This window comes from Triturus cristatus, chromosome 8, assembly GCF_964204655.1.
Source record: "Triturus cristatus chromosome 8, aTriCri1.1, whole genome shotgun sequence".
Lineage (NCBI taxonomy): Eukaryota > Metazoa > Chordata > Amphibia > Caudata > Salamandridae > Triturus > Triturus cristatus.
Window position 1 is genome coordinate 747,529,922 of NC_140591.1, and position 1,153,433 is coordinate 748,683,354.

Here is a 1,153,433-nt window from a genome sequence, read left to right on the forward strand (position 1 = left end):
CAATGTACCATTCACCGTTGCAGCACAAATTGTGCCTCAGCTGACGCTGCAAAGTCCTGTAATTCTATCAGCTGACCTATCAGCATCTGAGCTGACTCTGGAGCCTTTGAAACATGCCATTGATGAACTAACTGCTGTTGGGGGTTTGGAAACGCCTGAATCTGTTTGCAATGCTTTCCAAGATGATAATAATGGCACGGGCACCCTAGAACATCAAGCCAAATGCATTGTGGGTCCTGTAGTCCCTTTAGAAAACTCCCAGTTTAATCCCATGTCTGTGCTTTCAACAAGCTTGGGTAAGGATGTGTCTTTAACCCATAAAGATGAGGAGGCGCCTGATAAATTCTGCTCCCTCTCAGACTATTCTCATTCCTCCGGCGATGAACATTCAGTCAACGACTCCGCGGCTGATGAACACGATTGTAATAGCCCTCACTGGGAGGAGGAGAATGACAGAACCCTGTTGGGTCAAGGCGCAACTGCTGCGCCGCATGACTCTGAGGTATCAGCAAACCAACTCAAGGGGGCAACTGGTTCTATGACATGGGATTATTCCTTTTCGCCAAGTTTGAACAGCAATGGGATCCCAGTAGAGATTCAACAGGCGGGTAATAACAAGGTTTTGGCTCAAGATGAAATCACTCTTCCTATAATATATCAAACCATAATGGCCCTCAGAGAGGAAACTAAATCTGAGAGCTTAGAACACAGGGGGCTTACCGTAAACTACAAAACTCTATTAGACGAGTTGCCAAGTCCTGCTCTGATTTCTCCACTCGAATGGGGGAAGCCGAAATGAGGATCTCTCAATTAGAGGATGAGTTAATTGCCCAAAAATCACTCACAGAAACAATTAAGACCATTAAGGATGATACTGTGTGGAAACTGACGGATATTGAAAATCGTGCAAGACGGAACAATCTCCGCATTCTTGGTATTCCCGAGGGGAAAGAAGGGGGTGATGCCCGACAATTTGTGGTAGAACTTTTTGCCGAAGCATTTCCTGAGCTCCAACACTGGACATGGCAAACACAAATCCAAAGGGCTCATCGCTTCCCCTTTAATATCCGCAAGAAAACTGATGTATTAACTGAGCAAAGACCCTGTGCGATCCTTATCTCACTTAATAACTTTCTAGCTAGAGAAACTGTATATGATCTTGCTAGACCTGATAAAAAGCGCAAGGCCAAGGGGTGCGATTTTTTTGTTCAACCTGACTTTTGTCAGGCTACCGTAGAGAAAAGATGGCTCTTGCGCCAATTGATACGCGCTTTTCAAGCTAAAGGGGCTCAGGCTTTTCTTCTAAACCCTGCAAAGCTAAAAGTTATCTTTCATGGGCAAACTCATTTTTTTATGTCTGAGATTCAAGCTCAAGAATTTCTGTCCACCATTTAGCTTTGTTAGGGATACTTATCGTAACAATATTTGGTTAGCCTTAGCTTAGAGAGGGGGGATTTACGCTGGTCGGGGCTGAGTCTCGCTTGTCATCACCAGGGACTGAGTTCCCTATGCCTCGTGACTTGGGTAGAGGGATGGGGGTGGGAATCTCTGGGAGGGCAGGTCACCGGGTTTGGGGGTGACGGGGGAAACGGGGCAAATGACATGCTTAATATATTTTATTTGTATGTACATCTTTATACGAACAGAGAAATACCATTTATAACCATGAATTCAGCAATATTCAAAAAATCTACGGGAAATTTTGACCCTGGCCAAATGCATATTCAATCACTACATATTGAGAATGGCTAGAGACAAACTGTCAATCTGTACCATCAATATTTGTGGGCTTAACGATAATAAAAAAGGAAATTATTTACTAAAGTAATTAAGCAGTTACAAATAGAAATACTTTGTGTACAAGAAACACATATTGCCTGGTGCAACCGCAACCTACTTAGAGATTTGGGCCTTGATCTCTTAGCTTGTACACATCAGGGTACCAACACTCGTGGGGTTGCAATTTTAGCAAAACATGGGACTATCATTTGTAGGCGTAAGAAAGAGGATCAGCTAGGACGCTGGGTGATCCTTGTGGCAGATATTAGTGGCTTACTTTTTACTATTTGCTCTGATTCCAATTCAGATGACCCAGAAATTCTGAACAATATCAATATTGAACTTGCCACCTGGCCATCGCCTCTGGTTATCTGTGGCGATTTCAATATTCACTTAGAACATAACTTTGATCTAACCAGCGGCGTGCCATATTCTGGCCGCGAGAACAAAACATTTAAGGCTCTACAGGGCTTGGTCAATGAGTATGATTTAGTGGATATGTGGTACCGATATAACTCCAGAGAGCCCGGATATACTTTTTTTTCAGCACCACATAAAAAACTTGTACGTCTTGATTATTTTTTTTGCTCACAACAGTTAGCAGATAAAGTCAATATTAATCTACATCCGAGACTTATTTCTGACCATAACCCATTAATTATTGAGATGCCACTATACGGTCTTCCAAGGCATATAAATACATGGACATTTGACAAAAAACTTTTACTGGAAGAGGCTTATTGCCAACACATAGCCAAATGGATCCTCGAATTTTTTAATATTAATAATGGCACTGCTTCTGAAATCACTATATGGGATGCATTTAAAGCTGCTCTACGAGGGGAAACACTTAGCTTTTCTTTACATCTCCAGAGGAAGACCAAAGAGTTGATAAAATCTTGGATAGACGAATTAACAATAGCAGAGCTAGAGCTTATCAAGAAGTTAGTGGGGTCAATGTATTGACGAATGTTTAAATGTAATTTATGGTATTAAAACCAAAATACACTCTTATTATGCCGAAGAACTTGCTTCTAAATATATACAATATCGATCAGACATTTTGAATTTGGGGAGCAAACAGGGAAACTTCTGGCTAAACGTATAAAACAAAGAGCTGTGAATAATAGTATCAATAGAATAAAGGATAAGCAGGATCAAATTGTGGATACCCCGCAAGGAATACTAGAGGTATTTCACAACTTTTATAGTCAACTTTATAAGGCCGAAGAAGAAGTTGCTACTGATAGCATTATGGGATTTTTAAATTGAATAACTATGAATAAAGTAACTATGGAACAAAACGAGATTCTTAACTCTCCAATTACTTGGGATGAAATTGAGGCTGCGATCTTATCTTTAGCAACTGGTAAAGCAGTTGGACCAGACGGAATCCCCTTAGAGTTCTTCAGGAAATTTCGGCAAACGTTAAAACCTATCTTAATTTCGTTGTTTCAGCTAGCTCAACGGGGACAGATTCCTAAATCTTTGCAAAATACCACGATCATTGTGTTCAAGAAAAAGGGAAAACCTGAGCTTAATCCAGGCTCTTATAGACCGATTACACTTCTTACTGCCGACAGCAAGATATATGCCAAAATAATTGCTTTTAGGCTTTGTACTGTCATAACTCCCTTAGTATCCCTTAGACAACACGGGTTTATCCCTGGAAGAGATACCAGAGATCATATTAAAAGAGCAATAGCCCTTTTTGACTGGGCGCAGACCATGGGATCCCCGCTTGGGATGATCCTGTTGGACGCAGAAAAAGCGTTTGACAGGGTCTCCTGGCGGTTCCTGTGGTCTGTCTTGCACTGGAAAGGATTTTCCCCAGAATTTATTCAAGCCATTCAAGCTTTATATACATCCCCAAAAGCAGTTATTCGTATATCCGGTCAAAATTCACAAACACTTAATATCACCAGAGGTACCCGACAGGGCTGCCCATGCTCTCCACTATTATTTTCGCTCTATATTGATCCTTTTCTAGAAAAACTAGAAAGGGATACGAATATTGAGCCTGTAATTGTGAACAATACCCTGTATAAAACTATGGCCTATGCGGACGATATAGCTATTTTTACCAGTAATTTACGACTCGCTCTCCCCACTGTGGATATCTGCGCTAAACAATTTGGTGATTTTTCTGGTTATAAATTGAACGTGGATAAAACGCAATGTCTGCATTCGGATAAATCCTGCCCCCTAGATATTATAACCTCTGAGGCTACCTATCTGGGAGTTAGGATCATGCCGGATGTAGAACGTATTCCCGAACGCAATATATTACCTATCACTAATATTATTAATACTTCTCTGGAGAGGTTAATTCATCTGCATTTGTCATTATATGGTCGATGTAATGTTTTTAAAATGTCTATCTTTCCCAAAATCTTATATTCTTTTCGAACAATCCCATTCATTTTTCCATCCTCTCTTTATTCTAAAATTGAACAGATCTGTTGTCGATTCTTATGGAGTTACCGAAAGCCTAGAAGGGCTGTAAAATAGATGACTCTCCCAAGAAATAAGGGGAGGCTGGGGCATGCCGGATTTTTCATTATACCATCTGGCTGCTTTATTGCAGCATATGGAGATACTTGTTACCGCCAAAACAATTAGATCTGAAGCTACTAACCCAACAATTTATGAGATGCTCTTAGGTGAACATGCTCGACAAAGATTAGTTAAAACTCTTGAACCCAGCTACCACAAGAAAACTAGATTTAAATAATCAAATCCGCATATTTTGCTTGGAAAAAAATTAGGAAACGATTTAATATATTCAATATTAATTTATATATCCCCTTCTCAGCTTATGGTCTACTACCGTCAATATTTCAGGATAGGATTACATGTAGATGGGCTGATCTGGGGATTACGACTATCGGTGATCTAAGTTTAGACGGAAACTTGAAGCCATTTACACTCTTACAAAAGGAGTTCAGCCTCCCTAAATATGATTTTTTTTTAATTTCTACAAATTCTTCTTTGTTCTAAACTACAAGTGGGGCAGGGGAATCTAGGTCCAATTAGCATAATTGAAATGCTGCTACGACAATCACGTATCGGGGTAATATATCAGACCCTGTTCACGGAATCCCCCGACAATTTAATATCGCAATGTGCTCGTTGGGAGAGGAAACTAGATAAAGGTGGCATAAATTTGGTTAAATCACTGGAATTGGCAAATTCTGTAGTTTTGTCTGGTAGTTTGAAATCACAACATTTTTCGTCGGTCTTCGATTTGTATTACTCCCCGGCCAAAATTTCTAAATGGACTCATTTCCAGGGGAATTCATATAACTTCTGTAATCGGTGTGGTTTATATGGGGCTGATTCTATTCATATGTTTTTTTATGTCCCGGCTTAAGAATTTTCTTTCAAGACATTAATCACTTTTTAAATCTAATTCTATTAATGCCTGTTATATTAACCCCTGAGTTGGTAATTTTTGGGGTGGAGAGTGAGTCGGAAGGAATATCCCGTGAAAGTGCTGAAACTAGCTTTCTTTTTATTACCATGTCCATTACGAGACTATGTATAACCACTCACTGGATCAACGCCGATGCTCCTACTTTTTGTAATAGGAGATTAAGGATACTCCGGTTATATAATTTAGAACTATCTGTTTACAAAAGATATGGCCTCAAGAAACAAATATGGGGCCATAAAATCTGGTCCCCGATTACTAAATGGCTAAAAACGATTGTATAGATTTGATTTCTATATTTTTTATACATATCTCTTTGTCTAAATACATTTTGGATTATATAATCTTTTTTTCTTTTTCTTTGTTTTTTTTGTCTTACAAATGTATCTTGTATTGCTGATGTATTTGACGCTTTCTCTATTCCATGCTCTTTTATTCTCCTGTGTTGGATTATTAGAGATGTACTGATTGTTTGAATTTTGCTTCCAATAAAAAAAAAAATTAAAAAATTTCAAAAAAAGCCTAGTCTTGCTGTCTTAGAATCGGATTTGCATTACAAAAATGTGTTTTTGCACTGATCTGCCCCCTTCAATTCCTCCATGAAGGAAAGCGTATCTTTCTCTGAGAAAAACACACATTTACAGAACAAAACATACTTTGTGCTGGAAAGTAAAACGCTTCTGCAACTTTGCGTTGTTTTCCTTCATGATAGTGCAGCACAAAACCTTTGTAAATCTGGGCCTGTACCTGGCAATTGGGGACTTGACATCAGGTGAGGTTGAGTTAGGATGATTTTCAAAATGAAAATATATTTGGATTGTATAATAAACTTGCATTGAACTATAAGAAGTATGGTACAATAATATTACAGTTGCCACAGAATTTATCAAAGCATTTAGCGTAATAATCATATAATCATGAGACTGACTTTATGAGCTATAGCCCAACATAAGTTGAACTGTCGGCATTGCACTTTTTCCTGCCCTTTCCTCAAGAACTCCATCACCAGGATTTCTGCCCAGTCATATAATTTTTTACCAACATGCCATTACTCCATTATTAAAAAAAAATAATCTAAGGGAAGATAAGACGTGTCTTTCAATCACTATGCATAGCTTTTTACTAATCATCCTTCATAGATCTTCAGCAGCGTTACCAACCATGGGGGTGGGGTATGCATGCTTACCACAGTGGATGCAGCTGATCCAAGATTTAGAAGAAAGGACCAAGCCCACCCATGGGAGTTTGTGGGATAAGTCATACAATATTTAGATCATTTTATTCTGATTTATTTTTTCCAAATATCACAATCTAAGTATATTAAGCAATGTGTGTATATTAAGAAAACATAAGTAATGACAAATGTGCAGGTGGTCCCGCAACTCAAAACGCACCAGTGCTTGGTTGTGTGCCTGGTTATCTATTATCAAGATTGATGACAAATTAGCACTGAAGGTTTTGCCAACATCTTCGTGTACTACTGTGTTTGTTAGTCATGAACATTTATGGGGCTGGACGCATGGGCACTGAGGCCACATGCAAATTTCAGCCATCATCTGTGGTCCACAAGATAGTGGCCCTAACGTTTGATACCACAGGGATTCTACTGTGTGAGCTAGTCCTTTCCCAGCACCACTGGTTCTCCTGTTTAGAACTTTGTTTTTGTGACCAGCTAGAAAAATAACTGTCCTCTGAATGCTCTTTCTAGTGACCTATTTTCCCTAACCACCAGTGTCTGCCGCCCTCATTAATTGGGCAATAAATATTGACTTTCAGATAGTTGCAAGGCACCATAAATCTATCAATGTTCTCTGGATGTGGGGCATTTTGTGAAACACTGTGCTGCCTGGGCTCAAACCCACTGAGTTCCCCCAAGGACCCACGTGTCGGAGATAAAATAAAGTAGGAGGATACATTATTGTGACATTTGTGTCTTATTGATCAAGGATTGTAAGCTAAACTTGTATGTAAATTGCATAAATACTGCCCTCACCCACTCAATGAGTGGCATGCTTCATCACTGGGCCACTGCGACTACCTGGTGCAGACCAACATCCATGGAGGAGTGCTGAGAAAAAGAGAACATAGAAAAAAAAGAAATTATAGAATAGGGATCCATCACACAGAGAAATGTTCTAAACCTGTCTAGGTGTGTATCTGCTGTCTTTATTGTGGATCCGACTTGGCAGGACTAAAAAAGATTCAAATAAGGCGACATTTGAAAGTAACAACACCATTACCCTGTCTGCTGTATCTGATACCTATTCTATTTATCTTTCTTTTCCATTTTCTCTTTTTTCTCAGAGCTCCTCCTTGCATGCCACTCATTGAGTGGGTGAGGGCAGTATTTACACCTCTTTGGGATTCCCAAATTGCGTTATCTTCATAATTTTTCACCACTTGCCTCTTTCTCTAGTTTAGGTGGTTTTTCCTCTTTTTTTATTTGTAAAAAAAGATTTTTTTACTAGGATGGGACTGGTTGGCCCATGTCCTAAAGGGTAATACATACAAAAAAATAATTAATTACCCTTATTTTCAAGTCCTTCACGGTAAGTGAGGATTAGAATTGGTGGGAGAACGAGGGAAGGCTTAATCTCGCTTCCCTTCTTTTTTGTGGATTGTATGTTTTATCTTAGACTGTTAGTATAGTGATAGTTATGAGAGGTCCATGAATGATGCTCAACAATGTCGCCGACTTTATGATGGAGAGCACTACCGTTGTACATTTTAGATGATGCTGCTAAAACGTCAAGAGGTGGTCTCTTACCCCAAGTGTCCTCTCTTTGTTTCTGACAATCATAACATCTCACTTCATCTCACCTCATTCCATTGCTTTTGATCCCAAATATATGGCCCTACTCCATAAGGATCAATATTTTGTCTAGAACTGTACATTTAAGATCAGACAAATGGAGCAACACTTGCTCTGCTTAGAAGGAAAATATTTAAGTGGATATTAAAGAAGTGTTTGGGTGAAGACCAGTACAGAATGTGGGTCACATGGGAGGAGAACCTTGCTGAAATGAAGCTGCACATCAAATGAATCCAATGCAGCTACTACTAGTCTTTCTAATGACAGCAAATGTTAAATACACTGATGCATAGTCCCCGGCGCTGCTCTATTGCAAGCCACCAGTGTTCTAGGAAAACAGTGGGGTATATTCACAAGAAAGTGTGATAAGGTCTGCAAGAGTAGCTTAACGCATCTCTCAACATCGCAGACTATCACGGGAAAGTTTCGCCATGCCAACCAAGTATTCACATAGCAATGGGGTGACCCGATAGGCCACTGGACTCGGGTAAAATGTGGTACAAAAGTTAGTGTCACAGTGGAGAATAGTCAAACCACATATAAATAAGGAAAAGATAATTGATATCGGTCCTGCTGGCTTCTTTCCTGGTGCTCTTGCCGCTCCTGGGTCCCTGACGCTGCAGGTCTCCCCTACGCCGCTTCCTGGCACCGCGGTTGTGACGGGGGGAGACTACAGCTCCCAGGCTGCATAGTGGCCATCTTCCTGCCGCATTCGTGCCCGGAGGCGCTTAAAACGCTGAAGCTCCCTCGGAGGAGCGGGTGAATCTTGACGAGTTTGAGGAGTTTGCACTTACCTGCGGTCCTGCTGACTTCTTTTCTGGTGCTCTTGCCGCTCCTGGGTCCCTGACGCTGCGGGTCTCCCCCGACGCCGCTTCCTGGCACCGCGGTTGTGACGGGGGAGACTACAGCTCCCAGGCTGCATAGCGGCCAACTTCCTGCCGCATTCGCGCCCGGAGGCGCTTAAAACACTGAAGCTTCCTCCGCGTCGCGGGACGCGCGCGGGCGGTGCCGGGCTAAGCCCGGGCAAAGGGCAGGCCCGTTAAAGACCGGGTAAGACTGGACTGGGCTCCCCCTCTTGAATTTGCTTTATGGACTGCCGTGTTACTCTATGACCTACATTGTACTATTGCTGTTTAATTGATACAACTGTAATTTATTTTCCGGTAGATTTCATTACATTAGTAATGGTATGATGACTAGAGGCAGCAAGAGTAAAACTGCTCAAGGGGTAGTGCATGCAATTGGCCCAATCGATCAATTTATCACCAGGGCTAATGAGGCGATAAATCAAGGCATCTCTCTTTTGGAACGTAGGGTGTCCCAGGATTTAGCCTTAGCTAGGCGATCTTCCATTGGCCCCTTGGCATTAGCTAAGACACCTACTAACCAGGGGGAGATTAGGCCCCTAATTGAAGCTCCAGTGGAAATACACGGCATGCCAAACATGGTCGATCTTTCAGTATCTTTGGCACTTTCGGACACGCAATTAAGCGAGATGCCCGTCAAGACACCGCAACTCGTTGGGAGCCCGAGGCAGGAGGCCCCCATTATCGAGCATCCAAGGGGGAAGAGGGAGGGTGCTGTCCCTAAACAGAAGAAGCCCAAGGCAGTAAGTAGATGTAAATATACTAAAAAAAAAAAACACTATCCATATGCCAAGCAAGAGTGCACTCCCTCAGAGCGCCTCTACCAACACAGTAGCGGTTATGATACCTCTTTCTTTGAGCCCAACTTATCTTAGTGGGTCTGATAGTCTAGGTGAAGGTTGCAAAGTTTGTGAGGCAAATAACCAACTACTACATAGACTGGGAGAACTTATTAAAATTCACTTGCAGCCCTTAGAATTATCTCTTTCCATCATTGAAAAACAGATAGTTTCTTTGAATGCATCTCTTAAGATCCAGTCGGGTCCTGGGGTGGCCAAATCGGGGCAGTCTAAAACAAACAACACAAATCTAATGGTGGGGCTGGAAGCGACAAATGCAGCTCCGAATGGCCCAAATATAAGTATAAAGCCACCCCCAGCCGCATTGAAGAAGGGTATAGAGCTACCTGAATCCCCTGTCCCCTTTAATAATATGGAAGCTGCGCTACCTAAACTAGTAGGCTCACTGCCTCCCAATGACAAGAATATGGGTGCGAGCGGGCACCCTATTCATCTACCCAGGCCCATATGTTGCAGTTATGACCGGGGTTCCCGAGTTAAATCCAAATACAGAGGAACCCACATGGTCCCTAAAAAATAGGGTACTACATTGGCTTACTACCAACAGACTGCTCCCAGTTCATTGTGGTAGTAAGATTCTAATGGTGCGTAGGGTGCCCTGGCTAGGCAATGAGAAGAAATCGACTCGGGGGGATTGTGTCATAGTAAATTTTGATGACCCCCGTACTGCTGATTACATCTGCCGCAGGGGCATGTGGGATAAGAATGATGGAATAGAAACGAAAATCGGTGATCTAAGTTTAGACGGAAACTTGAAGCCATTTACACTCTTACAAAAGGAGTTCAGCCTCCCTAAATATGATTTTTTTTTAATTTCTACAAATTCTTCTTTGTTCTAAACTACAAGTGGGGCAGGGGAATCTAGGTCCAATTAGCATAATTGAAATGCTGCTACGACAATCACGTATCGGGGTAATATATCAGACCCTGTTGACGGAATCCCCCGACAATTTAATATCGCAATGTGCTCGTTGGGAGAGGAAACTAGATAAAGGTGGCATAAATTTGGTTAAATCACTGGAATTGGCAAATTCTGTAGTTTTGTCTGGTAGTTTGAAATCACAACATTTTTCGTCGGTCTTCGATTTGTATTACTCCCCGGCCAAAATTTCTAAATGGACTCATTTCCAGGGGAATTCATATAACTTCTGTAATCAGTGTGGTTTATATGGGGCTGATTCTATTCATATGTTTTTTTATGTCCCGGCTTAAGAATTTTCTTTCAAGACATTAATCACTTTTTAAATCTAATTCTATTAATGCCTGTTATATTAACCCCTGAGTTGGTAATTTTTGGGGTGGAGAGTGAGTCGGAAGGAATATCCCGTGAAAGTGCTGAAACTAGCTTTCTTTTTATTACCATGTCCATTACGAGACTATGTATAACCACTCACTGGATCAACGCCGATGCTCCTACTTTTTGTAATAGGAGATTAAGGATACTCCGGTTATATAATTTAGAACTATCTGTTTACAAAAGATATGGCCTCAAGAAACAAATATGGGGCCATAAAATCTGGTCCCCGATTACTAAATGGCTAAAAACGATTGTATAGATTTGATTTCTATATTTTTTATACATATCTCTTTGTCTAAATACATTTTGGATTATATAATCTTTTTTTCTTTTTCTTTGTTTTTTTTGTCTTACAAATGTATCTTGTATTGCTGATGTATTTGACGCTTTCTCTATTCCATGCTCTTTTTTTCTCCTGTGTTGGATTATTAGAGATGTACTGATTGTTTGAATTTTGCTTCCAATAAAAAAAAAAATTAAAAAATTTCAAAAAAAGCCTAGTCTTGCTGTCTTAGAATCGGATTTGCATTACAAAAATGTGTTTTTGCACTGATCTGCCCCCTTCAATTCCTCCATGAAGGAAAGCGTATCTTTCTCTGAGAAAAACACACATTTACAGAACAAAACATACTTTGTGCTGGAAAGTAAAACGCTTCTGCAACTTTGCGTTGTTTTCCTTCATGATAGTGCAGCACAAAACCTTTGTAAATCTGGGCCTGTACCTGGCAATTGGGGACTTGACATCAGGTGAGGTTGAGTTAGGATGATTTTCAAAATGAAAATATATTTGGATTGTATAATAAACTTGCATTGAACTATAAGAAGTATGGTACAATAATATTACAGTTGCCACAGAATTTATCAAAGCATTTAGCGTAATAATCATATAATCATGAGACTGACTTTATGAGCTATAGCCCAACATAAGTTGAACTGTCGGCATTGCACTTTTTCCTGCCCTTTCCTCAAGAACTCCATCACCAGGATTTCTGCCCAGTCATATAATTTTTTACCAACATGCCATTACTCCATTATTAAAAAAAAATAATCTAAGGGAAGATAAGACGTGTCTTTCAATCACTATGCATAGCTTTTTACTAATCATCCTTCATAGATCTTCAGCAGCGTTACCAACCATGGGGGTGGGGTATGCATGCTTACCACAGTGGATGCAGCTGATCCAAGATTTAGAAGAAAGGACCAAGCCCACCCATGGGAGTTTGTGGGATAAGTCATACAATATTTAGATCATTTTATTCTGATTTATTTTTTCCAAATATCACAATCTAAGTATATTAAGCAATGTGTGTATATTAAGAAAACATAAGTAATGACAAATGTGCAGGTGGTCCCGCAACTCAAAACGCACCAGTGCTTGGTTGTGTGCCTGGTTATCTATTATCAAGATTGATGACAAATTAGCACTGAAGGTTTTGCCAACATCTTCGTGTACTACTGTGTTTGTTAGTCATGAACATTTATGGGGCTGGACGCATGGGCACTGAGGCCACATGCAAATTTCAGCCATCATCTGTGGTCCACAAGATAGTGGCCCTAACGTTTGATACCACAGGGATTCTACTGTGTGAGCTAGTCCTTTCCCAGCACCACTGGTTCTCCTGTTTAGAACTTTGTTTTTGTGACCAGCTAGAAAAATAACTGTCCTCTGAATGCTCTTTCTAGTGACCTATTTTCCCTAACCACCAGTGTCTGCCGCCCTCATTAATTGGGCAATAAATATTGACTTTCAGATAGTTGCAAGGCACCATAAATCTATCAATGTTCTCTGGATGTGGGGCATTTTGTGAAACACTGTGCTGCCTGGGCTCAAACCCACTGAGTTCCCCCAAGGACCCACGTGTCGGAGATAAAATAAAGTAGGAGGATACATTATTGTGACATTTGTGTCTTATTGATCAAGGATTGTAAGCTAAACTTGTATGTAAATTGCATAAATACTGCCCTCACCCACTCAATGAGTGGCATGCTTCATCACTGGGCCACTGCGACTACCTGGTGCAGACCAACATCCATGGAGGAGTGCTGAGAAAAAGAGAACATAGAAAAAAAAGAAATTATAGAATAGGGATCCATCACACAGAGAAATGTTCTAAACCTGTCTAGGTGTGTATCTGCTGTCTTTATTGTGGATCCGACTTGGCAGGATTAAAAAAGATTCAAATAAGGCGACATTTGAAAGTAACAACACCATTACCCTGTCTGCTGTATCTGATACCTATTCTATTTATCTTTCTTTTCCATTTTCTCTTTTTTCTCAGAGCTCCTCCTTGCATGCCACTCATTGAGTGGGTGAGGGCAGTATTTACACCTCTTTGGGATTCCCAAATTGCGTTATCTTCATAATTTTTCACCACTTGCCTCTTTCTCTAGTTTAGGTGGTTTTTCCTCTTTTTTTATTTGTAAAAAAAGATTTTTTTACTAGGATGGGACTGGTTGGCCCATGTCCTAAAGGGTAATACATACAAAAAAATAATTCATTACCCTTATTTTCAAGTCCTTCACGGTAAGTGAGGATTAGAATTGGTGGGAGAACGAGGGAAGGCTTAATCTCGCTTCCCTTCTTTTTTGTGGATTGTATGTTTTATCTTAGACTGTTAGTATAGTGATAGTTATGAGAGGTCCATGAATGATGCTCAACAATGTCGCCGACTTTATGATGGAGAGCACTACCGTTGTACATTTTAGATGATGCTGCTAAAACGTCAAGAGGTGGTCTCTTACCCCAAGTGTCCTCTCTTTGTTTCTGACAATCATAACATCTCACTTCATCTCACCTCATTCCATTGCTTTTGATCCCAAATATATGGCCCTACTCCATAAGGATCAATATTTTGTCTAGAACTGTACATTTAAGATCAGACAAATGGAGCAACACTTGCTCTGCTTAGAAGGAAAATATTTAAGTGGATATTAAAGAAGTGTTTGGGTGAAGACCAGTACAGAATGTGGGTCACATGGGAGGAGAACCTTGCTGAAATGAAGCTGCACATCAAATGAATCCAACGCAGCTACTACTAGTCTTTCTAATGACAGCAAATGTTAAATACACTGATGCATAGTCCCCGGCGCTGCTCTATTGCAAGCCACCAGTGTTCTAGGAAAACAGTGGGGTATATTCACAAGAAAGTGTGATAAGGTCTGCAAGAGTAGCTTAACGCATCTCTCAACATCGCAGACTATCACGGGAAAGTTTCGCCATGCCAACCAAGTATTCACATAGCAATGGGGTGACCCGATAGGCCACTGGACTCGGGTAAAATGTGGTACAAAAGTTAGTGTCACAGTGGAGAATAGTCAAACCACATATAAATAAGGAAAAGATAATTGATATCGGTCCTGCTGGCTTCTTTCCTGGTGCTCTTGCCGCTCCTGGGTCCCTGACGCTGCAGGTCTCCCCTACGCCGCTTCCTGGCACCGCGGTTGTGACGGGGGGAGACTACAGCTCCCAGGCTGCATAGTGGCCAACTTCCTGCCGCATTCGTGCCCGGAGGCGCTTAAAACGCTGAAGCTCCCTCGGAGGAGCGGGTGAATCTTGACGAGTTTGAGGAGTTTGCACTTACCTGCGGTCCTGCTGACTTCTTTTCTGGTGCTCTTGCCGCTCCTGGGTCCCTGACGCTGCGGGTCTCCCCCGACGCCGCTTCCTGGCACCGCGGTTGTGACGGGGGAGACTACAGCTCCCAGGCTGCATAGCGGCCAACTTCCTGCCGCATTCGCGCCCGGAGGCGCTTAAAACACTGAAGCTTCCTCCGCGTCGCGGGACGCGCGCGGGCGGTGCCGGGCTAAGCCCGGGCAAAGGGCAGGCCCGTTAAAGACCGGGTAAGACTGGACTGGGCTCCCCCTCTTGAATTTGCTTTATGGACTGCCGTGTTACTCTATGACCTACATTGTACTATTGCTGTTTAATTGATACAACTGTAATTTATTTTCCGGTAGATTTCATTACATTAGTAATGGTATGATGACTAGAGGCAGCAAGAGTAAAACTGCTCAAGGGGTAGTGCATGCAATTGGCCCAATCGATCAATTTATCACCAGGGCTAATGAGGCGATAAATCAAGGCATCTCTCTTTTGGAACGTAGGGTGTCCCAGGATTTAGCCTTAGCTAGGCGATCTTCCATTGGCCCCTTGGCATTAGCTAAGACACCTACTAACCAGGGGGAGATTAGGCCCCTAATTGAAGCTCCAGTGGAAATACACGGCATGCCAAACATGGTCGATCTTTCAGTATCTTTGGCACTTTCGGACACGCAATTAAGCGAGATGCCCGTCAAGACACCGCAACTCGTTGGGAGCCCGAGGCAGGAGGCCCCCATTATCGAGCATCCAAGGGGGAAGAGGGAGGGTGCTGTCCCTAAACAGAAGAAGCCCAAGGCAGTAAGTAGATGTAAATATACTAAAAAAAAAAAACACTATCCATATGCCAAGCAAGAGTGCACTCCCTCAGAGCGCCTCTACCAACACAGTAGCGGTTATGATACCTCCTTCTTTGAGCCCAACTTATCTTAGTGGGTCTGATAGTCTAGGTGAAGGTTGCAAAGTTTGTGAGGCAAATAACCAACTACTACATAGACTGGGAGAACTTATTAAAATTCACTTGCAGCCCTTAGAATTATCTCTTTCCATCATTGAAAAACAGATAGTTTCTTTGAATGCATCTCTTAAGATCCAGTCGGTTCCTGGGGTGGCCAAATCGGGGCAGTCTAAAACAAACAACACAAATCTAATGGTGGGGCTGGAAGCGACAAATGCAGCTCCGAATGGCCCAAATATAAGTATAAAGCCACCCCCAGCCGCATTGAAGAAGGGTATAGAGCTACCTGAATCCCCTGTCCCCTTTAATAATATGGAAGCTGCGCTACCTAAACTAGTAGGCTCACTGCCTCCCAATGACAAGAATATGGGTGCGAGCGGGCACCCTATTCATCTACCCAGGCCCATATGTTGCAGTTATGACCGGGGTTCCCGAGTTAAATCCAAATACAGAGGAACCCACATGGTCCCTAAAAAATAGGGTACTACATTGGCTTACTACCAACAGACTGCTCCCAGTTCATTGTGGTAGTAAGATTCTAATGGTGCGTAGGGTGCCCTGGCTAGGCAATGAGAAGAAATCGACTCGGGGGGATTGTGTCATAGTAAATTTTGATGACCCCCGTACTGCTGATTACATCTGCCGCAGGGGCATGTGGGATAAGAATGATGGAATAGAAACGAAAAGGCTTTCTTTCTTCTATCCCCCCTCAAATCGATACATTGACAACCCGGTTAGAAGTTGGTCACAAATAAGAACCCGCGACAGAAGAAGGGAGTGGGATGATTGGTCTGTCCATGAAGTTAGAGATATAGCTCCCTCTGTAGGCTGGAGAGGCGTACCAGTTGCTAACAGGTTCAGTTGCTTGGAAGCAGTGGATTGACTACCATTGCGATCAGGTCATGGACCTGAGGGCATTGAAAATTACAATCCCAAATTCTCACAAGCCCTTGCTAGCCCTATGACCCAAAAAAATACTGATACTTGCTATATATCTCCGGTTTTGCAGACAATCAATCAAGAAATTCCACAAACCATAGCTCCATGCCCTCACCCTACTTTCGAACCAGGGCTTATTGTTGCCCAGCCTATTCCTTCTACCGACTTTATTCCTCCTGTTGCAATCCCGCCCTCTAATGATTACTTGGGTCCTCATAATAGTATTGCTTATGATCCTGCGGGCACCTTGAAGATCCTAAGTTGGAATCTAGCAGGTATCCACAGGAAATTGTGCATACCAGAGTGGAATGCCTTAGTGGAGATGCACAAGATCTGTCTGTTTCAAGAGACTTGGAGTCTGGAACCCATACATCGAGTTGGATATGCTACACATTTTGTTCCAGCAGTACCCCCCAGAAATAGGAAGGGTCGTCCTTCGGGAGGCCTTCTCATTTGGGTAAGCATTGACTTAAATTGCAATATAAAACTTAAGAAAATTAATAGCCCTGACATCCTAGGAATCTCTTTAAGAGGTCCTTGTAGAGGTTTAATCCTCGACTTGTACAACATATATGTTAGAGGCACTAAATATGGGTCTATGTCTCCGATAGTGTCAATTCTTGAAACGGAGCTTAGAGAAAATATAGCTGGTGCCCAAGTCCTGGTTGCGGGTGACTTTAATTGCACCTATGAGCCGCTATTGACTGACGATATCTCAGATTTGGGCGAGGAAGATGCCAGATGGGGGATCCCAGCCTTAACTATACCCCCGATTAAACAATTGTCCCAATGTGCGATCCAGCTCAATGCTCTTTCGTTGGAGTTTGGCCTAAGAGCCACAAATGGCCGTACAAGCTCAGACTCCATGGGTGCCGTTACATTTAACAGAGCCAATCACACTTCAAGGATTGACTATATTTTGCTAGATCTCACACTTTGGGGTCTGGTACTGGATATGGTAGTTTTACCTACTGTTGAAAGCGACCATAATTCGCTTTCCCTATCCCTCAAAAATCCTTGGAATAATAAATTGATTAAAGCTCCCTCCAAGCTAACCCAAAACATTTCCGTCTCCTCATGTGGGAGGCGCTTGAAGAGGAGTATAGTCTCTGTCGATGAAACTAAACTCAATACTATCAACGCTGTCCTTACAGCCTCACAGATGAAGTTGGATAGTATTGACTTGGTTCTGTCGACTTCTGGAAAGGTTACATCTATCTTTGAAGGAACACTTACGGCAATTGGGAAAGTGTTTCTGAAAAAGGAGTGCATGGGAAAGAATATGGTAACTCGGAAACCAAGGGGCAAAAACGAATGGTACACATCGGCTTGCAGACATGCAAAAACCCTCCTGATCGGGGCTATAAAAAGTAAATCCCAAGTAGCCATACAGGGAGCCAGGAGTAACTATAAACATTCATTGGCAAGCGCAAGAAAGGAATGGGAAGATGACTTTTGGCGCTCCTTAAAAGAGGCAAGCCATGGGAAAGACCCAGGGCGCTTCTGGGACACAATTAGAGCCAAAAAAAGACCAGATAGCGATCTTATATCATGTAACATCACCAGTCAAGTGTGGGTTAACCATTTTGCTAAATTGTACACTCGCTCGTCTGGTAATACCACTACTGATAACCCCATGGACGAACAGGAAAGGGAGGCGATCCCAGCAAACCGTGACCTCACAATGAGAAGTGTAGAGCACGTTACTGGCACAACTGCTACTATTGTGCTACAAAAGGACTGGGAGGTTAATTTAGCATATCCCGATTTCTCTGTAACAGAAATAGAGTATGCCATCAGTACCATTACGCCCCAAAAGGCGGCCGGGCCAGATGGCATCCCCGGGGACCAGTTACGTTCTGATATACCGAAATGGGCTAAACTTATCCATTGTTTGCTTGTTGCAATCTGTAGGGGTGCTCCGATTCCTTCATCCTGGAAAGGGGCGGAGGTTGTACCCATTTTTAAAAAAGGGACTAGGGACAACCCAGCAAACTACAGACCCATAAGCCTGCTGGATATAACCCAAAAGGTGGTCGGTAAGGTGTTGTTGGTCAGAATATCACAATGGATTAGCGGTAACAACATCCTTTCCGACTACCAGGCAGGTTTCAGAGCAGGCACTGGCACAATAGAGCAAGTCTTCAGACTATTGCTAGTATACTGGAAGGTGGTGATCATAGGCAAAGGCAGTCTTTACCTTGCGTTTATCAATCTAAAGACTGCCTTTGACCTGGTTCCCAGGGACACCCTTTGGAGAGTTCTTGCTGATATGGGCTTACCCCATTACATTTTGCTGCTAATTGTGAGGCTCCACGAAAACACCTTTGCTCAGATTAGATGGGGAACAGATGGCGAGAAGACTAGTAGAATCCCGGTTGAAAGAGGGGTTCGCCAGGGATGTGTTCTAGCTCCCACCCTTTTTTCATTATATGTCAACGGTGTGGTCAACCATCTGCTGAAAGATCCTTCAGACGAACCATCCTTGGCGGGGGAGCGCATTCCCACCCTCCTCTTTGCGGATGATACGCTCTTATTGTCCAAATCCCCGATGGGCCTACAAAAACTACTCAACAACTTCCAGCACTTTTGTGTAGAAAGGGGCCTGGTAATTAACACAGAGAAAACCAAGTACCTTGTGATGAACCCCCCCAAAAAATCCGTGCGCTCCCTAAAGTTGAACACCGCACCCCTGGGGAGGGTGGACGCATTTGACTATCTAGGCATCCGTTTGTCACATAATATGCAGCGGGCTCCCCATCTAAGCAAAATGCTGCTAGCCCACAAGAGGGTAACAGGGGCCCTTTTGAGGGAGCAGCGCTCCTGTGCATTTAGACCTATTGCCCCTGTTATTGAAATTTATGCTGCCAGGGGAGTCAGTTCTGCTCTGTATGGGGCCGAACTGTGGGGCTCATACAACACAAGTGAACTAACAAGATCTGAGAGGAAGTTCTACAGAGCGATCATGTCACTCCCCCAAGGCACTCCAATGATCCCACTAATGCTGGACTTAGGCTGTCGCCCCATCAATGACCTAGCAAAGCTTCGCCCCCTTCTTTTATGGGCTTGGTTGTGGAGAGTCCTGGAGCTAGCAAAATATGCCAAGGGTCTCTCCGAAGTAATGTCACTTCCTGGGTGGTATGAGATAAAATGGCTGAGTGATATGAAAGCCCTCCTATGTAATCTGGGTCTAAGTGAAGCCTGGGAAACTAGGTCTTCCCCTCCTAAAGCAACACTCAAGAATTTATACTGGAATTGGATCGCGACCCAACGGAATTCCAACCGTTCCTTGGGCAGTCTTACGGAGGACTTCTTGAAATTCAAGGACCTGCCACTCCGGGAACCATATTTGGATATTATTGAAAGACCTTTCGTCAGGACCCTCTATTTTAAATTTGGAACCGGGTCTCTTCCACTTCGTGCTTTTACTTCTCGGTGGAAAACTCAAGCACAGACTTCAGAATTTTGCCTTTTTGCACACTTAGAGAAGAGTCTGTGGCACACTTTTTGTTTGAATGCAAGGAGTATGTTCACCCAAGAAGTAGATGGCTAAAGCAATTGTGTCGCTCGTTGGGTACCAGGCACCACACTGAAGCGCTACTTATTTTAATGTCTGATTCTCGCCCCTTGTATGTCTGTGTGCTCTCAAAATTTTTATCTTGGGCTTGGTCCATTAGAAGCAAAAGGCTAAAAGGAAATGTTTAATCTGTTTCTTAAATATTTATGATGTATAATCTTTTACTGAAAAAGTATGATTTTAGGGGAAATTGAAATCAAATTCTTTTTTAATTGTAATGCTTTTATGATAAATGTTATCGAAATAAAGCCTTTGACTGACTGACTGATATCTATTAAAAAATCAGACATCACCATTAAATTGTGCTCAAAATGGCTGTGATTTTAGTTCATCACAAAACCGGAGTTAATCAAATTATAAGGAACAGCGTATTTCACGTTTAAACAGTTTTTTTGAGGAAAAGGGTGCACAAAGGGTGGGGTGGCAAGTGCATGGGAGGGATTTGTGATAGTGATGTGAGAAGGGAAGGTAGTGCGCATATATACATCAGCAATTAATATTTACAACCTATCAGCCAGACGACTGGCCAGCACATATTTGACAAATCATACCATAATTGATGCAGATATCAAATCTCTGTCATCCCTGTTTGACAATACAACAGAACACTGTCAACGTTTCTACCCCTATAAAGAACAGGAAGCTTTGCCCCTTGGGAGTGGGGTCTTCATCAGGACTGAGGTGAGGGTAAATGGGAGGCACCTATGGATAATGGAATGAGGTTTAGTGAGGTGATGTATTCAAAATGAACGTATCTATAGGTTAATTTGTAGGATTATTTACCAATAAAAGTTAGCAAAATCACTTCGGACTGAAGATATGGAAGGTGGGCCTCATGAGCTCCTACAGGAGGAAAAAGAGACAAAGACACAACCACTAGGATAGGAATTACATACTAGCGGCAGGAGGAGTATCAGAAAATTCACCCGTTGATTACAAAGGCCACGGTTGATTAGTAACCTGTGGCTGAAAGGACAAGCATTGGCATAGCCAATAGGTCTCGCCTTTGGGACCTTATAAGTGTTTATGCATGCAACAGTTGATATTGTTGCACCAAGGATATTGTTTTGGATAACTAAACACTTATAAGGTCCCAAAGGCGAGACCTATTGGCTATGCCAATGCTTGTTTGAATACAAACCTGTCTCTAAAGCAGTTCTAAAAACAGTTTCTTTAAGGCTTTTTTACTCCGGTCCACCTGGCCCTTTTAGTGCTATTCTTTCAGACTGTTGGAGCCTGACAAAAAAAGGCCACAAAAAGGACTTCAAATAAGGGAAGTCCGACTAGACATTGGAGACTGTGGTGTTGGATGAGATCCAGTGCCGCTACACGAGCCTTTATCTGACATTCCTAGACTCTACCAAGCTGCAGTAACAACCTGTGACGATGCTCCACTGATGGACAGGTGCCTGCTTTCTACATCACATCCACCAGTGCCCTTCCCCCATCACCTCAATTCCAAGTAGGTCAGAAAAGTTCTATTATCAGCAGATCATGTACCAGCGACCAACCCCTTCCTAAAAGAGAGCCATGTCCTTCTCGGTTTTAAAGTTCAGCTGTCAACGTTCCTCTGTGCTTGATGTGCAAGAGGACATGAGGATACTGAGACAGAATATTTCCCTTTCATCGGGTACTCTGGCAGGTATCAGAATCACAATGTATATATATACCACAACGTATCTTCATCGACACCGGGTGAAAGAGACAGCTGGGGTGGCAGGTGGGTAAACAATGAGATATTACCAGAAGCATCGTTAACAAACATACTATCGGGCGCATATTTTTACAGGTCTATTTTTCGTGGTTTTAAGTGCTATTATTAATTTAAATGGCTAAATAGCTAAAGTTGTAATTCAAGGCAACTCTTTCACTCTCTGATAAAGCTAAAAGGCCCTCTTTAAGACTCACTGTGCTAATGCTTTTTTCTGTTGCTTTTTAACATCAGCAAATAGCAAGTTTTGCCAATGCTGTGCAGCATAATCCAAAGAAGCAAAAAATAAAAATAAAGGTGCGATGTCGCCAAACATCCACACTCCTACGAAATGACGAGGGCACTATTTTTTTTATTTACTGATCCAAGATAGTATGATAAATAAAAACACATGTAATCCGAGTAGTGTGAAAGTGCTTTATTATAAGGTGAGTGGAAAGGCCAGTAAAAAAACAAAACCACAGGTAAAACGGAGGAGCAGATGGGGTATTTAGTGGAAGGCATAGGAGAACTGGCAGGAGGAAAAAGTAAAAATAAAGCCAGGAGGCAGGTGAAGGAATTCAAACCAGTGCGAGAGAATAGCCCGGAAATTGTGTGATTTAAAAATGAAAAGTAACAGGTGCTCCCCTCAGGGTCCCTCGTCGCCCCCCCCCCCCAACCCCCGGAATGATGCCCAGGGAGTGGCGGGGGGCGTTCTTACCTTAGCACCGGGCGGCTTCCAGGAGCGCGTGGACGGAGCTCTGGGGGAGAAGGGATGCAACGCTCCTTCCATAGGGTGGACGGCTCCATGCGCTGCTGGCAGACAGCCTCGGCGTTAATTAAAATAAACAGGCGGTTGCTTTTAAAAACCAAATACTGATGAAAGGGCGATGCACTTCTGTAGGGTAGGGTTTGAAAAGGAGTAAACACTTGAAGTGTGGTAGCAGGGGTAGCAGTAAGGTGAGTGCGAGAGAATAGCCCGGAAATTGTGTGATTTCAAAATGAAAAGTAACTGGTGCTCCCCTCAGGGTCCCTCGTCCCCCCCCCCCAGAATGATGCCCAGGGGGTGACGGGGGGCGTTCTTACCTTAGCACCGGGCGGCTTCCAGGAGCGCGCGGACGGGGGTCTGGTGGAGAGGGGATGCAACGCTCCTTCCATAGGGTGGACGGCTCCGTGCGCTGCTGGCAGACAGCCTCGGTGTTAAATAAATAAACAGGCGGTTGCTTTTAAAAACCAAATACTGATGAAAGGGCGATGCACTTCTGTAGGGTAGGGTTTGAAAAGGAGTAAACACTTGATGTGTGGTAGCAGGGGTAGCAGTAAGGTGAAAGAAGTAATAAGGAGACTGAAGGAAAGATAATGAGTTACGAGGGATGAGAGAAAAAGAAAACAAGCACGCGCGCACGTACCTCGTAAAAAATAAAATGTCTGCTAAAGTGAAAGCGTTTCACTTGCGGGAGCGAGCGGCGCCAGGAGCGATAATTGCTACCATATGGCGCCGCCCGCTCCCGCAAGTGAATTGCCAAAGTGCACGCATTGCCATTGAAGGCAATGGCGGCACGATGCACGTGATTGTGCGCGTGCTCGCCATGCAATCCACTTTTGGGAGCACTTTGAAATGCCCCTCTTGCTAGAGTCTAGCATGGCGATTGCATAAACGCAATAGCTAGGCGAGACCTAAAAAAGGAACCCACGTCAAAAAACACAGAATAAATCAACATACCTACAGATAATTACATTACACGAGTCACAAAATCAAAGCAAGACTAGGGCAGTGTAGGAGTAATGATACTGAGGGGTACTATCAAAAAGGCTGTGCTTACCAATGTCTTACAGAGTTAAATTAAGTAGAGTTCTCCGCGCGTCTGCAGCAGATGCTGTTAAAATTACCAAAAGAAAGGACTTTATATTCTAAATTAGTCAGGTGTGTGTCCTAAAACTCAAACAAACATGACAGGAAAAACTCAAAGAGCAACGCCCTTGACAAAAGCCAGTATAGACAGCAGGCATACTCTTAATGCCGTGGGAATGAGCGAGCGTGAAACATATAGCGTGTTTAAACAGAGGTAAACCACTTTTTAAATGACCAAAATGCAAAAGCTAGGAAATGCGTGATACACTAAGAAGCTCCATGCTTCATAAAGTCTATGGGCTGAAATATATAGCGTGTTTAAACAAAGGCAAACCACTTTTAAATGACCGAAAATTCAAAACCGTGGAAATGCGTGATACATTTAAGAAGCTCCATGCTTCACAAAGTCTAAACGCTGAAATATATAGCGTGTTTAAACAAAGGCAAACCACTTTTAAATGACCAAAATGCAAAACCTTGACAATGCGTGATACATTTAAGAAGCTCCATGCTTCACAAAGTCTAAACGCTGAAATATATTGCGTGTTTAAACAAAGGCAAACCACTTTTAAATGACCAAAATGGAAAAGCTAGGAACTGTGTGATAGATTTAAGAAGCTCCATGTTTCACAAAGTCTAAACGCGGAATTGCCGCTGACCGCGGCCCACGCAGGGGGCCAATAGGCGGTCGGCGCCTTAGTGGCCCCGGGGCACCGGTCACCCCTCCCCACCCCCTCCCACTGGGGGGGGCGGGGATGCAGACCGGAGCACCCCTCCTCTGGCTGGGCCGGAAGTGAGGCGCAAATGCGTGTCACTTCCTGGCCCTGGTGTGAGGGGGAGGCTATTTAGCCTTCCCCCACCCTTCCTGGCGACCTCTTTGTCACCCACCTCGCCTTTTCCCTCCCTACCGCTTACCCGGCGTAGGTGTTGGGTGGGGGGGTGTTTCTGAGCGTTGTAATGTTTTCTTTTTCGTTGCAGGCGGAGTTACAGGGCGATCTGGAAGCAGGCCGGTACAAAAGGTACCTCTGCGCGGCACCAGAGGGGGTGCCTGAGCCAAAACGAGGAGCCTCAAGGGAGGTCCCGGAAGCCGTGTCGGCGCCCTGCTAGTCCTGCGGGCGGTTGTGGGCCTGAACAACCGGGGGCTTGCTATGCGACGCTCCGCCCCGATAGGGGGGCGTGAGTAGAGTTACCAACGGCACGTGATCATAGAAAGAATCACCTGGAGGGCAGCAACGGCGGGCATCGCTCCCGCACTGCCCGGCTCATCAGGCGGGCAGGCGACCCAGTTGGTTGCCTGCCCTTGGATCGCCCGTAAGATAACCCACCCATTACATATTCTGGAATTATGTAATAAACCTGCAGCATTTGTTACCCAACACCAACTGTCTTGTGTGTGTCATTTGGGTAACCTATTATGGGGGAGGGGGGACAGCGGGGTGCCCCTGAGGGTACCATGTGTAGCGAGTTTAAACAAAGGCAAACCACTTTAAAATAACCAAAAAGCCAAAGTTCGGAAATGCGCACTACACTAAGAAGCTCCATGCTTCACAGAGTCTAAATGCTGAATGAAGAACGACCATTAGGCGCGGGAACATACCTGGGGGTTGTTGGAAGAAACCGGTTTGACAGCTAACAACGTGTCCCTGTCAGATTCACCAGCTAAATACACAGGCGGCTGCGTGCACGTTTATTCAGCAAGGAAGCTGATAGATTTTACGGCTTTCCGCCTGGGGGGTGATGACACAGAGGTGTCATGCTGAAAACCTTTTCATCCTACCAATGACTTAAATATTTTCTGTCTGCATAACGCAGCACACATTATTGTGAATAACCATTTCACACCATGAATTGTGTTGGTATGGCCAAACGATACAGCACTACTGGGAAATGTTAACAATTCCTCCAGGATTTATGTGCACATTTTTCAAAGTTTGAACACATAACCAAAGATTTGGGTTTAAACTCCATATAAAATAAACGAAAGATCGTGTGTCATGTAAAAGTCATTGAGCTACATTGTAAATAAATAGTTTTCTGTCTGCATGGTGCAGCGCACATTATTGTGAAATAAATGTTTATAAAAGCCTTGAATTTGGCACTGCTAAGATCTATTACGAATTCCTCCAGTATTGTGGTGCACCTTTACCAGAGTTAGAATCAATGATCCCCCTAATTTTTTTCCTCTGTGTGCGGCAGTGTAGGGTCTCTGTGCGCTGCAGCCATGGCTGTATGCGCCAGGAACCAGACCGCGCTTGTGCGCAGCGCCAAATATCACTCCAAACTTTTGCTTTAAAAAACTGAAAAGACGGTGCATTTCCACACATACAGCCCACGTTAAGGGGCTTAAGGCAGATTTGCAATGACATGACATGAATTGGTTACACAGGCAAGTAAACTTTATGGTTAGAAAAGCACAAGACTCCAACGGCTGAGGGTCCATAGACTGCCTGAAGTACATGCAGTTCTCCAGCTGAAAATGCCATTATAACGGAATGGTCAGAATAAAATTAGGGGAGAAGAAATTAGATGGGCGATGGTGAGAGCCTGCAAGCTGACAGGGATAACTGACATACTTTAGTTAGAACCTTCCAGGACTTAGTGCAATCTGATAATATCCCACATACCCAACAGTGGAGACATGCTCTACTGGTGCACCCAATACGTGGAAAACTGGGCCCATGACCTATCTACATACCACAGTCCCCAATTCTTCAATATCTACTCACCTGGAAGGAATATGGTGGGACGGATTCTGGCTTATATGCAACTCTAATTGCTAAGCTCTTCTTGCAAGCCACCTCAAATGCACTTCATAATTGGAGGGAAGTGCAATTACAGACACAATTCTTTGAGAGGGATTCAGAGGAGCCATTAGAAGAACATGATTGAGGGTTAAGGGAGGCCCGTCTGAAAGATAGTTATTTTAAGATACTACATCAATGGCAGTGGACCCCAAAAAGACTCCATGCCTCCTTCTAACCCAACCCTTTTTTCTCTCCTTTTCTCTTTCATTTGTCTTGCTTCTCCTTTGGTCTCTGTCTCCTCCCATTGCTCCCCTCGTCCTCTTCTTTTTGCTTTTCTCTTCTGTCCTCACCTCTCGTCTCCTTACTTCTTTTTTCTCTTTTCCTGCTGTTCCTTCATTTTCCCTAGTTTTCCCTGATCCTTCAATCACACAGGTGATTTTCTTTCTATCATCGCCTTGTCTCATCCCTCTCCCCTTATTCCATGTATCTCTCCCTCCATTTTGCCCTTCTAACTCTCCTGTCCATTAGCCTTTACCTCCCTTTCATCTCTCCTAGAGGTCCTGTCCTTCCCTATCACTCCTTTCCTTTTATTTCCCTACCTCTCTCTCTTTCCTCACTGTTTCCGTTCTCGCTCCTGGACATTTGCTACAAGAATAAACTGGTTTTAGTTAGCATTAGCTTGGACAAAGAAAATCAATCTTTTGGGTCAACATTACCCAGATAATACTCCTTGCTCATACAGCTTTCTGCACAGGGACTGGAGCCTCGCTGTATGTGCAGTGATGTACACAGGACAGCTGGAGAAGAGACAGTCTAGCACAGCAGGATATCTGTGTACACCTCTTCACCTGGGCACATGGGAGAGGTGCCCTGCAGTCTGTGTCAGGAAGCACAGGGTTCTACACTATGTAGTAAGCAGCCCCTACCCAGACAGCTCTCCACAGGAATAGGCGCTCCCCTGAGCTATAAAGCCTGGTCTATGCAGGCACACTACTCTAGCACAGCACAGAAGGTAAGCCTGCAGTCTGTGCCCGGGAGCACATGGTTCTACATTACAAAGCATGCAGCCCCATACCTGAACAGTTCCCTACAGGAGTCACACTGAGCTATACACCCATGTCTATGCAGCTACATACACAGGAAAGGCTGAAGAAGTTCTTCATTTGAGCCAGTGGTTGCAGGAGTTTTCCACCAGCATTCATTTTTTGGCACCGGGTCTTATTTTTTTACATTTCATACTTTGACCAAGATCAGGAAATAGAAAGGCAGAATAGGGGAGGCGGATGATTTATGAGTACTTTTGGGCCCCGGCACTTATTATTTTACAAATTAAGCACTGGTAAAGCCCAGTGCCGGGAAGACTGTGGGCTTTTGTGTAAGTATTCATGTTAATTGCAGCCCCTTCATGAGCTGTGATTAACATGAATACTTAAACAAAAGCCCACAGTCTTCCCTACACCGCGCTTTACTAACAAAAGTGTAGAGCAAGTTTAAAAACACAATGGCAGCCCTGTCAAGTATCACGCATCTCACGTTAGACTAATGCATTTCAGTGTGGTATTCCGCATTACCGCACTGAAATGCATTGCCACGCATATGCAGGCCTCAGCTGTCACTGAAAGTGCTGCCTCACAGTTGAGGGTGGCAGTATGCTGTCCGTGGTGCACTCGATGCTCCTACAGCCAGCGTGGGGCTACCAGCAGAGTTAAGGCTGCTGCCAAGCTCACTCACTCCAACTGCCACAATGTAGCATAATCCATGATTGTGATTCCCCGGGGCGCAGCTCTCTCAGCCTGATGAGTCGTGGGCTCTCAGAACAAACAGGAGTGCTGAAAATTAACACTACAGACAGAAAGCTGACAGCACCCGGCACAAGCAACTTGCAGGCTTGTTTGGGGGGCTGGCCCAACTCGCACAGGGCTCAGGCAGGTGAGGTTACAATGTACCTAAATCACCCACGCCACGAGGTTGCGCAGACCGTTTCTACTGAGTGCTCACACCGTGCATAATTGCATCGGACTATTAAGTACCGTAATTTGCCGACGCCGTCATCACCAACCAGTCTGCCAAAAAAAGTGACAGTGCCTCAGCAGACACTGCAACCTGCTGCGTGTCCAGCAGCACTGAGGCTATTATCAAATGCCGCGTTGGCACGGTCTTCGACTCGAGGCCTGGACCACAGTTGAAGCTGCTTCAGGGGAAAGTCATTGGCACAGCGGGGTGGCCCATCACAGTCCGAGTCGTTGCGGCTACAAGGCGCAGGAGCAGGTTCGTTGGCAGCAGCTGCTGCAAAAGTAAGTGTCTCATTACTAATCCTAGTTGCTTATGCTGCTGCAACTGTTTTCGGTGCAGTTAGTCACAGAGTTGGGGCATGGCTGAAATTCCTAATTTTTGTGCGGCTGCGCAATAACTAATTTTTGCTCGAGGGAGGCTGAGCTGCAGCAAAGACAGCACAATGGCTTCCGCTGTGGGGATGTCCATGGCAGACACTGTCAGGATGTTGTCCTCTCTGCCGAAGTCTCCCTTCTCTGGACCTCCCCTCCCTTCGCACTTTGCTTCTCTCCTGCTTTGCATGCTTCTTGAGGTGGCCTTAAAAAACACGGCACAAGCGAGGCCACGAGCTGCAAGGCGTGTTTCCCACAATCTATAGTGCGCCTTGAAGACCAAGTTGGCAGTTGTAGCCAGGGAAGGAGGCCTCCAAAACCAGGAAACAAATCCAGGGGCGAGAGGATCCAGAACTCCCAGGTGCCACATCCTATTGAAAACAGCAGCAGACAAAGACAGTGATAGGGGGTCCAATATAATCTCGGGAAGGGAAGCAGTCCGGGAGCCCTTAATACAGAGCACCTGTGAAGGCCAGGCCTCGCAGGGAGCTAGGGCATATCATCCATAAGGGAGGGATGTCCTGAACTAGGGAAGCATAGACTGTCAACTCATGGAAATGAGAGTTAGTGAGAGAGACTGTGCCTAATTAAAAAAATAACAAGCACAGGGGCCCAAAGATTTTCTCAGGGGCCCGCTGCAGGAGCAGCCGAATGCTGGAGTGGCTAGACTTGTCGATAACTAATGTCTGTTTTTCCACCCCACCCCCCAACACTGCTTGTCTCTTTATCTCCCTCTCAATGGTGCATTTTCGTTTATGCTTACTCCTTTTTTAGGTCTCGCCTGACCCAGCACATGCGCTGGACTGGCGAGACATTTTGTGAGGGCTCCAAAAAGTGCTACCAGGCCAGCCTAGAGCTACAGTGCATGTGAGCGGGTGCGCGCGTTGCGCTTTACCACTTTGATGTTTGATCGCGATCACTTTCGCGGCCGCACGGCCGCTTTGATGTTCTCCGTGAGGCTTCAATAGATTGCAGCAGTTAAGACAAGCATTGGCATAACCAATAGGTCTTCGCTTTTGGGACCTTATAAGTGTTTAGTTCTGCAACTGTTGCATGGCTAAACACTTATAAGGTCCAAAGGCGAGACCTATTGGCTATGCCAATGCTTGTTACAGTTTTCCTATCCCTTCTTCTTTTTCCGCCTTTATCTCATACTCCATCTGGATAATGAAAAATTTGTCCCATTTCTCTAAAAAAAGAGCAGGACACCATGTTTACAATCCAAGGCTATCAAGTGTGTTTATACAAAGTGGTCCACTGAGGAATATCAAGACTACAGCTCCCAGAATGCACCGAGTGGTTAGATCACCATAGCTGCCATGGTTTCAGATTGCTATGTGTGACAGTTTCATAATTTCATTTTAATTATAAGTCAGCTGTCGCAGGCGTTTACACCAGTTTTAAGATCTTCTTGGAGTTTCTCTATGCCTAAATGGGTCTAATTTCTGATTTTTATATGTTTACCTCGTCTTCATTGCTTGATTTTTGCTTGTAAGAAAGTGTCACCTATACATGTTGAAATGTCACTTTTAATTACACTATAATTAGGAAAATATCACATTTAGCAATCTGAAACCTTGGCAGCTATGCAGCGTGTACTTAAATGCTGTGTTTTTAAACTTGCTATACTCTTTATTTAGTAAAGCGGAGTGCGGGGAAGACTGTGGGCTGTTGTTTAAGTATTCGTGTTAATCACAGCCCCTTCACGAGCTGTGATTAACATGAATACTTCAACAAAAGCCCACAATCTTCCCCGCACTGCGCTTTACTAACAAAAGAGTAGAGCAAGTTTAAAAACAAACGTGACGGTAGCATGCGATAGTCACCAGATAACGCATCAAATGTCAGCGTAAAAATCAACGCCACACTGCAAAAATGCGAAATGCAAACACAAAAAATCATGCAATGAGGCCAATCGCGGAACAAAAATCAGCGAAAACCAGCCACAGGCCTGCAAATCCCACGCGTCTGGAAGTAAATGCACTATAAAAGAAAGAAAAAAAACCTCAAAAACCAATTCAAACTGCGTAGCACCATGGATGCACCCGGATCGAGTGCAGAGGACAAGCCAAACTCCACAAGCCCCACGGAGGACCAGCCTGGAACCCCATGTTTGGGGAAGGGCAAGGAGAAGAGGAAGAGGAAGACGGGGTTCAGTCTGCAGGAAGACCGGATCATTGTCACTGAGGTGATAGAACACCATCAACAACTGTTCAGCACCTCCACTGCGGCACTGGCAACCCAAACGGAAATATAGCTGGCCATCGTCACCAACATCAATGCAGTCAGAGTGGCAAAGAGGTAACGGGAGGAGGTCAAGAGGCACTGGCATGAAGTGCACAGCCCAAGCAAACAGAAACTCACCGCCAACAGGAAGGCAGCAACGGCGACTGGAGGTGGGAGTCCAGCGACACAGGAGGAGCTGGATGTGCTGGAGGATTTGGGGCCTGGACACAGCTTGATAAGACCTGACCCAACTGCAACAGGGTGAGTAACGGCCAGGGACTGGGGGGACGGGCGAGATATGCACAATGGCACACATGCACAATTATGTGTAGAACACTGCACATCCACAATGATCGTGGAACATGTCCCTGATAGACTTGGCACACTGCAGCGCACATAGAAACACCAAGTAGGCCCCCGTCCACAATGTGCACGAAGGGGCCCCCCTCCCTATCACCAATATTACAATCAACCCATGCCATGAATCCAGCAAAGCAGCGGCTCTGTGACCCACACTGACTATGCAAGTAACACTGCATGCCTAATAGCATGGCAGCAGCCAAAAAACATGACATGGCCCACGAATTGACTTGGAGGTGGCCCAGTGCGGATCATATCCATAAAGGAGCAGGTCACACTCTGACATATGCACGTGCACCCACAGCCCATGCTGTACAATACACGCAGCAGAAGAACAGTGCACCATGCCACAAAATCTGTCCCAGAGCACATATGACCCAAGTCAAAAACAATTCAGCTCCTGAAAAGCACACAATGCACGGGCACCCCGCCTCAAAGGGAGAAGGCTACATGAAATCAGAGCTGCAGGGGCAACTCCCCCAAAATTCAGCACACACACATAGCAATCACAGAACATCAGCAATGTGGTACTACAGGTTCCGCACGTGCGTAGTAACTGTCCACTCACATCTGGCATTGCCTGACACTGTGTGATGATAATGTTGGGGTACTCCCACACATCCGTCATGTAGTCGAAAAACACACTGACTGCCATCAAACAGCCAGCTCCACCAAAACAGTCACAATGTACATTGGCATGCAGTCTGAATGTAAACATCTGCAAATCTTCAACATACATGTGTAACTCTGTTAACCTGCATCTCCTCTTTACATTGCAGAGGGACAAATAACACCTCCTGCAGAGCACACCACACTTCCCATCATTGATGATGAAGGGGACAACCTGCACATATGTCAAGACACCATCCAACGGATAATGGACAGCCTCTGCACCCCATCCCCAGGAGCAGGGCAGGCCAGCTGCCCCGAGGTGACCCCACCACCTGCACAGACCACACAGCAGGAAACACATACCACCACAGCTGTCTCCCAGGATCCTCCTGACCAATACATGGAGTTCCAACATCGTGTGTGGGGTTGCCAGGTGGAGTTGGCTGAACAGCTGCAGGTGGGTTTCGAGCTTGTGGCAGCCAAACTCAATGCCATACGTGGGTGTCTGAGTCCCATCAGGGACCACGTACAGTCCCTATCAGTCACCCCCTGTATGTACCATGCTCCACCACAGACCTTGGCTGACCTCGCTGGGGCCATTAATCGAATACAAGAACTGTCTGGTCAGACAGGCACCAGCGATGACAGCAGAGAGTTGGCACAGATGCAGAGGTCAATGGAGAGCAGATGCAGGCTGGAAGTATGGCTGCCACAGCTGGACACCAGCGAGTGGTAACTGGGAACTTCAATGCCCTGCAGTTCATCATCTTGCCATTGCTGCCACTGAGCATGGCCCAGATGACTGCAGCGGGAACATCGACACACACAGCTCTGACCCCTGATGTGTCAGTGGCACACAGTGATGCTGCCCCATCACCCTCGCAGTCTGATGTTTCAGTGGCACACAGTGATGCAGCCATTACCCCGCAACACACACCAGGCACAGAACCCGTATCAGGATAGGAAGATGGGGATGGTAATTACTGTGTGAGGAAGGAGGCAGTAGGATCCATCACCACCATATGGCCTGTCCCTGCCTGGTTCGGACCCATGCATCATGCCCTGGGACAATACCTCCCCCTGACCCCCGGGACACTCTGCGACATTTACCCGGACCCGACACGGACAGCCATATCTTCACTGCTGGACAATTACGCGAAATCCTGCTGCGGATTGCACTCCCCCTCTTCCTGATCACTTTTCAATCCCCAAAGGACTCTGGTTGGCCCACCACTGGGCTTCCATGTAATGTGGGCTTGGATGGCCATGTACAGCTCCAGCTCCGTCAAACACCTGAATTTGAATAAAACATTCTAAATCACACAGATGTGTCATGACTATGTTCACGTAAGGAAGTATGGCTGGATGTAGGGACAATGATTGCACATGAAGGTACACCCTGGTAACTGACATCTATGCGCATGTGTATCCCTGAGACACATGGCCAATTGGATGACTGTAAAGGTGAGTACTTGCTATGTCCACATTGCACATCAACAACAATCACACAATCCCCCAACGTAGGCACACGTCCATGTATTGAATAGGGCTGTGTTTAGGAATGACCAAATCGATAGCAAGCCAGAAGTGGAGTCCTACATCACATGTGACAACAGAACTTCACGTCACATACCTACTCACCCACATCTGTGTGGACACATTCTGTTATGATACATGAAATTGCTCCACATGGTCAGAGGTTGGACACCATATTCACATTGCTGAAGTCAGGTAAATGCACAGGTCGGCCAGCATCTATCCCAAAACAATGTCTGGCTCACAGAGGTGGAGCTTGCAAAAGCGAGCCACCCCCATTGTACATACATAAGTCAGTTTCTCCCTGTCTAGGGACGTTGCTCATTGTGGCACACGAGTGGAGAATCTAATCAACGCTCATCAGAGTTAGACACCAGTGGAGTTGCATAGACTTTATTGGCATGTGCGTGTCAGTACGGACGAGGCAACGGCCACAACAGGCAGGTACATGCTTAAGACACTTACACACAGCATGGGAACATGTTGAGGTGCAGAAAATGATGAGGCTAAAATGGACAACATTCATCACGGATGGCAGCAGTCTCAGCCCACCTTGGCGTGCTGGATGAGTCATGTGTTTTTTGGCGTCTGCCCGTTGCCCCGTGAGAGGGGGCACAACTCACTGCCCATGGCATCTGCATAGTGCTCTGCCACCGGAGTGCGCCGACTGTCTGCTCTGCTGACAGTGATCAAGTGAAAGGGTCCAACAGGTTCACATGCCGTGCTACATTTCCATGTGTGTACTCTCCTCCTGGCAGTGTGTCCGAATTGTGAATGTTGTCGAATGACGCTGTGTTGCTCTGACCATGGACCTGCATCACCTTGCAGAGGTGTGTGTACACACGCGTAGTTCCATGCACATGCATCCAGAGTCCTGACGAAGGCAGACATGTCCTCTATTTTGTTGGGATATGTGAGCATTCCCCACGATGCAACAAGGTGTTGGGACCTGTGCTGTGGGTGACAATCCGATATGGCTGCAGGTACGTAGTTACTTGTCCATGAATTCACGTGCAGCTTCATGTGCAATGTGTTCCAATAGTACGTTGTTGTCGTGTTCAAGGGACACCAGGGTGAGGGTGAGCCAATCCATTAACTGGTCCGGGCAGGTGTGCTCAGCCCATGCCGTTTCACCAATCCGCAACACAGCCCAATAGGGGAGCGCCTTGATGTGGTCACTGCACACAAGGAATTGTGCAACCTCCCATGCTCAACTGCCAATGCATACGCAGTATGTCAAGGCATCCCATGCACGGCTGTCTCTATTACACTCCTGTTCATGATCCAACAGGGGGCGCACACACAAGTCATAGTCCAATTCATCTACGGTTGTGTTGGATAGACAGACATCCATGGGACACTCGAATGTGCATGTTCGGCAGTGGAACCAGGGCTGGACGCAGGTGACGTAGGCAAGGCGGAAGCTCAGCCAGTAACTGATCTGCAGCACTGCCAGTGTCAGTGCGCCCATTAAATGCAGCATACATGCTTGGTACTGTTCTACATGACGGGAGTTGTAAATGTGCTTGGGATGGCCTGCCATTGCGTTGGTGCATCTCGTGGAACCGGCACTCTTCTGTACTGCGACAGTTGTGTGGAGGATATGCCAAAGCTCTGAGCAATGATTCAAATGTCAATCAATCAGAACATTTGTAAAGCGCACTACTCACCGTGAGGGTCTCAAGGCACTGGGGGATGTTGCTACTGCTCGAATAGCCAGGTCTTGAGTAGCCTCCTGAAGGTTAGTAGGTCCTAGGTCTGCCGTAGGAGGATGTTCCAGGTCTTGGCGGCGAGGTGGGAGAACGATCTGGTGCCGGTGGTCGCTCTTTGGATGCGGGGGACGGTGGCGAGGGTGAGGTCGGTGGAGCGGAGCTGGTGGTTCGTGGTGTAGAAGGTGAGTGGTCTGTTGAGGTATGCCGGTCCGGTGTTGTGGAGTGCCTTGTGTGCGTGGGTGAGGAGCTTGAAGGTGATTCTCTTGTTGACGGGAAGCCAGTGCAGGTCTCTCAGGTTGGGTGTGATGTGGCTGTGGTGAGGGATGTTGAGGAGCAGGCGTGCAGAGGAGTTCTGTATGCGTTGTAGTCGTTTCAGGAGTTTGGCCGGGGGTCCTGTATAGAGGGCGTTTCCGTAGTCCAGCCTGCTGCTGACGAGGGCCTGGGAGACCGTTCTTCTTGTTCAAGTGGGGATCCACCTGTAGATCTTACGGAGCATGCAGAGGGTGTTGAAGCAGAAGGGTGAGATGGCGTTGACTTGCTTGGTCATGGAGAGTGTTGAGTCGAGGATGATCCCCAGGTTGCGTGCGTTGTCGGTGGGTGTTGGTGCTGCTCCCAGTGCGGTCGGCCACCAGGAGTCGTACCAGGCTGAGGGGGTGGTGCCGAGGATGAAGACCTCCGTCTTGTCCGAGTTCAGCTTCAGATGGTTGTGCTTCACCCACTCGATGACAGCCTTCATTCCTTCGTGGAGGTTGGTTTTGGCGGTGAGGGGATCCTTGGTGAGGGAGAGGATCAGCTGGGTGTCGTCGGCATAAGAGATGATGTTGAGGTCATGCAGTCGGGTGACGTGAGCGTGCGGTGCCATGTAGATTTTGAACAATGTCGGGCTCAGGGATGATCCTTGGGGTATGCCGCAGATGATGTTGGAGGCTACAGACCGCAAAGGGGGGAGGCGGACCCTCTGGGTTCTGCTGGAGAGGAAGGAGGTGGTCCATTCCAGAGCCTTGTCTCGGATCCCTGCGTTGTGGAGGCGTGTGCGTAGGGTGCGGTGACAGACAGTGTCGAAGGCGGCTGATAGGTCCAGGAGGATAAGGGCCGCGGTTTCGCCGTTGTCTAGCAGGACCCTGATGTCATCGGTGGTGGCAATAAGGGCAGTTTCGGTACTGTGGTTGCGGCGGAACCCGGACTGGGACAGGTCCAGGATGTTGTTCTCCTCGAGGTAGCGGGTCAGTTGTCCCTTGACGGTCTTCTCGATGAACTTCGGCGGGAGCAGGGAGATGGGCCGGAAGTTCTTGAGGTCCTTCGGATCCACCTCGGGTTTCTTGAGTAAGGCGTTGATCTCGGCGTGCTTCCAGCTCTCCGGGAAGGTCGCAGTCTCGAAGGAGATGTTGTTGGCCTTGCGGAGATGGGGTGCGATGGTGGCGCTAGCTTTTTTGAAGATGTGGTGTGGGCATGGGTCTGACGGAGAGCCGGAGTGGATGGTGTTCATGATTCTGATGGTGTATTCGTCATTTATGTTGGTCCAGGTGAGCAGGGGATCGATGTGGGTGGTGGCCGTGGGGTCTGAGGTGTCGGTGCCTGTCGGGGCAGCCTGGTTGTTGAAGCTGTTGTGGATGTCTGCGATCTTGCGATGGAAGAAGGTGGCAAGGGTGTCGCACAGGTCTTGCGATGGTGGGAAGTCGTTGGTGTTGGAGCTGGGGTTTGAGAGTTCCTTCACGATGTTGAAGAGCTCTTTGCTGTTGTGCGCGTTGTTGTTGAAGCGGTCCTTGAAGGAGGCCCTTTTGGCGGATCTGATGAGGTGATGGTGTCTGCGGATGGCGTTCTTGTGGGCTGCATAGCTGTCCGATGTCTGTTCGCGGTGCCATTTCTTCTCTAGTTTTCGGCAGGTTTGCTTGGAGGACTAGAGGTCCGCGGTGTACCAGCTGGCTTTCTTGTTAGTGCATTTGTTGGAGGATTTTTTGATCGGGTGAGAGTGTTGGCGCAGTCATCTATCCATCACCTGAGATTGCGGGCGACGGTGTCGGTGGAGTCGGCGGATGGGCTTTGGGCGAGGGTAGTGTTTAGCTGGACTTCGGTGACTTTGCTCCAGCTGCGGCGGGGGACCTGTTGAGTGAAGTGGTGCGTGGTGGGTTTCCGGAAGGTGAAGTGGATGGTGTGATGGTCAGTCCAATGGAGTTCGGTGGTGTGTTTGAAGGTGACGTGGAAGCTTGCAGAGAAGATGGGGTTAAGTGTGTGGCTGGCAGGGTGGGTGGACGTTGTGACGAGCTGTCTGAGTCCGAGGTTGGCGAGGTTGGCGATCAGCGCTCTTAGCGTGAGGATAATTATCGCCGGGTAACGTGGATTTTTATCGCTGAGATAGCGTGCTATTAGCAACGCTTATCTCCTCAGCGATAAAAATCCTCACGCTAACTGCCTAACGTGAGATTATCGCTGGAAACCCAGCGATAATCTCACGTAGTGTGGCGTTAGCTTGCTGATAGGGACTCACAAACTTAGCCATGATATCCACCTTCCATAGGATATCATGGCTAAGTCAGTCCTGAAGCAGGCATAAGGAAAGTAGCGATAACAGGGGTTATCGCTACTTTTCCTGACACTATGCTTCATAGCGTGGGGCTTGATGATAGGAGAAATGTCGCTTAGCGACATTTCTCCTGTCATGTTAGGTCAGGAACGCCCACTTTGCATCTCATTAGAGATGCAAAGCTGGGCGTTAGGAATCTCCACGCTAAAGCAAGGTTTGACGCGTTAGCGTGGCCTTGCTAATTAGGCGATAAAATTATCGCCGCTTTTCGTCCGAAAACGGCCGCAGAAGCGGCGATAATTTTTTATCGTCAACTTGTAAATATGCCCCATAGTTTTATGAAAGATCACAATACACTTGCCCGAAATCAACAGCATACCTGCCATAATTCATAATGATAGATAAAATGATTCAAGAGCATAATAATCAACGAAGTGCAGATCAGAGATTATAGTCATTGTATATCATTAAGAAACACAAAATCCATTTAACATATTTTAGATACCCAAAATATGCAGTAAAGTTAATGAGTTGCACCTCTCGTATATGCTATTGAGTAAATAAAGTGCTTATCAACTTAGTCCTGCATAAAAAATTCCACATTAGTCACTCTGACAAAGCATGGTTACAAATTAGCTTGATTTTTAGATATTTCATAAAATTAATACAGATACCATCATGTCATATGTGGGAAATTACCATAAACAGAGTAAGCTATTATCAAAGCAGAATATTCCCTTAGAGTTGCCAGATAAGGCTGGTGCACAAAATTGACAAACAGTCATTTGTTCCACACACTGAGACACTCTAGTTAACAGAGTTAAAGAGCCATTTGTGTATCTCTGTCCCTAAATAGATAATTGTCGTATGGCTGGCTACCCTAGAGACAAGCAGAAAACCAACCAACCTCTGGAAAATCTCCTAGAAGACCAATCAAGACACAATTCACCAAGATAATTCATCATTACTGCAAACAATCCAATTGTTGAGCATTAACCCAGTCTAAAAGGGGTGCCCAGATCCTCTTACCCTTCTGCTTTGCTTTCCTACTTTTATGCGAATATAAGCGTTTTCAATATTGAACAACAAGAGCCCTAGCCATTGACGAAATGTGGGTGGTTGGGGATCCAGCCATGCAGAAGCAATACAAATAAGAGCCATGGTCATGGAAAAAAACACAAAGTGCTGGTCAACTCTAATCACACTTTCATGAAATACACCTGAAGCATCAAGTAGGGAATCAAAGTAAAATCAGATTCTAAAATATGACCAATAAATTAGAAATTTTGAACCCACGTAAATCTAAGGATGGGCATGTGCTGAACATGTGAGCCAGATCCGCTTTATTACTTTGACATCGGGGGCAAAAAATACCTGCAGAGCCCCCCTCTCTACCCATTTAGCGACTTTAGATGGAGTGTGGTATAGGTCAAAGACCGTTTTATAGTTCTGCACCTGCAGTCTCGCTGAGCATGGCAGAGTTTGACTGCACTCTCAGGACTCATAAAAACTAAGATCTGAGGAATCAAGTATTTTCTGCCATTTATTGTTGTGCTTCTGAAGAACATTCGGCAGGGTAGAGGCTCAGTTTTTGATTATTCAGCTGATTGTACATTCCTCCTCCCACACTAACATTTCCATCAAAGGAGCTTTGGGACACCCATGTGAACCTCCACATTTCCTAAACAATAAATCGCGGACCTTTAGATATTTGAAAAATCCTTCTGATTGATATCTAAATCAGCCTGTAATTTCTCTAACAAAACTATGTTTGTTCCCTGAAAAAAAGCCCCCTAATCTTGATAGCCCTCGCTCTTCCCACTTAGCATGTGGACATCTTGAAAGATTCTTGGAAATTAAAGATTCCTCTGTATAAAGGTGTAGAGATTAAATCCGTTGAGGCCCATTTGTTTCTGCCAGATTGCCAAGATCTTATATGCCATTCCAAGGGTCTTAAATCAAACCTTTTTAAAGTAGCTCAGTTCAGTAAACCTTAAAAAAACTGCTTCTAGCATATTCCCCAATTACCAGCTCATATATAGTGGGGGGAATATACACTCCGAAACCATAGCTTTCCAAGTTACTTCCTAGGAGAGAGTGTATCTATTACAGGGTGGTGGCCCATTAGTATCATTTAAAGCTTGAGGCAGCCCACCCCCCTCTATCCCTAGGAAGAGTCAAGTATTTCAGTGCTATTCTAATTTTAGTGATTGACCACGTAAATAGAGATGTCATTTCATCCATCATTTTAAGCCAATAATTTTCAAACTCGAGAGGGATAGCCCTGAAATGATACAAGATCTTTGGCAGGAATAGCATTTGAATAGCATTACACTGGCCAACAATTGACAAATGTAAATTATTCAGCCTCCCCAGATCACATTTAGCCTGCCTAGTAACTGGACCAAGGTGAGACTCCACTACCTGGTCCACTTCTGCACAAATGTTAACCCCCTAATATACTGCTGGATCAACAAGACATACACCAAGTGTTTGTGGTTGCCTATACTTGACCAACTGGGTTTTGTTTTGATTTAAGGAATAGATGAAAAATGTGCCAAAAGATAGTACCTCCTCCCTTATCGCCCTCATTGCCTGATTGGGATTGGCAGTTACAACTGCAATATCATTGGATTAGGGGAGGATTTTGGTCTCCTAGCTGCGAAATTTTAGTAGTTTTATTGCTATATTAGCTTCAAGCTATCTGATGAATGGGTCAATATATAAAGCAAAGAGTAGAGGGTAGCAGGGACGCCCCTGTCTAGTACCCCTCTCGATTTGGATTCAATCTAATTGTCCTCCCATCATCTCCAGTCAAGGTATGGGTTTGTGATACACTGCCTGTCTTAATGTACCTAGTGCTGATACCAAACCAACCCATCACTTTTCACAAATATTCCTAGGAAACCCTGTTGACTGCTTTCTCGGCATCCAACAGGGCTAAAGCCACGGGCTCACTTAAAACGGCAGTAGCATCAAAAAGTGTAATTACTCTGCAGATATGATCAGTGTTACCCCTCCCAGGGGTAAATTATGCTCCTTGCTGGACCATTTTATTGATAATCTGGCTTAATCGTGTGGCCAGCTTTTTTTAACATAGTTTGGTGATGCTATTTATTAGAATTATTGGTTGAGAAGACCTGGGCTTACACAGAGCTTTTCCTTTCTTCAAAAATACCACAATATTGACAGCAGACCATGAGTTGGGGTCTAAATTTATTCATGCAGAACAGCTCCCCCGGTTCTAAGCCTACTGTTAAAAAGGTGGAAAGTACCAACTCAGACAACCTCCTCTTGCCCTTTTTGCGAAAAAAGGCTTGAGTCTGTTGCTCATTTTCTGTTCGAATGCCCGGCCTATGCAGCCCCCCGGAGCAGATGGTTAAAACCACTATGCAGAAACCTAGGAACAAGACACTACCTAGTGGCTTTACAAATCTTAAAAAACGATCCACGGCCCCTCTTTGCTTGTGGTTTAGCCAAGTTCCTAGGATGGGCTTGGCGTATCAGATCAACTAGGCTTTTGTATCTTGTTTAATCTGTTTTTTTTAACAAATATACCTGGTTTTTAGCTAATTTATTGGCACCTGTAGTACTATGAAATGTTCGTTTATCTCTCCATGTACTGGTTCCTTTTTATCATTTTATTGTCTATTATCTTATTTCTGCTTTTTAAGATATATTCATATTGAAATAAAGCCTTCTTGACTGACTGGCTATGCAGCATGTCTAAAAAAATTGACAAAAAAAAAACAAAAAACAAAAAAAAAGACCTTACAAAATTTGAGTGATATTTTGTCAGCCTCCATCGCCTTCCCATATGGAAAATACTTATGCACGTCCTGGATTTCATCCATGGTAGTATGTGCAAATAAAGAATTCCAATCTTTAGGCTGAGTTTATCTACAGGTACCAAATCCAGATATTACTTTGTACATTCCTCCTCTAGTGGTCCCTGAGCCGGATAAAGCACTTCATAATACCCCCGGAATACCTCCTGGATCCCTTCAAAATCTGTTACCCTGATGATTCCTGATTTCTGTAATCTGCCTGGCACGTACTGTGAGATATCCCACCCGCTTTCTGTATTCATAGTATTCCTGTCTCCGAACTAGATATTTCTCCACTGCTCTTTTTGCAGTGATTTCATTATTCTCTGCATTAACTAAGGCTAGCTGTTGCTGGCTCATTTCAGTATCAGCCCTGGTTGAAACCACACTTGTTAGGTGACCCTCAACCAACTTTAGCTTCCAGTATAACTCCCTAGTAAGTGAAAGTTGCAGTTATTGATGATTTAAGGTAAACCTGAGGGTTTTACCCCTAACTCTGGCTTTAAAAGTATTCAATACTACCCTAATTGGGATGCTCCCACTATTCAAATAAAAAAAATCAGGGATACAGGCATTCATGTGTGTAATATAGTTTTCATCAACAAGCAGAACTCTCTTGAAGGACCAGATCTGCGTGGGTCCAGTTCACTCAGCAAACAGGAATTCAATTACAAATTGGTTGTAATCCAGCACGATGCAGGGAAATATTGTAATTTGGCATCCCTAAAGCAGACTAGCTGATATTAGAAAGTAATCTAAATGGGCAAATGACCCACGGAGGGCCGAATAGTAAGTATAACCAGGATCCAGTGCTACAATTTTTAATCAGGCATCCATCAAACCCTGCTCTCTCTTCAGATTACACATGGCTCAGTATACGTTAGGTTTACGGCTTTCATACGCACCGAGATTGCAACGAACAAAGCCTCCGGCCCTATTGATATTCAGATCCCACATACTAAACAGGGAGTGGGCCAGAGAGCAAGCTCAATAGCCAAGCAAGCTAAAATTGCAGGATCATCCAAAATTGGCTCACCTATGGAACATAGGGTAAAGCTACCTGTATATAACAACATTCCGTGATTGCCCATCTACCATATTTATCAGCAAAACATTGCTTAAAGGTGCAGATTTTAAAGCGTGTCAATTTAGCAACTTCTAGTGTTTTAGTGCCTTATGTAGTACACGTTATGAATGAGAAACCAAGTGTCTTCAGCAAGTTCTTCCTTGCCCCCTTTATATGTGTCTCTTGAACACAGAGGATGTCCGACTACAAATAATTTTAATCTTCTGCCACCCTCCTTCTTTTACCAGCATCATTCAAGCCACAGATGTTTATCGAGGCAATATGCAATTCAAACATATGGCTCATCATAACTGAATGACCTTCTGGAAACTCTGCACACGTTATTTATCGGCTTCCCCTACTACATCATCTTTACCAGCCTTACCAACCTTTTCTTTGTCACACTAATGGATACCCAAGCGTTCATCAAAAATTGATTCTACCCATGTGCCGTGCTCTGCTCCCTCCCAAAACCGTTGAATTTTCTCTCCCTCCCCAGACCTGTCTTAGCCCCTACCTGTCCCCCAAACACTCCTCACCCTACCCCACACCTGCCAATAGCAACCCACTGAAGCAATCAGACCACCAATAGCCTGAGCAATGACTCCTGTACATACCTCTGCAGTCTCTCTTCTGCCTCTACTCGCATATTAAAATAGCACTTTCGGAGATGAGAGGCAGAGAGAGCTTACAGACAGACAAAAGAGGAGGGAAGAGAAACCCCCCATCCATAGATTAAGAAGAGAACAAAATACAGATGGGGTGGTTCCTACGCCACAATACCACCTAATAGAGAAGAACCACATCCCCCTCCCACTGCAAAACCAAAATTCAGCACCATTCCCCAACATAATTGATAGAAGATATTACAAAAAGCTCCCTTAAAGCTCAACTGACAGTTCATTCAAATACCCTTTGACTTGGATTTCAGACGTAAAGATTCATATTTTACTCCTGAAGTTAATCTTCAGGTGGGCAGGATTGAGCAAAAATAAGTCAACCCCAATATCCTAAAATGGTTTAATGAGCTGCCTTAGCCTCCATCTGAGCTTAACCATGACATGGCAAAAATACGGGCAAACAAAAAAACACTGACAATTGAAGCTGCGACTGTAATAAGGGCAGGCGTTCTCCAAGATAGCTTACCTCAATAAAAAATTCCTGAAGTACACAAGGACACTCTGGGTCAACTATTGCTCTCTCCTGACGGATGGCCCTGTTTCTTGATCATCAAAGGGAATCGATGCACTCTTTGCACCTCCGAATCCCAATTCCATTAAATCAACTCAGGAAAGGCTCCTTAGAGAGGAACTAGTATACAGGTCCTGATGTTATTTCCTTCTATCCCTACCACCAGTCCGAGAAACCTCAGATTATTCCACCTTTGTTGGATCTCAAAGTCCTTGATTTTCCACATTAGATCGGAGTTTTGAGAGTCCTGGGATTTCACCTGGCCCTTGCACACTTCAAGATCAGTCTCTCTGTCAGGAGCTTCAGTAACACTGGAGTCGACACAGATTCCTATGCCCTCTACCTCTGAAAAAGAACTCAATGTACACTCCGGACAATTGCTGTGAATAATTGGAAAATACAGGCGAAGTCTCTTACCCACAATATGATCTGTACGAGCCCTGGAGATGATTGATGACAGGCAATGTTCTGCTTAACCTCTCAAGAGTCTATCGAAGGAACAATGGGGAATGGACTAACAACACTCTTGAGGAATGGTAATGGAGTAGTTCCGACTCAAGGAATGAACTTTGAAGTAGACACTATGACTTAAAACCCTAGCTATGAGTAAACTAATATTGTCCTATTGAACTGACTGAACTGTGAAGGAGTACTAACCCCAATTCTGGAACCTGAGATAATTAACTAGAATTTCGTGAAGTGGCACCAACTAAATACATACTACGAATTCTTCAAATAAGTCACTTGCCAGAATCCCACGTTGCGCATGCGATAAGAACAACCAAAACAGAAGCGCTGACAGGAATTCCCTCAGAACAAGAACTTCACTCAGAGCCGCGCTGTGACTCCGGTGAAGAGGTCAGTTGAAGTGCGCAGATTCCTGAGCAGCTGTGCGCTTCATCTCCACAGCTGCTCGCGCGCTCTCGAAGACTAGAGCGCTCACTCCTCGCTGTTTGTAATCCCCTTCGGCGGCCATGTTGGGGTACTCGCTTCTTCAGGTTCAATACACAGCGCCGCAGGAACAATGTGGTGACTCTATGCTGCCTTCGCCCACATGGATACTTGGAGCCCTGCTTGGATGACCGTTGAGCTTTTGCTGGCACTGATCTAATGCTGGCTATGGTTCTGGAAGTCTTGACAGTACCCCCTTTCAAGAATGTTCCTTCCACAGCGGGCTTGTTTGGGTGTGCCTGATGAAAGGCCTTAACTAGTCGTGGGGCATTTACATGGACTGCTGGTTCCCACGACCTTTCCTCAGGTCCGTACCCCTTCCACTCTATCAAGTAATACAGTTTGTTTCTTGTCACCTTGGAATCTAAGATTCTGCTGACTTCGTATTCTTCGCTCGATTCTGCCACTATGGCGGGTGGAGAGTTTTTTAATCTGACCTTGTCTGGACCTTTCTTCAGAAGGGAAACATGGAAGGTCGGATGAATTTTCAGTGACTTTGGTAATTGTAACTTCGCCACTACAGGATTTATGATCTTCTGAATTTTAAATGGCCCTATGAATCTAGGCTGAAACTTCCGATTACCCTTTAATCTCAAATGCCTTGTGGATAGCCACACCTGGTCACCTTTTTTAAACTGTGGGCCTTGTCTTCTCTTTTTGTCTGCCTGCTTTTTATAGGATTGTTTGGCCTTGATTAAATTGCTCAAAGCTCTTTTGTAAGAGCGCTGCAGCTCCCCCATTACTCTAGCCACGGCTGGGACCTCCCCAATCTGTCTCCCCAGTGTGATAGCCGGGTGTCTGCCTGTGTTCAAATAAAATGGAGTGAACCCTGTGGAATCATGAGTTGCGTTATTGTATGCGAATTCTGCAGTCCACAGTAATTCGGACCATTCTACATCCTGCTCTAACAGATAGAGGCGTAAATATTGTTCTAGCTCCTGGTTCAACCTCTCGGTCTGACCGTCTGTCTCGGGGTGGTAACTAGTTGAATAACGTGCGTCAACGCCTAAGTTGTGCATAAAGGTCTTCCAAAACTTCGACATGAACTGTGACCCCCTATCTGAGATGATTACTTGTGGAATTCCGTGTGCCCGAATGATGTGTTGGTTGAATGTCTGTACTAATTGCGAAGCTGTGGGTACTGCCTTGAAAGGAATGAAATGTCCCATTTTAGAAAATGAGTCCACCACCACCAAAATCACTGTGTTACCTTGACTAGAGGGCAGATCCACTATTAAATCTAATGTCACGGTGTGCCAGGGGTAGGGTGCGTTAGATAAGGGTTGCAATAACCCTTGTGGGGCCTGACGACTGGGCTTCCCTTTGATGCAGACTTCACAGGTCGAAACATATTGTCTTACTTGGGCTGCCAGACCCGGCCACCAAAAGTGTCGCCGGACCAGTTCTTCGGTCTTCTTGACCCCCTTGTGGCCTGCCATCCGATCATCGTGACAACCTCTCAAAGCCTCTTCTTGGAGAGTTCTGGTAGGAAGATATAGCTTGCCTTCATGATATGGGAGTCCTTCGACAAGTTTTCTTTTAGCATCGGCCTCGGCCCACTTACGAAGATCCTCTTCTGAGCAGACTTGCTGAATTTGTTCATCGAATTCTTTCATTTGCATGGCTCCGATTATTTGTTTCAATGGGACTATGGGTTCTTCGACTGAAGGTTTCTCTTCGGCTGTTGGGTTCATGCGCGAAAGTGCATCGGCCTTCCCATTTTTCGCACCTGGTTTGTATGTGATCACGAAGTCAAATTCTGAGAAGTACAAGGACCATCTCAATTGACGTGGCGAAAGTGTTTTGGCAGACTTTAGGAATTGGAGGTTGCGATGGTCTGTAAACACAGTGACAGTATGCTTGGCCCCCAGTAAGTAGTGTCGCCAATCTTGGAATGCTTCTCGAACAGCCAGTAGTTCCTTGTCGGCAATGGAGTAATTGCGCTCCGTGTCCGACAGCTTCCTGGACCGGTAGGCCACCGGATGCAGTTGTCCCGTCGTTTTGTTCCTCTGTGACAAAATTCCTCCGGTTGCGAAGTCTGATGCATCAGTTTCAACGAAAAAGGCTTGTTCTGGATCAGGGTGCATTAGAATGGGGGCGCTAATGAAGGCCGTCTTCAAGTCTTGGAAGGCTTGTTCTGCAGTTGCAGTCCACACAAATTTTTGTCCCTTCTTTAGCAGGTGTGTGATGGGAGTGACTTTAGACGAGAAATTAGGAATGAACCTCCGGTAAAAATTGGCAAAACCAATAAAACTTTGGATTTCCTTCACACTTCCTGGCGATGACCACTCCTGAATGGCACTGACCTTTGAATTATCCATCTCGACCCCTGCTGCGGACAACATGAATCCCAAGAACTCCACCTTCTCGGCATGGAAAGAACACTTCTCCAATTTCACGTACAAGTGGTTATCCAAAAGCTTCTGGAGTATGGCTCGCACATGCTTGACATGATCTTCCAAGTTGTCGGAAAAAATCAATATGTCATCAATATAGACGACAGCCACTCGATCCAAGAATTCTCTCAGAACATCATTAACGAAGTTTTGAAATGCTGCTGGGGCATTGCTCAACCCATAAGGCATCACTTGATACTCAAACAACCCATACTTGGTCCGAAAGGCTGTTTTCCATTCATCACCCTCGGCTACTCTCACCAAATGGTAAGCTCCACGCAGGTCAAGCTTGGTGTAAATCTTTGCTCCTTTGACTTGATCCAATAGTTGATTGATTAGTGGCAATGGGTACCGATTTTTCACTGTAACTTGGTTCAAGGCTCTGTAGTCGATACACGTGCGGAGAGTCCCATCCTTCTTGGGCCGGAAGAAAAGCGGAGATGAAACTGGAGACTGCGATGGCCTTATGAAACCCATCCTGGTAAACTCTTCCAAATACTCTTTGAGGTAGATGTTCTCTTTTTCGGTGAGTGCGTAAACTCGACTGCAGGGCAGGTTGGCACCGGCTTCCAATTCGATCTTGCAATCATAGCTTCTGTGTGGTGGTAATTTTTCTGCATTCCTTTTGTCGAACACACTCGCTAAATCTTGGTATTCTTTTGGTATTTCCACTGCGCTAACAGTGCAGATGTGGAGCGACAACTTGGCCAACCCCGTAGCCGGCGATCCCTTGCACTCTTCTGACTTCTTAGTAAAACAATTCCTCTGACAAAATTCCGAGTTCATCTTGACTGTTCTCCTCTCCCAATCGATAATCGGGTTATGCGTGGTCAACCATGGTAACCCTAAAATCAGCTGGAACTGGGGTGCGTCTATGAGGCTAAATCTAATAAATTCTCGATGACCCTGCAATCCTTCCAATTCTAAGGTCTCTGTTTCTTCTACTATGGGTCCTGAAGTTAAATTGGAGCCGTCGACTGCCTTTACGACTTCGAGATTCTTCTTCTTGATCGCCCTTATGCCCATTTCTTGCGCAAATCTCAGGTCACAGAAGTTCCCAGTGGCCCCCGAATCAATCATGACTGAGACTTCTTCCAAATTCTGGGTTCCGAATTTGACTGTAAAAAATACTGTAAGATGGGGGGCCGCTGACTGCAATGTGTTAATCTGTTGCTGAGGCTCATGAGTTGACTGTTTGGAACATCCCACCAGGGCAACTCCTGTTACTGGTGGGATCGATCTTTTAACCCCTGGTTACTCTTGTTTCTCTTCGGACACTCCCTCACAAAATGTCCTGAGGTACCACAATACAAACACAACTGATTTGCTCGCCTTTTATCTTTTTCTTCTTGAGAGAGAGGGCCCCTGATGGAACCTATTTGCATTGGTTCCTCCCCGGTACCCGTATCAGGTTTTGAGGGTTCGGGTCTCATACGGTCTAGGCGTGGCACAAACGACTTGTAGTCTCGCTTCTTTTCTGACCTTCTTTCAAACAATCGATGCTCTATTTGAAGAACTAAATCAATAAGTTCTGAGATTTCCTGAGGACGTTTCGGGATCTGCGCCAATGCATCTTTTATTTCATCTTTGAGACCACGATAGAATATCGCCGCACGTTTACTGTCGGGCCAATCTGTCTCGACGATTAGTTTGTTGAACTGAGCTATATATGTCACCAATTCTCGATTGCCTTGCTTAAGGTCTAGAAGTTCGTTGTCGGTGGCTTGATTGGCCGTTCTTCTGTCGAATATTCGTAGAAATTCCTTCTTGAAACGGTTGAAATCGTACAAAGCTGCGTCGTCTCGAGAGACCAACGGCATAGACCAAGCTGCGGCGTCGCCGCTCAAGTAAGACAACATGAATGCGACCTTGGCTTGATCCTCTTTGAACACTACTGATCTGCACAGGAAATGTAGGGAACATTGGGTCAGGAAAATCTGGGCCTTATGGGGGTCCCCGCTAAAGCGTTCTGGGTTGGCTAAGGGGACAATAGGTGCCACTGAGTGAATTACTTGCGTGGCCACTTCTGCACTAGAGTTCTGAGAGGAGTTGAAGCTAGGTAAAGGAGTTGTCCCCGCTAAGAGTTCCTCTAATTTCTGTTGAACGTGACGAGTTTCTTGTTGGGACCTATTTACCTCATCCCTCAGGACTCTATTCTCTTCTGTGGAACGTGTAAGTTGGGTCTGTAACCCTTCTAGGATTCCCGCCAAGGAGTTCATATCAAATCCCTCAGCCATGTCGACTCGAGTGAAAGGTTTTTTGGCACTTCAATCTGTCAGGAGCTTCAGTAACACTGGAGTCGACACAGATTCCTATGCCCTCTACCTCTGAAAAAGAACTCAATGTACACTCCGGACAATTGCTGTGAATAATTGGAAAATACAGGCGAAGTCTCTTACCCACAATATGATCTGTACGAGCCCTGGAGATGATTGATGACAGGCAATGTTCTGCTTAACCTCTCAAGAGTCTATCGAAGGAACAATGGGGAATGGACTAACAACACTCTTGAGGAATGGTAATGGAGTAGTTCCGACTCAAGGAATGAACTTTGAAGTAGACACTATGACTTAAAACCCTAGCTATGAGTAAACTAATATTGTCCTATTGAACTGACTGAACTGTGAAGGAGTACTAACCCCAATTCTGGAACCTGAGATAATTAACTAGAATTTCGTGAAGTGGCACCAACTAAATACATACTACGAATTCTTCAAATAAGTCACTTGCCAGAATCCCACGTTGCGCATGCGATAAGAACAACCAAAACAGAAGCGCTGACAGGAATTCCCTCAGAACAAGAACTTCACTCAGAGCCGCGCTGTGACTCCGGTGAAGAGGTCAGTTGAAGTGCGCAGATTCCTGAGCAGCTGTGCGCTTCATCTCCACAGCTGCTCGCGCGCTCTCGAAGACTAGAGCGCTCACTCCTCGCTGTTTGTAATCCCCTTCGGCGGCCATGTTGGGGTACTCGCTTCTTCAGGTTCAATACACAGCGCCGCAGGAACAATGTGGTGACTCTATGCTGCCTTCGCCCACATGGATACTTGGAGCCCTGCTTGGATGACCGTTGAGCTTTTGCTGGCACTGATCTAATGCTGGCTATGGTTCTGGAAGTCTTGACACTCTACCATTGCCATCCTTTCATCAATCTCAACACAGGTTTTGGTGGCTTTCTTTTTTGCACCTTGCAATTTCTTAGTCGCAAGACAATCCCTTCGACTGTCAGCCTGATTCTCTGATTGATGCAGTTTAATGGAACTGTAGATGAGCCTACATGAGGGCTCATCAGCCTCCTCTACAGGACTTACAAGCTCTTTCGCCTTCTGGGCAAAATGACCTCCGGACTGAAATATTCAGGGTATACCTATTGCATGGCTGAATAGTTCCATTTCAAAGCTGCTGCAACCTGGGGCCCATTTCCCCATGCGTGAATTCTTTCTTTTATATTCCTTTGTTGTTTTACTTGCTTAACTGTGGGTCATTAGAACGACTACTTTCGCTGCCCCTGAAGCAGATAAACAGAGGTCGTCGCCCGAGTCATTAGGGATAGGGTTAAGCCCTGGGGAATCTGAATAATAAGTAAGCAAGAAGAATTCTTCTCCCCCATCACGGGAGTTGTCCAAGCTTTTATCCAGTCCTGTGCAGTCAACCATATGCTTACTGTTACCCAGATCATTGTTACTAGGACCAGCTGCGTAACCCTCTCAATTAACGCCCAAGATTTTTTCCATATTTCTAACCTTAGGGCGAGCACTGAATGCTGTTACTGTCTTTTGTAGTTGACCATTGATAGGCCAACCACTTTGAGACCCTGGACCATCTAAACCCTGCTCATGTGGTCTCTTGAACAACCCCATGTGACCCAGATGCCTCTTACTTGCCTCTGACCTGCAGGGTTGTCGCCACTTCCAGGCTGTAGTGTCCTGCACCCCGCCAAATACTCTGGAGGCCGTTTGTTATATGCTGGGCCAAGTCTCCATCCATACTTTCGACGGGGACAGGCCTTGCTGGTCAGGCACTGCATTATCTTTCAGAGCAACCTCACACTCTGTTCTCCTCGCAGTACTGCCTGCTATCACGACTGCGGCAGGAGGGTCTGATTGGCCTGGTGTGTGGGCCATAGAAAAAAAGTCAGTAACTGAAATTTGAGGTTGTGCCCTATAGGCCCGCATGATTGGTTATCCTAGCTGCAAATGTTTTCTCTACCATGCCATACCTCTGCACCTTTATCGAGGTCAGGCTTCACTTTCTTGACAGCAGCTCCACTGATGGTGTGGACCTGCCTTAAACAGGACTCCGCAGCGGTTCGGGATCCAGGAGCCACCATTTCAGTAGGATCGGAAGCTGCTCTAGCACTCTTAGGCACCATTGCCACCAACAGAACATGCCCAGCACACAGTCTGGTGCCGAGGAACAGCCTCCAGCAAGCCCCATGCCTCACCACTCCAATTGCTCCTTCCACCTGAAATTCTTCTGAGGCCGCAGGCACCACTGCCTGGACCTCGATCGACAGGTGAGTCCAGAACTTCAACCCAGGAACAGGACCAGAGCAGCCCCTCATGCTGCTCCATTGCAGATAGCCCTTCCTCTCCTCCTCCTTGGAAAATGGTAAACGCGAGGAGCTGGGAGAGAGCCTCTAGCAGCAGTGCTACGTGGTTGCCTTCTTGCTTCTCTACTGGTTACCGCATTGTGTGGTTCCAATGAGATTTCATTGCCATGCACTCAATAAAATTAACATAGCAATGTCATAACAAATCTTAACCTCAGTATTTGCAAAAGAAAATATTTCGCAATAGTGCAATCTTGGAGAGCCAAGGATATATATACATTCTCATGTGGCTGGAAGTACAACGTCAATGGCAGAAGGTGACAAATATTTGTTAGCATGCTTCTCTTCTTGTGATGAAACATATTCACGAGTTACAAATTCTTTCAGTGTAACTGGAGACAACTGGTGCACATCCAGTATTGGATAGTTAATAGTGTTGCAAATAAGAGGAGAAGTCCCCCTTTCTACATGATCTTAACAAAAATCTAGGTAGCATCAATATATGACTGCATGACAATCCACGACAGATGCAAAGATCACAGCACTTGAATGTGTGTGAGAAGGGCCTGGCTTTGACATTTATTTCTGTGTAGTAAATAATGTAGTTCTTAGATAAAATCCAAAATAACATTACTATTTAATCTGCGCTTTTGAGTATGCCCTACCCATGTTGTCAATGAGGTTTGTTGAAGCCACTTTAAGCAGTGACAATATGGAAAAAAACGGTAGAGTTATAGGAGAGAGAAGTTGAGAAACGGTTCCAGTCTCTCAATTTAGTTTTCCTGCTCCGAAGAACTGGATAAATGATGCTACCGTGGGGTTAACATTGAAAGGAACATCCAGCTGCTTCTGAGGAAGTCCATGCTGCACCTGACCTGACATCAGGCATACAGCATCATTTTCACAAGCTCCACCACCATCTCAGGTGTTTGCCCCTAAGTAAAGGCCTGCATTGCACTACTGGATATTGCTGTATGCTGTTGTGACGCCTCGGACCATTTGACATGCATGACCAGGTGAAGCACCACAAAGCTACTAGTTTTCAGGAAATTAATTTGGAGATAGGAGAAGACGTGCTTTCATGTGTGAAGGTGTTCTTATAAGTGTGTGCTTGCATGTCTCTATGTGTGAGTGAGTGAAAGTGTGAAAGTATTTGCTTTCCTCATTACTGGACTCCGGGCCGCTACTCACATTTTGGAGATTAATTCTTCTTTTGTTGCTCTGCTTCATTCAGGTTCCTTTAATCCGGACACCTCAGACTTGTACTGCAAATTTACCATTGCACTTCTTGAGAGAAATGTTCTTTGATTCACTTCCTAATGGCTTTGCATTCACTGATAACTCATGCTAGATATACATCTTTAAAAAGTCGACAGGGTTTAGTGTCAGAAAATAGTGGGCAATTCAAAAATGCTTTCATTTCTCCTTCCTTTTCTGACTTTGTATATATGCTGCACTAAACAGCACATACTTAGGGGGCCATTATGATGGCGGGCGGATCGCCACTGTCCGGCCGGCGGTGGCGATCTGCCCGCCATCACATCACAATTTATCCCCCCCTGTCATATTACTATGGCGAAGGGTACCACGGAGGACGGAAAGTCCGTCTGCCGCTTTTCTGCCGGTCGGCAATCGTCACCGCCATCCATATTACGATGGCTGCGGTGGGAATGCCTTTCCATGGCAGAGGCTCCGCCATGGAAAGGCATGCGGAAAATGACTTTGGGAGCCCGTAGCGGGCCCCCGGTGGGGGGTGGGGGTCTGCACTGGGGGGTACCTATGGTACCCCCCTTCATTGCCATGCACAAGGTGGCAGGCACCGCATGGTGCCTGTCACATTGTGCATGGCAATGCAAAGCATGCACTTTTAACATTGCGGACGGAACCACACCCAGAAGCACTGTCCACAATGTTAAAGGCCAGAATGCGCCAGCCAATGTGGCGGGTGCATCCTAATTGGACTCGCTGGACTGCTGCACCTCTGGCGGTCGGTCCCGTTTTCCGTTACAGTGGCGGGCGGATCATAATGGGGCCCTTAGTGTGAAAAGGTTTAATGTTAGCCTGAGCATAGGACTGGAAGGCTATCCTTCCAGTTCAAAACCTATGATAGAATCACGCAAAAACCCTTGCACTATGGTCCAAAGGTGTGTGCGTGGTGCACATCAGCTAATTCCATCACTGATGCTAGGGAGAAGGGAGGAGTGGATCATATTTCTGTAAATAGGACGCTCACCTGCTCTCTTCTTTTTGTGCAATGCAGCACAGCTTTTTTACCTGCTGCGCTGGGTTGAGTGACATTTTAGCAAATTTGCCCCCACATGTTCTTTCTCTATGAAGTGTACTTTTTATTGTACAATGATCAGCACACCAACCCTTATAAACATTAAAGGGGGCTTTCAGTGAATCGTATCACAACAGATTTTAAAACTCCCACAGATATCATCAAACAAAGCAGCATTCTAGAATTCTTATAATTGATTGTTAGTGATGTACTGTTGAATAAGAGGGATGCGTTTTTTTCTTTTCACTGGATGCCCTTTTATGGTAAAACACAGAGAAATACTATTTGCAAAATCCTCCAAATAAATATGAATACAACCATTTTTCGTTTTGCATGGAAAAATGCTGAAATCTGCATAGGAGACCTATGCTGGGTCATTAATATCTATATACTCTGTACAGACCATGCTATCAGTTTTCAGCTAGACGTTTGAAAAATTAAAAGTTAACGTGCCTTATTACAGTGTCTAGCAGGACTGCTGAAGGCCATTCTACCTAAATCAGGTTTATTATTTATATTGGAGATGTTTTCCCTTTTTTATTTTAAAAGTATCTCACATGTGGATACTTTTAAAATTTTAAATTTAAATACAGCTGTAAAACGAAAGTGAAAAATTAACATCGGCGCGGTCTGGAACAAGGGAAGGAACACAAGACTCATAAAGAGTCAGTAACTACTGGCTTTAGCACGTTTTCACTGCATCCTGAAGTTACTAATCTGCATTGGGCCGTGGCAGATGAAAGGCTGATGTTGCAGAGGCCGCCGTTCTTCCCCGAAGGGGGGGGAGAGGCTCAGGGGCCGGCGCCATAACCCGCGCCGCGCCGAAGGTGGCGAAAAAACCGGTTCTGGGCGCCGCCGGCGACCGGAAGCGGCAGGCGGTAGCCCCTCCTGCCCACGAGCTAGCCTCGTGGCTACCAACCCCCCCTCGTCCAATGGGGGGGTGAGGCAGGATACAAACCCCCCAATGGGGGTGCATGCCCAGAACGGCGGGAAGAAAAAGGGGAATATAAGGAACCGCTCTCCCAAGCAGCTCCTAACTTCGGGGAGCAGGGAGAGCGGCGCACCGACGTGGTTTCCTGCAAACGGACGGAGTTCTGCCTGGTCGAAGGACGAAGTGCTGCCTGGACGAACAACGAAGTGCTGCGCAAGGAAACGGCGACCAGGCGTGGGTTAAAGACGGCGGTAACCAGACGCGCCCCTCTCCTGAGTGGCGAGACTCCCAGGTGGCGACCCCTGCAGCAGGCCTGGAGAGGTTCCATTGACCGAAGCGCCCCTCAGTAACAGCGAGCGGCGTGGAGCAGTTCCTGCACCAGCGCCGGGCGAAGATAGTCACGCTCCCGCTCCCCGAAGCTTTCAATAAGCCTACCGGAGTCCCAGGGCTCCCTCGAACCACCCGGAGAACGTTACGCTCTTACAGCTTCACCGGAGAAAGTGGACAGAGCGAGAGTAGACAGAGCGGACAGAGCGGCGGAGGGCGGGCGCACAGCCCCAAAGTTTTACTCACTTTCACCGCTCTCATAGTTCACCGTCCCGACAGTCTGTCCCGTCCCGAGGATCAGCTCCTTCCCCGGCATCGGCGCAGGCACACTGGGCGCGGGTGCACCCAGCGAGACGCGAGCGTGCATTGGCGTACGTTCTTGACGGGACCTCCTTAAAGGGACGGTACACCGCTGACGGCAACAGCGCTTGGGCCGGTCTCGATTGCACCACAACGCTGCTTTAAGAACCTGTGCAGCGATCGGCGGCTTGGGGGGCAAACTCGGCCTCGGAGCTGGAGAAAAGACGTTGTTGAGGCGGAGTGGGTGAGCGAACGAGCACACCCGGCCCGGCCGTTTCTTTTGAGGACAATCACGATTGGCATCCCCAGCAGTGGAGGAAAGGTCATCTCTAAAGGGCAACAATCTATGGCAATTGTTTGAAAGACCGGAATAACGTAGTTGGAGACAAGCAAAAAAAAAAAAAAAAAAGAGAGCGTCATTTGGTGCATAGGCAAGCGGCAGCACCCCGCCAACAACGATGGCAGAAGGGCAACCTGAGGAAATTACAGAGCTCCTGAAGCGCATCAGGGAGGCAGCGGAGGTCCATGGCAAGGAATGGCTGAAGCCACATTTGGGCCAGGACGGAGGAGAAAGTACAGAGGCGCAAGCAACAGATGACGCTGGCCCACCATCGCCCAAGAAGCATAAGACGGCAGCACCAGGGACTGCTGCACCAGGGCAGGCTCAGAGGAAGGTCCCCAGGAAGAAGCCACAAAGACGGAACCCACCGCCAGGGGGCGCACCAAAAGGCGACACCGGTGGAGACCCCAGCAGAGCTACAGGCAGTGAGCATATATCGACTATTGTGCAAGAATGTGTGAAATCAATGGCGCCCCTATTGCTTAAAGGTTTTGGGCAGGGGGCCGGGGAAACCGGGGCGTAGCGCGCAGATGACGTGTCTGGCTTGCCATGGCACTTGATAGATCCCGGGTGGGCGCGGCAAGCTAGACTACATGGACAAGGGGGGCAGAGTAGCCAGGGCAATGCGGGGTCACCCCTGGCGGCATGGGGATACACGGGCGGCGTAAGCGCCCCAACAAGCGAGTCACCAGCTGCAGAGGGCTACAGCAGGCCATCCCCTGGCCCTGCGTCCTTGACCACAAGAGCTACGGGCTTGGCAAGTCTTATCCCTGTGGCGGTCAAAGAAAGGATATGGCGTAAAGAGTTTATAGACATTTTTTCCTTGCTGGAGGTGCAAATGGAAGGGTTGGACCTCACAGCCTGCGATAGGAAAGAGGAAGACAAGAGGGAGAGGCGCGTCGCCAGGAAAGAGCGAAACTTTGACAATTGGTTGGATGCATTTAGAATTATGGCGTGCATCATTGTAGAAAAGTTTCCGCGCTGTGCAGCAGATTTATGGCTATACGAATCTAATATTCATTGGGCCCAGAGACAATTTCCAGGTGATGCATGGCTGGAGTATGACAAAGGTTTTAGGTTGAAGATGCAGAGGCATCCCGAGATGGAATGGAATGAGGAGGATGTCTCTGGGTTCATACACAAGATGCTAGTGGCAAAAGAGGTAAAAGCCTGGGCAGGAAAAAATGACCAGTCCTTTCGGAGTTCCTATAGAGGGAAGGGGAAGGCGTTTCATAGGCCCAAGTTCAGCGCGGGGAAACCAACCTTATCTAATGGCCCCCCTGCAATTTGCTGGAGATTTGATGCCGGGGAGTGCACGTGGGGTGCAGCATGTAAGTTCCTGCACGCATGTTCCAATTGCGGGGGCGGGCACCCGTCAGCTGGGTGTCGAGGCAAGCAAGAGCAGAAGAGGGACAAAAAGGACAAGAAAAGAAAACAGTAAGGTGGAAGTGCGGGGTCTGGATGATTGCCAGCTAGCCAGGTCCCCAATTAACATACATCAGCTGCGTAAATTAGCAAACAAATACCATAACAGAGCAGACGCAGCAACACTAGTCACAGGTTTTGAAGAAGGTTTTGTGATACCATTCAGTGGCACACCTCCCCTAGGGGGGGCAGAGAACTTGAAATCCACAAGGCAACACCCAGGGGTGGTCACCAAGAAATTGGCGAAGGAGAAGTCCTTAGGCAGGATAGAGGGCCCCCTACCACCGCACCTGCAAAGAGGCCTGGTGATCTCCCCCCTGGGGGTCGTTCCCAAAAGGGAGCCAGGACATTTCAGGCTCATACACCATCTCTCTTTCCCTGAAGGGTCTTCAGTGAACGATGGGCAGATTTATGTTTGACTTGCGCCTCATTTACGCCGCCGTTGCATCACTTTTGTGACGCAGCAGCAGCGCAAATCCTGCGGCATGGTGCGGGGTATTTACAACGTGACGCATCTGGGAGATGCGTCACGTTGTAAAGCCCTGCGCCACATGTAGGCGTTCCAGGGCAGGTGGGGGCGTGCCGGCGCAGGAACGCCTCCTAAAAGTGGCTGAGTGAAATCTACAAGATTTCACTCAGTCACTTTTGAGCCCATGCTGCGTCAAAACCCTGCACCTGCTTGAAGCAGGCGTAAGGATTGACGCAGCATTGTGCAGATAGGGCCCCCCAGAGCATTGCTGGAGCTGCGTCGCGCTTGCGACGCAACTCCAGCAATGCGCCACTTTTACGGCACAGATGCGTGACGCATCTGTGCCGTTTTTGCCCCATGGTGCACCGCATTATAAATGCGGCGCATCCATGGTGGCGCAGCTGTGGCGCATAATAACTGGCGCATCCCTGCTGATATGCAGGGATGCGCCAGTTAACATAAATCTGCCCCTTGATATTTTACAGCCTGATATCAGAGATGTTAAAGAATATAAAAACATTGAAATGAGATTAGAATTTTGATGTTTGAAAAATGTGCATCTACGAGATTAAAGTGAACATTTGGTGTAAGTAGGATACTTAAACATTCAACATTTTATATAATAATATTTGGGAAAGTTTATACATTTTTAGGTGAATTGATTTAAGTTCGTAACAATTAGGTAGATTGAAAGCTTATTTTGTTTAACCATGTGAGTCGAACTAAAAGGCCTCTCTTCTTCCAGATGCTTTTTCGCTGGTATTGACCTTTCCCCCAATTAATAATGAATCGTTCTTTGCAAGACTAATGTGACTTATTTGTTCTGTACACTGTGTTCCTTGACATATTTTCATTACTTTCTGATGTTCACAGTGAAATGTTCCTGTGGGAATAGAATTTTAGCAATGAACATAAAGTGTAACTTCGTATTTTCTTTTCAGCAACGTTGGGCGTATGTGGACTTGCAAAGTTTGGTTTCTCATGATCAGCATGGGAAATTAGCTCCACTTTTCAATCATTTTAAGACACATGATGTGACCATAGCCAACTTAGCGCTAGGATAATTATCGCCGGCTAGCGTGGATTTTTATCGCTGAGATAGCGTGCTTTTAACAACGCTTATCTCAAAAGCGATAAAAATCCTAGCGCTAACTGACTAACGTGAGATTATCGCTGGAAACCCAGCGATAAACTCACGAAATGTGGCGTTTGCTTGTTGATAGGGCTTCACAAACTTAGCCATGATATCCACCCTCCATAGGATATCATAGGATATCATGGCTAAATCAGTCCTGAAGCAGGCGTAAGGAAAGTAGCGATAACAGGGGTTATCGATACTTTTCTTGCCGCTATGCTTCATAGCGTGGGGCTTGATGATAGGAGAAATCTCGATTAGCGACATTTCTCCTGTCATGTTAGGTCAGAAACGGCCACTTTGCATCTCATTAGAGATGTAAAGCTGGGCGTTAAGATTTCGTGCGCTAAAGCAAGGTTTCACGCGTTAGCGTGACCTTGCTAATTAGGCGATAAAATTATCGCCGCTTTTCGGCCAAAAACGGCCACAAAAGTGGCGATAATTTTCTATCGCCTCGTTGCTGGTATGCCTCTTGGACTTTACCAAAGAACTTATAGAAGAAGAAACCCTAAAGGAGGGGCAGCGCAGGCATTGCACACGTTTATGCTTTTAATGCAGGCACTAAGCAGACTTTTTATCCCGAGGCAAGATAAATTGCATTATGGACGTAGACGAATTTGGATGCTATTCGATTTTTAAACTCTTTGCTAAATTTGAACTGTTAGAAGGAGACCCCAGGGGAGACAGGGAGGTTACCTGAACACCCTGAGACCTACCCTCGGGGTAACGTAGCCGGGCACTGGCGGGAGACTCCTCAGGGGAAGAGTCTCGTATCTAGGATCGCACACACGGCACCACACGACAAAGTGACACCACACGGTAGGTTCTTGGGAACAGATCTTTTATCTACTCAACTTTGTCGGATCTTTATGATCACCAAGGTGGATATGTACAAATAGAGCACGGGCTCAGAGAGTCTCGATAGGGAAAGGGGGTAGCGGGACAGTCTTTGGGGATCCGGATCAATGCAGGGGCGTACCCAACGGACAGCTCAAAATCCTCGAGCTAGGGGATACGCTGCGGTCCCGCCGGACCAAGGGAGTTGCTAGGAGCCGCGAGTCACTCAGCAGGGCTCAAACACAAGGTCGGAGGTCTTACGATCTTCAGGGGGAGCCGTGAGTCACTCAGCAGGGCTCAAGCACAAGGTCGGAGGTCTTACGATCTTCAGGGGAGCCGCGAGTCACTCAGCAGGGCTCAAGCACAAGTTCAGAGGTCTTACGAACTTCAGGGGAGCCGCAAGTCACTCAGCAGGGCTCAAGCACAAGTTCAGAGGTCTTACGATCTTCAGGGGAGCCGCGAGTCACTCAGCAGGGCTCAGGGGTTCCAAGGTTGCCAGGAAGCCGCGACCACGTCAGCAGGGCTCTCGTCGTTCCAGTCGAATCTCCAGATAGTCTCAGAGCACCCCTTGTTATAGGCCAACCCCTCTTTGATGTCCGGGGTCTGTGTAGGCAGGGGTCTTAGCGCCTGGGGGGCCGCTCGTTGGAGTTTCCTGCCATGTTGTCCTTTGATCCTTTCAGGGCCGGGTCGGGAGGAGTCCCAGACACCCAGCAGGCGTGGAGCCAGCCCTCAGGGAGGCCGGAGGGCAGATCGAAACCCATCTCCCGAGGGGAGGCCAGAGGTGCGATGGAAACAGCTCCTCCCTCTCTTACTCTATGGGAGCGTGATGTTCCCCAGCCGGGGCGGCGCCTCTAGGCCTGGGTTGTGCTGGGGCTGGGCGGCCATCGTAGGTGCATGAAGTGGGCACGCGGGCCCTGTGGTGCTGGGAAGATGGAGGGCACGGACAGGGAAGTCCGGGTCGCGTGTGTGTGGGTCCTGGCGGGCAGGACCGGCTAGGCCGTGTACTGAGGGACTGAATGAGGTGTATGGGTCAGGGGGTGTGGCTAGGGGTCAGGGATGGCCATGCCACAAGGCCGGGTCTAACATGAACCGTCTAATCTATGTTCCCGACGGTGGCATATAGACTGAACTGCAAAGTTATTGGTTTGTATAATTCTTACTTGTCTTAACTTCTGCAAGAGGTTGGGACTTCCAGTTGCTATTCTTTATGGTATGTTATTAGGAGTGGTGTATCTCAATTTGATTTCAAACTTGTGAGTTGGCTGTCAATAAATGGTCCTCATTGGACAACTAACATTGGGTTTAGTCATCCTAATTTTCACCACCTCCTATCGGTGGAGAAAGATTCATCAGAGGATCATTGCCTCTGTGGTAAATTAAATTGAATTGATCACCTAATCGTAAAGGGCCCAGTACAGTTGGAGGATATAAGTACGCTTCTGTTATATTAAATCTGGCAGCAGAGTAATGGTTCTGCCTAGTGAAGTGAGATTTTAGGGTGCTTAAAATGTTTTTTTTGCCCAATCCCAAAAAGTCTACAATGTTTGGTTTGACAGGAGAAGGATTGACAGAGCACAGATGAAATGTAGCTCTAGATAGAATCATCGTGTAGCAGCAAAGGAGTTTGACTATTAATAGGGATATGCGTTGCTATTTGCTTTGCTTAAGATTATGGTTTTTAACATGGCTGTGTGTTGTTAAGCAGAATGGCGTGGTTAAAGTCCACATGGTTAAAGTTCATGTATGAGTGTGGTACTTATTTGCAAAGTTGAAGTTGTATGCGGGTCCGTCTTGGCCTAAGATCTTTAGATATTTACCTAAAGGTTGTCTTAGTGTACAATACACTAAGAAGTTGTTTGCTGGTTTGTGGTGTTGACCGTGAGACATCCTCAACCCTTTGGTAAGGGTTTTCTGGTGTGTTAGTGGTAAACAATTGGTGTTGTTGGTCTTGAGTACACAGAAACTAATTATATCAATTAAGGATGGAATTCTGCAGGTTGAGGTTTTACGTCGGTATGGCGGGCGGGCAAAGTCTGTCCGTCATCCTAATGATGCCCTTTGTCTCTAATCAGAGACAAGCGGGTTTGATGCAGAGAATGGAACGGAGGTTTTCAACTTTCTATTGTCCCAAACCAAATGGAGTTCCTCAAGTGAATTTTTATACTCCAGCTGTGACTGTGCCAAGGGGAATTCCAGTTACAGACCTGTGTTAAATGTACAATCTGTAATGAGTACAGATTTTACTAATGGGAGTCCAAATTTAAATAATACAGGAGGGCAATTAGGGTCCCTCCCCAGGCATTTGAAGAATGGATTAAATATATGCAGTAGCCCGAAAAACCAGAATTATGCAGTGCTTCAAGTTTCAGGACTAGTTTCCCCTATAAATATAGCCTATGGTCTCTAGTCCTGTGAAGGCCTTAGATTCAGTTGCAGGTCTAAGTTCAGTTCAAATTTCAAATCAGATGATTAAAACCACTCATGGATGTGAACCAATTAAAAGTCGAATTAGAAGAAATGGTTCAAGAGTCACTTAGTTCTTCAAGATTAGAGACGTATCAAGAAGATGAATTAATGTTCTGCTGTAAAAGCATTATGGGAGGAGCGAATGTGGCTTAGGAAAAGTTATTTGAATTGGCACAAAAGTATGGTGTAGACATTAGAGAATCAAAGATTTTACAGAAAACTTAAAAGATGGATTTTTCTGATAAGGACATTGAAAACATGAGAGCTTCAGGAAAGAAACTACTGACATAAGAAGTTTATGACCTTATTTAGAAAATGGGAAGATAGAGAAAAATGGGAAGGTAGATGGTCCAAGAAGAAATAGGTGAAGCAAGTTTGAGCGCAATCACCACATGATCTTTCTGGTGGTAGATAGGGCATACACAATTTCTCCCTATAAGCGAAGTACCTGGAGGAGAGTATGTTAACGTACCATGGAATAGACAGAAATTGTTATCATTTGTGAATGATTTCACTAGGTTGCGAAAAATGCCAGGTGAGTGGTATAGGTAAGTCTGATGATTTGTGAAAATCTCAAAGGTTTTGTGGATTGATCAGAATAAATTATTTGACATTGTGGTTCCAGCAGATTTGTTGGCTGAATGTAAGATTGCTGTGGATTGTCCAGATGGGAGAACCTCAAAGAGATACTAGAATAGGTACACCATCTCCAGAGGTAATGAGGAAATACCATCAGGTGATAACTCATATGAAGGCTAAGGTATCTCCTAAAGAGATTGATTGGATGCAGATTGACAGGACAACCCAGGAGCTGAAAGAGTCTGTACATGCTTCTTATGCAAGATTAGCACTGATTTTTAAACAGTATAGTGGATCAGACACTACTGCTGAAACAGATGTAGAATATCCATTATTGTTAGGAGGAGATAAGCAAGATGGCGGCCGCGTGAAGGGGCCGTTAAAGCTGCACATTGAGCCGTGAATGAATAACTAAAAGTACTTACCTATGTACGCTCAAGTATGCCCCGTGATGTCCCAACATTTTCAGGGAGTGTCCAGTTGGATACGAATGGTTGCCTTTAAGCTGCACTGATCAGGGAGTGTGTGCTAGCCCTTGGGTGTGTGGCTGTAGCGGTCTCAGCTCACTCGACTTGCAGTTTGTGCCAGATCACTCCGGTGATAGTGAAGATGGATCCCAAGGACGCTGTCACTGTATCGAAGGGGAAGCTTGCCGCCCCCTAACTGGATCCTGCTGACTCTTTTGGAGACCCCCCAGGAGGTATAATGTCGCAGCAGGGTATGAGGTGGACACTGCTGCCTGCAAAGACCGAGGCAGCCCCAGAGAAGGGAGGAAGAGGGGGGCATCTATCGGTCACTGCCCAGCCGGTGGCTTGGTGCTGGAGCTGCTCCGGCCTAGAAACAGGGAGAAGCAAGGAGACCTGAGAAGAAACTAATTGGGGATGGAGAACCACTGACAGAACCTGTACAACCATTGGGGGAAGGTAAGGATATACCAATCTCGCTGGGAACAGTGAGCATTCCCCCAATTGATGGAGGCATGGAAAAATCACCATATTCATTGCTGCAGAGAAAAACAGCTGAGGGAGATGATGTTGGCAGAGGGGTCAGGACTGATATTAAGCCATGTGAGGAGAATGGTAATGAGGATGGGACAGCGGGGCTTTCGATTGACATTGACCCTGTGGCTAGAAAAGGGGACCGTTAGAAACAGGAGGGGGAGATGTTTTGAGTATGGCGCTTCCGGGAGGAGCGCCACTAATTGTATCAAATTCCTTTCCCTTGGATGTAATAAACCAAATCAACATTGTAGACTCCTTTAGCCAACTAAGCAATCGGGAGGTAGAAATGGATCCCAATGATTGTTTCTTCTCTCCATCAGATGAGGCTGACTGGTCAGTGGATGGATTGGCTCATCAATAGGGTCAAGTGAGAATGATAGCGATCTAGATCCAGCCAGCGACCTTTCCCTCCTGACAGCACGAAAAGTGAGATGCTGGATGCCAGGGGCGAAGGACTTGAAATTGGATTACTCCCTAACGGACTCTCTGGCTAGTGTTCAAACTGCCTCGCTTCAAGGATCCTTCAGCTCACACCCTCCAACATTTGTTATTATCTTGCAATCTATACTGCTACATCGTGAAAAGACAAGGCAAGATGCTCGCAAACCGCAGAACGCAACAAGAAATGTGCAAGGTGCTGTTAGAAAGTTGACCAATACCTGCAGCGCTATTGGGGAACACCTGACCGATCTTGAAGCAAGAGTCAAAAATATTGAGACAGAATTACCTGACACCTGTACCCATACTAAGGCACAAGAAATGCAACTTATTGACATCCAGTGGAAATTGGAGCGATGTAATAACTTGAAGGATTCTGGGTGCAGATGTCAGGGCGTATACCGTAGACCTTTTACGCAAAGCTCTCCCGGAACTTACTGGTTGGAATTGGGAGCAAGAGTTTCAGCAAGCCCATAGAGTTTCCTGAGACAGCCTGTCCTAGAGGGCTCAAAACCACAGGCTATTCTAGTTGAGGGTGGGCGGAATTTGCGAAATAGACTTTCGCAAATTATCGGGAAATTGCGCAAAATCTCCGCGAGCATGCGAAACTTTCGCGAAGATGCGGAGATTGCTTTTCCCGCCCGTTCACGATGTGCTTTTGCGTGCTCGCGGGGAAATATATCTCCAACTTGCCCATGCAGTCGCTAATGGACGCGGCCATCTTGCTCGCGATGCTTAGTTCCTGTTCGCGATCGCAATGACGTGTTCGCAATCGCAAACTCTCACGGGATAGCGCGACCGGCTACCAACAATCCAACATCTTGTGGCGCGTGAACGGATAGGAAAACTCGTCGGCGAACGCAGGGACCCGGTAAGTCGCGACCGCGCACGTGAGAATGCATTTTTAAAGCGCGAACAAGAAAAATACTTCCGTTTCACGTCAGGTTGTGAAAGTTTTGACATTTTCGCGCTCTCTGCGGAATGTGAAAATGTCAAAATATCGCAAATTACGCGAGCGGAACGAAATTTACCGTCCAAGCCTAATTCTAGTCTGCCATGGGAACTTTCTATTAAGGCAGCTAATCTTTAAAAAAGCTAGACCTGAAGCTAATCGAAACTGTGGCACTGTGAGACCTGACTTCTGTCACGTAACAGTCGAAAGGCATTGAGCACTACGACAACTAATTAAGCCCTTCCAGGACAAAGGGGCCCAAGCCTATCTATATAACCCTGCATGTCTGAAAGTGATGGGGGGGGGCAGATACAATCTTTTACTTCAGAAATTAAAGCTAATGAAGTCCTGAGAGAAATAAAATCTTAGAACATAAGTTATGGAATAGGAGATTTTTTACTGATGTAGGCAATTCCCCCCTTTTTTCAATTTGTTATCTGCCTTCTATCTCCTTTTTTTTGTTTTGTTGTTGTTTGGTTCTGGGAGGAGGGTTTGGCTAGATAAAATTAGAAATTAGCAGTTTTTAAAGAAGGAAAAGGGAGGAAAGGAAACAGAAGGGGAGAAAGGGAAAAAAGAGGGGGACTTGAGGGAACAAGAGAACTTTGCTCTAGTGATGACTAGGTTGTAATCAGAGGTAAGGTTTATTTGTGATGTATTTACTGTATGTTCATGGTTCAATGGGGCTGCTCCTCATCTTCACACAGACCAATGTGCGATCTGGATACGTCTCAGGGATCAGGGAGAGGGAGAGAGTGAGGGGGTAGGGGAGGTTGGGCTTAGGGGTCAGGGTTTGGGGTGGACAGGGGTTGGGATGGGAGGGGTAGGTGGGTTGGCACTGGGGGACATTTAAGGGGGAAAAGACCAGAGAAGGAACAAAATGTTTGATTGGAATTTGGCACAGGGACAATATGCAAGACTCTTACTAAGAAAAGACAAGGAGGAGAGAAAAACAGTGATGGTCAGTTTATTTGTGCTAAATGGGTAAACTCACTATATGCTCAGTTGACATAGGAGGTATAATTGATCAAAACAAATGCCTAAGGGCGGCTGATATCCTAAGAGCTATAGCAATGGATATCATTTTCCTACAAGAGATGCTTATCGCATGGGGGAGAAGGGGACTAATATCAGTCAAGAGCTCTACATTGCTGGCCTGCGCCTCCCAGAGCTCTAACAGCAGAGGGGTGGCTATATTACCCAGAAACAAAGTGGGTCAGGTGAAACATAGACTGGTGAATATACTTAGCAGATGGTCACTGGTTGAGTTAGACACAGGACTAACAGTAGGCATTGTACACAGCTCAAATCAAGATGATCCTACAGTATTGGAGGAGTTGGAGGTGGAATTAGCATCTTGGCCCACTCCTCTGATTATCTGTGGAGACCTAAACATCCATTAAGCAGTGAGAGGCCCCCTGGCTAGTAGATTTCAGGGAAGAAAACCTAGGGGCATATTCACAAGGATCTATCGCAAAGTTAACGGCACTTTATCCCAGCAAAAGTTGTGATAAACGTATCACCCCAATCACAAGCTGGTGTTAACAGACCACAGCACCAGTATACCCGTGATAGCAGCCGCAAAAACATCGCTACAGATGACCCCTGCAACTATCGCTAATGAGATGCAGAGTAGGCATTCCAGTGCGAAAAGCAGCGACAACACCACACCTAAACATTCTCAACAACCAGCTAGATCGGCACTAAGAACACAAAACAGGCGATAAGGCGCATTAGCTCCCGGAAGCTAACACCTGCTCAGACCTGGTGCAAAGTCGGACGACAGCCTGCACCACAAAAGGGAGCCCAGCCCACAGCCACATCAGAAGGGCAACAGATGCCATGGAGCCACTGGTCAAGCAGCCCAGACACCCAAGAGGGCCACAACACCCACCGCCACCACCCCAGGACCCAACCCCCACCCGGAACCCCCCGACCACCACAGAGGCAGCACAGACAAAGACAGCGGACCCCCAGGAAGCGCACCGGCCTCACAGACCCAACACCTGACAATGTCATTGCCCACTACAGGCTCAAAAGGACAACCATGGTACGCATCCTGACCAACATCGCCCAACAGGCCGACGGCACCAACACAGCGGACAACCAACATCCCACACCACTCAAAGCTGCTGGCCGTGCTGCACCTGTTGGCCCCTGGTACCCCCAACCAACACCCGCCAGAGTCGGAGGAGTCTCACAGCCAGCCACATCCAAGTCCCTCACACCTGTCCTGAACATCACCATCAGCCTGGTACCCCAGTCCCTATACGTCCAACACAATGCGCAGGATCCGCTGGAGACCAAGCAAGGACCATACGCCATAGTTGAATGCACGGTCGTGTTGGGGGAAATCCACAGCACACATGTCCTACCTGTACCCCCTGGTGACACAGCACACAATCACCACAACAGAAAGCACACGTCTCACATCAATGTGCAGGCAACATCCGAACACCCTGGAACATCCACCAATGTTGCCTCCAAATACCCAGGCAGTGTGCATGATTCCTTCATCCTCCAACAGTCCATCAGCAGCCAGTGTTCCCAGGATGGCACCAAGGGAAATGCACAGCCCCTTGGCAAGTTCCAAATGAACACCCAACTCACCTCAACTCCACTACCATGCAACTCACAACTCACAATGGCAACCTGGGCAAGCCGTGAACATGAGCCATCAACGGCATGGCACCTCAGGCACACACTAGCCGAATGTGGGGAGAGGTGGCAACCAGGCATGTGTGAAGGATGCAGGTGAACCATGATTGGGAAAGTACACAATGCCAAGAGTGGCGGATATGTGCTGGACAGACTGCAGTATGCAGAACACACCCATATCCATGGCGACATACACCTCTGGTGTATGGAGTGTAGTGGACAGTGGACGCAACCATGTCACCCCAACCAGTGGGGGAGTTTGTGGAAATGTTGCCTGTTACGTCCCACCCGTAAGGGTGAGAGGAGTGGGATGGCTCTGCGTACGTCAGGCCAGCATAGGGGTGTGAATAACAAGCACGTAGTCCTGGGCGTGGTCCTCTTCCGGAAAGCCAAACATCTCTGCCAGGGTGGCGCCTCTCACCACACCATGAGGCCAACGCCGTCCTCGTGAGCGGAGTTGTATGCGATTCTGTGCCCCTGCCGTACCCCAGCCCGCTGGACCCCGAACCCATCAGGCCCGCCCCTGCACAGCCAGGCCACACTGATCACCTTCCGACCCCGGTGTGTGTCAAGGAGGGCTCACCACGTGCTTGCGCAAGCTCTAATCCCGAGGCCCGCGACCTTGGCAGCCTCCTCAGACATCACGGCCTCCACGACACAGGCCCGCTTTAGTCCTTTCTCATTGACGTACTTTGCTGCCGCCTCCGGCCTACACCATGGTCAAGTAGGTCACACATTTGGAACCTAGCCTTGATTACACCATGGCAGTGAACATTATTTAAGGCAGAGTTCATGTCACTATACTCCCTTCGATGTGGTGCCACCAAGTCTGTGCATAGCATTACAACCACACGTGACTGTGGGCCTACGGTGACTACTGCCCTCAGCCTATGCTGTGCACGAGTAGGTCACAGAATTGGAACTGAACATCGATTATTCAAAGGCAGAATACATATCCTCGCACGCAAGGAGAGGTGTGAGAGGATGCATTGCAGTCCGGAGGGAATAGGATCATTGTTACGGAGGTGATCGAACACTACCGACAACTGCCCTGGTGTCACTAACTCTGTGCATCGCGAGCCACGACAGGTGGGTGTGGGCCACTGCTGACCGTTGCCTCCGGCCTACACTGCTGTCTAGTAGGTCACTGAGTCTTGATTTAGCAATGGCGGAGTTCATATCAGTGTACCGGCATGATCGCAGACTGCATCCCCTCTCAGCACCAGTGCCACTAAGTCTGTTCCCCGACATTCATGAACACTCTCTGGTCGTACATTGGTGACGACTGAGTCTATGGACTAGGGTCTAGTTTTCATACTCATGTAGCTGATACCGAATTGGTGGTGAAAACGAGGCTGTCGCTTTCCACTCCACCATTTGCTGCTTCCGGATAACATCAGACCTCCCGCATCATGCCCTGGAGGACACCTTCCTCTGTCCCCTGCAAGCCTCCGCCACATTCACCTTCGAAATCGATGAGGACCTGCTCACTGTGCATGGACCTACCTCTGTGCACCGCAAGTCACCGTCCCGTGGCTGGGTGCCTGTGCCGGCTGCTGTGCATCTGGGGCCACTAACTCTGTGCTGGTCAGGTCCAGGATCCCTTCTTCTGAGATATTGGATGGCCTCTGAGGCGATGGCCTTAGGGTCATCAATGCCATGTGTCTGTGGCCCTGCGCTGTCTGCTGCCTCTGGCCTCAAGTGCGGTCCACCAGGGCTCACACATCAAATCGAGTTCTGACCGGCCCGGACGTTGCATCACTGCAGGAGGCATACACCACCACTGCCAGGACCACCTCCAACGGCCATCTGCCAGAGTCGATTGGGGGTCCTGACAGACTTTCAGAGTTGCTCACACCTTTCGTGGATGCCATCATCAGACTGATACCCTGCTCAGCACTCCAGGTGCCACTGACTCAGTGCCCCACAAGTCATCGTCCGTTACTGATTGAGTTTTGTGCTGTGAAGCGGTTGCGCAGCAATGTCACCTCAAGCAGCGTAGGAGACCGGTAACATTGATGAGGAAGATGATGCAGGTCTAACACACCCCACTGCATCTGCATCAGAAATATCTCAAAGGGACACAATCCGAGACTTTTTCTTCACATGGGCGCACTCAGCTGTAGTGCCCCAACCTCAGTGCACTGCAACACATGGACACTTCTGTTTGCATGTTGGGTGTCCTCTGGACTTTCTCCAGCTCCCTCCATGTTGCTCAGCAGTTGACTCTGTTATGCAGGTGTTTTCGGTTTCCGTTGCACTGGTGTCCATTGTTCAAGTGGTTGTCAGCACCAAGCACTCCGTGCGGGCTGGCTTACACTCACCCCACACACATCCAGCACAGGCATCACTGTACATGTGCCTGTAGCCAGTTCAACATAATATCTGTGTGTGTCCCTGTGGTATTACTGTATGCATGAGGGCCCAGGGCCCTATGACATTACATTGTGCTAAGTACAGCGGATGCAGATATGTCACCACAGGCAGCAGGTTAGAGCTTGGACATGTAGCTTTGTCATCACCCACTCAATTCGTAAGGGGAGTGGCCTGGGCCATCGTACGCCGAGCCAACGTGGGTGTGTGACTGCTATTTGCGTGCCCCTGGGCGTGGTTCTATACTGTGAATGTGCATCTGCATGTGTCTCTATGGCAGTGTAGTTCTCCTCTGTGGGGTGAAGGTGGTCCCTGAAGAGTAATAGACACCAAGGTATGTGATCTAGTTAGCCTTCCATGGGTTCAGACCCCACCCACACCTGTTCGGCCACCTCCTTTTGGTGTGATGACACATTGCATTGTGGTGCCATGGGTGGGTGGGTGAAGTGTTGTGAGCCAGCTGTGCTTGCGGGGGCTTCCTGCTGTGTGGTCTGTTGCAGGATCTGTGTTCTCCTCTAAGTAGCTTGGCTGCCCGAGTCCTGGTGGTGGGTTGCGTGGGATGTCCATGGGCTGCTGTAGGTCGTCGGAGTCGAAGGTGTGGTGGTCCTCTCCGGCATCATAGATGTGTTGTCTTCTGTGCTCTGCTGGAAGTGTTGTGTGCCCCTCTGCAATGTGAAGGGGAGATGCATGTTGACACTGTGTTGACATGTATGTGGCGCATTGTTCTGGTTCACATGCAGACTGTATGACAATGTACATTGTGACTGTTTGGGAGGTGCTGAATACTGCTGCGGGACAGTGTACACTTGGACTACATGACGGATGTGAGGTCATACGCGTACAATTCCATTTCACAGTTTTCTGCTCTGTCATATGTAGTAGGCATGTTTCCATACATGTGCAGAGTCAGTTGTGTCCTCTGTTCTGCAGTGTCGGCTTTGTGCATTGTACCATGTTGTCGTGAATGTGGGTGTGCTGTTCTTGCTATGTGTGTGTGCTGCAGTGTGCCAAGGGGATCAGGGACATGATCCTGGGTAATTGTGGTTGTGCAGTGTGCTACAGATCGTTGTGCATGTGTGCCATTGTGCCCATCTCCCCTGTCCCCCCAGAGTCCCTAGTCGTTACTCACCCTGTTGATGTTGTGTCAGGTCCTCTCGAGCTGTGTCCATACTCCTTGCACCGTCTCCACACTGATGACTGTAGCCTCGGTTGCCTCCAGCTCCTCCTTTGGCGCAGGACTGCCACCTCCTGTCGCTGTTGCAGCCTTCCTGTTGGCAGCGGGTTTGTGCCTGGTTTAGGTTGTCACATTATACCAGCGCCTCTTGGTCTCCTCGATTGGCCTCCTCGGCTCTCCGACTGCATTCCAGGTGGTCTACTTGTGGGTCAGTTGATGGTAGTGTTCTGTCACCTCCGTGATGCTGATCTGGTTTTGCTGTGTGCTGCACCTCGTCTTCCTCTCCCTCTTCTCCTCGGCCGTCCCCGTTGTTCCTTGCTGGTGGTTCACGTTGGCCTCTGCGCTCGGTCAGGGTGCATGCATGTTGCTATGTGCATTGGCTTGTTTCTGGTGTGTTGTTTCTGTGGTTTTTATGGAGCATTTTCCCACCAGACGCGTGGGATTCGCAAGCCTGTGGCTGGTTTTCGCTACTTTTTGTACCGCAATTGGCCTCATCGTCTGATTTTTTGCATTCGCGTTTTGCATTTTTGCGGCATGGCGTTGATTTTTGCACGCCCATTTGACGCGTTATCTGGTGACTATCGCATGGTACCGCCGCGTTGTGAATACTTGGTTGGCACGGCGTAATTTTCCCGCGATAGGCTGCGATGTTTAGAGTTATGTTAAGCTACTCTTGCGGTAGTTATGACACGTTTTTGTGAATATACCCCCTAGAGTCCATAGGGCTCACTCTTCATTCATGTCTAGCCATGGTTTGATTGATGTCTGAGACAATAAATATCCTTTTGATTCAGGGTATACATACTATTCCTGCCCACACAAAAAATATATCCATTTGTATTATTTTTTAATATCTAGGGGGATCCTTGATAAATCAGGAATGAAAAAACTACCAAACCTAGTATATGACCACAATCCACTGGTTCTTGAGGTTACGGTCCATCAGGCTTAAAGCAGCAATTTCTATGGACCTTTGATAGTAAATTACTAGTTGATGCCTTTAAGGCAGGATTGCGGGGAGAGATAGTCAGCTTTGTCTCTTATATTAGGGAACAACTGGAATCCAAGATTAGGAGATTGTTTGAGAAATTGACCAAGATTGAGACGGAACATCTGGTAAGGGTTATGCAAGGGAAGGATGTGGTACAAACCCAGCTTAAAATCAGATTGGTCAAGGCAGAGATAAATGCTCATTATACTCAAAACATTGCAGCAGAATATCAGACTCATAGGATTGAGAGTTATGAGTACGAAGAGGCAGCTGGGAAGCTCTTGGCCTTATGGATAAGACAAAAAACATTTAAAAATCAGACAGCCTCAATAAAAAAGGATGGGAAGATGCTTATGGATCCCGACCATATTATACGAGGTTTCCAGGTGTTCTACCAAGACCTATATTATAAGTGAGACCAGGGGTTATGAGAAACTCCCCAGGGGGAGTTTCAGTATGAGGAGTGAATAAATATTGACACGACCATTAGAGAGGAGTTAGAAGCCAATATTATGTTAGAAGAAGTACAAAATGCTATACAGCAGCTTGCCTCGGGAAAAGCAGTGGGCCCGGGTAAAATTCCATTGGAGTTTTACAAAATGATTCAAACAGTATTAGCTCCCCTGCTATTAGATTTATTTCTAGGAGTACAATATAGCGGCCACCCTCCTGAGTCCTGGAAAGGTGCAAACATTGTTATCTTCCCCAAAAAGGATAAATTCCTGGATAATCCTATATTCTATCGACCTATATTCCTAATAAATAAGGGCGCAAAAAAATTATTCTAAAATGCTGGCGATCCACTTCGGGAGGTTCATAGCTCATCTGGTCACACCATGGCAACACGGCTTTATACCCAGAAGGGATACAACTGATCATATTAGACAAACTATAATATTACTTGATATTGCCAGAGAAACCAATGTCCATATGGCTATGATCCTCCTTGATACTGAAAAAGCATTTGATTGGGTGACATGGAAATATTTATGGGGGGGTTTCAGAAGCTAAAGGCTTTTGTCCCAGGGTGATCATGGCTGTCAAAGCAATGTAAGTGGAGCCCCATGCCAGACTCTAGTTAATGGGTAAAGAATCAGACATTATAACTGTGACTAGAGGAACAAGGCAGGGGTGCCCGTACTCCCCTATTTTATCTGCCCTCTATATAGATTCCTTCATTGAGCAGATACTACAAAATCAGAAAATCACCCCGATTTTCACTAATGGCCACAAGACCAAAGTATTAGCATACGCTGATGATATCACTATAACAACATCTAACCTGAAAGAGCTATAAAGGAAATAGAAAACATGGCTGAACTATATGGTCATAGCTCAGGATATCTATTAAATAAAGCAAAGACCCAGATAATCTTTACAGACAGTATCTCCCTTCAAGATATATGGCAGATGGCCACCGCTACGTATCTGGGTATAAAAATTATTTCAAAGCTAGCGACAATCACACAACCTAAGTTCAACTCTCTGATCAGCAAGATGTCATCCGATTTGAGGCGTATGAGTACTTTACATTTGACTATTATCTGAAGGACCAATATTCTCAAAATGGTAATGCTACCTAAGGTATTATGGGGCATATTATCAAGGACAGCGTTAAATATGTCGCCAGTTTAGCGGCAGAAGACTGCCGCTAAAGCGGCGATAATGGGCTTGATAATATGCCCTGGAGAATTCCAATAGAAGCCCATACCAGAACAAGGACTTCTATTGGAATTCTCAAGGGCATATTATCAAGCCCATTATCGCCGCTTTAGCGGCAGGTTTCTGCCGCCAAACCGGCGATAATTTGTAACGCTGTCCTTGATAATATGCCCCCTATATTTGTTTAGATCCCAGACTATAGAAATTGAAGGATCTGTATTGAAGACACTAGACACCTTGTTCATTGATTTTGTTTGGCAGTACGGCAAGATTAGAAGATCTTTGGAACTTCTTACTCTTTCCCAGGCATGGTGTGGATGGGCTACCCCTAACCTTATGTTCTATTGCTGGGCTCCGCTATTACAGCAGATGAGTAAACTCTTTTTTGAGAGCGGCTCCAACGAGCAGTTTGAAGGGCTCGGGGGTCCTCCAACTATCTATGAGCTTGCGGTTTGAGAAGCAGCAGGGGCTTTGCTACGTTGTCAACTGGAGCCTAGCTATTTTAAGAAGGTTCAATTTAAAATTATCATTAATGTCTGGAAAATATGGGAAAAGATCCGAAAGTTTATGAGGATTGGAAAACATAGCAGATATACACCACTCTGGTGACCAGCATGATTCCCCCCGATCTTTAATGACGTGATGGGTATTCAATGGGAACAGCATGGCCTCACTAAGATCGTGGATATTTTGCTATGAGATCAACTGTGTTCTTTTTCTGATTTACAGAGGGATTATGAGATCTTATTTTAAGTATGTTCAAGTAAAGGAGTTCTTTAACAAACGTGGATCGGGAGTGCCTTCGACTAAGATCCCCTTGCTCCAGGTAATGGATAATATGGATTTTCAAGATAAAGCATCTATATACTATATTGTTGGATCAAGTCCCAGATGATGTAGAGAAAACTGAATTAAAATGGGCCAGTAAGCTTGATAATACAGATGTGGATTTGGATATGTCATTAGAACTGGCCAATAAAACTCTTCTCTCAGCCAATCTGAAGTCACAACATTTTAAAACAGATTTTAACTTATATTTCACCCCAGCTAAACTGTTTAAGTGGAAGAAAGGGGAGAATGATAGATCTCCTTAGTGTGGGATTAGCCCTGCAAAGGTGGTTCATATGTTTTATGGCTGTAGTAAACTACTACATTTAAAAAAATGTTTGTAGAGGTTGTAGGAGAAGATATTTGGTAGGCGGGTTTGTCTGACTCCGTCCCTAATGTTATTGGGTCAGGATAACAACAGTCTGTTAGATTCAAGGCAGACAAGCTTCATTTTTATATCAGTTACAGTTGCTAGACTGCTCATTGCATCAAGATGGAAAGAACGTGATCCTCCAATGTTTCAAGCATGGCTGGCCCGATTAATTGTGATATATAATCTAGAACAAATCCGATATGATTGCAAGGGACGACTAGCTAGGGAGTGGGGAAAAGAGATCTGGTTCCCTTTATCAAATTGGTTAGGTAAGGAATATCATTCCGGAGTCTCACTGTAACTTTTTAGTATCATAGTGATGTTCATCTATTGTTAGAAAGAAGGAATATTGTAATTAATTGATGTATTAATTTATCTACTCATATTTTTGGTACAAGTTTTACAATCTTTCTATACTAAATGCATGAATTTCAAATCTTTTTTATAGTATCAAATTGGTATTATTTATATATCATATATACATATTGCATTTATCTGAAATGCTCCTTTCTGGTGAATAAATATATATATATATATATAAATATATATATATATATATATATATATATATATATATATATATTCCAAACAAAAGCACTCCTCCTTGGAAAGCCACACACAACGTGTTCTTGTCACCCTTTATTGGCAGGCTGCACAGGACATACACAGCGGTTCCCGCAAATTCAGTTCGCCTTTTTCACCATACGCGTTTCAGGAACACCTTCCCTTGGTCACTGGTATAGGCGGAATGGAAACAGGTGAGGCAGAGAGTAACGCTGTTTTATTGGCGTGTTGTAATATTCAACCTTCGTGGGCGTGTCTTAATTGCATTGTGGTAATGCGAGTCCAAAGTTAAAACCATAGTGGATGCCTCGACTCCAGCGGGAATCATGCCAGGTAGGTACTGTGCTCAGTAGAACGCCCACCAACTTGCGCCACGTTGTTCCATATGACGGCTCTTCCATCATCGCCGCCAAGGATCCGCACTGTCAGCGAAGGGGCTTTCCCCGACCAGAGCGGGCCGCTAATATTCCAAACAAAAGCACTCCTCCTTGAAAAGCCACACACAACGTGTTCTTGTCACCCTTTATTGGCAGGCTGCACAGGACATACACAGCGGTTCCCGCAAATTCAGTTCGCCTTTTTCACCATACGCGTTTCAGGAACACCTTCCCTTGGTCACTGGTATAGGCGGAATGGAAACAGGTGAGGCAGAGAGTAACGCTGTTTTATTGGCGTGTTGTAATATTCAACCTTCGTGGGCGTGTCTTTATTGCATTGTGGTAATGCGAGTCCAAAGTTAAAACCATAGTGGATGCCTCGACTCCAGCGGGAATCATGCCAGGTAGGTACTGTGCTCAGTAGAACGCCCACCAACTTGCGCCACGTTGTTCCATATGACGGCTCTTCCATCATCGCCGCCAAGGATCCGCACTGTCAGCGAAGGGGCTTTCCGCGACCAGAGCGGGCCGCTAATATTCCAAACAAAAGCACTCCTCCTTGGAAAGCCACACACAACGTGTTCTTGTCACCCTTTATTGGCAGGCTGCACAGGACATACACAGCGGTTCCCGCAAATTCAGTTCGCCTTTTTCACCATACGCGGAAGGTGTTCCTGAAACGCGTATGGTGAAAAAGGCGAACTGAATTTGCGGGAACCGCTGTGTATGTCCTGTGCAGCCTGCCAATAAAGGGTGACAAGAACACGTTGGAGTGCTTTTGTTTGGAATATTAGTGGACCGCTCTGGTCGCGGAAAGCCCCTTCGCTGACAGTGCGGATCCTTGGCGGCGATGATGGAAGAGCCGTCATATGGAACAACGTGGCGCAAGTTGGTGGGCGTTCTACTGAGCACAGTACCTACCTGGCATGATTCCCGCTGGAGTCGAGGCATCCACCATGGTTTTAACTTTGGACTCGCATTACCACAATGCAATTAAGACACGCCCACGAAGGTTGAATATTACAACACGCCAATAAAACAGCGTTACTCTCTGCCTCACCTGTTTCCATTCCGCCTATACCAGTGACCAAGGGAAGGTGTTCCTGAAACGCGTATGGTGAAAAAGGCGAACTGAATTTGCGGGAACCGCTGTGTATGTCCTGTGCAGCCTGAAAATAAAGGGTGACAAGAACACGTTGTGTGTGGCTTTCCAAGGAGGAGTGCTTTTGTTTGGAATATATATATATATATATATATATAATCTACTGGTGGTCGCCAGTAGATAGTTATAGTTAGGACTGTGTTTCCATAGGAAATCTCAAAATTCTATTTTGAATAACTTTGGCGCCGGTTGACAAATCCTCGTGAAATTTTCAAAACTAATGGGGCGCTCCGTTCAGCTCCAACCCTGAAAGTCTCGGGGTGATTCATCAAGCGGGGACCGAGAAAAAAGGGGGGTCCCAAAACGCGTTTTCCCCATGCGTTTTCCCATAGGGCCTTTAGACACAGCTACAGCCCGAACGGCTGAACAGAATTACTTGAAATTTGGCAGAGAGGTAGCCATAAGGTCAAGGAAGTGCCTTTTGCAGGTCTGGTGTAAATCTGTTCAGTATTTACTGAGAAAATAGCATTTAAAAGCATATCAATATCTATACGCTCGCAGGGTGCGCGCACCGTGCGAGCACCGTGCGAGCACCCTAATGTGCGCGAGCGTAATTCTGATTGGTGGTTACATGTTAGTCAACGTTCGAATCGGTCGAAATCAGGAAGTGTCGGCTCCCATTTTGATTGTTTTCAGTGTGAGAGTGAAAAAGGAAGGTGGCGAACGTGAAAAGGGGGCAGGGTAGAGAGTTCCTGACCCCCTAGCCTTTGTCAGGGGGTCCCTGAAGGACCCCGAAGGCAGAAAAAAATTATTATTTTTTTTTTTTTAAATCGCGGGGGTGCGCGCACGGTGAAAAAAAAAATTTTAATACGTAGTTTAGTGTAAAATAAATATATAAACAAACATAATAATACATAAATAAATTAGCATTTAAAAAACCGTACAAATTCACTGAAAAAACCATAGGTTTCACACACATTATAGTTAGGAATTAGCATTTAAAACACCTTGCAAATTCACTTAAAAAACCATAGGTTTCACACATGTTATAGTTAGGTGGATATTTCACTCGTAAAAAACCAATGAAATTCCCCCGTTATAGTTAGTTCAGATAACTATAACTCGCGCGACTGCCACTCTATCACAAGGATGATGTCATCAGTGATGTCATGAGTGATGCCACTGACCATGTCATGCGTGATGTAATATGTGACGGCATGAGCAGTGGATTGCGGGCGCACGAGTTATAGTTATCTGAACTAACTATAACGGGGGAATTTCATTGTTTTTTTACGAGTGAAATATCCACCTAACTATAACATGTGTGAAACCTATGGTTTTTTAAGTGATATATATATATATATATATATATATATATATATATATATATATATATATATATATATATATATATCCTCAAAGAAGCAAAAGCGTTCCTCCGTTTCCGGAGCCCAGGGCCCTACAGGGCGGTCTCACTGCATGAGCACGGAGCAGCTCACAACACCACGCTTGGCAAACAAACAAAGGTGAGGCCCAATACCGTGAAATCACTTTATTCACAGAGTCTTTTAAAAGCGCCTGCTTTCATTCGCCCAACGTTTCAGCATGATTGCCTTGTTCACGGACTGAAATGCAAGCGCCCAGGTGCGCTTGGGTGTCTTTTAAGAGGTACATCACGTGACTGAAATTACAGGTACTTCTGTTCCCATAGTGCATTGTGAATTTCGTTTTAAATAAAGACTGGATGTTCCAAATTAATAAATGTTTTCCTTGATGGTATATATATATATATATATATATATATACATATATATATATATATATTCACTGAAAATACCATAGGTTTCAGGGGCGTTATAGTTAGCTGGACTTTTCACTCGTACAAAACCATAGAAATTCCCCCGTTATAGTTAGTTCAGCTAACTATAACTCGCGCGCCCGCAATGCACTGCTGATGCCGTCACATATTACATCACTCATGACATGGTCAGTGACATCACTCATGACATCACTGATGACATCTCAAATGACATCACTGATGATATCACTGATGACATCATCCAGTGAATGTGTGTTTGTCTGAAAATTACATATGTTTTATAAATGTATATCTCAAGGTCGATGGAAGAATAAATGGGTATATAAGTGTCTAAATGGATGATTTGTTTTTGAAACATTGATTGTATAACTGACTGATTAAGTGTATCTTAGTGAATACATGGCTTAGTGAGTAATGTTTAAATATGTAAATATCTGTATCAGTCTCTCACTTTGTGTATAAGTGGCTGCATGGGTTGGTGAGTAGCTACATGAGTGTCTATATAGGTTATTAGTTGGTTTTTTGAGTATCAGTATAAGTGTCTGATGTCTGTATGGTTCGGTGGGGGTGTTACGTAGTGCATAGGTGCATGAATGAGTGACTCACTGTTTGTATGTGTTGAAGACAGCATGTGTGCGGGACTGTATGGGTGGATGAGTGTGTGCATGGGTGTGTTAGGGAGTGAATGACTGTCTCAATAGTGTCTCTATGAGTAACTACATATGTTTTAAACTAGTATATGTGACTATTGGTGTATATAAGTGAGTATATGTGAGAGTGAGAGATTGAAAGAGTTCCTGTATGAATAAGTATGTGTTTCTATAAGTGATTGTTAAAAAGACTAAGTATGTGTAAGTTTCTGTAGAAGTAAGTGTGGTGGTGTGTGTATAACTGTATATGCAGGTAAACGGATGTTTGATTCTTTATTAGCATGAGTGAATATGTGTGTGAGTAACTTTATGGATGAGTGGCGTTGTGTAACAGGATGTATAGGTGTATGAGTACATATGATGAGTGAGTACATGTATGAGTGACTGTATAGGACTGTTGGTGAATGAGTGGATGTGGATGTGGATCTTACAATTACTGAATAGGTTGTTGTAACTGGTATTGGTATGACTATTGTTTTGAAAATTTTAATTTCTATTTTTGCATGTGTGTATCAAAGGTTATATTAGGGGGAGAGGAGGTCTGCCACTCTATCACAAGGATGATGTCATCAGTGATGTCATCAGTGATGTCATGAGTGATGTCACTGACCATGTCATGAGTGATGTAATATGTGACGTCATCAGCAGTGCATTGCGGGCGCGTGAGTTATAGTTAGCTGAACTAACTATAACGGGGGAATTTCTATGGTTTTGTACGAGTGAAAAGTCCAGCTAACTATAACGCCCCTGAAACCTATGGTTTTTTCAGTGAATTTCTACGGTTTTTTAAATGCTAATTCCTAGCTATAACGTGTCTGAAACCTATGCTTTTTTAAGTGAATTTCAAAGGTTTTTTAAATGCTAATTTCTAGCTATGCCTACAGAGATAGGACATATGAAGAAAGAAGGAAAAACGCACAGAAAGAAAAAAAAGAAATGCAGAAAGAAGCAACAGAAGTCCTCAAAGACGAAGAAAAGTGCATTAAGAAGTATAACGTGCAGAAAGAACAAACAGAAGAGCAGAAACAAGCCTTGTTGCAAAATCATCCTGTACCCTCAACTTTTTCAGACATATACTGGTGGTAACTGAGTCTGACTAACCAGTCCTAGTGCCAGTGCTATGTTAAAAGACACTCAGAATACAGTGAAAACACCTACATACACTAGGGCACACTATGTGTTGGGGTCCCCCTGTGATTAGCATGACCTCCTCTGTAAGCCCCTAGTATATAATAGGGCAGGGTATTAAAACTACCTCTTAAAACGCACCACAGGGCGTGTTTGAACACGTCACCTCATGCCCCGTCCCCTCCCTTCCCCACTGTGTAAACACGCCCTGTAGCCGTTTTAAGTTGGGAGATTATGTCCCCTTGAATCCTGAGGGTCCCTAGGGTCCAACTAGACCACTAGGTACCTCCAGTAAACGCCACAGAGCTGCGTTGCAGACAGGTGTAAAAAGTGGCACGGCCTGCACCAACTCTCTGCAACGCAGAGCAGTGGTGCTTACTGGAAGCACCTGGCGGGCTAGTTGGACCCCAGGGTCCCTCAGGATTGAAAGGGAATTATTTCCCCAACTTAAAAACGTGCCACAGGGCCTGTGGGCGTTCTGAGTTGAGAGATTAAGTCCCCTTGAATCCTAAGGGTCCCTAGGGCAAACTAGCCCACTAGGTACCTCCAGTAAGCGCCACAGAGCTGCATTGCATGGAGGTGTAAAAAGGGGCGTGGCCTCAGAACACCTGTCTGCAACGCAGCTCCCTGGCGCATACTGGAGATACCTGTTGGGCTAGTTGGCCCTCAGGGACCCTCAGTATTGAAGGGGAATTAATTCCTCAACTTACAACTGGCCAGGGGGCGCGTTTGCAGAGTGCTGCAAGGAGGGGGCGTGGCCTCCGGCACGATGCCGGTCTTTTATTTATTTATTTTTAAGAAGGAGGGCTGTGTGGCCCCCTTTCTTTTTCTAATTTATTAGCCCTGGGGATCCCATCCCCTAGGGCCTGCACCCTAATTTTTTTTGTTGAAAACAATTAATTTGGCCCTCCCAAGGCCGTAATCGGCCCCGGGGACCCCAACCCCCAGGTCATGGCCTTTTTTAAAAAAAATTATTCTTTAGGAGGGGGGCCTCCTCAGGCCACTAATGGCCCCGGGGACCCCATCCCCCGGGGCCGGCCTTTGTTTATTATTTTTTTTAAAAAATATATATTTATAGAAACACCTATGACATGCTGGACAAACCGTATGTACCTATCACCATGACGATTTGCGTGATATTCATTAAAAGGCGACTATGCATACAATCAATCCACGTAGAATGTATTCACACCGCTAGTGAAGCTCTGACATGTCTGACACCCTACCGTGCCTAATCCCGGTGCCCCCGCTGGTGGGTACTCTCCAAGTAGACACCCTTGTCGTTTATTTATACAAACATGGGTAGCTATTGACGGGCACATTTAATACACATGCACACCAAGCCATTCAAAGGGGATTCGACAAAAATTCGACCAAACTATGCAAGAAACCCCCTCACGGTTAATAAAACACACATCCACCGCCGGATGTGTAATACTTTTTATTTTACTCTCTGGAAAGGAGACAAACCTCACTTGAGAGTCACAGCCAATGCTGTGTTACACCCACCAGTGCACGCCGAGTGCCACACACCTCTGTGTTGTATTCCACCAGCTAGTGCGTATGCTATGACACTCTCTAGCCCATGTGCACTGTAACACCACCCCGTGAATATGTCATGCCACACTTGCCTTCGCACTGGTTATATTGCCCCATCTAACGTGCCTTCCTCGATGCCTATGTTATAAAGCACAGTGCTATGCCATACATATTACAATCTGGGATCCATATCTTTGTCACAGTGCATATGCAATGTTACACTACCCAGCACATATTTTATATTACAACTTTAGAGACTACTTAGGTTACACAACACTGCCCTGTGCATATTACACTCCAAGACGCATATCACATAGCAAGCGCTAGTGCCTGTGCTATCTCGCGCTCTCCAATGAATCTGTCATTGCGCACAATGTATTGCATATTATATTTCACGCCCCGGTTCATCTTATATCACACTTTTTGGTATCACACTTTTTGGTGCATAGTTTATACCATATACTATATCTAGTTTTCATTTTCAATCGTGCTCTCAGGACTATGTTCTATATAACACTGCGTCCACCTACCCTTTTCACGGGCATTACATTTTGCGATGGGGATGGAGGGTCAGGGGATGCTTCTGCCAAGTGAGCCCAGAGTCACAGTCCCAAACGTCCTCTTCTTCCTGAATTAAAGTGAGATTATGCTGCATACTTGTTCATATTTTTTTTAAGTTTAAAAGAACTTTATTAGGCAGAGGAAAATGAGTATGCAATACAAAATATCGGGTAAGAAGGAGAGAGGGGAAGGGAAGGGGGTAGAAGGGTAAGGAGGGGGATATTTTAAGTAGTTCGCACAGACACACATTTTAAAAACAATAAAGTTCCTAATACCCACCTTCTATGAACAGTTAGCTTGCTGCCCCATCCACCTCCTCCCTATCCTCTGTTGTCTGAATCCATGGACTAGCCTCCTCCCTCCTGCCATGCATGGTCTGATGTGCTGCCACTGCTCTGCATTTAGCATGATGTACCAGTCCACTCATCCTGCCCTCCATTGCCCAATTCTATGGCCCATCATTGACCTCCTGCTTAGCCTCTGTGCTTTGCTTGCTGCCCCTATTTTCCTTCCCCCTGCCCTCTGATGTCTTTGTGCATGCCCCTGCTCCATCCTTTTTGACCACCATGTTCCATGGACCTGCCACTCCTATCTACTCTCTGTTCTGTTGAGCTGCCACTCCCCTACCACCTGCCTAGCATTGTCGAATGACTGTAACCTGTCCCTGCCACCTCCACCCTGCCTGTCCACATGCCATGCCCCTATCCCCTTCCTCCTGTTCTCCATTGTCCATTTTACTGCCACACCCTTCTGCCCTCCCTGGTCTGTTGTGCTGCAACTGCTCCTCCTGCCTGCCCCGCGCGGTCTGTTGTGAGGCCCCTTCCCCTGAACTCTCTTGTCTGTGCCCAGGTCCTGACCCTCCCTTCTATCCTCCATGGTCCTATGTGCATGCCCCTGCACCCTCCTTCTTGCCCATCATAGCCATTGTGCTGCCACTAACCCTCCCGCTTGCCATGCATGGTCTTCTGTGCTGCCATGGCCCCTCCCACCTTCCCTGTGTGGTCAGCTAGCTGCTCCTGACCCCCTCCCACCTTCCCTCCATGGTCTGTGTGTATGCCATCATAGTCTCACTGTTGCTCTCCATGGTGTGTCTTGTTTCTAGTGCCCATCCTGCCTGACCTCCATGGTCATCTTGCAGATCCTGCCCTGCCCCCTTGCCCCCAGCCCTCTGTTTCCATGTGCAGACCCCTATTCACTCCCTCCTGGCTTGTCGGTTCCATTGTAATGCCCCTGATCCATCCCTCCTGCCCTTTATGGTCTGTTATGCTGCGCTTTCTCTCCTGTCTGTCCATTATGGTCAGCTAGCTACCATTGCCTCTTTCCCCTCTGTTGTCTGTTGTCCATGTGCATGGTCCTGTCCCCTCCCTAGTGCTTTCTATGGATTGTTGTGCTGCACTCCCGTCCCGCATTCCCTGTGTGGTGTATTGTGCTGCTGAAAACCCTGATGCCTGCCCTGTAGGGTCAGTTTGGTGCACCTCTCAATGTCCCTCCTGTCCTCTGTTATCCGAGTCCATGTCCCTACCCCAATTCCTCCTGCCTACCATGATCCAATGTACCATACTTGCGAACATTTTGAACTTGGTAAGAGGGAGAATTTGAAATAAAACTAGGGTATTAATTTTCCCCTTTGAGTTACATTGGAAAAGAGAAGATTGTAGACAGGAAACAGATCAAGTAAAGCCCATTTGAGCTTAAAAACATTGGACGTTTCCTGGCTGAAACGGGTCTGTTGGCATGTATGGTTGTATGACCACTGCCTCTTCCTTCTGCCCACAATGGTCTATTATATTGCCACAGCCTCTCTTGCCAGTCCTGTATTTTTAGTTTGTTGCCCCTGCCCCCATTTCCACTGCCCTCCATAGTCTGTTGTGCTGCCACTGCCCTTCCTGCCTGCCTAGTGTGGTCAAATTGTTGCCTCTGCACTCTCCTACCTGCCTTCAATTTTCAGAGTCCATGCCCCTGGCCTCTGCCTCTCAACAGTATCCCAATGAACAACTAGATTGCTAACATTCTATATTTATTACAAAAGTGTGGAATGCCTGACGTCATCTTGATGTAATCCAAACTGTAATGCCTAGAGCATTTCCTTTAGAAATTACATATATGAGAGGGTCTTATTTGCATCAAAATGATGGTTAGTGCTCTAAAAAACTAAAATGAGGACATATTTTCTGAGTTTTCAAATGGCGACAAAGAACTTTTAAATTATTTGTAATCTTAGTTTTTTTTATCCAGTTGACCACTTGATTAAATGTTGCATCCAAGGGGAGAGGGTGTGGTGTTACTTCCAGAGCTGCAGACTTTGCAACTGGGGAACCAGGTTGGAGTTTCTGCTTCAGCTCAACATTCTGTGATTCTGGTCAAATCACTTAATCTCCCCATGTCTACAACCAAAATGAATTTGATCTTGTTTGATGTAACCAATGTTCATGTAAAGCACTCCAATACCTGACAAGTCTGCACTATATAAAACTGCAAATACACAAAAAATAAGTGTTTTGCACACTTCTGTCATTGGGCTACATTTGGGCTACATCTGGGTGATATTTGGGCTACATTTGGGCTCTTTTGTCTCTGGTGGCCATTTTAGGAGATTTATTTGTTATGAAGTTTCCTAATTTCCTCATTTACTGCAGTCTCCTCAGTAGGAAATGCTTTCAGTTTTTTACTTTGATTCCATCAAGAAGGTATTCAGTTATGTCACACATTTGCCATAAATTCTGAATGTTAGCACTCTAGTTGCTCATTAGATCACTGTAGTAAAGCTACTGCTCACCACAAAAGTCTGCTGCTGGTATTAAAAGTGCATGTTTCAGTCTGCATGTCAGAATGTTTTTATGAAATAAAAGAGGATTCCAGAAGTCAAAATGTGCCCTAGTTTTTCTTTCTGCAGCACTAATCATAATTTATATGGCAAAATGAACCCCCTCATTTTGTTCCTTTGTAAATTAAATGTTTTAAGTGTTACCACTTTATTCCAATCAAGATGGCTTCAGGTGTGCCATACTTTTGTCATAAGTAAGACTGTTAGCGCTCTAGTTGTTCTTAAGAACACTCTGGGACATTCTGTCATTAGGCTATACTTGGGCTACATCTGGGTGATATTTGGGCTAGATTTGGGCTCTTTTGTCTCTGGTGGCCATCTTGGGAGATTTATTTGTTATGAAGTTTCCTAATTTCCTGATTTGCTACCGTCTCCTCAGTAGGAAATACTTTCAGGTTTTTTACTTTGATTTCATCAAGAAGGCCTTCAGATGTGTCACACATTTGCCATAAATTCGGAATGTTAGCACTCTAGTAGCTTATTAGATCACTGTAGTAAAGCTGCTGCTCACCAGGGAAATCTGCTGCTGGTATTGAAAGTGCATGTTTAATGAAATAGAAGAGGATTTGAGAAGTCACTCAAAAGTTGCCCTAATTTTTCTTTTTTCAGCACTAATCATAATTTCTATGGCAAAATGAACCCCCTCATTATGTTCCTTTTAAATTAAACTACTCACTCTCTACTACTCACTCGCTACTACTCTCTACTACTCACCCTCTACTAATCACTCTCTACTACTCTCTACTACTCACTCTACTACTCTCTACTACACTCTTTCACTCACTCTCTATTACTCTACTGCTTACTCTACTGCTCCCTCTCTATTACTCACTCTACTACTCTCTACTACTCACTCTCTACTACTCTCTCTCTACTACTCACTCTCTACTACTTACTCGCTCTCTACTACTCTCTACTACTCACTCTCTACTACACGATCTCTACTACTCTCTACTACTCACTCTCTACTGCTCAATCTCTACTACTCTACTACTCTCTCTACTACTCACTCGCTACTACTCAATCTCTAATACTCACTCTCTACTACTGTCTACTACTCACTCTACTCACTCTACTACTCTCTACTACTCTCTACCACTCACTCTCTACTACTCTACTACTCACTCTCTACTACACTCTACTACTCTCCCTACTACTCACTCTCTACTACTCACTCTACTACTCACTCTCTACTACTCTCTACTACTCACTCTCTACTACTCATTCTCTAATTCTCACGCTCCACTACTCACTCTCTACTACTCACTTTCTACTACTCTCTACTACTCACTCTACTACTCACTCTCTACTACTCTACTACTCTCTACTACTCACTCTACTACTCACTCTCTACTACTCTACTACTCTCTACTACTCTCTCTACTACTCACTCTCTACTACTCTCTCTACTACTCACTCTCTACTACTCACCCTCTACTACACACTCTGTACTACTTGCCCTCTACTACTCGCTCTCTACTACTCCCTACTACTCAGTCTACTACTCACTATCTACTACTCACTCTCTACTACTCACTCTATACTACTCTACTACTCCCTACTACTTTCTCTCTACTACTCACTCTCTACTTATCACTCTCTACTTATCTCTACTGCTCACTTTCTACTACTCTCTTCTACTCACTCTCTACTACTCACTCTCTACTACTCTACTACTCCCTACTACTCTCTCTCTACTACTCACTCTAGTAATCACTCTCTACTACTCTCTACTACTCACTTTCTACTACTCTCTTCTACTCTCTCTCTACTACTCTCTCTCTACTACTCATGCTCCACTACTCACTCTCTACCACTCGCTCTCTACTACTCTCTACTACTCACTCTACTACTCACTCTCTACTACTCTACTACTCTCTACTACTCTCTCTACTACTCACTCTCTACTACTCTCTTTACTACTCACTCTCTACTACTCTCTACTACTCACTCTCTACTACACACTCTCTACTACTTGCTCTCTACTACTTGCTCTCTACTACTCTCTACTACTCACTCTACTTGTCACTCTCTACTACCCACTCTACTATACACTCTCTGCTACTTGCTCTCTACTACTCGCTTGCTACTACTCTCTACTACTCCCTACTACTTACTCTACTACTCACTCTGTACTACTCTCTACTACTCACTCTCTACTACTCACTCTCTACTACTCCCTACTACTCTTTCTCTACTACTCACTCTCTACTACTCTACTACTCTCTACTACTCACTCTCTACTACTTTACTACTCTCTACTACTCACTCTACTACTCACTCTCTACTACTCTGCTACTCTCTACTACTCTCTACTACTCACTCTCTACTACTCTGTAATACTCACTCTCTACTACTCACTGTCTACTACTCACTCACCACTACTCAGTCTCTACTACTTACTGCTCTACTAGTCTCTACTACTCTCTCTACTACTCACTCTGTACTAATCTCTCTAGTACTCACTCTCTACTACTCACTCTCTACTACACACTCTCTACTACTTGCTCTCAAATACTCGCTCTCTACTACTCATTCTACTACTCACTCTCTACTACTCCTACTACTCACTCTACTACTCTCTACTACTCACTCTCTACTACTCTACTAGTCCCTACTACTCGCTCTCTACTACTCACTCTCTACTACTCACTCTCTACTACTCTCTACTACTTACTCTCTACTACTCTCTACTACTCACTCTCTACTACTCTCTACTACTCTACTACTCACTACCACTCACTCTCTACTACTCTACTACTCACTCTCTACTACTCTCTACTACTCTCTCTACTACTCACTCTCTACTACTCACTCTACTACTCTCTACTACTCTCTCTCTACTACTCTCTTTACTACTCACTCTCTACTACTCTCTACTATTCACTCTCTACTACTCATTCTCTAATTCTCACGCTCCACTAATCACTCTCTACTACTCGCTCTCTACTACTCCATACTACTCACTCTACTACTCACTCTCTACTACTCTACTACTCTCTACTACTCACTCTACTACTCACTCTCTACTACTCTACTACTCTCTACTACTCTCTCTACTACTCACTCTCTACTACTCTCTCTACTACTCACTCTCTACTACTCACCCTCTACTACACACTCTGTACTACTTGCTCTCTACTACTCACTCTACTACTCACTATCTACTTATCTCTACTACTCACTCTCTACTACTCACTCTCTACTACTTTACTACTCCCTACTACTCTCTCTCTACTACTCACTCTCTACTTATCACTCTCTACTACTCTCTACTATTCACTTTCTACTACACTCTTCTACTCACTCTCTACTACTCACTCTCTACTACTCTACTACTCCCTACTACTCTCTCTCTATTACTCACTCTCTACTTATCACTCTCTACTACTCTCTACTACTCCCTTTCTACTACTCTCTTCTATTCACTCTCTACTACTCTCTCTATTACTCATGCTCCACTACTCACTCTCTACTACTCGCTTTCTACTACTCTCTACTACTCACTCTACTACTCACTCTCTACTACTCTACTACTCTCTACTACTCTCTCTACTACTCACGCTCTACTACTCTCTTTACTCCTCACTATCTACTACTCACTCTCTACTACACACTCTCTACTACTTGCTCTCCACTACTTGCTCTCTACTACTCTCTACTACTCACTCTACTTCTCACTCTCTACTACTCACTCTACTATACACTCTCTACTACTTGCTCTCTACTACTCGCTCTCTACTACTCTCTACTACTCACTCTCTACTGCTCCCTACTACTCACTCTACTACTCACTCTGTACTACTCTCTACTACTCACGCTCTACTTCTCACTCTCTACTACTCCCTACTACTCTTTCTCTACTACTCACTCTCTACTACTCCACTACTCTCTACTACTCTCTACTACTCACTCTCTACTACTCTACTACTCTCTACTACTCAGTCTACTTCTCACTCTCTACTACTCCCTACTACTCTTTCTCTACTACTCACTCTCTACTACTCTACTACTCTCTACTACTCTCTACTACTCACTCTCTACTACTCTCTACTACTCACTCTCTACTAATCACTGTCTACTACTTACTCTCCACTACTCACTCTCTACTACTCACTCTCTAGTACTCTCTACTACTCACTCTACTACTCACTCTCTACTACTCTACTACTCTCTACTACTCTCTCTACTACTCACTCTCTACTAATCTTTCTAGTACTCACTCTCTACTACTCACTCTCTACTTTACACTCTCGACTACTTGCTCTCAAATACTCGCTCTCCACTACTCTCTACTACTCACTCTACTACCCACTCTCTACTACTCCCTACTACTCACTCTACTACTCTCTACTACTCACTCTCTACTACTCTACTAATCCCTACTACTCTCTCTACTACTCACTCTCTACTGCTCACTCTCTACTACTCTCTACTACTTACTCTCTACTACTCTCTCTCTACTACTCACTCTCTACTACTCACTCTCTACTACTCACTCTCTACTACTCTCTATTACTCACTCTCTACTACTCTACTACTCTCTACTACTCACTCTACTACTCACTCTCTACTACTCTACTACTCTCTACTACTCTCTCTACTACTCACTCTCTACTACTCTCTCTACTACTCACTCTCTACTACTCACCCTCTACTACACACTATGTACTACTTGCTCTCTACTACTCGCTCTCTACTACTCCCTACTACTCACTCTACTACTCACTATCTACTTCTCTCTACTACTCACTCTCTACTACTCACTCTCTACTACTCTACTACTCCCTACTACTCTCTCTCTACTACTCACTCTCTACTAATCACTCTCTACTACTCACTTTCTACTACTCTCTACTACTCACTCTCTACTTCTCTCTCTCTACTACTCATGCTCCACTACTCACTCTCTAGTACTCGCTCTCTACTACTCTCTACTACTCACTCTACTACTCACTCTCTACTACTCTGCTACTCTCTACTACTCTCTCTACTACTCACTCTCTACTACTCTCTACTACTCACTCTCTACTACACACTCTCTACTACTCACTCTCTACAACTCTCTCGCTACTACTCACTCTCTACTACTCACTCTCTACTACTCACTCTCTACTACTCACTCTCTACTACTCTCTACTACTCACTCTACTATTCACTCTACTACTCACTCTCTACTACTCACTCTCTACTACTCTCTCTCTACTCACTCTCTACTACTCTCTACTACTCACTCTACTACTCACTCTCTACTACTCTCTACTACTCCCTCTCTCTGCTACTCACTCTCTACTACTCACTCTCTACTACTCTCTTCTACTCACTCTTTCCTACTCACTCTCTACTACTCACTCTCTACTACTCACTCTACTACTCACTCTCTTCTACTCTCTACTACTCTCTACTATTCACTCTCTATTACCCACTCTCTCCTACTCACTCTCTACTACTCTCTACTACTCACTCTCTACTACTCACTCTCTACTACTCTCTCTACTACTCTCTACTACACTCTACTACTCTCTACTACTCAATCTCTACTCTCTACGCTCTATTACTCATCCTCTACTCTCTACCTCTCTACCTCTCTCTCTACTACTCTCTACCTCTCTACCTCAACTTCTCTACCTCTCTACCTCTACATCTCTATCTCTCTACCTCTCTGTACACGCACACATATGCACATATATATATGCATATATATGCATTTATATATATGCATGTGTATAGATATATACATACATATATAAACATATATATAATCTGCATTTCTATATAAATACAAATATAAATGCATACATACATATACATATACATATATGCATGTATATGCATGTTATGTACATGAAAGTTTGAAAAACACTAATAAAAGCAAAGCTAAAAAGCCACCTAATTACAAACAGAATTGCTTTAACTTAAACGATGGCGAGACCTATTGCATTTTCAATGCATGTTTACTTTGGTTCCGTCAAGAAAGCATTCAAATGTGTCACACATTTGCCATAAATTCTTAAAGGTAGCACTCTAGTTGCTCATTAGATCACTGTAGTAAAGCTACTGCTCACCAGGGAAGTCTGCTGCTGGTATTCAAAGTGCATGTTTCAGTCTGCATATCAGACTTTTTCAATTAAATAGAAGAGGATTTGAGAAGTCAAAATGTGCCCTAATTTTTCTTTCTGCAGCACTAATCATAATTTATATGGCAAAATGAACCCCCTCATTTTGTTCCTTTGCAAATTAAATGTTTTTAGTGTTACCACTTTATTCCAATCAAGATGGCTTCAGGCGTGCCATACGTTTGTCATAAGTAGGACTGTTAGCGCTCTTGTTGTTCTTTGGAATACTCTGGGAAGCTGCAGTAGAACACAAAGGAATCAACTGACAGTCTCTGCCCTTGTTGGATGTACATGTTTTACTGAGAATGCCAGACTTTATTCTCACATGACTGAGAAAGATAATGTGAATTCACAGAAAAGATGCTCTCAGTTTAGCTTATAGATCACCTTCCAAACCTCTGTGGGAAAAGCATGAGAAAATAGTTTTCTCTCAAACATGATTCATGATATCCCAGCAGAAGGCTTTTTCACATGGTAAAATCACCTTAGAACATACCACAGTTCCTAACATGAGTATAGTACCATCAACAAATGATTTATAATGTAACTAAAGTCTTAAAACCTTCTATTAACTGCAATGCTTTTTAATGAGGTGCTACCATGTATATTGGTCCCAAGATGGCTGCCAACAATTCTTGAATGAAGTGCTGATGAGATGTGTGGTTAGGCTCCGCCCAGATATATATGTGATTTTACTTTTGATTTTCTCAGGAACTACTGAGCGGATTTACACCATTTAAGCAAAAGGCACGACTCTGAATCAAAGTCTACCTTTCTGCCAAATTTGGTGTAATTTCGTTCAGCAGTTCGGGCTGTAGCTGCGACTAAAGGTCCCTATGGAAAATTGCATGGGGAACAAATGTTTTGGGACCCCGTTTTTCTCGGCCCCCGCTTGACGAATCACCCCAAGACTTTCAGGATAGGAGCGGACCGGAGCGGGCCACGAGTTTTTAAAATTTCGCGAAGATTCGTCAACCGGCACCAAAGTTATTCTAAATAGAATGTTGTGGATTTCCTATGGATAATAGGTCCTAACTATAACTACCTACCGCCAGTAGTAGTAGTGACCGCCAGTAGGTGTTATATATATATATATATATATATATATATATATATATATATATCCAATCGAAACTGCCCTGAAATTGAGGCACCACACACTAGCGTTTCTTCACCTTTTTATTTTGCAGGTAGCCTGGACATCTGATTCACCACAACAGCGGAATGAAACCATACGCGTTTCGGGCTGCAATCAGCCCTTGGTCACTGGTATAAGCTGGAGGCACCGCTGCACAGATTTCGCGCCGTCTTCAGAGCGCTTGCTTTGAACTCTGCCGTAGTGGGCGTGGCTGCATAGCATTATGGTCTTTATAGTTCGTGGGTTGAAAATCCATATTGGAGTGCCACCATGCCTCCCACAAAATCTTAAAATCCTTTAGTAGGTTGCTGAAAGTGCTGAAAATCCGAGTCCCAGCTCAGTTGCACTGCAAAAATCGGTAACGCTGTTCCAAACGAAGCCGTCATCCTTCATGGCGTCTTGGAGCTGTGCTTTCTGCAGCGGGGTGTCTCGCGACCCGAGCCGGGCCGCTAACATATCCAATCGAAACTGCCCTGAAATTGAGGCACCACACACTAGCGTTTCTTCACCTTTTTATTTTGCAGGTAGCCTGGACATCTGATTCACCACAACAGCGGAATGAAACCATACGCGTTTCGGGCTGCAATCAGCCCTTGGTCACTGGTATAAGCTGGAGGCACCGCTGCACAGATTTCGCGCCGTCTTCAGAGCGCTTGCTTTGAACTCTGCCGTAGTGGGCGTGGCTGCATAGCATTATGGTCTTTATAGTTCGTGGGTTGAAAATCCATATTGGAGTGCCACCATGCCTCCCACAAAATCTTAAAATCCTTTAGTAGGTTGCTGAAAGTGCTGAAAATCCGAGTCCCAGCTCAGTTGCACTGCAAAAATCGGTAACGCTGTTCCAAACGAAGCCGTCATCCTTCATGGCGTCTTGGAGCTGTGCTTTCTGCAGCGGGGTGTCTCGCGACCCGAGCCGGGCCGCTAACATATCCAATCGAAACTGCCCTGAAATTGAGGCACCACACACTAGCGTTTCTTCACCTTTTTATTTTGCAGGTAGCCTGGACATCTGATTCACCACAACAGCGGAATGAAACCATACGCGTTTCGGGCTGCAATCAGCCCTTGGTCACTGGTATAAGCTGGAGGCACCGCTGCACAGATTTCGCGCCGTCTTCAGAGCGCTTGCTTTGAACTCTGCCGTAGTGGGCGTGGCTGCATAGCATTATGGTCTTTATAGTTCGTGGGTTGAAAATCCATATTGGAGTGCCACCATGCCTCCCACAAAATCTTAAAATCCTTTAGTAGGTTGCTGAAAGTGCTGAAAATCCGAGTCCCAGCTCAGTTGCACTGCAAAAATCGGTAACGCTGTTCCAAACGAAGCCGTCATCCTTCATGGCGTCTTGGAGCTGTGCTTTCTGCAGCGGGGTGTCTCGCGACCCGAGCCGGGCCGCTAACATATCCAATCGAAACTGCCCTGAAATTGAGGCACCACACACTAGCGTTTCTTCACCTTTTTATTTTGCAGGTAGCCTGGACATCTGATTTACCACAACAGCGGAATGAAACCATACGCGTTTCGGGCTGCAATCAGCCCTTGGTCACTGGTATAAGCTGGAGGCACCGCTGCACAGATTTCGCGCCGTCTTCAGAGCGCTTGCTTTGAACTCTGCCGTAGTGGGCGTGGCTGCATAGCATTATGGTCTTTATAGTTCGTGGGTTGAAAATCCATATTGGAGTGCCACCATGCCTCCCACAAAATCTTAAAATCCTTTAGTAGGTTGCTGAAAGTGCTGAAAATCCGAGTCCCAGCTCAGTTGCACTGCAAAAATCGGTAACGCTGTTCCAAACGAAGCCGTCATCCTTCATGGCGTCTTGGAGCTGTGCTTTCTGCAGCGGGGTGTCTCGCGACCCGAGCCGGGCCGCTAACATATCCAATCGAAACTGCCCTGAAATTGAGGCACCACACACTAGCGTTTCTTCACCTTTTTATTTTGCAGGTAGCCTGGACATCTGATTCACCACAACAGCGGAATGAAACCATACGCGTTTCGGGCTGCAATCAGCCCTTGGTCACTGGTATAAGCTGGAGGCACCGCTGCACAGATTATATATATATACATATATATATATATATATATTATATATATATACATATATATATATATATATATATATATATATATATATATATAGATATTATCTACTGGCGGTCGCCAGTAGATAGTTATAGTTAGGACCGAGTTTCCATAGGAAATCTCAAAATGCCATTAATTAATTATTATTTGTAGCGGGTTGGGAGTTTATAGGGGAATATGGTGGGAAGTAATTTAATTGTAAATAATTAATTAATTAATTATTGAAATTATTTTGGTATATTGATAATTAATTTCTTATTATTTGTATTTATAAATTTTTGGTATTGAAAATTAATTGGTTGTTAATTAATTATTAATAGGTAGTTAATTAAAAAAAATATTTATTGGTATTTATAATTAATTAAGTATTAAATATTTTGTGATTGGTAATTCATTTTAATACTTTTTTTATTGGTATTTTTAATAAAATATTAAATCATTATTTTCCCTACTATTGCACTCACTGGAGTGGGAATAGTAAATTTTACCCCTACGCTATCCAACGCTTTCCCTACTATTGCACTCACTGGAGTGGAATAGTAATTTTTACCCCTACGCTATCCAACGCTTTCGCTACTGTTGCACTCTTTGGAGTGGGAATAGTAATTTTTACCCCTATGCTATCCAACGCTTTCCCTACTATTGCACTCACTGGAGTGGGAATAGTACATTTTACCCTCCCGCTATACAATGCTTTCCCTACTGTTGCACTCTCTGGAGTGGGAATAGTAATTTTTACCCCTACACTATCCAATGCTTTCCCTACTGTTGCACTCTTTGGAGTGGGAATAGTAATTTTTACCCCTACGTCATCTGACGTTTTCCCTACTGTTGCACTCACTGGAGTGGGAATAGTACATTTTGCTCTCACGCTATCCAACGCTTTCCCTACTGTTGCACTCTCTGGAGTGGGAATAGTAATTTTTACCCCTATGCTATCCAACGCTTTCCCTACTATTGCACTCACTGGAGTGGGAATAGTACATTTTACCATCTCTCGCTATCCAACGCTTTCCCTACTGTTGCACTCACTGGAGTGGGAATAGTAAATTTTACCCTTCCACTATCCAACGCTTTCCCTACTGTTGCACTCTCTGTAGTGGAATTAGTAATTTTACCCCTACGCTATCCAATGCTTTCCCTACTGTTGCACTCTTTGGAGTGGGAATAGTAATTTTTACACCTACGTCATCTGACGTTTTACCTACTGTTGCACTCACTGGAGTGGGAATAGTACATTTTACCTTCACGCTATCCAACGCTTTCCCTACTGTTGCACTCTCTGGAGTGGGAATAGTAATTTTTCCCCCTACGCTATCCAACGGTTTCCTTACTATTGCACTCACTGGAGTGGGAATAGTAATTTTTACTCTTACGCTATCCAACACTTTCCGTACTGTTGCACTCTTTTGAGTGGGAATAGTAATATGTACCCCTATGCTATTCAACGCTTTCCCTACTATTGCACTTACTGGAGTGGAATAGTAAATTTTACCCTCCCGCTATCCAACGCTTTCCCTACTGTTGCACTCAGTGGAGTGGGAATAGTAATTTTTACCCATACGCTATCCAACGCTTTCCCTACTGTTGCACTCTGTGGAGTGGGAACAGTAATTTTTACCTGTACGCTATCCAATGCTTTCCCTACTGTTGCACTCCCTGGAGTGGGAGTTGTAATTTTTACCCTCCCGCTATCCAACGCTTTCCCTACTGTTGCACTCTCTGGAGTGGGAATAGTAATTTTTACCGTCCCGCTATCCAACGCTTTTCCTACTGTTCCACTTACTGGAGTGGTAATAGTCAATTTTACCCGCCCGCTATCCTACGCTAAAAATATAGAATATTTGTAATCAATATTACGTCAATATATATATGTATTACAATATTATTTTTTACTTACATTAATTATTTAATTATTAATTATGTCCGCACCGTACATACGGGGGGTGGGGTGGAGGTCCGCACCATACATACGGGGGGTAGGGTGGGGGTCCGCACCGTACATACGGGGCGGGTGGGGTGGGATTCCGCACAGTACATACGGGGGGGTGGGGTGGGGTTCCGCACCGTACATACGGGGGGTGTGGTGGGGGTCCGCACCGTACATACGGGGGGTGGGGTGGGGGACCACAATGTATATACGGGGGTGGGGTGGGGGTCCGCACCGTACATATGGGGGTTGGGTGGGGGTCTGCACCTTACATACAGGGGTTGGGTGGGGGTCCGCACCGTACATACGGGGGGCTGGGAGTACGGCGCGGACATACGGGGGGCTGGGGGTACGGCGCAGACATACGGGGGGCTGGGGGGACGGCACAGACATACGGGGGGCTGGGGGTACGGCGCAGACATACGGGGGGGCTGGGGGGATGGCGCGGACATACGGGGGGCTGGGGGGGTGTCCGGCGCTTACCGGGCCCCCTTTTCCTCACGCTTTGCGGCGTACTTAGCTTTACCGGCACTTTTTGTGTGCCGTAAAAATATAGCCGTCCGGAGTGCTGTCGGTACGAATCGTACTTGCTGGGACGTAAATAGCTGCCTAACTCCGTCCGCATGTCGCGTACGCGCCGTCCCAGATCACATTTGTATGTGTTTTTGTGTCGGTCGGTGTTTTGTACGAATCGTACGGAAATGGTGTTTCCGTACGAATCGTACTTGCATGTTTGTATGGTGTTTTTACCGGGTACGAGTTGGACGGAGAAAACGCACCGACCGACGGTTCGTACCCGGTTTCTCCAGGATCGGAATCGACACCTATACATTTTACAACGATATTTTGTAATCGATATTTTTGTACTTACCTGTTTGTACATAGGGATTCAATATTTTGGCATTCTATATTTTTTCCTTGATATTTTTGAAGGTCGATATTCTCCTCCTCGATATTCTGTCAGTGATCCATAGATGTCAACCCCAATATCAGAGCAAGTGACGGTTAAAATTGGGTCCTTTTGAGGATCGTCATTGATTTGTGGTGTGTGATACAAGTCCAGTAATCTTGCTTGGATATGATTCTCCTTGTAAATTGAATTGTTCCATTTATTGCACACCCAGAGAAATTGAATTCCTTATTAACGATGAAGATGCTGTTTTCAAACTTGTCCAACAGAAAACAGGCTTTCGGAATGTATCCTCTCCTGACGTGTGAGAATTTGCCTGAAGGTTTGAGAGAGATGGTTTTACCTTCAGTTTGGACTTTACAGGTAAAGATATTAGACTGATTAAAGGTGTTTATGAAGACAAATTATGATCAAGCTGAATAGAGTTTCCAAATACACCTCCAAATAATTTGTCTTCATATAGTTCCGGAAATTACTCCTGTGTTTGACACAATGCTTGAACAAGGAATTTTGTGAGAAATCAGAGATATTCCATGTAATTCACCAATCATGGGTTTACAGAAACCAAATGGCAAGTATTGCATTGTGCAGGATTTGTGCAAGGTGACAACATTGTTGTTCCATGTTGTCCTGTGGTACCGAAACCAGCTGTATTGTTTTTCAGATTCCATGTGAGGTTGAATGGTTTTCAGTTATTGGCTTGTGCCAGGCCTTTTTCTTGATCCCATTGCATGAAGATAGCCAGTTTCTATTCGCTTTCCATTTCGGGAGTCGTGTTTTGGCATGGTGTTGTGTTCCACAAGGGTATGAGAAAAGCCCCTCACTCTTTAATCAGATATGTAGGAAGGTGGAATCTGACTACATGGTTGCCCCCACTTTTTTCCAAGTGTTTTGATGGTTTTTGACTAAGGGGCATATTTACAACGAGGCGATAAAAAATTATCGCCGAAAAGCGGCGATAATTTTATTGCTATATTAGCAAGGTCACGCTAACGCGTGAAACCTTGCTTTAGCGTGGGGATTCCTAACGCCCAGCTTTGCATCTCTAATGAGATGCAAAGTGGGCGTTCCTGACCTGACATGATAGGAGAACTGTCGCTTAGCGACATTTCTCCTATCATCAAGCTCCACGCTATGAAGCATAGCGTCAGGAGAAGTAGCGATAACACCTGTTATCGCTACTTTCCTAACACCTGCTTCAGGACTGACTTAGCCATGTTATCCTATGGAAGGAGGATATCATGGCTAAGTTTGTGAATCCCTATCAACAAGCTAACGTGAGATTATCGCTGGGTTTCCAGCGATAATCTCACGTTAGCCAGTTAGCGCTAGGATTTTTAGCGCTGATGAGATAAGCATTGCTAATAGCACGCTATCTCAGCGATAAAAATCGGCGCTAGCCGATGATAATTATCCGGGCGCTAAGTGCGCTCAGCGATAATTATCGCCGGTTGTTGTTGATATGCCTCTTAGTTTGGCTGGGAAACTGGTATTCTGGTCCCCAGCCTATCTGCTTTCTCTAATAAATTGATTTACTTCAGGTACACTCCATATTGGATTCTGGGGTACCCTTATGAGTCCCTAGTATATGGTATACTATATACCCAGGGCAAAGGTACCCCAGAGGCCTACCAGGGGCTGAAGCATGTATTACGCCACCCCTGGAAAGCCAACCAAAATGACACCACAGGTCTGCTACTGCAGCCTGGATAAGGTGGTGCATGCACCCCTTAATGAGATATAGGTTTACTATACCTCACCTATCATTGCACATAGTAACCTATCAGTCACCCCTATGGCAGGCCTTATCAAACCTGAAGGCAGGGCACTTGGTTATATGTGAGAGGGTGCCCAGGCATGAGCTGATCCCCTCTGCAGCCTTCAGAATCTCTTCTCCGGGGTTGTCAGTGGTGCAGCCAGACCATATACTCTTAAGAACATTATATGTTAAACGGTTAATGCTGTCTTTAGACTGGCTGCACGGAAACATGTCGTGTTTGGTGTCAAACACCTTCGAATCATACCCGCACATCAGTTCTTTATGTGAGGATATGATCCCACCCTTCTAGAGGGAGAGACATGGCAGTACTGGTATACCCAGAAGAAATCTAATAGAGCCATGGCATCACAAAATGGATGCTGCAGCCACAGACACAGGCCTCCTGATGCTGACCGAAACTCCGGCAGGGGAGGCCTGGACAATAGGTTTCCTGTCACAGGGAGGTGTAACCACCTCCCAGACAGGCTTATGTGTATTGGGGCAGCGTGGGAGCACTCTCTGAGTGCTTCGAAGTCCTCCATTGAGGGCACATTTGGTGTCCATGTGCATAGTCCAGCTCAAACCGGTTCAGGGGCTTCCAGCCCCTGCTCTGGCGTGAAGCTGGACAAAGGAAATGGGTGTAGCCACCCCTCTTTCCAAACCCTCCCATAGGTGGGTCCCCAGAGCTAGTCCAACCTCTTCCTTAGGTATAAATAAGGAACCTCTGTAACCAGAAATTTAGATATCCATGGATGAATCTCTGAAGCTGATTCCTGGACCTTTGACGCTCTACTAAAGACTAGAGGACTGAAGAAATCTCCCTTGGGGTCAAGGAGTGACTCCCCTGCTTGGCAGGCACCAATGAAGCATTTTGCCAGTCTGCCTCTCTGAAGCTCCTGCCAGACTCCAAAGTAATTTCAGCCCAGGAAGAAGATTTCCAGACATCTTAGAGGCCGACCCAAGTCCCCAGCAAAGATGAGACCTGCAGCCCTTGTGAGTAGCATGGAACCGGAACTCCTGGTCACCGTGTGTTTCCTCTCGAGGTCCCTTCGCGATCCCTGGTCCATTGACTGGTGGGTCCCTGAGGGGATAACTTTGAAATTCCTTGTGCTTTCCTGGTTTCTCCAGACATGCCCTGACTCCCAACCAAGTGGTGAGTCCCTCAGACCTTGCTGGTCTGCACCAAAGCATCTTTCTCCTTTCTGCGTGGGTTGCTGTTGCCAAGGCTTGTTGTGTACAATCTGGGCACCAATGCTGCAGCACTTGAAATTCTTTGTGGGACAGCTCGAATCCAGCTCCTGGTTGTCCTTGATGTCTTCTGGTCCTTGTGGATGAAGAGTCAAGCTTCACCTCCTTCACCTGAAATCACCCTTCATCGGTGGGCATCCGCCTATCGCCTTCCTGGTCACTGGCAAGTGACCCAGACTCTGTCCCCTCTGCTTTCAGGTTCTTTTCAACTTAGATCCAGGTTTGGATCTCTTCAGACACTTCGCATCTTCCTGGCAGCAGCACTTCTTTGCCAGCTCCCATTGAAAACGACAACGCGACCCGACACCATTTGACACCTATATGTCCGGCTTCCCTGGGTGAGGTAACACGAGTACTCTGGTGCTCCCATAGGTGTTGGCCTTAGAACTTCCTAAGTCCCAAAGGGTTTGGTCCTAACTCATTTCTAAGTGTCCCTAATCTTTAAAAATCTAACTGCGACTTTCCCCATAGAAGCTAACGGGAGCTCGCAGCTGTGTTCTCACATTGAACACGGCCCCCGTGGGTCCCCTGTGTCACTACTGTGGGTGGTTCCTTGGGGTCCCAACCATTCTACAGGCACTAGGCCCTGTGTCTAGTTAAGTCGTGGTTCTTATACCACTATTTTAGTATATGGTTTGGCTCGCCCCTAGGTCCTGACGTGTATTTGTGCTATTTTACTGTGATATTTGAAGTGTTACTTATGTGTTTTGACTTCTAGTCTCATAAAGAGACTAAGAGGGTGTGTTTAGAAATAAATACATATATTTTATATACCTGGTGTGGTTGTCTTTCATTTAGCCATTCAAGAGATTATAGACTGGTAAAACAAGCTGCTTTACATTCCTTTGCGACTTAGCCTGAAGGCTGCTCTCCATAGCTACCACTAGGATAGCTTTCAATAAAAGTTGTCTTCAACCTATAATCAATAAGGGGTTGTTTGGACTGGTATAGGGTGCCCACTATAATTAGTGGACAGCATATACCAGGCCAACTTCTCACAAGATACTTCAAAAGAATCTTGAAACTCTTAGAAGGCCTAATCATTCCGGGTTAGTCCAGTACATTGATGATTTACTGTTAATGTCAACAACAAGAGAAGCATGTAAGACCAATACAATTGCTTTACTGAATCACTTGGCAGGAAATATACATAAAGTATCTCTGACTAAGTTACAATTTTGCCAAACTGAAGTCCTGTACTTAGAACATCACAATGAGAAGGGAGTGAGGAAAGTTTTGCAAAAAAGAATATCAGCAATTCTTAACATGACTCCACCAACCACTCAAAATGAAGTCTGCATGTTCAAAGAAATAGTGGGATATTGCAGACAGTGGACTTTCATTAACAGCAAATCTCCTCAAAGGTTAACTTACAAAGATGTGTCAGACCCGGTACCTTGGGATAAACATTGCATGACTACTTTCTCGAGCTGTGAAAAAGCCTTTTTAGAGCACCAGCTCTGGGAATGCCTGATTATAGTAAGTGCTTTGTGTTACTTTACAATACAAGAGAAGGTTACACTCTTTCAGTATTGACACAAATGCATGGAAGTAACAGTAGGCCTATTTCCTACTTTTCAGCAACTCTTGATCCTGTTATGGCTGTTTTGTCTGGATGGCTGAAACCGATTGCGTCTAGATGTGTGAGTTTTGAGCAGTGTGAGAGTATTGTAATGGTCACCCACTGACGGGGTTTTTACCCCATTCAGGGGAGATACTGTTGACGTGCACTCACACACAGTATTTGGCCAATACCCACCTGACAAAATATGAATAGATCTTGTTGGGTTCAAAGAATTTGACTCTGAAGAGATGTACTGTGTTGATTCCAGCTTTAATGCCATTGCCTGGAAGTGGAAGTGGAATAGATGAAGCTGAAGATGATTTCCTGGATGTTAGTGAGTTGTGTACAAAGCCCCAGCCGGATATTTCTGACAAGCAATTGCCTGAGTTTGATCATGTATTGTTTGTTGATGGTTCCTGTCTGAGATATAATGAAGGAAATCTGAAAGCTGTGTATGCTGTGTGCACAGTGGGAGGTGTTGTGGAAGCATCATGGGTGCAAGGAGTGTTTTTGCACAAGTTGCAAAGCTTATAGCTTTGGCATAAGCATGAACTATTTCAGAACATCTCCAAGTTATATTTACACTGATTGTCAGTATGGCTTCGGAGTTGTATATGACTATGGGCAATTGTGGTCACAGTGTGATTTTATGACATCTCCTGTAGGAATGAAGAGTGTGTGAGAAACCTTTTGCAGTCTCTACAACTGCCTACCAAAATTCGCTTTTGTAAAGTGTGTTGCTCATCATCAAGGTATGTATTATATTACAGTTAGTAACTGGTATGCAGATGAGATGGCAAGATACGGTTTGTTGAATGCACAAACAATCAATGAAGAGATTTTGAAAACACATCAGATGTCATTGATTGTACCTTGATGTTATCAACTTTAGAGACATGGGAGGAGGTTAGGAAGTTGCAGGATGAGGTGAATGAAACAGAAGAACAAGGTTGGGAGTGAGGATGATGTTTGGATTTTCATTGATGGCAGACAAGTACTACCTGCCAGCTTATTGTGGTCCATGGTCCTGCGCATATTGGATCAGATGCAATGATATGCCTTTTTCAACAGTTGTGGCACAATACCAAATTTAGAGCAACTGCAGAGTCCTTGTCTCACTGATGTCTGATATGACAGCAACAGAACCCAGGAAGAAGAAGACAGGTTGTCATTAGTCATATTGGTAAATAAGCAGGTCATTTTAATCAAATTGAGTTAGACTTAGCAGAAATGCCACATTGTAATGGCTTGAGATATGTTTTGGTACTAGTCTGTACATTCTCTAAATGGATTGAAACTTATCTGACCTGTGGGCATGACAGTTTGACTATGGCTAAGCTATTGTTAAGGGAATCGATTCTGAGTTGTTGATTACCGGCTTCTCTTGAGTCAGACCGTGGAACTCACTTTAAAAATGATATGTGCAGCATTCCAGGGTGAGCAAAAGCTTCATTTCTGTTCCCAATCAGAGGTCTGGGTTGGCGGAGCAGATGAATGGCATATTGATGTCCAGACTGGCAAAAGTATGTGCTTCAAATTCTTTGAAATGGCCAGATGCATTATCTCTTATGTTTATGAGTTTGAGAAGTACTCCAGATAGAAGGACGGGATTATCACCTCACAAAGTGATCATGGGACGAGTGATGAGGTTCCCACTAATGCATTAGTCAATATCACAGAGATCTTTTGGGCTACTGCAAAGGCCTTGTTGATGTGGTATGTTCTGTCTCTCACCAGGGTGGAGAAGCTGCCCTTGAGGTTTGACAGGAGCAGTGCCATGATCTCAGTCCCGGCGACTGGGTAATGGTGAAGAATAGGTGCGAAAAATGTTCCTGGAACCTCGCTGGAAGGGACCTTTTTAAGTATTCCTTGTCACCAACAATATAGTGAAGTGTGGGGGTCTCCAAAAGTGGGTAGTTTCAGTCCACACATGCAGAGTCCCAAAACACCCTGAATTAAACAACAGCGACCATTCCTAATGTGTCGGCCGTAATAGCAAGACAGAGGGATCAGGTTAAGCAAGCTGTCCGAGATCAGCAAGCTACTGGGACAGCACTCATTTGGCCTGAGGAGGGTTCAAGAGAGTCAATTGTAAGTACCAAAGGGACTACGAGTGGTATAGACCCCAAAGAAGGGCATAGCGCAGAGAGAAAGCGAGTTGTACCTGGAGATTGCCGCCCCACAGAGGTGGCATCCTGTGACACTGCCTGACTGCAGGACGAGTACTACTAATGATTCCTGAAAGTCTGAGCTTTCAGACTAAAGTGACACAGATGATAAATCAACAGCTGTGAGGAAATAGAAAAAGAGCAAATGTACCAAGCCAGAGGTATGCATCTCCAGAATGGACTTATCTGGCTGCTAATGAGTGGGAACACAGGAATTGTACAAGTTTTTTGCTAATAATAGGAGTTCATTTGAACCTCCCTGAAGTGAACTGTGTTATCGATTTAAATTTAAATTTGGATGTATCAACTAATGGACTGACACTGTTCTTTTTGGATTTATTAATTAATAAAGCTGGTATGAGAGTTTCTTCATACATGAGAAGATTTGGACCTTTGACAACATCATATATGTACGGGTTGCACACCTTAGGTTTGACTGGAATTCCTCTTGTATTAAAGATCAACAATTCATTCTTTGCATGCTTTATCACTGGTGACGTGCCTAGCCCACGCTGCACGTATTAACTAAACAGCATCAAAATCAGGGTTATCTTTAAACTCCAAAACCAGTGGCACAGCAGTGCTGCATTTGCAAATGTTCTTATTTCTTTAACATTTATACTCCTTTTTACTCCGTATTTCCTCCACTCTTTTGGTGTAAATCATTCAAATCCACATGCAAGGAAATGCAATTTTCCTGGGTTCGGCGATTACTATTGGTTCAGGTGGACAACCTCACGTGGTAGGAAGGGGAGAGGAGGAGATCGAGTTTAAATTTGAGCGTTGGGAAACGCAAAATTAAATCCTTTTGGTGCAGGAAAGTGAGGAGGATAAATACTTGGAAGCAGGTATTTGAAAAAGGAAAGCGGGATGGACTTTTTGTAATTTGAGAGGGGAGATTTTGAGAGTTTGTCAAAGGGAGAGGAATAAGGGGCATATTTACAATGTGGCGATAAAAAATTATCGCCGCTTTTGCGGCTGTTTTCGGCCGAAAAGCGGCGATAATTTTATCGCCTAATTAGCAAGGCCACGCTAACGCGTGAAACCTTGCTTTAGCATCAGGATTCCTAACGCCCAGCTTTGCATCTCTAATGAGATACAAAGTGGGTGTTCCTTACCTAACATGACAGGAGAAATGTCGCTAAGCGACATTTCTCCTATCATCAAGCCCCACGCTATCAAGCATAGCGTCAGGAAAAGTAGCGATAACCCCTGTTATCGCTACTTTCCTTACGCCTGCTTCAGGACTGACTTAGCCATGATATCCTACGGAAGGTGGATATCATGGCTAAGTTTGTGAGTCCCTATCAGCAAGCTAACGTGAGATTATCGCTGGGTTTCCAGCGATAATCTCACGTTAGGCAGTTAGCGTGAGGATTTTTATCGCTGAGGAGATAAGCGTTGCTAATAGCACGCTATCTCAGCGATAAAAATCCACGTTACCCGGCGATAATTATCCTCACGCTAAGAGCACTGATCGATAATTATCGCCGGCTGTTTCTGATATGCCCCTAAGTAAGTAGAAAGGTGGTGCTATGAAGGACTGGGAGGTAGGGAAGGAAGCGAGATAGATTGGCAATCAGTAGTGAGAAGGAAGGAAGCAGGGTAGAGAGGAGTAGAGAAAAGGATGAAGCAATATGAACGAGGGAAGTTTAGCAAGGGGAGATATGAGGATGAGAAAAGTGAACAATGTGTTGGGAGGGTCATGCACCAGAATAATGGAAGTATGAGGAGGGTTAGGGATGGGGCTTGATTAGGATGATAAGGTTATCAAAGGAGAGTCATTGACCAAGTGAATGGGTGTTTTACATAAAAATGGAGAGGAAAAAATGTGTTGGATTGACACATCGTAGTTAACATTACTGAAAGCTTAGGACATCAGTTAGTTAAGAAGCTGTGTGTAATTTGTACCACAAGCATAACGTAATGAGATTGAGTGTACATATACAGTAAGGGCCCGATTCACAGAACTAACTTAAGACAAAATCCTAAACTTACTACCATTTTCGTATTCACAGAAGGCACTTACTCATTTTGGTATTCTCAGAAGACACTTACTCACTTCGGTATTCACAGAAGTTAGGAGTCCTAACTTTAGGACTCCTAAATGCCTTCTGTGAATACCGAAAGCCTTAAAATTAGGATTTTTCTTAGTGTAGGAGTCCTAAAGTTAGGACTCCTAACTTTACCCATACTAAACTGAGAAAAATCCTAATTTTAAGGCTTTCAGTATTCACAGAAGGCATTTAGGAGTCCTAAAGTTAGGAGTCCTAACTTTATTACTACTAAATTGTGAAAAATCCTAATTTTAAGACTTTCGGTATTCACAGAAGGCATTTAGGAGTCCTAAAGTTAGGAGTCCTAACTATACTACTACTAAACTGAGAAAAATCCTAATTTTAAGGCTTTCGGTATTCACAGAAAGCATTTAGGAGTCCTAAAGTTAGGAGTCCTAACTTTACTACTACTAAATTGAGAAAAATCCTAATTTTAAGAATTTTGGTATTCACAGAAGGCATTTAGGAGTCCTAAAGTTAGGAGTCCTAACTATACTACTACTAAACTGAGAAAAATCCTAATTTTAAGACTTTCGGTATTCACAGAAGGCATTTAGGAGTCCTAAAGTTAGGACTCCTAACTTCTGTGAATACCGAAATGAGTAAGTGCCTTCTGTGAATACCAAAATGAGTAAGTGCCTTCTGTGAATACCAAAATGGTAGTAAGTGTAGGATTTTGTCTTAAGTTAGTTCTGTGAATCGGGCCCTAAATTTTTAATATATTTCCTATTGTTAATTTCAGTTACCCCTGACAAAGGGCCCTAGAGGCCCGAAATACATTGGGCAATAATAAACTGCTTCTGATGAATTTTGCTTCTGTACGTGTTTTTGAAGAAGAGGTTCGGATGGCCCACTTAAACATGAGAAAACCCAGGAAATTGCATTTCCTTGCATGTGGATTTGAATGATTTACAGCGAAAGAGTGGAGGAAATATGGAGTAATAATGTTAAAGAAATAAGAACATTTGCAAATGCAGCACTGCTGTGTCACTGGTTTTGGAGTTTAAAGATAACCCCGATTTTGAGGAAGATTTGTACCTTTGCCATCATTTTCTTGAAGTAGAGAGTCTCGCTGACATTGCTCAAACCACTGCTGTTATATTTTATTTTTTGTTGGTTGAAGGCCTGAATCTTGAGAAACCATGCAGTCCGATTCTGGAATTACTTCCAAATGCAAACACATATGCAGTTCTTTCTATTATTATTGTGATATTAGTTGCAATGCTTATTTTCCTAAGTTTCCCACATTATGTTTCTGTGGGAGATTCGGAGCTTACTATTTCTGTCAAAACAACAAAGAGAAATGTTTTTGATTTAATCAACATGAATGACAACTTTTCACACAATTGATCTTTGAAAATCAATTTTACCTCAAATGTTTATGTTATGTTATTAAATGAATACACCAATACTATGGATTTTGATAATTGCTATGTTTGCATGCAAATACCTTCATCAGTTGCTGAGGGTGTGACTTACCATTACTTACCACTGACATATGGAATCTCTTGCAGTGTGCTAGCTAGTTTATTTCATGCCACAGATAAATTGATGTATTATTTTTTAAATCAAGATCAAATATTCTCTGAAAGTGCAGTGCTTAAACTTTTAAATCCTGAAGTGTCAGCCATTTAGACTAGGGTTACATATTTAGACCGATGCAATCTATTGATATGGCATATGCACCTAGAAATAACCTGAGATACAAACTAATAAGGAAGGGAAATACTTTTATGGATTCAGTAGAAAGTAGACAAAAGCATGAGAAAAATAGCAATATATTCTGTTGAAATCAACCACTTGGAGTTTGCCGCAATAAGAAAAAAACATTTTTGAAGGAAAGGTTTCATTAGCTGCATTCATCACACTTGTTAGAACTGGGGGTCTCTAGTTGGCAGAGGTAGGTACCTTTGACCAAATAGGGACCCTTGCTTCTACGTCAGGGAAAGGGGATTACACTACTGGATAACCTCTGCTCACCCCCTTGGTAGCTTGGCACGAGCAGACAGGCTTATCTCAGAGGCAGTGTGTTAAGCATTTGTGAACACATACAGTAACACAGTGAAAACACTACAGATGGGCACCACACAGGTTTTATAAAAATAAGTATTCTTAATATAGACGTAACAAAACACCACACGTGACAAAAATCCACAATACTGTACTCAAAATAGACTTAAAGATGGTAGAAGTCACGTAATTCAAGTTGATGATAAATGCGACACAGTTCTCACAAAAGTACCTGGATGCATAATGCAAAACAAACAAAAGGTTCGCAGGGAAGGAGATGCGTCAGTTCTTTACTTTGGGGGAGACGATGCGTCGCACCTCAATGCTTGCGCAGAGTTGGGGATGCGTCTTGGTCCTTACCGAGGGGAGTTGATGCATTGATACTTGTACTGTGTTCCGGTTACAATGCGACAAGATGGGGCCTCGATGCGATGCGACAATCGGGTGCGATGCGATAAGATGGCACTCTTGATGCGTCGACATGAAGATGATGCATGCATGCCCGGTGGCCATGCGGAAAACTCTGTAACTTTGAAGCCGCGACAGGCCCAGCGACACGCTGCTCTGGTGATGCGACGGCGACCTCTGCGGCAGCGACACACTTCTCCGGCGATGCGACGGCAACAGCTGCGACTGCGACACACTTCTTCTCGTTGAGTTGCGCTTCCAGCTCCCAGTGACACGCAGGCTTCTGCAGACAGAATTCCCAGCAAGGAAATTCAGAGGGGAGTTGGTGGTGAAGCCTTTTGTCCCTGAAACTTCAGCAGGATGCATGCACAAGTTCAAGCCCTTGGAGTATTATTCTGCGAGATGATGAAAGTTCTTTGAAAGTTCCTTTTCCACTCCCTGGCACTGAAGACACCACTGTAGGCCAACCCAGCAACACAGTACACTGGCAGGGGGGCAGTCCAACTCCTACAGCTTCCTTGGTTCTTCTCCCTGGCAGAGATTCGTCTTGTTTTTACAGAAGTGATATAAAGTCTTTGGGTCTGGGTCCCCATATTTATACTACTAAATCCTTTGTCCTCTGAAGGCAGAGGGGGCTCTACCTAGTCCAAACCAGTTCTGTGCAGTCCTGGAGCACTTTCTTTACAGGACTCCTTCATTCCTTTGACAGGGTGGACCAGGAACATCAGACACACCACAGGAGGTGGAGCCAGCATTGTTTAAGGCAGGCACAGCCCTATTCAGACCCCTATTCAGACCCAGGTGCTACTTCTCCCACCACTCTACATGCAGATAGGCCTATTCAGCTCTTTGCTGACTCACCCTATCTCCTGGAATACCCCAGCCCCCATCACTCACAAAACCAGACGCACAATACACAAGCTAGCAGAGGCAGGCTGGATGGTTAGGTAAGAAAATACCTACTTTCTAAAAGTGGTATTTTCAAACTCAGAATGTTAAATCCAACTTTACTAAAATATGTATTTTATCATTCTGAGTTCAGGCATACTAAACTCAAATTTCTACCATGTTCCCTGGGTCAGTTAGGATTATAAGGTGTTATAATCCAATTGCCCATTCTGGCCTATGGGGACTGGTAGCCTTGCAATAGCAAAATGAAAATGGCTGTAATTCACTATTAGGACATTCCAAACACACCAGGGCATGTCCTACCTTATACTTACAATGCACCCTGCCCTTGCGCCTACCTTAGTGGTGTCTGATATGAAGAAAAGGGAAGGTTTTAGGGACTGGTAAGTGGGTGCACTTACCAAGTTGACATGGCAGTACTAGACTGCACACAGGCTCTGCAATGGCACGCCTGAGACACACTTTACAGGGTGCTTCTGTGGGTGGCACAACCAGTGCTGCAAGGCCAGTCCACCAGCAGCATTTGATTTACAAGCCCTGGGCACACATGGTGCCCTGTACTAGGGTCAGACAAGTAAATCAAATAACCTAATCATGGAGTCACTAATCAATACATCAATTTAACATAGGGAGCACTAGCACTGTGGCATTGAATAGCAGTGGCACAGTGCCCAAACCATCTAAACTAGCAAAACATAGCAAAAACAGAGGAGGCAATCTGTGAAAAATGGAAGGGAGACTCACGCCAATGGTACCAGGTCTAACACGTGTCCCCTCCAGCTGAAATGTGGGGAGAACTACCCTTCCCCTTGGGAGGTCTCTCACTAAGGTGGAAAAATCTGGACAGACCATCAGCATTGGCGTGTTCTGTACCAGGGCGGTGTTCCACCGTAAAGTCCATCACTGTAGGGAAATGGACTACCTCAACAACCTAGGGTTCTCACCCCACATCTACATCAACCATCTGAGGGGCTTGTGGTCTGTCTGAGCCCGGAAGTGAGTTTCAAAAAGGTATGGTCTCAACTTCTACAGTGCCTAGACCACGCCAAATGCCTCACGCTCAATTGCACTCCAACTCTGTTCCCATGGAAGTATCCTCCTACTGATGAAGGCTACAGGTTGGTCTAGGCCCTCCTCATTAATCTGTGATAGAACAGTCCCCACACCATGCACTGAAGCGTCTGTTTGAACAATGAATTCCTTTGAGAAGTTTGGCACCTAATGCACGGGTGCTGTGCACATGGCAGCCTTCAGGGCATCAAAAGCCTTCTGACAGGTGTTAGTCCAGTTCACTTTCTTGGGCTGCTTCCTGGAAGTCAGTTCAGTCAAGGGTGCAACAATGTTGCCATACCCCATGACAAACCTCCTGTAGTACCCCGTGAGTCCTAAAAAGGCTCTCACCTGTGTCTGAGTCTTTCGGGGTTCCCATGCCAGGATGGTATCAATCTTGGGTTGTAGGGGTGACACCTGGCCACTCCCTACCTGATGCCCCAAGTACACCACGGAACCCTGCCCGATCTGACACTTACTCGCCTTGATCGTGAGACCTGCCTTTCGCAGTGCCATCAACACTTCCCAGAGGTGGCGCAGATGTTCTTCTCAACTGGTGCTGAACACTGCAATGTCATCCAGGTAGGCGGCACTGAAATCCTCCAGTCCAGCCAACACCTGGTTGACCAACATCTGAAAGGTGGAAGGGGAATTCTTCATCCCAAAGGGCATAACCCCGGAATTGGTAGTGCTCACCTGGTATGGAGAATGCTGACCTCTCTTTGGCCCCATCAGGTAAGGCGATCTGCCAGTACACAGATGTCAAATCAAACGTGCTGTGGTACCGTGCAGCCCCTTACCGATCAATGAGCTCATCAGCTCTGGGGCTGGGGTGCGCGTCAGTCCTGGTGACTGAATTGAGTCCTCGGTAGTCCACACAGAACCGGAGTTCGGGTGTGGCACCCGACGAGGCAGCCTCTGGGACAAAAACCACTGGGCTGGCCCAAGGACTGTTAGAGGACTCAGTCATCCCTAAGGCAAACATTTTGGAGACTTCCTCCTTGATGTAAGCTCTGACCCGGTCAGTCACTCTGTAAGCCCTCCTGCCACAGGGACTTCATATAATTGGAAATGAAGTTTGTTCCACGGTCAGACACCACCTCTCTGAGGAACACCACACAGGAGTAAATCCCCATTAGTGCACGTCCCACCACGGGGGCCGTCACTCTCCTGAGCGGGATGGCTTCTGGGTACCGGGTACCATGGTCTAACAAGACCAGGATAAACCTGTTGCCTATGGCTTTCTTGGGGTCCAGTGGCCCCACAATGTCAATGCCCGCGTGCTCAAAGGGGGTACTGACTACGTCTGCATCTGGGGCTAATAAAAGTGGGTGACAAGCCTTTCAAAGGTCTTGTCCTGCCCCAGATGTCCAGCTAAAGGCACATCATGAGCCCACCCCAGTAGGAGGGCTCTGAAGCGCTGGGGTACCACCAGCACACGGGCTGACCCAGGCTCAGCAACCTTAGGCTCGCTATACAGGAGGTCGCTCTCCCAGTAGATCCAATGTGATCCAGACTGATCATCTGCTGCCTGGTTTGTGGCCTGTTGCCGCAAACCCTCAAGACAAGGGCACTTCCTCTGCTCTGCACAAAATTCCTCCCTGGAGGGTCCTCTTTCTTGCTGCCAATGGGTCAGCTCAGGCAGGTTCCCCAGTTCAGCAACTTGCTCCCCTTTAGGTTCCAGGGCATCCCCCTCAAGGTCTGCTTCCTCGTGGACCATGGGAACAATGGGGGCTGGTTTCCCTCTCTCCCTACCTCAGGTACCTGGTTCATACTTTCAGGCTCCAGGATCTCCTAAACACCCCTACTGGCTGCCATAGACCGAGTGGTCACACACGCCTACTCAGGCAGACCCAACATCTCCAAATGAGACTTTTTCTCCACCTTAGCCCAAGGGGAGCTCTCTAAAGCATTGACTAACAGACAATCAACAGGCATGGCTGGCATCACAGCAACTTGGAGAGTATCTGAGAACCCCCCACTCAAAGGGAACTTGAGCTACCTCACACTGGCTCTCTGAGTTGTCCACGGCAGCTACAGGGAAGAATGCATGAGGGATAACCTGCTCCTTGGACACCAACTGGCAATTGACAGCTGTCACACTAGCCCTGGTGTCCCTCAGACCCTCCACCCTATAGCCATTGATGGTCACCCACTGCCTGTATTTCTTAGTGTTATCAGGTAGCTGGGTCTTGGGGACCATCTCAAAGTCTCCTAAAGAGACAAGGGATATTTCTGCAGGACCCCACCTACCTTGGGCACCCATCTCCTCCCCTGCCAGGGCTACACTCGCCATCTGACGGGGTGGTGCACGTGGTGGTGCTTTGGAATCCTTCATGGGACACTGTGCATCATATCAACGGGGCCCCTGTGAACAGGTTTACCTGTCGGGGCCTCTTGCTTCTTCTCAGAGGGAAGATGATAACCCTTCCCTTGGGAATTGTTTTGGGTCCCTTTCTGGAACTTCCTCTGTTTACCCTTGTCCCCCACACTCTTCTGCTGGAGACCCTGCCCACCTTTGGCGGAGTCTCCCACATGACCCTTGTGGACCCTGGTACTGATGTCACACGAAAAGAGAGAGGGACCCAAACACCAAAGGAGAAGGGCACCAAAATAGACCTTAGTCACAAAAAAAAAAACCTTTGGGTGAACACACATACAGAAAAGCACACTCAGAATAGGAGCCCTATGTCACTAACATGACAACAACAAACATAGGAACCACGAGACCAAGTGATCCAACAAACAGTACAAATGTATTCAATATACATATAATATATAAATGTTATGTTAAAAAGCATATGTTAAAAATCACAATCCCATTAGATAAATACATTCAATATTTACAGTTTAAAAGGGTATTAGAAAACACAGAGATATCTTAAGACAGAAACAAATAAAGTATGGGAGAACAGGCAGGAAAAATAATTCCTAATCTTGGAAAAGACCACTAAATCTTGCATGGATCAAAAACACCTTAGAGAGAATTCTTTGTCTTGGTACATCCTTAATAACAAATGTCCACATAGATTTATAGTGGGCTTTCCTTATCAAAGCATCGACATGTTTCGGTGGGTGCTATGTTATGACCATCACCTTCTTCAGGACAACACAATACTCCCAGTAAGAACACAAATTCTGTAATAAAATGCAAAATAAAAAATAAAAGATAAGAGAATACAATTAGACATGACCATTGGTCCTTCATCTCCATTCCCACATACATTATCAACATACTGGTGACATTTAAGGGCTTCCCCCTTGGTTCAGAAGTGGCACACAACTCTCCATCCATACATTGTAGTGTCAAAGGACACTAAGGGCCAGAGCCATAGATACCTTTAGTTGAATCCAAAAAATGGGACTTAAGCGACCTCAATTTATAGACTTTCACTTTCACTGATTCCTAGAGTGAGGATTGTTCTCCCGCTTCTTTTTCAAGAGGCACTGGACGATTATTTTGAACTAATTTATGCCTTTTGTGTGTTACTCTGAGGCAAACTAAAGTCTGCGACTATTGTTGGCAAAACATACAAGGTAATATACCCTTAAAATCTAAATAGATCCCTGTAAAATTGACTAGATGTAAACATATGTCTAAATATATACATTATGATATATCTTCACAGATACGTGTAGGTGCAAGAATTAGTGACTTTGCCCTCGCTGTCTATAAATTGAGGCCGCTTAAGTCCCATTTGTAGGATTCAACTAAAAGTCCAGGGGGCGTACACATCATTTGTACACACTCACCACTCTCACCACAGCTCCACTCAACTCTCACACACATCTGTGGGTGCAGACACCTGTCACACCGGGGTGACCACTGAATCACCGCAGGACAATAGAACAAGAATGCCCAAGAGGATTAGGCTGGCGGAATGTGCCATGCACTATGCAGTGAATGTCACAGTAAGCACAATGCAAGTGAGGAGTGCACACATGAACTACATCAAGCCCTGCATGAGACACATAAGCCCCCCCCCTCCCTGGGACCCACTCAAACCAACATTGCATGTCTGTCACACCTGGCCACAATGCCAGAAGTGACAGACGCAAGAAAGGTGCACAGGCAAAGGTAGTGGAGTCAGCACTCACCTGCTCCCCTGGTTGACCATACAGCATGGGGTACTGTGGGAGGATCACATCCAGCAGGGACTGGTTCTTCTCCTGGGTGAAAGGCTGGGCCCTCTCCATAGTCCTTGACAGGGTGCCAGAGGGATACAATACAGCAGCAGTGGTATCAACTGATATGTTGTGCATGCAAGTGCCCTCTCATGGGTTCTGGCTGCCTTATATTTGCCTTGCTGGGCTGTTACATTTACAGGAGTACAGAGTGATTGGTCAATCTCATTTGCATCCTACGTTTCCTCCAATCCCTTTAAACCTACCCCAGTGGGTGCCTTTGCATGTTTAAAAAAATGAGCATGATGTCAAGTCAACAACCACTTTGCAACTTTGTATATTGTCTCCAACCGACTTCTGCTGGCCACCTGATGAAAAAATTTGAACTTCAAACTGGGTCTCCATGACAACCAGCATGCATTTAGGCCCTCATAATTGTCCCTCATGTGTCCCCTATGTAATTTCACTATACACACACAGGTACGGGGCGTTCCACGCCCCTAAGGCACCACTACTCCAGTGATATGGTCCGTACACGCGTGTGTAGGGTCCGTACCACTATGGTTGTGTCGCCGTAGGCGTACGCCATGGTGATACGGTCCGTACATGCGTGTGTAGGGTCCGTACCACTATGGTAGTACAGCCGTAGGCGTACGCCATGGTGATACGGTCCGTTCACGTGTGTGTAGGGTCCGTACCACTATGGTTGTGTCGCCGTAGGCGTACGCCATAGGGATACGGTCCGTACACGCGTGTTTAGGGTACGTACAACTATGGTAGTGCAGCCGTAGGCGTATGCCATGGTGATACGGTCCGTACACGCGTTTGTAGGGTCCGTACCACTATGGTAGTGCAGCCGTAGGCGTACGACATGGTGGTACGGACCCTACACACGCGTGTACGGACCGTATCACCATGGCGTACGCCTACGGCGACACAACCATAGTGGTACGGACCCTACACACGCCCTCAGAGCGTGTGTACGGTGCATTTCACACCTTACACTGTTGACAGGCGGCACACAGAAAAGGAATTGAGCTGTCATACTTGGCTGAGGCTGGACATCAAGTCATTGTCAGTGCAGTCCTACATGTCTCGGGCCTAGGTGTGTCAGGCTGTGATGTGGCACAAATCTCCTCATGTTTGAACCCAGTAGATGTGTGATGAGCTGTGTACACATGTCATGTGTCAAGCTGCACTATGTGCCACACATCCCCTTCACACCTTTGACATGTGTGCATGTAGTACAGACTTGTTGAGCACTGCGTCACTGGCATGGCACAGTCACCAACACCCGCAACTGTCCCCTGATGCCAAGTACACGGATAATGACACCTGACATGTGACTACCGCCTTTGCATGATGTGAGTATGTCATGTGTGTGTCATGTGTTCCCATAAGCTTGCTTTTGGTGTTCTGTCAAATGCATCTGCAGTTGCTGCATCCAACATGTGCATGTGTGTGGATGGGCATGGCACACTATTATGCACACCAGGACACATGTGGAATCAGACGTAACGTGTGTATGTATGCATCGAACATGGACTTGCGAGACAAGGACATATCTGCGTAGTATCAATGTATGTGTGATCAGTTCTGACATGTACCCCTTCATGGCAAGGTGTGTGGTCTGTCCTTATTTCAGGGACATGTGACCTGTGCCTCTAGTGTTCCGCAACCTGTCTGTATGATAAACATCCTTCTTATGCACACATGTGGATGTCTGTCACTCCTGTAATGCGTCTGCCTGTTCACTTGCACTGGCCCACAGCTAGTCTCATGCCATGTCATGTTGAGCTTGTGAATCCACGTTTGTAGATGGCTCTTGGTAGGAGTGTCACCTGCCTGGCATACGTGTCCGGGATATATTGCACAGACCTGACTCTGCATGTAGCATATGTGTATTGGCTGTTCAACATGTGCTCAGTACATTGACAGTGTTGTTGTACTGTACTCACTCTTTGTTGTCCCTTCCTAATTACTGTAGGGCTCCGCCTCTCCCCAACCAATCCCAGACTTGGCTGCCCTGAGGGAACGTGACTGTATACGCCGCTACCGCTTCACCCAATGGTTGATTCTGGCACCACACCTCCAACCGCTACACAGGTATCCTACTGCACTGACACCCAAGATGAAGGTGATGGCAGCCCTACATTTCTTTGCCACGGGTACGTTCCAACATACCATTGCTCATGTTGGTGGCATGTCCCAAACCATGTTCAGCCATGTCCTGCATGATTTTTTAGAGGCCATGTTGGTTCACCTGGATGAGTTTATACATTTTCCAACTCCTGAGCAGTTGACAGGTGTCAAGGGTGACTTCTATGCCCTGGGAGGGATGCCCCATGTCATTGGGTCTATTGATGGGACACATGTGGCTTTGGTACCACCACAGGCACAGGAGGTAGCCTATAGGAACAGGAAACATTACCACTCCATTAATGTCCTTGTGGTGTGTCTTGCTAACACGGTGATTTCCCATATCTGTGCTCGTTTTCCAGGATCATCACACAATGCCTACATCATGAGGCGTAGCAGGGAGCCTGAAATGATGCTGCAGCTGCGCAACGAACGGGCATGTCTTGTTGGTGGGTATACTCTGTTACTCCTGTATTTAGCGTCATCTTTCTGTCTTACTGCTTCTCCTGACCCACTTCTGTCCATGATGTTTCCATGTAGGGGACTCTGGCTATCCCAACATGCCATGGCTGATCACACCTCTACGCAACCCCAGAACGGCTGCCGATCACCGGTACAACAACGCCCATGGCCAGACCAGGCGAGTGATAGAGAGGACCTTTGGCCTCCTGAAGAGCAGATTCCGGTGCCTCGACAAGACCGGCGGCGCACTCCCATATGCACCGGTGAAGGTCTGCAAAATCTTCCTCGTGTGCTGCATGCTGCACAACATGGCAGTGAAGAAAGCTGTGCCACTCATCCTGGATCCGGATGATCAGGAACATCCACCCGTGAAGGACGAGGGGCTTGGTGACGAGGCAAGTGATGTTGAGGAGGAGGAGGAAGAGGACATCCGGAGTCGGCTCATACGCAACTTCTTTGCTTAGTGGTGAGTTGCAGTGTCTGAGTGTACACGCATTGAGCCTTGTGTGGCATGTGTTGCAATGTGTGGGTCCCTCTGCATGTATGGCAAGTGAGTCAGAGGTGTGTTTGGATGTGTCACTGGAGTGATGGTGTAATGACTGTGGGCCTGATTCACAGAACTAACTTAAGACAAAATCCTAAACTTACTACTTTTGGTATTCACAGAAGTTAGGATTTTGTCTTAAGTTTGTCTTAAGATAAACTTAAGACAGACTTAAGACAGACTTAAGACAAACTTAAGACAAACTTAAGACAGACTTAAGACAAACTTAAGGCAGACTTAAGACAGACTTAAGACAGACTTAAGTTAGGATTTTGTCTTAAGTTTGTCTTACATCTGTCTTAAGTCTATCTTAAGTCTGTCTTAAGTTTGTCTTAAAATTGTCTTAAGTCTGTCTTAAGTTTGTCTTAAGTTTGTCTTAAGTCTGTCTTAACATGCCATGGCTGATCACACCTCTACGCAACCCCAGAACGGCTGCCGATCACCGGTACAACAACGCCCATGGCCAGACCAGGCGAGTGATAGAGAGGACCTTTGGCCTCCTGAAGAGCAGATTCCGGTGCCTCGACAAGACCGGCGGCGCACTCCCATATGCACCGGTGAAGGTCTGCAAAATCTTCCTCGTGTGCTGCATGCTGCACAACATGGCAGTGAAGAAAGCTGTGCCACTCATCCTGGATCCGGATGATCAGGAACATCCACCCGTGAAGGACGAGGGGCTTGGTGACGAGGCAAGTGATGTTGAGGAGGAGGAGGAAGAGGACATCCGGAGTCGGCTCATACGCAACTTCTTTGCTTAGTGGTGAGTTCCAGTGTCTGAGTGTACACGCATTGAGCCTTGTGTGGCATGTGTTGCAATGTGTGGGTCCCTCTGCATGTATGGCAAGTGAGTCAGAGGTGTGTTTGGATGTGTCACTGGAGTGATGGTGTAATGACTGTGGGCCTGATTCACAGAACTAACTTAAGACAAAATCCTAAACTTACTACTTTTGGTATTCACAGAAGTTAGGATTTTGTCTTAAGTTTGTCTTAAGACAAACTTAAGACAGACTTAAGACAGACTTAAGACAAACTTAAGACAAACTTAAGACAGACTTAAGACAAACTTAAGACAAACTTAAGACAGACTTAAGATAGACTTAAGACAGATGTAAGGATTTTGTCTTAAGTTTGTCTTACATCTGTCTTAAGTCTATCTTAAGTCTGTCTTAAGTTTGTCTTAAGTTTGTCTTAAGTCTGTCTTAAGTTTGTCTTAAGTTTGTCTTAAGTCTGTCTTAAGTCTGTCTTAAGTTTGTCTTAAGACAAACTTAAGACAAAATCCTAACTTCTGTGAATACCAAAAGTAGTACGTTTAGGATTTTGTCTTAAGTTAGTTCTGTGAATCGGTATTAGAGTCGGGGATCTCTGGTTGGCGCAAGGTTGTCCTTGTGTCAAGCAGGAACCCTCTCCTCTATGTCAGGGCGCAGGATAACCCCTCGTGAATGACCCTTGCTCACCCTCTAGGTGCGTGGCGTGAGCAGCCAAGGCGATTCCTCAGGCGTTGTTGGTTAAGCACTTACAATCGCACACACAGTAAATACATCAATCCCCCCCGAAACGGACACCAGACTTGGATATGTAGAAAAATACGCTTCTTTATGTAAAAATAAGTATATATATCTCAGCAGACTTATCACAAGACCAATAACGTTTTCGCTAGGCCACCAGGTTATAAAGCAGGCAAATGTTCTTTGTTCGTAGTTTCAAATGGATACTTTGTAGTCTCTTGCAAATGTTACTTGTGGTTCCAGTACTTACAGAGATCGACTCCGGCGAACGGGGAAATAAGGCGTTGCGGGCCCCGAGCCCGATACTGGAACTTCTTTCGTGCTGTGGAGAGTCTGCACAGGTCAGTGCGACTCTCAGCTTGGGAAGTGGTCTTGGGTCCTCGATCAGCGGGTGTGGGCAGGTAGGCAGGCGCGGCCAGCGACCCTCAGCACGGCGGTGCAGGGGAGTCTCCACAGCGGGGGCGGCGCGGCCTGAGATGTCCGGGGATAGCGAAGCGGGGTCACAGGGCACAGTCAGTGCAGCTGGATGACCCGGCGTAGATCACAGTCATCGGACGGTTTCCGGCGGAAGGGGTGATAGCGCGTTCAGCGCGCTCCAGTGGCAGGCGGTGACTGGGGTGCAGGCGGCCTAGCCCGGGGACAGAGAGCGGCTCCGGACGGAGCGGGGCTCTCACGAGGTTGCGGCAGGCGAGCTCCTGAGTGTCACGGCCCTAGGAGGGGCGATGAGGGGTGCAATCTCTTTCCAGCGGGATGCACACACGGCTCGAATCGGAGGACGAGCAAAAGCACAGAGAACCCACTGGTCCTGGGGTTCAGTTCAGGGGGCAAGCTCAGATCAAGCCCTTGGAGAATGTTTAAAGCACAAAGCAGCAAAGTCTTTTCAGTAGTCTCTTCCTCTCCTTTCTCAGCAAGGCAAGCAGCAGGCCAGCTCCTCCAGCGTCTCCTTCTCCTTCTAGTCGTGCAGAGGTTCTTTGTGGTAAAACAGGATTCTGATTTCTTAGGAGCCAGGCTCCTACTTTTATACCGTGATTCTTTTGTTCTTTAGCGCCAGGGGGCCTGGGCCTGGCTCAGTCCAGTTCTGGAGGACTTTGTTAGGGTGACTCTGCTCTTTCCTTTCAGCAGCAGGGCAGAGACATCAGCCGCTCCACAGGGGGCGGCGCCGGCTTTGTGGTGGCAGAGCACAGGTCTATTCAAGAGTCAAGGTGTACTCCTCCCACCCATCCTGGTGTCATCTCTCTACCCACCACCTGGCAGCCAACCTGTCTCTGGGGATTCCCCAACCCTGCTCCTTACTGTTGCTAGGCAGAACACACACACACAGCAGAGGCGGACTGAAATGGCCAGGTCAGTAAATACTAACTTTCTAAAAGTAGTATTTACAAACCCAGGATATTAAAATAAACTTGACTACAAGAAGTATTTTATTATTCTGAGTTCAGGCATACTAAACTTGACATTCTACCATGCTCTCTGAGTCCACTGGGGTCACAGCGTGTAGTGACTCCAGCAGCCCATTCTGGCCTATGGAGAGCAGGTAGCCTTCAATAGTGAAAAACGAAAATGGCTGTAATTCACTACTAAGACATGCCACACACATCAGGGCATGTCCTACCTTATGCCTACAATGCACCCTGCCCTTGGGCCTACCAGAGGGGTGGCTAATATGTAGGTAAGGGAAGGTTTAGGGACTGGCAAGTGGGGGCACTTGCGCAGTCAGCGCGACGGTCCCAGACCGCGCACAGGGTCTGCGGTGGCAGACCCTAGACACATTTTACACGGCCGCTTTCTGTGGGTGGCGCAACCAGCGCTGCAAGCCCACCAGCAGCATTGGCATTCACAAGCCCTGGCACCCCTGGTGCACTTTACTGGGGACTGACAGTGAATCCAATAAACCAATCATGAACATCAATTACAGGTACACTTTACCTAGGGAGCACTTGCACTGCGGCACGGATTAGCCGTGGCGCAGTGCCCTGAGCGGACAACACCAGCAAAACAATCGAGGCACACCATCAAAAAGTGGAAGGGAAACTCACGCCAAGGTGCCAGGTCTAACACGTGTCCCCTCCAGCTGAAATGTGGGGAGAACTACCCTTGCCCAGGGGGTTCCTCGTCACTAAGGCGGAAATACCTGGACAGACCGTCAGCGTTGGCGTGATCTGTACCAGGACGGTGTTCCACAGTAAAGTCCATACCCTGTAGGGAGATGGACCACCTCAACAGCTTTGGGTTCTCACCCCTCATTTGCATCAACCATCTGAGGGGCCTGTGGTCCGTCTGAACCCGGAAGTGAGACCCAAACAAGTAGGGTCTTAGCTTCTTCAGCGCCCAGACCACAGCAAATGCTTCTCGCTCAATTGCACTCCACCTACTTTCCCGTGGAAGTAACCTCCTACTGATGAAGGCTACGGGTTGGTCCCAGCCCTCCTCAGTCATCTGTGAGAGAACAGCCCCTACACCATGCTCTGAAGCGTCTGTCTGCACTAGGAATTCCTTGGAGAAGTCGGGGGCCAAGAGCACGGGCGCCGTGCACATGGCAGTCTTCAGGGTGTCGAAAGCTTTCTGACAGGTGTCAGTCCAGATCACGTTCCTGGGCTGCTTCTTGGAAGTCAGCTCTGTCAAGGGGGCAACAATCGTTCCATAGCCCTTGACAAACCTCCTGTAGTACCCAGTGAGCCCCAGGAAGGCCCTCACTGCGGTCTGCGTCTTGGGGGGTTCCCAAGCCAGGATGGTCTCAATTTTGGGTTGCAAGGGTGCCACCTTGCCACTCCCCACTTGGTGTCCCAAGTACACCACGGAACCCTGCCCGATCTGGCACTTGCTTGCCTTGATCGTGAGGCCTGCTCGGCGCAGAGCCATCAACACTTCCCAGAGGTGGCGCAGGTGTTCGGGCCAGGTGGCACTGAACACTGCGATGTCATCCAGGTAGGCGGCACTGAACGCACCCAGCCCAACCAGTACCTGGTTGACCAACCTCTGAAAGGTGGCAGGGGCATTCTTCATTCCAAATGGCATGACTCGGAACTGGAAGTGCCCATCTGGTGTAGAGAATGCTGACCTCTCTTTGGCCCCATCGGTCAAGGCGATCTGCCAGTACCCAGACGTTAAATCAAACGTGCTGAGGAACCGGGCAGCCCCCAGCCGATCAATGAGCTCATCAGCTCTGGGGATGGGGTGCGCGTCAGTCTTCGTTACTGAATTGAGTCCTCTGTAGTCCACACAGAACCGGAGTTTAGGTGTGGCTCCCGGCGCAGCAGCTTTGGGGACCAAGACCACGGGGCTGGACCAAGGACTGCTGGAGGACTCAACCACCCCTAGCGCAAGCATCTTGGAGACCTCCTCCTGGATGCAAGCTCTGACCCTGTCAGTTACCCTGTAAGCCTTGTGCTTCACAGGTAAGCTGTCTCCTGTGTCCACATCATGGACGCACCAATCTGTGACACCAGGAACCAGGGAGAACCTATCTGGAAACTGCCCCAGCAAGTGGCGGCAACCTTCCTGTTGTTCGGGCGTCAGGGTGGGTGAGAGGTTAACTCCATCCACTGACCCATCTTTCTCAGAGGCTACTAAGAGGTCAGGAAGAGGCTCGGTCTCCTCTTCCATTCCATCATCAGTGGCCAGCAGCATGCCCACTTCGGTCCTCTCTAAGTGGGGCTTGAGGCGGTTAACATGTAGGACCCTCAAAGGGTTCCTGGGAGACTGCATGTCCACCAAGTAGGTGATAGGACTTTTGCGCTCCACAACCTCAAATGGACCTGTCCACTTATCCTGAAGTGCACAAGGCTCCACTGGGGCCAAGACCCACACCTTTTGTCCAGGTTGAAGCTCTACCAGAGTGGCATTCCGGTCGTACCACCGCTTCATCTCCTCCTGGCTGGCTTCCAGATTTGCCTCAGCAAGTTGCCTGAAACGCCGAGTCTGGTTTCGGAAGGCCAGCATGTAACTGTATACATTCTGGGGAGGTTTCCTGGGAGATTGCTCCCAGCCTTCCTTTACAAAACTCAGAGGTCCTCTTACCGGGTGACCATACAGAAGCTCAAAGGGGCTGAATCCTAGAGACTTCTGTGGCACCTCTCGGTAAGCGAAGAGCAGGCATGGCAAGAGGACGTCCCACTTACGCCTCATTGGACCGTCCAGGCCTATGATCATGCCTTTGAGGGTTCGGTTGAATCTCTCAACCAACCCATTTCCTTGGGGGTGGTAAGGAGTGGTGAACTTGTAAGTTACCCCACACTCCTTCCACAGGGATTTCATATATGTGGATATGAAATTGGTCCCCCTGTCGCTCACCACCTCTAGAGGGAATCCCACTCGGGAGAAAATTCCCATCAGTGCCCGTCCCACCACGGGGGCCGTCACTGTCCTCAGAGGGATGGCTTCAGGGTACCGGGTGGCATGGTCCACCAAGAACAGGATGAACCTGTTGCCCAGGGCTGTCTTGGGGTCCAGAGGCCCCACAATATCAATACCCACTCGCTGGAATGGCGTACCGACCACAGGGAAAGGTTGCAGAGGAGCCTTGTGCTTCCCTCCGCTCTTACCACTTGCCTGGCATGTCTGACAGGTTCTGCAGTAGGAATCTGAATTCTTGTGCATTTGGGGCCAGTAAAAGTGGGTGACAAGCCTGTCATAGGTCTTGTCCATCCCCAAATGTCCTGCTAACGGCACATCATGAGCCAGCCCCAGTAGGAAGGTTCTGAACTTCTGGGGTACCACCAGCACACGGGCTGACCCAGGTTCAGCAGCCTTAGGCTCGGAATACAGGAGGTCACTCTCCCAGTACACGTAGTGTGTTTTGGCCTGAACACCATTGGCCTGGTCTGCAGCCTGCTGCCGCATACCCACGAGAGAAGGGCATTCTTTCTGCTCCCTGCAGAATTCCTCCCTGGAAGGACCTCCTTCTTGCTGCCAATGGGTCAGCTCAGGCAGGTCTCCCAGTTCGGCAATCTGTTCCCCGGTAGGCTCCAGAGCATCCCCCTCAGGGTCTACTTCCTCCTGGGCCGTGGGAACTTCGGGGGCCGGTTTCCCGCGCCCCCTGCGCCTTCTCCCCAAGGCCGGTTCCTGGACCTCTCCCTCAGGCTCCAGGACCCTCTCAACACCCCTACTGGCTGCCATGGACCGGGTGGTCACGCACGCCCAGTTGGGTAGACCCACCATCCTCAGATGCGTGGTCTTCTCCACCTTTTCCCAAGGGGAGCTCTCCAGGTCGTTCCCTAGCAGACAGTCTACAGGCATGTCAGTTCTCACAGCGACTTGTAGAGTACCAGAGACCTCCCCCCACTCAAAGGGAACTTGAGCCATTGGACAACGACTCTCTATGTTGTCAGCATTGACAACCCTACAGTAGGCATTGGGTACAATCTGCTCTTGAGACACCAGGTGTTGCCTCACCGAGGTCACGCTGGCTCCTGTATCTCTAAGAGCCTCAACCTTCTTTCCATTGATGGTCACTACTTGCCCATATTTCTTAGTGTTAGAGGGTAAGTAAGTTTCAGGGACCATCTCACTGTCTCCTAGCGAGACTAGGGTCATCTGCCCGGGACCCCCACCCTCCTGGACTGCTACCTCCTCCCCAAAGTTAACACTAGCTACTTGCCGGGGTGGAGCACCAGTGGGTGCGGTCTTACCAAACAGGCGACACTTAGGATCAGAGGCAATGTGACCCGGGTCAACACACTTATAACAATTGAAGGGCCCCTTTGGAACAGGTCTACCTGTCGGGGCCCCGTTCTGCTGCGGGGGTGGGGGAGGCTGAGAACCCTTCTGCTGGTTCCATTGGGAATTAATTTGGGGGCCTTTTTGGAACCCCTTCTGTTTACCCCTGTCCCCCCCACTCTTCTGCTGGGGACCCTGCCCACCTTTGGCGGAGTCTCCCACTTGACCCTTGTGGACCCTGGTGCTGAGCCAGCGGTCCGCCTCCTCAGCAAGCTTCCTCGGCTATCAATCAGGTGCTGGCGTAGCTCAGGAAAACATTGACTGGACAAGTGCTCCCATGTAATTAAATCAAGCAGCCCTTGATAATCATTCACTTTGCTACCCTTCACCCAACCATCCAGTGCTCTGCAGAAAAAGGTTACATACTCCACATACGTACTCTCAGGGATCTTCTTAGTCTCCCTGAACCGCTGTCTATATAGCTCAGGAGTTAACCCATACCAGGTCATTAAAGCTTCCTTCATATGGGGGTATGAGGCTTGGAGATCTAAGGGTAAATCTAACAGTGTGTCACGCCCTTCAGCAAGGAACCTTCCCCACAACCCCGCTCCCCAGTCTTTCTCAGGGACCCGGTGTGAAGACATGGCCACCTCATAGGCTCTAAACCACTGCCCTATGTCATCCTTTCTAAAATACTCCTTTACTACATCTTTGGGGATGTACACCTTGGACTCTACCTGCACCGGTGGAGTGCTGCCACCAGAAGGAGCGGTGTCCAAACTTTTCGCCTTCAGCTCCAACTCCTTCAATCTTATATCATGATCCATTTGGCGTTGTTGTGCCTCCAGGGCCAACTTCTGCTTTTCCATTTCCATTTGTCCTGCCAACTTTGCCATCTCCATTGCATGCGCCCTGTCTGCCAGCTCCTCTGGCGACCGGACTCTGCTGGGCGCCTCAAGGTTGTCGGGTGGAACGATGTCCCCCGCATTCTGTGGATCTCTTGACTCCTTCCAGGCTCTCCACGCCTTGAGGTACTGGTTCTTCTTCCTGAATCCAGCATGGGGAACTCTGAATTTTACACTGTAGCCTTTCAATTGCTCCGCTGTGTAACCTTCCAGTCTCTCCCAATCCACCTCATCCATTCCAGAAATCACAGAGAGTGCTCTTCCAGCGGAGAGTGAGCCAGGCATGGTTGCAGTAATGGCAGATGTCTCAACAAAGTTCAAAAATGAAAACCTGTGGCTGCGTTACTTGGTCTGCTCTCTCTATCTGGTGATTAATAATTCACTGTATGCAAATTACAAATGCAAATCCGAAATCCCAGCCGCTGCCAACAATGTTAGAGTCGGGGATCTCTGGTTGGCGCAAGGTTGTCCTTGTGTCAAGCAGGAACCCTCTCCTCTATGTCAGGGCGCAGGATAACCCCTCGTGAATGACCCTTGCTCACCCTCTAGGTGCGTGGCATGAGCAGCCAAGGCGATTCCTCAGGCGTTGTTGGTTAAGCACTTACAATCGCACACACAGTAAATACATCAATCCCCCCAGAAACGGACACCAGACTTGGATATGTAGAAAAATACGCTTCTTTATGTAAAAATAAGTATATATATCTCAGCAGACTTATCACAAGACCAATAACGTTTTCGCTAGGCCACCAGGTTATAAAGCAGGCAAATGTTCTTTGTTCGTAGTTTCAAATGGATACTTTGTAGTCTCTTGCAAATGTTACTTGTGGTTCTAGTACTTACAGAGATCGACTCCGGCGAACGGGGAAATAAGGCGTTGCGGGCCCCGAGCCCGATACTGGAACTTCTTTCGTGCTGTGGAGAGTCTGCACAGGTCGGTGCGACTCTCAGCTTGGGAAGTGGTCTTGGGTCCTCGATCAGCGGGTGTGGGCAGGTAGGCAGGCGCGGCCAGCGACCCTCAGCACGGCGGTGCAGGGGAGTCTCCACAGCGGGGGCGGCGCGGCCTGAGATGTCCGGGGATAGCGAAGCGGGGTCACAGGGCACAGTCAGTGCAGCTGGATGACCCGGCGTAGATCACAGTCGTCGGACGGTTTCCGGCGGAAGGGGTGATAGCGCGTTCAGCGCGCTCCAGTGGCAGGCGGTGACAGGGGTGCAGGCGGCCTAGCCCGGGGACAGAGAGCGGCTCCGGACGGAGCGGGGCTCTCACGAGGTTGCGGCAGGCGAGCTCCTGAGTGTCACGGCCCTAGGAGGGGCGATGAGGGGTGCAATCTCTTTCCAGCGGGATGCACACACGGCTCGAATCGGAGGACGAGCAAAAGCACAGAGAACCCACTGGTCCTGGGGTTCAGTTCAGGGGGCAAGCTCAGATCAAGCCCTTGGAGAATGTTTAAAGCACAAAGCAGCAAAGTCTTTTCAGTAGTCTCTTCCTCTCCTTTCTCAGCAAGGCAAGCAGCAGGCCAGCTCCTCCAGCGTCTCCTTCTCCTTCTAGTCGGGCAGAGGTTCTTTGTGGTAAAACAGGATTCTGATTTCTTAGGAGCCAGGCTCCTACTTTTATACCGTGATTCTTTTGTTCTTTAGCGCCAGGGGGCCTGGGCCTGGCTCAGTCCAGTTCTGGAGCACTTTGTTAGGGTGACTCTGCTCTTTCCTTTCAGCAGCAGGGCAGAGACATCAGCCGCTCCACAGGGGGCGGCGCCGGCTTTGTGGTGGAAGAGCACAGGTCTATTCAAGAGTCAAGGTGTACTCCTCCCACCCATCCTGGTGTCATCTCTCTACCCACCACCTGGCAGCCAACCTGTCTCTGGGGATTCCCCAACCCTGCTCCTTACTGTTGCTAGGCAGAACACACACACACAGCAGAGGCGGATTGAAATGGCCAGGTCAGTAAATACTAACTTTCTAAAAGTAGTATTTACAAACCCAGGATATTAAAATAAACTTGACTACAAGAAGTATTTTATTATTCTGAGTTCAGGCATACTAAACTTGACATTCTACCATGCTCTCTGAGTCCACTGGGGTCACAGCGTGTAGTGACTCCAGCAGCCCATTCTGGCCTATGGAGAGCAGGTAGCCTTCAATAGTGAAAAACGAAAATGGCTGTAATTCACTACTAAGACATGCCACACACATCAGGGCATGTCCTACCTTATGCCTACAATGCACCCTGCCCTTGGGCCTACCAGAGGGGTGGCTAATATGTAGGTAAGGGAAGGTTTAGGGACTGGCAAGTGGGGGCACTTGCGCAGTCAGCGCGACGGTCCCAGACCGCGCACAGGGTCTGCGGTGGCAGACCCTAGACACATTTTACACGGCCGCTTTCTGTGGGTGGCGCAACCAGCGCTGCAAGCCCACCAGCAGCATTGGCATTCACAAGCCCTGGCACCCCTGGTGCACTTTACTGGGGACTGACAGTGAATCCAATAAACCAATCATGAACATCAATTACAGGTACACTTTACCTAGGGAGCACTTGCACTGCGGCACGGATTAGCCGTGGCGCAGTGCCCTGAGCGGACAACACCAGCAAAACAATCGAGGCACACCATCAAAAAGTGGAAGGGAAACTCACGCCAAGGTGCCAGGTCTAACAATCGGGCCCTCAATGTCTTACCTGAGACACTATTTTCACCTAGCATGTTGACAACCTTATACGTGTCGAGTACATGCCCATGCATGCGGATGTGCTTCTTTTGGCTCAATTCTTGTGTGCCTCTCATCCCCAGGTATTTGCGCATGCTGTCTGCTGGTGGCATTATTGTGCTCCTGCTATTCCTCATGAATACATCAACGTGTGCTGAATCAGCGTTACATGCACAGACATGTCGAAAAATCACCTTAGGGTAAGGGATGCACCACGGCTTTTTGGGTGTGCTATGTGTTTGGAATGTGTGTGCACTGCTCCTGTTCATGTTTGGTTACTTAGCATACATGTAGAATCACCATGGGTCACATGACATGGAGCTGGATTCACCTGAATTGATAGTCACACTTGGTGACAGTCATCTGTAATGTGATTGTGGATTGTGATGAAGGCATCAATGTGTGTAACACTGCCCTCGGACACATTCGGGATGCACCGGCTTGACATAGTGTGGGACATCCCCATTAGTGGTTCAATGGTGAATTGCAGCCTCTCCATGAGCAGCACCGGGTGTTTGCCTGACACCTGTCACTTGTGTGCCAGGTCTATGGGTTTCCTACATCTGTGGTGCAGAGGGGGGTGTCAGTGTAGGTTCCGCAGGTTCATCCACATGACCTGTGCATCTGTTAATATAGATGCATTTGCCTTCCAGCAAACATGACTAATAAAGGTGTCCCTCAGCCTCCAAGGTACCTCATCTCTGTCAATGCAGGTCTCTTGCAACTGTGCATGTGGCATGTCTGGCATAGTTGTCACAGATTGTGCATATGAGTCTATGTGTAGAGTAGCAAGATGCAAGCTGTTTGTCAGGGATTATGAAATGTAATGTGCATGATGTACATGGATGTGTAAGTATTTTGCCATCTCAGTCCCCACAACGGCCACTTTGCTGCATGTGCATCCATTGTCTGTGTGTGTGCCATGTTGAACCAGACACTCCTCCCTTCTCATACTCCTTTTGCAGTGGTCCTTTCTGACATGCTTGCATTAGTGTGCAACTTGTGGCATGGTTTCCAGGACATGGCGCCTGCTGCTGCAGGCCCTGCAGCAAGGGCACACAGAGTTTATAGATTTGCCCTCACACACACGCCTCTAAGACGCAACCCCCTTCCTCCCTCCACCCATTCATTTTGGTTTAATCTGCTTGTGTGTGACACAGTTGCGGTGGCAAAGGCTGGACCGTCTGCACATGCCACGTGCACATTGCACGTGCCTCATGTCCTTGCATGTGCCGCATCACGCTACACCATGATGTTGAGGCCACCCACCAAGCAATGTCCATCCAATACATCTGTTGTATGCACTCAGGCATGCACTCATCACCCACACAACACCTTTGCATAATGAGTGTGCAACTCCAACTGCCTACACAGCGCTGGCACGCCTTCCAGGCCCTGTCACACCAACCAGGTCATGTCCCTCCTACTCCCCACCGGCTCTGTACCCCAACAAGGCCATGGGAGTGGTACTCCAGGCCTCTGCATGCAGTATGGTGTCGTTGTGGGACACATGGCACAGGTATCATGTCTCAGCGTGTCAGTCTACAATGTGTCCAGGATACCCCTCTACACCATGACATGCGCACTGCATCTCATCATCATCTGGTGTCCCATTGCCAGCCAGGTGCTCCTCACCCTCCCCAAAGACGCAGTCCTTGCCAGTTCCCATATTGAATAATGCATGGTATCCATTGGCAGATGGATGCACGTTGGCCACCTGATGCTGGACTTGTACACGACTGAGGTGTTCATCTGCGGATTGTCCCCTTACAGCTGGGTCAACTGCTTGTGTCCCACCCGCAAGGGCCCTGCACAGGCACACAGTGTCCACGCACACGAGCTGGTGTGCATCATGGAAAGCTGGCCCACTTGTGCTATGCTGATCACCAGCATCTGTACCTCAGGCCTCAGCACACTCTGCATAATACACAAGGTCCACTGTTCGACCCACCTCAAGGTAAGACAGACCATCCCCCAGGTCAACTTCGACATCCATGTCCAATCCTACCCTGCACTCTAGGGAGAAGTACCTTACAACTCCCATGACACTTGTCCACATCCAGGGTGCATCTGCACAGCTCTGCTTCAACATCGGGCAACCCAGCCACTTCACCGTCCAACAGGGATGGCGGCAATGGATCACTGTCATCTGCAGGATGACCTTCACAATCCACGTCCACACTCAGGATGCAGCCCACGACCACGCCCCCAACACAACCATGTGGCACTGTCATCCAAGACCCCATTGTGCCATCTCCATGCATCCAACCTTGGCCTGGCCACCATTCTCCACATCCACCTGACTCCTGCTTGCAGGACATAGTTCTCCCACCTGGCAACACATACCTGGGACTCCCACCCCAGGACACTCCACATGATCCCTGACCTCTGCGCATGACTTTTGCTCTTCGAAATAGGTCTGTCCGCACAGTTGTGCAGGCACCCCCTCAGCTGGTTGGGCCCATCACGGGTGAGTATGGTGCTCCATGTCTGTATTGGATGGTACGTTGTGACCCATGTGTGTCCTGTGCCTGACTCAGACCCCAGGGTATGCATGGTTGGAGTTACTTCAAAACTCAGGCATGGTTTGACTTGCCAACACACACATGTAGTGGAATAATGCTAAATGACGGCATCATCTCGTGATTTGTAATGTGGGGGATGCAATTAGGTGCTGTACCGGGGGTATGGAATCCAAAGTTCACAGGGGGAGATGGTATCCTTGCCATTGGAAGTCATCAGAGTCCATGCCACAGTCTTTGTCAACATTGGTCAGACAGTGACCAGCAAGTCCATGTGGCAGAGAATGTCATAGGATGAGGTGCTGCTGTTGCGCCAGGGGGCCAGGTGCCAGGCCAGGTGACCTGGGAGATGGTGATGGTGATGGTCCGCTGACTCTCACGGTATTTTGCGTGGACGACCCACCTTCCTGCAGGGACCCACAGATGCAGGCCTTGACGATGCTGGGGACGCTCCGTCAGATGAATCCTCCTCCTCCTCCCTCCCTGTGTCTGGTGGTGGTCTACGCCTGGTGGCACAGGGAGGGTTTGCCAGTCTTTGGGCGATCTGACAGAGTGATTGGCTCACGTCCCTGTGCACCGACGACGTTGCCCTGTGTGTGAGAGAGAGACAATGTTAATGGTGTTACATGCGTCATCCATGTTTCATACATATTCAAGTTGGCACAGTTGCTCTTGGTAGTTGGATATGTCTAGTCTTCCTCTCACAGTGCACTTGTGGATGGGTATGTAGCGGGGGTCAGATTGATATGTACTCCTGGTTATTTGGCCTGTCTAATGAGTGTTGGGATGCTTAGTTGGCTATGGATTGGTCTTGTTGTGTCACATATCCATTGTGGGAGTGCTAATTTGCGTTGTGTGGGACCGGCCTCGTGGCGTGGACCCCCCTGACCATTAGTCCCTTCAACCCGAATCATGCCAACCCCCCTGATCCCTGGTTATAGACCCCCGGCCACCATGTCCCGAGGGCCGACCCAGGGCCCCAGCGGAACCTAGACCTTAGACGCGCCATGCCCGGCCAAGGGAGAGGGAACCTCCCCAAGCAGGACAGGGAGGAGTAGTCTCTGTCGCACCTGTGACCTCCTCTCAATGGACAGTTTTGATCGCCTCCAGGGAGCTGGCTCCCCGCATGCTGGGTGTCTGGAGTCCCTCCCGGCCCTACTTCAAAGGATCAAAGAGCCGAGCGACAGGAAATCCCAACACACCGCCCCCCGATGCCAAGACCCCTCTCTGTGAGCACGCAGGACTTCAAAGGGAAGAAGGCGTATAACAGAGGGTGCTGAGGGGACTGGGGGAGAGAAGACCTGGAACTACGAGAGCCCTGAGGACCTGGTCGCGGCTCGAGAGCACAGTGGTCCGGCTGGACCCGAGACTGCACCGTGTCCCCCGGCTCGAGGATTGAGAGCTGTGCGAAGGATACTCGGCAGTGACTCTGAACCAAGAACTGTCCCGCTACCCCAACCACCCTGTGCAAGAATTACCAAGCTTCTTGTACCGACCAAAGACTACCTTGCGGATCCTAAAGGTCCAACGAATCTTAGATAAAGGTCTCCGTCTACTGAAACCTACTGTGTGGTGTCTCTTTGTCACGTAGTGCAAGCTCAGCATGTGCGAGGCCAAGTACGAGACCGCCCTTCCTGAAGGGGCCTCACCGCCGGTGCTCGGCCTGGTTCTGGGAGAGGCGGATCACAGGGTGGTCAGGAACGTGTTCTGTAACCCCCCTGGGATCGCCCTTCCAACACGTTGGCTGCCCCGGGGGTGTGTGCTTGTGTAAGGGGGGGTGTGACCGGGCATGCTGTTGGGTGTGGTGTGATTTGTCATTGGGTCTACCAGGTGATGTGTCTATCCCCTCATGGTGCCTGCTGGCATGACAGTGACCCTCCTCCCTCCCTCTGTCTGTCACCCTCAGTCGCCCTCTGTCTCCCTCCCTCTCCCTCTCCCTCTGTCTGTCTGTCACCCTCTGTCTCCCTCTGTCGCCCTCTGTCTCCTTCCCTCTCCCTCTCCCTCTGTCTGTCTGTCACCCTCTGTCACTCTCTGTCGCCCTCCCTCTCCCTCTCCCTCCATCTGTCTGTCACCCTCTGTCTACCTCTGTCTCCCTCCCTCTCCCTCTCCCTCCGTCTGTCTGTCACCCTCTGTCACCCTCTGTCGCCCTCCCTCTCCCTCTCCCTCTCCCTCCGTCTGTCTGTCTCCCTCTGTCTCCCTTTCCCTCCGTCTGTCTGTCACCCTCTGTCGCCCTCCCTCTCCCTCTCCCTCCGTCTGTCTGTCACCCTCTGTCGCCCTCTGTCGCCCTCTGTCTCCCACTGTTTGTATAGCTCTGCCCTAGGCCATATGGGCTGAGGGCATTGGTGTCTGCTCCTGAGTTGCACAATGTGACTTTGGAGGCCCCCCTCCCGGCATCACGGACATCCTGTCTTGTGTTGGTGTTTTGTGTGGCCTGTGACTTCACATTACAACAAACAAATGATGGACGGAATGCTGACAATGCAGACATTCTCCCCCAGTCAAGAGATCTGGGTTAAATCCATCGTTCTTTTGCCCACTACGCCACCCCAGTTTAGACATGGCCATATGCAAATCAGTCTTGACCCTGTGCCTCATGGGAACAGTCCAGCCCGAACTGCCAAGTCATGTCTTCCCTGGACCGGAATCAAGCATCCTAGGACCGGTTTCTGGCTATCAGCCGTCATCAGCCAGGATAGCTTGACTCCAGTGGCGTAGTGAGCACGGGTCCCACGTCTATGTCTGCATTGTCAGCATTGTCAGCATTCCGTCCATCATTTGTTTGTTGTAACGCTTTTCGCCCTAAGTGGGATGGGTATTCCCAGACGTGGGACCCGTGCTCGCTACGCCACTGGAGTCAAGCTATACTGGCTGATGACGGCTGATAGCCAGAAACCGGTCCTAGGATGCTTGATTCCGGTCCAGGGAAGACATGGCTTGGCAGTTCGGGCTGGACTGTTCCCATGAGGCACAGGGTCAAGACTGATTTGCATATGGCCATGTCTAAACTGGGGTGGTGTAGTGGGCAAAAGAACGACGGATTGAACCCAGATCTCTTGACTGGGGGAGAATGTCTGCATTGTCAGCATTCCGTCCATCATTTGTTTGTTGTAACGCTGTGACTTCACATGGCCTTGCATGGTGCATGGGGCATGGAGCCGATAGTGGCATGTGCGTGTTGTTGGAATGTGGTTGCGTCCGGTGATGGCTTTGGGGTAGTTGCGTGCATTATCGGGAGTTGGGTTGTGGATGCGGTTCCCCACATGTGAGGTGATTTGTTTGTGTACTCACCAGGCTCGGCGGGTCCTTCTAGTCCATGTACTCCCACCGGCGGCAGCGTGCGCATCACCTTCTCCTCCCAGGGATGGTAGTGTACCGGTCTGCGGGGCGGCCCACCTCCAGTGATGTTGGCCTGGTTGTGTTCGTCGGTCATTTTGCGGCGGACCGTCCTCCGCAGATCGTACCACCTGGCTTGGCATTCATGCCTGGTCCTGCGGATGGGCGCAACAGCATTCACCCTCTCGATGATCCTCTGCCACATGGCTGATTTTTCTGATACGCTGGTCTGTCTGACCAATGTTCCGAAGAGCTGTGTCTCGACTCAGATGATTTCATTGACAAGGATCTCCAGCGCCGCTGTTGTGAACTTTGGATTCCTGTCTGTGGGCATGGTGTGGGGTGTGGGTGTGGATGGTTATGGGTGTGTGTGTGTGGTTGTGAAGGTGTATGTGTGAATGTGATGAGGGGGTGTTTGTGAAGGTGGTTGTGTGAAGCTGTGCAAGTGTAAGGTGTAGTAAAGGTTGAGGTCTGGTGCTGTGGGTTGCCTGTGGGGTCTGGCAGCAGTGGGTCTGTTGCAAAGGCTCATGGTTTGTGTGCGTGGGCCCTTTTTATTGGTCCATTTGTGGGTGTGGCTGTGTTTGAACTTTGGGTGGGTGTGTTATAAGGGGTGGTTGTGTTTTGGGCCTCTGTTTACCTGTTTGGCTGTTGCAGGTCAGTGTATTGGGTGTCTTTGGGCTTGTTGGACGTGTTTTGTGGTGTTGTGCGATTCGAATTGACTCTCCTTGTGGTGTTTTGCAGTGTCCTGGTTCAGTACGTGTGTTTTTTGCATCTGTGCGGTGCGTACATCGGCTATGTTGTTGTACAGTGCTCACATTTGCTATGGCTTGGTACAACTCATACATGCGCAGGGCTGGGTGAGGGTGCTGGTGTCGGGGCCTCAGGTAGGGTGTGTACAGGCATGGGCAGGGTGTGGGGGCCTGGGGGTACATGCCGTACATACGTGAACCCAGGGTATGACACGTACATGGGGGGGCTGGGGGTACGGCGCGTACATACCGGGTGCTGGGGGTATGGTGTGTGCCCCCACCCGTGTATGAATGGTGCATACCCCCACCTCCGTATGGACGGTGCGTACCCCCAGCCCACGTATGTATGCACCATCCCCCAGCACATACCCCCAGCCCCCTGTATGTACGCGCAGTACCCCCAGCACCCGTATGTATGCGCCGTACACCCTGCCCCCCTATGTACGCGCCGTATCCCCAGCCCCCCCTCTGGACGGTGCATACCCCCACCCTCCCCCGTAGGTACGGAGCGTACCACCACCCCCCGTCGGTACACTGTGGACCCCCAGCACTACGCACTGGGGTTCCGCACCGTACATAGGGGGGTACGCTCCGTACCTACGGGGGGGTGGGATTCGCTCCGTACCTACGAGGTGGGGTGGGGGTACGCTCCGTACCTACGGGGTGGGGTGGGGGTACAGCGCGGACATGGGGGTGTGCTGGGGGGTGTTTGGCGCGTATGCGGGCACATATTTGGACGTCTCCATAGTTGCAATGGGAGTTTGCACCGTACGGTGTTTTTTCCATACGGTTGTGCATTCGGACGGACGGGACGGATTGTACTTGCGCGCTCGGACTTCAGTTTCCCGATTCGTAGGTAAAACTGTCCGGGGACGTGTCGGACACTATTTCCGACCCGAGAATGTGTGGGGGAATTTTCCCAATGCGATTCGTATGGATTTTTTCACATACGAATCGTACTTGCCAGTTTGTACGGGACTTGTATGATTCGTACGGTAAAAAAAACGAATACGAATCATACGGGGGAAATTTTTGACGGATCGGAATCGGCCCCAAAATGTATATATTATATGTATATTGAATACATTTTTAATGTCCATTGGATCACTTGGTCTCGTGGTTCCTATGTTCGTTGTTGTCATATTGGTGACATAGGGCTCCTACTGTAAGTGTGCTTTTCTGTGGTTCAGTGACTTAATATCGAGAGACAAAATATCGACTACACAAAATATCGACACCAAAATATCGTAAACCACAATATCGACCATCAATACTTAATTAACCTCTTCAGTGCCCATGACGAGATAGTCTCGTCATGGAGCACGGTCGCGCTGTGCCCTATCTCGTCATGAACCACACCCACTAATAAAACGCCCGGCACAGGAGGGGGAAAGGGCGTGGCACAGAAGGGGTTAAAAATTTACTAAAATATCGAACCCACTATATCGACAAAAATAAATATCGTTTCTAACATTATCGATTTACAAAATATCGAATAGACAAATATCGACATTCATACTATTAACAAAGAAATAACCATAATATCGAAAAACAAAATATAGACAGCCAACAATATCGAAAATATTATAATATTGATTAATTATAAAACACATTATAACATACAAATGCATAGAAAAAGACTTTTTACCAACATAAACATACACTATACAATTAACTAATATAAATAGACATTTTATAAACACATTAATACCAAAATAGATAGTATTTACTAAAACCACTAAAAATAATATATATATATATATATATACTAAACAAAATAAACACCAGAATATATAACCGTAAATTCCTTATAAATAATATTTAAACAATTAAATATACTTAAAATACATAACTACTACTAATTAGAAGGTTCCATATATGGACACACCAACCAAAAAAATTCAAACTGAACACAACAACCAATAAAAATCTAGCAGTAACGAAACAGAACAATGACAGAAAGTAACTAATTAACACAACAGCATAAAAACTGAAAAATATTTTGACTCTTTTCCACTTCAACACTAGAAGAAAACAGAAGATAAAACACTACCACATTATTTCCTGATAACAAGATACAATTTTGAAAGAAAACCTCAAACAGAACCGATTAAGTAAATAATCTTTTGTAAAACTTTAATAGTGCTAAAAAGTTGGAAAAAATGCTTCTAAATTATATTAAACTAAAATACACTTTCATTTACTTATATCTCCACTACAGATACTTGCAACCACATGAAAATTCATCTACAAGTAAAGAAAGACAGCTAATCAAAAAGTAAGTAATTATCTTTTCTAAAACATTAATAGTGCTAAAAAGTTGTAAGAAATACATTTAAATTAAAATAAACTAAAATATGCTTTCATTTATTTATATCTCCACTACAGACTCTTCCAGCAAGAACAATAATTATCTACAACAACTGAGAAAATAAAACTAATCAAAAAGTAAGTATATAAAATAAGTACTTTAAAGAAAATAGATAATGTAGCAAATTAAAACAAACCCTTTCCCAATTCCCCTATCACCTACAAGAAATACTTGCAAATATATTAACATTATTTTTATTATATCAACAGATATACCTACTCCATACAAAAAATAACAGCCACCAAACGTCAATAGAAAATTCTTTTCAACATCTAAATCAACATTGTAAGTATATATCAACAAATGTATATTTTTCTAACAAAATATTTCATCACATTATATTAACTTAATGATATCTACTTTTTCTTTAGAATTAAACACACCACCATGACTGAAGGCGCAGAATTCATCCTATCACAAAAAGTGAAAATGCTCCTATGTTACATGGGTTATGTGTATACGCAAGAAAAGCAGACAAAATTAAAAGTCTTCTGGAAATGTAGCAAGTACTATGCTAACAAGTGCTACGGAAGAGCCATAACTCAAGAAACTACTGTATTATCTGTCAATGAGCACAACCACCCCCCAAATATTACTGAAATTGAAATTAGAGGAGCTTTAGAAAATATCAAAGAAGCAAGCACTAGCACAGAAAAACCCACTAGTCAAATATTAAAAGAACAGCTACTACAAATACACCAACATGCATCTGGACAATTACCATCCATTGATGCATTAAAAAAATTATAATTGGACAGAAAAAGAAAACAACAACTCCGATGCCTATCCCTAAAACTTTCCAAGAAGTAAACATCCCACAAGAACTAAGCATTGCCCATAATAAAGAGCCATTTATTTTCTTTGACAATAGCAACAATCAAAAATGGATAATAATGTTTGCCACTGCAAATAACTTAACAAAACTCCAACAATGCAACACCTGGATGATAGATGGCACATTTAAAATATGTCCCAAGCCATTTTATCAACTGTACACAGTACATGCTTTATACCAAAATACTAACATTCCCTTCATCTACTGCTTACTCCCAAATAAAACTCAAACTACCTATCAAGAGAAATTCTCAACAAAATAAAAACAGAAAAAAATCCCAACTACTTCCCACATAAAATAATAATGGATTTTGAAGTAGCCATGATTCATGCTATTTTAAAAACATACCCCCATACAGCTATACAAGGATGCTACTATCATTTTAATCAGTGCCTCTGGAGATTTCTCTAAAAGTCAACACTGAGTGTAGAATACGTAAAAGATAGCACCTTAGCATTCAATATAAAAAAACTTATAGCCCTAGCCTATGTGCCTGTGACTGATGTAGCAGAACGCTATAACCTACTAATAGAGAGTCCATTCTACAAGAGAAATGAAGAAAAGTTAAGTCCACTACTTGATTACTTCGAGGACACATGGGTAGGGAGACTACACCGATCAGGTCACAGAAGATTACCAAAGTTGCACATACCCTGGTGGAACGTGTACCTTAGTACCCTAAACAAGGAAGCCAAAAGTAACAACGACCTGGAGGAGGGATCCAGCACCGGTGCCATCACTGCTGGCGAGTCTGCGGGAGCAAGTGGCACAGAGGGCAAGGGGAGTCAGGCGGAGGACCTGTCTGGTGGTGACACCGACTACGACAGGTCTGAGGCTGAACTCCTCGAGGGGGCGGAGGCTGCTACAACACCTGGCAGCAGCACAACATCTGTCACTGCCCCCTCCATTCCCATCACCGCCCTATGCAGCTGGCATAGTCTATTCTCTGCTGCTGTTTGTGGATGCGGTTAAACCATATACTCTTAAGTGCATTATAACCTCGCGGTAAATGCTAACTTTGGAATGACTACATCAAAACATGTTGTGTTTGGTGTCAAACAACTTGGAATCATACCCCCACACCAGTAACTGGTGTGGGAGTATGATCCCACCTTTCTAGAAGGGATGACATGTACCCACTGTACTAAACGGTAGAAATCTCCTAGAGCCCTGGCATCACAAAATGGATGCCGCCAGCACAGACACTGGGCTGCCGTCCTGCTGCTGACCGAAACTCGCAGTGGAGGAAGCCCAACAAAAGGCATCCTGTCACAGAGAGGTGTCACCACCTCCCAGACAGGATTTAGTGTATTGGAGCTGGGTGGGTGCACTCTTAGAGTGCTTTGAAGTCCTGCACTGGGGGAGCAGTAGGCTCCTCGGTGCATATGCCAGCTCAAACCGGTTCAGGGGCTACCTGCCCCTGCTCTGGCACAAAACTGGACAAAGGGAAGTGGGTGTAACCACCCACTACCCTGACCCTCCTAGAGGAGTGGTCATAGAGCTAGACCCTCCCCTATCTTCACTATAAGATACCAAGCATTGCCAATGCAATTCAGATTACCCTGTACGATGCTCTACAAAGAAGAATCCTGGCCCTTCGACGTTCCACTATCTCTGGAAGACTGAAGAATCTCCCTTGGAGTCAAGGAGTGACTCCCCTGCTTGGAAGGCACCTGTAACTTCAATCGACAGTTGCAAACTTCACCGCTCCCGCCGGAGTCCGAAGTCCCTGTGTCCCCTGAAGCAGATTTCCTGATCTATCGACAGACATTTTGAGTCCCCAGCAAAGCTGTGGCATCTGGACCCCACGAGTGACGAGAAACAGCAATACCAGGGAACCATGCACTGATTTCGAGTGCAAACCCTAAACAACGCTCTATGAACTTGTGCTTCGGACCATCTGTAGTCCAAGTCCTTAGCAGGTCTGGTTCTGAAAATCAGCGGCCTACCCCGTCCTGAGTGAACCTGGGCTCCTGTGGAACTTTTCCTCCAATGGCGTCTTTGCGGTTACTTGCCCATTGGCTAGTGACTCACCCGAAGACTTTCTCATCAACTTCAAGGGCTCTTCTGATTGCTCCCGGCCTGCCCTCACTTACTCTTGCTGGGTAAGTCCATCAGACCTTGCTGGTCTGCATCACCGACTATCTTCAGTCCACACAAGACTTGCAGTTGCCATGGCTTGTTGGCTCCAATCTGGTTGCCGATACCATCATCAGCTGCAGACATTGTGGAACAGTCCGAATCCAGCTGCTGGTCATCATCGATCCCTCCTGGACCTCGTGAGCGAAGAGACAAATCACCATCAAAGACCTGAAACGACGCGACATCAGTGGTCATCCATCCTGCTGGCCACCGGTCACTGGCAAGGGACTTTGAACACTGTCCCCTCAATTTTCAGGTCCTCTTCATCTTCAATCCACCTTCAGATTCCAGCGGACACCTCTTCAGTCGTCTCAAGCAGCAAGTCTTCATTGGTCTCCATTGAAAACAGCATCGCGACCCGACACCAAAAGACACCTATGCACCCGGCTTCCCTGGGTGAGGTAACTCGTGCACTCCGGTGCCCAAGTGTGTGTTGGCCCTCGAAATACTTACCCTGTAAGTGGCTTGCTTGTTGACTTCTTTGAAGTGCCCTAAAACTTTAAAATACAAACGGCGACTTGTTCCATTGTAACCTATAGGAAACCTGCGGCAGTGTTTAGACATTGCACGCGTCTCCCGTGGGCTTGTTACTTACCTGCTAACACTGCAGTAGTGAATCCCCAGCGATTCCCAAGGCCCTAGGCTTTGTCATTTTGCAAGTCGACTTTGTTAAACCATTTTCTTAGTATATGGTCTGGCACGCCCCTAGGGCCACAGCCATATTTGTGCTTAATTTATTGAAAACTGTTGACATTTGTATGTGTATCTGGGTTCTAATCTCAGAAAGAGATTATTAGAGTGTATCTAGAAATAAATACATATATATTTGATATATATACCTGTGTGGTGTCCTTTTCATTTGGTAATTCAAGAGATTATAAGGTAAAACGAGCTGCTTTACATTCCTCAGAGACTTAGCCTGAAGGCTGCTCTCCACAGCTACCACTAGGATAGCTTTCTTTAAAAGGTTGTCTTAAACCTATCTACCATAAGAGTCGAATTGGACTGGTGCAAGGTGGCCACTATAACTAGTGACCATCATATGCCAGGCCAACTTCTCACATTGGTGGGCAGCTTGTGGAATTCCAGCTTACCATTGTTTTACCAGAAAATCTCTATTTGAATTACTAACTGAAAACCACTAAAGGTACTCAAGGTACATATAAAGTCAAGCTAGTATCAATAAGTTCTACTGAACTTAGAGCTGTTTGTGAAGGGATAAGCACACCCTTGCTACAGCTCAAGCTAGGTTCAGTAGGCCTCAACTAGTGTAGGTAGTACAACACTGCACAACACTAGTATGTCTCACCAAGGTGTAGCCAGTGGGTCCACCCCATCTCAGTACAAAGACATAGCCTACACTGACCTGAAGGCCTTATGCTTTGAAAGACAACTGAGGGTGGGCAGGAGTCCCTCTTCACAACACCTGATAGATCTGTTAGTAGCAGATGACCTGAAACAAGCTCTAGGAGCTAGTGGGTCTGCATCAGGGAGTAGGTCAACCATAGTCTCTGGGTCTGATGATGAAAATCAAGATGACCTGGAGTCTGTGATTGAAGGGCGAGACCCAGAAAGGTCTGAACAGAACAGAAGAATTCTCCTTAAGAGAGCTGACGAAGTGGGAGATAGGACTAGGTCCCCTTCAAGGGAATCTGACCATTCATACCAACCTGGAAGAGACTTTGTTCAACAGAGGAACTCCACCTATCACAGGGAGACCTCCTCTGACAGAAGGTTCAAGATGCTCCAGCATGAGGAAGCTAGGCTTGCCCTCAGAACCAAACAATTGGCCTTAGATATGGAAGCCTTTGAGCTCCAAAGAGCTTCTAAGAAGGAGGGGTTAGATACCCCTGGTGGCAGCAACAGTGTCCCCAGAGGCAGAGATTACATTCCAGACCATAGGAACCTGTCCAAGGTTGTTCCTCCGTACCAGAGTGGGGATGATATCCACAAATGCTATGGAGAGGGCCTGTAAAGTTCAACAGGTCCCCCAGACACAGTGGGCAGCAATCTTGTGGCTCTCCTTTTCAGATAAAGGTAGAGACAAGCTCCTCACTGTTAGAGAGGAGGATGCTAATGACTATGAATCCCTGAAGAGTGCATTAATAGATGGGTTTTGCTTAACCACTGAACAGTACAGGTTGAAGTTCAGAGACACCCAGAAAGCACAGACTCAGGATTGGGTGGACTTTGTAGATTGTGCTACCAAGGATCTGGAGGGTGGGATAGTTGGCAGTAGAGTCACTGACTTTAAAGGATTGTATAATTTGATTATGAGAGAGCAGATCCTTAATAATTGTCAAAACCAACTCTTACACCAGTACCTGGTGGACTTTGATCTGACCTCTCCCCAAGAATTGGGAAAAAAGGCAGACAAATGGGTCAGAACCAGGGTTAGGCCCAAGAACCAAGGTGGGGACCAGAAGAAAGATTCCACTAAGCCCAAAGAGAAAGGTGGGGATAATAAAACAGAAAAGTCCTCTGAAGGGCCCCAAAAACCCAGTTCTGGGGGTGGGTCCCAAAATCCTTCCTCTTCCAATAAGAAACCATATTGCCATGCGTGCAAGCAACCTGGACACTGGAAAACTGACTCCAGCTGTCCAAAGAATGGCAATAAAGAAAATGTTCCTCCCACTGCAGCTCCAACACCTCCTGTTACTACCAGTAGTAATCCCCCAGGTGGTGGGAGTGCACCCAAAACCTTAGTTGGGCTTTCTTGGGAAACTCAGGTGGACTCTGGCCTAACCAGGTCCCCTACACAAGCAACTCTAGTCTGTGATGGTGGCATGGGGTTTGCCAACTTTACCATGAGTCCCAATATCTTGGGCAGGTACAGACAAGAGCCCATGATCAATGGTCAGAAGGCTGTGGCCTACAGGGACACAGGGGCTAGTGTCACCATGGTGACAAAGAGACTAGTGCCCCTAGAACAGCATTTACCTGAGTTTAGCTACCAGGTGACCAATATTGATGGAATTAGGACAGACCATCCCATGGCAGTGGTAAATCTCAGCTGGGGAGGGGTCACTGGCCCAAAGAGATTGGCAGTGTCCCCAACCTTGCCTGTGGATTGTCTAGTGGGGAATCATCTGGAAATCTCAGCCTGGGCTGAGGTAGACCACAATGCCCATTTAAGAATGTTAGGCATCCCTGAGAGAGTGGATGAGACCCTGAGGGCCTCATATTCACCCCAGGAGAAATTAAGGGGAGTGAAGCCTGAAACTATGGATCACTCCACACAAACAGAGAGCATAGGGGGTGAGGAACAGTCCTCCCCCCTCCAGACTAAAGGTAAGGGTCAGCTTTCTAAGGGAACTGATCCTGCCCCTTGTGAAGTAACTGCCCCAGAAGTGGTCAGGCCTGTCCTGGCCACAGCTCTGATGGCAGGGGATCCTTCCAACGTGGTACCCAGTCTGGAGCAGGTATCCTGCTCATCTCTACCCTGCCTCAGTCAGCCCAGGGCTGCAGAGGTCAGGGAAGTCAGTGGACCCCTAGTGGGCCCCTGTCCAGAGGAACCCCCTCATCAGCAGATTAGGGACACCCAGCAGAATAGTTCTAGCCAGGTGAATATTCCTCTACACACTGAGGGATCCCCCTTACCCATAGGTACAGGTATCCCCCAGATGGACTTTGATGGGCACAGGGAAACCTGGGGCATAGTTGCCCCAAACATTCCAATGCCCTCCACTATTCCAACCAGAGGGACCCAACCCCCAGCTGTAGGCAGGCAGAGGTTGACCCTTAGGGCAGATATGACACAGTCATGGACAGAAAGGCTTCCATGGTGACCAGTGTGCTGAGGAAGTTGAGACCACCCCAAATAGGGCCTCCCTTCCAGACTCAGACACCCCATCAACCTACTTCTGTACCAGAAAACAATACAGGTAAATTCCCTAGACTTTGGAGAAACTCCAAAACCCCTTGGGGTAGGATTTCCCAAGTGGACCATGAGACAGGGAGCAACCATGCTAGTGCAGGTTCTTCCTTATATGGCCACTCAGGAAATAAAGGCTTAGCTGGGCAAGGTTAGCATTATCTCCTTTCGTTTGGGGGGGGGGGGGGGGGGGGTTATGTAGGAAGGTGGAATCTGACTATGTGGTTGCCCCCACTTTTTTCCTGGTGTTTGAATGGTTTTTGACTAGTCTGTCTGGGATCCTGCTATCCAGGACCCCAGCCTATCTGCTTACTCCCTTAAATGTTTGGTGTGCATATTAGATGCACTAGTGATTGGATACTGAGGTACCTTACGAGCCCCTAGTATATGGTACCTTAGGTACCTAGGGCATTGGTACTTCACAGGCCTACCAGGGGCTGCAGCATGTAGTATACCACCCCTGGGAAGCATTCACAATCTGACACCACAGGCCTGCTACTGCAGCCTGTGTGAGGTAGTGTTAGCACTCCTCACTGAGGTATAGGTTCCTATATCTCACCATACACACACATATAAACCTATCAGCCACCCCTATTGCAGGCCCTAACAATCTTGAGGGCAGGGTGCTTGGTTTACTATGTGAGGGGGTGCTTCTGCATGAGCAGGACCCCTCTGCAGCTGGCAGAGTCTATTCTCTGCTGCTGTTTGTGGATGCGGTTAAACCATATACTCTTAAGTGCATTATAACCTCGCGGTAAATGCTAACTTTGGAATCACTGCATCAAAACATGTCGTGTTTGGTGTCAAACAACTTGGAATCATATTGTGGGAGTATGATCCCACCCTTCTAGAAGGGATGACATGTACCCACTGTACTAAACGGTAGAAATCTCCTAGAGCCCTGGCATCACAAAATGGATGCCACCAGCACATACACTGGGCTGCCCTCCTGCTGCTGACCGAAACTTGCAGTGGAGGAAGCCCAACAAAAGGCATCCTGTCACAGGGAGGTGTCACCACCTTCCAGACCGGATTTAGTGTATTGGAGCTGGGTGGGTGCACTCTTAGAGTGCTTTGAAGTCCTGCACTGGGGGAGCAGTAGGCTCCTCTGTGCATATGCATATGCCAGCTCAAACTGGTTCAGGGGCTACCTGCCCCTGCTCTGGTGCGAAACTGGACAAAGGGAAGTGGGTGTAACCACCCACTACCCTGACCCTCCTAGAGGAGTGGTCATAGAGCTGGTCCCTCCCCTATCTTCACTATAAGATACCAAGCATTGCCAATGCAATTCAGATTACCCTGGATGACGCTCTACAAAGAAGAATCCTGGCCCTTCGACGTTCCACTATCTCTGGAAGACTGAAGAATCTCCCTTGGAGTCAAGGAGTGACTCCCCTGCTTGGCAGGCACCTGTAACTTCAATTGACGGTTGCAAACTTCACTGCTCCCGCCGGAGTCCAAAGTCCCTGCATCCCCTGAAGCAGATTTCCTGACCTCTCGATGGCCATTTTGAGTCCCCAGTGAAGCTGTGGCATCTGGACCCCACGAGTGATGAGGAACAGCAATACCAGGGAACCGTGCACTGATTTCGAGTGCAAACCCTAAACAACGTTCTACGAACTTGAGCTTTTGGACCATCTGTAGTCCTAGTCTCTAGCAGGTCCGAAAATCAGTGGCCTACCCTGTCCCTAGTGACCGTGGGCTCCTGTGGAACTTTTCCTGCAACGGCGTCTTTGCGGTTACTTGCCCGTTGGCTAGTGACTCATCCGAAGACTTTCTCATCAACTTCAAGGGCTCTCCTGGTTGCTCCGGACCTGCCCTCACTTTCCCTCACTGGGTAAGTCTATCAGACCTTGCTGGTCTGCATCACCGACTATCTTTAGTCCACACAAGACTTGCAGTTGCCAAGGCTTGTTGGCTCCAATCTGGTTGAAGACACCGTCATCAGCTGCAGACTTCATGGGACACTCGGAATCCAGCTGCTGGTCATTGTCGATCCCTCCTGGACCTCGTGAGCGAAGAGACAAATCACCATTGATGACCTGAAATGACGCGACATCAGTGGTCATCCATCCTGCTGGCCACCGGTCACTGGCAAGTGACTTTGAACACTGTCCCCTCAAATTTCAGGTCCTCTTCATCTTCAATCCACCTTCAGATTCCAGCGGACACCTCTTCAGTCGTCTCAAGCAGCAAGTCTTCATTGGTCTCCATTGAAAACAGCATCGCGACCCGACACCAAAAGACACCTATGCACCCGGCTTCCCTGGGTGAGGTAACTCGTGCACTCCGGTGCCCAAGTGTGTGTTGGCCCTCGAAATACTTACCCTGTAAGTGGCTTGCTTGTTGACTTCTTTGAAGTGCCCTAAAACTTTAAAATACAAACGGCGACTTGTTCCATTGTAACCTATAGGAAACCTGCGGCAGTGTTTAGACATTGCACGCGTCTCCCGTGGGCTTGTTACTTACCTGCTAACACTGCAGTAGTGAATCCCCAGCGATTCCCAAGGCCCTAGGCTTTGTCATTTTGCAAGTCGACTTTGTTAAACCATTTTCTTAGTATATGGTCTGGCACGCCCCTAGGGCCACAGCCATATTTGTGCTTAATTTATTGAAAACTGTTGACATTTGTATGTGTATCTGGGTTCTAATCTCAGAAAGAGATTATTAGAGTGTATCTAGAAATAAATACATATATATTTGATATATATACCTGTGTGGTGTCCTTTTCATTTGGTAATTCAAGAGATTATAAGGTAAAACGAGCTGCTTTACATTCCTCAGAGACTTAGCCTGAAGGCTGCTCTCCACAGCTACCACTAGGCTAGCTTTCTTTAAAAGGTTGTCTTAAACCTATCTACCATAAGAGTCGAATTGGACTGGTGCAAGGTGGCCACTATAACTAGTGACCATCATATGCCAGGCCAACTTCTCACATTGGTGGGCAGCTTGTGGAATTCCAGCTTACCATTGTTTTACCAGAAAATCTCTATTTGAATTACTAACTGAAAACCACTAAAGGTACTCAAGGTACATATAAAGTCAAGCTAGTATCAATAAGTTCTACTGAACTTAGAGCTGTTTGTGAAGGGATAAGCACACCCTTGCTACAGCTCAAGCTAGGTTCAGTAGGCCTCAACTAGTGTAGGTAGTACAACACTGCACAACACTAGTATGTCTCACCAAGGTGTAGCCAGTGGGTCCACCCCATCTCAGTACAAAGACATAGCCTACACTGACCTGAAGGCCTTATGCTTTGAAAGACAACTGAGGGTGGGCAGGAGTCCCTCTTCACAACACCTGATAGATCTGTTAGTAGCAGATGACCTGAAACAAGCTCTAGGAGCTAGTGGGTCTGCATCAGGGAGTAGGTCAACCATAGTCTCTGGGTCTGATGATGAAAATCAAGATGACCTGGAGTCTGTGATTGAAGGGCGAGACCCAGAAAGGTCTGAACAGAACAGAAGAATTCTCCTTAAGAGAGCTGACGAAGTGGGAGATAGGACTAGGTCCCCTTCAAGGGAATCTGACCATTCATACCAACCTGGAAGAGACTTTGTTCAACAGAGGAACTCCACCTATCACAGGGAGACCTCCTCTGACAGAAGGTTCAAGATGCTCCAGCATGAGGAAGCTAGGCTTGCCCTCAGAACCAAACAATTGGCCTTAGATATGGAAGCCTTTGAGCTCCAAAGAGCTTCTAAGAAGGAGGGGTTAGATACCCCTGGTGGCAGCAACAGTGTCCCCAGAGGCAGAGATTACATTCCAGACCATAGGAACCTGTCCAAGGTTGTTCCTCCGTACCAGAGTGGGGATGATATCCACAAATGCTATGGAGAGGGCCTGTAAAGTTCAACAGGTCCCCCAGACACAGTGGGCAGCAATCTTGTGGCTCTCCTTTTCAGATAAAGGTAGAGACAAGCTCCTCACTGTTAGAGAGGAGGATGCTAATGACTATGAATCCCTGAAGAGTGCATTAATAGATGGGTTTTGCTTAACCACTGAACAGTACAGGTTGAAGTTCAGAGACACCCAGAAAGCACAGACTCAGGATTGGGTGGACTTTGTAGATTGTGCTACCAAGGATCTGGAGGGTGGGATAGTTGGCAGTAGAGTCACTGACTTTAAAGGATTGTATAATTTGATTATGAGAGAGCAGATCCTTAATAATTGTCAAAACCAACTCTTACACCAGTACCTGGTGGACTTTGATCTGACCTCTCCCCAAGAATTGGGAAAAAAGGCAGACAAATGGGTCAGAACCAGGGTTAGGCCCAAGAACCAAGGTGGGGACCAGAAGAAAGATTCCACTAAGCCCAAAGAGAAAGGTGGGGATAATAAAACAGAAAAGTCCTCTGAAGGGCCCCAAAAACCCAGTTCTGGGGGTGGGTCCCAAAATCCTTCCTCTTCCAATAAGAAACCATATTGCCATGCGTGCAAGCAACCTGGACACTGGAAAACTGACTCCAGCTGTCCAAAGAATGGCAATAAAGAAAATGTTCCTCCCACTGCAGCTCCAACACCTCCTGTTACTACCAGTAGTAATCCCCCAGGTGGTGGGAGTGCACCCAAAACCTTAGTTGGGCTTTCTTGGGAAACTCAGGTGGACTCTGGCCTAACCAGGTCCCCTACACAAGCAACTCTAGTCTGTGATGGTGGCATGGGGTTTGCCAACTTTACCATGAGTCCCAATATCTTGGGCAGGTACAGACAAGAGCCCATGATCAATGGTCAGAAGGCTGTGGCCTACAGGGACACAGGGGCTAGTGTCACCATGGTGACAAAGAGACTAGTGCCCCTAGAACAGCATTTACCTGAGTTTAGCTACCAGGTGACCAATATTGATGGAATTAGGACAGACCATCCCATGGCAGTGGTAAATCTCAGCTGGGGAGGGGTCACTGGCCCAAAGAGATTGGCAGTGTCCCCAACCTTGCCTGTGGATTGTCTAGTGGGGAATCATCTGGAAATCTCAGCCTGGGCTGAGGTAGACCACAATGCCCATTTAAGAATGTTAGGCATCCCTGAGAGAGTGGATGAGACCCTGAGGGCCTCATATTCACCCCAGGAGAAATTAAGGGGAGTGAAGCCTGAAACTATGGATCACTCCACACAAACAGAGAGCATAGGGGGTGAGGAACAGTCCTCCCCCCTCCAGACTAAAGGTAAGGGTCAGCTTTCTAAGGGAACTGATCCTGCCCCTTGTGAAGTAACTGCCCCAGAAGTGGTCAGGCCTGTCCTGGCCACAGCTCTGATGGCAGGGGATCCTTCCAACGTGGTACCCAGTCTGGAGCAGGTATCCTGCTCATCTCTACCCTGCCTCAGTCAGCCCAGGGCTGCAGAGGTCAGGGAAGTCAGTGGACCCCTAGTGGGCCCCTGTCCAGAGGAACCCCCTCATCAGCAGATTAGGGACACCCAGCAGAATAGTTCTAGCCAGGTGAATATTCCTCTACACACTGAGGGATCCCCCTTACCCATAGGTACAGGTATCCCCCAGATGGACTTTGATGGGCACAGGGAAACCTGGGGCATAGTTGCCCCAAACATTCCAATGCCCTCCACTATTCCAACCAGAGGGACCCAACCCCCAGCTGTAGGCAGGCAGAGGTTGACCCTTAGGGCAGATATGACACAGTCATGGACAGAAAGGCTTCCATGGTGACCAGTGTGCTGAGGAAGTTGAGACCACCCCAAATAGGGCCTCCCTTCCAGACTCAGACACCCCATCAACCTACTTCTGTACCAGAAAACAATACAGGTAAATTCCCTAGACTTTGGAGAAACTCCAAAACCCCTTGGGGTAGGATTTCCCAAGTGGACCATGAGACAGGGAGCAACCATGCTAGTGCAGGTTCTTCCTTATATGGCCACTCAGGAAATAAAGGCTTAGCTGGGCAAGGTTAGCATTATCTCCTTTCGTTTGGGGGGGGGGGGGGTTATGTAGGAAGGTGGAATCTGACTATGTGGTTGCCCCCACTTTTTTCCTGGTGTTTGAATGGTTTTTGACTAGTCTGTCTGGGATCCTGCTATCCAGGACCCCAGCCTATCTGCTTACTCCCTTAAATGTTTGGTGTGCATATTAGATGCACTAGTGATTGGATACTGAGGTACCTTACGAGCCCCTAGTATATGGTACCTTAGGTACCTAGGGCATTGGTACTTCACAGGCCTACCAGGGGCTGCAGCATGTAGTATACCACCCCTGGGAAGCATTCACAATCTGACACCACAGGCCTGCTACTGCAGCCTGTGTGAGGTAGTGTTAGCACTCCTCACTGAGGTATAGGTTCCTATATCTCACCATACACACACATATAAACCTATCAGCCACCCCTATTGCAGGCCCTAACAATCTTGAGGGCAGGGTGCTTGGTTTACTATGTGAGGGGGTGCTTCTGCATGAGCAGGACCCCTCTGCAGCTGGCAGAGTCTATTCTCTGCTGCTGTTTGTGGATGCGGTTAAACCATATACTCTTAAGTGCATTATAACCTCGCGGTAAATGCTAACTTTGGAATCACTGCATCAAAACATGTCGTGTTTGGTGTCAAACAACTTGGAATCATATTGTGGGAGTATGATCCCACCCTTCTAGAAGGGATGACATGTACCCACTGTACTAAACGGTAGAAATCTCCTAGAGCCCTGGCATCACAAAATGGATGCCACCAGCACATACACTGGCTGCCCTCCTGCTGCTGACCGAAACTTGCAGTGGAGGAAGCCCAACAAAAGGCATCCTGTCACAGGGAGGTGTCACCACCTTCCAGACCGGATTTAGTGTATTGGAGCTGGGTGGGTGCACTCTTAGAGTGCTTTGAAGTCCTGCACTGGGGGAGCAGTAGGCTCCTCTGTGCATATGCATATGCCAGCTCAAACTGGTTCAGGGGCTACCTGCCCCTGCTCTGGTGCGAAACTGGACAAAGGGAAGTGGGTGTAACCACCCACTACCCTGACCCTCCTAGAGGAGTGGTCATAGAGCTGGTCCCTCCCCTATCTTCACTATAAGATACCAAGCATTGCCAATGCAATTCAGATTACCCTGGATGACGCTCTACAAAGAAGAATCCTGGCCCTTCGACGTTCCACTATCTCTGGAAGACTGAAGAATCTCCCTTGGAGTCAAGGAGTGACTCCCCTGCTTGGCAGGCACCTGTAACTTCAATTGACGGTTGCAAACTTCACTGCTCCCGCCGGAGTCCAAAGTCCCTGCATCCCCTGAAGCAGATTTCCTGACCTCTCGATGGCCATTTTGAGTCCCCAGTGAAGCTGTGGCATCTGGACCCCACGAGTGATGAGGAACAGCAATACCAGGGAACCGTGCACTGATTTCGAGTGCAAACCCTAAACAACGTTCTACGAACTTGAGCTTTTGGACCATCTGTAGTCCTAGTCTCTAGCAGGTCCGAAAATCAGTGGCCTACCCTGTCCCTAGTGACCGTGGGCTCCTGTGGAACTTTTCCTGCAACGGCGTCTTTGCGGTTACTTGCCCGTTGGCTAGTGACTCATCCGAAGACTTTCTCATCAACTTCAAGGGCTCTCCTGGTTGCTCCGGACCTGCCCTCACTTTCCCTCACTGGGTAAGTCTATCAGACCTTGCTGGTCTGCATCACCGACTATCTTTAGTCCACACAAGACTTGCAGTTGCCAAGGCTTGTTGGCTCCAATCTGGTTGAAGACACCGTCATCAGCTGCAGACTTCATGGGACACTCGGAATCCAGCTGCTGGTCATTGTCGATCCCTCCTGGACCTCGTGAGCGAAGAGACAAATCACCATTGATGACCTGAAATGACGCGACATCAGTGGTCATCCATCCTGCTGGCCACCGGTCACTGGCAAGTGACTTTGAACACTGTCCCCTCAAATTTCAGGTCCTCTTCATCTTCAATCCACCTTCAGATTCCAGCGGACACCTCTTCAGTCGTCTCAAGCAGCAAGTCTTCATTGGTCTCCATTGAAAACAGCATCGCGACCCGACACCAAAAGACACCTATGCACCCGGCTTCCCTGGGTGAGGTAACTCGTGCACTCCGGTGCCCAAGTGTTTGTTGGCCCTCGAAATACTTACCCTGTAAGTGGCTTGCTTGTTGACTTCTTTGAAGTGCCCTAAAACTTTAAAATACAAACCGCGACTTGCTCCATTGTATCCTATAGGAAACCCGCGGCTGTGTTTAGACACTGCACGCGTCTCCCGTGGGCTTGTTACTTACCTGCTAACACTGCAGTAGTGAAGCCTCAGCGATTCCCAAGGCCCTAGGCTTTGTCATTTTGCAAGTCGACTTTGTTAAACCATTTTCTTAGTATATGGTCTGGTACGCCCCTAGGGCTACAGCCATATTTGTGCTTAATTTATTGAGAACTGTTGACATTTGAATGTGTATCTGGGTTCTAATCTCATAAAGAGATTAGTAGAGTGTATCTAGAAATAAATACATATATATTTGATATAAATACCTGTGTGGTGTCCTTTTCATTTGGTAATTCAAGAGATTATAAGGTAAAACAAGCTGCTTTACATTCCTCAGAGACTTAGCCTGAAGGCTGCTCTCCACAGCTACCACTAGAATAGCTTTCTTTAAAAGATTGTCTTAAACCTATCTACCATAAGAGTCGAATTGGACTAGTGCAAGGTGGCCACTATAACTAGTGACCAGCAAATGCCATTCCAACTTCGCACAAACAGCAAATAACTTGATATCGAATGAAACTGAGAAGCTAGTGTCTGGGAACAGTTGAGCACAGCAAGACTATGAAGGTATGCCACCTCATGTTCACTGTGAATGAAACAGTATTGGTACAGCCAAGGCCAAATAACAGACCTCAATGCTGAAGGTGTCCCCACACTCAGAGACCTGTGAGTACTTTGGAAACCCAAACGAAATACATTGTGATCCCTTGAGAATAACAACACTTTACACAATCTCCATGTTTAGAATGTGTGAATGTGCCACTTTGTGAACAGAACACACATGTGCCTGTATAAAATAAGTCACACAATTAGGTGCACACAAAACTACATTCACACAGTCATTGTATGAGCTGCCAGCCTTATTCATATAAGCCACTGTTAGGAAGAAATAGGGTTTCAGTAAGTACATATACATGGCACCACGGCGGTCTGGATGACTTGACACTCGTAAGTTGGTATCAGCAACAACCAAGGACTTACCCAAATGCAACCACACTGTGGGAACATGTATATGTATAATCTGAAAACAAGTGTTATTCGAACTGTGCCTTCCTTTAAAATGTGCCAGCGTGTCCCCGGAAAGTGTAAAGGTGGTTCTTGTGCACTTCCTTGGGAGACATCTGTCATGCAGGCACATTATTGTCCTTCACAACAAAACATCAAAGTCAAGCATAGAAAAAATCGAGACATGTTGACAAGTGTAGGGACTGCCAAGGTACAAAACTTCTTGACTAACAACTTGAATCATGCCACCTGTCACACGGCCATCCGTACCATGATGACACAGTTGCCAACAAAACTGACCCACTGCCTCTCATGTGGAGTGGCACACATGCCCAAACACAGGACAATGCATAAGCCAATGGGCCTGCAATTGTGTCGGAATAAGGAGCACCTGCACTGAGGAGACACCCTCATGGGAAGCAAGAATGTCCACACAGATGTCAGCACAGAAAGACCAAACTACGTAGCATCTGGACCACACACTGGTGCCAAAAATGGATGAGCAGGAACCATGTATTTCAACTTTTGACAAATGCTGCAAAGCACAAACATTAAACCCTGCACAACATGACTGGGTCACTGCATGTTGAGTGTTTGTCCAGACAATTATCAAACACAGGTCAGACCTGGCAAGGAGACATAAGGTTTGGACATGTAGGCCTTGCCCGCACAAACACCCCATACCTGACACAATGTTTTTGAGACAGATCAAGAAGTGACATCTCTTAATCTGGGTTTACTAACATGTGCATCAAGATCTCCTAAATGTACTCCACATCACCTCGTGAGGCTGCCAACACATATTTGTGACAAACAACCATCAACAGATAGTTGTACATAGACACACAGGCACTGCCCAGTGTGAGGATGCACAGGCCAAATGGGTTCACCCTGTACAGTGGACACATGTAGCACACTTTACATAAATACAAATGAGGCCAGGAAACAATGCCACAGAGGCCAACCTATGCTGAACACACAGAGAATGGGCACAGTGTTGGATGACACACATGATTCCGAGGCAAGGGTGTCTCAGGGGACTGTAGTTGGGACACTGCTCCATGGTCCTGGAATGATCTGACTGTAACATGACCAACCGTCCCGGCACTATGCATATCTCCCACTCATGCACATCATGCCTGAGGCCACAACATTGGTCATGCATGCTGCAAGTCTGCTAATTTGAATCCTCACACTCCTATGTTGGGACTCAGCATCAGTGCCAACAAATATGGACCTCCAAATGACTGAACAGGACAGGGCACAGGCAAGGTACCAACACATGTCACAGACCACCCCCACACATGATGCAGAAAGCAATGTGCACGTGGATTAACTGGCAGCCTAGATTACCATGTGCAATAGTGTTTACACACAGACCAGGGAACACATGTCAAGGAGGGGAAGAGAGGAAGAACAGCACTGGTTGACTTGGGGGAAAAGGATATGCACTGCACATATTAACCCTGGCAGTGTATCCAGGCGACTGAGCACTTCTAAAAGCTGGTGACACACAACAAACACACATGTACCTACCCCCTTCCTGCTGCTGCATCTCCTGTAACCGCCTATCCATGTCAGGGAAGACCACCGCCAGGACACGCTTCATCTGGTGGGTCGGGCGTCGGCGCCCGCTGTGGCGGCGTGGAGGTGAGTACTTCAGCAGGACCCGGGCGATCCTCCGGGTCCAGCACCGGATATCCTGCCACCGTTTTCTCACTTCTGCTAGGCGCCGACTGCGACCCTCCACTGATCTCACGGCCCTGACGGCCTGCTTCCAGATCACCCCCTTGGCGTAGGCAGTTACCTGTGAGGATGACAAAGTGAGACAACATCACTACACCTGCTCCATGTCAGAGAGACACACATTTGAACATCTTTGAAATGTTGAATAGGGCATAGGATGCTGCCAAGGAATTGCATCTTAGTCATATGGACATTGGCCTCTGTGGAAGCCCCAATGCACTACATGGCATGTAAAGTGCACAGGTGGCATGAGGGGTGCTACATACTCCATGAACATGGCACACACTGTGCATCACAAGAGACACCAGGCTGATGGACAGCACCTCCAAGCAGTTACATGCCCCAGGCCACTGACGCAACCTCAGCAGAGTAGACAGACACACACAGGCACAGATCAATCACATGCCATTAGCAACATCGGATACAAACCTCACTCTGCACATATGCCACTTGCCTGGGGGGGTGACAGGTGTGGGGCTAGCTCAGCAAGTCAGACACACAGCACGGCTTACTTCTCATATAAGATGGGTAGAGCTGTTGCCTCCTCCATGCAGCTGTGGTGCAACACTTCACATAGACACTCACCAACATGACAAGAAAAATTCACACACATCAATGTCCAGGGGGCGTACACATCACTTGGACACTCTCACCACAGCTCCACTCAACTCACACACATCTGTGGGAACAGTCACCTGTCACACCAGGGGGACCACTGAATCACCTCAGGACAATAGACAAAATATGCCACAAAGGATTAGCCAGGCTGAATGTGTCATGCACTATGCAGTGAATGTCACAGTAAGCACGATGCAAGTGAGGAGTGCACACATGAACTACATCATGCTCTGCATGGGAGACATAAGCCATTCCCCCCCCCTGGGACCCACTTTAAACAGCATTGCATGTCTGTCACACCTGAACACAATGCCAGAAGTGACAGTCACAAAAAAGGTGCACAGTCAAAGCTAATGGAGTCAGCACTCACCTGCTCCCCTGGTCTCCCATACAGGCTGGGGTACTGTGGGAGGATGACATCAAGCAAAGCCTCATTCTCCTCCTGTGTGAAAGGCTGGGCCCTCTCCACAGACCTTGACATGGTGCCAGAGGAAGCACAGGCAGCAGCAGTGGTGTCGACTGAAAGGTTGTGCAGGCAAGTGCCCTCTCATGGGTTCTACCTGACTTATGTCTGCCTTGCTGGGTCCTTTCATTTACAGGAGTACAGAGTGATTGGTCAGACTCATTTGCATCCTACGTTTCCTCCAATCCCTTTAAACATCCACCAGTGACAGCATTTGCATGGTTCAAATTAGCAGCATCATGTCAAGTCAACAACCACTTTGCAACAATGTAATTTTGTGGCCAACTGACTTTTCAAGGCCACCTGATGGAAAAAATTGAACAGAAAACTCGGTATCCATGACAACCAGCATGCATTTATGGCCTAAAACTTGTCCCTTATGTGTCCCCTATGTAAATTTCAAATCCCCACACAGGTACGGTGCGTTTCACACGTACTCGTAGGCACTGGGAGTACACGTACATGTCCAACTAGTGCATACACGTACGTGTACTCCCAGTGCCTACGCGTACGTGTACTGAGGTAGTACATGTACGTCTACTACCAGTGCCTACACGTACGTGTACACATACGTGTAGGCACTGGTAGTACAGTACACGTGCGTGTACAACTAGTGCGTACATGTACGTGTATTACCTCAGTACATGTACATGTACTCCCAGTGCCTACGCGTATGTGTACTCAGGTAGTACACGTACGTGTACTCCCAGTGCCTACACGTACGTGTACTGAGGTAGTACACGTACGTCTACTACCAGTGCCTACACGTACTTGTACACGTACGTGTAGGCACTGGTAGTACACGTACGTGTACTACCTCAGTTCATGTACGTGTAGGCACTGTGCGTACACGTACGTGTACAACTTCAGTACACGTACGTGTACTCCCAGTGCCTACAACAGTACGTGTACACGTACGTGTAGGCACTGGTAGTACACGTACGTGTACTACCTCAATTCACGTACATGTAGGCACTGGTAGTACATGTACGTGTACTACCTCAGTACACGTACGTGTACAACTAGTGACTACACATACGTGTACTGAGGTAGTACACGTACGTGTACACACTAGTTGTACACATACGTGTACTAAGGCAGTACACGTACGTGTGTACGTCCCGTAACACGCGTGCTCCTACAGCAACACTACTATAGTGATACAGACCGTAAACACGCCCTCAGAGCGTGTGTACGGTGTGTTTCACACGCTTACACTGGTGATAGGGGCGCACACAAAATTCATGGAGGTCTCAGACTCGCACAAGGCTGTACATCAAGTCATTGTCATTAATGTCCTTCATGTGCAGGGCCTAGGTGTGTCAGGCAGTGATATTGCACATGTTTGAGCACAATAGATGTGTGATGACCTGTGTACACATGTCATGTGTGATGTGGCACATGTGTGCATGTATTCCAAACGTGTCAAGCACAGCATCACTGGTATGGCACAGTCACCAACACCCGCAACTGTCGCCTGATGCCAGGGACAGGGACACTAATAACTGACATTGAACGACCAGTGTGCCACGATGTGACTATGTCATGTGTGTGTCATGTGTTCCCATGAGCTGGCAGTTTGTGTCCCGTCAACTGCATCTGCTGTTGCTGCATCCAACATGTGACGCAGTGTAGATGGGCATGGCACACATCTACACACACCATGCCACATGTGGAATCCCACGTAACGTGTGTCTGTATGCATTGAACATGGGATTTTGACATGAGGACATATCTGCATTGTCTTAATGTCTGTGTTTTCAGTTTTCCCGTATACCCCTTCATCGCAATGTGTGTGATCTGTACATTTGACCTTCCATGTGACCTGTGCGTCTAGCTTGCCGTCAGCTGTCTGTATGAGATGACATCCTTCAAATGCAGATATGTGGATGTATGTCACTCCTGTGATGTCTATGGCTGTTCACTTACACTGGCCCACAACTCATTTCAGGGCATGTCATGTAGACTTGCCAATCAACGGTTGTATCTGGCTTTTTGTAGGAGTATCACATGGCTGGCATATGTGTCCTGGATGTATTGCACAGACCAGACTCTGTATTAAGCAGATGTGTAGTAGCAGTTGAGCATGTGCTCACTTCATTGACATTGATGTTGTTATGTTCTCACTCTTCGTTATTCATTCCAATTTTCTGCAGGGCACCGCCTCTCCCCCGACCAATGCCAGACTTGGCTGCCATGAGGGAACGTGACTGCATAAGATGTTACCGATTCTCTCAACAGTTGATTGAGGACTTGACCGCCAGGCTGGCACCACACCTCCAACTGCGACACAGGAATCCTACAGCGCTGACCCCCAGGATGAAGGTGATGGCAGCCCTACATTTTTTTGCCACCGGTACGTTTCAATTCACCATAGCTGATGTCGGTGGCATGTCTCAGACGATGTTCAGCCGTGTCCTGCATGATGTTTTAGAAGCCATGTTGGAGCACCTGGATGAATTCATCCATTTTCCGACTCCTGAGCAGTTGACAGGTGTCAAGGGTGATTTCTATGCCCTGGGAGGGATGCCCCATGTAATTGGGTCCATTGATGGGACACATGTGGCTTTGGTACCACCACAGGCACAGGAGGTAGCCTATCGCAACCGTAAATATTACCACTCTATTAATGCCCTTGTGGTGTGTCTTGCTAACATGCTGATTTCCCATGTCTGTGCACGTTTTCTAGGCCTGGGTAGTAAATTCCGTTCCGTTCGCGGAATTTGCGGAGTTTGGGTAATTTCGCGTCCTACGGAGAACGCGAAATTGGCCAAAATTCCGCTTTCCGCGACTTTGCGAAATTTTTGCTTGTTCGCGTTCAAAAAATGCGTGTTCGCGAGATATTTCTCCCCGAGCACGGAAACAGCGATTGTGAACAAGAAAAAAGCATCGCGAACAAGCAATTCCGCGTGTTCGCGGAATTTCTGCGTGTTCGCGGAGATTTTTACCGTTTCGCGGAGATTTGCGTAACGCGATTACGCAAATTCCGCCCACCCCTAACGTTTTCCAGGGTCAGCACACAATGCCTACATCATGAGGCGTAGCAGGGTGCCAGAAAGGATGCTGCGGATGTACAACAAATGAGCATGTCTTGTTGGTGGATATACTCTGTTTGTCCTGTGTGTTGCGGTATCTTTGTATCTTACGGCATCTCCGGACCCACTTCTTCACATGATGTTTCCATTTAGGGGACTCTGGCTATCCCAACATGCCATGGCGGATAACGCCTCTCCGCAACCCAAGATCAGCTGCAGATCACCGTTATAATAATGCACACGGGCAGACCAGGCGAGTGATTGAGAGGACGTTTGGCCTTCTGAAGAGCCGATTCCGGTGCCTTCACAAGACAGGCGGGTCCCTCCCATATGCACCGGCAAAGGTCTGCAGCATATTCCTCGTGTGCTGCATGCTGCACAACATGGCAGTGGAGAAGGCAGTGCCACTCATCCTGGATCCGGATGAGCTGGAACATCCACCCATGGAGGATGAAGGGCTTGGTCACGAGGCAAGTGAACAGGAAGAGGAGGAGGAGGAGGACATCCGGAGTCAGCTCATACGCAACTTCTTCTCATGATGGTGAGTCACTGGGTCTGAGTGTGCACGCTTGGAGCCTTGTGTGGCAGGTGTTGCAATGTGTGTGTCCAGCTGACTGTATGCTAAGTGACTTAGAGGTGTGTTCTGATGTGTCACTCGAGTGATGATGTAATTCCACACATATTAGCAGAGACACTAAATTTTACATTAGCATGGTGACAACATTATTCATGTGGAGTAAATGACCATGCATGCGGATTACAATATTTTCGCTGTCTCCTTGTGTGTCTGTCATTCCCAGGGTCTTGCGCATGTTGTCTGCTCGTGTCATCGTTGGCCTCCTGATATTCCTCATGAGTATTGCAACGTGTGCTGAATCAGCGTTCCATGCACGGACATGTTGAAAAGACATTTTGGGTAAGGATTGCAGCAAGGCATTTTGGGGGTGTTACATGTTTTGAATGTGTGGGGACTGCTCCTGTGCATGTTGTGTTACCATGAATACATGTTGACTCACCATGGGGCACATGACATGTAGCATGACTCCCATGAATTGATAGTCACCCTTCGTGACAGTCATCTGTAATGGTTTGTGGATTCTGAGGAAGGCATTAATGTGTGTAAAACTTCACTCAGACACATACAGGATGCTATGGGTGGACATAGTGTGGGACATCCCCATAGGAGGCTCACTGGGGAATTGCAGCATCTCCGTGTGCAGCAGGAGGTGTTTGGGCCACCTCCTTCACTTGTGTGCCAGTTCATTTGGATTTACAACATCTGTGTTGTGAAGGGGGTGTCCAGTGTAGGTCCCACATGTTCAGCCAAATGACCTGTGAGTCTGTTCATATTGATGCATTTCCCTTAGTGTGAGCCTGAGTAATAAAGGTGTTCCTCACACTCCAAGGTGCCTCATCTCTGTCAATGCAGGTCTCTTGCCACTTTGCATGCGGCATCTCTGGCATAGTTGTCAAATATAGTGCATATGAGTCTATGTGTAGTTTAGCAACATGCATGCAGTTCTTCATGGATTCAAATCTGTATTGTGCATGAAGTCCATGGTTGTGTATGTATTTGGGCATATTGGTCCCCACAAAGGGCCTTCAACACCTGCTGAGGGTGTGTCTCCTGTGCGCAGCTCGGCATCCTGTTTCCTGATCCTGTGTCAGTCATCTTTGGTGATTGTGCATCCATTCTCTCGGGGTGTGCCATGGGTGACCGGACACTCCTTCCTTTACATACGCCTGTTGCAGTTGTCCTTTCTGACATACTTGTCTTTGTGTGCAACTCTTGGCATACTTTCCAGGGCATAGCGCCTGCTGCTGCAGCCCCTGCAGCAAGGGCCCACAAAGTAGCGGGAGTTGGCAACACACACGCCTCAAAGATGCTCCTCCCTGCCTCCCTCAACCCATTTATTTGGCTGTCATCATCTTGTCTGTGCCACTGTTGCAGCCACGCGGTGCCAAAGGCTGGACTGTCAGCACATGCAACGTGCACATTGCACGACCCTCATGTCCTTGCATGACCCACATCACACTACAGTCTGATGTTGTAGCCACCCTCCAAGCAATGTCTATCCAAAACTCAACCGCCTGCTCTAAGGCATACCCTAACCGCACACACAACACCTTTGCATGCTGAGTGTGCAACTCCAACTGGCTACACAGCGCTGCCCTGCCTTCCAGGCCCTGACACACCAACCAGATCATGTCCCTCCTGCTCCACACAGGCTCCCTCCACCAGCAAGGCCATGGGAGTGAGACGCAAGCCTTCAGCATGTGGTATAGTGGTGTCATCTGGCACATGGCCCAGGGATCATCTCTCAGTGTGTCAATCTTCAATGTGTCCAGGACCCCCCTCTCCACCGTCACATGTGCACACAACCTCCACATCATGTCGTATGCCATTGACACCCAGGTGCTCCTCAGCCTCACCAAAGACACAGCCATTGACAGTTCCAACATTCAAGATGGCATGAGGTCCGTTGATGAATGGCTGAACATCAGCCACCTGAGGCTGGACTTGTACAGGACTGAGGTAATCATCTGAGGATTGTCCCCTTACAGCTAGCTCAACTCCTTGTGTCCCACCCGCAGGGGCCCTACACAAGCATAAAAGGTCCTGACGAATGCTTCACGTAATATCTCTAGAAGCAGAAACATGTTGATCACCTTTCACTTTGATTAGGACATAGCCGGTCCAATAGTCATCAGAGCTTACACGTCCACCTCACCCCTTTGAACTGTGTCCAGTTTTCCACTATTAAAGTTATTTTTGGATAAAATTGTGACACCTTTTTAATCTGCACTTTCACAATTTGCACTGTCTCCACCAAACCCAGCTCCGCTGTAAATCAGGTGTTGCAGCACACCGGAGAGGCACTCGGTCTCTCCGGTGGGAACCCTATGATGAAGCATGTCACCAACTAGGTTGGTGAGTGAGGGTTCTTTTAAAACACAGTGATTCACTTCTTTATCACTTCTTTGTTATTTCTCAGTCTTAATGGGTACACCCTTCTTTTGTTTAACTATACTAGCCCAGGGGGATTAAGAGTGGCTCCAAAAATTTCCCTCCCTCTCTTGTTGTTAAGTTATATTTCGGCAGCGCACAGCTGCGAGAGTCTTCTTTTGTAGATTCCTATTCCATTTTATAGGGAACGTCTCTCCTTGATAAAATTATTAAGAGGTTCGTTTTTCCTCTGTTTCTAGCAGCATCATGGAAAACCCAGTCTTATCATACACCGATGAAGAGGTGGATGCCCTTTTGGCTGACCCTTCCCTCTTCTCAGATCCTTCAATTGCTCAGACCATTTCTCAAACAACAGAATGGGATAAATTGTCTGAACAAAAACTTGATCGTATTCGAACAATTTTACATGGTACCATCTTAACCGAATATTTACGTAATAATATAGCACCAAGAGGTTTACTAATGACAAATGCCCCCAGTATCTTTTTGGAAGACTCAGTCTTCAAAAAGGAGTGGGCTCAAATAGCATGGCACTGTACCCATGATTGGTTGGTCCTGATCATAAAGATAGCCTTAATACTTTCTGAGGCCTTAATGATCAAAATCCAACTTACTGAAACCCACTTCAGACTAGGCCTGGGCGAAGCACTATGCTACGCTCGCGTAGTTTGCGAAGTTCACGCTACTTCGCACTACACGAACTGCACGTAGCACAGTGCGAACACGCGTAGCGTATTGTTGCGTAGTGCTGCGGTCATTTTTTGCTTGCTCGCGGTCCTCAACATCAAGTTGGCGACCGCGAGCAAGCAAAATGACATCCCGGCGAGACTTTTTCCTTGTTCGCGATCGCGAGCATGGAAAATAAACCTCCCGGCGAGATTCCCAACGCGAGGAGGTCAGGTTTCTCATTGCGAGGGGTCGCGTATGCTCGCGACCGCTCGCGATGAGAAACTACCAGTTGGCGTTGAGAAAGCTGCCGCTCGAGTAAAAATCTACTCGAGCAGCAGAAAACTACAGCTCGCACTGTGCAAGATGCCATTTTCAATGATTGCACAGTGCCGGTTGCTTGTCCGCACTGTGCAATCATTGAAAACAACATCTTGCACAGTGCGAACATGTTACTACGCAGTTCGCGAAGTGCTACGCGTAGCTCGCGTAGTGCGAACTTCACTTTGCGTAGCTTCGCAAAGTGCTACTTCGCGAACTACGCCCACCCCTACTTCAGACCCACTTTGACAGGGTATAAGAAGAAATTAGAAGAACTTAATAAAGAAATTAATGAATACAAGGATAATCTCACGCAGTCCAAGGCGCAAAAATTCCAGAAAGACCTAAAACGCTTTGGGCCCGATTCACAGAACTAACTTAAGACAAAATCCTAAACTTACTACCATTTTCGTATTCACAGAAGGCACTTACTCATTTTGGTATTCACAGAAGACACTTACTCATTTCGGTATTCACAGAAGTTAGGAGTCCTAACTTTAGGACTCCTAAATGCTTTCTGTGAATACCGAAAGTCTTAAAATTAGGATTTTTCTCAGTTTAGGAGTCCTAAAGTTAGGACTCCTAACTTTACTACTACTAAACTGAGAAAAATCCTAATTTTAAGGCTTTCGGTATTCACAGAAGGCATTTAGGAGTCCTAAAGTTAGGAGTCCTAACTTTACCACTACTAAATTGAGAAAAATCCTAATTTTAAGACTTTCGGTATTCACAGAAGGCATTTAGGAGTCCTAAAAATAGGAGTCCTAACTATACTACTATTAAAATGAGAAAAATCCTAATTTTAAGACTTTCGGTATTCACAGAAGGCATTTAGGAGTCCTAAAGTTAGGACTCCTAACTTCTGTGAATACCGAAATGAGTAAGTGCCTTCTGTGAATACCAAAATGAGTAAGTCCCTTCTGTGAATACCAAAATGGTAGTAAGTTTAGGATTTTGTCTTAAGTTAGTTCTGTGAATCGGGCCCTTTGCCTTTACAAAAGTCTACCCCTATGCCGAACCAGACTATACACCGCCTCCACGTAACTCTACTTACTCAGATACATCAGACGATGATACATCCACCACCAGTGGATCAAGTGGGGGGAGTTACAAGCCCAGACAGCGAGGTAGAGGTAGGAATAGACAACAACATTATCAACAGAACTGGCCAATTTTTCCCAACCAAGGCGGCAATTTTCCCAACCAGTATCATCAACCTCACCAGTTCCCTATGATGGGCTGGAATCCCGCCTTTATGCCAGTTCCCCCCTACCCTCAAAATATGTACCGCCCCCTTTTTTAGAGAGGGGCCGAAGGGGACGGGTAAAGAGAAGAGGTCAAAGCCAGGTACACTGGGAACAAGACTAGGCAGTGGGGAACAACACAAAGAGCAAATCCGGGGGACAACAAGCAGGGCCCAGCAATCAGAGACCCTAGTCACCAACCTTTCTTCCCTCAACCTCACAGAAGTAGAGCTACAGGTTCTGGAAAAGGGACTAGGTTTTGTTCCTACAGCACGCTTAGATCGTTTTCGCCTGCATTGTGAACTAGCAGATTTCTTTAGGAAACTTAAACTAAAGTCTTTCTTTGAAAAACAACAGTCTACTGATTTTCCTGCAAGTACCAGTGACACAGGACTGCGCCTAAAATCCACATTCACACCACCTGCCCACACCGTTCCAGCAGATCTCATTGCTTTTGTACAGGCAGTTTTTAATGATATTGAGGCATTTGAGGATACCGGAACCTTTAAAAACATGAGTGCAGTCGAGTTTCAGGCTTTACAAGCACTCCAGTCTAACACTACCATTGTCATAAAATCAGCAGACAAGGGCGGAGGCGTGGTCATCCAAGACGTTTCTGCTTATGATAAAGAATGCAGACGTCTTCTTGAAGACAGAAATAACTATACCCCCTTATTTACTGATCCTTCACCTGAATTAAAATCGACTATTATCAATCTAGTCGAAGAAGCAGAAATGAATGGGTATATAAGTAGGCATGAGGCAGACTTCCTCACAAAGAGCGAGGGCATTATTCCATACTTCTATACGTTGCCCAAGACCCATAAAACAAAACCCCTCCTCGAGGCCGTCCAATTGTTTCGGGTATTGGCTCTTTGTTGGAACCTCTTTCCATATATTGTGACTTTTTCCTAAAACCATTGATCCAGGCTACCTCCACATACCTTAAAGATACTAAAAGTCTCCTGGCACTCTTACAAGACATTACGGTGGAAGATGACTCCACCTTTCTGGTTTCTCTGGACATCGAGAGCCTATATACCAGTATACCCCAGGAAGACACCATCAAGGTCATCCATGATACCATGGAGGCAACCCCTTGGGATTTTCAGACATCAAAACAATTTGTTGTAGATTGTGCCACTCTCGCCCTGGAAAATAATTTTTTTGAATATAAGGGGACCCTCTTTTTACAATCCACCGGTACTTCGATGGAGAGTACCTTTGCCCCTAGTGTGGCAGGCCTCTAAGTCTACGATTTTGAGAAAAAACACATTCTGGCGTCTAACAATCCTTTCTCGTCCTTTATATCTTTCTGGAAACTATATATAGATGACGTTTTTTTGATTTGGCAAGGGCCCGAATGCCAACTTCTGGATTTTTTTGACTGGATCAATACCTGTGATCCCAGTCTTAAGTTCACCAACTCTTATGATAAAAATTAAATGATCTTCCTGGACCCGGTTATTACAAAATCTGAAGGAAAACTCCTAACTAAAACACAATATAAACCTACGGCAAAAAATAACCTTTTGGCTTTTTCCAGTTTCCACCCGAGGCCTTTGAGAGAGAATCTCCCCTTTGGGCAGTACCTTCGTATCAGGCGCAACTGTAGTCGAATGGAAGAGTACCGCTCTCAATCAGCGAGTTTATTGGATAAATTGAAAAAACGAGGATACCCTGATAAAATCCTCAAGTGTAGCTGTAAGAGGGCAAAAATCAACACAGATAAGCACTCCTTGAGGAAACCCAAAGACCAGTGGGGGAAGTCCCATTGACGTGTGTCACCACATATAGCACTGCATCTAATGCAGTGACTAAATCAATCCGCAAACACTGGCGCATCCTTGAAAGTAACAACTTGAAATGGGAAAAAACGCTTTTCTCCTTCAGAAAAGCGAGAAGTATCAAGGATGCCCTGGTCCATACTAGACCTAGGACAGTAATGAATGACTACACTCCATCTGTGCTTTAGTCCTGGGGTCTCCCAAAAGTTTCAGGGCATTTTCCCTGTGACTCGTGTAGCGTCTGTCATCTTACTAAAGCCACCAAGACCTTGACACTTGAACAAGGAAAAGTTTGGACTCAACGCGCACATACAAACTGCAATTCGTCCAATGTTGTATATATGATAACGTGTCCTTGTGGCACTAGATATGTTGGCATGACGACACGTAAAATAAAGCAACGCATTGGAGAACACAGAAGTTACATACAGTGTGGAAAGAACATCACCAAACTAACTGAACACTACGCGCAAATCAAGCATGACATCAATGATCTCTACTGGACAGTAATTGTAATGTAATGTAATGTAATGGGGTTTTTATAAAGCGCAGGTTGCACTCCAGGGAGCATCTTTGCGCTGTAGAGAAGAATCAGATCCTGATGATGATCCATGCGGAAGGTAATTAGACTAGATTCTTGCACTCCCATTCAGGGAGAGCAAAAATCCAAGTCTTGAGGGCCTTTCTGAAAGTCGCTTCTGTAGAGATTTGACGGAGAGAGGAGGGAAGAAGGTTCCAGGCCTTGGACCCAAGTACTGCCAGAGATTTTCCTCCTTTAGTCTTGAGTCTGAACTTAGGGATGGTAAGAAGATTGGCCGTTTGAGACCTAAGGCATCGCGTGGGGTTATAATGTTTGAACAGTTTTAGTATGTAGTTGGGTCCCTTTCCATTGAAAGCCCTAAAGGTGATCAATAGAATTTTAAAGAGCACCCTTTTGTTAATGGGCAGCCAGTGTAAGAGGTTCATTGCTGCCGTAGCTGAGGTCCTCTTTTTCCACCCTAGTACTAGTCTGGCAGCCGCATGCTGTACCATTTGTAATTTATGGCGGACTTCTTTGTTAGTCCCTGCATATAGGCTATTACAATAGTCGATGCGGGAGGTGATGAGGGCTACTGCGACCGTTTTCCTTGCGGAAAGGGGAATTAGGTCGTAGAATTTCCTGAGTCCTTTAATGATTCCGAAGCAGGTCCCTGCTACGGCTGTGGCTTGCTGTTTGAAACTCAGGGTGGGGTCAAATTTGATCCCTAGGTTACGGACTGAGGAGGCAGTGCTAGGGGGAGCAATGGCATCATCAGGCCACCATACTGAGGGATTGAAGAAATTATCCTTGCCAAAGGGAAGGATTTCTGTTTTCCCAGTATTGCACTTGAGATGATTCAAGTTCATCCATCTGAACGTGGCGGTAAGGCAGCTTTGGAGCCTTCTTTCGGCTTCTTGGGTATCATTTTCCAGTATCAGAATGAGCTGAGTATCATCTGCATATGCAATGGTGTCTATGCCAAAGGATGAGATAAGAGTGATTAGCGGGGCCATGTATATATTGAAAAGTGTAGGACTTAAGCAGGATCCTTGAGGGACTCCAGATCCTACTAACTTTTCCTCTGATCTGTACTGTCCTAAGACCACAACTTGTCTCCTATTTACGAGAAAGCTCTTTATCCAGTTCAATGCGGTTCCAACAATTCCTGCCGTGGCTAGACGGTCTAATAGAATGGCATGGGACACCGTATCAAACGCCGCGGACAGGTCTAATAGAACCAGGACTGCTTTCTTTCCCTGATCTAATGCTCCACGGAGGGTTTCGGAGGAAAAGATCAGGGCTGATTCTGTGGAGTGTTGGGCTCTAAAACCTGCTTGGTTGGGATGCCAGATGTTATTATTTTCCATGAAGACAGTAAGTTGTTTGTTAACAGCTTTCTCTGTAAGTTTACAGAAGGCTGGGAGTAGGGAGATCGGACGGAGGTTTGTAAGGGTAGCGGGGTCCGGTAGTGCTTTTTTTTGCAGGGGTTTGACTGCTGCGATTTTCCATTCCTCAGGGACCAGACCTTGGGTGAGTGAAGAGTTTATGATGCTATTGATGAATGGATTAACAACCACTATTAGTGAATGAAGCACTAGCGGAGGGCAGGGATCAAAGGGAGATCCGGATGTAAGTTTAAGGATTTCTGTCTGCGTTTCTTCTTTGCTTACCGGTTGAAAGGAAGCAAAGGTATTGATTTTTAGTCCGGAGTTGATGACCTTGTTCTCCTCATTACTGTGGGGTTGTGGGAAATCTTTGGTCAAGGTTAAGATTTTTCCCTCAAAGTAGTCTGCAATAGTGTTGCAGAGACTCTGTGAGGGGGGGATGTCTTTCTGCATAGTTTTTGGGTTGAGGAAAGTGTTAACAATATTGAAAATTTCTTTTTGTTTGTTCTTGCTATTATTGATGGCTTCCTTGTAGTATTCCCTTTTGGCCGTTTTAATCGACCTGTGGTATTGGCGACGGGCGATTTTGTACAAATCTTGGTCATACTCTGTGTAGTTGAGTCGCCACTTTCGTTCAAGAGCCCTAACTTTCCGTTGTTCCTCTTTTAGAGTGAGAGAGAACCACGGGGCGATAGGTCTCTGTTTTCTCCTGGTCCTCAAACAGGGAAGGATGGACTCCTGGCCCTTTATAAGTGAGTTGATCCATTCCTTAAAGGCCTGGCTGTCTTTGTCGGGGGCTCCCGACAGAGTCGGTCTAGATGAGTCAGCTTTAATCAGGAAATCTGGTTGTCCTATCAGATCTTTCCAACGGGGTCCTTTCATGTCAGACCCTGGGTGGTCGTAGGTTTTCTTAGTCCGAGAATGAGATGTTACGGGGAATTCGAACGGAATATAGCTATGGTCTGTCCAAGTTAGTATTTGCGGGGTATCTACCTTAAGTGTTTCAATATTGGAGCAGATGCAGTCGAGTATATGTCCCGCCTTGTGAGTGGCGGAGGTGGTAAGAGTTTTCAGACCGAGTACATTCATAGTATCGGTGAGGCAGATTGTAGCCTGATCCGAGTGGGCGTCTAGGTGTATATTGGCGTCTCCCAGGATGGTGAAATTGGCTGATTTGAGGACTAAGTGGCCTATAGCTTCACCGATACTATTAATGAAGTCAGTATGTGAGCCAGGTGGTCGATAGATCAGGGCCCCTGTAAAGGTGAAAGAGTCATGTATTTTTAGAGCAAAGCCAACATTTTCCGCCCCTTTGAGGTCAGGTATAAGGAAAGTTTGGCAATTCAGGGTGTCGCGATAGACAATAGCAATGCCTCCACCCCTCTGACAAGGTCTATCCTCTCTAGAGATTAGATATCCTGGGGGTAAGGAGTTTGTTATGTCAGGGTTACTATTTGGTGTCAGCCAGGTTTCCGTCATAAAGAGACAGTCAAGTTTATTCTCCATTATGAGATCAAATATATGTGCGGCGTGCTTTCCCATAGACCTGACATTGATCAGTCCACATCGTAGGTTCCTAGCTTGTACGGGTGGCTGATTACTTGCTTTGAAGCCTAGACTGTAACTACAGCACCTGCAGGTCCAAGAACCAGACCAGGTGGTCAGGTCAAGGGATCTGGTGCAGGATGTTGGGTCTGGTTTGATTTTTAGTAGGGCTTCTCTTGAATAGATAATTTTTTGTGCAGGGGGGGTGGCACTGGGCACGGGCGAGGCGCGGACGGGCGCAGACGGGCTTGCCTTTGGCGCGCCTTCGGCGCGCCCGCGGCGCGCCCGCTGCGCGCGTCCGCTGCGCGACCGGAAGATGCACATGATTATAAGGGAGGTGGAAGGGTAGATGGAGGCGTGTCCACACTAAGGGGGCGTGGCCTGAGGGATCGAGCGGTGATGGCGTGCGAGGTGTGCGAAGCAGGTCCTGCAGCGGCGCCAAGAACCGCCACGAATCCCTGACAAAAGGCGAGCTTGGATCCCCAATTAGTGCCCAGAAACTGAGCAAATAAAACTAGGAAATAGGTCCACTAACATCCTATTTGAAAAAGAACAGAGATGGATCTACCGTCTTTCCACTCACACGCAGGGATTTAATGACAATATCCCCTGGGGTTCGGTACTCAGACGTTAGGTGACACCTCTTCACCCACATTTGTAGAGACAACAAATTTTACCCACTCTTTGATACCATCAGCCTTACTGAGTTTTTGTGGTTTTCCCCTAATAATCATTTTGAACTCTAATCAGTAACCATTGGGATTACTTCAGTTAGCTCTTTATGTATTATTTTCTTGAGAATGCCCAGAATGAGTGTTTTCCTAATCTGCATCACAAGAGCCCCCGAAGTATACTGTCCATCATAATTTTTTCTGGAATTTTTTCTGGAATGAGTAGGACTCTTACTGATACCAACTCCCTTGCAATATGAACAGTGAGCGAGTGTAGTAACACCATCCCTACATTCCATGCGTCCCTTTAAGTCAATCAACTAAGGAATACGAAATCTAAAATCTGCCTTCAAGTTTTCATATTTCCTTCTTTTCATATCTATTGCAACATCTAATTAGGTATGATAAGTTTTTTTGTATTTAATCCTTCTAATGCTTTTTTGTATTCAATCCTTCTAATGCTTTATCGATTGCCTGCCAAGCCATGATGACCGCTCGCCTCAATGGGTTAGCGGTCTAGTAATTTTTGCATGTCCGCGTTTGTAATCATCAGTACGCCAGCGCGTTAAACGCCCCCCCTTTTTTTCAGTTCCTACACTAATGGTTAATTAGGATTGACTAACTTTTCACCCTTGTGTAAACCTCCAGGTGCTTTATTTATTATTTGCCCACTAAATCACAAAAAAAGACCGCCTGCCGTAATGACCGAGCGGTCTAGTGTTTTTACTTTCGCGCGTCTGGACAACACTCACGTCAGCGCGTTTTCGTAACGTCCTCCCCCTTGCTAGCGAAACACTTCCTATTTTACCCTCGCGATCGAGGGACCTGTCAATATTCAAGTCCTCAGGAGGGATGAAGGAGGTGTCCCACGGACGGAAGGCTTTGATGCAGTAAGTAGTTGGTAGAACCCAGCTTTATTATTTAAACGGAGTATGGATAGTTTTCTCCTCTGGAGATTCTTCCTAAACCCTCTCACCTTTTTCCTATTTAGATTGTGACTACAAGTCTCGCCCCCCCACCAGGACTCATGTTGTGATGTGCAATTTCACTTCACGTAAGCGCCAATCTAAAATCCAAATTCTTTCATTTCTCTGCCATTACGACTGGATCAAGTATGATAAGCTCTACGTTTTTCCACTCTATTTTAAGTCTGCTCTGTCGCCTCTTTCTCTCAACACAAAAATTTGGCGCTGAGTTTTGTTGATGGCGCTTTTCTCTATTAAGAGTTCAAGCTACAGGTAATAGACCTTTAATTAGAAAAACCCTAAGTCAGGTTCTCTCTTGGAACGCAAGAGTGTTCTTATTCGATTTACTAGTGATACTGTCACTACGGTTTTTCTATCAACTAAGCATACCTTTATTGACTGAGAGTATTTGTATGCATGCAGGTGCTCTGATATACAATACCAGATAAACTAGTGGAGAGCATTTACAGACATATCTATTCTATATATATTGTCTATCTGTCGATATTTATGTTGTGAATTACTGTTTGTTTGTCTTATTATTATTTTTTTTGTTTCAACAGAGATCAAAAAAGCTTTCAGAAATCCTGAAGGCCACATTTAAACCGTAAGTTGAAGCGGTTCCAGACACCACAGGTTAGAGTGCGCCTTAGCGAGCGCATACCGCCGTGGTAGTCCATAAAAGGTCCTGACGAATGCTTCACGTAATATCTCTAGAAGCAGAAACATGTTGACCACCTTTCACTTTGATTAGGACGTAGCCAGTCCAATAGTCACCAGAGCTTACACGTCCACCTCACCCCTTTTAAGTGTGTCCAGTTTTCCACTATTAAAGTTATTTTTGGATAAAATTGTGACACCTTTTTAATCTGCACTTTCACAATTTACACTGTCTCCACCAAACCCAGCTCGGCTGTAAATCAGGTGTCGCAGCACACCGGAGAGGCACTCGGTCTCTCCGGTGGGAACCCTATGATGAAGCATGTCACCAACTAGGTTGGTGAGTGAGGGTTCTTTTAAAACACAGTGATTCACTTCTTTATCACTTCTTTGTTATTTCTCAGTCTTAATGGATACACTCTTTTTTTGTTTAACTATACTAGCCCAGGGGGATTAAGAGTGGCTCCAAAAATGTCCCTCCCTCTCTTGTTGTTAAGTTATATGCCCTACACAAGCACCCAGTGGGCACGCACACAAGATGGTGTGCATCATGGATTTGTCACTCACATTTGCCATGCAAATCACCAGCATCTGTACCTCATGCTGCAACACCCTCTGCATGATGCACATGATCCTCAGATAGATTCACTACAAGGAAAGACAGACCATCCCCCAGGTCCACGACACCAGCCGTGTCAACTACTGCCCCGCCCTCTACGGAGCAAGTACATCCAAACTCACGGGAAACTTGTCCACATCCAGGCTGCATCTGCACAACTCAGCTTCAACATCCCGCACCCCATCAACATCACCGTCCACCTGAGATAGCTGCAAGGGATCACTGTGTGCTGCAGGATGACCTTCACACTCCTCACACACACTCAGGAGGAAGTCAACAACCCCATATCCCAAAATCAACCTTGTACGTCTGTCATCCAAGACCCCGTTGGCCCAACACTATGCATCCGAACTTGGCCTGGACAAAATTCTTCACATCCACAACACTCCAGCATGACGGAGATGTTTCTCACGCCTGGACAAACATACCTGGGACTCCCTCCCCGGGAACCTAAACATGAGCCATGACCTCTAGGCCTTCATCATCCTCTTCCTGATTGGTGTGTCCGCATAGTATATCAAGCACGCCCTCAGCAGCTTGAGGCCATCACGGGTGAGTATTGGGATCCCAGGCTGTATCGGATGATACATTGTGACCCATGTGTGTCCTGTACCGGACTCAGATCCCAGGGTAGGGATGGCTGGAGTTAGTCCAACACTCAGGCATAGTTTTACATTTACACACACGTATGTTGTGGACTAATGCAGAATGACAGCAACATCTAATGACAAATAAATAGTTTTATTGTCGGTGTTTTTGTAGAAAAAAATAAGATGCTCTACTGGGTGCATAGAATCCAAAGTTCACAGGGGGAGATGGGATCCTTGGCATTTGAAGTCATCAGAGTCCAGACCACAGTGTTGGTCATCATTGGTCAGACTGTGACCAGCAAGTCCATGTGGCAGAGAATATCAGTGAATATGTGCTGCTGTTGCGCATGAAGGCCAGGTGCCAGGCCAGGTGACCTGGGAGACGTGGATGGTCCGCTGCCTCTCACGGTCTTTTCCGTGGACGACCCACCTTCCTCCGGGGACCCTCAGATGCAGGCCTTAACGATGTTTGGGAGGCTCCGTCGGACGAATCCTCCTCCTCCTCCTCCCTCCCTGTGGCTGCTGCTGGTCTGCGTCTGGTGTCACAGGGAGGGTTGCCCATGTTGTCGGCGATCCGACAGAGTGAATGGCTCATGTCCCTTTGCACCGCCAGGAGCTCAGCCAGTCTTGCCTCCATCCGTCCTTGATGTTGTTGCTGACTGGCATGTTGCTCGGCCTGCTGGTTCTTTATGTCTGTGGGGGTCGCCACTACCTGACTGATGGCCCTGGTGTCACGCCGGTATGCCTCCATGATGTTGCGTACGTGTGACATACCGGTCCCTTCAGCTGTCTGGTCAGGTTCTCGCCTCCGCCTGCCTCCACTCCCAGCACCCCTGCCCACACGAGCCTTGCCTGCCGTTGTGGGCACATCGGGTCTACGGGACCCCTGAGGGATGGCAGTGTCGGTGTTGGCTGCCTCCTCCTGGGTGCCCGGCGAACCTTGTCCCTGAAGTACTGGGTTTTTCAGAACCAACCCAGCGGTGCCAGGGGACACACCCGAAGACTTCGAGTTCTTCCTGTTTCAGACCACACAGAAACACAGAGTCGTCTAGATGAAGTCAAAGATCGTATTTATTGGCTGCAGACCAATCACAGGTATCCGAGAAGTACAGCACGGTGTACGTTCTCAGGAGACTGCTCTCAACCAAAAACCAGTCTTTTCTTATATACAGAATATTACGCTCTGGGCAACACCGCCCCTATTTTACAAGTGGTCGTTCAAATATTTTCGCTTCAAAGAAAGAGCACAGTCATGATGATAATCCCACATTTCAGCTCGGTCAGCGCATAATTATTTACCCAGAACCCTCATCAGATATCGTTACAAACAAGTGATGGACGGAATGCTGACAATGCAGACATTCTCCCCCAGTCAAGAGATCTGGGTTAAATCCATCATTCTTTTGCCCACTACGCCACCCCAGTTTAGACATGGCCATATGCAAATCAGTCTTGACCCTGTGCCTCATGGGAACAGTCCAGCTCGAACTGCCAAGCCATGTCTTCCCTGGACCGGAATCAAGCATCCTAGGACCGGTTTCTGGCTATCAGCCGTCATCAGCCAGGATAGCTTGACTCCAGTGGCGTAGTGAGCACGGGTCCCACGTCTGGGAATACCCATCCCACTTAGGGCAAAAAGCGTTACAACAAACAAGTGATGGACGGAATGCTGACAATGCAGACATTCTCCCCCAGTCAAGAGATCTGGGTTAAATCCATCATTCTTTTGCCCACTACGCCACCCCAGTTTAGACATGGCCATATGCAAATCAGTCTTGACCCTGTGCCTCATGGGAACAGTCCAGCTCGAACTGCCAAGCCATGTCTTCCCTGGACCGGAATGCTGGCAATGCATACATTCTCCCCCAGTCAAGAGATCTGGGTTAAATCCATCGTTCTTTTGCCCACTACACCACCCCAGTTTAGACATGGCCATATGCAAATCAGTCTTGACCCTGTGCCTCATGGGAACAGTCCAGCTCGAACTGCCAAGCCATGTCTTCCCTGGACCGGAATCAAGCATCCTAGGACCGGTTTCTGGCTATCAGCCGTCATCAGCCAGGATAGCTTGACTCCAGTGGCGTAGTGAGCACGGGTCCCACGTCTGGGAATACCCATCCCACTTAGGGCAAAAGCGTTACAACAAACAAGTGATGGACGGAATGCTGACAATGCAGACATTCTCCCCCAGTCAAGAGATCTGGGTTAAATCCATCATTCTTTTGCCCACTACGCCACCCCAGTTTAGACATGGCCATATGCAAATCAGTCTTGACCCTGTGCCTCATGGGAACAGTCCAGCTCGAACTGCCAAGCCATGTCTTCCCTGGACCGGAATCAAGCATCCTAGGACCGGTTTCTGGCTATCAGCCGTCATCAGCCAGGATAGCTTGACTCCAGTGGCGTAGTGAGCACGGGTCCCACGTCTGGGAATACCCATCCCACTTAGGGCAAAAAGCGTTACAACAAACAAGTGATGGACGGAATGCTGACAATGCAGACATTCTCCCCCAGTCAAGAGATCTGGGTTAAATCCATCATTCTTTTGCCCACTACGCCACCCCAGTTTAGACATGGCCATATGCAAATCAGTCTTGACCCTGTGCCTCATGGGAACAGTCCAGCTCGAACTGCCAAGCCATGTCTTCCCTGGACCGGAATCAAGCATCCTAGGACCGGTTTCTGGCTATCAGCCGTCATCAGCCAGGATAGCTTGACTCCAGTGGCGTAGTGAGCACGGGTCCCACGTCTGGGAATACCCATCCCACTTAGGGCAAAAAGCGTTACAACAAACAAGTGATGGACGGAATGCTGACAATGCAGACATTCTCCCCCAGTCAAGAGATCTGGGTTAAATCCATCATTCTTTTGCCCACTACGCCACCCCAGTTTAGACATGGCCATATGCAAATCAGTCTTGACCCTGTGCCTCATGGGAACAGTCCAGCTCGAACTGCCAAGCCATGTCTTCCCTGGACCGGAATCAAGCATCCTAGGACCGGTTTCTGGCTATCAGCCGTCATCAGCCAGGATAGCTTGACTCCAGTGGCGTAGTGAGCACGGGTCCCACGTCTGGGAATACCCATCCCACTTAGGGCAAAAAGCGTTACAACAAACAAGTGATGGACGGAATGCTGACAATGCAGACATTCTCCCCCAGTCAAGAGATCTGGGTTAAATCCATCATTCTTTTGCCCACTACGCCACCCCAGTTTAGACATGGCCATATGCAAATCAGTCTTGACCCTGTGCCTCATGGGAACAGTCCAGCTCGAACTGCCAAGCCATGTCTTCCCTGGACCGGAATGCTGGCAATGCATACATTCTCCCCCAGTCAAGAGATCTGGGTTAAATCCATCGTTCTTTTGCCCACTACACCACCCCAGTTCAGACATGGCCATATGCAAATCAGTCTTGACCCTGTGCCTCATGGGAACAGTCCAGCCCGAACTGCCAAGCCATGTCTTCCCTGGACCGGAATCAAGCATCCTAGGACCGGTTTCTGGCTATCAGCCGTCATCAGCCAGGATAGCTTGACTCCAGTGGCGTAGTGAGCACGGGTCCCACGTCTGGGAATACCCATCCCACTTAGGGCGGAGTCAAGCTATCCTGGCTGATGACGGCTGATAGCCAGAAACCGGTCCTAGGATGCTTGATTCCGGTCCAGGGAAGACATGGCTTGGCAGTTCGGGCTGGACTGTTCCCATGAGGCACAGGGTCAAGACTGATTTGCATATGGCCATGTCTGAACTGGGGTGGTGTAGTGGGCAAAAGAACGATGGATTTAACCCAGATCTCTTGACTGGGGGAGAATGTATGCATTGCCAGCATTCCGTCCATCATTTGTTTGTTGTAACGCTTTTCGCCCTAAGTGGGATGGGTATTCCCAGACGTGGGACCCGTGCTCACTACGCCACTGGAGTCAAGCTATCCTGGCTGATGACGGCTGATAGCCAGAAACCGGTCCTAGGATGCTTGATTCCGGTCCAGGGAAGACATGGCTTGGCAGTTCGGGCTGGACTGTTCCCATGAGGCACAGGGTCAAGACTGATTTGCATATGGCCATGTCTGAACTGGGGTGGTGTAGTGGGCAAAAGAACGATGGATTTAACCCAGATCTCTTGACTGGGGGAGAATGTATGCATTGCCAGCATTCCGTCCATCATTTGTTTGTTGTAACGCTTTTCGCCCTAAGTGGGATGGGTATTCCCAGACGTGGGACCCGTGCTCACTACGCCACTGGAGTCAAGCTATCCTGGCTGATGACGGCTGATAGCCAGAAACCGGTCCTAGGATGCTTGATTCCGGTCCAGGGAAGACATGGCTTGGCAGTTCGGGCTGGACTGTTCCCATGAGGCACAGGGTCAAGACTGATTTGCATATGGCCATGTCTGAACTGGGGTGGTGTAGTGGGCAAAAGAACGATGGATTTAACCCAGATCTCTTGACTGGGGGAGAATGTATGCATTGCCAGCATTCCGTCCATCATTTGTTTGTTGTAACGCTTTTCGCCCTAAGTGGGATGGGTATTCCCAGACGTGGGACCCGTGCTCACTACGCCACTGGAGTCAAGCTATCCTGGCTGATGACGGCTGATAGCCAGAAACCGGTCCTAGGATGCTTGATTCCGGTCCAGGGAAGACATGGCTTGGCAGTTCGGGCTGGACTGTTCCCATGAGGCACAGGGTCAAGACTGATTTGCATATGGCCATGTCTGAACTGGGGTGGTGTAGTGGGCAAAAGAACGATGGATTTAACCCAGATCTCTTGACTGGGGGAGAATGTATGCATTGCCAGCATTCCGTCCATCATTTGTTTGTTGTAACGCTTTTCGCCCTAAGTGGGATGGGTATTCCCAGACGTGGGACCCGTGCTCACTACGCCACTGGAGTCAAGCTATCCTGGCTGATGACGGCTGATAGCCAGAAACCGGTCCTAGGATGCTTGATTCCGGTCCAGGGAAGACATGGCTTGGCAGTTCGGGCTGGACTGTTCCCATGAGGCACAGGGTCAAGACTGATTTGCATATGGCCATGTCTGAACTGGGGTGGTGTAGTGGGCAAAAGAACGATGGATTTAACCCAGATCTCTTGACTGGGGGAGAATGTATGCATTGCCAGCATTCCGTCCATCATTTGTTTGTTGTAACGCTTTTCGCCCTAAGTGGGATGGGTATTCCCAGACGTGGGACCCGTGCTCACTACGCCACTGGAGTCAAGCTATCCTGGCTGATGACGGCTGATAGCCAGAAACCGGTCCTAGGATGCTTGATTCCGGTCCAGGGAAGACATGGCTTGGCAGTTCGGGCTGGACTGTTCCCATGAGGCACAGGGTCAAGACTGATTTGCATATGGCCATGTCTGAACTGGGGTGGTGTAGTGGGCAAAAGAACGATGGATTTAACCCAGATCTCTTGACTGGGGGAGAATGTATGCATTGCCAGCATTCCGTCCATCATTTGTTTGTTGTAACGCTTTTCGCCCTAAGTGGGATGGGTATTCCCAGACGTGGGACCCGTGCTCACTACGCCACTGGAGTCAAGCTATCCTGGCTGATGACGGCTGATAGCCAGAAACCGGTCCTAGGATGCTTGATTCCGGTCCAGGGAAGACATGGCTTGGCAGTTCGGGCTGGACTGTTCCCATGAGGCACAGGGTCAAGACTGATTTGCATATGGCCATGTCTGAACTGGGGTGGTGTAGTGGGCAAAAGAACGATGGATTTAACCCAGATCTCTTGACTGGGGGAGAATGTATGCATTGCCAGCATTCCGTCCATCATTTGTTTGTTGTAACGCTTTTCGCCCTAAGTGGGATGGGTATTCCCAGACGTGGGACCCGTGCTCACTACGCCACTGGAGTCAAGCTATCCTGGCTGATGACGGCTGATAGCCAGAAACCGGTCCTAGGATGCTTGATTCCGGTCCAGGGAAGACATGGCTTGGCAGTTCGGGCTGGACTGTTCCCATGAGGCACAGGGTCAAGACTGATTTGCATATGGCCATGTCTGAACTGGGGTGGTGTAGTGGGCAAAAGAACGATGGATTTAACCCAGATCTCTTGACTGGGGGAGAATGTATGCATTGCCAGCATTCCGTCCATCATTTGTTTGTTGTAACGCTTTTCGCCCTAAGTGGGATGGGTATTCCCAGACGTGGGACCCGTGCTCACTACGCCACTGGAGTCAAGCTATCCTGGCTGATGACGGCTGATAGCCAGAAACCGGTCCTAGGATGCTTGATTCCGGTCCAGGGAAGACATGGCTTGGCAGTTCGGGCTGGACTGTTCCCATGAGGCACAGGGTCAAGACTGATTTGCATATGGCCATGTCTGAACTGGGGTGGTGTAGTGGGCAAAAGAACGATGGATTTAACCCAGATCTCTTGACTGGGGGAGAATGTATGCATTGCCAGCATTCCGTCCATCATTTGTTTGTTGTAACCCCCTCATCAGATATCAGCAGACCCCAAGAAAACGGACACCTCCTCCTCGTGAAACAAGCCATAAAGTAGGAAACAGAGTCAGGTGTAAAAGAGATTAGTCAAAGTCGTGTGGGATGCACGACTTTATGATGTGTTGGGCCCTGATGCTAATCCCATAAGGCCGCAGTAAAAGGAACCGGCCGGGCAGGACTGACCTCGGGCAGCGGAGTCAGTTTGCATAGGTCACAACAAGTCAAAGAAAGATTGCGTGTCCTTTAGGCCTAGGCATGGCCTCAATGCGCAGCCTATGTGAGGGCAACCACAAAATGGTTACCCTTTTAAAATGGAACCCGAGGGTTCGACATGTAGTATCGTGTACGCGGTGAATTCATCGGTGAAACATGACGAAAACACTCATACATACAGCATTAGTCATTTGCAGTTCGCTGATACCAAGATCGGCAGGGTAGGACCATGCTACCAACATGGTTCCGAAATTTACAGTACCACAGACCCTCCTTTTGCCCTTACATAGGCAATAACTATACTCATACTAATCTGAGTCCAGGTCTATATTCATAAAGTCATGAAGATGTTGCTGTAGCATCATCCTATTGCTTAGTTCGTCCCTTGATACAGGTTTCCTTACACATGATGTAACACAGAGACTACACATTACAGGAGCACACTGTATACATAGACAGAACAGGAAAAGAATGGCTAAGATCGTCCCAGTCACTATTAGGATCTTCCATCCCCAAGCTGATATCAGTCCCCAGAACCACCCCATCATCGACCAATCTCCTTTATCCACATGGATGGATTCGGAAATCTTATGCAGTTTGGAGATGGCTTGATAGACTGTCGGAGCGTTATCTGGTATGAAAATACAACAGCTTGATTGGATAACCTTACATACCCCACCACGGTCTGCAAGTATGACATCTAGAACCATACGGTTCTGCAACGTCATGAGGCGATCCGCTTGGCGCTCAGCTGTCAAGTTACCAAGGGCACCAGCCGTTACATTAACAGTGGTTTCAACTACACGAGTCAGTTGTCTCAGGTTCCTACAATTGACCATTGGTCCCCAAAACGGCAGGAAACCCAGGAAAAAGTCTCCCGCTTCCTGACCGGCAGTATCCTCCTTACTAACAATGCCTCTCACAACTCTGGTCTTGTGATAATCAGAGGTGGCATTAAATGTCTGCGGTAGCAAATTTGCAACATAACACGTGCCCGAGAAATCAGGGGGCAACCATGTATATGCTCGATCATTACAAACAAAGTATGTACCCTTGGCAGCCAAAAACACAGGGGAAAACTGTGATGGGAAAATGTACGTTTCAGCACAGTCACTCTTCCCTAATTGAGCTCTTGGATTCTGACCATTACCTTGTAAACAGAACCGACCTATGTGGGGTACGACCCAAATCGGAGATGAACTTTTACGCTGTTTCTCGCCCAGACTAATGCTATACCCCGTCGCGTTCCAACCCACATAAGCTCGCAACTCATCCTTGGGAATAGATGAATATGCATCGATATCTCTGCTCATATCAGCAACTCCTTTCATCAAGGCCTTATTGTTCGTGCTAGGTCTAGTGGAATGCGGTGGTCGCGGGGAGTAGGTTTCAAGCGCAAAAAGAAACATAGTCTGGAATGCCCATGATGACCCATTATAGCTAAACGGCAGCACTAGATATGGGATACCCTTATTAATGGTATGTGGCATCAAACCACACACCCAGCAATTTGTTGTGTTCATAACTAGTTGGTGCTGGTGCAGGAGTTGAATAAACAAATTGTTTACGAACTCAGAACGTCTAGCTTGTTCGTGTTCAGGCAGAGGGTGGAAAGAGTGTGAGGAAACAGTAGGAGGAGGTATGGGCTGTATAGTGGGTGCAAACAGCACTTGAAAAGACAATAATACATAACCTACAGAAAACATCATCATGCTAAATAGGACAAACAGACATAATATTACAAAACGTTTGCTATTCGTTACTTTACATATTCTGCTCTTAAAATTTATTTCCTCAGCGGGTCTCTTCATCTCGAAAAACTCCATCCTCTAATCGTGCTGTTCGCGGCGGATGAGTGTCTTCTGCTAAGGAGTACACCTGTCAGTCCAGGGAACGCCCTAGACCAACCAGACCGTTGACCAAACGTCTCCGGTTTGTACCCCAAAGTCTTGGCACCGCGACCCTGCAGCTGAACCCAGATGGCGTTCGAAAAAGCAAAAATAAGAAAGTTTTTCAGATGGAAGAGAGAGCTGCACTTCTCAAAAAATATCAAAGAAAAAGAATTTTTATTTGTCCATAGTTCTCGGCCTCAGATTGTAGCGACTTCTTGTAGGTACTGTTTGGTCTTGCAACAAGAGTTCAGGCTCTGTAGTGTCCAATTGAATTGACGGTGGCACAGTTTCTTGCAAGATGTCATCGCTTTCCTTCTCAGAAAGCGTTCCTTTTACGCGTGCATCGCTAAATGGCAGAACACGAGGCACAGACTCAGTCTCTGAGTCAGCGATCCCTTTCTGGACCCACTTGTCGTAAGGCAAAGGCAAAGGGACCCTCTTACAGTGAATGCCGTGTATCCAGTTCTTTTTCCCTTTCATTCGAACAGCTGATCTCGTCGAGAGAAGGACGAGATGGGGGCCGGTCCAACGGGGCTCGTCATTTTTCGTCCGCTGAAAGTTTTTGACCAGCACCCATGACCCAGGATTAATGGGATGCCCTGGAGCTTCAGAAACCTGAGGCAGAGTATCATGCACCTGTTGGTGTAAAACACGCAATTTAGCCGTCAATTCATACAAATAATCAAGCAGTACTGGGTGTTCGATCTCACTGAATTTTGTAGGCCTTGGCACTCCCCATATATTGGCCGGGCGGCCAAACACGATTTCGTAGGGACTAAGTCCCACTCGTGAATGCACAGTCATTCTTGTTGATAGGAGTGCTAAGGGCAGAGCGTCAGGCCATTTAAGACCGGAACTCGCTTGGATCTTGGCTAATTTGAGCTTCAATGTGCCATTGTAACACTCTACTAGTCCAGCTGATTGGGGGTGATTTGCAGCGTGGAATTTCTGCTTTATACCTAGTCCCTCACATACATTCTTCATCATTCGTCCCACAAATTCACTCCCATTATCACTCCATACCATTCTTGGCATTCCAAACCTAGGGAAGAATTCTTTGACAAGGGCTTTAGCTGTGGATAAGGCAGTATTGTCTTTTAGGGGATATGCTTCTATCCACCTTGAAAAAGCGCAGACAACAACAAGTACATATTTCAAATTGTTGCACCTTTCCATGTGGATGAAATCTAGCTGCAAAACCTCAAACGGATACGTTGGAGGCGCAAAATGACCAGCTGGAGTTGGGGTTCCCCTACCAGGATTGTATTTCAAACATACCATGCAATTTTTGACCACATTCTCTGCACACTTGGGAATTTCAGCGTTCTGCCATACTGGAGCCAACAACTAACAAATCCCTTTCACACTGATATGCGCCATTCCATGTGCCATCGTGACCACTGAAAGCACATATGCATCAGGTAACAACCATCGCCGGTGTTCTGACAAATCAATCCAACAACCATTTTCATCCAATGTACCCTTACTTTCTTTCCACATGCTCAATTCTTTCTCTGTGGCTTCAGCTTGAAGGGACTTCACACTCTCTATAGTGTCTTCACACATTCCAACATCACCAACCCATCTTGCAGGGCCTGCAACATACATTCGATTCGTCACATCTTTTGCTGTTTCTTTCTTGATTTCGTCAGCAAATGCATTACTACGACCAACATCATCAATAACCTTCTTGTGTGCACTGCATTTCACAATCGCAGATTGTAATGGTAAGGTCAACGACTCAAGGAGATCATTCACCAACTGACCATTCTGAATCTTAGTTCCATGCGAAGTCAGGAACCCACGTTCTTTCCACAAGCGCCCAAAACTATGGGCCACGCCAAAGGCATACTGACTGTCAGTATATATGTTCACTTTCATTCCTTTCGACAACACGCATGCTCTTGTAAGTGCAATTAATTCTGCTGCTTGAGCCGAATTATGTGGTATACGTGCAGTTTCAACAATCGTGTGCAGAGTCGTGACAGCATATGCAGCAGTCGTATCACCATTCGGAAGCTAGAAACATGAGCCATCCACCCATAAGGTACCATCACACTCAACCAGGGGAGTATCTTTAAGATCCACTCTCCCTTTTGTTTCGTCTTCTGTTCTGAACAGACAATCATGCTGTTCAATCTTATCTGTGTCTGCTGAAATCGGCAGTAAAGTAGCTGGGTTTAACGTGTTGCACCTCTTTATGTGCACATGACTCGCTAGCAGTGTCAACTCGTACCCTGACAATCGAGCACTAGTTAAGTGCTGTGTCTTGGTCCTGTTTAATAATGTGTCCACTGCGTGTGGCACCATCACAAGCAACGTGTTGTTCATTACTAACCCAGCAGACTGTCGAATAGAAACAGCTGCTGCCGCTGTGGCTCTCAAACAACTTGGCAATGCCTTGGCTACCGGATCCAAAGTCGACGAAAAATACGCGCATGGACGCTGTCTGTCTCCAAAAGACTGTGTCAGCACTGACAATGCACAACCTTCTTTCTCGTGAACATACAATCTAAAAGGTTTACTGTAGTCGGGGGTACCCAATACAGGAGCCGAACATAATGCCTTACGTAATTCCGAAAAACTTTTCTGACACTCTTCAGACCATGGGACGGGATTCGGTGTATCTTTGCATGTTAATGCTATCAAAGGTTTAGCCAGCAAAGAAAAACTCGGGATCCGCTGCCTACAGTATGAAGTAATACCCAAGAAAGCACGCACTTCTCTCTGTGTTCTTGGCACGCTCAATTGTGCAATGGCCTGAATTCTTTCTGGGGTCAGTTTCCTTCCCTCCTTCGACAAGAGATGACCTAAGTAGGTCACTTCTTGTCGACAATATTGCAGTTTTGAGAGAGACACTTTGTGATGAAAGGCAGACAAATGACGCAACAATGACAATGTAGCTTCTTTACAAATTTCCTCAGTATCCGCGGTGATTAGTAAATCGTCAACATACTGAATAAGGGTAGCACCACTAGGTAAGACAATTGCATCAAGCTGCGCTTTTAAAGCCTGACTGTATATTGATGGACTTTCACAGTAGCCCTGCGGAGCGCGTTTAAAGCGGAAGCTGCGACCTCCTAAACTAAAACCAAAAATATCCCTGCTTTCCTCTGCAATCGGAATGCTAAAGAAAGCATTCTTTAAATCAATCACTGAGAACCAAGCAGCGGAAGCTGGGATCATAGTTAACAAGGCAGTTATATCAGGGACAACTGGAAACTGTGGCACAACTATCTTATTGACCTCTCTAAGATCGATCACAAATCTGTAAACAGGTGGCTGAGAAGGGTCAGTCCATTTTAAAACAGGCAGAACCGGACTATTGCAAACGTTGCCTCTTGTCTCTTCAATTACCTCCTTTTCAATCAAGTCATAGATGATTGCTAACAACGCTTTCTCACCTTCATTAGAGATCTTGTACTGGGGAATGCGTGGCAATTTAACATTGGCTTTCAAAGTGACCACATATGGCGGTATTTCCAAGAGACCCACACCGTTAGGACCAGTAGCCCAAAGGACATCCGGAAGAGACGACAATTCAGCTGGCAGTTTATTCTTCGACAAATACGTTGGAGAAATCACTTCCCTACCCATTGTAAGTTGTACTCCTGAGGGGGAACAATATAATGTCGCATGTAATCTCTTTAACAAATCCAATCCTAACAGATTTTCACCACAACCTGTCGTTAGGATAAGGGGTGCTTTCAGCTCACAAGGTCCAACAGAAAGGGGCATAGGACTAGAGATCGGGTTCCTAACCGGGGCGCCAGAAAAACCTACTGAAACATTCATTTCGCCAGACAAAGGCGCGCCAGGGAGTTTTGAGTGCATAATTGAACTCTTTGCAGCACCAGTATCCAACAGAAAAGGCTCTGATACACCCGCTGTAGTCCCCTTGACATACGGTCCACTCTGGTCCACTGGCACTGAAACAACTCCCTCTCTCTGTCTATGGCTGTCCTAGTAATCATCACCTTTCGCATTTCCATCTTCTGCATAATAGTCGTTATTATAGTACTGAGCTGTCCCACCAGTTACATTGGCCTGCTGATCAAAACTGTTCATCGTATTTTGAGGCGGAAGAGGACGCGTGTTCTGGGGAACATTCCCACGCCCTCTACCTCTAGGAGCTTGCTGACCACCTCTACCTCTCGCGCCATAAGCATTATTCGTGCGCTGCAACAATATAGGACAACTATACTTAAAATGACCTTCTTGTTTGCAATACGAACACTGATTGGGACCCACAGGAACACGCGGTTGGGAATACCCGAACCTTTGCGAGTTACTCTGAAACTTTTGGGGTTGTTGATAGTTACTCTGACCTTGCTTATAGTTATTCTGATCTCCACGTGGCGGGTAAGCCTGCTGTAAAAGAACCTTCGTCTTTAATTCTTTTGTTTTCTTGTCTGCTCTATCCTTCTCATCTTTATCCCTATTTTCGTAATACTGTGCAGTAGCCAGTATTTGCGCTGATGAGGAAACAGCCCAAGACCTCTCTGAATCTTTTAATTTCTTACACAATTCGGGAAGCAAATTATGCACAAATTTATCAACAAATAACCATTGACCACCTTCCGGACTCATGTCTTGACCACTGTGGTCGATAAATGTTTATTCAAACCTGGTGAAGAAATCAGACACTGTTTCGTCTTTCTTTTGTTTGCATGCGGATAATTTATCCCAATTCACACGCATCGCTGGCATTAAAGTCTTCATGTAGGTAATAATTCTACCAGGGAGTTCTGCTACTAAGGGCTCAGGTTTCGCACCACCAACTTGTCTAGTGTCTGTAGCAGTGATATTAGCCCATGTGCCACCTAATTCTGCAGCATGATCTGCATTACGAATCAACCCCCATAAAGGCTGCGGAACGACATTCCCGAACAACATATCTATGTCAGCTAGGTTCATGACACACGATTCTGCAGTCTGTGATAACTGCTTATAATATCCTGCGGGGTTTTTACGAGGGTCAGGCAATGTCTGCTTAAGGGCTAAAACTTCTGATCGCTTCCAAGGAACATGTACCCAAACACGCTGGAAATGAGCTGGCATAGCAGCAATACCGTTAGCGGCATCAGCTGCAACCGCGTCCTTCCATACCGGAGGGACTGCTCTCATAGGGTATTGTCTAACCTTCCTATCAGAGGAGTCATGTTCAAACAGTGACTGAGAAGGACCCCCGATCCTAAAAGACAATAATGTTGCAACTGCTTTCTCAACATCGGGACCCACAATCGTACCTTTTCCAAATTCAACCGTACATGACACAATTCCTGCGGGCTTAAGTCCAAACCATGATCTTCCAATTCCTCACAGAGGAATTCACACATTTTCTCAAAAACGTATCTCTGTTTTGGTGCTTCCCATTGATGAAAAACATTTACAACAGACTCTACATCATATCTTGAAGGAAAAACAATCCATTTATATGCCATGCGGTCTAATACTTCTTTCTCTTCAGAACCCGGCAGCTGACTACGCAACTGCGTACGTTGTGACACAGGGGTCGTACTAGATGACCCAAAAAAAGGCGATATAAAACTAGTGACCGCACTAGCTATTCGTTGTCGTGTAGAAGGAGAAGTTGAGGCAAGAACAGGGGGAAATACAGAGGGAAGAAAAACGGGTGCAGATACACGTACAGGGGTCGTATCAGGAAGAGCGCCGAGGGAGGCAGCTGATGTACTAGGTAAAGTCGCAGGAAGCGCGGAAGAGATATGCAGCGCAACCGGCGGCCCTTGAGAGGGCTGCGCCGTAGGCATAGGAGCCGGATGAGGAGGAGCTGGCGGCTGCGGGAAAGCTTGCGGCAAATTAACTAGAGGCCGTACATATAAAGGCTGCGGAGGCGCTGTAGCACTCTGCGCATACGGGGGTGGCGAACTCAGCAAATTTGACATTAGGGGAGCTTTCTCCTTTTCTTCTGACGCATCTTGCTGAAGGGGCGGCAAAACTTGGTAGCATTTATCAATCACTAATTTACTTTGCCTGTGCAGCTGCTCATTCATTTGTTCTTCTTCATTATCTTTAAACTGCAAGGCTGCTTGCATTATCGACATTCCTTTCTCTCCTTTATTTTTCTTGGCTAATTTGATTTCTTTCTGCTTGGCTTCCTTTCGCCATAGGCGGAAAGAATCAAACATCACCGGCCGGGCTTTCTCTTTAAATAATTTAACTTCTAAGTTATCTAGGATTTCTGCGTCGAAACTACCATTTTGGGGCCATTTTAAAACACCATCCTTCCTGGTTTATCGGATCCATACTTCATTATACGCAATGGGGCACATGCCATGTTTCACATAAAGCTCATACGTTGGAGTTCCAATTGGAGGAACCGGACACGAATCCTCTAATCGGGAGTCCCTATTACAACCCAAACAAAACAAATTTCCAAATATACTAGAACCAGGCATCATCACTCACTAGTCTAGTTTCAAACGTCAAAGGATTATCGAATACAATAGTCTCGTGAATACACGAGTCCTTCGGCTTTGGCACTTGCAAGTTCCAAATCAAAGCGATCCCGAAGGGATACCAAACTAAGAACCAAACTAAGAACTGGGAGACGCTCCACTTGTACTTAACTGAGGTATCGATGACGTCACCAGAAGACTCGTTAAATCGTATCGCTCTACCAAATCATCAAGGGTCCAAAACAGGGCGATAGTCAGGGCAGCAGTCCTTTGTAGCCGTCGGGACGCGGAGAACCTCGCAGTAAAGACTTTCGGACCACGTCGACATGCAGGGGTCGATTAAGTGGCGGCCTTCCTCCAGAATTTTCACACGAAGCTCCTCACGAACCTCTGGCTTGGACCGGTACCACTGAAATCGCCCCACGTTGGGCGCCAACTGAAGTACTGGGTTTTTCAGAACCAACCCAGCGGTGCCAGGGGACACACCCAAAGACTTCAAGTTCTTCCTGTTTCAGACCACACAGAAACACAGAGTCTTCTAGATGAAGTCAAAGATCGTATTTATTGGCTGCAGACCAATCACAGGTATCCGAGAAGTACAGCACAGTGTATGTTCTCAGGAGACTGCTCTCAACCAAAAACCAGTCTTTTCTTATATACAGAATATTACGCTCTGGGCAACACCGCCCCTATTTTACAAGTGGTTGTTCACATATTTTCACTTCAAAGAAAGAGCACAGTCATGATGATAATCCCACATTTCAGCTCGGTCAGCGCATAATTATTTACCCAGCGAGGCTCAGAACCCTCATCAGCTATCAGCAGACCCCAATAAAACGGACACCTCCTCCTCGTGAAACAAGCCATAAAGTAGGAAACAGAGTCAGGTGTAAAAGAGATTAGTCAAAGTCGTGTGGGATGCACGACTTTATGATGTGTTGGGCCCTGATGCTAATCCCATAAGGCCGCAGTAAAAGGAACCGGCCGGGCAGGACTGACCTCGGGCAGCGGAGTCAGTTTGCATAGGTCACAAAGAAGTCAAAGAAAGATTGCGTGTCCTTTAGGCCTAGGCATGGTCTCAATGCGCAGCCTATGTGAGGGCAACCACAAAATGGTTACCCTTTTAAAATGGAACCCGAGGGTTCGACATGTAGTATCGTGTACGCGGTGAATTCATCGGTGAAACATGACGAAAACACTCATACATACCGCATTAGTCATTTGCGGTTCGCTGATACCAAGATCGGCAGGGTAGGACCATGCTACCAACATGGTTCCGAAATTTACAGTACCACATCCCTCCAGGTCAGACTGGCTCAGTTGTTCAGTGTGGGCAGTGTCTCCTGGGATGTGGCAGTAATGGGGGTGGTGGTTGGCACAGATGTACCTGAAGCAGGTGCTGCAGGGGCTTGGACACCAGAGGGGCCAGGTGGGTTGGGGTCATCTGCGGAGTGTTGTGAGGTGTCGCTGCCGGTGGGATGAGGTTCCTCCCGAGCCTGGGACTGTGGTACTTCCCCCCCCATTGTTGGGGGGCAATCCGTGACGTTGCCCTGTGTGTGAGAGAGAGACAATGTTAATGCTGTTTAATGCGACATCCATGTTTCATACATATTCTAGTTGCCACAGTTCCTCCAGGTAGTTGTATGTGCCTAGCATTCACATCAATGTTCACTTGTGGATGGGTATATTGCAGGGGACTGATTGAAATGGTCTCCAGGGTGTTTGCCATGTCGAATTTGGGCTTGGATGCTTTTTTTGCTGTGGCTTGATCTTGTTGTGTCACATGTCCATTGTGAGAGTGGGTGACTCCATTGGCTGCCCCAGGGGTGTGTGCTTGTGTAAGGGGTGAGTGATCATCCCTCAGCCCCACGCTGTTCAACATCCACATGGCCCCCCTCACACAAGTGGCCCGCCACCACAACCTCTAAAACATCTCCTACGCTGATGACACCCAGCTCATCCTCTCCCTCACCAAGGACTCTCACACTGCTAAAACCAACATCCACGAGGGTCAGAGGGCCATCGCCGACTGGATGTGGAGCGGCCATCTGAAACAGAACTCGGACAAGACGGACGTCCTCATCCTGGGACCCACACCCTTAGCCTGGGACGACTCCTGGTGGCCGATCGCTCTGGGGACATCACCGACACCCACCAAACACGCACGCAACCTAGGATTGATCCTCACATCCTCCTTCTCCATGTCCAAGCAGGTCAACGCCATCTCCTCCTCCTGCTACGACACCCTACGCATGCTCCGCCGGATCTACTGGTGGATCCCGACCTAAACAAGTAGAACAGTGACACAGGCCCTCGTCAGCAGCTGACTGGACTACGCCAATGCACTCTATGCAGGACTCCCATCCAAACAACAACGGCGGCTACAACGCTTCCGAAACGCCTCCGCACAACTGATCGTCAACACCCCCGCCACAGCCACATCACCCCCCTCCTGAGTGACCTGCACTGGCTCCACATCGACAAGAGGATCACCTTTAAGCTCCTCACCCACGCACACAAGGCACTCCACACCGTAGGACAAGCCTATCAGACTCAGCTTCTGCACCCCCACCCGCCAGCTCCGCTCCGGCATCCTCGCCCTGGCAGCTGTCCCCCACATCCAACCTACTCCCGCCTGCAGCAGATCCTTCTCCTACCTCGCCGCAAAGACCTGGAACACCCTCCCAACCCACCTACGACTGACCCAAGACCTACTTGCCTTCAGAAGACTCCTCAAGACCTGGCTCTTTGACCAGTGGTGGAACCTTCCCCTCAGCACCTTGAGACCCTGACAGGTAAGTAGCGTGCCTTACAAGTACCCTGATCGATTGTTGATTGATTGACGGTGCCTTCTGGTGAGTGTGGTGTGATTTGGCAGTGGGTCTCCCAGGTGATGTATCTGTCCCCCCATGGCGCATGCTGCCATGTCAGTGAGTGTGAGTTCCTGTCCTAGATATCTGAGCTTGTTGTGTTTGTGTTCGAGTTTGCAGTTGTCACAGGAGGGCCTTGTGCTGCCTACAGCAGGGCCAAGTGTCAGCTACCTTGTCATTACTTTGCCAGTCCCTGTGCATTGCGCATGGGTATGTACCTGGGCCACATGGGCTGAGGGCAATGGTGTCTGTTTCTGAATTGTACAATATGTTTAGTGATCCCCACACTCCCAGCATCCTGGACATCCTGTCTTGGGTTTGTGGTTTGTGTAGGCTGGGACATGCCATGGCCTTGCTTTGTGAATGGGGCATACTCATGGTAGTGGCATGAGCGTTGTTTTTGAGTGTGGTTGTGTCCGGTGAGGGCTTGGGGGGAGGTGAGTGCATTTGTTGTAGTTGGGGTGTGGATGCCATTCCCCCCATGTTACGTAAGTTGTTTGTGTACTCACCAGGCTCTCGGACTCCTTCGACTCCGTGTACTCCCACCGGCGGAAGCAGGGCCATCACCTTCTCCTCCCAGGGATGGTAATGTACCGGTCTGCGGGGCAACCCACCTCCTGTGATGTTACTCTGGGCGTAGTCCTCGTTCATTTTGCGCTTGACTGCCCTACGCAGATCGTACCACCTGGCTTGGCATTCATTCCTGGTCCTTCTGATGGGCGCAACAGCATTCACCCGATCGACGATCCTCTGCCACAGGCGTGTTTTTTTGGCTATGCTGCTCTGTCTGACCAATGTTCCAAAGAGCTGTGGCTCGACTCTGATGACTTCGTTGACAAGGATGTCTAGCTCCTCCTTTGTAAACTTTGGATTCTTGTCTGTGGGCATGGTGTGGGGTGTGGATGGTTGTGGGTGTGTGGGTGTGAATGTGTAGGTGTGTGTGTATGTGTAGAGGGGTATGTGTGAAGGAGGTTGTGTGAAGGTGTGTAAATTAAGGTGTATGGGTGCAGTTGTTTGTGTGTGATGTCTGTCAGCAGTGGGTCTGTTGCAAAGGCTCATGGTTTGTGAGTGTGGGCCCTTTTTATTGGTCCATTTGTGGGTGTGGCTGGGTTTGAACTTTTGGTGGGTGTGTTATAAGAGGTGGTTGTGAGTTTGGGCCTCTGTTTGCCTGTTTGGATGTGCCAGGTCAGGCTGTTAAATGTTTTTTGTCCTGTAGACGTGTTTTGTGGTGTTGTGCGAGTCAAATTGACCCTCCTTGTGCTGTTTTACAGTGTCCTGGTTCAGAACGAGTCGTTTTCGCGTATGTAATATGCGTACATACGCTATGTTGTAGTACAGTGATCATATATGCAATGGTGTTGTACGATTCGTACATATGCAATGCTGGGGTACGGTGTTGGGGTACGGTGCGTCCGAGTACGGGGCTGGGGTGGGGGGTACGGGGCGTACATACGCGGGTGCTGGGGTGGGGGTACGGCGCGTACATACGCGGGTGCTGGGGTGGGGGGTACGGTGCGTACATACGCGGGTGCTGAGGTATGCCGCGTACATACGTGGGTGCTGGGGTGGGGGGTACGGCGCGTACATACACAGGTGCTGGGGTACGGCGCGTACATACGCGGGTGCTGGGGTTGGGGGTGGGGCAGGAACATGCGCGGGTGCTGGGGTGGGGGGTACAGCACATACATATGTGGGTGCTGGGGTACGGCACATACATACGTGGGTGCTGGGGTTGGGGGTATGGCGCGGACATGCGCAGGTGGGGTGGGGGGCCATACGACTCGTACCCCGGGCCCAAGTGTACCCGGGGTAGGGGTCATACAAAGTTCGCTCCGTACGGGATGTTTTCCATACGCTTGTGTATTCGGGACGCCGGTAAGGATCGGACTTGTGCGCTCGGACTTCAGTTTTACGACTCGTACGTAAAACTGTCTGGGGACGTCTCGCAGACTTTTCCCGAAGTCATTCGTATGGATTTTTCACGTACGAATCGTACTTCGCCGTTTGTACGGGACTTGTACGATTCGTACGTGAAAAAATACAGATACTAGTCGGACAGTACATTTTTTTAACGGCTCGGAATCGGCACCTAAGCGTTTAAAAAAGTAGTCCCCCTAAACAAAAAGGGCTGAATAAATATAAATGTTAAACTAAAATATAATAAAACATGCAGTAAACTTACCCAAAATTGTACAAAAATATTTTCTATAAATATAAAAAAACTGTATTAATTTCACAACATCTTTAAAACTTGTACAATATTAATAATAATAAATAACATAACACATATATTCATTATTATTATTAAAAATAAATTGGATTAGTGACTCAACATTTCAAACACATGAACAAAATATATCAAAATATTAACTAAATACATAACTTTACAGCAAAAACCAAGAAAATTAAATGATGTAATTATTTATAATATTAATAAATCTATATCAATAATATTAATAAAACATATGTAGTGTATATAAAAAATATACTATGAAAGTAATATTATGGTGCCGATTCCGATCGGGTAAAACTTTTTCCTGTACGACTCGTATCCGTATTTTTTTATGTACGAGTCGTACAAGTCCCGTACAAACGGCGAAGTACAATTCGTACCGTAAAAATACATATGATTTGCTTCGGGAAAAGTCTACGAGACGTCCCCGGACAGATTTACGTACGAGTCATAAAACTTAAGTCCGAGCGCACAAGTCCGATCCGTACCGACGTCCCGAATACACAAGCGTATGGAAAACGTCCCGTACGGAGCAAACTTTGTACGACCCCTACCCCGGGTACACTTGGGCCCAGGGTACGAGTCGTATGCCCCCCCCACCCACCCGCGCATGTACGCGCCGGACCCCCCACCCCAGCACCCGCGCCTGTACGCGCCGTACCCCAGCACCCGCGTATGTACGGGTCGTACCCCCTCACTCCAGCACCCGTGCATGTACGCGTCGTACCCCAGCACCCGTATATGTATGTGGCGTACCCCCACACCCCAGCACCCGTGCATGTACGCACCGTACCCCCCACCCCAGCACCCGCGTCTGTACCCGCCGTACCCCAGCACCCGCGTATGTACGGGTCATACCCCCCACTCCAGCACCCGCGCATGTACGCGCCGTACCCCAGCACCCACGTATATCCGCGCCGTACCCCCAAACCCCAGCACCTGCATATGTACACGCCGTACCCCAGCACATGCGTATGTACGCGCCATACCCCCCACTCCAGCACCTGCGCATGTACACGCCGTACCCCAGCACACGCGTATGTAAGCACCGAACCCCCACCACAGCACCCGCGTATGTACGCACCGTACCCCCCACCCCAGCCCCGTACTTGGACGCACCGTACCCCAACACCGTACCCCAGCATCGCATATGTACGATTCGTACAACACCATTGCATATGTGATCACTGTACGACAACATAGCCATGGACGCACCTTACATACGCGAAAACGACTCTGACTGAACCAGGACACTGTAAAACAGCACAAGGACCGTCAATTCGACTCGCACAACACCACAAAACACGTCTACAGGACAAAAAACAACTAAAAGACTGACCTGGCACATCCAAACAGTCAAACAGAGGCCCAAATTCACAACCACCTCTTATAACACACCCACCAAAAGTTCAAACACAGCCACACCCACAAATGGACCAATAAAAAGGGCCCACAATCACAAACCATGAGCCTTTGCAATAGACCCACTGCTGACAGACCTCACAAACAAACAACTGCACCCATGCACCTTAACTTACACACCTTCACACAACCTCCTACACACAGACCCCCTCTACACATACACACACAGCTACACATTCACACCCACACACCCACAACCATCCACACCCACACCCCACACCACGCCCACAGACAAGAATCCAAAGTTCACAATCATCAGCTCTTTGGAACATTGGTCAGACAGACCAGCATATCCCAAAAAACTAGCCTGTGGCAGAGGATCGTTGATCGGGTGAATGCTGTTGCGTCCATCAGAAGGACCAGGAATGAATGTCAAGCCAGGTGGTAAGATCTGCGCAGGGCAGTCAAGCGCAATATGAACGAGGAATACGCCCAGAGTAACATCACAGGAGGTGGGCTGCCCCGCAGACCGGTACATTACCATCCCTGGGAGGAGAAGGTGATGGCCCTGCTTCCGCCGGTGGGAGTACACGGAGTCGAAGGAATTCGAGAGCCTGGTGAGTACACAAACAACTCACGTAACATGGGGGGAATGGCATCCACACCCCAACTACAACAAATGCCTGGGAAACACCAGGAGCTGACAAAAGGCCTATAAATGCCAGGTAAAGGATGCATGCTAAAGCACACTGCTCTGCCTTTTTAATGCAACAAAATGTAAATATGAACATACACAGGCCCCAAAAAGCTCTGCAGGGTGCATGCATTGCACACCAACACACCAGTGACCAGACACATACAAAAAAAGCATGTCTTTAAGACAACCAACATCAGAAAGGCCACCCCCAAAAAGCACACTTCCCCAACTCAATCCAATGCCATCCATGCCCTAAATGATGTCTAAATTCAACAGATCACACAGAAAACACTTGATCAATAAAGCTGTGGCTACCTGCTCTGATCCTAGTGGATGAAAAAGCAGGCCTGTTGGCAGACAAGGCCAGGCAAGCTTGCAGGCCTAGGCTTCAAAATTGCCACCAGCCACATGGCCAGGCCCAACAACATCACAAAGGCCACCCCCAAAAAACACACTTCCCCAACTCAATCCAATGCCATCCATGCCCTAAATGATGTCTAAATTCAACAGATCACACAGACAACACTTGATCAATAAAGCTGTGGCTACCTGCTCTGATCCTAGTGGATGAAAAAGCAGGCCTGTTGGCAGACAAGGCCAGGCAAGCTTGCAGGCCTAGGCTTCAAAATGGCCACCAGCCACATGGCCAGGCCCAACAACATCACAAAGGCCACCCCCAAAAAACACACTTCCCCAACTCAATCCAATGCCATCCATGCCCTAAATGATGTCTAAATTCAACAGATCACACAGAAAACACCTGTTTAATAAAGCTGTAGCTACCTGCTCTGATCCTAGTGGATGAAAAAGCAGGCCTGTTGGCAGACAAGGCCAGGCAAGCTTGCAGGCCTAGGCTTCAAAATGGCCACCAGCCACATGGCCAGGCCCAACAACATCACAAAGGCCACCCCCAAAAAACACACTTCCCCAACTCAATCCAATACCATCCATGCCCTAAATGATGTCTAAATTCAACAGATCACACAGAAAACACTTGATTAATAAACCTGTGGCTACCTGCTCTGATCCTAGTGGATGAAAAAGCAGGCCTATTGGCAGACAAGGCCAGGCAAGCTTGCAGGCCTAGGCTTGAAAATGGCCAACAGCCACATGGCCAGGCCCAACAACATCACAAAGGCCACCCCCAAAAAACAGACTTCCCCAACTCAATCCAATGCCATCCATGCCCTAAATGATGTCTAAATTCAACAGATGACACAGAAAACACTTGTTTAATAAAGCTGTGGCTACCTGCTCTGATCCTAGTGGATGAAAAAGCAGGCCTTTTGGCAGACAAGGCCAGGCAAGCTTACAGGCCTAGGTTTCAAAATGGCCACCAGCCACATGGCCAGACCCAACAACATCACAAGCGCCACCCCCAAAAAACACACTTACCCAACTCAATCCAATGCCATCCATGCCCTAAATGATGTCTAAATTCAACAGATCACACAGAAAACAATTGATTAATAAAGCTGTGGCTACCTGCTCTGATCCTAGTGGATGAAAAAGCAGGCCTGTTGGCAGACAAGGCCAGGCAAGCTTGCAGGCCTAGGCTTCAAAATGGCCACCAGCCACATGGCCAGGCCCAACAACATCACAAAGGCCACCCTCAAAAAACACATTTCCCCAACTCAATCCAATGCCATCCATGCCCTAAATGATGTCTAAATTCAACAGATCACACAGAAAACACTTGATAAATAAAGCTGTGGCTACCTGCTCTGATCCTAGTGGATGAAAAAGCAGGCCTATTGGCAGACAAGGCCAGGCAAGCTTGCAGGCCTGGGCTTCAAAATGGCCACCAGCCACATGGCCAGGCCCAACAACATCACAAAGGCCACCCCCAAAAAACACACTTCCCCAACTCAATCCAATACCATCCATGCCCTAAATGATGTCTAAATTCAACAGATCACACAGAAAACACTTGATTAATAAAGCTGTGGCTACCTGCTCTGATCCTAGTGGATGAAAAAGCAGGCCTGTTGGCAGACAAGGCCAGGCAAGCTTGCAGGCCTAGGCTTCAAAATGGCCACCAGCCACATGGCCAGGCCCAACAACATCACAAAGGCCACCCCCAAAAACACACTTCCCCAACTCAATCCAATGCCATCCATGCCCTAAATGATGTCTAAATTCAACAGACCAAACAGAAAACACAAGATTAATAAAGCTGTGGCTACCTGCTCTGATCCTAGTCGATGAAAAAGCAGGCCTGTTGGCAGACAAGGCCGGGCAAGCTTGCAGGCCTAGGCTTCAAAATGGCCACCAGCCACATGGCCAGGCCCAACAACATCACAAAAGCCACCCCCAAAAAGCACACTTCCCCAACTCAATCCAATGCCATCCATGCCCTAAATGAAGTCTAAATTCAACAGACCACACAGAAAACACTAGATTAATAAAGCTGTGGCTACCTGCTCTGGTACTAGTGGATGAAAGAAAGCAGGCCTGTTGGCAGACAAGGCCAGGCAAGCTCGCAGGCCTAGGCTTCAAAATGGCCACCAGCCACATGGCCAGGCACAACAACATCAGAAAGGCCACCCCCAAAAAGCACACTTCCCCAACTCAATCCAATGCCATCCATGCCCTAAATGTGCTTGAAAATGAAATACATTCAAAAAACAATAAAAGGAACAGTTGCTTCATTATGCACACACCCATGAGGCCATGCCCATGGCTAGCTCGGGCCTACTACTACTACCCACAAAATAAAAAAATAAAAAAAGGAATGATGATAATTAATTATCAAAAATAAATTGTAGTTAGAACAACTGCAATGCCCACAATCAAACAGACACAACAACCACTTACTTGTAAAATATCCTATTCCAAAAATCCTCAAATCCAATTGCAATGATGCAGCAGACAAAAAGAGTGATCTTTCCAGCTCCAAATCCAAAGGCAGAATGAGCAGGAGATGGACAAAGCACTGGGAGGAGCCTGCTGGACAGGAACAGGAAGTTGGAGATTCTATGTCACTTCCTCCCTCTCTCCACCTTTTCAAAAAAGGACTCCTTGCACAAAAAAGGACAGCCAAATGTCAATGTAAGGAGTTGTTTTCATCCAAAATCAGCATTTGCAGAAGGTTTCATGCTGCTAGAGCTGATATTCCTCTCCAAATTGAAAATTTTACATGTTCGAGTTCTTGAGCTTCACATTACTTCCGCCGGCGTGTCAAAAATGACATGATCGCGTTCTCTTTGTCCCTGTCGCGTTGGATATGACGTGTTCGGGGTCTCTTTCTCCTGTTCGCGTTCGATTAGACGTGCCCGCGTCCACTCCTCACCCTCTCGCTCGTGATGTAGAATGACGTGTTCGAGATCTCAATCTTCTCATACTCGCGCGGTGCATGATCGCGAGAAGAAAGACGCGATCGCGCGACAAATGACGTGATCGCGTGACAAATGACGTTAATGCGGCCGCGAACTGTGGCGAGACAGCACAAAATGGCTACCAACAATCCAACATCTCGTGGAGAACGCGACCGGGTCGGGAAAACTTGTCGGCGAACGCTGGGATTCAGGTAAGGAGATCGCGCGCACGCGAGAATGTATTTTTTTACAGCGTGAGCAAGAAACAAATTATCGCTAAGCTGCGGAATGCGGAAATTTTGACATTTTCGCGCTTTCCGCGGAACGCGAAAATGCCAAATTATCGCAATTTCCGCGAACGGAACGGAATTTTGGCCCAGGCCTACTCTTGCCCAGTGGGTCCAATTATGGCGCTGAAATAAAGACACTTTCTATATCATTTTCCAACTCCATCCCTTTATTACACACAACCACTTTCTTAGACACTCATTTTACCATTTTCCTTCTCTGGCATTGCAACATTCTGCATTATATTCTTTATGATTATTTCTTTATTCCTGCTTCCTAAAACACTACATTCGACTCTTCAGACCAATATGGATGAGTAGTTCATTTCACGCTCCCTGTATAGAATAAACGCACACTAACACTACTTACACAGGTATGCTACAGCACCCACAGCACATCACTGCACAGCAATAAACTCACGACCTACACTCACAGTTTCATCCCCGAGTCTTCATACCAATACCACTAAGTACTTTGCTTCCCACTCCCGCTATACTCTAAACGCATACTAACACCACCTGCATATGTCATTTGAGATATCATCAGTGATGTCATCAGTGATGTCACTGACCATGTCATGAATGATGTAATATGTGACGTCGTCAGTGGTGCATTGCGGGGGCATGAGTTATAGTTAGCTGAACTAACTATACCAGTGGAATTTCTATGGTTTTTTACAAGTGAAATGTCCAGCTAACTATAGCGCCCCTGAAACCTATGGGTTTTTCAGTGAATTTCTAAGGTTTTTTAAATGCTGATTTCAAACTATAACGTCCCTGAAACCTACGTTTTTTTCAGTGAATTTCAATGGTTCTTTAAATGTTAATGTTAGATTAAAATTTTTGTAAACCCTATATATATATTTTTGTAATATTATGGAACTATAATATCATTTTTTAGTTTTTCCTTGCATTTTTTATAATTATGTAATGTTTTCTATCTTCTAGAATAAATATGTATATACATATTTATTTATGTTTGACAAAAAACAGGATGCGTGTACCGGTCATGTATACTGCTCGATCGGTGCGTGGATCCTATCCCGATATTGTTAAAGTTGTGAAGGATGCATGTTTGGTATGCGACGGGTACGCGGTGCCGTGTTCCGAGCAAAGTCATATTGGTATGGGGTCGCACTGGCTGCGTATTACGTATGCGACCATTGCACGGAACAGGGTCACGCATGACATCATAGGCGTATTGTGTCACTCTAAATGTGCAATTCCCGCAATTTTTTTAAAGTCTGAAAACGATATGTTTTTAACTTTAAAGTGTATGTAATACCAAGAGGTAATCTAAACAATTTTAAAAAATCACATATTTCTACTTGTAATAAAGTTATATTATTGTTAAACATATTTTCGTGAAGTCTTGTCGGGTGCGCGCTGGGTGAGCATCGGTTGCGTGCTGGGTGAGCATCGGGTGCACGTGCCCCATGTGACTTTAAAAGGAAGCACTTGATTGGTTAACAAACTTTTCTTTCTAGAATGTGAAGGACTCCCTCCCTTTTTTTCATTGCTTTAAGGTCATCCTAGGAGACACACCTGTTGTTTAGCTGCCTTGAATATTTTTTTGATGTTCATCCAAAAACAAAAATGGCTTCATCAGCTCCTGTTATCAACATTTAATCAGAGGAAGAAGAAGAGCTGCAGGAAGAGGTGAAAGAAAAGAAGGATTCCCTTGTGTGGAAATATTTCACAATTCCGGAAGGGAAGAAGAAGGTTACTACCACTAAGGTGAGCTGCACTCTATGTTCAACGGTGCTTTCAATGGGGAGTGAAGATAAAAAATATTCTTGTGGAACTGCCAGTATGTGGAAACATCTGAGGACAATACACCCTCGACATCTGACTCGTGAAGAACTTCGTTGTGCCAAGGAAGCTGGAGTGGCATTAAACCAGGGTGCTGTACCAAGCACCTCTGGAGAAAACCGTGGACCTGACATCTGTCCTGAGTTCCGAAATTTGTAATAATGGTTTCATTGCCAAGTTCTTCAGTTTGTTTTGTTGTTTTTTGTTTTTTCTAAAAAACACCCAAAAAATTCAAAATAGTTAAAAAATAAAAAAATACAAAATACAAAAAAGAAGTTTAAGTGATTGAAAGAGTGCATTGTTAATTTGTAAGTTATTGCATGAGTGGATCAGTAGTGTCTGTGTGATAGGATGACTATATTGGTAGTGCATGGGTTATTCCATGAGTTCATAGGTAGTGTTTGAGTGGTTAAAAGACTGTATAGATAGAACAATGGTGATTGCATGAATGCATCAGTATGACGTATGTACTTGTAGGAGTACATGGATACTACCTGTCTGATTGAACAAGTGTATGAGTAATGCCTGGGTGATTGCATACGTGCATCAGTGCTACATAGGAGCTTGTATGAGTGCAGAGGTAATGCCTGCACGATTGCATGAATGCTTGGCAATGCCTGCATTATTCTATGAGAGCTTGCATATGCCTGAGTGATTACATTAATATATGGGTAGTCCTTGGTTGATTGTAAGACAGTATGAGTAGTGATTGGGTGATTGGAGAAGTGCATGGTACTGACAGGAGGATTCCTAGGCTGCATGGATAGTACCTTAATATTTACAAGAGTCTTCCAATAGTATGTATGTGGTTAGAGGTCGTTATGCATAGTGCAGAGAATATTGTAGGTGTACTTGTGTTAGTAGCTAGGCCACTCCATAAGTACATCAATAGTAATTGGAATGATTACAGCGCTGCAAAGAGAGTGCATTCAGAATTTATAACTGCTTAGGTATTGGCGGAGTGATAGGATAAGAAGATATTGCTGGATGGGTGATTGAAGAAGTGCATGAGAGTGCGAGGAGGAATCCTAGGTTGCGTGGATAGTACCTTAGTATTTATAAGAGTGTTCCAATAGTGTGTATATGGTTAGAAGTGTGCATGCATAGTGCAGTGAATATTGTAGGTGTCCTTGTGCTAGTGGCTAGGCCACTCTATATGTATATCTTTAGTAATTGGAATGATTACAGTGCTGCAAAGAGAGTGCATGCTGAATTTATAAGTGCTTAGGTATTGACAGAGTGATAGGATAAGAAGATAGTGCTGGATGGGTGATTGATGAAGTGCATGGGAGAGACAGGAGGATTCCTAGCTTGCATAGGTACTAACTGGGTATTTGCAAGAGTGTATCAATAGTACATAGCTGCTTGGAAGTCTGCATGCATATTGCACCGAGTATTGCACCTGTACTTGTGTTATTGGCTAGGCCATTCCAAAAGTACATGACTAGTAACTGGAATGATTACAGTGGTGCAAACAGAGTGTATGGTGAATTTATAAGTGCTTAGGTATTGGTGGAGTGATAGAATAAGTAGATAGTGCTGGATGGGTGATTGGAGAAGGGCATGGGACTGACAGGAGGATTCCTAGCCTGCATGGGTACTTACTGGGTGTTTGCAAGAATATATAAATAGTATGTTTGTGGTTACAGGTCTGCATGTATAATGCACAGAATATTCTTCCTGTACTTGTGTTATTGACTAGGCCATTCCATAGGTACATAACTAGGAAGTGGAATGATTACAGTGGTGCAAACAGAGTGCATGGTGAATTTATAAATGCTTAGGTATTGACAGAGTGATAGGATAAGTAGATAGTGCTGGATGGGTGATTGGAGAAGTGCATGGGACTGACAGGAGGAATATTCTAGGTTGCATGGGTAGTACATTAGTATTTATAGGAGTGTTCCAATAGTATCGATGAGGTAAGCGGTGTGCATGCATAGTGCAGTGAATATTGTAGGTGTACTTGTGTTAGTGACTAGGCCACTCCATAAGTACATAAGTAGTAATAGGAATGATTACAGTGCTGCAAAGAGAGTGCCTGGTCAATTTATAAGTGCTTAGGTATTGGCGGAGTGATAGGATAAGAAAATAGTGCTGGATGGGTGATTGAAGAAGTGCATGGGAGTGACAGGAGGAATTCTAGGTTGCATCGGTAGTACCTAAGTATTTATAAGAGAGTTCCATTAGTATGTATGTGGTTAGAGGTGTGCATGCATAGTGCAGTGAATAATGTAGGTGTACTTGTGTTATTAGCTAGGCCACTCCATAAGTACATGACTAGTAACTGGAATGATCACAGTGGTGCAAACAGAGTGCATGGGGAATTTATAAGTGCTTAGGTATTGGCGGAGTGATAGGATAAGTAGATAGTGCTGGATGGGTGATTGGAGAAGTGCATGGGACTGACAGGAGGATTCCTAGCCTGCATGGGTACTAACTGGGTGTTTGCAAGAGTGTATAAATAGTATGTATGAGGTTACAGGTCTGCATGTATACTACACAGAATATTCTTCCCGTACTTGTGTTATTGACTAGGCCATTCCATAGGTACATAACTAGGAAGTGGAATGATTACAGTGGTGCAAACAGAGTAAATGGTGAATTTATAAATGCTTAGGTATTGGCAGAGTGATAGGATAAGTAGATAGTGCTGGATGGGTGATTGGAGAAGTGCATGGGAGTGACAGGAGGAATTCTAGGTTGCATGGGTAGTACCTAAGTATTTATAAGAGAGTTCCAATAGTATGTATGTGGTTAGAGGTGTGCATGCATAGTGCAGTGAATAATGTAGGTGTACTTGTGTTATTAGCTAGGCCACTCCATAAGTACATGACTAGTAACTGGAATGGTCACAGTGGTGCAAACAGAGTGCATGGTGAATTTATAAGTGCTTAGGTATTGGCGGAGTGATAGGATAAGTAGATAGTGCTGGATGGGTGATTGAAGAAATGCTTGGGAGAGACCGGAGGATTCCTAGCCTGCATGGGTACTAACTGGGTGTTTGCAAGAGTGTATAAATAGTATGTATGAGGTTACAGGTCTGCATGTATACTGCACATAATATTCTACCTGTACTTGTGTTATTGGCTAGGCCATTCCATAAGTACATGACTAGTAACTGGAATGATTACAGTGGTGGAAACAGAGTGCATGGTGATTTTATGCATAGTGCATAGGTATTGGCGGAGTGATAGGATAAGTAGATAGTGCTGGGTAACTTATTGCAGAAGTGCATGGGATAGACAGGAGGATACCTAGACTGCATATTTACAGTGCTGGTGGTTGACAGTAGGGTGAGTTTATAAGTGCTTGTGTTTTGGCATAGTGATTAGATAAGGACATATTTGTGCTTAATGAATAGAGTATTGCATGGAGATCACCTGAGGAAATGCATAAGTGTTTCGGTATTGATAGAGGTATTGAATTAGTACATGCTTCTAGTAGATGAGTAAAGAACGGTATTATGAGTAACAGAGTGATTGGTGGACTGATGGATTAGTACCTGAGGTAGTTTACACATTAATGAGCAGTGAATAGGTGGTTAGAGGTTTGTGTGTATAGTCCACAGGTGAATGTAGTAGTGGATGGATAGTGTTTGGAGCACTTAACCTTACCTTTTCAGTAGTAGATATCAAAATATTGAAAACATTGTTTGCAGTTTTTTTTATAATTTAAAGTTTAAAAACTGTTGAAGTTTAGAATTAGGATCTGTAAAAGAGGAGAAAAAACCCAGTTATAATATTTAATATTGTAATTTTTACAACACAACATAATTTTAGCATTATATAAATTATTTAGTTTGCCTTTTTTGCTGTTATCAGAACATATTAAAGTTCACTATTAATAGTGATTTCAATGTTACTCATCACATAAAAGCAGGCAAAAAAAACAATTAATAAGATTGTTTAAAAAAAACAAATCTGTTTCAAAAAGAATTTCAACAAAGTCAAGTATCTCTGCACACTGAGTAAAAAAAAATCCTCAATAACATTGCATATAAATATAATACAAATATGAAATACATAAAATGCTTTGTGGTAAGATAATTTTACCACTATAATATGAAAGAACAGACACAATAATTCAATCAGGTATTCTTCTTAACTTGCATGTACTCTAAATGATGTTCTTTAAAACATTTGGGTGCCGATTCCGATCCGGTAAAAAAAATTACCGTACGACTCGTATCCGTATTTTTTTACGTACGAGTCATACAAGTACCGTACAAACGGCCAAGTATGATCCGTACGTGAAGAATATCTACGAATAGCGTCAGGAAAAGTCTACGAGAGTGCGCCGGAAATTTTTTACGTTCGAATATCGTCGGGAAAATTTTACGAGAGTGAGCTGGACATTTGTACGTGCAAATCGTAAAACACAAGTCCGAGCGCGCAAGTACGATACCGACCGTCTGTCCGAATACACAATCGCACGGCAAAAGGCCCGTACGGAGCAAATGCAGTAGCACACATGTACACGGGTAAACCTATGCCCGTGTACGAGCCGTACAGCCCCCCTACCCCCAATTCTGTCAGCACTGTACACCACCCTTTCTGCACTGTACCCCAGCCCCACAACTGTACGCACCGTCCCCCCCATGTACACGCATCACCCCCGCATGTACGTGCCGTACCTCTGCATGTACGTGCCGTACCCCAGGGCCACACTTGTACGTACCGTACCCCACCGCATGTACGCACCGTACCCCCTGCCCCCACCGCATGTACGCACCATACTCGAGCACCGCCTGTACGCACCTTACCCTCTGCCTCCCCCACCGCATGTACGCACCGTACCCCCTACCCCCCCACTGCATGTACGCACCGTACCCCCTGCCCCCTCACCGCATGTACGCACCGTACCCCCTGCCCCCCACCACATGTACGGACCATACACCAGCACCGCATGTACGCACCAAACCCCCTGCCCCCCCACCGCATGTACGCACTGTACCCCCTGCCCCCCACCGCGTATACGGACCATACACCAGCACCGCATGTACGCACCGAACCCCCTGCCCCCCCACCGCATGTACGCACCATACCCCCTGCCCCCCACCGCATGTACAGACTGTACACCAGCACTGCATGTACGCACCGAACCCCCTGCCCCCCCACCGCATATACGCACCGTACGCCCTGCCCCCCACCGCATGTACGCACCTACCCCAGCACCGCATGTATGCACCGTACCCCCTGCCCCCCACCGCATGTACGCACCGCACCCCCATGTACGCGCCGTCCCCCCTGTACGCGCAGTACCTCCGCATGTACGCGCCGTACCCCAGGGCTGCCCGTGTACGCACCGTACCCCCACCGCATGTACGCGCCGCACTCCAACACCGTACGCCAAAACCCACACCCAGCATCGCGTATGTACGGATCGCACCTACACGAAAAAGGCTCATACAGAACCAGGACACTGTAAAACAGCACAAGGAGGGTCAATTCGACTCGCACAACACCACCAACACATCCACACGACAAAATACATCTCAATGACTAACCTGGCACATCCAAACAGGCAAACAGAGGCCCCAAATCACAACCACCTCTTATAACACACCCACCAAAATTCAAACACAGCCAAACCCAAAAACTGACCAATAAAAAGGGCCCACACACACAAACCATGAGCCTTTGCAACAGACCCACTGCTGCCAGACCCCACTGAGACACAACTCCACAGAGAAACTACTCCACATCACTCATACCTCCACTACACCTTCACTCACACACCTTCACACAACCTCCTCCACAAACATCCCCCTCTCCACATTCACACACACACACTCACATTCACACCCACACACCCACAACCATCCACACCCACACCCACACCCCACACCATGCCCACAGACAAGAATCCAAAGTTCACTACGGCGGAGCTGGAGCTCCTTGTCAACGAAGTCATCAGAGTCGAGCCACAGCTGTTTGGAACATTGGTGAGACAGACCAGCATATCTGCAAAAGCTGCCATGTGGCAGAGGATTGTCGACAAGGTGAATGCTGTTGCGCCTGTCCAAAGGACCAGGCATGAATTCCAAGCCAGGTGGTACGATCTGCTCCGGGCGGTCAAGAGGAAAATGAATGAAGAATATGCCCAGACGAACATCACTGGAGGTGGGCCGCCCCGCAGACCCGTACACTACCATCCCTGGGAGGAGAAGGTGATGGCCCTGCTACCGCCGGTGGGAGTACATGGAGTGGAAGGAGTCGCAGAGCCTGGTGAGTACACAATCAACTTACGTAACATGGGGGCAATGGGGTCCACACCACATATACACCAAATGCACACAACTACCCCCAAGCACTCACCACACGCAACCACACTCAAAAACCACGCTCATGCCACCAACGTCTCCATCAGAGGCGCAACTAGAGCCAAATTTCGGGGGGGCTAAGAAATCATTTCGGGGGGGCTGAATCTTTAAGCAAGAGTGGGGCTGCAGGGGCTCTTAGAAGGGGTGAAACAACAGCGAGGCCTCATTAACATACAAGTGGTCTTTTAAAGACCTGTGAAGTGCTCCGGTGTGGCTGTGTGTGTGCCCGGGAAGCTGTCTCATCCCGGGCTGCCACACACGACGGGGGGGCTTAAGCCCTTTGCGTCCAATGGGTGTTGCGCGCCTGGTCTCCATGCACCCTTCACAAATCAAGTCAAGGCCATGTCCAAGGCTACAACAACCACAAACACAAGACTGGATGTCCGGGAGGCTGGGAGGGTGGGCCCCACACAACACATTGTGGAAATGAGACGCAGACAACAACGCCCTCAGCCCATATGGCATGGGTACATACCCATGCACAATGCACAGTGACTGGCAAACTACTGACAATGTAGCTGACACCGGGCCCTGCTGTAAGCAGCACAAGGCCCCCCTGGGACCACTGTACACTCAAACACCAACTCCACAAGCACACGTATCTAGCACAGGAACTCACACTCACTGTCATTCCAGCATGCACCATGAGGGGACAGACACATCACCTGGGAGACCCAATGACAACCCACACTACACACAACAGCACGCCCGGTCACACACACACCCCCCCTAACACAGGACACATCCCCGGGGCAGGCAACGGATTCACACACTCCCACAATGGACATTTGACAAAACAAGACCAAACCAGAGACAAATAAGCATCAGAGCCATCAATCTACAGGTCAAACACTCAGGAGAACATCCCAATCGGTCCCCCGCAACAGACCCATCCCCAAGTGGACACTGAGAAGAATGCTAGGGACATCCAACTACCTGGAGGAACTTTGTCAACTTGAATATGTATGAAACATAGACTTGGCATGAAATACCATTAACATTGTCTCTCTCTCACACACAGGGCAACGTCGACGATCTCCCCCCAACACTGGGGGGGAAGAATCATAGTCCCAGGCTCGGCGTGAAGATGATCCCACCGGCAGCGACGACTCTCACCACTCCATGGATGACCCCGACCAACCTGGCCCCTCTGGTGCCCAAGCCCCTGCAGCACCTGTGTCAGGTACATCTGTGCCAACCACCACCCCCATTCCTGCCACATCTCAGGACACACCCAGGAGCCCTGCTCACACTGAACAACAGAGCCAGTCTGACCAGGAGGGACAAGGTACCCCAGGCACCCCGGAGGAGGCAGGTAACCCTGCAAATGCCATCCCTCAGGGGTCCCGTAGACCCGATGTGCCCACAAGGGCAGGCCAGGCTCAAGTGGGCAGGGGTGGTGGGAGTGGAGGCAGGCGGAGGCGCGAACCTGACCAGCCAGCTCAGGACACCGGTATGTCACACATACGCAACATCCTGGACTCATACCGGCGTGAAACCAGAGGCATCGACCAGGTCGTGTCCAGACTTTCCGGGATGCAGGGGACCCTCGATGAGATTAAGAACCTGCAGGTCGAGCATCATGCCAGTCATCAACAACACCAAGGACGGATGGAGGCAAGACTGGCTGAGCTCCTGGCGGTGCACAGGGATGTGAGCCAATCACTCCGTCAGATCGCCCAAAGCCTGGCAAACCCTCCCTGTACCACCAGGCGTAGACCAGCACCAGACACAGGGAGGGACGAGGAGGAGGAGGATTCGTCTGACGGAGCGTCTCTAACATCGTCAAGGCCTGCATCTGAGGGTCCCTGGAGGAAGGTGGGTCGTCCACGGAAAAGACCGTGAGAGTCAGCGGACCATCCCTATCTCCCAGGTCACCTGGCCTGGCACCTGGCCCTCTGGCGCAACAGCAGCACCTCACCCAATGACATTCTCTGCCACATGGACTTGCTGGTCACAGTCTGACAAATGATGACCAACACTGTGGTCTGGACTCTGATGACTCCAACTGACAAGGATGTCATCTCCCCCTGTGAACTTTGGATTCTATTCCCCCGGTAGTGCACCTTAGCACATCTACCAAAAGACTCACCCCACCAAAAATAAAATCTTATTTTTCTGCACATGAGATGTTGCTGTCATTTGGCATTATTCAACGACATATGTGTGTGGAAATGTCTAACTATGCCTGAGTGTTGAACTAACTCCAGCCATCCATACCCTGAGATCAGAGTCTGGTACAGGACACACATGGGTCACAAGGTTTCATACAATGTAGGAATGGAGCACAACATTCACCTGTGATGGCCTCTGGCTGCTGAGGGGGTGCTTGCTAAACTGTGCGGAGAGACCTATTTGGGAGATTATCATCAAGGCGTAGAGGTCATGGCTCATGTGGAGGTACCTGGGGAGGGAGTCCCAGGTATGTGTGGCCAGGTGGGAGGACAATGTTCTGTATGCTGGAGTACGGTGGATGTGAAGAACGGTGGCCAGGGCAAGGTTGAATGCAGGGAGATGGACCAATGGGATCTAGGATGACAGACGTACAAGGTTGGTGTGTGGTCGGGTTTGTGGACTGCTTCCTGAGTGTGGGTGGGGTGTTTGGAGGACATCCTGCAGCAGACAGTGATCCATTGCAGCTATCTATGGTGGACGGTGAGGTGGCTGGGGCGCAGGGTGTAGAAGCTGAGGTGTGCAGATGCCCCCTGGAAGTGGACCAGTGTCCTTGGAGTTTGGATGTACTTGCTCCGTAGAGGGCAGGGCAGTATATGAGATGGATGTCGTCATGGACCTGGGGGATGGTCTGTCGTAACTTGGACTGGATCTATATGTGGATCATGTGCATGATGCAGAGGGCGTTGCAGCATGAGGTACAGATGCAGTGGACTAGCATGGCATATGTGAGCGAGCCAAACATGATGCACACCATCTTGTGTGTGTGGCCACTGGGTGCTTGTGCAGGGCCCGCAGCAGCAGGCGCCATCTCCCTGCAATATGCCACATTTTGCACACAAAGACTAGGATATCAGAAGGACAACTGCAACAGGCGCGTGTGTAAAGTAAGGAGTGTCCAGTGTCACATGGCACACCCAGCGACAATGCATACACAATCACCATACAGCCATTACACCGGATCAGGAAACTGAAGGCCGACCTGCACACAGGAGACACACCCTCAGCAGCTGTTGATGGCCCATTGTGTGGTCGACCCAGCAAAAAAACATACACAACCATGTACTACATGCCCAATCTGGAGCCTAATCCATAAGCAACTGCATGCATGTCGCTAAACTACACATGGACTCCTATGCATTATCTACAACAAGTATGCCAGATATGCCGCATGCTAAGTGGCAAGAGACCTGCATTGACAGAGATGAGGCACCTTTGAGTGTGGTGAACACCTTTATTACTCAGCCTCACACTAATGGAAATGCATCCATTGGAAAAGACTCACACGTCATTTGGCTGAACATGTGTGACCTACACTGGATACCCCCTTCAACACACAGATGTGGTAAATCCTACTGAGCTGGCACACAAGTGAAGGAGTTGAGACTAACACCCCTTGCTGCACACAGAGAGTCTGCAATTCCCCATTGAGGCTGTCATGGGGATGTCCCACACCATGTCCACCATTAGCATCCCGTATGTTCCTGAGGGACGTTATACACACATTGATGCCTTCATCAGAATCCACAATCCATGACAGATGACTGTCAGGAAGGGTGACTATCAATTAATGGGAGCCATGCAACACGTCATGTGGCCCATGGTGAGTCGACATGTATGCATGGTAACACAACATGCACAGGAGCAGTCCCCACAAATTACAAACACGTACCACCCACAAAATGCCTTGCTGCACTCCTTACCCCAAATGACTGTTCACCATGTCTGTGCATGTAACTCTGATCCAGCACACGTTGCAATTCTCATGAGGGATAGCAGGAGGGCAATGATGACGTGAGCAGACGACAGCCGCAGGAACCTGGGGAGGAGAGACTCACAACAAGTCAGCGAAGAGCTAGTAATCCGCAGACATGTACATGTACTCTACAGGAATGATGTCGTCACCATGCTATTAATGAATTTTGTGTTCCCGCAAAAATGTGTGGTGTGACATCATCACTTGAATGACACATCAGAACACACCTCCAAGTCACTCAGCACACAGTCAACTCGACACACACATTGCATTACATGCCACAAGGCTCTAAGCGTGCACACTCAGACACAGGGACTCACCATCATGAGAAGAAGTTGCGGATAAGCTGACTCCGGATGTTCTCATCCTCATCCTCATCCTCACTTGCCCTGTGCCCAAGCCCTTCATCCTCCACGGGTGGATGATCTTGCTCATCGGGATCCAGGATGAGTGGCACGGCCTTCTCCACTGCCATGTTGTGCAGCATGCAGCACACAAGGAAGATTTTGCAGACCTTTACCGGGGCATATGGGAGGGCGCCGCCGGTCATGTGGAGGCACCGGAATCTGCTCTTCAGGAGGCCAAACGTCCTCTCAATAACGCGCCTCGTCTGCCCATGGGTGTCGTTGTACCGGTGTTCTGTGGCAGTTCTGGGGTTGCGCAGAGGCATCATCAGCCATGGCATGTTGGGATAGCCAGAGTCCCCTACATGGAAACATCATGGGCAGAAGTGGGTCAGGAGAAGCTGTAAGATATTGAAATACCGCAAAACACTGGACTAACAGAGTATACCCACCAACAAGACATGCACGTTCGTTGCGCAGCTGCAGCATCATTTCAGGCACCCTGCTACGCCTCATGATGTAGGCATCATGTGCTGATCCTGGAAAACGGGCACAGACATGGGATATCAGCATGTTAGCAAGACATACCACAAGGGCATTGATGGAGTGGTAATGTTTGCGGTTACGAAAGGCTGCCTCTTGTGCCTGTGGTGGTACCAAAGCCACATGTGTCCCATCAATGGCCCCAATGACATGGGGCATCCCTCCCAGGGCATAGAACTCACCCTTGACACCTGTCAACTGCTCATGAGTTGGAAAATGTATAAATTCATCCAGGTGTAACAACATGGCCTCTAACACATCATGCAGGACATGGCTGAACATGGTCTGGGACATGCCACCTACATCAGCTATGGTCAATTGAAATGTACCCGTGGCAAAGAAATGTAGGGCTGCCATCACCTTCATCTTGGGTGTCAGTGCGGTAGGATACCTGTGTAGCGGTTGGAGGTGTGGTGCCAGCCTTGCGGTCAAGTTGTCAATCAACGGTTGGGAGAAGCGGTAGCGGTGTATACAGTCACGTTCCCTCATGGCAGCCAAGTCTGGCATTGGTCAGGGGAGAGGCGGTGCCCTGCAGAAATTTGGAAAGAATAACGAAGATTGAGTTCATCACTACACCAATGTCAATGAACAGAGCACATGTTCAACAGCAAATACACATATGCTACATACAAAGTCTGTTCTGTGCAATGCATCCAGGCCACGTATGACAGCCAGGTGATACTCCTACCAAGAGTCAGCTACACACGTGGGTGCTCAAGGTCAACACGACATGCCATGAAACTAGCTGTGGGCCAGTGTAAGTGGAATGCCAGACGCATTACAGGAGTGACAGACATCCACATATCAGCATTTGAAGGATGTCATCTCATACAGACAGCTGGCAGGAGTGTAGACGCACAGGTCACATGTAATCTTGAAAAGGACAGATAACACACATTACCATGAAGGGGTACATGTCAAAAACTGATGCCACAGACATTGAGAGAATGCAGATATGGCCTCATGTCAGGGAGTCAGCTTCGAACCATCATGACACATGTAACATGTGAGTCCACATGTGGCATGGTGTGCGTATATGTGTGTCATGCACATATGCACACAGACACATGTTGGATGCTGCAACAGCAGATGGATTTGACGGAACACCAACGGAAAGCTCATGGGAACACATGACACACACTTGACATAGTCACATCGTGGCACGCTGGGAGTCACATGTCAGGTGTAATTATCCGTGTACCTGGCATCAGGTGACAGTTGCGGGTGTTGCTGACTGTGCCATACCAGTGATGCAGTGCTTGACACGTGTGTCCTACATGCACACATGTGCAAAGTGTGAATGGGAAGTGTGCCACATAGTGCCCCATCACACATGACATGTGTAAACAGCTCATTACACATCTATTGTGCCACAACATGAGGAGACATGTGCCACATCACTGCCTGACACACCTAGGCCCTGCACATGAAGGACTTCACTGACAATGACTTGATGTACAGCCTTGTGCGAGTCTGACGCCTCCATTCCTTACGTGTGCGCCTCCTATCACTAGTGTAGGCTGTGAAAGGCAGTCCACACGCTCTGAGGGCGTGTGTAGAGCCCGTACTCACGCGTGTATGGGCCGTACACGCGTGAGTACGTGCCTATCACTAGAACCTATGGTAACCCCAACTATAGTGTGAGTACGCCCGTATCACTATAGTTGGGGGTACCATAGGTCCTAGTGATACGGGCCGTACTCACGCGTGTACGGGCCGTACACGCGTGAGTACAGCCCGTATCACTATAGTTGGGGTTACCATAGGTCCTAGTGATACGGGCCGTACTCATGCGTGTACGGGCCGTACACGCGTAAGTACGGCCCGTATCACTAGGACCTACGGTACCCCCAACTATAGTGATACGGGCCGTACTCATGCGTTTACGGCCCGTACACGCATGAGTACGGCCCGTATCTCTGTAGTGATGTTGCCCTAGGGGTACGTGTGAAACTTGCCGTACCTGTGTGGGGAGTTAAGAAATACAATGAGGACACATGAGGGACAAGTATTAGGGCCTAAATGCATGCAGGTTGTCATGGATACCGAGTTTCGCGTTCAAAATTGTACATCATGTGGTCTGGAAAAATCAGTTGGCCACATTTAACAATGTTGCAAAGTGGTTGTTGACTTGACATCATGCTGCAAAATCGAAAGATGCAAAGGCTGTCACTGGTGTCTGTTTAAAGGGATTGGAGGAAACGTAGGATGCAAATGAGTCTGACCAATCACTCTGTCCTCCTGTAAATGAAATAGGCCAGCAAGGCAGATATAAGGCAGCCAGAACCCATGAGAGGGCACTTGCATGCACAACATATCAGTTGATACCACTGCTGCTGTATTGTATCCCTCTGGCACCCTGTCAAGGACTGTGGAGAGGGCCCAGCCTTTCACCCAGGAGGAGAACCAGGCCCTGCTGGATGTGATCCTCCCACAGTACCCCATGCTGTATGGTCAACCAGGGGAGCAGGTGAGTGCTGACTCCACTACCTTTGCCTGTGCACCTTTCTTGCGTCTGTCACTTCTGGCATTGTGGCCAGGTGTGACAGACATGCAATGTTGGTTTGAGTGGGTCCCAGGGAGGGGGGGGGCTTATGTGTCTCATGCAGGGCTTGATGTAGTTCATGTGTGCACTCCTCACTTGCATTGTGCTTACTGTGACATTCACTGCATAGTGCATGGCACATTCCGCCAGCCTAATCCTCTTGGGCATTCTTGTTCTATTGTCCTGCGGTGATTCAGTGGTCACCCCGGTGTGACAGGTGTCTGCACCCACAGATGTGTGTGAGAGTTGAGTGGAGCTGTGGTGAGAGTGGTGAGTGTGTACAAATGATGTGTACGCCCCCTGGACATTGATGTGTGTGAATGTTTCTTGTCATGTGGGTGAGTGTCTATGTGGAGTGTTGCACCACAGCTGCATGGAGGAGGCAACTGCTCAATCCATCTGATGTGTGAAGTAAGCCGTGCTGTGTGTCTGACTTGCTGAGCTAGCCCCACACCTGTGACCCCCCCCGGCAAGTGGCACATGTGCAGAGTGAGGTGTGCATCCGCAGCTGGCAATGGCAGGTGATTGATGTGTGCCAGTGTGTGTCTGTGTACTCTGCTGAGGTTTTGTCAGTGGCCTGGGGCATGTGACTGATTTTCGGTGCTGTCCATCAGCCTTGTGTTGCTTGGGATGCACAGTGTGTGCCATGATCAGGGATTGTTTTGCACCCCTCATGCCACCTGTGCACTTACTATGCCATGTTGTGCATTGGTGTACCCACAGTGGAAAAAGTACCTATGACTAAGGTGCAATTACTTGCCAGCATACTATGCCCTGTTCAACAGATCAAAGATGTTCAAATGTGTGGCTCTGTGACATGGTGCAGGTGTAGTGATGTTGTCCCACTTTGTCATACACACAGGTATTCTCCTACCAAAAGGGGAAGATCTGGAAGGATGCCGTTAAGGCCGTGCAATCGGTGGAGGGTCGTAGGCGGCGCCTGCCACAAGTGAGGAAGAGATGGCAGGACATCCGGTGCTGGACCCGGAGGATCGCCCGGGTCATGCTGAAAGAGGAGGAGCCTCGCAAGCATGGCGGGCGCTGACGTCTGACCCACCAGATGCGGCGTGTCCTGGCGGTGGTCTTCCCTGACCTGGATAGGCGGATACAGGAGTTACAGCAGCAGGAAGGGGGGAGGGACATGTGTGTTTGTTGTGTGCCGCCAGCTTTTGGATTGGCTCAGTCGCCTGGATACACTGCCAGGCTATATATGTGCAGTGCATATCCTGTTCCCCCAAGTCAACCTGTGCTGTTCTTCCTCCCTTCCCCTCCTTGACATGTGTTACCTGGTCTGTGTGCCATCACTATTGCACATGGTCATCTAGGCTGCCAGTTTATCAAGGTGCACACTCCTTTCAGCATCATGTGTGGGGGTGGTCTGCCTGTGCCCTGTCCTGTTCGGTCATTTTGGGGTGCATAATAATTGGCACTGATGCTGAGTCTCAACCTAGGAGTGTGAGGGTTCAAATTAACAGACTTGCAGCATGCATTACCAATGTTGTGGCCTCAGACATGATGTGCATGAGTGGGACATATGCTTAGTGCCGTGACGATTGCTCCTGTGACAGTCAGCTCATTCCAGGACCATGGAGCAGTGTGCACACTACAGTCCCCTGACACAGCCTGCCCTCCTACTCATGTGTGTCATCTAACACTGTGCACATTCACTGTGGGTACATCATGGCTCTGCCTCTGTGGCATTGCTCCCTGGCCTAGTTAGTATTTTTCACATGTGTGATACATTTGTCCACTGGACAGGGATACACCAGTTTGCTTGTGCATACTCACACTGGGCAGTGCCTGTGTGGGAATTCACAACAATCTGTTGATGTTTGTTTCTGACCAATATGTTTTGCCAGCCCTACAAGGTGATGTTGTTTTAATGAAGCTAGTTTTCATGCACAGTTATTGTAACCCTGAATAAGAGGTGTCACTTCTTGATTGGTATCAGTCACATTGACTCAGGTATGGGTGGGTGTGTGCGGGAGGGGCGTATATGTTCAAGCCTGATGTTTCATTGCCAGTTCTGACTTGTGTGTGATGAGTCGTAGTACAGACAGTCATTGTGAAGTGTCCCCGTGCTGTTGGCCAGTGCTTACTGTTCGTGCGTCATTGCCAGTGTCAGTTTTTGACAATCATGTATCCTGGTTGTACATTTTTGCCACCTGTGTGTGGTTCAGATGCTACACAGTTGTGACTTTGTGTGCTGACATCTGTGGGTACATTCTGGCTTGCCATGAAGGGGAACCCACAGTACAGCTAGGCTTTTGTGCTAAACAATTGCAGGCCCATTAGCTTATGCATTGTCCTGGGTGTGGACATGTGTGCCACTCCAGATCACAGTCAGTAGGTCATATGTGTAGCCAACTGTGTGATTAGGTGACGGATAGCCATGTGACAAATGACATGATTCAAGTTGTTACTAGGGGTGGGCGGAATTTGCGGAATTAACCTTCGCAAATTATCGCGAGAATGTTTAAAATTATCGCAAACAAGCAGAAATATCGCGAAGATGCGGAAGTTTTTTTCCGGCATGTTCGCGAGATTTTCTGCATGGTTGCGGGTCGCCAACTTACCCATGTGGTTGCTTGCGGGCGCGGCCATCTTGTTTTGAGTTGTTCTCGCGGTGCATGATCGCGAGAAGAAAGACGTGATCGCGCGACGCATGACGTCACTGCGGGCGCGAACTGTCGCGAGACAGCGCAAATGGCTAAAAACAATACAACATCTCATGGAGAACGCGACCGGATCAAGAAAACTTGTCGGCGAACGCAGGGATTCAGGTAAGGCGATCGCGCGCGCGCGAGAATGTATTATTTTACAGCGCGAGCAAGAAACAAATTATCGCCAAGCTGCGGAAACCGGAATTTTTGACATTTTCGCGCTCTCCGCGGAACGCAAAAATGTCAAATTATCGCAATTTCCGCGAACGGAACGAAATTTTTGCCCAGGCCTAGTTGTTACTCAGAGAAAATGTTCATTGGCACTCACTACACCTGTCAACATGTCTCAATGATTCATATGCGTGACCTTGTTGTTTTGTTGTGAAGGACAATGATGTGCCTGCATGCCAGATGTCTCCCAAGGAAGTGCACAAGACACCACCTTTACACTTTCCAGGGACACCCTGGCACATTTTAAAGTAAGGCACAACTTGTTTGGAGTTCATCCATATACATCTTCCCACAGTGTGCTAGCAATTGGGTTAGTCCTTGGTTGTTGCTGATACCAACTTACCAGTGTCAAGTCATCCAGACCACCCTGGTGCCATGTATATGTACTTACTGATATGCCATTTCTGCCTAACAGTGGCTGATTTGAATGAGTCTGGCAGCTCAGACAATGACTGTGTACATGTAGTTTGGTGTGCACCTCCTTGTGTGACTTCTGCTATACAGACACATGTGTGTTGTGTTCACAGAGTGCCACATTCACACATGCTAGACATGTCCATTATGTAAAGGGTTGTGAATCTCCAGGAGTCACAATGTGTTGCTTTGGGGTGTCAAAAGTACTCACAGGTCTCTGAGTTTGGGGACACCTTCTGCATTGGCATGTGGTATTTGGCCTTCGTTGCGACAATACTGTTTGTTTCACAGTGAACAAGAGGTGGCATGCCTTCATGGTCTCGCTGCGCTCAACTGATCCCAGACACTAGCTTCTCATGATCTTGTGATTTCAAGTTATTTGCTGTTGTGTCCTATTTTTATTTTTATCCAAGTGGCACGGTGGGTCAACCAACTGGGTAGTGCAGGGCTTACATATGTGGGGAGTATTCTAGATGTTACTCATGATGCCTTTCCTGATATGCACTGTCGCCTATTTTGTTTGGACTCATGTGTCAGATGTATACAGATGACTGATTTTTTCCTGTCTCTTCACCTTGTCCACAGCATCATCTGAGTACACAGAGGGAGACACCGGCACGGACGTCGAGGAGGGATTTAGCAGTGGTGCCACCACTGCTGAGGAGTCGGTGGAATCCAGTGGCACGGAGGGTGAGGGGAGTGAGGCGGAGGACCTGCCCAGTACCAACACAGACTACGAGGCAGACGGGTCCGAGGCTGAGCTCCCAGAGGGGGCGGAGTCTGCTCCCAATGCTGAAAGCAGCACTCCATCCGTCACCGCCCCCTCCATTCCCATCACCGCCCTCCCACATGCTCGGGTCCCTTCTGTCCGTGCTAGGCGACCACATGTCTCCTTCGTGCCAGGCACCGCACCCCCTACCCCTGTCCCCCCTACTGCCCTCGCTGCTGAGTCTGTGGACATTCAGCGGCAGTTGCAAGTTGGGCAGACATCGATCCTGACTGTCCTCCATGGCCACACCAGACTGCTGACACAGATGGTGTCGTACATGGACGGCATGTCATCAGCGATTTCTGACCAATGGAGGTTGGTAAGGTCCCTGGACTCGACACTGACGGCAGTAGCGAATCACCTGCAGCGCTGCGTCCCCCCCTACCCCTGCCCCATCCACAAGTCCCACAACCATGCCTGTCCCAGGCACACCAAGACATTCACACACACGCACCCCACCAGACATTAGCAGCACACCACCACATAAGGGCAAGTGCACACCTCCTGACACGCACACTCGGGGGGAAGCAGGCACACCCACTGGGTCTGGGGCATACAGGCAGGCATGCCTCCACAGTCCTCGTCCACATGACTCACTCCCCAGTCCCTCCGATGTCACTCCCCTTGGCTCCCCTGCCCAAGTTTCGGAGAAGGAGGCCTACTTTGCTGAGCTGGGCCTCAGTCCCACTAGTTCACCTGAGCGGAAACGGTCACGGCACTCCACGGGTAGGGGAGTTAAGTCCCCCAGCCTGTCCACCACCTCCCCCAGTAGCGCTGGGACCCATCCCTCCGCCCCCCCCCCCTCCTTGGGGCCTGTTGTTTCTCCGGGTGCAGGGGAGACGCTTGAAGAACTGGCAGAAGTGTGCAGCGCCGAGCTCGCCTCCACCTTTGGCGCTGCCCCACCCCCTATGGTGGAGTCGTCCGTCCCTGCACCCACCACACCTACCCTCTTGTCCCTGCGGTGCATGGTCCTTCCCCACATGATGCCCCCCCCCCCAGTCGACGGCACAGTCTTGTGATGTGCAGGCAAGCTAGGGGGGACGCATGGCCATGTGTCCTCTCCCAAGGACTGATGTAATGGACTGGCCATTGGCCTTTGTGTATAGTCTCGTTGACACATTCTTATTTTGCTGCTGAATAAAGCCTTTTCTTTTTCATTTGGAAAGTCTTGCATTTCAGGTATTGATGTTGATGCTGATGCTACAGGAGTTGGGGTTGTGGGTATGTGTTATGTTTCAGGGACATGTTGTACTCTGCTGCTCACGGGGTGGAATCTGGTATCTACGTGCCATCACAAGGTCTCTGCAAAGATTCTTTGTCGTGTCTGCTCTTTGTGTTTGGAGACATTGTCCCAAGGAGTGTTCTTTCCTCTGTGTCACCTGACATCTCCCCTGCAGAGAGTTGCACAATTGTTGTGTTGCCCTGTGTCTGCATATCCTTGGCTGGTGATGGATCCCTTCAACTCTGGCCATGCCTGCTCAGCAATATGTCCGTCTGCATAGACTGTGCCATCCTTGGTACTCACTAAACTTGTGTATAGAGTGTTTTGCCATGCCTTCATGGAGACATTGTCCCTTTTCCGCACAATGCATGTGTGTAATCCCAGCCTAGTACACATATGGTACTTGTCCTGCTGGGTATTTGAACACCTGACTCACAATTGTGGCCTTTGTATCTGTGGGAACTCCACCTGATTCCTTCCGTGACAGACAACATCTTGGTGGCTAGCCCAGCACCTGAACATTCCTATCAGTCCTGGGATGTGCGTGTCAGTGTGTGTTCTCTTTGGCTCTCTTAGTTTATTAGGCTGTGGCATGACTATACAGTCTTGTGGCATGATCTCAGTGTGTGTATTGTGCTGCATCTGCCAGGGGTGGTTATGCATGTGTTATTTGTCCTCACACCCACATGTGGTGTGTCATGCAGTGGGGGAAAGACATCCATCCTCCTGGGAGTGGGACACTGCTGTCAGTGATGTGTTGTTATGGCACTAACATCATTGTCCTAAGTTATGGATACGTACATTGACCCATGGAGCTGTGTTCATCTGATAATGATGTACACCCCCCCTTACTCTGTCCAGTGCGGGGAGTCCTCTGCACCCACCCCTCATATGTCTGGGCACTGCTGGGAGTGATGGGCACCCACCCCTCATATGTCTGGGCACTGCTGGGAGTCCTATGTACCCACCCCTCATATGTCTGGGCACTGCTGGGAGTCATGGGCACCCACCCCTCATATGCCTGGGCACTGCTGGGAGTCCTCTGCACCCACCCCTCATATGTCTGGGCACTGCTGGGAGTCCTCTGCACCCACCCCTCATATGTCTGGGCACTGCTGGGAGTCCTCTGCACCCACCCCTCATATGTCTGGGCACTGCTGGGAGTGATGGGCACCCACCCTTCATATGTCTGGGCACTGCTGGGAGTGATGGGCACCCATCCCTCATATGTCTGGGCTCTGCTGGGAGTAATAGGCACCCACCCCTCATATGTCTGGGCACTGCTGGGAGTCCTCTGCACCCACCCCTCATATGTCTGGGCACTGCTGGGAGTCCTCTGCACCCACCCCTCATATGTCTGGGCACTGCTGTGAGTCCTCTGCACCCACCCCTCATATGGCTGGGCACTGCTGGGAGTGATGGGCACCCACCCCTCATATGTCTGGGCACTGCTGGGAGTCCTCTGCACCCACCCCTCATATGTCTGGGCACTGCTGGGAGTGATAGGAACCCACCCCTCATATGTCTGGGCACTGCTGGGAGTGATGGGCACCCTCCCCTCATATGTCTGGGCACTGCTGGGAGTCCTCTGCACCCACCCCTCATATATCTGGGCACTGCTGGGAGTCCTCTGCACCCACCCCTCATATGTCTGGGCACTGCTGGGTGTGATATGCACCCACCCCTCATATGTCTGGGCACTGCTGGGTATGATATGCACCCACCCCTCATATGTCTGGCCACTGCTGGGAGTCCTCTGCACCCACCCACCCACTTGTGCCCATGCTGTGGTACACTGCTGTCCTGGACATACACCACCCCCAATTTACAGCTGATGTGCTGCACCAAGCCATACGCCTGCATCCATGGCGTGTGTACGCCTTGTGTCCATCATGTAATGGGGCTGTAGGGGTACGCGTGTACGGACCGTACCAAAGCTCTGGGGGCGTGGGTATGGTCCGTACCACCATTGTAGTGGTGATGTAGGGGTACGCATGTACGGACTGTACCCCGATCTGGGGGCGTGGGTACGGTCCGTACACGCGTACCCCTACATCACCACTACTATGGTGGTACGGACCGTACCCATGCTCTGGGCGGCGTGGGTACGGTCCGTACCACCATTGTAGTGGTGATGTAGGGGTATGCGTATACGGACTCTACCCACGCTCTGGGGGCATGGGTACGGTCCGTACACGCGTACCCCTACATCACCACTACTATGGTGGTACGGACCGTACCCACGCTCTGGGGGCGTGGGTACGGTCCGTACCACCATTGTAGTGGTGATGTAGGGGTACGTGTGTATGGACAGTACCCACGCTCTGGGGGCGTGGGTACGGTCCGTACACACGTACCCCTACATCACCACTACTATGGTGGTACGGACCGTACCCACGCTCTGGGGGCGTGGGTACGGTCCATACCACCATTGTAGTGGTGATGTAGGGGTACGCGTGTATGGACAGTACCCACGCTCTGGGGGCGTGGGTACGGTCCGTACACACGTATCCCTACATCACCACTACTATGGTGGTACAGACCGTACCCACGCTCTGGGGGGCGTGGTACGGTCCATACCACCATTGTAGTGGTGATGTAGGGGTACGCGTGTACGGACCATACCCACGCTCTGGCAGCGTGGGTACGGTCCGTACACGCGTACCCCTACATCACCACTACTATGGTGGTACGGACCATACCCACGCTCTGGGGGGCGTGGGTACGTCCCTTAACACCATTATGGTGGTGACGGGTATGCGTCCACATCCACTTCCGTTGTGGTGGGACGTGGGATTGGTGGACACGCCACCCGAAGTGACCAGACCATGGAGGTAATTAATGTGCAGGTTGTATTTGTATTTTGTGGGGTGTGGGTTATGTTTCCTGCCCCTTTGCCCCTGAGGTTGTTCTGACCTTCTGCGGCATCTGCGTCGGTTTCTGAACACGAGGTCGTAGGCTATGAGGGCCGGGATGACGCGTAGGTTGGGGTCCATCGCTGTCCGTCGCGTACCGGTGCTCCTTGTTTGCGTCGTCCTCAATTTCCCGGCAGTTTTTGGCTCCCATAAAAAATGCTACGTGTGGAGTGATGTAGGCACAAATCGTACTTGCTGGTCTGTAAAACGCTACCTGACTCCGTCCATCCGGACGTCGCGTAAGGTGTTTTTCCCGGATACGAGTCGGACGGTGAAAACGCTCCGTACGACCATTTGTACCCGGGTTTTAACGGATCGGAATCGGCACCTTGGTGTCAGAATATCCCTGAAAAATTGCTTCATTCATATCAATATCTTTCCTCTAGGCCAAATGATATTCCTGAAAGTGTTTATACTGAAATTGTCCAAAGTAATCTCATTAATAAATAATAACGTATTCTCAATTGGCCGAATTATGTTGTAAGAACCTTGGCATTAAAAATATTAGGTATGAATTTTGTAATTCATTAGGCAAACAATATTTAAAAACCAAATGAGCATCATAACAATATGTCCATCCTTTATTGCTCTTTAAATAGATAGTGTAATGTCCAGATGTTGCGGAAGGTCCATCGTGGAAAATAATTGCTACTGCTACAAAAGTTCTTCCTGATATTGATAGTTGACTTGCTACAACATTTTTAATTAAATTTAAATTTTCTTCCATCAGCTGTACAACTTTGTATCATTACAATTATATATTGTCAAAATCTCTCTATAAATAATGTTGATAACAATTCTGATCTGCATTGGCTACACTCCATGTTTTGATTTGCTGCTTTAACTAATTTTTTGAAAGACACTGTTTTTCAGTCTGGTATTGTCAAATATATGAATCTTTCAGTGTCTATGTTAGTGGTAGAAGTAAATCTACAATTTTCACATTCACGTTCCAATTTATAATGAAGTCCAAATAGATTTTCAATTTGTATTCCTTCATCTTCCAATACTTCAAGCATATACATTAGAAATTCCTGAGCATCTTGTTGCACATTCTGTGTAAATTGCATAGAACCACAACATCAGAAATGCTTTGGATTTTACTTTTAGCAGTTTCCAATTTTTCAAAAATAGAATGCAACAAAGAACAAAACCTTTTTTCTCGATGCTCCATAATTTACTGTTGCAAATATTCTAGAAAAAATTCAACATTTACCACTACATTTGCATAGCAGTTGATACCTGAACTATTTTCTAACTGATATCCAACAGTATCTTCAATAGTATCCTTTTTCTTTTTCCTTGGAACCTCAACATTATCTTGATTTTTTTTCTTCTCTTTAACTTCACTAAAAATATTCTCATATCTCCGTTTTCGACCTACTACACGCTTTTCATATACAGGATATTCACCTAAATTGGGAGCATACAGTCTTCTTAACCGATTATACTCTCTTACACAATTTGCATCTGCACTAATCTTTCTCTCATCAAAATCAATCAAATGCTATCCGATTAAACTTCTGACTCAAGGCAAAGTAACATATGCCATACCGTCTTTAAATATGGTACTTCCAATGTTTACCAAAGCACTGTCTACACTTAAACCTTGAGATTTATGAATAGTCACCGCATATGCCAAAGAAAGAGGAAACTGTTTTCTTCGAACATACAAATCTTTAACAAGCAAAAAACTAGCAGTGTTTTACTTCTTCAAACTGATCAATTTTGATTTTAAAACATTCAATTCCATCTCTTTTTTGATATTTAACAAAATCAACAACTTTTCCCATTGCTACATTTACTAAACCTTTTTTCACATCCAAATTATGCCTTAAAATAACCCGACATTTGACACATATATATAAATTATTTTCTAAACCAGCAGTTTTAGATATAGATTTTTCTAAATAATCCAATTTTGTTTTTAATTTCTCCATCAAAATAATAGTAATTTCTTCATGTTCTATTTTATCAATGGCTTCCATTTTTATTATTTGTTTATTTTCCAGCTTTAAAAGTTCTTCATTGAATGCAGAACACTCTTGCAGTGTTGGCATTAGGCAGATTATAGATTTATTTGCTGTACTTTTTTTGTATATTTTTGCAGGAAATATATTTTCATTTGGAAATAAGTTTGTAAGTAGAGGACTTTGCAAATCATATTTGCCATGTTCTGTCAATACTCCTATTCTAACATCTTGAAGAATGGTGCCATAATCAACATCAATTGCCTGTCGCATATTTTTAATGAGTTCTTTGTATTCAAAATTTGACCAAATGTTAACATTTCCAACACTTCCCAAAGACTTTCTGGTGTCTTCATGCACAAGCGTTTTAAATACTGGTTGCCCTTTTACAGGTGTAAGTTGCAGTAGATCCCCAAAAACTATCTCAAGTTTACCTCCAAACAAGGCATCATATTCTGTTTTTAGAATTTTCTGCATTCTTAAATGTACAAAGGCAAGCGTTAAGTTTGAGACCATGCTCACCTCATCAATAATCAGAAGTTTAATTTATTTTAGTACTCTTGAAACTTGATAGCTTGTGATATTCCAATTTATGTTCATGCTCTACAGGTAGCATTAGTAAACGATGTAATGTAATTCCTTTAATTTTGTGTGCTCCTAACCCAGTTGGAGCAGTTACAACACAAGACAAATGTGAGTCAGTTGTTTTCTGTAGATAGCTGTTCAAAACTTTAATTAAGAAACTTTTTCCTGTACCAGCTTGACCACTGATATACATTCGGATAGGGTGAAATGATGTGCATTGTTTCTTTTCGTGAAGAAAACCATGGTCGATCTCTTGTCTAACTTGCATGTTTAGTTGTTCTTCCAAGTTTTCTAAGTCTATAATATCTTCTTGAGCTTGATGCATTGCTGTTTTCACTTCATTCATGGTGATTGCTGCTTCATTTTCAACAACCGGTTGTCCTAGTGGATCTTGACTCAGGGGAGCAGAACTTTGACTGTCTTGAGAACTGTCTCTAGCAATCTCAGCTGCAATAGTAGCTTCTTGATTAATTTCTTCATTCAAAATTTGAGAGAATTAGCAAAAACTAGGCATTCAATGCTATCTTTACATGCATTAAAATAATCTTCATAGCACTGGAAATCTCCAAGTAAATCCATTCCCATATGCCAAGGCTATAACCGTTACAAAAGTGCTAAATAGTAAAATTCTCTTCTATCAGCAGTATCACAACTCAGTTTCCTATGAGTAATCATATTTCCTTTACTTTGTTTCACCAAACATCCTTCTGCATATTTTCCTTCATTTATGTTTTCTGTAGTATTTTTCTTAAAACTGTGAAATTGCAGCACTTCATTGAAACATATGTTCTCAAGATGATGACTTCTATTTGGATAGTATGTATCCAACATGTTTGTTTTGACAATATCTGTACTTCCCGGTTCATTTACTGCTAAATATTCGATTTCACGTATAGATTTAAGTACTCGATTTCGCATGGCAGCAAGACCTAGACTCACCCAAATTATCCCTCTTGACTTTGAATATAAACTTGCAGATGACAAGTTTATATCCGAGCATTCGTATGCTCCAATCTCTCGATGGGATAACATCTTCAAACTAAACCTGTACAATTTCTTACTAAGACTCTTCTCGTGGGAAATTTCTTCCCTAGTCTCTTTCAACTCCGTCTTTTCTGATTTTGTTATGTATGATGTTACATACCGAGCAACAGCAATGGAATAGTCTGCACCATACTGGATATCCATATTAGTATTCCACATTGAGAGAATAACTGGATTATAATCATTGATATACTTTGATTCTTCACTTCTTCTCAAATTGTACGTATTTTTGGGAGCTTTTCTAGTGATGGTATGTCTCAATGCTGACATGAAACTGTTTACTTCTCCTTTGGATATTACTGGATGTGGAAATCCAAAACGACATTTGGTACAAAACTTTTCCTTCGACTTGTATTTCCGTCGACAATATTTGCCACATCGATGACTTTGGAATCGTGACACTTGTTACCTTAAGATGTTTTCTTCTGTTCTTTTTGGTATAACACATATAACATAATCTTGTATAAAAGATAAACCGTGTCATCTGAATCAGTTCCAAATTTGGGTGCATCCTTGATCCATAACAGCATATGTATATGAGGAGCACCTCTAGCTTGATACTCCTTTCTCCTAAAGAAATCAATAACTTCTCCAAGAGGAGGATTCTTTTTGTTGCAGATAAAAAACATCATAGCTTCAAACCTGTTTTTGGAATATCTGCATACATTTACAGAATCCAAAGAGCACAATTCTCCAGGTGTCTTGCATTCAATATTTTTAATATTTGAATTTGCTTCTCGAAGAAATTCAAGTAAATCATCCCAAGCGTATTCAGCACAGCTTAGGGTAACAAACCACGTAGGAGTTCCTAAGTTCCTTAGCATACGTTTAAGTTCTCCATGATGATGATACCAATACTCATTAGTACCACTCTGACATGCCATCAAATTAATCAGTTGAGATTCTAAATGATCGTTTCTCTGATGTACTTTATCCATAAATTCCTTTGCAGAAACATTTTGAAGATGTACTCCTGTGTTTAATATGTGGTTGAATGCATATGAAAGTCCCGACAAGTCACTCTCAAACAAAAGATGAAATATATATGGGATGCATTGTCGACATCTTGGATCTTATGCATACAATCTTATTGTCCGATATTGTGATGCAGGAATCTGCAAAGATCATTCGTCATATCGACCACCTTTTCAAGTTGGAAACAGCTGCGGAAAACAACGAGCTTCCAAATTTTTTTCCCATGCATTCATGGGAGTCCCCTTCACTTTCTTCATTTAGAATAATTCAATAGTATTCCCCATCACTTCTTTTGAATGAAGTGGATGTACACTATAATGTTCATACATTTCTTCACTTTTGGACATATCAACATTTTCAATTTGACCACTTGATGTTTCACTATCATCTCCTAAAACTATTTCTTCTTCTTCTACATACACATTTTTGTAGTAATATTGTTTTTTATAAGATATAATGTTGTCTTTTGCACTTTCCTAACATCAACTAATTCCTGCCAGATTTTCTTACTCTTAGTAGGAACACCATTAACTAGAATAACTAGTGGTTCACTTTCTACTTTTCTACACCAATAGTTTCAATATTTTTCTTTAAATCTAAAGGTAAATATACAACTCTTCCTTTTAATCCTCGCTGTAAATCTGTAGGAGGCAATTTACCTATTTTAGGCTCCATGCGAAAAATAGCCTGAAATGTGTGCACACATTGAATCAGAATAGACTCATACGTGTTTAAATCTATCATTTCTGGAGGAATAGTTACTAACTCTAGATTATTATGGACAGCTCTAGCAGGCATTTTATTATCGTCTAATTTGTTATAACAATATTTACAAATACGCTCATCAGTACCCAAATCAAAGCAATCCTCTAACAACAAATAAGTTGCAAATTCCTTCCATTTATCATTATTTTCTCTTTCACTTTTTAAATACAGATCAACAGTCCTAGTCTGATTTCTATAGTGAGTCTGTCGGCAACAAATACAAGTGTGATTTGGCCTTTCACACGAAATTACCTTAAACTTTCTAATTTGTTCTACAAACTTCTCTGCACTACTATTTTCCACATTTTCTTCAACACCTACTTCTATCAATGTCTCACTTTGTCCACTCTCCTCTTCAGGACCAAAGCAACGAAACTCTATTTCATCACAAACTTTTTTTACATCAGATGCTGACCCACGCAAAAGAGCACTGTTTAAGTCATTTAAAATTATTACTGGACTTTTTGCGTAATACAATCTTCTGACTAACTTCCGCATTTGAAAATGATGTACTGCTAACATTCTAAAAGGGTGAAAAACACTTTGACATACTTTTCTTGAAAGACAAGCCAGTGAATGACCTTGCAAACCAGTATTTTTTCTCACTCTGCAAGGATTTAGTCCTTGCAACATCTTAATCTTTTGTTTAACACTTTTTTTACTATACTTTCGTAAGAAATTGCGAAAAATATCAATAGATTTCTGTCGTATACTACAAATACTACTACAATCCCAAGTATACACTGGAGCTTTAGAACATCTCCCTAGATCTTCATCAGCTATCACTTCTTCTACATTTCTGGGAACCCTCTTCTTTTTCTCAATTGGACAACCATTTCTAACCTCATAAGCTCGACCACTGGTATCAACTGCAAGCAATAATGTATTGGTTTGAAAATAACTCTCTTCATTAAAAAAAGGCTCTGAACTTGAACTGTGTTTCCATTTGCCCAAAAAAAATCACAAAAGTTACTTCTGTTAATTAGTCTCTTCTTCTTACTTTTGGCCTTCATAAAATGTATTGGCTTATCAAGTGATCAAATTCTATTTAAAACTAAAATGAATAATTTACATTTTAATTGAAAAGCCTTCTCCACAATAGTCCTTCTTTTATATTTATTCACATCTTTCAACAAATTAGAGACAACTCTATTATAGAACTTTCTCTTTCTAATTTCTTCATACTGAGTCTTCCTCCTTTTACCATACATTATTTCTTTAGAATGTGATTTCCCATTATTCTCGCTTTTTTTCTTCTTATTCTTTGTTGTTGTTAAGGTATTCTATATACTTTCCACACTGTGCACACTGTTTCTAGGCTTCGAATTTTTTTAAATAAATTCTTTTGTTCTCTTACCGCAAGACTTTTTCTTTTTCCCACATGTTGTAGATCATCTAATTCTTGCTGTTGTGTTTTCTTCAAATAATACTCCTTTTTTTGTTGTTTCCTCTTTTGTGTTATTCTAGTCATGAAAAGTTTTTTTTAACAATGATAAGCTTTACCTGATAAATAAAAAATATATGACATTATTAAAATACATTTTTAAAATATACTATTGTATTACTTAGCAAACATGTTGTATATAAAATTCATTTAAACACTTTCTTTTAAAATCACAATTCATTTACTTGAAGACACAAATACTAACTGGATTGTAGAACTGAATAAGTAGTATTTATGTGTTTGGAGGACTGCATCAATAGTGTATAGATGAATGTAATACTGGATGTATTGGCATCTGGGTGATTACATGAGTACATGGATATTGACTGAACCATTAAAGTACTGCAATGAAAGACAATGGCTAATTTATAAAGTCCTGCATTTTCGTGCAGTGATTAGATAAGGATATGGTTATGTAAGGATGATTGCAAGAGTGGACAGAGAGTGACAGTGTGATTGGGACAATGAATGGCTACTACCTGGATTATTACAAGAGTGAATCAGTTGTCTGCAGGGGGTTATGGGACTGGATAGATTGTGTACATTTGACTGTAGAACTGCATGCCTTAATGCCTTAGTCATTGTACAATAGCATAGATAGTGACTGGATAGTTAGACTGCTGTTAGTGAACAACAGGGTGCGTTTATAAACGCTTATGTTTTGGCACAGTGATTATATAAAGACAAGCTTTTGACAGGATGATTCCAGGAGTGGACAGAGAGTGACAGTGTGATTGGAGCTCTGCATGAGTACTACCTAGATTATTACAGGAGTGAATCAGTAGTAAAGGGGGTTAGGGGCCTGTATAGATTCTGCACAGTTGACTGTAGCAAGGTGTCAGAGATTAGATAAGGAGATCGTTCTGTCAAAATGATTGCTAGAGTGGACAGAGAGTGACAGTGTGATTGGGGAACTGCATGAGTACTACCTAGATTATTACAGGAGTGAGTTAGTAGTGTACAGGGGGTTAGGATCCTGCATAGATTGTGCAAATTTGACTGTAGCACTTTGTCTCTTAATACCTGAGTCAATGTACAAGTGCATGGACAGTGAATGGGTAGATAGAGTGCTGGCAGTTGACACCAGGGCGAGTTTTTAACTGCTTGTGTTTTGGCCCAGAGATTAAATAAGGACATGGTTCTGTCAGGATGATTGCAAGAGTGTACAGAGAGTTACAGTGTGATTGGGGCACTGCTTGAGTACTACCTAGCTTATTACAGGAGTGATTCAGTAGTCTACAGGGGGTTAGAAGCCTGCATAGATTGTACACATTTGACTGTAGCACGGAATCTCTTCATGCCTGAATCATTGTACAAATGCATGGACAGTGACTGGGTAGATAGAGTGCTGGTAGTTGACACCACAGCGGGTTTATAAGTTGTTGTGTTTTGTCAAAGAGTTTAGATAAGGACATATTTCTGTCATCATGATTGCAAGAGTGGACAGGGACTGATAGTGTGATTGAGGCACTGCATGAGTACTACCTAGATTATTACAGGAGTGAATCTGTAGTGTACAGGGGGTTATGGGCCTGCATAGATTGTGCACATTTGACTGTAGCACGATGACTCTTCATGCCTGAGTCATTGTACAAGTGCATGGACAGTGTCTGGGTAGATAGAGTGCTGGTAGTTGACAACAGCATGAGTTTATAAGTGCTTGTGTTTTGGCACAGAGATTAGATAAGGACATGGTTCTTTCAGCATGATTTCAAGAGTGGACAGAGACTGATAGTGTGTTTGGGGCACTGCATGAGTACTACCTAGATTATTACAGGAGTGAATCAGTATTCTGCAGGGGGTTGCGGCCTACATAGATTGTGCACATTTTACTTTAGCACTACCTGTGTTAATGCCTGAGTCATTTTACAAGTGCATGAACAGTGACTGTGTAGATATCGTGCTGGTAGTTGACATCAGGGTGAGTTAATAAGTGCTTGTGTTTCTGCCCAGAAATTAAATAAGGACATGGTTCTGTCAGGATGATTGCAAGAGTGGACACAGAGTGACAGTGTGATTGGGGCACTGCATGAGTACTACCTAGCTTATTACAGCAGTGATTCAGTAGTATACAGGGCGTTAGGAGGCTGCATAGATTGTGCACATTTGTAAATGTATGTATGTAAATGTATGTGTCTTGTAAAGCGCACTGCTGCCCTGAGGCGTCCTGGCGCTATAGACCGCTGGGGAACCCGTCCTGGCTATTCCTGTGAGATGGTCCCTCCTGGGTATCTCCAAGGTGAAACCAGGCATCCCCGGCGAATGTGGGGGTCCGTTGTGGAGATGAGGCAAGCTAATGCCCAGAGTTGCAGAGTGTGATCCCTGGTTAGAGTAGGCACCGAGGCGAGAACTATCAAGTCCGCTGGCCCTGGTCCACGACCCTGCCACATCGGGAATTGAACCCTGGTCCCAGGCCGTCCTCTGCTTCCGGGTCTGCTGCCTCTAACCAGTGAGCCACACCACTCCACTTGACTGTATCACGGGGTCTCATCATGTCTGAGTCATTGTACAAGTGCATAGACAGTGACTGGCTATATAGAGTGCTGGTAGTTGACAGCAGGGTGAGTTTATAAGTGCTTGTGTTTCGGCACAGAGATTAGATAAGGACATGGTTCTGTCAGGATGATTGCAAGAGTGGACAAAAAGTGGCAGTGTGATTGGGGCACTGCATGAGTACTACCTAGATTATTACAGGATTGAATTAGTAGTCGACATGGGGTTAGGGGCCTGCATAGATTGTGCACATTTGACTGTAGCACTGCATGTGTTAATGCATGAATCATTATACAAGTGCATAGGCAGTGACTGGGTAGATAGAGTGCTGATAGTTGACAACATGGTGAGTTTATAAGTGGTTGTGTTTTGGCACAGAGATTAGATAAGGACAATGTTGGACTTGGCCATTCTGGCAGGTTCACCCCTAAACTTTTTGCATTTATTCTAGCCTTTTTCCCTATGAATGCATGGGGAATATGTGTGTCCATGGTAATTCCTGGTGTGAGAGGAGTGCAGGGTCAAGTTTAGTATGCGGGGACTTGTGAGGATAAATTCTGCGCAATGGTGTACGCAGATTTATTGTGACTGGTGGAGAAGTGACACTTCTAGAAGTTGGCATTTCTGTGTGCTGTGTGTCGGCCTGCCTGATGGGGAGTGCATGTCTGTCTTGTGATTGACAGGTGCTGGATGGTGTGGGGAATTCCAGGAGCCAGGGTGAGTCAGCCCAGTTGTGAATAGAGAGATCTGCATCTAGATGGGAGGGAGGAGTTGCACCTGGGACCTGAATAGGGCTGTGCCTTCCCTCCACAATGCTGGCTCCGCCCCCTGTGGTGTGTCTGAGCACCTAGCCCCCACCTGACAAAAGAGAGAGGAGCTGAGCACAACAAAGTGCTCCAAAACTCCCCCAAACCAGTTGCATCTGGTTTTCCCCCAGCCCTGTGCTGTGTGAACAAAGGAAAATGTGTATAAAAGAAGGGGCTGTGACCCCATGAAGGTGTTCTCTCTGTTGTTCCTGACTTGAGGGGGGCCTGCTGTTGCTGCTGGGCACCAGGAGGAACCGCCACTAGGGACTGCCTCCCAGGTGGAGGGCACTGTGAGCTTCCCTCCCTGGGCCCAGCCGTTGCCCCCCCTTTTTTTTATTCTTTTCCCCATGGACTTTGGGACTTGGTGCTAAAGCGCCTGGGAGAGTGCTTTACTTGCCTTTATTTTGGGGAAGCGCTTTGCTGGCAAGAGCGCTCCACTCTCTGGCCCTGGAGACTTTGGGCTGCAGCGCCTGGGAGCGCTTTATTTTTGCAGTCTAAGGAAGCGCTTGACCTTCGTGCTGGGAAGCGCTGTGGAGGACGGCAGGTGCCCTGCAGCACGAAGCTGCACCGTGTGGGAATCCCCCCACAATTGCTAATTATCAAGCAGGTGCCCACTCTGCATCTCAGCGCTATGAAAATACGAGTGGGAGCCCATCCCGCATTGGCGCCACTGACTTGTGCTGTTTTAAATACCCCTAGCGGGTGCCCACACCACCAGGGACTTTATGTAAAAATAACGGGAGCCTACCCCGTATTGTGCCGCAGGAAGGAATTGCCGAGCTCATCGTCGCGGCCCAGCTTGAACAGGAAGCCAGACAACCTGTGTTGGGACGTGGGCGGGGCCGCAAGCAAAAGCAGGAAGAGGACGGGAGCCTTGCCGGCTCCCCATTGAAGTCCCGGACCCAGAAGAGGGACCGGGCGAAGAAGAGAGTCCCCGCCTGCTGAGCCTGCTGCATGGAGTCCCCAGACTGGCGAGGAAAGGAACAGAGTCCCCAGAGAGCAGCCGGGTGAGTGAACGTAAAGGGACAAGTAACCGTAAGAAAGGATGGTTCGACCAAAATTGCACTAGATGCTATACCAACCTAAAGAGAGCATTGCATAGTGCCGAAAGAGACATCTGTGAGATTAGGGCTTGCAGAAAACTATATGACGCAGCCAGAAAAACAAGGGAGAATGAGCTGAAAGAAAATGCATGGAAGAATCTCTGTGAGGCTGCCGAGAGTAAGGACAGTTCGAAATTCTGGTCTGCAGTGAACGCCCCTTTTTTAAATAGTAACTTGGATTCTCCATCAATTGAGGTGACCATTGAGGAAAGTACTTGGATAGATTTTTTTTTAAAAGTCTATTCAAACCAGGGAGACACGGAGCTAATAGTACAGGACCAACCCATAGAAAGTGCAAAACAGAAATGTATGCCTATCGCTCTAGATATCTCACTTAAAGATGTTAATGCAGCAGTTAAGGCTAGCAAGGGTGGTAAGGCTGCGGGCCCAGACGGGATACCAATAGACTTTTATAAGTCAAACTTGGAGGTTTGGGGCCCAATTTTAACTAGGGTGTTGCAAGCGAGCTGTGCAAATGGTTTTATAGATACTTGGTATGAGTCAATCATAGTCCCCATCTTCAAAAAGGGAGAACGGGAGAATCCCGCTTGTTATCGCCCAATATCCTTGTTGGATTCCCTTATGAAGATAGCCGGCAGGGTCGTTTTAAACCAGTTACAAGCGTGGACGGAAGAAAAGGGCATTTTAAGTGACGTCCAATATGGTTTTAGAGCTGGCTTAGGGACAAATGAACAGATCTTGAACATTAGTATTGTAATTAGTAAATATACACAGGCTAAGCCAGGGAAATTTTACCTGGCCTTTGTGGATCTCACAGCGGATTTTGATTGTGTAATACACGATAAGCTGTGGGAAGTTTTAGATGAATTAAAAGTTGACTCCGTTTTAATATTGTTTTTAAGGCAGCTGTATTTTGGTGCCAGAGCTAAAGTTCGTTATGGAATTAATGGCGAGTGCACTGCATCATTTAGGGTCGAGAGGGGCGTAAGGCACGGCGGTGTCTTGGCACCACTCCTGTTCTCACTATATACCAATGCTTTGGAGCAGGAGTTGGTGTCACATACTAGGGACCCCCCGACTGTTAACACGCGCCCGATTGCCTCTCTCCTCTATGCTGATGATGCAGTGCTCATGGCCCGTACACAGGTTGGCCTACAAAGAGCGTTTTCTTTTTATACTTGTTTTATGGACAGGCTTGGGCTAAAATTGAACGCAAAAAAAAGCTTTGTTATGGCTTGTGGTGGGAAGATAAATAACCCCAGAAGCTACCAGGCGGGTGGTAGGCAGGTGGAAACTACCAATCTGTTTAGCTATCTGGGTGTTCTTTTTAATAGAACCGGTTCATGGACTGCGGCAGTTAAGGCTAGGAACCTACTTTTTATGAAGTCCATTGCGACCCTCATAAATTTTTCAAAAAAACTGGGGAAAAGGCCGTCCGAAATGCTATTAAAAATCTACCAAGCAAAATGTGTAAGTACAGCTACTTACGGGGCAGCCATCTGGGGTTTTCATGAGTGTACGTCCATTCAAAGTACTGAAAATGGCTTTTTAAGGTTCATCTTGGGCGTCCCAGCTAGTGCCCCAGTTTTTAATTGCCACAGCGAGCTAGGCGTAGCCTATATTTCTGATTTAATAAAGACTCAACCGATTTTGCTGTGGCATAAAATTTGGATTTCAGACAGCACTGGCCTCAACAGAGAAATAATAATGGTTGCCATGAGGTTGGATAATGTGGGCAAAATATCTTGGCTCAGATATGTAAAAAATTTCCTACATGATATTGGATGCCCAGAGTTTTTTACCCTACCGGAAAATATGACTTCCATCAATCGAAAGGATCTTAAAAAGATCTGTATGACACATCTAGAAGAGATTAGACTAGGCCTTGAATTGAACAAAATTATGGTGGTCAACCACCAAATAATCACCGTTACCAGCAAAATTCAACCATACCTATTATGTGTCGCAGGGGGTTTTGATAGATACCTGCTTACAAGATTCAGATTTGGGACTTTCCATCGTCTTATTACTCACCCTGACATCAACGACTGGTCAAGGGAACTTTGCTGCTGTCCGTGTGATAACATTTCATCACAAACCACAATACATGCAATTCTATTTTGTAAGTTTTACAATAATGAAAGGCGCAGATGGCTAATTCCTGTATTAAAAGAAGGAAGATGGAGGCAATGCCGTCCTGCCCTGGTATACCTCCAGATGTTGGAAAATTGTTACTGCATTGGTTCAGTGGTAGGCTTTTTAAAGAGTGTGTTGCGGGTTACGAAATGTCTAACCACTTAATTCACAAAATGAGTAAATGGTTGAAATCAATTTTAGTATTATGGCCTGTCCAAGACATCTTAGATGGTTGATATGTATGTCATGATTCGTCTTTTGTCATTTAAAAACACATTTTTCATTTTTCTATATTACTGATGTAGTATATTTGTTATTCGTGCTGGAACTTTTATTGCTCTTTTTAATATGTTTGCTTTTATGATTTTTTAATTTTAAATCGAATAAAGCCTGTATTGAATTGAATTGAATTGAGTGAAAAGTGCTGGGTGGCTCCGTGTGTGCATTGTTGATGCCGACTCTGCCTATGTCCTGAGCGGGCCCGCTGTTGCGTGCCGCTCCAATGTTGGGAGACACTTCATTGGTCTAACTTAAGAGTCCCCCGAGCGGGGCTCCCCAGCACAGTTGTGCCCAGTCTTACTTTGGGCTCACAGCGGTTCCGCAGTTGCGGGTGGCTGCAACACAGGGCACATTTGTTTATTCTTAGAACCTGTGCGTGGCTCTGTCGGGGGCAGTGTTATTTAAATTTCCAGAGCGCTCCAAACCTGGGGCAAGTTATCAGAAAAGCCCCAGTGGGGGTTCAGGAGCACCGCAGTGCCAGCCCCATATTTCTTGGGAGGCATTTTTCATTTAGAGGTCCCAGACAAAGGGCTAAGAGGGCACGCTGGTGCCCATGCTAATTTTTACAGCTGCCCAGCAATTAGTGGGCAGCTGCCATGTTTAGGCCCGTTTTTACGCACTCTACTGTTGCTGCATGCGCAGCCAGCCCGGACAGTCTGGACATCAGACATTTGAATCCCTGTGAGAGGCCAGTTGGCCTGGGGTCCATTTTAGTGTGTGTGCCCCCAGATGGGGTACACTGTGTTTATGCCTAAATGTGATGTCTACTACGCAATGCCTTTATGCCCTGATCTATGCCTCTAATGATGTTTATGGTTATGAGGTTTGTGCGTAATATGGTTATGCTAAGGGTTTTTAGGCCTAATATGTTTTAGGCCTAATGTGATTATTATTGCGTAGTGTGTTCCTAACTTTTACCAGTATTTACTGGTTGTGCTCTATATTTATTATTTGTGCTACATTTACAATTGGTGATTTGTGGTTGTTCTGACAGTGGCCCAATTGGCCCTGTCAGGTGTATATAATCCCCTGTAGATACCGTCCAGTGCCAGTTGGCACAGTGTAAATTGTGTGATTATTAACTAATGTGTTTATTATAATACAAAAGCTATTTTTTTATGTATAACCTTGTGAGGAGTTCCTTTTGTGGTATGCCTGGGGTGTTGTTGCTGTGTGCGTGCGCAAACGCTTTACACATTGCCTTCGGGATAAGCCTGACTGCTCGTGCCAAGCTACCAAGGGGGCCAGCAGGGATTATCTTTGGCGTGTAACTCCCTTGCCCTGACTAGAGTGGTGGTTTCTGCCTGGCTTTGGCGCAAACCTTAGCCAACCAGAGATCCCATTTCTAACAGCCATGATTATGTCAGGATGATTGCAAGAGTGGACAGAGAGTGACAGTGTGATTGGGGCACTGCATGAGTACTATCTAGATTATTACAAGAGTGAATCAGTAGTCTACATGGGGCTAGGGGCCTGCATAGATTGTTCACATTTGAATGTAGTACGGTGTCTCTTCATGCCTCAGTCATTGTACAAGTGCATTGACAGTGACTGGGTAGGTAGAGTGCTGGTAGTTGAAAGCAGGGTGAGTTTATAAGTGCTTGTCTTTTGGCACAGAGATTACATAAGGATATGCTTCTGTCAGGATGATAGCAGGACTGGGCAGAAACTGACACTGTGGTTACTGAACTGCAAGGCTACTACTTGGAGTTTTGCAGGAGTGAATCAGTAGACTGCAGGGGGTTATGGGACCATATAGATGGTGCCCATTTACCTACATACTAACTTCAAAATTAGACATTATAGAACCACAAAAACACTTCTCATGCATTATAAAATCACATATTTACTACCTTTGCACTCCTGTAATCTATCAGGTACCTCTCATTAATTCAGTAAATATAGATACAACTATATAAATACAATCTAAACAAATACATGACTCATGATATACTATTTATTTAAGGAGACAACTACTACATACCAGAAAGAGTAAAATGTAGTGGTTTTCTTTTGAACTACATGTTGCCAATTAAATCTATAAATATGCAACATCTTTAAACTGTACCTTTCAACAGACTTAATTAAGAATAGTAATCAACAACACCTTTTTTATGAGGATTTCTAAAACCACACAAACTGTAAAAACTATTAACAGAATTGTACTCATTAACACCTTATATAATCATCTTGCTTACAGCACAGTTGTACCTCATTTTACCAAACTATCTATAATAATGCCATTTTATTAAACCATACCTTTTAATTGATAAGAAATATGCATCCCTAATAAACTGAGACCTTATATAAACATTTTTGAAAATACACATTCTTCGTGCATATTTAACCAATTAATAATAAATATAAAGCATCATTTAACTATACCTTTCAAGACACTTAATAATATATATATTAGTGCACATACTATTTTTTAAACAAAGTTCAAATACAATAGAAATTATTCCAATATATATCTGTACATTTAATAAATTAATTTCATTAAAATGTCAAATCTATATTACATTAATCTCTTAAAAATATAACTCACCTTTTAAATAAATCTGTTGAATAAAAAATCTCACACACTCAGTCAGGATTTTCTTTTTCACGCAGAGAATGTAGATGAGCACACTCTCCAATATAAAACCAGTAATGGCAAGCTTTCCCTCTAATTGTCCATACATTTACACATAACCCATAAATGACATTGCGTCCTAGTGTTTTTCAAATTGAAAAACGAATTTCCATTGGTCATAAAGAATAATACTTGTCAACTGACATCTTCAACCCTTGACCTTAATGTCATTTTCCATAGCAACAGGTCATGCAACATTCAACTTAGCTGCCAGGTCACAAGTTCACCACACAATGTTGCAAATGACAACAACAGGTGTGGTTGGCATTGCAAAGCATGCCCTTATCCTTTCTGCTGTACCTTTCAAACATTACTTAATAACCAATAAGAAACATGCTTTCTAAACAAAGTAAAATGCACCCTATATTTGAATGGAGAGTGTTCTTAAACAGCCAATCAAATCTCTAATTTCTTAAAAACAGCATCTTGTCCACCATTTTAGATAGATTTAATTCTACCACCTGCCTACCTCACCTACAGACATCTTTTGATTACCTTCAGAGATCCCTTCAAGATGCTTTCATTGTGGATTGTTGGGCACAGTGATGTGTTCTGGTGCAAAAGGTATGCTGAAAGCAGAGGGATGGACAAAGACCTAGCTTTGAAATATGTAGATATTAAATGGATTGGACAGAGAAGATTAAAGTGGCACCAATTGATGCCATTGGTTAAAACCTTTATGCACCTCCAACCCCTGACCTCATGATTGTGCACTGTGGTGGTAATGACCTAGGCACATTGACTGGGGTAGGTCTGGAAATGCTAATGAAGGACACCTTTGCAGAATTGATGTTGCTTTTCCCCAAACTGCCTTTGTCTACTCTAACATATGCCAAAGACAGAAATGGAAGTGGTCCAATCAATTTTGACCAAAGATTGAGAAAGCTAGAAAAAATGTCAATAAAGCTGTTTCTGCTTATCTCAGAGACCATAGTATGGGGTCCATATACAACAACAATCTGCGTTTTAATATGGATGGCATATACAAGAGAGATGGTGTACATTTCACAGATGAGGAAAACATAGTCTTTCTCAACAACTTCCGACTCTGCATCAGCACTTACATGTAGCTACCATCTTCTCACAATAAACACAAGGGCTCTTTTTAGAGCCACCCAAGAGCCAAACATACAACCTAGATTTATCTTAAAAAACCTTACATTTTTGGGCCTGGGAGTCACGCACCCCTCGCGTTTACACCAAAGGCCGTGCTGGGAGTAGCGCACCCCTCGCGTTCACACCAGGGGCCGTGCTGGGAGTAGCGCATCCCTCGCGTTCACACCAGGGGCCAAGCCGAGAGTTGCGCACCCCTCACGTTCACACATGGGGCCACTGTGAGTCACGAACCCCTTATGTTTACACCAGGGGGCACGCTGGGAGTCGCGCACCCCCCGCGTTCACACCAAAGGCCGTGCTGGGAGTAGCGCACCCCTCGCGTTCACACCAGGGGCCAAGCCGAGAGTTGCGCACCCCTCACGTTCACACATGGGGCCACGCTGGGAGTCACGCACCCCTTGCGTTCACACCAGGGTGACGCACTGAGCACCGTGCTAGGGTCGTGACTCCAAATTTTGTTTAAAAAAAAAAATGCTTGTTTTGGCTCTGGGGGTCCTTGTGGGACCCCCCTGAACAGGCCTAGGGGGTCAGAGTGTATCTACTCTGACCCCTTTTCTTCTTTGTCACCTTTGTTTCCCTGTTTCTTCTGACTAGGTTCTACCGAGTCACAAAATGGCTACCAACACTTCCTGGTTTGGAGTGTTGACAGCCAATTAAAATAAAGCTTGTGGTCGGGAGGGTCCGCGGATCCACCGCGGCCATAAATATTCAAACTTTTATTTTTTGATTTTCGCAGCAACTACTGAACAGATTTACACCATTTAAAAAAAAAGGTCTCTTTCCGAACCAAGGACTACCTTATTGCCAAATTTGGTGTAATTCCGTTCAGCAGTTTCGGCTGTAACCGTGTCTAAAGTTTCCTATGGGAAATTGATTTTTTGACCTCTATTTTTTTAATTTCTCAGAAACTACTGAATGGAATTGCACCATTTAAAAAAAAAAGGTCACTTTCTGAAACAAGGGCTACCTATTTGCCAAATTTGGTGTAATTCCGTAATTCCGTTGAGCATTTCAGGCTGTAGCCATGTCTAAAGTTTGCTATGGGAATTAACATGGAGAAAACACGTTTTGGGACCCCCCCTTTTTTCTCGGCCCCCGCTTGCCGAAGCCTTCAAAACAGGAGCTGAACGGAGCGCCCCATTAGTTTTGAAAAATTGGTGATGATTCATCGACCAGCGCCAAAGTTTTTGGAAAAAGAAAAAATGCTTTTGAATAGAAAAAAGGTCCTAATTATAACTACCTACTGGCGACCGCCAGTAGGTAATATATTTACATATATAAAACTAAAGTTTACCCGCAAAGGAGAGGACCACACGGGTGAGTATTGCCACAATTTTAATGGAGGTTGCGGCATGGGTACAAAACAAGATGCCTGGCAAAAATGTACAAAGTCCAGCCCGACGCGTTGCGTGCATCCCAGCACTTCATCATGGGCTTTGGGCATGCGAACTGCAGATTGGCAATGACAGTCTTTCCAGCACGTGAATTTGATCACAATCCCTGCCCAGTTGGGCGTGGCCAACACTGTGGCCTGATTTATTTGAAGTGCTTTTGTATTACTCTAGTGAGTCACCGTGTGGCCTCTTCCTGAATTCTTAAAATCATTCCCAAGTGGGTTGCGTGGCATCAGTCCTACCACATGCCACACCTTACTACCTCCAACAACGACTCCAGTCCTCCACGCTGCCACCCCAGTCAGCGCAACAACAGGACTGCTTGAAACACAGCGGGGCTCACTCCTCAGCCGAGGCTTAGCCACTAACATCAAACGAAAGATTGCCCGCAAAGGAGAGGCCCACACAGGTGAGTATTGCCACAATTTTAATGGAGGTTGCCCCGTGGGTACAAAACAAGATGCCTGGCAAAAAGATACAAAGTCCAGCCCGACGCGTTTCATGCAACCCAGCACTTCATCATGGGCTTTGGGCATATGAACTGCAGATAGGCAATGGCAGTCTTTCGAGGACCTGGATTTGATAAAAATCCCCGCCCAGATGGGCATGGCCAACACTGAGGCCTGATGGTAGTTAAACTGCTTTTGTATTAATCTAGTGAGTCGCCGTACCACCCACAACATGAATTCCTAAAATCATTTCCAAGTGGGTTGCATGGCATCAGTCCTACCACATGCCACACCTTACCACCTCCATCAACGGCTCCAGACCTCCACACTGCCAGGCCTGTCAGTGCAACAACAGGACTGCTTGAAACACAGCGGGGCTCTCTCCTCGGCCGAGGCTTAGCCACTAACATCAAACGAAAGTTTGCCCGCAAAGGAGAGGCCCACACAGGTGAGTATTGTAACAAATTTAATGGCGTTGGCGGCGTGGGTGCAAAACAAGATGCCTGGAAAAAAGGTACAAAGCCCAGCATGCCGCGTTTTGTGCATCCCAGCACTTCATCTTGGGCTTTGGGCATACAAACTGCAGCTAGGAAATGGCAGTCTTTTCAGCACCTGTATTTGATCAAAATCCCTGCATTGATGGGCGTGACCAACACTGTGGCTTGATGGCAGTTGAAGTGCTTTCATACTACTCTAGTGGGTCGCCGTACCACCCGCTTTCTGAATTCTTAAAATCATTCCCAAGTGGGTTGCATGGCATCAGTCCTACCACATGCCACACCTTACTACCTCCATAAACGGCTCCAGTCCTCCGCGCTCCACGTCAGTCAGCGCAACAACAGGACTGCTTGAAACGCATCGGGGCTCTCTCCTCAGCCGAGGCTTAGCCGCTAATATCAAACGAAAGTTTGCCCACAAAGGAAAGGCCCACACAGGTGAGTATTGTCACAATTTTAATGGAGGTTGCGGCATGGGTACAAAACAAGATGCCTGGCGAAATGGTACAAAGTACAGCCTGACGTGTTTCGTGCATCCCAGCACTTCATCATGTGCCTTGGGCATACGAATTGCAGACAAGCAACCGCAGTCTTTCCTGCACCTGTGTTTGATCAAAATCTCATCCAAATGTGCGTGGCCAACACTGTGGCTTGATGGTAGTTGAAGTGCTTTCGTATTACTCTAGTGAGTCGCCGTGCCACTGCTTCATGAATTCTTAAAATCATTCCCAAGTGCGTTGCGTGGCATCAGTCATACCACATGCCACACCTTACTACCTCCAACAACAGCTCCAGTCCACCACACTGCCATGCCAGTCAGCGCAACAACAGGACTGCTTGAAACGCAGCAGGGCTCTCTCCGCGGCCGAGGCTTAACCACTAACATCAAACTAAAGCTCGCCCGCAACAGAGAGGCCCACACAGGTGAGTATTGTCACAATTTTAATGGAGGTTGCGGCGTAGGTACAAAACAAGATGCCTGGCTAAAAGGTACAAATTCCAGCCCGCTGCGTTTCATGCATCCCAGCACTTCATCATGTGCTTTGGGCATACGCACTGCAGATAAGCAACCGCAGTCTTACCCGCACCTGTGTTTGATCAAAATCTCAACCAGATGGGCGAGGCCAACACTGTGGCCTGATGGTAGTTGAAGTGCTTTCATATTACTCTAGTAAGTAGCCGTGCCGCTGCTTCATAAATTCTTAAAATCAATCCCAAGTGGGTTGCGTGGCATCAGTCCTACCACATGCCACACCTTACTACCTCCAACAACGGCTCCAGTCCACCACACTGCCATGCCAGTCAGCGCAACAACAGGACTGCTTGAAATGCAGCGGGGCTCTCTCCGTGGCCCATGCTTAGCTGCTAACATCAAACAAAAGTTTGCCTGCAAAGGAGAGGCCCACACAGGTGAGTATTGCCAGAATTTTAATGGAGGTTGCGGCGTGGGTACAAAACAAGATGCCTGGCTAAAAGGTAAAAATTCCAGCCGGATGCGTTTCGTGCATCCCAGCACTTCATCATGGGCCTTGGGCATTCGAACCGCAAATAGGCAACAGCAGACTTTGCAGCACCTGTATTTGATCACAATCCCTGCCCAGATGGGCGTGGCCAACACTGTGGCCTGATGGCAGTTGAAGTGCTGTCGTATTACTCTAGTGAGTCGCCGTGCCACCGCTTCATGAATTCGTAAAATCAATCCCAAGTGGGTTGCTTGGCATCAGTCCTACCACATGCCATACCTTACTACCTCCAACAACGGCTCCAGTCCACCACGCTGCCATGCCAGTCAGCGCAACAACAGGACTGCTTGAAATGCAGCGGGGCTCTCTCCGCGGCTGAGGCTTAGCCGCTAACATCAAACGAAAGTTTGCCCGCAAAGGAGAGGCCCACATGGGTTTGTATTGCCACAATTTTAATGGAGGTTGCGGCATGGGTACAAAACAAGAGGCCTTGCAAAAAGGTACAAAGTCCAGCCCGACGCGTTTCATTCATCCCAGCACTTCATCATGGGCTTTGGGCATACGAACTGCAGATTGGCAATGGCAGTCTTTCCAGCACGTGGATTGGATCACAATCCCCGCCCAGTTGGGCATGGCCAACACTGTGGCCTGATGTAGTTGAAGTGCTTTCGTATTACTCTAGTGAGTCGTCGTGCCTCCTGCTTAATGAATTCTTAAAATCATTCCCAAGTGGGTTGTGTGGCATCAGTCCTACCACATGCCAAACCTTAGTACCTCCATCACGGCTCCAGTCCTCCACGCTGCCACGTCAGTCAGTGCAACAACAGGACTGCTTGAAACGCAGCGGGGCTCTCTCCGCGACCGGGGCTTAGCCGCTAACATCAAACAAAAGTTTGCCCGCAAAGGAGAGGCCCACACAGGTGAATATTGCCACATTTTTAATGGAGTTTGCAACATGGGTACAAAACAAGATGCCTGGCAAAAAGGTACAAATTGCAGCCTGACGCAATTTGTGCATCCAGAGCACCTCATCATAGGCTTTGGGCATACAAACTGCAGATAGGCAACAGCAGTCTTTGCAGCACCTGTATTTGATCACAATCCCTGCCCAGATGGGCGTGGCCACCACTGTGGCCTGATGGTATTTGAAGTGCTGTCGTATTACTCAAGTGAGTAGCCGTGCCACTGCTTCATGAATTCTTAAAATCAATCCCAAGTGGGTTGCTTGGCATCAGTCCCACCACATGCCACACCTTGCTACCTCCAACAATGGCTCCAGTCCACCATGCTGCCATGCCAGTCATCGCAACAACAGGACTGCTTGAAATGCAGCAGGGCTCTCTCCACGGCCGAGGCTTAGCCGCTAACATCAAACAAACGTTCACCCGCGAAGGAGAGGCCCACACAGGTGAGTATTGCCACAATTTTAATGGCGGTTGCGGTGTGGGTACAAAACAAGATGCCCTGCAAAAAGGTACAAAGTTCAGCCCGACGTGTTTCGTGCATTCCAGCACTTCATCATGGGCTTTGGGCATACGAACTGCGGATAGGCAACTGCAGTCTTTCCAGCACCTGTATTTGATCACAATCCGACCCAGATCGGTGTTGCCAACACTGTGGCCTGATGATAGTTGAAGTGCTTTCTTATTACCCTAGTGAGTCGCCATGCCACCGCATCATGAATTCTTAAAATCAATCCCAAGTGGGTTGCGTGGCATCAGTCCTACCACATGCCACACCTTACTACCTCCATCAAAGGCTCCCGTCCTCCACGCTGCCACGCCAGTCAGCACAACAACAGGACTGCTTGAAACACAGAGGGGGTCTCTCCACGGCCCAGTCTTAGCCGCTAAAATCAAACTAAAGTTTACCCGCAAAGGAGAGGCCCACACAGGTGACTATTGCCACAATTTTGATGGAAGTTGCGGCATGGGTAAAAAACAAGATGCCTGGCAAAAAGGTACAAAGTCCAGCCCGACGCATTTCGAGCATCCCAGCACTCATCGTGGGCTTTGGGCATACGAACTGCAGATAGGCAACCACAGTCTTTCCAGCACCTGTATTGTAACACAATTCCACCCAGATGGGCATGGCCAACACTTTGGCCTGATGGTAGTTGAAGTGATTTCGTATTACTCTAGTGAGTCGATGTGCCGCCGCTTCATGAATTCTTAAAATCAAACCCAAGAGGGTTGCGTGGCATCAGTCCTACCAGATGCCACACCTTACTAGCTCCAACAATGGTTCCAGTCCACCATGCTGCCATGCCAGTCAGTGCAACAACAGGACTGTATGAAAGGCAGCAGAGCTCTCTCCGCGGCCCAGGCTTAGCCGCTAACATCAAACGAAAGTTTTCCCACAAAGGAGAGCCTCACACAGTTAAGTATTGCCACAATTTTAATGGAGGTTGCGGCGTGGGTACAAAACAAGATGCCTGGCAAAAAGGTACATATTCCAGCCGACACATTTCGTGCATCCCAGCACTTCACCATGGGCTTTGGGCATGCGAACTGCAGATAGGCAACAGCTGACTTTACAGCACCTGTATTTGATCACAATCCCAACCAGATGGGCGTTGCCAACACTGTGGCTTGATGGTAGTTGAAGTGCTTTCGTATTACCGTTGTGAGTCACCATGCCACCGCTTCATGAATTCTTAAAATCATTCCCAAGTGAGTTGCGTGGCATCAGTCCTACCACATGCCACACCTTACTACCTCCATCAATGGCTCCTGTCCTACATGCTGCCACGCCAATCAGCGCAACAACAGGACTGCTTGAAACACAGAGGTGGTCTCTCCGTGGCCCAGGCTTAGCCGCTAACATCAAACGAAAGTTTGCCCACAAAGCAGAGGCCCACACAGTTGAGTATTGCCACAATTTTAATGGAGGTTGCGGCATGGGTAAAAAACGAGATGCCTGGCAAAAAGGTGCAAAGTGCAGCCCAACGCTTTTTATGCATCCCAGCACTTCATCATGGGCTTTGAGCATACGAACTGCAGATAGGCAAGAGCAGTGTTTCCAGCACCTGTATTTGATCACAATTCCACCCAGATGGGTGTGGCCAAAACTGTGGCCTGAGGGTAGTTGAAGTGCTTTCGTATTACTATAGTGAGTCGCCGTGCAGCCGCTTCATGAATTCTTAAAATCAATCCCAAGTAAGTTGCGTGGCATCAATCCTACCACATGCCACACCTTACTACCTCCTTCAACTTCTCCCATCCTCCACACCGCAACGCCAGTCAGCGCAACAACAGAATTGCTTAAAACACAGTGGGGCTCTCTCCTCGGCAGAGGCTTTGCCGCTAACATCAAACGATAGTTTGCACGCAAAGGAAAGGCTCACACAGGTGAGTATTGTCACAATTTTAATGGAGGTTGCAGCATGGGTAAAAAACGAGATGCCTGGCAAAAAGGTACAAAGTGCAGCCCGACGCATTTCATGCATACCAGCACTTCATCATGGGCTTTGGGCATACGAACTGCAGAAAGGCAACAGCAGACTTTGCAGCACCTGTATTTGATCACAATCCCTGCCCAGATGGGCGTGGCCAACACTGTGAAAACACACAAGATGATGGACGGAATGTTGCACATTGGCAAAACATTCACCCCAGTCACTGATCTGGGTTTAATCCATCGTTATTTTGCTCACCGCGCCACCCCAGTTCAGACATGGCTATATGCAAATCTGTCTTGACCCTGTGCCTCATGGGAACAGTCCAGCCCGAACTGCCAAGCCATGTCTTCCCGGGACCGGAATCAAGCATCCTAGGACCGGTTTCGGTGTTTCACCCCTCTTCAGCCAGGATAGCTTGACTCCAGTGGCATAGTAAGCAAGGGACCCACGTCTGGGCATACCCTTCCCACATAGGGCGAACAGCAAAACTCACAAGATGATGGACGGAATGTTGTACATTGGCAAAATATTCACCCCCAGTTACAGATCTGGGTTTAATCCATTGTTATTTTGCTCACCACGCCACCCCAGTTCAGACATGGCCTTATGGAAATCAGTCTTGACCCTGTGCATCATGGCAACACTCCAGCCCGAACTGCCAAGCTGAGTCTTCCCTGGACCGGAACCAAGCATCCTAGGACCGGTTTCGGGGTTTAACCCTCTTCAGCCAGGATAGCTTGACTCCAGTGGCGTAGTGAGCACGGGACCCACGTCTGGGCATACCCTTCCCACATTTGGCAAACAGCAAAATACACAAGATGATGGACGGAATGTTGCACATTGGCAAAACATTCACCCCCAGTCACAGATCTGGGTTTAATCAATCGTTATTTTGTTCACCACGCCACCCCAGTTCAGACATGGCCATATGCAAATCAGTCTTGACCCTGTGCCTCATGGGAACAGTAAAGCCCGAAATGCCAAGCCATGTCTTCCCTCGACCGGAATCAAGCATCCTAGGACCGGTTTCGGGGTTTCACTCCTCTTCAGCCAGGATAGCTTGACTTCAGTGACATAGTGAGCAGGGGACCCACGTCTGGGCATACCCTTCCCACATAGGGCCAACAGCAAAACACACAAGATGATGGAAGGAATGCACAAGACTGATTTGCACATGGCTGGGTTCAAGCCAATGGAGGACCTGGCTTGGCAGTTCGGGCTGGACTGTCCCATGAGGCACAGGGTCAAGACTGATTTGCACATGGCTGGGTTCAAACTGGAATGGCATGGTGAGCAAAAATGGATGTAGGACCAGATCTCTGTACTCTGGTGAATGTATAACATTGTTCTGCATTCTGTCCATCAACTGTTGTTTTTGCATTTGTCACCCCGAGTGGGACGGGTATGCTCAGACATGAGTCCCGTGCTCTCCATGCGACTGGAATCAAGCTATCCTGGCAGAAGAGGGGTGAAACCCCGAATCCGGTCCTAGGATGCTTGGTTCCAGTCCAGGGAGGACCTGGCTTGGCAGTTCGGGCTGGACTGTTCCCATGAGGCATAGGGTCCAGACTGATTTGTACATGGCTGGGTTCAAATGGAATGGCATGGTGAGCAAAAAAAAAGATGGATTTAGGCCCAGATCTCTGTACTCGGGTGAATGTATGACATTGTTCTGCATTCTGTCCATCAAGCGTTGTTTTTGCATTTGTCACCCCGAGTGAGACGGGTATGCTCAGACGTGAGTCCCATGCTCTCCATGCCACTGGAATCAAGCTATCCTGGTTGAAGAATGGTGAAACCCTGAAACCGGTCCTAGGATGCTTGGTTCCAGTCCAGGGAGGACCTGGCTTGGCAGTTCGGGCTGGACTGTTCTCATGAGGCAAAGGGTCAAGACTGATTTGCACATGGCTGGGTTCAAACTGGAATGGCATGGTGAGCAAAAAAACGATGGATTTAGGCCCAGATCTCTGTACTGTGGTGAATGTATGACATTGTTCTGCATACTGTCCATCAACTGTTGTCTTTGCATTTGTCACCCTGAGTGGGACGGGTATTCACAGACGTGAGTCCCGTACTCTCCATGCCACTGGAATCAAGCCATCCTGGCTGAAGAGCAGTGAAACTCCGAAACCGGTCCTAGGATGCTTGCTTCCAGTCCAGGGAGGACCTGGCTTGGCAGTTCGGGCTGGACTGTTCCCATGAGGAACAGGGTCAAGACTGATTTGCACATGGCTGGGTTCAAACTGGAATGGCATGGTGAGCAAAAAAACGATGGATTTAGGCCCATATCTCTGTACTGGGGTGAATGTATGACATTGTTCTGCATTCTGTTCATCAACTGTTGTTTTTGCATTTGTCACCCCGAGCGGGACGGGTATGCTCAGACGTGAGTCCCATGCTCTCCATGCCACTGGAATCAAGCTATCCTGGCTGAAGAGGGGTGAAACCCCGAAATGGGTTCTAGGATGCTTGGTTCCAGTCCAGGGAGGACCTGGCTTGGCAGTTCGGGCTGGACTGTTCCCATGAGGCACAGGGTCAAGACTGATTGCACATGACTGTGTTCAAACTGGAATGGCATGGTGAGCAGAAAAACTATGGATTTAGGCCCAGATCTCTGCACTGGGGTGAATGTATGACATTGTTCTGCTTTCTGTCCATCAGCTGTTGTTTTTGCAGTTGTCAACACTGTGGCCTGATGGTAGTTGAAGTGCTTTTGTATTACCCTAGTGAGTTGCCATGCCACCGCTTCATGAATTCTTAAAATCAATCCCAAGCGGGTTGCGTGGCATCAGTCCTACCACATGCCACACCTTACTACCTCCTTAAACGGCTCCCATCCTCCACGACGACACGACAGTCAGCGCAACAACAGGACTGCTTGAAACACAGAGGGGGTCTCTCCGCGGCCCAGGCTTAACATCAAACGAAAGTTTGCCCGCAAAGGACAGGCTCACACAGGTGAGTATTGTCACAATTTTAATGGAGGATGCGGCATGGGTAAAAAACAAGAGGCCTGGCAAAAAGGTACGAAGTCCAGCCCGATGCGTTTCGTGCATCCCAGCACTTCATCATGGGCTTTGAGCATACGATCTGCAGATACGCAACTGCAGTCTATCCGGCACCTGTATTTGATCACAATTCCACACAGATGGGCGTGGCCAACACTGTGGCCTGATGGTAGTTGAAGTGATTTCGTATTACTCTAGTGAGTCGACGTTCCACCGCTTCATGAATTCTTAAAATCAAACGCAAGTGGGTTGCGTGGCATCAGTCCTACCACATGCCTCACCTTACTACCTGCTTCAATGGCTCCAGTCCTCCACGCTGCCACACCAGTCAGCGCAACAACAGGACTGCCTGAAAGGGTGCGGGGCTCTCTCCGTGGCCTAGGCTTAGCCGGCAACATCAAATAAAAGTTTGCCCGCAAAGGACAGGCTCACACAAGTGAGTATTGCCACAATTTTAATGGAGGTTGCGGCTTGGATACAAAAGAAGATGCCTAGCATAATGGTACAAAGTACAGCCCGACGTGTTTCTTGCATCCCAGCACTTCATCATGGGCTTTGGACATACGACTGCATCTAGGCAATGGCAGTCTTTCCAGCACCTGGATTTGATCACAATCCCTGCCCAGATGGGCGTGGCCAACACTGTGGCTTGATGGTAGTTGAAGTGCTTTCTTATTACTCTAGTGAGTCGCCATGCTGCCCACTTCATGAATTCTTAAAATCATTCCCACGTGGGTTGCGTGGCATCAGTCCTACCACATGCCTCGCCTTACTACCTCCTTCAATGGCTCCAGTCCTCCACGCTGCCACACCAGTCAGCGCAACAAGAGGACTGCTTGAAACGCAGCAGGGCTGTCTTAGCGGCCGAGGCTTAGCCGCAAAAATCAAACAAATGTTTGCCTGGAAAGGAGAGGCCCACACAGGTGAGCATTTTCACAGTTTTAATGGAGGTTGCGGCGTGGGTAAAAAACAAGATGCCTGGCAAAAAGTTATAAATTCCAGCCCGGCGCTTTTCGTGTATCCCAGCACTTCATCATGGGCTTTGGGTATACGAACTGCAGATAGGCAATGGATTTGATCACAATCACTGCCCAGGTGGGCATGGCCAACACTGTGGCATGATGGTAGTTGAAGTGCTTTCATATTACTCTAGTGAGTCGCCGTACCACTTGCTTCAAGAATTTTTAAAATCATTCATAAGTGGTTTGCGTAGCATTAGTCCTACCACATACCACACCTTACTGCCTCCATCAACGGCTCCAGTCCTCCATGCTGCCACATCACACAGGACTGCTTGAAAAGCAGCGGGGCTCTCTCCGCGGCCGAGGCTTAGCCGCTAACAACAAACGAAAGTTTGCCCGCATATGAGAGGCCCACACAGGTGAGTATTGCCACAATTTTAATGGAGGTTGCGGCGTGAGTACAAAACAAGATGCCTGGCAAAAACGTACAAAGTCCAGCACGAAGCGTTTCATGCATCCCAGCACTTCATCATGGGCAGATAGTTAACGGCAGTCTTTCCAGCACCTGTATTTGATCACAATCCTCTCCCAGATGGGTGTGGCCAACACTGCTCCCTGATGGTAGTTGAAGTGCTTTCGTATTACCTTAGTGAGTCGCAATGCCACCGCTTCATGAATACTGAAAATCAATCCCAAGTGGGTTGCGTGGCATCAGTCCTACCACGTGCCACACCTTACTACCTCCATCAACGGCTCCCGTCCTCCATTCTGCCAAGCTAGTCAGCCCAACAACAGGACTGCTTGAAACACAGAGGGGCTCTCTCCGCGGTCCAGGCTTAGTCGCTAACATCAAACAAAAGTTTGCCTGCAAAGGAGAGGCCCACACAGGTGATTATTGCCACAATTTTAATTTAGGTTGTGGCGTGGGTACAAAACAAGATCCCTGGCAAAAAGGTACAAAGTCCAGCCTGACGCGTTTCGTGCATCTCAGCACTTCATCATGGGCGTTGGGCATACGAACTGCAGTTAGGCAACAGCTGACTTTGCAGTACCTGTATTTGATCACAATTCCCGCCCATATGGGCGTGTACAACACTGCGCCCTGATGGTAGTTGGAAGTGCTTTCGTATTACCCTAGTGAGTTGCAATGCCACCGCTGGATTCTTAAAATCAATCCCAAGTGGGTTGCGTGGCATCAGTCCTACCATATGGCACACAATACTACCTCCATCAAATGCTCCAGTCCTCCACACTGCCACGCCAGTCAGCACAACAATAGGACTGCTTGAAACGCAGCAGGGCTCTCTCCACGGCCGAGGCCGAGCTGCTAACATCCACAAAAGTTTGCCCGCAAAGGAGAGGCCCACACAGGTGAGTATTGCTACAATTTTAATGGAGGTTGCAGCTTGGGTACAAAACAAGATGCCTGGCAAAAAGGTACAAAGTCCAGCCCGAGGCGTTACGTGCATCCCAGCACTACATCATGGGCTTTGGGCATACGAACTGCAGATAGGCAATGGCCGTCTTTCCAGCACCTGTATTTGATAAAAATCCCGCCCTGATGGGCGTGACCAACACTGTGGCCTGATGGTAGTTGTAGTGCTTTCGTATTTTTCTTGTGAGTCGTCGTACCACTCGCTTCATGAATTTTTAAAATCATTCCCAAGTGGGTTATGTGGCATCAGTCCTACCACATGCCACACCTTACTACCTCCATTAACGGCTCCAGTCCTCAACGCTGCCACACCAGTCAGCGCGACAACAGGACTGCTTGAAACGCATCGGGGTTCTCTCCGTGGCCGAGGCTTAGCCGTTAACATCAAACAAAAGTTTGCCTGCAAAGGAGAGGCCCACACAGCTGAGTATTGCCGCAATTTTAATAGAGGTTGCGGCGTAGGTACAAAACAAGATGCCTGGCAAAAATGTACAAAGTCCAACCCCATGCGTTTCGTGCATCCCAGCACTTCATCATGGGCTTTGGGTATACGAAGTGCAGATAGGGAATGGCAGTCTTTCCAGCACCTGGATTTGATCACATTCCCCGTCCAGGTGGGCATGGCAAACACTGTGCCTGATGCAATTTGAAGTGCTTTCGTATTACTCTAGTGCATCGCCATACCACTCGCTTCATTAATTTTTTTAAATCATTCCCAAGTTTGTTGCGTGGCATTAGTCCTACCACATGCCACACCTTACTACCTCCATCAGCGGCTCCAGTCCTCCACGCTGCCACACCAGTTAGTGCAACAACAGGACTGCTTGAAAAGCAGCTGGGCTATCTCTGCAGCTGAGGCTTAGCCGCTAACATCAAACAAAAGTTTGGCCGCAAAGGAGAGGCCCACACAGGTGAGTATTGCCACAATGTTAATGGAGGTTGCACCGTGGGTACAAAATAAGATGCCTGGAAAAAATGTACAAAGTCCAGCCCGATGCATTTCGTGCATCCCAGCACTTCATCATGGGCTTTGGACATACGAACTGCAGATAGGCAATGGCAGTCTTCCCAGCACCTGTATTTGATCACAATCCCCGCCCAGATGGGCGTGGCTAACACTGTGGCCTGATGGTGGTTGAAGTGTTTTGTATTTACTCTAGTAAGTTGTCGTGCCGCCGCTTAGTGAATTCTTAACGTCAATACCAAGTAGGTAGTGTGGCATCAGTCCTACCACAAGCCGCACCTTACTACCTCCATCCACTGCTCCCATCCTCCATGCTGCCACGCCAGTCAGCGCAACAACAGGACTGCTTGAAATGCAGCAGGCTCTCTCTGTGGCCCAGGCTTAGCCTTTAACATGAAACAAAAGTTTGCCCGCAAAGGAGAGGCCCACACAGTTAAGTATTGCCACAATTTTAATGGAGGATGCGGCATGGGTACAAAACAAGATGGCTGGCAAAAAGGTACAAAGTACAGCCCGAAGCATTTCGTGCATCCCAACACTTCATCATGGGCTTTGGGCATATGCACTGCAGATAGGCAACGGCATTCTTTCCACCACCTGTATTTGATCACAATCCCCGCCCAGATGGGCGTGGCCAACACTGTGGCCTGATGGTAGTTGAAGTGCTTTCATATTACTCTAGTGAGTCGCCTTGCCGCTGCTTCATGAATTCTTAAAATCAATCCCAAGTGGGTTTCGTGGAATCAGTCCTACCACATTCCACACCTTTCTACCTCCATCAACGGGTCCCGTCCTCCATGCTGCCACACCAGTCAGCGCAACAACAGGACTGCTTGAAACACAGCACGGCTCTCTCCGCGGCCCAGGCTTAGCCGCTAACATCAAATGAAAGTTTGCCTGCAAATGAGAGGCCCACACAGGTGAGTATTGCCAGAATTTTAATGGAGATTGCGGCGTGGGTACAAAACAAGATGCCTAACAAAAAGGTAAGAAGTCCAGCCCGACGCGTTTTGTGCATCCCAGCACTTCATCATGGGCTTTGGGCATACGAACTGCAGATAGGCAACAGCAGTCTTTCCAGCACCTGTATTTGATCACAATCCCTGCCCAGATGGGCATGGCCAACACTGTGGCCTGATGGTGGTTGAAGTGTTTCGTATTACTCTAGTAAGTTGTTGTGTGGACGCTCAGTGAATTCTCAAGTTTTGAAAGTTTTTTTTTCAAGTTTAGAAAGTTAGTGAATTCTTAAAATCAATCCCAAGTGGGTTGCGTGGCATCAGTCCTACCACATGCCACACCTTACTACCTCCATCCACTTCTCCCATCCTCCAAGCTGCCACGCCAGTCAGCGCAACATCAGGACTACTTGAAATGCAGAGGGGCTCTCTTCGCGGCCCAGCCTTAGCCGCTAACATCAAACTAAAGTTTGCCCGCAAAGGAGAGGCCCACACAGGTGAGTATTGCCACAATTTTAATGGAGGTTGTGGCGTGGATACAAAACACGATGCCTGGCAAAAAGGTACAAAGTCCAGCCCGACGCGTTTTGTGCATCCCAGGACTTCATCAAGGGCTTTGGGTATACGAACTGCAGATAGGCAACGGCAGTCTTTTTAGCAGCTGTATTTGACCACAATCCCCACCCAGATGGGCGTGGCCAACATTTTGGCCTGATGGTAGTTGAAGTGCTTTCGTATCACTCTAGTGAGTCGCCATGCCACGTCTGCATGAATTCTTAAAATCAATCCCAAGTGGGTTGCGTGGCATCAGTTCCACCACATGAAAACAGTGATAAAACATTTAAAAAAACAAGAAAATAGGGCAGGGTAGAAACACCCTGACCCCATTGGCTTACTGAGGGTGACCCCAAGGCCCAATAAAAGCATTTTTATTTTCAAACTGCAGAATTCGCGCTGGGTGAGCGAATCCTGCCGAGAAGATTACAAAAAACAAAGCTTGGGCTCCTGCGCTTCCTTATTGTTAAGCCCCTGAGTGGGCCAGGTCCTGGGTCATCACAAATTATATAGCGGGGGCCCCCACAGCCCCAGTGATCACCATATCCCTGGGGCTTCATAGATGATTTGCACGGGGCACGCAGCCCCAGGGCCCACCACCTCACCGTGACAATGTGTGTGGGGGCTAGAACCCCCCCACATTCCTTGGGGACCACCACCTCCCCAGGGCTATGCCAATTAAACTAGGTGGCACGCGACCCCCCGCTGTCCCAGGGACCTCTACCTCCCTGGGCTCTGTTTATTTTTAAAAACATGTGTGTGGGGGAGCTCGAGCCTCCACATGCCCAGGGGACCACCACAACATTTTCAAATACAGGGTTCCGTTAGGGAGCCCCAGGGGCAACCATCACCTTTGGAAATGAAGGGGGGCATGTGAACCCCCGGAGCCCTTGATTGGCCCTGCGAACCGTCACCCCCAGCGCCGGCTCCTGCAATGTCCCAGGGTGCCCACCCCCAGGACATTGCCGTTTGCTATGGCAGGGCAGGAGCACGGATCCGGCCCTGCCATAGCAAATTCTGGTTTGCTTGATTGAAGCGAGAGCAGGTAAACGTGCTCTCGCTTCAATCAAGCAATGCAGGATTGCTTTTGCACAAGGGGATCTGCATGTCTGCAGCTCCCTTGTGCAAAAGCAATGCCGGATCCCGCAGGAGTAGGGGAGCCGGTGGGACTGTGGAGGCATTGGGGCTCCCCCCATGGTCCCAATGGAGAGGCCAGGCCCTGGGAGAATTGGGTCCCCGGGGCCAGAAGTGGCCAAGAATGGGGCCATATGACCCCCTCCAAATAATGTAAAAATAAAATAAAAAAAGTCTGGCCATACCCCAGGGTATGGGGTCGAAATTGGCCTCGGGAGGGGGGCTACATGGCCCCCTTCCTGATTATTTTTAAAAAATATATATAAAGAGGGTCAGGCCCTGGGGATGGGGTCCCCAGGGCCCCAAAAATGTTAAAGAAGGGGGCCACTCAGCCCCCCTTGTAAAAACAAATATTTAAAAAAAAGCTATCATCTAGCCAGAGGCCACGCCCCCTTTGTCCACCACTCTGCAAACGCCCCCCCCGGCGCGTTGTTAGTTAGGGAATTAATTCCTCTTGAATACTGAGGGTCTCTGAGGGCCAACTAGCCCACCAGGTACCCCCAGTATCCACCACAAAGCTGCATTTGCAGAGAGGTGGTCAGAGGCCATGCCCCTTTTCACACTACTCTGCAAACGCACCGCTTGGCGCACTGCTGGCAGGGTGATGAGGTCCTCTAGTGTCCTGAGAACCTCAGGACGCAATTGGACTTCATCCACCGAGCAGTAGTGCGCCAAGAGGGATGTTTGCAGAGTGGTGGAGAAAGGGGGCATGGCCTTTGTTCACCTCTCAGCAATCCTACTGTGTGGGGCTTACTGGAGGTAAGAGGTAGGCTAGTTGGCCCCTAAAGGACCCCCAGCAGCAAAGGGGACTTCAATCCCCATCCAAGAGCATGCCAGGGAGAGCGTTTGTAGAGTGGTGGGGAAAGAGGGCATGGCCTTCTACAAGTACTTACCAATGATGCTGTGTGGGACTGACTAGAGATAATAGGAGGGATAGTTGGCCCCCAACGATGTCCTTGAGAGCCAACTACCCCTCTTGTTACATCCAGTAAGTCGCAGACAGTGGGATTGCTAAGATGCCCCCCTTTCTCCACCACTCTGCAAATGCACCTCTTGACAGACTACGGGCTGGGGGATGAAGTCCAGTTTACTCCTGAGGGAGTTTGGGGGCCTTCTGGTACCTCCTGTAAGTCCTCAGAGCAGACTTCCTAAGCGCTTGTCGGATGCCCAGTACCCCTTCTCCAAACGTGACAACTACTTAAAGAAGCATCTTTCTGCACCTCTGACTTTTAGGCAGTGTTAATCCCCCTGCCCTATTATATACTAGGGCCTTACAGAGGAGGTCATGCCAATCACAGGGGCACCCCAACCCATAGTGTACCCTAGTGTATGTAGGTGTGTTCACTGTATTCTAAGTGTCTTTTAGCATAGCACTGGCTCTGTGCCTGGTTAGTGAGAGTTAGTTACCACCAGTCAGCAAAAAGTTGGGGGCAAAGGATGACTTTGCAACAAGGCCTCTTTCTGCACCTTTGTTGGTTCTTTCTGCATATCTCTTGCTTATTTCTGCACCTTTCTTCCTCTTTCTGCACAAATCCTACCTCTGGAGGCATAGTTAGAAATTAGCATTTAAAAAGCCTTTGAAATTCACTGAAAAAACCATAGGTTTCAGGGGCATTATAGTTAGAAATTAGCATTTACAAAACGTTTGAAATTCACCGAAAAATCCATACATTTCAGGGACGTTATATTTAGAAATGAGCATTTAAAAAAACTTTGAAATTCATTGAAAAAACACAGGTTTCAGGGATGTTATAGTCAGTTGGACATTTCACTTGTACAAAACCAGAGAAATTTGGCCTTTATAGTTAGTTCAGCTAACTGTAACTCGCACCCCCGTAATGCACTGCTGATGACATCACATATTACATCATTCATGACATGGTCAGTGACATCACTGATGACATCAGGAAATAGAATTTACAAAACCTTAGAAATTCACGTAAAAAACAAAGTTTACTGGGACGTTATAGTTAGGAAACAGATTTTAGAAAACCTTAGTAATTTACCGAAAAACCCAAAGATTGCAAGGACAATATAGTTAGAATAGAATTAAAATACCTTCAAAATTGACTGAAAAAATCAAAGGTTTCAACAATGTTATAGTTAGGCTCAGAAGTCACTCATAAAAAGTCTGTGAATTTCTGTAGCTATAGTTACCTGAGCTAATTTACGCACCTGCAATGCACTTCTTATGACCTCACATATTTCATCACTCATGACATGGTCAGTGACATCACTGATGACATCTCAAAGGACATCACTGATAACATCACTGACATCAACTAGAAAATGACTAACTCACCTACTCACAACCACATAGAACCTCTCACACACCCACTCCCAATTAGGGGTGGGTGGAATTTGCGAAATCCACTTTCGCAAATTATCGCGAAAATGTTAAAAATTATCGCAAACACGTGGAAATATCGCGAAGATGCGGAAGTTTTTTTCCCGCATGTTCGCGAGATTTTCTGCATGGTTGCGGCTTGCCAACTTACCCATGTGGTTGCTTGCGGGCGCGGCCATCTTGTCTTCAGTTGTCTCGCGGTGCATGATCGCGAGAAGAAAGATGTGATCGCGCGATGCATGACGTCACTGCGGGCGCGAACTGTCGCGAGACAGCGCAAATGGCTAAAAACAATACAACATCTCATGGAGAACGCGACCGGATCAAGAAAACTTGTTGGGGAACGCAGGGATTCAGGTAAGGCGATCGCGCGAGAATGTATTATTTTCCAGCGCGAGCAAGAAACAAATTATCTCCAAGCTGCGGAATGCGGAAATTTTGACACTTTCGCGCTTTCCACGGAACGCGAAAATGTCAAATTATTGCAATTTCCACAAACGGAACGAAATTTTAGCCCAGGCCTACTCCCAATGCCACACAACCCCTAAAATACCCATGCAAAGACCCATACCAGTACTCACACAGCCAATCACTCATCTATAGAGCCACTCACACATCCAGTCATACAGACATATAGACACTTACACACTGACTCATATACCCTTACGGTCACTCACACACCCATCCAATCACCCAAACAGAATCTTATACAGCGACTCACCCAAAAAGGTTTTCACACACCCACACAATCACCATACAACAAATCACACTGCCACTCGCTCATCAATATAGCTACTCCCACTCCCACTCACCCATAGTCACTGACATAGCCACTCACTGACCTACACAACCGCTCACTTACCCATTCACACACCCACAGAACCACTCACATACCTATTCAAACATCCTTACAACTACTCACACAACCATTCACTCGCTGTTACAGCCACTCCCACAGATGTTCACTTTCCAATACAGCCCCTCACACTTACTCACTTACCTTTGCACACACTCAACCAGCTACACACTCACCCATATAGCTACTCGCACACCCACTCCCTCACCCATACAGCCAACCACTCAGCCACTCAGCCACCCATACAACCACCCACACACACCAATGCAGCTACTCAAACACCCCCTCATGCTTCAATACAATCACTCACACATTCACTCACTTACCCATACAGTCACTTACATACAGTGCTTTAAATAGGAAAAAATAAGTGGAGGTACTCCTTAGATTGAGCTAGGGGCGTGGCTAGAGGGCGAGGTTAAATGCGGGCGAGATATGATAATACTAAGAAATTTCTATTGAGTATTCATTTTGCCCGTGCATTTCCTTGGAAAGTAGTTTCAAACTTCCCATATATGCAGATTAACAGCTGCACATGATGATAAAGAGTGGTGTGAATACCTGATGGGAGCAGGCCCTAAATCATAATAAAAGTAACGTTTAAATGAATGCAGTCAAGCCATCAACAGCACTATTCATGCTAATTATCAGTGTACCTAAGAACAAAGGAGATTTTGCAATAGCAGCATTAATGATAAGTACTACGCCAGTTGCAGGGAATACCAAAATATGTGAGAAAAGTATCAATATAAACAAAAAATCTTAACTCATTAGACAAAAGAAAGACCTAACACAATATGTTAACCCCATTCCTGCTAGGCCTTTCCTCCTCTGTGCTATGCCTTTTTTTGACTATTTGGAGTAGTTCGCGCTTAAGCTCTAGTAACATTTTGACCACATAAGGTATCCATGACAAATTTGCGTCCTATTCTTCCAACATCATGGGGATGGGGACTAACAGTTTAATATAGGAGATATTGAAAATGAGTTGAAAAAAACACCCATTTGTGCCAACATTTTCACCTGTAACTTCTTCTAATGATGACACCTATTTGAAAGCAATATGCCATTACATCTGCTGGTCCTTTATGGTTGTGGGGATGTATAGGACTTGTAGGTTCACCAAGAACCCGACAAACCCAGAGCAAATACCTGAGCAGCATCTTGCAATGTTTTTTCTATTATGTACCGGGTATATAGTAATTCATTTGGAAAGATCGATATGAAAGACACCTATGTATTTCTGAAATTGGAATAAAATATAGAGTTTAGAACCAGTAGCTATTTGGACATTTCCGAAATTGTGAGTACCTACACTAGGATGAGAATTATAGGACATTTTTCAAAGTGACTTCTTTTTTACACATTGTCTTTCATTTGGAAGGCAGAAAAGCATCGAACGTCAAAAGGTAATAAATAGTTGCTCTACAAATCTGTATTACTCTAAATCTCCTGATAAAAAAGGGTACCTCACTTGTGTGGGTAGGGCTGGTGCCCATGACAAGAATTGGTTCAAAGGGCAACGTGGACACACTTTATTTTTACAGTGAAAACTGACCCTTTTTTTGAAAAGTACCTAGCTGTAGATTTTGAACCCTAGCTCTGCCGGCACCTAGGGAAACCTAGCAAACCTATACATTTTTCAAAATAAGACACCCAGGTAAATCCAGGATGGGGTGACTTGACTGGCTCTCACCAGGTTCTGTTACCCAGAATCCATTGCAAACCTCTCAGCAATCTCATTCTGTGGGACTTACTGGAGGTAACAGAAGGGTTTATTGACCCCAAAGACCATCTATAGATAAGGGGACTTCACCCCCCAACCAGCAGTGCCCCATGAGACATGTTTGCAAAGTGGTGGAGAAAGAGGGCATGATCTCCAATGTTCTCTCAGCAATCACACTGTGTCAGACTTACTGGAGGTAACAGAGGGGCTTGTAGCCCCAAGGACCCTCAGCATCCAAGGGAACTTCATCCCCCAACCAGCATTGTACCAGGAGATGCGTTTGCAGAGTGGTGGAGAAAGGGAGCATCCAAAGACCTCTGAGCAATCCCACTGTGTGGGAATTACTGGACGTAATAGGAGGGCTTGCTGGCCCCAATGAACCTCTGAAAACAAGGGGACTTCATCCCACAATCAGCAGTGCACCAGAAGGCACATTTGCAGAGCAATGAAAAAAACTGTTGTCACCTCCGAAGACCTCTCAGCCAACCCACTGTTTGAGAATTACTGGAGGTAGCAGGAGGGTAAGTTGGCCCCCCAAAGACCCTCTGCAGCTAAGGGACTTCATTCCCCAACCAGAAGTGCAGCATGTTTACAGAGTGGTAGTAAAAGGGGGCGGGGCCTCCTGTGACTTCCCGGTCATTTTTTTTCTTTACTGGGAAGCATGAGCCAAGTGACTCTATATATATATATATATGTATAGATGATGGTCAGTGTCCCATGTTTAGACATAACTGACTGCCCGGTGGTGTCCTCAATTCAACCATCATGTTTCCGGTGTGTGTGAGTCACAAATCAGAGCTCAGCAAGGTCAGCCAACAGATTCAGGGACTGATTATTTGGTTCTTTTTTGAAATTGCATTGTCTCATGTTTCTTTTGGGTTGGGTCTTTACATCTCTGTCCTCAGGAAGAGTCTTTTAAACAATTTTTAAGGGTCAAAATTTTACTTTTCTGTCTTAACCACATTTACATTGATGATCGGACTTTGAGAAATGCACCCAATTTATTTTTCTAGAGGGTTCTAGCTTCTAATTCATGTTCTGCTGTTTAAAACATTCTTTGATTATGCGCACAGTATGTGTTTTCTCATATTGTACACATTTTTTCACTCTCACTCCACCGTCACATTTAGCAACTTTCCATATATCTGACTCATCACCTTATTCATGCAATGTACAGAATGATTAAATGAAAGTATTCTAAAAAACATGTGTTGTGATAGTAGGGTGTTTTAACAGGATGTTTTCTTAGTGACTGCCATTGCGATATTTATGCCTCCCTTTATGTCCAGTCCCTCACACAAAGCTTGATACCACCTAGCGGTGACTTGCTGTGAGTCCCCCACTGACTCCCTACCAAGTAATTTGGTTTCATGTGCAAAAATACTTATCTGCCTCATGTTTCTCCATGCCTGGTGATGACAGGATTCTGGCAATGATAGCCTAGTGGAATCTACCCACAGTAATTTAGCAAGGCTTGCTGCCTGACTGTCCAGCTTGAGTACCACATGTTGTATGGTGCTGGGTTTGAGTTGGGCAGCTCCTGCACTAACAAGGTTATCCCCTCTTTCAATACAATCACACTCCCTGTCACCCATGCCTGGAATAACTGAACATAGAGCCCCAGAGCTGCCACATTGGCAATGCCCACTATCACTGCCCCACTCGCCACAAAGACTAGCTTAGCCTCTCAAATGTTCTAAAACACCATATTTACACAGGTATGGTCAACCAATCAGATCACAGCACAATCCTCATTCATGAACCATTTTAGAAATATCCTTTTTTACTGTAGCAAGCCTCAAAGCATCCTGATCTCAAGCAATAAACCTCCCCACAGCAATGCTCAAACTCACATACATCCATAAATATATGTAAAGGTGTAGTCAAGCCTACCTTTGCCGTAGTGGCCTTACTCACTACTAACAATATCAAAAAATATGGTAACTCTGGCTCTGCATATGAGGTGAGATCAGGGCTTAACCACCACTATCTATGGAAAAATTAGCAACACACCTCAGTTCACCAGCTTGTGAAGTTTGAGTTGCCCCTGTCCACGAATCTCCATCCATGGAAGAACATCTAAACAGAGTGGGTGAGACACCAGATTTGTGGATAGTTAACCAGTCATTTTTGGCAAATTCTCAGTTGCAACCCTCTTATAACTCCTCTCCTAATTCATTTTGATGGAAATGTGCATGCCTATGCTAAGTTCCTCTGTGGATGAATTTCTATGGCAACTGTAACTATTATTCTGTCCATTGCTTTGTTATTAAGGTTTATAAAACATCTTTGCCAAAATGTCATTCCTCAGCAGTCCTTACTCATTCTTATCATTTATCAGTTCCTTAACCATGTTGTCTGTGTAATTAGGATATTGCAATTTTATTGATTTCAAACCACTTAAGCACATTTTGAGATCATCACTCTATGCCCTTATATTTCTTTTTACATATCAGGGCTCATTAGGCAGTTTATTGATAAATCAAAACTGAAACAGCATTTTGCAAATTAAAAGAAGAGGAGATAGAGGGTTATAGTCCATCTATAAGAATGGACATTATATGAGCTGCGAAAATAATATTGAAACCACGAGACCTAACACAGCATGCTTGGTCTACTTTTAAAGATATGAAATAGCAGACTATTTTATTTTATCCCCAATATGGCATTATAGGTCTTTCCAGTGGTCCTGATTTCAATTTTCCTAAAGCCGGATGTTGTCAGAAGCTTCTTGTATTCTTCTGGAGTTTTCTCTGTGCCCTCTGTCATCAGCAGCATCATCAACGACCACATCTGTGCTTCTAATGGTCCACTTTTGTTCGTGTTTAAAAGGGTTTCAACCAGGAGCACTCCGCCACCTGTATACAATCAATAAAACACCCATCAGATTTACTATTTATAGATTGTATAGCACAGAAGTTCAGGAATTGTAAACCAAGTTTAAAGAGTTTGTTGTGGAATTATCACATCCATAACACAAACACAAAAAACAGCCTAAAAGGAAGTATGCATGGACATCATGGCAATTCATACATTTCAAAACCTTCCCTGTAGTCTCCTTGGTGTAGCATTCTATGTTTTGCCAAACTACTGTAAACTGTCCAGTGGATTGTAAATATATATTTACTGCTACGTAAATGTCTGTTTGGGGCTGATTCAGATATATATTCACCAAAAAACACAAAGGTTGATGGGATGTTATAGTTAGGTGAAAATGACATTTTAAACATATTGTATAAATAAACAAAACCACTGAAATTCACCAGTTATAAATATTGCAAGCAACTAAAGTAAAAAGAACTTGCTACCCCGCCATGCATAGTCTTTTGTCATCAATGATGTAATGTCAGATGTTGCAGTGATGTTCTGATTGAATTCATAGAAAATGTCATGAATGATATAATATGTACAGTGATTAGCAGCGCATGGAGGGGACATAAGTTATAGTTATTTTAGGCCCCCTATTAAATAAATACAGCCCTGGCAGATGGGGTCAAAGAGACTCTCAGATGCCTAAGGAGAGGGGCCAAAGACCCTTCTCCTACTAACTCAATACAGCCCTAGAGGGTGGGTTTCCCAGGGCCCTTTTGAAGTTTGAGGGTGTGGGAGCTGTGCACCATCTTCCCCAAAAAGTTTCATTGCACTTCTCCCTGAGCGCAAGCCCCTCTAGGGGCTTTTATTTCTAAAGGCAGAAGGGCAACATGTTTTTTATCGGATCTTCTGCGGATCCATAGTTCCAATAAAACATAATTGACATTTTAGGAACCCCCCTATCAGGCCTAGGGAGGATGAGTATCTTGATTCTGCCCACCATATGTTTTTTTATGACAAGGATCTGATTCCCTGAGTCTTAAAAACACTCCAAAACATCCTTGGTGATGTGTTGACAACTAATCAGATCTCATCTTGAGATCTGTCAGCTCCATATATCTTCAACTGCCTGAAATACCAATCTTTTTGAAACTTAATATCTCTAAAAAAACTAAACGGAATTACACAACATGACACAAGCAAGATAGGTGAACCAATATCTTGCTTTCTGCCTAGTTTGGTGTTATTCCATTCAGCTATTTTGAATGGTGCTGTGACTAATTTTCCTATGAAAAAAGTATTGATTAAAACATGTTCTGGACCCCTCTTTTTTCTCACCCACACTTTACACATTCCCCAAATCGTTTCAGGAAGGTGCTGAAGTGCATGAACCTTTTTTGGGGGAAGTTTTGTAAAGATTCGTCAAATAGTGCTATAGTTAATATATTAACAAATCAAAAAATGCTTTCCCTATGGAAATGTGATCCTAACTATGAGTACTGAGTAAAGGTTCACTGGGTCGCCAGTAGATAGTTATAGTTAGGACCTAGTTGCCATAGGAAAAGCGTTTTTTCTTTTCCCAATAACTATGGCGCCGGTTGATGAATCTTTGCAAAATTTTCAAAACTTGTGGCCCGCTCCGGTCAGCTCCTATCCTTAAAGCTTTGGGGTGATTTGCCAAGTGGGGGCTGAGAAAAAAGGGGGGTCCCAAAATGTGCTTTCTCAATGTTATTTCCCATAGGAAACTTTAGACACGACCACAGCCTGAACTGCTTAACGGAATTACACCAAATTTGGCAAAAAGGTAGCCCTTGGTTCAGAAAGAGAACTATTTTTTAAATGGTGTAAATCCGTTCAGTAGTTCCTGAGAAATTAAAAAAAATAGAGGTCAAAAAATAATTTCCCCATAGGAATCTTTAGACACGGATACAGCTGAAACTTCTGAACGGAATTACACCAAATTTGGCAAAAAGGTAGTGCTTGGTTCATAAAGCGACCTTTTTTAAATAGTGTAAATCTGTTCAGAAGTTTTTGAGATATTAAAGGAAAAAAATCTTTATATATCTGGGCCAGACCTAACTACACAAGCACGAGCTTGACTCTAATTGGCTGCCAACACTTCAATCCAGGAAGTGTTGGCAGCCATCTTGGTGCAATGCTTTTTAGGTCTCGCCTAGGGACGTAGCACATGCGCTGCAACTACACAAACACCACTGCACTGCCCTAACCCCTAAAACACTACCCCAGCACGACCCCCTATACTGCACGAACACCACTGCACTTCCGTAAACCCTAAAACACTACACCAGCACGACCCCCTACACTGTCGAAAACACCACTGCACGGCCCTTAATGTCAAGTTGGCGACCGCAAGCGAGCAAAATCCCATCCCAGCGAGACTTTATCCTCGTTCGCGATCAGCAACATCAAGTTGCCGATCGCGAGCGTGAAAAATAAACCTCCCAGCAAGATTCTCAACGCGGGTAGGTCTAGTTTCTCATTGCGAGTGGTCGCGTATGCTCGTGACCGCTCGCGATGGGAAACTACCAGTCCGCGTTGAGAAAGCTGCAGCTCGAGTACAAATCTACTCGAGCAGCAGAAAACGACTGCTTGCACTGTGCAAGATGCCGTTTGCAATGATTGCACAGTGCGGACAAGCATCCGGCACTGTGCAATCAGTGCGAACAGCATTTTGCACAGTGCACTACGCAGTTCGCGCACCTTGCGTAGCGCAAAGTGCACTTCACGTAGCTACGCGTAGCGATACTACGCAAATTACACTCTGGGTTAGTTAGGACCTTGTTACTATTCAAAAAACGTTTTTTCTTTTCCCAATAACTTTGGCGATGGTTGATGAATCTTTGCGAAAGTTTCAAAACGTTGGTCCCGCTCTGTTTAGTTCCTATCCTGAAAGTTTTGGGGATATTCGCCAAGCGGCGGCCGAGAAAAAAAGGGAGTCCCAAAATGTGTTTTCTCCATGTTAATTTCCATAGGAAGTTTTAGACACGACTACACCCCGAACTGCTCAACGGAATTACACCAAATTTGGCGAAAAGGTAGCCCTTGGTTCAGAAAGAGACCTTTTTTTAAATGGTGTAAATCCGTTCAGTAGTTTCTGAGAAATTCAAAAAATAGAGGTTGAAAATCATTTTTCCCATAGGAAACTTTAGACACGGTTACAGCCAAAACTGCTGAGCGGAATTACACCAAAGTTGGCAAAAAGGTAGTGCTTGGCACAAGCTTGGCTATAATTGGCTGCCAACACTTCAATCCAGGAAGTGTTGGCAGCCATCTTGGTGCAATGCTTTTTAGGTTTCGCCTAGCGACGCAGCGCATGTATTGCACACTACACAAACACGAATGCACTGCCCTAAACCCTAAAACACTACCCCAGCACGAACCCCTAGACTGCACAAACACCACTGCACTGCCCTAAACCCTAAAACACTACCCACCACGACCCCCTACACTGCACAAAAACCACTGCACTGCTCTTAAACCTAAAACAATTCCCCCAGTATGACCCCCTACACTGCCCAAACACCACTGCACTGCCCTAAACCCTGAAGCACCACCCCCAGCAAGACCCCTTACAATGCCCAAACATCACTGCCCTAAACCTTGAAATATTACCCCCAGCAAGACCCCGTACTCTGCCCGAACACCACTACACTGCCCACAACCCTGAAACACAACCCCCTGCATGACCCCCTACACTGTCCGAACACCACGGTACTGCCCTAAACCCTACAACACCACCCTCAGTATGATCCCCTACACTGCCCGAACACCACTGCACTGCCCAAAACCCTGAAACACCACCTCCAGCATAACCCCCTAGAGTGCCCGAACACTACTGCACTGCCCTAAACCCTGAAACACCACCCCTAGCATTACCACCTACACTGCCCGAACACCACTGCACTGACCTACACCCTGAAACACCATCCCCCGCACGACCTCCTACACTGCACGAACACCACAGCACTACCCTAAACCCTGAAACACCCACCTGCACGACCCCCTACACTGCCCGAACACCACTGCACTGCCCTAAACCCTGAAACACCACCGCCAGCACGACCCCCTACACTGCCCGAACACTACTGCACTGCCCTAAACCCTAAAACACCACCCCCAGCAAGACCCCCTCCACTGCCCAAACACCACTGCACTGTCCTAAACCCTGAAACACCACCCCCAGCAAGACCCCCTACAATGCCTGAACATCAGTGCCCTAAACCCTGAAACATTACCCCAAGCAAGACCCCCTATACTGCCCAATCACCACTGCACTGCCCACAACCCTGAAACACCATCCCCTGAATGACCCCCTACACTCCCCGAACACCACTGCACTGCCCTAAACCCTGAAACACCACCCCCCTGCACAACCCCCTACACTACCGAACACCACTGCACTGCACTAAAACCTGAAACTCCTCCCCCTGCATGACCCCCTACACTGCCCAAACACAGCTGCACTGCTCTAAACCCTGAAACACCACCCCCCATGACCCCCTACAATGCCCGAACACCACTGCACTGACCTAAACCCTGAAACACCACCCCCGCACGACCCCTACATTGCCCAAACACCACTGCACTGACCTAATCCCTGAAACACCAGCCCCCACACGACACCCTACACTGCCTGAACACCACTGCAGTGCCCTAAACCTTGACACACCACCCCCAGCAAGACCCCCTAAACTGCCCAAACACCACTGCACTGCCCTAAACCCTGGAACACCAACCCCAGCAAGACCCCCTACAATGCCCAAACACAACTGCACTGCCCTAAACCCTGAAACACCACCCCCAGCAAGACCCCTTACAATGCCCAAACATCACTGCCCTAAACCTTGAAATATTACCCCCAGCAAGACCCCCTACTCTGCCCGAACACCACTGCACTGCCCACAACCCTGAAACACCACCCCCTGCATGACCCCCTACACTGCCCGAACACCACGGTACTGCCCTAAACCCTACAACACCACCCTCAGTATGACCCCCTACACTGCCCGAACACCACTGCACTGCCCAGAACCCTGAAACACCACCCCCAGCATTACCACCTACACTGCACGAACACCACTGCACTGCCCTAAACCCTGAAACACCATCCCCGCACGACCTCCTACACTGCACGAACACCACAGCACTACCCTAAACCTGGAAACATCCACATGCACGACCCCCTACACTGCCCGAACACCATTGCACTGCCCTAAACCCTGAAACAACAACCCCTGCATGACCCCCTACACTCCCCGAACACCACTGCACTGCCCTAAACCCTGAAACACCAGCCCCCTGCACAACCCCCTACACTGTTGAACACCACTGCACTGCACTAAAACCTGAAACTCCTCCCCCTGCATGACCCCCTACACTGCCCAAACACAGCTGCACTGCTCTAAACCCTGAAACACCACCCCCATGACCCCCTACAATGCCAGAACACCACTGCACTGACCTAAACCCTGAAACACTACCCCCGCACGACCCCTACATTGCCCAAACACCACTGCACTGACCTAAACCCTGAAACACCAGCCCCCACACGACACCCTACACTGCCTGAACACCACTGCAGTGCCCTAAACCTTGAAACACCACCCCCAGCAAGACCCCCTACGCTGCCCGAACACCACTGCACTGCCCTAAACCCTGAAAAACCAACCCCAGCAAGACCCCTACAATGCCCAAACACAACTGCACTGCCCTAAACCCTGAAACACCACCCCCAGCAAGACCCCTTACAATGCCCAAACATCACTGCCCTAAACCTTGAAATATTGTCCCCAGCACGACCCCCTACTCTGCCCGAACACCACTGCACTGCCCACAACCCTGAAACACTATCCCCTGCATGACCCCCTACACTGCCCGAACACCACGGTACTGCCCTAAACCCTACAACACCACCCTCAGTATGACCCCCTACACTGCCCGAACACCACTGCACTGCCCGAAACCCTGAAACACCACCCCCAGCATGACACCCCAGAGTGCCCAAACACTACTGCACTGCCCTAAACCCTGAAACACTACCCCTAGCATTACCACCTACACTGCCCGAACACCACTGCACTGCCCAAAACCCTGAAACACCATCCCCCGCACGACCTCCTACACTGCACGAACACCACAGCACTACCCTAAACCTGGAAACACCCACCTGCACGACCCCCTACACTGCCCGAACACCACTGCACTGCCCTAAACCCTGAAACACCACCGCCAGCACGACCCCCTACACTGCCCGAACACCACTGCACTGCCCTAAACCCTCTAATACTACCCCCATCAAGACCCCCTACACTGCCCGAACACCAATGCCCTGAAACACCACCCCCTATACTGCCCGAACAACACTGCACTGCCCCAAAACCCTGAAACACCACCCCCTGCACAACCCCCTACACTGCCCAAACACCACTGCACTGCCCTAAACCCTAAAACACCACCCCCAGCATGACCCCCTACACTGCCCGAACACCGCTGCACTACCCTAAACCCTAAAACACTACCCCCAGAATGACTCCCTACACTACCTGAACACCACTGCACTGCCCTAAACCCTAAAACACTACCCCAGCACAACCTCCTACACTACCTGAACACCACTGCACTGCCCTAAACCCTAAAACACTACCCACAGCAAGACCTCCTGCACTACAGAAATACTACTGCACTGGCCTAAACCCCAAAACACTACCCGCAGCATGACCCCCTACACTACACAAACACCATGGCAGTGCCTTAAACCCTAAAACACTACCCTCAGTACAATTCCCTATACTATACAAACACCACTGCACTGCTCTAAACCCTAAAACACTACCCCAACATGACCTCCTTCACTACCCAAACACAAATGCACTACCCTAAACCCTAAAACACTACCCCCAGCATGACCCCCAGCACGACCCCCTACACTACCCAAACACCACTGCACTACCCTAAAACACTACCCCCAGCATGACCCCCTACTCTACCCAAACACCACTGCACTACCCTAAACGCTAAAACACTACCCGCCGCAAGACACCCTACACTACCCAAAGAACAATGCACTACCCTAAACCCTAAAACACTACCCCTGCAAGACCCCCTACACTACCCAAAGACAACTGCACTACCCTAAACCGTAAAACACTACCCCCTCTCGATCCCCTATACTACCCAAAGACCACTGCACTACCCTAATCCCTTAAACATGACTCACTACACTATTCAAACACCGCTGCACTACCCTAAACCCTAAAACACTACCCCCAGCACGACCCCCTACACTACACAAACATCACTGCACTACCCTAAACCCTAAAACACTACCCCCTGCATGACTCCCTACACTGCCTGAACACCACTGCAATGCCCTAAACCCTGAAACACCACCCCCTGTACAACCCCCTGCATGACCCCTACACTGCCTGAACAGCACTGCACTGTCCTAATTCCTGAAACACCACCCCCCTGCACGACCCCCTACACTGCCCAAACACCACTGCACTGCCCTAAATCCTGAAACACCACCCTCTGCATGACCCCCTACAATGCCCGAACACCACTGCACTGCCCTAAATCCTGAAACACCACCCCCAGCAAGACCCCCTACACTGCAAGAATACCACTGCACTGCCCTAAACCCTGAAACACCATACCCAGCAAGACCCCTGTTAAACCTGAGTCTCCCTTCCACTTTTTGTCGCTGTGCCTCATGTGTTTTGCTGGTGTTAGCTGCTCAGAGCACTGTGCCACTGCCAACCAGTGCCACAGTGCAAGTGCTCCATTTATAAAATGTATATGTTGGTCGGATTCCATGATTGGCTTATTTGGTTTACTGTCAGACCCCAGTAAAGTGCACCAGGAGTTCCCAGGGCTTGTAAATACAAATGCTGCTGGTGGGCTTGCAGCACTGGTTGTGCCACCCACAGAAGCGGCCTGGTAAAATGTGTCTAGGTCTGCCATTGCAGAACCTGCGTGCAGGCTGGTACTGTCATGCTGACTGGCAAGTGCACACACTTGCCAGTCCCTAAACCTTCCCTTAATTTCATATTAGTCACCCCTATGGTAGGCCCAAGGGTAGGGTGCATTGTAAGCATAAGGTAGGACAAACCCTGATGTGTGTGGCATGTCCTAATAGTGAATTACAGCCATTTTCGTGTTTCACTATTGTAAGGCTACCCTGTTCTCATAGGCCAGCATGGGCTGTTAAGATTGTAACATCCTATGATCCTAACAGGCCCAGGGAACATGGTAGAAAATCGAGTTTGATATGCCTGAACTCAGAATAATAAGGTACATCTTTTAGTAAGGTTTATTTTAATATTCTGCGTTTGCAAATGCCACTTTTAGAAAGTTGGCCTTTGCTTGCCTAACCATTTCAGCCGCCTCTGCGTGATGTGTATCTGCTGTCTGGCTTGCGTGAGTGACAGGGCTGGGGAAACCCAGATGGGCAGGGCTAGGTAGCCTGGTGGTAAATAGGACGATTGACAGGTAGATCATTGGGAGAAGTACACCTGGACTCTGAATAGGACTGTGCTCTGCCACCACAATGCCGGCTCCGCCCCCTGTGGAGCGTCTGATGACTCTGCCCTGCACCCTGAATGAAGAAGCCTGCATCGCATCAACAAAGTGCTCCAGAACTGGACTGAACTAGGCAAGGGCCCCCCTGGCCTGGGAGAACAAAAGAAATGTAGTATAAATGTAGGAGCCCTGCTCCTAAGAAACTAGATCCTGCTACAAGACGAACCTCTGCCTGAGGGGAAGGAACCGGGAAAGCTGTAGGAGGAGTACTGTCCCTGACCTGGGGGATTGGCCTGCAGTGGTTGCCTTGCTGCTGAAGGAGAGGAGAAAGATTGCTGATAAACTTTGCTTCAACTTGTGCTGTTTAAGGTCTCCAAGGACTTGTGCTGAGCTTGCCCCCTCAACGAAATCCCAGGACCAGTGGACTTCACCCCCCTTGAGAACTGCCATTCTCCCCGTGAAGCTGACGCCGAGAAAAGTGTGCACCTCTCAAAATTGGCACGTACTTTGGCAAGCCTGTGCCCCCCTGCCCGGCCCGAGCACCGCGACTAAGGCCCCTCAAGCTGTAGCTCGCAACGTAAAGGAAGGACTTTGTGACACTTGTTATTTGCCCCTCTCCGCATCTTACCCCTTTTGCGTGCCCCCCCTACCCTTGCTGAGGGCAGGCTATGGTGCGTAGAGTGGTTGGTACGCGACTCCCCCCCGGAGTGTACTGCCCTCTTCGCATCACGCTGAGAACAAAGGCGCCGCTCTCAAGGTACGGCTCGAACGCCGCAACGAAGAGCCAGCGCACCGTACACCCGCACTGTCCCCCTGAGCATCGCGACTGAGGCCCCCTTCGAGCCGTAGCTCGCACCGCAATTGAAAGGACATCACGCCGCACAAACGTGCTGGGATTCACCGCATCGTCCATGACGAACTCCTGAAAGATAAAGGTACTGTGCTCCCTTCGCACCGTAAGGTGTACGCATCGCCCGGAGCGTCTGCAAACGCTTGTGAGCCCCGCTCGCAAGCCTCTTCCAGTCATACGAACCGCACGACGCGCACGAAGCACACAGAACTTCTGAAATTCGCTTAAACTCAAGAACAACTTATTGCAAAGTATTGTGGGCCCGTCTTAACGTTATTGGGTCTTGTGCTAAATCTGCTTATACATAAAAAAGTTATGATTGATAAACCCAGTGTGGAGTCCATTTGTGGGGGTGTCATTGAATTGTTGTATGTAATCCCAAATGCTTAACCATTACGCCTAAGATAACGCCTTGTCTGTTTGCGCCAAGCTACCTAGAGGGTGAGCAGGGGTTATTCTTACCCTGACTGGAGGAAAGGTTCCCTGCTTGGCACAAGTACCTACCTGTGCCAACCAGAGAATCTGGATTCTAACATTGGTGGTCAGCAAGGAGTATTCTGAATTTGCATTTGTGATTTATGTACAGCAGTTTTTTGAAACGCCACATAGTGAGTTCACACCCATAACGTAGTCACACACTTTTTTTTAATTTTCGTTTTGCTGGAAATCGCCATTGTTGGAAGAAACCATGCCTGATTCAGTCATTGTGGAGAGAGCAGCATCTGTTGTCTCTGAAATTGAGGATGTTGAATCGGAAAAGGAGAGACTAGAGAGCTACACCAAGGCCCAGCTGAAGGGCTTCTGTAAAAAGTTCAAAGTCCCCATTGTTGGATGTAAGTTCAAGGCAGATCTACTCAAGGCGCTGAGGGCCTGGATTGAGTCAAGGGCACCTGGAGATGTGGTAGTTGTTGAACCAGCAGAAAGCGTCCAGAGTTTTGGAAGAGGCCTGTCACCAGGAGAGTTGGCAGACAGAAAAGAAACCAGGATGCATGAAATGGAGATGGCAAAACTTAAATTGAATGGGCAACTGGAGCTGGAAAGCAAAAAGCTGACTCTGGGAGAGAGAAGAATCCAAATGGAGCATGAAATGAAGTTGAGGGAATTAGATCTGAAAGCTAAAAGTTTAGAGTCTACTTCCTCTGGTGGCAGCACACCGTCAGTTCAGGCAGAATCAAGAGTGTACATACCCAAGGATGTGGTAAAGGAGTTTTTTAAGAATGATGACATAGGGCAGTGGTTCAAGGCCTGTGAGGTAGCCATGTCTTCCCACCGAGTCCCTGCGAAAGATTGGGGAGCGGGGTTGTGGGGACGGTTCCTTAGTGAGGGGCGGGACACACTGCTAGACTTACCTTCAGATGTTTATAATTCTTATCCCCATATGAAGGCAGCATTGAAGACTAGGTATGGGTTGACCCCTGAGTTGTATAGACAAAGGTTCAGGGGTTGCACAAAGATTCCTAACAGTACGTATGTTGAGTATGTAATTTTTTTTTGCAGAGGGTGAAGGGTATCAAGGTTGATGATTTTCAAGGGCTTCTTGATTTAATGGCATGGGAGCACTTGTCCAGTAATTGTTTTCCTGAGCTACGCCAACACCTGATTGAATGTAGGCTGACTAACCCTAGAAAGCTTGCTGAGGAGGCGGACCGCTGGGTCAGTACCAGGGTCCACAAGGGTCACGTGGGAGATTCCGCCAAAGGTGGGCAGGGTCCCCAGCAGAGGAGTGGAGGGGACAGGGGTAACCAGAGGGAGTTCCCAAAAAGGCCCCAAAGTAATCCCCAAGGGAACCTAGCGAAAGGTTCTCAGCCTCCCCCACCCCAGAAACCGACCGGGGCCTGACAGGTCCACCTGTTCCAAAGGGGCCCATAAAATGTTACAAGTGTGGTACCATAGGGCATTATGCCTCTGATTTAAAGTGTCCTTTGTTTGGTAAACCAGCACCCACTGGTGCCCCACCCCGTCATATGGCTAGTGTAGCCTTGGGGGAGCAGATGGCAGTCCAAGGTGGGTGGGGTCCCGCAGAGATGTCCCTTGTCTCATTAGGAGACTGTGAGATGGTCCCACAAACCCAGCTACCTGATAACACTAAGAAATACAGGCAGTGGGTGATCATTAATGGCCATAGGGTGGAAGCTCTGAGAGATACAGGAGCCAGTGTGACAGCTGTCAAGTGTCACCTGGTGTCTCAAGAGCAGGTTGTCCCAGGAGCATTCTATCCAGTTGTTGCCGCTGACAACAACGAGAGTCACTGCAAGGTGGCTCAGGTTCCCTTTGAGTGGGAGGGGTCTCTGGTACTCTTCAGGTAGCTGTGAGGCCCGCCATGCCTGTAGACTGTCTGTTAGGGAATGATTTGGGGAGCTCACCTTGGGCTAAGGTGGAGCGGAGTGCTCACCTGGAGATGTTGGGTATGCCGGATTGAGCGTGTGTCACCACACGGTCCATGGCAGCAAGTAGAAGTACTCAAGAGGTCCTGGAGCCTGAGAGGGAGGCCCAGGGACCGGCCTTAGAGAGAAGGAGCAGGGGGCGTGGGAAACCGGCCCCTGAAGTTCCCACGGTCCAGGAGGAATCAGACCTTGAGGGGGATGCCCTGGAGCCTACAGGGGAGCAGATAGCTGAACTGGGAGACCTGCTTGAGCTGACCAATTGGCAGCAGGAAGGGGGTCCCTCCAGGGAGGACTTTTGTAAGGCACAGAAAGAATGCCCTTCTCTCGTGGGTGTGCGGCAGCAGGCTGCAGACCAGGCCGCAGGTGATCAGTCTGGGTCACATTTCATTTACTGGGAGAACGACCTCCTATATACAGTGCCTAAGGTTGTTGAGCCTGGGTCAGCCTGTGCGCTGGTTGTACCCCAGGACTTCAGAACCTTCCTACTGGGGCTGGCTCACGATGTGCCATAGGCAGGACATTTGGGGCAGGACAAGACCTTTGAAAGGCTTGTCACCCACTTTTATTGGCCCCAAATGCGCAGGAGTTCAGACACTCACTGCAGGACCTGTCAGACTTGCCAGGCAAGTGGAAAGAGTGGGAGGAAGCAGAAGGCTCCTCTCCAGCCATTCCCTGTGGTCGGTACCCCATTCCAGCGTGTGGGGATTGACATTGTGGGGCCACTGGACCCCAGGACAGCCATCTGCAACAGGTTTATCCTGGTCCTGGTGGACCATGCCACCCGGTACCCGGAAGCCATCTCTCTGAGGACAGTGACAGCCCCGTGGTGGGACGTGCACTAATGGGAATTTTCTCCAGAGTGGGATTCCCTCTAGAGGTGGTGTCTGACCGGGGTACCAATTTCATATCCAAGTATATGAAATCCCTTTGGCAAGAGTGTGGGGTAACCTACAAGTTCACCACACCTTACCACCCCCAAGGAAACGGGTTGGTTGAGAGATTCAACCATACCCTCAAGGGCATGATAATGGGTCTGGAAGAACCCATGAGGCGTAAGTGGGACGTCCTCTTGCCATGCCTTCTCTTTGCATACCGTGAGGTGCCACAGAAGTCTCTAGGGTTCAGCCCCTTTGAGCTCTTGTATGGCCACCCAGTGAGAGGACCTCTAAGTCTGGTCAAGGAAGGCTGGGAGCAATCTCCCAAGAAACCTCCCCAGATTGTATATAGCTACATGTTGGCCTTCAGGAATCAGACTAGGCGATTCAGGCAACTTGCTGAGGCAAATCTGGAAGCCTGCCAGGAGGAGATGAAGCGGTGGTACGACCAGAATGCCACTCTGGTAGAGCTTCACCCTGGACAGAAGGTGTGGGTCTTGGCCCCCGTGGATCCTTGTGTACTCCAGGATAAGTGGACCGGTCCCTTTGAGGTTGTGGAGCGCAAGAGTCCTGTTACCTATTTGGTGGACTTGCGGTCTCCAAGGAACCCCTTAAGGGTCCTTCATGTCAACCGCCTCAAGCCCCACTTGGAGAGGTCCCAAGTGGGCATGCTCTTGGCAACAGATACTGGGATGGAAGAGGAGACCGAGCCTCTTCCTGACCTCCTGTCAGCCCAGGAGCAAGATGGGTCAGTGGATGGTGTCATCCTCTCTTCCGCCCTGACCCCTGAGCAACAGAATGATTGTCGCCAATTGCTGGTGCAATTTTCTGATCTGTTTTCCCTGGTTCCCGGTGTCACTGATTGGTGCATCCATGATGTGGACACTGGGGATAGTACCCCGGTGAGGCACAAGGCCTACAGGGTGACTGACAGGGTGAGCACATACATCAAGGAGGAGGTCTCCAAGATGTTTGCACTCGGGGTAATTGAGTCCTCCAGCAGTCCTTTGGCCAGGCCAGTGGTCTTGGTCCCAAAGGCTGCAGCGCCGGGAGCCACACCCGAACTCCGGTTCTGAGTGGACTACAGAGGACTCAATTCAGTCACCAGGACTGACGCACACCCCATCCCCAGAGCTGATGAGCTCATAGAACGGCTAGGGGCTGCCAAGTACCTCAGCATGTTTGATTTAACGTCTGGGTACTGGCAGATCGCCTTGACCGATGGGGCCAAAGAGAGGTCAGCATTTGCCACCCCAAATGGGCACTACCAGTTCTGGGTCATGCCCTTTGGAATGAAAAATGCCCCTGCCACCTTCCAGAGGTTGGTTAACCAGGTGTTGGCTGGACTGGGTTCGTTCAGTGCAGCCTACCTGGATGACATCGCGGTGTTCAGCTCCACTTGGGAAGAACACCTGCGCCACCTCTGGAAAGTGTTAATGGCGCTGCGCAAGGCAGGCCTCACGATCAAGGCGAGTAAGTGCCAGATCGGGCAGGGTTCCGTGGTGTACTTGGGGAACCAGGTTGGGAGCAGCCAGGTGGCGCCCCTCCAACACAAGATAGAAACCATCCTGAATTGGGAGTCGCCCAAAACCCAGACAGAGGTGAGAGCCTTCCTAGGTCTCACCGGGTACTACAGGAAGTTTGTCAAGGGGTATGGCAACATGGTTGCCCCCTTGACAGCGCTGACTTCTAAGAAGCAGCCCAGGAAAATGATTTGGACTGACACCTGTCAGAAAGCTTTTGAGGCCCTGAAAGCTGCTATGTTCACGGCGCCCGTGCTCTTGGCTCCCAACTTCTCCAAAGAGTTTATCGTTCAGAGAGATGCTTCAGAGCATGGTGTGGAGGCTGTTCTTTCACAGATTAATGAAGAGGGCCTAGATCAACCTGCAGCCTTTCTTAGCAGGAGGTTACTTCCACGGGAACAGAGATGGAGTTCTATTGAGCTTGAGGCATTTGCTGTGGTCTGGGCACTGAAGAAGCTAAGACCCTACCTGGTTGGGTCGCACTTCTGGGTTCAGACCGACCACAGGCCCCTCAGATGGTTGATGCGTATGAGGGGTGAGAATCCAAAGCTGTTGAGGTGGTCCATTTCCCTACAGGGTATGGACTTCACGGTGGAACATCGCCCTGGTACAGATCACGCCAATGCTGACGGTCTGTCCAGATTTTTCCGCCTTAGTGATGAGGAACTCCCTGGGGTAGGGTAGTTCTCCCCACCTTTCAGCTGGAGGGGACACGTGTTAGACCTGGCACCTTGCCGCGAGTCTCCCTTCCACTTTTTGTCGCTGTGCCTCATGTGTTTTGCTGGTTGTTGGACTTGGCCCTTCTGGCAGGTTCACCCCTGAACTTTTTGCTTTTTATTGGTGACTTGGTGTGGTGAGATAGGCCTGCCCTCCCATAGGAATGCATGGGGAATGTATGTGTCCCTAGTAGTTCCTGATGCGTGGGGTGTGCAGACCCGAGTTTGGTATGTGCGGACTCGGGGGAGTGAATGCTGCGCGATGATGTGTGCGGCGTGCATATACCTAGTGTGGAAGTGCCACTTCCAGAAGTGGGCACTTCTGTGTGCAGTGTGTCTGTCGCGTGATTGGCTGGTCATGTCATGTGACGGGCTAGGGATTCCCCAGAGTCAGGATGAGTCACCCAGTGGTGAATGGGGAGATCAGCAGCTAGATGGGCGGGAGGAGTACACCTGGGTCCTGAATAGGACAGGGTTTTCCACACACAATGCTGGCCCGCCCCCTGCGGTGCGACTGACGACCCTAGCCCTGCCAATGAATAGAGTGAGGGGCTGAGCACATCAAGGGTGCTCCCCAACCAGCTGCGACTGGTTTTCCCCCTCACCCTGAACCCAGAACAAAGGGGTTTGCTGTATAAAAATGGGGCTGTGTCCCCACAGAAACTGTTCTCTTGTTGGATCCTGACAGAGGGGGGCTTGCTGCTGGTGGGGGCCCAGGAGGGACCGCCATGGGGGCTACCTCCCTGCTGGAGGGCCCTGTGTGCTGGCCCCTGGGCCCTACCTTGCCCCCTGGATGGCTTCAGGACCTTTTGGACCTTTTTGCTGGTCCTTGGTCTCTGCCCAGGCTTGGTGCAGCCTGCTAGCGCCCTGGGAGCGCTACATCGCTTTATTTGCCCCAGAGGAGCGCTGGAGCTCCGAAGCGAGGCGCTGCCGTCTGTTTAGAGGGAATCCCCGTCGTAGGGATTCCCCCCTGATGCTGCCGAGAGCGGGTGCCCACCCCGCATTCTGATTATGCCTAGCGGGAGCCCACCCCGCTTATATTGTGCCTTTGGTGCGGGTGCCCACCCCGCTTATGTCTTTAATTGGCGGGTGCCACCCCGCTTCTGTGGTTGAAATTTGCGGGTGCCCACCCCGTATGTTCTGACATCGTGAAATCACCGCCGCGGCCCGAGCTGCATTTAAAAAACCGCCGCCGAGTCCGCGGCCCGCCTGGTTGTGGGCGGGGCCGCAGGACGGAAGCGGAAGTGCTGCCATTTTGATGGGAGGCGGCCGCCTGGAGCTTGCGAGGCTCCACTTAGAAGTCCCGAACCGAAGAGGAGTCGACCAGGAGTCCAGAGGGTTCTCCCTGCTCCGCAGCCTTCTGTGCACCCGGCCGCTGGAGCGAGGGAGAGTGCCTCCAGTGAAGCCGAGCCTGCCGGGGATCCTGCAAACTGGTGAGTGGGGGCTCCGTGTGGGCGGATGTTGGTGCCGGTTCGAGGCACTTTGCCCTGGCTGATTTCCTGAGCGGCCCCCGCCTGATAGGGGGGCCGCTCCAACGAGGCTGGCATGGGTTGTTTTCAGCGCCTGTGTGGGGTTCTAACGTCAAGGGCACAGATGTGCCAGGCCCCCTGCTTCCACTTGTGACTTCAGCTGCCCCGCTTGGAGAGGGCAGCTGCACCGAGGGGGCAGTGTTGCTTTTAGAGCGCGAGTGCGCTCCAACCAGGGGCATAATTGTTATAGAGCCCTGAGGCTCCAACGAGAGGGCCAGTGTTGGCAGTGGCGCTGCCGTAGTGGGCCACTGTAGTTCTTGGGGACATGATGTGTGTAGAGCCCAGAGATGGCTCCCACGTTTTGCGCATATTGATTTCAGGAGCCCGTGTGCTCCATGGGGGACATGTTGTTTTTCGAGCCTAGGTGGCTCCAACGTTGTGGATATTGTTCCAGGGGCTAGTGAGAGCCCATGCCTTATTTGCCTACCACAGCTGCGCAGCACTTAGTGCCAGCTGCAGCGTTTAGGCCCTGTTCTTGTCCCCAGCTGCCCAGCAAGTAGTGGGCAGCTGCTACGTTTAGGTTTTGGTGCAACCTGGACTATAATGTGATTTTGGGTGCTAGGAAATGTACTGTGTAGTATGTTTGGCGCACTCTGTGTTCATGCTTTTGGTGCTAGGAAATGTACTGTATATAGCATGTCTTGCGCACCCTGTGTCTTATACCTCTAAATGCGGTCTTTTCTGTCTAGGAGGTTGTTTTACCTTGTTTAGGTTGATGGTAGGGAGAATGTACTTCCCTGTGTTATGTACGCCCCTAGTGTAGGTATACTTAGGTGGCTAGGTCTAATGCGTTAGACTTGCGAGAAATTGCATAATGTGATTTGTGTCCCTGTGATAGATGCAGGATAGGTTTTACACCTGATGCTAGTGTGATGACGCTGAGGTCATTATTGCGCCAGTAGAGACTGGTTGTGCTCTACAGTTACTGTGTGTTATGTTCTACGTTTACTATTGGTGATTTGTGCTATGTTCTAAGTGCTAATTCCTGACAGTGGTCCATGTGGCCCTGTCCCCTGTATATATAATCCCTTGTAAATTCTGCCCGTGCCTGTTGGCACATTGTAGAGTGTGTGTTTTTATCTAATGTGTTGTGTCTAATACAAAGGCTATTTTTATAGAATACCTTGTGTGGAGTTTCCTTTGTGGTGGGCCTTGGGTGTTGTTGCTGGGTGCGCGCGCAAACGCTTTACACATCGCCTCAGGGATAAGCCTGTCTGCTCGTGCCAAGCTACCAAGGGGGTGAGCAGGGGTTATCTTTGGCGTGTAACTTCCTTGCCCTGACTAGAGTGGTGGTTTCTGCCTGGCTTTGGCGCACGCCTCAGCCAACCAGAAATCCCATTTCTAACATTGGTGGCAGCGGTGGGATTTGGACTTGCGTTTGCGCTGTACCGCAGCAGCAACTGGCCGCACTACAAAACTCTGCATTTAGATAAATCACATGGTATAGGGATTATTGTTTTAAGTTTGTTTTTAATTGTCATTTCTTTGGAAATGTGTTTCTTGGGCACTGTGAGTTAGGTGTCCCTAGCTCGGGAGGGTAGATCATCCCCCTAAGTGCAATGTGTTCTGGATTCACCAGTAAGGGTGGGATCCAGTGGTGGCAGCAGATGTGTGTCCAGTGCATGTATTCCCATTCCCAGTTCCAGGGGTAGTGGTACCTGTGTCACGTGGTGGTCAGGTTGAGAAATCAGGGGCGGTAGAAACTGTCTTACCAGTCTTGGGAGGGGTTTGGGGATGAATGTGTAATGCGCTGGATGAATGTGAATGTCCCATTCCCAGTTCCCAGAGTAATAGTACCTGTGTCACGTAGTGGTCAGGTTGAGAAATCAGGGGCGGTAGAAACTGTCTTACTAGTCTGGGGGGGGTGTATGTGGATGAATGATGTGAGTTCTCTGAAATAAGGAGCTTGCTGGTTGATTGGGTGTGAGTTCTCTGGGATAGGGAACTTGCATTGGGGAGTGATTCCAAAAGTAGTGGCTGAGGTGTCTTCCAGCCCAGCGTGGTGGAAGAGGTTCAGAGTAGACCAGCTAGGTCTCGGTGTAGGGGCTCACGTCCTGTCTCTGCGGAGAAGGAGTGGGTGGGACTGCGTGTCTCCAGGTGCCCGAAACCCAGTGTCAGGGCCTGGATGGTTTCTTTAGGGAACATCAGGTCGGGGGCCTAGGCTGTACCAATAGGTCATTTGAGGAGGATCTCCCAGTGTCTAGAGGACGTGGAGCGTCTGTAATCAGACCTCCAGTAGTCCTGGTGTCTGGCGGTACCGCTCCAGTTGGGAGGGTGCAGAAGTCCAGAGGGAGGGGTGAGCGGGGGAGGGATTCCCCAGTGGGAACCAGTAGGTCAGGGACCAGCCGGGAGGGCTGGGTCGCCACTGAGTGACCGTGGTGTCGCCACTTCTGTCCTGGGGGGTCTGCACGCACTGTCAGATGGACAGGAGGTCGTGAGATCAGCGCCAGGCAGACTGTCACACGACCCATTAGGTATGTGTCACCCTCGTTAAGTCCTGGTTCGCCAGGCATCTGACCAAAGGGTACGTCCCTCGGTTGGGGAGCCAGTAGTCGGTGTTTCCGGATCTGGACGTAAGGGCAGCTGTAGTCCAGAGGGCAGGTGGGGCTCATCTTAAGTGAAGAGACCCTGCTCTACAGTGGAAGGGGGTGCAGAGGGAGGGAGTCCTCGCCTCTGACCCCTTGGATCCCAGGTGATAGACCAGTTGGTGGAGAGAGGTCCTGAACTGGTGGGAGAGTTGTGTTCTGGTGGGTGCTTCCCTGGGAGGGTGCGGAACCCCAGAAGTAGAGGTAGGGTGGGGCATTCTTGCCCGTGACCTCTGGTCAGCCTGAGGGTGCGGACCCTAGGTTGAAGGATCAGTGGTAGTTGGGAACTACACTGAGAGGGAGAGTGGAGAAGGGCTTGTATGCCAGGGGTTACTACCCCCCACTCTGGGTTTGGCAAGGACCAGTGGTATCTGGGTGGCCTAGGGCCTGGTCCTGGCCGTGGAGAACTAGGTAGTACCAGTGGGGTAGCCTAGTTGGGCCTGAGTTCTTTTCGGTTGTTTTTTTTTCTCAGATGGAACCATGTTGATTGAGAATGGCGTAGAACAGGAGAGTGTCCCTGCAGTGCGGGCCTGCGTCCGTGTTCTATCGCCCCAAGCAGGGAAGACCATCACGGTGGTGATTGCTCTGCCCTGCGTTTTGGCTGGAAGGGGGTTGTGTTGGACTTGGCCCTTCTGGCAGGTTCACCCCTGAACTTTTTGCTTTTTATTGGTGACTTGGTGTGGTGAGATAGGCCTGCCCTCCCATAGGAATGCATGGGGAATGTATGTGTCCCTAGTAGTTCCTGATGCGTGGGGTGTGCAGGCCCGAGTTTGGTATGTGCGGACTCGGGGGAGTGAATGCTGCGCGATGATGTGTGCGGCGTGCATGTACCTAGTGTGGAAGTGCCACTTCTAGAAGTGGGCACTTCTGTGTGCAGTGTGTCTGTCGCGTGATTGGCTGGTCATGTCATGTGACGGGCTAGGGATTCCCCAGAGTCAGGATGAGTCACCCAGTGGTGAATGGGGAGATCAGCAGCTAGATGGGTGGGAGGAGTACACCTGGGTCCTGAATAGGACAGGGTTTTCCACACACAATGCTGGCCCCGCCCCCTGCGGTGCGACTGATGACCCTAGCCCTGCCAATGAATAGAGTGAGGGGCTGAGCACATCAAGGGTGCTCCCCAACCAGCTGCGACTGGTTTTCCCCCTCACCCTGAACCCAGAACAAAGGGGTTTGCTGTATAAAAATGGGGCTGTGTCCCCACAGAAACTGTTCTCTTGTTGGATCCTGACAGAGGGGGGCTTGCTGCTGGTGGGGGCCCAGGAGGGACCGCCATGGGGGCTACCTCCCTGCTGGAGGGCCCTGTGTGCTGGCCCCTAGGCCCTACCTTGCCCCCTGGATGGCTTCAGGACCTTTTGGACCTTTTTGCTGGTCCTTGGTCTCTGCCCAGGCTTGGTGCAGCCTGCTAGCCCCCTGGGAGCGTTACATCGCTTTATTTGCCCCAGAGGAGCGCTGGAGCTCCGAAGCGAGGCGCTGCCGTCTGTTTAGAGGGAATCCCCGTCGTAGGGATTCCCCCCTGATGCTGCTGAGAGCGGGTGCCCACCCCGCATTCTGATTATGCCTAGCGGGAGCCCACCCCGCTTATATTGTGCCTTTGGTGCGGATGCCCACCCCGCTTATGTCTTTAATTGGCGGGTGCCACCCCGCTTCTGTGGTTGAAATTTGCGGGTGCCCACCCCGTATGTTCTGACATCGTGAAATCACCGCCGCGGCCCGAGCTGCATTTAAAAAACCGCCGCCGAGTCCGCGGCCCGCCTGGTTGTGGGCGGGGCCGCGGGACGGAAGCGGAAGTGCCGCCATTTTGATGGGAGGTGGCCGCCTGGAGCTTGCGAGGCTCCACTTAGAAGTCCCGAACCGAAGAGGAGTCGACCAGGAGTCCAGAGGGTTCTCCCTGCTCCGCAGCCTTCTGTGCACCCGGCCGCTGGAGCGAGGGAGAGTGCCTCCAGTGAAGCCGAGCCTGCCGGGGATCCTGCAAACTGGTGAGTGGGGGCTCCGTGTGGGCGGATGTTGGTGCCGGTTCGAGGCACTTTGCCCAGGCTAATTTCCTGAGCGGCCCCCGCCTGATAGGGGGGCCGCTCCAACGAGGCTGGCATGGGTTGTTTTCAGCGCCTGTGTGGGGTTCTAACGTCAAGGGCACAGATGTGCCAGGCCCCCTGCTTCCACTTGTGACTTCAGCTGCCCCGCTTGGAGAGGGCAGCTGCACCGAGGGGGCAGTGTTGCTTTTAGAGCGCGAGTGCGCTCCAACCAGGGGCATAATTGTTATAGAGCCCTGAGGCTCCAACGAGAGGGCCAGTGTTGGCAGTGGCGCCGCCGTAGCGGGCCACTGTAGTTCTTGGGGACATGATGTGTGTAGAGCCCAGAGATGGCTCCCACGTTTTGCGCATATTGATTTCAGGAGCCCGTGTGCTCCATGGGGGACATGTTGTTTTTCGAGCCTAGGTGGCTCCAACGTTGTGGATATTGTTCCAGGGGCTAGTGAGAGCCCATGCCTTATTTGCCTACCACAGCTGCGCAGCACTTAGTGCCAGCTGCAGCGTTTAGGCCCTGTTCTTGTCCCCAGCTGCCCAGCAAGTAGTGGGCAGCTGCTACGTTTAGGTTTTGGCGCAACCTGGACTATAATGTGATTTTGGGTGCTAGGAAATGTACTGTGTAGTATGTTTGGCGCACCCTGTGTTCATGCTTTTGGTGCTAGGAAATGTACTGTATATAGCATGTCTTGCGCACCCTGTGTCTTATACCTCTAAATGTGGTCTTTTCTGCCTAGGAGGTTGTTTTACCTTGTTTAGGTTGATGGTAGGGAGAATGTACTTCCCTGTGTTATGTACGCCCCTAGTGTAGGTATACTTAGGTGGCTAGGTCTAATGCGTTAGACTTGCGAGAAATTGCATAATGTGATTTGTGTCCCTGTGATAGATGCAGGATAGGTTTTACACCTGATGCTAGTGTGATGACGCAGAGGTCATTATTGCGCCAGTAGAGACTGGTTGTGCTCTACAGTTACTGTGTGTTATGTTCTACGTTTACTATTGGTGATTTGTGCTATGTTCTAAGTGCTAATTCCTGACAGTGGTCCATGTGGCCCTGTCCCCTGTATATATAATCCCTTGTAAATTCTGCCCGTGCCTGTTGGCACATTGTAGAGTGTGTGTTTTTATCTAATGTGTTGTGTCTAATACAAAGGCTATTTTTATAGAATACCTTGTGTGGAGTTTCCTTTGTGGTGGGCCTTGGGTGTTGTTGCTGGGTGCGCGCGCAAACGCTTTACACATCGCCTCAGGGATAAGCCTGTCTGCTCGCGCCAAGCTACCAAGGGGGTGAGCAGGGGTTATCTTTGGCGTGTAACTTCCTTGCCCTGACTAGAGTGGTGGTTTCTGCCTGGCTTTGGCGCACGCCTCAGCCAACCAGAAATCCCATTTCTAACACTGGTGTTAGTTGCTCAGAGCACTGTGCCACTGCCAACCAGTTCCACAGTGCATTTCTCCCTATATAAAATGTATATGTTCATTGGATTCCATGTTTGGCCTATTTGGTTTACTGTCAGACCCCAGTAAAGTGTACCAGGAGTGCCCAGGGCTTGTAAATACAAATGCTGCTGGTGGGCTTGCAGCACTGGTTGTGCCACCCACAGAAGCGACCTAGTAAAATGTGTCTAGGTCTGCCATTGCAGAACCTGCGTGCAGTCTGGTACTGTCATGCTGACTGGCAAGTGCACACACTTGCCAGTCCCTAAACCTTCCCTTAACTTCATATTAGTCACCCCTATGGTAGGCCCAAAGGACAGGGTGCATTGTAAGCATAAGGTAGGACAAGCCCTGATGTGTGTGGCATGTCCTAATAGTGAATAACAGCCATTTTCGTTTTTCACTATTGTAAGGCTACCCTGTTCTCATAGGCCAGCATGGGCTGTTAAGATTGTTACATCCTATGGTCCTAACAGGCCCAGGGAACATGGTAGAAAATCGAGTTTGGTATGCCTGAACTCAGAATAATAAGGTACATCTTTTAGTAAGGTTTATTATAATATTCTGCGTTTGCAAATGCCACTTTTAGAAAGTTGGCCTTTGCTTGCCTAACCATTTCAGCCGCCTCTGCGTGATGTGTATCTGCTGTCTGGCTTGCGTGAGTGACAGGGCTGGGGAAACCAGATGGGCAGGGCTAGGTAGCCTGGTGGTGAATAGGACGATTGACAGGTAGATGGGTGGGAGGAGTATACCTGGACTCTGAATAGGACTGTGCTCTGCCACCACAATGCCGGCTCCATATCCTGTGGAGCGTCTGATGACTCTGCCCTGCACCCTGAATGAAGAAGCCTGCATCGCGTCAACAAAGTGCTCCAGAACTGGACTGAACTAGGCAAGGGCCCCCCTGGCCTGGGAGAACAAAAGAAATGTAATATAAATGTAGGAGCCCTGCTCCTAAGAAACCAGATCCTGCTACAAAACGAACCTCTGCCTGAGGGGAAGGAAATGGGAAAGCTATAGGAGGAGTACTGTCCCTGACCTGGGGGATTGGCATGCAGTGGTTGCCTTGCTGCTGAAGGAGAGGAGAAAGCTTGCTGATAAACTTTGCTTCAACTTGTGCTGTTTAAGGTCTCCAAGGGCTTGTGCTGAGCTTGCCCCTGAACGAAGTCCCAGGACCAGTGGACTTCACCCCCCTTGAGAACTGCCATTCCCCCCGTGAAGATGACGCCGAGAAAAGTGTGCGCCTCTCAACTCGGCGCATACTTTGGCAAGCCTGTGCCCTCTGCCCGGCCCGAGCACCGCGACTAAGGCCCCTCGAGCCGTAGCTCGCAACGTAAAGGAAGGACTTTGTGACACTTGTTATTTGCCTTCTCCGCATTGTACCCCTTTTGCGTGCCCCCCTACCCTCGCTGAGGGCAGGCTGTGGTGCGCAGAGTGGTTGGTACGCGGCTCCCCCTGCAGCGTACTGCCTGCTTCGCATCGCGCTGAGAACAAAGGCGCCGCTCTCAAGGTACGGCTCGAACGCCGCAACGAAGAGCCAGCGCACAGTACACCTGCGCTGTCTCCCTGAGCATCGCGACTGAGGCCCCCTACGAGCCGTAGCTCGCACCGCAATTGAAAGGACATCGCGCTGTACAAACGCGTGCTGGGATTCACCGCATCGTCAGTGACGAACTCCTGAAAGGTAAGGGTACTGTGCCCCCTTCTCACTGTAAGGTGTACGCATCGCCCGGAGCGTCTGCAAACGCTTGTGAGCCCCGCTCACAAGCCTCTTCCAGTCATACGAACCGCACGACACGCACGAAGCACACAGAACTTCTGAAATACGCTTAAACTCAAGAACTACTTATTGCAAAGTATTGTGGGCCAATCTTAACGTTATTGGGTCTTGTGCTAAATCTCCTTATACATAAAAAAGTTATGATTGATAAACTCAGTGTGGAGTCCATTTGTGGGGGTGTCATTGAATTGTTGTATGTGGTCCCAAATGCTTAACCATTACGCCTAAGATAACGCCTTGTCTGCTCGCGCCAAGCTACCTAGAGGGTGAGCAGGGGTTATTGTTAGAGTGTACCCCCTTAACCTGACTGGAGGAAAGATTCCCTGCTTGGCACAAGTACCTACCTGTGCCAACCAAAAAATCTGGATTCTAACAACCCCCTCCACTGCCTGAACACCAGAGCACTGCCCTAAACCCTGAAACACTACCCCCAGCAAGACCTCCTACACTGCCTGAACACCACTGCCCTAAACCCTGAAACACTACCCCCAGAAAGACCCCTACACTGTCCGAACACCACTGTACTACCCTAAACCCTGAAACACCACCCCCAGCATGACCCCCTACAGTGCCCGAACACCACTGCACTGCCCTAAACCCTGAAACACCACAACCAGCATTACCCCCTACACTGCCTGAACACCACTGCACTGCCCTAAACCCTGAAACACTATACCCTACACTGCACGAACACCGCTGCACTGACCTAAACACTGAAACACCACCCTCCTGCATGACCCCCTACACTGCCTGAACACCACTGCACTGCCCTAAACCCTGAAACACCAACCCCCTGCATGACCCCTACACTGCCTGAACACCACTGCACTGACCTAAACCCTGAAACACCACCCCCGCATGACCCCCTACACTGCCCGAACACCACTGCCCTGCCCTAAACCCTGAAACACCACCCCCTGCATCACCCCTTACACTGCCTGAACACCACTGCGCTGCCCTAAACCCTGAAACACTATACCCTACACTGCACGAACACCGCTGGACTGACCTAAACCCTGAAACACCACCCTCCTGCATGACCTCCTACACTGCCTGAACACCACTGCACTGCCCTAAACCCTGAAATACCACCCCCAGCAAGACCCCCTAAAATGTCTGAACACCACTGCACTGCCCTTTACCCTGAAACACCACCCCCTGCATGACCCCCTACACTGCACAAACATCACTGCACTGCCCTGCCCTAAACCCTGAAACACCACCCCCTGCTCGACCTCCTACACTGCCCGAACACTACTGCACTGCCCTAAACCCTGAAACATCACCCCCTGCACGACCCCCTGCATGACCCGTTACACTGCCTGAACACCACAGCACTGCCCCAAACCCTGAAACACCACCCACAGAGAGACCCCCTACACTGCCTGAACACCACTGCACTGCCCAAAACCCTGAAACACCACCCCCTGCACGACCCCCTACACTGCCGGAACACCACTGTACTGCCCTAAACCCTAAAACACCACCCCAGCATGACCCCCTTCACTGCCCGAACACCACTGCACTGTCAGAATTTCTGAAACACCACTCCCAGCACGACCCCCTAGAGTGCCCGAACACCACTGCACTGCCCTAAACCCTGAAACACCACCCCCAACATTACACCCTACACTGCCCGAACACCACAACAATGCCCTAAACTCTGAAACAATACACCCTGCACGACCCCCTACAATGCACGAACACCACTGCACTGCCATAAACTCCGAAACAGCACCCCCTGCACGACCCCTTATACTGCCCAAACACCACTGCACTGCCCTAAACCCTGAAACACCACCCCCTGTATGACCCCCTACACTGTCTGAACACCACTGCACTGCCCTAAACCCTGAAACACCACCCCGCATCACCCCCTACACTGCCCGCACACCACTGCACTGCCCTAAACCCTGAAACACTAAACCCTGCATGAGCCCCTACACTGCACGAACACCACTGCACTGCCCTAAACCCTGAAACACCTCCCCCCACGACCCCCTACACTGCCCGAACACAACTGCACTGAACCTAAACCATGAAACACCACCCCTCACATGACCCACTACACTGCCCGAACACCACTACACTGCCCTAAACACTGAAACACCACCCACCCCGCATGACACCCTACACTGCCCGAACACCACTGCACTGATCTAAACACTGAAACACCACCCCAGCAAGTCCCCCTATACTGCCCGAACACCACTGCACTTCCCTACACCCTGAAGCACCACACCCTGCACTACCCCATACCCTGCCCGAACACCATTGCACTGCCCTTAACCCTGAAACACTGCCCCCTGCATGAACCCTACACTGCACAAACATCACTGCACTGCCCTAAACCCTGAAACACCACCCCTGCATGACCCCCTACACTGCCCGAACATCACTGCCCTAAACCATGAAACACTACTCCCAGCAAGACCCCCTACACTGCCTGAACACCACTGCACTGCCCAAAATTCTGAAACACCACCCCCTGCACGACCCCCTACACTGCCGGAACACCACTGTACTGCCCTAAACCCTAAAACACCACCCCCAGCACGACCCCCTTCACTGCCCAAACACCACTGCACTGTCAGAAATCCTGAAACGCCACCCCCAGCAAGACCCTCTAGAGTGCCCGAACACCACTGCACTGCCCTAAACCCTGAAACACCACCCCCAACATTACACTCTACACTGCCCGAACACCACAACAATGCCCTAAACTCTGAAACAATACATCCTGCACGACCCCCTACACTTCACGAACACCACTGCACTGCCATAAACTCCGAAACAGCACCCCCCTGCACGACCCCTTATACTACCAAAACACCACTGCACTGACCTAAACCCTGAAACACCACCCCCTGTATGACCCCCTACACTGTCTCAACACCACTGCACTGCCCTAAACCCTGAAACACCACCCCCGCATCACCCCCTACACTGCCCGAACACCACTGCACTGCCCTAAACCCTGAAACACTAAACCCTGCATGAGCCGCTACACTGCACAGACACCACTGCACTGCCCTAAACCCTGAAACACCACCCTCCTGCATGTACCCCTACACTGCCTGAACACCACTGCACTGCCCTAAACCCTGAAACACCTCCCCCCACGACCCCCTATACTGCCCGAACACAACTGCACTGCCCTAAACCATGAAACACCACCCCCCACATGACCCCCTACACTGCCCGAAAACCACTACACTGCCCTAAACACTGAAACACCACCCACCCCGCATGACACCGACACTGCCCGAACACCACTTCACTGATCTAAACCCTGAAACACCACCCCAGCAAGTCCCCCTATACTGCCCGAACACCACTGCACTTCCCTACACCCTGAAGCACCACACCCTGCACTACCCCATACACTGCCCGAACACCATTGCACTGCCCTTAACCCTGAAACACTACCCCCTGCATGAACCCTACACTGCACAAACATCACTGCACTGCCCTAAACCCTGAAACACCACCCCTGCATGACCCCCTACACTGCCAGAACACCACTGCACTGCCCTAAAGCCTGAAACACTACCCCCAGCAAGACCCCCTACAGTGTCCAAAAACCACTGCATTGCGCTAAACCCTGAAACACCACCCTCAGCATTACACCCTACACTGCCCGAACACCACTGCACTGCCCTACACCCTGAAACACTACACCCTGCACGACCCCAAGCACTGCACGAACACCACTGCACTGCCCTAAACAATGAAACACCACCCTTCTGCATGCCCCCTACACTGCCTGAACACCAGTGCACTGCCCTAAACCCTGAAACACCACCCCCTGCATGACACCCTAGACTGCTTGAACACCACTGCACTGCCCTAAACCCTGAAACACCACCCCCAGCAAGACCCCCTACACTACCTGAATACCACTGCAATGCCCTACACCCTGAAGCACCAACCCCTGCACGACCCCCTACACTGACCAACCACCACTGCACTGCCCTTAACCCTGAAACACCACCCCTGCACAACCCCCTAAACTGCACGAACATCACTGCCCTGCCCTAAACCCTGAAACACTATCCCTAGCAAGACCCCCTACACTGCCCGAACACCACTGCACTGCCCTAAACCCTGAAACACTATACCCTGCACGACCCCCTACACTGCACAAACACCACTGCACTGCCCTAAACCCTGAAACACTAAACCCTGCATGAGCCCCTACACTGCACGAACACCACTGCACTGCCCTAAACCCTGAAACACCTCCCCCCACGACCCCCTACACTGCCCGAACACAACTGCACTGAACCTAAACCATGAAACACCACCCCTCACATGACCCCCTACACTGCCCGAACACCACTACACTGCCCTAAACACTGAATCACCACCCACCCCGCATGACACCCTACACTGCCCGAACACCACTGCACTGATCTAAACACTGAAACACCACCCCAGCAAGTCCCCCTATACTGCCCGAACACCACTGCACTTCCCTACACCCTGAAGCACCACACCCTGTACTACCCCATACCCTGCCCAAACACCATTGCACTGCCCTTAACCCTGAAACACTACCCCCTGCATGAACCCTACACTGCACAAACATCACTGCACTGCCCTAAACCCTGAAACACCACCCCTGCATGACCCCCTACACTGCCCGAACATCACTGCCCTAAACCATGAAACACTACTCCCAGCAAGACCCCCTACACTGCCTGAACACCACTGCACTGCCCAAAACCCTGAAACACCACCCCCAGCACAACCCCCTACAGTGCCGGAACACCACTGTACTGCCCTAAACCCTAAAACACCACCCCCAGCACGACCCGCTTCACTGCCCGAACACCACTGCACTGTCAGAAATCCTGAACCACCACCCCCAGCACGACCCTCTAGAGTGCCCGAACACAACTGCACTGCCCTAAACCATGAAACACCACCCCCCACATGACCCCCTACACTGCCCGAAAAACACTACACTGCCCTAAACACTGAAACACCACCCACCCCGCATGACACCCTACACTGCCCGAACACCACTGCACTGATCTAAACACTGAAACACCACCCCAGCAAGTCCCCCTATACTGCCCGAACACCACTGCACTTCCCTACACCCTGAAGCACCACACCCTGCACTACCCCATACCCTGCCCGAACACCATTGCACTGCCCTTAACCCTGAAACACTACCCCCTGCATGAACCCTACACTGCACAAACATCACTGCACTGCCCTAAACCCTAAAACACCACCCCCAGCACGACCCCCTTCACTGCCCGAACACCACTGCACTGTCAGAAATCCTGAAACACCACCCCCAGCACAACCCTTTAGAGTGCCCGAACACCACTGCACTGCCCTAAACCCTGAAACACACCCCCCAACAATACACCCTACACTGCCCGAACACCACAACAATGCCCTAAACTCTGAAACAATACATCCTGCACGACCCCCTACACTGCACGAACACCACTGCACTGCCATAAACTCTGAAACAGCACCCCCCTGCACGACCCCTTATACTACCAAAACACCACTGCACTGCCCTAAACCCTGAAACACCACCCCCTGTACGACCCCCTACACTGTCTCAACACCACTGCACTGCCCTAAACCCTGAAACACCACCCCCGCATCACCCCCTACACTGCCCGAACACCACTGCACTGCCCTAAACCCTGAAACACTAAACCCTGTATGACCCCCTACACTGCACGGACACCACTGCACTGCCCTAAACCCTGAAACACCACCCTCCTGCATGAACCCCTACACTGCCTGAACACCACTGCATTGCCCTAAACCCTGAAACACCTCCCCCCACGACCCCCTACACTGCCCGAACACAACTGCACTGCCCTAAACCATGAAACCCCACCCCCCACATGACCCCCTACACTGCCCGAAAACCACTACACTGCCCTAAACACTGAAACACCACCCACCCCGCATGACACCGACACTGCCCGAACACCACTTCACTGATCTAAACCCTGAAACACCACCCCAGCAAGTCCCCCTATACTGCCCGAACACCACTGCACTTCCCTACACCCTGAAGCACCACACCCTGCACTACCCCATACACTGCCCGAACACCATTACACTGCCCTTAACCCTGAAACACTACCCCCTGCATGAACCCTACACTGCACAAACATCACTGCACTGCCCTAAACCCTGAAACACCACCCCTGCATGACCTTCTACACTGCCAGAACACCACTGCACTGCCCTAAAGCCTGAAACACTACACCCAGCAAGACCCCCTACAGTGTATAAAAACCACTGCATTGCGCTAAACCCTGAAACACCACCCTCAGCATTACACCCTACACTGCCCGAACACCACTGCACTGCCCTATACCCTGAAACACAACACCCTGCACGACCCCAAGCACTGCACGAACACCACTGCACTGCCCTAAACAATGAAACACCACCCTTCTGCATGCCCCCTACACTGCCTGAACACCAATGCACTGCCCTAAACCCTGAAACACCACCCCCAGCAAGACCCCCTACACTACCTGAACACCACTGCACTGCCCTACACCCTGAAACACCAACCCCTGCACAACCCCCTACACTGACCAACCACCACTGCACTGCCCTTAACCCTGAAACACCACCCCCTGCACAACCCCCTAAACTGCACGAACATCACTGCCCTGCCCTAAACCCTGAAACACCATCCCTAGCAAGACCCCCTACACTGCCCGAACACGACTGCACTGCCCGAAAACTTGAAACACTACCCCAGCACGACCCCCTACAGTGCCCGAACACCACTGCACTGCCCTAAACCCTGAAACACTATACCCTGCATGACCCCCTACACTGCACAAACACCACTGCACTGCCCTAAACCCTGAAACACTAAACCCTGCATGAGCCCCTACACTGCACGAACACCACTGCACTGCCCTAAACCCTGAAACACCTCCCCCCACGACCCCCTACACTGCCCGAACACAACTGCACTGAACCTAAACCATGAAACACCACCCCTCACATGACCCCCTACAATGCCCGAACACCACTACACTGCCCTAAACACTGAAACACCACCCACCCCGCATGACACCCTACACTGCCCGAACACCACTGCACTGATCTAAACACTGAAACACCACCCCAGCAAGTCCCCCTATACTGCCCGAACACCACTGCACTGCCCTACACCCTGAAGCACCACACCCTGCACTACCCCATACCCTGCCCGAACACCATTGCACTGCCCTTAACCCTGAAACACTACCCCCTGCATGAACCCTACACTGCACAATCATCACTGCACTGCCCTAAACCCTGAAACACCACCCCTGCATGACCCCCTACACTGCCCGAACATCACTGCCCTAAACCATGAAACACTACTCCCAGCAAGACCCCCTACACTGCCTGAACACCACTGCACTGCCCAAAACCCTGAAACACCACCCCCTGCACGACCCCCTACACTGCCGGAACACCACTGTACTGCCCTAAACCCTAAAACACCACCCCCAGCACGACCCCCTTCACTGCCCGAACACCACTGCACTGTCAGAAATCCTGAACCACCACCCCCAGCACGACCCTCTAGAGTGCCCGAACACAACTGCACTGCCCTAAACCATGAAATACCACCCCCCACATGACCCCCTACACTGCCCAAAAAACACTACACTGCCCTAAACACTGAAACACCACCCACCCCGCATGACGCCCTACATTGCCCGAACACCACTGCACTGATCTAAACACTGAAACACCACCCCAGCAAGTCCCCCTATACTGCCCGAACACCACTGCACTTCCCTACACCCTGAAGCACCACACCCTGCACTACCCCATACCCTGCCCGAACACCATTGCACTGCCCTTAACCCTGAAACACTACCCCCTGCATGAACCCTACACTGCACAAACATCACTGCACTGCCCTAAACCCTGAAACACCACCCCTGCATGACCCCCTACACTGCCCGAACATCACTGCCCTAAACCATGAAACACTACTCCCAGCAAGACCCCCTACACTGCCTGAACACCACTGCACTGCCCAAAACCCTGAAACACCACCCCCTGCACGACCCCCTACACTGCCGGAACACCACTGTACTGCCCTAAACCCTAAAACACCACCCCCAGCACGACCCCCTTCACTGCCCGAACACCACTGCACTGTCAGAAATCCTGAACCACCACCCCCAGCACGACCCTCTAGAGTGCCCGAACACAACTGCACTGCCCTAAACCATGAAACACCACCCCCCACATGACCCCCTACACTGCCCGAAAAACACTACACTGCCCTAAACACTGAAACACCACCCACCCCGCATGACACCCTACACTGCCCGAACACCACTGCACTGATCTAAACACTGAAACACCACCCCAGCAAGTCCCCCTATACTGCCCGAACACCACTGCACTTCCCTACACCCTGAAGCACCACACCCTGCACTACCCCATACCCTGCCCGAACACCATTGCACTGCCCTTAACCCTGAAACACTAACCCCTGCATGAACCCTACACTGCACAAACATCACTGCACTGCCCTAAACCCTGAAACACCACCCCTGCATGACCCCCTACACTGCCCGAACATCACTGCCCTAAACCATGAAACACTACTCCCAGCAAGACCCCCTACACTTCCTGAACACCACTGCACTGCCCAAAACCCTGAAACACCACCCCCTGCATGCCCCCTACACTGCCGGAACACCACTGTACTGCCCTAAATCCTAAAACACCACCCCCAGCACGACCCCCTTCACTGCCCGAACACCACTGCACTGTCAGAAATCCTGAAACACCACCCCCAGCAAAACCCTCTAGAGTGCCCGAACACCACTGCACTGCCCTAAACCCTGAAACACCACCCCCAACATTACACCCTACACTGCCCGAACACCACAACAATGCCCTAAACTCTGAAACAATACATCCTGCACGACCCCCTACACTGCACGAACACCACTGCACTGCCATAAACTCCGAAACAGCACCCCCCTGCACGACCCCTTATACTACCAAAACACCACTGCACTGCCCTAAACCCTGAAACACCACCCCCTGTATGACCCCCTACACTATCTCAACACCACTGCACTGCCCTAAACCCTGAAACACCACCCCCGCATCACCCCCTACACTGCCCGAACACCACTGCACTGCCCTAAACCCTGAAACACTAAACCCTGTATGAGCCCCTACACTGCACGGACACCACTGCACTGCCCTAAACCCTGAAACACCACCCTCCTGCATGAACCCCTACACTGCCTGAACACCACTGCATTGCCCTAAACCCTGAAACACCTCCCCCCACGACCCCCTACACTGCCCGAACACAACTGCACTGCCCTAAACCATGAAACACCACCCCCCACATGACCCCCTACACTGTCCGAAAACCACTACACTGCCCTAAACACTGACACACCACCCACCCCGCATGACACCGACACTGCCCGAACACCACTTCACTGATCTAAACCCTGAAACACCACCCCAGCAAGTTCCCCTATACTGCCCGAACACCACTGCACTTCCCTACACCCTGAAGCACCACACCCTGCACTACCCCATACACTGCCCGAACACCATTACACTGCCCTTAACCCTGAAACACTACCCCCTGCATGAACCCTACACTGCACAAACATCACTGCACTGCCCTAAACCCTGAAACACCACCCCTGCATGACCTTCTACACTGCCAGAACACCACTGCACTGCCCTAAACCCTGAAACACTACCCCCAGCAAGACCCCCTACAGTGCCCAAATCCACTGCATTGCGCTAAACCCTGAAACACCACCCTCAGCATTACACCCTACACTGCCCGCACACCACTGCACTGCCCTACACCCTGAAACACTACACCCTGCACGACCCCAAGCACTGCACGAACACCACTGCACTGCCCTAAACAATAAAACACCACCCTTCTGCATGCTCCCTACACTGCCTGAACACCAATGCACTGCCCTAAACCCTGAAACACCACCCCCAGCAAGACCCCCTACACTACCTGAACACCACTGCACTGCCCTACACCCTGAAGCACCAACCCCTGCACAACCCCCTACACTGACCAACCACCGCTGCACTGCCCTTAACCCTGAAACACCACCCCCTGCACAACCCCCTAAACTGCACGAACATCACTGCCCTGCCCTAAACCCTGAAACACCATCCCTAGCAAGACCCCCTACACTGCCCGAACACGACTGCACTGCCCGAAAACCTGAAACACTACCCCAGCACGACACCCTACAGTGTCCGAACACCACTGCACTACCCTAAACCCTGAAACACTATACCCTGCACGACCCCCTAGACTGCACAAACACCACTGCACTGCCCTAAACCCTGAAACACCTCCCCCCACGACCCCCTACACTGCCCGAACACAACTGCACTGAACCTAAACCATAAAACACCACCCCTCTGTGGTAAATATTTCATTACCGGTACTATTTTTTATGCGGTAAAGTCTAGTAAGAATAACTCAGTAAATATAAGAGGCAGAATCCGTGGTATTAGAGGTTCTAAAAGGCTTTATTCCTTGACAAAGGAAATACAATTCGAATTGCAGGCTTCTATTCCATCACCACGAAAGTTCAGGAAGGAAGGGCATACATTGTTGACAGATAATCAGTTTTATAGGAAATGCATTACAGTGAAACAGATGCAAGAGGCGTAACAGCTGATAATACAGATAAAATGTGCATACGTAACTAAAGAGGCGGACATATGGGTGTAATTTAATAAACGTCATCATACATGATGTCACAAGTGGGTGGATCCATAAGAGAATCCTGCAATGTCAGCAGAAATATTTGGCAGAGATGCGCGCGCAGCCGCATGACGTGTGATTGACGTGCAACTAGAGGGTGAAGGGGACTTGACATTTAACTCTATATGTGGAGACAGAAGTCTGGGGGTCATGTCAACCTAATCCCAAATCATATCTAATATCCTATGTTTAAAGAACTGTGTTATCCAAAAGGAAAAGTCTCTAGGATAGAATCTATTCTATACTGACTGTTAGTGCGTGTACAAGCGTCTAAGTGTCTACATGAGATGCGAGGGGGTAGGAATATTCCATGGTAACAGGGGCTATGAATTACTTGCATGAGGACAGCAAGGCCAGGCCCTTTGCACGGTAGCTGGAGGAATGTTTACCTAAACTACTAGACAGGAATGCATCGGATGAGGAGCGGAGCAGATAATCTTGAAGGTGAAATACAGTTTTTGGCAGGCAACAGGCTGGATCAGGCACCGTTAGCCGCGCAGGGAGTAGGACAAAGTTCATGGATACAGATGCAGGCTCAGACTGGAGCTTTCAGAGGCAGAAGGCAGGAAAAGGCTTGATGACAGAATTCTGGGCCTACTCGCCTGAATCTGTAAAATGTGGAAAGTGAACCACATAAAGTCGGTGGCCTTTCATATTTAGGAATGGAATATCTGACCCATTCATGGCGGATCTGAAAGAGGACATGTTGACGGTGGACGCACATATATTTGCGTCTTCAAAACTGGAACTGGAGGGAACATACATGTACTTATAGCATGCACATGGAGCCGTTGGGGTCTACGATAGGGGACATAACTGATGACAAAATTCATATTTCCTCACCTCACATGACCCCCTACACTGCCCGAACACCACTACACTGCCCTAAACACTGAAACACCACCCACCCCGCATGACACCCTACACTGCCCAAACACCACTGCACTGATCTAAACACTGAAACACCACCCCAGCAAGTCCCCCTATACTGCCCGAACACCACTGCACTTCCCTACACCCTGAAGCACCACACCCTGCACTACCCCATACCCTGCCCGAACACCATTGCACTGCCCTTAACCCTGAAACACTACCCCCTGCATGAACCCTACACTGCACAAACATCACTGCACTGCCCTAAACCCTGACACACCACCCCTGCATGACCCCCTACACTGCCCAAACATCACTGCCCTAAACCATGAAACACTACTCCCAGCAAGACCCCCTACACTGCCTGAACACCACTGCACTGCCCAAAACCCTGAAACACCACCCCCTGCACGACCCCCTTCACTGCCCGAACACCACTGCACTGTCAGAAATCCTGAAACACCACGCCCAGCACGACCCTCTAGAGTGCCCGAACACAACTGCACTGCCCTAAACCATGAAACACCACCCCCCACATGACCCCCTACACTGCCCGAAAAACACTACACTGCCCTAAACACTGAAACACCACCCACCCCGCATGACACCCTACACTGCCTGAACACCACTGCACTGATCTAAACACTGAAACACCACCCCAGCAAGTCCCCCTATACTGCCTGAACACCACTGCACTTCCCTACACCCTGAAGCACCACACCCTGCACTACCCCATACCCTGCCCGAACACCATTGCACTGCCCTTAACCCTGAAACACTACCCCCTGCATGAACCCTACACTGCACAAACATCACTGCCCTAAACCCTGAATCACCACCCCTGCATGACCCCCTACACTGCCCGAACATCACTGCCCTAAACCATGAAACACTACTCCCAGCAAGACCCCTACACTGCCTGAACACCACTGCACTGCCCAAAACCCTGAAACACCACCCCCTGCACGACCCCCTACACTGCTGGAACACCACTGTACTGCCCTAAACCCTAAAACACCACCCCCAGCATGACCCCCTTCACTGCCCGAACACCACTGCACTGTCAGAAATCCTGAAACACCACCCCCAGCACGACCCTCTAGAGTGCCCGAACACCACTGCACTGCCCTAAACCCTGAAACACCACCCCCAACATTACACCCTACACTGCCCGAACACCACAACAATGCCCTAAACTCTGAAACAATACATCCTGCACGACCCCCTACACTGCACGAAAACCACTGCACTGCCATAAACTCCGAAACAGCACCCCCCTGCACGACCCCTTATACTACCAAAACACCACTGCACTGCCCTAAACCCTGAAACACCACCCTCCTGCATGAACCCCTACACTGCCTGAACACCACTGCACTGCCCTAATCCCTGAAACACCTCCCCCCACGACCCCCTACACTGCCCAAACACAACTGCACTGCCCTAAACCATGAAACACCACCCCCCACATGACCCCCTACACTGCCCGAAAACCACTACACTGCCCTAAACACTGAAACACCACCCACCCCGCATGACACCGACACTGCCCGAACACCACTTCACTGATCTAAACCCTGAAACACCACCCCAGCAAGTCCCCCTATACTGCCCGAACACCACTGCACTTCCCTACACCCTGAAGCACCACACCCTGCACTACCCCATACACTGCCCGAACACCATTGCACTGCCCTTAACCCTGAAACACTACCCCCTGCATGAACCCTACACTGCACAAACATCACTGCACTGCCCTAAACCCTGAAACACCACCCCGGCATGACCCCCTACACTGCCAGAACACCACTGCACTGCCCTAAACCCTGAAACACTACCCCCAGCAAGACCCCCTACAGTGCCCAAAAAGCACTGCATTGCGCTAAACCCTGAAACACCACCCTCAGCATTATACCCTACACTGCCCGAACACCACTGCACTGCCCTACACCCTGAAACACTACACCCTGCACGACCCCAAGCACTGCACGAACACCACTGCACTGCCCTAAACAATGAAACACCACCCTTCTGCATGCCCCCTACACTGCCTGAACACCAATGCACTGCCCTAAACCCTGAAACACCACCCCCTGCATGCCACCCTAGACTGCCTGAACACCACTGCTCTGCCCTAAACCCTGAAAAACCACCCCCAGCAAGACCCCCTACACTACCTGAACACCACTGCACTGCCCTACACCCTGAAGCACCAACCCCTGCACGACCCCCTACACTGACCAACCACCACTGCACTGCCCTTAACCCTGAAACACCACCCCCTGCACGACCCCCTAAACTGCACGAACATCACTGCCCTGCCCTAAACCCTGAAACACCATCCCTAGCAAGACCCCCTACACTGCCCGAACACAACTGCACTGCCCAAAAACCTGAAACACTACCCCAGCACGACCCCCTACAGTGCCCAAACACCACTGCACTGCCCTAAACCCTGAAACACTATACCCTGCATGACCCCCAACACTGCACAAACACCACTGAACTGCCCTAAACCCTGAAACACCACCCCCCTGCACGACCCCCTACACTGACTGAACACCACTGCTCTGCCCTAAACCTTGAAACACCACCCCCTGCATGACACCCTTCACTGCCCGAACACCACTGCACTGCCCTAAACCCTGAAACACCACCCCCAGGAAGACCACCTACACTGCCTGAACACAACTTCACTGCCCTTTACCCTGAAACACCACCCCCTGCACGGCCCCCTACACCTCCGGAACACCATTGTACTGCCCTAAACCCTAAAACTACACCCCCAGCACAACCCCCTACACTGCCCGAACACCATTGCACTGCTCGAAACCCAAAAACACCACCCCCAGCACAACCCCCTAGAGTGCCCAAACACCACTGCACTGCCCTAAACCCTGAAACACCACCCCAGCATTACACCCTACACTGCCCGAGCACCACATCACTGTCGTAAACTCTGAAACAATAAACCCTGCACGAACCCCTACACTGCACGAACACCACTGCACGGCCCTAACCTCTGAAACACCACCCCCCTGCATGACACCCCACACTGCCCGAACACCACTGCACTGCCCTAAAGCCTGAAACACCACCCCCTGTACGACCCCCTACACTGCCCGAATACCACTGCGCTGCCCTTAACCCTGAAACACCACCCCCGCATGACCCCCTATACTGCCCGAACACTACTGCACAGCCCTAACCCTGAAACACCTCCCCCCACGACCCCCTACACTGCCCAAACACCACTGCACGGCCTTAAACCATGAAACACCACCCCCGCATAACCCCCAACACTGCCTGAACACCACTGTACTGCCCTAAACCCTGAAACACCACCCACCCGGCACAACACCCTACACTGTCCGAACACTACTGCACTGCCCTAATCACTGAAACACCTCCCCAGCATGTCCCCCTATACTGCCCGAACAACACTGCACTACCCTACACCCTGAAGCACCACCCCCTGCACTACCCCTACACTGCCCGAACACCACTGCACTGCCCTTAACCCTGAAACACCACCCCAGGAAGACCCCCTACACTGCCCGAACACTACTGCACTGCCCTAATCCCTGAAACACCACCCCCAGCAAGACACCCTACACTGCCCAAACACCACTTCCCAAAACCTTGAGACACTACCCCCAGCAAGACCCCTACACTGCACGAACACCACTGCACTGCCCTAAACCCTGAAACACTACACCCTGCATGACCCCCTACACTGCCCTAACACAACTGCACTGCCCTAAACCCTGAAACACCACCCCCTGCATGACCCCCTACACTGCCTGAACACCACTGTACTGCCCTAAACCCTGAAACACCACCCCCAGCAAGACCCACTACACTGTCCGAACACCACTGCACTGCCCTAAACCCTGAAACACCACCCCTGCATGACCCCCTACACTGCCTGAACATCACTGCCCTAAACCATGAAACACTACTCCCAGCAAGACCCCCTACACTGCCTGAACACCACTGCACTGCCCAAAACCCTGAAACACCACCCTCTGCACGACCCCCTACACTGCCAGAACACCACTGTACTGCCCTAAACCCTAAAACACCACCCCCAGCACGACCCCCTTCACTGCCCGAACACCACTGCACTGCCCTAAACCCTGAAACACCACCCCCAACATTACACCCTACACTGCCCGAACACCACAACAATGCCCTAAACTCTGAAACAATACATCCTGCACGACCCCCTACACTGCACGAACACCACTGCACTGCCATAAACTCCGAAACAGCACCCCTGCATGACCCCTTATACTACCAAAATACCACTGCACTGCCCTAAACCCTGAAACACCACCCCTGTATGACCCCCTACACTGTCTCAACACCACTGCACTGCCCTAAACCCTGAAACACCACCCCCGCATCACCCCCTACAGTGCCCGAAAACCACTGCACTGCCCTAAACCCTGAAACACTAAACCCTGCATGAGCCCCTACACTGCACGGACACCACTGCACTGCCCTAAACCCTGAAACACCACCCTCCTGCATGAACCCCTACACTGCCTGAACACCACTGCACTGCCCTAATCCCTGAAACACCTCCCCCCACGACCCCCTACACTGCCCGAACACAACTGCACTGCCCTAAACCATGAAACACCACCCCCACATGACCCCCTACACTGCCCGAAAAACCCTACACTGCCCTAAACACTGAAACACCACCCACCCCGCATGACACCGACACTGCCCGAACACCACTGCACTGATCTAAACCCTGAAACACCACCCCAGCAAGTCCCCCTTTACTGCCCGAACACCACTGCACTTCCCTACGCCCTGAAGCACCACACCCTGCACTATCCCATACACTGCCCGAACACCATTGCACTGCCCTTAACCCTGAAACACTACCCCCTGCATGAACCCTACACTGCACAAACATCACTGCACTGCCCTAAACCCTGAAACACCAGCCCTGCATGACCCCCTACACTGCCAGAACACCACTGCACTGCCCTAAACCCTGAAACACTACCCCCAGCAAGACCCCCTACAGTGCCCAAAAACCACTGCATTGCGCTAAACCCTGAAACACCACCCTCAGCATTACACCCTACACTGCCCGCACACCACTGCACTGCCCTACACCCTGAAACACTACACCCTGCACGACCCCAAGCACTGCACGAACACCACTGCACTGCCCTAAACAATGAAACACCACCCTTCTGCATGCCCCCTACACTGCCTGAACACCAATGCACTGCCCTAAACCCTGAAACACCAACCCCTGCACGACCCCCTACACTGACCAACCACCACTGCACTGCCCTTAACCCTGAAACACCACCCCCTGCACGACCCCCTAAACTGCACGAACATCACTGCCCTGCCCTAAACCCTGAAACACCATCCCTAGCAAGACCCCCTACACTGCCCGAACACGACTGCACTGCCCGAAAACCTGAAACACTACCCCAGCACGACCCCCTACAGTGCCCGAACACCACTGCACTGCCCTAAACCCTGAAACGCTATACCCTGCACGACCCCCTACACTGCACAAACACCACTGCACTGCCCTAAACCCTGAAACACCACCCCCCTGCACGACCCCCTACACTGACTGAACACCACTGCTCTGCCCTAAACCTTGAAACACCACCCCCTGCATGACACCCTTCACTGCCCGAACACCACTGCACTGCCCTAAACCCTGAAACACCACCCACAGGAAGACCACCTACACTGACAAACCACCACTGCACTGCCCTTAACCCTGAAACACCACCCCCTGCACGACCCCCTAAACTGCACGAACATCACTGCCCTGCCCTAAACCCTGAAACACCATCCCTAGCAAGACCCCCTACACTGCCCGAACACGACTGCACTGCCCGAAAACCTGAAACACTACCCCAGCACGACCCCCTACAGTGCCCGAACACCACTGCACTGCCCTAAACCCTGAAACACTATACCCTGCACGACCCCCTACACTGCACAAACACCACTGCACTGCCTAAACCCTGAAACACCACCCCCCTGCACTTCCCCCTACACTGACTGAACACAACTTCACTGCCCTTTACCCTGAAACACCACCCCCTGCATGGCCCCCTACACCTCCGGAACACCACTGTACTGCCCTAAACCCTAAAACTACACCCCCAGCACAATCCCCTACACTGCCCGAACACCATTGCACTGCTCGAAACCCAAAAACACCACCCCCAGCACAACCCCCTAGAATGCCCAAACACCACTGCACTGCCCTAAACCCTGAAACACCACCCCAGCATTACACCCTACACTGCCCGAGCACCACATCACTATCGTAAACTCTGAAACAATAAACCCTGCATGAACCCCTACACTGCATGAACACCACTGCACGGCTCTAACCTCTGAAACACCACCCCCCTGCATGACACCCCACACTGCCTGAACACCACAGCACTGCCCTAAAGCCTGAAACACCACCCCCTGTACGACCCCCTACACTGCCCGAATACCACTGCGCTGCCCTTAACCCTGAAACACCACCCCCGCATGACCCCCTATACTGCCCGAACACTACTGCACAGCCCTAAACCATGAAACACCACCCCCGCATAACCCCCAACACTGCCTGAACACCACTGTACTGCCCTAAACCCTGAAAAACCACCCACCCGGCACAACACCCTACACTGTCCGAACACTACTGCACTGCCCTAATCACTGAAACACCACCCCCTGTACGACCCCCTACACTGCCCGAACACCACTGCACTGCCCTTAACCCTGATACACCACCCCAGGAAGACCCCCTACGCTGCCCGAACACTACTGCACTGCCCTAAACCCTGAAACACCACCCCCAGCAAGACACCCTACACTGCCCGAACACCACTTCCCAAAACCTTGAGACACTACCCCCAGCAAGACCCCTACACTGCACGAACACCACTGCACTGCCCTCAACCCTGAAACACTACACCCTGCATGACCCCCTACACTGCCCTAACACCACTGCACTGCCCTAAACACTGAAACACCACCCCCTGCATGACCCCCTACACTGCCTGAACACCACTGTACTGCCCTAAACCCTGAAACACCACCCCCAGCAAGACCCAGTACACTGTCCGAACACCACTGCACTGCCCTACACCCTGAAGCACCAACCCCTGCATGACCCTCTACATTCCCCGAACACCACTGCACTGCCCTTAACCCTGAAACACCACCGCCTACACTTCCTGAACAACACTGCACTGAAATAAACCCTGAAACAGCCCACCTGCACTACCCCCTGCATGATCCATTACACTGCCCGAACATCACTGCACTGCCCTAAACCCTGAAACACCACCCCCTGCACGACCCCCTACACTGCCCAAACACCACTGCACTGCCCTAAATTCTGAAACACCACCCCCCGCAGGACCCCCTACAGTGCCGGAACACCACTGCCCTGCCCTAAACCCTGAAACACCGCCCCCAACAAGACCTCCTACACAGCCCAAACACTACTGCACTGCCCTAAACCTGAAATACCAACCCTAGCAAGACCACCTACACTGCCCGAACACCACTGCACTGCCCTAAACCCTGAAACTCAACCCCCAGGTAGACCCCCTACAATGCCCGAACACCACTGCACTACCCTAAACCCTGAAACACCACCCCCAGGAAGAGCCCCTACACTGCCCAAAAACCACTGCCCTAATCCTGAAACACTACCCCCTGCAAAACCCCCTACACTGCCTAAACACCCCTACACTGCCCTAAACCCTGAAACACCACCCCCCTGAACAACCCCCTACACTCCCCGAACACCACTGCACTGCCCTAAACCCTGAAACACCACCCCCTGCATGACCGCCTACACTGCCCGAACACAGCTGCACTACGCTAAACCCTGATACATCACCCCCAGCAAGACTCCCTACACTGCCCAAACACCACTGCAGTGCCCTAAACCCTGAAACACCACCCCCAGCAAGACCCCCTACACTTCCCGAACATCACTTCCCTAAACACTGTAACACTACCCCCAGCAGGACCCCTACACTGCCCGAACAACACTGCACTGCCCTAAACCCTGAAACACCACACCCTGCACGAACCCCTACACTACCCAAACACCACTGCACTATCCTAATCCCTGAAACACCAACCCCCACACAACACCCTACACTGCTCGAACACCACTGCACTGCCCTAAACCCTGAAACACCACCCCCAGCATGACCCCCTACACTGCCCAAAGACCACTGCATTACCCTAAACCCTAAAACACTACCCCCGCACAACACCCTACACTACCCAAAGACCACTGCAATACCCCAAACCCTAAAACATGACCCGCTACACTACACAAACACCACTGCACTACCCTAAACCCTAAAATACTACCCCCTATACTACATAAACATCACTGCACTACCGTAAACCCTAAAACACTACCCCCAGCATGACCCCCTACACAACACCAACACCACTGCACTACCCTAAACCCTAAAACACTACCCCAGCACGACCCCCTAGAGTGCCCGAACACAACTACACTGCTCTAAACCCTGAAACACCACCCCCAGCATGACCCCCTACACTGCCCAAAGACCACTGCACTACCCTAAACCACTACCCCCCACACAACACCCTACACTACCCAAAGACTACTGAAATACCCTAAACCCTAAAACACGACCCCCTACACTACACAAACACCGCTGCACTACCCTAAACCCTAAAACACTACCCCCAGCATGACCACCTACACTACACAAACACCACTGCACTACCCTAAACCCTAAAGTACTACCCCCTATACTACATAAACACCACTGCACTACCCTAAACCCTAAAACACTACACCCAGCATGACCCCCTACACAACACCAACACCACTGCACTACCCTAAACCCTAAAACACTACCCCAGCATGACCCCCTAGAGTGCCCGAACACCACTACACTGCCCTAAACCCTAAAACACTACCCAAGCGGTACCCCCTACACTAACAAAACACCAATGCACTACCCTAAAACTTTAGCCCCAGCAGTACCACCTACACTACCCAAACACCACTGCACTACCCTAAAACACTACCCCAAGCAGTACTCCCTACACTACCCAAAGACCACTGAACTACCCTAAACCCTAAACCACTAGCCCCAGCATGACCGCATCCACTACCCAAATACCACTGCACTACCCTAAACCCTAAAACACTCCCCCAGCACGACTCCCTATACTACTCAAACAGCACTGCACTGCCCTAAACCCTAAACATACCCTCAGCACAACCCCCTACACTACCCAAACACCACTGCACTACCCTAAATCCTAAATCTACCCCCAGCACGACCCCCTACACTACCCAAACATCACTGCACCACCCTAAACTCTAAAACACTATCCCCAGCATGACCCCCTACACTTCCCGAACATCACTGCCCTAAACACTGAAACACTACCCCCAGCAAGACCCCTACTCTGCCCGAACACCACTGCACTGCCCTAAACCCTGAACCACCACCTCCTGCACGACCCCCTATACTACCCGAACACCACTGCACTGCCCTAATCCCTGAAACACCAACCCCCCACATGACCCCCTACACTGCTCGAACACCACTGCACTTCCCTAAATCCTGAAACACCACCCCCAGCACGACCCCCTACACTGCCCAAAGACCACAGTAATACCCTAAACCCTAAAACACTACCACCCGGACAACACCCTACACTACTTAAGACCACTGCAATACCCTAAACCCTAAAACACGACCCCCTACACTACACAAACACTGCTGCACTACCCTAAACCCTAAACACTACCCCAGCATGACCCCCTACACTACACAAACACCACTGCACTTCCCTACACCCTAAAATACTACCCCCTACACTACATAAATGCCACTGTACTACCCTAAACCCTAAAACACTACCACCAGCATGACCCCCTACACTACACCAACACCACTGCAGTGCCCTAAACCCTGAAACACCACCCCCAGCAAGACCCCCTACACTTCCCGAACATCAATTCCCTAAACACTGAAACACTACCCCCAGCAAGACCCCCTACACTACCCGAACAATACTGCACTGCCCTAAACCCTGAAACACCACGCCCCGCACGAACCCCTACACTACCCGAACACCACTGCACTGCCCTAATCCCTGAAACACCAACCCCCACACGACACCCTACACTGCTCGAACACCACTGCACTGCCCTAAACCCTGAAACACCACCCCCAGCATGACCCCCTACACTGCCCAAAGACCACTGCATTACCCTAAACCCTAAAACACTACCCCCGCACAACACCCTACACTCCCCAAAGACCACTGCAATACCCTAAACCCTAAAACACGACCCGCTACACTACACAAACACCACTGCACTACCCTAAACCCTAAAATACTACCCCCTATACTACATAAACATCACTGCACTACCCTAAACCCTAAAACACTACCCCCAGCATGACCCCCTACACAACACCAACACCACTGCACTACCCTAAACCCTAAAACACTACTCCAGCACGACCCCCTAGAGTGACCGAACACAACTACACTGCCCTAAACCCTGAAACACTACTCCAAGCGGTACCCCCTACACTACCAAAACACCAATGCACTACCCTAAAACACTAGCCCCAGCAGTACCCCCTACACAACCCAAACATCACTGCACTACCCTTAACCCTTAAACTCTATCCCCAGCAGTACCAACTACACTACCCAAACACCACTGCACTACCCTAAAACACTACCCCAAGCAGTACCCCCTACACTACCCAAAGACCACTGAACTACCCTAAACCATAAACCACTACCCCCAGCATGACAGCATCCATTACCCAAATACCACTGCACTACCCTAAACCCTAAAACACTCCCCCAGCACGACTCCCTAAACTACTCAAACACCACTGTACTGCCCTAAACCCTAAACATACCCTCAGCACAACCCCCTACACTACCCAAACACCACTGCACTACCCTAAGTCCTAAATCTACCCCCAACACGACCCCCTACACTACCCAAACATCACTGCACCACCCTAAACCCTAAAACACTACCCCCAGCATAACCCCTTACACTTCCCGAACATCACTGCCCTAAACACTGAAACACTACCCCCAGCAAGACCCCCTACACTGCCCGAACACCACTGCACTGCCGTAAACCCTGAACCACCACCTCCTGCACGAACCCCTACACTACCCGAACACCACTGCACAGCCCTAATCCCTGAAACACCAACCCCCCGCACGACCCCCTACACTGCTCGAACACCACGGCACTTCCCTAAACCCTGAAACACCACCCCCAGCACGACCCCCTACACTTCCCAAAGACCACTGCAATACCCTAAACCCCAAAACATGACCCCCTACACTACACAAACACCGCTGCACTACCCTAAACACTAAAACACTACCCCCAGCATGACCCCCTACACTACACAAATACCACTGCACTACCCTAAACCCTAAAATACTACCCCTACACTACATAAACACCACTGCACTACCCTAAACCCTAAAACACTACCCCAGCACGACCCGCTAGAGTGCCCGAACACCACAACACTGCCCTAAACCCTGAAACACTACCCCAAGCGGTACCCGCTACACTACCAAAACACCAATGCACTACCCTAAAACACTAGCCCCAGCAGTACCCCCTACACCACCCAAACACCACTGCACTACCCTAAAACACTACCTCAAGCAGTACCACCTACACTACCCAAAGACCACTGCACTACCCTAAACCCTAAACCCCTACCCCCAGCATGAACGCATACGCTACCCAAACACAACTGCACTACCCTAAACCCTAAATCTACCCCCAGCACGACCCCATACACTACCCAAACATCACTGCACTACCCTAAACCCTAAAGCACTACCCCCAGCACAACCCCCTACACTACACCAACACCACTGCACTACCCTAAACCCTAAAACCCTACCCCAGCATGACCCCCCAGAGTGCCCGAACACCACTGCACTGCCCTAAACCCTGAAACACCACCCCCAGCATTACCCCCTACACTGCCCAAATACCACTGCACTGCCCTAAACCCTGAAACACCACCCCCTGAACGACCTCCTACACAGCCCGTACAACACTACACTGCCCGAAATCCTGAAACACCACCCCCTGCATGACCCCCTACACTGCCCGAACACCACTGCACTGCCCTAAACCCTGAAACACCACCCCCTGCTTGACCCCCTACACTGCCCGAACACCACTGCACTGCCCTAAACCCCAAAACACTACCCCCAGCACAACCCCCTACACTATCCGAATACAACTGCAGTGCCCTAAACACTAAAACACTTCCCACAGCACGACCCCCTACAATACCCAAACACCACTGCACTGCCCTTAACCCTAAAACACAACCCCCAGCATGACCCCCTACACTACACAAACACAACGGCACTGCCCTAAACCCTAAAACACTACCCCCAGTACGAGCCCCTATACTACAACAACACCACTGCACTGCCCTAAACCCTAAAACACTACACACAGCACAACCCCCTACACTACCCAAACACCACTGCACTGCCCTAAACAGTAAAACACCACCCCCAGCATGACCCCCTACACTACACAAACACCACTGCACTGCCCTAAACCCTAAAACACTACCCCCAGCAGTACCCCCTACACTACACAAACACCAATGCACTACCCTAAACCCTAAACCGCTACCCCCAGCATGACTCACCACACTACCAAAACACAACTGCACTACCCTAAACCCTAAAACACTACCCCCTGCACAACCCACTACAATACCCAAAGACCAGTGCACTACCCGAAACCCTAAAATATTACCCCCCGCACAACACCCTACACTACCCAAAGACCACTGCACTACCCTAAACCCTAAAACACTACCCCCAGCACGACCCCCTACACTACCCAAACACCAATGCACTACCCTAAACCCTAAAACGCAACCCCAGCACGACTCACTACATTACCCAAACACCACTGCACTACCCTAAACCATAAAACAATACCCCCCGCACAACCCACTACACTACCCAAAGACCAGTGCACTACCCGAAACCCTAAAACATTACCCCCCACACACGACACCCTACACTACCCAAAGACCACTGCACTACCCTAAACCCTAAAACACTACCCCCCGCATTACCCCCTACACTACCCACAGACCACTGCACTACCCTAAACCCTAAAACACGACCCCCTACACTACAAAAACACAACAGCACTGCCCTAAACCCTAAAACACTACCCCCATTACGACCCCCTATACTACAAAAACACCACTGCACTGCCCTAAACCCTAAAACAATACCCCCAACACGACCTCCTACACTACCCAAAGACCACTGCACTATCCTAAACCCTAAAGCACTACCCCTGCAAGACCCTCTACACGACCCAAAGACCACTGCACAACCCTAAACCCTAAAACACTACCGCCGCAAGACCCCCAACACTACCCAAAGACCACTGCACTACCCTAAACCCTAAAACACTACCCCCGCTCGACCCCCTACACAACCCAATGACCACTGCACTACCCTAATCCCTAAAACACATCTCCCTAAACTATACAAAAACAACGCTGATCTACCCTAAAACACTACCCTCAGCATGACCCCCTACATTACACAAACACCACTGCACTACACTAAACCTTAAAACACTACCCCCTACACTACACAAAAACCACTGCACTATCCTAAACCCTTAAACACTACCCCGCAGCAGTACCCCCTACACTACCCGAACACTACTGCACTGCCCTAAACCTTAAAACACTACCCACAGCACGACCCCCTACACTACCCAAACACCACTGCACTGCCCTAAACCCTAAAACACTACCCCAGCACGACCGCCCTACACTACACAAACACCACGGCACTAACCTAAACCCTAAAAGACTACCCCCAGCAGTATTCCCTACACTACACAAACACCACTGCACTGACCTAAACCCTAAACCTCTACCCTCAGCATGACCCCCTACACTACCCAAACACCAATGCACTACCCTAAACCCTAAAACACTACCCCCAGCATGACCCCTACACTACACAAACACCACTGCACTGCCCTAAACCCTAAAACACTACCCAAAGCAGTACCCCCTACACTACACAAACACCACTGACTGCCTAAACCCTAAAACACTACCCCCAGCACGACCCCCTACACAACCCAAACACCAATGCACTACCCTAAACCCTAAAACACTACCCCCAGCATGACCACCAGTGCGACCCCTACACTACCCAAACACCACTGCACTACCCTAAACCCTAAAACGCTACCCTCAGGACAACTCACTACACTACCCAAACACCACTGCACAACCATAAACCCTAAAACACTACCCCCGCACAACCCACTACACAAGCCAAAGACCAGTACACTACCCGAAACCATAAAACATTACCCCCCGCATGACACCCTACACTACCCAAAGACCACTGCACTACCCTAAACCCTAAACACTACCCCCCGCATGACCCCCTACACTACCCACAGACCACTGCACTTCCCCAAAACCCTAAAACACGACCCCCTACACTACACAAACACCGCTGCACTACCCTAAACCCTAAAACACTACACCCAGGATGACCCCCTACACTACCAAAACACCACTGCACAACCCTAAAACACTACCCCCAGCAGAACCCCCAACACTACCCAAACAGCACTGCACTACCCTGAACCCTAAAACTCTATTCCTAGCAGTATCCCGTACACTACCCAAACACCACTACACTACCCTAAAACCTAAAACACTACCCCAAGCAGTACCTCCTACACTACCCAAAGACCACTGCACTAACCTAAGCCCTAAACTACTACCCCCACCATGACCCCCTGCACTACCCAAACACCATTGCACTACCCTAAACCCTAAACACTACCCCCAGCATGACCCACTACATTATGCAAACGCCACTGCACTACCCTAAACCCTAAAATACTTCCCTAGCACGACTCCGTATACTACCCAAACACCACTGCACTAACCTAAACACTAAATGTACCCCCAGCACGACCCCTACACTACCCAAACACCACTGCACTACCCTAAACCCTAAATCTACCCCAGCACGATCCCCTTCACTACCCAAACATCACTGCACTACCCTAAACCCTAAAACACTACCCGAGAACGACCCCCTAGAGTGCCCAAACACCACTGCACTGCCCTAAATCTGAAACACTACCCCAAGCAGTACCCCCTACACTACCAAAACAACACTGCACTACCCTAAACACTACCCCCAGCATGACCCACTACATTACGCAAACGCCACTGCACTACCCTAAACCCTAAAATACTTCCCTAGCACGACTCCGTATACTACCCAAACACCACTGCACTAACCTAAACACTAAATGTACCCCCAGCACGACCCCTACACTACCCAAACATCACTGCACTACCCTAATCCCTAAAATTCTATCCCCAGCAGTACCCCCTTGTTAGAATGGGGATCCTCTGGTTGGCACAGGTAGGTACTTGTGACAAGCAGCGGTCCCTTCTTCTATTCAGGGCGAGAGAATTACCCCTTCAGAACAACCCCTGCTCACCCTATAGGTAGTGTGGCGCGAGCAGTCAGGGCTAAACTTCAGGGCGCTGTCGGTTAAGCATTTATAATAACACACAGTAAATCACAACGATCCCCCACAAACGGACACCAGGCGTAAATTGTATCAAAACTACGGATGCTTTATATAAAAGATTCTTTGTTACGCAGGCATGTACAAGACCATCAATAACGGTTGCGAAATGGAAGCCACAAGATGATAATTAGGCACTGTTCTTTTCTTTGGTAACTTATTCGATCACGAGCGCTTCACAGGGCTCGGTTGGGTCGGTCCAGTCACGATGATGCGCAGTGCACCCGGGGTACAGTGATACGGGGAAATCAGAACGTTGCGGACCCCGAGTCCGATAGAGAGTTCACTGTACCTGGGAACGTGCGATGTGCTTGGACGAGTCTTCGGGGGAGATGCAGGTTCTGCACCTCGCGGGTCTCCGGATCAAGAATTCAGCGGGCTGCTCTCGGTAGACAGGTGCGGCCCAGGGCCTCCGGCACGGACTGTGCGGGAGGTCACTTCGGAGGGCGGCACGGTCAGACTCAGGCTGGGAGGTGAAGCGGGGCGGCCGGATACGTTACGACGTACGGGCGGCCGTCCGAGGCTTGATTTCACTTCCCAATTAGAAATCCGGCGGGAGGGCGGGAGGGCACCAGGCACGCTCCAGTGGCAGGCAGGTGACAGGGAAGCGGGGCGGCCAGCCTCGATGGGTCCAGAGCGACTCAGGCAGAGCGGGGCTCTCGGCGAGGGGAAGCGGCCAGGCTTCTGGGTGTCACGGCCCTAGGAGGGGTGGCAAGGTGCGCAGAGCACTACGGCGAGAGAAAGCACATGGCTCGAGTTCTCAGACGAGCGGAGACACGGTGAACCCACTGGTCCTGGGGTTCAGTTCAGGGGGCAAGCTCTTCTTCCAAGCCCTTGGAGATAGTTGAAGAACAAAGTGCAAAAGTCTCTTTCAGTCTTTTTCCTCTCCTTCCTCAGCAAGGCACCTACTGCAGGGCAATCCCTCAGGTCAGGGAAAGTTAATCCTCCTTCAGCTTCTTCCAGGTCCTTCTAGTCGGGCAGAGTTCCTTCGTGGTTCAATCTGGATCTGATTTCTTAGGAGCCAGGCTCCTACTTTTATACAGTGATTCTTTTGTTCTTTAGCGCCAGGGGGCCTGGGCCTGGCTCAGTCCAGTTCTGGAGTACTTTGTTTTGGTGACTCTGCTCTTTCCTTTCAGCAGCAGGGCAGAGACATCAGCCGCTCCACAGGGGGCGGAGCCGGCTTTGTGGTGGCAGAGCACAGGTCTATTCAAGAGTCAGGGTGCACTCCTCCCACCCATCCTGGTGCAATCTCTCTACCCACCACCTGGCAGCCAACCTGTCTCCTGGAATCCCCCAGCCCTGCTCCTGTACTGTTGCTAGGCAGAACACACACCCACAGCAGAGGCGGACTGAGATGGTCAGGCACGCAAAGGCTAACTTTCTAAAAGTAGCATTTGCAAACCCAGGATATTAAAATAACCTTTACTAAAAGATGTATTTTATTATCCCGAGTTCTGGCATACTAAACATGACTTTCTACCATGCTCTCTGAGTCCACTGGGGTCACAGTGTGTAGCGATCCCAGCAGCCCATTCTGGCCTATGGAGAGCAGGTAGCCTTCAATAGTGAAAAACGAAAATGGTTGTAATTCACTATTAAGACATGCCACACACCTCAGGGCGTGTCCTACCTTATGCCTACAATGCACCCTGCACTTGGGCCTACCAGAGGGGTGACTAACATGTAGTTAAGGGAAGGTTTAGGGACTGGCAAGTGGGGACACTTGCTCAGTCAGCGCGACGGTACCAGACCGCGCGCAGGTTCTGCAGTGGCAGATCCTAGACACATTTTACCCCGCTGCTTCGGTGGGTGGCACAATCAATGCTGCAAGCCCACTAGCAGCATTTGGATATACAAGCCCTTGGCACCCCTGGTGCACGCTACTAGGGACTGACAGTAACCCAAATATGCCAAACGTGGAAGTCAATTCACATAATACATTTTACCATAGGGAGCACTTGCACTGTGGCACTGGATGGCAGTGGCACAGTGCCCTGAGCGGCTAACACCAACACAAAAACACATTGAGGCACAGACAAAAATGGAAGGGTGACCCACGCCAATGGTGCCAGGTCTAACACCCCTACACTACCCAAACACCACTGTACTACCCTAAAACACTGCCCCAAGCAGTACCACCTACACTACACAAAGACCACTGCACTACCCTAAACCCTAAACCACTACCCCCAGCATGACTCCATACACTACCCAAACACCACTGCACTACCCTAAACCCTAAAACACTACCCCCAGCATGACCCCTACATTACGCAAATGCCACTGCACTACCCTAAACCCTAAAATACTTCCCCAGCACGACTCCGTATACTACCCAAACACCACTGCACTAACCTAAACACTAAATATACCCCCAGCACGACCCCTACACTACCCAAACATCACTGCACTACCCTAAACCCTAAAACACTACCCGAGAACGACCCCCTAGAGTGTCCAAACACCACTGCACTGCCCTAAATCTGAAACACTACCCCAAGCAGTACCCCCTACACTACCAAAACAACACTGCACTACCCTAAAACACTAGCCCGAGCAGTACCCCCTAGACTACCCAAACATCACTGCACTACCCTAATCCCTAAAACTCTATCCCCGGCAGTACCCCGACACTACCCAAACACCACTGTACTACCCTAAAACACTGCCCCAAGCAGTACCCCCTACACTACACAAAGACCACTGCACTACCCTAAACCCTAAACCACTACCCCCAGCATGACTCCATACACTACCCAAACACCACTGCACTACCCTAAACCCTAAAACACTACCCCCAGCATGACTCCTACATTACCCAAACACCACTGCACTACCCTAAACCCTAAAACACTCCCCCAGCACGACTCCCTCTACTACCCAAAAACCACTGCACTGCCCTAAACCCGAAATATACCCTCAGCACATCCCACTACACTTCCCAAAAACCACTGCACTACCCTAAATGCTAAATTTACCCCATCACGACCCCCTACACTACCCAAACATCACTGCACTACACTAAACCCTAAAACACTACCTCCAGGATGATTCCTTACACGACACCAACACCACTGCACTACCCTAAACCCTAAAACACTACCCCAGCACGACCACCTAGAGTACCCAAACACCACTGCACGGACCTAAACCCTGAAACACCAAACCCAGCATAACCCCCTACACTGCCCGAATACCACTGCACTGCCATAAACCCTGAAACACCACCCCCTGAACGACCTCCTACACTGCCCGAACAATATTGCACTGCCCTAAACCCTGAAACACCACCCCCTGCATGACCCCCTACACTGCACGAACACCACTGCACTGCCCTAAACCCTAAAACACCACCCCCAGCCGACCCTCTACACTGCCCAAACACCACTGCACTGCCCTAAACCCTAAAACACCACCCCCAGCAAGACACCCTACACTGCCCGAACACGACTGCACTACCCTAAACCCTAAAACACCCCCCAGCACCACTCCCTCCACTGCCAAAACATCACTGCGCTACGCTAAACCTTAAAACACTACCCCCAGCTCAACCCCCTTCAATACCCGAACACCACTACACTGCCCTAAACCCTAAAACGCTACCCCAGAACAACCCCCTACACTACCCAAACACCACTGCACTGCCCTAAACCCTAAAACACTACCCACAGCACAACCCCCTACACTACTCAAATACCACTGCACTGCCCTAAACCCTAAAACAGTACCCCCAGCATGACCCCCTACACTACAGAAACACAACAGCACTGCCCTAAACCCTAAAACACTACCCCCAGTACGACCCCTATACTACAAAAACACAACTGCACTGCCCTAAACCCAAAAACAGTACCCCCAACATGACCTCCTACACTACACAAATATCAATGCACTACCCTAACCCTAAAACACTACCCCCAGCACGACCCCTACACTACCCAAACACCACTGCACTACCCTAAACCCTAAAATACTACTCCCAGTACGACCCCCTACACTACCCAAAGACCACTGTACCACCCTCCATAAACCCTGAAACACCACCCCCTGAATGACCTCCTACACTGCCCGAACAATATTGCACTGCCCTAAACCCTGAAACACCACCCCCTGCATGATCCCCTACACTGCACGAACACCACTGCACTGCCCTAAACCCTGAAACACCACCCCCAGCACGAACCTCTACACTGCCCAAAAACCACTGCACTCCCCTAAATCCTAAAACATCACCCCCAGCATGACACCCTACACTGCCCGAACACGACTGCACTACCCTAAACCCTAAAACACCCCCCAGCACCACTCCCTCCACTGCCAAAACATCACTGCACTACGCTAAACCTTAAAACACTACCCCCAGCTCGACCCCCTTCAATACCCGAACACCACTACACTGCCCTAAACCCTAAAACGCTACCCCAGAAAAACCCCCTACACTACCCAAACACCACTGCACTGCCCTAAACCCTAAAACACTACCCACAGCACAACCCCCTACACTACTCAAATACCACTGCACTGCCCTAAACCCTAAAACAGTACCCCCAGCATGACCCCCTACACTACAGAAACACAACAGCACTGCCCTAAACCCTAAAACACTACCCCCAGTACGACCCCTATACTACAAAAACACAACTGCACTGCCCTAAACCCAAAAACAGTACCCCCAACATGACCTCCTACACTACACAAATATCAATGCACTACCCTAACCCTAAAACACTACCCCCAGCACGACCCCTACACTACCCAAACACCACTGCACTACCCTAAACCCTAAAATACTACTCCCAGTACGACCCCCTACACTACCCAAAGACCACTGCACCACCCTCCCTAAACCCTAAAACACTACCCCCGCATGACCCCGTACACTACCCAAAGACCACTGCACTACCCTAAACTCTAAAGCACTGCCCCCGCAAGACCCCCAACACTACCCAAAGACCACTGCACTACCCTAAACCCTAAAACACTACCAAGCTCGACCCCCCACACTACCCAAAGACCACTGCTCTACCCTAATCCATAAAACATTTCTCCCTACACTATACAAACACCGCTGAACTACCCTAAACCCTAAGACACTACCCCCAGCATGACCCCCTACACTACACAAACACCACTGCACTACCCAAAACCCTAAAACACGACCCCTACACTACACAAACACCACTGCACTACCCTAAACCCTAAAACACTACCCCCGCAAGACCTCCTACAATACCCAAAAAACACTGCACTATCCTAAACCCTAAAACACCACCCCCAGCAATACCCCCTACACCACCCAAACATCACTGTCCTATCCTAAACCCTTAAACACTACCCCTAGCAGTTCCCCCTACACTACCTGAACACCACTGCACTGCCCTAAACCTTAAAACACTACCCAAAGCACAACCCCCTACACTATCCAAACACCACTGCACTGCCCTAAACCCTAAAACACTGCCCCCAGCATGACCCCCTACACTACACAAACACAACAGCACTGCCAAAACCCTAAAACACTACCCCCAGTAAGACCCCCTATACTACACAAACACCAATACAATACCCTAAACCCTAAAACACTACCCACAGCATGACTCCCAGCACAACCCCCTACACTACCCAAACACCACTGCACTACCTTAAACCCTAAAATACTACCCCCTGTACATCCCCCTACACTACCCAAAGACTACTGCACCACCCTAAACCCTAAAACACTGCCCCAGCAAGACCCCCAACTCTACCCAAAGACCACTGCACTACCCTAATCCCTAAAAATTTCTCCCTACACTATACAAACACCGCTGAACTACCCTGAACCCTAAAACACTACCACCAGCACGACCCCCTGCACTACACAAACATCACTGCACTACCCTAAACACTAAACACTACCCCGTACACTACACAAACACCACTACACTACCCTAAACCCTAAAACACTATCTCCAGCACAACCCCCTACACTACCCAAAAACCACTGCACTATCCTAAACCCTAAAACACTACCCCCAGCAGTAACCCCTACACTACCCGAACACCATTGCACTACCCTAAACACTAAAACACTACCCCCATCACCACCCCCTACACTATCCGAACACCACTGCACTTCCCTAAACCTTAAAACACTACCCACAGCACGACCCCCTACACTAACCAAACACCACTGCACTGCCCTAAATCCTAAAAAACTACCCCCAGCATGACCCCCTACACTCCACAAACACCACTGAACTGCCCTAAACCCTAAAACACTACCCCCAGCAGTACCCCCTACACTACACAAACACCAATGCACTTCCCGAAACCCTAAAACATTACCCCCCGCACGACACCCTACACTACCCAAAGACCACTGCACTACCCTAAACCCTAAAACACTACCCCCCGCATGACCCCCTACACTACCCACAGACCAATGCACTACCCTAAACCCTAAAACACGACCCCTACACTACACAAACACCGCTGCACTACCCTAAACCCTAAAACACTACCCCCAGCACGACCCCCTACACTACCCAAACACCAATGCACTACCCTAAACCCTAAAACGCTACCCCCAGCATCACTCACTACATTACTCAATCACTACTGCACTACCCTAAACCCTAAAACACTACCCCCCGCACAACCCACTACACTACCCAAACACCAGTGCACTACCCGAAACCCTAAAACATTACCCCCCACGCATGACACCCTACACTACCCAAAGACCACTGCACTACCCTAAACCCTAAAACACTACCCCCACATTACCCCCTACACTACCCACAGACCACTGCACTACCCTAAACCCTAAAACACAACCCCCATACACTACAAAAACACAACAGCACTGCCCTAAACCCTAAAACACTACCCCCATTACGTCCCCCGATACTACAAAAACACCACTGCACTGCCCTAAAGCCTTATACAATACCCCCAACATGACCTCTCACACTACCCAAACACCACTGCACTACCCTAAACCCTAAAACACTACCCCTGCAAGACCCCGTACACGACCCAAAGACCACTGCACAACCCTAAATCCTAAATCACTACCCCCACAACACCCCCAACACTACCCAAAGACCACTGCACTACCCTAAACCCTAAATATATTACCCCAGCTCGATGCCCTACACTACCCAATGACCACTGCACTACCCTAAACCCTAAAACACTACCCCCCACATGACCCCCTACACTACCCACAGATCACTGCACTACCCTAAACCCTAAAACACGACCCCCTACACTACACAAACACTACTGCACTATCCTAAACCCTAAAACACTACCCCAGCACGACACCCTACACTACCCAAACACCACTGCACAGCCCTAAACCCTAAATATACCCCCAGCACATCCCCCTACACTTCCCAAACACCACTGCACTACCCTAAACACTAAATCTACCCCATCACGACCCCCTATACTACCCAAAAATCTCTGCACTACCCTAAAACACTACCCCCAGGATGATCCCCTACACGACACCAACACCACTGCACTACCCTAAACCCTAAAACACTACCCCAGCACGACCCCCTAGAGTGCCCAAACACCACTGCACGGACCTAAACCCTGAAACACCAAACCCAGCATTACCCCCTACACTACCCGAATACCACTGCACTGCCATAAACCCTGAAACACAACCCCCTGCACGGCCCCCTACACTGCCCGAACACCACTGCACTACTCTAAACCCTGAAACACCTCCCCAGCAAGACCCTCTACACTGCCCAAACACCACTGCTCTGCCCTAAACCCTAAAACATCACCCCCAGCACAAACCCTACACTGCCCGAACACCACTGCACTACCCTAAACCCCAAAACACCCCCCAGCACCACTCCCTCCACTGCCAAAACATCAATGCACTACCCTAAACCTTAAAACACTACCCCCAGCACGACCCCCTACACTACCCGAACACCACTGCACTGCCCTAAACCCTAAAACACTACCCCCAGAACAACCCCCTACACTACCCAAACACCACTGCACTGCCCTAAACCCTAAAACACTACCCACAGCACGACCCCCTACACTACTCAAACACCACTGCACTGCCCTAAACCATAAAACACTACCCCCAGCATGACCCCCTACACTACAGAAACCCAACAGCACTGCCCTAAACCCTAAAACACTACCCCTTGTTTGACCCCTATACCACAAAAACACCACTGCACTGCCCTAAATCCTAAAACAGTACCCCCAACATGACGTCCTACACTACACAAATATCAATGCACTACCTTAACCCTAAAACACTACCCCCAGCACGACCCCCTACACTACCTAAACACCACTGCACTACCCTAAACCCTAAAATACTACCGCCACTACGACAACCTACACTACCCAAAGACCACTGCACAACCCTAAACCCTAAAACACTACCCCCGCAAGACCCCCTACACTACACAAACACCACTGCACTACCCTAAACCCTAAAGCACTGCCCCGCAAGACCCCAACACTACCCAAAGACCACTGCACTACACTACCCCGCTCGACCCCCTACACTACCCAAAGACCACTGTACTACACTAATCTCTAAAACATTTCTCCCTACACTATACAAACACCGCTGAACTACCCAAAACCCTAAAACACTAACCCAGCATGACCCCCTACACTACACAAACACCACTGCACTACCCTAAACCCTAAAACACTACCCCTACACTACACAAACACCACTGCATTACCCTAAACCCTAAAACACTACCTCCAGCACGACCCCTACACTACCCAAAAACCACTGCACTATCCTAAACCCTAAAACACCACCCCCAGCAGTACCCCCTACACTACCCAAACATCACTGCCCTATCCTAAACCCTTAAACCCTACCCCTAGTAGTAACCCCTACACTACCTGAACACCACTGCACTGTCCTAAACCTTAAAACACTACCCACAGCACGACACACTACACTACGAAAACACCACTGCACTGCCCTAAACCCTAAAACACTACCCCCAGTAACACCCCCTATACTACAAAAACACCACTGCACTGCCCTAAACCCTAAAACAGTACCCCCAACAAGACCTCCTACACTACAAAAACACCAATGCAATACCCTAAACCCTAAAACACTACCCCCAGCATGACTCCCAGCACGACCCCCTACACTACCCAAACACCACTGCACTACCCTAAACTAGGCCTGGGCGAAGCACTACGCTACGCTCGCGTAGTTTGCGAAGTTTGCGCTACTTCGCACTACGCGAACTGCATGTAGCACAGTGCGAACACGCGTAGCGTAGTGTTGCGTAGTGCTGCGGTCATTTTTTGCTTGCTCACGGTCCTCAACGTCAAGTTGGCGACCGCGAGCAAGCAAAATGACATCCCGGCGAGACTTTTTCCTTGTTCGCGATCGCGAGCATGGAAAATTAACCTCCCGGCGAGATTCCCAACGCGAGGAGGTCATGTTTCTCATTGCGAGGGGTCGCGTATGCTCGCGACTGCTCGCGATGAGAAACTACCAGTTCGCGTTGAGAAAGCTGCCGCTCGAGTAAAAATCTACTCGAGCAGCAGAAAACTACAGCTCGCACTGTGCAAGATGCCATTTTCAATGATTGCACAGTGCCGGTTGCTTGTCCGCACTGTGCAATCATTGAAAACAACATCTTGCACAGTGCAAACATGTTAGTACGCAGTTCGCGAAGTGCTACGCGTAGCTCGCGTAGTGCGAACTTCACTTTGCGTAGCTTCGCGAAGTGCTACTTCGTGAACTACGCCCACCCTTACCCTAAACCCTAAAATACTACCCCCAGTACGACCCCCTACACTACCCAAAGACCACTGCACCACCCTAAACCCTAAAACAATACCCCCGCAAGACCTCCTACAATACCCAAAGACCACTGCACTACCCTAAACCCTAAAGCACTGCCCCCGCAAGACCCCCAACACTACCCAAAGACCACTGCACTACCCTAAACCCTAAAACACTACCCCGCTCGACCCCCTACACTACCCAAAGACCACTGCACTACCCTAATCCCTAAACCATTTCTCCCTACACTATACAAACACCGCTGAACTACCGTAAACCCTAAAACACTACCCCCAGCATGACCCCCTAAACTACACAAACACCACTGCACTACCCTAAACCCTAAAACACTACCCCTACACTACACAAACACCACTGCACTACCCTAAACCCTAAAACACTATCTCCAGCACGACCCCCTACACTACCCAAAAACCACTGCACTATCCTAAACCCGAAAACACCACCCCCAGCAGTACCCCCTACACTACCCAAACATCACTGCCCTATCCTAAACCCTTAAACACTACCCCTAGCAGTTCCCCCTACACTACCTGAACACCACTGCACTGCCCTAAACCTTAAAACACTACCCAAAGCACAACCCCCTACACTATCCAAACACCACTGCACTGCCCTAAACCCTAAAACACTGCCCCCAGCATGACCCCCTACACTACACAAACACCACTGCACTACCCTAAACACTAAACACTACCCCGTACACTACACAAACACCACTGCACTACCCTAAACCCTAAAACACTATCTCCAGCACGACCCCCTACACTACCCAAAAACCACTGCACTATCTTAAACCCTAAAACACTACCCCCAGCAGTAACCCCTACACTACCCGAACACCATTGCACTACCCTAAACACTAAAACACTACCCCCATCACCACCCCCTACACTATCCGAACACCACTGCACTTCCTTAAACCTTAAAACACTACCCACAGCACGACCCCCTACACTAACCAAACACCACTGCACTGCCCTAAATCCTAAAAAACTACCCCCAGCATGACCCCCTACACTACACAAACACCACTGAACTGCCCTAAACCCTAAAACACTACCCCCAGCAGTACCCCCTACACTACACAAACACCAATGCACTTCCCGAAACCCTAAAACATTACCCCCCGCACGACACCCTACACTACCCAAAGACCACTGCACTACCCTAAACCCTAAAACACTACCCCCAGCACGACCCCCTACACTACCCAAACACCAATGCACTACCCTAAACCCTAAAACGCTACCCCAGCATGACTCACTACATTACTCAATCACTACTGCACTACCCTAAACCCTAAAACACTACCCCCCGCACAACCCACTACACTACCCAAACACCAATGCACTACCCGAAACCCTAAAACATTACCCCCACGCATGACACCCTACACTACCCAAAGACCACTGCACTACCCTAAACCCTAAAACACTACCCCCACATTACCCCCAACACTACCCACAGACCACTGCACTACCCTAAACCCTAAAACACAACCCCCATACACTACAAAAACACAACAGCACTGCCCTAAACCCTAAAACACTACCCCCATTACGTCCCCCGATACTACAAAAACACCACTGCACTGCCCTAAAGCCTTATACAATACCCCCAACATGACCTCCCACACTACCCAAACACCACTGCACTACCCTAAACCCTAGAACACTACCCCTGCAAGACCCCGTACACGACCCAAAGACCACTGCACAACCCTAAATCCTAAATCACTACCCCCACAAGACCCCCAACACTACCCAAAGACCACTGCACTACCCTAAACCCTAAATATATTACCCCAGCTCGATGCCCTACACTACCCAATGACCACTGCACTACCCTAAACCCTAAAACACTACCCCCCACATGACCCCCTACACTACCCACAGACCACTGCACAGCCCTAAACCCTAAATATACCCCCAGCACATCCCCCTACACTTCCCAAACACCACTGCACTACCCTAAACACTAAATCTACCCCATCACGACCCCCTATACTACCCAAACATCTCTGCACTACCCTAAACCCTAAAACACTACCCCCAGGATGATCCCCTACACGACACCAACACCACTGCACTACCCTAAACCCTAAAACACTACCCCAGCACGACCCCCTAGAGTGCCCAAACACCACTGCACGGACCTAAACCCTGAAACACCAAACCCAGCATTACCCCCTACACTACCCGAATACCACTGCACTGCCATAAACCCTGAAACACAACCCCCTGCACGACCCCCTACACTGCCCGAACACCACTGCACTACTCTAAACCCTGAAACACCTCCCCAGCAAGACCCTCTACACTGCCCAAACACCACTGCTCTGCCCTAAACCCTAAAACATCACCCCAGCACAAACCCTACACTGCCCGAATACCACTGCACTACCCTAAACGCCAAAACACCCCCCAGCACCACTCCCTCCACTGCCAAAACATCAATGCACTACCCTAAACCTTAAAACACTACCCCCAGCACGACCCCCTACACTACCCGAACACCACTGCACTGCCCTAAATCCTAAAACACTACCCCAGAACAACTCCCTACACTACCCAAACACCACTGCACTGCCCTAAACCCTAAAACACTACCCACAGCACGACCCCCTACACTACTCAAACACCACTGCACTGCCCTAAACCATAAAACACTACCCCCAGCATGACCCCCTACACTACAGAAACCCAACAGCACTGCCCTAAACCCTAAAACACTACCCCTTGTTTGACCCCTCTACCACAAAAACACCACTGCACTGCCCTAAATCCTAAAACAGTACCCCCAACATGACGTCCTACACTACACACATATCAATGCACTACCTTAACCCTAAAACACTACCCCCAGCACGACCCCCTACACTACCTAAACACCACTGCACTACCCTAAACCCTAAAATACTACAGCCACTACGACAACCTACACTACCCAAAGACCACTGCACAACCCTAAACCCTAAAACACTACCCCCGCAAGACCCCCTACACAACACAAACACCACTGCACTACCCTAAACCCTAAAGCACTGCCCCCGCAAGACCCCAACACTACCCAAAGACCACTGCACTACACTACCCCGCTCGACCCCCTACACTACCCAAAGACCACTGCACTACACTAATCTCTAAAACATTTCTCCCTACACTATACAAACACCGCTGAACTACCCAAAACCCTAAAACACTAACCCAGCATGACCCCCTACACTACACAAACACCACTGCACTACCCTAAACCCTAAAACACTACCCCTACACTACACAAACACCACTGCACTACCCTAAACCCTAAAACACTACCTCCAGCACGACCCCTACACTACCCAAAAACCACTGCACTATCCTAAACCCTAAAACACCACCCCCAGCAGTACCCCCTACACTACCCAAACATCACTGCCCTATCCTAAACCCTTAAACCCTACCCCCAGCACGACCCCCTACACTACCTGAACACCACTGCACTGTCCTAAACCTTAAAACACTACCCACAGCACGACACACTACACTACGAAAACACCACTGCACTGCCCTAAACCCTAAAACACTACCCCCAGTAACACCCCCTATACTACAAAAACACCACTGCACTGCCCTAAACCCTAAAACAGTACCCCCAACAAGACCTCCTACACTACACAAACACCAATGCAATACCCTATACCCTAAACCCTAAAACACTACCCCCAGCATGACTCCCAGCACGACCCCCTACACTACCCAAACACCACTGCACTACCCTAAACTAGGCCTGGGCGAAGCACTACGCTACGCTCGCGTAGTTTCCGAAGTTTGCGCTACTTCGCACTACGCGAACTGCATGTAGCACAGTGCGAACACGCGTAGCGTAGTGTTGCGTAGTGCTGCGGTCATTTTTTGCTTGCTCGCGGTCCTCAACGTCAAGTTGGCGACCGCGAGCAAGCAAAATGACATCCCGGCGAGACTTTTTCCTTGTTCGCGATCGCGAGCATGGAAAATAAACCTCCCGGCGAGTTTCCCAACGCGAGGAGGTCAGGTTTCTCATTGCGAGGGGTCGCGTATGCTCGCGACCGCTCGCGATGAGAAACTACCAGTTCGCGTTGAGAAAGCTGCCGCTCGAGTAAAAATCTACTCGAGCAGCAGAAAACTACAGCTCGCACTGTGCAAGATGCCATTTTCAATGATTGCACAGTGCCGGTTGCTTGTCCGCACTGTGCAATCATTGAAAACAACATCTTGCACAGTGCAAACATGTTAGTACGCAGTTCGCGAAGTGCTACGCGTAGCTCGCGTAGTGCGAACTTCACTTTGCGTAGCTTCGCGAAGTGCTACTTCGTGAACCGCGCCCACCCTTACCCTAAACCCTAAAATACTACCCCCAGTACGACCCCCTACACCACCCAAAGACCACTGCACCACCCTAAACGCTAAAACACTACCCCCGCAAGACCTCCTACAATACCCAAAGACCACTGCACTACCCTAAACCCTAAAGCACTGCCCCCGCAAGACCCCCAACACTACCCAAAGACCACTGCACTACCCTAAACCCTAAAACACTACCCCGCTCGACCCCCTACACTACCCAAAGACCACTGCACTACCCTAATCCCTAAACCATTTCTCCCTACACTATACAAACACCGCTGAACTACCCTAAACCCTTAAACACTACACCTAGCAGTTCCCCCTACACTACCTGAACACCACTGCACTGCCCTAAACCTTAAAACACTACCCAAAGCACAACCCCCTACACTATCCAAACACCACTGCACTGCCCTAAACCCTAAAACACTGCCCCCAGCATGACCCCCTACACTACACAAACACAACAGCACTGCCAAAACCCTAAAACACTACCCCCAGTAAGACCCCCTATACTACACAAACACCAATACAATACCCTAAACCCTAAAACAATACCCCCAGCATGACTCCCAGCACGACCCCCTACACTACCCAAACACCACTGCACTACCCTAAACCCTAAAATACTTCCCCCAGTACGACCCCCTACACTACCCAAAGGCTACCGCACCACCCTAAACCCTAAAACACTGCCCCGCAAGACCCCCAACTCTACCCAAAGACCACTGCACTACCCTAATCCCTAAAAATTTCTCCCTACACTATACAAACACCGCTGAACTACCCTGAACCCTAAAACACTACCACCAGCACGACCCCCTACACTACACAAACACCACTGCACTACCCTAAACACTAAACACTACCCCGTACACTACACAAACACCACTGCACTACCCTAAACCCTAAAACACTACCCCTACACTACTCAAACACCACTGCACTACCCTAAACCCTAAAACACTATCTCCAGCACGACCCCCTACACTACCCAAAAACCACTGCACTATCCTAAACCCTAAAACACCACATCCAGCAGTACCCCCTACACTACCCAAACATCACTGCCCTATCCTAAACCCTTAAACACTACCCCCAGCAGTAACCCCTACACTACCCGAACACCATTGCACTACCCTAAACACTAAAACACTACCCCCATCACGACCCCCTACACTATCCGAACACCACTGCACTTCCCTAAACCTTAAAACACTACCCACAGCACGACCCCCTACACTAACCAAACACCACTGCACTGCCCTAAATCCTAAAAAACTACCCCCAGCATGACCCCCTACACTACATAAACACCACTGAACTGCCCTAAACCCTAAAACACTACCCCCAGCAGTACCCCCTACACTACACAAACACCAATGCACTTCCCGAAACCCTAAAACATTACCCCCCACACGACACCCTACACTACCCAAAGACCACTGCACTACCCTAAACCCTAAAACACTACCCCCCGCATGACCCCCTACACTACCCACAGACCACTGCACTACCCTAAACCCTAAAACACGACCCCTATACTACACAAACACCGCTGCACTACCCTAAACCCTAAAACACTACCCCCAGCACAATCCACCACACTACCCAAACACCAGTGCACTACCCAAAACCCTAAAACATTACCCCCCACGCATGACACCCTACACTACCCAAAGACCACTGAACTACCCTAAACCCTAAAACACTACCCCACATTACCTCCTACACTACCCACAGACCACTGCACTACCCTAAACCCTAAAACACAACCCCCATACACTACAAAAACACAACAGCACTGCCCTAAACCCTAAAACACTACCCCCATTACGTCCCCCGATACTACAAAAACACCACTGCACTGCCCTAAACCCTTATACAATACCCCCAACATGACCTCCCATACTACCCAAACACCACTGCACTACCCTAAACCCTAAAACACTACCCCTGCAAGACCCCCTACACGACCCAAAGACCACTGCACAACCCTAAATCCTAAATCACTACCCCCACAAGACCCCCAACACTACCCAAAGACCACTGCACTACCCTAAACCCTAAATATATTACCCCAGCTCGATGCCCTACACTACCCAATGACCACTGCACTACCCTAAACCCTAAAACACTACCCCCCACATGACCCCCTACACTACCCACAGACCACTGCACTACCCTAAACCCTAAAACACGACCCCTACACTACACAAACATTACTGCACTACCCTAAACCCTAAAACACTACCCCCAGCACGACACCCTACAATACCCAAACACCACTGCACAGACCTAAACCCTAAATATACCCCCAGCACATCCCCCTACACTTCCCAAACACCACTGCACTACCCTAAACGCTAAATCTACCCCCATCATGACCCCCTATACTACCCAAACATCACTGCACTACCCTAAACCCTAAAACACTACCCCCATGATGATCCCCTACACGACACCAACACCACTGCACTACCCTAAACCCTAAAACACTACCCCAGCACGACCCCCTAGAGTGCCCAAACACCACTGCACGGACCTAATCCCTGAAACACCAAACCCAGCATTACCCCCTACACAACCCGAATACCACTGCACTGCCATAAACCCTGAAACACAACCCCCTGAAAGACCTCCTACACTGACCAAACAACATTGCACTGCACTAAACCCTGAAACACCACCCCCTGCACGACCCCCTACACTGCCCGAACACCACTGCACTGCTCTAAACCCTGAAACACCTCCCCCAGCAAGACCCTCTACACTGCCCAAACACCACTGCACTGCCCTAAACCCTAAAACATCACCCCCAGCACAACCCCTACACAGCCCGAACACCACTGCACTACCCTAAACCCCAAAACACCCCCCAGCACCACTCCCTCCACTGCCAAAACATCAATGCACTACCCTAAACCTTAAAACCCTACCCCCAGCACGACCCCCTACACTACCCGAACACCACTGCACTGCCCTAAACCATAAAACACTACCCCCAGAACAACCCCCTACACTACCCAAACACCACTGCACTGCCCTAAACCCTAAAACACTACCCACAGCACGACCCCCTACACTACTCAAACACCACTGCACTGCCCTAAACCATAAAACACTACCCCCAGCATGACCCCCTACACTACAGAAACACAACAGCACTGCCCTAAACCCTAAAACACAACCCCCAGTTTGACCCCTATACTACAAAAACACCACTGCACTGCCCTAAATCCTAAAACAGTACCCCCAACATGACGTCCTACACTACACAAATATCAATGCACTACCTTAACCCTAAAACACTACCCCCAGCATGACCCCCTACACTACCTAAACACCACTGCACTACCCTAAACCCTAAAATACTACCGCCACTACGACAACCTACACTACCCAAAGACCACTGCACCACCCTAAACCCTAAAACACTACCCCCACAAGACCCCCTACACTACACAAACACCACTGCACTACCCTAAACCCTAAAGCACTGCCCCCGCAAGACCTCAACAATACCCAAAGACCACTGCACTACACTACCCCGCTTGACCCCCTACACTACCCAAAGACCACTGCACTACACTAATCCCTAAAACATTTCTCCCTACACTATACAAACACCGCTGAACTACCCAAAACCCTAAAACACTAACCCAGCACGACCCCCTACACTACACTAACACCACTGCACTACCCTAAACCCTAAAACACTACCCCTACACTACACAAACACCACTGCACTACCCTAAACCCTAAAACACTACCTCCAGCACGACCCCTACACTACCCAAAAACCACTGCACTATCCTAAACCCTAAAACACCACCCCCAGCAGTACCCCCTACACTAACCTAACATCACTGCCCTATCCTAAACCCTTAAACCCTACCCCTAGTAGTACCCCCTACACTACCTGAACACCACTGCACTGCCCTAAACCTTAAAACACTACCCACAGCACGACACACTACACTACGAAAACACCACTGCACTGCCCTAAACCCTAAATAACTACCCCCAGTAACACCCCCTATACTACAAAAACACCACTGCACTGCCCTAAACCCTAAAACAGTACCCCCAACAAGACCTCCTACACTACACAAACACCAATGCAATACCCTAAACCCTAAAACACTACCCCCAGCATGACTCCCAGCACGACCCCCTACACTACCCAAACACCACTGCACTACCCAAAAGCCTAAAATACTACCCCCAGTACGACCCCCTATACTACCCAAAGACTACTGCACCAACCTAAACCCTAAAACACTGCGCCTGCAAGACCCCCAACTCTACCCAAAAACCACTGCACTACCCTAATCCCTAAAACATTTCTCCCTACACTATACAAACACCGCTGAACTACCCTAAACCCTAAAACACTACCCCCAGCATGACCCCCTACACTACACAAACACCACTGCACTACCCTAAACACTAAACACTACCCCGTACACTACACAAACACCACTGCACTACCCTAAACCCTAAAACACCACCCCCAGCAGTACCCCCTACACTACCCAAACATCACTGCCCTATCCTAAACCCTTAAACTCTACCCCCTGCAGTACGCCCTACACTACCCGAACACCATTGCACTACCCTAATTCTTAAAACACTACCCCTTCACGACCCCCTACACTATGCGAAGACCACTGCACTTCTCTAAACCTTAAAACACTACCCACAGCACGACCCCCTACACTACCCAAACACCACTGCACTGCCCTAAACCCTAAAACACTATCCCCAGCATGACCCCCTACACTACACAAACATCACTGCACTGCCCTAAACCCTAAAACACTACCCCCAGCAGTACCCCCTACACTACACAAACACCAATGCACTACTCTAAACCCTAAACTGCTACCCCAGCATGACTCACCACACTACCCAAACACAACTGCACTACCCTAAACCCTAAAACACTACCCCCCGCACAACCCACTACACTACCCAAAGACCAGTGCACTACCCGAAACCCTATAACATTACCCCCCGCATGACACCCTACACTACCCAAAGACCACTGCACTACCCTAAACCCTAAAACACGACCCCCTACACTACACAAACACCGCTGCACTACCCTAAACCCTAAAACACTACCCCCAGCACTACTCACTACATTACCCAAACACTACTGCACTACCCTAAACCCTAAAACACTACCCCCTGCACAACCCACTACACTACCCAAAGACCAGTGCACTACCCGAAACCCTAAAACATTACCCCCCACGCACGACACCCTACACTACCCAAAGACCGCTGCACTACCCTAACCCCTAAAAAACTACCTCCGCATTACCCCCTATACTACCCACAGACCACTGCACTACCCTAAACCCTAAAACACGACCCCCTACACTACAAAAACACAACAGCACTGCCCTAAACCCTAAAACACTAGCCCCATTACAACCCCCTATACTACAAAAACACCACTGCACTTCCCTAAACCCTAAAACAATACCCCAAACACGACCTCCTACACTACCAAAAGACCACTGCACTCCCCTAAAACCTAAAACACTACGCCTGCAAGACCCCCTACATGACCCAAAGTCCACTGCACCACCCTAAACCCTAAACACTACCCCCTGCAGTACCCCCTATACTACCTGAACACCATTGCACTTCCCTAAACCCTAAAACACTACCCCATCACGACCCCCTACACTATCCGAACACCACTGCACTTCCCTAAACCTTAAAACACTACCCACAGCACAACCCCCTACACTACCCAAACACCACTGTACTGCCCTAAACCCTAAAACACTACCCCCAGCATGACCCCCTACACTACACAAACATCACTGCACTGCCCTAAACCCTAAAACACTACCCCCAGCAGTACCCGCTACACTACACAAACACCAATGCACTACTCTAAACCCTAAACCGCTACCCCAGCACGACTCACCACACTACCCAAACACAACTGCACTACCCTAAACCCTAAAACACTACCCCCTGCACAACCCACTACACTACCCAAAGACCAGTGCACTACCCGAAACCCTAAAACATTACCCCCCGCACGACACCCTACACTACCCAAAGACCACTGCACTACCCCTAAACCCTAAAACACGACCCCTACACTACACAAACACCGTTGCACTACCCTAAACCCTAAAACACTACCCCCAGCACGACCCCCTACACTACCCAAACACCAATGCACTACCCTAAACCCTAAAACGCTACACCCTGCACGACTCACTACATTACGCAAACACTACTGCACTACCCTAAACCCTAAAACACTACCCCCTGCACAACCCACTACACTACCCAAAGACCAGTGCACTACCCGAAACCCTAAAACATTACCCCCCACGCACGACACCCTACACTACCCAAAGACCACTGCACTACCCTAACCCCTAAAAAACTACCTCCACATTACCCCCTATACTACCCACAGACCACTGCACTACCCTAAACCCTAAAACACGACCCCCTACACTACCAAAACACAACAGCACTGCCCTAAACCCTAAAACACTACCCCCATTACAACCCCCTATACTACAAAAACACCACTGCACTGCCCTAAACCCTAAAACAATACCCCAACACGACCTCCTACACTACCCAAAGACCACTGCACTCCCCTAAAACCTAAAACACTACGCCTGCAAGACCCCCTACACGACCCAAAGACCACTGCACAACCCTAAACCCTAAACACTACCGCCGCATGACCCCCTACACTACCCACAGACGACTGCACTACCCTAAACCCCAAAACACTACCCCTGCTCGACCCCCTACACTACCCAATGACCACTGCACTACTCTAAACCCTAAAACACTACCCCTGCATGACCCCCTACCCTACCCACAGACCACTGCACTACCCTAAACCCTAAAACACTACCCCCAGCATGACCCCCTACACTACACAAACACCACTGCACTACCCTAAACTCTAAAACACTACCCCCTACACTACACAAACCCCACTGCAATACCCTAAACCCTAAAACACTACCCAAAGCACGACCCCCTACACTACCCAAAAAACAATACACTATCCTAAACCCTAAAACACCACCCCCAGCAGTACCCCCTTACACTACCCAAACATCACTGCACTAACCTAAACCCTTAAACACTACCCCCAGCAGCACCCCTACACTACCCGAACACTACTGCAATGCCCTAAACGTTAAAACACTACCCCCAGCACGACCCGCTACACTACACAAACACCACGGAACTGACCTAAACCCTAACACACTACCCCCAGCACGACCACCAGTATGAGCCCCTACACTACCCGAACGCTACTGCACTGCCCTAAACCTTAAAACACTACCCACAGCATGAGCCCCTACACTACACAAACACCGCTGCACTACCCTAAACCCTAAAACACTACCCCAACACGACTCCCTACAGTACCAAAACACAACTACACTACCCTAAAACACTACCCCCAGCAGTACCCCCTACACTACCCAAACATCACTGCACTACCCTAAACCCTACAACTCTATCCCCAGCAGTACCCCTTACACTACCCAAACAACACTGCACTACCCTAAAACCTAAAACACTACCCCAAGCAGTACCCCTACACTCCCCAAAGACCACTACCCCCACCATGACCCCCTATACTACCCAAACACCACTGCACTACCCTAAACTCTAAAACACTACGCCCCAGCATGACCCCCTACATTCCCCAAACACCACTGCACTACCCTAAACCCTAAAACACCACCCACAGCACGACCCCTACACTGCCCGAACACCTCTGCACTACCCTAAACCCTAAAACACCCCCCAGCAACACTCCTTCCATTGCCAGAACATCATTGCACTACCCTAACCCTTTAAACACTACCCCCAGCACGACCCCCTACACTACACCAATACCACTGCACTACCCTAAACCCTAAAACACTACCCCAGCACGACCCCCTAGAGTGCCCAAACACCACTTAAAATTTGGGCACGTGGTATTGGGTATAGGTATTTTGGCGCCACTGATAAGAATCACACATTCAATTTCCTATCTTCCATTAATTGTGACGGTGCTGTAAGGTGTGGAGAACCACAAACTCCACAAAAGAAAGCGTCAGCTAGCATATATTCAACTTGTTCCCCAGCACACGTAAATTAAAAGCTTTAAGGTATTCATGTTTGTTAAAACAAATCACAGCAAACAATATGTGACAATGAATTGTAAGTCCAATCTTCTCTCTGTTTCTTTTTATTCAAAAGGCCTTCACAATAGCTCCCAACAGCCAACACATGTTTCGTCGCATAGGTATGTCGTTCCACGACTTTCTCAAGGCTGTACAAGTAAAACCATACAAAAGGCCAATGTATAGAGTCAAAATTTAAATTAAATAAGTTTCAATCATATTAAGTTTAACACCAAAGTAAAAAACTTGTGTGTTCTAATAAAAGGTGGACAATTCTCTTCATAGAGTATTTCAAAAACAGAAAACTCGTAATATTCAGAGTGATTGTTAATAACAATGATGATATGTGGGATTGAGGCTATTACCCAAATATAGATGGAGAGAAAGAGAAGATTTGGCCCTTATAGACCAAAAAACACACTCTCGCCGTTAAATTTACAGCAAGCTGGTGAACGTTCTAATGAGTGCGCCACACCAAAGTGCATTTAAGATTCTAATGCATTCTGTGATGTGTACCCCTCTGTTAGAAGTGCCTAGTGTCCAGCTATTAAGTAAAGCATCCATAAATTCACAACATAACACCCTTGCAAGTACTTAAAAAAATACCTATTTTCTCCGTGTTTGTAAACTCCTGAAAATAAAGGAAAATGGGAAATAGGGTAGAAACAAAAGGCGTGTGCCAATTTGAGCTAAACACTGGTTATATCCTTATTCACAATCATAACTCAAATAATACCCCCGTTACCTACTCAGTCTGTGGTGATACTTCCAGACAACAACGGGTTTCTGTTTCGGCGGTGTCAGTGTAAAAATTTCACTTCGTGCTTCTCAAAAGGCAGAATGACCTCACTCACAAATGAGAGATCAAACAGAGATAAAGAGGCAGAAGACCTCTTTAGTAATATTGCCAACCACAGACCTTTGAATTCACTTGCACAAGGTGGACAGACCTCTAGAAAAGAGGGTTTAAGAGAGAAATTTGTTAAGTTAGAAAGACTAAAGAAAAATGAATTGTCACGGTGGTGGGATGCTGCCTCCCTGAAACAATATATCAAGATTAGAATGATTCCAAGAGGTTTAAGATCACAAATCATTCCCACCTATGAAGATTTAGAACCTGACTTACTAACAGAGTGGGAAAAAGAACTAAATAGCAACTCAAATAAACTCATGGAGATCTTGATTGAAAATTGTGAGAGGAAGGTTGTGCAGTTACAAAAAGATATAGATTCACTTGAATCAGAAATTAAAGACCTAAATATACCAGAAGGTACCACTAAAAACGATGCCATCTTAAAGGACATAATTCAACGCCATATTGCGGATATCAAAATACGCAAAGCAAGGAAACTAAGGAGGGACGAACGTGATTATTGCGACGGTCGCATCTTCACGTTCGTGAAAAAGTATGATCACTTGGTGCCTAAAGATAAACAACAGGTCAACATAGAAAGTAACTCTATCGGCTCTAGCTCCACCTCTTTAGATACAGTTCATACAAGTGGTAGCGAGTCGGAAGGAACCAATAATGCCTCTACTATTGGCAATAGTTTTTGATTAGAGGTCACGAGAATCAAAAAGGGCAACAGAGAGTACAGGCGTCAACCACAGGCAGAAAAACAAGGAGGGGTAAAAGAGGTGGTTCGGGTAGAAGAACCGCCAGGAGTCAGGACCAGGTCCTGTAACCCGAAGAAGTAGACAATGTGAGTGTTGTTAATTTGACCGACATGTGCCTCTCAGAAGATGCTCTCTCTGTATTGACCAAGGGAATGAGCTTCTGCCCAAACAATATTGGAAATGTTTATGATGTCAAAATTGATTTGTTTAAATTTGTAAGGCGTTTGAAACTGAAGAAACATTTCGAATCCACAAATTCCGGTAATAAAAGCATGCACAAGAGTCTTGGTGTGTTAATGTTGGGTGAAAATTCGATACAAGATGACTTAGATACAAGGATGTTATTGTCGATAACCGATTGTGAGGATGAAGTGATGACTGCAGATGTGATCATTTGGGATCTGAATATCACTACTGACTATAGTATTTCTAGCAATTTAAAAGATAAGTCCAAATGGACCCCAACATTGGTTTCAGGCAACAATATCGACCTATTCCACAAAATGGTGATAGCAGATCTAGACAAACATGATGACAGAAACCTTGTATCCAAAATCAAAACAGATAATTTATCTGTTAAAGAACGTAACGCATTAAAAGAACTGAGTGGTAACAGTGCTATCACCATACGCGAGGCAGATAAGGGTGGTAACATGGTGATCATGCGCAGTGTAGATTACAATAATGAGATCCTCACCCAATTTGGTAATCTAGAATGTAATGAACCATTACAAATCAACCCAATCTGGGCTCTTACTGACCACATTAACACACAACTGATACGTTACCTAAGATTCATAAGGCGTTGCCCTTTCCCCCAGGTAGACCCATTATATCGGGCATTGGGGGCCCGACTGAAAGGATATCCGAATATGTGGACATTTTTTTAAAGCCAATGGTAACGAACCTACCATCATACATCAGAGACACTAAACATATTCTGAGCATACTGGCAGATTTTAATTGGGATGAGAATATGATCATGGTGACCTTAGACGTAACAGCACTATATACTAGCATCAAGAGAGAAGTGGGACTATTGGCCATCAGAAAGATGCTTAATAGCAGATCTGCTAGTGCTTGGAATCACACAGAGATGTTAATGGAGATGGTGGAACTAATACTGGACAACAATGTATTTTTGTTTCAAGAGAGATGGTATAGGCAGAAACAAGGTGTTGCTATGGGCTCCAGATTTTCTCCCTCGTATGCGAATCTCTTTATGGGTTGGTTCGAGGCGATGAGAATCTGGGGCCCATTGGGTACCAATTGGAATGACTCCATACTCTATTGGGGAAGATATATAGACGACTGTTTCATGATATGGACTGGGTCTCAAGCCAAACTGACTGAATTTATCGAACATCTTAACACAAATGAATATAACATTCACTTCACCTCTGAACAGAGCAAGTGTAAAATCTCGTTCTTAGATGTAGAATTCTATGTGAAGGACAACTATATACAGAGCAGACTGTTTAGGAAAGAAACATCCTGCAACTCGTTACTTCACACTTCCAGCTCACATCCACCGCACCAGATACGCTCTATCCCTTACGGAGAACTAGTCAGGGTTAGGTGTAACTGTAGTGTGGACACAGATTTTGAGACATGTAAGAAGGGAGTCCTCACGAGATTTAAGAACAGGGGATATGACAGAAAGACATTGAGAAAAGCAGAACAAAGAATTGATCGAATAAAAAGAAATGACACTTTGAAAGACAGGTCAGTGACGACAGAGGACGAGGACAAGATAAGAATGGTCACAGGATATAACAACTGGTCAGGGGTGCTCAAACGCAGCATGAACAAACATTGGTATTTACTTAAGGCCGATGGATCTCTTAAGGACGTCATCACAGACAAACCAAACATCTCCTACAGACGAGGCCACTCACTTAAGAACATTTTAAGCCTGAGCTATCCCACACCTAAGAATAGGGAAAACTGGTTAACCCAACACACCCGTGGTTTCTTTGGCTGTGGACATTGCGCGGCATGCAAGTGGGCTTATCCCAAGAAAACAGAGTTCCAAGGACCAGGTGGCAGAGTATATTAGATTAGGACAAACATCAATTGTCTCACGAAATTTGTTGTCTATGCCATTGAATGTAGATGCAGCAAAAGATACATTGGCAGTACCATCAGAACACTACGGGAGAGAATTGGGGAAAACATACGGGCAGTAAGACATGGGGACATGAGATACCCTTTAGCTGTTCACATATCGATGTGTTCGGAACAGACCACCAATAAACGCTTTGACTTTTATGGAATAGACCATGTACCCAGAAACCCTAGGGGTGGTAATAGGGAACTGACTCTACGAAGAAAGGAAGCCTTTTGGATTTTAAAATTGAGAAGCAAGGAGTGCGGTTTAAATATTGATCAGGAATTACACTACTTCTTAGGCAGATAGGATGTGTTTAGATTCTTTTAACAAACGATTCACGAACTAAACAAATATGTATTGACATTTTATTATAGTATTTACCATCTGACAACAAGCATGTTTTGATGTCACACAGCTTACCATACTTAAATGTTCTAGCCTTATGATTGTCTTTAGAACTTCGTGTAAACAGAGATGAACACTTAAAAGAAAGTATATGCAATATGTCTTTTTGTATCTTATACACAATCTTCCGCTATATGCTTTGCTTTTTAACCTTATGCATTTATCGTTTGACATAAGTGATTGAAAATCTTAAATATACTATTGTACTGACCTCAATGGATGGAGAGACTTGAGGACACAATTCTAAATAAGAATGACACGTGTGAAATGAACAGCAATTACACACATTTTCATTTTAAATCGGTATAGTATGAGGACACGAATCACGACACCCACATGGAGATAAAATAGTATGAGAAGATTACTATCACTGACAGACACTTTAATAAAGGGAAATAGTGAAATTAATGGCACCCGAAATAATAGTGAACAGTGCTGTTTTTACTTCTGTGACAAACTGAAACGCTTCTAAAAAATTAAGGTAGTTGTTCCCACTACACAAGTATCAAGAGTAAGAGTGGATTTCAAGTCTTTTTTCTATGTTTATTGGAATTTGATTACTTTCACTGATAGACACTTTAATAAAGGGGAATAGTGAAATGGATGGCACCCGGAATAATAGTGAGTAATGCTGAATTTTAGGTATGTGACAAACGGAAACGCTTCTAAAAGAATTTAGGTAGTGTTCCCACTACATAAGTTTCAAGACAAAAAGCAGATTACAAGTCTTGTTTCTATGTCTATTGGAGTCAGGTGACGCCAGATGTCTGACGTAGTCGTGAGTAAATTTTCCGGCTTTATAGGAAGCCGGATGTTTGGAGACAATTCATGCTGCTGCACTCGGTTTGCATGCTTCGCGTTCGTATGGCGGTGTCCAGACTTCAATTGAAAATACCCATAGGTAAGGTAGTGATAATTACGGCTTGAAATTACGCCAGTAGGGCCAAAATTGTAGCAAAAGCAATGAGGACTCTGGGATATGTTTAAATATTGTGTCGATTGACTTACACGTGTGAGTAGTACTCTAGCCTGAAAAGGTTAATTTTAAATAGCGCCCTGCTCCGTTCATGTTAATATATTTCTAGCGCGATCACAGTGATGAGATATGATTAGCCTCTTTGTAATTCACACACTCTTCTCAGAGATCATTCGTATCATTTTGGTCGGTTTTGTACACGTTTCAGAAACTCATATAGGTGTATATATAACTTTTACAGCATACTTAGAAGTGGCTTGTCTTTGAGAAGCACGAAGTGAAATTTTCACACTGACACCGCCGAAACAGAAACCCGTTGTGGCCTGGAAGTATCACCACAGACTGAGTAGGTAATGGGGGTATTATTTGAGTTATGATTGTGAATAAGGATATAACCAGTGTTTAGCTCAAATTGACACACGCCTTTTGTTTCTACTCTCTTTCCCATTTTCCTTTATTTTCAGGAGTTTACAAACACGGAGAAAATAGGTATTTTTTTAAGTACTTGCAAGGGTGCTATGTTGTGAATTTATGGATGCTTTACTTAATAGCTGGACACTAGGCACTTCTAACAGACGGGTACACGTCACGGAATGCGTGTTAGAATCTTAAATGCACTTTGGTGTGGCGCACTCATTAAAACGTTCACCAGTTTGTTGTAAATTTAACGGCGAGAGTGTGTTTTTTGGTCTATAAGGGCCAAATCTTCTGTTTCTCTCCATCTATATTTGGGTAATAGCCTCAATCCCACATATCATCATTGTTATTAACAATCACTCTGAATATTACGAGTTTTCTGTTTTTGAAATACTCTATGAAGAGAATTGTCCACCTTTTATTAGAACATACATGTTTTTTACTTTGGTGTTAAACTTAATATGATTGAAACTGATTTAATATAAATTTTGACTCTATTCATTGGCCTTTTTGTATGTTTTTACTTGTACAGCCTTGTGAAAGTCGTGGAACTACATTCCTATGCAACGAAACACGTGTTGGCTGTTGGGAGCTATTGTGAAGGCCTTTTGAATAAAATGAAAAAGAGAGAAGATTGGACTTACAATTCATTGTCACATATTGTTTGTTGTGATTTGTTTTAACAAATGTGAATATCTTAAAGCTTTTAATTTATGTGTGCTGGGGAACAAGTTGAATATATGCCCAAACACCACTGCACGGCCCTAAACCCTGAAACACCACCCCCAGTATTACCCCCTACACTGCCCGTATACCACTGCACTGCCCTAAACCCTGAAACACCACCCCCTGAACGACCTCCTACACTGCCCGAACCACACTGCACTGCCCTAAACCCTGAAACACCACCCCCTGCACGACCCCCTACACTGCTCAAACACCACTGCACTGCCCTAAACCCTAAAACACCACCCCCAGCATGACCCCCTACACTGCCCGAACACCACTGCACTACCCTAAACCCTAAACCACCCCCCAGCACCATTCCCTCCACTGCCAGAACATCACTGCACTACCCTAAACCTTTAAACACTACCCCCAGCACAACCCCCTACACTACCCGAACACCACTGCACTGCCCTAAACCCTAAAACACTACCTCCAGCACAACCCCCTACACTACCCGAACATCACTGCACTGCCCAAAACCCTAAAACACTACCTACAGCAAGACCCCCTACACTACTCAAAAACCACTGCACTGCCCTAAATCCTAAAACACTACCCCCAGCATGACCCCCTACACTACACAAACACAACAGCACTGCCCTAAACCCTAAAACACTGCCCCAGTACGACCTCCTACACTACACAAACACCAAAGCAATACCCTAAACCCTAAAACACTACCCACAGCATGATCCCCAGCACGACCCCCTACACTACACAAACACCACTGCACTACCCTAAACACTTTAACACTACACCCTACACTACACAAACACCACAACACTCCCCTGAACACTAAAACACTACCCCCAGCATGACCCCTACAATACCCAAAAAGCACTGCTCTATTCTAAACCCTTAAACACTACCCCAGCAGTACCCCATACACTACCCGAACACTACTGCACTGCCCTAAACCTTAAAACACTACCCACAGCACGACCCCTACACCACACAAACACCACTGCACTCCCCTGAACACTAAAACACTACCCCCAGCATGAGCCCCTACACTACCGAAAAAGCACTGCACTATCCTAAACCCTAAAAAACAACCCCCAGCAGTACCCCCTACACTACCCAAACATCACAGCACTATCCTAAACCCTTAAACACTACCCCGAGCAGTACCCCTACACTACCCGAACACTACTGCACTGACCTAAACCTCAAAGCACTACCCACAGCACGACCCCCTACACTACCCAAACACCACTGCACTGCCCTAAACCCTAAAAAACTACCCCCAGCACGACCCCCTACACTACACAAACACCACTACACTGCCCTAAACCCTAAAACACTACCCTCAGCACGACCCCCTACACTACCCAAACACTACTGCACTACCCTAAACCCTAAAACACTACCCCCACCACGAACGCCAGTACAACCCCCTACACTACCCAAACACCAGTACACTACCCTAAACCCTAAAACGCTACGCCCAGCACGACTCACTACACTACCCAAACACCACTGCACTACCCTAAACCCTGAAACACTACCCTTCACAACCCACTACACTTCCCAAAAACCAGTGCACTACCCAAAACCCTAAAACATTACCCCCCCGCCCGATGCACTACACTACCCAAAGACTACTGCACTACCCTAAACCCTAAAACACTACCCCCGCATGCGCATGACCCCCTACACTGCCCACAGACCACTGCACTACCCTAAACCCTAAAACACGACCTCCTACACTACACAAACACTGCTGCACTACCCTAATCCCTAAAAAACTACCCCCAGCACGACCCCTACACTACGAAAATTCCACTGCACTACCCTAAAACACTCCACCCAGCAGTACCCCCTACACTACCCAAAAATCACTGCCTACCCCAGCACGACCCCCTACACTAACCAAACACCACTGCACTGCCCAAAACCCTAAAACACTACCCACAGCACGACCCCCTACACTACTCAAATACCACTGCACTGCCCTAAACCCTAAAACACTAACCCCAGCATGAACCCTACACTACACAAACACAACAGCACTGCTCTAAACCCTAAAACACTACCCCAAGTACGAACCCCTATACTACAAGAAAACAACTGCACTGCCCTTAACCCTAAAACAGTACCACCAACACGACCTCCTACACTACACAAACACCAATGCACTACCCTAAACCCTAAAACACTACCCCCAGCATGAGCACCAGCACGACCCACTACACTACCCAAACACCACTGCACTACCCTAAACCCTAAAATACTACCCCCAGTACGACCGCCTACACTACCCAAAGACCACTGCACCACCCTAATCCCTAAAACACTACCCCCGCAAGAACCCCTACTTTACCCAAAGATCACTGCTCTACCCTAAACCCTAAAACACTGCCCCCGCAGAAACCCCAACACTACCCAAAGACCACTGCACTACCCTAAACCCTAAAACACTACCCCCGTTCGACCCCCTACACTATCCAAAGACCAGAGCACGAACCTAATACATAAAACATTTCTCCCTGCACTATACAAACACCGCTGAACTACCCTAAACCCTAAAACACTACCCCCAGCACGACCCCCTACACTACACAAACACCACTGCACTCACCTAAACCCTAAAACACTACCCCCCTACACTACACAAACACCACTGCACTACCCTAAACACTAAAACACTACCCCAGCTCGACCCCCTAGAGTGCCCAAACACCACTGCACGGCCCTAAACCCTGAAACACCACCCCCAGCATTACCCCATACACTGCCCAAATACCACTGCACTGCCCTAATGTCGTACTTTAATTTCTGCGACCGCGTAGGGGACAGGGCCCCACCCCTGTCTATCCTGGTATTAGCAAACCGCAAATGGTTAATGCGGTATGTACGAGTGCTTTATATACCGTTCTAGTTATGAATGCACTGTGTACACGTTATTCTGCTTCACTACGCGGGTTCTATTTTGGAGGCAGTGGCCATCTTGTGATTGCCCTCACATAGGCTATAATGAAGCAACTACGGGCCTTGCAATGCATGTACCTTTCCTTGACTCTTCTGTGACCTGGGCAGCTTGGCTCTGCTGCCCCAGGTCAAACCGGTCTCACGAGCTCCCCTTCCTCCGGCCACCTGTGATTAGCATCAGGGCTCAGCGCACCATAAAGTCCTTTCATCACACACAAGCCTCCGGCTAATCACTTTCGCACCTGCTTGTTCCTGCTTTATGGCTTGTTTCCCAAAACAGGAGATGTTCATGTTTATTGGGGCCTATCGATTATCTAATGTGGGATCTGAACCTTGCTGTGTAAATAATTGTGGGCTGGTTTGGCTGGAATGTGGGATGGTCATCATGACTCTGCCTTTTCGTTTGTAATGTACACGTGTATATTGCCGTATCATAAAACCTAGGAATGTATGCTTGAGGCAGGAAAAACTGTATTTAAGATGAAGTCCGTTTCTATGATTTTCAGCAGTCTCCTGAGAACATACACGCTGTTGTACTTCTAGGATACCTGTAATTGGTCTGCAGCCAATAAATTAATCTTTGACTTCACCCAGAAGACTCTGTGTTTCTGTAGGTCTGGAACAGGGTGAACCCCGAAGTCATAGGGTGTGTGCCCCTGCACCGCTGGGTCTAAAATACCCAGTACTTCAGTTTGGCGCCCAACTCGGGACGATTTCAGCGGTACCGGTCCAAGCCAGAGGTTCGTGAGGAGCTTCGTGTGGAAATTCTGGAGGAAGGCCGCCACTTCATCGACCCCTGTATGTCGACGTGGTCCGAAAGTCTTTTCTGCGAGGTTCTCCGCGTCCCGACGGCTACGAAGGACTGCTGCCCTGATTAATCGACCTGTTTTGGACCCTTGACGAGTTTTGAGAGAGCGAAACAATCGAGAGAGTCTTCTGGTGACGCCATCGATCAGCAATATTCAGTTAAGTATAAGTGGAGCGTCTCCCATTTGTTTGGTATCCCTCGGGATCGTTTTGATTTGGGAATTTGGAGTTTGCAAACGCCAAAGCCAGAGGACTCGTGTATTCACGAGACTATCGTAATCGATAATCCTCTGACGTTTAGGTCTAGACTAGTGAGCGAAGATGCCTGGTTCTAGAATATTTGGTAGAATATTTTGTTTGGGTTGTGGAAGAGATTTCCAGCTGGAGGAATCATGTCCGGTTCCTCCGGTTGGAACTCCAACTTATGAGCTCTATGTAAAACATGGCGTAGGCCCTATTGCATATAACGAAGTGTGGATCCACTACACCAGGAAAGACGGTGTTTTAAAATGGCCCCAAAATGGTAGTTTCGATACCGATATTTTAGATAATCTGGAAATTAAATTGTTTAAAAAGAAAGCCCGGCCGGCGATGTTTGATTCTTTCCGCTTGTGGCGAAAGGAAGCCAAACAGAAGGAAATTAAGCTAGCGAAAAAGAATAAAAGGGAGAGAGGTATGACAGTAATGCAAGCAGCTGTACAATTCAAAGACAATGAGGAGGAGCAGATGAATGAGCAATTGCACAGGCAGCGTAAGTTAGGGATCGACAAATGTTACCCAGCTTTACCGCACTCTAAACAGAATGAGTTAGAAGAAAAGGAGAAAGATCCCCTGATGTCGCATTTGTTGAGTTCGCCACCCCCGTATGCTCAAAATGCCATGGCGCCTCCCTAGTTTGTGAATATGCCACCTCCAGTCAATATACTGCAAGCCTTGCCGCTACCGCCAGCCGCTTTGCAGCCGGCTCCTATCCCTATAGCGCAGCCTTCTCAAGGGCCGCCAGTTGTGTTTCCAACTGCCCCCGCGCTTCCTGCGACTTTGCCTAGCATATTGACTGCCTCCCCTGATACTCTTCCTTGCACCACTCCAGTACCTGTTTCTGCATCCTCTTTTCTCCCCTCTGTTTATCCCCCTGTTTTCGCCTCAGCTTCTCCTTCAGCGCGACAGCGCTTAGCTAATGTGGTTACTACATTAATGTCTCCTCTCTTTGAGTCATCTGGTGCGACTCCTGGTTTACAGCGTAAGCAATTGCGCAGTCAATTGCCTAACCCCGATGAGAAAAAGGTAATAGATCGCATGGCGCGTAGATGGATTGTTTTTCCTTCACTGTATGATGTGGAATCAGTTGTCAACGTTTTCCATCAATGGGATGCCCCAAAACAGAGATATGTGTTTGAGAAAATGTGCGAAATTCTCTGTGAAGAATTGGAGGATAGTGGTAAAGACCCGAGCCCGCAGGAGTTGTGTAGAGTGAGGTTCGATTTTGGAACTGGTACAATTGTGGATCGCGAGGTAGATAAAGCAGTTGCGGTTGTATTATCCTTCAGGAATGATGATTGTCAACAGTCGTTGTTTGAACCTGATGTCCCTGTGGGAAAAAGGGTAAAAGCACGCCAATATCCGATGCGTGAGGTTCCCCCAGTTTGGAGACCTGCTGAACCAAACGCTAATCCACCTGTCTTAGCACATTTTCAGCGTATTTGGGTACATGTTCCATGGAAAAGATCTGAGGTGTTAGCACTTAAGCAGACATTGCCTGATCCCCGTAAAAACCCTACCGGTTATTATAAGGAGTTGTCACAAACTGCAGAATCCTGTGTAATGAATCTGGCTGATATAGATATGCTGTTTGGGAATGTGGTTCCACAGCCTTTGTGGGGATCCATTCGTAATATGGATCATGCTGCAGAACTAGGGGACACATGGGCTAACATCATCGCTGCTGACGCTAGACAGATTGGTGGCGCGAAACCAGAGCCTTTAATAGCAGAACTCCCTGGTAGAATCATCACGTATATGAAGACAATAATGCCCGCGATGCGCATAAATTGGGACAAGCTATCTGCATGCAAGCAGAAGAAAGATGAAACAGTGTCAGACTTCTTTACCAGGTTTGAAGAAACGTTTATTGATCACAGTGGGCAAGATATGAGTACTGAGGGTGGCCAACGGTTATTTGTGGATAAATTTGTGCAGAATTTACTTCCTGACCTGTGTAAAAAGTTAAAAGATTCAGAAAGTTCTTGGGCTGTTTCCTCTTCAGCGCAAATACTGGCTACTGCACAGTATTACGAGAACAGAGATAAAGATGAAAAAGATAGAACAGATAAGAAAATGAAGGAACTAAAGACAAAGGTCCTTGTGCAGCAGGCCTATCCGCCACGTGGAGGTCAGAATAATTATAGGCAACCCGAAGGTGTCTATCACCAACCCCAACAATTTCAGAACAATCAGCAAATGAATGGGTATTATCAACCACGTGTCCCTGTAGGTCCCAACCAATGTTCATACTGCAAAGAGGAAGGTCATTTTAAATATAGTTGCCCTAAATTAATGCAGCGGAACGGTAATGCTTATGGCGCAAGAGGTAGGGGTGGTCAGCAAGCTCCTAGAGGCAGAGGGCGTGGAAATGCTCCCCAGAACGCGCGTCCTCTGCCGCCTCAAAATACCATCAATAGTTTTGACCAGCAAGCTAACACAACTAGTAATACAGCTCAGTACTACAATAATGATTATTATGCAGAGGACGGCGATGCAGAAAATAATGATTACTAGGACAGCCGTAGACAGAGAGATGGAGTTGTTTCAGTGCCAGTGGATCAGAGCGGACCGTATGTTGAGGTGACTACAGCAAATGTAACGGAGCCCTTTCTGCTAGACACTGGTGCTGCAAAGAGGAAGGTCATTTTAAATATAGTTGCCCTAAATTAATGCAGCGGAATGGTAATGCTTATGGCGCAAGAGGTAGGGGTGGTCAGCAAGCTCCTAGAGGCAGAGGGCGTGGAAATGCTCCCCAGAACGCGCGTCCTCTGCCGCCTCAAAATACCATCAATAGTTTTGACCAGCAAGCTAACACAACTAGTAATACAGCTCAGTACTACAATAATGATTATTATGCAGAGGACGGCGATGCAGAAAATAATGATTACTAGGACAGCCGTAGACAGAGAGAGGGAGTTGTTTCAGTGCCAGTGGATCAGAGCGGACCGTATGTTGAGGTGACTACAGCAAATGTAACGGAGCCCTTTCTGCTAGACACTGGTGCTGCAAAGAGGAAGGTCATTTTAAATATAGTTGCCCTAAATTAATGCAGCGGAACGGTAATGCTTATGGCGCAAGAGGTACCCAAACACCGCTGCACTGCCCTAAACCCTAAAACACTACCCCCAGCACGACCCGCTACACTACACAAACACCACGGAACTGACCTAAACCCTAACACACTACCCCCAGCACGACCACCAGTTTGACCCCCTACACTACCCGAACGCTACTGCACTGCCCTAAACCTTAAAACACTACCCACAGCATGACCCCCTACACTACACAAACACCGCTGCACTACCCTAAACCCTAAAACACTACCCCAACACGACTCCCTACACTACAAAAACACAACTGGACTACCCTAAAACACTACCCCCAGCAGTACCCCCTACACTACCCAAACATCACTGCACTACCCTAAACCCTAAAACTCTATCCCCAGCAGTACCCCATACACTACCCAAACAACACTGCACTACCCTAAAACCTAAAACACTACCCCAAGCAGTACCCCCTACACTCCCCAAAGACCACTACCCCCACCATGACCCCCTATACTACCCAAACACCACTGCACTACCCTAAACTCTAAAACACTACGCCCCAGCATGACCCCCTACATTCCCCAAACACCACTGCACTACCCTAAACCCTAAAACACCACCCACAGCACGACCCCTACACTGCCCGAACACCTCTGCACTACCCTAAACCCTAAAACACCCCCCAGCAACACTCCCTCCATTGCCAGAACATCATTGCACTACCCTAACCCTTTAAACACTACCCCCAGCACGACCCCCTACACTACACCAATACCACTGCACTACCCTAAACCCTAAACCCTAAACACTACCCCAGCACGACCCCCTAGAGTGCCCAAACACCACTTACAATTTGGGCACGTGGTATTGGGTATAGGTATTTTGGCGCCACTGAAAAGAATCACACATTCAATTTCCTATCTTCCATTAATTGTGACGGTGCTGTAAGGTGTGGAGAACCACAAACTCCACAAAAGAAAGCGTCAGCTAGCATATATTCAACTTGTTCCCCAGCACATGTAAATTAAAAGCTTTAAGGTATTCATGTTTGTTAAAACAAATCACAGCAAACAATATGTGACAATGAATTGTAAGTCCAATCTTCTCTCTTTCTTTTTATTCAAAAGGCCTTCACAATAGCTCCCAACAGCCAACACATGTTTCGTCGCATAGGTATGTAGTTCCACGACTTTCTCAAGGCTGTACAAGTAAAACCATACAAAAGGCCAATGTATAGAGTCAAAATTTAAATTAAATAAGTTTCAATCATATTAAGTTTAACACCAAAGTAAAAAACTTGTGTGTTCTAATAAAAGGTGGACAATTATCTTCATAGAGTATTTCAAAAACAGAAAACTCGTAATATTCAGAGTGATTGTTAATAACAATGATGATATGTGGGATTGAGGCTATTACCCAAATATAGATGGAGAGAAAGAGAAGATTTGGCCCTTATAGACCAAAAAACACACTCTCGCCGTTAAATTTACAGCAAGCTGGTGAACGTTCTAATGAGTGCGCCACACCAAAGTGCATTTAATATTCTAATGCATTCTATGATGTGTACCCATCTGTTAGAAGTGCCTAGTGTCCAGCTATTAAGTAAAGCATCCATAAATTCACAACATAACACCCTTGCAAGTACTTAAATAAATACCTATTTTCTCCGTGTTTGTAAACTCCTGAAAATAAAGGAAAATGGGAAATAGGGTAGAAACAAAAGGCGTGTGTCAATTTGAGCTAAACACTGGTTATATCCTTATTCACAATCATAACTCAAATAATACCCCCGTTACCTACTCAGTCTGTGGTGATACTTCCAGACAACAACGGGTTTCTGTTTCAGCGGTGTCAGTGTAAAAATTTCACTTTGTGCTTCTCAAAAGGCAGAATGACCTCACTCACAAATGAGAGACCAAACAGAGATAAAGAGGCAGAAGACCTCTTTAGTAATATTGCCAACCACAGACCTTTGAATTCACTTGCACAAGGTGGACAGACCTCTAGAAAAGAGGGTTTAAGAGAGAAATTTGTTAAGTTAGAAAGACTAAAGAAAAATGAATTGTCACGGTGGTGGGATGCTGCCTCCCTGAAACAATATATCAAGATTAGAATGATTCCAAGAGGTTTAAGATCACAAATCATTCCCACCTATGAAGATTTAGAACCTGACTTACTAACAGAGTGGGAAAAAGAACTAAATAGCAACTCAAATAAACTCATGGAGATCTTGATTGAAAATTGTGAGAGGAAGGTTGTGCAGTTACAAAAAGATATAGATTCACTTGAATCAGAAATTAAAGACCTAAATATACCAGAAGGTACCACTAAAAACGATGCCATCTTAAAGGACATAATTCAACGCCATATTGCGGATATCAAAATACGCAAAGCAAGGAAACTAAGGAGGGACGAACGTGATTATTGCGACGGTCGCATCTTCACGTTCGTGAAAAAGTATGATCACTTGGTGCCTGAAGATAAACAACAGGTCAACATAGAAAGTAACTCTATCGGCTCTAGCTCCACCTCTTTAGATACAGTTCATACAAGTGGTAGCGAGTCGGAAGGAACCAATAATGCCTCTACTATTGGCAATAGTTTTTGATTAGAGGCCACGAGAATCAAAAAGGGAAACAGAGAGTACAGGCGTCAACCACAGGCAGAAAAACAAGGAGGGGTAAAAGAGGTGGTTCGGGTAGAAGAACCGCCAGGAGTCAGGACCAGGTCCTGGAACCCGAAGAAGTAGACAATGTGAGTGTTGTTAATTTGACCGACATGTGCCTCTCAGAAGATGCTCTCTCTGTATTGACCAAGGGAATGAGCTTCTGCCCAAACAATATTGGAAATGTTTGTGATGTCAAAATTGATTTGTTTAAATTTGTAAGGCGTTTGAAACTGAAGAAACATTTCGAATCCACAAATTCCGGTAATAAAAGCATGCACAAGAGTCTCAGTGTGTTAATGTTGGGTGAAAATTCGATACAAGATGACTTAGATACAAGGATGTTATTGTCGATAACCGATTGTGAGGATGAAGTGATGACTGCAGATGTGATCATTTGAGATCTGAATATCACTACTGACTATAGTATTTCTAGCAATTTAAAAGATAAGTCCAAATGGACCCCAACATTGGTTTCAGGCAACAATATCGACCTATTCCACAAAATGGTGATAGCAGATCTAGACAAACATGATGACAGAAACCTTGTATCCAAAATCAAAACAGATAATTTATCTGTTAAAGAACGTAACGCATTAAAAGAACTGAGTGGTAACAGTGCTATCACCATACGCGAGGCAGATAAGGGTGGTAACATGGTGATCATGCGCAGTGTAGATTACAATAATGAGATCCTCACCCAATTTGGTAATCTAGAATGTAATGAACCATTACAAATCAACCCAATCTGGGCTCTTACTGACCACATTAACACACAACTGATACGTTACCTAAGATTCATAAGGCGTTGCCCTTTCCCCCAGGTAGACCCATTATATCGGGCATTGGGGGCCCGACTGAAAGGATATCCGAATATGTGGACATTTTTTTAAAGCCAATGGTTACGAACCTACCATCATACATCAGAGACACTAAACATATTCTGAGCATACTGGCAGATTTTAATTGGGATGAGAATATGATCATGATGACCTTAGACGTAACAGCACTGTATACTAGCATCAAGAGAGAAGTGGGACTATTGGCCATCAGAAAGATGCTTAATAGCAGATTTGCTAGTGCTTGGAATCACACAGAGATGTTAATGGAGATGGTGGAACTAATACTGGACAACAATGTATTTTTGTTTCAAGAGAGATGGTATAGGCAGAAACAAGGTGTTGCTATGGGCTCCAGATTTTCTCCCTCGTATGCGAATCTCTTTATGGGTTGGTTCGAGGCGATGAGAATCTGGGGCCAATTGGGTACCAATTGGAATGACTCCATACTCTATTGGGGAAGATATATAGACGACTGTTTCATGATATGGACTGGGTCTCAAGCCAAACTGACTGAATTTATCGAACATCTTAACACAAATGAATATAACATTCACTTCACCTCTGAACAGAGCAAGTGTAAAATCTCGTTCTTAGATGTAGAATTCTATGTGAAGGACAACTATATACAGAGCAGATTGTTTAGGAAAGAAACATCCTGCAACTCGTTACTTCACACTTCCAGCTCACATCCACCGCACCAGATACGCTCTATCCCTTACGGAGAACTAGTCAGGGTTAGGTGTAACTGTAGTGTGGACACAGATTTTGAGACATGTAAGAAGGGAGTCCTCACGAGATTTCAGAACAGGGGATATGACAGAAAGACATTGAGAAAAGCAGAACAAAGAATTGATCGAATAAAAAGAAATGACACTTTGAAAGACAGGTCAGTGACGACAGAGGACGAGGACAAGATAAGAATGGTCACAGGATATAACAACTGGTCAGGGGTGCTCAAACGCAGCATGAACAAACATTGGTATTTACTTAAGGCCGATGGATCTCTTAAGGACGTCATCACAGACAAACCAAACATCTCCTACAGACGAGGCCACTCACTTAAGAACATTTTAAGCCTGAGCTATCCCACACCTAAGAATAGGGAAAACTGGTTAACCCAACACACCCGTGGTTTCTTTGGCTGTGGACATTGCGCGGCATGCAAGTGGGCTTATCCCAAGAAAACAGAGTTCCAAGGACCAGGTGGCAGAGTATATTAGATTAGGACAAACATCAATTGTCTCACGAAATTTGTTGTCTATGCCATTGAATGTAGATGCAGCAAAAGATACATTGGCAGTACCATCAGAACACTACGGGAGAGAATTGGGGAAAACATACGGGCAGTAAGACATGGGGACATGAGATACCCTTTAGCTGTTCACATATCGATGTGTTCGGAACAGACCACCAATAAACGCTTTGACTTTTATGGAATAGACCATGTACCCAGAAACCCTAGGGGTGGTAATAGGGAACTGACTCTACGAAGAAAGGAAGCCTTTTGGATTTTAAAATTGAGAAGCAAGGAGTGCGGTTTGAATATTGATCAGGAATTACACTACTTCTTAGGCAGATAGGATGTGTTTAGATTCTTTTAACAAACGATTCACGAACTAAACAAATATGTATTGACATTTTATTATAGTATTTACCATCTGACAACAAGCATGTTTTGATGTCACACAGCTTACCATACTTAAATATTCTAGCCTTATGATTGCCTTTAGAACTTCGTGTAAACAGAGATGAACACTTAAAAGAAAGTATATGCAATATGTCTTTTTGTATCTTATACACAATCTTCCGCTATATGCTTTGCTTTTTAACCTTATGCATTTATCGTTTGACATAAGTGATTGCAAATCTTAAATATACTATTGTACTGACCTCAATGGATGGAGAGACTTGAGGACACAATTCTACATAAGAATGACACGTGTGAAATGAACCGCAATTATACACATCTTCATTTTAAATCGGTATAGTATGAGGACACGAATCACAACACCCACATGGAGATAAAATAGTATGAGAAGATTACTATCACTGACAGACACTTTAATAAAGGGAAATAGTGAAATTAATGGCACCCGAAATAATAGTGAACAGTGCTGTTTTTACTTCTGTGACAAACTGAAACGCTTCTAAAAAATTAAGGTAGTTGTTCCCACTACACAAGTATCAAGAGTAAGAGTGGATTTCAAGTCTTTTTTTTATGTTTATTGGAATTTGATTACTTTCACTGATAGACACTTTAATAAAGGGGAATAGTGAAATGGATGGCACCCGGAATAATAGTGAGTAATGCTGAATTTTAGGTATATGACAAACGGAAACGCTTCTAAAAGAATTTAGGTAGTGTTCCCACTACATAAGTTTCAAGACAAAAAGCAAATTACAAGTCTTGTTTCTATGTCTATTGGAGTCAGGTGACGCCAGATGTCTGACGTCGTCGTGAGTAAATTTTCCAGCTTTATAGGAAGCCGGATGTTTGGAGACAATTCATGCTGCTGCACTCGGTTTGCATGCTTCGCGTTCGTATGGCGGTGTCCAGACTTTAATTGAGAATACCCATAGGTAAGGTAGTGATAATTACGGCTTGATATTACGCCAGTAGGGCCAAAATTGTAGCAAAAGCAATGAGGACTCTGGGATATGTTTAAATATTGTGTCGATTGACTTACACGTGTGAGTAGTACTCTAGCCTGAAAAGGTTAATTTTAAATAGCGCCCTGCTCCGTTCATGTTAATATATTTCTAGCGCGATCACAGTGATGAGATATGATTAGCCTCTTTGTAATTCACACACTCTTCTCAGAGATCATTCGTATCATTTTGGTCGGTTTTGTACACGTTTCAGAAACTCATATAGGTGTATATATAACTTTTACAGCATACTTAGAAGTGGCTTGTTTTTGAGAAGCACGAAGTGAAATTTTCACACTGACACCGCCGAAACAGAAACCCGTTGTGGCCTGGAAGTATCACCACAGACTGAGTAGGTAATGGGGGTATTATTTGAGTTATGATTGTGAATAAGGATATAACCAGTGTTTAGCTCAAATTGACACACGCCTTTTGTTTCTACCCTCTTTCCCATTTTCCTTTATTTTCAGGAGTTTACAAACACGGAGAAAATAGGTATTTTTTTAAGTACTTGCAAGGGTGCTATGTTGTGAATTTATGGATGCTTTACTTAATAGCTGGACACTAGGCACTTCTAACAGACGGGTACACGTCACGGAATGCGTGTTAGAATCTTAAATGCACTTTGGTGTGGCGCACTCATTAAAACGTTCACCAGTTTGCTGTAAATTTAACGGCGAGAGTGTGTTTTTTGGTCTATAAGGGCCAAATCTTCTGTTTCTCTCCATCTATATTTGGGTAATAGCCTCAATCCCACATATCATCATTGTTATTAACAATCACTCTGAATATTACGAGTTTTCTGTTTTTGAAATACTCTATGAAGAGAATTGTCCACCTTTTATTAGAACATACACGTTTTTTACTTTGGTGTTAAACTTAATATGATTGAAACTGATTTAATATAAATTTTGACTCTATTCATTGGCCTTTTTGTATGTTTTTACTTGTACAGCCTTGTGAAAGTCGTGGAACTACATTCCTATGCAACGAAACACGTGTTGGCTATTGGGAGCTATTGTGAAGGCCTTTTGAATAAAATGAAAAAGAGAGAAGATTGGACTTACAATTCATTGTCACATATTGTTTGTTGTGATTTGTTTTAACAAATGTGAATATCTTAAAGCTTTTAATATATGTGTGCTGGGGAACAAGTTGAATATATGCCCAAACACCACTGCACGGCCCTAAACCCTGAAACACCACCCCCAGTATTACCCCCTACACTGCCCGTATACCACTGCACTGCCCTAAACCCTGAAACACCACCCCCTAAACGACCTCCTACACTGCCCGAACCACACTGCACTGCCCTAAACCCTGAAACACCACCCCCTGCACGACCCCCTACACTGCTCAAACACCACTGCACTGCCCTAAACCCTAAAACACCACCCCCAGCATGACCCCCTACACTGCCCGAACACCACTGCACTACCCTAAACCCTAAACCACCCCCCAGCACCATTCCCTCCACTGCCAGAACATCAGTGCACTACCCTAAACCTTTAAACACTACCCCCAGCACAACCCCCTACACTACCCGAAAACCACTGCACTGCCCTAAACCCTAAAACACTACCTCCAGCACAACCCCCTACACTACCCGAACACCACTGCACTGCCCAAAACCCTAAAACACTACCTACAGCAAGACCCCCTACACTACTCAAAAACCACTGCACTGCCCTAAATCCTAAAACACTACCCCCAGCATGACCCCCTACACTACACAAACACAACAGCACTGCCCTAAACCCTAAAACACTGCCCCAGTACGACCTCCTACACTACACAAACACCAAAGCAATACCCTAAACCCTAAAACACTACCCACAGCATGACCCCCAGCACGACCCCCTACACTACACAAACACCACTGCACTACCCTAAACACTTTAACACTACACCCTACACTACACAAACACCACAACACTCCCCTGAACACTAAAACACTACCCCCAGCATGACCCCTACAATACCCAAAAAGCACTGCTCTATCCTAAACCCTTAAACACTACCCCCAGCAGTACCCCATACACTACCCGAACACTACTGCACTGCCCTAAACCTTAAAACACTACCCACAGCACGACCCCTACACCACACAAACACCACTGCACTCCCCTGAACACTAAAACACTACCCCCAGCATGAGCCCCTACACTACCGAAAAAGCACTGCACTTCCTAAACCCCAAAAAACAACCCCCAGCAGTACCCCCTACACTACCCAAACATCACTGCACTATCCTAAACCCTTAAACACTACCCCGAGCAGTACCCCTACACTACCCGAACACTACTGCACTGACCTAAACCTCAAAGCACTACCCACAGCACGACCCCCTACCTACCCAAACATCACTGCACTGCCCTAAACCCTAAAAAACTACCCCCAGCACGACCCCCTGCACTACACAAACACCACTACACTGCCCTAAACCCTAAAACACTACCCTCAGCACGACCTCCTACACTACCCAAACACTACTGTACTACCCTAAACCCTAAAACACTACCCCCAGCACGAACGCCAGTACAACCCCCTACACTACCCAAACACCAGTGCACTACCCTAAACCCTAAAACGCTACCCCCAGCACGACTCACTACACTACCCAAACACCACTGCACTACCCTAAACCCTGAAACACTACCCTTCACAACCCACTACACTTCCCAAAGACCAGTGCACTACCCAAAACCCTAAAACATTACCCCCCCGCCCGACGCCCTACACTACCCAAAGACTACTGCACTACCCTAAACCCTAAAACACTACCCCCCGCATGACCCCCTACACTGCCCACAGACCACTGCACTACCCTAAACCCTAAAACACGACCTCCTACACTACACAAACACTGCTGCACTACCCTAATCCCTAAAAAACTACCCCCAGCACGACCCCCTACACTACGAAAATTCCACTGCACTACCCTAAAACACTCCACCCAGCAGTACCCCCTACACTACACAAAAATCACTGCCTACCCCAGCACGACCCCCTACACTAACCAAACACCACTGCACTGCCCAAAACCCTAAAACACTACCCACAGCACGACCCCCTACACTACTCAAATACCACTGCACTGCCCTAAACCCTAAAACACTAACCCCAGCATGAACCCTACACTACACAAACACAACAGCACTGCTCTAAACCCTAAAACACTACCCCAAGTACGAACCCCTATACTACAAGAAAACCACTGCACTGCCCTTAACCCTAAAACAGTACCACCAACACGACCTCCTACAATACACAAACACCAATGCACTACCCTAATCCCTAAAACACTACCCCCAGTATGAGCACCAGCAGGACCCACTACACTACCCAAACACCACTGCACTACCCTAAACCCTAAAATACTACCCCCAGTACGACCGCCTACACTACCCAAAGACCACTGCACCACCCTAAACCCTAAAACACTACCCCCGCATGAACCCCTACTTTACCCAAAGATCACTGCTCTACCCTAAACCCTAAAACACTGCCCCCGCAGAAACCCCAACACTACCCAAAGACCACTGCACTACCCTAAACCCTAAAACACTACCCCGTTCGACCCCCTACACTATCCAAAGACCAGAGCACTAACCTAATACATAAAACATTTCTCCCTGCACTATACAAACACCGCTGAACTACCCTAAACCCTAAAACACTACCCCCAGCACGACCCCCTACACTACACAAACACCACTGCACTCACCTAAACCCTAAAACACTACCCCCCTACACTACACAAACACCACTGCACTACCCTAAACCCTAAAACACTACCCCAGCTCGACCCCCTAGAGTGCCCAAACACCACTGCACGGCCCTAAACCCTGAAACACCACCCCCAGCATTACCCCATACACTGCCCGAATACCACTGCACTGCCCTAAACCCGAAAAACCACCCCCTGAACGACCTCCTACACTGCCCGAAGAACATTGCACTGCCCTAAACCCTAAAAACACCACCCCCTGCACGACCCCCTACACTGCCCGAACACCACTGCACTGCCCTAAACCCTGAAACACCACCCCCAGCATGACCCTCTACACTGCCCAAACACCAATGCACTACCCTGAACCCTAAAACACCACCCCCAGCACGACCCCTACACTGCCCGAACACCACTGCACTATCCTAAACCCTAAAACATTACCCCGCACGACACCCTACACTACCCAAAGACCACTGCACTACCCTAAACCCTAAAACACTACCCCCGCATGACCCCCTACACTACCCACAGACCACTGCACTACCCTAAACCCTAAAACACAACCCCCTACACTACACAAACACCGCTGCACTACCCTAAACCCTAAAACACTACCCCCAGCATGACCCCCTACATTACCCAGACACCACTGTACTACCCTAAACCATAAAACACTAACCCCAGCATGACTCCGTATACTACCCAAACACCACTGCACTACCCTAAACACTAAGTATACCCCCAGCACAACCCCCTACACTACCCAAACACCACTGCACTACCCTAAACCCTAAATCTACCCCAGCACGATCCCCTACACTACCCAAACATAACTGCACTACCCTAAACCCTAAAACACTACCCCAGCACATCCCCCTAGAGAGCCTGAACACCACTGCACTGCCCTAAACCTAAAACACTACCCCAAGCAGTACTCCCTACACTACCAAAACACCACTGCACTACCCTAAAACAATATCCCCAGCACAACCCCCTACACTACCCGAACACCACTGCACTGCCCTAAACCCTAAAATACTACCCCCAGCACAACCCCCTACACTACCCGAAAACCACTGCACTGCCCTAAACCCTAAAACACTACCCACAGCACGACCCCCTAAACTACCCGACCACTGCACTGCCCAAAACCCTAAAACACTACACACAGCACGACCCCCTACACTACTCAAACACCACTGCACTGCCCTTAACCCTAAAACACTAACCCCAGCATGACCCCTACACTACACAAACATAACAGCACTGCCCTATACCCTAAAACACTACCCCAAGTACGAACCCCTATACTACAAAAATACCACTGCACTGCCCTTAACCCTAAAACAGTACCACCAACACGACATCCTACACTACACAAACACAAATGCACTACCCTAAACCCTAAAACACTACCCCCAGCATGACTCCCAGCACGGCCCACTACACTACCCAAACACCACTGCACTACCCTAAACCCTAAAATACTACCCCCAGTACGACCCCCTACACTACCCGAACACCACTGCACCACCCTAAACCCTAAAACACTACCCCCGCAAGAACCCCTACTTTATCCAAAGACCACTGCTCTACCCTAAAACACTGCCCCGCAGAACCCCCAACACTACCCAAAGACCACTCCACTACCCTAAACCCTAAAACACTACCCCTGTTCGACCCCCTACACTATCCAAAGACCAGTGCATTACCCTAATCCCTAAAACATTTCTCCCTACTCTATACAAACACCGCTGAACTACCCTAAACCCTAAAACACTACCCCCAGCACGACCCCGTACACTACACAAACACCACTGCACTCCCCTAAACCCTAAAACACTACCCCCTACACTACACAAAGACCACTGCACTACCCTAAACCCTAAAACACTACCCCAGCTCGACCCCCTAGAGTGCCCAAACATCACTGCACGGCCCTAAACCCTAAAGCACCATACCCAGCATTACCCCGTACACTGCCCGAATACCACTGCACTGCCCTAAACCCTGAAACACCACCCCCTGAACGACCTCCTACACTGCCCGAACAACATTGCACTGCCCTAAACCCTGAAACACCACCCCCTGCACGACTTCCTACACCGCCCGAACACCACTGCACTGCCCTAAACCCTGAAACACCACCCCAGCACCACCCTGTACACTGCCCAAACACCACTGCACTGCCCTGAACCCTAAAACACCACCCCCAGCACGACCCTTACACTGCCCAAAGACTACTGCACTACCCTAAACCCTAAAACACTACCCCCCGCATGACCCCCTACACTACCCACAGACCACTGCACTACCCTAAACCCTAAAACACGACCCCCTACATTACCCAAAGAATGCTGCACTACCCTAAACCCTAAAACACTCCCCCAGCACGACTCCCTCTACTACCCAAACAACACTGCACTGCCCTAAACCCTAAATATACCCCCAGCACGACGCCCTACACTACCCAAACACCACTGCACTACCCTGAACCCTAAATCTACCTCCAGCACGACCCCCTATACTACCCAAACATCACTGCACTACCCTAAACCCTAAAACACTACCCCCAGCATGACCCCCTACACTACCCGAACACCACTGCACTGCCCTAAACCCTAAAACACTACCCCCAGCACAACCCCCTAAACTACCCGGACCCCACTGCACTGCCCAAAACCCTAAAACACTACCCACAGCACGACCCCCTACACTACTCAAACACCACTGCACTGCCCTAAACCCTAAACACTAACCCCAGCATGACCCCTACACTACACAAACACAACATCACTACCCTAAACCCTAAAACACTACCCCAAGTACGAACCCCTATACTACAAAAAACCCACTGCACTGCCCTTAACCCTAAAACAGTACCACCAACATAACCCCCAAAACTACCCGGACCCCACTGCATAGCCCAAAACCCTAAAACACTACCCACAGCACGACCCCCTACACTACTCAAACACCAATGCACTACCCTAAACCCTAAAACACAACCCCCAGCATGACCCCCAGCACGACCCACTACACTACCCAAACACCACTGCACTACCCTAAACCCTAAAATACTACCCCCAGTACGACCCCCTACACTACCCAAAGACCACTGCACCACCCTAAACTCTAAAACACTACCCCCGCAAGAACCCCTACTTTACCCAAAGACCACTGCTCTACCCTAAACCCTAAAACACTACCCCCGCAGAAACCCCAACACTACCCAAAGACCACTGCACTACCCTAAACCCTAAAACACTACCCCCGTTCGACCCCACTACCCTAATCCCTAAAACATTTCTCCCTATACTATACAAACACTGCTGAACTACTCTAAACCCTAAAACACTACCCCCAGCAGGACCCCCTACACTACACAAACACCACTGCACGCACCTAATCCCTAAAACACTACCCCCTACACTACACAAACACCACTGCACTACCCTTAACCCTAAAACACTACCCCCAGCATTACCCCATACACTGCCTGAATACCACTGCCCTAAACCTTGAAACACCAGCCCCTGAACAACCTCCTACACTGCCCGAACAACATTGCACTGCCCTAAACCCTGAAACACCACCCCCTGCATGACCCCCTACACCGCCCAAACACCACTGCTCTGCCCTAAACCCTGAAACACCACCCACAGCACGACCCTCTACACTGCCCAAACACCACTGCATGGCCCTAAACCCTGAAACACCACCCCCAGGATTACCCCATACACTGCCCGAATACCACTGCCCTAAACCCTGAAACACCACCCCCTGAACGACCTCCTACACTGCCCGAACAACATTGCACAGCCCTAAACCCTGAAACACCACCCCCTGCACAACCCCCTACACCGCCCGAACACCACTGTACTGCCCTAAACCCTGAAACACCACCCCCAGCACGACCCTCTACACTGCCCAAACACCACTGCACTGCCCTGAACCCTAAAACACCACCCCCAGCATGCCCCCTACACTGCCCGAACACCACTGCACTACCCTAAACCCTAAAACATTACCCCCACACGACACCGTATACTACCCAAAGACCACTGTACTACCCTAAACCCTAAAACACTACCCCCCGCATGACCCCCTACACTACCCACAGACCACTGCACTACCCTAAACCCTAAAACACGACCCCCTACACTACACAAACACCACCACACTACCATAAACCCTAAAAAACTACCCCCAGCATGATCCCCAACATTACCCAAACACCACTGCACTACCCTAAACAATAAAACACTAACCCCAGCATGACTCCGTATACTACCCAAACACCACTGCACTACCCTAAACACTAAGAATACCCCCAGCACAACCCCCTAGACTACCCAAACACCACTACACTACCCTAAACCCTAAATCTACCCCAGCACGATCCCCTACACTACCCAAACATAACTGCACTACCCTAAACCCTAAAACACTACCCCAGCACGTCCCCTATAGAGCCTGAACACCACTGCACTGCCCTAAACCTGAAACACTACCCCAAGCAGTACTCCCTACACTACCAAAACACCAATGCACTACCCTAAAACACTACGCCCAGCAGTACCCCCTATACTATCCAAACATCACTGCACTACCCTAAACCCTAAAACACTACCCCAGCACGTCCCCCTATAGAGCCTGAACACCACTGAACTACCCTAAACCCTAAACAACTACCCCCAGCATGACTCCATACACTACCCAAACACCACTGCACTACCCTACACCCTAAAACACTACACCCAGCATGACACCCTACATTACCCAAACACCGCTGCACTACCCTAAACCCTAAAACACTCCCCCAGCACGACTCCCTCTACGACCCAAACACCACTGCACTGCCCTAAACCCTAAATATACCCCAGCACGACCCCCTACACTACACCAACACCATTGCACTATCCTAACCCCTAAAACGACACCCCCAGCAGTACCCCCTACACTACCCAAACATCACTGCCCTATCCTAACCCCTTAAACACTACCCCCAGCACGACCCCCTACACTACCTGAACACTACTGCACTGCCCTAAACCTTAAAACACTACCCACAGCACGACCCCTAAACTACCCAAAAACCACTGCACTGCCCTAAACTCTAAAACACTACCCCCAGCATTACCCCGTACACTGCCCGAATACCACTGCACTGCCCTAAACCCTGAAACACCACCCCCTGAACGACCTCCTACACTGCCCGAACAACATTGCACTGCCCTAAACCCTGAAACACCATCCCCTGCATGACCCCCCACACCGCCCGAACACCACTGCACTGCCCTGAACCCTGAAACACCACCCCCAGCACGACCCTCTACACTACCCACAGACCACTGCACTATCCTAAACCCTAAAACACGACCCCCTACATTACCCAAACACCGCTGCACTACCCTAAACCCTAAAACACTCCTCCAGCACGACTCCCTCTACTACCCAAACAACACTGCACCGCCCTAAACCCTAAATATACCCCCAGCACGACGCCCTACACTACCCAAACACCACTGCACTACCCTAAACCCTAAATCTACCCCCAGCACGACCCCCTATACTACCCAAACATCACTGCACTACGCTAAAGCCTAAAACACTACCCTCAGCACGACCCCCTACACTACCCGAACACCACTGCACTGCCAAAACCCTAAAACACTACCCCCAGCACAACCCCGTACACTACCCGAACACCACTGCACTGCCCTAAACCCTAAAACACTACCCACAGCACAACCCCCTACACTACCCGAACACCACTGCACTGCCCTAAACCCTAAAACTCTCCCCACAGCACGACCCCCTACACTACTCAAACACCACTGCACTGCCCTAAACCCTAAAACACTACCCCCAGCATGACCCCTACACTACACAAACACAACAGCACTGCCCTAAACCCTAAAACACTACCCAAGTATGAACCCCTATATTAGAAAAAAAACACTGCACTGCCCTTAACCCTAAAACAGTACCCCCAACACGACCTCCTACACTACACAAACACCAATGCACTACCCTAAACCCTAAAACACTACCCCCAGCATGACCCCCAGCAAGACCCACTACACTACCCAAACACCACTGCACTACTCTAAACCCTAAAATACTACCCCCAGTACGACCCCTCCACTACCCAAATACCACTGCACCACCCTAAACCCTAAAACACTAACCCCGCAAGAACCCCTACTTTATCCAAAGACCACTGCTCTACCGTAAACCCTAAAACACTGCCCCCGCAGAACCCCCAACACTACCCAAAGACCACTGCACTACCCTAAACCCTAAAACACTACACCCGTTTGACCTCCTACACTATCCAAAGACCAGTGCACTACCCTAATCCCTAAAACATTTCTCCCTGCACTATACAAACACCGCTGAACTACCTTAAACCCTGAAACACCACCCCCAGCATGACCCTGTACACTGCCCAAACACCACTGCACTGCCCTGAACCCTAAAACACCACCCCCAGCACGACCCCTACACTGCCCGAACACCACTGCACTACCCTAAACCCTAAAACATTACCCCCCCGCACGACACCCTACACTACCCAAAGACCACTGCACTACCCTAAACCCTAAAACACTACCCCCGCATGATCCCCTACACTACCCACAGACCACTGCACTACCCTGAACCCTAAAACACTCCCCCAGCACGACTCCCTCTACTACCCAAACAACACTGCACTGCCCTAAACCCTAAACAGACCCTCCAGGATTTCGCGATTCCGCGATTTCGCGGTTTGCTGCGAAATCGGCACTTTTGTAAAAATGCAGCGATTTTTACAAAAGTGCCCGCGAAATCGGCACTTTTGTAAAAATTCCGCGATTTTTACAAAAGTGTGCACGAAATTGAAGGAATTCATCAATATAGGAGCATTCATACTCTTTCTTGTTTTTTCACCATACAATTATATCTTAACACAAGACTAGTCTGTCTTTTGGCACATTGGCTCAAGTGTGTTGCTTGTTGTGGTGTCACAGAAGGTGATGGACATCCCTAAAGGATATGGTGAGGGACTTACAAAATGTGTGTACTTCAAAAGCCGAATGTCAGTCTGTCTCCTCGTCCTTCCCCGTTTGCATATCCCTCCGTAAAGTATATGTTGTTGGCTACCATATCCGAAGTAGTCTCTTGCACATGGTTAGTAGCAGGTCTTGCACTGCCTCTTGTAAGCTCTGCCTCCCAATTTCTCTTAGATGCACTTCACACTTACTTAATCTCCCATGAACACACACATTGTCACACACGCACCTACTGATTAACACACTTTTTAATATTCTCCATGAAGTACTCAAAAGAAAGAGAGAAGTGTGTGAATGCAACTGTATGACAGGTGCCAGACATACATATGAATAAACATTGTGCACAGTCACTTCCACCATTCACAGACACTTCCTTCAGGATAAGTCACCTCCCACTAAGCAACAACCAGAGCGACAGTCAACTGGCACACGTATTTAATCAGCAACCGCCAATTAGAATAGCCTAGGAGACTAATGGAAGGGGAAAGAATGGGGAATACAAATATTAATAGTCAAGGGAACGTAAAGAAAGGTGTATTGGGATGCATGAGAATGAGTTAGAAAAATAGTTAGACCAAAGAGAGTCAAGAAGATTTGGCAGCTTTACCAAAAAGAGGACTGAGAAAGACAGGACAGTTGGCAAAGTGATAAAGAGATAAAGGAATAGAGAGAGAGAGAAAACAAGTCACAGAGAGGTAAGGGCAGAAAAGAGGGACATTTATTCAAAAAAAGAGAAGAAAACAAGCAAGGGAGAAACAGAGAAAGAAACCAAAGAGAGATAGAAATAGAATGGAGACATTATAGGTCAAGAGTGGCCACCACTGAGAAGATGCTACTGTTACTGTGTTTAACATTTGCACTTTTAATTCTTTCCTCCATCAGGCCCACAGCATCGTTTCTATAACACTTCTGTAGATTTTACCATCATCACAGGTTTAGAGTGCTGTACATTGGAAAATGTACATACTGCATCATGAAATTAAAAAAGGCATCAATGGGTAACAACAGAAACAAGAGAGTTGTACTTTGCACTCTTACATGTGTAAAATATCTTTGGTGACATTAACACAGTACACTGTTCCACAGTAGAAAGACTTAACTGGTTTTCTTATCTAATAGTTTTTATACATATTATTTTCTCTGCAAAGTATATATTTTGTTCACATAACCTCATTAAAGGTCTTTTTTGCTCGTTCTTATGATTGTTTGAATTTCCGACTTGAGCGTGCTCCCTTCTAACTAACAAACACATCTTATGGTTCAAATATGAGGGGGGTGGGCGTACACAGCCTCACACTCTAGCACTCAACCCCGATGCATCATAATAAATGCAGTGCATGATAACACTTTCTTCGGTGTCAAGCTTTCGTTTTTCACCCTTGTTGGTGCAGCCAGTGCTGTGTATCTTTAGACACGTGTTTGAGGAGAATTGTCCTTCCTCAGTAGAGCAACACTTTTTTGGGGTTGCTGGAGATGCTGCCCAAAGTCTTCTCAGGTCTCAGTACCACTCGCTGGGCGCAGGTGCATCAACCAGAGCTCGTCAGCTCGTTAGCTCAAGGGAGCCTTTTCAAATAGGAGGGGTTGGGCACATCTTCTGGTTCCATCACAAAGGTCACACTGCAAGGGCCGTCAGGGGCCCTCTCACCACCCAAAAGGAGGCACTGACTGTCACTGCCCAGGGTCCTCTCACCACACAACAGGGCCCCTGGCCCCACCACAAAGGGGGCACTGACTCTCACTGCCCGGGGGCCTCTCACCGCACTTCAGAGTGAAACCAGAAAATCTGGATAAAATCATGGCTTCCATGCTGAAATTGTGTGATCTTAGGCAAATATTTAATTTCACTAAGGTAGATTCTGGAATGCCATTTCCTATGGGATGCTACCAGGCCATCTTTGATGGGCTTCTCAGAAACTATACTAAAGCAAATGGAGGATTGCATTTCCAAGGGATAACAGCCTTCACCTGTGGGCTGCTTCCTATGTTCGATATCCCAGGTTGCCTATTTCAAAGCGGAATACTCTGCTAAAACAGTTTCCATTGATTTAAGGCTGACAATGAATGATTAAGAGTAAAATAAAGTGCCACAAAAGTGCAGCTAAATTTCCACATTTGTGCCGCTAAATTTCCATATTTGTGCCGCTAAATTTGCTAATCCATGCCTCTATATCCTGGGGGGTCTGCCTAAATATACCACCAGCACGACGCCCTACATTACCCAAACACCACTGCACTACCCTAAACCCTAAATCTACCTCCAGCACGACCCCCTACACTACCCGAACACTACTGCACTGCCCTAAACACTAAAACACTACCCCAGCACAACCCCCTACACTACCCGAACACCAATGCACTGCCCTAAACCCTAAAACACTACCCACAGCACGACCCCCTAAACTACCTGAACACCACTGCACTGCCCACAAACCTAAAACACTACCCACAGCACGACCCCCTACACTACTCAAACACCACTGCACTGCCCTAAACCCTAAAACACTAACCCCAGCATGACCTCTACACTACACAAACACAACAGCACTGTCCTAAACCCTAAAACACTACCCCAAGTACGAACCCCTATACTACAAAAAAAACACTGCACTGCCCTTAACCCTACAACAGTACCACCAACACGGCCCACTACACTACACAAACACCAATGCACTACCCTAAACCCTAAAACACTACTTCCAGCATGACCCCCAGCACGACCCACTACACTACCCAAACACCACTGCACTACCCTAAACCCTAAAATACTACCCCCAGTACGACCCCCTACACTACCCAAAGACCACTGCACCACCCTAAACCCTAAAACACTACCCCCGCATGACTCCATACACTACCCAAACACCACTGCACTACCCTACACCCTAAAACACTACACCCAGCATGACACCCTACATTACCCAAACACCGCTGCACTACCCTAAACCCTAAAACACTCCCCCAGCACGACTCCCTCTACGACCCAAACACCACTGCACTGCCCTAAACCCTAAATATACCCCAGCACGACCCCCTACACTACACCAACACCACTGCAATATCCTAACCCCTAAAACACCACCCCCAGCAGTACCCCCTACACTACCCAAACATCACTGCCCTATCCTAAACCCTTAAACACTACCCCCAGCACGGCCCCCTACACTACCCGAACACTACTGCACTGCCCTAAACCTTAAAACACTACCCACAGCACGACCCCTAAACTACCCAAAAACCACTGCACTGCCCTAAACCCTAACACACTACCCCCAGCATTACCCCGTACACTGCCCGAATACCACTGCACTGCCCTAAACCCTGAAACACCACCCCCTAAACGACCTCCTACACTGCCCGAACAACATTGCACTGCCCTAAACCCTGAAACACCACCCCCTGCACGACCCCCCACACCGCCCGAACACCACTGCACTGCCCTAAACCCTGAAACACCACCCCCAGCACGACCCTCTACACTGCCCAAACACCACTGCACTGCCCTGAACCCTAAAACACCACCCCCAGCAAGACCCCTACACTGCCCGAACACCACAGCACTTCCCTAAACACTAAAACATTACCCCCGCACGACACCCTACACTACTCAAAGACCACTGCACTACCCTAAACCCTAAAACACTACCCCCAGCATGACCCCCTACACTACCCACAGACCACTGCACGATCCTTAACCCTAAAACACAACCCCCTACATTACCCAAACACCGCTGCACTACCCTAAACCCTAAAACACTCCCCCAGCACGACTCCCTCTACCACCCAAACAACACTGCACTGCCCTAAACCCTAAATATACCCCCAGCACGACGCCCTACACTACCCAAACACCACTGCACTACCCTAAACCCTAAATCTACCCCCAGCACGACCCCTATACTACCCAAACATCACTGCACTACCCTAGGGCCTAAAACACTACCCCCAGCACGACCCCCTACACTACCCGAACACCACTGCAGTGCCCAAAACCCTAAAACACTACCCCCAGCACAACCCCCTACACTACCCGAACACCAATGCACTGCCATAAACCCTAAAACAGTACCCTCAGCACGACCCCCTAAACTACCCGAACACCACTGCACTGCCCTAAACCCTAAAACACTAACCCCAGCATGACCCCTACACTACACAAACACAACAGCACTGTCCTAAACCCTAAAACACTACCCCAAGTACGAACCCCTATACTACAAAAAAACCACTGAACTGCCCTTAACCCTAAAACAGTACCACCAACACGGACTACTACACTACACAAACACCAATGCACTACCCTAAACCCTAAAACACTACTTCCAGCATGACCCCCAGTACGACCCACTACACTACCCAAACACCACTGCACTTCCCTAAACCCTAAAATACTACCCCCAGTACGACCCCCTACACTACCCAAAGACCACTGCACCACCCTAAACCCTAAAACACTACCCCCGCATGACTCCATACACTACCCAAACACCACTGCACTACCCTACACCCTAAAACACTACACCCAGCATGACACCCTACATTACCCAAAAACCGCTGCACTATCCTAAACCCTAAAACACTCCCCCAGCACGACTCCCTCTACGACCCAAACACCACTGCACTGCCCTAAACCCTAAATATACCCAAGCACGACCCCCTACACTACACCAACACCACTGCAATATCCTATCCCCTAAAACACCACCCATAGCAGTACCCCCTACACTACCCAAACATCACTGCCCTATCCTAAACCCTTAAACACTAGCCCCAGCACGACCCCCTACACTACTCGAACACTACTGCACTGCCCTAAACCTTAAAACACTACCCACAGCACAACCCCTAAACTACCCAAAAACCACTGCACTGCCCTAAACCCTAACACACTACCCCCAGCATTACCCCGTACACTGCCCGAATACCACTGCACTGCCCTAAACCCTGAAACACCACCCCCTGAACAACCTCCTACACTGCCCGAACAACATTGCACTGCCCTAAACCCTGAAACACCACCCCCAGCACGACCCTCTACACTGCCCAAACACCACTGCACTGCCCTGAACCCTAAAACACCACCCCCAGCACGACCCCTACACTGCCCGAACACCACTGCACTTCCCTAAACACTAAAACATTACCCCCGCACGACACCCTCCACTACTCAAAGACCACTGCACTACCCTAAACCCTAAAACACAACCCCTGCATGACCCCCTACACTACCCACAGACCACTGCACTATCCTAAACCCTAAAATACAACCCCTACATTACCCAAACACCGCTGCACTACCCGAAACCCTAAAATACTCCCCCAGCACGACTCCCTCTACTACCCAAACAACACTGCACTGCCCTAAACGCTAAATATACCCCCAGCACGACGCCCTACACTACCCAAACACCACTGCACTACCCTAAACCCTAAATCTATCCCCAGCACGACCCCCTATACTACCCAAACATCACTGCACTACCCTAAAGCTTAAAACACTACCCCCAGCACGACCCCCTTCACTACCCGAACACCACTGCACTGCCCAAAACCCTAAAACACTACCCCAGCACAACCCCGTACACTACCCGAACACCACTGCACTGCCCTAAACCCTAAAACACTACCCACAGCACGACCCCCTACACTACCCGAACACCACTGCACTGCCCTAATCCCTAAAACACTACCCACAGCACGACCCCCTACACTACTCAAACACCACTGCACTGCCCTAAACCCTAACACACTACCCCCAGCATTACCCCGTACACTGCCCGAATACCACTGCACTGCCCTAAACCCTGAAACACCACCCCCTGAACGACCTCCTACACTGCCCGAACAACATTGCACTGCCCTAAACCCTGAAACACCACCCCCTGCACGACCCCCCCACACCGCCCGAACACCACTGCACTGCCCTAAACCCTGAAACACCACCCCCAGCATGACCCTCTACACTGCCCAAACACCACTGCACTGCCCCGAACCCTAAAACACCACCCCCAGCACGACCCCTACACTGCCCGAACACCACTGCACTTCCCTAAACACTAAAACATTACCACCGCACGATACCCTACACTACTCAAAGACCACTGCACTACCCTAAACCCTAAAACACTACCCCCAGCATGACCCCCTACACTACCCACAGACCACTGCACGATCCTTAACCCTAAAACACAACCCCCTACATTACCCAAACACCGCTGCACTACCCTAAACCCTAAAACACTCCCCCAGCACGACTCCCTCTACTACCCAAACAACACTGCACTGCCCTAAACCCTAAATATACCCCCAGCACGACGCCCTACACTACCCAAACACCACTGCACTACCCTAAACCCTAAATCTACCCCCAGCACGACCCCATATACTACCCAAACATCACTGCACTACCCTAAAGCCTAAAACACTACCCCCAGCACGACCCCCTACACTACCCGAACACCACTGCACTGCCCAAAACCCTAAAACACTACCCACAGCACAACCCCCTACACTACCCGAACACCAATGCACTGCCCTAAACCCTAAAACACTACCCTCAGCACGACCCCCTAAACTACCCGAACACCACTGCACTGCCCTAAACCCTAAAACACTAATCCCAGCATGACCCCTACACTACACAAACAAAACAGCACTGTCCTAAACCCTAAAACACTACCCCAAGTACGAACCCCTATACTACAAAAAAACCACTGCACTGCCCTTAACCCTAAAACAGTACCACCAACACGGCCTACTACACTACACAAACACCAATGCACTACCCTAAACCCTAAAACACTACTTCCAGCATGACCCCCAGTACGACCCACTACACTACCCAAACACCACTGCACTACCCTAAACCCTAAAATACTACCCCCAGTACGACCCCCTACACTACCCAAAGACCACTGCACCACCCTAAACCCTAAAACACTACCCCCGCATGACTCCATACACTACCCAAACACCACTGCACTACCCTACACCCTAAAACACTACACCCAGCATGACACCCTACATTACCCAAACACCGCTACACTACCCTAAACCCTAAAACACTCCCCCAGCACGACTCCCTCCACGACCCAAAAACCACTGCACTGCCCTAAACCCTAAATATACCCAAGCACGACCCCTACACTACACCAACACCACTGCAATATCCTAACCCCTAAAACACCACCCCCAGCAGTACCCCCTACACTACCCAAACATCACTGTCCTATCCTAAACCCTTAAACACTACCCCCAGCTCGAGCCCCTACACTACTCGAACACTACTGCACTGCCCTAAACCTTAAAACACTACCCACAGCACGACCCCTAAACTACCCAAAAACCACTGCACTGCCCTAAACCCTAACACACTACCCCCAGCATTACCCCGTACACTGCCCGAATACCACTGCACTGCCCTAAACCCTGAAACACCACCCCCTGAACAACCTCCTACACTGCCCAAACAACATTGCACTGCCCTAAACCCTGAAACACCACCCCCAGCACGACCCTCTACACTGCCCAAACACCACTGCCCTGAACCCTAAAACACCACCCCCAGCACGACCCCTACACTGCCCGAACACCACTGCACTTCCCTAAACACTAAAACATTACCCCCTGCACGACACCCTACACTACTCAAAGACCACTGCACTACCCTAAACCCTAAAACACAACCCCTGCATGACCCCCTACACTACCCACAGACCACTGCACTATCCTAAACCCTAAAATACAACCCCCTACATTACCCAAACACCGCTGCACTACCCGAAACCCTAAAACACTCCCCCAGCACGACTCCCTCTACTACCCAAACAACACTGCACTGCCCTAAACCCTAAATATACCCCCAGCACGACGCCCTACACTACCCAAACACCACTGCACTACCCTAAACCCTAAATCTACCCCCAGCACGACCCCCTATACTACCTAAACATCACTGCACTACCCTAAAGCCTAAAACACTACCCCCAGCATGACCCCCTTCACTACCCGAACACCACTGCACTGCCCAAAACCCTAAAACTCTACCCCCAGCACAACCCCGTACACTACCCGAACACCACTGCACTGCCCTAAACCCTAAAACACTACCCACAGCACGACCTCCTACACTACCCGAACACCACTGCACTGCCCTAAACCCTAAAACACTACCCACAGCACGACCCCCTACACTACTCAAACACCACTGCACTGCCCTAAACCCTAAAACACTACCCCCAGCATGACCCCTACACTACACAAACACAACAGCACTGCCCTAAACCCTAAAACACTACCCAAGTACGAACCCCTATATTCCAAAAAAACACTGCACTGCCCTTAACCCTAAAACAGTACCCCCAACACGACCTCCTACACTACACAAACACCAATGCACTACCCTAAACGCTAAAACACTACCCCCAGCATTACCCCATACACTGCCCGAATACCACTGCACTGCCCTAAACCCTGAAACACCACCCCCTGAACGACCTCCTACACTGCCCGAACAACATTGCACTGCCCTAAACCCTGAAACACCACCCCCTGCACAACCCCCCACACCGCCCGAACACCACTGCACTGCCCTAAACCCTGAAACACCACCCCCAGCACGACCCTCTACACTGCCCAAACACCACTGCACTGCCCTGAACCATAAAACACCACCCCCAGCACGACCCCTACACTGCCCGAACACCACTGCACTTCCCTAAACACTAAAACATTACCCCCGCACGACACCCTACACTACTCAAAGACCACTGCACTACCCTAAACCCTAAAACACTACCCCCAGCATGACCCCCTACACTACCCACAGACCACTGCACGATCCTTAACCCTAAAACACAACCCCCTACATTACCCAAACACCGCTGCACTACCCTAAACCCTAAAACACTCCCCCAGCACGACTCCCTCTACTACCCAAACAACACTGCACTGCCCTAAACCCTAAATATACCCCCAGCATGACGCCCTACACTACCCAAACACCACTGCACTACCCTAAACCCTAAATCTACCCCCAGCACGACCCCCTATACTACCCAAACATCACTGCACTACCCTAAAGCCTAAAACACTACCCCCAGCACGACCCCCTAAACTACCCGAACACCACTGCACTGCCCAAAACCCTAAAACACTACCCCCAGCACAACCCCCTACACTACCCGAACACCAATGCACTGCCCTAAACCCTAAAACACTACCCTCAGCACGACCCCCTAAACTACCCGAACACCACTGCACTGCCCTAAACCCTAAAACACTAACCCCAGCATGACCCCTACACTACACAAACACAACAGCACTGTCCTAAACCCTAAAACACTACCCCAAGTACGAACCCCTATACTACAAAAAAACCACTGAACTGCCCTTAACCCTAAAACAGTACCACCAACACGGCCTACTACACTACACAAACACCAATGCACTACCCTAAACCCTAAAACACTACTTCCAGCATGACCCCCAGTACGACCCACTACACTACCCAAACACCACTGCACTACCCTAAACCCTAAAATACTACCCTCAGTACGACCCCCTACACTACCCAAAGACCACTGCACCACCCTAAACCCTAAAACACTACCCCCGCATGACTCCATACACTACCCAAACACCACTGCATTACCCTACACCCTAAAACACTACACCCAGCATGACACCCTACATTACCCAAACACCGCTGCACTACCCTAAACCCTAAAACACTCCCCCAGCACGACTCCCTCCACGACCCAAACACCAATGCACTGCCCTAAACCCTAAATATACCCAAGCACGACCCCCTACACTACACCAACACCACTGCAATATCCTAACCCCTAAAACACCACCCCCAGCAGTACCCCCTACACTACCCAAACATCACTGCCCTATCCTAAACCCTTAAACACTACCCCCAGCACGACCCCCTACACTACTCGAACACTACTGCACTGCCCTAAACCTTAAAACACTACCCACAGCACGACCCCTAAACTACCCAAAAACCACTGCACTGCCCCCAGCATTACCCCGTACACTGCCCGAATACCACTGCACTGCCCTAAACCCTGAAACACCACCCCCTGAACAACCTCCTACACTGCCCGAACAACATTGCACTGCCCTAAACCCTGAAACGCCACCCCCAGCACGACCCTCTACACTGCCCAAACACCACTGCACTGCCCTGAACCCTAAAACACCACCCCCAGCACGACCCCTACACTGCTGGAACACCACTGCACTTCCCTAAACACTAAAACATTACCCCCCGCACGACACCCTACACTACTCAAAGACCACTGCACTACCCTAAACCCTAAACCCTAAAACACAACCCCTGCATGACCCCCTACACTACCCACAGACCACTGCACTATCCTAAACCCTAAAATACAACCCCCTACATTACCCAAACACCGCTGCACTACCCGAAACCCTAAAACACTCCCCCAGCACGACTCCCTCTACTACCCAAACAACACTGCACTGACCTAAACCCTAAATATACCCCCAGCACGATGCCCTACACTACCCAAACACCACTGCACTACCCTAAACCCTAAATCTACCCCCAGCACGACCCCCTATACTACCCAAACATCACTGCACTACCCTAAAGCCTAAAACACTACCCCCAGCACGACCCCCTTCACTACCCGAACACCACTGCACTGCCCAAAACCCTAAAACACTACCCCCAGCACAACCCCATACACTACCCGAACACCACTGCACTGCCCTAAACCCTAAAACACTACCCACAGCACGACCCCCTACACTACCCGAACACCACTGCACTGCCCTAAACCCTAAAACACTACCCACAGCACGACCCCCTACACTACTCAAACACCACTGCACTGCCCTAAACCCTAAAACACTACCCCCAGCATGACCCCTACACTACACAAACACAACAGCACTGCCCTAAACCCTAAAACACTACCCAAGTACGAACCCCTATATTCCAAAAAAAACACTGCACTGCCCTTAACCCTAAAACAGTACCCCCAACAGGACCTCCTACACTACACAAACACCAATGCACTACCCTAAAGCCTAAAACACTACCCCCAGCATGACCCCCAGCAAGACCCACTACACTACCCAAACGCCACTGCACTACCCTAAACCCTAAAATACTATCCCCAGTACGACCCCCTACACTACCCAAAGACCACTGCACCACCCTAAACCCTAAAACACTAACCCCGCAAGAATCCCTACCTTACCCAAAGACCACTGCTCTACCCTAAACCCTAAAACACTGCCACCGCAGAACCCCCAACACTACCCAAAGACCACTGCACTACCCTAAACCCTAAAACACTACCCCCGTTCGACCCCCTACACTATCCAAAGACCAGTGCACTACCCTAATCCCTAAAACATTTCTCCCTACACTACCCAAACACCATTGCACTACGCTAAATCCTAAATCTACCTCCAGCATGACCCCCTATACTACCCAAACATCACTGCACTACCCTAAACCCTAAAACACTACCCCCAGCATGACCCCCTACACTACCCGAACACCACTGCACTGCCCTAAACCCTAAAACACTACCCACAGCACGACCCCCTAAACTACCTGAACACCACTGCACTGCCCTAAACCCTAAAACACTAACCCCAGCATGACCCCTCACTGCCTGAACACCACTGCACTACCGTAAGCCCTAAAACATTACCCCCCGCACGACACCCTACATTACCCAAAGACCACTGCACTACCCTAAACCCTAAAACACTACCCCCCGCATGACCCCCTACACTGCCCACAGACCACTGCACTACCCTAAACCCTAAAACACGACCCCCTACATTACCCAAACACCGCTGCACTACCCTAAACCCTAAAACACTCCCCCAGCACGACTCCCTCTACTACCCAAACAACACTGCACTGCCCTAAACCCTAACACTAACTAAAAACCACTGCACTACCCTAAACCCTAAATCTACCTCCAGCACGACCCCCTATACTACCCAAACATCGCTGCACTGCCCAAAACCCTAAAACACTACCCACAGCATGGCATCCTACACTACTCAAACAACACTGCACTGCCCTAAACCCTAAAACACTAACCCAAGCATGACCCCTACACTACACAAACACAACAGCACTGCCCTAAACCCTAAAACACTATCCCAAGTACGAACCTCTATACTACAAAAAACCACTGCACTGCCCTTAACCCTAAAACAGTACCACCAACACGACCTCCTACACTACACAAACACCAATGCACTACCCTAAACCCTAAAACACTACCACCAGCACGACCCACTACACTACCCAAACACCACTGCACTACCCTAAACCCTAAAATACTACCCCCAGTACGACCCCTTACACTACCCAAAGACCACTGCACCACCCTAAACCCTAAAACACTACCCCCGCAAGAACCCCTACTTTACCCAAAGGCCACTGCTCTACCCTAAACCCTAAAACACTGCCCCCGCAGAACCTCCAACACTACCCAAAGACCACTGCACTTCCCTAAACCCTAAAACACTACCCCGTTCAACCCCCTACACTATCCAAAGACCAGTGCACTACCCTAATCCCTAAAACATTTCTCCCTACACTATACAAACACCGCTGAACTACCCTAAACCGTAAAACACTACCCCCAGCACGACCCCCTACACTACACAAACACCACTGCACTCACCTAAACCCTAAAACACTACCCCCTAAACTACACAAACCCCACTGCACTACCCTAAACCCTAAAACACTACCTCAGCATGACCCCTAGAGTGCCCAAACACCACTGCACGGCCCTAAACCCTGAAACACCACCCCCAGCATTACCCCATACACTGCCTGAATACCACTGCACTGCCCTAAACCCTGAAACACCACCCCCTGAACGACCTCCTACACTGCCCAAACAACATTGCACTGCCCTAAACCCTGAAACACCACCCCCTGCACGACTCCCTACACCGCCCAAACACCACTGCACTGCCCTAAACCCTGAAACACCACCCCCAGCATGACCCTCTACACTGCCCAAACACCACTGCACTGCCCTGAACCCTAAACCACCACCCCAGCACCACCCCTACACTGCCCGAACAGCACTGCAATACCCTAAACCCTAAAACATTACCCCCGCACGACACCCTACACTACCCAAAGACCACTGCACTACCCTAAACCCTAAAACACTACCCCCCGCATGACCCCCTACACTACCCACAGACCACTGCACTACCCTAAACCCTAAAACACAGCCCCCTACACTACACAAACACCGCTGCACTACCCTAAACCCTAAAACACTACCCCCAGCATGACCCCTACATTATCCAAACACCCCTGCACTACCCTAAACCATAAAACACTAACCCCAGCATGACTCGGTATACTACCCAAACACCACTGCACTACCCTAAACACTAAGTATATCCCCAGCACAGCCCCCTACACTACCCAAACACCACTGCACTACCCTAAACCCTAAATCTACCCCCAGCACGATCCCCTACACTACCCAAACATAACTGCACTACCCTAAACCCTAAAACACTACCCCAGCACGTGCCCCTAGAGAGCCTGAACACCACTGCACTGCCCTAAACCTGAAACACTACCCCAAGCAGTACTCCCTACAGTACCAAAACACCACTGCACTACCCTAAAACACTACGCCCAGCAGTACCCCCTACACTACCCAAACATCACTGCACTCCCCTAAACCCTAAAACGTTATCCCCAGCAAAACCCCTTACACTACCCAAACACCACTGCACTACCCTAAAACCTGAAACACTACCCCAAGCAGTACTCTCTACAGTACCAAAACACCACTGCACTACCCTAAAACACTACGCCCAGCAGTACCCCCTACACTACCCAAACATCACTGCACTACCCTAAACCCTAAAACTTTATCCCCAGCAGTACCCCTTACACTACCCAAACACCACTGCACTACCCGAAAACCTATAACACTACCCCTAGCTGTACCCCCTACACTACCCAAAGATTATTACCACCACCATGACCCCCTACACTACCCAAACACCACTGCACTACCCTAAAACACTGCCCCAAGCAGTACCCTGTACACAACACAAAGACCAATGCACTACCCTAAACCCTAAACAACTACCCCCAGCATGACTCCATACACTACCCAAACACCACTGCACTACCCTGCACCCTAAAACACTACACCCAGCATGACACCCTACATTACCCAAACATCGCTGCACTACCCTAAACCCTAAAACACTCCCCCAGCACGACTCCCTCTACGACCCAAACACCACTGCACTGCCCTGCCCTAAACCCTAAATATTCCCCAGCACGACACCCTACACTACACCAACACGACTGCACTATCCTAATCCCTAAAACACCACCCCCAGCAGTACCCCCTACACTACCCAAACATCACTGCCCCATCCTAAACCCTTAAACACTACCCCCAGCACGACCCCCTACACTACCCGAACACTACTGCACTGCCCTAAACCTTAACACACTACCCACAGCATGACCCCTAAACTACCCAAAAACCACTGCACTGCCCTAAACCCTAAATCACTACCAACAGCATTACCCCGTACACTGCCCGAATACCACTGCACTGCCCTAAACCCTGAAACACCACCCCCAGCACGACCCCTACACTACCCGAACACCACTGCACTACCCTAAACACTAAAACATTACCCCCCGCACGACACCCTACACTACCCAAAGACCACTGCACTACCCTAAACCCTTAAACACTACCCCCAGCATGACCCCCTACACTACCCACAGACCACTGCACTACCCTAAACCCTAAAACACGACCCCCTACATTACCCAAACAACACTGCACTGCCCAAAACCCTAAAAATACCCCCAGCACGACGCCCTACACTACCCAAACACCACTGCATTACCCTAAACCCTAAATTTACCCCCAGCACGACCCCCTATACTACCAAAAACATCACTGCACTACCCTAAATCCTAAAACACTACCCCCAGCACGACCCCCTACACTACCCGAACACCACTTCACTGCCCTAAACCCTAAAACACTACCCCCAGCACAACCCCCTACACTACCCGAACACCACTACACTGCCCTAAACCCTAAAACACTACCCACAGCACGACCCCCTATACTACCAAAAACATCACTGTACTACCCTAAATCCTAAAACACTACCCCCAGCACGACCCCCTACACTACCCGAACACCACTTCACTGCCCTAAACCCTAAAACACTACCCCCAGCATGACCCCTACACTACACAAACACAACAGCACTGCCCTAAACCCTAAAACACTACCCCAAGTACGAACCCCTATATTACAAAAAAACACTGCACTGCCCTTAACCCTAAAACAGTACCCCCAACACGACCTCCTACACTACACAAACACCAATGCACTACCCTAAACCCTAAAACACTACCCCCAGCATGACCCCCAGCACGACCCACTACACTACCCAAACACCACTGCACTACCCTAAACCCTAAAATACTACCCCCAGTACGACCCCCTACGCTACCCAAAGACCACTGCACCACCCTAAACCACTACCCCCGCAAGAACCCCTACTTTACCCAAAGACCACTGCGCTACCCTAAACCCTAAAACACTGCCCCCGCAAGACCCCCAACACTACCCAAAGACCACTGCACTACCCTAAAACCTAAAACACTACCCCGTTCGACCCCCTACACTATCCTAAGACCAGTGCACTACCCTAATCCCTAAAACATTTCTCCTTACACTATACAAACACCACTGAACTACCCTAAACCCTAAAACACTACCCCCTGCACGACCCCCTACACTACACAAACACCACTGCACGCCCCTAAACCCTAAAACACTACCCCCTACACTACACAAACACCACTGCACTACCCTAAACCCTAAAACACTACCACAGCTCGACCATCCTAGAGTGCCCAAACACCACTGCACGGCCCTAAACCCTGAAACACCACCCCCTGAACGACCTCCTACACTGCCCGAACAACATTGCACTGCCCTAAACCCTGAAACACCACCCCCTGCAGGACCCCCTACACTGCCCAAACACCACTGCGGAGCTTCCGGGCCGGAGGCGGAGCTTCTAGGCCGGAGGCGGGGCTTTCGGGCCGGAGGTGGAGCTTCCGGGCCGGAGGCGGAGCTTCCGGCCCGGAGGTGGAGATTTCGGCCATAGCTAAATCGGCCTGAATCCCCACCTCCGGGCCGGAAGCTCCGCCTCCGGCCCGGAAGCCCCGCTTCCGGGCCGGAAGCTCCGCCTCCGGGCCGGAATTTCCAGCCCGAGTGCGGACGTAAGTTTAGTAGTCGTAAATCCATTCTGTGAATAGCAAAAGTACTAAGTTCATTCTGTGAATAGCAAAAGTAGTAAGTTCATTCTGTGAATAGCAGAAGTACTAGGTGCATTCTGTGAATACCAGAATGGTACTAAGTTTAGGATTTAGTCTTAAGTTTGTTCTGTGAATCGGGCCCTAAAACACTACCCCCGCATGACCCCCTACACTACCCACAGACCAGTGCACTACCCTAAACCCTAAAACATGACCCCCTACACTACACAAACACAGCTGCACTACCCTAAAACCTAAAACACTACCCCCAGCACGACTCCATGCACTACGAAAACACCACTGCACTACCCTAAAACACTACCCCAGCAGTATCCCCTACACTACCCAAACATCACTGCACTACCCTAAACCCTAAAACGCTATCCCCAGCAGTACCCCGTACACTACCCAAACACCAATGCACTACCCTAAAACCTAAAACGCTACCCCAAGCAGTACCCCCTACACTACCCAAAGATCACTGTACTACCATAAGGCCTAAACCACTACCCCCACCATGACCCCCTAGACTAACCAAACACCACTGAACTACCCTAATCCCTAAAACACTACCCCAGCACGACCCCCTAGAGTGCCCGAACACCACTGCACTACCCTAAACCCTAAAACACTCCCCTAGCATGACTCCGTATACTACCCAAACACCACTGCACTAACCTAAACACTAAATATACCCACAGCGCGACCCCCTACACTACCCAAACACCACTGCACTACCCTAAACCCTAAATCTACCCCAGCACGATCACCTACACTACCCAAACATCACTGCACTAGCCTAATCCCTAAAACACTACCCCAGCACGACCCCCTAGAGTGCCCGAACACCACTGCACTGCCCTAAACCTGAAACACTACCCCAAGCAGTACCCCCTACACTACCAAAACAACACTGCACTACCCTAAAACACTAAAACTCTATCCCCAGCAGTACCCCCTACACTACCCAAAAACAACTGCACTACCCTAAAACACAGCCCCAAGCAGTACCCCCTACACAACACAAAGACAACTGCACTACCCTAAAGCCTAAACCTCTACCCCCAGCATGACTCCATACACTACCCAAACACCACTGCACAACCCTAAACCCTAAAACACTACCCACAACATGACCCCCTACATTACCCAAACACCATTGCAGTACCCTAAACCCTAAAACACTCCCCCAGCACGACTCCCTCTACTACCCAAACAACACTGCACTGCCCTAAACCCTAAATATACCCCCAGCACGACCCCCTATACTACTCAAACACCACTGCACTACTCTAAACCCTAAGTCTACCCCCAGCACGACCCCCTGTACTATCCAAACATCACTGCACTACCCTAAACCCTAAAACACTACCCCAGGCATGACCCCCTACATTACCCAAACACAACTGCACTACCCTAAACCCTAAAACACTACCCCAGCATGAGTCCCTATACTACCCAAAAACCACTGCACTACCCTAAACGCTAAATCTACCCCAGCACATTCCCCTACACTACCCAAACATCACTGCACTACCCTAAACCCTAAAACACTACCCCAGGCATGACCCCCTACATTACCCAAACACCACTGCACTACCCTAAACCCTAAAACACTACCCCAGCATGAGTCCCTATACTACCCAAAAACCACTGCACTACCCTAAACGCTAAATCTACCCCAGCACATTCCCCTACACTACCCAAACACCGCTGCACTACCCTAAACCCTAAAACACTACCCCAGCATGAGTCCCTATACTACCCAAAAACCACTGCACTACCCTAAACGCTAAATCTACACCAGCACATTCCCCTACACTACCCAAACATCACTGCACTACCCTAAACCCTAAAACACTACCCCAGGCATGACCCCCTACATTACCCAAACACCACTGCACTACCCTAAACCCTAAAACACTACCCCAGCATGAGTCTCTATACTACCCAAAAACCACTGCACTACCCTAAATGCTAAATCTACCCCAGCACATTCCCCTACACTACCCAAACATCACTGCACTACCCTAAACCCTAAGGGCCTGATTCACAGAACTAGCTTAAGACAAAATCCTAAACTTACTACCAATTTGGTATTCACAGAAGGCACTTACTCATTTCGGTATTCACAGAAGGCACTTACTCATTTCGGTATTCACAGAAGTTAGGAGTCCTAACTTTAGGACTCCTAAATGCCTTCTGTGAATACCAAAAGCCTTAAAATTAGGATTTTTCTCAGTTTAGTAGTAGTATAGTTAGGACTCCTAACTTTAGGACTCCTAAATGCCTTCTGTGAATACTGAAAGTCTTAAAATAAGGATTTTTCTCAATTTAGTAGTAGTAAAGTTAGGACTCCTAAGTTTAGGACTCCTAAATGCCTTCTGTGAATACCGAAAGCCTTAAAATTAGGATTTTTCTCAGTTTAGTAGTAGTATAGCTGGAATCCTAACTTTAGGACTCCTAAATGCCCTCTGTGAATACCGAAAGTCCTAAAATAAGGATTTTTCTCAATTTTGTAGTAGTAAAGTTAGGACTCCTAAGTTTAGGACTCCTAAATGCCTTCTGTGAATACCGAAAGCCTTAAAATTAGGATTTTTCTCAGTTTAGTAGTAGTAAAGTTAGGAGTCCTAACTTTTGGACTCCTAAACTGAGAAAAATCCTAATTTTAAGACTTTCGGTATTCACAGAAGGCATTTAGGAGTCCTAAAGTTAGGACTCCTAACTTCTGTGAATACCGAAGTGAGTAAGTGTCTTCTGTGAATACCAAAATGAGTAAGTGCCTTCTGTGAATACGAAAATGGTAGTAAGTTTAGGATTTTGTCTTAAGTTAGTTCTGTGAATCGGGCCCTAAAAGACTACCCCAGCAAGACCCCCTAGAGTGCCCAAACACCACTGCACTGCCCTAAACCCTAAAACACTCCCCCAGCACGACTCCCTATCCTACCCAAACACCACTGCACTACACTAAACCCTAAAATACTACCCCCAGCATTACCCCCTACACTGCCCGAATACCACGGCACTGCCCTAAACCCTGAAACAAAACCCCCTGAACAACCTCCTACACTTCCCGAACAACATTGCACTGCCCTAAACCCTGAAACACCACGCCCTGCATGACCCCCTACACTGCCCGAACACCACTGCACTGCCCTAAACCCTGAAACACCACCCCCAGCACGACCCTCTACACTTCCCAAACACCACTGCACTGACCTAAACCCTAAAACACCACCTCCAGCACGACCCCTACACTGCCCGAACACCACTGCACTACCCTAAACCCTAAAACATTACACCCCGCACGACACCCTACACTACCCAAAGACCACTGCACTACCATAAACCCTAAAACACTACCCCCCGCATGACCCCCTACACTACCCACAGACCACTGCACCACCCTAAAGCCTAAAACACGACCCCCTACACTACACAAACACCGCTGCACTACCCTAAACCCTAAAAGACTACCCCCAGCGCGACCCCCTACACTATCAAAACACCACTGCACTACCCTAAAACACTTCCCCCGGCAGTACACCCTACACTACCCAAAAATCACTGCACTACCCTAAGCCCTAAAACAATATCCCCAGCAGTACCCCGTACACTACCCAAACACCACTGCACTACACTGAAACCTAAAACACTAGCCCAAGCAGTACCCCCTACACTACCCAAAGACCACTACCCCAAACCATAACCCCCTACACTACCCAAACACCACTGCACTACCCTAAACCCTAAAACACTACCCCCAGCATGACCCCCTACATTATCCAAACACCACTGCACTACCCTAAACCATAAAACACTAACTCCAGCATGACTCAGTATATTACCCAAACACCACTGCACTACCCTAAACACTAAATATACCCCCAGCACAACTCCCTACACTACCCAAACACCACTGCACCACCCTAAACCCTAAATCTACCCCCAGCACGATCCCCTACACTACCAAAACATCACTGCACTACCCTAAACTCTAAAACACTACCCCAGCATGTCCCCCTAGAGTGCCTGAACACCACTGCAATGCCCTAAACCTGAAACACTACCTCAAGCAGTACTCCCTACACTACCAAAACAACACTGCACTACCCTAAAACGCTAGCCCCAGCAGTACCCCCTACACTACCAAAACATCACTGCACTACCCTAAACCCTATAACTCTATCCCTAGCAGAACCCCCTTCACTACCCAAACACCACTGCATGACCCTAAAACACTGCCCCAAGTTTTACCCCCTACACTACACAAAGACCCCTGCACTACCCTAAACCCTAAGCCACAATCCCCAGCATGACTCCATACACTACCCAAACACCACTGTACTACCCTAATCCCTAAAACACTACCCCCAGCATGACCCCTACATTACCCAAACACCGCTGCACTACCCTAAACCTTAAAACACATTTCCCCAGCACGACTCCCTCTACTACCCAAACACCACAGCACCGACCTAAACCCTAAATATAACCCCAGCACAACCCCCTACACTACCCAAACACCACTGCACTATCCTAAACCCTAAATCTACCCTCAGCACGACCCCCTATACTACCCAAACATCACTGCACTACCCTAAACCCTCAAACACTACCCCCAGGATGATCCCCTACATGACACCAACACCACTGCAGTACCCTAAACCCTAAAACACTACCCCAGCACGACCCCCCTAGAGTGTCCAAACACCACTGCACGGCCCTAAACCCTAAAACACCACCCCCAGCATTACCCCTTACACTGCCCGAATACCACTGCACTGCCCTAAACCCTGAAACACCACCACCTGAACGACCTCCTACACTGCCCGAACATCACTGCACTGTCCTAAACCCTGAAACACCACCCCCAGCATGACCCTCTACAATGCCCAAACACAACTGCACTGCCCTAAACCCTAAAACACCACCCCCAGCACGACCCCCTACACTTCCTGAACACCACTGCGCTACCCTAAACGCTAAAACACCACCCCAGCACCACTCCCTCCACTGCCAGAATATCACTACACTACCCAAAACCTTTAAACACTACCCCCAGCACGCCCCTCTACACTACCCGAACACCACTGCACTGCCCTAAACCCTAAAACACTACCCCCAGCACAACCCCCTACACTACCCGAACACCACTGCACTGCCCTAAACCCTAAAACACTACCCCCAGCATGACCCCCTACACTACCCAAACACAACAGCACCGCCCTAAACCCTAAAACACTACCCCAGTACGACCCCCTATACCACAAAAGCACCACTGCACTACCCTAAACCCTAAAACAGTACCCCCAACATGACCTCCTACACTACACAAACCCCAATGCAATACCCTATACCTTAAAACACTACCCCCAGCATGACCCCCAGCATGACCCACTAAACTACCCAAACACCACTGCACTACCATAAACCCTAAAATACTACCCCAGTACGACCCCCTACACTACCCAAAGACAAATGCACCACCCTAAACCCTACAACACTACCCCTGCAAGACCCCCTACACTACCCATAGACCACTGCACTACCCTAAACCCTAAAACACTGCCCCCGCAAGACCCCCAACACTACCCAAAGACCACTGCACTACCCTAAACCCTAAAACACTACCCCCGCTCGACCCCCTACACTACCCAAAGACCATTGTACTACCCTAATCCCTAAAACATTTCTCCCTACACTATACAAACACCACTGAACTACCCTAAACCCTAAAACACTACCCCCAGCATGACCCCCTACACTACACAAACACCACTGCACTACCCTAAACCCTAAAACACTATCCCCTACACTACACAAACACCACTGCACTACCCTAAACCCTAAAACACTACCCCCAGCACGACCCCCTACACTATCTGAACACCGCTGCACTGCCCTCAACCTTAAAACACTTCCCACAGCACAAACCCCTACACTACCCAAACACCACTGCACTACCCTAAACCCTAAAACACTACCCGCAGCACAACTGCCAGCATCACCCCCTACACCATGGGTACTCACAAACTTTCTCTCGGGGGGCCAAATTTACAGTGTGGTTTCTGGCTGAGGGCCGCACCGGTGGGGGCGGGGCCAATGGGGGAGGGGGCGGGGCTAGAGCAAAAAAAACTATGACCATGAGGTTGAACACAGGCCACTGCAGCGGACGCCTTCATCCACTGAGCCACCAGACCCGGTATGCACACATATCTATCTATCTATCTATCTATCTATCTATCTATCTATCTATCTATCTATCTATCTATCTATCTATCTATCTATCTATCTATCTATCTATCTATCTATCTATCTATCTATCTATCTATCTATCTATCTATCTATCTATCTATCTATCTATCTATCTATCTATCTATCTATCTATCTATCTATCTATCTATCTATCTATCTATCTATCTATCTATCTATCTATCTATCTATCTATCTATCTATCTATCTATCTCTCACTCTGTCTCCTGCCCTCTCTATCTATCTCTCTGTCCGTCCATCACTCTGTTTGTCTCCCTTTCTCTCTGTCTCCCTCCCTGTTTGTCTCTCTCTCGCTCCCTTTGTCTCCCTCCCTGTTTGTTTCCCTCTCCCTCCCTCCCTCCCTCCCTCCCTTTGTCCTCCCTTCCTCCCTCTGTCTCCCTGCCTCTCTCTCCCTCCCTCTCTCTGTCTCCCTCTCTCCCTCCCTTCCTCTCCGTCTCCCTCCCTCTCTCTCCCTCCCTGTCTCACTCACTGTTTGTCTCCCTTTCTTTCTGTCCCCCTCCCTACCTCTCTCTCTCCCTCTCCCTCCCTCTCTCCGTCTCCCTCCCTCTCTCTATTGCTCTCGCTTTCCCTCTGTCTCCCTCACTCTGTCTCCCTCCCTCCCTCCTCCGTTCTCCCTCTGTCTCCCTCCCTCTCCCTCCCTCCCCCTCCCTCTGTCTCCCTCTCTCTCTCCCTGTCTTCCCCCTCTCCCTGTCATCCTCCTCTCCCTGTCTTCCTCCTCTCCCTGTCTTCCTCCTCTCCCTCTCTCTCCCTCCCTCTTCCTCCCTCTGTCGCACTCTGTCTTCCTCCCGCTGTCACCTCACCCCCTGCTCTCACTCCCTGCTGCCCTCCATCACCTCACCCTGCTGTCCTCTGTCACCTCACCCCGCGCTGAGACGGCTTCCAGGGAACGCACACGGCCGCCGCACCCACGTACTTCACAGGTCTTTTAAAGACCATTCACTTGTTAATGAGACTTTGTTGTATTTCACCTCTTGTTAGCGCCCCTGCATCTCCACTCAATCAGAGGGGAGATGCAGGGGCGCTAAGAAGAGGTGAAATACAACAAAGCCTCATTAACAAGTAAATGGCCTTTAAAAGAATCGCCCGGCCTCACAGCTCCGCGCTGCTGTAACCGGCGGTGTTGCTGACAAGCACAGGGCACAGGCACTATGTCTGCAAGGTCCGCGGGCCGCCAAGGAAGCCTTGCCGGGCCGCTGACAGCCCGCGGGCCGTACTATGAGTACCCGTGCCCTACACTACCCAAACACCACTGCACTGCCCTAAACCCCAAAAACGCTACCCCCAGCACGACTCCCTACACTACCCAAACACCACTGCATTACCCTAAACCCTAAAACACTACCCCCCGCAACAACCCCCTACACTGCCCAAAGACCACTGCACTGCCCTAAACCCTAAAACATTGACCTCCCGCACGACCCCCTATACTACCCAAAGACCACTGCACTAACCTGAACCCTAAAACACTACCCCCGCATGACCCCCTACACTACCCACAGACCAGTGCACTACCCTAAACCCTAAAACACAACCCCCTACACTACACAAACACTGCTGCACTACCCTAAACCCTAAAACACTACCCCAAGCACGACCCCCTGCACTACACAAACACCACTGCACTACCTTAAACCCTAAAATACTACCCCTATACTACATAAACACCACTGCACTACCCTAAACCCTAAAACACTACGCCCCGCATGACCCCCTACACCAGCCACAGACCACTGCACTACCCTAAACCCTAAAACATGACCCCCTACACTACACAAACACCACTGCACTACACTAAACCCTAAAACACCACCCCCAGCAGTACCCCCTACACTACCCAAACTTCACTGCCCTATCCTAAACCCTTAAACACTACCCCCAGCAGTACCCCCTACATTACCCGAACACCATTGCACTACCCTAAACCCTAAAACACTACCCCCAGTGCGACCTCCTACACTATGCGAACACCACTGCACTGCCCTCAACCTTAAAACACTACCCACAGCATGACCCCCTACACAACCCAAACACCAGAGCACTGCCCTAAACCCTAAAACACTACCCCCAGCACGACCCCCTACACTACACAAACACCACTGCACTGCCCTAAACCCTAAAACACTACCCCCAACAGTACCCTCTACACTACACAAACACAACTGCACTGCCCTAAACCCTAAAACACTACCCCCAGCACGACCCCCTACACTACCCAAACACCAATGCACTACCCTAAACACTAAAACAATACCCGCAGCACAACTGCCAGCACCACCCCCTACACTACCCAAACACCACTGCACTACCCTAAACCCTAAAACGCTATGCCCAGCACGACTCCCTACACTACCCAAACACCACTGCATTACCCTAAACCCTAAAACACTACCCCGTCAACAACCCCCTACACTGCCCAAAGACCACTACCCTAAAACCTAAAACATTACCCTCCCATACGACCCCCTATTCTATCCAAAGACCACTGCACTACCCTGAACCCTAAAACACTACCCCCCGCATGACCCCCTACACTACCCACAGACCACTGCACTATTCTAAACCCCAAAACACAACCCCCTACACTACACAAACACCGCTGCACTACCCTAAACCCTAAAACACTACCCCCAGCATGACCCCCTACACTACACAAACACCACTGCACTACCCTAAACCCTAAAATACTACCCCTACACTACACAAACACCACTGCACTACCCTAAACCCTAAAACACTACCGCCAGCAGGACCCCCTACACTACACAAACACCACTGCACTACCCTAAACCCTAAAATACTACCCCTACACTACCAAAACACCACTGCACTACCCTAAAACACTACCCTCAGCAGTACCCCCTGCACTACCCAAACATCACTGTACTTCCCTAAATCCTAAAACGCTACCCCAAGCAGTACCCCCTACACTACCCAAAGATCACTGTACTACCCTAAGGCCTAAACCACTACCCCCACCATGACCCCCTAGACTAACCAAACACCATTGAACTACCCTAATCCCTAAAACACTACCCCAGCACGACCCCCTAGAGTGCCCGAACACCACTGCACTACCCTAAACCCTAAAACACTCCCCTAGCATGACTCTGTATACTACCCAAACACCACTGCACTAACCTAAACACTAAATATACCCACAGCACGACCCCCTACACTACCCAAACACCACTGCACTACCCTAAACCCTAAATCTACCCCAGCACGATCACCTACACTACCCAAACATCACTGCACTAGCCTAATCCCTAAAACACTACCACAGCACGACCCCCTAGAGTGCCCAAACACCACTGCACTGCCCTAAACCTGAAACACTACCCCAAGCAGTACCCCCTACACTACCAAAACAACACTGCACTACCCTAAAACACTAAAACTCTATCCCCAGCAGTACCCCCTACACTACCCAAAAACAACTGCACTACCCTAAAACACAGCCCCAAGCAGTACCCCCTACACAACACAAAGACAACTGCACTACCCTAAAGCCTAAACCTCTACCCCCAGCATGACTACATACACTACCCAAACACCACTGCACAACCCTAAACCCTAAAACACTACCCACAGCATGACCCCCTACATTACCCAAAACACCACTGCAGTACCCTAAACCCTAAAACACTCCCCCAGCACGACTCCCTCTACTACCCAAACAACACTGCACTGTCCTAAACCCTAAATCTACCCCCAGCACGACCCCCTATACTATCCAAACATCACTGCACTACCCTAAACCCTAAAACACTACCCCAGGCATGACCCCCTACATTACCCAAACACCACTGCACTACCCTAAACCCTAAAACACTACCCCAGCATGAGTCCCTATTAAGGGTGGGCGTAGTTCGCGAAGTAGCACTTCGCGAAGCTACGCAAAGTGAAGTTCGCACTACGCGAGCTACGCGTAGCACTTCGCGAACTGCGTAGTAACATGTTCGCACTGTGCAAGATGTTGTTTTCAATGATTGCACAGTGCGGACAAGCAACCGGCACTGTGCAATCATTGAAAATGGCATCTTGCACAGTGCGAGCTGTAGTTTTCTGCTGCTCGAGTAGATTTTTACTCGAGCTGCAGCTTTCTCAACGCGAACTGGTAGTTTCTCATCGCGAGCGGTCGCGAGCATACGCGACCCCTCGCAATGAGAAACCTTACCTTCTCGCGTTGGGAATCTCGCCGGGAGGTTTATTTTCCATGCTCGCGATCGCGAACAAGGAAAAAGTCTCGCCAGGATGTCATTTTGCTTGCTCGCGGTCGCGAGCAAGCAAAAAATGACCGCAGCACTACGCAACACTACGCTACGCGTGTTCGCACTGTGCTACGTGCAGTTCGCGTAGTGCGAAGTAGCGCGAACTTCGCAAACTACGCGAGCGTAGCGTAGTGCTTCGCCCAGGCCTAGTCCCTATACTACCCAAAAACCACTGCACTACCCTAAACGCTAAATCTAACCCAGCACATTCCCCTACACTACCCAAACATCACTGCACTACCCTAAACCCTAAAACACTACCCCAGGCATGACCCCCTACATGACCCAAACACCACTGCACTACCCTAAACCCTAAAACACTACCCCAGCATGAGTCCCTATACTACCCAAAAACCACTGCACTACCCTAAACGCTAAATCTACCCCAGCACATTCCCCTACACTACCCAAACATCACTGCACTACCCTAAACCGTAAAAGACTACCCCAGCACGACCCCCTAGAGTGCCCAAACACCACTGCACTGCCCTAAACCCTAAAACACTCCCCCAGCACGACTCCCTATCCTACCCAAACACCACTGCACTACCCTAAACCCTAAAATACTACCCCCAGCATTACCCCCTACACTGCCCGAATACCACGGCACTGCCCAAACCCTGAAACACAACCCCCTGAACAACCTCCTACACTTCCCGAACAACATTGCACTGCCCTAAACCCTGAAACACCACCCCCTGCATGACCCCCTACACTTCCCGAACACCACTGCGCTGCCCTAAACCCTGAAACACCACCCCCAGCACGACCCTCTACACTTCCCAAACACCACTGCACTGCCCTAAACCCTAAAACACCACCTCCAGCACGACCCCTACACTGCCCGAACACCACTGCACTACCCTAAACCCTAAAACATTCCACCCCGCATGACACCCTACACTACCCAAAGACCACTGCACTACCATAAACCCTAAAACACTACCCCCCGCATGACCCCCTACACTACCCACAGACCACTGCACCACCCTAAAGCCTAAAACACGACCCCCTACACTACACAAACACCGCTGCACTACCCTAAACCCTAAAAGACTACCCCCAGCACGACCCCCTACACTATCAAAACACCACTGCACTACCCTAAAACACTTCCCCCGGCAGTACACCCTACACTACCCAAAAATCACTGCACTACCCTAAGCCCTAAAACAATATCCCCAGCAGTACCCCGTACACTACCCAAACACCACTGCACTACACTGAAACCTAAAACACTAGCCCAAGCAGTACCCCCTACACTACCCAAAGACCACTACCCCAAACCATAACCCCCTACACTACCCAAACACCACTGCACTACTCTAAACCCTAAAACACTACCCCCAGCATGACCCCCTACATTACCCAAACACCACTGCACTACCCTAAACACTAAATATACCCCCAGCACAACTCCCTACACTACCCAAACACCACTGCACCACCCTAAACCCTAAATCTACCCCCAGCACGATCCCCTACACTACCAAAACATCACTGCACTACCCTAAACTCTAAAACACTACCCCAGCACGTCCCCCTAGAGTGCCTGAACACCACTGCAATGCCCTAAACCTGAAACACTACCCCAAGCAGTACTCCCTACACTACCAAAACAACACTGCACTACCCTAAAACGCTAGCCCCAGCAGTACCTCCTACACTACCAAAACATCACTGCACTACCCTAAACCCTATAACTCTATCCCTAGCAGAACCCCCTTCCCTACCCAAACACCACTGCATGACCCTAAAACACTGCCCCAAGTTTTACCCCCTACACTACACAAAGACCACTGCACTACCCTAAACCCTAAGCCACAATCCCCAGCATGACTCCATACACTACCCAAACACCACTGTACTACCCTAATCCCTAAAACACTACCCCCAGCATGACCCCTACATTACCTAAACACCGCTGCACTACCCTAAACCGTAAAACACATTTCCCCAGCACGACTCCCTCTACTACCCATACACCACAGCACTGACCTAAACCCTAAATATAACCCCAGCACAACCCCCTACACTACCCAAACACCACTGCACTATCCTAAACCCTAAATCTACCCTCAGCACAACCCCCTATACTACCCAAACATCACTGCACTACCTTAAACCCTCAAACACTACCCCCAGGATGATCCCCTACATGACACCAACACCACTGCAGTACCCTAAACCCTAAAACACTACCCCAGCACGACCCCCTAGAGTGTCCAAACACCACTGCACGGCCCTAAACCCTAAAACACCACCCCCAGCATTACCCCCTACACTGCCCGAATACCACTGCACTGCCCTAAACCCTGAAACACCACCACCTGAATGACCTCCTACACTGCCCGAACATCACTGCACTGTCCTAAACCCTGAAACACCACCCCCAGCACGACCCTCTACAATGCCCAAACACAACTGCACTGCCCTAAACCCTAAAACACCACCCCCAGCACGACCCCCTACACTTCCTGAACACCACTGCGCTACCCTAAACGCTAAAACACCACCCCAGCACCACTCCCTCCACTGCCAGAATATCACTACACTACCCAAAACCTTTAAACACTACCCCCAGCACGCCCCTCTACACTACCCGAACACCACTGCACTGCCCTAAACCCTAAAACACTACCCCCAGCACAACCCCCTACACTACCTGAACACCACTGCACTGCCCTAAACCCTAAAACACTACCCCCAGCATGACCCCCTACACTACCCAAACACAACAGCACCGCCCTAAACCCTAAAACACTACCCCAGTACGACCCCCTATACCACAAAAGCACCACTGCACTACCCTAAACCCTAAAACAGTACCCCCAACATGACCTCCTACACTACACAAACCCCAATGCAATACCCTATACCTTAAAACACTACCCCCAGCATGACCCCCAGCATGACCCACTAAACTACCCAAACACCACTGCACTACCATAAACCCTTAAATACTACCCCAGTACGACCCCCTACACTACCCAAAGACAAATGCACCACCCTAAACCCTACAACACTACCCCTGCAAGACCCCCTACACTACCCATAGACCACTGCACTACCCTAAACCCTAAAACACTGCCCCCGCAAGACCCCCAACACTACCCAAAGACCACTGCACTACCCTAAACCCTAAAACACTACCCCCGCTCGACCCCCTACACTACCCAAAGACCATTGTACTACCCTAATCCCTAAAACATTTCTCCCTACACTATACAAACACCACTGAACTACCCTAAACCCTAAAACACTACCCCCAGCATGACCCCCTACACTACACAAACACCACTGCACTACCCTAAACCCTAAAACACTATCCCCTACACTACACAAACACCACTGCACTACCCTAAACCCTAAAACACTACCCCCAGCACGACCCCCTACACTATCTGAACACCGCTGCACTGCCCTCAACCTTAAAACACTTCCCACAGCACAACCCCCTACACTACCCAAACACCACTGCACTACCCTAAACCCTAAAACACTACCCGCAGCACAACTGCCAGTACCACCCCCTACACCATGGGTACTCACAAACTTTCTCTCGGGGGGCCAAATTTACAGTGTGGTTTCTGGCTGAGGGCCGCACCGGTGGGGGCGGGGCCAGTGGGGGAGGGGGCGGGGCTAGAGCAAAAAAAACTATGACCATGAGGTTGAACACAGGCCACTGCAGCGGACGCCTTCATCCACTGAGCCACCAGACCCGGTATGCACACATATCTATCTATCTATCTATCTATCTATCTATCTATCTATCTATCTATCTATCTATCTATCTATCTATCTATCTATCTATCTATCTATCTATCTATCTATCTATCTATCTATCTATCTATCTATCTATCTATCTATCTATCTATCTATCTATCTATCTATCTATCTATCTATCTATCTATCTATCTATCTATCTATCTCTCACTCTGTCTCCCGCCCTATCTATCTATCTATCTATCTATCTATCTATCTATCTATCTATCTATCTATCTATCTATCTATCTATCTATCTATCTATCTATCTATCTATCTATCTATCTATCTATCTATCTATCTATCTATCTATCTATCTATCTATCTATCTATCTATCTATCTATCTATCTATCTATCTATCTATCTATCTATCTATCTATCTATCTATCTATCTATCTATCTATCTATCTATCTATCTCTCACTCTGTCTCCCGCCCTATCTATCTATCTATCTATCTATCTATCTATCTATCTATCTATCTATCTATCTATCTATCTATCTATCTATCTATCTATCTATCTATCTATCTATCTATCTATCTATCTATCTATCTATCTATCTATCTATCTATCTATCTATCTATCTATCTATCTATCTATCTATCTATCTATCTATCTATCTATCTATCTATCTATCTATCTATCTATCTATCTATCTATCTATCTATCTACCTACCTACCTATCTATCTATCTATCTATCTATCTATCTATCTATCTATCTATCTATCTCTCACTCTGTCTCCCGCCCTCTCTATCTATCTCTCTCTCCGTCCATCACTCTGTTTGTCTCCCTTTCTCTCTGTCTCCCTCCCTGTTTGTCTCTCTCTCGCTCCCTTTGTCTCCCTCCCTGTTTGTCTCCCTCTCCCTCCCTCCCTCCCTCCCTCCCTTTGTCCTCCCTTCCTCCCTCTGTCTCCCTGCCTCTCTCTCCCTCCCTCTCTCTGTCTCCCTCTCTCCCTCCCTTCCTCTCCGTCTCCCTCCCTCTCTCTCCCTCCCTGTCTCACTCACTGTTTGTCTCCCTTTCTTTCTGTCCCCCTCCCTCCCTCTCTCTCTCCCTCTCCCTCCCTCTCTCCGTCTCCCTCCCTCTCTCTATTGCTCTCGCTTTCCCTCTGTCTCCCTCACTCTGTCTCCCTCCCTCCCTCCTCCGTTCTCCCTCTGTCTCCCTCCCTCTCCCTCCCTCCCCCTCCCTCTGTCTCCCTCTCTTACTCCCTGTCTTCCCCCTCTCCCTGTCATCCTCCTCTCCCTGTCATCCTCCTCTCCCTGTCTTCCTCCTCTCCCTGTCTTCCTCCTCTCCCTCTCTCTCCCTCCCTCTTCCTCCCTCTGTCGCACTCTGTCTTCCTCCCGCTGTCACCTCACCCCCTGCTCTCACTCCCTGCTGCCCTCCATCACCTCACCCTGCTGTCCTCTGTCACCTCACCCCGCGCTGAGACGGCTTCCAGGGAACGCACATGGCCGCCGCACCCAAGTACTTCACAGGTCTTTTAAAGACCATTCACTTGTTAATGAGACATTGTTGTATTTCACCTCTTCTTAGCGCCCCTGCATCTCCACTCAATCAGAGGGGAGATGCAGGGGCGCTAAGAAGAGGTGAAATACAACAAAGCCTCATTAACAAGTAAATGGCCTTTAAAAGAATCGCCCGGCCTCACAGCTCCGCGCTGCTGTAACCGGCGGTGTTGCTGACAAGCACAGGGCACAGGCACTATGTCTGCAAGGTCCGCGGGCCGCCAAGGAAGGCTTGCCGGGCTGCTGACGGCCCGCGGGCCGTACTATGAGTACCCGTGCCCTACACTACCCAAACACCACTGCACTGCCCTAAACCCCAAAAACGCTATCCCCAGCACGACTCCCTACACTACCCAAACACCACTGCATTACCCTAAACCCTAAAACACTACCCCCGCAACAACCCCCTACACTGCCCAAAGACCACTGCACTGCCCTAAACCCTAAAACATTGACCTCCCGCACGACCCCCTATACTACCCAAAGACCACTGCACTAACCTGTACCCTAAAACACTACCCCCGCATGACCCCCTACACTACCCAAAGACCACTGCACTACTCTAAACCCTAAAACACAACCTCCTACACTACCCAAACACCACTGCATTACCCTAAACCCTAAAACACTACCCCCGCAACAACCCCCTACACTGCCCAAAGACCACTGCACTGCCCTAAACCCTAAAACATTGACCTCCCGCACGACCCCCTATACTACCCAAAGACCACTGCACTAACCTGTACCCTAAAACACTACCCCCGCATGACCCCCTAAACTACCCACAGACCAGTGCACTACCCTAAACCCTAAAACACAACCCCCTACACTACACAAACACTGCTGCACTACCCTTAACCCTAAAACACTACCCCAAGCACGACCCCCTGCACTACACAAACACCACTGCACTACCTTAAACCCTAAAATACTACCCCTATACTACATAAACACCACTGCACTACCCTAAACCCTAAAACACTACACCCCGCATGACCCCCTACACCAGCCACAGACCACTGCACTACCCTAAACCCTAAAACATGACCCCCTACACTACACAAACACCACTGCACTACACTAAACCCTAAAACACCACCCCCAGCAGTACCCCCTACACTACCCAAACTTCACTGCCCTATCCTAAACCCTTAAACACTACCCCCAGCAGTACCCCCTACATTACCCGAACACCATTGAACTACCCTAAACCCTAAAACACTACCCCCAGTGCGACCTCCTACACTATGCGAACACCACTGCACTGCCCTCAACCTTAAAACACTACCCACAGCATGACCCTCTACACAACCCAAACACCAGAGCACTGCCCTAAACCCTAAAACACTACCCCCAACAGTACCCTCTACACTACACAAACACCACTGCACTGCCCTAAACCCTAAAACACTACCCCCAGCACGACCCCCTACACTACCCAAACACCAATGCACTACCCTAAACACTAAAACAATACCCGCAGCACAACTGCCAGCACCACCCCCTACACTACCCAAACACCACTGCACTACCCTAAACCCTAAAACGCTATGCCCAGCACGACTCCCTACACTACCCAAACACCACTGCATTACCCTAAACCCTAAAACACTACCCCGTCAACAACCCCCTACACTGCCCAAAGACCACTACCCTAAACCCTAAAACATTACCCTCCCATACGACCCCCTATTCTATCCAAAGACCACTGCACTACCCTGAACCCTAAAACACTACCCCCCGCATGACCCCCTACAATACCCACAGACCACTGCACTATTCTAAACCCCAAAACACAACCCCCTACACTACACAAACACCGCTGCACTACCCTAAACCCTAAAACACTACCGCCAGCATGACCCCCTACACTACACAAACACCACTGCACTGCCCTAAACCCTAAAATACTACCCCTACACTACACAAACATCACTGCACTACCCTAAACCCTAAAACACTACCGCCAGCATGAACCCCTACACTACACAAACACCACTGCACTACCCTAAACCCTAAAATACTACCCCTACACTACCAAAACACCACTGCACTACCCTAAAACACTACCCTCAGCAGTACCCCCTGCACTACCCAAACATCACTGTACTTCCCTAAACCCTAAAACAATATCCCCAGCAGTACCCCCTACACTACCCAAACACCACTGCACTACCCTAAAACCTAAAACACTACCCCGAGTAGTACTCCCTACACTACCCAAAGACCACTGCACTACCCTAAACCACTACCCCCACCATGACCCCCTACACTACCCAAACACCACTGCACTACTCTAAACCCTAAAACACTACCCCAGCATGACCCCGTACATTACCCAAATACCACTGCACTACCCTAAACCCTAAAACACTCCCCCTACATGACTACCTATACTACCCAAAAACTACTGCACTACCCCAAACCCTAAATCGACCCCCAGCATGACCCCCCACACTACCCAAACACTACCTCACCACCCCAAACCCTATATCTACCCACAGCCGACCCCCTACACTACCCAAACACCACAGCACTACCCTAAACCCTAAAACACTACACCAAGCACGACCCCCTACACTACACCAACACCACTGCACTACCCTAACCATAAAACACTACCCCAGCACAATCCCCTACACTACTCAAACAGCACGTCACTTCCCTAAACCCTAAATCACTACCCCAGCACAACCCCTTACACTACCCAAATACCACTGCACTACTCTGAATCCTAAAACACTACCCCCAGCATGACCCCCTACACTACTCAAACACAACAGCACTGCCCTAAACCCTAAAACACTATCCCAGTACGACCCCTATACCACAAAAACACCACAGCACTAAAACAGTACCCCAACACAACCTCCAACACTACACAAACACCAATGCAATACCCTATACCTTAAAACACTACCCCCAGCATGACCCCCAGCATGACCCCCTAAACTACCCAAACACCACTGCACTACCCTAAACCCTAAAATACTACCCCAGTACGACCCCCTACACTACCCAAAGACCAATGCACCACCCTAAACCCTAAAACACTACCCCTGTAAGACCCCCTACACTACCCAAAGACCACTGCACTACCCTAAACCCTAAAACACTGCCCCCGCAAGACCCCCAACACTACCCAAAGACCACTGCACTACCCAAAACCCTAAAACACTACCCCCGCTCGACCCCTACACTACCCAAAGACCATTGTACTACCCTAATCCCTAAAACATTTCTCCCTACACTATACAAACACTGCTGAACTACCCTAAACCCTAAAACACTACCCCCAGCATGACCCCCTACACTACACAAACACCACTGCACTAACCTAAACCCTAAAACACTATCCCCAACAATACACAAACACCACTGCACTACCCTAAACCCTAAAAAACTACCCCCAGCACGACCCCCTACACTACACAAAAACCACTGCACTATCCTAAACCCTAAAACACCAACCCCAGCAGTACCCCCTACACTACCCAAACATCACTGCCCTATCCAAAACCCTTAAACACTACCCCCAGCAGTACCCCCTACACTACCCGAACACCATTGCACTACCCTAAACCCTAAAACACTACCCCCAGCACGACCCCCTACACTATCTGAACATCACTGCACTGCCCTCAACCTTAAAACACTTCCCACAGCACAACCCCCTACACTACCCAAACACCACTGCACTGCCCTAAACCCTAAAACACTACCCCAGCATGACCCCCTACACTACACAAACACCACTGCACTGCCCTAAACCCTAAAACACTACCCCCAACAGTACCCTCTACACTACACAAACACCACTGCTCTGCCCTAAACCCTAAAACACTACCCCCAGCATGACCCCCTACACTACACAAACACCACTGGACTGCCCTAAACCCTAAAACACTACCCCCAGCACGACCCCCTACACTACCCAAACACCAATGCACTACCCTAAACCCTAAAACACTACCCACAGCACGACTGCCAGCATGACCCCCTACACTACCCAAACACCACTGCACTACCCTAAACCCTAAAACGCTATCCCCAGCACGATTCCCTACACTACCCAAACACCACTGCATTACCCTAAACCCTAAAACACTACCCCCACAACAACCCCCTACACTGCCCAAAGACCACTGCACTGCCCTAAACCCTACAACATTACCCTCCCGCACGACCCCCTATACTACCCAAAGACCACTGCACTAACCTGAACCCTAAAACAATACCCCCCGCATGACCCCCTACACTACCCACAGACCACTGCACTACCCTAAACCCTAAAACACAACCCCCTACACTACACAAACACTGCTGCACTACCCTAAACCCTGAAACACTACCCCCAGCACGACCCCCTGCACTATACAAACACCACTGCACTACCCTAAACCCTAAAATACTACACCCTATACTACATAAACACCACTGCACTACCCTAAACCCTAAAACACTACACCCGCATGACCCCCTACACTAGCCACAGACCACTGCACTACCCTAAACCGTAAAACATGCCCCCTACACTACCCAAAAACCACTGCACTATCCTAAACCATAAAACACCACCCCCTGCAGTACCCCCTACAAAACCCAAACTTCACTGCCCTATCCTAAACCCTTAAACACTACCCCCAGCAGTACCCCCTACATTACCCGAACACCATTGCACTACCCTAAACCCTAAAACACTACCCCCAGCATGACCCCCTACACTATCCAAACACCACTGCACTGCCCTCAACCTTAAAACACTACCCACAGCATGACCCCCTACACAACCCAAACACCACTGCACTGCCCTAAACCCTAAAACACTACCCCCAGCATGACCCCCTACAATACCCAAACACCAATGCACTACTCTAAACCCTAAAACACTACCCGCAGCACGACTGCCAGCACGACCCCCTACACTACCCAAACACCACTGCACTACCCTAAACCCTAAAACGCTATCCCCAGCACGACTCCCTACACTACCCAAACACCACTGCATTACCCTAAACCCTAAAACACTACCCCCGCAACAACCCCCTACACTGCCCAAAGACCACTGCACTGCCCTAAACCCTAAAACATTACCCTCCCGCACGACCCCCTATACTACCCAAAGACCACTGCACTAACCTGAACCCTAAAACACGACCCCCCGCATGACCCCCTACACTACCCACAGACCAGTGCACTACCCTAAACCCTAAAACACAACCCCCTACACTATACAAACACTTCTGCACTATCCTAAACCCTAAAACACTACCCCCAGCACGACCCCCTGCACAACACAAACACCACTGCACTACCCTAAACCCTAAAATACTACGCCCTATACTACATAAACACCAATGCACTACCCTAAACCCTAAAACACTATCCCCCGCATGACCCCCTACACTAGCCACAGACCCCTGCACTACCCTAAACCCTAAAACACGACCCCCTACACTACACAAACACCACTGCACTACCCTAAACCCTAAAACACTACCCCCAGCACGCCCCTACACTACCCAAAAAACACTGCACTATCCTAAACCCTAAAACCCTACCCCCAGCAGTACCCCCTACATTACCTGAAAACCATTGCACTACCCTAAACCCTAAAACACTACCCCCAGCATGACCCCCTACACTATCCAAACACCACTGCACTGCCCTCAACCTTAAAACACTACCCACAGCACGACCCCCTACACAACCCAAACACCACTGCACTGCCCTAAACGCTAAAACACTACCCCCAGCATGACCCCCTACAATACCCTAACACCAATTCACTACCCTAAACCCTATAACACTACCCGCAGCACGACTGCCAGCACGACCCCCTACACTACCCAAACACCACTGCACTACCCTAAACCCTAAAACGCTATCCCCAGCACGACTCCCTACACTACCCAAACACCACTGCATTACCCTAAACCCTAAAACACTACCCCCGCAACAACCCCCTACACTGCCCAAAGACCACTGCACTGCCCTAAACCCTAAAACATTACCCTCCCGCACGACCCGCTATACTACCCAAAGAACACTGCACTAACCTGAACCCTAAAACACTACCCCCCGCATGACCCCCTACACTACCCACAGACCACTGCACTACCCTAAACCCTAAAACACAACCCCTACACTACACAAACACTGCTGCACTACCCTAAACCCTAAACACTACCCCCAGCACGACCCCCTGCACAACAAAAACACCACTGCACTACCCTAAACCCTAAAATACTACCCCCTATACTACATAAACACCAATGCACTACCCTAAACCCCAAAACACTATCCCCGCATGACCCCCTACACTAGCCACAGACCCCTGCACTACCCTAAACCCTAAAACACGACCCCCTACACAACCCAAACACCACTGCACTGCCCTAAACCCTAAAACACTACCCCCAGCATGACCCCCTACAACACCCAAACAACAATGCACTACCCTAAACCCTAAAACACTACCCGCAGCACGACTGCCAGCACGACCCCCTACACTACCCAAACACCACTGCACTACCCTAAACCCTAAAATGATATCCCCAGCACGACTCCCTACACTACCCAAACACCACTGCATTACCCTAAACCCTAAAACACTACCCCCGCAACAACCCCCTACACTGCCCAAAGACCACTGCACTGCCCTAAACCCTAAAACATTACCCTCCCGCACGACCCCCTATACTACCCAAAGACCACTGCACTAACCTGAACCCTAAAACACTACCCCCCGCATGACCCCCTACACTACCCACAGACCACTGCTCTACCCTAAACCCTAAAACACAACCCCTACACTACACAAACACTGCTGCACTACCCTAAACCCTAAAACACTACCCCCAGCACGACCCCCTGCACTACACAAACACCACTGCACTACCCTAAACCCTAAAATACTACCCCCTATACTACATAAACACCACTGCACTACCCTAAACCCTAAAACACTACCCCCCGCATGACCTCCTACACTAGCCACACACCACTGCACTACCCTAAACCGTAAAACACGCCCCCTACACTACCCAAAAACCACTGCACTATCCTAAACCATAAAACACCACCCCCTGCAGTACCCCCTACACAACCCAAACTTCACTGCCCTATCCTAAACCCTTAAACACTACCCCCAGCAGTACCCCCTACATTACCCGAACACCATTGCACTACCCTCAACCCTAAAACACTACCACCAGCATGTCCCCCTACACTATCCAAACACCACTGCACTGCCCTCAACCTTAAAACACTATCCACAGCACGACCCCCTACAAAACCCAAACACCACTGCACTGCCCTGAACCCTAAAACACTACCCCCAGCATGACCCCCTACAATACCCAAACACCAATGCACTACTCTAAACCATAAAAACACTATCCGCAGCACAACTGCCAGCACCACCACCTACACCACCCAAACACCACTGCACTACCCTAAACCCCAAAACTCTATGCCCAGCACGACTCCCTACACTACCCAAAAACCACTGCATTACCCTAAACGCTAAAACACTATCCCCCGCAACAACCCCCTACACTGCCCAAAGACCACTGCACTACCCTAAACCCTAAAACATAACCCTCCCATACGACCCCCTATTCTATCCAAAGACCACTGCACTACCCTGAACCCTAAAACACTACCCCCCGCATGACCCCCTACACTACCCAAAGACCACTGCACTACTCTAAACCCTAAAACACAACCCCCTAGACTACACAAACACCACTGCAATACCCTAAACCCTAAAACACTACCCCCAGCACGACCCCCTACACTACACAAACACCACTGCACTACCCTAAACCCTAAAATACTATCCCCTACACTACATAAACACCACTGCACTACCCTAATCCCTAAAACACTACCCCCCGCATGACCCCCTACACTACCCACAGACCACTGCACTAACCTAAACCCTAAAACATGACCCCCTACACTACACAAACACCACTGCACTACCCTAAACCCTAAAACACTACCCCCAGCATGAACCCCTACACTACACAAACACCACTGCACTACCCTAAACCCTAAAATACTACCCCCAATACTACATAAACACCACTGCACTACCCTAAACCCTAAAACACTACCCCCCGCATGACCCCCTACACTAGCCACAGACCACTGCACTACCCTAAACCCTAAATCACTATCCCCTACACTACACAAACACCACTGCACTAACCTAAACCCTAGAACACTACCCCCAGCACGACCCCCTACACTACCCAAAAACCACTGCACTATCCTAAACCCTAAAACACCAACCCCAGCAGTACCCCCTACACTACCTGAACACCATTGCACTACCCTAAACCCTAAAACACTACCCCCAGCACGACCCCTAAACTATCTGAACACCACTGCACTGCCCTCAACCTTAAAACACTTCCCAAAGCACAACCCCCTACACTACCCAAACACCACTGCACTGCCCTAAACCCTAAAACACTACCCCCAGCACGACCCACCACACTACGCAAACACCAATGCACTACCCTAAACCCTAAAACACTACCCGCAGCACGACTGCCAGCACGACCCCCTACACTACCCAAACACCACTGCACTACCCTAAAACGCTACCCCCAGCACGACTCACTACACTACCCAAACACCACTGCACTACCCTAAACCCTAAAACACTACCCCCCGCAACAACCCCCTTCAATGCCCAAAGACCACTGCACTGCCCTAAACCCTAAAACACTACCCCCAGCATGACCCCCGACACTACACAAACACCACTGCACTGCCCTAAACCCTAAAACACTACCCCCAGCAGTACCCCCTACACTACACAAACACCACTGCACTGCCCTAAACCCTAAAACACTACCCCCAGCACGACCCCCTACACTACCCAAACACCAATGCACTACCCTAAACCCTAAAACACTACCCGCAGCACAACTGCCAGCACCACACCCTACACTACCCAAACACCACTGCACTACCCTATACCCTAAAACGCTACGCCCAGCACGACTCCCTACACTACCCAAACACCACTGCATTACCCTAAACCCTAAAACACTACCCACCGCAACAACCCCCTACACTGCCCAAAGACCACTGCACTACCCTAAACCCTAAAACATTACCCTCCTGTACGACCCGCTATTCTACCCAAAGACCACTGCACTACCCTGAACCCTAAAACACTACCCCCCGCATGACCCCCTACACTACCCACAGACCACTGCACTACTCTAAGCCCTAAAACACAACCCCCTATACTACACAAACACCGCTGCGCTACCCTAAACCCTAAAACACTACCCCCAGCACGACCCCCTACACTACACAAACACCACTGCACTACCCTAAACCTTAAAATACTACCCCCTACACTACATAAACACCACTGCACAACCCTAATCCCTAAAACACTACCCCCCGCATGACCCCCTACACTACCCACAGACCACTGCACTAACCTAAACCCTAAAACACGACCCCCTACACTACACAAACACCACTGCACTGCCCTAAACCCTAAAACACTACCCCCAGCATGACCCCCTACACTACACAAACACCACTGCACTACCCTAAACCCTAAAATATTTCCCCCTACACTGCCAAAACACCACTGCACTACCCTAAAACACTACCCCCAGCAGTACCCCCTACACTACCCAAACATCACTGTACTACCCTAAACCCTAAAACGTTATCCCCAGCAGTACCCCCTACACTACCCAAACACCACTGCACTACCCTAAAACCTAAAACACTACCCCAAGCAGTACTCCCTACACTACCCAAAGACCACTGCACTACCCTAAACCCTAAACCACTAACCCCACCATGACACCCTACACTACCCAAACACCACTGCACTACTCTAAACCCTAAAACACTACCCCCAGCATGACCCCGTACATTACCCAAAAACCACTGCACTACCCTAAACCCTAAAACACTCCCCCAGCAGGACTACCTATACTACCCAAACACTACTGCACTACCCCAAACCCTAAATCGAACCCCAGCACGACCGCCTACACTACCCAAACACCACCTCACTACCCCAAACCCTAAATCTACCCTCAGCCAACCACCTACACTACCCAAACACGACAGCACTACCCTAAACCCTAACACACTACACCCAGCACGGCCCCCTACACTACACCAACACCACTGCACTACCCTAAACCCTAAAACACTAGCCCAGCACAACCCCTTACACTACCCAAATACCACTGCACTACTCTAAACCCTAAAACACTACCCCCAGCATGACCCCCTACACTACTCAAACACAACAGCACTTCCCTAAACACTAAAACACTACCCCAGTACGACCCCTGTACTACAAAAACACCACTGCACTACCCTAAACCCTAAAACAGTACCCCCAACACAACCTCAAACACTACACAAACACGAATGCAATACCCTATACCTTAAAACACTACCCCCAGCATGACCCCCTAAACTACCCAACCACCACTGCACTACCCTAAACCCTAAAATACTAACCCAGTACGACCCCCTACACTACCCAAAGACCAATGCACCACCCTAAACCCTAAAACACTGCCCCCGCAAGACCCCCAACTCTACCCAAAGAAAACTGCACTACCCTAAACCCTAAAACACTACCCCCGCTCGACCCCCTACACTACCCAAAGACCATTTTACTACCCTAATCCCTAAAACATTTCTCCCTACACTATACAAACACTGCTGAACTACCCTAATCCCTAAAACACTACCCCCAGCATGACCCCCTACACTACACAAACACCACTGCACTAACCTAAACCCTAAAACACTATCCCCTACACAACAAAACACCACTGCACTACCCTAAACCCTAAAACACTACCCCAGCACGACCCCCTACACTACCCAAAAACCACTGCACTATCCTAAACCCTAAAACACCAACCCCAGCAGTACCCCCTACACTACACAAACATCACTGCCCTATCCTAAACCCATAAACACTACCCCCGCAGTACCCCCTACACTACCCGAACACCATTGCACTACCCTAAACCCTAAAACACTACCCCCAGCATGACCCCTTACACTATCTGAACACCACTGCACTGCCCTCAACCTTAAAACACTTCCCACAGCACAACCCCCTACACTACCCAAACACCACTGCACTGCCCTAAACCCTAAAACACTACCCCAGCATGACCCCCTACACTACACAAACACCACTGCACTGCCCTAAACCCTTAAACACTACCCCCAGCACGACCCCCTACACTACCCAAACACCAATGCTCTACCCTAAACCCTAAAACACTACCCGCAGCACGACTGCCAGCACGACCCCCTACACTACCAAAACACCACTGCACTACCTTAAACCCTAAAACGCTACCCCCAGCACGACTCCCTACACTACCCAAACACCACTGCATTACCCTAAACCCTAAAACACTACCCCGGCAACAACCCCCTACACTGCCCAAAGACCACTGCACTGCCCTAAACCCTAAAACATTACCCTCCCGCACGACCCCCTATACTACCCAAAGACCACTGCACTAACCTGAACCCAAAAACACTACCCCCCATCATGACCCCCTACACTACCCACAGACCACTACACTACCCTAAACCCTAAAACACAACCCCCTACACTACACAAACACTGCTGCACTACCCTAAACCCTAAAACACTACCCCCAGCACGACCCCCTGCACTACACAAACGCCACTGCACTACCCTAAACCCTAAAATACTACCCCCTATACTACATAAACACCACTGCACTACCCTAAACCCTAAAACACTACCCCCCGCAGGACCAACTACACTAGCCACAGACCACTTCACTACCCTAAACCGTAAAACACGACCCCCTACACTACACAAACACCACTGCACTACCCTAAACCCTAAAACACTACCCCAGCACGCCCCATACACTATCCAAAAACCACTGCACTATTCTAAACCCTAAAACACCACCCCCAGCAGTACCCCCTACACTACCCAAACTTCACTGCCCTATCCTAAACCCTTAAACACTATCCCCAGCAGTACCCCCTACATTACCCGAACACCATTGCACTACTATAAACCCTAAAACACTACCCCCAGCACAACCCCCTACACTATCCGAACACCACTGCACTGCCCTCAAACTTAAAACACTACCCACAGCACGACCCCCTACACAACCCAAACACCACTGCACTGCCCTAAACCCTAAAACACTACCACCAGTATGACCCCCTACACTACACAAACACAACTGCACTGCCCTAAACCCTAAAACACTACCCCCAGCAATACCCCTATACTACCCAAACACCACTGCACTACCCTAAACCCTAAAACGCTACGCCCAGCACGACTCCCTACACTACCCAAACACCACTGCATTATCCTAAACCCTAAAACACTACCCACCGCAACAACCCCCTACACTGTTCAAAGACCACTGCACTACCCTATACCCTAATACATTACCCTCCCGTACGACCCGCTATTCTACCCAAAGACCACTGCACTACCCTGAACCCTAAAACACTACCCCCCGCATGACCCCCTACACTACCCACAGACCACTGCACTACTCTAAACCCTAAAACACAACCCCCTACACTACACAAACACCGCTGCACTACCCTAAACCCTAAAACACTACCCCCAGCACGACCCCTTACACTACACAAACACCACTGCACTACCCTAAACCTTAAAATACTACCCCCTACACTACATAAACACCACTGCACAACCCTAATCCCTAAAACACTACCCCCCGCATGACCCCCTACACTACCCACAGACCACTGCACTAACCTAAACCCTAAAACACGACCCCCTACACTACACAAACACCACTGCACTACCCTAAACCCTAAACCACTACCCCCAGCATGACCCCCTACACTACACAAACACCACTGCACTACCCTAAACCCTAAAATATTTCCCCCTACACTACCAAAACACCACTGCACTACCCTAAAACACTACCCCCAGAAGTACCCCTACACTACCCAAACATCACTGTACTACCCTAAACCCTAAAATGTTATCCCCAGCAGTACCCCCTACACTACCCAAACACCACTGCACTACCCTAAAACCTAAAACACTACCCCAAGCAGTACTCCCTACACTACCCAAAGACCACTGCACTACCCTAAACCCTAAACCACTAACCCCACCATGACACCCTACACTACCCAAACACCACTGCACTACTCTAAACCCTAAAACACTACCCCCAGCATGACCCCGTACATTACCCAAACACCACCGCACTACCCTAAACCCTAAAACACTCCCCCAGCAGGACTACCTATACTACCCAAACACCACTGCACTACCCCAAACCCTAAATCGAGCCCCGCACGACCCCCTACACTACCCAAACACCACCTCACTACCCCAAACCCTAAATCTACCCTCAGCCGACCCCCTACACTACCCAAACACGACAGCACTACCCTAAACCCTAAAACACTACACCCAGCAGGACCCCCTACACTACACCAACACCACTGCACTATCCTAAACCCTAAAACACTACCCCAGCACGATCCCTTACACTACTCAAACAGAACTGCACTACCCTAAACCCTAAAACACTAGCCCAGCACAACCCCTTACACTACCCAAATACCACTGCACTACTCTAAACCCTAAACACTACCCCCGGCATGACCCCCTACACTACTCAAACACAACAGCACTTCCCTAAACACTAAAACACTACCCCAGTACGACCCCTATACTACAAAAACACCACTGCACTACCCTAAACCCTAAAACAGTACCCCCAACACAACCTCAAACACTACACAAACACAAATGCAATACCCTATACCTTAAAACACTACCCCCAGCATGACCCCCTAAACTACCCAACCACCACTGCACTACCATACACCCTAAAATACTAACCCAGTACGACCCCCTACACTACCCAAAGACCAATGCACCACCCTAAACCCTAAAACACTACCCCTGCAAGACCCCCTATACTACCCAAAGACCACTGCACTACCCTAAACCCTAAAACACTGCCCCCGCAAGACCCCCAACACTACCTAAAGAAAACTGCACTACCCTAAACCCTAAAACACTACCCCCGCTTGACCCCCTACACTACCCAAAGACCATTGTACTACCCTAATCCCTAAAACATTTCTCCCTACACTATACAAACACCGTTGAACTACCCTAAACCCTAAAACACTACCCCCAGCATGACCCCCTACACTACATAAACACCACTGCACTAACCTAAACCCTAAAACACTATCCCCTACACTACAAAACACCACTGCACTACCCTAAACCCTAAAACACTACCCCCAGCACGACCCCCTACACTACCCAAAAACCACTGCACTATCCTAAACCCTAAAACACCAACCCCAGCAGTACCCCCTACACTACCCAAACATCACTGCCCTATCCTAAACCCTTAAACACTACCCCCAGCAGTACCCCTACACTACCCGAACACCATTGCACTACCCTAAACCCTAAAACACTACCCCCAGCACGACCCCTTACACTATCTGAACACCACTGCACTGCCCTCAACCTTAAAACACTTCCCACAGCACAACCCCCTACACTACCCAAACACCACTGCACTGCCCTAAACCCTAAAACACTACCCCAGCATGACCCCCTACACTACACAAACACCACTGCACTGCCCTAAACCCTTAAACACTACCCCCAGCACGACCCCCTACACTACCCAAACACCAATGCACTACCCTAAACCCTAAAACACTACCCGCAGCACGACTGCCAGCACGACCCCCTACACTACCCAAACACCACTGCACTACCCTAAACCCTAAAACGCTACACCAGCACGACTCCCTACACTACCCAAACACCTCTGCATTACCCTAAACCCTAAAACACTACCCCTGCAACAACACCCTACACTGCCCAAAGACCACTGCACTGCCCTAAACCCTAAAACATTACCCTCCCGCACGACCCCCTATACTACCCAAAGACCACTGCACTAACCTGAACCCTAAAACACTACCCCCCGCATGACCCCCTACAGTACCCACAGATCACTACACTACACTAAACCCTAAAACACAACCCCCTACACTACACAAACACTGCTGCACTACCCTAAACCCTAAAACACTACCCCCAGCACGACCCCCTGCACTACACAAACACCACTGCACTACCCTAAACCCTAAAATACTACCCCCTGTACTACATAAACACCACTGCACTACCCTAAACCCTAAAACACTACCCCCCGCATGACCCCCTACACTAGCCACAGACCACTGCACTACCCTAAACCGTAAAACACGACCCCCTACACTACACAAACACCACTGCACTACCCTAAACCCAAAAACACTACCCCCAGCACGCCCCCTACACTACCCAAAAACCACTGCACTATCCTAAACCCTAAAACACCACCCCCAGCAGTACCCCCTACACTACCCAAACTTCACTGCCCTATCCTAAACCCTTAAACACTACCCCCAGCAGTACCCCCTACATTACCCGAACACCATTGCACTACTCTAAACCCTAAAACACTACCCCCAGCACGACCCCCTACACTATCCGAACACCACTGCACTGCCCTCAACCTTAAAACACTACCCACAGCACAACCCCCTACACAACCCAAACACCACTGCACTGCCCTAAACCCAAAAACACTACCACCAACATGACCCCCTACACTACACAAACACAACTGCACTGCCCTAAACCCTAAAACACTACCCCCAGCAGTACGCCCTATACTACACAAACACCACTGCACTGCCCTAAACCCTAAAACACTACCCCCAGCACGACTTCCTACACTACCCAAACACCAATGCATTACCCTAACCCCTAAAACACTACCCGCAGCACAACTGCCAGCACCACCCCCTACACTACCCAAACACCACTGCACTACCCTAAACCCTAAAACTCTACGCCCAGCACGACTCCCTACACTACCCAAAAACCACTGCATTACCCTAAACCCTAAAACACTACCCCCCACAACAACCCCCTACACTGCCCAAAGACCACTGCACTACTCTAAACCCTAAAACACAACCCCCTCCACTACACAAACACCACTGCACTACCCTAAACTCTAAAACACTACCCCCTGCACGACCCCCTACACTACACAAACACCACTGCACTACCCTAAACCCTAAAATACTACCCCCTACACTACATAAACACCACTGCACTACCCTAATCCCTAAAACACTACCCCCCCGCATGACCCCCTACACTACCCACAGACCACTGCACTAACCTAAACCCTAAAACACGACCCCCTACACTACACAAACACCACTGCACTACCCTAAACCCTAAAACACTACTCCCAGCATGACCCCCTACACTACACAAACACCACTGCACTACCCTAAACCCTAAAATACTACCCCTACTCTACCAAAACACCACTGCACTACCCTAAACCCTAAAACTGTATCCCCAGCAGTACCCCCTACACTACCCAAACACCACTGCACTACCCTAAAACCTAAAACACTACCCCAAGCTGTACTCCCTACACTACCCAAAGACCACTGCACTACCCTAAACCCTAAACCACTACCCCCACCATGACCCCCTCCACTACCCAAACACCACTGCACTACTCTAAACCCTAAAACACTACCCCCAGCATGACCCCGTACATTACCCAAACACCACTGCACTACCCTAAACCCTAAAACACTTCCCCAGCATGACTACCTATACTACCCAAACACCACTGCACTACCCCAAACCCTAAATCGACCCCCACAACGACACCCTACACTACCCAAACACCACCTCACTACCCCAAGCCCTAAATCTACCCTCAGCCGATTGGATACTGCATACATTCATCCTTTATCTCTTGTGTTAAAATGGAGACCTGTCACTCAATTTTTGGATTAGTACGCCATTACAACTCTTGCTCCCCCACCTGTTCTTCAGAAAGTTTTACAACCTCCCTGACTTCCCCACAACAATCTGTACGACCTGTCAATATTAAACATCTCCTTATACTCCCTCAAGTTTATAAAGTTGACAAATAATCAGACTGTAATTTTGTGTTTTTATGCATTGTATTTTTTTTCTTCTGTTTTTATCTTTATCTTGCCCTTTCTGTAACTCTTGTTTAATTGCTTTGTATTATTTTATTGCATGCCATCTTAATCCAAATAAACTTTTCTTTAAAACTTTCGAAGTTTCAATTTATTAGCATGATTAGACGATATTTCGATAGTACTGGAAGCTACCAGTATCAAATTCAAATTTATTGGCCCCCAATGACAGTATACTGGGAACTAGCTGATTCATATTCCTTAATCCATCAATAACAATATTCTGGAACATAACTTTTTCTGATTCCATGTGACTTAATATGACCACATTATGTCTAATACATTTTTCATTGTCAGATGTAAAGATTCCAAAATCTTTGTTCCATTGACTCAAAACAGATAAACCATGATCAGACTGTTGATTACTAAGTCAATCATTTATGTCCAGATCCCCTATGTGGCTAAACGGTTCATAAAAGGGACACTTTCTAACAGATAACCATAACTCTGTCTTTGATCATCCATCTGCATTTTGGCCAAATCGCCTAAAACAGTATGGGGGCATATTTATGAGCCTTCTGCGCCACCGTAGCGACACATTTTGTGACACACCAGTGGGGCAAACCACCAAATCATACTTATGAGGACACAAAAAGCAACTTTGCATGGCTTTAAATGGCCTCATAGACAGAGAGTAAGGCAAGGCTGCACAAATTGCTGCATTGCCATACTCTGCACAAGAGAGGCGTTCCATGGGCATTGTAGTGGGTGTTTCCACGTAACACCCATGGATTTTGTCATTTCCCCAGATTTACAAGACCAGGTAAACTTGGGGATGTTCCAAAACATGACCCCTCCCCAAGGAAGCCACAACAAGGAGAAATATGTATTTCTCCTTGTTTTTTCCTCTTTCTATATGTGCTGCATAGAAAGACAAAACAACCTCCCAGCACTGTTTTTGTGCAGGAAGGTGCCACTTCGTGAACAGAAACAATCCTGCATTCAATGAAGGGTGCCTGCATTAGCACTAGGCTGCCAAAACAGCACATGCACAGGGCGGAGGGCAAGAATGGGCCATATGCCATAGGTAAGGCTCATTCCTGCTCTTTCACTTTGATGCAGGGGTGCACAGCAAGGTGACTTGCTGCACTGCCCTTCGCCAAATACCAATATAGGTTTGCAAAAAAAAAAAACAAGAGGTAAAGCACTGATCTTTGTATTCACCCCTCTGAGATGATGAAAAACCTGCCTCACCAAGTTAGGGATATAAAATTCATTAACACACAGTCGCCCATATTGTTATTTTGGCTCCTATCAACCCAGCTTACCCTATGAAACATATTTAAATTGCTAAATAGCTTAACAGTAGGAACCAGTCACTTGCCTCAACCAATTGATAGATTTGTTTCTGAGACTCTACCAGGATTCACTTTGATTGGTCTCAAGGGGCAGGATATTCTTCAAAATAATTGTACACAGCGAAGCCTCTGTTGGGAGGGCCAGGCTAGAATGATTCATGGGAGGCATAGTCTTTGCCTTACGTGACATAGCAATAGACTCTGATTGCTTATGTGAATGTCTCTCCTTCAGTCTTATATGCTGTAATGAGGGACGGACCCCCACCCTCGGTCATTGCTCCGCCCAAATCTTTTCGCTACAGTTCATCATTCAGGTCACTCGTTAAACCATCCGTGTGGGTAATTCTATTTTCATCCTTCTGAGAACCCAGCAGCAACTTGACATCCTGTATTGCTGTGAGACAAGTACTGGCAGTGTTCTCAACTGCCTGTAATCTTGACAGACGTAAATCCAGTGAGTTTTTAATCAATAGTTCCAGGCCTTCCCAAGACCTTATGTCTTCCTTGGGATTCTCAAGTTTTGGCTTAGCATTTGTCTTCTTACTACACCCCTTCAAGATACCATTCTTTTTAATATTAGCAGTTTCTGAGGATTTGTCAGACTCTTAATTGACAAATATGTCACTGTTTCCTCCTTTTTGTGGGCAATGGGGTGTTTCTGAGACATTTTAAATTGGGCTATCAATTGTAAGTGACTTATTGAACACTTGGGAATGTTACAAAACATTACCCATCCCCAAGGAAGCCACAACAAGGAGAAATATTTATTTCTCCTTGTTTTTTCCTCTTTCTATATGTGCTGCATAGAAGGACGAAACAGCCTTCCAGCACTGTTTTTGTCCCTTTGTGAACAGAAACAATCCTGCATTCAATGAAGGGTGCCTGCATTGGCGCTAGGAGCGCAGGGGCAAGGGCAAAAATATAATATTAGCAGTTTCTGAGGATTTGTCAGACTCTTTATTGACAAATATGTCATTGTTTCCTCCTTTTTATGGGCAATGGGGTGTTTCTGAGACATTTAAAATTGGGCTATCAATTGTAAGGGCATTCTTTAACTTATTTATGGGCATCCGTTCATCAATACCGATGAATTTAGAAATAAGCCACGAAAATTCATCAGCACTGCCCTTAAATCCTGTTGCATTAAAGAAGAGAGTTTTTCCACACTGAAAAGGACCCTTAGTACTCAAGATCACGCTAATAAGATCCGGGAGTCAAGGCCCAGTTCTAACCTGTGTGTATCTTTGAGTTTTTTTTACAGGCCCAAGAAAGTCTTTATACAAATGTGTTCAAGGGGCTCCTAATCAACATGATCATCAAGGGTCAATACTCTACAGCAAAACGTATCTGGAATAAGCTTGCCTGAAATTGCCATCCTACAAGGCTCTACCTAGTGGCCCCCAAAATGAGAATTAATCCTTTTCAAGGCATTTACAGTTGCCAAAAGTAATACTCTCAAATGTGTTCCCTTTTTAATTACTGGCAAACGTAAATCTTGTTGCAAAGGAACATTATTTAGATACCATGTAAATTTCAGTGGTTGTTTCTCCATATTGAGAGTCAGTCTATTTAATTCACTATAGGCCTGAAACCATGAAGCTTTCATTGTAAGCCTATTGAAGCATAATTCATTATGACTAAGTAGTCAGCATACATTGGAGCCACCTATTTTGGGGGATAAAGAGTTTGTATTTGCCAATGCATTTGGGGGGGTCAGAAATGTACAGAGTAAAAATCAGGCTGGGGGCTCAGACACACCCCTGCCTTAGTCTGTTCTTCATATGGATTGTTTCTGATCCATTTAGATCAACCTTCACCCCATTATTGAAGTGCAGCTACTGGAGCATAAACAGCATATCCTGTGGGGCACACCACCTGGGCAATTTCACCTAAAAATTCACCTCCATTCACCTGGTCGAAACCAGACCAGAAGTTAACAAAACAATGCCAAAGATTGTTGTCGACCTCCTTGCTGTTCCCCATAATGCAAGACAATGATCTGTCGTAGAGTAGTTTTGTCTAAAACACCCTTGTTCTTTTGGGATGATTCCTGATTCAAACACCCATGATTTGAGATATTCCAACATTGGAGGATATATCCGAAAGTAAAATCAATCTTTAGTATTCCGGACCTTTCCTTATGCCCTCCTTGTGGATGGGCTTCAAGACTGCTCTCCTCCATGAGTCATGAATTAACAATAAATAAAAGACCCATTTAAAAAAGGTCTGACGACACTGGTGCACCAAAGGGAATCAGCTTTAGAATCTACTGCGGTCAGACTATATGGGCTCCTTGCTCTTGAAGGTTTCATCATACTTATAATTTCAGAGACAATCTCTGTTTCCTGAAATACATGTAGTTTGTTATTTGTCATGCATTCTTTATGATAACCAATATTAACTTTAGGAACATGGTTGTCCTAGAGGTTTGAACTAAATGTTACCCATTGGGGTTCGGGTCTTGAGCCAGTAAACCAGATGAGGAAATTATGAGTTCTCTATTTACAATATGCCAGGAGAGCTTTGAATTATTCTTTGATATAGCTTCCTGCATTGTGCACTAGTTTGCCTCATAATATTTTGGTTTTTTAGGCTCAACATTTGATAATCATTAATTTTGTTGGAGCTCTCAGACCCTTGCCAATATTGAAAAAAATGAAAAAATCAAAATGTTCGTTTTTGTCACAAAAAGCACAGATTTCCATATTAGTTGTTGGACCTGGCCCTTTTTTCAGGGTTATTCCAGAGCTTTTTGCATACCGGCTGTATTTTCTATGACCTGTTTTTGTTTTACAACTCTGGGCACTTTACCACTGCTGATCAGTGCTAAAGTTCACGTCCTCTCTCCTGTAAACTTTGTAAGATTAGTCTATACCTGTTTGGCATATTACTTTACCTTTCAGTCCCTTGTACAGTTGTATCCTATACACCCAGAGCCTGTAAATTAAATGCTACTAGTGGGCCTGCAGCGCTGTTTGCACCACCCACAGAAGTAGCCTTTCAAAACTGTCTCAGGCCTCTGCCGCAGCAGTTTACTGCCACAGTGATGTAGCATTTCAAGTGCTAGCCTAGTTTGAAACTACCCTTTTGCTACATATAAGTCACCTCTAAGATAGACCCTAGGTATCCCTATAGAGAGTGTGCAGGGTGTGTAAAAGGTAGGACGTGTTCCTTTGTTGTGTGGCATGTGCTGGTAGTTGCGAACAGCCTATTTGGTTTCTCACTGCTGAGATCTGCCCCTCTCACAGGTTTGCATTGGGAATTTCCTAATATGTGTTTCAGTGGCAATTTCTGATATGAAAGGGATAGTGTGGCCATGTTTGGTATGTTTGGAATAGGGGTGATACATCCAGCTTTTTGGTGGAAGTGGATTTGTTATTACAATTTTAGAAATTGCACTTTTAGACATGGGCATTTCTGTGTGCTTATGACTCTGTGTGCCCTGCCTGGCTATGTATTCACTGTCTGGTTTTGGAATGGCATGACAGGACCTCAGGATGTGCATTCACTCTAGACAGTCACAAGGGGGTTTGAGGTGTACCATGCCTTGCCTGAGTGACTAATCACTGGGCTGAATAGACCTGGTCTGCATTTAGAGAGGTGGGAGGAGTTCCATGAGCACCTTCATAGGGCTGTGCCTGCTTTTCACAATGTTGTCTCCACTTCCCCTGTTGTTTGTTTGGAGCCAGGGCTGGGGATTGAATGGGGTTGTTGTTCACTTCTAAAGGTTGTTGGAAGTACCCCCAGAACAAAGACTTTGCAGGTATAAGTACAGGGGCTGTGACCTCATGATTATAGGCACTGCATGGGACTTCTAACCAGAGGCTGCTGGCTATATAGACTGCCAGGAGTAACTGCCATTGGGCTTGATTGCTTGGCCTGCTGGGTGAAGAGAAGGACTGCCACTTGTGTTACAGAGACCCTTGTGCTGGCCTGCCTGCCTGCCTGCCTGCGCCTTGTTGTTGGTGCCCCCAGTATTCTCTAGGGACTGGATGACTCCCTCCCTATTTCAGCCTTATTTTTGTTTATGGCGTGTGATCCTGGAAGCAGCAGGTGTTTCCTACTTTGCCAAAATCAGCGGGTGCTGAGTACTTCTGGGTTTGCCTTGCCAGTCGGTCCTCATGTTAAGGTGGTCTCTGGTGCTACTGGAAATTGAGTGTGGCACTTGACAGCACTCAAATTCCCTCTTCTCCTCTTTGTAACTAGTACCCCGGTGAGACGTGCGCTCCCTGATGCCCCAGGATGACAAGCAGGCACCTGCCGGATGATCCTGGCGATTCTTGCAGCAGCGCTTGGTGCGTGCTGCTTCTCAGCTCTGTGCTCTCTTTGCCGGTGCTGGGCTTCTGCTCTGTGCTGGAGTACACATTGTTGTGCGGGAGACATAACGTGCCAACAGGAAGGAGTCTCATGGCACCTGCATTGACGGAATCTGCCTCTGGAAGAAGCTTGGATTCAAGGGCTGTGCGCCCCACCTGAAACGACCTGGGAGATTTCAACACCACCTCCGATGTCAGCTGGCTTGCCACAGGTCTGTCTTGCCAGGTATCATCGGACAGCAGAGTCCTGTAAGTCGAACCCTTCCTGATTGACAAGAGAGCCCCAGAGAGGCAGGCTGCTGCTACTGAAAGAGGCCTTAAGGCAGTTGAACAGATGGCTCATGCTTGCGCATGGGCCGCTGCATCTTTGTGCCCAGTTCCCCATGGGGTTTGCCATGGGAGGATGTCCCCTCATCTGTCACGCACATTTTGGGGGGGGACTTGTTCAGTGGTGACTGAGCCCTTGACGTGGCCCCCACTGTGGAACTGGCCTACCAATAGGAGAATTTTCCTAAAACTACTTTAGTCACTGTTGTAGGTGGGCAGGTGGCCCAGTAGCCTATGTGTGAGGGAGCATTGATTACTGGACTCTGTGTAGGAGGCCCCCAGAGGTTTTTGTGTCTTACATATATGCACAGGCTAACATAACGGGTCTAACAGGAGCGTAAGGGTGCTTTGACAAGTGTTTCATAATAACATACGGTGATATGGATATGTTGTGGGTAATTCTGCTGTGTTGTGCATTACCTAACTGTTTGATACCTATGTGTCCCTTCCTGCACACAAACAATCAATAATGGTGATTTCTCAGTTCCATGTGTGCTGCAATCTGAAGTACAAATAGAAGTAGCAAATCGCCATTATTTAATGATTGTTTATGTGCAGGAAGGGACACCGTCCCCCATATGAACTATCATTAATGGCATTTTACTGTTTACATGTGTACTGCAGAATGCAGCACACAAAGAAAAAGCAAAAACATTGTTGCACCATTCTAATGCCTGCTTTTGCAAGGCATTAGTTTTTGGTGCTACCTCATATTTTCACCTCCTTGTAAATCTTGGGCAGATTCCAAAAGCAAAAAATGTTGCAGTGGAATACCCACATAAACACCCATTGCACACCGCTTTCACACAGATACCTGCATGAAAGGATACCATATTTATCAAGTTGCATTGGCCACCAGAACGTTAGAAAAAGTCACATTTCGGTGGCGCAATATCCCTGTAAAGATGCCCCTACCCTAAGTATTAACGGTGGGTTCAGTACAAATATCTAAGAGAGAAAAGGACACAAAAGACTATTTATTTTATGAACAGAAACAGTACTCAATTCAGTGTATTGTCTTAGTGAATGCATTGATGGGTATGTGGTTATACAAAGATAATCATTATTTTCTGTCCTGATAATGCGAGAAGGCATTGCGTCCACAGATCAATCTTGTAGGTGTCACATCTGCAGTTTCCGTTTAGCTTTATTTTGAGCTCCGTTCTTAGTTGAATTAGGGTTCAGTTTCAAATTTGTATTTTCTCTGTACTTTTCGATAATCTAACCTGCCAAAAAAGCAGATTTGAAAGCACTCCACTTTACCCAGGAGGCTGCTCTTTTGTATTGCCTTCCTGTGCATTCTTACTCCTGGCTCTTACAACGTCATGCCTCCTCCCCGTCTTCTTCATGGGACTGACTCTTTGCACATTTGCCACATCCTTTCTTCTTTGCCAACTTTAGTTTCGCTCGCACTTTGCCCTCCTTTAGTGACATATCCATCAGCTTCTTGCGGACGTCCAGCATCCCACTACTGCAACAATATAGCCTCTCCTTTTAGGTCAAGCCTGAGTCAGCATGCATGCGCTGCTCAGCGAGACTGCTGTTGTGGAGTATGGAAGAGAAGCCCTGCCCACTCTCCACCCTTAATTTTCATTGGCTTGTGTCTTTGTCCTTTGTAAATGCTGGCTTCTGATTCCTTAATAGGCTTGTTAGTCCCTCCTTAGTACCACCTTGTCTTTTTTTGCAACCTCCCATGGCGACTGGCCCCTTTACTTCGGTTGTTACACAGTACGTGTTATTTAGTCTTGTTTGAAATGCAATAGGTCTTACATTCCTTTCTGCACTATTTTATTTTTGGGCTGACTGAGGCTTGTGTATCAGCACGGAGTCCGCTTCAGGGACGCCACGCTTGTATTTCCCATCATATATTTTTCATATACCCAGCATGTCTAATGCACATAGAGTTGTGTTTTTGTTTTATTGGCCATCCTCTCCCTGATCACTATTTTCCCCTTTGTGTCGGAATCCATCGTCGTTCTATTTCGGAGCTTCCTTTTTGTCTAAAGGTTGACCCTTACAAAAAGAAGCACTTTGGAAGAATGTTGCCAATTGTAGCAGAAATTATTTACAATTACAAAACCTCACTGTCACATCAAGAAGCATCTAGAAATTCCATTCCTTTGGCCCCTCTCGCTTACAACCATGCAAGTCTCCACCCAACTCCCCCTATACTGAAGAACATGTGCTTACTCTGTGAAAATGCAAAAACAACAGTTGATGGACAGAATGCAGACCAATGTCACACATTCACCCCAGTACAGAGATCTGGGCCTAAATCCATTGTTTTTGTGCTCACCATGCTGCTCCAGTTTGAACCCAGCCACATGCAAATCAGTCTTGACCCTGTGCCTCATGGCAACAGTCAGCCCGAACTGCCTAGCCAGGTCCTCCCTGGACTGAAAACAAGCATCCTAGGACTGGTTATGGAGTTCCACCCCTCTTCAGCCAGGATAGCTTGATTCCAGTGGCATGGAGAGCACGGGGCCCACGTCTGGGCATACCCTTTCCACTCGGGGTGACAAATGCAAAAACAACAGTTGATGGACAGAATGCAGAACAATGTCATACATTCACCCCAGTACAGAGATCTGGGCCTAAATCCATCTTTTTTTCCTCACCATGCCGTTCCAGTTTGAACCCAGCCATATGCAAATCTGTCTTGACCCTGTGCCTCATGGGAACAGCCCAGCCTGAACTGGCAAGCCAGGTCCTCCCTGGACTGGAAACAAGCATCCTAGGACCGGTTTCAGGGTTTCACCCCTCTTCAGCCAGGATAGCTTGAGTCCAGTGGCATGGAGAGCACAGGACCCACGTCTGGGCATACCCTTCCCACTCGGGGTGACAAATGCAAAAACAACAGTTGATGGACAGAATGCAGAACAATGTCATACATTCACCCCAGTACAGAGATCTGGGCCTAAATCCATCGTTTATTTGGCCACCATGCCGTTCTAGTGTGAACCCAGCCACATGCAAATCAGTCTTCACCCTGTGACTCATGGGAACAGTCAGCCCGAACTGCCAAACCAGGTCCTCCCTGGACTGGAAACAAGCATTCTAGGACTGGTTTGGGGGTTTCACCCCTCTTGAGCCAGGATAGATTGATTCCAGTGGCATGGAGAGCACGGGACCCATGTCTGGGCATACCCTTCGCACTAGGGGTGACAAATGGAAAAAAAACAGCTGATGGACAGAATGCAGAACAATGTCATACATTCACCCCAGTACAGAAATCTGGCCCTAAAACCATCTTTTTTTGCTCACCATTCCGTTCCAGTTTGAACCCAGCCATATGCAAATCAGTCTTGACCCTGTGCCTCATGGGAACAGTCCAGCCTGAACTGCCAAGCCAGGTCCTCCCTGGACTGGAAACAACCATCCTAGGACCGGTTTCAGGGTTTCACCCCTCTTCAGCCAGGATAGCTTGATTCCAGTGGCATGGAGAGCACGAGACCCACGTCTGGGCATACCCTTCCCACTCAGGGTGACAAATGCAAAACAACAGTTGATGGACAGAATGCAGAACAATGTCATACATTCACCCCAGTACAGAGATCTGGGCCTAAAGCCATTGTTTTTTTGCTTACCATGCCGTTCCAGTTTGAACCCAGCCATATGCAAATCTGTCTTCACCCTGTGCCTCATGGGAACAGTCCAGCCCGAACTGCCAAGCCAGGTCCTCCCTGGACTGGAAACAAGCATCCTAGGACCGGTTTCGGGGTTTCACCCCTCTTCAGCCAGGATAGCTTGATTTCAGTGGCATGGAGAGCACCGGGCCCACATCTTGGCACACCCTTCCCACTCGGGGTGACAAATGCAAAAACAACAGTTGATGGAAAGAATGCTAAAGAATGACTGAGTGCTTGCAATGTTCAACACTCCGTCCATCATCCCCTTTGGTTTTGCTTACTCTGTGCAAAGCAGCAGTGCTGTGCGCTTAATCGCTATCCATTACCGGCAGCTGGTCTCCTCCAAATCAAATTCATAGCCTGATCAGTTCTTTCCCCAAAAATTGCTGTTAAGTTTAAAAAAATTGTCTTTGTTTACCATGTCTCCGGACACAGCATTTCATGTTTGTCGTAAATCACCTCATCTTCCCATGCCATGCCCCACCACCTCCGGCGTCTCCAACTCTCAGTTTGTCCAAAAGCAAACATAAAATGGGGACAAGCTAAGGGGGAGGGAGAAGAAACAGATGCAGGTGCGGATGGAGAGAGATGAGACATGATTTCAATTTTTTTTTTATTGAAATCCATATAATACAAAAATTAGCATCTTATAGTCATTCATCAAAATTCATCTATAACGTCAGATTAGCAGGACATATAATTTAAACATAGAATACCAATCAGGAATTCAAAAAGCTGACAAATCAAAAGCTGCGATTTGGATCCAACATGATCAGACACCTGTTGTCTTAAAACAAAATCCATTGCCACATATTACTAACAATTAAAACCGATCCTTAGTTCTTACATTCCTAAAATAAGAACCAAGTTAAAACATATGTAAAAAATGTAACTTGATCCTAATTTTTTTTTTAATAAAAACGCAAAGGCTATTCTAAACAAAGTATAGTGCAACAGCTTCTCCCCCTCCTACAGATCATGAACGTCGGGATACCACCAATGAAAGCTCGAAAACCAATTCTACAGATAAAGCAAAATCATTAAAAAACTCAGCCCAAATCTTCTCGAACTTTTTGAGCTCACCCGTTCGTAACACATACGCTCGTTCACTTCTTTTAACCTGTGCCATTTTCCAAAACCATTCATGTTTTGAAGATATTAAATCCGATCGCCATCTTTGAAGTAGAAGTGATCTGGTGACAGCCATTCCGATATATAAAAGTTTAATCATTTTGTCTGGTAGGCTGAGGTCTGAATTATAACCAAGCACTATCAACAGAGTATTGGGGCCACTTAATAAAATGCATTCTGTTGCTAAATGATCAAAAATGTCGATCCAGAATTTCTGGTTCAGAGGGCACTGTAATATTATATGCGTCCAATTGGCAGAAGGGTGATTGTGGCACGGAAAACACTGCCCCGATTGGTTCGGATAGGCCTTAGCTATAAAGCTAGAAGTTCTGTACAGAAGTCCCTTGCTGAAGAATAACATCCTCTGCCAATTAGCTCCTTTGACCGTGCTGAAATTTAATTTATTGATTGTAGATCAAACATTTGCATTAATTTCCAACTCCTCATATTTTTCCCATTTAATTATGGCCTTGGCTTCTAGATCTTTCCCTTTGATTGAGGCTAAACATTTTTTCCATTCCCCAGGTTTCTTTAAAAACGTATCTTCAAATAAATCATGAACTAAACTTTTCTGATTGATAATCTGGGTCAAGTCCAGATTACTGAAAAACTTACTAAGAGCATTATATGACCCCAGGAGAAGAAAATCACAGGGACAATCTGGGTCAAGTCCAGATTACTGAAAAACTTACTAAGAGCATTATATGACCCCAGGAGAAGAAAATCACAGGGAATTAATCGGGACATTTCGCTTATATTTAGCCATCTATCGTTCCGCAGGAAATCCGAAAGTTTCCGGAACCCTGCCTTAGACTAATTTTGTAATGAGTGTAGACGAATCTTTAATTCCTGCCGCGGCAAAAAGACCCGCTATCGGAGTTGAACTATTAATTGCAGAAATAGAGTATCTTCTATAGAAAGCCTGTGGTTTATGATAAAACCAATGTAAACACTTATAACAAACTAATTTAGGGGATCTAAAAATTGATAGTGGGCAGTGGATTTGATTTACTTTCATGTTAATGTTACTTGTATTTATAGAGTGAAAACTGCTACCCGAAGGTGTCCTGGCGCTATGAGAAGACCTGCTGTAAGCTGGTAGCAGAGACATCCAGTTAATTAGAAAAAAGCCATGTTTTTAACACCTTTCTAAAAGGCAAGAGGTTCGGTATATTTCTGATGGTTAGCGGTAGAGAGTTCCACGACTTAGCCGCATTGATCGTGAAGTTCCTACCGCCCAAGTTAGCTTTTTTTACTCGAGGAATGCGGATAAGTTTTTGGTCGGCAGACCGTAGTACTCTCCTAGGTGTATACCCGGTGAAGCGACGTTGTAAGAATTCTGGGCCAGTACCATCAAGAGCTTTACATACCAGGCACAGAGACTTAAATTGAGTACGTTTATTGACTATAAGCCAGTAAAGTTGTTTTATTTTGGCTGAGATAGATTTGTATTTAGGTGTGGCTGTTATCAGTCTGGCCGCAGCATTTTGTAGCATATGTAGCTTATTCATCGACCCTTTATGTACCGTAAGATATAGACTATTGCAGTAATCTAATCTTGACATTATAAGGGCCGAGACTACCGTTTGTTGTGCTTCCTTTGGCAATAAGGGCATTATTTTTTTGCAGGATTTGAGGATGTACGAGGTGATGGAGGCAACATGGTTAATTTGATCCCTAAAACTCAATTTATCATCAATCAGGATTCCTAGGTTCTTGACCTTTTTAATTGGCGCAGGTACTGGTCCCAACTCATCTGACCAGCAACTAGGGGTCCAGAAGGTGGGATTATTTCCAAAAAGAACAACTTCCGTTTTACCCGAATTGAGCTTCAGACAGTTCCGGAACATCCCGTCTCCCACAGCTTTCAGACATTTCTGCAGTCTTGTTGTGGTTTCCTGTATGTTCTCTGGTAGTAGTGTTACGACAATTTGGGTGTCATCGGCGAAGGACGTAAGGGTAAACCCAAAGCTCTGAATAGGGGGAGCCAAAGATGACTCATAAACATTGATTCATGTTGGGCTCAATGACGAACCTTGCGATACCCCACACGGTAGGGAGAAAGATTTAGCTTCAAAACCATCTAATGTCATTGTTTGGCTTCTGTCAGTGAGAAATGATTTGAGAAGCTTCCACGCGTTGTTTTTGATCCCTAACTTATTCAGTCAGTCCATCAACAACGTATGATGGACCGTGTCGAAAGCCGCCGACAGATCCAGCATGATCAATACGGCTTCCCCCCCCCTTGATCCAGAATAGTTCTAACTTCTTCTGTGGACCTCAGGAGCGCCGTTTCTGTACTATGGGCCTCTCTGAACCCATACTGAGTTGGGTCAAGGGCCTGTGAGTCCTGCAAAAACTTATTAAGTTGGGAATTCAAATTACTTTCTATGAGTTTGGCAGGAAGGGGTAGCCTAGAAATAGGTCTAAAATTATTGGGGTCACTAGCATCCATGTTAGCTTTCTTTATACAAGGCAAGAAGGAGGCATGTTTCCATTATTCGGGGAAGTATCCCTCTAGGTGAATGTTGTTAAAAATATAAATTAATTGTTTTGCAACAGGCCCTGCTGCCATTTTTTAAATTGAGCATGGACAGGGATCAGTTGGAGAACCTGATTTAACTTTTTCCAGTAGTTTGTGAGTGTCTGCTACCTCTAAACCGGAAAAAAAGTTGATATCAGGATTAATAACCTGTTGACCTTCAGTTAGACTGATGCTGAGTCCAGATGAGGGTTCTGAAAATGTTAAAAAAATACTGTTGACCTTGTCAAAGAAACTTTGAGCAATTTTATTACAGAGCTCTTGACTTGCCACTATGGAAGGAGTGTGAGGATGAGCCAAAGAGTTTACTATTTAAAAAAGCACTTTAGGGGAGTTTTTAGCTGATGTAATCTTGTTGCTAAAAAATTCTTGTTTTGTGTTTTTAAGTAGTTGTTTATATAATGCCAGTCCTGCTTTGTATTCCTTTTTTATCATTTTCCTTATAACCCCCCCCTCCATATTCTCTCCAGGCATTTGCAGGCCAATTTTTGGTCCTTCAACTCCTTCGAATACCATGGTGAGGAGTTATGCTGTCTGTTATTCCCTACAGTTACCAGCCATTTAGTGTATGCTCTGGTGGCGTCACCTAGATTGCTAGGAATGGGAGTGATGGTGTCAGTTAGCATTTGAAGTAGATCCTTTGCTTCTATCTTGTTCCAGGCTCTATTCTTGGAGTGGCTTAAAGATAAATTCAGCACTTTGTGGTCCGGTATTGAGAGCTCAAAGAAAACTGCCGAATGGTCAGACCAAACTAGAGGCAGAGCTTTAGTTACCGAGAGCTGCACATTATTTGAGAAAATGCTGTCTTAAGTATGACTGGCTAAATGGGTGACATCCCTAACCAATTGCTCCAGGTTTCCACCTCTCATCAGATCAAGTAGATTAGAGGTATCTGGATCAAGGGGCAATTCAAGATGGTAATTAAAATTACCTAGAATGGTATAGGAGTTAGAGAAGATCCAGCTTTCAAGTATGCTGCTGAGTTGTGTTGGGAAAAGACCTCTCGGGCCTGGTGCTCTGTATAGGAGAGTGCCTCTAAACGTATGGCAGGGAGAGAGGTTAAGACAAAACTCAAGTGCTTCGCAATTTTCTATAGTTAGAGGATTAAAAGATGCAGTGATAGAATGGTGATAAATGATTGCAAGGCCCCCTCCGCGTTTCTGTCCCGGATGCCATGTCTGTCCACGTCTCAGTGATGAATTCCGTGTGTATTCTCTCCACAGTAATGAGAGAGGCAATTTCTATACTATGTTTCACTAGAGACCTGGCATTAAACAGAGCAAATTTCCAAGGGTAGTTGGGGGCGTACTGCTTGGTTGGGGGTTGAATAAGACTCCTATCAATAATGGGCTGGACAATGAAATTAGGTAAATTGATATTGCAACCCAAACAGTTGAAAGGGCCCCTAGGGCGTATGACCTCAGGGTAAAAGATAGTGCAGTTATGAGTCCTGGAAGTAAGGTTACGTTTTTTCATATCTTCCCTTGAATATCTTATATGTGGGGTCATACCTATAGAATTTAGTCCAGGGGGGCTGGTGCTGAACGCGTTTCGAGTGCGGACAGGCGCAGACGGGCTTGCCTTTGGCGCTCCTTCGACGCGCATGCAGCATGCCCGCTGCGTGCGTCATTGCACACTCGCGGCATGGTATTCTTAAATAGTGTCAGGGGCATGAAACCTAGCCCGCTGACCTGTTACCCCCAAGTTGGCCGCCTCGGTGTCGGAAGTTCCGCTAAGACCTTGCGGTGGACTTCTAACCGAAAGCAGTGAAAGTGCAAAGTAGGCAAGTCATTTTTGAAACAGAATTACTTAAAAACAAAGGGACATATTAGTAAGAACCTCGATAAAATTATCGCCGTTTTAGCGGCAGGAAACTGCCGCTAAAACGGCGATAATGGGCTTGCTAATATGCGTTATAGAATTCCAATAGAAGCCCAGGTTAGATGTCCTGCACATCTAACCTGGGCTTCTATTGGAATTCTATAACGCATATTAGCAAGCCCATTATCTCCGTTTTAGCGGCAGTTTCCTGCTGCTAACACGGCGATAATTTTAAAAAGGTTCTTGCTAATATGCCCCAAAGTACCTCTTAAAAGTTTTAAAACCATTCAGCATAGCAAAGTGCAAATCGAACTGCGTGGGTCTCTCCCGGCTGAGCCTCAGGAGAACTTCTCTGTGCGCGCCCGCGGCAGGGTGTTCTTAAATAGTGTCAGGGGCATGAAACCTAGCCCGCTGACCTGTTACCCCCAAGATGGCCGCCTCAGTGTCGGAAGTCCCGCTAAGACCTTGCGGTGGACTTCTAACCGAAAGCGGTGAAAGTGCAAAGTAGGCAAGTCATTTTTAAAGTAGAATTACTTAAAAACAAAGGGGCTCATTTATGAGCCCCTGCGTCACTTTTGCGCCGCCGGTGCGTCACTTTTTGTGACGCACCAGTGGCGTAAAACATGTGCCATGTTGCGCCATATTTACAAAGTGACGCATCTAGGTAGATGCGTCACTTTGTAAACCCCTGCGCCACATTATACCTGCGCCAGGTATAATGTATGCAAGGGGGGCGTTTTGACGCAACAAAGGGTCGTAGAAGTGACGCAGTGAAATCTACGAGATTTCACTGCGCCACTTCTAGGGTGCAAATGCGTCAATTTCTTGCGCCTGCCTCACAGCAGGCGTAAGACTGACGCAGGCCCTTTCACATGGGGCTTGCCCCATGTGAAAGGACACATTGCTGGAGTTGCGTCACTTTTGTGACACACTCCAGCGATGCGTCACTTTTGCGCCTACAGATACGTCAGAAATACTGACGTATCTGTGACTCCTTGCGACATGATGCGTCATACTGTAAATATGACGCATCACTGGAGTCGCAGGGAGGGCGCAGTGAAAAGTGGCGCATCACTGTTTTCACGCAGTGATGCGTCACTTTTCATAAATGAGGCCCAAAGTACATCTTAAAAGTTTTAAAACCATTCAGCATAGCAAAGTGCACATCGAACAGCGTGGGTCTCTCCCGGCTGAGCCTCAGGAGGACTTCTTTACAGACTAAATTCATAAAATAATTTACAAAAATACCCGAATGTAATTCCTGCTTAAATCTAGACATATATTGTGCAAAGTATGCATAGTAATATTCCTTCAAATTAGGGAGAGCTAACCCGCCCTCAGTCCACTCCTCATATAAAGTGCTTAGTGCGATTCAGGGGACCTTCTTGCCCCAAAGAATTGCTGCAACCCTAGAGGCTCATTAAGACATCGGGCGGATCGCCACCGCCCGTATGCCGGTGGCGATCTGCCTGCAGAAAACCACTGCCCGCATGTGAATTCTCCCACCACATTACCATGGCTGGGGGGACCCCGGCGGACGGGAAGACCGTCCATCGGTTTTCCGCCGGTAGGCAATCCACCCGATTGTGTGAAATGCTGCAAACTTAGGGGCTCATTAAGATATCGGGCGGATCGCCACCGCCCGTATGGCGGTGGCGATCTGCCCGCAGAAAACCACTGCCCGTATGTGAATTCCCCCGCCACATTACCATGGCAGGGGGGACCCCGGCGGACGGGAAGACCGTCCGCTGGATTTCCGCCGGTAGGCAATCCACCCGATTGCCTACCGGCAGAAAAGAACTTAATATGGAGGCGGTGTCTGGTAGATACCGCCATCCATATTAGTATGCAGGCGGGGTGTTCCACCACAGAAAGGCAGGCGGAATTTGCCATTGGGGGCCCGTAGTGGACCCCCAGGGATTCTGGGGGTGGGGGGTGCACATGGGGGGTACCTATGGTACCCCCATGCAGTTCCATGCACAACATGGCAGGCACTGCGCGGTTCCTGCCATGTTGGGCATGGAAGTGCACGACATACCTTCTTGACATTGAGGCGGGCGGTGCTGAAAGCACCGCCCGCCGCAATGTCAGGAATGCAGTGGCGGGCACATCCTAATTTCAACAACGGGACCCCCGCACCAATGGCCGGCGGTCCCATTCCACGATATACTAAAGACCCTCATAGACTCTAATTTTTAAAAAAAGGAATTAACTAAGACACATGGAATTGCCAAAAAAAGAAAGTTAAAAAGTGGAAGCACTGACATTTTAATCAAACCCACCCTGCCTAGAATAGATAAGGAGAGAGAATGCCATCGGGTAAACTCTTGAATCTTTCTTAATAATGGAACAAAATTTAGGTCATATAATTCCGCGATCAATGGTGAAAAGTGAACCCCTAGATACCTCTTCGGATTTCTGTTTAAACATGAGATAATATCAGGGTGCAGATCAATGGATGCCCCGCCACCGCAAAGTAATATTTCAGTTTTTTTTTAAATTAATTTTATACCCTCCAAATGCTTCGTATCGTTCAAAAATCTGGAAGGCCTTTACCTGCACTTCCTTCTCTGGCTTTATAATAAGCATGATGTCATCAGCATATAATTTTATTTTGCCCAAATTAGACAGCGGAGGACAGATATTCTGTTATTCCTAATAGCTATCACGATGGGCTCAATAAAAAATTATTATTTTGTAGTCAGAGTTTAAAAGTGTAAAAAGCTGACTACACTTGCTTCTCGAAATGATAGAGAAATAGGCCCACCCTCTAAAATTGAATTTATAACTAATAATACAGAATCCCCAATTACACCTAAAAACGTCTTAAAAAATTTGGCTGGCAGACCCTCCGGGCAACAAGCTTTACCATTTGAAAGATTTTTAATGACCTCTACTAACTCCACTTTTGAAAAAGAGCTCACTATACGCCCTTTATCCTCCTCTGCTAGCCCAGGTAAATCATATTCTTGAAGAAAATCTTCCAATGACAATATATCAATTGGTAACTGCTGGCCATAAATATTCCTATAATGATGAACCATTATATCTCCTATTTCTCCCAGGTCCTCGGTGCGAGAACCAGAGATGGGGCATCTCAATGCTGCTATATGGTTCTTTGCGGCCCGTTCCCTAGCCTGCCATGCCAAAGATCTCCCTGTGTAATTGCTTTCTTCATAAACCTTTTGCCTTTCCTGCTGGAGAAGGGTATCACTTCTAGCATAGTATACTTCAGACAAGTTTGGCTTAGCCTGCTCCCACTGACACTTATGTAGGGCCGAGGGATTAGAAAAAAATCTATCCAGAGAACCTTGCACTTTTTGCTCTAGTACCCGCTTTTCTTCCTTCCTTTTCATTGAATTCTCTGCATCTTTACCTATTACTAGGCCTCGAAAGAAAGCTTTGAACGAATCCCATACCTCGTGGAATGGTACAGAGCCATGGTTTCGCTCAAAGAACTCTGATATTTGTATTTTACTAGAAGACACCCAGTTTTCCTCTAGAAGATATTGACGGTTTAACGGCCACCTTTTGGATACTGTCCTGCCTTTACCCAATACTAACTCTAGAACCACCAGTGCATGGTCTGAAAACCCATTTTGGAGAAATTTCTGTTGTAAAAAGACCAAATTCCTGAAAATAATAAAAAAAACAATACGTGAAAAAGTGTGCAATCTCCCTGAGAATCAGGTATAATCAATTTCCGTTGGAAATGCAGTTCGCCAAGGGTCACCAATATCAAGCATTGAACTATAGCTATGTACAGTTTAAAGAGATTTTCGTTTTCACTGTTTTTTTGAGTTAGATGAGGAATCGATCTTGGGGCACATTAACAAATTAAAATCCCCCCCCCCCCACAATCAAATATCCTGGGACTTGGATTAACGATTGAAAAAGATCCTCGTATGGGAGGGGATTGTCCTCAACTGGGCCATATAATTCCGGGCCTGAATCCAAAGAATTATCCACAAATAGGAGGTCATTCCCTTCCACCTTCTGCTCTACTTCGACCAAGGGCCTGCCCTGTTTGGTCTTAAAGCAAATGGGGTATTTTCTAACTTCTGCAGAGTCCCCCTCTGTCCCGCCAAGTGTCAAAGCAGCAGAGATTGGTAAGTCCGCCCTTAAAGGTGCCATCTCACTAGGGCTAATGGAGGTGTCCAGATCCACAAGTGCTGCGTGGCGGTGGTCTTGTTTATTGGCTTCAGCGCATGCCATCTCAGCAAACTCAGATAAAAGAGGAAGGTCTTTTCTAAATGCAGCTTTGTGGTTTGATGGTGCCGCGGCCAGAGCTACTCGTTTTTTTGCTTTTGGACCCAGATTCGGGGACTGCGCGGTCCCTTTAGCTCCTCTATTAAGTTTTCGCATAATGTACTGCTCACAAAGCCACTCTGCCAATCGCTGACCAAACTCGCTGACCCAACGCACTGTCAAATTTACTTAAAGGACTTTATGGGACCTTCCCAGCGACCCTCAACCAGGGTGGGTAAGGAGAAGGACTTCACTTACCCCCACTTGGTGAGAAACCTGTAGTCCCTAGACACCGATCTCCAATCCCCATGCCCAGGGTCTTGCAACAGTCAACACCCATGAAATTAGACTGGAACCGAAGGTCTCTAAAGCAGGAAGTGTCTTTACAGTCAGCCAGCCAACCAGCCAGCCAGCCCCAGAGTCAGACAGCTCCAATGTATTCGCTTTTCAACTCCACTGCTGGCTCCATGTGTTGAACAGGACTTAGGAGCCCAAAAAGCTTTAACCCCTTGAGTGCCCCGCCCTTTCCACGCCCTGTGCCGGGCGTTTCATTAGCGGGCGGGGCTCATGACGAGATAGTCTCGTCATGGGCAGAGCGCAACCGCGGCCCATGATGAAACCATCTCGTCATGGGCACTCAAGAGGTTAAAAAACACGGGCCGCCCAGAGAGGAAAATAATCAGAATCCTCTCCTTTCCCAGCAAAGTCACAGGCCTCCGGTTGCTGGGAGTCAGCCTGACTGCCGAGGAGTCAAAAGAAGCCGTTTTCTGCAGCACCGCTGCACCGGGGTATCGGGTTAGTCAGCGGCAGCTGCTTCGCAGTTCCTCTGCTGCTGCTGGCGTCTGACGTCACGGGAAAGGGGAAGTGAAGGGGAGTGGTTGCGGCCGCTCTCAGTGAGAGAGATGAGACATGAATAAGTTGAGGGGAGAGATGGAATGGATGGGGAGGAAAAGGAATCAACTAAACCGTTTTTTTAAAATGAGTTCTGTTATCGAATGGTGCACGAGCAGCCAATTTAAATGATTTCCATCCGATATGCAGATTGCCTTTTTGGTAGAATTTTAAGTACCCGCCAATAATGTCTTGATTGTGCTGTGTAACATGATCAAGATGATCAATATGTTCTTAGGACACTCAAGATTTACATTTTTGACCCCTGGAAATGAAAGTATTACTTTGAGATGTAACATTGCATATAACAGTACAGAATTTTAGATTCATGTTTTAACTTGGATGTATTCAGTGCAGACATTGCCAAAAGCTTCAGAGCACATAACAAAAAATAATAAAAAAACTCAACGATGTGCAAAGCCAGTAGTTCTAGATGTATACCTGAAGCTACATGTTAAATGGTGACTTTGTGCGTGTACTGTTGATGGCAGGGTGGATGAATGCAACACGAGTCAGTGGGTAGATGCATTTATGCTTTCATCCAGGCACTCAATTACTTCTCATAAATGGACTCGATCACTCATCTTTACACTCATGTATTCGTCCATCTACCGTTTGAATTCATCTTGCATTCACCCATGATACCCCACGTACGCATGCATGCACCCACACACACCCCTTCAATGAAGTAACACTTTCACTTCTTAGCCAGACTTACTGGCTTAAAGGTCATTATTTATATTTAAAGTTATCTCTAATTTAGGGAATCACAGCTAAGGACATCACCAGTTGCTTAATAAAAATATTAAAAATATACATATCTTCCACAAATTTGCTGTTGTGCGTCCCTCGCCATTTTACAACCATAGATCTGGTCAGGGCTTATGAGGAGGCTGGTTGTTTCTCAGATACACCCTGGAAAATCATTAAGTATACCTAGGGCTGCGCGTGCCAGAGTCTGAAGTAACTTTGCTATCTGGCATTTATTTATTGACTTGCATCATGAAAAAGATGTTGGAGATGGGTGTGGGAACCTCCTTTAGATGAAATGAAGACACTTGGCTCAGGAGATTCAGAAAGTACATGCAGGTTTAATTCAAAGAGTCTTAGGACCCACCCAAAGCCACATCCAGCTCTCCTCTGTAAACAGCATCTTCTGTTCAAAACCACTTCAAACACATACATTCTAAAACCTAGGAAACACAGCATAGAACATTCCTATGTCATAACAATGTGCCATAGAGATCTAGGTGCCACAGCCAAAGTACACCATGACACCATGATCACCATGACACCTAATATATCACAATGGGCCAATAGCTAATGAGGTTAACAATGGTTTATTATAATATATCTGAGGGTGAAAGTAACTTATCTTTTGGTGAGAACCGTTATTACAGCCGAGCTTGGTGGCTCAGTGGGCAAATGTATCCCTTACAAGAATTTGTATTTGATGTCAAGATCATTGATTTGAATCTCTGTATGTCCATTCAGCCTTGAATCCTTCTGAGGCTTATAAAATGAGTGTTATTGAGTTGGGAGGAGATTATTCACAATCACATACATTAGCACCACTTTACAAACTTTGCCAGAGCGTTACTTTACCAACTTTGCCAGTGAAGAGAAGGACTACTTTGATTTTCTCGTAATTTTTTGAACAACATTTATTTCCACAGGTGGGGAAGTGCACCATTCCTGGAGGTACTACTGGCCATATTATCAAGGACGGCATTAAAATGCCCTTGTGAATTCCCATAGACGCCCATGTTCACACCGGAACATGGGCTTCTATGGGAATTCTCTGCGGCATATTATCAAACCCATTATCGCCGCTTTAGCGGCAGTTTCCTGGCGCTACAGCGGCGATAGTTTTAATGCCGTCCTTGATAATATGGCCCTACAATACCTGGTTAATGCATAGAATGGAAAACGTTTGATGTGATCTTTATTAGGTATTTTTCTTATTTTAATTTATAATATGTGCACCGCAGCTCTGTGTGCGGGGATGTTGTCTTTTTAAACCATACTACTTAAGTTCTGCCCGATAATGTGCTGCATCGCTAAATACTTATAAGGTCCCAAAGGCGAGACCGATTGCATTGCAAATGCTTGTTTTAGTATTATTACAGTATGGAGAAATCGATGCCACTGGCCTGCCTTCTGCTCTATTTTGTCTTGGTTGTAGGGACAGGAAGAAGGCAGAGCTCAAATGCCAATTTATATTCATAAGGGGAAGAAGAAAACGGGGTATAACTTACAGAGAGAGACAGGAAGTCAGAAAGGACTTAATTAAATAATATTTTAATAATTAACAGTGAAAAAGAGCCCTGCTGCTGATCTACTTGGCTCTGAGACTAGGCTACAACATGTTGCCTCCACCGACACATTTCTTCACTTCCCAAGTCAATCTCCTACCTAACTGTTGCTATGTTGGTGCCTATCAGTTGATGTGACCTTTCTTTAGGCAGCACATATGATCCGATTTAAAGCACATTGTACTCAGTATTATTTATCTTTGACAAAAAAAGGTGAAGTCGGTTTATTTTTCATAGCATCATGGGGACTCAATTGTCTGGCCTTATAAACTACTTCAATGTTGTTTCTTTCCACTTTGTTCACATAGGAATTGATTATGTCAGTCAATAGGTTGAATTGTAGTGCAGTACAAGGAAATAATTAGTACCTGGTTTGCAGGCATTGTAAACTTTTGATAATATTTGTAGGCATTCATCATCCTTCCAGTCATGGAGAATCCGAGCTAAGATGTACAAATCAGCTTCTGGAAATGGATCTGCGAAGAAGTCTCCTAAAAATTTAGACAGGAGCATATTTTTCATTGAGGTGCCTGCTGAAACATGCCATTAAACATACATTTCTCCTATTTTTAGACAGATGCATGACATTATATGTAAATCTTTTGATTGCAATACAGTTCTAAAAACGACTTCATTATCAACCTGAGCACAAAACAACATGGGTTCAGTGTGCCAGAGGCATAGAATGTGATGATGTAAAAGTATTAGAACTCCAACTTCCTTGCTGCGTACCAAAGTCTCAAACTTTTCAAAAAATACCTGAGCTCCACGTACTGAGGTTTTACATCATTCTAAAGACATCACACTTAGGGCCTGATTCACAAAGGTAATTTTATAGGTTTGTGAAATGTACTTCTTTTCAGTTTTCACACAACTGCAATTCAATAGTAAGTTTAAGAGTCAAAGGCACAGCAGTCCGGCTGGAGCACTCTGAATGTAAAAAGATAGGCCTGTCCAATCTTTTTATGTGCAAAGGTGTCCGACATGACTACGGAGTCTCCGCAGTCATAAACTTGTTATTAAATTGCAGTTTTGTGAATACAGAAAAAGAGTAAATTTACACAAACGTGTAAGTTTACCTGTCTGAATCAGGCCTTTTCCGAAAATAAGTTTTAATAACAAACTTCGACTTAGAGACCATAGCAGAATTGCTCTTTGAAAATGTGTTTAAACTGCTGCAGAAATGTTTTTACATAGAAAATAACATGTATTGAAAATGTGCTTGCTCAAAAGTTTAAAAGGATCAATTTATAATACATTTTAGCTTTGGTAACGTAATGTTTTCACATAGAGAATAACATGTAGGGGAAATGTGCTATTTTAAATGTATATGAACTTAAGAGAAAGAAAAATATTTTTGTGCTAGGCTATCATTCTTAAATGTGCCCCTTCAATTAGGCCTAGACGACTTAACCATTGACTCTTGATCACAGCTAAGTAGCCATTTATTTTGGACATTTTGCCCAGCACCGGTGTATTGCTAGAGAATGTGCTGACTTCAAGCTTCAGTTTCCTTAGCTTCATCACACAATATTAGATCACACATACAACAAGCCTTGTTGTAATACATAATGAATAGACTGTTAGAATTAACTATAATTTAGGTGTATTTTATGCATGCTTAACTGGAACATCAGTGATATTTGTTTCTGCACATCTAACTAGTCATTGTATTCAAAATACACCCTGAAAGCAGCTTTTAGCCTAGGTAAGGAGGTTCTAATGAGGACGTTCCTCCATGTTGCAATATTCAAAACAGAATTTTACTAACGTACTGGCGTGAATATTTACTGTGGTAATCGGAAGAAGCAGCAACGGATATTGACAACACCATTGGATGAACGGCTTCCATTGGAGGAGAGGATCGTACACCTACCAAGTTTTGTTACACTATTATGTGATTTAATAATAATAAGAGTTCCTAGCTTGTTTAGAGGGATTAGACTGACTTTTATTTACTTTGACGGAGAGATTCATCTTTTTTATTTTGAGACTCACTTGGAGGAGATCTTCATTCTTACTCCATGTTGCCACGGGCTATTGCTAAAAGTGATTATTTTCTTTTTCTTTTATCAATGCTACCGCAACAATCAATTTGCTTTCACTGATATTCTGATGGTTGCTACTGCAGCTGTGGGGAACTCTGCAAAGTTTCCAGAACAACTCTTTGTCGGAAGTTCTCTCTATGCCCTTTTCAGAGTTACATTTTCTTGCCTAATTTGAATCTTTATTCACTTCATACACAAGTTGGAATGCATCAACACATCTTGGCAGGAGTGACACTAATTGTTCTATTTCTGTATACTATAGACTTACAAATGAGCTTATGAAATGAATGTGCACAATCACCCATCTACACAGTTTTGTGACTTGCCTCTGGATTGAAGATACATTTTGTAGCTCATAGCTTCTCTGTGCCCTAAATAGCCCAGTGTTCGAAAGTCAAAGAAGGTGGTAAGAACATAGACTTGTGTTGTGTATTCTTGAAACTTTAAACCTGTTTTTTCCTCTACAGGTGACTGTTTAAATTTACCTCAAAATGTGATGTTTCTACATTGTATTTTGGACCTAACCCTGTTGCGGGCACAAGGTCTACCCACACAAGAGATACCATTTTTATCACATGACTTGGGAGAATGCTGGGTGGGGGGAGGTTTGTGGATCCCTGCATATTCTAGAACTTTCCATCACAGAAATGTGAGGAAAATGTGGGTTTTTTGACAAAGTTTGAAGTTTGCAAGGGATTCTGCGTAACAGAACCTGGCGATCGCCACACAACCCACCCCATCCTGGATTTCCCTGGGTGTCTAGCTTTAAAAAATGTACAGGTTTTCTAGGTTTCCTTAGGTGTCGGCTGAGCCCGGATCCCAAATCCACAGCTAGGCACATTGCTAAAAAAGGGCCTGTTTTCACTCTAAAAATGTCATGTGTCCACGTTGCGTTTTGGGACGTTTCCTGTTATGGGCACCAGGCCTGTCCACACAAGTGAGTTACCATTTTTATCTTCAGACTTGGAGGAATGCTGGGTGGGTGAAGATTTGTGGCTCTCCCTGGATTCCATAACTTTCCATCACAGAAATGAGTGGAAAAAATATTTTTGGGGGTAAAGTTTGAGCTTTGAAAGGGATTCTGGGTAACGGAACCTGGTAAGAGCCACACCAGTCACCCCATTCTGGATTTCCCTGGGTGACTACAGGTTTGGTAGGTTTCCCTAGGTGTTGGCTGAGCTAGGGGCCAAAATCCACAGTTAGGCACATGGCAAAAAAGGGTCAGTTTTCACTGGAAAAATGTGATGTGTCAATGGTGCATTTTGGACCGTTTCTTGTCGTGGGCACTAGGCCTACCCACACAAGTGAGGTATCATTTTTATCGGGAGACTTAGGGAACCACGGAATAGTATAACAAGTGTTTTTACCATTCGTCTTTCTATGCATTTCTGCCTTCCAAATGTAAGACAGTGTAATTTTGAACAATACCGTTTAATTCACATGCTAATATGGGTACCCACAAATTCAAAAATGCACAAATAACCAATGCTTCTACACTCCATATCTTGTGCCCAATTCAGATACACATAGGTTTCCTTGATACCTATTTTTCACTATTTATATTTTACAAAATTAATTACTTTATACCCAGTACACAGTGAAAAACCATTGCAAGGTGCAACTTAGGTATTGGCTCTAGGTACCTCGGGTTCATGGTGAACCTACAAGCCTCTTATATCTACCCAACCAGAAGGGTTCAGCAGCTGTAAGGGTATATAGCTTTAAAAAATCTACCATAGTTTGAAAAAGTTACAGGTGAAAATGTAGGCACAAATGAATGTTTTTTTAACTACATTTCAATATTCTTTTATTTCAACTATTACTTTCTATAGGAAAACCTTGAAGGATCTACTCAAATAACCCCTTGGCAAATTTAGAATTTTGTCTAATTTTCAGGAATGTATAGCTATCAAGGATCCATTATTGGTTTCCCACCCATTTTTTCCACTAAGTGGAAGGAGGTTGAAAGCACAATCTTTTTTAAAAATAAGCTATGTACCTGTAAAATGCCAAAACTGTGTAAAGACAAAAGTCTGCGTGTTCCTGAAACCTTTGGAAGATGGTGATTTTAGCACCACAAACCCTTTGTTGATACCATTTGCAAGAAAAAAAACTGACGCTTTCTTCTGCTGCATTTTTTTCCCTTTTTTCTAATTTTTCCCCAAAAACCCAAAATGTTGCTGTAGTTTGCCTAATTTCTCGATCCCCTCAAGGGAAATTCAAAAACTCTGGGTACCTTTAGTATCCTCAGCATGTTGGAAGAAAAGTACACCAATTTGGTGTAGCTAACTTATGTGGACAAAAGGTTATGCGAGGCCTAAGCACAAACTACCCCAAATAGCCAAAAAAGGGCGTGGCACAGGTAGGAGAATAGTTTTTTTGAAGTAACAAGGACCCCCTGTAAAATATTTAGGTCAATTCCTAGGACAGGGCAACAAACACAGTGAAGAGTATATTCCTAGGCAATCAAAATTGATACAGATATCAGCCACTAGGTCAATTGATATAGGACTAAAAACATTAGAAAGACTTTTAATAAGAGCCAGTGTACCATATAGTAATAAAGTTAAAAAATCATTTTTTTATTGTTGTCAACATATAATAGTGTTTTATATTTAAATCAACATATGACCAAAACACAATACACTTTCTAAAAAAATATACACATATTTTATAAAAATATATTAACAAAATTTTTTATTGTTAATTTTAATTAATTTTTGATTGTATCTACCATCTGACTCATAATAGTTTGGATTGCTTTCTCCCTCTGAATCGGTCGTATCGGAGAATGTCCTGACTTTTTGACTTTTAGAGGTATTTTCGTTTATATATTGATTGGATTTGTAGAAATGTTCTCCAAGATATGGATAGGTTCTCTCTATAGAGTAAAACCATTTATCTTTTGTTAATTTCTCTGTTTTGCGTTTATTTAGATACTCAGCAAAGGATGCTAGCTCTTTTTCAGATTCCTCCAGTTTCTTTTTTGCATCCTCTAAACTATTGCATTTTTTGATTTTGTCCTCTAGTTCTAGAAGTTCTAGTTTTAGGGTCGCCACTAGTTCCTTTGCTGTCTCTATTATTAGGATCATCAGATCTCTTGAACATCTACTGGCTATCATGCTCCATTTCTCTAAAAAGGGTTTATGTTGAATAAAGAGACCCGGAATATTGCGGACACGGAGCCCCTGGGGAATAATTCCTGCTCTAAGGTATTCTATCATAAATTCTCCATGGGCTTCCATCCTCTTTATTTTTTTCTTTAGGTTGGAAATTATTAAGATGTCTTCATTGTTCTGGATGTTCGTATTTGCGCTATTACTGAAGGTATTACTACTGCCCACAAGTGCAGCGAAATCTTCATCTGAGAATCCAAAAGTTCTGAGTTTGTCCATAGCTACTGTGAGATCTAAATCAACCCTTACTATTGGGAGGTGTTTATTGTCAGAAAAGGTCAGGAGGTTCAAGTCAGTATGTATAGAATAGACAGCTTATTTCAAGATGTGAAATAGAAAAGAGAAAAACCTGTGACAATGGGAAGAGCTAATTTTTTACAATATATAATTGGTACATGAGAATAGAAAGGCACAACAACAGTCCCGCACAAACAAGCTGTGGGTAAATCTTTTGGAAGTAACAAGGACCCCCTGTAAAATATTTAGGTCAATTCCTAGGACAGGGCAACAAACACAGTGAAGAGTATATTCCTAGGCAATCAAAATTGATACAGATATCAGCCACTAGGTCAATTGATATAGGACTAAAAACATTAGAAAATGTAAGCATTCAACATATATAAAGTTGCGGCAATAGGGTCTAAATCTTGATCAAATGGGTCTATCTACCGTTAGTTTTGAAAAAATTCTTTCAATATCAACTTTGATTCACTTTGTTTACTTTGGATATTATTCCTTTCATAGCACCCTTTACTTCAGCCCCTGGTCACTATTATCATCCTTCCTCCACCACCGTTGTTCTATCTCTCGCACTTACTTATAGTATGTTTTTGATAAACTTGGAAGAGCTAATTCTAATTTTATAGCTAATTACATTAGCTACTATGTCATCTTTATAATCATGTTATTTTATTGTCTAAGCCAGTGTACTTTTGATTTTCAGGAAAAATTGTGTGGCTTTCCTGACGAAGGCGCTAGTGCGCCGAAACGCGCGTCGAAGACAATCTATTGCCGCAACTTTATATATCTTGAATGCTTACATTTTGGTCTATCTTCCTTATTTTATATTGTGTTCATTGAATAATTTTTTTATGTCATTGTATCTGTATTTTAGTCTGTATTTTGCTAAGTTTTGTTAATATATTTTTATAAAATATGTGTATATTTTTTTAGAAAGTGTATTGTGTTTTGGTCATATGTTGATTTAAATATAAAACACTATTATATGTTGACAACAATAAAAAAAAATGATGTTTTAACTTTATTACTATATGGTACACTGGCTCTTATTAAAAGTCTTTCTAATGTTTTTAGTCCTATATCAATTGACCTAGTGGCTGATATCTGTATCAATTTTGATTGCCTAGTAATATACTCTTCACAGGTAGGAGAATAGGCCTGGCAGCGAAGGGGTTAATCAAGAATTTTCTTTGCGTACTTGGAAATCAATTTTGGTTAAGATACACACTACTTCTCTCCATGCTGCTACAAATCAAACATTATTTTTTCTATAATAGACCTTATCTTACTCCCAGTCACCTTCATAGATCCCAATCTCTCACAGACGCTAACTGCTGGTTGTGGGTCCAAGCAAATTGTCATATTTTTCATATGATTTTTAAATAGCCTTGGGTTAGGATTAGGAATCTTTGCTTACATATTTGGGATAGAATAATTATATTTTGTCCACTGATTTTACATTTAATACTGTACATCTTTTCATAGGCGGTTCCTCCCCCTTATGGCACTTCAAAGAACAACCAGGAAATTTCTTGATCTGTTGATTGCAACTGCTTTACAAATTATAACATCTAATTAGAAAGATACTTCAAAAATACCTTTTATTGGTTGGTGGAATTTACTCTGCCATTATCATAGATTAGAAAGAGCTTACTCTATTACCCTTCCCTTATGGTTAAAAGAAATTTGTTATGGCTTCTGCTAACTTAATACTTATCCAGAACTGTTACTCCGTCTAGACACTTTCAATCCCCCATGAGGTAACTAGAAGTTTATTTTGTTGTTACAGGTATTATGAGATGGTAATTTGATATGTTCTTTTATTCATTTTTACAAATGTTCTTCTTTTATCCTTCCTTCTTCCTCTTCTTTCTCTTCACCTGTCTTCATCTTATCTTAGAAAATAAAAAAATGCTACAGTTCTATGTATAATTATATTCTGTACTTTCAAGCATTATAGTTTCCAATGATCAGATTTTTCAATTTTTTAAGTCTTATCTTTGTATGTTGTTAAAATAACTTCACTTTTCTCTGTTACATTCATAATGCTTGAAATGTCAGAAAACATTCTTGTCTAGTTTTGCTTTCAATCCTTCAATCACGACCTTCTCAGTCTCAACCAAACTTTTATACTGAATCCAGTTCTCTTCAAAACTCCTCTCCACTAATCCTATCAACTAACTTAATGTGAACTTGCAGCATCACAACAGGAACTTTAAGAAGTTGTGGTTACAAGCAAAGTCAACTTTGGTCAGTGCTCTGGAGAGAGCAAGGCTTAGTTTTTGCAATTGTAATTGTAATTGCATTTTTATATTGCTTACTATTTCTGAAGAGGTGTTGAAGCACTTTTAGGACTGCGCTGTAAGAAAATGTGGCATCTTATCTTTTCAAAATTAGGACACATAATTAGTAATAATGTGCACTAACGTCTCACCAGTACCATGTAATTTCAAATTAAACCCAACAGAATGGGAAATATCTTGTAAATCAGAATTTACTAAGCAGTAATCTGCACCATAATCCTTTTCCTCTCTATGCCCTTTTCAGTGTTACATTTTCTATCCTAATTTGGATTTTCATTTACTTCATACACAAGTTGGAATGCATCAGCACAGCTTGCCAGGAGAGACACTAATTATGTTCTATGTCTGTATACCATAGACTTACAAATTAGCTTACGAAATGAATGTGCACAATCACCCATCTACACAACTTTGTGACTTGCCTCTTGATTGAGGATACATTTTGTAGCCCTAGCTAAATAGCCCAGTGATCAAAAAACAAAGAAGTTGGTAAGAACATAGACTTGTGTTGTGTATTCTTGAAACGTTAAAACTGCTTTTTTCCTCTACTGGTGACTGTTTAATTTTACCTCAAAAAGTGATGTGTCCACATTGCGTTTTGGACCTAACCCTGTCACGGACACAAGGTCTACCCACACAAGAGAGATATCATTTTTATTAGGACACTTGGGAGAATGCTGGGTGGGTGGAGGTTTGTGGATCCCTGTGGATTTCAGAACTTTCCATCACAGAAATGTGAGGAAAATGTGGTTATTTTTTTTACAAAGTTTGAAGTTTGCAAGGGATTCTGGGTAACAGAACCTGGTGGGCACTACACAACCCATCCCATCATGGATTTCCCTGAGTGTCTAGTTTTAAAAAATAGACAGGTTTTCTAAGTTTTCCTATGTGCCGGCTGAGGTAGGGTCCCAAATCCACAGCTAGGCACATTGCTAAAAAATGGGTCAGTTTTCACTGGAAAAATGTGATGTGTCCACGTTGCTTTTTGGGACGTTTCCTGTAATGGGCATTTGGCCTGCCCACACAAGTGAGTTATCATTTTCATCTTCAGACTCGGGGGAATGCTGGATGGGTGAAAATTTGTGGCTCCCACGGATTCCAGAACTTTCCATTACAGAAATGTGAGGAAGAAATGTTTTTTAGGCAAAGTTTGAGCTTTGCAAGGGATTCTGGGTAACCGAACCTGGTAAGAGCCACACAAATAACCCCATTCTGGATTTCCCTGGGTGAATAGTTTTAAAAAATGTACAGGTTTGGTAGGTTTCCCTGGGTGCCAGCTGAGATAGGGCCCAAAATCCACAGCTAGGCACATTGGAAAAAAAGGGTCAGTTTTCACTGGAAAAATGTGATGTGTCCACGGGGAGTTTTGGACCATTTCTTGTTGTGGGCAGTAGGCCTACCCACTAAAGTGAGGTATCATTGGGGTGGGGATAAGTCAGTAGACCAGAAGTCTTCACAAGGGCCCCAAAAATCTGCATCTGGTGGGGATTCACAGTCTAACAAAGGGAAAGTCCAAAAGAAGAAGCCCTGGAGCGAATTCTGCAAACAGAAAGGACACTATCTTCTGACTGTAACAAGTCCAAAGACCAAACCACCACCACTACTGCCCCTAAGGCAACTGTTCCCCCTAGTACAGCTACTGGTGGAGGTGGAAATCAGAATAAGGGTGTATTAGGGTTGACCCTGGGTTCTGAAGTGGACTCTGGCCTAGTCAGAGTGCCCACTCAGGCATTGCTGGTTTGTGAGGGAGACAGTGATATGTCCTTCCTAGTGAGCCCCAGTAATATAGGCAAATACAAACAGCAGCCTATAATAAATGGCAAACAGGATTTGGCATTCAGGGACACAGATGCTAGTGTCACCATGGTGGCAGAGGATCTGGTGGACCCTGAGCAGATCATCCAGGGTGAAATGTGCTAGGTTACCAATGCAAGCAATGTCAGTACCAACCATAGTCTGGCAGTTGTGAATTTCTCCTGGGGAGGGGTAAAAGGCCTCAAGAAGGTAGTGGTCAGTGCAGACCTCCCTGTCGTATGTCTATTATTGGGCAATGATCTAGACACTTCAGCCTGGTCTGAAGTAGAGTTATGGACTCATGCTGAGATGTTGGGCATACCTGCAGAGGTATGTGTTGTGACCAGGTCACAAGCCAACATGCCTAAAGGTGAACCAGCTCTGGATCCTGAAACTATGGACCAGATACTACCCAAGAGGAGAAGCAGTAGGGTTAAGGCAGTACCTTCCCCTCTGTCTCAGATCACAGATTCCCCTCCTGAGGGAGGAAAAGCAGATCCTGAAGAAGAAACTGCCCCAGAGGGACTTGATCAGGTTGAGTTCTTGGGGGCAGGGGGGCCTTCCAGGGAAGATCTGAGCAAAGAGCAACAGTGCTGCCCCTCTCTTAAACCCCTCAGACATCAGGCTGCTGCTGAGGTTGCTGGGGGTGCTAGTGGGTCCCATAAGGTTTATTGGGATGAGGGACTCCTATATTCTGAGGCTAGAGCCTGGAGCCACCAGGAGGTTGGTAATACCTCAGAAGTTTAGGGGGTTCCTCTTGACCCTAGCAATTGACATCCCTTTGGCAGGACACTTGGGGCAAAACAAGACCTGGGACAGGCTTGTTCCACATTTTTATTGGCCACACATGTCAGAGGACACCAAGGAGTTTTGTCACTCCTGTGTCACTTGCCAAGCCAGTGGCAAGTCAGGTGGCACAACAAAGGCCCCCCTGATACTACTACCTGTGGTGGGGGTGCCCTTTGAAAGGGTAGGGATTTACATTTTTGGTCCCCTTGACCCTCCAACAGCATCTGGGCACAGGTATATCCTGATGGTAGTGGATCATGCCACCAGGAACCCAGAAGCAATTCCCCTCAGGACCACCACAGCCCCTGTGGTGGCAAGAGCCTTCATTTGAGTTTTATCCAGAGTGGTTTCCCTAAGGAGGTTATATCTGTCAGAGGAACCAAATTCATGTCAAGGTATGTAAAAGCAATGTGGAAGGAGTGTGGTGTAAACTACAAATTCACTACTCCCTATCACCCACAATGCAATGGGTTAGTTTAAAGGTTCAACAAAACCCTAAAGGGAATGATTAAAGGCCTCCCAGTAAAGCGTAGGCAAAAATGGGACCTTTTACTTCCCTTCCTTCTGTTTGCATACAGAGAGGTTCCACAGAAGGGGGTCGACTACAGCCCTTTTGAACTTCTGTTTGGGCATCCTGTAAGAGGTCCATTATGTTTGGTGAAGGAGGGCTGTGAGTTACCTCTCAAACTTCCCAAACAGGATGTGATGGACTATGTACTTGGTCTCCGCTCCAGGATGGCTGAATACATGAAGAAGGCAACTAAAAACCTAGAGGCAAGCCAAGAACTACAGAAAACTTGGCATGACCAAAAGGCTGTGCTGACTGTATACCAGCCAGGACAGAAAGTGTGGGTGCCGGAGCCTGTGGCCCCAGCAGCTCTCCAAGACAAGTGGAATGGCCCCCATACCATTGTTGAGCAAAGGGAGAAGTCACCTATTTGGAGAATCTTGGAACTCCCAGGAGCCCCCTTAGGGTGTCAACAGATTGAAACCATATGTTGACAGGGCTAGCATGGCTTGCTCATGGCAACTGATGAGGAACAGGAGGAGGAGAGTGACCCTCTCCGTGACCTGCTCTCACAGAACCCTGATGATGGGTCAGTAAATGGTGTTGCTTTGGCAAGCAGCCTCACTGCTCATCAGCAAACTGAATGCAGACAAGTTTTGCAGCAGTTTAGACATGTGTTTAGCCTGACCCCTAGTCAGACTTCCTGGTGCACCCATGAGGTGGACACTGGAGACAGTCTGCCTGTCAAGAGTAAAATCTACAGGCAACCTGACCAGACAGGTATTGTATCAGGACTGAAGTCCAGACAATGTTGGAACTAGGTGTAATTGAGCCTTCAGATAGCCCTTGGGCTAGTCCAGTAGTCCTTGTGCCTAAACCTCATACCCAGAGTGGTAAGAAAGAAATTAGGTTTATAGGTGTAGACTACAGAGGCCTCAATGCAGTCACCAGGACTGATGCCTATCCAATTCCCAGGGCAGATGAGCTGATATATATTGTGTCCTCAGCCAAGTATCTTAGTACATTTGACCTAACAGCTGGCTACTGGCAGATCAGGTTAGCTGAGGATGCCAAGGCCAAAACTACATTCTCAACCCCTGGTGGGCACTACCACTTTGTGGTGATGCCCTTTGTTTTGAAAAATGCACCTGCCACTTTTCAGAGGTTGGTGAACAAAGTTCTGACAGGTATGGTAACTTATTGCTCAGCTTATCTAGATGATATTGCTGTATTTAATTCCTCCTGGCAGGATCACCTGGTCCACCTCAGAAAAAAGACTTTGAGCCCCTGCAAAAAGCAGGCCTCGCTATCAAGGCCACTAAGTGCCAGATAGGGCAGAGTCAGGTTGTGTACCTGGGCCACCTTGTAGGTGGAGGCCAGGTTCAACCATTGCAGAGCAAAATCCAGACTATAATGGAATGGGTAGCTCCAACCACCCAGACACAGGTGAGAGCCTTTTTGGGCCTGACTGGGTACTATAGGAGGTTTGTTAGGGGATATGGATCTATAGTGACCCCTTAAATGATCTTACCTCAAAGAAAATGCCAAAAAATGTTCAGTGGACAGCTAGCTGTCAAAAGGAATTTGAAGACCTAAATCAGGCCATGTGCACTGCCCCCATCTTACAGAGTCCAGACTACACCAAAAAGTTCATTGTCCAAACAGATGCTTCTGAGCTGGGTGTGGGAGCTGTACTGTCTCAACTGAATGATGAAGGTCAAGACCAGCCAGTAGCTTTTATAAGCAGAAGGCTGACCCCTAGAGAGAAACGTTGGTCAGCTATAGAGAGGGAGGCCTTTGCTGTGGTGTGGGCCCTGAAGAAGCTGAGGCCATACTTGTTTGGCACTCACTTCATAGTTCAGACTGACCACAAGCCCCTCCTATGGCTTAAACAGATGAAAGCTGAAAACCCCAAACTGCTAAGGTGGTCCATTTCCCTACAGGGGATGGACTATACAGTGGAACATAGACCTGGGACCCAACATGCCAATGCAGATGGACTCTCAAGGTATTTCCACTTAGAACACAAAGACTCAACTGGTCAAGTCTAGTTTAGTGTCCCTGCGTTTGGCGGGGGGGGGGTTGTGTAGGAGAGTAGGATCTGCACTTATGTTGCCTCCACTTTTTTTTCTGATTTTAACACTGGTTTCTGGCTATAGTCTGGCTGGGTCCCTGCTAATCAGGGCCCCGGTCTCTCTGTTCTCTCTAAACAACTTGGAGTGCATATTTGATGCACTAGTGATGGGATACTGTGGTACCTTATGAGTCCCTAGTATATGGTACCTTAGGTACCAAGGGCATAGGTACTTCACAGGCCTACCAGGGGCTGAAGCATGTATTATGCCACCCCTGGGAAGCAGTCTAAATCTGACACCACAGGCCTGCTACTGCAGCCTGGGTGAGGTAGTGTTAGCACTCCTCACTGAGGTATAGGTTCCCTATATCTCACCTTACACACACATATAAACCTATCAGTCACCGCTAAGGCAGGCCCTATCCATCCTGAGGGCAGGGTGCTTGGTTTTCCATGTGAGGGGGTGCCTCTGCCTGAGCAGGGCCCCTCTGCAGCCCTCAGAGTCTATTCTCTGTGGCTGTTTGTGGATGCGGTTAAACCATATACTCTTAAGTGCATTATAACCTAGCGGTAAATGCTAACTTTGGGATGGCTGCATCAAAACATGTTGTGTTTGGTGTCAAATGCCTTGGAATCATACCCCCACACCAATAACTGGTGTGGGAGTATGATCCCACCCGTCTAGAGGGATAGACATGTACCTACTGTGTAAACACAGTAGAAATCTGAAAGAGCCTGGCATCACAAAATGGATGCCACCAGCACAGACACTGGGCTGCCCTCCTGCTGCTGACTGAAACTTGCAGTGGAGGAGGCCCAACAATAGGCATCCTGTCACAGGGAGGTGTTGCCACCTTCCAGACAGGATTTAGTGTATTGGGGCTGGGTGGGTGCACTCCTAGAGTGCTTTGAAGTCCTGCACTGGGGGAGCAGTAGGCTCCTCTGTGCATATGCCAGCTCAAACCGGTTCAGGCGCTACCTGCCCCTGCTCTGGTGTGAAACTGGACAAAGGGAAGTGGGTGTAACCACCCACTCCCCTGACCCTCCCAGAGGAGTGGTCATAGAGCTAGTCCCTCCCTTTCCTTTAGTATAAGATAGGGAACCTTTGCCATTGCAAACTAGATATCCCTGGATGACGCTCTGAAAGAAGAATCCTTGACCTTCGACGTTCCAGTACCTTTGGAAGACTGAAGAATCTCCCTTGGAGTCAAGGAGTAACTCCCCTGCTTGGCAGGCACCAAGACTTTGAATCAACGGTCGCAAACTTTCCCGCTCCCACCGGAGTCCGAAGTCACTGCAGCCCTGGATGTGGATTTCCTGACTTTTCGATGCCTATTGTGAGTCCCCAGCAAACCTGAGGTGAGTGGACCCCACGAGTGATGAGAAACAGCAATACCCGGGTACTGTGCACTATTGTCAATAGCAACCCCTTCACGATGTTCTATGAACTTGTGCATTGGACCACGTGTGGTCCAAGCCTCCAGCAGGATTTCCCTTGAAAATCAGAGGCCTACCTTGTGCCGAGTGACCGTGGGCTCCTGTGAAGTGAATCCTCATGAGGTGTCTTTGCGATCCCTTGCCGGCTGGCTTGTGGGTCCCCTGAAGACTTTCTCATCAAACCAAAGGGCTCCCCTGGTTTATCCAGGCCTGTCCTGACTTACCCTTGCTGGGTGAGTCCCTCAGACGTTGATGGTCTGCACCGCTGACTTTCTTCACTTTCAACAAGACTTGCTGTTGCCAAGGCTTATTGGCTCCAACCTGGTTGCCGTCATGTCAGTAAGCTGCAGACTTTGTGGGACACTCCGAATCCAGCTCCTGGTTGTCATCAACAACTCCTGAACCTCGTGGCTGAAGAGCCAAGACACCCGTGAATCACCTGAAATCACCCAACTACCGTGGGCATCCATTTTCCAGGCCCCGGGTCACTGGCAAGTGACTGTGAACACTGTCCCTTCTGCTTTCAGGTCTTCCTTCTTCTGAATCCAGCCTTGGATTCCACCTGACAGTTCTCCAGTCTTCACAAGCAGCAAATCTTTTCGGCTTCCATTGAAAACGACGCCGCGACCCGACACCAAAAGACACCTATGCAGCCGGCTTCCCTGGGTGAGGTAACTCGTGCACTCCGGTGCTCCTGTGGGTGTTGGCCCTCGAAGTACTTACCTTGTAAGTGGTTTGCTTGTAGACTCTCCCAAAGTACCCTAAAACTTTAAAAATCCGACCGCGACTTGCTCCATTGAAATCAATAGGGAACCCACAGCTGTGTTCTCACACTGCACGCGTCTCCCGTGGGTCCTTTACTTACCAGCCTTGGGTGGATTAGTGAGGCCCCAGCGATTCTAAAGGCCCTAGGCCTTGTCCCCTTGCAAGTCGACTTTCCTAAACCTCTTTTTCAGTATATGGTCTGGTACGCCCCTAGGGCCCCAGCCATATAAGTGCTTAATTTGTTGTGAAACATTGATTTGTGCATATGGTCCTGACTTCTAATCTCATAAAGAGATTAGTAGAGTGTGTCTAGAAATAAATACATATATATTTTATATATATACCTGTGTGGTGTCCTTTCATTTGGTAATTCAAGAGATTGTAAGGTAAAACAAGCTGCTTTACATTCCTCAGAGACTTAGCCTGAAGGCTGCTCTCCACAGCTACCACTAGGCTAGCTTTCTTTAAAAGGTTGTCTTAAACTTATCTACCATAAGAGTCGAATTGGACTGGTGCAAGGTGGCCACTTTAACTAGTGACCAGCATATGCCAGGCCAACTTCTCACACAAGAGAAGTACAGAAAAATTCGTGCAGAAAGAGGCAAGAGAGTTACAGAAAGAGGCAAGAGTGATGCAGAAAGAGGGAAGAGGCATGAAGAAAGAAGCAAGAGAAGCACAGAAAGAAGCAACAGGGTGCAGAAAGAGGCTAGTGTAGGAGAGTAGGATCTGCTTCAGATGTTTACCCCCACTTTTTGCTGATGTTTCACTGTTTTTCGACTTTAGTCTGGCTGGGACCCTGCTATTCAGGGTCCCGGCCTAGCTGCTTCCTCTTCAAATGATTCCATGTATTTTATGTACATTACAGATTGGATCTGAGATGCCCTTGTAAGCCCCTAGTATATGGTATACTATGTACCCAGGGCATAGGTACCCCAGAGGCCTACCAGGGGCTGAAGCATGTATTATGCCACCCCTGGAAGGCCCCCCAAAATGACATTACAGGTCTGCTACTGCAGCCTGGGCACGGTGGGGCCTCCACCCCTTACTGTGATATAGGTTACCTATATCACTATATTTATACACACATATAAACCTATAAGTCACTCCTATGGCAGGCCTTATCAATCCTGAAGACAGAGTGCTTGGTTCTTATGTGAGAGGATGCCCCTACATGAGCAGAGCCCGTCTGCAGAATTCGGAGACCCTTCTCTGATGCTGTTTGTAGTGCAGCCTGACCATATACTCTTTAGTGCATTATAACCCAACGGTAAATGCTAACTTTGGACTGGCTGCACGGAAACATGTTATGTTTGGTGTCAAACACCTTGAAATCATAACCCACACCAGTAACTGGTGTGGGAGTATGATCCCACCCTTCTAGAGGGAGAGACATGACAGCACTGGTATACCCGGAACTGACATCACAAAATGGATGCTGTAGACACAGACACGAGTCTGGCCTCCTGCTGCTGACTGAAACTCTGGCAGGGGAGGCCTGGACAATAGGGTTCCTGTCACAGGGAGGTGTAACCACCTCCCAGACAGGCTTATGTGTATAGGGGCTGGGTGGGAGCACTCTCTGACTGCTTTGACTGCTTTAAAGTCCAGCACTGGGGGCACATTTGGTGACCATGTGCATAGTCCAGCTCAAACCGGTTCAGGGGCTTTCAGCCCCTGCTCTGGCGCAAATCTGGACAAAGGAAATGGGTGTAGCCACCCCTCTTTCCATAACCTCCCATAGGTGGGTCCCCAGAGTATGTCCAACCCCCTTCCTTAGTATAAGTATGGGACCCCAGTCTTAGGACTTTAGATTACCCTGGACAAAACTCTAAAGCTGAATCCTGGACCTTCGACACTGTGCTCAAGACCAGAGGACTGAAGAAATCTCCCTTGGGGTCAAGGAGTGACTCCTTAGCTTGGTAGGCACCAACAAAGCAATTTGCCAGTCTGCATCATTGAAGCTCCCGCAGGACTCTGAAGTATTTGCAGCCCAGGAAGAGGATTTCCAGACATCTCAGAGGCTGACCCGAGTCCCCAGCAAAGCTGAGGCCCGCAGCCCTCGTGAGTAGAGTGTAACCGGAACTCATGGTCACTGTAAACTTTTGCATGTGCATTCACTTCTCGACGTCTCTTGAAATCGTGCTTGGGCTGACTTGTAGCCCCCATCTCGAGCACTGAATCCACCGAAGACTACCAGCCTGGTAATTCCGAGTGAACTGTGGGCTGCCATTTTGTGTTTCATCTCGAGGTCCCTTCGCGATCCCTGGTCCGTTGACTGGTGGGTCCCTGAGGGGGTAACTTTGCATTTTCTTGGGCTTTCCTGGTTGCTTCAGACGTGCCCTGACTCCCAACCAAGTGGTGAGTCCCTCAGACCTTGCTTGTCTGCACCGAAGCATCTTTCTTGTTTCTGCGTGGGTTGCTGTTGCCAAGGCTTGTTGTGTCCAATCGGGCACCGACGCTGCAGCAGTCAACATCCTTTTGGGAAAGCTCGAATCCAGCTCCTGGTCATCCTCTATACCTCCTGGTCCTCGTGGCTGAAGAGTGAAGCTTCATCTCTTTCACCTGAAATCACCCGACATCGGTGGGCATCTGCTTATCACCATCCTGGTCACTGGCTAGTGACCCAGACTCTGTCCACTCTGCTTTCAGGTTCTTCTCATCTTCGATCCAGGCTTGGATCTCTTCGGCCACTTCTCATCTTCACGGCAGCAGCACTTCTTTTCCAGCTCCCATTGAAATCGACGACGCGACCCGACACCAAAAGACACCTATGCACCCGGCTTCCCTGGGTGAGGTAGCATGAGTACTCCAGTGCTCCGTGGGTGCTAGCCCTAGAACTTCCTAAATCCAAAAGAGTTTGGTCCTGACTCATTTCTAAGTGTCCCTAATCTTTAAAAATCTAACCGCGACTTTCCCCATAGATGCTAACGGGAGCTCGTGGCTGTGTTCACACACTGCACATGGCCCCAGTGGGTCCCCTGTGTCACTACCTTGGGTGGTTCCTTGGGGTCCCAGCGATTCTACAGCTCTATGCCTTGTGTCTAGTTAAGTCCTGGTTCTTATACCACTATTTTAGTATATGGTTTGGCTCGCCCCTTGGGCCTGACGTGTATTTGTGTTATTTTACTGTGATTATTGATGTGTAACATATGTGTTTTGACCTCTAGTCTCATAAAGAGACTAGAAGGGTGTGTTTAGTAATAAATACATATATTTTATATATACCTGGTGTGGATGTCTTTTATTTAGTGACTCAAGAGATTATAGACTGGTAAAACAAGCTGCTTTACATTCCTTCAAGACTTAGCCTGAAGGCTGCTCTCCATAGCTACCACTAGGATAGCTTTCAATAAAGGTTGTCTTTGACCTATAACCAATAAGGGTTTTTTTGGACTGATACAGGGTGCCCACTATAACTAGTGGACAGCATTTATCAGGCCAACGTCTCACAGCTAGGTGGTGCAGAAAGAGGAAAGAGAAGTGCAGAAAGAAGCAACAGAGGTGCAGAAGGAGTCAAGAGAACTACAGGAGGCAAGAGAGTTGCAGAAACAAGGAAAAAATATGTGCAGAAAGAGGGAAGAGGGGTGCAGACAGAGGCAATAGTGGTACAGAAAGAGGGAAGAGGGGTGAAGAAAGAGGCATAAGGGGTCAGAAATTTATAAGAGGTGCAGAAAGAAGCAAGAGCAGTACAGAAAGAACCGACATAGGTGCAGAAAGAGGCAAGTGGGGTGCAGAAAGAGGCAAACAAAGTACAGAAACAAGCAAAGGAGGTAATGAAAGAGGCATGATCGGTGCAGAAAGAGACAAGTGAGATGCAGAAAGAGGGAAGTGTGATGCAAAAAGAGGGAAGAGGTGTGCAGAAATAAGAATAAGGGAGGTAAAGAAAGAAGCAAGTGAAGTGCAGAAAGATGCAACAGTTGTGCAGAAAGAGGCAAGAGGTGTGCAGAATGAGGCAAGATAAGTACAGAAAGAAACAACAGAGGAGCAGAAACAGGCGAGAGGGGTGCAGAAAGAGGGTACATGGCTGCAGAAAAAGGAAAGTGAGGTCCAGAAAGAGGGAAACGGGGTACAGACAAAGGCAAGAGGGGAGCAGATAGAAGCAAGTGAGGTACAGAAAGAGTCAAGGAAGGTGTAGAAAGAGGCAAGAGAGGTGTTGAAAGAAGCAACAGAGGTGCAGAAAGAAACAAGTGAGATGCAGAAAAAGGCAACATAGGTGCAAAAAGAGGCATGAGAGGTGTAAAAAGATGTAAGTGAGGTGCCAAAAAATGCAAGAGGGGTGCAGAAGGAGGCAAGAGATGTGCAGAAAAATTCAAGAGAGGTGCAGAAAGAGGCAAAAGAGATGCAGAAAAAGGGAAGATGAATGCAGAAAGAATCAACAGAGGTGCAGAGAGAGGGGTATAGAAAGAGGTAAGAGAAGTACATAAAGAAGCAACAGATGTCCAGATAGAGGCAAGATAAGTTCAAAGAGAGGTGCAGAAAGGGGTAAGAGGGATGCATAAATAGGCAAGAGGGGTACAGAAAGAAGCAAAAGTGGTACAGAAAGAGGCTAGAAGGATGCAGAAAGAGGCAAGAAAAGTGCAGAAAGAAGCGACAGAAGTGCAGAAAGAAGACAGTGAACTGCAGAAACAGGCAAGAGAGTTGCAGAAACAGGCAAACGAGGTGCAGAAATAGGAAAGAGGGGTGCAGACAGAGACATGAGAGGTGCAGAAAGAAGGAAGAGGGTGAAGAAGGAGGCAAAGGGGTTCAGAGATTTGAAATAGACGTACAGAAAGAAGCACAAGCAGTGCAGAAAGAACCAACAGAGATGCATAAAGAAGCAAGAGGGTTGCATAAAGAGGAAAGAGAAGTGCAGAAAGAATAAAAGAGGTGCAGAAAGAGGCAAAAGGGGTGCAGAAAGTGGCAAGAGAATTATAGAAGGAGACAGGGGTGATGAAGAAAGAGTTAAGAGGGTTGCAGAAAGATGCAAGAGAGGTGCAGAAAGAAGGAAGAGAAGTGCAGAAAGAAGAAACAGTTGTGCAGAAAGAGGCAAGAGAGTGTAGAAAGAGGCAAGATAAGTGCAGAAAGAAGTAACAGAGGTGCAGAAAGAAGCAAGAGAAGTTTATAAAGAGGCAAGAGCGGTGCAGAACAGACAGGAGCGGTGTAGAAAGAGGGAATGGGGCAAGAGAGATGCATAAATAGGGAAGAGGGTACAGAAGGAGGCAAGAGATGTGTAGAAAGAAGCCACAGCATTTCAGAAAGAGGCAAGAGTGTTGCAGATGAAAGAAGCAAGAGAGGTGCAGAAATAAGCAAGAGAGTTGCAGAAAGAGGCAAGAATGGTGCAGAAAGAAGCAAGTGTGGTTTGCACACCATTAGTACCACCATGCTGTAATACTTGTTGCTGCATTTTTGTTAACGTTTGAGCCATTTGAGATAGATACAAGTTGTTTTTTGTTCAAATTTGCAGAATATGCAGCAGATGATAGACTATGTGGCAATTGTATTTTGGAAAATGTATAATTGTGCGAAAGTTGGTGCAGCCAAACAGTCGCATAATTCCAGTGGCCCTGCTCATACCTCTGACTAGGTCCAAAAGTGCTCCTCAACGGTTCCTTCTTTTTTGTGTCTCATTGAGTATATAGCTTAGCTTCTATGGAAACAAGGAAGACTAAACCTGAAGTTACCACTCCACAACACAGACTACCATACTACATAATTACTCTCCATAACACATAATCCCACTCTACATCATTTCTATACACTAAATACCACATACTTTCTAGCCACATAATTTCACTGCACAGCCTACCACATAATTTCACTACACACAATGTACATCCACTCCACTCCAAAACACATTAGTAAAATACTTTTACATTTACAACACCAATAGCTCTAACTCGCCCAAATGCAATACCAAACACATTGCAAATGTTTCTTTAACTAGTAGTCATGTTTGCAGAGTGGTGCTGGGCCTCTGCCCAGCAATCAGGAATCCCGCTGCATAGGACTCACAGGAGGTACTAGGAGGACTTCTTGGCCCCCAAATTCCCTCACGAGTAAAGTGGACTTTATCCCCAAGCCAGTAGTGTACCAGAGGGCACATTTTCAGAGTGGTGGAGAATCGCTGGGGTGGCCTCCGAAGACCTCTTAGCAATCCCTCTGTGTGGGACTTACTGGAGGTGACAGGAGGGGTAGTTGGCCCCCAAGGACATCCTTGGGCGCCGATTACCCCTCATATTTCCTCCAGTAAGTCCCACAGAGCAGGATTGCTAAGTTCTCTTAGCAGCGTTACAACAAACAATTGATGGACGGAATGCTGACAATGCATACATTCTCCCCCAGTCAAGAGATCTGGGTTAAATCCATCGTTCTTTTGCCCACTACACCACCCCAGTTTAGACATGGCCATATGCAAATCAGTCTTGACCCTGTGCCTCATGGGAACAGTCCAGCCCGAACTGCCAAGCCATGTCTTCCATGGACCGGAATCAAGCATCCTAGGACCGGTTTCTGGCTATTAGCCGTCATCAGCCAGGATAGCTTGACTCCAGTGGCGTAGTGAGCACGGGTCCCACGTCTGGGAATACCCATCCCACTTAGGGCGAAAAACGTTACAACAAACAATTGATGGACGGAATGCTGACAATGCATACATTCTCCCCCAGTCAAGAGATCTGGGTTAAATCCATCGTTCTTTTGCCCACTACACCACCCCAGTTTATACATGGCCATATGCAAATCAGTCTTGACCCTGTGCCTCATGGGAACAGTCCAGCCCGAACTGCCAAGCCATGTCTTCCCTGGACCGGAATCAAGCATCCTAGGACCGGTTTCTGGCTATTAGCCGTCATCAGCCAGGATAGCTTGACTCCAGTGGCGTAGTGAGCACGGGTCCCACGTATGGGAATACCCATCCCACTTAGGGCGAAAAGCGTTACAACAAACAATTGATGGACGGAATGCTGACAATGCATACATTCTCCCCCAGTCAAGAGATCTGGGTTAAATCCATTGTTCTCTTAGCAGGCCATACCCCCTTTGTCCACCACTCTGCAGACACGCTCCCTAGCATGCTCTTGCATGGGGATTGAAGTCCCCTTCACTGCTGAGGGTCTATATGGACCAACTAGCCTACCTGGTACCTCCAGTAAGCCCCACACTGTGGGATTGCTGAGAAGTGGACACAGGCCACACCCCCTTTCTCCACCACTCTTCAAACGCACCTCCTTGCACACTCTTTGTTGGGGGCTGAAGTCACCTTGCCTCCTGAGGGTCCTGGGGCCAACTAGCCCACCTGTAACCTCTAGTAAACCCCACACAGCTGGATTGCTGAGAATGGTAGGAAGCCATGCCCCCTTTTTGCACCACTCCTCAAACATGCCTCCTGGTGCATTGCTGCTTGCGGGATGAAATCCACTTTAGTCCTGAAGTACTCAGGACACAAGTGGACCTCATCTTCCCACCAGAAGTGTGCCAAGAGGCACGTTTGTAGAATGTTGTAAAAAGGGGTGTGGCCTCGGACCATCTCTCAGCAATCCCACTGTGTGGGACTTACTGGAGGTCCCTGGTGCGTTAGTTTGTCCCTAAGGACACTCACCAGCGAAGGGGACTTTGTCCCCAATCCAGAATACACAAAGAGGTGCATTTGGAGAGTGGTGCAGGGAGGGGCGGGGCCTCTGGCAAGTTGCTGGTGCTTTATCTTTTTTATTTTAGGAAGGGGGCTGTTTGGCCCTCCTTCCCATTAACCTGTTGGGCCCTGGGGACCCCATCCCCAGAGTCAGGGCTATTGAAAAAAATATATATATATTGAAAAGGAAGGGGGCCCGAAGACCCCCTCCTGAGGCGATTAGGGCCCGGAGGAACCCATCCCCTGGGGCTAGGTCTTTGTTTATTTTTTTTAAAGGGGATGGGGCCCTGCGGCCCCCCTCCCAATGCCTATTTCAGCCTCTGAGACCCCATCCCCTGAGGCCCATCAAAAACACTTTTTTATGGAAAGGGGTTTGCATGGCTCCCCTTCCCTGGGCCACTTTTGGCCCCAGGGACCCCATCCTCAGGGACCTGCCCCACCTTTTTATTTTTTTAAATTTTCTGCTGAGGCCATTTTGGGCCCTGGAGTCCCCATCCCCCTGGGCCCAGCCTTATGTTTTAAAGAAAAAAAATGTAAAAGGGAAGGGGACTGAGTGGCACCCCTCCTGAGCCATTTCTGGCCCTGGGGACCCCATCTCCCGAGGCATGGGCATAATTTTAGAAACCACGGGGAGCCACAATGTCCCTGTGGTGCCTGCCTGCTCCCCGCCTCCTGCCAGAGCTGGCACTACTTTTGGGCAAAGGGAGCTGCTAACATGCAGCTTTCTTTGCCCAAAAGCAATACAGTTTTGCTTTATAGAAGCAAGAGCATCTTTTCTGCTCTCCGTTCCATGAAGAAAATCAGAAGTTTGCTGCAATAGCAAACTGCAATGTCCCGGGTGTGGGCGATCTGGGACATTTCTGGAGCAGGCCCTGGGGGTGGCAGTCCCCAGGGCCATGGAGGGCTCCACGAGGGGGGCTGCGTGGCCCCCTCCATCAAATTTAAAGCCCCGGTGCAAGGCCCCCTTACCCCTTTAATTAATAAATGTCACAGGAGCCCCCACACTTTATTGTATAAATTGAAGGCCCAGGTCGGGGGTGGTCTCAGGGACTTGCAGGCCCACGAGGCCCTCCTCCCTTTATTAATTGAAACCCAGGGGAGGTGGCAGGGAAGCATGGGTGGAAGGAGTCCCCTCATGCTTTTTTTAATAAAAAGCCCCTGGGAGGTGGTGGTCCCCGGGGCTGCAGGGGGCCGTGTGTCCCCCACATATCATTAACATTTCCCCAGGGAGGTGGCAGTCCCCACATATTTTGGCAATACCACCAATGACCTGGCCCACCAGAGGGCTTAATTAAATGAAGCGCAGGAGACTGCATTTCTTTTTAAGAAAAATGACGATTTTTAAAAAATATTTAAAAAATATATGTTTTTGGGGCCCTCTGGTCCCCTGTGGGACCCCCTGAGCAGGCCTAAGGGGTCAGGGTGTTTCTACCCTCCCCGTTTTTGTTTTTTTACAGTTTTTCTTGTGACTCGGATCAACTGAGTCACAAGATGGCTCACAACACTTCCTTATGTGGACTGCTGGCAGCCAATCAGAGTCAAGCTCGAGATCGGGAGGGTTGGCGGATCCACCGCGGTCACCAGATAATAATATTTATAAATATATGATTTTCTCAGGAACTACTGAACGGATTTACAACATTTAACACAAAGAATGCACTCTGGAGCAAGAGCTACCTTTCTGACAAATTTGGTGAAATTCGGTTCAGCAGTTAGGGCTATAGCTGCGACAAAACTTTCCTATGGAAATTAACATGAAAAAAATGTGTTTTGGGGCCCCCTTTTTTTCTGGGCCCCTGCTTGACGAATCACACCAATACTTTCAAGACAGGAGCTGACCTAAGTGGGCCATTAGTTTTGAAACTTTCTCGAAGATTCATCAAACAGCACCAAAGATATTGGCAAAAAAATGCTTTTTGAATAGAAACAAGGTCCTAACTATAACTACCTACAGGAGACCATGTATTATTATAGTAATTAAGAAGTCTAATTGTAAATATTCTTGGAAACTGAAACGGGTAAGCATATTGCAACAAAGATTTAGATGATCAGCTTAACCACAAGGTTAAGAATTATAATAATCTTTTGGACCCTTGTACTTACACTAGGTAATCTTGCCATATTAGGTCTATTTTGTAATTTTGGGTATTATGTCATATGAACTGCATAAGTATACAGTTTGAACACATGTTTATTTTTAAACATTTCGACAATAATGGTATCTAAATATTTTTATACATATATTTTTTAACATAGAACTTTTTATTTTTATATTTGTATAATACATTTTAAAATATTTTAATTAATACTATTTAATCTAAAGTTACCATTTTAAAGTACTATTTAATGTATACTTCACATATATATTAGTATTTGTTTCATACATATTTTAACATTTTTCAATGAATCTAATACATTTTAATGTACATTTTGTATGCTGTTTAATAATGTTTTGAAACATTTATATTCACTTCTTTATAAAGATAATCTTTTTTTATTTTCATTTAGCAGCCATTTTTTTTAATGCTACCTGTTATTTGTACTCTATTAGTGTAATGTTGAGGTGGATTTCATATTTTGCTTTTTAATGAATGGTTAAGATCTTTTTTGAGTTTTTCTTTAGGTTTTTTGGGGTGGGGACGTGGGTAGGTGTAGTTGGTGTGGGTACTAGTGTTATCTTTGTTTGTTAAGGTTTTTTGGATGTAGGGTTTGTTGCGCTGTTATGTTGTATAATGCGGTAGTCCTAGCTCTAGTTTTGAAGTAGTAGTATATTATTGTACATTCAGTTATGTGTTATACTATGTATGTTTGTACTAAAATTAAGTTTCTATTGTACTGTGTGTGTACCCATTGTGAGATTTTGCTTTGTTTTTGTTTTGTGAAAGGTATTGCAATTTTTTTCGCAGGTTTGGATTTGGAGTGCATCTTTTGGAGCTATTTTTTTTTTAAGGAAATTATTTTGATTTAATTTGAACCAGTGTTATATTTTACTTAATTTAGATTTTTCAGCTTTCCTGAAGAGAATTTTACTTTAAATCTTTCTGGGGTTTTTTAGGTGTCCAATGACTGTGGATTACTTCAGTGAAGTTAGCATAGACATTTCTTTTTTTTGGAGTACTTGGTATTTATTTTTGACTCTTTTGTCAATGGCATTGTTTGGAGGTGGAGGTGGATTAAGAATTTCAGCTATGCAACTGTAAGTAATATATTTGTTATTAGTTTATGGACGGGAGATGCATATTTAATATGTATATATATCTTGCTTTTATTGCAATGTTAAAGTTGTATTTGGTATGCGTGTTTATTTTTATTTGGGACTTGCGTTTTTATTTTTAATATTGTATCTTTTTTGTTTTGTATATTAATAATTTTATTAAGTATTAATATAACTTTAAAGCACTTGCACTTTTTGATTAGACGTACTTGGGAAAGTTGCACTTACATGATGTACATATAGTCCCCTCTAGTCTTCACTTCTTCTCAACCCTATCTGGTCTTCATGTTCTCCTCAAACGTTCCAGATATATTAAACTAAGCTTACCATTTTTATTACTTTTTAACCTGTTATTGTGTATCTTTTATGGTTTAAATTAAACCAAAATAAAAATTAAAACACAATATGTATATGTAACTTTGTTTTATCAGTGTTCCTTTATAGTTTATTCATATAGTTTGACTGAATTATAAAAATAATTATTTTTTTAGGTATTTAAAAATGTTTTTGGTATAGTGGTTATAGTTTTGGTTGTAATTTACTTGAGTATATTAGTAGGTAGGTGGTCTACTATAGCGAGTCAGCTATCATTTCTAGGTAGTGTTATTTACAAGGAGTCAGACTTTGAATTTTACCATTTGTTTAGTTACTTTCGTTTTTTTGGTTTACCGATTGTTCTATCCTTAGTTGTTGGCAGCTTTGTTCTTTTTGGAGGGCTTCTGTGAATTTGTGGAGTGTTGGTTGGGTTCTTCTTAGTGTGGCTTGGAAGACATTGAGCCATCCTTCCACTGTGTTGTTAGTTTTGGCTTGTTGAGCCATGGTGCTTTCATAGACATTCCACCAATGTATTTGGAATTGGGGTTGGTATCTGTGTCAGGAGTGGTGCTGTCTGCTAACCCAAGTGTCCATCAGTGGACTTAAGTTATGTTCATTTTCTTGGTAAAATGAAGATTCTGGTCGTGTTTAGCTATGTTTGCTCGAGGTACATTTGCCAGGCTATTAACTTTTTTATTTCAATGGCAAATTGCATGTTTTTTGCATATTCTACACTCAGTGCAGATTTTGAAGATGTCTCCAAATGCTTTGGCTGAAATTATAATAGCAGCCTTGTATGGCTGTGTTTGGGTATTGTTTCTACCATTGCATGTTTAAGGTCTATTATAATTTCATGTGGAGAGTAGTTGTTAGTTTTTTCTTTGATTTGGCTTAAAAGGTTCTAATAAGTTGCACATTTTATGTTAGGCAGAAGTGCATAAAACAGAGGAACATTAGTATCATGATATTCAACATGTATGGTGTATATCTGTGTACATGATAGAGAGCACATTTTAAAAGTGCAATTTATCATCCCTGTTTCACAATGGCTTAGTCTTAAGAGGATATTTGCATTTGCAAGTATGATTATTCTTTAGTTATTATTAATGTGATAATCATGTGGGAGGAGGGAATTCTCATGTTTAGTGGTTAGGCGTTCCGGAATTTGTAGGTCTTAGTACCTTTTAGGAGCAGCAGGGGTTTGACGTATACATATTTCAATATTTGATATTAATCGTTTTAAAGTAGGAATGGCTGATAGCTGACCAGTAAGGTGCTCAGGGTACTTTAAAGAGTTTGAAACACACAAAAGTGTTGCAGGGAATCTGTTCAAATACAGAACTATGCACAGGAATATGGGACCTTAGTGTATAGGGACTGAGTCTTCCTACCACCATAGTACCCAATAGCCCAGGACCATCTAGCTATAATGTCTCGCAAGATCTCCTATACGCTCACAGAGAAACAACTGATTAGACACCCCAGAACATAACACTCCCAGATCTCCCAGGAATCGTGGAAATAAGACGCACCCTTTCCTTCACACTCTTGCACTTGCCCACAATAAGATCTGACAGAGACACCAAATACTTTGAAACATTTATTTTAACTAATGTGCCCTAGCATGCAGTATACGCGCCACAACAAGCAGGAAAATGCATAGTACAAATACAGTCAGAATAGCAGCAAGTCCATATATCATGAAGGGAGATGTCATCATAGAAAGACAATGGAGAAAAGACTATAGTGCCTAATCTCCCTTCCCTTGCTAAGAAGAAACATTATTGTATAATAGAAGATCTCTGGGCTTTGTCAGCAGACCCCATTCCTTAGCCTATAGATGGTAGATCTACATCATAGGTGCTGTCTCTCTCTTCTCCCTGGAAAGATCCTTCTCCAAGTGTGTGCTACCTATTCGTGTAGTCTAATAAATCTCAGGTACATTTGTCCAAACAACAGCTGCATCGGTATGTTTTGCCTGAGGGCTAATGTCTGGTCAGAACAAAATAACAAGGGTCATTTTTGTTTGATCTTGCAAATAATGTTCAATCAAAATCCCAAGAACATGTAGAGAGTGAACACAGTGATGAGTTCTCATGTGAAAGCAGTCATTGAAGTTATTGCAAAAATAAAGACGTGTAGTAACGTGTGCAAAGCAGCAGGCACACTGCAACGTGCTCATGCTAACTTAGTGAAAACGAAAATGTCCCTATGGACCACGTGGCAAAAGGTGATGGAAGGAATGCTTGCAATTAGTCTAACCACTGTCATTCATTCGAGTAACATCCCAACCCATTGTTATTTAGCTCATAATGCTGCTCAGTTTGGACCCAGCCATATGCAAATCAGCCTTGACCCTGCTCTTCATGGGAACAGTCCAGCCTGAACTTACAGGCCAGGTCCTTACCAAACTAGAACACAAGCAATGTAGAACCAGTTTTACGCCAATAAGGGCTTATCAGCCAGGTATAGCATGGTTCCAGTGGTACAGGGAACTAGGGGCCCATGTCCGAGCATACCCTTGACACTAGGGCAGCACAAGAAACCCACAAAGGTTGATGGGAGGAACACTTGTCATTTATTAACTCTCTGGCAATCGCTCAGAGTAGTAACCCAACCCATCATTCCTTTGTCCATAACCATATGTAAATATGTACTGACCCTACCCTTATGATTTTAATCTGAACTGCCACTCCATTTCCTCATCTAACCAGAACACAAACAACTGACAACAAGTTTTACCCTAATAAGGGTTCATCAATCAGGTATTGCTTGGTGCCAATGGCACAGTGAGCAAGGGATTCACATCTGGGCATACCCTTTCCACTTAAGTTAGTACATGAAACACATAAAAGATGATGGGAGTAATGATTGCAGTTTGTCTAACCACTGGCAATCTCTGAGGGTAGAATCCCAACCCATCCTTCTTTTGCTCACCATGCCATCTCATTGTGGACCAAACCATGTGCAAATCAGCCGTGATCTCTGTTACATTTGCAGGGGTTATGTTTCCTCATGTAAATTACAATATTATTTTTGGTAGGGATGGGCGCAACTTGCTGAGTATCACTCTATGGAATTCCGTGGAGTTACATAAAAACTGTGCGAGATTCTGCAGAGTTCCGCAATTGGGCAGAATTAGGCACGCCGTACAGCTCAGCTAAATTTTAGCACCAGGAGATCAGTCCAGGCTGAAAAATCAGGGCGAATGGCACCACTTGGTGCACCAGTGGATGCTGCTTTTCAAGTTGATTTTGCTCCCGCTCAAGTAGACCTTTTACTTGAGTTGCAGCTTTTTGACTGTGAATGGTCACAACCACCCATGACCACCGTCATTGGGGACATCTTGCCAGGTGCCCTCCTAGTATCTGAAAAATGCGCTATGGGGCACCAAATCTCATTCTGAAACTTGCTGTTGGTGAGCTACTTGGGAGAAAAAACTCAAAATATGACTGTAACTCAGTGTTACATGCATAACACGAAGTGGCCAAAATTCTGCCAGCTTGACCAGCAGAGTAGAATTTATCGTCCACCCAAAGTTTTTAGTTTTAGTCCTCCCATAACAAGTATTTGCATATTATTTAGTACATTTACAACTAACATTCTCAGTGCTTGTGCTTTCCTGGTTGTATGTGTATCTAATGTGGAAAGCTACTGTTTGCCTTTCTATGATGTGATGTATGTGGCTCTTTCTACCATTCTATCTGAAAGTAGTATAATTTCAGATTTCATTTTGTTAAAAATGGTTACATTTCATACTTCCATAAGTGCTGTTGAATTAAGTTCCACGTGTTTTCTTTTTCTGTTCGTCGAAATTTGAGTCCGGTGGGCTTTTCTTTTCTGCTGGTGATAAAATGTTTGTTCTAGTTAGATGTTAAAAAGATAGGCTTTTTTTAGTTTTAGGGGTGGTGGGTTTTTGTTTTAAGTTAAAATTATAGGATTTGTTTTATTTTTTCAATTGTGTTTATTATGCAGACTTTGAAAGTGCCTTTGTCCAGGTCGACAACTGTGGAGTTGGATTCTTTGGTGTGCAGCGCTTTTTTTTTTGCTGCAGTGGTCTTTTTAGTATATAAGGAGCAATATACACAATAAAAAGAGAGTTTGGTAATTTATTTATAGATTTGCATTTTTAAATGATCTCAGATTACATTGTAGTTCTTTTAAATTTTTAAACGTATTTGTGATCGTAACTTGTTATTTTGTTCAAGTGATCCTTCTGGCTATTCTTCTTGCAGCCTGGCAAAGTTAAATTTTCTTAATGTTGTTAAATTTGAACTGAGAAAATAATGAGGTTTTATAATAATCTGTTAATTATGTTTATATTTTTATTGGTTAGCTTGATTTATGGTAAATTTCATTTGCTACTTTGGGCCTAATTACAATGTTGGTAGGAAAGTCTCTGACCTCATGAGTTAGAAGTCCGACTGCTGTATTACAACCACGGTGGTTGGAGTTAAAACCGGCTGGGGAATCTGACTGGATTCTGTCTGAATGGCCTCATATTCCCTTAAGGACAGCGTTTTCGCTGTCGGGATTATGATGTCGGTTTTTGACAAGCTTCCTGTGTCAGACTTTTCAACATGGGAAGGCTTTCAGAAAGCGACGTTGGGGGCCTGAGCAGGGCCCCTTTCCCCTGGCACTCTGCATGTGTCCTGGGGGGCACCTATGGTACCCCCCTGAAAATCCCTGCACCATGTGACAGGCACTGTGAGGTACTTACCACACGGTTCAGGGATTTTCACAATCTACCATTTCTCAAAGGAGCTTGTGCTGCAGGTGGTTTTCGCTCGCCACACAAGCTCCCATAGAGAAATGAGAGGTTGCAACTGCACCATGTGCGGTCACATAGTAATCAGGTGTGTAGTGTAGGAGAGTAGGATCTGCTTCACATGGGTACCCCCACTTTTTGCTAGTGTTCCACTGTTTTTTTACCTTAGTCTGGTTGTGGACCTGCTAATCAGGACCACAGCCTAGCTGTTTCCTCTCTAAAATGGTTGGCATGTACATTAGGTACATCTCTGATTGGAATCTGGAGTGCCTTATAAGCCCCTAGTATATGGGAGACTATGTACCTATGTACCTTGCTGCAGCCCCTGGTAGGCCTCTGAGGTACCTATGCCCTAGGTACATAGTATACCATATACTAGGGGCTTATAAGGCACTCCAGAATCCAATTAGATATGTACCTAATGTACATGGAAACCATTTTAGAGAGGAAGCAGCTAGGCTGTGGTCCTGATTAGCAGGGCCACAGCCAGACTAAGGTTGAAAACAGTGAAACACCAGCAAAAAGTGGGGGTACCCATGTGAAGCAGATCCTACTCTCCTACAAAGGTCACCAAATCTGGATTTACAGAGCCTTGATGGTGGCTAATAGTGTATTTATAACACTGCAAATCTAATCAGCCACCTTCTATTGCGGAATGGGCAGATGAAATATTGATTCTTTCAAGATATGACTTTATAATATTTCTGAAGCAAGATAATGAAGCTACATCTACTGTAATGCAAAGATCATTTAAAGATTTCCATGCTTAGTAAGTGAACTGAAGAATTATTTTTCTTTTTTTATCTCTCTTTCTGTCTTTCTCTATCATTTGCCCCACCTGTATTGTTTCTGGCTGCGAACTATTATTGTTCAACACATAAAATATTAAGGTATTTTTGTTGTTTAAATTAGGGGTTGACGGAATGTTCTATTCTGCTTACAGAATTGTCAGAATTTTGAACCATCTGCCTTACTCTTTAATGCAGAGATCCGGGCAAATTCCAACAATTGCTGCTTGGTGAGACTCTAGAATATGTGATGTGGCAAGTGTGAGTGAGATTTGACTTCTCCTGTCTAGATTTTCTAGTGCAGGCTGTCGCTGGCGTTTACCATCAGAGGGCTGCAGTTTAAGTAGATTTTCTGCTGCTCTAGTGAATTTTCTAATCAAGCGGCAGCAAAGTCAACTTGAATGGCTGTGTGCTCTGGTGCAACACACAGTACTATTTGCTCTGATTTTCAGTGCTGCTCACGCTACCAGCACTAACTGCAGCATGAGTAGTGCAAGCTGCATATTTTCCGCCCTTTGGTGGAATTCCGTGGAATCTCGCTGAGTTTTTCTGTACCTCCGCTGAATTCCTTGGAGCGAAATTCATAAAGTTCTGCCCACCTCAGTTAATATTTATGCTACATTCATACTGTAGGAAAGACAGTACTACTATGAAGCAGACATTTATATCTAAAATCAATAAAAATAATTTTAAAAAAAGATATACTGTGGAGTACAGCGATTGGATGCTAGTTTATTTGCCTTAAGGGGATTGCAGTTTTTTGCTCCTAGGTGCATGCAAAAGGGTATGGCCAGACACTACATCATAACCCAGAAAAGTTTGCTCCTTTTCATCATGGTACATGCAGTGCACAATTTGAGCTCCTCTCAGCCTTGACTGAAGTGTCAACACTACAGTCAACACTAAGGGGAGTGCCCTTAGTGTTAAATGTGGTCTTGACACTACAGTCAACACTGAAGGGAGAGCAAATTGTACCATGACACATGATGTAGTGTCTGTCCATACCCTTTTCCCTGCCCAGACTATTTTTCATGACCTCCTCTACCATTTATTACACATTCCTAATGTTCCTTTTTGTAAAAATTGTGTTCCAGACCATTGATTACACTTTATCCTGCCCGAGCCGGAGATTACGACTCAATCCAGAAAGTAAGGCGCATGCCAGAGAGTACGGTCCAGGGGTGGAGATTCCGGTCCGACTGTGGACGTAAAGTTAGGAGTCATAAGTGATTTCTGTGAAAACCAAAAATCGTAAGTGCCTTCGGTGAATACCAGAAGCAGTAAGTTTAGGATTTTGCCTCAGATTAGTTCTGTGAATCGGCCCCATAGAATTCATCTGTGCTCGTTATCCGGGCATAGCATCTGGAGCTTAGCAGGTACACGTTGAATGGATTCCCCAACATGCTCTACCTTTTTTCTTTTTTAATGTGAATTGTATTGTAGGTGTTCTTTTTGTGGGTGGTTTGTTGAAGATGTTCTGGGCTGATTTACAGTTTGTAAGCAGCCATTTGAATGCCTGTTTAAACGATCCAGGTGTAAGTGCATTTTGTGCCTTTTTATTTCTCTGTACTGCTGTCATCACTTTCTGAGTTTTTTTTTTTTCTGCAAATGTTTAGTGATCAAAGGGCTTTATTTGGCTAAGTTTTGGTGAAGAAAGTTTATTTGCAAAATAAGATTCATTTGAAAAATGCATTGATCCCTTTCTTTGCCAAACACCAACTATCGAAAAAATATGAAAATCTTCACATGTCGATATATGAGTGTAGATTTTTGAATGTGTGTAATTCACTTAGGTTTTCAAGAGTGCTTTTGGAATGCTCACAGATATCTAGGGGCACTCTTGAAAGCCATTGTGAATTCCCAGTCGCATTATCTGCCCAGTAATCTACCCAGTAGTCAGGTGAAAATACAAAAAAAGGTTCTATGTCCCAAGTGATCACACATTAGACAACTTATAGAAAATAAGTGCGCCTGTAAGAAGTGTGAGAAAGTTTCCAGGGCATCCTTGCTCTGAAATGTCCACTCTCAATCCCTGGATGAAGATTTATTACGACATCATATAACATCAAAATAGCGTTATAGTGTGAGCACATTTTTGACAAGTGTAAATACATCTTTTGTTGATACCAATAGGGGGTTTACACCCTTTAACAAGCTATTTGTTGAGTAGGAAGGGAGTCGTGCTCTCTGGGTTGGTAGGGGGGTGGCCGGAGGTAGAGGTAGCTTGTTGTGTTATTGTAATCTTACATAATTGAGCTGATGTGATGCGTAAGATGAATTCTCCCAAGTTGTACTTGCTTACATTGTCACCCGTCATTCTTAACAGTCTTTGCGGACTTTGTGATGCAGGCGTGAGTATGTATGATATTCAATTTTCAATTAACAAAGTTAATCCTAAAAAAGCTATTTGGATGTGTAAACTGACTTTGTGGAAAGGGGGCAGAGAGTTTAATGTCTGTGTCCAGGATGAACACACCATTTTCAGAACTGTTTTCCCTTTAACCTTTTCTCTGGTAGGCTCATCACATTTTGTTCTTCTTGTATCTTCTGCTTGTCCTCTCTTCCAAGTCACACAATTTTTTTATGTAAGATATTTACTTTGTGTAAAAAAAAACTTTTTACAATGTAAGGACTTTTCCACAACCTTTTTAATAATATCTCATCACTGAAAGCGTCACGAGGTTCAGAAATTAGAGTTTAAAGGTGGCACAGAATTTGATGCTCTCATCCCAGCAAGAACTTTATGACAGCAGGCAAACTAGATTTGTATTTAAGAATGACTGAAAAGTACAATCCCTATCATATCATTGCTGTTGTAATGTCAACCTATTCAAAAGCATTATCATTTAAAGAATCTGGGGGCATATTATCAAGCCAGGCGATAAAATTATCGCCGCTTTAGCGGCAGAAGACTGCCGCTAAAACGGCGATAATGGGCTTGATAATATGCTCTATGGAATTCCAATTGAAGCCCATGTTAGATGTCCTTCACATTTAACATGGTCTTCAATTGGAATTCCATAGAGCATATTATCAAGCCCATTATCGCCGTTTTAGCGGCAGTTTTCCGCCGCTAAAGCGGCGATAATTTTATCGCCTGGCTTGATAATATGCCCCATTATTCTCTATGGACATTACTTGATTTCTCTCCGTCCACCATGGACATCTCTTGAACCGGGATGTTCTTGCTGCTCTTTCAGGGGCTTATTAACAAGCTCCTTGTGCCGCCGGTGCGTCACTTTTAATAGAGGAAAAAGTGACGTACTGCCGGCTGAAGGGGCTTGTAATTAATCCCCTCAGATTCATACTGGATAACTGAGGGGCATATTTACAAGGGCATTGCCCCACTGGAATGTCCCTTTTCTGGGTTATGATGTAGTGTCTGGCCATACCCTTTTGCATGCACCTAGGAGCAAACAACTGCAATCCCCTTTAAGGCAAATTAACTAAAATTAACAGGAGCAGCACTCCCAGCAAGGTCAGTGAAGTAATTTGTATAGCTCAAGCTGTCACCCGAAGGGTATCCTGGCGCTTCAGACAATTATACCAACAACACACAAAGCAGTCACAAGGAGTTAAACAAACCTAGGAAAGAGAAATGTTTTTAGTTCCTTCCTAAAAGAGGAAAAGTCCCCGGAGCTTCTCAGCGACAGGGGAAGAGTGTTCCAATGTTTAGCTGCCACAAATCTAAAAGCCCGCCCGCCCATCTGAGCCTTCATTACCTTTGGAATTACCACAAGATGTGCTGACAGAGACCGAAGGGAGCGAGTGGGCACATACCACTGGAACAATTCCTGCAGCGGAACAGGTCCTTGCCCATGAAGTGCTTTAAACACTAAACAAAGTGCTTTAAAAATAACTTGTTGCGGGACAGGTAGCCAATGAAGATCAGCTAGCGCCGTGGAAGAAGAATCGGATCGGCGCCGGGACAGAGCCAACTTGGCCGCCATATTCTGCACACGTTGCAGCTTAGCCACCAGATTAATTGGAGCTCCCAGCAGTAGTGCGTTGCAGTAATCCAGCCTGCTCAGTATGGTGCCACGAACCACTTCTGGCCGAACCTGGGCCGGCAGCAGCGGAAGAATCTTCCACAGCATACGGAGCAGCATCATGCAGGTGGCCACAGTTTTATTTACAAAGAGGTCCAGTTGAAGATTAGGCCCAAGCACTACGCCCAGGTTCCTGGTGGAGGCTGCTGCCATGGGAGCATCCTGCAAAGAGGTAGGCCAAAAATCAGGAGGCAGTGGCCGAGGGACACGATCCAGTGAGCAGTGTAATACCTCTGTTTTTGAGCCATTGAACTGCAGAGAGTTCTGCCTCAACCAGTCTGCAGTTAACGCCATACACTGGTGGAAAGTCTCCAGAGGCACCGCATCCTTGCCCTCGATGGAAAAGATGAGCTGCGTATCGTCGGCATAATTAATAACCGAGATGCCGAATGATTTAATCAAACTCACCAGAGGGCGGAGATAGAGATTGAACAGAATAGGGCTAATGGCAGACCCTTGCGGGACGCCCTGCTCAACCGCTTTAATCTCCGACTGGAATGGTGGCAAGGCCACAACTTGGCGCCTATCACCCAGGTAGGAGATCAGCCAATCACGAGCCAAACCCTTCACCCCTACATCCTCAAGTCTTCTGACCAGGATGTCATGGTTGACCGTGTCGAAGGCGGCCGACATGTCGAGCAGCACTAAAAAGGCTGCTCGCCCAGTGTCGGCTCGCGAACGAAGATCGTCCAAAACGGTCACCAGGGCAGACTCCGTGCCGTGTACTGGTCTGAAGCCGAATTGAGACGCGTCCAGACAGAAATTGGTCTCCATAAAACTGGACAGATGTTTAGTAACCAGTTTCTCCAGAATCTTAATGGGGAAAGGAAGCAACGATATAGGTCTGTAGTTTGCTGGACAGGTGGGGTCCAGAGTTTCCTTCTTCAATAAAGGTGAGACCACTGCTAATTTCCAACACTCCGGAACACGTGCCAAAGAGAGAGACTGGCAGCAGATAGCATACAGCGGAGGAAAAAGTTCCGCCTGGAATACTTTCCAGTATTTGTGTGGCAATGGGTCCAAAGGGGAACCCGAGGATAAACTATTAGCCAACAGACAGAACTCCTCAAAAGACGGAAGGGGAAAACTATCCAGCTGTGCCTGTCTACCAACTACCCTTTTTGTCTCCATAGCGGCCATTAATACGGGACCCTGTGCAAGCTGAATAACAGATGTAGTTGTTGGAGCAAGCTTGCTTAAGATCAAAGCGATCTTATCTTCAAAAGCCTGCGCCAAAGAGGTACACAGAGCTTGGGAGGCAGGGATATCGTTGGCAGCAGAGGCAGGTCGAGAGAGGTCCCCAACGATCTTAAACAAGGCCTGCGTTTTATTTGATGCATTTAAGAGTGATTCCTCCAGGAATCGCGCTTTGGCCCCCTTAATCTGCGTTTTATAGGTCAATAAGGCCTGTTTAAAAAGGGCTTTCTCAGAATCTAGATAGTGTTTTCTCCAAGCTCGCTCCGCACGTCTACAACAAAGCTTCAAATGCAATAGCTCAGCAGTGAACCAAGGCATAGCGATCTTGGATCTATCCCTGATTTTACGCAGAGGGGCCATCACCTCTAATGAGTTAACGATTTTCCGGCTGAGTAACTCATAGCTTACATCCACACTGTCTCCTAAGGGGATTTCCCCGCCCAGCAAGGATGGCAGATCCAGAAATTCTAGATGTGTTGATGGTGGACTGGATTTGGTGTTTCTGTACGTTACTAAGATGTGATTTTAACTGTATTTATGATGTGTTTTATGGCTTACTTTTTGTAGTTTTTTTCTGCTTTTAATGTATCTTTGTACAGTTGTGTTTAATTCCGAATAAAGAAAGATTATTATTATTACAACGTTGTGTAAATCTAACGCCACTGATAGCAGGCTTTAGATTTGCTCAACGAGAAGAAATACTTTTATTTGTTCTTTTTATGTGTGATACATTCTGCAGCACACTTAGAAAGAAAAAACGCCTTTTAAGATTGTTTATGTGCAGGAAGGTGTCATGCACGTAAACAATCATCCCTGCAGCGCAGGCACCCTAGCACCATGGCGCCAGGGTGTCTGTGTTGGCACTAGGCAGCTTTTTGTTTAGTGCAGGGGAAAACATGGGGGGGAGCCTTATTCTTGTAAATACAGCGCATCCCACCATTTTTTAAATTATGGAGCGTGGCACTGCTAATTTGTGTGCTACATAGCACCATGCCATTTCCTTGTAAACATAGCTCTGAGTTTTAAATATCTTGCTGGAAAAATATTAGAGCAAAAAAAATCAAGGTGAAATATGGACTGGGTAAATATCTATAAATAAGCACATGCTTACTATATTTAACTCCACAGATGTGTACCTTGATGAAAATATACGTATATGCGGAGTTGATAAAAGTAATCTATATAAATATATACTTCCCAATATATAATTAACTCCACGATATTTTGGATGTCAATATTTTAGTTTCAGCATTGTTTTAGAACGCTAATTATTTGATTAATATGCTGGCATAAAACCACTCGTTGCTACTGCATTTCGTCTTTATTGCTAAATTTAAAACTATTGGCTCATTAAATTCTGTGAGGCACTTTATTGAAGCGATATATAAATTCAACACAAATAAATAAAATTAAATGTATTTACACGTCAAGCACAGACTGTCAGAGTAGTTTCAGGCATGGGTTATATTGCCACATTTAGGCATAATCACAAATTCCAATAGTATTTATTCTAACTTTGAAATATTGATTCTTAGCTAGTCAAGTCACAGTTATTAGGGGCAGAATCGGCACCTAATGCTTTGCCAATAATTATGAGTTGCAATGTCCTGGGCATGCCACTTTACCGTTTTCACACTTGGGGGCATATTATCAAGCCAGGCGATAAAATTATCGCCGCTTTAGCAGCAGAAAACTGCCGCTAAAACGGCGATAATGGGCTTGATAATATGCTCTATGGAATTCCAATTGAAACCCATGTTAGATGTGAAGGACGTCTAACCTGAGCTTCAATTGGAATTCCATAGAGCATATTATTAAGCCAATTATCACCGTATTAGCGGCAGTTTTCTGCCGCTAAAGCGGCGATCATTTTATCGCCTGGCTTGTTAATATGCCCCTATGTGGGTCCGATTTTCCTGCTGTAAAACCACATGGAGTTCCATATTGCATGCTGTTATCACATACTCACTAATAATCAGACTGAGCAAAATTAACGCACGCAAACATGCGATAGTTTCATTCTCTCTGACGTGTAATCTGGTCCTCCTCTCTGTTGGCCTGTATCCACTTTCGGTTATTAACCTACTGCAGTTTCAGCGTTTTTGAGGCAAGATAAATATTTTTTGTATAAAAATTCAGGGGCATATTTATGTTCCCTGGCGCATCCCTGCAAATCAGCTGGGATGCGCCAGGGAAGATGCGTCACGCAAGTTTGCCCTTGCGCCACCGCAGATGCGCCGCATTTACAATGCGGTGTATCGAGGCGCAAGGACAAGCAGATACGTGACGCATCTGCCGGCGTAAGGTTGGCGCTGTTCCAACCTACCCTATCAATAACATGGTGCGTTAAGCCTTACGCCTGCTTCAAGCAGGCGCAGGGTTTTGACGCATCAGCGTTGGGAAAGTGACTCCGTGAAATCGTATAGATTTCACGGAGTCACTTTTCAGGGGCGTTCCTGCGACGGAACGCCCCCCCTGAGTAGAAACGCCCACATGAAACCTGACGCAGGTTTCATGTGGCGCAGGGCTTTACACCGTGACGCATCTCCATAGATGCGTCACGATGTAAATGGGGCGCAACATGGCGCAGGGTTTACACCGCCGCTGCATCACAAAAGTGACACAACGGCGGCGTAAATGTGGCGCAAGTCCCACATAAATCTGCCCCTCATTTTTTATGACCAACATTAGCACGTACAAGAAACCAACATACCTTCGTGGAACTTGATTTGAGTTTCTTCTGGGGATATGAAGTGTTTCTTAGCCATTTTTACCACTTTAGGCAAGTCAAACACTGTGACCGTAGACCGTGGGTATGCCGAAACAAACTCCCTTGCTAGAGCTCCTGTGCAGCCTTTTGAAGGAAAGTAAAATAGAGGAGAAATGTTAGCATTTGTCTTAATATAATTCAGTAAAGAACGTTCTGTGTCTGTTGAGAAGAAATATAGGCGTTCTTAATTTCCCCCAAACCTGCAAAAAACATCAACAAGATAGTGATTCCAACCTTGGTCATGGTCCTTTAAACTCTCCAGACGGAGCATTAATGGATATTAAAACTGATCTTTCTTGCTCTCTGCATTTATAGCGGGGAACAAATGACAAGCACGCTGCAAAATAACAACCAATGAAGAACAGCTGTTTGTGTATTGCATTTCTTAAGCACATATTTTGCCATAAAATGGCCTCTGGGCATTGAGGGAAACAATTACACCAAGATTCTCAAAGGTAAATGAATGAGAAAGACGATTGGACTAGGGAAGGTCAAGCCCTCAACGACAGTGACAGCATGTTAGTGAAGTAGAAGGTGAAACTCAAGTATCTGTTCAAATGTTGTGTGTTTTAGGATGTCTGCAAATGTTTTATGATATGACAGAAGTCATTCACTGTCCCACTGTCTAGTTATTCTTTCCAAAAGTGGAGATGAGGAGTGAAGTGTTCAGTATGTTGTCGCTCACAGAAACAATGATAATACGCCCCGCCCCCCCCCCCAAAAAAAACTGTAAGTAAGAACAGAAAAAATTGCATATTGGGGAAACTCTGCCTAAAGATGGTGTGGCTTATTTAACTAGAGGTGGAAAATTGTGTATGTCTGTAAGTAGGTGGCACTTGTACAGCCAGTCAGTCAAAATACTTTATTTCTATTACACAGATCAACAAAGTAAAAATAATAAAAACAGTTTACAAAAACAAGTCAGATAAAATACAGTGCAGCGTTTCTGGTGTCACATTTCCCACCCCTGAATAAAAGCTTCTGTCTGACTCCGATGAGCCCTCGAGGATCTCACTCAAATGGAAGCTTGAGCTGCTTCCCTCATTTTCTTCTTCCTGTGTAGTATTACCGCTGTGTCCTGCCTAATTTTTTTGAGCTCTGGCCCCTTTAGCAGTTCTAGAGACCTTAGCCAGAGTACGGGATCTCCCCTCCGCATCACGCACCGTAAGGCGCTTCATCAGGCCAAGGTTAGTGATCCCCTTTTCAAGCAAGAGTGCGATCACCTCAAGGCTTTCTTTGCCCATAAAAACTGTCATAAAAAAAGGGCAACATATCAAAATAGAGCAGAACATTCAATGGGTTGAGCACATTTGCAATTTGCAAGACTTTTGACTGGTTTCTTCCCTGTTATAATTGCTGAGGTAATGCCTATCACATGGACTTGGAGCGCCTTATCTAGACAGCCCTGAGAAATTTTACCACACCAAAAACATAGGGCTTGCGTGTGCTAGTGCTCAGAATTCTAAAAGCAACTCCTGGTATCAAGATTCTTACAAAGTGGAATACTTTACTTTGCCTGTAGACTACTGCATTTGGGGCAAAAGAACAATAAGGGGCCCATTAGGATGGTGGGCGGATCGCCCCCACCGGGCCGCCAGTAGCCACTGCCGGCCCGGCGGGTGCGATCCGCCTGCCATCCATGCCCAATTGAACCTCAGTCATATTAAGATGGCTGAGGGGTCCGCGGCGGATGGTAAGTCAGCTTTTCCGCTGGTTGACCCGTCAACCGGGTGGAAAACGTGCACAATATGGTGGCGGTGTCTGCAAGACACCGCCATCCATATTGTGACACAGGTGGTGATTCGCTTTGCTGCCATGTAAAGGCATGTGGTTCCGTCTGTTGGGGGCCCAGGGTGTTGGGAGTGGGGGTGCACATGGGGGGTACCTATGGTACCCCTCCTCATTGCCATGCACTACATGACAGGCACCACGTGGTGCCTACCATGTAGTGCATGGCAGTGCTGTGCACAGTCCTTTAACATTGCGAGCAGGCCTGCAGCCAGCAGATCCACCCGCAATGTTAAAGGGCCAGGATGCTCCTGCCAGTGTGGCGGGCGCATCCTGATTCACATGGCGGGACCGCCGCAACTTGGGCGGTCGGTCCCTGTCTCCTTTGCGATGGCGGGCGGACAATCGTAACGGGCCCCTTAGTGTTTTAATAATTCTTCCCCCCACCACATTCAGGACATTAATCATCGCCACCCTCACTCCCTGCAGACCAGTTGGAAGTAAAAGATTTGACCGGGAGGATACCATGTCTGAACTGCAGATATAGTTTACGTGCCAGAGAGTATTCAATTTCATCATTAGTGACCTCAAAACTCATAAAGGATATAAAATCAATGGAAGACAGTGTAAGACTGTGCTCTTGGTCAAGATATCCGTGGCTGCAGCCTCCTAATACAGGTTTTTTGATCTTTCCTCTGGATAGCTGGCACAGTTGCTCTGGGAAAAAACAATAGACATCTAGGCTCAGCCTCTGCAAAAGAGTTTTAATAACATGAAGCCAAGGAATTCTGCCTACACCTTGGTGGGTCACCAGGTATTTGTGTAGCATGAACATAGACAGCAGGCAGTGGAGCGGTTTAAAGGGTAAAGGAAAAATTACAGTCAATGAGTGACTGAAGGGGATTCTGGTTTCTGAGAATGGAGGTGGACTGTTATGTCATTGTGAAGAAGTGTTCTTTAAAAAATCTTCCTTCCTCTCTTATCAAAATTGGAGCAGTGTTGGGACTGTTCTGATTGAACCTTGCATATTGGCACAGTTCCTGGGTGCATATAAACAAAAGTCTACTGCCTCCTCTTTCCTCTTCTCCACTACTTAATCTCCAGTCTGAGGGTGTCCTGGCTCCATGTGTGCAGACAGCCATCGGTTGTTGTGAAAATATCAGCCAGATAAGTGGGGTGTCGGTCGTGATGGGATTGCAAATGATGCAGCTAGTTTTGAAGAGGCTGCAAGGCTAAAATGCGAGTCAGTTGATTTCCATCACTGTCAGTGCCATGTAGGATGTCCTTAAGAGGAGCGCAGTTTGAGGTGAGGGAGTCTAAGGAGCTGGATATTCCAAAAGCAAGACTATGAATGATTAAATGGCAGTTTTTCTGCACATATGCATGTTTTCCAAGTACATTGCGTGTAAAAATAATTCCACGGATTTTTACATATAATTTTATATGTATAAATTAGTACTGTTATTTTATGTGTATGTCTATAGTACTATACAAATTGGTATTGGTTTGTTACTTTTTTATATTTTTACTTATTTTATACAATTTGTTAAAATCACACAAACTGACACACACACACACAAAACACCCACTTACACACACTCGGATATAGACACACAAAAGCACACACTTATATATACACCAGCCCTGCACACACAAAATCATTACTCACAGACACTCTTTACCACCATATATATACTTGGAAAATGGCAGAGAAAAGAACACACTCATAGTCTCACATCCATACACAGACTAATACACACAAAACCACAGACACAGTCCCTCACCCTTCACTCATAAACATGCTCATGCACTCCCTAATAGACACCCACACACAGAGACACATTCACAGGGATAGACAAACATTGAATCATGTACCTGGATAGACAGACACATATTTACACACACATACTTGTTATTTTTAAATCTTACATTGGTTCTGCATCACCACCACACTATCAGCTAAAAGCCCACAAAACATGGTTTTACCTAGTGAGGTACCTCAAAGGTAACGTGGTACCATTAAAATAATTTTTTTTAAAAATATTTGAAGTATATCCTGTTTTAGTGGTGTAAGGTGGCTCTGAGAAGAGCTGTTGTGTTAATAGTGTGTTGTGCTCACATGTGTCAAACTGGATATGTTTCCTAATGTTGTTAAGAAAGATTCTGTTACCTTCTGCTGTGAAATGCACAACATCCTTTTAATAAGTTCCAGACATGCAGAAACAGATAATATTCGTAGCCCATTTCATGGTCACAGAGAAATGCTGAAATTGCTTTGTTGACATGTCTCTGAGATTTCTCAATCTTTAGACAAATCAAACTTGACCCCTGCCACTTCTGACTTTGACAAGTGTTGCAATATATAAAAAGAGCGTGAGGAAAGAGAGCCGTAAATTGTGCCAATGTCTCCTTCATTTGAATTTTGAGTGCTACCACTGTGATGGTGCCTGGATCATTCCCACAGAAGTGTACAATCAAGAGTTCTGAGTGCTTGCAATTAGAAAATCTCTGAACTAGAGGCAATGGTTGATGTCATTGCATACATCTGTGGCCAATCAAACTATTGTCAAAAGAAGAGGAATGGAGTGACCCAAACCTGCATGACGCACTGCCAAGGACTATCTAAGTCTATGAATGTAATTTATTATTCTTTTGAATGGTTTAAAACATCGAAATACATGATATTCTTCACTTTTTAGGTAGTCAATAAATAAATGCAAACGCAACAATCAGTTGATCAAAATCATGAAAAGATGAGGATTGACAAACGTATTCTATCCTTCAAATTTTGTTAACTCCACAGGCAACATAATCAATGTACTCTTCATTACAAAGAAAAGTCCCAATGCATTTTGGGTTTGTAAAACCCTTCTTCAGGGAATGCACATTGTAGAGGGGAAGTCAATTTCCAAATGGTCCACCGTACTGAGAGCTACAACCAAACAGAAAGTCTCATTGACTACATATATTGGGTTACAGAAGTCTCAATAGGATTTGCACTCAAAAGACGTGCAGTAAGTGAATGCCTCGTGACTCTTACAAGTGAAAAGACCTACTCTTGGTAGCCTAACCCAAGAGTTCAAAGAATAACATTATGTGTGTGGGTGACGAGAAATAAAAACAGAAAGGCCAAAGAAAAGAAGAAAAGGAAAGAGAAAGTGTCCCTATGCTTTGTGGATGATTAAAAAAAAAAAAACGTGCTAATAATTCGGTGCTCAACGGTGTCTTAAAAAACTTTGTGTCGCTAACGATTGAATACAAACAGCCGAGCTAAACCCGACAGGTGAATGAAATTGTACTCACAACGGAGTTAATCCCAAACGAATGTCGAAATGAAATTCGCCGCTTTCTGATGAAGTCAGGCATCTGTATAACCGAGAGATATTAAATGTAAATTTTCTCTCCAAGTCCTCGCAATATGTGTTCCCCTTTTAGAAAAGCACCCATGTGTTTTATCTAAAGTCTTACCCAAGAGACCACATTGAAATCCAGGCTTTTGAGTCGAGGAAGCTGAAAAGATGAAAAATAAAAACTATTCAGCCTGAGTCACAAGGAAACCCAAACGGGATCCAAGTTAAAAACCAGGGGCGTAGTTTCCAGAGAATCAAACACCGCTTACCAGCAGGTCAGAGAAGGTTCCGTCTTGGTATGTGTTCCATCGTCAGTAGAGAGCGTGCGTGTTGACTCTTACGTTCCCAGGACGTTTTTAAAGGGGCCGTACTGTCAATAAGGCGGCTTTAATTCAAAACTTTATTGAAAACATATAATTCTGGCGTATGCTCAGGAAATAAAAAGCCGAAAGACAATGCGAGAATGTGGGAAGTCAAATGTAAACATGAATGTGAAAAAAAGGAAAGACAAAGATAAAAAGAAAGAGTTCAAATCTTTACAAATAGCAAATGTGTGACTTCAGACCAGAGCATGTCCTTGGTGAGGACATTGAACGAAACACTTTATGAGTGGTAATATTTTAAGAAAGCAACTTACTGAAAACATAACAGTTCCACATGGTCATTGAGGCCGCCCGGGGTCAGCGTGCCAAGTTTTTTTATCCAAACAGTTTCTTTACGTGCTAAAGTTGTATTGAAATCAATACCTGTGATAGATTGTATTTTTTCCAAAACGGTGAAACGTAATTGTGGTATGGTATGTGAGGTGTTTACCCAATGTGTTGCTAGGCAAGATTTGAGATTTTTATTGCGTATGGTGCTTTTGTGTTCCACTATTCTCGTCTTAATTTTTCTCGTGGTTCTCCCTACGTAGACTAATCCACAAGGACACTGAATCGCGTAAATGACACCCTCAGTGTTACAATCTGAGGAGTGTCTCAATGTGATTTTCTGACCTGACTGAGGATGTGAAAATGTGTTGCCTACGATAACGTTACCACATTGACCACAATTATGGCATTTACGCATGCCTTTATAGGTTTGTCTTCTGGGTAAATGTTTTGATTTGAGTAGTTCTCGGATGTTCTTGGATCTAGTGTGTGCGAATAGAGGGGGTCTCTATATAAGTCCGTAAAATCAATTTCTTGTGAAATGATCTCCCAGCGTTTGCGGATAACTTTCTTTATTTGTGAGGCTTGCGCTGAATATTTTAAGACAAACACCTCGCGTGGGTTCGTGGGTTTCTGTGATGGATGAAGAAGTTCTTCTCGTTTTTTAAAGGCCACTGTCCTTTGGGCTTCCTCGAGCACATCCTCAGTATATCCACGTTCTGTGAGAGGTTGTGATAATGTACATTCTTTCCTTCCAGGTACAGATACTTCGGATTTGACCTCACAAACATTGAGGTGGCGAGTACCCACCTAACCACTAAGAGTCATAAAGCACTCTTCAAAACCCCGGTCCTGACGGAAGCCTCTAGAGAATCCAAGAGGCTGAAACATGTTGACCAACACTAGTGCGTCAGACCAGTAACTTGGTCTACACACGCACAACTGCATTTTTTAAATTTCTTTTAATAAAACCCACATCAGTAGCGACACGAGGAATTTTATTTTCACTTTATCAGAGTCCACAAACACACCCTCTTTTCATTTCTAACCACTTCTGATAAACCAGTTGGTCTTCCTCGTGGCGGAGGTCAGCATATTGACTAAGGAATGACCCAATGATCATGCTGTTACAGTACACCTTGGCGGAGAATCAAGATATACCGCCCTTTTGCCTGTGTACATATATGAGGGTTTTTTAAGACGGTCTCCGCGCGACTTAAGACCCTGGCTACACAAGACAAGTGGTCCATTTCCCCCCCATTTCTCTTGTCTTTGGACCAACACTAGACTTTACAACATGTTTTCACATTTAACAATCATGATTTCCCAAGTGCTGTATAGCATTTGTGGGCAAGTGGCAAAGATAGGATTCCAATCCATTTCCACGTAAAGCATCATTACACTCATGAGACCCAAGAGAAAAAGATATGCAAACCAGAGACCAAATATTCAACCTGGGCAAAGGAGGCCAAAGAGTAACATTCCTTTATAAACTTTCCAGGCAAAGATACACAGAAAGCATATATACAAAGTGGCCTCTCACCCAGCTATTTAGTATTGAAGAGTACTGCCACCCAGATATAGAGACCTTCGGCTGTGTAAATGTCATAATATATGGTTGTGATATGTTTCCCTACTACACTGGGTAGGTTTCCGAAACAAACACTCACTTATTTATGTTCATTACAAAAAAACTGCAAATCTCATAGTCAATGTGGCAGTTCAGCCAGCAAATCAGGGCAAGGAAGGTCTGACACCTACCAATAGAAACTTTAAGATATGGACATCCATAGGGAAATTCCACAGTTGAGATGGTGTTCTCAACATTGTAAAATAGAAGGATTTTTGTAAAAATAACTTTCAAAAATAAATATAAAAATAGTTTTGTGTTAATTATAAATGTAAATTCATTTTATAAAATGTATTTTAAAATTTGAACAAAATAAAACAAACTACAGCAGTAGTAATTTGATTTTGCATCAAATATTTAATTAACCGATACCTATTAAATTAAACTAAATTAATGCTTCAGAAATTTAAATTAAAACAACTTAATTCCCACCTAAAAAAATGTTTTTACTAAGGCATACTAATTATTTAACATTATGTATAGAATTAATTCAAATTAATGTCGTTTTTTCCTCAAAGATCTTTTTATTCAACTTGATTTCTGCGTGAAATATAACACATTGCAAATTATACAGGACTTCATGTGTGCATTACGATCTATTACAAGTACAGTTTCTGGCCTTGGAAAGTCCCCTCACCCCTTCACACATTGTGCATGATGTCCATTTTACCAAGTCCAACATTGGGGTTAGCACCCCAAACAATTCTAATGTACAAAAAAAAACCCTAACCCACCCTTTCCTTCCCCTGCCTGGTGTTGATGTAACATCAAAGGTAAACATTTGGGCAATCAGGTTTGTGCCGAATAGAGGGGCATTACCTTTCTCACAGATATCTTGCCATCCTTAACACTTTGCTGCGCTAAGTCAAGCCTAGACGTTAGTGCATAGCTCTCATGGAGTCGGGACAAACCGCCGAGGGAAAACCCTGGGACAGGAAGGTAATTAACAGGCCCTATTTGTATTAAAAGTTTCTGTATTCATCTCTAAAGATATACACCATTCTTTCCATGGTGAGGATTCTCCAGAGTCGTGTATGCCATAGCGACAGAGCAAGTGCCTCTTTCTTTTTCCAGGCTGCTGCTATTGTAGTTTTGGCTGCCCCAAGACATATCAATGGAATAGCCTTGTCCGCCCTCGTCTGGTGCTCAAGGTTGGGTCTCTAATGTCCAAGAGTACTCCCTCTATAGAGGTTGGTATGGGGTACAACAGCATTCCTTTAATGTGTGATAAAATCTCTTTAAAAAAAGCACGAATTGAAGGACAATCCCACCATTTGTGACGGAAATCCCCAAGAAGGCCACACCCTCGCCAGCATAGCTTGGATGTGTCCAGGGATATCTTTTCGAGTTTAGAGGGGTATAAGTACTAATTAAACAGGGTCTTGTAGTGAGCCTCCCTCAAGGCCACTGAGTGATTATTCTTGGAAATGTCCAACCATATGTGACGCAAATCTTCTTCTGCAATGTCCCTCCCCACCACTTGTTCCCAGAACGATTTGAAGCTTGCTTGCGGTGTGTGCACTGTTAATAGTAACATTGAATAAAGTGCAGAGATTGCGCCTTCACTGAGCCCGCCTTCCGTATACATTGCTCTATCTGTGTACGCTCTCTGGTGGCAGCTTCCCTCATCCATGATTGGGATACCCAATGTTTGAGTTGGAGGTAGTGGCAATGCTTGCTACTCGGAACCTTAAATTCCCTTTGGCAACTCGCAAAAGTAAATTGTGGAACAAATCTGAGACCATCAAGAAACCTCCGTCCCGCCACCCATCAAATGGGCCTTCCCTCATAGCTGGTGGAAAATCTGGGTTAAAGTGTATGGGTGTGTAGGTTGAGGGGAAGGTAGTCCATCTTTCGTAACCTCATCCCAGATCTTGAGAGTGGTATGTGTCAGGGTGCTGATGTATGCTTTGGCCAGTCTATCTTTCTTATGCTTCCAGATCACATCTCAAATCGACCTTCCCACTAACGCCCTATCAATGTGGAGCCAGTGTTTGCCGGACTCCCTCATTGGCCACTCTACCATCACTCTTAGCTGTGCTGCTTTATAGTGTAGTGAGAAGTCTGTGAGCACCACACCCCCTCCTTCTTGGGTCGCCAAAAGACATGGAATGGAAGATGCGCCCTACCCCCTACTATATGAATTTAGTAATAAGGGAGTGAAGCCTTGGTAATAGATCGCAGTCGAAGTCGACTGGGAGTGCCTGGAACAGATAGAGTAATTTTGGGAGTAGTGTCATTCTGATGGCATTTATCCTTCCAAGTCAGGAAATGTATAACAGTTTCCAGCCTTTAAGATCTTGCTGGGGCTGAGACAGTAGTGTGGGATAGTTAGCTTTATACAAGTCTTCAATCTTCGGTGTGAGCTGAATGCCTAAATATTGCAGGGAACGTTTAGCTCATTGAAGAGAGGTCAGCCGGTGGGGCTGCAGGGCCCCTCCCTCAGAGACTGTAAGGTTTAGAATGTAAGATTTTGATAAATTGACCTTGAAGTCTGCCACCCCTTCAATTTTACCCAATTCTATTTGTAGTGTCTGAAGTGAGTGACCTGGAACTGCAAGTGTCATCAAGATATCGTCTGCAAAGAGAAAAGCCTTCTGTTCTGTACCCCCAAAGTGAATGCCCTTAATCTCTGGGTTTGCTCTAAATTGAGTAGCCAAGGGTTCGATGCTAAGGGCGAATAAGAGGGGGGAGAGTGAGCAACACTGCCTCGTGCCCCTGCTTAACGCGAATGGGAGTGATGAAGCCCTGTTGACCTGAACTTTGGAGTGTGGGTGTCTATAGTTGGCCCTACCCATATTAAGGAATCTGTCCCCAAAACCAATCTTTTGCATGGTAAGGAAGAGAAACGACCAATCCACCCTATCAAAGACCTTCTCTGTGTCTAAACCCACCAATATCGCTAGTATCTTAAATTTGGAAAATCAGGTGTATTGTCCTCCGGATGTTATCATGTGTCTGTCTACCTTTTATGAAGCCGAATTAATCAGGGTGGGTTAGTGCGGGCATTACATTTTCTAAGTGCACAGCCAATATTGGGGAGAAAATTTTAGCATCTAGGTTTAACAGCGCAATAGGCCTATATGGGGCACAGCTCTGGGGGTTGTTCCCTGGTTTACGGATAACCGTGACCAGGGCCTCTGCCATAGAGGTCGACACCATGGAATCTTCTGCTATAGCATTAAACAACACGGTAAGGTGTGGGAGAAGCTCCACCATAAAAATTTTATAAAAGTGTGCTGTCAGGTCATCGGGTCCAGAGAATTTGTGGATTTTAAGCTTCGAGATTGCCTGTCTCACTTCTTTGACAGTGATAGACTCGTTTAAACGATCCCTCTCAGCAGGTGAGATGTGGTGGAGTTCTAGACAGTCTAGGTATTGTTGTTGCCTAGATGTGTCTGGGGGTGAGCCAGTGTAAAGGTCCTCATAGAACTTTCCAAAGATGCAGGCTTTGGTCTCATCTGAGTAAATTAGTAGACCATCCATATCCTGTATTCCCCCAATGTATTCTCGCGCCCTTTTTTTGCGCATCTGTCTCGCTAAGTGGGATCCCACTTTACCCCCCTGGGTGTAGGATATCTGTAAAAGTCTAAATAGTGTGTATTCAGCCCTGTTCGTATAGATCGCCTTGATTTTTCCCTTCAGTGCACTGAGATGACGCTGCAATACTCTGGATGGTGTTTTCTTATGGGCCTTCTCTAGTTCCTTCTCCAACCCTTCTCGTTCCTTAGCCCTTTGTTTATTTAGTGTTGAATTCAATTGAACACATTTGTCTCTGAGGACTGCTTTCAAACCTTGTCCGAAATCGGTAATCCCAGAATGCATAAACCCTCTTCCTGATATGTGATGTGTCTTATTTGGTTGTTAAATCCAAAAGTGAGTCCAAAGGGAAAGGTTCATCTATAGCGGATGTTGTCTTCTTGCCGTTACGTTGTTATTGGACGTAATTGCTGTCTGTGTACCAGCGTGGAGGGGGCCAGATCCTAGAAGAGCATGCATTTATAGCCTTGGAAAGAGGTCTCCTCTTTTTTCCGTGCCGCCTGTAGGATCGCTTCCTTTGTCTTAAAAGAGTGCAACTTGGCGAGTAGGTCTCGTGTGCATCTCCTCTCTCCCGTTTGTTGGTTCCCCACAATATGCATCCAGTCAATCTCGATCTTCAACTGGCTTGGGCGCAGTATCTCAGAGTAGAGACCTTGCACAAAGGCTCCCAAGTCCGGCCCCTCCGCGCTCTCCTCCAGGTCCCTAATTTGAATGTTCTCCAGTCTGGATCTATTTTCTAGGTCTTCTGCTTTCATGAGGACCTGGTGGAGTTGTGCCTGGATATCGTGCTGTTTTTCCTGCATCTTTGATGTGCGGGTATCAAGTGATTGCCTCTGGTCCTCCAATTCCAGCACCCTGGACCCTACGGCGTCTACATCTAGCTGGAGTATTGAAATGGGGCCGGAGAGGTCTGCCCTCAGTTGGTCTAGTGAGGCCTGTGGGTCATGATTAATCTCCGCACATATTTCTGTGTTAAAGTCCCTAAGCGTGGCCACTAGATCCTCCCTAGTAAATGCCATTGTGGTAGTCTGCCCCCCTTCGTCGTGTGCTGGACCCTTTTCAGCATCAGAGAAGTAGTTTGTGACCTTATTCAATACTTATTTTGGTGGCATAAGGGCTGCGGCATGAGCCTTTCCCATGGGGTGTGATACTACCCCTCTGGCTTGTGGACACCTTGTGTAGATTTGAGTAAGACAGTGGCTTTCAACTGAGCTGTAGCTACGCTGGAGTCAATGCTTTCATGAGTCATGCAGAATGAGCAAGTGTGTGACAGCGTGGCGCTCCAACACCCTATCCCTTGGCTCTCCGGGTGGGGATGTTACTGGAAAAGAGCTCCGTGGGAATCACTCCCCCTCCCAGACATTCGCGCTCATGGTGCCCCTTGTATTGTTAGTGTAGTCCTGTTCCGGGTACCATTTTAAGCTCAAGCACTGCCTTTGCCTGTTCCCTCCAGTTTCTGCCCAGGCCTCAACATTCCAACAGGTGAAGGCTTTGCAGGTGGGGGCCCCCCCAGGGCTGCCTTTGCGCTCCAATTTGTTGCGCCCGGGTGTCCTGCTCATCTCCTTACAGCATCGGAAAGGCTGGGGTGCATTTCTGTTGTGTCTTTATTCTCTGCGACCACTTGACTCTCGCACCACCGGGGACCGTGTCGTGGGGGTATGAATCTTGCCCGGCACAGCTGTCTGCTGAAACGAAGGGCAGTAGATGGCTACCGTCACTGCCGCAGCCGTTACTGCCTCCAAAGATCTTTGCCTTCCCTGGGTCCCACACGGACAACAGCTGTAGCGCCATCTTGCCTCGGTGCTCAGTCTCAGGCCCCACTGGAGAAACCCCCAAACAGTCCAAAACGCTGCGTGGGAGTTATGCCCCTGGCCGACTCACTGTATCATGCCACCAATACGGCTTGATTTTGGTGAGTTTCAGTTCATCCGCTCCGAGGATTCACCGTCCGGCAGATACGTGGCTCCGGAGCTGAAGTGGATCACGTCCACCCAGCCATCTTGCCTAGCCACGCCCCCAAAATAATTTAGTTTAATAAAATTATTGTTACATAAACTTCCACATTTAAAATAGGGTATTCAAATATTTGTGAATTAAATGAAAAATATGTATTATTTTCATATATTTCTTAACATTAAGTTATATTTATTTATATTTCAACTATTTTGAATAATTTAATTGAATTTCACATTATTTGCTATCAGGTTTTATTTAAACTCCCTACATCCCTTATCTTCTGTTGGAGGGTGTTGCAGTACCAGTGGTTAGCCATGTGTGATGCTAGACGTTCTATAGTTGCTTTTTAATAGCAACTTACATCTGGATTTTGTGAATAAACAAATAGCAGTAAACTTTCTTATAAGTGTAGATTACTTTTTAAATGTTGTAGGAATTGTTATCTGAAAGCAAATGGAGAGTGCACCACAAACAGTGACTTTCTCACAGTTTAATACTCTACAATAATATTACATCAGTAATTGGGCAGACTACATTTTCTGTAAAATACATGTACATTTTGTATTACGGGATGCAAGACATCCAGGGCAACATTTCCCAGGAGGCATTCCAGTAATTATGACTGTCTATTTGAGAAACCCAGCAAAATGTTGAGAAGATAATTCTCCACATCTTTCATTATATCTTCAGGCATAAATATATGTGGCCTGTCAATCCCATGGATCTCTGCAGAATAAAAACATGATTGAAATGTAGCTTTCTCTCAAGTTGGTCTTTTCAGGTCCGCAAATCCAAGTGGGATCCACAAACCAGAAATTCTCTTACTGCTAGCCTACAACTTTAAAACTTTTTTGAAGTTGCTATTACAAGGCCCCTGAATCCTGATACAAAATGAAAGGAACCTTAAGAGGCAGGATACGTGTCCCCTAACAACATGGCTCAAGTCAAGCAGGAAATGTATGTGTTAAACAACACAGAATTCAGATTTCCTTGTGAGATTACAAAAATTACATCAAGTCATAAATGGTAATGCTCTATTCCAGAAGACTTAACTTGTAATTGCACAATACTGTGGTGGGTTGATGCAAATGTAATGCTTATCAGTGCAGCTAAACTTGGAATTAGAGCCTTAGCGTTAAGAGTAATGCAATATGTGGGCTCCTGAGGACTGCATTATTGTGTGTATATATATATATATATATTATTTATATATATATATTACCTACTGGCGGTCGCCAGTAGGTAGTTATAGTTAGGACCCCTTTTCCATAGGAAATCCGCAACATTCTATTTTGAATAACTTTGGCGCCGGTCGACGAATCCTCGCGAATTTCTCAAAATAGGTGGGGCGCTACGCTCCGCTCCTACCCTGAAAGTCTCGGGGGGATTCGTCAAGCGGGGGCTGAGATAAAAGGGGGGTCCCAAAACGCGTTTTTCCCATGCATTTTTCCATAGGACCTTTAGACAGGGCTACAGCCCGAACGGCTGAACAGAATTACTAGAAATTTGGCAGAGAGGTAGTCCTCAGGTCAAGGAAGTGCCTTTTGTAGGTTTGGTGTAAATCTGTTCAGTAGATTCTGAGAAAATAGCCTTTAAATCAATATATATATCTGAGCCAGCTTACGGTACGCTTACCGTAAGCTTACCGTACGCGTACGGAGGCGTGCGCGAGCGCGATTCTGATTGGCTCTTAGATCTTAGTAAACATTCGAAACAGCCGAAACCAGGAAGCGACGGCCGCCATTTTCTCTCTCGCACTGAGAGTTAGGTTGTTAAATAAAACCAATAAACATCTAAAGGGGCTGTTTAGACAGCTCCCACACACCTAGCCATGTTGAGGGAGACCCCAAAGACCCCCCAAGGCCAAAAATGCAAATTTTAATTTTTCGCTAATTTTGCCGAGTACGCTTACCGTACGTGTACGGTAAAAAAAAAAAAAAAAAAAAAACTATCCACACTCTCCCCACCCCCTGTGCTTTTGGTGGCCGAAAACCACAATATTTTGAACAAAAATAATAAAAGAAAAAATTAACAACACTCTCTTCACCCCGTGTGCAAATGGTGCAAAACGAAGTGCATCATATGTCCTCCATGTGCGCACGGTGCGCGAAGCGCATCGTGCGTACATGGCCCATCCTGCGTAAAGTGGGCGCGCGGTGCGCGAAGCGCACCGCGTGCTTACTGTGCGCGCATGGTGCGCGAAGCGCACTGTGCGCGCACGGAACGAACTGCGTTAAGTGGGCGCGCACGCCACGAATGGCGTAAAGTAACTTAGCATTTAAAAAACCGTACAAATTCACTGAAAAAACCATAGGTTTCACACACGTTATAGTTAGGAATTAGCATTTAAAAAACCTTGCAAATTCACTGAAAAAACCATAGGTTTCACACATGTTATAGTTAGCGGAAGTTTTACTGATAAAAAACCAGTGAAATTCCCCCATTATAGTTAGTGCAGGCAACTATAACTCACGCGACCGCAATCTTCTGCTGATGACATATGTGTCTTTATGAAAAAAAAATATTTGAAATATATGTATAGCTAAAAATGTATGGAAGAAGACATGGGCAAATAAGTGTCTAAATACAGTATTAGCATCAGCAGAGGATTGCGGTCGCGTGAGTTATAGTTGCCTGCACTAACTATAACGGGGGAATTTCACTGGTTTTTTATCAGTAAAACTTCCGCTAACTATAACATGTGTGAAACCTATGGTTTTTTCAGTGAATTTGCAAGGTTTTTTAAATGCTAATTCCTAACTATAACGTGTGTGAAACCTATGGTTTTTTCAGTGAATATATATATATATATATATATATATATATATATCACCTACTGGCGGTCGCCAGTAGGTAGTTGTAGTTAGGAACTATTATCCATAGGAAATCTGCAACATTCTATTTTGAATAACTCATGCACCGGTTGAGGATTCTTTGCAAAAGTCTCAAAACTGGTGGGACGCTCCGGTCCGCTTCTGTTCTGAAAGTCTTGGGGTGATTCGTCAAGCAGGGGCTGAGAAAAAAGGGGGGTCCCAAAACGTGTATTGCCCATGCAATTTTCCATAGGAACCTTTAATCGCAGCTACAGCCCGAACAGCTGAACGGAATTACACCAAATTTCTCAAAGAGGTAGCCCTTGGTTCACACTCATGCATTTTGGTTAAATGGTGCAAATCCATTTAGTAGTTGCTGAGAATATCAAAGGTAAAATCACATACATATCTGGGAGGAGCCTACCCACACATCTCATTGTGAGATCTGATTGGCTGTTAGCACTTCATCCAAGAAGTGTTGGCAGCCATCTTGGGACCAATATACATGATAGCACCTCATTAAAAAGCATTGAAGTTAATGGAAAGTTTTAAGACTTTAGTTACATCATTAATCATTTGTTGATGGTACCAGCGGCGTAGCTAGGGGGGACAGTGGGGGCGGTCCGCCCCAGGCGGCACTGTTTTGAGGGCGGCGGCGGCCGCGCGGCACTGGCCCATTGCGGCGGCCGTTATAATTTATTTGGGGACACTGACAGTCAGTGTACCCAAATAAATTATAAAGGCCGCCGCAACGGGCCAGTGCCGCGCGACCGCCGTTTGAAGTATAAGCTCTGCTCACATGCTTGCAAAAAAGCAACAAATTGCCGCCTGCAGCACACGCACCACGCTATTTGGGCGCGCGGTGGAACAAGCTCCAGCGCGTGCACCGTGACGTCGAGCAGCCCACTACTTCCGGTGCAGCCAGGGAGAGCGCGTGCAGGGGTTGGGATGGATTCCTGCACCCCACCACCATTCCCCGATGACGTGGATGAATCAGCTATGGTGCCTGACACCCCTGGATGGGACCCGTTTACAAATATAAAGTGTACTTTAAAGGTAGGAGAGCACAGTGGGTCTGAATGGGCAGTTTTTCAAACCGGAGTGTAGTGCAAGCCCGGTTCTAGGGGATGGGCCGGGTGGGCCTTGGCAATGGCAATGAATCTGCAACCGATGTACAACAATAATAAAAAATGTTCAGATAACTGGTGATTTATGATCTTGCTGGAGAGCAATCATTTGTCTGTTGCTAGTTTTTAAATGCAGATTAACTGTATTTTATGTGGGTAGCTCGGTGGGTTACTGCCTTTGTCACAGAGATCCTTGCGTTACTTGCCGTTCAGAAGTTACAATCCTAAAATAGGACAGTGAACTCAGAACTGTCATCAAAGAGCTGCATACAAACTTCACCTTTTTTTGTGTTGTGATATAGTTAGAACTTCTCCAGTCTTTCATTATTCTGATGTCGCTAAAAAGAGTTTGTTTGGGAAGTCATACATTTTTATCAGTAAAGCCAACCTCCAACCACTGGAGTACTCTTTAAATCCTGAGTTTGTGCTTCTCCAGACCAAAGCCTTGTAAAATATATTGCCCACCAGTATGGATGACATGTGACTCCTACACGTGTAATCCTCATTGGCCTATGTGACATTCCCCGTAGACTGATTTATTGTCTCTGTGTAATGTGTGCGTTATGTAAAGTACTGTGACACCCTACACTGATATGAGTAGCGCAATACAACGAATGGAATGCATATGAGAGAGGGGCAACAGAGATGAGGGGCCCTGGTTAAAGGTGGCAGTGAGGGAATATGAGGAGCTGGTCATGAGGTGGAGCAACTACTGAGAGATGAGGGGTACTAGTGGAGGGTGGCAGTGAGGTAAGCGAGGAGGAGGTCATGGGGTAGGGGGCTACGGAGCGATGAGGGGCACTGGTGGAGGGTGGCAGTGATGGAGTCTGAGGAGGAGGTCATGAGGGGGAGGGGCTGCGGAGAGATGAAGGACACTGTTGGAGGGTGGTAGTAAAGGTATCTATGGAGAAAGAGGTCATTGTTAGGGCCCCAAAAAAGACTTTTGCACAAGCACTAAATCCAACCCTGTCATGGCCTTTCTGTTTTCGTATATTTAATTAACAGTCAGGTGATTAGGAAAACTGTGAAGCATACTTTAAAGTGCATGCTAATTACATTTACTGCTATATTCAATGCTTCAAGTTTGAAGGTGATTTTACTAATGTTTTTTTACCAGGAATAATGAAAATGCAACTGAATGGTGGCTCATATGGGGCTGGGGCCCAAGGTCAGCTGTGAGATAAGATGCACTGAAGAGGGGTGGTACAAAAGTGAATAATCAAGCCTGTAAGGGAGCACGCTGCAGAGTCTGGGGTCAGGTGGAGGTAGTAATGAAGAGGGATTCTTCCTGAAGGCTCGCACGGAGGGAGCCTGAGTAGTGTCACTTGCCTGATACTCCCACCTTAGAAATCTCCTCTTCCCATCAAAGGGACATTACATGGAGAAAAAAACACTTTTTGAGAGTAATAACATTTAGAAAGAGATTTGGAAAAGAGTGTGTTTTACTGGGCCTTGGTAGACTAAGAAGAGATAAAGGAGGGCTGGAAGCAGGCCTGGCTAGACATATAAGCGACAAATCGGGCCTGTAGTGGCCCACCCGAATGCACCCTTGGCCCACCCAAATAAAAGTTCCTGGAGCCGGGCCTGGTGCAGTGTGTGAGTTTTGGTGATATAATGTGAGGGTAGAAGGAGTAATTTAAAAGGTTGGATAGTTTAAATATAGGATGGGTTAATATAGGGCAGAGGTAGTAGGAGTATGAAGTAGTTTGGGTGTTGAAGGGGTAATTATGTTTGTGTGCATTTACTAATCTAGCACGTTCTAAATTCAGTACATTTGTGAGCAGATTTACCAAGATTCACACTATGCAACTATGTGCAATAGTCTCCCTTGCACAACCAAAATTTGCATTGCATTGTATTTACTGCGCATTGTGCCACAATGATGGCATCAGCCACACACATGCAAATAACTCTGTTATTTGTGACAAATATGATTTTTAATTTATGCAAAGACAGAGAAACAATACTTTGTATGAGTTTTGTGTTTTGAGTAAACCCTTGAATGCAATTCTTTTGTGCAGACAGCCTCCTAAGGGTAAATTAGGCACTGTGTGTACTTTTAGCAAATATCACACCTAATATGCTTTGAAATATTTTGGCATTTCCCATTGTCTGTTGAAGGTACTGGGCTATGCTAGTTTGTGTGGCTTTAGTTTAGTTGATATGGCTTTGCTTGGAGTTCTACCCCATTACACCCACTTTGCAAGAATTCTAAGGGGTTTTGTGCTACGCAACTAGAATTAGATTACTCAACAATATGTTGTTACATATATATTATAATTTATGGAATAATAAAATGTAAGAGGAGAGAGGGTGAATTTCAATAACAGTAAATAAGACCAGTTCTAGAAATCCTTGATATAGTGAAAGGGAAGGGGCATGGGGTAATGAGGCTGACATTGTGACATCGAAGATTTGCTCAGGTAAAATGGGTCATGCTGAGTGAGCAGGGTAAGTTGATACTGGGAGACTGAGTATAGGAGTAGTAGGTAGGAAGTGGGGACAGTTTGAAAGTTGGAAGTATTTAGAGGTCAGGAGGGATGTGACAAAATATAGGGTAGCTTCGGTGCTGGGGAGGAAGTTGGAAGGGAATAGTTTACAACTGGAGGTAGTTTCAGCATTGGAGGGGTAGTTTGAAGGTGGAGTTTGCATGAAGGTAGGGGTAGTTTGTTTGAAGGGGTGACTTTGTTCTAGAAGGTAGTAAGTGGAGATACTCTGACTGTAGGCAGAGTTCTTTGACAATAGGAAGTAGTTTGAGTGGAGAGGTAGTCTAAAAGTATGGGGTAGAGAGAAGATGGGGTCGTTTTGGTGTTGGAGAGGTTGTTTTGGTACAGTTTGGGTGAAGGAGGTTAGGTTGAAAGGGGGGGATCATTTGAGCATAGAAGTGCTAGATTGAAGGTAGAAGGGGACAGTGTGAGGGAAGATTGGGATATCTGACGGTTGGGATAGTTTAAGGGGCAGTATCTGGTAAAAGTGCATTAGCCCTGGCTGTGTATTAGTGCCATTTAAAATTAGTTTTAGCCACACTGCAAAGCATCTGCACTGCTGTACAGCATGGCTACAAAGCATTGCCAAAGCAATAGCTCTCATAAGCAAGACCTTTTGGCTTTGCCAGTGCTTGTTTTTGATTACAGCGTCAGCTCAGCAAAGTAAGTCTGTGCTGAAGTGGACATTTACAGCTGAAGAGTGAATGTGGCAAGCAACACCTGTGTGTTCTTAGTAACACACATAAAAAGAGCGCGGGGCGATATGAAAGTGCAGAGACCTTGGCATTACTCACGTGCTAACAAGAGATGTTTGTGAGGACAGGCACATGCCATGATATCAGGACTCACATTCAATTACTTTGCTTTCTAAACTTTCAGGAATATTGAAATGAGGTACCTTGGGTGCAATTCATGTTAATATTACATTGGGAAACTAAACTGTTATTAGTATACATTGCCACGGTTCCTTCTGCAGATTCCGTGGGTTGTCCCCTCCTAGTATACCCTTTTCCCCCCACAAAAATATGAAAATATTTCTATAGATTTTTACATCTTTTTTGCGGGCATGGGGCTGTCTGTAGTAACAGGTGCAGGGTCAAGGGCGTCTCTACGATGGGCCACGGGTCAGATCCCCCTTCTGGCCTGGTAAAAACTACATTTTTCACATTCTACTGCATTCTCTGGCCTGACACTCAAGCTTATTGAAATGCTTTCGGAGCACTGACAGTCTTTAAAAACTCACATTACTATACTGTAGTGACCGTAGGCGACACTGAGTTGGTGTTGAATGCTCTCTGTTTGGCGGGAGGGAGGAGTAGAATGGTTACACTGCTCTCTCCTGGGATTGGTGGGATCAGGGTATGTAGTTCTTCTGCGGCTGGGGCAGTGGATGGCTCCACTGCCCTCTCCTGGGAGGGGCATGTGGGATGGCGTCTACTGAGCTCTCATGGGGGGCTTGGGTGGAGTGAGAAGGCTTCCACTGCAGGGCTGGTACTGCCCCAACTGCAGAACTCAAGTTAGTCTAGTGATCAGGTGCATTGGACTCACCTGTAGTATCCTGAAGGTCCTGCCAGGGGAATCGTGGTCAAACCCAGTTTGGTGGACCGGTCTGCAGACATTGCTGAGGTCACGGACGGGGTAGATAGGGGACAGGGGACAGGGGACAAGGGTCCTGCACAAGCTGTGATGGAATGAGTGAGATGTCACAAGCAGAGTAGGTAGAACTGATGTAAGTTTTGGGTTTCCTTCTGCTTTTCCTTCAGCGGCGTAGCTAGGTGGGGGCCGTCCACCCCAGGCGGCAATATTTTGGGGACAGGGGCTGTCTAGCCCTGGACCGTGTCATGTATGTGCATGTAACTTTCATGATCGAGGTAACTATTAGTGGCGATACTAAGTGTGTCTCGGACCTCTTTCAGGTGCTCGCCGTCCTTTTTCTCCAGCACCCCCCCAGGGGGGCGGCAATCTGATGGATAGCCCCGGCCACCACAAGCTCTAGCTACGCCTCTGGATGGTACATACTCATTTTTGGAATTGTGGTGTGTTCTAAGGTGATTTTACCATGTGAAAAAGCCTTCTGCTGGGATATCATAAATCATGTTTGAGAGAAATCTATTTTCATGTGCTTTTCCCACACAGGTTTGGAAGGTGATCTATAAGCTAAACTGAGAGCATATTTTCTGTAAATTCACATTATCTTTCTCAGTCATGTGAGAATGAAGTCTGACATTCTCAGTAAAACATGTACATCCAACAAGGGCAGAGACTGTCAGTTGATTCCTTTGTGTTCTACTGCAGCTTCCCAGAGTGTTCTAAAGAACAGCTAGAGCGCTAACAGTTCTACTTATGACAAACGTACTGCACACCTGAAGCCATCTTGATTGGAACAAAGTGGTAACTCTTAAAACATTTAATTTAAAAATGAACAAAATGAGGGGGTTCATTGTGCCATAGAAAGTATGATTCGTGCTGCAGAAAGAAAAATTAGGGCACATTATTGAGTGACTTCTCAAATCCTCTTCTATTTCATTAAAAAATTCTGACATGCAGACTGAAACATGCACCCTCAATACCAGCAGCAGACTTCCCTGGTGAGCAGTAGCTTTACTACAGTGATCTAATGAGCAACTAGAGTGCTAATATTCTGAACTTATGGCAAATGTGTGACACATCTGAATGCCTTCTTGATGGAATCAAAGTAAAAAACTGAAAGTATTTCCTACCGAGGAGACTAAAATAAATGAGGAAATTAGGAAACTTCATAACAAATAAGTTTCCCAAGATGGCCACCAGAGACAAAAGATCTCAAATGTAGCACAAATATCACCCAGATGTAGCCCAAGTATAGCCCAATGACAGAATGTCCCAGAGTGTTCTAAAGAACAACTAGAGCGCTAACAGTCTTACTTATGACAAAAGTGTGGCACACCTGAAGCCATCTTGAGTGGAATAAAGTGGTAACACTTAAAACATTTAATTTAAAAAGGAACACAATGGGGGGTTCATTTTGCCATAGAAATTATGATTAGTGCTGAAAAAAGAAAAATTAGGGCACATTTTGAGTGACTTCTCAAATCCTCTTCTATTTCATTAAAAAAATTCTGACGTGCAGACTGAAACATGCACTTTTAATACCAGCAGCAGACTTCCATGGTGAACAGTAGCTTTACTACAGTGATCTAATGAGCAACTCGAGTGCTAACATTCAGAATTTTTGGCAAATGTGTGACATTTCTGAATACCTTCTTCATGAAATCAAAGTAAAAAACTGAAAGCAATTCCTATTGAGGAGACTGCAGTACATGAGGAAATTAGGAAACTTCATAACAAATAAATCTCCCAAGATGGCCACCAGAGACAAAAGAGCCCAAATGCAGCACAAATTTCACCCAGATGTAGCCCAATTACAGAAGTGTGCAAAACACTTTTTATTTTTTGTGTTTTTGCAGTTTTATATAGTGCAGACTTGTCAGGTATTGGAGTGCTTTACATGAGCATTGGTTACATCACACAAGAACAAATTCATTTTGGTTGTAGACATGGGGAGATTAAGTGATTTGACCAGAATCACAGAATGTTGAGCTGAAGCAGAAACTCCAAACTGGTTCCCCAGTTGCAAAGTCTGCAGCTCTGGAAGTAACACCACATCCTCTCCCCTAAGTGCAGCATTTAATCAAGTGGTCAACTGGATAAAAAAACATAAAGATAACAAATAATTTAAAAGGGCTTTGTCGCTATTTGAAAACTCAGAAAATATGTCCCAATGTTTTTAAGCTCAAATGGGCTTTACTTGATCTGTCTCCTGTCTACAATCTCCTCTTTTTCAATGTAACTCAAAGGGGAAAATCAATACCCCAGTTTTTTTTGTTCAAAATGTCAGCAAGTATGGTACATTGGATCTTGGAAGGCAGGAGGAATTGGGGTAGGGACATGGACTCTGATAACAGAGGACAGGAGGGACATGGAGAGGTGCACCAAACTGACCCTACAGGGCAGGCATCAGGGTTTTTTAGCAGCACAATACACCACACAGGGCATGCGGGACGGGAGTGCAGCACAACAATCCATAGAAAGCAATAGGGAGGGGACAGTACCATGCACATGGACAACAGAGAACAGAGGGGAAAGAGGCAATGGTAGCTAGCTGCCCATAATATACAGACAGGAGAGAAAGCTGCAGCATAACAGAAGGGACGGATCAGCGACATTACAATGGAACAGACAAGCCAGGAGGGAGGGAATAGGGGTCTGCACATGGAAACAGAGGGCTGGGGGCAAGGGGGCAGTGCAGGAGCAGCAAGATGACCATGGAGGTCAGGCAGGATGGGCACTAGAAGCAAGACACACCATGGAGAGCAACAGTGAGACTATGATGGCATACACACAGACTATGGAGGGAAGGTGGGAGGGGGTCAGGGGCAGCTAGCTGACCACACAGGGAAGGTGGGAGGGGCCGTGGCAGCACAGAAGACCATGCATGGCAGGCGGGAGGGTTAGTGGCTACACAATGGCTATGATGGGCAAGAAGGAGGGTGCAGGAGCATGCACAAAGGTTTATGGAGGATAGAAGGGAGGGTCAGGACCTGGGCACAGATAGAGAAGAGGTGGATGGGGCAGCAAGCTAACTGTTCAGAGATGGCGGGAAGGCCAGTGGCAGAACAACAGCCACACAGGGCTGTAATTATGGAGCAGGCACATGGACTTGGACAATGGATGGCTAGGAGGAGGGAAGGCAGGAGCAGCAAGCTTGGGTGGGGGCAGCACAATGCCAGGCCCTGCTTCCAACCCCCCACCATCAATTGTGATATGCATCTTACTTAACGTTAAAAAAAAAACTAGAAATTTGCTGAAAAAACCAAAGATGACATTCACAACCAGTGAACAATGTACTGCTAATGACCTCAGACATTACATCGTTCATGACATGGTCAGTTAGAACACTTATGACATCACTCATGACATCTCAAATGAGCTGTGAATGGAATGGAACTATAATCACTAGAACTTTATTTAGGGATAGTGTGTGTATATTAACACACCCTTTTTACCTTTTTTTCATGTAAAAACCATTACAATATGCAACGTGCCCAGATTAATATGGCCTATAGCCTTTCACTTCAAAGTAATGTGTAGTCCATTGTTTATGTTGATGTTTGCAATTCTAAGTATGTTTATTATGAATAAGTCACGTTGACGAACATACAGGTATGGCGGTTACAGGGCAAGATATGCTGAAATGACATTATTTCACATCGTGACCAGGCCAATATGCCCCCCAGCTTTTTGGATTAAAGTAATGCACTGCTGATGATGTCACATATTACATCACTCATGTCATGGTCAGTGACATCACTGATGACATCACTGATGACATCTCAAATGACATCACTGATGACATCATCTACGTGATCATCTGATGCACCTATTCGCACCCTATAATACAGACTACCATTCTCAAAACCATAGACACACCAATACTAGTACAGCTACAATATTCTATGCACTATGCATGCAGACCTCTAATCAGCTACATAGCTTTGATACAGTCTTTTAAATACTCAGTTACTACCTATGCAGTCTAGGAATCCTTCTGCCTGTCCCATGCACTTCCCCATTCAACCATCCAGCACTATCTCCGTATCCTATCACTCTGCCAATACCTAAGCACTAATAAATTTAGCATGAACTCTCTTTGCAACACTGAAATTACTCCAGCTATTAGTCATATACTTAAGGAATGGCCTAGCCACTAACACAAGTGCAGGTACAATATTTTGTACACTATGCATGCAGACCTCTAACCAGCTACAAACAATTGATAGGCTTTTCTAAATACCCAGTTAGTACCTATGCAGTGTAGGAATCCTCCTGTCTGTCCCATGCATTTCTCCAGTCACCCATCCAGCACTATCTACTTATCCTATTACTCCACCAATACCTAAGCACTTATAAATTCACTATACATTCTGTTTGTAATACTGTAAGTATTCTAGTTACTAGTCATGAACTTATGGAATGGCCTAGCTACTAACACAAGTACATCTATAATATTTTGTGCACTATCCAAGCAGACCTCTAACTAGCTACATACTATTGATACACTCTTCTAAATACCCAGTTAGTACTCATGCAGTGTAGGAATCATCCAGTCTGTCCCATGCACTTCTTTAATCACTTATCTACCACTATCTACTCATCCTATCACTCCACCAATACGTAAGCACTTATAAATTAAGTGTTCACTCTGTTTGCAGCACTGTCATCATTCCAGTTACTAGTGGTATTCTTATAAAATGACATAGGCACCAACATAAGTACACATAAAATATTCTGTGCATAATCTCTACAAATCTCTACGCAGATACACACTATTGGTCCACTCCATTAAATACTGAAGTAGTACCCATGCAGCGTAGGATACCTCCTGTCAGTCTCATGCAATTCTTTAATCACCCATCCAGCACTATGTTCTTATTTTATCAGTCTGCCAATACCTAAGCACTTATGGGGCATATTTACAAGCACTCTGCGCTACCAGTATGTCACTTTTTGTAACGTAGTGATGGTGCTAGACACTCCTTCATATTGATAAGGAGAGGGAAAGCCACCCTGTGTGGTTTTTCCTCTCCTTGTAAATACGACCGCTTCATACACAGAATTTTGCATTGAAGGGTCGTCCCATAGTTGTTGCTGTGGGTGTTCCCACGCAACACCCATAGAACAAGACACATCTCCTGATTTATGAGAAATCGTAAATCTGGAGATGTGTGTGAATGCTGCGCCATCCTAGAGTTGGTGTAGCAAGGCGCAACAAGGAGAATTGTTTCAATTTCTCCTCATTTTTTCCTCTTTGAATGCATGCTGCATTCCACAGAATACATTGAAAGAGGAAAATGCCTTTACTGATTGTTTTTGTGCAGGAAGGTGTACAGAAGTCGCACATCCTTCGGGCACCCTACACAATGGCTGCGCACATTCCGGTAGCCATTTTGAAAAGTCACACTGGGGTCGCGACTTCGGCATAATTTTTACAGCATGAAATAACTTTAAATTAATTATAAATTAAAGTTTTCCTTTAAGTGTTTGTCTAAATGTATTAATAACAGTATTTTTAAAGTATTATTTTCAATATAATTGCGACATAAGTAAAGTTACAAAATGCATGGTGTAGCCGCTTAATATGTGCGACATCTCCCCGCATGTATTTCCGGGGTTGCGACCTGAATTGAACTGAGATCGTGCCGAAGTCGCGACTTCGGCGTATTTTAAAAGTTGAAAAAATTACTATAGAAAGTTTGAATATGATATTAGACTGAACAGTTTTGCTAATATACTTATTAAAAGTTTATAGAAATGTTTATTTATAGTGTATAATGATATTCTTGATTTTCACGGGTGCGCAAAGGGTGCGTGACGAGTGCTTGCACCCTACGCGACTTCATGTCAGCAAAAGAAAAAAGGAATCTGATTGGTTGAAATCAATTTCATTGTGAAAAAGGGAGGATCCATCCATCTGATATTTCCCTTATTTTTGTCCTTGATAGAGAGAACTGTTTCTTGCATCTCCTTATATTGATATACCATTTTTGTGTGTTTATTTATTTTTAATACAACTATGGCTTCTAATTTTGCCGAAGTTGATCCACTTGCAGTAGAGGAGGAAGAAAAGATGGTGCAGCAGAAGAAGAAAAGAAAGGAAAGCATCAATTGGTCCTTTTTTAGTGTACCGGAGGGAGAAAAAAAGGTGTATGCAAGAAAAGTAACTTGCATTATCTGTGAGAGAGTGCTATCCAGAGGCTCCGATAAAAAGTACTATTGTGGTACGAGTAGTATGAAAAAGCATATGGAGACCATTCACCATGTACAAAAGGTATACCCAAGCACACGCAAAGTATCAGTTAGCATAAATGCAAGATCATTTACGGTATGAAACAAAAAAGTTAGTCTTTTGCTTCTTTCTTTGTGGTTTCTTTTCTTTAATATTCCTCTTTAACAGTAGTTCATCAAGCCAACACTTATTTCGTCGCCTCCGTAAGCTAGTACATGCGACTTGTTCACGGCTAGGTAAAGAATAATATAATATTCTACATTAATGTTGTCAAACTCGTCAACATTTTTCATTGTTATCTTACAGAAGTGCTCCCAGGGTGAATATAGTGGCATTGGTTCATTCAAAGTGAAGCTGTCACAAAATTGTGACATACATTCATGCGGGATGTGCAGACAGTAACGAGCAATCTGGTTGTTATCCATAAGTGTGCTAACAATGTGCTCATTAGTGTTAAGCACAGGAAGTGCACGTGAAAAAAGAGTGGCAATGTAACCGGAGGTAAAAATATCTGTAACGCATTTCTATAAATCTATAAGGTATGTATAGTCTCCAAAGATCAATCTCCCAGTGGAAATCTTATCAGGGTGCGATAATTGAGTGGGGGGGTGGAGGGGGGGAAATATAAGCCTAAGACTCAGAAAAAGGGTCAAATCCTAGGATGGCCACTGACCTGAATACTGTTCTCAATAACGGTCTGAAAAGATAAAAGCGAAAACCCATAAAAAAGGGTAAATGTGTGTTCAAGAGAAAACTATTTGTAGTGCTGTGAGCGTCACTCAAAAGCTATTCTGGAAAACCATTCAATACATACATAAAGTGTGATGATAATTCCAGGTCACACTATCCTGTGACGTAAGGAGGTACCCTGTTGAGGGTTTGGCACGTTGTTCAGTTAAGCTTCGGTTTCCAAGTTTAGACCGTTATAATCTATATGTAAAGAAAGACAGAACAAAAATATCTGCTTTTAGGACCCTATGTCCAATCTTATCCTTCTAGATCAAACTAATCTCCTCGTTTTTAGAGTTCTTACACATCCAACGTCATGTAAGAATGGGTGTTAATTAAGTCTCCTTACCTTCTTTTAACTTTCGTCGTAATCTTGACTGGGGGGATATCTGTATCGCTACCTCCTCGCGCCGGACTCCATATACGAGTGCCGGTTTCCGCGTCGCAAGCAGGCTTATCTGGTACTTCCGTACCACGTGATCACCTTTCTACGTGATTGGGTAAAGCTAGAGCTAATAGGAGGGCTTGTTTAAGAATAACTGCCATGGAAACTGATAGTTGTATAGCCAGGGATCAAACACCTCGTTTGGAACGTACATGCGTGTTGTCATTCCAGTTAATAGCCATACCTTAATGCGATCCCATATCTATACGCGAAAGAAATTCATTCGTTGCGCTGTGATCGCGTAACTATTAACGTTCGGTGCAATCTGGAAAACTGTTTAAAACACACCCTCAAACGTGGATATTCAAATCCCGTATAGCCAAGCGTTTCTCACTTGTGTATATCCTTAAAGACTGCACGTAATTAACATGTTCTGAATGTATATAAGCATAAAGCGCCTGTAACGGCCATATTGGGAGGTGAGACAGATGTAATTCCCACAATACGGGCTTGGAAGCGGCCATTTTTTGTTGGGAATAGAATTCAAAAGGTCAAAAATCTCGAAACTTTATTAGCCCCGAGTGTGGACATTAATTCAGATTGAGATCGAAATAGCTATCAAATCAGAGGAAGGTTCCGTGCTAAGAAAGAACCACGCTCTTGTATTAACAAAATCCGAATCTATTATGAAAATGTATTGAAACCCTAGCTGATACCATATAATTCCGTTATTGGGTATCTAAAAATTTATGAAGTAAGGAGAGGAGGAATTAGTTAGCTTCTATCGTTATGTTAAAGCACTAACCAAAAAACAAATTGATTTTAAATCTCAAAGGGTCGATAGAGACTACACATACCGGTCTATGTGTGGTCAGAAATTGAATTCTTTCAATAATGGCGTTCCGTGACTGTTAATAGACATTTGACAGACCCGTGTGTATAGCATTGCCGCATTGGAAATGGGAAAGACATCTTATGAAGCGCGATCCCACCTTCAAGATACTGTTTACAACATGTTACATGGTCATACAGAAAAAATCAGATGAATATAAAGCAAAATTAATTCCAAGGATACAGAGGAGATCTTATACTCTTTTGCCTAAGAAATAATGCAGCTCATCATCAACATTAATCCCAGTATCAGTCGTTCGAAGTTTCAGAATCCAAGACGCCTCGTTTCTGCGAAGCGTGAGTTCCCTATTACCACCCCTAGGGTTTCTAGTGGTCTGCTCTATTCCATAGAATGTGAAGTCCTTATGTTGGCCCTGTGACTGGCATTCCAAGATGTGTGTAGCAATTGGGTATCTAAGATCGCCTTGTTTAACTGCCCTCATGTGTTCCCCTATTCTCACACGTAAAGGGCGAATCGTACTCCCCACATATCTTTTGGTATACCTGCACTCAATAATGTACACTACAAAGTTAGTGTTACAGTTAATGTTCGTGGTGATCCTGTGTTGTTTATTATACGGACCCATGAATTCAGTCTTTTAGTGTCTGCCCATTTGCAGGCTGAACAATGTCCACATTTGTGGAAGCCCACCGAGTGAGCCAATTTTCGTTCATTGTGGGTGTAGGGTAACTAGGGCTGAGAATATTTTTAAGACAAATCCCTTTCCTGTATGGTATCTCAGGTTTATTCTCAATAACCTATTAAAAATACCACTACTCAGAACAAGTACCATCCACCCTGTACACCTTGCAAGAGAGAGGAAAGAGACAGTTGAATGCTCCTGCTGAAGAAGACCAGAGTACACCATCAACTTCTGCACAGATTCCATCTGCACCAAGGCCTCACATCATGCCTGAATTTTTAAATGCAGCAGTTAGTTGCATTAAGTGCACTACCGAGCTCTGTGTTGGCGAACAGTGCATTGATGCCATCTCTGCTGCTCTTAAAGCGCACAAATGTAAAAAAAAGTATAATGCGCTTTTGTTTTAGTTCAAGAGATCATTTCCTGATCTTCATTTTTCTCTGTTGTTTTTAAAATAAAAAACACAACAAAAAAGTAAAAAAGGTTAAAAAATTAAATAAATAAATTACAATTGTTCAGAAAAAAATCAGGTTCTTACGGAACCACATCTACTGGATAAAAAAAGTAAAATTACCTGAGTGATTGCACCAGAGTATGGACACTATGTTGGTGATCGGAGAAATGCAAGTATAGTGCATGGTTATTTTATGAATGTTTGAGAAGTGGCAACGTGATTGAATGAGTTCATGGATAATAGCAGGGTAATTGGAGGAGTGCATGAGTAGTGTGTAATTGATTAGACGAGTGCATGTGTAGTGCACAAGTGATTGTAGTAGTGGATGGTTACTGCCTGGGTCATTCAATGAGTAGATTCCTACTGACTGGATGATTAGAGTACTGTAATGAGAGTGCATGGGGAATTTATAAATGCTTGGGTATTGGCGGAGTGATTGGATGAGTACATGGTGCTGGAGGAGTGCATGGGAAGTGACAGGGGGATTGCTGGAGGGCATAGGTACTAGCTGAGTAATTAGAGGAGTGAATCAGTAGTGTGTAGGTGGTTAGAGGTCTGCATGAGTAGTGTATTGAGGGTTGTAGCAGTGCATGAATTAGTGCCTGGGTAATTGTATGAGTACATGGGTAGTGACTGGATGATTAGAGTACTGCAAAGAGAATGCATGGTGAATTGATAAGTGCTTGGGTATTGACAGAGTGTTTGGATAAGTGTATGGTACTGGATGGGTGATTGGAGGAGTGCATGGGAAGTGACGGGGGATTGCTGGAGTGCATAGGTACTAATTGAGTAATTGGAGGAGTGAATGAGCAGTGTGTAGGTGGTTAGAGATCTGCATGTAAAGTGCATCGAGTTTTGTAGCAGTGCATGAGTTACTGATTGGATCATTGAATGAGAACATGGGTAGTGACTGAATGATTAGAGTACTGCAAGGAGAGTATATGGTGAATTTATAAGTGCTTGGGTAATGATGGAGTGATTGGATTAGTACATGGTATTGGCTGGGTGACTGGAGCTGTGTATGTGGAGTAACAGTGTGATTGCTGGAATGTATGGGTACTACCTGGGAAAATGAAGGTGTGAATAACCAGTGTAAGTGGTTAGAGGACTGCATGGATAGTGGAAATGTTATTGTAGCACTGCATGTGTTAATGCCTGAGTCATTGTACAAGTACATGGATGGTAACTGGACACTTAGCGTGCTGCAAGTTGACAGCATGGTGAATTTATAAATGTTTGTATTTTGGTGCAGTGATTAGATGCGGACATGATACTGGCTGGATGATTGGAGGAGTGCACGGAGAGTGACAGTGTGATTGCTGGACTGCATGGGTACTACTTGGGTAATTGGGGGAGTGAATCAGTAGTGTGGAGGTGGTTAGAGGACTGCATAGATAGTTCACATTTGATTGTAGAACTGCATGTGTTAATGCCTGAGTCATTGTACAAGTACATGGATGGTGACTGGATACTTAGAGTGCTGCAAGTTGACAGCATGGTGAATTTATAAGTGCTTGGGTTTTGGCGCAGTGATTAGATAAGGACTTGGAACTGGCTGGATGATTGGAGGATTGCACGGAGAGTGACAGTGTGATTGCTGGACTGCATGGGTACTACCTGTGTAATTGGAGGAGTGAATCAGTAGTGTGGAGGTGGTTAGGGGACTGCATGGATTGTGCACATTTATTTGTAGCACTGCATGTGTTAATACCTGAGTCATTGTACAAGTACATGGATAGTGACTGGATACTAAGAGTGCTGCAAGTTGACAGCATGGTGAATTTATAAGTGCTTGGGCTTTGGCGGAGTGATTAGATAAGGTCATGGTACTTGCTGGGTGATTGGAGGAGTGCATGGAGAGTGACAGTGTGATTGCTGGACTGCATAGGCACTAGTTGGGTAATTGGGGGAGTGAATCAGTCGTGTGAAGGTGGTGAGAGGACTGCATGGATAGTGCACATTTGATTGTAGCACTGCATGTGTTAATGCCTGAGTCATTGTACAAGTACATGGATAGTGACTGGATACTTAGTGTGCTGCAAGTTGACAGCATGTTGAATTTATAAGTGTTTGGATTTTGGTGCTGTGATTAGATAAGGATATGGGACTGGCTGGATGATTGGAGGAGTGCACGGAGAGTGGCAGAGTTATTTCTGGACTGCATGGGTACTACTTGGGTAATTGGAGGATTGAATCAGTATTGTGGAGGTGGTTAGAAGACTGCATGGATAGTGCACATTTGATTGTAGCACTGCATGTGTTAATGCCTGAGTCATTGTACAAGTACATGGATAGTGACTGGATACTTAGCATGCTGCAAGTTGACAGCATGTTGAATTTATAAGTGTTTGGATTTTGGCGCAGTGATTAGATAAGGATATAGTACTGGCTGGATGATTGGAGGAGTGCTCGGAGAGTGACAGAGTGGTTGCTGGACTGCATGGGTACTACTTGGGTAATTGGAGGAGTGAATCAGTAGTGTGGAGGTGGTTAGAGGACTGCATGGATAGTTCACATTTGATTGCAGCACTGCATGTGTTAATGCCTGAGTCATTGTACAAGTACATGGATAGTGACTGGATACTTTGAGTGTTGCAAGGAGAGTGCATGGTAAATTTATGAGTGCTTGGGTTTTGGCATAGTGATTGGATTAGTGGACGGAGGTGGGCACATCTCTGCTCTGAATGACGGGTGCGCCAGTGCCCAGGATTCAGCTCTGAAGGCTGATGTCCCAGGGCTTACAGGTCCTCTTCCTTGTTTGGCAGCTGCCTGGGATGGAAACGCCGCGTCTGCTGGCAGGGCGGGCAGGCTAGTCAGTGGCTGGCAGGCTGCAGGGCCGTGTCCTTACTTGCCAGGCCGACCTGTAACTGCAGCCGGGTGGCTAAAGGAAGTCGTAGAGCGGCAAGAGAAAGAAGCAGTTATTCTGGCTCCAGTATCCACCTATTGTTTAAATGTCAAGAACCGTGGCGTGTCAAATCCACCGACAGCGGTATGGCGGTCCTGTGGAACTTATAATGCTCAGAACATGCTTAATATCAACACAGAGCACAAGTGAACCCTGCGAGCACAGTACTGGCATGAGAGCCCCGGGGGCAGCCTTTCAGCGCTTCAGTAGATGAATGCGATTTGCACATTCATTTTGGTAAACGACATCAGAGCTGCTCCAGGCGCACAACGCCCATTGGGTTTTTTAGCGACCCTGGGATGATGAAAGACTGAGTTGACCCCACTGGGGTGCAAACGTATATCATGCAGGCTACATCCAGTGTTATGGCCATAATAGCACCTTTGTTCAGTCTCTTCCTCCTATCTTTAGACGCCTGGAGCAGAGCGGGAATTTCATGCACAGCTATGATGGTCCAAAGATCTCAGGCTGCCCCGTGAAATGTATGGAAGTTGTGCATCCCATAACAGGCATGCACATACACTCCCCTTTCTCCCGATATAATTGCTACACAACAGGGGAATGCAAATACAGGAACGACAGGGCTGAGTGAACTACTTAAGTACCCTCTTCTTGGTTCCATTAATGAACGCAGGTGTCACATGCTAAAGCACCTAAAAAGCTAAGGGGATAAGCAGCGCCTTGAAACTTCTTGGTGGTAAAGTGTGCGGTACAATGTCAGCCACATAAGGACCCACCGAGGGGTCATAGGGACTGTTGTGAGATGCATGTATCACCGAGCACCCCCAGGTCTGCACAATGGACCCGGGCTTCCCAAAGAGAAGTTATTGTCCCATGATTATAATATTGGATTCACAGGATAACCTACGATTACAGCCCCAGGCCTCAAGTTCCACAATTAATGATTTACCATTAAATCACATTTGCACCTCAGTACACTGAATACAAACTTCTTGTCCAGTCTCTTTGAGAGACCAAAAATCTGTGTCCTAAATTGTGGCAGGGCGTGTTTAAATCAGTCTGCTGTGGGTGTTCGGAGACTACAAAGGCCGGTCTGTTGTGTTAATTGCGTTTGACCAAAGCAGCCCTGGGGCAAGACAGAGGCAGCGGCAGCTCACGTGGCTGGAACTGTGCATGTAAGTTCGTGTAGCACACAGGGGAATGGCGTTCCGGGAGTACAACATGCCACAGGAGCACGACCCTGGAAGTGAATTACATAACTGAAAGATAGCGCCTTCTCTTGTGTTTCCTGGAGGGTAGAATGGGGAGGGCAGAACACACAGTGGTCCAAAGTAGTATGCTATAGCGGAAGATTCTGCATCCTTCTGATCCAAGGCCGAGCTTGAAGCTGGTGACTCTTGGCACATCACTCAATCTTCCCGTGCCCAAAAATGATTGCGTCTGTCTATAATGTAACTGGTGCTCATAATGTGCCCTGATACCTTTGGGTGGAGTTTGCAATATACAGAAGTGCAAAAACTAAATAAATAAATACGGCTGCTTTCTTCCTCAAATAGTGGCTTCCATGGCTGATGAATGATTTTTCTATTTCCTAGATTTGCATCTTTCATTCAGGGGAGGGGGTGTATGCATTGTGGCTGTGCAGCCCTGCGATCTAAGTTTTGGCCCGCCTATATTACTCAACCAACTGGTGTGATCCTCGGCAAGCTCCATTCTCTCCATGTGCCTCTATTTCCTTGTTCTGCAAAAAAGAAAGTGCCTAGAAACAACCTGCCTAGGATTGGGATTAACGGCTCTCAAAAATCCCGCACACGTTTACATACTCTTTTTTCTTCAAGGCAAAGCAAATGTATCAAATTAATGCCAGCCAAGATGTGCAATATTACCCCAAAATTCGGGTCATGTTTGGCAGTATCTAAGTGGCATATCAGCAAGGGCCGTCGAAAATTATCGCTCAGCACTCTTAGCGTGAGGATAATTATCGCTGGCCAACTCTGAATTTTATCGTGGAGATAGCGTGCTATTACCAACGCTTATCTCCAAAGCGATAAAATTCAGAGCGCAAGCTGCCAATTGTGAGATTATCATTGGAAATACAGTGATAATACCACAAGGTTTGGCGATAGCTTGCTGATAGGGATAGACATATTTAGCCATGATATCCACCTTACATAGGATGTCATGGTAAAAATACCAGACGTAAAAAAGCAGCGTTAACCGCGGTTAGCGCTGCTTCTTTTTAATCCCTAAAAGGGTTAGCGATATCCTTGATATTAAGAGAAATGTCGCTTAGCGACATTTCTCCTAATATTTTACTCTGGAACGCCCCCTTTGCATCTCATTAGAGATGCAAGGGGAAGCGTAGAGTAAAAGGGTGCTAACATGCAAATTTGCGTGTTAGCACCCTGTTGCTGATAGGCCGCTAGTTTTATCTCTGCTTTTTTTGCTTTTAAAGCCAAAAAAGCAGAGATAAAGCCCTTGTTGATATGCCCCCAAGTGAGCTGGTGGAGAACCTATTTTAACATGCCATGCTTGTTCCCAGGTACAATCAGTCCGGTGCTTTAAGAGGAAGTTGGTGTGATGGTATCGGGCGATCTGCAATGGGGTGGGCTAATGCAGAGCTAAAATGTGTTGCAATGAAAACTACTGAAATCTGTCAATAGAAAGGCAATTGTTTACATCTACACTGTATATATCCGACCTTCCTGGGTCTATATTGGACACCCCTGGCCTAAAGACAGATACTAACTAATGTGCATACTTGGTCGTTTCAGCATGTAGCCAGTATTGTACAACAGAGAAGTGTTTAAAAACATTCAAAAAGCTCTTTAAAACGTATTCTCCCGGACACCTGTAGCTCATTCCTGTAGAAGCGGACCATGGAGGCGTCGGTCAACAGCAGGGTCTCCACAAAACGGGCCTCCGACACGAACCCTTTACCATTGTCCAGCCAGTAGGTCCTCATCTTTGTCTTTTTAGTTTCCCTCGCTGAGAGCATGGCAAGTCCTTGTGCACAGTGTAAAGTTTAAGGGCCATATTAGCAAGACCGGCGATAAAATTATGTCCTGCACATCTAACCTGGGCTTCAAGTGGAATTCTATAGCGCATATTAACAAGCCCATTATCGCCGCTTTAGGGGCAGTTTCCTGCCACTAAAGCGGTGATAATTTTATCGCAGGTCTTGCTAATATGGCCCCAGGTACTTTCCAGATTACTAGATGCTCTTTAGTCTGTGCCTATATTATTACATATTACTTGTTATTGCTCACTGGGTGTTAGTAGCGTAGAACACAACGCAGTGTTTTGTATGATTTCATATACATGCTTCCCTATATAACAACTCCTTTCTCCCAATTTAATACAATACGTCGCTACGTTTCCTCAATTATTTTTTACAACATATTTAATTGAGTTTTGCATGAGATACAAAAGATATAACACATTAAAAATACAATATAATCTCAGCACTCCCACCCCCCACATCCAACTTCCAGCCTTTGCATGCAAATTCATGTATACTTCGTAAATTACATCACTAAACCTATGTATGTCCAAATGTAGAGGTCTTGATTTGCATTGTTAAAGTGTCTCTTTGTGATAATAATGCCTCTGTAGTTTGCCCATATTTCCCATTTTTTTGCATGTTTCTGAGAGCACCCTCTGGCTTTGTAGACTGTTCCCTCCGTCTCAGAGCTCAACTAGCATTTGCAATGCAGTCGGGCTCGCATTATGTGTTTTGATAACCTTGTTGCTTCGGAGAAGCACCGCATGCAGGTTTTCAAAACACATAAATAAAAGGGATTGTCATTTACAATACCAATAGCTCAAACTCTCGTAAATGCGAGACCGATTGCATTGGAAATGCTTGTTTTGGAGTTGTATTCACGAAGGCACCGTTGAATTCTGCCTCCTACCTGGAGCCTCAAACTCTCATGCCTTCAGTCTTATCGTGCTCATGTGCATTCCATTCTGTTCTTATGAGTCTACCACCTTGAAATACTGTAAGTTATATTTTTTTTTACCAATACAATGGTAATTCTGAAATGTATTTTGGAGAATCAGATCTATTGTTGTAGGTACATTTGGTCAATGGTCAAATGGTCTTTATTCGGATAAAAAATATCCATAAAAGTACAGTTCATCAACACCAAGAAATTAAAAGTATACAGTTTAAAAACAGTAATAAAAACAAGAGCAAATCCAAAGTTCTAAGTGCAGGTATAGGCAGAGAAATACAGGAAGAGCAAATAAAGTGCAGGTATATTCAATGAAACATCAACAGTTATATCATTTGGCAAGCAACAGTCAAAAACAGTCAAAAACATGTTCTAAGTATATTAGTGCGAGTTGTCCACCCAAAATCGAATAGATCAGACTTATCCAGACATATAATCGGGGTCATGAGGAGATGTACAGACTGACGATATCAATAGATATACCGGGCAAATGGTAATCTAATGATGGCCATAGATGAACAAAGACAGCTAATAGATGCAGTCTTATATAATAACCATCGTATTCCGCGAACGTATCGCCACCTGCAAAAATGAACTTGCTCTGAAAATCATCTCATCACTTCCTAGCTGTAATATTTCGATATATGCCAGTTTATAGTCAGTAATAGCTTGTGACCTGAAGTAGGGGATAAAATACTGTTTTGTGTATCTAGTGTAAAAATTACAAAAAAGCAAAAAATGTATGGTTGTTTGTTTTAAACCATTACCACAGGGGCAGGACAAATGTTCAAGATTTTTATTAAAACCAAGTGGAAAGCAAAGTGAGTATTTTATGCTCCCATCCCTAAGGCGAAAGAGAATGCTCCTGTTCCATCTACCGATATTCTTTTTCAAATATTCCTGTGGGGAGGTTATGTTATATCCCGGTCAAATATTCCTGTGGGGAGGTTATGTTATATCCCGGGTAGGTACATTTGTCATTTAGTCTTTTCTTCTTAAAGGAAATAGCACTTAGTTTGGCCAGTACTATTTCAAAGAGACAGGCCACAAGAAGCCATATTTATTTTGATTGGGTCGCTATCATTCAGGGTCTGGGTCAGGCCCGGCTCTAGGATTCTTGCTCAGGGTGGGCCATGAACAAGGATGGGTGGGCCACAAAGATGAATGGGCAGTGGTAAAAAGTTTCGCAGAAATCTAATATTTTAGGTACTGACATTGTCAACTTTTGCTATTTTAACACCATAAACACCAACAAACGAGGTGTCTACTTCACTTTCCCTGCTTTGCTCCTGGCTTTGTGGAAGGGGGGGAATGCAGCATGTAGATTGGTTGCAGTCTGCTTCTGGTCATGTGCAGCAACAGAAACATTCCTGCTGCCACACATCTCTTTGCAGCTTTTCATGCTTTTTAAAAAACAAAATGGTCAACTTTGTAGTTTGCAAAGCACTGAAGTTTAAAAATGCAGCACAGTAAGCCCTCTGGCAACTTTGCACACCCCTACATTATAAAATAATGCAGACTTTACAATTATTTATCCTTCCTTTCTATGCATATGTTCCTTAAAAGAACACAGTTAAACATGGAGTATCAAATAATGGCCTGGGCACCCAAAAGCAAGTGGCCTACCTTCGCAGATCACAACCTTTCAGGAAACATTGCTTGGATAGTATCAGGGAGCAAATCTGGGGAGACATTTGTGATAAATTGAACTTTTCAAATGTTCTAGGACCATATGCATTTTCCACTTGCTGGGAACACTATTATTTCTCTGCAGCACACATTTTTCAACAAATCGGTCCCTGAAAGAGTTGCTCACTCATAAATCTTCTAAGCCCTTGCTCACCCTATGATCTCTGAATCCTCTCTCCGCAGTAAGGACCCAAAACTCCTGGTCATTCTTATAATTCCTTGCTTGGCCCTGACCAACATGTCCCAAGAAGCTCATGCCTATCCTCTTTTCTGTAGGCTTCTGTTCACACTTAAGAATCCATAGGTGCTGCTCATCCTAAGGCCTTCAGAGTCTTGTTCACCATCAGTTGGCCTCTAAACTACCCACTTATTAAAGAGACCCTGAAACTAATTTCCACTCTCCGATCCTCTGAGTCTCCTGCTCAAGTTCTGATCCTTAAGGTTCCAGCTCACTCTCAGGTTCCTTTGGTTTCCAGCTCATCATCCGCTCACCTGATTTCCCTGTTCAACGTCAGACCCTGTAGCTCTTGCTCACTCCTACTTGGAAGCTCCAGGACATCCCCATTTCTCTGAGGATCATGTTTACCATGAGATTCCATAAAATCTATATATCTGTATAGCTTTCTTGATGTTTTGCTCACCCTAAAGGCATGAGGTGTATTGTCAACATCAGATGGCTGCAGATTCTGCTCACCCACATTAGTCACAGTAGGTATTGGGGGGTGAACCTATACTCCAGAAGCATAGCTGAGTTTAGGTCCTTGAGCCTCAAGCTCACCCTCAGGGTCCTGAGGTTTATGCTTACTCCAAGTTGCCCGAAACCCTGCTTACTCCAAGGCCTTCAATGCTCCTTCTTGTCCCAATGGCTCTGGCTCACCAGAGGTGCCAAGCTTCCTACTCAGTGTCATTTAATTGTGCTGCCTGGCCCTGATCAGGGGCCTAGAGGTTCCTACTCAGGGATATTAATCACTGAAGATGCGGTCCATCTTAGACCCCTGGGGCACATCATCCTCAAGTTGCTGAGCCTTCTTCTCAATTTCACCTACCAGAAGATCTGGTTTCCCTTCAGATCATTAATTTCCCTGGTCACCCTTAGGTCTCCTGATATCTCTGCCCACACTTCATAAGGCAGAAAACTCACTGCAAAACGTCATGCTTCAGTGGCTTTACACGCCCAAGTCTTTCATGGACCCTTTTGGTTGCCACCCAGAAGTCTCTCTCTCTGAGTGTGATGTCTTGGGGGTATAAAACAGATTGGTACTTGGAGACATCTATACTGTGGGAAGAGACATGATCTGAATCTGCTTGACATGCTGTAGGAAATCACTTCAACTACAGACGTTCTTTTCATTTTTTTTATATAGAACCTGTGTCCTTACTCTCTCTTTCGTTCCCCCACAAGTATGAACAGCCGATCACAGCTCCTGCTAGGGTTTATCCCTTTCCCCCTTTCTTTGCTCTCTCACTTCACATCTATTAGATTTTCTATTTTGTCTGTCCATACCTACATTTCATTCTTTTGCCGTCCCTCTGTCTTAGTCTCATTCTACAAATCCCTCTATCTATTTTAATACCCTTCTTTATCATTGTCCTTCTCAATTTTCTGTCTCTCTTGTTATTCATCTCTTTTTTCCTGTCTGTCTATATCTCTCTCTGTAGTTGCCCTGATTTTACCCCATTTCAATTGCTCCTGTACTATTTACCTCCTTCTCTCTTAGTCTATAATGTCTTCCTCTTTCTCACTCCTCTCTCACCCACATACACTATATAGGTTGTTCTTTTCTACCCCCATGTCCTTATTTCCCTCTCTCAATTCCTATTTCATCTTTGAGTCTTACTTTAGTTCTTTCCCAGTCTTGAAACTTGCCATTTGGGTTCCTAGCTCTGGAGATTCAGTTGGGAGCTTGGGGCTGAGCTGTAGGTACACAGCTCCTGGTGGGGTTTTCTTGGTCTTTATTTCCATCCTACTTAACATCTTGATACCTTGTACCATCTACCAAATAAATACCATTTCTACAAGAACCTACGTGAACCTGATCCTCATTTACTTCACTACAGATTTGGCGACGATCTGGGCACTTCAACTTTATCTTTCTTCATCAGACATCAAGACTTTCTTCAACAAGGTAACCGTTTAAATTTTAATTTCTTCAAGTGACTTCCTAGCATACTGGCAACCCAACTACAGAACCCCACCAGTGACCATTCAATCGGTCGCCTTCATCTTTAAACGCCAGTCCCTGCTGAAATGTACTTAATGTCATCCGGCTTCTCCTACAATTTCAGGAGGATACCTTCGTGACTTTCCTGATATATTCTGAGGAGGATTCCCTTGTTTATTCGCCTGCTTAGCCAAGTTAAGAAGCCCTGATTAAATTCAGCACAGTAAACATTTTCTTTCAGTAATTCACTGATTTAATTATACTTGATTTCAGAGCTGCAACGGTGTTCGCTGTGCATATTGTGGAGATTTATGTTCCACCTCTACACTTTTATTTATCATTTCCGCAGTGTTACACAGCGCATTTGCCTTAGGCAGATTAACCGCCTCTCCATTTTTTGAAAGTTCCTCAAGCACACGAGCTCGCGCAGCCTTACCTTGCTTCTGCTGTTTTCTGACGTGCCCTGTGACACCTTCTGTGACGCATGCTGAGCTGATTTTTGTTTTCAAGAGTCATAGGAGCATTTTGACGCCGTGAGCCACCCGGTGCAGCGTTGAAATACGCGCCGCCATTTTACGCCTAAGTTTCATGTTTTCAATGCTTTCCTCTGTTATTTTGCCAACCATTCTGCCAACCACGTTTCTATTTGAGAATATGAATACCGTTCTCATGCAGCATGCAACTCTCTTTATTTTGGTTTACGATCTTTTCTCCTTCAAGTCACCACCATTTTTAAATTTGTGAAATACACTTTCAACCTTCCTTATGTGCAACGAACTAAACATCAAGGTCAACATTTCACCAGTCTGAGACAATATTTTACTACATTTTTCTGATTGATATTCCACTCGAAGGGTTCCGACGATTTGGATTTTCTTCAAGGGCAGATTTAACACTACAGTGCCATCTAGTGGTTTTTCACTCCTAACTCATTTGAACATTCAACAGTGTTAATATTCACGGGACCACCTTAACAGATCATCGTCCTTCACTACATACCGTTCCAGTTTCCAGTTCCTTTGATAGACAACGGTGACTACTTTTATTATTTTATTTTCTTACGTTTGTAATTTTGTCAGCTTTACATTTTAAATAATTTACTGTGCGGCTGATGGTTTCATCATTACAATTTATTGTGATTGATTGTTTTTTTTGCTTTTCGCTGATCATTTCAGGCATAACAGTTGGTTCTTAGCTGAGCAGTCTAACCTTTTGTGGGGAGCCATTCTTGAGGCTCTATATATTTACATTTTGACGCGCTCCATTCCCTTGTTCAGTCTACTTTTCCTTGATTTCTTTGGGGTCCTATAAGTTTTAGTTTTGCCTCAAACAATAGAAGGGATAAAAGGATGATAGAATGTTCTGTTCTTTATATGTTTTATCCAGTAGCATTCAGGAATGTATATCATTTGCATTTATGATAAGTGTCCAAGTTATAATGAAATATTTCATATTTCTGATGAAAGTACGTATGTTATTTACATATACCGGTTTCTAATGTTAGTTTCAGGTTCTGTGCACAAAATTATTTTAATGATTTTCTAGAGCTCTATGATTTTATTCTATTCTCATGCCAGTTTTCTTCTTTGCGCAAAGGTGTTACTTCATGAAATTTCCTGGCAATTGAGGTTTTCTTCTAATTAAGTTCGTACTCCATTGCTATTCTGAAGTTTCAATTATTCTTCTGTTTGGAGTACTTTTTCTTTCATTATTCTAGCTCTTATTTATGCTGTTGTTTCTGACGTTCGTTGGTTTTCATCTCCACTTCTGTCTGGCCAACAGTTGTGTTTAGGATGTAACTCTCAACTTTACGTCATCTTTTATTTTTTCATTTTTTTATTTTTTTTCTGTGTGATTTCCTCTTCTTTTTGTCATTTTTCAGGGAGAAGATGTGTTCTATCTCCTATCTCCTATATGTTCCATCTCATATCTTCTTCTACATGTTCTTTCTTCATTGCGTATCTTCTATTATTTTAGCGTATTTTCTATTCTCCAATTATATTTTTACCTTTTCCTTCTTCTTAACACGGTTTCCTTCCTGCCTTGTTATTCTTCTTTCTCGTCATGTTTCCTATCATACTCTGTGTATCTTTTTTCTGATGCTATGTGTACATTGTACATTTTAGTTGTTTTTTATAAAAATATAAAAGGGGAAGATGTGTAGTGATTGCCACTCATCCTGTCTTGCTCATCCTCTGCTGTCACCATGTGGAATGTTGATATTCATGATGACACATTAGAATGTTGGGTTCCTAGCTCTGGAGATTCAGTTGGGAGCTTGGGGCTGAGCTGTAGGGACACAGCTCCTGGTGGGGTTTTCTTGGTCTTTATTTCCATCCTACTTAACATCTTGATACCTTGTACCATCTACCAAATAAATACCATTTCTACAAGAACCTACGTGAACCTGATCCTCATTTACTTCACTACATCTTTTCTCATGTCAGTCACCCTAATTTCCCTCTAGCCCTTGAACTTGTTTGTATCCTACAGCAAATGCTATATTTTAATGTGTCCACTTTACTGAGTTGCTGCTGTCAGAAGCTACCTGCTTTATCAAACCTTGACATTGCAGAAGACCATTCTCTCTAGACATTAAATAGATTCCTGTCCTTATAAGTGCTTTCAGTTCTGCATGCTTTCAAAGGTTGTTCAGGAAAGTGGAGGGAGCTTGTTCTATGTTTAATAGTGATAAGACCAAATGTATGTTTTATTGTTGAGTAGTATGGGAAAATACACCTATTTCTGGAGGAATTGTTAGATTCAGTGGAGAATCCACGGATGGCATTTCTTTTACCATAGTATCTCCTTCTTGGAGGGATAGTATCATGTTAGCCTTTTCTTTGGTTCTACTCCTGATTTGGCACTTCCTCTAGTTGTTGCCATCCTCTATATCAAGCTGTAAACTGCAGGAATGTCAGAACTAAGAAGTGTGTGAGGCCTTGATTCATCCTTTCCTTATTACTGACCAGGAAACTGCTAACACTCTCTTCTGCATCCATCCTTTGCTTTATCATTTACTATTCTTTTTCTCCCTTTGCCATCATCCTTCTCTCCACTTTTGTTTCCAACCCTACCTTTACCAATCTCTTGTTCTACCCTTCTTTCCACTTAGTCTGTCCTCATTTCATCTTTTCCATGGCTGTTTCCTTCTCTCGTTTCCCCTCTCTCACTCCCTCATTGTGCTTAACTTTAGTTATTTCCCTCCCCTCTAGCCGCTTTTCCTCTCTTCTCTAGTCAATGATTTCTCCCTCTTTCCTTTCCCCCTCTCTGTTTGTCTCTACTCCCCACTCGAGCTCTTATTTCCTTTTGTCTCAGTCTCTCTCTTTACTCCTCCTCTTACCTCTCCTTTTGCTCCAACATAGAGGGTGAATTATTTTTTTCAGTGCAACATTGTCAAAATCAAATTTTCCTCTTACATATATCTAGTCGTCATTTTTTAGGTCGAGCATGGGCACCGCATACGCTGCTTTGGAAGGCATGCTGTATTCAGGTATGGACTAGAAGCTCGGCCCATTTTCCACCCATCTTTGTAATTGGCTCCCATCAGACCTTTATAAATGGTGGCTTTTCATTGGTCAGTAGGCTTATAAGTCCCTCCTTAGTGCCTCCCTCTCTTCTGTTACCTCCCAAAAGGACACCCCCTGTTATATGTGTAGTTGCTCTGTGTGTTTTATTTACAGTCTGTGAGCACTACTTTGTTAAATCACTTTCTCCTATAGCATAGCGACATGCTGACCTGCAACCACTTGCTTTTAAGCAGCATGGCACCCAGGTGCATCAATCTTCCTACAGATCTGTTAATCTTTTAGCCACCCTGTCCCTGTAATAGGTCACACTTCCTGCCTCCTTAGCTTGTTAATATCTGTCACTGGCTTTCTCTCCAACCCCAGTTTATGTTTTCAATTGCAGTCCACGGTTAGAACCTCATCTAGGTCCCTATTCACAGAACTAACTTAAGACAGAATCCTAAGCTTAATACTTTTGGTATTCACAGAAGGCATTTAGTAGTAGTAAAGTTAGGATTTTGTCTTAATACAAACTTAAGAGAGACTTAAGACAGACTTAAGACAGACTTAAAACAAACTTAAGACAACCTTAAGACAATCTTAAGACAAACTTAAGACAGACTTAAGGCAGACTTAAGTTAGGATTTTGTCTTATGTTTGTCTTAAGTCTGTCTTAAGTCTGTTTTAGGTTTGTCTTAAGTCTGTCTTCATTATGTCTTAAGATTGTCTTAAGTCTCTCTTAAGTTTGTCTTAAGACAAAATCCTAACTTTACTACTATTAAATGCCTTCTATGAATACCAAAAGTAGCAAGTTTAGGATTTTGTCTTAAGTTAGTTCTGTGAATCGGCCCCTCCGTTATGAATCTAATATCCCTCGATTGTCACAGCCTCTTGACTTGTATTCTTCCACTCTCCACTTTATCTTTACCGTCCCCTTACACTGTGATCTAACGTGTATATCTTTACCACTCACCTGTCCGTAGCTTCCATGGTTCACAAACTGAGGACAGCTTATTTGAAATCGAAAGCATCTTCTTCAGTCCGAGATTATTTTTTCTGTAGGACCAATTCACCACACCCTCTCCTCTTGGCTGCTATACAACTCTAAGCTACTGTCATGCACAGCAGTCTTTCTTCTATGAAGGTGTTGGGAATACCATGTTAATGGCAGTAATAAAATTGGTGATGTAATAGTGTTTTTTGTGCCAACACCGACCAGCCAGTTTCACTGTGCTTTGCGACAGCAGCCATCCTGTGCACCAGGCATCTGAATGTAACATAGGATTAAGTCCCATTTATTCTTTCATTTCCCCGTAGAAAGAGCCGTTTGTGATTTTCACCAGCATTATTTCCAGGAACATTACTCACGCATCCTAGCCAGTCTTGAAGACCATTATCCATGACGATATTTGCGATGTCACATTCAAAAGTGCTTTTCAGTATTCACTAGCTGCAGCCTGTTTCTGTGAAAGATCCAAACACCAAGAAGCATGTGCATAGCTGCATTAATTTGTTTTATTTCTACTACATTGCCGTTTAAACTGTATAAGTAATGCAGGGAGGGAGGAATGCCAGAAAAGGAGAGAATGCTGGAAAAGGCGCGAGAGGGGTGGCACAGAAGGGACAGTTTATCGAATAAGCAACACTGCGAAAAGCATTCACAATGCAATATGGCATTGTAGATGACAATGCCTTTTATTTATGTGTTAAGAAAACCTGCAAAGTACAAAGTACGTATTTACGCTCTACTTGCAGATTTTCAAAACGCATGCATAAAAGGCAGTGTCATTTACAATGTTAATAGCTCAAACTCACACAAAGGCGAGGCCTATTGCATTGCACGAGCTTGTCTTTAAATGTAAAGTTATTTCAGTACTTAGTGTGTTTTTTCTGAAGTTCCATCACTCTTAGCTGTGTACAGCACCCTCCCCAATCTACAAATAGATAGAATGTTATTGGTATGAAACTTCCAATCTCAATCTGGGATGTCACTGCAGTTTTTAAACCAAGAATTCTGGCCCTAGCCCCACTTCCCCTGTACCTTTCCGATCCGATCGTTGAGGCCTGGTGCAGGGGACTAAAGGCCACATCCCCTGCCTATGACTTGTTAATTGCGCTGCTCAAAAGCATCAGCAGCTCCCCGAGAATCAAAGTAATCTCCTGAGGTTTGGGATGGGCAGAGGTGCACCATGCTGTGCCTGCTCTGCTGGCCCATTTTCATTCTGCCCATGACAACTGACCGGCTGACTCTGTGGCTTGCAGAGAGTCACACTCGAGCTGCAGCAGCCTTTCGGGTTGTACAACAGCAGGAAAGCTGGCCCAGATATGTGCCCCTGGTTTTCTACTTCTGAATGGCCTTGGGTGGGCCATGATCTTATTGCTGCCACTGACTGGCACACCTCCACAATCGATGTAGTTACTTGTCCAATGGGATACACTTACCTTCCTTCACGCAAAGTTTGGCCCTCAGCCTGAATGTAAGAAAAGCGCAGATCTTCACAACGCACAATCTGAAAAATAAATCAGTAGCACATGCGCATGCGCTCCTAAAACCAAGTGCAAATACACACACACACAGGAAACAGAAGCATGCAAGCACAGGAGCCTGCACGACCACACAGACGCACATACACAGGCAGGCATGTATGAACACACACGGACACTGTCAAATACAGACATAAGTACACATGTAAGCACACGCGCACATACACAATCACATGGGCTCACACACATGCACAGCGGTGTGCACTCTCAATTATACATGCAAATATGCTCATTAGCACGCAGACACAAAAAACACTCAAAACCACATGCATACAAACACGTTCATGTGAACACATACACTCACAAATGCCTATAGAGGTGGGTTGTCGAGCAATCAGTCAATCAATCAATCAATCAATCAGTCATTTGTAGAGTGCACTACATACCCGCAAGGATCTTAAGGCACTGGGAGGGGGGGCCGCTACTGGTCGTGCAGCCAGGTCTTGAGTAGCCTCCTGAAGGTCAGCAGGTCTTGGGTCTGTCGTGGGCTCAGTGAAAGGGTGTTCAAGGTCTTGGCAAGGTGGAAGAAGGATCTCCCACCGGTGATTGTTCTTCAGATGCGAGGGACGGTGGCGAATGTGAGGTCGGCGGAGCGGAGCTGGTGGTTGGGGGATGTAGAAGGAAAGTCATCTATTGAGGTAGGCTGGGCCGGTCTTGTTGAGTGCCTTGTGTGCGTGGATCAGGAGCTTTAAGTAGATTCTTTTGTCGACAGGGAGCCAGTGCAGGTTCCTCAGGTGGGGGGTGATGTGGTCGCGACACGGGACGTCAAGGATTAGGCGTGCAGAGGCATTCTGGATTCTTTGCAGTCTGTTGATGAGCTTGGTCGGGGCTCCGGCGTAGAGGGCGTTTCAGTACTTGAGTCTGCTGCTGACTAGGGCCTGGGTGACTGTTTTCCTTGTGTCTGTCGGGATCCATCTGCAGATGTTGCGGAGCATACGGAGGGTGTTGAAGCAGGAGGAGGAGACGGCTCGTCAGGAGTAGTGAGCGCTATATAAATTCAATTTCAATTACAATAATATCGTAGTTGTGGCTGATTAGCGTTAGGTACCTCCCAAGGGTGGTAACCATGGGGATGGTGGGCGGCGCTGTCAGTGAGCGGACTGGTGTGACTCGAAGACCCTCGCAACCCCTGCAAAAATGTTTCCTCGGAAAAGGAGGATTTAATACAGAATTTTCGTTTTTAGCTTCGAGTTTACCGCAGCGCATTATTTTTGCAACGTGTTTTATTTTTGTAAAAGGGCAAGTGAACAGATGCAGCAGCAGCAGGAACGGCCCTGCAGATGCTGTGGAATCCCATCGGGTCATGGCTCTTGAGGGGAACCTGGCGACAATGGTTGGTTTAAGGTAAATCAGGAAATATGCAAGCGAGGGCTCGGATATATTAGCGCAAACAACAGGCGGGTTGGCCCCTGCCAATTACGCCAATCAGCCCACATCACAGCTGCAGCCGGAGCACTGAGAAAGTGTTTGTCCAGCTCTGAGGGTAATTCAGTGGTCAATTGGTAACCAATTGAGACAGTGCCTGGGGTATAAATATACATTCTAATATAACTAACAGTCAGAGAAACCGAGACCTCATCCAAACAGATTGAAGCCATCTCCGATCATTCCTGAGAGCCCGTCACACTGGATGTGTGTGTGTGGAGTTGGGGTGTGGTGCATGCACGCATGTGTGGGCTTTGCTAGTTTTTGCCTGCGCTCACCTAGTATGTCTTCAATCATGCGTGCATACACACTTATGTGCATGTCTGTAAGAGAGAACTACGTGTTTTTTTGTATGTGTACTTGTGCTGTACAGCAGTGTCGGAGGTCGGGAAAGTTGACCGAGCTTAAAAGAAAAAAAACTTATATAGCTCGTCTGTCCCTTTGTTCACCTCTCGCTCTGTGTTTGCCCATCGACCAGCACATTGGAGCCATCCGTCTTTCTGCCCATTCTTCATTTCTGCCTCTCTTTGCAGTTACATTATGAAAAGAGACGCTCGTTTGACATAATTATTTTCTGACCGTGTGATAAAGGACTCAAACTCGGTGTTTTAGACAGGTCCTCATTAAATCATTAAATCCACTGTGTTAGGGACTATAGGGCATATTATCAAGCACGGCGTTAAAATTATCGCCGCTTTAGTGACAGAAAACTGCCGCTAAAGCGCCGATAATGGGCTTGATAATATGCCGCAGAGAATTCCCACAGAAGCCCATGTTGACACCAGAACATGGGCTTCTGTGGGAATTCTCAAGGGCGTATTATCAAGCCCATTATCGCCGCTTTAGCGGCAGTTTTCTGCTATGAAAGCGGCGATAATGTTAATGCCGTTTCTTGATAATATGCCCCAATATCAGATGCATATATAACAAAATCCCTCGAGATTCGCATCCTTCTGAAAATGCTCACGATTCTGTCAAATCTATCTAGTGCTAAGAAGCATATTCCGAGGCTCTCGCACTCATTCTGTCTCTGGAATTATGTGGATTTTTTGCTGAGGTGTCCCTCAAAATACAAAAGGTATCAGATATTTGCCGTGCGTGCCGTAGTTTCTTCTGCTCATCTTTCCTACCGAGCATTAAAGGATCCAAGGGGCATATCAGCAACACCCAGCGATAATTATCGCTCAGCGCTCTTAGCGTGAGGATAATTATCGCCGGGTAACGTGGATTATTATAACTGAGATAGCGTGCTATTAGCAACGCTTATCTCCTCAGCGATAAAAATCCTCACGCTAACTGCCTAACGTGAGATTATCGCTGGAAACCCAGCGATAATCTCACGCAATGTGGCGTTAGCTTGCTGATAGGGACTCACAAACTTAGCCATGATATCCACCTTCCATAGGATATCATAGCTAAGTCAGTCCTGAAGCAGGCGTAAGGAAAGTAGCGATAACAGAGGTTATCGCTACTTTTCCTGACGCTATGCTTCATAGCGTGGGGCTTGATGATAGGAGAAATGTCGCTCAGCAACATTTCTCCTGTCACGTTAGGTCAGGAACGGCCACTTTGCATCTCATTAGAGATGCAAAGCTGGGCGTTAGGAATCCTGACGCTGAAAAAAAGGTTTCACGCGTTAGCGTGGCCTTGCTAATTAGGTGATAAAATTATCACCGCTTTTCGGCCAAAAACGGCAGCAAAAGTGGCGATAAGTTTTTTATCGCCTGCTGGTAAATATGCCCCCTAGAACGATTGTTAGCAGAGTTTTAACATTCCACGCAACAATTGTGTAGCTTCCCAGTTAGTTGTATAACCACGGATTGATGTCATATCCATGAATGACGGCCTGTGATTTACATGTGTGACAGCACTCTCGGGATTATGGTTCAGAGAATGCTGCAGTCATTACACCGCTTCGGCACTTGAAAACAAGACAAAACCTCAAAAGATTGAAGCACGTGAATTCATGTGTTTAGAGATACCATGCTGAGCTTACATCGATCTCAGCGTTGCAGCTTCTCGCGATGTGTGTTCTGGAAGGGGGTGTAGTGGAGTCACCTTGGAGATGACCTTTGGCGGGAGAACTTTACAGCTACTGTCCTCACCCTCTTCGCTAAGTTTAATATCTTCTGCAGCCTGTCTGTATCCCTTATGGAGGGGCGTATACAGCCTTAATGTACACAAGAATTGCATGTTAAACTAATCTCTCGAAATATTAATGAAATGCCATAGAGATCTAGGGTGGTTTAAAACTCTGTGCGATTTGACATTGCAAAACCGGGCTCTGTGAAACTTACAAAATGTCTCAATGTATCACGGAATATATGCAGTGCACAATGACCGCTGTGATATTGTCGGAGGCCCTGTCTCTTGCGTCGGACGGACGGCATTAATAATAGGTTCCCAGTATGTATTCACGGCACAGCGCACGCATAGACATATACACTCACACAAATGCAAAACAACAGACACAGAAAAATGCACACACGGGTGTGCACAGAGACACTGACCGAAAGGCAGACACGCGCACATATGTGCATGCCTGCAAGTGTAGAGACTTCCGTGCATACTTGCACACGCGCGGAAGAAGTGCGGGCCTCGATGAAATACGGGAGTATTCTGAATTATAGCAGCAGCCCGAAGACTGCCCTGTAACGCTCTGACAACTGCATGCGCAGCAGGGCCTAGTACATGTAAATAATACAGAGCGAAGGATCTCGCAAGACGTGCGGGCCTCTGGAGTACAAAAACACATCTATCGTTTTTTTACATTTTCAGACGGATTCGCGCACCGGTGTGACCCCGCCTGAAAATTTTAAAGAAAATGCTTTTTTTGGGCCTGGGGGTCCCGGACCCCCTGAGCAGGCCTGGTGGGTCAGGGTGTTTTTACCCTGCCCACCTTTTTGTTCTTTAATCTGTCTCTCCCCTTTTTATTTCTTTCTCAGTCCGAGGCACAAGATGGATGCCAACACTTCCTGGTTTGAAGTGTTGGCAGCCAATCAGAAGCAAGCTCGCCCAAGATGTAAGCATGTTCTTACCACATACAGGCCAGATCATACCTCCCTTAAAGACAAATTCAGAATGCTACTTCTCAATTACAGGTCCCTGCCGAAACATAAGGCAGAGATTTGGATGCTTCTCTCAGACTATGACCCGATGTACTTTTCCTTACGGAGACCTGGCTTACCCCTAGTTCAGAGCCAGATATTACGCAAGTGCTCCCCCGTGGTTTGGTGCTACAAAGAAGTGATCGACTTATGGGCAGAGGGGGTGGGATTGCCATTCTTTATAAGGAACAGCTCACCTGCCGCCTACTGGGCAACCCTCTTGAAGACTGCAAGAATGTACATTTCTCCATCAAACTCTCCCCACTTCTCGCATTCACAGGCATTCTGGTCTACCGTCCCCCGGGTTCAATAGGGGTGTTCAATAAATCACTACTGAAAGCCACAAAAACCTGGCCAGTGGGGCGAGTAATTTCACGATTCTTGGGGACTTTAACCTCCATTTTGACGATCCACAAGCTTTTAATGCCTGCAAGCTGACCAGAGATCTCTCCTCTCTTTAACTTTTACAAAAAATTAGCCAAACCACACACATCAAAGGACACCTCCTTGACCAGGTATTCTCCAGTCTAGCTGACCTTAAGGGAATTGACCCCACTCCACTACCATGGACGGACCATTTCCTGATAAACCTTCTTTGGTCGCCTCAGACTACTAGACCCAGGACACAATCCTCCTGGTCCTTCAGTTGCCCATGGAACAAGCTCCCCCTAGCCAAATGGTCCCAGGAGCTGGAAAGGACCACACCCAGTTCAAATCCTTGCCCGATCAAAGCTAATGAGGATTTTCTCGTTTGGAAAGAGGAGTCACTCAATGCTGTACTCCCCAAGGTTAAGACAAAAAAAACTACGAGGCCTCATAACGCCCAATGGTATTCCCCGGAATTGCGCACCTTAAAACATCAATGCAAAGTGATGGAAAGACACTGGAGGAAAGATTTTCTTCCTTCAAAAAAACAGGACTATAGGCTAGCCATTCTTGCCTACAACGCTGAATTAAGAAAAGCCCAAGCCTCTTACTATGAGAATAGAATTTTAGCAGCGTCCAACTCGCCCAAAGAAACTTTTAACATCATAAAAAAACGACTCAAAGCCCCCTCCCCTAGAACGGCCCCCGACACTTCTGGGAAACGGTGCTAACAATTGGCTGAGTTTTTTAATACCAAAGTCCAGCGTATTCTGGAATCCCTCCCACCCAAGAGGGCAGAGGATAAACCCCCTCTCCCGCAGATGGATTCCCACTCAGACCCCCCTGAATATATCTTCGAGGTTTCCCACCCATGTCCCAGGAAAGTTTCATCTCCCTGCTGGCCACGGTAAAGAGTGGCTCTCCCACTGACCTAGCGCCATTAAACATCCTGAAACAGGTTACCCCAATAATAGCCCCCAACCTGATAAACCTAATCAATGCCTCGCTGTCCTCTGGAATAGTTCCCACCAAATGGAAAGGCGCGAGAGTTAAAGCTCTACTTAAAAAGCCCAATCTGAAACCTGGTAGAATTGGGCAACTATCGCTCGATATCCCTTTTACCTGCTATAAGCAAGGTAACGGAGAAGCACGTCAACCTAATTCTCTCTGGGTTTCTTGAAAGCCACAGCCTGCTCCACTCCTCCCAAACCGGCTTCCGTCTGCGACAAAGTACCGAAACCCCGTTACTGGCAGTAGTAGAGGAGAGTAGGAAAATTCTAGACTCAGGAGGTTCAGTGGCCATTCTACTCCTAGACCTGAGCGCCGCATTTGATACAGTGAATCACTCGATACTGATTTAGCGACTCAGGAGTATAGGGGTGGATGGAATGGCGCTTCTTTGGATTTCCTCCTATCTGGAGGGGAGAACCTTCCAGGTCTTTGAAGATAAAATTATATCTAAACCTACCCTTCTGTCGAGTGGTGTGCCACAGGGCTCATCACTCAGCCCGACTCTTTTTAACATTTATATGTCCCCTCTAGCAGCCATTGTAGCCACCCATGGAATCTGGATAATCACCTATGCCGATGACACACAATTGGTGGTTGGGCTCAACCAAGCAGATTTAAAAGCCCATTCCCTCTTCTCCTGCCTAAATGACATCTCAAGCTGGATGGACGCCTCCCAGTTTAAGCTCAACGGAGAAAAAACTGAGATTATGATTTTGGGCAAAACTCTCAGTTTTAATCCCAGCATGATGTGGCCCCCTAGCATGGGCCCAGCACCAGTCCTGAAAGCAGAAATTAAGAGCCTTGGGGTATGACTGGACCAGGACCTGAGCCTTAGGACCCAGACCAGAAAATCAGCAGCCCTCTGCTATGGCTTACTTAGATTGGCCCGAAAGGTTCTGCCCCTCCTTCCTTTCGAAGCCAGGAAAGTACTGGTCCAATGATTAATACTTTCGAAATTGGACTACGGAAACGCTCTGTATCTGGGTGCTCCTATCTCCGCAGTCACAGGACTCCAATCAGTACAAAACAGTGCCGCAAGACTCCTGACGGGAACCGACAATAGACTCTGAGGAACTTTGATTTTCGATCACGATCGAATCGACCCGCCATTTTGTGACCCGCTGCCATTTTGTGTTGCCATCACTCAGGCAGCACGGCGAACGAAGTCTATTCTGCTTTTCCCGTAGCTTGGTGTCGAAATACGTCCTCGGCCTTTATTTGTTAAGCTGGTGTTTAGACTAGCCGAGTACACTAATCCTTGTCTGGCTTTCCTAATCCCTGTTTCAACTATCTGTAGGCTCACACTATTCTTTCCTGATCGTATCTTATCGACTGGCCTTCACTGTCTCCTGCTAGCATTCTCTTGTGTCACGACTATCCTCCAATACACACAAACGTATCTCACCACCTGCAAGTTAGTTATAATCTGTTAATGAATTAGTTCGGGGGTGGGATGACAAACACAGTTGGAGGAGAGGTCTCTTCGAGTCATCTGATATTTCTATTTTCGAACCTTTCTTATTGGTTCCGCGTTGTTTTTCCACTTACCATATTGGCTCTTTTCTTCTATGCTTGGGGCGTGTGTCTTGTTAATAATTATGTATTGTATAGTATTTAATCTGATGCGCCACAGAGTGAAGTGGCAGTCTCCTGAGAACCTACTTTGTGTACTTCTAGGATAACTGTACTAGCTGCAGCTAAATAAATCCAATCTTCTAACGCCGACAGAGTGTCCCGTGTCTTTGTGTAGCGAAGCAGGTGAACTCCGGAGACAGAGGACGTACCCTGCGCCGCCAGGTCCAAAAGGTTCTGGTTCTTCAATTGGCGCCCAACGTGGGGCGGCTTCAGTGGTACCGGCTCTGCTCGAAGGTCGTGAGGAACCTCGCAAGAAAATTCCGGAGGGTTTGCGAGCCACACTAAGCAACCCCTGTATGTCGAAAGTGGTCCGAAGGTCTTTTGCAGCGCGGTTACTCCTTCCTGACGGCTACTGACAACCGCTGCCCTGACTGCCACCCTGCTTTGGCCCATTCCTTTGATGATGTATGGTAAGGCGAGACGATAGACGTCCTTAGTTAAGTATTTTCGTGGGTCGCGCCCACAATTTGGTTCTTTGTTTGATGTCCTTAGGTTTCTTAGATTTAGTCTTTGCAAAGGCTAAAGCCGAGGGTAAGTGCATTTGTGCTGCGTAAACTGAGTTTTACTCCCTTGAAGTTTGTGAACAGTCCAGGGACATTGCGAAATGCCTGGTCTGACTAAGTTTGGAAGAATTTGTTGTCTTGGTTGTAATAGGGACTCCCGACTTGAGGACTCTTTTTCGATTCCTTCGGTTGGAACTCCCACATATGAGCTCTATTCGAAACATGGTATCGGCCCCATTGCCTTTAACAAGACATGGACTCGATACACGAAGAAAGAGGGTGTTCTCAAATGGCCAGAAAATGGTAGTTTTGACCCTGATGTGCTAGATAATTTGGAAGCAGTTTTGTTCAAAAGAAAAGCCCAGCCGGCAATGTTTGACTCTTTCCGCCTTTGGCGTAAGGAAGCCAAACAGAAAGAAATTAAACAAGCAAAACGAGATAGGAAAGCACAGGGTATGACAATTATACAGGCTGCCCAATAGTTCAAAAATGATGAAATTGACAATGCGACTGAAATTTCAGAAAGACAACATCGTATGGCGATAGATAAATGCTATCCGGTGTTGCCTGTTTCTCCTTCTGATAATAAGAAAGATATAGAAGAAGATCCCTTAATGTCCCATTTATTGAGGTTGCCTCCACCGTATGCGCAAAATGCCAATGTACCTCAGCCGTTACAGCCTGCTCAGCTGCTAGTGGTACCTCCGCCGGTTCCAGCTCTTCAGCATTTGCCTCCTCCAGTATTACCGCCCTTGCCGGTTTTACCATTAGTCTCAACTTCTTTGCCTTCATCTCCTGATCTTAGCTCTCCTTTGCCTTCTGCTCCTCTTGCAATTTCTAGTTCTTCTCCTGTTAGTTCTCCTAATACTCTGTCTCCAGTTCTAATGTCTAATTCACCGTCTGTGCGTAAGCGTCTCACAGATTCTGTCACTAGTATTCTATCTCCTTTCTTTGGAGCTTTTAATGTGTCTCCGGCTTTTGCTCGAAGACAATCTCGTAGTCAGTTCCCAGATTTTGAGGAACGAGAGAAGCTAGATTCTCTTGCACGAAGATGGATCAAGAAGGGTCCACAATATAGTGTGTCTGACATTATGCCTACCTTTTTGCAATGGAATGCGCCTACGCAAAGATATGTATTTAATGTAATGTGCGACATTCTCATTAAAGAATGGGAAGATGTGAGTTCGAGTCCGATCTCACAAGATTTGTTAGATGTTCAAGCTGATTTTGAAAAAGGACTTATTGTAGGTTCCATAGTCGAGGAAGCTGTAAGGACACTTATCTCTTATAGATCCTTATTGTTTTCTCAGATTTTTCTTGATTCTGATCCGTCGGTTAAACTGACGTCGAAAAATTGTCCTATGAGGGAGGTTCCTCCAGTACGGAAGGAAGAAGTTGCGGCTGTAGGTGCTAATCCAGCTATTCCTGCTCATTTTCAACGTATATGGGTACATGTGCCATGGAAGAGTTCTGAAGTTTTGGCTCTTAAGCAGACTCTACCAGATCCTCGTAAGAACCCTGCAGGTTATTACAAAGAATTATCGCAGACAATTGATGCTTGTATTATGAATCTAGCAGATATTGATATGCTAATGGGTAATGTCGTCCCACAGACAATATGGGCTAAGATTCGTAGAGAGGATCACGCACAGGAACTAGGTGCTACTTGGAATGTTATAGCTGATACAGATAGAGACCAAGTGGGTGGCGCAAAGCCTGACGCTTTGATCTCGGAACTTCCTGGTAGAATTATTATGTTAATGAAAACTATGATGCCTGCATTGAGAGTAAATTGGGATAAGCTAGCAGCATGCAAACAAAAGAAAGATGAAAGTGTCTCTGACTTCTTTACTCGTTTTGAGGAGACATTTATCGACCACAGTGGTCAGGACATGGCTACCGAGGGTGGACAGCGATTATTTGTGGACAAGTTTGTATTCAATTTGCTTCCCGAGCTGTCACACAAATTAAAAGATTCAGAAAGTTCTTGGGCTGTTTCTTCTTCCGCCCAGATATTGGCTACTGCACAATATTACGAGAATAGGGATAAAGAAGAAAAAGAAAAGCAAGAGAAAAAGACAAAAGATTTAAAAACGAAGGTTCTCTTGCAGCAAGCCTATCCTCCACGTTATGTTCAGCCTCAGACTCAGCAGCCACCGCAGTTTCAGAGATTGTATCAGAAACCTGAGCCATACATTCCGCGACCTTTGTTAGGTCCTAATCAATGTGCCTATTGTAGAGAGGAAGGTCATTTTAAGAGTAGTTGTCCGGTTTTATTGCAGCGCAATGGAGCGTTATCTGCTCCACGAGGTCGTGCTGGCCTCCAGTCAGCAAACAGAGGTAGAGGTCGAGGTATGTTAACTCAAGAACAGCGTGCCCTTCCTTCTCCCAATTCCATGAACTACTTTGATCAGCAGAATGTGAGATCTACTCAGTATTATAATGAAGACCATTATGCTGAAGGCGAGAATGAGAGTCTTCATGCTAATTAGGACAGCCATGGACAAAGTAAGGGAGTTGTGCCAATCCCAGTAGATCAAAATGGTCCTTATGTCAACGTCACTACAATGGGTGTATCAGAGCCATTTCTTCTAGATACTGGAGCAATGAGAAGTTCTATTATTCATTCTAAACTCCCTGGGGCACCTTTGTCTGGCTTAACGAATGCTTCTGTAGGATTCTCTGGCGCCCCTGTTCGCAATCCGGTTTCTTGTCCTTTGCCTATTTCAGTTGGTCCTTATGATTTGGAAGATCCACTTCTGTTGACGAATGGTTGTGGTGAGAATCTGTTGGGTCTAGACCTATTGAAAAGAATGCATGCTACAATATATTGTTCTCCTTCAGGCGTACATCTTACTCTAGGTCAGAAGTTGATCTCCCCAATGTATCTGTCTAAAGATCAGTTTCCTACTGAGTTGCTTTCTCTTCCAACCACACTTTGGGCCACGGTTCCGAACGATGTGGGTTGTCTTGAGATACCGCCTTATGTTGTCACTCTCAAGCCCAATGTTGAATTACCACGTATCCCACTATATAGAATCTCTGCTGAAGGTGAAAAAGCGCTTTTGGAAATCATTCGTGACTTAATTCGGAAGGGTGTGGTTGAGGAAACGAGAGGTAATACATGCAATAGTCCTATTCTTCCTGTTCTTAAACGTACTGATCCTTCTCAGCCTCCTGTGTACCGGTTTGTTATTGATCTGCGAGAAGTAAACAAAATTGTGATTCCACAATTTCCAGTTGTTCCAGATATCACTGCCTTATTGACTATGATACCTTCCACAGCGACTTGGTTTTCTGTTATCGATCTAAAGAATGCCTTCTTCAGTATTCCCATTGCAGAAGAGAGTAGGGACATTTTTGGTTTCTCTCTTGGAGGCCGAAGCTTCCGATTTAAGCACGCACCCCAAGGGTACTGTGAAAGTCCCTCCATTTACAGCCAAGCTTTAAAATGTCATCTGGATACTTTTCACTTGCCGTCTGGTGCTGCCCTTATCCAATACATGGACGACTTGTTAGTCGCCGCTGATTCTGAAGATATCTGTAAAGATGTCACTGTTGCATTGTTACATCACTTGTTTAAGCTGAATCACAAGGTTTCACCTTCCAAACTGCAATATGTTTGTCGAGAGGTTACCTACTTGGGTCGTCTCCTATCAAAGGAGGGACGACGATTGACACCAGAACGAATTCAGGCGATTGCATGAATGTCTGTACCATCCACACAAAGGGAAGTACGTGCCTTTCTGGGTATCACTTCCTATTGTAGACAGTGGATCCCAAACTTCTCTTTGATTGCCAAACCTATGTTGGCACTCACTTTAAAAGATACGCCTCAGCCCCTTCCTTGGACTGATGAGTGCCAAAGGAGTTTCACTGATTTACCCACTGCTCTGTGTTCTGCTCCTGTACTAGGTACCCCAGATTACACTAAGCCTTTTACGCTGTATGTTCACGAGAAAGAAGATTGTGCATTGTCAGTCTTGAGACAGCAATTTGGAGATAGACAGCGGCCATGTGCCTATTTTTCAGCCACATTAGATCCCGTAGCTAAAGCATTGCTCAGTTGTCTCAAAGCCACAGCAGCCGCAGCAATTTCTATCCAACAGTCTGCTGGAATGGTGTTAGATAACACTCTCATTGTCATGGTGCCACATGCAGTGGATACTTTGCTGAACAGAACGAAGACACAGCATCTTACGAGTGCATGTTTAACTGGTTACGAGCTGACGCTCTTGGCTAGTCACGTACACATCAAACGATGAAATACCTTGAATCCAGCTACTTTGTTGTCCCTACCAAATGAGGAGAGTGTTAAGGATCAGCATGATTGTTTCTTCCGTACTGAGGAAGAGACAAAAGGAAGAATTGACCTGAGAGACACACCGTTAGAGAATCCGGATGGGACTCTATGGGTAGATGGTTCTTGTTTCAAGATGCCTAATGGAGATACGGTTTCAGCTTATGCTGTAACTACCTTACATACGATTGTGGAAACTGCACGCATTAGACACAATTCAGCGCAAGCAGCAGAGTTGATAGCACTGACGAGAGCTTGTGTAATATCAAAATGAAAAAGAGTGAACGTGTACACTGACAGTCAGTATGCCTTTGGTGTAGCGTTCAATTTTGGGCGTCTCTGGAAGGAGAGGGGTTTCCTAACTTCACATGGCACCACGATACAGCATGGTCAGCTAGTGACTGATCTCCTTGAGTCACTTGCTTTACCCACCCAAATAGCGATAGTGAAATGCAGTGCACACAAGAAGATTACGGATGATGTTGGACGGGGAAATGCATTTGCTGATGAAATAGCAAAGAAAACAGCGAGAGATTCAACGAGTCAAATGTATATGGCAGGTCTTGCGAATTGGGTCAGAGAGAGGAATGTGTGAGAATACAGTGGAAAGCGTGAAAGCGATTCAGAAAGAGGCTTCAGAAAGAGAGTTGAGCAAGTGGAGAGAAAGTACGGGAATGTTAGATGAAATGGGTTGTTGGGTAGAATTATCCGAACATCAACGTTGGTTGTTACCGAATGCTTATGTACTCCCAGTGGTTACTATGGCTCATGGTCCAGCTCACCTAAGTGCAAAAGGCATTTGTAAACTTTTGGCCCCAGTATGGCAAAACGAGAACATCCCAAAATGTGCAGACAACGTAGTAAAGCATTGTATTGTTTGTCTGATGGACAATCCAGGAAAGGGAACCCCCACTCCAGCAGGTCACTTTGCTCCTCCGACATACCCATTTGAAGTATTGCAAATCGGTTACATTCATATGGATCGATGCAACAACCTCAAATATGTTCTGGTGGTAGTATGTGCCTTTTCGAGGTGGATAGAAGCATACCCTTTGAAAGACAACACAGCTTTAACCACAGCTAAAATCCTTCTAAAAGAGTTCTTTCCCAGGTTTGGTTTGCCGCGCATTGTCTGGAGTGACAATGGGAGCGAATTTGTTGGCCAAGTCATGCAGAAAGTTTGTGCAGGTCTTGGAATCAAGCAAAAGTTCCACGCGGCAAATCACCCACAATCAGCGGGTTTAGTAGAATGTTACAATGGAACCTTGAAGTTGAAATTAGCAAAGGTTCAAGCAAGTACGGGACTTAATTGGCCTGATGCTTTGCCGTTAGCTCTGCTATCCACCAGAACTGCAGTACACTCTCGTTTGGGAATTAGCCCTTACGAAATGGTGTTTGGCCGTCCGGCCAACGTATGGGGAACTCCTCGTCCTAAAAAATTATCAGACTTGCCCTATCCAATGTTGATTGACTATCTGCATGACCTTACAACTAAATTGCATGTTCTTCATCAACAGGTTCAGAGTGCTCTGCCGGAGGCCTCCGCAGACCCAGGTCATTCTATCCGACCAGGTGACTGGGTCTGTGTGAAGAATTTTCAGAGGTACAGCAATCTGCAGCCCAGGTGGCGGAAGCCTCGAATGGTCTTACTGACAACAAGGACAGCAGTTAAAGTTGAAGGAAAAAAAATTGGATTCACGGTGTGCATTGCAAGAAAGTACCTTTGCCTTTGCCTTTTGATCAGTGGGTTCGTAGAGGGGTTGGTGACTGTGAAGGAGAAACAGTTCCACGATTTGTACCCTTTAGCGATGCACACCTGAATGGGACATTGTCTGAGAAAGAGGGCGACGACATTTTACAAGAAGTAATTCCATCGCATCGTCGCTTGAATACGACTGAACCAAGAATATTGTTTCGAGATCAGAGTGTTGCGGGGAAGGAATGTTACAACCTCAGGCCCAGACAAAAGAACAATTGAGACTTTCTTCTCCCTTGTGTAGTGTTCTGTTTAGGTTGCAGGGTCACGCTAGTAGTCTAGGTCACGACCTGAGTAGCGACAATAGGTCTGCAGGATCCTCAGTGTCATAGGACGGTAGAGCATCGTGACTTCAGTGATTGAGGAAGATTGCCGTGAGCATCCACTAGTGAAAATGGAAACTACACAAGTAATAAAGAGAGAAGAAATGAAATGAAGAAAGCATCTTGTAAAATAATGTACAGTCGTTATAGTATAACTCTATGTGTTTTTACATAATTATGTATTGCTTTGGTGATTATTGGTTGGATAATTTATGTGGTGCAGCCAAGAAATACCTCTCCTTCTTCCTCTTTGCCTTCTTCTACTATCTCTCAACACCTCTTTCATACTTTTCCTTCACATGAACTTGTCAGAAGAACCGAGTATTACAACAATTCCTTTGTCCAACTATTACACCAGCATCAATTAGTGGTTAACACAACTGATTGTTGGGTGTGTGGTCTTATGCCACATTCTACCGAGAAAGGAATACCATATCTAGTTCTTCCTTTTTCTTATGAGGGTTCTGCTTGGGCATTCTTTGTCATTTTCTCCAATGCATATCAAAGTAAATTTAGACGGTCCGTTCCTTCACAAATTAATTATCCGGATTTTAGCCATAGTTCCTTGATTAAGGGTATGGTAGTTATGGCTAAAATCATGGAGAACAGCAAAATTTCCATCGACGAAAGGAAAGCATACACCAATTGGAACGTCACCCAATATATGTCGAGTCTTAATAATAAAGTGGGAAAGGAAAAATCCTCACCAATCTGGACTATACCGCATCAAGGTAATTTCTGTTTAAAAATAAACGATCGCTCTTCTGACACTGCACTAAAGAGTAACTGCTCCTACACGTACATTTATTCCTCTCAAAACTCGCCTCCTCTAGTGCCGTCTCAAGGCACCTATTTCATTTGATATGATAGAGTTAATACTTGGTTACCAACGGGTTTCTCTGGTACTTGCTACATAGCTTTCCTTCTTCCTCCTACTTACACTGCTTCTGCCAATTATCACCGAACCCGTCTCAGCCGAGGAATCATTGACTCAAAAGACACCGTGGCACAAGAAGGAGGAGATTTCCTTAAAGGTTTTCTTCCCTTCTGGGGTCCAATGGCCAACAGCAGAAATATAAGGCAATTGGTCCTTGTCGTAGAGACTACAATAGACATCACTGTAGGAGCCTTAAGTAATATCACGGCGGAACTACAGGCGGATCGTCTTATGACCTTGCAAAATCGAGTTGCCTTAGACTTTATTCTTGCCGATCGTGGTGGAGTATGTAAATTGATCGGGTCAAGCTGCTGTATTTTCATTCCTAATGATGCTCCGACAGTATACCAAGCTATCTCCAAGTTGCACATAATCTCCGAGTCTATTCATCAGGACGAAGGAGATTGGTCTTTAACGGAATGGTTTTGGGGACTACTGTCCAAATGGGGTTGGAAAGCATTGACATTCCTTGGAATAATCTTGACTATTGTATTTTCTTGTTGCCTTTGTATGCACTGTGGTCCCGCTATCTGTGATCTTTGTGCTACTATGTGCATCCCAAAACCCAAACCTCAAGTAACAGAAAACATAAGGATGATGTTACAGCAACAGCTCGATGACCTCATGGCCATTGATGTGGACTCAGATTAACGTGAGTCTATCTTGCCTGAGTTCTGGCAAAAGGAGGGTCTGAGGAACTTCGATTTTCGATCACGATCGAATCGACCCACCATTTTGTGACCCGCCGCCATTTTGTGTTGCCATCACTCAGGCAGCACGGCGAACGAAGTCTATTCTGCTTTTCCCGTAGCTTGGTGTCGAAATACGTCCTCGGCCTTTATTTGTGAAGCTGGTGTTTGGACTAGCCGAGTACACTAATCCTTGTCTGGCTTTCCTAATCCCTGTTTCAACTATCTGTAGGCTCACACTATTCTTTCCTGATCATATCTTATCGACTGGCCTTCACTGTCTCCTGCTAGCATTCTTTTGTGTCACGACTGTCCTCCAATACACACAAACGTATCTCACCACCTGCAAGTTAGTTATAATCTGTTAATAAATTAGTTCGGGGGTGGGATGACAAACACAGTTGAAGGAGAGGTCTCTTCGAGTCATCTGATATTTCTATTTTCGAACCTTTCTTATTGGTTCCGCTTTGTTTTTCCACTTACACTATTGGCTCTTTTCTTCTATGCTTGGGGCGTGTGTCTTGTTAATAATTATGTATTGTATAGTATTTAATCTGATGTGCCACAGAGTGAAGTGGCAGTCTCCTGAGAACCTACTTTGTGTACTTCTAGGATAACTGTACTAGCTGCAGCTAAATAAATCCAATCTTCTAACGCCGACAGAGTGTCCCATGTCTCTGTGTAGCGAAGCAGCTGAACTCCGGAGACAGAGGGTGTACCCTGCGCCACCAGGTCCAAAAGGTTCTGGTTCTTCAACTCTCAGCAAAACCGGCTCTCCGCTCCCTTCATTGGCTCCCAGTTCAGGAACGGGTTAGGGTCAAGGCCCTGTGCTTAGTGCATAAGTCAATGCAGGGACTTGGTTCTCCTCTTATCTCCACCATGATTCATCCATACAAAGCTAACCGGAACCTTCGATCAGACGATCTGTACCTGTCAGAGATCCCTAGGATCAAGAAGTCTAGGAGTGGTGGTAGACTTTTTTCATATAAAGCCTCCAAACTCTGGAACTATATCCCCCCCTCCACCTCCGCACAATCCTTAACCATCTGGCTTTCTGGAAGAAATTAAAGACCATGCTCTTCCCTTAGCCTCTGTCTCCCCTATGTCAGTTACTAGCACTGGGATGATTCTGGGTAGCCATGCACTCTATAAATGTCTTTCTATTCTATTCTATTCTATTCTTGTGCATGTGTGATTTGGCTCCGCCCAGATATCGAAACTTTTTCTTTTTTTAATTCCTCAGGAACTACTGAACGGATTTACACCATTTAACAAAAAGGTCTCTTTCTGAACCAAGGACTACCTTTTTTCCAAATTTTTTATAATTCTGTTCAGCAGTTCGAGAGGTAGCCGTGTCTAAAGTTTCCTATAGAAAATAACCTGGCCAAAATGAGCAAGTTGATGAGTCACGTGCACCCCCACAAGCCCCTGCATGCTTCTTAATTAAGTACCCGGCCTCCGGTGTGCCGTATATTTGGATGTCACTCTCAATCCATGCTGAGCTATGTAGTTTCAATTCGCACCAATCCAGCCCTCTAGTGGGTTCAAATGCTCATTTAAACTTAAAGAACAGTTTATGCAGCCCCCATTGAGCCTCTGAAGGAGACTTTGCATGATTAAATTAAAGCACCCTGGCGCCACATTCGAAGAGTCATTTCCCCTCGAGTGGTCCCATATTCAATGAAGCGAATTGAAACTACATAGCCCAGCATGCATTGAGAGTGACATCCAAATATACGGCACACCGGAGGCCGGGTACTTAATTAAGAAGCATGGAGGGGCTTGTGGGGATGCACGTGACTCATCAACTTGCTCATTTTGGCCTTGGAAGAAGATGAAACGATTTCATCGAAACGCGTCGGCCAGGAGAACAAAAGTACGAAAGGGGAAGCTGCATGATTTTCACAATAAAGAAATGTTTCTCACCTTGACGGAGTGCGGCCTTAATTGCTGGAGCAATTCTTGATGACATACTTTGCACGGCACGCTTCAGGCTGTGGAGGCGACGCACCGCCCGCTTCATTGAATATGGGACCACTCGAGGGGAAATGACTCTTCGAATGTGGCGCCAGGGTGCTTTAATTTAATCATGCAGAGTCTCCTTCAGAGGCTCAATGGGGGCTGCATAAACTGTTCTTTAAGTTTAAATGAGCATTTGAACCCACTAGAGGGCTGGATTGGTGCGAATTGAAACTACATAGCCCAGCATGCATTGAGAGTGATATCCAAATATACGGCACACCGGAGGCCGGGTACCTAATTAAGAAGCATGCAGGGGCTTGTGGGTATGCATGTGACTCATCAACTTGCTCATTTTGGCATTGGAAGAAGATGAAACGATTTCATCGAAACGCGTCGGCCAGGAGAACAAAAGTACGGAAGGGAAAGCTGCATGATTTTCACAATAAAGAAATGTTTCTCACCTTGACGGAGTGCGGCCTTAATTGCTGGAGCAATTCTTGATGACATACTTTGCACGGCGCGCTTCAGGCTGTGGAGGCGACGCACCGCCCGCTTCATTGAATATGGGACCACTCGAGGGGAAATGACTCTTCGAATGTGGCGCCAGGGTGCTTTAATTTAATCATGCAGAGTCTCCTTCAGAGGCTCAATGGGGGCTGCATAAACTGTTCTTTAAGTTTAAATGAGCATTTGAACCCACTAGAGGGCTGGATTGGTGCGAATTGAAACTACATAGCCCAGCATGCATTGAGAGTGACATCCAAATATACGGCACACCGGAGGCCGGGTACTTAATTAAGAAGCATGCAGGGGCTTGTGGGGATGCACGTGACTCATCAACTTGCTCATTTTGGCCTTGGAAGAAGATGAAACGATTTCATCGAAACTCGTTGGCCAGGAGAACAAAAGTACGGAAGGGGAAGCTGCATGATTTTCACAATAAAGAAATGTTTCTCACCTTGACGGAGTGCGGCCTTAATTGCTGGAGCAATTCTTGATGACATATATATATGTCATGTGATCAAGGCTCAGGCGAGCCGAAACGCGTTATGGCGACAGAGAAATAAAGACTATATGCACTACAAGTTGGGTCCGTGCCTCTCTCTTGTGGAGAATCGTAAGCGGGGAAAAGCTACGGAGGATTAAGCGTGATATATATATATATATATACCACCTACTGGCGGTTGCCAGTAGGTAGTTATAGTTAGGACCTATTATCCAATTATTCCCAATTACTTTGGTGCCAGATGACGAATCTTCGCGAAATTTTCAAAACTGGTAGGGTGCTCCAGTCAGCTCCTCGCCTAAAAGTTTGGGGGTGATTTGTTAAAGGGGGGCCCTGAGAAAAAAGGGGGGTCCCAAAACGTGTTTTCTTCATGTTATTTCCCATATGAAATTTTGGAACAGGCTACAGCCCGAACTGCTGAATGGAATTACACTACATTTTACAAAAAGGTAGCCTTTGGCGCAGAAAGAGACCTTTATTTTAAATGGTGTAAATCCGTTCAGTAGTTCCTGAGAAAATCAAAAAATAGAGGTAAAAAAATCAATTTCCCATAAGAAAATTTAGAAACAGTTATAGCAAAAACTGCTGAACGGAATTACACCAAATTTAGCAAACAGGTACTGCTTGGTTCAGAAAGCGACCTTTTTAAAAATGGTGTAAATCCGTTCAGTAGTTTTTGAGAAATGTATGAAATAAAGATAGTGATATCTATGGCCGCAGAGGATCCGCGCACCTTCCCGATCACGAGCTTCATGCTAATTGGCTGTCAACATTCAAAACCAGGAAGTGTTGGCATCCATCTTGTGCCTCGGTAGAAGCGAGGCACAAGAAAACAGAAAAAGAAATGCGAAACAAGAAAAGGGGGCAGGGTAGAAACACCTAGACCCTCTAGGCCTGCTCAGGGGGTCGCACAAGGACCCCCAGGGCCAAAAAAAAGCATTGCAGTGGCAAAGTGGTGTAAAAAGGGGCTTGGCCTGGGACACCTCTCTGCAACGCAGCCCTGTGGCGCTTACTGGAGGTACGTGGTGGGCTAGTTGGACCCCCAAGGACCCTCAGGATTGAAGAGAAATTAATTCCCCAACTTAAAATGCGCCACAGGGCGTGTTTGCACACGTCACCTCAGGCCTGCCCTCTCCCTTCACCACTGTGCAAACGTGCCTCCTGGTGCGTTGTAAGTCGGGGAATTGAATTCCCTTGAATACTGAGGGTCCATGGGGGCCAACTAGCCCACCAGGTACCCCCAGTATGCCCCACAGAGCTGCGTTGCAGAGAGGTATTCAGAGGCCACGCCCCTTTTTACACCTCGCTGCAACGCAGCTCTGTGGCGCTTACTGGAGGTACCTCGTGGGATAGTTGGAGCCCAGGGACCCTCAGGCTTTAAGGGGACTTAATCTCCCAACTTAAAACGCACAACGGGGCGTGTTTGCACAGTGGTGAAGGGAGGGGGCGGGGCCTTAGGTGACATGTGTGCAAATACGCCTTGTGGCGCGTTTAAAGTTGGGGAATTAATTCCCTTTCAATCCTGAGGGCCCCTGGGACCAACTAGACCACCAGATGCATCCAGTAAGTGCCACTGTGCTGCATTGCAGAGAGGTGGTCCAGGCCGTGCCACTTTTTACATCTTTCTGCAACGTAGCTCTGTGGCACTTACTGGAGGTACCTGGTAGGCTAGTTGGCCCCCAGGGGCCCTCAGGATTGAAGGGGACTTTATCCCGCAACTTAAAACACACCACGGGGCACGTTTGCACAGTGGTGAAGGGAGGTGGCAGGGACTGAGGTGCCATGTGTGCAAACACGCCCTGTGGCACGTTTAAAGTTGGGGAATTAATTCTGTTTCAATCCTGAGGGACCCTGGGGGCCAACTAGCCCACCAGGTGTTTCCAGGAAGCGCCACAGCGCTGCATTGCAGAGAGGTGGTCCAGGTCATGCCCTTTTTTACACCTCTCTGCAACGCAGCTCTGTGGCGATTACTGGAGGTACCTGGTGGGATAGTTGGATCCCAGGGACCCTCAGGATAGAAGGGGAATTTATCCCCAACTTAAAACGCACCAAGGGGTGTGTTTACACACGTCAACACAAGGCCTGCCCCCTTCCTTCACCACTGTGCAAACGCGCCTCCTGGGGCGTTGTAAGTTGGGGAATTAATGCCCCTTGAATACTGAGGGTCCCTCGGGGCCAACTAGCCCACCAGGTACCTCCATTATGCACCAGGGAGCTGCATTGCAGAGAGGTGTTCAGAGGCCATGCCCCTTTTTACACCCCTCTGCAACGACAGTTCTGTAGTGCTTACTGGAGGTACCTAGTGAGATAGTTGGAGCCCAGGGACCCGCAGGATTCAAGGGGACTTAATCTCCCAACTTAAAACACGCCACGGGGCGTGCTTGCACAGTGGTGAATGGGAGGGGCGGGGCCTGAGGTGACATGTGTGCAAATATGCCTTGTGACGCATTTAAAGTTGGGGAATTAATTCCCTTTCAATCCTGAGGGCCCCTGGGGGCCAACTAGCCCACCGGATGCATTCAGTAAGAGCCACTGAGCGGCATTGCAGAGAGGTGGTCCAGGCCAGGCACCTTTTTAAACCTCTCTGCAACGTAGCTCTGTGGCACTTACTGGAGGTACCTGGTAGGCTAGTTGGCCCTCAGGGGCCCTCAGCATTGAAGTGGACTTTATCCCTCAATTACAACACGCCACGGGGCACGTTTGCACAGTGGTGAAGGGAGGTGGTGGGGACTGAGGTGCCATGTGTGCAAACACACCCCGTGGCGCGTTCAAAGTTGGGGAATTAATTCCATTTCAATCCTGAGGGACCCTGGGGGCCAACTAGCCCACCAGGTGTTTCCAGTAAGCGCCACAGCGCTGCATTGCAGAGAGGTGGTCCAGGTCATGCCCTTTTTTACACCTCTCTGCAGCGCAGCTCTGTGGCGATTACTGGAGTTACCTGGTGAGCTAGTTGGATCCCAGGGACCCTCAGGATTGAAGGGGACTTTATTCCCCAACTTAAAATACCCCACGGGGCGTGTTTGCACACGTCACTTCAGTCCCGTCCCCTCATCACTGTGCAAACGCGCCTCCTGGCACGTTGTAAGTTGGGGAATTAATTATCCTTGAATACTGAGGGTCCCTGGGGGCCAACTAGCCCACCAGGTACCTCCAGTATGCGCCAGGGAACTGCATTGCAGAGAGGTGTTCAGAGGCCACACCCCTTTTTACACCTCTCTGCAACGCAGCTCTGTGGCACTTACTGGAGGTACCTTGTGGAATAGTTGGAGCCCAGGGACCCTCAGGATTCAAGGGGACTTAATCACCCAACTTAAAACGTGCCACGGGGCGTGTTTGCACAGTGGTGAAGGGAGGGGGCGGGGCCTGAGGTGACATGTGTGCAAATACGCCTTGTGGCGCGTTTAAAGTAGGGGAATTAATTCCCTTTCAATCCTGAGGGCCCCTGGGGGCCAACTAGACCACCAGATGCATCCAGTAAGTGCCACTGCGCTGCGTTGCAGAAAGATGGTCCAGGCCATGCACCTTTTTACACCTCTATGCAACGTAGCTCTGTGGCTCTTATTAGAGGTACCTGGTAGGCTAGTTGGCCCCCAGGGGCCCTCAGGATTGAAGGGAAATTTATCACTCAACTGAAAACATGCCACGGGGCACGTTTGCACAGTGGTAAAGGGAGGGGGCGGGGCCTAAGATGCCATGTGTGCAAACACGCTCTGTGGTGCGTTTAAAGTTGGGGAATTAGTTCTGTTTCAATCCTGAGGGACACTGGGGGCCAACTAGCCCACCAGGTGTTTCCAGTAGGCGCAACTGCGCTGCGTTGCAGAGAGGTGGTCCAGGTCATGCCCTTTTTACACCTCTCTGCAACGCAGTTCTGTGGCGCTTATTGGAGGTACCTGGTGGGCTAGTTGGATCCCAGGGACCCTCAGGATTGAAGGGGACTTTATCCCCCAACTTAAAATGCGTCACGGGGCCTGTTTGCACACATGTCACCTCAGGCCCCCCTCCCTTCACCACTGTGCAACGCGCCCAGTAGCGCGTTTTAAGAGGTAGTTTTAATCCCCTGCCCTATTATGTACTACGGACTTACAGAGGAGGTCATGCTAATCACAGGGGTACCCCAACGCATAGTGTTCCCTAGTGTATGTAGGTGTTTTCCCTGTATTCTAAGTGTCTTTTAGCATAGCACTGGCTCTAGGCTTGGTTAGTCAGAGTCAGTTACCACCAGTACCCGTCTGAAAAGGTTGTGGGCACAGGATGATTTTGCAAAAAGGCCTCTTTTTGCTCCTCTGTTGGTTCTGTCTGCACATGTTTTGCTTCTTCCTGCACTTTTCTTCATCTTTGTGGACTTCTGTTGCGTCTTCCTGCATTTCTTTTGCTTCTTTCTGTGCGTTTTTTAATATTTCTTCAGATGTCCAATCTCTGTAGGCATAGTTAGAAACTAGCATTTAAAAAACCTTAGAAATTCACTTAAAAAAACATAGGTTTCAGGCACGTTATATTTAGAAATTAGCATTTAAAAACCTTTGAAATTCACTGAAAAAAACATAGGTTTTAGAGAAAGTTATAGTTAGCAGGACATTTCACTCATACAAAACCAGTGAAATTACCCTGCTATAGTTAGTTCAGCTAACTATAACTCGTGCCCCTCGCAATGCACTGCTGATAACGTCACATATTACATCACTCATGACATGGTCAGTGACATCACTGATGACATCTCAAATGACATCACTATACATCTACATTCATTCACATACCTTCACACTATATCTGTTTCGATTACCACACTTTATTCTATGCCACTCCATTCTATGTCACTACACTGTACGCCACTACACTCTATGCTATTACACTCTATGCCACTCCACTCTATGTCACTTCACCATACGCCAATCCACACTATGCAAATCCACTGAATTCCAGTCCACTTAATTCCACTGCACCCTACACTAGTCCAATATGCATCACTCCACTATATGTTATCACACTCTATGCATCTATATGATTCATGTCCCCTGTACGTACTCCACTGTACGCTACCCCATTGTATGCAACTCCACTCTACTACACTACAGTCTGTGCTGCTGTACTCTGTGCCTCTTCACAGTTCGCCACTTCACTCTACAGATCTGGACTATATGCTTTTCCAGTGTACGCCACTTCACTATATGCCACTTGACTCTTCTACAATCTACTGTACGCTATTATACTGTGCATTACTCTATTCTATGCCTCTCAACTCCATCCCACTACACTCTACTTCATTGCATTCTAAGCTATTACACTCTAAAATATTCTACTGTACGACACTCCACTCTCTAAAGCCAAAGGAAATGATGGACGGAGTGTTGAACATTGCAAGCACTCACCCCCAGTCAACTGATCTGGGTTTAATCCATCACCGTTCTTTAGCCCACTCTGCCACCCCAGTTCAGACAAGGCCATATGCAAATCAGTCTGAACCTGTGCCTCATGGGAACAGTCCAACCCGAACTGCCAAGCCATGTCTTCCCTGGACCGGAAACAAGCTTCCTAGGACCGGTTTCTGGCATTTCAGCCGTCTTCAGCCAGGCTTGCTTGAATCCAGTGGCAAAGTGAGCAAGGGACTCACGTCTGAGGATACCCTGCCAACTTATGGCAAACAAAGCAAAAGCCAAAGGAAATGATGGACGGAGTGTTGAACATTGCAAGCACTCACCCCAGTCAACTGATCTGGGTTTAATCCATCACCGTTCTTTAGCCCACTCTGCCACCCCAGTTCAGACATGGCCATATGCAAATCAGTCTGAACCTGTGCCTCATGGGAACAGTCCAGCCCGAACTGCCAAGCCATGTCTTCCCTTGACCGGAAACAAGCTTCCTAGGACCGGTTTCTGGCATTTCAGCCGTCTTCAGCCAGGCTTGCTTGAATCCAGTGGCAAAGTGAGCAAGGGACTCACGTCTGAGCATACCCTGCCAACTTATGGCAAACAAAGCAAAAGCCAAAGGAAATGATGGACGGAGTGTTGAACATTGCAAGCACTCACCCCCAGTCAACTGATCTGGGTTTAATCCATCACCGTTCTTTAGCCCACTCTGCCACCCCAGTTCAGACATGGCCATATACAAATCAGTCTGAACCTGTGCCTCATGGGAACAGTCCAGCCCGAACTGCCAAGCCATGTCTTCCCTGGACCGGAAACAAGCTTCCTAGGACCGGTTTCTGGCATTTCAGCCGTCTTCAGCCAGGCTTGCTTGAATCCAGTGGCAAAGTGAGCAAGGGACTCACGTCTGAGCATACCCTGCCAACTTATGGCAAACAAAGCAAAAGCCAAAGGAAATGATGGATGGAGTGTTGAACATTGCAAGCACTCACCCCCAGTCAACTGATCTGGGTTTAATCCATCACCGTTCTTTAGCCCACTCTGCCAACCCAGTTCAGACATGGCCATATGCAAATCAGTCTGAACCTGTGCCTCATGGGAACAGTCCAGCCCGAACTGCCAAGCCATGTCTTCCCTGGACCGGAAACAAGCTTCCTAGGACCAGTTTCTGGCATTTCAGCCGTCTTCAGCCAGGCTTGCTTGAATCCAGTGGCAAAGTGAGCAAGGGACTCACGTCTGAGCATACCCTGCCAACTTATGGCAAACAAAGCAAAAGCCAAAGGAAATGATGGACGGAGTGTTGAACATTGCAAGCACTCACCCCCAGTCAACTGATCTGGGTTTAATCCATCACCGTTCTTTAGCCCACTCTGCCACCCCAGAAACCGGTCCTAGGAAGCTTGTTTCCGGTCCAAGGAAGGCATGGCTTGACAGTTCGGGCTGGACTGTTCCCATGAGGCACAGGGTCAGACTGATTTGCATGTGGCCATGTCTGAACTGTGGTGGCAGAGTGGGCTAAAGAACGGTGATGGATCAAACCCAGATCTGTTGACTGGGTGTGAGTGTTTGATTGGTTCTGATGCTCCGTCCATCACCACCCCCATTTGTACCGCTTTGTTCGCCATAAGTTGGCAGGGTATGCTCAGACGTGAGTCCCTTGCTCACTTTGCCACTGGATTCAGGCAAGCCTGGCTGAAGACGGCTGAAATGCCAGAAACCGGTCCTAGGAAGCTTGTTTCCGGTCCAGGGAAGGCATGGCTTGGCAGTTCGGGCTGGACTGTTCCCATGAGGCACAGGGTCAGACTGATTTGCATATGGCCATGTCTGAACTGGGGTGGCAGAGTGGGCTAAAGAACGGTGATGGATCAAACCCAGATCTGTTGACTGGGTGTGAGTGTTTGATTGGTTCTGATGCTCCATCTATCACCACCCACTTTTGTACCGACACTCCACTCTCTGCCACTCTACTCTACACTATTCCACTATATGTCACTCCACTTTCTGTTACTACACTCTTCGCCAGTAAACTCTACATTATTCCACTGTACACCAATCCACTGTACACCACTCCACTCTACAACATTGCACTCTATGCCACACCACAGTACAGTATTACACTGTACACCTCTACAGTCTCCCCTCTCCATTGTACAACACCTCACTCTATGGTATTGCACTCTACAGCACTTAACTCTAAGTCACTCCACTTTACGCCACTCCAGTCTACCCCATCCAGTGGAAGCCATTGTGTATGCAAGTCCACCATATGCTACTCAACTCTATGTCACTGCACCTTACTGTATTCCACTCTATCCCACTACATTGTACTTCTCTCCACTGTACGCCAGTCCACGTTACACCACTGTACTCTACATTATCATCCTCTATGCCACTCCACTGTACGCCAGTCCTCTCAACATTATTCCACTGTATGCCAGTCTATTCTACCACACTCCACTCTATGCCACTGCACTGTACGCCACTCCACTTTATGTTATTTTACTGTATGCTGCTAAACTGTACAATACTCCAGTTTATGCCACTACACGTTATGACAATTCCCTGTACACTATTCCAATGCATTCAACTCCACTCTATGGCTCTCCACTTCATTCAATCCCACTCTATGCCTCTCTACTCTAGGCCACTCCACTGTACGTGACTCTACAATAGGCTATTCTTTTGTATGCCACTTCACTGTAGACCACTCCACTCTATGCCATTCTCCTGTACCCCACCCCACACTATGCCTCTTCACTCTATACCAGTCCACTCTATGCCACTCCACTCTGTGACCACAGGTCTTTGCCACTCCACTGTAGGCTACTCCACTGTACTCCACTCAATTCTACGTTATGCCACTGTACACATTTCCATTCTCTCCATTCCACTCTATACTATTCCACTTCACACCACTCCACTCTATGCCACTCCATTGTATACCACTCCACTTTGCTCTATTCCACTCTACACCACTCCACTCTACGCCACTCCACTCTGTGACATTGCACTCCACTCTACACCACTCCACTCTACGCCATACAACTGATGCAATTCCACTCTATGTCACTTCGCTCTATGACACTCCACTCTATGCTATTCTCCTGTATGCCACTATATTAGACCTCACTCCAGTGTAGGCCACTACACTCTACTCCACTACACTCTACGTTACTCCACTGTATGCTATTACACTGTATCACACTCTATTCTACACCACTCCAGTCTATCCCACTCCACACTATGCTATTATGCTGTACGCTGCTTCACTTGACGCCACTACACTTTACAAAACTCCACAGTACTCTGTTCTACTCTATTTCACTATACTGTATGCTACTCCACTCTATTCCACTCCACTGCACCCCACTCCACTCTATGCCACTCCAATATACACTTTCCCACTGTACGGAAATATACCCTATGCTACTCAAATCTACGTTATTCAACTCTATGCCACTCCACTCTTTGACCTCAGGTCTATGCCACTCCACAGTATTTTACTCCACTATACGCTACTCCATTCTACGCTATGCCACTGTACACACTTCTACTCTCTCCACTCTATGCTATTCCACTCTACACCACTCCACTCCATGCCACTCCATTGTATGCTATTGTACTCTACTCTACATCACTCAACTCTGCGCCATTCAACCTATGCCATTCCACCCTATGCCACTTCACTCTATGACACTCCACTTTATTCTCCTGTATGCCACTATAATAGACCTCGCTCCACTGTAGGCCGCTATTCTCTATTTCTCTTACCTCTACGCTGCTCCACTGTATGCTATTACACTGTATTACACTCTATTCTACACCACTCCATTCTTCCCCTCTCCACACTGTTATTCTACTGTACTCTGCTTCACTTGATGCCACTACATTTTACAAAACTCCACAGTACTCTGTTCTACTCTACTCCACTATACTGTATGCTACTCCACTCTATGTCACTCCACAGTATCCCACTCCACTCAATGCCACTGCAGCATACACTATCCATCTGAATGGAACTACACCCTGCGCCACTCAAATCTACGTTATTCAACTCTATGCCACTCCACTCTACCACATTACACTGTATGCTATTTCAATGTGTGGTGGTCCACTGTAACCCAGCCCACAGTGCACCACTCCACTGTACATCACTGCACTCAATGCCAATCCACAGTGCCCTATATCCATCTATGCCTCTCCGGTGTACACCACTGTAGTGTATACCACTCCACTGTATGCCACTCCAATCTAAACTACTCCACTCTATGCTATTTCACTGTACCCTACTCTACTGTGTGCCACTCCAATGTATGCCACTACACTGTATGCCACCCGTCTGAACACTACCCTAATGCACGCTATTCCACTTTACAACAGTGCACTGCACGGCTCTCAAATAAATGCTATTTCACTGTATGCCACTCCATTCTATGCCACTTCACTATACACTATTCCACCTTATGGCACTCCAGTGTATGCTACTCTGCTGTAGCTCACTCCACTGTATACTATTCCACTCTACCCCACTCCACTGTGTGCCAATACAGTCAATGGTAGGGGTGGGCGGAATTTTCGAAATCCACTTTCACAAATTATCGTGAAAATGTTTAAAATTATCGCAAACAAGCGGAAATATCGCGAAGATGCAGAATTTATTTTCCCGCATGTTTGCGAGATTTTCTGCATGGTTGCGGGTCGCCAACTTAACCATTAGGTTGCTCGCGGGCGCGGCCATCTTGTTTTGAGTTGTCTCGCGGTGCATGATTGCGAGAAGAAAGACGTGATCGCGCGACGCATGACGTCACTGCGGGCGCGAACTGTCGCGAGACAGCGCAAATGGATAAAAACAATCCAACATCTCATGGAGAACGCGACCGGATCAAGAAAACTTGTCGGCGAACGCAGGGATTCAGGTAAGGCGATCGTGCGCGCAAGAATGTATTATTTTACAGCGCGAGCAAGAAACAAATTATCGCCAAGCTGCGGAAAGCGGAAATTTTGACATTTTCGCGCTCTCCGCGGAACGCGAAAATGTCAAATTATCGCAATTTTCACGAACAGAACAAAACTTTTGCTCAGGCCTAGTCAATGGCCCTCCACTATGCACAACTCCACTGTACTGTACTCCACTCTATGCCACTCTTCTAGTGTACAACACTGCTTTGTAGAGCACTCCACTGTATGCCATTCCATTAGGTGCCACTCCACTCTAAGTCACTTGACTCTACACTATTTCACTCAATTCCACACCAATGTATGCCACTCCACTTAATAGGACTTCATACCACCACACTTGACAAAACTATATGGCATTCCACTGCAGCACACTGTCCAACACTTTAGTCTACTCTACCTCACTCTACAACACTGTACTCCACTCTATGCCAGTACACTCTACAACATGGCATACCAATCCACTGTATGAGACGTCACTCCACTAGATAACACTTTACTCCACTGTCTTATATGCTGCTACAGTGTACTACACTCCACAACACTTTACTGTATGAGATGCCACTTAACGGTAACACACCTTAGTACATGCTACGCTACTCCATTCAACTTGACTACACTCTAGGACAGTTTAGCCCACTGTACACCACTCTCAACACTCTACATTAATCCATAAAACTGCACTGTACAAAACTCTACTCTATTCTATGCCATTCTATAACACTCTGCTCGACTCTATGTATCTCAATGACACTGCACTTCAGTTCACGACACTCATCTCCACAGCACTACATTAGACAATACTCCACTGTATGACACTCAACTGTACCGTATGACATGCCACTACACTGTACAACATGCCACTACACTCTGCAATACCCCACCTTCCCATACAACATACCACTCTACTCCACTATATAACGCCTTATTGAAATATATGCAACCCCATTCCACTGCACTCCAATCCACTATATTCTACTCCACAACACTTTCATTACACTGCACAACACTGTCCATTACTATACTCTACAAGACTGCTCTTAACAACACTCAATTTAATGACACTCAGCCCTATGATTTGAAATACATATTTATTAAACCTACCACATTTGCATTTAGTGAAAATACAAAGTTTAATGCTAAGTCCTAGTTAGGAAATCTTTATATATTATTCTTTATATAGAAACCCAACTTAAACTATACAAACAGAAGAATTAAAAGTAATAGTTATAACTTAAATTTCTAATTTACACACCACTAGATAGAACTTGCTTGTCTAATTTATACCGCACTTTCAATTTAAAGTGTGTTGAGCACTTCTGTACACATTCTTCTCTCATCAATTGCCACACTATATTAACTATAACTCACCACTCTATAATGCACTGTGTAATGAGAAATGTTGCTATTTCAGAAAGAAACAATTATTGTTTTAATAACTTACATTGCATCCTTGATTTTGCAGCTACCTAAGGTAAATTGGCCCTCATTGGCGTCTACTCATCCCTAATTTTGTCTAACAGACATAGGTTTGCATGGGGTCTACAGAATTATTACCAGTTCTTTGAACTTCTCCTCAAGACAAATCTTGACTCCGTCTTAAGATAACTTACATATGAGGGTAGCATGGAGCTAGTTGTTAATTATTATGAAGATCTGGGTAGGCATGCAACATCTGCCTTACTAACACCTATAAAAAGCCTTCCTGGTACCCTACGAAAAATTCATGCTCCTTAGCAAACAGATGACTATGTCACCAACCTGTAGGCTGTACAAAGTAGTATTTAAAGCGAGGCAGAATGAGATTAACAGTGAGAATTGGGAAAGTCTAGTTTTAGCAGTGACAAATGAAAACCATTAGGCCTTCTGGGCCCTGGAAATGCCATATTAGCAAGTGGCAGCCACGTCTCATCGATCAGTTGTCATATTTCCAGTGAGTCATGGGTTGCTCAATCTCAAGCATTTACTCTTCCTGTTCTCCCAGTATGGCCTCTAGGAATCCCTCGTTTACTTATAACCTTCAAACACATTTAATGTTCACCTTAACTAAGGTACCTGAAGCATGGTCCAGAATATAAAGCACTGGGACCAGATGGAATCTCCATCAATTTGGTAAAATGCAACCCCAATTTATGGCCGCCATTTTTGACCAATTTTTTAATAGCCTAGTATATTCAAAACTGCCTACCTAGATCATGGTCGTCCTCAATTATTGTCCATGTTTACCAAAAAGGCGAAAAGCTCAATCCTGAAAGTTATAGGCCAATTTCTCTTATGGACACCTCAATTAAAATTCTTGTTGGGGTAATTTATAACAGAATTCATGATTGGGACGTTGAAAACAACATCTTTCACCAGAGCAAATAGGGCTTCAGGGAGGGACTGTGGAGCAGTATTTAAAGCTTATAATGAATGTAATTAATTACATTAAATTATAGGTAAGTACACCATTGCAAAGCATTTTCCAATATACCTTGCATTTATGGATTCCTCTACAGCTTTTGACTAAGTCAATCGGTCAAAACTCTGGTTGATTTTATTGAGCATGGGGCTGGATGTAACAGTTGTAAACTTTTTATTCACCCTACATGTAAACAGCACAGCAAAGATTAGATTTGACAATAGAGGAGAACTCACAATTATGTTTGTAACTTCCCGAGTAGTTTGGCAGGGATAGGTTCTTGTCCCAATTTTATTTATCCTTTATATTTTTGAGGTAAATCTGTTCTTTAGTAGTGTCTGCCCTGATGTTCCAAGGTTAGGAGGCACCCCCCACCAGAATTATTCTATGCTGATGAAGCAGTTTTGATGGCCATTATGTCAAAGGCCATGCTCCTCTTAGTAACTCCTTTTTCCCAGTTTATGGCTGACTTAGAGCTGGTCATTAACTACTCTAAATCATATATTATAGCCTATGGCCCTAAACGATTGACTGTCACCAATTTAGCTGTGGGCAGCAGATGGTTAGAAATGACCAATAGCTTCTTCTATCTGTGAGTCACCATAGACTCTTCAGTAACTTGGGGCCAGATGTAAAAAATTACCATTTTGCATTTCCTAAATAGCGGATCCCAAGAAATCGCTAATTAGGAAATGAAAAATGGAATGAACAAAACTAAAGATTTCATAATAGCGAGTCCTAAACAGTAGGAATCGTTATTAGGAAAACACTAATTAGGAAATGCAAAAGCAAGAGTGCATATGAGCCTAAGGCTCCCCCTTGATGCACCCCCAGAAAAAGTGGGGCACATGTGAAGCACACAAATACACTAGGGGATGTGCGTGCTACAAGGCACATTAAAAAATGCATTTTGGGTGCATTTTTTAAAACTGCACATGGTCACCATCAACTTGTAGTCGGTGGTAAAAGCATTTGATAAATGCCCATTTCTCATGTAGGAAATGCTTTGTAAATGTGGTTAGGAAATCGCAAATAGGAAATTCCTATTTGCGATTTCCTATATAGAAAATCCCAAAAAACGATTTATTCTGGGTAGAAATTGCAAAATACGATTTCTACTGAGTAGAAATCGCATTTTGTGATTCCCTATCTGCCTTTGTACATATGGAAAGGCAATTTAGCATTTCTTAATGGACCGAAATAGCGATTCGATCCATTAAGAAATGCTGAATCCTTTCTTACATACGGCCCTTGGTCCACTAACATTTTGCATTACAGTTTAAAGCTCTCCCGAGAGGTGGGGACTCTCCCTAATCTACCGAAGTCACTCAGAGGTAAATCAATAACCTCAGTACTACCAATATGCAATATGCATGTCCTCTGCAGTATATGGAGCAGGAATTTGGGGTTCTGCTAATGATGCAGCTATTCAGGTTAAGGAGAACCATTTGTGTAGGCTTATTGCTGTTCCTCTGACAACCCCCCCACTGTATTTGTCATGAGGAATTAGGCCTATATTATATTGGGAGCTTTATTATGATTTTTTGATGTTGATGATGATCCAGTAATCAAAAAGTTCCAGCAGAACACTCTCTGGCCTTCCTTTGTAGCAATGTTCTCTTTCCATAGGCATGATTAAGTCCCTACACGTCACAATGAGTGCTTAATGTGGTTTTATCACAATGGCAATGCTAATGACCCCATAACCCTGATTTATGACCAGAAAAGTAAAGCGGAGAGAATTCTTTCCCTGTGGATTATGCTGTTAGTTAAAATTAGCCTAGGCTCGGGGGAGGAGCCAAGATGGCGACCGGGACGGCAGCGTAGACTCCCGGCTCCGTGAACCTCCGCATCCCGCACGGATATCCTGCATGAGATCCTCAGCCTGCGCTACGCGCTCGTATTTGTGAATGAGAGTGGCAACCGACCGTGTGACTCCGAAGTTTCTGGCGGCGGTACCGCCGGAGAAATGTGCCTTTGAAATTTGCGGCCCGTGCAGCCCTGGAGCCAGGACCTCGAGTGGACGCCTTGGCCGGGTGGCAGTTCAACAACAGCGGCCTGTGGTGACTGGGTGGAGTCGGACCACCGGAGCGGTGCACACCTCGGCCTACATTTCGCCGTGGTCGTTCCTACCGCTAAGCGTGGCGGACCGAGTGCATGCCCGGGGTGGCGATTCTGAGATTCTCCGGTGATTGCCCCTGCCTTTGACAGTGAGCTGCCCGGACGCCGCCCGTAGCTCGCCCTGATTCTTGCGGGCTGCTCCCGGATTTTCGCGGGCGCTGGCCCGTGGTGGGGACGACTGTTGCCCATGACCACACAACGGATAATTTTTGCCTGCCCCCGGAACCCTGTTTCCAGCGACGTGGACCTTGAGGCGCTTGTCCCTGGGTCCCGGTCCCAATACGGGTCGGGCCTACCCGGCGGCCATCTTGTTATGATGAGGCCTACCATCCTGTCCACCGGGTCACAGCAGGATTGGGAGTGTGTGACTTTTGGGAGTGTGGCGGAGCGATCGCAGAGAGCTGTGCTGGGGTACGGCGACCTCCTCGAGGCTCTCGGTGCCCTTCATTCCACCTTGGTTCATGGCATCGGGGTCTTGGGGAGTAAGCTCGATGGTGTGGCATCAGCGTCGGGACAATTGCGGCCTGCCTGTCCTCAGGTACACCGGGACTTCCCACACTGCACACAGGAGGACAATGTCGCGGCCACCCCTGAGATTAGTGAACAGCTGGAAACTCCGGACAGTATGCTTCCGTGTGATCGGCTGGCTGTGGGTCTGATCTGTTCCGGAGGTATTGGACCTGAGTGGGAGGTGGTGGCCTCGTCCCGTGCACGGCCTCCGGCGACCCGGGGAAAATTCAAGCAACAGTTGTCTGCTTTGGCTGATTCCACCTTCCGGGACCTTGTGTGCAGTGCAGATCCTGGGGCAACACTGGGAAAGATGTCCCTCCATGATGCGGACTGTGTTGGTACTCAGAGACTTCCACACCACCTGTGTGCGTCGCGTCCCGGTCGTTTTTGGACACTCCTTTACCTTGTAACATTGGACATGGCGCTGGGTCGAGGGGTTTGCATGGGCAGATTTGCAAAGAGTGGTCAAGGATAAGGCTGATCCTTCAGGGGTGGTCATCTAGTAGACGGGCGGGCTCAGGGGTTGCGTGCTCTCATGGCATAGCTATTAGTATAATTGGTGCATAATGCTCCCCATCTTTCTTTGACATGGTCGATTTTGTGCTGCTTACTGTTTGCCTTGGGGAAAACTTACCGTGCGGGAGGGAGAAGCCGGGGGCATGTTTTGAAGGCCCTCCTCCAGTTTATTAATACCTTCTCTACCCCCCCGTCTGGTGGGGTTCTTTTCTTACTCCCTTTTCTCTGTTCTTCTATATTTCGGGTCTGGTTCCAGGGCGACAGGCACACTGCTGGGGGGGGGGGGCCGTACTCATCTGCAGAGGTGCAGGGTGGGGGGTTGGGGAAGGGGATTCTTTAGTCTTTACGCTGTTTTTTCGATGGCCTCCTTTTTCTTCTCTGATTCTTCTTTGTTTTTCTTTTCTGGGATCAGCGTGGTACAACTCCTTCGTTGTGAATCACTGCTTTTTCATGTGTGCCACAATTTCCGGGGTGTTTTCTGGGCTTTAGGGCATGGGACTGCAGGCGCAACTGGTCATGATACTTCTCTACATCCTGCACTTCCTGTTTTAGCGCCATTGACTCGATAGATTGCCGTTTATTGTTTACGTTTGTTATTCTGCCTGCCATTTTTCGCTGCTGGGAAATTGTTTGGCACCTGATCCTTTCGTCTTTCCCTATTATAAAATGAAAGCCTTCTTAATCCTGGTGTCCTACTTGCGCCATTCACTGGCCGAGAATATATTAGCATGGAGATTCTCCTCCCCGAGGTTCTGCCTGTGTCAACATTGGATCTCTGTTGCTTTGACTGCTTAGCGGCCGGCCCCGGGGGGTTGTAGGCCCATACTTGTTATTGGTTGAAATGCTAATAAAGGTTTTTCAAAAACAAAAAAAAAAAAAAAAAAAAAAATTAGCCTAGGCTCATCTTATTTTATGTGTACATCATGGGCGCACAATCACACATGTAGCCACTACCCCTGGCAATAGGGTAATTTGTTGATTAAGTAAATGTGTGGAGACTTAATTCTGCTTGCTTTACTCTTCATGTATATTTTTTGTCAGTACGACTGACTCACTAACTGAGTTCCCTTTCTCTTGTTTACAATTACAGGTCAGCAATGGCGTGCCAACATGGGGATTCTTTGGTCTACCACCAGCTTTGAGCTTCTGTTCACTTGTCCATCACCCTCACTTCCTGCCCACCAACATCTCAATTGGGTGCCATATATGACTATATGATCCGCCCATGGTATGTCTGTGGAGGGGCGGGTGTGGAGGGTGATTTTTTGGTAGGAATGAGCTTGTTCTGACCGAATGTAAATTCAGATGATGGTAATGGTTGGTCTTGTTGACTTATGCTGGAATGGTTTAATCCACTTCTGTTCCATTTCCCGTGATCCTTTGCATTTTAATGTTTTGTGTTACTTAACGAATACACAATTCCTCTTTATGAACTTCATTAGACTTAAAAGCCTTTATTCATGTAACTTCTTTTTTTTTATAATGTAAACGCATTCATGAGCACACATGTGTTACTTACCACCTAAGTCGCACACCTTTAAGAACGGTGAAAGATCTAAGGCTGTTACCACATCTCTGTCATCTAGATTGCACATGGAATTCAAATACTGCATAAACTTTAACATGTAATCCTCCGACCTGGAGATAAAACAAAAATTATACATTTTGAAGGATATTTAAATTTAAGAATGCTCTGAGCAGTTTGAGAAGCTTCTTTATAAGTGCACATACTGTTGCCATATCTATTCTGCATATCTAGAAATTGGACAATGATTCAAAATTACTTTTTTTATCCAACTTGTACAAAGTTCAACAGTTTTAAGCTCTTCCCACTGTTCAAATTTGTATAAAGGTTATTTTATGAATTTTCCATTGTTATATGTTATCAGTAGCCCCATCAAGCAGGGATTTCCTCCCAAAGTGCAGAGCCAAGCTCCTGTTTTTTCAGCCTGCAGGGCATCAAGTGTTTTTTTAACCCAATATTTCTCTGAGTTAGTACTTTATTTTCAGACAGCATATCTTGAAAAAAGTAGGCAATGCTTGCCTGTTTCAGTTTCTGAGCTGTGCTGTCTAAAATTATACACTAATTGGTAGAAATATTGAGCTAAATAAACTGACTATTACACCCTGCAAGTGCATAGAACAGGTGATGCACCAGAAAAGACCATCATGATACAGACCATGATGTGTTAACAAAAGCCATTCAGAAACTGGGGTATCCTAGTAGTGTTTAAAGCTGGCATGACATCAAACTGAGGACAATATTTTCCCTGCAACAATAATATTTGTAGAGATATGGGTCCCTTATCAAATATACATGGAATTGTATCTCTGTACTGTGTACTGACATGGTGTTGTCTCATGCACCTGATTTGTAGGTCTGGCGCGACCTAAGATCTTTTGATTTTGCTAAAATGATATGTATATATAGTTACTTAAAGGGGCTTTCTGCCAGCTCTCTTCATCCAATGGTCTGTTGGAGCCTCATTCACATTTTGCTTTCACCAACTACAACATAGAGCATCAGGCAATGGGTCAGCCTACTTATGAAACTGGTTAACTTCATTTTGAGTGACTGCAGTTTACTCTTTCACAATGAGAGCATCCACAAACAAGATTGTTCCCTTCAGTGCCTGTGTTTTTGTTTGTACTTGATACTTACTTTAGTGTTGCCTTCGCGTTTAAAGCCTGATGTGACATTTGAATACTTTTGAAGAAACAAAGGTAAACCCAGCCTTGTCAGTTTTTGTCTCCTGCCATTGTTGTTGTAAATTGCCTTTAGAATGTTTTTGTTTATCTGACTACTGCCATTTTATAGTATTTAGACTGTGTCCTTTTGAAACTGTTCTTTATTAAGTTATTCTTTCTTTGTTTCTTTGTTTGTTGGTTTCTTTCTTTCTTTCTTAATTACTTTCTTTCTTTCTTTTGATCTTTCTTTCTTTCTTTTCTTCCTTCATTATCACTTTTTGCTTTCTTTCTTGTGTTTTTCTTACCTTTGTCATTTGTTTTTCTTTCTTTCTTTCTTTCTTTCTTTCTTTCTTTCTTTCTTTCTTTCTTTCTTTCTTTCTTTCTTTCTTTCTTTTTTCTTTCCTTCTGCCTTGTCTTCTTATTTTTCTTTTTGTTGCCTTCTTTCTTCTGTTTCTTCTTTCTTGCCTCTTCTTGACTTCTTTCTTTCTTTTGTTCCTTCTTTCTTTCTTTCTTTCTTTCTTTCTTTCTTTCTTTCTTTCTTTCTTTCTTTCTTTCTTTCTGTCTTGCTTTCTTGCTTTCTTTCTTTCCTTCCTTCATTCTTTATTCCCTTTTTACTTCATACCTGTTTTCTTTCCTTCCTTCTTTCTTACTTTTCTACTTTCTATCATTCATTCTTGTATACTTGCTGTCCTTCTTACTTACTTTTTGCTTCATTCTTTCTTGCCTTCTTTCTCTTTTTCTTGCCTTCATTTCCTTTCCTTTCCTTTCCTTTCCCTTCCTTTCCTTTCCTTTCCTTTCCTTTCCTTTCCTTTCCTTTCCTTTCCTTTCCTTTCCTTTCCTTTCCTTTCCTTTCCTTTCCTTTCCTTTCTTTTCCTTTCTTTTCCTTTCCTTTCCTTTCCTTTCCTTTCCTCTCCTCTCCTCTCCTCTCCTCCTTTCTCTCCACTTTTTTCTTCCTTTCCTATTTCTTGCCTTCTGTCTTGCTGTGTTTCTTTGTTTCTTGCTTTCTTTCTTTCTTTCTGTCTGTCCTGCTTTCATTCCTTTTTCCCTCATGCCATCTTTATCAAAGGCAAGACTCTAACAGCCAATGAAAGACTGATTGGCTTTTTTAGGTCTGGGTAAACCAGGACCTTTTGTTTTTACTAAAATTATGCATATAACATATTTAGATATAGTGTTTTCAGCCACACTGAATCCATTGGTCTTTGGTTGTATCATTCACATTTGTCAAGGCTCATTGTGTCAGCTCACGTCAGCCACTAGCTGACTTCACTGCTAAAGTATGCTCTCCTTTCTCAAGGGTCACATCAACTCACAAAATAGTTTCAATCAGGTCCAGGAAGTATTTATGGTAATGTGTGCTTTTTTTAGACCTCAAAATATGTTTGCATTCAGCCAGTGTTACATTCAATATTAATGAAGGCTTGGCAACTTCCAAAATGATAACGTTTTGCAGCAACCCATGACAAACCAAACCAAAAATTGCCAGAATGCTGATGGCCAAAACCTGTTTGTAGATGTAACTTAATTTATGTATGTAGATTTAGAGAAGAAATAGGCATGTTGTGCTGCTCGTGATGGGGTGAACCATCCTGGAGCACATTTCATGCTGAAAAATCAGCACCACACAGCGCGCCAGAAGGAGCACCTACTCAATTTGTTTTGCTGCTGTTCAAATAGATTTTCTACTCGAACAGCAGCCTTCTGACTATGAACTGTTGTAACCACCTGAGTTGGAAAAATCTCACTGGATTTCCTCCTAGCAACCAGGAACTGCACTAGGGAATGCCAAATCTCACCTATTTTTGACAATTTACCATTCTGGAGCAGTGCATGAGAACAAATTCAGCCAAACGGTGAATGGCAGAATTTGGCAGAGAATCAGCATTACAAGTATAACTTCCACCAGCCTAACAGAATATTTTGCCCACCCCTAGTTGTAAGGCCACTAGGAGAATTGCATGCAAACACAATGGGCCAGATTTATCATAGCATTGCAGTGCCCTTGCATATGGTGTTGCATGGGCAACACAATACTAAAGTCAGATTTACCAAGCAACGCAAGGCCACCTTGCACAGATATGCAGTTAAGAGTAAAAAATGTATGCCTGACTATGTATACATATCTTCTATATGTACAGTTAGCCAATATTACAGTCACAATATTTTGGCAACTCTTTATTTGTGCCCTCATTATACTTTCACACAACTCCTATGAATATTGAAAAGAAAAGAGAGATCAGGAATCATATTCTGACATTGTTATTGATTAGCTATGACATTTGATTGAACCCAATTCTGTGTACGTACAGGCTATCTGGATAGTATATGCTATCTACAAGACCATTCTTTAGTCAGAGCTCCTTTGTCCAAATTAATTGCAACCATAATGTTGTCCACATTAAAGAAAATGGAGATTAATTGAAAAAGGCTATAGTTCCAAAATAACAAGAAAGAGGTAACAATACATTTTGATCAAACTTACTCTCCTTTTTATTGTGAGTGGAAATGATTGCCACCCTTGAAGTAGGTGTGTTATAAAAAAAAAGGCAGACTAATTATGTTGAAATAAGCCCTGACAACTTACTTCTGTGAAGCACTGAGGAGTTTTTGTATACTTTTCCTGAAGTAACAAAAGTGATATTGTTTTTGATATATTATGTAATAGGAGTTTGGTTTTATTCTGTTGAACCTTCTAATACCCCACTTCACTGATCTGCAATATATCCTCAAAGTGGCATTCACCACGGTAGTATTTGACTTTTAAAATAGGATTAAATCTTCAATGAAGAGTTTAGTAACTAGAATTCCCTTTATGAGAAGTACGATGACTTGGATTTTCCTGATATGTGTTAACAAATACTCAATGCACATGGCAATCAATAGGAAAGCAGAAAGGTTACAAACCAACGTGGTTATGTACACTGTGCACTGTTCAATGGGTTTACAAAAGAACCCTTGTTACTTGCATGTACATTCGAAAATTCTTAAACAAAACTCAAAACTGAATCTGTGATTCAAACTCGTATTTAGTTACATAGACATGAACGAAAGTATGCAATAATCTATTTTATGTGAACATGTGGATATCACAGGTATGAAACATGTAGCTTCACAAAACATGACAAGTGGTCATTACATCATGATCAACACTTGAAATCATATACAAAGTTTTAAAAGCAAGCCCGATGCATTTCGGGACTGACACATCCCTTCGTCAGGGGGAACCAGATAAAAAGAGAACGGTGATAATCTTCCAAGAGATGAAATAATAAATACACTGATGGTAATCAAATACGGTAAACTCGATGACTAACAGCATAACGCTGGTGTCAGATAATCCAGGTCAGAAAAGATTGAACGCGGAGCCGAACTCTGAGGCGGCGCCTGAACAGGGACATGAACACTGGACCCTCAAGGATTAAATCTTCAATGAAGAGTTTAGTAACTAGAATTCCATTTATGAGAAGCACAATGACTTGGATTTTCCTGATATGTGCTAACAAATACTCAATGCACATGGCAATCAATATAAAAGACATCTGACCTAGCTTTCGGGTGCATCTAATAACTTTTTTTGCCTCTACTTTGTTATTTATTATAATGCTAGAATTGATTGTCAATGGAAAAAAACATGAGAAAGTAGTTAATTAGTCGGGGCAGATTGGTGCCCCCCCACCACAAATAAATAAGGGCCGAATTACAAGTTTGGTGGTCCATAGGGAATTTCTGCACCTGTCGTCCGGCTGCCGTATTACAACAATGGAGGCCGGACCACCATAGAACCACCACAACAACCAGGGATCCATAATCCCTGTTGGTGTTCCGGCGGTCTGAGGGCCCCATTATGATGGTGGTGCCAGTGCGGCACCGCCAAGCAAATTATGAGTTTTCTCACCACCAGATTTCATGGCGGTGAGCCGACCATGAAACCTGTGTCAGTGAGAAAACTAAGGGGGCCTACAGGACCACCTGTTCCCTAATAGGGGCACATTGTATGATCCCCTGTCTGCATGTACCCCCTTTCCAGCACGGCATGGACTGCACAGTCCATGCCGTGCAGTTACAGGCATTGGCATTTCCATTGCTGTGCTTTTTTAATGGGCACCACCGTGGGAACACCAAAGGACTACCCACCAGACCAGATAAAGCAGGAAGGCTACTGGAGCAGATTCTGAAAAGTGACTTAGCACGTAGCTCCACAGGGACAATGGAGATCAGGAGGAAGGGATGAGGGTGAATCTACCAGCACCAAGGTAACTTCCAACACAGCCTCCAATGCAGCACTGGGCATTTACACAGGCGAGATGGTTATAACGCAAGTAGACATAAGTTCAGCTTTTGTTGAGTATCATACCACCCTCTACACTGAAGGCTCTATAATGACAGAAGACTGGCTACTTATGTATGTTTGTCCAATAAATAAATGTCCCCAGAAGTAATCCACTGCAATGCAGTAAATTGGATGAGCCACTACAGCTAGATGGAATATCTATATCTATTGACCAAATAATGTGGAACAAGACTCTGGGGAGAGATGGCCTTCTCCTTGAATTCTACTCTGCGTACAGCACTTAATTGACACTAAAACTAAAGCTACTCCTGGTATACAATAAAAAAATGGCAGCAGAAATGCTCAGGATTACCTAAGGGAAGCATTGATACCAGTGTTACTTAAACCAGGGTGATATCCCTCAGATGCCCCATTGTACAGACCCCTGTCTCTGCTTAACTTCGACTATGAGATACTCAGGAAATATTAGTGAATAGATTGTTATCAATTGTGGGCACTCTGGTCCATTTGGAGCAGAACAGATCTATAGTGCATAGGAATACTTTTCTCAATGCTCGCCAACTGCTGTTTGTTATGGGTGAGCGCATGACTGCAAATGTAATCTGACTGGCAGTACCCCTAGACATGGAAATGGCATCCGATACCCTCAGTTGGATTTATGTCCTTGAGAGAATGAGATTGGGCCCAATATTACTTAGCTGAATACAAATACTGACTAGGGTCAGGACGCATCGAATTATCTCAGATCGCTTTGTTACAGGTAGGGGAACACAACAGAGCTTCCCTCTTTCCACACTGATTTTTGCATTGGGTTTGTAAATATTGGCATGTCTACTACACACAAAAGCTTCAGCTTAGGGGATATATACAGCTGGAATGGCATGATATCTATGTACGCAGATAAAGCCCTAATCTATCTCTGAAATGCACATAAGACCCTACCAAGTCTTGTGGGATTGATGGAAAAATTCTGGGAAATCTCAGGCCTTAAAATCAAGTGGACTAAATCCTGCCTCTGACCCCTGGGAGGAATACCTGCAATCCTCCAACTAGACTAGAATGGCTATTCAACACTTTTAAATATCTAGAAGTGCATATACATTACATAACTAATGACCTCATTGAGGGCCTCCTCAGCAGGGTGCATGCATCAATCCAAAGATCCTTATCATTCTGGACCTCCCTCCCGCTTTCCCCATTAGGTCCAGTAGCAATGCTACCATGGCTACTATACTTCCTCAAAGCCCCACCGGTATTCCTCCCTCGATTCTTCTTCAGGACTCTTCACACTGTCCAACTGATCTCATCTGGGAAAATGACAGAAAAAAAGTTACCCTAAAGATGCTACAGCACCCATCATTAGAAGGAAGACTAGATCCCCCCAATTACAAATTATAATATGGAGTTGCACAAGTGTCGCGGCCAATGCGGTGGCTAAGGGAGGGTCCCTTCGCAGAAAGAGCAAAGGTGTTGCTAATCCTTGGTAGCAAATCTATTCTGAACTGGATTATGAACCCCTCCAGGTCACTGCCCCTAAAACTGAACTGATGAAGGTGAGGAGAGCATGCTGGCACAGAAACAGCCACATACATGGCTGTCCACTCTATAAACCCACAGCTATTACTATAGACACAGCCGGAGATTCAGGATGTTGCACAGAGACATGATACACATCCCTGGAAAGACGCTGGTGTGACACTAGTGGGAAATGTATTTGCTGATAGTATAGTGCACACATTCTAAGATATGAGGGACACTTATGACATAGCAGCTGGACATCTCCTAACACAATGCAATCCAACATGCCATACGCATAAGATGGGGAGTCAAGCAGACCCATTACTGCATCTTCTTCTTTATTAACAGGGAGGCGTACATAAAGGGGGACCAACCCAAGAAAATGAAGCAATGGAAAAGGGACCACAGAACTATCAACACTGAAGAGCTAGCAACCTGTTGTACAAATGTATTGACATTCCAAGCAAACATGAATGATGTTCATGTCCTCACAGATTTCTATAATTCCTCCATCTCTTATCATGGACGCTATAGCCCCTGCACAACTAAAAAATGCCTTCTCCAAAATCTCTAATCTTTGGTTCAACGGCAACCTAAATTCGGAGCGCCGTAACTTGAGGGCAGCGGAAAGATCCTGGAGATCTATACCATCCACCGAACATCTAAACCACCTTAGAGTGAACAGGAATTCTTATAACAAAAATATCGAGATTGTAAAAGCTGACTTCTTCAGATCCCAACTTAATCAAGCCAAGAACTGCCTCAAGAAACATTAAAAAAATTGTTAAACAACAATCGTTTAAGACACTCAACTGTCATGATCCTGGTGTCAACATGCGGCAAATTGGCTGCCTTCTTTGCAGATAAAACAAAAAGCATCACTATTGACCTTGAATCAAAGAGGGCTCTTCTTCCAATTTCTAGGTTCACTGCTCCACCTGTCCATCAGGAGTGGTTCGTCCCCCTTAGCGTTAGCCCCATTAACAATGCCTCTTGGCACACCTTTACTCCGCTCAGTGAAAGCGACATCAACAACACTCTTCTTGCGATCAAACCATCTAACCACTTTCAGTGACTCTCTACCACTTCCCATATTCAAAGAAATAAAATCTGCCATTCTCCCCATATGTGTTGAGTATTAAAGGGGTGAACCCATAAATACTACCCGACCTGGGTCAATGATACAGCACAAATAAATGTGGACACAGTAGCAAAAGGAATTCTTTTCAGACAATGAATATAGTAGCAAACCCCAAAAGTTCATCATGGCATAAGTCCAATTTATTTACTGTTTGAACAGAGGCATCTAATGCAATTGTATTCAAAGCATTTCTAAATAATGGCAACGTGGTTGCTCATTACAATGACAGTGCAATATATTACAGTGTTCTTGGTGCAAAGGGGGAAGAAGAAGGGGATGGTTGTTATGCGGTAACGTGTGAGTGGAGGACAGGGGAAAGGTGATTGTGACACATCTACATCAATTCTGTATAATGAGGGCCTTTCCAGCCTGCAATAGGTCAAGTGTTCCTGAAATTACACATAACTCAATAATAATATATTGCACTGTAATTGTAATGAGCACCACATTGCCATTATTTATAAATGCTTAGAATACAATCACATTAGATGCCTCTGTTCAAAAAGTAAATACATTGGACTGATGCAATGATGAACTTTTGGAGTTTGCTAAGATCCTCCCTATATGGGCAAAGATTGTCAATGCCTCACTATTGCAAGGCACAATCCCCGACTGCCTAAAAGCAGCGCAAGTATCCTCCATTCCAAAAAACTTAACAAAGACTGTTCTTATTGGAATAACTTCCGTCCTATCTCCAACATCCCTACACTTGCAAAACGTCTAGAAAAGTTGGTGCAATCACAACTGTGCTTACTATTGAGAAATTCCAACTGTTGGATCAACATCACTCTGGCTTTCGGAGAGGTCACAGCACAAAATCTGCATTCACTCACATCATTTTAAAGTGGCTAGACCAGAATGAATCATGCCTCCTGATTTTCCTTGACCTATCTTCTGCCTTCAACACTGTTAACCATCTCAAACTACTATCCACTCTACAACACAGGCTGGATCTATCAGGGTTGGTATTGCAGTGGTTTACTTTTTTCCTCCACAACAGATCCCAAAGAGTCAAGATGAATAAATCCCTATCTCAGCTCTCTATAGAAACCATGGGGGTTCCGTAAGGGTCCCCCTTTCACCTATACTATTCAATTTATTCTTGGAATCATTAGCAAATGCTTTGAACTCCTCGAATATTTTTTTTCATATGTATGCGAATGACACACAACTTTATCTGAAAGTCACCTCCCCTGAAGACTTGAACTCACTTAACTCCATCCTGATGAACACTCAAAACTGGTTCACTGATAACTTCCTTATTCTAAACACCTCCAAAACATCCTTCCCATCGCTCCCCCTAATCCCACTCACAAGATTGATCTCTGGATGAAACATCTTAAAGCCTCCAACTGCTCCCCCCACATTATTGAGCCAGCTAAATCTCTCCAAATCACACTAGAAATGCACTTGAACATGCAGAATCATATCAGCAATGCAACCAAGGGAGCTAAACACCAGATGAGTATACAAAGGAATCTCAAACCATTTCTTCCACAGGAAGACTTCAAATTGGCGGTACAAGCTCTAGTATTGCCAAGGCTAGACTACTGTAGTTCCACGCTCTGTGGTCTTCCCAAACATAACTTGGCCCTATAAAGGCTTCCACTAGTGCTGCAGAAAGTTTGATTACTGGTACGAAAAGAAATGAACACATATCTCAGCCCTAAAATCCCTAGACTGCTACCAGACAAAGCAAGAATATAGCTAAAGATTGCTTGCATGACTCACAAACGCTTCATTTCAAGACCCCCATTTATCTGGCTCAAAAACTAGAGTTATCAGGGGGTTGGTGACCATCTTGAAGTGCAAGTGCACTTCTCCTGAAACCACAGAATTTTCACAACAAGAGAACGAGTAAAAGAGCTTTCTCAGGCATTGCCCTGAAGATATGGAACTCTCTTCCTTTGGAAGTCCGTTGAATCTCATCCACCGTTTCTTTAAAAAAGGAAGTGAAAAAAATCCTAATGCTCAAGTTTCTGCTCTAAAGGCATTGGCTCCTCTGCTTTATTACTGCCCTCTATCCTGAAACCTTGATTGACTATTACATGGTTGCACACCTGGGAATAACAGTGTTAGCATATTATGCAAATATATGTATCAAATGTTCTTCTCCCATTACTGTATCTGCCCGACCCTAAATGTGAAACGCACTGATACCTGCCGGGGTCATGCTTTCACCATGCACATATTTGTAACAAATATTCTTTTCCTACTATTGTATACTACCTACCCTAATTGAGAAGCACCCTAATACCCGCCTGGGTTATGTTTGTTCTATACAAAACTTTAGAAATAAATTAAAAATAAATAAAAACTAGCTATATCCTCACCCCTGATGGGGCTCCTTACTCATGGCACTGGTAGAAACGCTGCAAACACCAGGAGATGATAAACAGAGCTCTGAAACTTTTCAGGCACTCACTCTCAGTCACAGATCTGGGTTGAATCCATCATCATTCTTTAGCTCACTTCGCCACCTCAGTTCAGACCCAGCTATATGCAAATCAGTCTTGACCCTGTGCCTCATGGGAACAGTCCAGCCCGAACAGGCAAGCCAGGTTTTCCCTAAACTGGAAACAAGCATCCTGGGACCGGTTTCTGGGTAACACCCTTCATCAGCCAGGCTAGCTTGAATCCAGTGGCAAAGTGAACAAGGGACCCATGTCTGGGCATACCCTGCCAACTTAGGGTGAACAAAGCAAACACGAGGAGATGATGGACGGGGCTCTGAAACTTTACAGACACTCACCCCTAGTCACAGATCTGGGTTGAATCCATCATTATTCTTTAGCTCACTTCGCCACCTCATCTGAGACCCAGCTATATGCAAATCAGTTTTGACCCTGTGCCTCATGGGAACAGTCCAGCCTGAACTGCCAAGCCAGGTCTTCCCTGAACCGGAAACAAGCATCCTGGGACCGGTTTCTGGGTAACACCCTTCATCAGTCAGCCTAGCTTGAATACAGTGGCAAAGTGAGCAAGGGACCCACGTCTGGGTATACCCTGCCAACTTAGGGCGAACAAAGCAAACACATGGAGATGATGGAAGGAACTCTGAAACTTTTCAGATACTCACACCAGTCACAGATCTAGGTTGAATCCATCATCATACTTTAGCTCACTTTGCCACCTCAGTTCAGACCCACCTATATGCAAATCAGTCTTGACCCTGTGCCTCATGGGAAAAGTCCAGCCCCAACTGCCAAGCCAAGACTTCCCTGAACCGGAAACAAGCATCCTAGGACCGGTTTCTGGGTCATACCCTTCATCAGCCAGGCTAGCTTTAATCCAGAGGCAAAGTGAGCAAGGGACCCATGTCTGGGCATACCCTGCCAACTTAGGGCAAACAAAGCGAACACAAGGAGATGATGGACAGAGCTCTAAAACTTTTCAGACACTCACCCCAGTAGAAACGCTGTCACTGCACTTTATACCTTGTTTAATGAACAATATCACACCACTAACCCTCGCAACAGTGATAAATTAAAAAATTATCTTGAGAAATAATTCTCGACCCAACAGTGGAAGAAAATCATGGCACAATCAAACAAGTATCTCAGAACTCTAAATTTCATATCACACAATTTAACTACATACACCAGACATGCCTCTCCGTGAATTGGATTAAACACATGTTTGCGGGACACCCACTGAATGTCATGGATGCCAACAGAATCGTGCAGGTTTTTTCATATGGTGTGGGAAATCCCAGTGCTGCATTGCATATGGGAGACTATGTTGGAAACTATCTCGGTGCTGGTTGATCGACCTTCACTCCTTACTCCTTAGCAGTGTCTTTTAGGCCTTATGCCAACACCTAAAAATGACAAACTATTTTGCAGATTTGTAGACTTGGCTCCCATACTCTTTAAACAGCACATTGTGATGCTTTAGAAAGCCTGTGTGCCAACTGATATGGGTATGGATGACTTGAAAAAAATGGGCCAGAGTAGAGATAGATGTGGTGACACAGTCCTGACATAGGGAGGGACAGCCCTATTGAACTAATCTGGGATGTGTATGTTACAAACCTACAAGCAAAGAATGATACCTGACCACCCTAGCCAAACACATATACTAAGAAATAGGTTATAAAGCAGTACACCGTAAGCAAGTTACACACAAGGAGTTTGGGTGGAACCAAGACGGGCCATCACAGACCCACACTGAGTTGGATCAAACATATGAGAACATACACAAAAGTTATTAGTGAAATTACACTAAAGGTCAGTTTTCTGCGGAGATGGATACCTTAGAAAGGCCTTGGGCATATTTGCTGTCAATATGTACATTGCTCACTTAGTAATCTTTGTGTAAATCATTAAAGCTGGTTGACATTGGACACTCTGCACTGTTTTAATCCCCCCCTTTCCACCCAGAAACATGAATGTGAGCCCCACTGAAATATTAACTTCCTTCCCTAATTTGTAAGCATTCATTGCCTGTCAGTGACAATACTGTACTGTGGTTGTTATTATAAACCACACATCAATTGTGGATAAGCAAGTATATGCTCGCACAGTTGCTTTTTTTGATATACACAAATAAAGGAATGTGAAAAAAAGAAGCTAATTATGATGTTGAAGCCTCTGGATCATACAATCGAATTATTCTTGTTATCTCAGATTACAAAATCAACCAACTTGCGGGTGCGAACTATAGGCTTAACATACACCTAAATCTACCAGGTTTAATTCAAGGATGATTAATAGCCCCAAATAGGCATTACCAACAGGAAATTATGGTTTATCTGGAAGTAATGAAAGAACCTATGGTGCAGGAATTTGAATGAAGAGAAAGCTCTAAAGGCAACATTTTACTCTAAAATATGGAACTAAAGGTCAATTTTGCATTTTTCATAATCATGCACAATTTCTTTTAGATTTTTACAGTTTGGAAACTCAACTGTAGAAATAGCTGTCAAGCAGAGTACATATGTTTCTATGAACAGTATGAATGATTCTATCTTGCATTCTTGGTTCAACAATTATTTTAGTGTATGATGTTTCCAGTTGTTCTCCAACATCATAGATCTTTAATAAACATCCTGTAACTTCTTCTCAATACGCCAGTCCTTGCAGGATTAGATAAGATTGCACACCAACACATTCAGATCTTGAGTTAGAATGTCTCTATGTAAAGAGTCCTTTAGTTTGATGAAATTAGCTGTATTGTAGTCAACAAGTCATCTTTGTTCCCATAAAGGAATTACATGTAGATATTATAAAGCTGTGTCATTACTCTGGATACAAAGAACTTCATACTGCTTTGATTTTGGTTCCATGATTGTTTTGGTGGGCAAATGTTCATTCTGATGCCCAGGAATATATTCTTGCTTGCTCTCTTTGTGCCCAACATACATCCTTGCAATCTAGGCCCTTTGGATATTTCCAGCCTTTACATGTGGCTTCTGGCATGTGTTTTCTCCAAATTTCGAAACAAACCATTCACCTTCAAAAGTGCACTTCATGATAACGGTTATTGCCACATTTTCAAAGATAGCTCATTTCCCCCCTCTGTTTAAATTACCAATTGCTGCAGTAATGGTCCAGTGCCTTCCGTCTGATATTTTTGGTCTTTTTGGATTACATCGGTTTATCATCTGTGACAGAGGCACGCAAAATCTATTTAGTTTTCGGAAAGCTTTGTGTAAGGCAATGTGTGTTGAAGACATCCCGAAAGATCATCATCTCAGGTCTAATGGTCAAATCTTAGAAAACTAATCTGAGTTTGGAACCATTTTTATGATGCTACTATAATGCAATCTAAGACCTAATAAATATGTGATTCCCAGAGAGTTATAGGTTTGCTTCAATTTTGTTTTTTAATCCGTTGGAAGATATATCCTCTTTCTGAGTGCTCTTCAGAAGGCATTTCTTCAATTCATGCTAATTTTCTATTTCACTACTTCTTTCAATGGCATCACAACACACCCAGAGCTTCAGGATGGGCATATTGTTAAATTTGTACTGAATTTCTACAAGGGACAGTACTAGGAGCTCATCTGAAGCTGCCTCAGTTTAAAAGGAGGGAAAACATTATGTGTACTCTTTAGCACATTGCCAGACATCACCCTCAGACCACTGTTTGCCATCCTTGCCAACTGAGTCGTTTTAGCACTTATACACTCATAGTGACCCTAAGGGTTTTTCCAAAAGTCATGTGAAATGCATAGCACAAAGGTTGGTACTAAAGAATTCTGAACAGTCTGTAGGATATCAAATTTAGGATTTTTCTTCATAATTGAATAAATGCCATGGGCTCCATGGAAGGGACAGAAACACGCCTTATAAATATTCATTTCTAATATGGTAATCTATCTATTGGAGACTGTCTGAGTCACCATGCCCAAGATATTGCTGAGTCTTTTTCTGTGATGTCAGGGTGTATTTGGAGGCATATATAAAAAAAATTCATATGAGAGAAAGAAGCTTTGCAGCACATTTTGTTCCCCGATTATGCCTCAAGATCTTCACCCCTTGCTACTATGTATTGTCCCTGATTTTGTTTGCTTCAAGGCGGTCAGATCCTTTTGCATCTGTGTAGGAAAGTAGGATCTCCTTCTATGGTTGCCCCCACTTTTTGCCAGGTGCTAAGCTATTACTGACTAGTCTGACTGGGGCCCTACTAATCAGGACCCCAGTCGATCTGCTTTCTATCTTAAATTGCTGTGTTCAGTACTTATGTACATCCTAGATTGGATACTGGGGTACCCTTATCAGTCTCTAGTATATGGTACTAAGGTACATAATGCATAGGTACCCCAGAGATCTCCCATGGGCTGAAGCATGTATTATGCCACCCATGAGATCATTCAAAATGGAAATACGGGCCTGCAATTTCAGCCTGTGTAAGTTGGTGCTAGCACCACTTACTTAAGATATGGGTTTCCTACAGCTTGGATCATTGCACATAAAACCTATAAGTCACCCCATAGCAGGCCTTTGCAATCCTGAAGGCAGGGTGCTTGGTTCTGAGTAAGAGGGTGCCCCTGCATGAGCAGAACACCCCTACAGCCTATGGAGTCCATTCTCCCAGGTTGTCAGTGAAGCAGCCATATACCATATAGAGGGGACCGCGTAGTTACGCAATGACCATCTTGAAACTGGCTGCAATGAAACCTATCATGTTTGGTATCAAATATGTAGGAATCATACGCCCACATTCTAAGCATTGGATGAGCCCTACATCAGGCTCTCAGTGTTCCCGGTGCAACCTTCTAGACCCGGACAACATAAAATGGTTGCTGCCAACCAGAGACACATTTCTGCCCTCCTGTTGCTGAGCCAAGCTCGAGCATAGGAAGGTAGAACAATAGGCATCCTGTCACAGGGAGATGTAACCACCTCCCAGACAGGATTCAGTGTATTGGGACTGGGTGGGTGCACTTGCCAGCACCACCAAGTCTGCATGAGGGTCTCATTTGGTATCCCTGTGCATAGTCCAGTTCAAACAAGCCCTGGGAGCTGTTGGCTCCTGCTCTGGAATGAAACTGGACAAAGGACAGGACATGGGAGTAACCTCCCCCCTGCCCAGACCCTCCACTGGGAGGGTCACCTGAATTGCCCCAACCCTTTCCTTAGGGTACTTAAGGGCTTACCTGTGGGTGGGTCCCTAGATTCATTGTGGGACCAGATTCAGACCAAACACCACGCATTCTTTTACTGTCTGGGCACTCTGGACTTTGCTGGACTTCGTTTGGTCTGATCTCATCTCCCTTCCAGTTTGCTGCATCGTCTGTGCCTGTGCATCATACAGGAATATTCCAAGGCCTGTGAAGCATCAAAGACAAGTGAAGGAATCTCCCTTGAAGTGAAGGAGTCACTTCCCTGCATTCGTAGGCACTGCAAATAAGTTGACAGGTCTGCTGATCTTCAGCTCCTCAAGACTCCATAAGAATCTGCAACACAAGTGGTGGTTTTCCAAAGCCCCTGAGGTCTGCCCTGTCCTCTCACTAAGTTTAAGGCCAGTATCTCTTGTGGGGGTGCAATAACCGAACCCTTGAGCAACGCGTCAAGCTGCAGTTGCAAAGGCTTGTTGGCTTCCCTCCAAGAAGATCTTTGGGCTTCAAGTAGCCCCAGCTTCAAGCACCCCAATTGACCAAAGTCTTTGTCTATATCACATGTTGTGCACCATGGCCTGTACCTTTTGGTGAGCTTCTTTAGGTCCTCTTGCAACTCCAGTGCCTCCTGCCAGTGGGTCCTGTTGAGGGTCACCTTTGTTTCTTTTGGACTCCCCTGATTGCTCGGGCCTGACTCCACTGCTTGTGGTGAGTTTCCTGTACCTTGCTGGTCCAGATGTTGCTCATTCTTTCATTCCTGCATTGGATGCATTTGCCAAGGCTTGTTGGTGCTCCCGCTGGACCCTGACCCCTCCTCACTGGATATTCTTCGTGCGACAGCTCTTGCATGGCTCCTGGTCCTCCTCAGCATTTCCTAGTCCTCACTGCTGCAGAGTCAAGGACATTCTCAACTCTCCTGCAACACCGACATCGGAGGGCATTCGGCTTCCTAGTCTCCTGGTCACTCCTGAGTGACATAGACTCTGTCCCCTCTGCTTGCATATACCTCTCATCTATAATCCACCTTTGGATTCCACTTGACACATTTTCCTTCACCAGCAGCTGCACTTTCCTGAAGTCCTCCATTGGGTTCAACAGCTGTTTCTGACACACTTCACACGTATGCACCCGGCTTCCCTGGTGTAGGTAACATGGATACTATGATATCCACGGGTGGGGTGACTCTCCAATCTTCTGTCTTCCATGGGGTTTCTTCAGGATCCAATGGGAACGGTCCTTAATCTTGTAAAATCCACCCACGACTTTCACTTAGACTTTTTAGGGAGAAGAAGGTTGTGTCCCACACATCACACGACCTCCGTTTGGCTCCTAGTCTCTCACCTTAGGTGGTTCCTTTGGTCCCCAGCACTTCATATGTCCTCTCGACATTGTCTTGACTCGAGTCATGGTTATGCCACTTTCTTAATATATGGTTTGCCCCTCCCTGTGGACCACTGTGTATTCTGTGTTATTTACTGTATTTCGTTGCTGAGTATTGTGTGCATTGTTTTTATTTCCTGGTAGGAGATATCTGAACGTATTAGAGAGTATTATAAAATAGATACATATTTTTTATAAATTCCTTTTGTGGTTCTTTTTCACTTAATCTATACTATAAGATTATATTCTTGTAAAACAAGCTGCTTTATATACTTCTAGACTAAGCCTGAAGGCTGCTCTCCACATTCACCCCTTAGAGAGATTTCTAAGGTTGTCTAAGAACTTCTAGATCACCATAAGGGTTGTCCGGACTGGTGCAAGGTGCCCACTTCCATAAGTGGACATCATATACCAGGCCAGCTTCTCACATTGGTGTGCAGCTGTTTGGATTCAAGCCTACATTGTTATACCAGATACATCTTTGTGTTGATTAATTGAAAAAACATCACTAATACTTGGTACATATAATATAAACTTAGAATAGTAAGTTCTACTGAACTTAGGGTTGGGTAAGCCAAGGGTCTAGCACACCCTTTCTCCAACCTAAGAGAGTTTAATTCCCACTAGGTTAGGTAGGTGCAACACCACACCTCACTTAGTATGTATTTTAAAGGAGATGTCAGTGGTTCTCTGCCAACTAGATACATTGAGCTTTCATTCCAATAACTGAAAACACTGTGTGCCTCTAGGAAGCTGAAGGCAGGGAAACGGGCCAACACTCAATGCCTCCTAGAGGTTTTACTGTTAGATAACCTAAGGAAAGCCAGTGGGTCAGATGAACAGGAAAGCGAGGGTAGGCAGGGGTCTGAAGATAGGCCAGGATAGGGACCCCTCTTTGACACAGACTCTAACCCTGACCAGGTGGAGCCTGATGACTCCCACCTGGACACATCAGACCTCCCAGAGGATTCTACAGTTGGCCAAGAATATGCCCCTTTGATCCTCTTGGGAAAGTGCAGAGTAGGCCAAGGAGGTCTAGATCCAGGTAGGATATATCTGAATGTACTAGAGAGTATTATATAATAAAGACATATTAAAAAAAATTATTTGTGTGGTTCCATACTATAAGATTGCGTTCTGGTAAAACAAGCTGCTTTACCCTCCTTCTGGACTAAGCCTGAAGGCTGCTCTCCACAGCTACCACTTAGAGCGCTTTTTAAGGTTGTCTAAGACCTATTAAATCTCTATAGGGGCAGTCTGTACTAGTGCAAGGTGCCCACTTACATAAGTGGACATCATATACCAGGCCAGCTTCTCACAATCTGGATCTTTTTTGGCACAGGGTAGCACTTTTCTATTTCCTATGGTCAGAAAGATTTTGGTATCTTACTGATTTCTTCAGAGCTACCTTCACCTTAAATCAGGAATTATAAAAATAGCTTGAAGTAAGTTTTTTCTACTTTGTGGCTCTGTAGCAAGGACACTTAACTCAGTTCACGTATATAATTTTGTGTGAAGGGTGGCACTATGGCTACTAGGAGCAGTTCCTTGGGCAATGTAGAAGGGTACTAAATAGATGATGTCAGCGTTCAGTCCTTCAAATTATGGCAGCCTGTAATATTCCTTTAACCCCTTCGATGCTCTTGATGGAATGGTTCCATAAAGAGCATTGGTGGCCCTGTGCTCATGACAGAACCATCCCATCATGAGGCCAGGGGCACAAAATCCCTCTGCTGCAGACAGCAAAGGGATTTCTATTTCATCCCATTACAGCCTTTCTGCCCGGGGCAGATGGGGGCAGTAGCCCCCAATCTGACCCCCCGGGGGGGCAAAAAGCCCACTAGACACCAGTGATATTCTGGGGCAAATCTGAATTAGGGTGGGGGCTGCCCAAAATGGGCATGCCAGTGCCCCCACCCCTCCCCCACACAAATGACAGCCTCTCTGCCCCCCTGGGGGCAAAATTTGAGGTTTGCAGGTGATTCTGGGTAGGCAAACGTTAGGGGACCCATGCAAGCCATACCTCACTGGACTCCCCGGGTGTCTAGTTTTCAGAAATGTGTGGGTTTGGTAAGTTTCCTTAGATGGCCGCCGAGCCCGGGGTAAAAAGCTCATGGGACCCCACCTTGCAAAACCAGGTTGTTTTGCGATAGGTAATTTTGATGTCGCCACAATAGGTTTTGGGCCCTTGCCTGTTGCGGGTAATTGACCCACCCACGCAAGTGAGGTATAATTTTTATCTGTAGACCTGTGTGAATGCTGGGTGGGAGGAAATTCGTGGATCCACATATATTCCAGAACTTTCCCGCTAAGAAATTTCAGAAAAAAGTGATTTATTCAGCTAAATTTGAGGTTTGCAGGGGATTCTGAGTAGGAAAACGTTAGAAGACTCACACAGGCCATACCTCGCTGGACTCCCCTGGTGTCTAGTATTCAGAAATGTGTGGGTTTGGTAGGTTTCCCTAGATGGTCACCGAGCCCAGGCCCAAAAAACTCATGGGACCCCCCTTGCAAATCCAGGTTGATTTGTGATAGGTAATTTTGATGTTGCCTCAATAGGTTTTAGGCCCTTGCCTGTCACGGGTCCTTGACCCACCCACGCAAGTGAGGTACCATTTTCCTCGTAAGACTTTGAGGAACGCGGGGTGAGTGGAAATTTGTGCATCCACACAGATTTCAGAACTTTTCACCGCAGAAATGTGAGGAAAATGTCCTTTTTTTAACACATTTTATAGGTTTGCAAGGGATTCTTGGTAACAGAACTTGGTGAGAGACAGTCACGTCACCCCATCCTGTATTCCCCAGGGTGTCTAGTTTTAAAAAATATATAGGTTTGCTAGGTTTCCCTAGGTGCCAGCAAAGCTATGGTTAAAAAACTACAGCTACGCACTTTGCCAAAAAAGGGTCATTTTTCACTGTGAAATTGCGGTGTGTCCACGTTGCGTTTTGCGCCGTTTCCTGTTGCGGGCACTAGGCCTATCCACACAAGTGAGGTACTGTTTTTCTCGGAAGACTTTGGGGAACACAGGGTGGGTGGGAATTTGTGGATTCACACAGATTCCAGAACTTTCCACCACAGAAATGTGAAGAAAATGTGGGTTTTTTTAAACAATTTTTTAGGTTTGCAAAGGATTCTGGGTAACAGAACATGGTGAGAGGCAGTCAAGTCACCCCATCTTGGAATCCCCTGGGTGTAGTTTTCAAAAATGTATAGGTTTACTAGGTTTCCCTTGTTGCCGGCAGAGCTAGGGTTAAAAAACTACTGCTAGGCACTTTGTCAAAAAAGGGTCATTTTTCACTGTGAAATTGTGATGTGTCCACGTTGCGTTTTGCGCCGTTTCCTGTTGCGGGCACTAGGCCTATCTACACAAGTGAGGTACTGTTTTTCTCGGAAGACTTTGGGGAACGCAGGGTGGGTGGGAATTTGTGGATTCACGTAGATTCCAGAACTTTCCACCACAGAAATGTGAAGAAAATGTGGGGTTTTTTAAACAATTTTTTAGGTTTGCAAAGGATTCTGGGTACTAGGTTTCCCTAGTTGCCGGCAGAGCTAGGGTTCAAAAACTACAGCTAGGCACTTTGTCAAAAAAGGGTCATTTTTCACTGTGAAATTGTGATGTGTCCACGTTGCATTTTGCGCCGTTTCCTGTTGCTGGAACTAGGCCTACCCACACAGGTGAGGTACCGTTTATCTTGGAAGACTCTGGGAAATGCGAGTGGGTGGAAATTCGTGGATCCACGCAGATTCCAGAACTTTCCACCACAGAAATGTAGGGAAAATTTGTTTTTTTTAACAATTTTTTAGGTTGTTTAGGAATTCTGGGTAACAGAACCTGGTGAGAGGCAGTCAAGTCACCCCAACCTGGATTTCCCTGGCTGTAAAGTTTTCAAAAATGTATAGGTTTGCTAGGTTTTCCAATGTGCCGGCAGAGCTAGGGTTAAAAAACTACAGCTAGGCACTTTGCCAAAAAAGGGTCATTTTTCACTGTGAAATTGTGGTGTGTCCAGGTTGCATTTTGAGCCGTTTCCTGTAGCGGGTATTAGGCCTACCCACACAAGTGAGGTACTGTTTTTCTTGGAAGACTTTCGGGAACACGGGGTGGGTAAAAATTTGTGGTTCCATGCAGATTCCAGAACTTTTCACCACAGAAATATGAGGAAAATGTGTTTTTTTGGACAATTATTTCGGTTTGCAAGGGATTCTGGGTAACAGAACCTGGTGAGAGCCAGTCAAGTCACCCCAGCCTAGATTTCCCTGGGTGTCTAGTTATCAAAAATGTATAGGTTTGCTAGGTTTCCCTAGGTGCCGGTGTAGCTAGGGTTAAAAAACTACAGCTAGGCAATTCGCAACAATAGGGTCATTTTTCATTGTGAAATTGTGGTGTGTTCACATTGCGTTTTGAGCCATTTCCTGTCGTGGGCCCTATGCCTACCTACACATGTGAGGTGCCATTTTTAATGGGAGACTTCGGGTAATTCAGATTTGTAAAGCAAATGTTATTACCTATTGACTTTCAGTGCATTTCTGCCTTCCAAATGAAAGACAATGTGTAAAAAAGAAGTCATTTTGAAAAATTACCGATAATTCTCATGCTAGTATGAGTATTCCCAATTTCGGAAATGTGCAAATATCTACTTTTTCTAAACTCTATATTTTGTTCTCATTTCAGAAATACATAGGTGTCTTTCGTACCGTTTTTTTTCATGTATACATTTTCCCAGAATAATTGCTACATACCCGATACATAATAAAAAAACATTGCAAGTCGCTGCTCAGTTTTTGGCTGTGGGTTCGTCGGGTTCTTGGTAAATCTACAAGATCTATGTATCCCCACAACCACTAAGGTCCTGTGGATGTAACGGTATATTGCTTTCAAAAAGCTGTCATAATTAGAAGAAGTTACAGGTGAAAACGTTAACACAAAAGGCTTTTTTTCCAACTAATTTTCAAGTTTTCCTGTATTTAACTGTTATTTTCTATAAAGAAACCTTGAAGGATCTACTCAAATGACCCCTTGATGAATTCAGAATTTTGTCTACCTTTCAAAAATGTAGAGCTTTCCAGGATCCATTATTGATTTCATATCCATTTCTACCATTAACTGGAAGGAGGTTGAAAGCTTAAAAAATATCAAAAATAAGCTATATCAAAGAAAAATGCCAAAACTGTGTAAAAGATTTTGGTTTTCTGACAAAATTTTGTAATTCCCTAAAAGCTGGGAAAATGATGATTTCAGCCTCACAACCTTTTTTGATACCATTTGCAGGGGAAAAAACAGACACTTTCATTTGCAGCAGTTTTTTCCCATTTTTACCCCAAAAACCCAAATTTAGCTGTATTTTGTCTAATTTCTGGGTCCCCTCCGAGGGAATACACAAACCCTGGGTACCTTTAGAATTCCTATGATGTTGGAAGAAAAGGACACAAATTTGGCGTGGATACCTAATGTGGTAAAAAAGTTACAGGGGCCTCAGTGCAAACTCCCTCAAATAGACAAAAAAAGGCTTATCACAGAGGGGGAAAAGGCCTAGCAGCGAAGGGGTTAAGAATGAGCAAGAAATATAGGAGAAATGGTAGGGTGGAAGACCTGCCACTAAAATCTAAGTATATGGTGGTAGGGAGAGGGGTAGACGTTATAGATGTAGGTGAGAAGAAGGGAGAAAGTGGGAGTAATAAAAGAGATGTAGAAATAAAGCAAATAAAACCCCGAACTCGAACCCACCCACCACCCTCACTCTGAAATGCGAAGGGGACGCATTTGTCTCACCCAACCTGGAGTAGAAGAGAAGCCACAAGAATGCCAAGACTTAACATCAGCTATCCTAACTTCGTCCTATGAACAATGATGATGTGAACACACCCGGAAGCTAAATTATGAGCAGGTACTATGAGCAATACAGGACGCTATGGGTGGACAATGTCCATTAAAAACCAACAGTAAGACTAGCTTCTAAGATTAATGATAGCCTAGAGATGGAAAGCACTGGTAAGGACAAAATGTAGATACATGTTAGGCAGTCAGGTTCAAACACCATTCCTGTTTGCGTACAGGTATCCAGAAAGGCTTTAAGATCTGCCGGAGAAGTGAAGAACGTCAATTTGCCTTTAAAGAAAATACGGAACTTAGCTGAACCAGCTAAAGAAAAGGGTATGTTGTGGTCTTGTAGAGCTTGCCAAAGTGCTAAGAAGTCTTTCTTTGTGGAGACAGTATCTTTCAAGTAGTCTTGCGTTATTGAGATGCGATATCCATTCAAAATGACATACTTTCCTCATATGTGCAAGAATTGCTTCTGTGTGGCAATAGCACAAAGGGCGGAAGATCAATGTTTTTGGATGTAGGGAGCTTCCAGGAGTAGAGTTTGAAAACCTGCCAGAGGGAATCCTGTGAGCTATTTCAATCTTGAAGTCTTTCTTGTAGTTAAGGCCCAAAGCACAAGGAATCCACGATTCCAGGAATTCATTACAGGAGTTCAAGTCATTTTCAACATTTTCTGGAAGGCCAAAAATGCCACCACCGATAAGAGTCTTGAGGTTTGATAGAGAACACTGGGGTCCCGGTTTGGTCATAAATGTACAGATTGTGACAATGGTTCCTGTAAACCTACAGAGCTAAGTTTTTTTGCAGTTTTGAAGGGAAATTTAATAAACCTAACGTTGAGCATCGTGTTGTTGGGATTCATTGCTGATATGATGGCTTGCCGGCATGATCGAACGCCGTGTTTGATCCATTCGCCCTACAGCAAGCGCCCTCTGTCATTGAGAAATGCGGGGCAAACACACACCACGTGCTCTTTGCAGCATCTACACGTAATAGGGGCAGGTTTACTCATAGTACACTGGCTGCTGACTGCCTTACTCTCACACATGCTGAAACCAATTCTGACACTCCATACCCTCTGGGAAACAGACAGGGGCCGACCCTGGACAGACAAGCAATGGGCCACCATCTTAGCTGGCGCTACATATATACCAAGAAGCTCTAAATTCCAGTTAATACAAACATACATATTACAAAGGGCGTATCTCTCCCCTGACAAAATAAACAGGTATTTTAACATTGCCACATCTGTATGCCCATGCTGTCGGCAGCTCGACGCGATCTGCTCCACATGCTGTGGTCTTTTACCTTCCTCCAAACTAACTGGCGAGAAGTGGCTGCAGCTTTAGCACTCTGTACTAACACATCCTTGCCGCCCACATGGGAGATTTGCATTATGAGGTCTACGTCAGGTCCAAGAGGAACAGTGTTACATCACGATTCAGAGACCTGGGATTAATAGCTGCTAAACGCTTAATTATGAAATGGTGGAAACAGGCAGACCCCCCCAGAGACGATTAGTTGGAAAAGGTCACTTCAGATATGGGCGCAGGCAGAGAGTACGGTACTGCACAGGGAGGAAATGGCGGGACTCTGCAAATATCCCATAGCGCAGCACTGGGACACCATACTTGCAGCCTTCAGCAATGCAGTAAGCCGAGAAGGAGATGACACCCAGCTAACTGATACATAAGGTACACACAGAGGGTCCCGGGCCGCGGGGGGCAGGACGGTGGTGGGCAACAGTCCCACTTCACTCGATGTCACCTCATAGAGAAGGTCTTGTGTAATGACGCCCATGCCCCCTTCCTGTTCCGGCACCTATCAACATGAACCTAACCCCCAACGCCCACATAAGGCAGAGCTCCACCCTGGTACACCAACATGCTGTAATTTGCATGATATATGGTCCCACACTCAGTACTGTAATGGTTATCTTAAGTATCCCTAGACGGCAGCCCTTTAAAAATGTTGTTATTCAGATAATGTATGCTTTATTGGCACGCTTATTTTTATCCTTATTCCTCTTTTTACAAGAAACCTCCTCGTCGGACTATTGCAGAGACCAAACACGATTGTTTCTGACGTCTATAAATGTTACGACAGTCAGCCACAAATGATTTAAATGATACAATTAGTGTTAGCACGCGGGGTTGGCAGATTTTCTTTTCTCCTTTCTTTTTTTTTATATAGATGTTTGGAAACTGTGGGAATGCCCGGAAGGGAGGCCAGAATAATGACGCATGAGAAACTATTTGTGGGTGATAAATTGGTGTGTTAACACACATTAGCAAACACTCTGCTGTAACATGACCAATCGATCTATAATAGTATTGTTATGATATTGTCACGCGCAGACTCAAAAAATGTTCTTGAACTTTTTATTTTGTCATGTATTGTAAGAAACTGGGAAAATGTGAAAAGACCAATAAAGATATTTAAAAAAAATAAAACACACACACCACGTGCTTGATTGTTTCTGAGTGATGACCACAGCCCCTACATTTAATGTGCTTATTTGAGCAACGCTATGCTCGCAGATGTTTTAAAAAGGGCCATTCGCCCATCCTCAGTGCCATAAATCTTTTCTTCCAGATGACTGCATAAGTGCTCGAAAGATATGGGGCCTCTGATCTGGGTTTGAGCTCCACAATTATAGACCAAGTGTGTTTTCTTTTAGACAATTGTGCCCTATCCCGATGGAAAGACCAGAGTCGAACACTTCTTTTAACAGACAGTTTTAGTGCCCGCTGGGGCAGATTAGTACCCCAATAAACCACAACATCACGCAGTTTCAAGGACTGTTCAAGGTAACGTCGGTGTTTTTGACTGGTTTGCCCTGCTGATGTTTCTTGCCACAACTTGGCCTCCAGGCTTCCTTCCCTTGAGTTGCGCTGTCTATGACAAAACTTGATGAATGCGCCTGCTCCGATACCCTCATGGTTCAGGAGGCCAAACTCGAGCCTGATCTGATCTAGTGATGCTGATTTCGGGAGGTGCCAGGCTCGTTTAAAGTTTCTAGTTGTTGTTTTATTCAGCATTAGCGAATTGATCCCCAACATAATTTCTTGACCGTAGGTTAGACAGTTTGCAACCTTTGCCTTCATGACTGTCAGGAGGGGGGATAAGCTAGGTCCAAGTAGCTGTGTCGAAAGTTTCATTGATGCTGCTTCGAGAGACAATGCTTTTGCTTTGACTGCTTCTTTCTGTTTTACAAAAGAGCCCTTGGGATCCATGTAAATGCCCAAATATGTATACGATGTTACAGTTTCAATTTTTTTACCATCAAAGAACCACCCACCAGTTTGCTACTTCCAGTTCCCGAAGGTGATAGCTTTCATTTTTGAAAGATTTAGTTCCAGAGCGTTACTTGATGTAAAAGAAAGCAGATGGTCAAAAAGTCTCTGTAAATCCACCCTCGTGTGGCTGAATAAAACAAGATCGTCGGCGTAAAGCAAATTACTAATTCGGGATCCAGCAAGTAGGGGGGTATGGGAGTTGACCTAGTCCAATAGATGTGATACATCAGAAATGAGAAGATTGAATAAAAGGGGCACCAACACACAACCTTGTTTGACCCCACAGAAAGTCATTTTTTTTCTTGAAACGTGTGACCCGTCACCCAGCTTGATACGAATCCAGGTGTTTGTATTGAGTTGGATTATTGATTTTAACAGGTCACTCGGGATTCCCCATTTTTATAATTTGTGCTATAACAGGTCCCAAGGCACCCGGTCGAAGGTCACTTTAAAGTCAATGAAGCAGCAGTGTAATGGCATTTTTGGGTATGCTGCTTTCTCCGTAAGTACGGATAGGGCTAATAGGTTGTTAGTAGTACCTGATTTGGCCACAAAGCCAGTCTGATGAAATGGCAGCTGCTGAGGGCCCGATACACAGAACTAATCTGAGACAAAATCCTAAACTTACTACTTTTGGTATTTACAGAAGGCATTTAGTAGTAGTAAAGTTAGAATTTTGTCTTAAGTTTGACTTAAGACAAACTTAAGACAGACTTAAGACAGACTTAAGACAGACTTACGACAAACTTAAGACAGACTTAGGACAGACTTAAGACAGACTTAAGACAGACTTAAGACAAAATCCTAACTTTACTACTACTAAATGCCTTCTGTGAATACCAAAAGTAGTAAGTTTAGGATTTTGTCTCAGATTAGTTCTGTGAATCGGGCCCAATGTTTTTAACACCCAGGACGACAGATCTTCCAACAGGAGGCTGGCTTAACATTTTGAGTCTACATCTAGGAGTGCTATCATCCTGTAGTTTTTAGGATCGGCTCTTCTGCCGCCTTTGAAAATTAGGTGAATTATTGCTCCTTTCCACGATTCTGGTATGTTATAAGCAATCCAATGTGTCGGCAATTGAAAAATAGAGGGGCCGGCTGTTTGGACCAAAGCGTGGGGTCGGCTTTAAACAGCGCCTGCGGGAGCCCGTTTGGGCCTGGGGCCCCGTCTGACCGGGCGTTGCTAATGCCAGGACTATGAAAATTAAGACTCTAGCTGAATCTTGGTTTCCACGGTATTGATAAGTAAAATAGAAGCGTTGGATTTATCATGTGTGGTTAATGTGCCATTTCTCGTTGTTTCCCATAGTGAATTGATGTTCAATTGATCCCTTCCCTTGTTGTGATCTTTGAAGTGCTCTGTTAAAAAAAGGGCCCATTCAGCTATGCTTATATTTGCACTGCATTGGCCAGTTGCGCCCAATGTCCTCCTATTCACCAGTGATCAAAAAGGTTTAGGATTGGAGTTTTTACTGGCGTGGACTAACTTCAACCAGAACTGGTGGGCTGCTTTTGTTTATCCCTGATAATAGACATACTAAATGCTTACTGAGCTTGCTTATAGACGGAGAACGCATCTACATCTCCCTGACATTTCCTACCAAGACGTAGTGCAGAATTGCATTTGGTCTTTAATTTTTTTGTCTCAACTGAAATAGGTGTTTGTTCAGGGTTTGAAAATGTACGTACTGAAGACGGGAATTGGCTCAGTAATTGTTGAACAAGGAGGTCCCATACTTTAATTGGGACAGTTTCTGCTGTGCTCCATTCACCTAGAAGAGATCTGCATTTGTTCATTATTGCGGGGATCATATGATCGGTCCATTTCAATCCTTTAAGATTCTGTGTGCGTATGCCAGTTGTAGTGTGAGCTGTTGCCGAGTGATGAACAACATTGAGGGATAGTCCTATTATTTGTGGGCGATGATCACTGACGCCCAGTGATGCAATATAAAAGTTCTCTATTAAAGAGAACATTTTGAAGATTCCAAGCGTGTAATCAAGAAATGAGTACAAGAGACCATTAGTTTGAGTCTGGGCTGGTGGAGAATCCATAGAAAACCTCCCATTCAATACAGTGAAACCCAGACTGTTAAGTTGTAAAACAGCATATTAACCCAGTTTACTCAGCCTAATGCCTGCTTGCTTGAGAGGGGGCACTAGGTACGATGGTGCGGCAGAGAGTATTTCATTATATTCCTCTGGGGTGCTTGAGTATAGATTGGTGTTAAAGTCTCCAGAGATTAAGCATGGGGCTGCACTATGGTCTCTTACCAGGTTCGACGTAATTTCAATCAGTCGGTCGAATTTGGCCTTTTTCTCGCTGGAGTGAGGTGCAAAATAAATGTTAAGCAATAACAATTGTCTGGCCAGATTTGAACTGCCGATTCTGATACCAATGATCCAAGCTTCATTAAATTCCGGCACATTGATATTCAAGGATAATTTACAGGTGACGTAGATTGAAAGGCCGCCTCATGGCCGGCCATGCTTGTGCACTCTTGATGCTGGTAACCTAAATTCAAGATAGCCTTCAATAGGGTATCTTGTTACTGTACAGACCATTTTCCTGGAGAAGTGTGCTGTTATATTTTTTCAGGAATTCTAGACTGTCGAGGGATTGAAGTTTCGTATCAAGGCCATTAATATTCCAGGAGCATATTGACAAGCTAGAACAAATAATGTTTTAATCTTTATGGCCTCGGAACAGGGCCCCTGGCAGCTAGGTCCAATCGGGCTCTCTGTGGCTGGCTCGCCATGCTTTGTTGGAGAGCTGCTTCCAGCTGATCTTAATATCGAAAATGGTGGATTTGCTGAATGAATAGCAGGAACCAAAGCACTAGCTAGGATTGAGGGGTACTGGAGGTCAGTAGGTGTTACTAGGTTTATACCCCAGCTGTTAAATTGCTCTGTCTGTGATTGTACCAGTTCCTTTATTGCTTCCGTTGCCAAGGTTATCAAGGTCGTTTCGATTCATCGGTGCTATTACCGGGTTTGAATCCAATGGATATTATATCACTAGATTCCAATTTGCTTAATTCTGGGATTGATTTAAAAAGTCTGAGAATCTTCCTTGGGAAGCAATTTTTCAATATTCTAGACTTAGATAAATTGAGAACAAGGTAAGAGTAAGAGTAAAATCTGTTTTATGCAGCTTTTAGATTTGGCAGAAGAGTGATATAGAGTGCTATATTAAAACAACATCATGTCAACTTATGTAGCAGTTGCATGAGATAGAACCCTCATCACATTTTTGCAGGCTTCGTTACCGGGGAGCAAGGACAAGCAGGAAACATGGGCACAGGAAGTTGGTGGCCTCTGGACACACAGGAAGATGGCAGCCTCTAGATGCCCAGTTGTTCATCCAGAATTATCACCAGGCGAAGAGAGACACCCATCACAGGTAACCTTGTGCTCCACATCACACTGTTACCTTGTGTCGATTGTCATCTCTACTGCCATTTAAAGTGCTAAGCGCCAGCATCTCTTCCGGACCGGAGTACAATAGAGTCCTTTGGCGGTCTGGGAAAAGATGGATGGCAGCCATGGGACAGCCCAGGCTTCAGTCCTGTGCCGAATCACAACCTCTAGTATAGAGCAGGAGGAGCAATAATTGAACCGGTGCAAAGAAAGAATATTGATGGAAAAATATCAACATGCAAGAATATTGAGGTAAAAATATTGATTGTTTTAAATATCAAGGTAAGTTTTATCGATGTTAAAAATATTGATTTTAGTATTTTTTAGAAATTTCAAATTTGAAAATATCGGTGGTAAAAATATCCATGTCAATAATATCGATTTTAGGGTTTCTATTTTTTTAATGTTCTAATTTATTTATTTTTAAGTAATTTTTTATTAAGAAATGTACAATGCTTAAATAGTTTTTTTGTGTTTAAATAATTTTTTTAGTTTTATTATAATTTGTAGGAGGGCGATGTTGGGTTTATAGGGGATAAGGGTGGGTAGTAAATTAAAAATGTTGATTAAAAATGAATATAAACATTAAATTTGTATATATTTTAGGAGCGGTATATTGAGTTTATAGGGGATGGGGTCAAGAGTCATTTTAAAATGTAGAAGAAAAATATATATCATTTTGAAATTTGTATATATTTTGGGAGTTTGATGTTGGATTTATAGGGGATAAGGGTGGGAAGTAATTTAAAAAAATTGCTTTAAAGATATATTTTTTACTAATTTTAAATTATAATTTTTGTAAATTTCAAAATTATTTGTTTAGTGTAATATAGTATGTACATTTTTTTAAACAATTATTAAATGTAAATTAAAACATATTTTTACATGTTTATATATTTAAAATATTTGTAGAGAATTTGAAAATATTCGATATTTTAAAAACAAAAATTGTATTATTTAATTTAAAAAAAATTAAGTTAAAAACTTTTGCTCAGAATATATTTTTGTTTGTTTGAGAGAACATTAGAGAGGGGGTTTATTTAGTATTTTTATTTATTTAATTTGTATTTGGAGTTAGAATAGTACATTATTATGGTTTACTATCCAGCACTTTCACTGAGTTCATTTTAATTTGGAGTTGGAATAGTAAAATTTATGGTCTTCAACCCAGCCAAAACTTCTCACCCGAACCCCTCCCTAAATGGTACCTTGCTTAAGAGGGTGTCAGTCTTTGACTACCTAGGTGTCACTCTGTCAAAAACGTTTGAATTGGGCCTGCAACTCGCTAAAGCTAGCACAGACTACGGGGGGAATTGCAAAAAAATACAGAAACTCCTCCTACAAACCTGCTGGGCCTATAGTTGAGATTTATAAAGTGCAAGCTAGGGGTACTGAAATGTGTGAGGCTTAACTATGGGGCCATCGTTCTTCTAACAGACTGACAAAATAGAACTACTTTATGAGGCAAATGCTAGGCCTTCTGCCTAGCACCCCCCTCATCCCCCTATGCCTGGACCTAGGTATCAGACTAATAGTAGACGAGATTGGACTTAGGCCACTAGCTTTCTGGTGTAGACTGTGGGTGACCCCGGAACTAGCAGTCTACCAGACAGAGCTAAAGGAGTTATTGAGTCTCCCGGGTCTGGGCAAAATACCCTGGCTTATGTATATAAAGTACATACGTTGTAGACTGGGTACACCTAGCATATGGAGCAACCCTGAGGAAATGTGTCTGGCAAAATCACATCTAGAATTGGCTAAAGCCTACAGGTTGCTCAAATTAGCAATGTCCAGGGGGACCCGGCCCTAGGATGCCTGACAGTTGACTTTAAAGATGAGTACCAGACGAGTCCTTTCTGGATGACATCCAACCCACCTCGGCAAGGAAACTGTACATCCAGTTTAGAATAGGGACCTTGCCGCTTCGTGCTTTTACCAACAAATGGTTAAGAGCCACTAACCTTGGGTGCCCCGCCTGCAATTGTGTGGAGGAGTCAGAGCTCCATGTTCTCTTTTTCTGCCCCAGCTATAAAATAGCCAGACAGCGCTGGCTCATCCCACTTTGTAGGAATTTAGGGTTTATGCACTGTGTGGCAGCATTTAGAGTCCTAAAATATGAAACCCACCCAACCATTGTTTTTGCCATATCCCATGTTTTAAACTCAATGTGGCATAGTTGCAGGGGGCTGGTAATCTCGTCACCGCTGTGAAAAGTTGGCCTGATATATGCTGTCCACTAGTTATAGTGGGCACCTTGTATCAGTCCAAACAACCCCTTATTGGTTATTGGTTAAAGACAACCTTTATTGAAAGCTGTCCTAGTGGTAGCTATGGAGAGCAGCCTTCAGGCTAAGTCTTGAAGGAATGTAAAGCAGCTTGTTTTACCAGTATATAATCGCTTGAGTTCCTAAATGAAAGATATCCACACCAGGTATATATATATCATATTTGTATTTATTAATGAACACACCCTCCTAGTCTCTTTATGAGACTAGAGGTCAAAACACATAAATTACACTTCAATAATCACAGTAAAATAGCACAAATACACGTCAGGCCTTAGGGGCGAGCCAAACCATATACTAAAATAGTGGTATAAGAACCATGACTTAACTAGACACCAGGCCTGGAGCCTGTAGAATCACTGGGACTTCAAGAAACCACCCAAGGTAGTGACAAAGGGGACCCACAGGGGCCGTGTGCAGTGTGTGAACACAGCCGCGAGCTCCCGTTAGCTTCTATGGGGAAAGTCGCGGTTAGATTTTAAAAGATTAGGGACACTTAGAAATGAGTCAGGACAAAACCCTTTTGAACTTAGGAAGTTCTAGGGCTAGCACCCACAGGTGCACCGGAGTACTTGTGTTACCTTACCCAGGGAAGCCGGTTGCATAGGTGACTTTTGGTGTCGGTTCTCGTCGTTGATTTCAATGGGAGCTGGCGAAGAAGTGCTGCTCTTGTGAAGATGCGAAGTGTCCGAAGAGATCCAAGCCTGGACTGAAGATGAGAAGAACCTGAAAGCAGAGGGGACAGAGTCTGGGTCACTAGCCAGTACCAGGAAGGCGATGAGCAGATGCCCACTGATGTCGGGTGATTTCAGGTGAAAGAGGTGAAGTTTGACCCTTCAGCCACGAGGACCAGGAGGCATCGAGGACAACCAGGAGCTGGATTCGAGGTGTTCCACAAAGGATGTCGAGTGCTGCAGCATTGGTGCCTGGATTGGACACAACAAGCCTTGGCAACAGCAACCCATGCAGAAACAACAAAGATGCTTCGGTGCACACCAGAAAGGTCTGTGGGACTCACCACTTGGTTGGGAGTCAGGGCACGTCTGCAGCAACCAGAGAAGCCCAAGGAAATGCAAAGTTACCCCTCAGGGACACACCAGTCAACAGACCAGGCATCACAAAGGGACCTCGAGACGAAACACAAAATGGCAGTCCACGGGTCACTCGGAATGACCAGGCTGACAATATTCGGTGGATACAGTGCTCAAGGCGGGGGCTACAAGTCGTCCCAAGCACGACTTCAAGCGATGTTGAGAAGTCAATGCACTTGCAGAAATGCACGGTGACCAGGAGTTCCGCTTCCACACTACTCACAAGGGCTGCGGGTCTCAGCTTTGCTGGGGACTCGGGTCGGCCTCTGAGATGTCTGGTAATCCACTTCCTGGGCTGCAAATACTTCAGAGTCCGGCGGGAGCTTTGATGATGCAGACTGGCAAATTGCTTCTTTGGTGCCTGCCAAGCAGGGAAGTCACTCCTTGACCCCAAGGGAGATTTCTTCACTCCCAGCGTCAAAGGTCCAGGATTTGGCTTCAGAGTTTCATCCAGGGTAATCTAAAGTCCTAAGGACTGGGGTACCATACTTATACTAAGGTAGGGGGCTTGATCTGGACTATGCACAGGGACACCAAATGTTCCCCCAGTGCAGGACTTCAAAGCACTCAGAGAGTGCTCCCACCCAGCCCCAATATGCATAAGCCTGTCTGGGAGGTGGTTACACCTCCCTGTGACAGAAAACCTATTGTCCAGGCCTCCCCTGCTGGGATTTCAGTCAGCAGCAGGAGGCCAGACCCTTGTCTGTGGCTGCAGCATCCATTTTGTGATGCCAGGGCTCTATTAAGTTTCTACCAGGTATACCAGTGCTGTCATGTCTCTCCCTCTAGAAGGGTGGGATCATACTCCCACACCAGCTACTGGTGTGGGAGTATGATTCCAAGGTGTTTGACACCAAACACGACATGTTTCCGTGCAGCAAGTCCAAAATTAGCATTTACCGTTTGGTTATAATGCACTTAAGAGTATATGGTCAGGCTGCACTACAAAAAGCATCAGAGAAGGGTCTCCGAACGCTGCAGTGGGGCTCTGCTCATGCAGGGGCACCCTCTCACATAAGAACCAAGCAGACCCGTGGTGTTATTTTGGGTGGCATAATACATGCTTCAGCCCCTGGTAGGCCTCTGGGGTACCTATTCCCTGGGTACATGATATATCATATACTAGGGACTTATAAGGGCACCTCAGATCCAATGTGTAATGTACTTAAAGTACATGGAATAATTTTAGAGAGGAAGCAGCTAGGCTGGGGCCCTGAATAGCAGGGTCCCAGCCAGACTAAAGTCGAAAAACTGTGAAACACCAGCAAAAAGAGTGGGGGTAAACGTGTGAAGCAGATCCTACTCTCCTACAGCCATCTTCACTGGGAGGGTGTTTGTGGATGGGAGGCCTGTACCACTACTCCCACCATGCACCCTGTCCCACACCTCAGCAGGATAGAGTACTCCCCCACCCAGAAGCAGTTGGAAGCCACAGCAGTACACCAAACAAATTTGCAGGTAGGTAGCCATCTTCCCTGGGAGAGTGTTTGTGGGTGGGACGCCTGTAACACTACTCCCACCATGCCGCCTGTCCCACACCTCAGCAGGATGGGGCACTCCCCCACCCAGAAGCAGCTGGAAGCCATAGCAGTACAGCAAACAAACTTACAGGTAGATGGACATCTTCCTTGGGAGGTTGTTTGTGGGTGGGAGGTCTGTACCACTACTCCCACCATGCCCCCTGTCCAAAACCTCAGCAGGATGGAGCACTCCCCCACCCAGAAGGAGTTGGAAGCCATAGCAATGCACCAAACGAACTTACAGGTAGGTAGCCATCTTCACAGTTTGTGGGTGGGAGGCCTGTACCACTACTCCCACCATGCCCCCTGTCCCACACCTCAGCAGGGTGGAGCACTCCCCCACCCAGAAGCAGTTGGAAGCCATAGCAGTACACCAAACAAACTTACAGGTAGGTAGCCTTCTTCACATTGAGGGTGTTTGTGGGTGGGAGGCCTGTACCACTACTCCCACCATGCACCCTGTCCCACACCTCAGCAGGATGGAGCACTCCCCCACCGATAAGCAGTTGGAAGCCATAGCAGAACACCCAACAAACTTACAGATAGGTAGCTGTTGGACCCGGCCTCGTAACATGGCTCTACTGGTCCCCACACCACCTAACCTGGTGCCGGCGGCCCCAATCCCCCGGCCTCACCAAGCCTTTCCACCAGAACACACGCACTCAACCCGGACACCCTCGTCCATGGCCTCTCTCCTTTCGGCCACCCCGGGCCCGCGTGCCCACTTCATGCACCAAGATGGCCGCCCGGCCCCAGCGCGACCCGGGCCTAGAGGCGCCACTCCGGCTGGAGGACATCACGCTTCCAGGGGTTTCGAGAGGGAGGAGCAGTTTCTATCGCACCTCTGAACTCCCCTGGGACGATGGGTTTCGATCGGCCCTCCGGCCTCCCTGAAGGCTGGCTCCACGCCTGCTGGGTGTCTGGGACGCCTCCCGACCCGGCCCTGAAAGGATCAAAAGACAATGGCAGGAAACCCCCGACAAGCGACCCCCAGGTGACAAGACCCCTGCCTGCACAGACTCCGGACATCAAAGAGGGGTCGACCTATAACCAGGGGTGCTCTGGGACTGTCCGGCAGATTCGACGCTGGAACAACGAGAGCCTGCTGACGCGGTCGCGGCTCCTGAAACTTAGAACTACCTGAGCCCTGCTGAGTGACTCGCGGCTCCCCGAAGATCGTAAGACCTCCGAACTTGTACCTGAGCCCTGCTGAGTGACTCGCGGCTCCCTGAAGATCGTAAGACCTCCGAACTTGTACCTGAGCCCTGCTGAGTGACTCGCGGCTCCCCGAAGATCGTAAGACCTCCGAACTTGTACCTGAGCCCTGCTGAGTGACTCGCGGCTCCCTGAAGATCGTAAGACCTCCGAACTTGTACCTGAGCCCGCTGAGTGACTCGCGGCTTCCACAGACTCCACTGGTCCCACCGGACCCCACGACAACCAGCCTACCCCCCAGCTCGAGGATTGAGAGCTGTGCGCGGGTACATCCTTACCTTGAACTTTTGTGCCAAAGACTGTCCCGCTACCCCCTATCCCTTCCGAGACTCATTGAGCCCGCGCTCTCCTTGTACATATTTGCAGTGCTAACCTATTTGATAAAGATTGGTTCCTGAGAACGCACGGTGTGTTGTTTCTGTGTCGTGTGGTGCCCGAAGTACGATCCTCGATACGAGACTTCTCCTCCTGAGGAGTCTCCCGCCAGTGCCCGGCTACGATACTTGAGGGTGGGTCTCAGGGTAGTCAGGACTCCCTTCCCGGGCTCCTCTGAGGTCGCCGTCTAACATTGGTGGCAAGCGACGGGATTCGGGCCCATCACCGAGAGATCGTACTGTGAACGACGGACGCACTACCAACAAAGATGGCAGAAGGAAACACCGTGATCCCCGCAGAAATCAACGCCAACAGGGTGTTCCAGGTGGAACAACTAGAAGAATACACACACAAAGAACTAAAGCAATTCTGCAAAGAACTTAGAATCGCTAGCACCGGTCTCAACACCAAGGAAGATTTGCAGAAAGCACTGAAAGCCTGGGTGGATATCGGGGCCTCCCGCCCGGAAAACACGGGGGAGCGCCCCGACGAGGCCGAACCTCCCCAAGGCGAAAGCAGCAACAATCAGGTGCGAAACATCATACCAGAAGGGGGCCTATCCCCGGAGGAACTCGCGGACAGAGAGAGAAGCCGCAATCACGAACTCGAGTTAGCTAAGCTCAAAATCGAAGGCGAATTAAAGTTAGCAGAGAAAAAGCTAGCAGTAGAGCAAATGCGCGTGCAAGGCGAGCTAGAAGAGAAGAAGCTCAAACGGGAACACAAAGGAAAGAAGCTCCAACTGGAGCACGAACGCAGCTTGAAGGAAATCGAACTCAAGGCCAGAAGTGAGGAAGGGAGGCCCCCGGGAAACCGAGAGGCGACCTCCCCAGCGGAGCAGAAGGTCCACATCCCCAAAGATGTGGTCAAGGAATATTATAAAAACGATGACATTCAGCAATGGTTCAGGGCCTACGAGGTCGCCATGACCTCCCATCGGGTCCCGCAGAAGGACTGGGGGGCAGGGTTGTGGGGACGATTTCTGAGCGAAGGAAGAGACACCCTGCTCGACCTACCCCTCTCTCTGCAGACCTCCTACAGCCACATGAAAGAGGCTCTACTCACAAGGTACGGTCTCACCGCCGAGATGTACCGTCAACGATTCCGGGACTGCAGGAAAATCCCGGGCACCACCTGGGTAGAATATGTAAACTTTTTTAGTCGGGCCTTCGATGGGTGGGTCAAGGGCAGCAAAGTCACCACTCTCGAGGAACTCACCGACCTCCTATTGTGGGAACACCTGGCTGCGAACTGCTTTGTGGAACTACGCCAGCATCTGCTCGACAGCAAACTCACCGATCCCAGGAAGCTGGCGGTGGAAGCAGACCGCTGGACCAACACCCGGGTCACCCGGGGCATGGTAGGAGAATACCCCCGAGCCAGTCAGGGACCACCCCGCCAGAGAGGAGGGGGGAACCAGGGAGGCCAGAGAGAGTCCCAGCCTAGTCCTCCGAGGACCCAATCTCCACCTTTCCCAGCGCCCCCCCCACCAGTAACCGGACCCCCCGGGAGACGGGGACACAGGGTAACCGTCACTTGTTTCCGTTGCCAGAAGCCCGGGCACTACGCCAATGACCCAGAGTGCCCCATGGCCACCCAAAACACCCCTGCAAGACAGATAGCCAACGTAGCTCTGGGGGAGGAGGTTGAGGAAGCCGGGGAATGGGAACCCGCAGCCATGGCCCTAGTATCCCTGGGAGATAGGGAGATGGTCCCTGGTAGCCTCCTGCCCTCCAACACGAAGAAATACGGGCAGCTCGTTAAGATCAATGGCCACCAAATAGAGGCCCTGCGGGACACCGGGGCCAGCATCACCGGTGTCCTCAGGCACTTAGTCCCCGAGGAGCAGATCCTCCCCAACGTCTTTTGCCCAGTCATTTCCGCCGATAATAGAGAGAGTATGTGTCAGGTAGCTCTGGTGCCGTTTGAGTGGGGTGGAGTAATAGGTAAACTGAGGGTGGCCGTAAGAACCTCCCAGCCGGTCGACTGCCTCCTAGGGAACGACCTGGAGAGTTCGCCCTGGAAGCACGTCGAACACAAGGCCCACCTAGGGATGATGGGGCTCCCCGAGTGGGTGTGCGCCACCACCCGATCTATGTCAGCCCGACTCACCCCCCTGGGAGAAGTCGAAGACGCCCCGACCGAAGAAGTCAGAGCAGTAACCCCCGAGGGTCCTCCCGTCCCCCCATCGGAGGGGCCCGTCGCCAGCGACGAGCCCTCCCTGTCCGACACCGCCCCGGTCCCTGAGTTAGGCGATCTACCCGAGTTGGCCCAATGGCGCCACGAGGGTGGACCCACCCGGGAGGAGTTTTGCCGGGAGCAAGCCACCTGTCCTTCCCTGGTCGGACTGCGGTGCCAGGCCGAGGGCCAAGCCGCAGGCGACCAAACTGGCACGCACCGAATTTATTGGGAAAATAGCATTTTGTATAGTGAGCAGAAGTCGGTGGAGCTGGGATCCGGATGGGTGCTGGTGGTACCCCTCCGCTTCCGAGACTTCCTCCTGGGCTTAGCCCACGACGTCCCCCTTGCCGGCCACCTGGGTCAAGACAAGACCTACAGCCGTCTCGTGACCCATTTTTACTGGCCTAAGATGAGAGCAGCCGTAGAAGCCCACTGTAAGTCCTGTCAAACGTGCCAAGCTAGCGGGAAGAGTGGGGGGAAGCGCAAGGCTCCCCTCCAACCCTTCCCGGTCGTCAGTACCCCCTTTGAACGAGTCGGGATCGACATCGTGGGGCCCCTGGACCCCCCCACCTCCCAAGGTCACCGTTTCATCCTGGTCCTGGTGGATCACGCCACCCGATACCCTGAGGCGATCCCCCTACGCACCGTCACGGCCCCCGTAGTGGGCCGGGCCCTGATGGGGATCTTTTTCTGGGTAGGGTTCCCCCGCGAGGTCGTGAGCGATCGCGGCACTAATTTTATCTCGAGGTACATGACGTCCCTGTGGCAACAATGTGGAGTGTCCTACAAATTCACTACCCGTACCATCCCCAGGGGAACGGCCTAGTAGAGAGGTTTAACCGGACTCTGAAAGGGATGATCACCGGCCTAGAAGAGCCCCTCCGGCGTAAGTGGGACGTCCTGCTCCCCTGCCTCTTGTTCGCTTACCGAGAGGTCCCCCAGAAGTCCCTAGGGTTCAGCCCGTTTGAGTTGCTCTATGGACACCCCGTCCGGGGTCCCCTCAGCTTGGTTAAGGAAGGGTGGGAGGCGGCACCCCAGACCACCCCACGAGATGTGTTCCACTATGTTCTGACCCTCCGGGACCAGACCAGGAAGTTCCGAGCACTGGCCGAGGCCAACCTAGAGACAAGCCAAGAAGAGATGAAGCGCTGGTACGACCAGAATGCCACTCTGGTCGAGTTCCAGCCGGGCCAACAAGTATGGGTCATGGCTCCCGTGAAGCCAGGCGCCCTCCAGGACAGGTGGACCGGGCCCTACAAAGTGATTGAGCGGAAGAGCCCAGTCACATACTTGGTGGACGTCCAGTCGCCTCGGGATCCCCGCCGGGTCCTTCACGTGAACCGCCTCAAGCCTCACTTCGTGCGGACAGAACTAAGCCTCCTGCTGGCCACCGATGACGGGGCCGAAGATGAGTCCGATCCCCTCCCGGACCTCCTGTGTGTCAAGGAGCAGGATGGCTCCGTGGAGGGAGTGAATATCTCCCCAGCTCTCACTACCCAGCAGCAAGAGGACTGCCGCCAGCTACTAGGACAATTTGCCGACCTCTTCTCCCTGATCCCCCGAGTCACCGACTGGTGTGTCCATGACGTGGACACCGGGAACAGCCCGCCGGTGAGACACCAAGCCTACCGGGTCCCCGACCGGGTCCGGCCCTGCATTCAAGCTGAAGTCTCAAAGATGTTGACCATGGGAGTGATCGAGCCATCTGACAGTCCCTGGGCCAGCCCCGTGGTCCTGGTCCCGAAGGCAGCGGCCCCCGGTGTCGCCCCCGAGCTCCGGTTCTGTGTGGACTACCGGGGGCTCAATGATGTCACCCGAGCCGATGCCCACCCCATTCCACGAGCCGACGAGCTCATTGACCGACTCGGGGCAGCACGGTTCCTCAGCACCTTCGACCTCACCTGCGGATACTGGCAGATTGCGCTCACCGAGGGGGCCAAGGAGCGGTCTGCCTTCTCCACCCCAGATGGGCATTACCGCTTCCGCGTAATGCCCTTCGGAATGAAAAATGCCCCGGCCACCTTCCAGCGACTGGTAAATAGAGTCCTGGCCGGGCTAGAACAGTTCAGCGCGGCATATCTGGACGACATCGCCGTTTTCAGTTCCGGATGGAGTGAGCACCTCCAGCACCTCCGGAGGGTGCTAACCGCCCTGCGCCAGGCAGGCCTGACAGTAAAAGCCAGCAAGTGCCAAATTGGAAAAGGATCAGTAGTCTACCTGGGGCACCAGGTCGGGAGTGGCCAGGTCGCCCCTCTACAACCAAAAATCGACGCCATCGTGGCCTGGGAACCCCCCACCACCCAAACGGAGGTCCGAGCCTTTCTGGGCCTCACTGGCTACTACCGCAGATTCATCAAGGGGTATGGCAGCCTTGTCGGCCCCCTCACAGAACTCACATCCAAAAAACAGCCAAAAAAGGTTCAGTGGACAACCGCCTGCCAGGAGGCGTTCGATGCCCTAAAGAAGGCCATGTGCACGGCCCCCGTCCTCCAGGCTCCCGACTTCTCCAAGGAGTTTGTAGTCCAGACCGATGCCTCCGAGCATGGCATTGGGGCCGTCCTGTCCCAGATGAATGACCAAGGCCTGGACCAGCCCGTCGCCTTCCTCAGTCGGCGGCTGTTACCCAGAGAACAGCGATGGAGTACCATTGAGAGCGAAGCCTTTGCCGTGGTCTGGGCACTCAAGAAACTACGCCCTTACCTGTTCGGCACCCATTTCAAAGTCCAAACCGATCATCGGCCCTTGCGATGGCTTATGCAGATGCGGGGAGAAAACCCCAAGCTACTGCGGTGGTCAATCTCCCTTCAGGGGATGGATTTCACCGTGGAACACCGTCCTGGGACGGACCACGCCAACGCCGATGGCCTCTCCCGGTTCTTCCGCCTCAGCGAAGAGAACCCCCCAAGATGATGGGCAGTTCTCTCCGGCTTTCAGCTGGGGGGGACGTGTGTTGGACCCGGCCTCGTAACATGGCTCTACTGGTCCCCACACCACCTAACCTGGTGCCGGCGGCCCCAATCCCCCGGCCTCACCAAGCCTTTCCACCAGAACACACGCACTCAACCCGGACACCCTCGTCCATGGCCTCTCTCCTTTCGGCCACCCCGGGCCCGCATGCCCACTTCATGCACCAAGATGGCCGCCCGGCCCCAGCGTGACCCGGGCCTAGAGGCGCCACTCCGGCTGGAGGACATCACGCTTCCAGGGGTTGAGAGAGGGAGGAGCAGTTTCTATCGCACCTCTGAACTCCCCTGGGACGATGGGTTTCGATCGGCCCTCCGGCCTCCCTGAAGGCTGGCTCCACGCCTGCTGGGTGTCTGGGACTCCTTCCGACCCGGCCCTGAAAGGATCAAAAGACAATGGCAGGAAACCCCCGACAAGCGACCCCCAGGTGACAAGACCCCTGCCTGCACAGACTCCGGACATCAAAGAGGGGTCGACCTATAACCAGGGGTGCTCTGGGACTGTCCGGCAGATTCGACGCTGGAACAACGAGAGCCTGCTGACGCGGTCGCGGCTCCTGAAACTTAGAACTACCTGAGCCCTGCTGAGTGACTCGCGGCTCCCCGAAGATCGTAAGACCTCCGAACTTGTACCTGAGCCCTGCTGAGTGACTCGCGGCTCCCTGAAGATCGTAAGACCTCCGAACTTGTACCTGAGCCCTGCTGAGTGACTCGCGGCTCCCCGAAGATCGTAAGACCTCCGAACTTGTACCTGAGCCCTGCTGAGTGACTCGCGGCTCCCTGAAGATCGTAAGACCTCCGAACTTGTACCTGAGCCCGCTGAGTGACTCGCGGCTTCCACAGACTCCACTGGTCCCGCCGGACCCCACGACAACCAGCCTACCCCCCAGCTCGAGGATTGAGAGCTGTGCGCGGGTACATCCTTACCTTGAACTTTTGTGCCAAAGACTGTCCCGCTACCCCCTATCACTTCCGAGACTCATTGAGCCCGCGCTCTCCTTGTACATATTTGCAGTGCTAACCTATTTGATAAAGATTGGTTCCTGAGAACGCACGGTGTGTTGTTTCTGTGTCGTGTGGTGCCCGAAGTACGATCCTCGATACGAGACTTCTCCTCCTGAGGAGTCTCCCGCCAGTGCCCGGCTACGATACTTGAGGGTGGGTCTCAGGGTAGTCAGGACTCCCTTCCCGGGCTCCTCTGAGGTCGCCGTCTAACAGTAGCCATCTTCACAGTGAGGGTGTTTGTGGGTGGGAGGCCTATACCACTACTCCTACCATGTACCCTGTCCCACACCTCAGCAGGATGGAGCACTCCCCCACCCAGAAGCAGTTGGAAGCCATAGCAGTACACCAAACAAACTTACAGGTAGGTAGCCATCTGCCCTGGGAAGATGTTTGTGGGTGGGAGGCCTGTACCACTACTCCCAAAATGCCCCCTGTCCACACCTAAGCAGCATGGAGCACTCCCCCACATAGGAGCAGTTGGAAGCCATAGCAGTACACCAAACAAATTTACAGGTAGGTAGCCATCATCCAGTGAATGTGTGTTTTTCTGAAAATTAAATATGTTTTATATATGTATATCTCAAGGTCGATGGAGGAATAAATGGGTATATAAGTGTCTAAATGGATGATTTGTTTTTGAAAAATTGATTGTGTAACTGACTGATTCAGTGTATCATAGTGAATACATGGGTTAGTGAGTAATGTTTAAATATGTAAATATCTGTATCAGTCTCTCACTTTGTGTATAAGTGGCTGCATGGGTTGGTGAGTAGCTACATGAGTGTCTATATAGGTTATTAGTTGGTTTTTTGAGTATCAGTATAAGTGTCTGATGTCTGTATGGTTCGGTGGGGGGTATTACGTAGTGCATAGGTGCATGAATGAGTGACTCACTGTTTGTATGTGTTGAAGACAGCATGTGTGCAGGACTGTATGGGTGGATGAGTGTGTGCATGGGTGTGTTAGTGAGTGAATGACTGTCTCAATAGTGTCTCTATGAGTAACTACATAGGTTTTAAACTAGTATATGTGACTATTGGTGTATATAAGTGAGTATATGTGAGAGTGAGAGATTGAAAGAGTTCCTGTATGAATAAGTATGTGTTTCTATAAGTGATTGTTAAAAAGACTAAGTATGTGTAAGTTTCTGTAGAAGTAAGTGTGGTGGTGTGTGTATAACTGTATATGCAGGTACACGGATGTTTGATACTTTATTAGCATGAGTGACTATGTGTGTGAGTAACTTTATGGATGAGTGGCGTTGTGTAACAGGATGTATAGGTGTATGAGTACATATGATGAGTGAGTACATGTATGAGTGACTGTATAGGACTGTTGGTGAATGAGTGGATGTGGATGTGGATCTTATAATTACTGAATAGGTTGTTGTAACTGGTATTGGTATGTCCATTGTTTTGAAAATTGTAATTTCTATTTTTGAATGTGTCTATCAAAGGTTATATTAGGGGGAGAGGAGGTCTGCCACTCTATCACAAGGATGATGTCATCAGTGATGTCATCAGTGATGACATGAGTGATGTCACTGACCATGTCATGAGTGATGTAATATGTGACATCATCAGCAGTGCATTGCGGGAGCGCGAGTTATAGTTAGCTGAACTAACTTTAACGGGGGAATTTCTATGGTTTTGTACGAGTGAAAAGTCCAGCTAACTATAACGCCCCTGAAACCTATGGTTTTTTCAGTGAATTTCTAAGGTTTTTTAAATGCTAATTCCTAGCTATAACGTGCCTGAAACCTATGTTTTTTTCAGTGAATTTCAAAGGTTTTTTAAATGCTAATTTCTAGCTATGCCTACAGAGATAGGACATGTGAAGAAAGAAGGAAAAACGCACAGAAAGAAAAAAAAGAAATGCAGAAAGAAGCAACAGAAGTCCTCAAAGACGAAGAAAAGTGCAGGAAGAAGTATAACGTGCAGAAAGAACAAACAAAAGAGCAGAAACAAGCCTTGTTGCAAAATCATGCTGTACCCTCAACTTTTTCAGACGGATACTGGTGGTAACTGAGTCTGACTAACCAGTCCTAGAGCCAGTGCTATGTTAAAAGATACTCAGAATACAGTGAAAACACCTACATACACTAGGGCACACTATGTGTTGGGGTCCCCCTGTGATTAGCATGACCTCCTCTGTAAGCCCCTAGTATATAATAGGGCAGGGGATTAAAACTACCTCTTAAAACGCACCACAGGGCGTGTTTGAACACGTCACCTCATGCCCCGTCCCCTCCCTTCCCCACTGTGTAAACACGCCCTGTAGCCGTTTTAAGTTGGGAGATTAAGTCCCCTTGAATCCTGAGGGTCCCTAGGGTCCAACTAGACCACTAGGTACCTCCATTAAGCACCACAGAGCTGCGTTGCAGAGAGGTGTAAAAAGTGGCACGGCCTGCACCACCTCTCTGCAACGCAGAGCAGTGGTGCTTACTGGAAGCACCTGTAGGGCTAGTTGGACCCCAGGGTCCCTCAGGATTGAAAGGGAATTATTTCCCCAACTTAAAAACGCGCCACAGGGCCTGTGGGCGTTCTGAGTTGAGAGATTAAGTCCCCTTGAATCCTAAGGGTCCCTAGGGTCAAACTAGCCCACTAGGTACCTCCAGTAAGCGCCACAGAGCTGTGTTGCATGGAGGTGTAAAAAGGGGAGTGGCCTCAGAACACCTGTCTGCAACGCAGCTCCCTGGCGCATACTGGAGATACCTGTTGGGCTAGTTGGCCCTCAGGGACCCTCAGTATTGAAGGGGAATTAATTCCTCAACTTACAACTGGCCAGGGGGCGCGTTTGCAGAGTGCTGCAAGGAGGGGGCGTGGCCTCCGGCGCGATGCCGGTCTTTTATTTCAGGGGAGTGGAATTTTCCAAATAATCTAGTTGTCCAAGGGACAAAATGCCACTGAGATCTACATGTCCTGTAAAATCCACTTGTCCTACCTACCCCCGTTCCACATCAAACCTAAGGGCTCCGGCTGACATAGAAACATTAATATATTTTTGCTTTATTAAAATCAGTAAACCATTGAATGCTGTGCAATAATAATGCTAAAGGAAAACTTGTGAAGTGATATTATCGCGTCCCTGCCCCCCTGCGCCCCCTCCCCTTAACCCTGACGGCAATTCTTTTATTTCTATTCCCCTTTTTTTTGGCTGTGTATTTATTCCCACAAAATACGTACATTTCAAACCATACGTAAAGTACTAATTTACCTTCACCCTTGGCTGTATATTTATTCCCACAAAATACGTACATTTTAAACCATACGTAATGTACTAATTTACCGTCACCCTTGTAAAAACGTATGGGTGGGTTATAAAAGGTGTCAGCCAGCGTGCCTCCTGCCATTTCCCCCTCGTTTTTGCAGCTGGCCAGACGTGAGCCCTACGTTCATTGCGAATCAGTAAGTTGTATCGAAAAAGAAACAGCAAAGCTGGGAGCTTCCTTTAATAATAAGAATCGTTTTTTCGCCAAATGTACCCTCTTTGCAACATTAATCAATTGTGTAATGTATATTTGTCGGTGTGTTTACGCAGTAATGGGCTGAAAGTTAATAGTTCACTATTCTATATTAGGACTTTAAGTTATAAATTGCAAGTCACCAACGGATGTCTCTTTTGAAAGCATTAATCTGCAGATCTGTTTCCATCTGTGGTATGAAGGCTCCGGACCCGCGATGTTAAACCCTCGTTGCGATGGCAGCGCGTGAATCTGAATTCGTTGTAATGGGTGTTTCCCCCTGAAGCGGTGGTAGCGCAGCGCGCCTGCTTGCGATACGCTTTTTTGACGTCCTCATCTGAGGTGCCGAGGCGGGCCAGGCCTAGGCTTTTGTACTAATTAATCTACCCACGCACGGTTGCTAAAAATATAAATAAAAGAAAATCGCAGCACCTCCGTCACAATATCACACAATTCAAGCGGGCAAAACTGCTTATTTTACCTGAATGCTTATTGCAAGCCTCATGGCGGCCACGGACTACTGCTTGCAGAGGCTGAGTGACGTTTCACTCCCCCAGCCAATCACTGGCTAGAGCCCAGTCATGGGCTGCTAGCCAATCAGATGCCGCCAAAGGCTCTCTGCAAGCTTCGGATTGGCTGTGAGCCCCAGAGTGCCCACAGCCTGTTGTTTTAACGTGATTAAAACGTGATTAATGTCTACATGTCCGTCGGACATAAATAGACAATAAATCTTCTTGCCCGTCAATATAAACTAAATGGTTCGGGCGTTGGGCGATATGATTCCCCCACCCCTGTTTCTCTCAAACATGGTTCGTGATATCACAGCAGAAGGCTTTTTCACATGGTAAAATCACCTTAGAACACACCACAATTACTAAAATGAGTATGGTACCATCAACATATGATTTATAATGTAACTTAAATCTTAAAACCTTCTATTAACTGCAATGCTTTTTAATGAGGTGCTATAATGTATATTGGTCCCAAGATGGCTGCCAACACTTCTTGGATGAAGTACTGACAGCCAATCAGATCTCACGAGGAGATGTGTGGTTAGGCTCCGCCCAGATATGTATATGATTTTACTTTTGATTTTCTCAGGAACTACTGAACAGATTGACACCATAGATGCAAAAGGCACATGCCTGACCTGAGGACTACCTCTTTGCCAAATTTCAAGTAATTCTGTTCAGCTGTTCGGGCTGTACTTTGGACTAAAGGTTCCCTATGGAAAATTGCATGGGGAAAACGCGTTTTGGGACCCCCTTTTTTCTCAGCCCCCGCTTGACGAATACCCCCGAGACTTTCAGGGTAGGAGCGGAGCGGAGAGCCCCACCAATTTTGAAAATTTCGGGAGAATTCGTCACCCTGTGCCAAAGTTATTCCAAATAGAATGTTGCGGATTTCCTATGGAAACACGGTCCTAACTATAACTATCTACTGGCGACCGCCAGTAGGTAATATATATATATATATTCACTTAAAAAACCATAGGTTTCACACATGTTATAGTTAGCTGGACATTTCACTTGTGAAAAACCATTGAAATTCCCCCGTTATAGTTCGTGCAGGCAACTATAACTCACGCGACCGCAATCCTCTGCTGATGATGTCAGATATTACATCACTGTATTTAGACACTTATTTACCCATGTCTTCTTCCATAAATTTTTAGCTATACATATATTGCAAATATTTTTTTTCAGAAAGACACATATGTCATCAGTGATGTAATATCTGACGTCATCAGCAGAGGATTGCGGTCGCGTGAGTTATAGTTGCCTGCACGAACTATAGCGGGGGAATTTCAATGGTTTTTCACAAGTGAAATGTCCAGCTAACTATAACATATGTGATACCTATGGTTTTTTAAGTGAATTTGCAAGGTTTTTTAAATGCTAATTCCTAACTATAACGTGTGTGAAACCTATGGTTTTTTCAGTGAATTTGTACGTTTTTTTAAATGCTAAGTTACGTATTTTTTTTAAGGTTTTTTCACCGTGCGCGCACTGTGGGCGCACGGTGCGCTACGCGCACCGCGCGCCCACGTTATGCAGTTCGCGGAATTTTTCCGTTTCTACCGTACGCGCACGCTACGCGTACTCCGTGATTTTTCGCAAAAAAATTAAAGGAAATTTTGGCCCTTGGGGGTCCTTCTGGGACCCCCTGACAAAGGCTAGAGGGTCAGGAACTGTCCACCCTGCCCCCTTTTCACGTTCTCCACCTTTGTTTTTCACCCCCTCAGATTGCAAGAGACAAAATGGCGGGTGACACTTCCTGGTTTTGACCGATTCGAATGTTTACTAAGATCTAACAACCAATCAGAATCGCGCTCGCGCACGGCAGCGTGCGCGTACAGTAAGTTTTACCGTACGCGCACGGTGCGCGCTTATAGATATATATATGCTTTTAAATGCTATTTTCTCAAGAAATACTGAACAGATTTACACCAGACCTGCAAAAGGCACATCCCTGACCTGAGGACTACCTCTCTGCCAAATTTCAAGTAATTCTGTTCAGCCGTTCGGGCTGTAGCTTGGACTAAAGGTCCAATGGAAAAAGGCATGGGGAAAACGTGGTTTGGGACCCCCACTTTTTCTCAGCCCCTGCTTGACGAATCCCCCCGAGACTTTCAGGGAAGGAGCGGAGCGCCCCACCTATTTTGAAAATTTCGCAAGGATTCGTCAAAGTTATTCCAAATAGAATGTTGCAGATTTCCTATGGAAACACGATCCTAACTATAACTATCTACTGGCGACCGCCAGTAGATAATATATATATATATATATATATATATATATATATATATATATATATATATATATATATATATATATATATATATATGTAGAAACAGTCCCTCTCTGCTCTTCACTTCAGCAGAAATGAAGGTACGGACCTCTCGCCTCCGAAGAAAATGACAAAATCCCACAACAACAAAGAAGAGTGGGTGAAGCAGGTGGTTTAATTCCCCAAGAATTATCGGTAAATCACTGGACCAGTGTCCTCCATGACGCGTTTCGCTCCACGCAGGGAGCTTGATCACATGATGCATCTCATTTTGATGATGAAATAAATAGAGAGACAATGAACACCAAAATGCAGTGCAAATAGAAAACAGACTAAAAATATCAATAAATTGAGTCACATAATGTCCGAAAAAAACCTAGTCATACTAGTTTAAAAATGTGTAAAAATCTGATGCAAAAAGCAGATTGTACTGACAATAAAAAATAAATATTTTCAAAAATTAAAAGTAGGTAGCAAACGGGCGGTAGTCAAATGAATACATAGTGCATCTATTCCGCCTCTAAAGATACCTATAATGTAAAAAATCTAACAAAATGAAAGACAAGTGTCCATACACAATAACCACATGGTACTTTCAAATTGCATCAAAAAAAGCATATCAATCAAATTGCAAGAATACAGACATTAAAAAGTGAGACAAAAGAAAAAAGAAAGGTAAATTGCATAGAGAGGTAGCTAAAAACAGAAGTACATGAGGAGAATCTAATAATTCAGAATGATAAGTTTAGGCAAGGCAAATGTCTCACTCAAATGCAAATATAGATGTGTACTAAACTACTAATCTTGTCACCAATTTAAAAAGTCAAAAAAATCTAGAATCTAAAAAGACATGAGATAAAATTAGTGACAAGAAATAGCCCAAACAGAAAAGGCAGAGGACCATAATAGCAGTATAATACAACATTTAGCGATATCAGTGCCACAATGAAAACTGTCGGACGTCATAAATAGCTAAAATCTCATAATAAAAGAATGCATTAAAAAATGAACACACTCTATACATAAAATTACCCCGGTGATAAATAGTCTGTAAAAATCAAAAAACTAAGGTGCTAATGAAAAAACAGTGCAAAATAGTGCAGTATAATAATCATCATAAAAGCAGTAGCAGCAAGTAAAAAAATGAGAGAATCATATGGGAGGAGACTGCAAGAAGATAAAATGTGTGTAACTTACTAATTGACCATGTACATAAAAATAGTAATGAACATGAAAAAAACACATGTTCCAGCAATCATAGAAAATTATGCAGATCTTCATTAATGTTTAGGCCATTGGGGACTCTTGTGTCGAGAGCTAGAATAAAATGAGACTCCCGTTGTCTCAATAGCTTATCTCGATTGCCACCCCGTCCGGAGTTGGCAACTGACCCAATGACAGTGTACTCCAAATCCTTTAATTTATTATCATGGATGGATTTGAAGTGCCTAGCAACCGGATAGTTGTGATCAGAATTGACAATAGCTCTCACATGTTGAAGAATACGCTTGTACACAGGAAGTTTGGTGCTACCGATGTATTCCAGATCACATGTGCATTTAAGTTTGTGAATAGCGTACTCTGTGCGGCAAGTTAAATGCCCTTGGATAGCTATCTCTTTATCACTGAAAGCTGTTTTGTAGTGTGTACTATTGGTAGCAAAAGTGCAAGCACGGCAAGAATTACATTTGAAAAATCCTGTCCTAGTTAGCCAGGTGCCTTTAGTGTTAGGCACAGGCATCGGTCTCACAAGGGCATCCCTCATCAAAGGAGCCTTTCTAAAGGTAATGGATGGAAGACTAGGAAGGATAGGGCCAAGAATGTTATCAGTTAAGACGATAGGCCATTCTGAATAAATAATCTTGCGGATGGCATTTTCTTGAGCACAAAAAGTTGTAATCAAACGTATCGACTGTACCTCAGGTTCTGGGATCTTGATTACATTTTTAGTACTAGGCTGCAGTAAATTGACTCTTGGTATACTATTAGCCTTATTAAGGGCAAGGGTCAAGAGATGTTTTTTATAACCCCTATCCAAGAATCTACTAAATGCTGCCTTCTGGCATTCAGTGGAGACCAATTCAGAGCTACAAATTCTTCGAATGCGAATAAATTCGCCATGAGGTATGCTATTAATCAAATGCCGAGGATGTGCACTGTTGGCATGAAGAATGGAATAACCTACAGTAATCTTTCTATGTAACTTAGTACAAAGTCTGTCATTGTCTATATACAGCAAGACATCAAGAAATTCAGGTTGTCGATGGAAACAGTAAACTTAAGATTCAAATCATTCACATTGATGTCTTTAACCCCTTCAGCGCAGCGCGGATTCCCCCGCGGTGCTGAAGGGTTCGAGCGCGGGCGGGGCCATGACGGAACGGTTCCGTCATGAGCACAGCTCAACCGATGCTCATGACGGAATCGTTCCGTCATGAGCATGGAAGGGGTTAACAAATGTCATGGCATCATCCCTAGAACCTTTCCAGACTAAAAATATATCGTCAATGAAACGCCAATAGTGGACTACATGGCTCCACCAGTGCTTATGAGCGACCATGAGGACATGCCTCTCCCACCAACCCACATGCAAGCATGAGTAGCTAGGGGAAAAGCAAGCCCCCATGGCCACCCCGCGCACCTGATGGAAAAAGTCATTCTGGAAAAGAAAAAAGTTAGTGGATAGACAAAGTTCAATCATTTCTAGAAGCATGGTATTATGTTCCTTTATGTTAATATTCCTGTTCTCCAAGAAGTATTTTGTGGCATTCGTGCCTTGTTGATGATCAATACTCGTGTAGAGGGATTCGATATCCATCACTACCAACAAATAATCACAACACCATGTGATATCTTTAACTTTGTTAAAAAAATCAGTAGTATCTCTGATAAAGGATGGCAAAGAAGTCATATGAGGCTGCAGGAAAAAGTCAACATATTTTGACAAATTTTCATTCATACTGCCCTGTGAAGAGATTATAGGGCGACCAGGGACTGGAATCGTTTTCTTATGGACCTTTGGTAAAAAGTACAACATAGGAGTGATTGGATGGTCAATGTTCAGAAAGTTCATTTCTTCTTTAGATATAAGACCCATTCTCTTCCAGTGAAGGATTTTCTTGCGTGTTGTCTCTTCCGCAGATCTCATTTCAAATTTAGTCGTATGTCTATAACAAGAGGTTTCAGAGAGATGTTGCTCAGCCTCTGCCAAATAATCAGTACGGGACCATAGCACTGTATTGCCTCCCTTATCGGACTTATTGATGATGAGATTGTGATTACTCTGCAATTTGGAAATCAAAGCATGGTATTGTCTATTGCGATAATCATTCTTTCGTGATTGAAAAGGTATTCTCCTGTTTAATGCTTTAAGCTCAGTAATCACACAGTCACTGAAGACATCAACTGCGTCTTTAGGCATAAGGGGAAGAAAAGTGGAGGTAGGATGAAAAGGACTGAGAGCTGTCTTATTGCGAACAGAATTAGGAATAGCCATAGATGGGTCCCCGTCTTCGCACTCACATGCCAAATCTAATAGTGTCTGTAAATTGGGAATATCTTTAACCTGTAATGATCCTTCTGTATTGATGGTATTCTTGACAGAACCAGAAGGTTTTCCTTCGAATGTGTTCAATTGGAAATATTTCTTCAATTTTATTTTTCTTATAAATTTGAACACATCAATCCTAGCTTGGTTATAAGAAAAACGATGCTTAGGACAAAAAGAGAGACCCAGAGACAAAAGCTGCATTTCTGCTACAGATAATAATGTGTCAGTTAGATTGATGACAGTATTCTGTGTGACGCTTGTTATTTCTTCCAGGCCCTTCGCGCATTCCCTCTTGAGAAAGTTTTGGCGGTGCCTGAGCCTCCTCTCCCTCCTACGTTGGTTTGTTCTTCCCCTTGCACGAATTGAGGTTTGCGGGGGCGCAAGGCATACCTTCGGTCCTCGCTCACAAAATTCAGTTCCTCCACTAAAGAAAAACTAGGAGCGTTGGTTGGTAATGGCACCGATGTACCAGGTTGGCCATCATCTGAGTCACTGTTAGTAGTCAGGGATACTGCATCGGAATCGCCGTCACTGATTTGAGCCTCATTTCTAGAAGTTGCTTGTTTACCACGTATGTATATATATATATTACCTACTGGTGGTCGCCAGTAGGTAGTTATAGTTAGGACCTATTTTCCATAAGAAATCCGCAACATTCTATTCTCAATAAGTCTGGCGCCGGTTGACGAATCTTCGCAAAATTTTCCAAACTTTTTGCCAGCTCCGGTCCGCTCCTATCCTGAAAGTTTCGGGGTGATTCGTCAAGCGGGGGCCGAGAATAAAGTGGGTCCCACAACGTGTTTTCCCCATGCAATTTCCCATAGGACATTTTGACGCAGCTACAGCCCGAACTGCTGAACGGAATTACACCACATTTGGCAAAGAGGTAGTCCTCAGTTCAGACTCGTGCCTATTGCTTAAATGGTGTAAATCCGTTTAGTAGTTCCTGAGAAAAAAGTGCATATATATCTATGGCCTCGGAGGATCTGGACACCCTATGCGCATCCTGAGCGCACCCTCCGCGAACCGTGCGTGCACCCTCCCGATCACGTGCTGAATGCTAATTGGCTGTCAAGTGTCTGTCAACATTCAAAACCAGGAACTGTTGGCAGCCATTTTGTGCCTCGGTAGAAGCGAGGCTGAAGAAGTAAGGGAAATAAGTGTGTGAAAGGTGTAACGGGGGCAGGGTAGAAATACTCTGACCCTCTAGTGTTGCTCAGGGCCCCCTTATTTTTATTTTTTTTAAACGGTAAAATGCGCGCAGGGTGCGCGGATACGGACGTTAAAAAAAACGAAGCGCTGGCTTTCGCGCTTCCTTAATAATTAGCCACCGGGGTGCCAAATCCCGGGGGCAAATGCATCAAAAATTAAAAGGGGGCACAGGGGGGCCCCCCAGCCCCGGGGACCAATACCCCCGGGGCTACAAAATAAATAGGGTGGGGGGGCTGAACGGCCCCCCCAAGCCCCGGGGACCTCCACCCCCCAGGGCTTTATTTATTGAGGGAGGGGGCTGTGTGGCCCCCCTCCTGGAGCCCTCAAGGGCCCTGGGGACCACCACCCTCCAGGGCCGGCTCCTACCCCAGGACACTGTTGTTTGCTATGAGAGGGTGGGAGTCTCCCGCCCTCCCATAGCAAACTTCATTTGGATTTTGAAAGTGAGAGCAGGGAAACCTGCTCTCTCTTTCAAAATCCAAACATATTGCTTTTCCACACTGGGAGCTGCATGTCAGCTAGGCCTGGGCTAAAATTCCATTCCGCTCATGGAAATTGCGATAATTTGACATTTTCACGTTCCGCGGGAGCGCGAAAATGTCAAAATTTCCGCAATCCGCATTTTACTGGAATTTTTTTGCTTGCTCGCGCTGTAAAATAATACATTCTCGCGGGCGCGCGATCACCTTACCTGATTCCCCGCGTTCGCCGACAAGTTTTCCCGATCCGGTTGCGTTCTCCACGAGATGTTGGATTGTTGGTAGCCATTTGTGCTGTCTTGCGACAGTTCGCACCTGCAGTCACGTCATTCGTCACGCGGTCACGTCTTTCTTCTTGCGATCATGCACCGTGAGACAAGTGAAAACAAGATGGCCGCGCCCACGAGCAACCGCATGGGTAAGTTGGCGAGCCGCAACCACGCAGAAAATACCGCTAACGGGCGGGAAAAAAACTTCCGCATCTTCGCGATATTTCCACGTGTTTGCGGAGATTTTTAACATTTTCGCGATAATTTGCGAAAGTGAATTTCACAAATTCTGCCCACCCCTAATGTCAGCAGCTCCCCATGTGGAAAAGCAATGCCGGCTCCTGAAGGACACGGGGAGCCGGCTGGGACCGTGGGGGCATTAGGGCTCTCCCCACGGTCCCCAACGTGTTTTTATAAGCCCCGGGGATGGGGTCCCCGGGGATAATAAAAATTAGTGATAGTGGCTATTTTTTTTTCCCGGTAAAATTAGAAGTCTCGCATCCTAACGCGTTGGGTGCACGATTTCTCCCAGGTAGGGTGCGCGGTTCCTAACATGTTGGGTGCTCCAAGGAAAAAAAACTGAAATTTTTGGGAGATAAACATCAACCTTAAGTGTTTTGTTCTTGAGTGGCTCTAAAAAGAGCCGTTGTGTTCATTGAGAGTTATTGGTACTTATAAGTAAGTACCTATACAGAGTCTAAAGTTGTTGAGGAAGACTCTGTTTCCTTCATCAGTAAAGTGTACTCCATCTCTTCTATACATCTCTTGCATATGAAAGCGCAGATTGTTATTGTAAATGGACCCCATTCTATGGTCTCTGAGAAAAGCAGAAACAGATTTATTCACGTTTCCTAGCTTTCTCAATCTGTGGACAAAAATGATTGGACCAGTTCCATTTCTGCCTTTGGCATATGATAGACTACACAAAGGCAGTTTTGGGAAAAAGTGAAATCAATTCTGCAAAGGTGTCCTTCATAAGTATTTCCAGACCTACCCCAGTCAAAGTGCCTATGTCATTGCCAACACAGTGCACTATTATGAGGTCAGGGTGTTGGAGATGCAAAAAGGATTTTACCAATGGCATCAATTGGTGCCACTTTAACCCTCTCTGTCCAATCCATTTATGTCTACATTTGGCAAACCTAGGTCTTTGTGAATGCCTTTGTTTTCTGCATACCTTTGGCTCCAGAAAATATAGCTGTGTCCCACAATCCACACTCTAAGCATCTTGAAGGGAGGTCTAGATGCACTCAGATGGTCTCTGTAAATGAAATGGCAGTTTGAAAAGTAAGATTTTTCTAAAATGGTGGCTAAGATGCAGTTTTGAAAAAAGACAAGAAATCATTGGTTTTTTGACAACCTTCTACACTGAAAAGTAGGGTGCATGTTTCTGTTTTTTAAACGCATAATTCTTATTGGTTAACAAAAAGTAATTGAAAGGAACATTATATATGATAAGCTGATATGTTGAAAAGTCAAGCACACTTGCTGTTTTGATTACCAACATTGTGTGCTGAACATGTGACCTGTGTGCTCAGTTAAGTGTTCCATGACCTGTTTCTATGGTAGCAGCAGAAGACAGATTGGGAGTACGGTTCAAATTTAAGTCATTTGGAAAGGGTTGAAATGTTTAACCAATAGAAATGTGTGTTAGCTTTTTAATTAATGTGGGAAGGAATGTGATTTGATGTGTACATGTATATGTGTGCAAAATGAGAGGGAAATTTTGCCATTCTTTGGTTTTGCTGACAGGTGCACAGTGCAGAGATACTGTATAAGAAAATCTGGTGTGTGACTGACATACTTCTTAATCTACAAAGCAACTTGAAAGGTGAGTTATTTAATTGTGAGGGGATGTATGTGGTCTATTTTGATTTAAATCAGACTAAAGTATTTCTCCTGCTAAAGTGCAGGTAGCGCTTTTTTGTCTACAATCTTATTGACAGTGTGTGTGCATATAGAAACCATTCTGTGATAAGCATTTGTGCTTTTCATGTGTTTGCAGACAGATAACTGTGCTGTTTTTATGTTTTGGTAGAATTAGAAACCAGTCATTGTTTATGTATTTGCAAAATGAGTCATGTTTCTACACTAAAATGTAGTACTTCTTCTAGATTAAGAAATGTGTTTTGGTACAGTGCAAGGGATAGTGTTGTTTGTCTAGAATCACACAGTGAGTCTGTGTGCATTTAGGAATCATTTTGAGAGAAACATTCTGGTACTAATGTGTAGTAGAAAATGTTCTGCAAAGTGTGCAGTCACCTTACATCTTGTAGACTAGTGAATGTATTTTGTACAAGGGATAGTTGTCACGTTTTAGTAGCTTTAGAAGCCACTCATTGCTTATGCATTCATAAAATGAGTCAGGCTTTGACACTAAAGTGCAGTACTGAAAAATGTAGATTGTATGCAGTCCCCTTACCCCTTCCAGAGTAGTGAATGAGTTTTGGTAAACTCCTAGGGATAGTGTTGCTTGTCTAGAATCACACTGTGAGTCTGTGTGCACTAGGGTAAGCATTGTGAGAGAAGCATTTGGTAACATCATGTATTTGCTGACAGATAACTGTTTTAAAACCTGTTATGTTGTCAAGTTTTAGTAGCATTAGAAGCCAGTCATTGCTTAAGCTTAAGCAAAGTCCTTCCCCTCCTCTGCTTCGAGGCTAAACAGATAATTATACAGGGCCTTATCCAATCCCGTCTGGACTTTAATAAAGCCCTATACCTGGGAGCCCCGGATTACACCCTACAAAAGCTCCAACGCACCCAGAACTGTGCTGCCAGAGCGCTGCTGGGCATCCCCCGGAGGACCTCAGTGAGAACCAGCTTCAAGACTCTACACTGGTTACCTGTCAGGGACAGAGTAAAATTCAAATCGCTCTGCATTGCCCACCAGACTTTCTGGGAAATGGGCCCAGACATCAATCGGCTCCTGATTTCTCCCTACAGGCCTAATAAATCCCTCCGCTCTTCTACAGCATCCCTGGCCGAGATCCCCAGAATTCGCAGAGCTAGAGCGGGAGGACGCTCCTTCTCGTATAATGTTTCCAAACTTTGGAACTCTCTCCCCCTGCAGTTGAGGAACAACCCCAATCTGACTACTTTTCGCAAACAGCTAAAAACCCTGCTGTTTAATGCCTAATAATGTAACCTCAAGAGGGCTCCATCTGTTTTTAGCGCCTGGACGCCTCAGGGCAACTGTAGCGCTCTACAAGTCACATTTTCATTTCATTTCATTTCATTTCATAAAATGAGTCAGGCTTTGACACTAAAGTGTAGCACTGAAATATGTAGATTGTGTGCAGTCCCCTTACCCCTTCCAGAGTAGTGATTGAGTTTTGGTAAAGTCCAAGGGATAGTATTGCTTGTCTAGAATCACACTGTGAGTCTGTGTGCATTTGGCAACCACTGTGAGTGAAGCATTTGGGTACTTCATATCTTTGCATACACATAACTGCTTAAAAACCTTTCCTGTTCTGAAGTTTTGGTAGAATTAGAAGTCAGTCATTGCTTATGTATTCACCCAGGAACTCTCCTTGGAATACTGTAAACATTCAGTTAATATCCTAGTAGTAATGGAGTGAGGCAGGCCTTAGCACCTGGATTGATTCAAATGCCTATCCACTATGCATGCAGTCCTCTAACCATCTACACACTTGTCTTTCACACCTTCAAATCCCCAGTCAATATCCATACACTTCCAGGAAACACCCTGTCACTGCCCTTGCACTCTTCTACTGATCCATTCAGCACCATGTACTAATCCACTCACTGTGCGAAAACCCAACCACTTAAAAATTCATCCAGGCACTGTCCTTGCAGTACTCCAATTATTCAGTCAGTACCCAAGTACCCATTCAGTGACAAGGGCTTAGCACATGGACTGCTTCAAACCCCTTCCCACTATGCCTCTAACCATTTACACACTTGTCTTTCATACCTGCAATTCCCCAGTCAGTATCCATACACTTCCAGCAAACATCCTGTCACTTCCCTTCACTCCTCTAGTGACCCATTCAGCACCATGTACTAATCCATTGACTGCACCAAAACTCAACCACTTATAAATTCACCGAGGCACTTTCCTTGTAGTACTCTACTGATTCAGTCAGTACCCAGGTACTTATGTAGTGAACCCAGACTTAGCACATGGACTACTTCAAACATCTATCCACTATGCATGCTTGCCTCTAACCACCTACACAATTATCTTTCACACCTTCAATTGCCCAGTCAGTATCTATATACTCCAATAAACACCCTGTCACTCCCCTTGCACACCTCCAGTGACTCATCCAGCACCATGTACTAATCGTTTCACTGCGCCAAAACCCAAAAACGTAAAAAGATTCATCCAGGCACTCTCCTTGCAGTACTCTAATGATTCAGTCAGTACCCAGGTACACATGCAGTGACCCAGGCCTTAGCTCATGGACTGCTTCAAACATCTGTCCAGTATGCATGCAGGCCTCTAACCACCTACACACTTGTCTTTCACACCTTCAATACCCCAGTCAGTATTCATACAGTTCCCGCAAACACCCTGCCACTCCCCTTACACTTCTCCAGTGAATCATTCAGCACCATGTACTAATTCATTGACTGCACCAAAACCCAACCACTTATAATTCACCGAGGCACTCTCCTTGTAGTACTCTAATGATTCAGTCAGTACCCAGGTACTTATGTAGTGAACCCGGCCTTAGCACATGGACTACTTCAAATGTCTATCCACTATGCATGCAGGCCTCTAACCACCTACACAATTGTCTTTCACACCTTCAATTGCCCAGTCAGTATCTATATACTCCAATAAACACCCTGTCACTCCCTTTGCACACCTCCAGTGACTCATCCAGCACCATGTACTAATCTATTCACTGCACCAAAACCCCAAAAATGATTCAGTCAGTACCCGGGTACTCATGCAGTGACCCACGTCTTAGCCCATGGAGTGCTTCAAACATCTGTCCAGTATGCATGCAGGCCTCTAGTCACCTACACACTTGTCTTTCACTTCTTCAATTAACTAGTCAGTATCTATAAAATCCAATAAACACCCTGTCACTCCCCTTGCACACCTCCAGTGACTCATCCAGCACCATGTACTAATCTTTTCACTGCGCCAAAACCCAAAAACGTAAAAAGATTCATCCAGGCACTCTCCTTGCAGTACTCTAATGATTCAGTCAGTACCCAGGTACACATGCAGTGACCCAGGCCTTAGCTCATGGACTGCTTCAAACATCTGTCCAGTATGCATGCAGGCCTCTAACCACCTACACACTTGTCTTTCACACCTTCAATACCCCAGTCAGTATTCATACAGTTCCCGCAAACACCCTGCCACTCCCCTTACACTTCTCCAGTGACCCATTCAGCACCATGTACTAATTCATTGACTGCACCAAAACCCAACCACTTATAATTCACCGAGGCACTCTCCTTGTAGTACTCTAATGATTCAGTCAGTACCCAGGTACTTATGTAGTGAACCCGGCCTTAGCACATGGACTACTTCAAACGTCTATCCACTATGCATGCAGGCCTCTAACCACCTACACAATTGTCTTTCACACCTTCAATTGCCCAGTCAGTATCTATATACTCCAATAAACACCCTGTCACTCCCTTTGCACACCTCCAGTGACTCATCCAGCACCATGTACTAATCTATTCACTGCACCAAAACCCCAAAAATGATTCAGTCAGTACCCGGGTACTCATGCAGTGACCCACGTCTTAGCCCATGGAGTGCTTCAAACATCTGTCCAGTATGCATGCAGGCCTCTAGTCACCTACACACTTGTCTTTCACTTCTTCAATTAACTAGTCAGTATCTATAAAATCCAGTAAACACTCTTTCAGTCCACTTGCACACCTCTAGTGACTCATCTGGCACTATGCAGTAATCTATTCACTGCACCAAAACACAAACACTTAAAAAGATTAACCCAGGCACTCTCCTTGCAGTAGTGTAATGATTCAGTCAGTACCCAGGTAATCATGCAGTGTCCGAGGTCTTAGCTCATGGACTGTTTAAACGTCTATCCACTATGCATGCAGGCCTCTAGTCACCTACACACTTATCTTTCACTTCTTCAATTAACTAGTCAGTATCTATAAACTCCAGTAAACACTCTTTCAGTCCACTTGCACACCTCTAGTGACTCATCTGGCACTATACAGTAATCTATTCACTGTGCCAAAACCAAAAAACTTAAAAGTTTCACCCTGGCAGTCTCCTAGCAGTAGTTTAATGATTCAGTCAGTACCCAGGTACTCATGCAGTGAACCATGCATTACCACATGGACTGCTTCAAAGGTCTATCCAGTATGCATGCAGGCTTCTAACCTTCTATACACTTGTCTTTAACAGCTTGAATTCCCCAGTCAGTATCCATGTACTTCCAGCAAACACCCTGTCACTCCCCTTGCACTCTTCCAGTGACTTATTCAGCACCATGTAGAAATGCATTCACTGCGCCAAAACGGAAACACTTATAAATTCACCCAGGCACTCTTCTTGCAATAGTCTAATCATTCAGTCAGTACCCAAGTACTAATGGAGTGAGGCAGGCCTTAGCAAATGGATTGATTAAAACGCGTTTCCACTATGCATGGAGGCCTCTAACTACCAACACAATTGTCTTTCAGACCTTCAATTTCCCAGTCAGTATCTATATACTCCAATAATCACCCTGTCACTCCAATTGCACACCTCCACTGACTCATTTGGCACTATGTACTAATCTATTCACTGCGCCAAAACCCAAAAACTTAAAAAGATTCACCCAGGCACTCTCCTTGCAGTACTCTAATGATTCAGTCAGTACCCAGGTAGTTTTGCAGTGATCCAGGTGTTACTCCATGGACTGTTTCAAACGTCTATCCACCTACATACTTGTCTTTCACACCTTCAATACCCCAGTCAGTATTCATACAGTTCCCGCAAACACCCTGTCACTCCCCTTATACTTCTGCAGTGACTCATTCAGCACCATGTACTAATGTATTTACTGCGCCAAAAAACAAATACTTATAAATTCATCCAGGAACTCTCCTTGCAATACTCAAAACATTCAGTCAGTATCCAAGTACAATTGGAGTGAGGCAGGCCTTAGCACATGGATTGATTCAAACGCCTATCCACTATGCATGTAGGTCTCTAATCACCTACACACTTGTCCCAGTCAGTATCCATACACTTCTAGCAAACACCCTGTCACTCACCCAGTGTCTCTCCTTATAGTACTGTGATCATTCAGTCAGTAAGCATGAAGTCTTTCAGTGAGGCAGGCTTTAGGGCATGAACTGCTTGAAAGTAGTATGCACTATGCATGTACCGTTTTAACCATCGTCACACTTGTGCTTCTGGGCTATAATTTCTTAGTCAGTATTTATATAAAATGTGTTTGTATAGTAATAGAAAAGTATACATTTTAAAGTTATTAATATACATTTATTTGTGATTATTTTTTACAGATACTGTTTTTCACCATTAAAATAGAGAAATCATGCAGAAAAAAAAGAAAAGGAAAAGAACAGAGAAAGAAGAGTTACTTGAAGAAAAATCAAGCACAAATATTGAATGAACAACATAATGTGGCTAAAAAGAAAATATCTTCTGGTAAGATCACAAAGCAATTTATTAAAAATGTTTGTAGGACCAGACAGAGGGCCCGATTCACAGAACTAGCTTAAGACAAAATCCTAAACTTACTACCATTTTCGTATTCACAGAAGGCACTTACTCATTTTGGTATTCACAGAAGACACTTACTCACTTCGGTATTCACAGAAGTTAGGAGTACTAACTTTAGGACTCCTAAATGCCTTCTGTGAATACCGAAGGTCTTAAAATTAGGATTTTTCTCAGTTTAGGAGTCCTAAAGTTAGGACTCCTAACTTTACAACTACTAAACTGTGAAAAATCCTAATTTTGACGCTTTCGGTATTCACAGAAGGCATTTAGGAGTCCTAAAGTTAGGAGTCCTAACTATACTACTACTAAACTGAGAAAAATCCTAATTTTAAGACTTTCGGTATTCACAGAAGGCATTTAGGAGTCCTAAAGTTAGGACTCCTAACTTCTGTGAATACCGAAATGAGTAAGTGCCTTTTGTGAATACCAAAATGAGTAAGTGCCTTCTGTGAATACCAAAATGGTAGTAAGTTTAGGATTTTGTCTTAAGTTAGTTCTGTGAATCAGGCCCAGAATGTACAGAATGCTGAAACCTCTGAGAATGCTTCAACTAGAAAAAATATTCAAAATTTTAGGAAAAGCAAAAAAGCAAATGAACAGTCAAAGGAGACGAAGTAAGGTAAAAGAAGGCAAAATCAGTATAAGGAAATACGCAAACAAATACTTTACAAGATAGTAGTTCATAATTTGCTGAAAGATGTGAAGAAATATAAAAAGAGAGCTCTATTTTATAAAAAGAAGAAGCATATTGAAACCATTGTTGAAAAGGCTTCTGAAGTAAAAAGGGAACTATTCATTTTAGCATTAAACAGAATTCGATCACTAGATAAACCAATCCATTTAATGAAGGCCAAAAGTAGGAGGAAAAGATTAATTAATAGAACGCATTTTTGTCATTTTTTGGGGGGAGAATGGAAACACAGTTCCAGTTCAGAGCCTTTCTTTAATGAAGAGAGTTTTTTACAGAGCAATAATTTATTGCATGCAGTTGACACCCGTGGTCGAGGTTATGAGGTTAGAGATGGTTGTCCAATTGACAAAGAGAAAATGGTTGAAAGAAATGCAGAAGAAGTGATAGCTGATGAAGTTCTAGAGAGACGTCCTAAACACCCTGTGTACACTTGGGATTGCAGTAGGATTTGTAGTGAACCACAAGAATCTATTGATAAATTATGTAGTTTTTTACGAGCATATAGTAAAAAAAGTATTAAATAAAAGATTAAGGTGTTGCAAGGACTAGACCCTTGCAGAGTGAGAAAAAATACTGGTTTGCAAGGTCATTCTCTGGCTTGTCTTTCTAGGAAAGTTTGTCAAAGTGTTTTTCACCATTTCAAGATGTTGGCAGTACATCATACTCAAATGCGGAAGTTAGTGAGAAGATTGTATTATGCAAAAAGGCCAGCACTAAAGTTAAATGAGTTGAACAGTGCTCTTTTGTGTGGGTCAGTATCAGATGTGAAGAAGGTTTGTGATGATATTGAGTTTTGTTACTTTGGTCCTCAGCAAGAGAGTGCAGAAACTGACACATTAGTAGAACAAAATGTTGAAGACAATGTAGAACCCGTGATTACAACAATTTTTGAAGATCAAATCACAAGGTTTAAGGTAATTTCAGGTGAAAGACCAAATGTTTTTGGTATTTGTTGTCGGCGAAGTCACTATAAAAATCAGATTAGGAGTGTCAATCTGTATTTAAAATGTGAAACAGAAAATAATGATAAGTTAAAGGAATTTGCAACTTATTTGTTGGTAGAGGACTGTTTTGATTTGGGATTTGAGCAGCGTTTTGCAAATATTGTTATAACAATTTATTTGGGAATAAAATGCCTGCTAGAGCTGTTCATAATAATCTAGTGTTGGTTGCTATTCCTCCAGAGCTGATAGATTTAAATACGTATGAGTCTATTCTCATTCAATGTGTGCATCCGTTTCAGGCTATTGTTCGTATGGAGCCTAAAACAGGTAAATTACCTCCATCAGAGTTACAAAGAGGATTGAAAAGAAGAGTTGTGTATTTACCATTTGATTTAAAGAAAAACATTGAAACTATTGTTGTAGACCATTCAGAAAATGAACCACTAGTCATTCTAGTTAATGGTGTTCCTACTAAGAATATGAAAATCTGGCAAGAGTTAGTGGTTGTTAGAAAAGTACAAAAGGCATCATTGTGTCTGATAAAAAATAATGAGTACTATAGAAACGTGTTTGTAGGAGAAGAAGAAATAGATTTAACAGAAGATACTGAAACATTAAGTGGACAAATTGAAAAAGTGGACATGTCCAGATGTGAAGAAATCTATGAACATTACAGTGTACAACCACTTCATTCCAAAGAGGTGATGGGGAATACGATTGAGTTGTTCCAAATGAAAAAGCAAGAGAAAGTCCCGTGAAGTGTATGGGAAGAGAGCTTGGAAGCTCGTTGTTTCCCACAGTTGTTTCCAAAAGGAAAAGGTGGATGATATGATGAACGTCCTGTGTAGATTCCTGCATCTGAATATCGGATAACAAGATTATATGCAGAAGATCCAAGATTTCGACAATGTACCCCTTATATGTTTCATCTTCTGTTTGAAAGTGACTTGTCTGGACTTTAATATGCAGTAAATCACATTTTAAAATCTGGAATGCATCTGCAAAATGTAACTACAAAGGATTTTATGGATAAAGTGCATCAGAGAGATGATCATTTAGATTCTCAGTTGATTAATCTGTTGGCATGTCAGCCTGGGATTACTGAATATTGGTACAGTCGTCATGGAGAACTGAAATGTATGCGGCGGAACTTAGGAACTCCTACAGGGTTCGTTACACTAAGCTGTGCTGAGTATGCTTGGGATGATTTACTTAAATTTCTTCGAGAGGCAAATTCCAATATAAAAATATTGAATACAAGACACCTTGAGAATTGTGCTCTTTGGATCCTGTTAATGTATGCAGATATTTCAATCATAGATTTGTAGCTATCATGTCTTTCATCTGCAATAAAAAAAATCCTCCTCTTGGAGAAGTTGTGGATTTCTTTTGGAGAAAGGAGTATCAAGCAAGAGGTGCTCCTCATATAAATATATTGTTATGGATCAAGGACGGCCCCAAATTTGGAACCGATTCAGATGATACTGTTTTCTCTTTCATTGAAGATTATGCCACCTTTGCTGTACCCAATAGCAGAGAAGATAAAAACTTGAAACAACAAGTCTTACGATTCCAAAGCCATAGGTGTACTGTCGACGAAAGTACAAGTCTAAGGATAAGTTCTATACCAAATGTCGTTTTGGATTTCCACGTCCTGTATTATCCAAAGGAAGAGTGAACAGTTTTATGCCAGCTGTGCAACATACCATCACAAGAAAATTCTCTGAAAAATACCTACAACTTAAGAAGAAGCGAGGAGTCAAATACATAAATGACTACAATCCAGTTATTTTATCCATGTGGAACGCTAAAATGGATATTCAGTATGTTGCGGACAATTCCATTGCTGTTGTTCAATATTCAACATCCCACATTACTAAATCAGAAAAGACGGAATTGAAAGAAATGTGGGAAGAGATTTCTCATGAGAAGACTCTAAGTAAGAAATTATACAGTTTCAGTTCAAAGATGTTAACGCATCATGAAATTGGAGCATATGAATGCTCAGATCGGTTATCATCTGCAAGTCTATACTCCAAAAGTAGAAGAATCATTTGGGTGAGTCTAGGTCTTGCAGCAATGCGAAATCGGTTTCTGAAATCTGTTCAAGAAATTGAATATTTAGCAGAAAAAGAACCAGAAAGTACAGATATTTTGAAAACAAATATGTTGGACACATATTACCCAAACAGAAGTCATCATCTTGACAACATGTGTCTCTATGAAGTGCTGCAAAACTACACTTTTAAACGGAATACTACAGAGAACATCAATGATGGAAAATATGCAGTGATTGGTTCCGAAGGATGTTTGGTGAAACAAAGGAAAGGAAATTTAATTAATCACAGGAAATTGAGTTGCGACACTGCTGATAAAAGGGAATTTTACTATTTAGCCCTTTTGCAAATGTTCAAACCATGGCATACAGAAGTGGAATTACTTGGAGATTTTCAGAGCTATGAAGATTCATTTAATGCTTGTAAAGATAGCATACAATGCAGTGCTTTTGCAAATTATGTGAAAATGTTGAATGATGAAATTGATCAAGAAGCTACAATTGCAGCTGAGATTGCTAGAGACAGTTCTCAAGACAGTCAAAGGTCTGCTGCACTGAGTCAAGATCCACTAGGACAACCAATTGTTGAAAATGAAGCAGCAATTGCCATGAATGAGGTTGAAACAGCAATGCATCAAGCTCAAGAAGATGTAATGCAGTTAGGAAACTTGGAAGAACAACTAAATGTTGAACAGAAACAAATATATCAACAAGTGAAAAAACAGATCGACCATGGATTACTTCATGAAAAGAAAGGGTGCTCATGTACATCATTTCAACCTATCCGATTGTATATGAGTGGTTAAGCTGGAACAGGAAAAATTTCTTAATTAAAGTAATTACAAGTTATCTGCAGAGAACAACTGAGTCGCATTTATCTTGTGATGTCACTGCTCCAACTGGATTGGCAGCACATAACATTAAAGGAATTACTTTACATCGTTTACTAATGCTACCAGTAGAGCATGAGAACACATTGGAATACCACAAGCTATCTGGAGAAGCTTGTTGTGAAGTTTCAAGAGTCCTCAAGCAAATGAAACTTCTCATTATTGATGAGGTAAGCATGGTCTCAAACTTGATGCTTGCCTTTGTGCATTTAAGAATGCAGCAAATTCCTAAAACAGAGTATGACGTGTTATTTGGAGGAAAACACGTCATAGTTTTTGGAGATCTACTGCAACTGACTCCGGTAAAAGGACAACCGGTATTTAAAACACTTGCGCATGAAGATACCAGAAAGTCTCTCGGTAGTGTTGCAAACGTGAACATTTGGACATATTTTGAATACAATTAACTGACAAAAAATATGCGACAGGCTAATGATGCTGAATGTGGAAGTATTCTTCAAGATATAAGAACTGGACTTCTGACAGACCATGGCAAAGAAGCTTTGCAGAGTCGATTACTTTCCAATTTGTTTCCAAATGAAAATGTAGTTCCTGAGAAAGTGCACATGAAAATTGCAGAAAATAAATCAGTGATCTGCTTAATGCCAACACTGCGCGAGTGTTCTATATTCAACGAAGAACTATTGAAACTGGAAAATGAAGAAATTATATAAATGGAAGCCATCGATAAAATAGAGCATGAAGGAATCACTATTATTTTGACTGGAAAATTGAAAACAAAACTGGATTCTTTAGAAAAAAAGATATTGAAAACGGCTGGTTTAGAAAAGACTCTATATGCATGTGTAAACTGTCGGGTAATTTTAAGGCGTAATTTGGATGTAGAAAAAGGTTTAGTAAATGGAGCAATGGGTAAAGTGGTGGATTTTGTTAATTATCAGAAAAAAGAAGGAATTGAATTTTTAAAAATTAAATTTTATCAGATTGAAGAAGTTAAAGAAATTGGTCGTTGTTCAGTTCGTTTTTTGCTTGTTAAAGGTTTATATGTCCGTAGGAAACAATTTCCATTTTCTCTGGCATAAGCAGTGACTATTCATAAATCTCAAGGATTAAGTGTAGAAAGTGCAATGGTGAACATTGGATCTACTGTGTTTAAAGAGGGTATGGCATATGTTGCTTTGTCGCGAGTCAGAACATTATCTGTTTTGTTTTTGATTGATTTTGATGACACAAAGGTTACTGCAGATGCAAACTGTGCAAAAGAGTATAATAGGTTAAGAAGGGCGTATGCTCCTAATTTAGGTCAATATCCTGTATTTGAAAGGCGTGAGGTTGGTCGAAAAAGAAGGTTTGAGAATATCTGCACTGAAGGTGTAGAGAAGGAAAAAGAACAAGATAATGTTGAGATAGCAAGTAAAAAGAAAAAGGACACTATTGAAGAGATTGTTGGTTATCAGTTTGAAAATAGGTTAGGTGTCAACTGCTATGCTAATGTAGTGGTCAATGTTGTTTTTTACCTTGAAGGTTTGCAAGAACAAATTATGCAGAATCGGCAAAAAAGATTTTGTTCCTTGTTGCATTCTGTTTATGAAAAATTGACAACAGATACAAGTAAAATACAAACTGTTTCAGATGTTCGTAAACTTTTGGCTGTGTGTTCTGGTTCTACACAATTTACGCAAAATATCCAACAAGATGCTCAGGAATTTGTAATGTATATTCTTACCATTTTTGAAAATGAAGGTGTAGAAACAGAAAATATTTTTGGCCTTTGTTACAAATGGGAACATCATTGTGAAAATTGCATTTATACATCTAGCACTAATGTAGACACTGAAATATTTCTATATTTAACATTACCGGACTGTAAATCAGTGTCTTTCAATAAATTAGTAAAAGGTGCAAATCAAAACATGGAGTGTAGCCAATGTAAATCAGAAATGTTATCCACATTATTTTTAAAAAAAATTATGGACAATATATAATTTTAATGATGCAAAGTTGTACAGCTGATGGAAGAAAATTGAATACTTTAATAAAGCAATTTGTAGCAACACAACTATCAATATCAGGAAGGACTTTTGTAGCAATTGCAATAATTTTCGATGATGGTCCTTCCACAACATCTGGACATTCAACTGCCTATCTAAAATGTGACAAATGCTGGACACTTTGTAATGATGCCGAGTTGATTTTCAAACAACGTTTGCCTAGTGAATTACCAAATTCCTACCTAATATTTTTAAAGCCAAAGTTTTAGGAAGATAATTCACTCTCTGAGGAATTTCTTATTATAATTTATTAGGATTACTATTGGACAATTTACATAAAAAACCGTGCAAAAATACCATTTGGCCTCAAGGAAAGGTATATGTTTGAATTATGGACTTTTTTGTACTCATTGACTCGGTGAATATTTTAAAGCGACAACATTTGCAGTTTTTTATAAATTAAAGTTATAAAATGTTGTTAGCAATAAGCATTTCATATGTGTGATTTGTATTTTCTGGTATATTACTGAGAATAGCATTTTGTTGTTTTTTAAACAATCTTTTTGAATGTTTTTTTTGCCCGCTGTTATGTGATGAGTACGATTGAAATCACTATTTGTGGTGAAATTCAATATATTCTGAGAACAGTAAAAAAGGCAAACAAATTATTTTGTTTAAATTATGTTGTGTTGTTAAAAATTTATTATTACATGTTATAACTTTTTTTTCTTTTATTTCACAGATCCTAATTCTAAAATAAGCAATTTACTACAATTTACATTACAAAAAAAAACTGAAAAAAATGTGTACCATTTTTTATTTCTATTACTGTGAAGGTAAGTTTAACTAAGTATTAATATGTACAATGGGCAAATCTGCAAGAAGCTACAAAGTTTGAATACGTTTTTCAAAACGCTCTGTTTATACCTATGTAGTTTTTGAATCTCCCTGTCATAGGATATCATGTGACCTGTAAAAAAACAGATTTGAGTGGTTCATATTATTTCCCATTGTACCTATTGAAGGACCGCAATCATTTCAATCATTCTTTTTAGAGCATCTTTGCAGACAAAACTCTGTGCTTACCTCCTATCATTCACAAGCAATTTTCCAAACAGAAATATGTCACTTTTTGTAACATAGTTATAGCGCAAGACACTCTTTCATATTTACAAAGAGAGTAAAAGGCGCTCTGTGTACCTTTTCTTCTACATGTAAATACAACCTCATCATACACACCACTTTGCGTTGAAAGGGCGTTCTATAAGTGTTGTTGTGCGTGATTGCACTGAATACTCATAGAACAAGACACATCTCCAGATTTATCAGAAATCATAAATCTCGACATGTGTATGAATGCTGCACCATTCTCCAATTGGTGTAGCAAAGCACAACAAGGAGAATTGTTTTAATTTCTCCTCATTTTTTAACCTTCAATGCATGCTAAAATGTTCAGCATACATTGAAGGAGAAAAATGCGTTTACTGATTGTTTTTGTGCAGGAAGGTGTGTCTACCTGCACAAAAACAAACACCACATGACACAGATATCCTTGCACCATGGTGCAAGGGTGCCTGTGTCACTATATGGCTGCAGTTTAAGCAGCCGTGCAGAGAGAAGCATAGATTTGCAACATATTTATGTACATATGTTGCATCCCTGTGCTTCGGAAGTACTACAGCACACTGCAGTTAAAGAGGTTACTCAGTGATGCTGAAGCACTTCCTCATAGTTCTGCACTTATACATTCACCATACGCTACTAATGCATTCGTTCAGTCAATTACATACTACACATACATTCATCTAAACTTTCACACATTAACAAACAAACATAGCTCTTTTTTTAAACCAGGAAATATAGTTCTTAGAAGAACTTTTTTTTTTCTTTTATATTTTCTTTCTTCATTTTTTGGTTTTTCTTGAAAAAAAAAGGAAAAAACAGAACTGGAGGAACAAAACTATGAACTTCAGAAAAAAAAACTATCAATGATGGTTCTCTTGCTTTCGACAGATAAGGTCAATCGACTGCTCTCCATAGCAAAGTATAGCGTTGCATTTTATGCAGAGCACTTTTAAGGTTGTAAACTGTGAACAGATGTCCAAGTTTTGCACAGATGGATCCACCCTTGAAGTACTCGGCTGCAATGCATTAGATGCAGCTGGAAGAACTCGCATTCTTTGGCATTCCTCTCGAGCATGGTTCACCGGAGGGAACGTCCTCAGATGCTTCATCATACTGGCTGTACCGCAGGAATATTTTTTGTTGGGCTCTCCACAGGAGAGCACTCGCTGGCAGATCTTACATGTCACTAAGGTGGCATTGGTTTTGGTTTGTCCCTCAGGAAAAGTAAAAAATTTCCAAACCACAGATGTATATCTTGGTTGGCGTGGTAGTTCTTCCAAAAATTCATCCTCAGATGAATGAGCAGATGCTGGTGATGCCTGCTGCCCTGAAGCCATTGTTTTTGAAAAAAGTTTGAACTAAGTGTAAACTTAGCCAAAAAAAGTTCTTCTCTGCAGAGAGATGCTCCTCCAAAGAATGTCAAAGAAGAATGATTGAAATGGGTGGGGTTTTTCAATAGTTAGAATAGGAAGTGTAATAAACCAATCAAATCTCTTTTTTTCAGGTCACATGGGATCCGCGCACCGTGCGCATAGGCAGCACGCACCGAGCGTGAATTTGCAAAATTGTATTTAAAAGGAATATAGGATTAGAAGTACAAATATATTACTTTTATTAGTAGTTTAGATTATGTCTTCAATTAATATTGACATGAAATACATATATATATGTTTTTTGACATTTAAAATATTTCGCGGGATTCGCGCACCCACTGTGTCAAACACGCACATGATGTTTTGCGGAAGCGCGCGAGCGTTGCGTAATGTGCTTCGTACGTGTCGCGTATGGGCTTGGAGTCGCGTACTGGTCGCATAGCAATCTCGCACGAAAATACGTACCCAACGCATACCGTATGCGGATCCTACACTACAATCGTAAAATGGCGACTATGTTCCGCGCAGGGATAGAGAAAGGTGCGCATAGGGTGCGCGAATCCCCAAAAAAAGTAAAATAAAAAATAACAAAGTATTAAAAATATAGTTTAAAAAATAGTTTAAAAAATAGTTTCTTAAAATTACAATTTAAAAAAAAAAAAATCATTAAAAACAAATAATATTTTTTATTTTTAAAAGAATTAATTGAAAAAAAAGTAAAAAAAATGGTGAAAAAACAATAAAAAAAAAGATTTAGAAATCCTATGAAAATCATTAAACATCATAGCTTTAGAGATAAGTTATAGATAGGAATTAGCATTTAAAACACCTTTGAAATTCACTTAAAAAACCATAGGTTTCAGGTATGTTATAGTTAGGAGTAAGCATTTAAAAAACCTTTGAAATTCACTGAAAAAAACATAGGTTTCATGCACGTTATAGTTAGGAATTAGCATTTAAAAAACCTTAGAAATTCACGGAAAAAACCATAGGTTTCAGGGGCGTTATAGTTAGCTGGACATTTCCCTCGTACAAAAGCCTAGAAATTCCCCCGTTATAGTTAGTTCAGCTAACTATAACTCGGGCCCCCGTGATGCTCTGCTGATGACGCCACATATTACATCACTCATGACATGGTCAGTGACATCACGGATGACATCACTGATGACATCTCAAATGACATCACTGATGACATCACTGATGATGTCATTCATGTGATCATTTGATGTGTCTTGTCACACCCTAATATAACCTTTGATACACCCACTCTAAATTACATACTGCCACTCTCAAAACCATAGACACTCCAACACCAATAAGTACATACCCCATCACGGAGTCTTAGGTCTAAACACCCATCCACTCGTTCACCCGTACAGTCACTCATACTTATGGTCACTCAGTACAGGACTATCATATGCACTCATACACCTATATAGACACTCCCACACCGCTACTCATCCATAGAGTTACTCACACACATACTCAGTCATCCAAGTAATTAATCACACTGCCATTTACTCACCTATACAATTATACACACAAGCTCAATCAGTCATACAAATACTAGCACATTCTTATGGTCTTATACAATCAATGATACAAGCATACACTCATCCATACAGCCACTCCCACTATCACACACTCTCAGTTATAGTTATTTCCAACATACATATATACTGCCGTTCACATATGTAGCAAATTACACATGTACTAATGAAATATATATTCACGCACTAACACAACCATACAGATATTCACCCACCCATACAGTCCATTACAGACCTAGTGTTGAAACCATGCACCCAGTGAACCACCCACTGACACATCTATGCACAGTGTCACACACATCCCACCCACACAAACACTCAGATACCCATACATATACTCAGACACTCAGAGAACCAATCAATAACTTATATAGACATTCATGTACCTATTCACAAAACCATGCATCCGCTTACACACCAATAGACAGACGCACACAGTCATTCACACTGTTTAGTCATTAACTCATGCATTCAGTAAGATACATTTAATGACTCACTTATACAGTCAGTCATGCACCTACAAAATCATCCATTCACACACTTATACACTCACTCATTCTTCAAAATGCCTTTCCTTATATATAATAAACATATTTAAAGTTTATAGAAACACACAGACACTGGATGATGTCATCAGTGATGTAATCAGTGATGTCATTTGAGATGTCATCAGTGATGTCATCATTGATGTCACTGACCATGTCATGAATGATGTAATATGTGACATCATCAGCAGTGCATTGCGGGGGCGCGAGTTATAGTGAGCTGAACTAACTATAACGGGGGAATTTCTAGGGCTTTGTATGAGGGAAATGTCCATGGTTTTTTCAGTGAATTTCTAAGGTTTTTTAAATGCTAATTCCTAACTATAACGTGCATGAAACCTAGGGTTTTTTCAGTGAATATATATATATATATATATATACATATATAAATACCCTTTCCGGCATAGAGTGACGAACAAATTATGCAAAAAAGAAGCAGAGAACTCTGGGTAGTTCTCAAGTTTAGGTGGAAAGCAGCTCCTGTATAGAGCACTCTCAACACCAGTGACACTCTAGATCTGCTCACCTCAAATGTCTGTTTTTCTATCAAAGTCTTTAAGCATAGGATTAGCACAGTGCCATCCATGTCAAGATAGAAAAGGACAAAGGAGCATATTATCAACGATTAGCGCTGTTTTTTTTAATTGACGGCTATCGCTGGATTTCCTTGCCGTGATATCGCTGTATTATCAACGCGTATCGCAAAGGCGATAGGTAATCCAGCAATAGCGTGCAAGGCCAGCAATAGCATGAGAATTCCAGCGATAAATCAACTGCGCTAATGAAAGGTTTACTAATAGGCAAGTGTGTACTTAACCTAACATTCCACCACACATTGACAAGATGGTTAAGTCAATTTTTTTTCTGGTGTTAAATTCCAGTGATAAGCGCGGTTAGCGCGACTTTTCTTATTGCTTTGCGGGCATTGATAATAGAGGGAAGTTGTGTTTACGAATGTTTCAATGGAGTTTAAATCAATGTTAGATTTGGGGGTCTCTAGTTGGCAGAGGTAGGTACCTTTGACCAAATAGGGACTCTTGTGTCTAGTCAGGGAAAGGGGGTACACCCCTAAAATAACCCCTGCTCACCCCCTTGGTAGTTTGGCACGAGCAGACAGGCTTATCTCAGAGACAGTGTGCAAAGCATTTGTGAACACATACAGTAATCAAGTGACAACACTACAGATCGACACCACACAAGTTATATTATAAAAATAAGTATCTTTTAGATAGATTTAACACAAGACCATAAACAACAAAAATCCACAATACTGTACTTAAAATGGGTGAATTAGCGTAGTTCTCTTTAGATGTTAAGATTAGGCCTGGGCGAAAATTTCGTTCAGTTCGCGGAAATTGCGATAATTTGACATTTCCGCGTTCCGCGGAGAGCGCAAAAATGTCAAAATTTCCGCATTCCGCAGCTTGGCGATAATTTGTTTATTGCTCGCGCTGTAAAATAATACATTCTCGCGCACGCGCGATCGCCTTACCTGAATCCCTGCGTTCGCCGACAAGTTTTCTTGATCCGGTCGCGTTCTCCATGAGATGTTGTATTGTTTTTTGCCATTTGCGCTGACTTGCGACAGTTCGCGCCCGCAGTGACATCATGCGTCGCGCGATCACGTCTTTCTTCTCGCGATCATGCACTGCGAGCAACCACATGGGTAAGTTGGCGAGCCGCAACCATGCAGAAAATCTCGCGAACATGCGGGAAAAAAACTTCCGCATCTTCGCGATATTTCCGCGTGTTTGCGATAATTTTTAACATTTTCGCGATAATTTGCGAAAGTGGATTTCGCAAATTCTGCCCGCCCCTAGTTAAAATGTGACACTTTGAGTTCAATGTACCTTTGGATGTGTAACGCTATATAACGAAAGTGTTGCACGGAAGGTGATGCGTCGGTTCCTTACACGCAGGAATGGTGATAAGTCGGTTTCTTACTGCACTTCCGTGGTGATGCGGGCCACAACACCGTGATGCGATGAAGATCCGGTGCAATGAGACAAAGATGGCATCTTCTTCTTGATGCGACACGATTCGTGCACGCCGGACAGCCATGCGGTGACTCAATGATTATTCTGAGCCACGTCAGGCCCTGCGACATGCTTCTCCGGTGATGCGAGATGCTTCGGCGAGGCAATACGACAGCTGCAGCGGCGACACCCTTATTTAGTGATGCAATGACAGTGGCTCCGGCGTCGACACTCTTCTCCGGTGATACGAGACGCTTCTGCGATGCGATACAGGTGCTGCAGCGGTGACACCCTTGTTCAGTGATACGACGACAGCTGCTGCGATGGCAACACGCTTCTCTGATGATGCGAGATGCTTCTGCGATGCGATGCGGCAGCTACAGCGGTGAAACCCTTCTTCAGTGATGCGACGACAGCGGCTGCGACAGCGACACGCTTTTTCGGTGTTGTGAGAAACGCTTCTGCGATGTGATGCGACAGCTACAGCGGCAACACCCTTGTTCAGTGATGTGATGACAGCGGCTGCGGTGGCAACACGCTTCTTCCTTGTGAGTCACACTTCCAGCTCCTTGCGACACGCAGTCCCTCAGAAAGCCCAACACAACTGCAGGCATTACCAAAGAACTCTTGGGGAGCTGGTGGTTGAAGTCTGTTGTCCCTGAGACTTCAGCAGGAGGCAAGCTCTCTCTCAAGCCCTTGGATATCCTACACAAGTTGATCAAAGTACACACAAAGGTTCTCTCTCGCTTTTCTTTGGCATTTAGGCAACCACTGCAGGCCAATCTCCCAAGCAGCACTTCAGCTTAGGGATAGTCTCTCCTCAGTCTCTCTGGTTCCTCTCCTCAGCAAAGGTTTCTACTTGTTTCCCAAAAGTGATCTAAAGTTCAGGGGTCTGGGTCTCCCTTTTTATACACAGTTTATCTTTGTTCTCTGAAGACAGAGAGGTCTTTGCCTAGTCCAAACCAGTTCTGGTCAGTCCTGCAGCACTCTGTTTACATGACTCCTTCTTTCCTTTTACAGTGCAGGGCAGCAACATCAGACGCACCACAGGAGGTGGAGCCAGCATTATAGAGGGAAGGCACAGCCCTATTCAGGTCCCAGGTGCAACTCCTCCCACCCATCTGCAGGCAGATCTCTCTATTCAGCCCTGTGCTGACTCACCCTGTCTCCTGCAATTTCCCAGCCCCTGTCACTCAAACTCCAGACAAGGAATACACAACCTAGCAGAGGCAGGCTTGGATGGTTAGACAAGAAAATACCTACTTTCTAAAAGTGGTATTTCCCAACAAAGAATGTTAAAACCAACATCGCTAAAAGATGTATTTTATCATTCTGATTTCAGGCATACTAAACTCGAATTTTTACCATGTTTCCTGAGTCAGTTAGGATTATAAGATATAATAATCAAACTGCCTATTCAGGCCTATGGGGAACAGGTAGCCTTGCAATAGTGAAAAACGAAAATGTCTGTAATTCACTATTAGGACATGCCACACAAACCAGGGCTTGTCCTACCTTATACTTACAATGCACCCTGCCCTTGGGCCTACCATGGGGGGAACTAACATGCAGGAAAGGAAAGGTTTAGGGACTGGCAAGTGGGTGCACTTGCCTGGTCAGCATGGCAGTACCAGACTGCACACAGCACTGCAATGGCAGACCTGAGACACACTTTTAAAGGCCGCTTCTGTGGGTGGCACAACCAGTGCTGCAAACCCACCAGCAGCATTTGGATTTACAAGCCCTGGGCACCCCTGGTGCACTGTACTAGGGTCTGACAGGTAAACCAAACCAGCCAATCATGGAATCACTAATCCATACTCCAGTTCTACGCCAATCTGAATCTATCTGGGTTCCTCTGTCCATACTCTCAGGGTCTATCAAGCCAAACCATGGGGAACCCTTCTTCTCACCAGTGGACACCATCTGTGCAGCACCTAACCTTAGCTTGCTCACAGGTGTGTCCCAGCAGACCGACAGCAAGCCACAGTGCCCACTGACAGTGGTCAGTGATGAGACCCAGGACTTATACCTCTCAGGGCTCTCAAACCTCTGTGGCATCAGAGAGCGGGGGCAGTAGCCCCAGGTGCTAGGCACCCTTTGTCCATTCTCCCTCCTGTCAGGTCAGGTATGACATCCTGACACTGACCCACCAGCCCCTGGCCAATACCCGGTGGCTGGACAAGAGACTGGGGTGGGCTCTCCCACACCCGTTCCTCCTTCTTGGGGCTCTGTATCCTCCCACTTAGAGCGGTACCCCCTTCCCGAATTGTCAGGGTGCCTGTAGCAGGTGTCCTGCACAATTCGCCCACCAGTTCAGGGGCTCTATCTCGTAACTGGGCTTCCAGGCCAGGGGATACATCCTGAACCTGGCCCTCCAACCTAGGATCTAAACCTTCGGGCCGCATTGGGGTCAGAGGTGAGGACTCCTTCCCTCTACACCCCTTTCCAGAGCACTGCACCCTCCCAACTGGAGTGGTACCCCTAGAAGCTACATCAGTCAGGACACTGATTACAGTTGCCCCTTCCTCCAGGTCAGACAACACCTGAACCTGGCTTCCCAACCCCGGGATCAACCCCTACAGTTGAATATTTGCCCGGCGCACCAGGACTTCCTTGGGAGCATAAATGCCCCCCGAGAGTGACACATAACTCATGTGTCGTGTGACAGTCTGCCAGGCACAGATCTCCTGACGCCTGTCCATCTGACAGCGTGTTAAGATCCCCCAGGACAAAAGTGGTGTCAGCCTGGTCATTCCTTTGTGACTCGGTCCTTCTGGCTGGCCCCTGACCCACTGGTTCTTCCACTGGAGACTCTTTCCCCCTCAGCCCTCAGTCTGGACTTCTGCACCCTCCACTTAGGAGTGCTACTGCCAGACACCAGAACTGATGGAGGCCTGCTTACAGACATTCCCAGTTCACCAGACACTAGGGGATCCCCCTCAATGGGTGGCCCATCAGGACAGCCTAGGCTCCCTACCTCTTGTTCCCTTAAAGAACCATCCAGGCCCTGAGACTAGGTTTCGGGCACCTTGGGACACGCAGCCCCACACTCACACCTTCTCCACTGAGACAGGACGTGAGTCCCTACACCCCTCCCACTACACTGGGACATAGCTGGGCTTCACTGAACCTCTTTCCCTCACTCTGGGCTGGAAGATACCTGAGCCACACCTCTGAGGGTCACTCCCCAATGCCTCTCCAGACCCTCTGGAATCCACCAAAAGGTCTGCCTCCAATGTGGGCTCCCTGGGGTCAGAGAACTCACTCTTCAACAGGTGTCGGCATAGCTCTGGAAAACAGGGACTTACAATATGCTCTCCCACAATTGGATCGCTCAGCTCCCTACAAGGGTTACCCAAACTATTCTTCACCTCACCATCCAGTGCCTCACACACGCACTCCACCCCACTCTCCTGCAATTGGCAAGACAGTATCTGACTGTCTCTGTCACTCAACCCACACTCCTCTGGGCGGTCTTCACACTCCCATACCAGGACTTCAACCTAGGGGGAAACCCTCTCCCTGCACTTCTCATCTAGAGTCAGTAGAGTGTCTCTCCCACCACTAGGACCATGAACCCCTGTGTCAGTTTCCCCATTCTCCTCAGGAACACTGCGCACCACTGGAGCTACCTCATGACCTTGAACCTCCTGGTGTATGTTAACCTCCTCCTTCAAGTCAGGCGCCACATACCTGGGTGTGTGTGTACTACTCCCTCAGCACTAGAAAATTCAATTTTGCTGCCACCATCTGAGCTGGACCCCACCTCCAACCCAGCCAAGCTCACTTCCTGAGCTACACACTTTTCCTTATCAGCTAAGGCTCGATCCATCTGCTTGCACTCCCAGTCTAGCTGCCTCAGCCTCCGGTCACGAGCACGAATCCGATTCCTCTCTTCACGAGCCAATCTTTCCCAAATTGTTTCCTCCTCCGGGCCACAGCCCTCTTGGTATTCTGGCTGGGGATCCTCCCTCTCAGATTTCTCCTCAGAGTCATCTGCTAGTGTTGCTTCCCAGCGTAGCACCTCATAGCTATACAGGGTTGCTTTAAGATACTGCCTTGTGGATCTCCTCTTCACAGGCAGCCCCCTGTCCTTGCAAAATACCTTTAGCTCCCCTATCTTGTAGATGTACAGGTGAGAAAAGTTGACTTCCATTTTGACAAGGTTCAACAGGAGCAACAACTAACCAGAGTTCCAACAACCAAATTCCAAAGGTAAACAGGGAAAAATAGTACGTACTTGTGTTTCGAATGCACTCCCTAGTAGTGTTCACCAATCACTGTATTTGAGCCACAAATGAAAGTCCAACATCCTCACCACTGACAACCAATGTTAGATTTGGGGGCCTCTAGTTGGCAGAGGTAGTTACATTTTACCAAATCGGGACCCTTGTGTCTAGTCAGGTAAAGGGGGTAGACTCCTAAAATAACCCCTGCTCACCCCCTTGGTAGCTTGGCACGAGCATACAGGCTTATCTCAGAGGCAGTGTGCAATGCAGTTGTGAACACATACAGTAATCAAGTGACAACACTATAGATGGACACCACACAAGTTGTATTATAAAAATAAGTATTTTTTATATAGATTTAACACAAGACCATAAACAACAAAAATCCACAATACTGTACTTAAAATGGTAGAATTAGCTGAGTTCTCTTTAGATGTTAAAATGAGACACTTTGAGTTCAATGTACCTTAGGATGAGTAACGCTATACAACGAAAGTGTTGCAGGGAAGGTGATGCATCAGTTCCTTACACGCAGGAACGGTGATGCATCAGGTTCTTACTGCCCTTCCGTGGCGATGCGGCCCGCAACGCCGTGATGCGATGAAGATCTGTTGCAATGAAACAAAGATGGCATCTTCTTCTTGATACAACACGATGAGTGCATGCCCGACGGCCGTGCGGTGTGAAGTCTGGTACTGCCATGCTGACTGGACAAGTGCACCCAATTTACAATAGAGAGCACATGCACTTTAGTACTGATCAGCAGTGGTAAAGTGCCCAGAGTCATAAAACAGCCAACAACAGGTCAGAACAAAGAGGAGGAAGGAAAAAATTTCAGGGATGACACTTCAAAAAGGGCCAAGTCCAACAGTCAAGAACGCCTACTTTGCATGTCATTAGCGATATATATTGCTGACATGCAAAGCAAAAGGAAAACGGCTAATATCGTTGGAAAACAAGCACTAAAGCTTGTTAGCGAGTCCTTGTTAATGGTGCGATATTAAAATCGCCGCTTTATCGCCAGGAAGTGTGGCTAAACTAGCGAAAACTCACGTGATAATATGCCCCAAAGTCTTTTGCCATTTCTATAGCAAAGTCTTTAAGCATAGGACTAGCACATTGCTGTCCTTGCCGAGCTGTACAATGACAAAAGCCATTTACCACTCTAGGCACAGTATTACAGCTTTGTATTGGTAAAATACCAACCAAGCCAACCTGAAATTAGCAACAGCAACCCCTGAGACAGTGTTTCGCTCTAATTAGAGCTCTTCAGGGAGGTATAGCTTTGTCCAGACACAAGGGAGCACCCAGTATAAGTAAAATAAATACTCTTTCAGGCATTGAGTGACAAATAAATTATGCAAAAAAGAAGCAGAGAACTCTGGGTAGTTCTCATGTTTAGATGGAAAGACTTTGATAGAAAAACAGACATTTGAGGTGAGCAGATCTAGAGTGTCGCTGGTGTTGAGAGTGCTCTAAACAGGAGCTGCTTTCCACCTAAACTTGTGAACTATCCAGAGTTCTCTGCTGCTTCTTCTGACATCACTCATGACATCACTAATGACATCATCCCTGTGATAGAGTGGCAGACCTCCTCTCAACCTAATATAACCTTTGATACACACACTCAAAAATACAAACTAACATTTTCAAAACAATGGACATACCAATACCAGTTACAACACACCTATTCAGTAATTCCAAGATCTACACACACATCCACTCATTCACCAACAGTCCCTATACAGTCACTCATACATGTACTCACTCATCATATGTACTCATACACATATACATCCTGTTACACACTGCCACTCATCCATAGAGTTACTCAGACACATAGTCACACATGCAAACAAAGTATCAAATATCCATTTACTTGCATATACAGTTATACACACACTACCACACTTGCTTCTACAGAAACTTACACATACTTACTCTCTTAAACAATCAGTTATAGAAACACCTACTTATTTGAACAGGAACTCTTCCAATCTCTCACTCCCACATATACTCACTTATATACACCAATACTCACATATACTAGTTTAAAACATATGTAGTTACTCATAAAGACACTATTGAGACAGTCATTCACTCACTAACACACCCATACACACACTCATCTACCTATACAGTCCTGCACACATGCTGTCTTCAACGCATACAAACAGTGAGTCACTCATTCATGTATCTATGCACTAAGTAATACCCCCCACCGAGCCATGCAGACACTCATACTGATACTCAAAAAACCAACTAATAACCCATATAGACACTCATGTAGCTACTCACCAGCCCATGCAGCCACTTATACACAAAGTGAGAGACTAATACGTATATTTACATATTTAAACATTACTCACTAACCCATGTATTCACTAAGATACACTTAATCAGTCAGTTATACAATCAATTTTACAAAAATAAAATCATCCATTTAGACACTTATATACCCGTTTATTCTTCCATCAACCTTGAGTTATACATATATAAAACATATTTAATTTTCAGAAAAACACACATTCACTGGATGATGTAATCAGTGATGTCATTTGAGATGTCATCAGTGATGTCATGAGTGATGTCACTGACCATGTCGTGAGTGATGTAATATGTGATGTCATCAGCAGTGCATTGAGGGTGCGCGAGTTATAGTTAGCTGAACTAACTATAATGGGGGAATTTCTATGGTTTTGTATGAGTGAAATGTCCAACTAACTATAACGCCCCTGAAACCTATGGTTTTTTCAGTGAATTTCTAAGGTTTTTTAAATGCTAATTTCTAACAATAACGTGCCTGAAACCTATGTTTTTTTCAGTGAATATATATATATTTATTATACTATGTATACATGTGAAAATGTGTCGGTCCACCTGTTTGCCTCGGTGGCACAGAAAAAATGGGTGGAACTGATGTCAGCATGCCGACGAGGTCATACGGTGTCGCGAGCAGAGCTGTGCTATTATGACGTCCTTGTGGACGTGGGAGAGCTAGGAAAGAATTTCCATGGAATGCTGGTGCAGGGGATATTCACCTAAGTGTTCAGGCTAGTCCTTTGGAGCAACTGTTCATGTTGCCCCTCCAGAAACCGAAACCAGTGATCCGAGGGCAGAGGCCCTACAGATGGCACACAAGGTGGGGTGCCCAGTCGTGTGCACCGGCGGGGCAGCAAAGTGACAAGCACCACAACCCACAAAAAAGGTATCAAGGGCACTGAATTACACAGGATCTTCTCTTTGTATCTGACAGGAACAACAAAGTTAAAATGCCCTAGTACCAAAATGTAGAATTAGTGCTGCAACGGTCTTCAAGAGGACCTGCGATGCCTCTTCTGCCTCCCGTACCCTGGAGGCGGCCCATGGGTCACGCGGTACGGTCATACAAGATCTACAGATGGATCCCGACAAACACGAGGAAAACAGTCACCCAGGCCCTAGTCAGCAGCAGACTCGAATACGGAAACGCCCTCTACACCGGAGCCTCGTCCTAGCTCATCAGCAGACTACAGAGAATCCAGAATGCCTCTGCGCGCCTGATCCTCGACGTCCCACGCCGCGACCACATCACCCCCCACCTGAGGAACCTGCACTGGCTCCCCGTTGACAAAGGAATCTCCTTCAAGCTCCTGATCCACGCACACAAGGCACTCCACAAAACCGGCCCAGCCTATCTCAACAGTCGACTCTCCTTCTACGCACCCAACAGGAAACTCCGCTCCGCTGACCACCCCCTGGCCACGGTCCCACGCATTCGGAGAACTACTTCCGGAGGCAGATCCTTCTCCCATCGCGCCGCCAGGACCTATAACACCCTCCCCCTCTACCTGCGACAAACCGAAGACCTGCTGACCTTCAGGAGACAACCTAAGACCTGGCTCTTCGACCAATAGCAGCAGCACCCTCCCCTAGCGCCTTGAAACCCTCACGGGTATGTAGTGCGCTTTACAAATTATGTGATTGATTGATTGATTGATTGATACTGCGGTGGGATGCAAACTCGTTGACCTCTCATGGCACTGCTCCACACTTCAGGGAGGACGCTTTCCATTAGCTATGTTTTCTGATGACGTGTCGCGCCAGCCCCGTCCAACAACAGAACTCCTTTAGATCCAAACAGACTCTTTCACTTTCTCACCGGAAGTAAAACCAGGCCACGTGGAAACTTTCACAATACAACAGCTGGGAATGCACTTTTCGGTAAAAAAAACACATCCCTTCCTCCTAATGAATCAAATAAACGTCTCACTGAAGAACAGGGGCCAGCTTCGATCGGTAAACAGAAGTTACAACGACTTTTTTACTTCGCGATACCATTACAACGCATGCATTACCACGCATGCGTTGTACATCGCAAAGTCATTACTACACATTTTTTTCGAACACATGGTCATTTACCATGCATGCCTTTACAGCAAATTTTGTTGTAAAGGTATGTATGGTAAATGACCATGCGTTCTAAAAAACATGTAGACGATCCACGTTGTAAGGAAACAGAGGCTGTTCTGTTTCCTCACAACGACGTGCACTGCTCCTCAGAGACGACGTGAAGCAGGAACCACGAGGAGAGAGGAACCACAAGGAGTGAGAGGCAAGGGGGATTGGGCATGGGGTTGGTTTTTTTCCTAGGGTTTAGGATAGTGCAGTGGTGTTTGGGTAGTGTAGGGGGTCATGCTGGGGGTAGTGTTTTAGGGATTAGGGTAGTACAGTGGTGTAGGGGGTTGTGCTGGGGTAGTTTTTTAGGATTTAGGGTAGTGCAGTGGTGTATGGGTAGTGTAGGGGGTCGTGCTGGGGTAGTGCTTTAGGGTTTAGGTTAGTGCAGTTGTCTTTGAGTAGTGTGGTGGGTCATGCTGGAGGTAGTGTTTTAGGGTTTAGGGTAGTGCAGTGGTGTGTGTACTGTAGGAGGTCGTGCATGGGTAGTCTCTTATGGTTTAGCGTAGTACAGTGGTGTTTGGGTAGTGTAGGGGGTCGTGCTGGGGTAGATTTAGGGTTTAGGGTAGTGCAATGGTGTTTGGGTAGTGTAGGGAGTCGTGCTTGGGGTTGTGTTTTAGAGTTTAGGGTAGTGCAGTGGTGTTTGTGTAGTGTAGGGGGTTGTGCTGGGGGTAGAGTTTTAGGGTTTATGGTAGTGCAGTGGTGTTTGGGTCGAGTAAGTGGCAGTGCTGGGGTAGTGTTTAAGGGTTTAGGGTAGTACAGTGGTGTTTGTGTAGTGTAGGGGGTAGTGTTTTAGGGTTTAGGGTAGTGCAGTGGTGTTTGTGTACTGTAGGGGGTCGTGCTGGGTTTCAGTGTTTTATGGTTTAGGGTAGTACAGTGGTGTTTGTGTAGTGTAGGGGTTTGTGTTTTAGGGTTTAGGGTCGTGAAGTGGTGTTTGTGTAGTGTAGGGGGTCATGCTGGGGGTAGATTTAGTGTTTAGAGTAGTGCAGTGGTGTTTGTGTAATGTAGGGGGTCATGCTGGGGTAGTGTTATAGGGTTTAAGGCAGTGCAGTGGTGTTTGTGTAGTGAAGGGGGTCGTGCTGGGGGTAGTGTTTTAGGGTTTAGGGTAGTGTAGTGGTGTTTGTGTAGTTAGGGGGTTATGCTGGGGGTAGATTTAGGGTTTAGGGTAGTGCAGTGGTGTTTGGGTAGTGTAGGGAGTCGTGCTGGTGGTTGTGTTTTAGGGTTTAGGGTAGTGCAGTTATGTTTGGGTAGTGTAGGGTGTAGTGCTGGGGTAGTGTTTTAGGGTTTAGGGTAGTGCAGTGGTGTTTGGATAGTGGAGGGGGAGTGTTTTAGGGTTTAGTGTAGTGCGCCCAACCAGCAACAATATCCATGGACAAAGGGGATCCTGACTGTTTTGAACGCTCCACCATTTGAATAATTTGGGTCAAGGGCCCTACCACGTCCAAGACCTATCAATTCCTTTCTTGGGATCCCTCATATACTTGGAGAAAAAGGTACATAGCTTCTCATCAATTTCAGGCGTGTATGCCACCTTCCCCTTCAGTGAGGGCCTGGGGCATTCTCCCCTCATCCTATTCCTGACCTCCCTTTCAAGGGGTTGAAGGATTTTCCCCACCACATATTCTGCCACTTTGGTGTCAGGGGTCCACTCCGCCGACCTAGGATGGTAAATTTGGGTAGGCTCGAACATGTCCGAATTGATCCCGTCCCCAACCCGGGACTGAAAGGAGTGGCACTCAGGATGCCGGGGATGCCCTGAGTCCTTATCCTCATCGGAGGAGAAATCATCCTCCGATACACCCTCTCCCTGTAAGGGAAACCCGCATCGCAATTTTCTCCAAACTCCTCCTCCTCCCGGCACGGTGCATGTTTTAGCATTCGAGCATTCTTGAGGAAGGTCTCCGTAAGTTTATCAAATCCTTCCAAGTGCCCCGCGTTATGCTTAACGGCCCTTTTATTCCCTATCTGGGAGCTACTGGGACCCGCTACCTCCAGATGTGGGTTACTGAACACCCCAGGGTTGCTTTAAGCCAGCTTATCAACCTGATCCCTAAGAGGAGCCAGCGCCCTAGAAATAGCCAGAGAGAGGGCTTTGTCCACTGCTGAAGGGAGAAGTTGGGGGCCCATTCCTCCTCTCCTTCCTGGTAGGAGGAGTAAAAATGGTCTTCTGGAGAAGACATGATAGCAGAGGGTGTGAGCACAGAACAAATGCCCCTAAAATCCTTAAGGCAGCCCCCTCGCCGGTGCTCCAACAGCTGGGCTTTCTCCGAAGCTGTTATAAGAATAGACTGAGGCGCAATACCAATTACCACCCACAGGTGGCGCTGGTCATTATCGTGGCTGTGTGGGGAAATCACCACGTACCGGTGTCAAAATTAGGTGAGGGCTGGTCGGGAATCTAACGGACACTAAGGGAGTGACTGGATTCCCAAACGCGCGTAAAGACTAGCGGGAGAGCTCGACGGAGCTGCCTCGCACAGACCAGATGAGCCTGTCAGAATCTCACCGCACACAGAGCGCACAGCGAGAGAAACTGCAAGGGGGAGAACGCTCTTGGGCAAGAGCCTGCTGCGCAGGGAATATGAAATAATACCAAGGCAATAATGCTAATAACGTTCACAAGAAACCGCTATAAAAACAGCAACAACGTCAGATTAAGCCAAGAATGTAAGGAATGCACTTAACTGACAAGCAGTGAAGAAAGAGGAAGTGGAAGGGACGTCACAATATAATATGCAATGGACTGTGATATGATTGGACTATAGTTGCATTGGAGACTTCCGCCCTAATGGGTCATGGGTTGTGTAGTCTTTTGTTTAATGATTGTTGTGTTATGTTTTCTTTGAACAGCTATGCAAATAAAATGAGGAAAGATATGCATAATCTTCGCCTCCATCCTGCCATAGAATTAATTAAATTTTATTCAATCTGATTTTGAAACATAGATCATAAAAGTTTACATAAAAACAGTAAATCCTCTTTCCTAATACAATACAGTGAGAATTAATTAAAACCAGTAGGTAACAACAGGTGTTACAAAGCCCGGTTCACAGCAACTTCAGGTTAACAGAATCATTAAGTTCAATGTGTTGCAGATCAATCTCATGTACTTCGTGCAAAATATGCAATAAGGGGTCCAAGTAAGATGTAAAGCTCCAATACCTGACCAGTCTGTACTATATAAAACTGCAGAAAAGCTAAAAATAAAAAGTGTTTTGCACACTTCTGTCATTGGGCTATATGTGGGCTACATCTGGGTTATATTTGTGCTATATTTGGGCTCTTTTTTCTCTTGTGGCCATTTTGGGAGACTTATTTGTTATGACGTTTCCTAATTTCCTAATTTACTGCAGTCTCCTCAGTAGGAAATGCTTTCACTTTTTTGCTTTGATTCCATCAAGAAGGCATTCAGATGTGTCACACATTTGCCATAAATTCAGAATGTTAGCACTCTAGTTGATCATTAGATCACTGTAGTAAAGCTACTGCTCACCAGGGAGTTAACTGGAAGTCTACTGCTGGTATTGAAAGTGATTGTTTCAGTCTGCATGTCAGAATTTTCTAATGAAATAGAAGATGATTTGAGATCTCACTTAAAACATGCCCTAAATTTTCTTTCTGCAGCACTAACCATAATTTCTATGGCAAAATGAACCCCCTAATGTTGTTCGTTTTAAAATTAAATGTTTTAAGTGTTACCAGTCTATTCCAATCAAGATGGCTTCAGGTGTGCTATAATTTTGTCATAAGTAAGACTGTTGGCTCTCTAGTTGTTCTTTAGAACATTCTGTGAAGCTGCAGTAGACCACAAAGGCCTCAACCAACAGGCTGCTCCTGTTAAAATATAACAGGAAGATATTTGAGATCTCACTTAAAACATGTCCTAATTTGTCTTTCTACAGCACTAAACATAATTTCTATGACAAAATGAACCCCCTCATTTTGTTCCTTTTTAAATTAAATGTTTTAAGTGTTACCAGCTTATTCCAATCAGTATGGCTTCAGGTGTGCCATACTTTTGTCATAAGTAACGCTGTTAGCACTCTAGTTGCTCTTTAGAACACTCTGGGAAGCTGCAGAAGAACACAAAGGCATCAACTGACAGTCTCTGCCCATGTTGGATGTACATGATTTACTGAGAATGACAGACTTCATTCTCACATGACTGAGAAAGATAATGTGAATTTACAGAAAATATGCTCTCATTTTAGCTTCAGTTTTCTCTCAAACAGGGTTCATGATATCCCAGGAAAAGGTTTTACACAGGGTAAAATCACCTTAGAACACACCACAATTCCTGAAATTTTTATGGTACCATTAACAAATGAATTCTAATGTAACTAAAGTCTGTTATCACCCTTTATAGTTCTCCTTTTGGTAACCCTCAAAATCTTCGATTCACTACAATGCATTTCAGTGGGGTAATATCATGTATATTGGTCCCAAGATGGCTGCCAGCAATTCCAGGATGAAGTGCTGACAGCCAATCCGATCTCACGATGAGATGTGTCGTTAGGTTCCGCCCAGATATGGAAACTTTTTCTTTTTCTAATTTCTCATGAACTACTGAATGGATTTATACCATTTAACAGAAAGGGATCTTTCTGAACCAAGGGCTAGGTTTTCACCAAATTTGGTGTAATTCGGTTCAGCAGTTCGGGCTGCAGCTGTGTCAGTCGCCAGTAGGTAGTTATAGTTAGGACCTATTTTCCATAGGAAATCCGCAACATTCTAATTGGAATAACATTGGCGCCGATTGACGAATCTTCGCAAAATTTTCCAAACTTTTGGCCAGCACCGGTCCGCTCCTATCCCATAAATTTCACGGTGATTCGTCAAGCGGGGGCCGAGAAAAAAGGGGGGTCCCAAAACGCTTTTTCCCCATGCATCTTCCCTTAGGACCTGTTGACGCAGCTACTGCCCGAAGTGCTGAATGGAATTACACAAAATTTGGCAAAAAGGTAGTCCTCAGTTCAGACTTGTGCCTCTTGCTTAAATGGTGTAAATCTGTTCAGTAGTTCCTTAGAAAATTAGAGTTAAAGAGATAGATATATCTGGGCGGAACCTAACCACACATCTCATCTTGAGATCTGATTGGCTGTCAGTACTTCATCCAAGAAGTGTTGGCAGCCATCTTGGGACCAATATACATGACAACACCTCATTAAAAAGCATTGCAGTTAATAGAAGGTTTTAAGACTTTAGTTACATTATAAATAATTTGTTGATGGTACCATACTCATTTTAGGACTTGTGGTGTGTTCTAAGGTGATTTTACCATGTGAAAAAGCCTTCTGCTGTGATATCATGAATCATGTTTGAGAGAAAACTATTTTCTCATGCTTTTCCCACAGAGGTTTGGAAGGAGATCTATAAGCTAAACTGAGAGCATATTTTCTGTAAATTCACATTATCTTTCTCAGTCATGTGAGAATGAAGTCTGACATTCTCAGTAAAACATGTATATCCAACAAGGGCAGAGACTGTCAGTTGATTCCTTTGTGTTCTACTGCAGCTTCCCAGAGTGTTCTAAAGAACAAATAGAGCGCTAACAGTCCTATTAGAAATTAGGAAACTTCATAACAAATAAATCTCCCAAGGGGGCCACCAGAGACCAAAGAGCCCAAATGTAGCCCAAATATCACCCAGATGTAGCCCAAGTATAGCCCAATGACAGAATGTCCCACAGTGTTCTAACAAACAACTAAAGCGCTAACTGTCTTACTTAAGAAAAAAAGTATGGCAAACCTGAAGCCATCTTGATTGAAATAAAGTGGTAACACTTAAAACATTTAATTATGATTAGAGCTGCAGAAAGAAAAATTAGGGCACAATTTGACTTCTCAAATTCTGTTCTATTTCATAAAAAAATTCTGACATGCAGACTGAAACATGCACTTTGAATACCAGCAGCAGACTTCCCTGGTGAGCAGTAGCTTTGCTACAGTGATCTAATGAGCAACTAGAGTGCTAACATTCAGAATTTATGGCAAATGTGTGACACATCTGAATGCCTTCTTGATGGAACCAAAGTAAAAAACTGAAAGTATTTCCTACTGAGGAGACTGCAGTAAATGAGGAAATTAGGAAACTTCATAACAAATAAATCTCCCAAGATGGCCACCAGAGACAAAAGAGCCCAAATGTAGCCCAAATATCACCCAGATGTAGCCCAAGTATAGCCCAAGACAGAATGTCCCAGACTGTTCTTAAGAACAACTAGAGCGCTTACTGTCTTACTTATGACAAAAGTATGGCACACCTGAAGCCATCTTGATTGGAATAAACTGGTAACACTTAATTTAAAAAGGAACACAATGAGGGGGTTCATTTTGCCATAGAAATTATGATTAGTGCTGAAGAAAGAAAAATTAGGGCACATTTTGAGTGACTTCTCAAATCCTCTTCTATTTCATTAAAAAAGTCTGATATGCAGACTGAAACATGCACTTTTAATACCAGCAGCAGACTTCCGTGGTGAGCAGTACCTTTACTACAGTGATCTAATGAGCAACTAGAGTGCTAACATTCAGAATTTATGGCAAATGTGTGACATGTCTGAATACCTTCTTGATGGACTCAAAGTAAAAAAATGAAAGCATTTCCTACTGAGGAGACTGCAGTAAATGAGGAAATTAGGAAACTTCATAACAAATAAATCTCCCAAGATGGCCACCAGAGACAAAAGAGCCCAAATACAGCACAAATATCACCCAGATGTAGCCCACATGTAGCCCAATGACAGAAGTGTGCAAAACAATTATTTTTTGTGTATTTGCAGTTTTATATAGTGCAAACTTGTCAGGTATTGGCGTGCTTTACATGAGCATTGGTTACATCACACAAGATCAAATTCATTTTGGTTGTTGACATGGGGAGATTAAGTGATTTGACCAGAATCACGGAAATGTTGAGCTGAAGCTGAAACTCCAACCTGGTTCCCCAGTTGCAAAGTCTGCAGCTCTGGAAGTAATACCACATCCTCTCCCCTAGGTGCAACATTTAATCAAGTGGTCAACTGGATAAAAAACATAAAGATTATAAATAATTTTAAATAATTTTAAAGTTCTTTGTCGCTATTTGAAAACTCAGAAAATATGTCTTCAATTTATTTTTTTAGAGCACTAACCATCATTTTGATGCAAATAAGACCTTCTCATATATGTAATTTCTAAAGGAAATGCTCTAGGTATTACAGTTTTGATTACATCAAGATGACGTCAGGCGTTCCACACTTTTGTAATAAATATAGAATGTTAGCAATCTAGTTGTTCATTGGGATACTGTTGAGAGGCAGAGGCCAGGGGCAAGGACTCTGAAAATTGAAGGCAGGTAGGAGAGTGCAGAGGCAACAATTTGACCACACTGGGCAGGCAGGAAGGGCAGTGGTAGCACAACAGACTATGGAGGGCAGTGGAAAGGGGGGCAGGGGCAAGAAACCAACAATACAGGACTGGCAAGAGAGGCTGTGGCAATATAATAGACCATTGTGGGCAGAAGGAAGAGGCAGTGGTAGTACGACCATACATACCAACAGACCCGTTTCAGCCAGGAAACGTCCAATGTTTTTAAGCTCAAATGGGCTTTATTTGATCTGTCTCCTGTCTACAATCTCTTTTTCAATGTAACTCAAAGGGGAAAATCAATACCCCAGTTTTTTTTCAAAATCTCGCTCTCACCAAGTTCAAAATGTTCACAAGTATGGTACATTGGATCATGATAGGCAAGAGGAATTGGGGTAGGGACATGGACTCGGATAACAGAGGACAGGAGGGACATGGAGAGGTGCACCAAACTGACCCTACATGGCAGGCATCAGGGTTTTTTAGCAGCACAATACACCACACAGGGCATGCGGGACGGGAGTGCAGCACAACAATCCATAGAAAGCAATAGGGAGGGGACAGGACCATGCACATGGACAACAGACAACAGAGGGGAAAGAGGCAATGGTAGCTAGCTGACCATAATGGACAGACAGGAGAGAAAGCTGCAGCATAACAGACCATAAAGGGCAGGAGGGACGGATCAGGGGCATTACAATGGAACCGACAAGCCAGGAGGGAGGGAATAGGGGTCTGCACATGGAAACAGAGGGCTGGGGGCAAGGGTGCAGGGCAAGAGCAGCAAGATGACCATGGAGGTCAGGCAGGATGGGCACTAGAAACAAGACACACCATGGAGAACAACAATGAGACTATGTTGGCATACACACAGACCATGGAGGCAAGGTGGGAGGGGGTCAGGGACAGCTAGCTGACCACACAGGGAAGGTGGGAGGGACCATTGCAGCATAGAAGACCATGCATGGCAAGCAAGAGGGTTAGTGGCAGCACAATGGCTATGATGGGCAAGAAGGAGGGTGTGGGGGTATGCACAAAGGACCATGGAGGATAGAAGGGAGGGTCAGGACCTGGGCACAGACAAGAGAGTTCAGGGGAAGGGGCCTCACAACAGACCGCGCGGGGCAGGCAGGAGGAGCAGTTGCAGCACAACAGACCAGGGAGGGCAGAAGGGTGTGGCAGTAAAATGGACCATGGAGGACAGGAGGAAGGGGATAGGGGCATGGCATGTGGACAGGCAGGGTGGAGGTGGCAGGGACAGGTTATAGTCATCTGACAATGCTAGGCAGGTGGGAGGGGAGTGGCAGCTCAACAGAACACTCAGAGTAGATAGGAGTGGCAGGTCCATGGAACATGGTGGGCAAAAAATATGGAGCAGGGGCATGCACAAAAACATCGAAGGACAGGGGGAAGGAGAATAGGGGCAGCAAGCTAAGCACAGAGGCTAAGCAGTAGGTCAATGATGGGCCGTAGAATTGGGCAATGGAGGGCAGGAGGAGTGGACTGGTACATCATGCTAAATGGAGGGCAGTGGCAGCACATCAGATCATGCATGGCAGGAGGAAGGAGGCTAGTCCATGGATTCAGACAACAGAGGATAGGGAGGGGGTGGATGGGGCAGCAAGCTAACTGTTCAGAGAAGGTGGGTATTAGGAACTTTATTGTTTTTAAAATGTGTGTCTGTGTGAACTACTTAAAATATGAACAAGTATTCAGCATAATCTCACTTTTATTCAGGAAGTAGAGGTCTTTTGTGACTGTGACTCCGGGCTCACTTGGCAGAAATACCCCCTGACCCTCCCCCCATCGCAAAATGTAATGCCCGTGAAAAGGGTAGGTGGACGCAGTGTTATATAGAACATAGTCCTGAGAGCACGATTGAAAATGAAAACTAGATATAGTATATGGTATAAACTATGCACCAAAAAGTGTGATATAAGATGAACCAGGGCGTGAAATATAATATGCAATACATTGTGCGCAATGACAGATTCATTGGAGAGCGCGAGATAGCACAGGCACTAGCGTGTGCTATGCGATATGCGCCTTGAAGTGTAATATGCACAGGGCAGTGTTGTGTAACCTAACTAGTCTCTAAAGTTGTAATATAAAATATGTGCTGGGGAGTGTAACGTTGCATATGCACTGTGACAAAGATATGGATCCCAGATTGTAATATGTATGGCATAGCGCTGTGCGTTACAACATAGGCATCGAGGAAGGCACGATAGATGGGGCAATATAACCTGTGCGAAGGCAAGTGTGGCATGAGATATTCACGGGGTGGTGTTACAGTGCACATGGGCTATAGAGTGTCATAGCATACGCACTAGCTGGTGGAATACAACACAGAGGTGTGTGGCACTCGGCCGGCACTGGTGGGTGTAACACAGCATTGGGCTCAGCCAGGAGCACGCTGTGACTCTAAAGTGAGGTTCGTCTCCTTTCCAGAGAGTAAAATAAAAAGTATTACACATCCGGCGGTGGATGTGTGTTTTATTAACCGTGAGGGGGGTTTCTAGCATAGTTTGGTTGAATTTTTGTCGAATCCCCTTTGAATGACTTGGTGTACGTGTGTGTTAAATGTGCCCGTCAATAGCTACCCATGTTTGTATAAATAAACGACAAGGGTGTCTACTTGGAGAGTACCCACTGGCGGGGGCGCCGGGATGAGGCACAGTAGGGTGTCAGACACATCAGAGCTTCACTAGCGGTGTAAATACATTCCACGTGGATTCATTGTATGCATAGTCGCCTTTTAATGAATATCACGCAAATCGTCATGGTGATAGGTACATACGGTTTGCCCAGCATGTCCTAGGTGATTCTATAAATATATATTTTTTAAAAATAATAAAAAACAAAGACCGGCCCAGGGTTATGGGGTCCCCGGGGCCATAAGTGGCCTGAGGAGGGGAGCAACGCAGCCCCCCTCCTAAAAAATAAAAAAAAAAAGGCCATGACCCAGGGTTTGGGGTCCCCGGGGCCGATTAAGGCCTTGGGAGGGCAAAATTAATTGTTTTCAACAAATTAGAATAGGAAGGTGGGCCACACAACCCTCCTTCTTAAAAAAATCAAATGAATAAAAGACCTGCATCGCGTCGGAGGCCACGCTCCCTCCTTGCAGCACTCTGAAAATGCGCCCCCTGGCCAGTTGTAAGTTGGGGAATTAATTCCCCTTCAATACTGAGGGTCCCTGAGGGCCAACTAGCCCAACAGTATCTGCCAGGGAGCTGTGTTGCAAACAGGTGTTCTGAGGCCACGCCCCTTTTTACACCTCTATGCAACACAGCTATGTGGCGCATACTGGAGGTGCCTGGTGGGCTAGTTTGACCCTAGGGACCCTTGGGATTCAAGGGGACTTAATCTCTCATCTGTGGTGAAGGGAGGGGACGGGGCCTGAGGTGACATGTGCAAACACGACCTGTGGCGCGTTTTAAGTTGAGGAAATAATTCCCTTTCAATCCTGAGGGACCCTGGGGGCCAACTAGCCCACTAGGTGCTTCCAGTAAGCACCACTGCTCTGCGTTGCAGAGAGGTGGGGCAGGCCGTGTCCCTTTTTACACCTCTCTGCAAGGGCACTTACTAGACGTACCTAGTGGGCTATTTTGCCCCTTGGGACCCTCAGGATTCAAGGAGACTTAATCTCCCAACTTAAAAAACGGCCACAGGGTGTGTTTACACAGTGGGGAAGGGAGGGGACGAAGCCTGAGGTGACATGTCCAAACACGCCCTATGGCACGTTTTAAGGTGGGGAAATAATTCCCCTTCAATCCTGAGGGCCCCTGGGGGCTAACTAGCCCACCAGGTGCTTCCAGTAAGCGCCACTGAGCTGCGTTGCAGAGAGGTGGTCCAGGCCGTGCCAATTTTACACCTCTCGGCAATGCAGCTCTGTGGCGCTTACTGGAGGTACCTAGTGGGCTGGTTGGACCCTAGGGACCCTCAGGATTCAAATGAACTTAATCTCCCAACTAAAAACAGCCACAGGGGGTGTTTACACAGTGGTGAAGGGAGGGGAAAGGGCCTGAGTTAACGTGTGCAAACAAGCCCTGTGGCGCGTTTTAAGTTGGGGAAATAATTCCCCTTCAATCCTGAGGGACCCTGGGGGCCAACTAGCCCACCAGGTGCTTCCAGTAGGCGCCACTGCGCTGCGTTGCAGAGAGGTGGTCTAGGCCGTGCCCCTTTTTACATCTCTCTGCAACGCAGCTCTGTGGCACTTACTAGAGGTACCTAGTGGTCTAGTTGGACCCTAGGGACCCTCAGGATTCAAGGGGACTTAATCTCCCAACTTAAAAAGGCCACAGGGCGTGTTTACACAGTGGGGAAGGGAGGGGATGGGGCCTGAGGTGACGTGTGCAAACACACCCTGTGGCACGTTTTAAGAGGTAGTTTTAATCCCCTGCCCTAATAAATACTAGGGGCTTACAGAGGAGGTCATGCTAATCACAGGGGGACCCCAACGCATAGTGTTCCCTAGTGTATGTAGGTGTTTTCACTGTATTCTGAGTGTCTTTCAACATAGCACTGGCTCTAGGACTGGTTAGTCAGACTCAGTTACCACCAGTATCCGTCTGAAAAAGTTGAGGGTACAGGATGATTTTGTAACAAGGATTCTTTCTGCTCTTCTGTTTGTTCTTTCTGCACGTTATCCTTCTTCCTGCCCTTATTTCGTCTTTTAGGACTTCTGTTGCTTCTTTCTGCATTTCTTTTTTTTCTTTCTGTGCGTTTTTTCTTCTTTCTTCACATGTCCTATCTCTGTAGGCATAGTTAGAAATTAGTATTTAAAAAACCTTTGAAATTCACTGAAAAAACCATAGGTTTCATGCACGTTATAGTTAGGAATTAGCATTTAAAAAACCTTAGAAATTCACTGAAAAAAAACCATAGGTTTCAGGGGCGTTATAGTTAGCTGGACTTTTCACTCGTACAAAACCATTGAAATTCCCCCGTTATAGTTAGTTCAGCTAACTATAACTCGCGCGCCCGCAATGCACTGCTGATGATGTCACATATTACATCACTCATGACATGGTCAGTGACATCACTCATGATATCACTGATGACATCTCAAATTACATCACTGCTGACACAATTGATGACATCATCCTTGTGATAGAGTGGCATACCTCCTCTCCCCCTAATATAACCTTTGAAACACACATTCAAAAATAGAAACTAAAATGTTCAAAACAATGGACATACCAATACCAGTTACAACAACCTATTCAGTAATTCTAAGATCCACATACACATCCACTCATTCACCAACAGTCCTATACACTCACTCATACATGTACTCACTCATCATATGTACTCATACACCTATACATCCTGTTACACAACGCCACTCATCCATAGAGTTACTCACACACATAGTCACTCATGCTAATAAAGAATCAAACATCCATTTACTTGCATATACAGTTATTCACACACAACCACACTTACTTCTACAGAAACTTACACATACTTAGTCTTTTAAACAATCACTTATAGAAACACATACTTATTCATACAGGAACTCTTTCAATCTCTCACTCTCACATATACTCACTTATATACACCAATAGTCACATATACTAGTTTAAAACATATGTAGTTACTCATAAAGACACTATTGAGACAGTCATTCACTCACTAACACACCCATGCACACACTCATCCACCCATACAGTCCTGCACACGTGCTGTCTTCAACACATACAAACAGAGAGTCACTCATTCCTGCACCTATGCACTACGTAATACCCCCCACCGAACCATACAGACACTCAGACACTCATACTGCTACTCAAAAAACCAACTAATAACCAATATAGACCCTCATGTAGCTACTCACCAACCCATGCAGCCACTTATATACAAAGTGAGAGACTGATACAGATATTTACATATTTAAACATTACTCACTAAGCCATGTATTCACTAAGATACATATAATCAGTCAGTTATACAATCAATTTTTCAAAAACAAATCATTCATTTAGTCACTTATATACCTATTTATTCTTCCATCGACCTTGAGATATACATATATATAACATATGTAATTTTCAGAAAAACACACATTCACTGGATGATGTCATCAGTGATGTCATTTGAGATGTCATCAGTGATGTCATGAGTGATGTCACTGATCATGTCATGAGTGATGTAATATGTGACGTCATCAGCAGTGCATTGCGGGCACGCAAGTTATAGTTAGCTGAACTAACTATAACGGGGGAATTTCAATAGTTTTGTACGAGTGAAAAGTGTACTATAACGCCCCTGAAACCTATGGTTTTTTCAGTGAATTTCTAAGGTTTTTTAAATGCTAATTCCTAACTATGACGTGCCTGAAACCTGTGGTTTTTTCAGTGAATATATATATATGTGTTTAATCATTATGCAATGTTAAATAATAAGCATGCTAGTATGATTAATATTATATAAATTATACTTACATTAGTGTTGCTTTACTTTTCTTGATGGTATGTTTTGATGGTTGTTGTTTATTCACTGTTATATTTTCTGTTGTATGAAAGCAAAATGTTTTTGTTATTAAAATTATACATATATTAAATGTTATCCTTTGTCTTGAGTAGGAAAACAATTAATACTTGTTGCAGTTGATACATTTATTTTCGCGGATATGTTTTGTTGGTACAGTTTGCAGAAGCTGAGAAGAGAAAAACTGTTATTTTGTTTAATTTATTGTTCAATATGTCTTTCTATTTGTTAGTTTCTTTATATACTTTGTTATTTTTTAATGTAGATTTTGTAGTTTTCTTCAAAGTTGTCTGTTTTAACCTTTTTTGGTCCAGTTGTATTGAAGTGTAAGCTGTGAAGTAAAAGAGAAAAGGTTATATTTTTTGTTTATTAGATTATTTACATAATTTATGAGCACATGTATGAAGCTGAAGAATTGTGAATCTTTAATAGCCATGTTTAAGAAATTGCTATTTAAGAGTTGCAATTTTTAATGCATGTAGGAACTGCTAAATAAATGATAATTTTTACACAATCTGCAAAAGGGAGTATAATATTTTGTCATTAATTCCTATGGGTGCAGAAAGTCATATTAATGATTTGGAAACTGGGGTGCTAGACGGTGCAGAAGCAAGATGGCCACATATCCACAACTATCCTCCTCCAATGCCACGTAAGAGAACCCAAAAAGTGCAGTAGCAGCATCGGAAGCCCATCGCCACCGTTTGCAACAAGAAATTCTATGAAAGCCAGCTGGAACACCGAGTAATCCTCCATGGAGGCTGGCGCTGCTGATCCTCCCAGCTGGCGGCCGCATGCACTGCATGACAGCTGACCCCGCTGAAAAGACGACGGGATCACTGTGAGGTCTGGAGAAAAGCCGCGGCATCCCACCACAGTAAACAAGGAAGCCCAGGCTAGTTACACGGTTCCAGCCTAAGAAGAGAGAGCCAGGGCACGAAGATCAGGGGCACGGTGGGCCGACACACCTTGTGTGCCCTCACTGTGCTAGAGCCTAGTTCCGGCCATTGTCTCCAATTGAAGCCCACAGCTGCCACCATAGACTCCGCTGGCTGACGGTCTGCGGAGTGCCCGTTTTCTCTACTCCCGCTCCTCTCTGCAGCCACAACCAGATTGTGACAGTGCGAATCCCAAATCCCGCTGCTCCGGGCTGACGGACTTCACCACAGGTCCCGGGAGGCTTCTGATTCAAGGTAGGGCTGGTGTCGCACTGACCGCCTCCCCTCCCCTGCTCTGGCCTCGTCTAACAGCTCTCGGCTGCATTGAGAACACCGCTTGCATGTCTCCACAGACCCATGTGAGGCATACCAAGGCCATTGAATTAAGCACACCGATCTCAGAAAGCACGTCCTGACCGGCACCTGAGGGACACCCTGGTGCATAGAGGCGCTGCCCTACACACTCACAGTGCAAAGGAGCCATCTCCACCCCCTGCATAATGAGGAGAGTGCTTAAAAACTGCAGTGGAAAGCAGTAACGAGCATACCCTATTCTTCCAGGATTTGCCCCCCTCACGGTGGCATTCGACACACCCCTCCGCAGCCCCTTCTCAAGCGGCAGTAAAGGGCACTTACACAGGCAGAACGAACGCCATATCTCAACACAAGGGGTCTCCCTCTTTGATGATCATGGCAGACATTGAATTTTAGTCTCCACGAGCAGCACAAACCACCACCGCTTAGCAGCAGAACGCTCAAGGCCATACCAATCAGGAGGTATGTGAGAGGAGCCAGACAGGCTGCTTTGGTGCAGCTTCTTGAGAGCCTCTCACAACCCTTCGCTTCAAACACAATTTCGCCATTGTTTTGCATGGCTATACACCACGCTGCTGACAACAAGCAAACTGTGCCGCCTTGCAGAGTGCACCATGGGGAAGACGGACAGGAAACAAACAAAAATTCCATTTGAGGCTTGGAAATCCTCCAGGACGCAAATGGAGACGGAGGACAACACTGTGGATGTCCCTATCACAGGAGCGTCTGCATCCACTGAAAATATGAAGGTACTGCTCCTCACCATGAAATCGAGTTTTACTTCAATTGAGGCCAAGATGGACTCCATGTACACGCGGTTAGGCAATGTCACAAACAAGCTTGACCAGCATGAAGAGTGTATCAAAGACAGCGAGCAATGCATCTCAGAACTAGAAGACACCTCCACAGCAAATACAACAAAGTTGCTAAACATGGAAAAAGTCCTAAAGGTGATAGCCGCCAAGAATGAGGACTTGGAATCTAGATCACGGAGGAACAACATCAGAATTCTCGGTGTACAGGAGTCCACCAACACGGGCAAAATGGAGGAATATGTCGATCGCCTACTCACAACACTTTTGGCAGAGAAGCATTCTCTGCAGTGCTAATAGTGGAAAGAGCTCGCTGCTCGCTGGCCATCCGACCTCCACCGGGTACCCCTCCAAGACCTATTATCGCAAGAATACTAAACTACCGAGACCATGATACTGCCTTATGTTTAACAAGAGAGAAACAGAAGCTGCTATTCGAAGGCATGGAAATATCCATATACCCGGACTTCACCATGGCGGTCCAGGAGGCCCGCAGAAAGTTTCTCCCAGTCAAGGAAAAACTTCAACAGGCGAATATCACGTACGCCATGCTGTTCACGGCACGCTTGACAGTCACATATCAAGACAAACAACATATTTTTACCAATCCTCAACACGTCAATAACTTTTTGAGCTTCCTATCCAAGAGACCCTCAGGCCTTCTAGTCCAACTGATGACAGTGTTTCCCTGTCAGATATAGAATAATAGACATACTATAAGGAGTCTGCCAACCATTTGAGGACGCCATTGGATGCAGATGTCGTGGGACACACACTTTGTCCACTGAACGTCGACAGCTTACAAACTGCACCACCACCTTCAAGAGCGTTGCATGGGAAAAGTGTCCACTTCCTGTTCCGTACACAGAACTTGAACAGTCAGCAATGTTAGACTTTATACTTATTCCTAAGCGCCCTCAAACCAGCAAGGTTACCCTGTGTCGCACTTTGGCCTCTACCCAATAGGAAATCCCTGAACTGATTTGGTCTTCCCTTGTTACAGGTGTTACCCCACGCTCCCCTGTTGGGGGCTTTGTTATGGGGAGGGCTGGGCGGATAGGGAGGGACATATGGCACAGCAGGATTGGGGTGCTGATGTGGGAGGAGGGTGGGAGGGAAGTTAGTTTTAACCCACTTAACGACAACATGATGACTAAACTTCAGATGCACGCTATCTGTTCACACGAAATGATCACAACACTCAACGCACAGTTTTACAATTTACAACTGAGATGAGTAGCCACAGATTCCCTAGTTACAATATCCTCACATGGAATGTGCGCGGCCTAGGTGACCCCCGTAAATGCAGACATATTTTAGCATACCTAGACAGATATAATACACACTCTGCCATGCTACAAGAGACGCACCTCAAGCCTACTGTCATGCCCAAGATTGCAGCCCGCTGGGTGACACCGCTGCTTTTCCTCATATTCCACGTATGCGCAGGGCACTACCATACTGATCAAACACTGCCTCCCCTACACCGCTATTGACTCACTCACAGACCCTCTAGGGTGCTACTGTAATCTATGGGGATGGATGGCCTCCCAATCCACAACGTTCATCAGCTGCTACAGCCCTAACACCGATGACCCTGATTTTTTCCACATCCTGTGGGAGAAGATCCTAGACATTGGCTCTGTGCACGTGATATGGGGTGGGGATTTCAACATCACACTGGACCCATCCATCGACCGCTCACATCCGCAGCCACACCACCACTCAAATGCTCAACGCCATTTGAAAAATAGTATTCTAGACCACGGACTGACCGATGCCTGGTGTAGCCTTCACCCTAATGGCAGAGAAGGGACTTGCCACTCCACAGCGCACTCCTCGTGGTCCCGCATTGATGGTTGGTTCCTATCCAGGGGATTGAAACCGTGGCTCACCCAGGTAACTCACTTGCCACACACTTACTCTGACCACTCCCCTGTGCTGATGTCCCTCGCTCCCCCCTGCGAAGACTCCCCATATATGTTTTGTCGCTTGCCCACGTATACACTGCTGGACCCTGTCTTTAAGTCTGAGCTGGAACAGGAGATAGAAGACTTCTTCGGCCAGGGTGGCTGACGCCGGAATCTGGGGATCACGGTTCGAACTCCGGCGCCAGTGGCAGATTAGCCCAGCACCATGTGACTCTGGGCAATAGCTTGCTTAATCTTCCCGAAGGGCCCCAGCGCCTAGAGACCCTTACGGGTGATTGTTCGCGCTTTACAAATGTGGATTATTATTATTATTCCTGTGCAATTTACACTCAGTGCCACAATATTCCACGGTGTGGGAGGTGTTTAAAGTTACCGTCCGTGGCATCTGTATTGCCAAAGGCGGTGGGATATTAAAAGATATCCGCAACACACTTTACAAATGGGAAAAAGATTTTAAACGCCTTGAAGGTCAAATGCCAAGGGCATCCACCCCAGAACTGCAGGCACAGATGAGAGACATGGTTACTGAATACCAAGAAACTGCGGAAAGAGATTGCAAATTCAGGGGGAAATACCACTAAGCGCGACAATACAGTGAGGGAGAAAGGCTGGGGAAAGCGCTTGCAGCGATGACCCGCTCACCCACATTCTTTAATACCATACTCAAAATAATTGACGAGGAGGTTTGATTCCATAGAATCTCCTCAGACATCGCAACCACATTTAGTAAATTCTATAGCACATTATATAAGTCCCACAGAACACAATCATTAGACTTTTGCCCCTTCTTTGATGACACGGCCATAGACTGGATAAGCAATGCTCACAGAGAGTTTCTCCTCGCAGATTTTGAGGATGACGAGATAAGCGCTGCATTCATGCAGCTACAATCTGGATTCAGATGGGCTTATAGACAAATTCTATAAACCATTCAGCACTATCCTCATCCCAATTCTCCGGCAGGTATATGAAGAGGCTGGAGAAACAGGGACCCAACCCCAGACAATGCACGAAGCACTCATCATTTCCCTCCTAAAACCCGGCAAGCGGGCAGCCCAGTGTGACTTGTACTGGCTGCTCTCTCACATTAATGTTGACACTAAAATTCTAGCCAAAATAATAGCGAATCGCATTAGCCCCCTCATGACTGCCCTGGTACTCCTGCGCCAATCTGTTTTTGTCCCTGGCAGAGGGACATCGCATAACCTCAGAACCCTATTTGCTGACTTACAGGACATTGACCCTGACACAAATGTGGTGGCTGTCTTTCTAGACTCTACCAAAGCCTTTGATTCCCTCGAGTGGGATTATCTCGCATTTGTGCTTTTATGGATGGGCTTCCCCATACCCTTTCTGGCTTGGATCCAATTCCTTTATACAGACTTACAGGTCACCATACTCATCAATGGCACCCGCTCTCCCGTTTTTACCATTGCTAGAGATACTAGGCAGGGGTGTCCTCTGTCTCTCCTCATTTTTGCCCTTGCAATAGAGCCCCTGGTGGCTAAAATATGCCAGCACTATTGAGATTATGCTCTTATATACCCGGAGTGACAAATCCTAATTTCATTGTATGCGGATGACCTCACCCTTTATCTCCACAATCCAGAAGAAGACAGTCTCAGCCAGATATTACACATACTCATCCATTTTGGGCGCTTAGCCGATATTAACATAAACTGGAGCAAATCCCCTCACAGCCATGACGGAAAAGTTTGAACCGGACTATCCCCTCGCCTGGTGTGATGACACATCCTTGGGAAACGTGGTAACCAGAGATAAGGAGGAAATAATGAAAGCCAACTACGGGCGGGTACTGGACCTCCTGACCGACAAAATTACTAGTTAGATAGCTATGCCGATCTCAATGGCAGGAAGAGCATCGTTGATAAAAATGGTAATCCTGCCTAAATTATTGTACCTCTTTATTTACATTCTATATGCCCCCAGTAGACATTTTTTTAAACTCTGAAGTCTCAACTCATCCGTCTCATTTGGGGAGGTAAACAACCTAGACTAAAGTAGGAAACCATCACTCGCGCATTTGGTGCTGGACGTTTTGAAATTCCAGACATGGAACTATACTTTAGCTGTGCGCAAGCCCACTATGCTGTGTACTGGATAGACCCGCCACCCTATATGCCCCACCTAGCAGTGGAAAATGACCACATGGCCCCAACCCCCTATTCAGCTTATCTAAGTTCGCCCGCTGTCCCTAAATGCAGTGCTTTGACCACGGTCGATTGCACAAATAGCGCTTGGAAGGATCTGGCCCGCCGCCTTCAACTCAGCATAATGTATTTCCCCCCTGATGCCTCTCCAAGGCAGGTTAGACCTCCCTGTTACACAGGAGGGTGGTTGCCAGCAATTGCTCCAAAAATTCTCGGCCCAGACTTGGGGAGATCTTTACACAAATGGGAGGTTTAGTACAAAAGAGGAATTCTTTGGGGAGACCTCACCCACCCCTCTGGAGCTCTTCTTGTATGTTAGACTCAGACCGGTCATCTAGACCCACACAAGAACCCCCCATCATGGTCCCTTTGCAAGCCCTACTCCATAAAACCACTGCCACACATGTAGTATCCATGCTATATCGTACCACCCAAACAGAAAGCCCACACAAAACCCCCTCTGCACGCGTGCACTGGGAGGAAGATTTAGGCCTCCCTTTAACAGACGAACAATGGACTTACTGCTGTCAACAGACTGGGAAAATATCTGCTAGCAGCAGACTGCGAATTATCCACAATAAATACTTATACCGCCTCTACTACATGCTTGCACGACTTAAGCACTTTCATTCGAAAGACACTGACCGATGTGACAGATGTGGAGGGGAGGGCGCGGAAATTAGACATCTTGCTTGGGACTGCTCTTCTGTCCGGCGTTACTGGACAGAAGTACTGGAGGCGCTTGAGCAGATGACCGGGCAGCACATACCCGACGACCCACTTATCACAGTCCTAGGATACACAGGGGGCTAGCCATCCCATTTTGGGAATACATATCCTTGGTGCTCTTACTGGCCAAACGTAGGGTGGCCTACAGATGCGGTAGAGGGAGGGTACCCAAGTTTAAAGAATGGTTAAATGACTTTATATTTTTTCAAGACCAACTGAATGCAAATGCTGCCGATGTCAATGCATAGCCCTGCGGGCATTGCGCAGGGGACTGACGAGACTTTAGCAAACCTGTACCGCAGTTATGAAAACACTTACAGAGATTGGGAGTGTCATTTATGAGAAACTGCAGTGTGACAATGATGTTATTACACCTCATCAGTGTGTAACGAAATGTACTGACTAAGTCGCGTGGGAAATTAACCCTTGTTACCCCCCTTTTTTTCCCTTAGTTTTTTGTGCAATCAAAATAATAAAAACTATAAAAAAAAAATGTTATTGATTGGAAACTGTTTGCAGTTTGATATTACTTAGTTTGCTATTTCTTTTTCAGTTGATGTAGTTTAAAAGTATTTTTATTGGTTATCAATGATGCTTTTTTATATAGGGCTTGTTTGTGACATTGATGCATGTGCTAATTACATTTCATTTTAACACATTTTGTAATACACATTATCTACTTACTACTTTTTGTTGATGTAGTGGTTTTTGTTGATGTTGATGTTTAGTTGAATCTTGTGGCAGCTGTAAAAACAAAAGCATTTGTTAGCTATGTTTTGTATATTTATTACATTTAAAAAATCCAAATAATGTAATCCAAATAATTGTAGGTTAATTTATATATTTAGTTAGTTAAATTTTTAATGATGTTGAGTTAAATATTGTGGGCACTAAAATGTTTCTCCTATATTGTCTAGGTGTATTTGTAATGAAGTTTAATTTTTATTATTTAAAGAGAAACATGTAATTATTTTAACTTCATTAAACTAAAAAAGGTGAAGTTTTTATAATTTGTTATAACGTTTTGTTCTTACCTGTGTAGTAGAAAATTTGATATAGTTGTTTATGTAGTTCTTCTTTCTTCTCTGTTCTCTCTCGCAAAGTTACGCTCTTCCTCGTTGTTTGGCTGATATACGGTAAAATTACGTTCATTAATTCCTTGTTTTCATAGTGTTTATTTAATTAATTAATGTTTTCTATTGGTTTGTTTTAGTTTAGTTTAAATGTATTGGTTGAGATAACATTTTAGAATTTTTTTGCAGTTACCTTTTAATTAGTTTAACATATATATAATGTTTATTTAATGTTTGTATTTATGTTACTTATTGTTGTTATTTAAATATATTTGTAAATAAATGTAATTTAAATTATTTATAGTTGATATATATTAATTTTAGTTAATTTTCGGTTTGTTGGATGTTTATTTAATGTTGTATAGTTCATGTATTTATTTATTTATATGTGTTAGTATTATAATAGTATGGATTTTAAATTATTAAATATTTTTTATATATCTTGTTATAGTTTATTTTAAGTAATTGGGATATGTAATAACATTTTATGATTTTAAATATTATTTTTTAATTTAAATCTTATTTTCGATGTTGTTTATACGTATTTTATCGATATTTGTGTATTCATTATTTTAGATATTGATATTTTTGGTGTCTGTGTTTTATTTTAATGATATCGATATTTTTGTTAGCTATATTTATGTTGTCGATATCTTTGTTATCGATATTTTTGTAGACAATATATTTTTATCTATGTTTGTGGAGTTTCTTGTTTAAGTATAGGGTGTCAATATTTATGTTTACGATATTATTTACTTGATATTTTGGTAGAACAAGGTTTTTGTAGTCGATATTATCTCAGTGATCCGATTGAGCCCCCTCTCTCCCTATTCAGGGCAGAACACCACGTCAAATATCCAAATAAATGGCGAACAGTCTGCTGCCCATCCACAGCTCCACTGTCCAGGAACATGGTCGGAGCTTCAGAGACTAGTAGCAGGGGCCAGCTCCTCAGCATGCTCGGGGACTCAGCCGTGGTTTCTTAAAATGGATGCTGTGGTTTCTAGCGATGGACCTTAAAACAGTCCCTTACTTCCCTGATATTACAGTTATGTAATGTACTGATCTCGGTTTATGTATGTTTGGTTAAAATGTTTTCTGTCATACATTTTGTAGGGTCTCTATTCTAGTTATCAAGGTCTATGAATAAATATAAAATGGAGCAGATGGCACTAAGGACAAAGATGAAACATGCTATTTAACCTCTTCAGTGACCATGACGAGATAGTCTCATCATGGAGCACGGTCGCGCTGTGCCCATGACGAGACTATCTCGTCATGAACCCCACCCACTAATAAAACGCCCGGCACAGGAGGGGGAAAGGGCGTGGCACAAAAGGGGTTAAAGGCACTTCATGGAGCTATCCAACTGATAAACTTGCGACGAAGAATGCTAGTTATAAAGGCCAGCTTTTCAAAAAATTGAATCATTTGAGCTAATATCAGTCCATCAGAAAGTTAGAATGACTCACATAGCTGTACCCGGCAGTATGGCTGTTAACAAGAAATACATTATCATGTCACAAAACAGTGTCAATCAATATGGATTACTTTTCCAGGGAATATGGAAAAGACCCAGATTTATTGTACCATTTTCAATTATCCCCAAGTTTTGTAAACCACAGCTGCTCATGCTCTATTTGAATTAGTCACTGCTGTAGTGGGCATCATCATCGAGGTAATTGAATTCCGATCCAAGTTCAACAAACACACTGCTATATGAACCATCAAAATTACAGACACTTGATGTAATAAAATTGACAGAAAAGTAACTTATGCACAAGTTACATGTTGCTAAGTTTGGAGTTGCAAATGAATTAGAACAATTATGGTGCAATTCCTATTCCATTAGAAACAAAATGCAAATAACATTACCAATATAGCGCTGCAAATGTTTCTTTGAATGATTTTCCAATTACTCTGTGGTGCTGACTTCTCCCTTCCCTGCAATAAATGAAATAATGAGAGCTTTACATAGGCATTTTCATCAACATTGCAGCATTTCCTCCTAATCACATTTTCAGTTCTAGGCAAGTAATAAAGGCTCATATTTATGAAGTATGCGACTCTGGGCAGCACAACAAGTCACCTTGCTGCGCTGATGTGCATCTCAGGGAAAGGACAAGAATACACTGTATTTAATGCATAAAGCACATTCCTGTCCTTTCCTCCAGTGCTGGGGCACAATCAGGCACCTAGCGTCAATGAAGGCACCCTTGCACAATGGTGCAAGTGTGCCTGGGTTGTCCAAAGGATTGGTTTTGTGCAGGAAGGTACACCTTACTTCACAAAAGCAATCCTGAGAGGCCTTTTCCTCTTTCCATATGTCCTGCAGAATGCAGAACACATGGAAAGAGGAAACAAAGAGGAAAATATTTGTCCTCATTACGCTTCTCCTGGGAAGGAGTATTTTTTAGCGCAATCACAGGTTTATCAGGTTTGGTAAGTCTGAGAATGCCTCCCTTGTGCAGAGTAATGCAGTGCTACGATTTGCACTGTGTTGCATTACTCCATATTTTTGAAGCCACTCAATACCATGCAAAGTGGTTTTGTGTGACTTCAAAAAAATTATTTAGAGGTTTGCAACATGCATGTACCATGTAGCGTGGTGCAAGCATGATGCAAAACACTCATATAAATATGTAACTAAATATTTTGGGGCATATTTACGAAAGGGGTTGCGGTATGCTTCTGCCACGCAACATGGTACTAGCGCGACGCAAGCCCAAAATGTGATTAATGAAGTCAAGCAAGGCCATCTTGCAAATCGCTGAGTTGCATTATCCTGCCTTGGAAAGGCGTTCCATGGGTATTGCGTGGGTTTTCCCATGCACCTCCTATGGGGTTTGATGCATTCCAAGATTTACCAAAAGTGGTAGATTTGGGAATGCACCAAAAAGATACGCTTTCTCAGAGGAGGCGTAACGTGGATAAATATCTTGTTTTCTCCTCATTACCTCCTCTTCTATGTGTTCTGCATTCTCAAAGAGAAATATGCCTCTCATGATTATTTTTTTTGCAGGAAGGTGTTCCTTACTGCATAAAAACAATCATGTGTGCAACACTGGCACTCTTGCACAATGGTGCAAGAGTGCCAACATTGGCGCAGGGACAAAGGCACAAATGCACCATATTCTTCTAAATACGGTGCATTCCTGCCCTTTCACTGTGACAAAGAACAGTGTAGCAAGGTGACTTGCTGCACTGCTTGGCTTTTTTCTTACAATGGCTAAATACCATGGATCTGAATTTGAAATTCACTCACACCTGTAGTTCACAGTCTGTTGTGTTCCTTTATGTTGTCATTTCCAAGTCCAATGGGTGCTTAACAACCAAAACTCATTATAAACCCACTGCCAGGAACAACCTTCTTGAATTCTCAAGTTTCCACCCAAGACCCTTGCGAGAAAACGTACCCTATGGCCAATATCTCAGGGTAAGGAGAAACTGTAGTAATTTGGAAGACTTTCGAAAGCAGTCAACTGATCTCACCACCAAGTTAAAACACAGGGGTGACCCAGACAAAATCCTCAACAAAGGCTATGAAAGGGCACGGAACCAGCCCAGAGAGGCGCTTCTTGAAGATAACCCCAAAGAAAATAAAGAACTACCTTTGACATGCGTAACAACTTTCAGCAGCGCATCAAATTCAGTGAAGAAAGCTGTTAACAAACATTGGGGTATCCTCACCAGCAATAAGCGCAATTGGTATAAACCCCTTTTCTCATTCAAAAAAGGACGTAGCCTCAAAGACACTCTAGTCCATACACGCCCTAGAGAAAACCCCATAAGAGATCCAATTATTACTGAGGCATGGGGTTTACCTAAAATCATGGGTCATTTCCCTTGCACTAACTGCAGCGTCTGTCATTTGACAAAACATACAAAGGTGCTAAATTTGGAACAAGGCAAGACGTGGACACAGCAAGCCCACACTAACTGTAACTCCACAAATGTGTTTTATTTGATTACTTGTCTAAGTGGGCATGACCACACGTAAAGTGAAATTGCGTGTTGGTGAACATCGGAGCAATATCCGCTGTGGAAGAATCACCAACCAAGTTAAGTGAACACTTTATACAGCACAATCACACTGCAAATGATCTCAGATGGACAGTCATTGAACATGTGCAAACACAACGTAACACCCAAGAAATCCTTTTTGAAAAGGAACAGAGGTGGGTGTACCGGCTGGGCACTCACAACAAAGGGTTAAACGATAATATCCCTTGGGCTTCAGTTTTGAAACGCTAGCCACCCGCACATCTCTGGGCTTTGTAGATGATGCAAACGTCCTACTTACACCCCCCTTTGTAGCCGTTCCTTGGGAACTCATTTCTAAAAGTAGGATGACTTGTACTATGGATATCGTGTTGTTTCCTACCCCTATGCGCATAACGTCTGATGCTGGTCCTGGGCCTCATCCCCAAAAGACATACAATGATTTTTTTTCCTCTCCATATTCAGCACCATCTGTTATTGTTACAATTAATTTGGGCCATTCGGCCCCATGAACAATAATTACTTGTATAATTACTTGTATAGTCCCCTCCTCCTTTTTTTCCAACATGCATGCACTAGCCTTTTTATTGATTTGCATATAGCTATTTGTGATCATTACTTTAATGCGGGGTCCTTTGACATATTTCTCTTCCTGTTCTGCCCTTCCCCTTTTATATTGACACAGTACTGATCCTTTGCTATTCATGGAGACTATTAGCAGAGCGAATCTGTTCCTCTGCTCTCCGTATGATTTAATAAAGTTTTTCTCCAGACGCTAATATAAAGCAAGTCTTGAAGCACGTGTATTTGCGCTATGTTGCCTTGACAACTAACTCTTTGTAAGTTACCCTACGATTGGTCTAACTTTGGGTTTTGGAGTCTTCTAACTTCGAATTGGCTCACAGTGCATGACGCTTGTCGACGCCCACGTAACCACGCCCAAAGTGACTCCTCACTTCCGTTCTTCCCGCATAAAATAAAAGCCGGTTTCCCCGCTACCTTGTCATCGGGGTCCGGTTTAAGAGGGATTTTGCTGGCACCAAGTGGGTGTTCAGCATTGCAGGCGTGAGTCTTCCATGCTCGCATGACAAGATAAGTAATGCGGCTCTTTGGTCTTTCCTCTTTAACCGATTACCTTTTATTCTGTTTTCTTTTTAACTCTTTAGGGTGTGCTATTGTTGCGACCACCCCCCTCCCGAGACCCATGATGTTGTTAGTGACTGCATCCCATGTGAGATATCCCTTTCTACTCCTTTGTAAATATTCAATGCCCAACTGCACTATGTATAAATGCTTTGCGGATAGTGTTTCATACACAGGATCGTGTTTATAGATACAATTCCTAATGGGCATACTATTCTATTCTCTTGTGAGATTTTACCACCCAATTGAGTTTGGTTTATCATCTTAAGTGCACACTGTTCTCAAAGCAACACATACGGATAAGTGTTACTGCTTTTGTGCACTGCGTAGAGCACCAATATCTGTATGTTCCACTATGAGTAATTCATCAAATCTTGGCTAACTATTATATGTTTGTTTTTTTCTTTTTATGTAGGTCTGTGTATGTTATTTTCTTCCAGAATAAACTCGGTTCCTCTCACACATGAGGGATACCAGATCTTACGTGTATATTTTTACACTTTTTATTTTTTTCACATTTATAACCTCAGGTTAGGGTGGGCCTTAGCGCGCCCATACCGCCGGGGTTTATACTTCACGGTCCTGACGAATGCCTGTTAAAATTACAACACATAGGCAGAAACATGTTGATGACCTCTTAAGTGGACTTTGCTGAACAATTTATTCAGCACAACTGTCTCACACCTTGTTTTTACTGTGTCCGATTGGCTTCTAATAAATTTATTTTTTGACACAATCGTGATACTTTTAACATTCACTCCTTCACTATTCATTACACACGAACAACCAGCTCCACAGTAATTCTGGCGTTGTAGCACACCAGGGTGGCACTCGGCCTCTCCTGCTGGGGCCCAAGGATAAAGCATGTCACCAACTAGGTTGGTGAGTGAGGGCTTTATAAAGAACCTAGTTGGATTCTTCTGTCGAGCTCTACATTCATTGTTTGCAAGGCACATTCTTCTGTTGTTATGATCAGATTTATCTTGGGGGACTGAGAGTGTTCCTTATTTATTTCCCTCCCTCTCTTGTTGTTTTCAACAACTTTTTTATAAATATAAAAATGCCCCTTAATATACAAATTAACAAAAATCATAACAATTAAAATCATAGCAATTTGAAAGCATTTTCAAATCAATTAAAATCTAACCTGAGTTCATTAACCAAGAGAGTTCCTTTATAATTTGGTTAAATGGGCCCTAATTTACAAAAGAAAAATTACGTTTAGTCGCGGCTGAAATTGCCACAATCGGAATTTGTGTGCTACTCAGAAACCATTTGCGAATAAATGCACAGAAACCTACCAGAACTTGTATAAGCTTGATGCACTGTCAATACAAATTTAATCCGATGTCTCAAGCATTTTCCTATAATTCCAGTGTTCGTGTAAATAATTATATTATTAAAACAAAATTTGGGGAAGGAAAGGTTCTCATTTGATCATTAAACGTTAAGAAGCTATGGTCCTCTCTTTAGAATCTGTTTTTGAGTTTGGTGGACAGGGTACCCCACCACGTTTGTGTCCAGTGAAGTTTGAGTCTGCTAGCGAACCATCATGTTTTTGAAGGTAGAGCCTCTTCTGGCTTCGCTGGTGGAATTCTTAGATGGATGGCCCTATGGAGAAAGGGCTGGTTCGCATTCTAACGTACTTTTTTTCTGTTTGGGATTGCCAAGTAAAGGCTTGCAGTCCCAAAAGGGGAAAAAACACACACTAGAAAAAAACCTTGAGGGTGGCAGAGTCATTTAAAAAAAATATATTTTGCAAACCCCCATTGCTGAGAGGACACACTAAGGGGTCTATTAGTATGGCGGGCAGAGGCACAGATAGAAGCAACAGAGGTGCAGAAGGAGTCAAGAGAACTGCAAAAATAGGCCAGAAAGTTGCTGAAACAGGCAAAAGAGGTGCAGAAAGAGGGAAAAGGTATGCAGACAGAGGCAAGAGATGCCTCCTGAGGGTCCCTGGGGGCCAACTAGCCCTCCTGTTATCTCTAGTAAGCCCACACAGCTGGATTGCTGAGAGTGGTCAGAGGCCACGCCCCCTTGCACCGCACTCTGCGCCCCCTGGCTCACTGCTGCTCATCGGATGAAGTCCACTTTAGTCCTGAGGTCCTTAGGATACAAGAAGACCTTATCGCCCCACCAGCAGTGACCCAAGAGGTGCGTTTGCAGAGTGGTGTAAAAAGGGGCGTGACCTCGGACCACCTCTCAGCAATCCCACTGTGTGGGGCTTACTGAAGGTACCTGGTGGGCTAGCTGGCACCCAGGAACCCTAAGCATTCAAGGGGACTTAATGAACCAACTTAAAACCCGCCAGGAGGCGCGTCAGCAGAGTGGTGCAGGGAGGGGGCAGAGACTCCGGTGAGATGCCAGCTTTTCTTTTTGAAAAATATTTTTAGAAGAGGGGCTGTGTGACCCACCCTTTTTTAGTATTTTTTGGGCCCTGGGGACCTGAGCATTTTTTTTTTTTACTTTAAAAGTGAAACTGGAAGGGGGCAGCGTGGCCTCCATTCTCTGGGCCACTACTGGCCCCGGGTACCCATCCACCGGGGCCTGGCCTTGTTTTTATAAAAAAAAGTTTATTTTTCCACGCAGGGGGCCACGCGGTCCCCCTCCCCTGGGCTACTTCTTGCCCCAGGAGACCCAATTACCCAGAGCCAGGCCTCATTTTTTAAAATGTTTTTTACTTTTAATACTCTAGGGAGGGGGCCATGTGGTCCCACTCCCTGGGGCCACTTCTGGCCCCGGGGATCCCATCCCCTGAGGCCGGCCCTCAATGTTAGGGACCGTGGGGGGAGTCCCAATGCCCCTGTTGTCCCAGCTCCCTGCCTCCTTGGGGAGTCGGCATTGCTTTGGGAGAAGGGGAGCTGCTTACATGCAGATACCCTTGTCCAAAAGCAATTCTGCTTTGCTTCTTGGACGCATGAGCAGGATTCCTGCTCTCGCTTCCAAGAAGCAAAGCAGTGTTTGTTATGGCAGGGCGGGAGCCGTGCTCCCGCCCTGCCATAGCAAAAGGCAATGTCCCGAAGGTGGGCACCCTGGGACATTGCAGGAGCCGGCCCTGGTGGGTGATGGGCCCCAGAGTCATCTAGGGCTCCAGGAGGAGGTTGCGCAGCCCCACTCCCAACTGATTTAAGCCCAGGGAGGGGTGGTCCTTAGGGCCTGGGGGTCCGCAAGGGACCACGTATTTAAATGAAGCGAGGGCCGAGAAAAAAGGGAGGTTCCAAAATGCATTTTCCCATGTCAATTGTCATAGGAAACTTTAGTCAAAGCTACAGCCCGAACTGCTGAACAGAATTACACCAAATTGAGCAAAAAGTTAGCCCTTGGTTCATAAAGAGCCCTTTTTGTTAAATAGTGTAAATCCGTTCACCAGTTTCTGACAAATAAGAAAAAGAAACAGTTTCAATTTATATGCCAACGGTGGGTTTGTGAACCCTCCTGGGCACGAGCTTCACTCTGATTGGCTGCCAACACTCGAAACCAGGAAGTGTTGGCAGCCATCTTGTGACTCGGTAGAACCGAGTCACAAGAAAACAGTAAAATAAAGGTTAAAACGAGAAAAGGGGGCAGGGTAGACACACCCTGACCCCCTAGTTCTGCTCAGGGGGCCTCACAAGGACCCCCAGGGCCAAAAAAGCATATTTTTTCTTTTTAAATGGCGAAATTTGTGCTAGGTGCGCAAATCCTTCTGATAAAATGAAAACTATTGAGCCCCCGGGTAGGCAAAATCCTGGGGGCATGTGTAAATTTAATAGCGGGGGTCCGTGGGGGCTTCCGCAGCCCCGGGGACCACCACCGCCCGGGGCTTTATTTATGTTTTGTGGGAGGGCACGCAGCCCCCAAGCAGCCCGGGGGACCACCACCTCCCCTGGGCTCTCATTTTAAATAAAATAAACCTGTGTGGGAGGACTCAAGCCCCCCCACATACCCCAGGGACCGACACCTCCCCGGGCTTTATTTATATTTTGTGAGGGGCACGCAGCCCCCCACAGCCCCAGAAACCACCACCTCCCTGGGGCTCTATTTTTTTTTTAAACCTGTGTGGGGGCTTGAGCCCCCACACAGGTTTGGGACCACCACCTCCCTGGGGCACTAAATATGGAAATGCAGTGGTTGTTACGGACCCCAGAGCCCCAGACACCACCACCTCACCAGGGCTTTGCACTGGTAGGGAGGTGGGCTGCATGGCCCCCCTCCTGGAGCCCTTTATGGCCCTGGGGACCACTACCCCCCATGGCTCCTGCAGTGTCCCAGGGTGCCCACCCCCAGGACACTGCTGTTTGCTATGGCAGGGCGGGAGCCGTGCCGCTCCTGCCCTGCCATGGCTAACTCTGCTTTGTGTCATTGAAGGGACAGCAGGGAAACCTGCTCTCGCTTCAATGAAGCAAAGCAGGATTGCTTTTCCACAAGGGGGGCTGCATGTCAGCAGCTCCCCTTGTGGAAAAGCAATGCCGGCTCCCGCAGGAGGCGGGAGCCGGGGAGCCGGTGGGACCGTGGGGGCATTGGGGCTCCCCCCATGGTGCCCAATGGAGAGGCCAGGCCCTGGGGGTTGGGGTCCCCGGGGCCAGAAGTGGCCTGGGAGGGGGGTCATGCGGCCCCCTCCCAACAAAAAATTATTAAAATAAATAAAGAGGGTGGCCAGGCCCCGGGGGATAATTATAGAGGAAAACAGTGCAATAAGCAAAATTGTCCCTTCTAAAGCACCAGTCCTTGACAAGGTCCCAGGGGACCTCTTTTGCACTGAGCCAACCATAATTGTGGATCCTGCTTAATGCCATGTTACAGGGAATGCCTATACCAGCAACGATGGATAGCACAGACATTTTTCCAGTCATAAAAAGGGTTCACCGCTTCTCCCCTCTAACTACAGGCCCATAAGCCTAATCAATGTTAGTCAGAAAATCTTTTACAGGGTATTGTTGGTCCGTCTTCAAAACTAGTTAGACAAATTTAAAATATTGAGCCTGCTTCAAACTGGCTTTAGGGAAAACACGCCCACCAAATATTTAGACTACGACTCTTGTACTGAAAAAAGTGATCATAGAGGGTGGCAGTCTCCATCTGATCTTTGTGGATTTAAAATCGGCATTCAATCTAGTACCTAGAGACAAACTGTGGGCTGTTCTTAGTGAGCTGGGGGTACCATTTTATCTTTGTCATGTGCTTATGCACTTGCATGAAGGCAATTATGCCCAAATCAGGTTTGGAAAATGTGGTGAATTCTCTGAGAAATATAATCAGGACTGAGAAGTCTTTCTTTAGGCAGCTTTTTGGTCTTGCCCTCAGTTCACCCCTTACACTGCTACGTTTGGATCTGGGGGAAAGGCCAATTGCAGATGAAATTGCTCTAAGACCCCTAATCTTTTGGCATTGATTATGCATAACCTCGGAACTGGCTGTGTATATGGACGAGCTAAAGGAGATCTTGGGCTTGTATGGTGCCGGGAAACTACTGTGGTTAGCCTATGTTAGAGACACACTTTTGAACATGGGCAGAGCATGTCTATGCATCACTCTGAGGTAGCCTACGCTGTTGTTTTCAGAAAGGAGCTTGTCCAGAGTTACAAGGGGGACCAATTTGCCCTCATACAGGGGTGCTCATCAGCAACAGGTTCCTTAACAGCTGCATTTCTGAGAATAAAAGATCAGTGCAGCCTAGAGTCTGCTCCGGATGAGCTACAACTGGCGCGAGCAAGGCAACTGTACATCCAATTCAAGCACAAGGGTACTTCCCCTTCGCTACTTCTCCAATAAATAGGCAGGCACACTTTCCCTAGGCTATCCAGCCTATAACAAGTCAGAGTAGCACGTTTTTTACTTCTGCCCCTGCTATAGAAAATCAAGATGTCGCTGGCTGATCCAATTGTGTTGAAATCTGGTGTCTCAACACTGTGAAGAGGTATTTATATTGATAAAATCTAACACTGCATTCCCAATCGTGTCACACTTTCTACTCTCCATGTGGAGTGTGCGTCGGTCACTTTTGAAAAACACTATATAGGGCAAAGCCGACTAAACTGTCTTCACTTTTTAGCCTGACTGGTTCCACTCTTTTAAACTGTTTTTATATTTGATTTTAAGTAGTTTTCTTAAAAGCATTTTAATCCTATGGAATGTATTAGTGCTATCTCTACACGATAATTGTACACTTTCTTTTTTTAATTGGTTTTCTGAATGTGTTGTTATGTATCTGGTCTATATATCAGTGCATGGGATAATAGCAATAACTTATAATAACTTTAATCTCAGATTCTGGGGTTTTAAGATCTTGTTTTTGAGATTGCTTTTATTTACTGTTAGTTATTACACTTGCACTTTTATGGTCTATTGACAGCAATAAAGTATTTTTGAATTGAAAATTTGGAACTTAGATGGGCAAATAAGCTGACATAGAAAAAGAGAGAAGCAGAGGGAAAGAAGGGCAAGTTGGATGAGACAGCAGCACATCCATTGAGGGGAGTAGTTGGAGGTACCTATGTATATGTTCCAAGGAATAGAGGTGATTTGACAGCATTTATGAACAGTTTTCCAAAATTGAAAGACAAGCCACTGCAGTGGTATGCACTAGTGGAAAGCTGTGTAAAAAATTTGAAGGTGTTGTGGAGAAGCTGTTACATTTCTTGACATTGTGGTACCAGTTGATTTATGGGCAGCAATGCAGTGGCCAAAAGCAAAGCCACAGACACAGAGGAACTGGTGCACCATCACCATTGGTGATAGAAAAATATGAAGCAGTTATTACTTTTTTTACCAGAAAAATACATCCCAGGGAAAATGACGGGTTAAAGATTAAAAGAACTACACAGGACCCGAAGCAGACAGTTCATGAATATTATGAAATGTTATTGCAGGTGTTTAAACAGGACAGAGGATGTGAATAGCCTGAAGAAAAGGATATGGAGATTGTTGTGTCACAGTTTGTTCTAGGATTGAAACCCAAAATCAGTGCTCACATTACGCAGAGTGTTATCTGCTGGCAGACAAAGACACTCGATGATATCTTGCATTATGCAAAGTATTGCAGTGATGAATTGGATATGAAGCTGAAGAAAATAGAGGAGAAATTTATATTGGCTCAGACAAGATTGGCTCAGAAAGGTTTTCAGAACCCTTTTTTGCAGGAAATCAGGGAATAATGCAAAGAGTGGCTGTTCCGCAGGCTAGATTTGCAGGAAACCCGAATGGAATGGTAATGCCCCATGGCAGAGGTAGAGGGGTTCCCACAGGTGTGGGATCTGTGACAGACATCGCTGCTTTGAAAAAGGTTACGGTTTGTCACGTTTGTAATCGGGTTGGGCATTGGAAATAAGAATGTCATTTTAATTCTAAAAATGCTTGAGGATTAATGCAAAATTGACAAGGTATGAGAGGTCAGTGGATACCTGTACAGCAAATGTGCAGAATCAAAGGCAAAATGAAGCCTAGATGATGCCCATTGCTCCTACACAAATGGTGAATCCCAAATTGAATTTAAATCAGATGCCAAAGTTTAATGCAAATCAATTTCAGAACGCAATGCAACAATTCCAGAACCAGAAACAAGACATTGTAGGATAATATCCTTTATTTGAGATAAATCATTTCCCCTCTGATAATTCCTAATGATTAACCCTGGGCTTCGTGCTCCGCTTCGCCCATAGAGTCTATGTACACACCATAGCGAAGCAGAGCTGCCCGCCACCCGCCTCCCGCCCGCCCTAATTTAAAAATAATTTAAAGAAGGGTAAAGGTAAATAAACCTCCTTACCTTCAGCGCGGCATCCCGGGGCTCCCTCTTCTTGCTGACAGTAACTTCTTCATGCAAATGCGCATGCGCGGACGCCCGCGCATGCGCATTTCTCGTGAGAAATGCGCATGCGCGGGCATCCGCGCATATGCATTTGCATGAAGAAGTTACCATCAGAAAGAAGAGGGAGCCCCGGGATGCCACGCTGAAGGTAAGGAGGTTTATATGTACTTTTAACCTTCTTTAAATTATTTTTAAATTTGGGCGGGCGGGAGGCGGGCGGCGCGTAGTGGGGCTACGCGGAGCGCGCGAGTGTGCGTAGATTTTGCCACACTATGCGCTGCTCCACATAGCCCCACTACGGCCACTACGCCCAGGCCTGCTAATGATGGTGCCTGAGAGAGGAAAAAGACTGTGTACTTTGTGATTAGAGGCTGATCAAATTGGCCCAAATGTAGACGCAAACGTTTATGGTCACAATGTGGCTTTCCTGATTGACACAGCAGCTACCTGTTCCACACTTAGAATGGTGGAAGTACCAGAATTACCCCTCTCGAGGAACATGATCCAAGTAGTTGGCAATACAAATAAACAAATGTTAAATCCTATTTTGGAAGAAGTTCCAGTTAAGTAGGAACTTTTTAAGAGAAGCATCAATTTGTGGTTTGCAATATTAGCCCATTAAATCTGTTAGGAAAAGATTTGTTGTGTAAGTTAAATTGCACAATATACTGCATGTTGTATTGCAGACCAATAATGAAGATGTTGATTTTAAAATGATAAGACAAAATGCTGAAGTAGGAATGTTTCTTCTACTGACTATTTCAGAATTGCATGAAGATCTCCGAGATACTATAAATGACGAAGTTTGGGATTTCACAGGGAAAGACATAGGACTTATGAAATGAGTAGAACCAGTCCAAGTCAAACTAAAACCGAATGCTATTTTTCCCAGAACACCATCTTATCATTTGCTACCAGAGACTATTGCAGGGATGCAACCAGTGATTGAAGACATGCTTTAGAAAGGCATATTAGGAAAGTTGAATGAAAGCCCAAGTAATTCACCTATAATGGGTTTACAAAAGTCTGATGACGAGTATAGAATTGTCCAAGGCGAATCAATTAAACAGTGGTGCCTTGTTGTCTCATAGATCCAAAGCCCGCTACTGTACTTTTTCAAAGTCCCTGTACTGCAGAATGGTTTACAGTCATTGGTTTGAGCCAGGCTTTCTTTTCTGTGCCCTTGCCCTAAGATAGCCAGTACTTATTCGCTTTTGCCTTCCAGAAAAAGTCAATCACGTTGTGTTGCATTCATCAAGGGTAAACATTGTGTCCCTCTATTTTTAATCAGATCGTAAAGAATAATCTTGATTCCAAGCAAATGCCTTGTGAGTCTACCCTTATACAGTATATAGATGACTTATTGATAACGTCAGATACACGTGATGCTTGTAAGAATAACACCATTGTACTTTTGAATCACTTGGCAGAGAACGGATACAAAAGGCATTATTATGAGTTTGGCCATCCAACCGCCGTAGGACTGCGTCCTCCCCCACCAGCAGCCCACGGTGCTGGCAGTCTAAAGACCACCATATTATGAGTCAACGACATGGCCGGCGGTGTGGAGGTGGAGATCTTGCAGCAGTGGTGAGTAATATTACCACATATATTGATGCCTGTGTGTGCTTTTCAACTGCATATATGTGGGTGGGATGCAGACATATGCATGATACATCTGGGACAACGCCATATACCCATTAACGGGGTTCGACTCATATGTGGGAAGTACTGTCAATAAGAAGTTCAATATCTGGGATACATCATCCTAAAACAAATCACAAAGGTGTCACAAGAAAGGGTGGAAGCCATCCTGCAGATGAATCCACCTCGAACACAGAAAAAGATCAACGTGTCACTAGTGATGGCCAGCTACTGTAGACAGTGAATACCAAATGTTTCCTTGATGGCAAAACCACGAATGAGGCTGATAATCGAGTGGAACACTAAGTGGAATCACTATTGATGAAAACTAAGAGACAGTACTCAGCCCACAGTAGACTTACCAGATACGAGCAGAATTTGCTCACTTCTGACAATGTTATAATCAAACATTGTAATGTATTTAATGTTTCTACTTTGATCACTGTAACTAAACACATTCACAAATGTGAAGAGTATGATCATGATTGCCTAACTGTCACTGAACTATGTGCAAAGCCAACAACCAACATTAAGGATGAACCACTAAATGAGCCTGATCACGTCCTATTTGGAAATGGTTCATGTCTAAGAGGAAATGAAAACACTGTAAGAGCAGCATTTATTCCATAAATGATGTGATCAAAACTTACTGGCTTCAATCTGTTTTCTCCACACAAGTTGCCAAATTAGTTGCCCTCACATGAGCTTGCAATTTAACTGCACAAATGAGAGTCACCATTGTTACGGATAGTCAGTATGTTTTTGGCACAGTTCATGATTTTGGCCAATTATAGTCGCAACATGGCTTTTTGACATCCACAGGAACACCTGTTCGAACCAGACAGCATGTGAAAGATTTGCTTGAGGCTCTACAGTTACCTAGTAAAATTATTGTTGTGAAACACCCAGGACATCAAATGGGCAGAGGGTACATTGCCATGGGCCACAGATGCGCTGATTACGTAGCCAGGTACTGTGCATTGCTAGCCTGCACATTTATTGGAGGTTTCACATGCAAATCTAAGGAAGAAAGTGATTTTACAATGATGACAGAAATAACTGATACTTGGGAGGAACTGAAAAGGGCACAGGAAAATGTGTCTGAAGCAGAACAAAATGGGTGGATCGGGTCAGGTTGTGCAGAGAATGTAAATGACATTTGGATGTCAGCCGATGGTAGGTCAGTGCTACCTGATAGCTTGTTATTTTCAATGACCCGTTATTATCACAGGTAAACACATTCAGGGAGAGATGCCATGGTGAGACTTTTCCAACAAAGCTGGTTTAATCCTAGGTTCCGAATGATTGTAGATGAAAATTGCAAAAGGTGTGTCACATGTCCACAGGTAAATGTAGGGATGGAAACACCTGTTAAAAGCACACACAAAGGGAGATCAAATGGCCCTTTTAACAGACTACAGATGGTTGTTATCGAGATGCCTGTGTACAATGGGTTAAGATATATCCTATTGATCATTTGTGTATTCTCGAGATGAGTGGAAGCCTACCCAAAGAGGAGAAAAGACAGTCTCAACAGTCTAAACTGTTATACCGAGATTTATGATTCCAGTCCTTCTTGAATCAAATAGAGAAACACACTTTAATTATGAAGTGTTGAACATGCGATCTCCTCCTCTACAGATTGAACAGAAGCTGCATTGAAGTTACAGAACAGAAACGTCAGGCATAGTTGAGCAGATGACCGGAACATTAAAGTCCAATTTGGTAAAGGTTTGCATTTCCACTTCACTGAAATGGCCAGATGCTTTACCATTGGTACTGATGACTGTCTGAAGTATTCAGACAGAAAGACAGGATTATCTCCACAAGAGTTTCTAACGGGAAGGGCAATAAGACTACCAGCTGTGCCCACGAATGCCCTTGTCAACATTACAGATGATTTTGGACTACTGAAAGACACTCGCTGACATGGTTCGTTCTGTCTCTCATCCGGTATCAGCTGCCACACGAGACCCTCATCAAGAACAGTGCCATGACCTCAATCATGGTGACTGGGTCGTTTTTAAGAAGCACGTTTGGAAAACTCATCTTGAACCCAGATAGAAAGGCCCTTTCCAAGTCAGACTGAATACACACTCTGCTGTAAAATGTGAAGGAATCCTGAACCGAATATATGTCTGGCACACCAGAGGGTGAGTAATCCACATAAAGTGGCATCCTGATCTTAGATGGAGATGAAGCAGAGAAGAGAATTAACCTCATGGTGAAAGCATATATGAACTCTAACAATGAGAAGAACAATATCCCAGTGAAGGAACAAGCTCTAAGACAAAAAGAATATGCCACAAAGCAGATTTCCCAAGGAGTTTTGGAAAAGAAAGACTGAGAGAGAAGAAGTTCAATAGCATGAATTCTGGAAACAGTGCCAGAAGAGGGTGATACAGAACACAAAGGCTGACTCAATCCAAATCATCAAATTTTAAGGAGGTCTAGAAGAACTAGAGTACCTTGCCAAAGATATTCTGAACATGAATGATCTGCCTATGTAAATGCAGTACTGACTGTTACTCTGGAAGATATATGCAAGGTGAACCCTAAAGTGTTTTTCTAGAGACACAGTTATTTGGAAAATCAATTGAAAAGCAAATAAACAAAGCTTAATGCAAAAGTAAGAAAAACTGTGAACTGCCTATTAGATGTTTATTGTTTTAATTATTTGTTTTGCATAAGACTAACCTACGTTGGAGGAAAAAGTGACAGAAGAATAGGGATAACCCTTTAGAAGAGCACAGAGTAGGGTAAGGGTTGTCAAACAGGGAACTGCACTAAAAAGAAAACAAATGAGAAAGATCTAAGAACAAAGCAATTCTTAACAGTTTTAAAGAAGATTTGCTGCTAATTATCTACCACAAATCAAACTAGTAAATTACTCAGAACAATATGTTGCATAGGAAATAAGTGTAAATGTATCATGTGTGTAGTTTTAGTAATAACAGTTATAATGATCACAAAAGTACTAGTAGAATTTTAACTAACCCCTGATTTAGAGCCTCCTAGTATCAATGTCATTAATACACATACACAAAATTTAAGGGATAGTATTTTTAGTAAAACATTTGTGAATTATAAGAAAGATGATTACTCTACTAATGTGTACTTTATATTAGTACAAGAATACACAAATGCAATGGATGTTAAGGTGTGCTATGTTTGTGCACACTTGCTGACTTCTGTTTCTGAGAAAGTCACATATTATCACATTTCTTTGTCTTATTCAATGTCTTGTAGTATTCTGCTTTCACTAGTTTATAGGCAAGGACACTTTGAATATTTCTACTCAAAATATGACCTAGTGCTATCAGGAGTGTCTTTAACAGAGAGCATGAATTTACGAGGACAATGGATACAGCTTGTCATTATTTTTTCCCATATTTACCTGTAGATAGTGTGAAGGCTTATAAATTCAATTTAACATTCTTAATGAGGCCCACAGAGAAGGGTTACATTATGGCTTTAGAGGAAAGGTCCATGAATATGACAAAAGCAGTAGACAGAAAGGGAGATGTTTTAGAGAATGCATGGAATAAAGAAGAAATTTAATTTAGAAAGAAAATAGTTTATCCAAAACTCAAACTAGACAGCCAATGCAAGGGAAAAAAATAGCTGTTTTAAAAGAAGAACACTTAATAGAAGCAGGTATGTAGGGATCAGTAGTTGTGAACACACATATGAATAATGGGATGATCATGGCGTTTACAGGGAGACTAAAATGCAATTCCAGGCGTTTACTACATTTGGGGACAGAATGCTTACTCCTTATTACCTGCTGATTGGGAAGGAACCTGTTATTTGGGCATTCTAATACCTTAGATGTAGCATGTTACAAGCATAGAAGCATTAATGTTAGCACCATCACACAGACAAAAATGCAACACAGAGACACAAAAGCTGCTTTGGTAGAAGACATGTTTGGAGCAGTGATACCACCAGTAGGGTTCATACAAAATGATGAGAAGATCAGAAAGCTAACCACTATATTTAATAAAAAGGCTACAAGCACTTCTGGAGCTTTACCATTATTAATATGGAATAAATTCCTAAAAGGTCTATGGGCTCGCAGGACCATCATGCTTTAGACACATTACTTGCTGAAAATGGAAAAGTCTGTTACATGCTGAAATTAACTCACTGCTGTGCATTCATACCGGATGGGAGTAAGCAGATGGAAAGCTTTGGGGAAAACATGTCAGGTTTGGAATCTGAATTACACAAATTGGAAACACCAAGTTTGTAGGAAACTTTTGAGAAAGGATTGACCACAATTGGGAATTGTTTTTCAACAGCTGGGAAGGATATATTAAAAGCAAAACGAATGCCATATTGATAATAGGACTCTGCTTATTATTTCTTTACGTCCTATTTCTAAGCTGTAAATACTTCATGTGCAAAATACAGTAAAGATTTCAAAGGAAAATATTCAAGAGGGACATGGGGCTATGTGAAACAATGAATGACAACTACATTAAATCACTCAGGTACATCGGGGGAATTAAAAGAACAAGACGAGACACAGCTGAAGTCGAAAGTGCTTTCCAGATTCAAATTGAAATGTGAAACCATATTTATATTATGATTAAAATCATCAAAGGGAAAGAACTGGGGGAAATTATTTCGAAAATAAAAATACGACTTACAGAGCATGTTAGAATTTCACCTTAGAATGCGTTTAAACTGCAGCATAAACAATGACACATAGAAAATTGTACCTGCTTTATAACATGAGAGAATCCTGTTTAATGCTGCAAATAATATAATAATTACTGATATATAGGGGAAAGTGTGTTTATTGAGGTGTATATGAAATTGTGTAGAAATGTTTTGTACCAGGCTATCCTTCTTATATGTGCATCTTTAGTTAGGCATAAAAGCCTTTTCTTTCGACTCTTGCTCATAGTTTAATAGACGTTTATTTATAACATTTTGCCAAGCACCAGCAACTTGATTAAGAATGTGCTGGCTTCAAGCTTCTGTTGCTTAAGCCTCATCACACCATGTTGGATCATCTACCTGAATACAATTGGATTTGCTGTGACTGCATAAATAAATAATGATTTAGTTATATTTTATGAATGCTTCACAGAATATTATTGCTAGTTTGCCCCATCATATCCGACTTGTTTCATATTCACAATAGACATAGAACGCATCTTTTAGCTTAGGTAAGAGAGAACTTTCCTCCATGTAACAAAGTCCTGAAACAATGTTTTACACTATGTTGGCATGAATGTTTACTGTGGGAATCAGAAGAAAAAGTATTAGAAGTTGACAACACCTTCGGATGAGCGGTTTCCATTGGATGAAAGCAGCTGACATCTAATAAGTTTCTATTCATTATTGTGCGATTTTATATTAATGATTATTCCTAGCTAGTTGGGGAAACTCTCTCAGACTCTTATTTCTCTTCCCTGCCTTGCATCTTTTCTACTGGAAAGTTAGTCCTTTGGTTTTGTTGCCTACAGCTACTGCTAAAGGTGGCTTTATTCTGTCTTTATCCAGAAGACCCTTTCCTGATCAATGCTCCTGCAATGGTCACTTAATTATTGATGGTTGCTACTGCAGCTGTAGGGAACTCGGCTGAGTTTCCAGTGCGACTCTTATGGGTAGTTCTTCTTATATTCTAAATCTTACCCTTTTCCAAAAATAACTCTTCTTTAGGGTAGGTTAGGCGCTTTAGCTAGTTTAAGTGACAATTTTCCTTTATGGAACACTTTGTATTGATCCTTAAAGATAAATAAAGGTGTTGAAAAACTTAATAAGCCGAGCCATCATTGAACATTAATAATCTGACGGTTGATGATATGTGCATAATTGGTGTCTCCATCCTAGCTCCATTCTAAAATTGTAGCAAAGGTCCATTGACCTTTCAAGAGCCATTAGGATTTCCCAAAGGATGAAATGTGCAAGTTGGGTGTTTAGTCTTAAATATCATTCTTGGCTAATCCTCAGTCTCCCGCAGGAGTAACTGAGGTTTGTGGAAGTATGCAAGGAGGGCGCAGTTATAGAAAACAAATTGCAGGTATGTGTATGCATGTGTTTAACTTAACGCCAGGAGCTTTTTGTGGAGGTGTGGAATTGTTTTTCAGTGCCTCAATTCCTCAAGCTTATGCATTGCCTTCCTTCATCTTTGGCTCTTTTCTTTTGCTTCTGTTTCACCATGATAAAAGTCCATGCACACAAACAATTTTAAGTCCCTTTTGGCAAGATAGCTTGACTTGTGTCTAGCTGATCTTCCAGCAATGGATGGTGGACAATTTGCATAAACCTATTTATGCCCCTTTGTCAGTGGCTGGTTTGTTCTTCCAGATGGTATTCAACCAACTCCTTGCATCTACTGCACACTGAATGCCAAATGAGCTTCTTGATATCTTTTCATTGTTTTAAATCATTTTGCTTCATAGTTACCATGGGAAGAACAGGTGCATAGTACAAATCGTTTTTCTCTTTTTACTTTCCATTGACATTCATTATTACCGCCCTGGCCACAATGGTGGCCCCTGCTTGCAAGTGAATGGAGACTTAGTCCGGCAAGCATAAAATTGTAGACGTCTCGTTTGCATCTCATATCTTTCGTTCACGCCTTATGCTTGCAAATCCTTTGAGTGTATTTCTACATTTTTACTTTTCTGCTGTATTATTCTTCTATATTATTCCATAGCATTCATCTGCAAATGTCCGCATTGCCATTGCCATTATAAAGAGTATGAAGGGTGTTGTGAGGAACATATCCTGCAGAATCTTAACCTTTTCTGCTTCATTTAAAATGTTCACCAGTGGTTTTGCATCTGGGGTGAGTTATTGCTTTATTCTTAGCAGATTTTGATCAAATACTTTTTAATTGCAGTTCCATTTGGAGACAAATTCACGACCTATCTTCGAGCCATTGCCTCAACATCATAGCTTATCAATTTCTATTTCTCATCTTTTATACTAAGTGAAGAGTCTAGTTGCTCTGGGTTTCTTTTTCTGTTTCTGTCAACCTGTTTTCATCTACAATTTGTGGTCACCAACCCTGAATCTGTTGGACATCTACATGCATTGTGCAGTCCCATAGAGGTGAGTTAATCTGCTTGCTGCAACTTCTGTGTAGCTGCTATCTTTAAAGGTTCAGGTTGGGGTCGGGCTGTATCTGTGTTGTCCGTGGATGGTGTGTTGACTTTCCATGGATTACTCTTCCTATTTTAGCTGGATCCCTTGACACTAAAAAGTAGAGCAAGCACTGGAAAGGGATCAAACCCATTTTTGGAGAATTGAAGCCAAATGTATTTCTAGCCAGTCGGCCCATTATTCCACCTCCCTAATTGAGTAAATTTGTCCAAGCTGGCACTTATTTATAACGCATTGCCAGGAACCACCGTCATGGCCGTTCCTGCAAATTTATTTTGCTGGTTGGCATAGAACTCCATCAATATGATGGGGCCATTTACAAACAGGTTTCTTTTTATATTTTCAAAAAGAAAATCTTGAAACTGGATTTTCTTTTTTAAAATATAAAAAGATAATGTACCCCTTACCATACAAATCCTCTTGCATGGCGAGGGGAAGAGTTTGCAGTTTTCACTTCCCCTTACGGTCAGGGTTTTGTTGCGGTGACAGGCAGAGAAAACTGACCTCTAATTCTGCCTTTCTAAATCAGTTGGGCAGAATTATAGGTCCTTCCAGTGGCCCTCACTCCACAGGGTTTTTGGATGGTTTAATCACGGCAGAGATGAAGTAGTCTCCACTGTGCTTAAACCTATGGTCCGCCCGCATCTACATCGGACGGGCAAACCATTACCTTGGTGATAAGCATACTCCTTTGACATTGGGATAGAGTATGACAACCACCAAGATATAAATCAGGGCCTTAATTCTGTGACAAATTGGTTCGAAGCAGGGTAAAACAATATGCAGGATTAAGCATTTGCATCACATGAAAGTGAATTGAAATTCACCTATTTCATTGATTTCCTGTGTAGTCTTTTTACAAAGGCATTTATATGTTTTGGAAAATACGAATGAATGCAGTGAAATTTCACGTGTTTCTCAAGTTTCCTGATAATATCACAGTATTCTCAGTGAAACATTTTGAAGTAAGAGTATAACGCACATTAATACATCTCATATATGAGAACATTTTGCAAGGAAATGCATTATTACAAGAGCAGAGTTAGCAAGCTGTGCATGAGGAACGTGGCAAACACAATAGGGTGAGGCATGTTTTTCTTTACCTCACTCCATCTGCCAAATAGTTCCAATACTTGTACATTGGATCAGAGAAGTACATCATCATGGGTTGCAGGGACCTTTGGGCGGACTTTGTCAGGTACTTGGAAGAAAGGTCTGTATTCTTGTAAAGTACTAAAATGAGAGAATGAAAATAAATTAGCAAAGGAAAGGCATAGCATTTATTGCTACGTTATGATAAATAAATTAGCAGAATGTCAAAATATGGTGTTGCGCTGCAGTGATATCGAGAGAAATAAAGATTAATATGTGCTGATGATATAAGGCAACCACACTGATTAGTATTGATTTGAGGGACTCATTCATAAAAGACTGATTATTTAATTTTCACAGTATTCAAAAGTATTTTTCCCATTAACTCACAACACATCTTAATGTATCTTTCTGAAACAATTTGTTCACTGATTTCGCAAAACAAACCAAAAGCATACCTCGGCCTAAGTTCTAGTTTTTTGCCATGTTCTGTGTAATTCAGGGGTTTTGCTGTATAGGCTATGGATGAACAAATTATGCATCATTATTAACTAAACTATGTGGCAAGGAAAGGCAAATTCTATGGCAGCATGCAACACATTCTAAGTTAGTATTCTATTGATCCATTTCAGCAACATGCATTTTTTGTTGAAATCTATTATGTGGCAAATTAGGTGGGAAGTGCTGTAAGTCCATAATTATGTAGTGAATGCCAAAGCCACAGTATTGCATACCTTCACTGATGCTGAACTTTGTTCATAATTTTTTTAACCAACCTGATCATTAAAGTCATAGACAAACAAAGCATTTTAATTTCTATCATTGACCTTTGTTAGCTGTACTTTGAACAGCCTCAACAATCTCTTTCCTTTACAGACTGATCATGTTTGTCCTGGCCTGCCCCAGAGGAAGCGGACCGCCCCTGCTGCATTTTGCCTTTGGACAGGCATATAAAACGTTGGACACAAAACTATGCAGCCGTTTAATCTCAGGTGGCCAACCTCCAATCTGCACAGACTTCACAGTGGAGACTGGTCACAGGAAATGGACATCAGCCATGCCCTGCGCAAAATTTCAGCCATGCAATCCCTGAGAGTTTATATAGGCACAAGCTCTCAGATATATGTTTGTTGGAGGTTCTCAAAAGAGCATTCATTTTTTTGTGTTTTATTTTTGTTTTGAGTTTTTTTCGCTGTTTGTTCTGTTTTTATAATTATGTGGCAAACAGTCCCTTACGGACTTTTTTCACTAATGGTATTTTTATATGGGATACCAGCTAGCCAGTTTCTAACATTTACAACACTCACCAGGGTCATGTACCCAGTGGAGCAACAATGAGGAAAAGCCTCAGTCCCACAAGTTACTTCACACTAAATATTCACCCTCTGGAAATCAGACAACACATTAAATGGTTAAAACAGGCCATACAAACAATGCCAAAAAACGATATGGATACTGCAAGACCAGGGAAAAGAGCTAACTGATAAAAAGTGGGAAAAAACATTAGAAAACACCCACAAATTTGAAGAAACGCTTGTTTTTAATGCATCCAATTAATTGACATACATAGAACTATCTGAGCCTCAAAAGAAAATAAATATATACTTATATTACACCGATGCGAGGTTTTGGAAAGTGTGCCAAATGCAAGGCATGTAAGAATGGACAGCATTGAAATACTTTAAAAACAGCCTTTAATAAAACTATTAAGATCAGGGGTAACATTACATGTAGATCGGCATATGTGGTGTACATGTTGGAGTGCCCATGCCAGAAAATATATGTGGGGAGTACCACTCTACCTATAGACAAACGGATCCTTCAACGTTTCCGTGCCATTGCCAACAATGATCGTAGCTACCCGGTAGCACTATCATAGTGACCCTGTAAAGTTAACATACAGTTATATTGCCCAAGTCCTAAAGAGGAGAAGGGCGGGGGATGCAGGGAAAAAGAGCTACGAAAACTTGGAAAACTTCTTCATCCTGGGGCTTGATAGTAAAGAACTGAGGGGCATATTATCAAGCCCATTATCACCGTTTTAGCGGCAGTTTTCTGCCGGTAAAGCGGCGATAATTTTATCGCCTGTCTTGATAATATGCCCCCAATAGGTTTCAATATGGATGAGAGATTGTACACCAGCCAAACTTAAATATACTTCCTCACATAAGCACTGCCTCTCGAGTGCCTTTGATTAGAAGGTTTTTTAAGATAGCACTGAAGGTGAAGGGATTTTGGAGGGGAGAGATACCTAGTATATAGAAAAGGTAAACACAAGGCACCAATATAAAGGACTATGACACATTTTCAGGAGTTTAGTCTTTGCTATTTGTGTAGATTCCTTGTAATATAAGCACACTGGTTGTACATGGACCCTCTTAGTGATAGGGCTAGAAGCAATATGTGTATTTGTTCATAGGATGGAGCATATGGTAACATTTTGCATTTGCACTTTATAAGGATGCTCTTTTGACCATGAGCACTTTCTTTATTTAGTGTTATTCTAAACTCTTTTACTTAAGTTGATTTACTTGCATGAATTTATCATGTTGAGTATTCATATATAAAAATGAGTGTATGACCTTATTATGATGCTGAGATGAATTGATATATAGGAGGAATGTCATCACCTTACCATATTGTTTATTATATTATTTTAAAGGTTTTTTTTCTTTATATTGGTTTTTCATAGGCTCTAACAGGTTGTCATTTACTAGGATATGTGATATGGCACTGGTCAGATAAATCAAGTTTCAAGTGTGGTATAGTTCATCAGAAACTCAAAAGTAAAAGCAAAACAGAAATCACTACAGGAGTGTTTACTAAGGGAGTGTGTGGCAAATTCTTTTTCATATGCACAGAAAGTGTGTTATAAAAAGTAGACATGGATGTTTTCTAACATTTACATAGTATTAGACATTAGCCTTTTATTTGTACATAAATAATGATGACTTTAAATTGTGTACTTTTGGTTGTTCAATATGATTATCATGTTTTTTTAATAATGTGCCAAACAGGAAGTGAATGAATAATGTAGCCTCATGGTGTATACAAATCAAGCCCAAATAGAACATGTTTAAAGATGGCAACTGCAAAATTAAGAAATCCCCAAACACAATTGTAACACAGTGTCCTTCCACTATATTTATTTTCCACAAACTATAAAATGTAATCGCAGAAATGGCGCTCATGGTCATAAACAAGGCTTTGTTGTACAGCCGAAACACGTGGACGTTTCATTTGTATGTGCTGAGAAATGTTCGACAAACTGGACGTACTTGGAGTGTCAGTGTCTTGTTCTATTCTTCGTGAACACAGTGTGTGCTCCACCAAAGCACGCGACGTATTGGAACCGCGAGAGAGATTGCACTGGGCAGAATAACGGACTGACCCGGAGTGGAATCGAAGGCTGCCGAGTTGGAGGACACGTAAGCCTATCGAAAATCCAGTCCGGTAAGTCACGGCTGCCGTGTCATAGTGCACTCAAACTGCTTGGTGGTGTGTAACGAGAGAATTTGAAATAATAAAGCAAAGTAAAGCCAGATGACGCCGAAGCGGAATCTATATAATAAGTAAAATTGTGTCCCGTGGCATTTTTGATGACAATGTTTAGCGAGGAAGAATGGATGGAGGGAGCTGCCTCGATATTCACAGTGGGACCCCAAGAGACTGCAGGGGTGAGGAACAGACAAGGAGGGAGTGTGGCTCCAAATTCCCTTAAAGGACTGTTTCAACTATTGGAGAAAACATACTAAAGATAAGTACGTAAATGGTGGGACTCCACATCACTACGCAGCTATCTGCAGGCTGATTGCATTCCTCGAGGTCTCCGCATATACACGGTGCCATCATAAGAAAACCCCAACCCTAATTTGCTCTTCGAATGGTCAGAGCAAACAACCAATTTGGCTAAAGGGATGGTGGAGATATTAATAAAATATGCAATAAGTGATAGATCGAAATTGTTAGAAGAAATTAAAAGACTGGAAGATTTAATTGCAGAAGATTCCGCAAAAGACACAGCAAAAAATCTCAGACAACAAATGAAACAGAGATTGGTCAAATATGAAGAAACAATTAAAAAACGTAAACATGAGAAGTTCATTTGAGATCAGAACGACTATGAGTCTGGCAGGGTTTCAACATTTGCGAAGACATTTGACCTACCAAGTAAATCAATCCAAGAAGCAAAGAAAACTAATACAGCGTCAACGAGAGACACTTTTGAATCAGAGTTAGAAACAGAACAGTAGAAAACGGAAGGAGTAAGCGCCAGAACAATGGAGAACAAAGGAGGAAGAATACATTTTCCCCAGGAATACCAAATAATACAGCAATCATGGTGACAATTACCACAAAGGACAAGACCACCAGAACAAGAAAAAGGGAAACCAGAAGGAGCAAAAAAAGATATGCAACAGTATACACCCAAGGTAACCAGGATCAAGAGAGGAACCAACAAGAAATTAACCAATCAGATCTAACTATAGTGAATCTTTCAAAACGACAACTAACAAATACGGAAAAACAAGTGTTAAGCAAAGGACTGTTGTTTTGTCCAACTAATAGATGGGACTATGTACAGACCCTCATTGACCTTTATCTTTTTATAAGAAAGTTAAAATTAAAAAAATGATTTCAAGGTAGAATAATGGGACCTACACCCAATAGAGACCGAACTTTAAACCCTACAGTCATGTTACTTGGAATAGACCTTCCAGCCCTAAGAGTGCTTCATGATCTAGGAGGTAAATCAACAGATGCAAGTGACTATTCAGCTACTGATGACAGGGAGTTTCTGGAACAAATTGACCTAGCCCAAGCAGGGATGGCAAGCAATCTGAAACAAAAATCAAGATTCATACCGAGGACAGCTTTTGATATTATCAATAGTTTCCATGAGGTGGTCATAAAAGATTTGGACAAACTACGAATGCAACCAAAAGAGGAGAAGAAACAACGACATAACATCACCCAAGCAGAACAACAAGCAATAAAAAGCTTACAAGAGGATCAGATTATAGTGATAAAACCATCGGACAAAGGTGGAAATATTGTCTTGCAAGATGTCACAGTCTATGAAGAAGCAGCTTTGAGACAATTAAGTGACTCTGATTGTTATACCAAGATCTCAAAGAAATAATATAACCAAAGTATATTAGAGTTTTATTCTATGACTGATTCTTGGAGGAATAAGGGTATTTTAAGTCAGGATGAGCACAAGTTTATAAAAGTTTATCATCCGGTCACTCCAACATTTTATCATATTCCTAAGATACATAAAGACAACAAAAGGCTACAAGGAAGACCCATAGTGTCTTCAAAGGGGAGTCTTTTGGAGAATACATCTATTTTAGTGAATATGATTCTCTGTCCTTTTGTCTATGATTTGGTCTCTTTTGTTAAAGATAGCATCGATTTTATTAAGATGATTGCTAATATCAACTGGGAGAAATCCTTTTTTCTTGTGACCTTGGACATCTCCAGTTTATATACTTGTATTAACCATAGAAAAGGGGAGAAGCTGTAAAAACCTTTTTGAAAACTAGAGCGTTAAAATATATGGAACATAACCAGATGATAATTGAATTTATGTCATTCTGTTTACACAATAATAAATTTGCCTTTGGTGACCAACTGTACATTCAGAAACAGGGTACAGCGATGGGCACGTGCTTTGCCCCCAGTTATGTGAAATTGTTTGTTGGCTGGTGGGAGAAGCATGTGGCCTGGGCGTGTACCAATGAGGCTTTGTCAAAGAAAATAGCCATTTGGACCTTTTAAATTGACAACATATTTTTTGTCTGGACTGGTTCAAGAAATGAACTAGATGAATATATAGACAGTCTAAATATGAATGAAGTGAATCTACATTTTACCAGAGCCATCAGTACCCATGAGGGCGCATATCTTGATTTGTGGGTGTTTGTTGACAATGGTCAACTCAAAACTAAGTTATTCTGCAAACCGACAGTGGGCAATGCTACACTACATTAGACTGGCCAGCATCCACGTTGTCTCCTCAACAGCATCCCCAATGGGGAGCTATTGCGGCTGAAGTGGAATAGTACGACTACAGAAGATTATAACAAAGCTGCTAGGCAAGCAGTGGGTCATTTCGCACAAAGAGGGTATCCTCAGAAAATACTTAAGCTGGCAATAGAAAGGGTTGATGATCGAAAGAGGGAAGAACTCTTGAATAACACACGCAGGGCTAGCGACGAGGACATCACTCGACTGATACTGACATATTCCAAAGACTCTGAAGAAATTCGCCAGATTCTATGGAAACATTGGAACATTCTACAAACAGATGGGGTGATAGGCAAAACCATTACACACCATCTGAGTATAACATGCAGAAAAACATTTCTTTAGAAGACATGTTGGTACATAGTCATTTTCATAAAATGGAGGGCAGGGTTTGTAGTGTTAAATGGTTTTATCCTTGCCTCCAATGTAAGGCCTGTAAAAGCAGCAAAGTAGTAAAAGATTTTCAGGTCCCAGGAAAGGATAGGACCAAACACATAACAAATTTATTGAATTGCAACTCGGATTTCACTGTATATTGTCTGGTATGTCCATGCAACCTGTATTACGTGGGAAGCACGATACACCAGACTAAGAAAATAATTTTGGAGCACATGCGTGCGATAACTTAAAAAGATAACAGTTACCCTGTTGCAAGACATTTCGCAGAACACCACAACAGTAACAGCCAACAATTGAAATTATTCAGTCTAGATCAGATACCCCCTCTCAAGAGGGGAGGTGACAGAATAAGAACACTGAGACAGTTGTAGTCTAAATATATAGTGGATCTGTGAATCCTCACTCCTCATGGTCTAAATTGCAAAGAGGAACTATGGATACATGTAGGTTAAATGGAACTAACTTTAATATGACCGTTTGGAATTCCATTGTTAATACAGCAAAAATATATATAAAAAAAGAAAACAAGTAAAAATATAAATAATATATAAAAAATATAATAAATAAATAAAAAATAATAACAAATATTAAGTAGAATGAACTAATATATGATACAATAGGGAGGCCAATTAGATGCCAAGAAATAGCCCCATGATTTTAACATATAGTTCACTATGCTTTGTTTACTGATTCCATCTTTGTAATCTCTTCCTTCCTCTTTCTTCTCTCCCTACATATCTCTTCAATCCTTTCTCCTCCTCTCTTGTTTTTACCTCCTTATTTTTTTTTTTTTTTTATTTTATTTTACATTTTTTACAGTGGTGGAAAAAGGTTTTGGCGATTTAAACTTCATAAACGAAAATACAGAAATATATACAATGAATAAAAAAAGTAAACAACAGAAGAAGAGCAACACAAATGCATGACAGTTGATTATAAAAAACAACTTATTAATTTGCTAACCAATCTTGAAATGGGGCCCAGTTTTTAGCAGCAATTAAACGTCTTCTCCTTCCCTGAAACTTACGTACAGCAGTTTCTAATTTAAACCAAGCCAGCATCCTGGCCTGCCAATGAAAGAAAACAGGGGGTTGAGGATTTATCCAAATAGAGGTAATACAGAGTCTAAACATTGCCATTGCAATGAACAAAAAGGAGTGAAGATATCTTGATCTAGCAGTGTCCATGGCATATTGATAACCTATAATCACCATTTCAGCAGAGATTTTGATTGGAGATTGAGTTATCTGTGTGAGGAATGTTTCGATTTGCTTAATAAAGAGTGATAATTCAGGGCAGTCAAAAAACATGTGAAGAGAATCCGCAGATGGGAATTTACATCTTGGACATAACGAACTTATAGCCCCAGAGGCGATCCCCCATCTTGATATTTTAGCTGGGGTATAATAAAGATTAAACATAGCCATATAGCTTTGAGTACGGAGAGTACCCGAAACAAAAACAGTCTTGGCTAGCATGAGTGGTACCTTTAAATCTATAGTAGGTACCCCAAATTTAACTGCCCATTTGTTATTAAAATTCGAGAGATCGTCTGATAGTTGGGATAGCAGAGTTTGATACAATATGCCAATTTTGGCTTGTTTTTTAACCAGTTCAAATATCAAAATCTTGTCAAACAATGCTGAGTTTTCTAATAATTTTTTCCCCAAAAAGCTTCTAACTTGTAGATATTTGAAAAATTGGTTAGGATGCAATTCAAATTTATGTTGTAAAAAAGAGAAAGGAGCTAACATGCCAGAATCAGCTAGATCACCTATGTCGGTGAGGCCTTGCAAAGCCCAGACAGCAGTTATTGAGTCTTGAAATATCACCGAAGGAAGTCCGGACGCATTCAATGGAGTATAAAAGTTGATTTTATAGTTAGAAAATAATCGACGAATTTTTTGCCAGATCGTGAACAAGGCCCAGGCTACCTTAAACCTCGTTTTTTTAAAATAGCTTGGTTCTAAGATACGTGTTAGTATCCCTTGCGTAGCATTACCTAATGATATTGAATAGATTGAAGGAGCCAAAAATGGCTGTAACACCACCTTCTTACCAAATAGAGGAAAGGCAAAGTGTTGAATCATCGCCGCCCAATAATAGTAGGTAAGATTTGGAACTGACCAGCCCCCGCGTTCTTGCGGGAGATAGGTCCATTTGGCAGCTCGTCGTGGCTTACGATATGCCCATAAGAACCTCTGACAGATTCTTTGTGCCTTTATTAAAGTAAGGTTGGAAACTAATAGCGGGATAGATCGGAATAAATACAAAAATTTTGGAAGCACCAGCATTTTAAGAACGTTACATCGCCCAAATAGGGAGAGATGGAGGTGGTTGAGCCGTTCTAGTTTATTATGAAGCTGGTCGACGATAGGAGAAAAATTTAAATCTGAGATTTGTCCTACATCCGCCGATATCTCAATGCCTAAATATGTCGCTTGTAAAACAGTAGAAACAGTTGTTGTTGGCATAGCTGATGATTGCAAGATTTGAGTTTTTGAAATATTTAATTTGTATCCAGAGATTGAGCCAAATTGAGCTGCTAAAATCTCCAGCACAGGAAAAGATGCAGTGATATTATTTGTTAGCACTACTATATCGTCAGCATATGCCAGTGTTTTATACTCAGTGCCATGAACGATAATCGGAGAGATATTTTGTGCTTGTTCTATAAGGGATAGAAAAGGATCAATATATAACGCAAAGAGGAGAGGGGAACAAGGGCACCCTTGTCTGGTGCCACGAGTAATAGGAAAATAACTCGATTCCTCTCCTGAGATGCGAATTTTAGCGATTGGGGAGATATATAATGTTTGCAAGGCAAGAATGAATTCAGGCGGTATCCCTTTCCAACGAAGAACAGCCCAGAGATAGCCCCAGGAGACCCTGTCGAACGCCTTCTCGGCGTCCAACAGGATCAAACCCAGGGGAGATTTTGTAGTCTGAGCCCAGTCTAAAAGTGCAATAACACGCTTGATGTGATCAGTGGTATCTCTACCCTGAATAAAACCATGTTGACGAATAGAAACTAATGGAGAAATAATTTGGACGAGACGAAATGCTAAAACCCTGGAGTAAATTTTACTGTCAGTGTTAATTAGTGCTATAGGCCTATAAGATGCTGGATTTAGTTCATCCTTTCCTTTCTTTTTAAATAATACAATGGTCGATTGTCGCCAAGTCTCGGGAGTAACCCCCTTCTGAGCAAGCTGAAAGACTTCGAGCATCTGTTGTTTAAATAAATAAGAGAAAGTTTTATAAAATTCAAGATGAATGAGATCAGGTCCAGCGGCCTTGCCAGAGGACAGAGATTTTATAGCAGCTTCGATTTCTTCCCAACTTATAGGTTCGACCAAGATTGAATTCTGTTCGAGAGCAGTCTTCCGAGTTTCAAAGGATTTTAAAAAATGATCCAGTTGACTTTGTTGTTGCTGAAAAATATTTGGTTCCTCAGTATATAAGGTTGAATAAAAATCCACAAAGGTGTTTAAAACACCATTGGGTGAGTCTTGTAGAGTACCCCATCGGTCTTTAACCTTTGTTATATGACTAGCTATTGTTCTTTGTTGTACTCTTTTTGCCAAAACCTTACCTGATGCTTCACCAAACTCATACATAGATGTACGAAATTGAAAATACTTGATCGCTATATCAGCATATAAAGGATCAAGAAAGTTAGCCTTGGCAAGAGCAACCGCTTTCTGACAGGTGGTTAGATCGCCACCAATACGGATGCTAGTGCTTAAATCTAGCTCAGCTTGTTGGAGTGCTAGAGCCCTATTTTTAAGATTTTGCTGCTCGGTTTGCCACCGATAAGACGCAATTCTCTTAGTTTCCCCGCGTAGGGCAGCTTTAAATGTGTCCCAGACCAGGCCTACCGAGGCTGAGTTGCTATTATTTAAAAAAAAGTCTGGGATCCAAACTGACATCCGTTCATGATAAAGTTTATCCAACAACAGCTTCCTGTCGAAGGTCCAAGATCTGATATGGTGCGGAGGCCGATTCCAAGAAAAACTAAAGATTATGGGATTATGATCAGATATGGTCCGTGGGTCGAGCCTTATCTTAATAGAGTTCAGAACTTCGACAGAAGCAAAGACGTAATCTATACGAACCAATTTTTGATGGGGTATTGAATAAAAGGTAAACCCGTTAAGTGCTGGATTGCTAACATGCCATGCATCTACTAAACCATGCTCACATATTAATATACGAAGTGCTTTATAAACCTGAGGTTTCCTACCGTTATAGTTAATCGATTTAATGATATCTAGCTTACTAGGAATATTGATATTGAAATCACCACAGAAGATTAACGGGTGCGGCCAATTAGCTAATTCTACATTTAGATCCATTAAAATCTGTGGATCATCCAGATTAGAGGCATATATTGAACAGATCGAAAGTATAGAATTATTGATGAGCAATTCAGCGATTAACCATCTACCTGTATTGTCTTGTTTAGTTCTCTTGAGTTGGGCAATTCCAGCTTTTGCGATGATAGCAACGCCCCTAATAGTGGAGGTTTGTCTGGTGGTAACCACTAGATCGTAGCCCAAGAATTTAAGATAATGCCTGTTGGACCAAGAAATATGAGTTTCTTGCAAGCAGATCAAATCCACTTGCATGACTTGCATCAGCTTATAAAATATCCTCCGCTTCTTAGGATCATTTAACCCACAGATATTCCAGGTTGCACAGGTCAATTTACAGTTTGCCATTAAGCCTAATAGAAAAGGAAAACATCATACATATAGACGTATACACACTTTGAAAGAAATTATATAGGATATACCACCAGCATGTCAAAAAAGAGTAAATAATTAATACTTTAGGAGAGATTGAAGTCCCCCTGCCATGCATCTTACTTGTATGGCCAATCACCTCAAGTATCCACCACATTATCACCCAGTGACCCCACCCCCCCCTACCCACCTTCCAACCCCCCCTCCCACCCCGTTGCCCCCCCCTACCCTTTAACCAAAAACAGGAGCTTAGGACCAAGGTCCCTGTGATGGTTGAGTAAGCGTCGGACCACACTCCGCTGGGCCAGCAACAATATACTTGATAGGTATTATAAGAGGATCGGTCCTGTCTAAATCACGTTAGAGTGAAACAGAGGAAAAAAGGGTCTATTAACTTCCTTTTAACACATTGAGGCAATAAATGAGAAGAGAAATACAGCAAACAAAAAAAAATGTATTTTTTTTTTTTTTTTTTTTTTTCCCCTTCTTTTTTTTTTTTTTTTTTTATAGATTATATAAGTCAGCCCCCACTATCCTAAACATCTTTCTTTTTTTTTTTTTTTTTTTTTTTTGTTGCCACCCTTACCACACCCTTTTCCCTACATTGTGTCCAGATAGTCTCTTGCAGTTATTTCCGAAAGAAAAAATTTTGTTTCTGACTTATGTATTATTTTCAATTTTGCAGGGAAGAGCAAAAAAGCTTGAGCACCTTTCGCTTGAAAAAGAGGGATCTGCTGACGGAGATGCCAGCGGCGTTCTACTGTCTCTGCTGCAAGATCGGGTCGTGCAAAAAACTGGCAACCCTTGGCGGATCTTTTTTTATTGGGTCGAGCTAGATCGAAAACACACTCACGAGCCAGAAAGGTGTTAAAACAAACCAGAATAGCACGTGGGTAAGAGCTGTTAGTATTAGTAGAGTATGTTTTCTTTCTTTTTGATAGCGGGAAGCGATGTGCTCTCTGGATTTCTTGGTTCCATTCCCATTGGGTGACCTCTGGGAACGCTTCAGTGAAAAGCTCAACTATAAATCGCCGAGCATCGCCTCCTTCAATATCCTCATCAATTCCCAAAATGCGGAGATTATTCCTTCTTGAGCGGTTCTCAAGGTCCGATAGCTTCCATATTATATCTTTTCGCTGTTCCTTAACCTCGGTAACCAAATCTTTTTGGACAGCTGCAGCATCTTCAAGTGCTGAGATCCTCTCTTCAGCTTCAGTTACTCTCGTGTTAATCTCCGCTGTTGATTTGATCACACGTCGAAGGGAGTTTTGTAGTTTACGACACACTGACTGAGTGCGTAAGTTCTCTTGCTTTGTTGCCTCCCTATGTTGAATAATTGTATGGTATATCGTTAACAGAGAGACCTCCTCTGGCAGATCAGGGGCTCCAACCATGGTGTTTGATGATATCTGAAGATCAATTTGAGATTGATCTCCTAAGGGCTTGATTCCAGGGGCCTTGCGGACTGTGTCAGTAGCCTGGGCCTCTGTAGTCAAGCTGGGTCGCCAGTCACCAGCTTCGCTGTCATAATCTGACCATTCTAGATCAAGATCGCCCTCCTCCTCGTCAGACAGCGAGTGATCTGAAACAGAATAGAATTTTTCCATTGAGTCACTGATCGCACCTGTGACCTGACCCTCCTCCGAGGCTCCAAGACCAACAGACTCCTGATAGACTGTGGAGAGTGCGTCATCCATAGAGCACTGAGGTGATACAGAGCCAGATGCAGATAACGAAGGAACAGAGAGGACTGGGACTGTCGATGAAGAGGGGTTAACCGTAGATTGAGACAGGTCAGGTGTTTCAGGGATAACCACTGTAGGGATCAGATTGTTGGAGTTGGTGACAGCATTAGAAGAATGAGCATGGATATCTGTCAAGAAAGAGCGTTGCTCTACGGGAGGCAAGACAGTAGAGGTAGAGACAGCTGTTGCCGGTACCGATGTAGCGGAAGGAGCAGTTGAAACAGATGTTACCATTTTTTCCTTTGCTCCCAGTTTGGCAAAGATATCCGACAGGGTCTGGACCTTACCCGGTATCAAGGATGAAGATGAGGTTGAGGCTACAGTCGTGACAGCTGGCGACCCCGAAACAAAAGTTTTATCAGACATTGGAGGTCTGCCCCTCCGAGTGGCCCGTGTGCTATTGGCTTCAGCGTCTGAAGGGTGATTGCGAGTAGGATTACGAGATTTCACCGGTTTAGGAACTGTCTTCAAAGCTTTTGGTGGCATTACTGGTAGAGCACAGAAGTCTGAAAAGAACCTGGAAAGAGGCTGAGAAGCCGCGGAGAGAATAGATTTTCTGCTGGCCGTAGTGTAACATATATTGGGAATCGGGCTCTGATCAGCTCGCCACTGCCAGCGCCGTCTTGATAAAAGGGCGGGTCTTAAGAAATCCAGGCAGAATGCTAGTGCCATGCGTAACACAGTGGCCCTTTAGCCCTTAATTTTTCAGAAAGGAGACAGTTTCAGTATTTCAGTATTTCAGTATTTCAACTAACTAAATTCAAATTTCCAATTAATTAATAAATTAGAGAGACATACGATTTTAAGTCCCCCCTGAGTAGCAAACTCTCCTCTCCTCTCCGCTGTGTTTAAATATCCAGATCCTAATAGCAGCCGAGTCTGGATTTAACAGTACGTTGACTTGTAGCCATCAAACCCTCGAGTGATACAATGTTGCAAACCCCCTCTTCACTGTTCAATCAACTCAAGTCCGAACAGAAAGCAAAAGGAATCTCCGTTACGCTGAAATATCCAATGCCTATTTAATCCAGTTTACTCACAGTTTGGAGTCCAGATCGCCTTTGAGGAGACAAAGCCCCGGACTTTTGACAATGGAAGGCGGCGTGTCAGAGAACGAAAAACGAGATCAGCTCCAGGTGCACACTCACATCCGAGGGCGCTGAGGCGCTGAGCAAATCCCCCGTCGTCCAAATCCCCCTCCAGAGTCTCCATGCACCGTACACCGCTTGACTGGCTTGTGAGGCAGAGCCCTGGCCAGTAACCGACGGGCTCGGATGAGCTGGGGAGAGCGCGGGCGCCGGCGCTCGAGCCTGAGCCTGTGGACAATCGTGATCTCGCCTCGTTCAAATTTCTTCTTTTCCTCACGCCACGATCATTCAGCCGACCCTCTGGAGACAGCGAGCCTCTTTAATGCTTTGCATTTCCCCAGCAGCTCTCACCACGCAGCCGGACACTGAGAAGAGCAGGACCGTTGAAACAACAGCGTGGTCCAGCGGAGTGAAAAAACGCTACCTCACTCGGCCAACAGCGCGGCCGCCATCTTGCTTGTTTTTACCTCCTTAGATGAATTTTTGAGTTTTAGCTTTTTTTTTTATTATAGCATTTTGAGCTAAGTTTAAAAACCATGTTTCAAAAATCTGTTGCATGGTTCACGTCATGATCAATTTAACACAGACTGTGTGATATATGAAGACATTGTCACACATTTAATTTCTAGGTGGCTTCTATTGGATACATTGGGCCCATTCAGGGCAAGATTATCAGTTGTTGAGTCTGTAGCCAACAATTGTTGAGATGTATATTAGTTTAATTACAGACCACACATTATACTGCCAATTCAGGGTCCAATTTCAAGGACACTGTGTATGTTATTGAAAACAAATACGTTTTTAAGGTATTTATAAGATTGAAATTTTGTATGAATTGCACTGATATTTATTGATATTTATTAGTATTTTGTTGATATTTATTAATATTACTAATATTTATTGATATCCATTGTATTCAATGTACTAATGAAACAGTACGAAATAGATACGGAGAGCAACATGAGTAGATATGTGGAATGGGCTTTGACCATTAGCCTCCCCATGATGGCGACCACTTCTATTAAAGATAATATGCCTTGTGTAAGTCTGTTTTTTAATGTTGTTTAAAAATACAATCGATGACGTGTATTTAAACTTTATGAAACTATTGTCGCATTGACATTGATGAAGGCCGGCAGGCCGAAACGCGTTAGTGAAGCTATGGGACAGAAATAAATTAACCTGATGTTTACAGACTCGAGTTTGCACCACGCTTTGTTGCTACAGAGGATTGGAGTAATACATATATATATATAGATATATTCAAAAAATACTTAACACGGCAGCCTGGCCGTGGAAGATTGCACCGCCATCAAACCCCAGAGGCCTGCAAGGTTGAACTTTTCACTCCTGTCAGCAGCACGAAGGTATTTACAAGGCAAACTGGCATGAAATTCTGAGGCCCACCGGAGGGCTTGCTAAATCATTGTTATTTAATATGACTGTTCACGGAATCCAAAAGCAGAAAATTAGCGCTGCAGCACATGAGGGACTACAAACCCCAGAAGGCAAGACTGACTTGTGAGGCCCATTGGAGGGCGTGGAAACAGTAATTAGTGAAATGTGTGCAGCGCAAATCTGTGACTGTTTGATTTCCCTCGGATGAAGGAGCAGGAGCTCCGAAACGCGTAAGGGAGGAAGAGAGGATATTATCAGAATGAGAAAGCTGGTTTGAAAAATAAAAATGTTTGGATGAACTTACCTCCGTGGAGTGCGTCTTCAATGCTTCAGGGCACCTTTTTTGAATACTTAACACGGCAGCCTGGCCGTGGAAGATTGCACCGCCATCAAACCCCAGAGGCCTGCAAGGTTGAACTTTTCACTCCTGTCAGCAGCACGAAGGTATTTACAAGGCAAACTGGCATGAAATTCTGAGGCCCACCGGAGGGCTTGCTAAATCATTGTTTATTTAATATGACTGTTCACGGAATCCAAAAGAAGAAAATTAGCGCTGCAGCACATGAGGGACTACAAACCCCAGAAGGCAAGACTGACTTGTGAGGCCCATTGGAGGGCGTGGAAACATTAATTAGTGAAATGTGTGCAGCGCAAATCTGTGACTGTTTGATTTCCCTCGGATGAAGGAGCAGGAGCTCCGAAACGCGTAAGGGAGGAAGAGAGGATATTATCAGAATGAGAAAGCTGGTTTGAAAAATAAAAATGTTTGGATGAACTTACCTCCGTGGAGTGCGTCTTCAATGCTTCAGGGCACCTTTTTTGAATACTTAACACGGCAGCCTGGCCGTGGAAGATTGCACCGCCATCAAACCCCAGAGGCCTGCAAGGTTGAACTTTTCACTCCTGTCAGCAGCACGAAGGTATTTACAAGGCAAACTGGCATGAAATTCTGAGGCCCACCGGAGGGCTTGCTAAATCATTGTTTATTTAATATGACTGTTCACGGAATCCAAAAGGAGAAAATTAGCGCTGCAGCACATGAGGGACTACAAACCCCAGAAGGCAAGACTGACTTGTGAGGCCCATTGGAGGGCGTGGAAACATTAATTAGTGAAATGTGTGCAGCGCAAATCTGTGACTGTTTGATTTCCCTCGGATGAAGGAGCAGGAGCTCCGAAACGCGTAAGGGAGGAAGAGAGGATATTATCAGAATGAGAAAGCTGGTTTGAAAAATAAAAATGTTTGGATGAACTTACCTCCGTGGAGTGCGTCTTCAATGCTTCAGGGCACCTTTTTTGAATACTTAACACGGCAGCCTGGCCGTGGAAGATTGCACCGCCATCAAACCCCAGAGGCCTGCAAGGTTGAACTTTTCACTCCTGTCAGCAGCACGAAGGTATTTACAAGGCAAACTGGCATGAAATTCTGAGGCCCACCGGAGGGCTTGCTAAATCATTGTTTATTTAATATGACTGTTCACGGAATCCAAAAGGAGAAAATTAGCGCTGCAGCACATGAGGGACTACAAACCCCAGAAGGCAAGACTGACTTGTGAGGCCCATTGGAGGGTGTGGAAACATTAATTAGTGAAATGTGTGCAGCGCAAATCTGTGACTGTTTGATTTCCCTCGGATGAAGGAGCAGGGGCTCCGAAACGCGTAAGGGAGGAAGAGAGGATATTATCAGAATGAGAAAGCTGGTTTGAAAAATAAAAATGCTTGGATGAACTTACCTCCGTGGAGTGCGTCTTCAATGCTTCAGGGCACCTTTTTTGAATATATAGATATATATAGAGCTATATTCACTGAAAAAAACATAGGTTTCAGGCACGTTACAGTTAGAAATTAGCATTTAAAAAACCTTTGAAATTCACTGAAAAAACATAGGTTTTAGGGAAAGTTATAGTTAGTTGGACATTTCACTCATGCAAAACCATAGAAATTCCCCCGTTATAGTTAGTTCAGCTAACTATAACTTGTGCCCCCGCAATGCACTGCTGATGACGTCACATATTACATCATTCATGACATGGTCAGTGACATCACTGATGACATCACTGATGACATCTTAAAATACATCACTGATGACATCACTGATGACATCATCCAGTGACTGTGTGTTTCTGTAAAGTTTAAATATGTTTCATATGTATATTCCATGGTGTATCGAAGAATGAGTGGGTGTATAAGTGTCTGGAGGAAGGATTTATTAGGTGCATGACTGACTGTATAAGTGAGTGATTAAATGTGTCTTACTGAAGGCATGGATTAGTGACTAAACTGTCTGAATGTGTGCATCAGTATGTCTGTTGTTGTGTAAGCTGCTGCATGTGTTGGTCAGTAGCTACATGAGTGTCTATATGGGTTATTGATTGGTTGCCTGAGTATTTGTATGGGAGACTGAGTGTGCGTGTGGGTGGCTGGGAGGTGTGTGACTCTGTGCATAGATGTGCGAGTAGTTGATTCACTGGGTGTATGGGTTTAAGAGTGCATGTGTAAACAGCTATATGGGTGGGTGAATGTGTGTATGGGTGTGTTGGTGAGAGATTGGATGTCTCAGTGTACATGTCCAAGTAACTACATATGTAAAAGGCAATATATGTCAGAGTTGGAGTATATAAATGACTCTACATGTGAGTCAGTGATTGTGAGAGTGGCTGTATGGATGAGTGTGTACTTGTTCAGTGATTGTATAAGAGAGTAAGTATGTGTTAGTATATGTTTGAATCAGTGAGGTTGTGTGTGTATAACTGTATAGGTGAGGAAATGGGAGTGTGGTTGATTCTTTGCATGACTGACTAGGTGTGTGAGTAACTTCATGGATGAGTGGTGGTGTGTGAGTGTCTGTATAGGTGTATGAGTGCATATGATAGTGTTGTATTGATGAGTGACTGTATGTATGAGTGATTGTATGGGTGAATGAGTGGATGTGAATGTAGACCTAGGAATCAGTGAGTGCATATGTAGTAACTGGTATTGGTGTGTCAATGGTTTCGAGAATGGTAGTCTGTATTGTATAGTGGGTGTATCAAAGATTATATTAGAGTGTGAGGAGGTGCATCAGATTTTGACGTGGATGACGTCATCTGTGATGTCATTTGAGATGTCATTTGAGATGTCATCTGTGATGTCATCTGTGATGTCATCAGTGATGTCACTGACCATGTCATGAATGATGTAATATGTGACATCATCAGCAGTGCATTGCGGGGGTGCAAGTTATAGTTAGCTGAACTAACTATAACGGGGAAGTTTCTATGGCTTTGTACGAATGAAATGTCCCACTACCTATAACGTCCCTGAAACCTATGGTTTTTTCAGTGAATTTCTAAGGTTTTTTAAATGCTAATTTCTAACTATAACGTGCCTGAAACCTATGGTTTTTTCAGTGAATTTCTAAGGTTTTTTAAATGCTAATTTCTAACTATAACGTGCCTGAAACCTATGTTTTTTTCAGTGAATTTCAATGGTTTTTTAAATGCTAATTTCTTACTATGCCTACAAAATTAGGACATGTGAAGAAAGAGCAAGAAAAGCGCAGAAAGAAAGCAAGACAAATGCAGAAAGAGGCAACAAAAGCCTAGAAAGATGAAGAAAAGTGCAGGAAGAAGCAAGAGATGTGCAGAAAGATCCAACAGAGGAGCAGAAAGTCCTCCTGTGCCCCCAACATTTTACTGATGGGTACTGGTGGTAACTGACTCTGAATAACCAGGGCCGGAGCCAGTGCTATGCTAAAAGACACTTAGAATACAGTGAAAACACCTATATACGATAGGGAACACTATGCGTTGGAGTACCCCTGTAATTAGCATGACCTCCTCTGTAGTTTGCCATGGGTTAGTGCCTGAGTCATTGCATGAGTACATTAGGAAGTCAGTCAGTCAGTCAAAACACTTTATTCGATTAATTAAAATCATAAAAGTACAAATTTCATACAGAAATCAAGAAAACGATCCAAAACATAAAATAAACCAATATGATTACTGCAAATCCGCACAGTTTAAAATGCCAAACATAAAAGGCAAACATTAAAAAAAGTTGCTCACTGATTACACAGGTTGGGAAAAGTTTTCGCCTTACAGCGCATAGCAGCCACCAGGAAATTTGCCACACTGAATATAATACGAGTACTACTCAGCTGCTGAAGAAATAACAGTGCAGGTCTAACTTGTAAAAAGCCGGCTTCCTTCAAAATTGGGAGCAGATATTTTTTGCGGCTTACAGAGTAGAACTCGCAGAACATAATAAAGTGCATAGTGTCTTGGGATGAAAAATCATCACAGTGGCATGGCTTACTGCATTCAGGCCTGCCCCAGGACGGATAGAAACCAAGTGAGTGGTGGATCAGACCAAATCTAAATCTCAACAATAAAAATCTATGGTATGGATTGGAGACAATTCTTAAATAGGGTTCCAACGAGGGAGATAAAAGGAGCATGAAATGCGCTCTAACACAGGGTTTTGGAAGTTCACACTCCTCACGATCCAATTTTACCCTGTCTTGAAAAGATTGCTTAATCCAAGCAATGTCTGCCTTGACAATATGTGATGGAGACGAAAAAAGCTCAGGGCGCCCAAGGCGAGAGAACGCCGCTCTGACGTACTCCAGCCAAGGTATTCTTTTAACATTATCCAAGGCTAGAATGTCGTTAAGGATCAGATGGTTAAGAGTGATTTCCTGATTTAACCAGGTTTTCACCCAACACAACAATGGGGCCAACTTAAGCTTGTCCGTGACATAACCCAAACCAACCTCCGCATAATTAGAGAAAACAGGAGTCGATTGGGGAACAGAAAGCAAATGTCGCAGGAATCTATTTTCAACTACTTGGATCAAATCCTGCGTAACATAACCCCACAAAGCCGTGCCACAGGTGGCGATAGCCAGGCTTTTCGAGGTATAAACTTTCAGCAGGGCCTCCATTGGTCTTGCCCCCAGCCTTTTAGCAAAACTCAACAGCGCTGAGGTAGACCTTGCTACAGAGTTACGTTTGTGCTTAATTTGCGGTCTCAGGTACCATTCTCATCGAAGAGAACTCCCAAATAACAAAAAACCTTTACCCTGGTAATCTCTTCCCCATTACAAAATAAAGATCTAGATTTAGTCTTTTTGCTCTGTTTCCCTACCACCATAAAATGTGATTTCTTTATATCTACCCTAAGGTCTAAAGCGGCCATAAAGGCACCAAAGGCATCCAACAATCTCTGGAGCCCCACAGCAGTGCGGGCCAACAGGACAGCGTCATCCGCGTATAGAAGAACTGGTACAACCAGTTCCCCCACACGTGGCGCGTCCGCTCTCGGGACCCCCAGGGACCTTTCCAGGCCGTTAATATAAATAGTAAAGAGGAGTGGGGCAAGGATACACCCCTGCCTCACCCCTCTCTCTGACCTAAAGTGCCTAGTGCATTTTCCATCCTGAGTGACCCTCACTGAGGCAGAGAGATCCTGATGTAGTGCTGCTAAAAAACGTACTAAAGGAGGATCAATACCTAATTCCGTCATGATGGCCCATAACTTACACCGATTAACCAGATCGAAAGCAGAGGACAGGTCCATAAAAGCCATTAAAATGGACCCGTCCTTCGCCACTGTGTATTTACTAATCAAAAGCTGTAGGTTTAGACATTGATCCAGTGTCCCCCTATTAGCTCTAAACCCATATTGCAAATTAGACAAAATGCCCTGACTGTCTAAGGCATCCCTGAGTTTATGGAGTAAGACCCTGCCCAAGATCTTAACCGCAGAGTCTAACAGGGAGATGGGTCTATAGCAGGAAGGTTCACCACGTTGGCCCTTTTTAAAAATTGGAATAATTAGTGCCGTAGCCCACGAAGCAGGGAACCTATAGCTTGAAACAGCATTAAAGACATTGACTAAAATCTTTGCCCATAGACTAGGCGAGTAGCCATATAGATCTGCTGGCACTCCGTCAGGGCCCGGCGCCTTATTACTGGCAGAGTCTTTTATGGCTCTCTCCACGTCCATCAGATCAAAAAAAAAACAGGGCAGGGAATGGGGTACTAAAGAAGTGGTACCACCAGCGGGACTTAAACCATCTGCCCCATAAATTTTGCTAAAATGGTCATACCATTGCTCATCCGGGATTATACAGTCCTGGGCAGTGCCCACGGAACCCGAAAAAAAAGGGTGGTTAATTGTAGCCCAAAACTTCCCACTGTCCCGAAGGACATCAATGGATAAAAGATTGTCCCAGGCTTCTAGTTTTATTGACTTTTTTCTTTTGGCAATGGCCTCTTTATAAGCCCTTCTTGCTGCTGCAATTGCCCCCTTATCCCTAGGGCTGCTTTTTAACGCCTCAAACAAAATCCTGTGGGCCCTAGAGCAGCTCCCGTCAAACCATCTAGGGGGGTTACTACCTTGGCGAGTATTGGTGGAAGTCAAGGTCAAATCCCTGGAGATCTGTGCACAAATAGCCTCAAAGGTCTTCACCACCTCCTCTGCAGTCGAGTTATCATTCAGGCAAATGGCCCAGGGCCCAACAATTTTAGCACAAAGCTCCTCCTGAAAGGTTGCAGGGACCACCTTAGCCCATTTGACCCTGCGACCCTGATCTTTCACAATCGGGGGAAGATCTCTTTGACAATCCTGGCGCAAACCACCCGGACTCTCCGGCAAAACCAGCTCCAGAAATACCGGGTTATGATCACTGTGGGCAGACGGGACAACTTTATGAGCTATAGCCCTAGCTAAGGCACCAGAAGACATAAAAATGTAATCTATTACTGATCCCAAGATAGAATCTTTAAACGTAATAGCCCTGCCCGCAACCTCTATAAGATTAGACTCAAAAATGTTGGTGGTGGCAAGGAAAACCTCAAGGGCCTCCCCCTGCTTAGTATGCTCAAAATGGGGCACCACAGCACCTGAGGGCCCCTCAGGAGCTTCATGGGACCTTAGATAACACTCACCAATACAAGAATGAACATTAAAATCGCCCATAAGGACGATCTCGAAACCAGTGTTTTGTTTTTGACTGTATTCTAAGAAAAAAAATTGTAAGGCGTTCACATGTTGATTAAAATCAACACAGTCCCTTGAGTTATAAAAATTAATCAATAAATCTTTCAAAGAGTGGGAAACGAACCATTCAACACAAAGAAAGTTATTGGAACCAGACACCAAGCGGGTGAATGTGCCCACCAAATGGAGTGCAAAAAGGAATATTAGGCCCCCTTTCGCTCATCCTGCACCACCCCTAACTGCCGGTACCACAAAACTAGAATAACCATCCAGAAAAAAATAACTGGAGAGGTCCCAAGTTTCCTGCATGGCAATAATGTCATATTTGCCTAGGAAATCGAGCCGGTCCCGGCCACGTTCCAGCTAATTAATTTACAACTGGCCCCTCCAACCGGCTTTTCAATACAAAAATCAGGTAGCTGAGCCGAGTTTGTCAGTCAATCATTATCTTCCAGATTTGACAGTGGGGTGTAATAGTTGTTCAAAATCAAATTAGAGGGACGGGGCAACAAAACATTATTAGGGAGCTGACAATCTCCAGGCATTAACGAAACCCCAGAACTATGACACCCCACCTGATAGGGCAGTCTAGACGGAGGATATTGCCTCAGGGGTGTGGGAGGAGTGTTTTTAACAATACGGGCTTCAGCCCGGTGACTGTGTAGACCGGATAAGATTTTAGATGGGGGTGGGTAAAAAAACCCTAGGGGGACTGCTCTAATTCCCCCATGCCCTACCTCAGACCCATCCCAAAACAATCTATCTGCAATATTCGGTCTGTTAAAGTTAACGATTACACAATCACCCACAAGCCGCTTCGGCCGCCTCCCAACCCACCCCACCCTTCTCGCCATAATAATATTAGGGGAGATATCCAGGCCGCCACAACTGGAGGCTGAGCACCAAGATCTAGTGTTCTTCAATAAGTCATACGTAGATTCCAACGCACCCCCGCGTAGCGGAGGTACCCCGATAAAAACAGCCACCAAAGGGGCCGATTCCGGGGGAAGGTCAAGGGTAACCAAACTATCCCTAGCGTGCTTCACACTGCTTCCCAAGGACTGGGGTGCGGCATTACTAGCCGCCAGCGACATATTACCATAGGTATGATTAGCTAATGACGGCTGCGCAGTGGGAGGGAGTGGGTCCATGCTCTTTTCCCTACCAGAGGTATTACCCGACCCCTGAGAACATGATTGAATCATTGGCCCAGAAGAAACACCCATGCCCCTCTCTGACCTAGTTTGACTATGCATAGCCTCACTAGCCCCCACTTGGTGTAAACTAATGGAGGCTACCAAACTGGTACATTTTTTAAGCAAATCGGCCACGCAGGCATTCAGAGTCTCAACAATGTCTTTAGCGATGCCCACCAGTAAAGGTTCTATTCGCGAGTTAATTATGTCCTCTAATAGGTCCTTCGTAAGGGTCCCTAATTGCCCTTCGGTAGACAGGGCAGCTTTTAGGGGTTTAGGTCGTTTCGAGATCTTCTTCTTGCAGTTCCTCACAGGTCCTGCATTGCCATGGGCCTGTTGCTCCCCGTTGATCAGCCAAACCCTGGGAAAGTAAGACAAACTCCCTTCCTATAGGTGGACTGGACACAACCACCACAGGTTCCAGAGGAATGCTGGGTACTGCCACACAGTCACTGGTTTCACTGGGCAGAATGGGAGGTACCAAACCAAGTTCCTGTTCAGCATTAGCAATTTCCTTGGATAGCACCCCAACAGCAGAAGACAAATAAGAAATTATGCAATCAGATTTTCTGGGGACCTTTGCTTTCTTCCCATTCCCTTCCATAGACGCTGCTTGTTTGCGCTTACCCATTATGGAGATTTTAGGGGGGTGGCCTGACCCGACCTCCTTCGGCCTCTGACGGGCGCGGACGGGCCCGCCCTTGGCCCGGGCTTAGCCCGGGCACACCCGCGCGCGTCCCGCGCTGCGTCTGCCCCCGCGATATTTTAAGGGCTCCTGACGCCCTCTGATGACGCCGGTACTCAGGCACGGCCTTCTGGGGGATGTAGTTTGCAAGGTAAGGGCCGTTCCCCTCACAGCAGTGATGGATGCAGTGACACCGTTCCCCTCACGGCTCCGCTGATGGACAAAGTTAAGCCGTTCCCCTCACGGCACCTGTGGCGAAGGTAAGCGCGTCCCGCGCTGCGTCTGCCCCGCGATGTTTTGAGGGCTCCTGACGCCCTCTGATGATGCCGGTACTCAGGCACGGCCTTCTGGGGGATGTAGTTTGCAAGGTAAGGGCCGTTCCCCTCAAGGCAGCCATGGATGCAGTGACGCCGTTCCCCTCACGGCTCCGCTGATGGACAAAGTTAAGCCGTTCCCCTCACGGCACCTGTGGTGAAGGTAAGCGCGTCCCATGAGTAGTTACTGGATGATTAGAGTACTGCAAGGACAGTGCATGATGAATTTATAAGTGCCTGGGTTTTGGCGGAGTGATTGGATAAGTACATGGTGCTCGCTGGGTGATTGGAGGAGTGCATGGGTAGTGACAGGGCAATGGCTGGACTGCATGGGTACTGCTCAGGGTATTGTAGCAGTGCATGAGTTAGTGCATGGGTCATTGCATGAGTGCATGGGTAGTGACTGGATAATTAGAGTGCTGCAAGGAGAGTGCATGGTGAATTTATACGTTCTTGGGTTTTAGCGGAGTGATTGCACAAGTACACACATGTCACAACAGGCCCCGCCCCCTCCCTTCACCTGTGCAAACACTCACGGTGTACGTTCAGCTCTAAATGCAGTTAGCGGAAGAGGCCTCGTGCTCTGTCATTGCTCCAAAATGGTTTCTTAAGAAAATATCCTTTTTTTCCTGTCTAAAGGCCCATTTGTTACGTGCATTAATAAAAAATAAATGTTTGCCTTGGACAGTCAAATCATAAGTCTCAAACACCCTGCTATAAATGTGACTACCACAAGGTGCTACGCAAAACCACATAAAGCATTTAACATATGATCTGTTCCTCTCGGCGAGGAACAGTGACATCCCTAGATTGGACAGTTCAAAAGTCCATCTAGAGAGTGGGCGGGACACTGGCGTCACGCCCGCAAAGTGTTGCCGGATGTCCTTCTGCACATGCGCACTCCTTCTAATCGAGAACTAATAAGGGACAGTTTGCCGAGAGACAACATGCGCGTTTTAAAAGCAGAAAAAAGGCAATTTAGATACACTTACCCAGCAGCCAGCAGCCAGCAGTCCACGGGTGCAAGGAATTCAGAACACCTCCCTGGCAGGTCTGTAAGGCGCGCCCCTACAGACATGTCTGGGAGTCTGCCTGCCTATTTGTGCGCACACATGTGTGCCTGCGTCTTGTTTATTTTTGCCACACAGGGCAGCAGAGACGTGAATGTGCATCTTTTATGAGTTGAGCAAGTCTGAATATGTGAAGGGATTCGCTGTCTCTAGCAGTAAAGGCTGTAAAAAGTGGGGTGTAATACATGCATAAAAAGGATGCCTGCATTTACATGAGGAGACGTGATTGTGTTCGGCAAGCTGCCTGCTCCCTCCGCTCAGGTTGGCAGCTGCATTGCAATTCATAGCACTGGTAATTTGCCGTTAGGGGCAAAACATGGGGGCATATTATCAAGCCAGGCGATAAAATTAGAGCCGCTTTAGCGGCAGAAAACTGCCGCTAAAACACCGATAATGGGCTTGATAATATGCTCTATGGAATTCCAATTGAAGCCCATGTTAGATGTGAAGGACATCTAACCTGAGCTTCAATTGGAATTCCATAGAGCATATTATCAAGCCCATTATCGCCGTTTTAGCAGCAGTTTTATGCCGCTAAAGCGGCGATAATTTTATCACCTGCCTTGATAATATGCCCCTTGGAGAGAGAAAGAATCAGAGAATTGGGGGGAGGGGTGAGAAACTTAGGCAAGCACTATGCTAATTGACCTTCTGAAAGGAGAAATAAAAAAAACGACAGATATGCAGTTTGTAGGACTGTGGCTTCTGATTCAAATGGGTGCATTATTAGGAATGTGGGCATGAGGCTGCCTGGGCACCGGACCCCCCGCCTCAGCGCCCACTATGCTCCTGGCCACACTGGCAGAGTGATTTATGCCAGTTGTGGGTTTTTTGGCGGGGTGGAGAGAGTGCCAGGTCCGAAGGGGCTGGGCATTGTTGGGCAGAGAAAAAGACAGGGAGAGACGGCTCATTAGTTTCAGCCTGAAATTTAAAAAAAACCACAAGTTAATAGCATCGCGCATAATGAGGCGCTACCGTCCCTTCTAAATAGGACTGTGCTAATGCGATTCATTTTGCTCCCACAGTGGGACTCGCTACATGAGTGGGTTTGTTTTTGTTTCAAAAGAAAGAAGGTCCTAACTATAACTACCTTCTGGCGGTCACCAGTAGGTAGTTATAGTTAGGACCTTGTTTCTATTCAAAAAGCGTTTTTTGTTTTCCCAATAACTTTGGTGCCGGTTGACAAATCTTCGTGAAATTTTTAAAACTTATGGCCCGCTCCAGTCAGCTCCTATTTTGAAAGTTTCGGGGTGATTCAGCAAGCGGGGGCTGAGAAAGAGGGGGGTCCCAAACGTGTTTTCTCCATGTTAATTCCATAGGAAATTTTAGACACAACTACACCCCGAACTGCTGAATGGAATTAAACCGAATTTGGCAAGAAGGTAGCCCTTGGTTCAGAAAGAGACCTTTTTTTTACATGGTGTATATCCGTTTAGTAGTTTCTGAGAAATTAAAAAAATGGAGATCGGAAAATCGTTTTTCCCATAGGAAACTTTAGACACGATTACAGCTGAAACTGCTGAACGGAATTACACGAAATTTGGCAAAAAGTTGGTGCTTGCTTCAGAAAGAGACCTTTTTTTTAAATGGTGTAAATCTGTTCAGTAGTTGCTGAGAAAATCAAAAAATAAAAGTTTCGATATCTATGGCCGCGGTCGATCCGCTCACCCTCCCAATCATGAGCTGCATTCTAATTGGCTGTCAACACTTCAAACCAGGAACCGTTGGCAGCCATCTTGTGCCTCGGTGGAACCGAGGCTCAAAAGAAAACAGTAAAACAAACGCGCAAAACAAGAAAAGGGGGCAGGGTAGAAACACCCTGACCACCTAGGCCTGCTTAGGGGGGTCACACAAGGACCCCCAGGGTAAAAAAAATCATTAAAAAAAAAAATAAATTCGCAAGATGCGCGGAGGATCCGGCCAGGAAAATAAAATAATAACACTTTATCTTCGAGAGAAGATGCACCTATCAATAGGTTCCAATACATTTTACTGGATCAGAGTCAGTGGGGTTTGTATTGACCAGGAATTATGGTCACGGACAGAACAACAGGTCATGAATTATTGTGCAGCTTACCTGGGTTGATGGCATCGGAAAGCCCAATGAAGGGTATGAACTTTGGCATGAAGTAGTGTTGTGGCAGCAACCCCACTTGGCTATTCACAATGTGCAGTGGGACTTTCTTTACCAGAATGCATTGTAACTCATTGGAGGCCCACTTCTGGGCAAATATAGTGTTTAATGATGTAATTAGTGTTCCGCTAGAACTTTGCTAAAGCGGCACGCATTGGCGGGGTGGTAGCCCGAAACACGTCAGGCCTGAGGAGAACTTTTCAGTTTTTTCCCACTGACTCTCCTGCAGTAAAATGTATTGGAACTTGTTGATGGGTGCGTCTTCTCTCGAGGATAAAGGGTTTTGAAAAAAAAACATACATATACACATATATATACACATTCACAGCCTTTTCATGTTCAGGTTCTGCATATGGTAACTCTATATTTTACTGCAGACATGGGAATGTCTCACACTCAATGAATTCTGATAACAAAGTAACCAAAATACTTGAGGAAAGACTAAACAGCACCATTCTACACACCAGCAAACTGTGTTTGGGGTGTAATTCAGCAATCCTAACTAAGCAGAGCTGGGAATAGATGTTTACACTTGGAGCTGATAATACCTAATAGAGCTATAGCCCTATCGTGACACTCAGCAACAATCCCAACCAGTAGCAGAAGGCGCAAATTAGTAGTAAACTGGGCCGTAAGCTGAAAGTATTTTATTATATGAGGAGGAAAAAAAGAGACCTCTGCAGATAACACATGGCTCATCACTGGGATGAAATTTAATCTACATTTAGAACCTTTGTTTATGTTTCCAGGGAAGAACCACCTGATAACAATAAAGGAAGGGCACTACTCATCAGAGATGCAACAGTAACAACGCCAACCGAGAAGGTGATCACAGAAGAACTTCAATTCTGACACAGGATTGGCAAGTGGGCTACGATCGCAGAAGCGTACAGTCCATGAGGATCCAATCCTGTGTAGTACTGGACGAGATTGATCCGTATGAAGTCACTAACAATAAGTAGTAGCAGTTGTTAATAGTTTCAATAGGATAATAACAGGGTAAGGGGGAATGGGTAGGGGAAGGGAGGGAAGGAGAGCAGGCAATGGTGACGGATTAGGTAGGACAAGGAAGCATGGTCAACAAGGTACAGATTGAAAGACATGCATATCAACCATATAATAAGCAGTGATTGTGTTGTAATCCTGCAGCGCAGTGTGGATCCACAAAGTACAACTGCAAGGGTAGATTTGTATTGCTGGTAACCTCATCTTCATGAACAATAAACACAGAACATGTAAGAACACTGTGACATGGGCCAATACCCAGTTGCTTGGTGGGCCCCATTACGTAGGGGGAATTGGCAGTCACGCAGTTGGGGGCTTATTCTGGATTATCAACTATCTCAAGAAAGGCTCCCTATACCCTTTCAAAAGACTCTAGTTTGTTGTTAAGCCTATATGGAAACCTTTTGAGTAGGGCAAAATATGGAGCTCTATAATCCATTCTGCGGGAGAGGGGCAGGTAGACAGATGCCAGTGGTGGAGGATCCATATCTTTGCCAATGTAGTGGCCAGCCATCGGTGTGTATGGATGTCAATCACTGGGGCATCGGCTACATCTGGGGGGCTAGCTAAGTGGGCAGAGGATGGCTAAATCGGGGGTAGAACCATTGTACATTGTACATTTGCCCAAACTAATTCCCAGTAAGGTTGAATCCTTTGGCAGCTCCACAGTATGTGAAATAAGTCACAATCATAATATAATGCTTTATAGTAGGTCTTCATCAGGACAAATATCTCTACACTAATTAGTATGTTAGTACAGAGATAGAACCGTAGTCAGTACCATACACAAACTTATATTACTAAATGTCTTAGTATGAGGTCTCAAAAATCTTACCTAAACCAATGTGATAGTGGCAATGGATTCAACAAAAAGATATGACACATGTACAACAAAGTTACCAAGCACAGCAAATCTATTTATGGATGAATTTGAAACTCATAGAAAGTGGAAACAATCATAAGCTTACGCAAAGGTGTGAATCAGAAATGGTAATTCAAGGGAAAATGTCAGACATATTCTTCAGTCAACAACTACGAAGTGAGTATGTGGCTGTAATAAATGTTCTGCAAAGTGAGTATGTGGTAGTAGTAAATGCTATCAGGCACTCAGAGTGATTTGTAAATGCAGAGGAATGCGGCTAAAGATAGTCAGGTTCGACTCTGCATTATAGGAGAAAAACTAAGCACAAGTGCTAAAAAAGCAATGTGATGGACTGTGGAGCGATCAAGAAGTGCCCAGTAAGAACACTTACTATAAAATGGATCAGGTATGGCCACCTGTGCCTGAAGCAGTGGACTCGATAGAAGAACTCTTGGGAGTGGTATGGAAACAACTATTTAAATGATTATAGCAGACCAAATGAAAAGTAGTCTAAAATAGCAATTGCCTTAGAGAGAATACATTGAAAAAAACATTTAGGTAAAAAAATGTTCTTTTGACAATACATAAGTATTCCACTTAGTAAAAAGTGAAAGCATGCTCCACAAATCAGTAGTGGAATTAATGGGAATGAAGAAATAATGGAAACATGTTTAATGCTTCAATATTGAGTATAAAACAAAGGAAATTTGCTTATGTTAGCTTAAGAGCGGCAAGGCACAAGCAGAAAAAATTATGTTTTTTTGACAATGTGACATAAACAATGTGTCAGTTTATTTTGGATTTCAAAACATCTTCATTCACAAAATGTACCCATATGCAATTGACCAAGTGTCCCCATTCCTCATATTCATTGAGTCCAAACAGTATGGAACAGACAAGGTCTATCCATAAAAATTCCTTGATTGGAAGGGTCATTGAAAAGTCACCAACACAATGATAAGCCAGCGCTTGCATTATGTTAGTGGTTTTCATGACAGGAATGGACAAATTCTCTATAGTTTTCTACCAACGATACTCCAGGAGTGTCACAACAAAATCTACTCCTATGTTGGATGATCCCTGCTTTCACCTTCTCGGATGTTTGGCAAACGAACACTCTCCTCAAGGACACCAAAGACCATAAATCACATTTTTAGAATTGCGATTTGTGTGTGTGATTCTAATGGCATTGTCTCATGATGATGCTCAAAAAATATCATTCAATGGTTAGTAGACATGCGTTACAATATCCTTAGTTGAAGTGCTCTATTATCTGTAGTAAACCCCACTGTAATCTCAAAGTGAATGCATTGTCTTTGAGTAAAATGGATATAACCACTATATCTCCATTAGTGCCACACATAAAAACAGATATTGGTTTCAGTGTCCACTCAATGATATATTAGAATAGATACAAGTGTTTTGTATGATTTTCTTTATCAGGTGCTCACAAGATTGATGTGCTCCCAAAACCTGATCAGTCAGTCCTACTTTATTTAGACCTGCATGTAATAAATGTTCACAAAGAAAGAAGCAGGCGTAGTTTCTTGACTGTTTTAGTGACTTGCAAGGATAACCCTCGTTAGAGAGTATGAAGGCCAAGGTTTCTGATTCATGGAAAATATATGTTGTTTGCTTATAATTCCTGATAGACCACAAGAATTGACTGACAGATAAATTATCAAGAAGGTAATGAGGATGGTGGATCATATACTTAAGTAGTATATTGTGCTCCATTGCCTTCTGAAACACGTTCAACTTAAGCTTGTCCTGTATAGCGTTGATTTCAAGGTCTAGAATTGTAATTTCTTGCAAGCTATGTGGCATTATTAATTGGAATTCATTAGAACATGATTGGGAAAGAAACATTGCATCACCTATCCAAATTAGGAAAGAATCATCGAGGTAAAGTTTGCAAAGTGAAAAGTTATGTAAGTAAGGATTAGTGATTGCACAGATGTTTTTTTTTCTCGAAGTCAACCGTTAATAAGTTTGACAGATTTGGGGCAACCAGCACAACTATAGTTCCTCCTTTGACTTGGTAGTAAAAGGTGGTCTCAAATTTCAAATAGGTCCTTTTGATGGTATTTGTTCAACCTCCTCTCCCTGCCCCTGACCTTAGCCCAGCCCCTCCTGCCTCTGCATAGAAAAACTTGGGGGCATATTTACGAGAAAATATTGGAGTGTGAAGCTGCACCAACTTTGGCAGCACCACGCTCTGACATTTCCAAAACTCAGGGATGTGCCATATTCAAAAGAATGTGGTGCACCCCGGTGTTTTATCTAGCGCTTGCGCTACATTTTGCAGGCTACCACCAATGCAGGCACCCTTGAGATATAGTGCAAGGGTGGCTAAATTGCAGGAAATTATTGTTTATGTGCAGGAAGATGGTGATAAGCTCGATTCCAAATTGTAAACTGAGAGGAAAGTCTAACTTTACAAATTTAGGTATTCACAAACGGCATTTACGAGTAGTAAATTTACACTTTTGTCTCAGTTAGACTTAAGGTTTGGTCTTAGGTTTAACTGAGCCCAAAACTGAGACAAAAGTCTAACTTTACTACTTGTAAGTGCCCTTTGTTAATACCAAAATTCGTAAAGTTAGACTTTTGTCTCACTGAACCTTTGTGAATCGGGCCCGATTGTTTTACTATGTTTGCTGTGGAATCATTATTCAATGATTGTTCATGTGCAGGAAGGGACACCTTCTATATGTGCTGTAAAATCTTTATTCAATGATTGTTTATTTGCAGGAAGGGACACCTTCCTGCATATAAACAATCATCAATGGCATTTTGCTCTTTCTATGTGGCTGCAGAATGATACAGAACACATAGCAAAAGCAAAAATGAATAAAAATAAAAATATTTCTCCTTGTTTTGCCATGCTGTTGCATGGTGTTAGTTTTTAGCTCTGCCACAGATTTACTCCTCTTTGCAAATCTGGGGTAGCTTCAAAAGCAATGGGTGTTGTAATGGAATGCCCATACAACACCCAGTGCACATCCCTTTCACGCTAAGTGATGTGTGTAAAGGGGCATTATTTACAAGGTGACTTTAAGCCACAAAAAGTGGCTTAATGCCACTTTGTACATTAGAAGGGCATATCGGTACCAGAGCATCTCTAAAAGTGACATTCTGGTGGTGATATCCCCTTGTAAATATGCCGCTGGATTATGTTGTTGAGGGTTTATGTTGGCTGGACCACGAAGCAGCAAATAGGCTCTGTTGCCTGGTTGGGGAAATGTGGTCAAGGTTAGAGCCATTTGATGCATGCAATACAGCAAAAGTAACAAACAGCCATTTGTAATTGAGGTCTCTTTTGGTGAAATATCGATGCATAAGCTCTTTTTTATAATTCTTTATGTGCTTAGGTCGCTTAACTTGTATATATCCATGTAGGTACTTGGTATTTGTCGAATAGCAGTGGAGAGCGATGTACAGGTTTAAAGCTAAGTAGACAGTCAACAAGCAATAGGAGTGATAGTTGATTAGTTAATCAATCAATCAACCAATAGATTTGTAGAGCACTAATTGTCACTGGCAAGGGTATCCAGGCACTGGCAGGGTCCAGTTGATTAGCCGAATAGCCAAGTCTTCAGGTACTTTTGGAGCTCGTTCCATGTCTTCTCTGCTAGGTAGGAGAAGGAGTGACCTCTGCATCTGCTATGTCCATGTGGGTCTTAAGGGCTAGAGTAAGGGGCACAAAATGCAGAGGTGTCTCATGGGCTGCAGCCGGGGCCCGTGGAAGGAATTCTGTGGGGCGGTAAGGTGGGGCGGGGGAGGGGGGGGCTTCTAAAATCCGGAATATGGATAATTACAGGTAAGTAAACAAATAAATAAATAAAACGAATTTCGTAGCGCGCGTAGCGTGAGCATTTAGAGGTTAAACTCTATACCAAGTCCATAGATACAAATATATTATTTCCCTACTCAAGTTTCTATCCTAAAGCCCAGAGGGATAATATCCAGTTTGGACAATTTCTCCATCTCCAGAGGAATTGTTCATCAATTGAAGACTTTTAAAAACACTCAAATAACCTTAAAGAGAAATTAAGAGAGAGGGAGTACCCTAAAAAGCTTATCATCACTCCTTCAAAACAGCCTGCTTTTATGATCCTAAAAGCATGTTCATTAGACCAGAGAGAAGGAAGGACATAGAAAAGATTGTCTTTGTGAGTGATTTTTCTCACTAAAGCAGTTGCATAATAAATGTCATCCATTGGAACTGGAACATCCTCAAAAACAATGAGGAGGTGAAATTAAATAAACCGCTGTTGCCTTTAACCCCTTGCATGCCCGCCCCTTTCCCCGCCCAGTGCCGTGCTTTGTATTAGCGGGCGGAGTTCATGACGAGCTGGACTCGTCATGGGCACAGCGCCACCGCAGCCCATGACGAGTCCAGCTCGTCATGGGCACTGAAGGGGTTAAGAGCAATTAATGAAGAATTCCATGGTGCATATAGAGAAGAATTACCACAATCCCAAATGATGTTGGGGATGAACAAAGCCACAGGGAATTACAGATGCACCAGTTGCAGCATTTGTGATCAATGCAAGACCATTGAACATCAAGGGATTACATTCACAACAGCTCGCTGAACAATTGCCGAAGCAGCAATGTAATTTATCTCCTGTTATGCCCTTGCAGCCTAGGATATGTGGGTGAGACTGGAAGAGAGATTAGGCTATGGGTATGTGAACACTAATCTGCAGTTAGAGCACAAAAAATGAATGCCCCATGAGTTGATCATTTTCTGGAAAAAGGGCAAGCATGTACTGACATTAGGTGATTTATCCTTGAAAAAGTACTAAAAAAAGGATATGGGGAACCTAGATGGGAAGAGAAAGATCAAGGACCAATATTTCATCTTGAAATTAACACAAGAAGGTTAGGTTTAAATAATGAGGATTGGGAACATTGGGCCCGATTCACAGAACAAACTTAAGACTAAATCCTAAACTTAGTACCATTCTGGTATTCACAGAATGCACCTAGTACTTCTGGTATTCACAGAATGAACTTACTACTTTTGCTATTCACAGAATGAACTTAGTATTTTTGCCATTCACAGAATGGATTTACGACTACTAAATTTACGTCCGCACTCGGGCCGGAAATTCCGGCCCGGAGGCGGAGCTTCCGGCCCGGAGGCGGAGCTTCCGGCCCGGAGGTGGGGATTCCGGCAGAGACGTTTTAATGCATGGGCAATGTGGGCTCTGGCCCAGGGCCCCAGCCTTTCAGGGGGCCCCCTGACAGAGTCAGCTCTGTTCTCAAGATTTTTGCCCTAATGACCTTGATTATTTCTTAAACGGATTGTTTTAAATACTGTTTCCCTTTAATTTATGTTTTATGTGCCTGATGTGTGAGAGTCTAGTACATCCATTCTGCGGAGAAATGTTGCGTTTATGTTTCATGCAGTATACAGAAAAAAAGTTTCTTTTAGATCAAAACAAGGCCTAACATATGAGAAATGAGAGGGCGTCACATTGATTATTTGCAGTAATATTGGTCAGCTGCTGCTGTGTTACAATATTGAAAACAGACATACCTATCCCTGAATATTAGATGTAAACACATTTAGGGCCTTATTTATGAGAAGTGATGCATCGCTGTGTGAAAACAGGGATGCGTCACTTCTTAGTGCACGCTCATTGCGACATGACGGATGCGTCATATTTACTGTATGTCGCATCATGTCACAAGGAGTTACAGATACGTCAGTATTTCTGGCGTATCTGTAGGCGCAGGTATAATGTGGTGCAGGGGTTTACAAAGTGATGCATCTGCCTAGATGTGTCACTTTGTAAATTGGGCGCAACATGGCAAAAACCTTTTTCGCTGCCGGTGCGTCACAAAAAGTGACGCACCGGCGCCATAAAAGTGAAACAAGGCCTCATAAATCAGGCCCTTAAAATTTGGATGAGTGTTCCTTTGCACTGTCAGGGACCTAATGAAATTAAATGAAATAATGTATTTAATAAAGCGCGCAGCCACTCAGACTAGAGTGTCCTGGCACATGACAGCGGGAGGAAAACGTGCGTAAAAGACCCATCAGTTATTAAAAAGCCAGGTTTTTAAGTTCTTCCTGAAAGAGAGTAGGTCTGTGGTTAGTCTCAGAAACTCAGAATCTATTCCACAATTTTTCGCCTAGAAAGCAGAGGGATCTGCCTCCAGTGCGGGCACAGCATATTTTAGGCACGATGGCCAGGTAGGCATTGGAAGATCTTAGGGGTCTAGATGTTGTGCAGTGATTAACGCGGTTATATAGGTAGCCAGCTCCTAAGCTGTGGAAAGCTTTAAAGAAGATGGTCATCGCTTTGAAGTTGATCCGTTCTTTTATGCGGAGCCAGTGTAGAGACTTAAGAATAAGGTTCATACTAGATCTGGGTTTAGGTCTCAGGATGGCTCTGGTCGCGTTTTGTACTACTTGTAGGCGCTGGATAAGGGCTTTGGGAAGACAGAGGTACAAGCTGTTGACATAGTCAAGCTTTGATGTCACCAAAGCCTGGACCACGATCTTTCTACTCTCATGCGATAACAGTGGCAGGAATTTTTTTAGCATCCGCAGTATGCCAAAGCAAGCTTCAGTTAGATATTGGATTGGAAAGCGCATGGAGTGTGTCTGGTCTATGACAATTCCTACGTTTTTGACTTTCTCCTTTTCCGCGGGCGGGGGAAGCAGATCTTTTGGCCACCAAGAGCTCCAGTCAGGAGTTTCTGGATTACCAAAGATAATAACTTCAGTTTTGTCAGGATTGCACTTCAGCTGATTGATCTTAAGCCAGTTAAAAACCTTTGTGAGGCAAGACCTAATCATTGCACTGTCAAAGTCGGTTCCTTTTTCACATGTAAAAATCAGCTGAGTGTCATCTGCATAGGAACCAATTTTGACGCTCTTTTCCTCTACCAGAAATGCAAGGGGGGATAGATATATATTAAAAAGGGTAGGACTGAGAATGGAGCCCTGAGGGACACCTACATTCATGGCCGGAACCGGGGATGAGAAAGGTGGGAGCCAGATGTCCTGAGATCTATTTGCCAAGAAGGATGACATCCATGTCAAGGAGCCCCCCCAGGTCGATGTTAGCAAGTCTCTCCAGGAGCCTCTCATGTGGGACCGTATCGAAGGCCGCCGACAGATCGAGCACTATCAGAACAGCCTTGCCTCCCTGGTCCAGCTTACCTTTGACAAATTCAGTCACATCCAGGAGAGCGGACTCCGTACTGTAGTTAGCCCTAAAACCGGATTGGGACTAATGAAGGAGCTTCCCATCATCAATGTGTTTTTGGAGGGCCTTGTTTACATGCTTTTCTAATACTTTGGAGAGGGCAGGAAGAAGGGAAATTGGCCTGTAGTTGGCAGGGTCCATCAGTTTGGCGTTAGCCTTTTTTATCAGTGGAAGAATCTTAGCATTCTTCCATAATTTCGGCATGTTGCCTGAGGAGAGGTAAGCATTAAAGAGCTGGATTACCGTGGGGTTTATGGTGGGAGCTACTAGGTTCAGGATATTCGCTGGACATGGGTCGGTAGGAGAGCCAGGCTTAATGCTTTGGAGAAGGGTCAGTAACTCTTCAAGCTAAAGCTCAGGGAAAACTAGTAAAGATGGAGGATCCAAGAAGTGAAATTTGCTATTGGAACTAAGGTAGAAGGTCAGTTCTTCCTCTGAGATGTTACTGAAGGCTTGTTGGATCGCGGAGATCTTTTTGTGGAAGAATTGAGCTATTTGCTTAGACCATTCTTCCGTACATGGCCCTTCCTTTGTGCCTGCTTTCGGGACGGTAAAGGATTTAACTATGCTAAAGATTTCCTTACTCTTATTTTGGGCATTTTCTATTTTGGTTTGTAAGACGTTTTTCTTGGCTGCCTTCACAAGAATGTAATGAGCTTTTAAGGTGTCTTTATACACCTTCCTGTCCTCAGGTAGATAGGATTTACGCCATTTCCGTTCCATTTTTCTACAATTCCTTTTGCTAGATCTGAGGGGACCGTTAAATCACCATGGAGCTGGTGAGGCCGACCTCTTTGAGGAGCGGGAAACAACCTGTACCACTGTACCAATGTTGGTACGGAGCCATGAATCTATTGAGAGGGTGTCCGAGTCGGGGCAGCCAGACAGCTCCGGTAAGGAACTACCGAGGGCATCTGCTAACATCGGGATGGATATTTTATGGAACGTCATGTAATTAGGGACCCTCTGCCCTGTGTTAGCCCGAGGGGCTGTGGCAGAGTTGGGAATGTCACATTTTAATAGGAGGTGGTCAGACCAGGTAATAGGAAGAGGTAGGCTTGCTTATATGTCAAATTTGTGAAATAATTAGTCTAGGGTATGGCCCTTCTCATGGGTGGCCGAAGAAATAGATGGAAACATGTTGCAGGCCTGCAGCGTCCCCAACAAGGAAATTGTTTGAGGGTCTTTTCCATTGTCCATATACATATTGAAATCTCCCAGAATAAGGCAGTTGTATTTTAAGGCCAGGGAGGTGGTGGCTGTATTAAGTGTAGTAATAACATTTCCAATTGCACCGAGAGGTCTGTAAATCAGAAAAACAGCTATGCTATGATGGGGGAGAAGGTACAGCAGAAGCCTAAAGACTCTGCACCCTCGATGTTTTCCATTGGTATGGGAGAGCAGTCTAGTTTTTAATTATAAATTATGGTGACACCACCCCCCTTCCCACTTTGTCGGTCTCTCCTAAAGATTTTATAACCCGTAGGGATGGCCAAGGTGATAGTAGGGTTGGAGGCTACAGACAGCCAGGTCTCAGTGAGAAATAAAAGAACAGGCTGTTCGTCTAAAAGTCGGTCATAAATGTGTGGTTCAGGCATTTGCATAGAACGACAATTTAAAAGGGTAGCCTTTAAGTCCTCTGTTTTCTTATTGTTTTTACACTTATTGTTGCGTGGGAGGATCTTGGGTGCGAGTTTCCTAGGCTGGAGGAGAGACCAGTTGCACTTATTAAATCGAAAGTCTACCTCCAAGCTCGGATCAGCGGCTGTACACTGACATAATGGTAGCCGCCTAAGGCTAAGCAGTTTTTCCTATTGTAATATAGTGGAAGAAACTCACCGGAGGGGAACTGGGCAGCATGGCCAGAGTCAGACGCCTCCGGGATGCTGACGGGCGCAGAGGGCCTTGCCTTTGGCACACCAGCGGCGCGCCGGAGGCACGCGTCCATTTGCATCGGGAATATATCATCTAATGCCTTTGATGAAACTGGACCGCTAACGCAGCTGAGGAAGCAGAAACTACGTGGGCGGAAGTGAGGAGCCCCATAGTAGCCCCAGCCCTCCACACAATCGGCGTATCAGCCACGGCGGACCAGGACTGGAGAAAAAGCGAGATGCAAATCGGAGCAGCTAAGGAGGTGCAGGCAAGCAGAATCAAGTAAAGTGCAAGTGCACGTAGGTAGAAGAAATTGTTAAAAAGCACAGAGTAATTCAGCCACAATATACAATTTAAAAAGTATTAAAAACCTGGTACCAGGGCAGGAAACACTAAATCCTACTGCTGTCAGCTGCACACGTCTGTTTGCACCAGGAATATATAGGCTAATGCCTATGATGCAAACTGGATCGCTAATGAAAATGAGGAAGCGGAAACTGCGTGGGAAACAGGGGCTCAAATTGGATCATAAATTCAAAGCTGTTCTGAACAGGGGCCCCCAAAATATGTTTGGCCCAGGGCCTCCAAAATCCTTAAGATGTCCCTGGATTCCGGCCGATTTAGCTATGGCCGAAATCTCCACCTCCGGGCCGGAAGCTCTGCCTCCGGCCCGGAAGCCCCGCCTCCGGCCCGGAAGCCCCGCCTCCGGCCCGGAAGCTCCGCCTCCGGGCCGGAAGCTCCGCCTCCGGGCCGGAAGCTCCGCCTTCGGGCCGGAAGCTCCGCCTCCGGGCCGGAATTTCCGGCCCGAGTGCGGACGTAAGTTTAGTAGTCGTAAATCCATTCTGTGAATAGCAAAAGTACTAAGTTCATTCTGTGAATAGCAAAAGTAGTAAGTTCATTCTGTGAATACCAGAAGTACTAGGTGCATTCTGTGAATACCAGAATGGTACTAAGTTTAGGATTTAGTCTTAAGTTTGTTCTGTGAATCGGGCCCATTGTATATCCTGAAGGGATTGTATATCCTGAAGGGAACAATACTGTTGTGATATTTTCCAAATGTCATTGCAGGCAGCATAAATGCCAGCATATATGAAACGTTTCTGATGTGGTTTCCTGGGACCTAGTAAAAAATCCCTAAAATCCATGTCATGTGTGAGTAAGGATAAATGCTGTTTCACTTCTGTGAGTGTTGAGGTTTCTAGCCAATCAAGGGACAACTTCCCAACACTGTAGGATGTCACTACCCCTGGATGTTCTCTTTGTACATAGCGTGGGTCTGGCCTATGGATACTGAACCCTTCGGTGGTGCCCCAGAATCTTTGCTGAAATCTGTTCGTGTCTATGGGCCAAACATACCATCCTTTCCAATCAGGGTCTGAACTATTGTACCGTAAAATGTAATCTACTTCTGCCCCTTTTTGTGAAGTTGAATTTTGCCACCCGTCCATCTGTGATGGTGTTGGAAACCAAGGTGTGTTCAGGTCCTTCTTCTTGGCTAGTCCAAGACAGGATGTCTGTTGCACAGTGTCATTCAGAAATATCTTCTGCTGTGGAATGAGGCATGCTCTAAATAGCGCTTCTGTTACCTGGACTTGCCAGTCTCAAGAACCCCAGACTGATTTTAAGTCTATTGTGTCCTTCCATAGGTCAAAACCCTGTTCAGAAAATCGGGCTATAAAGGAAGCAGAATAAATCTGTTTGGTGTTAGTCAACATAATTTTCTGTGCCGATGTGGATGCAACTTTATAATAAAATGACGTCAGGTCAGAAGTGTTAAACCCTGAAAAATTTGAAAATTTCTGTGCCAATGTTTGCGAACCTCCTTTTGGTGGTGTAGGGCAATGTTCCCACTGGCGAGACTCAAACACATTTATTTCTAGGTGTTATAGATTTGTGCAAGAAATGATGACCATAATGTTGGTAACAGTACAAAGTGTCATAGTCTGAAGTTCTTGCTAGCATTTCAGTGTTTGGAAATGCAGAAGCTTTTTCTAAATCAGACAACATTTTATTAACAGTTTCAGAGTCCCAATCATCAGAAAATGTACTGGACGTAATATATCACTCAATAAGATTTTAAATACATGAGAAATTTTTAAAAGTTCAGTTGGACCGAATATATCGAAATCAACCTTGTCCAAAACTATGCCGTCTGGTATAGGAACTGCTGTAATGCTCACTGATGACAAGTCTCTTTTTTCACGATGAGAAGATTTTTGTGGTTTCAGAATCAAATTAACTTTTTCTGCTGCAGGTCTTTGTTGAAGGTATCGTCCATTAATAAGCATGCTAAAAGTTATAACTAAGCATAGCCAGAAAAGAAAGAACAGTATTCCAGTAATTACCCAGAGTTCTACCAAAGGTCGATACCTGGTAAGTCTTTTTGAAAAAATTCAGAAAGTCCGTAATTTGCTGCTTGCATGTTTTTTGGTCTGGCATTGTTTCTGGTTCACTTGGACCTAAAGAAAATGTATCAAAGTCAATTAAGTAGCCAGATGCAGTTCGATCAATCTTTGGTATTTCCGCAGGATTTGTGGCAACAGTAGATTGCTCTTCTCGAGGCATGTTGATGTAGACATCAGTGTTTGGTCAAATTGATATTTGAGTTTCATTTTCATTTTGAATTATTATTTCTTGTTCAAGTGGAACGAGTTCCATAGCATTGTTGCTTAGTCCTTCATTCCTTTGAGAGGACTCTTCAAACGTGATGAGTCTTTCTGTTTGAACCTCTTGAATTGTAGCTAGAGGAGGGTATCTGCTACGGCGGAGTCCACGAGGCATACTGTTCTGTATCGGCCACATAGTGTGGTGTGATTAAGTCGATTGAGACAATTTGTTTCTCCTTTTGGGAGACCTCAACCTCGACCTCGACAACCAGCTGGACCCCAACACCACATCCCTAATCGACAACCTCCTCAACATTGGACTCCCCCAAATCGTAACCGAACCCACGCACTCAGCAGGACACACCCTCGACCCCCTCTTCACAACAGGAAACTCCATCACCTTCAGCCACACCACCGAACTCCCATGGAAGAACCACCGTTGCCTCCACTTCACCTTCAGAACACCAACCATCCACAGACACCAGCACCTGCTCTCACGTAGAAACTGGTCCAGAATCACCAACGACCAGCTCACCTCCTCACTCAGCAGCGCTACCCAAACCAGCGCCAGAAACGACGACCCCAACAGCGCAGCCCGAACCATGTACAGATGGATCTCCGACAGCGTAACACCATAACCTCCCCTCAAGAAAAAAACCAACACCCACGCCAAAAAAGCCAGGTTGATCACACCCGAACTTCAAGAGTCCAGACGCACGTGCCGCCACCTCAAAAAGACCTGGAGGAACACCAAATCCAAGGAAACACACAGCAACTTCAAAGCCGCTACCAATGTCCACCTCAACTCATCAGAAAAACTAGAAAAAAAGCAATTGAAGACAGAATCTCCACAAATGCACACAATAGCAAATAACTCTTTAACATAATCAAGGTTTTCACCCAACCCACCAGCGAGGCAACTGACATTCCTCCCTCACAAGACCTCTGCGACAAACTGAGCACTTTTTTTCACCACAAAATCCAAAGCATCTACGACAACTCCGACAAAGACAACCAACACACAGAATCCCCACCAACCACCCCGACAAACTGAAACCAGCGATGGACAACTGGACAGCCATCACCACCGACGACACACTGAAGAAGATGAAGTCAATCCAGTCCCGGCACCCACAGACCCCTGCCCCCACCACATCTTCAACAGAGCCGCAGACACCATTGTACCCATACTAAGCCACACCATCAACTGCTCCCTGATGACAACCTTGTTCCCTAATGACTGGAAACACGCCAAGATCAACCCCCTCCTAAAGAAACCCTTGACTAACCCCACCGACCTCAAAAACTACAGACCTATCTCCCTGCTCCCGTTCTCGGCGAAAGTCATCGCGAAAGCCGTCAACAGCCAACTCGCCTTTTTCATCGAAGAGAACATCCTCGACTCCTCCCAATCCCGCATCAGAAAAAAACACAGCACAGAAACCACCCTCCTCGCCGCAACAGATAACATATGCACCCTACTGGACAAAGGAGAAACAATAGCCCTCATCCTCCTTGACCTCTCAGGGGCATTCGACACAGTCTCCCACCGCACCCTAATACGCAGACTCCACGACACAGGGATCCAGGACAAAGCCCTGGAATGGATCTGCTGCTTCCTCTCCGGCAGAATGCAGCGGGTCAGAATCCCCCCTTTCCTCTTGGACCCTACACCAACCACCTGTGGAGTCCCTCAGGGGTCCTCCCTCAGCCCCACACTTTTCAACATCTTCATGGCTCCATTCGCACCCATTGTCAGAACCTTTGGACTCAACATTCTGTCATGCGCAGACGACACCCAACTTATTCTCTCCCTATCCAATGAACCCAACACCACCAGACACAACTTTCGAGAAGGCATGGAAGCCATCGTCAAATGGATAAAAAACAGCTGCCTACAACTAAACACCAACAAGACAGAAGTACTCATCATGGGCCCAAACCCCCCGCCCTTGGAAAATCACCCACCCCCACGGACCATGCACGTAACCTAGGAATCATCCTGGACTCTGAGCTCAAAATGGACCGCCAGATTAAAGCCGTCTCATCCACCTGCTTCCACACCCGCCGCCTCCTATGTAAGACCTTCAAATGGATCCCCCTCAAACACAGAAAAATTGTCACGCCCTGATCATGAGCAGACTCAATTATGGCAACACACTCTATGCCGGAATCAACAAAAACCTCACCCACAAACTACAGAACATCCAGAACGCCGCAGCAAAACTGACCCTCAACCTGCCAAGACACTGCCACATCTCCCAGCACCTGCACACACTACACTGGCTCCCCATCAAGGCAAGAGTCACTTTCAAGATGCTCACCCATGCACATAAGGTCCTCCACGACACCAGACCAGCATACCTGAACAGCTGACTCAATTTCCACGCACCCAAAAGGACCCTACAATCAGCCCTGCTCTCCCAAGCCGTAGTCCCACACACCAGAAAACCCAGAGCAGAAGGCCGCTCTTTCTCCTTCCTCGCGGCCAAAGCCTGGAACGCCCTTCCGCTCCACCTTAGACAGACAACTTCTCTTCCCATCTTTGCAAGACACCTCAAGACCTGACTCTTCGGCGAACCCCCCCCCTCCCATGGACCGGACCCTACACCCCCCCAGCACCTTGAGACCCTCATGGGTGAGTAATCTTACACAATCACAAATGGTATAAAGCAATCAATACTGGCAAGTAGAGCATATTTAATTACCCTCTCTGCAATTATTATTCTTTATGGATTATATCAACACATTTTTTATATATTCTGCATAGAATAGCACCTAATCAAGAAGACACCACCACATATACATACAAAAAAACATGACATCAATCACAGCATTCTGTATTTAAATGACAAACAAAACATCAGTGTATGACATAGTAACCCTAAGACAATTATTCTCACTAGGGGCCTCCTTACAAGTCTGGAAGGACCACTAAGAGGTAGTCCAAGTAGTACACTAAAAAATAGTCAACTAATATAAATCGTTCTAGTTTACCACCATACAGTTATAAACAATCATTATATTTCCATCGACTCCTCCAGACGAAGTGTCTACGTGACCACGTTTCAGACGTAAAATTTCTTAGGCCTCCTCAGGACAGGGTGATAACGTTACTATACAAAAAAATTTCTCCAACTATCAGAGTGCCCAGTGGTTCACCGAAATCTACAACTCCTAGCATTCTAGACGCTCCGGGAGCATTGCCCCTTCTTGGAGCAATCCCACACTCAGTATATGGGGATTTTTTGTTTGTTTGTACCCCTCTTAATCTCTTCGCACCATATATTCAGGGGTCAAATTCAACCCAATCAAAGGGCAATGGTGAACTAAATCATTCCTCTGGCTCTCCGTAAGACTCGCGCCGGGTCGAACAAACATCTGAAGGTGGCCCGCCCCTCAAAAAAATAACTCCTCTCCTCGGCGTGCGTGATCTACCCAAAGCGTTTAAAGCCCTTTGCAAACCTGACTTGGTATGATCCATGACCACAGTATCATTGGCACATTCAATTATTTGTAACCCTACTGGGTTTAGATTAGGGGGAACCAAACTACATCCATCCAGAGCTTTCCCTAGATCCACTGTGTACAGATTAAACAACATGGTTGCCAAAACACAACCCTGTTTTAGCCCACAATTTGTTTCTACTTTCTGTGTTACTGTTGTTGCGCCGGTTTTCACACAAACCCAGATCTCTGTGTATAATGATGTAATGGCTCCTAGCAAGTTTGATAGTATACCCAACCCACATGCCACCACCAGAGAATAGCCCTGTCCACTCTATCAAAAGCTGTGCCGTAATCTATAACACAGCACAGGAGAGGTGGTCTGTTCTTCTGAAGAGCATGGTGCCTGAGGACTGAGAGAGCTTGAATATTGTCTACCATAGATGCCCTACCCCTGAAACCTGTTTGACAGAATAGCAAAATGCCCTTCTCAGCCACTCAGTATTCTAAGTGTCCAGGCATAGACTTTAGCCTCAATATCAACAAGGGCTCCCGATCAATAATTTGCAGCTGCAGTCCGATTTCTGCTATTAAATATCGGACATAAAATTGATCCTCTCAAGCCATCTGGTATGTCAGCACTTTAAAAACAGTCATTTTAAAGAGCTGATAGCACTGTTGCCCAACCTACATATGCCTACTTGAAAAGGTCGGCTGGCAGGCCATTCGGACCAGGGGCTCTGTTGACTTTCAGCTTTTTTAATACTTTTGCCACCTTCTCACTATTTGTTAGATTACGCTGATCCACCTGGATCTCTTCATCAGGCTGTCCCAGCCCAGCTTGCCCACAGAAAAATCCACCCTTAAATCCACTGATTAGTAATAATCATAGGGCATTAAAGTGGCCTTCCATTGCTGGAAATCCCTAAACTCTGACAAGGATTTATAATACCTTTGCAGATATTTTAACCCCTTATATAGATAATCCTCCATGTGACATCCCAATTTTGCAAATACATCGTACCCTGGCTGAAAAGCTAGAAAAACTCCTGAGTAAAAACACTTGTAAGAAAGAATCATCCAATACCACTTAGCATTCCTCTCTTATTCCTTGGTTTACAGAGGAATGTCGCATGTCAATGCAACAATTGATACTGGCTGTTCGGTCTAACAGCACAGTAAAGCTAAAGTCTGTAGGACCCAAAATAGGAAATTACTAGTCCAGGCTAAAAAAAGACTGGGAGAAAAGCAACGGGAATGAATTACTTATGGCAGCAAAAAATAATGACCACCTGGGCTTTTGGAAACTGCTTGCCCAGGGTAGCATGGTGGAAAATTCTAGTTTAGACCTCTATCTAGACCCAGGCACATGGTCTAATCATTTTTCGGCTTTATACTCAGGAGCCGGCAATTCAGCAACAACTGACAAATTTGCCAAGGAAAAAAAGCACTGCGGTAGCCGATGGGCCTGGATTCAACAGCATCACCTACTTTACCTTTTAATGAGACAATAATAGCAATGCAAGCAGTAAAGCCTAGATAAGCCATAGGCCTGGATAAGATCCTGGGTGACCTGTTGAAGAACGACATTAAGGTTTGGGCACCTTATGTAAATTTACTCTCTAATGCGGTAGCTGTAGGTGCACCAATACCCAAAACATGGAAGGGGGACGAAATTATTCCCATCTTTAAGAAAGGAAACCATCAAGACCCTGCCAATTAGTTGAATAGATATATTACAGAAGATATATGCCAAACAGTTTTTACTTAAGCTCAACACCTGGTTAGAAGAAAACAATATTATTTCCCAATACCAAGCTGGGTTTAGAGCGAGAATAAGCACAATAGACCAGATTTTTAGGTTATTATGCATAATATGGAAGTACACCAAATTAAATGCCACATGTACATATCCTTCATTGATTTGAAGGCTGCGTTTGACCTCATCCCTAGGGGCTCCCTGTGGAATTCCCTAAAAACCCAGGGAGTCCCTGATGACCTTCTTTCACAAATAATACGTCTCTCATACAGACAACTTTGCAAAAGTTAGATGGGGACCAAATGGTGAACTCACTGAGGCAATTAAAATAAAAGAGTGAGACAGGGATGTGTCCTGGCACCCACCCTTTTCTCACTATTTTTCAATGATGTTGTGTCTCCAGGGATGTAATCACGACTCACCAAAAGTAGGAGGGGTGCCAGTACCTCCGATATTATTATCTCAAACGTCCAAGGGTCTGCAAAGTCTTCTAGTCAGCTTTGGTGCTTTTTGCATGGAAAAAGGCTTGGACATTAACACAAATAAAACCAAATATATGGCTCTAAAGCCGCACAAATCATTCAAGAAAAATATTATAGTTGGAAATCAAGAATTGGAATATGTGCAGAGCTTTAATTATTTGGGTATCATGCTTGACACTAAAATGTAATTGAAGGCTCAAATGGTCAAATGTAAGTCAACACTGGTTCAAAACACCATGGCAATCATGAAAAAGCATAACAAAAGTACATCAAAGGCAGTGTCACCAGCCCTAGATGTTTACAGGTGTAGTGCACAAACAGCAACCCTTTATGGTGCAGACCTCTGCGGCATCAATAAGCAAAACAAGCTCACTGTAGAAGAAAATAAATTTATACGGATGTTATTGCAGCTTACCGTACATACAACTATGATTCCCATAATTCAAGATATAAAACTCAGGTGAATTCAGTCCCAAGCTGTATTAAGACCTTTATTACTCTGGGTACGCTTGTGGACTATAAAAGAGATTAAACATTATAAAGAATGGATAACCGAGATATTGGGCATCGACTATAACGTAACCCTTCCATTGCTTCGCCATGTGTGTTGCTGGTTTTATAAGTTAAGGTTAAACAGCTATTGGGACGACCCTCAATCTCTGACATCTGACTCAAAGAGGGCGTTGAAAAATTCTTATTGAATGTATTGCTGCACTAGCACTTTATTATTAACACCATTGAAACCGCACTTTAGTGATCTCAGTTAGAATAGGCATATAATTCATACTGCCTACAAACAATGCTTTCCAGGAAATAGAGAAAGTGACTAACGCTTTTGCATTTTACAAATTTTATAGTCACTTCCCTACTCAAGTCCCTGGGGTTTTACAAATTTATTATGTTTTTCAATGCCATATATTGGCATTTAAAAAAACATAACCATGTTTGGATTGATTTTAACAATTTAAAAAACAGTTGCTGGGTAAAAATCTTGTAATCTGTATGTGTGGGTCTGGATCATCATATTATAATACGCATTTGACCTGGTATGGGACTGATATGTATGAAATGTTGGATATTGTCTATTTTATGATTTTTTCAACCGAATAAAGATATATGAAAGCCCAGCTTCCAAATTGTCTTCATGTTAAACACTTGGTTCAAATACCACCAATTTTTCTTTAAAGGGTAATGTTAGGGTGGAGGGCGCTGCAGCCTCTATTAAAATGTAAGTCTGTTTCATATACAACTCGGTGATATGGCGTACCCAAGCTGCCTCTGAAACCCCATTTTCCCTGACCATATTGCAATTTTTAAATGTATTAATGATGGCCCAAAACGTGCTTGATTAGAATCCTTTAATAGCTGAAAGACTGTGACCCATTATTTGTCCTTTCTTTCCTTCTGTGGCTCCCAGACAATTTTTTTATGTGACCTTCTAGCCAGTTTTTCTGCTGCAGCTGTATTTTTAGAATTATTGCTCTGGTGAGCATGCTGCACTTTGTTCATTTGGAAGCTATGATTGCCTTACAAAAATTACCTTACCTTACTTGTTGATGGATTTATCAGCTGTTTTTAAAGCAAGACTCAGCGTGTTCCTTATTGGGCTATGGTCACTCTCTGCTCTAATTGAAATATCAAAGTGATGAAATTGTGTAGCCAGACCTGTAGATGAAAAGGTGTAATCAATGGTTGATACATTTTTGCAGGATGACGGAAATATCATCTCCTTATTTCTCAGCGTATATTCATATTGTGCGGACACTAAATTGTGGGTTTTCATGAAACCATTGATTCCATAGTCAACCTTTACATTATAAACTCCATTAATGTTCTCTCCCAGCCCCCTAATGTTAAAATCCCCAGTAATTATGAAGTCACAAATTGGATACTCTAAATGGAGGTCTTCAAGGCTTTAAAGAAAATGCTTTCCGAATCTGTCCATGTTTTCCTGGGAGCATTCAAATTACAATTGACCACAATAAAAACCATTTGTTTAGTGTTTGTTTTCAAACCTTGTATACAGACCGCTTGGGCTGACGAGCAATTACTGTCAAGAGTCGGCACTGTTAAATTGGCAGTATGCTTGATGAAAATTGATAGCCTCCCTGAGGGACGACCAAAAGAGCTTAAACGAGTGGCATGAGAAAAAATCTCATAGAAACCTGGTGGAGCAGTGGGGGCCAATGCCCATGTTTCTTGAAGACAAAGGATGTCACTAGTACTCTGATACAGATAGCTTTCTTCGTTTCCCATAAGTTTTTTAAGCCCTGCAACATTTCATGAGATTTTTGTGTGATCTCGGAATTTGACATCCGCACCGTTTTCTTTGGGCTTCAGGAGTTTATTAGAGCCCTTGACTGCAGATTCCAGTTTAGTTTACGTATACTGCCATCAGGGCTGAGGCATACGACCCAATGATCTATGTGTGGTCTTTGCTAGTCGCCCTGCCTCCTGCCCAATAGTTTTTTTAGGGCTAAATGTCACCTCTCTCTGATTACACAAGTATACGATTGTTAGTACTCTTGTACTCTTTAATTCCTCTGATTCCACTGATTCCCAATTTCTGTTTCCACCTGATGTGCCCATAAGAATGCTTTGGGTTAGCTGATCTATGGATGGGTTTAATAAAACATACGGGTACTTTGGGGGAGTGGATTTCACAAATGTAATCCCCCAGTCAGCAAAAATATATTTTTCGCCCCACACTGCATCGCTCAGAGTTCTACTCCCCCATGCAGCTCGCGATACTTCTCCTGTAGCATTCAAACCAGCAGTGTCAAATTTTATCCATAGCAAATCTTCCAAAGTAATATGATTAAGAGCTGGAATATGGGTACACAGTTTCATCAAGTTCCCCCAATTAAGCGTATCCTAAGGGCCTCCGGGGCAAAACCTGGAAATAAAAAACAATTCCGGGGAGTCGTTGGCCATCACCCCTTTACTGACCAAATGAAGGGAGCTTGACTCCACCAGATTGATCGATATGGTATCCTCATATTCCACTCTTCCCTCTGCTGTGTTTCAGCTGTATAAAAGCCCCTGAGTCAGGGCACTTTGTAGGTGACTAAGACCTCAAGTTCCACATAGGTTCCCCAGCTCCTGTATCCAGATCCCCACGGTTATTCTTGCCCCAAATATCTTTTCGGGATCTGAAGATGTTACTCTCATCTGGGGGGTCCAAGTATCTGGTTCTGCCGTGCAGCACTGATAATCCGAGTTGCATAATTCCGTCCGCTGTGCACCTGTGGGGAATTTCCAATTAAAGACTCTTGGATGTAACCCTGTCAAAGCTTTGAACATATATATGTGGGCCCACCCATGCTGCTTGTATACTTACAACCTTAACGATTTGGACTTCATCTTGCTGATATCCATGGGTTTTAACTATACAGCACATGTTAGAAACTGCTTTCTCCAAAGGCAAGTCAGTAAACAGATCAACATGTGTATTTATTTCATTAGCCCCTTACCAGCTTGGTAAATCCAAGACTTTTGGTAATGCCAGCTGATCCTTGGCCGTTTTTATCTGCTCAGATATTGGGTATATATTAGTAGGGTTTATTGATGATGATATAGGGACTCATCTTTTTAATAAGTGTTGTTTTTTCATTTACTTTTTTAGCTTATTTTTTGTCCTTCTTGAGAGACTAGTCCCTGCTGTATTCTCTGTAAAGCTGCAGGTTTGATTGCCTAGGACTAACTCATTTGTAATTCTGGGATCTTTAGGCATCACACTTCTTTCTTGCCCCGACTTTTCCAATTCATTAACACCACCTGTCTCTGACTATGCCATCACTGTGTTAACATGGAAGCCTAATAATTCATCCCCTTAACTTTCCTTCATTATACAGGGCAGCTCTTCTGGCAGTAAGCTTGTTTCCTGGTAAGATATATCCACCTTGGAATTCTTGATGCCCTTCACCAATGCTCTCAGTACTTCAGGAAGAACACTGAGCTTGTCTATAATTGGGGAACACAAGCAAGGTTTACCCAAATCCGGTGCTCTTAACTTTAAATCCAATTGTGCTTGTTTGCTCCCTATTTCGGCCAGATGCATTGCAAATGACTGAAGTAGATCTAACTGGAGTTCCATTTTACTAGCCTGCCATAGAAGTGCCCTGGCCATTGTGTTCTGTCAAGCACTTATATCTCCCAACGTTGAGGTTTTTTCAGAAACTAAATCTGAAACGGGGGAGTATTTGCAAGCCCTTCGTCCAATCATCGTTGTTTCGTTAAGCATGTTCTCTATTTGAGCTTCCACGGCAGCTAAAAACTGATTTGAAAGATTTCCTTGCTCTTGAGCTGGGGCATGTCCATTTCTACCCATTGTTGGGATAAAGGATGCAGAGTTTATGGCTGTGTTTACCCAAACATTAGTCCCTGAAGGGGCTTTCAACTTTATGGGGGAAAATGAGCCTTGATCACTCCCAACTCCAACTACTAGGGTTTTATTTTTTGTTGTTTCGGCCAATTGAGTACTAGGTTTGTTATCGCTGATCTTGAGAGCCAGGGTCAATGAGCTGGGTGCTTAATCCATTTTGTCCCTATTGTGAAGTAGACTGGAGGCCATGGCAGGTTTCAAGGTGTTCTGCACTGTTTGCTGGAAGCTTAGACTGTCTCCTATTGAAACTCCATCTAACAGCTTCGGACATAATGGCGGACACTGTTTATTAGTGCCCGCTGCCAAAGGGGAGATGTAACTGGTGCTGTGTAAGTTAGACCCCAAGGATGAAGAGGGGTCTTAGCTAGTTCAAACCGGGACCAGGGCACCATTGACTGATGACAAATCCAAAGGCACGCTGGTGGCCCGAAAATAGTTCTTGATTTACCCTTTTGTAGAGTGGGGCACCCATCTCTCTGTGTCCTTAAAGAGCACATAATGGGCCTGCCCTTCCCTTTGGTGCAAGTTCTTCAATTCCAGTGATTTTATTTTCACAGTAGGCTTTATGAGTTTGCACCTCCCCATTTTAGAATTAAACAAGTACTTTAGTATACCTTGATTATAGTCTGAGCCTTTACGTACCAGCCCATATCTGGAGACCCCCTGCCAGCCTTCCTGCCTCCCTCAATCAATCAATCAATCATGTCATCTATAAAGTGCACTACTTACCCGTGAGGGTCTCAAGGCGTTCGGGGGTGGGGGGTGCTGCTACTGCTCGAAAAGCCAGGTCTTGAGGAGTCTTCTGAAGGTCAACAGGTCTTGGGTCTACCGTAGGTGGGTGGGGAGGGTGTTCCAGGTCTTGGCGGCGAGGTGGGAGAACGATCTGCCACCGGAGGTAGCTTTTCGGATGTGGGGGACTGTGGCGAGGGCGAGGTCATCGGAGCGTAGCTGGTGGGTGGGGGTGTAGAAGCTGAGTCATCTGTTAAGGTACGCTGGTCCGGTGTTGTGGAGTGCCTCGTGTGCATGGGTGAGGAGCTTGAAGGTTATCCTCTTGTTGACGGGGAGCCAGTGGAGGTCTCTCAGGTGGAGAGTGATGTGGCCGCAACGAGGGATGTCGAGGATCAGGCGTGCTGAGGCGTTCTGAATGCATTGAAGCCATCTCAGGAGTTTGGCCAAGGCTCCTGCGTAGAGGGCATTTCCATAGTCCAACCTGCTGCTAACGAGGGCCTGGGTGTCTGTTCTTCTTGTTTCGGTGGGGTTCCACTTGTAGATCCTGCAGAGCATGCTGAGGGTGTTGAAAAAGGAAGAAGAGACGACGTTGACCTGCTTAGTCATGGAGAGGGTGGAGTTGAGGATGACCCCTATGTTGCGTGCGTAGTCGGTGTGTTTTGGAGCAGATCCCAGAGTGGTCGGCTACCAGGAGTCGTCGCAGGCCGAAGTTTGGATCCGAGGATGAGGACCTCTGTCTTGTCCGAGTTCAGCTTCAGTTGTATGTTCCTCATCCAATCGGCAACGGCCTTCATTCCTTCATGGAGGTTGGTTTTGGCGGTGTGGGGGTCCTTGGTGAGGGAGAGGATCAGCTGGGTGTCATCGGCATAGGAGATGATGTTGAGGTCGTGCAGTCGGACGACGTGGGTGAGCGGTGCCATGTAGATGTTAAACAGCGTAGGGCTGAGAGATGAGCCCTGTGGTACGCCGCAGATGATTTTGGTGGCTTTGTAGCGGAAACGGGGAAGGCAGACGCTCTGTGTTCTGCCGGAGAGGAAGGAGTTGGTCCAGTCCAGGGCCTTCTCTTGGATCCTGGCATCATGGAGGCATGTTCATAGTGTGCGGTGGCAGACCGCGTCGAAGGCGGCTGACAGGTCCAGGAGGATGAGGGCCGCTGTGTCCTCCAAGAAGCCTTTCCGTTCCTCCTTCTTTAATATCTTCTCAGCCACAGCTCCCACTCCACTCCACTCTGCACTGCTCCAAAGCAGCACCGCAGCTGCTAGCGTGGACCCCAGATGCAGAACAGCCAAAGTTTAATAAAAAACTGGTGGAGCAGTGGGGGCCAATGCCCATGTTTCTTGAAGACAAAGGATGTCACGAGTACCCTGATACAGATTGCTTTCTTCGTTTCCCCATAAGTTTTTGAAGCCCCGCAACATTTCAAGAGATTTTTGTGTAATCTCGGAATTTGACATCCACACCGTTTTCCTTGGGCTTCAGGAGTTTATTAGAGCCCTTGACTGCAGATTCCAGTTTAGTTTACGTATACTCCCATCAGGGCTGAGGCATATGGCCCAATGATCTATGTGTGGTCTTTGCTAGTCACCCTGCCTCCTGCCCAATAGTTTTTTAGGGCTAAATCTCACCTCTCTCAGATTACACGAGTATACGATTGTTAGTACTCTTGTACTCTTTAATTCCTCTGATTCCACTGATTCCCAATTTCTGTTTCCACCTGATGTGCCCATAAGAATGCTTTGGGTTAGCTGATCTGTGGATGGGTTTAATAAAACATTCGGGTACTTCAGGGGAGTGGATTTCACAAATGTAATCCCCCAGTCAGCAAAAATATATTTTTCGCCCCACACTGCATCTCTCAGAGTTCTACTCCCCCATGCAGCTCGTGAGACTTCTCCTGTAGCATTCAAACCAGCAGTGTCAAATGTTACCCATAGCAAATCTTCCAAGGTATTATGATTAAGAGCTGGAATATGGGTACACAGTTTAATCAAGTTCCCCCGATTAAGCGTATCCTAAGGGCCTCCGGGGCAAAACCTGGAAATAAAAAACAATTCCGGGGAGTCTTTGGCCATCACCCCTTTACTGACCAAATGAAGGGAGCTTGACTCCATCAGATTGATTGATATGGTATCCTCATATTCCATTCTTCCCTCTGCTGTGTTTCAGCTGTATAAAATCCCCTGAGTCAGGGCGCTTGGTAGGTGACTAAGACTTCAAGTTCCACATAGGTTCCCCAGCTCCTGTATCCGAATCCCCACGGTTATTCTTGCCCCAAATATCTTTTCGGGATCTGAAGATGTTACTCTCATCTGGGGGGTCCAAGTATCTGGTTCTGCAGTGCAGCACTGATAATCCGAGTTGCATAATTCCGTCCGTTGTGCACCTGTGGGGAATCTCCAATTAAAGACTCTTGGATCTAACCCTGCCAAAGCCTTGAAACATATATATGTGGGCCCACCCATGGTGCTTGTATACTTACAACCTTAATGATTTGGACTTAATCTTGCTGATCTCCATGGGTTTTAACTATACAGCACATGTTAGAAACTGCTTTCTCCAAAGGCAAGTCAGTAAACAGATCAACATGTGTATTTATTTCATTATCCCCTTACCAGCTTGGTAAATCCAAGACTTTTGGTAATGCCAGCTGATCCTTGGCTGTTTTTATCTGCTCAGATATTGGGTATATATTAGTAGGGTTTATTGATGATGATTTACGGATTCATCATTTTAATAAGTGTTGTTTTTTCATTTGCTTTTATAGCTTACTTTTTGTCCTTCTTGAGAGACTAGTCCCTGCTGTATTCTCTGTAAAGCTGCAGGTTTGATTGCCTAGGACTAACTCATTTGTAATTCTGGGATCTCTAGGCATCACACTTCTTTCTTGCTCCGACTTTTCCAATTCATTAACACCACCTGTCTCCGACTATTATTATTATTATTATTATGGAAGTTTGTAAAGCGCATGGTTACGTACACCGACGTGTCCCCGCGCTAAGAAGAAAAGAGAGGCGGCTAGAGCAAGGAGGTCACATCAGTGCAGAGCGGAAAAGGTGAGTTTTTAATTTTTTTCGGAATTTAGTCTCTGAGGGTTCGAGGCGCAGCTCCATCGGGAGCAAGTTCCAATTCTTGGCCGCAAGAAATCTAAAAGATCTCCCACCCATCCGAGCTTTACGAAACGTGGGGACAACTACAAGTCCCGTATCCGAGGATCTGAGCCTCCTCTCCGGTCTATAGGGAGTAATGAGATTGCAAAGGGGTGAGGGCACTCTACTCATTATGATACGATGGCACATGCAGAGTGCCTTGAATATGATCCTTTCCCTAACCGGCAGCCAGTGAAGGGACTTCAGGGCAGCTTTAGAGGGTGATCTTCTAGGAAGCCTCAGTACTAGCCGGGCTGTGGCATTTTGAAGTACCTGGAGACGGTTTAGACTTTTTTTTGTAGCACCCAGATATAGAAGATTCGAGTAATCAAGTCTGGAAGTGACCAAAGCATGAACAAGGGTCTGCCTGGCATTGACTGGAAGTAGGTCAAGAATCTTCCTTAGACTCTTAAGCATGCCAAAGCATATTCCAACCACCCAATTGATCTGGGCCGTGAATGAGAGGTCGATATCAAACAGTACTCCCAGATTTTTAGCCTGCTGACAAGGCACTGGAGTGGGTCCCAGGCATGCTGGCCACCAAGCCGATGACCACACATTCGGTACACCGCCCACCACGAGTACTTCCATTTTGGACCCATTTAACTTCAGGCAGTTGTTAGACATCCAGGATGCAAGCTCCTGCATGCAGGCACCGAAGTTGGAGGCCGCAACATCAGGTGCTCGTGACAGCGAAATGACCAGCTGTGTGTCATCTGCGTATGACACTAGTTGAAGATCGTAACTTTCCACAATAGAGGCAACAGGGGAGACATAAAGGTTGAATAGGGTGGGGCTGAGGGCAGAGCCCTGGGAAACGCCTTGATCAAGAGTGACCCTACGAGAGTAGTGTTCTCCTTGTCTAACCTGAAAACCCCTATCCGAGAGGAAGGATTGGATCCATCTGAGCGCTGAGCCCGTGACTCCTCCTTTATTGAGACACTGTAGCAAGGTGAAATGTGCTACAGTGTCAAAGGCTGCACTAAGGTCCAATAAAATAAGGGCCATGGTGTGCCCCTCATCAGCCCCTCTCCTAATGGTCTCAGTGGCCAGGATTAGTGCAGACTCCGTCGAGTGGCGAGCACGAAAGCCAAACTGAGTAGTGTGAAGCAGGTTGGCTTTCTCCACAAAGGCCATAAGTTGGAGGTTAGCCATCTTTTCTGCCACTTTAGCCCTATAGGGGAGGAGAGAGATGGGTCGGAGATTGTCCATCCTATCCCAGCTAAGGTTGGGTTTTTTTGGGAGCGGGAGTACTATAGCCTGTTTCCAGTTTAGAGGTACAATGCCGGAGCTAAAGGAGAGATCCAGAACATCTCTAATATAGGGTTCAAGGATCTCAATGCTCTCAGCCAAAAGCTTGGGGGATGCAGGGTCTCGTGGTGATCCAGACTTGATCGAACGACAGATCCGCTGGACCTCGTCCGAAGGCGAGACAATAAAATTTGTCAGGCAATTAATGCCCACATCGACTAAAGGGCTTTCAATAAATGCTGTTCCCTTTTCCTTCCCTCCCGAGAAAGTGGAATAGATGGTGGCCACTTTTTCAGAAAAGAAGGCCGCAATGCGGTTGCAGGATTCTTCTGATACCAGGGACGGATCAGCCGAAGAGCCACAGAGGGCAATTTCTTTACTATGCCCTCACTGTGTTAACATGGAAGCTTAATAATTAATCCCCTTGACTTTCCCTCATTATACAGGGCAGCTCTTTTGGCAGTAAGCTTGTTTCCTGGTAAGATATATCCACCTTGGAATTCTTGATGCCCTTCACCAATGCTCTCAGTACTTCAGGAAGAACACTGAGCTTGTCTATAATAGGGGAACACAGGCAACGTTTACCCAAATCCAGTGCTCTTAACTTTAAATCCAATTGTGCTCGTTTGCTCCCTATTTCAGCCAGATGCATTGCAAATGACTGAAGTAGAACTAACTGGAGTTCCATTTTACTAGCCAGCGAAAGAAGTGCCCTGGGCATTGTGTCCTGCCGAGCACTTATATCCCCCAAAGTTGAGGTTTTTTCAGAAACTAAATCTGAAATGGGGGAGTATTTGCCAGCCCTCCGTCCAATCATCGTTTTGTTAAGCATGCTCTCTATTTGAGCTTCCATGGTGGCTAAAAACTGATTTGAAAGATGTCCTTGCTCTTGAGCTGGGGCATGTCCATTTCTACCCATTGCTGGGATAAAGGATGGAGAGCTTATGGCTGTGTTTAACCAAAAATTAGTCCCTGAAGGGGCTTTTAACTTTATGGGGGGAAAATGAGCCTTGAACACTCCCAGCTCCAACTACTAGGGTTATATTATTTGTTGTTTCGGCTAATTGAGTACTAGGTTTGTTATCGCCGATCTTGAGAGCCAGGGTAAATGAGGTGGGTGCTTGATCCATTTTGTCTCCGTTGTGAAGTAGACTGGAGGCCATGGCAGGTTTGAAGGTGTTCTGCACTGTTTGCTGGAAGCTTAGACTGTGTCCTTTTGAAACTCCGTCTAACAGCTTCGGACATAATGGCGGACACTGATTATTAGTACCCGCTGCCAAAGGAGAGATGTAGCTGGTGCTGTGTAAGTTAGACCCCCAAGGATGAAGAGGGGTCTAAGCTTGTTCAAACCGGGACCAGGGCACCATTGACTGATGTCAAATCCAAAGGCACGCTGGTAGCCCGAAAATAGTTCTTGATTTACCCTTTCGTAGAGCGGGGCACCCATCCATCTGTGTCCTTAGAGAGCACATACTGGACCTGCTCTTCCCTTTGGTGCAAGTTCTTCAATTCCAGTGATTTTATTTTCATAGTAGCCTTTATGAGTTTGCACCTCACCATTTTAGAATTAAACAAGTAGTTTAGTATACCTTGATTATAGTCTGAGCCTTTACTTACCAGTCCAAATCTGGAGACCCCCTACCAGCCTTCCTGCCTCCCTCAATCAATCAATCGTGTCATTTATAAAGCGCACTACTTACCCGTGAGGGTCTCAAGGCGCTCGGGGTGGGGGGTGCTGCTACTGCTCAAAAAGCCAGGTCTTGAGGAGTCTTCTGAAGGTCAACAGGTCTTGGGTCTGCCGAAGGTGGGTGGGGAGGGTGTTCCAGTTCTTGGCGGCGAGGTGAGAGAAACAATCTGCCGCCGGAGGTTGCTTTTCGGATACGGGGGACTGTGGCGAGGGTGAGGTCGGCGTAGCATAGCTGGCGGGTGGGGGTGTAGAAGCTGAGTCATCTGTTGAGGTACGCTGGTCCGGTGTTGTGGAGTGCCTTGTGTGCGTGGGTGAGGAGCTTGAAGGTTATCCTCTTGTTAACGGGGAGCCAGTGCAGGTCTCTCAGGTGGGGAGTGATGTGGCTGCGGCGAGGGATGTCGAGGATCAGGCTTGCCGAGGCGTTCTGGATGTATTGAAGCCGTCTCAGGAGTTTGGCCGAGGCTCCTGCATAGAGGGCGTTTCCATAGTCCAACCTGCTGCTAACGAGGGCCTGGGTGACCGTTCTTCTTGTTTCGGTGGGGATACACTTGTAGATCCTGCGGAGCATGCGGAGGGTTTTGAAACAGGAGGAAGAAACGGCGTTGACCTGCTTAGTCATGGAGATGGTGGAGTCGAGGAAGGCCCCTAGGTTGCGTGTGTGGTCGGTGTGTTGGAGCAGTTCCCAGAGCGGTCGGCTACCAGGAGTCGTCCCAGGCGGAAGTTTGAATCCGAGGATGAGGAGCTCCGTCTTGTCCGAATTCAGCTTCAGTCGTCTGTTCCTCATCCAATCGGCGACAGCCTTCATTCCTTTGTGGAGGTTGGTTTTGGCAGTGTGGGGGTCCTTGGTGAGGGAGAGGATCAGCTGGGTGTCATCGGCGTAGGAGATGATGTTGAGGTCGTGCAGTCGGACGATGTGGGCGAACGGTGCCATGTAGATGTTAAACAGCATAGGGCTGAGGGATGAGCCCTGGGGTACACCGCAGATGATCTCAGTGGCTTAGGAGCGGAAGCGGGGAAAGCGGACGCTCTGTGTTCTGCCGGAGAGGAAGGAGGTGGTCCAGTCCAGGGCCTTCTCTTGGATATCGGCGTCATGGAGACGTGTTCGTAGTGTGCGGTGGCAGACCGTGTCGCAGGCGGCTGACAGGTCCAGGAGGATGAGGGCCGCTGTGTCCTCTAAGAAGCCTTTACGTTCCTCCTTCTTTAAGATCTCCGCAGCCACAGCTCCCACTCCACTCCACTCCGCACTGCTCCAAAGCAGCACCGCAGCTGCTAGCGTGGACCCCAGATGCGGAAAAGCCAAAGTTTAATAGAAAACTGAAAGTAGGCAAATGGACACCAGCAAAATGCCAGCTTATCTCTCCTCCCCATCCTCTGTGTTTAAGCCTCACTGCCTGTCTGCCGACTGTCCTACCTCACCTGCATTTACAGCGGTAGAGATCGGTGTGGTGTGGTGTGGTATGGTGTGGGCAATTCGGGTGGCACGCAATCCAATAACAGCCCAAACCGCTCCTCCGCAGTTGCTCTGCAGCTCTCGTGATCTCTCTGGTTACATTCCTGTCCACACATGATAGCTGATCAATAGGCAAACAATTAGATGGTTGAGCGGGATCACAGTGCTGCACATAATGCCGCTCACAGATCAGTGTTCCAAGCTCCACCTCGACTTCAGCCGTCACTTCCTACTGATGGTGGTTTTGTTGTCTGTTTGGAGCCAGTAGTTGAGGAGTTCCATGACTGGGGTGATGTCATCATTTGTGGTGGTGCATTGGATGGATTCCTGGTGTATGATGGCAATCCCTCCGCCAGGCTTGTTGATGCGGTTGCTGTGGGTCATCTTGTATCCTTCAGGTATTGTGGTTGGGATGTTGGGCGTGGCAGTGGGGTTGAGCCAGGTTTCAGTGAGGAAGAGGACGTCAGGTGTGAGGCTGGAGATAAGGTCCCAAATTTTGATGGTTTGCTTCCATAGTGTGCATATGTTGATAAGGGCATATGCAAGTCGTTTTTGATGTTCAGGTGGTGTCTGTGGTGTGGTCAGGTGGGTCTGGTCAGTAGACTGATGTGTATGCTGAGGCAGTGGGTACAGGTGTGGATGAATGGTCCTACCTTGGAGTGTGTGTTGGCACAGTGGCAGAGTTTGTTGTGGAGTCTGGGGTTAAGGGAGTGGGGCACGGTGATGGTGTATCTTCAGGGGCAGGAGGGGCAGAGGTCCTGGCACTGGGCATGGTCCAGGTTCAGACGGGTGCAGATGGACTTGCCTTTTCCATGTCTTTGACACAGCACACCCTCTGCACACAGTTGTGGTGCAGCCTGCATTAGATCCTGGGTTGTGCAGAACTTCTGTTGGCTGGAACAATGGAGAAAGAAAGGTGAGCACAAAAACCCAGGCACGAAAACCCTGGGAAGCAGCAGTGTCACTGGATAAGACTGGAATAAGCAGGAACTGGAGGCCACAGGCAAGTGGCGGGCTGGGTGTCGAGTGCATTGTTAATGCATTGCATTCTACAACATTTTCCTAAACTGAAGCAGTGCATGTTGTTCTGGATCATGAGTGCACAGATGGAAAAGGCCTATCACCTTGTGTTTTTTCTTTTTTGCACTTCATAGCCTCCATCCTGATAGGGGCTTTGCTACTGGTATGTCATGAGCCTGAAGAGATGTATAACGTTTATGCAAGATAATGTGGGGTGCTTGTCGTGATTGATTTTTAAATAATGCCACTGGTTTTGAAAATGCTATGCCTAGCAAGGGGTGCCATTGGAGTTCCCCTTGCTGCGCATAGCAACAGAATCCAATGGAGTTCCATCAGAAGCTGGGTGACATGATCACATTTTGTTCTGTCCCTAGATTAGATTAAAGTGTGTCAATATGGAGTTTGGAAATCCTTCATGCAGGGCATTATCACTATCAAGGTGCAATGGTCGGAAGACTCTTTCTGGAAGAAACAGTTTCACTTTCATCAGAATAGAGAGCTATTACCATGCTGTCATTGTGTTTGTAAAAATATGTCCAGGCGTGGGTCCCGTGCTCACTACACCACTAGATTAAAGCTAACCTGGCTGGAGAAGGTTGATGCCCTGAAATCGGTCCCAGGATGCTTGTTTCTGGTCAAGGGAGGACCTTGCTTGGCAGATGGGCTGGACTGTTCCCACAAGGAACAGGGTCAAGACTGATTTGCATTCGGCTGGGTCCAAACTGGGGTGGTGTGGTAAGCAAAAGAATGATGGATTTAACCCAGATCCTTGTGACTGGGGGTGAATTATTGCATTGTCCAGCATTCCGTACATCAATTGTTTCTTTTGCATATGTATAAACATTCAACTCCAGCAAAACCCTGTGGAGGGTAACATATTTCTCCAAAATATGCTGTATTGGTGTTGGGACTAAATTACATTACTTTGCACTATATGAACTATGTAAATTACTGATTCTTGTACTTTTGTATCAATAAATGACTTTATCTTTCAAGTATTTTTAGTGTCAAGTTAATAATTTGCTGGAGCAATAAAAATAAGCACTTGCAAGGCAACATATGTCTGCCACCAGGCTTCTGATATTACCCAGGATGCAATCCTTCTGTTACTCTGATTGGCTGTCCTTTTGTGTTTGATAACCATACTATCCATTACTCTAATATGTGTTCCCTTCTGTGTATATGTGAAGTTCCTTTACACAGAAGGGCAGGCCCTTGCCTGATCTCACCATAACTCATGGGAATCCAAGGAGTTGAGTGTCACTTGCTTGTCTAGGTTGCTGGTCCAGGATTACTTGTGGATGGCAGTGAGCCCTCCTCTTTACTTATATGTGCAGACCACATGATGGATACTGTAGTGTTTGTGACAAAGAATGTATAGGATGTGTGAGGATGTGGGCATGACCCATGAATTTGTGATGAAGAGAGAGTTGCTTCTGCCAGGTCTAGTGCATGAAATACAGCATCACAAGCATTCATGAGGTTCAGTTGGAATGTGTGTTTCATAGCTTGAGGGTATGTGGTAAGTAATTGGATGTGCAAAAGGTAGAGGGTAAAGCAATACAACAGTCTCATAATATGGCAGTCGGAATGCCGAGGTCGCGGTGATTGGACCGAACCACGGGTACACAGTTCTCGGACCACCGAACTGGTAATTATTATTATCCAAATTATTTTCTGTGTGACTGTATGCTGGCTTTTTATGTGTGTTCTCTTTACATGTTTATTTGTGTATTCCTTTGTAAGTTACTTTGTGTGCATTTGGTACCTGAATGTCTGTTGGTCTGTGTGTTGTTTGTGGGTGCATGGGTATAAACTGTCTGCATACATGTTTTTATGTCCAATCTTTCTGTGGATGTAACTTTTATTGACATTATCAATGCTTAAATAGCAAATGTGTTTACTGGATTTCCAGATCCAATAAATGTTTTTGGGATCATTTTTGGTCTATGTTCTGGACCAGCTGATCAGATTGTCTGAGACAGCTCAACATCGTTCCAACATCATAGCCTCACTGCTTTGCCTTATTGAATTCCCAAAGCACAAAGCAGGAATCTGTAAAAATCCCACTGGCTCAAAGTAGCAATTGGAGCTCTCTAGCTTTTGCCACTGCGGCATTTACTGACATCGGTGTGCAAATGATCTAACACAAAAATAGAGTGAGCATGCACAACATTTTACATGAAAAACTAGGGCAACATTTCAAATAATTACTTTTATCTAGGAGCCCAATTCCCAAAGGTAAATCTATGGGCAGAAATGTCTACATACATAGATTTACTCCTAAACACAAGCATTAGTCTGCAATTCTGGAAATCTGAGCAGAAATTTACAATTACCAGGACGAGTATTTGTTCCCACTCATTTACCGAAGGAAAGTATGTAAATCGCAAAATATAACTATTAACCTACTGCAAACAACTTTTTGGGTCTATTTTAGGAGTAAGTCTGCAAAATGTTGTTAATCATCCTGTATGCTATGGAGAACTACGAACTGAAAAGCATAGGAAAACCGATATCACCTTTGGTAAATAATACACACCTGACAAACATCAAAGTAGAAGTATATAATAAAGTAACTGATATTGCATCAACTTTTTTCCATCAAATATTGAACTGGTGGAAAAAGTTATTACCACCGCACATACTCTTATGAAATTATCTGGAAGGATGGGAAAATAACAGCGCATGGGCAAACAATGTGTGTGTGTTTGTACTTCTATAGTGCACAGCTACCCCATTTCAAGGTTTCCCGGCACTGTACTCATAACGCTAGGGAACCCTTCCTGGTTTTTCCCTGTGAAATGTCCACTCCTGGGCATCCCCAGGGTGAAGCCAGGCATCCCAGCGCTGTTGGGGCCGTTGTGGAGATTAAGCAAGCTATTGCCCAGAGTTGCAGCGTGGGACCCATGATTAGAATAGGCACAGAAGCGAGAAATCAGGTCCAAGGAATTATGAGCCCAAGACCCGCCAAGACCCACCGAGGCGGGAATTGAACCCTGGTCCCGGGCCAGACCTCTGCATCAGGGTCTGCCGCTCTAACCATTAAGCCACACTTCTCCAATGCAAGCTACTTCCCAAAAATGTATGGCAATACTAAATGATATTTTCTTCCAGGCTTAATTAAAGAAGAGTGAGGCTTCATAAAGTTTATTGAAAGCACAAAACTAGGGACAGCATCCTGGACATTCCCTTCTTCCATTGTGCTGCGAGAAATATGGCCATAAAGTGTGATATAATGTGTCTGGGTATGTGTACAGAAGTGCTAGATGTGAGATGAGTCTTTTTTTCAAATTCATTGACAATGTGCATGTTTTGATTTTCTAGACATGTACATCATTTATGTTTATTTGTTTAATAGTGTGATTTTTATAAGTGTCTTCATTGTTGGCTGTTAGAAGACTATTACTTTACGTTACTATTTTTTGGTATTTTCTTTATTTTCTTTTTAATATTGTTTTAATATTTTTACAGTGTAATGTATATGGGTGAATGCAATGTCTTACGTAAGTTAACAAATTTTCTTATATTTATCTTTCATTATTGTAAATGCTGTGTTTGGCCTGGTAGTGTTATTTTGTGTCTTTGTTGTTTTCTATGTGATTCCCTTGCAATATCTCTGGGTGGGTAAGTATGGTGTGTAACTTTCTCCAAAACTTGGCTGGAATAGATCTAAACCTGTCTGTGCACTAGTACGGATGTGTTTTGCAATTGCACAGCCCTCCCTGTGTCCTTTCCTTGGGGCATATCAACAAGGGCTTTATCTCTGCTTTTTTGGCTTTAAAAAGCCAAAAAAGCAGACATAAAACTAGCGATCTATCAGCAACAGGGTGCTAACATGCAAATTTGCATGTTAGCACCCTTTTACTCTACACTTCCTCTTGCATCTCTAATGAGATGCAAAGGGGGCATTCCAGAGTACAATAATAGGAGAAATGTCGCTAAGCGACATTTCTCCTATTATCAAGGATATCGCTAACCCTGTTAGAGATAACAAAAAGCAGCGCAAACCATGGTTAATGCTGCTTTTTTACGTCTGGTATTTTTCTGACTTAGCCATGATATCCTATGTAAGGTGGATATCATGGCTAAGTATGACTATCGCTATCAGCAAGCTATCGCCAAACCTTGTGGGATTATCGCTGTATTTCCAGCAATAATCTTACAATTGGCAGCTTGCGCTCTGAATTTTATCGCTTTGGAGATAAGCGTTGCTAATAGCACGCTATCTCCGCGATAAAATTCAGAGTTGGCCGGCGATAATTATCCTCACGCTAAGAGCGCTGAGCGATAATTATCGCCGACCCTTGCTGATATCCTCCTAATTTCTCCTTTCCTTCTCCCAATTTGTAGTAGATATTCCCATTTTCTGACCCGCCTACTTTGCCAGACACACAGGGAGGACGAGGTGTGTGAAGCTATATGCACTCTCAGAGGAGAACACCAAACAGAATAGATAGGCTTAAATATATTCACATGGGGTGGTGAGGCAGTGGGGGTAATACAAAAATAAAAACCAGACCAAAAAAGAATTTAAATAGTATAAAGCATTACTTACCTGTAGCTGCTGCCTGTTGCCTTGCTCCTCCCCCGATCCTCGACTCGGGCTGGTGCACACTGCGCAGGCTCCCAGATGCCAATCCTGACACTGCTCTCATGCTGGCAATACCATTACTCAGCATGAGAGAAGCAATGGGATTGGTGTGAGCAGGATGGTTTAGCACTCAAAGAGGGCCTGTGTGCCTGTGGCTTTTTTCCAACCAGCTGTTCAACACAGCTCGGGTTGGAGAAATGCTAAATGCTCATGCTGGTTTGGCTGGACTAAGATGGCCAGCAAAACCGACATGCACACTTAGCAGTGCCCATCACTCCTCGTCCTTACTTTTGTCATCAGATTGTATGGCCCTGCCACCCTATGATGGCTCACTGGTAGCCTGCAGGTCAGGTAGAAAATAAAATGATAATACAATTGTCTAATTATCATATCATTTTTCATGTGTTTAAATCTGCTGCCACTCAACAGTGGGAGGATGCTCCTCCGCCATACCGGAGGATTCGCCTCTGCAAGAATACTACTTCAGGTGATCATAAATTCCTTTTGTGAACTGCTTCTATATCTTTAATTCAATTGTACCGCAAAGCCTGATTTGGTAAAGTCTTGTATCTAAATGGTTTTACCTTCCACATTGCTCATCTCAGTTTCTAGGAGCTTTAATCCCACACATGCGCAGAGTAACCTTTCCATCCCATCGGCACTGGCATGCAGGCGCTCAGCAATTATGGCAGAAGACAGGGGAGCACCAGACTCCTGCAGCAGGTCAAAGACACCCAGTTCACAGGCAGTGAACATTGCCTAAGGGTAAAAAAACAATAGAATAAAATTGTCAAGTAGCAGAAATTAATACAATTCATGTGAATTGACTTATTAACAAGCAAAGACCTTGCACACTAAAAATTACTGTTCTGCGTAATGTGATTGAAAAAGTGAATAATTCAGGTTATTTCCAAAGCTGAATTCTGCAAACCTGAAATAAAAGTAAAATTGTAATATGCTAACTCAGAAACACTTGTCCAAGCCATGTTCCTGTGTGCTCTGGGTTTACTAATGGTGACACACCATGGTATATAAAGCTACGTATTATAATACATAAATAAATATAAATGTTGCCCCCTCACATCTGAAGTTTTTACCATAATACACAATCAGTTAAATGTTTAATAAAAGATAGAAATTATATTTAATTAATTGGAATGAAATGAATTTCAGTCATGATGCACCTGCAGGTGCATTTGTTTATGAATGCATTCTGTGATGTGTCTGGCAGTAATACTTTATTTTCATTACTCTTTGTGTATCACTGTATTAGTGCATCTTTCCAGATCTGTCTGCCTGCAGCAAGAACTAATATTAGTTCTATCTAGAGTGATCTTTAGATTTGTCTCAAGATTTTTTCATCAAAAAAGAGCACATAGGGAGAATTTCTGTGACAAATGGATTGCCATTTCCTTTGATTTTCAGTTAGCCTGAGGCTGAAAAATGCTTTTGTTAGGCTTACCGCTGAGATACAGTCTATCGTCTACAGCAAACAACTTCCTCTCAAGTTACAGGTCCTTAAAGAAACATCGCTGCATTAGCAAAGGTTTGAACTGGCATTACTGTATTATATTGGATGATACTTAAACATCACACCGTTCTAGTTAATGCCACAGTAAATTGCATTGCAGAGAATAGTGAAAAATCCTTTCCACTGGTCATTGGTTGACCCATAGTGTATGCAACCATCAATGCAGGGCATATTCACCAAGCTCTGCTGTGCACCTTATCCCTAAATTTATTTATTTGACCTGCATGACAGGTTACAAGTGAATTCTCCTAGCATATCAGATTAAGGGGTTATTTACAAGCCCTTTGTGCCTCTGGAGCGTCACTTTTAATATGGCGAAAGGTGATGCACGGGCGGTGCAAGAGGCATGTAAATAATATATGTGCGTGTGTGAGTATATATTTATGTATGTAGGTCCCAGCATGCAATATACTATATATACGCACTGCGCATGACCCACTGGGTGTCTCTGCATGTTTAAAAACTGACTAATTGGATGGCTCCAGTATTTGGAGCCATCTGTGCGATATTAAAGCTGCCGAAGAAGAAGAGGTTGATCCTTGAAACGCGTAGGCAAAGAGATTTCTGAAATGAAGATGATGGCTTTCTGTGAATAAAAACCCTTGGCTTTCAACTCCTGTGAGTGCGTCCTTTAAAGCTTTTGGGTGCTTGTTGAAAAAATTAACTACACGGCTGCCCTGCCATGAAAGGATGCATCGTCTCAAATACTTTGAGGAGGGGCTGCGAGTCATGCTGTAACTTTATCGAACCCGCGATCAGCGCGAAAGTTGTGAGGAAATCAAGCCAGCATGTGAACTGAGGGCCCACTCTGGTGAACAATGCCTTTCTTAATAATTTCACTATGAGCTCACTGTGATCAATAACAAACTCCAATTGGGACTCGAGGTCCCAGCATGCAATATACTATATATACGCACTGCGCATGACCCACTGGGGGTCTCTGCATGATTAAAAACTGACTAATTGGAGCCATCTGTGCAATATTAGACCTGCCAAACAAGAAGAGGTTGATCCTTGAAACGCATCGGCAAAGAGCTAACTGAAATGAAGATGCTGGCTTTCTGTGAATAAAAACCCTTGGTTTTCAACTCCTCTGAGTGCATCCTCTAAAGCTTTCGGGCGATTGTTGTTGGGTAAAAAAATGTGTGTGTGTGTATATATATATATATATTCACTTAAAAAACCATAGGTTTCACACATGTTATAGTTAGCTGGGCATTTTCCTCATGAAAAACCAATGAAATTCCCCCGTTATAGTTAGTGCAGGCAACTATAACTCACGCGACCGTAATCCGCTGCTGATGACGTCAGATATTACATCACTGTATTTACACATTTATATACCCATGTCTTCTTCCTTTTTTTTTTTAGCTATACATATATATATTTTTTTTTTTTCAGAAAGACACATATGTCATCAGTGATGTAATATCTGAAGTCATCAGCAGCGGATTACGGTCGCGTGAGTTATAGTTGCCTGCACTAACTATAACGGGGGAATTTCATTGGTTTTTCATGAGGAAAATGCCCAGCTAACTATAACATGTGTGAAACCTATGGTTTTTTTAAGTGAATTTGCAAGGTTTTTTAAAAGCTAATTCCTAACTATAACGTGTGTGAAACCTATGGTTTTTTCAGTGAATTTGTATGGTTTTTTAAATGCTAAGTTACTTTACGCCGTTCGTGCCGTGCGCGCACGGTGCGCTTCGCCCACGGTGCGTGCACGGTGGGCACGCGGTGCGCTTTGCGCAGCGCGCGCCCACTTCTCGCAGTTCGTTCCGTGCGCGCACGGTGAGCACGCGGTGCGCTTTGCGCACCTCGCGCCCACTTTACGCAGTTATATATATTACCTACTGGCAGTCGGCAGTACGTAGTTATAGTTAGGACCTATTTTCCATAGGAAATCCGTAACATTCTATTTGGAATAACGTTGGCGCCGATTGACGAATCTTCGTGAAATTTTCCAAACTTTTGGCCAGCTACGGCCGCTCCTATCCTAAAAAATTCACGTTGATTCGTCAAGCGGGGGCCGAGAAAAAAGGGGGGTCCCAAAACGCGTTTTCCCTATGCTTTTTCCCATAGGACCTGTTGACGCAGCTGCAGCCCAAACTGCTGAACGGAATTACGCCACATTTGGCAAAGAGGTAGTCCTCAGTTCAGACTTGTGCCTTTTACTTAAATGGTGTAAATCCGTTCAGTAGTTCCTGAGAAGATCAAAAGTAAAATCACATATATATCTGGGCGGAGCCTAACCACACATCTCATCGTGAGATCTGATTGGCTGTCAGCACTTCATCCAAGAAGTGTTGGCAGCCATCTTGGTACCAATATACATGATAGCACCTCATTAAGAAGCATTGCAGTTAATAGAAGGTTTTAAGACTTTAGTTACATTATAAATCATTTGTTGATGGTACCATACTCATTTTAGGAATTGTGGTGTGTTCTAAGGTGATTTTACCATGTGAAAAAGCCTTCTGCTGTGATATCATGAATCATGTTTGAGAGAAAACTATTTTCTCATGCTTTTCCCACAGAGGTTTGGAAGGTGATCTATAAGCTAAACTGAGAGCATATTTTCTGTAAATTCACATTATCTTTCTCAGTCATGTGAGAATGAAGCCTGACATTCTCAGTAAAACATGTACATCCAAAAGGGCAGAGACTGTCAGTTGATTCCTTTGTGTTCTACTGCACCTTCCCAGAGTGTTCTAAAGAAAAACTAGAGCACTAACAGTCCCACTTATGACAAACATATTGCAAACCTGAAGCCATCTTGATTGGAATAAAGTGGTAACTCTTAAAACATTTAATTTAAAAAGGAATAAAATGAGGAGGTTCATTTTGCCATAGAAAGTATGATTAGTGCTGCAGAAAGAAAAATTAGGGCACATTTTGAGTGACTTCTCAAATCCTCTTCTCTTTCATTAAAACATTCTGATATGCAGACTGAAACATGCACTTTTAATACCAGCAGCAGACTTCCGTTAGAGTACTAACATTCAGAATTTATGGCAAACGTGTGACATATCTGAATACCTTCTTGATGGAATCAAAGTAAAAAACTGAAAGCATTTCCTACTGAGGAGACTGCAGTAAATGAGGAAATTAGGAAACTTCATAACAAATAAATCTCCCAAGATGGCCACCAGAGACAAAAGAGCCCAAATGCAGCACAAATATCACCCAGATGTAGCCCACATGTAGCCCAATGACAGAAGTGTGCAATGGGGTCCCAAGGGGATCGCTGCACGTGCAGCTGTCCCCTTGGGGAATTTCGCGCGGTGGAACAGTCCACACAGCGCGTGAGGGCTCTAGGCAGGCAGGGGCAGGGCTTAGCAGCACGAGCAGAGCAGGCAGCAGTTAGGGAAAACTCTGTTTTTTTCTGTGAGGAGATTGGGAGGCTGTCGTTTTTGTGACCCACCCACCCTCACTATAAGAAAACAATACAAAAAAAAATATATATATATATATAAGGTTGATTGGGATTGTGCATTTCATGGGGTATTTTTGATGAGAAGTCTTGTGGGGAATATTTGGTTGGATAGCAAAACGTTTCAAGAGTAATGACAATGGGGTTTTTGCTCCAAGAATGTTTATTGTAGCAAGATTCTAATTTATGTTGCCTGTCCTAATAAAGTGACCTTTTATGATAAGTGCAAATATTTGGTGTGGTTGTTCTTATTGCACGAAACACTTATTTTTTGTGTATTTGCAGTTTTATATAGTGCAGACTTGTCAGGTATTGGAATGCTTTACATGAGCATTGGTTACATCACACAAGATCAAATTCATTTTGGTTGTAGACATGGGGAGATTAAGTGATTTGACCAGAATCACAGAATGTTGAGCTGAAACAGAAACTCCAACCTGGTTCCCCAGTTGCAAAGTCTGCAGCTCTGGAAGTAACACCACATCCTCTCCCCGAAGTGCAACATTTAATCAAGTGGTCAACTGGATTAAAAAACATAAAGATTACAAATAATTTACAAGTTCTTTGTCGCTATTTGAAAACTCAGAAAATATGTCCTCATTTTAGTTTTTCAGAGCACTAACCATAATTTTGATGCAAATAAGAACCTCTCATATATGTAATTTCTAAAGGAAATGCTCTAGGTATTACAGTTTTGATTACATCAAGATGACGTCAGGCGTTCCACACTTTTGTAATAAATATAGAATGTTAGCAATCTAGTTGTTCATTGGGATATTGTTGAGAGGCAGAGGCCAGGGGCATGGACTATGAAAATTGAAGGCAGGTAGGAGAGTGCAGAGGCAACAATTTGACCACACTGGGAAGGCAGGAAGGGCAGTGGCAGCACAACAGACTATGGAGGGCAGTGGAAAGGGGGCAGGGGCCACAAACCAACAATACAGGACTGGCAAGAGAGGCTGTGGCAATATAATAGACCATTGTGGACAGAAGGAAGAGGCAGTGGTAGTACAACCATACATGCCAACAGACCCGTTTCAGCCAGGAAACGTCCAATGTTTTTAAGCTCAAATGGGCTTTATTTGATCTGTCTCCTGTCTACAATCTCCTCTTTTTCAATGTAACTCAAAGGGGAAAATCAATACCCCAGTTTTTTTTCAAAATCTCCCTCTTACCAAGTTCAAATTGTTCGCAAGTATGGTACATTGGATCATAGCAGGCAGGAGGAATTGGGGTAGGGACATGGACTCAGATAACAGAGGACAGGAGGGACATATAGAGGTGCACCAAACTGACCCTACAGGCAGGCATCAGGGTTTGCAGCAGCACAATACACCACACAGGGCATGCGGGACGGGAGTGCAGCACAACAATCCATAGTAAGCAATAGGAAGGGGACAGGACCATGCACATGGACAACAGAGAACAGAGGGGAAAGAGGCAACGGTAGTTAGCTGACCATAATGGACAGACAGGAGAGAAAGCTGCAGCATAACAGACCATAAAGGGCAGGAGGGACGGAGCAGGGGCATTACAATGGAACAGACAAGCCAGGAGGGAGGGAACAGGGGTCTGCACATGGACACAGAGGACTGGGGGCAAGGGGGCAGGGCAGGAGCAGCAAGATGACCATGGAGGTCAGGCAGGATGGGCACTAGAAACAAGACACACCATGGAGAGCAACAGTGAGACTATGATGGCATACACAGAGACCATGGAAGGAAGGTGGGAGGGGGTCAGGGGCAGCTAGCTGACCACACAGGGAAGGTAGGAGGGGCCATGGCAGCACAGAAGACCATGCATGGCAAGCGGGAGTGTTATTGGCAGGACAATGGCTATGATGGGCAAGAAGGAGGGTGCAGGGGCATGCACAAAGGACCATGGAGGATAGAAGGGAGGGTCAGGACCTGGGCACAGACAAGAGAGTTCAGGGGAAGGGGCCTCACAATAGACCACGTGGGGCAGGCAGGAGGAGCAGTTGCAGCACAACAGACCAGGGAGGGCAGAAGGGTGTGGCAGTAAAATGGACCATGGAGGACCGGAGGAAAGGGATAGGGGCATGGCATATGGACAGGCAGGGTGGAGGTGGCAGGGACAGGTTACAGTCATCTGACAATGCTAGGCAGGTGGGAGGGGAGTGGCAGCTGAACAGAACACTCAGAGTATATAGAAGTGGCAGGTTCATGGAACATGGTGGGAAAAAAGGATGGAGCAGGGGCATGCACAAAGACATCGGAGAGCATGGGGAAGGAGAATAGGGGCAGCAACCTAAGCACAGAGGCTAAGCAGGGGGTCAATGATGGGCCATAGAATTGGGCAATGGAGGGCAGGAGGAGTGGACTGGTACATCATGCTAAATGGAGGGCAGTGGCAGCACATCAGACCATGCATGGCAGGAGGGAGGAGGCTAGTCCATGGATTCACACAACAGAGGATAGGGAGGAGGTGGATGGGGCAGCAAGCTAACTGTTCAGAGAAGGTGGGTATTAGGAACTTTATTGTTTTTAAAATGTGTGTCTGTGCGAACTACTTAACATATGAACAACTATGCAGCATAATCTCACTTTTATTCAGGAAGAAGAGGATGTTTGTGACTGTGACTCCGGGCTCACTTGGCAGAATCACCCCGTGACCCTAAACCCCCATCGCAAAATGTAATGCCCGTGAAAAGGATAGGTGGACGCAGTGTTAAATAGAACATAGTCCTGAGAGCACGATTGAAAATGAAAACTAGATATAGTATATGGTGTAAACTATGCACCAAAAAGTGTGATACAAGATGAACCGGGGCATGAAATATAATATGCAATACATTGTGCGCAATGACAAATTCATTGGAGAGCGCGAGATAGCACAGGCACTAGAGCGTGCTATGCGATATGCGCCTTGGAGTGTAATATGCACAGGGCAGTGTTGCATAACCTAACTAGTCTCTAAAGTTGTAATATAAAATATGCGCTGGGGAGTGTAACGTTGCATATGCACTGTGACAGAGATATGGATCACAGATTGTAATATGTATGGCATAGCGCTGTGCGTTATAACATAGGCATCGAGGAAGGCAAGTTAGATAGGGCAATATAACCCATGCGAAGGCAAGTGTGGCATGACATATTAACGGGGTGGTGTTACAGTGCACATGGGCTAGAGAGTGTCATAGCATACGCACTAGCTGGTGGAATACAACACAGAGGTGTGTGGCACTCAGCGGGCACTGGTGGGTGTAACACAGCATTGGGCTCCGCCAGGAGCACGCTGTGACTCTCAAGTGAGGTTTGTCTCCTTTCCAGAGAGTAAAATAAAAAGTATTACACATCCGGCGGTGGATGTGTGTTTCATTAACCGTGAAGGGGGTTTCTTGCATAGTTTGGTCGAATTTTTGTCGAGTCCCCTTTGAATGGCTTGGTGTGCGTGTGTATTAAATGTGCCCGTCAATAGCTACCCATGTTTGTATAAATAGCAGGATTAGGCACGGTAGGGCGTCAGACACGTCAGAGCTTCACAAGCGGTGTAAATACATTCCACGTGGATTCATTGCATGCATAGTCGCCTTTTAATGAATATCACGCAAATCGTCATGGTGATAGGTACATACGGTTTGTCCAGCATGTCCTAGGTGATTCTATAAATATATATATTTTAAAATAAATAAAAAACAAAGGCCGGCCCCGGGGAATGGGGTCCCTGGGGCCATAAGTGGCCAGAGGAGGGGGGCAACGCAGCCCCCTCCTAAAGAATTTTTTAAAAAAGGCCATGACCCGGGGGTTGGTGTCCCCGGGGCCGATTAAGGTCTTGGGAGGGGGGCCACGTGGCCCCCTTCCAAATTAATTTTTTTCAACAAAAAAAATTAGGGAGCAGGTCGTGGGGGATGGGGTCCCCAGGGCCAATACATTAGAAAAAGAAGGGGGGCCACACAGCCCTCCTTCTTAAAAAAAGTTAAATAAATAAAAGACCGGCATCGTGCCGGAGGCCACACCCCCTCCTTGCAGCACTCTGCAAACTCGCCCCCTGGCCAGTTGTAAGTTGGGGAATTAATTCCCCTTCAATACTGAGGGTCCCTGAGGGCCAACTAGCCCAACAGGTATCTCCAGTATGCGCCAGAGAGCTGCGTTGCAGACAGGTGTTCTGAGGCCACGCCCCTTTTTACACCTCTATGCAACGCAGCTCTGTCTCTGTAGCGCTTACTGGAGGTACCTAGTGGGCTATTTTGCCCCTAGGGACCCTCAGGATTCAAGGGGACTTAATCTCCCAACTTAAAACGGCCACAGAGCGTGTTTACACAGTGGGGAAGGGAGGGGACGGGGCCTGAGGTGACGTGTGCAAACACGCCCTATGGCGCATTTTAAGTTGGGGAAATAATTCCCCTTCAATCCTGAGGGCCCCTGGGGGCTAAATAGCCCACCAGGTGCTTCCAGTAAGCGCCACTGAGCTGCATTGCAGAGAGGTGGTCCAGGCTGTGCAACTTTTTACACCTCTCTGCAATGCAGCTATGTGGCGCTTACTGGAGGTACCTAGTGGGCTAGTTGGACCTTAGGGACCCTCAGGATTCAAATGAACTTAATCTCCCAACTAAAAACGGCCACAGGACGTGTTTACACAGTGGTGAAGGGAGAGGACGGGCCTGAGTTAACGTGTGCAAACACGCCCTGTGGCGCGTTTTAAGTTGGGGAAATAATTCCCCTTCAATCCTGAGGGACCCTGGGGGACAGCTAGCCCACCAGGTGCTTCCAGTAAGCGCCACTGCGCTGAGTTGCAGAGAGGTGGTCTAGGCCGTGCCCCTTTTTACATCTCTCTGCAACGCAGCTCTGTGGTGCTTACTGGAGGTACCTAGTGGTCTAGCTGGACCCTAGGGACCCTCAGGATTCAAGGGGACTTAATCTCCCAACGTAAAATGGCCACAGGGCGTGTTTACACAGTGTGGAAGGGAGGGGACGGGGCATGAGGTGACATGTGGCGCGTTTTAAGAGGTAGTTTTAATCCCCTGCCTTATTATATACTAGGGGCTTACAGAGGAGCTCATGCTAATCACAGGGGGACCCCAACGCATAGTGTTCCCTAGTGCATGTAGGTGTTTTCACTGTATTCTGAGTGTCTTTTAAAATAGCACTGGCTCTAGGACTGGTTAGTCAGACTCAGTTACCACCAGTATCCGTCTGAAAAAGTTGAGGGTACAGGATGATTTTGCAACAAGGCTTCTTTCTGCTCTTCTTTCTGCATGTTATCCTTCTTCCTGCAGTTTTCTTCGTCTTTGAGGACTTCTGTTGCTTCTTTCTGCATTTTTTTTTCTTTTTGTGCGTTTTTTCTTCTTTCTTCACATGTCCTATCTCTGTAGTCATAGTTAGAAATTAGCATTTAAAAAAACCTTTGAAAATCAATGAAAAAAACCATAGGTTTCAGGCACATTATAGTTAGGAATTAGCATTTAAAAAACCTTATAAATTCACTGAAAAAACCATAGGTTTCAGGGGCGTTACAGTTAGCTGGACTTTTCACTCGTACAAAACCATTGAAATTCCCCCGTTATAGTTAGTTCAGCTAACTATAACTCGCGCGCCCGGAATGCACTGCTGATGACGTCACATATTACATTAACTCATGACATGGTCAGTGACATCACTCATGACATCACTGATAACAGCATTCATTCTATCACCCAGACACAACCTATGCACTCATCCAAACACCCACTTACGACCCATGCACTCATCGAAATACTGAGGCCCAATCCATGCACTCATCCAATTATTGCATTAAACCTATTGCCCATCCAGTACCTATGCACTTGTTTAATTACTGAGGTAGTACTGTTGCACTAATGCAATCACCAAACTTGCTTTCATCCGATGACTCATGCTTTAACAACGGACACATGCAATCACTCAGACACTAGTCATGCACTTTTCTAATCAGCCAGTCACTATTGATGCACTCCTTTAATTATCCAGGCACTACCCATGTACTTATTTATTCACCCATGCACTACCTATTCACTCATCCAAAAACACATGGGCAGCAGCCATGTACTCATCCAATCACTGAAACACTTCTCATGCACTCATCCAATCTGGCAGGTGCTATGCATGCACTTAAAACAATCATGTATGCACAATACGTGCATTCTACAAATCACCTAGATGCTTCCTGCAATTGTTCAGGCACTAGAGTTGTACTCATTTAATCAACCAACCACTATCTATGCATGCATTGAATTATTAAGGCATTAGTCATACAGTTATCTAATCATTCAGGCAATATTCATGCACTAATCCAAACATCCAGATAGAATTCCAATACTCATGCAAACTTGGAAGCAGTAACTGTGCAGATATGGAATGGCTGATGAAGTTCCCATATACTAAAGGAATCATCCAGGTACTACCTGTATCCTCTGGGAATCACCTAGCCACTACCTATGCACTCATTTAATCATTGTCAGAGTATTTCTATAGTCAACCACAAACCCATGTATTTACAAGTTTTAGTGAGGAATATGTAGTCTTTTAGAACCATCTGGTAAATTATATCTGCAACCTGTCACACACTCTTTGCATGTACTCTGAAGAATTAGTGAGTATATGCTCTGGTAGAGATTAATGTGCAGATTTGCATATGCATTGTTTCCTAAATTTTAAATATGCTGCATCTAAGTAAAAAAGTAGTGAGATACTAAGCCCACCAGTGACACAGTGGTCGAAAGACACACAAATACTTCTTATGTTGTATTTTCGGATTTACAGGATTGGGACACTGTTTGTAGTTCTACACTTTGGTTGATGTTCATTTTAAAATTTACTACAGAAGGGATACACTTGTAATTTATCATGTATAAGTGAGAACTGATATTTGGGTGCCGATTCCGATCCGTTAAAAAAATTTACTGTACGACTCGTATCCGTATTTTTTTACGTACGAATCGTACAAGTGCTGTCCCACCGGTGAAATACGATTCGTACGTGAAAAATACATACAAATCGCTTCTGGAAAAGTCTACGAGACGTCCCCGGACAGTTTTACATACAAATCGTAAAACTGAAGTCCGTACCGCCCTTCCGAAAACACAAGCGCATGGAAAAGGCCCCGTACGGAGCGAACGCCGTACCACTCGTATCTGGGTAAACTTGTGCCCGGGATACGAGTCGTACAGCCCCCCCCTCCCCCCCATATGTCTGCACCGTACCCCCCCATGTCCGCACTCTACCCCAGCCCCGTACGTGTACGCACCGTACACCACCACTGTACCCCAGCCCCGTACATGTACGCACCGTTCCCCACCACCGTACCCCAGCCCCTTACTTATATGCACCGTACCCCACCACCGTACCCCAGCCCCGTACTAGGACGCACCATACCTCAGTGTCGTACCCCAGGCCCGGACTTGGACGCACCGTACCCCAGCGCCCTACCCCAGCCCCATACCCCAGCGCTGTACCCCAGTCCAGTACATGTACGCACCGTACCCCACCACCGTACCCCAGCCCCGTACTGGTACGCACCGTACCCCACCACTGTACCCCAGCCCCGTACTTGAACGCACCGTACCCCAGCGCCTTACCCCATGCCCCTACTTGGACGCACCGTACCCCAGCGCTGTACCCCAGCCCCATATATGTACGCACCGTACCCCAACACCGTACCCCAGCCCCATACTGGTACGCACCGTACCCCACCACCGTACCCCAGCACCGTACTTGGACGCACCGTACCACAGCGCTGTACCACAGCGCCGTACCCCATGCCCCTACTTGGACGCACCGTACCCCAGCGCCATACCCCGGCCCCATACATGTACGCACCGTACCCCAACACCGTACCCCAGCACTGTACTTGTACGCACCGTACTCCAACACCGTACCCCAGCCCCATACTTGGATGCACTGTACCCCACCACCGTACCCCAGCATCGCGTATGTATGAACCGTACAACAACATTGCATATGTGAGCACTGTACAACAACATCGCGTATGTACGCACCTTACATACGCTAAAACGACTCGTACAGAATCAGGACACTGTAAAGCAGCACAAGGAGGGTCAATTCGACTCGCACAACACCACAAAACACGTCTACAGTACAAAAAACATCTAAAAGACTGACCTGGCACATCCAAACAGGCAAACAGAGGCCCAAACTCACAACCACCTCTTATAACACACTCACCAAAAGTTCAAACCCAGCCACACCCACAAATGGACCAATAAAAAGGGCCCACACTCACAAACCATGAGCCTTTGCAACAGACCCACTGCTGACAGACACCACACACAAACAACTGCACCCATACACCTTAACTTACACACCTTCACACAACCTCCTTCACACATACCCCTTTACACATTCACACACACACCTACACATTCACACCCACACATCCACAACCATCCACACCCACACCCCACACTATGCCCACAGACAAGAATCCAAAGTTCACAAGGGAGGAGCTGGACATCCTTGTCAACGAAGTCATCAGAGTCGAGCCACAGCTCTTTGGAACATTGGTCAGACAGACCAGCATAGCTGAAAAATCACGCCTGTGGCAGAGGATCGTCGATCGGGTGAATGCTGTTGCGCTCATCAGAAGGACCAGGAATGAATGCCAAGCTAGGTGGTACGATCTGCGGAGGGCAATCAAGCGCAAAATGAACGAGGACTACGCCCAGAGTAACATCACTGGAGGTGGGCTGCCCCACAGACCGGTACATTACCATCCCTCGGAGGCGAAGGTGATGGCCCTGCTTCCGCCGGTGGAAGTACACGGAGTTGAAGAAGTTGCCGAGCCTGGTGAGTACACAAACAACTTACGTAACATGGGGGTAATGGCATCCACACCCCAACTACAACAAATGCACTCCCCTACCCCCAAGCCCTCACCGGACACAACCACACGCAAAAACAACGCTCATGCCACTAACATGTGTATGCCCCATTCACAAAGCAAGGCCATGCCATGTCCCAGCCTACAAAAACCACAAACCCAAGACTGGATGTCCGGGATGCTGGGAGGGTGGGGATCACTAAACATATTGTACAACTCAGAAACAGACACCATTGCCCTCAGCCCATATGGCCCAGGTACATACCCATGCACCATGCTCAATGCAGAGGGACTGGCAAAGTACTGACAAGGTAGCTGACACTTGGCCCTGCTGTAGGCAGCACAAGGCCCTCCTCTGACCACTGCAAACTCTAACACAAACACAACAAGCTCAGATATCTAGGACACTCACTGACATGGCAGCATGCTCCATAGGGGGATAAATACATGACCTGGGAGACCCACTGCCAATCACACTACACCCACCAGCAGGCACCGTCAATCAATCAACAATCGATCAGGGTACTTGTAAGGCGCGCTACTTACGTGTGAGGGTCTCAAGGCGCTGAGGGGGGGGGTTCCACTACTGCTCAAAGAGCCAGGTCTTGAGGATTCTTCTGAAGGCAAGTAGGTCTTGGGTCAGTCGTAGGTGGGTTGGGAGGGTGTTCCAAGTCTTGGCGGCAAGGTAGGAGAAGGATCTGCCGCAGGAGGTCGTACGTTGGATGCGGGGGACAGCTGCGAGGGTGAGGCTGCCGGAACGGAGCTGGCGGGTGGGGGTGTAGAAGCTGAGTCTGAGGTTCAGGTAGACTTGTCCGGCGTTGTGCAGTGCCTTGTGTGCGTGGGTGAGGAGCTTGAAGGTGATCCTCTTGTCGATGTGGAGCCAGTGCAGGTCACTCAGGAGGGGGGTGATGTGGCTATGGCGGGGGGCATTGACGATCAGTCATGCGGAGGCATTTTGGAAGCGTTGTAGCCGCCGTTGGTGTTTGGATGAGAGTCCTGCGTAGAGTGCGTTGCCGTAGTCCAGTCTGTTGCTGACGAGGGCTTGTGTCACTGTTCTACTTGTTTCGGTCGGGATCCACCTTTAGATACGGCGGAGCGTGCGTAGGGTGTCGTAGCAGGAGGAGGAGACGGCGTTGACCTGCTTGGACATGGAGAGGGAGGATGCGAGGATCAATCCTAGGTTGCGTGCGTGGTGGGTGGGTGTCGGTGCTGTCCCCAGAGCGATCGGCCACCAGGAGTCGTCCCAGGCTGAGGGTGTGTGTCCGAGGATGAGGACCTCCGTCTTGTCCGAGTTCAGTTTCAGATGGCCGCTCCTCATCCAGTCGGAGATGGCCCTCAGACCCTCGTGGATGTTTGTTTTGGCGGTGTGAGGGTCCTTGGTGAGGGAGAGGATGAGCTGGGTGTTGTCGGCGTAGGAGATGTTTTTGAGGTTGTGGTGGCGGGCCACTTGTGTGAGGGGGGCCATGTGGATGTTGAACAGCGTCGGGCCGAGGGATGATCACTCACCCCTTACACAAGCACACAACCCAGGGGCAGCCAATGGAGTTACCCTCTCTCACAATGCACATGTGACACAGCAAGATCAAGCCACAGCCAAAGAAGCATCCAAGCCCAAATTTGACATGTCAAACACCCTGGAGAACATTTCAACCAGTCCCCTGCAACATACCCATCCACAAGTGAACATTGATGTGCTAGGCACAAACAACTACCTGGAGGAACTGTGCCAACTAGAATATGTATGAAACATGGATGTCGCATTAAAAACATTGTCCCTCTCTCACACACAGGGCAACGTCATGGATCTCCCCCCAACAATGGGGGGAAGTACCACAGTCCCAGGCTCGGGAGGAACCTGATCCCACCGGCAGCGACACCTCACAACACTCCGCGGTTGACCCCAACCCACCTGGCCCCTCTGGAGTCCAAGCCTCTGCAGCACCTGCTTCAGGTACATCTGTGCCAACCACCAGCCCCATTACTGCCACATGCCAGGAGACACCCAGGAGCCCTGCCCACACTGAACAACTGAGCCAGTCTGACCTGGAGGGACAAGGTTCGCCGGGCACCCAGGAGGAGGCAGCCAACACCGACACTGCCATCCCTAAGGGGTCCCGTAGACCCGATGTGCCCACAACAGCAGGCCAGGCTCGTGTGGGCAGGGGTGGTGGGAGTGGAGGCAGGCGGAGGCGAGAACCTGACCAGACAGCTGAAGGGACCGGTATGTCACACATACGCAACATCATGGAGGCATACCGGCGTGACACCAGGGCCATCAGTCAGGTAGTGGCGACCCTCACAAACATTAAGAATCAGCAGGCCGAGCAACACACCAGTCAACAACAACACCAAGGATGGATGGAGGCAAGACTGGCTGAGCTCCTGGCGGTGCAAAGGGACAAAAGCCATTCACTCTGTCGGATCGCCGACAACATGGGCAACCCTCCCTGTGACACCAGGCGCAGACTAGCACCAGCCACAGGGAGGGAGGAGGAGGAGGAGGATTCGTCCGACGGAGCGTCCCAAGCATCGTCAAGGCCTGCATCTGAGGGTCCCCGGAGGAAGGTGGGTTGTTCACGGAAAAGACCATGAGAGGCAGCGGACCATCCACATCTCCCAGGTCACCTGGCCTGGCACCTGGCCTTCATGCGCAACAGCAGCACATCATTCATTGACATTCTCTGCCACATGGACTTGCTGGTCACAGTCTGACCAATGATGACCAACACTGTGGTCTGGACTCTGATGACTTCAAATGCCAACGATCCCATCTCCCCCTTTGAACTTTGGATTCTATGCACCCGGTAGAGCACCTTATTTTTTCTAGCAAAACACGCACCCCACCGAGAATGTATTTGTCATGAGATGTTGCAGTCATTTTGCATTAGTCCACAACATACGTGTGGGTAAATGTCAAACTATGCCTGAGTGTTGAACTAACTCCAGCCATCCATACCCTGGGATCTGAGTCCAGTACAGGACAAACATGGGTCACAATGTATCATCCAATACAGCCTGGGAGCCCAATACTCACCCGTGATGGCCTCAAGCTGCTGAGGGGGGGGCTTGAAATACTGTGCAGACACACCAATCAGGAAGAGGATGATGAAGGTCTAGAGGTCATGGCTCATGTGGAGGTTCCCGGGGAGGGAGTCCCAGGTATGTTTGTCCAGGTGTGAGAACCATCTCCTTCATGCTGAAGTGTTGTGGATGTGAAGAATGGTGGCCAGGCCAAGTTCGGATGCATAGAGTTGGGCCAACGGGGTCTTGGATGACAGGCATACAAGGTTGATTTTGGGGTCTGGGGTTGTTGACTGCCTCTTGAGTGTGTGTGAGGAGTGTAAAGGTCATCCTGCAGCACACAGTGATCCCTTGCAGCTATCTCAGGTGGACGGTGATGTTGATGGGGTGCGGGTTGTTGAAGCTGAGTTGTGCAGATGCAACCTGGATGTGGACAAGTTTCCCGTGAGTTTGGATGTACTTGCTCTGTAGAGGGCGGGGCAGTAGTTGACACGGCTAGTGTCGTGGACCTGGGGGATGGTCTGTCTTTCCTTGGAGTGGATCTATCTGAGGATCATGGGCATCATGCAGAGGGTGTTGCAGCATGAGGTACAGATGCTGGTGATTTGCATGGCAAATGTGAGTTACAAATCCATGATGCACACCATCTTGTGTGCGTGGCCACTGTGTGCTTGTGTAGGGCCCCTGCGGGTGGGACACAAGGAGTTGAGCCAGCTGTAAGGTGACAATCCTCAGATGCTTACCTCAGTCCTGTACAAGTCCAGCCTCAGGTGGCTGATGTTCAGCCATTCATCCACGGACCTCATGCCTTCTTGAATGTTGGAACTAGCAATTACTGCATCTTTGGTGAGGGTGAGTAGCACCTCGGGGGTCAGTGGCATACAACATTATGATTAGGCCTGGGCAAAATTTCCGTTCCGTTCACGGAATTTGCGATAATTAGGCATTTCCGCGTTCCGCGGAGAGCGCGGAAATGTCAAAATTTCCGCATTCCGCATTCCGCAGCTTTGCGATAATTTGGTTCTTGCTCGCGCTGTAAAATAATACATTCTCGCGCGCGCGCGATCGCCTTACCTGAATCCCCGCGTTCGCCGACAAGTTTTCCCGATCCGGTCGCGTTCTCCATGAGATGTTGTATTGTTTTAGCCATTTGCGCTGTCTCGCGACAGTTCGCGTCCGCAGTGACGTCATGCGTCGCGCGATCACGTCTTTTTTCTCGCGATCATGCACCGCGAGACAACTGAAAACAAGATGGCCGCGCCCGCAAGCAACCACATGGGTAAGTTGGCGACCCGCAACCATGCAGAAAATCTCGCGAACGTGCCGGAAAAAAACTTCCGCATTTTCGCGATATTTCCGCTTGTTTGCGGAGATTTTTAACATTTTCGCGATAATTTACGAAAGTCGCTTTTGCAAATTCTGCGCACCCCTAATTATGATGAGGTTGTGTGCGCATGTGATGGTGGAGAGGGGGGTCCTGGACACATTGAAGATTGACACGTTGAGAGATGATCCCTGGGCCATGTGCCAGATGACACCACTATACTACATGCTGAAGGCTTGAGTCCCACTCCCATGGCCTTGCTAGTGGACGGAGCCGGTGTGGAGCAGGAGGGACATGATCTGGTTGGTGTGACAGGGCCTGGAAGGCGGGGCAACGCTGTGTAGGCAGTTGGAGTTGCACACTCAGCATGCAAAGGTGTCGTGTGTGCGCTTAGGGTATGCCTGAGAGCAGGGTGGCTACAGCATCAGACTGTAGTGTGATGTGGGTCATGCAAGGACATGAGGGTCATGCAATGTGCACGTTGCATGTGCTGACGTTCCTGCCTTTGGCACCGCGTGGCCGCAACAGTGGCACAGACAAGATGATGACAGCCAAATGAATGGGTGGAGGGAGGCAGGGAGGAGCATCTTTGAGGCGTGTGTGTTGCCGAATCCTTCTACTTTGTGGGCCCTTGCTGCAGGGGCGCAACAGCAGGCAGCATGTCCTGGAAACTATGCCAAAAGTAGCACACAAAGACAAGGATGTCAGAAAGGACAACTGCAACAGGCGTATGTAAAGGAAGGAGTGTCCGGTTACCCATGGCACACCCAGAGAAAATGGATGCACAATCACCAAAGATGACTGACACAGGATCAGGAAACAGAAGGCCGAGCTGCGCACAGGGGACACACCCTCAGCAGGCGTTGACGGCCTGTCGTGGGGACCAACATGCCCAAATACATACACAACCATGGACTTCATGCACAATCGAGATTCTAACCCATGAAGAACTGCATGCATTTAGCCAAACTAAACATAGACTCATATGCACAATCTTTGACAACTATGCCAGAGATGCCTCATGCAAAGTGGCAAGAGACCTGCATTGACAGAGATGAGGCACCTTGGAGGGTGAGGAACCCCTTTATTACTCAGACTCACACTAAGGGAAATGCATCAATATGAACAGACACACAGGTCATTTGACTGAACATGTGGGACCTACACTGGACACCCCCTTCACAACACAGATGTAGTAAATCCAAATGGCCTGGCACACAAGTTAAGGGGATGAGCCAAACACCCCCTGCTGCACACGGAGAGGCTGCAATTCCCCATTGAGCCTCTTATGGGGATGTCCCACACCATGTCCACCAGTAGCATCCCATATGTTTCTGAGAGAAGTTTTACACACATTGATGCCTTCATCAGAATCCACAAACCATTACAGATGACTGTCACGAAAGTTGACTATCAATTCATGGGAGTCATGCTACATGTCATGTGCCCCATGGTGAGTCGACATGTATGCATGGTAACCCAACATGCACAGGAGCAGTCCCCACACATTCCAAACACGTAACACCCCCAAAATGCCTTGCTGCAATCCTCACCCAAAATGACTTTTCCCCATGTCCGTGCATGGAACGCTGATTCAGAACACGTTGCAATACTCATGAGGAATAGCAGGAGGCCAACGATGACACGACCAGACAACATGCGCAAGAACCTGTGGATGACAGACACACAAGAAGTCAGCTAAAAGATTGTTATCCGCATACATGGTCATTTACTCTAAAGGAATAATGTTGTTACCATGCGATTTGAAAATTTAGTGTCTCAGCTAAAATGAGTGGAATGACATCATCACTCAAGTGACACATCAGAACACACATCTAAGTCACTTAGCATACAGTCAGCTGGACACACACATCACAACACATGCCACACAAGGCTCCAAGCATGCACACTCAGACCCAGTGACTCACCATTATGAGAAGAAGTTGCGTATGAGCTGACTCCGGATATCCTCCTCCTCCTCCTCACTTGCCTCGTGACCAAGCCCTTCATCCTCCACAGGTGGATGTTCCTGCTCATGCTACTCCAGGATGAGTGGCACTGCCTTCTCCACTGCCATGTTGTGCAGCATGCAGCACATGAGGAAGATTTTGCAGACCTTTGCCGGTGCATATGGGAGGGACCCGCCTGTCTTGTGAAGGCATCGGAATCAGCTCTTCGGGAGGCCAAACGTCCTCTCAATCACTCGCCTGGTCTGCCCATGTGCATTGTTGTAACGGTGATCTGCAGCTGATCTTGGGTTGCGGAGAGGCGTCATCAGCCATGGCATGTTGGGATAGCCAGAGTCCCCTACATGGAAACATCATGTAAATAAGTGGGTCAGGAGATGCCGTAAGATACAAAGATACCACAAACAGCAGGACAAACAGAGTATACCCACCAACAAGACAGGCTCGTTCGTTGTGCAGCCGCAGCATCATTTGTGGCACCCTGCTACGCCTCATGATGTAGGCATCATGTGCTGACCCTGGAAAACGTGCACAGACATAGGAAATCAGCATGTTAGCAAGACACACCACAAGGCCATTTATAGAGTGGTAATGTTTACGGTTGCGATAGGGGACCTCCTGTGCCTGTGGTGGTACCAATGCCACATGTGTTCCATCAATGGACCCAATGACATGGGGCATCCCTCCCAGGGCATAGAAATCACCCTTGACACCTGTCAACTCCTCAGGAGTCGGAAAATGGATGAATTCATCCAGGTGCTCCAACATGGCTGCCAAAACATCATGCAGGACACGGCTCAATATCGTCTGTGACATGCCACCAACATCAGCTATGGTGAATTGAAATGTACCTGTGGCAAAAAAATTTAGGGCTGCCATCACCTTCATCTTGGGGGTCAGCGCAGTAGGATACCTGTGTTGTGGTTGGAGGTGTGGTGCCAGCTTGGCGGTCAAGTCCTCAATCAACTGTTGGGTGAATCTGTAACGGCGTATGCAGTCATGTTCCCTCATGGCACCCAAGTCTGTCATTGGTCTGGGGACAGGCGGTGCCCTGCAGAAAATTGGAATGAATAACGAACAGTGAGAACATAACAACATCAATGTCAATGAACTGAGCACATGCTCAACTGCTAATACACATCTTCTAAATACAGAGTCTGGTCTGTGCAATACATCCAGGACACGTATGCCAGCCAGCTACACCCGTTGATTGTCAAGTCTACATGACATGCCCTAAAACGAGCAGTGGGCCAGTGTCAGTGAACAGCCAGAGACATCAAAAGAGTGACATACATCCACATATCACCATTTGAAGGATGTCATCTGATACAGACAGCTGACTGCAAGCTAGACGCACAGATCACATGGAATGTCAAATGTACAGATCACACACATTGCGATGAAGGGGTACACGTGAAAACAGAAAACACAGACATTGAGACGACGCAGATATGTCCTCATTTCAAAATATCATGTTCGATGCATACAGACACACGTTGCGTGGAAATCCACATGTGGCATGGTGTGCGTAGATGTGTACCATGCCCATCTACACACAGACACATGTTGGATGCAGCAACAGCAGATGCAGTTGACGGAACACCAACAGCAAGCTCATGGGAACACATGACACACACATGACATAGTCACATCGGTGCACGCTGGTCGTTAAATGTCAGTTGTTAGTGTCCCTGTCCCTGGCATCAGGGGATAGTTGCGGGTGGTGGTGACTGTGCCATACCAGTGATGCTGTGCTTGACACGTTTGTACTACATGCACACATGTGCAAAGTGTGAAGGGGAAGTGTGCCACATAGTGCCCCATCACACATGACATGTGTACACAGGTCATCACACATCAATTGTGCAAATACATGAGGCGACATGTGCAATATCACTGCCTGACACACCTAGGCCCTGCACATGTAGGACAGCAATGACAATGACTTGATGTACATCCTTGTGCGAGTCTGAGACCTCCATTCCTTTCATGTGCGCATCCTATCAACAGTGTAAGCGTGTGATACGCACCGTACACACGCTCTGAGGGCATGTGTACGGTCCGTATCACTAGAGATGTGTGCCCGTAGGAGTACGTGTGGTACAGACCGTACAAGTACGGTCCGTATCACTATAGTAGTGATGCCGTATGAGCACGCGTGGTACGGACCGTACACAAGTATGTGTACTACCAGTGCCTACACGTACGTGTACTACCAGTGCCTACATGTACGTGTACTACCGGTGCCTACACGTACGTGTACGCACTGGTAGTACACATATGTGTACGCACTGGTAGTACACGTACCCGTACGTGTACTATCAGTGCCTACCCGTACGTGTACTACCAGTGCCTACACGTATGTGTAAGCACTAGTAGTACACGTACGGGTACGTATACTACCAGTGCGTACACGTACATGTACTACCAGTGCGTACACGTATGTGTAGGCACTGGTAGTACACGCACATGTAGGCACTGGTAGTACACGTATGGGTAGGCACTGGTAGTACACGTACGGGTACGTGTACTACCAGTGCGTACACGTACGTGTACTACCAGTGCGTACACGTACGTTTAGGCACTGGTAGTACATGTACGTGTAGGCACTGTTAGTACACGTACGGGTAGGCACTGGTAGTACACATACGGGTACGTGTACTACCAGTGCGTACACGTATGTGTCAAATGCACTGTGCAACTGGTGCCGTAGGGGTATGTGTGAAACGCACCGTACCTGTGTGTGGATTTGAAAATTACATAGGGACACATAAGGGACAAGTATTAGGCACTAAATGCATGCTGGTTGTCATGGATACAGAGTTTTCAGTTCAAGTTTTTCCATCAGGTGTCCTGGAAAAGTCAGTTGGCCACAAAATACAATGTTGCAAAGTGGTTGTTGACTTGACATGATGCTCAAAATTTGAACGATGCAAATGCTGTCACTGGTGTATGTGGAAAGGGATCGGAGTAAACGTAAGATGCGAATGAATCTGACCAATCACTATGTACTCCTCCAAATGAATGCCCCTCAGCAAGACAGATATAAGTCAGCTAGAACCCATGAGAGGGCACTTGCCTGCAAAACTTTCCTGTTGACAACACTGCTGCTGTCTGTGCTTCCTCTGGCACCATGTCAAGGTCTGTGGAGAGGGCCCAGCCATTCACCCAGGAGGAGAATGAGGCATTGCTTAATGTCATCCTCCCACAGTACACCAGCCTGTATGGGAGACCAGGGGAGCAGGTGAGTGCTGCCTCCACTACCTTTGACTGTGCACCTTTTTTGTGACTGTCACTTCTGGCATTGTGTCCAGGTGTGACAGACATGGAATTTTGAATAGAGTGGGTCCCGGGGGGGGGGGGGATGGCTTATGTCTCCCATGCAGAGCATGATGTAGTTCATGTGTGCACTCCTCACTTGCATTGTGCTTACTGTGACATTCACTGCATAGTGCATGACACATTCAGCCTGGCTAATCCTTTGTGGCATTTTTTGTCTATAGTCCTGAGGTGATTCAGTGTTCCCCCGGTGTGACAGGTGACTGTACCCACAGATGTGTGTGAGTTGAGTGGAGCTGTGGTGAGAGTGTCCAAGTGATGTGTACGCCCCCTGGACATTGATGTGTGTGAATGTTCCTTGTCATGTGGGTGAGTGTCTATGTGAAGTGTTGCACCACAGCTGCATGGAGGAGGCTACAGCTCTACCCATCTGATGTGAGAAGTAAGCTGTGCTGTGTGTCTGACTTGCTGAGCTAGCCCCACACCTGTGACACCCCACAGGCAAGTGGCACATGTGCAGAGTGAGGTTTGTATCCGCTTTTGCCAATGCCAGGTGATTGATCTGTGCCTGTGTGTGTCTGTGTACTCTGCTGAGGTTGCGTCAGTGGCCTGGGGCATGTAACTGCTTGGAGGTGCTGTCCATCAGCCTGGTGTTGCTTGTGTTGCACAGTGTGTGCCATGATCATGGAGTGTGTCGCACTCCTCATGCCACCTGTGTACTTTAAATGCCATGTAGTGCATTGGGGCTTCCACAGAGGCCAATGTCCATATGACAAAGATGCTATTCCTTGGCAGCATCCTATGCCCTGTTCAACATATCAAAGATGTTCAAATGTGTGTCTCTCTGACATGGAGCAGGTGTAGTGATGTTGTCTCACTTTGTCATCCTCACAGGTAACTGCCTACGTGAAGGGGGAGATTTGGAAGCGGGCCGTCAGGGCAATGAGATCGGTGGAGGGTCACAGTCGGCTCCTAGCCCAAGTCAGAAAACGGTGGCAGGACTTCCGGTGCTGGACCCGGAGGATTGCCCGGGTCCTGCTGGGGGACTCACCTCCACGCCCCCACGGCGGGCGCCGACGCCTGACCCACCAGATGAGGCGTGTCCTGGCGGTGGTCTTCCCTGACATGGATAGGTGGTTACAGGAGAGACAGCAGCAAGGAGGGGGTAGGTACATGTGTGTTTGTTGTGTGTCACCAGCTTTTGGAAGGGCTCAGTCGCCTGGATACACTGCCAGGGTATATATGTGCAGTGCAAATCCTGTTCCCCCAAGTCAACCGGTGCTGTTCTTCCTCCCTTCCCCTCCTTGACATGTGTTCCCTGGTCTGTGTGTAATCACTATTGCACATGGTCATCCAGGCTGCCAGTTAATCCAAGTGCACATTGCCTTCTGCATCATGTGTGGGGGTGGTCTGTGGCATGTGTTGGTACCTTGCCTGTGCCCTGTCCTGTTCAGTCATTTGGGGGTCCATATTTGTTGGCACTGATGCTGTGTCTCAACATCGGAGTGTAAGGTTTCAAATGAACAGACTTGCAGCATGCATGACCGATGTTGTGGCCTCAGACATGATGTGCATGAGTGGGAGATATGCATAGTGCCGGGACGGTTGCTCATGTTACAGTCAGATCATTCCAGGACCATGGAGCAGTGTGCCCACTACAGTCCCCTGAGACAGCCTTGCCTCGGAATCATGTGTGTCATCCAACACTATGCCCATTCTCTGTGTGTTCAGCATAGGTTGGCCTCTGTGGCATTGTTCCCTGGCCTCATTTGTATTTATCTAAAGTGTGCTACATGTGTCCACTGGACAGGGTGACCCCATTTGGCTTGTGCATCCTCACACTGGGCAGTGCCTGTGTGTCTATTTACAACTATCTGTTGATGGTTGTTTGTCACAAATATGTGTTGGCAGCCTCACAAGGTGATGTGAAGTACTTTTTGGAATTCTTGATGCACATTTTTGTAAACCCTGATTAAGAGGTGTCACTTCTTGATCTGTCTCAATCACATTGACCCAGGTATGGGGGGTTTGTGCGGGCGAGGCCTACATGTCCAAACCTTATGTCTCCTTGCCAGGTCTGACCTGTGTGTGATAATTGTCTGGACAGACACTCAACATGCAGTGACCCAGTGACGTTGTGCATGCTTTCATGTTTGTGCTTTGCAGCATGTGTCAAAAGTTTAAATACATGATTCCTGCTCATCCATTTTTGGCACCAGTGTGTGGTCCAGATGCTACTTGGTTTGGTATTTGTGTGCTGACATCTGTGTGGACATTCTTGCTTGCCGTGAGGGTGTCTCCTCAGTGCAGGTGTGCCTTATTCCGACACAATTACAGGCCCATTAGCTTATGCATTGTCCTGTGTTTGGACATGTGTGCCACTCCACATGACAGGCAGTGGGTCAGATGTGTTGCCAACTGTGTCATCATTGTACGGATGGCCATGTGACAGGTGGCATGATTCAAGTTGTTAGTCAAGAAGTCTTGTACCTTGGCACTCACTACACTTGTCAACATGTCTTCATGTTTTCAATGCTTGACTTTGATGTTTTGTTGTGAAGGACAATAATGTGCCTGCATGACAGATGTCTCCCAAGGAAGTTCACAAGAAACCACCTTTACACTTTCAGGAGACACGCTGGCACATTTTAAAGAAAGGCACAGTTCGATTAAGACTGTTTTTCAGATTATACATATCCATGTTCACACAGTGTGGTGGCATTTGGGTAAGTCCTTGGTTGTTGCTGATACCAACTTACGAGTGCCAAGTCATCCAGACCACCGTCGTGCCATGTATATGTACTTACTGAAACCCCATTTCTTTCTAACAGTGGCTTATTTGAATAAGGCGGGCAGCTCATACAATGACTGTGTAAATGTAGTTTTGTGTGCACCTCCTTGTGTGACTTCTTTTATACAGGCACATGTGTGTTCTGTTCACAAAGTGGCACATTCACACATTTCAAACATGTAGATTGTGTAAAGTGGTGTGCTTCCCAAGGGATCACAATGTATTACGTTTGGGTTTCCAAAGTACTTACAGGTCTCTGAGTGTGGGGACACCTTCAGCATTGAGGTCTGTTATTTAGCCTTCGGTGCACCAATACTGTTTCTTTCACAGTAAACAAGAGGTGGCATGCCTTCATAGTATTGCTGTGCTCAACTGTTCCCAGACACTAGCGTCTCAGTATATTTCTAAATCAAGTTTTTGGCTGTTATGTCCTATTTTTCCTTGTTTCCAAGTGGCATGGTGGGTCAACCAACTGGGGAGTACAGAGCTTACATATGTGCGGAGTAATCTAGATGTTACTCATGATGCATTGCCTGATATGCACTGTGACCTATTTTGTTTGGACTCATGTGTCAGATGTATTCAGGTGACTGATTATTTTCTGTATCTTCACCTTGCCCACAGCATCATCGGAGGACACCGAGGGAGACACCTGCACGGACCTGGAGGAGGGATCCAGCACCGGTGCCACCAGTGCTGGCGAGTCTGCATGAGCAAGTGGCACGGAGGGCGAGGGGAGTCAGGCGGAGGACCTGTCTGGTGGCAACACTGACTACGACGCTGACGGGGTCCGAGGCTGAACTCATCGAGGGGGCGGAGGCTGCTACAACACCTGGCAGCAGCACAACATCTGTCCCCGCCTCCTCCATTCCCATCACCACCCTCCCAGTTGCTCCGGTCCCTTCTGTCCGTGCAGGGCACCACCATGTCTCCTTCGTGCCAGGCACCGCACCCCCTGCCCCTGTCACCCCTGCTGCCCTCACTGCAGAGTCTGTGGACATTCAGTGGCAGTGGCAGTTGCAGGTTGGCCAGACATCGATGCTGAATGTCCTCCATGGCCACACCAGACTGCTGACACAGATGGTGTCATTCATGGAGAGCATGTCAGCAGCGATGTCTGACCAACGGATGTTGCTGAGGTCCATGGACTCTTCATTGTCGGCAGCAGTGAGTCTCCTACATCACTTCGTCCCCCCCACCCCAGCCCCATCCACACTTCCCACTCCCATGCCTGTCCCATGCACACCCAGACATTCCCAAGCACGCCTCCCCACCAGACACAGTCAGCACACCAACACGTAAGGGAAAGCACACACCTCCTGGCACGCACACTCAGGGGGATAAAGGCACACCCACTGGGTCTGGGGCACACAGACATACACGCAGCCACACTCTGAGTCCGCATGCCTCACTACCCAGTCCCTCCAAAAGCACTCCCCTTGGCTCCCCTGCCACACAGTCAGACAAGGAGAGCTACATGTCTGTGCTGGGCCTCAGCCCCACTGGGTCACCAGCCCGCAAATGGGCAAGGCACTCCCCGGGTAGGGGAGTTGAGTCCCCCCATGTCCACCCCCTCCCCCAGTAGCGCTGCACCTTATCCCTCCGACCCCCCCTCCTTTGTGCCTGTGGTTTCTTCCGGTGCAGGGGATACTCTGGACGCCCTGGCAGAAGTGTGCAGCGCCGAGCTCACCTCCACCTTTGGCGCTGCCCCACCCCCTGTGGTGGAGGCGTCCAGCCCTGCACCCACCACACCTACCCTTACACCACCTGTCCCTGCGGTGCCTGGTCCTTCCCCACATGATGCCCCCCCCCCCCAGTCGACGAACCTGAGGGTTCAAATGTGCAGGCAAGCTAGGGAGAACGCGTGCCCATGTGTCCCCCCAAGGACTTCTATTCTGGACTGGCCATTGGCCTTTGTATATAGTGTTTTTGGAAAAAAAATGTTATGCTGATTAAAGCATTTTCTTTTTACTTTGAACACTATAGCATTTCAGGTATTGATGTTGGTGCTGATGCTCCAGGAGTTGGGGTTGTGGTGATGTGTTATGTTTCGGGCAAGGGTTCGAGTCTGATGGTCATGAGGTGGACCATGGGATCTGTGTGCCATCACAAGGTCTCTAAAAAGGATCTTTGGTCGTGTGTGTTACTTGTTTTTTGATACATTGTACCAAGGAGTTTACCTTCCTCCGTGGCACCTGACATCTTCCCTGCAGAGAGTTGCACAATTGTTGTGCTGACCTGTGTATACATTCCCTTTGTTGGTGACGGATCCCTTCAACTATGGCCATGCCTGCTCCGCAATGTCTCCGGCTGCATCGTCTGTGCCATCCTTGCTTGTCACTGTACTTGTGTATTGAGTATGTTGCCATGCCTTCATGGAGAAATTCTCCCTTTTCCGCTCTATGCATGTGTGTAATCCCAGCCTAGCACACATATGGTACTTGTTCTGCAGGGTATTTGGGCACCTGCCTCACAATAGTGGGCATTGTATCTGTGGGAATTCCACCCTATTCCTTCCATGAGAGACAACATCTTGGTGGCTGTCCCAGCACCTGTACATTCCTATCAGTCCTGGGATGTGCGTGACAGTGTGTGTTCCCTTTGGCTCTCTTAGTTTAGTAGGCATTGACATGACTATACAGTCTTGTGGCATGATCTCTGTGTGTGTATTGTGCTGCATCCACCAGGGGTGGGTATGCATGTGTCATTTGTCCTCACACCCACATGTGGTGTGTCATGCAGTGGGGGAAAGACATCCATCCTCATGGGAGTGGGACACTGCTGTCAGTGATGTGTTGTTATGGCACTATCAACATAGTTGAAAATTAGGGATGCGTACATACACCCATGGAGTTGTGGTCATCTGATAATGATGTACACACCCCCATGTCTCTGTCCACTGCTGGTATTCCTCTGCAACCACCCCCCACATGTCTCTGTCCACTGCTGGGAGTGATAGGCACCCACCCCTCACATGTCTCTGTCCACTGCTGGGAGTGATAGGCACCCACCCCTCACATGTCTCTGTCCACTGCTGGGAGTGATAGGCACTCACCCCCATGTCTCTGTCCACTGCTGGGAGTGATAGGCACCCACCCCCATGTCTCTGTCCATTGCTGGGAGTGATAGGCACCCACCCCTCACATGTCTCTGTCCACTGCTGGGATTGATAGGCACCCACCCCTCACATGTCTCTGTCCACTGCTGGGAGTGATAGGCACCCACCCCTCACATGTCTCTGTCCACTGCTGGGAGTGATAGGCACCCACCCCCCTCATGTCTCTGTCCACTGCTGGTATTCCTCTGCACCCACCCCTCGCATGTCTCTGTCCACTGCTGGGAGTGATAGGCACCCACCCCTCACATGTCTCTGTCCACTGCTGGGAGTGATAGGCACCCACCCCTCACATGTCTCTGTCCACTGCTGGGAGTGATAGGCATCCACCCCTCACATGTCTCTGTTCACTGCTGGCAGTGATAGGCACCCACACCTCACATGTTGCTGCCCACTGCTGGGAGTGATAGGCACCCACCCCTCACATGTCTCTGTCCACTGCTGGTAGAGATAGGCACCCACACCTCACATGTCTCTGTCTACTGTTGGGAGTGATAGGCACCCACCCCTCAAATGTCTCTGTCCACTGCTGGGAGTGATAGGCACCCACACCTCAAATGTCTCTGTCCACTGCTAGTATTCCTCTGCACCCACCCCTCACATGTCTCTGTCTACTGTTGGGAGTGATAGGCACCCACCCCTCAAATGTCTCTGTCCACTGCTGGGAGTGATAGGCACCCACACCTCACATGTCTCTGTCCACTGCTGGGAGTGATAGGCACCCACCCCTCACATGTCTCTGTCCACTGCTGGTATTCCTCTGCACCCACCCCTCACATGTCTCTGTCCACTGCTGGGAGTGATAGGCACCCACCCCTCACATGTCTCTGTCCACTGATGGGAGTGATAGGCACCCACCCCTCACATGTCTCTGTCCACTGCTGGTATTCCTCTGCACCCACCCCTCACATGTCTCTGTCTACTGCTGGGAGTGATAGGCACCCACCCCCATGTCTCTGTCCACTGCTGGGAGTGATAGACAACCACCCCCATGTCTCTGTCCACTGCTGGGAGTGATAGGCTCCAACCCCCATGTCTCTGTCCACTGCTGGGAGTGATAGGCACCCACCCCTCACATGTCTCTGTCCACTGCTGGGAGTGATAGGCACCCACCCCTCACATGTCTCTGTCCACTGCTGGTATTCCTCTGCACCCACGCCTCGCATGTCTCTGTCCACTGCTGGGAGTGATAGGCACCCACCCCTCACATGTCTCTGTCCACTGCTGGGAGTGATAGGACCCCACCCCTCACATGTCTCTGTCCACTGCTGGGAGTGATAGGCATCCACCCCTCACATGTCTCTGTTCACTGCTGGCAGTGATAGGCACCCACACCTCACATGTTGCTGTCCACTGCTGGGAGTGATAGGCACCCACCCCTCACATGTCTCTGTCCACTGCTGGGAGAGATAGGCACCCACACCTCACATGTCTCTGTCTACTGTTGGGAGTGATAGGCACCCACCCCTCAAATGTCTCTGTCCACTGCTGGGAGTGATAGGCACCCACACCTCACATGTCTCTGTCCACTGCTGGTATTCCTCTGCACCCACCCCTCACATGTCTCTGTCTACTGTTGGGAGTGATAGGCACCCACCCCTCAAATGTCTCTGTCCACTGCTGGGAGTGATAGGCACCCACACCTCACATGTCTCTGTCCACTGCTGGTATTCCTCTGCACCCACCCCTCACATGTCTCTGTCCACTGCTGGGAGAGATAGGCACCCACACCTCACATGTCTCTGTCTACTGTTGGGAGTGATAGGCACCCACCCCTCACATGTCTCTGTCCACTGATGGGAGTGATAGGCAGCCACCCCTCACATGTCTCTGTCCACTGCTGGTATTCCTCTGCGCCCACCCCTCACATGTCTCTGTCCACTGCTGGGAGTGATAGGCACCCACCCCCATGTCTCTGTCCACTGCTGGGAGTGATAGGCTCCGACCCCCATGTCTCTGCCCACTGCTGGGAGTGATAGGCACCCACCCCTCACATGTCTCTGTCCACTGCTGGGAGTGATAGGCACCCACCCCTCACATGTCTCTGTCCACTGCTGGGAGTGATAGGCACCCACCCTCATGTCTCTGTCCACTGCTGGGAGTGATAGGCACCCACCCCCATGTCTCTGTCCACTGTTGGGAGTGATAGGCACCCACCCCCATGTCTCAGTCCACTGCTGGGAGTGATAGGCACCCACCCCTCACATGTCTCTGTCCACTGCTGGGAGTGATAGGCACCCACCCCTCACATGTCTTTGTCCACTGCTGGGAGTGATAGGGACCCACCCCTCACATGGCTCTGTCCACTGCCGGGAGTGATAGGCACCCACACCTCACATGTCTCGGTCTACTGCTGGAAGTGATAGGCACCCACCCCTCACATGTCTCTGTCCACTGCTGGGAGTGATAGGCACCCAACCCCATGTCTCTGTCCACTGATGGGAGTGATAGGCACCCACCCCTCACATGTCTCTGTCCACTGCTGGGAGTGATAGGCACCCACCCCTCACATGTCTCTGTCCACTGCTGGTATTCCTCTGCACCCACCCCTCACATGTCTCTGTCCACTGCTGGGAGTGATAGGCACCCACCCCTCACATGTCTCTGTCCACTGCTGGTATTCCTCTGCACCCACCCCTCGCATGTCTCTGTCCACTGCTGGGAGTGATAGGCACCCACCCCTCACATGTCTCTGTCCACTGCTGGGAATCCTAGGCAGCCACCCACCCACCCACCCGCACCCTTGGTGCAGTACACTGCTGTCCTGAGCATACACACACCCCAATATACTGGTTATATGCTGCACCAGGCCCTAAGCCAACATTAGTGGCGTGTGTACGCCTTGTATCACAAATGTACTGGTGCCCTAGGGGTACGGGTGATGCGGTCCATACCCCCGCATTCATAGGTTGGGTACGGACCATACCCACGCTCTGAGTGCGTGGGTACGGTCCGAACCACCATTGCAGTGGTGATGTAGGGGTACGCGTGGTACAGACCGTACCCACGCTCTGAGGGCGTGTGTACGGTCCGTACCACTATTGTAGTGGTGACGTAGGGGTATGCGTGGTATGGACCATACCCACGCTCTGAGGGCGTGGGTACGGTCCGTACCACCATTGTAGTGGTGATGTAGGGGTACAGTCCGTACCACCATTGTAGTGGTGATGTAGGGGTACGCGTGGTACGGACCGTACCCACGCCCTCAGAGCGTGGGTACGGACCGTACCACGCATACCCCTACGTCATAACTACAATGGTGGTACGGACCATACCCACGCTCTGAGGGCGTGGGTACGGTCCGTACCACGTGTACCCGTACATCACCACTACAATGGTGGTACGGACCGTACCCACGCCCTCAGAGCGTGGGTACGGTCCGTACCACGCATACCCCTATGTCACCACTACAATGGTGGTACGGACAGTACCCACGCTCTGAGGGCGTGGGTACGGTCCGTCCCACCATTGTAGTGGTGACGGGTACGCGTACACATCCACTTCCGTTGTTGCGGTACGCAGGGATTGGTGGACACGCCCCCCAAGTGACCAGACCCTGGAGGTAATGTATGTCCTCCATATTGCATGTTTTAATTTGTGTAGGGGGTATGTTTCATGCCCGTCACCCCCCCTTGACCCATGGGTGATGTTCTCACCTTCTGCGGCGTGTGCGTCGGGTTCGGTGCACCAGGTCGTAGGCTAGGAGGGCCGGGATGACACGTAGGATGGGGTCCATGGCTGTCCGTCGCGTCGCTCCTTAATCGCGTCATCCTCAATTTCCCGGGAGTTTTTGGCTGCCGTAAAAAATGAGCCGTGCGGAGTGACGTAGGCACGAATCATACTTGCTGGTCCGTAAAACGCTGCCTGACTCCGTACGGACATCACGTACGCGTTGTCCCAGATCAGAATTGTGGGTATTTTTTAGCCGCACGTAGTTTTTTACGATTTGTACGGAAATGGTATTTCTGTATGAATCGTACTTGCTGGTTTGTAAGATGGATTTCCCGGGTACGAGTCGTACGGTGAATACGCGCCGTACGACCATTCGTACCCGGGATTTACAGGATTGGAATCGGCACCTTGGTGTTAAAAGATAACTAATAAATGACATTTGGTGTTTTGCTTTGGGTTTGGGATGATGAAGCAAGTTCATGTGGTCAAATTGCTAAGTTCAACTGTAGATATTTAAAACTGGAACATAACATAAAAATTGTTTTTGTATTTTGTCTAAGTCAGTAGTAAAGTAGTTAGTAAATTGGCTAGAGTAGAAATTAAAATATACTTATTATTTGTACGGAACAATATCTACATAAATGCAGATAGTTAGAATGCCTACAAAAGCTCAGAGGAAAAAACAACAAAAGCAACTACAGTATCTATGCAGAACTCAAACACAAAAGGGGCAAAATGCTGAAAAAGTGGTGAAAGAGAAAAGAGCTACTGGTAAGAGGACAAAGTTATTTTACAAATATATATGTAGACACCCGCAAAGGTTACAAAATAATGAAAATAAAAAGCAAACAATGAAAAAGAATAAGAGTGGACAAAATGTCTATTACAAAAATAGGAAAGAGTGTAACAAACAGGGACACACCTTAAACAGGAGATAGAAGTAATTTCAGAAAATCAGAGCCAGGATGGTTTCAAAGTACAGTGGTTGTAAATCTACAGAGAAATATGAAGAAGTATAGAAGAAGAAGAGAGACACTGAAACTGAAAAAAACGCATTGAGAGAGTAGTTGATACAGACTTTGCATTGAAAAAGAAGCTTTTAATTTTGATTATAAATAGAATGAAGACCCTTGACAAAATGGTATTGTACATGAGAAGAGGAACAAGATAAAAAGATTGGTTAATAGGAGTAACTTTTGTACAGGTTTTAATGGAGAATGGATACATACTAATACTACAGAGCCTTTCTTGAATGTAGCAAGCTGTCTCCAGGATAAAACATTAGTTCATGCTATTGACGAAAGATGACAATTTTATGAAATGAGGAATGGCACTCCAATAGTGAAAGAGGTGATGGTATCTAGAAATGCAGAACAAGTTATTGTAGAAGAGATAGAGGGAAGGCATAGTCTGGCATTGTATACAAATGGAATTGTAGTAGTGTTTGTAGAACGTGTCAGCATTCCATTGACATATTAAGAAAATGTCTACGTATCTTTCCAAGGCAAAGTTTAAAACACAAAATAAGTACTTTACAAGCATTGAATCCTTGCAATGTTAGAAAGCATATATATTTGAGGGACATTCACTAGGTTGTTTATCAAAGAAAGTGTGCTAAAGCCTCTTTCATCATTACAGGATGTTAGCTGTTCTTGACTCAACAATGGAAAAATGTGGCTAGGAGGCTGTACTTTGTCAAAACCCCTGCTTTATTTTAAGGAGAAATTAATAGCGCCTCTTTGCATGGTACCATGGCAGAGGTAGAAAAGATTTGTGATGATGTATAGTTTGGTTTCTTTTGTCCGGAACAGGACTCTATGGAAAATGAAGAGTTGATAAGAAGTAGAGTTGCAGAACAGGACATAGTTATTATAGTTGATAGTTTTGAAGAAGAGATTACAACATTTAAAACAGTATGCTCTGAAAAACCAGAGTATGTTTGTATATGTTGTCGACACACTCACTACATGATTTAAACACAGACTGTTGACTTGTATTTAAAAAGTGAAAAAAATAATAATAATAACTAGCAAAAGTTTGTTGCATACTTATTTGTGGAGGAACGCATTGACTTGCCCACCAACAAGTTACATGTAAGTACTGTTGCAATAAATTAGAGGATAATAAAATGCTCGCTAGAGCTGTGCACAAGATAATACTGCTTCCCATTCCAGAAACACTACAAGGTTTTAAATGTCTACGAATCAATTCTTATCCAAAGTGTGCATCCATTTCAGGCTATCGTCCCTATGGAGCCAAAGACAGGCAAGTTACCACCAACAGAGCTGCAGAAAGGTCTTAAAGGTGGAGTACTGTATTGGATTATAAGTGTTATCTCAAAATGTTCAACAGGATGCTCAAGAATTTTTAATGGTAATGCTAGGACTATTAGAGGAGGAGAATGTGAAAATCAATTATTTATTTGGTTTAACTTATAAATGGATCTATAATTGTGAACATTGAGTATCCACCGGCAGTACTGAAATCAATTTGCAACGCTTCCTCTACTTGAAGTTAACCAGATTGTAAAGCTGTGGCTTCTGAAAATGTAAGCAAAAACACAGATGAAGATATGGCCTGTCCATACTGCAGTTCGGAACATAGGTCTGCCTTGTTACTACAAAGATATGGAAAAAATGTCATAGTCATGTTACACCAGTGCAGATAGGATGGTACTAAATTAGAAAGTGAAATTATAGACTTTGTAGCTGGACAAATTTCCATTTCAAAAAGAACTTTCACAGGGGCGTGGCTTAGCCGCGGCGAGTGATAGCCGCTTGCTAGAGAAGCTCCGGTGCCCGGGAACCCTCCACGTCTATCCGGCACACTGATGGGACACCTTGGGGGACAACTGCTGCCACTATTGAGCTGATCCCTGGTGACCAACCCCCAAACCTGACCGAAATATAGCCGATCACAGCGGCAACCCAACTGCGTATCCAGAGCCGGAGGCTGCGACATAGAGCGTAAGGCGGAACGATGCACCGACCCGAGCCACCTGAAACGCAAGCCCGTGTCCGAGGCCTAAAATCCACGATAGCAGTGAGGTGAGGAGCGCTACGTGCTCACCAGCATGAGGACACATGCAATAGCCGCCAAAAGAAGGAGGAAGCCTCGTAGCTCCTGGGGGGACGAGACAGGTGGCGAAGGTGGGAGTGCTTGTTTGCGACGACACCGAGGGCTCAGGAGCTCTGGGCCCCATAAAGCCTACATACACAGTGGTAGGACCCAACTTCCCTACGCCTGAGAGACAACAACACTCTGCTCTGCCCTACGGGAAACCATTCACATGGGCCAAAGGAGAGACCCACCTACTGCCTGCAGCTGCAAGGGAATCGAGTCCACTGCGATCACAACAGAGGTGACCCTGATTAGAGCAGACTTAACCAAAATAGGGAAGAAGGTGAAACAAATAGAACTTACTACTTCCAGCCTGATAGTTGACACATCCCAGCTACAGAGCGATGTCAGAGAGTTAAAGGCTTTCCGAACATTTTGCGGAAGAAAAACTTGATGACTATGAAGGGCGTACCCGCCGCAATAACGTTCGCATCATTCGGGTCCTGGAGAAAGCAGGAGGACGAGCCATGGACCTATTTCTAAAAGACCTCATACTCACCCACCTCCAACCTAAGAGTTTATCCAAAATTATTTGCGGTCGAAAGAGCGCACCGAAGCCCGGAGCGCCACCCCGACCGATCCTGGTACAACTGCTGAACTTTCGCGACCGAAATGTAATCCTCCAGAATGCCAGGGATGCCCCACCTCTTCTTTATGGGAACTCAAACATTTTCTTCTTTTCTGGCGATAAAGAAGAAACTGTGGGAGAAAGGCGTGAGGTACGCAATGTTGTTTCCCGCCTGGCTCCGGGGTGGAAGACGACAGTAATGCCTGGTATTTTGATCGCCCAGAGGACGCCAAAGACTGGCTGGAGGGCTGGAGAAGAGCAGACGAGCACACCATGCATTTATGACTGGTATTGCCTGGACACAGGCCCACGCAGTCTGCTAAACTGTGTGAGGTTTAGTGAAATTTCCATGATTTGGCGATGAGGCCGTGGGAGGGAAGGGTGGAACCCGCTTAGTAGGTGGGCACTTGGACAGTGCAATTAATGTTGTTACATAATGAAGTTGTTACCCGGGGTCCTGACACAGGGAGCCTTGATAGCTCGCACTAAGGAGGGTTCTCCAGGTTAAAGTCCTCCCCCTCCAGTTGAACTACAGTTAGTTATCAGTTTGGGCGACATGCATTCTGCATAGTTTGTTTTTCGATGGAAAGTTTAAGGCCCAGAGTGCAGGGGTGCAGGGTGGTTTTTTTTTGGGAGGGAACAAAAGAATCACCACAATATCTTATATAGAAGCCTGAATGCACCACCACACAGGGAATGGGGGTTGGGAGTGGGATTCCGAGTTCATATTTGTTCTTGTTGAATCGATGAGACACAACAGTATTTATCAAGAGGATTCTATGACTACCACAATTTCTGATGAGCACACATTGGGACAAAAGCTTTAAAATACTGAGTTGGAACGTCAATGGTCTGGGGAAAAGGTCAAACATAGCATAGAGCTGCAATATATCCGAAGGCAAGCCCCGGATGTTATCCCCCTTCAAGAAACGCACTTGTTGGGTAACTCCTGTAAGGCACTAAATAGATGGGGTTACAAGCTAGTGACCCACACAGGCTTTACCACAGGTACAAGAGATGTAGGTATAATGTTGAAAAACTCCTTCCCCTTCTCGACACAATCCACATGGTCGGACAACCTGGGCAGATATATGGGGGTCACGGGACAATGGGAGGGACACACGCTAACAATTATATCTGTATACGTCCCACCTAGCCTACTGAGATGCACATTCAAGGACTTGGACCCATAATACTCTCGCTCCCAGATGGTCTCCTGGTGGTTGGCGGTGACCTTAATTCAGTGGTCTCCGGTACGCTTGACCTGTACCCGCCAAGGGAGCTCGGAACTTCACAGAGGTGGCTGCCTGACTTCCTGGAGGCCTTTGGCCTCATAGATGTTTGGAGAATGTTTCATCCAAACAGTATCCACCACACCTTTCACTCAGGAGCACACATCAGCCTATCCCACATAGATTATCTCCTCGTCCCAGCGTCCAAGGTAGCCACTGTCCAAGAGGCCAGACACCTAGTGCAAGGCACCTCCGACCACTCCCCGGTGTGGGCCCCAATACTTTTAGGTCAGGAGAAGGTGGGTAGAATTGCGCCCATAAACCCATTGTACCTCAATAATCCTATAGTTCGAAAAGCGCTTCTTCAAGCCTTCGACCACTTCTTCCAGGAGAATGAGGGGTTAGTCGATTCTCCCCAAACCTTGTGGGAGGCATTTCAATCATTGATAAGAGGTCAAACACTCTCCCTAATAGCCGGGACCCGAAAGGAACGACAAAAAGAACTAGTTGATAGGGAAAATGAAGTCCTCCAATTGGAGGAAGAACTGGAAGAAGAAGTTACCTGGGAGAAACTGCACATCCTACAACTTAAAAAGGATTAATATAAAGCGTTGACCACAGACAGGGCTAAAACTCTGGGGACAGAAAAAGAAGGCAGAGTGTACGACCTTTGGATAAAGTGGGTAAACTAATCGCATGCCTCGATAAGAAAGAACTGGTAAGAAAATTGGTGCCAGAGCTGGTTGATAAAGACAGTCAGCTGGTCACAGACCCCCAAACAATTGCCAAACAATTCGCAACACACTATGGGACAGTCTATCACAAGAGTACAACATATACCAAAGAAAACTCCCAAAAATTGCTTACGGACATCTCACTTCCCACCCTGGAAGCTGAGGACCTGAGCCTATTAGAAAGTGATTTCACAAATGATGAAATAGTACAAGCCATCCATAACCTTCAGTCAGGTAAGGCCCTAGGATCTAACGGACTGCCGATCGAACTTTATAAGCTCAGACCAGACAAACTGGCCCCACACTTGTGAGCCATGTTTGAGGAGAGTAAAAGGCATGGAACCCTTCCACTGGATCAGCGGATAGCCACACTGATCACTATCCATAAGGCGGGCAAACCAAAGACAGACTGCCTCCTACAGGCCAATTTCTCTATTTAACGCAGAGCCTAAAATACTAGCCAAACTCTTAGCAAACAGGCTTGTTAAAGTCATAAGCGGGTTGGTACACCCCGATCAATCAGGCTTTATGCCCCACCGAAACACCGCTTTGAACATGCGTAGAGTGCATGGTGTTATCGGGAGACAGGGCACAATTCAAGAGGAAGCGATAACAGCCTAACTAGATGCCACTATGGCATTCAATACCATCCAATGGCCATATCTTTTTGCAGTCCTAGGCAAAATGGGGTTTGGGCCTAGTTTTATTCAGTGGGTCTGGCTACTGTACTCGGTACCACTGGCACAAGTTGTAGTCAACAACAAGAAATCTGATGTGTTCGCGCTGGGTCGAGGGACTCGCCGGGGCTGTCTGCTGTCCCCTCTCCTCTTTACCCTTGCCCTTGAGCCGCTGGAGGCATGGATCCGTAAAGACCCTGTGATACATGGACTGCGATGGTCAGCGACATGGGAGGACCGTATCTCATTATATGCGGACGACATACTCTTGTTTTTAGCCTCCCCAAGGGCATCTCTGAGAGGTGTGCTGGACATTTTCACAGTCTTCGGTAGGTACTCCAGATATTCCATTAACTGTAGTGAGTCCCTCCTATATGTCCTCAGTGGACCCCAGCCAACTCCACCTCAGAATTGACAAATAAAAATTACCACAGTCGGGTTTCAGTACCTGGGGCATAATTATAACCTCCAACCAGAAACTCAGATTCAATAGGAATCTGCTCCAACCACTACAAAGATTGAAGCGAGATATAAGTAGCTGGAAGACACTCCCACTCTCCCTGTTGGGCAGAGCGGCACTCTTCAACATGATGTCCCTGCCCCGCTTCCTCCATGCACTGCAGAACTTCCTAGATCCAGCTGCTGCAATCTATTTCAGAGATATAGAGGGCCTGCAAAGAGACTTGCTATGGAGCGGGAAACTGAGAATAGCATTGGCCAAGCTAATGCTAACCTGGTATGATGGAGGCATTGGCCTTCCCAACCTAAAAAGGTATTATTGGCCTTCACATCTTGCAGCAATAAACCACTGTACTTATAGATGTACAGATGATCCGGGCTCTGCCATGGACAGGTGGCTTTTAACAGGAGGGAATTGCAATAGGGTGCTGTACTCAAAACCCCACAAATTTCACCTAACAGGGCCGACTGGCCACTCAGTCCAGGTTTGGCACACAGCGAATAGAAGTATGGGCTGGGGGCAGACACTGACACTCGCCACCCCTAGCTGGGACTCCAAAAGCTGGGCAACCTCAGGACCTCTAAGGGGTTCAACAAATGGAATCTGATCGGGATCTCAAAGATAGGGGTCCTTTGGGTGAAAGGCGACGTGAAAACGTTTGTCTCCCTGCCACAGGAACACGAACTAGGTCATTCAGAATATTTTAGATACTTGCAGGTTCGGCACGCACTGCAGACTCACCTGCCAAAAGGGTCCTCCCCCCAGAATACTCACCACTTGAAGACAGATTGCTTGAAGGCTACCTACCAGAGAAAGCCATTTCACTGACATACAAGAAATTGATCAACAACACGTCAGACCCCCTCCAACACACGAGGGAGAAATGAGAAGGAGATGGCTTAGAAATAGATAATGAGGAGTGGCAGATAGCAGTCCCCTCCCCTAGGGAGGTGGCAATCTCGGCATACCTGAAACTAGTTCAACTCAAAATCCTACATCGTATATACATCACGGGACCATGTCTGGTCCATATGGGGAGATCGGAGGTGGGAGAATGTAGAAGACAATGCGACAGAGAGGGCACTTTCATACACATATTAAGGGAATGTAAACACATTCAGCCATACTGGAGCAAAATACACAACATAATTATCGAAACATTAGCCCTCACCATTCGTGCCAAAGCAAAGAGATGCCTACTAAACATATGGGAGCCAACAGACAGGATTAATGTTAGCGAAGAGAAATATAGCACAGCTATGGGGAGCCACACACCCACCCAAAAAAGCAGCATGGAAGAAAGACCTAGATTTGTGTATGTTTAGAGAAAAAACAGTTTACGTTGCTCGGGCTGTCCCAAAAAGTGGTCCCAAGTTTGGAACACATAGAATGAATACAGAGGAAATATTTGCACCCCCCTCAAGCAGTGACCTCCCAGATGACCCTTCCTCCCCATAAAATGTGAACAATGACAAATCGCTGAGTTGTACCTGTTTGAAAAGATGATTATTCATACCATACTGTATTCATACCTCTTGATTGTATAATGAGCTATCGATTCACAATGTTTAATAAAAAGAATTATTTAAAAAAAAGAACTTTCACAACTATAACAATCATATTTCGTGAAGGTATTAATATAACTTGTACACACTACAACTATATATTAATGATGTCAAAGAGGATCGTCAGAGTGCAATGACATATAAATGGCATTCAAATCACCTAAAAAGTTACCAAACTCATATCTGCTATTTGTAGAACCTAAGTTCTAAGAACAATTTAGGATAACAACATGTGGTATTGTGTTAAAATGTATATAAATTATGTGTTTCTGAGACAGTATTCATTCTGTTAGGGGCATTCTGTACAGCAAGCTGTTAGAAATGAAAGACTGTTTCTAACTGAAGGAAATTTAATTAAAAAAATTACTGAACTACATTCTGTTACTACATGTAAAAAGCTAAATGGAGATACTATAATACCAGCAGCTTAAGTTGCATCTAAGAAGTCTCATCACTGCTTCACTATTGTATCTTGTTTTGGATGCCTAATGTTCAAAATGAAATCCTAATACATTTGTCCTTGTTTATATTTTTTCACAGTGGTTGAACTGCTGCAATAAAAAGGCAAAATAATTAAAAAGTATGTTTTTTTTACATTCTGCAAACTTACATTCACAGATTGCTTCATGGCTACTATAATGGTGTTACAATCCATTCAGAAGGTAGCAAAATGTTTTAGTTCTGGTAATATTTCACTGCATCTTCTCTTCACTTCAGCTGGAAGTTTGTCACCAGGAGCAGGGTCTGGAGGTCTGGAGGCTGATGATCCCTCTCTTTCTCTCTCTTTCTGTGCAATTTTAAGTTGCTTCTTGTGGTATGCTTTCAAATGGTACAATATACTTGTTGTACCACATGAATATTTTTTTGCTTTGCCCAGAGAAAACATCTTCTCACATATGCTGCAACTCACCAAATTAGTTGTGATATTTGAGTCATCAGATGGAATAGTGAAAAAATCCCAAGCTATGCCTTCATTGGTGGTTCTTTGTCAAAGGGCTATTCATATGCAGGTGAGTCCTGGTCATCAACAACTTCAACCAGTGGTTGGTCTTCCTCTGGTTCATTTGATGCCACTTTATGTTTGTACATATAGCCAAAAAAAGTTAAAAACCAACACAAATTTTGAAATCAGTTTGGAACAGCTTCTGTAAGAAAATGAACAGTACCTGGAATGTTCAAGAAGGGGGAAATTGGTGTGTACTTCCTTTCATAAAGGAAACTGTGCAAACCAATGAAATGTCTTTGTTTGGTACTCATGTTCTATTTGCAAGTTCGGATGTTGAAAGTTATTTTTTGAAACTGTTGTTTTTGAAATATGCGTTGAGAAAATAAGGTTAAACTAATATTTTACTACACAGCTAGATTCAAACTTTGTGTAAAATATGTCTATATATCTATTTTACACTTTGCCATTTGTATTTGTGACCACTGATGTCATTGCAAATTCTGGTGTTGCTGTGAAGAAATAAAATGCAATTTTATGTAGTTTTTATGACAAATGAATACAAAGGAGAAAGTTAAAATAGTTACATACTAAACAGCTGCACTGAAACCTTAAGTAAAATATGTCAAACCAAATCAAATCAAAAGATCTTTATTCAGTTACCATAAGAATACCATAAAAGCACAGTGTAATTAACAAATTATTAAAACTCCACTGTAAAAATATAATCATATCACAGCTACATTATGCACATTTTAAATACTTAAATAAGATCATGGATTTACGATAATTAAAAACATTTTTTAAAAAGACTTTAACACCAGCAATTACGCTTACTTCAACCAAAAGTTGCAATGCCAATAATGCGGTGTGACATTGTCTCAGTCCAAGTTTCTGTAATACCGGGATAATCCACCTCCTTCTAGGTCTGATATAATATTTACAAAAAAAGTCATAATCGCCAGTAATTAAAGAAATATATGGTTGTATACTAGGGGTCAACAATGTAAGTTGGTGCGCTTAGACCGTTGATTTTTCATTTCCGTTATAGCTCTAGTTTCACCCATATAAAGTGTACAATTAGCTTTGAGATCTGTCTTAGACACGTTACACATAGTGAATGAGGCATTAAAATATCCTCTGTGTCCAAATTTAATGAAAAACATTTTGACATATTCTAGCCATCTTATGCATTTGACCCCATCCATCCCTAGAGCATCTGTTAAAATATGACGATTAAAAGCAGTTTCATCTGTGGTCCAAATTCTGTGCCACAAAAGAACAGGTTGAATCTTAATCATGTCTTCAAAGTATGGCATGCCCAATTCCGAATGACAAATATAATTTGAAGTACTGTCTGTAAGTGCCAAAAGGAACTTAAAAAACACATTTTCCACAATCTGCAGAGCATTTACCTCAGCATAGCCCCAGATTCCAGCTCCATAAGTGGCTATTGCCATAGATTTAGGCTTATATATGCGTAGCAATTCCACAGGTGGACGTCTACCTAATTTACGACTAAAATTAGAAAGTGCCATCAGTGACTTGGTAAACAACAGCCGTCTAGATTTAACTGCCTGAGTCCAAGTTCCTGACCTATCAAATAAGATCCCCAGATAGGACAATGTTTTAGTACACTCGATGTGCCTGAGTCTATAAAAGGGTATTAATCTTCTTATTTGAACCCGCCCCACAGTTCATTGTGAACGTTTTGGAAGAATTAATCCTAAGACCCAAATTTGACATAAAATTAAAGAAGAAGTTAACAACCCGTTGGAGACCAAGAAGCTTGCGGGCCATTAAAACCGTGTGCTCCCCATATAGGAGTGCAGGGATAGGGCGCTTAGCTGCTGTCAGCAGATCCCTACACTCCTTAACCCCTTGCATGCTTCTGACGGAACCACTCCGTCATGAGCCACGGGCGCCGTGTGCTCATGACGGAGTGGTTCCGTCATGCTGCGGCCGTTGGCGGCCGCTCTGCCCACGCGGCGCTGTTTCCCCACCTGTGCGGGCGATCAGCGCAAGTGGGTGGAGTCATGACGGAACCACACCGTCATGAGCACAGCTCGCCCGTGACTCATGACGGCGTGGTTCCGTCATGAGCATGGCGGCGACGCAAACCCCCCAAACCCCCCCAGCGCTGCGGCGGAATTCGCGCCGCAGCGAAGGGGTTAACTAAAATAGTTTCTAGATTATTTATATATAATGTAAAGAGAAACGGGGCAAGGACACAGCCTTGCCTCACTCCTCTTAATACACTAAAGTGCCTTGTGTATTCGCCGCCCATCCTGTACCGAACCCTCGCCCTGGCCCCTGAATAGAGCTGCCTCAAAAAAGTAATTATTAAAACATCCATACCCATACTCTCTAACATCAGCCACAGCTTGTCATGAATAACACAGTCGAACGCAGCCATTAAATCGAAAAAGGTCATAAATAATTTTCCCCCTTTTCCCCTAGCATATTTATCTAATAATATATGTAAATTTAGGCCCTGTTCAACTGTGCCCATGCCCTTACGCCAAATTCTAGGTCAGTTAAATTGGCCTGTTCCTCTGCCCATGCCTGCATTCTATCCAATAGAACTCACCCAATAACCTTAATTGTTGAGTCCAGCAATGAGATGGGCCGGTAACAGGCTGGATTTGTCCTATCACCTTTTTTAAAGATTGGCACAGTTACGGATTCATACCAGGTTGATAGTAGACCTTGTGAGCAGCATGCGTTAAAGACCTGTGTTAAAAGTGGCCCCCATAGTCCTAAATTGGATTAAAAAAGTTCCACTGGAATACCATCCGGTCCTGGAGCTTCGCCGCCCAAACTTGAATTTATTGCTGTATTGACCGCATTAAAACGAACAATTTTGAGAAGTGTAATATTCATTCTGATTCGGTAATAGCAATCCCGACAGTTGCTATATCCTTATCAGCCAGAAAGGGTGCATTTACAGCTTTCCAAAAGGCAGAGGAATCTCGATTTTCTGAGACTTCTTGCAGAGTGAGTCATGCTTCCTCTTTTAGGGCCATGTGTAGGTAACATACTATTTACCGATTCATAAATACCGAATTTTACCGAATCGGTATTTATGAATCGGTAAATAGTATGTAGGTAAACCTTCTGTAAAATTTACCGATTCGGTAAAATTCGGTAAATGAATACCGAATCCACAATACCGGCCGGAATGATGAATCGGTATTTACCGAATCGGTAAATACCGAGGTGGTATTTACCGAATCGATAAATACCGAATCTGAGTTTACCGAATCGGTAATTCAAATATACATCACTTGATGAATCAGCTAATCCTGTGCAAGGCCAACCCCACCCAACCAGGAAGTGGCCACACCCAGGCAGGTGCACACAATCAACAGACTCTGGAGAGGCTGGTAGTGCAGAGCAGAGCAAGGGAGCCAGTGCCTGATTGTGAAGCTGTAACTGACAATGTCCAGCCAGGAGACAGAGAGAGATGGAGGGGAAAGGAGGAGAAAACAAAAATTCAGCCCAAATGAACTGCAGGTACTAGTGGAGGAGGTGGTCAAGCAGCACCAGAAGCTGTTTGGGAAGCAGTCCCTGCATGTGCCTGAGTCAGAGAAAAGGAAGATCTGGCTGGGAATCCAGGCGCAGGTCAATGCAATTGGAGTGACCCCCCGGGACATTGACGTGCTGAAGAAGCGGTGGTACGACCAACGTATCGTCACAAAGAGGAAGATGGGGGAACTGCAGAAAGAGGCCAGGCGGACAGGAGGGGGAAGGAACAGGGCACCTGCCCTGACAGAACTTGAGGAGCTGGTGGAGACAACAATTGAGCCCGAGAGTGTCGTGGGCATTGGGGATGCAGACAGCTTTGCCAGAGCCGCCACCAAACAAGGTAAGACGCATGCACAGCAATGTGGCCCCCCTACCCCTATCCCAACTTCCCAATTGGGCAATGAGAATCCCACTCCAGTACAGGTGTTAGTGCATACTAGCAATGCATGATGAGAGATGTAGTCCCTGAAACCCCAAACATGAGACGAGTAGCACAGAACAACAAGGCATGTTACACACATTAGCGAGAAGCAGGCAGAGGACAATGAGAGAGTGTTTCAGAAATGTATTGTGATGCTAGCAATGCTGTGCTTCAGGTACACTTAGCTGATGTTGCATTTCTGTCCACAGGCGATACTTTGCGCAGAACTGCACATGAGAAGGGAGAGAGGGCACACCGGAAGGACAGCTCTGAGAAGGCCACCACAAGTTCTGGCCAGGGATCAGCACCACAGCCAGCCTCACCACCACAGCCAGCCTCACCACCACAGCCAGCCTCACCACCCCAGCCAACATCGCCACTCCTGCTGGAGTCACTGCCATCATCACCACCTGCATTGCCCAGGTCAAGGAGGCGTGCTGCTGCCAGGTTGGATGTATCGGAGTCCTCATCTGAAGACTCGAGGAGGGCGGAAACGTCCACTGTGCCCCTGGATGTTAGCCATGCCAGTGTGCCCTCCGCCTCTGAGGGAGCACACATAGGTGCCAGACGTCGCCGCAGGGCTCGGGTGCAAAGTCCACCTCCACAAGGTGAGAGCCATGGCGTCTTCTCAGGGCTTGAGGCCACCATGGTCAAAATACAGCGCCTGCAAGCAAAGGCAATGATGTCGGTGCAGCGCCAAATGCGGGGCCTCAATGATACTTTTGTAAATATTGACAGGGGCATCAGCGCTATGGCTGAGGGAATGGGTGAGATGGCTGCGGGCATGCGGGACATGTCCCAGTCCGTCATGCTGCTGTGCTCGAAGCTTGATGAGGACAGGGCAGCACGGCGCCGGGAACGTCAGAGGAGAGACCCTCACACACGGGCAGTGAACCGGCTGGCAACTGCCACTTCGCTGCTCTGCAGGCGCTCGGTGGCAATGCAGGAGGGCCTTGCACACTGCAGCACTGACGTGTCAAGGGGGATGGTGAGGGTCACCAGTGCACTAGAAGTGCTGCTCACCAGCCAGTCTGCCACAACTGGTGCTGTGGATGCTGGGGACAGCGAAGAAACCACCAGCAGGAGCAGCATTACCCCCCCTGTCCCAGACACACGGAGGAGCAGCAGGCGGCATGGGGCTGGCACTGGTCCCACAGCCAGTGAGGACGCACACTCAATTGCATCCCGCACTGGAGTGCGTGGGCGCAGACACTAATGCTGCACACAATAGCATGAGACAATTGGGTGAAGTAACCCTTGACTCACAAATAGTAATTGCACATTATTGATGGGACAGGTTTTCCTTTGTGTTGTGGCGTAGTGCCACATGATTAAACTACGTCATGGCATCCAACTACTGGCTGTGTGCCCTTACTTAATCAGAAATAGTTGCATGTGATCTCTGCCCGTCTCTCTCTCCCATCTGTTGCTGTTGCCACTCCTGCTGCGTTGGCCTCTGGCTGTGCAGACTCATCAACATTGTCCTCACACTCAGTTATTTCCACCTCTGTACCTCTCTTCGTGGCAAGGTTGTGCAGCATTGCACAAGTGGCAATGATCTTGCAGCAGATGATGGGTGTGTACTGGCGTGCGCCTCCGCTTTTGTGGAGGCAGCGGAACCTGCTTTTCAATAGTCCAAACGTGCGCTCCACAACGTTGCGTGTTGATTTGTGTGCCACATTATATCGTCTTTCACTCACGGTTGATGGGTGTAGGTAGGGAGTGAGGATGAATGACCGCACGGCATATGCACTATCGCCTAGGTGAGTAAGAGATTAGCATTAGTCACATGCCTCAATACACAATCATTTGCAATCAGTATTAGGGAGCGTCACAGTGTATTACCTAGCAGGTATCCTTCTCCAAATTCTCCGGCAACCAGGCGTGTGTAGATCCCACTGTTCTGGAAGATGTAGGAGTCGTGGGTGCTCCCAGGAAACTTAGCCACGATATCAGTGATTATGTTGCCTGCATCGCAGATTACCTGCACATTTATGGAGTGGGTGGACTTTCTGTTCCTGTAGATGTGCTCAGTGGCTGCTGGTGGGCAGATTGAAATGTGTGTGCCATCAATACAACCTATGACATGCGGGAACTGTGCCATCTGGTAAAAGTCTGTCTTGGTTTTCTGCAGTTCAGCCTGTGTGTTTGGGAAGCTGATGTAGTGTTGCATTCTCTGCATCATGGCATCCAGGAACTTCCTGAAGAAACGGGACAGGCAACTCTGGGATACCCCGCCTACCGCAGATATCACCCCCTGGTAACTGCCAGATGCAAGTAGATGTAGGCTACAGAGAACCTGCACATGTGGTGGTATGGCATGCGCCCTTGTTGTTGGCTGGTCCAGGAGTGGGTGCAGGTCCCTTACCAGGTCCATGATGGTTTGTGGGTGTAGCCTGTACCTTTCATGTATCTCAGCCTCAGTCTGTTGAAAGAGTGTGATGCGCTGTCTGTAAATGCGTTCCTCCCGTCTCCAAATCCTCAGACCTGCTGCCTGTAGACGTAGCCGCCTTGCAATCACATACAGAGCAGCCATGGTGTCCACGCTGTTGCATTTTGGGATTGCTTATATGCACTGTTGCTGATTACCACCTGCTTTCAATCTGTGTTAATTACCGACTCTTAAATACCGAATTTCATGGATTTCTTAAATACCGAATTTACCTACATCTCTTTTCTCGTTTTACCACTTCATATTTACCGAATCGGAAAATATGTATTCGGTAAATATGAATCGGTAAATTAGAATTCGGTAAATATGAATTGGTATTTACCGATTCATATTTACCGAAACATTCTTTTTGGCCTCCTACATCTCAATTGACTAAATACCGGTCGGTAACGGGATATTTACCGAATTTCGGCCGTTACCGACTGGTATTTAGCTACCTACATATGGCCCTTAGTGCTGACTTTTTCACTTTTAATAACCTCTTATATTCTCCTCTTGCCTCTCTGATATACTCCTGATTTCTCACTGTAGCGTGTAGGGAATGTTTAAGGTTGGAATAAGCCTTTGTACAGTAAGTATCGAACCCGCCTTGTTTATGAGTAACCTACTTTTTAGCTTTAACACAAAGTGCTTCTTTGACGTATTTTGAGATAGCAGTAAAGTTTTCTTTAATTTCCTGGTCGGACGACTTCTCATCCAAACATGTTAAAAACAGATCTTTACAATTTAGCCCAACTTTTTTAATAAATTCCCCAGAGTCCAAATTTGCCAATCTAAGTGCATATCCATTTTGCCTACTCAGGGTAAAATTATCTACGGAGTAAGATGGAGCAGCTCTAGCATTGATGCCCTGGTTATACATTATCACATCTACACTTAAGAGAAAATGGTCACTTAGAGCAATCTCATGAGTATTAAAATTCTTAACACGTGAGGCATGCCTGCTTGATATTAATATAAAATCAATAATAGAGAAAACACCTCGACCATTAAACGTAAGTCGGAAGGGGGCCATTGGTGAACACAGATCATTAGCAAAACCCATAACCAAAGTAAACATGACATCATTCAAAAGATTTCCAAACGATGTATGTTTATATATGTGTTTTACAGTTTGTCAAAAACACACAGTATTCGCAGGTAGTCCTCAGCAATCGCGACAGATGCAATGTTCAATATCTAATTATAGAAAAACATACAAAGACATTAAAGCTCCGAAATAGAACAAAAAAACAATTTACTGAAAAAACCCAATGGTTAAATGGATGTTAAAGTTAGGCTCAGGTTCCACTCTTACAAAACCAGTGAAATTCAGCAGTTATAGTTATCGGATCTAACTAAAATTTGCGCTCACGCAATGCACTGCTTATGACATCACATATCATATCACTCATGACAAGGTCAGTGACATCACTGATGCCATCTCAAATTACATCACTGATGACATCATCCAATGAGGAATTAGCATTAAAAAACAAAGGTTACAGGGATGATAGAGTTAGGAAATAGAATATAAAAAATCTTAGAAATTCACTGAAAAAAACAAAGGTGACAGGGATGGTATAGTTAGACTGATTAAGACCTCCCATATTACATCACTCACGACATCTCAAATTACATCACTGATGACATAATCCACAAAATTACTAATGCACCTACTTACACCCCATGGAACCTTTGTTACACCCACTCCCACACAACCTTTCACAAACCCATTCACAGACACATGCCAGTACTTACTCACTACACCAACTCACTGATTCATAGATAAACACACATCTACTCACTCAACCATACAACCACTCAAACATCAGCTAACTCACTAATACAGCCACTAACATAGCCACTCATTATCCCATACAGCCACTCTCACACATAGTCAGTCACCCAAAAAAACTACTCACATGCTTACTCACCAATATAGTCAATAACCCAGCTACTTACTCACCCAAATAACTACACACACACACCCACTTATTCATACTGACACTAACATGTATTTACTCACCTATACAGTCATTAACTAAAACACATACTCACCCATACAGTCACTCTCACATTCACTCACTCACCCATACAGTCACTCATATACCTCATCACTCACATATCCTGCCATTCACATACCTAGTTAGTCACCATTATACGACTAACATATCAACTCAATCAACCACACAGCCATATACACACTCACTCACCCATACAGCCACTCACACATGCACTCACTAACCCATATAGCCACTGACTCACCCACTCACTCGTCCATACAAGCCGGGTTTGGTGGCACAGTGGACTAATGCATCCACTATAGAAGCCTGTGTTTGACCTCATGGTCACAGGTTCAAATCCCAGCAGGTCCACTCAGCCTTTCATCCATTTGAGGTTGATAAAATGAGTACCATTGAGTTGGGTAACAATAAACATCTTTTATACAGCACTAAAATGCCTCCGGGTGAAAATGCGCTTTACAAATACTTTATAAATTGTACTGATTTTTTCTTGCTCTGGTACTCCACATCTAACCTTCTAGCCAATTCCTGCCCTTGGGATCTCAGTGTACTCTTAGTAGTTTCTACCTGGAGTGGGTGTGGACACATTCTCACATTCAGGTTCTCACACACCTTGTACAGTTTCTTTCTTGTCTCCATGGCCCATTTTAAACTACTAAGCTGAATCTCATTTCAGCACCATTGAGAGACCTTTTGTACTGCTCCTGGATCATGGAGTTTCCAGAATCTTACCAGTGCCATTTGAGCCTGTATACTCCATAATATTATTCCTAGCTCAGCCCTAATGGCCTGAATCATTGCTGAGCCTGGTAATGACTGTAGGAGTCTTAAACACTTCCCTTCCTCTAGGTCCCAGCCTTATTTACCACTTAGGTAAAGAATTTTAGCTCCATACAATACTTGGGGGGGTATGATTGCGCTATAGTCCTTTAACAATGGTGTGTTGGACATCTCACCAAAATCCCAGTTAAATTTGTTCAGCCGACATACAGACCTTAGCCTTCTGGGTTTCTGAGTGCATGTTCCACTTTAGGGTACTATCAAACCGGACCCCTAAATATTCATATTCAGTCACAATTTCAAGTTTTAATGGGTCCAAAAACCATCTGCTCCTGGGCTCTCTTTTACCAAAGCATAACATGTTGGTTGTACCCAGATTTACTATTAAATGCTTTGACACACAGGACTCATTAAATGCATTTAGCTTTCTTTGAAGTCCTATCTCAGTCTGATCAAAAATCACTAGATCGTCTTCATACAATATGCATGATAGTTTATTGCCATTCATTTTCGGGCTGGCACTTCTATCCACCTCTAGGGCTAAGGGCACATCTGCCAGAAAAATGGCAAATAATAAGGGAGCCAGCACACAAACCTGTCTAAGACTATTCTCAATAGCTATTTTTGAAGTCAAGGACCCCACCGTATCCTTGATGATCTGCACCCACTATCCTCTACCCTCTATGTAGCTCTCGCATTATGATAAGCAGACCTTTCGGGATGTTACATTTTTCCAGAGTCTCCCATAGACATTTAGGATCCACTAGGTCAAACGCTGCCCGGCAGTCCACAAAGCAGCAATATAGCTTCCCTCTTTGTTCCATTGACTTCAGTACCACTGCCCATACTGCGAAGCAATGGTCGATAGTGGAGTGGCCTTCCTTGAAGCCACCCTGTTCTACCGGCACGATCCACCACCGCTCCACCCAGTCCTTAAATCTACCTGGTATTATATTTAAAAGACTTTCTCTCCTATGTCCAGCAGATTGATCAATCTGTAATTTTTCGGTGCTTTGATGCCACCCTGCTTATGCACGGGTCTGATTACTGCACCCTTTCTAGTTCTTTGGAATTCTTTCTGAGTCCAAAATTACTACGAACATTTGGGACAGAAATTCAGCCCACCAATGTAACTGGGACTTTATTATAATAGCAGGGAGGTTGTTGGGTCCTGCTGCCCTGGTTAGCTGTAACTTCTCTATGGTATACTATTCTTCACGTTCTCTACTGTGAAGTCTAATTTTAAGTCTTCCACTATCCCACCCCAGTGCTGTGTTTCTCCTACTTCTGGTGCACTGCGTGTCCCATACAGTTCCTTCAAATATTACTCTCATGCGGTTTCTTCTACCACGCAATTCATGGCCCCAACTGGTTGCCCTGATGCTGCCTGTATCAGCTTTCAGAATTTCCGTATGTTTTTTGTTTTGGTGGTTTCCTACAGGTTTTCTCAGCATTTCTCTTTATAGATCCTTTTCAGGCTCCTCAATAATGTTTTATATTTGATACTCAGCTTTTTAAGTTTTATAAACCTTTTTATAAACCTAACCAAATCATGTTTGACTCTGAGAATTCCTGCTTCTCTCCTTATCTCCCTTTTCTTCTTTAGGCATTCTTTAGTGAACCACCTGGCCTGCCTAACCGAAATTATTTGTTGGTTCTTTTCCCTTGTATTCTTATTTTTTAGTTGGAAACGAAAGCACTGCACTACCTGTTCCTTTTTTTCCTGAAACCATTCCAGATTCTGCCCACTGGCAATTCCCAAATCTAACTCCTGTTGTCATTTTGCAAGTTTTGCAATATATTCATCTGTTAATCACGTTGTCACCTGCCTGAATCATCCATACAGGCACTCATACAGCCACTGATTCACCAGTACACCTTGGTATATATATGTAACACTCATAAACTTTTTCAAAACCCTCACAGTCACTGGATGATGTCATCAGTGATGTTATTTGAGATGTCATCGGTCCTGTCACTAACCATGTCATGAGTTATGCAATATGTGAGGTCATAAGCAGTGCACTGCAGGGGCACAAGTTATAGTTAGCTCAGGTTAACTATAACGTCCCTGTAACTTTGTTTAGTGACTATATATATTTTTTCATATATATATATATATATATATATATATATATTTATATATTTACTAAAAGAACAACGTTCAGGTAACCTTTGGTACTTTCAGTGTATCATTATTATCATTTTTTTCTGACAAAAATAATAATGATACACTGAAAAAAAAAAAAAGTTTTCAGGGACATTATAGTTAGGAAAAGGAATTTTTTTTAAAAATGTAGAAATGCACTGAAAAAAACAAGGGTTATAGCGACGTTATGGTTAGGTTCAGGTTTCACCCATACAAAACCAGTGAAATTCAGCTGTTATAGTTAACTGAGCTAACTATAACTCACGCCTAGACAATGCACTGCTTATGACCTCACACATTACATCTCTCATGACATTGTCAGTGACATCAATGATGACATCTCAAATGACATCACTGATGACATCATCCAGTGACTATGGGTGTTTTGAAAAAGTATGAGTGTTAAAAATATATATACCAAGGTGTATTGGTGAATCAGTAGGTATATGAGTGCCTGTACGGTTGATTCAATGGGTGTTCAACTGACTGTATAAGTGACTGATTAGGTGTCTCATGTAATGTATGGGTGAATGACTAGTTGTGTGGAGGTTTTTAACAGCCTGTCAGTTGGTTTCTAAGTGGTTGTATTGGTTATTGAGGGTGCACATGAATGGCTGTACGGGTGTTTGATTGGTTGTCTGAGTACCTGTATGGGTATCCATGACGGTGTGTGAGGGTGTGTATGACTGCCTGTATGGATGGGTGAGTGGCTGAATGGGTTAGTGAGTGTGTATATATGAGGGGCTATATGGGTGTTTGAGTGTGTAAATGGCTGTGTAGGTGAGTAGATATGTCAGTGGTATATAGGTGAGTAAATGGGTATGTAAAAAGGCAGTACAGGTTAGTGATGGGGTACATCAGTAGCTATATGGGTAAGTGAGTAAATGTGAGAGAAGCTGTATGGGTGAGTGTGTGCTTGTTTCAGTGACTGTATCGATGAGTGAGTACATGTTAGTATCTGTATGAGTAAGTAAGTTGATGGGTGTGTAAATGTATGGGTGAGGAAGTGACTGTATGGGTAAGTGGGTGAGTGTGTGAGTACCTCTATGGGTGACTGACTCAGTATATGAGTGGCTGTTTGAGGGTATGAGTGGATATGTTAGTGGCTGAATAAGGGAGTGAGTGGATGTATTAGTGGCTGTATGGGTGAGTGAGTAGATGTGTGTGTGTGTAGATCTATGAATCAGTTAGTAAGTACTGGTATGGGTCTGAAAATGGGTTTGTGAATGGTAGTGTGGGAGTGGGTGTATGAAAGGTTCTATGAGGAAATGCGTGGATGTGTTAGTAATTTTGTGGGTGATGTCATCAGTGATGCCATCAATGATGTAACTGACCATGTCATGAGTGATGTAATATGTGAGGTCATGAGTAGTGCATTGCAGGGGCACGAGTTATAGTTAGCTCAACTAACTATAACTGCTGAATTTCACTAATTTTCTATGAGTGGAACCTGAGCCTAATTATAGCGTTTTTCAGGGAATTTCTAAGGTATCTTAAATTCCATATCCTAACTATATCGTCCCTGTAACCTTTTTTTTTTTTCAATGAATTTCTAAGGTTTTTTAAATGCTAATTCTGAACTATAACGTCCCTGTAAACTTAGTTTTTTTCATTGAATTTTTTTGCCAGCTCCCAGGAATCCTCCTGTGTAGGACTTAAAGAAAGTACCGGGAGGGCTTCTTGGCCCCCAAGGTCCCTCAGCATAAAAGAGGAGTTAATTTCCCAACCAGTAGTACACCAGGAGACACGATTGCAGAGTGGTGGAGAAAGGGGGCGTGGCTTCCGGGGATCTCTGAGAAATCCTGCTGTATGGGATTTACTGGAGGTAACTGGAGGGGTTATTTGCCCCCCAAGGACCCTCAGCAGCCAAGAGGACTTCATAGTACCCCAACTAAAAGTGGACCATGAGGCGTGTTTGCATAGTGGTAGAAAAAGGAGGTGGCCCCGAAGACCTCTCAGAAATCCAAAAAGTGTAGGACTTACCAAAGGTAACAAGAGGAGTAGTTGGCCCACAAGGATGTCCTTGGGGGCCAACAACTTCTTCTGTTACCTCCAGTAAGTCCCACACAGCTCGATTGCTTAGAGGTCTTCAGAGGCAATGCCCCCTCCATTGTGCGATTTAGACACAGGGAGGTGGGTATCCCCAGGGCTACCTGGGGGCTGCATTACCCCTGCAGTGCTTTCACCTAAAGCCCTAGGGCGTTGGTGGTACCCAGGGCTGCAGGGGAATCCTCGCCGCCCCTGTATTCTGTAAATTGAAAGCCTCTGAGGATGTGGCACCCATGGAGCTGCGACGGGGATCCACACGGCCCCCGCTTTGTTTATAGATGAAGCCCTGTTGTGGTGGCAGTCCCCAGGGTTTGGGGGCTTCAAGCGGCCTGCTGCATTAAATAAATTGAAAGCACCAAGGCTGATGGGGAGTCCCCATTTATAAAACTATAAGCCCTGGGGAGATGATGATCACCAGGCCAGTGCAGGAAGCCTGTGCGGCTTTTTTTTCATCTTTTTTAATGAAATCCAGGGGAGGTGGTTTTCCCCAGAGCAATATTGAGCCCTATGAGGGGGCCTATGTGCCCCCTCCATTATCAAACAAATGACCCCGTGACCTGGTGCATCTGGGGCAAATACATTTTGCCCGGATCCGCGGATCCCGCTGAAGAGTTTTTCCCAAAAATTATTTTTGTGCATCATGGTGGATCCCAGTGGGGCCACTCCAAGAGACCTAGGGGAGGTCGGGTTGTTTCTACCCTGCCATCTTTGTGGGTCTCACTTCAACCCAAATCCCAAGATGGCTGCCAACACTTCCTGGTTGGCAGCCAATAAAATTTCAGTAGCTCCTCAGTCAGTTTTTAGGCTAACAGATATATATATTTTTTTAACTTAAAAATCTCTGCTACTACTAAATGGATTCATACCAAATCACAAAAATCACCCCTACTGGATGAACATCTAGCTTTTTGCCAAATTTGGTGCAATTCCGTTCATCGGTTCTGGCTGTAGTCTCGAAAAATAAAAATTCCCTATAGACTTAATTTGGGGAAAACGTGTTTTTGAACCCCCTTTTTTCTAGGTGCCCCTTGGTGGATTTTTATACGGTTAGGGTAGGTATGGGTTTTTGGGTGACAAGGGATTTGTTCGGGGTTAGGGTGACAAACGAATGTTTAGGGTTTAGCGTGGGTATGGGATTTTGGGTGGTAAGGAATTTTTTAGGATTTAGAGTGAGTATGGATTTTTGGGTGCCAAGGGAATTTTTAGGGTTTAGTATGGGTTTTTTGGATTGTAGGAGATTTTTTAGGTTTTAAGGAGGGAATGGGTTTCAGTGGTAAGGGAACCTTTAGGGTTTAGGGTGGGTATGGGTTTGAGGATGGTAATGAACTTTTTAGGGTTTAGCATTTGTATATTTGTTTGGGTGGCAAGGGATTTTTCAGGGCTTTGGTTGGTTATGGGTTTTTGATTGGTAATGGACTTTTTTTAAGGTTTAGAGTGGGTATGGGTTTTTGAGTAGCAAAGGAATTAGTTAGGGTTTTTGTTGGATATTGTTTATTTGTGTGGAAGGTACTTTCTAGGGTTACAGGTGGGTGTGGGTTTTTTGAGTGGTGTGGGTTATTTTTCAGGTTTTGGATGGGTATGGGTTTTTGGGTGGAAGGGAATTTTAAGGGTTTAGGTTGGGTATTGATTTTTGGGCGGTAAGGGATTTTTTAGGTTAGGGTGGGTATGAATTTTTTGGGGACAAGGGAATTCTTACAGTTGAGGGTGGGTATCGGTTTTTGGATGCTAAGGTATTTTTTAGGGTTTAGGATGGGCATGGGGTTTGGGTGGCACAGAAACCTTTAGGGATTATGGTGGGTATGGGTTTTTAGGTGGTAATGAATCTTTTAGGGTTAAGCATTTGTATGGGTTTTCGGGTCGCATAGGATTTTTTAGGGTTCAGAGTGTGTATGAGTTTTTGGGTGCCAAGGGAATTGTTAGGGTTTAGGTTGGTTGGTTATGGGTTTTTGATTGGTAATGGACTTTTTTTAAGGTTTAGGGTGGGTATGGGTTTTTGGGTAGCAAAGGAATTTTTTAGGGTTTTTGGTAGATATCGTTTATTTGGGTGGTAAGGTACTTTTTAGGGTTACAATTGGGTGTGGGTTTTTGAGTGGCATGGTTATTTTTCAGGTTTTGGGTGGGTATGGGTTTTTGGGTGGCAAGGGAATTTTAAGGGTTTAGGGTGGGTATGAGTTTTTTGGGGCAAGGGAATTCTTACAGTTTAGGGTGGGTGTCATTTTTTATGGTAAGGTATTTTTTAGGGTTTAGGATGGGCATGGGGTTTGGGTAGCACGGGAACCTTTAGGATTTAGGGTGGGTCTGAGTTTTTAGGGGGCAAGGGAATTCTTACAGTTTCGGGTGGGTATTGTTTTTTGGATGGTAAGGTATTTTTTAGGGTTAAGGATGGGCATGGGGTTTGGGTGGCACCGGAACCTTTAGGGTTAGGCTGGGTATGAGTTTTTGGGGGGCAAGGGAATTCTTACAGTTTAGGGTTGGTATCGTTTTTTGGATGGTAAGGTATTTTTTAGGGTTTAGGATGGGCATGGGGTTTGGGTGGCGCGGGAACCTTTAGGGTTTAGGGTGGGTATGGGTTTTTGGGTGGGAATGAACCTTTTAGGGTTAATCATTTGTATGGGTATTTGGGTGGCATAGGATTTTTTAGGGTTTAGGGTGTGTATGAGTTATTGGGTGCCAAGGGAATTTTTTTAGGGTTTAGGGTGGGTATGGGTTTTTGGGTGGCAAGTGAATTTTAGGGTTCAGGGTGGGTGTAGGTTTTGAGTGGTAATTGATTTCTTAGGGTTTAGGGTGGGTATAGGTTTTATGGGTAGCAAGGGAATGTTTTGCATTTAGGGTGGGTGTGGGATTTTTTGTGGCAATGGATTTCGTAGGTTTTATGGTGGGTGTGGATTTGTGGGTGGCAAGGGAATTTTTAACGTTTAGGGTGAGTGTGGGTTTTTGGGGCAAGGGAAATGTTATGGTTAGGGTGGGCATGTGTTTTGGGCGATAAGGATTTTTTTGGGTTTAGGGTAGGTGTGGGTTTTTGGGGGCAAGGAATATTTTATAGTTTCAGGTGTGTATGGGATTTTGGGTGCTAAGGATGTTTTCAGGGTTTATGGTTGGTGTGTATGTTTTGGGTGGTAAGGTTTTTTTCAGGTTTAGGTTAGGTATGGGTTTTCGGCGCCAAGGGACATTTTTTCAGTTTCAACCTGTGCACCTTATCAATGAAGTGGCAAATCCTTTTAGTATTGCCCCCACACTTTGGGGATAAAGCCAGATTGGTCCAGGTCGACCAAGCCAGGCATGAGAGGATTCTGTCTGTGGGCCAGGATGCTCGAGAATAACTTTGCATCTATTTTTAGCAGGGAAATTGGCCGGTATCAGCTACAGAATACCTGATCTTTCCCTGGTTTGGGGATGACAGAGATCGTCACCTGGAGCATAGAAGTCGTGAGGGTATCTGTGTCCATAAATGAGTTGAAAAGTCAGGTGAGCAATGGTGCCAACTCTGCGCAGTAAGTCTTACAGAAGAGAGCACTAAACCTATCCGGGCCAGGTGCTTTCATAAGCTTCAGCCGAGCAATGGCAGAGACCACCTCTTCCATGTGAATGGGGGCCTCCAGCCCGTCTGCCTCGGGAACTGGAAGAGGAGTGACCGCCGCGCTGCGTAGGTACTCAAGAGGCTCTCCAAGGCCTGAGGACTCGTTGGAATAGAGTTCCGCATAGAAGGCAGTACCAAAGTCTTCTGTCACCTCCGTCCCCTGGGCCTCCCGAATCGTCTTTACCACTTGGGCCTTCTGCTGACTGCGGAAGCAATGCGCCAGCAGGCGACCACCCCTGTTAGAGCTGACGTAGCACTTATGTTTCAGCCGTAGCATCACGTTTTCAGCTCTGTCAAGGTCAGGTCTTTTCAGTTGGAGACGTTCCTTCTCCAGCTGGTGTCAAATTAGAGGAGTGCCTGTGCGCTTAGGAATGGCCTTGAGTTCCTTCACCCGACCTTTGAGGTCTTGATGCTTATTGTGCCTGGTTTTATTATCATAGGCCGCCTTAGCGATGAGAGCCCCTCTCGCAACTAACTTAAGCGCCTCCCAGACGGACTCCAAAGACGTGGTGCCTTTTTCATTAAGTGCTAGATAGTCAGTGTTTGCATGTTGGAGATCTTCCACTACTTGCGGGGACTGCAGGAGTGAGTCCTGCAAGCACCAATGTGATGTGAACAATTGCGCTGGCGGGAGGCACAGTGTTAGAATCATATGAGCATGGTTCGATAAGGAGCGGGCCTCTATGGTAGAGGCCCGGGTACAGGCCCATGCTGCCTGAGTGACACGGAAGTGGTCCAGGCGGGCATACATCTTAAGGGCAACAGATTAGAAGGAGTAATCCCTTTTGTCGGGGTGCAAGCAGCGCCATGCATCTCTAACTCCGAAGTCCTCAAGCCACGCCCTCCCATTTCCCTATTTGGCTGCTGCACCTCCCGTTCTCGGGTACGAGCGATCCAACCCTGCAACCATAGCCAGATTCAGGTCCCCCCCACAACCACCAGGGAGTCAGGTGTATGCAACACCTCGGCCATGGCATTCAACAGGAACTTCTCTTGGTGTTCATTAGGGGAGTAGACGGAAGCTATTGTAATAGTGGTAGACCCTATGCTTAATCGCAGCGCAAAGAGGCGCCCCTTAATCTCCGCCACCGTTCCCACTACCGGGCCCCTGAAATGTATGGAAAGCAAAATGGCCACCCCCTTCTTATTTTTCCCCGAAGACCAAAAGTGCACAGGAAACACTCTATGTTGCATTCGGTATATATCGCTGTGAAGGAGGTGAGTTTCTTGGAGTAGGCATACTTCCCCTTGTGTATTTTCAAGCAAGGATAGCACATCTTTTCTTTTAGTGCGGTAATTAAGGCCTTTGACATTAAAACTAACTACCTGGACTGCCATCAGTAGGAGAAAAGCCACCAGACGCCACGGTGCAATGACCAACAATTCGGAGCAGAGCCCATCAGTGACTGAGTATGTGTGTGCAGACAGGCAAGTCCTGTCACAGGGATGTTGGATAAAAACCTCACCAGAGGGATGACCCACCCCACCCAAGAACAAAAAAGAAATAAACATAACCATGAAACAGTCCAACTTGAAAGCTGGGCAGTATTCAAAGGGGACCGCCAAAGGAATGAGGGACATCTCCAGCAGGAAACAAAGCATCCCCCTGGGGACCCATCACACCAACAAGAGATGGTATAACCCCAAAGGCACATTACCCTCAGTCATTAGCATCCAATGATCCCCCTTCTGTGCCTGTCATAGTCCGGAGAACAGCAGACCGCTCCTTGATAATGTTGGCCATGTCAGGGCAAAGGCGTTCCAGATAATGGCCACACCGAGGCCCACGCCTCTGAGGGCTCCATGTGCCCCGCTCCATGGCATCTGGGTGAGAAGACAGGTCGTCGAGAGATAGCTTCAACACTTTGCAGGCTTCGGACAGGGAAGGAATCTGATGCAGCTTCCCATCGAGACGGAAGATGAGGCAAAAGGAGTGGCCCCAGGCATAAGAAACATTCTGCGAGTGAAGATGCTCAGTGATGGGATGGAAGTCTCTTCTCTTCTGGAGACTGCTAGCCAGCAGGTCCTGGAAGAGTTGCGGGATATGGTCCCTGAAGTGTAGAGGTTGACTAGTGCGAGTCGCTTTGAGAATCTCCTCTTTCACAGTGTAATTGTGGACGCATCTCAGGATGTCTGCAGAAGGACGGTTTGGCTGACGAGGGGGACCAACTCGATAGCAGCGGTCTATCTTGAGTGAGGACTCCGCTGGAGGGCCCAGGACCGGACGGAAGAGGTCCTGTAAATAGCCCACAAGGTCTTCCCCTTATGCCCCTGTTGGGACCGCCCGTACACGAATATTGTTCCTCCGTGACCTATTCTCTAGGTCCTCAGAGTGCATTTGGGGATCCAGCTGTTGATCCCTCAGCCACAGGACTTCTTGCTGGAACGCTGCGATCTCTTCATTTCTCGCAGTCGCGGAATGCACCAGGGTGGCCACACGCTCCCCAACCACGTCCACATCTCGCCTGATCTCACAGAGATCTGTTTGCAGGTACGTTTTGATAGCCAATATATCTTCCCTCTGGGAGGCAAACAGGGACACCAGAAACTCCCTAGTGACTGCGTTGTCCGGGCCTTCCCCTGCAGGCGTCGTACCAGAGCCCAAGGCCTTCCCCGCCGACTTCAGAGGAAGGTCTCATACAGATCTGTCCTTTTTGCTTTTGGCTGCAGCCAGCAAGGGGCAAGCAAGCAAGTCCAATCAGGAGATGCGTAGGGCCTCTAGAAAAGTGAGATGCCTGTGCAAAGTAGTTATGAATGAGATGGATAAACGCACTGCTTTCCAGGTGGAAACTTCTATTGTTTAGCACTGCGCAGGCCTTGCCCTCGCCACAGGAAAGTCCCTTCTGCAGCTCCCACCCCACGTGGCGCAGGGAACCAGTAGACTCTGCACAGTACCCAGGGGTGTCCTACATGCAAGAGATGGTGGGGGCGAGGTCCAAGGGGCGCCGATGTTATGGATTAGTCTGGCCCCCCTGCCTGTTCACACTATGGCTGATTAATTCCACTTAAGTGGCCCCTGCCCCCAGAGGCATACAACAGGCAGCAAAGACCCGCACCAGGTCAACCAGTGGTGTGCAAAATAGGAACCAGTTGGGGACAAGGGGCTTCGGTAGTTCCCCGGCACAGTAGGCCTCACCTGCCGCTAGGTCTCACATGGCTCCTTCAACTCTTGTGACTCCAGTCGGCTACTCTCACAGCCCCAGCAGCCACGTTGTCAGGGGGCCCCAGGTCACCCCCAAAGGATGTCACTGCATGCCGAATGTGTCAGCACCCTCCGATGAGCACAGATCACCGGGGGCTCTAAAGGCCTCGGGTAGGCCACATCCAGACAGCTGGCAATTCAGAGGCTTCCGCAGGGCTGCAGGCAGGGTCGGGGATGGTTAGCACTCTTCAAGGCAATAGCCTTGCTCTGCAGCGGCCCGTATGGACTGCCTCCATCGTTGCAGGCCAAATCTCGCATGCCCAGTGGACCCGCAGGCTCGCATTAGTTATCAGCCCTCGTGGCTGAACCTCTCAGTCCCAGCGCCACCTCCCGAGTGGTGCCAGAGGCAGGGTGCAATTGCGGGAGACGCCCCGGGGCACCCTGGGGACGCTTGCGGCAGGATGTCCTCCGTGGGCCCGGTAGTCGGAGTGATGTAGTCGCACCGCAGCTCAGATGCGCTTTGATGGGCTGCGCAACTGTCTTGGCCTTTCCTGCTCCCAGCACCGGAGCAGCGAGCCAGCCAGGGGTCGCAGAGAAGGGCCATTGCGGGCTCTGCCCTCCTGTTCGTGTGTCCTGCAGGACCATCGCCTCCGTCGGGGATCTGAAAGCTTGGTGTGCCGTTGCAGATGCTGTAGGCCCGGTGGGAGTGGAGCACAGGGAAAGCCGTCCACTCACTCTACCAACTTGGCTACGCCCCCGGCAAGAGACATTTTATGGTAAGGGTGGGCATGGGTTTTTGGGTGATAAGGATTTTTTGGGGTTTAGGGTGGGTATGGATTTTTAGGGGGCAAGGAACATTTTATGGCTTCAGGTGGGTATGGGATTTTTGGTGCTAAGGACATTTTCTGTGTTTATGGTTGGTGTTTGTGTTGTGGGTGGTATGGTATTTTTTCAGGTTTAGGTTAGGTATGGGTTTTTTGGTGGCAAGGGACATTTTTAAGGTTTTGATGGTTATGGGTTTTTCGGTGGTAAGGTGTTTTTTAGGGCTTAGGGTGGGTATGGATTTTTAGGTGGCAAGTGAATTTTTAGGGTTCAGGGTGGGTATTGGATTTTGGGTGGCAAAGGATTTTTTTAAATTAGGGTAGGTATGGGTTTTTGGATGGTAAGGGATTTGTTTGGAGTAAGGGTGGCAAAGAAATTTTTAGGGTTCAGTATGGTTATGGGTTTTTGTGTGTCATGGGAATTTTTAGGGTTTAAGGTGGGTATGGGTCTTTGGGTGTCAAGGGATTTATTAGGGTTTAGGGTGGCAAGGGAATTTTAGGGTTTAGGGTGGTCATGGGTTATTGGATGGCAAGGGATTCTTTGTGTTTTTCGACACAAAATGTTATAAAAAAAAGTGAGCAGGTGACTCTAGGTGTGCATGGAATGTTTTGGGGCATAGAAAAAGGTGGATATCAAAAAAGTGCATTTCCCATGTTAATTACCTAGAGTCCTGCAGCCTGAACTGCTTGACAGAATTACACAAAATTTAGGGAAAAGGTAGATTCTGTTACCGAGATCATGCTTTCCTTTACTAATGTTAATCCATTCAGTAGTTTTCAAGATATTATAGGAAAACAATTTCGTATATCTGGGCATTTATGGTACTTTTGTAGTACCTTAGTCGATATGTTTAAAACTCATAAACTGTTAGAAAATACTAACAATCACTGGATGATGCAATCAGTGATTCATTTGAGATGTCATCAGTGATGTCACGAGTAATGTCACTGACCATGTCATGAGTGGTCTAATATGTGAGGTCATAAGCAGTGTATTGTGGGGGCATAAATTATAGTTAGCTCGTGTAACTATGCTGAATTTCACTAGTTTTGCATGAGTGAAGTCTGATCCTAACTAAAACTTTCCTTTAACCTTTGATTTTTCACTGAATTTCTATGTTTTTTTAAAAAGTTGAGTAAGATGCCCATCACAATGCACCGTGGGGAGTTAAACCCAGTGCCCCCACCCAAGCTTGCTGTACCTGCCCTCCTCCTCCTTGCCATCCATTTTTCAAGTCCATGACCATGCTCCCTTATTACAGCCATTTGTGGCTATTATTCTGCCAGTGCCCTTCCTTCCTGCCCTAAACAGTTAGCTTGCTGCCCCATCTACTTCCTCTCTACCGTCTGTTGTCTGAGTCTATGCACTAGCCCCCTCCCTCCTGCCCTGCATGGTCCGATATGCTACCACTGCCCTCCATTAGGCTTGATGTCCCTGCCTACTCCTCTTGACCTCCGTTGCCCAATTATGTGCCTCATAATTTACCTGCTGCTAAGCCTTTTAGCCCACCATATTCCATGGACCTGCCACACTCCTATTTATTCTGTTGAGCTGCCACTGCCCCTTCAACCTGCCTAGCCTGGTCAGATGGCTGCCACCTATCCCTGCCACCTCCCCCTGCCTATCCAAGTTCCAAGCCCCATTTCCTCTCTCCTATCCTCCATGGTCCATTTTGCTGCCACTTCCTTCTGCCCTTCACGCTCTGTTTTGCTGCAACTGCTCCTACTGACTTCCCTGTGTGGTTTGTTGTGAAGCCCCTTCCCCTGCCCTCTTTTGTGTGTGTGTCCAGCCCCCACCCCTCCCTTCTGTCCTCCATGGTCCTTTTTGCATGCCCCTGTCCCCCTGTCTTGCCCACCATGGCCATTGTGCTGCCACTAACCTTTCTGTTTGCCATGCATGGTCTTCTGTGCTACCATATCCCCTCGCACCTGCCCTGTGTAGTTAGGTTGCTGCCCCTGCTTCCCCCTCCCACCTATACTCCAATATCTGCGTGTATGCCATTATAAGCTCACTGTTGCCCTCCACAGTGTGTTGTGCTTCAGCTGCCCATCCCTCCTGCCCTCCATGTCAGCTTGCTGCTCCTGTCCTGCCCCCTTGCACTGGCCACCGGTTTCCATTGCAATTGATTTTCCCCATTGTGACCCACATTGAAGAAGAGGATTTTTTAGGCAGGCTGTCTGAATCGGGTCTCTTGCCACGTAGGGTTCTACTGCTACTGCCTCTTCCTTCTGCACTCAACGGTCTTTGATGCTGCCACAGCCTCTTTTGCCTGTACTGTATATTTGTTTTTCTGCCCTTGCCTCCCTTTCCTCTCCCCTTCATGGTCATTGTGCTGCCACTGCCCCTCCCGCCTGCTAAGCGTGGTCAACTTATTGCCTCTGCACCCTCCTTCATGAGAGGGTCTTATTCCCAAAGAAATTATAGTTAATCAACTAAAATGAGGACATATTTTCTGAGTTCTCAAAAGACGACAAAGCACTTTTAAATAATTGCTATCTGTATGTTTTTTATATAGTTGATCACTTGATTATTTGTTACACTTAAAGGAGACGATGTGGCGTTACGGCCAGAGCTGCAGACATTTCAGCTGGTGAACCAGGTTTGTGTTTCGGCGTCAGCTCAACATTCTGTGATTCTGAAAAATCACTCAATATCCCTATGCCTAAAAACAAAATTAATTTGTCATGCTCATGTAATTCACTCCAATACTTGAGGGTCAAGTCAGCGCTATATATTACTACAAAAAAACAAAAATAAATATTTTGCAAACTTCTAACATTGTGCTATACTTGGGCTACATTTGGGTAACATTTGTGGTCTATTTGGGCTCTTTTTTCTCTAGTGGTCATCTTAGGAGACTAATATGTTATGTAGCTCGTTAATTTGCTCATTCACTGCAGTATCCTCAGTAGAAAATTATTTCGGTTTTTTACTTGCATTCTGTCAAGATGGAGTTCTGATGTGCCAATCTTTTGGCATAAACTCAGAAAGTTAGCACTCAAGTGCTCATTAGAATACTATAGTAAACTGCTGATTAGCAGGGAGATAACTAGCAATCTGCTGATAGTGTTAACAGTGCATGCTTCAGTCTGCATGCCCCCTGGCGCATTGTAAGTTGGGGGATTAAGTCCCTTTGAATCCTGAGGGTCCCTGGGGGCCAACTAGCCCACCAGGTACCTCCAGTAAGCGCCACAGAGCTGGGTTGCAGAGAGGTGTTCCGAGGCCATGCCCCTTTTTACACCACTCTGCAAACGCAGGTTTTGGCGCACTGCTGCTCGGAGGATGAAGTCCACTTGTGTCGTGAGGTCCTCAGGACACAAGAGGACCTCATTGCCCCACCACCAGTACACCAGAAGCCGCGTTTGCAGCGTGGTGTAAAAAGGGGCGTGTCACTAACCATGTAATGAATGATGTAATATGTGACGTCATCAGCAGTGCATTGCGGTGGCGTGAGTTATAGTTATCAAATTTCTCTGGTTTTGTATGAGTGAAATGTCCAACTTACTATAACGTCCTTGAAACCTGTGTGTTTTCAGTGGATTTTGAAGGTTTTTTAAATGCTAATTTCTAACTATAATTTCCCTGAAACCTATGTTTTTTTCAGTGAATTTCAAAGGTTTTTTAAATGCTAATTTCTAACAATAATGTCCCGGTTTTTTCAGTGAAAATATGCCATAGCAAACTGATTTGCTTCGTTGATGCAAGAGCAGGAAACCTGCTCTCGCTTCAACAAAGCAAAGCATGATTGCTTTTGAGCAAGGGGAGCTGCATGTCAGCAGCTCCCCTTGTTCAAAAGCAATGCCGGCTCCCACAGGAGGTTGGGATTCGGCTGGGACATTGGGGCTCATCCCACGGTCCCCAAATCTAAGGGCAAGCCCCGTGGGATGGAGTCCAAGGGGCCAGAAGTGGTCCGGGAGAGGGTCAATCGGCCTCCCTCCCATTTAATAAAAAAAAATGGCTGCCAACACTTCAACTAGAAAGTGTTGGCAGCTATCTGGTTGAACTGAAACCCACAAAAAATATAAAAGAAAAAGAAAAGGGGGCAGGGTTGAAACACCCTGACCCCCTAGGCTTCTTGGAGTGGTCCCACTAGAACGCCCCAGGGCAAAAAACAATATATTTTTAAAATCTTTTCAGCGAGATATGAAATCAAGTATGGGCTCCTGCTCTTCATTCATTATCTGCCCCAGTGGGCCAGGTCCCGGGGCATTTTTTTTATAATTAAGGGGTGCAGAGAGGTCCCTCTTCTGAGGCCCAATATTGCCCTGGGGACAACCATCTCCCTGGGACTTCATTAAAAAAAGGAAAGCTGTACTGGCCTCCCCGCTGCCCTGGAGACCACAGGCTCCCTGGGGCTTATAGTTTTATAAATGGGGGGCTCTTAGACCTCCCTAGCCCCAGGGACTGCCACCTACTCAGGGCTTCATCTACAAACAATGCAGGAGCCACGCAGATCCCCATCAGACCCATTAGTTGCCACTTCCCCATGGTTTTCAATTTACATAATGTGGATAGGCTGTGTTGAAGCTCCAAGCCCTGGGGTTTGGCACCTCCCCAGGGCATCATCTATAAAAAAAGCGGGGGAGGGTACATGGACCCCTTGCAACCCGTTGGATCACCGCCTCCCTGGGGCATTTCAATTTAAATAATGCAGAGAGGGGGCGAGGACTCCTTCACAGCCCCGGGGACCGCCACCTTCCGGGGTCTTTTAATCAAAAACAAAGTGGGGGTAACATGGCCCCCTCGTTGCCCTGGGAACCACCACCTCCCCAGGGCTGAATCAAACAATGGAGGGGGCGTGACCTCCGAAGACCTCTAAGCAATCGGGCAGTCTTCATGGCCCACCTCCTTTCTCTACCACTCAGCAAACACACCTCTTAGTGCACTACTAGTTGAGGCATGAAGTCCCCTTGGCTATCGAGGGCACTTTGAGGGAAAATAACACCTTCACTTACCTCCAGTGAGTCCCACACAGCAGGATTGCTAAGAGGCCATATCCCCTCTCTCCGCCAGTCTGCAATTGCGTCTCCTGGCACACTACTGGTTGGGGAATAAAATCCTCTTGTATGCAGAGGGTCCTTGGGGGTCAAGAAGCCCTCCTAGTACTTTCTATAAGTCCTACACAGTGGGATTCCTGAAAGCTGGTCAGAGGCCCTGGCCCTTTCTCAACCACTCTGCTAATGCCATTACTACTTAATCAAGAATTGGCATACCCAATAGGTCTTGCCTTTGGGACTATATAAGTGTTTAACCAGAGCTATTGGCTTTGTCAATGTTTTAAAAGTTATGTTGTAGTCTTGTAGAGCATTGTGGCTGCTGTGCAGCATGTTGAAAAGTTATGATAAAATAGTATTATAAGAATTGTTGCTACTTTATATGTAGCCAAGAATACATTATGTACTAATGAATGACCATTTAAATAAATAAAAAATTCTACTTTTGTTTTTCGCTGCAATGCTGGTACCTTCTTCCTGCCTGCTCAAAATAGAAGAAACTCGCATCTAACATAACCATATACAAATGTAAAAAGGTCACCCAAACATATCTGCCCAAACTCTGGGCTGCTGGCAAGGCCACATCGAGGGGAACACTGATGCAGGACTCAGGCATTAAGTTAATGAAAATAAATAAAATTGACTTGTTTAATGAAGCAATAATCCAAGATCTTTATAAAATACAGAATACAACATATAGAAACAACTTGACCCAAAAAGAAAAAATAGCACTAAAGGGGTTACAAGAGGATGAATCAATCGAAATAAAACCAGCAGACAAAGGGGAAAATATCATTATGCAAAATAAATTGGATTATATAAAGGAGGCAAAAAGGCAAGTTACGGATTAGGAATGTTATAGTAGGTTAAAATGCAACCCCACAAAACAGTTTCAAGGAAAACTAATGATAAATCTAAAGAAATGAGTGGATCAAAATTTGATAGATGATAATGAATATACATTTTTAACCACGGCACATCCCATTATGACCACCATATATTTCCTCCCAAAAACACACAAAAACAAAATAAATCCATCAGGAAGACCTATTGTGTCCACCAATGCCTCCGTTTTGGAACCAGGTTCAAATTGTATTGATCATTACTTAACACCTCTAGTAAAAGATCTTAACTCTCATCTAAAAGACACCAGAGACTTGTTAAAATGAATGGATGGTGTACCATGGCAACCAACATATAAACTTGTAACAATGGATGTGATATCACCTTATACAAGCATTGAACATACAAGATTTAAAGCCTGACAATATTTCTTGGGAAAGAGAAATATTCAGTTTCATGAACATAATGAAATGCTTTTGGAAATGATATCAATATACCTGGACAATAATATTTTTTATATTTAATATGCAAATCTTCAAACAGCTTCATGGGACTGCCATGGGCTTTTCTTCTCACTGAATTGTGCTAATTTAGTAATGGGGGGGTGGTAACAAAAATTTGCCTGCTCTACGGAACATGACAAACACACTTAAAAAACCATAATGTGGTTGTGTTACATTGACAACCTATTTTTATTCTGTGATGGCACAGAGAAAGAATTTGAAGAGTATTTCAAAGTGCTGAATAACAACACAGAAACTCTCAAATTTGCATATGAAGATAGTTCGGATCAAATAAGCTTGTTAGATACAGACATTTTTGTTCACAAGAATACACTACAAAAGAAACTACATAGAAAAGAGGCAGCAACAAAAATCATTTTACATGCAGAAAGTTTTCACCAAACTAATTTGAAATGGAGTATACCGTAAGGTGAATTCTTACGAATTCGTAGAAACTGTACTTTGGATGAAGATTTTGAAAAATACAGTTATGAAGCTCAAAATCATTTCCCAAACAAAAAATATCCAAAGAAAATAGTCATGGAAGGTCTCCAGAGAGTGAAATCAAAGAAAAGAACTTAAATCTTACCTGGACTAGAAAAAGAAAAGGAGAAAAATAAGGATAATCAGAAGGACATTGTAAGCTTGATAACAACATACTAAGCAAAGGCCAACAGACTTAAAAATAATTGAGGAATTTTGAAACTTCATCCCACGGTGCCCAAAATAGTAGGGAACCACCCGAACATCGCTTATAGGAGAGCACCAAATTTTACATAAGGTGAAAGAGAAAATGGGTCAAATCGAAGGGTTTTGGTCATGCAGTAAATGTAAAGCATGTAAAATTGGAGATAACAAGAAACAATTGGAATTGGCAAAAGATGCCAGGTGGAAAATGAAGCAAAACAGCACATGGAAGAGTACATTTGAGGTGTATATAACTGAGTGTTCCTGTTCTTTAAAACATGTGGGACTGCATTCTCCCAGGGATCGCTCCTGCAATGTCCTGGGCTGCCCACCCCAAGGACATTGCTGTTTGCTATGGATTGGCGAATCGCTCCTGCCAAGCAATAGCAAATACTGCTCCACTTTGCATAAGCAAGAGCAGAAAACGCTCTTGCTGACTAGAAGCAGAGCAGAATTGCTTTTGGACAGAGGAAGCTGCATATTTGGCAGCTTCCTCTGTCCAAAATCATTGCTGGTTCCTACAGGATGTAGGGAGCTGGCAGGTACCACGGGGCCTTCAGGTTCCCCCTGCAGTCTCTAAGAGATGACTGGGATCCCTAGGTGGGACCAGGGCACACACCGTAGGGGCTTTGCCCAGGTGAAAGGGGTCCCGGGCCAAAATTGGCACTGGAGGGGGGGCCACACAGTTCTCCTCCATTTAAATAAAAAAACAATTTAATAAAAGAAAAGCTGAGCCCCGGGGATAGGGTCCAAGGGGTCAAATTGGCCCAGGGAAGAGGGACTATGCAGCCCCCCTTCCCTAAATATGAAAAAAGAATGTAAAAAAGGCCCTGCAACTCACAGAAGGACCAGTCCTCTTTCTCCACCACTCTGCAAACACTCCTCCTGACACACTGTTGTTTGGGGGACGAAGTTCCTTTGCCTCCAGAGGGTCATTGGGGACAAACAAGCCCTCCTGTTACCTCCAGTAATTTCCACACAACTTGATTGCTAAAAGGTTGTCAGAGGAGATGCCCCCTTTCTCCACTATTCTGCAAATTTGCCTCCTGGCACACTGCTGGTTGGGAGATGAAGCCCCCTAAGCTCTTGAGGCCCTCTTGACTAAAGTGTACTTCTTATCCCAACCACTAGCGCACCAGGAGGTTTGTTTGCACAATGATGGAAAAAGAGGGCGTGGCCTCTGATGACCTCTCAGCAATCCAGCTGGAAGTAACAGGAGGGCTAGTTGGCCCCCCAAAGACCCTCAAGAGACTAATATATATATATATATTATCGACTCGCATTTGCCAGTAGGTAGGTATAGTTAGGACCAACGTTTTTTGTTTTGCCAATAACTCTGGCGCCGCTTGACAAATCTTCACGAAATGTTTGCAAACCTTTCCATTTTTGGTTCAGCTGCTGGGTTGAAAGTTTTGGGGTGACCTGTCAAGCAGGAGCCTAAACAAATGTGTTTTCCCCATGTTATATCAATGTTGATTTTTCATTTTTTGAAAATGACTACAGTCCGAACCGCTGAACGGAATTACACCAAATTTGGCAGAAAAGTAGATGTTGGTCTGGAAAGCATACTATTTGTAATTTAGTATAAATCCATTCTGTAGTTTTTGAGATATTTAAGTTAAAATGTATAGATATCTGGGAGTCCAAATCCTACTGAAATACTACTAAATTTTGATTGGCTGCCAACACTTCAATTAGGGAATGTTGGCAGCCATCTTGGCACTTGACTTCAAGCTGAGTCCCTCAATAAATGTAAAACAAAAAGAAAAGGGGGCAGGGTAGAAATACCCAGACCTCCTGCAAGAACCCCTCCCCCCCCCCCCCCCCGGATAAAAGCATTTTTTTAAATGTTAAGAAAACAAAATGCATACTCCTGTGCTTCATTTCCTATTTGCCCCGGGTGGGCCAGGTCCCAGGGGCATTGTAATAAAGGAGGGGGGCACATGGCCCTCCGCACCAGGGACTCACTGATGCCCTGGGGACCACCACCTCTTATACAACACAAAGTACAAGAGAGGCTCAAATTTCCCCCCCCCCCCACTTCCCAGGGGACCAGCACCTCCCAAGGGCTTTAATTTAAAAGAATGCAAGGGACTGCGTAGACCCAACCACAACCCCGGCGGCCACAACCCCTAATGCAGTGCGGGAGGCTGAGGGGACCCCTCCACAGACCCATTGACTGCCATTCACCCAGGGCAAATATAACAAAAGAATGGAGGGGATATATTTCAGACCCCTGGCCCAGGGGAACACCACCTCCCAGGGGCTAAAGGAAATACCTCTTGAAGCCATACATTGGTCTGGGGACCGCACAACCAACGGTCAGCTTCTGCAATGTCCTGGCATGCCCACTCCTGGGACAAGGCAGTTTTCTGTAGCTTGGCGGGTGCTTCCTGCTAAGTCGCAGCAAATGCTCTGCTTTCAGCAAGCGAGAGCTCACAAATGTTCTCATTTGCTGAAAGTGGAGCATTTAAGTCTATTTTCCTGCCCGGAGTCAAGTGAGCAGGAAAACAGACAAATTGCTTTGAAATCCAGGGAGCTGCATGTTTAGCAGCTCCCTGGGTCTCAAAGCAATGCCGGCTATGACAGGAGACGGGGAGCCAGCAGGGGCCATGGGGGTCTTAACCTCTTCGGTGCCCGTGACGAGTCCAGCTCGTCATGGGCCGCGGTGGCGCCGTGCCCATGACGAGTCCAGCTCGTCACAAACCCCGCCCGCTAATGTAACGGCCGGCACAGGGCGGGGAAAGGGGCGGGCACCGAAGGGGTTAAGGCTCCCTACGTGGTCCCTAGCAGAGAGGCAAGGTCCTGGGTAATGGTTTCCCTTGGGCCAAAATAGACCCAGGGAGGGGGCCGCGCAGCCCCCTCCCCTTTTTTAAATATAAAAATTAAGGCCAGGCCTGTTGGGATGGGGTCCCTGGAGACTAATCGTCCCGGGAGAGGGGACCAGCATCCCCCTTGCTTTAAATTTTTTTTTTTAAATGGCTGGGCTCGGCAGATGGGGTCCCCAGGGCTAAAATCAGCTTAGGGATTGCGGGTGTGGGTCCCATTCAAAAATGGTCTGGCCTGGGGGGGATGGAGTCTCCAGGGCCCACTTTGGCCAATGGAAGGGGGCTTACACAGCCCCCCCAATTAAATAAGTAATTTTAAAAAAGGACTGACAAGTCACTAAAGGCCGCTCCCTTTCTCCACCCCTCTGCAAATACTCCTTATTGGGGGATGAAGTCTCCTTGGCTGCTAAGGCTCCTTGGCGGCCAAAAATCTATCCTAATTGCTCCAGGCTCACCTCCTTTCTCCACCACTCTAAAAACACACTGCCAGGTGCACTGCTGGTTGGGGGATGACGTCTCCTTGGCTCCAAAGGGCCCTTCATGGGCCCAACAGGCCCTCCTGTTATCTCCAGTAAGTCTCACACTGCAGGATTGCTGAGATGTCTTCGGAGGCCATGCCCCCTTTCTCCTGCACTCTGGAAGCGCACCTCCTGGTGCACTGCTAGTTGGGAGATAAAGTCTCCTTGGATGCTGAGGGTCCTTGGGGGCCAACAAGCCCTCCAGTTACCTCCATTAAGTTCCACAAACTGCGATTGCTGAGAGGACTTCAGAGACCACGCTTCCTTTTTCCACCACTCACCAAATGCACCTCCTGGAGCACTGCTGGTTGGAGGATGAAGCCCCCTTGGCTCTATAGTATTCTTGGGGGCCCTTCTGTTACTTTCAGTAAGTCCAACACAATGGAATTGCAGAGAGGTCCTTGAATGCCATGCCCTCTTTCCCCACCACCCTGCAAATGCGCCTTCTGGTGCACTGTTAGTTGCTGAGTGTTTTTGGGGGCCAAGAAGCCCTCTGTTACCTCCTGTAAGTCTGACACAGCAGAATTCCTGAAAACTAGTTGGAGGCCCTGCCCCCTTTCTCAACAACTATGGAAAGATGACTCCTAGTTAAAAAATCATAGAAATTCACTTAAAATCAAAGGTTACAGGGATGTTATAGTTAGGAAATTAAATTTGAAAAACCTTGGAAATTCACTTAAAAAACAAAGGTTATAGAGTCATTATAGTTAGGAAGGTCATAAGAACTTACATCAATATACATCATATTAAAAACAAATAAACAAATGTGTTAGGAAAGGGCATATAGTCACACATATTAATACTGTGTGTACAGATCTTGGTGCATATCTGATTAGGGTATAAAATATACTGATAATAGAGATGATGCATGTAGGTGGATGCATGTAGGTGGATCAGTTGCTGAAGGATTTCAACATCAGGTCTAATGGCATAACGGTATTCAAGGTTCTACAGATTTCGCTCAGCATAAAATATTTCAAGATAAACAGTGGAAAAGCTAAATAAATAATAGCACTAAATAAATATTACATTGTGCTAAATTACAGATACTGGCAAGTGTACTGATTTTGGGATTTATGGAAGGGCTCTGAAAAATCACAAGCATATGATAGATTCTCTGACCCATCCCAACACAAGCATAACTCAGTGGGGATCAGGAATCTACTGAGAATGACCCCAATATCTTAGGGGACCGTGACAACTTCATTTAACAAACTATTCAACAGGCTGTTGATAACGACTATCCTCAGTGTACCCACAAACCTGGGTCACACTTGATGGGATCACCAAATGTTAATATGATGACACTCCTAGGACACATGGTGTAAGCATAAGGCCCCGGAAAACCTATATATCTATACACTTGCCATAAACATTTCTTTGTATCTCAATAGAGCTAGATAGCCATATCATACCATCACTGTTGCCTCCTTCCCGAAGTCTCATGCATACTGTTAGTAATTCAATCCACCCATGATGGGGAGTAGGGGACGGACAATGGATAGAACGTTTAAAAAAAAAAAAGAGAAAAATTACTTACCTGACACTCCTCAGCTCCTTGTCCTCGCTGCATCTCAGGCTCCTAGGGTCCCCAGTGGCCAATCCTGAAGCTCCTCTCATGCTTGAAAGCAGCAGCAGGATAGGCCTAAATGCTGGGAATTTGTGCTCCCAGGGAGACTGGGAGCCTGTGCTTTGCTGTCTCCAACCCAGCAATGCCTCTGGATTGGAGGAAGCTCAGAGTGCATATTGGTTTGGCCGCCCTCAGACTGCCAGCCAAACCGACATGTGCACCGAGTGCTGTGGCCACCACTCGTCTCATAAGTTCAGGCCAACTACTATGGAGCATGGGTGAACTACATGGGCCCAGTTAGGTCCACTGAACAAGAGTAGCTTGGAACCTGGTTTGCGGAGCATAGCAAGGGTCCTTGTCCAGAGTGCATTGCACAGTAGAAGTGATGTGTCAGTTCTGAGGTGATGCGGAGCTGTAATGCAAGGTCCTGAATCCTTGTTGAGAAATCTGTTGACAAGGGCTAGCAATGTGAAGTTTGGCAATAAGGATGCGTTGTGCAGTGGCAGCGATGTGAAAGTTTTGAGGAGCTGTGAGGCTGCGGTGCAAGAACCTGCATCATCCTCAAGGCTGTCATCAACAAAACATGCATAGATTTGCATCAGGAAAGCTTTGCACAGGCAGTGGTTGCAGTGCAGCTGCAGAGTCAATGCAGAGTCCTTTGCATCGGAAGGACATTCGTAGCAGGGGTGATGCATCAGTTACGGAGGAGATGCATCAAATACTAAAGGCAATGCACTGTTTCTGCTGCTGATCCACTATGCCAAGGAGGAGAGACAGTCGTTCTTCTGGATCCACAGATGCTCTGGGAGATCATCTTCGGGCCTAATTCCAAGATTCCATGACTGGGGTGGTACCACTTGTCAGGGTGCCACCCCAGAGGGTACGACTCACAGATGAAAGAGTCCAGGTGCTGGGTTCAAAGTTTGTGGAGCCTTCTATCCCTGAGAGTAGTTACTTTAGGGTCCTGGGTTCAACAGATGCAGATCCAGTCCTTCTAACCCAGTCAAGAGGCAGCAGGTCAGCACAGCAGGACAGCAGTTCCTTCAGAGCAGTAGTTCAGCAGAGTGGCAGTCCTTTCAGCAGCACAGCAGTCCTTCTTCCTGGTAGAGTACCCACGGGTGCTAAAGTGTACTGAAGAGGCGATGTCTGAGATCCAGTATTTATACCCGGTGTCCTACCTCTGGAAGGTGGCATAACCTTAAAGAGGTTTCCTGTTGAAGTCTACAGGCATCTTGCCTTCCCTGTCCTAGCTTCAGACTGACTACCGGGGGTATGCAGATCTTTGTGCAGAGGCAGGACAGAGCCTGTTCAAGAGAAAGTAGGGCTGTGCCCAGCTCGGTGCTCCCATCTTACCAGTGACGGCCCATCCAGACACGCCTAAGCTCTCTATTGTGTGTGGCTGTCTAGGAGGATTAAACAAAGCCTAACTGTCAGCTGCACCCTGTCTTGTGGCCCAGAAACAAGATAGAAGCACTAAATGGCTAAGGAAGGAAAATTGAAATTTGAAATTTGACTTTAACATAACAGGGGGTTTTTCATTACAATTCCAAAGACACCTACACAAACTGGTTACCTGCTCCCATCTGGAAATGACAGCTTATGAAATATAATTAGGTAATACCAATGTTATCCCTTGGGAGAGTTTTGTCTTGCAGTAGTGAAAAACAAATGTAAGATTTGCTTCACTGCAAGGTCATGTAAAATTTAACATTATTTGTCCTATTTTTCAAATACACTGTGCCCTGCCCTCTGGGTTTTCCAGGGCCTACACCAGTGGTGACATATATGTATTAAAAAGAAAGGCTAGATCGTACCAAAAGGTTTATTTTTATATACACAAAAAAGGCCTGAAGAGGTTTAACAACCAGCAGGGGGCGACTCCCCTTGTATCAAATATAGCAACACAAAAAAGCCACCCTGGGTCAAAAAACAAATGACAGCGGAGTGTGGGGGAATCCCTTTTTTTAACATATTTTTTATTGAAGTTTCACAACATACCAGAAGATACAGCCGACATTTCTCGCCCAGAAAGGGGGGCTCATACCCCCTAACAGTAGCATTACCACTAATACACATTTGGGAGGAGGCACAACATTAACGTAATCCCCAGCATGTTAACATAATCACATACCAAGCAATAATCGGCATATTTTACACTCTGTTGAATTCCTGCTTATCATCCATAATGGTGCTAAACATAAAGCTCCGATGGTACGACCAGTTTCATCTTGTGCAATAGACTCTGTTTATCTCTTTCTGGCAAATGGACCATTGCTTAAACCTAATAGCTACCGTAAAATAAACCCCCACCCATCCCACCCACTGACTCAGCTGCAATAAACATAGCCACATAACTTCCAAAACTCAAAATCTTAGTACTCTCTTCAATCTCCATGAATACACCACTCAAATAACATATGAATAATCAGTGATTACAAGTATTGTATCTCCCGGTTAGCCAAGAATCAGGCATAAGTATCTTAATGCGCACCATTACCCTCCCTCAATAGGCCTGTACATCCATAGCTATGAACCCCTCCAACAGTACGTTCCAGTCCAGTGATATCATATTTTTACTCAGGCCTCTTTGCTCTTCTCTGTAAATTTAAGCCCCCTCTGCTCTGCCCCATCCAACCATTTTGGTGTACCATTCTAGCAGTGACGGGGGTTTAGAAGACTTCCACCGTTTTGTGATATTGCGTTTTGCCAATATAAGAGCAAGGTTCATGAATCTACGGACAGGGCCTGACTTCTTGCTCCTTGAGCCTAATCCCAGTATGCAGTATTCTGGGGTTTCATCTTTTAATACTGGTGCAACTTCATGCAGAATTTTGTGCACCTTAGATCAATAAGGAAGCAATCTTGGGCAGTCCCACATCATTTGTAACAATTTCGCATTTGGTGCATGGCAACGGGGGAAACTATCCGCCACTTCAGGGACCATCTTGTGCAGTCTATGTGGTGCCAAATAATCTCTATGCACAATCATTAATTGATGAAATTTAAATTTGGGGTTTCTGGAGGTTTTCCTGGGTTTTTCTAGTATAACCTCCCATTCCTTGTCACTAAACTCGTGGCCTATTTCCGTGGTCCATTACTCGCGAATGGAGAGAAGTGGGGCCACCATCACTGTACGGATGCCCCTGTATAACCATTTGGTGATATGTCTGCCGTTCCCCATCAGGTGTTGCATGTTTAATAGTGCATGCGTTAATGATTCCTGGCCATTTGGGGCCCATGTGGTGTGTATAAAACAGGATATGTGCGCGTGTAATAAAAAGATTGTGTCTGATAACCCGTGTAGTCAGACAAAAGCATCATGAGTCATGATGGCCCCATCGGTAAAGAAAGACCTGACAGTAGCGACCCCTGCCTCCTCCCAAGCCAGTATAGATCAACATGTGATAGTCCCCGATTGTAATGGCAGTCCAAGTAATGGTATGTTAGGAGCGTATGGGGTCATTTGCTTTGTGTAGCGCACTGCCTTACTCCAGTATGCCATCGCCACTTTCAATAAATGAGAAGTAATCGGATTAGTTCTTCCCCCCGGTAACATAAGTTTATGTAACCGTCCACGCTCCCAAGATTGTTGCGACATATCAATTTCCTGTAAATTTCTACCTACAATCAAATATGTTAAACATTGTAATTGACTGGCGTAACAGTACGCCCTCAAGTCCGGCGCTCCCAATCCTCCACTTCTCGTGTCCAGTTGCCGCTTATTTAATCCTATTCTCCTGCACCCAGTGTCCCATATCAGTTCAGTTAATATTGTGTCTAGTAATTTAAAAATCGGAGCAGGGACAAGCACTGGGAGATTAGTAACATAGTATAGCAATCTGGGCAGCACCACCATCTTGCTAATTGCCACTCTTCCCACCACTGATAGAGGCAGGGATATCCAAAATTGTATCTGTGACTTAAGTGTCCTGATAGTGCGCACTAAATTACCATCCAGTAGGTCCTGTGTTTCCTTATAGACATGTATGCCTAAATATCTAAATGTCACAGGCGCGATTTTGAAAGACCATTCCCCAAATCCCACCTCGTTTGCACGTTATCTTTAAAGAAATATGCATATGATTTAGTTTTGTTTATGGTTAGGCCTGAAAGCTTTTGAAAAGTAGCAAAAAGAGCCGGCAAAGGGTCATAATCGTTAGTGAGGTTAATGAGATATAATATGATATCATCCGCGTATGCAGATACTATATGCAATGCCATACCCACGTGTATGCCCTTGTACCCTGCTTTATGATGGCTTGTGCATAAGAGCGGTTCCAGAGCAATTATAAACAATAAGGGGGATAGTGGGCAGCCTTGTCTCGTGCCTCGCGCAATTGAATATTGTTTCGAGACGTGTCTTCCTGTTCTGACCCTAGCCGTTGGATTAGTGTACAGTAACTTCACCCAATTAATGTATTCCTCTGGAATACCAAACATCCTTAGGGCATATAACATATAATCCCAATGTAAAGAATCAAAGGCTTGGAGAAGGTCCAGAGATACACAGCCCTACAGGCCCTCAATTGAAGACGTATGCTGCATGATCTGGTGTAGCCTCCTAATGTTGAGGCCCGTGCTCCTACCTGGTACGAAACCAAATTGGTCGATATGAATTAACTTGGGAAAAAATTGGGACAGTCTATCCGCAAGTATTTTACTTAGAATTTTGTAGTCCGTATTCAGCAACGATAATGGCATATACCCTGCTATCTCCACACTATCCCGCCCCGGCTTTGGTAATGGAACCATCAGCCCCTGTAAAGTAGTAAGTGTCAATGTACCAGTGTCGAGAGAAGTTTTAAAGAGGCGTTGCAAATGAGGGGTCAATAGGTCTATGTAGGCTATGTAAAATTATATGGCAAGCCATCCCCACCCGGTGCTTTCTTTCTGGGTAGGGCTTTAATCACAGCTCTAATCTCCATATTAGTCACAGGTTTCTTTAGATCCTCTTGAAAGGCAACTGGTAAGTGCGGGAGATGTAAATCTTAAAAAGAGGGGACATGAGCTATATCCTGCGGCACTCCAGGTGAGTCATATAACTGTTCAGAGTAATGTTGGAATGCAGTGTTTATTTCCAATTGGGTGCATACCATATTCCCCTCCACCGTTCGAACTTCTATGACAGGGGACTGCATTGGGGCATTTTTAATAATTCTTGCCAGGAGCGGGCCTGCTTTGTCAGCTAGTGCGTGCTGTCTTTGCGTGTACAAAGTGTAGTCCACTACTCACAACTCTTTTAATAATTCAGCGTGCTGAATATGCGCCTGTTTAAGTGGAGCCTGTTGTGAGTCCTGTGTAATCGCCTGCTGCTCTAGTTTACCCAACCAGTCTTCTAATTTGGTAAGGCGCCCTATCAATGCTTTACGTACTCCGCTTTCGTGCTTATCACCACCCCTCTAATTACAGTTTCGGAAGCGTCCCATTCGATCAGACCATTACTTGCAGTGCCTGCATTTTCGTCAAAATAATGTGTGATTGCCTCATTCAGAGTAATTCTAAAAATCTGGTCCTCTAAAAGTATTGGCTGTAACTTCCATGTGGGCAACGGCGTAGGAATTTTCCCCCATATCAATGTGAGTTCCAGAGGATTGTGGCATGAAAGAGATTTCCATAAATAGGTGACATTGCTGACTGAGGACGCATAACGTAATGAACAAAAACTTCTGTCTATTCGAGTGTGTAGGTCGTGGGGATGTGAAAAGAAGGAGTACTCCCTGTTGAGTGGATTATGTACACACCATGCATCTCCCAGAGCCCATCTAGAGGCCCACCCCTGTAAAGCCTCAGCTATTTTTCTGCTACTAGTATTTGGTAAGGGAGGGTGGGATCTGTCCAGTGCTATATACTAGACCATATTAAGGTTACCACCTATTAGCCATGGGTGTTCCTCCCACCCTACCATTATATTACTGACTGTCTCAAAGAATTTTTCCTGGTCCGTGTTTGGGGCGTATATACTTCCAAGGATGAGGTGTTCCCCATCTAATGTGCCCCGCACCAGCACGTACCTGCCATTTATGTCTATCTTTTGTTCTATTGGTTTGAAAGGGACGCCACTTCTCACCCAGATTGCAGCCCCCCTGGCAAAGGCCGAATACGATGTACAGAATAACTGTACCCTCCATTTCTTTTGTAACTTAAGAGCCTCCGCTGTAACCAGGTGAGTCTCCTGCAGAAATACCTGGCTAGCCTTCCTGCGATTGAGTTGTGCCAGAAGTCTATGCCGCTTGTGCACAGAGCCCAGTCCTCTCACATTCCAGGAGATATATGTGTATTTACTAGGTTGTGTCATCCTTAGTTTTTGGATTTGCGATGATATATTCTAAAAATACCGCAATTCTTTCAATCAGTATAATAAATACAGCTGAGCCTATCTTCCCCGTAAACAAAGCCAATACTAGGTTACGCCTTTTAAACATAGGGGACCAAAAGTCAGAAACTAACTCAACAGAAACCTTACATAGTACACTATGTAATGCAGTTGCCGGGGGGGGCGGCAACCACCAAACCATCCACATACATCAACTGACAGTTAGTCTCTGTGGACAGAGCAAACCGACACAGGCCCCATTCCAGTATAATGATAAGAGAGACCAGGACCAGACAACCCCAGCGGGCAGTGTAGCGACCCCCTAAAATACAGCTTATACATCACCAGTGCGTGAATGTGACAAACGTTAACCCAAATAGTCGTTCGCAGTCTGTGGAGTAGGTATGGGGAACAGGGTCAAGCTGGACTCAGAATCCGAGAGTTTATTTGTATCTTCTGACAGGTTCCAGTCATTGTTTTGGCACCCAAGTCTGCCAAGGCTGCGGCAGTCAGGATAGCATTTTTCTGGCTCTCTGATACTTGTTCTGGAGACGGGCCAGCTCCAGTTCCATCCCCACATTTGCGGCACGCAGCTTCAGCATTCCTGTCTTTGCCTATGCGTTGCGGTAGAGGCGCTGGACCCCTGTTTGATTGAAGAGAGGACTGTGTCGACTGCCCTGGAAATGTCACCTCCAGCCACTCAAATGCATCTTCCGGAGTATAAAAGAATAAAGCTTTTTGGTCAAACATCACTTTTAATCTGGCTGGGAACCAAAGAGCCTATTTTAAGTTCTGGGTAGGGAGTGCCTTCTTAACTTCCTGAAAAGTAGCGTGCGCTTTCTGCACATTTAGAGTAAAGTCCGGATATAATGAGATTGTTTTATTCTCAAACTGGATAGGAGCATTCTCGCGTGTGGCACGTTATAAAGTATCACGGTCTTTATAGTTCAAAATACGTACTATAAGTGGCCGAGGAGCAGCCCCTGGTGCAGGGGGTTTAGGAGGAACCCTATGCGCACGCTCCATGCTAAAATGCTCCGTGAGGCCTTCGATGTGACATGGTCTCTGAGCCATTTCTCCTCAAAGAGAGTGGGGTTAGACCCCTCGCTTTTTTCCGGTATTCCCAAAAGTCTAACATTATTTCTTCGAGATCTTCCTTCTGCGTCATCCACGCGGTCCTGCAGGTTCTTTAGTTGATGTTAAAACGATTCCAATCGGTAGGAGTGCTGAGCCTGTTGTGGAATTAGGTCATCTAAAGCGAGCTTATTTGATTTCACTTTTTTGGCTAGGTTCTTGTGGTCCGCCTGGAGTAGAGTAAATCCCACAGATATCATGCCAATCTGTGCCTCAAGTGCCGTGCGTGTGTCTCTAATTTCCTTCAGAATTAAGTCCAACTTATCTATTGGTCCCCCCTGTGCTGTAGGTGGAATAATATCGGCTGCAGAGCCTTGGACATCGTTAGAGTGGCTCCCAGTATCCAGTTCATCTGACATCGGGGGATCTGGTTGTTTAGCCTTCGTGTGCCCCATCGCGTTCAAAGAAAGAAGGGGGGTGCTCACTTGCTCTTGAAAGTATATGACCCTGCACCTGCTGATTATCGGGCCTGCTCCTGCCAGTAATTTGCAAGATCCCAGTCAGGACTCCAGAGGCAGTGAGGCTTTACACTGCGGCACCCATAAATGTATGTTAAACCAGGTCAAAATCAGGTACTTAGGGTGTACATCCAAGCCACAGCCACCACTCTGAAGCCGCGTCCCAGCAAGTAAGGAATAATGTCTACGTAGTTGCTTCACTCCCTCCGCTGAAAACTCGTAATGATATGCCGCTAACGCCAGAGCACCTTGCTTCCTGTGATTCTCGTATCACAACCTCCAACCAGTGATAGGATTACTCCCAGTGGCGTGCGTCTGCTATTTCCTCCAAAGGCATCAGTAGGTACGAACTCAGCGCCTAGTCATCGCGCTCCAGATAGGGGCCGAAATCCAACCCCCGTGCAGACCAGGCATCTCCATTCAATACCGTTCTGTGTCGCATGCAAAGCTCCGTAACACCACGGTGTCCACACTAATTCCAAGTGCCGTGCACAGCGTGTAGCAGCCTGTAGGGCGCGGGGACTTTGTTTCTTGATCGTTTTGTCCCAGGCCACAAAATGAAGCACAATGCAGCGCCGCACTTACTGGGGCCCTCTCAGTGTTGTTTACGTTCCGCCGCCATTTTAGGCCATTGCAAGTGCGTGGGCAATTCCTGCTGCCTCTCTCCTTCAGGCTTCCAATCTCGTGTACCACCCCGTAGTCCGTCACTAGGCCCCCGCTTGGCAAGTGTCTCAAGCCTCGTCCGGCACACCGCCACACGGCCCTCTGCCTGCATCTCCTCCCTTTGCACCTGAGGCACCAAGTAGCTGCTGGTGGTTATCACCTGCTGACTTCTGATGCCTCCAAGTGTGGGTGATACGTGCAGAATCCGGTCTTGGGGGCAGTCACCGAATCGCTGCCCATTCTGCCATTCGCACCAGTAGTCTTGGGTCACCAGCTGGTCCTAGTCTCAGCGCATCTCCGCCGTATTGTTCAGGCCTGATGCGGAGCTCCGCTATCACACAACCGCCATGCTCGGCGGTTAGCCACGCCCCCCGTGGGGAATCCCTTTTTTAGGAAGAATTCCCTCACCCACCCGTGGGTGGCACGCTTCAGCATTGGGAAATTCCTTGCACTGCGAACCTGGTCTGGAGGTGGCCTCCAAAACCTAAATTAGGAAAGAGGCAAGGAAAAAGGGGCAAGTATGACTGTAACATCTAGTCATGAGTGCATAGATCATGCAGTTGACTCCAAGTGCTCAGTGTAGAAAACAAATGTACATGATATATACAATTGACCAGCCAGGCATGTAGAGGAGATATTGGATAGCAATGTTGTAGTGCATTAAGAACTAGTCACAGAAAGGATACATGTACATATGGTAGGGTATGTGAGAGCAAATACCCCAAGTCAGCATCTAACAGGAGGGCCCTGCTCACAGGATGTCATGAGTGCTGGGCACAAGTGAAATTATTAGCAGAAGAAAACTAACGAGTGTCACACACACAATATTATCACTGGTTGCATGAAGGCAGTACAATAAACTTCTACAACATGGAGAACATCAAAATGGTGGTGATAATCTCTAAGTGCTGGATCAAGACATATGGTATGACTACACCCATGGTGGGATAGAAATGGCCACATCAGTGGTAATATGGGACTGCTAGAAGAAAACATGCGCGAAATGGCACGTAATCCTTGTAAGGAAAAACAATTTAATAGGACCTGATGATGTGTATTCCAAAATTTGGGGCAAGCACAGGGGAGTCGCCAAGTGACTTAAAAATGGTAAATAAATAATGGATACTTGTTTTAAGATGTAGATTTGGATTGCTGGACTTGTTGCAGCTTCATAAAGGAAAGTAGTGGTCCTTTGACTCCACAGGTATGTCATTGTGTTCCTTTTTGGATGGAGATGGGCAGCCCAGCTGAGGAAAAAAGCAGTCTGCCCACTCCTACTTCTACTCTGTGCAGACATGAAAGACTGTAGCATCTGCCCTTGTTTACCCAGGGCTCTAAGGGCTGAATCAACATTCATACAGGTGAGATGTAGATGTGGATGTGGAAAAGAACTGGAGGATGACTGCTCCAGTGTATGACCTTGTGTTCCTGGTGCATTGTTATCCACATTTTGCAAATTCCTGCTTTCTTGAACAGGACTGTGCCCTCTATTTTGCATTTAGTAAATCATAGGAAATGTATTGATTTGGAGCTTCAAAAAATATACCATACCCACACTGCATCAGTAGAACAGAATTGGCCAAGTACAAAAGAACATCAAGGTTAATTATTCACTTAAAAAAATAAGGTTTCAGCATTTGTTTTCAATTGATCACTCTTTTGAAGAGACAACCATGGGCACTGTCCGTTCAATTATTTACAGAAAATGATCAGGGGCCATATGTACTAAATATTTTAATGGTCCCAAGTGATTTAATTTGGTGTTTGTGTCAGTTACAATTTTTTTTTTTTATTTACTAATCCCGTTTTAGAAGTAAAAAACAATCCCTCCTCGTTTTGCCAATCCTGCAGGTCCTCCTGGTCCTTATTAGCTGTGTTCTTCTGGTGTTCATGGTGTTCCTGGTACTCCTTAAATTCCTAATACTACTTTTGATGGTCATCATAGTCTTACTGGTGATGCTGTCCCCCTGGAGGTAAACGTCTTGGCAATCATGGTCCATTCTTTTCTTCCTCCTGGTCTTCCTGATATCCCTTCTTTGCCTGGCCTTACTCTCTGGGGTTCTTTTCCTCCTCTCCAATTGTTCTACTCCTCAGCACTTCACCTTCTCTGTTCTCCTTCTCACATTCCTACATTCCAGCTCTATTTTGACAGTTAGTGGCTCTAAGGAGGGGACTGGCTACAACAGCATTTTCCACATTGTGTTATTAGCCTTTCCCCAAGTCTGCCTTTTTTAATACCACTTTGCTGATTCTCCCCAAAGTCTACCAATTTCCAATTTCCCACTGCCCTGCACTTTTTTCCACAGTGTGCCGTTCTAACAGATTTTACCTGGTTTACCCATTCTTCACCAAGTCTGACCACTTTACCTCCACCTGCCACTTCACCCAGTCTAACCATTTGTCCTGAGTCTGCCTGCTATGCCACCAGTTTATCCATCCTCGCTCTGTGTATCTGCTTTATCCAAAGCCTGTCTGTTTCACTTAATCTGCTCATTCTCCCCCGAGTCTGCCAACTTTGTTTTAGCTTGTCAGCTGTTTCTGGGGGTGTTGCAGCACCCTGTGCAACCCTACTACCAGCGCCTATGAAGACAGCTCACTTTCCCAACTGCCTGTCCACTTTTGCTCCGTCTATCTATTCTGCCCCAAAGTGCCCTTAGGATACTGTGAAGCAGTTCTTTCCTTGCGGAGGCAGTTTGGACTCTACAGTCTGCTGTCATGACTTGACTGCCACTGGCTAATGAACAATAGTGACAAGCTGAGGAATCCCAGAGGAATCTGGTCAGGAACAAATAACAAAATAAAACAATAATCAGGAAATAATCAAACAACAGATGTGCGGCCTGTGACTGTGAAGAGAAGCAAACAATGAGATCTCCAGGCTTGTCATAAAATGGATGGGACTTCACAAATGTCTATTTCCTGCAGATATCTTCAATGCTCAACTTACTAGCCTTCTAATGACCTTGACATATTGGATACATTTTAGAACTTCACTGTCATTTCCAAAACGCAAGGATGCGCCATATTTATAAAGATACAGTGCACCCCTGTGTTTTCCATTCCACTGGAGTTAAAGTTAGCTGCCTAGCACCAACACAGGCACCTGCAAGGGTGCCTGCATTGCAGGGAATGATTGTTTATTTTCAGGAAGGTGTCCCTTCCTGCACATAAACAATCCATAATGGCGATTTGTTACTTCTATGTGTGCTGCAGAAAGCAGCACATATAGAAGTAGCGAAGTGTCATTATTTGATGACTGTTTATGTGCTGTAAGGGACACCGTACTGCACTTGAATAAACTTTAATGGATTTTTGTTCATTCTATGTGTGTTGCAGAATGCAGCACACATAGATAAAGCAAAAATTAGGAGAAACAAAAGCATTTCTTCTCGAGGGTCATTCTAACGCCTGCTCTTGCATGACGTTAGTTTTTGGCGCTGCCACAGATTTACACCTACTTGTACATTTGGGACAGCGTCAAAAAGCAATGGGTGTTGCGATGGAGTGCCCACAGCAACACCCCCTGCATGTTCCTTTCACGCTAAGTGATGCATGTAAATTGGCCTTATTTACAAGGTGACATTAAGCCACAAAAAGTGGCTTAACGCCACAATGTAAACATGAAGAAGGGCATATTGCCACCAGAACGTCACTGAAAGTGCCGTTCTGGTGGCAATATCCCCTTGTATATATACCACCTGGAGTCCAGCAGTAGTACTGAATATAAAGCGGGAACATTGAATTGCAACTGTGGACTTTTAGGTTATTGGTCTATTTTAATATAGAAACAATATGTTCACATTTACTATATTACCTTATGCCCTGTGGTGTTCATCCAAAGGTCGGAGTTTGTGCTCACTTTAAACATATACAGGCACATACAGTTCACGTTCAGTTCACCAATAAATTCTGGGGCATATTTACAAGAGGTTATTGCCACAGGAACGTCACTTTTAGTGACGTTCTGGTGGCGATATGCCCTTCTCTATATTTATAAAGCGGCGTTAAACCTCTTTTTGTGGCTTAACGCTACCTTGTAAATAAGGCTCCTTTACACACATGACTTAGCGTGAAAGGGACGTGCAATGGGTGTTGCTATGAGCTTCCACCACAACACCCATTACTTTTTGATACCGCACCAGATTTAGAAGGTGTAAATCTGTGGCAGCGCCAAAAACTAATGCCTTGCAAGAACAGGTGTTAGAATGGCGCATGTGGAGAAATGCTTTTATTTTTCCTCATTTTTTCTTTTTCTATGTGTGCTGTATTCTGCAGCACACTGAGAATGAGCAAAAAGCCATCTATGCTTGTTTATGTGGAGGAAGTTATCCCTTTCTGCACATAAACAATGATTAAATAATCATGATTTGCTACTTCCTGGTGTGCGGCATTCTGCAGGGCACATAAAAGTAACAAATCACCATTATTGATTGTTCATACGCAAAAAGAGACACCTTCCTGCACATAAACAATCATTCCCTGCAATGCAAGCACCCTTGCGCTTTGGTGCAAAGGTGCCTGCTTTGGCACTAGGTAGCTAATGTTAGCGCCAGCGCTTGTGAAAACACAGGGGTGCGCCGTATTGTTATAAATATGGCGCAACCCTGCGTTTTGGAAATATCGGGCGCTTCCAAATTTGGCACAGCTCCGCGTTCCTACATTTCTTTGTACATATGCCCTAAGGTTTCTACTGTTTCTCTGCAAACATTAGCATACTTGACCTTAAGCCTGAAATCACTCTGCGCAAAACCTTCAATGTTACAGTCTCTTAAGTTAGTCATAAAAGAAGGTTCTCATGGCAAAAATAGAAGTTCAAACCCAAAACACAACCATTCCTGTGTCTAAATCAAAAAAGGATTCGGCTTGGGTAAACAGTGAGCAGACTCAGGAGAAAACAATCTCTTGGGAAAACAGGGGGACTGAGAGAACGTGAGTTGGATCCAGGGCCGGACTGGCGGTAGCGGGCACCGGGCAATCCCCCCCGGTGCGCCGCACCGGTGGGGGCCGGTTTTGGGCCCCTGGGGGCGATTTTGTTACAGGGCCGTTTTTGCAGCTTAGCTTAGGTGCAAAACCGGCCCTGTAACAAAATGGCCGAAAACCGGCCCGGGCAAAAGAGTTCGGCGGCACCACCAACCCCCCGCGGGGGTGGGGAGGGGGGCAGCCGAGCACTTTGCCAGGGCCGGTTTTGGTTCCCAGTCCGGCCCTGGTTGGATCTTTCGGAAAGGGGGCATACCCAGCGGGGAGAAATGGTGCTATTCAGAAGCGGGGAGGGCGAAGAGGCTTCCCTTGTTACTTTGGCTTTATAATCTACAAATGCCTATCCTAAGAGATATTTCCCCTTTAGCTGTTTTGTCAATATTTCTCCTTTCTGCCAATATTGATTAGGAATCAAAGTAAATATCTATGTTAGATTTACTTCTGCGAAGTCTAGAGTTTCGTACCTTAGAGGCAAGGAATCCATCTCTGTACTGAAGCAGCAGCCGGGGATACTGCAGGTCTTCGGAGGAGCTCATGGTGATCCGCTGCACACTGGCGCGTGTCTGACCGTTTTATGTATTGAGTGAACTGTTATCACTCACGGGCGAGGACTTCGGGCGGAAGCTCATGTTACATCTTCAATGCCAGGTGATTGGACCATGCCCTTTCGTTTTATTTGAACTAACAGAGTGTGCGTGTTAAATAAATATAATTGAACATTCTTGTATAACTTAGAACTCAAACTATAATTATCTAACTAATGCTAAGTCGTTTACGAAATTGTAAAAATCTAAGCCCAGGCATGATCGGATTATGCATCACGCGCATCACTCAGTCAACAGAGCCTACCGAGCTGTTCTGACAAGGCGGTGCAGCTCGCACACTGCTCATTGTGTAATTTGCCCTTCAGCACAGAGTGCGATTAATAAGAGCGTGAGCCACTGTGTGCTTTTATCATGGAATGGCCTCTACGTGAGTAAGCAGGGGTGTGTGTGTCTAGATCGTTCATTTCAGGAGAAGAATCTAACTCATAACAAACTGCATAACGTGAATATTGTAATTAGATGAGATAAAGTACAGCCATAGCAAAAAGGTGAACGTTTTTCTTGAATTTTGTGTTTCCAGGTGGTATCCATGGAAACCTGCTGATTACTAAGGCCTCTACAACAAAAATCTATATCGAATAATATCCTAGTGCAACTTGAGTCATTAATTCATTTACTTTCTCCTTGATTCAGTGCCCTTTTAAATTCAATGACGTGGATTTGATGATTAGCGAGTCGTCGTGTCAGAATACCTCTGATTAAAGGAGTTATGACTATAGGAGTGAGCAGGCTGAGGGGGAGAGCTTGCGGGCCTCCCCACCCTATAGCTCACATCTCAGTTCCGTCCAAAATACATCAATGAGAGGGTCTTTTAAAATGAGACGACATGCCCACCAAGTACTCTAACAAAGGATAGATACAAGGAACCGGAAAGATCATGAACAGTGACATAACCTCTTGAACGGTGTGAAACCTCACCGAACGATTCCAACCGACCATTGGGAGAAGCCCAAATTCTGTAAAATGTAACATCTTGACATTACTTTTATAAAAAAAATTACGGTAGAATAAGAGGAGGTGCGTGCTTTTCCTTTTGCTGATGGAGACGACGATGACAATACATGACTGCTGCGTTTCTGAATCTTTAACAGACTGAATTGCTGCCCACTTCTTTGATGAACTGAGAACTTTATAAAATCTATGGGCACTGATAGATGCTTGCACGTCTCTGGTCCTTGTCCATCCTTGGGACTGTAGCGTGCTGCATGAAGAACTTTCGAATTCCGACTGATTGACGACTAAATTTGATGACTTAAAGGACGACCAATAGCCAGATTAGGTAAATATGGTGTTCTGTGATTTAATAAAATTTAATAGATGGAACTAAAATTCTTGCAATAATTAGATAAACAAATTTTGATGAACAAGAAAATGCGTTTTGTCATGTATCGAGGGAGGTAAAGATCAAGATCTTAAATGTGTTTTTAGCTGGTCTAAATCACCATACTGATCCAACTAAATGATCCATTGGTCACGTGGGAGGAGTATCTTAATGTTTAGGATTGAGATCTGTAGGGGTAAGGATATTAGTGTATAGATGTGTAAAATAAATTTCTCTCTATAGGTTATAAGGCATTCCTTTCATGTCAGCACTTGGAACAATTATCTCTCCTGTAAGTGCAGGCCAGTGAGAAGTGAAGTGTGAATGTTGGTTTTATGGGCCCCACCAATAATTGTAGCAGGGAATGTGTTAATGTGATATTTGGTCTGTGACGAAGGGAGGATATTTGGTACGGGGTTTTGTCCTGATTCCTGTTACCTAGGTTCCGCGCTGCAACAGTTTTTCTGGTAGCAGAGTTATGGTTTTTATTGTTTTGGGTTGGTGATTATTGCTTGTAAATTGCTTATTGATTATTGATTAGTATTGGTTTATGTATTAACACTCTATGTTGAGTCGCTTCAGGTTCTATGTTGTTTGCACAGCTTCTGGGATGTAGGCAGTCAGAAGTTTGTAACGGTTCCGTAGTAGAGCAGAGGTAAGCGCTGTTCTCGGGAAATACAGAATTGTTGTTGCCCTGTAGGTACAAAGGGAAAACGTGCGACGACTGAAGTTGCACGACGCATTGTCTGGGTTCGATTCGGTGATATTGTCGTGTTTTGCCATTAGAAATATCTCCTGTATGGAAGAAGTGTATGGTAGCGAAGGTCACCTGTGAAATTTTGGTCTTAGGTACCAGGAGTCCAAAAGGAGTTCTGATAACACTTATCACTGGAAAGGTGATAGGTGCTCCCTAAGCTTGTTAGAAGGATAAAGTAGAGGGAAGTGCTACTTTGTTAATGAATATCATAATTCTGTAGTAGGACAGACTGTTCGCTGTTCTCGGGAAAGACAGAATTCTGTGTGAATGAACTACATTTTTCAGTGTGAAAGTGAATGAATGAAAAGGCATTCGGGTTAATTGCGAAACTCTGGTTTTATTTCTCAGGAGCATTGGGTCTCCAACTAGGGGGCAGATTTATGTTCCCTGGCGCATCCCTGCAAATCAGCATGGATGCGCCAGGGAAGATGCATCACGCAAGTTTGCCCTTGCGCCACCGCAGATGCGCCACATTTACAATGCGTTGCATCGTGGCGCAAGGACAAGCAGATGCGTGACGTATCTGCCGGCATAAGGTTGGCGCAGTGCTGAAGTTGTGTTGCAAGCGCGACGCAACTTCAGCACTGTTCCAACCTACCCCATACCTAACATGGTGCGTCCAGCCTTACGCCTGCTTCAAGCAGGCGCAGGGTTTTGACGCATCAGCGTTGGGAAAGTGACTCAGTGAAATCCTATAGATTTCACTGAGTCACTTTTCAGGGGCGTTCCTGCGACGGAACGCCCCCCCGTGTGGAAACGCCCACATGAAACCTGACGCAGGTTTCATGTGGCGCAGGGCTTTACACCGTGACGCATCTCCATAGATGTGTCATGATGTAAATAGGGCGCAACGTGGCGCAGGGTTTACGCCGCCGCTGCATCACAAAAGTGACGCGACGGCGGCGTAAAAGTGGCGCAACTGCAACATAGATCTGCCCCTAGGTGTCTTAATTCTGGAGAAACAGTTAGCTAATGCTTTATAGAAGGGTAATGTAGAGGGATGTGCTACTTTATCAACAGAAGTAACAATTCCGTAGTAGGGCAGAGGTAAGCGCTGCTCTCGGGAAAGACGGAATTCTTGTGAGAAAGGTCATTAAATATTCTTTGGTTAGCAAAGCGGATAATGGTTGTATTTTTATGTCGTTACTAACAGATTTGTAAATAAAAAGAACGTAAGAAAAGTTACCGATAACATTTGTAAAGGAGGGGTCAGCAGGAGCAGGAGCTGCGACAGCGGGAAAAGCTGACGTCAGAGAAGCCGCGTTGGGATTGGCTATTCAGTGAGAAACGTAGACGCCCTTGAGTGATACACTAGTGTATGCCGCGGTAGGAGTGGAGAATTTCAGGGTGACGTAGACAGCGCTGATTGGTGCGCAAGTGTGAGACGCGCTGGGATTGGAGAGTTGTAGAAGTGACGTAGATGCTCCGGATTGGTGCGTTAGTGCGCTACGATTGGTTAAAATAACAGAACAGTCGTAAGGAAAAGCCTAGCGATACACGAAAGACAAAATGATGTATTACGATCCACCTGAAAAAGAGAAAAAGTCCTGGTTTGGGAAAATCAAGATATTGTTTAAAAGGGACAAACCGATTGTGACTAGGGAAGGACAGTTACTTGCCCCACCGAAACCCCCCGCATCCTTTATGGTTGCGAAACAAGGATATCATACTTGTATTTGGTTAGACAATTGGGTAAAATACACAAAGAATGACGGAGTCTTAGCATTTCCAGAGCATGGTTCGTTTAATTTAGCGGTTTTGAGAAATTTGAGAGAGAAAATGATTACTCTAGAACCAAGACCTAGACCAACACAGTTTGAAGCACTGACAGAATGGGAAGATGAGATGCATGACAGAGAAAGACAGAGGAGTAGCGGAAGGTATAAGTACATGTTTGTAGATATGGGCATGACACTCATGATGATAGAATGAGAAGGTGGCGTAATGCAAGTATGACTGAAGGTCTCTTTCCCGTGAGAACTGCTGAAGAAGGTGAAGGTAGAAAATGTATGGAAAAGAGACATAATATAGAATCAGGAGGGTATGGAGTGCATGAATCGGAGGAGGATGTTCTTGATGACATGTTTTATAAAAATCCACCTCCGTATCAACCAGAAACTGAAATGTTGACACCAAGTGCCCCAATGAGAGAAACCTTGTGAATCATTAAGACTGAACCAGTACCCCAAGAATTAGGGAAAAATAATTCTATAGGAGAGATAGAGAGAAAATCAGATAATAAAGTGAGTGGTGAAAATTCGGCAGAATTAGCAAAAACAACTTTAGAATTAACTGAAAAGATAAGAGATAATTGACAAACAATTTAGAGGCTGTAACTGTTCCAGTGATTATAGGCCCTGTTATGCCTATTTTTGATAAACAGAAAGCTAGTGAACATTGTTTAATGGTACCTTATAACAGTAATAAACAGACCGAGAAGCCAAAGCAGAGCCTAAATAAAAATCTATGGAGACAGACAATGAGTACGATCGAGCCAAATATTTCGAACAACCCATTTCTAGGTCCAAATATAGCAGAAAGACATACAATGACAATGGAATCAGTATTTGAGAATCAAAGGGACGTAGAACGAAGTAATGTAGAGAAACCAGAAGGCCCAACTTCAGAGGAATTGAGCGAATGGTTGAGAACTTTGCAGAGAAAAGACAAAGAATCCCAATCAATAGATGTGGCCAAACTACGAATGGTACTGGAAGAGTTAATAGTAGGAACTATCCCCACAGAGAAGTTAAAAACTTATCAGGATGAGGAATTACTGTTTCTGTGCAAAAGTGTAACATGGAGAGCAAAAAATCTGCATGAAAGATTAGAAGAAGTAGCAAATGAAATGGGTATAGATATTGAAAAGGTGAAGGCTTTACAAAAATCATATCGAATAGATTTTACTGAAAAAGATATTGAAAATTTGAATACCACAGGACGAATAAGTCATATTAAGGAAATAATTATCTTGTTGAGAAAATAGGGAGATGTGGATTAATAGAGAAGCAGGTGGTACCGAAAACGAGATGATGCCTCAGATAAAACATTTGCAGTGTTCCCTGTTAGAGAAAAAGAAAACGTAATAACAGGATGCCCCATGAGAGAAATTCCAGGAGGAGGATATGTACATGTTCCATGGACAAGGCAAGATATTTTGTCATTTACCAATGATTTCCCTCGACTACGCGAAAAGCCTGTCGAGTGGTATCGGCAAGTGGACAGATTTGTGAAATTATCTAAAGTATTATGGATTGATCTAAACAGTCTATTTGACATAATAGTACCAGCAGATTTATGGACGGAGTGCAAACTGATGATTAATTGGCCTACACAAGAATACCCTAGGGATCCAAAGACAGGCGCCCCTGACCCAGAAGTTATGAAGAAATATGAATAGGTTATTGTCTTTCTGAAAAATAAAGTACCTCCCACAGAAACTGATTGGGTAAAAATCGACAAAACTCATCAGGAAAGTAAGGAGTCGGTACATGCATATTACGAAAGATTGATTCTGGCCTTTAAACAGTTCAGTGGTGATGAGAATTTAAGTGAAAATGATTTGAGCCATTTTGTATACAGATTTGTATATGGTTTACGTCCAGAAATTAGTGAAATGATTAAGCAACATACTGTAGATTGGCAAAACAAGAAAATAGATTAAGTGTTGAGACATGCAAAATATTTTAGTGATGAGATTGAAGCCAAACAGCGTAAGTTACAAGAGAAAGCTATGTGGGCACAAGTAAAAGTGGCAGAGAGACAGGAAGCTCAGTTAGTGGAACAAGCGAATAATACAGGACCCAGACCAAAATTCATTCCTGGGAAAGGTAAGGGAATTTTTAATATAGAAGAAGATAAAAAGAAATTCCCATGTCATAATTGTGGAAGAGTAGGGCATTGGAAATCCGAGTGTAAATTTCCCCCAAGTACTAATAATGAAAATGCATCATTGAATCCACAGATGCAGAATGAGGTGAGTGGTCAACCGCAGCGACAGCAGCAGGTTATTACCCAACAGAATCAGGTGCCAAAACCGCCTTTTCCACAAAGCAAAAATTCACAGAAATACAGTAATGAGACAGGATTCTACAACGAAGAACAGGTAACTAAGCTGCCGCGCGCTAGTGCCGTTTCGCAGTATTGGCTACAACGCAATGAGAGCGAGTCAGAAGAAGGGTATTAACGGTGCCGAAGGGAGGAAGAAGAGTGCGTACTTGGCGCAACTCTAGAAGTAGAGCAGACAGACCCATTTGTGGATGGAAAAATGAGAATATTACTTTTCTAGTAGATACTGGTGCTACTCGATCAACTGTTAGGTCAGCTGATGTTAAGAATCTTCCTCTCTCGGATGAAACAATCCATGTAGTTGGTGTATCCAACAGACAGATTAAAACTTATCTTACAGAACCAGTGAAAGTTAGCATAGGGAAATTCTCTGAAATGCACTGCTTTGTTGTGTGCGATACAAGTCCTGTGAATTTGTTAGGTAGGGATTTGCTGTGCAAAATGAAATGCACTATTTTCTGTACCCCTGGTATAGCATTTGAAACCCCTGATGAAGATGTGCTGTATAAGATGACTATGGCAAACAGGGAAACTGAGGTTACTGAAGCCTATGCTGTATTTAACCCTGATGAAGTACCTAAAGAATTGAAACAGACTGTAAAGGCAGAAGTCTGGGATTTCACGGGAGAAGATGTGGGACTAATGAGAAATGTGGACCCAGTAAAAATAACTGTGAAAGAAGGAATAAGCGATCCAAATGTCCCTCAATATAAATTGACACCTGAAATAATTGAAGGAGTTACTCCAATAATTGAGAAAATGATACAACAAGGCATTTTGAGAGAAATAATGAGAAGTCCATGTAATTCCCCGATTATGGGACTGAAAAAGCCTAATGGAAAGTTCAGGATAGTACAAGACTTAAGAAAGATAAACAAAATTGTTGTGTCATGTTGTCCTATTGTACCAAATCCATCTGTGATTTTGTATCAGATTCCCCATGATGCAGAATTGTACACTGTAATTGATTTATGCCATGCTTTCTTTTCCATTCCATTGCACCATGACAGCCAGCAATTTTTTGCGTTTCGTTTTGGCAAATGTATTTTGGCTTGGTGCCGAATTCCACAAGGGTATCCAGAAAGCCCCTCAATATTTAATCAGATATTGAAGAAATCCTTAGAAAGTCTAGAGATGCCCGAGAATTCAGTGTTAGTACAATATATCGACGACCTTCTTGTGGCGTCGAAGACTCGTGAAGCTTGTGTAATGGACACTATAGCCTTGTTGAATCATCTGGCTGATGGAGGACTTAAAGTGTCACCATCAAAGTTACAATTTTGCCAAAAGGAAGTACATTATTTAGGCCATAACATTGAAAAAGGACTGAGGGAAATAACAATGGACAGAATCAGGATCATAAAAGGAATGAGAGCCCCAATGACGCAAAGAGAGGTGAGAATGTTTCTTGGAATGGTTGGATATTCTCGGCAGTGGATAAGCAATTTCTCCCTGATTGCAAAGCCTTTGGTACGTTTGACAAGAAGTGATGTGAGAGATCCCATTGATTTGAACAAAGAGGAACTGGCAGCTTTTAAACGATTGAGAGATGGTTTGTGTGAAGCGCCAGCATTGGGAATGCCCGATTACGAGAAGGAGTTTGAGTTGTATTGCAGTGAGAGGAATGAATGTACACTTTCTGTATTAATTCAGAAGCATGGAAAACTGAGGAGACCAATTGCATATTTTTCATCAATGCTAGACCCAGTAGCTGTAGCCTTACCTGGGTGCTTGAAAGCAGTGGATGCTACCTGTTGGAGTTTGGACCAGAGTGAAGGAATTGTGATGTGATATCCTGTGAAAGTGTTTGTACCTCATGATGTGGCAATCCTTTTAACAAGGAGTCGCACTCAGTACATGACACATAGGGGCATATCAGCAACACCCGGCGATAATTAGCCTGAGGATAATTATCGCCGGGTAACGTAGATTTTTATCGCTGAGATAGCGTGCTATTAGCAACACTTATCTCCTCAGATAAAAATCCTCACGCTAACTGCCTAACGTGAGATTATCGCTGGAAACTCAGCGATAATCTCACGTAGTGTGGCGTTAGCTTGCTGATAGGGACTCACAAACTTAGCCATGATATCCACCTTCCATAGGATATCATGGCTAAGTCAGTCCTGAAGCATGCGTAAGGAAAGTAGTGATAACAGGGGTTACCGCTACTTTTCCTGACGCTATTCTTCATAGCGTGGGGCTTGATGATAGGAGAAATGTCGCTTAGCGACAGTTCTCCTGTCATGTTAGGTCAGGAATGCCCACTTTGCATCTCATTAGAGATGCAAAGCTGGGTGTTAGAAATCCCCACGCTAAAGCAAGGTTTCACGTGTTAGCGTGGCCTTGCTAATTAGGCGATAAAATTATTGTTGCTTTTCGGGCGAAAACGGCCGCAAAAGCGGCGATAATTTTTTATCGCCAGCTTGTAAATATGCCCCATAGTCGGCTGACTAAGTATGAGAAAGTCATATTAGGTGCAACAAATGTGAGTCTTGTGAGATGCTTGAATGTGAATCCTTCAACGTTGTTGCCTGATGCTGAGAATGTGGAACTCAGAGATGAAGCGGATCATGATTGTTTGGATGTACTTGATTTCTGTACCAAACCACGACCTGACATAAAAGATGTACCATTACCAGAAAGTGATTTTGTGATGTTTGTAGATGGGTCTTGCTTAAGAACAGATGATGGAATGTTGAGTGCAGCATATGCAGTATGCACGGTTGCAGCAGTAAGGGAAGCATCCTACCTGAAAGGAGTAAGATCAGCCCAAGTAGCTGAACTTGTTGCTTTAACTAGAGAATGCAAGATTGGGAAAAGTGTGAGAGTGACTGTGATAACTGACAGTCAGTATGGTTTTGGTTTGGTGCATGACTTTGGCCAAATATGGCTACAGAGAGGATTTTTGACATCAAGTGGAACTCCCATCAAGAATGCTGAAGTGGTTGGAAAGTTGCTTGAGGCGATACAGCTGCCTAAGCAATTGGCTGTTGTGAAGTGTTCTGCACATGGTCAGTCTGGCGATTACATTGCCATCGGCAACAAATACGGCAATGATATTACCCAATACTGTGCACGAAATCAGAATTCCATTAATCGGGCGAAGGAGAAGGAAGTGACTTCTTGCACCTTAATGTTTACTAACATTGTGGGTACCTGGGAGGAAGTAAGGCAATTGCAGGAAGAAGCAGGAGATAAGGAAATGAAGCAGTGGGTAAAAGCAGGATGTGCATCGAGGGGGAAGTATCATGTGCGGGTCTATTGGGATGGAAGACCAGTTATGCCTGATAGCATGATGTCTGCCATGGCACGGATGTATCATGGACAGGGACACATAGGGAGAGACGCTATGATCAGGTCATTTAATGCGAAATTTAGACTTGTAGCAGAAAGTCTTTGTCAGAGATGCCTTATATGTCAGCAATACAACCCTGGAAGAAAGACAGTGGTGAGTCTAGGAACAATAGGTCGAAAAGGAGGGCCTTTTACCAAAATGCAAGTAGATTTCCTTGAAATGCCTCCCTGTAACAGGTTGAGGTATGTTCTAGTTATGGTCTGTTTGTTTTCTAGATGGGTAGAAGCATACCCAATGAGAAGAAATTATGGAATCACAGTGGCAAAATTGCTTTCGAGGGAATTTTTCCCAGATTCAGGTTCCCAGTAACAATTGAATCTGACCAAGGAAGACATTTCCATAATGAGATCATAAAATTGATTTGTGAAGCATTGAATGTACAACAAAAACTACATTGTGCCTATCGCCCAGAGGTTTCTGGTGTGGTGGAACAAATGAATGGTACTATCAAAAATAGGATAGGGAAAATGTGTTTAGCCAAAGGTATGAAATGGCCTGATGTCTTGCCTCTAGTACTCATGACCATTAGATCAATTCCAGACAGAACTACAGGGTTGAGGCCCCATGAATTTATCATGGGTAGAGCAATGCGTCATGTGTTCATACCAGTCAACAAGCTGCTGCCTATAACAGATGACATGGTGTTGGATTACTGTAAAAGCCTGGCTGACGTAGTTCATTCTCCTGTTTCATCAGGTTGGAGCATATGCCACCACCCTTGAAAAGAAGCAAGCTCATGATCTGAGCCGAGGAGACTGGGTAAGAATCAAAGTACACAGAAGAAGAAACTGTTTGGTCCCAAGGTGGGGAAAACCACGACAAGTGATTTTGACTACAACCATAGCTGTGAAGTGTGCTGGAATCAAGAATTGGATGCATGCAAGTCACACATTGAGAATCCCAAATCCAGTGGATGGCACAGAAAGAGAATATTTTGATGAATCAGAATCTAGTACTGAATCAGAGGATGAAGAGACAAGAACAAAAGAAAACCCTGAAAGGGGGGAATCAGAGTCAGATCTAACTTTTGTCCCAAGAAGTATTTCCCTAAGGAGAATGTTACAGATTTCTGATACCAGCTCAGACTCAGAGACTGAACAAGGAACTCTACGTTCAAGAAAAGAAAAAGACAGTGAAAAGACAATTAAAGAAATTGTTGATAAAGAAATTCCAGATGAAAAACTGCGAGAAATTCCACCTGAGATAACAAATTTAGATGGACAGGTGCCAGATACAGAGAGAGAGGGAAAGATTCTTGTGGAAGAACCCCGAGGAGGTGTAGGGAACTCCAACATCCAGTTAGAGGAAGGGAAAAGTAGTCAGCAGGAAGATTGCATGCAGGAGACTCGAGGAGGGACAGAAGTAGGGAAAACGAAAGAAGCGGTGAAAAGAAAAGCGGTTGAAAGTAAAAAGCAAGTTGAAACAGAGTCAGAGGTAAGCGAAGACGAAGTACCAGAAGGTCGAGTCTTAAGAAAGAGAGCTTGGAGAACTGAAAAGAATGATAAAGGAAGTAAACTGAAAAGATCAGCAAAAGACGAAGTTTAGCCGAATAAAATAAAGAGACTGAGATATCGACTGACACGAGTAAATTCACCAAGAGCTGAACAGGTGAATGAAGTAACAAGTCAAGAGAAATCAAAAGACGAAGAAATAGTTGTAATTGGAGAAAGCAAAAGAACGAGGAAACCTAACCAGAAGTATAAGTCGCTGGAATGGGCGTATGTGGCCCTGCCTGAAATAAAAGAAGAGGCGGATAGCCAAGGAAACCCAGAGGTGACTGTACCGGAAGTGGTTGAGGAAGACGAGGAATCGGAAATCCTGAGAGTTATCTTGTCCGATATTGGAGAAGAAGCAGATGTTCAGGAAATTCTGTATTCAGATCACGAAGGAAAGGTGAAGGGCGATGAAATGCCATATTGAATGAGACAAGAAAGCTGCTAATGGAAAGACTTTAAAATACGGGAAAATGACAAAAACTGGTAGATAAGAACCAAGTAGGTGCTTAGAACCTTGGGTTAGACAAACTAGTTGTGAAGTAGAAGAGGCTAAGTCAAAAGACACTGCTCATTTTTACAGAAATGGCAAACACAGATAATAGAAAAAGTAGATGTATATTTTTGAAGCGATTGTGTAAAATGTGTTGTTGTTGTACAGGATTACTAATGCTTCTGTGGAGTATACTAGCTCTGATGATCTCATTTAAAGTTACCATTGACACAATAGAAGGACATAGTGAAAACAAAACTAATATAGAAAAGATTCAGAAGGTAGTTCTGACTAAAATAGATAGAAATTATTTGCATAAAGACAGGTCTATAACTGATTTTTCTAACAATGTATTTTCAAAATTGCTGTATGAATATATAAAGATAATGAACGTAAGGGACTGCCACGTTTGTATGCAGTTCCCTGCATCTGTATCGGAGGGAGGGACCTATCACCACCTTCAAGTAACTTATGGAATAACATGTAGTGTACTAGCTAGTTTATTTTATCAAACAGGGAAGTTAGAATATTATTTCTCAGATGTAGATAACATATTTTCACAAGTACCATCAATTAACAAGTTAAACAAGGTAAAACCTGCAAAGGTATAAGGTAAATTTTGCTTAGAGACTAAAGAACTAACATTAGAATATATTTTTAGAAATAATTTGACTTGCAGTTTAAAGAAAGAAGAAAAGACATTTTTGGATATGGTTGAAGAAAGGAGATTAAAAATGCAAAGGAAAGCATCTGAGGGAAAGGTGGAAAAGACAGTTTGGGATGTTGAAATGGAAAAACACTTGAAGGGAGAAGCTATTCCAACTGTGGCTTTAGATTGGCCTCAGAAAGGGAAATTGTGTATTAGAAGGAATCAAACCGCATATGATAATTACTTTGTAGGTAATAGTGAGTGCCATGATACATACCGAATCATGGGTGGATGGGGATTTAAAGGAGGAAATGATCCAGTTTTTCCTGGGTTATATTTTATCTGTGGGAGCAAGGCGCATTATCGTTTGTCAGACCATTGGTATGGCACATGTTATGTAGGCCTGGTTTTCCCAAAGAATTTTCACATGGGAAGAGGAGAAGATGGTGTACATAAGTTAGGTAGTTATTTAGCACGTAGAAAGACAGAATCTTGGTCAGAAATTGTAGGTGATACGTTTGGAGCATTGATACCAGCAGTGGGAATATCTCTGAATGCAAACAAAATTAGAAGACTATCAACAGTAGTGGATCGCTTGTCAACAAGCACCGCTGGAGGATTTTTATTGGTTAATACCGAAATGGTTGCCATGCATGCCATGGTAATGCAAAATCGACTTGCCCTTGATATATTATTGGCAAAAGAGGGTGGAGTCTGTGGAATGCTGAAAGTTCAACATAGTTGTACTTACATTCCAGACGAAAGTAAAGATTTGAAAATTTATATAAAAAATATAACTGATCTGCATGATGAAATTGCACCACTGGAGGTTGAAGGTGTTTGGGAAAAGACTGGAAAGAACATATCTTCTATTAAAAATGTCTTAATAAACGTAGGTAGTACCTTCTTAGGTAAAATCTTATTTCCATTAACATGTGTGATTTTCTTAGTGTTAATATTAAGACTAGGTTGCCTCTGTCATAAAAAGAAGAAAATTCAAAACAAGTTAAAAAGAGAAAATTTCATAAGAAAGTATAAGAAACAAGAGAGGGAATTTGAAGAAATAGAATTAGAAGAAGTAAAAGAAAACATGTATAAGACAGCCAGAGGAGAAGAAAGTGGGGAGACTGAGATGTGAATAAAAGCAAGAACTCATTTCAACTCCATGAAAAGTAATACAACATTTTAATGGTGTGGTCATAAAAATCACCAAAGGGGGGATTGATGTTGCGGGTAGTACAAAATGTTGTATACCCCCCCTTATTCTGCATGCCTATACTAATTAGAATAATCTATCAATTATAATATTATTAATGTGTTTGCATGATGTTTAATCAACATTACTAATGTACAAAATACACGTGAGATTTGCATTTTGCATGGCTAAATAATTTGTAATTAAAATATGTGCGCATACTAACACTAGAAAATAGAATATTGCATGCTATATGTTGCTTTTGTGACGTTTTTGTAATGTCGCACCAGATGACCTCAAATGGGTGAATATGAACGCTTTAAATGTCGCTATACAATAGATAATTACAAGCACATATGGGAATTAGTGAGGGTTTAACATTTTATTCATTATTTCTATGTATTAATTACTCTTTTGTGTTTGTTTCGCTTAAGTTGTCCTTTGGGCCTAAAGCAAAGATGGCTGCCGACGTAACACAACGCGATGGCCACCATTCCACAAGGTTTTGGGCGAAGTGCGCTTGCGCTACAATATGTTCCTGTGGCCTCGTCCTGACCCTTGTCGTACTGTGCCCAAGCAAGGTCACGGTGGGCAGCCCGCCAAGTACTCTAACAAAGGATAGATACAAGGAACCGGAAAGATCATGAACAGTGACATAACCTCTTGAACTGTGTGAAACCTCACCAAACGATTCCAACCGACCAATGGGAGAAGCCCAAATTCTGTAAAATGTAACATCTTGACATTACTTTTATTATAGAAATGACGGTAGAATAGAGAGGAGGTGCGTGCTTTTCCTTTTGCTGACGGAGACGACGGTGTCGCTACGTGACGGCTGCGTTGCTGAATCTTTGACAGACTGAATTGCTGCCCATTTCTTTGATGAACTGAGAACTTTATAAAATCTATGGGTACTGATAGATGCTTGCACATCTCTGGTCCTTGTCCATCCTTGGGACTGTAGCGTGCTGCATGAAGAACTTTCGAATTCCGACTGATTGACGACTAAATTTGATGACTTAGAGGACGGCCAATAGCCAGATTAGGTAAATATGATATTCTGTGATTTAATAAAATTTAATAGATGGAACTAAAATTCTTGCAATAATTAGATAAACAAATATTGATTAATAAGAAAATGCGTTTTGTCATTTATTGAGGGAGGTAAAGATCAAGATATTAAATGTGTTTTTAGCTGGTCTAAATCACCATACTGATTAAACTAAATGATCCATTGGTCACGTGGGAGGAGTATCTTAATGGTTAGGATTGAGATCTGTAGGGGTAAGGATATTAGTGTATAGATGTGTAAAATAAATTTCTCTCTATAGGTTATAAGGTATTGTTTTCATGTCAGCGCTTGGAACATTCATCTCTCCTGTAAGTTCAGGCCAGTGAGAAGTGAAGTGTGAATGTTGGTGTTATGGGCCCCACCAATGATTGCAGGAGTGAATGTGTTAATGTGATATTTGGTCTGTGACGAAGGGAGGATATTTGGTACGGGGTTTTGTCCTGATTCATGTTACCTAGGTTCTGCGCTGCAACACGGGTCTTCCCGACACTGTAGATGGCCCGCGAAGCCGCGGTCAGTCCGAATTGTTTGGATTTGTTGTTCACGACACCGTGATAGCCCCGGATAGATTTATCGACATCAAGGAACTTTATTTCAAGTATATTTTGATAACCAAAGATTTCTAAATACTGTACTGTGGATTTTTACTATTATGGTCTTGTCTTAAGTATATAAAAAATATTGGATATTTTTGCAAACTGGTGTGGTGTCCTTTTGTAGTGCTTTCACTGTGTTACTGTTGGTTATGTGCAAATGGTTTACACGCTGCCTCTAAGATAAGCCTGACTGCTCGTGCCAAGCTACTAACGCAGTGAGCAGGGGTTATTTAAGGAGTGTTACTCCCTTATTCTGACTAGAAGGAAGGGTCCCTACTTGGACAAGATGCAAACAATTGCTTACAAGAGACCCCCATTTTTAACATTGGTCGTCAGCGGTGAGGATAGGACTTGCGTTTGCAATTGAACTACAGTGATTGGTGTGCACTAATACCATATCACAGACCATTACGTACCACACACTGAATCGCTTTATTTTTGGCCTATTTTTTGAGCTTGCTAGTTTTTTTCTGAGAACTCGAACTTGCTACTTCATCATGCCTGAATCAAGAGCATCATCTGCTGCATCTTTGAAAGGGGCCTTTGAGGAGGATAGGTTGGAATCCTACAATGTGAAAGAATTGAAGGCTATTTGCAAAAACCTAAAAGTCCAAATCAGAGGCCTCACCTGGAAGGAGGAACTATAAAAGGCGCTGAGGGCCTGAGTAGCAGCTAGACATGCCAGTGGGCAACCTGGATATCTCAATAGAGAGGTTAGGGGCCTATTGCTAGGGTGGATATGCTTTTGGGATGGGGGGCCTCCAGGCCAAGCAGCAGTGGCCTGTCCCCAGAGGAGCTTGAGGACAGGCGGGAAGCAAGGAAGTTTGAGGTGGAAAAACTCAGGATGGAAAATGAAAGGGAAGACAAAAGAATAGCCATGGATAAAGGAAGATGATCTTAGAACATGAGCAAAGTCTTAAGGAGCTGGAGCTAAGGAGTAGGCCGCAATTCATCAGGGCAGTAAGACAGAATTGTGATAATCCCCAAAAATGCAGGCAAAGAATTCAAGAAGAGGACGACATATAAAGGTGGTTCCAGGGGTACGAGGTGTCTATTCATATGAATGGGCTCCATGAAAGGAATTGGCGGGCAGGGTTGTGGCCTCTCTTTCCAGAAGAAGATAGGGATACTGTGATAGCTTTGGGTATGGGGCAAAACCTCACTTATGCTGATATGAAGGACGCTCTCCTCTCCAGGTATAGTCTCACTCCTGAGAAGCATAGGAATCAGTTTAGGTCCAGTAAGAAGACTGATGCCCACACTTGGTTGGAATGTGTAGATTCTTTCTGAAGCTGTCTGGATGGCTGGGTGAAGGGCAGTAATGTAACAAATGTTCAGGGGCTCTGCAATTTGATTACATGGGAGCACTGGTCTAGTCTATGTTTTGCAGAGCTGCACCAGCACTTGGTTGATAGTAAGCTGACTGACCTCAGGAAGCTTGCTATGGAGGCGGACCACTGGATGAGTACCAGGGTCCACAAGAAAGTATTTGCGGGAGACTCAGCCGAAGGTGGGCAGGGTCCCCAGCAGAAAAGTGGTGGGGACAAGGGTAAAGCACAGGAGTTCTCTAAAGGGCCCCAAACTAACAACCAGGGTAAAGGTTCCCATCCTCCAGGAGATAAGAAAGTAGTGGTCTCTTCCAGAAAGCCTGCAAAGACCGGGCCTCGCAAGTGTTTTGCATGTGGCCAAATGGGTCACTTGAAGGGGGACCCCATGTGTCCCAAGAGGGCACAGCCACCTACCGGTTGACAGACCAAGGTGTTGGCTAGTATAGCGCTTGGGGAGGATGGGTGCCCACAGGAGGGTGGGGATCCTGCAAAAATGACCCTCATCTCACTAGGGGACAGTGAGATAATCCCAGGAAACCAGGTGCCCCCTAACACAAAGAAATATAGCACCTGGGTGACCATCAATGGGGAAAGGATGGAGACTCTCAGAGACACTGGGGCCAGTGTGACCTCAGTCTGGTGTCACCTGGTCTCTGAGGAGCAAGTAGTCCCCGGGGCATTCCACCACGTAGTTGCTGTAGACAACTCAGAGCACCAGTGTGTGGTGGCCCAGGTTCCCTTTGAATGGAGAGGGTCTCAGGTCCCTTGAGAGTGGTTGTGAGCCCTATCATGCCTGTAGATTGTCAATTAGGTAATGACCTGGAGAAGTCCTTGTTGAAGGATGTTGAGCACAGGTCTCATTTGGAGATGCTTGGGTTGCCAGAGTGGTACAAAAGGGGGTGGTGATGGACGGAGCATCAGAACCAATCAAACACTCACACCCAGTCAACAGATCTGGGTTTGATCCATCACCGTTCTTTAGCCCACTCTGCCACCCCAGTTCATACATGGCCATATGCAAATCAGTCTGACCCTGTGCCTCATGGGAACAGTCCAGCCCGAACTGCCAAGCCATGTCTTCCCTGGACCGGAAACAAGTTTCCTAGGACCGGTTTCTGGCATTTCAGCCGTCTTCAGCCAGGCTTGCTTGAATCCAGTGGCAAGGTGAGCAAGGGACTCACGTCTGAGCATACCCTGCCAACTTATGGCTAACAAAGCGGTACAAAAGGGGGTGGTGATGGACGGAGCATCAGAACCAATCAAACACTCACACCCAGTCAACAGATCTGGGTTTGATCCATCACCGTTCTTTAGCCCACTCTGCCACCCCAGTTCAGACATGGCCAGAGTGGGCATGCATGTCCACTTGGTCAATGGTGGCCAGAAAGTGTGATCAGACGGACCCGGAGCCTGAAACAGTGGCCCAGGTCCCTGCCAAGAGAAGAGGCAGGGTCGCGGGAAACCAGCCCCCGAGGTTCCCATGAACTGGGAGGAGGCTGACCTTGAAGAAGATGCCCCAGTACCTACAGGGGAGCAGGTAGCTGAACTGGGGGACCTATTTGAGCTGACCCATTGGCAGCAAGAAGGTGGTCCCACCAGGGAGGATTTCTGCAGGGAGCAAAAAGAATGACCCTCTCTGGAGGGTGTGCGCTGGCAGGTTGCAGACCAGGCAGCTGGTGATCAGTCTGGACCACATTGGATCTACTGGGAGAATGGTCTCCTGTATAGAGAGCCTAAAGTCACTGAGCCTGGGTTAGCCCGTGTGCTGGTGGTACTGGGTCTGGCTCATTTTTTTTTTTTTAGATATGTTTATTCATTTCAAAACAAAATATTTTGGCACATACAGTATACAAATGTTCCCAAACGTCTGTCAGTAATAGGTTCTAAAGTCCCTTACAAGTGGTGCAATCTTGGGTTACAGGTATGTATTCCAGTTCACTCAATCAAAGCACCAATTCGCTCCCCCAGAGTGCTGCGCGGCATGTCCAAGAATAACAATCAAAAGGCAATAAGGACCACAATTATGACGTCTGAGTATTGCACTTGAGGAAACCAACCATAAATATCCCCCCTCCCACGTAATTCCTCCACTAACCCCCCGGGCGTGGCATAGAAGGTAAGGGTGGGCGTAGTGGGCATAGTGGGGCTACGTGAAGCAGCGCGTAGTGTGTCCAAATCTACGCACACTTGTGCGCTTCGCATAGCCCCACTACGTGCCACCCGCCTCCCGCCCGCCCTCCTTTTAAATCATATCGGCGATGTAAAATAAATTAAAGTAAAGAGACTTACCTTAAGCGCGGCGTCTCCGGGGCTCTCTCTTCCTCGTTTCTAACTTCTTCTGACAAATGCGCATGCGCGGAGGCCCGCGCAAGCGCATTTCTCGCAAGAAATGCGCATGCGCGGACGTCCGCGCATGCGCATTTGTCAGAAGAAATTCGAAACGAGGAAGAGGAAGCCTCGGAGACGCCGCGTTTAAGGTAAGTCTCTTTACTTTAAATTATTTTACATTGCCGATATGATTTAAAAGGAGGGCGGGCGGGAGGTGGGTGGCAGGCAGCAGGCAGCTACGCTTCGCCCTGGCGTGTGCGTAGCGCTGCCTGCTTCGCCTACTTCGGAAAGTGCGAAGCAGGCAGCGCTACGTACACTACGTGGGCGAAGCGTAGTGCTACGCCCGGGGTTAATAGAAGGAAGGATATTATATTTAACAGTTGGGCAGATTGCATCAGTTTGCTTTACAGATACCATACATTACACTGCATATCGGTTACAGCAAGAAAATAAGTGCAGGCGGGGGGACCTCAGATTCCTGTATGCATGCACTAAGCAAGCAGGCATCAGGGCAGGCCATTCGGATAACTAGTCGAAAATTCCGCATCTGAGTCCGCCTCCGAAGCCTTCAACAACACCGTTAACGCTTCCCAAGCCCTTGCAGCCTCTAACGCTTTTATGCTGTGGGCGCGGCTAGCTATCTGTAGTCTAATAGCGCCCTCACACTCAGCCTATCTGAGGAAAACTGCCCTCCACCTCCTAAAACTCGGGCCCCTCTTAGATTTCCAGTGTGCAGTAATATCTTGCTTGCCCAACAGAAGATCCAAATCCAGGAACTTGCTAGTAATTTTGGTCTTGGAGGTGTGGGGAAACCAGTGGAGTAAACAAGGGCCTACAGCAAGTTCAATATCTCTCTCCGTAACTTCACATAGCAGCGCCAGCACTTCCCCCCAGTAAGTCCCACATCATGTGTCAGAAATCCGTCCCTCCATGTTGCATCGCGGGCAGGTGGTGTTAAAATATTTGTTAATCTTCGCTGAGGTAAGATATGCCCTATGCAAAATAAAAAATTGAACCAGTTGAAAGCGGGCATTTCTAGAGCATTTCCATGGTCGTTCAACCAACTTGGCCCACACCTTCTCGGGGATCTCAGTGCCTAAGTCCTCCTCCCACCTCTGTTTCAGCCCCAGCAGTAGAGTCAGCCTCTCGTGTATCATCCGCCGATATAAACAAGTAACTGTCTTGATAGTTCCCGCCACTAAAACGACATTTTGACAGGCCATGGAAGTCTGTGGTTCAGAAAGCACCCCTCCCCAGTGCTTTTGGATGGCTGCTACTAGGGCCAAATAAAGCAAATAGTCCTCACGAGGCAGATCGTGTCAATCCCGCAGAGTCTCGAATGGCAAAAAGACATTATGGTCATACAGGTCTCCTATCGCCCTCAGACCTAGCTCAACCCATTAATTTAGAGCCGACCAGTTGCCCCATGTGGTAGTATCATGCACATGGCCAAAGGGATCTCAGGAGCATAGGGACACGCAATCTGCGCTCTCTGCTGTCTCCCCTTTCAAAACAGCCAAAACGTTCTTAATTCAGTTGGAAGTGTTTTGAGTTGCAGCGGCTGCTTTAAGATAATGCGAGACAATATCTGTCTAGGCACCTGCCCGCCTTCCCGCTTGCCCACTCTTCGAAATTCCAATGCCGCTGCCTGAGTAAGCTATTGCAGTTGGGCTGCCAAATAATAGGTCTCAAAGTCCGAGACCGCCAGTCCTCCCTCCCCTCTCGGGTGCAGTAGGGTCTTCAAGGGCACCGCCATCTGCCAGCCAGCCAGAGAAAATCTGTGATCATCGTTTGAAGTCGCTTAAAAAACGTTGCAGGGAGCCAAATGGGGAGGGTCCTGAAATAATACAGGAGCCTGGGCAGTGCCACCATCTTAAGGAGGGCAAAACTCCATACTGCCATGAAGTCCGCGGATAGCTCTACCCACATTGCCCTCTAGCAAATCCATTTGTTTATGATTAATACAGGTCCCCAGGTACGTCAAACAATTATATTCCCAGTGCACACCATCAGTACGTAAGGGGCCCTCATCTGCCAGGGTAGTGGGGAAAAGGCACGACTTCACCCAATTCCCTTTGAAGTCTGCCACCAGTTCGAGATCTTGGAGTAAGCGCTTCGCTACTAGCAGAGCAGCCTCTGAATAGAGCGCGATGTAGTGAGAAGGCCATGTACACAAAGACCCTCATATCGCCACACCGTCCGGGCTTGGTCCGCTAGAGGTTTAATGGCCAAAGCAAATACCAGATGGGATAGTGGGCATCCCTGACGTGTCCCCCAGCTCACGGTGCACGCATCCAAAATCAAGCCTCCTGTTTTAACTCAGGCCGTAAAATACCTATATACTAATGCCGTCCAGGCCACGAACTCCTCCCCCAGACCAAAAGTGTGCATAACCTGGAACAAGTGGCGGTCCGGGGTGTAGAAGGTTAGACGTTTGTTGAGGTATGCTGGTCCAATGTTGTGGAGAGCTCTGTGAGCGTGGGTGAGGAGCTTGAAGGTGATTCTCTTGTTGACAGGGAGCCAGTACAGGTCTTTCAAGTGGGCTGTGATGTGGCTGTGACAGTGGATGTTGAGGATGAGGCGTGCAGAGGCGTTCTGTATGCGTTGTAGTAGTTTCTGGAGTTTGGCTTAGGTTCCTGCATAGAGAGAGTTGCCATTGTCCAGTCTGCTGCTGACGAGTGCCTGGGTGACTGTCCTTCTGGTACCGGTGAGGATCCATCTGTAGATCTTGCGGAGGGTGTTGAAGCAGGAGGAGGAGACAGCGTTCACTTGCTGGGTCATTGACAATGCGGAGTCCAGGATGACTCCTAGGTTGCATGCGTGGTTAGTGGGCGTCGGAGCAGCTCCCAGTGCGGCTGGCCACCATGAGTCGTCCCATGCAAATGGGATTGGGATTATTATCGCTTCACGGGTAGTGACTGGGAGATTCCCTACCTTCCTTGCCTCATTATAGAGAGTCACTAATTTTGGCGCTAACAAATCAATATAAGTCAAATAAAACTCAACCGGCAACACGTCTGCTCCGGGAGTCGTCTTCCGCGCCATATGCTTAATCGCTCCTCTCACTTCTTCAAACGTAATATCCTGGCCTAATAATTCAGTCTTCGACCCATCAGGCTCTGGGAGGCCAGATGCAGCCAGAAACTCCCCGAGAACATCCCCGTTCAATGCCACCTTGCTCTGATAGAGCTCATTGCAGTAGGCATGAAATTGTTCATTAATTCCATGTTGCGTGTAATAAAGTTCGCCTGTTAGGCTATATAGTTCTAAAATGACAGTCCCCCATCTCGCTGGGTTGGCCAGCCCAGCCAGCAATGCACCAGATTTGTCACGCTCTGCATGAGCACGCACTATGTATTTCTTATAGTCAAAACAGCGCAGCCTCTCGACCCCCACGGCTACTGCTTCCCTCGCTGCTAGAAATTCTCTTTGTCTATGAGGCTGCTCCAGTCTATCACGTTCTTGTTATAGCCAGTGTTGGTCTGCAGTTTCTATATCTTGGACTAGAGTTTTTTGGACCCCAAGCATATTGGTAAAACACAGACCTCTCACCACTACATTAAAAGCATCCCACTCCACAGCAGTGGAAGACGCCGTACCTGTGTTCTCAAGGAAATAGTTACCCCAGTCCCCACCGCCTCCCGAAAGACTGGATTTTCTAAGAGCTCCGGGTTTAACCGCCAATTTGGGATTGCGGGGCACGCCTGGGACCATTGAACTCATAACAGAAGTGGGTTATGATCTGAAAGTGTCCTGATGAGGTATTCGCTATGTTTGACTGTGGTGTGCAAATCTGGGGAACAAAGTACAGCATCTAGTCTAACATGGAGTTCGTGTAGCGCTGAAAAAAAGGAATAGTCACGCTCAGTCAGGTGATGCGCCCGCCACGTATCCACCAGTCCCCAGTGTGTCTGCCAATCCCTCCTGGCTTTAGAGATCTTATGAGTAGGCGCGGTAGGGAGGGGTGATGAGATCTATCCAGAAGGACATCCGTGATGGAATTAAAATCCCCACCCATAATTACAGTGCCAGTCAAATAGGATGCCAATTTCCCAGACAGTTGTGTGAAGAAAGCTGGTTGATCTATATTAGGTGCATACACGCTACCCAGCGCAACATCTCTGCAGTTAAGTCTGCCCATCGCCATCACATATCTCCCCTCCGGGTCTGTGACCTGTCGCATCAGCTGGAAAGGGACCTCCGCCCTGACCCATATCAATACTCCCCGCACAAAGGCACAATAAGCGGTGTGAAAGACCTGGCCTCTCCATCTGCGCTGCAAAACAATGCCCTTGTGACCCTTGATGTATGTCTCTTGAAGGAAGGCTATTTGAATCCCCCTGCACACTAAATAAGCGTGTATCTTATGGCGACGATCAATGGTATGCAGGCCCCTGATATTCCACAATATGCATTTTAATTCCATCAACGATCCCATGACGCAACCTGTGCCCAATGCCCAATTAAATTTCTAACAGTGCCACGCCGGGAACCCCGTAGAACAACCCCAAACTCCCAACTCCCCCTCCCAAGGACAGTTACCATCAAACGAGCTCCCATTCAAACTATAGTAAACTACAATAAACCCTCCGACTAATTCAGAGGTAAAAGTAGATGCAGTTGTCTAGGGACGTGCCCAGCTCGCAGGGCACCAACTGTGCTGAAATAAAACTAGCTCAGATACCTCGTATACAGTGTGAGAACAATTACATTCAGAGAAAGACAGCCGTCATGATCTATTAACATAGTCATACTATGTCATCCACACTCTGAGGCGTTACCACAGACAGCTTCACACTGCTACTATTTGACGTATCTGAGTCATTGCCTGCTGACTCTTTAGTAGACCCAGATCCATCGTCTGTTGGAGGTGGACTTCGACTCAGTAACAAGGACATCACTGTCTGTAGCGCCGCAGCTCGTTCCTTCTCAGCTTGTGTCGTGGAGGGCTTCATCTGGGCTCTCCTCTGCGACCTTTGAGGCATGCACGCCCGGGGTTCTTGTTCCTTGGCTTGGTCCCCTCATTGTTCACAGCGCTCGTCAGTCCGCCCTTGCAGCCTTCCAGCCAGTCCCATGCCTCCGGGACATGCCTCATGCCAGGCCGGGATCATTAGGGAATACTGAAGCCTTCAACTCTCAACGCTTTCTTGACCTCTAGATAGGAGGCTCGCCTCCTCTGAACCTCCAGGGTATAGTACGGAAACAGGGTGACTCTACTATTGTCCACAATGAAGGGTCCCTCTGCTCTTGCCCTTTGCAGCAGTAAGTCCCTGTCTCGGAAATGGAGCACGCGGTCCACCACTGGTCTCGGAGTCCTGCCGGGAGCCAGTGGTTTAGCAGGCACTCTATGAGCCCATTCCAGTGTGTAGAAGGCGGACAGCCCCTCGGGGCCACTACAGTCTTGAACCAGTGCTCAAGGTAGGAAACCATATAGCCCCCTTCTGTTACCTTCTGTAGACCAACCGCTCGAACATTGTTTCTCCGATTATAGCCTTCTGCATCCTCAGCCCTGCATTCTAAAACATTCACTCTGTCTGTGAGGACACTCAACTGCTGGTACGTCGCTTTGTGCGCCGGCATAAGTCCTGCCAGATTGGCCTCAGTGTCTTTGACCCTGTCCGATAGTTTCTTGTGTTCCTTGCGTAAAACCGCCACTGTGCTAATGTCCTGATGAAGGGTGGATTTAATGTTAGTGATGGCGTCAAGGATTTGCTTCAATTGCTGTTGGATGGGGTCCTCTGGGCCTGACTGCGAGTGCTCAGTTGCACTGTCTTCAGGTTCCGGCACCATCCCGGCAGTCTTATTCCTGGGTTTGCCCATGGTGGCGCCCTGGTCCCTGGTGGGGAAACCCCCGATCTCCTCGTGGGTATGCACAATCACAGCTCAAAGTGTCTCAGGTCACCTTCCTCTGCGCATTGGTAATTGGGCACCCACCAGGAGCCGTCCGGGTACACACTTCCAAGTGCCACTGGCCTACCTCCAAAATCTTGCAGTAGCACCTGCAGTCACTTACCAGCAGAAAGAGCCCAGTCAGATGTTGGTCCAGGCAGTAAATAGTGGGACTGTGCTGAGTAGGTATTGCACTCCACTTATGCCCCCCTCAAACACGAAACAAAGTCCAGCACGCAATCGTGGCTTAGTGCCAGATACTCCAAGCAATAAGCCGGCAATCACCTCACTCCATTCCACCACCAGTTCAGGGTGCGATACTTCGGTCTGGATCTTGTAAAACCTTCACCAACTCCAATGCGCTAAGTAGGCCCAGCTGAAATCCCATAGGCCCGGGACCAGGCCGCAGTGCGCACTTTCTTCCAAGCTCTCTTGACAGTTCCCAGGAGCGCACCTCTCCCCAGAGCCCAAGGGACACTTCCCCACTTCAATGGCCCTCTCAATCTGTAGGGCTGTTGTCTCAGTAATAGATGGCCGTCGGGAACCCCGGATCAGCTCCGCCGCCAACGTGAGTATCACCCCAGGGGGATTGGGCCCACTCGCCCGCTCTCCCCCGTTGGTGCTCACCGTGGAGAAATGCGTGTCCCAGTAGCACCGGTCTCCTCCAGTCAAAGCTTGCTCCTCAGAGATCCCGGGATCCCTCGTCAGCAAAGTCGTGGGCCTGCACGAAGCCTCCCAGCCGGGGAACAGTGTATCGCCGGAGCTGTCTCAGCCATCCAGAGGAGCAGCCTCCACTCCTGGGATCACATCGGGGAGCACCGCTCCCAAAGCCCAGCATCAGCAACCTCCACACTCTGATCGATGTCTCCAGACTGCTCAGCTAGGTGCTAGACTGCAGCAGGGTGCTTCAGCAAGGCCCTGGCCGCACGGTTTACAGGATAATTGTTGGCTGGTGCGGAGCTCCTCGCTCACGCGTCCACCATCATCCCCAGGCAAGCCACACCCCCCTACTGGGTCTGGCTCATGATGTGCTTTTGGCAGGACGTTTGGGGAGGGACAAGACCTTTGACAGGCTTGTCACCCACTTCTTCTGGCCCCAAATGTGAAGGTTGTCAGATGGTCATGCCAGGTCTTGCCAAACTTGCCAGGCAAGTGGGAGGAAGGTCAAAGCTCCTCTCTAACCTTTTCCAGTTGTTGGAACCTCGTTTGAAAAGGTAGGGATGGATATTGGGAGGCCACTGGATCTCAAGACAGCCATGGGCAAAAGGTACATCCTGGTCTTGGTGGACCATGCCACCCGGTACCTGGAGGCAATCCCTCTCAAGACAACAAATGTGTCAGTGGTGAACCGGGCATTAATGGGGATCTTTTCCCACGTGGATTTCCCCAGAGAGGTGGTTTCTGACTGTGGGACCAATTTCATATCAAAGTATATGACATCCCTGTGGAAGGAGTGTGTTGTAACTTACAAGTTCACCACTCCTTACCACCCACAAGGTAACGGTTCGGTGGTGAGATTCAACCAAACCTTGAAGGGCATTATTAAGAGTTTAACAGCACCCATGAGGCGTAAGTGGAATGTCCTTGTGCCATGCCTTCTCTTTGCATACAGGGAGGTGCCTCATAAGTCTCTTGGGTTCAGTTCCTTTGAGCTTCTGTATGGTCACCCTGTGAGAGGACCTCTGAGTTTGGTGAAGGAAGGATGGGCGGCAGCTCCCAGGGAAACTCCCCTGGATGTGTTTAGCTACATGGTGGCCTTCAGAAAACAAACTGCCCGCTTCAGGAAACTCGCTCAGGTGAACCTGGAAGCAAGCCAGGAACAAATGAAAAAGTGGTATGACCAGAATTCTACTCTGGTCGAATTTCAACCTGGGCAAAAAGTGTGGGTCATGGCCCCAGTGGAACCTTGTGCCTTGCAGGACAAGTGGACTGGGCCTTTTGAGGTGGTTGAGTGCAAAAGTGATGTCACCTACCTGGTGAATTTGCAGACTCCCAGGAACCCATTGAGGGTCCTTCATGTGACTGCCTCAAGCCCCACTTCTAGAGGTCCGAAGTAAGAATGCTCTTGGTGACAGATGATGGGGTGGAAGAGGAGAGTGAATGTCTCCCTCACTGCCTGTCCACCAAGAAGCACAATGGGTCAGTGGAAGGTGTGATCCTCTCCCCTACCCTGAACTCAGAGCAGCGGAGTGACTGTCACCAATTGTTGGGAAAGTTTGCCCCACTGTTCTCTCTGACCCCAGGTGTTACTCACTGGTGTACCCATGCCTTGGACACTGGTGATATGCCTCCTGTAAATCACAAGATTTACAGGTTGACTGACCCAGTCGGGGCCAGCATCAAAGAAAAGGTCTCTCAGATGTTGGCATTAAGGGTTCTTAAGCCCTCCAACAGTCCTTGGGCCAGCCCAGTGGTCTTGGTCCCAAAGGCTGCTACACCCAGTGCCACTCTAGAACTGCGGTTTTGAGTGGACTACCGTGGGCTCAATGCTGTCACCAGGACTGACGCACACCCCGTCCCCAGAGCTGATGAGCTCATTGATCAGTTGGGAGCTGCCAGGTTCCTCAGCATGTTTGATTTAACTTCTGGGTATTGGCAAATTGACTTAACCAATGGGGCCAAGGAGGGGTCAGCATTCTCAACCCCAGAAGGAAATTACCAGTTCTGGGTGATGGCCTTTGGGATGAAGAATGCCCCTGCCACCTTTCAAAGGTTGGTCAACCAGGTGTTGGCTGGACTGGAGTATTTCAGTGCTGCATACCTAGATGACATTTCAGTCTTCAGTTCCAGCTGGGAAGAACACTTGCAGCACCTCGGTGAAGTGTTGAGGGCTCTGCCGAGGGCAGGCCTCACAATCAAGACCAGTAAGTGCCTGATCAGGCAGGGTTCTGTGGTGTACTTGGGAAACCAAGTCGGAAGCGGCCAGGTCGCTCCCCTACAGCCCAAGATTGATACCATTCTGGCTTTGGGTGCCCCCCAAGACCCAGACAGCCTTTTTAGGTCTCACAGTTACTACAGGAGGTTTGTTAAGGGCTATGGTACCATTGTAGCCCCCTTAACAGAGCTGACCTCCAGGAAGCAGCCCAAGAAGGTGATCTGCACTGAATCCTGCCAGATAGCTTTTGATGGCCTGAAGGCCGTCATGTGCAGGGTGCCCATGCTCAAGGCACCCAACTTCTCCAAGGCATTTGTCATGTAGATCGATGCTTCAGAGCATGGTGTGCTCTCACAACTGAATGAAGAGGGCCTAGACCAGCCTGTAGTCTTCCTTAGCAGAAGACTACTTCCCAGGAAAAGATGTGGAGTGCCATAGAAAGAGAAGCTTTTGCTGTGGTCTGGGCACCTACCTGTTTGGGACTCACTTTTGAGTTCAGACAGACCACAGGCCCCTCAGATGGTTGATGCAAATGAGGGATGAGAACCCAAAACTGAGGGGTGAGAACCCAAAACTGTTGAGGTGGTCCATCTCCCTGCAGGGAATGGACTTTACAGTGGAACACCACCCTGGCACAGACCACGCCAATGCAGATGGTCTGTCCATGTTCTTCCACCTTACTGAAGAGAACTCCCTGGAGGTTGGGCAGTTCTCCCTACTTTTAGCTTGAGGAGACATCTGTTAGACTTGGCATCAGTTGGTGTGTTTTCCCTGACTTTTTGCTTTTTGACCTCCTGGTTTTGACTTTGTTTTGCCGGTTTGGTGTCTCTGCACATTTTCTCAGTGCTGTTCTGTGTTAAAGTGCAATTGATCCTGTGGTAAATTGTTATTATGGATTGATATTTCTATGATATGCATATTTGATTTACTAATCAGCCCCTAGTACAGTGCACTGTGTGTGCCCAAGGCATGTAAATCAAATGCTGCAAGTAGACTTGCAGCACTGGTTTTGCCACCCTCACAAGCAACCTGTAAATGTAACTCCGGCCTGCCACTGCAGTTTGGGACTGCTATGTCGACTTGGCAAGTGTACCTACTTGCCAGGCCCTAACCTTACCTTTTCTTACATATCAGTCCCCCCTAAGGTAGGCCCCTAGGTACCCCTGTAGTGTGTAGCATGTCCTGATAGTGAATTACTGCAAATTTAGTTTTTCACTATTGCAAGGCTACCTGTTCCCATAGGAAAGAATGGGGAGTTTGTTTATAACATTTTATAAATATATTGCCCTTGGGAACAAGGTAGAAAAATAAAGTTTAGTGTGCCAGAACTCAGAATATAAAGATGTATCGTTTAGTAAATGTGATTTTTACGTTCTGTGTTTGAAAATACCACTTAGAAAGAAGGTATTTTCTTGCCTAGCCATCCAGTATGCCTCTGCTGGGTTTGGGATGACAGGGGCTGGGGAGGAGCAGTGGCCCCAGAGAGTCTAGATGGGTCAGGGATGGGCTGAATAGACCTCGGCTGCATTTAGGGTAGTGGGAGGAGATTTCCTTGCATCTGAATGGGCCTGGTCCGCCTCTGACAATGCTGTCTCCACCTCCTGCCAGGAAGCTGCACCAGAGAGGACAGAACTGGTTCTGGCTCAGCACAGACACCCCGCCTGAGAGGACAATGGATTTTGGGCTATAAAAAGTGGGCCCGAAACCCCTAAAATTTAGAACTTTTATGAAACCAAGATGACTGCCAAGAAGAAGAGCTGGAGAAGCTGTGAGGAGGGTCTACCACTTTGCTGCATGCTTTGCTGTATTGGCCTGCAGTGGCTGCTTCTGTCTTGGGCAGTGAAAGGACTGGACTGAACTTCCTGCAATTTCTTTTTGGGAGTTTCTCCAAGGGCTTGAGGTAAAGCTTGCCCCCTGTTCAAGTCTCAGGAACAACAATGACTTCAAGTTCTTCTGCCCCTGGCACTGGGGACTGTGTGTTTAGTGCTGCAACCGAAGAAAAAGCAACCCAACGCCGCCTACGATGTCACTGCCAACTCCGTGTCCTGATACACCACAGAGGGCACAGCCACAATGCCGCATCGCAACCCTGGTATCACCGACAACACCACCTGATACCGCCACCAAGCATATAAAATCATTGGATATTTTTCTAACCTGGTGTGTTGTCCTTTTGTAGTGCTTTCACTGTGTTACTGTCGGTTCAGTGCAAATGCTTTACACACTGCCTCTAAGATAAGCCAGACTGCTCGTGCCAAGTTACCAATGGGGTGAGTAGGTGTTATTTCAGAAGTGTAACTCCCTTATCCTGACTAGAAGGAAGGGTCCCTACTTGGACAAGGTGCAAATCATTGCCAACTAGAGACCCACATTTCTAACATCGGGTTTATGTTAAAAACTATGCCAAAGTGTATAGATTGTTTTTGAAAAATTCCATGCATATTCTTGGAACTGTGCCCAATATATCTATATATAAAGCTACTGTTTTGCGGGTCTACCCAACACCGTAGCTGGCCCGCGATGCCAAGGTCAGCCTGAACTGTTTGGATTTGTTATACACTACGCCGTGATAGCCCTGTACGCAAATAGTTGAATGGACTTATATCAATTTGTCCCGAAATTAAAATTGACTAAGGTTTATAAATTAAGATTAACAGAAAGGAATCAAGAAATTAGAACTGATGTTCAACTGTCCCAACCCCCAGAAACTTTAGTGGTCTCCAACCTTCCCATCTTGGAGGATATGTGGGAAATACAGAATGAGGAAAAACAAGATACCACAATCACTGGCCAATCTGTAACACTATCAAACCTTAAACTACTTGAAGGAGACCACACTCCCTTTCGACCACGATCTAGATTCATCCCGCAGCTAACTAGAGATAATATAGATATTTTTTCGGACAATGTCACCAAAGACTTAAGATTACTGTACTTGGAAGGAGGTAAATCTAAAAGAAAAACTAATACACAGAACAAAATACTTTGTGCAATAAATAAAATAATGAAGGACTCTGACATGATTATAAAACTCTCGGATAAAGGAGGGAATGTAGTACTCCTGGAGAAAGAACAGTATGAAGACAAAGCACTACTCCAACTAAACAACACAGAAGGCTACAAAAGGATAAGAAAGATGGAGTATAAAGAAGTACAAGAGAAACGTTCTGAAAGGTTGGAATACTGGCATGAACAAGAGCTTTAAACATGGGACAAACATCAGTTTTTAGAGCAAAATTATCCGGTCATTCCTGTTTTTATATGATCCCCAAGGTTCATAAAAACTTGAATAATCCACCTGGGAGACCGATAATATCTGCCCAACAGAGCCTATTTGAAAATGTATCAAAGTATATTGATTTTTGCTCGAATCCATTGGTAAAAACACTACCGTCATATCTGAGGGACTCAGGTGATTTTTTAAAGAAAATTTATGATGTCAATTGGGAAAAGGACATGGTACTTGTGACGTTGGATATATCTATGTTGTATACGAGCATCCAGCACGGGGATGGACTAAAAGCCACAGAATATTTCTTAAGGATGAAACCCATGAGATTTGTCAACTACAATTGTATGATCCTCGAAATGATGGAATGGTGTATGACCAAAAACATATTTCTCTTTGGCAAAGATGTATTCCAACAGGAGCAAGGTACGGCAATCAGCACCTGCTTTGCCCCCAGTTATACTCAATTACATCGAGGCTGGAGGGAGGAGCAGGTGCTCAGAGGCTGTACACTTGAGCATTGGTCAGAAAAGTTTCTAATATGGTCTTGATTTATTGATGAAGTCTTTGTACTGCGGCAGGGCACGGAGACAGAGGTAATTCAGTTAATCAACTAATTAAATAACAATGACCTGAATCTTTAATTTTGTTAAACACAGTAGTAAGACATCAATTGAATTTTTAGATATTAAGGTGTGGGTGGAAGGGGAGAAATTGGAGACTACAGTATTTAGAAAGCCTACTGCTGGAAATACGATTTTTCATGCAGATAGTTCTCACCCTAGCCCCTTATTTGGCAAATTATTTAGAGAAGAAGTCATTAAGGGACTACTTAGTCAAGAGTAAATATGTGGGGACAACCCCACAACAAACTTGGCTACGTAAGAAAGAGGGTTTCCATTGATGTTCCAAATGCAAGGTTTGCCAACATTGGGAAAACTTGTCATCATTAAAAACAGCCTTCAACAAGACAGTTAAAATTATAGGGAGTCTATCATGTAAATCAAATTTTGTGGTGTACATTTTAAGGTGCCCATGTAGCAAAATGTATGTGGACAGTACCACATTCCAGTTAACAGAAGGATATTGCAGCATAGGAGAGCCATTGTTAATAAGGACAGAAGCCATCATATAGCTAGGCACTTTGAAAAAGAACATAAACGTGATCCAGTAACTATGACATTCAGCTGCCTAGCACAAGTGCCCAAGAAGAGAAGGGGAGGGGATAGAGAAAGGGAACTGAGGAAAATAGAAAACTTTTTCATCCTCGAACTAGATTAAACATTGTTTACATGCCTATACTGAATAACATTTAAGAAAATCTCGCATTTCAACAATCATCAGTAGGAGTGACATGAAGGAAGTTAGAATGATGAATTAATGTTTTATATCATTTAGAATACTACATGAGGGATAATGAACACTAGCACTTCAATAAATAAAAAATAAAAAATAGAGCAATTTAACAAACAGGGCAATTTCTTTGGTAATAATTCATGATTACAAAGTAAGAGATAATATATATATATTTCTATAGGAGGTATTTTGCTCTGAGAAAAAGTGAATATTCTGTTAAAGAAATAATTGCCATGCATTTTAATGAAAAGTTTTGCACAATATAAGCACTAGCACTTTATATATGTGTTTATGATGAAAATAGAAAAATCCCTGACATGTAGTGACATAGTTGGAAATGACCAAAAGAAATATAAAATGAATATGGCAGCTAAATAATTCCAGGAAATTGTGAATTGAAAACAAAAAAACTTTTTTACATATGTAACTTTCCATCATCTAATATGTTAAACTATAAGTAGCTCGTAGTACATGAAATGTCTTTTAAAAATGGCCGCCGTATTTGTGCTATGTATCAGCAACTTTCACAACTATGAGAACTGTAAGTCCGTTTTTAGTGTTTATGCCTCTGCACTGAATGTTTTTTTGTATTTAGTGAAACTTTGTATGTGGCTCAAGCATCGTGAACAAGGCCGTGATGTAACAGCTGAAACGCGTAGATGTAACTAACTCAATAAAGCAGCCAGACTATAATCCTACGGAGTGACGATTCCGCTTCTTGTACGGTATTGGAGGAGCATTTTTGTAATAGATATGTATATTTATATTTATTTCCCAAATTTAGCTGGAAAGCAGTTCCTGTACAGAGCACCCTCAACATCAGCAGCACTCTAAATTTGCACTCCTCAAATGTCTGCTTTTCTACCAAAATATTTATGCATAGGATTACCACAGTGCCATCCATGCCAAGATAGAAAGGGACAATGTCTTTTGCCATTTCTACAGCAAAGTTTTTAAGCATAGGATTAGCACAGTGCCATCCATTCCGAGCTGTAAAATGACAAATGCATTTTTCCACTCCAGGCTCAGTATTACAGCTTTTAATTGGTAAAATACCAACCAAGCCAACCTGAAATGAATAAAACCAACCTCTGACACGTGTTTTGCTATCATTATAGCCATTTAGAGAGGTTTAGCTTTGTGTAGACACTTGGGAGTACAGAGTATAAATCAAAAGAATACCACTACCCTGACCCCTTATGTCCTTTTGAAAAAAAAATGTTCAGTCCAGGTAACTGACAAATTGGGGTATTGGTGACACAAGTTGTGTCCAAATTTTTATTTTTTTTAAATCACACAAGATATTTGCAACGATGCCGCGACTGCTAGCGCGTCCCCCCGTGTACCATTGCGGGTATCGACATGACAGCGAAAATGGAAGATCGATTTTAAAGAAAAAATTTATACAAACTAACTAGGAAATATGATTTAACCAGTGCACAAATAAACCCCAAGTGTCTAAAAAACTGTAAAGAATTGCACATATATGTGCTTTCCTCTTTATGAAAAATGACGCGATCATCATGGTTACCGACGTCAATCTGTGAACAAAATGAATTTGACCACTTACATTTCTGTCTTTGGGATATATTTGAGTACAACAAGACAGTGTGAGGGAAAAGCAACATCAGTTCTGCAAAGGTATCCTTCATTAGGATTTCCAGCCCTACCCCAATCAATGTGTATCAACTGATGAAACGTTGTGCCTCTCTGCCTAAACCAACTAATCTCTACATTTGGCAAACCCATGTCCTTGTCAGTACTTCTCTTTTTTGCAGTATCTTTAGCCCAGTACACATAGCTGTGGCCCACAATCTACACTCTAAGAATTTTGAAGTGAAGGACCAATAGCAGTCAGAGGAAGACTGGAGCTGAATGCAGTAGTTTTCCAAATGAAAAGCAGTTAAAATGGAGCTGTTTTTTTAAATGATATCATTCATTGGATGCTGTCAGCATGTAAGTGAATAAAATTAGGTTGTGTTTTGGATGCATTAGCAAAAAGTCATATTATTGGCTGTTTTAAAAAAAAGAAATGTAAAACCAACATGGAAATTCATTTGAATCTGTGGAGTAATAAAACACATCTGCTGTATCTCTATTTGAAGTAGCATGTTCCTTCTAGAATGTGCTGTGAACTTGCGACCTACTAGTTCCACTGGGTTGCTAGGTACACTGAGCTAAGTGTGTATTGGTGGAAGGGTATTAAAGAGACAGAACATCTTTCGAAAAGTGCAGGAGTTATGACGCAGTCTAAGCAATGGTATACTTTAAATTTCAATTCAGGAATATGTAATAAACTGTGGTGCAGTATGTAAATAAAAAAAATCGAATGCTAAATATCGTTTTGGACTCCCGTTTTTTTCCGCGATTACACTGTGATGATTGCAAAACCATCGTGAACAAGGGAGACAGGAACCTTGTTTTGAAAGAGAGGGAAAGGGTTAACAGATGCTAACCATTCACAAGTGGAGATACAGTAGTCTAAAATGAAAGACATGATTTCATTTGCTGCCTTTCTCATGATCATGGATTGGAAAGTTGAAGATGTTGCTATTTTAATAGCTGCTGTCTATGAGAGTGGTATCCCATTCTCATGCTTAGTTTTTACAAATTTGAACAGTGTCAAAATAATCCAGAAAGAACTAAAACAAAAATATTATCTACGATCTAAATTCACTGGTATGCATATAACTTTTTACTTATTTAAAAAATTACATTAGAAATCAAGATGTTTTTGATTAAAAAGAGTATGACAGTGATGTGAAAAAAATATATTAGATGAACTGTATCTGGCAGAGGGTATGTGTTTAAGATGTTAGTACTCTTGAAAGTTACCATGAGCAATGCCTTTAAAAAGTACAATGTTTTTAACGTCCAAGCGTCATGCGCAGATTAGACAGATCTATGCTATTTGCCTTCTGGGAACTGTAGTACATTTAGTCACATTATTAAATAGGAGTAGTGTAGTCTTGAAGAAAAATTAAGAAAATGTGCTGTGCCTGTACATGAATTATAAAGTAGTAATACTTGTTAGGTATGTATTAGGAAGTGTTTGTCAATGTCTTTATTAACTTATATGACTGGTTTGCACATGTTTAGATTGTCTGATATGGTTTTCTGGTTGCAGATAGTTATATGTACAATGAGAATCTTGAGTTAACTTAAAGATGTAGAGAACTATATATATTTAGAAAGATGACCTGAAGGTGTATATCTATTTTGAAATCACGTATTTGTTTACATGGTGATCTATGTTCCTTAAGCTGTTGAAAAGGTCATGCATATGGTTAGGGTGGTGCATTTCCTTTAACATGCTCTGTTTAATATTAAGCAGATTAGTAGTGCAGAATGTCTCTTGAGAATTCCTGTGCTAACTTTAATTGGTGTGCAATGTCTCTTTGAGAAATGGTGAATAAATTTTTTAAACACAAAAGGAAATATTTGAGAAATAATGAAGGTATGCCATTAAGAAAAGGTTTTCTGCTTTAAAAAAAAAAGTGAGAACAGTTTTCAGTTTTAGAAACTTACTGATGCATGTGCACACTGAATAACAGAGCAATGTATGCTCCTAGAGAGCCATGTATCCAATTATATATCAAGTGTGATATCTAGACTTCACTCACACACAGCTCAGCAGAAAAGGATTGATACACGAAAACAGGTAGTTTCATATTGACAGGAGGACTTAAACAACAATTCATATATATAGTCACAACTGTTATGTATCTAACAACAATGAAGGCCCTTTCACTATAGGCCAGACACTAATCAGGCACTCATCCAGTTAGTCAGTCACAACTAAGGAATGCATCAAATAATGTATGCACTGTCTATGTACTTATTCAATTACCCAGGCACTACATGCGCAATCTTGCAATCAGGCAGGCACTAATTATGTAGTCATTGAACTATGCAGACACTACTCATGCATTCATTCAATCACCCAGGCACTAACCATTCACTTATACAATCACCAAGGCTATAACTATGCAGTCATTCATACACCCAAGGAAAATCCATGTACTCATCCAAACACCCACTTACAACCTATGCACTCATCGAAATACTGAGGAAAAAACATGTGCACTCATCCAATTATGCAGGCAGTACCATTGCAGTGAATCTACCACCAATCCAGTACCTATAGACTGATTCAAATACTGAGGCAATACTGTTGCACTACTACAATAACCCAGTAGTAGACATGCTTTCATGCAATCACTCAATCTTCAACAATGGACTCATGTAATCATTCGGACACTAGTCATATATTCATCTAATCAGCCAGGCCCTACTGATGCACTAATTCAATTATCTAGGCACTACCCAAACTTATCAAAACAGCCAAGCACCACCTGTTCAGTCAATCAAAAACACATTGACAGCAGCCATGTACTCATCCAATCACTGAAACACTGCCCATGCACTTATCCAATCTGTCAAGTGCTATGTATGCACTTAAACAATCACACATGCACCATCCATGCACTCTATAAATCACCCATATATTATGAATGCACCCCTGCATTCATCCAGGTACTAGGGTTGCACTGATTTAATCTTCCAACCACTATCTATCCATGTATTGAAATATTAAGGCATTAGTGATGCACTTTTTTTATTTATTCAGGCACTACTCATGCACTTATCCAAACATCCAGATAGTAGTGATATACTCATGTAAACATGCAGGCAGTAACTATGTAGATATGGAAGGAGCCATGGAGTTTTCACATACTCGGGGAATCATCCAGGCACTACCTGTATCCTCAGAGAATCACCTAAGCACTACCTATGCACTCATTCAATCATCCAGAGAGTATTCATGTATTCAACCATAAACACATGTATTTGCAAGTTTTAGTGAGGAATATTTAGAACCAATATGGATGATTTATATATGCAACCTGTCACACACTCTTCGCATGTACTCGGAAGAATTATTGAGCTACAAGCTTTGATAGAGATTAATGTGCAGATTTTTATATGTGCCATTTCTCAAAATGTCAATGTGATACATTTAAGTAGAAGAGTACTTAGATACGAAATACACCAGCGGCACGGTGTTAGAGAGGCACACAAATAGCTCTTATGTTGCTTTTTCAGATTTACAATGTTTAGACACTGTAGGTACTTCTACCCTCAGGTTGATGTTCATTAAAAAAAATACTGCAGAAGGGATAAACTGGTCTTTTGGCATGTTTAAGTGAGGACTGAGACATGGTACAGCTGTGTTGAATGAGAGGGTACTTTAATGTTAAAAGGTAACTAATAAAAACAGTGTGTTTCGCTTTGGGTGTGGTATATTGAAGTAAGTGCATGTCGTATATAGCTAGTTTCATCTGTAGATTTACAACTGCAACATAACATAAAAACAGTTTTTTTATTAACTGTAAGGCAGTAGTAAAGTAGTTGGTACATTGGCTAGAGTAAAAACTAAATATATAATTATTTTGTGTTACAGAACAATATATACAGAACTGCAGAAAGAATACCTACAAAAGTTAGGAGGAAAAAGCAACAGAAGCAACTACAGTATCTCTATAGAACTAACACACAAAAGGAGAAAAAGTGGTGAAAGAAAAAACAGCAACTGTTAAGAGGAAAAAGTCATTTCTTGAAAATATATCTGACACCTGCAAAGATTTTAAAATAATGTAAATAAAAGCCAAACTATGAGAAAGAATTAGAGTGGACAACATGTATATAACAAGAACAGGAAAGAATGTAACAGAGATCGACACACCTTAACCAGGAGGCACTAGCAGTTTAGGGAAATCAGAGCAGAGATGTTTTAAAGTAGAGTGATTGTTAATGTATTGAGAATTATGAAGAAACATAAGAAGTATATAAGAAGGACAGAGGCAATGAAACAGAAAGAACATGTTGAGGAAGTAGTTGATAAGTCCTTTGCTTTAAAGAGGCAGCTTTTCATTTTGATTATAAATAGAATGGAGACTCTTGACAAAATAGTGTTGTATATGAGGAGACAAAACCAGAAGAAAAGAATAGTCAATAGAAGTAACCTTTGTACAGTTTTTGGTGAAGAATGGATACATACTTCTACTACAGAGACTTTATTTAATGAAGAGAGCTATCTCCAGGATAACCCATTGGTTCATGCTATTGATAAGCGAGGACAGTGTTATGAAATGGAGAATAGCACTCCTATATTAAAAGATGTGATGGTATTGAGAAATGTAGAATAAGTTATTGCAGAAGAAGTACAGGAAAGTCGTAGTCAGGCTGGGTATACATATGGTTTCATAGTAGTGTTTCTAGTGTTTGACAGTAATCCATTGATATATTAAGAAACCTTCTACATATCGCCAAACATTATGACCATATGCTTGAATTTCTCCATATATCATTCTCTGGTGAGATTTTATATCTAATAGGTGCCTTTCAGACACACTTTGGTTAATTTTATTGAATTGATTGTAAAATTGTGATATATCCTTACAGATTACTGGGGTTGGATCCCACGCACTTTTACTGCTTATTAGCATTTTGCATATGTTTGGATCCTGCTGTGTACCGCATTTTGGTAAGATTTTACAAATTAAGCGGTACCTATTAAGTACATTTGCAATGATCTTGATGTCAATTTCGATATGGTATTGACCATAATTCTGTGATATATTTTTTTAGATTATTTGGACCTGATTCTAAAAATATTTAAACTTCACTGTGGGACCTTCTACAACTTTTTCTATACAGTTAGATTATTTAGCAGATAATATTTAGGTGAGACTTCACTTGGATCTTTTTTTTTTCTTTTTTTTAATTGAAACTGAAAGGTGTCATACAGTATTAAAGTTCAATACAGAAAATACAGAATTACAGAAACCAAACATCTCTCATACAACAGACCCAACTTCCATCTAATATGACAAAGACAATTTTAGAATTCCATAAATAAAAAAAGATTTAAAAAAAATGTCCTCAAATTTTTTCAAATTTTCTCCCCCCTCCAACCCTCACCGCGTAGCTACACTCACTTATCTTAACTCTTCGCATTTTAAGTAGCCATTCGTAAAAGGATGGAATCTGATTAGTACGCCAGTTCTGAAGTAGCAATGATCTGGCCACTGCCATGCAAATGTAGAGCAATTTAGCGAGTGATACAGAAAGATTAAGATACGGATCAAAGCCATAAAGCATCAGTTTAACATTTATAGATACCTGGATATGATAAATAGAGCGTAAAAAACCAAAAATGTCTTCCCAGAACACTTTCGCCATACTACAGTCAACTATTATGTGTGTCCAATTAGCTGGGGCGAAATTTCGACAACGAAAACAGATTGGTATATAATTACTAAACATTTTAGCGATTGCCGCCGGGGTATAATACAAGAGTCATTTCCCAAAAAATAACATTCTGCGCCAGTTAGCTCCCCTTAATGTGGAAAAGTTAAATTTATTAATAGTCCGCCACGTCGTTAATGATAAAACATGTTTTTCTTGTTCCCACCATTTTTTTACTGCTTTGAAACCTAGATCGTCTTGTTTAGACTGGGCGAGATAACGTTTCCACTCTCCGGGTTTCCTTATTAAAGTGTTGTTGAAAAAAAGATCGTTATTTAAAGAGGAAGTCTGGGAAAAGGAAATGGGAGCAAACTGCTGCAGGAGTTTATAAATTTTATTATAAGACCCGGCTAACAAAAAATTTTCTGAAATTAATAAACGCATCTCGGGCGGAGTTATCCACCTGGAATATTGTAAAAAATCGCCCACTTTGCTAAAGCCGGCTTTGATCCAATAGCTCAATAAATCAGATCTTACCCCCTGCCCTCTTGATGAAAGTAAATTAGTCAACAAGGAAGAAGTATTGAAAAGAGAGAGAGAGTATCTACTAATCATGGCCGAACGCTTCCTAAAAAACCATGCTATTATTTTATACCTAACCAATTTTGGAGATTTAGGTACTTGAAGGGGGGAGGGTATTTGACTATCCGAAAAAATTAAATCGAAGAAAAAACTGATATAAGCATTTGGGTTCGGAGTTGGGACCTTAAATCGAGTCAGATACTGAGCAAAATAGGCATTATAGTAATTTTCCAATTACTATAATGATGATTCCGCGAATAAAGGCCTTTAAAGCGTCCCAAATAATACTTATAGGGGCAGTACCAGTATTATGAGTTATAAAGTATCTGATCTCATTTTTTAATTCAGAAACCCATTTTTCATCATTAAGAAGAGCTTTATTGAGAACCCATATTTTGGTAGATCTATTAGTATCCCCAAAAATGAATTCCCTAATAAGCATAGCATGGTCGGAAAATACATTAAACACCGTATTGTAGTAGCCAAGCTTAAGTTTACGTGAAGCTAGAATAAAATCAATACGGGATGAGGATTTAAATCTACCTGACCAACAAGTGTATTCTCTTTTAGAAGGGTTATCTACCCGCCAATGATCGGAGAGATCCAATAGTTTGATATAATGAGAGATGGTTTGAGAAACTTTCGGTTTGAGTTGTTTTGATGATTGAGATGATGAATCGAAGTGGGGATCCATCAAAACATTAAAATCCCCACCCATCACAATATCTTCTGACACCGTTAATAGAGATTGGAACATATCTTCATACAAACTAACATCGTCTGTTAGAGGTCCATAACAACTTACAAAAATAAAAGGTCTCTGCCTACTTTTAACTCTGCATGAAACCCAGCACCAACGTCCTGAGCCTCCCTCTTCTGATTGAATAATATCAGCACATAAGTTCTTATTTAAGAATATCGCCACCCCTCGCTGAGATTCATCGCCTGATGCAAAACACCGAAACGAAGCCCATGATTTGAACATCGAAAACACATCTAACTTAGAGGAGGGAATATGAGTCTCCTGTAGCAAAATAACGGAAGGATTTTCCGCCTTTAACCAAACTTCCATGGCACGCCTTTTCTTAATATTATTTAAGCCATTGACATTAAGGGAAAACAGCTTCAAACTCTCCTTATTAGACATTGCAATCTAGATTCAACTGACTGAAGAGAATTATCACCAGACCACTCCTTACCCGTTGAATACATTGAATACATTCTGACAAATAGAACAAAAATAAGTGAATATAATCTGACACCATCAATTTCCTTTTTGTTTCACCCCGCCCAACACCAACAACCCACCCCACCCCAACACCACCCTCAGCTCCCCCAACCCCACCCTCCAATGGCCCAACTACCTCCTTCCACGTGGACCATAGGATCCTACCCCACTTCGTTGGGGCGACCTGTTAACACCCCCTAGGCCACCTGAGTTACGCACTCCTGCAGGCTCAACTGACCCCCCCAACCCATGGACCCACCTCTGACATAAGACCATTAACATCCTGTGAGCAAAATAGACAAGCCTTCAGAAAAAAAAAAAAAAGAGATCTTAACTAGGAGGTTGAAATCTCCTTAAGCAGATCCTGTGCCGCTGATATATCGGAAATCATAAAGTATTTGCCTTTTACTAACACTTTGAGCTTGGACTGCTGTGCTATCGTAGCTTGTGTCCCTTTAGCTTTAAACAGCCCTAACATTTGAACAAACTCTTTTCTTCTCCGAGCAGCGGAGGCAGCAGACATATCTGAAAAAATACGACATTTGACAGTTTCAGTAACAAAGAATTGTCTTTTCTGAATTGCCGTTGAAAGAATAGTCTCTTTGACCCATGTATCCGAAAAATTTAGTAGAATTGTTCGAGGAAGAGAGGAATTTAGAAAGGGCTGAGCGGGAACACGATGAGCACTTGTAATAGTTAAATCGCCCTCATAATTGGGGATCACATTAGATTTTAAAAAGGATGTTGCCCATTGCAGTGTATTGGAGCCTTCAAGGCCTTCTGGAATCCCCACAATACGAAGGTTTGATCTACGATTATAGTTTTCCAAATCATCCAGTTTATTTTCAAATGAACGTGTACACAAAGAGAGTTGTTTTACATCTTTTTTTACCTCCGTCATTTGATCCTCCTAACTTGAGATACGTGTTTCGGCTTCTTGGAGACGAACAGGGAAAGTAGAAAAGAGAACCTCCATTTTTTCCAGTCGCTGATTGATCAAAGCCAGCTCTGCCCTTTGAACTCTCTTTAATTCTCGAACTTCATATATATCCTTACAGATTACTGGGGTTGGATCCCACACACTTTTACTGCTTGTTAGCATTTTGCGTATGTTTGGATCCTGCTGTGTACCGCATTTTGGTAAGATTTTACAAATTAAGCGGTACCTATTAGGTACATTTGCAATGAGCTTGATGTCAATTTCGATATGGTATTGACCATAATTCTGTGATATATTTTTTTAGATTATTTGGACCTGATTCTAAAAATATTTAAACTTCACTGTGGGACCTTCTACAACTTTTTCTATACAGTTAGATTATTTAGCAGATAATATTTAGTTGAGACTTCACTTGGATCTTAATGACATTATGTGTGTGTATCGTATATTGATTTTTGGTGGTATTCATTATTGTATACTTATGTCTTTGAATGAGTATAGTGATTCAGATTGGAGATTCTATCTAAACTGGAATGAACAATACTGATGTACTAATATGGCTGTGACTGTAAATGAGTGATACATGTATATCTCTTTAGATCGCTCTGGATGGAATTTATTGTTACTTTGCCCGCATCGTGAGACTGATTATTCACTCGACGTATTCAGTGAGACTTTTTCCTTACAAGACTTTTGGTGCGAATTTTATTTTTACCCCCCTCTCTCCTGTCTTAATGATATAATCTTTTCCATCTTCTTTATATCTTTGATGAACCTAGAGTCCGGCGCAACATCTAGTTCCGTTCTATTCTTCATAAACGGACTTTTGATCTTTTTCTTTACCTCCTCTTCCCTTCGTTTCCATTTATTTTTTGCCCTCTTGCTTAACAGTGTCACTTTGAATATGTTTCTGTATTTTTCCACTTCCCTGTTTTGTTTTACCCCTTTTGCTCCCTTTCTTTTTCCTTGTATTTATGGACTGGTGTACTTTTAACCCTTATTCGTATAATTTGTTACAATAGGTAGATTGGTCTCATTTAAATCCTTTACATGTTTTTGGGTATATTGATATATATGTTATTTAATTTGTGATGGTTTGTCTTTCACATTGTATTTGTAAATAATATCTGTGAAAATCTCTTTTAAGTATTGTACTTTGAGGATATGTCCTGTCCTTGTGCCCCAGGAGTATAATATGTTTTATATGTATATATATGTTTATGTGGTTTATATTTGTGCGTATATTTGTGCTTATGTATTTTGTATTGTGGTTATTTATGTATTGTTTCATTTTGGTTTTAGCCCTAATGAAGTTCCTTTAAAAGGAACGAAATGTGTTGGCTGTTTTCCTGTCATCCACTATCTTAAAGAAGAATAAAGAGTATTGAAAATATTATATTGACTTGAGTGTGACTTCATCCCTGGTGCTACATCAATCTTTTCCTCAATAACATTTCTTTGTTTGGTAGTTATGATGTATTCATGAGTTCCAATGTTGAAAGTTATTTTTGGAAACTGTCGTTTTTGTTAAATGATTTGTTAAAATGAAGTTAAACCAATAGGTTACTAAACAGTTAGACCCAAACTTAGTTCAAAATATGTCTATATATCTGGTTTACACTTTGACATTTGTGTTTGTGAATACTGACATCATTGTGAGCTCCTGTGTTGCTGTGAACAAGAAAAATGCTTTTTTGATGTAGTTTTTTTGACAAAGGAATCCAAAGGGGAAAGTTAAATTAGTATCTTAATAAACAGCTAGACTCAAACTTTATGTAAAATATTTTTATTTATGTGTTTTTTACTTTTGTGAAAATACGTGGTATTCACTGTGTGTCTCTGCCAATTCCGACATTGTTGTGAAAATCAAACATATCTTGAAATAAGATGATTAATGTACTTTTAAAATAAATAGATGACAAATATAACAATACGGGGTGCACCATACAGATGGAATACTCAATATATAATTATAGAAAAAAATACAGGGCCTTTACAGATATGAAATAGAATCAAAAAAACTTAGAAATCCAATAAAAAAACAAAATGTTACAGGGACGTTATAGTTAGGAATTAGCATTTTAAAAAAACCTTAGAAATTCACTGAAAAATACAAAGGTTACATGGACATTATATTTAGGCTGATATTTCACTCGTACAAAACCAGAGAAAGTTAGCAGTTATATTTAGCTGGACTAACTATAACTCATGCCCCCAATATGCATTGCTTATGACCTCACATATTACACCACACACAAACATATACATATGTATATATATATATATATATATATATATATATATATATATATATATATATATATATATATACATATATTATCTACTGGCGGTCGCCAGTAGATAGTTATAGTTAGGACCGTGTTTCCATAGGAAATCCGCAACATTCTATTTGGAATAACTTTGGCGCCGTTTGACGAATCCTTGCGAAATTTTCAAAATAGGTGGGGCGCTCCGCTCCGCTCCTACCCTGAAAGTCTCGGGGTGATTCGTCAAGCGGGGGCCGAGAAAAAGGGGGGTCCCAAAACGCATTTTCCCCATGCATTTTTCCATAGGACCTTTAGTCGCAGCTACAGCCCGAACGGCTGAACAGAATTACGTGAAATTTGGCAGAGAGGTAGCCATAAGGTCAAGGAAGTGCCTTTTGCAGGTCTGGTGTAAATCTGTTCAGTATTTCCTGAGAAAATAGCATTTAAAAGCATATCAATATCTATACGCGCGCACCGTGCGCGCACTGTGCGCGCACCCTGCCGTGCGCGAGCGCAATTCTGATTGGTTGTTAGATGTCGGTAAACATTCGAATCGGTCAAAACCAGGAAGTGTCGGCTGCCATTTTGTCTCTCGCAGTCTGAGGGGGAGAAAAAAAAGGTGGAGAACGTGAAAAGGGGGCAGAGTGGACAGTTCCTGACCCCCTAGCCTTGGTCAGGGGGTCACAGAAGGACCCCCAAGGGAGAAAAAACAATTATTATTTTTTTTTCAAATCGCGAGGTGCGCGCACCGGGCGCACACGGCACGCATTGCGAACCGTGGGCGCTCGGTGCGCAAAGCGCACCGAGAGCCCACAGCGCATGCATGATGCACGAAGCGCACGGTGCGCGCACGGTGAAAAACCTGAAAAAAAAAAAATTAATAAATACATAACTTAGCATTTAAAAAACCGTACAGATTCACTGAAAAAACCATAGGTTTCACACACGTTATAGTTACGAATTAGCATTTAAAAAACCTTGCAAATTCACTTAAAAAACCATAGGTTTCACACATGTTATAGTTAGCTGGACATTTCACTCGTAAAAAACCAATGAAATTCCCCCGTTATAGTTAGTGCAGGCAACTATAACTCACGCGACCGCAATCCTCTGCTGATGACGTCAGATATTACATCACTGATGACATATGTGTCTTTATGAAAAATAAATATTTGTAATATATGTATAGCTAAAGATTAATGGAAGAAGACATGGGTAAATAAGTGTCTAAATACAGTGATGTAATATCTGACGTCATCAGCAGAGGATTGCGGTCGCGTGAGTTATAGTTGCCTGCACTAACTATAACGGGGGAATTTCATTGGTTTTTTACGAGTGAAATGTCCAGCTAACTATAACATTTGTAAAACCTATGGTTTTTTAAGTGAATGTATATATATATATATATATATATCTCCTTTCCACCTTCATGCAAACTGCCCTCCAATGCTCCACGTGTCTCGAGGGTGAGCAGAACAACAGCACCGACAAATCCTTTGTAATGAGGCAACTCGTTTATTTTTTCGAAGTTGAATCAGTCTCCATTCATCACGGGGCCATAAGCAGCAAAGTGCAGCGGTGCATACAAGCAGAGAAATTATATATCTATATATATATATATATTCCTCACCACAGGCTCACTCATCGAAGGAACCATTCCAATAGAGCGCACACAGGAGCCATCTGTATTACAAGCAAGATTTGCAATTTATTTTCGTCCTTTTTGCATTAAAGTTGACAAACGCGTTTCGGCGTGACCGCCTTCGTCAGTGTCTACTTAACTAATTCAACATGTACCTTTTAAATAAAGTTGTACCATGAAATGAAAAACGGGTGATTTGTGATTTGAAGTAGAAACAAAAGAAAGCACATACGCATTGAACATTATTGTTTTTTACACTTTTGAAATTCAAGTGTTACTATTGCCTGCCGTATTTTTCTCTATCATTAAAGAATTATTTGTACACTTTTAAAATTCAAGTGTTACTATTGCCTGCCGTATTTTTCTCTGTCATTAAGCCCTGAATGGGCTGGCTATTCCGCAAAAATTAATCTACATGATGATGTGTCTATCTGACACGAGCATTCGCAATCATATAACAAATTACATAGTTACGACAATCCTATATTTATACATTAATATATGTATGGCCATAAATTGAATATCTAAGATACCATCTTTTTAATTTATCAAGTACTCTTGTTTGATTTAATAGAACTCCGTTCTATCCTATATGGACCCACATTTCTTCTTCATTGTTGAGTCCTTTTGGACATTTGGTTTGCATTTTGATAATGTATTTCGATTCCAGTATACGCAATTTCTTCACTCGGTCTCCCCCTCTTTCAGATTTTACAATCTGATCCAGACAGAAGAACGTGAGAAGATTGCTATTGCTATTGTGTTTCATCTCAAAGTGGCGTGCAACTGGATAGTTTTGATCTCTATTGTTTATTGCCCTCAGGTGTTCTAGAATTCTTTTCTTTGTTGGGTGGATCGTACTGCCCACATATTGCTTACCACATGGGCACACTAAACAATAAACTGTAAAATCTGAATTACAATTCAAAAGTTTTGGGATCGGAGTTCTTCCTTTCTTTCCTGGTATCTGATAATCTTTAACTTTGTGACTGTATTTGCATGCTTTGCATTTCATGCAAGGGAAGAAACCCTTGATGGATATTGGTTTCTTCCTTCTGGGTGAATAATGACTATTCACCAAATGGTCTTTCAGGGAATTCCCTCTTCTATAGGTCACAAGGGGGTTGTCAGTTAATTTGTTTCCCACTACATGATCAGCTTTCAGTATCCTCCAATTTCTTCTGAGGATCTGAAACACTTGAGAAGACTTGTCGCTAAAATTAGTGATAATTCTAATGTTTTCATCTTTACATCTTTCCTTATCCACAAGTAGATGTTGCCTCTCTATGGAATTACATTGGAGTTCAGCTTTATCTAAGATGCCTTTACAATAGCCTCTCTTTTTGAATCTTAATTTTGCCTGGCTAACTGCTTTGTTGTATTCCGGGGTAGTAGAGCAATTACGTTTCATTCTCAGAAACTCTCCTAAGGGTATATTATTCACTACACTTCTCGGATGACAACTTCCTGCATGGAGAATGGTGTTTCCTGCAGTTGGTTTTCGATAAAGTGTTGTTTCTATGTTATTTCCTTCAATGTATACCCTTAAGTCTAAATACACTACCTCCTCCTTGCTAATACAACTTGTGAATTGTAGGTTCTGGTTATTGATATTCAGAGCTTTAATATACTCTTCTGCATCGCTCTGCGGACCACGCCACAGAATGAACAAGTCATCAATGTACCGCGTCCACAGAGCGATATTATCCATCCACTTTTCATTGGTACCGGTCCAGGCCACGTGCTTCTCCCACCAGCCCACGAACAAGTTTGCGTAGCTGGGGGCGAAGCACGTTCCCATCGCCGTACCTTGCTTTTGCAAGTAAATTTGTCCAGAAAATACAAAGATGTTATGTGTTAAGCAAAATGCAGTTAGTTCCATTAGCATCTCATTATGTTTCTGATACTTCAATGGTATTTTACCCAAGAAAAATGTGATTGCTTCTAGGCCTTTCAAATGATTTATAGAAGTGTATAAACTGGCAATATCCAATGTTATCAATAACATATTGGGCTCCCATGTTATACCCTCTATGATGCGCAAAAAGTCTTTCGTATCACGTAGATACGAGGTCAAGTCTTAATTGTAGTTCAGTTGAAAGTTTTAAAAAAGAAGAAACAGTGATGACTCAAAGATTCAGAGAAAGAGGATACTCTGAATCAGTGATAACGAAAGCTCAAGTTGAGGTGGCCAAAAGATCAAGAGAGTCACTATTAGCTAACAAAGCAAACAAAAGTGATGAACTGGATAAAATCAGGTTCATCACTACTTTCAATAACCAAGCCCATGAATTACACAAGAGCCTTAATAAATTCTGGCCAGTTTTGCATACTGATAAAGATATATCAAGCAACATTGAGACTTTCCCACAAATCACTTTTAGGAAAGCTGCTTCATTGAAAAATACACTGTGCAAAGCAATTGAATCTACACGAGCAAACACTTTAGGAATACAAGGTTTCTACACATGTAGAAAATGTAAAGCTTGTAAATACAGTAAAAACTGTAAAGAATGTGTGTTGTCACCTCTTGAAAAACCTTATAAAATTCTTAAACATACAACATGTAACACTGATTTTGCAGTCTATGCTCTGTCCTGTCCCTGCCAAAAAATGTACATTGGAAGTACAATTCACAAAGCGAAAATCAGAATCCTAGAACATCTACGTGCCATCAAGCATGGCGACAAACAATATCCAATGGCACGCCATTTTGTAAGTCATCACAATCAGAACAGTAATCTTTTAAGTTTTTGTGTTCTGGATTCAGTGAAAGCAAATGAAAGCGGAGGAAATAGAGTCCAAGAGCTAAGACGTCTTGAATCCAAACTTATTATCCAATATGGTACTCTGGTGCCTACTGGACACAATTGTGACGAGGAATTAGCTGTACACTTAGGGTAGTTTTATATGCACAACTTTTTCCTGCATTTCAGAGAGTTCATTGAGTCTCACATAGGACCAGCTGCCTCGAATTCATATTTTAAAGTAATTAAAGTTTATCATTAGGTTTTAGTGGTTTGAGTCAGGTAGTATTTTTTGGTATTTTTTGGTGTGGTAAATTATGTTGTAATTGAAATCTCTATTTTCTCTTTTTTGTTTACAGAATAAAAAGGAGTATGGCTAAAATTTGAAAGAATCGCAAAAATCAAAGTATTTTTTCTAAGAGAATATCCTTTATTAAGAAAAAATTGCCAGTATGGCATTTTGTTGTATTATTATATGTCCATTGTAGCTTTAGACTAAAGGTTTTTTGGATATTATGCTTAATGTATATTCTTTTCTCTTTGGCCCACTGTACTTCTTAATGAATTCAAAATCTGTCATTAGTCTGTATATATTTTTTTACACCATTGGTTAATTCAGATATTGGCCCACTTGGGCATGAAGAGAATTAGTACATAAACAGTATTGTTTGTATTATTGTCACATTAGTAACTTTCAATGCGTTTTGTGACAGCCAACTGTAAAAAATTTGTATCACGCCCACTGAAGCAGTTCGGGTGCATGTATCAATCAAACTTGCCATTAGGCAGACTGTCAATTCATTTATTCATTGTAAATGTGCCAATTGCGATGAATTATGTGTATGTCAAAGCAGCACAATTTTTGGTATTATTGGGTAAATTTAAAGTTTTTGTTGAAAGAAAAAAAGAGTGATACCGTAAACCACCACCTAGTATTTTCTCTCTTTCAATGAATTTGTAAACCACGTGATGTTTGTTGTTTAAAATACTGCCTGTGCTCAGGACACTTCACTCGTGAGCAAGGGATTTTCATCCCGAAACGCGTTGAGTCGGTCGTTTGGTAAATTGCTCCCAATAAAGAACTGTGGTGAAGCTGAAGAGTGTTCGTGGTTGCCAAGTTTGTCCAGGTACGAAGTACGGAAGGATAACGGCGTTTTTGCAAATATATATATATATATATATTTAAAAAAACACGAGTCCACCAGCCGTTGCTCCACACCGCCACGGGTGCTGCTCAGCGCATGGAGGTTTGCGCAATTCTATTCCTCACCCCAGGCTCACTTATCGAAGGAACCTTTCCAATAGAGCGCACACAGAAGCCATCTGTATTACAAGCAAGATTTGCAATTTATTTTCGTCCTTTTTGCATTAAAGTTGACAAACGCGTTTCAGCGTGACCGCCTTCGTCAGTGTCTACTTAACTAATTCAACATGTACCTTTTAAATAAAGTTGTACCATGAAATGAAAAACGGGTGATTTGTGATTTGAAGTAGAAACAAAAGAAAGCACATACGCATTGAACATTATCGTTTTTCGCGGCGGCCATTTTGTAACAGTAAACCTCATCTGGTTTTCACTGAATAAAGCAGGCAAAACATATCATTTGAACAAAAATGCTTTTTAGCAGCAACATCTGACAATTATTTGTACACTTTTGAAATTCAAGTGTTACTATTGCCTGCCGTATTTTTCTCTATCATTAAAGAATTATTTGTACACTTTTAAAATTCAAGTGTTACTATTGCCTGCCGTATTTTTCTCTGTCATTAAGCCCTGAATGGGCTGGCTATTCCGCAAAAATGAATCTACATGATGATGTGTCTATCAGACACGAGCATTCGCAATCATATAACAAATTACATAGTTACGACAATCCTATATTTATACATTAATATATGTATGGCCATACATTGAATATCTAAGATACCATCTTTTTAATTTATCAAGTACTCTTGTTTGATTTAATAGAACTCCATTCTATCCTATATGGACCCACATTTCTTCTTCATTGTTGAGTCCTTTTGGACATTTGGTTTGCATTTTGATAATGTATTTCGATTCCAGTATACGCAATTTCTTCACTCGGTCTCCCCCTCTTTCAGATTTTACAATCTGATCCAGACAGAAGAACGTGAGAAGATTGCTATTGCTATTGTGTTTCATCTCAAAGTGGCGTGCAACTGGATAGTTTTGATCTCTATTGTTTATTGCCCTCAGGTGTTCTAGAATTCTTTTCTTTGTTGGGTGGATCGTGCTGCCCACATATTGCTTACCACATGGGCACACTAAACAATAAACTGTAAAATATGAATTACAATTCAAAAGTTTTGGGATCGGAGTTCTTCCTTTCTTTCCTGGTATCTGATAATCTTTAACTTTGTGACTGTATTTGCATGCTTTGCATTTCATGCAAGGGAAGAAACCCTTGATGGATATTGGTTTCTTCCTTCTGGGTGAATAATGACTATTCACCAAATGGTCTTTCAGGGAATTCCCTCTTCTATAGGTCACAAGGGGGTTGTCAGTTAATTTGTTTCCCACTACATGATCAGCTTTCAGTATCCTCCAATTTCTTCTGAGGATCTGAAACACTTGAGAAGACTTGTCGATAAAATTAGTGATAATTCTAATGTTTTCATCTTTACATCTTTCCTTATCCACAAGTAGATGTTGCCTCTCTATGGAATTACATTGGAGTTCAGCTTTATCTAAGATGCCTTTACAATAGCCTCTCTTTTTGAATCCTAATTTGGCCTGGCTAACTGCTTTGTTGTATTCCGGGGTAGTAGAGCAATTACGTTTCATTCTCAGAAACTCTCCTAAGGGTATATTATTCACTACACTTCTCGGATGACAACTTCCTGCATGGAGAATGGTGTTTCCTGCAGTTGGTTTTCGATAAAGTGTTGTTTCTATGTTGTTTCCTTCAATGTATACCCTTAAGTCTAAATACACTACCTCCTCCTTGCTGATACAACTTGTGAATTGTAGGTTCTGGTTATTGATATTCAGAGCTTTAATATTCTCTTCTGCATCGCTCTGTGGACCACGCCACAGAATGAACAAGTCATCAATGTACCGCGTCCACAGAGCGAGATTATCCATCCACTCTTCATTGGTACCGGTCCAGGCCACGTGCTTCTCCCACCAGCCCACGAACAAGTTCGCGTAGCTGGGGCGAAGCACGTTCCCATCGCCGTACCTTGCTTTTGCAAGTAAATTTGTCCAGAAAATACAAAGATGTTATGTGTTAAGCAAAATAACGAAAGCTCAAGTTGAGGTGGCCAAAAGATCAAGAGAGTCAGTATTAGCTAACAAAGCAAACAAAAGTGATGAACTGGATAAAATCAGGTTCATCACTACTTTCAATAACCAAGCCCATGAATTACGCAAGAGCCTTAATAAATTCTGGCCAGTTTTGCATACTGATAAAGATATATCAAGCAACATTGAGACTTTCCCACAAATCACTTTTAGGAAAGCTGCTTCATTGAAAAATACACTGTGCAAAGCAATTGAATCTACACGAGCAAACACTTTAGGAATACAAGGTTTCTACACATGTAGAAAATGTAAAGCTTGTAAATACAGTAAAAACTGTAAAGAATGTGTGTTGTCACCTCTTGAAAAACCTTATAAAATTCTTAAACATACAACATGTAACACTGATTTTGCAGTCTATGCTCTGTCCTGTCCCTGCCAAAAAATGTACATTGGAAGTACAATTCACAAAGCGAAAATCAGAATCCTAGAACATCTACGCGCCATCAAGCATGGCGACAAACAATATCCAATGGCACGCCATTTTGTAAGTCATCACAATCAGAACAGTAATCTTTTAAGTTTTTGTGTTCTGGATTCAGTGAAAGCAAATGAAAGAGGAGGAAATAGAGTCCAAGAGCTAAGACGTCTTGAATCCAAACTTATTATCCAATATGGTACTCTGGTGCCTACTGGACACAATTGTGACGAGGAATTAGCTGTACACTTAGGGTAGTTTTATATGCACAACTTTTTCCTGCATTTCAGAGAGTTCATTGAGTCTCACATAGGACCAGCTGCCTCGAATTCATATTTTAAAGTAATTAAAGTTTATCATTAGGTTTTAGTGGTTTGAGTCAGGTAGTATTTTTTGGTATTTTTTGGTGTGGTAAATTATGTTGTAATTGAAATCTCTATTTTCTCTTTTTTGTTTACAGAATAAAAAGGAGTATGGCTAAAATTTGAAAGAATCGCAAAAATCAAAGTATTTTTTCTAAGAGAATATCCTTTATTAAGAAAAAATTGCCAGTATGGCATTTTGTTGTATTATTATATGTCCATTGTAGCTTTAGACTAAAGGTTTTTTGGATATTATGCTTAATGTATATTCTTTTCTCTTTGGCCCACTGTACTTCTTAATGAATTCAAAATCTGTCATTAGTCTGTATATATTTTTTTACACCATTGGTTAATTCAGATATTGGCCCACTTGGGCATGAAGCGAATCAGTACATAAACAGTATTGTTTGTATTATTGTCACATTAGTAACTTTCAATGCGTTTTGTGACAGCCAACTGTAAAAAATTTGTATCACGCCCACTGAAGCAGTTCGGGTGCATGTATCAATCAAACTTGCCATTAGGCAGACTGTCAATTCATTTATTCATTGTAAATGTGCCAATTGCGATGAATTATGTGTATGTCAAAGCAGCACAATTTTTGGTATTATTGGGTAAATTTAAAGTTTTTGTTGAAAGAAAAAAAGAGTGATACCGTAAACCACCACCTAGTATTTTCTCTCTTTCAATGAATTTGTAAACCACGTGATGTTTGTTGTTTAAAATACTGCCTGTGCTCAGGACACTTCACTCGTGAGCAAGGGATTTTCATCCCGAAACGCGTTGAGTCGGTCGTTTGGTAAATTGCTCCCAATAAAGAACTGTGGTGAAGCTGAAGAGTGTTCGTGGTTGCCAAGTTTGTCCAGGTACGAAGTACGGAAGGATAACGGCGTTTTTGCAAATTTTAGAGGATTGCCACCTCGCCACGAGCCGCCATCGAAAGTGAGTGAGGGGGGAGGCTAACAACAGCAGATGCTGTTTCTTGCGGTTTAAATATATATATATATATATATATATATATATATATATATACACACATACATACATACATACATATATATATTCATATATATTCAATTTGCTGCAGCACAGATGCTGGCATGCTACCAGAATTGCCGGTGTTGCTGCTGAGCCGAGGCGTCCACCGCCCTTCACACATCAAACAAATCCCATCTTGGATGAAAGAAGAAAGCAGCACTCCAAAATGAGGATCCCAAAGTGGTTTTATTGAAGAAACAACGAAACGTTAACGTGTTTCCGTTGCCAACTTACAGCCTTGCTCATGACAATGAGCACATTATTTTTCATACATATATAGTGTCACATGATGTGAAAAATAAAAACAAGCATAGGAATAAAAGGAATTGGCTCATTACATATTAGCCATCATATATAGCATTATATGAGCACTAAATGCAGGTTTTCATTGTATACCTGTCACCTGCGTATTAGAGCTAGTGCTCCAAATGGTCCAAGTGTTATGGTATTGACTGTTCCCAGATTCAGGCAAGGGCTTCTGTTGATTTCAGGGCCAGACTGGCCGTAGCGGGCACTGGTCAATCACCTGGTGCGCCACACGGGTGGTGGCCGGTTTTGGGCCCCTAGGGGCAGTTTTTGTTACAGGGCCGTTTTTGCAGCATAGCTGCAAAATCAGCCCTGTAACAAAATCGGCCAAAAACCGGCCCTGGCAAAGAGCTCGGCAGCCGGCCGAGCACTTTGCCAGGGCCGGTTGTGGTTCCCAGTCCGGCCCTGGTTGATTTGTGGCCCTTAGGTTTTGATTCGTTCCTGGGCCTAGGGTTTTTAGGCTTTCTAAGACTAGGGTTTCTACGTATTTGAAATCCATTTAGACATTCAAAGCAATGCATTGAACATTAAACGTTAGCTGCGACCGTACACACTGGATCAACAGAACAAATGGGGCTGTTGTGTGTAGTGCTATATGTATTTTACACTATTTAATTCTCATTTTTTACTTACTTTTTGATTGAAAAACACTTTATTGCTAAACTATAGAGCTAAATGATAGATTTGCATTTTCTGTAATTATGCCTAATTTGCATAATTTACTGAAATTTTACCTAATTACGTGAAAGCAAATTACATGAAATTCTCACACCCTGAGTTCTAGAGTTTCGTGCCTGAGCTTCTTTGGTTCCTATGACTAGGTTTTCTATGGGGTCAAGCATTTAGGGCTAGTGTTTATTTTGGTTTCTCTAGGGTTTCTATTGCATGCAGGACTCAGGCCTAATATTTCCTTTGATTTTAGGGATTATGGCCAATGTTTCTATTGGCTACACGGTTATGGCTCCCATTGGTTGAGGCCAAACAGATCGTTGGGGCTCCCATTCATATTTAAAGGGAGCATTTGTGGCAACCAGCCCAGGAACAGTTTACGATGACTTATATTGAATTCACTAGCATGCAAAAAGTCACAATGTCTTCCTTTTTGTATTTTATTTCCAGAAGGTGGGCTAAACTGAGGCCAAGAAAAGTAAACTGACAAATGAGTCATGAGACATCCCCCAATTACAGATAGCGCTTGCTGCTTCTTTGCCTTCTCCTCTTGATGCATCATACCCCCACCCAGCTATCCCTTGGGCCTCTCTGAAGTCGAGTGCTGCTGCAGTTGCGGAACAGACCACACCTCCTTTCTTTACCTGGCATTTGACTGCACAGCAGTGGCCGATCTTTGGACCAATATCTATGGCACTGTTGCCTCAATCACTGACTACCGCCCCAGTAGGACTCTCCTGGTGGCCCTGTTAGGCTATGAGAAGGAGGCCCCCCATGGTAGCAAGCTTCTTACTGCAAGGCTGATGCTTTTGGAGAAGCACAGCCTTGTGATGCATTGGAGATGCCACCCAACCCTTATACTCAATAGTTGGCTGCATGATGCAGCATATTGCCACGAACAACTAGCTCTCTATTCAGACCCTCCAGCATTTCGCAATTTGGTGATTCACCAAAAAATCGCTAAATCAGCTGGCAAGCCCGGTGGCCGTGATATTTACTATTTCGGACACAAAAAAGGTCTCTTGGCAGTTATCAAAAAAATTATTCGCTGTATGCAAACACGTCACTACATGTCTCCATACAGCCTTAAAAAAGCTGTTTTTTCTTCCACACTGTGACAAGCAGAGTCAAGGCAACCAGTCTTTGGTTTAGCATGTGGCAAGACAGCTCATCAATTAGAAGGCAAGTTGTGCTTTTAGCAGCACGTCACTTTGCCATTCGCTTAAGTGACCTTTGAAATCCCAAGACCCTCTTATCCCCTGCTCCCTTTCTGAGGAGGAGCAAAAAGAACAATTGATGGACAGAATGCAGAACAATGTCATACATTCACTCCAACAACAGAGATCTGGACCTAAATCCATCGTTTGTTTGCTCACCATGCCCTTCCAGTTTGGACCCAGCAATATGCAAATCAGTCTTGACCCTGCGCCCAATGGGAACAGTCCAGCCCGCATTGACAGGCCAGGTCTTCCCTGGACTGGAAACAAGCATCCTAGGACTGGTTTTGGGCTTTCAGCCCTCATCAGCCAGGACAGCTTGACTCCAGCGGCATGGAGTGCATGGGACCCACGTCTGGGCATACCCGTCCCACTCAGGGTGACAAATGCAAGAACAACAGGAGGGGCATGAATCTGGGCTTTTCCTTTTGAGCAAATTGTGTGCTCCTTGGTAAGTATTTTATTTCAATAGGCCTTCTTCAAATAGGCGTGTGGTGCAAAAACCGCTTGTGTTTTGTTTAATACATTATACAGACCCTCCAGCATCTTACGATTTTCGCAGCCATCGTGCTAGTCAGCTGATTTAGCAGGTTTTTTTCAGAAATTGCGAAATTCTGGAGGGTCCCGTAGTTGAGGCCTCCTGTTTCTAACATATGCTCTTCGGTTCTGTCATATGTAGTAATGGACTAGTTACCGCCATACACAAAATGAGGGTGATCTGCATGACTAATTACACAACAATTTAAAAGCATGTACAATTATTTCAATTGTTTTATTCTTTAATAGCGCTAATCTTTCTAATGCAGGATGTCAGAGTGCTGTGCTTCACACCCACATGTTAAACAGAGACACTAAATCACACACCTGTGTTACTCAAATGTATATGACATCACATATGAAAAAAAAAAGGGTTACAAGGTGTAATTCATACTGGAAGGCATTGGGCTGTGTTCTAAAAATTGCAAAGTAAGAGCTGCAAATAACAAAAAGATCTCTGTGCCAACAGCAGTAGCACCTTACTTACGTACACAAAATACATGTGTAATTTGCATTTTGTACAATGTGCTTTGCAGCAGGTACACTCGCCCTCCATGCTACTTAATGAGTCCGAGCTGTTACTAGAGAAAACGCTGATCGCTATTTTTGCCCCCACCCTCAATGTGAAGAAAAATCAGTTGTTGGTAGCCATATCACCCATCCACGTCTTTTGATATAAATTCGAAGAGACTTCTTTGTTATGTCTGTTGCCACGATCAGCAGTTATTCGGAAGTCATAATCACCTGATAGTGATCTGAAAATGCACGCCACAGGATCCACAGAGGGCAGGAGGGGTGGGTGCGGTGAGCAGAGCTCAGGCTCTAAAAGTAACGTATCCAATGTTTAGTTGCTGAAGTCTGATACACCTGCTGCAGTGGAGTTGGGCTGTCTCCTGCGATGTGTGTCTGCTGTCTCTCTGTACATGTCTGCTGTCTCGGCTGGCAGTCCATGTACCTCCATGACCAACCAGCCCTCCCCCATGCCCCCAAGGGCTGTCACCTAACCCCTGGGTGGTGCTGAGCAATTTTTTGGTGGCCAAAGCTTGTTTCTGAGAGTTGAACAGAATGTAATACTATCTCCAGAGAACATGCAGGAACAGGCTGCCTCATTAACTTGTCGAGAGACGGAGGGTTGGTGTTTGGAAAGAAGAGGGGTGTGGCACTTGTGGTATTGTTCCAGGAGAACACTGTGTATAACTACAAGTAACTCAATACAACAGGTGTGTGGTGAGAGATGGGACAATGGAGAAGCTGGTATAAAGTATTGTGTGAGTGTGTGTGTGTATACATTAACTGTAAAATGTTATTTCTTTACTAACTCGGCCTGTCAAACTCTATTAATGGAGTACTGGGGCAGCTGCAGTTAAATTAATGAATGCATCATTATTTAACACAGAAATGTAAGCTACCAACATATCAGGGCCTTTGTGTGCTATGGCTCTAGTGGCACTGTTAATATGGCAACCGCACAGAACCACATTGTGCTCCATTTGCTAAAGTGACAACAAAAACTTTTCGGGAAGGGCATAGGGGATATAGGAGTTTTAATAGTCAACTATATTTAAACTCTGCAAAATATCCAGTCCACTTTTTAGTCTGAGAGTTATTTATTCAAATTTAATGACAATAAGTGCACGCACAGTAATGAGCACCACAGATCTTGTTCTGTATGTGTGGGGGGACTCCACTGCCTTGGGAGGAGGGTTGCTAGCAGAGGAGTTGTGGGGTGAATAGTCTCATATTTGGGATATAGACTACACACACAGCAACTGCAAGTCACATTGAGGTGGGGCTGCATTGTGAAAGGGCTTACACCTACCACCATCTCAATGATCTGCATAGAGCAATATTTAACATGCTTGCATTAACCGTGGCAATGCACCTCCACCCACTACAATCCTGCGTCGTAAGGGGCCTGAGGAAGAGATGTCATGACTCATGGGTCCAGGAGACATCAGTGCCCCGGCAGGGGTGCATACGTGGGTGCTTTAACTAGGCCTACACGGTACATTCCGTTGCACTAACGGAATTTGCGGCATTTGGGTAATGTCGTGTTCCGCGGAGAATGCGGAATTTCCAAAAATTCCGCGATAAGCGACTTCGCGGAATTTTTTGCTTGTTCGCGCTTTCAAAATGCGTGTTCATGAGATATTTCCCTCCAAGCACGCAAACAGCATTTGCGAGCAGGAAAAAAGCATCACGAACGGGCGAACCAGCAATTCCGCGTGTTCGCAGAACTCTGGTGCTTGTAGAGATTTTTTACCATTTCACTGAACTTTGCGTAGCTCGACTACGCAAATTCCGCCCACCCCTAGCTAGAACATCCCAGGGAGAAATAGGGCCACCTCTCACATGGTTAGGATTGGAGCTGTGCTTCTGTAGAGCTAGACACTTTAAACATGTCTATTTCAAAGTGAAATACTCTGCTGCAACAGTTTCCATTGATTTAAGGCGGAAAATGAATGATTATGAGTAAAATAAATTGACTAAAAAATGCCGCAAAATTTCCATATTTGTGCTGCTACAGGGACTGACTGACAGACAGAGACAGATAGAGGCAGATACAGATAGAGGCAGAGACAGAGAGACATATAGAGACAGAGACAGATAGAGGCAGAGACAGATAGAGGCAGAGACAGATAGAGACAGGGGCAGACAGAGCTAGATAGAGGTACAGACAGGGACAGACTGACAGAGACAGAGACAGATAGAGGCAGAGATAGATTGAGGTAGAGACAGACAGAGACAGACAGCGATAGAGGCAGAGAGAGAGACAGAGATAGAGGCAGCGACAGCTAGAGGCAGAGACAGATAGAGGCAGAGACAGACGGAGACAGATAGAGGCAGAGACAGATAGAGGCAGAGACAGACAGAGATAGAGACAAAGACAGACAAAGATAGCTACAAAGACAGGAACAGACAGGCAGAGAGGGAGACAGAGGGAGGGAGACAGGGACAGACAGAGACAGGGACAGACAGAGACAGATAGAGGCAGAGACACGGACAGGGGCAGACATATAGAGGCACAGACAGAGACAGAGGGGCAGAGAGAGGAAGATGGAGAGGGAGAGGGAGACAGAGGGAGAGAGAGGGAGAGAGAGGGACGGAGAAGGAGGGTGAGGGAGGGAGACAGAGGGAGGAAGGGAAACAGGGTGAGAGAGGGAGGGAGATAGAGAGAGAGGGAGACAGACCCCATGACTGATTGAACTGAGTGTGAAGTAGGAGATCACTCTGCGCAGCTTGTGCTCCCCCAAGTGGCATTCGTTTTATCGACACTGAAGTGATCAAAGTCTGAGTCGGCCCAGCCTCACTTGGAATCTCTGCCCTCCGGATTACACCTGAACTCTGCCGCGGCGGTCCAGCCAGCTCTCGTGCACCCTCTACATTAAGGTGTCATTAATAACGTTATGCAGATTTTTGGAAGGCTGGGGAAGGTGGTTCGATATGTGCAGCAAAGAGCTCTTGCTTTTCGAGGTATTTCTAATAGAATTATTACACCTCGCCTATCATTGATTTTTGCAATATTTTAATAACCAACACCTGTTTTTTTTTAGTAAAAATATATCGATGACAATGTCATAAGGGATATACGAAGTATCCATTTAAATGTGATGTGGATATACAGATGCCTCTCAAGGGTCTTCAACAATAATAGATCAAAACAATGCGAAATACCCTTCAAACCAAGGGGACAACAGGGTAAAAACCAAAACAACAAACTCCCTCCCCGGATAAAAAACTAATTTTCAGAGCAATCGCACACGCATTTTTAGATTTGGGGGTCTATAGTTGGCATAGGTAGGTACCTGTGACAAATAGGGACCCTTGCGTCTAGTCAGGGTAAGGTGGTACACTCCTAAAATAACCCCCGCTCACCACATTGGTAGCTTGGCATGAGCAGACAGGCTTATCTCAGAGGCAGTGTGTAAAGCATTTGTGAACACATACAGTAACCAAGTGACAACACTACAGATGGACACCACACAAGTTTTATATCAAAAATAAGTTTTCTTGATATAGACTTATCACAAGACCACAAACGACAAAAATCCACAATACTGTACTTTAAAATGGTAGAATTAGCTTAGTTCTCTTAAGATGGTAAATGCGACACTCAGAGTTCAATGTACTTTAAGATGCATAACACAAGACAACGAAAGTGTTGCAAGGACGGTGATGCGTTGAAGATCTGGTGCAAAGAAACAAAGATGGCGCTTTCTTCTTGATGCGACATGCTTCCCGGTGATGCGGCAGCATCTGCTGTGACGTCGATCCTCTTCTTCGGCGATGCGAAATGCTTCCACACGATGCGAGCAGCGACAGGCCCTGCGACACTCTTCCCGGTGATGTGGCGGTGTCCGCTGCGACGTCGATCCTCTTCTTCAGCGATGAGCTGCAACAGGCCCTGTGACACGCTTCCCGGAGATGCGGTGGCATCTGATGCAACGATGATCCTCTTCTCCGGCGATGAGCCGCGACAGGCCCTGCGACATGCTTCCCAGTGTTGCGGCGGCATCTGCTGCGGCGTCGATCCTCTCCGCTGGCGATGCGAGTTGCTTCCACAACGATGCAAGCCGCGACACGCCCTACGTCACTCTTCCCTGTGATGCGGCGGTGTCTGCTGCGACGTCGATCCTCTTCTTCAGCGATGAGCTGCAACAGGCCCTGTGACACGCTTCCCGGAGATGCAGCAGGGTCTGATGCAACGTCGATCCTCTTCTCCGGTGATGAGCCACGACAGCCCCTGCGACACGCTTCCCAGTGATGCAGCGGCGTCTGCTGCGGCGTCGATCCTCTCTCCTGGCGATGCGAGGTGCTTCGGTGGACCTGCGATGACTCAATTATTCTTCTGCGACATGCTTTCCAGTAATGTGGCGGCGTCTGCTGCGATGTTGATCCTCTTCTCTGGCAATGCGAGGTGCTTCGTGTTGTGAAGTGGCAGCGGCAGTTCAGCGACACGCTTCTTGTTCGTGAGTCGCGCTTCCAGCTCCTTGCGACACGCAGTCCCTCAGACAGCCTCAAAAAACAGCAGGCACTTCCAAAGAACTCTTGGGGAGCTGGTGGGTGAAGTCTGTTGTACCTGAGACTTCAGCAGGAGGCAAGCAGCCCTTGGAGATCCTTCACAAGTTGAATAAAGTGCACCCAAAGTCCTTTCTCCTTTCTTTGGCAGTCATGCAACCACTTCAGGCCAATCCTTCAAGCTTAGGGATAGTCTCTCCTCAGTCTCTTCTGGTTCCACTCATCAGCAAAGGTTTCTTCTTGTTTTCCAAAGTGATCTAAAGGTCTGGGACTGGGTCCCCTGTTTATACACAGTTACTCTTTGTTCTGTGAAGGCAGAGAGGCCTTTCCCTAGTCCAAACCAGTTCTGGTCAGTCCTGGAGCACTTTGTTGACATGACTCCTTCTTTCCTTTCACAGTGCAGGGCAGAGACATCAGACGCAAACACAGGAGGTGGAGCCAGCATTGTGGAGGGAAAGCACAGCTGTATTCAGGTCGCAGGTGCAAGTCCTCCCACCCATCTACATCAAGATCTCTCTATTCAGCCCTGTGCTGACTCACTCTGTCTCCGGGAATTCCCCAGTCCCCTGGAATTCCCCAGCCCCTGTCACTCAAACTCCAGACAAGGAATACACAACCTAGCAGAGGCAGGTTTGGATGGTTAGACAAGAAAATACCTACTTTCTAAAAGCGGTATTTTCAAACACAGAATGTTAAAACCAACTTCACTAACATATGTATTTTATCATTCTGAGTTCAGACATACTAAACTTGAATTTCTACCATGTTCCCTGAGTCAGTTAGGATTATAAGATGTAATGATCAAACTGCCCATTCTGGCCTATGGGCAACAGGAAGCCTTGCAATAGTGAAAAACGAAAATTCACTATTAGGGCATGCCACACACATCAGGGCTTGTCCTACATTATACTTACAATGCACCCTATCCTTGGGCCTACCATAGGGGTGTCTGATATGAAGAAAAGAGAAGGTTTAGGGACTAGCAAGTGGGTGCACTTGCCCAGTCAGCATGGCAGTACCAGACTGCACACAGGGTCTGCAATGGCAAGCCTTAGACACACTTTTACAGGCTGCTTCTGTGGGTGGCACAACCAGTGCTACAAGCCCACCAGCAGCATTGGATTACCAGCCCTGGGCTCTCCTGGTGCACTGTACTAGGGTCTGACAGGTAAACCAAACCAGAAAATCATGGTGTCACTAATCCATACATCAATTTACAATAGGGAGAGCATATGCACTTTAGCACTGATCAGCAGTGGTAAAGTGCCCAGAGTCATAAAACCAACAAAACAGGTCAGAAAAAATACAGATGGAAGGCAAAAAGTTCAGGGATGACCCTGCAAAAAGGGCCAAGTCCAACACTCATCAATCACACGGGGTGAGGTGACAGAGGATGACAGAGGACAGCAGGGTGTGAAGGGCTGCAGGGAGTGAGAGCCGGGTGAGGTGGCAGAGGGCAGCAGGGAGTGAGAGCCAGGTGAGGGTGAAAGAGGACAGTAGGAAGTGAGAGCCGAGTGAGGTGGTAGATGGCAGTAGGGAGTGAGAGCCGGGTGAGGTGGCAGAGGGCAGCAGGGACTGAGAGCAGGGGGAGGTGACAGAGGGCAGCAGGGAGTGAGGCCCGGGAGAGGTGACAGAGGGCTGCAGGGAGTGAGGGCTGGGTGAAGTGACAGAAGGTGACAGAGGGCAGCAGGAAGTGAGAGCTAGGTGAGGGGACAGAGGGCAGTAGGGAGTGAAAGCCGGGTGAGTTGGCAGAGGGCAGCAGGGAGTGAAAGCCGGGTGAGAGCCGGGTGTGGTGACAGAGGGCAGCAGGGACTGAGAGCCGGGTGAGGTGACAGACTGCAGAAGGGAGTGAGAGCCGGGTGAGGTGACAGAGGGTTTGCTGGGAGTGAGAGCCATGTGAGGTGACAGAGGCTGACAGAGGGCAGTAGGGTGTGAGAGCCGGGTGAGGTGTGCGTTAAGAGCCTGTGATGTGATGTTTCCTGCCAGCCTGTAGTCAGAGGGTTGAGCCAAGGCCAGGGGGCTCAGGCCTGGTTTCTGCTCTTGCAGCACAGCGCATAAATGCTCGCCACCAGGTTGGCACTATATTTAACTGATGCATGCATACCTACACAGACAGGTGACTGGCGCCAAAGGGGGGCTTTGATCTGACAGCTCGGGGGGGGAGTCAGAATTAAAGCCAGTGACAGATGTGACCCCAGGCCGCGTGGTGGGACACAAACCCCGCAAAACAGCAAATTCAGAGAGAAAACAAGCTGGCTTTTACATTACACAGGGAGAAGGGGGAGTGGAGGGCTGTCTCTTGGCTGGTGAAAGGGACATGTAGACACAGTACGTGTGCACTGCCTGAGGTACAGAGACAGATAGAGACAGAAACAGAAAGAGACAGATAGAGATTGAGACAGAGATAGACGGAGACAGGTACAGACAGACAGATAGAGGCAGAGACAGATAGAGACATATAGAGACAGAGACAGATAGAGGCAGTGACAGATAGCGACAGTGACAGACAGAGCTAGATAGAGGCAGAGACAGATAGAGGTAGAGACAGACAGAGACAGACAGCGATAGAGACAGAGAGCGAGACAGAGAAAGAGAGAGATAGAGGCAGGGACAGATAGAGGCAGAGCCAGAGAGATACAGATAGAGGCAGAGACAGACAGAGATAATGACAGAGACAGACAGAGAGTCAGAGACAGACAGAGACAGGGACAGAGAGACAGAGGGAGGGATACAGGGACAGACAGAGACAGGGACAGACAGAGACAGATAGAGTCAGAGACAGGGACAGGGACAGACAGATAGAGGCAAAGACAGAGGCAGAGAGAGGGAGACGGAGAGAGAGACAGAGGGAGGCAGAAGGAGGGAGAAGGAGGGCGAGGGAGGGAGACAGAGTGAGGGAGACAGAGGGAGGGAGATAGAGAGAGAGGGAGAGAGAGGGAGACAGAGAGAGGAAGACAAATGGAGACAGGGGGAGGCAGAGGGAGACAGAGGGAGGGAGAGGGAGACAGACAGAGGGAGACAGACAGAGGGAGATAGAGGGACGGTGACAGAGGGAGACAGAATGAGGGAGACAGAGGGAGGAAGACAGAAAGAGAGGTAGACAGAGAGAGAGGGAGACACAGTGAGCAAGACAGGAGGAAGACAGAGAGGGAGACAGAGGGAGACAGACAGAGGGAGAGAGAGAGAGAGAGGGAGACAGAGGAAGGGAGACAGAGGGATGGAGCCAGAGGGAGACAGAGAGAGGGAGACAGAGGGCGACAGACAGAGGGAGGCAGAGGTCAACAGAAAGAGGGAGGGAGACAGGCAGAGAAAGACAGGGAGACAGAGAGAGGGAGGAGGGCAACAGAGGGAGACAGAAGGAGGGAGACAAATAGAGGGAGACAGAGGAAGGGAGACAGACAGAGGGAGACATTGGGAGGGAGACAGAGGGAGGGAGACAGAGAGAGGGAGGGATACAGATCAAGGGAGGGAGGGAGACAGAGAGAGAGTGAGACAGAGTGAGTGAGACAGGGGGAGATAGAGGAAGAGAGACAGAGAGAGAGAGAGAGGGAGGGAGGGAGAGAGAGAGAGAGAGAGAGAGAGAGAGAGAGAGAGAGAGAGAGAGAGAGAGAGAGAGAGAGAGAGAGAGAGAGAGAGAGAGAGAGAGATGTGTGTATGCCGGGTCTAGTGGCTCAGTGGACGAAGGTGTCCGCTGCAGGGGCCTGTGTTTACCCTTATGGTCACAGTTTTTTTTGCTCAAGCCCCGCCCCCTCCCCCACTGACCCCGCCCCCACCGGTACAGCCCTCGGCCACAAGCCACACTGTAAATTTGGCATATGAGAGAAAGTTTGTGAGTACCCGTGGTCTAGTGCAACCCATTAAAAAACTCACAATTCAAAAACAACATTTTTATTTTTAAAAATGTTCTTTTTAGATCCACCTTTATTGGTTTATAAATAGGCAAATGTAATGTTGTTTGTCATGTATGTGTTTATATATTTGTGTATTATAATAGTCTGCAACAGCAGTCTATTCTTAATAATAAAAGGTGAACCTTTTGATAAAAGTGTAAATATAAGTCAAATATAGCAATAACATTTTCTTACATTTATAAAAAACTTGCAGTAGGCCTGCATTAGTCTTTTAAACAGACCTGATTAAGAACTTGATGATAGATGAGACTTTAGAGAGTTTGCATGTCTTCAAGGGTCAAATTATTTTTACAGCAGGGGTCTGTTTTTATACAAAGAATTTAACACAGGATAAAGGCTATGAATAGTAGGTGTTCGGTAGCCTGATTCTTTTACAGTGTAAGGAATGACTGATCTCACCATAAAAATGTTGCACACAATGTGTACGGCAAAGACGAGTGTTGCTTGTTCATGACATTTTACGAGCTATAATAACTATTTATTAGGCCTGGGCCAAAATTCCGTCCGCGGAAATTGCGATAATTTGGCATTTTCGCGTTCCGCGGAAAGCGCGAAAATGTCAAAATGTCCGCATTCCGCAGCTTAGCGATAATTTGTTTCTTGCTCGCGCTGTAAAATAATACATTCTCGCGTGCGCGCGATCGCCTTACCTGAATCCCCGCGTTCGCCGACAAGTTTTCCCGATCCGGTCGCGTTCTCCACGAGATGTTGGATTGTTGGTAGCCATTTGCGCTGTCTCGCGCCAGTTCGTGCCCGCAGTAACGTCATGCGTCGCGCGATCACGTCTTTCTTCTCGCGATCATGCACCGCGAGACAAGTGAAAACAAGATGGCCGTGCCCACGAGCAACCGCATGGCGAGTCGCGACCACGCAGAAAATACCGCGAACGGGCGGGAAAAAAACGTCCGCATCCGCGTGTTTGCGGAGATTTTTAACATTTTCGCGATAATTTGCGAAAGTGAATTTCGAAAATTCCGCCCACCCCTACTATTTATATGAGGGAAATGAATCTTCATTTATAAGAACCATTTACTATTTTCCCCCCTGCCAGTAGTGTAGAACAGTGTTCTAGGCAATAGAGTTAAAGCAGATTACATGCAGGGTACCATTTTAAAAGTTCAGAAAGCATAGCGTGCTGAACAATACTTTAAAAAATTTCCATTGGCAGTTCACTTATTCTGTTACATACTGTAATTCACTAGCAGCGAGCACTAGACTTAGAACCCCCCTCTTTTCCAAATGCAAATCAAAATACGAATAGCAGTATCTGAGTGCTTGACCCACTGTTTTATCTCGCTAACAGCAACCAATCAGAAATATAATATAAAAATTGCCTTTTCCAATTTATCATGCATGCTTTTCCAGAATATTACTCATTGCACTTCTGACCCATCCTGTATCCTGCTCCAGTGCACTGGCTTGTGTGTTGATTTTGGGCCTCTCCTTTGTCTTCTGGGCTAGAAAGCATGCCCACATTTAGGCATTGACAGATAGCTAGGATTTCTTCAAGTAGGCTTTACTTGTATTGGCTACAGAGGTAAGACATGGCATCAACTCTTACTTATGGTGGAAAGCATTTCGACTTGTGAGCAACAAGATCTGATGATTATACACTGTGGTGGCAACGATTTGGGCACAGTCACAGGGGTAGCTTTACAAATTCTAATGAAGTAAACCTTGGCAGACATAATGAATCTCTTCCCTCACACTGCTTTTGTCAATTCTAATATATGTCTATATGTCTAAGGCAGAAGTGGCAGTGGCTAAACTAATTATGCCCTACGACTGAGGAATCCTATAAATGACAAAGTAATTCTTGCATATCTCTGTGATCTTTGGATGGTCTCTATATACCACAACAACATCTGCTTTGACATCTTTGGTGTCTAGCATAGGAGGGATTCCATTTTCCAAGGATTAACAAGGACCCATAACAAACTTCCAGCAGACGTTGTGAAAGTGTCGATCTAGTCCACTTCCGAAATTTTGGGGGAACAGGGTTCAATCACCCAACTTAATTGATCCAGCAATAGATAAAATGCTGTTCGATTGTCAGACAGTCAAAAAGACCAGATGGAGGCAATCGTAGCATCATCCTTGGAGCCTGTCAATCAGAGGCTGGAATCTGTGAATGGAATGTCAGGTGTCAGAGCTAGGGATTCTAGACACTTTCCCATTTAAGTCTCGGTGCTCTTAATTGAAGGTGCCAGCAAATGACAGATGGTTTTGCTCGTTTCTTCAAAATAGTTAGAAAGCTTATCAGCCAGATCTTGAGAATGGGAAATGGTTGCAGTCACACATTTAAGAGAGGCCAGAGTGCTCACTATAATCTCTAACTATTTTGGCAATTTCTTTTGAGGATTTCCCTGCTGCTATGATTTTATTTGAAAAATAGTCAATTTTTGCTCAGACTACTAACCTCTAATACTTCATGCAGCATGCTTTAGTTCTAGCCTAGCTTGCAAGGAATAGTCATTCCGCCAGACCCATCCCACTTTTTCACATCCCCTTTTACTTCATTAAGGCTAGGAGTATACCATGGTGCCACAAGTCTAGGTCTCTTCCTATTAACCTTCTTTATGCTCAGGACACCTCTAGCACAGTGTAAGACATTCTCTATCCACTGTGAGCAGCTGTTCTACCCATCTCTCCTATACCCAAGATTTAGAGTCCCTTCCACCTAATTAACCAACTCTGGAAGGATAATTTGTTCCACTACCTTATTAGCTGAGATGAAATTCTTTAGTTATTTTTAAAAAATGAGAAAACGGAACAAAATGAGTCAGCATTTGGGCAAATGATAGTCACATGGTCAACAAGACAGCTTTTTCCATATGAGCTAAATTAAACTTAAAATGTGTTAAAATAATTCTTTGATACAGATTATGCATACACATGAGATATGGTTCTATATTAATGACTTTCGAAATAGGAAGATAAGATTTATTAGAAGCCTTAGAAAACACCAGAGAGTAGGGGTGGGCAGAACTCATGGAGTTGCCTGAAAACTCCGCAAGATTCACCAAATTCTGTAAGGTCTGTCACGCTTCTCACACTGATTATTGTCCCTGGAGCTTGTCTCGCGCTGTTAAATCAGTGTGAATGGCAACATGTGGTGCAAAACAGGGTGCTGCTTCTTTCTGCTGGTCGAATAGTTTTGTTCTCGAGCGGCAGCTTTCGCAACGCGAGTGGTTACTTTCTTAATGTGAGTGATAGCATCTGCCCACATTGAGAAATCTAGCTGGGAGGCAGTCTAGCACTCAGTTTTTTTTTTTGCTCACACTCGCCAACTTAAAGTTGGCAACCTGCCGGTGAGAAAAACTCTGAAATGCTGTGATTGGTGGAGTTCTTGCCAAGTGGAGAGTAGAGTAGGCCAAATGCCAGGAACTTTGCAGGTGGAGCAGAGTTTACTACCCACCCCTACTTGAGAGCTTCTATTCTCCAATCATTTCTCTAAAAACAATAACTCCAAAGAATCTTTACTGCCTAAGGTTTCCCGAAAAGCTGCGTTGATGGCTCAATTTTAAGTATCTTTTCAAACCCATTTTTTACATTTTTGATCCAGGGGATTCAGTGCTCATTAACCAACGATAAACAATCAGAGATAATTAATAAATTAAAGAATGTCTATACCTTACTCCAGATAGAGTGCCACAATGCCATAGGATAGACTCTTAGTAGATCTTCAATATAGCCTATAGCCAGCTCGAGTAGCAATAAAAGAAGATGTACTGTTATGGAGAGCCAACAATCTATGCAATAAAGTATTTTCAAAAGACTGGATCCCCTTCATGTAAGCTTTTATATTTGCCCCACATGTTGGAAATGATATACATTTAGATCTATAAATTGCTAAAATCTCTTAGACTGGTTTCAAGCAATATTTTTCACAAATCTAAAGATTGCCTCAATGCACCTCTCAAACTATTATGATCTAATATTTTCGAGGTCGACCAACGTTAAACATGAATCCATATGAACACCTAGATTTTGAAAGGTTTTGAGATTCAAATTGGAGCAGCAGCAGTAATATGGGATTTAGATATTGTAGGTTTAGTGCCACACTCTATCGCATAGAATTGAGATGTATTTGTCTGTAAATATGATTTCTTCATGAACCCAAAAAATGAATCCAAAGGTTTTTCTAGCCCATTTGCGATTGAACTATAAGAATAGCACTATCTGCGTAAAGAAGTACTGGGACCAGTTGGGTTCCTATCTGGGCCATGTTTTGACCCAGAGAGCTTAAAAGATCATTAATAAATAGAATAAATTAAAAGGGGGCCAGTTCCCAGCCCTATTTGACACCCCTCCTATGCCCAATGGTCGAATGTGTTCACCAAGTGTGCTGCAGCTCATGCGTGCAGTGGTGTTAGAATGTGACTGTGCAAGAAAGTGGATAATTGGGGGATTCACTCCAATTCTCAACATCTTGTGCCATAATTATGAGCGGTTGCTTTTTCAAAAGTGCAATATAGATCCATAAATGCAGGATGCAGTGCTCCAGATTTAGCCACTGTATATTTTTAGACCAACAGGTAAAAATTGAGACACTGAGCTAAAGGCCCCTTTCCCAATCCACGACGAAACCCAAAATGCACCTTTCACAGTATGGCATTATCTTCAGCCCAACTTTCTAAATTTGGCAAAACCACCCCCAAACCATGCGGATACGCCAACAGCGACCAGGATCTGCTTCGTCTCCGTTTTAAAAGAGAGGCTCAATCACTGATTCGCTCCACAGCCTGGGAGGTTTAGACAAAACTGCAGCTCCAAGGACAGTGGTAATAAACAAAGATCAGATGTCAATGTTTGTTTTGAAAATATCAACTGGAACCCCAATTTTGGACCTGACATTTTTTTGCCAGCAGTTTTTAAAACTGCTAACCTAACTTAATCAACTTCAAATGACAAAACCATTGCCATTTTGTTTCTAAAATCAACAAGTATGTTGCAGCTCAGGTCCTCCGTAGATTAAACCTTGCTAAAATACTCTTTCCATTTAAGTGTGAGTAAAACAGTCAATAGAATTTGGATAAAGGATTGACTAAAATAGGGGGCATTAACTGCTATCCAAGGTTATTATTATGTAAAACACTTTTGAGGTGGGAAAGCTGTAAACTGGTGTCCGTTGTGAGCGTATAGTATGATTCAAGGCTGCCATGTGATAGGAGACCTTCCTTTGCATCAAGTAGCTGTAGAAATTTACCAGTGGGAAAAAATTAATAAAACCTGCAATTAGAGATGAAAGTGTTAACCTGTGGAGCAGAATATCAGCAGTTTATAGATCCTCTTAATTCACAATCACACAATCCCCTGCTCTTTTCTTGCATCCGTGGCATACCCAGTCCACCCTTTGCACCATGATAATATCCTCATATCCATGAATATAATTACCAGCATTCTTTGTGAGCCTGTCTAATACTTTATTTTTTTCCATCCTACCAATGTTCTCTTTGCCCAGGTCTATGTTTTAAGACATCAGTTAACACAATCACAAATGGAGTGGCATCGGGGGAGCTACAACCTTAAGCACTCTACATGTGTATTATCCTGTGGTGCATCTAACAAAGTTTTCACTCTCTGGGCATTTGTTATGGTAGCTACTAAAGAATTATCAGGTAAGTTCCTGGAAACTGAATCCCATGATTTGCCAGTGGCCCCTATCAGGGCCTTCCACCACAACCTGAGTTATCTAGAAGGCACGTACCTTTGTCTAAAGGTTCACTCACTTGTCAGGGCTACTTGGTAAATCTTGAGTGTCTTGCTCTCGGTAGCCCTTAAAATTGTCTGAGCCTTTAAACCAACAACTACATCAGTAATATTCACCAACGCATGGTCAATGTTCCTGAGCTCTGTGCTTTATTGAGTTCAACTCAAAAGAAATGTTAATGAGATTTTCCAATGATGCTGTCAAGACAGGGGAAGCATGAGCAGGGGATCCAGGGGACTGTTATGGTGATTCATCCAACAAGGTAGATCCTATGGATTTCATTGGCTACTTGTTCTAGTCGCAGTTTTCGTTATTCACTTCTTCCTAACACTCTCTTTCTACTTCCTGGCTTGGGGAGAACTGAGCATGTGTAGACCCAGAGTGGATTCAATATGACTGGGCCCTCATAAACACATGAGTTTGCCTGAGACTCTCCATTGGATTATCACCACTTAAGTCCCCATCTGTGTTAGGGCAGTGGAGAGAGAGAGATCTATATCCAGCGTTGGTATTAGCTATGCTGAACCTCTCTTGCCCTGTATTAATTTCCTTATTAAGGACTCCCATAGCATTTGTAAAAAAAGGTTGCAATTGAAGGAAGGGCTGCATTTTTCTTACCATCTGAAATAAACCAGGCCTTCTTTGTTGCCTTGGTCCAAATATTGACACTCAGACAAAGAGGAATGGCTTACCCCAGCCTTCTCAGACTAAGACAGGCGCAGATGGGCCCTTTCTTGGCCCGTTCTCTGTCTGGGTCTATCCTACATGCATTTCGTACACTGGGGCAGGCAAATATGCTATATAGTACTACTTTCACTCTTCCTCCTCCTCCTATAGGTGCTGGTAATAAGAAAGGAGCCTGGGAGGTTTAGTTCTCCTCTTAGTCAGCAAAGACACCCACACAGCGGTGCAGGTGGACTCTCTATGTAGCGTTACTTCCACTCATCCTCCTCCTCCTGCAGGTGTTGGCATTTCGAACGAGCCAGGAAGGTGTATTACTCCCTTACCAGGAAAGGAAAACCAGCAAAGTCTAAAAACATGACACATCTAGTTCCCTCAAACACAACAGATCAATGATCGGATTAGAATGTTTTATTGCTGATCACACATTGATCAGGGCACATCCCAAATATCCCTTTAAATCTGATTTTACTTTTAGAGTGATTTCTACTTCATGGATGTCAATTCAGTTGTGGTATATGGAGGTTCCCTTCATTGTATGTTTTCTTGCCCCATCTAAGACACATAAACAGTGAAAGTTCACTTTTTTTGACCACTGTTTTTTAGCGTGGCCAAAGGTTGTTTCTGAGAGTTGAACAGAATGTAATACTATCTCCAGAGAACATGCAGGAACAGGCTGCCTCAGTAACTTGTCGAGAGACGGAGGGTTGGTGTTTGGAAAGAAGAGGGGTGTAGCACTTGTGGTATTGTTCCAGGAGAACACTGTATATAACTACAAGTAACTCAATACAACAGGTGTGTTGTGAGAGATGGGACAAGGGAGAAGCTGGTATAAAGTATTGTGTGAGTGTGTGTGTGTGTACATTAACTGTAAAATGTTATTTCTTTACTAACTTGGCCTGTCAAACTCTATTAGTGGAGTACTGGGGCAGCTGCAGTTAAATTAATGATTGCATCATTATTTAACACTGAAATGTGAGCTACCAACATATCAGGGCCTTTGTGTGCTATGGCTCTAGTGGCCCTGTTAATGTGGCAACCACACAGAACCACATTGTGCTCCATTTGCTAAAGTGACAAAAAAAACTTTTCGGGAAGGGCATAGGGGTTATAGGAGTTTTAATAGTCAACTATATTTAAACTCTGCAAAATATCCAGTCCACTTTTTAGTCTGAGAGTTATTATTCAAATTTAATGACAATAAGTGCACGCACAGTAATGAGCACCACAGATCTTGTTCTGTATGTGTGGGAGGACTCCATTTCCTTGGGAGGAGGGTTGCTAGCAGAGGAGTTGTGGGGTGAATAGTCTCATATTTGGGATATAGACTACACACACAGCAACTGTAAGTCACATTGAGGTGGGGATGCATTGTGAAAGGGCTTACACCTACCACCATCTCAATGATCTGCATAGAGCAATATTTAACATGCTAGCATTAGCCGTGGCAATGCACCTCCACCCACTACAATCCTGCGCCGTAAGGGGTCTGAGGAAGAGGTGTCATGCCTCATGGGTCCAGGAGACATCAGTGCCCCGGCAGGGGTGCATACGTGGGTGCTTTAACTAGGCCTGGGCGGTACATTCTGTTGCACTAACGGAATTTGCGGAATTTGGGTAATGTCGTGTTCCGCGGAGAATGCGGAATTGCCAAAAATTCCGCGATAAGCGACTTTGCGGAATTTTGTTGCTTGTTCGCACTTTCAAAATGCGTGTTCGTGAGATATTTCCCTCCGAGCACGCAAACAGCATTTGCGAGCAGGAAAAAAGCATCACGAACGGGCGAACCAGCAATTCCGCGTGTTCGCAGAACTCTGGTGCTTGTAGAGATTTTTTACCATTTCACGGAACTTTGCGTAGCTCGACTACGCAAATTCCGCCCACCCCTAGCTAGAACATCCCAGGGAGAAATAGGGCCACCTCTCACATGGTTAGGATTGGAGCTGTGCTTCTGTAGAGCTGCAGACACTTTAAACATGTCTATTTCAAAGTGAAATACTCTGCTACAACAGTTTCCATTGATTTAAGGCTGAAAATGAATGATTATGAGTAAGATAAATTGACTAAGAAATGCCACAAAATTTCCATATTTGTGCTGCTACAGGGACTGACTGACAGACAGAGACAGATAGAGGCAAATACAGATAGAGGCAGAGACAGAGAGACATATAGAGACAGAGACAGATAGAGGCAGAGACAGATAGAGACAGGGGCAGACAGAGCTAGATAGAGGCAGAGACAGGGACAGACTGACAGAGGCAGAGACAGATTGAGGTAGAGACAGACAGAGACAGACAGCGATAGAGGCAGAGAGAGAGACAGAGAGAGAGACAGAGATAGAGGCAGCGACAGATAGAGGCAGAGACAGATAGAGGCAGAGACAGACGGAGACAGATAGAGGGAGAGACAGACAGAGATAGATACAGAGACAGGAACAGACAGGCAGAGAGGGAGACAGAGGGAGGGAGACAGGGACAGACAGAGACAGGGACAGACAGAGACAGATAGAGGCAGAGACACGGGCAGGGGCAGACAGATAGAGGCACAGACAGAGACAGAGGGGCAGAGAGAGGAAGGTGGAGAGGGAGCGGGAGGGAGGGAGAGAGAGGGAGGGAGGGAGAAGGAGGGCGAGGGAGGGAGCCAGAGGGAGGAAGGGAAACAGGGTGAGAGAGGGAGGGATATAGAGAGAGAGGGAGACAGACCCCATGACTGATTGAACTGAGTGTGAACTAGGAGATCACTCTGCGCAGCTCGTGCTCCCCCAAGTGGCATTCGTTTTATCGACACTGAAGGGATCAAAGTCTGAGTCGGCCCAGCCTCACTTGGAATCTGTGCCCTCCGGATTACACCTGAACTCTGCCGCGGCGGTCCAGCCAGCTCTCGTGCACCCTCTACATTAAGGTGTCATTAATAACGTGCTGCAGATTTTGGGAAGGCTGGGGAAGGTGGTTCGATGTGTGCAGCAAAGAGCTCTTGCTTTTCAAGGTATTTCTAATAGAAATCAAAACAATGCAAAATACCCTTCAAACCAAGGGGACAACAGGGTACAAACCAAAACCACAAACTCCCTCCCTGGATAAAAAACTCATTTTCCGAGCAATCGCTCACACATTGTTAGATTTGGGGGTCTATAGTTGGCATAGGTAGGTACCTGTGACAAATAGGGACCCTTGCGTCTAGTCAGGATAAGGGGGTACACTCCTAAAATAACCCCCGCTCACCACCTTGGTAGCTTGGCACGAGCAGACAGGCTTATCTCAGAGGCAGTTTGTAAAGCATTTGTGAACACATACAGTAACCAAGTGACAACAATACAGATGGACACCACACAAGTTTTATATCAAAAATAAGTATTCTTTATATAGACTTATCACAAGACCACAAATGACAAAAATCCACAATTCTGTACTTCAAAATGGTAGAATTAGCTTAGTTCTCTTAAGATGTTGAATGCGACACTCAGAGTTCAATGTACCTTTAAGATGCGTAACACAAAACAACTAAAGTGTTGCAAGGACGGTGATGCGTTGAAGATCTGGTGCAAAGAAACAAAGATGGCGCTTGCTTCTTGATGCAACATGCTTCCCGGTGATGCGGCAGCATCTGCTGTGACGTCGATCCTCTTCTTCGGCGATGCGAAATTCTTCCACACGATGCGAGCAGCGACAGGCCCTGCGACACTCTTCCCGGTGATGCGGTGGCGTCCGCTGCGACGTCGATCCTCTTCTTCAGCGATGAGCTGCAACAGGCCCTGTGACATGCTTCCCGGAGATGCGGCGGCATCTGATGCGATGTTGATCCTCTTCTCCGGCGATGAGCCGCGACAGGCTCTGCGACATGATTCCCAGTGTTGCGGCGGCATCTGCTGCGACGTCTATCCTCTCCTCTGGCGATGCGAGTTGCTTCCACAACGATGCGAGCCACGACACGCCCTACGACACTCTTCCCTGTGATGCGGCGGCGTCTGCTGCGACGTCGATTCTCTTCTGTAGCGATGAGCTGCAACAGGCCCTGTGACATGCTTCCCGGAGATGCAGTGGTGTCTGATGCAACGTCGATCCTCTTCTCCGGTGATGAGCCGCGACAGCCCCTGCGACACGCTTCCCAGTGATGCAGCAGCGTCTGCTGTGGCGTCAATCCTCTCTCCTGGCGATGCGAGGTGCTTCGGTGGACCTGCGATGACTCAATTATTCTTCTGCGACATGCTTTCCAGTAATGTGGCGGCATCTGCTGCGATGTTGATCCTCTTCTCTGGCGATGCGAGGCGCTTCGTGTTGTGAAGGGGCAGCAGTAGTTCAGTGACACGCTTCTTGTTCGTGAGTCGCGCTTCCAGCTCCTTGCGACACGCAGTCCCTCAGAAAGCCTCACAAAACAGCAGGCACTTCCAAAGAACTCTTGGGGAGCTGGTGGGTGAAGTCTGTTGTCCCTGAGACTTCAGCAGGATGCAAGCTCATTACAAGCCCTTGGAGATCCTTCACAAGTTGAATAAAGTGCACAGAAAGTCCTTTCTCCTTTCTTTGGCAGTCATGCAACCACTTCAGGCCAATCCTTCAAGTTTAGGGATAGTCTCTCCTCAGTCTCTTCTGGTTCCACTCCTCAGCAAAGGTTTCTTCTTGTTTACCAAAGTGATCTAAAGGTCTGGGGTCTGGGTCCCCTGTCTATACACAGTTACTCTTTGTTCTCTGAAGAGGCCTTTCCCTAGTCCAAACCAGTTCTGGTCAGACCTGGAGCACTTTGTTGACATGACTCCTTCTTTCCTTTCACAGTGCAGGGCAGAGACATCAGACGCATACACAGGAGGTGGAGCCATCATTGTGGAGGGAAAGCACAGCCCTATTCAAGTCCCAGGTGCAACTCCTCCCACCCATCTACATCGAGATCTCTCTATTCAGCCCTGTGCTGACTCACTCCGTCTCCGGGAATTCCCCAGCCCCCTGGAATTCCCCAGCCCCAGCCCCTGTCACTCAAACTCCAGACAAGGAATACACAACCTAGCAGAGGCAGGTTTGGATGGTTAGACAAGAAAATACCTACTTTCTAAAAGTGGTATTTTCAAACACAGAATGCTAAAACCAACTTCACTAAAATATGTATTTTATTATTCTGAGTTCAGGCATACATAACTTGAATTTCAACCATGTTCCCTGAGTCAGTTAGGATTATAAGATGTAATAATCAAACTGCCTATTCTGGCCTATGGGGAACAGGAGGCCTTGCAATAGTGATAATGGCTGTAATTCATTATTAGGACATGCCACACACATCAGGGCTTGTCCTACCTTATACTTACAATGCACCCTGTCCTTGGGCCTACCATAGGGGTGTCTGATATGAAGAAAAGTGAAGGTTTAGGGACTAGCAAGTGGGTGCACTTGCCCAGTCAGCATGGCAGTACCAGACTGCACACAGGCTCTGCAATGGCAAGCCTTAGATTCACTTTTACAGGCTGCTTCTGTGGGTTGCACAACCAGTGCTGCAAGCCCAACAGCAGCATTGGATTACCAGCCCTGGGCTCTCCTGGTGCACTGTACTAGGGTCTGACAGGTAAACCAAACCAGCAAATCATGGAGTCACTAATCCATACATCAATTTACAATAGGGAGAGCATATGCACTTTAGCACTGATCAGCAGTGGTAAAGTGCCCAGAGTCATAAAACCAACAAAAACAGGTCAGAAAAAATACAGGTGGAAGGCAAAAAGTTCAGGGATGACCCTGCAAAAAGGGCCAAGTCCAACACTCATCAATCACACGGGGTGAGGTGACAGAGGATGACAGAGGACAGCAGGGTGTGAAGGGCTGCAGGGAGTGAGAGCCGGGTGAGGTGGCAGAGGGCAGCAGGGAGTGAGAGCCAGGTTGTGGTGGCAGAGGTCAGCAGGGACTGAGAGCCAGGTGAGGTGACAGAGGGCAGCAGGGACTGAGAGCTTGGTGAGGTGACAGAGGGCAGCAGGGAGTGAGAGCTGGGTGAGGTGACAGAGGGCAGCAGGGAGTGGGAATCAGGTGAGGCGACAAAGGGTGAAAGAGGGCAGCAGGAAGTGAGAGCCAGGTGAGGTGACAAAGGGCAGTAGGGAGTGAAAGCCGGGTGAGGTGGCAGAGGGCAGCAGGGAGTGAGAGCTGGGTGAGAGCCGGGTGAGGTGACAGAGGGCAGCAGGGACTGAGAGCCGGGTGAGGTGACAGAGGGCAGAAGGGAGTGAGAGCCGGGTGAGGTGACAGAGGGTTTGCCGGGAGTGAGAGCCATGTGAGGTGACAGAGGGTGACAGAGGGCAGTAGGGTGTGAGAGTCGGGTGAGGTGTGCGTTAAGAGCCTGTGATGTGATGTTTCCTGCCAGCCTGTAGTCAGAGGGTTGAGGCAAGGCCAGGGGGCTCAGGCCTGGTCTCTGCTCTTGCAGCACAGCGCATAAATGCTCGCCACCAGGTTGGCGCTATATTTAATTGATGCATGCATACCTACACGGACAGGTGACTGGCGCCAAAGGGGGGCTTTGATCTGACAGCTCGGGGGGAGTCAGAATTAAACCCAGTGACAGATGTGACCCCAGGCCGCGTGGTGGAACACAAACCCCGCAAAGCAGCAAATTGAGAGAGAAAACAAGGTGGCTTTTACATTACACAGGGAGAAGGGGGAGTGGGGGTCTGTCTCTGGGCTGGTGACAGGGACATGTAGACACAGTACGTGTGCACTGCCTGAGGTACAGAGACAGCTAGAGACAGAAACAGACAGAGACAGATAGAGATTGAGACAGAGATAGACGGAGACAGGGACAGACAGACAGATAGAGGCAGAGACAGATAGAGACATATAGAGACAGAGACAGATAGAGGCAGAGACAGATAGCGACAGTGACAGACAGAGCTAGATAGAGGCAGACACAGGGACAGACTGACAGAGGCAGAGACAGATAGAGGTAGAGACAGACAGAGATAGACAGCAATAGAGACAGAGAGCGAGACAGAGAGAGAGAGAGATCGAGGCAGGGACAGATAGAGGTAGAGCCAGAGAGATACAGATAGAGGCAGAGACAGACAGAGAGACAGAGACAGACAGAGACAGGGACAGAGAGACAGAGGGAGGGATACAGGGACAGACAGAGACAGGGACAGACAGAGACAGATAGAGTCAGAGACAGGGACAGACAGATAGAGGCAAAGACAGAGGCAGAGAGAGGGAGACGGAGAGAGAGACAGAGGGAGGCAGAAGGAGGGAGAAGGAGGGCGAGGGAGGGAGACAGAGTAAGGGAGACAGAGGGAGGAGATAGAGAGAGAGGGAGAGAGAGGGAGACAGAGAGAGGAAGACAAATGGAGACAGGGGGAGGCAGAGGCAGACAGAGGGATGGAGAGGGAGACAGAGAGAGGGAGACAGACAGAGGGAGATAGAGGGATGGTGACAGAGGGAGACAGAATGAGGGAGACAGAGGGAGGGAGACAGAAAGAGAGGGAGACAGAGAGAGAGGGAGACACAGGGAGGGAGACAGGAGGGAGACAGAGAGGGAGACAGAGGGAGACAGACAGAGGGAGAGAGAGAGAGAGAGAGAGGGAGACAGAGGGATGGAGCCAGAGGGAGACAGAGAGAGGGAGACAGAGGGCGACAGACAGAGGTCAACAGAAAGAGGGAGGGAGACAGGCAGAGAAAGACAGGGAGACAGAAAGAGGGAGGAGGGCAACAGAGGGAGACAGAAGGAGGGAGACAAATAGAGGGAGACAGAGGAAGGGAGACAGACAGAGGGAGACAGAGGGAGACATAGGGAGGAAGACAGAAGGAGGGAGACAGAGAGAGGGAGGGATATAGAGAGAGGGAGGGAGGGAGACAGAGAGAGAGTGAGACAGAGTGATTGAGACAGAGGGAGATAGAGGAAGACAGACAGAGAGAGAGGGAGGGAGAGAGGGAAAGAGAGAGAGAGATAGAGAGCGGGAGAAAGACAGAGGGAGAGAGAGAGAGAGAGAGAGAGGGAGGGAGTGAGACAGAGAGAGAGAGAGAGAGAGAGAGAGAGAGAGAGAGAGATGTGTGTATGCCGGGTCTGGTGGCTCAGTGGACGAAGGTGTCCGCTGCAGGGGCCTGTGTTTACCCTTATGGTCACAGTTTTTTTTGCTCTAGCCCCACCCCCCTCCCCCACTGACCCCGCCCCACCGGTACAGCCCTCGGCCACAAACCACACTGTAAATTTGGCCCCTGAGAGAAAGTTTGTGAGTACCCATGGTCTAGTGCAACCCATTAGAAAACTCACAATTCAAAAACAACATTTTTATTTTTAAAAATGTTCTTTTTAGATCCACCTTTATTGGTTTATAAATAGGCAAATGTAATGTTGTTTGTCATGTATGTGTTTATATATTAGTGTATCATAATAGTCTGCAACAGCAGTCTATTCTTAATAATAAAAGGTGAACCTTTTGTTAAAAGTGTAAATATAAGTCATATATAGCAATAACATTTTCTTACATTTATAAAAAACTTGCAGTAGGGCTGCATTAGTCTTTTATACAGACCTGATTAAGAACTTGATGATAGATTTTGCATGTCTTCAAGGGTCAAATTCTTTTTACAGCAGGGGTCTGTTTTTATACAAAGTATTTAACACAGGATAAAGGCTATGCATAGTAGGTGTTCGGTATCCTAATTCTTTTACAGTGTAAGGAATGACTGATCTCACCATAAAAATGTTGCACACAATGTGTACGGCAAAGATGAGTGTTGCTTGTTCATGTCATTTTACGAGCTATAATAACTATTTATATGAGGGAAATGAACCTTCATTTATAAGAACCATTTACTATTTCCCCCTCTGCCAGTAGTGTGGAACAGTGTTCTAGGCAATCGAGTTAAAGCAGATTACATGCAGGGTACCAGTTTAAAAGTTCAGAAAGCATAGCGTGCTGAACAATACTTTAAAAAATGTCCCTTGGCAGTTCACTTATGCTGTTACATACTGTAATTCACTAGCAGCGAGCACTAGACTTAGAACCCCCCTCTTTTCCAAATGCAAATCAAAATACGAATAGCAGTATCTGACTGCTTGACCTACTGTTTTATCTCGCTAACAGCAACCAATCAGAAAGATAATATAAAAATTGCCTTTTTCAATTTATTATGCATGCTCTTTCAGAATATTACTCATTGCACTTCTGACCCATCCTGTATCCTGCTCCAGTGTACTGGCTTGTGTGTTGATTTGGACCTCTCCTTTGTCTTCTGGGCTAGAAAGCATGCCCACATTTAGGCATTGACAGATAGCTAGGATTTCTTCCAGTAGGCTTTACTTGTATTGGCTACAGAGGTAAGACATGGCATCAACTCTTACTTATGGTGGAAAGCATTTCGACTCGTGAGCAACAAGATCTGATGATTATACACTGTGGTGGCAACGATTTCGGCACAGTCACAGGGGTAGCTTTACAAATTCTAATGAAGTAAACCTTGGCAGACATAATGAATCTCTTCCCTCACACTGCTTTTGTCCATTCTAATATATGTCTATATGTCTAAGGCAGAAGTGGCAGTGGCTAAACTAATTATGCCCTACGACTGAGGAATCCTATAAATGACAAAGTAATTCTTGCATATCTCTGTGATCTTTGGATGGTCTCTATATACCACAACAACATCTGCTTTGACATCTTTGGTGTCTAGCATAGGAGGGATTCCATTTTCCAAGGATTAACAAGGACCCATAACAAACTTCCAGCAGACGTTGTGAAAGTGTCGATCTAGTCCACTTCCGAAATTTTGGGGGAACAAGGTTCAATCGGGCACCCAACTTAATTGATCCAGCAATAGATAAAATGCTGTTCGATTGTCAGACAGTCAAAAAGACCAGATGGAGGCAATCGTAGCATCATCCTTGGAGCCTGTCAATCAGAGGCTGGAATCTGTGAATGGAATGTCAGGTGTCAGAGCTAGGGATTCTAGACACTTTCCCATTTAAGTCTCGGTGCTCTTAATTGAAGGTGCCAGCAAATGACAGATGGTTTTGCTCGTTTCTTCAAAATAGTTAGAAAGCTTATCAGCCATGTAGGAGAGTAGGGTCTGCTATCCTATGGTCACCCCAAATTTTTGCTTTTTGCTTCACTGGTTTTTGACATATTGAGGCTGTGGGCCTGCCAATCAGACCCCCAGCCTGCTGTTCTCTCTACTAAATTAAAACTATGCACCCTAGGTGCATAACCAATTGGAAGTGGATCACCCTGTCAGCCCCTGTACCAGTGTACACTAGGTACCCAGGGCATTGGTGTACCCAAGGCCTGCCAAGGGCTGCAGCATGTATTATGCCACCCCAGGCTTGGCCTAACAATCTGACACAACTGGCTGATCACTCAGCTGGGGTAAGTTGGTGTAATCACCTCTTACTTAGGTGTAGTATACCTATACCTAACCTTAAATGGGACACCTGGTAACCTATAAGTCACTCCTATGGCAGGCCTTAACAATCCTGAAGGCAGAGTGCTTGGTTCCATGTGAGATGGTGCTCTGGCATGAGCTGAGCCTGTCTGCAGTGGTCGGAACAACTTCCTTCTACTGTTTCCAGATATCGTCATACCATATACTCTTAAGTGCATTATGAACCTCGCGGTTAAATGCTATCTTTGGTTTGGCTTTATCAAAACATGTCGAGTAAGGTGTCATACGAATTGGAATACTAACCCCTCGCCAATTCTGGCGACGGGGTTAGCATTCCACCCTTCTAGAGGGACACGACATGTACAGTACCTGAAACCCGGGTAAAATCAGACATAGCCTCAGATCCACAAAATGGATGCTGCCACCACAGACACAAGTCTGCCCTCCTGCTGCTGGGAGTCCTTCCAGCTTGGGAGGTGTGGACAAAGGGTTTCCTGCCAGGGGAGGTGCGTGCACCACCCCAGACAGGATTTTGTGTATTGGTCAGGTAGGGCTTGAAAGAAACCAGACATGCCTGTGGCTCACAAGGAGCCTCGGTGCATATGCCAGTTCAAACCGGTCCTGGGGCACACCAGTCCCGGGCCTGGGGCGAGCTGGACAAAGGATTGGGGGTGTAACCACCCCCCTTCCTGGTCCCACCCTTAGGGAGGGACCTAGCAGGTAGTCCGGCCCCTAGAATCCGCTTAAAGGTAGGAGCTGTGTCCTAAGACTTCAGACATCCTGGAATCAACTTAAAACTAAGAAGAAGACGGGAACTTCGACGCTCTGCTGCACAGAGGACTGAAGCCAATCTCCCCTGTGGTCAGGGAGTGACCACCTTGCTAACGCAAGCACCATCCAGCGAATCACCGTCTGCTTTGCCGCCGCCTCCCGCCGGAGCCCGAGCCCAGAGACTGACAAGACCTGGACCTCCAGACCTCTCACCGCCCGATCCACAGTCCCTGAAAAGAGGAGACCCGTGGAGGCACCGAGACACGTGGAGCCAGCCATCTTGGAACGACTACGACAAGCTGACAAGTGCAACAACCGAGGCTCCCTCCAAGTTGTGCTTTGGGTCCTGAGAAGCCCAACCCTCGAGCAGCATCTGCACCAAAGGTGAGCCCTCCAGCATCTCCACGATCTGCGTGGGGCCCTTCTGCATTTTGCCACTCGACGCGCCTAACCGGTTGCTGGCCCGCTGGCTAGTGGCCATCTTGGCGACGAAATCTACGACAAACACCGCTGGTCTGGTTGCTCCAGACTGGCCCTTGCTCCCCTCCAAAGGAGCAATCCCTCTGACCTTGCTGGTCAGAACCAACAGCTGATTTCCGAATCCTCCTACAATTGCTTTTGCCAAGGCTTGTTTGCTTCGATCAAGTCGCAGACACCGCCGACAGCGAGAGCCTGCGTGGGACAGCTCGTGAGCCGACTCCTGGACGTCGTCGACCTTCAGGGACCACGTGGCTGCGGAGACAAGCTACCCCTCATCACCTGTTTGCACCCGACATCGCCTGGTACCCACCTGGTGCCACGCTGGTCACTGGCTAGTGACTGTGAACACTGTCCCCTCTGCTTACAGGTCTTCAACATCTCCGATCCACTCTTGGATCCACTGCATCTCTCCCGGGCCGACCGCCTGCAGCATCTTTGCCTTCAAGCTCCACGGAACAGATAGAAGAAACCCGACGCACTTTGAGGCCTATGCACCCGCTTCCTGTGGGTGAGGTAAAGCTGGTACTCCGGTGCCCATGTGTAGTAATACATCTCTAGTGCCTGTGTTCCAAATCTTAAGTTCCTAGTCAACCCGGAAGATCTCCTTTGCAGTAACTTTGTACTTTTTACGCACCCATTGAAACCTATGGGAGCACGCGTGTGACTATTTGCTCTGCACACGCCACCCGTGGACCTCCTGGTCACTAACTGACGTTAGCTCCTTGTAGGCCCAGCGATTCTAGAGGCCCTAGGCCTTTTCCCTTTTCTGTTTGTGGTACTTATACCACTATTTTAGTATATGGTTTGAGTGGCCACCAGGGCCTATCCATATAACGTGCAACTTCTGTGTATTCTGTGATAATCTTGTTTGACGATTTGTGCTCCTGTGCTCATAAAGAGACTAGGGGTTACTTTGAGAAATAAATACATATATATTTTGAATATATATCTGTGTGGTGTCCTTTCATTGGTATAAAAGGGGGTTACATTTGGTAAAACAGCTGGCTTAACACACTTCACGAGTTTAGCCTCAAAGACTGCTTAGCCTACGCTACCACTAGGGCAGCTAGTCCGAAAAGGTTGACTTACAACCACACCATAAGGGTTGCTTGGCATGGTACAAGGTGATCACTTTAACTAGTGAGCATCATATACCAGGCCAACTTCTCACAAGCCAGATCTTGAGAATGGGAAATGGTTGCAGTCACACATTTAAGAGAGGCCAGAGCGCTCACTATAATCTCTAACTATTTTGGCAATTTCTTTTGAGGATTTCCCTGCTGCTATGATTTTATTTGAAAAATAGTCAATTTTTGCTCAGACTACTAACCTCTAATACTTCATGCAGCATGCTTTAGTTCTAGCCTAGCTTGCAAGGAATAGTCTTTCCGCCAGACCCATCTCAATTTTTTACATCCCCTTTTACTTCATTAAGGCTAGGAGTATACCATGGTGCTAAAAGTCTAGATCTCTTCCTACTAACCTTCTTTATACTCATTACACCTCTAGCACAGTGTAAGACATTCTCTATCCACTGTGAGCAGTTGTTCTACCCATCTCTCCTATACTCAAGATTTAGAGTCCCTTCCACCTAATTAACCAGCTCTGGAAGGATAATTTGTTCCACTACCTTATTAGCTGAGATGAGATTCTTTAGTTCTTTTTAAAAATGAGAAAACAGAACAAAATGAGTCAGCATTTGGGCAAATGATAGTCACATGGTCAACAAGACAGCTTTTTCCATATGAGCTAAATTAAACTTAAAATGTGTTAAAAGAAATCTGTGATACAGATTATGGATAAACATGAGATATGGTTCTATATTAATGACTTTCGAAATAGGAAGATAAGATTTAATAGAAGCCTTAGAAAACACCCGAGAGTAGGGGTGGGCAGAACTCATGGAGTTGCCTGAAAACTCTGCAAGATTCACCAAATTCTGTAAGGTCTGTCACGCTTCTCACACTGATTATTGTCCCTTGAGCTTGTCTCGCGCTGTTAAATCAGTGTGAATGGCAACATGTGGTGCAAAACAGGGTGCTGCTTCTTTCTGCTGGTCGAATAGTTTTGTTCTCGAGCTTCAGCTTTCGCAACACTAGTGGTTACTTTCTCAATGTGAGTGATAGCATCTGCCCACATTGAGAAATCTAGCTGGGAGGCAGTCTAGCACTCAGTTTTTGTTTTTGCTCACACTCGCCAACTTAAAGTTGGTAACCTGCCAGTGAGAAAAACTCTGAAATGCTGTGATTGGTGGAGTTCTTGCCAAGTGGAGAGTAGAGTAGGCCAAATGCCAGGAACTTTGCAGGTGGAGCAGAGTTTACTACCCACCCCTACTTGAGAGCTTCTATTCTCCAAACATTTCTCTAAAAACAATAACTCCAAAGAATCTTTACTGTCTAAGGTTTCCCGAAAAGCTGCGTTGACGGCTCAATTTTAAGTATCTTTTCAAACCCATTTTTTACATTTTTGATCCAGGGGATTCAGTGCTCATTAACCAACGATAAAAAATCAGAGATAATTAATCAATTAAAGAATGTCTATACCTTACTCCAGATAGAATGCCACAATGCCATAGGATACAATCTTAGTAGATCTTCAATATAGCCTATAGCCAGCTCGAGTAGCAATAAAAGATGTACTGTGATGGAGAGCCAACAATCTATACAATAAATTATTTTCAAAAGACTGGATCCCCTTCATATAAGCTTTTATATTTGCCCCACATTTTGGAAATGATATACATTTAGATCTATAAATTGCTAAAATCTCTTAGACTGGTTTCAAGCACAATTTTTCACAAATCTAAAGATTGCCTCAATGCACCTCTCAAACTATAATGATCTCATTTTTACGAGGTCGACCAACATTAAACATGAATCCATATGAACACCTAGATATTGAAAGGTTTTGAGATATAAATTGGAGCAGCAGCAGTAATATGGGATTTAGATATTGTAGGTTTAGTGCCACACTCTATCACATAGGATTTAGATGTATTTGTCTGTAAATATAATTTCTTCATGAACCCAAAAAAGGAATCCAAATGTTTTTCTAGCCCATTTGCGATTGAACTATAAGAATAGCACTATCTGCGTAAAGAAGTACTGGGACCAGTTGGGATCCTATCTGGGCCATGTCTTGACCCAGAGAGCTTAAAAGATCATTAATAAATAGAGTAAATAAAAAGGGGGGCAGTTCCAAGCCCTATTGGACACCCCTCCTATGCCCAATGTTCGAATGTGTTCACCAAGTGTGCTGCAGCTCATGCGTGCAGTGGTGTTAGAATGTGACTGTGCAAGAAAGTGGATAATTGGGGGATTCACTCCAATTCTCAACATCTTGTGCCATAATTATAAATATATTTTTAGACCAACAGGTAAAAATTGAGACACTGAGCTAAAGCCCCCCCCCAATCCACTATGAAACCCAAAATGCACCTTTCACAGTATGGCATTATCTTCAGCCCAACTTTCCAATTTTGGCAAAACCACCCCCAAACCATGCTTACTATTAAATCTAAGTGTGGGATATGCCAACAGCGAACAGAATCTGCTTCGTCTCCGTTTTAAAATAGAGGCTCAATCACTGATTCGCTCCACAGCCTGGGAGGTTTAGACCAAACTGCAGCTATAAGGACAGTGGTAATGAACGAAACTCAGATGTCAATGTTTGTTTTGAAAATATCAACTGGAACCCCAATTTTGGAAGTGGTATTTTTTGGCCAGCAGTTTTTAAAACTGCTAACCTAACTTACTCAACTTCAAATGAAATGACAAACCCAGTGTGGTTTTGTTACTAAAATCAACAAGTATGTTGCGGCTCAGGTACTCCGTAGATTAAACCTTGCTAAAATACTCTTTCCATTTAAGTGTGTGTAAAACAGTCAATAGTCTTTGGATAAAGGATTGACTAAAATGGGGGCATTAATTGCTATCCAAAATTCAATGTTATTATGTAAAACACTTTTGAGGTGGGAAAGCTGTAAACTGGTTGTAAACCGTTGTGAGCGTATAGTATGATTCAAGGCTGCCATGTGAGAGGGGACCATCCTTTGCATCAAGTAGCTGTAGAAATGTATCAGTGGGAGAAAATTATTAAAACCTGCAATTAAAGATGAAAGTGTTAACCTGTGGAGCAGAATATCAGCAGTTTATAGATCCTCTTAATTCACAATCACACAATCCCCTGCTCTTTTCTTGCATCCGTGGCATACCCAGTCCACCCTTTCCACCATAATAATATCCTCATAACCATGAATATAATTACCAGCATTCTTTGTGAGCCTGTGTAATACTTTATTTTTTACATCCTACCGATCTTCTCTTTGACCAGGTCGATGTTTTAGGACATCAGTTAACACAATCACAAATGGAGTGGCATCGGGGGGAGCTACAACCTTAAGCACTCTGCATGTGTATTATCCTGTGGTGCATCTAACAAAGTTGGGACTCTCTGGGCATTTGTTATGGTAGCTACTAAAGAATTATCAGGTAAGTTCCTGGAACCCGAATCCCATGATTTGGCCGTGGCCCCTATCAGGGCCTTCCACCACAACCTGAGTTATCTAGAAGGCACGTACCTTTGTCGAAAGGTTCACTCACTTGTCAAACAGGGCTACTTGGTAAATCTGGAGTGTCTTACTCTCGGTAGCCCTTAAAATTGTCTGAGCCTTTAAACCAACAACTACATCAGTAATATTCACCAACGCATGGTCAATGTTCCTGAGCTCTGTGCTTTATTGAGTTCAACTCAAAAGAAATGTAAATGAGATTTTCCAATGATGCTGTCAAGACAGGGGAAGCATGAGCAGGGGATCCAGGTGACTGTTACGGTGATTCACCCAACAAGACAGATCCAATGGATTTCATTGGTTATTTGTTCTAGTGGCAGTTTTGGTTATTCACTTCTTCCTAACACTCTCTTTCTACTTCCTGGCTTGGGGAGAACTGAGCAGGTGTAGATCAAGAGTAGATTCAATATGACTGGGCCCTCATAAACACATGCGTTTGGCTGAGACTCTCCATTTGATTATCACCACTTAATTCCCCAGCTGTGTTAGGGCAGTGAAGAGAGAGAGATCTATGTCCAGCTGTGGTATTAGCTATGCTGCACCTCTCTTCCACTCTATTAATTTCCCTATTAAGGACTCCCATAGCATTTGTAAAAAAGGTTGCAATTGAAGGAAGGGCTGCATTTTTCTTAGCATCTGAAATCAACCAGGCCTTCTTTGTTGCCTTGGTCCAAATATTGACACTCAGACAAAGAGGGATGGCCTATCCCAGCCACCTCAGACTAAGACAGGCACAGATGGGCCCTTTCTTGGCCCGATCTCTGTCTGGGTATATCCCACATGCATTTCGTACACTGGGGCAGGCAAATGTGCTATATAGTACTACTGTCACTCTTCCTCCTCCTCCTATAGGTGCTGGTAATCAGAAAAATTAGTCAAGGAAAGCCAGCAAAGACACCCACACAGCGGTGCAGGTGGACTCTCTATGTAGCGTTACTTCCACTCATCCTCCTCCTCCTGCAGGTGTTGGCATTTCAAACGAGCCAGGAATGTGTAGTACTCCCTAACCAGGAGAGGAAAACCAGCAAAGTCTAAAAACATGACACATCTAGTTCCCTCAAGCACAACAGATCAAAGATCTCATTAGAATGTTTTATTAATGATCATACATTGATCAGGCACATTCCAAATATCCCTTTAAATTTGATTGTACTTCTAGAGCGCTTTCTACTTCATGGTTGTCAATTCAGTTGTGGTACATGGATGCTCCCTTGTTGTTTGTTCTCTTGCCCCATCTAAGGCACACAAACAGTGAAAGCTCACATTTTATGCCCACTGATGATTAGCGTGTCCTTGTTTTTAAATAAATCTGAGCCTACGTTCCAGTTAGAAAGCTATCTGTGAGGTCCACACACGCAGGACATTAAGGGCCAGATGTATCAAGTGTTTTCCCGTTCGCAAATGGGACGATTAGCACAATCGGCCCGTTTGCGAAAGGGAAAAAGCCTTTTGGAATGTATCATCCCAAAAGGCATTTGCAAAATAGGGAATCGCAAATATTGTGATTCCCTATTTTGTGAATGCATTTAAGGAATCGCAATTTGCAATTCCTTAAATGAAATGCAGCAAGCCTCAAAAATGTGCGCTATGCCTTTAAAGGATCTCAAATTATGCGAATTCCATGAACAAACTCTTTTTTTTGCATTTTTCAAGGTGCCATCTGGCATACATACATGCCCTCAGGGCATGTATGTGCACCACATGTGCACACATGCATATTCCAGGGGTGCAACAGGGTGTCCATTTGGCACCCTTGCACCCTTGAAATTGCATGCACAATTTGCGAGTACCTATTGGGTGCTATTCCCATCCATTCCTATGGACCTCTAGGCCCATAGGAATGAATGGGAAGCCATTCCTTATTTGCGACTCCCAATTTGCGACTCGCAAATAAGGAATATGTAGGAATCGCAATTATTATTGTGAAACCTACATATATTGCATTTTGCGATTCCATAATAGCAAATCTGTAAAATTTGTTAATATGGATTCGCAAAATCCCACATTGATACATCTGGCCCTTAGTGCGCCCTGACCATTCCAAACCAATATAAAGCAGTGCCCCTCTCATGTTGCTCTCCTGCAGCAAGGTGGCCTGATGTGGCAAAAAACAAGCAACATGGCTGGCACTGAGTGCTTCTGGGGTGCAGACAGGCCCTTAGGGGCTTGATTTTGGTGGGCTAACGCTGCAGTGACGCAGCAGTGCAGTTTGAATAGGTCCTTTCCTGTTTGCACATTATGTGAGTAAGAAACACTGGAGCGTTAACTGGAGATGGTGTCACTTAAGGGATTCTACGAGTTTGGCGTTCAATGGACAACTGTCCCGATGGTGGCGGTCCGACCACATTTTATTTCAGTGGTATGACCACTGTATTACAAGTTGGGTGAATTGGCTATGCGACGACCGTTGCCCAACCACTGACACCGCCAGCCAACTCTGTGTGCGGCAGTGACAGAACAGGCCGATGAGGCAGTGGGAATCTCGGACCGGCAGTGCGACTTGTTTCATAGCTGAGGTGACTGTGGCGGTCCAGCAACCACATCTGAGATGGTAGAAAGGATGGGATATAAGGAGGAAATTCCCCTCTACTCACCTCTGAATGTCATGTGCCAATATGGGGCTGATCCTACATGTTCTGCCGCTGCTCTACCTGCTCGACCACATGCAAAACTAAGTCCGTTGTGGATGAAATTTGAGGTATGTCATACAACTATCTGTTGCCATAGACTCCTCTGCAAAACGATGCGTGTGCCATGGACTAGGCAAGGGAGTTAAAGTCCCTATGTAATTTACACATATACAGGGATCCTGTCTGGGATTGTTTCATAACACTCATTAAAATTACATCTGTAGGATGCACACCTAGGTCCAAACATTGTTACTGCACAGCAGACTGTACGCAAATGGACTTGTGTTTGCAATTTAACTACAGTGATAGTGATATGTGCATTATTTTATGTTCCCCAACAGCACCTCCTCAACAATATCACACCTATTAGTGTCTGTCACACATCTTTTGCCCCTTCTCACTTGTCTGCCATGTTACTAGTGATCTTTGAAGGGGTCAGTGAGTGTTGGTGTGGAGAAGGCAGGTATGGGCATGTCTGTAGAGGGCCCTGTATATGTTGCTGTGGTGCTTGCGGATATGCATGGGGTGGTGGGGTGGTGAGGGGGATGAGGGTCTGCTGATTGCATGCATGTATGCTTTTTGGGCCGTTTTGTGCTTGTGTTTGGTGCTTTTGAGTGATTATGTGTGTGCATGCTTAGTTGTGCTTGTGCTATGGATAGGAATGGGAATGTGGCTGAGGAAGGGGCAGGAGGGGGGTGGAAGGTTGGAATAGGTGGAGGGTTGCCGTGAGGGAGGAGGCCCAAGGCATAAAAGATCTCTGTAGGCTAGACATGGCAGTGTAAATGCCTTCCAGGTAGGCAACAACCTGGGCCAGATTTCTGCCTTGCTCCTGGATATATTCAGCACTGCAGTCTGACTTACAGAGATTCTCCTCAGGAGGTCAATAGCCTCCTTACTCATGGTAGCAGGGCTAGCAGGGGCTGAGGTGCCTGCAGCGAAGGAGACCCCTACCCTCTTAGGGGAGTGGGAACGGCCAGCTCGTTGGGGACAACCGAAGGGTGTTGATGGAACTAGTGGTGGCGGACAAGGATGGAAGTGGAACTGATCCTGTTGTGTCCGCCACCACTCTGGAGTGTTCACCAGAGGATGACTGAGAAGATGACAAACTTGAGCTTCTCACACCCTACTGGTCACTGGGTCCCTCTGACGACTCACATCTGGAACTGCTGTAACCAGCTGTCTCCACACCAACATTGGCCCCTTCAACTCTGCTTGCCCTGGATGTATCTGAAATGACATGTAACATGGGTTTATTGCTACTGCCTTTCCACACCTCGCCATCACTAGTCCACTGAAAACATGTAAGAAGTTGACATATCATACCACCAGACAGGCCCAAAAGTATTGATGGATTTCTCTACATCCATCCTTATGTCCATACTAGGTTAGTTGCTCAGCTTGCATACTCTGGTAACTGTTGTAGACCATTGTAAAAAGATGTTACCCAACAGCCTGGATCAAAGTGTAAACTGTACACAATGCTCACACAGGGCCCAGATTCAAGCACTTTTGACTATTACTCATAACACATCATGATGCCATGAACGTCAAGTTGAACAGCAATGTTCCATCAATTACTGTTATAGCAGATATCATGCCACATGCAAATGCTCATTGCACACTGATGACACTTTGTATTCCAATTTACATCATATATCCACTACCTGAAAGATCAAATGTAAGCTGGACACATGTAATTGAGCTTGAGGTCCAAACATTTGGAAATAGATAATCTGATTTCATACAGCACAACACTCCATATAGCCATATGAACATCTTTAATCCTGCTTGATGCAGGTCAGTCACAGATTGTATATCCACAAGCAAATGCACCTTCGAAGATTTTGGGTGTCTATGAAAATCTATGACGTGAAGATGTGGGATCACTGGAGTCCCAGTGGGCAAGCACATCACGCCATTCTTTGACATTACATACTCAAATTGCTTTGTAAGGATCAGTGTGGACATTAATTTATGTCACCCATAGTTCTACATTTCACACCCTCATGCATGATACTAGTCAGTGAATGAGTATATAGTAACACAATTGCAGATGAACCATCAATTGACAAATGCACATTGGCCTACATGTGGGCCCTAATGCTGATGGCACCGGTGATGTTTGCTCTCCATTTTTCGCTGTCTGACGTACATAGCACATGACAATTAAGTGCCTCACCGCCACTACAAATGAGGGCAAACATGTTTACATTTGAAATGCTTCATTTCCATGTCATTTCCAGTTGAAAACTGCATCTGCGTAGTGCATTACTGTGCACACAGGTAAAAAGTGCGTACCGCACTGAACACCACGGTTGGAGGTACTTCAGATGGAATGGTATGATACCCTTACTATAGTTGCAATTTACCTTTTCTGGCGGGTTCTCCTTTGAGCCATCACATCGAAATATGGTCAGTCCGCAAGAAATATTTCCCTGGTGAAGGACCAGGTCCAAAATGCATTGAGATTCAAAAAGTAATTGTATAATGAGGACCTGATATAGTGTGATGGTTTAAACTAAGGGTGGGCGTAGTTCGCGAAGTAGCACTTCGCGAAGCTACGCAAAGTGAAGTTCGCACTACGCGAGCTACGCGTAGCACTTCGCGAACTGCGAAGTAACATGTTCGCACTGTGCAAGATGTTGTTTTCAATGATTGCACAGTGCGGACAAGCAACCGGCACTGTGCAATCATTGAAAATGGCATCTTGCACAGTGCGAGCTGTAGTTTTCTGCTGCTCGAGTAGATTTTTACTCGAGCTGCAGCTTTCTCATCGCGAGCGGTCGCGAGCATACGCGACCCCTCGCAATGAGAAACCTGACCTTCTCGCGTTGGGAATCTCGCCGGGAGGTTTATTTTCCATGCTCGCGATCGCGAACAAGGAAAAAGTCTCGCCAGGATGTCATTTTGCTTGCTCGCGGTCGCCAACTTGACGTTGAGGACCGCGAGCAAGCAAAAAATGACCGCAGCACTACGCAACACTACGCTACGCGTGTTCGCACTGTGCTACGTGCAGTTCGCGTAGCGCGAAGTAGCGCGAACTTCGCAAACTACGCGAGCGTAGCGTAGTGCTTCGCCCAGGCCTAGTTTAAACACTATAGATGAGATGAATCAACTTCAATAAAAGAAGAGTGTAACTGATGAGCATGACTACACTGTGATTATAACCACAAAGAAGGAGTCAGAAAAGAACATATATTGCTAAAACTACTTAGGGCCTAATTTTGATGTCGTTCGAAAGGCCTTCGAATTGGATTTGGCTTTCCCAGAACCGATTCGTAGCCATTGTTTACGACCGTATCGAACACAGGTCCGAACGACCAAGAACGATGCAAAGATCGTATACGCACCAACCGAATCATTTCCGGGACCCAAACCTGTCCATACGACTCATTCGTAGCCAAATCATGCAGCCCTATGGAGCAGATTTCCGACCTAACGAGTACGATGCACGATTTGGCCAGCCGCTTCATCTCGGTCTCAGCGTGTCGAAACGGCTGTCAGAAGCATGCTTCGGGGGGCTGTAGCAGGCCCCCCTTCACTCTGGGCCCTCCGAATCTGTCACAGGGATGAGCCCATGAGTCCACCGATCCGGGCATGCACAGTGTGGCGGGCATAATGGGGTGCCCGCCACAGGGTGTACACATTTCCCCACCGACCCTTTTTCTGCTATGGGAGCCTGTGTATACGTCTGTACATGGGCTCCCATAGAGTTTAATGGGAGTCCAAGCAAACCGAGTCCGTAAGCATATGGCAGCATTGTACTCGCTCATTCAGAATCCCGGGGCACGTCTCGCTCGGAAAGCCCTCCAGATCCAAGTCGTACGGAGGGCTTTCCTGGAGAGATCGGAATCAGGACTTTAGTTGGAGTGCACCGTGGGGACTTTATTACCTTTCAGGAAAGACCAACAGTAACCAATTAACCTTTTCATGGATCATTAATGTTCAGACACATGACTTTTGCCTTACACTTCACATATGTTACTCTGCACACTGTGACCAATATAAATTTTGTGTTACTTCTCACATAGCTACCCTGGGAAAGGGAGGTAATGCCAACATCCAGTTTATCACCCATTTCCAGACCTATACACCGTGGAAAAGTGACTTATTTATTTCTTTTATTTATTTAAAGTGTTTTATATAGCACTGGCTAGACCCGTAGGTATCAGAGCGCTTTACATGAGGTTGCGTTACAAGTTACAAATTACATCAGTTCCCAGAGCATAGTAAAACATAGGCAAAAAATAATGTTACAGTAATTCGTAAAAGGGAGTGGGAGGAAGGAGACACTGTGGGGAGACAGGGAGAACTGTGCCCAATGTCCGGCTGGGTAGGTGACGGCCGAGGGGGAAAACCAGCGCCGATCTCCTCTATAGCTGTCTAGCAGCTCCACCGGGCATCAGCCATGTTGCTCAGGTCTCAGCAGTCAGGGATAACAAGAAAAACTGTTTTTCATGGTTACATTAGTTACAGTTGCAAAGTCAAGCACGGAGGAACAGGTCCCCAATAAAGGAATAGAGGAATGGGGGAGAAGTATGGAAACAGGGGGCATGGAAGCATAATTACAGACTTCAAGTAAAGACATAGGAGAAAACAGAAACATGAGATGCGGGGGAAGGGAACACAACTTGGCAATGAGGAAAACAATGTCAGATGTCCGGCTGGGTAGGTGACGGCCGAGGGGGTAAACCAGAGCCAAACTCCTCTATAGCTGCATAGGGCAGCTCCACCGGGCATCGGCCAAGGTTGCTCGGGCTCCGCGGTAAGTACAAAACAGGTATGGTACTCGCCCAGGGGGCATCGTCAAAGATCCATCGAAAGGCACTAGTCCTGGTGTTACTGGACAATAGTGGGGAGAGAAGAGGTGGAAGGATCAAGTTTGGAATGCTTGTTGTTTGGTTTAGGCTCTTTGTCTGCCCTGTTTTTTGCAGGAGGAAGACGGCTAAGGCGGCGCTGAGTAAAGGCCAGTTTTGGAGAGAGTAAATGCTAGGAAGACTGATGATCCAGCAAGCCAAACAAGCACGGACGAGTAGGTCTGTATGGGACAGGAACCCAGATCACGTCGCCTTGTGTGTGGACATCATTATTGGGTCAGGCAGAGCCCTGTGAGGATTCAGTACAATGACGTCAGACTCTTCAAACCATTCGGAGTGATAGACTCCTTGCCGTAGGTAGGAAATATATTGGCAGGTGAGCTGCCCAATATACACAGAAAAGCAGGAATAGTTTGTGCCCGCCCTTTTAAACTGTACAGATTTACTCGGAAACGGCTTCCCTTTTCAGGTCAGGCAAGCCGATAGACGAAGGAGTAGGAGCCTCCACAGAAAGCACAGACTTTCAACATACCTTCCAAGTTAGGTTCAGCGGACCGCGGGTGGGAAGCGGAACTCTCTGGGGAGCCTTATTTGTAGGCCTGGGCGAAAATTTCGTTTCGTTCGCGGAAATTGCGATAATTTGACATTTTCGCGTTCCGCGGAGAGCGCGAAAATGTCAAAAATTCCGGTTTCCGTAGCTTGGCCATAATTTGTTTCTTGCTCGCGCTATAAAATAATACATTCTCGCGCGCGCGCGATTGCCTTACCTGAATCCCTGCGTTCGCCGACAAGTTTTCTTGATCCGGTCGCGTTCTCTATGAGATGTTGTATTGTTTTTAGCCATTTGCGCGACAGTCCGCGCCTGCAGTGACGTCGCGCGATCACGTCTTTCTTCTCGCGATCATGCACCGCGAGAAAACTCAAAACAAGATGGCTGCGCCCGCAAGCAACCACATGGGTAAGTTGGCGACCCGCAACCATGCAGAAAATCTCGCGAACATGCCGGAAAAAAACTTCCGCATCTTCGCGATATTTCCGCTTGTTTGCGATAATTTTAAACATTTTTGCGATAATTTGCGAAAGTTAATTTCGCAAATTCCGCCCACCCCTACTTATTTGACGAGCACTTCACTCCCTGCTTAGGTCACCGATGCCGATGTTGCGATGTACCAGCAGCCATTTTGGAGAGAGGAGACCTGCAGTGAATGAGTTTGCTGAAAAAAAGCCTAAAAGGAGCATGGAAAGCCGTGACCCTGCTCACGGTTCGGCTCTGACAATGTTCTGGAGCCAGGGACTGGAGCGGATGTCATCGGGCCCGTCATTAAGGTGAGATAGTCTGCTGTGAAGGACCGCTGGTGCAGAGCTGCACAATTAGGCTGCCATGCGCCACGCTGGCAACCCCATAAAGGAGACTTATCATCCAAAGGTTCTGTTTGAAATGGCAAACAACCCTGGATCTATGTCAACAGTTGGATCCTGACATCCTACCTCACCTCACTAATCCTACATTAACACCACCATTAGTTACATTCATGTTAGTTTTGCATTTTTTTGGCCACAGGCTCTTTTAAATTCACTGGTGCTATTTCTGGTGGAATGTCACAACCTATGTTCAGCCGGGTCCTCACTGAGGTGCTTTTAGCACTTTTGAGACGTGTGGGCAGCTACATCCAGTGTCCTAGATGTCTGGATTTAGCCACTCTGAAAGCGGGTTTCTATGAATTTGGTTACATCCCACATACAATAGGATCTATTGATGGCACCCACATTGCCTTAGTACCACCACCTGACAGGGAGGAAGTATACCAGAACAGGAAGCATTTCCATTCCATCAAAGTGCAAGTTGTCTGCTTACCAAATGTGTTCATCTCAAATGCTTGTGCCCGCTTCTCAGGATCTGCACATGATCCTTTGTACTGTGGAATAGCACCATACCCTAGCTGATGTCACAACTACTAGTGGAGAGGGTCGGGCTGGTAGGTAAGTGTGATCTGTTCTAACTATGTGAGGGAAAGGTCAGGTACTATGATCTGAAAGTGTGTATCCCAACCGACCATGGTTGTTTGTACTGCTGAAGAATCCTACAATGCCAGGGGAAGTCTGCTTCAATGTTGGCACATGGAAGAACACAGTGGGCAGTGGAACGGGCTTTGGGGATCTTGAAAGCCAGATTCAGATGTCTGGATAATACTGGGGAACCTGCATCTACCACCTGGGACCATCACTGTGGCCTGCTACATTCTTCCCAACATTGCCATACGATGGAACATACCTTATATCGCAGAGGATGCAGGCCATGAAGACCCACCGGGTGGGGACCCTAAAATGCCAAATGAAGATGATGATAGTGGTGACAACGAAGGAGCTGACTTACATCAGGATCTCATCCAGAACTTCTTCTCCTTAGTATAAGTATGGTATGAGATGTGATGACTGATCATTCCTGCAAATGCTGTAGTGATATTTTGAGGTGAATGTTAATGCTGCATACTAGTAATATATGGGTCTGGAAATATCTGAGGAAAGGTGTTGGTATTGTAAGTGTAGCTTTGTTCAGCTGTAAATGGTGTTTTGTACTGTGTTCTCTAGAAGTTGACAATAAGATGTGTGTCATGTGTATGTTTTTTTAGCTAATCTGTGCTGTTATGGTGTAGACAGGGCCTGCTACTCCACTAAGGAGTGTCGCCCCACTGCGCAGGCCAAAAAGGAAACAAGAAAATGATAATAACTCATTGTTATTATTAATTTATTTTTCCGTCCTTCTCACCTGGGTAGGGTTGGGTCTGCTCTGCTCACAGAGCAGGGCAGGGGAGGAGTGGTTTTCCCCCTCCAAGTGCACAAGAGGCTTTGGACGGCTGTCTCGGGCCACCCAAACAGCAATGCGCACTTTGCATGTTCTCACCCAGGCTGCGTTATAGCCTGAATGGAGAAAATGCACAGGCTCCCATTCCCTGGCTGAGCATGAACCATGGCGCTCAAACTAATCACAGAGCTGCATTGTTGCATTGTGATTGGCTATGGGACGCCTGGGAGCCGGGTGCTTCATGCTTCCTGCCCTGGAGTCCTGGAAGAGGACAAAGAGGACGAGAGGTGGAGGTGGCACACAGGTAAGGTAAGTATTTCCTTTCTTTTCAGTCCCTCCCCCTTCCCCTGCGCGTCCCTCCCCCTTCCCCCAATTAATACCAGCTGCCACTGGTTGTAGGTACTTTTACCATGTCATTTTCATTTGGACATTTCAGAGTAGTGATATTAGCAGGTATATAATGCTGCTTAGACATACAAAGTCCAAAATGCTTGTAGCACATCACTGGTATTTGTTTGACATTCCACCAGATGCAGGCAACGCTGGATTGAAACGACCCTGAGGTTAGAAACTGATGCACTGACTTGTGTCTCTTTATTTGTTTCCTTGATATAGAATTCCTTTTGTTAGGTAGGCAAAATGTCTCCAGCTGATGACGAAGACCAAATTAGTTTTTTACTTATTGTGTGGGATATTGTCAGATATACCTCCTCCTTCCATGTTGCAAAAATCTACAAGTGATTATGTGATCACTGACCCAGTATAACTGATTCATGTCTTATTTGCTTTGTGTTTGACATCATGTCAGCCTATGATTTTAACAATGGAATAAAGATGTTGTAAGCCCAGACACCTATGTAAGTGTTGTTTTGACATGGTAGTGATCCTGATTTGTCCATTGTTTACATACGGATCACTGACAGAATATCGACCACCACAATATCGACTTACACAAATATCGGGACATAAATATCGTTGTCAAAAATATCGACCTTCTATCTTTATAATGGAAAGTACAAAAATATAAAAAATATATATAGGGGCCGATTCCGATGGCTGGTCGGACAGCTGCCCGTAGCCTTACCCTGCGACCGGCACGTACCCGGAGCCGGTCAGTCCTGTATAGGAAGCACGATGCGCATAACTGCCAAAAAACACGACCGACACGTAGGCTGTGAATCAAGACCCATTCTCCGTCCGAGCCCTAACTTCCAAAGAGGAACCGTGTCGCCCGGAAGCAGTATCCATAGCAGTTTCCTGCATGACAAGTACGATGCGTACTTCCTATGCGTCGGACGGGTCATCACGTACGGCACGTCACAGCATCCGGAAAACGAGCATATCAGCTACGATTTGTGCCACAAATCAATACATGGCTACGAGACGGAACAGCTTGCAGCGGCTATGAGACAGAGCAACAAGCAGTGTTTACGACACAAACACATCATGAATCCCATCGCGCAGGTCATACCAGTCTATGACCGGATCGGGGACCGACGCCGATGGCGCAGACGGTAAGTCAGACACCTACAACACAAACAAACGACACGTACACAAAAAATGGCACACATACACAGGGGATCCATATCCTGGCCACTAACAACAACCCACCATAGGGGTTACATGGCCAGCACCACTAACACCCCCACCCATAGGGGGCCTGCTGCCCATCACTAATGCCACCCCCACCCATAGGGACTATGTTGCCCATCACCCCTGCCACCCCCACTCACAGGGGGCATGTTGCCCATCACCCCTGCCACCCCCACTCACAGGGCTGATGTTGCCCATCACCCCTGCCACCCCCACTCACAGGTCTTATGTTGCCCATCACCCCTGCCACCCCCACTCACCGGGGACCTGTTGCACATCACCCCTGCCACCCCCAATCACAGGGGACCTGTTGCACATCGACCCCTGCCACCCACACCCATAGTGCTTATGTTGCCCATCACTCCTGCCACCCACACCCCTAGTGCTTATGTTGCTCATCACCCCTGCCACCCCCACTCACAGGGCTGATGTTGCCCATCACCACTGCCACCCCCACTCACAGGGCTTATGTTGCCTATCACCCCTGCCACCCCCACTCACAGGGGACCTGTTGCACCTCACCCCTGCCGCCCATACCCATAGTGCTTATGTTGCCCATCACCCCTGCCACCCACACCCCTAGTGCTTATGTTGCCCATTACCCCTGCCACCCCCACTCACAGGGGACCTGTTGCTCATCACTACTGCCACCCCCACCCATAGGGACCTGTTGCCCATCACCCCTGCCACCCCCACTCACAGGGGACCTGTTGCCCATCACCCCTGCCACCCCCACTCACAGGGGACCTGTTGCACATCACCACTGCCACTCCCACTCACAGGGGACCTGTTACTCATCACTACTGCCACCCCCACCCATAGTGCTTATGTTGTCCATCACCCCTGCCACCCACACCCCTAGTGCTTATGTTGCCCATCACCCCTGCCACCCCCACTCACAGGGGACCTGTTGCTCATCACTACTGCCACCCCCACCCATAGGGACCTGTTGCCCATCACCCCTGCCACCCCCATTCACATGGCTTATGTTGCCCATCACCCCTGCCACCCCCACTCACAGGGGACCTGTTGCCCATCACCCCTGCCACCCACACCCCTAGTGCTTATGTTGCCCATCACCCCTGCCACCCACACTCACAGGGGACCTGTTGCTCATCACTACTGCCACCCCACCCATAGGGACCTGTTGCCCATCATCCCTGCCACCCCTACTCACAGGGCTTAAGTTGCCCATCACCCCTGCCACCCCCACTCACAGGGGACCTGTTGCACATCACCACTGCCACACCCACACACATGGGAACTTGTTGCACAACACTACTGCCACCCCCACCCATAGTGCTTATGTTGCCAATTCACCCCTGCCACCCACACCCCTAGTGCTTATGTTGCCCATCACCCCTGCCACCCCCACTCACAGGGGACCTGTTGCTCATCACTACTGCCACCCCCACCCATAGGGACCTGTTGCCCATCACCCCTGCCACCCCTACTCACAGGGCTTATGTTGCCCATCACCCCTGCCACCCCCACTCACAGGGGACCTGTTGCCCATCACCCCTGCCACCCACACCACTAGTGCTTATGTTGCCCATCACCCCTGCCACCCTCACTCACAGGGCTTATGTTGCCCATCACCCCTGCCACACCCACTCACAGGGGACATGTTGCACATCACACCTGCCACCCCCACTCACAGGGGACCTGTTGCTCATCACTGCTGCCACCCCCACCCATAGGGACCTGTTGCCCATCACCCCTGCCACCCCCACTCACAGGGCTTATGTTGCCCATCACCCCTGCCACCCCCACTCACAGGGGACCTGTTGCACATCACCCCTGCCACCCACACCCATAGTGCTTATGTTGCCCATCACCCCTGCCACCCCCACTCACAGGGGACCTGTTGCACATCCCCCCTGCCACCCACACCCATAGTGCTTATGTTGCCCATTACCCCTGCCACCCCCTCTCACAGGGGACCTGTTGCACATCACCCCTGCCACCCCCACTCACAGGGGACCTGTTGCTCATCACTACTGCCACCCCCACCCATAGGGACCTGTTGCCCATCACCCCTGCCACCCCCACTCACAGGGCTTATGTTGCCCATCACCCCTGCCACCCCCACTCACAGGGGACCTGTTGCCCATCACCCCTGCCACCCACACCCCTAGTGCTTATGTTGCCCATCACCCCTGCCACCCCCACTCACAGGGCACCTGCTGCACATCACCCCTGCCACCCCCACTCACAGGGGACCTGTTGCTCATCACTACTGCCACCCCCACCCATAGGGACCTGTTGCCCAGCACCCCTGCCACCCCCACTCACAGGGGACCTGTTGCACCTCACCCCTGCCGCCCATACCCATAGTGCTTATGTTGCCCATCACCCCTGCCACCCACACCCCTAGTGCTTATGTTGCCCATCATCCCTGCCACCCACACCCATAGGGGACCTGTTGGCCATTACCCCTGCCACCCCCAGCCATAGGATGGGTGATAAGCAACACATCCAGCATACGCAAACATCAGGTATGTCCACAAAATACATCCCCCACGACATCATGACAACAGTGTGTAGTCTGTGACGAATGCCCACAACAGTGAATATGGCTACGAGCATACAATGTAAGTAACAGCACATGTGTGACCAACACATGAGTGTGACATACACAAGGCAAGCATCACCATAGCACTGTGGCAATGTAAAAAGAAGACCCCCTCACTGTGTAGAACAGAAGTCAAGTGGGGGCTCACAAAATGCACCAGATGTGGAGCATTGTGGTGATGCGGACCAAACCCCCCTCAACACAGTGACCAAAAGGTAAGTGTCATCATGGTCAAAGCTGCAAATAACTAACAGCATGTATGATCCCTGAACCAACACATCAAACACTTCTGGGGGAAAATAGTGGTTGTGTCCCATACACACAGAGATGTGTTGAGGCAAACAGTGCTGTGAAAACATAACACTCTCGGCCATGTGCAGACAAGCACAACACATGGGGGCTGACACTGCACACAGCGTACAATAACACAAGAGCAGTAGTGACCATCACCAAGCATGCACACATCTCAAAAATAGACACACCAATCAAAACAACATGTGTAGACTGTAGGTGTCAGCTCACAAACTCACATTCCATGCCAACAATGGAACGTAACAATCAGGATGAATGTGCACAATGATGTGATATGATTCACAGGGACAGCATGCAAAATCACAGAAACAGCATCCAGACAAAGGCCCATAACAGCAATACCAATGCACTGGTGCAGATGCACAAACACAAACAGGCAAACTCACACTGCACATCGGACAAAACATGTGTGTGTGTGTGTGTGTCTCAGTGTCCCCAGGCAACTACACAACACATGAGGTGGGCTGTACCACAGTGACACAGATGTGGACACATTGCCATACAAAAGTAAACTATCATTGGGACACCCTCAGTGGGCAATCAGGCGTTGGGAGATGAGAGGAAGCACAACAGACACATGTGACCCTAGCTGGAATGAACACCAACTAACACAGCAAGAGACTGACACACAACAGCACAATCCCCAGGGACAAGACATTGGTGTGACACAAGCATGCATGACACCTCCACTGTGATGACAAAGGCAGATGTCGTACAAACTGGGAAACCCAGACATGTGTCCTATGCCTCAAACGTACATCACAACTACACAAACACTAATCACTCAGCATGGCCCCTCATCCATGGACAAACGGGAGCTAGGGGACCATCCATGCAAACATTCACATCAGTCCATCCTCAACACCACACACCTGAACTGCAAAAATGTATATCTGTGAAGCCTACATGGACAGGTGATATTGCACACGCCCACATGACAAACACAGGAATGTTGGCAGGAACTAAGGTGCACACACACATCACACAAGGACTGTTTACAACCCTGGGGAATGACAGACACACTGCACAGTATGCGGTACATGGCCATGACCTCAAAGCTCATGTGATCTTCCCAATCCCTGAAACAGTCCCAGGACCATGCAGATGCCAAGGAGGAACACAAGGCACCCATGCTGACACCTGCCAGCATCGCTGCCGTGAACCCGACAAGTGGGAGCAGTCACACACACATACAAATGTCTCAATCACTGAAAACTAGCACCTAGGGACAACTACATGATATTGTGAACAAACAAGTGCCTTGATGAACCCTCACTGTGTCCCATCTGTGTCTGACAACATTGTCAACACTCAGAACTGACAATACACCAATTAACAGTAGTGAGTCATGCACCCACACATCTGGTAGCCCATTGGAAAAGTAGTGGGATTAACCCAGTACCACTCAGCAAGCATCAACAACAGGAACATATCAAGGGAACACTGTCTGTGTATGAACATGGATGTGGACACACACAGATGCACATACAACACACACCATGGGCCCAGGCCATGTCACTGGACAACACACTAACTTGAGGGGACACAACTCCTGTGGGAGCCTAGCTGTGCCAAACATATTCACCGCAAGTCCCACTCATGTCTGCAGAACACTTGGTCAGTCAGCCATCAGTTACAGCACACTGAAGGCTCTGGTCACAAAAGCCTGGGTATGGGAGTCACCCCTAAGTCAGCTGCACATACCCCAAACCTATGTCTAAAAAGTTGCACAGAGGACCCAGTTTCTTCTATTACAATGATGCCCACACCTGTAGGGCCAGTAGTGATGAGCACGAAGTATGTGGAAGTGACAATTTGGACAATGGAAAGCACATCATATGTGCAGGGGTGCAAGCCACAGATGTGACCATGCCAATGAAATGCTCACAGAGAGATGTAGACAAATAGTTGATCCAGACACACCCAGGTAGCTGCAAAGGATGACATGGATACCCACCAGAATTGGATACATATTTCATGGACCACAGGGAGTACCTCACATGAACACATCAGTATGCAAAATTGTAAACCAAGCATTACAGGTGCAAGGGCATCTAAAACAACCTCAACATGATGTACAGCTAAATCAAGTTCACAGGGACAAAGTAAAAAGCTTTATTCAGCATATGAAAAGTCAAACGTCTGTTCCAACAAAAGGCCAATGGCTAGTACATGTCCAAATGGCAAGGAGTGAACTAGAGTCACAAATTCAGTATATGAAATTCGAAACGTCTGTGCAAACAAAAGGCCAATGGCCAGTCCATGTCAAATTGCCAAGTAGTGAACTAGAGTGACAACTGTCACACCTTGCTTGCCTGCACTGCTCTGGGGTCATCCCTTCGGAGGGGCATACATGGGGGCAGGCCAGGCACCGCAGGGACAGGATCAGGGTGCAGCAGAAGGAGGCAGTGAAGAGGTGGGGGATGCAGGCGAGACACTTGCAACTGCAGTGGAGATGACTGAAGTGGTGGGTGCTGTCACAACTGTAGGGCACAAGTGGGTGCCAGCACAACTACAGTGGGCAGGTCAGATGGAGTGGATTGTCTCACCACTGCAGTGCCCAAGTCAGACGGGTGGGCGTGGACTCCAAAGCAGTGTCTACATCCATGTGAGCGGAATGGGGGACAGGTGAGGTCTGCAGGGCAGGGGGTGGGGACACGGTCCCCACATCAGTGGCACCAACTGTCTGACCAGGTGTGGAGGAGCAAGTGCTAGGGGGGGATGGCCTTAGCATTTTGGGGATGGTGAATCTGTGTGTGGGGGACCCGGGGCAGGGAGTGATGGGGGAACCTCTGGAGTGGTGGCCTAGGGGGGATGGAGGACGGAGACTTTGCCTTGGAGCTGCGTGCTGGTGAGGGGGTCTTGCTCTTCTTGCGCCGGGGGGACTTACGGGTGGGTGTCTCGCTCTGAGTGCGCCTGGGGGGGTGTCCGGGTGTGAGGGGCGCTCCCTTCTGTGTGTGGGGACTTCCTCTTCCCCTTGTAATCAGGATCTGCTGGGTCAGTGGGGAAGAAGCCAAGGTCACAGAGGAAGAGCTTCTGGGGGGATGGGGTTGCAGGTGAGGCAAGGGAAGGGGGCTGGGAGGGAGAGGTCTCGGAGGACTGTGGAGTGGTTGTGGATGACTGTGTGTGTGTCAGCAAACCAGCCCCTGTGAGTGTGGAATCAGTCCCCTGCGCTTGCTTGTGTGCATGTCTAGACCTTGGTTTGGGGGTTTCTGTGCTTTGGACAGGTAGTGTGCTAGGAATCGTGGGTGTTGCAGGGGTAGGAGAGGTGTGGGACTGTTGGAGGAGGGATTCTGCTGCCATCAGGGAGGAGGCCACAGACTGGTTGGTCCTCTGTAGGGTAGACATGCCCGAGGAAATGCCCTCCATGAATGACACCAGTTGTGTCAACAGACCTGTGTGTGCATGGAGGACCTTCAGCATCGACGTCTGTCCCACATGCATCTGTCGAAGTAAGTCCACAGACTCCTGACTCAGGGCATCAGGGCACACAGGGGCAGGGGGTGTGGTGCCTGGCACAAAGGAGACATGCTCACGAACACGGGAGCCCACAGGGACCTCTGGGATGGGAGGCAATGGGAGGGGGGTGGTGGTGGTGGCGGAGACAGCCTCACTAGCTGGGGTTTGGTGGCTGCTGACACCCGCCTCCACAGGGGAGTCATCCTCAGAGCTGCTGTGGCCTTCAGCTGGGGGGGATGGTGCTGACGACTCCTCTGTGTGGCTCAACTCGCCCTCCGTGTCACTGGGTCCCCCTGACTCCTCTCCTTCTGTCCTTGTAAGGCTCTGTGGCTCCTCCTGTTCCGTGGAGCTGTCCCCTCCTGTGGCCATGGATGTATCTGGATAGGAATAGGAAGTAAGAGAACAACATCAGTCACCTGCACCAACTGCACACACCACAGTGAGTACATGACATCACAGGGCAAGCCCTGGCATCATCAGCTGAACCATGGCACACATATCCCTCCTTGACTTGCACACATATGTATGTTGCATGTTGGATGCTAATACCCCAATGTGGCAACATGCACCACCCACACATTAGTTGTACATGCAAGTTAACATGTAGTCGTATGTCACTAGACCCACAGCACATCTCTCGCGACTGACTCAGCACAGGTGTCCGGATGAAGGGATGGCCAGAGACTCATTTCACATGCTTGGGATGCATGCCAGCAACACACACTATGATGTACTCATGTCCTGATGGGTAAGGCCACAATGGGGTGCATGGTGCACACTTGAACACAACGCAGGCTCACTCATAGCAAGTTCAATGCCATGGCACTGGGATGCCCTGAAAGTCAGTCAACACTGTCTCCTGTCACAGGGGCAGGGCATCCAGACAACAACAATATGCACTGACTCACAATCCTAGCTCAGGGGCAAATATGACTCTGCAGATGACCGGCACACTTGCCCATCCCATGCAAACAACATATCCAGGACCCAGAAGACCCCACATCATGAAAATCAGACATATGAGTATCAGCAAACACAAATCCATGTACATTAGCACATCACAGTCTGCCATGCATATAACCCAGCTGCATGAGGGACACAGTTGCATACACCATTGTGCTCTGTCAGATGCTCACACACCTATATGTCACACAGGTCTTGTCTCCCACAGTCACATTGCAGATGTCATGCTGACCCTCGGAATCATGGACACCCCAGTTGTACGTAGCACCAAGCCACACCCTAATGACACAGAGGCACACACCTAAGGGCACATGTCACGAAGCACCACTTGTAATTTCACACACAGGAGTGGGATTACAGAGTGTTTCTGAATGCCCTTGAGGGGGCAGGACTGGGCAGGACTGAGTGAAACAGTGTTTTGCCCCGGACAGTAGTCAGGTGGCTAAGCAATTGTGGCATACTTGCGATACCTACTCCTGATGCCCGAAAATTGGAGTACCCTGCTGCATGGTTTAGTATTGAATACCCCAGAAACATGTTGCGAGTCAGACCAGCAATAGGTACACATCTTAAGGGCGCACACAGTTCACATGTCAGATCTCAGGCATTGTGTAAACAATTGACCCACCCATGACACACACAACAGAGTCACGGGAACTGATGCTGACTGGTACCTGATACATAGCTGACTGCACGGACACAGTTCCTTAGTTACACAATCAAAAGACTGTAGGGGCCACACCTGTGGAACAGATGAGGAGGGTGCATCACACAGATGAGGGACCTGATTTTGGGACTACAAGACCTATGGAATGTGGAAGTGTGACCGGGACAAAATACTGCTATTTGCATGTCAGACATAGTACACAGATCAGGCATGGACTTACCCCCTTCCTGCTGCTGTCTGGCCTTCAGCTGCCTATCCAGGTCTGGGACACCACCGCCAGTATCTGGAGCATGTGGGGAGTCAGGGTCCGGTGTCCGCCCCTCCTGCGTGGAGGTGACAGCTTCAGCTGGACTCTCGCTATCCTCCAGGTCCAGTCCCGAAGGTCCTGCCACCTCTTCTGGCAGTTGCGGATGCGGCGCTTGTAGACCCCCACTGAACGAACAGCCCGGGCGATGGTCAGCCAGATCTCCTGCTTCTGGTGGGCATCAACCTGTGAGGAGGACAAAGTGAAAAGTACATTAACACACATGCCCCAGATTTGTGCAGCACACAATTAGATATACGTGTCATCATCACAAAGGGAAAATAATTACACAGGTAGTGCAACCCTGGGGAATGAAAACTCACATGCATGTCTGACATCGATGCATGGATAGTTTAAGCTGGCAAAAATGCACTTTAGCATCAGGAAAAATATTCAGTACATGTCCCTAAACACTTGGGGGGATGAAAGTAGTCAGCGATAATGCTTGCCACTGGTGTACACACTGCTAGTACTACTAGTCAGACAACATGCTTAATTAGGAAGGCAGTGGACAGCACACTCACCTGCTCCCCTGGTGTCCCAGAGAGCTTTCTGTACTCTGGAAGGAGCCCCTCCAGCAGGGCCCAGTTCTCCTCCTCAGTGAAGGCTGGGGCCCTCTCCAGTGTACGTGCCATAGCAGAAGCCAGAGGATGCATAGACAGCAGCAGTGGCAGCAGGGATGTGGTCCAGTAGCATGTAGTACAGGCAAGTGAGCTCCCTAGGGGCCAGCCAGCCTCATATCTGTGCTGCAGAGGCAGACTCTGTGCCATGTGTCCAAAGTGATAGGTCCAACACAGTTGCATTCTATGAATCTAGCCAATCCATTTAAAAGTACGACTCGTACACGCCTTCCGCATCGCTCAAATCTTCACCTTCATGGAGCACTTGAAATTGCAACATTGTTGTAGGCATCCAACTGAATTTCCAGTGCACAACTTGTACAAGTTTTGAATCCGCATCTGTCTCCATGACTGTCCTGAGCCAATGGGTGCGCCCGGCTCGTTCAACTGACTGTACAACGCCTATTTTGAATGAACACATGCACCTGTCTCCATACGATTCAATGGCCAAGGCGTACGCACAGCTCGGACATGACCCGTGCAATGTGTACGCATTGTCACCCGGGTCGGACCTCATTGCATTTAATGACAAGGTGAACGCATGGCTCGGACCTGACCCGTGCAATGCGTACGCATTGTCACCCGCGTCGGACATCATTGCATTCAATGACAAGGCGTACGCATGGCTCGGACATGACCCGTGCAATGTGTACGCATTGTCACCCACGTCGGACCTCATTGCATTCAATGACAAGGTGTACGCACAGCTCGGACATGACCCTTGCAATGTGTACGCATTGTCCACCCGCGTGGGACCGCATTACTGTGACTATTAGACGGATGTAATACACATATACTCTCCATGGACACCTGCACACACCTGCCACACTATAGCATTGGCCACACAGTGTCGCATGGCATGTGAGGCTGCATTCCCAGGATGTTTGAGGGGGCCACAGCAGTTTTTTTGTCTGGCACTTTGTGCAGCCACTCCCAGGCTGTTATCTTGTACATGGGGGCAGAGTCCTTTGTGTGTTGTGCTTATTAGGACTGTGATGTGCAATTGGTGAGTAATGGGCATGAGTGAAGGCCACAGTGTCAGGTTGGATATGTTTGGGGCATGTCACATACACCCTGAGTCTTGGGGGTAATGGCATGTACGTCACAGTAAGAACTGTAGCCCCAATACGGATGTGCACCCACAGTCTGTGTGCATGTTGTGTCTCAGATGTGTCGGATCACGTTACCAATGGGTGACAGTCTCCACATCCATGTGGTATATGCATCAACCTTGATGGGGTGTGTGTCTAAGAGACGTACATGTAGGGCCGGTAGGAACAACAGTGGCCACTACCTGTGGGACTTACGCTTGCCTTGTGGTGTGTACGTGCTATGCCATGTCCATTGCTGTGTTGATGTGGCAATACAGGGAGCCTGGGTTTCTGTATGGCAAAGATCTGTGATGCCTGGGAGACATGAGTCCTCATTAGTCACTGGGGTGTTTTTTTTTAATGTTGCAGCAGCACATAGGTTCGGTGACACAGCCAGATGATTAGCCCATTGCACTACATGGGACTCATGCGGACATGTGGAATTGAGATGTGAGGTGGTGGTCTTGTAGGTGACATATGTGTCCATGACCAACAGCACACACCTCAGTACATTGTGTAATGTCATGAACTAGCATGTGAGAGTGATCGTGGTCATGGCCACATGGGGGGATGTACTGACAATCTTCCTTTGTGCATCTTTGGACTGCAGGGCACCAGCTGTGCATCGTCCGTTCCCAGACCTTGCAACCATGCAGGAACGCCACAGCATCAGACAGTACCGCTTCACCAGGCCACTGATTGAGGAGTTGGCGAAGCAGTTGTCGCCACATCTGCTACCTGGCCAGACATACCCTACAGCACTGACCCCAGAGGTGAAGGTGATGGCAGCCCTGCACTTCTTTGCTACTGGTACCTTCCAGTACACTGTGGCTCCTGCTGCTGGTATGTCGCAAACGATGTTTAGTCGGGTGGTCCGCGATATCTTGGAGGGGATGTTGCAATTCCTCGACCTGTATATCAAGTTCCCGAGCCAAGAAATTAAGGATGCCTTTTATACACTGGGGAGGATGTCAAACGTCGTTGGATCCATTGACAGGACACATGTTACCCTGATACCACCACAGGCACATGAGCAGGCATACCGCAACAGAAAGCACTACCATTCGATCAATGCTCTGGTGTTCTGTCTTGCTGACATGTTGATCACACATGTGTGTGCACGGTTCCCTGGTTCGGCGCACAATGCCTACATAATGAGGAGAAGTCACATTGCAACGCTGATGTCACAGATGCCAGCTCAGCGTGCCTGGCTTGTCGGTGTGTACTGACTATTTCTCATTGTGTGTGTTTGTCAGTGTTGTATTCCGCACTCCTAACAAACTCATATACTTGTTCATTTTTGTGTGTGTAGGTGACTCCGGATATCCCAACATGCCGTGGTTGCTGACACCCCTCAGGAACCCTGTGACACCAGCCGAGCTGCACTACAATGAGGCACATGGTCGGAGCAGGAGGGTGATTGAGCGGGCATTCGGCCTCCTGAAAAGCCGCTTTCGCTGCCTGGACAAGACCGGAGGGGCCCTCCCATATTAGCTTGCAAAGGTGTGCAAAATAATACTGGTCTGCTGCATGCTACACAACATGGTGGTGCGGAAGGAGGTGCCTCTCATCCTCTCATCCTGTTAGGAGCCAACCTAGCTGAACTCGTTAGACTTCAACGCGTTCAGAATGCTGCCGCCAGAGCTCTGGTTGGCTTACCGAGATTTTGCTCGGCTAAAAAAACCATAGCACAACTTCACTGGCTTCCCGTCTCTCAGAGGATCAAGTTTAAGTTCCTTTGCTTACTGTTTAAAATTCTTCAGCACTCCTCTCCTCAAATCTTGGTGTCTCTTATTCAGCCTTATGTCCCTTCGCGTACTTTAAGGTCGGCTGGACGTCATCTTGCTACAGTTCCTCGTTTTAAGAGGGCGAGGGCTGGTGGCCGCTCTTTTAGGGTATTGGCTGCCAGGCTCTGGAATTCTCTCCCTGTGCACATCCGTGCTATAGACGATCTCCTGGTCCTTAGGAAAGTTGTAAAAACCTTCCTTTTTCCTCAGAACATTTAATGCTATGCTTCTGTCTTTTGGTTATGCTGTGGCTTGATTTTTTGTCTACCGTAGCGCCGGGACGCCCCTTTGCTGGGGCAGCTGTGCGCTTTATAAATGTGGCTAACATAACATAACATGAGGATGACAACCACCAACGTCCGGCACCTGTGGAGGATCCCGGCCTGGGCCAAGATGCCAGTGATGATGAAGATGGTGACGTCCGCTCCCAGCTCATCAACAACTTCTTCACCTGAAAGTGAGTTTCCAGGGTTTGTAATGTGAATGTATGGAGGTAGCCAGGAATGTTTTGAGCCAGCTCTGTTGCTGTCTGAGTGTGTCTGTGTGCCACTTGACTGGATGCGTACTGTGATGTGTCCATTCAGGTGGTGTGTACTCCACAATAGGGTAGTACTGCTAACTAGTGTTTGTGTAGGTGTTTTGCAACATGTTTTGTGCATGTGTATTGCATTTCTCTCATGTTCGTCTGTGCTTTTGACTGTATCTTGTCTGTCATGTGGTAAATAAAATTCATTACCGGGACTTAATTTGATACGGAAACATAATAAAATAGCTCAGTAAAATGAGAGGCAGAATCCGTGGTATTAGAGGTTCGGAATGGGCTTTATTCCAATGATCGATTATAATCGGTTGCTCCAAGTTCCATCACCACGGAGGTTCAGGAAGTGAAGTACATACTTTGTTGACAAGAAATGACTTTTATAGTACATACATTACAATGAAGCGAATGCAGTAGGCGTAACAATTGATAAGGAAAATGACGATTCATATGCGTAACCGAAAATGGGTGTAATAAGGAGTAAAAAGGAACATAATTGGTTATGATGTCATATATAGGTGGATCTATAAGATAATACTTGGCATAGATGCGCGCGCAGCAGCATGACGTGTGATTGACGTCCAACTAGGGGGTGAAGGGGACTTGACATTTAGCTCTACATGTGGAGACGAAAAGTCTGGGGGGTCAAGTCAACCTAATCCCAAATCATATCTAACATCCTATGTTTAAAGAACTATGTTATCCACAAAAGAAGGACTCTCGGACAGAATCTATTCTATACTGACCGTGCGTGCGTGTACAAGCGTCTAAGTGTCTACACTAAATGCGAGGGGGTAGGAATATTCCATGGTAACAGGACTATGAATTACTTGCATAAAGACAGAGAAGCCGAGCCATTGCTCGGTAGCTGGAAGAATGTTTATTTAAACTACTAGACAGGAATGCATCGGCTAAGGGGTGAAGCAGATAACTCGAAGGTGAAATACAGTTCTTGGCAGAGAATAGGCTGATGTCAGGCTTCGTGAGCCGCGCAGAGAATGAGACAAAGTTCATGGTCACAGATGCAGGCTCAGACTGGAGTTTTCAGAGGCAGAAGGCAAGAAGAGTTTGACGACAGAATCAGGGCCTACTTGCCTGGACTGTAAAATGGCATAGGTGAACCATATAAAGCCGGTGGCTTTTCATACTTAGGAATGGAATATCCGGCCTATTCATGGCGGATCTGACAGAGGACATGTTGATGGTGGACGCACATGTGTTTGCGTCTTCATAACTGGAACTGGAGGAAACATACATGTACTTGTAATATGCACATAGAACCGTTGGGGTCCAAGATAGGGGACATATCTGACCAGAAAAATCCATATTTCCACATTCCCTCCTTGTCCCCTACTTGCCCGTCAAGAGATATCAATCCTCATTAATCCATTGATCTGTTCATATAACATCATTTGTTCTTCTTTCTTCTTCCGTGACGAATAAAATCTTGGTGGTGGAATACACGATGTGGCACACAGGCCACAGATCGCTGGTCCACATTGTAGACATAGACAGCAACTGAATAGTATGAGAAGGCCAATACCTAGGAAGGATAGAACTCTCCATCCCCAGGCTGATATCACACTCCAAAACCAACCGGACCAAGTCCAAGTGCCTGGGTTCTGGTGTATCTGGCTTACAATCTTATGAAGGCGAGTTATAGCTTTATATACAGATGGCGAATTTTCTGGTATGAATACGCAGCAGCTTGATCCGATGACCCTACAAGCTCCGCCCCTATCAGCCAGGATGACGTCAAGGACAAGACGATTTTGAAGCACAACAATCCGCATAGCAGACTGCTCTTCTGTTAAATTGCCTAAGGCGGAAATAGTTTCATTCACTACCGCTTCAAGGGTTCTAGTTAATCTACGTATCAGCTTACTATTAGTAACAGTACCTATATAGGGAAAGATGCCTTTATTGAAATCTGTGTATTTTTCCCATGCTGTTTCAGTGTAATCGACAATTGGGAGATCTCTCCGCTCTCTGTTGTGTACTAAATGAATATTTCTATAATAATCAGGAGGAGCTAGGAAAACAGGTGGCAAAAGGAATGCAATGTAGCAGGTACCATCCCAATCTAGAGGTAGACGCATATATGCAGTCTGACCACATATAAAGTAGGAGTGCGATAAGCTCTAAATGAAGATTTGCCTTGATCACTGAATTCTACTGTAGTAGTGCATTTACTATGGCCCATATGTATGGAACCAACTTTTCTTACACACAATTCACCTTTCGCTGGGAATACTGACATTGTTGGTAAAACTAGTTCAACTTCGGATTCGACATTTAGAATCATGAGATTAGGTGTAAAATTACCTAATCCATATACTTCATTTTCTAGATCAGTTCCTGTTCCTTTGGGGCGACCCTCCTTGTCAGGGTAACAGACCTTGAATAAAACTAGGTTCAGATTTCCCCATACCCAATGGTCTTGATAAACTGCTGTGTCTGAGTCTATGGAATTGATTAAGCTGAACCATGCTCCACAGGAGCCATTATGTGTAAACGGATGTGGAAAGAAAGGCAGGACTCCTTCATAATTCTGATAGGGAGGGAGCCGGCCACACACCCAACAATTAGTTGCATTACTAGTCTGATGGGAATGATGTAACATACTAATGAAAGTGTTATTGCGCAGCGCAAGTCTATAAGACAATTCATGCGGGGGTAAGTCACTAAAAGAATGTTCAGCAGTAACATTGTAAACGTTTCTGGCAATAGGGTAATATATGTGCAACAATATACTTGCAGTAATTATTAAAAGACTTAAGAAAAACAAGATTAATAATGTCACTATGCAATGGCTACGCAGTGATTTACAATACGCCTGTCGTTTCATCATTTTTCGCGACTGTCCATGATTCAGGTCTAGGCGATACATGTCGGAGACAGATTCAACCGCTTCACCTAGGAGAGGACTTAAACAATCAAATCGTCCGATGGCCTAGGCCTTAATTTTAGTTTATAGAGTTCTTTACTGTCGGCCTCAGCCAGAGGTAGTTTTGAGTCAATTGGTGAGGACACACGAGGTGGGCTGTTTACATCTGAAGGAAGTCCATGAAATTTCTTGATATGACTTGAATGCACCCATCCTTTCCTGCCCTCGATCTTCACGGCTGTCTTTGTGGTCAGCAGGACCAGCTGGGGTGTCTTCCACCTGGGCTCCAGCTGAGTCTTTCGGTCGAAATTTCTCACAAGCACAAGGTCCCCCGGAACTACGTCATGGGGTTTCACCTCAGTGTTGTCGGGAAAGGCTGCAGCTACCTGTGAACGACAAGATTGTAGTGCAGACATCAAGGAAGCCAAGTAATCTGTCAGCATATTACAGTCAATATCAGTTATTTTGCGTGGTATAGGCGTCCCCCACATATTTGGTGGTCTGCCGAAGATCACCTCATACGGGGATAGCCCTGTTCGAGAGTGTGCTACCATTCTCATGTAGAAGAGTGCAACTGGTAACGCTACTACCCAGTCGACACCTTTCTCTCTGCATATTTTGGACAATCTGATTTTCAGTATCTGATTATGTCTTTCTACGAGACCTGCTGCTTCGGGGTGTCGGACACAGTGAAATTTCCACTGATAACCTAACAGAAGTGAAACATGTTTCATTAATTCGGATGAGAACGGCTGGCCGTTATCTGAGTGAACAACACGTGGTAAACCGTATCGTGGGAAGAATTCTCGAACTAACTGTTTGGCAGTAGTCGGGGCAGTGTAATCTGAAACCGGGTATGCCTCCGTCCAGCAGGACAGAGCGCAGACAACTACGAGAACATATTTGAATCCTCGACATCGTTCCATCTGGATATAATCCATCTGGAGTACTTCAAAAGGGTGATTAGGAGGATGAAATCCACCTTGTTCTACGGGAACACTTTTTCCTGGGTTGAACTGGCAACAGATCATACAGGTACGGACCTTTTGTTTGGCTGCTGCTCGTAAATGTTTATTGAACCAAATGTGTTGAATGCTGTCTAGCATAGCTTTTTCTCCTAGATGTGCTGGACTATGTATAGTGTTAACTATAACTTGGACCATTGAATCAGGAAGGAACCACACAGACTTTTCCTTCATCATCCATCCTTGGTCCGTTTGGATCCCTCCTAATTCAGTCCATTTCTTTATTTCGTCTGGTGTAGCATGTGTCTGTATGTCAATTACGTCAAGGGTAGGATCTTTAACTGTCATACAATGTGTCGGCATCGGGACTATTGTCTTTGTCATGTCGGATGTTTGGGTTTGAGCAGTCTGTTTAGCTGTTCTGTCGGCTAGATCATTGCCTTGAGAAATGATATCAGTAACCTTCGTATGAGCCTTACATTTCATAATTGATATTGCAGTAGGTAGATGTATTGCATCTAATAAGGCATGAATGAGGGGTCCGTGCTGAATGTGGGCACCGTGGGAAGTTAAATAACCTCTCTCTCGCCATAGCACGCCGAAGTCATGTACAACTCCGAATGCATAACGTGAATCAGTGTATATGTTGACTTTTTTATTTGTGGCTTGAATACAGGCTTGTGTCAGAGCAATAAGCTCTGCGGCTTGAGCTGACAAAGTATTTATACGATTAGTTTCAATGACTTCAGTATCTGTTGTGACTGCGTAAGCAGCCACCAACTCTCCTGTATTTGTTCTCATACATGAGCCATCTACATACAATGTCAGGTCTGGGTCTGACAATGGGACATCGGTTAAGTCTTGTCTAGGTTTCGTCGTTATTGTAATAACTTCAATACAGTCATGGGCTAGTGGGTCTGTTCCGGTTACTGGCAAAAGTGTGGCAGGATTCAATGTGTTACAGCGTCTGATTTCTATGTGTGGCTGAAACAATGTAAGTTCGTACCCTGTAAGTCGCGCTATAGTCAAGTGTTGTGTTTGCGTTCTATTTACAAGAACCTCTACTGCATGTGGTACTTGAACTGTCAATGGATGTCCTAACACTATGGCATCGCTCTGTCTGATTGCTAAAGCTGTCGCTGCCACTGATTTTAGGCATGCAGGCAAAGCCTGAGCTACGGGATCTAATGTACTAGAAAAATAAGCACATGGTTTGTGTGCTCCTGCTTGTTCCTGTGTGAGTACTGACAAGGCAGTACCTTCGCGTTCTGTAACAAAGAGTGTAAACTGTTTTCTGTAACATGGCGTTGCTAAAACAGGTGCTTGACATAAAGCTTTCTTTAGGCTTTCAAAAGCTTGTGTATGTTCCTGAGTCCAAGGGAGAACAGTCGATGTGGCTGCCTCCTGTGTTGTCAACTGAATGAGCGATTTTGCTAGAAATGCATATTGAGGGATCCACTGTCTACAGTATGAAGTGAGGCCTATGAAAGCCCGTACTTCCTTTTGTGTCTTGGGTATTGGCATGTTAGCTATTAACTGAATGCGGTCGGGTGTAAGCTGCCTTCCCTCCTTGGACAGCGAGTGTCCAAGATAAATAACTCGCTGGACACAGAATTGCAGCTTAGAAGGGGACACCTTGTGCCCCTTTTCGGCTAGAAATTGTAAAACTGTCAGTGATGCTTTTTCACATTCCGGTTCACTTCTCGCGGTGATCAACAGATCATCGACGTATTGAAGCAGAGCAGTGTTAACTGGCATGTGGATACTGTCGAGTTCTCGTTTCAGTGCTTGGCTATAGATGCTGGGGCTTTCTGTAAATCCTTGAGGTGCGCGTGAGAATTTAAAGCTACGTCCATTTAAACTAAATCCGAACAAATATTGGCTTTCCGGATCTATTGGGACGCTGAAAAAGGCATTCTTGAGATCTATTACAGTAAAGAATGTCGCTTCGGAATCAATAGCTGTCAGTAATGACGAGATATCTGGGACCACAGGAAATTGTGGCACAATGCATTTGTTTAATTCGCGCAGATCAATAACCAATCGATATACTGGCGGGGCCTTTGGATCTGTTCGTTTAAGAATCGGAATTATCGGTGAATTACATACATTGGAGTCTGTTTCTACAACTACTCCTTGGGTAATGAGCTCGTCAATGATTTGTAGTAAAGCCACTACAGCATCTGGTGGTAACTTGTATTGTCGCATTCGTGGTAGCACCGCTCCTGCCTTTAATGTGACTCGATATGGTGTAATATTCATGCATCCAACATCAGTAGGGCCTTGTGCCCATAGATGTGTAGGTAAAGTCTGCAGTCGGGGATCCATGTCTCTAGACACATAATGACCTTTAAAATCACGTAAAAACAACCTTACTCCTTCCGGAGAACAACATATTATAGCTCCTAGAGCTTTCAGTGTTTTTATTCCTAACAGATTTTCTGGACATGATTTAGTAAGTAATAAATCTGTAGTTCGGGTCAAAGGTCCTATCGTAAGTGGGAGAGGCTGTGACACTTCATTAACAATAGGTTTTCCTGAAAAACCAAGGGAAATATTCTGAGAGCCTGAGAGGGGTGCCCCTGGAACTTCACTACGTTTTATGGTTGTTCGACTTGCCCCTGTATCGAGTAAAAATTTTCTGTCTTGGCCTAATAATTCACTATGTACATAAGGTCCTTCTTGATCTACAGGGATCTCGATAAGGGGTAAGTCAACTTCCCTCTCTAGGCTTGTTCATGCGTATCGTTGATAATCAGGATAGTCGTACTGTGCGGTCTGGTACAGTTGTCGTGTCGTGGTTTGTGTGGCAGCAACAGGCAGCGCTGGTGCAGCTGGCACAAACTGTATAGACTGTTGTGAAGCTGGCATGGACTGTGCATGCTGCGGAGCTCCTTGTTCATTCTGGTCCTGTCTAGGTGGCCGTGGTCTTTCTTGTGTTTTACCTATGGTGATATTATGTTTCAAAACTGGACAATCGTGTACGTAATGACCTGGCTTTTTACAATAATTGCATGTCCCTTTTACAGGTCCGGCTGAATCACCGGAATGTGTCATACCCTTTTTATGTCCTTCAGCTGGGACTGTCTGAGAAACTAACATTTTCATTTTCGTGTCTTTCATGCGTCTGTGTTCATGTTCTTGTTCCTCTCTAATTCTATTGTGATGGTACTGTAACATTTGTAACATTTGTGATGGAGTGTTACCTTGCCAGGTACTCTCGAATTTTAATACTCTATTCTTTACTTGGGGCAGGGCATTTTCTACTAATTTTGTTACGAACAGATGTGGGTATGATTCGCTACTTGCTTTTAGGCCACTATTTATACCAAAACATTTTTCAAATCGGGCATAGTAATCACTAGTGTCTTCATCTTGCTTCTGCTTACAGGCTGAAATTGTACCCCAATCTTCCTTTTTCGTAGTTAATAAACGTGGCAGTACCTGTACTAATAAACCTGGTAGTGCTTTAGTTTTATCTCCGAGTCCTGCTCCTGCAGTTCGGGCCTTTTCTTCTGCTTCTAATACTGACCATTCTATCTTTTGGTCTCCTACCTCCCACTCTTTTTCCCTGAGTTTCTCATAAATGCCAGCAGGCATCAATACCTTTAATATTGTCATACTGTCGGGATAGGTATACTCTCCCATGAGTAACATGTCTTTAATTTCTCGGTGAAAACCCGCTGGATCTTTGTCATGACTGGGTACCACTTTCTTCATTTCTAACAATTCTATTTTTGATATGGGCGTATATACAAATACGCGCTTAAACTCGTTGTCCTCGCCCTTTATTGGGTGCACTTCTCGTAAGGGATTCTGTCTATCCATGTAATACGTGGTTCTTTCCTTGATGGGCAATGAGACACGGTCTGAACATACAAAAAGAATATACTGCTTTCTTGATTCTAGAATTTCTTTAATTAATTTAGTACCTGAACCTCTCCATCTATTCATAAGCAATTCAGTCAATATGTCAGGTAAGGGACCAGGGTCCGAATGCTGACTCTGATATAGTATAATGAGTTGTTGAATCATATAAATCCCAGCTAACCGCTGTTCATCTGGGGTGAGATTCAAAAATGCGCGTGCTACGGTATCATCACTATATTTTCCGGGACTGTCCACCCAATGGACAGCTGCCCTAGCTAAATCTTGTTCATCCATAGAATCGAGGAAATGATAACCCCTTCGTTCTCGGAGTAGTTTGTCGGCGGCTTGGAACGAATGCTCGTTAGACCTGATGTTAATTATAGGTATTTGGAAATTCCTGTTATTATCTGGACATATCGGACGTATCGGGTCAATAGGACATCTATTACTATTACAAGATCTTCCTTTACCTACATAGGCTATGGTGTCTGACTGTCCTGCGGGCAGTCCTGACCCTTCCTCCTCGTTTTGTTCGAACTCGTCTACCGCTAATCTTTCTTCGTGTAGGCGTTCTATTTCTTTACGGATCTTTCGGCACATGGCTATTATACAATTTCGTTTATCATGTCTACCTTCTGATATATTCTGGCTCCATCTGGTAAGAATTTGCATTGCTTCCGGGTCTACCCCCGGTCGGTCTTCATTTCTAATCACACAATTTATGAGGAAACGTAACAGTTCCCCCTGTATCTCCACTTTCTGGTATTCCATAGCTCTGTTAATACATTCTGGATCTCGCCCTGTTTGGACAAAATGGTATATTTTATCTAGATGCGCAGTCATTCCTGGTAACTTCCCTAAGTACACTGCGGCTCGTCTGATACGTAATGATGCCATGATCATTTCGTCCTCTTTGCCGGGCACAGGGTCATATCTGCAATCTATAAGAAGTTCCTTAAGCGTACGGGCATTTATGAGTTTGGGGGTACGTGAATGTGCTGACTCTTGAAAAGTAAGTTTATTTATTCTGGGTGGCGTAGAAAAAATGTTACTAGCACCTCCCGTAGCCCCATCTGGGGTGTCGGGTGTGAAAGGATTCGTTGAACGTGACACAGCAACTATAGGTGTGGACACAGCTATAGAAGCAGCTGTAGGAACAGATGTAGAAACAGATGTGCTTGCCGGAACTTGTGACACGATCTGTTGCTGTAGGGATACGGGTACTGGGTCTTGGCGTTGAACCTCCCTGATAGGCGGTCTATGTGGGGCGGAATTAGCATACTCGGGAGCTGCGTCATCTAAATATGAGGAAAGAAAAACATCTTCTGCGGTTCTAGGATGCCCCTTAGGATGTACCTTTATTGGAAATAATGGGGGCGGCAAGTCTTTCGGTGTTTCTGGAGTAGCTTTAGGTAATCCTTCGGCCAGAAGGGGATACATACCATTCATAAGGGCATTTCTTTGTCTGTCTACTTGTTCTGATTTCACTCGGATACCTTCCTCAATTAATAGATTTTCTCGAACTTTATTGGAATTCTCTTTACTCTTCTCCTCCTGTCTACGTGCTTTTTCTGTACGTCTATGAGATTCTTTACGCCATAACTCAACGGCATCTTTCTGTGACTGTCTGACTTTCCTTTTCCATAACTCTTCTTCTACTTTCATGATGCACTCTGCATCCCAGGTTCCCTCTGTGGGCCACCTCTGACTTTCTGGTAATTCCTTGGTGTAGTCTACCCATAAATCAAGAAATAATATAGCGTCTAAGCCATGTTTATGATACATGAAGTACCCTGGAGTGTCCCTAGGAGGAATAGGAACGGCTTCTTCGAGTACCCCTTTTCTTGTAGTGATCTGTCTTAGTTTCGAAAAGAGCGGCATATTGAGAACTGATCTGATACTTAATCTTGAACACACTTAGTACAAAAGCACAATAATGAACAACCATTCATACCACAATATGCAGGACGTTTAACACATTAAACATTAAACATTAAACATTTTTTAACCTTTAAAATAACCAACAATGATGATCGTCTGCATAACTAATCACCAAGCATAATTCTTTGACAATAACTAGATACTTCGGAATACTTGATATACTGCTAAACAGTACATATACACTGCTAAAACAGTGCAGACCGGATTTGTGTACCCAAACCCGTCTTGACCGGCACAACCTATGTGCACGTCAGAAATGCCTCCCCAGTAATGGTACTCACCGGGTAGCTTCGGAAACGGAAAGCCTCGGAGACTGAACTTGGACCGGACTGGACTCGACTCGACTCGTTGGAAACTGGACTTGACTTCGAACTGGTGGGCCTCTGTATACCTCGGATCTTGCTCTCTCAGCTAGGCTCTGGTCGGGATACTTCGCACTTCTCACCGCCTCGTCTGGGTGTTGATCGCAGCCTCAGTCGCCCCCGCTTGACCGGAGGGAGATACAGGAAAACCTGCTGGTACGCGTTATTGTCCGTCCAGCTGTGGCAGGAGACCGGGCCTGCAACTCACCGCCGGCGCGTGAGATGAGAAAGTGTCCCTATTCGGGCGCCATTCATGTGGTAAATAAAATTCATTACCGGGACTTAATTTGATACGGAAACATAATAAAATAGCTCAGTAAAATGAGAGGCAGAATCCGTGGTATTAGAGGTTCGGAATGGGCTTTATTCCAATGATCGATTATAATCGGTTGCTCCAAGTTCCATCACCACGGAGGTTCAGGAAGTGAAGTACATACTTTGTTGACAAGAAATGACTTTTATAGTACATACATTACAATGAAGCGAATGCAGTAGGCGTAACAATTGATAAGGAAAATGACGATTCATATGCGTAACCGAAAATGGGTGTAATAAGGAGTAAAAAGGAACATAATTGGTTATGATGTCATATATAGGTGGATCTATAAGATAATACTTGGCATAGATGCGCGCGCAGCAGCATGACGTGTGATTGACGTCCAACTAGGGGGTGAAGGGGACTTGACATTTAGCTCTACATGTGGAGACGAAAAGTCTGGGGGGTCAAGTCAACCTAATCCCAAATCATATCTAACATCCTATGTTTAAAGAACTATGTTATCCACAAAAGAAGGACTCTCGGACAGAATCTATTCTATACTGACCGTGCGTGCGTGTACAAGCGTCTAAGTGTCTACACTAAATGCGAGGGGGTAGGAATATTCCATGGTAACAGGACTATGAATTACTTGCATAAAGACAGAGAAGCCGAGCCATTGCTCGGTAGCTGGAAGAATGTTTATTTAAACTACTAGACAGGAATGCATCGGCTAAGGGGTGAAGCAGATAACTCGAAGGTGAAATACAGTTCTTGGCAGAGAATAGGCTGATGTCAGGCTTCGTGAGCCGCGCAGAGAATGAGACAAAGTTCATGGTCACAGATGCAGGCTCAGACTGGAGTTTTCAGAGGCAGAAGGCAAGAAGAGTTTGACGACAGAATCAGGGCCTACTTGCCTGGACTGTAAAATGGCATAGGTGAACCATATAAAGCCGGTGGCTTTTCATACTTAGGAATGGAATATCCGGCCTATTCATGGCGGATCTGACAGAGGACATGTTGATGGTGGACGCACATGTGTTTGCGTCTTCATAACTGGAACTGGAGGAAACATACATGTACTTGTAATATGCACATAGAACCGTTGGGGTCCAAGATAGGGGACATATCTGACCAGAAAAATCCATATTTCCACAGTCCTTCCCAGGGTCCTTTGCCTGTTGTGTGGTCAACACTGACCCCCAACACCCAGAAGCCAACACCAGTGTGGAAGTTGTCAATTCCCATCAACTGATGTACCACACATCCCTGGACTTCCAGTCTCCAAAACATTGTGAGCGTGTGTCCACTGTTATGTAGAATTACCGTGCAACTATTGTGGAATAAACGTGTTAAAGATGTGTAATGAACCTGTGCTACGCTTTGTTATGTGCGTTGTCTGTCTTCCCACATCTGAGTGATATCTGCCTACCTCACCTGTAGACTTGTTACCACTGACTGTGCTTGGTGTTGTGTCTGTGCATGCCAATGTGTTTCAAGTCAACATCATTGTGTGTGATGAGTCACATAGGCATGGTGAGTATGTTTTGTGTTGCCATAGTGGTGTGTCTCCCTCACAGGTGTCACATCCCCATGACCGACCTTACGTTGCTCACATTGTTGCAGTATTTGGCATGCACTGTGTTGTGTAGCAGATCGACTTCGTCCTGAACATGACTAGTTGGAATGACAACAGAGGCAAGTATGGTATACTGGTGATTTTATTTACAAACATGTGTGAGTCAGGTGCACAGGATGATGGGTGCTGTACAGTGGTTTAGGGAATCCAAAGTTCACATTTGAGTTGGAAGTGCTGGTAGATGAAATGTCCAGAGTAAAGTCCACAGTCATCTGATACATTGGCCCAACATGAACCCTCCATGTCATGTGAGCGAGTTGTGTGCGATTGGACAAGGTGAACGGGTTGCGCACAAAGAACATTGTCCAGAACAGGTTTAGAGGCCCTGGGGGATGTGCTGGGACATCTGCCTCTCACATGTCCTTCTTAGGACGACCCCTCTTCTTCCTGGGCGGGAGGGATCCTCATGTGCAGGCCTCTGCGGTGCAGGGGACTCTCCGCCAGAGTCCTCCTCCCTCCCTGTGGCTCTGGCAGATGGTTTTGCAACAGATGTTGTGGGCACACAGGGGGGGACAGGTTGGTGTTGATCTGGCGGAGGCATTGTAGTATGTCCCGATGCACCGCAGTAAGGCCATCCCACTTTGCCTCCATGTGGGCATGGTGGGCGACCTGCTCCTGTTTTATGTCCTTGAGGATCCCCACTACCTGGCCAAATCCTCCGGTGCTATCCTGGCACGCATCTATGATGCATGCCAGTTGGGGGTCATCATGCAGTCCAGACCCCTCTGCAAGGCGTGCCCTGTGCCTCCCAACCCTTCCAGCACCCCTCTCCACACGGGCAGGACCAGCAGCGGTACGCACAGGTGACACAGGGACCCCTTGGGTGGTGTTGCTGGTGGTGTTGGCTGTAGCTTCCGGGGGGTCCTGTGTCCCTGTGCTGTGGGTGTTGATTGCCCTTGGTCTGTCCGTGTTGGCGGGGGTGACCTGTCGGTGTCCAGATGGTGGAGGCTTGGGTACAGGGGGGGGCAGATGTTGCTGCTGCTGGTGCAGTATGATGGCTTACACCGGAGGGTCCAGGTTGGTTGTCGTCATCCGAAGAGGACAGTGAGAGAGTCAGACCAGAGAGCTCAGTGTCCAACAGAGTCTGGGACTGGGTATCCTCGTCATTTGTCAGTGGGTGCCCAGCACGAAAGAGACACACAATGTGATTTATGTTTCTACATGCATTGTTGGTTCACAAACATGACATTTTCTACTTTTCACACAGATGCCTACCTGTACACTGCTTTTTCCCAGCTTGTCACAGACAGAGTTTGATCTTGTTGTTGGCCATTTGCCAGCATGGCCTTGTGCTCCCCACAACAGAGCCCAGTGTCAGACATCTTTTCGGTCCCTTCCCACTGCCTGTGAGGCAAGTATGGTTCAGGTTGATCTTGCTGGGCCATGTGGGTGGGTGTAGGCTGTCTGTGACTGCAAGTTCCATCATACTCTTGGCTACACCCACCTTCCCAGCATGCCCCGCTTCTTCCCTCTTGACTCTGCTTCCCTGTGAGGGGGTGTGACATCAATGGCAAGATGGCTGACTGTGAAATCCTGGTGTTTGTTTGGCTAGCAGTCCCAGCACGGCCTTATGCTCCCCACAACAGAGCCCAGTGTCAGACATCTTGTCGGTCCCTTCCCACTCCCTGTGAGGCAAGTATGGTTCAGGTTGATCTTGCTGGGCCATGTGGGTGGGTGTAGGCTGTCTGTGACTGCGAGTCCCATCATACTCTTGGCTACACCCCCTTCCCAGCATGCCCATGCTTCCTCCCTCTTGACTCTGCTTCCCTGTGAGGGGGTGTGACATCAATGGCAAGATGGCTGACTGTGAAATCCTGGTGTTTGTTTTGCTACAAGTCCCAAGTGAGCCCCTGTGCTTCACACAGCAGCACCCAGTACGGGGTATCTTTTGCTGATATTGCAATGAGGTGTGTCAATGTATTGTACCCGGTGAGTTGTGTGGAGTTTGTGTTGGGGAGGGTGTCTCCCCATGCTGATTAGTTTGGTCAGGGCTGTCAGTCCTCCTTCCCATCATGACACGTGCTTCCATTGTAGGGCGTGCAAGTTGTCTTTCAGGATGTCAGTCAGCAGTGTCCTGCTTCTGATTTGCGCACATGCCCTAGCAGGGCCTTGTGCTCCCTACAGCAGGAGCCAGTGTCAGCCATCTTGTCAGTCATTTTCCACTCCCTGTGATGTGGGCATGTTTCAGAGAGGTCTTGATGGGCCAATCAGGAGGGGGAGTATTATCTGTGACTACAGGCCCCATCATGCTTTTGGATACACTCACTTCACCTGCACCCCCACTATTCCTTCCTGACAGTCAGCTGCACTGTGAGGTGGTGTGTTTGTGGTGGCAAACTGTGTTGCTGGATGTATTTGGCTTAGTGCCAGTGGCTTGCTGTATTTGTTTGTAGGTTGGTGCATGTCATGACACAGTCCCCAGTCACTATGAGATGGCAGGTATTGTGTTTGTGTGACTGGCATACACATCTTGGGTTGATTATCTATTGGTTAGTGTTGGTTTGCTTGGGGTGCATGGTTTCACAGTCCCCTTGCCACACAATCTTGGGTTTGTTGTTTGTGTACTCACCAGTCTCTGGGATGTCTGTTAGGCCATGGACGCTCTCTGGTGGTAGGATGTCCTGCACCTTCTCCTCCCAGGTCCTGAAGTAGACTGGTTTGGCAGGAGGGCCACCGCCGCTGCGCTGACTCAAGGCGTAATCTTTCTCGATGAGTTTCTTGACCCTCCTGTGCATGTCATACCACCTGTTCTAGATATCGTCCTTTGTGCGCAACGTTGGTGCTTGTGCGTTCACCTTGTCCACAATCCTTGCCCACATCTTGGATTTCTGTGAGATGGGGGTCCTTTGAACCAATGTACCAAACAAATGTGGCTCTACTCTGATGATCTCGTCTACCAGCACTTCTAACTCACTAGCTGTGAACTTTGGATTCTTCTATGGAGGCATGGTGATGGGTGGTGGTGGTGAGGGATGTGTGTGTGAGGGTGCAAGTGATGTTGGTTTGGTGTTGGTTTTGCTGTGTGTATGTGTGTGTGCTTTTGTATGAGGTGCTCTTGGTGTGTGAGTTGTGTGATGTGTGAGTTGTGAGTGTGTCTGTGGTTGCTGTGTACTGGTGTTTGCTGCTGGCTGTGTCTCCTGTTTGCAAAGGATGATGGTAGTGATTCTAGTCCTTTTTATAGTTGTAGTTCTGGGTGTGTCTTTGTCAAATTATTTTTGTGTTGGGTATTTATTTGCTTAGTCATTGCTTGTTTGGTCCTTTTTTTGTGTTTTTTCCTTTGTGTTTTGTAGGCATGTAGGAGACGTTCATGTGACGGAAACGGACGCTGCTGTTGTCTCGTGCGGGCTTCTCCGCCTCGTTCACACTGCCTGTCTTCTGTGTTTGGTAGGCATCATTCGAGGCGGTCTCTATTGCTTGTGTGCCGGGTTGTCTGTGCGTGTCGGTCGTGCGGCTTGGTCTCCGTGCGGGTCGGTCTGGTTTTACACGCATTGCATCGTACTGCGCTAATCATACATTGCGTGTACGGGTCGGTCGGGTTGATTCCGGGTTCGTGACAGTCGGTGAAAATCGCGTCGGTTTTCCGGCCGGATCACTATTTTCCCTCTGGCTCGGTCGTACGGCTTGTATTCCGTACGTGTCGGTTGTAATTCACTCGCGTTGCATCGTACTGCACGGGTCGTACAGCGCTGGTCCGTGTCGGTCGGTATTCGCTCCGGGGCCGTGTCGGTTGGTTAGTTTTGCGGCCGGTATCAGAATTGGCCAATAAGTTGTAAAAAATATCAATGTACAAAATATTGTTTTTTATATGTATGAAAAATATTGTAAAATTAATTAAATAATAAACGTAATACTTAACAACTTTATGTAGATTTATTTGCAAATTTTAACAATTATAAGTAATAAATGCAATTTTTTTTACATATATACATAAAATGTAATATATATATATTAAATAAATATTAATTTTAATTAATTTTAAAATGTTATAAATATATTCAACATTATAAATGAATAAATGTATACATACACCTGTAACATAAATTTTATTTAACAAATAAATATTTTAAATTAAAATATTAAAATATTTAATATTTGTTAAACCTACATTTTGCACTACATTGAGGGGCCGATTCCGATCCGGGTCGGAAAGCACTCCGACCGAGTCAGATCCGGAGTGTTTTCCGACCGAGCCGGACTCCTACAGTCCGACTGAGCGAGTACGATGCGCACGTATGCTGTCGGACTCGGTTCGGTCGGATACCCATAGAAGTCAATGGGAGCCGGTCGTACGATGCGTACATGGGCTCCCATTGACTGAATGGGTATGTCTCGAACAAGTGCGCCCCCTACAGTGGGTACGCGTCGGTGCCATCCGCACCGTACATGCCTTTGTTGAGGAGACCCATAGGTCTCCCCCTGTGTCCGAGTCGTAGGGCTGCGGGTGTCAGGGGGTCCGACGTGGACCCCCAAAGTCCGACTCTGGGAGCTTTTGTGAGCCGGACAGTCCGGCTCGCACAAGGCTGTCCGACGCGTGCTTCGTACTGGCTCAGTTGTAAATCGCATCCATTGCACGCCACGGTTAGCTTCCGACCGAGACGTACAGAGCGGTTCGGACCCAGAGACGACTCGTCGGTGAATCTCATGTAGCTCGCATCATACTTGCTCGGTCGTACAGCTGTATGAGTCGGCCGTAAACACGCGTTCAGCTCGTAGTTTTTCCGTCTGGATCGCCTTCGGTGCCCTTCCGACCCAGGTCGGAATCGGACCCTGAGTGCAACAGTAGAGAAAGTGTTGGAGAGCGGAGGGGTAAAAATTACTATTCCCACTCCATTGAGTGCAAAAGTAGGGAAAGTGTTGGATAGCCGATAGGTAAAAAATACTATTCCCATTCCAGGAAATACTACGTTAGGGAAAGTGTTGAATAGCGTATAGGTACAAATTACTATTCCTACTCCGGCGAGTGCAACAGTAGGGAAAGTGTTGGATAGCGAAGGGTTAAAATTCACTATTCCAAATCCAGCGAGTGCAACAGTAGGGAAAATGTTTGATAGCAGAGGTAAAACAGTTACAATTCACACTCCAGCGAGTGCAACGGTAGGGAAAGTGTTGATTAGCGGAGGGGTAAAAATGACTATTCCCACTCCGAGTGCAACAGTAGGGAATGTGTTGGATAGCGGAGGAGTAAAAATTACTATTCCCACTCCAGTTAGTGCAACAGTAGGGAATGTTTTGTTTAGCGGAGGGGATTAAATTAATAATCCCTTTCCAGTGAGTGCAATAGTATGGAAGTGTTGGATAGCAGAGGGGAATCATTTACTATTCCCATTCCAATGAGTGCAACAGTAGGGAAAGTGTTGATTAGCGGAGGAGTAAAACTTAGTATTCCCACTCCAGCAAGTGCAACAGTAGGGAAAGTGTTGGATAGCAGAGGGGATAAAATTACTTTTCTCACTCCAGCTAGTGCAACAGTAGGGAAAGTGTTGGATGGCGGAGGGGAAAAATTACTATTTCCACTCCAGTCCATGCAAGATTAGGGAAAGTGTTGGATAGCGGAGGGGTATAAATTACTATTCCCACTCCTTCAAATGCAGCAGTAGGGAAAGTGTTGGATAGCCGATAGTTAAAAAATACTATTCCCACTCCAGGAAATGCAACAGTAGGGAAAGTGTTGGATAGCGGATAGGTAAAAATTACTATTCCCACTCCAGTGAGTGCAACTGTAGGGAAAGTGTTGGATAGAGAAGGGTTAAAATGTACTATTCCAACTCCAGCGAGTGCAACAGTAGGGAAAGTGTTGGATAGCGGAGAGATAAAAATTAGTATTCCCACTCCAGTGAATGCAATAGTAGGGTAAGTGTTGGATAGTGGAGGGGAATAATTTACTATTCCCACTCCAATGAGTGCAACAGTAGGGAAAATGTTGGATAGCAAAGGGGAAAAAAATTACAATTCCCACTCCAGCGAGTGCAACAGTAGTTACCTACTGTTGCACTCGCTGGAGTGGGATACAATTACTATTCCCACTCCAGTAAGCGCAACAGTAGGGAAAGTGTTGGATATCATAGGGAGAAAAATGACTATTCCCACTCCTGAAAGAGCAACAGTAGAGAACCTGTTGGATAGCGGAGGGGTAAACATTTCTATTCCCACTCCAACAAGTGCAACAGTAGGGAATTTGTTGGATAGAGGAGAGGTGAAACTTACTATTCCCACTCCAGCTAATGCAACAGTAGGGAAAGTGTTGGATAGCGGCGGGGATAAAATTAATATTCCCACTCCAGCTAGTGCAACAGTAGGGAAAGTGTGGGATAGCAGACAGGTATAAATCACTATTCCCACTCCTGCAAAGGCAGCAGTAGGGAAAGGGTTGGATAGTTGAGGGCTAAAAATTACTTTTCCCACTGAAGAAAATTCTAATTTAAAAGCAAACAAAATATCAACTACAATACAGAAGATAATAAAAAAACAAAAAACAAAACATATATAAAAATATAAAAAATTACAAAACATAGAAACATATTGGGGCCGATTCCCATCCTGTAAAAAGGCCCTGCGAATAGTCATAGGGAGCGTTTTCTCCGTACGACTCACACCAGGTAAACACATTTCACAACCTAGGAAGTACGATTCGTACAGAAAGCCTTTTTCTGTACGAATCGTACAAAAGACTGTACAGCCAAAAATTACCCACGATTCCGATCCGGAAATGTTTGTATGCGACGTCCGTACGTATTTTACCAGCGTTTTCCGGCCCAGCTAGTACGATTCGTACCGACGTCACTCCGTATGACTCTTTGTTTATGGGAGCCAAACACAGCCGGAAAAGCAGAGTCCGACGCGAACAGCAACGCCACAGAGCCCCCCGACCACTCGCAATGAGAAACATGACCTCCTTGCATTGAGAATCTCGTCAGGAAGTTTATTTTCCACGCTCGCGATCGCCAACTTGTTGTTGCTGATCGCGAACAAGGAAAAAGTCTCGCCGGGATGTCATTTTGCTTGCTCGCGGTCGCCAACTTGTCGTTGAGGACCGCGAGCAAGCAATAAATGACAGCTGCACTACGCAACACTATGCTACACGTGTTTGCACTGTGCTACGTGCAATTCGCGTAGTGCGAAGTAGTGCAAACTTCGCAAACTACGCGAGCGTAGCGTAGTGCTTTGCCCAGGTTTAGTTATTTCCCATAGGAAACTATAGACACGACTAGAGATGAAACTGCAGAACAGAACTGCACCAAATTTGGCAAAAAGGTAGTGCTTGGTTCATAAAGCGACCTTTTTTTTAAATGGTGTAAATCTGTTCAGTAGTTTTCGAGATATTAAAGGAAAAAATCTTTATATATCTGGGCGGGACCTAACTACACAAGCACAAGCTTGGCACTTATTGGCTGCCAACACTTCCATCCAGGAAATGTTGGCAGCCATCTTGGTGCAATGCTTTTTAGGTCTCACCTAACGATGCAGCTCATGCGCTGCCCACTACTCAAACACCACTGCACTGCCCTAAACCCTAAAACACTACCCCAGCACGACCCTCTACACTGCCCGGACACCACTGCAATGCCCTAAACCCTGAAACACTACACCAGCACGACCCCCTACACTGCCCAAACACAACTGCACTGCCCTAAACCCTGAAACACTACCCCAGCATGACCCCCTACAATGCCCGAACACCACTGCACTGCCCTAAACCCTGAAACACCAGCCCCAGCATGACCCCCTACACTTCCCAAACACCACTGCACTGCCCTAAACCTGAAACACCAGCCCCAGCATGACCCCTACACTGCCCGAACACCACTGCACTGCCCTAAACCCTGAAACACCAGCCCCAGCACGACCCCTACACTGCCCGAACACCACTGCACTGCCCTAAACCCTGAAACACCAGCCCCAGTAAGACCCACTACACTGTCCGAGCACCACTGCACTGCCCTAAACCTTGAAACACCAGCCCCAGCAAGACACCCTACACTGTCCGAACACCACTGCACTGCCCTAAACCTTGAAACACCAGCCCCAGCAAGACACCCTACACTGTCCGAACACCACTGCACTGCCCTAAACCCTGAAACACCATCCCCTGCACAACCCCCTACACTGCACAAACACCACTGCACTGCCCTAAACCCTGAAACACCACCCCCCTGCACAAACCCCTACACTGTCCGAACACCACTACACTGCCATAAAACCTGAAACACCATCCCCTGCATGCCCCCCTACACTGCCTGAACACCACTGCACTGACCTAAACCCTGAAACACCACCCCCTGAACAACCCCCTACACTGCCTGAACACCACTGCACTGCCATAAACCCTAAAACACCACCCCCCAGCACGACCCCCTACACTGCCCCAACACCACTGCACTGCGCTAAACCCTAAAACACCACTCCCAGCACGGCCCCCAACACTACCTCAACACAACTGTACTACCCTAAACCCTAAAACACCACCCCAGCACGACCCCCTACACTACCCAAACACCACAGCATTACCCTAAACCCTAGAACACCACCCCCAGCATGACCCCATACACTACCCAGACACCACTGCACTACCCTAAACCCTAAACCCTAAAACACTACCCCCGCACTACTCCCTACACTACACAAACACCACTGCACTACCCTAAACTCTAAAACACTACCCCAAAACTACACAAACACCACTGCACTACCCTAAACCCTAAAACACTACTCCCAACATGACCCCCTACACTACCCAAACACCACTAAACTACCCTAAACCCTAAAACACTACCCCTAGCAGTACCCCCTACACTACCCAAACACCACTGCACTGCCCTAAACCCTAACCCACTACCCCAGCACGACCCCCTACTCTGCCCGAACACCACTGCTCTGCCCTGAACCCTGAAACACCACCCCCAGCACGACCCCCTACACTGCCCGAACACCACTGCTCTGCCCTGAACCCTGAAACAATACCCCCAGCATGACCCCCTATGCTGCCCGAACACCACTGCACTGCCCTAAACCCTGAAACACCATCCCCAGCACGACCCCCTACGCTACCCGAACACCACTGCACTGCCCTAAACCCTGAAACACCAGCTCCAGCATGACCCCCTACGCTGCCCGAACACCACTGCTCTGCCCTAGACCATGAAACAACACCCCCCTGCACGACCCCCTACACTGCCAGAACACCACTGCACTGCCCTAAACCCTGAAACACCATCACCTGCACGACCCCCTACACTGCCCAAACACCACTGCACTGCCCTAAACCCTGAAACACCACCCCCATTCACGAACCCCTACACTGCCCGAACACCACTACACTGCCGTAAACCCTGAAACACCACCCCCTGCACGACCCCCTACACTGCCCGAACACCACTGCACTGCCCTAAACCCTAAAACACCACCCCCAGCACGACCTCCTACACTGCCCCAACACCACTGCACTGCCCTAAAGCCTAAAACACCACTCCCAGCACGGCCCCCTACACTACCCCAGCACAACTGTGCTACCCTAAACCCTAAAACACCACCCCAGCATGACCCCCTACTCTACCCATACACCACTACACTACCCTAAACCCTAAAACACAACCCCCAGCACGACCCCCTACATAACTCAAACACCACTGCACTACCCTAAACCCTAAAACACTACCCCTGCACAACTCCCTACACTACAAAACACCACTGCACTACCCTAAACCCTAAAACACTACCCCCACACTACACAAACACCACTGCACTACCCTAAACCCTAAAACACTACCCCCAGCACGACCCCCTACACTACCCAAACACCACTGCAGTACCCTAAACCCTAAAACACTACCCCCCAGCAGTACCCTCTACAATAGCCAAACACCACTGCACGACCCTAAATCCTAAAACTCTATCCCCCGCAGTACCCCTACCCTACCCACACCCCATTGCACTACCCTAAACCCTAAAACACTACCCCCAGCAGTACCCCCTACACTACCCAAACACCACTGCACTACCCTAAACCCTAACCCACTACCCCCGCATGACCCCCTACACTACCCAAACACCACTGTACTATCCTAAAACACTACCCCCAGCACGACCCCCTACACCACCCAAACACCACTGCACTACCCTAAACCCTAAAACACTCCCCCAGCATGACTCCCTAAACTACCCAAACACCACTGCACTACCCTAAACCCTAAATCTACCCCTACCACAAACCCCTACACTACCCAAACACCACTGCACTACCCTAAACCCTAAATCTACCCCCAGCACAACCCCCTACACTACCCAAACACCACTACACTACCCTAAACCCTAAATCTACCCTCAGCACAACCCCCTACACTACCCAAACACCACTGCACTACCCTAAACCCTAAAACACTACCCCCAGCACAACCCCTACACTACACCAACACTACTGCACTACCCTAAACCCTAAAACACTACCCCCAGCATGACTCCCTACACTACACAAACACCACTGCACTACCCTAAACCCTAAAACACTACCCCCAGCATGACCCCTTACATTACACAAACACCACTGCACTACCCTAAACCCTAAAACACTACCCTCAGCACGACCCCCTACACTACCCAAACACCACTGCACTACCCTAAACCCTAGATAAGTAACCACCACCCCATGCCCAATCCCCCTTACCTCTCACTCTTCATGGTTCCTCTCTCCTCATGATTCCTGCTTCATGTCATCTCTGAGGGGCGGTGCACGTTGTTGTGAGGAAACGGAACAGCCTCTGTATCCTTACAACGACATGGATCGTCTACATTTTTTTTAGAATTCATGGTCATTCACCATACATACCTTTACAACAAAATTTGTTTTAAAGGCATGCGTGGTAAATGACCATGCGTTCTAAAAAAAGCATAGTAATGACTTTGCGATGTACAACGCATGCATGGTAATGCATGCATTGTAATGATATTGCGAAGTAAAAAAGTCGTTGTAACGGCTGTTTACCGATCGAAGCTGGCCCCTGTTCTTCAGTGAGTCGTTTATTTGATAAATTAGGAGGAAGGAATGTGTTTGGTTTACCAAAAAGTGCATTCCCAGTTGTTGTATTGTGAAAGTGTCCACGTGGCCTGGTTTCACTTCCGGTGAGAGAGTGGAAGAGTCTGTTTGCATCTAAAGGGTTTCTGCTGTTGGACGGGGTTGGCGCGACACGTCATCAGAAAACACAGCTAATGGAACGCGTTGTCCCCGAAGTGTGGAGCAGTGCCATGAGAGGTCAACGAGTGTGCGTCCCACCGCAGTATGACCGTACCGTGTGACCCATGTGCCGCCTCCAGTGTATGGAAGGCAGAAGCGGCATGTATCACATGTCCGCTTAAAGACCGTTGTAGCACTAATTCTACATTTTGGAACTAGGGCATTTTAACCTTGTTGTTCCTGCCGGATACAAAGAGAAGATCCTGTGTTATTCAGTGCCCTTGTTACCTTTTCTGTGGGTAGTGGTGCTTGTCACTTCGCTGCCCCGCCGGTGCACAAGACTGGGCTCCCCACCTGGTGTGCCATCTGCATGGCCTCTGCCCTCGGATCACTGGTTTCGGTTTCTGGAGTGGCAGCATATGCAGTTGCTCCCAAAGGACTACCCTGAACACTTAGGTGAATATCCCCTGTGCCAGCATTCTGCAGAAATTCTTTCCTAGCTCTCCCACGTCGACAACGATGTCATAGTAGCACGGCTCCGCTCGCGACACCGTATGACGTCATAGGAGCCGTAAGAGGAACTCTTCGGCGTGCTGACGTCAGTTCCACCCATTTTTTCCGTGCCACTGAGGTAAACAGGTGGACCGACACATTGTCACATGTGTACATAGTATACTAAATATATATATATATATATATATATATATATATATATATATATATATATATATATATATATATATATATATATATATTATCTACTGGCGGTCGCCAGTAGATAGTTATAGTTAGGACCGTGTTTCCATAGGAAATCCGCAACATTCTATTTGGAATAACTTTAGCGCCGGTTGACGAATCATCGCAAAATTTTCAAAATAGGTGGGGCGCTCCGCTCTGCTCCTACCCTGAAAGTCTCGGGGGGATTCGTCAAGCTGGGGCTGAGAAAAAAGGGGGTCCCAAAACGCGTTTTCCCCATGCAGTTTTCAATTGGGACCTTTAGTCCAAGGTACAGCCCGAACGGCTGAACAGAATTACTTGAAATTTGGTAAAGAGGTAGTCCTCAGGTCAGGCATGTGCCTTTTGCATATATGGTGTCAATCTGTTCAGTAGTTCCTGAGAAAATCAAAAGTAAAATCACATACATATCTGGGCGGAGCCTAGCCACACATCTCATCGTGAGATCTGATTGGCTGTCAGTACTTCATCCAAGAAGTGTTGGCAGCCATCTTGGGACCAATATACATGATAGCACCTCATTAAAAAGCATTGCAGTTAATAGAAGGTTTTAAGACTTTAGTTACATTATAAATCATTTGTTGATGGTACCATACTCATTTTAGGAATTGTGGTGTGTTCTAAGGTGATTTTACCATGTGAAAAAGCCTTCTGCTGTGATATCACAAACCATGTTTGAGAGAAAACTATTTTCTCATACTTTCCCACAGAGGTTTGGAAGGTGATCTATAAGCTAAACTGAGAGCATATTTTCTGTAAATTCACATTATCTTTCTCAGTCATGTAAGAATGAAGTCTGACATTCTCAGTAAAACATGTACATCCAACAAGGGCAGAGACTGTCAGTTGATTCCTTGGTGTTCTACTGCAGCTTCCCAGAGTGCTCTAAAGAACAACTAGAGCGCTAACAGTCTTACTTATGACAAAAGTATGGCACACCTGAAGCCATCTTGATTGGAATAAAGTGGTAACACTTAAAACATTTAATTTACAAAGGAACAAAATGAGGGGGTTCATTTTGCCATATAAATTATGATTAGTGCTGCAGAAAGAAAAACTAGGGCACATTTTGACTTCTGAAATCCTCTTTTATTTTATAAAAACATTCTGACATGCAGACTGAAACATGCACTTTGAATACCAGCAGCAGACTTGCCTGGTGAGCAGTAGCTTTACTACAGTGATCTAATGAGCAACTAGAGTGCTAACATTCAGAATTTATGGAAAATGTGTGACACATCTGAATGCCTTCTTGATGGAATCAAAGTAAAAAACTGAAAGTATTTCCTACTGAGGAGACTGCAGTAAATGAGGAAATTAGGAAACTTCATAACAAATAAATCTCCCAAGATGGCCACCAGAGACAAAAGAGCCCAAATGTAGGCCAAATATCACCCAGATGTAGCCCAAGTATAGCCCAATGACAGAATGTCCCAGAGTGTTCTAGCAAACAACTAGAGCGCTTACTGTCTTACTTATGACAAAAGTATGGCACACCTGAAGCCATCTTGATTGGAATAAACTGGTAACACTTAAAACATTTAATTTAAAAAGGAACACAATGAGGGGGTTCATTATGCCATAGAAATTATGATTAGTGCTGAAGAAAGACAAATTAGGGCACATTTTGAGTGACTTCTCAAATCCTCTTCTATTTCATGAAAAAATTCTGATATGCATACTGAAACATGCACTTCTAATACTAGCAGCAGACTTCCGTGGTGAGCAGTAGCTTTACTACAGTGATCTAATGAGCAACTAGAGTGCTAACATTCAGAATGTATGGCAAATGTGTGACATATCTGAATACCTTCTTGATGAAATCAAAGTAAAAAACTAAAAGCATTTCCTACTGAGGAGACTGCAGTAAATGAGGAAATTAGGAAACTTCATAACAAATAAATCTCCTAGAATGGCCACCAGAGACAAAAGAGCCCAAATGTAGCCCAAATATCACCCAGTTGTAGCCCAAATGTAGCCCATGACAGAAGTGTGCAAAACACTTATTTTTTGTGTATTTGCAGTTTTATATAGTGCAGACTTGTCAGGTATTGGAGTGCTTTACATGAACATTGGTTACATCACACAAGATCAAATTCATTTTGGTTGTAGACATGGGGAGATTAAGTGATTTGACCAGAATCACAGAATGTTGAGCTGAAGCAGAAACTCCAACCTGGTTCCCCAGTTGCAAAGTCTGCAGCTCTGGAAGTAACACCACACCCTCTCCCCTTGGATGCAACATTTAATCAAGTGGTCAACTGGATAAAAAAACTAAGATTACAAATAATTTAAAAGTTCTTTGTCGCTATTTGAAAACTCAGAAAATATGTCCTCATTTTAGTTTTTTAGAGCACTAACCATAATTTTGATGCAAATAAGACCCTCTCATATATGTAATTTCTAAAGGAAATGCTCTAGGCATTACAGTTTTGATTACATCAAGATGAGGTCAGGCATTCCACACTTTTGTAATAAATATAGAATGTTAGCAATCTAGTTGTTCATTGGGATACTGTTGAGAGGCAGAGGCCAGGGGCACGGACTCTGGAAATTGAAGGCAGGTAGGAGAGTGCAGAGGCAACAATTTGACCACACTAGGCAGGCAGGAAGGGCAGTGGCAGCACAACAGACTATGGAGGGCAGTGGAAAGGGGGGCTGGGGCAACAAACCAACAATACAGGACTGGCAAGAGAGGCTGTGGCAATATAATAGACCATTGTGGGCAGAAGGAAGAGGCAGTGGTCATACAACCATACATGCCAACAGACCTGTTTCAGCCAGGAAACGTCCAATGTTTTTAAGCTCAAATGGGCTTTACTTGATCTGTTTCCTGTCTACAATCTTCTCTTTTTCAATGTAACTCAAAGGGGATAATCAATACCCTAGTTGTATTTCAAAATCTCCCTCTTACCAAGTTCAAAATGTTTGCAAGTATGGTACATTGGATCATGGTAGGCAGGAGGAATTGGGGTAGGGACATGGACTCGGATAACAGAGGACAGGAGGGACATTGAGAGGTGCACCAAACTGACCCTACAGGGCAGGCATCAGGGTTTGCAGCAGCACAATACACCACACAGGGCATGCGGGACGGGAGTGCAGCACAACAATGCATAGAAAGCAATAGGGAGGGGACAGGACCATGCACATGGACAACAGACAACAGAGGGGAAAGAGGCAATGGTAGCTAGCTGACCATAATGGACAGGCAGGAGAGAAAGCTGCAGCATAACAGACCATAAAGGGCAGGAGGGACGGATCAGGGGCATTACAATGGAACCGACAAGCCAGGAGGGAGGGAAAAGGGGTCTGCACATGGAAACAGAGGGCTGGGGGCAAGGGGGCAGGGCAGGAGCAGCAAGATGACCATGGAGGTCGGGCAGGATGGGCACTAGAAACAAGACACACCATGGAGACCAACAGTGAGACTATGATGGCATACACACAGACCATGGAGGGAAGGTGGGAGGGGGTCAGGAGCAGCTAGCTCACCACACAGGGAAGATGGGAGGGGCCATGGCAGCACAGAAGACCATGCATGGCAAGCAGGAGGGTTAGTGGCAGCACAATGGCGATGATGGGCAAGAAGGAGGGTGCAGGGGCATGCACAAAGGACCATGGAGGATAGAAGGGAGGGTCAGGACCTGGGCACACACAAGAGAGTTCAGGGGAAGGGGCCTCACAACAGACCGCGCGGGGCAGGCTGGAGGAGCAGTTGCAGCACAACAGACCAGGGAGGGCAGAAGGGTGTGGCAGTTAAATGGACCATGGAGGACAGGAGGAAGGGGATAGGGGCATGGCATGTGGACAGGCAGGGTGGAGGTGGCAGGGACAGGTTACAGTCATCTGACAATGCTAGGCAGGTGGTAGGGGAGTGGCAGCTCAACAGAACACTCAGAGTAGATAGGAGTGGCAGGTCCATGGAACATGGTGGGCAAAAAGGATGGAGCAGGGGCATGCACAAAGACATGGGAGGGCAGAGGGAAGGAGAATAGGGGCAGCAAGCAAAGCACAGAGGCTAAGCAGGAGGTCAATGATGGGCCATAGAATTGGGCAATGGAGGGCAGGATGAGTGGACTGGTACATCAAGCTAAATGCAGGGCAGTGGCAGCACATCAGACCATGCATGGCAGGAGGGAGGAGGCTAGTCCATGGATTCAGACAACAGAGGATAGGGAGGAGGTGGATGTGGCAGCAAGCTAACTGTTTATAGAAGGTGGGTATTAGGAACTTTATTGTTTTTAAAATGTGTGTCTGTGCGAACTACTTAAAATATGAACAAGTATGCAGCATAATCTCACTTTTATTCAGGAAGAAGAGGACGTTTGGGACTGTGACTCCGGGCTCACTTGGCAGAAACATCCCCTGACACTCCACCCACCATCGCAAAATGTAATGCCCGTGAAAAGGGTAGGTGGACGCAGTGTTATGTAGAACATAGTCCTGAGAGCACGATTGAAAATGAAAACTAGATATAGTATATGGTATAAACTATGCACCAAAAAGTGTGATATAAGATGAACCGGGGCGTGAAATATAATATGCAATACATTGTGCGCAATGACAGATTCATTGGAGAGCGCGAGATAGCACAGGCACTAGCGCTTGCTATGTGATATGCACCTTGGAGTGTAATATGCACAGGGCAGTGTTGTGTAACCTAAATAGTCTCTAAAGTTGTAATATAAAATATGTGCTGGGTAGTGTAACATTGCATATGCACTGTGACAAAGATATGGATCCCAGATTGTAATATGTATGGCATAGCGCTGTGCTTTATAACATAGGCATCGAGGAAGGCACGTTAGATGGGGCAATATAACCCGTGCGAAGGCAAGTGTGGCATGACATATTCACGGGGTGGTGTTACAGTGCACATGGGCTAGAGAGAGTGTCAAAGCATACGCACTAGCTGGTGGAATACAACACAGAGGTGTGTGGCACTCGGCGGGCACTGGTGGGTGTAACACAGCATTGGGCTCAGCCAGGAGCACGCTGTGACTCTCAAGTGAGGTTTGTCTCCTTTCCAGAGAGTAAAATAAAAAGTATTACACATCCGGCGGTGGATGTGTGTTTTATTAACCGTGAGGGGGTTTCTTGCATTGTTTGGTCGAATTTTTGTTGAATCCCCTTTGAATGGCTTGGTGTGCATGTGTATTAAATGTGCCCGTCAATAGCTACCCATGTTTGTATAAATAAACGACAAGGGTGTCTACTTGGAGAGTACCCACCAGCGGGGGCGCCGGGATTAGGCACGGTAGGGTGTCAGACATGTCAGAGCTTCACTAGCGGTGTGAATACATTCTACGTGGATTCATTGTATGCATAGTCGCCTTTTAATGAATATCACGCAAATCGTCATGGTGATAGGTACATACGGTTTGTCCAGCATGTCCTAGGTGTTTCTATAAATATATATATTTTTTTTAACTAAAAAACAAAGGCCGGCCCCGGGGGATGGGGCCCCCGGGGCCATAAGTGGCCTGAGGAGGGGGGCAACACAGCCCCCCTCCTAAAGAATAAAAAAATTTCAAAAAGGCCATTACCTGGGGGTTGGGGTCCCCGGGGCCGATTAAGGCTTTGGGAGGGCGAAATTAATTTTTTTCAACAAAAAAAATTAGGGTGCAGGCCCTGGTGCATGGGGTCCCCAGGGCTAATAAATTAGAAAAAGAAAGGGGGCCACACAACCCTCCTTCTTAAAAATAAATAAAGAAAAGACCGGCATCGCGCCGGAGGCCACGCCCCCTCCTTGCAGCACTCTACAAACGCGCCCCCTGGCCAGTTGTAAGTTGAGAAATTAATTCCCCTTCAATACTGAGGGTCCCTGAGGGCCAACTAGCCCAACAGGTATCTCCAGTATGCGCCAGGGAGCTGCGTTGCAGACAGGTGTTCTGAGGCCACGCCCCTTTTTACACCTCCATTCGACGCAGCTCTGTGGCGCTTACTGGAGGTACCTAGTGGGCTAGTTTGACCCTAGGGACCCTTAGGATTCAAGGGGACTTAATCTCTCAACTCAGAACGCCCACATAATTCCCTTTCAATCCTGAGGGACCCTGGGGTCCAACTAGCCCACCAGGTGCTTCCAGTAAGCACCACTGCTCTGCGTTGCAGAGAGGTGGTGCAGGCCGTGCCACTTTTTACACCTCTCTGCAACGCAGCTCTGTGGCGCTTACTGGAGGTACCTAGTGGTCTAGTTGGACCCTAGGGACCCTCAGGATTCAAGGGGACTTAATCTCCCAACTTAAAACGGCTACAGGGCGTGTTTACACAGTGGGGAAGGGAGGGGACGGGGCATGAGGTGACGTGTTCAAACACGCCCTGTGGTGCGTTTTAAGAGGTAGTTTTAATCCCCTGCCCTATTATAAACTAGGGGCTTACAGAGGAGGTCATGCTAATCACAGGGGGACCCCAACACATAGTGTGCCCTAGTGTATGTAGGTGTTTTCACTGTATTCTGAGTGTCTTTTAACATAGCACTGGCTGTAGGACTGGTTAGTCAGACTCAGTTACCACCAGTATCCGTCTGAAAAAGTTGAGGGTACAGGATGATTTTGCAACAAGGCTTGTTCCTGCTCTTCTGTTTGTTCCTTCTGCACGTTATACTTCTTCCTGTACTTTTCTTCGTCTTTGAGGACTTCTGTTGCTTCTTTCTGCATTTCTTTTTTTTCTTTCTGTGCGTTTTTCCTTCTTTCTTCACATGTCCTATCTCTGTAGGCATAGCTAGAAATTAGCATTTAAAAAACCTTTGAAATTCACTGAAAAAACATAGGTTTCAGGCACGTTATAGCTAGGAATTAGCATTTAAAAAAACTTAGAAATTCACTGAAAAAACCATAGGTTTTAGGGGCGTTATAGTGAGCTGGACTTTTCACTCGTACAAAACCATAGAAATTCCCCCGTTATAGTTAGTTTAGCTAACTATAACTCGCTCGCCCGCAATGCACTGCTGATGACGTCACATATTACATCACTCATGACATGGTCAGTGACATCACTCATGACATCACTGATGACATCATCCTTGTGATAGAGTGGCAGACCTCCTCTCCCCCTAATATAACCTTTGATACACACATTCAAAAATAGAAATTAAAATTTTCAAAACAATGGACATACCAATACCAGTTACAACAACCTATTCAGTAATTGTAAGATCCACATCCACATCCACTCATTCACCAACAGTCCTATACAGTCACTCATACATGTACTCACTCATCATATGTACTTATACACCTATACATCCTGTTACACAATGCCACTCGTCCATAAAGTTACTCACACAGATAGTCACTCATGCTAATAAAGAATCAAACATCTGTTCACCTGCATATACAGTTATACACCCACCACCACACTTACTTCTACAGAAACTTACACATACTTAGTCTTTTTAACAATCACTTATAGAAACACATACTTATTCATACAGGAACTCTTTCAATCTCTCACTCTCACATATACTCACTTATATACACCAATAGTCACATATACTAGTTTAAAACTTATGTAGTTACTCATAGAGACACTATTGAGACAGTCATTCACTCACTAACACACCCATGCACACACTCATCCACCCATACAGTCCTGCACACATGCTGTCTTCAACACATACAAACAGTGAGTCACTCATTCATGCACCTATGCACTACGTAATACCCCCACCGAACCATACAGACAGCAGACACTTATACTGATACTCAAAAAACCAACTAATAACCTATATAGACACTCATGTAGCTACTCACCAACCCATGCAGCCACTTATACACAAAGTGAGAGACTGATACTGATATTTACATATTTAAACATTACTCACTAAGCCATGTATTCACTAAGGTACACTTAATCAGTCAGTTATACAATCAATTTTTCAAAAACAAATCATCCATTTAGACACTTATATAGCCATTTATTCTTCCATCGACCTTGAGATATACATATATAAAACATATGTAATTTTCAGAAAAACACACATTCACTGGATGATGTCATCAGTGATGTCATTTGAGATGTCATCAGTGATGTCATGAGTGATGTCACTGACCATGTCATGAGTGATGTAATATGTGACGTCATCAGCAGTGCATTGCGGGCGAGCGAGTTATAGTTAGCTGAACTAACTATAACGGGGGAATTTCTATGGTTTTGTACGAGTGAAAAGTCCAGCTAACTATAACGCCCCTGAAACCTATGGTTTTTTCAGTGAATTTCTAAGGTTTTTTAAATGTTAATTCCTAGCTATAACGTGCCTGAAACCTATGTTTTTTCAGTGAATATATATATATATATATATATATATATATATATACAAATACATACACAATAAAGGCATAAAGAAATACCAACAGCTCAAGCATTTCTCACTATTAAACATAAGCACGATTAAGACATATTAAAATCATTCATGCCAAACAGTAAAAGCATCTTTTTGGTAGAAACAGGTGGACAACGCGAGGCGGTGGGACAGTGAGGAATCCATAGGCAAATACTGTATCCACCAGAAAAAGCGTTACCAAAGGTGAGTAACTTGCTCTTATGGATACTTCTGCCTGTTGATTCCTCACCTTTTGAATAGAATCCTCGAGCCCTACCTCACCCAGAGGAGGGTGTCCACCTGACTAGACCAAAAAATCTTGCAAAACAAATCGAGCAAAATGGTCATCCCTTCTAACCTCCGAATCCAATAATAATCGAATAATTTTTAGTTGAAATTATATTGAAAATAATACTTTAAAAATACTTTTATTAATAAATTTAGACAAACACTTAAAGGAAAACTTTTATTTATAATTAATTTAAAGATATTTCCTACTTTACAAATAACGCCGAAGTCGCGACCCTAGCGGGTCTTTTCAAAATGGCTACCGGAATGTGCGCAGCCATCGTGTAGGGTGCGCGATTTCTGTATAATATAAAAAAAAAGAATGAATATAGTTTTCCTAACTAAAAATTATTCACAATTTTTGTAAAAATATATATATGTGTATATATATATACAAAATATTAAAAAAACATAGGATTGAGGTACATTAGACTTACACATTTTCATTTAAAAAACCTTTGAAATTCACTGGGAAAACTATAGGTTTCAGGCACTTTAGAGATAGAAATTAAAATTATAAAAACCATAGAAATTCACTGAAAAAAACATAGGTTTCAGGCATATTATAGTTAGAAATTAGCATTTAAAAAAACATATAATTTAACTGAAAAAACCATAGGTTTCAGGAACGTTATAGTTAGTTGGACATTTCTCTCGTACAAAACCATAGAAATTTTGGCGTTATAGTTAGTTCAGCTAACTCTAACTCGCGCCCCTGCAATTCACTGCTGATGAGGTCACATATACATCATTCATAACATGGTCAGTGACATCACTGATGACATCACTGATGACATCTCAAATGACATCACTAATGACATCATCCACATGAAAATCTGATGCACCTCCTCACACCTGAATATACCCTTTGATACACCCACTCTAAAATACAGACTACCATTTTCGTAAAAATAGACACATCAAAACCAGTTACTAAATACGCACTGACTGATTCCTAGGTCTAAACACACATCGACTCCTTCACCCATACAGTCACTCATACATGCAGTCACTCATCAATACAACACTATCATATACACTCATACACCTATACAGACACTCACACAGCGCCACATATCCAGAGTTACTCACACACTTAGTAAATCATGCAGAGAATCAGTTATACTTCCATTTACTCACCTATACAGTTATACATACACAACTTCACTTATTTATACAGATACTAACACATAATTACTCTCTTATAGAATCACTGATACAAATACAAACTCATCCATGCAGCCACTCTCACAATTACTGACTCTCACTTATAGTTATTTATATACACCATCACTCACATATACTGCCTTTTACACATGTAGTTATGTGCACATGTACCACTGAGACATCCATTCACTCCCCAACACACCCATACACACACTCTCCAACCCATACAGCTGTTTCTACATGCACTCTTGAACCCATACACCCAATGAATCAACCACTCACACAGCTATGCACAGAGTCACACACCTCCCACCCACCCACACACACACTCAGGCAGCCATACAAATTCTCAGGCAAGCAATCAATAACCCATATAGACACTCATGCAGCTACTCACCAACCCATGCAGCAGCTTACACACAACAGACAGACTGATACAGCCTTTCACACAGTTTCATCACTAACCCATGCATTCAGTAAGACACATTTAATCACTCACTTATACAGTCAGTCACGTACCTACTAAATCCTCTATGCAAACACTTATACACCCACTCATTCCTAAATACAACTTGGCATATATATAAAACGAAATTAAACTATGCAGAAACACACTGTCACTGTATGATGTCATCAGTGATGTCATCAGTGGTGTCACTGACCATGTCATGACTGATGTAATATGTGACGTCATCAGCAGTGCATTGCGGGGGCGCGAGTTATAGTTAGCTGAACTAACTATAATGTCAGAAATTCCATGGTTTAGTACGAGTGAAATGTCCAACTAACTATAACGTTCCTGAAACCTATGGCTTTTTGCAGTTAATTTCTATGGTTTTTTAAATGCTAATTTACAACTAGAACGTGCCTGAAAAAACCATAGGTTTCAGGAGTGTTATAGTTAGCTGCCCATTTCACTCATACAAAACCATAGAAATTCCTCCGTTATAGTTAGTTCTGCTAACTATAACTCACGCACCCGCAATGCACTGCTGATAATGTCACATTTGCATCATTCATGACATGGTCAGTGACATCACTGATGACATAACTGATGACATCTCAAATGACATCGCTGATGACATCACTGATGACATCATCCACTGAATGTGGTTTAGTTTGAAATTTAAATATGTATTATATATATATACCAATCTGTATTGAAGATTGAGTGGATATATAACTGTCTGGATGGAGGATTTAGTAGCTGTCTGACGGTCTTTTTAAGTGAGTAATTAAAAGTGTCTCACTTAATACATGGATTCGTAACTAAACTATGTGAATGTGTGCAGCACTGTCTCTGTTGTTGTATAACATGCTACATCAGTTGGTCACTAACTACATGAGTGTGTATAGTAGTTATTGATTAGTTGAGTGATTATTTGTATGGGACACTGAGTTTGTGTGTGGCTGGATGGGGTGTGTGTAACTCTATGCATAGATGTGTGAATGGTTGATTGACTAGGTGTATGGGTTTAATAGTGCATGTGGAAACAGTTGTTTGGGTGACTGAGTGTATTTATTTGTGTGTTGGTGAGCGAATATATGTTTTAGTTGTACATCTTCAACAAAGTAAAAAAATAAAAGGCATTGTATGTGAGAGTTGGTGTATATAAATAAGTATGTGTAAGAGTCAGTGATTGTGAGAGTAACTATATGAATTAGTGTATAATTGTAAAGGTGCTTTTTTAACATATTAACGATGAGTTACCATGTGTTTGAATAAATGAGGTGTTGTTGGATGATTGTGTAAGTGAGTAAATGTAAGTGCAATACATTTTTTTCATGAGTGAGTAGGATGACTGCATAACCGACTAAGATGACTGCTTATGTGTCAATGTCTATATATGTGTATAAGTGCATTTGATAGTGTTCTATTAATTAATGACTGCATGTATAGATGATTCTGTTGTTGAATGGGTAGTTGTGTGTGTAGACTTAGGAATCAGTGAGTGGGTATGTAGTAACTGGTATTGGTGTGTCAATGGTTTCAAATATGGTACTCTGTATTTTACAGTGAGTGATGAAAGGTTATACTAGTGTAGGATGAGGTGTATCAGATTGTCAAGTGGATGATGTCATCAGTGATGTCATTTGAGATGTCATCAGTGATGTCACTGACCATGTCATGAATGATGCAATATGTGACATCATCAGCAGTGCATTGCGGACGCGTGAGTTATAGTTAGCAGAACTAACTATAACGGAGGAATTTCTATGGTTTTGTATGAGTGAAATAGGCAGCTAACTATAACACCCCTGAAACCTATGATTTTTTCTGTGAATTTCTAAGGTTTTTTAAATGCTAATTTCAAACTATAACGTCTCTGAAACCTATGTTTTTTTTCAGTGAATTTCAAAGGTTTTTTAAGTGCTAACTTTTAAGTGTGATAGTAGCTATATCTATTTTTTTGTACTGATTTTCTACAGTTTTTTAAATCTTCATTTATAAATATTTTATTTATTAAATAACATTACATATGTTTCTGAAAATTGCAAAAAAAGTTTCACATCTAACATGGGCTTCAATTGGAATTCCATAGAGCATATTATAAAGCCCATTATCGCCCTTTTAGAGGCAGTTTTCTGCCGCTAAAGCGGCGATAATTTTATCGCCTGGCTTGATTATATGCCCCTAGGTCAGCAGAGCTGCTCTAGAGCCAGAGAACCAGGTCAGCAGAGCTGCTGTAGAGCCAGAGAAACCAGGTCAGCAGAGCTGCTTTAGAGGGAGAGAACCAGGCCAGCAGAGCTGCTTTAGAGCCATAGAACCAGGTCAGCAGAGCTGCTTTAGAGTCAGAGAACCAGGTCAGTAGAGCTGCTCTAGAGCCTAAGAACCAGGTCAACAGAGCTGCTCTAGAGCCAGAGAACCAGGTCTGCAGAGCTGCTGCAGAGCCAGAGAAACTAGGTCAGCAGAGCTGCTTTAGAGGGAGAGAACCCGGTCAGCAGAGCTGCTTTAGAACCAGAGAACCAGGCCAGCAGAGCTGCTTTAGAGCCAGAGAACCAGGTTAGCAGAGCTGCTTTAGAGCCAGAGAACCAGGTCAGCAGAGCTACTCTAGAGCCAGAGAATCAAATCAGCAGAGCTGCTTCAGAGTCATAGAACCAGGTCAGCAGAGCTGCTTTAGAGCCAGAGAACCTGGTCAGTAGAGCTGCTCTAGAGCCTAAGAACCAGGTCAACAGAGCTACTCTAGAGCCAGAGAACCAGGTCTGCAGAGCTGCTGCAGAGCCAGAGAAACTAGGTCAGCAGAGCTGCTTTAGAGGGAGAGAACCCGGTCAGCAGAGCTGCTTTAGAACCAGAGAACCAGGCCAGCAGAGCTGCTTTAGAGCCAGAGAACCAGGTTAGCAGAGCTGCTTTAGAGCCAGAGAACCAGGTCAGCAGAGCTACTCTAGAGCCAGAGAATCAAATCAGCAGAGCTGCTCTAGAACCAGAGACCCAGGTCAGCAGAGCTGCTCTAGAGCCAGAGACCAAGGTCAGCAGAGCTGCTCTAGAGGCCGAGAACCAGGTCAGCAGAGCTGCTGTAGAGCCAGAGAACCAGGTCAGCAGAACTGCTTTAGAGCGAGAGAACCAGGCCAGCAGAGCTGCTTTGGAGCCAGAGAACCAGGTCAGCAGAGCTGCTGTAGAGCCAGAGAAACCAGGTCAGAGGAGCTGCTTTAGAGGGAGAGAACCAGGTCAGCAGAGCTGCTCTAGAGCCAGAGAACCATGTCAGCAGAACTGCTTCAGAGCCATAGAACTGGGTCAGCGGAGCTGCTTTAGAGCCAGAGAACCAGGTCAGCAGAACTGTTGTAGAGCCAGAGAACTAGATCAGCAGAGCTGCTCTGTAGCATAAGAACTAGGTCAGCAGAGCTGCTCTAGAGCCAGAGAACCAGGTCAGCAGACCTGCTGTAGAGCCAGAGAAACCAGGTCAGCAGAGCTGCTTTAGAGAGAGAGAACCAGGTCAGCAGAGCTGCTTTAGAGTCAGAGAACCAGGTCAGCAGAGCTGCTCTAGCTGACACTGACTGACTGACACTGACTGGCTGACACTGACTGGCTGACACTGACTGATTGACACTGACTGACACAGATTGACTGACACTGACAATGACTGACACTGATTGACCGACACTGACTGACTGACACTGACTGACTGACTGACACTGATTGACTGACAGTGACTGACTGACACTGAGTGACTGACACTGACTGACACTGATTGACTGACACTGACTGACTGACTGACACTGACTGACTGACACTGACTGACACTGACTGACACTGACTGACACTGACTGACTACTCTCTACTACTCTACTACTGACTCTCTACTACTCTCTAGTACTCTCTCTCTACTACTCACTCTCTACTACTCACTCTCTACTACTCTCTACTACTCACTCTCTACTACTCTACTACTCTCTACTACTCACTCTCTACTACTCACTCTCAACTACTCACTCTCTACTACTCTACTACTCACTCTCTACTACTCACTCGCTACTACTCTCTACTGCTCACTCTCTACTACTCACTCCCTACTACTCACACTCTACTACTATCTACTACTCACTGTCTACTACTACTCTCTCTACTTCTCACTCTCTACTACTCTCTACTATTCACTCTCTACTACTCACTCTCTACTACTCACTCTACTACTTTCTACTACTCTCTACCACTCACTCTCTACTACTCTACTACTTACTCTCTACTACTCTCTATTACTCACTCGCTACTACTCTCTACTACTCACTCTCTACTACACTCTCTACTATTCTCTCTCTGCTACTCTCTACTTCTACTCTCTACTATTCACTGTCTACTACTCACTCTCTACTGCTCTCTACTACTCACTCTACTACTCTCTGCTGCTCTCTACCACTCACTCCCTACTACTCTACTACTCTCTCTCTACTACTCACTCTATACAACTCTCTCTCTACTACTCTCTACTACTCACTCTCTACTACTCACTCTACTACTCTCTACTACTCACTCTCTACTACTCTCTCTCTACTACTCACTCTCTACTATTCACTCTCTACAACTCACTCTCTACTACTCGCTCTCTACTACTCACTCTCCACTACTCACTCTCTACTACTCTCTACTACTCTCTCTGCTACTCACTCTCTACTACTCACTCTCTACTACTCTACTACTCTCTACTACTCGCTCTACTACTCACTCTCTACTACTCACTCTACTACTCTCTCCTACTCTCTTTCACTCACTCTCTCTACTCTATTACTCACTCTCTACTACTCTCTATCTACTACTCACTCTCTACTACTCTCTACTACTCACTATCTACTACTCTCTACTACTCACTCTGTACTACTCACTCTCTACTACTCACTCTCTACTGCTTTCTACTGCTCACTCTACTACTCACTCTCTACTACTCTACTACTCTCTCTACTTCTCACTCTCTACTACTCTATCTCTACTACTCACTCTCTACTACTCTCTACTACTCACTCTCTACTACACACTCTCTACTACTTGCTCTCTGCTACTCGCTCTCTACTACTCTCTAGTACTCACTCTACTACTCACTCTCTACTACTCTCTACTACTCACTCTCTACTACTCACACTCTACTACTCCACTACTCTCTACTACTCACTCTCTACTACTCTACTATGCTCTACTACTCTCTCTCTACTACTCTCTCTCTACTACTCACTCTGTACTTCTCTCTACTACTCACTCTGCTACTCACTCTCTACTATTCTCTAATACTCTCTCTCTGCTACTCACTCTCTACTACTCTCTACTACTCACTCTCCTACTCACTCTCTACTACTCTCTACTACTCACTCTCTACTACTCACTCTCTACTACACACTCTCTGCTACTCGCTCTCTACTACTCTCTAGTACTCACTCTACTACTCACTCTCTACTACTCTCTACTACTCACTCTCTACAACTCCACTACTCTCTACTACTCACTCTCTACTACTCACTCTCTACTACTCACTCTCTACTACTCTACTACTCTCTACTACTCACTCTCTACTACTCACTCTCTACTACTCTCTACTACTCACTCTCTACTACTCTCTCTCTACTACTCACTCTACTACTTTCTACTACTCTCTACCACTCACTCTCTACTACTCTACTACTCACTCTCTACTACTCTCTACTACTCACTCGCTACTACTCTCTACTACTCACTCTCTACTACACACTCTCTGCTACTCGCTCTCTACTACTCTCTAGTACTCACTCTACTACTCACTCTCTACTACTCTCTACTACTCACTCTCTACAACTCCACTACTCTCTACTACTCACTCTCTACTACTCACTCTCTACTACTCACTCTCTACTACTCTACTACTCTCTACTACTCACTCTCTACTACTCTCTACTACTCACTCTCTACTACTCTCTACTACTCACTCTCTACTACTCTCTCTCTACTACTCTCTACTACTCTCTACTGCTCACTCTGCTACTCACTCTCTACTACTCTCTAATACTCTCTCTCTGCTACTCACTCTCTACTACTCTCTACTACTCACTCTCTACTACTCACTCTCTACTACTCTGTACTACTCACTCTCTACTACTCTCTACTACTCACTCTACTACTCACTGTCTACTACTCTCTAATATTCACTCTCTAATACTCACTCTCTACTACTCACTCTCTACTACTCACTCTACTACTCTCTACTACTCACTCGCTGATACTTTCTCTACTACTCTCTACTACTCTCTACTACTCACTCTCTACTCTCTATTACTCGCTCTATACTCTCTACCTCTCTACCTCTCTCTACCTCTCTCTCTACTACTCTCTAACTCTCTACCTCTACCTCGCTACCTCTACACCTCTACCTATACACCTCTACCTCTCTACCTCTCTGTATATGCACACATATATATATGCATATATATTCATTTGCATTTATATATATGTATGTGTATATATATATACATAAGGTAGAGAGCGAATCACAGATAGTGAGCAGAAACAAAGGGAAGACGGACCAGGAACCAACTAGATTGATACTAACCTATTCCAGGCAGGAACAACAGCTGCGAACCATCATTAGAAGAAATTGGCCTATAGTCCGGGATGATCCAGTAATTGGAGCAATGCTCCCTAAGCATCCGGCTATAACTTACAGAAAATCATTTTCTATGGCTAATGCTTTGGTTCGGAAAAATCCTGAAGAACAACAGCAGACAGGATGGTTAGTTGCTAGGAATGGTTTCTTCAAATGCTCTAGCTGCAAAGCATGCCAGTATGGCATAAATAAAACCTCATATAATACTGCGTTCAGTAGCAAAGCCTCCGATATAAAACAACATTTGACATGTCGGACGGAATTTGCAATCTATGTCTTGCAATGTAGCTGTAACCTTTCATATATAGGCAGCACCAAGTTATCTGTCCACAAACGCATTCTGCAACACACAAGGGCGATCGTCAACAATGACCCAAGTTACCCGGTAGCAAGGCACTTTAAATTGCACCATGGCAGTAATCTTAAACATTTGAAATATTTTGTCATTGATGCCATCCCTCCACTAAAGAGAGGAGGTGATCGGGAACATAAGCTAAGGCGCCTTGAAACTAAATATATTTTAGAAATGGATACAAAGCAGCCGGGTGGTCTTAATACTAGTGAGGATTTGCACACCTATTTAGATTGAGAAGGACATCATCGACATCATCTATAATGAGCATGACAAAAACGAATACATATATTTTACACCCAGAATCTGTGTTTGAACATTTGCTGAGTCAGGGAACCTTTTATCCTCTGTGTATTTTCGTCCTTTTATGCTGTTTTTTAATATATATTGTAAATTTGGAAAGATTTTATGGAGTAATTTTAGTAATTGAATTGTATTTATTAACATTTTATGTATTTAATATTTATATACATATTTATATTAATTTTAAAGTACAATAGTGGGAATCAATTACTCTAAAATACATCCATAAACTCCTTTTTTGCAACCCTGTCTATACACTGGTGCGTCAAATTCCCTTTATTACCTCCTAAAAATGAAAGATGCATATGATATATAATCAGCATATAATGAGGCAAGGGGAATTTGACAATATTGTAGTAAATAAAGCACGAGCACTTTTAAAAAATCGGAAAAATTAAGGAAAAATATAGCTGTTTGTAACATGGGGATTTTTTTAGATTTTATTAATTTTCTCACATTTTAGGCACTTTAATAAGTGGTCCATTCTAGACAACTAATATTACGCTATGCCAGCCCTTCATTGCATTCAAGCAAATTATTATGAGAAAAAAACAATAAACGATTTAACATTATAATGGGACTGGCAAATGGTTCACAATACATAATTCAGGAAACCAGCATTTATGCAAATTATTAAATTCCGATTGTGTTTTTGTAAATAATGTGTTGCTAACTCAGTCTTATTTGTATTTATATATTTATATTGTATGATTGTTAGCCACATGATTTGTTTGAGCATTTACGCGTAAATAATGTCTACTATGTCTATGAATTATTTGATTGGACACTGTCACTTTAAATGGATTGAGCACACGAAGTAATGCTGTCATGTGATCAAGGCAGGGAGCTGTCGAAACGCGTCATGGCGACTTACTAAGGAAATAAAATAAGAAAACCAGCACTTATCTTGGGTCCACTCTCGTTTGTTGGTGTTGAGAAACTTGATGAGACGAGACTGTTTCATATATACATATATAAACCTATAAATATAATCTGCATATCTATATAAATGCATGCAAACATATACATATACATATATGCATACATATGCATGGTAAGTACATGAAAGTTTGAAAAACTCTAATACAAGCAAAGCTAAAAGCCACCTAATTACAAACAGAATTGCTTTAACTTAAACGAGGGCGAGACCTATTGCATTTTCAATGCTTGTTTACTTTGACTCCATCAAGAAGGCATTCAGATGTGTCATACATTTTCCATAAATTCTGATTGCACTCTAGTTGCTCATTAGATTACTGTAGTAAAGCTACTGCTCACCAGGGAAGTCTGCTGCTGGTATTCAAAGTGCATGTTTCAGTCTGCATGTCAGAACTTTTTAATGAAATGGAAGAGGATTTGAGAAGTCAAAATGTGCCCTAATCTTTCTTTCTGCGGCACTAATCATAATTTCTTTGGCAAAATGAACCCCCTCATTTTGTTCCTTTGCAAATTAAATGTTTTATTTGTTACCACTTTATTCCAATCAAGATGGCATCAGGTGTGCCATACTTTTGTCATAAGTAAGACTGTTAGCGCTCTAGTTGTTCTTTAAAACACTCTGGGACATTCTGTCATTGGGCTATACTTGGGCTACATGTCGGTGATATTTGTGCTACATTTGGGCTCTTTTGTCTCTGGTGGCCATTTTGGGAGACTTATTTGTTTTGAAGTTTCCTAATTTCCACATTTACAACAGTCTCCTTAGTAGGAAATACTTTCATTCCATCAAGAAGGCATTCAGATGTGTCACACATTTGCCATAAATTCGGAATGGTAGCACTCTAGTTGCTTATTAGATCACTGTAGTAAAGCTACTGCTCACCAGGGAAGTCTTCTGCTGGTATTGAAAGTGCATGTTTCAGTCTGCATGTCAGAATTCTTTAATGAAATAGAAGAGGATTTGAGAAGTCACTCAAAATGTGCCCTAATTTTTCTTTCTGCAGCACTAATCATACATTCTATGGCAAAATGAACCCCCTCATTTTGTTCCTTTTTAAATTAAATGTTTTAAGAGTTACCACTTTATTCCAATCAAGATGGCTTCAGGTGTGCCATACGTTTATCATAAGTAGGAGTGTTAGCGCTCTAGTTGTTCTTTGGAACACTCTGGGAAGCTGTAGTAGAACACAAAGGAATCACCTGACAGTCTCTGCCCTTGGTGGATGTACATGTTTTACTGAGAATGTCAGACTTCATTCTCACATGACTAAGAAAGATAATGTGAATTTACAGAAAATAGGCTCTCAGTTTAGCTTATAGATCACCTTCCAAACCTCTGTGGGAAAAGCATGTGAAAATAGTTTTCTCTCAAACATGATTCATGATATCCCAGCAGAAGGCTTTTTCACATGGTAAAATCACCTTAGAACATACCACAATTCCTAAAATGAGTATGGTACCATCAACAAATGATTTATAATGTAACTAAAGTCTTAAAACCTTCTATTAACTGCATTGCTTTTTAATGAGGTGCTATCATGTATATTGGTCCCAAGATGGCTGCCAACACTTCTTGGATGAAGTGCTGACAGTCAATCAGATCTCACGATAAGATGTGTGGTTAGGCTCCGCCCAGATGTCATCAGTGATGTCATGAGTGATGTCACTGACCATGTCATGAGTGATGTAATATGTGACGTCATCAGCAGTGCATTGTGGGCGCGCGAGTTATAGTTAGCTGAACTAACTATAACGGGGGAATTTCAATGGTTTGTACGAGTGAAAAGTCCAGCAAACTATAACGCCCCTGAAACCTATGTTTTTTTCAGTGAATTTCTAAGGTATTTTAAATGCTAATTTCTAACTATAATGTGCCTGAAACCTATGGTTTTTTCAGTGAATTTCAAAGGTTTTTTAAATGCTAATTTCTAACTATGCCTACAGAGATAGGACATGTGAAGAAAGAAGAAAAAACGCACAGAAAGAAAAAAAAGAAATGCAGAAAGAAGCAACACAAGTCCTCAAAGACGAAGAAAAGTGCAGGAAGAAGGATAACGTGCAGAAAGAACAAACAGAAGAGCAGAAAGAAGCCTTGTTGCAAAATCATCCTGTACCCTCAACTTTTTCAGACGGATACTGGTGGTAACTAGGCCTGGGCGAAGCACTACGCTACGCTCGCGTAGTTTGCGAAGTTCGCGCTACTTCGCGCTACGCGAACTGCACGTAGCACAGTGCGAACACGCGTAGCGTAGTGTTGCGTAGTGTTGCGGTCATTTTTTGCTTGCTCGCGGTCCTCAACGTCAAGTTGGCGACCGCGAGCAAGCAAAATGACATCCTGGCGAGACTTTTTCCTTGTTCGCGATCGCGAGCATGGAAAATAAACCTCCCGGCGAGATTCCCAACGCGAGAAGGTCAGGTTTCTCATTGCGAGGGGTCGCGTATGCTCGCGATGAGAAACTACCAGTTCGCGTTGAGAAAGCTGCAGCTCGAGTAAAAATCTACTCGAGCAGCAGAAAACTACAGCTCGCACTGTGCAAGATGCCATTTTCAATGATTGCACAGTGCCGGTTGCTTGTCCGCACTGTGCAATCATTGAAAACAACATCTTGCACAGTGCGAACATGTTACTTCGCAGTTCGCGAAGTGCTACGCGTAGCTCGCGTAGTGCGAACTTCACTTTGCGTAGCTTCGCGAAGTGCTACTTCGCGAACTACGCCCACCCTTAGTGGTAACTGAGTCTGACTAACCAGTCCTAGAGCCAGTGCTATGTTAAAAGACACTCAGACTACAGTGAAAACACCTACATACACTAGGGAACACTATGCGTTGGGGTCCCCCTGTGATCAGCATGACCTCCTCGGTAAGCCCCTAGTATATAATAGGGCAGAGGATTAAAACTACCTCTTAAAACGCGCCGCAGGGCATGTTTGCACACGTCACCTCAGGCCCCATCCCCTCACTTCCCCACTGTGTAAACATGCCCTGTGGTCGTTTTAAGTTGGGAGATTAAGTCCCCTTGAATCCTGAGGGTCCCTAGGGTCCAAGTAGACCACTAGGTACGTCCAGTAAGCGCCATTGCAGAGAGGTGTAAAAAGGGGCACAGCCTGCACCACCTCTCTCCAACGCAGAGCAGTGGCGCTTACTGGAAGCACCTGGTGGACTAGTTGTCCCCCAGGGTGCCTCAGGATTGAAAGGAAATTATTACCCCAACTTAAAATGCACCACAGGGCGTGTTTGCACACGTCACCTCAGGCGCCATCCCCTCCCTTCACCACTGTGTAAACGCGCCCTGTTGCCGTTCTAAGTTGAAAGATTAAGTCCCCTTGAATCCTAAGGGTCCCTAGGGTCAAACTAGCCCACTAGGTACCTCCAGTAAGCGCCACAGAGCTGCGTTGCTTAGAGGTGAAAAAAGGGGCGTGGCCTCAGAACACCTGTCTGCAACGCAGCTCCCTGGTGCATACTGGAGATACCCGTTGGGCTAGTTGGCCCTCAGGGACCCTCAGTATTGAAGGGGAATTAATTCCCCAACTTACAACTGGCCAGGGGGCGCGTTTGCAGAGTGCTGCAAGGAGGGGGCATGGCCTCCGGTGCGATGCCGGTCTTTTATTTATTTTATTTTTTTAAGAAGGAGGGCTGTGTAACCCCCCTTCTTTTTCTAATTTACTGGCCCTGGAGACCCTATCCCCCAGGGCCTGCACCCTAACTTTGTTTGTTGAAAAAAAAATGTGGCCCTCCCAAGGCCTTAATCGGCCCCGGGGACCCCAACCCCCGGGTCATGGCCTTTTTTTTTTTTTATTCTTTAGGAGGGGGCTGCGTTGCCCCCCTCCTCAGGCCACTTATGGCCCCGGGGACCCCATCCCCCGGGGCCGGCCTTTGTTTTTTATTATTTTTAAAAAATATATATTTATAGAAACACCTAGGACATGCTGGATAAACCGTGTGTACCTATCACCATGACGATTTGCGTGATATTCATTAAAAGGCGACTATGCATAGAATGAATCCACATGGAATGTATTTACACCGCTAGTGAAGCTCTGACGTGTCTGACGCCCTACCGTGCCTAATCCCGGTGCCCCCACTGGTGGGTACTCTCCAAGTAGACACCCTTGGCGTTTAATTATACAAACATTGGTAGCTATTGACGGGCACATTTAATATACACGCACACCAAGCCATTCAAAGGGGATTCGACAAAAATTCGACCAAACTATGCAAGAAACCCCCCTCACGGTTAATAAAACACACATCCACCGCCGGATGTGTAATACTTTTTATTTTACTCTCTGGAAAGGAGACGAACCTCACTTGAGAGTCTCAGCGTGCTCCTGGCTGAGCCCAATGCTGTGTTACACCCACCAGTGCCCGCCGAGTGCCTCACACCTCTGTGTTGTATTTCACCAGCTAGTGCGTATGCTATGACACTCTCTAGCCCATGTGCACTGTGACACCGCCCCATGAATATGTCATGCCACACTTGCCTTCACACGGGTGATATAGTGCCCCATCTAACGTGCCTTCCTCGATGCCTATGTTATAACGCACAGTGCTATGCCATACATATTACAATCTGGGATCCATATCTATGTCACAGTGCATATGCAACGTTACACTCCCCAACACATATTTTATATTACAACTTTAGAGACTAGTTAGGTTACACAACACTGCCCTGTGCATATTACACTCCAAGGCACATATCGCATAGCACACGCTAGTGCCTGTGCTATCTCGCGCTCTCCAATGAATCTGTCATTGCGCACAATGTATTGCATATTATATTTCACACCCGGTTCATCTTATATCACACTTTTTGGTGCATAGTTTATACCATATACTATATCTAGTTTTCATTTTCAATCGTGCTCCCAGGACTATGTTCTATATAACACTGCGTCCACCTACCCTTTTCATGGGCATTACATTTTGCGATGGGGGTGGAGGGTCAGGGGGTGTTTCTGCCAAGTGAGCCAGGAGTTACAGTCACAAACGTCCTCTTCTTCCTAAATAAAAGTGAGATTATGCTGCATACTTGTTCATATTTTAAGTAAGTTCGCACAGACACACATTTTAAAAACAATAACGTTCCTAATACCCACCTTCTCTGAACAGTTAGCTTGCTGTCCCATCCACCTCCTCCCTATCCTCTGTTGTCTGAATCCACGGACTAGCCTCCTCCCTCCTGCCATGCATGGTCTGATGTGCTGCCACTGCCCTCCATTTAGCATGATGTACTAGTCCACTCCTCCTGCCCTCCATTGCCCAATTCTATGGCCCATCATTTACCTCCTGCTTAGCCTCTGTGCTTAGCTTGCTGCCCCTATTCTCCTTCCCCCTGCCCTCTTTGTGCATGCCCCTGCTCCATCCTTTTTGCCCACCATGTTCCATGGACCTGCCACTCCTATCTACTCTGAGTGTTTTGTTGAGCTGCACTCCCCTCCCACCTGCCTAGCATTGTCAGATGACTGTAACCTGTCCCTGCCACCTCCACCCTGCCTGTCCACATGCCATGCCCCTATCCCCTTCCTCCTGTCCTGCATGGTTCATTTTACTGCCACACCCTTCTGCCCTCCCTGATCTGTTGTGCTGCAACTGCTCCTCCTGCCTGCCCCGTGCAGTCTGTTGTGAGGCCCCTTCCCCTGAACTCTCTTGTCTGTGCCCAGGTCCTGACCCTCCCTTCTATCCTCCATGGTCCTTTATGCATGCCCCTGCACCCTCCTTCTTGCCCATCATAGCCATTGTGCTGCCACTAACCCTCCCGCTTGCCATGCATGGTCTTCTGTGCTGCCATGGCCCCTCCCACCTTCCCTGTGTGGTCAGCTAGCTGCCCCTGACCCCCTCCCACCTTCCCTCCATGGTCTGTGTGTATACCATCATAGTCGCATTGTTGCTCTCGATGGTGTGTCTTGTTTCTAGTGCCCAACCTGCCTGACCTCCATGGTCATCTTCCTGCTCCTGCCCTGCCCCCTTGCCCCCATCCCTCTGTTTCCATGTGCAGACACCTATTCCCTCCCTCCTGGCTTGTCTGTTCCATTGTAATACCCCTGATTCGTCCCTCCTGCCCTTTATGGTCTGTTATGCTGCAGCTTTCTCTCCTGTCTGTCCATTATGGTCAGCTAGCTACCATTGCCTCTTTCCCCTATGTTCTCTGTTGTCCATGTTCATGGTCCTGTCCCCTCCCTATTGCTTTCTATGGCTTGTTGTGCTGCACTCCCATCCCGCATGCGCTGTGTGGTGTATTGTGCTGCTGCAAACCCTGATGCCTGCCCTGTAGGGTCAGTTTGGTGCACCTCTCCATGTCCCTCCTGTCCTCCGTTATCCAAGTCCATGTCCCTATCCCAATTCCACCTGCCTACCATGATCCAATGTACCATACTTGCGAACATTTTGAACTTGATAAGAGGGAGATTTTGAAAAAAAACTGGGGTATTGATTTTCCCCTTTGAGTTACATTGAAAAAGAGGAGATTGTAGACAGGAGACAGATCAAATAAAGACCATTTGAGCTTAAAAACATTGGACATTTCCTGGCTGAAACGGGTCTGTTGGCATGTATGGGTGTACTACCACTGCCTCTTCCTTCTGCCCACAATGGTCTATTATATTGCCACAGCCTCTCTTGCCAGTCCTGTATTGTTGGTTTGTTGCCCCTGCCCCCCTTTCCACTGCCCTCCATAGTCTGTTGTGCTGCCACTGCCCTTCCTGCCTGCCCAGTGTGGTCAAATTGTTGCATCTGCACTCTCCTACCTGCCTTCAATTTTCAGAGTCCGTACCCCTGGTCTCTGCCTCTCAACAGTATCCCAATGAACAACTAGATTGCTAACATTCTATATTTATTACAAAAGTGTGGAACGCCTGACGTCATCTTGATGTAATCAAAACTGTAATACCTAGAGTATTTCCTTTAGAAATCACATATACGAGAGGGTCTTATTTGCATCAAAATTATGGTTAGTGCTCTAAAAAACTAAAATGAGGACATATTTTCTGAGTTTTCAAATAGCGACAAAGAACTTTTAAATTATTTGTAATCTTTATGTTTTTTTATCCAGTTGACCACTTGATTAAATGTTGCACCTAGGGGAGAGGATGTGGTGTTACTTCCAGAGCTGCAGACTTTGCAACTGGGGAACCAGGTTGGAGTTTCTGCTTCAGCTCAACATTCTGTGATTCTGGTCAAATCATTTAATCTCCCCATGTCTACAACCAAAATGAATTTGATCTTGTGTGATGTAACCAATGCTCATGTAAAGCACTCCAATACCTGACAAGTCTGCACTATATAAAACTGCAAATACACAAAAAATAAGTGTTTTGCACACTTCTGTCATTGGGCTACATGTGGGCTACATCTGGGTGATATTTGTGCTGCATTTGGGCTCTTTTGTCTCTGGTGGCCATCTTGGGAGATTTATTTGTTATGAAGTTTCCTAATTTCCTCATTTACTGCAGTCTCCTCAGTAGGAAATGCTTTCAGTTTTTTACTTTGATTCCATCAAGAAGGTATTCAGATATGTCACACATTTGCCATAAATTCTGAATGTTAGCAATCTAGTTGCTCATTAGATCACTGTAGTAAAGCTACTGCTCACCACGGAAGTCTGCTGCTGGTATTAAAAGTGCATGTTTCAGTCTGCATATCAGAATTGTTTTAATGAAATAGAAGAGGATTTGAGAAGTCACTCAAAATGTGCCCTAATTTTTCTTTCTTCAGCACTAATCATAATTTCTATGGCAAAATAAACCCCCTCATTGTGTTCCTTTTTAAATTAAATGTTTTAAGTGTTACCAGTTAATTCCAATCAAGATGGCTTCAGGTGTGCCATACTTTTGTCATAAGTAAGACAGTAAGCGCTCTAGTTGTTCTTAAGAACACTCTGGGACATTCTGTCATTGAGCTATACTTGGGCTACATCTGGGTGATATTTGGGCTACATCTGGGCTCTTTTGTCTCTGGTGGCCCTCTTGGAGATTTATTTGTTATGAAGTTTCCTAATTTCCTTCTATACTGCAGTCTCCTCAGTGGGAATACTTTCCGTTTTTTATTTTGGTTCCATCAAGAAGGCATTCAGATGTGTCACACATTTGCCATAAATTCTGAATGTTAGCACTCTAGTTGCTCATTAGATCACTGTAGTAAAACTACTGCTCACCAGGGAAGTCTGCTGCTGGTATTCAAAGTGCATGTTTCAGTCTGCATGTCAGCATTCTTTTATGAAATAAAAGAGGATTTCAGAAGTAAAAATGTGCCCTAATTTTTCTTTCTGCAGAACTAATCATAATTTCTATGGCAAAATGAACCCCCTCATTTTGTTCCTTTGTAAATTAAATGTTTTAAGTGTTACCACTTTATTCCAATCAAGATGGCTTCAGGTGTGCCATTCTTTTGTCATAAGTAAGACTGTTAGCGCTCTAGTTGTTTGCTAGAACACTCTGGGACATTCTGTCATTGGGCTATACTTGGGCTACATCTGGGTGATATTTGGGCTACATTTGGGCACTTTTGTCTCTGGTGGCCATTTTGGGAGACTTATTTGTTATGATGTTTCCTAATTTCCTCATTTACTACAGTCGCCTCAGTAGGAAATACTTTCAGTTTTTTACTTTGATTCCATCAAGAAGGCATTCAGATGTGTCACACATTTGCCATAAATTCAGAATGTTAGCACTCTAGTTGCTTATTAGATCACTGTAGTAAAGCTACTGCTCACCAGGGAAGTCTGCTGCTGGTATTGAAAGTGCATGTTTCAGTCTGCATGTCAGAATTTTTTACTGAAATAGAAGAGTATTTGAGAAGTCACTCAAAATGTGCCCTAATTTTTCTTTCTGCAGCACTAATCATACTTTCTATGGCAAAATGACCCCTCGTTTTGTTCCTTTTTAAATTAAATGTTTTAAGAGTTACCACGTTATTCCAACCAAGATGGCTTCAGGTGTGCCATACGTTTGTCATAAGATGGACTGTTAGCGCTCTAGTTGTTCTTTAGAACACTCTGGAAAGCTGCAGTAGAACACAAAGGAATCAACTGACAGTATCTGCCCTTGTTGGATGTACATGTTTTACTGAGAATGTCAGACTTCATTCTCACATGACTGAGAAAGATAATGTGAATTTACAGAAAATATGCTCTCAGTTTAGCTTATAGATCACCTTCCAAACCTCTGTGGGAAAAGCATGAGAAAATAGTTTTCTCTCAAACATGATTCATGATATCACCGCAGAAGGCTTTTTCACATGGTAAAATCACCATAGAACACACCACAATTCCTAAAATGAGTTTGGTACCATCAACAAATGATTTATAATGTAACTAAAGTCTAAAAACCTTCTATTAACTGCAATGCTTTTTAATGAGGTGCTATCATGTATATTGGTCCCAAGATGGCTGCCAACACTTCTTGGATGAAGTGCTGACAGTCAATCAGATCTCACGGTGAGATGTGTGGTTAGGCTCCGCCCAGATATATATGTGATTTTACTTTTGATTTTCTCAGGAACTACTGAACAGATTGACACCATATATGCAAAAGGCACATGCCTGACCTGAGGACTACCTCTTTGCCAAATTTCAAGTAATTCTGTTCAGCCGTTCGGGCTGTACCTTCGACTAAAGGTCCTATGGGAAAATGCATGGGGAAAACGTGTTTTGGGACCCCCCTTTTTTCTCAGCCCCCACTTGACGAATCACCCCGAGACTTTCAGGGTAGGAGCTGAGCGGAGCGCCCCATTAGTTTTGAAAATTTCACGAAGATAAGTCAACCGGCGCCAAAGTTATTCAAAATAGAATTTTCAGATTTCCTATGGGAACTCGGTCCTAACTATAACTATCTACTGGCGACCGCCAGTAGATAATATATATATATATATATATATATATATATATATATATATATATATATATATATATATATATATATATATATAAATATATATATATATACAGCTCGGTGGGGGTGGTCCAACAAGTAAGCCGCACTTGAACAATGAAAAGCTTCCCCAAACAGCTTTATTAAAAGGTAAAGTAGTCACGTTTTCCCAGCATTGTGTGCATTTGACTTCAATCCTGACGCGTTACGAGTGTCTTCTTTTTCAAAGGGTGATGCAGTCTAACCGCGCTTTAGCGTCTTCTCATCCTTTTAAAGCGATATCGCCTGCCATGATTGGGCGTTGCTTTGTGGCAGTTGAAGTCTGTACTTTAATCCACAGATGGAAGCACTTTGTAATTATTGCAGATTAAACGCTCCGCATGAGCCCCGAGAATTGTGCCTGCTATTAATCAAGTTTGTTGCCCCACATTCAAAGCCCTTTAAATCAACGAGCTCCGTGGCCCCAGCCCTCTTGGGTGGTGCAGGTTCAGCGGCAGGACGACCGCTACTATATACAGATTGGTGGGAGTGTTCCAACAAGTAAACCACTTTAAAAAAATGAAAAGCTTCCCAAAACAGCTTTATTAAAAGGTAAAGCAGTCACTTTTTCCCAGCATTGTGTGCATTAGACTCCAGCCCAATCATGCCAAATATCTGAAAGACAATGTAATTGTCTGGTTACGTTTTATCGACGACTTATTTGTGATATGGAATGGCACCTTGGATGAGGCAACTAATTTTATTAATGTTTTAAATGTAAATGATCTTAATCTTCATTTTACAGCATCATTTAGCCAAACCAATATCACATTTTTAGATACTGAAATCTATATACATGCAGGTAACATTGAGACCAGACTTTTCCGCAAACCAACTGCTGGCAACTCTACACTGCATGCAACCAGCGCTCACCCACCCCATCTCATCAGAAGCATCCCCTATGGAGAAATGCTGCGCTTAAGAAGAGTGTGCAGCAATGATAGTGATCTAGAAATAGCACAGATCTCTAGCAAACAAAGGTTTAGAGAAAGGGGCTACTCTGTTAAAATTATCAATAGTGCCATCACTAGATCGAGTAATTTGAACAGAGAGCAGCTATTAAAACCTATTACTAAAAGATCTAGGACAGTGGTGACACAGGACAATCCAGTGGGAGATGTAAAAAGTCCTCCCAATGCTTTCAGAATCATCATGGGCTATAGTCGACAACAGGCAAGCCTGCGTAAACTCATCAATAGGAATTGGCCAATTGTATGTAGTGACCCTATTATCGGTCCGTCACTCCCCCAGCGGGCCTTGATTACATACAGTAGGGACCCAACTATGAGGGATGCCTTGGTAAATACAAACCCTGAGATGATTGAAAAAACCTCTTGGTTGCAACTAAACAGCGGTTTCTACAAATGTAAGACCTGTAAGGTCTGTGCCCATGGGATCAATACTAAAACTTATATGGATCCCTTTAGCAGTAGACAGCATAAAATTACCAAACTGTTGACATGCAAAACCGAGTATGCTGTCTACGTCCTCACCTGCCCTTGTAATCTCAGTTATGTAGGTAGTACGAAACTTGCTGCACACAAGTGTATACTACAACATTTACATGCAATCTCCAATCAGGATAACACCTATCCTGTTGCCAGACACTTTAGAGAAGTCCACAATAGCGACATTAGGGGTCTTAAATATTATGTTATTGACACTATTGTGCCTAGCAGGAGGGGTGGTGATAGGGAATCTTGTCTACGCAGACTTGAGACACGCTACATTCTCCAACTTGATACAAAATCTCCATCAGGTCTTAATATTACTGAGGACCTACATACTTGTTTAGGCTAATTTTATGCCTAATATACTGTGACAGTTACCTCACGTGAGGAGCAGATGTATGAGGCCCAGGATTAAATTCCATATAGAAGTTAATCCAAAAAGCTGCAATGAGGACTATGGATCAGATGTATATATAGCAATTTATAGTTGTATAAGCATTGATCTTAATATATTTATTCCTCTATTTTATGGTTATTTATTTGTTATTTATTATGCTATTTATTACAGATACATTGTACTGTATGCAGGATTTTTGCACATCTGAATTTGTCCCTATGCTTGAACTACAACTTGGGATACTTTGAGGAAATTTTGACTTCGGGAGCCCTGTTGAAAACTAAACTAAACTTTAAATGAGGACTAGTGACTTACTACCAAACTCTGGCTCCGTATTCATTGCATCTATTATTGATTGCACAAAATGAATTTGTTTTTAGCAATATAGTTTTTATGAGATGCACCAGCACACAAGATCTACTTGAGGATGCACATTTCTGATATTCTAGTTCTTCCAACCATTATTACAAGCACTAGTACACTTTTAAATCTGCACTGTAACTTGTTTTCATCGAACAGGGGGAGGACTGTTTTAGCCACCAATTGATGGTCTTACGTTATGTACATTGCCCTATAGATGGCAGCATTAATAGTCAGCAGCTATCAGTCATTGCATATGCTGTTATTTCATACCTATTTGATGTTGACCAAATTGGCATTTAAGCCTTGATTGTACTTCATAGTTATTTATGTTGTAATAGGTAAATATGTGCTACTTTGGGATATTCACGTAATTATGCTGCCCCACTAGGTTGTAGTATTTTTTCAGTGGCAATGAAATCCCCCCCACGTGATGTTAATTGGAATTTGCACTGGCACTTTAAAAATCCGTCACATTGTATGAGACGTTGTCATGTGAGCAAGGCTCTGAGGAGCCGAAACGTTATGGCCATCGCTTTTGGCAAATAAAATCAAACTTGCACCTTTATTTTGGTTCGTGTACCTGCTTTGTGAAGATCCGGAGGATTACCGAGGCTAGCAAACACGGTAATCAGATATATATATATATATATATATATATAAATATATCACAGCTACCACTTCCACCAGCCTTGAAATCCTTCAACTGCTTTGCGAAGTAAGTACACGAGCCAAATTCAAGTGCAGGTTGATTTATTCACCCAGAGCGACGGCCATAACGTTTCGGCTCCTCAGAGCCTTGCTCACATGACAGCGTTACACTCGTGTTAACACAAATTTAAAGTGCTAGTATTGGTCACATGGGGGAGTCACATGGTTACAATTTCATAGACATGGTAAAAATATTGTTGGAGAGACAGGGCTGACAATATAATCAGGTTGCCAATAACTGTAGTTACATATTAGACTCAAATCTCCGAATACCTTGCAACAGAAAGACATGCTCTTCAATAACGGCATAAATGCTCGTATGAATAAGGCAAAATGACACGCATATTTAACATACTTGCTGATATCGAAGTCAATAAATACAGCCTGCTCTCAATGTCAGAAAACATATAAACGGTTCTCCCTTAGGGCCAATAAGAAAAGTGTATAGTGCAATTAAAAATACAAAAGCGCCTGTGCTTTTAAAAAGGATAATATAATGATGTAAATATCTATAAACATTTCATATTTGGACATGGTCATACCAAAAAAGTAAGTTGTTAAGACTCAGGAACTGGCAAAAAGGACACTGTTCATATTGTTATAGGAACAAATATAGAGAGGATTACAAGCGTCCAAAATTAAATACTGGTATAACATAAATTGTAAGGACGTTTCATCAAATTACGGAGTGCGAATATTGACCCTCAAAGCTATGTATGTAGGAATAGATGACAATAGCAGATGTGCAAAGACGCAAATTTACATAAAAATTACAGTTTGTCAATAATAAATAGTTAAATACTAGATAAATAGCCATAAAATAATATAACTTAATAGCTTTAAGACAAAAGACTAAAACTTTTCTTAAAATTGCCGTATACACATCCGATATAAATTCCAGTAAAACATAACAGGATAAAAGCCAATGGAGACATATACACATTTATTCACTCAAAAAACATAGGTTTCAGGGACGTTATAGTTAGTTGGACATTTCACTAGTACAAAACCAGAGAAATTCACCCGTTATAGTTAGTTGAGCTAACTATAACTCGCGCCCCCGCAATGCACTGCTGATGATGTCACATATTACATCATTCATGAGATGGTCATTCACATCACTGATTACATTGGGGAACAGAGATGCAGAAAGAGGCAAGTGAGGTTCAGAAAGAAGAGAGTGAGCTACAGAAAGAGGCAAGAGAGGTGCAGAAAGAGGCAAGACAGGTGCAGAAAGAGGCAACAGAGGTGCAGAAATAGCCAAGAGAGCTGCAGAAAGAAGCGAGGTGCAGAAAGAGGCAAGAGAGGTACTAAAGAGGCAAGAGAGGTACAGAAAGATGTGAGAGGTGTAGAAAGAGGCAAGAGTAGTGCAGAAGCAAGATATGTGCAGAAAGAGGCAAGATATGTGCAGAAAGAGGCAAGAGAGTTACAAAAGAGGCAAGAGAGGTGCAGAAAAAAGAGAGTGAGCTGTAGAAAGATGAAAGAGAGGTACAGAAATAGGTAAGAGAAATGCAGAAAGAGACAAGAGAGGTGCAGAAAGAGGAAGAAAGGTACAGAAAGAAGCAAGAGAAGCACAGAAAGAAGAAAGAAAGGTGCAGAAAGAAGCAAGAGTGAGGTACAGAAAGAGGGAAGAGAGGTGCAGAAAGAGGCAACTGAAGTGCAGAAAGAAGAAGAAATGTACAAAAAGAGGCAAAAACAAGATAAATGCAGAAAAATGAAGGAAGGAGGAGAAGAAAGCAAGAGAAGTGCAGAAAGAAGAAAGAGAGGTGCAGAAAGAAAAGAGTGAGGTGCAGAAAGAGGTAAGAGGTGCAGAAAGAGGCAAGAGAAGTGCAAAAAGAAGCAAGAGAGGTGCAGAAAGAGGCAAGAGAAGTGGAGAAAGAGGCAAGAGAGCTGCAGAAAGAGGCAAGAGTTGAGTAGAAAGGCACAAGAAGTCCAGATAGAGGCAAGGGAGGTACAGAAAGAGGAAAGAGAGGTGCAAAAAGAGGTAAGAGAGGTGCAGAAAGAGGCAAGACAGGTGCAGAAAGAAGAGAGGTGCAGAAAGAGGCAAGAGAGGTATAGAAAGAAGCACAAGTGGGTCAGAAAGCAGCAAGAGAGGTATAGAATTTTGCAATAGAGGTGCATAACGAGGCTATAGAGGTACAGAAAGAAGAGAGTGAGCTGCAGAAAGAGGGAAGAGATGTGCAGAAAGAGGCAAGAGAGGTCCAGAAAGAAGAGAGTGAGCTGCAGTAATAGGCAAGAGAGAGGCAGAAAGATGCAAAAACGGTGTAGAACGAGGCAAGAGCAGTGCAGAAAGAGGAAGAAAGGTGCAGAAAGGGGCACAAGAGGTGCAGAACAAGGCAAGAGAGGTGCAGAAAGAGGCAAGAAAAGTACAGAAAGAGAAAAGAGAGGTGCAGAAATAGTCAAGAGAGGAGCAGAAAGAGGCAAGAGAGGTACAGAAAGAAGAGAGTGAGCTGCAGAAATGCAAGAGAGATGCAGAAAGAGGCAAGAGAGGTGCAGAAAGAGGCAAGAGAGTTGCAGAAAGAGGCAAGGAATGTACAGAAAGAGGTAAGAGAGGTGCAGAAAGAGGCAAGAGATGTGCAGAAAGACTCAAGAGAGGTGCAGAAAGAGGCAAGAGAGTTGCTGATAGAAGAGAGTGAGCTGCAGCTAGAGGGAAGAGGGATGCAGAAAGAGACAAGGAGGTGCAGAAAGAAGAGAGTGAGCTGCAGACAGACGCAAGAGGGATACATAAAGAGGCAAGAGAGGTGCAGAAAGAGTCAAGAGAGTTGCAGAAAGAGGCAAGGGAAATACAGAAAGAGGCAAGAGAGGTGCAGAAAGAGGCAAGAGATGTGCAGAAAGACGCAAGAAAGGTGCAGAAAGAGGCAAGAGAGGTCCTGATAGAGGAGAGTGAGCTGCAGTTAGAGGGAAGAGGGGTGCAGAAAGAGACAAGAGAGGTGCAGAAAGAAGAGCCTGAGCTGCAGAAAGTGATAAGAAAGGTTCAGAAAGAGGCAAGAGAGGTACAGAAAGAGGCAAGAGAGGTATAGAAAGAGGCAAGAGTTGAGTAGAAAGGTAAGAGAGGTGCAGATAGAGGCAAGGGAGGTACAGAAAGAGGAAAGAGGGGTACACAAAGGGGCAAGAGAGGTGCATAAAGAGACAAGACAGGTGCAGAAAGAAGAGAGGTGCAGAAAGAGGCAAGAGAGGTACAGAAAGAGGTAAGAGATGTATAGAAAGATGCAAGAGTGGGTCAGAAAGAGGCAAGAGAGGGACAGAAAGAGGCAAGAGAGATGCATAATGAGGCAAGAGAGGTACAGAAAAAAGAGAGTAAGCTGCAGAAATTGGGAAGAGAGGAGCAGAAAAAGCCAAGAGAGGCACATAATGTGGCAAGAGAGGTACAGAAAGAAGAGAGTGAGCTGCAGAAAGAAGGAATAGAGGAGCAGAGAGAGGCAAGAGAGGTCCAGAAAGAAGAGAGTGAGCTGCAGAAAGGGGCAAGAGAGGGGCAGAAAGATGCAAGAAAAGTGTAGAACGAGGCAAGAGCAGTGCAGAAAGGGGAAGTAAGGTGCAGAAAGAGGCAAGAGAGTTGCAGAAAGAGGCAAGAGAAGTACAGAGAGAGGCAAGAGAGGTGCAGAAATAGGCAAGAGAGGTACAGAACAAGTAAGAGGTGCAAAAAGAAGAGAATGAGCTGAAGAAAGAGGGAAGAGAGGTGCAGAAAGAGGCAAGAGAGGTGTAGGAAGAAGAGAGTGAGCTGCAGAAAGGCAAGAGGGGTGCAGAAAGAGGAAATAGAGGTACAGAAAGAGGCAAAAGAGGTACAGAAAGAGGCAAGAGAGGTGCAGAAAGCGGCAAGGGGTGTGCAGTAAGAGGCACGAGAGGTGCAGAAAGAAGCAAGTAAGGTGCTGATAGAAGAGAGTGAGCTGCAGCTAGAGGGAAGATGGGTGCAGAAGGAGGCAAAAGAGGTGCAGAAAGAAGAAAGTGAGCTGCAGAAAGAGGCAAGAGAGATGCAGAAAGAGGCAAGAGAGTTGCAGAAAGAGGCAAGGAAGGTAGAGAAAGAGGCAAGAGAGGTGCAGAAAGAGGCAAGAGATGTGCAGAAAGACTCAAGAGAGGTGCAGAAAGAGGCAAGAGAGGTGCTGATAGAAGAGAGTGAGCTGCAGCTACAGGGAAGAGGGATTCAGAAAGAGACAAGAGATGTGCAGAAAGAAGAGAGTGAGCTGCAGACAGAGGCAAGAGGGATACAGAAAGAGGCAAGAGAGGTGCAGAAAGAGGCAAGAGAGTTGCATAATGAGGCTAGAGAGGTACAGAAAGAAGAGAGTGAGCTGCAGAAAGAGGGAAGTGAGGTACAGAAAGAGGCAAGAGAGGTCCAGAAAGAAGCAAGAGTGGGTCAGAAAGCGGCAAGAGAGGTACAGAAAGAGGCAAAAGAGGTGCATAATGAGGCTAGAGAGGTACAGAAAGAAGAGAGTGAGCTGCAGAAAGAGGGAAGTGAGGTACAGAAAGAGGCAAGAGAGGTACAGAAAGAAGAGAGTGAGCTGCAGAAAGGCAAGAGAGATGCAGAAAGAGGCAAGAGAGGTGCAGAAAGAGGCAGGAGAGTTGCAGAAAGAGGCATGGAAGGTACAGAAAGAGGCAAGAGAGGTGCAGAAAGAGGCAAGAGATGTGCAGAAATACTCAAGAGAGGTGCAGAAAGAGGCAAGAGAGGTGCTGATAGAAGAGAGTGAGCTGCAGCTAGAGAGAAGAGGGATGCAGAAAGAGACAAGAGAGGTACAGAAAGAAGAGAGTGAGCTGCAGAAAGAGGGAAGTGAGGTACAGAAAGAGGCAAGAGAGGTACAGAAAGAAGAGAGTGAGCTGCAGAAAGGCAAGAGAGATGCAGAAAGAGGCAAGAGAGGTGCAGAAAGAGGCAAGAGACTTGCAGAAAGAGGCAAGGGGGGTACAGAAAGAGGAAAGAGAAGTGCAAAAAGAGGCAAGAGAGGTGCAGAAAGAGGCAAGATAGGTGCAGAAAGAAGAGAGGTGCAGAAAGAGGCAAGAGAGGCATAGAAAGAAGCAAGAGTGGGTCAGAAAGCAGCAAGAGAGGTATAGAATGTTGCAATAGAGGTGCATAACAAGGCTATAGAGGTACAGAAAGAAGAGAGTGAGCTGCAGAAAGAGGCAACAGTGGGGCAGAAAGATGCAAGAAGGGTGTAGAACGAGGCAAGAGCAGTGCAGAAAGAGGAAGAAAGGTGCAGAAAGGGGCACGAGAGGTGCAAAACAAGGCAAGAGAGGTGCAGAAAGAGGCAAGAAAAGTACAGAAAGAGAAAAGAGAGTTTCAGAAATAGGCAAGAGAGGAGCAGAAAGAGGCAAGAGAGATACAGAAAGAAGGGAGTGAGCTGCAGAAAGGCAAGAGAGATGCATAAAGAGGCAAGAGAGGTGCAGAAAGAGGCAAGAGAGTTGCAGAAAGAGGCAAGGAAGGTACAGAAAGAGGCAAGAGAGATGCAGAAAGAGCCAAGAGATGTGCAGAAAGACTCAAGAGAGGTGCAGAAAGAGGCAAGAGAGGTGCTGATAGAAGAGAGTGAGATGCAGCTAGAGCGAAGAGGGATGCAGAAAGAGACAAGAGAGGTGCAGAAAGAAGAGAGTGAGCTGCAGACAGAGGCAAGAGGGATACAGAAAGAGGCAAGAGAGGTGCAGAAAGAGGCAAGAGAGTTGCAGAAAGAGGCAAGGGAGGTACAGAAAGAGGCAAGAGAGGTATAGAATGAAGCAATAGTGGGTCAGAAAGTGGCAAGAGAGGTACAGAAAGAGGCAAAAGAGGTGCATAATGAGGCTAGAGAGGTACAGAAAGAAGAGAGTGAGCTGCAGAAAGAGGGAAGTGAGGTACAGAAAGAGGCAAGAGAGGTCCAGAAAGAAGAGAGTGAGCTGCAGAAAGAGGCAAGAGAGGGGCAGAAAGTTGCAAGACAGGTGCAGAACGAGGCAAGAGAGGAACAGAAAGAAGCAAAAGATGTACAGAAAGAGACAAGAGAGGTGCAGACTGAAGAGAGTGAGCTGCAGAAAGAGGCAAGAGAGATGCAGAAAGAGGCAAGAGAGGTGCAGAAAGAGGCAAGAGAGTTGCAGAAAGAGGCAAGGGAGATACAGAAAGAGGCAAGAGAGGTGCAGAAAGAGGCAAGAGATGTGCAGAAAGACGCAAGAGAGGTGCAGAAAGAGGCAAGAGAGGTGCTGATAGAGGAGAGTGACCTGCAGTTAGAGGGAAGAGGGGTGCAGAAAGAGACAAGAGAGGTGCAGAAAGAAGAGCGTGAGCTGCAGAAAGAGACAAGAAAGGTTCAGAAAGAGGCAAGAGAGGTACAGAAAGAGGCAAGAGAGGTATAGAAAGAGGCAAGAGTTGAGTAGAAAGGTAAGAGAGGTGCAGATAGAGGCAAGGGAGGTACAGAAAGAGGAAAGAGGGGTACACAAAGAGGCAAGAGAGGTGCATAAAGAGACAAGACAGGTGCAGAAAGAAGAGAGGTGCAGAAAGAGGCAAGAGAGGTACAGAAAGAGGTAAGAGATGTATAGAAAGATGCAAGAGTGGGTCAGAAAGAGGCAAGAGAGGTACAGAAAGAGGCAAGAGAGGTGCATAATGAGGCAAGAGAGGTACAGAAAGAAGAGAGTAAGCTACAGAAATTGTGAAGAGAGGTGCAGAAAAAGGCAATAGAGGTGCATAACGAGGTAAGAGAAGTACAGAAAGAAGAGAGTGAGCTGCATAAAGAAGGAATAGAGGAGCAGAGAGAGGCAAGCAGAGAGAGGCAAGAGAGGTCCAGAAAGAAGAGAGTGAGCTGCAGAAAGAGGCAAGAGAGGGGCAGAAAGATGCAAGAAAAGTGTAGAACGAGGCAGGAGCAGTGCAGAAAGGGGAAGTAAGGTGCAGAAAGAGGCAAGAGAGTTGCAGAAAGAGGCAAGAGAAGTACAGAGAGAGGCAAGAGTGGTGCAGAAATAGGCAGTAGAGGTACAGAAGAGGTAAGAGGTGCAAAAAGAAGAGAGTGAGCTGAAGAAAGAGGGAAGAGAGGTGCAGAAAGAGGCAAGAGAGGTGTAGAAAGAAGAGAGTGAGCTGCAGAAAGGCAAGAGAGGTGCAGAAAGAGGCAAGAGAGGTACAGAAAGAGGCAAACAAGGTACAGAAAGATGCAAGAGAGGTGCAGAAAGCTGCAAGGGATATGCAGTAAGAGGCACGAGAGGTGCAGAAAGAAGCAAGTGAGGTGCTGATAGAAGAGAGTGAGCTGCAGCTAGAGGGAAGAGGGGTGCAGAAAGAGGCGAAAGAAGTGCAGATAGAAGAAAGTGAGCTGCAGAAAGAGGCAAGAGAGATGCAGAAAGAGGCAAGCGAGTTGCAGAAAGAGGCAAGGAAGGTACAGAAAGAGGCAAGAGAGGTGCAGAAAGAGGCAAGAGATGTGCAGAAAGACTCAAGAGAGGTGCAGAAAGAGGCAAGAGAGGTGCTGATAGAAGAGAGTGAGCTGCAGCTAGAGGGAAGAGGGATGCAGAAAGAGACAAGAGAGGTGCAGAAAGAAGAGAGTGAGCTGCTGACAGAGGCAAGAGGGATACAGAAAGAGGCAAGAGAGGTGCAGAAAAAGGCAAGAGAGTTGCAGAAAGATGCAAGGGAGGTACAGAAAGAGGCAAGAGAGGTATAGAAAGAAGCAAGAGTGGGTCAGAAAGTGGCAAGAGAGGTACAGAAAGAGGCAAAAGAGGTGCATAATGAGGCTAGAGAGGTACAGAAAGAAGAGAGTGAGCTTTAGAAAGAGGGAAGTGAGGTACAGAAAGAGGCAAGAGAGGTCCAGAAAGAAGAGAGTGAGCTGCAGAAAGAGGCAAGAGAGGGGCAGAAAGATACAAGAAAGGTGTGGAACAAGGCAAGAGCAGTGCAGAAAGAGGAAAAAAGGTACAGAAAGAGACACGAGAGGTGCAGAAAGAAGCAAGTAAGGTGATGATAGAAGAGAGTGAGCTGCAGCTAGAGGGAAGATGGGTGCAGAAGGAGGCAAAAGAGGTGCAGAAAGAAGAAAGTGAGCTGCAGAAAGAGGCAAGAGAGATGCAGAAAGAGGCAAGAGAGTTGCAGAAAGAGGCAAGGAAGGTAGAGAAAGAGGCAAGAGAGGTGCAGAAAGAGGCAAGAGATGTGCAGAAAGACTCAAGAGAGGTGCAGAAAGAGGCAAGAGAGGTGCTGATAGAAGAGAGTGAGCTGCAGCTACAGGGAAGAGGGATTCAGAAAGAGACAAGAGATGTGCAGAAAGAAGAGAGTGAGCTGCAGACAGAGGCAAGAGGGATACAGAAAGAGGCAAGAGAGGTGCAGAAAGAGGCAAGAGAGTTGCATAATGAGGCTAGAGAGGTACAGAAAGAAGAGAGTGAGCTGCAGAAAGAGGGAAGTGAGGTACAGAAAGAGGCAAGAGAGGTCCAGAAAGAAGCAAGAGTGGGTCAGAAAGCGGCAAGAGAGGTACAGAAAGAGGCAAAAGAGGTGCATAATGAGGCTAGAGAGGTACAGAAAGAAGAGAGTGATGTTGGACAGGCCACACAGAGGGCTGGCTCCCCCCCCGCACGACAGGGCCCGAGCTCCGGCCCACCCAGCATACCCCCGTGACAAGCCCCTGTACTCCGTCTCCCGACGGACCCTCTGCCCTCGGACCCCTACTCATCACGGGGTCCAGCCCCACCGGCTTCCCCGGCCAGGTCAAGCCGCCATCTTGGGCCCTGCACCACGCGGCCGCGTGGCCTCACCTCGACCCTAACCCCGGGCCTGGCCGGCCCCGACATCCCGGCACCACCATCCACCCAGGAGGTGAGCGGACCACTTGGCAGGTCAATGGGAGAACGAAGCGTCAAGAGCTCTTCCCCCGCCAGGTGCCGATCGCCTCCAGCAGCCCCCAGGCGCTGGCTCCACCCCCTGCTGGGTGTCTGGACACCTTCATCCCGGACCCTCCGACCTCCAAGTGCGAGGGTCCGGACATCAAAGGGCACCAGCCCTATAACTAAGACAGCTCCGGAGCAGGAAGGCAGTTGTATCCTGGAGTCGAGAGACACCGAGTGAACTCAACCCTGACGGTCTACTGGCGCTGCCGTAGCCCGCTCTTGTGAACCATCGTCCTGCCTGCTGGCGCTGCCGCGGCCTTCTGCAACCTTCATCTTCCTGGGACCTGCTGGCGCTGCCGCGGCCCGTTGTACCGACCATCCTCACCGGGACCTGCTGGCGCTGCCGCGGCCCTCTGCAACCTTCATCTTCCTGGGACCTGCTGGCGCTGCCGCGGCCCGTTGTAACGACCATCCTCCCCGGGACCTGCTGGCGCTGCCGCGGCCCTCTGCAACCTTCATCTTCCTGGGACCTGCTGGCGCTGCCGCGGCCCGTTGTATCGACCATCCGCACCGGGACCTGCTGGCGCTGCCGCGGCCCATACCACCTAACCACCAAGCTCGAGGATTGTGAGCTCATCACCATCTCATCCGAATTACCTGATTGGTAAATAGACTGTCCCGCTACCCCCTTCCCTACCTTACGAGACTCTAATCGAGGGGACCCCTGAGTCCAGACCTCCTTGTACCATTTTACCGTACCTTAAATAAGTGTCGATAAAGATCACTGAACCTTATCCGTGTGTGATATCTGTCTGTGGGGGGGAAGTTACTTGTCTGTACGATCGCTGGAGACGGCTCTCCCCGGAGACCTCTCCTCCTGACCCCGGCCGACCCTCCCGGTCCGTCTACCTTTTCTAACATTGGTGGCCAGCGGCGCGATCCGAATCAACGCGTAATCGTACAGAGAGTAGCTCACCCCACGACAAAGCACGATGTCGACCAAAGATAGCAGCTCCACCGAGAAGTTCCAAATGGAGAAACTAGAGGAGTACAACCACCGCGAACTGAGACAATTTTGCATAGAACTTGGCATTGCTACCACTGGCCTGAGTACCAAGGATGACCTAAAGCACGCCCTTGAGTCGTGGACAGAAACGGGGGTCGCAAGACCCTCCGACCAAAACAGCGTCACACCAGAGGGGAACGCCACGACTCCCGAGGAACGGGGAACGGGCCTATCACCGGAGGAGATACGAGAAAGAGACAGAGTCAGACTGCACGAATTAGAGATGGCACGACTCAAGATGGATGGGGAGCTCAAGTTAGCTGAACAGAAACTCAACCTCGAGCAGATGCGGATTCGAGAGGAGCGAGAAGAAAAACAGAGACAGAGAGAGCTGGAAGAGAAAAAGATAACGCTCGAGCACGAGCGCCAATTGGCAGAGATAGAACTGCGCAAACAACATAAGGACTTGGGGGTGCCTGAAAGACCACACACCCCGGGACCAACTGAGAAAAAAGTTCACATCCCCAAGGATGTGGTCCGCGAGTATGTCCGAGAAGACGACATACAACAATGGTTTAAGGCCTATGAGTTCGCAATGACCTCCCACCGGATCGACCGGAGTGATTGGGGAGCCGGACTTTGGGGGAGATTTATCAACGAGGGTCGCGATGCCCTGCTGCAGCTCCCCGATCACCAAATGTCGTCCTACGACCACATGAAGGCTGCCCTCCTCACCCGCTACGGCCTCACGCCCGAGATGTACCGCCAGAGGTTCAGGGATTGCACCCGGATCCCAGGTACCACTTGGGTGGAATACGTGAACTATTTCAGCCGGGCCTTCGAGGGTTGGATCAAGGGAAGTCAGGTCACCACCTACGAACAGCTCTTCAACCTCATGGTATGGGAACACCTGTCAAACAACTGCTTCGTCGAGCTCCGGCAGCATCTACTCGACAGTAAGCTGACTGACCCCCGGCAGCTCGCCGCCGAAGCTGACCGGTGGGAGAGCACCCGAGTGGGCCGGAAAGGGCCACACGACCAGAACAGAAGCAACCAAGGCCAGCACCGTCCTCGGGGAGGAGGAGGAGGCCAGGGGCGGGGGAGAGACGCCTTGCCAGCAACAACCGTGGCCAGCACCCCGCCGCCGACCGGCCGGGGCAACCCCCCGTTGCGGCCTGGGTACCGAGCCAACGTCACGTGCCACAGATGCCAGCGACTAGGCCACTACGCCAACGATCCGAACTGCCCGCTGAACCAAACGCCCAAACCCCGCCAGGTAGCTGCCGCTGCCCTGGGGGAGGAGCAGTCGTTGGAGGGTCCCGAGGAGTGTGAGCCGGACCAGCAAGGGTGGGAACCGGCCGCCATGGTCCTGGCATGCTTAGGGGGAAGAGACATGGTTCCGCGGGCTCCCCTACCCGCCAACACCAGGAAATACGGTCAGTGGGTGACCATTAATGGACAGAGAGCTGAGGCCTTGCGCGACACCGGCGCCAGCGTGACGGCCGTCCGCTGTCACCTGGTGAAGCCCGAGCAGATCTTGCCGAACATTCTCTGCCCCGTCCGCTCGGCAGATAACTCTGAAAGCATGTGCAAGATGGCCTGCGTCCCGTTTGAATGGGGAGGGGTCTCCGGCCTACTGAAAGTGACGGTCCGGGACGATGCCCCCGTGGACTGCCTCCTGGGGAATGACCTCGAGAGTTCCCCGTGGGCCACCGTCGAGAGAAGAGAGCACTTGGGGATGCTGGGCCTCCCGGACTGGGCCTGCATAACCACCCGATCCATGGCCGGCCGGGCCGCCCCCCGATCAGAAGAAACCGAATGGCCGGCACCTCCGCCCCCGGTTGCCCCCGTAGAGGACAACGGCGAGGCCGACCTCCCAGACCCGGCCCACGAAGAAAACGCGCAACCCCAGGACCTTCCGGATCTGGCTCAGTGGCGGCAAGAAGGGGGGCCCACCCAAGAACAGTTCCGCCAGGAGCAAAAGACCTGTCCCTCCCTCGAGGGGCTTCGCCAACAAGCCAGCACCCAAGCCGCCGGGGACACCACCGGAACCCACTGGGTCTACTGGGATAACGACCTGCTCTACAGCGAGCAAAGAATCGCCGAGCTGGGGGCCAGTCGAGTTCTGGTGGTACCGCTCCGCTTCCGAGACTTTCTACTCAACCTAGCCCACGATGTCCCCCTGGCTGGGCACCTGGGCCAAGATAAAACGTACAGTCGACTGGTGACCCACTTTTTCTGGCCAAAAATGAGGAATGACGTCCTGAACCACTGCCGATCGTGCCCCACATGCCAAGCAAGCGGGAAGAGTGGCCGGAAGCTTAAGGCTCCTCTACAACCCTTCCCGGTGGTCACCACCCCGTTCGAGAGGGTGGGGATAGACATTGTGGGGCCGCTGGACCCTCGCACGGCACAAGGACACAGGTTCATCTTGGTACTAGTGGACCATGCCACCCGCTATCCCGAGGCGGTGCCCCTACGGACCGTGACCGCTCCAGTGGTTGGCCGGGCCCTGATGGGGATCTTCTCCCGGGTAGGCTTCCCCCGAGAAGTCGTCAGCGACCGAGGTACGAACTTCATATCGAAGTACATGAAGTCCCTCTGGCAACAATGCGGGGTCACATACAGATTCACGACCCCCTATCACCCCCTAGGGAACGGACTAGTGGAGCGGTTCAACCGCACTCTCAAAGGGATGATTGGGGGATTGGAAGAGCCTCTCCGTCGCCAGTGGGATGTACTGCTCCCGTGCCTCCTCTTCGCCTACCGAGAAGTACCCCAGAAGTCCCTCGGCTTTAGCCCCTTTGAACTCCTATACGGACACCCTGTGCGAGGGCCCCTCAGCCTCGTGAAGGAGGGCTGGGAGTTGGCCCCCCTAACGACCCCTCCAGACGTCTTCAAATACCTCCTGGCCCTACGAAACCAGACCCGGCGCTTCAGGGAGATGGCCAAGGCGAACCTCGAGGCCAGTCAGGAGGACATGAAAAGGTGGTATGATCACAATGCCTCCTCCGTTGAGTTCGAGCCTGGGCAGCAAGTATGGGTGATGTCCCCCACCGAACCATGTGCCCTGCAAGACAAGTGGACGGGGCCCTTCAAAGTGGTCGAGCGTAAAAGCCCCGTCACTTACCTCGTCGACATGGGGTCCACCCGGAACCCCCTGCGGGTCCTCCACACCAACCGGCTCAAACCACACTTTGTGCGCTCCGAACTAAGCCTCCTGATGGCGACCGACAGTGGTACAGAAGAAGACTCCGAGCCCCTGCCGGATCTCTTAAAGACTCAGGAGAAGGACGGCTCCGTGGATGGGGTCCGGCTCTCCGACGCCCTCACTTCGGAGCAACGCCAGGACTGCCGGGACCTCCTGCTGCAGTTCGCTGCCCTGTTCTCACTCACCCCCGGGGTCACCCCTTGGTGTTTGCACGACGTAGACACCGGGGACAGTCCCCCTGTCCGGCACCGGGCCTACCGCGTACCAGATCGGGTACGGACCTGCATACAGGAGGAAGTGGCCAAGATGCTCACGATCGGGGTCATCGAGCCCTCGGACAGTCCCTGGGCCAGTCCGGTTGTATTAGTTCCCAAGGCCGCTGCCCCCGGCACCGCCCCTGAACTGAGATTCTGCGTCGACTACCGGGGCTTGAACGCTGTCACCCGGACCGACGCTCATCCCATCCCCCGAGCAGACGAGCTGATCGACCGGCTGGGGGCCGCCCGCTACCTTAGTATCTTCGACCTGACGGCGGGCTACTGGCAGATCGGCCTCACACCCAGGGCTCAGGAACGGTCAGCCTTCTCCACCCCCGATGGCCACTATCAATTTAAGGTCATGCCCTTTGGCATGAAGAATGCCCCCGCCACATTCCAACGTCTTGTGAACCAGGTCTTGGCAGGGCTCGAAGAATTCAGCGCTGCCTACCTGGACGATATCGCTGTATACAGCCGCCACTGGTCCGACCACCTCCGTCACCTCCAAGAGGTCCTCCAAGCCCTCCAGCGGGCCGGCCTCACCATTAAAGCCGGCAAGTGCCAAATTGGCCAAGGGTCTGTGACCTACCTGGGGCACCAAGTGGGAAGCGGGCTGGTGGCCCCACTACAACTTAAGATTGCTGCCATCCAGTCCTGGCAGCCCCCCGTCACCCAGACCGAGGTCCGAGCCTTCTTAGGGCTCACCGGCTACTACCGGCGGTTCGTGAAGGACTACGGCAGCATCGTGGGGCCCCTCACGGGACTCACATCCAAGAATCAACCGAAGCGGGTCCACTGGACTCCTGATTGTCAAGCGGCCTTCGAAGAGCTGAAGGCCGCCCTGTGCACCGCCCCGGTGCTCCAGGCCCCCGATTACAGTCGGGAATTTGTAGTACAGACCGACGCCTCCGACCACGGCATCGGGGCCGTCCTCTCTCAGCTGAACCCCGAAGGTCATGACCAGCCGGTGGCCTTCATCAGTCGACGTCTCCTGGCCCGAGAACAGCGTTGGAGCACAATCGAGAGGGAGGCATTTGCAGTAGTGTGGGCCCTCAAAAAGCTCCGGCCCTATCTCTTCGGTACCCACTTCCGGGTACAAACCGACCATCGACCCCTGCAATGGCTGATGCAGATGCGGGGGGAGAACCCAAAACTCTTGCGCTGGTCCATTTCCCTGCAGGGAATGGACTTCACTGTGGAGCACCGGCCAGGCCAAGACCACGCCAACGCGGACGGCCTGTCCCGCTTTTTCCGCCTCGACGAAGAGAGTCCCCAAGGAGATGGGTGACTCTCCCCGCCTTCAGCTGGGGGGGACGCATGTTGGACAGGCCACACAGAGGGCTGGCTCCCCCCCCGCACGACAGGGCCCGAGCTCCGGCCCACCCAGCATACCCCCGTGACAAGCCCCTGTACTCCGTCTCCCGACGGACCCTCTGCCCTCGGACCCCTACTCATCACGGGGTCCAGCCCCACCGGCTTCCCCGGCCAGGTCAAGCCGCCATCTTGGGCCCTGCACCACGCGGCCGCGTGGCCTCACCTCGACCCTAACCCCGGGCCTGGCCGGCCCCGACATCCCGGCACCACCATCCACCCAGGAGGTGAGCGGACCACTTGGCAGGTCAATGGGAGAACGAAGCGTCAAGAGCTCTTCCCCCGCCAGGTGCCGATCGCCTCCAGCAGCCCCCAGGCGCTGGCTCCACCCCCTGCTGGGTGTCTGGACACCTTCATCCCGGACCCTCCGACCTCCAAGTGCGAGGGTCCGGACATCAAAGGGCACCAGCCCTATAACTAAGACAGCTCCGGAGCAGGAAGGCAGTTGTATCCTGGAGTCGAGAGACACCGAGTGAACTCAACCCTGACGGTCTACTGGCGCTGCCGTAGCCCGCTCTTGTGAACCATCGTCCTGCCTGCTGGCGCTGCCGCGGCCTTCTGCAACCTTCATCTTCCTGGGACCTGCTGGCGCTGCCGCGGCCCGTTGTACCGACCATCCTCACCGGGACCTGCTGGCGCTGCCGCGGCCCTCTGCAACCTTCATCTTCCTGGGACCTGCTGGCGCTGCCGCGGCCCGTTGTAACGACCATCCTCCCCGGGACCTGCTGGCGCTGCCGCGGCCCTCTGCAACCTTCATCTTCCTGGGACCTGCTGGCGCTGCCGCGGCCCGTTGTATCGACCATCCGCACCGGGACCTGCTGGCGCTGCCGCGGCCCATACCACCTAACCACCAAGCTCGAGGATTGTGAGCTCATCACCATCTCATCCGAATTACCTGATTGGTAAATAGACTGTCCCGCTACCCCCTTCCCTACCTTACGAGACTCTAATCGAGGGGACCCCTGAGTCCAGACCTCCTTGTACCATTTTACCGTACCTTAAATAAGTGTCGATAAAGATCACTGAACCTTATCCGTGTGTGATATCTGTCTGTGGGGGGGAAGTTACTTGTCTGTACGATCGCTGGAGACGGCTCTCCCCGGAGACCTCTCCTCCTGACCCCGGCCGACCCTCCCGGTCCGTCTACCTTTTCTAACAAGTGAGCTGCAGAAAGAGGGAAGTGAGGTACAGAAAGAGGCAAGAGAGGTACAGAAAGAAGAGAGTGAGCTGCAGAAAGGCAAGAGAGATGCAGAAAGAGGCAAGAGAGGTGCAGAAAGAGGCAGGAGAGTTGCAGAAAGAGGCATGGAAGGTACAGAAAGAGGCAAGAGAGGTGCAGAAAGAGGCAAGAGATGTGCAGAAAGACTCAAGAGAGGTGCAGAAAGAGGCAAGAGAGGTGCTGATAGAAGAGAGTGAGCTGCAGCTAGAGAGAAGAGGGATGCAGAAAGAGACAAGAGAGGTACAGAAAGAAGAGAGTGAGCTGCAGAAAGAGGGAAGTGAGGTACAGAAAGAGGCAAGAGAGGTACAGAAAGAAGAGAGTGAGCTGCAGAAAGGCAAGAGAGATGCAGAAAGAGGCAAGAGAGGTGCAGAAAGAGGCAAGAGACTTGCAGAAAGAGGCAAGGGGGGTACAGAAAGAGGAAAGAGAAGTGCAAAAAGAGGCAAGAGAGGTGCAGAAAGAGGCAAGATAGGTGCAGAAAGAAGAGAGGTGCAGAAAGAGGCAAGAGAGGCATAGAAAGAAGCAAGAGTGGGTCAGAAAGCAGCAAGAGAGGTATAGAATGTTGCAATAGAGGTGCATAACAAGGCTATAGAGGTACAGAAAGAAGAGAGTGAGCTGCAGAAAGAGGCAACAGTGGGGCAGAAAGATGCAAGAAGGGTGTAGAACGAGGCAAGAGCAGTGCAAAAAGAGGAAGAAAGGTGCAGAAAGGGGCACGAGAGGTGCAAAACAAGGCAAGAGAGGTGCAGAAAGAGGCAAGAAAAGTACAGAAAGAGAAAAGAGAGTTTCAGAAATAGGCAAGAGAGGAGCAGAAAGAGGCAAGAGAGATACAGAAAGAAGGGAGTGAGCTGCAGAAAGGCAAGAGAGATGCATAAAGAGGCAAGAGAGGTGCAGAAAGAGGCAAGAGAGTTGCAGAAAGAGGCAAGGAAGGTACAGAAAGAGGCAAGAGAGATGCAGAAAGAGCCAAGAGATGTGCAGAAAGACTCAAGAGAGGTGCAGAAAGAGGCAAGAGAGGTGCTGATAGAAGAGAGTGAGATGCAGCTAGAGCGAAGAGGGATGCAGAAAGAGACAAGAGAGGTGCAGAAAGAAGAGAGTGAGCTGCAGACAGAGGCAAGAGGGATACAGAAAGAGGCAAGAGAGGTGCAGAAAGAGGCAAGAGAGTTGCAGAAAGAGGCAAGGGAGGTACAGAAAGAGGCAAGAGAGGTATAGAATGAAGCAATAGTGGGTCAGAAAGTGGCAAGAGAGGTACAGAAAGAGGCAAAAGAGGTGCATAATGAGGCTAGAGAGGTACAGAAAGAAGAGAGTGAGCTGCAGAAAGAGGGAAGTGAGGTACAGAAAGAGGCAAGAGAGGTCCAGAAAGAAGAGAGTGAGCTGCAGAAAGAGGCAAGAGAGGGGCAGAAAGTTGCAAGACAGGTGCAGAACGAGGCAAGAGAGGAACAGAAAGAAGCAAAAGATGTACAGAAAGAGACAAGAGAGGTGCAGACTGAAGAGAGTGAGCTGCAGAAAGAGGCAAGAGAGATGCAGAAAGAGGCAAGAGAGGTGCAGAAAGAGGCAAGAGAGTTGCAGAAAGAGGCAAGGGAGATACAGAAAGAGGCAAGAGAGGTGCAGAAAGAGGCAAGAGATGTGCAGAAAGACGCAAGAGAGGTGCAGAAAGAGGCAAGAGAGGTGCTGATAGAGGAGAGTGACCTGCAGTTAGAGGGAAGAGGGGTGCAGAAAGAGACAAGAGAGGTGCAGAAAGAAGAGCGTGAGCTGCAGAAAGAGACAAGAAAGGTTCAGAAAGAGGCAAGAGAGGTACAGAAAGAGGCAAGAGAGGTATAGAAAGAGGCAAGAGTTGAGTAGAAAGGTAAGAGAGGTGCAGATAGAGGCAAGGGAGGTACAGAAAGAGGAAAGAGGGGTACACAAAGAGGCAAGAGAGGTGCATAAAGAGACAAGACAGGTGCAGAAAGAAGAGAGGTGCAGAAAGAGGCAAGAGAGGTACAGAAAGAGGTAAGAGATGTATAGAAAGATGCAAGAGTGGGTCAGAAAGAGGCAAGAGAGGTACAGAAAGAGGCAAGAGAGGTGCATAATGAGGCAAGAGAGGTACAGAAAGAAGAGAGTAAGCTACAGAAATTGTGAAGAGAGGTGCAGAAAAAGGCAATAGAGGTGCATAACGAGGTAAGAGAAGTACAGAAAGAAGAGAGTGAGCTGCATAAAGAAGGAATAGAGGAGCAGAGAGAGGCAAGCAGAGAGAGGCAAGAGAGGTCCAGAAAGAAGAGAGTGAGCTGCAGAAAGAGGCAAGAGAGGGGCAGAAAGATGCAAGAAAAGTGTAGAACGAGGCAGGAGCAGTGCAGAAAGGGGAAGTAAGGTGCAGAAAGAGGCAAGAGAGTTGCAGAAAGAGGCAAGAGAAGTACAGAGAGAGGCAAGAGTGGTGCAGAAATAGGCAGTAGAGGTACAGAAGAGGTAAGAGGTGCAAAAAGAAGAGAGTGAGCTGAAGAAAGAGGGAAGAGAGGTGCAGAAAGAGGCAAGAGAGGTGTAGAAAGAAGAGAGTGAGCTGCAGAAAGGCAAAAGAGGTGCAGAAAGAGGCAAGAGAGGTACAGAAAGAGGCAAACAAGGTACAGAAAGATGCAAGAGAGGTGCAGAAAGCTGCAAGGGATATGCAGTAAGAGGCACGAGAGGTGCAGAAAGAAGCAAGTGAGGTGCTGATAGAAGAGAGTGAGCTGCAGCTAGAGGGAAGAGGGGTGCAGAAAGAGGCGAAAGAAGTGCAGATAGAAGAAAGTGAGCTGCAGAAAGAGGCAAGAGAGATGCAGAAAGAGGCAAGCGAGTTGCAGAAAGAGGCAAGGAAGGTACAGAAAGAGGCAAGAGAGGTGCAGAAAGAGGCAAGAGATGTGCAGAAAGACTCAAGAGAGGTGCAGAAAGAGGCAAGAGAGGTGCTGATAGAAGAGAGTGAGCTGCAGCTAGAGGGAAGAGGGATGCAGAAAGAGACAAGAGAGGTGCAGAAAGAAGAGAGTGAGCTGCTGACAGAGGCAAGAGGGATACAGAAAGAGGCAAGAGAGGTGCAGAAAAAGGCAAGAGAGTTGCAGAAAGAGGCAAGGGAGGTACAGAAAGAGGCAAGAGAGGTATAGAAAGAAGCAAGAGTGGGTCAGAAAGTGGCAAGAGAGGTACAGAAAGAGGCAAAAGAGGTGCATAATGAGGCTAGAGAGGTACAGAAAGAAGAGAGTGAGCTTTAGAAAGAGGGAAGTGAGGTACAGAAAGAGGCAAGAGAGGTCCAGAAAGAAGAGAGTGAGCTGCAGAAAGAGGCAAGAGAGGGGCAGAAAGATGCAAGAAAGGTGTAGAACGAGGCAAGAGCAGTGCAGAAAGAGGAAAAAAGGTACAGAAAGAGGCAAGAGAGGTGCAGAACGAGGCAAGAGAGGTGCAGAAAGATGCAAGAAAAGTACAGAAAGAGGCAAGAGAGGTACAGAAACAGGCAAGAGAGAGCAGACATTGGCAAGAGAGGTACAGAAAGAAGATAGTGAGCTGCAGAAAGGCAAGAGAGATGCAGAAAGAGGTAAAAGAGGTGCAGAAAGAGGCAAGAGAGGTACAGAAAGAGGCAAACGATGTACAGAAAGAGGCAAGAGAGGTGCAGAAAGAAGAAAGAGAGGTGCTGATAGAAGAGAGTGAGCTGCAGAAAGAGGCAAGAGAGATGCAGAATGAGGCAAGAGAGGTGCAGAAAGAGGCAAGAGAGTTGCAGAAATAGGCAAGGGAGATACAGAAAGAGGCAAGAGAGGTGCAGAAAGAGGCAAGAGATGTGCAGAAAGACGCAAGAGAGGTGCAGAAAGAGGAGAGTGAGCTGCAGTTAGAGGGAAGAGGGGTGCAGAAACAGACAAGAGAGGTGCAGAAAGAAGACCGTGAGCTGCAGAAAGAGACAAGAAGGGTTCAGAAAGAGGCAAGAGAGGTACAGAAAGAGGCAAGAGAGGTATAGAAAGAGGCAAGAGTTGAGTAGAAAGGTAAGAGAGGTGCAGATAGAGGCAAGGGAGGTCCAGAAAGAGGAAAGAGGTGTACACAAAGAGGCAAGAGAGGTGCAGAAAGAGACAAGATAGGTGCAGAAAGAAGAGAGGTGCAGAAAGAGGCAAGAGAGGTACAGAAAGAGGTAAGAGATGTATAGAAAGATGCAAGAGTGGGTCAGAAAGAGGCAAGAGAGGTACAGAAAGATGCAAGAGAGGTGCATAATGAGGCAAGAGAGGTACAGAAAGAAGAGAGTAAGCTGCAGAAATTGGGAAGAGAGGTGCAGTAAAAGGCAAGAGAGGTGCATAACGAGGCAAGAGAGGTACAGAAAGAAGAGAGTGAGCTGCAGAAAGAAGGAAAAGAGGAGCAGAGAGAGGCAAGAGAGGTCCAGAAAGAAGAGAGTGAGCTGCAGAAAAAGGCAAGAGAGGGACAGAAAGATGCAAGAAAAGTGTAGAACGAGGCAAGAGCAGTGCAGAAAGGGGAAGTAAGGTGCAGAAAGAGGCAATTGAGGTGCAGAAAGAGGCAAGAGAAGTACAGAAAGAGGCAAGAGAGGTGCAGAAATAGGCAAGAGAGGTGCAGAAGAGGTAAGAGGTGCAAAAAGAAGAGAGTGAGCTGAAGAAAGTGGGAAGAGAGGCGCAGAAAGAGGCAAGAGAGGTGTAGAAAGAAGAGAGTGAGCTGCAGAAAGGCAAGAGAGGTGCAGAAAGAGGAAGAGAGGTGCAGAAAGCGGCAAGGGATGTGCAGTAAGAGGCACGAGAGGTGCAGAAAGAAGCAAGTGAGGTGCTGATAGAAGAGAGTGAGCTGCAGCTAGAGGGAAGAGGGGTGCAGAAAGAGGCAAGAGAGGTGCAGAAAGAAGAAAGTGAACTGCAGAAAGAGGCAAGAGAGATGCAGAAAGAGGCAAGAGAGGTGCAAAAAGAGGCAAGAGAGTTGCAGAATGAGGCAAGGGAGGTACAGAAAGAGGCAAGAGAGGTTCAGAAAGAGTCAAGCGACGTGCAGAAAGATGCAAGAGAGGTGCAGAAAGAGGCAAGAGAGGTGCTGATAGAAGAGAGTGAGCTGCAGTTAGAGGGAAGAGGGGTGCAGAAAGAGACAAGAGAGGTACAGAAAGAAGAGAGTGAGCTGCAGAAAGAGGCAAGAGAGGGGCAGAAAGATGCAAGAAAGGTATAGAACGAGGCAAGAGCAGTGCAGAAAGGGGAAGTAAGGTGCAGAAATAGGCAAGAGAGGTGCAGAAGAGGCAAGAGGTGCGAAAAAGAGAGTGAGCTGAAGAAAGAGGGAAGAGAGGTGCAGAAAGAGGCAAGAGAGGTGTAGAAAGAAGAGAGTGAGCTGCAGAAAGGCAAGAGTGGTACAGAAAGAGGCAAGAGAGGTACAGAAAAAGGCAAAAGAGGTACAGAAAGAGGCAAGAGAGGTGCAGAAAGCAGCAAGGGATGTGCAGTAAGAGGCACGAGAGGTGCAGAAAGAAGCAAGAGAGGTGCTAATAGAAGAGAGTGAGCTGCAGCTAGAGGGAAGAGAGGTGCAGAAAGAGGCAAGAGAGGTGCAGAAAGAAGAAAGTGAGCTGCAGAAAGAGGGAAGAGAGATGCAGAAAGAGGCAAGAGAGATGCAAAAAAAGGCAAGAGAGTTGCAGAATGAGGCAAGGGAGGTACAGAAAGAGGCAAAAGAGGTGCAGAAAGAGGCAAGAGATGTGCTAATAGAAGAGAGTGAGCTGCAGTATAGAACGAGGCAAGAGTGGTGCAGAAAGAGGAAGAGAGGCACAGAGAGAGGCAAGTGAGGAGCAGAAAGAGGCAAGAAAAGAGCAGAAAGAGGCAAGAGAGGGGCAGAAAGAGGCAAGAGAGGTGCAGGAAGAAGAGAGTGAGCTTCAGTTAGAGGGAAGAGGGGTGCAGAAAGAGACAAGGGAGGTGCAGAAAGAAGAGAGTGAGCTGCAGAAAGAGGCAAGAAAGGTTCAGAAAGAGGCAAGACAGGTGCGCAAAGAAGATAGGTGCAGAACGATGCAAGAGAGGTACAGAAAGAGGCAAGAGAGGTATAGAAAGAGGCAAGAGTTGAGTAGAAAGGCAAGAAAGGTACAGATGGAGGCAAGGGAGGTACAGAAAGAGGAAAGAGAGGAACAAAAAGATGCAATAGAGGTGCAGAGAGACAAGCCAGGTGCAGAAAGAAGAGAGGTGCAGAAAGAGGCAAGAGAAGTACAGAAAGAGGCAAGAGAGGTATAGAAAGAGGCAAGAGTGGGTCAGAAAGAAGAGAGTGAGCTGCAGAAAGAGGGAAGAGAGGTTCAGAAAGAGGCAAGAGAGGTGTATAACGAGGCAAGAGAGGTACAGAAAGAAGAGAGTGAGCTGCAGAAAGAGGGAAGACAGGTGCAGAAAGAGGGAAGAGAGGTGCAGAAAGATGCAAGAGAGGTGTAGAATGTGGCAAGAGAGGCCTGGAAAGAAGAGAGTGAGCTGCAGAAAGAGGCAAGAGAGGGTCGGAAAGATGCAAGATAGGTATAGAACAAGGCAAGGGTGGTGTAGAAAGAGGAAGAACGGCACAGAAAGAGGCAAGTGAGGTGCAGAAATAGGCAAGAGAAGAGCAGAAAGTGGCAAGAGAGGTGCAGAAAGAGGTAAGAGAGGTGCAGAAATTAGAAGAAAGGTGCAGAAACAGGCAAGAGAGGAGCAGAAACAGGCAAGAGTGGTGCAGGAAGAAGAGAGTGAGCTACAGAAAGAGGCAATACAGGTGCAGAAAAAGGCAAGAGAAGTACAGAAAGAGGCAAGAGAGGTGCAGAAATAGGCAAGAGAGGTGCAGAAAGAAGCAAGAGGTTCAAAAAGAAGAGAGTACGCTGGAAAAAGAGGGAAAAGAGGTTGTAGGAGAATAGGATCTGCACTTATGTGGCCCCCACTATTTTTCTGATGTTTACACTGGTTTCTGGCTATAGTCTGTCTGGGACCCTGCTAATCAGGGCCCCAGTCTCTCTGTTCTCTCTAAACAACTTGGAGTGCATATTAGATGCACTAGTGATTCTATACTGTGGTACCTTATGAGCCCCTAGTATATGATACCTTAGGTACCAAGGCCATAGGTACTTCACATGCCTACCAGGGGCTGAAGCATGCATTATGCCACCCCTGGGAAGCAGACTAAATCTGACACCACGGGCCTGCTACTGCAGCCTGGGTGAGGTAGTGTTAGCACTCCTCACTGAGGTATAGGTTCCCTATATCTCACCTTACACACACATATAAACCTATCAGTCACCCCTAAGGCAGGCCCTATCAATCCTGAGGGCAGGGTGCTTGGTTTCCATGAGAGGGGGTGCCTCTGCCTGAGCAGGGCCCCTCTGCAGCTCTCAGAGTCTATTCTCTGTTGCTGTTTATGGATGCGGTTAAACCGTGTACTCTTAAGTGCATTATAAACTAGCGGTAAATGCTAACTTTGGGATGGCTGCATCAAAACATGTTGTGTTTGGTGTCAGATGCCTAGGAATCATACCCCCACACCAGTAACAGTATGATCCCACCCTTCTAGAGGGATAGGCATGTACCTACTGTGGAAACACGGTAGAAATCTGAAAGAGCCTGGCATCACAAAATGGATGCCACCAGCACAGACACTGGGCTGCCCTCTTGCTGCTGACTGAAATTCGCAGTGGAGGAGGCCCAGCAATAGGCATCCTGTCACAGGGAGTTGTCACCACCTTCCAGGCAGGATTTAGTGTATTGGGGCTGGGTGGGTGCACTCCTAGAGTGCTTTGAAGTCCTGCACTGGGGGAGCAGTAGGCTCCTCTGTGCATATGCCAGCTCAAACCAGTTCAGGGGCTACCAGCCCCTGCTCTGACATGAAACTGGACAAAGGGAAGTGGGTGTAACCACCCACTCCCCTGACCCTCCCATATAAGTGGTCATAGAGCTAGTCCCTCCCTTTCCTTTAGTGTAAGATAGGGAAACCTTGCCATTGCAAACTAGATATCCCTGGATGACTCTCTACAAGAAGAATCCTGGACCTTCGATGTTCCACTACCTTTGGAAGACTGAAGAATCTCCCTTGGAGTCAAGGAGTGACTCCCCTGCTTGGCCGGCACCAAAACTTTGAATCAACAGTCACAAACTTTCCCACTCCTACCATAGTCCGAAGTTCCTGCAGCCCTGAAAGTAGATTTGCTGACTTCTCGACGGCCATTGTGAGTCCCCAGCAAACTTGAGGTGAGGGGACCCCACGAGTGACGAGAAACAGCAAAACCCGGTTACAGTGCACTATTGTCAAGTGCAACCCCTTCTCAACGTTCTAAAAACGTGTGCATTGGACCGCATGTGGTCCTAGCCTCCAGCAAGATTTCCCTTGAAAATCAGAGGCCTACCTTATCCCGAGTGACCGTGGGCTCCTGTGAAGTGAATCCTCACGAGGCGTCTTTGCGATCCCTTGCTGGCTGGCCTGTGGGTCCCTGAAGACTTCTTTATCAAACCAAAGGGCTCCCCTGATTTGTCCAGGCCTGCCCTGACTTACCCTCGCTGGGTGAGTCCCTCAGACCTTGCTGGTCTGCACCGCTGACTTTCTTCACATTCCACAAGACTTGCTGTTGCCAAGGCTTGTTGGCTCCAATCCGGTTGCTGATACCTTAGTAAGCTGCAGATTTTGTGGGACACTCAGAATCCAGCACCTGGTTGTCATTGATGCCTCCTGGACCTCGTGGCTGAAGAGTCAATACACCTGTGAATCACCTGAAATCACCCGACTACCGTGGGCATCCATCTTCCTGGCCCCGGTTCAGTGGCAAGTGACTGTGAACACTGTCCCTTCTGCTTTCAGGTCTTCCTTCTTCTGAATCCAGCCTTGGATTCCACCGGACACTTCTCCAGTCTTCACAAGCAGCAAATCTTCTTCGGCTTCCATTGAAAACGACAACACGACCCGACACCAAAAGACACCTATGCACCCGGCTTCCGTGGGTGAGGTAACTTGTGCACTCCGGTTCTCCTGTGTGTGTTGGCCCTCGAAGTACTTACCTTGTAAGTGGCTTGCTTGTAGACTCGTCCGAAGTACCCTAAAACTTTAAAAATCCAAACGCGACTTGCTCCATTGAAATCAGTAGGGAACCTGCGGTTGTGTTCTCACACTGCATGCGTCTCACATGGGTCCTTTACTTACCTGCCTCGGGTGGATTGGTGAGGCCCCATCGATTCTAAAAGCCCTAGGCCTTGTCCCCTTGCAAGTCGACATTCCTCTACCTCTTTTTTAGTATATGGTCTGGTACGCCCCTAGGGCCAAGCCATATAAGTGCTTAATTTGTTGTGAAACATTGATTTGTGCTTATGTTCCTGACTTCTAATCTCATAAAGAGATTAGTAGAGTGTGTCTAGAAATAAATACATATATATTTTATATATATACCTGTGTGGTGTCCTTTCATTTGGTAATTCAATAGATTATAAGGTAAAACAAGCTGCTTTACATTCCTCTGAGACTTAGCCTGGAGGCTGCTCTCCACAGCTACCAGTAGGATAGCTTTCTTTTAATGGTTTCTTAAACCTATCTAACATAAGAGTCGAATTGGACTGGTGTAAGGTGGCCACTTTAACTAGTGACCAGCATATGCCAGGCCAACTTCTCACAGAGGTGCAGAAAGAGGCAAGAGAGGTGCAGAAAGAAGAGAGTGAGCTGCAGAAAGAGGCAAGAGAGATGCAGAAATAGGCAAGAGAGGTACAGAAAGAGGCAAGAGAGGTGCAAAAAGAGGCAAGAGAGGTGCTGATAAAAGACAGTGAGCTGCAGGTAGAGGGAAGAGGGATGCAGAAAGAGATAAGAGAGGTGCTGAAAGGAGAGAGTAAGATGCAGAAAGAGGCAAGAAATATTAGGAAGGAGGTAAGAGACATGCAGAAAGAGGAAAGAGGGGTGCAGAAAGGGGTAAGAAGTATAAAAAAGAGGCAAGAGAGGTGCAGAAAGAGGAAGAAAGGTACAGAAAGTGGCAAGAGAGGTGCTGATAAAAGACAGTGAGCTGCAGGTAGAGGGAAGAGAGATGCAGAAAGAGATAAGAGAGGTGCTGAAAGGAGAGAGTAAGATGCAGAAAGAGGCAAGAAATATTAAGAAGGAGGTAAGAGACATGCAGAAAGAGGAAAGAGGGGTGCAGAAAGGGTTAAGAAGTATAAAAAAGAGGCAAGAGAGGTGCAGAAAGAGGAAGAAAGGTACAGAAAGTGGCAAGAGAGGTGCAGAAAGAGGCAAGAGAGGTGCAGAAATTAGAAGAAAGGTGCAGAAAGAGGCAAGAGAGCTATAGAAACAGGCAAGAGAGGTGCAGGAAGAAGAGAGTGAGCTGCAGAAAGAGGCACGAGAGGTGCAGAAAGAGGCAAGAGAGTTTTAGAAAGAGGCAAGGTAGACGCAGAAAGAGGCAAGACAAGTAAAGAAAGAAGCAAGATAAGTGCAGAAAGAGTTAAGAGGTGTAGAAAGAGGCAAGAGAGGAGCAGAAACAGGAATAAAGGCACAGGTAGAGGCATGTGAGGTACAAAAAGACGCAAGAGAAGAGCAGAAGGAGGCAAGAGAGGTGCAGAAAGAGGCAAGAGAGGTACAGAAACAGGAAGAAAGGCACATAAAGAAATGAGAGAAGTGCAGAAAGATGCCAGAGAGGTGGAGAAAGAGGCAAGAGAGGTGCAGAAAGAGGCAAGAGAGGTGTAGAAAGAGGCAAGGTAGGTGCAGAAAGAGGCAAGAGAAGAGCAGAAAGAGGTAAGAGAGGTACAAAAAGGGGAAGAAAGGTGCAGAAATGGGCAAGCGTAGAGCAAAAAGAGGCAAGAGAGGTACAGACAGAGGCAAGAGAGGTGCAGAAAGAGGCAAGAGAGGTACAGAAAGAGGCAAGAAAGGTACAGAAACAGGCAACAGAGGTGCAGATAGAAGCAAGAGATGTGCAGAAAGAGGCAAGAGAGGTGCAGAAAGAAGCAAGAGACTTGCTGATAGAAGAGAGTGAACTGCAGCTAGAGGGAAGAGGGGTGCAAAAAGAGGCAAGAGGTGCAGAAAAGAGAGAGTGAGCTGCTGAAAGAGACAGAGAGATGCAGAAAGAGGCAGTAGAGGTGCACAACGAGGCAAGAAAGGTACAGAAAGAGGCAAGAGAGGCACAGAAAGAGGCAAGAGAGGTACAGAAAGAGGCAACAGAGGTGCTGATAGAAGAGAGTGAGCTGCAGTTAGAGGGAAGAGGGATGTAGAAAGTGGCAGAGATGCTGATAGAAAATTGTGAGCTGCGGTTAGAGGGAAGAGGGATGCAGAAAGAGACCAGAGAGGTACAGAAATAAGAGAGTGAGGCGCAGAAAGAGGCAAGAAAGGTTCAGAAAGAGTTAAGAGAAGAGCAGAAGGAGGCAAAAGAGGTGCAGAAAGAGGTAAGAGAGGTGCAGAAAGAGGAAGAAAGGTTCAGAATGGGGCAGGATAGGAGAACCAACAGGAAGAAAGGTGCAGAAAGAAGCAAGGGAAGTGCAGAAAGTTGCAAGAGAGGTGCAGAAAGAGGCAATAGAGGTGCAGAAAGATGAGAGTGAGCTGCTGAAAGAGGGAAGAGAGGTGCAGAAAGAAGAGACTGACCTGTAGAAAGCAGCAAGAGAAGTGCAGCAAGAGGTAAGAGAGGTGCAGAAAGAGGCAAGAGAGGTGCAGAATGAGGTAAGGTAGGTGCAGAAAGAGGCAAGAGAAGTACAGAAAGAGGCAAGATAAGTGCAGAAAGGGGTAAGAGGTGTAGAAAGAGGCAAGAGAGGAGCAGAAAGAAAAAGAAAGGCAGAGGAAGAGGCAAGTGAGGTACAAAAAGAGGCAAGGGAAGAGCAGAAGGAGGCAAGAGATGTGCAGAAAGAGGCAAGAGAGGCACAGAAAGAGGAAGAAAGGTACAGAAAGAGGCAAGAGAGGTAGAGAAACAGGAAGAAAGGCACAGAAAGAAGCAAGAGAAGTGCAGAAAAGGCAAGAGAGGTCCAGAAAGAAGAGAGTGAGCTGCAGAAAGAGCCAAGAGAGGAGCAGAAAGATGCAATAGAGGTGTAGAACGAGGCAAGTCTGATGCAGAAAGAGGAAGAATGGTACAGAAAGAGGCAAGTGAGGTACAGAAAGAGGCAAGAGAAGAACAGAAACAGGCAAGAGAGGTGCAGGAAGAAGACAGTGAGCTGCAAAAAGAGGCAAGAGAGATGCAGAAAGAGGCAAGAGAAGTACAGAAAGAAGTAAGAGAGGTGCAGAAATAGGCAAGAGAGGTGCAGAAAGAGGCAAGGGGTACAAAAGAAGAGAGTGAGCTGCAGAAAGAGGGAAGAGAGGTGCAGAAAGAGGCAAGAGAGGTACAGAAAGAGGCAAGAAATGTACAGAAAGAGGCAACAGAGTTGCAGAATGAGGCAAGAGATGTGCAGAAAGAAGCAAGAGAGGTGCTGATAGAAGAGAGTGAACTCAGCTAGAGGGACGAGGGGTGCAGAAAGAGACAAGAGATGCGCAAGAAAGAAGAGTGTGACCTGCAGAAAGAAGCAACAAAGGTTCAGAAAGAGGCAAAAGGTGCAGAATGGAGAGAGTGAGCTGCAGAAAGAGGGAAGAGAGGTGCCGAAAGAGGCAAGAGAGTTGCAGAAAGAGGCAAGAGAGGTGCAGAAAGAGGCAAGAGAGGTGTAGAAAGAGACAATGTAGGTTTAGAAAGAGGCAAGAGAAGTAAAAAAGAGGCAGGATAAGTGCAGAAAGAGGTAAGAGGTGTAGAAAGAGGCAGGAGAGGAGCAGAAAGATGAAGAAAGGCACAGGAAGAGGCAAGTGATGTGCAAAAAGAGACAAGAGAAGAGCAGAAGGAGGCAAGAGAGGTACAGAAAGAGGCAAGAGGTGTACAGAAACAGGACAAAAGGCACAGAAAGAAACAAGAGAAGTGTAGAAAGATGCAAGAGAGGTGTAGAAAGAGGCAAGATAGGTGCAGAAAGAGGCAAGAGAAGAGCAGAAAGAGGCAAGAGAGGTGCAGAAAGAGGCAAGAGAGGTGCAGAAATTAGAAGAAAGGTGCATGTTGGACAGGCCACACGAAGGGCTTGCTCCCTCCCCGCATGACAGGGCCCGAGCTCCGGCCCACCAGGCATAACCCACGAAAAGCACCTGTACCCCGTCTCCCGACGGATCTTCTGCCCTCGGACCTCTACTCATCACGGGGCCCAGCCCCACCGGCTCCCCCGGCCGGTTCAAGCCGCCATCTTGGGCCCTGCACCACGAGGCCGCGTGGCCTCGCCCCGACCCTAACCCCGGGCCTGGCCGGCCCCGACATCCCGGCACCACCATCCACCCGGGAGGTGAGCGGACCACTTGGCAGGTCAATGGGAGGACGAAGTGTCAAGAGCTCTTCCCCCGCCAGGTGCCGATCGCCTCCAGCTCCCCCAGGCGCTGGCTCCACCCCCTGCTGGGTGTCTGGACACCTTCATCCCGGGCCCTCCGACCTCCAAGTGCGAGGGTCCGGACATCAAAGGGCGCCTGCCCTATAACTGGGGCAACTCCGGAGCAGGAAGGCAGTTGTATCCTGGAGTCGAGAGACACCGAGAGAACTCAGCCTTGACGGACTACTGGCGCTGCCGTAGCCCGCTCTTGTGAACCATCGTCCTGCCTGCTGGCGCTGCCGCGGCCTTCTACAACATCCATCCTCGTCGGGACCTGCTGGCGCTGCCGCGGCCCGTTGTAACGACCATCCTCACCGGGACCTGCTGGCGCTGCCGCGGCCCTCTACAACATCCATCCTCGTCGGGACCTGCTGGCGCTGCCGCGGCCCGTTGTAACGACCATCCTCACCGGGACCTGCTGGCGCTGCCGCGGACCGTACATCGACCATCTTTCCGGGACCTGCTGGTGCTACCGCGGACCGTGTACCGACCATCTCCACCGGGACCTGCTGGCGCTGCCGCGGCCCGTACCAACTAAACCACCAAGCTCGAGGATTGTGAGCTAGTCATCATCTCATCCAAACTACCTGACTGGTAGACAGACTGTCCCGCTACCCCTTACCCTGCTTTGAGAGACTTGAATCGAGGGGACCCCTGAGTCCAGACCTCCTTGTACCATTCAACCGTACCTTAAGAAGTGCTTATAAAGAACACTGAACCTTATCCGTGTGTGATATCTGTCTGTGGGGGGGAAGTTACTTGTCTGTACGATCGCTGGAGACGGCTCTCCCCGGAGACCTCTCCTCCTGACCCCGGCCGACCCTCCCGGTCCGTCTATCCTTTCTAACATTGGTGGCCAGCGGCGCGATCCGAATCAACGCGTAATCGTACAGAGAGTAGCTCACCCCACGACAAAAACACGATGTCAGCCAAAGATAGCAACTCCACCGAGAAATTCCAAATGGATAAATTAGAAGAATACAACCACCGCGAACTGAGACAATTCTGCATAGAACTTGGCATTGCTACCACCGGCCTGAGTACCAAAGATGATCTAAAGCACGCCCTAGAGTCGTGGACAGAAACTGGGGTCGCCGGACCCTCCGACCAAAGCAGCATCACCCCAGAGGGGAACGCCACGGCTCCCGAGGAGCGGGGAACGGGCCTCTCGCAGGAGGAGATCCGAGAAAGAGAAAGAACCAGATTGCACGAGTTGGAAATGGCACGACTCAAGATGGATGGGGAACTCAAGTTAGCTGAACAGAAACTCAACCTCGAGCACATGCGGCTCCGAGATGAACGAGAAGAGAAGCAGAGACAGAGAGAGCTGGAGGAGAAAAAAATAACGCTCGAGCACGAGCGCAAACTGGCGGAAATAGAACTTCGGAAACAGAATAAGGAACTGGGGGTGCCTGAGCGACCACACACCCCGGGGCCAATCGAGAAAAAAGTCCACATCCCCAAGGATGTTGTCCGCGAGTATGTCCGAGAAGACGACATACAACAGTGGTTTAAAGCCTACGAGATCGCCATGACCTCCCACCGGATCGACCGGAGTGATTGGGGAGCCGGACTTTGGGGGAGGTTTATCAACGAGGGTCGCGATGCCCTACTGCAGCTCCCAGATCACCAAATGTCGTCCTACGACCACATGAAGGCTGCCCTCCTCACCCGCTACGGCCTCACACCCGAGATGTACCGCCAGAGGTTCAGAGATTGCACCCGGATCCCAGGTACAACTTGGGTAGAATACGTGAACTATTTCAGCCGTGCCTTCGAGGGTTGGATAAAGGGGAGCCAGGTCACCACCTACGAACAACTCTTTAACCTGATGGTATGGGAGCACCTGTCGAACAACTGCTTCGTCGAGCTCAGGCAGCACCTCCTCGACAGTAAGCTGACTGACCCCCGGCAGCTCGCCGCCGAAGCTGACCGATGGGAAAGCACCCGAGTGGGCCGGAGGGGGCCACACGAACAGAACAGAAACAACCAAGGCCAGCACCGTCCTCAGGGAGGAGGAGGGGGCCAGGGGCGAGGGAGAGACGCCTTGCCCGCAACACACGTGGCCAGCACCCCGGCTCCGGCCGGTCGGGGCAACCCCCCGTGGCGTCCTGGGGTCCGAGCCAACGTCACGTGCCACCGATGCCAGCGAGTCGGCCACTACGCCAATGACCCGAGCTGCCCGCAGAACCAAACACCCAAGCCCCGCCAGGTAGCTGCCGCCGCCCTGGGGGAAGAGCGATCATTGGAGGAACCAGAGGAGTATGAGCCGGCCCAGCAAGAGTGGGAACCGGCCGCCATGGTCCTGGCGTGCTTAGGGGGAAGAGACATGGTCCCGCGGGCTCCCCTACCCGCTAACACCAGGAAATACGGTCAGTGGGTGACCATTAATGGACAGCGAGCCGAGGCCTTGCGTGACACAGGCGCCAGTGTGACGGCCGTCCGCTGTCACCTGGTGAAGCCCGAGCAGATCCTGCCGAACATTCTCTGCCCCGTTCGCTCGGCAGACAACTCTGAAAGTATGTGTCAAATGGCCTGCGTCCCATTCGAATGGGGAGGGGTCTCCGGCCTGTTGAAGGTGACGGTCCGGGACGATGCCCCCGTGGACTGCCTCCTGGGGAATGACCTCGAGAGTTCCCCGTGGGCCACCGTTGAGAGAAGGGAGCACCTGGGGATGCTGGGCCTCCCGGACTGGGCCTGCATAACCACCCGGTCCATGGCCGCCCGTGCCGTCCCTCGTTCAGAAGAACCAGAATGGCCAGCACCTCCGCCACCAGTCGCCCCAGTAGAAGACAACGACGAGGCCAGCCTCCCAGACCCGACGACCGAAGGGGACGCGCAACCCCAGGACCTTCCTGACCTGGCTCAATGGCGTCAAGAGGGGGGGCCCACCCAAGCACAGTTCCGCCAGGAACAAAAGACCTGTCCCTCCCTCGAGGGACTCCGCCAACAAGCCAGCGCCTGGAACGCAGGGGACTCCACCGGAACTCACTGGGTCTACTGGGATAACGACCTGCTATACAGCGAGCAAAGAATCGCCGAGCTGGGGGCCGGTCGAGTACTGGTGGTACCTCTCCGCTTCAGAGACTTTCTGCTCAACCTGGCCCACGATGTCCCCCTGGCTGGACACCTGGGCCAAGATAAAACGTACAGCCGCCTAGTGACCCACTTTTTCTGGCCGAAAATGAGGAACGACGTCCTGAACCACTGCCGATCTTGCCCCACATGCCAAGCCAGCGGGAAGAGTGGTCGGAAGCTGAAAGCCCCTCTGCAACCCTTCCCTGTGGTCACCACCCCGTTCGAGAGGGTGGGGATAGACATCGTGGGGCCCCTGGACCCCCGCACGGCGCAAGGACACAGGTTCATCTTAGTACTGGTGGACCATGCCACCCGCTACCCCGAGGCGGTGCCCCTACGGACCGTTACAGCTCCGGTGGTTGGCCGGGCCCTAATGGGGATCTTCTCCCGGGTAGGCTTCCCCCGAGAAGTCGTCAGCGACCGAGGCACGAACTTTATATCCAAATACATGAAGTCCCTCTGGCAACAATGCGGGGTCACCTACAGATTCACGACCCCCTATCACCCCCAAGGGAACGGACTAGTGGAGCGTTTTAACCGCACCCTCAAGGGGATGATTGGGGGATTGGAAGAGCCCCTCCGTCGCCAGTGGGATGTACTACTCCCGTGCCTCCTCTTCGCCTACCGAGAAGTTCCCCAGAAGTCCCTCGGTTTTATCCCTTTCGAACTCCTGTACGGGCACCCTGTGCGAGGGCCCCTCAGCCTAGTAAAAGAAGGTTGGGAGATGGCCCCCCTAAAGACCCCTCCAGACGTCTTCAAATACCTCCTGGCCCTACGCAATCAGACCCGGCGCTTCAGAGAGATGGCCAAGGCGAACCTCGAGGCCAGCCAGGAGGACATGAAGAAGTGGTATGATCACAATGCCTCCTCCGTTGAGTTCGAGCCTGGACAACAAGTATGGGTGATGTCCCCCACCGAACCATGTGCCTTGCAAGATAAGTGGACGGGGCCCTTCAAAGTGGTCGAGCGCAAAAGCCCCGTCACTTACCTCATCGACCTGGGGACCTCCCGGAACCCCCTTCGGGTCCTCCACACCAACCGACTCAAACCACACTTTGTGCGCTCAGAACTCAGCCTCCTGATGGCTACGGACAGTGGGGCAGAGGAAGACTCCGAACCCCTCCCGGATCTTCTGAAGACTCAGGAGAATGACGGCTCCGTGGACGGGGTCCGGCTCTCTGACGCCCTCACTTCGGAGCAACGCCAGGGCTGCCGGAACCTCCTGCTGCAGTTCGCTACCCTGTTCTCCCTCACCTCCGGGGTCACCCCTTGGTGTTTGCACGACGTGGACACCGGGGACAGTCCCCCTGTCCGACACCGGGCCTACCGCGTACCAGATCGGGTACGGGCCTGCATACAGGAGGAGGTGGCCAAGATGCTCACAATCGGGGTCATCGAGCCCTCGGACAGTCCCTGGGCCAGTCCGGTTGTATTGGTCCCCAAAGCCGCTGCCCCCGGCACCGCACCTGAACTGAGATACTGCGTCGACTACCGGGGCTTGAACGCTGTCACCCGGACCGACGCTCATCCGATCCCCCGAGCAGACGAGCTGATCGACCGGCTGGGGGCCGCCCGCTACCTCAGTATCTTCGACCTAACAGCGGGCTACTGGCAGATCGGCCTCACACCCAGGGCTCAGGAACGGTCAGCCTTCTCTACCCCCGATGGCCACTACCAATTCAAGGTCATGCCCTTCGGCATGAAGAATGCCCCCGCCACGTTTCAACGCCTCGTGAACCAGGTCTTGGCGGGGCTCGAAGAGTTCAGCGCTGCCTACCTGGACGATATCGCTGTATACAGCCGCCACTGGCCCGACCACCTCCGTCACCTCCAAGAGGTCCTACAGGCCCTCCAGCGGGCCGGCCTCACAATTAAGGCCGGCAAGTGCCAAATTGGCCAAGGGTCTGTGACCTACCTTGGGCACCAAGTGGGAAGCGGTCTGGTGGCCCCGCTACAACTTAAGATTGCTGCCATCCAGTCCTGGCAGCCCCCCGTCACCCAGACCGAGGTCCGAGCCTTCTTGGGGCTCACCGGCTACTACCGGCGGTTCGTGAAGGACTACGGCAGCATCGTGGGGCCCCTCACGGGTCTCACGTCCAAGAACCAACCGAAGCGGATTAACTGGACCCCCGATTGTCAAGCGGCCTTCGAGAAGCTGAAGGCCGCCCTGTGCACCGCCCCTGTGCTCCAGGCCCCCGATTACAGTCGGGAATTCGTGGTACAGACCGACGCCTCCGACCACGGCATCGGAGCCGTCCTTTCTCAGTTAAACCCCGAAGGTCATGACCAGCCGGTGGCCTTCATCAGTCGACGTCTCCTGGCCCGAGAACAGCGCTGGAGCACCATCGAGAGGGAGGCCTTCGCAGTGGTGTGGGCCCTCAAAAAGCTCGGGACCTATCTCTTCGGTACCCACTTCCGGGTACAAACCGACCATCGACCCCTGCAGTGGCTGATGCAGATGCGGGGGGAGAACCCAAAACTCTTGCGCTGGTCCATTTCCCTGCAGGGAATGGATTTCACTGTGGAGCACCGACCAGGCCAAGACCACGCCAACGCGGATGGCCTGTCCCGCTTTTTCGGCCTCGACGAAGAGAGTCCCCAAGGAGATGGGTGACTCTCCCCGCCTTCAGCTGGGGGGGATGCATGTTGGACAGGCCACACGAAGGGCTTGCTCCCTCCCCGCATGACAGGGCCCGAGCTCCGGCCCACCAGGCATAACCCACGAAAAGCACCTGTACCCCGTCTCCCGACGGATCTTCTGCCCTCGGACCTCTACTCATCACGGGGCCCAGCCCCACCGGCTCCCCCGGCCGGTTCAAGCCGCCATCTTGGGCCCTGCACCACGAGGCCGCGTGGCCTCGCCCCGACCCTAACCCCGGGCCTGGCCGGCCCCGACATCCCGGCACCACCATCCACCCGGGAGGTGAGCGGACCACTTGGCAGGTCAATGGGAGGACGAAGTGTCAAGAGCTCTTCCCCCGCCAGGTGCCGATCGCCTCCAGCTCCCCCAGGCGCTGGCTCCACCCCCTGCTGGGTGTCTGGACACCTTCATCCCGGGCCCTCCGACCTCCAAGTGCGAGGGTCCGGACATCAAAGGGCGCCTGCCCTATAACTGGGGCAACTCCGGAGCAGGAAGGCAGTTGTATCCTGGAGTCGAGAGACACCGAGAGAACTCAGCCTTGACGGACTACTGGCGCTGCCGTAGCCCGCTCTTGTGAACCATCGTCCTGCCTGCTGGCGCTGCCGCGGCCTTCTACAACATCCATCCTCGTCGGGACCTGCTGGCGCTGCCGCGGCCCGTTGTAACGACCATCCTCACCGGGACCTGCTGGCGCTGCCGCGGCCCTCTACAACATCCATCCTCGTCGGGACCTGCTGGCGCTGCCGCAGCCCGTTGTAACGACCATCCTCACCGGGACCTGCTGGCGCTGCCGCGGACCGTACATCGACCATCTTTCCGGGACCTGCTGGTGCTACCGCGGACCGTGTACCGACCATCTCCACCGGGACCTGCTGGCGCTGCCGCGGCCCGTACCAACTAAACCACCAAGCTCGAGGATTGTGAGCTAGTCATCATCTCATCCAAACTACCTGACTGGTAGACAGACTGTCCCGCTACCCCTTACCCTGCTTTGAGAGACTTGAATCGAGGGGACCCCTGAGTCCAGACCTCCTTGTACCATTCAACCGTACCTTAAGAAGTGCTTATAAAGAACACTGAACCTTATCCGTGTGTGATATCTGTCTGTGGGGGGGAAGTTACTTGTCTGTACGATCGCTGGAGACGGCTCTCCCCGGAGACCTCTCCTCCTGACCCCGGCCGACCCTCCCGGTCCGTCTATCCTTTCTAACAGTGCAGAAAGAGGCAAGAGAGCTACAGAAACAGGCAAGAGAGGTGCAGGAAGAAGAGAGTGAGCTGCAGAAAGAGGCACGAGAGGTGCAGAAAGAGGCAAGAGAGGTTTAGAAAGAGGCAAGGTAGGTGCAGAAAGAGGCAAGAGAAGTAAAGAAAGAGGCAAGATAAGTGCATAAAGAGTTAAGAGGTGTAAAAAGAGGCAAGAGAGGAGCAGAAACAGGAATAAAGGCACAGGAAGAGGCATGTGAGGTACAAAAAGACGCAAGAGAAAAACAGAAGGAGGCAAGAGAGGTGCAGAAAGAGGCAAGAGAGGTACAGAAATAGGAAGAAAGGCACATAAAGAAACGAGAGAAGTGCAGAAAGATGCAAGAGAGGTGCAGAAAGAGGCAAGAGAGGTGCAGAAAGAAGCAAGAGACTTGCTGAAAGAGGCAAGGTAGGTGCAGAAAGAGGCAAGAGAAGAGCAGAAAGAGGTAAGAGAGGTACAAAAAGGGGAAGAAAGGTGCAGAAATGGGCAGGAGAAGAGCAAAAAGAGGCAAGAGAGGTACAGACAGAGGCAAGAGAGGTGCAGAAAGAGGCAAGAGAGGTACAGAAAGAGGCAAGAAAGGTACAGAAACAGGCAACAGAGGTGCAGATAGAAGCAAGAGATGTGCAGAAAGAGGCAAGAGAGGTGCAGAAAGAAGCAAGAGACTTGCTGATAGAAGAGAGTGAACTGCAGCTAGAGGGAAGAGGGGTGCAGAAAGAGGCAAGAGGTGCAGAAAGGAGAGAGTGAGCTGTAGAAAGAGTAAAGAGAGGTACAGAAAGAGGCTTGAGAGGAGCAGAAAGAAGAGAGTGTGCTGCTGAAAGAGACAGAGAGATGCAGAAAGAGGCAGTAGAGGTGCACAAAGAGGCAAGAAAGGTACAGAAAGAGGCAAGAGAGGCGCAGAAAGAGGCAAGGGATGTGCAGAAAGAGGCAATAGATGTGCAGAAAGAGGCAAGAGAGGTACAGAAAGAGGCAACAGAGGTGCTGATAGAAGAGAGTGAGCTGCAGTTAGAGGGAAGAGGGATGCAGAAAGAGGCAACAGAGATGCTGATAGAAAATTGTGAGCTGCGGTTAGAGGGAAGAGGGATGCCGAAAGAGACCAGAGAGGTACAGAAATAAGAGAGTGAGGCGCAGAAAGAGTCAAGAAAGGTTCAGAAAGAGTTAAGAGAAGAGCAGAAGGAGGCAAAAGAGGTGCAGAAAGAGGTAAGAGAGGTGCAGAAAGAGGAAGAAAGGTTCAGAATGGGGCAGGATAGGAGAACCAACAGGAAGAAAGGTGCAGAAAGAAGCAAGGGAAGTGCAGAAAGTTGCAAGAGAGGTGCAGAAAGAGGCAATAAAGGTGCAGAAAGATGAGAGTGAGCTGCTGAAAGAGGGAAGAGAGGTGCAGAAAGAAGAGACTGAGCTGTAGAAAGCAGCAAGAGAAGTGCAGCAAGAGGTAAGAGAGGTGCAGAAAGAGGCAAGATAGGTGCAGAATGAGGCAAGGTAGGTGCAGAAAGAGGCAAGAGAAGTACAGAAAGAGGCAAGAGAAGTACAGAAAGAGGCAAGATAAGTGCAGAAAGGGGTAAGTGGTGTAGAAAGAGGCAAGAGAGGAGCAGAAAGAAAAAGAAAGGCAGTGGAAGAGGCAAGTGAGGTACAAAAAGAGGCAAGGGAAGAGCAGAAGGAGGCAAGAGATGTGCAGAAAGAGGCAAGAGAGGCACAGAAAGAGGAAGAAAGGTGCAGAAAGAGGCAAGAGAGGTAGAGAAACAGGAAGAAAGGCACAGAAAGAAGCAAGAGAAGTGCAGAAAAGGCAAGAGAGGTCCACAAAGATGCAATAGAGGTGTAGAACGAGGCAAGTCTGATGCAGAAAGAGGAAGAATGGTACAGAAAGAGGCAAGTGAGGTACAGAAAGAGACAAGAGAAGAACAGAAAGAGGCAAGAGAGGTGCAGAAAGAGGCAAGAGAGGTGCAGAAATTAGAAGAAACATGAAGAAAGAGGCAAGAGAGGTACAGAAACAGGCAAGAGAGGTGCAGGAAGAAGAGAGTGAGCTGCAGAAATAGGCAAGAGAGGTGCAGAAAGAGGCAAGAGGTACAAAAGAAGAGAGTGAGCTGCAGAAAGAGGGAAGAGAGGTGCAGAAAGAGGCAAGAGAGGTACAGAAAGAGGCAAGAAATGTACAGAAAGAGGCAACAGAGTTGCAGAATGAGGCAAGAGAGGTGCAGAAAGAAGCAAGAGAGGTGCTGATAGAAGAGAGTGAACTCAGCTAGAGGGATGAGGGGTGCAGAAAGAGACAAGAGAGGTGCAGAAAGAAGAGTGTGAGCTGCAGAAAGAGGCAACACAGGTTCAGAAAGAGGCAAAAGGTGCAGAATGGAGAGAGTGCGCTGCAGAAAGAGGGAAGAGAGGTGCCGAAAGAGGCAAGAGAGTTGCAGAAAGAGGCAAGAGAGGTACAGAAAGAGGCAAGAGAGGTGTAGAAAGAGACAATGTAGGTTTAGAAAGAGGCAAGAGAAGTAAAAAAGAGGCAGGATAAGTGCAGAAAGAGGTAAGAGGTGTAGAAAGAGGCTAGAGAGGAGCAGAAAGATGAAGAAAGGCACAGGAAGAGGCCAGTGAGGTGCAAAAAGAGGCAAGAGAGGTACAAAAAGGGGAAGAAAGGTGCAGAAATGGGCAAGAGTAGAGCAAAAAGAGGCAAGAGAGGTACAGACAGAGGCAAGAGAGGTGCAGAAAGAGGCAAGAGAGGTGCAGAAAGAGGCAAGAGAGGTACAGAAAGAGGCAAGAAAGGTACAGAAACAGGCAACAGAGGTGCAGATAGAAGCAAGAGATGTGCAGAAAGAGGCAAGAGAGGTGCAGAAAGAAGCAAGAGACTTGCTGATAGAAGAGAGTGAACTGCAGCTAGAGGGAAGAGGGGTGCAGAAAGAGGCAAGAGGTGCAGAAAGGAGAGAGTGAGCTATAGAAAGAGTAAAGAGAGGTACAGAAAGAGGCATGAGAGGAGCAGAAAGAAGAGAGTGAGCTGCTGAAAGAGACAGAGAGATGCAGAAAGAGGCAGTAGAGGTGCACAACGAGGCAAGAAAGGTACAGAAAGAGGCAAGAGAGGCACAGAAAGAGGCAAGAGAGGTACAGAAAGAGGCAACAGAGGTGCTGATAGAAGAGAGTGAGCTGCAGTTAGAGGGAAGAGGGATGCAGAAAGTGGCAACAGAGATGCTGATAGAAAATTGTGAGCTGCGGTTAGAGGGAAGAGGGATGCAGAAAGAGACCAGAGAGGTACAGAAATAAGAGAGTGAGGCGCAGAAAGAGGCAAGAAAGGTTCAGAAAGAGTTAAGAGAAGAGCAGAAGGAGGCAAAAGAGGTGCAGAAAGAGGTAAGAGAGGTGCAGAAAGAGGAAGAAAGGTTCAGAATGGGGCAGGATAGGAGAACCAACAGGAAGAAAGGTGCAGAAAGAAGCAAGGGAAGTGCAGAAAGTTGCAAGAGAGGTGCAGAAAGAGGCAATAGAGGTGCAGAAAGATGAGAGTGAGCTGCTGAAAGAGGGAAGAGAGGTGCAGAAAAAAGAGACTGAGCTGTAGAAAGCAGCAAGAGAAGTGCAGCAAGAGGTAAGAGAGGTGCAGAAAGAGGCAAGAGAGGTGCAGAATGAGGTAAGGTAGGTGCAGAAAGAAGCAAGAGAAGAACAGAAAGAGGCAAGATAAGTGCAGAAAGGGGTAAGAGGTGTAGAAAGAGGCAAGAGAGGAGCAGAAAGAAAAAGAAAGGCAGAGGAAGAGGCAAGTGAGGTACAAAAAGAGGCAAGGGAAGAGCAGAAGGAGGCAAGAGATGTGCAGAAAGAGGCAAGAGAGGCACAGAAAGAGGAAGAAAGGTACAGAAAGAGGCAAGAGAGGTAGAGAAACAGGAAGAAAGGCACAGAAAGAAGCAAGAGAAGTGCAGAAAAGGCAAGAGAGGTCCAGAAAGAAGAGAGTGAGCTGCAGAAAGAGCCAAGAGAGGAGAAGAAAGATGCAATAGAGGTGTAGAACGAGGCAAGTCTGATGCAGAAAGAGGAAGAATGGTACAGAAAGAGGCAAGTGAGGTACAGAAAGAGGCAAGAGAAGAACAGAAAGAGGCAAGAGAGGTGCAGAAAGAGGCAAGAGAGGTGCAGAAATAAGAAGAAACGTGAAGAAAGAGGCAAGAGAGGTACAGAAACAGGCAAGAGAGGTGCAGGAAGAAGACAGTGAGCTGCAGAAAGAGGCAAGAGAGATGCAGAAAGAGGCAAGAGAAGTACAGAAAGAAGTAAGAGAGGTGCAGAAATAGGCAAGAGAGGTGCAGAAAGAGGCAAGGGGTACAAAAGAAGAGAGTGAGCTGCAGAAAGAGGGAAGAGAGGTGCAGAAAGAGGCAAGAGAGGTACAGAAAGAGGCAAGAAATGTACAGAAAGAGGCAACAGAGTTGCAGAATGAGGCAAGAGATGTGCAGAAAGAAGCAAGAGAGGTGCTGATAGAAGAGAGTGAACTCAGCTAGAGGGACGAGGGGTGCAGGAAGAGACAAGAGAGGTACAGAAAGAAGAGTGTGAGCTGCAGAAAGAAGCAACAAAGGTTCAGAAAGAAGCAAAAGGTGCAGAATGGAGAGAGTGAGCTGCAAAAAGAGGGAAGAGAGGTGCCGAAAGAGGCAAGAGAGTTGCAGAAAGAGGCAAGAGAGGTGCAGAAAGAGGCAAGAGAGGTGTAGAAAGAGACAATGTAGGTTTAGAAAGAGGCAAGAGAAGTAAAAAAGAGGCAGGATAAGTGCAGAAAGAGGTAAGAGGTGTAGAAAGAGGCAGGAGAGGAGCAGAAAGATAAAGAAAGGCACAGGAAGAGGCAAGTGATGTGCAAAAAGAGACAAGAGAAGAGCAGAAGGAGGCAAGAGAGGTACAGAAAGAGGCAAGAGGTGTACAGAAACAGGACAAAAGGCACAGAAAGAAACAAGAGAAGTGCAGAAAGATGCAAGAGATGTGTAGAAAGAGGCAAGATAGGTGCAGAAAGAGGCAAGAGAAGAGCAGAAAGAGGCAAGAGAGGTGCAGAAAGAGGCAAGAGAGGTGCAGAAATTAGAAGAAAGGTGCAGAAAGAGGCAAGAGAGCTACAGAAACAGGCAAGAGAGGTGCAGGAAGAAGAGAGTGAGCTGCAGAAAGAGGCACGAGAGGTGCAGAAAGAGGCAAGAGAGGTTTAGAAAGAGGCAAGGTAGGTGCAGAAAGAGGCAAGAGAAGTAAAGAAAGAGGCAAGATAAGTGCATAAAGAGTTAAGAGGTGTAGAAAGAGGCAAGAGAGGAGCAGAAACAGGAATAAAGGCACAGGAAGAGGCATGTGAGGTACAAAAAGACACAAGAGAAAAACAGAAGGAGGCAAGAGAGGTGCAGAAAGAGGCAAGAGAGGTACAGAAATAGGAAGAAAGGCACATAAAGAAACGAGAGAAGTGCAGAAAGATGCAAGAGAGGTGCAGAAAGAGGCAAGAGAGGTGCAGAAAGAGGCAAGAGAGGTGTAGAAAGAGGCAAGGTAGGTGCAGAAAGAGGCAAGAGAAGAGCAGAAAGAGGTAAGAGAGGTACAAAAAGGGGAAGAAAGGTGCAGAAATGGGCAGGAGTAGAGCAAAATGAGGCAAGAGAGGTACAGACAGAGGCAAGAGAGGTGCAGAAAGAGGCAAGAGAGGTACAGAAAGAGGCAAGAAAGGTACAGAAACAGGCAACAGAGGTGCAGATAGAAGCAAGAGATGTGCAGAAAGAGGCAAGAGAGGTGCAGAAAGAAGCAAGAGACTTGCTGATAGAAGAGAGTGAAATGCAGCTAGAGGGAAGAGGGGTGCAGAAAGAGGCAAGAGGTGCAGAAAGGAGAGAGTGAGCTGTAGAAAGAGTAAAGAGAGGTACAGAAAGAGGCCTGAGAGGAGCAGAAAGAAGAGAGTGTGCTGCTGAAAGAGACAGAGAGATGCAGAAAGAGGCAGTAGAGGTGCACAAAGAGGCAAGAAAGGTACAGAAAGAGGCAAGAGAGGCGCAGAAAGAGGCACGGGATGTGCAGAAAGAGGCAAGAGATGTGCAGAAAGAGGCAAGAGAGGTACAGAAAGAGGCAACAGAGGTGCTGATAGAAGAGAGTGAGCTGCAGTTAGAGGGAAGAGGGATGCAGAAAGAGGCAACAGAGATGCTGATAGAAAATTGTGAGCTGCGGTTAGAGGGAAGAGGGATGCAGAAAGAGACCAGAGAGGTACAGAAATAAGAGAGTGAGGCGCAGAAAGAGGCAAGAAAGGTTCAGAAAGAGTTAAGAGAAGAGCAGAAGGAGGCAAAAGAGGTGCAGAAAGAGGTAAGAGAGGTGCAGAAAGAGGAAGAAAGGTTCAGAATGGGGCAGGATAGGAGAACCAACAGGAAGAAAGGTGCAGAAAGAAGCAAGGGAAGTGCAGAAAGTTGCAAGAGAGGTGCAGAAAGAGGCAATAGAGGTGCAGAAAGATGAGAGTGAGCTGCTGAAAGAGGGAAGAGAGGTGCAGAAAGAAGAGACTGAGCTGTAGAAAGCAGCAAGAGAAGTGCAGCAAGAGGTAAGAGAGGTGCAGAAAGAGGCAAGAGAGGTGCAGAATGAGGCAAGGTAGGTGCAGAAAGAGGCAAGAGAAGTACAGAAAGAGGCAAGAGAAGTACAGAAAGAGGCAAGATAAGTGCAGAAAGGGGTAAGTGGTGTAGAAAGAGGCAAGAGAGGAGCAGAAAGAAAAGAAAGGCAGAGGAAGAGACAAGTGAGGTACAAAAAGAGGCAAGGGAAGAGCAGAAAGAGGCAAGAGAGGCACAGAAAGAGGAAGAAAGGTGCAGAAAGAGGCAATAGAGGTAGAGAAACAGGAAGAAAGGCACAGAAAGAAGCAAGAGAAGTGCAGAAAAGGCAAGAGAGGTCCAGAAGGATGCAATAGAGGTGTAGAACGAGGCAAGTCTGATGCAGAAAGAGGAAGAATGGTACAGAAAGAGGCAAGTGAGGTACAGAAAGAGACAAGAGAAGAACAGAAAGAGGCAAGAGAGGTGCAGAAAGAGGCAAGAGAGGTGCAGAAATTAGAAGAAACATGAAGAAAGAGGCAAGAGAGGTACAGAAACAGGCAAGAGAGGTGCAGGAAGAAGAGAGTGAGCTGCAGAAATAGGCAAGAGAGGTGCAGAAAGAGGCAAGAGGTACAAAAGAAGAGAGTGAGCTGCAGAAAGAGGGAAGAGAGGTGCAGAAAGAGGCAAGAGAGGTACAGAAAGAGGCAAGAAATGTATAGAAAGAGGCAACAGAGTTGCAGAATGAGGCAAGAGAGGTGCAGAAAGAAGCAAGAGAGGTGCTGATAGAAGAGAGTGAACTCAGCTAGAGGGACGAGGGGTGCAGAAAGAGACAAGAGAGGTGCAGAAAGAAGAGTGTGAGCTGCAGAAAGAGGCAACAAAGGTTCAGAAAGAGGCAAAAGGTGCAGAATGGAGAGAGTGAGCTGCAGAAAGAGGGAAGAGAGGTGCCGAAAGAGGCAAGAGAGTTGCAGAAAGAGGCAAGAGAGGTACAGAAAGAGGCAAGAGAGGTGTAGAAAGAGACAAGGTAGGTTTAGAAAGAGGTAAGAGAAGTAAAAAAGAGGCAGGATAAGTGCAGAAAGAGGTAAGAGGTGTAGAAAGAGGCAGGAGAGGAGCAGAAAGATGAAGAAAGGCACAGGAAGAGGCAAGTGAGGTGCAAAAAGAGGCAAGAGAGGTACAAAAAGGGGAAGAAAGGTGCAGAAATGGGCAATAGTAGAGCAAAAAGAGGCAAGAGAGGTACAGACAGAGGCAAGAGAGGTGCAGAAAGAGGCAAGAGAGGTACAGAAAGAGGCAAGAAAGGTACAGAAACAGGCAACAGAGGTGCAGATAGAAGCAAGAGATGTGCAGAAAGAGGCAAGAGAGGTGCAGAAAGAAGCAAGAGACTTGCTGATAGAAGAGAGTGAACTGCAGCTAGAGGGAAGAGGGGTGCAGAAAGAGGCAAGAGGTGCAGAAAGGAGAGAGTGAGCTATAGAAAGAGTAAAGAGAGGTACAGAAAGAGGCATGAGAGGAGCAGAAAGAAGAGAGTGAGCTGCTGAAAGAGACAGAGAGATGCAGAAAGGGGCAGTAGAGGTGCACAACGAGGCAAGAAAGGTACAGAAAGAGGCAAGAGAGGCACAGAAAGAGGCAAGAGAGGTACAGAAAGAGGCAACAGAGGTGCTGATAGAAGAGAGTGAGCTGCAGTTAGAGGGAAGAGGGATGCAGAAAGTGGCAACAGAGATGCTGATAGAAAATTGTGAGCTGTGGTTAGAGGGAAGAGGGATGCAGAAAGAGACCAGAGAGGTACAGAAATAAGAGAGTGAGGCGCAGAAAGAGGCAAGAACCGTTCAGAAAGAGTTAAGAGAAGAGCAGAAGGAGGCAAAAGAGGTGCAGAAAGAGGTAAGAGAGGTGCAGAAAGAGGAAGAAAGGTTCAGAATGGGGCAGGATAGGAGAACCAACAGGAAGAAAGGTGCAGAAAGAAGCAAGGGAAGTGCAGAAAGTTGCAAGAGAGGTGCAGAAAGAGGCAATAGAGGTGCAGAAAGATGAGAGTGAGCTGCTTAAAGAGGGAAGAGAGGTGCAGAAAAAAGAGACTGAGCTGTAGAAAGCAGCAAGAGAAGTGCAGCAAGAGGTAAGAGAGGTGCAGAAAGAGGCAAGAGAGGTGCAGAATGAGGTAAGGTAGGTGCAGAAAGAAGCAAGAGAAGAACAGAAAGAGGCAAGATAAGTGCAGAAAGGGGTAAGAGGTGTAGAAAGAGGCAAGAGAGGAGCAGAAAGAAAAAGAAAGGCAGAGGAAGAGGCAAGTGAGGTACAAAAAGAGGCAAGGGAAGAGCAGAAGGAGGCAAGAGATGTGCAGAAAGAGGCAAGAGAGGCACAGAAAGAGGAAGAAAGGTACAGAAAGAGGCAAGAGAGGTAGAGAAACAGGAAGAAAGGCACAGAAAGAAGCAAGAGAAGTGCAGAAAAGGCAAGAGAGGTCCAGAAAGAAGAGAGTGAGCTGCAGAAAGAGCCAAGAGAGGAGAAGAAAGATGCAATAGAGGTGTAGAACGAGGCAAGTCTGATGCAGAAAGAGGAAGAATGGTACAGAAAGAGGCAAGTGAGGTACAGAAAGAGGCAAGAGAAGAACAGAAAGAGGCAAGAGAGGTGCAGAAAGAGGCAAGAGAGGTGCAGAAATAAGAAGAAACGTGACGAAAGAGGCAAGATAGGTACAGAAACAGGCAAGAGAGGTGCAGGAAGAAGACAGTGAGCTGCAGAAAGAGGCAAGAGAGATGCAGAAAGAGGCAAGAGAAGTACAGAAAGAAGTAAGAGAGGTGCAGAAATAGGCAAGAGAGGTGCAGAAAGAGGCAAGGGGTACAAAAGAAGAGAGTGAGCTGCAGAAAGAGGGAAGAGAGGTGCAGAAAGAGGCAAGAGAGGTACAGAAAGAGGCAAGAAATGTACAGAAAGAGGCAACAGAGTTGCAGAATGAGGCAAGAGATGTGCAGAAAGAAGCAAGAGAGGTGCTGATAGAAGAGAGTGAACTCAGCTAGAGGGACGAGGGGTGCAGGAAGAGACAAGAGAGGTGCAGAAAGAAGAGTGTGAGCTGCAGAAAGAAGCAACAAAGGTTCAGAAAGAAGCAAAAGGTGCAGAATGGAGAGAGTGAGCTGCAAAAAGAGGGAAGAGAGGTGCCGAAAGAGGCAAGAGAGTTGCAGAAAGAGGCAAGAGAGGTGCAGAAAGAGGCAAGAGAGGTGTAGAAAGAGACAATGTAGGTTTAGAAAGAGGCAAGAAAAGTAAAAAAGAGGCAGGATAAGTGCAGAAAGAGGTAAGAGGTGTAGAAAGAGGCAGGAGAGGAGCAGAAAGATAAAGAAAGGCACAGGAAGAGGCAAGTGATGTGCAAAAAGAGACAAGAGAAGAGCAGAAGGAGGCAAGAGAGGTACAGAAAGAGGCAAGAGGTGTACAGAAACAGGACAAAAGGCACAGAAAGAAACAAGAGAAGTGCAGAAAGATGCAAGAGATGTGTAGAAAGAGGCAATATAGGTGCAGAAAGAGGCAAGAGAAGAGCAGAAAGAGGCAAGAGAGGTGCAGAAAGAGGCAAGAGAGGTGCAGAAATTAGAAGAAAGGTGCAGAAAGAGGCAAGAGAGCTACAGAAACAGGCAAGAGAGGTGCAGGAAGAAGAGAGTGAGCTGCAGAAAGAGGCACGAGAGGTGCAGAAAGAGGCAAGAGAGGTTTAGAAAGAGGCAAGGTAGGTGCAGAAAGAGGCAAGAGAAGTAAAGAAAGAGGCAAGATAAGTGCATAAAGAGTTAAGAGGTGTAGAAAGAGGCAAGAGAGGAGCAGAAACAGGAATAAAGGCACAGGAAGAGGCATGTGAGGTACAAAAAGACACAAGAGAAAAACAGAAGGAGGCAAGAGAGGTGCAGAAAGAGGCAAGAGAGGTACAGAAATAGGAAGAAAGGCACATAAAGAAACGAGAGAAGTGCAGAAAGATGCAAGAGAGGTGCAGAAAGAGGCAAGAGAGGTGCAGAAAGAGGCAAGAGAGGTGTAGAAAGAGGCAAGGTAGGTGCAGAAAGAGGCAAGAGAAGAGCAGAAAGAGGTAAGAGAGGTACAAAAAGGGGAAGAAAGGTGCAGAAATGGGCAGGAGTAGAGCAAAATGAGGCAAGAGAGGTACAGACAGAGGCAAGAGAGGTGCAGAAAGAGGCAAGAGAGGTACAGAAAGAGGCAAGAAAGGTACAGAAACAGGCAACAGAGGTGCAGATAGAAGCAAGAGATGTGCAGAAAGAGGCAAGAGAGGTGCAGAAAGAAGCAAGAGACTTGCTGATAGAAGAGAGTGAACTGCAGCTAGAGGGAAGAGGGGTGCAGAAAGAGGCAAGAGGTGCAGAACGGAGAGAGTGAGCTGTAGAAAGAGTAAAGAGAGGTACAGAAAGAGGCCTGAGAGGAGCAGAAAGAAGAGAGTGTGCTGCTGAAAGAGACAGAGAGATGCAGAAAGAGGCAGTAGAGGTGCACAAAGAGGCAAGAAAGGTACAGAAAGAGGCAAGAGAGGCGCAGAAAGAGGCACGGGATGTGCAGAAAGAGGCAAGAGATGTGCAGAAAGAGGCAAGAGAGGTACAGAAAGAGGCAACAGAGGTGCTGATAGAAGAGAGTGAGCTGCAGTTAGAGGGAAGAGGGATGCAGAAAGAGGCAACAGAGATGCTGATAGAAAATTGTGAGCTGCGGTTAGAGGGAAGAGGGATGCAGAAAGAGACCAGAGAGTGTTGGACAGGCCACACGAAGGGCTTGCTCCCTCCCCGCACGACAGGGCCCGAGCTCCGGCCCACCAGGTATAACCCACGAAAAGCACCCGTACCCCGTCTCCCGACGGATCTTCTGCCCTCGGACCTCTACTCATCACGGGGCCCAGCCCCACCGGCTTCCCCGGCCGGTTCAAGCTGCCATCTTGGGCCCTGCCCCACGAGGCCGCGTGGCCTCGCCCCGACCCTAACCCCGGGCCTGACCGGCCCCGACATCCCGGCACCACCATCCACCCAGGAGGTGAGCGGACCACTTGGCAGGTCAATGGGAGGACGAAGTGTCAAGAGCTCTTCCCCCGCCAGGTGCCGATCGCCCCCAGCTCCCCCAGGCGCTGGCTCCACCCCCTGCTGGGTGTCTGGACACCTTCATCCCGGGCCCTCCGACCTCCAAGTGCGAGGGTCCGGACATCAAAGAGCGCCTGCCCTATAACTGGGGCAACTCCGGAGCAGGAAGGCAGTTGTATCCTGGAGTCGAGAGACACCGAGGGAACTCAGCCTTGACGGACTACTGGCGCTGCCGTAGCCCGCTCTTGTGAACCATCGTCCTGCCTGCTGGCGCTGCCGCGGCCTTCTACAACATCCATCCTCGTCGGGACCTGCTGGCGCTGCCGCGGCCCGTTGTAACGACCATCCTCGTCGGGACCTGCTGGCGCTGCCGCGGCCCGTTGTAACGACCATCCTCACCGGGACCTGCTGGCGCTGCCGCGGACCGTACATCGACCATCGTTCCGGGACCTGCTGGCGCTGCCGCGGCCCGCACCAACTAAGCTCGAGGATTGTGAGCTAATCATCACCTCATCCAAACTACCTGACTGGTAGACAGACTGTCCCGCTACCCCTTACCCTGCTTTGAGAGACTTGAATCGAGGGGACCCCTGAGTCCAGACCTCCTTGTACCATTCAACCGTACCTTAAGAAGTGCTTATAAAGAACACTGAACCTTATCCCTGTGTGGTATCTGTCTGTGGGGGGGAAGTTACTTATCTGTACGATCGCTGGAGACGGCTCTCCCCGGAGACCTCTCCTCCTGACCCCGGCCGACCCTCCCGGTCCGTCTATCCTTTCTAACATTGGTGGCCAGCGGCGCGATCCGAATCAACGCGTAATCGTACAGAGAGTAGCTCACCCCACGACAACAACACGATGTCAGCCAAAGATAGCAACTCCACCGAGAAATTCCAAATGGAGAAATTAGAAGAATACAACCACCGCGAACTGAGACAATTCTGCATAGAACTTGGCATTGCTACCACCGGCCTGAGTACCAAAGAGGATCTAAAGCACGCCCTAGAGTCGTGGGCAGAAACTGGGGTCGCCGGACCCTCCGACCAAAGCAGCATCACACCAGAGGGGAACGCCACGGCTCCCGAGGAGCGGGGAACGGGCCTCTCGCAGGAGGAGATCCGAGAAAGAGAAAGAACCAGATTGCACGAGTTGGAAATGGCACGACTCAAGATGGATGGGGAACTCAAGTTAGCTGAACAGAAACTCAACCTCGAGCACATGCGGCTCCGAGATGAACGAGAAGAGAAGCAGAGACAGAGAGAGCTGGAGGAGAAAAAAATAACGCTCGAGCACGAGCGCAAACTGGCGGAAATAGAACTTCGGAAACAGAATAAAGAACTGGGGGTGCCTGAGCGACCACACACACCGGGGCCAATCGAGAAAAAAGTCCACATCCCCAAGGATGTTGTCCGCGAGTATGTCCGAGAAGACGACATACAACAGTGGTTTAAAGCCTACGAGATCGCCATGACCTCCCACCGGATCGACCGGAGTGATTGGGGAGCCGGACTCTGGGGGAGGTTTATCAACGAGGGGCGCGATGCCCTACTGCAGCTCCCAGATCACCAAATGTCGTCCTACGACCACATGAAGGCTGCCCTCCTCACCCGCTACGGCCTCACACCCGAGATGTACCGCCAGAGGTTCAGAGATTGCACCCGGATCCCAGGTACAACTTGGGTAGAATACGTGAACTATTTCAGCCGTGCCTTCGAGGGTTGGATAAAGGGGAGCCAGGTCACCACCTACGAACAACTCTTTAACCTGATGGTATGGGAGCACCTGTCAAACAACTGCTTCGTCGAGCTCAGGCAGCACCTCCTCGACAGTAAGCTGACTGACCCCCGGCAGCTCGCCGCCGAAGCTGACCGATGGGAAAGCACCCGAGTGGGCCGGAGGGGGCCACACGAACAGAACAGAAACAACCAAGGCCAGCACCGTCCTCGGGGAGGAGGAGGGGGCCAGGGGCGAGGGAGAGACGCCTTGCCCGCAACACCCGTGGCCAGCACCCCGGCTCCGGCCGGTCGGGGCAACCCCCCGTGGCGTCCTGGGGTCCGAGCCAACGTCACGTGCCACCGATGCCAGCGAGTCGGCCACTACGCCAATGACCCGAGCTGCCCGCAGAACCAAACACCCAAGCCCCGCCAGGTAGCTGCCGCCGCCCTGGGGGAAGAGCGATCATTGGAGGAACCAGAGGAGTATGAGCCGGCCCAGCAAGAGTGGGAACCGGCCGCCATGGTCCTGGCGTGCTTAGGGGGAAGAGACATGGTCCCGCGGGCTCCCCTACCCGCTAACACCAGGAAATATGGTCAGTGGGTGACCATTAATGGACAGCGAGCCGAGGCCTTGCGTGACACAGGCGCCAGTGTGACGGCCGTCCGCTGTCACCTGGTGAAGCCCGAGCAGATCCTGCCGAACATTCTCTGCCCCGTCCGCTCGGCAGACACCTCTGAAAGTCTGTGTCAAATGGCCTGCGTTCCATTCGAATGGGGAGGGGTCTCCGGCCTGTTGAAGGTGACGGTCCGGGACGATGCCCCCGTGGACTGCCTCCTGGGAAATGACCTCGAGAGTTCCCCGTGGGCCACCGTTGAGAGAAGAGAGCACCTGGGGATGCTGGGCCTCCCGGACTGGGCCTGCATAACCACCCGGTCCATGGCCGCCCGTGCCGTCCCTCGATCAGAAGAACCAGAATGGCCAGCACCTCCGCCCCCAGTCGCCCCAGTAGAAGACACCGACGAGGCCAGCCTCCCAGACCCGACGGCCGAAGGGGACGCGCAACCCCAGGACCTTCCTGACCTGGCTCAGTGGCGTCAAGAGGGGGGGCCCACCCAAGCACAGTTCCGCCAGGAACAAAAGACCTGTCCCTCCCTCGAGGGACTCCGCCAACAAGCCAGCGCCCAGAACGCAGGGGACTCCACCGGAACTCACTGGGTCTACTGGGATAACGACCTGCTATACAGCGAGCAAAGAATCGCCGAGCTGGGGGCCGGTCGAGTACTGGTGGTACCTCTCCGCTTCAGAGACTTTCTGCTCAACCTGGCCCACGATGTCCCCCTGGCTGGACACCTGGGCCAAGATAAAACGTACAGCCGCCTAGTGACCCACTTTTTCTGGCCGAAGATGAGGAATGACGTCCTGAACCACTGCCGATCTTGCCCCACATGCCAAGCCAGCGGGAAGAGTGGTCGGAAGCTGAAAGCCCCTCTGCAACCCTTCCCTGTGGTCACCACCCCGTTCGAGAGGGTGGGGATAGACATCGTGGGGCCTCTGGACCCCCGCACGGCACAAGGACACCGGTTCATCTTAGTACTGGTGGACCATGCCACCCGCTACCCCGAGGCGGTGCCCCTACGGACCGTGACAGCTCCGGTGGTTGGCCGGGCCCTAATGGGGATCTTCTCCCGGGTAGGCTTCCCCCGAGAAGTCGTCAGCGACCGAGGCACGAACTTTATATCCAAATACATGAAGTCCCTCTGGCAACAATGCGGGGTCACCTACAGATTCACGACCCCCTATCACCCCCAAGGGAACGGACTAGTGGAGCGTTTTAACCGCACCCTCAAGGGGATGATTGGGGGATTGGAAGAGCCCCTCCGTCGCCATTGGGATGTACTACTCCCGTGCCTCCTCTTCGCCTACCGCGAAGTTCCCCAGAAGTCCCTCGGTTTTAGCCCTTTCGAACTCCTGTACGGGCACCCTGTGCGAGGGCCCCTCAGCCTAGTAAAAGAAGGTTGGGAGATGGCCCCCCTAAAGACCCCTCCAGACGTCTTCAAATACCTCCTGGCCCTACGCAATCAGACCCGGCGCTTCAGAGAGATGGCCAAGGCGAACCTCGAGGCCAGCCAGGAGGACATGAAGAGGTGGTATGATCACAATGCCTCCTCCGTTGAGTTCGAGCCTGGACAACAAGTATGGGTGATGTCCCCCACCGAACCATGTGCCTTGCAAGATAAGTGGACGGGGCCCTTCAAAGTGGTCGAGCGCAAAAGCCCCGTCACTTACCTCATCGACCTGGGGACCTCCCGGAACCCCCTTCGGGTCCTCCACACCAACCGACTCAAACCACACTTTGTGTGCTCAGAACTCAGCCTCCTGATGGCTACGGACAGTGGGGCAGAGGAAGACTCCGAACCCCTCCCGGATCTCCTGAAGACTCAGGAGAATGACGGCTCCGTGGACGGGGTCCGGCTCTCTGACACCCTCACTTCGGAGCAACGCCAGGGCTGCCGGAACCTCCTGCTGCAGTTCGCTACCCTGTTCTCCCTCACCCCCGGGGTCACCCCTTGGTGTTTGCACGACGTGGACACCGGGGACAGTCCCCCTGTCCGACACCGGGCCTACCGCGTACCAGATCGGGTACGGGCCTGCATACAGGAGGAGGTGGCCAAGATGCTCACAATCGGGGTCATCGAGCCCTCGGACAGTCCCTGGGCCAGTCCGGTTGTATTGGTCCCCAAAGCCGCTGCCCCCGGCACCGCACCTGAACTGAGATTCTGCGTCGACTACCGGGGCTTGAACGCTGTCACCCGGACCGACGCTCATCCGATCCCCCGAGCAGACGAGCTGATCGACCGGCTGGGGGCCGCCCGCTACCTCAGTATCTTCGACCTAACAGCGGGCTATTGGCAGATCGGCCTCACACCCAGGGCTCAGGAACGGTCAGCCTTCTCTACCCCCGATGGCCACTACCAATTCAAGGTCATGCCCTTCGGCATGAAGAATGCCCCCGCCATGTTTCAACGCCTCGTGAACCAGGTCTTGGCGGGGCTCGAAGAGTTCAGCGCTGCCTACCTGGACGATATCGCTGTGTACAGCCACCACTGGCCCGACCACCTCCGTCACCTCCAAGAGGTCCTACAGGCCCTCCAGCGGGCCGGCCTCACAATTAAGGCCGGCAAGTGCCAAATTGGCCAAGGGTCTGTGACCTACCTTGGGCACCAAGTGGGAAGCGGGCTGGTGGCCCCGCTACAACTTAAGATTGCTGCCATCCAGTCCTGGCAGCCCCCCGTCACCCAGACCGAGGTCCGAGCCTTCTTGGGGATCACCGGCTACTACCGGCGGTTCGTGAAAGACTACGGCAGCATCGTGGGGCCCCTCACGGGTCTCACGTCCAAGAACCAGCCGAAGCGGATTAACTGGACCCCCGATTGTCAAGCGGCCTTCAAGAAGCTGAAGGCCGCTCTATGCACCGCCCCTGTGCTCCAGGCCCCCGATTACAGTCGGGAATTCATGGTACAGACCGACGCCTCCGACCACGGCATCGGAGCCGTCCTTTCTCAGTTAAACCCCGAAGGTCATGACCAGCCGGTGGCCTTCCTCAGTCGACGTCTCCTGGCCCGAGAACAGCGCTGGAGCACCATCGAGAGGGAGGCCTTCGCAGTGGTGTGGGCCCTCAAAAAGCTCCGGCCCTATCTCTTCGGTACCCACTTCCGGGTACAAACCGACCATCGACCCCTGCAGTGGCTGATGCAGATGCGGGGGGAGAACCCAAAACTCTTGCGCTGGTCCATTTCCCTGCAGGGAATGGACTTCACTGTGGAGCACCGACCAGGCCAAGACCACGCCAACGCGGATGGCCTGTCCCGCTTTTTCCGCCTCGACGAAGAGAGTCCCCAAGGAGATGGGTGACTCTCCCCGTCTTCAGCTGGGGGGGACGCATGTTGGACAGGCCACACGAAGGGCTTGCTCCCTCCCCGCACGACAGGGCCCGAGCTCCGGCCCACCAGGTATAACCCACGAAAAGCACCCGTACCCCGTCTCCCGACGGATCTTCTGCCCTCGGACCTCTACTCATCACGGGGCCCAGCCCCACCGGCTTCCCCGGCCGGTTCAAGCTGCCATCTTGGGCCCTGCCCCACGAGGCCGCGTGGCCTCGCCCCGACCCTAACCCCGGGCCTGACCGGCCCCGACATCCCGGCACCACCATCCACCCAGGAGGTGAGCGGACCACTTGGCAGGTCAATGGGAGGACTAAGTGTCAAGAGCTCTTCCCCCGCCAGGTGCCGATCGCCCCCAGCTCCCCCAGGCGCTGGCTCCACCCCCTGCTGGGTGTCTGGACACCTTCATCCCGGGCCCTCCGACCTCCAAGTGCGAGGGTCCGGACATCAAAGAGCGCCTGCCCTATAACTGGGGCAACTCCGGAGCAGGAAGGCAGTTGTATCCTGGAGTCGAGAGACACCGAGGGAACTCAGCCTTGACGGACTACTGGCGCTGCCGTAGCCCGCTCTTGTGAACCATCGTCCTGCCTGCTGGCGCTGCCGCGGCCTTCTACAACATCCATCCTCGTCGGGACCTGCTGGCGCTGCCGCGGCCCGTTGTAACGACCATCCTCGTCGGGACCTGCTGGCGCTGCCGCGGCCCGCTGTAACGACCATCCTCACCGGGACCTGCTGGCGCTGCCGCGGACCGTACATCGACCATCGTTCCGGGACCTGCTGGCGCTGCCGCGGCCCGCACCAACTAAGCTCGAGGATTGTGAGCTAATCATCACCTCATCCAAACTACCTGACTGGTAGACAGACTGTCCCGCTACCCCTTACCCTGCTTTGAGAGACTTGAATCGAGGGAACCCCTGAGTCCAGACCTCCTTGTACCATTCAACCGTACCTTAAGAAGTGCTTATAAAGAACACTGAACCTTATCCCTGTGTGGTATCTGTCTGTGGGGGGGAAGTTACTTATCTGTACGATCGCTGGAGACGGCTCTCCCCGGAGACCTCTCCTCCTGACCCCGGCCGACCCTCCCGGTCCGTCTATCCTTTCTAACAGAGAGGTACAGAAATAAGAGAGTGAGGCGCAGAAAGAGGCAAGAAAGGTTCAGAAAGAGTTAAGAGAAGAGCAGAAGGAGGCAAAAGAGGTGCAGAAAGAGGTAAGAGAGGTGCAGAAAGAGGAAGAAAGGTTCAGAATGGGGCAGGATAGGAGAACCAACAGGAAGAAAGGTGCAGAAAGAAGCAAGGGAAGTGCAGAAAGTTGCAAGAGAGGTGCAGAAAGAGGCAATAGAGGTGCAGAAAGATGAGAGTGAGCTGCTGAAAGAGGGAAGAGAGGTGCAGAAAGAAGAGACTGAGCTGTAGAAAGCAGCAAGAGAAGTGCAGCAAGAGGTAAGAGAGGTGCAGAAAGAGGCAAGAGAGGTGCAGAATGAGGCAAGGTAGGTGCAGAAAGAGGCAAGAGAAGTACAGAAAGAGGCAAGAGAAGTACAGAAAGAGGCAAGATAAGTGCAGAAAGGGGTAAGTGGTGTAGAAAGAGGCAAGAGAGGAGCAGAAAGAAAAGAAAGGCAGAGGAAGAGACAAGTGAGGTACAAAAAGAGGCAAGGGAAGAGCAGAAAGAGGCAAGAGAGGCACAGAAAGAGGAAGAAAGGTGCAGAAAGAGGCAATAGAGGTAGAGAAACAGGAAGAAAGGCACAGAAAGAAGCAAGAGAAGTGCAGAAAAGGCAAGAGAGGTCCAGAAGGATGCAATAGAGGTGTAGAACGAGGCAAGTCTGATGCAGAAAGAGGAAGAATGGTACAGAAAGAGGCAAGTGAGGTACAGAAAGAGACAAGAGAAGAACAGAAAGAGGCAAGAGAGGTGCAGAAAGAGGCAAGAGAGGTGCAGAAATTAGAAGAAACATGAAGAAAGAGGCAAGAGAGGTACAGAAACAGGCAAGAGAGGTGCAGGAAGAAGAGAGTGAGCTGCAGAAATAGGCAAGAGAGGTGCAGAAAGAGGCAAGAGGTACAAAAGAAGAGAGTGAGCTGCAGAAAGAGGGAAGAGAGGTGCAGAAAGAGGCAAGAGAGGTACAGAAAGAGGCAAGAAATGTACAGAAAGAGGCAACAGAGTTGCAGAATGAGGCAAGAGAGGTGCAGAAAGAAGCAAGAGAGGTGCTGATAGAAGAGAGTGAACTCAGCTAGAGGGACGAGGGGTGCAGAAAGAGACAAGAGAGGTGCAGAAAGAAGAGTGTGAGCTGCAGAAAGAGGCAACAAAGGTTCAGAAAGAGGCAAAAGGTGCAGAATGGAGAGAGTGAGCTGCAGAAAGAGGGAAGAGAGGTGCCGAAAGAGGCAAGAGAGTTGCAGAAAGAGGCAAGAGAGGTACAGAAAGAGGCAAGAGAGGTGTAGAAAGAGACAAGGTAGGTTTAGAAAGAGGTAAGAGAAGTAAAAAAGAGGCAGGATAAGTGCAGAAAGAGGTAAGAGGTGTAGAAAGAGGCAGGAGAGGAGCAGAAAGATGAAGAAAGGCACAGGAAGAGGCAAGTGAGGTGCAAAAAGAGGCAAGAGAGGTACAAAAAGGGGAAGAAAGGTGCAGAAATGGGCAAGAGTAGAGCAAAAAGAGGCAAGAGAGGTACAGACAGAGGCAAGAGAGGTGCAGAAAGAGGCAAGAGAGGTACAGAAAGAGGCAAGAAAGGTACAGAAACAGGCAACAGAGGTGCAGATAGAAGCAAGAGATGTGCAGAAAGAGGCAAGAGAGGTGCAGAAAGAAGCAAGAGACTTGCTGATAGAAGAGAGTGAACTGCAGCTAGAGGGAAGAGGGGTGCAGAAAGAGGCAAGAGGTGCAGAAAGGAGAGAGTGAGCTATAGAAAGAGTAAAGAGAGGTACAGAAAGAGGCATGAGAGGAGCAGAAAGAAGAGAGTGAGCTGCTGAAAGAGACAGAGAGATGCAGAAAGAGGCAGTAGAGGTGCACAACGAGGCAAGAAAGGTACAGAAAGAGGCAAGAGAGGCACAGAAAGAGGCAAGAGAGGTACAGAAAGAGGCAACAGAGGTGCTGATAGAAGAGAGTGAGCTGCAGTTAGAGGGAAGAGGGATGCAGAAAGTGGCAACAGAGATGCTGATAGAAAATTGTGAGCTGCGGTTAGAGGGAAGAGGGATGCAGAAAGAGACCAGAGAGGTACAGAAATAAGAGAGTGAGGCGCAGAAAGAGGCAAGAAAGGTTCAGAAAGAGTTAAGAGAAGAGCAGAAGGAGGCAAAAGAGGTGCAGAAAGAGGTAAGAGAGGTGCAGAAAGAGGAAGAAAGGTTCAGAATGGGGCAGGATAGGAGAACCAACAGGAAGAAAGGTGCAGAAAGAAGCAAGGGAAGTGCAGAAAGTTGCAAGAGAGGTGCAGAAAGAGGCAATAGAGGTGCAGAAAGATGAGAGTGAGCTGCTGAAAGAGGGAAGAGAGGTGCAGAAAAAAGAGACTGAGCTGTAGAAAGCAGCAAGAGAAGTGCAGCAAGAGGTAAGAGAGGTGCAGAAAGAGGCAAGAGAGGTGCAGAATGAGGTAAGGTAGGTGCAGAAAGAAGCAAGAGAAGAACAGAAAGAGGCAAGATAAGTGCAGAAAGGGGTAAGAGGTGTAGAAAGAGGCAAGAGAGGAGCAGAAAGAAAAAGAAAGGCAGAGGAAGAGGCAAGTGAGGTACAAAAAGAGGCAAGGGAAGAGCAGAAGGAGGCAAGAGATGTGCAGAAAGAGGCAAGAGAGGCACAGAAAGAGGAAGAAAGGTACAGAAAGAGGCAAGAGAGGTAGAGAAACAGGAAGAAAGGCACAGAAAGAAGCAAGAGAAGTGCAGAAAAGGCAAGAGAGGTCCAGAAAGAAGAGAGTGAGCTGCAGAAAGAGCCAAGAGAGGAGAAGAAAGATGCAATAGAGGTGTAGAACGAGGCAAGTCTGATGCAGAAAGAGGAAGAATGGTACAGAAAGAAGCAAGTGAGGTACAGAAAGAGGCAAGAGAAGAACAGAAAGAGGCAAGAGAGGTGCAGAAAGAGGCAAGAGAGGTGCAGAAATAAGAAGAAACTTGAAGAAAGAGGCAAGATAGGTACAGAAACAGGCAAGAGAGGTGCAGGAAGAAGACAGTGAGCTACAGAAAGAGGCAAGAGAGATGCAGAAAGAGGCAAGAGAAGTACAGAAAGAAGTAAGAGAGGTGCAGAAATAGGCAAGAGAGGTGCAGAAAGAGGCAAGGGGTACAAAAGAAGAGAGTGAGCTGCAGAAAGAGGGAAGAGAGGTGCAGAAAGAGGCAAGAGAGGTACAGAAAGAGGCAAGAAATGTACAGAAAGAGGCAACAGAGTTGCAGAATGAGGCAAGAGATGTGCAGAAAGAAGCAAGAGAGGTGCTGATAGAAGAGAGTGAACTCAGCTAGAGGGACGAGGGGTGCAGGAAGAGACAAGAGAGGTGCAGAAAGAAGAGTGTGAGCTGCAGAAAGAAGCAACAAAGGTTCAGAAAGAAGCAAAAGGTGCAGAATGGAGAGAGTGAGCTGCAAAAAGAGGGAAGAGAGGTGCCGAAAGAGGCAAGAGAGTTGCAGAAAGAGGCAAGAGAGGTGCAGAAAGAGGCAAGAGAGGTGTAGAAAGAGACAATGTAGGTTTAGAAAGAGGCAAGAGAAGTAAAAAAGAGGCAGGATAAGTGCAGAAAGAGGTAAGAGGTGTAGAAAGAGGCAGAAGAGGAGCAGAAAGATAAAGAAAGGCACAGGAAGAGGCAAGTGATGTGCAAAAAGAGACAATAGAAGAGCAGAAGGAGGCAAGAGAGGTACAGAAAGAGGCAAGAGGTGTACAGAAACAGGACAAAAGGCACAGAAAGAAACAAGAGAAGTGCAGAAAGATGCAAGAGATGTGTAGAAAGAGGCAAGATAGGTGCAGAAAGAGGCAAGAGAAGAGCAGAAAGAGGCAAGAGAGGTGCAGAAATTAGAAGAAAGGTGCAGAAAGAGGCAAGAGAGCTACAGAAACAGGCAAGAGAGGTGCAGGAAGAAGAGAGTGAGCTGCAGAAAGAGGCACGAGAGGTGCAGAAAGAGGCAAGAGAGGTTTAGAAAGAGGCAAGGTAGGTGCAGAAAGAGGCAAGAGAAGTAAAGAAAGAGGCAAGATAAGTGCATAAAGAGTTAAGAGGTGTAGAAAGAGGCAAGAGAGGAGCAGAAACAGGAATAAAGGCACAGGAAGAGGCATGTGAGGTACAAAAAGACACAAGAGAAAAACAGAAGGAGGCAAGAGAGGTGCAGAAAGAGGCAAGAGAGGTACAGAAATAGGAAGAAAGGCACATAAAGAAACGAGAGAAGTGCAGAAAGATGCAAGAGAGGTGCAGAAAGAGGCAAGAGAGGTGCAGAAAGAGGCAAGAGAGGTGTAGAAAGAGGCAAGGTAGGTGCAGAAAGAGGCAAGAGAAGAGCAGAAAGAGGTAAGAGAGGTACAAAAAGGGGAAGAAAGGTGCAGAAATGGGCAGGAGTAGAGCAAAATGAGGCAAGAGAGGTACAGACAGAGGCAAGAGAGGTGCAGAAAGAGGCAAGAGAGGTACAGAAAGAGGCAAGAAAGGTACAGAAACAGGCAACAGAGGTGCAGATAGAAGCAAGAGATGTGCAGAAAGAGGCAAGAGAGGTGCAGAAAGAAGCAAGAGACTTGCTGATAGAAGAGAGTGAACTGCAGCTAGAGGGAAGAGGGGTGCAGAAAGAGGCAAGAGGTGCAGAAAGGAGAGAGTGAGCTGTAGAAAGAGTAAAGAGAGGTACAGAAAGAGGCTTGAGAGGAGCAGAAAGAAGAGAGTGTGCTGCTGAAAGAGACAGAGAGATGCAGAAAGAGGCAGTAGAAGTGCATAAAGAGGCAAGAAAGGTACAGAAAGAGGCAAGAGAGGCGCAGAAAGAGGCAAGAGATGTGCAGAAAGAGGCAAGAGATGTGCAGAAAGAGGCAAGAGAGGTACAGAAAGAGGCAACAGAGGTGCTGATAGAAGAGAGTGAGCTGCAGTTAGAGGGAAGAGGGATGCAGAAAGAGGCAACAGAGATGCTGATAGAAAATTGTGAGCTGTGGTTAGAGGGAAGAGGGATGCAGAAAGAGACCAGAGAGGTACAGAAATAAGAGAGTGAGGCGCAGAAAGAGGCAAGAAAGGTTCAGAAAGAGTTAAGAGAAGAGCAGAAGGAGGCAAAAGAGGTGCAGAAAAAGGTAAGAGAGGTGCAGAAAGAGGAAGAAAGGTTCAGAATGGGGCAGGATAGGAGAACCAACAGGAAGAAAGGTGCAGAAAGAAGCAAGGGAAGTGCAGAAAGTTGCAAGAGAGGTGCAGAAAGAGGCAATAAAGGTGCAGAAAGATGAGAGTGAGCTGCTGAAAGAGGGAAGAGAGGTGCAGAAAGAAGAGACTGAGCTGTAGAAAGCAGCAAGAGAAGTGCAGCAAGAGGTAAGAGAGGTGCAGAAAGAGGCAAGAGAGGTGCAGAATGAGGCAAGGTAGGTGCAGAAAGAGGCAAGAGAAGTACAGAAAGAGGCAAGAGAAGTACAGAAAGAGGCAAGATAAGTGCAGAAAGGGGTAAGAGGTGTAGAAAGAGGCAAGAGAGGAGCAGAAAGAAAAAGAAAGGCAGAGGAAGAGGCAAGTGAGGTACAAAAAGAGGCAAGGGAAGAGCAGAAGGAGGCAAGAGATGTGCAGAAAGAGGCAAGAGAGGCACAGAAAGAGGAAGAAAGGTGCAGAAAGAGGCAAGAGAGGTAGAGAAACAGGAAGAAAGGCACAGAAAGAAGCAAGAGAAGTGCAGAAAAGGCAAGAGAGGTCCAGAAAGAAGAGAGTGAGCTGCAGAAAGAGCCAAGAGAGGAGCAGAAAGATGCAATAGAGGTGTAGAACGAGGGAAGTCTGATGCAGAAAGAGGAAGAATGGTACAGAAAGAGGCAAGTGAGGTACAGAAAGAGACAAGAGAAGAACAGAAAGAGGCAAGAGAGGTGCCGAAAGAGGCAAGAGAGGTGCAGAAATTAGAAGAAACATGAAGAAAGAGGCAATAGAGGTACAGAAACAGGCAAGAGAGGTGCAGGAAGAAGAGAGTGAGCTGCAGAAATAGGCAAGAGAGGTGCAGAAAGAGGCAAGAGGTACAAAAGAAGAGAGTGAGCTGCAGAAAGAGGGAAGAGAGGTGCAGAAAGAGGCAAGAGAGGTACAGAAAGAGGCAAGAAATGTACAGAAAGAGGCAACAGAGTTGCAGAATGAGGCAAGAGATGTGCAGAAAGAAGCAAGAGAGGTGCTGATAGAAGAGAGTGAACTCAGCTAGAGGGACGAGGGGTGCAGAAAGAGACAAGAGAGGTGCAGAAAGAAGAGTGTGAGCTGCAGAAAGAGGCAACAAAGGTTCAGAAAGAGGCAAAAGGTGCAGAATGGAGAGAGTGAGCTGCAGAAAGAGGGAAGAGAGGTGCCGAAAGAGACAAGGTAGGTTTAGAAAGAGGTAAGAGAAGTAAAAAAGAGGCAGGATAAGTGCAGAAAGAGGTAAGAGGTGTAGAAAGAGGCAGGAGAGGAGCAGAAAGATGAAGAAAGGCACAGGAAGAGGCAAGTGAGGTGCAAAAAGAGGCAAGAGAAGAGCAGAAGGAGGCAAGAGAGGTACAGAAAGAGGCAAGAGATGTACAGAAACAGGACAAAAGGCACAGAAAGAAACAAGAGAAGTGCAGAAAGATGCAAGAGAGGTGTAGAAAGAGGCAAGATAGGTGCAGAAAGAGGCAAGAGAAGAGCAGAAAGAGGCAAGAGAGGTGCAGAAAGAGGCAAGAGAGGTGCAGAAATTAGAAGAAAGGTGCAGAAAGAGGCAAGAGAGCTACAGAAACAGGCATGAGAGGGACAGAAACAGGAAGAAAGGCACATAAAGAAATGAGAGAAGTGCAGAAAGATGCAAGAGAGGTGGAGAAAGAGGCAAGAGAGGTGCAGAAAGAGGCAAGACAGGTGTAGAAAGAGGCAAGGTAGGTGCAGAAAGAGGCAAGAGAAGAGCAGAAAGAGGTAAGAGAGGTACAAAAAGGGGAAGAAAGGTGCAGAAATGGGCAAGAGTAGAGCAAAAAGAGGCAAGAGAGGTACAGAAAGAGGCAAGAGAGGTGCAGAAATTAGAAACAAGTTGCAGAAAGAGGCAATAGATGTGCAGAAACAGGCGAGAGAGGTACAGAACGAGGCAAGAGAGGTGCAGAAAGAGGCAAGAGAGGTGCTGATAGAAGACAGTGAGCTGCAGGTAGAAGGAAGAGGGATGCAAAAAGAGATAAGAGAGGTGCTGAAAGAAGAGAGTAAGATGTAGAAAGTGGCAAGAAATATTCAGAAGCAGGCAAGAGACATGCAGAAAGAGGCAAGAGGGGTGCAGAAAGGGGTAAGAAGTATAAAAAAGAGGCAAGAGAGGTGCAGAAAGTGGAAGAAAGGTACAGAAAGAGGCAAGTGAGGTGCAGAAAGAAGAAGAAAGGTACAGAAAGAGGCAAGTGAGGTGCAGAAAGAGACAAGAGAAGAGCAGGAGGAGGTAAAAGAAGTACAGAAAGAGATACGAGAGGTACAAAAAGGGGAAGAAAGGTGCAGAAAGGGGCAGGAGAAGTGAAGAAACAGGAAGAAAGGTGCAGAAAGAAGCAAGATAAGTGAAGAAAGAGGCAAGAGAGGTGCAGAAAGAGGCAAGAGAGGTACAGAAAAATGCATGAGAAGTGCAGAAAGAGGCAAGAGAGGTGCAGAAAGAGGCAAGAGAAATACAGAAGGAGGCAAGAGAAGTACATAAATATACAAGAGAGGTGCAGAAAGAGGCAAGAGAAGTGCTGATAGAAGAGAGTGAGCTGCAGCTAAAGGGAAGAGGGGTGCAGAAAGAAGAGATTGAGCTGCAGAAAAGGTTCAGAAAGAGGAAAGAGACATGCAGAAAGAGGCAAGAGGGAAGCAGAAAGAAGAAGAAAGGTACAGAAAGAGGCAAGTGAGGTGCAGAAAGAGACAAGAGAAGAGCAGAAGGAGGTAAAAGAAGTACAGAAAGAGATAAGAGAGGTACAAAAAGGGGAAGAAAGGTGCAGAAAGGGGCAGGAGAAGTGAAGAAACAGGAAGAAAGGTGCAGAAAGAAGCAAGACAAGTGAAGAAAGAGGCAAGAGAGGTGCAGAAAGAGGCAAGAGAGGTACAGAAAAAAGCATGAGAAGTGCAGAAAGAGGCAAGAGAGGTGCAGAAAGAGGCAAGAGAAATACAGAAGGAGGCAAGAGAAGTACAGAAATATACAAGAGAGGTGCAGAAAGAGGCAAAAGAAGTGCTGATAGAAGAGAGTGAGCTGCAGCTAAAGGGAAGAGGGGTGCAGAAAGAGACAAGAGAGGTGCAGAAAGAAGAGATTGAGCTGCAGAAAAGGTTCAGAAAGAGGAAAGAGACATGCAGAAAGAGGCAAGAGGGAAGCAGAAAGAGGTAAGAAGTATAAAAAAAGAGTCAAGAGAGGTGCAGAAAGGGGAAGAAAGGTACATAAAGAAGCAAGTGAGGTGCAGAAAGAGGTAAGAGAGGTGCAGAAAGAGGAAGAAAGGTGCAGACAGGGGCAGGAGAGGTGAAAAAACAAGAAGAAAGGTGCAGAAAGAAGCAAGAGAAGTGCAGAAAGGGGCAAGAGAGGTACAGAAAGCGGCAAGAGAGGTGCAGAAAGATGAGAGAGTGAGCTGCAGAAAGAGGGAAAAGAGGTGCAGAAAGAGGCAAGCGAGGTGCAGAAAGAAGAGACTGAGCTGTAGAAAGCAGCAAGAGAAGTGCAGCAAGAGGCAAGAAAGGTGCTGAAAGAGGCAAGATAAGTACAGAAAGAGGCAAGATAAGTGCAGAAAGGGGTAAGAAGTGTAGAAAGAGGCAAGAGAGGAGCAGAAGGAGGAAGAAAGGCACAGGAAGATGCAATTGAGGTGCAACAAGAGGCAGGAGAAGAGCAGAAGGAGGCAAGAGAGGTACAGAAAGAGGCAAGAGAGGTACAGAAACAGGAAGAACGGTACAGAAAGAGGCAAGAGAGGTGTAGAAACAGGACGAAAGGCACAGAAAGAAACAAGAGAAGTGCATAAAGAGGCAAGAGAGGTCCAGAAAGAAGAGAGTGAGCTGCAGAAAGAGGCAAGAGAGGGACAGAAAGATGCAAGAGAGGTGTGAAACCAGGCAAGAGTGGTGCAGAAAGGGGAAGAAAGGCACAGAAAGAGGCAAGTGAGGTGCAGAAGGAGGCAACGGAAGTACAGAAAGAGGCAAGAGAGGTGAAGAAATAGACAAGAGAGGTACAGAAAGAGGCAAGAGGTGCACAAAGAAGCAGAGTGAGCTGCAGAAAGAGGGAAAAGAGGTGCAGAAAGAGGAAAGAGAGGTGAAAAAAGAAGAGAGTGAGCTGCAGAAAGAGGCAAGAGAGATGCAGACAGAGGCAAGCAGTTGGCATTAGATAGAGAAGCATTTGAGCTTGTGGGACCGGCCTCGTGGCGTGGGCCTCCCCGACCATCAGCATCCCAGCCCAACCCCTGCACCACCCTTGATCCCTGGATGTCACAGACCTCCGGCCACCATCCCCCGATGGCCGACCCGGGACCCCAGCAAAACCTAGACCCTCAGCGCGCATGCCCAGCCGAGGGAGAGAGATCCCCCCCAAGCAACACTGGGAGGAGTAGTCTCTGTCACACCTTTGACCTTCTCCCCGAAGAGGGTTTCGATCACCCTCCGGGCCCCTGGGGAGCTGGCTCCTAGCATGCTGGGTGTCTGGAGTCCCTCTTGAACAGATCAAAGAGCCGAGCGGCAGGAAACTCCAACACACCGCCCCCAGCGCCCAGACCCCTCTCTGCGAGGACTCCGGACATCAAAGAGAAGGAGGCGTATAACAAGGGGTGCTGAAGGGACTGGAGAGAGAGAAGACTTGGACCTAAGAGAGCACTGCTTCGTCGCGGCTCCCGCGTGGCAGAGACCTTCTTCTGCCGGAACCATCTGAGCCCTGCTGACGTCGTCGCGGCTCCCTGGAACTCTGAGATAACACCTGAGCCCTGCTGAGAGACTCGCGGCTCCCGTAACCTGAAAGACCGGCTGAGCCTGCTGAATGAACTCTATATCCCCCAGCTCGAGGATTGAGAGCTGTGCGAAGGATATCCAGCAGTGACCCTGAACTTAGAGACTGTCCCGCTACCCCTACCCCCTATCAGGAAATTGCCGACAGTTATTGTATTGACCAAAGACTGCACTACGGATCATAAAGATCCACCAAATCTCTAGATAAAGAACTTTGTTCTACTGAAACCTACTGTGTGGTGTCCCTTCTTCGAAGCAGTGCAAGCTCAGCGCGTGCGATCCTAGGTACGAGACCCTTCCCGGAAGGGCCTCCCCGCCAGTGCTCGGCATAGTTCTGGGAGAGGTGGATCACGGGGTGGCCAGGAACGTGTTCCGTAACCCCCCTGAGGTCGCCCTTCCAACAGAGCTCTGGAGAGCTTCTAGAAAATAGGGGTTAGAACCCCCTGGTGGCAGCAACAGTGTCCCTAGAGTCAGAGATTACATTCCTGACTGTTAGAAAGGATAGACGGACCGGGAGGGTCGGCCGGGGTCAGGAGGAGAGGTCTCCGGGGAGAGCCGTCTCCAGCGATCGTACAGATAAGTAACTTCCCCCCCACAGACAGATACCACACAGGGATAAGGTTCAGTGTTCTTTATAAGCACTTCTTAAGGTACGGTTGACTGGTACAAGGAGGTCTGGACTCAGGGGTCCCCTCGATTCAAGTCTCTCAAAGCAGGGTAAGGGGTAGCGGGACAGTCTGTCTACCAGTCAGGTAGTTTGGATGAGGTGATGATTAGCTCACAATCCTCGAGCTTAGTTGGTGCGGGCCGCGGCAGCGCCAGCAGGTCCCGGAACGATGGTCGATGTACGGTCCGCGGCAGCGCCAGCAGGTCCCGGTGAGGATGGTCGTTACAACGGGCCGCGGCAGCGCCAGCAGGTCCCGACGAGGATGGTCGTTACAACGGGCCGCGGCAGCGCCAGCAGGTCCCGACGAGGATGGATGTTGTAGAAGGCCGCGGCAGCGCCAGCAGGCAGGACGATGGTTCACAAGAGCGGGCTACGGCAGCGCCAGTAGTCCGTCAAGGCTGAGTTCTCTCGGTGTCTCTCGACTCCAGGATACAACTGCCTTCCTGCTCCGGAGTTGCCCCAGTTATAGGGCAGGCGCTCTTTGATGTCCGGACCCTCGCACTTGGAGGTCGGAGGGCCCGGGATGAAGGTGTCCAGACACCCAGCAGGGGGTGGAGCCAGCGCCTGGGGGAGCTGGGGGCGATCGGCACCTGGCGGGGGAAGAGCTCTTGACACTTAGTCCTCCCATTGACCTGCCAAGTGGTCCGCTCACCTCCTGGGTGGATGGTGGTGCCGGGATGTCGGGGCCGGTCAGGCCCGGGGTTAGGGTCGGGGCGAGGCCACGCGGCCTCGTGGGGCAGGGCCCAAGATGGCAGCTTGAACCGGCCGGGGAAGCCGGTGGGGCTGGGCCCCGTGATGAGTAGAGGTCCGAGGGCAGAAGATCCGTCGGGAGACGGGGTACGGGTGCTTTTCGTGGGTTATACCTGGTGGGCCGGAGCTCGGGCCCTGTCGTGCGGGGAGGGAGCAAGCCCTTCGTGTGGCCTGTCCAACATGCGTCCCCCCCAGCTGAAGACGGGGAGAGTCACCCATCTCCTTGGGGACTCTCTTCGTCGAGGCGGAAAAAGCGGGACAGGCCATCCGCGTTGGCGTGGTCTTGGCCTGGTCGGTGCTCCACAGTGAAGTCCATTCCCTGCAGGGAAATGGACCAGCGCAAGAGTTTTGGGTTCTCCCCCCGCATCTGCATCAGCCACTGCAGGGGTCGATGGTCGGTTTGTACCCGGAAGTGGGTACCGAAGAGATAGGGCCGGAGCTTTTTGAGGGCCCACACCACTGCGAAGGCCTCCCTCTCGATGGTGCTCCAGCGCTGTTCTCGGGCCAGGAGACGTCGACTGAGGAAGGCCACCGGCTGGTCATGACCTTCGGGGTTTAACTGAGAAAGGACGGCTCCGATGCCGTGGTCGGAGGCGTCGGTCTGTACCATGAATTCCCGACTGTAATCGGGGGCCTGGAGCACAGGGGCGGTGCATAGAGCGGCCTTCAGCTTCTCGAAGGCCGCTTGACAATCGGGGGTCCAGTTAATCCGCTTCGGCTGGTTCTTGGACGTGAGACCCGTGAGGGGCCCCACGATGCTGCCGTAGTCTTTCACGAACCGCCGGTAGTAGCCGGTGATCCCCAAGAAGGCTCGGACCTCGGTCTGGGTGACGGGGGGCTGCCAGGACTGGATGGCAGCAATCTTAAGTTGTAGCGGGGCCACCAGCCCGCTTCCCACTTGGTGCCCAAGGTAGGTCACAGACCCTTGGCCAATTTGGCACTTGCCAGCCTTAATTGTGAGGCCGGCCCGCTGGAGGGCCTGTAGGACCTCTTGGAGGTGACGGAGGTGGTCGGGCCAGTGGTGGCTGTACACAGCGATATCATCCAGGTAGGCAGCGCTGAACTCTTCCAGCCCCGCCAAGACCTGGTTCACGAGGCGTTGAAACGTGGCGGGGGCATTCTTCATGCCGAAGGGCATGACCTTGAATTGGTAGTGGCCATCGGGGGTAGAGAAGGCTGACCGTTCCTGAGCCCTGGGTGTGAGGCCGATCTGCCAGTAGCCCGCTGTTAGGTCGAAGATACTGAGGTAGCGGGCGGCCCCCAGCCGGTCGATCAGCTCGTCTGCTCGGGGGATCGGATGAGCGTCGGTCCGGGTGACAGCGTTCAAGCCCCGGTAGTCGACGCAGAATCTCAGTTCAGGTGCGGTGCCGGGGGCAGCGGCTTTGGGGACCAATACAACCGGACTGGCCCAGGGACTGTCCGAGGGCTCGATGACCCCGATTGTGAGCATCTTGGCCACCTCCTCCTGTATGCAGGCCCGTACCCGATCTGGTACGCGGTAGGCCCGGTGTCGGACAGGGGGACTGTCCCCGGTGTCCACGTCGTGCAAACACCAAGGGGTGACCCCGGGGGTGAGGGAGAACAGGGTAGCGAACTGCAGCAGGAGGTTCCGGCAGCCCTGGCGTTGCTCCGAAGTGAGGGTGTCAGAGAGCCGGACCTCGTCCACGGAGCCGTCATTCTCCTGAGTCTTCAGGAGATCCGGGAGGGGTTCGGAGTCTTCCTCTGCCCCACTGTCCGTAGCCATCAGGAGGCTGAGTTCTGAGCGCACAAAGTGTGGTTTTAGTCGGTTGGTGTGGAGGACCCGAAGGGGGTTCCGGGAGGTCCCCAGGTCGATGAGGTAAGTGACGGGGCTTTTGCGCTCGACCACTTTGAAGGGCCCCGTCCACTTATCTTGCAAGGCACATGGTTCGGTGGGGGACATCACCCATACTTGTTGTCCAGGCTCGAACTCAACGGAGGAGGCATTGTGATCATACCACCTCTTCATGTCCTCCTGGCTGGCCTCGATGTTCGCCTTGGCCATCTCTCTGAAGCACCGGGTCTGATTGCGTAGGGCCAGGAGGTATTTGAAGACGTCTGGAGGGGTCTTTAGGGGGGCCATCTCCCAACCTTCTTTTACTAGGCTGAGGGGCCCTCGCACAGGGTGCCCGTACAAGAGTTCGAAAGGGCTAAAACCGAGGGACTTCTGGGGAACTTCGCGGTAGGCGAAGAGGAGGCACGGGAGTAGTACATCCCACTGGCGACGGAGGGGCTCTTCCAATCCCCCAATCATCCCCTTGAGGGTGCGGTTAAAACGCTCCACTAGTCCGTTCCCTTGGGGGTGATAGGGGGTCGTGAATCTGTAGGTGACCCCGCATTGTTGCCAGAGGGACTTCATGTATTTGGATATAAAGTTCGTGCCTCGGTCGCTGACGACTTCTCGGGGGAAGCCTACCCGGGAGAAGATCCCCATTAGGGCCCGGCCAACCACCGGAGCTGTCACGGTCCGTAGGGGCACCGCCTCGGGGTAGCGGGTGGCATGGTCCACCAGTACTAAGATGAACCGGTGTCCTTGGGCCGTGCGGGGGTCCAGAGGCCCCACGATGTCTATCCCCACCCTCTCGAACGGGGTGGTGACCACAGGGAAGGGTTGCAGAGGGGCTTTCAGCTTCCGACCACTCTTCCCGCTGGCTTGGCATGTGGGGCAAGATCGGCAGTGGTTCAGGACGTCATTCCTCATCTTCGGCCAGAAAAAGTGGGTCACTAGGCGGCTGTACGTTTTATCTTGGCCCAGGTGTCCAGCCAGGGGGACATCGTGGGCCAGGTTGAGCAGTAAGTCTCTGAAGCAGAGAGGTACCACCAGTACTCGACCGGCCCCCGGCTCGGCGATTCTTTGCTCGCTGTATAGCAGGTCGTTCTCCCAGTAGACCCAGTGAGTTCCGGTGGAGTCCCCTGCGTTCTGGGCGCTGGCTTGTTGGCGGAGTCCCTCGAGGGAGGGACAGGTCTTTTGTTCCTGGCGGAACTGTGCTTGGGTGGGCCCCCCCTCTTGACGCCACTGAGCCAGGTCAGGAAGGTCCTGGGGTTGCGCGTCCCCTTCGGCCGTCGGGTCTGGGAGGCTGGCCTCGTCGGTGTCTTCTACTGGGGCGACTGGGGGCGGAGGTGCTGGCCATTCTGGTTCTTCTGATCGAGGGACGGCACGGGCGGCCATGGACCGGGTGGTTATGCAGGCCCAGTCCGGGAGGCCCAGCATCCCCAGGTGCTCTCTTCTCTCAACGGTGGCCCACGGGGAACTCTCGAGGTCATTTCCCAGGAGGCAGTCCACGGGGGCATCGTCCCGGACCGTCACCTTCAACAGGCCGGAGACCCCTCCCCATTCGAATGGAACGCAGGCCATTTGACACAGACTTTCAGAGTTGTCTGCCGAGCGGACGGGGCAGAGAATGTTCGGCAGGATCTGCTCGGGCTTCACCAGGTGACAGCGGACGGCCGTCACACTGGCGCCTGTGTCACGCAAGGCCTCGGCTCGCTGTCCATTAATGGTCACCCACTGACCATATTTCCTGGTGTTAGCGGGTAGGGGAGCCCGCGGGACCATGTCTCTTCCCCCTAAGCACGCCAGGACCATGGCGGCCGGTTCCCACTCTTGCTGGGCCGGCTCATACTCCTCTGGTTCCTCCAATGATCGCTCTTCCCCCAGGGCGGCGGCAGCTACCTGGCGGGGCTTGGGTGTTTGGTTCTGCGGGCAGCTCGGGTCATTGGCGTAGTGGCCGACTCGCTGGCATCGGTGGCACGTGACGTTGGCTCGGACCCCAGGACGCCACGGGGGGTTGCCCCGACCGGCCGGAGCCGGGGTGCTGGCCACGGGTGTTGCGGGCAAGGCGTCTCTCCCTCGCCCCTGGCCCCCTCCTCCTCCCTGAGGACGGTGCTGGCCTTGGTTGTTTCTGTTCTGTTCGTGTGGCCCCCTCCGGCCCACTCGGGTGCTTTCCCATCGGTCAGCTTCGGCGGCGAGCTGCCGGGGGTCAGTCAGCTTACTGTCGAGGAGGTGCTGCCTGAGCTCGACGAAGCAGTTGTTTGACAGGTGCTCCCATACCATCAGGTTAAAGAGTTGTTCGTAGGTGGTGACCTGGCTCCCCTTTATCCAACCCTCGAAGGCACGGCTGAAATAGTTCACGTATTCTACCCAAGTTGTACCTGGGATCCGGGTGCAATCTCTGAACCTCTGGCGGTACATCTCGGGTGTGAGGCCGTAGCGGGTGAGGAGGGCAGCCTTCATGTGGTCGTAGGACGACATTTGGTGATCTGGGAGCTGCAGTAGGGCATCGCGCCCCTCGTTGATAAACCTCCCCCAGAGTCCGGCTCCCCAATCACTCCGGTCGATCCGGTGGGAGGTCATGGCGATCTCGTAGGCTTTAAACCACTGTTGTATGTCGTCTTCTCGGACATACTCGCGGACAACATCCTTGGGGATGTGGACTTTTTTCTCGATTGGCCCCGGGGTGTGTGGTCGCTCAGGCACCCCCAGTTCTTTATTCTGTTTCCGAAGTTCTATTTCCGCCAGTTTGCGCTCGTGCTCGAGCGTTATTTTTTTCTCCTCCAGCTCTCTCTGTCTCTGCTTCTCTTCTCGTTCATCTCGGAGCCGCATGTGCTCGAGGTTGAGTTTCTGTTCAGCTAACTTGAGTTCCCCATCCATCTTGAGTCGTGCCATTTCCAACTCGTGCAATCTGGTTCTTTCTCTTTCTCGGATCTCCTCCTGCGAGAGGCCCGTTCCCCGCTCCTCGGGAGCCGTGGCGTTCCCCTCTGGTGTGATGCTGCTTTGGTCGGAGGGTCCGGCGACCCCAGTTTCTGCCCACGACTCTAGGGCGTGCTTTAGATCCTCTTTGGTACTCAGGCCGGTGGTAGCAATGCCAAGTTCTATGCAGAATTGTCTCAGTTCGCGGTGGTTGTATTCTTCTAATTTCTCCATTTGGAATTTCTCGGTGGAGTTGCTATCTTTGGCTGACATCGTGTTGTTGTCGTGGGGTGAGCTACTCTCTGTACGATTACGCGTTGATTCGGATCGCGCCGCTGGCCACCAATGTTAGAAAGGATAGACGGACCGGGAGGGTCGGCCGGGGTCAGGAGGAGAGGTCTCCGGGGAGAGCCGTCTCCAGCGATCGTACAGATAAGTAACTTCCCCCCCACAGACAGATACCACACAGGGATAAGGTTCAGTGTTCTTTATAAGCACTTCTTAAGGTACGGTTGACTGGTACAAGGAGGTCTGGACTCAGGGGTCCCCTCGATTCAAGTCTCTCAAAGCAGGGTAAGGGGTAGCGGGACAGTCTGTCTACCAGTCAGGTAGTTTGGATGAGGTGATGATTAGCTCACAATCCTCGAGCTTAGTTGGTGCGGGCCGCGGCAGCGCCAGCAGGTCCCGGAATGATGGTCGATGTACGGTCCGCGGCAGCGCCAGCAGGTCCCGGTGAGGATGGTCGTTACAACGGGCCGCGGCAGCGCCAGCAGGTCCCGACGAGGATGGTCGTTACAACGGGCCGCGGCAGCGCCAGCATGTCCCGACGAGGATGGATGTTGTAGAAGGCCGCGGCAGCGCCAGCAGGCAGGACGATGGTTCACAAGAGCGGGCTACGGCAGCGCCAGTAGTCCGTCAAGGCTGAGTTCTCTCGGTGTCTCTCGACTCCAGGATACAACTGCCTTCCTGCTCCGGAGTTGCCCCAGTTATAGGGCAGGCGCCCTTTGATGTCCGGACCCTCGCACTTGGAGGTCGGAGGGCCCGGGATGAAGGTGTCCAGACACCCAGCAGGGGGTGGAGCCAGCGCCTGGGGGAGCTGGGGGCGATCGGCACCTGGTGGGGGAAGAGCTCTTGACACTTCGTCCTCCCATTGACCTGCCAAGTGGTCCGCTCACCTCCTGGGTGGATGGTGGTGCCGGGATGTCGGGGCCGGTCAGGCCCGGGGTTAGGGTCGGGGCGAGGCCACGCGGCCTCGTGGTGCAGGGCCCAAGATGGCGGCTTGAACCGGCCGGGGAAGCCGGTGGGGCTGGGCCCCGTGATGAGTAGAGGTCCGAGGGCAGAAGATCCGTCGGGAGACGGGGTACGGGTGCTTTTCGTGGGTTATACCTGGTGGGCCGGAGCTCGGGCCCTGTCGTGCGGGGAGGGAGCAAGCCCTTCGTGTGGCCTGTCCAACACTGACCATAGGAACCTGTCCAAGGTTGTTCCTCCCTACTAGAGTGCGGATGATATCCACAAATGGATAACTGCTATGGAGAGGGCCTGTAGAGTACAACAGGTCCCCCAGAAATAGTGGGCAGCAATCTTGTGGCTCTCCTTTTCTAATAAAGGTAGAGACAAGCTCCTCACTGTTAGAGAAGAGGATGCTGATGATTATGAAGTCCTGAAGAGTGCACTAATAGATGGGGTTGGCTTAACCACTGAACAGTACAGGTTGAAGTTCAGAGACACCCAGAAAGCACTGACTCAGGACTGGACTGACTTTGTTGATTGTGCAACCAAGACTCTGGAGGGTTGGCTGGTTGGTAGTAGAGTTACTGATTTTAAGGGACTATATAATCTTATGATGAGAGAACAGATTAATAATTGCCAAAACCAGTTGTTGCATCAATACTTGGTGGACTCTGATCTGACCTCTCCCCAAGAATTGGGAAAGAAGGCAGACAAATGGGTCAGAACCATAGTGAGGCAGAAAACCCAGAACCATGGGGGTGACACTAAGAAGCAGCATCCTAAAGGCTCTGAGAAAGGCGGGGATGAGTCAAAAGACCAGAAGTCTTCACAGGCCCCAAAAATCTGCATCTGGTGGGGATTCACAGTCCAAAAAGGGAAAAGGCCAAAAGAAGCCCTGGTGCAAATTCTGAAAACAGAAAGGGCACTGGACTTCTGATTGTAACAAGTCCAAAGACCAAACCACCACCACCCCTGCCCCTAAGGCAACGGTTCCCCCTAGTACAGCTACTGGTGGAGGTGGTAATCAGAATAAGGGTGTAGTAGGGTTGACCCTGGGTTCTGAAGTGGACTCTGGCCTAGACAGAGTACCCACTCAGGCATTGCTGATTTGTGATGGAGACATTGATATGTCCTTCCTAGTGAGCCCCAGTAATCTGGGCAAATACAAACAGCAACCTGTAATAAATGGCAAACAGGCTTTGGCATTCAGGGACACAGGTGCTAGTGTCACCACGGTTACAGAGGATCTTGTGGACCCTGGGCAGATCATCCTGGGTGAAATGTACCAGGTTACCAATGCAAGCAATGTCAGGACCAACCATAGTCTGGCAGTTGTGAATTTCTCCTGGGGAGGGGTAACTGGCCTCAAGATGGTAGTAGTCAGTGCAGACCTCCCGGTCGAATGTCTATTGGGCAATAATCTAGAGACTTCAGCCTGGTCTGAAGTAGAGTTATGGACTCATGCTGAGATGTTGGGCATACCTGCAGAGGTATTTGCTGTGACCAGGTCACTTGCCAAAATGCATAAAGCTGAACCAGCTCTGGATCCTGAAACTATGGACCAGATGCTACCCAAGAGGAGGAGCAGTAGGGTTAAGGCAGTGCCTTCCCCTCTGTCTCAGATCACAGATTCCGCTCCTGAGGGAGGAGAAGCAGATCCTGAAGAAGGAACTGCCCCAGAGGGACTTGAACCTGATCAGGTTGAGTTCCTGGGGGCAGGGGGGCCTTCTAGGGAAGATCTGAGCAAAGAGCAACAGTGCTGCCCCTCTCTTGAACCCCTCAGAGAGCAGGCTGCTGGGAGTGCAAGTGGGTTCAATAAAGTTTATTGGGATGAGGGACTCCTATACTCTGAGGCTAGAGATCCAAACCCTGGAGCCACCAGGAGGTTAATAATACCTCAAAGGTTTAGGGGGTTCCTCTTGACCCTAGCTCATGACATCCCTTTAGCAGGACACTTAGGCCAAAACAAGACCTGGGATAGGCTTGTTCCACATTTTCATTGGCCACATATGTCAGAAGACACCAAGGAGTTTTGTCGCTCCTGTGTCACTTGCCAAGCCAGTGGCAAGTCAGGTGGCACAACAAAGGCCCCACTGATAAACACTACCTGTGGTGGTGGTACCCTTTGAAAGTTTAGGGATTGACATTGTTAGTCCCCTTGACCCTCCAAAAGCATCTGGGCACAGGTTTATCGTGGTGGTAGTGGGTCATGTCACCAGGTACCCAGAAACAATTCCCCTGAGGATCACCACAGCCCCTGTGGTGGCAGAGCCCTCATTGGAGTATTCTCCAGAGTGGATTTCCCTAAGGGGGTTATATCTGACATAGATACCAACTTCATGTCAGGGTATCTAAAAGCAATGTGGAAGGAGTGTGGTGTGAATTACAAATTCACTACTCCCTATCACCCACAATGCAATGGGTTAGTTGAAAGGTTCAACAAAACCCTAAAGGGAATGATTAAAGGCCTCCCAGAAAAGCTTAGGCTAAAATGGGACCTTTTACTTCCCTGCCTTCTGTTTGCATACAGAGAGGTTCCACAGAAGGGGGTTGGCTACAGTCCTTTTGAACTTCTGTTTGGGCAACCTGTAGGAGGTCCATTATGTTTGGTGAAGGAGGGCTGGGAGTTACCTCTCAAACCTCCTAAACAGGATGTGTTGGACTATTTACTTGGTCTCTGCGCCAGGATGGCCGAATATATGAAGAAGGCAACTAAAAACCTGGAGGCCAGCCAAGAACTACAAAAAACTTTGCATGACCAAAAGGCTGTGCAGACTGTCTACCAGCCAGGACAGAAAGTGTGGGTGTTGGAGCCTGTGGCCCCAGCAGCTCTCCAAGACAAGTGGAGTGGCCCCCATACAATTGTTGAGCAAAAGGGAGAAGTCACCTACTTGGTGAATCTTCGAACTCCCAGGAGCCCCCTTAGGGTGCTCCATGTCAACAGATTGAAACCATATGTTGACAGGGCTGACATGGGCTTGCTCATGGCAACTGATGAGGAACAGGAGGAGGAGAGTGACCCACTCCCTGACCTGCTCTCACAGACCCCTGATGATGGGTCAGTGGATGGTGTTGCTTTGGCAAGCAGCCTCACTGATCATCAGCAAACTGAATGCAGACAAGTTCTGCAACAGTTTAGACATATGTTTATCCTGACCCCTAGTCAGACTTCCTGGCGCACCCATGAGGTGGACACTGACTGGAGACAGTCTGCCTGTCAAGAGTAAAATCTACAGGCAACCTGACCATGTCAGGGACTGTATCAGGACTGAAGTCCAGAAAATGATGGAACTAGGTGTAATTGAGCCTTCAGATGGCCCTTGGGCTAGTCCTGTAGTCCTTGTGCCTAAACTGATGGCAACTGATGAGGAACAGGAGGAGGAGAGTGACCCACTCCCTGACCTGCTCTCACAGACCCCTGATGATGGGTCAGTGGATGGTGTTGCTTTGGCAAGCAGCCTCACTGATCATCAGCAAACTGAATGCAGACAAGTTCTGCAACAGTTTAGACATATGTTTATCCTGACCCCTAGTCAGACTTCCTGGCGCACCCATGAGGTGGACACTGACTGGAGACAGTCTGCCTGTCAAGAGTAAAATCTACAGGCAACCTGACCATGTCAGGGACTGTATCAGGACTGAAGTCCAGAAAATGATGGAACTAGGTGTAATTGAGCCTTCAGCTAGCCCTTGGGCTACTCCTGTAGTCCTTGTGCCTAAACCTCATACCCAGGGTGGTAAGAAAGAAATTAGGTTTTGAGTAGACTACAGAGGCCTCAATTCATTCACCAGGACTGATGCCTATCCAATTCCCAGGGCAGATGAACTGATTGATACTTTGGCCTCAGCCAAATATCTGAGTATATTTGACCTAACAGCTGGCTACTGGCAGATCATGTTAGCTGAGAGTGCCAAGGCCAAAATTGCATTCTCAACCCCTGGTGGGCACTACCACTTTGTGGTGATGCCCTTTGGTTTGAAAAATGCACCTGCCACTTTTCAGAGGTTGGTGAACAAAGTTCTGACAGGTATAGAAATGTACTGCTCATCTTATCTAGATGATATTGCTGTCTTTAGTTCCTCCTGTCATGATCATCTGGTCCACCTCAGAAATGTTTTGGAGGCCCTGCAAAAAGCAGGCCTCACTATCAAGGCCACTAAGTGCCAGATAGGGCAGAGTCAGGTTGTGTACCTGGGCCACCTTGTAGGTGGAGGCCAGGTTCAACCTTTACAGAGCAAAATCAAAACCATCATGAAATGGGTTGCTCCAACCACCCAGACACAGGTGAGAGCCTTTTGGGGCCTGGCTGGGTACTATAGGAGGTTTGTTAAGGGATATGGCTCTATGGTGACCCCCTTCAATGATCTTAGCTCAAAGAAAATGCCAAAAAAGGTTCAGTGGACAACTAGCTGTCAAAAGGCATGTGTAGACCTAAAGCAGGCCATGTGCACTGCCCCCATCTTACAGAGTCCAGACTACACCAAAAAGTTCATTGTCCAAACAGATGCTTCTGAGCTGGGTGTGGGAGCTGTACTGTCTCAACTGAATGATGGTCAAGACCAGCCAGTAGCTTTTATTAGCAGAAGGCTGACCCCAAGAGAGAAACGTTGGTCAGCTATAGAGAGGGAGGCCTTTGCTGTGGTGTGGGCCCTGAAAAAGCTGAGGCCATACTTGTTTGGCACTCACTTCATAGTTCAGACTTACCACAAGCCCCTCCTATGGCTTAAACAAATGAAAGGTGAAAACCCCAAACTTTTAAGGCGGTCCATTTCCCTACAGGGGATGGACTATACAGTGGAACATAGACCTGGGACCCAACATGCCAATGCAGATGGACTCTCAAGGTATTTCCACTTAGAACACGAAGACTCAACTGGTCAAGGTTAGTTTAGTGTCCCTGCGTTTGGTGGGGGGGTTGTGGAGGAGAGTAGGATCTGCAGTTATGATGCCCCCACTTTTTTTCTGATGTTTACACTGGTTTCTGGCTATAGTCTGGCTGGGACCCTGCTGATCAGGGCCCCAGCCTCTCTGTTCTCTCTAAACAACTTGGAGTGCCTATTAGATGCACTAGTGATTGGATACTGTGGTACCTTATGAGCCCCTAGTATATGGTACCTTAGGTACCAAGGGCATAGGTACTTCACATGCTTACCAGGGGCTGAAGCATGTATTATTCCACCCCTGGGAAGCATACTAAATCTGACACCACAGGCCTGCTACTGCAGCCTGGGTGAGGTAGTGTTAGCACTCCTCACTGAGGTATAGGTTCCCTATATCTCACCTTACGCACACATATAAACATATCAGTCACCACTAAGGCTGGCCCTATCAATCCTGAGGGCAGGGTGCTTGGTTTTACATGTGAGGGGGTGCCTCTGCCTGAGCAGGGCCCCTCTGCAGCCCTCAGAGTCTATTCTCTTGAAGTACTCCAATTTTTGAGACCTCAGAGGTGCTAGGGGTAGCACCCTATGACTTCGAGTACTTCCTGATGTGGTATTATAAAATTCTGCATATCTTGATAATATAACAAAGAACTTGGCAACAGAAGCTGAAATATGAAAAGACATCTTTATTAAACTCAAATGAGTGTGACTACGTCGCACAGAAGCCTTAGCAACTGAATGAGGCAGTCTCCAGAACAGAAACCAGTCTCCTCTTTTATGGAGAATGTTACGCTCTGGGCAACACCGCCCTTCTCTTGCAGTTGGTCATTCACATATTTTACTTCAAAGAACAAGCAGAGTCATAATTACAATCCCACATTTCAGTTCAGCCAGCCCGCAATTATTTACCCAGCAAGGCTCAGATCCCTCATCAGATATCAGCAGGCCCCAATAAACACGGGCACCTCCTGTTTGTAAAACAAGCCATAAAGCAGGAAGAGTCAGGTGTGAAAGAGATTAGTCAGGGTTCGTGTGGGAAGAAGGAATTTATGATGCCTCGGGCCCTGATGCTAATCCCATTTGGCCGCAGTAAAAGGAACCGGTCGGACAGGGTTGACCTCGGGCAGTGGAGTCAGTTTGCACAGGTCACAGAGAAGTCAAAGTAAAGTGTAGCCTATGTGAGGGCAACTATAAGATGGCCACCGCTCCAAGATGGAACCCACGGAGTCAATGTATAATAACGTATACATAGTGCATTCATAGCTAAAACGTTACACAAAGCACTTGTACATACCGCATTGACCATTCGCGGTTCGCTAATACCGTGATAGACAGGGGTAGGGCCCTGCCTCCTACGCGGTCCCAAATTTTAAAGTACGACACTCTGTTGCTGTTTGTGGATGCGGTTAAACCATATTCTCTTAAGTGCATTATAACCTAGCAGAAAATGCTAACTTTGGGATGGCTGCATCAAAATATGTCGTGTTTGGTGTCAAACGCTTTGGAACCGTACCCCCACACCAGTAACTGGTGTGGGAGTATAATCCCACCCTTATAGAGGGATAGACATGTACCCACTGTGGAAACACGGTAGAATCCTGAAGAGCCCTGGCATCATAAAATGGATGCCACCAGCACAGACACTGGGCTGCCCTCCTGCTGCTGACCGAAACTCGCAGTGGAGGAGGCCCAACTATAGGCATCCTGTCACAGGGAGGTGTAACCACCTTCCAGACAAGATTTAGTGTATTGGGGTTCGGTGGGTGCCCTCCTAGAGTGCTTTGAAGTCCTGCACTGGGGGAGCACCATGCTCCTCTGTGCATATGTCAGCTCAAACCGGTTCAGGGGCTACCAGCCCCTGCTCTGGCATGAAACTGGACAAAGGGAAGTGGGTGTAACCACCCACTCCCCTGACCCTCCCATAGGAGTGGTCATAGAGCTAGTACCTCCCTTTGCTTTAGTATAAGTTAGGGAACCCTTGCCATTGCAAACTAGATATCCCTGGATGACACTCTGAAGAAGAATCCTGGACCTTCAATGTTCCACTACCTCAGGAAGACTGAAGAATCTCCCTTGGAGTCAAGGAGTGACCCCCCTGCTTGGCAGGCACCAAAATTTTGAATCAACAGTCGCAAACTTTCCCACTCCTACCGGAGTCCAAAGTCCCTGCAGCCCCGGAAGTAGATTTCTTGACTTCTCGACAGTCATTGTGAGTCCCCAGCAAAACTGAGGCGAGTGGACCCCACGAGTGACAAGGAACAGCAATACCCAGGTACTGTGCACTATTGTCGAGTGCAACCCCTTCACGACATTCTAAGAACTTGTGCATTGAACCATGTGTGGTCCAAGCCTCCAGCAGGATTTTCCTTGAAAATCAGAGGCCTACCTTGTCCCGAGTGACCATGGGTTCCTGTGAAGTGAATCCTCACAAGGCGTCTTTGCGATCCCTTGCTGGCTGGCTTGTGGGTCCCCTGAAGACTTTTCTACCAACCCAAAGGGCTCCTCTGGTTGCTCCAGCCTTGTCCTGACTTACCTTCACTGGCTGAGTCTCTCAGACCTTGCTGGTCTGCACCGCTGACTTTCTTCACATTCCAGAAGACTTGCTGTTGCCAAGGCTTGTTGGCTCCAATCCGGTTGCTGACACCTGAGTAAGCTGCAGACTTTGGAATACACTCTGAACCCATCTCCTGGTTGTCGTCGACACCTCCTGGACCTCATGGTTGAAGAGTCAAGACACCGGTGATCACCTGAAAACACCCAACTTCCATGGGCATCCAGCTTACTGGCCCCGGGTCACTGGCAAGTGACTTTGAACACTGTCCCTTCTGCTTTCAGGTCTTCCTTCTTCTGAATCCAACCTTGGATTCCACCGGACAATTTTTCTGTCTTCAAAAGCAGCAAGTCTTCTTTGGCTCCCATTGAAAACGACGCCGCAACCCGACACCAAAAGACACCTATGCACCCGGCTTCCCTGGGTGAGGTAACTCGAGTACTCCGGTGCTCCTGTGTGTGTTGGCTCTAGAACTACTTACCCTATAAATGACTTGTTTGTAGACTCTCCCGAAGTATCCTAAAACCTTAAAATTCCAACTGCGACTTGTCCCTTGAAGTCTATTGGTATCCGCGGCTGTGTTCTCACACTGCATGCGTCTCCCGTGGGTCCTTTACTTACCTGCCTTGGGTGGATTAGTGAGGCCCAAGTGCTTCTGAAGACCTTAGGCCTTCTCCCTTCTCCCGTCGTTCTGCTTACACCTCTTTTTTAGTATATGGTGTGGTAAGCCCCTAGGGCCTCAGCCATATAAGTGCTTAATTTGTTGTGAAACATTGATTTGTGCATTTGATTCTGACTTCTAATCTCATAAAGATATTAGTAGAGTGTGTCTAGAAATAAATACATATATATTTTATATATATACCTGTGTGGTGTCCTTTCATTTGGTAATTCAAAAGATTATAAGGTAAAACAAGCTGCTTTTTACATTACTCTGAGACTTAGCCTGAAGGCTGCTCTCCACAGCTTCCACTAGGATAGCTTTCTTTAAAAGGTTGTCTTAAACCTATCTACCATAAGAGTCGAATTGGACTGGTGCAAGGTGGCCACTTTAACTAGTGACCAGCATATGACAGGCCAACTTCTCACAGAGAGGTACAGAAAGAAGAGAGTGAGCTGCAGAAAGAGGCAAGAAATGTTCAGAAAGAGGCAAGAGACATGCAGAAAGAGGCAAGAGGGGTGCAGAAAGATGTAAGAGGTATAAAAAGAAGCAAGAGATGTGCAGAAAGAATCAAGTGAGGTGTAGAAAGAGGCAATAGAAGAACAGAAGGATGCAAAAGAGGTGCAGAAGGAGGTAAGACACGTACAGAAAGAGGAAGAAAGATGCAGAAAGGGGCAGGAGAGGTGCAGAAACAGGAAGAAAGGTACAGAAAGAAGCATGAGAAGTGCAGAAAGAGGCAAGAGATGTGCAGAAAGAGGCAAGAGAGGTGCAGAAAGATGAGAGTGAGCTGCAGAAAGAGGGAAGAGAGCTGCAGAAAGAGGCAAGTGAGGTGCAGAAAGGAGAGAGTGAGCTGTAGAAATCAGCAAGTTAAGTGCAGCAAGAGGTAAGAGAGGTGCAGAAAGAGGTAAGAGAGGTGTAGAAAGAGACAAGGTAGGTGCAGAAAGAGGCAAGAGAAGTACAGAAAGAGGCAAAATAAGTACAGAAAGAGGTAAGAGGTATAGAAAGAGGCAAGAGAGGAGCAGAAAGAGGAAGAAAGGCACAGGAAGAGGCAAGTGAGGTGCAAAAAGAGGCAAGAGAAGAGTAGACGGAGGCAAGAGAGGTACAGAAAGAGGCAAGAGAGGTACAGCAACAAGAAGAAAGGTGCAGAAAGAGGCAAGAGAGGTGAAGAAACAGGAAGAAAGGCACAGAAAGAAGCAAGAAAAGTGCAGAAAGAGGCAAGAGTGGTGCAGAAGGAGACAAGAGAGCTGCTGAAAGATGAGAGTGAGCTGCAGAAAGAGGGAAGAGGGGTACAGAAAGAGGCAAGCGAAGTGCAGAAAGAGGCAAGAGAGGTGCAATAAGAAGCAAGAGAGGTGCAGAAAGAAGAGAGTGAGCTGCAGAAAGAGCCATGAGCGGTGCAGAAAGAGGCAAGAGAAGTGCTGACAGAAGAGAGTGAGCTGCAGCTAGATGGAAGAGGGGTGCAGAAAGGGACAAGAGAGGTACAGAAAGAAGAGAGTGAGCTGCAGAAAGAGGCAAGAAAGGTTCAGAAAGAGGCAAGAGTCTTGCAGAAAGAGGCAAGAGGGGTACAGAAAGAGGGAAGAGACATGCAGTAAGAGGCAAGAGAGGTGCAGGAAGAGGAAGAAAGGTACAGAAAGAGGCAAGTGAGGTGCAGAAAGAGGTAAGAGAGATACAGAAGGGGGAAGAAATGTGCAGAAAGGGGCAGGAGAGGTGAAGAAACAGGAAGAAAGATGCAGAAAGAAGCAAGAGAGGTGCAGAAAGAGGGAAGAGAGGTGTAGAAAGAGGCAAGGTAGGTGCAGAAAGAGGCAAGAGAGGTGCAGAAAGAGGTAAGAGAGATACAGAATGAGGAAGAAATGTACAGAAAGGGGCAGGAGAGGTGAAGAAACAGGAAGAAAGGTGCAGAAAGAAGCAAGAGAGGTGCAGAAAGAGGCAAGAGAGGTGTAGAAAGAGGCAAGAGAGGAGCAGAAAGAGGAAGAAAGGCAGAGGAAGAGGCAAGTGAGGTGCAAAAAGAGGCTAGAGAAGAGCAGAAGTAGGCAAGAGAGGTGCAGAAAGAGGTAAGAGAGATACAGAAACAGGAAGAAAGGTGCAGAAAGAGGCAAGAGAGGTGGAGAAACAGGAAGAAAGGCACAGAAAGAAGCAAGAGATGTGCAGAAAGAGGCAAGAGAGTTACAGAAAGAGGCAAGAGAGCTGCCGAAAGATGAGAGTGAGCTGCAGATAGAGGGAAGAGGGGTGCAGAAAGAGGCAAGCAAAGTGCAGAAAGAGGCAACAGAGGTGCAGAAAGAAGAGAGTGAGCTGCAGAAAGAAGCGAGAGAAGTGCAGAAAGAGGCATGTGATGTGCAGAAAGAGGCAAGAGAAGTAGAGAAGGAGGCAAGAGAGGTAGAGAAAGAGGCAACAGCGGTATATATATATATATATATATATATATATATTTTTTTTTTTTAAGGGACAGCAGGCGCCGCCAAGGATTATCTTTGGTAAAGGACTCCTGCAGCTTTGAAAATGAGCCTGCATTGGGAGCCACGGAGATGGAAATAATACAGCTGATTAATTAGCATCACCCACCGGAGGGGAATAATTGGTGAACTTAAAAACGAACAACAAGTACCAGCATGCTTAAAAATTGCAGCCTATCGAGGCGCCCACCAGGGGGCAAAAACTTTAAATGGAAGCAATCGCTTGTTTGGTTTGTTTTTCAGTTCGTGGCTGCAGTGGCATAGCCTTTGATAAAAGTCAAATGTTGACTGAAATGCGTCAGGAATTGCCAAGCTGTTTATTAAATGTGAGTGTTTCCGTGAGGAGTGCGACTCATTTCTTTCTTTGGAGAGAGTTTTCGTCATATTAAACGGCTTGGTCCCGCCGTGAGTTTCGCACCACCACTGAAAAGAGCACCAGGACTGTCCGAAATTGGACCCTGTTTGTTTTGCCAGCGAATGCTTTTAAGGGACAGCAGGCGCCGCCAAGGATTATCTTTGGTAAAGGACTCCTGCAGCTTTGAAAATGAGCCTGCATTGGGAGCCACGGAGATGGAAATAATACAGCTGATTAATTAGCATCACCCACCGGAGGGGAATAATTGGTGAACTTAAAAACGAACAACAAGTACCAGCATGCTTAAAAATTGCAGCCTATCGAGGCGCCCACCAGGGGGCAAAAACTTTAAATGGAAGCAATCGCTTGTTTGGTTTGTTTTTCAGTTCGTGGATGCAGTGGCATAGCCTTTGATAAAAGTCAAATGTTGACTGAAATGCGTCAGGAATTGCCAAGCTGTTTATTAAATGTGAGTGTTTCCGTGAGGAGTGCGACTCATTTCTTTCTTTGGAGAGAGTTTTCGTCATATTAAACGGCTTGGTCCCGCCGTGAGTTTCGCACCACCACTGAAAAGAGCACCAGGACTGTCCGAAATTGGACCCTGTTTGTTTTGCCAGCGAATGCTTTTAAGGGACAGCAGGCGCCGCCAAGGATTATCTTTGGTAAAGGACTCCTGCAGCTTTGAAAATGAGCCTGCATTGGGAGCCACGGAGATGGAAAGAATACAGCTGATTAATTAGCATCACCCACCGGAGGGGAATAATTGGTGAACTTAAAAACGAAAAACAAGTACCAGCATGCTTAAAAATTGCAGCCTATCGAGGCGCCCACCAGGGGGCAAAAACTTTAAATGGAAGCAATTGCTTATTTGGTTTGTTTTTCAGTTTGTGGATACAGTGGCATAGCCTTTGAGAAAAGTCAAATGTTGACTGAAACGTGGCAGGAATTGCCAAGCTGTTTATTAAATGTGAGTGTTTCCGTGAGGAGTGCGACTCATTTCTTTCTTTGGAGAGAGGTTATTGAATATATATATACATATATTCAATCTCCTCTCACTCTTACAAGGAAGGAATCAGCACTAAGGTTGCAGTTTGGAAGTATTTTATCTAGAAAGGACGAGATCCATGAGTTTCGGCTAATCCGAACCTTGATCACGATACAAGACATCATTGTAGCTTCCTTATTTAAATGTAGAAATGGCTCCAGTTGCCAACATTAACAAAGGACTACATATTACATTAAACCAAAAAGCTGTCAGCCATATTGGCCTGGTCACGATGCGAAAATTCAGGAATTCATACAATAAATAAAAGAAAACAAGTGTTAATATGCACACAATGTAATTTCAGCATATCTTGTCCCATGACCGCCGTACCTGTATGTTCGTCAATGTGACTTGTTCATAATAAACATACTTACGATTGCAAGCATCAACGTAAACAATGGACTACACATTACTTTAAAGTGATAGGCTAATGGCCATATTGATCTGGGCATGTTGCATATTATAGAGGTTCTCACACGAAAGAAAATACATGAAAAGGGTTGTTAATATACACACTGTGAGAAGTTGGCCTGATAAATGCTAGTCACTAGTTAAAGTGGCCACCTTGCACCAGTACAATTCGACTCTCATGGTAGTAGGTTTAAGACACCTTTTAAAGAAAGCTATCCTAGTGGTAGCTGTGGAGAGCAGCCTTCAGGCTAAGTCTTTAGAGGAATGTAAAGCAGCTTGTTTTACCTTATAATCTCTTGAATTACCAAATGAAAGGACACCACACAGGTATATATATAAAATATATATGTATTTATTACTTGACACACTCTACTAATCTCTTTATGAGATTAGAAGTCAAGTACATATGCACAAATCAACATTTCACAACAAGTTAAGCACAAATATGGCTGGGACCCAAGGGGCGTACCAGACCATATACTAAAAAAGAGACTTAGGAATATCGACTTGCGAGGGGACAAGGCTTAGGGCCTCCAGAAGCGCTGGGGCCTCACTAATCCACCCAAGGCAGGTAAGTAAAGGACCCACGGGAGACGCATGGAGTGTGAGAACACAGCCGCGGATCCCAATTGACTTCAATGGAGAAAGTCGCGGTTGGAATTTTAAAGTTTTAGGATACTTCGGGAGAGTCTACAAGCAAGTCACTTACAGGGTAAGTAGTTCTAGAGCCAACACACACAAGAGCACCGTAATGCTGGAGTTACCTCAGCCAGGTAAGCCGGGTGCATAGGTGTCTTTTGGTGTCGGGTCGCGCCGTCGTTTTTAATGGGAGCCAAAGAAGACTTGCTGCTTGTGAAGACAGGAGAAGTGTCTGGTGAAATCCAAGCCTGGATTCAGAAGAAGGAAGACCTGAAAGCAGAGTGGACAGTGTTCAAAGTCACTTGGCAGTGACCCGGGGCAAGGAAGATGGATGCCCACAGTCGTCGGGTGATTTCAGGTGATCACGGGTGTCTTGACTCTTCAGCCACGAGGTTAAGGAGGCGTTGACGACAACCAGGCACTGGGTTCGGTGTGTCCCACAAAGTCTGCAGCTTACTGAGGTGTCAGCGACCACATTGGAGCCAACAAGCCTTGGCAACAGCAAGTCTTGTGTAAAGTGTAAAAAGTCAGCGGTGCAGACCAGCAAGGTCTGAGGGACTCACCCAGCGAGGGTAAGTCAGGGCAGGCCTGGAGAAACCAGGGGAGCCCTTTGGTTCTGTAGAAAAGTCTTCTGGGGACCAACAAGCCATCCGTCAAGTGATCATGAAGACGCCTCAGGAGGATTCACTTCACAGGAGCCCACGGTCACTCGGGACGAGATAGGCCTCTGATCTTCGGAGGAAATCCTGCTGGAGACTTGGACCACAAGTGGTCCAATGCACAAGTTCGTAGAATGTCGTGAAGGGGTTGCACTCGAAAATGGTGCCCGGTACCCAGGTATTGTGATTCCTCGTCCACTTGCCTCAGCGTCGCTGGGGACTCATGATGGCCTTGGAGAAGTCAGGAAATCTACTTCCGGGGCTGTAGGGACTTCGGACTCCGGCAGGAGCAGGAGCGGGAAAGTTTGCGACCATTGATACAAAGTTTTGGTGCCTGCCAAGCAGGGGAGTCACTCCTTGACTCCAAGGGAGATTCTTCAGTCTTCCAGAGGTAGTGAAACGTTGAAGGTCCAGGATTCTTCTTCAGAGTGTCATCCAGGGATATCTAGTTTGCAATAGCAAGGGTTCCATAACTTATACTATAAGGAAGGGAGGGACTAGCTCTATGACCCCACCTATGGGAGGGTCAGGGTAGTGGGTGACTACACCCACTTCACTTTGTCCAGTTTCGCACCAGAGCAGGGGCTGTTAGCCCCTGAAATGGTTTGAGCTGGCATATGTACAGAGGAGCCTACTGCTCCCCCAGCACAGGACTTCAAAGCACTCTAGGAGTGCACCCACACAGCCCCAATACACTAAACCCTGTCTGGGAGGTGACCACACCTCCCTGTGACAGGATGCCTATTGTTGGGCCTCCTCCACTGCGAGTTTCGGTCAGCAGCAGGAGGACAGCCCAGTGTCTGTGACTTGTGGCATCCATTTTGTGATGCCAGGGCTCTTCAGGATTCTACCGTGTTTCCACAGTGGGTACATGTCTATCCCTCTAGAAGGGTGGGATCATACTCCCACACCATATACTGGTGTGGGGGTATGATTCCAAAGCGTTTGACACCAAACACAACATGTTTTAATGCAGCCATCCCAGAGTTAGCATTTGCCGCGAGGTTATAATGCACTTAAGAGTATATGGTTTAACCGCATCCACAAACAGCCACAGAGAATGGACTCTCAGAGCTGCAGAGGGCCCTGCTCAGGCAGAGGCACCCCCTCACATGGAAACCAAGCACCCTGCCCTCAGGATTGATATGGCCTGCCTTAGGGGTGACTGATAGGTTTATATGTGTGTGTAGATAGAGATATAGTGAACCTATACCTTAGTGAGGAGTGCAGTAGCAGGCCTGTGGTGTCAGATTTAGTCTGCTTCCCTGGGGTGGCATAATACATGCTTCAGTCCCTGGTAGGCCTATGAAGTACCTATTCCCTTGGTGCCTAAGGTACCATATACTAGGGGCTCACAAGGGACCACAGTATCCAATCACTAGTGCACCTAATGTGCACACTATGTTTAAGGGAGTAAGCAGATAGGCTGGGGTCCTGAATAGTAGGATCCCAGCCAGACTAGTCAAAAACCATCAAAACACCAGGAAAAAAGTGGGGGCAACCATGTAGTCAGATTCCACCTTCCTACACACACACTATCCCTAAATAAAGTTCTAGTGATTATAGTTCCATTCCATTCAGAGCTCATTTGAGATGTCATGAGTGATGTCTTGATTGATGTCACTGACCATGTCGTTAATGATGTAACGTCTGAGGTCATAAGCAGGGCATTGCGGGGGCGTAAGTTATAGTTAGCTCAGGTAACTATAACTGCTAATTTTCAGCGGATTTGTACGAGTGAAATCTGACTTTAACTATAACATCCCTGTAATCTTAGTTTTTTTCAGCGAATTTCTAGTTTTTTTTAATGTTAAGTAAGATGCCTATCACAATGGGTGGTGGGGTTGGAAGCAGGGCCTGGCCTGTCATTGTGCTGCCCCCACCCAAGTTTGCTGCTCCTGCCTCTTCTCCTCCTTGCGATCCATTGTCCAAGTCCATGCCCCTGATCCCTCATTACAGCCCTGTGAGGCTGTTGTTCTGCCACTGGTCTTCCGGCCTTATCTGAACAGTTAGCTTGCTGCCCCATTCACTTTCTACTATTCTCTGTTGTCTGAATCCATGCACTAGCCTCCTTCCTCATGCCATGCATGGTCTGATGTGCTGCCACTGCCCCTCCATTTAGCATGATGTCCCAGTCCAATCCTCCTGTCCATCATTGCTCTCCTGCTTAGCCTTTGTGCTTAGCTTGCTGCCCCTACTCTCCTTCCACCTGCCCACTGATGTCTGTGAGCATGCCCCTGATCCATCCATTTTACCCACCATGTTCCATGGACCTGCCCCTCCAATCTACTCTGAGTTTTCTGTTGAGCTGCCACTCCCCTCCCACCTGCCTAGCATTGTCAGATGACTATAACCTCTCCATGCCACCTCCACCCTGCCTATCCACATTCCATGCCCCTATCCCCTTCATCCTATCCTCCATGGTCCATTTTACTGCCACATCCTTCTGCCCTCCCTGGTCAGTTGTGCTGCAACTGCTCCTCCTGCCTGCCCAGCATGGTCTGTTGTGAGGCTCCTTCCCCTGAACTCTCTTGTCTGTGCCCATCTCCTATCCTCCCTTCAAACTTCCATGATCCTTTGTGCATGCCCCGTACCCTCCTTCTTGCCTATCATGGCCAGTTTGTGCTTCCACTAACCTTCTTGCTTGCAATGCATGGTCTTCTATGCTGCCACGACCCTCCCACCTTCCCTGTGTGGTCAGCTAGCTGCCCCTGACCCCCTCCCACCTTCCCTCCATGGTCCGTGTGTATGCCATTGTAGTCTCACTGTTGCCCTCCATGGTGTGTTGTGCTTCTAGTGCCCATCCTGTCTGACATCCATGGTCACCTTGCTGCTCCTGCCCTACCCCCTTGCCCCCTTCCCTCCCTTTTCATGTGCAGACTCCTATTCCCTCCCTCTTGGCTTGTCTGCTCCATTGTCGTGCCCCTGATCCCTCGTTCCTGCCCTTTATGGTCCGTTATGCTGCAGCTTTCTCTCCTGTCTGTCCAATATGGTCAGCTTGCTGCCATTGCGTCTTTCCCCTCTGTTCTCTGTTGTCCATGTGCATGGTCCTGTCCCCTCCCTTTTGCTTTCCATGTGTTTTTGTGCTGCACTGCCGTCCCGCTTGAACTGTGTGGTGTATTGTGATGCTACAAACCCTGATGCCTCCCTGTAAGGTCAGTTAGGTGCACCTGTCCATGTCCCTCCTGTCCTCTGTTATCCAAGTCCATGTCCCTACCCCAATTCCTCCTGCCTTCCATGATCCAATGTACCATACTTGCTAACATTTTGAAATTGGTAAGAGGGAGGTTTTGAACAAATGGGGAATTGATTTTTCCCATTGACTTGCATAGAAAAAGAGGAGATTGTAGACAAGAGACAGATAAAGTAAAGCCCTTTTGGGCTTAGAAACATTGAGCGTTTCCTGCCTGAATTGTCTCTGTTGGCATGTGTGGTTTTTGTACCACTGCCTCTTCCTTCTGCCCTCAATGGTCTATTATATTGTCTCAGCCTCTCTTGCCTGTCCTGCATTGTTGGTGTGTTGCCCATGCCCTCTTTCCGCTGCCCTTCATGTTGTGCTGCCACTGCCCTTCCTGCCTGCCCAGTGTAGTCAAATTGTTGCCTCTGCACCCTCCGACCTGCCTTCAATTTTCCGAGTCTGTGACCCTGACCTCTGCATCCTAACAGTATTCTAATGAACAACTAGATTGCTACCATTCTATATTTATTACAAAAGTGTGGCACGCCTGACGTCATCTTGATGTAATTGATGGAGCAGGTAAAACAAAATGTTGCACACCTCCTCTATGTTGCATGAAATTAATTTCTTAACCATATTAAGTATTAACTTGTACTAACTAGTGTGGAATGGAACGACTAATCAACCCTTGCACCTTAATAAACATGAGATACACGTGGGACTAAAATGCTGATTGCATGGCAAAATAATTAAAATAATTAACTGTGGTACGCAAACTAACTTTAGAACGAGGTAAAATAGAGAATTGCATGATTCATGTCGCTTTGTGATGGTTGTGCTTTCAGCAATGCGGAATGGTGAGTATTATTGCTTTACATGTTGCTATAAGCTAGAAAACACGAATATACATTGGGATTAGTGTGGGTTTAAACATTAGAATCTTCATTTCTATATTCTAATTGCTGTTATGTTTGTTTTTACTTAAGTTGGCATTCAGGCCTACCAGGCCGCAGTACTTAAATTGGAGTTCCGAGAGTGCCTCCGTCATGTTAGCGCGATGTCTACTGCGCAGAATCGGATGGCTCTGGAGGTCGCCAAGTGACCTCAACCAAGAACCAGAGTGTTTCTTGTCAAGGATAGGAACATGGAGGGCTGCCAAACCACGAATGGTGTGAACGATCGAGGGGACAATGGCGGACCTGTACGAGGAGGCTTGCTTGTTGTTACTTCAGAAATTTTGCCTGTGAATTACCAAAAAAGATATACAATTGAGTGCTGCCATGCCAGGTCTCATGGGAAAACGGGTGAACCTGAGAATATTCGAAGAACTTGCAAGTTTAATTAGATTAGCCAATCAGAACACTTTCTACCCCTAAAATTGTTGCACATTGACCTAAGGTTAAGAAGGAAAAGGGTATAAAAAGCAATGATCTGTCAGAGGGGGGTTGGTTCGTTGGGAGGATCGTTTGGTGTTGGGTCTGCCTTGAACTGACGGAGATCTCCATGGTTTACCTAGGTATCTTGGGACCCGAGAGAACGATTCTATCTGAAGGGTCTTGATCTTTGCCGTGGACTGAACCGTTTGTCCTGGAGATTGTCGCAGAGACTTGAACCTTCCTCTGTGTGATCAGAGGGTCTCCAATTTATGAGATTTGATAAATATAATGGCATGCAAACTTATGTTCTAAAGAGATATGTCTTCTTGAAATAAACAAATTATATAATGAACTGTTGTGAGAAGTTGACCTGGTATATGCTGTTCACTAGTTAAAGTGGCCACCTTGCACCAGTACAATTCGACTCTTATTGTAGTAGGTTTAAGACAACCTTTAAAGAAAGCTATCCTAGTGGTAGCTGTGGAGAGCAGCCTTCAGGCTAAGTCTTTAGAGGAATGTAAAGCAGCTTGTTTTACCTAATAATCTCTTGAATCACTAAATGAAAGGACACCACACAGGTATATATATCAAATATATATGTATTTATTACTAACAACTCTCTGCTAATCTCTTTATGAGATTAGAAGTCAGGAACATATGCACAAATCAACATTTCACAATAAGTTAAGCACAAATATGGCTGGGGCCCTAAGAGCGTACCAGACCATATACTTAAAAAGAGACTTAGAGATAATGACTTTCAAGGGGACAGGGCCTAGGTCCTTCAGAAGCGCTGGGGCCTCACGAAACCACCCAAGGCAGGTAAGTAAAGGACCCACGGGAGGCTCATGCAGTGTGAGAACACAGCCGCCAATCCCCATTGACTTCAATGGAGCAAGTCACGGTTGGAAATTAAGAGTTTAAGGATACTTTGGGAGAGTCTACAAGCAAGTCACTTACAGGGTAAGTAGTTCTAGAGCCAACACCCACAGGAGCACTGTAGTGCTGGAGTTATCTCACCCAGGGAAGCCGGGTGCATAGGTGTCTTTTGGTGTTGGGTTGCGGCGTCATTTTCAATGGGAGCTCATGAAGACTTGCTGCTTGTGAAGACGGGAAAAGTGTCCGGTGGAATCCAAGGCTGGATTCAGAAGAAGGAAGCCCTGAAAGCAGAGGGGACAGTGTTCAAAGTCACTTGGCATTGGCCCGGGGCAAGGAAGATGGATGCCCACAGTCGTCGGGTGATTTCAGGTGATCCATGGGTGTCTTGACTCTTCAGCCACGAGGTCCAAAAGGTGTCGACGACAACCAGGAGCTGGATTTGGCGTGTCCCACGAAGTCTGCAGCTTACTGCGGTGTCGGTGACCAGATTGGAGCCAACAATCCTTGGTAACAGCAAGTCTCGTGGAAAGGATAAAAAGTCAGTGGTGCAGGCCAGCCAGGTCTGAGGGACTCACCCAGTGAAGGTAAGTCACCGCAGGCCAGGAGCAACCAGAGCAGCCCTTTGGAACTGTAGAAAAGTCTTCTGGGGACCCACAAGACAACCGGCAAGGGATTGCAAAGACGCCTCAGGAGGATTCACTCACCAGGGGCCCACGGTCACTCGGGACAGGGTAGGCCTCTGATCTTTGGAGGGATTTCTGCTGGAGGCTTGGACCACATGTGGTCCAATGCACAGGTTCGTAGAACATTGTGAAAGGATTGCACTCGAGAATAGTGCACGGTACCCAGGGATTGCGGTTCCTCATCACTCGTGGGGTCCACTTACCCATGCGTTGCTGGGGACTCACGATGGCGTTGGAGAAGTCAGGAAATCCTCTTCCTGGGCTGCAGGGGCTTCAGACTCTGGCGGGAGTGGGAAAGCTTGCGACCGTTGATTACAAGATTTGGTGCCTGCCAAGCAGGGGAGTGTTGGACTTGGCCCTTCTGGCAGGTTCACCCCTGAACTTTTTTGCTTTTTACTGGTGACTTGGTGTGGTAATTTTTTGGTTTCTGCGCACTTTCCCTGTGTCCCAGGGTAAAGTGCGTGCGTGCTCTGAGTGCATGTGGTGAGATAGGCTTGCCCTCCCATAGGAATGCATGGGGAATGTATGTGTCCCTAGTAGTTCCTGATGCGTGGGGTGTGCAGGCCCGAGTTTGGTATGTGCGGACTCGTGGGAGTGAATGCTGCGCGATGATGTGTGCGGCGTGCATGTACCTAGTGTGGAAGTGCCACTTCTAGAGGTGGGCACTTCTGTGTGCAGTGTGTCTGTCGCGTGATTGGCTGGTCATGTCATGTGACGGGCTAGGGATTCCCCAGAGTCAGGATGAGTCACCCAGTGGTGAATGGGGAGATCAGTAGCTAGATGGGTGGGAGGAGTACACCTGGGTCCTGAATAGGACAGGGTTTTCCACACACAATGCTGGCTCCGCCCCCTGTGGTGCGACTGACGACCCTAGCCCTGCCAGTGAATAGAGTGAGGGGCTGAGCACATCAAGGATGCTCCCCAACCAGCTGCGACTGGTTTTCCCCCTCACCCTGAACCCAGAACAAAGGGGTTTGCTGTATAAAAATGGGGCTGTGTCCCCACAGAAACTGTTCTCTGCCAGGATCTTACCTGAGGGGGGCTGCTGCTGCTGCTGGACCAGAGGACCGCCACTTGGACTACCTCCCTGCCTGGAGGCCCAGTGAGCTGGCTCTGGGTCCAGCCTTGCCCCCCACCCCTGCCCTGCTGCATGCAGGGAAGAACCTTTGCTGGACGTTGCGCTTACTTGTATCCCTAAAGCGCCTGGGAGCTTTTATTGGTGTTTAGCGCTGAGAGCGCTTTTACTTGGTTACTCATAGCGCTAGGAGCGCTTTACTTGTGGCTCCCTGCATCTGGAGACTTCACCTGTACCTGCTTCAAAGCGCCTGCGGAGCGCTATACCTATTTTACTGAGTAGCGCCTGCCGTGTGACCGGCAGCGCGGCGCTACGACGATCTGCGAGGGAACCCCGACGTATGGATTCCCCCGCTTCTGCCGGGTCTAAAGCGGGAGCCCACCCCGCACTGCGGCGCTCGTTGGCGGGTGCCTACCCCGCTTATATCTTCACTTAAAGTGTGGGAGCCCACCCCGCATGGTGTATCTACAACCGGGAGCCCACTCCGGTTAGAAATCACCGCCGCCGGCCCGGGGGCCTCGGCAGCACCGTTCCCTCAGGCAGCGCTGACGTCAGGCGAGGGCCGCGCTGGGATTGGACCCAGCGCAACGCGTCATCGGCCAACAGAGGGGCTCGTCAGGCCCAGGCCGCGCGGGGATTGGCTCCTGCTTCAGGAGCATTCATGGCAACGGGGAGGCTCGGCCTGCTCTGACGCCGAGAGGAAGTACCGCGGGAGGCGTCCCCTGGTAACCGAGACGTTCCCCCCGCTGGTTGCGACCGCCGAGAACCCAGGGAGCACCGCTGGAGAGAGGTCCCTGCAAGCGCCGTCCCGGGGCACAGTGCCGGTGCCTGGGACATACGCCTGAAGAGCCCGGTGAGTGGAACGGTGGTTGGTGTCCGGGGGAGAGGTGACATTGATTTCCCCCAGGCTGCTGAGGCCCCGAGGGTGCCGGGGAAGGCACAGTACCTGGGTGGCCCCGCCTGCCAGAGGGCCGCTCCAACGACGGGGCCAGCATATATGGTTTTTAAGCGCGAGTGCGCTCTCCCTGCCTGATTTGGGGCACATTGACGGCGCTCGCAGCTGCCCCACTTGTCAGAGGGCAGCTGCGCCCCGTGAGCAAAGTTTGGATTCCCCTTCTGAGTCCGCTAATGGGACTCCAACCGGGGGCAGTATTCTTCTCGAGCCCCGTGAGGCTCCAACAGACGGGTGCATTTCTTGGTGATTAGAGCGGCCCCGGAAGGCAGCGGGCCGCTCCAACGTGTCCCAGGGCATATTGGGGGCTAAAGAGCCCACGAGGCTCCACGTAACTGAGGCGCATTTCGTGTTGTAGAGCCCAGGGAGGCTCCAGAGGCACGCTGGTGCCCTAGCTCAGTTTCTCCAGTTGCCCAGCACTTAGTGGGCAACTGCACCGTTTAGGTTGTGCCCTCCACGGTTGAGCTTGCGTAGCCTTGCCCTAACATTTGACAATAGGGCGTCCTAGTCCCCCCTACAAGGCCAGTTGGCCCAGGGACTGCCACAGGTGGTGGCTTATGTGAGGTATTGCGCTGTTGTTCCTACCTGCACCTCTGAATGTGTTTATGCGTCATGTGCTTTATGTGCTTAGACCCCTACAGGTATTGTGATACTTAAGTGGTTGTTTTCTCCCTAACACAGGTGGTGCTAGTGAGGTCCTGATTCACTGCGCAATATTTTCCTAAAGTGGTTAGGGTTGCGTAGGTGGTACTTACCTGATGCTAGTGTGATGACACTGAGGTCATTATTGCGCCAGTAGTTACTGGTTGGGTGCTACATGTTCTATTTTAGTGCTACAGTGATTGTAAGTGCTATGGTCTACAGTATTATTCCTATGTTCTAAAAAGTGCTAATTCCTGACAGTGGTCCAGGTGGCCCTGTCCCCTGTACATATAATCCCTTGTAAATTCTGCCCGTGCCTGTTGGCACATTGTAGAGTGTGTGTTTTTATCTAATGTGTTGTGTATAATACAAAGGTTATTTTTATATAATACCTTGTGTGGAGTTTACTTTGTGGTGGGCCTTGGGTGTTGTTGCTGGGTGCGCGCGCAAACGCTTTACTCATCGCCTCAGGGATAAGCCTGTCTGCTCGTGCCAAGCTACCAAGGGGGTGAGCAGGGATTATCTTTGGCGTGTAACTCCCCAGCCCTGACTAGAGTGGTGGTTTCTGTCTGGCTTTGGCGCAAGCCCTGGCCAACCAGAAATCGCCATTTCTAACATTGGTGATCAGCGGTGGGATTTGGACTTGCGTTTGCGCTGTACCGCAGCAGCAACTGGCCGCACTACAAAACTCTGCATTTAGATAAATCACATGGTATAGGGATTATTGTTCTAAGTTTGTTTTTAATTGTCATTTCTTTGGAAATGTGTTTTTGTGCACTGTGAGTTAGGTGTCCCTAGCTCGGGAGGGTAGATCATCCCCCTTAGTGCATTGTGTTTTCTGGATTCACCAGAGGGTGGGATCCAGTGGTGGCAGCGTGATAGTGGCCAGTACATTTGTCCCCCGCCCTGCGCCCAGAGTTGGTACCTGTGTCACGTGGTGGTCAGGTTGAGGAATCAGGGGTGGTAGAAACTGCCTTACCAGTCCGAGGGGAGGGTTGTGTGTGTGGATGAATGGTGTGTGGCACTAGGCAAGTGAGTGTGAGTTCTCTGCGTTAGAGAGCTTGCTGAATCTTTTTGTGAATTGTGTGCTCCTGTGTGAAACTCAGACCCCTAGGTCCCCTGTATAATCTTTTTACCATAACATCCGCCAGAATGGAGCCTGCTTGTGATCCCTATGAGCTAGCTTGGCGCCAGAGGCAGGAGTTAGAAAGGTCCTGTACAGGGAGAGAGTCCGACACTCTGTACGAACTTCAGGACCACCTGGTCCTATGGCAAAAGGGTGCATGGGATCTTGAGCACAGTATGGAAAGGGCCCGGGCCTCACACCTGGAGGGTGGTGGGTCCGTGGGGAGCCCTGAAGAGTCAGAAGAGGAGGTAGAGGATGACAATACCTGGACGCCAGTAGAGAGTGAAGACCCCATAGGTAGGGAGTCCCTTGCTGGGTCCAGCATAGGAGGCAGCTCCTCATCCCTTTCCCTGTCCCCAGAGGAGTGGGAAGATAGGAGGAAAGAAAGGGAGCACCCGCTGACGTTAGAAAAGCTCAGGTTGCAGCATGCCCAGGCGATGGCGCAGCTGGAGGTCAAAAGACAGATGGCGGAGGCTGAGAGGGCCTTTGCCAGAGAGAAACTAGCTCTGGAGGGTAGGTTATCCCCTGAGCGCTGTTGTGGTGTTCTGGACTCCTCAGGGAGGGTTGAGTCCAGTGGTAGCAGCCAGATAGATTCCAGTGTAGGAAATCCCAGTCCCAGTTCCCCCAGTCTGGTACCTGTTTCCCAGGAGGAGGAGTTAAGGTTGAAATTCAGGGGCAGTAGGAAGCTGTCTCACCAGTCTTGGGAGGAGTTTGTGGATGACTGTCAGGATGCACTGGTGGAATGGCTGATGGTTAACCCGGAAGAGGATTTGAAGGCAGTGATCAAAATGATTATCAAAGAGCAGATGCTCAGTAGTTGTTCTCCAGGGTTGCGCCAACACCTGCAGAGGTACGACTCTTTTTGTCCTTGGGAGCTTGCAGAGGAAGCAGAGCACTGGGAAAGTGCTAGAGGTCCTCTAGTGTCATTAAAGAGTAATTCCAACAGTAGTGGTTCAGAGATCCTCCAGCCCAGCGTGGTGGAGGAGGCTCAGTGTAGCCCAGCTAGGTCCCAGGATAGCGAGGAGGGTGTAGGGGCTCACTGCCTGGCTCAGTGGAGCAGGAGTGAGAGGGTGACCGAGGGTCCCCAAACGCACGAAACCCTGCCTCAGGACTTGGATGGTTTCTTGAGGGAACACCAAGTTGGGGACCTAGGCTGTCCTGTTGCTCCACTTGAGGAAGATCTCTTAGTGAGTAGAGGACCTGAAGCACCTGTAACCAGGGCTCCTGTGGTTCTAGAGGCTGGCAGTACAGCTCCGGTAGGGAGGGTACAGGAGTCCAGCATGAAGAGTGAGTGGGGGATGAGTTCCCCAGTGGAAGAGCCTCTGGGTCAGGGACTACCCAGTTGGGCTAGGATCCCGTGTAGTGACCAGGGTGGCACCACTTCTGTTCTGGGGGATCTCCGCGCACTGTCAGGTGGACAGGGGACGGGAGATCAGCGCCAGACAGACAGTCGCTCGACCTATGTGTCATTTGATAGCCTCAGGGGGATGGAGTGGAAATCCCCAGAAGTCCTGGAGTGCCAGGCAATTATTCCACCAAAGGTTCTAGGCTGGAGGTTGGGAGGCCAGGTTCAGGATCAGCCTGACCTGAAGGGTGGGACGTCTGTAACCAGAGTCCCGACCGGTTCTTCTTCCAGAGGTACCGCCCCAGTTGGTAGGGAGCAGGGCTCTGGAAGGGGGTGCAGAGGGTGGGAGAGCCCACCTCTGGCCCCGGTACAACCTGAGGGGTTAAACCCTGGGTTGGAATGGCGTTCTAGGTGTACCCCTCACCAGAGGAGGAGGAACCCTAGGAGAAGAGGTAGGGGGAGGAGAGCCTTCCCTGAGACTCCTGGTCTGCCTGAGGGTGTAGACCCTAGGCTGGAGAACCAGTGGCAGTCTAGTCCTGTCTTGCAGAGAGGAAGAGTGGAGAATGGCCGCTATGTGCCAGGGGTTACTACCCCCCACTCTGTGATTAGGCAAAGACCGGTGGCACCTGGGTGGCCTAGGGCCTGGTCTTGGCCGCGGACAGCTTGGGAGTACCAGTGGGGTAGCCCAGTTGGTCCAGACAGTGGTGTTAGAAAGAATTCCATGGGTTCACCGTGGTGTAGAACCGGAGGGTGTCCCTGCAGTTGCGGGCCCGCGTCCGTGTTCTATCGCCCCAAGCAGGGAAGTCCATCACGGTGGTGATTGGGCTGCCCTGCGTTTTGGCTGGAAGGGGGTTGTGTTGGACTTGGCCCTTCTGGCAGGTTCACCCCTGAACTTTTTTGCTTTTTACTGGTGACTTGGTGTGGTAATTTTTTGGTTTCTGCGCACTTTCCCTGTGTCCCAGGGTAAAGTGCGTGCGTGCTCTGAGTGCATGTGGTGAGATAGGCCTGCCCTCCCATAGGAATGCATGGGGAATGTATGTGTCCCTAGTAGTTCCTGATGCGTGGGGTGTGCAGGCCCGAGTTTGGTATGTGCGGACTCGTGGGAGTGAATGCTGCGTGATGATGTGTGCGGCGTGCATGTACCTAGTGTGGAAGTGCCACTTCTAGAGGTGGGCACTTCTGTGTGCAGTGTGTCTGTCGCGTGATTGGCTGGTCATGTCATGTGACGGGCTAGGGATTCCCCAGAGTCAGGATGAGTCACCCAGTGGTGAATGGGGAGATCAGCAGCTTGATGGGTGGGAGGAGTACACCTGGGTCCTGAATAGGACAGGGTTTTCCACACACAATGCTGGCTCCGCCCCCTGTGGTGCGACTGACGACCCTAGCCCTGCCAGTGAATAGAGTGAGGGGCTGAGCACATCAAGGGTGCTCCCCAACCAGCTGCGACTGGTTTTCCCCCTCACCCTGAACCCAGAACAAAGGGGTTTGCTGTATAAAAATGGGGCTGTGTCCCCACAGAAACTGTTCTCTGCCAGGATCTTACCTGAGGGGGGCTGCTGCTGCTGCTGGACCAGAGGACCGCCACTTGGACTACCTCCCTGCCTGGAGGCCCAGTGAGCTGGCTCTGGGTCCAGCCTTGCCCCCCACCCCTGCCCTGCTGCATGCAGGGAAGAACCTTTGCTGGACGTTGCGCTTACTTGTATCCCTAAAGCGCCTGGGAGCTTTTATTGGTGTTTAGCGCTGAGAGCGCTTTTACTTGGTTACTCATAGCGCTAGGAGCGCTTTACTTGTGGCTCCCTGCATCTGGAGACTTCACCTGTACCTGCTTCAAAGCGCCTGGGGAGCGCTATACCTATTTTACTGAGTAGCGCCTGCCGTGTGACCGGCAGCGCGGCGCTACGACGATCTGCGAGGGAACCCCGACGTAGGGATTCCCCCGCTTCTGCCGGGTCTAAAGCGGGAGCCCATCCCGCACTGCGGCGCTCGTTGGCGGGTGCCTACCCCGCTTATATCTTCACTTAAAGTGTGGGAGCCCACCCCGCATGGTGTATCTACAACCGGGAGCCCACTCCGGTTAGAAATCACCGCCGCCGGCCCGGGGGCCTCGGCAGCACCGTTCCCTCAGGCAGCGCTGACGTCAGGCGAGGGCCGCCTGGGATTGGACCCAGCGCAACGCGTCATCGGCCAACAGAGGGGCTCGTCAGGCCCAGGCCGCGCGGGGATTGGCTCCTGCTTCAGGAGCATTCATGGCAACGGGGAGGCTCGGCCTGCTCTGACGCCGAGAGGAAGTACCGCGGGAGGCGTCCCCTGGTAACCGAGACATTCCCCCCGCTGGTTGCGACCGCCGAGAACCCAGGGAGCACCGCTGGAGAGAGGTCCCTGCAAGCGCCGTCCCGGGGCACAGTGCCGGTGCCTGGGACCTACGCCTGAAGAGCCCGGTGAGTGGAACGGTGGTTGGTGTCCGGGGGAGAGGTGACATCGATTTCCCCCAGGCTGCTGAGGCCCCGAGAGTGCCGGGGAAGGCACGGTACCTGGGCGGCCCCGCCTGCCAGAGGGCCGCTCCAACGACGGGGCCAGCATATATGGTTTTTAAGCGCGAGTGCACTCTCCCTGCCTGATTTGGGGCACATTGACGGTGCTCGCAGCTGCCCCACTTGTCAGAGGGCAGCTGCGCCCCGTGAGCAAAGTTTGGATTCCCCTTCTGAGTCCGCTAACGGGACTCCAACCCGGGGGCAGTATTCTTCTCGAGCCCCGTGAGGCTCCAACAGACGGGTGCATTTCTTGGTGATTAGAGCGGCCCCGGAAGGCAGCGGGCCGCTCCAACGTGTCCCAGGGCATATTGGTGGCTAAAGAGCCCACGAGGCTCCACGTAACTGAGGCGCATTTCGTGTTGTAGAGCCCAGGGAGGCTCCAGAGGCACGCTGGTGCCCTAGCTCAGTTTCTCCAGTTGCCCAGCACTTAGTGGGCAACTGCACCGTTTAGGTTGTGCCCTCCACGGTTGAGCTTGCGTAGCCTTGCCCTAACATTTGACAATAGGGCGTCCTAGCCCCCCCTACAAGGCCAGTTGGCCCAGGGACTGCCACAGGTGGTGGCTTATGTGAGGTTTTGCGCTGTTGTTCCTACCTGCACCTCTGAATGTGTTTATGCGTCATGTGCTTTATGTGCTTAGACCCCTACAGGTATTGTGATACTTAAGTGGTTGTTTTCTCCCTAACACAGGTGGTGCTAGTGAGGTCCTGATTCACTGCGCAATATTTTCCTAAAGTGGTTAGGGTTGCGTAGGTGGTACTTACCTGATGCTAGTGTGATGACACTGAGGTCATTATTGCGCCAGTAGTTACTGGTTGGGTGCTACATGTTCTATTTTAGTGCTACAGTGATTGTAAGTGCTATGGTCTACAGTATTATTCCTATGTTCTAAAAAGTGCTAATTCCTGACAGTGGTCCAGGTGGCCCTGTCCCCTGTACATATAATCCCTTGTAAATTCTGCCCGTGCCTGTGGGCACATTGTAGAGTGTGTGTTTTTATCTAATGTGTTGTGTATAATACAAAGGTTATTTTTATATAATACCTTGTGTGGAGTTTACTTTGTGGTGGGCCTTGGGTGTTGTTGCTGGGTGCGCGCGCAAACGCTTTACACATCGCCTCAGGGATAAGCCTGTCTGCTCGTGCCAAGCTACCAAGGGGGTGAGCAGGGGTTATCTTTGGCGTGTAACTCCCCAGCCCTGACTAGAGTGGTGGTTTCTGTCTGGCTTTGGCGCAAGCCCTGGCCAACCAGAAATCATCATTTCTAACAGGGAGTCACTCCTTGACTCCAAGGGAGATTCTTCCGTCTTCCAGAGGTAGTGGAACATCGAAGGTTCAGGATTCTTCTTCAGAGCGTCATCCAGGGATATCTAGTTTGCAATGGCAAGGGTTCCCTAACTTGTACTGAAAGGAAGGGAGGGACTAGCTCTATGACCCCACCTATGGGAGGGTCAGGAGAGTGGATGGCTACACCCACTTCCCTTTGTCCAGTTTCGTGCCAGAGCAGGGGCAGGTAGCTCTCCCAGTGCAGGACTTCAAAGCACTCTAGGAGTGCACCCACCCAGCCCCAATACACTAAACCCTGTCTGGGAGGTGGTCCCACCTCCCTGTGACAGGATACCTATTGTTGCGCCTCCTCCACTGCGAGTTTCGGTCATCAGCAGGAGGACAGCCCAGTGTCTGTGACTGGTGGCATCCATTTTGTGATGCCAGGGCTCTTCAGGATTCTACTGCGTTTCCACAGTAGGTACATGTCTATCCCTCTAGAAGGGTGGGATCATACTCCTACACCAGTTACTGGTGTGGGGGGTATGATTCCAAAGCATTTGACACCAAACACAACATGTTTTGATGCAGCCATTCCATAGTTAGCATTAACCGCGAGGTTATAATGCACTTAAGAGTGTATGGTTTGACCGCATTCACAAACAGCCCCAGAGAATAGACTCCGAGAGCTGCAGAGGGGCCCTGCTCAGGCAGAGGCACCCCCTCACATGGAAACCAAGCACCCTGCCCTCTGGATTGATAGGGCCTGCCTTAGGGGTGACTGATAGGTTTAAATGTGTGTGCAGGGAGAGATATAGTGAACCTATATCTCAGTGAGGGGTGCTAGCACCACCTGACCCAGGCTGCAGTAGCAGTCCTGTGGTGTCAGATTTAGTCTGCTTCCCAGGGGAGGCATAATACATGCTTCATCCCCTGGTAGGCCTGTGAAGTACCTATGCCCTTGGTACCTAAGATACCATATACTAGGGGCTCACAAGGTACCACAGTATCCAATCACTAGTGCACCTAATATGCACTCCAAGTTGTTTAGAGAGAACAGAGAGGCTGGGGCCCTGATTAGCAGTGTCCCAGCCAGACTATAGCCAGAAACCAGTGTAAACATCAGAAAAAAAAATGGGGCAACATATGAGGCAGATCCTACTCTCCTACAACTGTAGATCTCAAACGCTAATGCAGAGTGAACTAAATTAGATAAACAAAATTTGGATTAATAAGAAGTGAGTTTGTGGTTCTTTAATTAGGTTCTAATGATTAATCAAATGTATCCGAGACTTTAACTGTGTTTTAGCTGGTTCTAAATCACCATCAAACAGTCCAACTAATTGGCCCGTCGACCAAGTGGTGGAGTGCCTTGATGTCAAAGTTAGGATTCTATAGGTGCAGATGTATATAATGTATATAATGTAAAGGAATTACTCCCGACAGGTAACAAGGTACCGGCACATGTCCAGCGCTTTTTCTCCTGTGCACAGATTTGCGTGAGACGTATGAGTGTTGGTGTTATGGGCCCCACCAATGAATGAATATATGAATGAGTTAGTGTGATGACGAGTCTGTGACATAGGGAGAATATGTAAATTTGCCCTTTCGCGCTGGAGAATATTCAAAACTGTAATACCTAAAGCATTTCCTTTAGAAATTATAGAAATGGGAGGTTCTTATTTGCATAGAAATTATGGTTAGTGCTCTATAAAACTAAAATGAGGACATATTTTCTGAGTTCTCAAATAGCGACAAAGCACTTTTAAATTATTTGTTATCTTTATGTTTTTTACCCAGTTGACCACTTGATTAAATGTTACGCTTAGGGGAGAGAATGTGGTGTTACTTCTAGAGCTGCAGACTTTGCAACTGGGGAACCAAGTTGGAGTTTCTGCTTCAGCTCAACATTCTGTGATTCTGGTCAAGTCACTTAATCTCCCCATGCCTGCAAACAAAATGAGTTTGTCCTTGTATGCTGTAACCAATGCTCATGTAAAGCACTCCAATATCTGACCAGCCTGCACTATATAAAACTGCAAAACAACAAAGGATAAAAAGTGTTTTACACACTTCTGTCATTGGGCTATAGATGGGCTACATCTGGGGGATATTTGTGCTACATTTGGGCTCCTTTTTCTTTGGCGGCCATCTTGGGAGACTTCAATTAAATTCATTAAACTTTATTCGATCTGATTTAGAAACATAGATCATAAAAGTGTAAATAAAAACAATATATCCTCTTTCTTAATACAATACAGGGAGAATTAATTAAAAGCAGTAGGTAAAAACGGACATTACAAAGCCTGGTTCAGAGCAACTTTAGGTTAACAGAATAGTAAAGTTCAATGTTTCACAAGATAAATCTCATGTACTTCGTGCAAAATATGCAATAAGGGGTCCAAGTAAGATGCAACGCTCCAATACCTCACCAGTCTGCACTATATCAAACTGCAAAAAATAAAAAGTGATTTGTACACTTCTTTCATTGGGCTATATGTGGGCTACATCTGGGTGATATTTGTGCTACATTTGGGCTCTTTTTTTCTCTGGTGGCCATCTTGGGAGACTTATTTGTTATGAAGTTTCCTAATTTCCTCATTTACTACAGTCTGCTCAGTAGGAAATGCTTTCAGATTTTTACTTTGATTCCATCAAGAAGGCATTCCAATGTGTCACACATTTGCCATAAATTCAGAATGTTAGCACTCTAGTTGCTCATTAGATCACTGTAGTAAAGCTGCTGCTCACCAGGGAGTTAACTGGAAGTGTACTGCTGGTATTGAAAGTGATTGTTTCAGTCTGCATGTCAGACTTTTCTAATGAAATAGAAGAGGATTTGAGATCTCACTTAAAACATGCCCTAATTTTTCTTTCTGCGGCACTAACCATAATTTCTATGGCAAAATGAACCCTCTCACTTTGTTGCTTTTTGAATTAAATGTTTTCAGTGTTACCAGTTTATTCCAATCAAGATGGCTTCAGGTGTGCCATAATTTTGTCATAAGTAAGACTGTTGGTGCTCTAGTTGTTCTTTAGAACACTCTGGGAAGCTGCAGTAGAACACAAAGAAATCAACTGACAGGCTGCTCCTGTTCAAATATAACAGGAAGGTATTTGAGATCTCACTTTAAACATGTCCTAATTTTTCTTTCTACAGCACTAACCATAATTTTTATGACAAAATGAACCTCATCATTTTGTTCCTTTTTAAATTACATGTTTTAAGTGTTACCAGTTTATTCCAATCAAGATGGCTTTAGGTGTGCCATACGTTTGCCATAAGTAAGGCTGTTAGCACTGTAGTTGTTCTTTAGAACACTCTGGGAAGCTGAAGTAGAACAAAAAGGAATCAACTAACAGTCACGGCCCTTGTTGGATGTACATGTTTTACTGAGAATTTCAGACTTCATTCTCACATGACTGAGAAAGAAAATGTACATTTACAGAAAATATGATCTAATTTTAGCTTCTAGAGCACCTTCCAAACCTCTATGGGACAAGCATGAGAAAGTAGTTTTCTCTCGAACATGATTCACGATACCCCAGCAGAAGGTTTTTCACAGGGTAAAATCACCTTAGAAAACACAACTGTAGCGACCATGGAGATAAACAGAATGCGATCCAGACTGAAGTTGTATTCCTGTTGCTTCTTTATTCAAGTTTCAGGAATCAGAGACGTTACTAAGTAGCAGGACCCACAGCGGAGTCAACTGCTCAGCATGAAGTCCAAAAAAAGAATGCTCAGTGCGCAATAGCATTCTAGAATGAGGAGAGATAGAAGTGATAGAGGCCAAAGTATAGAAAGAGAAAAAGGAAAAGAAGAGAAACATTACAACAACAATTCCTAAAATTAGTATGGTACCATCAACAAAAGAATTCTAATGTAACTAAAGTCTGTTATCACCCTTTATAGTTCTTCTTTTGGTGACCCTCAAAATCTTCTATTCACTGCAATGCATTTCAATGGGGTGCTTGTGAGAAGTTGGCCTGGCATATGCTGGTCACTAGTTATAGTGGCCACCTTGCACCAGTCCAATTCGACTCTTATGGTAGATAGGTTTAAGACAACTTTTTAAAGGAAGCTATCCTAGTGGTAGCTGTGGAGAGCAGCCTTCAGGCTAAGTCTCAGAGGAATGTAAAGCAGCTTGTTTTACCTTATAATCTCTTGAATTACCAAATGAAAGGACACCACACAGGTAAACATATCAAATATATATGTATTTATTTCTAGACACACTCTACTAATCTCTTTATGAGATTAGAAGCCTGGAACACATTAAAATATCAATGTTTCACAATAAGTTAAGCACAAATATGGCTGGGGCCCTACGGGCGTACCAGACCATATACTAAAAAAATGGGTTAAGAAAGTCGACTTGCAAAATGACAAGGACTAGGGCCTTTAGAATCGCTGGGGCTTCACCACTGCAATGAAAGCAGGTAAGTAATTGACCCACGGGAGACGCATGCAGTGTGTGAACAGACACGCGGGTTCCCTATTGATTATAATGGAGCAAGTCGCGGTTTGATTTTTAAAGTTTTAGGGTACTTTGAGGAAGTCTACAAGCAAGCCACTTACAAGGTAAGTAATTTGAGGACCGACACACACTAGGGCACCGGAGTGCACGAGTTACCTCACCCAGGGAAGCCGGGTGCATAGGTGTCTTTTGGTGTTGGGTCGCGTCGCTGTTTTCTATGGAGACCAAAGAAGACTTGCTGCTTGCGTCGACTGAGGAAGTGTCCGGTGGAATCCAAGGGTAGATTCGAGATGCAGATGACCTGAAAACTGAAGGGACAGTGTTCAAAGTCACTTGTCAGTGACCGGTGGCCAGGAAGATGGCTGACCACGGATGTCGGGTGATTTCAGGTCATCGATGGTGTTTTGACTCTTTGCTCACAAGATCCAGGAAAGAACGATGAAAACCAACTGCTGGATTCCGAGTGTCCCATAATGTCGGCAGCTGACTGCAGTGTCGGCAACCGGATTGGAGCCAACAAGCCTTGGCAACTGCAAGTCTCATGGAAATCAAAGAAGGTCAGTGTTGCAGACCAGCAAGGATTGAGGGACTCACCCAGTGAGGGTGAGTGAGGGCAGGCCTGGAGCAATCAGAGGAGCCTTTGAATTGATAAGAAAGTCTTCGGGAGAGCCACAAGCCAATGGGCAAGGGATCGCAAAGATGCCACTTGAGGAAATGCTTCACAGGAGCCCATGGTCACTTGGGACAGGGTAGGCCTCTGATTTTCGCTGCAAAACCAGCTGGAGGATTGGGACACAAATGGTCCAAAGCACATGTTTGTAGAACATCGTGAAGGGGTGGCACTTGACAATAGTGCACAGTTCCCTGGTGTTGCAGTTCCTCATCCCTCGTGGAGCCCACTCACCTCACCTCAGCTTTGCTGGAGACTCACAATGGTTGTCGAGAAGTCAGAAAATCTACCTCTGGGGCTGCAGGGACTTCGAACTCCAACGGGAGTGGGAAAGTCTGGTGCCTGCCAAGCAGGGGAGTCACTCCTTGACTCCAAGGGAGATTCTTCTGTCTTCCAAAGGTATTGGAATGTCAAAGGGCCAGGATTCTTCTTTGTAGAGCATCGTCCAGGGTTATCTGTTTTGCAATGGTAAGGTTTCCTATCTTATACTGAAGATAGGGGAGGGACTAGCTCTATGACCACTCCTCTAGGAGGGTAAATTTGATACTTGTATAGCGCACTACTCACCCGCAAGGGTGTCAAGGGGTCTCAAGGCGCTTGTACGAATACCGCTGTGGAACCCATCCTGGCTTTCCCTGTGAGGCGCCCACTCCTGGGCACCCCCAAGGTGGAGGCCAGGCATCCTTAGCGTTGTGGGGGCCGTTGTGGAGATTAAGCAAGCTATTGCCCAGAGTTGCAGAGTGGGACTCCATGATTGGAATAGGCACCGAGGCGAGAATTATCAGGTCCGTGGAATTTTTGAGCCCAAGACCCGGCGAGGCATGGAATTGAACCCTGGTCCCGGGCTAGACCTCTGCATCAGGGTCTGCCGCTCTAATCATTGAGCCACACTTCTCCACAGGGTCAGGGTGGGGAGTGGTTACACCCACTTCCCTTTTTCCAGTTTAACGCCAGAGCAGGGACAGGTAGCCCCTGAACTAGTTTGAGCTGGCATATGCACAGTGGAGCCTACTGCTCCTCCAGTGCAGGACTTCAAAGCACTCTAGAAGTGCACCCACCCAGCTCCAATACAATAAATCCTGTCTGGAAGGTGGTGACACCTCCCTGTGACAGGATTCCTTTTGTTGGGCTTCCTCCACTGCGAGTTTCAGTCAGCAGCAGGAGGGTAGCTCAGTGTCTGTGCTGGTGGCATCCATTTTGTGATAATAAACAGTAAGAAATCCCGAGGTCTACAAAAATGTTATAAACAAGTGTGGAAAAACCACTACTAATCAGTTACAAAAGAATGAAGTGAAACAGAACTAGTAATTAAGCTCAACAGAGTTAGTTTTGGGCATATCCCTTTTTAGGACGAAATCCCTCACTCACCAAAGGTGACATGCTTCTTTCTAAGACAGTCCACTTCAACTCACTAGGACTATGTTTTACATTGAGGAAATGGTTACTCTTCTCACAGTTTTGATTTGTTTTGCGCTGCGTCCTCATTCATACTATTAGCTCCTCATATGTGGATTTATAATATCCGATTTAACATACAAAAACATCCCTGAGCTCCTCCCTCTTAGTAGAGGGGGTTGTAGCCCCCAGAGGAAGTAGGTTTTTCCTCTGGGAGGAGAATCCCAAATGATGAAGCATGTCACCTTTGGTGAGTGAGGGATTTCGTCCTAAAAAGGGATATGCCCAAAACTAACTCTGTTAAGCTTAATTACTAGTTCTGTTTCACTTCATTCTTTTGTAACTGATTAGTAGTGGTTTTTCCACCCTTGTTTATAACATTTTTGTAGACCTCGGGATTTCTTACTGTTTATTGTTCTGTTGTTGGGGATTAAATCCTGTGTGGTCTTAAAACTTCCCTGGGACCCTCCAGCTTTGAACCATATGTTGTTTTAGTTTCATGAGCAGCTAGTACGGCTGTGGCTCCTTTGTTTCCCTTTTTCTTAAATGAGTATCTTAATTTGATACTTCCTTTTTCTCTTCTATAATCTATCCTCTTTGAGCTTGAGACTTTTTCAATTTCTTTGTAGTGCAGATTTTCCTTTCTGTTTTTACATCATAATGGCTGAACGTTTGGGTTTGGCCTTTGATGAGACTATGGCTCAGTCTCTTTTGAATACACCTAGTATTATTGACACCTTCCAAGGGGCTGCTACAGGTCAGGGAGATGATTGGACTAAACTGTTGGTACTTAAGAAGTCACATTCACGAGTGTACATACACGGCGCCATAATGACATAGTATCTCAGAGGCAACTGTGCACCAACAGGATTAATTGTCACCAACGCCCCTAGACTGTTTTTGGATGACAAGATATTCCTAAATGACTGGTCTTTGATAGCCTGGAGGTGCACTCGCGATTGGCTAATTCTTATTATCAATACTGCCAAGCGAGTAGCCAATACCATACTAGTAGAGATACAGACATTAGAATCCCAAATTAAGGTTACACTAACGGGCGCACTGTTTAAGAAACAGAATGAAGAAAGAAACAAGCATAATAAGGAGTTTAAAGATTCGGTATTAACAGCAAAGTTTAACAAATTCAAAAAGGTTCTTGCACGCTTTTCTATGGAAAAGGTTTATCCCTACACTAGTGCTAATTATGTGCCCCTCAATACAACAGACAAGGTAGTAGATATGGATCGAACTACTCTACTTCAGGGAGTGAAGGTTGGTCCAGTGATTCGGACAATTCTAATTTGGGAGATACGACTACTAAAGTCAATATTAGGAGAGGTAGAAGTAATTGGAGAGGACAGCGTGGTGGAGTTCAGTCCCCCTTACCATGGTGGCCGCCTGGTCCCTTTAACTATCGTCCTTTCCCACAATTTGGTCAACCTTTTCCTTATCAGCCACAGGCTCAAATGTACCCAAATCAGCCTTTTTTAGGGTTTGGCCGTGGCCGGTCCAGAGGCAAGAGCCGACAACAACTAACACAGGTCCATTGGACAGACAATCCATCAACTCGTCCGACTCGGAACTTGATAGAGGGCTCAGCAGGACAGAGCACAGACACGATCTTGTCATAAACTTGAGTAAGAAGATTTTGAATTCTGATGAATTGTCTCTCCATGCTAAAGGTTTAGGTTTTGTACCTTCCTACCGGGGAGATATTTTTAAAATCAAACAGGAGTTAGCCCGTTTTTTCCGCAAGATACGTTTGAGTTTTTTCTTTCGTAAAGACTCAATCAACATGAATGAAGAACTTGATAAGAATACTGGCTTGAGAAACAAATCTACATTCAATCCACTTGCTAGTCAGGTTCCTCCTCAGGTTCTAACTTGTGAGAAAGTGGTTACCTCTCAGGTTACCAACATTTGTTCCAATGAGAGTAGAAAATACCAGAACCTTAACCCCTTCGATGCGCATGACGGAGTGGTTCCGTCACACGCGTCGGTCGCGCTGTGCAGGTGACGGAACCACTCCGTCACGGCCCCGCCCACGCAAGAACCCTTCAGCACAGCGCGGTAATTCTTGCCGCGCTGAATGGGTTAATAAAAGAGAACGACAAGCATTGACATCACTTACTAAGAAGTTTTAAGACCACACAGGATTTAATCCCCAACAACAGAACAATAAACAGTAAGAAATCCTGAGGTCTACAAAAATGTTATAAACAAGTGTGGAAAAACCACTACTAATCAGTTACAAAACAATGAAGTGAAACTGCTAAAATATGAAAATCAAGCTGTGAAAAAGAATACTTTAACTGTACTTTGCTGATTGTGCCAATTGCATTAACTCTGCTGCTTCAAATTTTCTAAGCAAATACTGGTCATATTTTAGAGAACTCATGAAGTCTACCTCAACTTTTCTTAGACGCAAATGCATACAGACTGGAGTATTTACTATTATCATGTTAGCATTAGTTGGATTACTTGCAGTTTTGAATATGCCACATCATTTGCATTTAGAGAATCCTTTGCCTACACGTCACCCTAAAGCTTTCACCTCTACTAGAAATATCATTACTGAATTAGAGAATAAGAGTTTAAATTCAGACTCTTCAAAGGGAGATTATTCACTAAATGTACATACTAGATTATTGTATGAGTATGTTGACACTATGGAAGTGAGAGACTGCTATGTATGTAGTCAATTGCCTGCTTCCGTTGCAGGAGAACTGACTTATCCCTCTAACATATGGAATTTCTTGTAGTTTATTGCCTAGTTTATTTTGTGAAAGAGATCAGTTTCAATAATATTATTCAAAGTATGATTTATTTTTCACGAAATTCCTGTTTTGAAGTGTTGATATCCTTATTCCAAGGCTGAGACAGCTGAAATCATGGGTTATTTCTCTGCACCAACATTATCACTGGATATGGCTTGTGCACATGAGGACAATTTAACCTGTAATTTAGTAAAGGTAGAAACAAAATGTATAGCATCAGTAGAATACAGACGTGGTGAGATAATGGCTAAAGCTGCAAATCACTCTAAAGTGTTGCCTTGGGAGAAACATGAAGAAGAACATGGAGTAGTAGGAAATATGGCTGCATTAGCTTTAGACTGGCAGAATAAGGGAAAAATGTGCATATGCGTAAATAAAACACTGCTGATACTAATTTTGTAGGTACTAGTGAATGTGAACATACATTTGAAGTGAAGAAACTTTGGGGACATTATCTCCGGGGAGTAGATCCTTTATTTCCTGGAGTGTAATAATTTTGTAGGAAAAGTGGCTTTTACCCAACAATTGGTATGGAACTTGTTACATGGAAATTGTGTTTCTAACTATTTATCATGTAGATCAAATTGATGGAGCAATGAGGTAAACACCTGAGAGAATAAAAAGAGGTACTAGTACAAGTGAGATTGCAGGAGACATTTTTGGTTTTCTGATACAATCTGTGGAAATGATTCTGAATTTGCACAAGATTTGAAAACTTTCTACTGAAGTTGACCAGCTACAGAAATGATTTCTATCCGCTTAATGGTTTTGCAAAACAAACTTGCATTAAACATCCTTCTCACAAAGGAGGGCAGAGTCCATCTGATATGAAAGATCTAACAATGTTGCACATGCATACCAGATAAGAGTAAAGACTCGGGGTGATATATTAAGAACATAACTGACTTCGACGGGAAACAGCATTTACAACGAAGTCTAAACCTTGTGCAACAAGGAGTCGTTACAACTGCATTCCTTTACCACAAGAGTCTTTATAATGACTTGCCATAGGGAAAGCGCACTGGACTTCGAGATGGAATAGTAATTAATACCTTTCCAAATTCCAGCACTTCCCCTAAGGCAAGTCGTTGCTCATTGTAAAGACTTGCGTGGAAAAAGAATGCACTGTTATAAAGGGGTTGCTGTAAAGACCACATTATTATGAAGTCATGCTTTGTAATGGCTTGTGTGGTTCTGAAATACATCTGACTTAGACAAGGACCTGAAAGGCTTAAAAGCTGATGCTGCCTGCGAATCCTTAGGGAAATGTTTGAGTGCTGTAAGCAGATGGTTTGGTAACTTAGGAAGTAGACTTGTGGGAAAAATCTTGAACCCGATAGCGGTAATTGCTATGGTGCATTGCTGATAATGAGAATTGTCAAAGTGTGCAGATACAAACAAGTGTAAAGAGTTGTGAAAATAAAGAGAGCGGACATGGAACTAGAAGATAGACAGAGTAAATATTGTGATGAGCTTTCCTTGACCGTGGGGAAACTGTGGCCTTGATCCTATTCAACCTCTCTGCTGCATTCAACAACATCTCCCACCACACCCTCATCGACAAACTCTACGAAATTGGCATACAGGGAAATGTGCTCAAGTGTATCGCCCCTTTCCTTGCTGGGTGCACACAGAGTAACTGGCTGCCTCCCTTCACCTCTGGACCCAAGGACATCATATGCAGTATACCCTAAGGATCATCTCTCAGCCCCAACCTGTTCAATGCCGACATGTCCCCTCTTGCAGACATCATCTGATCCCACAGCCTCAACATAACCTCTACACAGATAACATTCAACTAATCCACTCACTCAACGAGGACCCCTGCAATGCCAAACCCACCTTCTGTGACGGCATGACCAACGTAGTCAGCTGGATGAGAGACAAATGCCTCAAACTCAAATCCAACACAAATGAAGTACTGATCTTTGGGAAGAACACCTCTTTTTGGGACCACAGCTCATGGTCAGCAGAAGTAGAACCTACGCCCACACCAACAGACCATGCATGCAACCTTGGCATCACCCTCAACAGTGAACTGACCATGAAACGACACGTCAACATAGTTACCTCCTCCTGCTTCCACAGCCTTCGCATGCTCCGTAGAAACTTCAGAAGACTCCCAGTCAACACCAGAAATACCATCACTCAGGCCCTTGTCACTGGTCACCTCGACTACGGCAACATTCTCTATGCCTGCATCTCCACCCAGCTCCTTAGAAAACTCCAAATCATACAGAATGCAGCAGCCAGACTCATCTTAGACCTTCCCAAACTGACCCACATCATTCCCTACCCCAGAAACCTCCACTGGCTCCCCATCCAGAAGAAATGCCAATTCTAGATACTCACGCACACCTACAAAGCTCAACACAATCAAGACCATTCTACATCAACCATTGACTGACATCCATCTAACCTCAAGATGACTGCGCTCCTCCTCACTTGCCTGCATGCTCCTCCCGCATCTGTTGCAGCTGCAGTGGGGGCCGTTCCTTCTCCTACATCTCTGCGAAGTCCTAGAATAAGATGCCCTTCCACCTCAGAACAGCATCATTCCTGGCGGACTTCGGAAAGAAATTCTTGACCTGGCTGTTCAACTGAGACATGGTACCCTCAGGGCCCAGATACCCCTAGGGATGAGAGTGCTGCGCTCTACGAAATTCTGATTGATTGATTGAAATGAAGCCGCTGGAGGGCACCAAATAAAAAGTTATGAACACAAACAAGCTGTGATCTCTGACATCTGATACGGTACTTGATATATGTGATGGCTTGATTCACCCTTAGAGGGGTAATATATGCAGAACAAAAGCTGCTTATCCTGTGCACAACATGAAATATATTGAAAATGAAGACAAACAAGAGTAAGGAAATGTGCAACTTGCACATGCCTCTTGAAAACAAACTGTTTCAGAGAGAGAACATGATATATGTAGATTAAAAGCGTGCTTATGAATTTAGAAATAGAGAAATCATATATTGTGTGCCTAATCTTCTTGCACATTACTATGCATACTTAAATACATTTAGAAATTAATAAATTAATGTGCACTTCTATACGTGAAATCTATGAACTGGAATGTATTTTTAGATTTACCATCCGTTACAATGATGGAAATGTATATAATATTAGGTTAATTATGACTAAAAAACTTGTATGTTGTTTATTTAGAAACAATCATAATTTGTTTTATTCATTTCAAAGTGTTTCATTTAGCTGTATTGAAAAGTATCATTGAAGATTGAGGAATCGGTGCAAATTCTATACGCATATATATGATATATCTATTGAACAGTTTTATGACAACCTATAACAATTAACTGTTTTTGCAAATATATAAATGAAGTAATGTACTTATGTGGAGTCATATAATTGCATTTAAAAATAATATTGCATGATATAACATATTAAATTGACTATAATATTGTCTAGGCCTGTACCCTCTCATGGTGCTAGAGTAAAGGAATTTCCTTTTAGACTACTTATGTATTGTTCTTGTGTTTTCCCACAGGAAAGGGGAACAAAGTGATACAAGACATGCATTAGCATTGATACTTTTGTGGGAATGACAGACAGTAACCAGTATACGAAATCTAACATTAATTGAAAGCTCTATTGTTAATTGATTCATATGCCTGCGACGGACTACTTTCTTCCATGTCAGTAGTGGTAGGGTCTCGTAATGTTTCTCTTCATACATTGAGAGCAGAAAATCACCTCACACCCATCAGATGATGGTAATACAATGATGGTGTGACACAGTGGGTGTTACATCCAGACTTACAAACTATATCACCGTACATTTCTTGTTGGAGTACAGCCTTTGCCTTACATTTTCTGAGGAGAAATGCTGACAGACTCTGAGCACATACTATGGTACTGCTGAAAAAACTTTCCTGACCTGTCCCTGTCATAACTAAAGACAGGAAATCCTTGCTTGATGTACTTTCCTTGGACTCCTTGGCTAAACCATAGATTGGTAATGCTTTCTTGAACTTTCCAGAGCTCACTTTCCAATGGACTCAATGAACTTCTCTCTCGGATGGACTTGATAACTTTAATTCTTTAGACTCTGTTTAATGTGCAGTTTTATACTACACGTGTACATTGCTTTTGAGACTCTTGACCAATCTTTCCTAATGTTGTAATTATTTGCATATATTTAAGCTAATTGAAACTCTACAAATGTCTGAGTCTTTTTGGGTAGCTGTTATAGTTCTTTCCACAGGACTGTGCTTGGCTGATTGGGGTTGCAAATGTATGGCCATCATAATCATAGATTATTCTCTGAACAACAAGTTCTGGTTCTGCTGTGGCAGAGCTATTGGTTTGTGTGATTTTGACCCGTTTAAAATTCTTCAGGAGATTAGGACTTCCTGTTGCTATCTTATATCTTTGTAGTATGGTTCTAAGGGTGATATACCTGACTCTGATTACAAATTTGTTATTTGGCTACCAATTCCTGGTCCTCATTGGGTAACCAGTAGTTGACACCCTGATTTCCCACCCCTCAATGCGACAAGCAAGGTTCATCAGAGGACCAAGCCTAGTTTTGCTTACAGAAGGATAATTGAGAGAATAAAAAATAAGTTAGAAAGTGTGCAGAAAACTTCTACTGCAACACTATTTCCATCTAGATTTTTCTCTTCCTACATGCTACGCTATGTGTGTACGCTGCTTGCGCTTGTGCCTACCTGCCAAATGAAATGCCCAGATCTGTTGCTGGAGTTTGGAGTTGGATTTGGGACCTGGTGTCGTCATCCATTAATACAGGGAGAGGAAGGTAAAGCTCATGGCCAAGACACGTCAGAACACTAGAACGCTGCACACGCAGCACAGTCAGCTCTGTTCTGATACGGTGCCATTTTGGAGGCGGCATTAGGGCTGCATGGGCATTTTTATGGGCACGAAGACCCCCTTCGCCAATGTGCACTTTTCCCTAGCTAGCCAGAGGATTATGAAGCACGGCAGGGCGTGGGACGGTCTAAAGACCCTGAGTGCCATGAGAGTCTTCCCGCATGGGGGATGCCCTAAATTCCCCTGAGTTCTCTTCTTGTATCTTGTGACTCATCCATGCCCTCCCCTACCCACCATTTTAATGATTTAGCCAGGGTAGTTGGCCTGAGGATTGAGGGTTTAGGATTTGGCCGCAGCAAAATAAAAAAGGAATCTTTCACTTTGTGCCTAATGATTTGGTCACTTCCATAAAGCTTCATTGGTCCACGAGGCTCTACGGTTTGTGATGGAGGTCGGGGCAGTGTATAGCATGGCTGATTGACATGAGAGGAAGTAAGTGCTTTAATTTTATCCTCCTTTTTAAAAGCCCATCTATGGTGGGCAGCATTTCTTTATTAATTAGTAATTAGTTTGTGTTCTATCAGACTCAGTATACTACTATTGGTCTATTCCCTACTCTTTCCCCTCCAATCCTATGCTCTAAGCAGGAGCATCTTGTGAATGCTAAGGGTAAGAGATGAGATGAGATGAGATGAATGGGGGCCCAGCAATAGGAGGAAGGCGTTGGATAAAGAGGCCAAAGTCAATATAACAGTGACTTCTGTGAGTTAGGGAAATGCAAGTCTCTCTCCCTTAACCACTTCACGAAGGAAGTTTGTCACAAAACACTTTAATCTTAGCTCCAACCCTTTACCGGAATATGAAATCAAAGTAGAAGGTGTCGCTGAAGTACATGTAGATAAGTGTCGTCTGGGGAACCATTTGGAGGACACACTTGACACAAATTTGGAAAAGGATCCCAGCCTTTTGTTCTCACCCTTTCTTGACTTTTTTTTTAGAATTTATGGAAGTAGGGGCCCCCAGATCACAGGCATCACAAATTAGTCTGTACACTCCAGGACTGAGTAGGACTTCCTTAATGCAAGAGCCTTCACTCCATGTGGTAGATACAAATCAGACATCTATATCAGTGTCATTTGATATTCAGCCATCAGCATCTTTATCCTTGCTGGGTGTCATTTTATTAATACATAAGACTCTGAAAGGAATCTTGGAAACTCTTGGAGTTGTTAGTTCCAATCAAGAACTTCAAGCTAACCATCTGAAGGAGTTTCCTACAAAACTATGTATGGTTAATATGTGTTGCCAATAGTAATGGGTCCTGCTGAGGAAACAACCCAGCAGTTTGTATGATGTAGGTCTAAAAGATCTGGGAAGCGATCACCAGGGCCCTGGCGGGCTCCCCAGGTCACCATATTTCTCCAAATGCCCAATGCTAGACAACATACCTATGCGTACATCAAATTCTCCTCACGCTATTACCTCTCCCAGGGTCAGAGAGTGGGGAAACAAACTAAGGTGACTGGAGGGAAGAAAACCCATAGGATAACCATGAAGGCAGATTTAGTACAGCCTCCGAAGAAGTGTTTGAGACGTAAAAGAGAGCGGAGCCCTACTCACCTGCGTAGCAGTGTAGCTGTAGTGTTCAGGTTCCTTCCGCTTTAGTCACCATGGCTACCCTGTTGACTATATGTTTTTGTCCATCTTGGCAGTATGAAACTTAAAGTTCAAAGTGAATCTAAAGTGATGGATTATCAGGGAAATGACCATTGGGCAATCTTGGCCACTCTATACCTCAATGAACCTGAGAAGGTTGCAAACGTTTTGCCCTCTTCCCTTAAAGACCTATAACATGTTTAGAACTAATGTATCTTCAGCATTTGGATGCGTAGGAAGACTCAGAACTTATTGATGTTGTTGCAGGGGCAAATGAAGATAGAAGTGTTTGTTTTAATATGGTTTTAGAAAACCTGTTGGCCTGTATACTTGTGAATCTTAATAATCATGGATTACGAGTGAAGGGTCCAGGTAGAGTTAAAGGGTGGTTCGACACTGCAGGTGGAAAAATGGAAAGCCATTTCTGGAGTGTATGAAAACAACATGGGCTGGGATGAAATAAAATCTCGAAAGAGAATGTGACGTTTCTGAACAGTCAAACAGACAATTACTTAGAGGAAAGATACTTGCTTTTCTCACAAACATTGGTGTGAAATGATAGTTGTTATTCACTCAGGGGACCAAAAAGCATTCTGGGAGAAAGTCAACAAAGCTAGTAATTCCCACCAGGGGCTGCTTACCTTTATTGTTGCAGAGGATACTTGGGTAGTTCATTTTGATGACTTATATGGTTCCACAACAACGCAGGTTAATTTAGAGAAGGGACCCCCCTATCAGTGTGGAGCCAAATTGGGTTTCGTCCAAGGAGATTAGTCTGAAAATTAATTGTCACATGTTAACCAGGGATGAAGAGCCTGGTAATAGTCCTGCGGTTCAACAAGCATCGATTGGAGGGGGGTAAATGTTACTGTTTGGATGGTTAGTCACAGCAGCACTCCATCCACCTCCATGGAAAGGCTCTGCTTCATAAAAGGAGATTGTAGAGTATCCTCAAATTCCAGACTGATTAGCATCTTGAATATCTCTGAAAAGGTTTTCTCAACACTCTCACTAAAGCATCTGGAAGAATAGACCTGAATAAACAAAACAAGCCAATCTCAACTGTGCAAGGCAGGTTTTAAAAAGATCACTCTTCTGTGGATCATTGCTTTGCCCTTTGGGCTATTATTAGAAAATCACTGGCAATAAATCAGAGGCTGTACTGTTGCTTTATAGATTTCTGCATGACGTTTGACACAGTAGACCACTCTGGAAGACATTTAGCTCCTGGAAAATTCCATATGGGTTACTAGACATAATCCACGCACTAAACACTGACAATTGGGCGCAGGTAGATTTGGATAAGACAGGGCGATTATCTTGGAAAATTGCAATCCAGATTGGCCTATGATGGGGATGCATTTGGCCTGATCTTTTTTAGCTTGTTTATTGCAAACTTACCTGCAGTTTTTCAAAATCATTTTCATCAAAAGTTTAGGAAGCTCATATTACATGCCTTTTGCATGCGGCCATCTGGTACTGTTAGATTATATAAACTCAAAAAGGTTTGGGAGGTACCCTAGTACTTGGAAAAGGGATGGGTATAGATACTGAAACAAACACAAAGTTCCCTTCTCCTTCTACTCTGAAAACATGAGGATTCAATCCTCTAATTGGATTTGTTACCTTAGTTTTCTGTTTTCAGAGTAGAAGGAGAAGGAAACTTTGGGGCATATTACCAAGGACCTTATCTCCTCTTTTTTTCCCGCGGTTTTTGACAAAAACCAACGTTTGCTAAAATCCTGACTAGTGTATGTGTAACATGGGAAGTGGATTATTGTGTCACGACCACAGGGTCGTATCATCAAGCATATCGCCGTTTTGCAGGGAAAATCGATGAAAAACCAGCGATGCTTCCTGCAAAACGGCGATTTCCCCGCTATCGCTGGAATTTATATCGCCATTGCGCTATGCGTTGTTATTACAGCACAAGCATGGCGATAAACTCCAGCGGTAGCCGGCGTTAACAAAAACCACGCTAAGCGCGGTCGGCTGTAATTAACGCTGACTCTTGTTGATATGCCCCTTTGTGTTTGTTTCACTGTTAGATTATACACCTCTTATCCTGCAAAGAGAAAACTAGTCTCTCGATGCTCATAGTAACAAGCATTTGCAATGCAATAGGTCTTGCATTTACACGACTTTGAGCTATTGGTATTGTAAATGGCAATGCCTTTTATTTATGTTTTGGTTTTTACAACAGAAATCAAAGGACTTTTCATTTACAATGCCAGTAGCGTAAATTTGCTTAAATTCGAGACCTATTTCATTGCCAATGCTTGTTTTCCTTTGCCAGCACTATATTTATCATGCAATATAATAAATCAGGTGACCCTTTCATATTAAATTCACCAAAGAATTCAGAATGATCCGGAACCAGAAAAATGTTATTGTATCAAAGGTAATGTTAACTATGCAGCTGTTGTTGTTTGCTCACAGAAAATCTACTGGTAAGAAAAGAAAAACTTGACGTGATGCTTAAAAGTGAGGGGACAGTGACGATGGTTGGCAGGGGCAAGTGTGACCCTTGGCCAATGTGCTGTGGTCACATAAACAAACACATCTGGAAATATCACGAGTAGTACGTTGTTTTTGGGAACGATTATTCGAAATAGATCATCTGTTGGCAGTGCTTCTTAACTCACTTCGGTTTCAAAATGGCCAGTGTAATTCTTTCCAATAAAATAGTGACCAATTAACCGGCACGTTAAAGATAAACGCAACATTTGGCGTAGGTGGGATTCGAACTCGTGATCTGCCGTTCTCGGAAGATGCCAACGATGACGAGGACTTCACATACGTGCACCCGAAAAGAAGAAAACAATCGACAAACTCCTACGCACTAACACATCCATGCATACAGTACCCTGCAGAAATCATAACAGGGTCTAGCTGGCGCAATGCAAGACCGCCCTTTCATCAAACAATGCATACTCCCCATTCTAAGCAGGCTGGCCAAAATCCAATAGAATTATAATTGAAACAACGGAGAACAAGTAAATGCAAAATCCACAGAACAGTGTGCCTTGAAGCGAGCACCTAGGAACCGTAAAGTATACCCAGATTCCTAAAGCGCTTCTGCACTAAACGGATGGTTATAATGGACTATACAAATGCATGTAGCATAACATATTTAAGAACAGACATCTATACCCTTACACACAGTATTTGCCTTCTACAAACGTTACCGTGCTGAGGTCTATTAAACTTTCAAACTGCAAGCTTTGTCCTTTCGTTTGAAGTCATCCCTGTATTTTAGAAAACAAATCTTATTCCGGATATATGGTGAGATAGACTCTCAAAATTAATAACATTTGAAAAATATGCAAACATCATCCAACGTTTGTCAGCTGGTATATGCCTAGGCAAAAACAACAGTTGATGGACAAAATGCAAAACAATGTCATACATTCACCCCAGTACAGCGATCTGGGCCTAAATCCATCGTTTTTTTGCTCACCATGCCATTCCAGTTTGAACCCAGCCATATGCAAATCAGTCTTGACCCTGTGCCCCATGGGAACAGTCCAGCCCGAACTGCCAAGCCAGGTCATCCCTGGACTGGAAACAAGCATCCTAGAACCGGTTTTGGGGTTTCACCCCTCTTCAGTCAGGATAGCTTGATTCCAGTGGCATGGAGAGCACGGCACTCACGTCTGAGCATACCCGTACCACTCGGGGTGACAAATGCAAAAAGAACTATTGCTGGACAGAATGCAGAACAATGTCATACATTCACCCCAGTACAGCGATCTGGACCTAAATCCATCGTTTTTTTGCTCACCATGCCATTCCAGTTTGAACCCAGCCATATGCAAATCAGTCTTGGCCCTGTGCCTCATGGGAACAGTCCCGCCCAAACTGCCAAGCCAGGTCCTCCCTGGACTGGAAACAAGCATCCTAGGACCGGTTTCGGGGTTTCACCCCTCTTCAGCCAGGATAGCTTGATTACAGAGGCATGGAGAGCACGGGACTCACGTCTGAGCATACCCGTCCCACTCGGGGTGACAAATGCAAAAACAACAGTTGGTGGACAGAATGCAGAACAATGTCATACATTCACCTCAGTACAACAATCTGGGCCTAAATCCATCGTTTTTTTGCTCACCATGCCATTCCAGTTTGAACCCAGACATATGCATATCAGTCTTGACCCTGTGCCTCATGGGAACAGTTCAGCCCGAACTGCCAAGCCAGGTCCTCCCTGGACTGGAAACAAGCATCCTAGGACCGGTTGTCCTGTTTTCATATTCACAGAGCTTTTGTGCAGCGAAAGGTAGAATGGACGGGAATACCAACATGAAAGCAAAAGCACAAATAATTTCTCAATCCTCACTGAACTGCACAAATAGCAATACACCCAAACAACAAGCTAAATCTAACAGCAACGTAGCACCCTTTAAGAAGAGAAGCAACGTCTCCACAAACTATTCATCTTTTTCCATTATAATATTCATAGTCGTTGTTCTGGGGGTGGTGCAGTTGCTAAGAGGACTCGTACGCCAATTAGTTTCCCCGTTCCCAAAAACGGAACGGGCTCTCTGGGGCAGATTTACAAGAAAGTGCCGCAGCGCGGCACCGCAAGCCCTTTGGCTGCGCCACGCTGTGGAGCTTTCAGAGCACAGGAATGCAACATATTCACAATAATATGTCGCATTCCTGTGCTCTCCCCTACGCTGGTGCACAAACAGCTGCCATGCATCGGGCAGGCACCCTTGCACCACGGTGCAAGGATGCCTGCATCATGGGGAGATTGTTTTTGTGCAGGAAGGGGCATCTTCCTGCATGAAAACAATCACTACAGGCATTTTCCTCTTTCAATGCATGCTGTAGAATGAAGCACACATTGAAAGTGGAAAAAAACAAGGAGAAATAAAAACATTTCTCCTTGTTGCACCTCGCTACGCCACCCATAGGGTGGTGTAGTATACTGACGCATTTCCAGGTTTACGATTCCTCGTAAATCTGGAAATGTGTCTGGTTCTGTGGGTGTTGCGTGGGAACACCCACAGCAACACCCATGGAACACCCCTTTCACACAAAGTGTAAAGCGGCCACCAGGGTGGCTTTTCCTGTCCTTTTAAATATGGGGCAAAGAAATGCGCTGCCAGTGCGTCACAAAAAGTGACGTACTGGCAGCGCAAGGGGCTTGTAAATCTGCCCCTGTGTATTTACTTTTTGTTTTTGGTCTTGTTGCAGTGTAGAAACCGTAGCAACGGGGAAACAGCCCGCACCAGTATCCTCCCTTCGTCACAGACCCGACGTCACGCACACTTATTCATACATGCATTCATTGGTGGGGCCCATAACACCAACACTCACACATCTCCATTCAAGAGTCTGCACACAGGAGGAATGAATAATTCAAGTGCCGGACATGTGAGGGGAACGCCTTATAACCTATAGGGAAGGAAATGTAATTTACAAAATATACATTAATGCCCTTTCGCCTACAGATCCTCAATCCTAAAAACATCAAGGTACTCCTCCCACTTCGGTCGATCGGACCAAATTAGTTGGATTGGTTGATGGTGATTTAGAACCAGCTGAAACACATTTTAAGACTTCAGATCTATCTCTTAAATGAAACACATAACTCATAAATTCTCGTTAATCAATAATTGTTTATCTAAAATTTCATAATGATTTTAAATTTGCATTTGTCTCGTCAAAGTTTCAGAAAGTTTTATATCAAATTTTTAGTAAGTCGCAGAACATCATATTTATCTAATCTGGCTATTTGGAGTCCTCTAATTCATTGGCTCTGCATAATTTTGTCATTAATCGTCCGAAAGCAAGCCAGAGCTCAAAGTTCTTTGCTCAGCACGCTGCAGTCCCAAAGATCGGCAAAGGACCAGAGACATGCAAGCATCTATCATTGCCCGTAGATTTAGGAAAAGTTTGCAGTCATCAGATAATCGGGCAGCATCCAGAACATGAACCTACCCTCTCTATTCTACTACTTCTTTTATAATAAAATGAAGTCAAGAAGATACAATATAATATTTTTGGACAGTCATGATTGGCTGGTTGAGATCGTCCGATGTCAAATTTAAGTTTTCAGTTCAGTCCGAGGGGTGATGTTATGAGATTGTTCAAAAGTCGGCTTGTTCCGGTTTTATTGTAAGGTTGATTGTTCTCTAGGCATGGCAGATATCCCACTCTGTCCTTGTCCGGGTACATGGTGTATAAAGGTCGTGATGAGGTTCCGGAGAATTCTTGCGCTTGCGCAGCTCACTCCGTGCCTCGTGGGACAGTGGCCACTTCGTCGTGTGGTTTCAGCGGCCATCTTGGATTTAGGCCTCAAATGCTAATTTAAGCAAAACAAACACAAAAGATTAATTAATACAAAGAAATAATTAATCTAATGTTAACCCCTTACTAATCCCTCTATGTGTTTGTATTTATCTAGCATATAGCAACATTTAAAACCATTATATTCACCTTTTCGGTCCTCCTCTTGGGCAACATTACAAAAGCAATATATATCATGCAGTATTCTATTTACCACATATACTACTGTTAATATGCGTTCAGATTTTAGTCATAAAGGGTATTTTAGCCAAGCAAATGCAAATCCCACGTGTAATTCGAATATTAATGATGTTGGTTAATAAACATGCAAACTTGTTTAATAATATTATAGTTAATAGATTATTTAATTAGTATTTTCATGCAAAAAAAGGAGGTATACAAAATTTTGCACTACCCGCTTCATCAGTCTTGGGTCTCCAAGAGTTATGTTCACTCTGAGTTCCAGAAGCCCCACTATTAGCCTATTCCCGTCAATGCAGTTCCAGCAATTTATTGCTCCGAAAAATGATCGCCTTATGTCTACATGTCATGCTTAACAACTTACAACTTCACGGTCGAGCAGGAACCTCTAAACACAGGAAATAGAAACCCCTCAAATTGTAAACAGTGCACCGCTCCTACAACTTGAGCCCTTCCCGTGGGAGTGCTTGTTCAGGGGAGAACGGCCATCTTTGTGTCACAACCTGGTGTGGTGAGAGGGGTCTCTTAATGAACCATGTACGAACCATGCTTTGAACTGACTTTACAGCAGCTGCCAGGGGGTGGGGGGGACTATGTCCTTTCCTTGAACTTCCCATGCTGCTAGCACAGCTAGAGAAAACATCTGTGGGGTCAGGAGATCTGTGCACACTCCTTCATGTGCAACAACCTAACCAGCGCCCCGTCCACAGGGGTGCAATCAGATCTCTCTCTCTCTGCACAGATGGTGCATGGGAAGCAGGTGGTACCCACGGGCTGCTGCACACGGTGGGTCAATAAATTGTCTCAGGGGCTCTCAATGCCCCCTCCCCATGACAAGCCCAGGCACAGCCCTACAGTTCCCTCTACACCCACAGAGAGGGTGTCAGGTGTTGGGCTAAGCGTAGAATGAACAGAGGTGCCAATAAAAAGAGGCATCCGCTGAAGAAATCAAAACCTTCTCAGGGGCTTCACTGATACACCTGGTCCTTTTAAACCAACAAAGAAGAGATTGGCACAGAAGCTGTAATATAAAATACATCTTTTTATTTACCCTCAGAAGAGGGAAAAATGCGTCATACAGTATTCTCAAATCACTGTAGGTTGACATTTCTAAGGAGGACAGAGAACAGGGGCCTTATATACCCACACAGGGGCTCAAAAGAAGGCGGTACAAGTACACATGAGAAGACTTATACACATAGATGGTCATACAGAAAATGCACAGTCAACAAGTAGGAGGAGTAATAAGTTGCTGACATCAGTTAGAACAGCCTGACAGTTCTAAACTAGGAACAGGTGCATTCTACTAGCTAGGCACTTCTGAGCATGTGCTAGCACATAGCTAACTGAAATGGCTGCCAAGTACAAAAAGGCTTTCAGCTCATGCTAAGAGATTAATGCAATCTTTAACACCGCATTGACGGCAGAGCTCCATTCACTTTTCTGAAATGACGTCCTAAAACTAAGCGTCTCTCTAGTTTTAAAGGCCGGTCCTTCGTTTTCAGTTTCATCATTAAACCCTTACGCCCTATACCCCAAATTCACATGACTTCATTGGAACGTTCAAGCTGTACCAGCATTCCAATGTCAGGTAACTCTGAAAAAAAAGCATTTGCAATGCAATAGGACTCGCATTTACGCACTGACATTGGGAGTGCGGGCAGGGGTAGGGGGGAGATGGGGGCAGGAAGGCACGGACAACGGGAGTGCGGGCAGGGGGAGGGGGTGAGAAGGCACAGACAACAGGAGGGAGGGGGGAGTAGAGAAGACAGTAGGAGAACCTCATTAAAAAAATAGTGCTCACAGGCTAAATAACACGTACCGTGTAACACTCGAAGTAAAGGGGCCAGTAACCATGGGAGGATGCAAATGACAAAATGTCTGTAACAAGGATGGACTAACAAGCCTATATACGAATACAAAGGCAGCATTTATGAAAGACAAAGACACAAGCCAAAGAAACATATTGGTGGGGGAGTGGGCGGAGCTTCCCTCACATACTGAACTACAGCAGATCTTCACCAGAGCGGCGCTTGCACACTGACTCTAGGCTGGGCCTGAAAATTACATGAAAATAAACCTAGAGAAAACAGAAATAATAGGTTTAGGTAAACGAGTAACCAACTTGAAATGGATCCTGAATTCTATCCCAGCGAAAGTGGTGGATTCATACAAATATCTCGGGCTGACTTTTACTAGGAACGTAACGTAAGATACTCATATGGGGAGTGCTAAGACCAGAGCACTGTTACAAACATGGTGTCTGGTTAAGTTCAACCAGATGTAGGAGTCCTGTCGCTTGCCCCTCTTCTGAAAGTTTATTAAAGGAAAAGTCCTTCCCTTGCCCTGTATGGGGCAGATGTTCTAGCCTTCTATTTACCATCCGTCTGAGAACCAGGGAAAAGCACAGTCCTTAAGGGTTTACTCTGTTTCCCCCTTGGGACTATGTTAAGGAGCATAAAGAGGTAACTAAAACAGGTATCTTGGCAAATAATAGCAACGTACTACACACTGAGGTGTTCAAACAAGCTATTTCAGGAAGAACAAGAAATACAAATCTCTAAACTATGCTGGGAAGAAATTCTTATCAGCAAAAGAAAGTGGGACAGAGATTTTCGGTTTAGGATAAGTGACATTAAAGCTATGCGGGGCATATTAGCAAGGGCTGGCGATAAAATTATCGCCGCTTTAGCGTCCGTTTTCGGGCGATAAGCGGCGATAATTATATCGCAATATCATCAAGGACACGCCAGCGCGTGTTCCTTTGATGTAGAGCCCGTTTTTTTTCACAGCCTCGCATTGCTAATGAGATGCAAAGAAGGCGTGGCTGTGAAAACAACACATGAAAATATCGCGAAGGCAGCTTCGCGATATTAAGAAGGAGGTGCAGCGATAAGAAAACATCGCGCTACCTCGGCCTTAATGCTGGAATTTAACGTCTGTTAAATTCCAGACTAAGGCATACTAATAATGGTAGGTGGATTATGCTGATACGACCATAGGGTCATATCAGCAATGTTATCGCTGTTTTCCAGGGAGCATCGCCGGAAAACCAGCGATGTTCCATGGTAAACACCGCTATCGCTGAATTATTATCGCCATAGCGCTATGTATTGTTAATATAGCGTTATCATGGCGATAATTTTCAGCTATAGCCGGCGATAATATTTCTACCGCTATGTGGGACCAGCGATAATTATCGCTGGCCCTTGTTAATATGCCCCTGCATTCTTTACGGGGCACAATAGACACATGCCCCCCCTCCCTTTCCAAGCAAGCAAGCACTGAGTGAATCGGCCCAGAAAGTAGGTTACAGGATGGATTTGGCCTATTTTGTGGAGATACCTTCAATGAGGTTTACATTGAAGAACCTAGGCCAGGTAGATGATTTTCCCTATTTGACCCAGGTGCCAGATCCCAAGCTACACAAGGACATTTTTAAAATGAGGGGGCATATTAACAAGGTGGCGCTCTAAAATTATCGCCGCTTTTGCGGCCGTTTTCGGCCGAAAAGCGGCGATAATTTTATCGCCTTATCAGCAAAGACCTGTTGCACCTCGCTACGCCACCCATAGGGTGGTGTAGTATACTGACGCATTTCCAGGTTTACGATTCCTCGTAAATCTGGAAATGTGTCTGGTTCTGTGGGTGTTGCGTGGGAACACCCACAGCAACACCCATGGAACACCCCTTTCACACAAAGTGTAAAGCGGCCACCAGGGTGGCTTTTCCTGTCCTTTTAAATATGGGGCAAAGAAATGCGCTGCCAGTGCGTCACAAAAAGTGGCGTACTGGCAGCGCAAGGGGCTTGTAAATCTGCCCCTGTGTATTTACTTTTTGTTTTTGGTATTGTTGCAGTGTAGAAACCGTAGCAACGGGGAAACAGCCCGCACCAGTATCCTCCCTTCGTCACAGACCCGACGTCACGCACACTTATTCCTATATGCATTCATTGGTGGGGCCCATAACACCAACACTCACACATCTCCATTCAAGAGTCTGCACACAGGAGGAATGAATAATTCAAGTGCCGGACATGTGAGGGGAACGCCTTATAACCTTTAGGGAAGGAAATGTAATTTACAAAATATACATTAATGCCCTTTCGCCTACAGATCCTCAATCCTAAAAACATCAAGGTACTCCTCCCACTTCGGTCGATCGGACCAAATTAGTTGGATTGGTTGATGGTGATTTAGAACCAGCTGAAACACATTTTAAGACTTCAGATCTATCTCTTAAATGAAACACATAACTCATAAATTCTCGTTAATCAATAATTGTTTATCTAAAATTTCATAATGATTTTAAATTTGCATTTGTCTCGTCAAAGTTTCAGAAAGTTTTATATCAAATTTTTAGTAAGTCGCAGAACATCATATTTATCTAATCTGGCTATTTGGAGTCCTCTAATTCATTGGCTCTGCATAATTTTGTCATTAATCGTCCGAAAGCAAGCCAGAGCTCAAAGTTCTTTGCTCAGCACGCTGCAGTCCCAAAGATTGGCAAAGGACCAGAGACATGCAAGCATCTATCATTGCCCGTAGATTTAGGAAAAGTTTGCAGTCATCAGATAATCGGGCAGCATCCAGAACATGAACCTACCCTCTCTATTCTACTACTTCTTTTATAATAAAATGAAGTCAAGAAGATACAATATAATATTTTTGGACAGTCATGATTGGCTGGTTGAGATCGTCCGATGTCAAATTTAAGTTTTCAGTTCAGTCCGAGGGGTGATGTAATGAGATTGTTCAAAAGTCGGCTTGTTCCGGTTTTATTGTAAGGTTGATTGTTCTCTAGGCATGGCAGATATCCCACTCTGTCCTTGTCCGGGTACATGGTGTATAAAGGTCGTGATGAGGTTCCGGAATATTCTTGCGCTTGGGCAGCTCACTCCGTGCCTCGTGGGACAGTGGCCACTTCGTCGTGTGGTGTCAGCGGCCATCTTGGATTCAGGCCTCAAATGCTAATTTAAGCAAAACAAACACAGAAGATTAATTAATACAAAGAAATAATTAATCTAATGTTAACCCCTTACTAATCCCTCTATGTGTTTGTATTTATCTAGCATATAGCAACATTTAAAGCCATTATATTCACCTTTTCGGTCCTCCTCTTGGGCAACATTACAAAAGCAATATATATCATGCAGTATTCTATTTACCACATATACTACTGTTAATATGCGTTCAGATTTTAGTCATAAAGGGTATTTTAGCCAAGCAAATGCAAATCCCACGTGTAATTCGAATATTAATGATGTTGGTTAATAAACATGCAAACTTGTTTAATAATATTATAGTTAATAGATTATTTAATTAGTATTTTCATGCAAAAAAAGGAGGTATACAAAATTTTGCACTACCCGCTTCATCAGTCTTGGGTCTCCAAGAGTTATGTTCACTCTGAGTTCCAGAAGCCCCACTATTAGCCTATTCCCGTCAATGCAGTTCCAGCAATTTATTGCTCCGAAAAATGATCGCCTTATGTCTACATGTCATGCTTAACAACTTACAACTTCACGGTCGAGCAGGAACCTCTAACGACAGGAAATAGAAACCCCTCAAATTGTAAACAGTGCACCGCTCCTACAACTTGAGCCCTTCCCGTGGGAGTGCTTGTTCAGGGGAGAACGGCCATCTTTGTGTCACAACCTGGTGTGGTGAGAGGGGTCTCTTAATGAACCATGTACGAACCATGCTTTGAACTGACTTTACAGCAGCTGCCAGGGGGTGGGGGGGACTATGTCCTTTCCTTGAACTTCCCATGCTGCTAGCACAGCTAGAGAAAACATCTGTGGGGTCAGGAGATCTGTGCACACTCCTTCATGTGCAACAACCTAACCAGCGCCCCGTCCACAGGGGTGCAATCAGATCTCTCTCTCTCTGCACAGATGGTGCATGCGAAGCAGGTGGTATCCACGGGCTGCTGCACACGGTGGGTCAATAAATTGTCTCAGCGGCTCTCAATGCCCCCTCCCCATGACAAGCCCAGGCACAGCCCTACAGTTCCCTCTACACCCACAGAGAGGGTGTCAGGTGTTGGGCTAAGCGTAGAATGAACAGAGGTGCCAATAAAAAGAGGCATCCGCTGAAGAAATCAAAACCTTCTTAGGGGCTTCACTGATACACCTGGTCCTTTTAAACCAACAAAGAAGAGATTGGCACAGAAGCTATAATATAAAATACATCTTTTTATTTACCCTCAGAAGAGGGAAAAATGCGTCATACAGTATTCTCAAATCACTGTAGGTTGACATTTCTAAGGAGGACAGAGAACAGGGGCCTTATATACCCACACAGGGGCTCAAAAGAAGGCGGTACAAGTACACATGAGAAGAGTTATACACATAGATGGTCATACAGAAAATGCACAGTCAACAAGTAGGAGGAGTAATAAGTTGCTGACATCAGTTAGAACAGCCTGACAGTTCTAAACTAGGAACAGGTGCATTCTACTAGCTAGGCACTTCTGAGCATGTGCTAGCACATAGCTAACTGAAATGGCTGCCAAGTACAAAATGGCTTTCAGCTCATGCTAAGAGATTAATGCAATCTTTAACACCGCATTGACGGCAGAGCTCCATTCACTTTTCTGAAATGACGTCCTAAAACTAAGCGTCTCTCTAGTTTTAAAGGCCTGTCCTTCGTTTTCAGTTTCATCATTAAACCCTTACGCCCTATACCCCAAATTCACATGACTTCATTGGAACGTTCAAGCTGTACCAGCATTCCAATGTCAGGTAACTCTGAAAAAAAAGCATTTGCAATGCAATAGGACTTGCATTTACGCACGGACATTGGGAGTGCGGGCAGGGGTAGGGGGGAGATGGGGGCAGGAAGGCACGGACAACGGGAGTGCGGGCAGGGGGAGGGGGTGAGAAGGCACAGACAACAGGAGGGAGGGGGGAGTAGAGAAGACAGTAGGAGAACCTCATTAAAAAAATAGTGCTCACAGGCTAAATAACACGTACCGTGTAACACTCGAAGTAAAGGGGCCAGTAACCATGGGAGGATGCAAATGACAACATGGCTGTAACAAGGATGGACTAACACGCCTATATACGAATACAAAGGCAGCATTTATGAAGGACAAAGACACAAGCCAATGAAACATATTGGTGGGGGAGTGGGCGGGGCTTCCCTCACATACTGAACTACAGCAGATCTTCACCAGAGCGGCGCTTGCACACTGACTCTAGGCTGGGCCTGAAAATTACATGAAAATAAACCTAGAGAAAACAGAAATAATAGGTTTAGGTAAACGAGTAACCAACTTGAAATGGATCCTGAATTCTATCCCAGCGAAAGTGGTGGATTCATACAAATATCTCGGGCTGACTTTTACTAGGAACGTAACGTAAGATACTCATATGGGGAGTGCTAAGACCAGAGCACTGTTACAAACATGGTGTCTGGTTAAGTTCAACCAGATGTAGGAGTCCTGTCGCTTGCCCCTCTTCTGAAAGTTTATTAAAGGAAAAGTCCTTCCCTTGCCCTGTATGGGGCAGATGTTCTAGCCTTCTATTTACCATCCGTCTGAGAACCAGGGAAAAGCACAGTCCTTAAGGGTTTACTCTGTTTCCCCCTTGGGACTATGTTAAGGAGCATAAAGAGTTAACTAAAACAGGTATCTTGGCAAATAATAGCAACGTACTACACACTGAGGTGTTCAAACAAGCTATTTCAGGAAGAACAAGAAATACAAATCTCTAAACTATGCTGGGAAGAAATTCTTATCAGCAAAAGAAAGTGGGACAGAGATTTTCGGTTTAGGATAAGTGACATTAAAGCTATGCGGGGCATATTAGCAAGGGCTGGCGATAAAATTATCGCCGCTTTAGCGTCCGTTTTCGGGCGATAAGCGGCGATAATTATATCGCAATATCATCAAGGACACGCCAGCGCGTGTTCCTTTGATGTAGAGCCCGTTTTTTCACAGCCTTGCATTGCTAATGAGATGCAAAGAAGGCGTGGCTGTGAAAACAACACATGAAAATATCGCGAAGGCAGCTTCGCGATATTAAGAAGGAGGTGCAGCGATAAAAAAACATCGAGCTACCTCGGCCTTAATGCTGGAATTTAACGTCTGTTAAATTCCAGACTAAGGCATACTAATAATGGTAGGTGGATTATGCTGATACGACTATAGGGTCATATCAGCAATGTTATCGCTGTTTTCCATGGAGCATCGCCGGAAAACCAGCGATGTTCCATGGTAAACACCGCTATCACTGAATTATTATCGCCATAGCGCTATGTATTGTTAATATAGCGTTATCATGGCGATAATTTTCAGCTATAGCCGGCGATAATATTTCTACCGCTATGTGGGACCAGCGATAATTATTGCTGGCCGTTGTTAATATGCCCCTGCATTCTTTACGGGGCACAATAGACACATGCCCCCCCTCCCTTTCCAAGCAAGCAAGCCCAGAAAGTAGGTTACAGGATGGATTTGGCCTATTTTGTGGAGATACCTTCAATGAGGTTTACATTGAAGAACCTAGGCCAGGTAGATGATTTTCCCTATTTGACCCAGGTGCCAGATCCCAAGCTACACAAGGACATTTTTAAAATGAGGGGGCATATTAACAAGGTGGCGCTATAAAATTATCGCCACTTTTGCGGCCGTTTTCGGGCGAAAAGCGGCGATAATTTTATCGCCTTATCAGCAAAGACACGCTATCGCGTGTTTTGCTGACTTAGCGCCCGTTTCCAGCACGCCTAACTTTGCATTGCTAATGAGATGCAAAGTAGGCATGGCTGTGAAACCAACCAGGGAAAATATTGCAAAGGCAGCTTTGCGATATTAACAAGGAAGGGTAGCGATTATTTAAATCGCGTTAAGTATGCCTTAACGCAGGAATTTAACGTCTGTTAAATTCCTGACTAAGGCAGGCATACTTTAAATCGGGGGTGGATTCTGTGACTAAGACCACAGGCCCTATCATCTAGGATATCGCCGTTTTCCACCATGGAAAATGGCGATATCCACACTATCTCTGGAATTTTTATCGCCTTGGCGATGCGCGTTGTTGACAATGCGCTAACTTGGCGATAAATTCCAGATATAGCCGGCGATAAATATGCAAGCGCTAAGGTATAAAGAGGCATGGAATGAGAATGGTCTGTGTGTGGGTATGTTATTTTAAAATTTTAAATGCTCATTGTGTCATATTTTTTATGGATTGCACATCTATAATGCTGCTTGCATTCAGTTTTTAAGACATCTTTAAAATATCAGATATGGTCTAGGTTGGCTGCAATCGCACTTTTGTCTGGTATGCAAATTGGCGATGTCACATTTGGAATTGCATGTTTGTACTTGCAATCAAGCCGTGTTTTAAAACTGGATTGGGCTAGGCCTGTTTTAAATATATTAATGGTTTTTAGAATGTTTTATGGACAATTGTCCCAAATACAATTATAGCTATTATTACTACTACTACTACACTACTGCCATCTGATAAAACACTCTACTAGGGCAACTAAACAATATTATATTGCACATTCTACTGCACACTCACCACTCCCACATACCTTTGTATACATAAACTGAAGCCATCTGCATCAATAACATCAATTAACAACTATGGGCCATATTTATCAAAAAGTGATGGAACACAGCAAGTCACCCTGCTGCACTGCGTTACATGGAAAGGGCTGGAATGCACTGTATTTATCACAATAGTGTGCATTCCTGCTTTTTCACAGCGCTGGTGCACAATGTGCTGCCTAGGGTCAAAGCAGGGACCCTTGTAGCATGGTGCAAGGGTGTCTGCGTTGCAGGTAGGATTGTTTTTGTGCAGGCAGGGGCACCTGCCTGCACAAAAAACAACCCTCTGCATTTTCCTCCTTCTATGTGTGCTGCAGAAAGAGGAAGAGGAAGCAACAAGGAGAAATAAAGATATTTCTCCTTGTTAAGCCTCCCCTGGGAAGGCGTAGCATTTTGGGGCATTCCCGGGTCTACCAGTACCCATACAAACACCCATGGAACACCTCACTGGGGCATTGTAATGCAATACAGTGATTTGTGCTGCGTTGCGTTACTCCAGATTTCACTCAGGACCATGCAAAGGAGCCTTGTGTGGCTTGATAAATCACATCTTAGGAGTTGTGTTTTTATTGCACCACTTTGCGTGGTGCAAAAGTGACTCAACCCCTTGATAAATATGGCCCCAAACTTTGTTGTAGACTAGAACCTGCATGCAACTAATTGGTTTACCAAATCTAATAATATTGAATGGTATATGACTCCAAAACTTACAACTAGAACTAGGAACTAACCTTAGGCTCAAAGGAGTAGGTTATTAAGAAACTGCAAAGGACTTAAATGACTCATTAGGGATAGTAAGCACTAAGTACATCTATAAAGAGCAGACACAAATAAACTCTACCCCTCACCATAGCTCATTGATGATGCCTATTCTCAAAGGCATGCTGTTGCCTTAAGGGAGCACAGACCCGAAAAAGAAAATAAATACATGAATTGCTCAAAAGTGTCCATTGACACATATAGGGGTAGGATCTGGGGCATTCAGAAGGCACAAGCCATTCAGTCGTTAGAAAATGCATTTCTGAAAAATCTCTTGGCTGTCACACTAAGTTTTTGAAATGCTATAATTCATTAGGAACTTCGGGCCCCTTATATAATAGATAAAATTAATATGGCACCTTTGCTACTCTGGCACTGCAGATGGAGAAAGGAGGAAACGGCCTGAACTAAATTGAAGGATTGTCTCCAATTGCATGAAGCCCAGGAGATTCCATGGCTCTCTTATGTGCAATCGGTATTTGTGGAGCTTCGATGTGTTGATCTGTAGAGTGACCGGATTCATGTTCAAAAGTTACCAAGTTATCTCTGAAGCATATGTTTTTAAATAAGGCCCAGTCAAAAAGGCATGAGGCGAGTAAAGTGAAATCCGCATTAGTTGTCTATAATCTTTTACACCATCAAGAGGGTCTATCGCCATACCTATCTTACACAGAGTACTCAACAGTATTACGTGTTGACAAGATTCCGTTTTAACTTTTTACCTTTTATGATTGGTTACCCTGCAAACTGTTTTTCCTTCGCTGATCTGAATATGTGCCCTTGCGATGGAGTTTCTATCCAATCCTGTTTCCATATTATGATCTTTTGCACATTATATGATTCTCCCAGAAAACTATTTTTAATCCCTATTCTTAGACAGTACAAATTTAGACAGTGTAGACCAGTGCTAATTTCTTACAAACTTCAATAGCCCCTGGGTCTGTTATGCAGTATCCTCATTTATTTGGCAAGCATTCAGACTCCGGAAACGTGCAAATCCTTGAAATATTGATGTTACTGATTTCATAATCTATTGCCCTAGTCCTTCTGAGCACTATGCTTATGTCCTTCTTTTAACATCTACTTTTTTGGATCCAATATGAAATGTTCTTTCATTTTTACTTCTTTGGACCTGCATTCCTCTGATGTATTGCTTATTCATGCACTTTATAATATTTGATGCTAGCCCTTAGACATGGTGCTATGTTTTTATGATGTTATTTTTTAACTTGTTAATCACAGAAGATGTAATGCAGTTTACCTTATGTTGTACTTATGCACGCTTGATTTTTTTTAATGTGATGTATTATTTTATCTGCTGTGCTTTTTAGGCCACAGAAATGTGGCAAAATAAAGTTCTTTTGAAAGATTGAATAGCCTACATATTAGTGTAAGTTGAAGAGACTTAATTAAAATCCATTTTTACATAAATTCCACCTGCAAACATTTACACTTTCAAAATGAAGAATGTTTGGGTGAGTCATATACCTGGCCAAGAAGAAATGTGCGCCTGATTTGCAACTTTTGTTGCAATATTTTCTCTGAACTGAGTGCAGGACTTATTTGTTGTTTCTCATATGTCCGGTTCCTGTCCATGAGAAAGTTATATAGGCATTTGTTTTATGTCGTACTGAAGAGGCGATCACCTAAAGTGAACTATACAAGGTATACAGCCTTATCAAAGCTAGTGAAGGTAGCTCAGCCAGCTGGTCACACACTGCAGCCAAATGTGTACAAAACCCATGTTATAATTTAGAATTTGGCCAGGAGTTGCTGAGAACTTCATCATTTTCTAAACGATGCTTGAAAATTATTTATTTATTTAATTTTCTCTCGTGGTCATCTGTCGCCCCCCCCCCAACCCGGCCGCACCGCCCCACTGCTCTTACCTGCACGGGCTGCAGCTGAGTACCGATACGGTTGAGTTGGCCAATAATAACACTCATATTGTGTATGCTCCAAAGGTCAATTAAGCTAGTGGTGCGTAAATAAAAGTGTTCAGGATAATTTTCAGAACATGTTCATGTCTAACCTCAGTAAGTTAAATAATTAAAAAAGGTTTGGCACCAGCCACTTGAAAGAAAGTATAACTTTAGATTCTCATCCGTGTTCTCGCCCATGAGTAATAAAGCAGTTTGCTCACTGCATAACAAGGCCAGGCACGACGAGCCAGTGTGTGCAGGGACAACATGAGTTCTTTGGAAGATCTGGAATATCCCAGGCAACTACTTGAATACAGAAAAAAATGTAACATAGATTCTTACTATAAAAGTGATTCCTAAACTGTTAAAAAAACTAAATTTGCAATCTCTGCAAAATGCAAAATGTCATTAGGAGTAGCAGATGAATATTATGAAGTATAGAAAAGGCACATTTCAGCTTAGGCATAAAGAGAAAGACCCGATTAACCAAAACGGGGTAAATTGTACCTGGGTAGTTGACCTACATATTGGTGCAGACCAAGGGCTTATTTATCAAGTTTTCATGCAGCTCAATGCAACAAGCCACCTCGCTGCGCCGCAGAAAAGGGAGAGGGCAGGAATGCTCTGCATTTAACATAATACGGAGCATTCCTGTCTTCCTTGCTCTGGCATCTTCCTGCCCAAAAACAACCATCTGAGGCATTGTCTTCTTTCTATGTGTACTAAAAGATGCAACACACATAGAAAGAGGAAAAAACTGGGAGAAATATAGATATTCCTCCTCTTTACGCGTCACCTGGGGTGGTGTGGTATTTTGATGCATTCCCAGGTCTATGAGTAATGCGGTTTGCTCTGTGTTACTCTAGATTTACCAAGCCATGCAGAACCATGCATGGTGGCCTTGCGTGGCTTTATAAATCTAACCTAATTGATGCTTTACCCTTGCGCTCCATTGCATGGTGCAAGGGTGACGCAACTACTAGATAAATCTGGTCCTGAGTACTTCGAGCAAATTACAAACACTGCTAGTTGTGCACCTGTAAAGCAGCACTTGGAGCAGGTTTTCAGGAGTACTACTGGGAAAGTCATGTGTCTTTGCCAAAGGGGTCCTATTCATTCTGCACGCTATTCGACATAAAGTAGAAATCGCAAGGGGGTGAATATAGCCTCCTGTGAAAATGCTCTTTTTTTCTTGGCAAGGAGAAGACCCTTCTCGTACACCCCAAGCAAAAATGGGTTGATGCATTCTCCTTAACATCCAATAAGACAAGTTACTCTAGTCCTTTTCTGGAGTCAGGGCAGGACTAGATACAAAAAAGCAGGCTTGAAAAAAAGATCTAACCAACCTCCTCAGTTTATTCATTCTCTCCCTCCATTCATCCATTTTTCTATTTCTTTCCTTTTCTCCTCTATCTCTTTGATCCCTCCCTATCCCCTATCTCTCCACCCTCTTGCTATCCTTTTTCTTCCCACTGCACCTGCTACAATAAAGTGACAGCGACCTCTGCATTGGCTCTGGTACTGAAAAACCAAGCCTGAAGGTTCCAGCCCACTGGGAAAATGTCCATTGACATACAAGGGCTCTCTGGTCCTACCTAGAGTTAAACCATTTTCAGAGTTTGGGAAGTGGGCAGTTCCAAAATTCCTAGAAAACCATGTCTTGGGGCACCCAGTTTCCAGGGCCTGAGTGGGATTTATGAATTGATATTTCTCTGCTTAGGGGCTGATTATGAGTATAGATGCTATTTATCGCGCATTGTAAATAACTATTCAACATGGTACATTATTTATTGAGTGCGATAAATACTACTTAATATGAGTTGTTGGAGAATACCATGCAGATTTTGGTGTTAAACGCACCAAAATCCATAGGATTTGGTAAATAACATAAGGTTTATCCCTGTTAAATTTTCCCAGTTTTGAGTTATTTAACACATCCAATAGTTACCAAATGCTTCAAATACCTGACAAATATTTTTTCCAATCCCTGCATAAACAGGTGTTTGTGCAAGTGATGGAATTTATTGAACAACCCTGAATCAGACCTTACTTGGTAAAGATCTTCCTTAGTAATTACAGACAAACAGAAAACCCAGTGTGGATTCTTAGCACGTGTTATTGCCGGTATTTCCTGCCTTCAGCATTCTCTTACAGACAAAATTATCTTTGTGAATAGGACAGGGAATTCAATTATGCTTATTATAGAGATTGAACAGTATAGTACTAATGTGTTTCCAGGCATTCTAGTAAGATGCATTCATGATAGTACATCTTGTCTCATCAGTGATGCCATAAATATATAAATTAACATATTAGTTCACATTTATTTACATTCACATACATAAATGTAAACATATATACAATATATATACAGTCACTTCTAGAACATATAAATGTTATATTAATTTTAGCTAATTCACGTTTGCATGGAAACAATTATGTAAATATTTATACAAATTTGTTTGCATAGTGCGAAATAAAAAACACATGTAAATAAATGTTCCATACTTAAAGAGGAATACTGTAGGGAACTGGGTTACTAGTTGTGTGGCCTGCACAAGTAATAGGTCAAAAAAGCACCCCATTGTAGTGCTTGACTCTCTCTGGGTAGTGAGGCTTACTCAGGGGAGGAGCTTGAACTAGTAATCACCATTCGCTGACACACAATAATACAACTAAATAAATGATTGTCCAGTCAGTTTTTTTCTTTAGAGAAAGAAAAAAAACATTTATCACACACACTACTAAATACTACACATTATTTTACAAATACATATGTTAGGTAGAAGATAAAAACCCTAGATGACAGCGTCTCATCACCTTTGACCCCCTTAAAGGGTCATAAAAACATATAAGTTAGTCTATTGGCTTGGTCAAAGTTTCAAGGTCAACAAACCACATCCTGAAAAATTCCATAATTGTGTATGTCAATGCAATCATCAATAATAATCATGTGTAGATACAATTATAAACATTAATAAAAACATATTAACCTTGATCAGTGATCATTTTCAACATTACAATTTCAATAATGCATTTTAAAATGAATCTGTTGTGTGTCTTTGTGCTTTCTAAATTCTTTCAAGCCATGAAAAAAGCTATCACAAATGCACTACCTGGAAAGCATCGCTTTCTGAGAACATAAAACCACATCACTTAGTCAGTCTTTACAGAACCTAACATGTATCCGTCTCACACACCTTCAGGCCACATTGTGGTTAGCAATACATGCAACAGTTAGAGAATGTTGCACCTGCAGTAGTAAACTATAAGCTCCAGCCTTGGAAGTACTTTGAAGAAATTCAGTGAACATTCTAAAGGGTCAAGGATTCCTGGAACCAGCACATATAGGGTCTGTTTAAAAGAAGAGACAGTAGCTCCCACCCCTATGGGGGGGGGGGGGGGAGCTGCTGGCCACCTGCAGCCCCCATAGCATTGGTCAATTTTCTTGGTGGTGCCTTGGTCTTCTAGGGGCCACCACAAGAGGAGAGAGGTACATGTAAATTAGCCCCGCAAGGCATTATGGGGCCCTCCCACCAGGAGCAGTGAATATCTAATGACTGGCTATCCAGCTGCAGTGCGAGGAGTCTGTGTTTATTTTCTTGGTGCGCGTCCTCACGCAGCTTTTGTTTTTTTCTTGGTTTTTTACTATCCTGTTGTGCCCAGTTCCACCCAAGCATCCCAACATGCCTGAAACATTGGAAGCAGCACAGGGAGCCCATTCCTGGCTGCCCCGCCGGATCAATGTGGTAGCCTTTCTCCTACTGCTGCAGGAGCCAGCAGCCCTTTTCTCCCCTGCCCGATCTATGCGGGCAGAGTATGCACTCATGACGGTGGCTGCCTCTCTCCATCATTCACTGGTACAGAAAGCGAAGGAAAGGCCCACCACCAGTGGATGGAGCGCAACAGCATTCCCCTCTTCTTTGTGGCAGCCCTTGGGGAGATACAGGCCAACGGGGTGTTTAACAATGAGAGGAGGGGGCTCCACGCATGTCCTCTCCGGGTGCAAATAAGTCCATAAACCAATCACCACCCCCAGGCTTTGGTTAACCCGAGAGGTATTTTTAGAAAATGCAGCAGAGTCCCATGTACTCAGTGGTTGATAAAAATATCAAAGGTCACCAATCATGGAAATGGCATAACTCAGTCCCCTTTGAGCTGATTTGGGACATCCTGGGTGCATTTTACTCCTGGTAGTGAGCTCTAGCCACCAGGAGTAGTTTAGCAGACCTCATCACCTCCAAAGTGGTGTAATCTTCAAGGAGATGGTTTTGATGGCTCTCTGCACTAGCTTTCCTCCTGGCCCTTGTCTCTGGGTACAAATGTCCAGGGCTTAACCACAACTGGTCCTCATGGGGTCAGCCTCATTGGCCCTTGTGGAGACCCACAGGTCCTAGTGTAAACTGGGGCAGAGTCCTTAGTCCTTGTTGGACAACAGGGGGTTCCTCCTTCCAGTTGCTCATGGCCCATGTACCAGGGTCCACCAGCAAAAAGCACAAACACCATCAATCAAGAGAAAGTCTCTCAAGTGTGCTAGAATTTGTAAAGGGGAATGGAAGGTTCTAGAAGCAAGGCCCCCTGGAGAATCAGGGGTGTCTCATCGCTTCTCCACTCCTATCCCAACCCTCCTGCATAGCTCACTGGATAGTTTAAGAGGGCGTCATCCAAGAGTCACTGGTCACATCTGCTCCTATGGTCTCATATCTGCCCCTTCACTGACATCACAGTCATGGCCTTTGCCATCAAACGCTCAAAGAGGAACCCCTTCCTGTGTTGGATCCAGTTGTCTGGGCGTTTCTTTTTTGTTCAGTGGGCATGGGCTGTCCCCAGCCCTGGTGCAGTGTGGCAATTAATTAACGTATGCAATTTATTTCATCCCCACAATTTCCTGCTCAGGGGCTTAGGAAAGCACTGTTAATTAATTA

General features: G+C 46.3%; 1 protein-coding gene across 1 annotated transcript; it reads right to left on the reverse strand.

Moving 5' to 3' along the window:
• Positions 1-264,302: 264,302 nt before the first annotated feature.
• Positions 264,303-846,926, reverse strand: LOC146805017 (acetylserotonin O-methyltransferase-like). The gene is made up of 8 exons (XM_085622166.1): positions 846,551-846,926; positions 758,011-758,185; positions 692,116-692,245; positions 671,188-671,256; positions 564,040-564,158; positions 480,646-480,786; positions 441,230-441,352; positions 264,303-264,806 (listed from the first exon to the last, which is right to left on the reverse strand). Exons 1-8 carry the CDS (start codon positions 846,620-846,622, stop codon positions 264,595-264,597), a joined length of 1,041 nt encoding a protein of 346 aa, XP_085478292.1. The 5' UTR covers positions 846,623-846,926; the 3' UTR covers positions 264,303-264,594.
• Between the last annotated feature and the right edge of the window lie 306,507 nt (positions 846,927-1,153,433).

What these genes read in the sequence shown, in the direction of transcription:
- LOC146805017 (XM_085622166.1), bottom strand. Translation starts at nt 846,622, where the DNA reads ATGAGCTCCTCCGAAGACCTGCAGTATCCCCGGCTGCTGCTTCAGTAC. An exon ending in TGAGATGAGCAATGTGGAAG is followed by an intron (nt 692,246 to 758,010) that starts GTAAAACCATTT and finishes CTCTCATTTTAG; the next exon opens with TACTTTACAAGAATACAGAC. An exon ending in TATTTGGCAGATGGAGTGAG is followed by an intron (nt 671,257 to 692,115) that starts GTAAAGAAAAAC and finishes CATTTATTGCAG; the next exon opens with GGAAGGGAGAAGTCAGCACC.